This window comes from Talpa occidentalis, unplaced genomic scaffold (assembly GCF_014898055.3).
Source record: "Talpa occidentalis isolate TD23 unplaced genomic scaffold, MPIMG_talOcc4v2.1 talOcc4.4, whole genome shotgun sequence".
In the NCBI taxonomy this organism is placed as follows: Eukaryota; Metazoa; Chordata; class Mammalia; order Eulipotyphla; family Talpidae; genus Talpa; species Talpa occidentalis.
Window position 1 is genome coordinate 8,187,605 of NW_023604295.1, and position 1,153,433 is coordinate 9,341,037.

Here is a 1,153,433-nt window from a genome sequence, read left to right on the forward strand (position 1 = left end):
GAGGATGGGCGGTGTCTAGGACTTTGTAGCTAGCCTCTAGGGGTGCGTCGAGCCACTCCATCCTGCCCTGAAGCACGACAGCACCAAACAACCCATCCCAACTTCATGTATGAAACCAGCGTTTGGCCAACAGTCACAGGTTTGCCCACCTCTGGGTTAGAGGGAGCGCTGCTTCACCCCTATTCCGCTCCCCAGAGAGAGGCGGTGGGGGCTGGAAGCCAGAGACACAGTCTCCTTGACATTCCCCTCTATGTGATCTGCCTGCCTTTATCACGTCAAAGTGGGGAAGGGAGTTAAGGAAGGGGAAACACTTTCTCGGGCAGTTCCTTTCAAAATCTTCATACATGGATTTGCTTTGCCATTATTTTGTGACATAAAAATCACCACCTTAATTCAAAATGAAGCAAGAAGAGCTGCAAATGTGATGAGCTTGAGGGGAGGTGTGGGCTCCAGCTAGGGCGTGCAAGGCAGCGCTGAAGCTGTGCCTTGAAAGTCACAAGGATGAACTGGACATGGTTCCTTTCTCAAAAAAGGCCCAACCATGATCCTCTATCCTATCATTTGCTGCCCTGATTAGGTCTTAAGTAAAGAATGTGGTTCACACCTTTCAATCTCCTTGTTAACTGGGGTTGTCATGACAGCAGCCTTGTGGTAACTTGCTGTAAAATGAAGGCCACCGGTGGTTATGGAAACTTAAAGCTCATGTCCTTTAAACTGAGTGGCCCTGACAACTTTGCCTTTGTGAGTTCTTGGGTCTACAGATTTCCCTGTGTCTTCCCTCACTGTCAGCCTATCAGTTGCTGTCAGTTTGCCCATCTCCTGCAGTCCTTCCATATAATGTGCTTGCACTTAAAAGTCAAAAGTTCAAGGTGCTAGACTTGTTAGATGATTACACTGGGAGTGAGTGGCAGGTATGATCTTAATATGCGGACAATAGACGACTATCTTTGTTTTGTTTTTTTTTCCACATAGAAGGACTAGGGCATAGGCCAGAGATGTATGGGGATGAGAGGACTCATCAGAGACAGAGTGGGGAGCAGAACAGGTGTATTCCTGAAATACACTGCTAAGGGGAGTAGTGGGTGTGACAGGAGAGGTTTGCTGTGCCATATGTGGATTAACTCCCTAGTCGGGGATTGAACTCAGGCTGTAGTGGTGATAGTGCTGAGACTTAACCCCAGGGCCCCTAGGGAGGATCTGAAACAACTACTTTAACTACTTATAGGCTTGCTTTATGATCTATTTAAATGTATACATGTGATCTGTGTATTTTGGAACACTTTATTTTTTTTTTCATTTTTGCTTGCCTCCCCTCCTGCCTTCATCGACAGCAGGGGCCCTTTCCCCACTGTGTATGACATGTGCAAATACTGATTATATACCCTCCCACATTTTCTGCATGTTTATACAATGCTACAACATATACTCACATATGGTTGCCTTGGTACTCACTCAATCTTGGTTGCTCACTCAACAGCCATCCTCCAGCCCCTTCCTCCTCCTTCTCCCTAACAGAATTTATTGGTTCAAATTATAGGCAAAGAGTACTTGGTGTGAAAGAAAGTCACCCAAGTTCTAGCCAATGAATCCTATTTGTTTTTTTTTTCCCCAGTGTAATTATTCTGTTTTATTATTGTTAATCCTTTTTATTTATTTTTATTTTTTAATTATTATTTTTTAATTTTTAAAAATTTATTCATGTATGCATACAAGAGCTGGGGTACAGGTCAGAGATGCAGGGGGTGTGAGGCTCCACCAGAGATAGAGTGGGGAACAGAACAGGCAGACTGACTAAAATACACCACTGAGGGGAGCATCTGGAGAGACAGGAGAGGTCTGCCTCACCATGTGGGTTTCTCCCTGGCCAGCCAGGGATCCAATTCATGCTGCAGAAGCTGTGGATTGCTTTATAGTGTGGTGCTTAACCCCTTGTGCCACCAGGGAGGCCAATTATTATTTTGTTAATTTTATATATTTTTACCTCATTTTTCATTTTTGCACAATGTATGCATTTTCATCTTAGTTATAGCCCCAATACAATTCCCACCCCAGGAAATTCCATCCTTCTGTGCAAAAAACAATCACATGGCTTAGTGGTGGCCAAGAAAAGGTAAAGAAAATTGTGTGAAGTTTCTGGAATAGCTTCCTTTGTTACATAAGGAAAGTAGCGTAACTGTTAGATTTTGCCATAGGCCCAACTGAGATTCAGGGTCATGAATATTAGAATCACTTCTATTAGAACTTAGAATATTAGAACTTAGAATCACATCTCTCAACCAAAATACCAATAGAATTTGTTTTATTCTCCAAAACTGACAAGCTTAAGCTAAATATGGAAGAAAAAAGGAACTAGAATAGTCAATTAAGATAATTTTGAGGAATCACAAAGTTGGAGGATGTCCACTTACTGATTTAAAAAATTTTTAAAGTTCTAGCAGTCAAGGCAGTTCGGTATTGTTAGTGATCAAAGGGACAGAAGGTTAAATTCAGAAACACACACTATTTGCTAGTGATTAAAATTTTGACAATGCAATCCAATGAGGAAAAAAAGTTTTTCAATTAATGAGGATAGATGTTTTAAGAAGTGAAACTTGAGGGCCTCCGCTGGTGGCACAATGGTTGAGCGCTGGGCTGCGAAGCTGCCGGCAGCCTCTGTAGCGCCGGTTTGATCCCCGACCTCCAGAGAGGGTCCCACATGGCGCGCAGACCTCTCCTGTCTCTCCCACTGCACCCCTCAGTAGTGTACTTCGTCAGTCTGCCTGTTCTGCTCCCCGCTCTGGCTCTGGTGAATTCTCTCACCCTCCCGCGCTTCTGACTGTACCCAGTGCTTGTATAAATCAATCAATCAAAAAAAAAAAAAATGAAACTTGAACCCTATCACTCACATACACACAAAAATAATCTGAGATGTAATAAAGACCTATTATGAGCAACAAGACTATAAATCTTTCAGAAGAAAACATGGAGTATATCTTCATTAACTCAGTTGGGCAAATCATTCTTTAACAGAATGTTAAACTATAAAAGAAAAATCTTTTACTCCATAATAATTGGAAACTTCTGCTTCCATAAGTTGTGATGAGGTTATAACATGGTCCAGAGTCACCCTTTCATCATTAAAACAACAACAAACTAGGAAACTGAAAAAAATATATGAAGCAATTTTCAGATGTTGAAGAAATAGCTAATTAATAGTAGAGCAAATGAAAAATTAAGAATAATCGAAGACTTCTCATGACAAATTATGCCAGGTAGGAAATAATGGAACAATTTAAATAATTATTTTATTTAAATAAATATTTAAAGTGATGGGGGGCAGTGGACTTTAAATGTAGCATTCTACACCCATTATATATTTCAAAAATACATGTGACGGGACCTCCCTGGTGACACAAGGGGTTAAGCACCGCACTATGAAGTTATCCGGTAAGCCTCTGCAGCACAAGTTCGATCCCCAGCCGGCCAGGGAGCCACCCACCTGGGGCAGCAGACCTTGCCTGCTGCTCCCCTCAGCTGTGTATTTTAGTCAGTCTGCCTGTTCTGTTTCCCACTCTGTCTCAGGTGAATCCTTTCACTTTCCTGCACCTCTGGCCTGTACCCCAGTTCTTGTATACATAAATAAATGAAAATAAATAAATCAACAAATCTTTAAAATTAAGTGTGTGTGTGTGTGTGTGTGTGTGTATGTGTGAAATAAAGACTTTGTTGGGGAGACAAAAGCAGAGATCTCACCGACAACAGATATGCACTAAAGGAAATACTAAAGGAACTTCAGGCAGAGGGAAATTAACACCAGCAACTTAGAACTTTACAAAGGAATGAAGAACACTGGAAATGTTAAATATGTGGAAATTATAAAAAGCATTATCTTGTTTCTTAAAGGCTTTTAAAAGAAGAATGATTGTCAAAAGCAAAAACAATACTAATGTATTGGGGATTTATAAAACATATGTAGAAGTAAAATGTATGATGAGAATGAACACAAAGATTGGAGAGGACACTGATAGGTTAAATGTAAAAGGATGGAAAAATATACTATGAAAATACTAAACTATATTAAAAAAAAGAAAACTGAACTGGCTATATCAATATCAGACAAAATAGATTTCAGGACAGCGTATTATCAGAGGTAAAGAGAAAAGTTTCCTACTGATAATGGAGTCAACCCATCGAGGAGAAATAATAATCCTAAAATTTTATACACGTAACAACAAAGAATCAAAATACATGAAGCAGCCATTGACAGGATTGGAAAGCAAAATAAACAATTCCACAATCATAGCAAAAGATGTCAGGTCTCCTTAGTAACTGACAGAATAAGTAGACAGAGAATGAGTAGAAAGATAAGACCTTAAACAATGCTATCAACCAACCTGACTTAATTGACATTAATAGAACATTCCACCTGACAGCAGTAGAATACACATCATTTTCAAGTGCACACAGAACAATCATCCAGTCCATAAGCTAAGCCATAAATAAAAGGCTCAGTAAATTTGCAAGGACTGAAAATCATACAAAGCATGATCTCTGACCATAATAAAATTAAATTACAAACCAATAAAAATATCTGAGAAATTCTCAGATATTTGGGACTTAAACAATACATCTCTAAGCAATGGATAAAAGAAGAAATCACACAGGTAATCACACGCATTTTGAAGTAAATGAAAATAAAACAAGACGCAAAATTTTAGAGGGAAATTTAAAGTTTTAGATGCTTATATTACAAAAGAGAAAATGTCTAAAATCAATGATCCAAGCTTCCACTTCCATTCCACTTTGAAACTAAAAAAGGAAGACCAAATTAAATGCAAGCAGAAGGAAATATGAAGAGTGAAAATCAATGCACCAGAAAGTACACAAACAACAGACTAAACAACTGAAATAAATAGCTGTTTCTTTGAAAAATCAATAAAATAGCTGTCACCAAACAAGAAAATTTTACAAAGGACTTACAAATGACCAACATCAGGAATGAAAGAGGAGATATCCTCACAGATATTAAAATGATAATAAGATTATTGAAAACTCTATGCCAATAAATTGAAAACTTTTAGACAAATTTCTCAAATAATACAAATGATCAAAACTGACTCGAGAAACAGAACAACTGAAGAGCTCCATATCAACTTTAAAATGAAATTAATATAAACCTCCCCATTAAGAAAACATTAGGCCCAGATGGGTTAGCTGGTAGGTTCTAACAAAATTTTAACAAAGAAGTAACAATTCTATACAAAATTTTCTGGAAAATAAAGGAGGAAGGAAACATCTTTCAACTTATTTGATAAGGATCTGCTCAGGCATCAAAACCTTTACAAGAAAAGGAAAGCATGTACTAATATTACTCATAAACACAAAAAGAATATTGTTACGTACATAACTAAAGGGAAAAGCAGGTTATAAAAAACCTCATTTTATGAAATATGTGTAAATACACTAAAAATACATATACTATACATGGGTGTATGTGTATACTTATGCTCCATCTATCCATCCGTCAGGTGAAATATTGGAAGAATACACACCGCAATGTTGATTGCAATTATTGCTATGTAAATTTTGGAGTGACTTGACTTCTTTCTTTTTCTCGTGAAAGTATATGAACTTCTGGGCCTCCCTGGTGGTGCAAGGGGTTAAGCACCACACTATGAAGCAATCTGCAGCCTCTGCAGCACGAGTTCCATCCCTGGCCGGCCAGAGAGCAACCTACATAGTGAAGCAGACCTCTCCTGTCTCAGCTGCTGCTCCCCTCAGCAGTGTATCTCAGTCTGCCTGTTCTGTTCCCCATTCTGTCTCTGGTGAATCCTCTCACCCCCCACATCTCTGGCCTGTACCCCAGCTCTTGTATGCATAAATAAATAAATCTTTAAAAAAAAAAAAGTATATGAACTTCTGTGTGTGTGTGTGCACGCGCGCACTCATTTGTGCGTTCAAGCGAGCAAGAGAGAGAACACTTGACAAAATCTTTGCAGACTGAAGTTAGCAATATATAATTAACCCATGACCACTAGCATTTTTCTGGGTATTTCAGACTGCTTTAACATTCAAAAACCAATGAGTGTATTTCATCATATTAACAGAGTAAAATATGAAAACCCTACCAGTCACTCCATAGACACAGAAACAACATCTGACAAAATTCAACCTCATCCATAATTGAAAGGAATAAAAAAATGTTAAGTAACTAATGGAAGGAGACTTCCACCTTTCATAGGGCATCCATAAAAAACTACAACTAGCAATATAAGTAGTGGTGAGAGAACGTTTGCCCCTGAGATCAGACATAGGGTGTCCACTCTCACCATTTTTATTCATAATTGAACTGGAGGACTAGTCAGTGCAGACAAGGGAAATAAGACATGCATGCTGGCTAGAAAAAATTAAAATGACTTTATTCTCATTATACATGATGCAGTACAAGTCGTGAATATGCGTATGAAAAAATGTTGAATATTAGGCCGAGGAGTTGGTTTCTGGAGGAGTAGCATGATGATGAAGGAATGTCCCTGTTTTGCTTACCATGGTATCTTAAACATCTAGCATTGTGTCTGCTCATGGTAGACATCCATATTTATTTTGTGAGTGAGTGAATGAATAAAAGGGTTACTGTTAGCTTGGGGTAGTTGAGTCCCGGAAGGTGACATTTCACTTTAGCAGAGATTCAATTTCAATGTTTGAATTGTGGAAATGGCCAGGAGAAACTGTCTTCCTTTTTTAATTTCTTGACATGGTGAATTTTCTGTGTCTACCTGACACAGAAATTATTTCTGGGTGTAGCTGTGAGGCTGCTGTGCATGAGGGCAACATATGAATCAATGGATTTAGTAAAGTCAGTTGCTCTCCCGATTGTGGGTGGACACCATCCCATCTCCTTAGGGCCTGACTAGAACAAATGGTGGAAAAAAAGGAGAAATTAGTTCCTTTCTCTTTGCTGGCACAGCTCACCACCAACTTCGCTAATTCTCCAGCTTTCCAGCTTGTCTTTTTTTTTTTTTTGTGGGGCCCTCGCCAGCGGCTGGGGAACGAACCGGCGCTGCAGAGGCTGCAGGCAGCCTCGCAGCTCAGCACTCAACCGCTGCGCCACCAGAAGAGGCCCAGCAGCTTGTCTTATTTTATGTGTGTATGTGTGTATGTGTATATATGTGCTATATATATTGGCTTTATTTTTCTGGAAAACCCAACTCAAAGATTATTCATATGCTCACAGGCTAACTATCATAGCTATGATTATTCACCCAAAGGATTTTAGGTTTGCTTCACACTTATCCGTGTAACTTCCTTTTATAAGGAGCTCCCTTTCTAAGTACAAAAGAAATACATGCCTTTTTAGAGTTTAGAAAATGCTGAAAAATAAAAAATTCCCTAAAAACCCATTGTCCCGCTGTCATTGAGCGCTTCCTTCTTCCACTTCCTGCTTTCTACTACTTTGGCACCAATAGCATAAAGCTATTGAAGCTAGAGGTTGACAGGAAAAGGAATCAGGTGAGTTCTTTAGAGACAGAGGGGAACATCAACGCGGGCAGGTGGAAATGCACTGGTAAATCAGGAGATTTCACATTCCTAAGTAGGTAGGGAGAGGCAGCACTGAGGAGTCCATTGAAATCCCAAGGAGGGGAGGAGACTGGCCAGAGATAAGCAGAAGGAGGAGTCTTGAGCCATTGAATTAGACTTTTTTTTTATGTGATCCAGAAAGAATGGGATAAAGCACTAAAAAGAACCGATTTTCTCTTGAATTCTTATCTACGGTGGTGTTTTGGGGCTCTTCAGGGGTGACAGGCTTTCTCTCTACAACCTATACTCTTTTCAAGAGGATGAGCTGACTTACAAAGGACACAGATTTAACCATATTACCTCCTCAATACCACCTTTGCCTTGCCCTGAAAATTGATTTCACCTATTCCTTTCAAAAACATGAGTTTGTCTAGAATGGCTTTTCAGACCTGTCTATTTTCACATGCACATTATGAATCTGTTTACATTTATGTTCTCTGTTGAACAGTAAGTCTGCAAGTGGACAGAATGTATTGCTGATATTTATCAGACACATGGTATTTACAGTCCTCTGGCCATCTTTTTCAAAGACTCTGCTCACAAACCACAGCCCTAAGAGTTTCTGTCACTTGCCCAAAATTTCTTCTTCCAAGATTTGACTTGTCTGTCTGGAGAGATAAAGATGGAAGTCTAGCAGTAACTGTGCAATTGGCTGCCCCACACCTCAGAACAGATAGAGAAAACAGAAAGACTGGAGAAAATGCCAGCAAAACACTAAAAGTCTGGCTGGTAACACATACTCACCTAAACAACTTGTTTAAAAGATCTCCCAAACACTATGAACTTAAAGACCAAACAGCCTAAAGAAAGGTCTCTCTTGGGCCTCCCTGGTGGCTCAAGGGATTAAGCACCGCACTATGAAGCAATCCGCAGCCTCTGCAGCACAAATTCCATGCCGGGCCAGCCAGGGAGAAACCCACATGGCACAGCAGACCTCTCCTGCCTCACCCACTTCTCCTCTCAGCAGTATACTTAGGTCAGTCTGCCTGTTCTGTTCCCCACTCTGTCTCTGGTGAATCCTCTTACCCCCCGCATCTCTGGCCTGTACCCCAGCTCTTGTATACATAAATAAATAAATCTTAAAAAAAAAAAAAAAAAGAAGGGCCTCCCCTGTGGCGCAGCGGTTAAGCACTGGGTTGTGAAGCTGCCCGCAGCCTCTGCAGCGCCGGTTCCATCCCCGGACTGGGTGAGAGTCCCACATGGCGCGCAGACCTCTCCTGCCGCCCGCTGCTCCCCTCAGCAGTGTACTTCGTCAGTCTGCCTGTTCTGTTCCCGGCTCTAGCTCTGGTGAATTCTCTCACCCTCCTGCGCTTCTGACTGTACCCCAGTGCTTGTATAAATAAAATAAATAAATCTTTAAAAAAAAAAAAAGGAAAGAAAGGTCTCTCTTACCCTAAGTAATCTATCCCAAACACAAGAGTCTTAGAAGTCAGATCTTGTTCTTTGTGCATTCAAATCTCAACAGGATGGTACACAGAAAATGTCCTCCTTTGGACCCTCAGTTCAACAGCCATTAAAGGTTCCCATAGCTGTGAGGCACTGAATTCCAAACGCAACATGTCCCAAGTGTTGCTAAACTCACCCGCATCCCCTGCCTCCCTTTCCCAGCCCAGCCAGAGACTTCAGCCTTTCTTAGTCAAGTCCATTTCCCTAACTCACAGAAGGAAGGTTGTTGGGTATGAAGTGGTCAGGGGGTGGGTGTTAGGGAAGTATCTATCTGGCTTTGTGGGCCCATTTCAAAGTTTGGCCACTGTTTACAGAAAGCAGTAGAGGTAGGGCAGGCACAGCAAACCCCTTCTACCTTACCCATATCTGCAACACAAGTTAAGAAGTGCTCTCTGGTGGCACAAGGGGTTAAGCATCAGCGCTATGAAGCAATCCACAGCTACTGCAGCAAGAGTTTGAAACCCCAGGCTAGGGAGGTGACCCACATGGCGCAGCAGACCTCTCCTGTCTATCTGCCGCTTTCCTCAGCAGTGTATTTCAGTCAATCTGCCTGTTCTGCTCCCCACTCTGTCTCTGGTGAATCCCCTCACACACCGTCCCTCCCCCTGCACTTCTGGCCTACACCCCAGCTCTTGTATGCATAAATAAATACATCTTAAAAAAAAAAAAGAAGTGCTCTATCACGGGGGACTGAGGTGATGGTGCACGGGTGCACTGGTGAAGGAAACTCTATGGGGACTCCACCTGAGGGGGTGAGGGGAAACAAATATTGTTTAAAAATGAACAATGATGTAAAAAAATTAAAAAATTAATATTAAAAAAATAAATAATATCAATTAATTTTTTAAAAAGTGCTCTGGGCAGGGCCAGGGAGGCTTGTCTGCAACGAGGGGGCCCGGGGGAGCGTTTCAGCACAGGGACCAGCACAAAGCAGGAAATTGACAGGTGAGATAGGTGATATACCGATGAAAGGAAGAGATGTCTGAACATCAACTAGATGCTAAATGGGCCTGTTAACCTGGAGGGATTTTACATGAGAGCAAGGGCCAAGCTATGTCAATCCCTGGGTGTGTTCAGCTTAGGACAAAACTTGGGGTGTGCCCTAGTAGGGGGTTGGAAACACGGGTGTGGGGTCTTGGACAGTATTTGGAAATCCAGAAAAGCCAAGGGATAGATTGGTCTACTAAGAAATGCATTTTCTAATGCTGTGTTGATGGTCCTCTGCATGATGACACTGAAGCAAAATGGGTTTAAGGCATCTAATGGTAGTTCAGTTGACAGGTAAGAAGAAACACATGATGGGTGGACCTGAAAAGAGTATTTGGAAACTGTATTGTTTGTTTCTTCAACAATTAAGAGGACATTTTTATCATCTTAAAGAAACAAGCACGCTCTCGATCCACTCTGTAGATTATTTCTGGTAGCCTTCACAGCCAAGTTTCTCAAAAACATCTGCCACCTTTTCTCTTTTGAGTACACATCAGTTAGTTTTTGCCCTCATCACTCCCGCCAACGTTCCTGGTGAGGTCCAGATGCTCTGACACACATCGTGCTGACCTCTACCACCTTCAGCACTGGACAGGCCCAAATGCTTCCTGGAGTTTTGTCTGCCTCTTCTTACTCCTACTTCTAGGTACTCACACAGGCTGTTCCCAGTCTCATTTCCTATCCCTTTCAGCTCCTCCCACCACTAGCTGTACACTAATCACCTCCTCTCCTCAGCCAGCTCTCCAGATCCGCAAGTGTTTGCTCAACAGCCTCCTAGACATCTTCATTTATTTGCCCTAGGGGCACTCACTGCACAGGTCCCAGAAGGAAATCACCTGGCCTTGGGCACACCAGTTAACTGAATTAAGCCTCACGTCAACTATAAAACTACTAATAGGCACCTCACACAGACGCTTGTCATGGAGATTAAATGAAGTAACACAGAAGCAAGTCGGTTAGCTTCTGACATGTTGCAAAGGACCTGCAAGTGTTAACCATCATTTTGCCTTCATCCAAATCCATTCCTCCCTCCCCATATATTCCTGAAATGCACATATAACCCACCACCCATGCCAGAACCTTGGGTACCCTTGACACCTTGCTCTTCCTTATGCTCACACTAGCCCCTCCATCCCACCTCCTAAATATCTGATGACCTCTCTCCTCTTCACCATCACCTTTAGTCCTCAGCCTCCTCTGGAATTCTGACCATTGTTTTTGTGGCCAGGCCACGTTCTAGCCACTCTACACCTATCTTTCTCGGAAGAAAGCACTGCATGACAACACCCTCTTCTTATCTTTCAATGGCTCCCTACTGCCTTGGAGAAAACATCCAAACTCCAGAGAAGGACGTGGGCTCAGGACCTAGTCTCAGTCAATTCCTCTCAGTCACCTCCCTTCCTAAGGGCCAGCTGGTCCTCCTTCAGGGAGGTGATGCCACAGTACTCATCAGTCCCAGGCAGGCAATGCAACCGCTGCTGCTGCTTCCAGATGTAGTTCGGTGCCACTTCCTCTGAGAAGCCTTCCTGGACTTCTGGTCGGATGAGCATTTCTTCTTTGTTCCCCAGGGTCTCTGCCCTAAGACTTAATTCTGCTTTAGTTGTCTTCTCCTCTGCCTGTTCTTCCCACTGCACTGACTTGTCTGTGGGCAGAGAAATTCCCTATTATTTCCACATCCTCAGAACTCAGTACAGTAGCCGGCAGACGGCAGGCACCCCAGGGGAACAATCAGGGCAAAGCGTTTACACCAAAAAAGCAGCAGCGTGCTCTGGGACTCGACGTCCGAGTCTGGCAAGGGGCTCCTCCAGGCCGGCGCGGCGAGGCAGCGCCCGCACGTCCTTCCCGGCCCCTCAGGCAGCGCACGGTGAACCGGCGCGATTAGAAGTTGCACCGGCGGAGGCTGCACCGGCGGCGGCTGCGGCGGCCCCTGCAAAAGCGCGGCCGGCGGGCTGAGGTCAACCCCGCGCCCTTTGTTCCCGGCGGCGGCCGGCGAGCAGGGCCTGCTGGGGCAGAGAAGGGAGCCCAGGGCGCCCCGCCGGCGCCGCGTCCGGAGGAGGCGCGCGCGGGCGCGGGCCCGCTCGGGGCCAACCTCCGCCGCCTGGGCCCCGCGCTCTCCGGCGCCCCCGGCCGGGCCCAGCCGCCGAGCCAGGCCGCGTCCCGGGCCGGCGGCCGCCGCGGGCGGGAAAGCTGCGGCGTCACCACCAGTCGCCGGGCGCGCGGCGCGCGGGGCGCGGGGCGGCGCGGGGGCGGGGCCGGCGCGGGGGGCGGGGCCAGCGCGGGCTGGGCGGGCGCCGGGCACAGGAAGCGCTGGGAGGCCCGAGCCGTCCCAGGGTGCCCCGCGCGGCGTGGACTGGGGCCGCTGCCGCCATCCCGCTGGCGAGAGGGAGCGAGAGGCCCGCCCGCTCGCCGGCCGGGCCAGTGTGGGCCGGAGCGTGAGGCGCGGGGCCGTGCCAGCGAGACGCAGAGCGCAGCCGCCGCCGCGAACGGACATGTTGGAGCCCAGCGCCGGCGCCGCCGCCTCTCTTTCCTCACCCTCCGCGCGGGACTGAGCGGGGCCCGCCGCCCGCCGCCGCCGCCCGCCGCCCGCCTCGGCCGCCGCCGCTTCCTGCCCGGCCCGCCGCCCGCCCGCCGCCCCCGCCCTCCAGGCCGCGGCTCCCGGCCCGCCCGCCGCGGCGCGAGTCTATGCCCGGCGGGCCCGCCGCCGCCGCCGCCGCGCGAACATGGACGCCGTCAACGCCTTCAACCAGGAGGTGAGGGCTGCGCGGGGCCGCGTCTCCCGCCGCTGTGGAGCCCGCGCCGGGGGGACGCTTCCTGCCGGCTCCGGCGCGGGGCCTGCGCGGCGCGGCCTGTGGCCCCCGAGGTCGCGGCGGCCCCCCGGGCGGCGACCCGGGGCGCCCCCGCCCCCCGCCGGCCTCCCCCGCCCGCCGCGCGCCGCCAACTTCGCCCGGTTCCAGGGCCCGGCGCTCGCGCCCGCCGCGCCGGCCCCGTTATTGGCTTCGCGGGGCTGGGAAAGGGGCGCGGGGGGCGGCGCGCGGGGGGCGGCGGGGCGTCTGCGGGGCGCGGGGCCGCGCGGCTCTCCTGTTGCTCGGGCCGCCGCGCCGGGACCCCGCGCCGGGTCGGCCGGAGTCGGGGAGGGCGCCCCGGAGACGGGGCGGCTCCTTATCTCGAGCCGTGAACTTAACCCGCTTTGGGGGTCGGCGGCCCCAACGTGACACCCAAAATGTTGAACGGGCGAGAACTCGGCCCCGCCCGAGCCCGCTGGAAAGCGGCTTCGGCCGCCAGCCCCCCAGCCCGCACCCCGCCCGCCCGCCCGCCCGCCGCGGCCCCGGCTCCCTTCGACGGGGATATTTACATGTGAAAACCTCCCAAAACTGGGAACAAAGCTGCCTGCCGCCCTCGAGCGCTCTGGTTTCCTCGCAGGTCTTCCCGGGAGCGTTTAGGGAGAGCCCCGTCCGCACCGATTACCAAAATAGATTGGAGGGGGCTTGACCACTGGTGGCTTGAAGGCAGCGACAGGACGGGGACTCGTGTCCTGTCGGCTCGAATGACCTTTTTCAAATGCTGAAGATCAGCTCAACCCTTAAAAAGCCATGTGGTACCTCAGAGTATCTTGATACTGTGGTCCAAAACTTGATGCATCTCACCCTGAGAGTTTGTAGTTTGCTTGGAACAGGCGCTGTAAATTTCCACTTGCAGAGTCGTAATGTGGGACCCTCCAGGAACTGCAGTGAGGACCGTGTATTGACAAATTACCCTAGAAATGGTTTGTCCTCAACTGGGGGGCACGTTAAGTGTCTTGACTATAGCAGTTACAGCTGATGTTGCAAAGTGGCACCTGAAGTTCTGTAGTGATTTTTTACAAATCATGAAATATTTCCTGATTTTTGATGCTAGAGAGTATGTGATAATGTGCCACAGGTTTCGGGATTGGGACTTGACTTTGCTTCCTAAAGTCAGAATTAACTGGAATGTTGACTCCACGAAGGAAGGGAATTTCTGTTCTTTCCTCCTTCCCCTTCCATATCAGGTGCTTGGCACATACTTGCTGAGTGATTGAGAATTTATACAAATGGTACAGCCATTTTTTTAAAAAATTTAAGCTTTTTTCTCTCCCAGATTTAAAAAAAAAACTTCATCTGATATTTTTAATGGCATTTTTTAGTGAATGAAGAGAATTTGTGGCATATTCTTAAGATCAGGATTATTTAATCCTGACATAGGCATTGTGGAAGTTGATACTCAACACTTAGTTTCTTAATTCTGGAAAATGTGATCAGTAGTTTCTACTTTGAAAAGCCAAAAGTAGGAATGATAATTAACTCTTAGAAAAGAAGGAAATGGAATTAAGGAGGTACTTTAACCTCAAATGTATAAAATGAGAATTTTCTTACTATTGCTCATTTTTCTCCTTTAAATTATTTTTATTTCTAGTCCCGGTCTTATGAATTACAAATCACATTATAATAGGTGTACATTGCCATTTCCAACTTTCTTCTGCAAAAGCAGCCAGGCCTTTAAAGTCTGACTTTGAAATTTATTTTCTTGTGCCTGCTAGGTTTATAGTGATTTTCTCATTTATTTCTCCCCATTCATGAAGTAATATTGGTCAGTTCCCTGTAACCTTGACTATCCCAAATCTTACCCTCTTTTTACAAACTGAGTTCTACAGAACTGTGTCCTGAATGCTGTGGGACTGCTGAGGACCTCTGATCCCTAAGAGCCTAGTCTAATAGAGCACACAATACTTAGGCAAATAATTTGTGACAAAACAGCTTGCTTGGGGGCCCTGATAGAGTAAGGTGGGATGGTCATGGGGGATCAGTGCAGACTTAGAAAGGGAAGAAGATACCAGTTTGAGGATGTCAGAAGGCGTAGGAAAGAGCGATTAAAGGGCAGCAGTACTGACAAGTAAATGAGCTCTGCAGGGAACTGGAAAACACTGATGGATAAGTTAGGGTCTGACAAGTTCCTTTGTCTAGTGTTTGACTTCCATTTTTAGGGTGTTGACAAACAGGAGGTTTTGAATAGTGTGCTGAAATCATTGTTTGACCTGTATGTATTGTAGGAGACAGGAATTTGGGGAAGATGGGCAGGCGGGCAGGGAACTGAGATGGAAAAAACATCGTCTGAACGCGGTGGGCACGAGGAGAAGGGGAAGAATGTGGGCGCGTTGGTCCATGAACATAGACATCTGATGGGGTTCTGAGCACTTTCTGTCCTCACATTCTATGTGCGGGGTGGGGCGGGGGGATTGCAATGCCGTTAACACGAGTCAAGCAGTCATCAAAGGCATAGAAGAAAATATGACTGGTTTTTGAACAGGCTGAATTTGAGTTTTGAACAGGTTGACTTTGTCTTGGAAGTTTTGCGCAAGCAGTTAGGGATGCAGGACGTTCAAACTTGGAGGCAACCAACCGGAGAGAGGAGGCACTACCTGGAAGTCACCCTCAGAAATATCCTGGAGAACATTGGGGAAAAAATTAATATTTAATCAGCACCTTTGGCATGTCAGGCACTTCATATATATCTAAGTTAATATTCCTACAACCTTGCATAGACATCCATTTATAGGTGAAGAAGCTGGTATTTTCAAAGAAGTTGAATAATTACTCACCTTAGGACATACTGCTAGCTGATGGCAGAACTGAAATACTAATGCAGCTCTCCCCATCTTAATTACTGTCTAAAGATGTGTTTGTATTACAGCAAGGGAGTAGTCCCAGATTAGGAATTAAGGGTGAAAGTCACTAAAACTTTGATGTAATGGAATGTGAAGTTTAGAGTTGGACGGTAATGATGGGGGACATAAGGAAGTAAGGTAGCAAATGTCAAGTCTTTTTTAGAGGTTTGGTTATGAGGGGATCAAGGGAAAAGTTGCTTCAAGAATGAAGGGAAGAAAGCAGTTTAGGGACTGGTGCTAGATTTTTCCTGTGCTGACAGTGTGTATCCAAGGTTTTGGCCCTAGTAAGTGGTGTTCCAGCCCTACTGGCTGTTGGATGGGACTAGAAGCTTGAGCATATTGGGAAAGAGGAAGTAGAGAAAAGCATAGTTTAAAGAAACAAGGTAGGTGGGTTAATGTAGAGCAAAATTGTGGACAAGAGGAAGGAACAAATAAGCCTCGGTAAAAGAGGTCAGTTTAAGATAAGAAAATTAACCAGAGTACTTCTGTGGCAAGACAATGTGTTCAGTGTTGTGAAAGATGAAAGATAAGTAAAAAATAATCAATTATCAAGGACAGCCAACTCTTAATTGTGACCTGCTATGTTTATACGCGCCTTAAGGTGAAGAGGTTGGTAAGTGTTGAATGAATAGTTTATATAGATTGGATTTTTTTTTTGTTCCACTGACTGGATTTTTAGCCTTTAATCAGTTTTCTCTAACTCTTACAGCATCTGTGATTTTATTTTAGGACATTTAATTAAAGTACCAAAAAAAGTGCAGAGAAAATATAACAAGAATTGACAGTTGATAATATTTTAACGGTTTTAATGAAAGTATTACAAAGTTCTTACTGCCATCTCCTGTCCCGTCATCTCCCTCCCCCATTAGTCAGGATCAAATAACGAATTTAATATCAATCACTGTGGCCCATAAACAATATATAATCTGTATTTTGATGGACCTGAGGGGCAAATAGTATATACTCTGCAATGTCAAACATTAATACTATATATTTTTTTTTCCTAACTGCTGTGTAGTGTGCCATCATTTGATTAAACCATATTTATCTGAATTCCTAGTTGATAAAACATTTACGTTGTTTCTCAATTTTTGCTGTTAAAAGCTGCAGTGAACTTTCATCAACCATGTGTCTGTATGTCTAAGAGTATATGTGGGACAGCTGTTACCAGACTTTTCAGATTTTTGACTCCTTTAAATTCTTAAAAGTTAATGACCACAGAAAGCTTTTCTATGTGTGGGCTATGTTTATTGACATTCACCATATTAGAAATTTAAAATGAGGAATGCATTTATTAGAAATAACAGTAAACCTGTTGCATGTTAACATAGATAACATTTTAATGAAGAATTATTGACCAAAAAAATTAGTGAGAAGAGTGACATTATTTTCCATTTTTTGCAAATCTTGTTAAAATTTGATTTTATAAAACCTGGATTCTCAAATTGGCTTCATTCAGTCTCAAAATTACACACATCGGGTAGCCTCTGGAAGACTCTACTGTACACTTGTTAGATACACACACATCCTCCCACCCCGCCCCCCCCACCCCGGGATCCTGCTATTACTTTCTGGGAACCACAGCGCTGAGGTAGTATGCATGTAATGCTACTTTGAAATGCAAAAAGAAAATGATTACTTTTATATTCATTTTATCTTAAAATCAGACAGAAATTAAGCTTTATGACTACTTAGTATTGGAATTGACATTGGCAACTTACCCAGTTGGGCTGTCAGTCTTACCCTGAAGGAAGAGTTGAGTTCCCTATCTTAGCTGGGGGGCTTGCTCTCTAGCTCTTCCCACTGGAAATTGTTTTTTGTTTTGTTTTGTTTTTTCCCAAAGATTTATTTATTTTTTATTTATTTATACATGCACTGGGTACAGTCAGAAGCGTGGGAGGGCGAGAGAATTCACCAGAGCCAGAGCGGGGAGCAGAGCAGGCAGAAGGACCGAGGTACACTGCTGAGGGGAGCAGTGGGCGGCAGGAGAGGTCTGCCGCCATGTGGGACCCTCCTCCGGTGGCCGGGGAGCAGCCGGGGATCGAACCGGTGGCGCAGAGGCTGCGGGCAGCTTCGCAACCCAGCGCTCAACTGCTGCGCCACGGGGAAGGCCCCCCACTGGAAATTGTTATGGCTGTGATATATTTTTTTCCTTTTGATAACAGTGTTAATCTTTTGTTTTTGATCTTTTATTTGCAAAATCTATTTAGAAAAGTAGAGAAAGTTGAAATAGTTGACAGAGTTGAAAGATGTACAGAGACCAGTGGTTGAAGTAAAATTGGATGTTTCTCTTGTCTCATTTGACCATGTTATGCTTTTATCACAGGAGTTTTGGATATTAAAAGTCATAGTATACTCCTTTGCTCTCTCTTGATTCTCAGAGAATCGCTTGTCTCCAACAATAAGGTCTGACTTTATGTTGATTGGAATAAAGCTGGCTCTTTAGAAGTTTGTCTGGCAACATTTGCCACTGATGTTCTTGTTGAACAAATCCCCCTCCCTAGCTTATCATTTTGTATTTTGTTTCAGAAAAAATTACTTGGACACATGATAAGGACATGATATGGAGGAAAATTGGCTTATAAATCTCGTGAAACAATGCAGGAGATAGAACTACCTAATAGAAAGTTGACAAAGTGGTAGTTAGTGTGTGTGTTTTGGGGGATGAGGGGGTGGTTTGTTTTTACAAATACAAATTTTGCGTATACAAATTGTATGTGGTTCTCTTATGCCGTGGATCAATGGATCACAAGTGAAATTAAGCATTCCAGGTAACTTTTCTGTAGATTTCTGTGCAGATTCAGAGCTCACTTTAAATATGCCTTGAGGGCCTCCCCGGTGGCACCGCTGGTTGAGCACAGCGCTGTGAAGCTGTCTGCAGCCACTGCAGTGCCGGTTTGATTCCTGGCCGCCCAGGCAGTTACCCACATGGCGGGGCAGACCTCTCCTGTCTCACCCACTGCTCCCCTCAGCAGTGTATTTCATCAGTCTGTCTGTTTCGTTCCCTGCTCTGGCTCTGGTGAATCCTCTCACTCTCCTGCATATCTGGCCTGTACCCCAGTTCTTGTATAAATAAATAAATCTTTTTTAAAACAAACAAATAAATATACCTTGATAATATGGTAGGAAAAAAGTTGTTACATAAGTGATGTATCCTTTAGTGTGATTCATAACATTTATTGAGGTAATGTGCGGAATTTTTTTTTTTTAACTATAGAGCACTAGCGTAAAACTTAAATGATCTAAAAACAATGTTTTATCAGGTTTATAGAATAAGCAGTTTACCTTTTTATTAACAGTTCAAATTTTGGTTAATATTGATTGTTTCATTTGGACCATAGAAAAGGTAGAGTTGGAAATAAATTCGCATTAGGAATTAGACTGTACCCAAATCTTTTGAGAACTTAGGCTAGGGGACATGTCTATAATCAACGCTAGTAAATGGAATTAATCGTGTCCTGGCATGATTTTTTTTTCTTTGAGAAAAAGATTTTACAACTAATATAACTTATTGGTCACCTTCATCCTATTCAATATCTGCGTGAATTATTGATTACATTTTACGGCTTTTTATAGTTAGAGCTCTTTGCTGGTGTTTGTGAAGATAAATACATGGAAACCTTGATATTTCTTTGAAATACTACATATGAGTAGTGAATTCAGCAAGAAATCCTATGTAACTGTAGTGGAGTTAAAAATCAAAAGCCAGCATTTTGACAGAGAAAAATAAAGGGATAGCAAGAGCTCAGTGAAAAGTAGAGGGCCATCTCATGTTAAAATTTGTGTTTGGATAACTGGTGACTTTTTGGTATAAATCCATGTGGGTGAGTAATCCCAGTAGAAAGAGACCATGGAGCAATGGCGTACCTGACATATTTGACATCTAGGACAGGCATACCCCTCTTGTACAAAAAAAAAAAAAAAAAAAAATATTTTCGGAAATAATCATGAAATCAAGAGAGAAACTCAAACTTCATGCAAGTTACAAATATTACAATGAAAAAAGATAGTTAACTAATATTTTTAAATTGCTTTAGTACCTTTTATTTACCCCCCCCCCCCGAAAAAGAAAAGCTAATGTATGTGTTGATCTGTCGTAATAAACTCCAGTTTCTAGTTAAGACTTTTGCCTATTTGTTAATGCTTACTAAAGTTGATCTTCACGTTTTGTGTTCAGTGAACACTTACAGCCACATTTACCAAATTTATCTGCATGGCTATTTCATTAAAGAACATTTTTTCCACTTTATTTTAAATTACAAAAGGCGATACGCTAAATAGCAGATACACTAATAAGAAGTCATAAACATTAAGATTACTTCTTTTTTAGGAAAAGTCCGCTTCTAGTAATCCCCATACTATCAAAATTGATTCTAATTTAGATATCTCCTCAGTCATAATTTTTTACTGAAATGTTATCACCAAAAAATTTATTAACGGTTTCTGTTATGTTTGGTAAGCATTTTTTCAGTTACGTGTAAATATAAACTGCCTTACCTTTTATTTTGTAGTAATGACATCCTGCATTGTTTTTCGTGAATCCCCAGTTTTTATGTTCACTGTGTCTTTATTTTGGCTGATTCGGGCTGTTTGCGAATAGCTACAGTGCAGGAGGGGAACATCAGGAAAGAAGAATTGTACACAGTTCTCATATTTTGAAAGAACTGTTTGAACACAGGAATTGATCTTGTCACCATGGTATTGGGGAGAAGAACCTGAGGAGGGTGTAGCCTTTCCTGGACATCTGTAGAGAAACGCTCCTACAGTTGTGTCGAATCAGCAGGTTTTGGGCACAGACCACACAACTGGAGAGTTTCCTAATGTACTTCCATTTAGAATGGTGACCTTGTTAGAGGATGCTTATAAACAATGTACAGATTTGATTCTTGTATATTGTTAAAACACAACAGTAAGTAGCCACAACAATGAAAACTTGAGTCTCAGTCAACGAAATATTTTTTAAGGGAAAGAATATTTTATCCTTAGTATTTTTTAGACTTGCCAGTGCATGGTGATAACAGTTTTTAGTCAATTATGTTTTTGTATTCAGTCTTTAGAGAGAATTCAGTCACTGCCTGCTCCTGGGAAGCCTGGTTTCCCCGCTCTAGGTACGCCGTTACCAGAAAGGACAACAGCTGACCACCACTGCTGTCTGTACACCTGTCGCCGCGGTGTCCTGTGTTCCTTATGCACTTCACCATAAAGTATCCTGCTTTATGTCTTCATTTTAACTTTGTGGGACCTGCGTTTTAGCTGAAGTGAAATCAATACCATGCTGAAAGGAAACCTGTAATATGGAAATTTACTGTGGTGTGTATGTTAATCCTTTAGGAAACAGATAAAATGTTCTTTAAATTTTAATGGTCATATATCAGTTCACCTTAAGCCATGCTGAATGATGGATCGCTTTAGAAAGAACATTCAAGTTTGGAATTCAGGTGATACGTTCAAATCTTTATAAAGATCTTTCCCCACTGTTTAGTAAGTGTAAAAAACATGTTTTATACAGTTTGGTTTTTAAAATGTGTATATATATATATGCAATGTCCAAAATAGGCAAATCCGTCGAGACAGATTATTGGTTGTGGAGGGATGGGAATGACTACAAATGGGTATGGGATTTCTTTCCGGAGTGATGGAAGTACTCTAGAATTAAGCAGTGTTGATGGTTGCGCAATTTTGAACATAGTAAAACCCACAGAACTGTATACTTTAAAGGGGTAAATTTTATGGTATATGGTTTAAATTCTCTTTAAAGACAAGTACAAAACCATTAGGTTTTAGCATACCGGTTTCATTTTTTGTTGCTTGATCTAATTTTCTACCAAAATGACAAATTACCTAGTAGTTACTGGGTGGCTCTGTAAATTACTTTGTCAATCCTAGATTCATGTAAAAGCTATCTTTAGTTTTTATGTGTTATTTTAGGAAATAATCCTTTGAGGATAGTTCAGGAAAAGGACAGGAAAGGAATTCTGCATTTGCTCATTCAATACCAATCAACTGGGTTAGTTGTTTTGTATGTGTGTAGGCCAACTTGCCTGCCCGCCCGCCCGCCTGCCCGCCTGCCCGCCTTTGTGTTCTTTTCCATTTTAAAAGTGACTGGAGAGGCGATGTGACTTGTCTGAGGTCACACAGTAGAAATGACAGTCTGAGATTTTACTTAGTCCTGTAAGAGCCTGTCAGAGCCCCACTTGGCTGCTCTAAAGTTTTTTTTAGCCGCTACTCTTGTTTGTGAGGGAAAAGGACTCACTGAGCAACCTTTAACCGTTAGTAGTACGTGCACAGTCAAAATAGAATATGCTTTTGGAAGGGGTTTATGACATCCCAGTTTGTAAGTAATCCACAGTAATGCAGTAGATACAATTAATGTTTAAATTTTAAGATGCTTTTATGCATTATACTTTTTACTAAAATACCGTAATTGGGAATTTTATAAGTGCTCACATTTTTATTTTAATCCCATGCTTGTGCATAGGTCCAATAATCACAACCTTTGTGGAAATAATTGAGTATAAATAAAATGTATAAAGTACGGAATAATTTTATTTTCCTTCTAATCAAATGTTTTTATATCCTGGAACCGATTTTTATTTAGAATTATAGTGTAGTAGAGGAGATACTGAATTCACAAAAATGTTTTATAGCCAACTCCGCAGGGGACAGTTTGCTAGTGATGTACCTTAAAAATGATTTTGAGGTCTGGCATCTGTGCTAGTTAACTAGAGCAGTGGTGTGGATAAAACATTTGGATTTTCCGAAAATCACCTCTTGGCCTGTTTCCTGAGCAAGTGAAAAGGAGCAAATGGAAAATTGATAAACATTTGTGTTTCAAAGGATTTCACCCAGTGGAAAGTAAATGGAATTTACATGGAAATAAATTACAAAACAGTGATTTCCCAGCTTTGGATTTTATATCCATAGAACTTCAGTTATTACAAGGATTTAAAGGATTTAAATTTAAGGATTTAAAGAAACAATTTTTTACTAAAAATTTGTTTCAATAACTAGAAAGTTTTACTAAAGATTTATAAGCCAATGATTTAAACATAATTACTTCAAAGATAAGATTTACTCCATGGACACATTGTAGCTAATGACAATTCTATATATGTATGGCATTTGTAATCAAAAGTTGGAGAAATGCATTTTTTAGTCTCAAGTAGATATACTAAGGTTTTTAAGTTAAGAATTTAATTTTTTATTTTAAAATTCATGCAAGTTAGGAAAATTTAAATTAGAAAATAAGCACACTAAATACCATTAACATTTTTTAGGGTGTCTCAGTCTTCCCCCACCCCCATTATTTTAGGAAATTTTCATATAATCAATCTTTATAATTTTCTGATTTTAAAACATTAGTTATGGGAAAAATATTTTAAGATTTATTTATGCATACAAGAACTGGGGTACAGGCCAGAGGTGTGGGGGCTGAGAGGACTCACCAAAGACAGGGTAGGGAACAGAACAGGCAGAATGACTGAAATACACTGCTGAGGGGAGCAGAGGGCAAGTCAGGAGAGTTCTGCTGTGCCAGTGACACTGGATAGCTTCATAGGTTGTGTCTTAACCCCTTGCACCACTAGGGAAGCCCATTATGGAAAATTTGAGAGCAATTGATTATTGTCTTAGATAAACTTACATAAATGGAATTTGTTTAAAAGATTTGGACCTTTTTGGTTCTTGGATAGCTATAGTTTTATATTTTACCTCTGAAATTAAAAACTTACCCATCACATCTCATCAGGAGAGTGCCCTCTTTGCTTTATGCTTGTCTACACTCATGCCAATTATGTAAATGAATGATTGTTGTAATTTGTACTTTGAGTATTTGGTAAGGTTGAACATTTTTTCTCAGTTCATCAGTTGGCTATTAGGGTTTCTTTTGTTAATTGAGTTACTTTCCTCTGTACGTTTTTCAGTTTCACTGTGTCTAACTGTTTGTGTTGTATTAACCCATACATAGTGTTCTTGGAGGCAGAATGGCGTACTGATACTCGTTTAACTTGTGGCTAGCTTGTCCGCCCTCCCCCACTCCCCATTAGATTAAATTGTCCAAAATTAAGACTGTATTAACTCAGACAAAGCTTGGCTAAATTATGTTAAAGACATAAAATGAAATGCCAGTTAAGGAAACTGTAAACTATCCCTTACCTGTTTTATCAATAAGTATTTTATGGAGTTGTCTTTGGGCTGTAATTAGATGGACAAAGCATCTTTGTGGGAAAGATTATTTAAGAGTAATTTTTTCCTAATTATTTTTTGTTAAGAAATTTAACTTTACTTTTTTGTGCTAAGTGTTTAATGTTATTAATAAACATTGAAGTTATGTTGGATTTGATGCTTAATTCAGTTGAGGCCAATGTGTCTGTTATAATGAATCAAATGGGAGGCCTCCCTGCTGGCCTAGGGGTTAAGTCTCAGCAGTTACCACTGCCAAGGGCCTGAGTTCGATCCCTGGCAAGGGTGATCCCTGCACCATATGGTGCAGCAGACCTCGTTTTTTCACCTGCTGCTCTGTTTAGCAGTGAATTTCAATGGATCTGCCTGTTCTGCTCCCTACTCTGTCTTGGTGAATTCTCTCACCCCACCCCCAAACCTCCAGCCTGTACCCTAGTTTTTCTACACAAAAATAAAATCTTTTTTAAAAAATGGTCAAATGAATAGAGGAAGGAAGTCTACAGCATTAAAATTCTTTGTTAATCTGCTCTCAGGAGAAAGATTTGAGTAACAAACTGTCGCTGTGAATGTATGTACTACTTTTTGTAAATATTACATATTTTTTTCTTTAAACTTTTTAATAGATACTAAGAATAGGAGCTTATGGCACATTTTCTCATTCTGCAGGTCATAATAGCAAAGGAGGGGATATTGTATATAATCAGTATAATTCAATTATAAAACAAAGAAAACTAAAAATTCTAAAGTATAGGGAAGAAAGGTAGGGGTAAGTATCGCATTGAAAGATTGTGAAAGGAAATTTGTTTTAGAGATACAAAGATGAAAAATTCTTTAGGCTGATGTGTAACCCGATTCTTTTCATTATCTTGACAGCTCAATTTTAAGAAGTAGGAAAAGGCATATTCTAAAAATTGTAGCCTTAGTGGCAATAACTTTGCTCTCTGCCATATTGTTAAACGGTTTCATGAATCTGTAAAAATTTTTGCTCACTGGGAGCCAGAAGAGATCTGCTAGCATTTTATTACAGGCTAAAAATTAAACTTTGTAAAGTGTTTTGTCTGGTGAGGACTATATGTCAAGTGATTCAGAAGGATGTTTGACATGATTTCATCATGGGTAAATTAGAAAAATACAGGCAGGATGAGAGTATTCATTGAATTTTAGCTGACTGATGGTGTCCAAAGAGTATCAGATATTGTCATCCTACAAGTAGGACCTGTTCTTTTTAATTTTTTAAAAAACCATTAAGTTTGGAGGAAAGTTCATAAAATATACAAGCTAATTGGAATAATTGCTACATCAAATAGCAGAAAAATGATTTCCAGACTACCTAAGTACATTAAAATAACTGTCAGAAACCAACATGAAGTCAACATGAAGAATTCATTTCTATAGAAATTTCAATGAAAATACTTTGAGGGTTTCAGTTGATTGTGGATATGAGAACGAATTATGTATTTTAAAAAATAAGTAATGCTCCTTTCCTCCAAGAACTCCACATTTTTTAAAGATTTATTTATGCATAGAAAAACTGGGGTATAGGCCAGGGGTGCGGGGGGTGAGGGGACTCACCAGAGACAGAGTGGGGAGCAGAACAGGCGGATCTACTGAAATACACTGCTGAGGGGAGCAGCGGGTGAGACAGGAGAGGCCTGCTGGGCCATGTGGGTCCGCTCCCCAGCCGGGGATCAAACTCATGCTGCAGTGGCTGGTGATGGCCTGATAGCGCTGACTTTAACTTGTGCTGCCCAGGGAGGCCCAAGACCTCCACATTGTGAATCCAAGAACCTATGACTGGGCCTCCCTGGTGGCGCAGCGGTTGAACGCTGGGTTGCGAAGCTGCCCGCAGCCTCTGCAGCGCCAGTTCAATCCCCGGCTGCAGGGCGAGGGTCCCACATGGCGCACATACCTCTCCTGCCACCCGCTGCTCCCCTCAGCAGTGTATTTCGTCTGTCTGCCTGTTCTGCTCCTTGCTCTGGCTCTGGTGAATTCTCTTACGCTTCTGACTGTACCCAGTGCTTGTGTAAATAAATAAATAAATCTTTAAAAAAAAAAAAAGAACCTATGACTATTACCTTACGTGGCAAAGAGACTTAATGAAGTCATGCTAGTTGAGATTGGTTGACTACCCAGCATTATCCAGATGAGCCCCTTGGATACCGAAGAATCCTTATACAAATAGCAGCCAGAAAAAAAAATGATGTGACAGAGGTCACAGAGGAGAAAAGATACTACACTGCTAGCTTTGCAAGTGGAGAAAAAGACCAGGAGTCAAAGTGGGGGTGTAGGCACCCAGTAGAGGCTGGAAAAGGCTAGAGCATCCAGAAGTAATGTTCTGCCTACACCTTTTTTACTTTCGACTAGTGAGATTCTGACCTCAAAAACTATAATAAATTTATATTGTTCAAAGCTACTAATTTTATGGTAAGATGTTACTGCAGAAATAGGAAACTAAGACAAAAGACAGTTCATTGATAATACATCTGAACCCTGTCCATTTTGGGATATAATATTTAAAGAGAATTAACCAGGATAGTCAGATCTAGAAAACATTGCTTAGCTAATAGCTGAAGACTGAAAGGAGGAAACATGCTTAGTTAGCATTAAATATTTCATCATGTAAGAAAGATCAATATTGTTCTGTTCTCTAGAGGAAGAACTGAAAGAGGAGAGGAAGGTATCAGAAGAGGGTTGGGATCAGTACAAAGAAGACTGCTATAGCCATTGAAGCTGATTCATTATGAGTTATTAGGTCTTGTCACTAGAGGAAATCTGCCAGATACATTGTAAAAAGTGATTCTGAATTTGGTATGTATAAGTACTGGTTTAGGTACTAAGATGCTATCCAGCTTTTTAAAGTCTTTGGTACTATTGTATTTTCACTTCAGGAAAGATGTCTAATGCAGCATTTGAATAGTAGATGTAATACAAAAAAGGTATGGTGTCATAGTAAATTGTAACAAAAAATTAAAACTTGGTGCGTGTGTGTAAACTTTCTGTGGGCATTGTATAAGCTCAATTACTGAGTCAATTATATGTCAGTTACTGGGCTAAGACTTTTTTGTATGTTACCTCATTTAGTCCTAACAGTTTAATGAGGTGAAGTGAGGTGAGGTGAGGTGAGGGTTGTCAGTCCCTTTTTCAAATTAAAGTTAGACCTATCCAAGTTTAGACTGTTAGTAAATAACAGACTACATATTACTGTGACTATCAACCTCCCCACACACTGAAGTCTACAGATGACACAACCCCAGTGTTCTCACATTCCTTACCTGCTCTTGAAACTCTATCGGTAAGTGATCTTGATGAATGATTCTTCATAATTTATAGACCACTTTGTCTACATATGTGTGGGTGTATATCTCTCTCTCACAGCAGTACAGTGTTCATATTCAGGCTTTCTCATAGTCACTTGGCTAGTGACAGAGTAAAAAAGTCAAACTTCTGTTTGTTGCTGGCAAGTATGTTTTCCCTATTATACTTACTCTTCCTAAGGGCTCTTGTATGTTTTGGGACCTGCTGCTGCTGCTTTCTATATAAGAACATTTTATAGTTTTCAGTACCTTCTTTAGCAGTTTATGTTCATTATGACTGCAGGCTGTACTAGCAGGGAGAGTGCTGTGCCTGATGTTTGTTGAGGACTTGTCATGATGCAGGTGCTATACCAGTCACTCTACATACAAAAGCTAATTGAACTCTTCTTGATCCATATAAAGCCAATAACAATATATCTTATTTATGAGGAGGCTACATTTTTGAGAGGTTAAGTGATTTTCCCAGAATCGTGTACATGGATGGACCAAGATTTAAAGCCAGTTCTTTCTGAGTCTCTGAATTAGATAACAGTACCTCATTTATTTTTCACTAGTAGTTTGTTGACACTATATTAAATTTTATAGTATTCAGATTTCTATATAAAGGTAATAGGTTTTTCCCTTGAGATAGGTTGGCTGAGGTTGGATTTTGGTCAGAAATAACTAAAGCCCAAATGATTTTTACCCCCTTTTCTACTTTGCATCTACTACTATGTATATCCTAACTTGATTGAAAAAAATACGAAATTGTTTCCCAACTTTTTTGTCCCATGGTTTATCCATAAGAACTGTATCAGTGGCTTTGGAATCCAAGCTTTTATAATTAGTTTGGGCTTTATTTTCTTCACTCCTAAGAAAAAAAAAGGCAAAGGAAAAAAACATTTCAAATTTTTCTCTGAATCGTAGCTTTTTATGTTTTTTTGCCACCCCCCTCCACAACTGAGTTCACCACAGTATTTGTGCAATGCTGTTTTATTTTTTACTGTAGTCCACTAAAGTTCTGTCACACTCATTAAATTCTTAGTAGTAATCTAATGTATTTCAGTCCAGTTTGAAAAACACTGAATTATTACCAGAATTTTCTTTTGTCCACAAAATTATATGTAGTGGTAATAATAATATCTTTTGCGTATCTTGTACTGTGTGTTGCTTTAAGTACTTTCACATGTATTGTCTGTATTCTTCAATTTTCCCAAATAAGTAAGGGGCTATTATTACGATTTCACAAATGAAGAAACAGCTATAGCTCTCACAGAATTTCCCGGGCAGTTAATTGTCGAGCCCATGTTCTGTCATCATGTTGTCATGTTGGTGTTCATTTTGGCAACCCTCACATTGGAATTGTTAGTATACCCTTGCTAGGTGTGTGCTCTTGATTGCCTTCTTACTACAAGTTCTTTCTCTTTTTTATTCTGTAACTTTCAATTTCTAAACTGGACTGTCTCCTGTGTTCAAGATCCATATCCTGGTCTCTTCCTGAAGTCTCTGCCAGTGGGCATCCCAAATTAAGTATCTTTTGCCATTATTCGTGAATCATTATGATACATAGATACATGATCCAAGCACAGATGCCTGCTTGGTATTATTATCTGTACTGCCTTTCCGAATTAATGATCTCTCCATGTATTTCATCAGTAAGCAGCATTGTTTAAGGGTATGAGTATGCTAGTAGGACTTGGAACTTTAGGATCAACAAACTTTGGTGCAGATCCTTTCCCTGGCCATCATCCACAACAGATTTAACCCTTTTGAGTATCATCGCAAAACAGGTTTAACAGAATTTGTTAGTTAATGTATTTAAATAAAATAATGTGCCACCAAACTCAAGTTTTCCCTTGTACATCATGGACACTCAAATATAGATTCTCCTCTCTTTCCAAGTTGTCTTTTCATTATGAAATGTAATAATACCCTTCTACTAACTCTTACATGATAGCACTTGAAGATTCTCTTTCTGGTCTTTCACCTGAATGATGGTTACATTGCACTATGGAATAGGCTGTGTTTCAGTATCTTAAAATAAATTATAATTTAAATATAGACTATAAAGTGTCAAATCAAAAGGTACACTTGTCTAGTGTGCTCAGTTGTCTGTTGTTGCTTTACTGCTGAAATCATAAATGAACATTAGCTCTGGTTTAGGCTTCATTAAAACATGATTTCCCTGAGCTTTTAATGGTCAGAGAAGTAGTTCCCATCTGCTGATCTTTCTTCCATGTATAAACTTTGCATCCCCTTTCTCTGTTTTAAGGTTACAGAGAAGGAAATACAACAATAATAGTCAATACATTTTTTAACTTTAAAATGGTTAGAATAAGCCTTTGTAAAATGCGTACTATACATTTCATGCATTGTTGATATTTTCAGAATTTGTGTTTAAGTTGAAATATTTAAATGGTTTCTTAGTTTATCTTTGGTTTATATAATGTAAGAGATTACTACTTCCTTTCTAATTTTTTAATTAGTATTCTCAGAAAATTTTCATTATAAAGAACATGACTTTATACATTGTAAAGAACCATGACTTTACTTTTTAAAGAATCCCCTTTTTCCATGAATTCCTGTGTTAATAATTTGTATTTCTTCCATATTCTATATCTTAAATTATTTAGGGAACAGTTCTTCTTTTCTCTGCTTAAATAGTATCTGGTTCTTGTATTAATTTTCATATCTGGTGTTAATTTCCTTATCTGAAATTATTGTTATCTGTAGTTTGCTGGGGCGCTCCTGATTGTTGGAATTACTGTGATGATACTGTTGTGTCACTTTTATTCTTGACTAAATCAAATTGTAAATTTCAGTTTTACAATCACATTTAAAATTTTCGCCTGGTATAATGCATGTGTTTCTCCAAATAAGCCTTTGAACTATTTGAAACCCTCCAGAATCTGTGAGATTAAGATTGAGATTAGCAATAAGTAAGGCGTCATGCTATTGTCACTTTTAGTCCAGGAGCATGATGTGTTTGTTTCCATTCAAATCATCTTTGAGTTCTTCAGTGAAGTTTATTATAGGTTATAGGTATTATGTTTTTGTGTGTTTTTACCTTTTTTTTCTTTTGCTATTTTGAAGATGATCTTTTACCATTGTAGGTTTGTGGGAAGGCTCTTCATTTCTCTTTGCTAGCCAAATTGTTAAACTTAGTCCCAGGTGTTTGTTATTTAGGTACTAGATTGCAGATATCGCTGTAAAAATAGGTAATTGATCTCTAATTTTTACCTTCAATTAAAATGTTTGCCCTTTTGTTTTTTTAAGCTCTTTTCACTTATGGATATGAAACCTCCCATCTCTCGAGCCAAGATGATTCTTATCACGAAAGCTGCTATTAAAGCTATTAAGGTAAAAGCAAAATAAACACATTAAAGTTGAAAGATTTTGAAAATGTTATTGTTAAATTTATAATATTAGTTCAGGCCCAAATCGAAGAGCACTTTAGTTGCTGAAGATGTGTGATAATATATTTCACTTAAAATATCTTCAATAAATCAACTGAGTATTAATTTCAAGTTTATTTAAAGAAGAAAAAGTTACCTTCTGAAATGAATTGCTTACAAGATTACACCTAAATTAGTGACTCACTTTATAAACTAACTTGTTCTAGTTCCATTATTATCTCTGTCATACACTACTTTACAAAGGTTTATGGGTTAAAAAATCTAAGAAAAGCACATTGTGTTTGAGGGAATTTTTGTAGTTTTTAATTATAATTTTTGGATTTGTTAAGGTTTTTCAGTTGTGGACTGGTTATGTCTCATGTATCATTTATCTTGAAATTATTCAAATTGTGCAAATTTCAAGGTTACAAGTAATTTCTAATTACATTACAGAAAGTGTAAAAATATGTAAACTGGAGAGTAATTTTCTCTTAATTCTTTACAGCTTTATAAGCATGTAGTTCAGATAGTAGAAAAGTTCATCAAAAAGGTAATTATCCATTTCATTATTATCTCTTTTTGCTTGTGATCTGTGTTTGTGATTTGCTTTGTAAAAAAATAATTTGTGTGCTTCCTTCTGAAGCCATTCTGCAAAAAGTTGCCCCTAGAGGTTCTTTTTAATGGCTTTTTAATAGCAGTACTGTTGCTCGAGCACTTACTCGGAGATAGGCACTGAACAGGCGTTTCTTGTCTCCTGTTCAGGGCTCGTCCCTGAGCCTGATGTGCCTTCTCTGCTGTTTGCCCTGTCTACTCTGTTGACATTGAACTCGTCTTGAAGTATGCAAATAAAATCACTTTGTAAAAATTTTTCCAGCTTTTCTCTGCCCTTACCATAATTACACCATTTTGGGGTTCTACAAATGTACATTGTCTCTTGACTGTGATTAGCACAAATCTTAGTAGAGGTCTGAGAACTCAGACTCTTAGACATGTTTATCTTCATCTTCTCCCCCAACCTGGAGTTGTGCCATGTAGTACATACTAAAGTGTGTGGAAATGTTTCTGATCCATGGCCTTTGGATACTGGCTGAGAGAGAGGATTTCAAGCTCAAATCCTAAACACATAAAAGATGGTCACTAAAGATTTTCATGGAAATAAGTTACCTATATATATGCCATCCCAAATTAATGTAAATATTTACATTTGCATTTGCTCATTTTGTAAACACATGCATATTTATAAGAGAACAGAGAGATACTGATTAATGACCTCCTTTCCCCTCTAAATTTATCATAAAATCTGCAAAATACTCCATTGCATGATTTTCCCATGATTTACTGAGCCAGTTCCCTGTTGACGTTTGAGTATTTCTGATATTTTTTACTTTTTAGACAACATTTCACTGGCTAGCCTTGTAGAAAAAAATAAGAACCTTAAGTATTTTCCTTAGGGTAAATTTCTAGGTGTAGAATTGTTAGATCAAATAAAGTTTTGTTTTATTGCCAGATTAACTTCTGTAAGGTTGTACTACCAGAAATGTATGTAGATGTCTGTTTCTCTGTTCTTATTATCATGTCGATTTGCTACTTCAAAAACTATCTTTCCTTTGAATTTTTATTTCTCCGGTACTATAATTTAAGAGAATTAAAATTGATATGTTCTTAAAATTATCTTTTTTGATAATTTTAAAAGGTAAATTAATTTTGAGAAGGATGAGTTGACGTAGAGACTTTTATATGATGATTTGTATAGAAGTGGCTTAGGGATTGGTAAAGTAGTATTGATTCTGGGTAGTTATGTGTGGGGAGGAGCGGATCAGAGAAAAGTAAAATATTGGGGATCTGAAGTATCAAGAGAGTGCTAGTAATGTATAGATCTGTGTGAAATTTGACACGCTCGAAATAGAAACAACCTCTAGATAGAATTTCATAAGAGTGAGACCTAAGAGTATCAGATTATGATGTTGCATTTTTTATACTGATTTCACATCTTTATTTTTGTAGTGCAAGCCAGAATATAAGGTTCCAGGATTGTATGTAATCGACTCAATTGTACGACAGTCTCGTCATCAGTTTGGAACTGATAAAGATGTTTTTGGGCCAAGATTCTCTAAAAATATAACTGCCACATTCCAATATTTATATCTTTGTCCATCTGAAGATAAGGTATAATTATTTTTAAATTAAAACTTGTATTCTTTTGTTTTATCTTTATATTTAAATATATTCAAAATGTGTATTAGATATTTTAAGTCTACTGTTTTGGTCTGCTGTTTTACTACATAGAGTCAAGTAGTGGTCTTCTCATTTATTGGGAAGTTCTTCAGAATTGTACTGTTGAAATCTGAAAGGAGCACCATCTTACTTTAAAGAAGACATTCATTGTTGGAGTGATTGACTTGAGAAAAGAAATTCTGAAGTAGAGAAAGTCAGAAAGAGGAGACCAAAAATTGATGGCCTTTTTTTAGCATATAGAGCAAAAATGGTACTCATTAGCAGTCACATTATAATATTTAATTTCTTGTCTGTATAACTGATTTTACCATGTTCTATAAAGGAAAATATTATAAACATAATAATTGAGTTCTAAAAGGTGGGAGAAATATTTAATATACTGTTAAGCCTACTCTGAATAGTAAGCGATAAAGATGTTTACAATAAACAGCTTATAAATTTGAGTGTCTGTATTAGTACAGTATTCTTGGAGAATTGCTTTTGTGGGATAAATACAACAAAAGAAAATGAAAAGAAAATTATTTCTTCAGTAGGAGGTGAATTACACACAAAACAGTCCACAAAACAACTTACCAATTACAGGCCAGTTTCTTAAATATTTACTGTTAAAATAGCCTGAAAAAATGTTTCTTTGCATCATTTGTTTCTGTAAGATATTTGTGTTTTTTCCCCCAGTGATGGTGTTTCTTTGTAACCATAAATAGAATATAATGAAAATTTCAGATATTTTATTAATATAAGATTTATTTTGATACACTAGGTTATATGCCTTTTTTTCCTTTTTGAAGAAATAGTAGCTTAACAGGTTGTATTTCTGATGATAATTATTTTCTGTTTACAAAATGGACTTAGTAAGGATTTATTACCAGGGGCCTCCTTGGTGGCACAGAGGTTAAAGTCTCAGTGCTATCAAGCTATCATCAGCCACTGGGCCGTGAGTTCGATCCCTTGCCAGGGAGCTAACCTACATAGCATCTCAGACCTCTCCTGTCTCGCCCGCTGCTCCCTTCAGCAGTGTATTTCAGTCGATCTGCCTGTTCTTCTCCCCACTCTGTCTCTGGTGACTCCTCTCATCCCCTGTTAGACCCCTGTTCTTGTATGCATAAATAAATAAAAATATATATATATTTTTTTTTTTTTTTTGGTTAAAAAAAGGATATATTACCATAGGGTGGCTTATTTCTCTTTTGTAAGAGGCAGTAATAAATTTTTGGCATGTTTATTGTATATTCATGTTTTCTCACACATAACAGAGTAAAATTGTTCGTGTGCTGAACCTTTGGCAAAAAAATGGAGTATTCAAAATTGAAATTATTCAGCCTCTTTTGGACATGGCAGCAGGAACCAGTAACACTGCCCCAGTAGCAGAAAATGTTACTAATAATGAAGGTATGGTAAAATGTATCCGTTGACTTAGAAATGGCATAGTTTTTGTACATGAAAAGTTTGGAGTCTGTTCATATTGCTGGAATTTTTCTGTAAGAGGAAAACTTGAATTTACCTCTGGGAGGTAATGGTTTTCTTTCCATAATTCTTTTTTCTAACAAAGTTATGCTTTTCTAGTACTCCAGCACCACAGTCTGTATTTGTTAAAACTGACTGGAATGTTAATTTTAGTAAAGAATCTTAATGGAATTTGAAAAGGAAAATTAAAAGCTTACAATTTAAAAAGAAAAACCTTAATGATGCACAATTCTTTTTTAGGTTCACCTCCACCACCAGTTAAAGTTTCTTCTGAACCTCCCCAAGCCACTACAAACTCTGTACCAACTGTGCCACAGCTGCCCAGCTCTGATGCTTTTGCCGCCGTGGCCCAACTCTTCCAGACAACTCAAGGCCAACAGGTAAACAGCCTGTCGAAAGACTGGATTGTTTGCAATTGGATGCTATAGTCAGTTCCTACTTACAGCCCAAATCAGTACATTCAAGGGAGGAGATATTTCCACTTTGAACAGAAAAGCCTTCACTGGGAAGATAATAAATGGTATAAAGATAATAGGGAAAAGGTGAAAAGCAAGGTAAAAATATGCTGAGAAGTAGCAGTAACACTGTGAAGACAACTTCAGAACTGCTGATAATGTTCTCAATTCTAGCGTTTTCAGTGGAGTTTGACATTTTTTAGATTGGAGATAATTTTTTTGTATTTTTCTAGAAAATATTTACCTTGTTCACAATTCAGTGTGCTTTCTCTTCTTTTTGACCTACATTTTCTACTGTTGGAGTCATCAGCATACATTTCAGTCTTGAGTAACTCCCATTGTATCCCTAATAATATTTATTCACTACAAATTTAGTCATTACTAAAAGATAGATTCTTTATTTACTCTGTGCCTATGCTTTTTAAGTAACCTTAAGGTTTTTGCTTTTAGTAAATTAATTTTTGACACTATGATTATACTTAGTGGTTTATTTTTTCCATTATTTAAGCTTCAGCAGATCCTTCAGACTTTTCAACAGCCTCCAAAACCACAATCTCCTGCCATTGACAATGCTGTGATGGCTCAGGTTCAGGCTATCACAGCTCAGTTAAAGACAGCTCCTACACAACCACCTGAACAAAAAGCTGCTTTCCCCCCACCTGAACAAAAAACTGCATTTGATAAGGTAAGCTTCTCACATAACTCCCCACCCCGATAGTTTATATGACTCAGCATAGAAAGTAAAAGTTACTCCTCCTCTAGTTTCCCTGAATTGTTCATTTTGTTGTATTAGGGTTTGCGGGATTTCCCTCCTCATCATAACATTCATTAGCTTTCCTGGTTATAAATGTATTACATATACTAATTGCAAAAAAAAAAAAAAATTTTCCCATTTAAAAGGAAATATAAAGGAACATAAACAGAATGCTTATTAATCCCCATTCTTGGAGATAACTACCGTGCCATTTTGCTGTGTTTTTCCAGAATTTCCTTGCTTTCTGTTTTCCTTTATTTGGTCATACTTTATGCTATTTTTAATTCACTTGTTTTCATCTTAATCTTCTTGTCTCTGTTGATAAGTTTAATAGATTTAGATTACATTTTTTACTGAGTGCTTATCAAGTGTATTCTACTACATGGGTACATCACATTAAACCTAATTCTCTTACTGATAGACATTTAAACTGCTCTCTCCTTTTTGCCGTTAAACAACCTTACTATCTGTAATATGAGGATTTGGATTGGTTTGTTGTTTCCAGCTGTTTTCTTAGGCCTTTGGTATGGTTAAGGGGCTGCCAATAAGGACATAGATAATTCCGAATATCCGTACAACCCAGAGCTTCCTGTTGAAATATTAACCCAAACAACTCCTGTCTTGTCTATTATTGGCTTATATATCTTGTCTATTACTGATTTTGAATATATGAAATTTCATTTTGTTGTATAGGTTTTACTAGCAAAAAACCCTGAAGTTTGAAAACCCTAGAGCTAAATGATACCTTTCCAGTTTTAATCATCTCCAAAGTTTGTTTCTTTCCAGCATTTTACTTAGAAGACATAGTAACTTTGTTGCTGGTAGTTCAAAGGAGAATGTGTACATTAAATAGTCATATCATAGTAATTTATGAATACTGATTAAAAGAAGGTATATACCCCTATGGAAAGAAACATCATGCAGAGTTTTAAAGGGATTCCACTTTGCTTAGCGCAGATTCCTGTACTTTCTTTCCTATCTGTTGCCATGCACATATAAACATAAATTCTTAAGTATTGTGGCTTTATTAGTTTTCTCTTGTGATTAGGAAAGCCCTCCCCACCAGTATTTTTTTAATGTTATATTCTAGTAGTTTTTTATTTTTATTTATGTGTATCTCTTCAGTCCATCTAGAATCTTTTAAAATCTGGCTAAAATTAAATTTTTATGTTTTTGAAAATAGCTAGTTCTTGCTCAAGATTTTTATCATGCACTAAATTCCTGCTGTGGAATTTGGTGTCTCTGGGCACTACTCTGCCCCACTAATATATTTTTCATTTCTGCATCGTGGCAATTTAAATATTAAGTACCTTACATAACTGTTTCATTTTAAGTGTTGTTTTCCCCTCCCCCCCTTTTTTCTTTTTCAAATTTTCTTTGTCTACTTACGTGTGCACACACATGCTGAGGGAGTGGAGAGACTGACTGATTCTTCAGGAATTGCCTCCTGCAGTTGTGGAAGCTAGCAAATTGAAAATTTGTAGGGCAGATTGACAGATTCAAAATTCTGCTAAGAGTGTTAGAATTTTGAGTCTGAATTCTGCAAGATAATGTTTATTTGTTGTAGTCTTGAGAATTCTTCTTTAGGAATTTAACTCCTTGCTCTTAAGGCCTTCAATTGATTGGCTGAGGTTCATTCACATTATAGAGGGTATTTATTGAAAATCTTTAAGTGTTAGTTAGATTTTAAAAATACGTTCATCACAGTAAGTAGATTAATATTTGATCAAATGATTGGGCACCATAACCTAACTAAATTGACACAGTGACCCATCAAAGCATATTTTTCTGTATGAACTTTAGCATATATTTTAGAATTTATGTATTTATAGGTTAATTTAAGAAGTACTGATAAGTTTCTTTTATTGAATCTATTAAAATGTCGTTTTTCATAAGTCATGTACATTTCTCATTTATTCTTAAACATTTAGTCATTTTTCACGTTTAATGTTTTTTAAACATTATATTTTTTAAACATTATATTTATTATGTTTAATGTTTTTTAAACTTATCTGGTTTTTGATGCCATCATGAAAAACTTGATTTTTATTTTATCTTGTAAATGCTCACAGTATTAAACATTTGGTTTTCTAGTTGACGTGCCCAGATTTTCTAAGTGGCTGCGGATGTGCTGTTCCCTCTTCAACATCTTTGCCTGTTTCTTTTTATTATTGTGCTGGTGCCTGAGCTTCTAGGAAAATGTTAAAAAATAGTAATTCTGGTGGCGGCCTTATCTGATTATTAATTTGAATTGTGATTCCTCCCAACATTGGTGAACCAATTACATCCTTTAGAAAAAGGAATTCTTTGGTTCTCCACTAAAAAGGTCTCTTTTGGGCTAACCAGAAAGTTTGGTAACAGCTTGTTAATTACATTATTCAGTGTGTAGCACTGTAAAATAATGATTGTAGTAATTTATTGTTTCCATGGGAGTTAAATAAGCTAATGTATGAGTCAACAAGGTGCCTGGATTATAGTGGACTGGAACACTCAGTTATAATAAAAACTTTGAATCGTCTGGCCTAGAATTACAAAGAAAGAACCACATGTGTTATCCAAATAAGGGAATGTCACTTCTTAATTCAGAAACCTGCTGTTCAGTAAAGTAAAACCATAATTTTTGGACATAACTATCACAGAATAACAAAAATTGAGGAAGTTAAGGTTGGAAATGCATGAGTGGAATGGGCACGGCCATGAGTGCTTGTTAGTTGCAAGACTCTGAGGCCTTTGATGTCCAACAGACCAGCATCCACATCCTGACCCATTCCGTGACGGTGCAGTCTTGGTTATGAGTCTAATCAGCTGAGCGTTGTTTCCTTTCCGGTGAAGAGAAGAAACCATATCAACATTGCAGGCTTCTTATGTAGTCAACCAAAACGCAGCTACAGGTGTTTGATCTTTCTTTCTTTTTGAAAAAACGTAATCTTAGTTTTAAATGACCTTTCCATTAGACTTACACTCTTGAGATGTACCCTGGTTCATTTTTTTGGTCTGTAAGAAAGCAGCATAGGTAGTAAGATTTCTTTGCGGCCCTGTAAATGCCAATCTCTCTCTCTCTCTCTTTTTTTTTTTTTTTTTTTTTAAAGATTTATTTGTTTATGGGGGCCTCCCCGGTGGCAAAGCGGTTGAGCGCTAGGTTGCGAAGCTGCCCGCAGCCTCCGCAACGCCGGTTCGATCCCAGGCTGCTCTCCGGCCACCGGAGGAGGGCCCCACATGGCGCACAGACCTCTCCTGCCACGCCCGCTGCTCCCCTCAGCAGTGTACTTCGGTCCTTTTGCCTGTTCTGCTCCCCGCTCTGGCTCTGGTGGATTCTCTCACCCTCCTGCGCTTCTGACTGTACCCGGTGCTTGTATAAATAAAATAAATCTTTTAAAAAAAAAAAATCTAACCAATCATTTTAAAAAAAAAGATTTATTTATTTATGCATGCAAGAACTGGGGTACAGGGCTTCCCCGGTGGTGCAGCGGTTGAGCGCTGGGTTGCGAAGCTGCCCGCAGCCTCTGCGGCACCGGTTTGATCCCCGGCTGCTCCCCGGCCACCGGAGGAGGGTCCCACATGGTGCGCAGACCTCTCCTGCCGCCCGCTGCTCCCCTCAGCAGTGTACTTCGGTCCTTCTGCCTGCTCTGTTCCCCGCTCTGGCTCTGGTGAATTCTCTCACCCTCCCGCGCTTCTGACTGTACCCAGTGCTTGTATAAACAAACAAACAAACAAATAAATAAATAAAACATGCCTCTATTTAAAAAAAAAAAAAAAAAGAACTGGGGTACAGGCAAGAGGAGCGTGGTGTGAGAGGATTCACCAGAGACATTGGGGAACAGAACAGGAGGAATGACTGAAATACACTGCTGAGGGGAGCAGCGGGCGAGTCAGAAGAGATGTGCTGCTCCATGTGGGTAGCTCCCCGGCTGGGGATCAAACTCGTGCTGCAGTGGCTGTGGGTGGTATCATGGGTTGCATTTCAACCCCTTGCGCCACCAGGGAGGCCCTCTTTTCTTTTTAATATTGGTACATTCTTAAGCAAGTAGTACGTGAACGCTTACTATAGGTATTTATAGTAGTTTGATAAAACATAAAACTGAAAGTGGAAAATTGCTATTTTAGTAAAATATTTATATTGCCAAATAATAAAAGTTACACTTGGAGAAGAAGGGCAGAATAAAAAATTACTTATTTTCCAAATGGCATTTGTGTAAAAATTGTTTGTGAACCCAAGTCCTAACAAGCATGTGGGGAAAATGAGGTTATTCATGACAGCATGATATTCTTGTTTTTGTTCATTGGATCACAATCGAAATTTCAAAATATGTACCTATTCCAGAAGCTACTTGATAGATTTGATTATGATGATGAGCCAGAAGCTGTGGAAGAATCGAAGAAAGAAGATGCTGCTGCTGCCATGGCACCTTCCGCCACGGCGCCTCCAGCAACTGTTGTCACTGTGCCCACAGCCGCGGCAGCGCCTGCTGCTTCCCCTCCACAGGCACCCTTGTAAGTTTTTCTTCTACTTCCTCAGCAGATACGGAGATAGGTCACTTGTGATATTTAGTAACAAAATCATTTTTCATATAACATCATTTTTTTAATTGTGATGTTTGGATTTTCTCCCAAAAGTGGAGGGGATCCTATTGGATTAACAATCAAAAATGATTTTTGTGTTGGGAATAATGCTAAAATATAGACAAATAAGATATAGTAAAATGTTGACTACTAATAACTCCTGGGTAGTGTTCTTGTGTTTCTGTAGTATAAATGTGGCTGATAATGTTGGAAGTTTTGTGTTGGTAAAAATTTACTCACCTTTTTTTAGTGGATTTCCTGGAGATGGCATGCAGCAGCCAGCATATACACAGCAGCAAACAATGGATCAGTTTCAACCTCGAATGATGGCAATACAGCAGGATCCAGTGCACCATCAGGTACAGTCACTTCTGGAGCAGACTATAGTGACTGAAAGTATATTCATGCCAGCATGTATGGATTGCACTTCATGGACACCATTATTTAGCTGTGTGATTGGTTAAGTAGTACTCCAGCTCCAGTAAAAGCTGTTGAGCACTTGTTTTGAGTTGCTTTTTGCTCTTACTAAAACAAAAATGCTAAATATTGCATGCTTGTAATTTAATAGGTAATTTAGTGAAAATCATTTAGAGCCGATGGTTGCATTGCAGAGAACCGATCTGTCGAGTTATACAGCTCTTTCCCTTGGGGGGGGGGTGTGTAAATGTGATATGATTAAATGCATTACAGGTCTTCAGCTATCAATATTCAAGGATATAGGGCCTCCCTGGTGGCGCAGGTGGTTGAGCACCACACCGTGAGGCTGTCTGCAGCCTCTGCAGTGTGGGTTATATCCCAGCCAGCTGGCAAGAATCTCACACGGCGAAGCAGACCTCTGCTGTCTCTCTCGCTGCTCCCCTCAGCAGTGTATTTCTTTAGTCTGCCTGTTCTGTTCCCTGCTCTGTCTCTGGTGAGTCTTCTCACCCTCCCACACATCTGGACTGTACCCTGGTTCTTGTATAAAAATAAATAAATCTTAAAAAAAAAATATTCAGGGATAGTTTGAATTCTTCAAAAAAAAAAAAAGCATAACACCAGAGATTTGCAACAAGCTAGTAGAAACTTATTGGTTGCATTTATTTTAGTAAATGCCCTATAGACTGTAGTTTCCTAAACCTGACTACACATCTAATTATGGTGCCAGAGAGGGGTGTTTTTAAAAATACAAATCCTGGCCTTCCAGTGCTACAATCTAGAGGATCTGTTTTGTTTTTTTTCCAGTACCCCTGTTCCACAAGAACAGGGGTACAGGACAGATGCATGGGAGGGTGAGAGGATTCACCAGAGACAGAGTGGGGAACAGAATAGACAGACTGACGAAATACACTGCTGAGGGGAGCAGCGGGTACAACAGGAGAGGTCTGCTGCGCCATGTGGGAGGCCGACGGCCGGCATCGATCCGGCGCTGCAGAGGCTATGGACAGCTTCACAGCATGGTGCTCAACCGCCTGTGCCACCAAGGGAGGCCCTCCACTGTGTATTAATTCTGTTGTATAGCCATTCTTGGAAAGTACTTCATAGCATTAGTTTAGAAGTAATACTAAGAAGTCTCTTCAGTATGTATCCATTTTCTTAACTGTATTATTTGCTCAGTTCTTGTATACAAGTTTTCCCTGCAATTCAAAAGTGCCAATAGTTAAAATGGTATTAAGTGAAGAAACAATTACCATTAATTTTATGGTAATATAAATTGGTTGTGGTTTGCTCTCATTACGTCATTTGAAACTCTAAATGTGGGCATGTTAGTTGAAACTCTTCTTGGAGTAAATTTTTTAAAATAAACCTAGAAATCAATACTTCTAGCCACTTGTCTTCCCAAAAGTCTTAGTTACCTTTAAAGTGAGAGACAGTTCTTCTTTCAGTTCAGTTTGTCACATTGCTTCCTCATATAAATAAAGGTATGTCTTTAATTATATAAAGCCAAACCTGTATATTTTCCTGTATATTTATAGTTACTGGATTTTTTTTTACCTATGTACTTGGATATGTATGTTATTTGCAAAAGGTTGATACTTACAGAAATTGTTTAACTATATTTGCATATTATGGTAGTTTTTCCTTGACCAAAATTTATTGCAGATAGCTTAGTTTTATACAAAGTAGAGACTTTCTAATTATTTTTGGTAGCTGTTACTTAAAATTTACATATATACTTTCTTTAAAAATGAAAGGTTCCACTTCCTCCTAATGGACAGATGCCAGGATTTGGCCTTCTTCCTACACCTCCATTTCCTCCCATGGCTCAACCTGTGATTCCTCCAACCCCTGCCGTACAGCAGCCTTTCCCAGCTTCTTTTCAAGCACAAAATGAACCACTTACACAGAAGGCACATCAGGTATGAAAACTTCATTCTTAGATTTTTGATTATCTTTTTGGTTACATAGACATATATGCAGATTACTACCTGTTTGTTTACTATCTGCACTTTTCTTAAGAAATATTAACCCTCAGGCCTCCCCGGTGGCGCAGCGGTTGAGCGCTGGGTTGCGAAGCTGCCCGCGGCCTCTGCGGCGCTGGTTCGATCCCCGGCTGCTCCCCGGCCACCGGAGGAGGGTCCCACATGGCGTGCAGACCTCTCCTGCCGCCCGCTGCTCCCCTCAGCAGTGTCCTTCGGTCCTTCTGCCTGCTCTGCTCCCCGCTCTGGCTCTGGTGAATTCTCTCACCCTCCTGCGCTTCTGACTGTACCCAGTGCATGTATAAACAAAAAACAAACAAACAAATAAATAAATAAAAAAAAATGCCTCTAAAAAAAAAAAAGATATTAACCCTCTATACCCTGAGGTTTTCATTTGGAAGGTGGATGTAATTTTCACCAATTTCCATAGGGTTCTGTGAAGATTGAGATGGAGTACAGAATGCTTACCCTTTGTCTAGCTGACCAAATTAGATGATGGCTTATTAAAGCAGTATATCACATGAATTTTGAATTTCTAGAAGTAAGGAAGTTTTGCTTCTATTCTTGCAAAGCCATATGAACCATTTTTCTCCACTGATGGTCAGTTATTGTTTAGTAATTTGGCCTTAAGTAACCAAGAGAGAAGTGTTTCAGGGAATGCAATTTGTAGTTTATTGGTTCTTAGATTTTGTTCTCATGGGCTTTATAGTTTCCACTTTTCTCATTTAATGGGGGTTTGTTTGTTGTTGTTGTTTTTAAGGAAATGGAAGTAGAACAACCTTGTATTCAAGAGGTTAAACGGCATATGCCTGACAACAGAAAATCAAGATCCAGGTCAGCATCCAGGTAACTTAGAGAAAGTTTCTCCTGTCCTCCGTATTTTAGAAGATTTGGGGATTAAAATAACATGGCTTGTTTTTGTATACCCAGTGTTAAATAAAATAGCACTTGGTATCCATTTTTATGTGTGGAGTGGAGGCAGGAGAAGTGTTAAAAAAAATCTTAAGGTTAGTCATCTTACCCATGTTTTTCCCCTTTGAGTAGTGCACTTGCCTTGATACAGATAAATGTACATGGAATTAGAAGAATTATGTATTCAAAGCTCCTTTACAAGTTTATTGACCCACAGAAGTAAAAGAGAATAAGTATTACTATAATAGGATTGTACTTTTAATTGCTGCAGAACAGACTTTCCTGAGACGATAGATAGCAAGCAGTGTTATATCAGCGATAACAATTAACTCCTTAGACTGCAAGGATGTAATTTAGTATATAGTACCAGAGATAGTAAATATGAGACATAACTTTTATAAGATAGCAGCCATTTATCTCCCTTAAAATATACACATGCTTTCTAACTTACACTTTAAAAGTAAATAACTGCTTTTGAATTCATATGTATGCAAATTAATCCTTTCCATTTTTTCCTGTGTGATATACATTCTTCTTCCTGTGAAAATATTAGGTCACCCAAAAGGAGACGATCTCGATCTGGTTCCAGATCGCGAAGGTCACGTCATCGACGTTCTCGATCTCGGTCCAGAGACAGACGCCGGCATTCTCCTAGATCTCGATCCCAAGAAAGACGGGATCGAGAAAAAGAAAGAGAACGCCGTCAAAAAGGCCTTCCTCAAATCAAATCAGAAACTGCAAGTGGTAAATTAACCATCATATTCAAATTTTCTGCTTTAGTTATTTTCATGTAATGGGTCTAAGATGTTTTATAACTCTTAGCAAAATAACACTTTTGTCATGTCTTGTTTGTGCTTTGGTGTATATCTTTGGATTTACTTTTGTGGTTACACCAGCTATAAAATAGCAATAAGAAGTGAACCACACTAACAATGATGAGTAATAGCTTGTCATGGATCTCCTGTGAAATACAAAGTTGTGAACTAACGCTTATACTTAATAGAAAGGTTTTAATTTTTTCTAGAATAACTAATAGCCTCTTGCTCTTAAAAGATTTGCAATTTGTAGACTGTTAGCTTGCATTGTCTCCTGAATCTTATCATGTGTTTAGAGTATTTACATATTCTTGCTGTGTCAGTAGCTATTGAAATTTTCGTTTATAATATGAGTGCATATGTAACACTTCTGATTCCGTAAGATTTGTTACCTAGCACACAACGTAAGAGTTAGACCATACATACTTGACAGCTGAAGACGAGCCTCTTCACATAGTGAACTAAATCACTGGATCAGTTGATTTTCAAGAGCGTTAGAATCAAATCTTAGCTCTGCGATTCACTGCCAGTGTGACCTTGAGCAGGTTACTACCTCTTTGGTCCCAGTTTTCGTAGATGCAATCTTGGGATCCAGCCACAAAACGACCATTTTTTTCACCTTTTATGTATGTGTATCTTTCACTGGTTCCATTTCTGGAAGTGCTACCTCAGTTTTTAGAGTTTTTTATATGTACAGGGGATTTACTACTTAAGCTTGTGGGATTATAATGTAACTCAGGCATACTTGATTTTTATATGAGGTATGGTGTTTTATCGTCAAATGTGTATATTTTTATTACTATAATTTTAAGTTTGTAGTACTACACTCTGGGTGGGACAGCTGGACAAAAGGACTACTCAACAAGATGTTGCCAGTCTCTTAGAAGAGTTCGGTCCGATTGAATCAATTAATGTGAGTGTTTTTAAATTATTTAATGACAGTGGGTAGATGTGATTAATGCCATTTTTTGAGAATAAGGACTTGAGACTAAATTTTCCCACATTTGTAGATGTGGCTAGAGTTTTAAGTATTCTGAGTCCATATTTAGCTTTTTGCATTTAACCACATTTTTTTCTTGCCATCACTATGATTTGAACGTTTTCTAGAAAAGTCTTTATGTAACAACTGAGTAGGCTGTAGACTTACGAACAATTGTCAGTTAAGAACAAGCTTGAATTGCCAATTTATAAATTAATCTCAGATTATAGAACACTGACTTGGTGGGGTTGTTGGGATTGGTTACTTAGTCTTACATCTTTGTGTTTTGTTATTATATATTATAATATTAAATATGTTTTGGAACAGATGATTCCTCCCAGAGGTTGTGCCTATATTGTTATGGTTCATAGGCAAGATGCATATCGTGCCCTGCAGAAACTGAGCCGAGGAAACTACAAAGTGAACCAGAAATCCATAAAGGTACAGTTTTTATATCCTATAATTCACTTTTTTTAATTTAATAGATAATATAGCATGACTTTAAAAACTAATATGGGGCTTAGAAATGACACTTTTTAATAGAGGGCCTTCCTATACATGCTTTTTTAAAAGAAGTTATGTTCTAAAGGTTAACGAAAATTTGAAATGTTAGGAACATGGTAGAAATTTGTTTTAAATGTCAGTAGTTTAATCAAGATATTTCACTAATTGATCCTTTAAATATAATGACATTTAGTACATTGTTTTGTCATTTAAAATATTTTGGATTTTCCACATTTTAAAAGTTGACCATCTTGTCTTGGATTGGCTATGAAAAATATTCATCAAAACTAGATAAAAAGTTGGGTACGTGGATACTCTTCCTCTGCGGGACTGGAGTCGTGTTTTCTCAATGTCAGTACCCTGGTCTGCTCTTAGATTGCACCACAAAGGAATTCTGCTCATGTTGAATAATTATAGTGCCTAGAACTTTGGAGAGTGGCCCCGTAGTATATTGGGTTCTATAGGGAGTTTCAGCCTTCCCTTAATACTTTTTCCTTTAAGTTTTATGTTGGTTGGATTGAAGGAGGAGAGGTTAGCGAGTGGGTAAAATTTCCATCCTGTGATGGGATAAAAGGGTAACTGGTTTCCTGGTGCCAAATAAACCATTGAATGACCTGTGGATGGCCAGGCCATATTGCTCCCTTGCTACCTGAGTTTGAGTGATTAGAGTGGTAACAGCTAACTTTCAAAATGTATGATACTCTTCTCCCTTTCTTTTTTTTTTTGTATGTTTTAACTAATGGTGAAATAGATTGCCTGGGCCTTAAACAAGGGAATAAAAGCAGACTACAAGCAGTATTGGGATGTAGAACTTGGTGTTACTTATATTCCTTGGGACAAAGTGAAGCCTGAAGAACTAGAGAGCTTTTGTGAAGGGGGAATGTTAGATGGAGATACACTTAATCCAGGTAAAGAAACATTTAATTTCTCTTTAAATTCATCTGTTTTCTTGATAGTGCTTATAACAACTATTTTCTCCTTGCATTAAGAAATAACTGAGATTTTTTTCAAGTATCTACTACATGCCAATCTCTTCATTATAAACTGAGAATGTAATGGTAAATAGTATAAATGTGATCTTTGCCCTTACGCAACTTATATCTAGTGGGATAGATATAGAGAGGAGTGAAGCCATTTCTAATCATGAAGTTAATTATTAATTATAGTGTTGAGGAGATTGTAAGCAGGCTTTTCACTGTGAAAGCTTTGATCAAATGGGTCTTACAGTGTGTTTTATGGGTAATATGTTTTAATCCAGTGCTTCCTAATTTCTTTGGAAATGTTTAAATGTTCAGAGAAACAATCTAAAGTAATGTCTCAGGTGAGGTGCACTTACTAACATGTATACCAAAAATACCATATTTTTGACAGTGGGATGGCAGCGTGGAAAATGGCAGCTTGTGTGGGCATGACCTGGAGATTGATAAATCACAGGGGCACCTGTGAAAAAAGGGGCACCGGATGACATGGCAGAATAGAGTACATGTTTAAAGGAAGTGCTGAGTCAGAGTGATGGTTTAAGAACCAAGAAGAGATGAAACAATTCTGACTGTTCCCATACCCTCCTCGCACCTTCACCATATATGATTCCTTCACATAAGAATAGAGCAGGGTTTCTGTTTAGGTGTACAGGTATTGAGGGCCTTTTTTGTGTCAGGTATCCGGGATGCTGTGGTCCAAAGTGAAAAGAATTCTACTCTTCTTTCCTGCAGTACAGTGTTGTGGTTAAGAATACAGACTCTAGGGCCAGATGTGTCTGGGTCCAGTTCTGCCACTTGTTACTCCATGATCTTGGGCAAATTATTTTCTTCATTATTTCCGTATAAAATGGAAATGATTATAATAGCACCTACTGTGGATGGTTATGAAAATTAAATGTATTAATCTGTATAATGCTTAGAAATGTGCCTGGCACGTGGTAAGCATTCTCATTGTTCTTTGATTTTGTTGTTATTTTAAAAAAAAAAAAAAAAAGATTTTTATTTATGCATACAAGAACTGGGGTGTGTAGGCCAGAGGTGCAGGGGGTGAGAGGATTCACTAGAGACAGAGTGGGGAGCAGAACAGGTGGATCTGCTAAAATCCACTGCTGAGGTGAGCAGCGGGCAAGACAGGAGAGGTCTGCTGTGCCATGTGGGTTAGCTCCCTGGCTGGGGTTGAACTCATGCTGTGGGGGCTGGCGATAGCTTGATAGTGTCGAGACCCAACAACTTGTACAACCAGGGACCCCTATATTTTATAATATTAAAAAGGTTTTGGAGGGGCCTCCCTGGTGACGTAGGGGTTAAGTCTCAGCACTATGACCTCTGCTGCCTGACTTCAATCCCTGGCCAAATGGTGCAGCAGACCTCTCCTGTCTCACCCGCTCCTCCCCTCAGGAGTGTATTTCAGTAGATCTGCCTGTTCTGCTCCCCTGTTCTGTCTCTGGTGAATCTTCTTAACAATCTCCCCCCCCCCCCCGCCCTGCCCCGCAGCTCCTCTGGCCTACACCCCAGTTCTTCTATGCATAAATAAATAAACAAAAATCTTTATTTTAAAAAAAAAAAAGTTTTGGAGCACATGATTCCTCCCAAAGATTGTGCCTGTATTGATTCATAGGCACATTACTTAGTACCCTTAAGTAATTAAACTTAACAGGAGTATCATTTCCAAAATTTAAATTGTAAACTAAACACGGTAAATTTTTTTTGTTTAAATTTCTTTACTTCTCATAGATTGGAAAGGAATTCCGAAGAAACCTGAAAATGAAATTGCTCAAAATGGAGGCGCTGAAACCTCACACACAGAACCAGTATCACCCATCCCTAAACCTTTACCTGTGCCTGTCCCTCCCATTCCTGTTCCTGCACCTATAACAGTACCTCCTCCACAGGTAATTTTTTGGAGCATTATTTAAACTTTAAAGTGTTTGAAAGTGAAAGATATTTCCTTCTAATTCTTCTGGTAGATGTATGTGTCTAGATTTATAAATTCATAGTTCTTTATACATAAACTTCCTAAATTATTCATTGTCTTACCTTATAATGAACGTTTCAGACATGAGATGCAAAAGTATAATGAGTTTCTTGTATTTTGCTTACTGTTACCTTTTTTTTAATTGTATCTTTTTTCAGGGATTTTATGTTCTGAAGGAACACGAATTTATACCCATCAAGCAGCTGATTTGAGGGAAAGGGTTTCTTAATCTTCAGTTTGGGAGGTGTGATAAATGAGAGCTATTTACTAAGTTGAGTGCTGGTTAGTGTGAAGGTATATTCTCATAGAGAGTATTTGCTGGTTTGGTCAGTCTTTGTGTTCAGAAGAAGCTGGATTCTGGCAGAACAAGATTTTTATTCCAACTCTACTGTTAACGCTCAGTAGTGTGACTGGGAAAGTCACCTGACCTTATTTTTGTTGTACTATTAGAATGTGCAAATTTCCTTTCCTTACTTTGGCTGTAGTGTTCGTCCTACATCAGAGTTGTTTTGAGGACTAAATGAGATAATGTGTATTGACATGTTTCCTGATATAAGAACAAAATGATGCATTTACAAATTCTTATTCAATGGTAAAAATTATAAATACTTGACTCATAGTTTTAATGTGATCTACTAGAATTTTCTTTCAATACCTCCCGTAGTTTCTCACATAAAAAAACAATCTCAGATAAATCTAAGCTATCACAAAAGAGTGTATTCTAGCCTCTGGTTTTCTCAAAGTAAGGAGAAAATTATGTTCGTACATAATTCTGTTTTTACAAATGGATTTTCTAGTTGGCAAGCTCTTGACCTTTGGGATATTCCTTCTAGAGCAGGTTCTGAGTAAGATTTACTGTATGTCAGTACTCATTTAAAGAAACCTGACTTACTTAAATTAATCATACTTTCTTTTTTAAACAATAATATGAATTGGGTATTTATTTAAAATGCCAGGCACCAGCACTTAACATGTATAAAACTCTTCAGTTCCTATGATCCTATGATTATGTAAGGTTGGCACTTTTCCATTTTACAGATGAGTAGTAAACCGAGGTCTACGGGGTCTAAGTTCCTTGTCACACAGCTAGTTGAAGGGATGGCTGAGCAGTTTGACCCTAGAACTTGTAATTTTAATCCGTGTGTAGATTGCCAGGTATAGAGTAGTATTTCCCAAACTTACTGACCTGAATGAGAACATTTTATTAACATAGTGTACTCTATCAGAATACTAGTGGATGGTGGTAAAATGCGGCGTGAATTTGTTAGGAAAAAAAATTGATTTATTTGGAGTAGGTACAGATTACCACCTGCTATCTAATAAATTTATGCATCTAAGCACATACTTAGAAGTATCTCTTTTCAACAGGTACTTTCTTCATCTATATGGGTGGGAGGGTAGCAAGATACGTGGCTTCATTTTTCTGTTTTCTTTATAGGTCCCACCTCATCAGCCAGGTCCTCCTGTAGTTGGTGCTCTCCAGCCACCCACGTTCACACCCCCTTTGGGAATCCCCCCTCCTGGCTTTGGTCCTGGTGTTCCTCCTCCTCCTCCTCCTCCACCATTTTTGCGCCCAGGATTCAACCCAATGCATTTACCACCAGGTACCTATGTTGTTTGAGGTGGTTTTTTGCAGTCTGATATGAAGTGATAACAGCATAAGTTAACATTCTTTTTCTTATTCTAGGTTTTCTTCCTCCTGGACCCCCACCTCCTATAACTCCACCAGTATCCATTCCTCCTCCTCACACTCCACCAATAAGCATCCCAAACTGTAAGCATGTTTTTCCTTTGTGTTCACTTGCCCTCTTGGAGTTGGGAGCAGGAGGGAGAATGGACAGTAGTAGGGTCTAAAGTATGGCAAAAAGTGTTGACCGGGGAGATAATTATTCAGCTTCACATGTTGATGTAATTATATTCCTTAGCTACTATCGCTGGTATAAATGAAGACACTACAAAAGACTTATCTATTGGAAATCCCATTCCAACAGTGGTATCTGGGGCTAGAGGAAACGCCGAGTCTGGTGACAGTGTGAAAATGTACGGCTCTGCTGTGCCACCTGCTGCGCCCACGAATCTGCCCGCCCCTCCTGTAACCCAGCCTGTTTCGCTTCTTGGTAAGTTAATTTTTTTATCATTAGTTTTCTTTGCTCACACTGCCCCCACCCCATCCCCACCCCCATCCTCACCCCAACCCAGCTTAAGTTTTGTTAAAAACAATGATAGTTTTGGTGAAATGTTCTCTATGGCTTGTATTTTTCTTCGAGGAAGATCTTCCTCTTAAATAATGTGTATTTCCATCTTTACCAAGAGTAGCCCATGAGAAAACCTCAAGGATAAAGTCATGTTTGTTTTGAATAAAAGTTTGGATTCACACGTCTTAGTTGGTATAGGAAAAGGATTGAATTAATCTCTATGAAAAGGAATGGGTACAAAACTCATGACTGACCTACCTCCAGAGCTTTATAAGAGAGCGTTTCTTTGACAACATAGGTTTATTCCTGTCTGGGCCGATTTTTATGTATCTAAATTCCCTGCACTTTAGTAGTGACTGTGGGCTAGCAAAGAAATGGTCTTTGCTACATTGCAATAAAATGGCTTTGTTATCTGAAGGATACTTGCACAGCCTAAGGCAGTGCTTTCCCACTGGCCTCTTAGTTCTTTCCTGCTGCAGTTTTTCTGTTCTACTCTTTACCCACAACTTTACTACTCATAAGGGAAGTGTGGTTGAGATTGTTTATAACTTGAAGACAATTATAAATGACCCTTTCTTGAATTATAAATGAATATATCATTTACTTATAGTGACTAGCTTTTAATAAATTGTTATATTTGAAATGGTATTGCCGAGTATAATTACACTTCAGTCTCCTTATGGGCAGTTAATTCGTCTTTAGTGTTACCTGTCCAGGCCCGTGAGCCCATTGTATTTTTCAGAGGTATGTCTGTGTGCACAGGTGTGCTTTCATAATCTTAGATTTTTTAGACCAGAGCATAATTAGTTCCCTTTGAGATGTAGGATGGACATTGGGTGTGATGCAGGACTTTTACTTTTCATCTATACCTTTAAGTACTGTTAGAAATTTTACTTTGTGCATGTACTTCATTTATAATAAAAATCAATTTGCTTTTAAATGGCATACTGTGTTCTGCCCTCTCCAAGACTGAGCTTAGGCTGATAATAAACTTGATTTTTACTTCTTTTAGTACACAGACTGGGTAATGGTAAAAGAGGATTTGAATTTAAAAATTGTCAAAAGTAAGGTAGCAATAGTCATCATGATGATGGAAAATGTTTAATAAGGAAGTTGCTTAAGAGGTCTACAACCTAAAGGGGATCACATAATAGAGGGAACGTTGCAGTAGGAATCAGGAAACCTTAACATCTTTGGATCTCAGTTTTGTTGTGCATGTTTGTCATAGCACAGAATTTGAGTGAGATAGAATTTTCTGATCAAACACCTTTCCTCCACCCCACATCCACACCCCCATTGTGAATCTCTTTGAAATGAGCTTTCGTAATCTAGCATTCATGGATGTTTGGCCACCTGCGACTGTTTTAAAAATTGTGTGCATTTTTTTTTTTTTTTTTTCCTGAGCTTAGTAAATTTCTTGAATGAGTGAGAAGATGTCATCATTTCCAGAGTTTAATAACCATACACTTTGAAAAACAAGTAACCTGCCTTTGATTTAACATTAGGTCTGCCCTTTATTTCTTAGCACTACTGAAATAGATAAGCTCTTCATCCAATATGTAGAACAAAACAGATATTTGTTGGTGAGTTGAAAATTAAGCTAAACACTGCTAGGAAAAATAGTAAATTCTTAACGTTTATCATTACCTGACATACCTGTTCGACGTCCATCTCCTCTACACATTCTGTGCTAGAATGAAGGGTCCATTGGAAAGGGTCATTCGTTACATGAGTAAATGGGTAGGTGGGCAGTTTTCAGTGCAGGGTTGTTTATACTTCACTTTGATGATTTTTCTTAAAAATATTGAAATACGGAAATTGAAGACTTCAAAATATAAAAGTTAGAATTTGACATAACTTAAACACATGTTGGGTTGAAATAAGCACTGTTAACTAACATGCAGTACTTAATTCAATCATGATAACCCCGTCTATGTTCCTTCAATTAGCAATCTTGGGAAGAATCTGTCATGAATTTGACCCTTTAGAAAAATGACACTTTTTAATGTGTGTGCAAATAAATGAGGGCGTATACAAAAGACTAGTCTCTGTTCCATATTTGATAACGGAATGTAATAAACACATGCTATTTTACAGCTCTAAGGGATCAGTATTTAGTTTGGGATATTTTTGATGTTGGCCAAATGATGGAATAATAAAATTAAGATGTTTTCACATATCCCATAGGTGCTCTAATTCTTTTTGTTATGATGTAATAAAAAGAAATGTTTCAACGTACCAGAAAATTAAGCTTAGAAGGTGATAAACACTGAATTTCACTTCAGTTTCTTTATCTGTAAAAAAGGGGAATGAAAATGACACAGCCAGGTACTGGGCTGATTCCATGGGCTAATAGCATGTATGAAACAACCGACCCAGGGCTTGCCACTGAATAAGCACTCAGTGCTGGCGGGTTATTATTACAGGTAAGGAATGTCACAGATGATACTTAGAATGCCTAGAGAAGAGTATTTAAACTTTGCAGTCTTATAGTACTACTTTTTAGCTATGGTTCATTTAAAACTGTTCTACCTAAATCTCCTGCAGACTGAGGAAGCAGAATTTTTAGGAAACAAATGTATCTTGACATAATTGCCTCAGATATTTTCATGGTAGATTAGACCAGATCATAAGTTCACATGTATTAAAGTCCCATAAGTCAACTTACTAACAAAAAATGTGTGTTAGTCATAGTGAGATTTCATTTAAAAATAGCACAGCATGGTGACTCTATCCTTTCCAGTAGTGATACTCAGTGTGTCTTGAGACTTAACTAAGTTCTTGGATCTTAATTTCTGAAACGTGGCAGCAACATTTTTGGAGTAGCAGGGGCCAAGCAAATATTCAACAGATCTCACGAAATTTTATGATGAGGCCTGAATACACTAGGAAGAGGCAGTGGGTTGCTTTAAATAATTTTTAAATAATTTTCTGAATGGTCAGACTTAAGGCTTTTTGTTAGTTTGGGAGGAGATAGCTACCTATTTCTGGAATTGGGCTGAAGGTAGCCCCCACTGCCACATTTACAGAGAACTAAACTTCCATCTTTGAGCTTCTGATTATTTCAGAAACTGATAATCTGAAAATATAAAATTATTTGACATGCAGTAAAAATTCATTATCACTTGATTTTAAAGAAATCCATTCTTAGTACATCACATTCTAGAGTAACTAGTAGAACAACGGTGATTTTATAAGAGCCACAGGTAATAGTCTACAAGTTGTTAATCACCTAGGAGAGAAAGAATATTAAGCACATTCTCTTGATTGTATAAGTGTTTGTTTTAAAAGACTTTTGTATTATATGTACATAATACAATGTAAAGCATATTTTTATTAAAAAGTTCATTGTGTGATATTTGGGTTACTTTGGTTTTCCAAACAATAAAAAAAATACACCAAAAAAAGTTTGTTTGTGTTAAATATCTCTGTTGTGTTACAATATATGCAAAATACCTTTTGAAGGAAAAATTAGCTAGGTTGGACTCCGCTTTTGGAGAAAATTAAAGCCTCTTCCCTTGCCAAATACATATCTTCATTATTGATATGCAGAGATTCTCCCCAGTTTGGTTCACACTCCTGTAGGTGATGGTGACATTTATAAATATTGGGTGTTTATAAGATTGCTTTCTACTTTCTGATCGTTTTTGTTACCAAAGACTTAAAGCAGAATTCACACCTTCGTGGCCTGCAGGCTGGATTGCTGGAAAGCGGTGTGATGTACGTCAGGCTTTACTTCCACACATTGCCTGCATGGCCTTGATCGCCATGAGTTAATGTTCCCAAATGTGGACTCCGGGGCATTATGTGGACATAATTTGCTTGTGAGTTATATTTAAACAGGTATTTTTGCTTTTTATGCAGTAGTCATGATCCTTATAACTGCTCAGAAGATGAATAATTTTACCATTAAGTTCAGTAATTGCTTTTAAATTGGTGTTTGATTTTTGTGGTGATTTTACTTCACCTGGGATTTCTAGTCCCAGCATTATAATTTTTATAGCAATTTTTAATAGCATTTGAAATAGAACATTAGCCCACCAATCTACTAGTGTAAACAGCATTTAGCGGAAACTTAAAGAAAATTCTACAAGGTTGGGTTTTTTTCAGGATAATGTCTACATTCCTCATAATAATTTTTGTATTTTAATATTTTTTTCTTTGTGAAATTTGCTCTAACATTTGGTTATATTAAATTACAAGCTAGAGGGACCTACCAGGTGTTTGATTTGGTACCTAAAATGTCTGTTGGTTTTATTTATACTCTAAAAGTCTTCTTTGAAAGTTTTAAAATCTTTGGTTTTCTAAATATTGCATTACATTATCCCATTAGTGTTACATGGAACAAAAAGTTTCCAAATATTCATCCGTGTCCTCGACTTAGTGTCTAGCGTTGTTCAGTGGATAATTAATAGTGATCAATCCACCACAAGTACTTGCCTTGGGTATGAATTCTCGGAAGGTGAAGCTCTTCAAACAAAACACCAGGAATGTCTTGGCACAGAATTGCGAAAGCTGATAATCACAATTGTGTCCGTTTCCCCCTCGCACCTCTTAGACTACAGAACTCCAACCTTAATTAAGGCTCTCTAAATGGAAGTCTCTGACAGACATCTTGGGCTTGAGGTGGGAGGGACAGAAATGCTGGGCTCTCAATTAATTTTGCTAGACAAAGATTATGCTGTGAAGAATTTCAGGTAAGATTTTTTTTTTTTTTTTCCTAGCTAATACTGCAATTCCCTGCAGTAATGATAGATTAACTGTATATTCTTCACTTCTTGACTCTGATAATGCAACTTCTAACTCTGAGTCATACCTGTTATACTTTGCCAGAGTAAAGTAGCCAGCATTTCATCTACAAAAGAAAAAATCTGAAATGCATTTAAAAAGAACTAGAGGGAAATTGGCCATTCCCTGTTGTACATTGTTTTACAAAAATATAACAAATTGTTGTAAAGAAAGAATTTTCTAATTTCTTTTTCACTTGGAATTCTGGTTTTCATGTTTATATGCATATCTCACCTGCATTGTATTATATATTATTGAAAACTCCTACTATTTTCTCCTAAAGTTCTCACTGACATGCTACCACTGATATTTTGCATGATCTTAATGTATAATGCAATCTAAAAGTACTTACTTTCTTTGAAAACCAGCTCCTTATTCTTCCATTCGCCCCAGTTTCAAAACTACCTACTGTAAGAATATCTCTTAGTATCTGTCAGGATAATTGTGCCCTCCCTAAATCTTGCCAGTTGATAAATATAAGCAGAGGAAATGTATGGGGTTGCACTGTTATTTCAATTTTCTGAAAGTCTGGAATTGTGGAAAAACTTGATTTATATGTGTGTGTAGAGAGCACAATTGCTGGGGAACTGATCTCAGGGCATCGAGAAAACTTAAGAATGCTTACTGTATCTTTTTCCCTTGTGTGGGAAAATTCTATTTTAGGCTTATACAAAATGCCACAGTGACATTAATTCTGTTGGGATCAGATAAAAGTGGAACTGCAACTAGGAACAGGAAAAAGTGGTAAAAGACAATTGCAGCCTTTCTCAAAGAAAATTTCAGGTCTTCATAGGTTTACAATGGAAGAAACTCACCGGCCTTGTGGAGAGACCTGGACCATGTAACTTCTGTTCTTGCCTCCTAGAGGTGTCTTCTTGTGAGTTTGGTCATGACCTCAGCCTCTACCATCAGACATTCAGCGTGTATTTAACCAATCACTACCTTCTGTGTGCTGTGCACCTACCAGTTCCTAAAGATATCTGAATGAACAAGTCCTGTCCTCCTGGAGCTTATATTGTAGTGGGGCTTAGTTAATAAGTGAACTAAGAGTTTCATGTGAAGATAATCGAAGAATAAAATGGAACAGCTAGGGAATTGGTGGAATATCACATGGGGTGTGCTATTTTAAGGAGGACAGCCAGGTAGGGCATGTAATGTGGTCATAGGAGATGAAATACATAGGAAAGAGCCACATCATAGGAGTACAGACATTTCAGGTAGAGGGAAGTACTAAAGGGGCTGCAGTGGGCTAGTAAGACTGGAGCAAAGGGGAGAAAAGTGTCAGGCGGTGAGTTTAAAGAAAGTTGTAAAAGGGGCAGGTTATGAATGCAGTAGGAGTTTTGAGGAGAGTGTTAACTGATAGACATCTTTAAAGGATGAATGTAGTCACATAGAAATCAGACTAGAATTAAGAGTGGAAAGAGGAGGCTAGTTTGGATGCTGCTACAGTAGATGAGATATAACAACTTGTATTTGAGGTGGTGCGATGGAAGTGATAATGGATTCTGGCTTGATTTTGAAGACAGCTTACAGAATTGCCTTGTTACTTAAATACGGGATGTAAGAGAAAGGAGACAATCACTGTTTTTGAGCTGAACAGTTGGTAGAATGTAACTGCCATTCCTGCGGATCTCAAGGAAGAATGCGTTTGATAAGAGGATAGCAAGTTAAAATGCCGGGTATTTAACCTTAGTATTCAGGTGTGGATATCGTGTAAACAGCTGGTAACTAAAGTGTAAGATGTAAATCCTGGTGTCATTAGCAAGGACTAGGTATTTAGTTAATATTTAGATAACATGTAAAAAAATATTTAGATGACATGTAAAGCCGCTGGAGTCTGTTAGACTGCCTAAGGATGGAATGTGAATAGAGGAGGAAAAGGATGAGCCTAGGAATATTTCAGCATTTAGCCGTTGAGAGTATGACATATACACAATGCCATATGCCAGGAAAGAAGTCTTCTGAAGAATTTAACTCAGTCACTTAAGCCTCATGGACCTATAAGGTATTTTATAGTTGGGGTAACTAAAGCATGAAGAGATGAAGTTACCCGCCCAAGGTCACAGCTACAATTGGAGTTAGAATTCAAGGTGTGCTTTTAACCACTGTTCTACACTGTTGTGTCCAGCAAAGGATACTGAGCATTGAGCAGGTTCAGACAGTGGGCTTAGAGGCAAAAAGAGGAAGCCAAGTAAAGAGAGTTCCTAGCGATCAATTAGGAGATGCCGTCGATGGGTCAAGGAAGAGCATCGGGATTTGCCAGCTGGATTCAGTAAAATGAAGGTATTTCCTATGTGACCTTGAGAAAAAAGTGGTTTCATTGGGATAATGGGTCCAAAAGCCCAATTACGTAGGGTCAGGAGTGAACAAAAGATGAACAAATCATACAATGATTTGAACATGGCTTTGAGGAGATTTTGCTATATAGGGTAACGGTAAAATGAGGTGATGAAAGGTGAGGGCATTTATTCTTATTTCTAAAAAGATGGATGAAACTACAGCATCATCTTGGAAGAGCCAGTAGAGGAAAAAATGGATGGAAAAATTTTTCTGAAAGTCTTCTTTAATATACCAACTAACTGGATAAAACATGGTATATCCATATAATGGAATATTACTCGGTAATAAAACGAAATGCACTGACACAAACCACAACATGAACGAACCTTAAGAAGACAAGCGAACTAAAAGAAGCTGGTCTTGAAGGGTCACGTATGTAATTCCAGAGAGAACGTACAATATGTGAGAGAGTTGGGGGGAAATGAGGAATGATGATTAATGGATACAGGGTTCCTTTTTTAAGATGGAAATGTTCTGAAGTTAACTGTAATGGCTGCCCAGCTCAGCATACAAAAGTCCGTTGAGTTACATACTTTACATGCCCAAGTTGTAAGCTGCATGAATTTATCTCACTGAAGTTAGAAAACAAACCAGCTACGCACAGAATAGAGAAGATGTGAAGGAAAAGCGTGAACATTTTTAGAATGGACATCTGGGGACATGAGGATGTGAATTGACTAGGAAAATTAGAGCTGCTGGCCAGAAGTAAAACGAGACTAGTCAATGCTTTCGGGGTGCAGTGAGCCCAGGCCCTGTTCAGGTGTCAGCTGGATGAAAGACTTGGATTTAAAACCAGGGTTGAGATATTTCCAGGTAACTGAGGGAGCACGTGGACCCTGAGGCAGGTAAGGAAGAACATAAGGACACATGAAGGGCACTGGGGCATGACCCCAGTGGGGTTGAAGAGTGGGATGAGGGGTCAGAGGGCGGGACACTTGAAAATGAAATCAAGGATGGTAGTTACTTGTAATGAAAGGCCCAGGGCTTTGAGAGGCCCTGGCTGTGGTAGAAGGGAAGACAAGATCGTTGGCGGAGAAGAGGTGGAAGAACTGCCCTGCCTTTTCTACTCACCTGCCTTTTCCCGTGTTCCCTTGCCCTCCTCTCCTCCCCCTCTCCCCGCCACCCCCTTCACGTAGTAAATGCTTTGCTCTCTGCAAAGATCCTGTTTAAATTTATCACTTCTAAGTGTACAACTAAATTCAATTGGTCACTCCCGCAATGTTGAGTTCAGACCTTCAGTGACGCTGTCTGCCTCCCTGACCTCACACGGCCTCCAGTGCTTGGTAGAAAGCTGCGTTTTGTGTCCCTCCTCCCTGTTCTCTTGAGATTCCAAGGTCTCTGCTGGACTCCAGCCAGGACAGCAACCTTCCTCCCGTACCCCGCCTTTAACCCTTAAGAGACCCGCAGTTTGTTTTACGGGGTCTAAACATCACTATAGCAGTGGCATCCCCTTTAATCTTTTACTTTTTAATTGTGATGCAACTTTTCACGTCGTAGGAAATACCCAGTTAAGTCTTGGTCATTTTCATTTAAACTCCTAGTTTTTTATAGTGCTTGAATTACGATACAGACATTCAGGGCTGTTGCTTTTCCTTCTGCTTTAGGATTTTAGAATTTTTGGAGTCTTACCTAAAGGGATGGTTTCCCCTGGACTGAACTCTTCATGTTTTGTTTCTCCTGGTTCTGGTTAGCACCACTCTCCCCTAGCCTCGGTGTATGTAGAGTCGCAGCACATTCCATCAGGGGTAACCAGGCCCCTCCAAGCTCAGATTGCTGTGGGAAATCTGTCTCCACAAATTACTGCTCTTTCCTAAATTTTTGCATTGCGTTGATGCCTCCATTCACTGTCATTCAAAACAGGAAACTCTTCCTCCACCTCTTAAAGCCTGTCAGTCCTGCCCACTAAATGTCTGAAATCTCATTTCTAGCACCTTACTCAGTTCAGTCTGATCTCTGACCCCTGGGTTCTTAGAATAAGAGTCCACCTATGGTCCAGCATCTTTCTTACGCCTTGTTCTCCTGCAAACTATTTGCTAGAAGGACCTTTCAAAAATGGAAATAGCAGCATTCCTGGTTTAAAAAAAAAAATTTTAAGTCAAATTCCAAGTTCCTTCTCATATATAAGACCTCTGAATTGACAACCCCCCCCCCCAGTTTGGCCTCAGAAAACCCTGTTGGGTGGGGTTTTTTGTTTGCTTTTAGCAGGTGGTAATTTGTATTCAAATAAATTCTCTATTGCTGATTCAGTAATAAACTTCTATAGTTTCTCCTCTCAGTTTTCTTCAAAAGACATTTTTTACAGTTCTCAGAACAACACTCGTTGCTGCTTCACCTTGTTCTCTCTCCCCTCTTCAAAAGCCCCTGCTGTCTTGACCAGCTCATATCAGCCTATGTCCTTACCTTCCTTTGAGACCCACATCAGACGTACCCTGGGACACCCCCTCCAGTTTCCGTGCATCAGCTTGATCTGCTCACCTTGGTCACCACCCCAGCTGTGCACAACTCTGCAGCTTTTGTTTCTACTAGACTATGTCCTGTTGGATGTAAAGGGTTTTTTTTTGGTTTATTTTTATACTCCCAGCACATAAGAGTTAATGTAAAGCTCAAATGTGTGAATGGATTTTATTTTTGTAATCAGGAATCCTGTTCCGTGGTCTTGCACATCATATGCAGATAAATTAATAACCACTTTGAATGCGCTTTGGGCCGGGGTAACTTGCTGTATGTATTCCATTGGTGTATATGCATAATGTCAGCTTTCTTACTAAAAAAAATTCAGCTGGCATGCCTACCAGGGACTTAGGCCACCTGATACGTTTTTTAGTATCACTTACTATAAAAGCAGTACATGTTCACTGAATGTATGTATTAAAAACAACTGCAAATAAGCAAAAACAATCCATAATTGCACCACCACCTCTATGGTCTGAAGACCAATGTTTGGGATTATTGGACTAATTCGTCAGGGGAATCCAGGAAGTGTTGGTTCATACAGGGTTAAAAGGAAACTAACAAACAAGGGACCGGGATTTGAGTGTATAGTTTTGTTTTTTTTAAGATGTATTTATGCATGCAAGAACTGGGGTGTAGGCCACAGGTTGGGGCGGGGGCGTGGGTAAGAGTATTCACCAAAGACAGTAGGGAGCAGAACAGGCAGATCTACTGAAGTACACTGCTGAGGGGAGCAGCGGAGGAGACAGGAGAGGTCTGCTGTGCCATATGTGGGTCAGCTCCCTGGCCAGGATCAAACTCATGCAGCACTGACAGGCGATAGCTTGATAGCACTGAGACTTTAACCCCTGCGCCACCAGGGAGGCCCATTTGTATAGTTTTAAAGCAAATCCCAAATACAAACATCTACATGAATGGAACAGGTGAATTAGGCAGTATCTTTATTAAAAATATGGAGGTTTAAATGCTATGATTGTGAGTGCTAACTGAAGTCCGGCGCCCTCAAATGCATGTGTGGTAGGGGCTTTAGAATCACTGCCCATCTACTTCTGTGCATGACGAGTTGACTGTCCTCTGACCTCTTGTCAGGTTAATGGTTGAGGATACCAGTCATGGAGGACAAGTCATGAGTAGGACTTTACTGTCCTGCAGAGTCACTGGTTCATCTTAGAAACTCATGTGAATTTAATTCTCCTGTTACAATAAGGCACTTTGAGCCCCTTCTTCATTTTTCTAGTAGTTAAATTTTCCACTGGCCTCGTAAGCCTATAAATAGGTACTTAATTAAGCACCACAGTGACCCCCATAACAGAATCAAAACTGGTCCTTTTAGTCTTTGAATAAAAGCTGATGGGAAAGTAAGGTTGGATTTGTTGAAGTGCTTCTGTATATGATACCTCTGTTAAAAGGGACAGTACCTGGGTACATTTTATGTGGCTCAATTGGAGTTCAAGTCCACGCACTTGGGGACGACACAGTTAAAGTGAAAGCAAGGACATCTTAGGTGCTTTTGTTGTCCTGATATTTGGTATATACTCAATGAATATCATGGAGAAGAATGTTTGACACTGATTTTCAGTCCAAGATAAGGTATTTCCGTAAACGTCTATTGGGATTTTCCTAGTAAGTCAAGATTCTGTAAAGGACCAGGGTCTTTGCTTCATTGATCCATTCCATAATTTCTAGCTTTTTGTTGTGAACTAGTGTTCCTCAACTTTAGATCTGACATAGGAAGGTTAGTGTATTCAGATTTTTCCCCGCTAGCAGAATGCCTGACTTCATACTGGTTATTGGGGAGCCAAAAGGGCTCAATATGACATTAACAATCAGAAATGGAAAGTTTTGCAAAGCTGACCATTCAGTTTGGGTATTTATTATCTGTCACAATAAATGAATAATTTCGGCAATTAACTCAAACTGAATTGATGCATATTTTACCCTATTTAATCTCATCAGGACACATTTAGTATCCCCATTTCTGAGGCACATGTCCAAGGTGATTGCATGTTAAAATTATATTTCACCAAGCAAAAGTGTTTAAAAGAAGATGTTTTTGTTTAAGTAAATATCAAAGCTGTGGGTATGATACACTAGTTATGAACTGATATATATGTACATTTGGGGGGTCTATACTATTTAGTATTTTAAATCTGACAATAGTATTGGACCACATATTATGAGGAGCAAAAGTTGAGGTAAACACCTTGGAAGGTTGTCTGTTATTAGAGTAACTCCTATTGATCACGTTTGCCTTATGATGTTTATAAGGAAACAAATGGAGATGTGACACGGCCTTTCTGTTAAGTGGTGAAACACAGAAATTTCTCTTTTACCATACAGTTCTAAGTGACAGGTTGGTAAGTATGTGATGACTCTGACACCAGAACACGAACCAACCTGCCTGTAAATGGGGAGTAAGATCAGAAGGTCTGTCACTTCCAACAGCACCAACTTTGACAGGCTTGCTGCTGTTGGAAGAGTGGCTAGAAGGTCCTTGGGGCTTGTGCCATGCTTTGAAACGGGACCTGTGAAAATGGACCCTGCCTCCGTGTTCCAGTGATGCTCACCACATAACACCCACACTAGGCATTTTAATGACACAAACGCAGGCCTTCCTCTACTGGATGGTTTGGGTCACTGACCCCAATTTTTTTAGTATGAAGTTGAGTTAAAACTTAAAGAGCGGGGCCTCCCTGGTGGCGCAGCAGTTGAGCACTGGGTTGTGAAGCAGCCTGCAGCCTCTGCCAGCGCCAGTTCGATCCCCGGCTGCCAGGAGAGGGTCCCACATGGCTCAGGAGACCTCTCCCGCTGTGCCCGCGGCTCCCCTCAGCAGTGTACTTCTTCGTCAGTCTGTCTGTTCTGTTCTCCGCTCTAGCTCTGGTGAATTCTCTCACCCTCCCGTGCTTCTGACTGTACCCAGTGCTTGTATGAATAAATAAATCTTAAAAAAAAAAAAAAAAACTTAAAGAGCGTAGGGACTCCCTGGTGGTGCAAGGGGATAAGCCTCAGCACTATGCTATTGGCAGCCACTGTAGCGCAAGTTCGATCCCAGCCAGGGAGCTACCCACATAGTGCAGCAGACCTCTCCTGTCTCGCCCGCTGCTCGCTCAGCAGTGTGTTTCAGTAGATCTGCCTGTTCTGTTCCCCACTCTGTCTCTGGTGAATCCTCTCACCCCTCACACCTCTGGCCTACACCCCAGCTCTTGTATGCATAAATAAATAAATAAATCCTTTTAAAAGCTTAAAAGAGTGTAAACTTCTCTAAAAGTACACCTGAAGTAACCTTCAGTCCTTTATGTCATTAGGACTTAGCACATTGTTTCTCAACTGTCTTAAGTATCTTGAGTGGTAAAGCTGCTACTACTAAAGGCAACTGGAAATTTTGACATAGGCTTTCCAGAAGTTGGTAAATTATGGTTTTCTTTTTCAGCTTACTTTGACCTCTACCTCCATATTAATATACACCCGAATAATATCCATAGTACATAATGTCCTTTAAGAATTTGCCACAGGTTGTTACTGGGCCCTCATGTTGATTTTTCTCCCATATACACTGGCAAATGATAAGAATGAGTATTCTAGAAGGAATGTCATTTCGCCGCAAGCTCAGGAAACAGTTGAAAATAGGATGCATTCTTTCATCTTATTTTACTTATTTTTTATTGCCTTTTAGGTACTCAAGGAGTTGCACCTGGTCCTGTAATTGGGCTCCAAGCACCGTCCACTGGTCTTCTCGGTGCCCGCCCTGGCCTGATCCCACTCCAGCGCCCTCCAGGCATGCCTCCACCTCATTTACAGCGATTTCCTCTGATGCCACCTCGTCCCATGCCACCACATATGATGCATAGAGGGCCACCACCAGGACCGGGGGGCTTTGGGATGCCTCCACCTCATGGAATGAAAGGTCCCTTTCCACCACACGGCCCCTTTGTTAGGCCCGGTGGAATGCCAGGGCTGGGGGGCCCAGGGCCAGGCCCAGGAGGTCCGGAAGACAGAGACGGAAGGCAGCAGCAGCCCCAGCAGCAGCAGCAGCCGCCGCCACCACAGCCACAATCACAGCAGCCGCCGCCAACTCAGCAGCCGCCACCAACTCAGCAGCCACCACAGCCGTTTAGAAATGATAACAGGCAGCAGTTCAATTCAGGTAGAGACCAAGAAAGGTTTGGAAGAAGATCCTTCGGAAATAGGGTGGAAAATGACCGGGAGCGGTATGGGAACCGTAACGATGACAGAGATACTAGTACCCGTGAAAGGCGAGAGTGGGGAAGGAGGAGCCCTGACCGGGACAGGCACAGAGACTTGGAAGAGAGAAACAGACGCTCTAGTGGGCATCGAGACAGAGAGAGAGATTCTAGAGATAGAGAGTCTCGTAGAGAGAAGGAAGAAAACCGAGGGAAGGAAAAGCCCGAGGTGACAGACAGGGCAGGTGGTAACAAAACCATTGAACCTCCCATTAGCCAAGCGGGAACCGTAGACGCTGTTTCAGAACTTGAGAAGGGGGAGTCTGAGCCTGCAGTGGTGAAACCTCCCGAAGAGTCACCTGCTGAGGCTACCTCATCCGTTGAACCCGAGAAGGATTCTGGCTCAGCAGCAGAGGCTCCTCGTTAGAGACTGGATTTGTCCACACGTGACGTGACACTTCCTGGCGTGTAGAGCGTGAGGTGTACAGATGCTGTATTATATCTGCTCCTGCTATATCACAGCCCCCCGGTAGTTGGTGGGGCATTGTAAGCAATTTGATTGCTTCCCTTCTATTTAAAAATAGCCACAAAATAACAAAAAATACCGAAATATGAATAAATATTACCCTTTTTGCTGTAACTTTTTAAAAGTTTTGACTTTAAAAAGTTTACAAATCGTAATTAGAAGTGCTCTCTATTTTTTTTTTTTTTTAATTTAAGACAAGGTAACGGTGAAAGCTCCTCAAAACAATAGGGATGTTTTTAATAAACTCTATTTTCGTAACAAACTTTAATGTGTGCTATTCTTCCTACACTGCATTAAGGTGGAAAAGGATTGGTCACCATCAAAGTTTGAACTGTTAATACTAGAGTCTAAATTAGACTTGTTTATTTGATGGAAAGAGACATCTTTATGTAGTTGTTCTCGAACACTTTTATTTGTAATACTTTGCTCTTTAGCATTTCAATCATAAGGTAAAGGTTAGTTGTTTTAATATAATTGAAAAACTTGTTCTGCGTTGAATCAAGGTTTTTTCCCTGCCTTTGGCTTTGTGGTAAATGTACCTGAATTAAGTGTGTAAAGAGGAACTTTGCTGGGGCAGTGGGGCCTCCCCTTCCCCGCTGTGCTATAAGCTGACTGCCTGGGTATTTAGAAGATGGGGTGTTTTCACTGTCGCATTAAATTTTTTGAAAGGGTTAAAGAAACTGAGTAACATTTGCAGCCTGGAAAGCTTTTTTGTCTTGTATGTTTAAGGGCTTAAATGCAACCTGTTGCTTCCTGTCAGCCTTGCCTGTTGCCCATCTTGACGGTTTCCAAGCTCCCCTGCTTGGCAAAGGTATACTTAACTTTTGGCCACGTATAAAGTACCTCATCTTTTGCTGAAAACTGTTGGAGTAATTAGGAAAAATAGTTGCTGATGACCTGGAGACATCCAAAGCCAAACCTGTATCTAAAAATAGGAAAGCAGCTACATGAAGCTGCGTGCCCGGTGCCAAGAGAACCGCCATTACTTATCCCGACCATTCATGCCCTTCTGGAACTTTTTTTCTTCTTACTTTTTTTAACTGTCCTAGTTTCAGCGTGCTGAGTACTTAGCCTTTTCCTTGCCCTCATCCCCAGGTGAAGCTGCTTTATTGCTTCGGTTTTGAAACAGTACGCTGCAGCAAGGTCTTTGACGGGGAGAGTCTTGAAGGGAATGGTGTTCCTGCCTTTAGGAGATAAAATCCTGATTCATGTCTGCAGACGTGAATGATAAACCTTAGCCTTAATTTTATGTTGGCCCATAAAACCCCAAATAGAAGCTGCTTCTGTTAAGAAATAATACATTGATTTAATGTTCAGATTTCAAAGACCTGCAGCCCCTATTTCTAGTCGAAAGTATTTAGACCACGCTATTTTGTGTAACGCGAAACCCCCAAAGTACTAAGGGACAGTAATGACACTTGCAGCTTTTCAGGTCACGAGGAGTTCCTGTGAGAGTCACTCGCATATGTAACCAACTGTACATCAGTGGAATCTGTTAAATACTGTTTGTTTTTAGATTCTCCACCTAACAGGGGTTTTAGCCACTTGTGAGCATACTGTTCTTTATCACCGATTTAGAAAAACACTGCAAATTGTCTTTCCAAATTAACTTTTCCTAAGTAATCTTCTATATAAAAGTAAAGCATATATTTATATGATCAGAATTGTCATCTATTTCAGGTTTCTAGCAGAAATGACATTCTACCATTTTCAATAAACTGTAATCCACACAGCCAACCCTGAGTTAGCTTACTATGTCATGTGAAAGCATTCTGTTACCTACGTACATATTTGCATTAAGGAAACTAGGACTGAATTCACTGATTGGGGGCATAAATTCTTACAAACAACCCACAAGCATTTCCTCAGTTCCATGTCACAATACTGTATTTTTTTTAATGAGCCAATCTCAAAGATTGTGCCAGCCTCTACTCAGATTACAAACTGAAGGTTCACAGGTCCACCAAAGTGGAGTAGGTGCCATTTTCAAAGATAGGTGTATTCATCATTCTTAGCTCATTTGCCATTCACAATTTAAAAGTTAACCAGTGGGCTCTCAAACGAGGACATCTACTTAAGTAAGCAAGCAGGCAACCACATTAATTTCCCTAAAGGAGACCCTATTTTTTACCTTAGCTGTTAAAAATTTAAACAAATTTTGATTACCTTATTTAAAGCTTTCAAATGAGAGCTCTTTGATAGCTAACACCTATCAACGTAACTGCATCTGTTCCATTCAAGCTCTGCGAGTATCTGCTCATCTATCATTTCACTAGGTTCACGCTACAGTCCTATATAGGGACATGTTTATTGTAGACCTGAATGAGAACTGAAGCAATTCAGACAGAAGAGCAATATGGGTAGTATGTGATTAAGTCTGGCAAAGTACAGAGATCACTGAAACACACTTTGAATGAGTTTTATAAGACTATACAGATCTTCCAAGAGATTAAATCAGTTCTCATTACAAGTACTTAGAGCAATTAAAAGTCACACAAATCACATGTTTGAGATTACAGTGTTTAATGTTCAAGTTAAATTTCTACAACTACCAAGATAACATGAGTTACTAGGACACAAACCACATCCCAGGGAATGTTTATTGGGTGATGCCAATGACACCGCAAGCCAAACGACTTCCAGCATTTCCTGTCTTTGTACTTTCTTCGTTGCCACCTTTGCCCAAGTCATCTTGTTTTTCATGGACCTTTAAAAAATGGTAAGAACATACAACTTAGGGCCATCAGCTAGTGACCCCCTCTTCCCAACAATACCCAAATGACTTACTAACCATTTAAAATGACATGTGAGACTAAGCCCACAGGGAAATAGACTAGTATTCAGTAGTGAAAACCAGAAACTACTACTTAGAGGTTTTCCTCGATGTAAAACCACAAATCGCTTTTTAATGCCAGGTAAGCGTTGGCCCCTCTCAACGCACTATCTGGTCTTCATCTGTGAGAATGTCAGTACCCCCTACCCCCTGTTATAATAGTCATTCTTGGACAGTTAAGTTGCATTGGGGAAGTGATAAAGCTACAGATAAGAGGCAATCTAAAAATACCTAAATTCTTTAAACAACATTTTCAATTTTGTTCTACAAACACTGATAAATGATTTTTCTGCTCTACACCTATGGCTGAAGAAAAGTAAGACTAAGGGTCAGCTCCAAGTGACTGCCGAATATGAACTGTCCTCTGAGGTAGGCGAGAGCCCACGTTACTGGCATTCTGCACGGATCAGATACAGCTCCAAGCTGAGGCCACAGCTCCCCACGTGGGAAAGGATACTACCCTGCAGACGTGAACGAATGTTAATAATGAGGTCCGTGCCAGATTTCAGACTTCAAAATACTGTTTAATGACATGGGGGACACCTGTTCTAAAACTAGATAAAGATTACACATTATTTCTATCATGCAGGTCTAAAATGATCAGATATTAGCTGCTTTATTACGGCATCTGAGAACAGTGTTCTTAAGTGACCCACATAATTCACTCATCTTCACTGTAATCATCTAATAAAATAACAGCTTCTCCTAAGCAGAAGTGAAAAGTGCAACATATGTGGATCCTAAGAAACCAGGATAAACAATCATGAAATCATGAAGTGACAACATGACTGAGACAGAAGAAATTTACGCAAGTTCTTCCAGAAAAACTTACCACCATCGTGCGGCCAATGATGGAATGCTCTCCTGAGAGAGAGATCATAGAATCCTGGATAAACACCGTGGCCTTGCCGTCTTTGCCAGCAGTCACATTGCCCAGGTCTCCAACATGCCTTACACGAAAAAAGCATCAGAGGAATTAGGACTGAGCTCTGTCTCACTTAACATCAAGAGACTTCAGGAGCTAAATGACAAACTGAGTCAGACAAACAGGGCGGCTTAATAAGAGACTGATAGAGCATTTATCCATGGGACCCACTCTGCCAGGTGGACAACGTTTTGGAAACAAGAATTAGACATTCTAGACACAACTCTTCACCGGCTTCCAGTCAACAGCAGTGTGCTGGGGAGTTGTGGCAGGGGGCACACCGCCACTTCGAGGGGTGAACAGTACCAACTGGTCAAAGGCTAGTGACTGGGTTATCCTGTTCATTTTGGGCCTGGCTAAGAAAGCTATGCCTTAGGCCTCTGTTACAATAAATGAATCCTTGTCCTTAAAATTAGTATTTTCCTGAAAGACTCAAGAGAACACAAATGGAGTCTCACGGAATTTTCACTATCAAATGATCTACAAAGCCTCCTGTGTTTCCCAATGGTTTATTCTGCAAGCACTGTTACTCCTGACATGTACCGTGTGAGTTCCCTTTGGCACTTGTATTAGTTCTTTACTCAATAAAGGCTACAAAAGCAAACTGCGTATTCAGTGTCCCCATGTGTCAATTCCTTAGCCCATGAGTCAGCACCTGGGGGCAGGGTTTCTGCTGGAGGGGAGGAGGGCGGGGTAGAGGTGGGGCAGATCACCCAATTATCCCATGTGCAATGTACAGGCAGCGCAGTGAACAGTGACCCCCAGAAGACACTGCCATCACTTCAGTGGGAGCTGAGCAGGCTGTCACTCACCTCTCTGAATCCTTTGGCCCACCGTGCTTTTTGGAATGAGGATTAAAGTGAGGACCTGCACTGGTACAGCCTATTAATCAAAAAGAAGTAGCTAAATTATGAATCAAAATTCCAAATTAAATTCTAAAAGGAAACTGGTCATGGGAGAAGCTGCCGATCTCCACCATGCTGCCCAGGCTCATCCAAAGCAAGCAAGTGGGCAGCACCTAGGTACAAACGAAATGGGCAAGGAACAGAGACAAGTTCTAATTACTGCCTGATGCTGGTAAACTCAACACTCCTCTCTGGGCTTAGGTTTCTTCAAGTGCCCCGTTAAGATCAAAGGGCTGAGGCTGGCCCCGCCATGTGTTCTCTGCTAATTAACGTCCTGTGACGACGATTCCAGTTCACAGGAAGCGCTGCAGAGAACACCTCGCCAGCCACACACTAGCAAACAACCCTCCTGTCTGTGGCCTTTGCTGGGTACATATAGGATACAAAGCAGCGCCCTATGTCCTAGCCCTGGACACTGCAGCCTCAGCTGGGAGGTCAGCACCCCCGTGCTCCAGGGAGCACCCCTCCCACAGGACACGGCCGCAACAAAGGCGGTTCTTTCAGAGCCAGTTTTTTCGTTGAGCCACTAATGGAAAGTTTCCACTGTTTACAGCTGCTACCCAGCCACACACCTGCCCTTGCCAGGGAGAAGACAGGAAGCAGCCCAGTAAGTCAAAGCCACGGGGCAATTGTCCTCCCAAGCAGAGGAAGCAACCCCAAGGCAACCTGAGGAATTTTAGCAATTACTGAAATAGCTCAATCTGCTCATCCGTATTTATAACAGGAACTCAATTATGTAACACTGAAAATAAGTCCCAGCAAAACAGTCAAATTATCATGAAAAGCCTAAACACTGTGTCAGATCACTCAAACCCGGCCACAGATCACCCCCTGCAACTTAACCCCCATTCTTCAACTTGCTCCCAGACCCACAAAGTGACAATGCAGCGCGACCAAAGCATGGAGCTTAAACCTCCCTCAGTCTGTCTTCTGTCCCACAAAGGACCCTGAGCTGGAGGTGTGCGGCTGTTCCTTCAGGTGATGCAAATAAATGCAGCCCGTGTGGAAGCTCGCACCCCAGCTCACGAACCCCTGCGACCACTGCAGAGGGGAAGAAAGCAGCTCAATTCTTTGCTTCTTATGGTTTTCTTGAAGAAGCACCTGAGACCATGTGATCACGCCCTCGCTCATGGGAAACAGCAACTCCTTTCCCTTCCTTTCTACTCTGCAGTGAAAAACCAGGTTTGTGGTTCTCAGCAGTCACATTAACTTGACTTTTTGCTTAATGTTGTGGGCAACTGTCCTCAGGCCTCTTCACCTTACTGGGTTCTCAGACAGGGGTCACTCGTAGCATGACACCCACCTTGCGTGTTATCTCCAAACTGATGGACGTGGAATCCGTGCTCGCCCTCGGTCAGTCCTGTAATGGATCCCGACACCTCCACCATGTTCGCCTTTATTCAAAGAAAAGTGTGAGAAGTTTGAGCACGCAAGAGCTTCTGAATAAAGCAAAGAGTAGGATTATCTTTACCCTTCTCCAGCAAGTGGAAGAACATGGACTTGGTAGTCAGAATGTCTGTGTCCAAATCCCAGGTGGGCCACTTCGGGCGAGCGAACCTCCAGCAGGCGGCCTGCGCCCCAAGGGACAGGGCGATTTGATCCACACGCAAGCCCGGGAGCCCTGCACCCTGGCCCCAGTGAGACAGAACCGCACAGAGACAGAACGGCGCAGGCGGGTGTGCGCCTTCCCAGGGACTGACTCCCTCGCAATGAGTGTGCAACGGCAGCTTTTTAACTAGACGCTAGCACAAAACACTTCTCAGCACCTCGTTTTCTTCCTGCAAACACTCTTCCACATAGCAAACATACAGAAAGAATGCAAAGAAAAACGCACCCTAATTCCCAACTCTCCAGTAGGAGGGTGTTCTATCAGTTTCCAGGACAGATATTTTTGATGCATAGTCAGAAAATATCCTATTCCACGGTCCTGGGGGCTGAGTCTAGCCTAACCAGAAGCACTATTTCTGGAGTCTTTTTAAGTAATCTAGTAAGGATGATAAAAATCTTAAAGCAGGTGAAATAAATCACAGACGTTCTAGCAACGGTGAGGGGTAATGGTACTGCATGGCTCCCTGCGGAAGCCATCGCTGCTACAAGGAGATTTCAGGAGCTAAAATAAAACAGACGCGCCCACACCACATTGTGATGCAGAGACCGTGCCTCTGATTTTATCAATAGCTTGTTTTTAAGTGCAAACAGTTACATGAGGTGTTAGCCAGGAAGATAAGACTTTCCCTTGGACAGATAATTATCACAGTTCCATTGTTGCCCTTTATTTTGTTTGAGAAATATATATCATGATTCTTCCAAATATAACCTTTAATTTTGGAAAAGCTCAAACATAACATTATCCCCCAAACACACAGTGTTGTCAAGAGCAAAGAAAAAAGGCAGATTCTTCCTGGCCTCCACCTAAAGGGTAATGCACAGAGCAGACAAGCAATCCAACAGCGGCTGCCGGGCCACCCCACCAGGCAGGCTGTCACCTCACAGGCTTGGGACAGGCATGGTCCAGTACTGCGCTGTCTGGGGGCTGATTGAGGCTCACTATGGTCATATTTCCAAATATTGTAAGAGAAGCTAGGAGTTTGGAGAAATGGCCCACTTTTAAAAGTTGGAAACTAGGGCCTCCCCCGGTGGCGCAGCGGTTGAGCACTGGGTTGCGAAGCTGCCCGCGGCCTCTGCGGCGCCGGTTCAATCCCCGGCTGCTCCCCAGCCACAGGAAGAGGGTCCCACATGGCGCGCAGACCTCTCCTGCCGCCCGCTGCTCCCCTCAGCAGTGTACTTCGGTCCTTCTGCCTGCTCTGCTCCCCGCTCTGGCGAATTCTCTCACCCTCCCGCACGTCTGACTATGTCCAGTGCTTGTATAAATAAATAAATAAATAAAAATCTTTTAAAAATAAATAAATAAATAAGGCTCTATCCTTAAAAAAAAAAAAAAGTTGGAAACTAACCCGAAATTTTAAATGCTCAATAGGCCCAATACAGTTTATTGCCAACTTAATGTCTGATCCCTGAAGAGCTGTAAAGCTGCGCTTCCAAAAGGTCTTCATCGGGTCCAAAGAGCACCAACAAAATGAAGCTTGGCACTAAGAGGGCATTCAGGGCAGTCTGGTTCAGAGCCTGGTCTCTGGAAGCCAGCGTGCTTCTCCAGCCAGAGGAAAGGGCTCCCTGAAGCACACCATCAACAGCCACCAGTTGGCCACCTCACAAAGACTTGAGGACAGTTTTATTACAAACACCTTCCTTGCAAAACATACGTTCTGCAGCATTAACGACGAGTATTTCTGCATATATTTTTACAAGGTATGTCTTTGACCATCTCACTAACAAGGCCTATTGGAGGAGCGAGTCTAAGCCACTTTATGGAGAATTCCTGTACAGGAATGCGCTAAGAAGAGAGTTAAATGACCACTTTACGCAAAGGAAACACTGGGGGTCTCCTAACTTCCAAATAGCAAACTCCAACCTGCTACCCTCCACATGCTGTCGTCAGCTCTCGGGGCGCTGTAGGAACACTGCAGACACCCGAACACGGGCTCGCTCAGGATGCACCCTGATAGGACTGGTCTGGAGCTAGAGATCTGTATTTATTTTTAAAGCTCCCAAAGAATCTTCGAGCGCGCAGCACAGTGTGGCCATGGCTAATGAAGACTCAGGAGGAGCAGCTCTGCGAACAGTCCGGGGAGCCAGGAACCTGGACGTAGGGATGAAAATTTCTGACTTTCAGAAACTGGAAACGAGTGCAAAATTTAAAAAACCGCTGCTTTGCACACCCTCCTAACAAGAGGTCGGTTAGCTCTGGCTTTCGGAGCTTTGTGTGCCCAAGGCCATCACCTCTTGCAACCTGACCGTGGCCCCGAGCCAGGGGCGGCGAACGCTCCTGCAAAGGGCCACGGGCGGTCTGCGATCCTTTACCCAGAAACATGGACAAACGGAAGGTGGAGCGGCAGCCGGACGCGGAGCCCGGGTGCCTGAGGGCTGCGGGCCCCGCTCGCACAGCCCAGCGCTGCAGGACGCGACGGCGCCGGCGGCCCCGCCACCCGGGTCGCCCCGCGGGCTGCGCCACTCGGGCCGGCCGGGGCTCCCGCCAGCCCCGCGCAGGGGCGCCGGCCACCTCCGAGGCGCCGAGCCCGCGCCGAGGCCCCAGGGCGGCCGCCGGCCTCTCGCGCCCGGGCCCAGCCCGCCCCGGGCGCCCGGCCCTGCCCGCCCGGCCGCCCCGCGGGGCCCGCCCGGTGACTCAGCGCTTCGCGGCCGCGCGCGTGCGGGGGGCGGGGGGCGGGGGGAGGGGGGAGGGGGGGCGGGCCGGCCCCGGGCTGAACTCCGGGCTGAGCGGCGGGGGCGTGCCGGGGGCGGCCCGAGGCCCGAGGCGCAGGCCCGGCCGCCGCGGGCGGGCGCGCGCCGCCGTCCCGCCCCAGCCCTTGCCTTCTGCTCGAAGTGGATGGTGCCCTTGACCGGGCCGTCGCCCTTCAACACGCACACGGCCTTGGTCGCCATGACTCGCGGGGGCGCGCGCCGCTCCGGCCGGGGACGACGGACTCGGTGGCAGGAAACGCCGACGCAAGCCTCGGCGACCCCGCTACGGGCCTTTTATAGCCCGAAGTCTCGCCCCGCCCATACTGGGCTCGGCCAATCACCGCCCGCGCGCTCCGCGGCGGTGGGGTCCGCACCGGGCCTCGGGCGCCGGGGGAGGGCGGGGCCGGGGGCGGGGCTCGGGCGGGGGCGGGGCTCAGGGGCCGCGTGGGGACCCTTGAGCTGCGCGTCGCCGGCGCCCGGCGCATCGCGCGGATAAAGCGCGCCGCGAGGTGGGAGGCGGAAGAGAGGCCGGGCCCGGCCGAAGGGTGTGACCCGCGGGTGGCGGCGCGCGAAATTAGGAAAATGAGGTAGACGTGGCGTACCTGGCTGGATTTGTCTTGAGATATAACTGACTCTTCTTGTAACTGTCTCCTTGGTGGGTCAGCAGCGGGCCGGGGCCTTGGTGGCTTTCATCTTGCGCTGCTGTTTTTTGGGTTTCCAAGGCTGTGGGAAGACGGTCCGTCTTAGTCCCCACCTTCACTTTTTCCTCCCTGCGACTTTTTTTTTTTTTTTTTTTTTTTTTGGTTCTTTGTACATAGAGTCACCTGTGTGGTTAGCAGAATTCTGTGTTCTTTTCAAATAGTCCCTGGTCGGCAATTCCACTATCCAAAAAAACACCAGGACCTCGGCTGATTGAATTGCAGCAATTGGCAAATAGTCCTGTCTTGAGTAATTCTGATGCCCCAACACTCCAGGAGAAGGAGAGCGTGGGGACGTGCTTTGTGATAACCCTATACCCTCCTAGGAAAGTAGCTCAAGAACATTTAATGAAATGAACAGCAGTAGAATCTACATTGTAGTTTTTTTTTAAATATAAACATATCTTTATTTGCGTGCTCAAATTGTCTAAAAAGATGTACAGGGGACTATTAGGACATGTTCTCTTAGAATTGTTTTTCCTAGTGAACATGTATTTATCTGCCACAATCAATATGGCTTAGAATGAGAATCCTACACACACACACTTTTGTTGGAGAAATATTCGATAGTTTAATAGACATTGAGGGACAGCAGGGGGAGGGTGTAGGGGCACAGAAGGGAAAAGAGTATTTTTTCACACACACACACACACACACACACGCACACACCCCACAACTGAGTAACAGCTGAAGTGGTGGAACTGTCTTAGGAGGAAGAGGTGAGGTTAACTTAAACTGGAAGTGTGCATTAAGCTTGCCAGCGGGCATTTAAAAACAGGGATGGCTGTATTTCTGACTCAGTGGGTCTACTGGAGGAGGGGGGGCAGAATTTGCATTTCTAAATTGTTCCCAAGTGGCAATGATGCTGGTCTGGCAGCCCCTTGAGAAACCTCTGACTTGTGGGAGATTTTCCTGTTCTGTGAATGAAGTATGTGTGTTGGGGGCAAAAGCTGGAGCTATTAGACTCAAAAGCAGAGGTGAAGAATGTGTGCTGACTTGAAGACCGGGAGACTGGAAGAGGCCAAGAAGGGACAGACCTAAAGGGGAGGTGACCTCCCCCTGCTCTGATTCATTCACATTGTGGGGTTTAAAGCTCCTTCTCCCCAAGACCTCTTTCAACTTCCCTCCACTGCTCAGTAGAGAGGATTGAGTGTGAGGCCTGCAAAATAGTGAGGCCTGATCCAAGGCTGATGTGAAACAAGAATGGAGGCTGCTCAGGCCACATGGGGCTACGATTTACTTCATTGATTTAGACCCTGGGACTCTAGTGTCTCTCTGTCAGAGAGACATTTTCTGTCACCCTCTAGAAAATTTACATATTTGAAATTTTGCTCATTGCAGTTATTGCCATGCTAGGCAGTTGCATAAATGTGCAAGAAGCAGCCAAAGGACCTTTGCCCAAGGCCAGAGTTTCTCTGGGTTCCAGGAAGTGAGGGTTAAATTTCGGTTCACCGTGAGAACTTGCAGACCAAGCCGCCCAGAGATCCAAAGAGCCGCCCCGGGACAGGGAGTTGGTCACTTGAGATATTCAGACAAACGGCTTCTTGTTTGGGAGGAGGAAAGGCTTAATACCCTGCAGGATTAAAGACCCCTGAGGTTCATTCTTAAACCATCCTCACACCTGGCCAGCCGGTTTCTGGCCTTGGGTCCCACATTTTTGTTGGCATGCACTCTGCCCTTTATGGAGCTCTGCTTTTTGGATCTGCCTGTCCATCTCTACACAAGAGGGAAAGACACCCATAAAAATCCAAAATAAAATTCTAAGACACCCATTTCACTGGTCAGTGCAAGTATGGCCGTGAAGCCCACTGGCTGTCCTGCTGCTGACCAGCCTGCAAGCAGCCATACACTGGGAGGAAGGCGAGGGCTGACTCTTCTCCTGGGGTCTCTAAGAGACAGTGGGGTTCTTGACTCTGGGGCTCTCAGAGCTCATCAGCAGGGAGATGATGGGGTCTGTAGTCTGTACCCCAGAGAATGGGTGTCCTCCCCTGCAATTCTCTCCCTCCCTCTCTCCTCCTCTCCCACACCCCCTGCATCCACCCATTTGTGTGCACCAGGGACTTCCCCAACCTTGACAGACCTGAAGGGGTCCTGGAAAGAATCCTGGCTGCTGGCAGGCTCCTGTGGGGCACTGTCACCCAGGAACTGAACAGGCCCAGCAGGCCCTGGGTTCCACGTGAAGCCTGGCTGGCAGGTGGTCTGCAGGTTGTCCTGGTTGAGTCCAGCAGCTTCCAAGTGCACAAGGAGCTGGGTCTCCAGCTCATCCAGGAAGGCTGTGTGTAGGCACTTCTTGGGGCCTCGGAGGGTGGGGGAAGGCCACCCTCACTTTAGAGGGCCCCGAGCTGTCCCTGCTGGAGCCACATGTCACATGGAGGCAACAGTCTGTGGAACCGAGAAGGAGCTGCCATCCTGAACCTTACCCCTCCTCCTTCTGGAACAGGGTTAAAGAATTTAAATAGGAGACCCCAACAGTGTGTGTCCACCTAAGGCTGGATGACTCTACCTCATACTACTGACATTGGGGGCTGGCTAATTCTTGGTTTGGGGGGCTGTGCATTGTAGGGAGTTTGGTAGCATCCCCAGCTCCTATCCCCTAACCTTCATCCCCCCAAGCCAAGACAGCCAAAATGTCTACAGATACTACCAAGTGTTCCCTGGGGGCTAAAACTGCCCTCCATTGAGACTCCCTTCTCTGGAACACGCCTGAGTACCCAGGATCCAATAGCCCTGAAGCCAATGTCCAGGGCCTGGATGGGTTAACAGAGGGCTGTGCCAGCCTGGAGACACACCTGCCCACAGCCCTGCTCCACTCTGCATGGAGCCAAGGGTGGGGGAAGGAGGAAAGACCAGGGACGGGCACTGGATCTCATTCGACTGCCTTTTTACTACCCACCCAGCTCAAGGAAGTCCAAAAAGTCCAACTGTGAATCTGCCTTCCAGGTCTTGTGCAGACATAGTTGTTAATCCAGCGGGATAAGATATATTTGCTCTCACCGGCTTATCTTCATATATATAGCAGTTAATTATTTGTCCTGTGGTGTGAGGGGCCTCCATTTGTGTTCCTGCTACCCACCCCACAAGGTGGGGGAGTAAATAGGGAAGGCCTGTTCACTTCGACCTTCAGCGTCTGTGATCTTGGGGTACTCCTGCCCCATAATCTAGTCACAGTTTCAACTCTAATCTAGGCATGTGTTGCAAACTTCAGGAGAATGGAAGATGTGGGTATGTCATTTTGAAAACTTCACTGTCTTACTAAGCTGATCCCTTTGAGAGTCATTATCTCCAAGAAGTCAGGAGAAACCTAAAGTAGCTTGCATTGTCTTGAGCCCCAAAATGGATGGAATCTGACATGGAATGCATCTGATTTTATAGAGAATGGGGGACAGGTGGGGTAAGAGTCTCCAGGTCAGATTGGGCTCTGTACCCAGGTCTACGCTGCTTGCAGTTGTCACTGAGGTTCCAGAGAATGAAAATCAGTGTTTGGGGGCCTCTTAGTTAAGGGCGAGCTAGGAGATTCAGGCTTGCATCTCTGTTCTTGTCCTCTTTCTCAGGACTCATTTTAAAATCACATTTTGTGTGAATTGTAGAAAATACCCGAATCCGGGGAAATCGAAGCAAAGTACAAAGAAAGTCTTTTTTTAAAAGCTAAGAAACAAATACAGTAATGACTTGGAAGCAACTTAGACAGGTTAACAGTGGTATTAGCGTGTCCTACCTGCAGGTATTTCGGGTTGGTGAATCACAAGAACCGGAAGCTCTTGTCGGCAGGCACCATAAGAAGATTTATTAGAACTTAGAAACATAATGTATCTGAGTCATCATTGAAAGTTGGAAAAGTGTAAAAATTAGATTGTGAGGAAGCGGGAATGAACGACCTGGGATGAGAGACGTACACACTGTAGCGGAGGGTTAGGCCAGTGCTTAATCTGGCAATCGTCTGTGTCCTAAACTGTCAGCAGGGCCTGCCCGGGCGCTGGCTCCCTGGCCCACTGTACTCTCTGGCAATTCTCTCTGGACTCAGCTCTCATCAAAGGCACCAGTGGCTATTGGCATGGTTATCAACGCAGGCTGGATGTTAGAACTAGTTGGGGAATTCTTTTTAATCTCCAAATGTATATGTTTAAACTAGAAATGCACTTTATATTGCTGTAAGGGAGACAAGAAACTAACAATGGTTTCCTCTGGGTTTGGGCTGCTTTCCTGAGTACTTTGATCATGTGAAACACATAGTCTTTATTTGGCTAGACAAGTACCAACCAGGTTTCTGTTCCGTGTGGTCAAAAGCAGTGTCTCCAATAGAGATGAGAAGTGCCAGGAGAGTTGCAGAGGGAGTGGCAGCAAGATGTTCAGGTGGCAGAATAGCCCAGCACGTGGGGTGGTCTTGGGCTGAGAGCCAAGGCAGAGAGACTGCCGGGAGATGTGATAGGAGCTGGCCTAAGGCTGCGACTGGAACAGGGAGAGATGGTGGAAATGAAACCCCCAAGACTAGGCACTAGGCACTAACTAGACACGTGGGGTGAGAGAGGACAGCAGAGGTAGCTCCCAGGTTTCGGGCTTGGGGGACTGGGTGCATGGTGGTGCCATTTATCATGGGAAGCAAGTGGAGGGATAAAGGGTGCAGCTCCAGACAGGGTGTATCTGGGATGCTGGGGAACCTTCGAGGAGCCAAGCTGGATATGTCCAGTGAATGTCAAGGTCACTTTGAAGTGTGGGTTCCTAGTGTCAAACTTAACATACATGCCATTGAGATTTGTAAAGAAGAGATAGCGCTGTATCTCCTTTAGGGGATAGCACCATTTTCTGATCTAGTTGATACTAATGTTTGCCGAGGTCTGTGAGTCAGCTGCTCTAAATGTAACTCAGATGAACTTTAGATAGCATCACCTAGGCCTGTCAAAACACCAGCTGCCAGTCCAACGCCCAGAGTTTGTTTCTGTTTTTCAGAACCCCCTCTACGCGCATGGAGTGTAAGTATTATAAAATTCACCCGTTGTGATTGTACATGTTGGAGTTTTTTTTAATCTACATACCTGGCATCCATTCCCCAAATGCAATTTTAGAACATTTCCCCCTGCCTAACAGATTTCCTCAGGCTGGTTTTTGCTTAATCCCTTTTCCCGTCCCAAACCCTCAGCAGCCATAGACCTGCTTCTTTGTCCACGAATGTGCTTCTTCAGCATCTTCTCACTGATGGAAGCTCTAGTTGGTTTGGGCTGCTTACCTGAGTACTTGTCCTACCTGCAGGTCTCTGACATCTAGATTCTCTCACTCAGCAGACATTTTTGAGCTGAATCCTCGTGTGGCGTGTCTCGCTCAGTTCCTTCTGCTGCCTAACTAATCATTTGCTGCATGGATAGACCACAAATTGTTTTTCCACTCACAGGTTCATGGACATTTGAATCCGCTATGGCTTGAAGAGTGTTCCATCTACAATGCATATGTTCAAGTCCGAAACCCCAGTTCCTGGGAATGCGACCTGGTTGGAAGTGAGGTTTTACAACCGTAATTCGTTAAGCTGAGGTCATCCTGGATTAGGCTGGGCCCCTCAACCACTATGGCTCCTGTCCTTACCCAAAGAGGAAACCTGGACACACACGCACAGGATAAGGCCAGGTGAAGGTGAAGGCAGAGAGCAGCGTGATGGGTCTCCAAGGACCATCAACGACAGCTGTCACATCCGAGAGGCTAAGGGTGGGGCTGGAACAAGGTGTCCCCTGCCACTCTCAGGAGGAACCAACCCTGCCAGCACCTTGTTCTCTCAGACTTCCAGCCTCCAGGCAACAAACATCTGTCATGAGAGCCACTCTGTGTGTGTGTGTGTGTGTGTGTGTGTGTGTGTGTGGTGGGGTGGGGTGGGGTGGGGTGGCGTGGGGGCCCTGATTTCCGGTTCTGAATGAGCAATACTGCTAAGAACATGGGCTCCATGTCTCGCTGGTGCACAGTTCCACTTCTACCCCACTGAGATGAGCTCGTGGTTCTTGTCCTTTGTTCTATCGCTGTAGCCTAGCACACTGCATTGTGATGTTTATAAGCCTTGCGTTCCTGTCATAAATCCCGCCTGGATGTAGTATATGTTCTTTTGTAGGATGTTAAACCTGGCTTCTTAAGATTTGGTTAGAGGATATTGTTCTATAATTTTATTTTCTTGAGATGTTTTCATTTGATGGAAGGTGAATACTGGTCTCATTGAATAAATTGGGAAGCATTTCCTCTACTTTCTGAAAGAGTTTGTGAAGGATAAACATTATTCCTCTTTAAAGGTTCAATAGAGCTCACCAGTGAAACCATCTAGCCTAGAATTTTCTTTGTGCGAAGATTGCTCATTACTAATTCAATTTATTATCACTAATCTATTCAGATTTTCTATTTTTTCTTGAATCAGTTTTGGTAATTGATGTCTCTCATAGAATTTATATCTTTATTTTAATTTTTTATTTAATTTATATCTTTCATGGAATTGATCCATTTGAACTAAATTGTCTAATATGTTGGGATTGGTTGTCCATAGTGTTTCCTGATAAAGCTTTTAATTCCTGTAGGATTGGTAGTAGTGTTGCCTCTTTCATCCCTAAATTTGGTCATTTGTGTGTTGCTCTTATTTTCTTGATGAATTTAGCTTTGTAGTTGCTAAAATTTTGGTCACCTTTTCCAAAGAATTAACTTTCAGTCTCACTGATTTTCCTATTGTTTTTGTATTTTATAGTTCTTCCATTCCTAATCTAATCTTCATCACATTTTTCCTTCTGCTCACTTTTCATTTATTGTGCTTTTCTTAATTTCTTGGAAGTGGATGCTTTGTTTATTGATCTGAGACCTTTCTCTTTTTCTTTTTCTTTTTTTCAAGATCTATTTATTTATGCACACAAGAGCTGGGGTACAGGCCAGAGGTGTGGGGGATGAGAGGATTCACCAGAGACAGAGTGGGGAACAGAACAGGCAGACTGACTGAAACACACTGCTGAGGGGAGCAGCAGGCAAGACAGGAGAGGTCCGCTGCGCCATGTGGGTAGCTCTCTGGCCAGCCAGGGATCGAACTCGTGCTGTAGAAGCTGCGGATTAATTCATAGTGTGGTGCTTAACCCCTTGCGCCACCAGGGAGCCCCCTTTCTCCTTTTCTGGTGCACATGAATAATTACATTTCCTTCCAAACCCTTCATAAGCTGCATCCATAACATGATATGCTGCATTTTCATTTTAATTTCATTCAAAATATCCTTTAATTTCTCCCATGATCTCCTTTTTGACCTAATGGCTATAGTAAGTGTAATGCTTAACCTTAAAATATTTGGGGAGGGGCCTCCATGGTGGTGCAAAGGATTAAGTGTCAGCACTGTGAGACAATCTGCAGCTACTGCAACACGAGTTCCATCCCCGGCCAGGTAACTGCCCACATGGCACGGCAGACCTCTCCTGTCTCCCCCACTGCTCCCCTCAGCAGTGTATTTCGGTCAGTCTGCCTGTTCTGTCCCCCCCGCTCTGTTTCTGGTGAATCCTCTCACTCCCCCGCACCTCTGACTTGCATCCCAGTTCTTGTATGCATAAATAAATAAATCTTAAAAAATAAAATATTTGGGGATTTCCCAAATTTCTTTCTGTTTTTGATTTCTAACTTAATTCTGTGGTGAATTCAATAAAGATGATTGTATGATTTCATTCTTTTTAATTGTATTGAGACTTATTTTTTGATATAGCATCTGATCTAATCTAGAGAATATTCCACATTCACTTCACATGAATGTGAAGTCTGCAGTTGTTGGTGAAACTTTGCATGCCTGTAAAAAATCCCTCCTGAATGTAGAATATATCACTAACTCATTCTATGAGTTAGGTTGCATAAATTGATGTGTCTTTGTTTTTTTTCTCTCACCTCCAACCCCTACACCCCTTTGATCCTTTCACCCTCGTCTGCCCTCTTAGCCTCAGAAAATCACTCCCTTTATGATGGCCCACGTTTTTATAAGTGTTTCACTTTATTGAATTATCTGCTGTATAAATATCCAATATTTGTCTTTGTCATTCTGACTTGCCTCATTACACACAGTTCTCTCTACTGCTCCATTTTGCTGTAAATGGCAACATTTCATTTTTCCTTAGGGCTGAATAGTATCCGTAGTGTGGATATACATCTTCTTGATCCAACTAATAGTGTTTGTTTTAAGTCCTTTTTATCTTCGCTGCTTTTCTATCTAATTTTCCATCAGTTATTGAGAGTGGGGTGTTGAAATCCCCGACTCTTGAACTCCAACCACGCCAACTGTCCCTTAATTCTGTCAGTCCCTCAGGTTTATTTTATACTGTTGAGGCTCCATTATCAGATGTATGTATATTTATAATTGTTGTGCATTCCTGATGTATATCATTGTATTGTCATTATGAAACACTGTCTTTGGCTGTAGTAAAATCTCTTAAAGGCTATTTTAGCTGCCATGCTTATAGCCAGTCCAACTCTCTTTTGGATACTTTTTGTGTAGTATGTCTTTTTCCATCTATTCACTTTCAGTCTATTTGTGTATCTGAATATGAGTGTGTCTCTTTGGATTTTGCTGTTTTCATCCAATCATAATATCTCTACTCTTTAATTGGGATATTTAGACTTTTCACATTCAACATCATGTTTAGATTTACATTTGTCATTTGCTGTTTACTTCCTATCTGTCTTCCATCTGCCTTATTTCTCTATTTCTCTTTGACTGTTTTCTTCCGTGTTACATAAATATTTTTAAAATATCTTTTCAATTCCTGTTAATTTTTTTTTTACTGTTTTTACATGTGTTTTATTAGTGGTTGCTATATAGATGATAACACCTTTTCAAAATTAGTTGAGATTAATACTAATTTAATTCTGGTAAATTACAGAGACTTTGCTTCAATATAGTTCAAATTTCTCCCATCTCCTATGTGTTTTTATTATCATATGTGTTAACATTTATATATGGTATAAACTCTACAGTGCGGGCTTATAATTTTTGCTTTACATAATCTTTTGTCTTTTCAAGAGAAGTTAAGGAAAGAAAGGAGGGAAATGTATTTGTAGAGTAATTTATGTTAACCCACATATTATATTAACATATATTAATATATAATAAGATGCAAGTATATTTTATTATATAAACCCATTTCCAGTGCTTTTTGCTTTGTCCTTTGAATTCAAGTTGCCATCTGATGTTGCTTCCTTTCAGTCTGAAGAACTTCTTGTAGTATCTTTTGAAAGGCAAGACTACCATCACCTCCACTGACAATGCCACTGGGCATTGCTGTCACCACTGTGAATTCCCTTCACCAGGAAGATATCTTCGGGCCCCGCCCTGGCAGAGCCTCCACACCCACTGGGCAGGAGGGCAGGGAGGAGTCCTCCACAAAGATGTCTCCCTCTTCTCACCCAAAACTCGGCAGTTTTCAAGCACAAGCACTTCTCACAATTTCACATGGTTTGGTTGATTTCCAGAGCACAGAAATGGTTGTTCTGGTAAATCTCGCCCAGTTCAGGGTGCTTTCTAGGGAGAGAATGTGCTGACTTTCTGCTTGGCTGAGCCAGAACACCCTTGTCCACTCCCCTACCCCTCACATTTGTGATCCTTTAGACCTGGATCGCAGCTGCAGAACTGACATTTAATGAGCCCTCATGAGTGCAACCGCTCTGCAGACCCCTGCTTCGGGGCACTCCAGCTCCCGTAGATGAGAGACACCTCCTCAGATAGGAATTCAGGGTGAGCACACCTAACATTTCGTTTCAGACTTGCTCCCAGGAAGATGGCACCTACTCAAGCCAGTGAGAAATGTTTTTGTGGTAGAAACTTTTGCTAGAAGTAAAGGTGACTTGATAGTTTTGTTAACACAGGGTTCAAGAGAAACCAGTCATGTAAAAGTATCTGTTCTGACCCCATCTCATTCCCCATCAGCATCAAAAAGACAGGGCAGGTCTGGGGATGCTTCAGCACATCAGTCTGTGAGAAACCCCACCATCATTTTATCAGAAATGCCAGACCCTTCCAGACCAGGATGTTCATTCTCCCAGAGACCCTTCCTCAGACTGTGGACAACTTTCTGTCTCCTGCACAAATGCTGCCTTACCTGCTCTCCCACTTGGAGACGGACCCCCTGCATCTGGAGGACAGAGGTCAGGTGTCCATGGAGAGGGCACTTCCTTTCCAGGTGGTGTCCTTGGGGCCCTGGTTGGCTTCTGCTGTAGAGCAGGTGGCCCAGTTAATTCTATTTTTGGTGGGGTTTTTTTTTTTTTTGGCCCAGTTAGTTCTGGACCTGTGACAGCTATAGTGTGACTAGTCCCACCACTGTCATCTCTCTCTCATCACCAAATCCCACCTCTTTGCATTGGCCCCAGTTTCTAGCTGATCCACCAGTCAACTCGACTCTCACATCCCAACAAATGGGCCCACAGTGACCTGGAGGTGCCTTTGTGCTAGACACATGCTACATGATGCTCTTCACGCTGCCTTCCCCTGGTACCTCTGCCACACCCTACTGCCCTGTTGCCCCCTCCCCTGTTGAAGTGTCTTCAGAGGGTGCCTCTCAGAGTCTGGCCCATCCCTCCACCTCCTATTGAACACATGTCTCTGGATCCTCAAGTTCACAAGTTCTTCCATCGCTGTCTAGAAGTTTCTACCTCAACTCTCAAAGCTCACAGAGGGTAAGTGAGGACCCCCAGGCTCACCCCACTCACTTCCTCTAAACCTCTCTCCTTTTCCTGCTCTTGCCACATTATTTAGGAAAAGGCATTTCACTTTCTCCACCTTGGAGAGTTAAAACTTCAGCAGTGTCTGAACCCACTGGAGGCTTGTTAGAGCACAGATGACTCAGCACCATCCCCAGGGTGACCCCAACAAGGCTGGAACCTGAGGATTGTGCATTCTAGCAAGTTCCCAGGAGAAGCTGGTCCACTAACCACATTTGAAGAACCGCAGATCTGCCTACTGCCCTGATCTCTTGCTACCCCTGATTTATAATAAAATTTTATAATCTTGTAACAAGGATTCACTGTCACCTTCTCTCTCCTCCCCACTCTCCACCTCTGAATTGTGTTTATTGAGGTAACTTGATTTACAACACTATTTCCGGTGCACAGGGTCCCAGCTCTCCCAGCGAATGTTGTCACACAGCGCCCGCCAGCGAAGTCCCGTCCATCCTGCACCACAGTCCACCGGGCCCTCCCCCCTCTGCTCCATTCTCCCCACCCTTCCCTCCTCTCCTCTGGGAGCCTCATTGCTGCATTCAGATTTCACGGGTTAAATGGTTTTTTTTTTTCCTGTTCCTTTGCTTTCTTTTTCATATTCCACGCAAGTCAAATCATCTGAAAAATTGTCCAAAATCGCCTTTCTCCTTCTGACTTATTTCTGCTTATCATACTTACTCAGACCCCATCTAAGTTGTTTTGGAAGACTCTCCCCTTCATCCTCTTTTTAAAATAGCCGAGCAGTATTCCATCGTGTGTGTATACACGATGCTCTTCACGCTGTACATGTAGACACACACACACCACATCTTCCTAATCCACTCATCTGTCTTTGGGTGCTTGGGTTGTTTCCATAACTTGACTGTTGCAATAGTGCTGTGGTGCACATAGGAGTGCATTTGTCCCTTTGAATTAATGCTTTTGTGTTCTTTGGGTAGATATCTAGAAGTGGAATTGCTGGATCATTGTTAGGGGGAAATGATGTCCTGAGCTAATCCCACACAGGCTTTGTGGACCCCACCCCCACTCCAGACTAAAGCCATCAAGACATTGGGAAAGACAAATTCCATCACCACCAAAGGGAAGGTGGCTGGGACCTGAGGGTGGAGTTAAGCAGCCAGGTTGGGTATAAAAACCAAACACGTGGGCCTTGGGCTGGCTCACTGTCGCTCGCCTCCTGGCTTCACGGCTCCTGGCTGGCAGCCAGCTCTGAGTGCTATTTGGGATTCCTGCTCGGTGGATCGGGTAGGACTCATTTAAAACTTTGTCTCCCACTTTTCTCCCTGAGCTGTACATTTCCTCATTTCCCCTTCCCTTGTCAATAAACCTTTTATGAACCTTTCGCGTGTGCCTGCAATAGAACATTGGATTGATAAGTCCTTTTTAAGCGCGCAGGTGAGGACACACAGTCAGGCAACCCATTTTGTATCGGGGCTGCTCTATAACAATATGGAAGATCTATTTTTAATATTTTGAGAAATCTCCATAGTGTTTTTCCACTGACCGGTCTACCGTCCCCTAACAGTGCTTGCTGTTTCTGTCACCAGCGCTTGTTGTTTGTGGTCTTTTTGATATGAACCGTCTCACAAGTGTGAGGTGGTGTCTCATTGTGGCTTTAATTTGCATTTCTCTGATAAGTGATGATGAATATTTTTTCTCGTGCCCATTGGTCACCTGAATGTCTTTTTTGGACAAGTGTCTGTCTAGTTCATCTGCCCATTTTTTTATTGGATTCTTTGTTTTCTTTCTGTTGGATTCTTTGTAGAATTTGGATATTCAAATTCTTGTCAGATGGATAATGTGCAAAAATTTTCTTGCATTCAGTAGGTCGTCCTTTTGTTTTAATGGTGACTTCTTTTGCTGTGCAGAAGCCTTTTGATTTGATATATGTGTTTATTTTTGCTTTTGTTTCCCTTGCCATCAAAGTCAGTCACCAGAGACATTCCTAAAGGCAGCATTACGGACTGTTTTTCCTTTGTTGTCTTCTATGCATTTTATGGTGTCTAGCCTTATATCCAAATCTTTGATCTATTTTTTAAATAATTTACGTATATGGTGTGAGATAGTGGTTATTTATTCTCTTAGATGTGGTTTCAACCTATTATCTTCTAAGGTGGGGTGATGCTATTTATTGTACAAACTAGATCACCTTTGATGAAAAATGGATTGATATTAATAATAGTCCCAAGGCCACAAGTGTAGGTGGGACTGCCCTAAGCAAACTAAGATATCTGGTCATCCCCTGCTATGTCCTCAGGATAATTATCTTTGGAACTCACAGCAATTACTTACTTGTTGTAAGGGTGAACAGACTCTCCTTTTCCTGGGACAAAAAAGGCCCTGGCTCAACCTTGCAGGGAATGTGATTTAAGCAGGAAACAAAAATACAGTTGTTTAATATTGTCCAAACAGTATCCACATCATATGTATTTGAAGTTATCCACTATAGCCCCCAAGAGCCTGACCAGCCTGTAGCCATAAAATCAAGGACGTTTGCATGTTCCTTTAAACACAAGACTCCACCAGCTGGATTGGAAATTAGCCCTCCCCCGAGTCCTTAGCTGTTTCTGGGCATACCCAAAGTAACAGCCACATGTGCCCACAAACCAGAATGTCAGCTGCCGCCTCATGTGGCGTGCTTCTTCCTCTTCTGCCCCGGCTTCTTACTCTCACCCAAAGAAGTTTCACCTCTGCCACTGCCCATTGTGAGGACACCTGGTTCCATGCCCAGTGTGCTGCTCCAAAGCCCCCTGCCTTCTGCTGCTGGAGCATGGTTGGGTTTTAGGTACAATCTCCCCCAAATCCCTGCTACGCTTTGCTTCCTGGGCCCCAAGTTGGGTATGTTTTGAAGGCAACATCAGTAGCATTTGCTGACAGTGAGGATGTTGTGTACAAGATTTGAGGGATCCAGGATGATTCTGGGGTTTTGTTCCAATGCATGAGGTTATTAACTATGATGGTCAGGGTGACAGTGGACAGAGCACCTTTGACGGAAAAGGTCAGTGGTCTCGTTGTAGGCACAGTTAAGTTGTGATTTTTCAGATATCTACGATAAGAAAAGTAATAAACGCTGCCAGTTGTGACAACAAGAATGAACCTAGAAGGAATTAAGTGCTTAGTGAAATAAGAGAAAGTCAAGCAATACATGATTTCTCTCATGTGGTATGTAGAGAAAACAAACAGATAGGCTAAATAAAACAAAAATAAATTTTTGGTCTGTAGACCAGTGCGTGGTTACCAGAAGGAAAGAGGAGAAGAGTGGGTGAGTCGGGACAAAGTGAACAAGGGTGTGATTTGGACTCTTAGTGGTGAACTTTTAATAAAGTCACATGTTGATTCTCAGTGATGAACACCTGAAACTTACGATGTTCTAATGCAATGTTACGTCAATAAAAATTTAATTTTAAAAAGAAAGGTAATAATGGATAGTAGTGTTTCTTTTTTTTTTTTTTTTTTTTGCATAGAAGAACTGGGGTGTAGGTCAGAGGTGCAGGGGTGAGTGGATTCACCAGAGACTGAGTGAGGAGGAGAACAGGTAGATACATCGAAATGCACTGCTAAGCGGAGCAGTGGGTGAGACAGGAGAGGTCTGCTGTGCCAAGTGGGTCAGCTCCCTGGCCGGGCATCGAACTCACACTGTAGTGGTGATAGTGCTGAGACTTAACTCCTAGGCTGCCAGGAAGGCCCAGTAACAGTCCTTAAGGCAACAGTTGTCATCAGAGAACTGAATTTAAATGTTAGATTATTTTCAATTCCAGCTGTATTGATCGCCCGACCAACAACCCCCTTCCTCTCCTGCCAAACTCGTGGGACTCAGCTTTTGTCCCCCTGGGATTGACTGGAGGAACTCCTGATTGTCCAGACTGACTAGGGGGACAGTGTCCTGCTCACCAGAGAGGAGTTTAGAGGTGAACCTGAGACCCAGCCAGCTCTGATGAGCAAGACACGAAGGGGAAATCATTTGGAGACTTCTGAAAAATGTTCCTTTTCTTTTAAAAAGATTTTCAGGGAGAAGTACTGGCGTGGCTTCCTCTCCTGGATATCCAAGGGCAAACGTCTTGCAAATATCATGGCCAAGCTGGAAGACATCAGTTTCCAGCACATTGCACTGGCACATCCTTCTGCATCTCTTCTGAGAGATCATGATCCCTTCGTTGGTTAAGCCACTGCGAGGTAGGTTTCACCACTCACGGGCCACGGCATCCTCCTATACACAAAGGAAGGGGCAGGGAGGTCCTCCCAAAGAGGAAAGCTCAGGCATGTTCAAGGCAGTAGATTAAGAGGAAAGTTCATGGTCATAGATTAAGAGCCCCAATTTATCACTGGCAAAGCAGGCCAGTGCCCGTTTTAGGATGATTTCTGGTACAAAGCACTGACATGGTTATGAACATGAACAAGAAACCACTTGCTCTGTCCTAGAACTGTACTTTTCCGTTGCCAGAGAGGAGAGGAGCTTCATGCTATGAGGGCATCATATCGTGCCTACTCCTAGCTGCTTTTCCGTGGCGCCGAGAGTCGAGTCTCTGAATTGCTGTCACACCCCTTACTTTCACTCTGTACTCACAAGCACCTACTAGGAGGCCAGGCAGATATCGTGATCCTCACTTTACAAATGAGGAATTAAGATTCAGAGAGGTAATCACAGCCCAGAAATCCCAACACCCAGATTGGAATCCAGTTTTTTAAATCCAGGCCAACATGCTTTCAATCCACCCCACCATGGAATTTGTTTTAAAGACTGAAATGATATCATTGTTCTTGCTTCGTTGTTCTGCTTTTTCATATTAAGTAAAGAAAATAAATATCATCAAATTCCCATGTGTCATGATTCAGACAAAACATTAAGTCCCCAGGCCTTTGGGGTATGTTTGATTTTCTATTACTAAAAATAACAGTAACTTCCCTTCACATGGCATTTGATCTGGGTCTCATTCCTCCTTACAGCTTCTGACTGCATGTGTTTTGAGTTAACCTTTTAGTACCTTATAGAACAGGGTTCAGAATCACATTAATTATAGAAGTGATCTTTTTATTACTTTTGACAGTGAACCGGTATTTAAATTTATAACTGCTGTGTTACATCTGCGCTCATTGTACTGGGAATGCCACGAAATGTTTTTCTTCTCGTGAAACTCTTCAATTGCATGGGAATAAAAACTCTGAATTGGCTTCAAGTGAGAAATCGGGTCCAGTTTTACCAAGACAGGTCAAACCAGTTCAGCTGGGTGAAAAAGTGGTTCTTAGCAAGTTTGTTTGAGAATGAGTGTGGAATGTCACTGTTGGTTTTTGTCTTTAAGATGAGACAAGTTCCAGAAATGTGACTAAGCTGAATTTTTAAAATAAAATTTTTACTGGCTTACGATATTGTATGTATTTCAGAGGTATAGCTCCACACCTCATTGTGTCTAAGCCTCACCACACTGACCCCCAAAGTCCTGGTGCCCTTCCCACCCCAAATTGACCCCCTCTTCTCTTCCTTCCATTCCTGTCCTCTTTCCCTTTAGTCAACACCATATTTCCCCCAGCAGTCTGAGTTATTTGTGCTAGTTCTTCTCTGTGTTTATTTATATTTCACATCTGAAACCACACTGTGTTTGTTTTTTTCCTTCTGAAATATTTCAGTTAGCATAACCACCTCGAGTTCCATCTGTATTGTCTTGAAAGGTAAGAGTTCACTTTTTTTTCGTAGCTGAGTCATCTCTTATTGAGGGTCTAAACCACATCTTTCTAATCCACTCATGTGTCATTGGACATTTATGTTGTTTCCATAGCAACAACTCGGGCTGTTGGAAATAGTATGCAATGAACATAGGGGTGTATATGTCCTCTTTGAATTCGTGTTTTTGCATTATTTGGATAGATACCTAGGAGTGGAATTGCTGGATCGTATGGAAGATCTATTTTTAATAGTTTGAGAAATCTCCATGCTGCTTTCCATAGGGGCCGGAATACTCTACATTCCCACCAACAGTGTATGAGGGTTACTTCTGCTCCACACCCTTGCTAGCAATTGTTGTTGGTCTTTGTGACAAGGGCCATTCTTGCAGATGTGAAGTGGTATTTCATTGTGGTTTTGAGTTGTGCTTCCCTAATAATAAATGAGGTTGGGCCTTTTTTCATGTGCCTTTTGACCATCTGGATGTCTACTTTGGAGAAGTGTCTGTTCAGATCTTCTGCCTATTTTTTAATTGGGTTGCTTGTTTTTTTGTTGTTGAACTGTATGAGTTCTTCATATAGTTTGGGTATTAGCCCCTTGTTGGATATATGATATGCAAATATTTCCACCCAGTCAGTTTGTTGCCTTTCTGTTTTTCTGGTGTTTTCTTTCAGTGTACAAAAGCTTTTGAGATTAATGTTCCCATTTGTTTATTTTTGCTTTTGTTTTCCTTGCTGATGGTCGATGTCCAAGAATGTATCACCTATGTTTTCAACAAGCTTAGTTTTTCAAAGAGCAAATCATATTTTAAATGTCCCAAGGAGTTTAGATTATGACAATGTGTTTGAGGTGAAAGTATTCCTGCCCCCTAATTATTTTAATAGTGTACACTTTTTTTTAAAGATTTATTTATGCATACAAGAGCTTGGGTATAGGCCAGAGGTGTAGGGGGTGAGAGGATTCACCAGAGACAGAGTGGGGAACAGAACAGGCAGACTGACTGAAATACACTGCTGAGAGGAGCAGCAGGGGCAAGACAGGAGAGGTCTGCCTCGCCATGTGGGTTGCTCCCTGGCCGACCGGGGATTGAACTTGTGCTGCAGAGGCTGCAGATTGCTTTATGGTGCAGTGCTTAACTCCTTGTGCCACCAGGGAGGCCCTCGTGTATACTTTTTATAGTGCAAAGAAAACACTGTCATGAACCAAGAGACTAGATCCGGGGTCAGTGTTGATTCTTTTCTCAGGTATTCTTGGCTCTTGGTATCTTCCTCTGCAAAATAAGGTACTGACAAGATGAATGAGTTTCCTCCTGCTGCTGTAACAATTTACCATATACTTACCATATACAATTTACTATATATATGGCTGAAAACAATACAAATTTCTTCCCTTACATTTCTAGAGGTCAGAAGTCTGATAGAGTTTACACTGAGCAAAAATCAAGGTATTGGCAGATCCATACTCTTTTGGGGGGGTCGTTTGGAGTGCGTCTGTTGCCTGGCCTCATCCTGTATCTGGAGGCAGCCTGCATTTCTTGCCTTATAGCCACCTTCTCTATCTTCAAAGCAAAGTCAGACATGACCTATTGAGTCTTTCCCACATCACATTATTCTGAAAATGACTATTCTGCTACCCTTTCTCACTTTGAATGATTTTTGTGTACTTTGATCAGTCCAATCCAGGATCATCTCTTTATTTTAAGGTCAACCGATTAACAAACTAAATTCCATCTAGTACCCTTATTCCCCTTTGCCAGGTAACCTAACATATTCACAGATTCTGGGGGTTGGGATATAGACATCTTTGAAAGCCATTATTCTATCTACTATACTCGGCGATTTCTTGGATCTTTCCAATTCAAAATTTTGTGAAAAATAATTAATATAGTCATCCTCTATTCTTTTTCCTTTAGGGTGCAATATATAAAACACAGTCAACTAGGTTATAAGGTGAGAAATAGAATGATATTTTATTGTTTGTTTAAATGTTACTCTTTTTTAAGATTTATTTATTTATTATGCAAGCACTGGGTACAGTAGAAGCACGGGAGGGTGAGAGAATTCACCAGAGCCAGAGCAGGGAGCAGAACAGGCAGACCGATGAAGTACACTACTGAGGGGAGCAGCGGGCGGCAGGAGAGGTATGCCACACCATATGGGACCCTCACTGGTGGCCCGGGATCGAACCGGCACTGCAGAGGCTGCGGGCAGCTTCGCAGCCCAGGGCTCAACCTCTGTGCCACCTGGAAGGCCCTAAATGTTTCATTATTTTTATAAAATGAATTCTAATCACATAGTTCAAAAACCAAAACACAATAAGGAATAGATTGAGAGACTGTACACCCACCCCCAGTCATCTGTATGTATCACTATTTATTGATCCAATCCCTATTAATTTCCTGGGGTTTCCATAACAAATTATGACAAACTGAGTAGGTTAAAACAACAGAAAGTCATTCTCTTATAGTCCTGGATGACAGATGTCCAAAATCAATGTCAACAGAGTTGTGATCCCAGAAAAGTCTCTAGAGAGGAATCCTTTCCTACCTCCTCCAGCTTCTGGTGACTCCAAGCATTCCTTGGCTTGTAGCTACATCACTCCAATCTCTGCCTTCTAGTCACATGACATCTTCCCTGAGTGTGAGTCTTTCTTCCCCTCTTCTAATAAGGACACCAGTCATAGGATTTAGGGTCCACCCTAATCCAGTATGACCTCATCTTATCTAATTATATCTGCAAAGACCCTAATTGCAAATACGGGCCCATTCACAGGTCCTAAAGTTTAGGATCTGAACTTATGTTTTGGGAGGAAATCATTTAACACCTATGGGTGAACCTGTGGATGTTTTCAACAATTTTCTATTAGAACAAATGCTGCATATTTTCTTATAGAGTTGGATGTATATTCTTATGGACTTCAGAAGAACAAATCCCTGAAAAGTACACATGCAGAGTAATAATTTTTTGCCTAATTGTGCTTCAAAAAATGTTACATAGGGCCTCCCTGGTGGTGCAAGGGGTTAAGTCTCTGCACTATGAAGCTATCACCAGCCACTGCCTCCTGAGTTTGATCCCCAGCCAGGGAGCTGACCCATAAGACACAGCAGACCTCTCCTGTCTCACCTGCTGCTGCCCTCTTCTCCCCTCAGCAGTGTGTTTCAGTAGATCTGTCTGTTCTGCTCCCCACTTTGTCTCTGGTGAATCCTCTTACCCCCTGCTCCTCTGGCCTACTCCCCAGTTCTTATATGCATAAATAATAATAATAAATCTTTGAAAAAAAAGTTACATATATTTCCATCCCCACCATCACCAAACTCTCATAACAAGTCCCTTTATCTACCACTTTGAGAAATAAAAAATCTCATTCTTAATTACTGTTTCTTGGATTATTCATGCAAATGAGCATAGTTTTGTGTTTATTGACTCTGTGTAAGTCTGTAAATTGCTTGTTCTTTCTTTTTTTTAACAGGTAGTCTACTTCTTAGTTTATCCACTTTAGACACTTGAAGTGCTTTTTTTAGGACACCGTCTTTTTTTCTTGTCTGTCACTTGAATAGAACTTGCTATTTTATATAAATCTAAGGCAAATGATTGTATGAAAGTATATATCTACAGTGAAGGGGTATTAACTTGTCAGTGTTGCAATTCGATGATGCAGCTGTGATGTGAGTATGGAAAATACCTAATAATATTATGATAAACGTGCTGGGTCCATTTCCTGGATACACACACACACACACACACACACACAGAAAATATGTCAGATTGGGAGTTTATATGTATCTGGGAGAAGGTAAAAATCCCTTCTCTTTTTAAATGATAAGACTTCAAAGGGAGTTGGGTTATCAAACTAGTGGTAAACATCCAACAGGCAGTCTGTTCATCCTGACTTCCTCTTCTTCACATAGAGTCATTTAGTTTATAATCTAGAAATGTGGAGCAACTCCACTGCTGACTGTGTTCCCCAAAGGACTGAGGGCAGGACATGAACAGATTTGCACACTCAGGTATATGGCGGCTTATTCACATAAGCCAAAAAGTGGAAGTAATCACACCTCCATGGACAGATGAATGGATAAGAAAAGTGGTATGTTCACACCATGAATGGTATTCAGCCTTAAAAAGAAGGAAATTCTGATCCATTCTGTAACATGTGAACCTTGACACAAAAGGACAAATCCTGTGTGATGCACTTCTCTGAGGGACCTGGAGTGTTCAGATCCATGGAGATGGAAAGTGGCATGGTGGTGGCCAGCGTGAGACTCTTCAAGCAAAACCTCAGACCCAAACCAGAGACACTTGTGCTAAGACCCCTCCACCAAAGTGAGACTGAGTTACAGTTTTGCCCCTCTGCTGGGAACCTTATATCAGTCAGCCATCACCTTATCAGTGCTAGTTAGATAATAATCTGCCTGACAACCCCCTGCCATCCCCAAAGGGAACAAAATTTGCAATAAGGAACCTTCTTTCTGGGTCAATATAACTTCCTTGTTCCCACTCTCTTCTGCCTATAAAATTCTGACTTTGCCCAGCTCCTAGACACTCTCTTTCATCTGCCTAATTGGACAAAGACTGATTAAAACTGATATTGACTCAGTCACTAACATTTTTTCATATGCCTGTTTCTCTTTTAATAAGGTGAGGGTTTTCAGTTCTCAGACTTTTTCCCTCCAGAATTACAAAGAACCGAAAGCCCTCTCAGACACGGCTTTCTCCCGCTTTGGCTTTTCTATGTTGGTCATCGCCGAGCCTCCAGTGCCAGAACAGCCAAGATGCCCAGACACTAAAAACTGCAGAAAGATGGAAAGACACTGGAAGCCTCCCATTAGAGCAGCTAGAATGGTCCATGTTTCCATTATGTTACATTTACACTAATGAGAGAAAGAGCTGATGTTGAAGTGATTGCTGGGATCCATCAGACCTTGGGGTCAGTCCCTAGACCTCCATTTGAAAGACTGGCACAGATACCTGTCTGGAAATGTCAGCTAAAGCCCCAAACCAAGAATGTCAGTGACATGTGACAAATCACTGACATTCCAAAGACAGGAGTAAAACTTGCAACTTGCTGAGAGGCAACTGAACTGGTTCTTTGACCTATGTGAATGGAAAAAGGGAGGCATTCAGCAGCCCAATCAGGGTTAAGTGTTAGTTGGTTTTGGCAGAAGGAGTGATTTTCCCACTCCCAACCCCCACCCACCACCACCCACTCAAGGCAAGTAACAGGTCTTCCAGAGAAGCCTGCAATGGAGTGTGGGGCTTGCCGGCCCAACAGGGAGCAAGACAGACCAGGATGAGCTCGAGGACACTCGGGGTGTGGATAATGGAGAGCAGGGCAGGAGTTGTGGGGTATTGTGGGATGAAGAGGAGTCGTGGTTTAGGAGAGAACTTTGCCTTTCATTATGTTATCATTCTCTGGTCTCCATAATTTCTTTAATGATCTGTATTACTTTTTTAAAAAATTAAAGCTAGTTATATTTATGTTCAATTTGTTTAAAAGTTACTTTGCCCCCCCCCCCACCTTTTAGGAGAACAAGGCTGACTGTTAAAAATCAATGCTCAAACCTTAATGTACATAAAATCACCTGGAGAACTGGCTCATAATGTAGGCTCGGATCCAGCAGATCTGAATTTCCAACCAGCACCCTGCTGGCCCACAGATCTCACTTGGAGTCCCAAGAGTTAAGTGGCTTGGCCCAGAGTGCCCCAGCCAGCACTAGAATTCCAATCTCCTGCCTCCCCAAACTAGGTGGGCTCTCTCTTGCCTCTCTACTTCCAATTGACCGCCAGTGAGTCAGAGCCTCCTCCCAGATGGTGGCATGCCCCCAGCTTCGCTTGGTATAGTGGGTGTCTCCCTGTTGGTGTGGGGAAATAGTTGATTTTAAAACAAGGACCGCTGATTCAGTTCAATCTCCGCCTTCTATAGAGTCCTGTTTCCCTTAGTGGTTATGTAACCAGTTAGGTAACAGCAGCGTGAGCTAATGCTGTTTGTCCTTCGCAAGAAGGAGTTGGCTGGAAAAGGGCCTTCCAGATAGCGAGAACATTCCTCTGGGACGTGGGGCCACGCAGGGGAGCCTGCTTGTCACACTGAGCAATCTTTCTAGGCTCTCCTGAACACGCTTGACATGTGGCTCAGCACCACCCAGTGTGTCCTTGCTGCTGAGCCCTCTCCTCTAGCCTTCCTGACCCCCCCCAGTGGGAAGGTTCATGAGAACAAGAAATCACCTTAGGTGACATGCCTAGCATTTAGTGCTATGCCTCTGATGCCACTAAAACACCATAACCCAGTGAAAATGGTGCTGGTGCCCATCGGGGCCAGGATGAGAATCAAGGCTTTCTTAATTTCCCCCTCACCATCACATACCCATTTCACAGGTGTGCAAACCACCTCTCAGCTGGGTCACTTCACTGAGTTGATTCCACATTTTCTGGGGCAAGCCAGGTCTTTTTCTCTTTTCTCTCCCCCATAAGCTCTTCACATGTCAGGCTCCTCTTGCCTTTCAGGTCTATATTTCCATGTCACCTTCTCAAACAGACCATTCCAGACCAAACTCCATCCACCCATCCATCCGTTCTCTGTGTGGTGCTAGCAAGCACGGGGCAGGTGCACTGTGGATTCAGGCAGATGGATAAAGGAGAGTCCCGGAAACTTCAGTGGATATTTCAGGCTTTAATGCTCTCTCAGTAACCACGTACACAGGCGTGCCAGGCAGGGAGGCTGGCATGTGAGCAGGCAGGCACGAGCCAGGCAGGCAACCTAGCCTCCCAACTCCCCACACATCTTCACACTCTTTCTCTGGGCTCTCTGGTCTCGTGGTCTCGCCTCTTCTGTAGTCATGTTGCTCCGTCCTCTCTCTGCTGCCACTTCTACAGCTTTTATCCCAGCCTCTCTGCTCAGGTATGCACGCTGGCACATGCATGCACACCCACACTCCAGGTGCCCACAATCAGGCACGTGTGCCCCGCACCCACACCCCCAAGCTCCTTCTGCATTAGCCCAATCAAGGCCACAGGTGACAGCCACAGAGACTAGTGGTATACAAAAGACTGATTAATTCATTTACCCTACACTGTGTCAAGCACAATTTTACTCCTCTAATAGTGCTTGCTGACTGATATTTTCTTGTTTGTTTGATTTTATTGTCTCTGTCTCCCCAACATCCCTCACACCGATGCTTGGCATTAATAAGTTCTTGATAAATGTGTGCTACTGTTAGGGGATTAGGGCTGGGTTCTGCTGCCTGCCTCTACTGAAAGCTGATGAGTAGAGGCAGAAATTGAATCTATAAGTGCTTTTATTTTTCAGATCGCTGGCCATGGATCTGAGAACGATGGGCGTAGTGCCCTGAGGAGACCCTCTGCCCTCTCCTCTCTCAAGCTGGCCTTTTCATATTGAGTTAAACAAGGACACTTAGTCATAAGCAAACAGCCCATCAGAATAGCTGATGTTGCCGGCATTCGTCACAGTCAGCCCCCAGAACCTGTTATCAGCCTCCCCGTTATCTTGACCCTGGTACAGCTGATGACGTCAGTGCCCGACACTCAGGCATCGCTGGGGCAGGAATCTCAGTTTAAAGCAAGAACTTTATTTTAAAGAAAAGAAATTATTAGTCATATAGTGTGTGTGTGCCTGTGCTGGAAATCTAGGGTAAAGGAAGATGCTCAGGCTTTTTGGCCTCTGTGGCTCTCACCTGCAGCCTTGAGTGCAGGAGGCGCTTGGGAGCATGGGCTCAGGGTACGCGTGCCTGATGGCAGACATCTGTGTGGTGTGGACATATCTGAGCCTGGAGGCTGAGGCTATAAGGGCAGCGTCACAGAGGACGGTGAGCAGCAGAGTGCAGTGGAGAGCAGAGGAGAACGCCAGAGAGCCCCTCAATACAGATGGTGTGGAAAGATCACTAAAAACCTTGAAAAGCCACGGAGGGTCCAGGACTCTCTGCCCTCATAGATGCCTGCACTGCAGAGTGTGTAGATTTCTATAGTTAGCGCGGGACAGTCCCTTCTTCCCCAGCCCCCGTCACTACTGAATTATTTAAGTATTCCAGGGAGGAACCTGCAGGCTCCTGTTGTGAGAACGCCACTGGGGAGAGGGAAGTGGAGGGAGGGATACAATCACCAGTGATCTTACTTCACTCTTGTGTCCAAACTATACCCCACCAAGTCTTTGGGGGTTTGGGCATATTTTTTTTAAACTTTTGTCCATGTCATGAAGCCATGGCTTCCTATCTGAGAGAGAGGGGGGAAGCATGGGATCCTGAAAAATACCCCTGGGTGGGCTCTAGAGAGCAGAGACCTCTCCTTCAAGACACCCAGCATGGTGAGGGGGGCAGGGAAACCAGGTTTCCCTCCCTACCCCCAAATGCTAGGGCTTGAACCATCCCTAGTGAACTCTGTCCTATTTGGGGGTAGAGAATTTTTCCAATTTTCAACAACGGTCCCACGGCTAAGAAAGCAAAGTGAATTAAGAGGTGAACTTACACCTGCACAAATTGAAAACCCGTTTTTATTGTAACACTACCTCACCAGGAAATGTAACTTGATAGAAGAGCTTTGTTAATCTTTCAGATTCTTTTTTTTAAATATAGATGTAATTTGCTGCCCAAACTGAGAAATGGCGCCACCTAGGGCCCTGCATGCAAAACAACCAGAGCCAGAAACTGAGGCCCACTGCCCCCTCTCTAGACCAGTGGCTCAAACTAGCATATTTCTGCCATATTTGAAGAACAGAGAAAAAAATCGGATGACCATTCTCAGTCACCAGAATCTGTGGCACTTTTTTTTTTTAAGGTTTTGTGTGTATGTGTATGTAGAAGAACTGGGTTGCAGGCCAGAGGTGCAGGGGGTAAGAGGATTCACCAGAGACAGAGTGGGGAGCATAACAGGTGGATCTACTGAAATACACTGCTGAGGGGAGCAGCAGACGTCTGCTGCACCATGTGTGATTTATCTCCCTGGCCGGGGATCGAACTCTGGCTGTTTTGGTGGAAATTTGCAGTGGTAGTGCTGAGAAATAAACCCTAGGCCACCAGGGAGTCCATGAGGCACTTTGTTTTTTGTAGAATGGCTATCCCTGACTTCTACCCCCCTCACCCCCTGTCACTCTTCTTTCTAGAATTCTCCTTTTCCATATCCCAGTCCCATTGTTTTGCCAGGTGAGATAATTCTCCATTACAGTTATGTGAGTGCTGCACCTGTGACTGCGAGCAGGTCCCCCCCAACTTGTATTATATTACAATGAGAAGAATTGTGTAATAAAGATGCTAGCCTCAACCAAAGAAAGCTCTGGCCTTGCATCTTCAGCTCCCTGGAGGTGAGTGGTAAACCGGCCTAATAAGAGTGTTTTGGGTCATGTCAGTTGGCCCAAGAATGTGGCCTATGGTGAGGGCTTTGGTTAAACAGTATCAGCTCAAGCAGTAGAGGCCCTGGAGACTGAGGTCAGCCACTTAGGCAGCCAGCCATGTCTGCAAGACCTGCTGGCCCCAATAAAAACACTACACCAAGGCTTGAGTGAGCTTCCCTAATTGGCAACACTCCAAGCTAGAGTCACATTTCCAGAGGGGACTGACATGGTCATGACTTCACTGGGGAGAGACAACTGGAAGCGCCTCATAGACTCCACCCTGTGTCTCTTCCCTTGGCTGATTTAATCTGTATCCGTTCACTGTAATAAACACAGTTGTGATATAATAACTTTGCTGTAAAAGCCAACAAGATCTCCATGACCTGATACACAGTGATATCTAGAACATATTGCTAAATGAAAACAAAATTAATCAAGATGACTACAGATGTAATGACACTGCGTTAAAAAGAATGAGTTAAAATAACACCCAGGAGCAAACAGGAAGAGTAAAGAAAGCTCTTCTTTCATCATCAGGGAAAATAAAATGCCAACTAATAAATGTGGTGGGGGCCTCCCTGGTGGCATAAGGGGTTAAGCACAGCACAGTGAAGCTACCCGTAGCCTCTGCTGTAAGAGTTCAATCCCCAGCTGGCCAGGGAGCTATCCACATGGCACAGCAGATCTCTCCTGTCTCAACTGCTGCTCCCCTCAGCAGTGTATTTCAGTCAATCTGCTTGTTCTGTTCCCCCCCTCTGTATCTGGTGAATCCCTTTAGCACCCCGCACCTCTGGCCTGTGCCCCAGTTCTTATATGCATGAATAAATAAATATGTTAAAAAAAATGTGGTAGGACTAATACAGATAGAAAATCAAATAACCATTTTACAGCCATTGTAGTAATCACCCATTCTGGCTAGATTTATTATATTGAAAGCTAAAACAAGTGAGTTACATGTGTTGGTAAAAAGGATATTTATGATATGGACACAATCTTACAGCAGATTACTTATCATTTACAATTTAGCAGTTACAAGAGGAAACCATCTTAACCAAGACATTAAAATGAATAACTCCAATAGGAAAAATTGATGTCATGTCTCCTGAGGATGCACCCAAAAGATCACAACATCTCAGATTTAGTGTTCCTGCCAAAGGGGCACAAGCAGAACTAAATCATGAGGAAACAGTTAAATAAACAGTGGAATATCCTATAAAGTAATCATCTGTATTTCCGCAAAATGTCAATGTCAAAAAGTCAGACAGGTCAAGAAACTATTTCAGATTTTAAAAGACTGAAGGTTATATCAAATTACAAAACTTGTATGCACCAAAAAACACTATCAACAGAGTAAAAAGGATCTAATGGTTAGAAGAAAACACTGACTTCTTTTATATATTATAAGGGGTTGATCTCCAGACTGTGTAAGAAATCCTACAATTCAACAACATTGAAAACACTATTTAAAAAACACTATTTGGGTCTCCTGTGGTGGCACAGGCGGTTGAGCTCCTCGCTTTGAAGCTGTCCACAGCCTCTGCAGCGCTGGTTCAATCCCGGCCGGCCGGTGAGGGTCCCACATGGCCGTGGCAGACATCTCCTGTTGCACCCGCTGCTCTCCTCAGCAGTGTATGTCATCAGTCTACCTGTTTTGATCCCTGCTCTGCCTATGGTGAATCCTCTCACCCTCCCGTGCCTCTGGCCTGTGACCTGGTTCTTGTATAACATAAATAAATAAATCTTTAAAAAAAAAAACACTGTTAAAAGATGAACTAAGCTTGAAAGGACATTTATCTAAAGATACAGAATGACCAATAAGCACATGAAAATATACTCAACATTGCTAATCATTAGGAAAATGCAAATCAAAACTACAATGAGATCCCACTTCATGCTCATTGGAATAGCTAGTATAAAACAAACCAAAAAAGAAAATAACAAGTTGGCAAGGGTTATTGCTAACAATAACCCTCATTGGCAAGGATGGGAGACATTGGAACTCTCATGCACTGTTGGTGGGAGAGTAAAATGGTGCCACTGCTGTGGAAAGTTATCTGGTGGTTCCTCAAAAACTTAATAGGATTACTAAATGCTTCAGCAATTCCAGTTCTTGCTTTAGATCCAAAAGAGTTAGAAGCAGGAATTCAAACAGATATTTTTACACTCAGGTTCATAGCAATATTATTCACAATAACCAAAATTTGGAAGTAGACCAAGTGTCCATTAACAAATGAATGATGAACCAAATATATACATACAGTGGAATATTATGCAGCCCGAAAAAGGAAAGGCATTCAGATACATACCACAGATGGATGAACCTTGAAGACTTTATTTTAAGTGAGATAAACTAGTCACCTAAGAACAAATACTGTATGATTCCCCTGATGTGAGGTATCTGGAATAGTCAAACTCACAGAAACAAAATAGAATGGTGGTTACTAACACCTGGGGGAAGGGAGAATGTTTAATGGATGTGGAGTTTCACTTTGGCAAGATGAAGAAATTCTGGATATTTGTTGCACAGTATGAATGTCCTTCATGGCACAGACTATACACTTAAAAATGATTAAGATGGTAATTGTATGTCCTGTGTGTCCACAATTTTTAAAAAAGTTTGGACTGGAGTCAGACCTTCTAAGATTGCATCTCACACATGCCATCAACTAACTGTGTGGTCCTGGCAAGAGGCTTTACCTCTTTTTGCTTTAGTTTTCTCATCCACTAAATGGAGTGGTCATCATATTTATATCATTGGATGATTTTGATTCTTTGCTAAGACACTGTGTCCACAAGGCCTGGTACCAGAATTTGGCAATTTTTACCTCTGACCGTGTGCTCTTCAATCCCCAAGGGTTCGTGGACTTGGGCACCAGGTACCCAACCTCCCCCACATCTAAAGAGATGAGGTTAGTCAGACTGTAGGAATAAGATCCTTGCGGTCCTTGTCATCGCCATCACTGCCAACAAGTATAGAGGCGAGAGGGCCTCCATGCTCCACATGTGTGCCAGCCTCTGCCACTTGCGTGTTGCTGGGCAGCTCGCATTTCTCTCCACCCATGGCGACTCCTCCGCAGGATGCACAGCTGCCACCACCAGCACTGAGGGACAAGGTGCCCAGGAGGGGGTTGCGCTGTGGTTTTCCTGGCGTCCCTTCTCAGACCTTTGCAGGTGCTGTTTCTCCCTCATCCTCTGTCTGCAGAGTCCCTCTGGGGAGGCACGTGGACGTGCAGGGGAAGTTTGACCATTGTTCTGATATACTTTGTGGAAACATTTTTCATTGGATTTGGAATCTGCTTAACCACAGGAGATTTCATCATTATATGTAAGAAGGAGAAAAGAGAACAGTAGCCTCTTTAAATATAATCTCGGTGAAACTTTATTTTTTAAGATTTTTTAAAAAATATTTTCTTTTTTTTATTTACGCATACAAGAACTGGCGTGTAGGTCAGAGCTGTGGGAGCGGTATGGGGAGCGCTGAGAGGATTCACCAGAGACAGAGTGGGGACAGAGAGGCAGACTGACTGAAATACACCGCTGAGGGGAGCAGCGGGCGAGCCAGGAGAGGTCTGCTGTGCATATGGGTCAGCTCCCTGACTGGAATCAAACTCAGGCCATAACAGCACTGAGATTTAACCCCTAGGCCACCAGGGAGGCCCCATCAGTGAAACTTCATTCAAAATAGTTGAAAACTGGATTGGAGGGCCATCTGCTGGCCACACGTGTCACCCACTGATGGCCAGGGTGACTGGGCTGACCTGGCTGGCTGCACAGGCCCCTCACCGCTCCCTATGCGTCCCTCCTGGAGCTGTGGGCTCCATTGGAGAGGGCGACCTTCCCCAAATAGAAAGGACATTCCTTGGTCAAGCCTGCACATGAGCAGCTATGCTCCCTTACTGGCACCTCCCCACTAGCTCTGCAGGCCTGTTTGTGGGAGATCGCAGGGTTGTCAGGCTTCAGGAGCCCACTCTCACCCAAGTGGGGAGCTGCCAGGGGCAATCTGCTTGTCTTTAGGAAAAAAAGAGAAAAACAACATATTCAAAAACTGGAAACGCTGTAACATCACAACTAGGTATATCATGGTATATCACTCGATGGAATTCTACTCAGCAGTAAAAAGGAACAAAGCACTTGACAAGCAACAGGGTCATCTCAAAAACATTGAGTAGGGTATGAATCCCACACAAAAGGCTGCTCCTGGGGGCCTCCCTGGTGGCACAAGGGTTAGGATGCAACCTATGAAGCTAGCCGCAGCCACTGTAGCACAAGTTCGATTCCTGGCTAGCCAGGGAGAAACCCACATGGCGCAGCAGACCTCTCCTGACTTGCCCGCTGCTCCCCTCAGCAGTGTACTTTGGTCAATCTGCCTGTTCTGTTCCCCACTCTGTCTCTGGTGAATCCTCTCACCCCCCAGGCCTCTGGCCTGTACCCCAGCTCTTCTATGCATAAATAAATAAATCTTAAAAAAAAAAAGACTGCTCCTGAATAATTCTATCCAGAGGGAATTCTAGAAAATTCTAGACAGGGATAGGAAGCAGATCATTGACACTCTGTGGGCGGGATGGGTGGATGGAAGAGTTCTAAAACCAGTAGCGTGTGAAGCCTCCACTAGAAATGGGTGGATTTTATAAGATGAAGTAAACCTCAGTAAAGCTATGAAATAATTATACCAAGGGGGCAGAAGAGGAGGAGGAGGACGAGGAGGAGGCGTCTTCCAAGCCTTCCACACCTCCTCCTGGGCAAGCGGGCTTGGAAACCCGTAAGTGCCTTGCAGTCCTGCTATTTGACCTCTTGGCCTCCAAAGAGTCTCCTGTAAAAGGCTGACTGAGCACAGATGCAGCCATCACAATCCTGCCGTCAGGACTGGGGTTCAGACACATTGGTCTCTGGGTGAAGTTGGTTTTGGAGAGGTTGGGTTGGGAGAGCAGAGTCCTTGGGTTCGCTCTGGGAAAAGCTCCCCCAGAGCTCCCCTTTCAGCTGCACTGGCACGTTTCCCAGGCGAGTTTCTCCACGAGGCAGAGGCGTTAGTTATATCCGAAAGGGCAGGTTGATTATAAAAGGGAGGAAAGGGTAAAGAATGCTTGCACAGACACAAGCCGGCAGGAAGAGCTGCCCGGGAGAGGGACAGGTTTACTAAACGAGAGGCCTGCATAGTGCCAGGTGGGCGGCGTCGGGAGAGCTGCCTCTGCCGCTCTGCAAAGGGAGGAGGTCGGTAGGGAGAACACCGGCTTGGTCACAGGTCGTAGGCGGGCAGGAGGGCTGCTGCCCTGCAAAGGGCGAAGGTTGATGATGGGGAGCACCTGCGCAGGCACAGGCGGGCAGGAGAGGTGCCCCTTGCCAGGGCACAGATTGCACTGATAAGGTCTTCTCTTGGGGAGGGCTCACTCCTTTGTGGAACTGTTAGTGTTTGGTAACCTAATTCCAAACGTGAGGGTGTGGCTAGGTTGTTTTGTAAGGACAGTGATTCTCCATGTCCCACCTCTGGCTGTGCCTCCTGCTACTCTGCAGTGGTCTGACACTTGCTATAGGTTGGCGCCTCAGGATTTTTTATTTCTGTAGCTGGTTTAACAACTCTCTTGATCACTTCTATCTCCTCCTCCAGCTCCAGCACTGTGTGAGCCAGGTTTCTGGTTTTGTGGTGCCTCCTTTCCAACTTTTCTACTCTCACCCTCCATCACAGGGAACACGAATCTACACTTGCCCTGAATTCTGGCGCCGAGGTGCCTCAGGCCTTGGGACGGGCTGAATTTTTGCACCCAATTCGTGCTTGGAGGGGCCCATACCAGAGCCCTGGCTGATCCCACATCTGAGCACCACTGATGTCTAACACATATTGGCTCATTAACAAAGCCTCTGGTGTGGATCCCAGATAAAAAGAGCTGAAGCATTTATAATAGCTGACTCTGGAGGGTGGGCTTTTTAATGTTTTTTAACCGTATATTCTAAAAAATAGACAAGTCTTCAAAAACATTGTGCAATAGGATAATGAACTTTAGACCTTTAGTACAGATTCATCTAGATGCTCCAGTTGTTAACATTTTAATATATATTCATCTATATGTATCTAATATATAGAGACCTATTTTTTTTATATTCAAAAGGACAGTTTTATCATGAAAAGGGAAGGGAAGTCAATGACGCTTGCACAGACACAAATGAGCAGATGACCTGCCCCTGAAAGGGACAGGTCTGTTAAGAGAGGCCTGCCTGGTCACAGGCAGGCAGCCTCGGGAGAACTACCTCTGATGCTTTGCAAAGGGAGGAGGATGGTGAAGAGAAACACCTTCATAGTCACGGGGCAGGAGATTGCTGCCAGAGACCTATTTTTACTGACTCATCAAAGCTAATATTATTCTAAATAATATCACACCTAAATAATCCAGAGTATATCTCCTAAAAATGAAGATATTGTCTTACATAATCTCAGGAATGTCAACAAATTCAGTAAATTAATATCAGTACAATATTGTTGTTGAATATATTGTCCGATTCATGTTGTGTCTCTTGTCCCAACAATATCCTTTATAAAGCTCCCTTCAAGCTTGACTCCACTCCCAGCATAAGCAACACATTTGATTGTCAAATCTTTCTAATCCCCTATCATCTGGTGCATTTCCTCAGCCTTTCTTTGTCACAGCAAGAACACATTTGAAGAGGACATTGCTTTGTGGAAGACCCTTCAATTTGGCTTATCTGATTGTTTCCTTGAGATTATTCTGGTTACACATTTGGGGCCAAACAAACACAACAGGGATAGATGATTTCCCCTTGGGGCTTCCCATTCAAGTGATGCCTTTCCTCCTGTTATCAGCGTTGAGAACTTTGCATACTTGCCGTGGTCTTTAACATTGTGATGTCTAGAACAGTCTCCCCCAGCAAAGGTACTTTTCCTCCTATATAATTAATAATGCACCTGTAGGGAGATACTGGGGGCCCCAGAATTCCTTCCCCAGATATCCTGCTCCCAGACTAACTCCCCCAAAAGAATCAACGAATGGGGACAAACCCAGCTGCACAGGCACCTGGTTCATCTACACAATCCCAAGAAACCCTAAAAGCAACCCTATAAGCAGCTCTTTTAAACAGATTTGATGTTTTAAGAACCAAAAATATAGGGGAGAATTTATGATCTATTTGTAAATGATTAACCACAGCTCAGCAGAATGCAGAGCACGGTGGGCAAACCTCATCTGTTTATTCAATATATTAATGAGTATTATAAATATATGTATTCAATTTATTTGATTTGCTGAGCTCACCGTGGAATCAGCCCAGCCAGACTTTCTAGGTCACAAGTTTCCACAATGGCAGCCTCAAACCAGGAACTCTCACCAACAAATAACAGGGTGATTCCAACTTTTGCCCCATGACTGGAATTTATCTCAGGTGAATGTATTTCTCCTTTAAGACTGATGCCAAGAAGATGGAGAATGGATGCAAGGAATCAGAATGGAGCCCCCCTCTTTGCCCTGCCCCCCCACCGTCCCCAAGCCAGGGACCCTCTTAAATCCACAGGGTTCCATTTTCTCTCCTGGGTCTTATTGACATCAACAACATTACACAGATGAGTGGCTCATGAAAGGAGAGAAATCACACCACAATCCCGTGACCCTTTCCTGCCCTGGCCCGCAGGCAGCCCTTTCTCACAGGCTCTAATTCTGTACGTCAGTACAGTCAGAGTCCCCGCAGGAACCCAGTCGCAAATGGAATCCTGGAAAGAATTTGACAAAGTCTCTGTTTACAGAGTTGTCTGCACGGTTCGTGGACACAGGAGGGAGGGTGAAGCCCCCAGAGGTGGTAACAATAGCCCAGGCAAGGGCGAGATGAGGAGGGCGGGAAGAAGTGGTTTTTCTGAATTTGGTGCCAACTGGAGCCAGAGAGGAGAGCTGAGGCCGCTGCCCCAGCGGGGAGATGTGGGGCCTGGCCTCTCTCTTCTCTGCTCGCTGCTTTCTCTTTGCTCTCTCCTGATCTCTTCTCATTGGCCAAACCCTTAGGAAGCTGTATGGTAAGTGAATATGTAGTGAAGCTGTATGGTAAGTGCAGGATGATCACCTGCACTCGGGGACCTGCAAATGACGGTACTGAGGTGTTAGTTTCCCAATGCTTTTCACACCACTAGCTTCTGTGCTTGTCACCTGTAGCCTTGATCATGTTAATGCAGAAGGTGTGTGCAAGCATGGGCGCCAGACACATGTGTCTGATTGTGGACACCTGAGTATGGGTGCGCACGCATGCGTTGGTGTGCACACCTGAGCCTAGAGGCCAGGGCTGGCAGGGTGGCATCACTCTCAGACAGGAGCACGGCTATGAGAGGACAAGTGACTACAGAAGAAGTAAGACCACAAGAGAGCCCAGAGAAAAAGTAAAGATTCCTGAGGGGTTGCCTGCCTGCCTCCTAGCACCCCTCCTAGCCTGGCCCATGCCTGCCTCCCTGCATGCCAGCCTCCCTGCCTGGTGTGCCTGTGTACCTGGTTCCCTGAGAACATTAAAGCCTGAAAACCTGAGGTCTCCAGGACTCTCTGTTATCTGTCTGCCTGAATCAATAGAGAACCTACCCTGTTCTTGCTGGCACTAGAGAACCCAAAGGGGAAGGGACCCAGAAAATGCATCTGCAGACGTCAGCCCCTATGGCACAGAGCAGGGCTGAGAAGAGCAGAAGAGGGGGTGAAGGAGAGTAACTGGAGGGTGGTGACGCCTTTCCTGTGTTTCACAGACATGCAAAGTGGACTGGGGAGCAGCATACGCCATCAACTGGAACAACTTGGGAGCCAACAGGTTCTGCTGAGCGAGGATGATCACCTGCACTCGGGGACCTGCAAATGACGGTACTGAGGTGTTAGTTTCCCAGTGGCGGTGTCAGAGGGATAGGCTGTGAGGGCAGTGTTATGTCTTGGGGACCCAGTGTCACTAAGAAGAATTATAGTGGTGCTCTTATTTTGGGGGGCCTTTTTTTCAATTTTTAAAAATTAAACTTGACAACTATTTACATGTCTCCACACGCATTACTCAGCCTTTCCTGCCAATGTTCTTCTCCCCAGCCCCTCACCCCTTGCCCCTGTTCCCTCTGATAACCAGTAATTTCTTCACTAAGTCTAAGATTTGTTTTTGCTGAATTTTGCTACTATGCTTTTTCCGTTATTTCTATTTCACAGATAAGTGAAATCATCCGATATCTGTCTTTCACTTTCTGACTTACTTCCCTAGCATCATCACCTCTCTCAAAACCCCACACTGTGCATGATATTCTCAGCCTGCTGTTACAGCGGTGACTGAAACCACGAAAGCAAAGCTGGGAATAATGGGGATTACCGTATTTTACCGCAATTTAAAAAAAAATCAAGCAAGGGCCACCCGTGGTGGCGCAGGCGGTTGAGCACAGCACTGTGAAGCTGTCAGCAGCCTCCGCAGTGTGGGTTCGATCCCAGCCCGCTGTGGAGATCCCCACATGGTGCGGCAGACCTCTCCTGACTCGCCCGCTGCTCCCCTCAGCAGTGTATTTTAGTCAGTCTGCCTGTTCTGCTCCCTGCTCTGTCTCTGGTGAATCCTCTCACCCTTCCGTGCATCTGGTCTATACCCCGGTTCTTTTATGCATGAATAAAATAAATCTTTAAAAAAAAAATCAAGCAAAACGAAACCTCCCCAGCTGCTTCCAAAGCAAATGGACAGCCAGCCATGTCCTGATTTGGGGGCAGGAGCTGCCCACAAGGGGCCCATCTTGCTCCAGTGCCCCCCTCCCATGTGAGGCCTCTACCTGGGGACCTCTGGGCCTAACCATTGAACTGGGCTTCCTCTCCTGGCTCCCAGCAATGTCGGGCCCAGAAGCCCTCTGCTCTCTAGCCTTTCTACCTTTTCTTCCTCCCAAGCTCTCCCCTCCTGGCTTTCCTCCAGTCAGGTCCTCATCCCACCAACCCAGTTGTCCAGTTCAGCTTTCCCCCTCTCAAGCTGGAGTAGGGTGCAAAGGCTTAGCTGCTAGATGAGTCACCCCACCCAGGTTGGGGTGATGACAAATCAGGGTTTGCTCACCCAGATCAGCTCCCTCCCAGCTTACCTTGATATTCTCTGCCGAAAGCTCAGCGGCCACCAAGCCTGAGCCCCACTGCCTTCAGTGCTCTGCCATCACCAAGCTGGTGCGGGCCAACATGGATGCTCAGAGAGCAACTCTGGAGCCAGAGGCCTGGGCCCCACCCTGCTCCACTACATCTCAGCTGTGCAGCTTCAGCGCTCGGTTAACCTCTCTGTGCCTCCCCTACAGTTTTCTGTCACTTAATGACATTCTGGTCCAAGGCAGACCAGGCAGGACAGGGGTCCCAATGGGCTACACCACCCGGCCTCAGTGTGCAGTAGCTGTGCCATCGAGGTCTGTGTAATTACATTCTTTGACTTTCACACAACACGAAGTCACCACCCCACCTGACTATTCTCACGTGTGACACAGTGATGACAGATGGGCGGCTCAGAGGATCACTGTCAGGAAGTGGCGGTGACTGTGCCACACAGACCTTTCTGCCTGTCTGGAGATGCTCTGCCGTCTCTCCACACACACAGGTCTGCATCCCATCCCCCAGTTGTCCCCAGTCAAGGATGAGCTGCTGGAAGCACCACTCCCTTCTCGTTCTCCCTCCCCAGTCACCCAGAGCTTCCCAGCCCTTAGCGTGCCAACTCCAGTTCCATTTTTTCCAGAACTTCCTCCACATCTTTGCCTGGATGGTCAGGAGCACTCCCCATGCCTTTCATCTTGCCCAGGTGAAAATCAGCTTCCAAGATGGAGTACAGGCGCTCTTCCTTATTTACCTTTGTTCTGTGTCCTCCTAAAAATACCAACAAGTGCTGTGGCTGCTGCTGTAGATGCCCTGCCTGGCTTCTCCTGAGAGGTGGGCTGTGCACGAGGGTTGGCCACAGCTCACAGCCGCCCCTTATCCAGAGAAGCACCCTCCAGGCACAGCAGCACAGGGCCCACCCAGGTGGGCACCCCTGCTGCCATGGCGGATGACAGCCAGGCAGACCAAAGGCTGGTCCCTCTGCCCTGAACAGAGCCAGCTCTGCCTGCAGCCCAGCCTGAAGTCTGTCCATCTCCAGTTAGAACCCAACCTGTGCTTAGTTAACCCCCTCTCCCTGCCTTTGCCCTGAGGATCACCTCTCACCACATCCCCCTCAGGCCCTACTTCTAGGGAGCCTGACCTAATACACCAGCTCACGCCCCCCGCCGCAGGCCACCATTGTAAGCACTTCATCTCTGTTAACTCATCCACAAAACAGGCATGAATCGTGAACAACATTTCCGCCTTAGGTAGCTTTCTAACCCCTAATGGCAATGAATTCTTCCTGACTGAGCTGTAGAAGCCCTCACCACTCAGGCTCACAGCTTAGCCACACTCTCTCCTGGTGGAATTCTGGGCTCCCTCTGCTCCCCCACTCTCAGGTCAAGTGGTTTGAGTCCTCAGGTTCTAGGGCAGGCACCTGCCTCAGACCTAGCCAGTCAGAGCATTCGGTGCTTACGGCCACAGTCGACCAGTCAACAGTTCTTCCTAATTCTTCTGAGCCTGTGGGGCAGGGAGCCCTGTCCAGTGCAGAGCTGCCTCACTGGGGAGACGGGGGTCCAGCGCTGGCGCAGCCATCTTGCCCACGGAAGGGAGAGGCTGTCCAAAGTGAAACCATCAGAGAGGAAAGTGGAGCCAGAGCAGCTGGAGAGATGGGTTCCCACAGTTCCCCACTGAGCATGTGATCCCGTCAGCCCGGCCTAAAAAGCCTTCGTTTTTTGGCCAATACAGTTCTCCTTTTGCTTCATCCAGTATGAGTCAGATTTTGGGTTCTCACCGTGAAATTATCCTGACTAATACAGATTGATTTCTTAACAGGATGCTGCAAATGTTTATGGGAACACTATTATGTAACAGGCCCACCCGACTTGGGTTACACTCATTACTTCATACATTTTCAAAACCACTTTGCCAAAACCTCTGGCGGATGGTGGTGACTGGATGTTGTTCACGTAAGTTCTAGAAGAATTTGAAAAAAATGTGTCCACCCATATGTTTTTAGAAGTTTAACGTTTTAAAAGCCAATTTTCCGGCTCTGCTTAAGTGGTTGCAAAGGATGTAATTTCTCCATTTGTACATGTTGACATTTTCAAATCAAACTCTTACATCACTTTTTGAGGGATGAAGTTCCTTTTATGGAAAATGATGAAGTACATCCGTCCCCTTCCCTCGCAGCTAATCACTCATACTGTCCTGTATTTGCACCTCCACATTTGTTAGGAGGGTTCATCTCATGTTAGGTGTTAAGTGTTTTTACCAGGAAAAAGAATAGACAGCCTCTCAGCTCGCTTTAAATGAGCCTGATGGAAACTAGCCCAGTGATTCAATCCCTGTCATCACCGGTGTGCAACGCGGTGGGCAAGCTCTTTAATAGTCAGAATTTTGGCACCATGCCTCCACTCCTTCATCTTCTATTCCTATTCCACATCCCCCTAGCAAATTCTATCCTAATGTGTTATGCTTGAAGATCTTTTGTATATCACCCATCATTTCTCTCCAGTAAAATTATGTAGTTTAACTATGTTCAACTTTTGATGATCATCAGCTTATAAGATTCATATTTTCTTCAATTTGGATTAATTTATAATGAAGACAAGCAAGAGCATACATTTGCTTAAAACAACAAAAATAAATTACACGTTTTGACAATTATTAAACATAAAAAATCATTTAGAAGCACCTTAATGAAGCAGATAATTTTTTATGATAATGTTTATTTTATTACAGTGTTGTAATAAAAATTTTAGCCAAACGAATCGGGTTTTTATATCAATTTTATCCCCGCTTTTCGCATTGAAAGATGTATACCTATGGAGAAATATTCAGCAATTATAAAAAAACGATTCCGCAGCAATTCAGATGGATCTCAAGGGTGTTATGATGACTTTAAAAAAGCCAATTCAATTAGGTCCTCCTCTAATTTTGTTTAAAACAATGTATGGAGGAGCCTCCCTGGTAGCGCAAGGGGTTAAGTGTGAACACTGTCACGCTTTCTCCAGCCACTGCAGCTTGAGTTCAATCCCCGGCCAGGGAGCTGACCCACATGGCACAGCAGACCTCTCCTGTCTCCCTGCTGCTCCCCTCAGCAGTGTATTTCGGTCAGTCTGACTTTTCTGCCCCCCACTCTGTCTGGTGAAACCTCAGGCGCCCACACACACACCTCTGGCCCACCCCAGTCCTTGTATAAATAAACCTTTAAAAAAAAAAAAAAAACAATGCATGGCAAATGACCTGCTTTATCAGGACGTATTATCCTGTTATTAGTTACATTTTCATGACAGGCACAGCTATTTCCATTTGTCCCTTTGTCTGGGTCCCTAGGGAGCCCCCCTAGCTGGGGGACAGGGCACTGAAGTGACACTGAGGGTAGGTGGCCTGGAAGCCTCTTTCTGTAAAGTGAGGAAAGATGGATTAGGAAGCTGACAGATTGAAAACCAGCTCCACGCTTCAGCCACACCCGTTCAGACCAGCTCCGGAGAGAGGGCACAAGTTAGAGAGGGTCTGAAACCATCTCTCGTTGCAATGTTTTCACGACAGTCTCCATCACCCCAGGCACATGTAACCAGAGCCTGTGCAAAGACCCTGTAATTAGTTCTGGTTTTACAGCAGAGGAAAAGAAGCCGAGAGCAGTCAAGTAACTCACCCCAGACCACCCAGAAGGCCTGAGCTGGGAAGGAGACTCAGGGGACTCATTCCCAAGTCCACCTTCCTCCAGCCACGCTGTCCTGTGAGAACAAGTTCCTCCCTTTCCCTTTGTCGTCTCATGAATAGGAAATGACAGTTTGGGGCGTAGACATTGCCTCGTGTGTTACAGCCACGAGCCATGTTAATGCTGCCCGCTGAGCACACAGAACTGGAAAAGATTGGAGTGTGAGGATCCGATATGAGTGGTCCATTTTCTCCTCATCACCAAGAAATCCCGCTTCGGTTGTCAGAGACTGATTGCCTGGGACCAGCAGGTGGCACCACCCGCTCATAGTTGCCTGGAGGACCGAGGCGATCCCTGCTTGATTGATTTGGGGGAAATTTCCTTTCAGTAGTCAGCCATAGTAGATGAAAATGAAAAGGAAGCAAAGTTTGGAGTCCTTTCCTTCTCGCCTACTTCTTTCCTTCTCTCTCCTAAAATAAACGTAACCTCAATCCCTAGCTCTAAATTGATTTTATTTTAAATTATTTTTTAAAGATTTATTTATTTATGCATACAAGATCTGGGGTACAGGTGGGGGATGAGGTGGGGGGATGAAAGGATTCACCAGAGACAGAGTGGGGAGCAGAACAGGCAGACTGACCGAAGTACACTGCTGAGGGGAGCTGCGGGCGAGGCAGGTGAGGTCTGCCGCGCTGTGTGGGTTGCCTCTGGCGGGCCAGGAATAGAACCCGTGCTGCATTGGCTGGGGACTGCCTTATAGGTTGCATCTCAACCCTTGAGCCCAGGGAGGCTTGATTTTATTTCCTTGTATTTCAATTCTCTGGTGATAGAGGTTTGTCCACGAGCAGGTAACCAGATATTCTACTTAGGAACTCACTGACCTGGTACAAGGCGTCTGTAATTCAGGCACACCCACTGCAGGCCTCCAAGATATGAGAGGGGCAAATCAAAACCCTGGACACACTTCTTGTCTGGGGTGGAACCACGAGAGATAAGACCGCAGGACGAGCTGATGTGACGACCTCTCACATAAACTCCATCTACAATATCCCCAGGGACTGGGGAGCCAAACCTGTTGCTCCAGAGATTCGTGCCACATGAGTGAGGCTTCCTCCTTTTCCATCTGGAGGAGGCAAACATCAGAGACGTGACCGGGGACCCAGGACAGGACTGGAAGCCACAAAAGGACACGAGAGGAGCTGGAGGCCACTTGCTGGAGTCTGTCCCCACCAGGGAACTTCTCCACTGACAGTGACGGGGAGTCAGCTTCCTGACGCCAGAGTTGTCAGACTCAGAAGCAGCATCATGTGACAGACATCGGAATGGATGGGACAATCAGTGTGAATGAGGGAGGCACAGAACCCGCACTGGTCTGGAGAAAATGGAATAGTCTCCTGTATCACAGGAAGCTCCAAAATCAAGGGGTCCGGAGAACCACTCCACACACCTGCCAGACAAGAGTTTCCTGAATGCTCTGCCCTGCTACCTGCCTCCCAGTTGCTCCTGGATGTCTGAGCAGCCTGGCCTGCTGTGGTCCAGGAGTGCAGGTCCTCACCCAGGAAAAGGAGAAGGTTCTAGAAATAGGACAAAGCCCACCCACACCCAACACTGAGGCACCCATAGTCCACCATGGTCCTTTGGGCCCCCTCCCCTTCTCTCCCCCTTGGTTGCCTCATTTCTGCAGTCAGATGCCTAGGGTTTGTTTCGGTTTAGATTTGTTTTGATTCTTTTTATTCCAAATGTGAGTGAAATCATCCAGTTCTGTCTTTCTCCTTCGGACTTATTTCACTGAGCAGAAGCAATTATGTGTCTCTCCAATTGTCTTTCCAATTACGTGTCTTTCCCCTCTGGGGAAAAGGAGATTCCACTGACTTTAGTAGAATTCATACCACTGGTTTTCTTTCCAGTTCCAGCATTTTCTGTGCATCCTAAGTCACCCTGTGGAATGACTGAGCGTTCTCTGAGTGGGTCCAGGCTGTGTGTGTCCTTGGGACACGCGTTGCCCAATTCCGACCTTTTGGTGCCTTTTCCTTTCTCCACAGTTCCTCAAATATTAACGAGCCCGACTTCACAAGCATAGTTGGAAAACCTTTCGGCCAATCTTAGGTCAGAACCTCCTAAATCTTTGATGTGCTGCCACAAGAATCCATCAGAATCATCCAAAGGCAAACTTCTCAGGGAATAGGAGGTTGAAGATTTTAATATGGTGTTTGCTGAGTTGGATCTAGAATTTCATAAGCATTTATCAAATCTACTTTGAAAAAAGAAAAAGTAGAAGCTATAAATAATGTAATATGTAGAAAACATGAAAACCCTGTGTAAAATAGTGTACCTAGCCACAGATATTATTCAAAATCATTCATATTTGCATTCTAGTCCATATTTAGACCCCCGCCCAGTTCCCACTCTGTGTTTTATGTGCTTTTTTTTTTTAAAGATTTATTTATTTATACAAGCACTGGGCACAGTCAGAAGCGCGGGAGGGTGAGAGATTTCACCAGAGCCAGAGCAGGTTGCAGAACAGGCAGAAGGACCGAAGTACACTGCTGAGGGGAGCAGCGGGCGGCAGGAGAGGTCTGCGCGCCATGTGGGACCCTCCTCTGGTGGCCGGGGAGCAGCCGGGGATTGAACTGGCGCTGCAGAGGCAGCGGGCAGCTTCGCAACCCAGCGCTCAACCACTGCGCCACTGGGGAGGCCCTGTGTTTTATGTGCTTTTTGGTGGGCAAGTCTTGACAAGACAGTCTCCTTGGCCAAACTTTGGTGAGATTTCTCAGAGCACTTTTCTCAATCAGGCAACCATCTTGGGTTTCCCAACCTCCACGTTAGCAGTAACCTACTAAGTCACTTTAAAGAGAACGCTCCGCTCTTCGTATCTGTCCACTCGCAATATTCGCTTAAACTCCCCTTCCTCCATCTTTGGTGTCCAGGCCTTTGGCCTGCCTTCTGCAAGATCCTGTTAGGCCAGTTTAGCAAGACTCACCCTGCCCTGGGGTCTCCTCTTATGAATTCTTCATCCACTGGCCCCTCACCCTGCTTGTGGGCTGAGTCCCCACTGGCCCTCGCTGTATTCGGAGTCAAGTCTGATTTCTCTCCCCTATTGCCCTAGTCTTCACACCTTTGCTGATTGTCTTCAATAGTCTTCCTCGCCATCTTAACAAGAATCAGAGTAGTGGGCTTCCCCCGGTGGCGCAGCGGTTGAGCACTGGGTTTCTAAGCTGCCCGCAGACTCTGCGCCACCGGTTCGATTCCTGGCTGCTCCCCGGCCACCAGAGGAAGGTCCCACATGGCGCGCAGACCTCTCCTGCCGCCCGCTGCTCCCCTCAACAGTGTCCTTCGGTCCTTCTGCCTGCTCTGCTCCCCGCTCTGGCTCTGGTGAATTCTCTCACCCTCCTGCGCTTCTGACTGTACCCAGAGCTTGTATAAATAAATAAATAAATAAATAAATAAATAAATAAATAAATAAATAAATAAATAAATAAATAAAAAGAATCAGAGTAGTAAGGCTTCTTTAACAGCTTCTTAACTTCAATGATCAGATCTGGTATTTATGGATCTTGGGTCTCTTGTCAAACTGTCTAGCACTGACATCCCAGTTTTTCTTGTCCAGGTGCCTTGTTTAAATGGAGTGTTTTAAAAAAATTATTTTTATTTTTAAGATTTATTTATTTATGCATACAAGAGCTGGGGTACAGGCCAGAGGTGCAGGGGGTGAGAGGATCCACTAGAGACAGAGTTGGGGGGGGGAGCAGAACGGGCAGATCTGCTGAAATACACTGCTGAGGGGAGCAGCAGGCAAGACAGGAGAGGTCTGCTGCGCCATGTGGGTAGGTCCCTAACTGGGGATCGAACTCATGCTGCAGTGGCTGTGGACAGCTTCATAGTGCTGTGACTTAACCCCTTGTACCACCAGGGAGGCCCCTTTAAAATTTTTAAACCTAATGTTTCTCAGCCTATTTTAGCCAGACTCATACCTGGAAACCTGCAAGGGCCCAGAAGGAAGTGGGAGAGAAATCACCCTCCCACCCTGGGCCAGCCATGTGTCCGCCCACGGCCCTGCTTGCAGCCTCATTAGACACGCCTGGGTGCGCACATGCACATACATACATTCACATACACTCACCTGCAAGTGCACCCACACCCATCATCCATTCTGTACATGTGCTGCAAAGGGTCCTGAGGAATCTACCAGCACTCTCAGCATTCCACACAGAGGGCGCCTTCATTTCATCACCAAGAAATCGGAGAATCTGCAAGACCATCTGCATTTACCAAGTCCCCCAAGACACACTCATTGCCTTTTCACTCTGTGAATTGCCACAGACCTCAGTGAGGCCCTGTCCTGATGAGGTGCTCTGTGCGGGCGGCAGGGACAGCCAATAAGGACGACGACACAAGAGGATGACATCACAGGGTAAAAGAAGGAACAGCGAACCGCCTTCCCTTCAAAGCAACCTGCATGAACTCTTTGAAACAGAATAAGCAGTTCATAATCTAGCGGGAGTGGGGGAGTCTTCGGCCCTCAAATACAAGTCCCGGGAGACTGAGGTCCCTAAGAGAGGTGCAGGGTGTATTGGGGTTATGAGGGGGACCTGCTGAGTGGGAAGGGGGTGAGCAGTCAGTGTGAATGAACAGCCTGAATCCCCATGGGAGTGACATCATCTGCTTTCTGTCTGTTGCTTCTTTCTTTACTGCTTGATGAGTTGTCTTCTCTGTCTTAGTCATTTTTTATCTTTTCAGCACCTGACACAGTGCATGGTATGGAAGAGGGCCTCAGTAAAACGCTGTGGAGCTTAGTGGGTTTATTTTCTGTGTAGCCCCACTGGCAGGGCCAGGGGCTGGCATTTATCATAGACGTGGTGCAGGCTGTGGCTGAATTCAACTCTTCCAGCTTTGTCTGACTTTGGCCCAGTATGAATCTTCTCCATCTCTGTTTGCTCATCTGTAGAATGGGATCGAAAGAGAACCTAGCCCCTGTGATTGGAACGAGGCTAAAAGGATTCACTGCAGCATAGGGCCTGACACTGCATGTGTTTGGTAAGTGCTAACGGCTGCCAGGCACACACAGTGTAACGACCTGAACTGTGGAACAATGCAATGTCCCCTCCAAGAACATATTGACTTCTGAGCATTTCAGGGTGGAGCATAGAACTTGGGGTGGCGCCTGGCTTTCCCCTTGCTGAGTCCAGCCTTTTCCTTGCCTAACCGGAACACTCAGCAGGTAACAGAAGAGGCTCCTGGACTACCCAATGCAGTGATCAGCCAAAGGCAGTAGTTCATTTCCATGGTTACAAAATTTGCTTTGGTTTGTTTGACCTTGGACTCTAGGGCCTTCGTTACTCGATTTGTTTCACAACTCAGTACGGACAGAAAAAAAACCCCAGAGGGAAGGAGAGCTGCTTAGCAGAAGACACACCTTGTTCTAAACACACAGTAGTTTGTCTGCCGGAGAGCTTGAAAGGGGGTGGAGAACATTCGATCCCCGCTGCCTTGGCATGTCAGGACACTGAGCCATGACCTGGTTCTGCCCAAGATTCCACTGGCCAGAACAGACAGGGGAAGGGAAGTTTACACATTCCCAATAGAGGCTGTGCTAGTGCCTCGTTTGCCTCTCCCACTTTATGGGACCCTCATGGGTCTGGGTTGACAGAGAGCCTGTAGGATAACTTGAGGGTCCGCCACAGATCAACGTGTGTCTTGGCTTCCAAATGGCAAGAGAATAAAGATAGGTGGGCAAAGGGCTTGACTTAGCATAGAGGTAGTTTTGGATTCTGTGCTAAAGAGACCCTCATCACCTCCAGGTAGAAGAAAGCAGTTAGGGTTTGTGGAGGACAGTCTTTGCTACAAATACAAAGGGTTTATATTTTCTGGAAGGGGGAGGTGGGAGCAGTGGAGAGTAGGTAAAGAAGATTGATGGAGTGAGATAAATAGCTAGTGGGCTACGAGTCTCTCATTTCTAAACAAATATCATTAGAGTGATTGTTTCTGAAATACACTGTATGTCAGAGACCGAATTAGGTGATTTCCTCTGGTCCTTACAATCTTGGGGTGGACCATGTGGGTCTGTTTATCTGTGACTATGGGCTGAACCCACCCACAGTAAGTGCATCAGACCCATCATCACTTTGTTATGCCCACAGGTTGTCTGGGTCAGCAGGGACAGCTTGCCTCTCTGCTCCTTGGTGTCTGGGGTCTTAGCCGGGGGTTGGGGGGCGGTTTCCAACAATTTTCTGACACCAACGGGCGTGCTGCAGTAAAATATAATTCTGATTTGTGCCGCCTAGAGTTAACACAGACCTCATAAAAGAGTAAAGTCCTTTGCTAGACTGCCCCACCCCTATCCTTCAGACACCAACCACGTGTTTCAGGTATGGCTACCGGATCCATCTGCACTTCTGTTCTGCCAGCTATAAATCTGGGGCTCCCCACAACTCTCTCAAGTTCAGTAACTCAGGAAAGTGCTATATTTGTGATTCGATTTTATTAGAATGGGTGAAAATGACCAGCCAGGTATAGATGTCTGTAGGGCGAGGTTTGGGAGGGTCCTGAGCGAGAAAGCTTCACCCTTATGGAGTGAGGGTACACCACCCTCCCAGTGAACAGAAATACCCCCAAGCCTTGACATTCAAAGTTTCTACCTGGTTTTGTCACGTAGGCGTGATTGATGAAGTCACCGGGTCTGTGAAGTGCTCTCCAGCTGCTGTTCTCTGTCTCTGGAGAATGGGCAGCCTAGAGTTCCAGCCCTCTAATCGTGTGATTGGATTTTCTGGTGACCAGCTGGCACATAGAAGCTGCCAGGGGCCCATCATAAAGTCACCTCATTAGTGGAATAAAGACACTGTGGTCCCTCAGGAAGCCTCAAGGCTTTGAAGCTCTTTGCTAGGAATGGGGACAATGATCTTACATGTTATTTATCATTGTGGATCCCAAACAAAAGCAGTCGGTTATTCCAGCAAAAAAATGGGTTTATTCAGAAATAAACAAAAGAAAGAGGGCGGATGGGAGCATGTGGGCATGTTGAGGTTTACATGCATTTCTCCGAATCCAAGGCTCAGTTCTGGAGGACTCTCCCAGCCCCTCTCAGTCCCACCAGAAGGGGAAACGTGTCGTATGTCATGAAGATGTTGAGGCATGTTGGTTCCCATACTTGGCTGATTTACACGTGCCTGGGCACACTCTTTCCAGCCTCCGGACCTCTCCACATACTAATGCTCACATTACTGGACCACAGCTGGGAAGACTCAGTCCTAGGAAGACTCAATGGCAGGAGTCAGAACCATCCAAAGACTCATCCTGCCCTTGCCTGGCAGCTGATGCTGGTTGCGGGGGGTGTCAGTGGGATATCTCGGTGAGGTCTCTTCATGGGATCTGGGCTTTCTCACAGCATGGCAAGGCCCAAGGGTAAATGTCTGAGGAGAGGGAGCCAGGTGGAAACCATATTGCCATTTTTAGACTTGGACTCACATTATGTCTCCGCAATTCTCAGTGAGATTCAAGTTCCTCTGTTGATGAGAAATAGTTAAAGTCTCATTTAAGAAGAGCACATGGAATGGGAGATACTGCTGAGGTCATCTTTGGAAAATCCCTTAGTCATAATAATTTTACAAATAGAAGGTAACTCAAACTCAAAGAGGTCCAATGACTCTGTGGTGAAATGAGAATAGACTTGGTCGTTATTGGGATAACATTGCAAACCACCTTAAAATATATAAAAAATGAATAATATGCCATATTGGGCACTTAGATATTTTTTCTAGTAATCAACAAGCAGCCAGCTTTGCCACTGGTAGAGGTACCGTGGTCTGATTCCACAGTTTAACACATTTGGAAGTGTCACCATGTCCACAAGCAAATTTTTATTTTCTAGTTATCCCGATATTTGTTGTTTTTTGGATCACATGGTAATCTATGACAATGTGCTCTCAGACCATTAGAATACACAACAGCCAGGGCCTCCCCTGTGGCGCAGCGGGTTGAGCTGTGAAGCTGTCCACAGTCCCTGCAGCCGCGGGCTCGATTCCCAGCCGGCCAGTGAGAAACCCGCATGGTGCAGCAGACCTCTCCTGCCGCCCGCTGCTCCCCTCAGCAGTGTACTTCGGTCCGTCTGCCTGTTCTGTTCCCCGCTCTGTCTCTGGTGAATTCTCTCACCCTCCCGCTCCTGTGACTGTACCTCAGATCTTGTATAAATAAATATTTAAAAAATACACAATAGTCATTGTAATTCAACTTAAATCTAACTTCCCTTTCAAGACTTGTCGTCCACAATGAAACTAAATACACTCAAAAGAACAAATAAATGACCCCCCAGCAAGTCATTTCTAGCCCTTCCTTCTACCCCATGAAACTAATCTTCAATCTCACATTAGAGAGACAGATTTGGACCTTGCTTCCTGTCTTCTTGCCAACTGACCTAGCAACAAAATTCTTTCTTTTCTCACAAGCTGGTATGCCATGGTGTTGGCATCTATGACGTCAGGCCTTACACATTTTCCTCCTTGAAACCTGGGATCCTTTTTTTCCATATACAATGTGCCTCTGACCTCCTACTCACCAGTTATCAGCCCACCATTCTTGTCCCCTCTCAACTGGATTACTTCTTTGTCCTCTGTCCCTTGAAATCTGTTTATATTCCTACTTTGCTTCTTCCCTGCTGGTTCACATCTCCCAAGGTTAGAAGCTTCTTCAATAGGCTTCTAATGTGTAAGAAGTTCTCAGAGATACACTGTTTCAACTGCTGTTACCAAATCAGGACTCCAGCATCTTAGTTTGCTTAACAAAATATCATGGTTGGGGTGGGATAAACAGAAGTGTTTTTCCTCTCAATTCTGAGGCGTGGTGTGTGTTTGGGTTCTCCATGAGGGTCCCTTTCTTGACTCACAGTTCTCTTCTTGCTGTCTTCTCATATGGCAGTGGGGGTGGGGAAGGGTGCAAGCTTGCTCTCTAATGTTTCTTCTTATAAGGACATAAATCCCATCATGGGGGTCCTACCTTTGTGAACTCATCTCAATGTTATCACCTCCCAAAGATCCTGTGCCCAGATACCATCACATTCGCATTTAAGGCTTTAACATATAAACTTGGGTTGGACATAACCACTCCAGAGCACTGATGGCCACATTTTAGGAGTCTGTTGCTAACTTCTAAGCTTCAACAGCATCTCCCCACTAACAGTGTGAATGGGGAAAATACAATCAATTGTCCCAAAGAGATTTCTATTAAGGTTTCCTAATTTCCCCAATTTTCTTATGCAAGGTACAGCAGAAGGACTTAGGAGACTTGTACTTTTCAGTCCTAGTTTCTCTACTTACTAGTTGTGTGACCTTGGACAGGTAGCTTAGCCTCTCCGTACCTATCATGATACCTACCGTTAGGATAGTTAGAAGGATTATATGATGTAAGGAGGAAAAGAACTTGACACTTAGCGAGGCTTTACAAAAATTGTTCACTATCATTCGCCCCATCTATTGGAGAACATGAGCTCATTTTAGGAGGGCAACTGAGTGGGGTAAAAGAAGGATTAGAAGTCTCTGCAAGGATGTACCCACTGCTCTCTATCAGTATTTTTCAACAGAAATAAAAGATAACCAACAAATGTGAGTCATGAATGCTAGCAACATAGATAATCTTAATTTTTCTAGTAACCACATAAAAAAGTAAAGGAAACTATAAAATTAATTTTTATAATATTTTAAAATGTAATCCAGTATATAATGATATATATTTTATAGGACTCAATATTTGACCCATTATATTGACTACTACATGAACTCAATCTAAGACATTAGTGTATTTTACATTCTTTTTCATATTAAGTCTTGGAAATCCAGTGTGCATTTTATGCTTACAATACATTTTTTCATGGTTGTACTATAGTTTATTTGCATATTTTAAGCTGCTTCAGTTATTTTACCATTATGAGTAGTGAACATATGGCCATCCTTCCACATAAATCGGTCTGCTAATTTCTTTAGAATTGGAATTTCTAGGTTGGAGAGTGGAACATTTTTAGACTGTTGATGTATTTTGCAAGTTGCTTTCCAGAAAGTTTCTCCCCTATGTATGTTCCCATCAGCTATGTATGACTTCCATTAAAAAGCAAAACTTTGTGGACTTGAATTGCAATGAACAGCTTTAAAAATTTGCCTCAATTTAATTTTTTTTTTAACTTTCACAGCAGTTTTAATTTGCTTCCCTTTGATTACTAGCAAGAGTGAACACTTTCATGATTATTAGCCAATTGTTTGTCTTCTTGGAATTGTTCATCGTATTATTGGGATGTTAAAGTATTATCAATTTTTTGTGGGCTTTAAGTGTAATCTTTATGGGAGATAATTGCCCATTTTTATGTGGTTTTAAATTTTATTTGTATCTATAATCTCATAAAAGCTCAAGAATTTTTTCTTACAAACTTATAGCTAAATAAACAAATCCTGGTGATCTAATCACAGCATAGTGATTACAGACAATGATTCTGTACTTTTAAACTTCGCAGTTGCTAAGAGACTAGAGTGTCATTGTCCCACCACAAAAGGAAATAAGAATTACATGAGGTTCTGGAGGTGTTAGGTAACTGCTGCAATCATATGACAATACATAAATGTATCAAATCAACACATTGTGCACCTTAAAGTTATACAATAGTAAATGTCAATTTTTCTCAATAAAAATAAGTTTTAAAAAAGAACATTTGTAAACCAATGTTCTTTCTTTTTTTAAACATCTATTTTATTTATTTATGCATAGAAGAACTGGGGTGTAGGCCAGAGGTACAGGGGTTGAGAGGATTCACCAGAGACAGAGTGGGGAGCAGAACAGGTGGATCGACTGAAATACACTGTTGAGGGGAGCAGCAGGGGAGACAGGAGAGGTCTGCTGTGCCAGGTGAGTTGCTCCCTGGCCAGGGATCAAACTTGTGCTGCAGTGGCTGCAGATAGCTTCATATGTTGCATCTTAACCCCTTGCACCACCAGGGAGGCCCATACCAATGTTATTTCAATAGGAAATGCATTAAAGACTGTCCATTTGTTTTATTGTTTCCTGGTAATTATTTGAAAATTTGCATTTTTATACTAGATGTTTCTTGAATTTTTGAATAAATGATGATGCACAGGATTCATAATTTCAAACTGTGATATTCTGGAATTATAGGAAATTTACTTATTTATTTGATGCTGTTTTTCCTTCCCTCTCCTACCTCTATTCAATGAAAGTGTTTGAAAGAGAGAGAATGTTTGCAAAATTACCTAGCTGATATCTTGCACAAGGATAATTTCTTTCTCTTTTTAAAATTAATATTTGGGCTTCCCTGGTGGCACAGGGGTTAAAGTCTGAGCCTAGCAAGATATCTCCAGCCACTGTGGCCTGAGTTGATTCCTGCCCAGGGAGCTGACCCACATGGCACAGCAGACCTCTCCTGTCTCCCCGCTGCTCCCCTCAGCAGTGTATTTCAGTAGATCCTCCCCTCCTGCTCCCCACTCTGTCTCTGGTGAATCCTCTCACCACTGTCCCCCTAACCCCCACCTCCAGCCTACACCCCAGTTCTTATATGCATAAAATAAATAAAATAAATCTTTAGGGGCCTCCCTGGTGGCACAAGGGGTTAAGCACCGCACTATGAAGCAATCCACAGCCTCTGCAGCATGAGTTCAATCCCCGGCCAGCCAGAGAGCAACCCACATGGCGAGGCAGACCTCTCTTGTCTTGCCCGCTGCTCCCCTGAGCAGTGTATTTCAGTCAGTCTGCCTGTTCTGTTCCCCACTCTGTCTCTGGTGAATCCTTTCACACACACTCTCCCCGCTTCTCTGGCCTTTACCCCAGCTCTTGTATGCATAAATAAATAAATCTTTAAAAAAAATCTTTTAAAAAATTATTTGTCCACATGAAACTTTTCATTTTTCTTGCAGGGTCCAGGCAGCAACCACCCTGCCCTGTCACGATGCCACCTGATTTCTTTTAAGGTGCTGTTACACTTTTATTAGCTTCGCACTTGAGGGCTGAACCTGTTTTGGTTCATCCTTTGTTTTTTTTTTTTTAATATTTTCTTTTTTTTTTTTTTTGAAGATTTATTTTTATTTATTTATACAAGCACTGGGCACAGTCAGAAGCGCGGGAGGGTGAGAGAATTCACCAGAGCCAGAGCGGGGAGCAGAGCAGGCAGAAGGACCGAAGTACACCGCTGAGGGGAGCAGCGGGCGGCAGGAGAGGTCTGCGCGCCATGTGGGACCCTCCTCTGGTGGCTGGGGAGCAGCCGGGGATCGAACCGGCGCTGCAGAGGCTGCAGGCAGCTTCGCAGCCCAGCGCTCAACCGCTGCGCCATGGGAGAGGCCCCATCCTTTGTTTTTGAGGGCATGTAACCCATGGCAACAGTGAGGCCTCAGAAGCTGACTGCTGTGTTCAGTTCCTCCAAAGCCAACTTGAGAATTGGGGAAAAAGCAGTTGCCTGCAGCATGAAAAATGGCGGCAGGAACCACTAGGGGACTTTGCTTTGGCAAATGGGAGGGCCTTGCTGGTCACAGCCCTCTCAGAGCAATGACTCCTCCTCGTGATGGCAGGAAGGGCTTCCATAGAGTTCATCTGGCCAGGACCTTGGGGTTGCTCCATGTGCTCACTTGGCTGCATCGAGACAGCGTCTTTCCTGTCCAGCCTATGCCACCCACCCCGGCCAGTCTCTTACAAACGCCTCTTGCAGTTCTGCCTGAGAGGGCTTGAATAATACCTTTGGCACAGGCCACTGCACCACTCCAGTGGGCTCCATTCAAGGTATTTCATAGAGATGGGTGACCCCCAGATTATGTGTCCTGGTGGAACACAGTGAGAGGTGCCTCCGCCCCCAGCTGTAGTCATGCCATGCCTACTTAGGGAGGCAATTTGGAAAAGGAATCCAGAGACCTGGTTCTGATCCCAGCTCCGCTAGTTTAGTGACTTCTCTCTGAGGCCATTTCATCATCATGGCCAGTGAGTTGGAGCAGAGACGGGTTCTTCGAGCTCTCACACTCTCCAGTTGTGTGCACGTGTTTTTGAGAGTAAACGAGCACCCACGGGAAAGCAACTGACAAGAACATGGATTGGTGAATCCATCATCTTTAGGAACCTCTCTGCACACGCCAACCTCAGTGCCTGCAGGATTAAACTCAAGTAGGGTAGAGATTCCTCTGAGACCCACTCCATCTCCAAATTCATACCCTACTTCTCTATCCCCTTATCATAATATGCTATAATTGTAACATCTTAAGGTTTCTATGCATTGCGGTCTTTCCTCCAGCTCCTTCCTCTCTGTGGCATGCCCTCGCTTTCCTTTCTCATGTAGAAATCCATCAACGGCTCCAACTCTGATGCTGCCTCCTCCAGGAAGTCCTCTCTGACTCACTCTGGCTGAATCAGAGGCGCCCTAGTAGTGCATTTTAATGACCATTTGAAAGGGACCCATGTGTAAGTTTTTATCAGTTCCATTTGAGCAAATTCAATTACCTTAAACAACCAGACATGCTTATGAATTTAGTGTTAAGCAATTTTAAGTGAATTTACAAAGTTACTGGAGTTGATTTTCTGAACTAAGAAGCAAAGCTTTTCCAGGAATGCTCCAAAATCTAGTTAGTACAGATTCTAATGGTGCAAGTTTCTGTGTATGTTACAGTTCAATATATAGTGTTGGTTTTTGTTCCAACTTAGGCTGAAGGAAATAGCTTTGCCCTCCCAACAAAACTGGGCTGGTTACCTGCTGGTAATGATCTTGTGTGGAGACAGATAATGCCAAGACAGGAATCTGGGTTGCATGTATTCTAGGCAAATGCTTGAACTTCCAGAGAATTTACAGTACCCTTTTAGTTGTCATCTGTAGTGGCAGGAATGGACACAGTGCAGGTTCTCTGATCCCATGCAGACTGGGTAAAGGAGGAGTCAGAGTCCTAGGTGGTTTTTTTGCAGGTCTTTTATTGGGGTTCACCAAGCATATGGCAAGGCAGGGGTGCTGGCTGGGGGCTGGCAGGCTGGCAGGCCTCCCAGCCCCCAGCAAGTCTTCACTCTATCTGGGCTCTCTGGCGTTTGTTCTGCTGCTTCTCGGCTTCTCTTTCGGCTTCTGCTTCGGCTTCTTGGCTTCTGGCGTCCCTGTGACACCGCCCTTAAAAGTACAGTCTTAGTGCAGGTATACCCACTTCAGGTGCCCGCCATCAGGCATGCATTCAGGATCACAGGGTTCCCTCATCTATCCTGATGGCGGGAGGGCAGAAAAGCCTGATACCTTTTACCTTACCCTACATCATCCTAACAGCGGCCCCAAGCCCGTGCCTTGGGATGTAACAATTATGCCCCTGTCTCCTGGGTCTTACTCACCCGAGTTCACCCCACTCCCAGCCCCACTTGATTCACAACTCCGCTCACGTGGTGCACGTCCCCCTTGTTTGCTTGATTGCGCTCCTTTTAGCTCAAGATCTCTTAATGTCTTGCCATCTGGCGTTTTCATTCCATCAACTCTTCCATGTTCTTATGTGATTCTTTCTTAACTTCTTTATTTTACCACCTGATCTGGATGGGTGGGATTCTGCATCACAGTCACTCCATCATGGTCACACTCACTTTGCATGTCCAGGCTAAGTTCTTTGCAAGGTCTTCCTGCCCTGCAGCCTGACTACACTCTGCCTTTCTCTCCTGGCCAGCCTGCCTCTTTCCTATCTGTAGGGAAAATGGAGTTGACTCGGGGTTTTTCTGCTTTCTCATCCACAGTCTCTACGGCTGTCACTTGGAGCCTTGCTTTCCTCCCAGGTTTCATTGCCCACACGTGACATCGCGTTGGTGCAAGAGGTACGTGGGAGCATGAACATGGAGCTCAGGGACACTTCCTGTGTGAGCATGGGGTCCGCATGCCTCTCATTGCGGACACCTGCCCTGAGAGGCTGGGCACACAGGGAGTGCATACCTGTAAGTGTGGACACCAGGGAGAGGTCTTGCAGGGCGAGGGGAGAGGGAGACAGAGAGAGAATGCCAGAGAGAAGAGAGCGAATGTGGAGATCTTGGGGACTGAGAGGCTTGGTTATTGCCTCCCAAGTGTCCAGTACCCCCTCCCTGCCTTTCCTGCCAGCCCACTGGTCTGCATGTTGTGCCTGGTTCCCTGCTTCAGCATTAAAAGGCCCGTCAAATCCATTGAGGAGGCCAAGTGTGCCGGAATGGACAGTGAACCTGCTGGGTCGGGGACAGTGCACAACACTGTCACTTGAGTCACGCTCACCACACAGGTATGGCCGGAGCCCGGGAAAGTGCAGGGCTTTCTTCTCTTGCTTTGACCACTTTATCCTGCAAGGCCTCCGTGGCGCTGGCCTTGCGTGGGGGTGGGGGAGCCAATGCATCAGCTGAATCCGTTGGCCCAGATGGGGATTGCAGTAAGCCAAACGTCCAAGGCCTTTTCGTGTGATCAGCTATTTTGGTGCGCTTGGTATTCCGAACTGCGGGCCAGACTTTACATTTATCCTGATTAAATTTCAAATGTTCGATTTCATCCATTATTCCAAACTGTCAAGATAATTTCCAATCTTAATTTAATCGTGCAGGATCATGTTGATCCCTGCGGGCGGCTGCTAAGCCTCCATCTCAGCATTCAGCAATGACAATGCCCTAGAGAAAGGGACAAGGTGGTGGATGGCACTGGGCACGGCCACCACCGCTCTGTTCAGACAAAGAAAGGACAGACGGTGGAAGGAGGCCTCGTCAAGGATTGGGTATTTGAAAGATAAACTCTGGGATCCTTTTTTTGTTACTAGACTGGCTTCCTATTCAAGGATGTGTTTCCTGGGCCAGTTCCCATGTCTGTGGAAGAGAGCAGAGAAGAACATTCTAAGGAAGTTTGCCAGTGCAGAGCTATTGCACACAGAGGAGGCGGCTTCCTGGTCACGTTTTGGGGAACCCCTTTTTCTACTCTTAGAGTTCACAGTGGAGGTGACCAGGATGCTGCTGGAGAGACTGTGCAGAAACCAGCAACTTAACTGCCTAGGAGGGGAGTCCCAGGGGTAGATTGGAGTTTAGTCCTGGCCTGGTCCACTCTTATAGAGGGTGTGTGTGTGTGTGTGTGTTGGGGGGGTTACACAGTATCATTTCCCTGCTGCTGTATTATTACTATTACTAATTATTTTTTTGTAGACTATGACCACTGCACAGAACATAAAAGAAGATGCTTTCTCCCAGACAAGTCTCTGGAAGGTTACCAGTATGCCCCCAAGTTCTCTCCAAAGCATACAAGTCCTTGCATGTCAGTATTGCAAAGACATAGGTCAGTCTTTGCAAAATTCCAAAGAAGCAGAAATGGTTGCGTCTCATTTCCAGTGGCTATGGACTGACTTCGTTATCTGTAATTGGCGGTGAGTAACTCTGCGGATGGCATCCTTTTGTAGGCACGGATTTCTAGCTGAAGAGCATCTCTCAGCTCTGAGCATTGTTCACTGAATGTTGCTATGAGACGGCTGCTATTTATTCCTCCACAATGTTTTCCTAAAGAACCGTGAAGGAGCTCTGGTGACAGAGCATATTTTTCAAAGCTTCACATCTTTCTTCTTTTCTCTTGTTTAAAAAAAAAGAAAAAAAGCCACCACCACCCCACCACCCCGCCATTTGCATAACATCTCTCATGAATAGTTAGAAGGTTAGAGAAGGGAGGGAGGTGGTCACCAGACAGAGGGCCCTTCCTGCTTTCAATTTCTGTTTTAATCTGATGATGGGTAGAAAGATCTGCCTCGAAGAACCAAAGATCTTCAAGATTATTCCTACAATAATATGCATTAATGGTTAAAAATGGATAGATACTTATTGGAGTAATAGGTACTTGGGTTCTAGATAGATATGATATCAATATCGTCATCAATCAACACCTTGGTGCATGTCGATTTCACAGTAGTGCAGAGAGCTAAGTGGAGAACATGGTGGGGTTTACCTGTCTATTATCCATACCTGCTTTTTCAACTAAAACACCTCAGTTTTCTTTTGGGGACCTACACCTCTCCAAGGATGATAGTCAAAATACATTAACAACTGGAATGACATGGATTAACTGGACCAATCAGAGTGGAAGCTGATGTAATAGCTGCTGAATCCAGCCTTCCTCATCAGTTACACTTTTCCCGGGTCTTAAATCAAGAAGTTCTGTCCTTCCTTCTCCCAGGGCCAGGCATGAATCAAAATAGACCAAGCAGACTCTGATGGGAGATTTTTGTTTATTGACCAGTGACACAAGCTGTGCTCAAAGCAATTGACACGGGTCTGTCCCAAACACCATCTTCCTGGTGTGCACCTATTTCCTCTTTCTAAGGCTTCTGATTCTATCAGTGCCACCATATCCATGCAATATGTTTCATTCACTCACTCACTCTCTCATTCACTCCTTCATTAATTTTCTTACATTTGCCAGAATCCCTTTCTATTCCCTGCAACCAAGTTACTCTTAGATAGTAATTCACAATATAAGGCTTTAAAACAAATGTTTTTTTAAAGGGAAATCCTGTCTTCTTGGATTATTTCATTATGAAATTGTACAAATAATCCCTTAAGGAAAAATCCCTTTCACGGGATAAGGGGGAAACTGAAGAAAAACAATTAAGAAAAGCAGAGTTAGTGGGGTTAGGGGAGGGGACACAGCTTACTCATTGTTGTGGCAATGGGCTTGAACCACATCGCAGGAGTGATACGCTTTCTGTGAGTTATTATACCTACTTTTAAAAAAGTCTTTAAGTAGCTTCCTACTTTTAGGTTTCCCCTTGTCACTAGATTAAATCTTCCAGAACCTAACTCCAATGCACACTAAAAATTGCCTGGATGGTATTATTAAAATGCAGTCTGAAAGTGCTGCTGGCCAGAGAACCACGCTTTGAACAGTGAGGATTCGGGTCAGATGATATTTCTCCTGTCCAGTTTTCCCAGGTTCCCCATTCAGGGGTTCCAGACCCCCCACCCTTTGGCTGTGTGGAGCACACATGTCATACCACCCCTAGCCAGAAGGGGTCACCAGCACATTCTGAGTTGAGAATCAGTTACTTTATCAAAAGAATTGATGTGGAAGAAACTTTAAGAGTAAGCATATTCCATTGTGTTTAGTTAGTTTGAAGCCCCAAGTAAAAGGTCCAGGAGGGGGAATTCTCAGTAAGTGTTTTCATAATCATTTTTTTTTCCCTCCAGATTTAAGAATCACCTGATCATTCTTTACTGTGGAATGTGTCTCTTTAGGCACTTTAGCAATGTTTGCTAGTTGGATTTTGAGGACTTTCTCATGCATTATCTTAATGCCAGAAAAATCTTTACTACTACGATTAGCCCCATTTTGTAGATGAGAAAACCAAGTCACCAAAGAAGAGAATCGAGTGACTTGTGATGTGTAACCAAGATAGGGAGGAACAGAAAGGCGCACCCACCTTGAACTTCTACCCCAAATCCCTCACTCTTTACCTGCTGTGCTTGGAGAAGCAAGAAGACTATAGTTCTCTTTTGCATTAAACTTTGTTTTCAACAAGATTGAAAGTTAGTCTTTATCAGAGATAATGGAAATATAAGAAATCTCTGGGTTCCAATCATAGGTGCTGCAATATTGAGAACTCTTGGGCATAAATTCTCCCTAAATGCGTTACATTGGGATACAATTATCTGAGAGGGTAAGGTTTCTACAAACATTGTATTTCTTGGCCATCACCAAGGAGTCCCTGTCCTATATGTGGTATCAGAGCCCCCTCTGAGAAATTTCTGGGGAGGTTAGGCATTCCTGAGGAGGAAACATTTGGACTATGGTTAGATTAAAGCAAAGTTTTTTGTGTTCTTGAGCACTGGGGAGATTAGGGGAGTCGAGTCTCATCTCTGCCATCCCCTTACAGGTTTCACAGTCATCTCCAGGGCCCTCACCCTTCTGCTCCTCCCTCCCCCATTTAATCTGGCATAGAGAAGTTGCTGTCCCCAGCCTGGCCAAGTAGAGCAGATCCTGTTTTCCTGTTGTAATTGCGGTATAATTGATACGTAACAAGATAGTGGTTTCAGGTGTAGGACATAATGATTCAATCCTTGTCTACACTGAGAAATGATCTCAAGTCTAGGGAGGAACCACAAAACCACCTACTCCCAGCACTTTGCATCACAGCTCCTGTGGGCTGTTAATATGTGGAATCAGGGGGAAAATGTTTCCGTGGTGAAATGAATTTGAGAAATGCTGTTTTCCACAGAGCTAGTCTCATAGTGGATTGACACATGCGTTGTGACTATCTCAGAAAAGAAGGGGTCTGGCGGCCTGCCTCCCATTTATGAGATGGAGGAATTTTTTGTTCTGGGAACATCTGAGGCTTCGAGAACAGCCCTTGGAAATCCTAGCGCATCTTCTCCTGCACCCAGGGCTGCTCCCTGGCTTGCCATCTACACAATGGCACGGAGCCCAACGAAGGCTTTATGCGCTGCTGGTGCCCTCCTGGAATTCTTAATGAGCTGAGCAGCACACTGAGTCCCACAAATGATGTCTCCTGGGGAAACAGAGACCCAGAGGGGGCGTGGCCTTGGTCTAAAATTTCCCTACATGTCCCTCCTTTTTCTCTTGCCTTCCACCTCTGCTGCTTCTCTTCTCCCTTATCTCTCACCACTTCTCTGCATCTTCCCTCTTCCTCCTCCCTTTCATTTTCTCTTTTCTCCTCTACCCATGGATTTATGACCTTCCTCCAGCCCAGTTTTACAAATCACAGGACTCATGTTCTCTCCATGTCCTTAGTTCCTTCTGTGCTTTTAATTTTGGCAAGTGCTTCTACACTTTAGCAAATGTTCACGGTTTGGACAATGGTCAGCTATAAATTGTGCTTTCGCAATGATGCCGGCTGCTGTAGGTCTGCTCTGGGCATCCCTGCGCTGTCCCGTTGGTATCTGGGTGTTCAGGGGAGGGGGCAGAGAACACAGCAGAAAGCAGCAAGGGCACACGTTGCCAGTGATAATCAAAGCATCACTTTCTAAAACTAATTGCTGCTTTTGTCTAAAAGTATTCTACTAATGGCTCCTGGCCTCTTCTTACAGTTACAAGAAAGGGCATCAGGGGAAGAACTGGGACTGAGGACAGATACAGCGCTTCTCACCAACTTCCAGAAAGGACTCACCTGTCAAAAGAAGGCAGACTCTCCCGCCTGGCTTCTGGGGTCCAGCAGACACTCATCCTGTCCAACCCTACGCCCACCTTTCTTCTCTACCTTTGTCAAGATTTCTTTGGATACAAGTAAGACACACTCAATTCAAACCACTGCAAGGAAAATGGGAGACGTATCAGTGCCTTATAGCTGAGAATGGAAGCCCAGGGGGGCGCTGCTGCAGGTAGAGCTGGATTCAGGCATCCCCCCAGCATGGAGACTCCTTTCCCAGCCCCTCCTTTGTGATTCCTGCTTTCCTTTAGGCCTTTTCTCTGTCCAGACCTCCCAACATGGAGGTGACAATCGTCCCTGACAGGTTTGGCGTACACTGTCTTCATGACTTGTGACCTAGAGAAAATGTCGTTCTTCCAGGGTGCCCGGCAAAACCAGAGCAGGAGGTGAGGGCTGCTCCACCCCTCAGCCATTCACCATGGCCTGGACAGTGGCGTGAACACTGATTGCCTGGGGTGGGTCAAGTGGCCACCCACGTGGTGGTGTGGGTGGAAGGACCTCTGGTTAAATGCGGGGGATGAGGGATCAAGCTCAGTGAAATAAGCCAGAGGGAAAAAGACAACTATAGAATCGTTTCACTTATAGGAGGAATGTAGGGGAACCAAAGAAGGGATCAGGAATGAAAAATAGCCATAATAATAATCATAATAAAGAAACAAAACTAGCGGGAAACCATAAGTAAGAGACATTCTGCAAGGGACAGGGAGGGATCAGACTGGGAGAGAAGATCACCAGGGACTGTGGTGACGGCTCAGAGTGAACCGGTGGTGGGACTTTTATGGGGAATATACAGTGACGTAAAAGATATAAATTAAAAAAAGAAAATAATAGGTGTTTTATAATGAAAAAATAAATAAATGCCGGGGATGGATTCTCAGAGAGGGACCCCCGAGGTGAAGGAGGAGGGGCTGTGCGTGGAGCAGACAGACAGACATGGCAACACTAGGCGACTGCGCAACCTTTTCTTGACTTCCCTTCCATGCTTCGCTCGTGTCAGCCTCAGGGCTTCATCTCGCTCTAACCATCTCCCTCCATCCCTCGCTTTTCCACACCCAAGCAGCTGCCCAGGCTGAGCCCACCTGCACACTCGTGTATTCTACAGATGCCCCGGGGGCGGTGGAAGTGATTTGGGTCGACTCCCTTCTAGCTGCCCACCAGGCTCCATCTCTCTGTGTGAGCCTGGGCTGGTCCAGGCCTTTTAGCTGAAAGGATCAGACAGCTGATGAGTGAGTACATGTGAAAGGAGATAAGTTTAAGGAGTCAAAGACATTTTTTTGAAACTTAGGGGAAGCCAGGCAGAGACTCCGTGTCTGGTGGCTGGGGAGAGGCATGGTTCCAGCCTTGTGTCTGTGTCTCAGCGGCTCCCAGCCCAGCTTCCCTCCACAGACTGCTCTCCTGTGATGGCTCTTCATGTGCTCTGTGGGACATAGGACTGCCCCAGCCTGGCATGAGTGCTGTGTAGAGCCGGCACCTACCATAAGGTGACATTTTCTATGTCTGATTGCCTGGTTGTTTTTTCTCCAGAAAGAGCATGCACGTGACCTCTGAGTGACCAATGTAATGCTTCATCCCCCATTAATCCAGTAACCTGTCCACTAGCACATGCAGTGCATGCATGGGTGGCCAGGCCATGGGTGGGAGCAGGTCTCAGAGTGTGGGGTGCTGTGTAGTAGCACCCAAAATATTCCCCTTATAGAAAGTTTAAGGCAGCTGTTTCACAGATAAATCTATTAAAGTTCAGATAAGGGCCTCCCTGGTGGCTCAGGGGTTAAAGTCTCAGTGCTAGCAAGCTATCTATCGCCAGCCACTGTGACATGAGTTTGATTCCCAGCCAGGGAGCTGACCTACATGGTGCATCAGACCTCTCATGTCTTGCCTGCTACTCCCCTCAGCAGTATATTTTAGTAGATCCACCTGTTCTGCTCCTGACTCTATCTCTGGTGAATCCTCTCACCTCCTGCACCTCTGACCTACACTCCAGTTCTTGTATGCATAAATAAATAAAAATAAAAAATCTTTAAAGCTCAGCTAAATTGAATGACTCATGGAAAGCCTGTCTCTTTTTATCTGGAAACAAGTTGTCTTTTTCAGAAGCACCTCAGCAGTTTTCCTAAAGTATCAGTAAAGAGACTAACACTCTTGGCCAATGTAGCTGCAAGGGAAGCTGGGAATGTAAATAGCCACCAAAATGGGAAGTGATGCATGACAGGATCTCCAGGGTTGGATCAGTTCCACCTGAACAAAATCCTTGCTCCATTATCAAGGAAGAAAGAGTGAGGACTACTGAGCGCACCCCCACAATACTCACTTCTTCTGGGGAGCCAGTTTAATGGTTAAACTTCCTCACTGTGTATAGAAAGCTGTTGGCTTTGCACCAACGGTGGCTCATGAGTTTGAATCAAATTGACTCTAATATTCAGAATAAGTCACATTTCAATACAAATCTCCAGGACATGCATCAAAACTCCTACTTGCCACCTAATTTGCATAACTTGGGTTTGTGCTCTCTAGCAAAAGAGTAATTATTTTTAAATGGCATTCCTTGCAGTTGGTTCCCATTAAGGACTTCAATCCATAACTGACTCGCTATTACCCTGTAACATGTCACAAATGTCACCGACATCAATTTCTTCAGGAATGAAAGTGTTACTCACATCCACCAACACCAATTACTCGGTGATTGTCCCGGGTGGGATGTGTTGCTTTGGATTTGATTTTTTTCCCTTTTCATTTTCAAATTCATATTCACTGCATAGCAAAGTATGTGTAATGGAGAGATTCATTTATTTGGGGTTTAATAAAAGGTTATCTGATTTGTTAACATTGAGAACAAAAGAGAACTTAGAAGCTGTGTTCAAATAGCTGAGTATTATTCAAAATCTAGCAGTTTCCCAAACAGGGGCTTGGGAGGCTGGAGGCCTATTGGGCTCTTTGCACCTGAGTGGTCTTGAAGGGATTCAGGCTCAGTGTAACTAGATCTGCTTTCTTTTTTTTGCAAGAAAAAAATCCAGAAACCTGAGATTTGGGGCAAGTCTCCCAATTTTTGGAACACTGGCAACAAATTCTCAAAACACTGAGGGCAGAACCATACAAGATTGGTGGACCTGATGCAGCGAGACTGCCTCCTTTGAGAGAGAAGATTGGAGAAGGACCAGGAAGGTAGTAGATCCAGGAGAGAGGTCACTTCCCAGGGGTCCCTCCAGGCTGGGCAGGCACCCCCCTTCACTGAGAAATGGCTTGCTCATGCAAGCAGAAGCTCATGTAGGCCCTGACTTTCCCCTCAGGATGGGAGAACACTCCTTTTTCCCCCAGTAGCTGGAAGGTTGTTCACAGCTCCCAGCTTCTTTGGTAAACAGTTCTACTCAAAAGAGTTGTTTGGCCTCCAAACTCACACTTTCTCATGGCATCTGGCATCCCCTGAAGTCCCCTCATCCTGAAGGACCAGCATTGTCCCCATGATAGTCTGAGGTCTCCACTGAAGCCCACTTCTCCCTTCCCCAGCACCCTTGAACGCAAGGGAGCTCCCTTCAAGCAAATCTCCCACCTCTGCTTCCTGCCCTGGACACCATCTGTGATGCTTGGCTCCTCTGCCTCCCTTCTGAGTCCCAATAAGTGTATTTTAACGAGCAAGGCCAACCTCTGATAGTAGCCATCTGTGGTGGGGACATTTTCCTCTTCAGATGGTGGATTTTCTTTAAAAGATATAACTGGGAAAAGCCCCCCTAGTAAAAGCACCCAACTTGGGCCTCCCTGGTGGTGCAAGGGGTTAAGTATCAGCACTGTGAAGCTATCAGCAGCCACTGCAGCACAAGTTTGATCCTTGGCCAGGGAGCTGACCCACATGGCACAGCAGACCTCTCCTGTCTTTCCAGCTGCTCCCCTCAGCAGCATATTTCAGTAGATCTGCCTGTTCTGCTCCCCACTCTGTCTCTGGTGAATCCTTTCACCACCACCCCCCACACCTCTGGCCTGCACTCCAGATCTTGTATGCATAAATAAATAAAATAAATCTTTAAAATAAATAAATATATAAGCACACAGCCTACCAAAGCAGGCAGGGAAGGACTGTAGAGGAAGCTTCTGTAATGCTTGTTTAACAAACGAAGTGCCTCTTGCTTCAAGCAACAGGGCTGAGCACGTTTGCTGTCCTGGTCACTACAACTGGTAGGACAATATTCCACCATCCCAGAGTAAGACTGGAGACCTAGACCTGGGCCAGGTTGTCTCACCTGTGTGAGGTGTCTGGGTTCCCGACAGTACCCCGTCCTTTGAAGCAACTTGAGCGTTGATAGACATGATCTAAACAAAAAGATCCAGGGAGGAAGGGCGGTGCTTGGAGGCTCTGGCCGTGCTGCCTGTTCAAACGGCTGTGTGAATCCGAGCTGCTTAGCTGAGCCTGCCTTTATCTAAATCTGAACAACCTCACTTTGATGGGTTCATTTTACTGCACATCTCAGGGCTATTCATTTTATGAATTGTGATAATAAAAGTGGGGTGGCCATAATAGGAGAGAGGGCCTGGGCAGATAAGAATGAAAACGATGCTCTCCCTCTGCTACTTTTGTGGATCTAAGGTGGGGAGAGAAATGTTCACTGACATCAAAATGACAGATGCCACATCTCTTCCCAGTGCTGTTTCCTCTTCACCTCTGCTCACTACCATTTCTTGTTAGTGTCTCTGGCATCTGTGAGCCCCAACGTAGGGAAAGAAAGGAGAGTCACTGAAATTCTGTATGTACTTGAAACAGTATTGGCAGATATTCTCATTCCAGAGCTAGAATTTTCTGGTCTTGGCCTATAAACGTTTTCATGATCAGGACAAAGAGAAGGAGCATTTGTCATTTTCCACCCAAGGACTTTAACAGTGGACATCTACCCTGGTCAGACTCTCCAACTGCGGAACAGACAGCTCTCCTCCCCCTCCCTCCCTCCTCTCCAGCTGAAATGGAAACTGTATGGGGTTTTATTTATTTTTATTTTTTAAAACTTTCCTTTTTATTTTTTTTAAGATTTATTTATTTATTTATACAAGCACTGGGTACAGTCAGAAGCGCGGGAGGGTGAGAGAATTCACCAGAGCCAGAGCAGGGAGCAGAGCAGGCAGAAGGACCGAAGTACACTGCTGAGGGGAGCAGCGGGCGGCAGGAGAGGTCTGCGTGCCATGTGGGACCCTCCTCCGGTGGCCGGGGAGCAGCCAGGGATCGAACCGGCGCCGCAGAGGCTGCGGGCAGCTTCGCAACCCAGCGCTCAACCACTGCGCCACCGGGGAGGCCCTGTAAGGGGTTTTAATGATGAGTTTGACGGATACAAGTAGGAAGTATTGATGAACGCAAAGCTAAATCAGGTGTAGAGTAAAATAGGTTCATTTGGCCATGACTGAGAACACTCCCCTCCAAATATTTATGAAATTGTTTCTTGAAAAATGAAACCCTTCATACAACTGGTAGACAGGCTTCTTGGAAAGGATGATACTTAAACATCTCTTAGCAATTAACACCCTTTGGGGAAAGAGGGATGTGTATTTATCAGGGGAAGGGAAAAAATGGTACCTGTATTTTGATTATGATAACCTGTGTCTGGACGGTTTTGAGTCTAGTCACAGTCTAAGAGGGTATGATTCTGTAAGTGGTTGGGAAGGTCATCCAAAGCCATGGTATTTGATCAGTTCTGTCTCTTTTCAGAAAGGGATAGAGCCTGGGAGAGTGTCATTGCAGGGCCTCTCTGGTCGCCTCAGATCTATGTCTCAGCACTATCACCCCTATGGCCTGAGTTCGATCCCTGGCCAGGGAGCTGACCCACATGGCACAGCAGACCTCTCCTGTCTCGCCCGCTGCTCCCCTCAGCAGTGTATTTCAGTAGATCTGCCTGTTCTGCTCCCCACTCTCTCTCTGGGGAATCCTCTTACACTCCATACCTCTGGCCTACACACCATTTCTTCTACACACACACACACACACACACACACACACCCTCTAAAAAAAAAATAACAAAGCAGTGTCATTGTAGAAGTGAAACTAAGTTTTAAGACTCATGGGGAAAAATAAAATCTAATGATTCTGAAAGGATAATCAATAAAAGAAAAATAAAGCCATCACTCACCTTATTTTCACTAATTGCCACAAAGCAGGTGTGGTGGGAAGAATAATAGCCCCCAAAGATGTCCATGTTCCAATCCCTAGAATTTCTGGATATGTTGGGGCCCATGTCAAGGAGTAATGGAGACTGCCTATGGATTTAAGTCAGCTAATCAATTGACTGAAATGGGCAGCTTACCCTGGATGACCCAGGCGGGCACAAGGCAGTCACAGGGGTCTCTCACAGTGGACGACGAGGACAGGGTCCCATGCCAGAGCGACACGGCAAGCCAGTGCCGGCTTGAAGACAAGGGATCTGGGAGTCTCGGAATGCAGGCCACCCCCGGAAGCTAGGGAAGGGAAGAAAACAGATTCTCCTTGGAAAGCAGCACAGCAGACACCCCGATTTTAACCCATGAGGCCCATTTCAGATTTCTGAGCTCCAGAATTCTAAGATGACCAGTTTGGGTTGTTTCTCTAAGTTTGTGATAATTGATGGCTGCAGCAATAGGAAACGAATGTGGCAGGCAGGTCAAGTAGAAGCAAAATTCACTTAAGAAACTATCATCTTATTTTAAAAATATTTATCAGATGGTCACGGTAGCATCTTGTCCTGTGCTCGAGTATTTTGTTCCAAGTGGCCCATGTCGGCCAAGCACCTGTCTTTCCTACTTTGTACACATGCTCTCTTTAGGATCAAGCCAGTGTTTATGACACGAAACACAATTTTTTTTTTTTAAGCAGGAGGGATTATTTTGTGTTTTGTTAGCTGGTTACTAGACATGAATGACCATAACGTCCAAACTCTTTATTTCCAGCCAGGAAGCCTCTTGGAAGGGCAAATGTGGGAAAATAATTGCTAACCTTTGATGGTTCCATCAGCTGGCTGAGGAAATAATCTATGTGATAAGCAACCACAAGATGGAAAATGTCTGGGTAGTCGCAGGCAGAATATTTTTCAGTTACCAATTATGTGTTTGAAAATTGAGGCTTGGGCCTCCCCTGGTGGCGCAGCGGTTGAGCGCTGGGCTGCGAAGCTGCCCGCAGCCTCTGCAGCGCCGGTTCGATTCCCGGCCTCCAGGCGAGGGTCCCACATGGCGCACAGACCCCTCCTGCCGCCCGCTGCTCCCCTCAGCAGTGTATTTCATCAGTCTGCCTGTTCTGTTCCCCGCTCTGGCTCTGGTGAATTCTCTCACCCTCCTGCGCTTCTGACTGTACCCAGTGCTTGTATAAATCAATCAATCAATCTTTAAAAAAAAAGGAAGAAAGAAAATTGAGGCTTAACTGATCATTTTTGAAAATCACTTGCAAAAAAAAAAAAAAAGGAAGAAAGGAAAATAATTTCCAGTAAACAGGGTCTCTAAGAGCCTGGAATGTTGCTTCTAAAGTATCACACGTGTTTTGTTTTGTTTTTTTTAAGGATTTATTTATTTATGCACACAAGAGCTGGGGTACAGGCCAGAGATGTGGGGGGTGGAAGGATTCACCAAAAACAGAGTGGGGAACAGAACAGGCAGACTGACTGAAATATACTGCTGAGGGGAGCAGCAGGGAGACAGTAGAGGTCTGCTGCGCCATGTGGGTTGCTCCCTGGCTGGCGGGGGATCGAACTTGTGCTGCAGAGGCTGAGGATTGCTTCATAATCAGTGCAGTGCTTAAGCCCTTGTGCCACCAGGGAGACCCTGTTTTTGTTTATTAATATTAGAACATAGAAACAACACTTGGGTCAGAAGGAAAATGCAAAAGAACAAAATCAACTTAAATACTTAGGGCTGTGAGTTACGCAGTCCTGAGCACCACTCCTGCCCACGGGGCTGTCACAGGCTGGACTCACGCAGAAGACATGGGGTGCCCTGAGAAAGGGCTCCTTTCCAAGCCGAGGACAGGCAGCCTCCCGGGGCACCCCAGCACCTTTCTTTTTCCTATCGAAGCTCCATCAGCATTATTCTCCTTTACATTCAGGCTTTGCAGAGAAATGCTTAGAAATCTCAACAATGCATTTCCCCCACTTCTTTCCAAAAGGAAGAGAAGAAATATTTCTGAGGAGAGAGGACACTTTGCCAGTGACCCTCCGCTAACCAACCAGAGAATTCAGCCCAGCAGGTAATCAGCTAAGACCAGCCATCTGAAGGGGTTGGGAATGGGTGGCTATGTTGGTCCAGATACTCAGCTGCTATGAATTTATTCTTTACGGTATGGAAAGCAAGGTGGGGTGGTGGTGTTATGAGCTGAATTGTGCTCCCCTGCCCTCCAAAATTCTGTTGAAGTCCTAAGCACAAGCACTTCTGAAAGTGACTGGAGAGAGGATCTTTAAAGAGGTGGTTACATTGAAATGGGTGGTTACATTGAAATGGTTACATTGAAATCCAATATGATAGGTGTCCTTATAGGAAGAGGAGATTAGGACAGAGAGGGTGCACAGGCTGAGGGAAGCTCACGTGGCAGCCAGGGAGAACATGCCATCTGCCAGCCAAGGACAGAGGCCTCTGGAAAAACCAAACCTGCTGACACCTTGACCTTGGCCTTCCAGCCTCCAGAAAATGTGAGACAGTAAATTTCCATCGTTTCAGCCACCCAGTCTGTGGCACTTTATTATGGAGACCCTAGCCAACAAATACGGACGCTGCCGCTGCGATTTTTTTAATTGTTTTACTTTTTTATTGACACAGTGTTGCTTGACAACACTGTATATGAGTTGGGGTACAGGTTCACACCTTTACAAGTGTATGTCAGGACCACCAAATCCCCAATAATCCTCCACCAGAGTCCATTGGGTCCCCTGCACCTTCTGCTTTTGGGCTCCTCACCCCCAAAGCCCCCAACCACTATGTTGTGATTTAGCAGCAGCTTCAACAGAGCCCCTTGGGTTCCAGTGTGGACACTGGACTAGTGCTCTCACTTCCCCCTCTGCTTACCATGCACCCTGGGAGGCTGGAGCAGCCAGGGCTCCGCTGTCCATGCCTGTCTCTCCTTCCTCCATCCCCTGCACCACAGGGGTTTCCATGCTTGTTAAAGCAAGGCATGTACCTAATCATCGTACATTCTTTACGTTCCAGGAAAGAGTGGTAAAGACCACCGTTCTGGACACGCTGAACATGCCAGCCCTGCGGAGGTAGGACGATGGGCTCAGGATAAGAAATGAAGCATTCCGGTGAAATTCCTGCAGCGCTATCCCTCCCCTGCATGGGCCCTGGGAAGCTGAAGATGGAGAGCTATCTGAGGGACAGTCAGCGCCCCAGTTCCCGCTAATGCAATGTGACCAGTGTCAGGCATGGGCATGTGGGTGCCAGCTCTGAAAATGGAGGGGTAGATTCTGTTTGGGAGGCTGGGAGGCCAAGATGAGGAAATTAACAAACTCTTCTGGAAGAATGACTCATTCTCTCTGTGACCTTGGGCCAATTACTCCATGCCCTTATCTTTTAAATGGAGATTAGAGAACATCCTTTGGAAAGCTGATGTGCATATTAAATGAAAAGTTGAATTAGGAACTGTGTAATGGAATGGTTCACGCGTAGGGGATCAGGAACCACGAGGAAGAAGAGGGCCCCCCAAAGGAGGTGACTGTCATGCCTGACCTTAAATGGTGAAATGGTGAGCAGGTCACAGTGCACAGAGAGCTTGGCCAGGAAGAGGACTTCCCGGCGGAGGGTCCAGCAGAGATCCTTGTGTTTGGGGAGCTGTCTTGGTCATTCTGTGTGGATGCGGAGGGGGATGAGTTTGGGGATGCTGGGGGAAGCAGAAAAGCCGGTGGGTCCTCGGTGCTGGGAGAAATAAATGGCCTTTGCTCTATGCTTAGGGGCAAGACCAGAAAGTGACCTTGGAAACAAGAGAAGGGATTTGCTTGTTGTTGTTTGGGGAAGATGGTGGAGTAGATAGGATGAGATTAGGGGCTTGCAAAGGCTCACAACTTTCAGGTATCTGGGGAGAGGTGCCTCGTGGGCTTTTCAAAAACAAGTCTCGCTTTGGGATGAGCCAGGGAGCCGCACCTCTGATGTGAGCCAAGTACTATTCTTAGTTCTATCAAGTCATTCAATGCGCATAACAGCCCCGAGTGATGGATGCTGATGAACCTTGTTTTACGGAGAGGAATGCTATGATAGATAGAACAGCACCCCCCAAAATCTGTATGTTGAAGCCCTGACCCCAGTGTGACTAATTAGAGATGGGCTTTTGAGGAGGTAGTTAAGGTGAAATCCTAAGGGTGGGACTTAACCCAATAGGACTGGCTTCCTTATAAGAAGAGGAAGAAACCCCAGAGCTCTCCCTCTCCCTGTGGGCCCCCGTGGGAACACAGCCAGGAGGCAGCTGTCTGCAAGCCAGAAGCACAGGTCTCCCCCAAGGCCAACCTCAGAGATACCTGAATCTTCAATCTGTGGTCTCCAGAGCTGCAAGAAAATTAATTTCTTTATTTTAAGTTAAAACAAATATTTAAGCCTCGTAGTCTGTAGTATTCTGTTTCAACAGCCTGAGATGGCTCCAGGGCGGTTAAGCACAGAGAGGTTAAATACTTTGCCCAAAGTCACACAGCTGGTAAGGAACAGAGGCAGGACTTGACTCAGGGCAAAGCCTTTGCTTTTAAGGATTGGCCTCTGTGCCTATAACTACTGTGGGGTGTGTGTGTGTGTGTGTGTGCAAGTCTCCAGATGCACAGAGAGCACAAGGGGGTGTCAGCTTTTTCTAAGAGAGGTTGGTTTCTGTGGCTCCAAGTCCCTAGCGTGCTTCCCAGAAGAACAACTTCTTTATGCCTAGTGATCCTGTTGCTGAGCCACAATGGCCACCTTCCAGTCTTTTCCATACCTTCGGTTCTGCTGGGGAGAGAACACGTGTAGAGTAGAAAATAAACGTGTGTTAGGAGGCAGCTGGAGCTGCAAGCACCTGCTTGGCACCTTCCTTCGGTCACACCTTGCCCAGGTGCTGGAGGGCTGGGAAGGGAGGGGCCGGCGGGAGCTGTCAACGCCAACATCGTGTGTGCTGAAGGGGCTGCGATCTGGTTGTCATCTGGAGACCACGACTGCGTGGGAGTTGCGGTTCATTTCAAAGGGATCGTGTGTTCATTCCCATAGAGTCGAATTAATGATCAGGCTGGGACAGCAAGAGCAGGAAGGACGGGGGAGACCCGTGATGCGGGCTGGCTGTTGCTCTTTGTCTCTTTCTCCAAAAGTACATTTTGCGAGGGTTTTATTTTTATGTTGGTTGTTTGTTTGTCCCCTTGCCTTGAGTTTCTGAAATATTCCACAGTGCTGTCCCTGCCAACTCCGCAGAAGTGTTGCTGCGGCTCGGAGCCCATTCGCAGCCAAGTGGGAGAGTTTCTCCACAAACTGCCATTTCAGTGAAAACACAGGAAATAAAACGCGACTGAGCACACAGCAAGGAGGGGGACGTGTTAGGTTCCTCGGGGAAGCAGCCAGTTTGTGGGCTCCCCCCTCTGACCTTGAGCTTCTGTGGACCAGAGGGGCATGTTCGTCTGGGTCTGGAGGCTCCCTTGTTTTTTGTTCCACAGTCGAAGGTTTATGTGAAAATGCCCTGACTTCTTGAATTCCCTTGGACCCTCTTCCATCCCCCCTTCCAACATCTGTCCTCCTGTAACACAGTGCTGGTTAGATTTCTGTTACTGAGCAGTTGCGTTGCACATTGTCCTTGCTCCCAGGTGGCTTTGCATATTCAGAGAGGATTTTTTTTAATGATTTATTTATTTATGCATACAAGAGCTGGGGTACAGGCCAGAGATGGGGGGGTGAGAGGATTCACCAGAGACAGAGTGGGGAACAGAACAGGCAGATGGACTGAAACACACTGCTGAGGGGAGCAGCGGGGGAGACAGGAGAGGTCTGCCACGCCATGTGGGTAGCTCCCTGGCCAGCCAGGGATCGAACTTGTGCTGCAGAGGCTGCGGATTGCTTCATAGTGCGATGCTTAACCCCTTGTGCCACCAGGGAGGCCCTAGAGAGGATTTTATGAAGATGTAGATTAAGGTTCAGTCTGTCTGTTGTGAGGCCTGAGACTGCCCTTGCGGCACTCGGTGGTGATGTTGCCACAGAACCGTGGACCCCTGCTGAGTGGCCAGGCTGTAGAGGGACGCAGAGTGGGGAACAGTATTGGAATGTGAGCTAGCCAGGGATGCCCAAAGAGACAAACCAGTACAAGATATGGCTACACCGATACCAGTCTCTAATAGGACACATGGGTTGATGATGAGTTAGGCTTTTGTGTTGCAAATAGCAACCACTCAAGACAGCAGAGGTCTCAGTCTGAGTCCAAGGGCAGGAAAAGACCAATGTTCCAGTGCAAGGGGTCAGACAGGAGGCCTTCCCTGTTACTTACAGGAAGCTCAGCCTTTTGGTTCTATTCAGGTCTTCAACTGATTGAACAAGGCCCACCACATGGGGGAGGGGAATCCGCTTTACTCTGGCACTGTCATCTGAAACGCCCTCATAGTCACACCAGGATAATGACCGGTGGCCTGGAGACCCCATGGCTCAGTCACATTGAGGCCTACAATGAACCATCACAGGATGAGGGTGAGTCCACTGGGATGAACCAGGCGTCCGTTGAGTGTTCTTTGCGGCACCGGCCCCGTCTACCTAACACTGAATCCCTTCTTCTTTTTGTTAATTTGATTAAGGAGGCCCAAGGATGAGACTCACCTCGAGTGGAAAGGGTGTGGGAAGGACAGTCTCTGTAATTTGTGGGGCCTAGAGAACATTAAAATGGGGGCTTCTCATTGAAAAATGAGGATTTTCAAGGCAGCAATAGCAGAGCATGAAACCCAGTGTGGAGCCCTGAGCTCAGGCCCCTGTGGGACCGCGCGGGTCCTCAGTCCCCGACACTGGCCCCGGCTGTGGGGAGGGTGGGCAGCGAGCAGGACTGGAAACAAGATGGCGCAGCAGATGAGGGGGGCAGGTGAAGGTCCCCGTGGGAATGCGGGTGGGGTGGGAGACGCTGAACTGTGTCTCCGCATTTTCCTCCTTCCTGTTTCTTCCACGCCGCTCCCCTTCTCTTTCCCTCGTCCCTCCTCGCCCCTCCTGTCTCTCCTTCCCTTCCCCCCTCCCTTCTTCTGCTTCCTCTTTCCTTTCTTCCTCTTTTTCTGCCCTCCACTCCCTCCCTTTCTCTGCATTTCTCTATTATCCTATAAGGTACTTTAAAAACCAAACCACTTTCAATGAAATAATGTCCCTCACATTAAACCAGAGCTCGTCACCTTTAGGTCCCTTTCCAGTCCAGCGGCTGGAGGTAGTGTGCCCGCGGGCCTGTGCATGGGGGTGGGGCTGAAGGCTCAGGGTGGGGCGGGGCGGGACAGGACAGGCTCTTGGAAACGTCCTGCCCAGGTTAGGGGTCTCCCCGTGGTTCCTCAGCATGCACAGCAGAGGTGTGCCTCCCTGAAGAGAATCATCCGGGACTGCTCACCCCAAAGGCCAGGTGAACCCACTTTCCCTAGGCTGATGGTGAGGAACCTGGTATTGAGCAGTGACTTAGAGGGTAGTTAGTGAAAAGCTAGGAGAAAGGGTAAAAGATAGGTCCCTGCCATTGAGAAGTGACTAACTATTACTTTCTCATTCTAGATTTTAGCCCAGACTGTCAATCATGGGGGCTTAACAGTGTTGAGGGGTCTCAGCAGGAGAGTGAGGATCATTCCGAGCACACTCATCAGCAGGTGCTTTGGAAAAAGTGCCCTCCTCTCTCTCCAGAAAGTTTCCTCAGCCAATGATCACTCCGCCGGGAAGTGCTGCTGCAGCAGGTATTTACTGGACACATGCAGTGTAAGCTCCGGAGGGCCATGACCTCAGCACTCATCACTGGAGATAAAGCTCCAGTGCTGTGCCCTCTGCCCGTCCTTTCTTAAAAGAGGGCATCCAGAAATAGGTGACAGAAGAGAGGTGCCTTATGGAGGGGAAGAGGCTAAATGCAGTCATTTCGTCAATGTGCATTGAGCATTTACTATGTACCAGGCATGAGGGTCCCAGCGGTGGAGCACACCTGCCCTCAGCGAGCGTCTGTTCTAATGGAAGACCAGACCTGGCCAGGAGCAGAGGCGAGGGAATTGGGGAGGGGCTGCAGGCTGATCCCTAAGTGCAGGCTTGTGGGGGAGGGCTGCTGGCGCTGACTTAGTGAAGACTGGATTCAGGAGACTTTCAGTGAGTAGTGGGGAAGAAAGCATTGATTTGTAATTGAACTTGAGGTCATGTACTAGAAATGTAATTTCTGGGCCTCCCTGGTGGTGCAGCGGTTGAGCGCTGGGTTGCGAGGCTGCCTGCAGCCTCTGCAACGCCGGTTCAATCCCCGGCCGCGGGGCGAAGGTCCCACGTGGTGCCCAGACCTCCCCTGCCGCCCGCTGCTCCCCTCAGCAGCGTACTTCGTCAGTCAGCCTGCCTGCTCAGCTCCCCGCTCTGGCTCTGGTGAGTTCTGTCACCCTCCCGCGCTTCTGACTGTACCCAGTGATTGTATGAATAAATAAATAAATCTTTAAAAAAAAAAAAAAGAAATGTAATTTCTGCTCTTCTATCTGAAATACTGAATTCTGCCTCTGATCACCCCAGTTCTTTTTTCAACACCAGGGCTGTGTTCTCTGCAGATGTCAGCAGTGCCCCAAGGATATGGGACACCAGTGCCCGGCCAGATGGCATTTGTCTGTGTTGTAATCAAACGCCTGTTCTCTTGACCCAGGAGTGAAGACCAGGGACAGCAGACCAGAGCCTGCAGTAGCTGCTCAGGCTTCCCAGGTCAAGACATGTACCCCAAGGCTGGGTCAGCTGAAGTATTCTTGAGTGCTCCAAATTGCCAAGTACTGTGCTGGGCACTGGGATAAAGCAAAGATAAAGATTTTGGATGAGTGGAGCTTGTGTCTTTGGAGAAGGGCACAGATGCCAGTCCTGGGTGATGGGAGAGGGGCAGTGGGTGCACGGGGGGGGGGGGGGGGGGTGGCACGGGGTCTTAACCTTGGATAGTGACAGCAGGTTTCCAAAGTCTGCACTGCCTGCTGCACAGTTGGACTTCAGCAAAGTCCATCAAGGCATGGTCGGGAAGCCCCTATGGACAATGGGTAGGAACTGTCCAGGGGAAGGGAAAATGTGGGGGTCGGGGTGTTCCAGGCAAAGGGAAGGAGACCAGAAGTGAGGGAGCAGGGGGAGCGTCTTCTGTTGAGAAGGATGTTTCTGCAAAGTGGAAACTATTTCAGGAGGCAAGGTCGGGGGTAGAGAGAGGCTGGGAGGCTCTGATGTGGTCTGCTGAGCCAGGATCAGAAGGGCATGGATTGGGAGGTGGGTAATAATAGAGGCGAGCAGAGGCGGGAGAGGTCAAGGAGGACTTTCAGTTTTCCATTTCACCCTCCAAGACCCAAGCAGTCCCTTTTACTTCCCACCCTGTCACCCCGGGAACGCAGGCCTTCCTAATCCCTCGGGGTGCCCGTGTCCAGCAAATGGGCGAGTGATGATTATTCACCCCGGCTTTGGCTCTTCACGGTGAAGTCCAGGCTCTTCAGGAGGACGCACGGGTCGGGCGCAGGGAAGCGCCTTCCTGGTTGCCGCGTCCCGGCCACTTCTCCAAAGGCGCCCGGCAGTCAGCGCCCCTGGGCGCCAGGTCGGGCGGGCTGCGCGCCCGCGCCCGAGTCACGCCCTCCGCCCGGCCGCCGAGCGCGAGGCGCGGGCCCACGCCGAGGCCTCGGGTGCTCCCGCCGGGCAAGGTGCGGCCCCGGCCCTACCTGGCGCCGGTGCGCTCCGGCCGCCCCGGCCTCCGCGCGCGCGGCCGCGCTGGGGTTTTGTTCCCCGGCAAAGTTCCGGCCCCCGCGGGCCGGGCGCGTGCTCCGGCCGGACCACGTGTCGCAGGTACCGGGGTTTTTTCCTTTTTTTTTTTTTTTTTTTTTTGGCGCTTCCCCTCCCCCGTCCCGGATCCCGCTCCCCTCCGCCCCGGGTGGCAGGAAAACCCTTCGCCCCCGACCAATCCCACCCGCGCCGCGCGCGCGCCCCCCGCGCTCCCTCCCGCTCATTGGCCGCCTGCGCGCCGCGGGTGACGGGCAGCGCCGCGGCCCTATGGCGCGAGGGGGCGGGGGCGCCCGGGCCTCGGGGGCCGCTTTGTTCGGGGCTCCGCGCCGGCCCCGGGCCCGCGCCCGCGCCCTCCCCTCGCGCCCGGGCCGCGCCGCCGGGGCCGGTGGGCGGGCGGCCCCGCCCCGCGCGCCCCGCGCCCCGGCGCCCCGGCGCGAGCCCCGGCGGCGCCCGCTGTCACCCGCTCCAACTCCGAACGCCCCGCGCCCGTGCCCGCGGCGCGCGGTTGGCCGGCCGGAGGCGGAGCGACCGCCGGGCGGCCCAATCGGGGCGCGGGTTCCCACGGGCGCCCGGGGCCCCGCCCCCGCGGCCGCCGGCCGAGCGCCCCGGCGGCTCCCATTGGCGCGCGCGGGCCGGGCTGCCGGGCGGAGCAGCGCCGCCGCCGTCGGGCGCGCAGCTCTGCAGCGCGCGAGCTCCGGCGCCTGCTCCTCGGAGCCCCGGCCCGCATTGTGCCCGGCGCGCGGCGGGAGCCGGGACGCGCGTCGCGGGTGAGTGCCGCGGGCCGGGAGGGCGGGGCCGCGGGCCGGGGCGCCCCGGGGGACGGCGGCGGGGGGCCCGGGGCCGCGCCGCCCGCGACGGGCACCCCTGCCCCGCGCCCCCCGCGTAGGGCGCTCCGGCGGGTCCTAGTTCCCCCCGATGCGCTCGGCCCGTATTGTCTTCCCGTGCGCACCCTCGGGAGCGGGAGCCGGCGGGGGCCCGCGGAGACGCGCCTCGCGCGGAGGGGCGGCGGGAGGGGCCCGGGGCGCGCCCAGGTGCGCGGCGCCGAGCGGGGTGACAGCGGCCGGGCGCGGGCGCTCGGGCTTCCCGGCCGCGGCTGGACCGCGGGGACCCGCGGCGGCGCCGGCACTTGGTATCTGTCGGCTGATTCTGATCAACTTCTGGGGGGGCGTGCGCGCGAGTGCGTGTCTGTCCCCGCGTGCGTGCGCGCCTGTGCGTTTCCGTCCCCGACTTGGGCATCTCCAGGCCTGGGTCCGGCGCGAGGCTGGCTGGGCGCTCACCTGGGCGATCGTGCCGAGCTCGGGGCCGGGCGCGCGGGGCAGAGAGCCGGGGGGTCGGCACCCCGGGCGGGAGAGCCGCGGCTGGCCCGGGAGCGGGGCGCGGAGCTGCGTTTTGCAGGCGCGCAGACAATGACTGTTCCGTGGGGTCCCGGGGGCCGCCCGGGGGCTCCGCTCCGGGTGCCGACCCCTCCGCGCTCTCTCGCGCGCTCAGCTGCTCCGGTGCTGCTCCTTGGCGCAGCTCTCCGCCCGCAGGGGACCCGCGCGGGGCCCGCTTTTGTTTACGCACCTCACGGGCGGGCTGGCGCTGCGCGCTGTGCTCCCCGGCCGCGGCCGCTGCTGCGCGCCCCCTCCGCGCGGGGAGAAGTTGGGGCGCGCTGTCAGGTGACGCCCCCTCCTCCGGCCTCCTGGCGGGAGGCAGCAGGGAAAAGACGCCCAGACGGCTCCTTCGCGCCCGGTGCCCACGGCGCACGGCGCCCCCAGGCCCCTGGCACCCGGAGGCGCCCTCTGGGTTGGTGGACGTCGGGGGCGCAGATCTCACCTCCTTTCAGTCGCTTTCTCTGGCCTCGCCCCGGGTCAACTCGGGCCTCTCTCTGACTGCTGGCAAGTTCTTGAAGGACACGCGTGAGCCTTGGGGACGCTGCCCACATCGTGCCGCCTTAGGTGGTGCCCACGCGGGCTCGCGCAGCACCTGTCCGCCATCCTTGAGCCAGGGCGGCGGGGATCCGGGTGCCCACGCGTGCTGACTTGGTGCACATTTTATTTGAACTGGAGCAGAGATTGAGAACCTGGGTGCTGAGGTCAGACCAAACCGAGTTCCAGAATGTGGTGTCACTCGCGAGCCGGGTGAGCCAGGCCAAGCTGCTTTAATCCCCGCTTCTCAGCTTCCACATCTGTCCAGTGGGGCTGAGGAACCCCATTTGTGGGGGGGTCTGTATGACGGCCTAACCTGCTCGGCGCTGTGACTGCCACCTAAGGAACACGCCTTTCGTCTCCCTATTAGAATCAATTACAGAGGTGGCTTCTGGTCTCTTCTTTCTTCCCTCTCCTAGGTTCCCTTTTTATTTTAAAAAGGTCTGAGGGCCTCCCTGGTGGTGCAAGGGGTTAAACACCGCACTATGAAGCAATTTGCAGCCTTTGCAGCCAGGGAGCAACCCACATGGTGCGGCAGACCTCTCCTGACTCTCCCGCTGCTCCCCTCAGCAGTGTGTTTCTGTTGAGCTGCCTGTTCTGCTCCCCACTCTGTCTCTGGTGAGTCCTCTCACCCCCCCCCCCCCATCTCTGGCCTTGTGGCATAAATAAATAAATCTTAAAAAAAAAAAAAGGTCTAAGGACTGCTGTTTTCAGCTTCAGACAGGGCTTGCTTTTCTTAGTTTCAGGGGCTTGCTTTTCTTAGTTTCAGGTTTAACTCTACTTATCTAATCGCTCTCTGCTCCTTTTTGTGTTTGAATTTCCATTAGATTTGAGTTGCTTCTTCTTCCTTCTTCCTCCATGCTATGCTGAGGCCCAGGCCCAGGGGTCCCAGGGCTTGGAGGCTGCAGCCAGTAGCTGCTGAGAACCAGTGGCTGCTGAGCAGAGTGATTAAGGTCTGCATGGAGGGAGGTTTGAACAAAGAGATACCTGGCGCTAGGGAGGAACACTTCCTGGTAGAGGTGAAATTTGAACTGTGTGTCTTGTAAAGCAGAAGTTTGGTAAATCACCAGCTTCTAGAATTTGCTCATTGGTACCCCATGGTAAAATACACAGCAGTTACCAAGTCATCATCTTTGAATGGGGGAGAAATAAACCCAAGGAGGAGGCTGTTGGCTGAGCAGGGTGGTGGAAGAGGACAGTTGATGTCACTGAATATCTTCAGATGTTGTCAGTGTGTTTGACGTGCTTTTCTTCTGCCCCACTAGCTCTGTGTGGCTGTTTTTCTGTAGGCAAAGAGAGAAGCCAGTTTCATACAGGAAAAAACAAAACAAAAAACAAGCAAGAAAAAGCTCCTCCACAGCCTAGAATCAGATAAATAATTAAGAAAAGACCATCTCAGGCTTGGCTATGGAAAAAAATGCTTTCAACACCCTTTTGCCTGTTGGGGCAAATGACTGAACTGGGTCATTGGACCCCAGGGGCACAGCCTTTGAATGTGGACCCCAGGGGCCTTTAATGGCCCAAACCAACAAGCAAACAAACAGAAACTAGGAAAGGATTTTCAATTTGTCCACCAGGCACCAAAGCCCACAGGGAATGCTCCCTAAGCGCCTCTGCGCCCCTGATTCTGCCTCAGTTTCCCCAAGTGGAGGTTGACTCCTGCCAGCTCTGGGGTCAGGAGCATTATTGCTAGCTGTGAGTCAATAAAGGTGAAAACCTGTTTAAAGGTCCACTCCCTGCAACCATTCCTATCTTCCCACACTGCTTCTGGGAATTCTTTGGCCCATCAGGGCTGAAGGCAGCTTTGTCCCTTGCTGTCATCTGGGGAGCAAATCAGTTGGGGGCCCAGACTTAAAAGAACCACGTGGTTAGGAAATCTCATTAGCAGACAATTTAACTCCACTCTAATGCTCATCCAAAGCACTAGGACAAAGACTTCCTCTCCTCTTCCTCCGAAGCTGTCTCTCCCTGCTCCCCACTTCCCTCCCCCACCATGAGAAAGGAGAGGCAGCTCTGGATCTGCCTCCTCCACTCCCTCTCGCCCCCCACCCCCCTATTCCTGTAGTTCTAGTGAGCTGAGCAAACCCCAGGCCTTGGGGACGTTCTCTGGGAGAGCTGAGTTGAGAGCCTACTAGGTGAGCAAGTGAACACTTTGTTATAACTTGACACCCCTCTTTCCCCGAAAGCAGGAGTCTGTCTGAAGAAGCATTTTTTGTGGGGCAGCATGACAGTGTGACGTTCAAGCCTGAGCTTCTCCAATGTGGAAAGCAGGTGAGAGCAGAGAATCCTGGGGTGCCTCCACTAGAAGTCTAGGATGGCGGCGGTGGGGACAGGATGACTGCCTGGGTGTGAGACATGCCCTGTCTGAAGCGGAAAACAGCAGGCCTTCGACCTTTTTAAAAAAGATTTATTTATTTATGCCACACGAGCTGGGGTACAGGCCAGAGATGGGGAGGGTGAGAGGACTCACCAGAGACAGAATGAGAAATTGGGGCCTGTGGGCAGTGTACATAATCCAATGGAATTCCTGAACCCCACAACTTCAGGTGTTTGGACCCCGTGTCTAAAACACTTTCCCTGGGTGTACACACACACACACACACAATTTTTCATTTCTCAGTGAAGCACATGGTAGCGTGTATGTTTCTGAGTGTGTGTCTGTTTTTTCGTTTTTCTCATTATAGGACAAAAACAAACGAATCAGATTTTCAAGGCCCCCAACCAAAATTTCCTGTTTTCCTGCAAACTTCAAACTCTGAATATTTCATCTCTGAATATTGTTTTCTATAAGTCATAATGCTTATATTTAAAAAAATCCACTTCCCTTGCAGGCTAAATCACTTATTTCCAAAGTTTTCCTTTTTTTTTTTTTTTTTATTATATAAAGGAGGCACTCAAAAATAAATCAGTACTCAGCAAGGAACAGAGTGTTTTGAAAATACAACAATGCTCCAGTGTGAAAGGGTACAAGATATTAATAGTTAGGTGGGGGTTTCCCCTTCCACCCGCTCCCACCCTCCACACCTTCCTCCACCCCCTCCAGCATAAGACCAGCACTGTTCCTGGCGGCTCCGGGGACCTCATTAGGAAATTCATAAAGTCCTAGACTGGCTTTGGGGAACTCTGCCTGCTCTGGTGTGAGATGCTTCTAGAAGTCCTTGGAGCTCTTTTGCTAGCTGAAGCTCAGCTGGGAGACTGGCGTGCTGCAGCAAGGGTGTTTGGGTTCCTGGCAGCTGAAGTGGGGGGGCAGCGTGCTGGCCTGATAGAATCTCCCAGACCGGAGGGAGGATGCAACAAGTGATGACTCAGTCAGTGCCTGCTCTGGGGCAGAGGACGTTCCTCCCAGCCCAGTGACTCCTGGGTTTCAGAAAGGGGCCAAGGCCTTTGAGTCTTGGTGCTGTGGCAAAGTTTCTTTCCATGAAGGGAGACATGGTGGTGGGGTGAGACATCCGGGGAGAGGGGTTGGCGTGTTGGGCCCCAGCGAGCCTGAAGGGCCTGGAATTTTCTGGCCGGGGCCAGGCTGAAGTCAGGAAGGAGGAGAAGTAGAAGGAAGGGGAAGGGTCGTGGAGTAAAGGCACAGCCACCTGAATTATTTAACTCCAGTTTCTGCCTCCATCTGGCGTGATTTTATTAAAGGCCGAAAGACTCATTCACGGGTGTGAGAGGAATAGAGGGCTGGGGACGGGGAATCGGGTGAATGGCTGGGAGATTAGCTTATGGGGAGTCGGTGGCTTTTCCTTAAATACCTCAGGCACAGTTCTCCAGAGAGGATCCGGGATAACCCCAGAAAGAACCGGCCTTGCGGATGCCTGCCCGCCCCATGCCCTCCTCCTGGGCCAGGAGCGAGAGCTGCTAGCCTTGTAAACATGGACCCATTGTAGTTCCTGTTCCCGCTTCCTCTGCCCTGGGCTGAGGTGCTAATGAGCCCCAGGAAGCCACCAGCTCAGCCCCCAGAGGGGAGGTCAGGGTGAGTCAGGGACTGGGAATCCTTGTGGGGTTGTCAGGACCGAGGCATGGGTGCGATTTTCCCAGCAGGTCCTCTCAGGGGAGAGGATGGTGGTGGGCCTGGCGTCTGCAGGTCAAGTCTAGGGCCCGCGAGGAGGGGGTCTGCTTTGCTTCCTCTTTCTCCCAGCCTTGTTGCAGGCCTCCAGGATCTTTCGGGAAGAGATTCCAGCCCAAAGCCTATTCATTCTAGAGCTGCTTCAGTCCTGGGGCTTCAGTCCTGGGGACAAGCGCCCCTGTGACCCAGCGGCCGCCCTGGGAGAGGTGGGGAGCGCTTGGCTGCCTTCTAGACAAGTGAAGATCCCCAGCAGCAAAGTTAAGGAGCTCCAGGAACTCCTTAGCTCGTTCCCACTGACTTTTTGGGGGCAATATCTTCAGAGGCTCAGAACTGTGGGTTTCTCCTCATGACCTTCTGGTGTAGGGTTGGTTTTGTTTGGGACTTAATGGGAACCTGCCCCAATGTGCTGAAGTAATGTGCTCCTTTTTGTCTTTTCTTGCAAAATGCCTGTCTCCATTTCCTCTGGGACATAAGGCTTTTCTTAGAAGGTGAGAACTGGAGGGTGAATTCTTCAGTAGGCTGCCAGCCCTTTGGGCTTTAGTAAGCATGGAACCCCTTTCGAGCCCTTGGGCTCCCTGGCCTACCCTAGCACACTCCTGGGCATGCCTGTTACTGGTGCAGTTAATTAATAATTCTCCCATCTGACATTCTCAACAGTGTCCCAGAATCCTGAGTCCCAAGTGTCAGAATCAGAACCCTGCTTATGTCTTAAATAACTGTGCAGAACTTTCCTGATTGCAAATTCAACTGTGTTCTGGTGAGCAGCCTCTGCCTTCACCTTCTGTTTTTTTTTTTTTTAAAGATTTATTTATGCATACAAGAATGGGGTTACAGGCCAGAGGTATGTGGGGGTATGTGTGTGAGAGGATTCACCAGAGACGGAGTGGGGAGCAGAGCAGGCAGATTGATTGAAATACGCTGCTGAAGGGAGCAGCGGGCGAGTCAGGAGAGGTCTGCTGCGCCATGTGGATAGCTTCGGGGATCGAACTTGTGCTGTGGTGGCTGCAGTTAGCTTCATAGGTTGTGTCTTAACCCCTTGTACCACCAGGGAGGCTCCACCTTCTGGTTTTTAAAGTGTGTTCAAGCCAGGGTCTACTGTGCAGGGAGTGTACCCCATGCACTTTCTTCATCTAAGGTGTCCTTTGGATCGAAAAGTTAACAGACTCTCGAACGGTCTTGCTGTGGCAACAGCTTTGCCTTACATAGAGCCTGGACTTTGTACATATTTCTTGTCCTCTTAAGTGCATATTCTTGTACATCGTCAAGCTGACTTGACAGGGATACCTATGTCTTTGGTTATCAAGCTTTAGTCAAATTGGCTCTTGTATCCTGAAATCCCACTTTTACTCAGGGATGATGATTCAGTTTAATATTTTTCTTGACAAAATATATTACTATTTTATGCAGATTCGTCAACTGAATTGATGCCAAGTATGATTAAATTCTAAAAACAATGTGCAAAGTAATAACTGCACGTAATATTAGCAAACTCCTACAACAGCCGAGCCTATCATGAACAGCAACAATCTTCTGTTCCCATCGTGTTTTATTCCACCCACTCCTGTACTCTGCAGAAACAATCACTTTTGCTCATTTTTGTGTTTAGTTTTTCTTGTGCTTGTCCTTATATCTCTAAGTCATGTTCATATATCATTTTATTTACTGACTTCCCGCTAGATAAACGGTAATGGAGCTCACTTCTCGTGTCTCATCTCCTTCCTTCATTCTCCAGATGATTGAGGGTTACATTCATAGGTTTGTATTGATTATTCTTCAGTCTTTGACTCACGTGGATCTCTGAGTTAAGTTCCATCAACTGACTTCAGTGACTTTTAAGCTTGACCCCCCCCCACCATTGTAAATTGAGACTATTGTCCCGATGCATTTTTCCTTCTCATTATGCCCCCAGCTTTTACTAGCAGTCACCTTGTCCTGTAATTGTAATTAAGTCTCCTGTGCTTTGTTCATGTGTTGTTTTGTTTTCATAACAGCTTTATTAAAATAGAATGTACAGACCTTGCAGTTCAGTTCCTTAAAGTCTTAGTCTATGGTTTTTGGTATCTTTCTGTTGTGTAAGCTTCATTATACTGACCTGTCTTTTTGTCTCTGCAGATTTGGCTATTATGGACATCATGTCAGTGGAATCTCATAGTACATGGTTTTTTTTTGTGATTGTCTTTCACTGAGCAGCATGTCCTCAAGGGCTATCCATGTTGTAGCATTTGTCAGTACTTAATTCCTTTTTATTGCCAAGTAATATTCCACTGTATGGATATACCATATTGTATTTATTCGTTAATCACATGAATGACATTTTGATTGTTTCCATCTTTTGGCTGTTGCTCCATTGCTGTTTGGCTGCTATGAATATTTGCATGAATGCTTGTTTTAAGTTTTTTTTTTTTGGTGCATACCTAGGAGTAGAATTCCTAGGCCATATGGTACTTCTTTGTGTTACCTTCTGAGGGATTGTGTGATGGTTTTCCAAACTGGCTGCACCATTTTACCTTCCCAACTGCAGCATCTTGCAGATTCCAGTTTTTCCACATCCTTGCCACATTTGTTATTATCCATCTTTTTGATGATAACCACTCTGGGTAAAGGGTGGTATCTCCTTGTGGTTTTGCCTTATAGTTCCCTGATAAATAATGATGTTGAGTGTCTTTTCATGTACTTGTTGGCTAAATGAATATTTTCTTTGGAGCAATGTGCATTCAGAGCCTTTGCCTATTTTAAATTGCTTTTGTGTTTGGTCTCTATTAAATTGCAATAGTTCTTTATCTATTCTAGATATAAGTTCCTTATCAGATACATGATTGGCAAACATCTCCATTCTGTGGGTTGTCACTTCACTTTCCTGATGTTATCCTTTGCATATTGTTTGCTTTTTTTAAAAACTGAAAGTCTTGAAGTCATGAAAGAATGTTTGCTTAGTTATGACTGCCAATACTTTTCATTCCATAGTTTGGTGATATACTACTTGTATATTTTCTTTTCCATCATTCTACCTGCATGACCTAATTAAGTTACAGATTGGGAAAAGAAGCCTTGGACACATTTTATTTTAAGCCTCTGATTTCACATTAAAAAAAAAAAAACACCCAATACTAAATGGACTTACAAAACTACGTGAATGACTCAGTTACTTTATTTGTTTATCAAAGCTGTATGAAGGCAGAATTTGCAAGGTAATTGAAAGTGAGCTATTTTTAGGTTAAATTTCTGCTGGGTAAGTATTTTTTTGTTTCAGGACAAGGTTCTTCACTGGGGGTAGTGTTGCTCACCAGGGAACATTTGACATTGGAGATATTTTTGGTTGTCAACATGGGTAGAGATACTGGCATCTGGGTGATAGACAGCAGGGAAGCCCTCACAGCCTACCTTGCAAAGGACAAACTGCCAGAGCAAAGATCAGTCTGATCCATAGGAAGGAGAGGCTGAGAAACTGCTTTCAAAAGTACCAAGTACTTTTAGAGATGACATATTGACATTTCTTTACTTTTAGCAAAGGGGTTTATGTTTTGCCGCTGTTTGGAAGTGAGCTACCTTGAGGGATCATATTATTTTGGATATTTAGAATATTATGGCTATTATTTTAACCAGGGTTAAATTAATAAAGCAGCTTTCTTTTTAAGATAGAAAGCAAAAAACTTGGATAATAATTTCAGTCATTTTAGGATTCTTGAGCAAGTTCTTTGGGTTAATGACTGCAGGAGATTGCTGTAATGGTGTCGTGAAAGGCACATCTGCAGTTCTCAAATCTGCTGTGGTTAAAATTATCGGAGAAAAAATATTTGCAGGATGATCATTATAATGTCACTCCTCTTAAGCAATTTATTGAGTACTGAAAACATTTTTACAAAAAATATTCCAAGTGCAGTGTAAGATCTGTGACATTTGAGAAAGTTTTATGAATGTTAGAATAATTATCTCATCTTGAAATCTCTGTGATTAGAAATTACCATTTCAATTCTACAATTATATCGATTGAACTTTAACATCTCATTGTAATTAAAGAAATGAAAACCTCATTTACTTGGTCTTCGCTTAAGTAAACAGTATAACAACCTAATTATTTTAAAATAGATTAAAAAAAATTTCATCCTATGATCCCCCTCACCCATCTCTGTTAATTGCTTTAATTTGGGGATTGAATCTGCTCCAACTTTGGTCCCAGGACCCTCACTCCTTCTATCAAGCCCCTCACATTACATTAAAAAAAAGTGTGTGGGAGTCCTTTGCATGATTTCAGCTCACTTCAACTAGAACTCCCAAATGACCTTCACTTTTCTTGTGGAGATGGAGTGAAGATCAGGTGGACTTTTTTTTTTTTAGAAGTTGCCCATTAGAATTAGGAGGTTGGAGCCTTCTTGCTGGAGATTTCAAAGATCCAAGTTCACGACTGGTTCTTCAAACCTGGACTAGTTCAGGCAGCATGTTAACATGAGAATGGCTGACATTTTTCCTGATGGGCAGCCTCTGAACTCGAATGGCAGTAATTTATGTCTTCTCAGCCTGTGATGCATCAACCCTGAACCCCTTCCAAGTCAAGAAAATTTGGGGACCTCCTAGTGACTAGCAACCAGCAATCCTGAGTAGCCAGACTTTATCACAAACAGGCAACCTGCTCCTCTGACATTCTGGGGTCCAGCCTATTCCCTGACTACTGAGAGCTTCTGGGGTTGGCTCCAAGGCACAGTGTTGGTGGCTGTGTTATGCTTGCTAGAAAACCTGAATTTACAGTAAAAAATGGGAGTCTCTCAAGGAAATATCAAGGTATCATTTTTCTGGCTTGGAAGAAGTATTTTGTGCAGTTTTGAAATGGAGAACTTAATTAGAACATGAGTCAAGTTAATTGTTTAATATCCCGTGAATTGCACATGATGTTATAAGATTCATGTCTTTGAATTTTCTCCTTTGATTTGCATAAAACCTCTGATGTCTAAAAGTGTTTACATGGTTCATGGTCTTTGATTACCTGGATTCACCTGTCTGCATTTTTCTCAGGCTTTCTGTGGGTTTTTTCCCCTCCATTTTTTGGTCTGTTCGGGTGAGTCTTCCCAGATATCTCACCTTCTGTCTTTTTTCTCTCTATCATTAGTAAACACGGCCAAAATACCAACAATATTTGTCTTTCAGTGTTGAGATTAAGGTGATTTTTACTTTCTTCTGTATAAGTTTCTATAACTGTGAAGGGTTTTACAATGAGAAGGGATTACTTTATAATGAAAAAAAAAATAGCCTAATTACTATGCATGTTTGGATAAGTGGTGACTAATGAAAACTTAAGTCTCCCAAGTCCTATCTTTTTTGTTTTGTTTTGTAATCCACTCACCGAAGGGGTAGGATTAATAGCAAAATGCTTTTCTCAACTCTTAAGGGCGATGGGAAGACCAAAGAAAATGTGGATTCTGGCAGGAATGAACAAAGATGACAGAGCCCATGGGCAGCTGAGAAGCCCAGTGATTAAAGATCAATGGAGAGATTAGCCCTATTGTTGGTGGAGCCTTTCAGGCGAGGATTGAGGATTGAACCTAGACCCTCAGTCACAAGAAACTGTTGACCTTGCAGGGTTCACGGTGACCCTCTCTTTATACTCCTCCCTCCTTGGACAGTGGTCTTGGATCTTCTGTTCTAATCATGCCTTGACCTCAGTTTTTCTCTAGCATCACCTCCTAGCTCACAAACTACCCATCCTCTCTGAGACCCTAGAGCATTAATGGTTTTCATGCCATGCTCAACTCATGGTGGTGTTTCAGTTTCCTAGGGTTGCTGTAAAAGGTGCCTCCGTCTGCATGGCCTGAGACGATAGAAGTGTGTTCTCTCATATTCTGGAAGCTGCAAGTCCACAGCCGAGGTGTTGGCAGAGCCAGGCTCGCTGCAAGCTCTAGGAAAGAATCTTTTTTCGCCTCTTACAACTTCTGCTGACCTTAGGAGTTCCCGGGCCGCCTCCTGCACCTTGCTGTCTTCTCTTTTTTTCTCTGTATGTCTGTTTGTAAATGTCCTCCTTGCTCTTGTGAAGACACCAGCTGCTGCCTGTAGGGCCCCCTCATCCCGTAAGGCTTCTTGTTAACTTGATTATATCTGCCAAGACCCAATTTACAAGGAAGGCCATGGTCATCGGTAGCAGAGGTTAGAACTTAAACATATCCTTTTGGGGGGACACAGTTCAGCCACAAGAGTGTGCAGGCACTCCTCTAGCCTTCCTGTTCAGACCTGGTGTAGGGGCAGGAAGGGGCACAGTGCAGGTTTTCTAGGGTCCAGCAGACCGGATAAAGGAGGAATCAGAGTCCTCAGTGGCTTTTTGCAGGTCTTTTATTGGGATTTACCCGGTACACAGCAGGCAGGGGTGCTGGGGGGCCGGGAGGCTGGCAGGCCTCCCAACCCCCAGCAAGTCTTCACTCTATCTGGGCTCTCTGGCCTTCTCTCTGCTTCTCTGCTCTTCCGTTCGTTCTGCTGCTTCTCGGCTTCTGCTGGTGTCCCCGTGACGCCGCCCTTAAAAGCCCAGTCTCAGCCCAGGTGCATCCCATCTACCTAGGCCCACACCCTACTCCAGGTGCCCACCATCAGGCCTGCATTCAGGACCGCCAGGATCCATCATCTATCCTGATGGCAGGAGGGCAGAAAAACCTGACATTTTTCCTTGCCCTACACCAGGCAAGGCCGAGCTGTGTGGCTCTGAGACTTGACTTTCCCAATGCCCAGCTCTGATGTTTGGCTTCTGCTCCTGGCGCCTTAGCCTGGGGTCCCAGCTCCGTGTTTCCGCTGCATCCTCCAGGACTCCTTCCTCGGTACTTCAAGCGAGTGAGGCAGGGAGCCCCCTTGGCTCTGGGGTAGGCCTTGTTCTCTTATTTATTTAGGTCACCCTGTCTGTAGATCTGGAATATTCCTATTTTTGCTTGTCAAAATCTCCCTTTCCTCCCAGGTTCGTAACCACGTGCATGCAGTTCCCTGGACGTCCTAAGGCCCCAGAGCTGCTCCAGCTGCACGGCAGGTGTCTGCCTCCTGTCAGGAGCTCTTCCCTGGGCCGCACACCCCCGAGGGCAGGGTCTCAGCGCAGGGTAACTTGGAGCTGCCCGCGGCTCCGCTGCGGAAGGGCTCGATCTCTGGGTGAACTTTCCTCCAGTGTGCACCCTCGGTCATCTGCAAGACGGTGGGCGCTGGAGGGCGGCGGCGAAGAGGTTAGACAACTGAGGAGCGAAGGGCCGCACGGGGGAGGTGGCAGACTGCCCCGGACCCCCTGGGAGGAGGTGCGTCTTGGGCTGGGGGCAAATCGGATGCTGCAGCCGGAGCTGTCACAGGCAGCTCGCGCTCTGATGGGGAGTGTGTGTGTGAGGTGGGCCGATTCAGGCTGCTGTAGAGAAGCAGTGTCAGCTGGCGGCCGTAACAGTGATTTTCTTCTCAGGGTTCTGGAGGCTGGAGGCCCAAGACCAGGAAGCCTGCTTGGTGAGCTCTCTTCCTGGTTATGACCTCCTATGGCCTTTCCTTGCTGTGTGTGAGCACATGCACACACACACACACGCATGCGCGCACGCATGCATGCACACACACACACACCATCACACTGGGGATTAGGGCTTCAATATATGCATTTACGGGGCAGGGGGAGGGCACAGTCCTTGCAGTGAGAAAGCAGTTATGTTTGAAACCAGCAGATAAACCAAAAACAGAAAACAGCAAACATTCTAGAGCTTTGCCTCATTGGGCCCTGGATTCCAGGTGAGCTGTCCCAGACCTGGCATTGCTCAGGGTCCTGGGCTTGGGCTGAGCAGCCCAGGACCGAGCCTGCAGAAGACTGTGCAAGAATTAGTTCTGAATACTGAAGGTCTGTGGGTAGAAAATAACGGAAGATCCTGAAGGTGGTCCTGAGGGATGGGGGCAGGTAGAAACCCAGAGGTGCTGTTTCGTGGTCTCAGGAGACACCCGTTCCCCCTTCCTCCCTGTTGGCTGGGAGGTACAAGCAGGGATGAGGCAGAGTGGTGAGGGGGCTTCCTGGAGGCGGGGGCCTTGGAGGATGATGTAAGGAGTTGGTACCAGACCGAGGGCATGGCCTTCACGCATGTGACTGTGGAGGGTGGGATGGAGGTGACTGGGTCTAGGGAAGTGACCGAGTTGTTGCTTGAGATACGACGAGGCTCCAGACCTTGGCTTTGGCAGCCCCATACTATTTTTCCGGGCAGGGGTGGCAGAGAGAGCTGGGCAAACATGTGACTCCCAAGGGGACTTTACTGCAAATGGACCAGCTACCTCTTTAAAATGTATTTTTACTTTCTGCAGGATTATTGAGAGAACAATCAAGTCCATTTGAAAAGGGACATTCTGCATTCCTATTTCAGGAACACATTGGTTGTTTTTAGTTTTTATCTGTATTTTTTCATGCCCCTTTTACATATTTGTAACTATTGCATAGATACAACTTTGGATTTTGTTTCTTTTTCATGCAACATGTATCATCCACATGCATCAAGTGCTGTGTCCTTCCCTCACTGGTGGTTTATGACGCTGGCGCATCACTGCTCTCCTGTCATTGCTTATTTACATTGGGTACTTTGTTTTTAATCATTTATTTTAAGGTTCTTTTGAAGCTCTTGTTGTACAATGGCTTTGATGAAAACTGTATTCAGATGGCTTTTATTTTATTTCGCCCCTTCCTGTGTTAATAACTGAGATATGAGTCACATATTCCAAAACAAGGTTGCTCATCATTACCATAACCTAATTTCAGAGCATTTTCATCACCTCGAGAAACTACCAACATGATCATGTACATCGTGCTGTTCCATGTAGTGGATTAATTGGTGAAGCGCTCTGGCTTCGGTGGAAGGTTTCAAAATTTCAGTTTAGTTTCTTTATTTGCAAGAGATCTAGACATAGGTTCTATTTCTTTATGTACTTCTTGCTTTTGTTTTCCCTTTTCTAAACTTTTTCTCAGATAAATTCCCAGGATGGGGTATCTGTATTAAATAAGACACCTAAAAAATGGTTGTTGATTTGAGTTGCCAAACTGTCTTCCAGATGTCTTGGTCAGTCCACCTCTGTGAGTCTATCTGGAATCACCAGACCTTAAGTAACACTGGGTCTTAACCAATTTCATTTTGTTATTTTTACTCGAATTTTCTTCTGTTTGCTTTTCAGGTAGACCGAACTTTTGGTGTCATTACTGTAAGCAGTGTCTCAAACTTTTAGAAAATGCTGTCTTTGGCGTATCTCTTAAATCCTTAACATGTTTTGGTACAATGAAATAAAACCAGAAACAATTTCTTTGGATTCTTCAGTCGAGGTGGAGCCTATTGTTTCCAAGGGTCCTTTGTCTTTGATTTAATGAACCTACGGTTGAAAAGGGCAGGGGATATAACATTAAGAGTTCTGGTACACAGGTTGGTGAGATGATTGTCGGTGGCCCATTGTCACTGTTTGTGTGTGTGTGTGTGTCTTTGCTGTTGGTAGACTTCATTTTTAGAGCACTTCCAGGTGCACAGCCACCCTGAGTGTCAGGTGCATAGATTCCCCATAAACCTCCCTGTTTGCACATCTGTGCCACCTTCCCCTCTATAAACAGCCTGCACCAGAGAGTGGAACGTTTGTTAGTCCTGACACGTCATTATCACAGAGTCGTAGTTTGCACCAGGGTCACTCTTGCTGTTGCACAGTCTGTGGGTTTAGACAAAGGTGTAATGATGTATGTTGCCCGTGATGATATCATATATTAGGATGTATCACTGCCCTAAGAGTCTGCTCTGCCAGATCCTCCTGTTCGCCCCTGTGCCTCTGGCAACATTTTAACCCTTTCCATAGTTTGCCTCTTCCAGAATGTCATGTAGCTGGACCTGAGGCTGGATCTGAAAACCCTTGAGAACATTTCTCTGGAGTCTTGCCCCACCCTGCCCTGCCCCTTCTGCTGCGATTGGTCTAGATGGGGATTTTAGGGTGGGTGGGATGCTCCTCTTCCAGGAATCTTCTCAGATGAATGTCACCTGAGATGGTGGCACTGAGGGAGGTGTGGAGTCAGGTCAGCCAAGGCACTGTCCTGTCTGAGGCGGGTTTTTCTCCCTGACCCCTCGTGGGATGGCCTTGTGCACTTCAGTTTGCAGGGTGACATGGATGCTTGTGAGTTCACACCAGAAAGAGGGATGAAGTTGGTCTGAAGAGACTGAGTGAGCAAGTGACTTGTTAGAAAGTTGTTCCCTGTGGGGATGGAAGCCCCCTCCCTGAAACAGCCTCTTTCTGGTGCCCCTCACCCCATTACCCTTTGTGGTTGGCTGGCATGCCTCCCTCCTGCCATTCCAGCAACTCAAGCAAAACACCTCACCCCCTCTGTCCTTCATGTTCCGTGAGTGCCTGCGCTCTGTGAACCCTAATCCAGCACAAACTGTGGGCTGACGTGTGTCTACTTCCCAGTTACATATTGTGGCTTTAATCCCCAGCCCCTCAAAATGTGGCTGTCTTTGGAGACAGGCCTTCAAAGAGGTGAGTATGTTAAAGTGGGGTCAGTGTGGGGGTGCTCATCTGACATGACCAGTCTCCTCATAAGATGAGGGCATCAGGGATGTGCTCACCCAGAGACACCAGGCGGGCACAGGTGAGAACCACATGCCAGCCAGGGAGCGAGGCTCAGGAGCCCCCAACCTGCTGGCACCTTGGTCTTGGACTTCAGCCTCCAGACCATGAGGAATCCATCACTGTGTCAGCCGCCCTGTCTGAGATGCCTTGTTACGGCGGCCCTAGAACTGCTGCAGGAAGGTAATTCTACGCGACCCCCATCTTCCCGCCTTTTCCTTTAATTTTCAGTGTTCTTGTGGCCTCTTCTGCACTGTTCTTGTTGAACAATTTTGGGGAATTAGAAAGACTTTCAAAGATTGTCCTTTATTTTACATTTTCTCTGGCAAAAGAGGAGGAATCATTCTTCTACAAATGAACAGTGAATGGCTGCAGCCGTGGTGCTTCTGCCTTGCCGGTTACCTGGCTCCTTTGTCCATCCTTCCCTTCGTGCTGGGCATTTACCCTGCTTTCATGCTATCACTGACACAGATGCGGCCAGGGTGGGCATTGCCAGCTCTTTTCAGAGAAGGTTGGGAAGACAGTGTAGATGATGTGAGTCAGGCCCCCAAGTCCACGCCCATGAGCTGATCGTAGCACCCAGTGCTATCCAGTAAGCTACCCAGCAGCACCTCCTGCTCCCCAGTATTCTGCATCAGTCAAGGCCACTCCCTCCCTAATACCTAGTTTGTGTCTCTGTGCTGGGCCGTGTCCCACAGAACCCTGGCCTGATGGGTAGGCTGTTCATGGTAGAATAACCGACCCAGGGCTTCCCCGGTGGCACAGCAGTTGAGTGCTGGGCTGTGAAGCTTCCCGCAGCTTCTGTAGCACCGGTTCGATCCCCGGCTGCTGGCGAGGGTCCCACATGGTGCGACAGACCTCTCCTGCCGCACCCGCTGCTCCCCTCAGCAGTGTATTCCGTCAGTCTGCCTGTTCTGCTCCCCGCTCTGGCTCTGGTGAATTCTCTCACCCTCCCGCGCTTCTGACTGTACCCAGTGCTTGTCTAAGTAAATAAATAAATCTTTTAAAAAAAAAAGAATAACCAGCCTGTTCTCTCTTCTCCTCCACGTCACTCAACCCAATAGTTCACAGCCCTCGGTGGAAGGCCTTTGAGTTAGGCGAGACCATTTAAGAATGGAAGAAATTTCCTGTTGAGACATTTTATATATGTGGTGTGTGCGCTCACAGAGGCCGGTGAAGGTTTAAGTGTGTGTGAGGTGAAGCAGTGCAGACTCCGGAAGTCTGGGGACCACTTAGCCCGTAACCCCGACTCCCACACCAGCTGTCCAGCTCCGAGAGGCCGCTGCCGGGGCCTCGGCCTGTCTGACACCTGTTTCAATCTGGTGTTTCTGTGACGGGAGGCGAGGTAGGTGGCTGGGGCCGTGACCTGAGGGCTGCCCCTCCTCCCGCCACCTCCTGTGGAAAATCCATTTTTGGTGTTTGGTTTCAGTGTGAAAAAGCATAAAAATATTTTCAGGGTTTGCCCCTCCTCCCTTGCTCGCAGCTAGAGTTTCAGCCCCTGTCAGGGGGGCCAGGTTGCTTTTGAACAAAGGCAGCGCTCACAGAACATCGCTGCGTGCATATTTCTTTCGGGAAATAAAGAGGCGATCTTTGTAGACGTGTTGTGTGGACTTTGCTCCCGGCCCTCAACTTGGCCGGTGACGGCATCCCGGGTCACCCTCATCTCCCCTGGAACTGTAGATGCTCCCAGGCAGGACTGTGCTGTAAACGGGCGACCTCATCTCCACTTTTGCAGATTGGAAGCTGTTGACCAACATTTGGGTCTATATCTGCTTATTTAACAAAAACATCTATTTTTTAAACAACAAATGGCGTTGAAATACAATGTGCATCAGGAATATGTGCAAGACCCTGAGCTGGTGCACAGCTGGATGAATTCTCCCCAACACACCCCAGAACATGCTGACACCCCCCAAACCTTCCAGTATCCCCCGCCCATCAGCAACCCCTCAGTGCCCCCCCAGTGCTGCTTTCTAACACTCTAGATTGACTTTTGTGCTTGATAATAATGGATTTTTTTTTTGATGGATTCCTTTCCAAAACCTTAGAGACATTTGTCCCCTAAGAAAAGTAATTAATTTGCAGATTTGATGCCTCATTCTAGATAGTTTTTTCCCCCACTTATAAGGGTATGGTTTTCCGGACTAATAGTTGGCATAATATTAAAGATGATAATTTAATTATTACTGGACATGTCTGGAGATTTTTTTCATTTTCTTTCTTTTCTCTTCTCCCCAACATCTCTGTCCCCCTGTCCCTGACCCTCCCCCACCCTCTTACCTCAGAACCCTCAGGATGTTGGTTACTGTCCAGTTGTCTTAGAAAGTGTTTTATGTTGTTGAATTGTGTGTTTTATAAATGTGATGGAATCATTTTTTCTCATTTTCCCTCCACAAGTTGACCTTTACATGATGTCAAGACAAGAATTCTGTAGTAATGTCTGTGTGCAGTCCTCTGTGTCCCTGCCTTCACCCCTCTCTTACTAAGTTTTCAGGTCACTGCTCCCTTGCTTTCTTGTAAGTCTTGATGTGCAGTGTTGAGGTACAGACACACAGGTGTGCGTTCTAAGTCTGGCACTTTTCTTTCTCAAAAGATAGCTCCCCTGGGCCTCCCTGGTGGTGCAAAGGGTTAAGTCTCAGTACTATGCAGCTCTCCACAGCCACTGCAGCATGAGTTCGAATCCCTGGCCAGGGAGCTACCCACATGGCACAGCAGACCTCTCCTGCTTCGCCTGCTACTCCTCTCAGCAGTGTATTTCGGTGGATCTGCCTGTTCTGCTCTCCACTGTGTCTCTGGTGAATCCTCTTAACTGCTGCACCTCTGGCCTACACCCCAGTTCTTGTAGGTATAAATAAATCTTAAAAAAAGCACCCCTCTTCCCTTGGTGTCCCCACATCAGCCCTGCTTTCCCTGCTCAGGTCCTATGCAGTGGGGTGGGTTGTGTCCTCCCCCAAACTCATATCCATGGGGACCTCAGAATGTGACCTTTTGGGAACAACCAGGGTCTTTGCAGATGTAATTTGTTGAGGAGTTCCCAGCGGAGTAGGTAGCCTCAATCCATGATTCAGATTGGGGGGCACAGACTCAGTGGCAGAGGCTGGATGATGGAGGCTGAAATTGACTGGGGATTTTGGATGCCTCTGAAGCTGGAATTGACAAGGTACATCTTCCCTAGTGTCTGTGGAAGTACCACCCTCTGGAACGTCTCACCTCCAGAAACAAGACAATAAATCCCATTGTTTAAGCCACCCAGCTTGTGCTTTATTATGGCCGCCCTGGGAAACGAACCTGCTCTCTTGCACGTGCTCCTGAGCCTACATCACCTCCTTCTCTCCCCACTGAAGTTTTAACCCCCACTGACCCTCCCCTGGGGAGCTCAGCCGTCCCTCTACTCTAAACTGTGTCTGGTCTTTTCACTCCTGGCTTAGGAGCCCCTGGAGTGTCCCTTCTGCTTCTTGGCTGAAGTCTAATCTTCTTGGTCTGGTTAAATCTTTGCCTGCCCCTCCCGTCTCACCCCAGCCCTGCCTACTCAACCCCCAAGTCGAGACAACAGGCTGGCTGTGCGTGGATGGATGAGAATGCCTGACTTGGAGATGTGTCAAGGCACTTGTGTCCACCGAGGCCTCTCCACTCCCTTCATTCAAAGGTTCTCGCATTTAAATCACGTCCTTGGTCTCCAAGCTGGTCCAGGTGGCAAATGTTGCTCACAAACTCACAATTACAACCTATGCCCAATTGTGTGGGCACAGGGGTGAAGTGGGTGAGGGTAGTTACCCCGAGGTGAACTGCCTGGTTCTCCTGACGGCTCTGCCACTTACTAGCAGAATGACCTGGAAGAACGTGTTCTTTCCTTGCTCTTTGCCTCAGTTTTCTGATCTGTCAGATGGGGTAATGATCCTACCCACCTGGTGGGGCAGTGTGGGAAGTAAAAGGAGTTAATTCCTGCTTCCCACGGGCCAGGCACCTGCTGAGAACCCAGGAAGCATGGCCCGGGCCCTCAGCCTCTGCCCAGCTGTTTTTCCTTGGAGTTTGGTCTTACTTTTTCTTTTTTTCCTAAAGATTTATTTATGCATACAAGAGCTGGGGTGTAGACCAGAGGTGCAAGGGGTGAGAAGATTCCCCAGAGACAGAGTGGGGCACAGAACAGGCGGATCTACTGAAATACACTGCTGAGGGAGGCAGTGGGCGAGACAGGAGAGGTCTGCTGTGCCATGTGGGTCCCTGGCCGGGGATGGAACTTGTGCTGCAGTGGCTGCAGATAGCTTCACAGTGCTGAGACTTAACCCTTTGCCCCACCAGGGAGGCCCCGGTCTTGCTTACTTTTTAAGGCTCAATCTAAAAGGTCCCTCCACCTCTAGAAAGCCTTCTGGGACCATCTCTGCTAACACCATCACCACTGTCTTGTGTTAATCCATTTGTGGTGTCTTTGTCTATTGAAACCATGAATTTCTGGAGCCAGGTCTCGACCACCTCTCCTGGCATGGGAGCTGGCACCCAGGAGGCGCTGGCAGTTTGATGTTGGCTGGGGAAGAAGGAGCCACAGACTGAGAGAGGCTTCCAAGGCAGGGCTTGACCACAAACTCTCATGACAGCTGAAAACACTTGTGGGACACACCCAAGGGAGCTGTAGGGGGAATGGGGCAGTGGTGAGGAGAAGGACCAATTTGGGGAGCCAGCCTCTGGGGACCTCACAGCTCAAGGGATGTATTGGTATTGCCAAACACCCATAGGACTGACGGGCCTGTGTCTTTAGGTGGGGAGGCCAAGGTCATTGCCTGCTCCTCAGAGCCTCCAGTAGAGTCATCTTCCCACGAGCCTCCAAAAGCTTGGCGTGCAGACCTTTCTTGAACGTTCGTCAGAGCTAACTTAAGCAGGCTTTCCTTGTAAGGTGGGGTGAGGAGAAACTGGGTTGACAACGAGGAAACTGGGCAATGAGGACCTTCAGAAAAAGCCCAGAAAATACGCTCACGGGCATTGCTCCTGGAAGGCTCACGGTTGGGCAGGCAGCTGTTACAATTCTTAAGAGCAGATTCTGGGTTCTTTGGTTTGCCCTGGAACTTAGAGCAGGGCAGGCTGTGAACTCAGGGGCTGTTCGCTGCAGTTTCAGACTCCCGCCACCTCATGCGGCCAGTGAGACTTCATGACTTTTCCCTAAGGCCTGGACAGTCGCAAAAGAAAGTCCCCCGGCCAGCCGGCTGGGGTAGATGCTGATCGTGAGCCTGGACATGGGTTTCAGCGCTGGCGTGGCTTCTCGCAGGTTCTCAGGAAATACTTTTGTGTTTTCCATCATCGTGAGTGTGTTGGGATTTGGGATCTGAAACTCAGGACCCTGGAGAGGTTCTCCTGATTCCAGGCAGCTGTTTTCCACCGGCCAAAGGGCATGTCTGTCCCTTGGAGGATCTGCTGAAAGGCAAGCTCAGCACATCCTGTCATTGAGTATTTACGGGGCCAGGAAATTCTTTGTCTCGTTTCTTTTCCTCCTGGCCACCCATTATACGTTGACCATCTATGGCTGTCCACTGCGGTGGCCACTCGCCCCCCGAGGCTGCTGAGCCCTTGCGCTGACTCGTCTGAATTAGCCCGGGCCAGTGCAAATTACATCCAGATTCCAAAGACTTAATAAGAGCTCTCAGGACAGTTTCTTATATTGCTTATATCTTGAAATATTTGTGAAATACCGGCTTGAGTGAAATAGGTTTTGAATTTAATTTAAGCTCTGTCTTTTTTTTTTTTAAACATAGCTGCTAGAACATTAAAATTATGCCTTTTTTTTTTTTAAAGATTTATTTATTTACATAAGCACTGGGTACAGTCAGAAGCGCGGGAGGGTGAGAGAATTCACCAGAGCCAGAGCGGGGAGCAGAGCAGGCAGAAGGACCGAAGTACACTGCTGAGGGGAGCAGCGGGCGGCAGGAGAGGTCTGCGCGCCATGTGGGACCCTCCTCCGGTGGTCGGGAATCGAACTGGTGCTGCAGAGGCTGCGGGCAGCTTTGCAACCCAGAGCTCAACCGCTGCGCCACCGGGGAGGCCCTAAAATTATGCCTTTTGTTGGCTAGCCCTGGCCTAGAGAATGTCTGCCCTCTTGTCTTCCTGGGGTAACGTGTTCAAGTGGATGAATTATCTCTTATTTTAGGAATCTCCTATTTCTGATGTCCCCCTTCGCTCCCCTCCCCCCAATTAAAAAAAAAAGCCTGTTTGAAGCCAGGGTGTGCAGAGAACAACCGGAAAGGCAAATAGCTTCCCCAAAATGCCTCTTCATTACTAGTTTGCTGGAAAGACAGAGCAATTTTCTCTTCAGAAAAATTAATTTACGCAAATGTAGATGATTAGGTAGACACAAAATCAGCACCGATTATGAATAATAATAGCACTGCATATTTAATTGCTGACACCCCTCTAAGAGATTTAGAATAAAGAAGCAAGGGTAGTCATAAAACCCTTTAAATAGTTTTGGAAAAAATTAACCCAGAGTGTAAAAGCAGTGGCATAGCAGAGGAGGGAGGCGGGTCCTGTCAAGGTGAAGTTCCGTGTGTGTGTGTGTGTGTGTGTGTGTGTGTGTGTGTGTGTGAGATTTCTGTAACGGGGCTGCTTGGGGTGGGCATCTATGCCTGCCCCAGAGCCAACTGTGCCTGGCTTTGTTGGTCCAGGGGTAGATTTCTGTGTCGTCTCCCCTCCTGCTCTGTAACTGGAATGATTCCTCAGTCCGTGCATCATGAAGTGGCTCTGCAGAAGAATGAACTGTGTGGCTGTTTGCATTACTTCCTGTTGGCTTCTAATTTATTTCCCCCCATGGACACCAACATCTTTGCAAAGAGAGATCTGGTTTTGTTTTTTTTTTAAAACTCTTATGTCATCGATCCTGAAATGGGTGTTCTGTTTGTGTTCGTTAATTGATAGAGTTATTGGCTGATTTAAAAGAAGAGGCTTCTCTCCTGCCCCCTGCTCCCCTTTCTTGTCCCCCCTTTTCTGTTTCTTTTATGGTCCCCCTTCTTTTCATCCTCTTTTTCCCTTCAAAAGTAGGGTCCCCATATTCACCTAATTTTTTAAAATGCAGATCATATTAATTAAGAGCTTTTACATTCTTCTCTAATCTATTATTTCTGTTTTAAAAAAACAAAAAAACCAGAAGTAGGGTCACTTGCAGAAGTTCTAAAAAATGTTCCGCTTCCCTCTCTGTATCCTTTTTTCCCCAATAAAGCCTCGTCTTCCTGGAATGTTGCTTTATTTTTTGGGCTACCTCTGTCTTTCCTTCACATCTCCTCTTATGAAGCAGCACCACGTGGTGCCCAGGAGCTGGCTCCCAGCTCAGACTTGCCTTGGACCAGGGCCAGACCCAGGGTCAGAGCTGGGCAGACGTGATTCCACCGGGGAGCTGATTGGACAGAGATCGGGGTAGTACCCCGTGGGCTCCATGGAGGCCTGGTTTTACTTAAGATATTCCAGACACTGAAGGGGGAGTAAATAGCCTGCTAATTAAATCTGTAGGTGGCAGTCAATTTGGAGGTGTTGCAAAGCCCTCTGCGTGTAGAGAGGACATTGGGAAAACACTAAGAGCTGTAGAAAGGTGAGGCCAGGCTTGGGGAGATGAGCTGCTGCCTGGAAAAGTACCAGTCGCCATCTGGAGAGAAATTAACCACGGGAGCATGCTCTGCGGGGCGTAAGTCAGTGGCTCTGGGATTGACTTGGAGCCAGAACTGTTCAGTCCTGTTTCTTGTTCTTGATAGTTAGTAAGAATCATTTATTTGCTTAACCTCTAAGTTTATTACTCAGGAAGAAAGCCAGTTCTCCTGCACCGTGTTTATAAGGCTTGGCCTTAGAGGTGGACAGATAAGAAAGAAGTGCGTTCCTTCCAAATCGTTTGTCCATCTGCTTACATGTCCTTTGGCTGTGGACCTAGGGAGCCCAGGGGGCCAGGATCACCTGGAAGTGTGACTGACCAGCTGGTGGGGCAGCTGTCTCCTCTGTGGGTGGAAAGGTGCCCTGCTTCCTGGTGTGTGTCCACCAGGAGGGCACAGACAGTCGATCCTGGGGCCACCCCATAGTTTATAGATGCATAATCTCTATCTGCCTCCATGGCCCTGCCTCTTCCTAGAAGCTTCGTAATTACAGGTTTTTTGGAGTTAGATCTTGTTCCAGTCTCTGGGTCATCTTGGGCAATCTGGGCAAGTAGCTTAATTTCTCTGCCTCCATTTGCTTATCAGGAAAATAGTGACAGTCGGGCCAGAGATGTTGTAGATAGAGAGCTTCGCTTGGACTTGAACTTCAGCTGGATAAACATGACCTCTCCTTGAAATAAGTCAGATTCAAAACGTTTTCATCTTTGAAACAGGTTCAGAGGAGGCACTGCCACACGAGGTTGCCCTGGGAGATGGCATTGACTGGAACTGGGAGAAGAATGGTGACATCAGGCCCTCCAGGAGCTAAGAAAGGAGATAAACACACATTTGAGTTTCCTGGTGTGGTGGTTTGAATGCCAAGTTATCTTGTTGCCTTAACTATGTAGAGTAACCGGACATTTCCAGGGGGCTTGCAAAAGCAGTCATTGGCCTTTGCTTAAGTAAAGATGGCAGCCAACAGATGGGGCAGTGTCTAAGATATTTCTCTGGAGGTAATTGAATCAGGCAGGGGGTCCAGAGAGGGGCCATACTTTTTCTTCAGAGAATGTCCTACATGGTTTCTTGTGGGCATTCTCCTGACAAGGTAGGGGCTGGAGAGAGACTTTCCCTGGAGTTATAGGAGGAGAGATGGCGTTTAGAGGCTATGTAGTTTGAATTTATAAGCTCACCTCTACAGAGCTGCTTTGCCTGGCCTGTCCCTCTGCATTTGAGGAGGAATTATTTTGGGGAGAAGACCTTTGTTGGATGGATGACCTAATTTGTTTCCTTTGTTTCTTTCTGGCCTGCACTGGGCAGGTAGCCCGGCCCCACAAGATCTTAAACTCTCTGAAAGGAAATCCATTTGCTGATAGAGAAGATATCTTTAGAGATAAAGAAGAGACTGTTTTGTTTACAGCTTCCTTCTCTACCTGACTCTGGATTTAGTTAAAGTATTACAGAGCTGTTGACTGGACCACACTCCTCTTTCTGAAATCTTATCCTTGGAACTCAAACCAGATGTAATTGTTTTCTAATTGTTTTATCTGTGTTCCTGTCCCCTCCCTGTCCAAGGGAGTAAGTATCCTCTGTGGACAGGCTTCATTCATGCCATAAATGCCTGCCTAATGGAATAAAGAGGGATTTAATTTCCATAATCTCATGCCTCCCTGGTGGCTCAAGGGGTTAAGTCTTGGCACTATGAAGCTATTCTCGGCCACCCGCGCAAGTTCGATCCTGGCCAGGGAGCCACCCACATGGTGCAGCAGACCTCTCCTGTCTCGCCCGCTGCTCCCCTCCACAGTGTATTTTAGTCAGTCTGCCTGTTCTGTTCCCCACTCTGTCTCTGGTGGGTCCTCTCACCCCCTGCACCTCTGGCCTGTTCCCCAGTTCTTGTATGCATAAATAAATAAATCTTTAAAAAATAATTTCCATAATCTCTAGTCTTCCTATTTCTGAAAAGGACATGATGAAGAACTAGATTTTTTTCCTGAGCCATCCGGCTTGTGGGGCCGGATCTTGAGATGAAGGTCATACCCTGCACGAGACATCTTTATTGGTTGGTGAGTCTCTCCTCTCCCTTCCAGTCCCTGCTCTGTCTAGTGGTCTCTTCCTCTGTGTGACTGCATGGTGGCTGGTGTGAAGATGGGAGGGCGCTGAGAATCACCACGGTTTGGGGGTTCCCATCTCAGAACCAGTAACACTGTGGTGTGTGTTTCCATGACAACCTACCACACTGTTGGCATGAGACATGGACCTCACACTCCAGTTCTGTTGGTGTAAGACATTTCTTTCTTCTTCCTTTTTTTTTTTTTAAGATTTATGTATTTATGCATACAAGAACTAGGGTACAGGCCAGAGGTGTGTGTATGGGGGATGTGGGGGTGAGAGGATTCACCAGAGACAGAGTGGGGAACAGAACAGACAGACTGACTGTTGAGGGGGGCAGCGGGTGAGACAGGAGAGGTCTGCCATGCCATGTGGGTAGCTCTCTGGCTGGGATCGAACTTGTGCTGCAGTGGCTGCAGCTAGCTTCATAGTGCTGCAACTTAACCCCTTGCGCCACCAGAAGGCCCAACATTTCCTTCTGGAGAATTTATTTCAGGGATGATGATGGGCTTGGTCAGGGACTTGACTACTGGGGTACTGTTGACCACAGGGGTTGGACAGTGGCCAGGAGATGCCAGGATGGGCTTGGACCTGCTGACCTCTGAGATCCTCTCTTTAGCCTAAGGTTCTGTGATGCGTGGCAGGGAGCAGAGTGGTGGGTGATTCTGCCCTCCTGCTTCTCCTCTCTGCCAGCATCTCAGCGCCTGGCGGGGAGGAAGTCTTGCAAGGTGGGAGAGTCATTCTGAATTTAGGGCAAAGAGGGAACTGGCAAAAATGTCTGCCTTTTGCCCACTAGAGCTGCACTTTCTTTGAATGTCCCATTCATCTTAGTCTTGCTCTTAGTAGATACTCAATAAGTTTGTGTTCTTTAAATAATAAATTGTGTGAATAGAATATTACTCAGCAATCAAAAAAGATAAACTCCTGCAATTTGCAGCAACGTGGATGGAGCTGGAAGGGATCATGCTCAGCGAAATAAGCCAGATAGAAAAAGAAAAATATCAGATGCTCTCACTCATAGCAGGAGTTTAGAAAACCTAAGACTAATTATAATAAAGAAAAAGTCAAAATCAACAAGTAACTATAAACCAGAGACACACAACGGCGGGGAGGGGAGGAGAGGAGAGAAGGGACTAGGGCCAAAATAAGGGGGCTGGGAATTATATGGGGACTATAACCAAAATGAGAATGCGCACATTGTGCAAAAGTGAAAAATGATGTAAGAATTATATAAAATAAAAAAATAATAACTTGTATGTAGCTTAAATTGCTTTTCCCTGGGGTCTGTAAAACCTTGATTTTTAGAACTTTCCCCCAGGCATTCTACATATGGCACAGGCTCCCTGCAAAGTTGAAGGGAAATGTCTTTTGGTGTTGAACCTTCCCAAAGGATGGGTTTTGCCCACCCTCCCTGAACAAAACTTGCTTTCTAGAAAATGCCTATGTATTCACATGAATACCGTTCAGTGGGTGTGTTGAGGCGTTTTAGTTTAAGGCTAGGTAAAGAAGTTCAGCTGCTGGGTTAACAGGCTGGAGGTATGAGGCATTGTCGGGGTGCTGTATTGGTGTGTGGAATTCCTAGGCTCCAGCTGTTGTCTGGAGCCAGGGGTATGTTAAGTAGATTCTCTGCCAGAGCTAGCTTCTCAGGTTCTAGTCCTGAGTGGGTGGGTGGCCTGGATGTTTTTGGAAGTTTGAAGGAAGATAAGAAACATGAGGTGCCCAACATAAAGTAAAGGTCACTGGATCCCAAGGTCATTGGACCCCAAGGTCACTGGAAGGATTCCCTTTTCCAGACATCAGAGCTTGGTGTGAGGGTTGGAAGACAAAGGAGAGCTGTGAGACCCTCCCTGTGTTGCTTCCTCTCTAAGCAATCTCAGGTTACCCAAGTCAGTCAGGGCAGGGCAGAAATTTAGGTCACTCATTTGCCAAAGGAACGTCCACTCACAGAATCCCTGACCACAGTCAAAATCGGTACAGGTAAGCTGGATCAGAAGTTTCCACTATGTATTAGTCATAGATCTGAGTCAGTAGGAACAAGGGACCTCGTTGGTTGTGCTGCCCGCTCTCCTCTGTCTTCCAGCCACTCATCCGCTCCTCCTCAGTCAGCTGAGAGAACCCGATCTGGTCCTGTTTGTTCCTTATCTTCCCAGGGTACTGGTGCTGTGTGGGCAGCATCTCTGCCAGCCAGGCCTGAAAGCACAGGGTGGTAGGCACTCAGGTGAGGTGGGTAGGCAGACTAGGTTCCAAGTTACCAGGTAATGAGGCCAGGCAGACCCAGTTAAGAGTTGCCAGGTGACGAGACCAGGTAAACCAGGTCAGAGTTGCCAGGTGATGAGACTTGACAGATCCCACTCAAAATTACCAGGTGATGAGCCCAGGTAGACCAGGTCAAGGTTACTAAGTCATGAGACCAGGTAGACCGGATCAAAGTGACGAGACCAGGTAGACCAGTTTCAAAGTTAGCAGGTGATGAGCCCAGGTAGGCCAAGTCAGGGTTACCAGGTGATGAGAGCAGAGAGACCAAGTTCCTAGCAAGTTGTGTTCACTCGTGTGAGGTAGGTAACATCTCGCCCCCTCGGTTTCTTCCTCTGGAAGATGGGGGATCACAGGAGCCCCTGGTGCGGGGGTTTTCAGCATGGACTCTGGCACCAGCCTGCCTGGGTTTGACTCTGGGTACTACTGTGTGACCTTGGGGCTGTCCTGGGACGTGGCCACAGCATCCTCTTCTGCATTGGAGTATATAAATAGTACCTTGTTCTCCAGAGTGTTGGGGGGAGTAAATGACTCCCATGTGGTGAGAGCGAGATGGACACCAGTGCTGTGTGAGCTTTTGTTCTAAAGAACTAGCCAACAGGGAGGCCTCCTTGCTGTGCAGGGGGTTAAGTCACAGCACTATGAAGCAATCCGCAGCCTCTGCAGCAGCATGAGTTCAATCCCCTAGCCAGGGAGGGAGCTGACCCACACGGTATAGCAGACCTCTCCTGTCTCGCCCGCTGCTCCCCTCAGCAGTGTATTTCAGTCCATCTGCCTGTTCTGTTCCCCACTCTGTCTCTGGTGAATCCTCTTAGCCCCTGCACTGCTGCCCTGTACCCCAGCTCTTGCATGCATAAATAAATCTTAAAAAAAAACAAAACAGAACAAAACTAGCTAACGGAGCATTGCATGACGAATGCTGAACACTTGGGTGTAATGGAGTTCAACACCCTTTCACTCTTTTGCTTATTTACTTTGGCAGAGAGTAGATGCTGATCATCTGCCCCGACTTCCCTTTAGAGCATCCTTTTTCCTGTGACAGAGTTCTCAGGACCAAAACCATCACCAGCAGATGAAGGGAAATCTTGGTTGCCCATTGTTTAGCAAAGGAAGAATGTTGGGTTTTGGGATGAGACAAAATTGGCTTTCGGTGCTGGTGCTGACATTCACTAGCTGTGGAATTTGATCCTGAGTCTTAGCTTTTCATCATCTGTGCAATGGGCGTTTTGCCTGGAGGGTTAAGTGAATATGTGGCGTTATCTTCTTTATTGATGGGCAAACAGGTTCTGACATTTGCACCTGGTCTCTCAATAGTAGGGTTAGCAGGTAGAATGAGGGTCACCCCAATGCCCCCAAACTTGCATGCATAAAGACAAAGCGTACTCCAGTGTCTAAACCCTCAGTAGATAAGAACTTTAATGGAATTAGTGGGCATAGCGAGAAGAGAGAAAGGATAATGGTTTCCAAATGACACACCCAAAGTTACCCATCCCCTTGCGGGTAAGTGCCCAGCCAAACAGGGTTGGCCCAAAGCAGACCCAGTGAGGCCCAAAGGCTCCCCACAAGTCTAAACTACCTTCTAGTGATATCCACAGTAAAGGGGCAGAAGGGGCCAGGCAAGTTGGGGGTGAAAGGAGCAAAATCAAAGTACAAGTCAAGATAAAGGCAGCCTCCCCAAGGGCTCTTGTCCATGTCTCTTCCAAGTGTCTCCTTCCATGTCCCCCAAGTCCCTGGTGCAAGTCCCAGGCTGAGAAGGAAGAGCAGCTTCTTCACCTGCCTCTCTGCTCCGTGTGCTTCCTCCAGTTCTTTCCGAGTCTTCTCTCCAAGTCCTCTTTGGCTTCCCCTTGCAGCTTAGTGCCACCCTTCCTGAGGTGGGGCAGGAACATGAGACCTCCTTGAACCTCCCCTTTTAATTAATTAATTTAAAGATTTATTTATGCATGCAAGAGCTGGGGTACAGGCCAGAGATGCGGGGGAAGAGAAGATTCACCAGAGACAGAGTGGGGAACAGAACAGGCAGACTGATGAAATACACTGCTGAGGGGAGCAGCGGGCGAGACAGGAGAGGTCTGCTGCACCATGTGGATAGCTCCCTGGCCGGCCGGGGATCAAACTTGCGCTGCAGAGGCTGAGGATTGCTTCATAGGTTGCATCTCAACCCCTTGCGCCACCAGGGAGGTCCGAACCTCCCCTTTTTAGATGGCAGTTATAAAATAAAGCCCTCCCCCCTTCAAAGTCCAGACAATGTCCTTATAACTTGAGACCAGATGAGCAGTTTACGGTGGGCTTAGCGGAGAAGATTCTGTGGCGTATCTAACTGCATCAGGCTCTTTTCGAGCTCCCTTAATTGTGCTATTTGGGACTTTTCCTGCAAAAGCATTTAACTAACTATTCAGCTCATTAAGCTATATATAGTGAAACTTACACGAATCAAATTTCAGGGTGCTCTTGCTATGTGTTGGTGGTGTTGCTCTGGACTTGGATAATGTTGGTAAAGAGAAAATAAAACACAACTTGGCTTTTTTTGGGTCTTTTTGGGTTACTTCTCTTTGCAGGCACCTTGGTAGGGTGCGGGAAGTTAAAAAGAGAAATCTTATTTTGCAGAGGAGTTACTGCTGCTCAAAAACACGACGCTGGCTGCCGTGGCAGAGCTGTTTCAAGCCTTGACTGATGATGGTCCATTGAGGATGATTGAAAATGTGCTGAAATTCACTTTACAGATGGATGGTGAATTAGAGCAATTGCTCCTAAATTTAAATCGAGTTTTTGTGGTTGTAGCTGGAAAACTTGTCATATTGAGAGCCCATGGAGTAGTACTTACTAGAATGGAGGAGCGAAATTTTAATTTGTTATTTAAATTGACTGAATCCAAAGAAACTTCCTAGTCAGCAATACGATCAACTCCTGATCTGTTACTGCCAATGATCCCATTTGGGTAAAACTGTGTGCCAAGGATAGCTTCAGAGGAAAAAATGGGCTGTCAAATGTGGCTTTCTGGGGACTGGGGCTCAGCTTCATTGCTACTGATGGGGAGACCCTGCAGCGAGAAACAAGGGTGCCCCCAAAACATAAACAAGTAGGTTTAATCATTTCACGGCAGGGATGGGATTAATACTTTCTTAATGAGGATCCTTGCTCTCCATTAATTGTTATTATTATTATTTTTTAAAAGATTTATTTATTTATTTATACAAGCGCTGGGTACAGTCAGAAGCACAGGAGCGTGAGAGAATTCACCAGAGCCAGAGCGGGGAGCAGAGCAGGCAGAAGGACTGAAGTACACTGCTGAGGGGAGCAGCGGGTGGCAGGAGAGGTCTGCGCGCCATGGGGGACCCTCCTCCGGTGGCCGGGGAGCAGCCGGGGATCGAACCGGCGCTGTAGAGGCTGACGGGCAGCTTCGCAACCCAGCGCTCAACCGCTGCGCCACCGGGGAGGTCCTCTCCATTAATTATTACAGAGGCTCAGCTGCCTCTGTGTGCTTCCCATCATTTGTGAGGGGAACACCAAGACCCAGAGAGGTTAAGTAATTTGCCCAAGGTCACACAGGTAGCGAGTGCGGGAGCCTCATGTTTTCTGGAATTCCAGACCATAATTCTTCTTTTTTCAGACCACGATCTTTAAGGAAAACCCTAGAAACAATTTTCTAATTTAAATGCAAACCTCCAGCTTGATGTTTTGCCAACTCTGTCATTTCCACTTACCCGCTTGTGAAATAGAGAGCCAGCTTCATCAAGAATTTTAGGATGAGGACGTCTGTTTAGAGACGATGACAGAGTTGAGATAATTAGGACTCAATCTAGAACTCTCTCTCCCTTCCTAAGAAAAGGTTCAGGGAAAAGCACAAAGCCTCTTGCTGGGTGAGCCCAGGTACTGACGGGTGCAGGGAGGAGGCACCGATGGTTTATGAAGCACCTGTCAGCGGCAGCCTGTGTTCCTCGCTCACGCTGGGTTTGTGAGGCCTGAGTCTTTTTCAGGATTTATTGCCACCTTATGACGTAGGTGCTCTTCACCCGGGGAAAAGGTGGCGGAACCCTGGGGTGGGATTCATTGGTGGGGTGGGATTCATTGGTCAGTGTGGGGAATTAGGCAATGAAGTAAGTCTTGACTGAGGTTCTGATTCCCAGGCCAGGCTCCTTCCTCCTGCCCCACCTCTTACGTTACATCACGCTTCCTTATGTTTATATGCAACATAAATCTCCCAGCTGGGAAGTGCTTTTGGCGGGCTTTGTTGCTTCAGCTGTCTGCAAGGAATAGCTTTCATAAACAGGGAGAGGGAATTGGATTTCCAGTTGGTGATAATTCATATTACAGAAGTGGGAATGGTCATTACTATGGGAGTCCCGCAAATCCCCGAAGCTGGAGGTCCTCAAGGGGTTGGCGTACCCGGGGACAGCCCCATGTTGCCCCTTTTGGTATTTAATGCCAGATACACCTGTTTGAAAAAAGGGGAGTTACAGGAATGAAAAATTAGAACTCAAAGGGAAAAAGAGAAAACCTCACCCATAAACTCATCATTCTTAAGTAGCCGTTGTTGGTGTTTGTTTCATCACTGTGATGATGATGTATTACATGTACATGTATATAATCTAGAGCGTAAGACTGACCGTTTTTAGGGTAAAGGTCCGTGGCCTTCCATATAGTCACATGGCGGCGCAGCCATCACCACCACCCACCTCCATCTTTTCACACGGAAACTCCACCTACTGGACACAACTCCTTTTCTTGCCCTCGCTCAGCCCCTGGCAGCCTCCATTCTGCTTTCTGTTTCTGCGAGTTTGACTGCTCGCCACACTTCATGTGAGTGGAATCGTGGAGTGTTTGTGGTTGGATTATTTAATTTGGCATAAATGTCCTTCCTCAAGGTTCGTGCATGTATGTCAGAATCTCCTGCCTTGTTGAGGCTGATTTTTTTTTTTAAATATTTTTTTCAAAGATTTATTTATTTATACATACATACATACATACATACATACAAGCACTGGGTATAGTCAGAAGCGCGGGAGGGTGAGAGAATTCACCAGAGCCAGAGCGGGGAGCAGAGCAGGCAGAAGGACCGAAGGACACTGCTGAGGGGAGCAGCGGGCGGCAGGAGAGGTCTGCGCGCCATGTGGGACCCTCCTCCGGTGGCCGGGGAGCAGCCGGGGATCGAACCGGCACCGCGGAGGCTGCGGGCAGCTTCGCAACCCAGCGCTCAACCACTGCGCCACCGGGGAGGCCCTGTTGAGGCTGATTAATCGTCCATTGTACAGACATTGTGCCCCGTTTGTTCACTCATCCGATGACAGACTCAGGTTGTCTTCATATATTGGCTATTGTGAACGATGCTGCAATAAACGTGGTGCGCAAATTCCAGCTCGAGGTCCTGCTTTCAGTTCTTTGGAGTATATGCCCCGAAGTTGAATTGCTGGGTCATGTGACAGTTCTTTAATTTTTTGAGGAGCTGCCCCAGCATTTGTCATCACGGCTGCATCGATTTACCTTCCGGTCAGCAATGTGCAAAGCATCCAATTTCTCTACATCCTTGTCATGACTTGTTATTTTCTGTGTTTTGATAATGGCCATCCTAATGAGTGTGAAGTGAAGTCTCATTGGGGTATTGATTTGCATCTCCCTGATGATTACTGATATCAAGCATCTTTTCATGTGCTTAATGTTCCTATTTCACGGATTGGTCTATCCTTCCAGGGTTTGCCTTGGGATCGCTTCCCCTTCCTCTTCCTCCCACCCCTCAGGAATTTAATCATGGCCTCCACAAAACTGTGTTCAGTATTCAAGTTCACCCTTGAACAACATGGTGTGAACTGCACAGGTCCACTTATGTGTATTTTCTTGTAAATGAATTATTTAAACCAAGGTATTAATTAACATAGTACATACTGTAAATGTATTTTCTTTTTTTTTTTTAAATAATTATTCTTAGCACTGTGTGTGGGGTGTGATTTTTTTTTTTAAGATTTATCCATTTATGCATACAATAGCTGGGGTACAGGCCAGAGGTGCGGGGGGTGAGAGGATTCACCAAAGACAGACTGGGGAACAGAACAGGCAGATCTACCGAAATACACTGCTGAGGGGAGCAGCGGGCAAGACAGGAGAGGTCTGCTGCACCATGTGGGTTTCTCCCTGGCCGGCAGGGGATCGAACTTTTGAGGCGGAGGCTGCAGATTGCTTCAGTGGAGGCTGCAGATTGCTTCATAGTGCTGTGCTTAACCCCTTGCGCCACCAGGGAGGCCCTGTAAATGTATCTTCTTCCATGATCTCCTTAATGACATTTTTTTCTTGTACGAATACAGCACATAATACATATAGCACACAAAATTCGTGTTCATCAGCTCTTAACAAAGGCTGTGCGAAGTTAAGTTCTTCGGGAGTCAAAAGTTATGCATAGATTTTCACTGGTTCCCCTACCTCCTGCATTGTTCAAGCCTCAACTGTCTTCTGTATTTTCCATCAGCTATCGTCATCAGCAGGTGTAGTGTTACAGCAAAGTGTCAAGATGTGTCTCGCACTTACCAGATTGGTCAGTACTTAGTGATAATTTCCACCACCCAAAATTGTTCTCCTTAGGAAACCCCAGAGCTTGGGATTTTAGCAGCCATCTGTTGGTAATGCCACAGGACCACACACATCCTGAATAACCATCTTATTTTAAGTAGAAGGGCCCTGTTGTTTATTACAAGGTGGAGGGAGAATTACTTAACCCCTTAGGACCAGTTACAGCTTTGCTTTAGCTGCTGATTGATAGAGGGTAGGGACAGACTGTCCATGATATGTTTGACCTGTAACTTGGGCCCATCAATGAACAGGTCAGTTGAATTGCTTTGATTTCTAATGGGAAAATTGGTGTTTGTGGCATTTATTTCCTTCTCCCCATGATGGTGTGACTGTTTCCAAGATTTCTCCTAAAGGCCAGGGAATTACAGGTTGATTCACTGGAGCCAAAAGACCAGCTAGGAAGATGATACTGTCTCTGTGACTGTGAGCATGCTGCCTCACCCCACCGAGCCCCGATTTCCTCATCCATGCCATGGGGTTACCCACCAGCACATATTAAGAAAAATCAATGGTCAGTGTGTATATTAGTTTCCTAATGTGCTTGGTGACTTAAAATAGCTCTAATTTAGCCACTCCCAGTTCTGGAGGCCAGAAGTCCAAAGTCAGTATCACATACTCAACATCAAGATTATTGGCAGACTCACTCTCTGAGCCTCCAGGGGAGAAGTCTGTACCCCTTTTCCTGCCTTGGGCGAGTTCTGGGCTCCCTTGGCTTGTGGCTGCATCCCACCCATTCCTGCTTTTCTTTTTTTTTCTTTTTTTTTAAAAAATATTTATTTATTTATTTATACAAGCACTGGGCACAGTCAGAAGCGTGGGAGGGTGAGAGAATTCACCAGAGCCAGAGTGGGGAACAGAACAAGCAGACGGACGAAATACACTGCAGAGGGGAGCAGCGGGCGGCGGGAAAGGTCTGCGTGCCATATGGGACCCTAGCCAGCGGCTGGGGATCAAACCGATGCTGCAGAGGCTGCAGTGCTCAACTGCTGCGCCACCAGGGGAGGCCCCATTCCTGCTTTTCTTATTGTGTTTTCTCTCTTATAGCTGTGAAATCTTCCTCTGCTTCCATTTTATTAGGATATATATGATTGCTTTTGGTTAAGATTCTTCACTTTGCCGTATCTTTTACCACATAAGGTACTATTCACAGGTTAGGGATTGGGCCTGGGGTTATCTTTGGGGGCCAATTTTTAGACTTTTGCTCTGGCAGTAATAGTAACAGCATTCTCCACCAGTGTTTCTTTGTCTTAAAGTTCTCTGCACGGATCACCTGCTATCACGGGGCAGGCAGGGAACAGTTGTGGCTGTAAGCCTCACTGCCTGGCACTGGACTGAAGCTTAGCACTCCTCATTTATTTAGTTTCCAACAGTGTTCTATGACTCCACCCTGGCTCATTTGTTTTCATTCTAATTTGCTTTATCCATTGCTGCTAATTTGCTTTATCCATTGCTGCTAATTTGCTTTATCCATTGCTGCTACTACCTCCTCCTCCCGTTCATCGTCTCCCCCATCATCCACCTCTTACTCCTACCCTCCTCCTGCATGTTGAGCTTTTGCAGGGTTTGGATTTGGGATCATTGGCTCTGATGAGGCGAGAGGAGGTCATGCCAGATGCTGCAGGTTAATCATACTTGGGCATTTCTCTTGATTAGGAAGCCCTGGGGATGGTTCAGCTCTGCTGTCCCCGTGGAGTAAGCAAAGACCCCTCATGAGACACAGAAATGCTACCGTTCCCAACCTTTCCTGAGTGTTTCTACCTGGCCAAGGAATTGGAACCTGACAGTGGCTACAAGAGTGAGCCTTGCTTGTATTTTCCTAAGTTAGTGACTCCATGGAAATTCTGACCGACTAGAGTTTCATCGGAGGATTCCTGGGTGTTGCTGCCTCTGCGTGTCTGCACACGTGGTGGAGTTTGGGAGCCCATAATGCTGCTGACTCCACACTGCCCGTACTGGTTCCGGAGAGGTTTCCTGGGTTCATCCAACAAGCATGTGTTTACTGGGTGCCTAGCTTGTGCCAGGTTCTGAGGGGCTTACAGCGATGGAATGACGGAGCTAAGCCGAGGCAGAATGAAATAGTGATATGGCTGTCCCGGAGGCGGCAAGCCGGAGCGAGCATCAGAATCTGCTTTAACTCCAACTTGTTGAGGCACAAATTACTGACATCAAGTTTCAGATTTAGCAGGTCTGGGTGGATGCAAGAACTAAGATGTTCTTGCTGGTCCAGATGAGAACCTCTGTGCCAGATGGGGTCCTGGAGGACAGAGTAACCCAACTAGAAGTCAAATACTTACACAGAGGTGGAGGTATTCCAGTTGGCCTTGAAGGATGGGTTGTATTTTCCTAGATGGACAAAAGGAAGGGCATGTTTCAGGCAATGGGGCATATATGGTGGGGGGTGGGGGTAGGATCCTGGAGTGGTAGCCTGTGGCTAGATAGCTAAGAGATGGGGAAAGGCAGAGAACAAAGTCTAGAGGCTTTTTTGGTGCAGAATCTTGGGTTCTTGTAAAAGTGTCGTCCATTTGTGGAACACCTAAGAATGTCCTTTGGCCACCTGGAAGCTGCATGCTCCTGTGTAGATGAAATAATGAGAATTGGAAACAAGAAATAACAGTTTTACCTTGATTTCCATCTCTCCCAGCTCCTCACACAGGTCCCTTCCAGCTGCAGCTCCAGCACCAGCGGTGGCCACACCCAGACCTACTGGCGGTGGTTCTGTGGCTCAGAGTCCCGGAGGGTTTGAGGAAGGTGGTTGTATCAACATGGAAATCAAAACGTGTTCTTACTTTCTACCTAGTAGCTCACCTTTTCAGCAACTGCATTCCTGCTCTGGGCAGTTGATGTTTCACCTTTCAAACCCCAGAAGCAAGAGTCTAGATTTTGCAAATTCTCTTGTTCAACCAGTTTGGTCACATAATTGCCTTTTCAGCTGAAAAGTTTTGACTGTAGTCCTGGGTGCCTGTTATGGTTTTTGGGGGCAAGCATCTGCTTCTACAGTTGGTGAGTCTGTATTTACTTTCAGCTCTTAGGTCATGGGGTGGAAGGAATTGGGGTTGGGGTGGGAGGAAGATGAGATCAGAGTGGCTTTTGAGATATAGAGGGCTCTCCCCCACCATGACCTTCTGTTGCAGTCCTTTGGGGGAATGTGCTGGAATCGAGTTCTTGTAAGCAGGTCTGGTTTGATGCAAAGAAAACTACCATCAGGCATGACTCCTCTGCTGGAGACTCCTTTAAAATACACTCAGAATTTTGCTCTGCCTGTAAAAGTGGTGTGTTCTGGTTCTGAAGGAGCTTATATGGACAATCTGGTTCTATTGCCTGAGATCATGGAGGAAGGACGTGGAGGGTGAGAACCTGGGGGCGGCCCTCCTGGTGTCTGTGCCAGAGTAATTTAGAGTTTGCACTGTGCTGATGAACGTTGACTGCCCATTGGTGAGGAGATGGATTTATAAGCACACATAGTTGTGACATCACGATGCTGTTTACTGGAGACCAAGGTAATTTATATGCCAATTACATCTCCATTTAGAAAATTAATTTCAAAGCTTTGCATTTTGCAAGATGATCAAGTGTGAACACAAAGAGACATTTCCTTGATAATGAACATGGGAATCTGAGATTGTGTGAAAATGGACTAAGAGATCAATTAAAGCAGCACAGCCTATGGGTAAACGCATGGACAGTTTCCTGGGCTGGAATCCCAAGCTCTTAATTTCAGGGAAGTGGCTTCTCAGGACTGCACTTCCTCATCTATAAAATGGGCGTGAGAGCCCCCCCCACCCCGTCTCACTGGGTTGTTGTAAAGAGTCCATGAGTTCATATTAGACTTTGGGAAAAAAAGAAGAAAGGGGCTAACTTCAAAATTAGTCCCTGAGGTAAATATACATTTATTTTTAAAGATTTATTTTTATTTATTTATGCATACAAGAGCTGGGGTATAGGCCAGAAGTGTGGGGGTGGTGGTAAGAGGATTCTCCAGAGACAGAGTGGGGAGCACAACAGGCAGGTCCACTGAAATACACTGCTGAGGGGAGCAGGGGAGGTCTGCTGCGCCGTGTGGGTCAGCTCCCTGGCCAGGGAGCCATCGAACTCATGCTGAATACATCTGCGACTGGTGATTCCTTGATAGCACTGATGCTTTAACTGCTGCACCATGAAGAAGGCCCAAAGTTAACTATTTTGGGAGAAAAAGAGCAGGAAGAGTTTTTACAGAGGGTCGCCTCCATGGCCTTTAAGCTGTGGGTGGTCAGGCATTTGTTGACTTCTATAGGTCTGGTGTGATGATATTAAAAAAATTGCCGGAGGATAAAACTTTTCTGTTTATTCCACATAATAAAGGCAAAACATTGCACACGTGAGAGTGTGTGTGTTTGTGTGTGAGACGTGCCTGTAGTCTGAGCAGATTGATGTGACCTGTCACTGTGTTGGGTTTAGTATTTGACCCCCCACCCGCCGCCGCCTACTTTGCTGGCATAGTGTCTCTTGTCTGCTTTTGCCAGTTCGGTTCCAACTACTTGAGAGTTTCACATTAGATTTTCTCAAAGGTATTTTCCCCTTGGGCTGCAGTCAGGTGCAAGCTTGGGGTGCTAATAACTCTGGAACATTTCCATGTTATTAAATCTCTCCCTTCTGGTCTCCTGTTCCTGGGCTGTTGGTGAAGTTGGGGGTTGCATGTGATCAGTTGGGGCTCATGGAGGCCTGAGCCAGGATATTTGGGAACATGCCTTGGCCATGAACCTTGTTGGTAGGGTTGATTGAACCCTTTTATTGCTTGGACTCTGTGCCAGGTGTGCAGTGTGCTTTGTAAATATGACCTCATTTGATTTCACAGTGGTGTGAACCAGACAGTACTGTCATCATCTCCTTTTTACAGATGAGGAAAACTGAGGCCCTGAGGTCATGACCAGGCCAGAGTGGGGTGGCTGCCCCGTGACCTAGCTGGGGTGGAGCTGGTGTCTGCTGTAGACAGTGCACATAATCACTCTGTTAGGCTTGTGACGGTATTAAGAGGTAACCGTCCTGATCGAGTCTTTCTCTCTAATGCTAACTCACTTAAGGGTCCAAACCTCCCAACTGCTCAGCCAGGCTCCTAGGCTTCAGCCTCCTGGGGTTGCCCAGTGAAGTAGCACAAATTGGGTGACTTAACACAGACTTTGTCTCTCGGTTCTGGAGACCACAAATCCAGGGTCAAGGCACTGGCAGGGCCGTGCTCCCTCTGAGGTCTCGGGTTAGTTCCATGTCGCTCTCCTAGGTTCAGGGCTGCCCAGTCCTTGGGTGTCCTTGGCTTGTGGATGCATCACTTAACCTCTGCCCTTCTCCCTTGTGCCTGTGTTTTCTTATAAGGACACAAGTCTTATGGGATTAGTGACCCGCTCTGCTCCAGTAGATCCTCATCTTAGTTAATTACATCTGCCATGACCCAACTGTAAATGATTTCCAAATAACTTTATTGGTATGGGGCTAAATGTGCCCCTAGCCCCTAGCCCCCTTGAAGCCTCAACCCTCAGTGCTCCAGAATGTGACAGCACCTTTAATGGATCAATTACGGTAAATGAGGACAGGCACTGCTAACAGGACTGCTTGATGTAGTTGAAAGTTGCTGAGTAGATTCTCAAAGTTCCCCAGAACAAGAACCAAACCCCACCCCCCAGGTATCCATTCAAACTTTTGTTTTTTTAAAAAGATTTATTTATTTATTTATACAAGCACTGGGTACAGTCAGAAGCGCGGGAGGGTGAGAGAATACACCAGAGCCAGAGCGGGGAGCAGAGCAGGCAGAAGGACCGAAGTACACTGCTGAGGGGAGCAGCGGGCGGTCTGGGCGCCACGTGGGACCCTCGCCCCGCGGCCGGGGATCGAACCGGCGCTGCAGAGGCTGTGGGCAGCTTCGAAACCCAGCACTCAACAGCTGCGCCACCAGGGAGACCCCTCCATTCAGACTTCATTGTTAAACACAGGATAATCTTTCACAGCCTGTTTTTTTCTCTTAAGTATATTGTAATATTTTTATTTAAAAATAAAAGATCTATTTTATCATTTTAAAAATACAGGGTACTACTCAATTCCATGAATAGTTGAATCATTTTTCTATTGCTGGATATTTTCATAAGTGGCACATGACCGTGAAAACACATGAAGTAATATAAAATTATAAGCATCAAATTTTCTTTCAAGATTATAGCCAAAGGGTTGTTTGTGAAATTTAAATGGATCAAGAGAACAAGGAATGAATGAGTAGATTCTAACTGTAACAAATTTAGGGGCATCCTTGGTGGCTCAACGGGTTAAGTCTCAGCACCTTGAAGCTGTCTGCAGCCACTGCAGCACGAGTTTGATCCCCAGCCCAGGGAGCTACCCACATGGCACAGCAGACCTCTCCTGCCTTGCCCGCTGCTCCCCTCAGCAGTGTATTTTGTCAGTCTGCCTGTTCTGCTCCCCGCTCTGTCTCTGGTGAATCTTCTCACCCCCTGCACCTCTGGCCTGTACCCCAGTTCTTCTGTGCAAAAATAAGTAAATAAATACATAGAATTAAAAAAATAAAACTGAAAGAGTTTGTAAAGTGAGGTCCTTAGGGTGGGTCCTGTTCCTATAAGAAGAGGACATTTGAACACACAGAAACGTCCCAGGACAGATGTGATGGTGAGAAGGTCTCTCCTTCATCCTCAAGGAGAACTTCTAGCCTCCAGAACTACTGAAATAAATGTCTCGTTGAGACCACCTGGTCTGTAGGGCCTTGTGCAGGTGGCCTGGCTGATGAATCCACGAAGCAGGGTTAGGACTTCAGCATATTTTAGGGGGGACACAGTCGAACCCGCAGCTCTAGGGTTGGGGTGCAGATTGGAAGAGCCTCTGATGCCTGGCGGCTGCCAGGTCTGGGGTTACACGCGAGAGTCCTTTCCCCTCTTTCCTGCCTGGGCACTGAGCACCTGCTTGCAGTGAACACACACACAGTCCTGTGGGCTGGGCGGGGCCGGGAGGTGGGGAGCAGCAGGACTCAATGCTGACTCACCCCCAGTTTGTGGGTGCTAAGAGCTGTGGCTTCCAGCGGTGGGGCACCTAGGGGGGAGGGACAGTGGTGCCAGCCTCCCTGCCCGGGAAGATCCTCTGACTCTGTCCCGTTTGAGGATGATCTTCCTCTGACAGTGCAGAGGAAGCGCGGGTGGGGCTCACTCTTTACCCCCCTCCCCTCCCCTCCCCTCCCCTCCCCTCCCCTCCCCTCCCCTCCCCTCCCCTCCCCTCCCCTCCCCTCCCCATTCGCTCAGATGCTCCTTCCTCCAGGGCACTGGGAGAGGAGAGCTGGCCTGGGCAAGGGGATGAGGCATCTCTTATTTTTGCTTCCCGGCTGGGTGTGGGTGTTTGTGTTGACAGCAGCTGGAGGCGCCCTGGCAGGTGCTGGAGCCCTTGGTGCCAGTGCAGCGGTGGGAGGCAGTGTGTGCCAGGCAGGTGACTGGAGCTCACATGCCTTCCAGGGACTGTGGGGCTCTGGGAGAACTGGGTTCGCGCCTCTGTGTGTCAGGCAGGGGGCGCTGTCTGACGCCACCCCCAGGGCACCCACCAGGCACAGAGGGCTGGCTGCTTCCTCGGTGGATGGTTCTGCTTGGGGTGACCCTGTCTTGGCAGGGGTGCTCCAGGGGCAGCCTGAGGAATCACTGTGTTCGCTCTACGCTGCACCCCCATTATCTCCTCACATGTACTCCTAGTGTTTTCCAACATAAATCTGGAGAAAATCAGCATAATGCTCAGACACCCTTGGGGTGGGGGTGCCCCACTCTGTGTGCTCCACTAGGACAGTGTGCGGTTGTTGCTTTGTGGGGGCAGGGCGAGTTATACCGTGTAGCTCCGTTTGCTAAATGCCCTGTGGTTTGTCAACCCAAGTGCCACTAATGTTGCCCTCGTGTAGGGACGGCCTGGACCTGCCCCCGCTGGCTGCATGGACGGGCCCCTCCCTGGAGATACTGAGACTTGGTGCCGGTGCCGTAACTTTAGGATCCCCGATGTTGGCGGAGGCATCTGCTGGCCCACGGACGCGAAACTGAGATTCAGGCCAACAGGTGTGGATCCTGCGTGTTATTTGATTAGAAGTTCCAGGGTGAAATTCAAGTTCTCCATCTTTCTGTCTCTTCCCTCCACACGCCAACAACAGATGCACCAGGATGTGCGTGTCTTGGGCTTTTCCCACACAACCTGTGTTCATTTCCTGGGGCTGCCTTGACAGGGCACCAGAAACCACCCAGATTCATTCTCCCAGCCTCCAGAGGCTCAGAAACCAAGGGGTCGGCAGGGCCGTGCCCCGCTTCTTGGTGTCTGTGCTCCCAGCAATCCTTAGTCTTCTGCTTGTAGCTACACCGCCCCAGTCACTGTACCCACTGACACACCCTCCTCGAGCCTCTGTCTCCCAGTGTTCCCCAGAGACACCGGCCCTGGGCACCGGCTTGCGCAGCCTAGCCCGAGTCATCTTACCTTGACGGCATCTGTAAAGACCCATTATTCAAATAAGCCCCCTACACAGGCACAAGGGTTAGGGCCTCAACACTTCTGGGGGGACACGATGACCCAGTTTCCTCCCTGTCGTCCTGCCCCGCGTTGCCCCTGGGAAGGGCCTTCCTGTGAGATGAGCCATGTGTCAGGCACGGCTGCTTTCGTTTTATCCCTGTCTCTCTTGTTCTCTCCCTGTCCACTGGAGCCCAGAGTCATTTTTTTTAGGTGGCCCCCCACTTTCCCTGCTCAATGCTTTGAGTCATTATTCCCTGCTCTGTCAGGCCCCCGATGACCACAGACTTCCACCTGGACGTCCCTGATTTAGGCCTTTGCTCTCCGAGGGGCCTGCGGGTGCTCACCGGGCACACGGAGCAGCTCCCGCCTGCGCGGACTCCTGTCTGTGCCACTGCACTGTTACCCCACCGAGACGGGGGCTGTGATTTCAGCTCGTGACTGGTCAGATCACTGGTTCCTAACGAAGATGAACAGGAAGGAAAACTTGCTTTTCTTTTGGTTGCAGTTTAGGGACTAGTGTGCTAGAATTTAAAAACATACAAAAACAATGCCTCCAAAAACAATGGAATGACCACGGGACGCAGCCATTCCACCTCTGCTCGTACATCTGAAAGAGCAGAAAGCAAGGCCTGCAAGAGGCCTTTGTGTCCCCCTAAGTGGCTGCTGTCCCCAGAGTCAAGGGGTGGAAGCAACTCAAGTGCACTTGGGCGGATGGACAGACAGATGTGGGAGTCACCTGGGCACCGCTGCTGTGGTCATGATGACTGGGCCAGTGATGCCCCTCGTAGGGGACCATGGCCCCTGTGTGTCCAGGTGCGTAGTAAGTCCTGCCAGCGAGGCGTGCGCGAGAAACGCTATGATGTCTGCAGTGATGAAATGGCCTAATGACCCACTTCTCAGAGGGGATCCCTGTCATTGAACCCCGCACGCCCTGAAATATTATCCCACTTATAGAGGAAGGAAATTCTGACATGGGGAAAACCTGAGGGCACTATGCCAGGTGAACTAAGCCAGAGCCCCCAACGAGGAAAGTATTGACCCCCTCCCAAGGTTCCTGGAACATGCACAGAGACAGAGAGTAGAAGGCTGGGTGGCCAGGGCTGGGGTGGGGGGAGTGGGGAGTCATGGGTTCATGGGTGCAGTTTCAGTGTTGCAAGATGAAGACCTCTGGAGCTGCACGGCGGTGGTGGATGCACAGAGGATGACACTGTCGAAGCTTCTTGAACTGCACGCTTGAACATGGTCAGGGGCAGAAATACACTGTTCTGCATATTTTGCCACAGTTTAAAAAATATGGAAGGGAGCCTCCCTCGTGGTCTAGGGATTAAGTCTCAGCGCTGTCACCACAAAGGCCTGAGTTTGATCCCTGGCCAGGGAGCTTAACCACATGGCACAGCAGCCCTCTCCTGTCTCTCCCGCTGCTCCCCTCAGCAGTGGATTTCAGTGGATCCACCTGTTCTGCTCCCCTCTGTCTGGTGAATCCTCTCAGCCCCTGTATCTCTGTCCTACACCCCAGTTCTTCTACACAATATAAATAAATAAAATCTTTAAAAAAATGGAAGAATACTTCTCCCCACTGCCCCCCAAAATTTTGTGTGTGTGTGTGTGTGCTTGCACGCCCTTGTGAACTTCGAGTGCTGTAGACAAAGCAGGGGAGAGATGTATTGGGAGGCTGTGGAAAGGCTGGGAATGCACATCAGGGAGAGCCTTAGACTGGGCTGTGAAGCGTTGGGGAGTTATTAGTGCTGGGCTTGAGACCAGAACTCTCTCTAGCTGGCTGTGCGATCTCTCACAATCAATCCTTTCCTATTGTGGACGTCAGCTTTTAAAACAGGAGCTGAGTAGTAAGCTCTGAGGGTCTTTCCTGCTCAAAAAACTTCAGAGGTTTTTAATTTTTTAATGTTTAATTTTTTTTTTTTAAGCTTCAGAGGTTTTGGCCTCTAACACGGTAATGCAGATTCACCGATGCTCCTCCCCACCCCCCAACAATGCTGCTGAGTGGGGCCTCTCGTTCTTCCAGGCTCCAGGGTGTACCTGTAGTGAGCAGCAGTTGTCTTTTGGTAAGAGTTGCCCAAATTTGTAGTGACACCAATGACATACACTTAATATTGTCTTGATGTCTCTCTGCTGCCATCCAGTTGCCGGTCTTTTGTTTGATCTTTCCGGTAACATTTCCACTATTAGTTGACCTTGCTTTCTAATGATGCAGGTGGCGATAGTATCTCCTGTAGGTGGCCCTGCTTTTTGCATGAATTATATCACTGAATCCTTATGTCACCACTGTGGGTTCGCCATCTCTATTTTATAGACAAGGAAGCCAGCAGTGAAGTAGCTTGCTTACGTAGCCTTGAGGTCACCTGGACTAGCCCGTGGTTGAGTTGTGATCGGACCTGGTTTGTTCTTCGCTACCCACTTGAGATACTCCCTGGACACAGAGCTTGTTCCTTCTGCATCCTGGGTGCTTTTAGACCAGAAAATTTACCTTTTTAGTTTTACTTCTCCTTGGTCCCCAGTGCAAGTCTCAGAGAAGAATACATTTTTTTAAAGCTAATTGCTAATTTAATTTTTTTTAAAAAAGATTTATTTATTTATGCATACAAGAACTGGGGTGTAGGCCAGAGGTGCAGGGGGTGAGAGGATTCACCAGAGACAGAGTGGGGAACAGAACAGGCAGACTGACTGATGCTGAGGGGAGCAGCTGGCACGACAGGAGAGGTCTGCTGCACCATGTGGGTTGCTCCCTGGCAGGCAGGGGGATCAAACTCATGCTGTAGTGGCTGGCAATAGCTTGATAGCACTGTCTTTAACCCCTGCGCCACCAGGGAGGTCCCTAATTGCTAATTTCTTGAAGAAGAGTCACTCCTGGCTTACAGAGCTGGGGGAGGCATATCTTATGCAGACCACAGCAGTCAAATTCGTAGCTTCTGGGGTGAAGAGTCAGCTCCTCCAGAAAGTGTCCTTTCTAACTGAAGTCACTGGCAGGCACAGGACCTGTGGCACCTGCAGGCCAGAGAGTTCTGTTCTGACATGGGACGGGAGGACAACTTGGGACCTGAACACAGACAAGTCAGACGGGGCCCCCATATTTCCCTCCATGGCAGGACTCAGTGCCTTTGCCCCAGACACACTCATGTGGACATCTGGCCTTAGGTCCACGGCTTTGAGCTAACAAGAAAGTAGGGGTTCCTGACTTTGGAGGTCTTCTCCAAACCCTAGATGCTGGTACCTGCATTGCTTTCATTCCTTAAACTGGCATTTCTGAACCTGGGGAAGAGCCCTCTGCTCTCAGGGTGGCCTCTGACATCAGGGCACCCATCAGTGTCATTTCCTTTTTGGCCAGAGTGGCAACTCACCCTTGAAAGCTCCAAGAAGACGTGGTGGCCGGTCATGTGCTGTTCCTGTCCTTGCGATGTTTGGTCAGTGGGGGCTGCCTGCCGGCCCTGGTCCCGCGCAGGGCCCGCGGTGATCTCATCGAGGTGGTGAGTAAACTGTGACGCTGGCACGATAACAAGATCATCTAATGCACCTGTCTCGGAACTTCTTTTTGTCATTAAATGAATGCCTCGTGCAGTGGAATATTACCCAGCGCTGAAAAGGAAGGACGTGCTGACATGGGGACAAACTGGAGGACATTATGCTAAGTGCACTAAGTCACCTCCCCAGAGAGAAAAGTACTGTCTGATTCCACTTGGGTGAGGAACCTCGAATGGTCACATGCAGAGAGACAAGAGAAGAAGCATGGGTGGCCAGGGCCGGGGGAGGGGAACGTGGGGACTCATGGTTTAATGGGTGCAGTTTCAGTTTTGCAAGAGACCAAGAGTTCTGGAGCCCAATGGTGGTGGCCGCTCAGCCGTGGGAATATACTGAAGGCCCCTGAACTGAAGCAGCACCGTCCCCAAGGACTGGATTCTTTGCTCCTCAGCTGACACCCCCACTCTTCTGGACACCCCTAGCAGCCCTGGAAAACCAGGCCTCTCTTTCGCCTGCAAATGCAGCTAATCTCAGACATCAGGACTGTCGTGACTGTAGCTCCTGTTGCCCCGTTCTGCATCTGAGGGCAGGCAGCAACCTGTAACTCCCCCAGCAAGTCCGAACAGGGCCGACCAACCACGCTGGCTCTTGCCTAACTTGGAAAGAGGCCCTGCGGGCTTTGGAGGCTCCTGTTCATCCTGTTCACTGTCAGGCTGGGCGAGACTAGAGGAGAGGCAGTGAATCATTTTTGCATTTGCATGTGATACCTGATAAGCTTTAGCGATCTGCTCTGGGAAACCAGATGGACCCATCCCTGCGCCATGGGGTTATTGGAGTACTTGGATATTGCTTCACCCTTAGGTTCTCGGAGTTGGAGTTGGAAGGGGCCGTTGTTCGGCCTTCACGTTTGGTACCAGTAAACCTCAGCTGTCTCTCCCCGTTCTCCCACGGAGTGGGTTGGAGCAGCCTCTTCTTGTGTGCCACCCCGGAGCGCCTCTGGGCGAGCTCCACTCCGTCCTGCACAGGCAGCGTCCCCGGCTGTGGAGATGGGAGGCAGCCCTCGCGACATTTGGAGTAGGGAACGGGGAAGAGGCCTGTTACAAGATTGAAACAAGACCTGAAGAACTCAGCTAGACATCTGCATACACAGGGGCCCTGGGCTTCCAGGGGACCCCTGGACCCACCTGCATGTGGCTTCATGCTCAGCAACTCTTGGTTTCTTTAGCGCGGTTGTGATGCTGCACATCCGGAGAGTGTGTTCACTCTGATCATACTCACTCAGCAAGACAGACTTGGGCTGAGGGCAGGCCCTCCGCTGTGTGTCTGTCTGTGGGGAAGGTGGGAACGGGGTATGTCCCGTCTCAAAGGCAAGTGTTATGCTTTTCAGTGAACCAACTCGGGGGCTCTCCTCCCTGAATGCCTGCCTGCCTCTCCACGCCCATTTTGTCTTTCACACTCTCCTGGCGTGGGACTGGTGCTGGCGTCCTGCCCGCCCCGTGGGTCCCTCATGGACGTGGATGTGTAAGGACCATCCTGCTGGTCAGTCTATTAGTCAGAACGATTTTTGTGATTGTGGCTGAGCTTTCATGTGTTTGAAAGAGAGGAGAACCAGATGGTCCCTGCCATGAAATGCGCAGATTCTAAGCTTCCTGTGCCCTCTGCTTTGAGAACTTTTTCTTATGGTTTCCTCCTGTCCTATTTTTGAGTCATCTTAACTCCATCAGGAGGTTGGAAGGGGAGGGCTCCTAGCTGGAAGCATGGCTCCCTAGGACAGTTGGGCAGACGGGATGGGACGGGCCTTAGGTTATTTGTCATTGATGCCTGTCTTCCTCCGTTAGACTAGCATCTCCTTCATCCATTATCTTAGAGTTCTAGGGTGAAGGAGCCCCTGTTACTCAACCCATGTCCTGCTTTCTTATCTCCCCTCACCCCTGTTCAGATACCATCATCACTTGTAGTTGAGGCTGTTGCAGGCACAGCCCACACAGACCTGCCCTCCAAACACTCCCCCTAAGCCCCGGAGGCTGAGGAATGGAGCAGAGATCTGGTTCCAAGAACAGCCAGAGTCTTCCTGGAGGGAGGAAGAGGGCCCGTGGGATCCCCTTGCTAGGTGTTCTGATACACGGAAAGCCAGGTGGGCTGCCCCCCGCCTTCCGGCTGGCTCCCCCTGAGCAGAGGGTGGTGTCTTCTCAGCTCTCCCTGCTGTCTGAGAGTTTGCTCAGTGCCTGTCAAGTTTAAGGGGAGGATGAGTCTAGACTGGTAGGAAGCTCCGTTTCTCCATTCTGAATTGGCAGACACTGAAGTCATGCACAGTCGTCTTGGAACTCTTGAAAATACGGCGGAGCTCCAAGAGCGTCTTGCCTTCGGGGACTCAGCTCGCTGGCCATCACCCCCAAGGTGGCCGCGAGCAGGCGGCGGGGTGCCGTGTATGTGCGGTGTGCCCTGCTGAGGAAAGGGGCTGCGCCAGTTCCCAGAGCTGCTCCTCGGCGTGTCTCAGGTGTGGCTGCGGCTGCAGCTGCGGGACACACCTGGCCTGTGTCAGGTGCCTAGATCTCAGTGTCGGCTTGGAGAGCAGGGCTGTGGGGGACGGCTGGTTGTGAGTAAATGGCATTGTTTATTTCAGAGGGAATTTCGAGCCAACGGAGCCCAAAACCGGAGAGCACGTGCTCTCCCAAGTCCCTCAGCCCTGGTGTCGGGAATGAGTCCCTGTAGCCCGTGGGGTCACGCCTGGCCAGCACCTGCCAGGTGCCTTTAATTCTGTGCTCGCTGTGCTTCTGTCTGACTTCAGCCACAGCCGTATGCTCGCGCTGTTCCTCAAGGTCATTTTATTTATTGATTTTAATGTATTGGAATAGGTAATGGAATCACATGATTCAAAACTCAAAATATCAAGAAGTGCTCACAATGCAAAGTTTCCCTTCCACCTCAGTCCCCCAGCCACGCCACTCTTCTCTGCAGACGAGAACGTTCAATAGATAGTGGACGTCTGTGCATAGTGAGTGTCAGGATTTTTTTTTTAAGATTTATTTTTATTTATGCATGAAAGAACTGGGGTGTAGGCCAGAGATGAAGGGGGGGGGGCGGCTTGTGTGTGTGTGAGAGGATTCACCAGAGACAGAGTGGGGAACAGAACAGGCAGACTGACTGGAATACACTGCTGAGGGGAGCAGCAGGCGAGCCAGGAGAGGTCTGCTGCGCCATGTGGGTAGCTCCCTGGCTGTGGATTGAACTCGTGCTGCAGTGGCTGGTGATAGCTCGATAGTGCTGAGGCTTTAACCCCTGAAGCCCCAGAGTGTAGGTTTTTATGGTGGAGAGTGACTTTATCTTTTTAATTTTTTTTTATATTTTTCTAACTATATTTATTACCTTTTTCATTTTTGGACAGTCTTTGATTTCTCCCCTCAGGTGTGGCCCCTAAAGTTCTCTCACCACCACAGCCCTGTGACCCATCACCACAGTCCCTTGTGTTCTTGCTCCCCTGTTTTGACCCCCTTCCTCCTCTTGCCCTGCTGTGTGCCTCAGATCTATGATCAGCTTGCAAGTTTTTTGTCTTTTTCCTGATCCTTTGTTCAGTTTCCCTGTATTGCACATATAAGTGAAGCCGTCTGATATTTATCTTTTTCCTTCTGACTTATTTTGCTGAGCATGATTCCTTCCAGCTCCATCCATGTTGCTGCAAATGGTGTGAGTTTGTCTTTTTTGATCGCTGAGTAGTATTCCATGGTGTATATGGATCACATCTTCTTGATACATTCATCTGTTTGGGGGCATCTAGGTTGTTTCCTCATCTTAGCTGTTGTAACCAGCACTGCAGTAAACATAGGAGAGCAGGTTTCCTTTTGAATTAGTGTTTTTGTTTTCTTTGGGTAGATTTCTAGGAGTGGAATCACTGGATCATATGGTAGATCCATTTTTAGTGTTTTGAGGAGCCTCCATACAGCTAGTAGAAAGTGACTTTAAAATAATGTGAATACAAATTTAAAAAAGAGGAGAAAATAGGAAAGGCAAGCTTTTCAGCTCTGGATACAGAAAAAAAATCTCTTTTTTTCCACTGCTGCTGGTTGATGAAACTGTTGGAAGGAGATTTTAACAACCTGGACACCTTATTTCTCTGTTCTTACGGGGCATTTCGAGCATGGGAACAGTCGGGTCTGGCAGGGGGCTTTGACCTTGGCCTCCCTGGCTTTCCCTGGCGGGAACTTTCTGCTGGGAGACGGATGAGAAGCTGACAACCTGTCTCAGACTCAGGAGCGGGCCCCTCCAGGTGTGCTGTGCGCAGGGCCCCGGGGATGGCTCCGCGGTGCCAGCTGTCACCCAGGCTGCCCTGGGCCCCAGTGACCTAGGATGTCCCCTCCCGTCTGCGGGGGAGGCGCGGCCTGCTCCTTTCCTCAGCTCAGCCCTAATGGCCTCATTACCTTAGCGTTGCCTGGTGCCCGTGACACTCTTGAAATGTGTGCTTGGCAGGTTTTCTAGTTCAGCTCATTATTTCTCTTCTGCCCGCAGCAGGCCTTTTCTTGGGAGCGAGAATGTAGAAATCCAGAAAGGTGCAGAGGAGAAAACGGAGGTTGCCCCCAGCCCCTCCGCCTGTCAACAGCAGCTGCCGACGTCGCCGTCTGTCCCGGGGCAGCTCTTCCCGCGTCTGTCCGTGTCCCCTCGTGCTTCCTCCCTTTCTGGCCTTTCATTCTTTGGCGGCGGGTGAGGGGGGCAGCACAGCTGGTGTCATTCCACTTCCAACCCCTCTGCGATCCTGAGGTGCCCCGGTCCCCCCAGCTGCGGGCGGGGTTCCGGCGGCGTGAGGACTGTAGTGCTCAGACCGGGGCCCGGGCTGACGGCTCTGGGTGATGCCACCCTGTGTCTCGGTGCCTGAACTCCAGAGTGTCTCCCTCTTCCCCCTCCGCCACCAAGTCAGGCGAAACCCATCTCCTCGGGGCAGCGCAGACCAGGGCCCCGCAGCCTGGCGCCGCCGACCTGCTCGAAGCCAAGCTTCATGGCACGAGACCCCTGGGCAGGTGGGGCTCTGCCCCTCCCTCGTCCAGTCACGGTCGGGTCACCCTCCGCGGAGAGACCTGGGTTGACGACTCAGGATGTGTCACCTGGTCTGCCCGTGGCCACCCCAGATAAGCCCGACAGGCAGCCGGGGACGGACCCCCATGAAGGTCAGACTTGGCCTCGACGCCCCTTCCCAGGGGCTGGGTGTCTGTGCTGGGTTTGGTTTGAAGGGGTGGAGGCTGCAGAATCCCACTGCCCTGGAATGTGAGGAAAGCCCTGCCCGTGGTGGCGTCTCTGCTGCACAGCCCTCCCTCCCTCCCTCCCTCCCTCTGCAGAATGTTTTTATTTTATTAACACAACGCAACATGCAGATACGCTAACTGTCCATTTTCCTCGCTGGTCAGCCTGTCTCTGGGGTGGGGGACCCCGAGGCCCAGCCTCACTGCCTTGCCCATGATGGCGATGCAGCTCTGGCTCCGGAGGAGACAGGACAAGCAAGAAGCAAGGTCGGCCTCAGTCAGACATGCACACAGCATGAGAGCTCCTAGAAGCCTGGGCTTTCTTGTCGCTCCTGCACCCAGGCGGGGCGTCCAGGCGGGGCCTGTGTGCGCCTGTGGGCAGTGCTGCTGGGCCTCCTCCGGTCAGGCTTCACTGTGACCCATCGCTCTGACCAGTGATCAGCTCCTGGTTCTGTTTTTGAGCACTTTGGGCCTCGTGAGGGGGCTGGGGGCAGCCACCTCCCCAGGCAGCTCCAGAGTCCAGAGACAGCTGGACTCGTGTGGCCCTTGGGCTCCTCGTGAGGAAGGGCGCCCCGCCCATGCCCTTCTAGGCCGACAGCGTGGTGGCAGCAGCAGCCCCGCCTGGCAGACAGCTCAGCTCAGTGACCAGGAGCAGGGGAGCAGGGGGGGTAACTGGACGCTCCCACACACAGCGGAGCCAGGGCAGCGCCTGAGGATGCAGAATATTGGTCAAATGTAGGCAGAGGCTTAACAAATATCCCTCTGGCTGCCTGAGCTGCTGACCCGTGGCCCTCTGGTGCTGACCGTGCAGGCGCCTGGCTCAGCAGGACCAGCATTTCTGTTCCTGTTCTCCTTGGGCCTGGTGACCTGATGGTGGTGGCACAGCTGGCCTCCAGGGGGCGGCGGTGAGGTGCCCAAGGCTGCTGACCTGCTCTCGGAGGGTGTGGGTTTCCCCTGCTTTCTAGAATGATCCAGAGTAAAATACTATGTTCCACCCTGGAATATCTGGGAATAGAGTCTCCCAGTCCTGTTGGGGAACATGGGTCCACATGGCACCTCTCACATCTCAGGCTTTATGACGGTGAGAATCGGGTTTGTATCCTGACCCCTCAAGTGGTGGAGGGAGGGGCGCTGAGGACTTCCTAACTGCCTTGGACCAGATGATGTTGCTGAACACGTTCCTGGGAATCAGCATGAGTGCCTCCAACCTGTGCAGGCAGCGGGCAGCGAAGAGTTAATAGGACAGGCTTGGGTTGGGCTGCGACTGGTACTCCCAGGCAAGTGGCCTGATGTGGGGAAGGGACTTGTGTGTCCTCAGTTTCTTCATCTGCAAAACGGGGATGATAGTGGTACCTAGCTCTCAGGTGCGCTGTGAGCATGAATGGGCTTAGGTCAGTGTCTGGCCCATGGGTGGCCCCCAGAAGCGGCCTTCGGGGTTAGTGGCTCTATGCTCTGTCCCCAGGACGCTTGCCATGTCTCTTCGGCTGTAGCTTGTTGGATGTTTGGTATTGAGCTTCCTGGTGCAATGGTGGTGACTGGAGTCCCTAAGAGGGAAAATATGGTGAGTAGAAACTTGAGGTTCCAGATCTCAGGTTTGACTGCTAATTCCAGAGTCAGCCTCAGAACTTCTCTGCCTCCCATCTCTACGCTCTTGGGCAACAGTGCTGTTCAGTGTCTCCACGGCCTTGCCTTGTGCTCATGACCTGGCTTGGACAGGCTCCTTGAAAAAGCTGCAGGGTGTTGGGGAATGCCCAGGCAGCCTCTGACTCACTGCGGGTCTCTGTTGTGGAGATTAGAGGGCGAGGAGGTCAGTCTGAGAAACACCAGGGGCTGCCTCCTGGGGCCTGGCTGGAATGCCCGAGACTCTGGAGTGAGGAGTGGGGAGGCGACCCGACCCTCAGACTTGCTCTTGACTCTCTTCCTCTGTGGATTTATCATGTCACAGTTGGCTTTCCCCAAGGGCAGCCTTGGCACGTACAAGCCGCCTCACCACTGTGGTCCTGTCCCTGTCCTGTGGCAGAGCTCGTCTCTGTCCTGCAGGCTGTGTTCCTGGCCATGAGTGGCAGAAGGATGGGCTGTGTTTCCCAGCTCACGACCCCACCACCATTACCCCATGGAGGCCTTGGCATGTGGCGATGACGTGGCCAGGGTCAGGCGCCTCGACGGCCTGTCTGGTCCCTTCCTGGGCATCTGAACATGCGCTGCTGTGTATTTTGGGGACTGATTTGATAGTCCTGTGGACGAAGGATTTGAAACCCACAGCTTTCTGCTCCTTCAGATGTCCTTAAATCCTTTCCTTCTGTTCCTCTCCTTAGTTTTCACACCGGCTAAGAGGAGGCATATATGCAAGAGCGCCCTGGCCCACCAGGCAGCTGGTGGCCACCCTGAGGGCCAGCTCGTGGGGCTTAGTCTGCAAGCATGTCTTGGAGTGTTGAGCTCAGCCCTGTCCGGTCGATGCCCTCAGATGAAGCAGGGATCAAAGCAGACACAGTCCGCACTGCAGCCTCCTGGTGAAGTGTGGTTGGGGACGTGCAGAGTGACAGGTCAGGGGGGTACAAGCATGTGTAGTGGGGTCTGTGACTCCTTTCCCAGAAGGGATCAGGGTTTGTGGCACCCGGGGCAGCCTGGGGGTGCAGGTGCTGGCCGTACTCTGCTTTATCTTCTCTGGGGACAAGTGGCACCGTCCCTGGTCCTCTGCCCCCCGGCCCCCCACCCTGCCCCGGATTAGCTGCATTTGCCAGTCATCTCCACTGGTTCTTGGTTTTGCCAATCTCTCAGCTGTCGGCAGTTTCTGCCCTGCTGCTGCCCTGGGTACCGCAGTGCCTCTTTGCCCCTGGGGGACTCTCTGTTGTCCGAGGATGAACGGAAGAGGCTGTCATGGAGCAGCTGCTTCTGCTCTTCAACATCCACAAAGCAAGAAGTGAGTCGCACCATGTTGAAACATTGACATGTGTTTGAAAATAAAGTTTTAATTAGAGGGAGCATTTCTCAGCCTCAACCTGGTGCTAGCTGTGCTAACACTGAGATGAAAATAAACCGGCTCCAGCTTCTTGGCACCGACCCATCCTGCCATTTATACACTGACTCTTTTGGGTTGAAGGGAGTGGTGTAGTGAGGCTGGTGCCTTTTCCAGACCCCAGGCTTCAGAAAGCAAAGCAGAAGGATGGGGCTTGGCCCCCAGGGCTGTGGGAGAGGTGGGGTCTGCAGGACCATTTGCTTTGGGACTTGTTGGTTTTGGCCTCTTTTTTTGTTCAATTATGTTTATAAATATATGGAAGGGCCATGGGAGGCAGCATCGCATGCCTTGGTGTGAGGTCAGGAGTGTGGCTTTTGGAGCCAGATACACCAGGGTTCACGTCCATCTTCATTAACCAATTGGGTGGACTTGGATAGTCATATAGTCTCTGAACCTCCCTACCCTCATTGTAAACCCCTGACGCCTTTTTACCAGCCTGACAACCATGATTATAGTCTGTGTGCACAGTGCCTGGCACAACAGCGGCATAATAAATGGTCTCCATTACTATCATAATGTCTTTTCCATACTCCGGGTCATGGCCAAGGTCTCCCGCGATGTTTTCAGCATTAGGGTGGCCTTGACTGGGGCTGCTTCTGGTTTCGTTAAGGACTGGCAAGCCTAAAATTAACTTTGCCAGATGCACCAGGCCTGGCAGGTGGGTGCGTCCCCGAATGTCAGCTTGCGTATTGCATCACGCTCTGTTGTGCTGTGCACTTGCCTCCCCCCTGTGCTCTTTCTTCCCACCTCCTGTCACCATGCAGAAACAAAACAAACTGGCACTGCCTGGGACCAAAAACTGAGCTCGCTCTTGATTTTCTCATGCCAGGCACAGCCCAAGGGACTAAAAGGCCAGATCATTAGGCTTGTGTGTGAGGCAGATTTCTAGTCCAGATGTGGGGGGTTGACAATAAGTCCCCCGCCAGGGACCTAAGTGCCCTGATCTGTGTGACCAGGGGTCTGGGGGGGAGTTCACTGTCCAGCTGTGAAGGACATTGATGAACATCCAGACTACACTCGCTTTCTTCTTAATGCTGGAACCATTTGGCAACAGCCCTGATCTACAGGCCTTTAGAGATACCTCCCCACCCTGGAGCAGAATTTGGGAGGCATCGAAGTTTCACTTACATTGTGCTGAAATCCCTCTTCCTGTGACTTCACCTGTTGGCCCAAGAGCCCTCAAATCTCTGAAGGTCATTGCTGTACCTTCCCTGGATCTGCTTTCAGGCTGAACCTTCCCACATCCTCTGAGCCTCAATCCTTGGGTTGCAAGGCCCTGGCAAGACCTGGCTGCTTTCTTCTCTGGGTTGTTGTCCAAGTTGTCAAAGATCCCCTTGAGATGGGGTTCGTTTCCAGCAGCCGACCCCATTCTTCATTGCAGATGTGCCTTGACCACTGGCCTCCCTCTTTTTAGATGCTTCTTAGCTTTTATTGCATGCAAATTTTTATTTTGTTGTCATGTGACACAATTGTGGCAGTTTTCTAGCCACTAGATAGTGTAGAATCACATTTGTACCCATCTTCCCAGCCTGTTCGTGTTTGGTTGATTATATTTAAATATGTGTATAGAAGCTTGTATGGGGGTAGAGGGTTACGCTTTCAGTGTATCAGCAGCTTTCCATTCCCTCCATCTGGTAAGTCAGTAACTGCGATTCAGCAGTGTCCTCTCCCACAGCTTGGACATAAGACCATTTCTTAAGAAGCCCCTCATTTCAAAGTATTAGTGTCTCCTTAGCCCTGAAGGGCGGTGATACTGATGGGTACCAGCAAGTGTAGACTGTTGTCAGAAAAGAAGGGAGGAGATGCACTGCTGGTGGGAGTGCAAACTGGTCCAACCACTATGGAGAGCTGTGTGGAGATTTCTGGACCTACTAAACATAGAGCTTCCATAGGATCCAGCAATGCCACTCCTAGGTATTTACCCAAAGGACACAGAAACATCAATTCCAAAGAGCACCTGCACCCCTATGTTTATAGCAGCACTGTTTACAATAGCTAAGCTTTGGAAACAGCCCAAATGCCCAAAAATAGATGACTGGATCAAGAAGATGTGGTACATATATACCATGGAATATTACTCAGCAATCAAAAAAGATAAACACATGCAATTTGCAGCAACATGGATGGCGCTGGAAGGGATCATGCTCAGCGAAATAAGCCAGAAAGAAAGAGAAAAATACCGGATGGTCTCACTCATAGCAGGAATCTAGAAAACTTAAATAAGGGACCAGGAAAATGAATAACTATAAGAAAGTGAAAATCAAAATCAACAAACAACTATGAACCAGAGACACTCTATGGGGGTTGGGGGGTGGGGAGGGGAGGGATTGGGGTCAAAATAAGGGGATTGCAATTGTATGGGGAATATAAAAATAAAAAAAAATTATAAAATTAAAAATAAATAAATAAATCTTAAAAAAAAAAAAAAAGAAAAGAAGGGAAGAGAGAGAAAAAGTGGATCCTTACTGGGAAGTGGTGAGCTCCCACATTTAAAAAAAAAATAGCACAAGTCATTGGAGCCTGCAGATCCACAGATATTGTCTGTGTTTTCGTGGTTCAGGCTTAGTCCTTAGATGACGACTTAACCATTCTTACTAATAAGCCTATGGTCGTCAGCCCGGAGCAGCTGTTCTTGACTAGTTTGATAAATGACTTTGACTTGAAGAGCCCAGGCCTCATCACTATTATTAGCTTTCATTGATAGTTATTTGGCTTTCTTCTTCCACCCCACTTAAGGTCTTACCAGAGTTTTATCTGTATTTGTATCTATACCATATATCTATATCTTACATCTATATCTTATGTATCTATGTTTATACCCATATACCTATATCTGCATCATCTAACAGTCCCCCCCCCCCCTTCTTGTGAATATTTGACCTGCTGCAAGTCAGAGCAGTGATTTTTATTGAAAAACTGTAGGATTTGCTGTTGGGAACATGGATTGGGCTCCTGGCTCCACTACCTGGGGCCTTGGGTCTGTGACCACGAGACGAATCCTCTTGTACCTCGGCTGCTTCCTTTATGTGTGGAGAGCAGTGGTGGTGTTGGGAGGATGCCTGGAACTGTGTGCGGTTTGAAGGGTCGTAAGTGATCATTCACTTTTCTTCTCCAAGTTCAGAAAGTTTAGATGAATATAAAAGAATTCAGACAGACGGGAGGCCACAATATTAGTGCAGGGTTGCAGGTGAGGGCCAAATGGGTTGCTCATTGCACCGCTCCTCTTGCAGGACCGGCTAACCCTGGGAATAGGGCAGCAAAAGGCAAGATGAGGCCTGATGTGGTCAGCTCAGAAGATGCTAGGCATTGCACATGCGTATCTTTTCCCAGTCCAGAAAAGTCCCTTTCTTCCCTTGGAAGAATGAGTTAGGGGACCTTGAGAGAGAGGTGATGTGAGTTTCCTAGGGCTGCCATAACCAAGTACCACATGCTGGGTGGCTTAACCAATGGAGATTTATTGTCTCACAATGTGGAGGCTGCAAGTCCAAGGTCAAGGTGGTGGAAGGGTTGGTTCATGTGAGGGAGAATCTATTTCATCTCTTCTAGCCCGGGGGAAGAGGGTGTGGCTGCTGGCCATCTTTGGTGTTCCTTGGTTGAGATGTCATCATGATGTCCGCCTTCATATTCACAGGGTGTGTTCTCTCTTGTGTGAGAATTTACTCATTTTTGTAGGAAGAGCAGCCATAATGGGTTAGGATCCCCCTACTTCTGCAGAACCTCATCTTAACTGTATTATCTGCATTGACCCTATTTCAAAATAAGATCACATTCTGAGGTATTGGGGGTTAGGACTTCAATATATGAGTTTTGGACGGGATGCAGTTCATCCCTGACCTGAGGTCTAGTTTTTCTCCTTCCCAGGAGTAGGGAGACATTGTTTCTGTTGTGAGGAATGATTACCCTGTAGGTCCTTGGAACTTTGCATCTATGTTAATGCCCCAATTCCCTATAGTGAGAGACAGGACCTTTAAGGAGATAAATAAGGCTAAATGAGGGTAGGAGCTTACTCCCCAATAGGGATGGTGTGCTTCTAAGAAGAGAAAGAGGTGCCAGATTTTCTTTTGTTGTGTGTAGGAGGAAAGGCCACTTGAGGGCAAGGAAGGAAAGTCTCCCCTGGAACCATCCTTGCTGACACCTTGACGTTGGACTTCTAACCTCCAGACCCATGTGACAATAAATTTCTGTTGGTTAAACCACCTCACCTCGGGTATTTTGGGGGGCTCCCCAAGTAGATTAAGACACCCTTCTTTCTTCCAAGGTACCAGCCTGTGTGGCTTCACGTGCAGGACATGGGCCATGGCTGCGGTCTGGACTGGAGGCTGCCCTTACTCAGACACAGCGCGGAGCCAGCTTAAAATGTGGTCCCCAGGCCTCTGTTTTCATTGACTGCATCTGGTAGCTGAAGATGAGAAAGCTTAAGCTGTTTGCTCAAAACCACATTAGATCAGGTGGCAAGACCTGAGGGCGAGTCCCAGTGCTTTGCTTGGATAAATCCAGGACAAATATCCTTAATTCTTTTTTTAAAATACAATTCCTAGTGACTTGCTGATGCCATTGAGGAGCAAAGAAAGCAAAGTAGGACAGTGACACACTGACTGTCTTGTAAAAAAGGTAGGTGAACTGATTTAATGGAAAACTACAACCTAAGGGAAAGTGGATGTAAAACACTTAAGCCCTTAAAAAAATCTCTAATGACCCAATTATGACTAGGATAGAGTTAATGCAGTAACTTTTTGAGGCCAAACCTTTGATCAGCTAACACTTTTGTTTTGCCTTGCAATTAAAACCACTGCTTAATTTAAAACACTTAATGGATGGTGACAGTGTGCCTGGCTTTGTGCTGGGAGTGATGTGCCAAGAACTGAAATGCATAGTTGCTGTCCTGCATTTAGCTGCCAGTGTGTTGGGACTGGCTAAATGGACAGTGACCATACCGTGTCGTGTAAAGGGCAGAGGGAGGTAGCTGCAGCATACCTTGGGGAGGCGTGGAGGAAGTAGGGGTAGTTCATCACCTCCGAGGGCAGATATCAGGCTGGCTTTCCTATAAGAGGTGATGCTGGAACTAATTTTGGACAAGAAGGACAGGTTATTCAGGCAAAGATGAGGACTGGTATTTCAGGCAGAGAAAATTGTGTATCAGCATGGAGATATGGGGGAGATAACACACCTGGAGAGCACAGACATGGCCCTTTTTCTTTTCTTCCTTCTTCCCGCCTTCTCGTCCATCAATGGTGTATTAGTAACTTGGCTCCTTGGGGTGGATGAAAAGGCCTTATTTGTAGTGCTTGCCAGTTTCCATGTTGTGACTCTTCCCATCATGGTTAATTTGAAGCCACCAACATGATGTTGCTGGATCATAAAATTCCTACAACTATAATGATCGGTTATGAGCCATGCAATTCCACTCCAGTGGACACTGCATTCCCACGGATCCATTCACCCACCCAACCGCCTATCTCTATCCATCTATTCAGCATTCATCCATGCATCCATCCAACCGTTCATCTCTCCATCCATCCACCCATGCATCCATCCAACATTCATCTCTCAATCCATCCATCCATCCATCCATCCATCCATCCATCCATTCATCTCTCAATCCATCCATCCGTCCATCCAGCCACCCACCCATCTTCCCACCCACAAACATAGTTTTAACAAAATAGAATCATGGGGATAACTCATGTTACATATTTTAGAGTTCCTTTAGTCATGTCCTCATGTTCTAGACAAGAAAATGGATATCTAGAGAGAGAGAGGAAATGACTTTTAAAAAGGCTATTTGTAGACCTGAGATTAGAACTATGGTCTTCCAAATTGAAGCCTGCAGCTGCCTCCCTTAAATAAAGCGAGCTCACCCTCAGATCTGTGACTTGGTAATTCCCGAGTTGAAGCAACATGGGATCCAAGTTGCACACATCGCGCTGTTGGTCGCTGCTTTTTTGTGACAGCCCTAAAACTCACGCAAGTTTTTTTGTTGTTGTTCCTTGTCTCAGTAGTTCCTAGAAGAGTCACAATTTCCTTCACAGGTGGTTCAAAATATCCCTGTAGAAATAATAGTCTTCTTCCAGTGTATTGCTGTGTGCTTCAGGATGGCATGTAGCAGTTGGCTCTTGGTTTTTATTTGGTCTTTTACGTTTATAGATTTCAGTTGTGTGTGTGCGTGTGCATGCATGTGTGTGCGTGTGTGTGTGTGTGTGTGTGTGTGTGTGTGTGAGAGAGAGAGAGAGAGAGAGAGAGAGAGAGAGAGAGAGAGAGAGAGAGATTGATCGAGAGAGAGAGATCCCTTTGGGACTCCCAACTCAAGCCACCCACTTGTGGTCCATCTGTCAATACTTCTTGGGACCTCCCTTTGTATTGGGCTAAATTTCCTTCTCATACCTTTGAAATGAAAAGTTTCTTTCCTCTTTCTTGGCCTGTGTGCCTTTGGAAGATGAATCATTAATTGATCTTGCTTTTAATGGTCTTTAAATTAAAAGGCCATTTTTTAATTGTCAGCTGAGAGAGAAAGGGTGGCTTACTATCTGAGAAGCTTTAATCTGGAAACTGGATAAATTGGCTGGCAAATTGATTCAGAGGACTCCATTTAAAACTAGCTTCTGGGCTCCCTGGTGGCTCAGCGGGTTGAGCGCTGCACTGTGAAGCTGTCCACAGCCTCTGTGGCACTGGTTCGATTCCTGGCCGGCCAGGGAAAATCCCACATGGTGAGGCAGACCTCTCCTGTTTCGCCCGCTGCTCCCCTCAGTAGTGCTTTCGGTCTGACTGCCTGTTCGGCTCCCAGCTCTGTCTCTGGTGAATCCTCTTGCCTTCCCGCAACTCTGGACTGTACCCTGGCTCTTGTATAAATAAAAAAAAAATTAAAAGTATATTAAAAGTAGCTCCTATGCTGTAATAGGAGTGGCATATGCAGTAAGATGCCATATTTGTAAAAAGTAAGCCAACAAATCGAAGCTTACCTCTGGGGAAAGAAAGTGACAATAGTAATGAGTTGAAGAGAAAAGTTTCACCTTTTAACCTTTTATGTTTTTGCATTGTATATTTTCTCCTTTCTAATTACAAGCATGTAATAAAGCAACTTCAGCTTACACAGAGAGCCTGGTTATATTTTAATAGGTCACTCTTCTGGGCATGGACAATAAACTTTCTATTGTCTGTTGAAGACAGTTTGCCATTTGCCCAATGCTAAGTTTATAAATGGTTACTTAGTAATTCCTCGATACGATTAATTTCTGTTGCTAGAAAATTATAATTGCATAGGTATTCAAACCTGCTCAATAAAGCCAGAAGTATCAGCTTAAACTTCAATTTTCCCTTTACCTAATCATTTTTACCAATTCTTTCTTAATGAGGTTAATTATCTACTCATAGGGACTGCCTAAGCTGGTTATTATCCGGGGCTTCCAACAGAGATTCTGAAACCCTCCTGGAGATGGTTCTGTGAGCTGCACAGGGTCACTGTTTCCCTGGAGCTTCACTGCGGTGCCCTGCTGTGCCTTGGGCATGGAGGGCATTAGGTGTCAGTTGCTTCCTGGGAATAGCACCAGGTTCCAGTCCGCCAGCAGTCCTGCCTTGCGTCCTTTTTCTCCTCAAATGAACTTCCTTCATGTGCTTGGCAGTTCTGTCTGTATCTTCAGGACCTCCTCCGGTGTTCCTGATGTCAGATTAGGAAAAATAAGTTGTGTCCCATTCCCCGTGGCTCTGAGCGTTTGAAAAGGCCAAGATATGAAGATGTTGTACAAGAAACAGTCCAATTGGTTTATAAAATAAGTGGGACTTCTTACTCAGATATTTGCAAAACGATGCAACTTGTCTCTCCCAACTGTCTTTTATAAAAAGAACTTCAGGAAACATGTGGACTAGGCAGGTGATAGGCTATTGACCTGCAGTGAAGTTGGGATTACACCAGTGAGGAAAACAGTGCCTGCTTCACAGTCTGTAAGTTATTAGATTGAACCGTATGAATTGCCAACTAGAGCTACCAAAAGAGCAGTTTCACCGAGTCCTCCCTGCGGTAGCTTATTTGCCAAGTGGTAAGACATGGGGACTAGGGGTCTTCAGCAGGAAAGGACAGTTGATGGACTCCATTGGAGGAGACCCAGCATTCTCTTTGGACTTGAACTTGTCTCTCCTGCTTACCATTCACTTAGTTGACACTTGGGGGTGGCCTCACTAGCTCCCAGAAAGTATCTAGAGCAAAATTGGTTGCTTAGCAACATATGCCAGGCCAGGAGGGTTGGAGAATGGGTCAGTGATTAGCAATGATGTATAATCATGTTTAAAAATGCATAGCAGCCTGCAACATTCGTTCTGTGGCCACCAGGACACATTGGCATTCTTCTGGCCTGGACTTATGGCTCCTGTATGTGACTTGATTGCAATTGTGAACTGGACTTGGTGGTTGCAATGAAGGGAAAACTTTGTTCTGGTCCAGAATCAGCTCCTGGTGCCCCTCTGTACATGGATTCCATTTTGCACAAGCATCTGACACATCTCCTTTGGTTGGCTGCCTGTCTGGACACTCATCCCCTTGGAAAGTGAAAAGAGAAAATGAAGACTTTGGATATTTATGATTGTTGTCATCTCAACAAATTGGCCCCCATTAGTGAATCTGTAATTTGCCAAAGAACAAGAACGCACAAAATGAGTGACAACAGCTCTGTTGCTCAACCCTGATCATTCTTTTCCAAATTACGAATGCTGCGCAGACACTCATGCAATGGCCTGGACCCTTAATTGCTTCTCTTCCTTCCGCTCCAGCAAAAGAGAAGACACATTTTTGCACAATGCAGCCCTTGCTTAATCTCTGTCAGCACAATATCAGGGGTATAAATCCTGAAAAGGACAGTAAAGCTCAGAGGCATTTTATAACTCTGGCCAGGCTCATAATGCACATTTCATTGTCGAGAATCATTGAGTTTAATTGGCTAATCAATTTTTAGGCCCTTTCCATTTGTATTTTGTTTAATCAACAAAAATAAATCGCCCTGCCAACCTTGAAAGCCCCAGTTGAAGAACAGCAGCAAGTATTTCGTCTGTCCTGCCAAAAGAGCTTCCACCAGAAACGTCTTAATTGAAGATGATTTATATTCAGAAGCGCGGATGTTTTATTATTTGTCTGAAGAAGGAAAAGGCTGTGTAAGCAGGCAGCAGGCAGCCGTTCTAGCCATTGTTTTTGACAGTGATCTACACTTTTTCTCCCTCAGACGTTTGTATAGAAACAGCTCCCCCCCAACCCCCCACCAGCCCCTCTTGTTCATGATGCAGGCTCATAAGGTAGCTGTCAAATTGTCTTTGTGATCTTTGTTGAGAGGCTGTTTTGCTGGAGAGGGGTTCCAAAACCTGGCCTTTCCCCCTTTTCTGCTGGGGTTCCTGCAGCTGACCCCGGCTATCTGGGAAATGGCTGTCACAGGCCCCTGAACATGTGGGAAGAGGCCTGCTCTCCGGGCCCGGCGCCTCTAGGGCCTCCACCACTGTGGCGCTGATCCGGGTGGGTGATGGATTTCTCTGGGCCTTGCAAGAATCCAGTTTTTGCTTTTGCTGTTTTCTTTACACTCTGGGGAAGAAGGAGAGATGACAAGAAGTAACATTTATTTAATGCCTACATGATTCTTATTTCTTTTTTTTTTTTTTTTATTTGTTTGTTTGTTTTTTGTTTATACAAGCACTGGGTACAGTCAGAAGCGCGGGAGGGTGAGAGAATTCACCAGAGCCAGTGCGGGGAGCAGAGCAGGCAGAAGGACCGAAGCACACTGCTGAGGGGAGCAGTGGGCAGCAGGAGAGGTCTGCGCGTCATGTGGGACCCTCCTCCGGTGGCCAGGGAGCAGCCGGGGATGGAACCGGTGCCGCAGAGGCTGCGGGCAGCTTCGCAACCCAGCGCTCAACCGCTGCGCCACCGGGGAGGCCCCATGATTCTTATTTCTCACACCAACCCTGTGAGGTAGTGAAGCCCCATTTGTCTGATGAGAAGACAAGGTTGGGAGCTCTTTAGTGAAATCTTGTAGGTGGAGGGAGGGAGCCCTGATCCATTCGTCTCCGGCTGTCTTTATTGTCTTCCCATTTCATTGGCTGCTGGAAGCTGAAACACCCTCTCTACCCTCCCGCCCACCCCTGGCTTTTCCTTGCAGGGCTCCTGGGTGCAGGTGATGGGGACAGACAGTTCTGTGTTTATTGTAAACCTGGCACTTTCCCAGGAACTGTGTATTTATTTATTTAATCCCCACTCACTTTAGCAACTTGACTTCTTGTACATGAGGAAACTGAGTCACAGAGTGGCTGGGCACTGGTTCGAGGTCCCATGGCTAAGAGTGGGGGAAAGCGGGATTTGACTCCTGATCTTCTGGGGCTCCTAAGAGCCCCAGCCCCCCAGCTCTTAGGAAGGTACACTTGTTTTTTCAGCATTTCCTGTGCCCCAGTATACCGCAAAGCAGCTAGGATGAAAGAGCAAAAGAAAATACTATAGTTTATGGAACTTGTTGGGACTCTGGTAGGACCTAGAAGACCTTTGACTGACTGCTTCAATTCTGAGCTCATTTGCTGATCTTCGGCTGCATGGGGTGTCCATCCTGCCACTTCCTTCCACTTCTGGTTGGCTTCTCCTGGGCATCTTCGTGCTTCTGCTTAAAGTTCATCTTTCATGAGGCCCTTCCAGACTGGGGGGAGACTGGCTTTTCCCTCGGGGTCACCCAGAAACCCACACTGTCACCTGCAAATTACCCCATGGGCTAAAAAATTAATTAATCCAGGAAACAATACGGTGCAACTCAACATTACTAACCATGCTCTGTGGGTAACTAGTTCCAGCGAGTTAACGGAACGGCGGGCACACAGCACCTCCCCAGGCTTTGCAGCTGACTGATGTCTCCTAGAGCCTTGGCTGTTCACCAGGGGCCTTAAGCCACAGCATCTAGGGCACCAAAGATCCTGCTCTGATCCAGTGAAGAACGAGGGAGCAACTTTACATTTGATTGCAGCGAGGAGCCTGCAGCAGGCAGGGTCAGTGAATGTAATGGTGTTGATGAAGATATGCACAGAGACCTCATTCTGATGCCAACCCGTTAGAAGCATTTTGCATATATTATGCATTAATCACCCGCCAATCCCTTTGTACTCTTGGTTATTATTGCATTTTACAAGTGCGCAAATCTGTGTGAAGTGTGCAGGTATATTGTAATGTTAGGACACTAACATCCACATTGGCATCCAGGACGTGTGGTACTCAGCTTGTGGGCTGGTGGTGCAGCTCAGATGCCTCTGTTAGGCAGACTTTGGACACTGGCTGGCATGCCAGCATTTATTGAGTTATTACTGTATACTAGGCATGATTCAGAGCACTTGCATGAATTATGTTACTGTTAATTATTTTAGTCCTCACTAAAAGAGAGCTGCTATGATATGATTATACGTGACTTAAAGATGAGGAAGCTAAGGGCCTCCTCTGGTGGTGCAGTGGTTGAGCGCTGGGCTGTGAAGCTGCCCGCAGCCTCTGCAGTGCTGGTTCGATCCCCGGCCCCTGGCGAGGGTCCCATGTGGCGCGCAGACCTCTCCTGCCGCCCGCTGCTCCCCTCAGCAGTGTACTTCGGTCCTTCTGCCTGCTCTGCTCCCCGCTCTGGCTGTGGTGAATTCTCTCACCCTCCTGCACTTCTGATTGTACCCAGTGCTTGTATAAATGAATAAATAAATAAATAAAAGTCTTTTTTAAAAAAAAAAAGATGAGGAAGCTAAGTCAGAGGGGCACTATAGTTTGCCCAGTCAGTGCCTGGCAAGGCCGAGGTCAGCGAGACCATCGGGCACTTGTCCACTGGCCTCTACCTGAGTCCTCCACCCCACCTGGGGAGGGACTGTGGCCAGGGTGGGAGGGACACGGCCCCAGGCTCCATGTGGGTTAGAGCCTCTGGTCCCTGTCCGTACTCTTGTCCATGCCACTTGCTTTGGCTTCCACTTGGGATGGCGTCAAAGGTTGATGTTGTCTGTGTCCTGTTGGCTTCTGTTCTGACCTGAGACTGCCCCAGTAGGGACAGAAATGGAGGTGCGCCTGTGAGGCCCATTCCTCACGGATCCCCAGCGACCTTGCAAGGGTCATACTGAGTGAACATCTCCATGTCGTAAAGAGCAATCCGTGGCCCAGTGAGGGTGAGCCGCTGGGTCACACAGCGGGCGAGGGGCAGAGCCTGGTCCAGGCCGTGTCTGTAGGACTTACTCCATGGTGGAGACTCACCCCTGCCCCGGGACAGGGCTGCCGGTCGCTGCCAGCGCCAGGTGTTTCCCGCGGTGGGGGGGCTCCTTGTCTGCTGTCTCTGGGCCTCTCCCGGCCCCCTGCTCCGTGACCTCCTCTCTCCCCCCGCCTTAGCCTGGAGCTTTTCAGAGCAACCGTGAGATTTTCCTTAGTCCGGAACTGTTTCTGCTGTTGCTTGTGCATCTGAGCACCTGCTGAGCTGATGAGCTTTTGAAATGTCACTTGAGTATGGGGAGGGAGCTGTGGGTGATTCACAGGAACACACAATCCCAGCTGCCTCCTCGGGGTGGGCGGTGGGCGGAGGGGGGCGGCTGAGCCTCCTCCAGCCCGTCTCCCAGGGTGAGGCGAGAGGCTGTTTTTCTTGCTCTTGCCGTCAGCACAGGTACCCATTAGCCTGGCCGCTGTCGTCAGCGGGCGGACGGTGGCTGTGCTCTCTCTAATAGCATTGGTTCCGTATTTTTTATATCAGCTTTAGAGAATACCATTAAAATTGCATCCTGTTTCCTTCTGGATTTCTCTTTCCAGAAGAATGCCCATGTGCCCGAAATTCTGTGTCTAAAGTCGGGATTTTCATTCCATCTTTACATGCAGAGCCTCCTTGGTCACCCTGTGCCCCCCAAACATGCATCATGCAATCTAACTTAAAAATGGGATTCTCTCATTTTCCCCTCTCAATTGAGAGCGGGTATGGAAATGAAGTTTTTGGTTCTTTGTCCCTCTTTTGTATGGTTGTCACTCAGAGGCTTGGCAGAAAAGTATCTGGTACATCAAAGAGTTGACAGAAAAGGTTGACTGAAGGTGTGTCATGGGATTGAGGAGCAGACACAGGAATGAGGGTCTCTGGAGCATGAGGACAAGCCCTTTGCCTTCATTCAGATTCTAGAACAAGACCACAGGCCAGTGACCTGGGAACAACAGAAATGTATTTCCCACAGTTCTGGGGGCTAGAATGTCCAAGATCAGGTGCAGGGCAAATGAGGTGTCGGGTTCATAGAGAGATATCTTCTTGTTGTGTCCTCATATGGGGTGAGGTCAAGGGAGCTCTGTGGGGTCTTTTATGAGGGCACTAATCTCCATCGTGAGGGTCCCACCCTCGTAACTTGCCTCCTCCCAAAGGCCCCTCTCCAAATACATCACATGGGGGTTCAGTTTCACCACGTGAATTGAGGGGGGACAGTCAGTTGATGGCACACACCCACCCTAGAAATAAGGGCAGGAGGAGAAGCTGGCTTGAGCTATGCTGTGGTAGACAGAGCCCCAGTTGACCCCGCAGGGAGGAAGCAGGGCAGGGACAAGGGCGAGGGATTTAGCCATGGAGGTCAGCCTCCAAGGGCACAGATCACAGTGGCAAAGGATGGGACTTTCACAAGGGGCAGCCAGAGAATAGTCAGAGCCATGCCCTTCAGATGCTTGAGTAACTTTACCCAGTAGGTGGTGCTTCTGAGACAGCCTGGGAGCAGCTTTGTCATCCTTAAGTGCTCTCCCAAGGGGTTATACGTCTTGGGAAACTGGGAAATTGCTTAGCTTATGCCTTGGAGGTTTTGTAATCCTCCAAGTGACTGGAAGGGTCCTGGGTTTTTCAGATGCTTTTAAATCCCAGTCTTTTAGTTTTAATCTGTTTTACTTGCATGCCTGTGTCTCCAAGGCCATTTGAAAGGGTTCATTATGCCTCATGATGATCAACTAATTTGCCTTAGTATCATAGGGGATTGTATATAAATTACTCGCGTGGCATTACATCCAAAGGTACTTTTATCATATGATAACTTGATGTCTAGAAATGTCTAGAAGTTTCTAGATTTTGCAAAGCAGAGAAATTATGTGGGGAAGCAGTTGAGGACTGAAAAAATGTTAGTGGAGTAAGGTGTTAGTGAGGAGGCTGACACCATGCAGCTTGCATCTGGAGGCTTGGATTCTGCTGCTGGCTCCTGCTTGCACTTGTCTGTGGCCTTACGACCATCTCTAGGTACTAGAGAAGGAGAGGCAAAGATGACTTCCATAGGCAAACTTCAATGGGCTCCTCTGAGCCCTCCTCTAGGCTAGATCAGACTGTCTTTGGCCTGTCCAACCCATTTTGACCAAGAATCCTGCTAAGTCAGTTTGGAGAGAACCCCCACCATTGATGGGGTGCAGTCAGCAAGAACCCTGTCTGCTTAACAAGTATCCCCACTGCCCCTTGCTATCTCCTCTTGGTAATTCACACACACACATCCCCACCTGCATTCTGCTTATCCCCAATAAATCCCCACTTATCTTAGGGTTTTTGGAGGGGAGCCCGGCCTCTCTCCTCTCTTGCTTGGCTCCAGATTTTCTCCAGTTGCAGTAATCACAGATAAAATCTTCCCAACTTTTCTCCAGTTGCAGTAATCACAGATAAAATCTTCCCAACTCTTTAAACAAGTGTCAGAATTATTTTTTCTTTAGCACCACTCATCATAAAACCTGGGAATTATTGTGAATCCTCATGGACCCCCCCCAGTCCAACCTCACCAATGTCGAAAGCCCTGTGGATACCACCCAGAGGTCCCCAGTCACCCCCCTGGTGCGCTGATTCTCATTGTTAAGAAGCCCTGCCTCTACCTCAAGCTCAAAATCCACCTTCCCTTTTACTTATTGATCTCCACTTTGCCTTTTCTCAAAATTTGTTCCTCTTCCTCTTTGAACAAATACATTAACTTTTAAAATTTTAAACATCTTCATGAAAATCATCCCAGGCTGCATCCACCTTGCTTGCTTTCTGTCCAGGTCGAACCTGGGTGAACCTGTGTTGCCAACTTGGGGATACCGTTGGCACATGCAGGCCGCGTGAGGGGGAGGTTCCAGGGGTTGATTCTGTGCACCCTGCCTTGTTCTGTAAACTCCTGGCTCACTTGCCTCCCAATTCTGAGTCCTTTGTTTCTTTCCTCTGCTGTTCGTTCTGATGCCTCATTTGATAGAGTTTTGCATATGTTGCCCTTCTTTTTCTTCCATGGAATAGAATGCATGGACTTTGGGAAAGCTGGTTGTCACTCAGAAATCTTTTTTCTTTTTAAATTTTCAGGTTGATGGCTGTGTTCCAGTTGGCCACACGATCAGAAGCCTGACCTCCGCATGGTGAGCAGTTTACATTCTTATATGTCCTGTGTGGGCTGGGAGGGACTTTGTAGGTGACCACAGCCCTCACCCCTAATCAAGAGCTACCTCCAGCTATGAAAGAACCAGGCAATATGGGGCACTCACTACAGAACCTCTGATGGACACTCGATTCAGAAAACAAACCCCATGATAGGGAAGGAGCTGTTTTGGTGAAAGAGAAACACCTGTCTCTTGAGAATGAAGGTTGTTGAGAAATGGTTCATGTCCTGTGTCCCTAGACTTGGTCTTGGAAGAATATTCCTGGAGTTGGTGGGCTATGCTCAGTGTCTTAGGAATTTCAGATCACCTGGATCTCTTTGCTATATCCTGCTGTTTTCTTACAAGAGTATCCTAAGTATGCTCTGCTTCACCCCTTTCCTGGCACTCTAACAAATAGGACTGAGGTTGGCAAATTACAGCTTTGGGCCAATTAAAAAAATTAATTATTTTTATTGAGCTCACATTAATTTATAACACTATAGGTTCTAGGAGTATTATTTTCGCAGCTTGACAATTGGGTATATCTTACCATGCCCACCACCAATGTCTAGTCATCTTCCACCAACAGTCATTCCTTCTACCTACTCTGTAGCTCCTTCTTCCACTCTGGTAACTGCTATTCTGTTGTAAGAACTTAAGATTTTTTTGTTTGTTTGCTTGCTTTTGATTTCTTTGTAGTCCACAGATGAGTGAAATCATAGACTTTGTATTTCTCCTTTTGACTTATTTGACTTAGCACAATCCTGTTGTCCTTAATTGTTGTCCTTAGCACAATCCTTGTTGTCCTGTTGTCCTTAGCACAATCCTTAATTGGTGGATGAATTAAGTCCACCCCTGTTGTCATAATTGGTAACAGTTTATCTTTTTTATGACTGTGTAGTGTTCCATCGAGTATATATACCACATCTTCTTCATCCGTTCATTCATTTGGAATCCGATACGTGGGTTGTTTCCATGTCTTGGCTATTATAAATAGTACTGCAGTGAACATAGGAGTGCCTATATATATTTGAGTTACTACTTCTATATTCTTTTGATAAATATCTAGAAGTGGAATTATTGGATCACCTGGTAAATCTATTTTTAATTTTGGAGGCATCTCCCTGTTGTTTTCTGTAGTGCCTACACCAGTTTATAACCCACTAACAGTACATGAGGGTCCCTTTTTCTGCACATTCTTGCCAATACTTCTTATTTCTTGACTTTCTGATAATAACCATTCTAACCAGCATGAGGTGAAATCTCCCTGTGGCTTTGATTTTATTTCTCTAATGATAAGTGATGATGAGCATTTTTCACATGTCTGCTGGCCATCTGCAAGTCTTTCTTTAGTGAAATGTCTGTTTACATCCTCTGATGTGCCTGTTTTTTAGATCTATTTATTTTGGAATGCAGCCACACCTGTGTTTTTTGTTTACAGATTATGGCTGCTTTTGGGCCACAGTGGCAGGGTAGAGTGATTGCCACAGAGAATATATATTCCCCCCAGGGCAGATATTTACTATTTGGCCCTTTATTAAACTGCTGAACCCGTGGGCTCAGGGCAAGCAGAGGATGAATAAGGCCAGCATGTGGGTTACAAAGAAATTTTCTTCCTCACGAATTTGAACTTCCATGACATACAAATGATGACTTCAAGTTATGAAAATAATTTTATTTTTCTTTGTTCCATTTTCTCCATGTTAGATGACAACCATCCTTATACTTCCAAGGAAACACATTTCAGCAGGGCTAGATCCTGTTACATAATGTCATTTTATTGACTAGACAGTTAAATTTTAGTAACCCTCAAGCTCAGCATTTTGAGACCTGATTTGATGGCCCCTCTCCTTCAGTAAGGAGGAAGCATCTCTTCCATCTGATTGTCCTGGTATGTGGTTTATTTTACCTTTGTGCAGGCAAGAATTCTCCATCCTTTTCATGAATGTTTCCTGCTAAGAATTTTCAAAATAAGTAGACTAGCTTATTTCTCCCGAAGTAGAACTCAGCTATTTTTATCTAAACAGGTTCCTTTTGTCTTTTGGCTTTATTGTGCGCTACATTATTATGGGTGAATTTGGAACACTTCATGTAAAAAAATTGAAACAGATTTACAATATAAAGGATTTTGCTTTCTTAATTGTGACTTAATGTTGCAGTATGTAATAAAAATCGGAGTGTAATTATTAAAAATGATAGAAGCAAAGAATGAAAACAATAAATAGTCTAGCAAAGATCCTGTTTCATAATGCATTTGGGTATAATTGGTGTAATAATGTGTAATTAACAATTTTCCCCTGCAGTGTGCCCTTAAGTTTGGGAGAGCAGGAGACCTCTTAGAACCAGGCGTGATGTCTCAATCACTTCCTACATTAGCACTTTGAATCTCTACACAGATCGTAGCAGCTCCCTACCTGCCTAGTTAGGTTTTTATTTTATTTTATTTTTGTATGGTAGAGAGATAGTAAGAGGGCTAGGATAGAGTGTCCCCTAATTCTTGACCAGCCACTCACTATTGTACTGGGATAGTCAAGGAAGAAAGGAGTGGAGAAATCCTTAATGGTCTTGTGACTTTAGCTCAGACTATGGGATCATTTCCTGGGGAGGTGGAGTAGACCATGTGGAGGACCTTTTTTCCCATGTGTCAGGTTGGCCTACACACAGGTTGAGAAACCTTGTCTTTACACAGGTTGAGAAACCATGTCTCATTTTCTAGAGGCTTCTCCAAACCTGGTTCCTGGATTTTATTGCTGAAATGGCCAGAAAAAACACAGCCAAGAAAGAGGGTGGAAGGAACTAGATTCCCAGAGGGAACCTGAGCCTTGGTGTCCCTTGGCCCTTCTACTAGACTCCTTAAGGATCAGGAGACCAGAACAGACAGGAATGCAAAGAGAAATGTTGGCAGAGAACATTCCAGGCAGGTCTAAGCTTTTATTTGCAACATGTTTGGTTCGAGAGTTCTTAATCCAAAATCACCACATCAAGGCTTCTTCTTGGAGCGATGGAGGTGGTAATGGTGGAGGGTTGGGGTGGTGGTGTTGATGGATGGGGTGGGGGTGAGGAGCTCTTTGTTACCCCCTTGTGACTGAGTCTCTTGGGGGACGTTTGCTCAGTGTGACTCTGTAGAGACTGATGTCAAAACACCAGTGCTGATCTTCTGAATGAGTTCTGGGACTGGGAAGAGGATGCAGCACTGAAGGAGACTACTGCTACTCAAAATTTGGGGCCTCTTCTTTGGCAGTCACTCTGGGTGCATTCTTTGGAATTTCTTCATCATCGGCTAGCCTTCTTCTTGGGTGGCTTTGCTTTTCAGTAAAATTCTTAATACATTTGCTTCTCAATTGGTTTCCATTCTGTTCACATAATATCCTTTCTCTACCAAGCAGTGAGAGGCATCTAAATAGTGATCAGATGTCATAACTTCTCTTTTTGCAACTTCCAATGGCTTCTTAGGACCATGTCCCTGGTGGTGGTGGTGGGGGGGGCATAAGATCACCCCAGTGGAAAAGAACCCCTGTCCTACACCCACACACTCAAGATTCTTCCATTAACCTTTTCTACCATCCTTTAACACTAGTCTATTAATGTGGTTCAAATTTGCTGAAGTGTAAGAAAGCGCTTTGAAACAGTGTTACTGGAATGTGGATTTTGGAATTTGAAGTTTTGTTTTTCAATCAACACCTGTGAACTCAGTTTCCTTGTTATCATTTTCCCTTTGTCAGTTATAAAATCTTCCTCCCTAACCAAGGAGTTTCTCACACTGCAGTGTGAGATTTCGATACTTAAAATCACAGACTTGACTCAAAGGAATCTTCATGGATCTGTGGGCAGTAAATGTCCCATTAATGTCAACACCCTCATCACCATCTTGTTCATCCCCATTTTTCTAAAGATGAGTCAAGTAAGGCCCAGTGAGGGACAGTAATTCACCCAAGTCATGGTATGTCAGAGCAGTGACCCAATGGGTATTTCTGGGCAATTTCCTTGCACTTTTGTTTTCTGCACAGGTTGATGCTGTGATTAGCAGAACTCTGGGGGCTCTTACCTCCCTCAGGAGGTCCCTGCTGCAGCTTGAACATAAAGTGCCCCTGTCATGGGTGCATCAAGGACGTGGGTATGATCAGGGAGTAGATGAGGGGAGTTAGAAAGAAGGAGTGGCAGAGAAAAGTACCTTAAATGGCAGAGATATTTTAACTGAAAAAGGGGGAACTGTATGTGAAAAACAATGCAAAAGAAATCAGAGAAGGAACAACCTTAATGAACAAACCAAAGAATCCAATCAACCAAATGCAATGTGTGGATCTTGTTTACAGCTTGATTTGAGTAGATCTAACCTGTGTGTGTGTGTGTGTGTGTGTGTGTGTGTGTGTGTGTGTGTGTGTGTGAGAGAGAGAGAGAGAGAGAGAGAGAGAGAGAGAGAGAGAATTAGAGACATTCAAATGCTGAAAGGATAATTGATAGCACAGTTGACTCTTAAGCAATATGGGGGAAGGGGATATTAGTCTAAAATCAAAGTATAACTTCTGACCTTCCAAAAATTTAACTATGAGCAGTTTGCTGTTATAAGAAGCCTTACCCATGACATAAACTGCATGTTTACACATATTTTGCATGTTATATGCAGTATGTGTTGTATGACAGAAAGTTAGTGAAAAGAAAATCTTACTGAGAACATCATGAGGAAAATAAACTTACAGTACCAGATTGTTTATATTGAAAAAAATTGCACATAAGTGGATCCATGAGATTCAAACCATTCTTCAACGATCATCTTTATGAAATTTTGGGGAGGGAGTTATAAAAATAGCATTGTGATTATATTTTAGAAGATTATATTTTTGGTTTCAGAAATACATATTAAAGCATTTATGTGGTGCAAAATATGGTTGTTGAGGTTTTCTTCAAAATATATAACCCTGTGTGGGAGGAGTTTGTTGAAGGAGGATTGAAGAGTTAAAGTTGGATTATGGATATGTGGGAATTATATACTCATAGTAAAAATTTCCACAGTGAAAAAAGTTGCAAAAAATGGGAAGCTGATCAGCTTCAGTAAGTTGCAAATTGCAAACATCTTTTCAGTTTAAGAAAATTTACAAATAAACAGTGTGAAACATTTGTCAGTTTTTATATTTATATTAAAGACAATCTTCCAAGCCCAACAGACGGTTCCCTGGTTTTCTGGCAAAGTCCCTTTGCCCCAACTGGTGGAATGGGAACAGGAGCCTGGAGGAGTCTTGTCCTCTCCAGATCTAAGGGGAGGCTGCCCCCTCATACACTTGACCATTGGTTTCCACCAGATCTCCCCTTCCCTGAGCCAGCAGAGAGCCTGCTATGTCCTGGGGGAATTTTGGTGGTTGCAAGTGTTGTCCAAAAGAACATTCTCTCTCCCATCCAGGCCCCTCCCATTCCTGGATCCACTTGACACTGATACTGGAAATTTTAGTGCATCCCACCACCAGGACATGCTGCTGCTTAGTGATCCTCTAGTCACCTCCATCTGGAGATTGTTCCCTCCAAATCCTCACACCCCAGCCAGATGTCACCCATAGTTCCCACAATATCCTTTCTAAGCAAAGGGATCTAGTTCTGAATTGGATGTTGCATATACAGTCATGTCTCTGAACACCTGCTATGAGCTATGCCTTGGAATGTATCAGCAAAATTCTCAACTAAAACCCGCATTTCTGAAGCTTGCATTCTATATAGTAGGAAAGACAGAAATACAATACATATAACAAATACCAAATATTATAGAATGGTAGGAGGGGATAAATGCCATAGATGAAAGCCTACCAAGGCACAAGGTGATGGGAGTGCAATTATACGTATGTTGGTCAGGATGAGCTGGTGAAAAGCGACTTAGGGACAAACAATGGAACAAGTGTTGCTATTATACAAGACTGTTCTGGGAAAAGCTCCTAAAAGTCAGTGTTTAGGCTCTGAAGAGGGAGCACCCAGCTTGTTTGATCCAGAAGCCCAGGGTGAGGAAATGTAGGGTAGGTCATTCAGTCTTTGTAGACCATGTAATTGAACACCCTTTTTCTCCCTTCTGGGCCATGGAAATGTCTTCATTCTACCATCTGTCACTCCAGCTTTTGAAGGAAATATAACAAATAACCACACGCTTAGGCTCTCAAATAACATGCACTTAGGACCTCACAGTGTCAGGAATCAAGTGTCTGGGTGCAGGTTGGTGGGTCTTATTAGGCTGCCATCAAGGTGCTGGCCAGACAGTGTTCTCATCTGGAAGCTGATCCTGGGAAGAAACTGCTTCCAAACAGTTTCCGTTGTTGACAGAATTAATTTTCTTGCTGTTGTAGGACCCTGGATTCTTCCTGGCTGTTACTTGAGGGCCACTTGTGGGTAGGGTACTACCCACAGTTCCTACCACCTGGCCTCTCTATGGGCAGCTTACAGCCTTTTGGATTAGTCTACTTATCTAGCCTTTTCCCTATGAGCCAATTGCTCCCCCCCTCAAGCACCCCCACCAGCATTTCTGATCTGTCCTGTCGGTTTGGACCTTGTTCCTCCACAAAGTCCCCTGTACCTCAGCTCTGCTGTTCCCCAGAGGCTTCCTGTCATCTCTCCTAGGCCTCTTGGATGGCTCCTTCTCTGATTTATACTCACACCTGGTGCTTGCACCCTGGCTTTGTGTTGAAATCATCAAGGTCACTTAAACTGGGTCACTCAACTGTGTATAGACTCGGTGAACTTCCCTATACATAGGATTTTTAAATTTTTATTAAAATAATGTTGATTGAATTATTGGAATTAAAAAATTCATGAGGAAACTGTGACATACTAAACCAAGCATGCTTTGGGCAGTCAGGTTGTCCAGTACCGTTGCCCCTTGGCCTGCTCTGCCTGTGGTCAGGCACCCAGATATCAGCACTGTGCTCCATGGCCAGCACCAGCCACATGTCGCCCAGATGATTGGCTGCATCTGCTGCCTGGGGCCTGATTTATGCTCACCTCGGGGTTCCACATCACTCCCTGGTTCCATAAGACCCTTAGGATGTGGAACCTTAGCCCTGCCATTCTCTGTGAACTTTTTTCTCCTAAATTCTGAGTTTGGCTTCTGTGCTGAATTGACCTGTGGATAGATTGCGTGCTATTCGATGCTCTCTGGAGCTCACAGCAACTTTTAGATGGACTGTCAAAGAGGGAGAGGCCACCTTCTCCTCCTGGGCCTCTGTGGGCCAATACCACTTTTTGGATGCCCACTATGAAAGCCTGTTTCGAAAGCAAACTGCAGCCGGAATGCACTGGATCCACCTTGAAGGAGTTTAGATGTGGGAGGAAAGCAGGGCAGCTATGAGAAAGCAAGACTACCTAACAGCAGAGCTAGAGGGAGAGCTATGCTGGCCTCCTAGGGCCTGCTTCCTGCAGGGAGTCAAGGAAACACAGCGCCATCTTGAACTGGCTTCTGTGGAACAGGAGCAAGGCCCCCTTGTTGATGATAGAGAAGTTGGGAGGGACCCTTTAAAGGAGATGATTAGGAGGACTCTGGTTCTTTCGGTAGGATATGGAAATGTGTCTTCTGTGGAGGAGGCAAGTGGGAGCCGCCTCTGTGTATTAATGGCCAGTGGGGAAAGGGCAGCAGTGTTCCCCAAGGGCCAGGGAATCCTGTCTTCGGCAGCTCTGGTCCTCATAAGCAGTTTCTCCTGTCTTTCCTTGATTCTTCAGCAAGGGAAGAGGCAAGACCCATTACGTGGCTGCTGCCTGAGGCTGAAATGGTTGCCAAAGTTGTTACCTAAGCCCCTCATGTTTTCCTTGTTTTTTGAAGCCTGCCAGACCTTTGCTTTTCTGCCTTATCCACCTCTGTCTAGGCATGCTTGTTTTTTGTTTAGTCCTGGGCAGTTTGCAGGAAGGACTCCTGGTACTTTATATAGTATGTGCTGACTCCAGACTCTATCCCACCCAAGACAGAAAAGGAAGTTGTGACAGTTGCCAGGAAGAGCTGGTATTTTTCTAAGTGGAAACTCTGTGGAGGGACTATTGGCTAATGAAAATCAAAACAAAACAGCAACTGGGTTTTTTGGGCACCTACTATTATATGTTGGGTTTTGGGCAAAGTCCATCAGATCCGTTGCTTCATTTATTCCCAAGAATAATCAGGTAGGTGGTTGTTGCTAGCACATTGTTGTCAGTGCAAACGGGGAAACAGAGGTTGAGAGAGGTCACAGAGATCTTCAGAAGTTAGAGACCAAGGGATTCAAACTGGGTAGAGGGAGACATTCTGATCCAACAAATTCATGCCCAGCATATGGGGATTTTCCAGCCTATCTTGTAGAGGTTGTCCATGCTTCTGAGACCTGCTGTGGTTCTGAACATGGAGTCCTTAGTGATAAGGAAGTTGCAGCCCCAGGTTGAAGGGGAACTTGAGAATGAATATTTGCAAAATACCTCCATGGTCTGGCCACGTCTATGGGCTTCTGCAGGTTGCACTTCTTACATAGATTTTGTTCTCTATTGTCGGACAGTACAGATGTCTTAGGAGTGACCATGTTGGGGCCTGAGTGTTGTGATGATTAGTTGTATGTGTCAAATTGATTGGGTTCTGTGGTGCCCACATGGTTAGTCCAAATATTTTTCTGTGTGTTTCCTTAAGGTGTTTTTGGATGTGTTCAACATCTAAATTTCAAGACAAAATAATGCAGACTGATCTCCTTAATATAGGTGGGTCTGGTCCAATCTGTTGAAGGCCCTAATAGCTCAAAGGCTGACCTTTCTCCAAATAAGGGGGAATTTCTGTGTCCCAGGATATCAGTCAGTTTCCTGTGTTTGGCCTTGGACTTGGGCATATACCATCAGCTGTCTTGTGTCTTGAAGTTGCTAATTTAGATCTCACATTTATCAGCCTTCATAGTCCTGTGAACAAATTCCTTATAACAAAATCATCATCCTATTTGTTGCTGGAGAACCCTGAATGACACAAGTACTCATTCCGGGTCACTGCCCTTTTCCTGATTTTTCAAGTCAGCTGTCATCTGACTGATCTTCCTGCGGATGCTCCAAGGAAACAGTGGAGCCATAGTTTCTTCACTTATAAACTTACATTTGCTTTCCTTTCTTATTGCTAAACTCACAACACAGTTTTGAATACAGACAGCTCATTTTCACGTCCATCCCCCTTTTCTCATTGTTTTTGAATGTCCTCAGGAAAATTTCTTCCCTATCTTTCTATTCTCTTCACCTTCTTTGCTTTTCCCCAATCATTTGCTTTTCCTTTGCCCCCTCCCCATTGCTGTTCTTTCTTATTACACTATTCAGGATCCAGAGTAGTCCTGTAGTTCACACAGTTCAGAATAGTATTACAATGAGATAACATCTCACACCTGTGAGAATAGCCTCTGTCCAAAAGATCAGACACAACAAGTGTTGGTGAAGATGTGGAGAAAGTGGGCCCCTATACACTGTTGGTGGGAATGCAGACTGGTCCAGCCCCTATGGAAAGCAGTATGGAGGTTCCTCAAAATATTAAAAACAGATAATCCAGCAATTTGATTTCTAGGACTCTACCCCAAAAATGCAAAAACACTTATTAGAAGGGATATATGCACCCTGCGTTCATTGCAGCACTATGTTCAATAGCCAAGTTAAGGCTACAACTCCAGAGCCCAAGGACAGATGAGTGGATTAGGGAGATGTGGTATCCATAAACAATGGAATACTATGCAGCTATGAAAAAGATGAAACCTCCCCTTTCAAGGCAATTTAGATGGAATTCGAGGTGATTATGCTAAGAAGAAATAAGTCAGAAGTAGGAGAAGGATACTTGATAATTTCCTCATATCTGGAATATAAAAACAAGGCAAAAGAACAGATAAAGTCAAACCAAACTACAGGATTGAAGCCATGGAGGGGGGGCGGGTAGGGTTGGCATGGGGGAGAAGAGGGGAGGGGAAGGCCCAGTGGACTGTGCTGGAGGACTGTGGGTGCCTTGGTGGTGGGTGTGGTGTAGTAACATATATCTGAAAAGTGTGATCCTACACCTCTGAATCATTATAGTATTTTAAGCCAATGCTGCCCAAATTAAAGAAATACAAAAATTCATGGTAGTACTGGTTTTTACATACAAGATCACCAGCCTCTTAAACCCATCCTAGGATTTCCAGGAATGTCTCTAGTCACCTAATATGAAATCTGATTTTCTTGAAGCACCAGCTTTTAAGATGAATAAAGTATTTCCTTTTGAACCTAACTGTTTTGCTGTAACTATCGTTGCAAATTTAGTTACCTCATTTGCAACTTCTCTGTTTTTGGCATTTATTTTCCTTGAAGGTGTGGAGACATCTACCACATTTTGTGTAGAAGAGGCTTTGTAGGCTGGGCCAGCTGCTGCTGCGGGGACCGCTGATGTGCCAGGCTACCCTAGTTCCACTTCCCTGTTGTTGGGGGGCGGGGGAACATCTCTCCACTGGGATGTTGGGGATACTCCCTGTTTCTTTTCTGTTTCCTTTGCTGCCTCTGCATTTTACTCATTCATACGCCATCATCCCCTGGCCCTCACTGCATAATAAGCTTTGTGATATACTAGCCTTCTGTGAAAGCCGGGGCGTAGACGTCTAAGGAGGCCCAGTGATGCGTGTGAAGGTGGGTGCCTGTGAATCTCAGCCCTGCACAGATGGACTGGCATGTGCCATCTGCCCCTGGAATGGGGGTCTGGGTTGTGAGGCCTGGCTTGGCCTGTGCATACATACAGCTTTCAGCAGATCAGCAGCAAGATACTGTGTATGTTTTTGAGCAACAGAAATTTCAGCTAAAGATAAGAGTTAGTTTAAAGTGCCAATGGACAGATGAGTGGGTAAAAAATATACACTCTCTATAGCCAATGGGGCACTCCTCAGCTATAAAAGAAAGATGAATGTCTGCCATTTGCAATAACTTGGATGGAACGAGAAGGACTTATGCTACGTGAAATAAGTCAGATGGAGAAAGACAAACACTTGGAGATTTCACTCATATGTGGAAGATAAAGAATCAAAACAAACACATGAACTAAATAAGGCAAAAATAAACTTTCCGGCTATGAAACACAACAAAAACAGCAAAACTCCCAAAACTAACCTCCTGAAAGCTCAGACCAAGATAGACTCCATAAAACCCAATCTCCGCTTTATTTCCCTTCTCCACTGACTGCATTCATTATGCAGGGTCAGGGCAGAATAACTGTTACATTCAGTGGATATATTCCAGCTCAGGAAGTAACGGGTGGTAGTCTTAAATTAACTCTTGGATTTTTACAAGGATTTGGGACAGCCTGTGTGTGCTAGGAAGAGAACAGGCCTTTGGGGGTTGCCAGGAGTTTGAGTGTCTGCGTTCCGTGCAGTGTGTGTGACAAGTCAGAATTCTGTGTAGCTGCTGCAGTGTGCATCTCTTGTAACTGGAACTGTAGACACCATCCAGAACAGCAAGGGGCACCTTGACATCTCCTTGGTGCCAGATTTGCCACCAAATTTGCAGTTTAACACAAAAGAGTCTTTTGGAGCAAACATTGCCCCTTCCTTAGCAAAACCAAAATGAAATACAAAAGAACTGCAGTGAAAGAACATTCTAGAAGATGTGCTAACCTGGATAAGACTTGTCGTGGCATCACAGAATGTTGCAGCCAGCAGGAGCAGTGCAATAAAATGAATTCAAATCCTTCATTTACAGATAACCTGAGATCCTGGAACTTTAGTGTTTTGCTGCAGATCAAGATTCGCTGTCCCCATAGACTTTCTCACGTCAGCCTGTGACATGTCACATCGCATCCCACTGCTAGGTGACGTTTCCCAGGAACCACGACCTGCTTGGTGCTGATCATAAGCTTGGCCATAACAAAAGCAGCCTTTGTATTTGTGTTCTCTTAGAGTTGCTGATCTCTCTGTGAGATGTTTTTGCTTCTTTATCTTCCACATGTGAGTGGAATCATATGGTGTTTGTCTTTCTCTATCTGATTTATTTCACTGAGCATAATACCCTCTAGGTCCATCCCTGTTGCTACAATTGCAGGATTTCAGCTTTTTTTAAAAAAATGGCTGAATTAGTATTGCCTTGTGTCTGTGAACACATCTTTATCCACTCATCTGCCGTGGAGCATTGAAGTTCTTCTCACTTTTTTTTTTTTTTTAATTTTACACTAACTCAATACTCAATATACTTTATATTTACAGGTAGTGAAATATTTAACAACAGACCCCAGGTCATTATTTATCTGCGGTCCTCATAGTCCAGTCTCATTTTCCTCGAGCTGACAAATTTCACTTTAGTCTTTGTGGGGAATGTAAGTATGAAATTAATATTGTAGCCATTAGTCACGTATTCCGAATTTTTTCCTTGTAAATTCCCAGAGCAGAAGCATGAAATTCATCAGTCCACATCCTTGATGCTTTAAAACCATGGTGGCATTGTGGATATTTTACTGCTCCATTGAAATCTAATGCTGTAAGGGGTGTAGGAAGAAGTTGCCTTTACTGCTTCATGCTTTTAAAATCAGGAAGCTGTTTTTCTGGACTGGTGCAGGCTGACTGAGTGCCGTGCTTTGTGATGATGGGACGGCCTGTACAAATTCTGGGTTTTCGGGCCTTTCCTGGAAAGCGTGTGTTCAAGTTGCCTAGTAACTGCTGTTGTAATGCTCACGGGTCAGCTTATCATCAGTGCTGTCCAGAGAAACAGGTCCCGCTGCAGGAAGCTAAAGTGCTTAGCATTGATTTTCATGACATTTTTCTCTTAATGAAATCTCATCAATTTCCATCCTTCTGGCTATTTTGAGACCAAAGAGTGCCCTAGGAGGAGCAGCTTACAGATTGGGCTGCGCTTTGCCTGTTGAGAGGCCGCCTTCCATGAGGTCCGGCGTTCATGAAATATGTTCTCAAGGCCTTTCCATGAAGGCCAGCTCTGTCTGATGTTTCACATTATAGTACCAGTCAGATTTATGTTGCCGGCCATGAATTCCAAACCCCAGTTTCCAGGGATTTGCAAGAGAGAGAGGGATACAGTTAGCTTATTGAGAATGAAAACTTGGGAAAGCCATAGTAATTCAGGGCTCATTGTAGAAACTGAGAAACCGTGGCTATAAAATGATTCTCTTTTGTCTCAAATAAGCATGTCAGAATTTTACTTTGAAAGCTGAAAGACCACAGGAGCCTGCAATTTAGGGGTTTTATTCCAACAGTGGTGGAGATGGTCAGGTGAGATTTCTTACACCCTGGAGGGCACTGAACCTATTCAGGCCCCTTTAGAAATTGATTCAAGCTCTGGGACCTCTCCCCAGAAAAATGCATGCTCTTGTATATGGTTTTAGGGTTCAGGAATTCCTTGGAGTTTGAGAATTTCTTTGACCTGCGTACTTCAGTTGTTTGATTTTGTTTTCATTCGGGAATCATGGTGCTTAGTGCTGTGCAAAGCTGTCATCCTCCTGAAATTTGGGATCTTTTCTTGATTGTGTTTGCCAGTTCAGTATTGGTGAGCTGCCTGCTGATGCAGCATTAAGAAGTGACTCTTATAAATTAGAAACATTGAAATAAACTGCCTGGGTGTACTTTCATTAAAAATAAACAACCCACCCAAACCAAAACAAAAACCTGGCAGATTTCCAAGGCAAGGGAAGAGTAACTAGGGGAAAGGAAGGGAGAGGCCCAGGGAAAGTAATATTAACACCTAATTTTGTGTGACTGCATTTTAAAAACCATTTAAAAAAAAAAATCAGATCCTTTCCCCAAGGGCAAAGAATTAACTCAGTGAGGATAGATAGCAGAATGGTCTATAATTCTGAACTCAATTCTAGAAGTGTTTGGGCTATGAGGGCATCCCTGGCTCTCTGTGGAAACTGCCTTGTGGGAAAAGATTGCCTCCTCCCATTCCCCATTATTTTGCAGTGTCTGGGGAGTTGGCCCCGAAATGACTGTTCATTATTTCTTGTCCATTACTAGAGCATTTAATTATTCCCAAAGACTGGGAGCCCGTGGGGAAGCAGACAGGCCTGGCCACGTCCTGCACGGGGCTCTTCCTATAGCCCATTCCTTCTTCTTCTTTCCTTTGTTTTTCAAAGATAAAGCTGTGAAATAAAGTGGGGAGTTCGAACTTTCTACCTTTCAGGCAGGGAGAGAGGCCTCTGTTGAAATGACTCCCAGCTAGTTAAGTGTCTGTCCCTCCAGGATAATGAGTGTCTGTAGAGCTACATTTGAACTTGGTGTTTAATATAATTACTTCATCCAGAGTGGGTTGAACCTGGTCCATTCCCAAGACCTGTCCTCGTCCTACCTTTATACTTCCTCTCTGACCTGGGTTAGGGTTCTTTTCCTAACCCAGATAGATGCTGGGAGTAAATTATTATTTAGAAGATGTACTAAGCTAGCAACAATGAGGAAAAACAGTGTTTCCCAGCTTAGACATTTTGACCTCTCCCCACCTATTTCTCTTTTCCCCCCAATTTTCTCTTGCAACCTGTTGTGAAAAATTTTCCTTCCTAAATTTTTTTAAAGATTTATTTATTTATGCATACAAGAACTGGGGTACAGGCCAGAGGGGTGTGTGTGGGGGGGGGGTGAGAGGATTCACCAGAAACAGAGCAGCGAACAGAACAGGTGGATCTACTGAAATACACTGCTGAGGGGAGCAGCGGGCAAATCAGGAGAGGTCTGCTGTGCCATGTGGGCATCTCCACGGCCAGCGGGAATCGAACCCGTGCTGCAGAGGCTGCGGACAGCTTCACAGCGCTGTGCTCAGCCGCCTGCACCACCAGGGAGCCCCTTCCTAAATTTTTTAACTTTATCATTTTATTTAGAATGTTTCCTTCCTAAATTTTTTTTTTTTTTTATAGAGGCATGTTTTATTTATTTATTTGTTTGTTTGTTCGTTTGTTTTGTTTATACATGCACTGGGGACAGTCAGAAGCGCGGGAGGGCGAGAGAATTCACCAGAGCCAGAGCGGGGAGCAGAGCAGGCAGAAGGACCGAAGTACACTGCTGAGGGGAGCAGCGGGCGGCAGGAGAGGTCTGCGCACCATGTGGGACCCTCCTGCACCATGTGGGACCCTCCTCCACCATGTGGGACCCTCCTCCGGTGGCCGGGGAGCAGCCGGGAATCGAACCGGCGCTGCAGAGGCTGCGGGCAGCTTCGCAACCCAGCGCTCAACCGCTGCGCCACCGGGGAGGCCCTCCTTCCTAAATTTTTTAACTTTATCATTTTATTTAAAATGAGTCTACTTGGTCAGAAGCATTCCTATAAAATTATTTGAATATATCAAGTCAGAACTGAAATAAAGTAACACACAATAATAAATAAACTGCACAGTAATAAAACAGCACTGTTCATCAATAAACAGTGGTTAGGACCACTAAATTTAATGGTGCTCTTTACTTATGTAAAGAGCTTTCTTCTAAGAAAGCAAGCCCACAATTGCGTTTTGACTTCTTAAGATAATTTCACGTAGTATGATGCTGCATAGAACTCACTTACAGGGGACCGTTGCCAGCCACTGTGACTGCATTTTATTTGTCTTATTGTCCCTTCGTGTCTAAATGGGGAGGACGGTGAATATTTTTTTTATTTTTTAATTTTTTTGTGGGACCCTCGCCAGCGGCCGGGGAATGAACCGGCGCTGCAGAGGCTGCGGGCAGCCTTGCAGCACAGCGCACACCTGCTGCGCCACCAGGGGAGGCCCAGGAAGGTGAATTTTTGTACCATTTTTTTGAGGCAAGTTTCTTTTGACTTCATCCCCCTGCCCTGACCCAGCTGCCTGCTGTGAGTAGGAGGACTTAATGAAGAGACCTGGATGCACTAATTTTTCACATCAGGTTGCAAGAGAAAATAGGAGAAAAAAGAGAAATAGGGAGGGAGAGGTCAAAGTGTCTGAGCTGGGAAACATTTTTTTCCCTCATTATTGCTAGCTCAGTACATCTTCTAAATAGTAATTTACTGCCCGCATCTATCTGGCGCTCATTGGCAGTTAGTGAGCAGCGTGTGTGCATCTGCGATGCCCACGTAGTCTCTCCTGAATCCGAAAGAGGTGGTGCAAGTGCAGGATTCCAGGGTCCTGCTTTGACAGTCTTTCTTTTTGGCCAAACTTGAGTCAGTTCCTAGAAGACCTCTTTTTTTTTTTTTTTTAAAGTTTTGTTTTCTCTCATGCCAGAGGCATCTTCCTTTTTTTTTTTTTTTTCAAAGATTTATTTATTTATGCATATAAGAACTGGAGTACAGGCCAGAGGTGCAGGGAGAGCGGGATGAGAGGATTCACCAGAGACAGAGTGGGCAACAGAACAGGCAGACTGGCTGAAGTATTTCAGCGGGCAAGACAGGAGAGATCTGCTGCGCCATGTGGATCCAGCTCCCTGGCCAGGGATCGAACTCATGCTGCAGTGGCTGCAGGTAGCTGTCTTAACCCTTTGTGACACCTGGGAGGCCTTAGGAAACCTCTTTTTTTTTTTTTTTTTTAAAGATTTATTTTATTTATAGAAGAGCTGGGGTACAGGCCAGAGGCGCGGGAGGGTGAAAGACTTCACCAGAGATAGAGCGGGAAACAGAACAGGCAGACTGACGAAATACACTGCGGAGGGGAGCAGTGGGCGAGACAGGAGAGGTCTGCTCCCCATGTGGGTAGCTCCGAGGCTGGTGGGATCGAACTGGTACTGCAGAGGCTTGCAGACAGCTTCACAGCCTGCGCTCAACCGCCTGCACCACCAGGGAGGCCCAGGAGACCTCTTTTTAACCCTTGACTTTCTTTCTTTCTTTTTTTTTTTTTAAAGATTTATTTATTTATTTTATTTTATACGAGCACTGGGTACAGTCAGAAGCGCGGGAAGGTGAGAGAATTCACCAGAGCCAGAGCAGGGAGCAGAGCAGGCAGAAGGACCGAAGGACACTGCTGAGGGGAGCAGTGGGCGGCAGGAGAGGTCTGCGCGCCATGTGGGACCCTCCTCCGGTGGCCGGGGAGCAGCCGGGGATCGAACCGGCGCTGCAGAGGCTGTGGGTAGCTTCGCAACCCAGCGCTCAACCACCGCGCCACTGGGGAGGCCCTTAACCCTTGACTTTCAACCCTGATTCTCTGTGGTCTGCCCAGCCCAGCACTGGCAAAGAATCCTGGTGTCACCCCCCATGCTTGATGCTTGACCACCCTTGACACCCGATCAGGTAACTTACCTGCACTTTTGATGTTTAAGTCCTGGGTGTGTTTTTTTAGCCGGAATCCTGTCAGGCCAGCTCAGCAGGAATCCCCCACCCTCACCCTTGGTGTCTCCTATTAGTAATTTTCCAGTGTGACCCCCTCCCTGTGCTCCTTGGCTGCAAATCCCCACTTGTCCTTATTATTTTCAAAGTTGAGCTTGATCCCTCTTCTCTATCTCAGTAATGTCGAATCATCCGTCCTTGCCTCTTTAATAGGAGTCAGGATAATATTTTTCTTTAACAACCTCTAGATTCTTTCTTAGTTGATATGTTCATATGGGGGCTTCTGCATTAGCTCTGGAAGGGTGACTCCTGGAAGGAGATCCCAGACTGCAGGGACTCTCCCAAATGGTGACCCGAGACCTGGACCCTCTGGATTGTGGCCTGGCCATTTCCAGCTTGTGTCTCTGGGGTCACCATGTTCCTGACAGTCAAGTCATGGAAGGGGGAAGAGATGAAGCCTTGTATGTGGAGGACACATCTCTTCCCCTCCTATTCCTTGGTCTGAGTCAATCACACAGTCCCCTGTCTCTTCAAGGGAGGCTGGGAAATGTAGAGCAGAGGAAGAGAGACTCTGCAATTTATTTATTTATTTGTTTGTTTGTTTGTTTGTTTATTTATTTATTTAAAGATTTATTTATTTATGCATACAAAAACTGGGGCATGGGCTAGAGGTGTGGGGGTGAGAGGATTCACCAGAAACAGAGTGGGGAACAGAACAGGCGGAATGACTGAAATACACTGCTGAGGGGAGCAGCGGGCGAGATAGGAGAGGTCTGTGGCACCATGTGGGCCAGCTTGCTGGTCGGGGATCGAACTCGTGCTGCAGTGGCCGCCGATAGCTTCATATGTTGTGCCCCAACCCCTTGCGCCACCAGGGAGGCCCGAGACTCTGCAATTTAAACCAGTTCACATGTCATTTGGATGTTGGAGGGAATCTTGGGCCACACATGGAGAAATGCTGTGCATGATGATTGCAAAGTGTCGTCCTGTCCTGATAATCTATGACTGGACTGGATAATCCATGCTGGACAAAAGCAATAAACAAAAAAATCCTAATCTTTTTTTTACCCATGTTCTGAAGCATGGTTGACTTGTTCAGACTAGTTAATTGTCTCTTCTCCACAGTGGCTTTACAACCACCTTGTTCTGTCTTTTCAGCTTCAGAAACATACCAGGATATTGCCTTATGGTGCCTCAGTCCATGATGGGGTGCTGGGGACCAGAATGGGGGCCACACACAAGAAATGTGCTTGCTTCCCTTGGCAACTTATCTGTTGTCATGGTTTGCTATTTCATTTGTCCCTTTAAAGCCACCTCTTCTTAGAGTCAGTGATCTGGGACCATGAAAACGCATGCCTGCTGTTGACTTGGTCATTTGTGTTGTGATTTTTTAAAAGGCCAAGTGCTTGGGTTATTTTATTAGGCTAAAAAACAGATGTGGGAGTGGGGAGGATGGAGTGTGATGATCTATTTCCTTTACTGTCCCCAAGGAAAGTAGTGGGGTCAGAAGAAATATTTGCATCTGCTTGAGATCTGGTTTGAGCAAATGGCAATGGTGAGGGAAAAGTAGACTGTGCATACAGGGACTTTGAATGATTTTTTTGGTTCCTAATTTCTCCACATCATCGGTTGCTAAGCTACTAGCATTTATGATACAGGCTAGCAGGTGCTTTCTAGATGGAACATAATACTGACATCAAACAATATTAACTAACATTTGTAGACTACTTACTGCATATGGCCTTTGTTATCCTACTTCCTCATCACTATGACACTAGGGGGTATTAGTACCATTTTTATCCGTTTTACCAGTTGAGGGAAACTGAGGCGGCGTCACAGGTGGTTAAGTAACTGCAAAATGACATTGTTGGCCATGCAGACTCTGTCGATAGAAGAGCAAGTAATCCATGGCTTCGTCCCTTCTCAATGTGATTGTTCCCCATTAGTCATTACACTCTTAGACCATGCATGGTTTTTCTTTCAAACCCCTCCCCTTGGTTTTTACATGTAAATGACATGGTGTGGAAGAAAGTGGTTCCATGTCCTTTTGTTGCAGGGCAGGGAGAGGGGCAGCCCAAACCCGGCAAACCTGCCTATTCTAAATGGGTTCTGCCATCTGCCGCATCAACACAAAACATATGAGACTTAAATGAGAAGGAACTTTAATACAATTAGGAAACAATACAGGAAAGGCAAAGAATCTAATTTCTAAATCAAGCACCCAAAGTTACCCGTCCCCTCATGGGTAAAAGTCCACCCAAGTGGGACTGGCCCAAAACAAGGCCCCAAAGCCTGCCCCAAGTCTAAAGCATTGTCCAGTGGGGACCCACAGAAAAGGGTCAGAAACAACCAGACAAGCCTGGAAGGAAAAGAGCAAAATCAAAATCAAGATAAAAGCTGCCATTGTCACCTCCCCACGGGTCTCACCCACATCTGTGTCACCCTGTCCACGACCAAAAGGCAAGCGCAGTTCCTTCACGTGTCTCTAGGCTCCATGCACCTCCTCCAGGTCTCCTTCTGGCTCCATCCTGCTTCCTTCCTTCCTCAGTCTCCTCTGCAGCTTCTTCTCTTCCTGCTCAGCTCCACCCTCCCTTGGGTGGGGCAGGGAACCTGGAACCTCCCCCTTTCCTGGGGACCTCCCTGTTACACTTTCACCACAGTTACGGTTTCTGCATTGGCATCTAATGCTGCCAACTTTTTGAGTCAGAGAGTAAAGCCAGCCATATTTCCTATCAGGCTCAGATAGTATAGGAAGCTTAGAAATATTAATAATGGGTCAGTTATCATTTCTTTTAGCCATCATTTCATAGGGCATTTCCATTCAGATGCATTTTAAAGTACAGAATGCTTTGAAAATTTACTTGTCTCATGGGGTCAAGGGAAGGTGGTATTATTTCTGTTTGCAGGCAGATTTTAAACATTGTGCCAACACTCCCTTCCTGTCCAGCTGCTTCTGGTGAATTAATGGTAATGGCCAACCCCCTTGGCAGATGTCCTCAGCCTAAGAGTACCCCTGGACTGACAGCAGGTGAAAATGACCAGTTGATCACAGAATATGGTTGACCTTACCCCCACCTTTATTATTATCAAGTAACTAAATGATTCATTGAGATCAGTGCTTCTCAGCTGGGGATGAAATTGCCCTCCAAGAGACACTGGCAATGCCTGGGGCTATTTTTGGTTGTTAGCTGGTGGGTGGGAGGAGCTCTATGCTGCTGGCATCCAGTGGGTAGAGGCCAGGGAGGCTTCTACACATCTTACAATGTGCTGAGCCCCTCTACTCCCTTAGGACAAAGAATTACCCAGCTGAAAATGCCAATATTGCTCAAAATGCCAATAATGCGAAGATTGTGAAACACTGAATTGATCTTTGGAGGATTGTAGGGTAAGTAAAGTATCAGGCTTTTCTGTCCTCTCGCCATTAGGATTGATGATGGATCTGCCGTCCTGAATGCATGCCTGATGGCGGGCACCTGGAGTAGGGTGTGGGCATGCTTAGGTGGGTACACCTGGGCTGAGAGACTAGGCTTATTAGGTCAGCGTCATGGGGATGCCAGTGGAACAAAGGAACAGGAGAGCAAGAGAGGAGAGCGGAGCAGAAGAGGAGAACAAGAGAGAGAAGCAGGGGCCACGAGAGAATGCTGGAGAGCCCAGAAAGAGTGAAGACTTGCTGGGGGCTAGGAGGCCTGCCAGCCTGCCAGCCTCCTGGCCCTCTCCCCCCACACCCCTGCCTGCCGTGTACCTGGTAAATACCAATAAAGCCTGCAAAAAGCCGCTGAGGGCTCCAGCTCTCCTCCTTACCTGGTCTGCTCGAATCTTAGAGACCCTGCACTGGCCCATCCTGCTGCTACATTTGGCGTAGTCAGCAGGATGATGGATGCAGATGAGTGTGGAGACCACAATGCTGGAGTCGTCATGGCAGCACAGGTGGTGGGCAAGGTCTGGGAGCTGTGGGATGAGACCTTGCTTGGAGGAGGAGATGGCCCAAGAGGACCAACCAATGAACCCAATGAGGCAGCAGAATCATCGAGAAAGAAAGGACCACAATTTGGAGCTCGCCAGTGCTGACAGAGGGAAAAGCCCATGGACTTGGACAAATGGACTTGAACTGACAATCCCGCCAGAAGGTGGAGGACCTTGGCAGGTTGCTGTGTTTTGGGCACCCTGGGGTTGGATGGTATAGTTTGTAAACCCCAGGAGATAAAAATCAAGGCATGGCCGGTGAGCCTTGGTAGAAAAGCCCATGACTGGCTGAGGCAGGAAGCCCTCGCCAAGTTTTCTGCAGCCAGGCAGAGAAAAGCCAACTTAGGCCAAAGCTGGTGCTGAGATTGGGAAGCCCTAAGCGGCTGTTAAGCAGCCTAAGTATGTTCAAGAAGGCCAGTGAGTCTCTTCAAATCACCTGTGGGTGATGCCCTGCTCATTGTTGAGTGAGGGTGAGGAGCTGAGGAACCCGTCCTTGGGGGATGGGTAGGGAATGTGGCTTGTGGTGGAGCCCACAGCCGAAGAGGGGACCCAAGAGAGGCCGCATGTGGAGCTTGTATCCATGGATCCCGACCCATGTGCTCGTGCACTGGGTTGGCCTGAGTGCAGTCGTCTGCGTGTCGCATTGGTGGCTATGAAAGCCGAGTGTTGGAGCGACCACAGACAGAAACCCTGAGGGTTGGCGATTACCTGCAAAGAATACAGAATCGCCAATCCAGGAGTGAGTGCATCCTGGGGGTGGACGCGGTGTGTGGCTTGTGACTGAGACCACAGCCGGAGAAGGCCAGGGAGCCTGATGGCTGCTGGTGTGTGACGGCAGATTCTGTGAGTGGTTCCCCTCACTTCGCATGAGCAGTGCCTTCGGCAGCAGAAATGGTGGATCATCTGCTGGTGCCAATAATCTTGTCTTTTGCCACTAGGTTGGTGCCCTGCCTGGACTTATTTGTGTTCTGCTGTATTTTGTTATATTGTTATATTGTGGTGTATAATGTTTACTTTTGTGGGTTGTAGGGTAAGTAAAGCATCAGGCTTTTCTGCCCTCCCACCATTAGGATTGATGATGGATCCCTGCGGTCCTGCATGCATGCCTGATGGCGGGCACCTGGAGTGGGGTGTGGGCATGCTTAGCGGGGTACACCTGGGCTGAGAAACTGGGCTTATAAGGTTGGCATCATGGGGACGCCAGGAGAGCGAAGGAACAGGAGAGCGAAAGAGAGGAGAGAGAAGCAGAGGCCACGAGAGAACGCCGGAGAGCCCAGAAAAAGTGAAGACTTGCTGGGGGCTAGGAGGCCTGCCAGCCTCCTGGCCCCCCGGGCCCCTTGCCTGCCATGTACCTGGTAAATACCAATAAAAGCCTGCAAAAAGCTGCAGGGGGCTGCATCACTTCTTCTTACCTGGTCTGCTGGAATCGTGGAGACCCTGCACTGGCCCATCCTGCCACTACAAGGATTTTTTTTAACATTTAGGGGAGAGTAAGAAGTCGGATGCCAAAGAGTACTCGTTGAGATCTCTGAAGGCAAAGGAGAGAAAGTGGCTACAGCTTAACACTTGAGCTTAAGGTAAGCCAGTGTGCAGTTCCAGCTGTTCCTCCAGTGCCTGGTTTGAGAAACAGCAGAGTGTCAGCTCAGGGATAGGGTCACAAGTGCATATTTGTGGCTTAGTAATATGGGGGCTTCTTGGTCCCTTTTCTTGTTTTGTGTTTAAAGGAGTTTTTAAAATTATTTTAAAAGATTTTATTTATTTTTGCATAGAAGAACTGGGGTGTAGGTCAGAGGTGTGGGGGTGTGAGAGGACTTACCAGAGACAGAGTGGGGAGCAGAGAAGGTGCATTGACTGAAATACACTGCTGAGGGGAGCAGCAGGTGACACAGGAGAGGTCTGCCCCATATGTGGATCAGCTCCCTGGCCAGGGATCAAACTCAGGCTACAGTGGTGATAGCACTGAGGCTTAACCCCTAGGCCACCTGGGAAATCCTTGTTTAAGGGAGTTTAAAGAGTAGCTGATGAGCTGGTGCTGCATTGATAAGCTCCTGTGTCTTCACTTCAAAAAGATTGATCTTAATAAAGTAATCTTAAGTTTGGACAAAGATGTGTCTACCTCATACCTATTCCAAAACATTGGAAGCTATGCAATGATTGGAAAACAGGTAAGTGGTTAAATAACTTATGGAATATCTGTATGACAATTTATTTTTAATGACATGGGAACATATTTCGGCTATATTACATAAAATAAATTAAAGAAATACTCATATCTAATATGGTCTTAATTTGGCAATAGTTATTCTAAAAATAGACTGGGAAGGCTTGCAATTTTGACCATGAGGGGCTGTTTTCACTACACTTGGATAGATTTTCCAAATGAGGATAGGTTACAGTTTTTAAATTGAAGTAATACTGCATTATTACATTACATACATTTCAGGTGTCCATCGTTAAAAATCAGTATGTGTGTATGCTACCTAATTTCATCACTCAAAGTTCAGTTTTGTCTTTGCTTCTGGCAATCACTGATTGATCTGATAGTCCCAACGTTCATTTTTGTTGTATTTAACTTATGTTTGTTTGTTCTTGTTATACACCACATATGAGTGGAATAACACAAGGTCTCTTTCTCCATCTGGTTCATTTCACTAAGCATAGTAACTTCTAGGTCCATTCACATTGTTGTCGCTTTTTTATAGCTGAGTAATATTCCATTGTATATACAGACCACATCTTCTTTATCTAGTTATCTCTTGATGGGCACTTAGGTTGTTTCCACCTCTTGGCTGTTGTCAATCATATGGGGGGAAACACGGGGGTGTTTATATCTCTCAAATCTGTGATTTGTAGATAATCCCACCACAGGGAGTAAGTTGGTAGAAGTGGGGGAGATACAATTTTATGGGACAGCAGAGGGCAGAATAGCCAAGTCACTTTGCTGATATGAAGGAAAGCTTCACTGAGGAGGTGGCATGTGAGAAGGGACTTAATGGCAGAGTAGGAGTTTATTAAGAGCTGAGAAACTCCTGTTCCTGAGCTGTGAATGGGAGCTGCCCACTGAGTTCTGTAAATTGCTAGGTGAGTGAAAGTTATTCTTGTTAATGCTTCATGTAGCAGCAGTGCATGAGCAACCCAGGGCTTATTTCCCCTCCGGGCCTTCTTTATGACAACTAGATCGATCATTTCCTCTGAATTAATTACATGTTTGTTTGCCTCCAGTGACAAGGCATTTTGTGACCTTCCAGGCACCTCTGTTTTAAGTACCTTTAATGTTCTTGTGTCCCTTTTTACTTTGTTGTGTTCTCTGCTTGCTTTAAATTAAATTTAGGACTCAAACTTTCAAAGCCTTGCTTGAGTGAAGTTGAAGGTTGGTTTCAAAGGCGTCAGGGCAGTGTCGAGTCTGACTTTGCCCCCGCGGCAGGCGGACTTCATTGCTGCTCTACAAACAGCTTGAATATAGGCAGAAGGGGTGGTGTGGCCAGCTGCCCCCAGCTTCTAGGTTTGAACCTTGGGGAACTTTCTTAGTGAGAAAGCTAAGAATCTGCTCATCAGGCCTGCCTTTGAAAGGAAGCTCCCAGCTGTGGTCTTCACAGTGCCGGTGCCTAAGATAGTGATGTTGCCCACTTGTGATTACGTGGCACATGATTCTGTGTTCAGCAAACTCTTTGTCATGCTCGCTTTCGACACCAAGGCCACGTGCAGCCTCAGCCTCATCTGCTCAAGACCTCAGGCTCCTCTTGGGATCCCATCCTGTATAATCAGAGGACTCACCTCCTTTTCTGGACGTCTGTGAGTCTGTCTGTGTTGCTGTTGTCCAGTGTCTGAACCATTGTTTCAAATATTTTGTCTGTTTTTCGGATTATTTCAGGGTGGTGTATACATCGGTCCTTGTGATTTTCCTTTTCAAAATAGGTTTTACGAGGGCCTCCCCTGGTGGTGCAGCGGTTGAGCACTGGGCTGCGAAGCTGCCTGCAGCCTCTGCAGCGCTGCTTCGATCCCCGGCTGCTCTCCGGCCACCGGAGGAGGGTCCCACATGGCACAGCAGACCTCTCCTGCCGTCCGCTGCTCCCCTCAGCAGTGTATTTCGGTCCATCTGCCTGTTCTGTTCCCCGCTCTGGTGAATTCTCTCACCCTCCCATGCTTCTGACGTACTCAGTGCTTGTATAAATAAATAAATAAATCTTAAAAAAATAAAAAAAAATTGGTTTATGAAATTGAAGTGTTTGTACATTTAGAAATATTGAACTTCAGTCATGGTAAATTTGTTGGAATAGTGCATTCCTGGACAATCTTTCATAAGTAAGTTGTTTCTCTGTGGGAGCCCAGAGTTAAGATGTATCGGACTAGAAGTCAGTTATCACCTTCATTTTAAAGCATTATGAAAACTGCTCTTTTTAGCCATCAGGGGGATCATTTCCTTTTTTTAATGTGCTGCCTCTTCTGCATATGTTTTGAGTTGTTGTTATGAAATACATGCTTCCCAAGTGTGGTAGGTGTTGCCCTCACTTTCGACTAAAAGTGTGGACTCTAAAATAGTTGCAGTTGAATTATAAATCAAAGGCTTGATCTTTTCTCAGAGTTCATAGTCACAAATGGCACACCTGAGGTACTGCTTTCGCTCTCTTTAAGCCTTGTTTGCGCAATCTAATCACCTGAATGAAGTTAATTTAGGATTAAGGCACATTTCGGATGAATTTGGCTTTTAAAGAGCAAGGTAGTAGCTTTTTTACAAAGTCCCTACTGAATCCAATATCTATAAATGTTAATTTCATATTCCTCTTGGTCTGTCTTATCTTTAAAAGGCCAGACTCACACCCAGGAAGACCTGTTCTGGAGCTGGCTTTACTGCTTCAATTGACTTATTTACTGGTGTTTAGGTGAGATAGAATGAAATGAGAAAATAAAAGGCCTTAACTTCAGTGGCCTGATGTTGGATAAAGCCAGGCCTATGTGCATTTCACGTTTGCTTTCGGCCTCAGTTGGCATTTCTTGGATGATCTATAAAGCAGATTCCCCTCCAAGGTGTTTTTATCATTCATTCAGCTGCTTTTCCAACATGGGTTTCTGATCTGTGCCTCTCCCCTTTGACTGGGGCTACTGCCTACAGATACAGTCCCGGCTACCTGACATGGTCTTAAATACCTTCATGGCCTGATCCCCAGTTCTTTCCCAGTCCTGTCTCCACCCCACATGGCATTTCAGCTCTAGGGCAGATGTGTTGTGAGATTGCTGGACAGATTGTATATATTTTCTTCGTGTCATTTTGAATTTATTATTTATTTATTTTTTTTACATCATTGTTCATTTTTGGACAGTCTTTGATTTCTCCCCTCAGGTGTGGTGGCTGTAGTTCTCCCATCACCACAGCACCCATGACCCATCACCACAGTCCCTTTTGCTCTTCCCTCCCCTGTTTTGACTCCTGTTAATCCTCCTCCCTTGCCGTATGCCTTAATCTAAGGCCTGCTTGCAAGTTTTGTCTTTTTTTTTTTTTTTTAAAGATTTATTTATTCAGGCGTACAAGAACCAGAGTACAGGCCAGATGTGTGGGAGGGTGAGAGGATTCACTAGAGACAGAGCTGGGAACAGAACAGGTGGATTGACTGAAATACACTGCTGAGGGGAGCAGCGGGCTAGACAGGAGAGGTCTGCCGCGCCATGTGGGTATCTCCATGGCTGGCCAGGATTGAACCTGCGCTGCAGAGGCTGCAGACAGCTTCACAGCACTGTGCTCAACCACCTGCACCACTAGGGGAGGCCCCCAGTTTTGTCTTTTTTTGACCTCTTGTTCTTCTAGTCCTACATATAAGTGAAACCATCTGATATTTAGCTTTTTCCTTCTGCCTTATTTCACTTAGCATAATCCTTTCCAGCTCCTCCATGTTGCTGCAGATGACATGAGTTTATCTTTTTTTGATGGCTGAGTAGTATTCCATCAAATACTATATATACACCACATCTTCTTGATTCAGTGATCTGGGGCATTTAGGTTGTTTCCATGTCTTGGCTATTGTAAATAGTAACTGCAGTAAGCACAGGAGTGCAGATTTCCTTTTGAATTAGAGTTTTTGTGTGCTTTGGGTAGATTCCTAGGTATGGAATCTCTGGATCATATGGTAGGTCCACTTTTAGTGTTTTGAGCAACCTCCACATGGTTTTCCATATGGTGAGGCCAGTTTGCACTCCTACCAGCTGTGTAAGAGGGCTACTTTTTCTCCATATCCTTGCCAGCATTCATTGTTTTTGATTTTTTAATATGGGCCATTCTCACTGGTGTGAGGTGGTATTTCATTGTAATTCTGATTTGCATTTCCCTGATAATTAGTGATGTTGAATATTTTTTCATAGGCCTGTTGGCCATTTGCTGTTCTTCTTTGGAGAACAGTCTTTTTAGCTCTGCTGGACTGGCTGTATATTTTAATACCTCTCTGTATTTGCTTCCCCTGTTTCCCTGGAAATCTTTCTCCCTGTTGCCTTCCCTCCCACACATTGCATTTTGGGACATATCAGCGTTTACATGGGGAATTGCTTCTTGTCTGCATTCCTGTAATTCTCACAAACTGGCTAGAGGGTGTGTCTGGAAGGTGGTGGTTTCTGTTACTAGGAAGGACATTCATTCATTTATTTTTGATTTAAGGATCTATGTTTTACTCTATTATATTTTGTACAAAGGGATTAAAAATTTTTTTTTCACTGAAGTAGCATTGGTTAATAACATTAGAGTTCAGACATATCATTATAAATCAGCATCCCTGTACACCATTCTGTGTTCTCTACTAAACTCTGTCTTTTGAGCAAGGGCATTTGTAAGTCTGAAGGGCAGAGCCGCCAGGTGTGGTCCTGAGTTAGCACTGCCAGGTGCCGCGTAGTTGAGGTTGAAGATGCCCGACGTGTTAAGAAGGGCTGGGGAAGAGGGCCTGAGCTCTCACACGGAGCGTTGGAAGCAGAACAGTGGGTCTTCTCTGTTCATTTCCTGTTGTGGACTCTCTTCCCCTAGGTGTCGGGCAGCAGAGGAAGGGCGGGTTATGGAACTGTGGAGAGCGTTTCACAAAGTAGCAAAAAGGAACCGTGGATTTTGGGCATTACACCTGTATTCATTAACATCTCCAGATTTTGCAAAGGCAGGTACAAGAAAATAGTCCTGACACTCCTGGTCACTGCGCACAGCATGTTGCATTGCACAGCTGCAAGCCCTCTGTGTGGGAGAGGATTCTATTTATTTAAAAACATAAAGTAAATAAAATTTTCTCAAAGCCATCCCCAGCACTTGCCAAGTTCTGGGCATGGGTCTTAGGCTTTGGGGTGCAACAATGAATAAGGCATAGCTCCAACCTTCAGGGATCTCACAGTGTGGCTCAGCCATGTCAGTGGGGACCCCAGACCAGCAGCCTTAGTGCATTCTTAGCACCCCCAGACCTTCTAAATGAGGCACTCTGGAGGCGGGACCAGCAGTGTGAATTTCCATGTCTACTTACTGCATTATGTTGAACTCAGTCCAAATCTTCCCCTTGGGGTACCCCTCCTCCTATCCTCTCCCTCCTGGTGATCACTAGTTGATCGTATAGTCCCAGAGTTTGTTTTTGTTTTATTTTGTTCATCTGTTTTCTCTCCATACCACATGCGAGTGAAATCATGCAGTGTTAGTCTTTCTCCATTGACTTATTTCACTCAATGTCATTTCCTCGATCCACCCATGTTTCCATGTAATTGCAAATGGCAGGGATTCATCTATTTTTTTTTTTAATAACTGAATAGTATTCTATTGTGTATAGATAACACTTCTTTATCTTGGGTGCATTTACATGGAGGAGTAATTGGGATTGGGCGTTGATGCCAGTGGAGAGTTAGGTAGATCTGCAGATGAATGAAATTTAACTCTTAATGGGTGAGTGGTTGATCTTCAGAAGAATAAGGGTGAGAGGAACATTTTCAGGCTGCAAGAACCTTATTTGAAAGCACAGAGCAAGTAAAGAGGACTGAGTGACTCCTGTGGGCACATTACTATTATTGTCATATCATTATGATGACTATTATTTTTATGCGAGGGTCATCAGATGAACTAAACTGGCAAGATCAGTGGCCAGATCATGCTGAGAAGCTTGGCTTTCCCTTTGGAAAAGAACTGAATGTTTTTTAGCAGTGCAGTGAAATAATATCAGATTTGCAATTCTGTTACCAAAAACTGATGTCCCTTTTAAATTAGAAAAATGTTAGTATGGTATATTCAAAACCTAAACTGAGAGTGAAGGAGGAATACACCAAGAATTTAGAGTTTAATTCTTACTATTTATGATTCTTAAAGAATTAAAAAAATAATAGACTTTTTTTTTACAGCAGTAATTTATAGCATATATATACCCCCCACCCCACATGCATAGCCTCCCCATTCATCAATATTTCCAATATTTCTAGAGTGGGTCATTTTTACCATTGATTGTCCCACATGGACGCATCATTATCATCTAAATTGCAGAGTCCATATTGGGATTCACTCTATGTTGTACATTCTGGGTATTTGGATGTATTTACAATGTTGTGTGCCCACCTTTATAATTGTCACACAGAATAGTTTCACTGCCTAAAAATCCTGCAATCCACCTATTCATTCTTGCCTCCTGCACCCATGCTCCTGGCAGCCTCTGACCCTTTTACTATCTCTGTAGTTTTACCTTTTCCAACTTGTCTTACAGTTGGAATCATACAGTATGTAGCTTTTTTAGATTGGCTTCTTTCACTTAGTAATATGCAATTGTGGTTTCTCCATGTTGTCTCGTGGCTTGATTGTCCACTATTTTTCAGTGCTGAGTAATACTCCATTTTCTGGATGGACACAAGTAATTTCTCTCCTCACTGAAGGACAGTTTGGTTGTTTCCAAGTTTTGGCAATTATGCATAGAAGCTGCTATTTACATTTGTGTGCAGGTTTTTGTGTGGATATATAATTTCAACTTCTTTGGGTCAATACCAAGAATTGCTGTTCCTGCATTGTATGGTAAGCATATGTTCAATTTTATAAGAAATTGCCAAGCTGTCTTTCTAAGTGACTATGTCTATTTGCATCTGCTGGCAATGAATGAGGGTTCCTTACATCCTTGCCAGCATTTGTTGTTGTTGGTATTCATTTTGGTTATTTTAATAGATGTGTAGTGGTCTGTCACTGTTTTAATTTGCATTTCTTTGGTGTCATGCAACTTGGAGCATCCCTTTATTCCCATTAGTATAACCTCTTTGGTGTGGTGTCATTTAAAAAAAAATCGGGTTATTTGTTTTCTTAATGAGTTTTAAGATTCATTGGGTAACAGTCTTTGATGACAAAAGATTTTGCAAGTGTTTTCTCTTAGTCTGTAGCTTATCTTCTCATTTTCTTGAGATCATCTTTTGATTTTAAGGACGTTCAACTTATCAATTATTTCTACCATGGATCTTGCTTCTGGTGTTCTATCAAAAAAGTCATTGCCATACCCAAGGTCATCTAGGTTTTCTCATATGTTTTTCCTTTATAGTTTTGCATTTTATATTTAGGTTTGTGAACCATTATGAGCTAATTTTTGTGAAGGATGTAAGGGATAGGCCTACATTCTTTTTTTTAATGTATTTCTAATTGCTCCAACTCCATTTGATGAAAGGGTTATATTTTCTCCATTGTATTGCCTTTGCTCCTTTGTCAAATATGTCGTTATATTTATGTGGATCTGTTTCTGGACTCTATCCTGTTTCATTGATCTATTTGTCTATTCTTTTGCCAATACCACACTCTGGATTATTGTAAATTTATAGAAAGCCTTGAAGGCACTGGGTGGTGTTATTCATCCAACTTTGTTCTTCTCCTTCAATGTTCTTTGGCTATTTTGGGTCTCTTGCATCTTGATAGAATCTTAACGAATTTTGATTCATAAAAAGTACATGTTGACAATGTATAGAAAATTTTGAAATTAGAAAATACTAGAAGAAACAAAAGCTAATTCCTAATTCAACCTGGATTGAGCTCTTTGCACTTTGATGTGGTCTTTTTCCCTTTGTGTCTGGTTTTTATTCATTCTGTAGAGTGTGTTTAGTGAGTATATTTCAATTCTAGCTGGATATTTTCCCCCATTTAGTGGGAAAAATGCTTGTGTTCAAACGTCCTTAAATGCTTTGTAAATGTCCATTTTAACAAGTGTTTAGTATTCCATGGAGTGATGTAGTGTGACTTACTTGGCTCTTATTTATATTCATGCGTATGTGAATTAGGGTTTGGTGAGTGTATCAGGTAGGGTTCTTCCGAGAAACAGAACCAGCAGGTGTGTGTGTGTGTTTGTGTGAATTGGCTCACACAAATTATGGAGACTGAGAAGTTCTGTTATCTGCCTGCCATCTGCAAACTAGGGAACCAGCAAAGCTAATGGTGTAATTAAATCTGAGTCCAAAGGCCTGAGAACCAGGGGAGCTGATGATATAAAATCTGCTCCCAGTCTGGAGTCCCAAGAGCCGGGAGTGCTGATGTCCAAATGCTAGAGAAGGATGTCTGAGCCCAAACTGAGAGAATTAGGCCTGCCTCTTCCTTTATGTTCTGTTTCAGCCCCTATTGGATGGGGCGGTGCTATCACATTGGTGAGGATGATTTTTTTTTTTTTACTCAGTCTATTGGTTCAATCGCCATCTCTGCCAGAAATGCCTTCAAAGAGGCACCCAGATATATCTTTCCTCCCCCGAGGGCCATGGTGTTGACACATAAGTTAACCATCTTGGTGTAGGGCATAGAAAGGGGATTTGTCATGGAATTTGGTGCTTGCACACTTGGGAGCTGGGAGAAGTCTGTGGAGGCTGTTGAACCTCTGGCTGGGGTCATAGTCAAGAAGCAAAGCCACAGGTGGACCTGAGTGAGCAGACCCACTGGAGCCTAAGTCCGCCTGCTCCCTCTCCCACCTCCGTGACCTGGAGTCACTTTGCTGGAGCAGGACGGCAGTGTTCTCACTGCAGCCCCGTGTGGAGATGACCAACTGACCTCTCCCCTCTCTCCACTTGTGCTTCCAAATCCTGGGCAAAGTCCCCTATGCTCTACCCTAACCCAGAACCCTCCAGGAGAGGGAATTCTGGGAACTGTAGTTCTCACTTGGATGCAAAGGTGTACAACCCCTCAGTGCTCACCTCCAATTCTTATTCCATGGTCAGATGGCGCTTTCCTCTGCTATTTGGGTCTTTTCCTCAGGCTAGCTCCCGGAGGAGGAATTACTGGGTCCAAGTGTCTAAGCATGTGTAGGGCTCTTTACGTGTTGCCAGTTGGCTTGACACTAAAACGGGTGAATCAGTGAGTCGCCAGAGCACTGATTGCTGATGGGGATGAGAAGCCTCCTCTGGCCACATCTCAGCTGGTACTGAGCCCAGATTCTCTCTCCTTTAACATCGTGCGGTTTCCATGGGAAGTGTTTATTCCCTTCCTTTAAAGTGAAGGTATTTTTAGAAATTAATTTGACTTTGCAACAAGTAAAGACTGGCTGAAGGTGTGTGCTTTGAACCCTGAGAGAATCACTTAGTACATGTTGTAATAGGTAAACCACCCTCTCCTATTTGGGGGAATTGCAATGAAATGAGAGGGCTAATTTGGAAACACAGATGGGGGATTGGGTCTTAGCAACGGCAGTGGAAGTCAGAGGTTCAGCTGGAACGAGGTTGCAGTTCTGTGCAGCCACTCTCAGTTTCTATAGGGTGTTTTGGGATAAATATTGATTGCAATGAGTTCAATTATTTGTTTTCTCTTTTCAAAAAATGCTCTTCCCTCCCCCAAGCATACTTTTAACTTTTTCTGGTGACCTCCAGCCCTAATGCATGGTCTGTCCTTGAATGTCTCTCTCTCTTTGTCCTTATCCCTGTGACATCTGTCCTCTTGTTGACAGGCTCCTGCCCCTACAGCCACCTTCAGACTTTCCCGCGATGACTTTTTCTTCCTAGCTCATTTTCACTAGGAACTGGCACGAAAATCCAAACTTCCCGAAAACCAAGATTAAAAAATCATGCTGGCTGACTCTGGAAGCAGAAGGCCGGCTCTGTCTGTGTTGTCACCAGGATGCCTTACTCACCAGGGGCCTGGACTGAGATTTTAGAACAGATTCCCCTGACTTCTGAGTTTTAAGCCAAATGTGATATTCCCTTTAAAAAACAGACCACAGCTGCTTCCCCTCCCCCATGCATGTCAACCCATGGATTCAGTCTAAGCATTAATCAAGCTTACATATTCATAAGCCACAACATTCGAATCTGTGCATTGTCTACTCATGCTAACGTGAGCTGAGATTTATCACCTGTGCTGGTGTGCTTAGTTATGCTGAAAATAGAGTGGTTCCTTGGAGCCCCAAGGCTAGGGAGGTTGTCATTTTGGGGAGAGGAAGGAGGCATGCAGTCCCACCTTCACCCTGATTATTCAGCATGTCAGGGAATGGTCTACGGGGCCATTCCCTTCCTGGGGAGACTCAGAAATGCAGAATCTCAGGCCTGGCCCGGGTGAACCAGAATCTGCATTTTTGCACCAGGTCTGGTCGAGTTTTCTGTGAAGGCTGAGTTGCTGGTGCTGGAGAGCGCTCGTAGGCCCATCCCCAGCAGTCAGCTGCAGGTGCCCACTCTCCTTCTGGCAGGGCTTTGTTCTGGGCAGATTCAGACCTGTGGAGTGGCCCCCATTGTATTGATTGGTGGGCTGATGGTGTCCCGCCAAGATTTGTTAAAATTCTTGAAATTCCTTGGAAGCAGTGACTTTAGTCCCTCCGGCTCTCCATTAGTGAAGTCTGACCGAGCCAAGACTGCTTGTCCTTTTGATCTGGGCATCCCTCTGTGTCAGGGGGGCCAGCTGGAGAGTGGGAGGGTGACTGGGATAGGAATAGGAGACTTAGTTTGGATTTTTTTTTATTGTGGTAAAATACATGTAACCCGGAATTCACCATCTGAACCATTTCTGAGTGTACAGCTTAGCAGTGTGAGTATATTCACAGTCACCCACCTGCAGAGCTCTTTATGCTTTATTTTGGAACAGTGTGGGTTGAACTACACCTGAAACCAGCCTCCCATGAATATCAAGGGATGATAGTTCTGGGGAAACCAAAACTTAGGTATGAGTTTCTACTGTGTGTGGGGTCAGTGACTCTAGCCCCCCACTACTGCACCCCTGTATTGGTCAAAGTCGGTGGGATATATCTTATAAAACAAAAACTCCATGCCCATTAAACAATGATTTCCTTTTCCTCTCTTCCCCAGCCCTGGAAGCCACCATTGTACTTCCTGTCTCTATGGCTTTGTCTGTCTTCCTTGTATAAATGAGTTCATACAGTATTTATCTTTTTTGTAACTGACTTATTTCATAGCATAACGTCCTCAGGCTTCATCCATGTCAAAGCATGTGACAGGTAGTTTTCCTTTTTAAGGCTGAGTAATATTCCACTGCATGTATATCCTGCCTTCTGCTAGTCCAGTCATCTTGTTATAGGACGGGGATTTCCCCATGGGGCTGACTAACCATGGATGGCTCTGTCCTAAATCTTCGTGGTCGCCAAATCTGTTATAGGACGGGGAGAGGGTCAGCCCAAACCCTGCAAACCTGCCTATTCTACATGGGTTCTGTCATCCGCCGCATCAACACAAAACATAGGAGACTTTAATGGGAAGAAACTTTAATTAAACTAGGAAACAATACAGGTAAGGCAAAGAGTCTAGTTTCTAAATGAAGCACCCAAAGTTACCCATCCCCTCGTGGGTAAAAGTCCATCCATATGGGATCGGCCCAGAACAAGGCCCCAAAGTCTACCACAAGTCTAAAACATCTTCCAGTGGGGACCCACAGAAAAGGGTCACAAACAACTGGACAAGCCCGGAAGGAAAAGAGCAAAATCAACATCAAGATAAAAGCTGCCATTGTCACCTCCCCACAGGTCTCACCCACATCTGTGTCACCCAGTCCACGACCAAAAGACAAGCGCAGTTTCTTTACGTGTTTCTAGGCTCCATGCGTCTCCTCCAGGTCTCCTGGCTCCATCCTGCTTCCTTCCTCAGTCTCTTCTTCTGCTTCTCCTCTTCCTGCTCAGCTCCACCCTCCCTTGGGTGGGGCAGGGAACCTCCCCCTTTCCTGGGGACCACCCTGTTGCAATCTGTCCATGGACACACTGGCTACTGTGGATGCTCCTGCTGTGATTGAGTCGGGATTTCAAGCTGCCACAAACTGTGTGGTCCTAGATGAATCAGTGAACTTCCATGCCCAGTTTCTAGTACTTCAAAAATCAGAATCTCATTTTCATGCCCTCAAGCAGCCTTTTAAACACTAGGTCTAGGTTATTGCATCAAACCTGCAGCTACTAAGAAAAAGAAAATGTTATTTTAAAGAGACTTCCTTTTACAAGATTTCCTAACAATACCATTTATCTTTCTTAAACAGACTTAATTTTCAGATATAACAGCACAACTTCCACAGTTTTGAAAAACAAAGACGTTATTGAGATATAATTTCTAGACGAAGTTATGCAACACTTCAAGTGTACACTCAGACTCATGATTTCAAGGTTCATGTTTAACTTTGTAGTTGTCTTGTCTACTGCTCTCACAGGTGGAAGGTTCACTGATCACCATCTTGGGTCCAGAACACTGAACCAGATGTACGGCTGGGGGCCCAGAAGCAGCAGTAAAAACTAGGCACATCCCTGATTGCAAAGCTCTCTGTCTTGTGGGGAGGATGGGTATTCAGCGAACTATTACAGTAAGTCCTCAGTTAATGTTGTCAATAGGTTCTTGGAAACCTTCAGCAGGAAGATGTATAATGGGGCCAGTTTTACCAGAGAATTGAGATAAACAAGAGTTAAGTTCCTATGGCATATTTCTGCTTACAAAAACATCACCAAACCTCTAAATGATGGCCCCAAATACTTCAATATCCAATAATCGTTTGTCTTCATTCGTTCATTCATTGTCCATCCAACTTACTCCAGTTCAGTGCCAAGGGTCAGCTCATGGCTCATGGCTCACGGTGGGCCTCACCTAGAAAGTTGTCCTACCATGGGGCACACCGACTAGGACCCCTGAACCACCCCACCCCCTACCATGAATCTGACCTGCAATTCTTGGGGAAGTGGGGGAAAACTGGAGTCCCATGAAGACCTGGGGAAATGTGTGAACTGCATATGGACATTCTATTTTCTTCCCATCAACCTCATAATGAAACCATCTTGAACAAAATGACATTACTCAAGACCTGCTGTAAACAGAAGTTAATCCCAGTGTGATAATGTCTGTCATGGAGGGGCTCGGATGCTCTGGAAGTATGTGATGGGGGTAGAGGGATGCTGCTCGCATGTAAGGTTTCCATCTTCAAGACGGTGTTGTCTGAACATCTCACGTCTGGAAACCTCTCATCAGTGTTTGTTAAGTGACTTGGTTAGGCGGTGACGACGTGGTAAAGAGTGAAGCCCTTGTCTTTGAGGAGCTCATCCTGTTTTGGGGCAGAGAGAAGGGGGAGCCAGGTGCTTCCCTGAAGCACTCAAGGGCATCCTGGCAGAGTGACAAGGATGTTGACTGGGGTTTTGAAAGATGAGTATAATTTCTCTAGGAAGCCCGTATGTGCACAGGAAGGAATTTCTGAGTAGAAGTTGCAAGCAAAGTGTGTTGGTGGTGGGTGAGCACCCAGGAGCCTCTTGTCACCATAAACTAGGAAACAGCTTCTGGAAGGACTGGAAGGGCAGGTTGCTTCCAGTATGTGAAATAGCTTAAAACAAAGGTCAGAGGTATCCTATCCTATCGGGTATACCTCAGATTTTCAGCCTATAGCTCTGACTAAACACACCTGCATTGAGGCCATTCATACATTCCGTTCCCAGCTGTGACTCACCTTGAGTGGGAATAGAGGTGTTATAGCCCCTTACAGGTCCTTCTAGAAGACACCAGAGACTTCTGGAGGGGGTTGTCTCTTTTGGAGTGTCCATGCTGAAGACATCAGAGCTTTGCAGTGTTTCTATCCTGTAGTCATCATGTCATTGGCTGGATATCTAAGTTAATTGTCTAAGGATGTATAATGACTTCATCTTTTGCCTCATAGATAGAGAATCTTAACTCCCAACAGGAGGGTGAAATTGAGTATGGGGAGCATATTCTAGGATGAGGAATTCAGTTAATCTTGTCATTTTATTATGTATTAAATGGCAGCTATAATGTAGTGAACAAGTCATCACAAATAGACATTTGTGTCTATATCATTAACTCTCTATATAATATTTTTTCACTAATTGGACAGTCACTCAGACCTATAGTGACAGCCATGAATTATCAAGTTTTTTCTATATTTCAGGCACTGTGCTAAGCATTTTTCCCATGTTGTCTCTTAACATTGTCTTCATAACCATTGTTTGAGATGTATCATTCCCACCTGAGAGAAAAGTAAATCGACATGGTTATATTTGCATACAAGCTGTGAAAATAGGAAGCAGACCTGACATGTGAACACAGATCTAATAAACTAGGAAGAACCTGTGTTCATTAATGTAAATTGCGTATGCCGGAAGCAATATTTAGCTCACACAGACAAAAGAAAATGGTACATTTGACAAAGATGATTATTTTGAATAGAGAGACTAATAACTGTATAACATTGATAAGAATGAAGAACTCATTTCTAGTATTTCATTTTTAGAGCCAGCTGCACTTGTCCATGGCTGTATTAGAACTTTGAAAGGAGTAAATGATTGGCTGTTCTTTTAGATTCACTAAGATGTAGAAACATAAGTTGGGAGACGGACAGAGAGGAGCTGAATAGCTCCAGGGTGGAAAGTTATTCTGGGCCCACAATTAATGGGCAGAGACGGGCACTGGGACCCACCTGTCTATGTATCAGGAGGCGTTGTCTTCGATTTCTGGAGGCCAGATGTCCAAAATCAGCTTCCAGAAAGCCCCAACCTTGCTTAGCTTGTAGCTGCCACATGGGGAGGGCCTGTTCTTGACCTCTGCCTCTGTCCCCACATGACCTCTCATGCATCCTCTTCTCTTATTGCCGTGCCTATAGCTATTGGATTTAGGGCTCCTCACTAATCCAAGGTGACCTCATGCTAACTTGATGACCTCTGCAAAGACCCTGTTTCCAGCGGTCACATTCTGAAGTTGCCTGAACAAAAGCGGTTGGGCATGAAATTGGTGGGTGGGGAGGCCACTATTGAACCCATTGCCTAGGAGTTTGAGTTCTGAAGTCCATTCTACCCTGTTGCACAAAGATTTGATATGGGGACACTTGACCCAAAGCATCTTCACCAATAACAATGACAAAACAGCAAGTCGGGTGTCTTTTCAAGTCTGATTTTCAGTTCTAAGTTGGTGCCCCATTGTGGACACTCAGGCATGCTTTACTGAGAACTAAATTGAATTCCTTTAGTCTTTAGGATAACTTGTTGACTTACTTATGGATGCTGAAAAACTCTCACAAATATCCCTTAAGTGTCCTTGAAATAGCCAGCTGCTTCTTCATGCTCAGTGCTTGGGGATTTTTTTTTTTCTGGAGCTGGGGCTCACCAGCATCTACAGGGAGTATCTGGAAAGAGGGGAGCTCTGACCCATGGGTGCTGTTCTTGAGCTCAGCAACACATGTGGCCGTCCTGGGCCCGGGATGTTGGCCTGAAGGCATTACTTGCTGTCAGAGCCTGTTTCCTGGACCATGACATATGCTGTGTGACAGTCAGAACTTCTAATCCAGTCCTAAGCCAGTTACCAGGCCCTCAGAAGATCAGCTCCTCCCGACAGACTGTTTACTAAAGTCACTCTTTAAAAAAAATGCATAGTATTTTTTTATAAGGATTTAACATATGCTTATTTAACTTTTTTTCTGGCTCTACATTTAGATTTTGTAGGTTTTTAGATTTTCAGGTTTTGTTTTTCTAACAGTTGAGGCCTTTGTACTTCCTTACATAAAGATCTTTGCTTCTCTTAGTGTATTTTTAGATTAAGAGTTTTAGATACAGATTTACTAGGTGTGAGGGTGTGGGCTTGTCAGTGCTTCAGATGTATTTTTTTGCTGAATAGCAAGCAGAAAGAGTGTTTTAAGTGCTGCACTGTCTGTCTGAATGCACCATTTTAAGTTCTCTTGCAGGAAATGTTGAGGGTTATCTGTTCACGGAGGCTAAGATCTTGGGAAGGGGAACCTCTACCTCTTTGGATGCCTGTTCACTATGGTACATCCAGATACGCAATATTTTGCTCCCCTGTTTTTATTTACTGTTTAATTCTGATGCAACTTAACTTATTGGGACCAATGAAAATTTCCACTATTTCACATTCCTTTATTTATTTTTTCTTTTTTAAAGATTTATTTATTTTATTTATACAAGCACTGGGTACAGTCAGAATCGTGGGAGGGTGAGAGAACTCACCAGAGCGAGGAACAGAACAGACAGACTGACAAAATACACTGCTGAGGGGAGCAGCGGGCAGCAGGAGAGGTCTGTCGCGCCATGTGGGACCCTTGCCAGCGGCCGGAGATAGAACCAACACTGCAGAGGCTGCGGGTAGCTTCGCAACCCAGGGCTCAACCGCTGCGCCACCCGGGAGGCCCTCATGTTTCTTTAAATAAATGCATTTCTTGTGCGTTCATGCCCGGGTTAATTTCATGAACAGTAGTGGTCCCAGGAATGGTGCTCCAGTATCCCTTGTGGAGCGCCAGCCTGAGCTGGTTCCCATAATGGTGGCCTCCTTAACCCCCAGTTTCCAGCATACATTTACTCATCCAGGTGTCGGATGTGGTCAGAACTGAGCTGGCTCCAGGGTAGAAGCCCCTGGATGTCGTGGGACACGGACCCCTGTGTCCTGCCAGATAGGAGAGCACAGTGGAGCCCCTCAGGCTGTGGCTACCAGGCTAGACCACTCAGCGGGTGCTGGGGGGCACGGGACACAGCTGGCTTTAAAGGCACCTGAGTGGAGAACCTCACCCCTTTTTCTTTCCTTCCGCTGCAGTAAAGAGGGGACAGTTTTCAAAGGCCTCACCGCCCACTGGCTCAGGGCAGCCGAGCAGTGGGCAGGATCTTGGGGAGAGAGCTGAGGAACCCCTGGGAGTGGGGAAGACATGCAGGCCTGGGTTGGCAGCATGAGGGAGATGGGGCGTGGGCAGTGGAAGTGCAGGGCTCCACAGAAGAGGAGGGCTTGTCCCAGGGGGTGGTGTATAGGGCTCATGAAGGATTGTGTACGTGGAACCAAGCTTAGCCGAGGTTTCGCCATTTTGTATATCCTCCACCTTGATGTTAGTCCTTGTCCAGCCGCATTCCGGAGATAGTTTCAGCAGTCACAACCCTCACTCCACTTGGTGACGAAAAAGCAGACCACCCCAGCAGCCAATGAGGACAGTCCTGTCCATAAATGGGACAGCATCACTAACCGTCCAATCAGTTTGAAACTATAACCGTGCGCGCCAAAATGCCTTTGTAGTAGCCAATGAGTAATTGCCAGCTTCTTTCAAAATTCGCGCCGCTCGTGACCCTATAATAGACCCCTGCTTCCTCTGTTCGGGGCTCTCGACCTCTGCTGTTGCATCGGTGCGTGTCTTGAGCCCGGACTCGAGCCCATAACAAACTTCTTTATGTTCTTGCATCGGCTGTCTGTGTCCTTGGGGGGTGCACTGGTCGACGTTGGGCACAACAGTGTATGGGGGGGATGGGCAAGTTCTGCTGGGGTCATGTTATGACCTCTTAGAGGAAGCATTAAAGAGCCTGGTTTTCACCAGCCGCAAGTGGAGGATGGCTGGAGGTCCTGCGGAAGGGGTGGAGCTCATCCACGCTTTGTCTTTTGGAGGAACCCCTTGGGCACATTGGGAAGGCCAGGTGGTTGGAGGGGGCCTGTTAGGACCTGTGACCTTAAACCAGGTTAGAGGCAACCTTGATGTGTGCCATGCCTAAGAGGCAGACTCAGAAGACAAGGGTGGAAGTGAGAAGAAACAAGCTTCTCCTGGCTCACGGCCAACACACGAGAGAAGCCAATCTCTCATTCCACCCAAGAGTTCAGAGCCCACATTCCCTTTCCAGGCTGCAAAATGGAGTCACAGGGTCCTTGAAAGGAGGGCCACGTGAAGACAGGGAGTAGAAGCTGAGAAAGTTAAAACCGGGCAAGACCAGAGCGCTCTCGCCTGATGGCAGAAGAGGAAAGGACACGAGAGGAGTCTTGGTGACTGAGCAGAGCCACCTGGGAGAGGCCAACACATCTGTGCTCTCCTCTCCTTGGCACACGGGTGGACAGAGAGGAAGTCCATCATCCGTGCCCCTGATTTCTGGATTAGAAACGGGAGAGGCAGTGGGCCTCCCTGATGGCGCAAGGGGTTAAGCACCACACTATGAAGCAATCTGCAACCTCTGCAGCACAAGTTCGATCCCCGGCCAAGTAGCTACCCACATAGCGTAGCAGACCTCTCCTGTCTCACCTGCTGCTCCCCTCAGCCGTGTACTTCGGTCAATCTGCCTGTTCTGCTCCACCTCTGTCTCTGGTGAGTCCTCTCACCCCCCGCATCTCTGGCCTGTCCCCAGCTCTTCTATGCATAAATAAATCTTTAAAAAAAAAAAGAAAGAAAGAAACGGGAGAGGCAGAAAAGCTACACACTTCAAGTTTTCACACATGGGTGTACTGGACTTTGAGAGCCTTCTGAATAGCCATGATTTCTAGAAGGTAAGGCGAGAGCTAACTCAGTGGGTTTACCGAGCCGGCGACCTAGTTTTCCTCTTGGGTAGGAACACGTGCTTCAGCGCCAGCCGGCAATATTATTACTCATGTCGTTTGTCAATCAATGTTGCCATTATACATTCTAGCTAACTTGACTGAAAATTCCCAGCCTTGCGCCGAGCACTTGGAAAGGTGTCTTCCATGGAATGAATCGGATTCTCTCTTTGGAGCCGGCAGGGTGAAGGAGACACCCTTTGTTGGAGGAGTCCTGGGGAACATTCCACCTCAGGGAAAACATTCTCCAGTGGCTTCCTGCCCTCGTGGACCCGGCTGACCACCTGACCACGGCGGCCATTCGCAGGAGGGTGCCTTGATACGAACCCCCGGTTGCTTTCCTGAGGGTGGGGAGTCTCTCTCCCCTTCCAACCCCCGCCCCCACACGACTTCTGGGACTCTCCTCGCCTGGTTGATAGATTTGTTTGGACGTGACCTTTCCCAGTTCCTCCTCCCTGGGTTTTTGCCTGCTGAGGAAATGATCCTCAGATCCCATCCATCTGCACTGGTGGCAACAGAAGAGAGCATTTCTCTCTTCTGTGGTCCAGGTCCAGCCGCGCAGACACCTGTCCTTCAGGGGCTCATGTTGTTCTGGTTGGTATCACTTCCTGAGGCCTTTTTTAGAGCCTAGTTCTGGAAGTCATCAAGTTGGCCGGGAGACAGGCAGGAGGCCGCCGAGGGTCCCGCGCTGGCCTGAGCCCCCACGGCCGGTGCCCCGCACACAGGCGGCGGCCTCCACCTCGGTCCGCAGCGAGCCCTGTTAACAGACGCTTCCGTTTGTGGTTGATTCCTTCTGAGAGCTTTTCACGTCCTGTGGGATTCTTCACTGTTAGATTTAAGAAGAGAAAGGACAGCTTCTCTTTCAAGTCTGATGGAAACCAGCTGAGCCAGGAGTACGTACATATGCCGGAGATTGATGCCTTTCTCATGGACACGCCGCCTCCCCCCTGGCTGCCGAGGGGATCCACATGAGAAGGAACCTTTACATCGGGATCTTTGGATCGTGGCACCTCGTGTTACAAAGAAAATGCGTTCTGACCCTTTTGAGGCTTGCCAAGTTTCTCTGCAACCCTGGGATTTCCCTTCTTGTCCTTTCTGGGTGACCAAATCCGCGGGCTCCTGGGCAGCTCTGCTCTGGAGAGGCCCGCTGACGTAGGGAGGACATGCAGCCAAATCACAACTTTTCTTTTAGGCCTTTGCCATCTGCCAGTGTCGTGTTTGCAGACCCTGTGAACTTGGGGGAAGGCTCCCCTGGGCTCACTCTCCTCTGTGTTTCCAGATGTGGGGCAGGTGATGTCACCCCAGCTGGTGTTGCCGGGGGGGCTGAGTCACACAACCTTGGGGCTGAACCTCCCTTGGAGCCCAGTGGGGGACATGAGCCTGGTTTGTGTGTGAGCATGTCCTTTGCCTGGACCCCTCCGAACCTCCCCAAACTGAGATCCGAGCCTGGCATCAGGTATACGTACACAGGTAACGAGGGGACCGGCCACTTTTTCATCTGCTTGTTGTTGAAGAAGCAGGATAATCCATTTTCTAACATTCCTTCCTCATTGTCGCCAAGTCCAGAGTGAGAACTGCGTCGTCTACAGTGAGGTGTACGGGGAAGGCACCCGGTATCGTGTGCAGGAGACTGTCCCATTTAGGAAATATCTGAGAGAGAAATGTTATTAAATCCGTTAGCAGCTTAATGGAAAGAGCAGATGAAACCCCATTCAGTGCTGCCTGACCCTGCACTGCACACTCGTGTAGACTTGATCCCAGGGTGGTCCCACCTGGGCCTGCAGGCCAGGTGATCTGTCACCTGCTTTTGTAAGTTACGTTTATTGGGACATGGCCACGCCCCTTCCTTCATTTCATTGGCTGCTTTCCAGCTTCAGAGGGCAGAGCTGTTGGGATGCTTGAAATATTTCCTGTCTACTTTCCTACAGAAAGTTTGTCCCCCTCTGCTCTTTGTTCTTCCTTATCCAGATGGTGACATCCAGAGCGTCCCTTTTATTTAAAATCTCTGGGGGTTGATATTTTCTGCTTAGTGAATTCAAGACACAGCTGCTCCTTGTTACTCTCCTCTTGGCTCTTGGATTATTTCAGGAGTTTCCTTTTTCAGGGGTGCTGTTTCTGAAGGACATTGGAAATTTTGGGGAGGGGGCTGGGAGACCCAGGATGGCCCTACCCTAAATGTCAGCAGCTCACTCACTTTTCTGCTTCACCTGGTTTTTGGTTTTGTCTATAATTAAAAGTTCTTCTGGGGATCTTTGTTTGTTTTTAAAATTAACTTATGTTTATTGAGGTTACCTTGGTTTATAACACTGTGTCATTTAGGAGGACAGATTCACACCCTCAGTGCACCATGTTACCACAGCACACCCGCCTCCAAGGCATCCTCAGTCCCGCAACATAGTCCATTGGGCCCCACTTTGCTCCCCCTGCCCTGTAATCTCAAATCTGCAGTCCTATTTTATGGGTTTGTTTTGGGTTAGTTTTGGCTGTTCCTTTGTTTACTTTCCCTGTATTCCACTGTGAGTGAAATCACCCGCTACTTGTGTCTTTCTCCTGACTGATTTCACTTAGCACCCTCCCCTCCAGTTCCATTCAAGTTACTGCAAATAGCAAGAGTTCACCTTTTTTATGGCTGTCTAGTATTCCATTGTGTGTCTATACCACATCTTCTTTATTCACTCATCTGTCACTGGCACTTGACTTGTTTCCATACTTTGACTATTGTAAATAGCGCTGCAGTGAGCCTCAGAGTGCGTATATGCTCAGCAGCTCTTTGTAGCTTCTGGTGATAAAGTGGCCTTGGATGCTTTGTACTCCAGCTGCTTCCATGCTTTTGTGTATTTTATTTTTAGTTCATATAGCAATTAGGAAACCATCATGTAACAACTGCCTGCCAGTGACGAGAACTCACTTTTTCATGTTCTCTGTCTCTTGCGCGCACACACACACACTCTCTGTCTGTCTGTCTGTCTGTCTGACTGTCTGCCTGTCTGTCTGTCTGTCTGTCTGTCTCTCTCTCTCTCACTCACTCTCTCATTCTCTCACTCCTGTGCCCTCAGTGCTGCCTTCTATCGACTCTGCTTTAGTCAATCCAGAACAGGATGTTCCTTTCATTTCTGTCTCCTGAAGTGCTGGGGAAACTTGGATCTGCTTTTCCCTCTCATAGGAGTCATCAGCCGTTGTAAAAGGCTGCTTAAAAAAAAAAAAAGAAATCAACATCTCCTTAATGCTTCGCCCCCTCACCTGGCCTTCTTTGCTTCTGGGACCAGGCTTAGCCAAAGAAAGCCAGCTGGGTTCCCCCGCCAAACCAGAAGGCACAGCGTTGGGGAAGATGGAAGTGCTCCCCAGTCCCAGAGGCTGTGTGGTGGCCGGGGGTGAGCTAAGAGGGGAGCACAGTGTTCTGGGCACCTAGTAGCATCAAGTCCATGCATAGCACAGTGGACCTGCGATCTGCATAATCCTGGGGAGATGTGGGCGCAGGCGTGGGAGCAGAGGGGGGGCAGCTCTTGAGAGACAACTGGATTTGAGACTTCCAGGGAGACCCAAGAAGAACTTTCAGAAGTGACTTCTGTGCTCACAGGAGGCTGGTCAGCCGTTGAGTCCTTAAAGGGGGAGCCATTTGGGATTGGCATTGACACACTGATGGTGAGAAGCCGCTGGATGTCCGTGCGACTGACCACCTTGGTGAAGCCTTGGGGACAGTGGGTGACACAGACGATGGGATTCCAGGGCCTTACGCTTCCGCCTGCATCACACTGACCCCGGAGGCCTGTTCAACAGCAGTAGCCTGGTTCTGACTCAGTGGATTTGTGAGTGAGGCTAGAGAATTTTCTCCAAGAGATAAGATTGATGTCCTCTGAATGAGACATAGAAAGGCAGGAGAGAGACAAGTGGCAGGCAAAAATAAATTAGCTTTGAGGTGTATGTGCAAGAGACCTAGAAGAATTGAATCTAAATTAATAAGCAGTGAATCAGCAAATATTTTAATACAAATGGAAAATACGCTTCAATGACCTTAGGCAAGTTGCTTAAAATTTTTATTTATTGATGCAACATTGGTGTGCGTCACAGTGTGTGGTTTAGAGGTTTAGGATCACACCCTGCAGGTGGCTGTCACCCACTGCCAAGGCATCCAGGGTTCCCTCCTCAGTTTGTGCTTCAACCTTTCCCTTCCTCTCTGGTAACTTCAGTCCTACAGTCAGATTTCTAGGGTTTGTTACTGGCTTGGTTTTATCTGACCCTTTTTTTTCTTTCCCTCTAGAGAATTTTCATTTTGAATAACATCCTTGGTGATGCTGATGGTGCAGTTCTAGGGGCCACTGGTGGAGAGAATCCATCTTAAAGGGAAGCCCAAGTGTCCACACAGTGGGGCAAAGGAAAGATGAGGTTATGTGATTGTGTGTTAAGGGCAGAAGTGGGGTTTCTGCATCATGGTTTCTGAATTCTAGGAAGAGTTAAGCTAGTTTCGCCAAAATGCTATTGAGCAACTGATCGGAGAGACTTTCATTAAAACCTAATTCCTCTGCATTTGGGGAATTTATTCACTATAAACAGGAAGAGTCTTTCAGAACGGCGATTTGGCTCTTTGTAATTTTGAATCCTTTTAGCTGACTCAGTAAACTCCCTCATCTGAACTGTTATTTATAAAGGATGATAACTTGAGGGTCTGAGCAGCGTCCTGCTTTACCCCCTGTGTGTGATTGTCCTCCCGTTCTAGGGGATGCCTCAATTTTCAGTTAACAGATTTTCATTTCTTCTTTTTTTTATTTTAAAAACATTTATTTGTGTATACAAGAACTGGGGTACAAGCCAGAGGTGTGGGGGGGGGTGAGAGGATTCACTAGAGACAGAGTGGGGAGCAGAACAGGCAGACTGACTGAAATACACTGCTGAGAGGAGCAGCGGGTGAGTCAGGAGAGATCTGCGCCATGTGGGTATCTCCCTGGCCGGGGATCAAACTTGTGCTGCAGTGACTGTGGATGGCTTCATAGGTTGTGTCTTCACCCCTTGTGCCACCAGGGAGGCCCTCATTTCTTCTCTTTTAATGATTGCAGGAGACACTTGATATAAGACTTTGCCCCAAATGTCAGAATAACTAAAATATAAAGAAAAGACTGCTGGGCAGCCAGGCACATAAACTGGGACTATCTGCTCCAAGGATACCCAGAGCAATTTGGAAATAAAATCCAGGCTCAACTGCTGTCTGAGCCCGAAGTTAGGACTTACTTTCTGTAAAGGGCAGAACTGCCAGGAGCCTTTAAAAATGCAAATGTGCACAGTCCACAAGTGCTCTTCATTATGCTGGGTTTACTTTAGGCAGGCAGTCTTGCCTTGAGTCCTTAAAAATCTTTATAAGGATTGATTTGAGTGCAAGTGACTTATTTGTAAAGGAGAATACTGTAAACCTTGACCTAAGAGTTGGAGTCTGCTCCCAGTGGTGGCCCCAGCCACGGACTCTTATTTTTTTGAATTGAGGTGACATTGCTTTACAGCATTGGATGTGATCCACAGGCATAGAATCCCACCTCCACACCACTGAGGCAGCATAGTCCTCCACCACAGTCCATTGTACTCCCTCCCTGCTGTGCTCCCCCACCCCCTTCCTGTCTTGTAGACTCAGTTTAATTTCTAGGATTGGTTCCTGGTTTGGTTTTGTCTGATCTTTTTTGTTCCTCTACGTGCTACATATAAGTGAAGCCATCCTGTATTTGTCTTTCACCTTCTGACTTATTTTGTTTAGCATTATCCCCTCCCCACCCAGTTCATCTATGTTGTTGCAAATGGCAAGAGTTCATCTTTTTTATAGCTGAGTAATATTCCACGGTGCATACGTACCATATTTTTCTAATCCATTCATTTGTCCTTGGCACTTAAGTTGTCTCCATAACTTGGCTACTACAAACAGTGCTGTAACGAACATAGGAGTGCACCTCTTCCTTTTAAAGGGTGGTTTTGCATTCTTCGGGTCGACACTAGGAGTGGAGCTCCAGCCGCTGACTTTCTCTGGGTTTTCCACAGGGGATCCTTTTGGTCCTGCCTCAGCACCCGTGGTAGCAACAAGGCTTGGGCCTGAATAACTTCTGTCTTTAGGGCTCCATTTATGAGCAAGTTGTTGGGATTTTGGCCAAAACTCTCAGATTTCTCTGTGTTTGGGTCTTATCATCTGAGAATCCGCTTGATGGTGTGCAAATGAATAAAGTGCTCTGTGAGCCCAGAAGCAGAGCCTTTTGGGGGTGCCAAGAGGAATCATTATAAATAATACTAAACAGCTCCAGGGATTTTTACCAATATTTGTAATTTAGACTTACACGCTAAGGAATTGTTTTAATAAAGCCCGTTTGAAAATCATGCATTAGGTTTCGTTTGTGTGATTTCAGCATTTCAGAACACTGGGGTCCTTTGCTGCTCAGAGTTGTTCTGGGCTCACCCCTCTGTACAGGTCAGAACTCTCGTCTCCCTCTCAAGACCGGGCCTTTATTGGGGACCCTTTCATCCCAATCATGTGGGTGGTAGAGAACCTTGAACATGTCCTCTGTGGAGAGGGAACAAGTAGTGAAAAGACTGGCGTGGCCAGAAGTTTCGGTGTTACTGGGTGGCTGGTCTTTTAATAGAATGGGCTGCAGAACTTGAAAAACTCGTCTGACGGCACTGGCTGGGTGAGAGACTGTACCTTTGGGGGGGATTTGTTGATTTTTAAGGTGAAAGGTGAGTGAGGGAGGAATAGGGTATCTTTCACAGTCTGTCCTATGGGGGTTTTGTCCAGACCTTTATATTTCTCAGTCATAGGGCTTCACCACTTGTGACTCACAGGTTCTACATATACCCTTTGGACTCAAAGCTGAAAAAATGTTTCTTTGGGTCTGGAACAATTGTACCTTCTCTGTCCTCGTGTTGGGTAACATAGATTCTTCCAGAATAATAGCTGCACCTTCTTTTATCTTGGATTCCTCAAGTTTGGGACCTAGCTGCTCAATAAAATTTTAGCATTAAATAATTTTAATAAAATTTTAGCATTAAATAATGACGATAGCTAGTAGTTGCATTAATATTCATTGCATTAATATAATAAAAGGCAACAGATTTATTGCATTAATGATAATAACAGACAACCTCAAAGGGTACTGACATGGCCAGTATTGGTTTGAATCTTGGCATGTATTAAGTTATTAAATCCTCATTAGCACTTGTGTGGCTGGATCTTAAGTGCTTTCCATTTTACCAATGGAAATTGTGTCGCTGAAAAGTTAAGTGACTTGCCCAAAGCTTTCAGGTGGTAAATGGTGGGGCGTGCAGGGGGATTTCACACCTCCAGTATGGCCTCATTCTTAGTCATTGCTCTAGAGACCCAGCACTGCTGTGCTCACAGGCGTGATAGGGCACAGAGATGCCCAATATTAGGGACCATAACTTTTTCCTTAAAGATTGGAATTTGAAGGCATGGAACTCACTTTGTGTACCTGGCTCCTTGAGGTGGGAGCGGTAGACAGTGGGGAATGAGCTATGTAACTAACAACCCAGGTGCTGCTCCCCCAGGGTGCCTCCATGTTTGTGGGTCTTCCAGAGGAGGTTAGGGTGACAGTCTATTTGCGCTCTTCATGTGCTTTTGAATTCCACAGGAACCCAGTTCCTTAGACTTTTTTTTAGGGAGTTTTGTGGGTGAGCTTCTGCTGGTTTTGGCTTTTCATTTTTTCCCTTTTCTATTTACTACAAATAGATTTTATTTCTGTGTAGGTTTCAGGTGTACAGTTTCTTTTTTTTTTAAGATTCATTTTATTTATGCAGATAAGAACTAGGGTACAGGCCAGAGGTATAGGGGGTGTGAGGATTCACCAGAGACAGGGTGGGGAGCAGAACAGGCAGACTTAGTGAAATGCACTGCTGAGGAGAGCAGTGAGCGAGACAGGAGAGGTCCGCTGCGCCATGTGGGTTGCTCCCTGGCTGGCCGGGGATCGAACTCGTGCTGCAGTGGCTGCCAATAGCTTGATAGCACTGTCTTTAACCCCTGTGCCACAGGGAGGCCCCCTCAGGTATACAGTTTCTCATGTCAGCAACTGTGTATTTCACATCATACTCACCCCCAGATGTCCAGTCACCATCCACTACCAAGCTGTTCCCCACCCCCACTCCACACCTTCTCAGGTAACCACCATTTTGTCATCAGAGTCTAAGGGTTTCTGTTTATGTTGTGTTCATTCAGGTGCCTTTGCTTCTCTTTATAGTCTACAAATGCATGAAATCATATGTATTGTCTTTCTCTTTGTCACTTATTTCCTTTGGCATAATTCCTTGAAGGTCCACCCATGTTTTCAAAATGGCAAGTTTCACCTCTTCCTTCCTTTTTTATGGCCGAGTAGTATTCCACTGTTTATATATGCCACTTGTTCTTAATCTGTTCATTCTACATGGGACACTTCGATTATTTCCATGTCTTGGCTATTGTAAAGAGTGCTGCACTAAACATGGGTGTGTTTTCATATTCTTTGGGTAGATACCCAGAAGTGGGATTACCAATCATATATTCATTATATTTTTATTTTTTGATTTATCGCCATACTGTTTTCCATAGTGGCTAAACTAGTTTCATTCCTACCCATAGTGCACGAGGGCTTCTTGGTTTTTACTGTTCTTAATGTCACCTTTAAATGACTCACATTGTGTCTTGCATGTTAGGGGTCATGGGCTCGGGAGGGGCCCTCAGAGGCCTAGCTAAATAAAGAGCTCGCTAAGGAACTGGTCCCTGGTGGATTAGTGGAAACTCACTTAAAGGGAGTGTGAGCTCTGGTGGAAAAGCTCCCACTGTCCCCGTCTCACCCACGACTGAGATGATATGTTTACGGAGTTGTTTCTGCAAGTTTTGAGACGCAAGGTCAATGTATTAGAATCTAGGAGGAAAGGGAACTGCTGGATGTGGGCAAAGCCCTGCAGAGCTGGCTCTCCCGGCAGAAGGAGCTATTCCTTTTAATTATAGACTCACAAGAAGTTGCAAACATACAGACAGATTCCAGGTACCCATCGCCTTGTGGTGACATCTTGTGACACCAAGGTGCATTTTTAAAACTAGCAAGTTGATCATGCCCAGTGCAGTTAACAAAAGCGTAGACCATACTGGGATGTCACCTGTGCATTTTGCATGTACTTTCTTTTTTTTCTTTTTTAATAGGGCTCAGTGTGTATGGTTTTACCAGTGTTTCTTGATGGGCAGGAGAACTTCTGACTAATAAATATTTTACTGACACATGATTTTTTTTTTTTTTTTGACACTGTTTGCCTAAGTGTCTGGGACACAGTGAAGAGTTGAGTGGAATGTGAAATCCAGCAGCTGAGTTGCAGCATAGAAACCAAACCATTTGGTTATTTTTACTTATGGTCTTGAACTCTTTGGGGATATTATCTTCATTTTCTGTTGCCTTTTCAGAGGAAGGCTATTTTCTAGAGATAAAGGGTAATTCAAGGTCATTGTGTCAGAGTCAGAGCTCTTGGAGCCAATGATAAACAGATGCTGTTATCCCAGGAAAAGGGAGGAATTTTGATTAATCAGATAAAAGGTATGGGCTGATGGGACTCAGAGATCATGGATGCAATTTCATGATAACTGTGAGAGTGGATTTATACTTTTAAAATGACAGCCCTGTACGAGTCGGGCTAAATGTCGACTCCCCGACTCACTGTGATTAATTGCTCCTGCCTCTTCAATCCCATCACGCTTTGCTGAGACTTCCAATTAGCCTCTGTCACTGCCTGCCCTGGCTCCGAGCTATTTGGGGGGGTGCCTGTCTTCTCAGCCAGACCAGGAATTCTTTGAGGGCAGGGATTGCCTAATTCTATTTCTGACCGTTCCTCACTTTCCCCCACTTTCATATGAGGCGCCCGTAGCAGAAGGACTCTCTATCCCTCTACGTCCAGCAAGTTCCAGACTATTTCTTATTCTGGCCTCTCTTCTTCATGCACTGAACCGGGTACCTATTTTTATCTTATGTGCATTCACAGCCGTTAGGGCTTAATGCTGATAGATTGCTGTGTAGTTTGGGTCCGTCAAGAGTCAGGCTGGTCTTGTTCACGAGTCAGACCAGCATTATCACAGCCTCAGATGGTAGATTTTCTTATGAAAGGCAAGCGCTAAGTTTCTTATTTGTTGGTATGTTCCTTTAGTGTAGGATTATATTTAACTGTTAATGCCCAGCATATTTATGTCACATTCTTCTGACTCCTGACTGCCTTTTGTGGTTAAGCTTTTAAGGATGTTGGTGGTGGCTTATGATGTGACCTCTCCAAGTTGTGGTTCCTGTCTTCATGAGACCTGTAGGAAGAGACATTTTCAGTTAGTGACCTTTTCTAAGAAGGCAGTGACCAGGAGGGGAAATACTGTATCTTTGGAATCATTTCATCATTATAGTGAAAGTTATACCAAAATGGCCTGGTCACCAAGGGCTCAGGCCCCATGAAGATGGGAGCAGGAAGAGATACCCGTCTCCCAATTTTCAGAAGCCCACGTCATCTGTGACTTCTGCTTTTCCGTAGGAGGCCCTGCCAGCGTCTTGCCTCTACCTGCAGATTGGCTTTCTTGCTTTACCTTTTACTTCTCAGATTCACCATTTGCCAAATGGTTTTGACTTGGTAGAACTATGACACAGTCTTTCCCTTGGATAGCTGTCTGGTCTCCCAGTGTCTTCAGTCCAAAATTTTAAGTGAGAGACTATTTGGCCCACATGGAGTTGCACTCCACTTCTGGTCTCTCCAGCTGTGGCTGGGATGCAGGGGTCATCTGTAAGTTGGGTGGTCCCAGACTTGTCTCAGCAGGCTTTCAAGAAGGCGGAGTTGGTGGGAGGCAAAGATTGGCTGCCATACCCCAGTAAAGGAACAATTTGCCATTGTTTATATTTGGCACTAGTTGGCATTAGAAAGGAAGGCTCCTTCCTTTTTGGCCTTGTCTTAGCCTCCAGCTTTTCCCAGTTGGCATTTCAGGTCTAGGTGGTAGAATAGGGAAGAGAGGCTGGCGTGCTAGAGTCTATTTGTAGGAAGTGAGGAGTTGGTTACCGATATTCATTAAAAATGGGGGACAGTCAAGATGTCACTATAGAAGCACTTTCATCCATGGCTTTGAGTTAAAGCATAGAAATTCTTTTTCCATATGCACTTATTTCCTTTTCGAGTTCTTAACTTTGAAAAGAAAACACACATTGTTTGGAGATTCCAGTTGCACAGACAACCACTTCTGTCATGCCTGGGGTGGGGCACACTGACAGCAGGGCAAGGAGAGTGTGGAGGGCTGAAGACTCCATTTCCTCAGTAACTAGTTGGGCCATCTGGTCATTTGTCAATTGAGGCCCAGTTTCCTTATCTGTAAAATGCAGAAAGAAAATTATTTACCTTATAATGTTGTTGAGAAGATCCGACAAAATAATACAGGCCAGGACCTTCCTCGGCATTCGGGGTACGTAAGTAAACAAGACACACACATATTTTGCCCTCTGGAGCTTCTGTGTCAGTATGTGCTGCTGCCCCTCGAATTTATAAATCTAAAATAATTCTTATATTTCCACAATTATATTAAAAACTAGGGTTTTTTTTTTTTTTTTTTGTTGATAGGACCATGTAATAGATATGTCTTGTGAAAATTAGGGTGTGTGAATACATGAGTGTGCCAGCGCCATTCCTAATCAATTAAGATGTCCACATTCTTTGAAAAGGTCTGTTTTTCAAGGCAAAAGTTAAGTTAGCTTTATTTGGGTTAAGGGAATAAATAAAACTTGTGGGAGACATTTACGAGCTGATATCTTGGCTTTGATGACCCAGGGGGAGAGATTTCTCTCTGTGCAGGGGTTTCCTCACTTTGCTTTCATGAAATCCAAGTTAAAAATCTTAATGGGTTTTAATAACCCTAAATGTCAGATTGAATCTAAGTTTGGACAATTTCAGATAACACCCCTTTGTAATGGCTATGGTTTATTCATCTCTGGGGCTCTAATATATAGCAAGACATAAAATCTTCCTTTTTTAAAGCTTTCACATTTTGTAACATTTGCTATGAGAAACAGAAACTTTCAGGGGCTGCCTGTTTTTGATGGAAAGAAATATTTGTTTCTCCCAGCGGTGCCAACTAAGTCATCCGACCAGATAAAGGAAGGAGGTTTCTCTCTCTGTCTTGAGATTTGATAAAATACTGTATGCAATAATGTAGTTGCGCTAAGCTTTAATTTATTGATTGGTTAGCATTTATGGATTGTTCTATATCCTAAATCCAAATCATCACAGCTTGTGATGCTACAAAGAATTTAAGGATATGCTGACTGAAATTTTAGAGAGAGAACATATTTAGGCCAACATACAAAAAAAATTCATACGTGATAGTCGAGTAGCACAGGAACTTCGGTGGTGGGTGCGTGAAATATGTGCACCTGTCAAGGCATGGAGCAGATCTCCTGAAATACATCATTTTGTAAATGAATGGCACACCAGTGACTTGATTAAAAAAAATAAGCAGGATCTCATTTGATTTTTGTTCCTACCGTGTCACTATCTACACACATCAAAGTTAATCACACTCCTAATCCTACGGTAGATCATCTGTACATGGAATCGTGCATAGGTGTGCTTTGGTGTCTGGCTGCGTCATTCATTATTAACTTTATAAGATTTGCATGATGGGCATCAAGTTTTTTTCCCAATTTGCAGTCATGGTGAAGGGAACTGCTGTGAACGCTCTTGCTTATGTCTTTTATACACAGATGTAGGCATATATATATTTTTTTTTGGGAGAATGGATAGGTCATAAGTGTGCATGTTATCACCTTTTATACCTGCAGCCAAATAGTTTTCCCAAGTTTTTGTACTATTTAGTACATCTTCCTCCAAATTTAATGTTGTCATCTTTACGAATTTTAGCCATTCTGGTATATGTGGGCAATGGTAGCTCCTTGTGATTTTAATTTGCATTTCCTTAAGAAGTGAGATTGATAAGAAATAATCCTTGCTTTCTAGACAGATTGTTTATCTGGCTGTTGCGGGTGTCATCGTCTAAAATATCCAAGTGTCTGTCCTTCCTCTTACATAGTATTAGTAAGGAAAGCAACCAATTGCAATTGGTTCCAATTCCAATGAATTAATTATGGAATTCGTTCATTTGGGTTTGCTCTTTGTAAGTTTCTGGCCAAAAGGGTCTTTGTTTGAGAAGAGACAGCTTATGACAGGAGATGCTGATGTTGCCATTTCTGTTTCGTCATCAGTGACACAAGAGAAATGTCCTGTGTCCTTGTTTTCATGTCACACTAAATCGATCCTCCAGACCTATAGGTCATACGTTTTCCCCTTCACTAAGGGAACGCCAAGTCATCTTTGGGTCTGGGGGTGATGAACTTTGCTGTGAGAGTGGTAAGACTCTGCCGTCACCAAGAATTTAGCGCTGGCAGCCTGGCCACCATTATCCACATGCCCCCACCAGGTGCTCTGGTGTTTGAATCCGAGTGAGAATAGAATAGATGTGGGCCGCTTCCCATGGTTTTATTAGTTTTCAGTTTTAGTGGATTACAATTATGTGGTGGTTTATTTTTAAAAATCTGCACATTTCCATCTGTCCCATCAGCCATTACCCTGGTGTGGAAAACTGGGCAGGTCGCCTGCAGGCTCATCTCATCTACAGTTTTTCATTCAGAAGAAGGGCATGAAAAAGTAGGATTGTTTAACAATTTTCCACGCCATTCTGAGAACAGGTGTTTCCTTTGTGAGCTCAAGTGAGTGAATTTTTGTGGTCCTTTGGACCCGATTGAAACTGTAGTTCTAAAGAACAAAGGCATTTTCTTTGCCCTGGAGATTGACATTTGCTTGCAGTGATTAGGCACTTCCTGTGACCTGGGGTCTCTGCTCCCCGTCTGAAAAAAGGGAGGCAGCATCTTGGTGCTTGTTCTTCAGTGCTGGGGGTCGGAGAGACATAGGAGTCTGCAGATCAACACAGAGGCAGACTGCAGCTCACTTAGATGCTTATCAGGTACTTTATGGTGCATCCATGGAAAAGTCTATCTGTCTTCCCTTTGCTCCCCGTCAGTGGTCAGTGTGAAACCCGTTGCCACTGCCCCTTCTCATCTGCCTCTTCCATCCTTTTTCTTCTGCCCTTTCACTTCCCCTGCCAGAAAGCAGCCTCAGCATCTTCACATTCTGACTTCTGGATGGAAATGAAAGAGTTTCTTTTTGTATAGAGAGGTTTGTTTTACACAGAGCTGCCTTTGACGGCTAAGAACGTCCTCCCCAACAGGCTTAGAACGTGAAGGGTTGGCACCAGGCCAGAGGGGAGAGCCATAAATTGTAATTTGAACAAGGTTTCATCAAGTCTTTGTCTTGTCATCTCATTTCTGGCAATGTTGGCCATTCTGTTAAACCAAGAGTTGCTTTGATTAGTGTGATTGTAATTCTTTAAATTAGATCCACCCCACGGAGACCCACAGGATGAAGTTAAGGTATTCAGCCAGATAACAAAATGTTCTAAAGAGTAGGAATAATGATTCCAGATTGATGCAAAGGAATGCTTTTAATTTATACGTGACTGTAGTTATGCAAGTGGTAAGGTGTCTTGCCAACCATTTTCAGAGCATGAATAGGTGGGATGATTTCTGGTTCACTTTATTGAGGTTAAGTTTTCTTGGCAACTTTGAAAGTTTCTGGTTGAAAAAAAGGTGATCTGAAGCAAATATAGTCTATAAGATCTAATTTAATCTAATATGTTCATCTTAGGTGGCAGGTACAAGGAAGTTTGTGTATTGATCTATACTGCTCTGATTTTTTTTTTCCAGTAGGAACGTAAAAGTGTAAGGAAAAGTGAGAAGAGAAAGGAAAGTAAGCCAGCCAATTGAAGATGACCCTTTAAGAGTTTTGGGAGGCTGGAAGTCCTGTGTAGGGATTTGGTTCTGCACGTAGAGCTTGGCTAAGCCAACTTCTCTGCCTTGGTTTTGGTCATTTGTAAAATAGTATTTACAAATGGGCATAAAAATCTTTTATTAAGAGATAATATCTCTTTAAGAGCCAAAAAGAGTGCCTCACACATGAAAGAACCTCAACCATGTTGGTTCCCTCCCATTACCTACTTGATGTGGCATCACACGTCTTTGGCTGACTGAATGTGGACCCTCCTGGCGCTGGTCTTCACCTTGATCTTGCTAAAATGGTGCTCACTTACAGGCAGTGATAGCACAATGATGGGAGCTCGCTTTGCTTTTGCTTCTTTCTACCATACCAAGGGGGTAGGGTGGAAAAGTTTACTCTCCTGCTCCTTCCCCCTCCTGCATTCCAGTTGACCCTATTTACTGGGGACCAACTCAGAATCACACAGTGTTCTGGGAACTGGAAATCACAGTGGGAATGAGATGGTGCCCTGTGGAGTTGACATTGCTGGGGCACAGGTGGGGTGAACCGGGCACCAGGTGGAAGTGGGTAGGAGGAGCGGTGGAGGGTTGCAGGGTGGTGGTGTGTCTGCCTTACGTAGGCTGCCTGGGGGTACGTTGTTTCCGGGAAGACATGATCTTGACATCTGCTGATGGTGAGAAGAAGCAAGCCTTGTGGGAATCTGGAGAAAGAACATTCCAGGTAGAGGGAACTATGAATGAGAATGTGTTGAAGAGCTTCTAGAAGAGAAACGTGGTGGAAGAACAGGAAAGGGCAGGGAATGGGGCCACAGGCTGATCACCTGCTATTTGATTTCATTTACCTGGGGCAGGAAGTGACGTAAGTTGAACCCCTAAATCGGCCATGCTGCTATTCTTCTGAGACGTTGCTGCATGTTTTACAGAGAAGATGGAAAATCATAGTGTTTCTGTTACCTTGATTACATTTCCCATCAGATGGTAATTAACTGCTAGCGGTAATTACAGGACTTCCTCTAATTTAGCGCAGCACTCTTGGGCCTCTCTTAGCCTCTCTCCCAATCAGTTCCACAGTCCTGAAGAGGGAGAATGCCATATTCCTGCTGAACTTTAAATCTGGCGGGAGAAAGAACCACCTTTGCGAGACTGCCATCTTTTCTTTGGGTTCATCGGGTGCTGTATGTGGTGGTGCAACTCTCTCTGACTCAGGCCCAAAGCGTGTTGTCTTGCTGATGAGGATCTACTTTCCCAGATAGCTGTTTTTGATTTCCATGCCTTTTAGCGACCTCTCAAATCCCCATCACAAACACATTTTTAGCTGACGGTGTGGGGAACTCGTGCCCCCTCCTCAAGATGGATGTTTCTGTAAATATTTATTCTCAAGTCATCGGCCACCTTTCTCTCCCTCCTGCCTCCCTGCCACCACCCCCTGTGTCCTTGGTGTGAAGTCCACTTATGTAGAGAAATGTCATCACAGCTGTTTTCTCAGTTGCGTGACACAGTAAGTCCCTCTGCCATAGAAATACAGGGTGGCCCTCCTTTGCCTCTCTGGAATATCGGGTGATTTGTTATGTTTAGATGCCCCCTAGGCCCCCGAATTCCTCTCATCCCATTTCTCTGCTGCTGTGGTGGCCAAAGCAAGCCTGATCGTCACATCCCTGCAGGGACATTCCTGTCCCCAGGGACGGATTCGCTCTGTAGACAGGGTGATTTCTGTGTCAGGGCATCGGTTGCTTCCCAGAGGCAACCCTTCGAGAAGCAGGCCGTCTCCAGACAGCCTGGTGTTGCACGTTTTGAAATAATGTCTCCAGCCTTAGGACTGAAGCCATCCCATAGAAGCCAGCCTTGAAGGCCGGGACTTGGGGAATGGCTGCCCAGTGCTGGCCATTGGTCTTCCATATGAGCTGTGCACCTAAATGTGTGTATGTAAAGAAACAGACTTTATTATCACTTTTTCAATCTCTTCTTCCCCCACCACCGTCCTTGTGTTCCTTTCCGTCCAACTTCCCTCTTCACCCCAGTGCCCTCAGAACGTTGGTTGATGCACAGTAGCTTATGAAATTGTTTTATGTTGTTGTCGCCGAGAGGAAATAGACTTTATTTTTTCATGTAGTTTTAGGTTCACAGCAAAACTAAGCAGAAAGCACAGTTCCCCCCCCGACCCCCAATCCCTTGCTCTCCCTATTCCCCAGCTTCCCTCATTATCAACACCCCACCAGAGTGGAGCTTTTGTGAGAATCTATGAGTCTCGAGCCCACACTTTACAACCAGGACTGACTGACTACATTGCTCATGGCGTGACTTGACAAAGGTTTAATGACATGTGTCCACCAGTACAGTATCACTCCCTAAAAATCAGAGGAGCTTCACATGCCTAAAGCTCCTCTTGGCTCTCCTACTTATCCTTCCTTCCCTTTCCCTGAACCCCTGGCAACCACTGATGTTTTTGCTGTCCCTGGAGTTTGGCTGTTTCCAGAATATACTTGGACTCAGATAGTATGCAGCCCATTCAGATTTTTTCCCCCACACAGTAACATGCATTTAAGCTTCTTCCATGTCTTCCATGGTGTGATAGTTCATTTACTTTTAGCTCTGGGAAGTATTCCATTGTGTGTGATGTGCTAGCTTATTTATTTATTTGTTCACCTCCTGAAGGATACCTTAACTCCCTCCAACTATGAATAAAACGGCCATAGACTTTCATGCAGATTCCTGTGTGGATATAATACATATATACAGCTATCTATTATATATATATATATATACATATATATATATATATATGAAGTTTTTTGTCTGATTTGGCAAAACATGTGCTCAATTATCTAGCATTTGGAAAATATAGAAAAAGAAGAAACATTTAAAAATTTAGTACAAGCCTATTTATTAGTTTAATGTAATAAAATACATGAAATTGGAGCTGTCCCAGAAAATGCAGGACATATGGTTATTATATATTACAACAGTTAGTGGTAAAGACAGGAAAGATTTAGGACATTCCAAATGCTGGTTCTGTTTCCATTAAATGGGCCTCTTAAGTGATGTTTTATGATAATCAGCATTCAAACGAACGCTGTCAGCTTTACAAAATAGCAAACTTAGAAAACTCTTGAACAATTGACCTCTAAGGAGGTATTGAAATTCTTTCCTTAAAAAGCCAACTATGCATTAACAACAGCCCGCATGCTGTGGAGGCAAAGTCTGCCATTCATGTGGAGCCCAGTGGTTCAGATACACATGGTTTATAATTTGTGCTCTGACTTCTTTGGGGTGTAGGAGCACTCATCTCTCTGGCAGAGGTGCAGAGGTGGGTCCCATGCTGAGAAAGGAGGGGTTCACGGAGAAGCAGTGGCCAAAAGCAGCCCCAGAAGTGGACACATGTTGGCCCAGGCATCCTGTTGCTTTTCATTGTTTACTCTTAACAAGGCAGCAAGACCTAATTTAATTAATTTAATAATATCTTTTCATGGGTTCTGTGAATGGGAGCATATGTTTAGCAACGTAAAAAAAATATTCACTGTTTCTTTTTGTTGGAAAAAAACATATCTGGAGCAAGAATATAAGTGAAAGCATACATAAAGGATGTCTATATAAAAAGTTATAAATCAAGCTACAAAATTATGGAATTCCCCCACCTTGATAAATGTATTTCATGACTGGAAAACTGGATTGAATTTTGCACTGGTTAGATTTCCTGAAATATATGACAGAGTCATAGAGGTAAAGGTACCAATCCCCAGCCCATGGGTGACCCTTCACTTCCTATCCTGGCAACCTCTTGGATCCCTCAAAGTCTTATGGATACCACGAGCAAACTCCCATCTACAAACCCCACAATGCTGCCCTGGGCATAATAGTTCTCATGACTTCCCTGCCCTTGGTGGGGGGCAACTGAGAAAAGATTCAAGGATTAGGGATGATTCTAGAAAAAGAAGATCCAGGGTCCTTTGCTGCTAGAAATCTTTGCACTATGACATGGTTTTGATCTTAGCTATTACTTTTTAACACAGTGAGAAGCATCTGCTTATAAATGCATTTGGAATTCAGCAACTTGCAGTTCAAAAGTTGTTTTTAATGTGTAAGTATCAGTGTATCCCAGAAAGAAAACTTTAGGCTGGTTCAAATCATAAAACAGACAATACACTTCCCACAGATTGTTTGTCTTGGTCTTTTCCCTTTTTAAGAATCATCATGAAGTTTTGCCTAAAAACTGACTCTTGGTCTATGATCCCAGGGGTCACAGTTTCCATATGAGTCAATGTAATGATTCACTGCCTGGAACCTTCCCTGATGGCATCCTTAGTACTCAAAACATCTGTGAGTGTAGACGTTCCTGTGTTCTTGATGCGTGCTTTGAAGGGGATTCTCATGAGAGGATCTGATTTCAGTACATAGGAAAATCAAGGCCAAGATCAAGTATCAATTAGAAGGTGTGTTCTTAAAGGGTAGGATGGTAAATTCTCAAAGATCCTGATGAGCCACTTGTCAGTTTTGGTAGCAATAATACAAAGGTTGTACACCTTTGTTTATTAGTGGGGTCTCAAAGTGCTTCAAGGGAGCTGTGACATGAACCAAGCTGGAGTCCTTGGGATCTGTTCTCCTGCTGACTTGAGAGCAGAGGGGACATTTTGGTGGTGGGGAAACTGTGGTGACCACACCTGAGGGGAGAAATCCTGTATTATGAAAAATAAACAGGAATGTTTAAAAATAAATAATGTCTAGTTTTTACATCAATAATTATTGAATCAAGACTAAAAACATGGGCTTCCCTGGTGGCGCAAGGGGTGAAGACGCAACCTATGAAGCAGTCCGCAGCCACTGCAGCACGAGTTCAGTCCCCAGCCAGGGAGCTACCCACATGGCACAGCAGACCTCTCCTGTCTCCCCCGCTGCTCCCCTCAGCAGCATGTTTCAGTAGCTCAGCCTGTTCTGTTCCCCGCTCTGTCTCTGGTGAATCCTTTCATCCCCCGCTCCTCTGGCCTATACCCTGGTTTTTATTATGTATAAATAAATAAATCTTCAAAAAAAAAAAAAAAGACTAAAGACATGTTCAAAATACTACATCCAGAGAGGATTTGCTGTGGGTGAGCGAGTGTGATGTCCTTTGACTCCTCAGTGCTCACTCATCCGGTCCTGCTTCCACCTCCAGAGTCTTACTCTCTTGGACCCTTTTTTCTGAAAAGATTTTTAAAAATTTGTTTAAGAGGAGGAAGCTTGTACAGGAAAGTTATTCAGTTCCAGGGCTTTCCCCACTGTTGGGAATATTTCCGATTACTGAATGTAATGAGAAAAATTTGTGGATGGTCGTAAGGCACAGAGTGCAGAATGAAGAGCTGGCATGCCGAGAGCAGGCCTGACATTTATAGTTACAAATATGTGCTTTAGGACGTGACTGACCAAGAAGAAAGCCTGTGCAAAAGAAGATAAACGGAGGCTTGTTCTCACTAAGTAGGTTACACAGTTCATGAACTGTTGGTTAAAATCTTTCTTGCTGAAGATTGAGAAAAAGAATAAATGGCAGTGTCCAGGGCAGAGACCTTGATAGTCCTGCTGACCAGTCAGTTCAGATGAATTTTATTAGGTGCAGTTGGGCAGTGCCCGGGGCCTCAGCATCCCACAGCCCAGCGTTCATCTGGTCTACCGCCTCTTTTGTTTGTACCTTAAGCTAAGGGTGGGTTGAAATAAAATCGTAGAAGAATCATACTTCAGCATATGAGAAAACTACATGAAATTCAGCTTTCAGTGACTAAAGTTTTATTGGCACGAAGCCATGCCCATTCATTCCTGCATTGCCTCTGCCCTTACTTCACCCACAGGGGCAGAGTGGAGGAGGTGTGACAGAAGCTATAGACCCAGGAAAACCTAAAATACTGTTTGTCCCTTTGCAAAAAACTGAACCTTTTGCAGGTTTGCTGAACCTGACTTAGTGGAACCAGAAGCCTGTGCTCCTCTCTTTCCCTTATTTTCCTGTAGGTTGTTTCATTGCAACGAGAGGCTGTATTATATAGTGCTTACTATGCTCTCATTTTTTTTTAATTTATTTTATTTACTTAAGCATGTAAGAACTGGGGTACAGGTCAGAGGTGTGGAGTGTAAGCGGATTCACCAGAGACAGAGTGGGGAGCAGAACAGGCGGATCTACTGGAATACACTGCTAAGGGGAGCAGCAGGTAAGACAGGAGAGGTCTGCTGTGCCATGTGGGTAGCTCCCTGGCTGGGGATCAAACTCGTGCTGCAGTGCTGGCGATAGCTTGATAGTTCTGAGACTTTAATTCCTGCGCCACAAGGGAGGCCCTGTTCTGATTTTTCAACTGATTTAATCCATAACAATTCTATGATGCAGATACGATTATTACCCCCATTTTACAGATAAAGGAACTGAGGCACAGGGAACACAAAAGCCAGCAGTTGACATGGGGATTGACCTCTGTGTGCTGTCCTTGACCTCTCCATCCCCGGCCTCAGAAGGCCATCCTCAGTCACCTCGTCATTGGATCCCCCATGTTCACACAACAGATGTCATGTGGGTTCATGTGAAGTTGGTCTTGAAATTACAGGCTTGACATGTTGATACATTTTTCTGAGGTCAGTGAAAAGCCAGTTATAATTGTCATGATCTCACCTGGTTGCCCATGAACCTTTGAAACGGTACCTTCCCCATCTTGGTCCATTTCTCTACTCACAGCTTTCAAGCGACCTTTTCTTTGGTTCACTCTGATTTTTTAGATCTGAAGTCAACCCTGATGATGCTGTTCCTGAAATACAAAATAAAATACAGAATAAATCAAAGACATTGGAAGATGTTTTAAAAGCTATTAGGTGCCTTTCCCTTTTGACCTTTGTTGTCTCTATCATTTGACGTGTTTGCTTGATGGCTTGTAGCTCCCAAGCCCCTTCCAATGTTATATGTTTTCTTGAGGATCTTCATTGTTGGAGTCATCAGTTCAGTTCACACTGATGCTGTGCCCAGTGCTGTACCTGGGGCGCATCTGTGTGCCCGGCGGGACACCTGGCCCAGAGCAAGTTACAAGCACGTGGTCATCTGCCAGCAAATGTTTTCACATGCTCTAGTTAGATTTTAGCAATTTGTATTGCTCCTTAGGTGTTTAGCTGCATCTGATAATTTTGAAACAGCAGGTCTCGGTAGATAGAGGAGCAGCTGTCAGGTCAGGAAACCTGTCCATTGGCCCAGATTGCACTGATGATGCATAACCTTGGTATCTTCGTTTCGTTTCTCATTCCAGAATGTCATGCTGGAAAGTGGTAAATGCCAGCAAGTTAGGCTGTTCTTAACGATATCAAATGCCCCCAAATAATGTAATGAGCTCTGCTTTTCTATTTCCCATACCTTTTTTGTTAACACAGACACAACTTGTTGATGTGTATCTTTATGATGTTTGTACATTTTATGTAGCTACATACAAAATGCATGTCAGCTGATGTAGACACAAGAACTGTTGTTCCCTTAGGAGTACCTGGAACTACCAGCAGAAAGAACAATCCCAACTAGGTAAGGGTTGTTCTAGGCATGGCACTACCTATTTATTTTTATGGACATATATCTATCAGGTCCTTAGCCCATTTTGAAATTGGGCTAGCTGTTTTTTTTTTTTTTTTTTTTAAGAGAAGATTATTTGAGTTCCTTGTTTATTTTGGATATTAACTGCTTATCAGATGTATGGTTTGCAAAAATTCTTTCCTACTCTAAAGATTTTCTTTCTACTATATTGATTGTTTGCTTTGCATATAGAAGTTTTTTAGTTTGATGCAATCCCATTTTATATTTTTCTCTCCTTTCTTGTGCTTTGGTGTTAGTAACAAAAAATCATCACCCAGGCAAGTATCAAGAAACACCTTGCCTATTTTTTTTTTTTAAATTTAGTCTTATAGTTTAAGGTTTTATATTTAAGTCTTTAAACTATTTTGAATTTATATCTATATCTATAGAATGAGATACTGGTCCAGTTTAATTCTTCTGTATATAGATAACCACTTTTCCTGAAATTACTTACTGATGAAGCTTTTCTTTCCCCATTTTATGCACTTGACTTCTTTGCTGTAAATTAATTTACCAAATGATATGAGTTTATTTTTGGAGTCTGTTCTGCCTCATTTATCTTTGTGTGCATTTTTATGTGCATACCATAATGCTTTGATTACTGTAGCTTTGTGATATATTTTGACACCAGGGAATGCCTCCATTTTTTTTTTAAAGATTTATTTATTTATGCATACAAGAGCTGGGGCACAGGCCAGAGATGATGGGGTTGAGAGAATGTACCAGAGACAGAGTGGGGAACAGAACAGGCAGACTGACTGAAATATACCATTGAGCGGAGCAGTGGGCGTGACAGGAGAGGTCTGCTGTGCCAAGTGGGTTGCTCCCTGGCCAGCCAGGGATTGAACTCGTGCTGCAGAGGCTGCGGACTGCTTAATAGTGCGGTGCTTAACCCCTTGCACCACCAGGGAGGCCCGGAATGCCACCATTTTTATTCTTCTTGCTCAAGAGTACTTTGACCAGGTGGGGTCCTTTCTGGTTCTACATGAATTATTAGAATTGGTTCTTTTATTTCTGTGAAAAATGTCTTTGGAATTATGAAAGGAATTGTGTTGCATCTTTAAATCACTTTGGGTAGTATGGCCATTTTAACAATATTAAGTCTAGCAATCCATGAACATGAGATATTTTTTCATTTTTTGGTGTTTTCCATTTGTAGTTTTCAGTGTATAGCTCTTTAACTTCTTTTTTTAAAATTTATTGGTAAGTACTTTATTCTTTTTGAAACATGGGATTATTTTCTTAATTTCATTTTCAGGTGGTTTATTGTTGGCTTGTAGAAATGCGACTGATTTTCGTATGTTGATTTTGTATTCTGCAACTTGACTGAATTCATTTTTTTAGTTCAAACAATATTTTTTAAGTGGAGGTTTTAGAGTTTTCTGTATGCACAAGATCATGTCATCAGCAACAGTGTCAATTTAACTTCATCATTTAAGATTTGAATGCCTTTAATTTCTTTTTCTTGCCTAATGGCTCTGGCTAGGATTTATAGTACTATGTTGAATAGAAGTAGTGAGATTGGGCATCCTTGCCTCTTCTTCTGTAGAGGGAAAACGTTCAGCTTTTCACCATTGAATATCATGTTAGACTGAGGCTTGGGGTATATTCCTTTCATTTGTAAATTTCTGGGAGGTTTTTTTATGAAAGAATATAAGATTATGATAAATTTATTTTTGTGCATCTATTGAGATGATCATGATCCTCTTCTCCCATAATTCTGTTAATCTGATATATCATGTTTATTGATTTGTGTGTCTTGAATCACCTCTACTTCCCAAGGATAAATCCTACTTGATTATTTTGTACAATCTTTTTAATGTACTACTGAATTTGGTTTTCTAATATTTTGTTGGAGATTTTTACATCTGTGTCCATCAGGGATATAGGGGTATAATTTTCTTTTCTTTTTTTTTTTTTTTTTTTTTTTTTTTATAGAGGCATGTTTTATTTATTTATTTTATTTGTTTGTTTGTTTTTTGTTTATACATGCACTGGGTACAGTCAGAAGCGCGGGAGGGTGAGAGAATCCACCAGAGCCAGAGCGGGGAGCAGAGCAGGCAGAAGGACCGAAGTACACTGCTGAGGGGAGCAGCGGGCGGCAGGAGAGGTCTGCGCGCCATGTGGGACCCTCCTCCCGTGGGCCGGGGAGCAGCCGGGGGATCGAACCGGCGCCGCAGATGCCGCGGGCAGCTTCGCAACCCAGCGCTCAACCGCTGCGCCACCGGGGAGGCCCTAATTTTCTTTTCTTGCAGTGTCCTTGCCTGACTTTGGTATCAGAATTATCCTGGCCTTGTGAAATGAGTTTGGAAGTGTTCCCTCTGCAATCTTTTGGAAGAGTTAGAGATGAATTGGCATTAATTCTTTAAATATCTGGTTGAATTCACCAGTGATGTCATCTGGAAAGACCTTCATTTTCATGATCTCATTTTCAATATCACCAAGTGACTGACAGTGTGTGAAATTCTTAAAAATGAAACATAAAAAGAAAAAGCATAATTACCCCAGCGCTTTCTCCTTCTGCATGCTCCTTCCTCTTATTGATGACCTTTTTCAGAGAATAGTGTCATTGGAGGTATTTCATCTTTGGGAGAAACAGATCTAATTGTTGTCAGGCTCTGCAATAACTTATTCTTTCATTTCTTTCATGAAATATAGAGGGTTCTGTGGTCAGAGATGTTGAGATGGAAGATTTCATGTATTTGTTTGCTTTGTCATTTTGTCAAAATACACAATTAATCTCCCTGTTGTTCATATCTTCCTGCCCTTGCTTTGGTACTAACAGGGTGTGAGCCTCCATAGCCATGGTTCTGTCACCTGTAGTGGGCAGAACCTCTCCTGCTTTCTTGGGGTTCATCATGCAGATACACAATAAACAGATCACTGCCAAGGCTTCCAGCCTCATGGATCCCTGGTGCTTGTGTAAGAAACACTAGAAGCATTGCACGTGATACGTGCTTACCGTTATAGTCCTTCCCCCTTTCAACTCTAATTTAAGAATTTCCACTGGAGCCAGTTTAAATGTCACTCTGAACAACTTTTAAGATGTTTTATTGGGCTCCTTGGTATCATAATTGAAGAAGGGGGTGACTATCTGTGCTCTCTCAAAAGACTTGGCACATTGCACATAAGCACTTGTTGACCTTGTTTTATGTGTATGCTTGTGATGGATGTGTGCACACGTGTGGGCACATGATGCATGCACACCATCTATTCATGTTGTGTGTGTGTATGTATAAAGTGACTGTTGGCACACTGTTCTGTTGCAGGCACTTGCTTTGCAGTTTTTATTTTTCACAGCAACCCATAGGTGAGGCACTATTATTTCCCCCATTTTGCATTTGCTTTGGAGGCTTGGAGAAGTTAAGGGGCACATCCAAGGTCACTCATCTTGTGAGTTGTGTGTTGGGGATTCAATCCTAATCCTGACTGCAGAGTGCCTGTTCCTAATCACCTAGGTATAAGGCAAGTTGCAGTAAATTAAATGTATAGATCACTTTATGAATGTTGGATATATGCTAAATTTAGGATTTTGACCCAGATTTTCATGAGCTCGAAGTACTAGGGTACCAAGAACATTCCTTTTCTTTATAACATGAGTGGTCATGGGATTGATTATCTCCTAATGGACTTTTTCTTTCGAATGGCTTTATTGAACTATAATTCAGATATTATACAATTCTTCCACTTAAAACGTACACTTACGTAGTGTCTCATATATATAATTTTACATTTGTCCCCACAATCATTTTAAGCACAAAATAGTCTCTATACCTATTATGAAATTACTCTTCAACACCCCCCCCCACCCCTAATGCTCCCCTCCCCAGGCAATCATTAACCTGATTTGTCTCTTCTAGACATTTCATATAAAAGAAATCATACAATATATGGCCTTTTGTGACTGGCGTTAACTTTCCTTTTTCTTTTGCTTATTGTAATGTTTTCAAGTTTTATCCATGTGGGGGCATTATCAGCACTTCCTTTCTTTTTATTGCTAGCTAATGTTACATTGTGTAGATATATTGCATTTTATTTATCCATTCATCAGTTGATGGACATTTGGGTTATTTCCTCTCTTAGGTTGTTACAAATAATGTTGTTAAGGAACATTCATGTACAAGCTTTTATGTGAACATATGTTTTCATTTTTCTTGAGCATACACCTAGAAATGAAATTGCTGGGTCTTATGGTAACCATAGATTGTTTTGAGGAACTGCCAGATTGTTTGCTAAAATGCAACTGCTCTAGTTTATGTTGGCACCATCACAGAGGAAGGTTTGATTTCTTTACATCCTTGCTATCACTCGTTATTATCTCTCCTTCTGATTACAGCTATTTAGTGGATGTGAAGTGGTAACTTACTGTAGTTTTGAGTTTTTGTTTCCCTAATGGCTAATACTGTTGTGTATGTATCTTTCTTGCATAACTGACTTTTTGCATAACTGATTTTTGTCTCTCTACATCTTCTGGAGGAAGGCCACACTTACATTGGTGTTGACATTTTCTCACCTCTTACTACTATCAGTGCATTGTCAATTCTAGTTTCATATAGCTTCCCTGAGTTCCAGTCCTGGGTGATTCTTTGACTAAGGACACAGCATGGTGTTTTAGAAGCTGAAGTTATTCATCACTTCATTGATATCAGTGTAGTGGCCAAATTGTATGGCTGAAAACCTGTGTGGGACAAGGATGGGTTTTAGGAATGGGGTAAGGGTGACTGCAGATGAAAGTAAAACTGTTAAAATTGTCTTGAGAGATAAAAAGTTATAATACCTCGGGTAGTGCATGAGATACACATGGGCTGCATTGGAAGCTGGTTGGAATGTACTGGAAGAATGAATCAGCACCAAACTGAACTGATGGTACATCACATATTGCTCAATATCTTAAGAATACAGTAGTCTGCCCTTTTCCACGACTTCACTTTCATTGGTTCAGTTACCTGTGGCTACTTGACGTCAGAAAATATTATATACAATCAAAGATATATAGACATAGATAGATAACATTCACCTAACTTTAATTCAGCAAAATAGAATCATCCTATTTTGTCATTAGTTATTGTTCATCTCTTACTATGCCTAATTTATAAATTAAACTTAGGTATGTTGGTACATAGGTATGTTGGTACAAGGAAAACCCTGTCATATATGAGATTCAGTACTAGTTTCAGGCATGCTCTGGGGTCTCAGAATGTGTCCCCTGTAGATAAGCGGTGGACCACTATAACTGGTGGTGACCCCTTTTTATACATGGGCCACACTTTTTATACAAGAATATAATTCCTGTCATCTAGGATTACATTTGTTTATAAGTAATAAAACAACTCAAGATCACCTGAGTTTTTTTTTAGAGTGTAAAACCAGTTCATGGTTGCCAGAAGGTAGTAGGTAAATTGGGTGAAAAGGGTCAACTGTATGATGAAGAATAGAATTGGACTGCTCCTGATGAACTTATTGTGGTGCATACACATGCCAGTTTTTTAGGATCCTTATATAATTTTATAATGTAGTGTCAATTCAATTAAAAAAAGTCACATGAATTTTTGTGTGTTTGTTTTGTAAGGAGGTTGGTGCTAATTATTTTTGGAGCTCCAGAATGCCTCTTGGACATCATGGGTATTTTTGTATTTATGCCAGTTAGGATGGCCTTCAGGATTCTGGACTCCCTGGCTGGCTTGGTTCCGCTTGTCTTTGCTAACATATGTCATTCTTCTCCTCCTGCAGCCTTTAATTATTATTTCTTTGTTTCTGAATTGATACAGCCAAAAATGTGGCTGCCTAGAATTTCTGAACGTGGCTAGCACATCTCGATGGGAGAGGTGCAATGTTTGCAGCGCACACTACTGCAGCGGCTCGGGACGTGGCAGAAACCCGTATTCAACATGTGAAAGGCAGAATGTCTTATGCGAAGTTTGGGGGGAAAATGAGAAAACGCAGAGACTGAGGTAGCTCTGACTGTTGTGACATGCAGGACCAGGGCAGCATGCCTCGCAGCTGGTGTGTCCGAGAGCATGAGGTGGCTCAGGCCAGCGTCCTATCCTGGCCCCTCTGGTCATCCCTCAGGTCCCCCTGGGATTGGAGGACCGTCTCTTGAGAAAGTGGAGTAGTCAGAGGAGCAGAGCCATGGTGGAGGCAGGTGCTACCAAGGCACCAAGGAAGACGAGACCCCTCCCTCCGCTGTCTGCAGGGTGGTGCACCGACAATGCACAGGTGTGGGTGTCTCGGGATTAGATCCCTCGGGGAGGTAGCTCAGAGAGGCAGCTCTTAAGGAGCTGTAAGAAACCATGTAAGAAAACATTTTCTAACTTTTAGAAATTGCCTAAATGTTATGCTTCCAGATTAAAGCTCTGCCATTTACCATTCATCTGGGCTATTCTAGAAGATGTTCTGATTTTCCCTGTACTTTTAGTATCCGTGGATCACTCATTAGTCAGCACTTAAGTGTTATTGCTGGGACACTTCTGTGTCCTGGGTACATGGTGAATGATGTGAGTGGTGTGTGAGGGTGAGCAGCATGAGGTGTGAGCGGTGTGTCAGGGTGTGAGCAGTGAGGTGTGAGGCTGTGTGTGGGTGTGAGCAGTGTATGTGGGTGTGAGGGTGTGGCATATGTGGGGGGTGTGAGTGGTGTGAAGTGTGAGTGGCGTGAGGGTGTGAGCGTTGTGAGTGGTGTGTGAGGGTGTAAACTTTGTGAATGAGATGCGGGCACGCCTTTGAACATGTACAATTTTTTTTTTTTTTACATGAGATCCATCTCAGCCTTGCCGATATGGAAAATGTTCTTTCTATGTAATTCCAGGCCTGTTTTCCACGGCAGCCGCCTCCCCATCGCCCAGCAGTCTTCCCGATTTCCATCTCCCCCCTGGACTGGTGTGTGTTTGGGGGAACACTAATTTTGATGGTAGCCTCAGCGAAATGCAATTAGGGAATCTTGTGCCAAACACGCATCTGCTCCAGTGTTTGCCTTCATTAGCGTGCATAATCAGGAGTTTGCTTTAAACACTGTATGGCCTTGTCTGAAAAATGAAATTAGAGAGGGTGCCACCGGGGCCTTGGTGGCGCTGCGCAGGCGGACCAAAAGGAGCGTGAGGCGTGTGGGGAGAGTCTGGGCCATCGTGCTGGGTCACAGGCCGGGAAGAGCGTATGCAGAAGGCGTGCGAGCTCGGTGTCTGCAGGCATGCATGGGAAAGTGTGTCTGTCCTTGCACACTGCGTGTGTCAGAGCGACGGGGAGGTGGGATTAAGGAAGCAGAGGACAGGCAAGCTAAGGAGTAAAGGGGAGGATGTGGCATTGACGAGGCAGCTGGTTAAAGCTGACATTCAATTAGAAAACTGAAAAGCCCTTGAAGGATATAGATAGCAATATTGATACAAAAAGGCTTTCCTTTCTTTTTTACTCTTAGTAAACAAAGTTAATTTAGAAAGGAAGCTGACTATTTTCTTTTTTTACTGTATGGATTATTTTGGTGCCAGAGGGTGTATGTAACTTGAGCTGTCTGGTATTGGGCTTTTTGATAGGAGATAAATGTAGGTTGTAAAGACATAAATCTTCATCTGTATGATCAAGCGTAGTTATTTATTTGCCTTTTTATATGTATGCGTCATCATGGTGGAAAGTTAGGAAGAAAACCAGAAAAATATGGAGGGAAATAATTGCCTAATTATGGACCAATATGAGTCATGATTGTGTTGTGGTATCTTCCCCGTTTTTTATTTTTGATTGTTTGAACAGATAAGTGTATAATATATGGAGATATGTACAAATGCATACACAAATGTACATACACTTGTGCACGGATAATTCAATTACTGGATGTAGATGATGCTGTTAGTCTGTTGATGGTAATGTGAAGTCACTCTTTCCTATGACACATTGATTTTCTAATGTTATATTTATCTGAAATGTTGGTAAATTCAGCTCTCACTGGGTGCTTTGTCGAACATTATTTAGCAGTACAGAATATATAGAATAACGAGTCCAAAGTAAGGAGTTAAAAAATGGGCACATAAAACCGAATTCTGGCTCAAGGTAAAAGAAGTAAAGTCTCATCACACTGCTTATAAACTGCCGTGTCGTTTTTCTAAAGCACGATAATTTGGTCCTTTCTCTGCATTTATTCCCATATTTCTCTCTGATCCCCCTGGCCACATAAATCTAGACTGGAGTTCATTTTTAGTGGTTGAAAATGAGAGTTGTAACCCCCTTTTTTCAGAGGAGAACATAAACCTATTTAAAATAATGGAATGATCAGATGAATGATGAATTATCTGGTTTTCTTTCGTAAATATATATTCCTTTTGTAAATATATATATATGTTGTTTCATAAGTATATATATTTCTTTCGTAAATATATATATCTGTTGACAAGTTGTAGCTTTGGTCCTAGAACTTGAATAAATAAATTCAGATCTTGTCCCGTGTTGCTTGAGGGGGGAGAATGTCTTCCTGCCGAGACCTTGTTGTTTTCCTTCTGCTCTTGGACAGGGTGGGTCTCCTAAGAGGCAGTGATGGGGTGAACATGGAAAACCTGTGTCTGCATGGCTGGGGAGTCTCACGTTACACCACCCTTCTGTTCTCCTCAGTCTCTTCCTAACACCTGGAGATTCACCTTGGGGTGAATATCAGGCTCCATAGTTCTGAGGGGTGGAGGGCGTATTTGCAAAGTCACAAAAGTTCTCCAGGCATCCATGCTGTGACACGAGAGCGCTCCAGTGCATGTGGATGTGTCTGGATACCTGCGTGTGCAGGAAAGGGAGCTGAGGGAAGGTTGAGAAGACATCGTCTCAGCTATAGGAGAGAAACGTAGACCCAGGAGTGGATGTTGCTTGATCGTCTATTCAACATTTATTTCCCATCTTCTTACCTGCACCTGGGGTCTGATTGGGGAGCCCATCGCTCACATTACTTGCCAATGGGAGGAACTGATTCTACTTTGAGTATTGACCTTCTTCAAGTGCTAAGCCCTGATCAAACTGGGCTGGAAGCTCACAAAGAATTTTCTGTAACTGGTACAGAATTCAGATGAAAGAAGGGTGTGGCTGTTGGTTTTAGTAGCTTACAGATATTAAGGACGGTGAGGACCATTCAGAGTGTGTGTGTGTGTGTGTGTGTGTGTGCGTGCACGTGCGTTGTGGTCAGCTTGGTAACCTTGGCTGGATTAAACGTGAGTGAGAAGAGAAGCTTCCAGAGCTCGCTTCGATGACTGTGACTTTCAGGGGGTGAGGAGTGAGTGGGTTGGCAATGACTCGATGGGGTTGTAGCCACCAAGGATGGATTTTTATTTGAAAAGATGGTAGAGAAGTGACTGTGTTTATGTAGATGAATGCCTACATCTGGCCATTTTCTTGAATTATCCCAAGTTCCTTTTGCCCATTAATTAGATTTCACCTCAGACTTACCATCTGTCCTACCAGCTTCCTACTCTCATCTTGACTTCTCCCTTAGAAAATGAAATCCGGATGCCCTCTGCTTCTCTTTCTGTGTTTCCTTATTTGATTCTGCTCCCTCTTGTAGCCTCCATGTTTTGCACAGTACCTGTCATGTGGTAGGCACTCAAGAAATGTATTATTTTTCTTTTTTAAGAAATATTTTTATATAAATATAATACAGGTTAATAAGGGCTGGCTGGTATTCTCATGCCATCTTGCTTCGTGGCCCCTCAAGCATCCATCCTAGTTTCTCAAAAGCCCTGTTTGTCCCCTCCCCATCACTCTCTTCTGTCTCTTCTCCTTTCTTCTCCCTTCATCCCTGTTTGCTCCGGTGATTACTTTCTCAGTTTAGAATTCTGTCCTGTCTCACCAGGCCGTTCTCCCAGTGCGCAGTGATCCTCAAGCTCGAGTGGAGCAGGGGTTGACCATAGATGTTATTTATCTTAAGTTCCGCGAAGCCTCCATGGTTCATGGAGGGTGGTTCATCCTGGGGTGCACACAGTTTAATCCTTTTCTGTGTCCAGCAGCGATGAACAAAGGGTGAGCCATAACTCGTGCATTCACCCTAATAATGAACTCTAGCCACTGACGACTGTCCTAAAGGATTCCTTTGGGTCCAGATGCCAGGCGATGACTGTGGCGCCTGTAGCCCTTGGATGGCAAATTCAGATGATGTTTTCCCGCATTTTTAATGGGAGAACAGAGTTGCTGACTTCAGGCACACTGGCCATTAGGAGGGGGTGAACAAGGTGGCCCAGCATCAGGGGTGTCTGGCAGAGAACGAGTGTCCCCGCTGGAGAAGTGGGAGCATCACTTGCATTCTGCTGGCCTAGCTCCCCTGTTGCCTTACGTTGTTTTACTTTTTCTTCTTCTGACCTGCCTGCAGTTAAATTCATTCAATTTCTTGTTGATTTTGTTTTTTACTTTATTATAATTAGTCGTTTTCCTGGTCCCTTATTTAGGTTTTCTAGATTCCTGCTATGAGTGAGACCATCCGGTATTTTTCTTTTTCTTTCTGGCTTATTTCGCTGAGCATGATCCCTTCCAGCGCCATCCATGTTGCTGCAAATTGCATGAGTTTATCTTTTTTGAATGCTGAGTAATATTCCATGGTGTATATGTACCACATCTTCTTGATCCAGTCATCTATTTTTGGGCATTTGGGTTGTTTCCAAAGCTTAGCTATTGTCAACAGTGCTGCTATAAACATAGGGGTGCAGGTGCTCTTTGGAATTGATGTTTCTGTGTCCTTTGGGTAAATACCTAGGAGTGGAATTGCTGGATCCTATGGAAGCTCTATGTTTAGTAGGTCCAGAAATCTCCACACAGCTCTCCACAGTGGTTGGACCAGTTTGCACTCCCACCAACAGTGCAGAAGAGTTCCTTTTTCTCCATACCCTCGCCAACTTTTGTTGTTGCTAGTTTTTTTAATATGTGCCATTCTCTCTGGTGTGAGATGGTATCTCATGGTAGTTTTGATTTGCATTTCCCTGATTACAAGTGATGCTGAACATTTTTTCATATGCCTGTTACCATAAACCAAAGACACACTATGGGGGCGGGGGTGCGGGGAAGGAAGAAGGGAGTAGGATCAAAACAAGGGGGGTGGAAATTTTATGGGGACTGTAACCAAGACGAAAATGCATACATTGTGCAAAAATGAAAAGTGATATAACTATATATAAAATAAATAAAAAGATATTCTCTTCTCATAAAAAAAAATCATTCAATTTCAAGAATAGTCTAATTTTTAACTGATTAAGCTCACTTTGGGGAGAATCCAGCTCACAGAGGGCCGGACCTGAGAATCCGGGGGTCATGGAGACTCCCAGAAGTTGGTTGATTCAAATGGATGAGGCAGGGTTGGAGTAGTGAAAGGACCTGGACACTGTTGGGGAGACCAAGGCCTGAATGATCAGAGAACTCGAGGAACTTGCAGGAACGACCTGGCCCACCCTTATTTGCTTGCTGCCCGCTGAGAAGGCAACTCAGCTCACAGGTGAGGAGGGCAGGTCTGTTGCTAGGATGTAACCATCTTCCCACTTGGAGCGTCCCTTCAGCAGGATGCCAGAGCCCAAATGCTTTGCTTCTATCCGAGGTGCGAAGTCTTTTTCTAGAGAAGCCTTTTATTTGTTCCCATTATCATGCCAGAAAAATGTTTTGAGGGACCTAAAAATAAGCGGGAACAAATTGTCGTCCAGTCCCTCGGAAGTGTGTGTAGGGCCGTTGGATCTCCAGCTGATATTCCTTCTTCCTGCCCAGCCCTGCCTCCCATCACCCCTCAGAGAACAGTGGGGTGAGCGACTCCACCTCTTTGGGCCTGACACTTGGGGTGGGGGCCACACCAAACGGTGGGATTGGGGTGGGGGTACCCGCCACCCAAAGGCCGTCTTCCTGCCCTGCGAGCTGGCGTCTGCGGAGCAAGGAGCCAGCCCCCGCCTGAGTGATAAGCCCCGGGGCCCTGAGCCAAATCAACTCCAGGAACTCCAGGGTTTTCTTCTGCAGCGTCTCGACTTCCCATCTGTTTTCAATCACCGCTTTGTGTAATATAAACTCCAAAGGCTCTGAGAGATTGTATCGAAGTTGTTGTGAGGAACTTTTGGTTACTGGTCAGAAAACAAAGCTCTGGTGGTTTGGGCAGTTAGAGGACTGAGCTAATTCTGGAGCCGCTGGCATGGGTGTTGGCACCGCGGTGCCCCTTGGAAGAGCCCTGGATGCCGGGGAACCCCTCAGACCCTCACAGAGGGGAGGCTGCGTGGGGGGGCATGGGGAGATGCAGGGGGAAGGGTAGGGCAGGCCAGACTCTAGGGGCTCGTTGCTGTGGCCCAGTGTTGCCAGATCTTTCTATTTTTCAAGAGAAGTTAGAAATCCTGGTATTTTTGAGAAGTCTTATTTTTAAATGTTGGATCAAAAAGGGAAAAAACATTTTAAAAAATCAGTCCTTCCATCCAAACAAAATATGTCTGCAGGCCACACACACCCTCAGGCCACCCAGAGGAATTTTCTGGGCACACACAGGACAGCATTTTTGTTGTGTACTGTTTTTTAGGGATCTTTTTATTATGGATAGTTCTGAACATTGACAAATGTGGAGAACAGTATGATGAACCCCCATTCAAAGGGGTACCCAGCCTCATGGTTTATCACAGTCAAGGCTGAGGATTTCATCTGCAGTCACTCGCTGCTCCCAGCAAACAACCACCCTGGGTGGTTTTGATGCAAATACCAAGCATTGTAACATCTGGTCTGTCATTGTACCTGTACCTGTTGCTGAAAGATCAGACCATAAAAAGCCATATTAGCTATAAATCCTTAATATTACCAAATACCCAGTCAGGTTTCAGATTAACTTTCTGGTCTCATCTGTTTTTTTAACAGCTTACCCTTTTGGGTTATGATTCAACTACAACCCATCCCTTGTAGCCCATAGCTACCTTTCTTAAGTCTCTTAGAATCAACAAGTGCTCTGTCAGCCTCTTCTTTGCTTCTTTTCCCTTTATTCATTGTAGAGACTTAAGTCTTGGACTTGTCAAGTTCAATTTCTGGATTTTGCTGATTCAATCTCTATGGCTTTGTCCAACATTGACATGCTAATCTCACATTTTATAATATAGAAGAATCTAGATAGTTTTAATTTTTTTTAACAGTTTTGCCTTATTTTCCTCTTGCTACTGCATAGTCTACAAGTCAGTCAGTCTACAGGGTAAGTTATATGATCCATTAAATGTGCACCTCGTGTCCCTTTTGCCTTTGCAAATCAAAGTATATTGGGATGAGCTGACCGAAGATCTTGGTGACCTGTAACTGGCTTTTAGAATCTGTTCATGGATGGATTTGAAGCCAATTTGCTTTCCTGAAATGCTCTGTGCTGCCTCATGATGTGAAAACTTGGTTGCTATTTTTAGCTTCTTAAACTCCTGGCAGCAAATAGGAAGCCTAGAGAATAATTTTGGATGGGAATACTTTAGATTTGCAATCAAGGCACACCGTGGCACTCTAATTAAAAAATGTGATGTGTGCGACTCAGTTCAAATGAATAATTTGTTGAGCTACAAACAGTACCAAATCGCAGAAATGATTCACCTGGATTTTTAGGAAAGGCTATTTGGAAGCTATTTGGAAGACTTAATGTCAATTAGTTACAAATGCTAAAGGTCTTTTAAGAATGGACCCGGGAAGCAAAGTAGGGAGGTATTTGTATCTGTCTTAAATTAAATGTTTTCCCTTAAAATCTTTCATGGAATTAAAATAATTGGTGAATTTCTTCAGTCAGCTTACTAGCAGCTTCTACCAACTTAAAGTTGAAATCTCTTTAAGTTTGAATTCAGAGAAAGTGTTTCAAATGAATTATTTTAATATGAATCTTTGCACGAAGTATCTCATTATATGGAGATGAGTCTCCTGTGGATATTTACAGGTGGGCTATTAGGGGTTTTCAACCCATTGATTCATTGGAGCTTAGCATCTGGTCTTGACCTTTAGGCCTTCATCTGTGGCTCATGAAGTGGCTCATGACAACTGACCAATAATGTCAGATTGAACATATAATTCCAAGGCAGACGTCACTGGAAATGAAATATAATGTGGTGGCCCACACAGAGGTTAAAGATGCCAACACACAAGGACAAACGTGGGAAGAATGTGAACAACAAGCTGGTCGATGGTTGCCATGTGATGAGTGATGGAGTTCCAGACCGTGAAGAAGTCGGATGCTGGGGTTGCTTTGCCGAGCAGCAAGTAGGTTGTCTAGTCCCTCTCCCAGGCTGAATGCACCAGAGCCATCTGATCTTCTGTGCTCTGCCTTTAGTAAGAAGACGCCATTCTTGCCAAATCATGAGGCAGCCAAGCTTGGGATGAATAACGCAGCGTTCAGGTTTAGTTGCTATGGAGATTTCTTCACCAGGAGAAAGAATACAAATGCCATTGAAAATGGAGCGCTAGTGAATTTCAAATGTATCATGTTATTTTGATCTGTCTGCCCGGTCCTACCAGTTCCATTCTGTTGACTGGAAAGCTAAGTCTTTGTGCAACCTGATGTCAGCATGGTGCAGCAGAACCACACCCTCGCTCTCTGAGCTCTGTGCCCTGGTTGTGGTTCAGAGCACTTGTAACCGGAAATTCTGTCAAGCCCCTTTGTAATGGCCACAGTGAGGGAGGAGGGAGCAAATTAGACCTGAGTTACCCTGTTGGAGTCATCTCCCTCTCCTCTCTCCTCTGCTCCTTCTGCGTCCTCCGTCCCTTCTTACCTTCTTGGCTTGCTTACCTGCTTACCTGCCTGCCTACCTGCCTGGATTATAATCGTGTCTTAAGATCTATCCACAGGGGACTCGTCATCAGTCATTTCTGTGCACATTCTCCCATGCTCCATTCTCTTTGATCTGTGTACAGATGATCGCTGGAACGTTTTCTTCTGTTTAGCTATTATGAATGCATTTTGTTAGAAAGAATTTTCCCTCCACCATCCTTTATCTCCCCTTATCCTATTTCTCTTCTCTCTCCCTCAGCCTCACAGCCCTCAGGGTGTTTATTAATGTCCACTAGTTTTGTATTTACTTTATCATATAGTCAGCTATATAAATATCCAGTATTTACTTTTGCCATTCTGACCTCCTTTACCACCCATCATTCTGTCAAATTCCCTCCATTTTGCTGAAAAGGGCTGCTTTCCTCTTCCCCTGTGGCTGAATAGTATTCCATAGTGTGGAAAACCCACATCTTCTTGATTTACTTCTCTGTTGATGGACATTTAAATGACTTTCATGTCCTAGCTATTGTACGTAATGCTGCAAGTAAACATTGTAGAGCATACAGTTTTTTGCATTGAAGGTTTCATATTTTTGGATAGATGCCCAAGAGTGGGCTTGCTGGGTTATTTGGTATTTTTATTTTTAGTTTTTTAAGGTAAATCCAGATCACTTTCTATAATGGCTGTTCTAGTTTCCATTTCTACCAATGGTGTCATCGGGTTCCTCTTCCTCTAACATTTGTTGTCGGGGGGTCTCTTTTTAATGTTGCATTCTCATAGGTGTGAGATGCTACCTCACTGTGATTTTACCCTGCACCTTTCTTATTGCCAACAAAGATGAACATTTTTTCATACATCTACTGGCTTTCTGGATGTTTTCTTTGGTGAATTATTTGTTCATATCTGCTGCCCATTTATTAATTTGATGGTTTCTTTCGTTGTTGAATTGTGTAATTTTTTTTAAGAGATTTATTTATGCATACAAGAGCTGGGGTACAGGCCAGAGATGTGGAGGGGTGAGAGGATTCACCAGAGCCAGAGTGGGGAACAGAACAGGCAGTCCGACCGACGCACACTGCTGAGGAGAGCAGTGGGCAAGTCAGGAGAGGTCTGCTGCACCATGTGGGCAGCTCCCTGGCCGGCCGGGGATCGAACTCATGCTGCAGAGGCTGTGGATTGCTTCATAGTGCAGTGCTTAACCCCTTGTGCCACAAGGGAGGCCCTGAAATGTGTAAAAATTTAAAAATATCTTGACTATTAGTCCCTTACCAGTTCAATATTGTGGGAAAGTTTTCTCCCATTCAGTAGGTTATCATTTTCATCTTTTTTTTTTTTTTTTTTTTTGCTGGGTATCCTGGCTCATGTCTATGTCAGATTTCTAAGGGAGTATTTAAAATAACCTTCTTTTTATTAGCCTTTGTCTTCCCAGGAAACATACAGGTAACGTAGAGGAGACCATATGGAGAGTCTAGTTCCGGAAGGCTCATCATGAAGGTGCCGTTGAGCTCATTCTTGATCAATGGCCTGGGTGGATGGATGAGGGTCGGAGGAAGGTGCTATAATGTGTTTATTCACATCGATCCCAAACTCAGGAGTCAAGCCTACTTGTTGATTGTCCTCTGCTAGTGGAGGGCTGTGTTTTCTTTCATTTGGGACTTGCTTGAGCCAAGCAACATCTCAGACCTTGGCAAGAACAAGATGGCTAGCTCTCTGCCTTTTTTTAGTGTGATACAGTGTTGTTTTTGACAAAGGGCAAAAATCAGCTTTAGGGTAAGTGTGCAGTTTATTTTCTATGACCTTTGTCAGGAATCCCAAGGAGATAATAGTCATGGCTGCGACATCAGGCAATTGGGGGGAGGCCTGGAAGCTGGGGTGGCTATTTCTGGATTGGGTGGGGAGACACACTACACAGAGCATGGTGTGATAAAGGGGAAGTTACACAGAGCGCAGAGCAGAGGAATCTGCTGGAGAGTCTTTCTCTTCCGGTCACTGTCCAGAATGTTGGAGACTTAAATCTGAGAACCTCAAACTCTGTTCTGAGGGCCAAATTCTGCTCACTTCCTGTTTTTGTAAGTCCCCTCTATTTGACTTTTTTAAATGGTTGGTAGCATGTGAAAATGGCATGAAGTTCAAGTTTTAGTGTTCTGGAATCAAGCTTTAATGGAACAAAGCCACATTGTTTCTGTACGCCCTTTGGCTGATTCTACATTATAATGGCTCAGTTGGGGACAGAGACTGTGTTAGTTTGCTTGGCCATCACAACAGAGTCCCACTGACTGGCAGATATACAGTGTACATTTATTTTCTCAAAGTTCTGGGGGGTAGAAGTCTGAGATCAAGATGTCCCCAGGTTTGTTTTCTTCTGTAGCCTCTTTCCTTGATAGGTAGTTGGTGTCTCCTTGTGTCCCCACATGGCCTCTTGAACTGGAGTCCACCCCTTTGCCCTCACTTTAATTCAGCTACATTTTTAAAGATCCTGTCTCCAGATACTGTCACACTTAGAACTTCAACACAGGAATTTTTGAGAATGCAATTCAACCCATAATACCTGCAAAGCCTAAAATGTGTACTTTCTGATATTTCACAGAAAACATTTACCCACTTGGGTGTATGTCGTTACTCAACAACTATGGTGTAGACGACCTGTCCTCTTCCTTCTGTCTTCTCTCTATCAGCACAAACCCACTTAGCTGTCACTGTTGTCATCAGCTTCTCAGACCTACCCATGCACCTACCCATCTACCCCCCTTCCCCCACCTTCTCCCCTACCCATCTGCCCACCCACCCAGCCATCAAACTATAGTTTTTGGCCATTTGGAATTAGCTGTTCCAGGAATTGTTTATTGAGAATACAGTTCTTTTAGGTTGAAACTGCAATTTACTCTCTATCCATGGCTGATGTTCCAGTGTTTTCTCAGTTCTACTAGCCCACTCTCAAACATAGCTCCTTCTGTTCCCCAGTACTCACCCCCTTTGCTGGCTGCAAGGCCCCCAGGGGATCATTCACAGGCCCCACAGGCAGAGGTTGATGGCAGGAGTGGCCGTAGTCACCACCGGGGTTCTCAATGGGCTTTTCATTTGACCACATTTAGATTGCGAAACTGGAGCCCTATCCCTTAAGCAGTAAGAGAGAACTCTGCAAGCGATTTTACTTTAAAATGGCTGTTTAGTGAATTTACTCCACCTGGAATACTTTTAATTTTCTTTGGTCTATAGAAATATAAACAATGCAGTTCAGGGCCTCTAATCAGTATCTAGGGGACTGGCGGATGCGGTGAGGCTCACCATGGAATTACTTTACGTTATTGACTGGTTCATGGAGAATGTGTTTTTACCTCCCTGTGAGATGCTGAAACGATATATGTATTTATCCAGATAATGGAGAGATGTCTGAGATCCATGCAAATGACCCCTGTGACCTTGACTGTTAGGCTAGGTTGTCATGGCGCTGTTTTGTGCTGTTTTACTCCCCAGGTTTCATCTTGCTGTTTCTTCCTTGACATTGAGAGCCGCTGATCTCTCAGCAAAATGCTTCAGAAAATACACAGGAAGAAGCCTTTCCCCCTGTGGTTCTCTTGCATGTTGTGTGGTTACAGAGACACTTCCTTTGGTTGCCCCCAGTGGAGTTTCCTCCAAACCAGAGCTTTCTGTAGGAAGAGCTGCAAGATCAGAATCTCAAGGCTGCAGAAGTATTTCCAGCCACCAGTGTTCCATTTTTCAGTTCTTCGTTTGAGAATGCTCTGTATTGTCACAGAGGAGAGAAAAATCTGTAACATTCACCATGTGCTCATACGGCATTTGGGAAAGAAAAAAACAGGATTAAATTAAAAAGAAACAGAGAATTAGTCAAGGAGAAGGTGCATGAGGTTTAAGTTTAGAAAAATACTAAAGAGAAGGCCTAGGGACTCACATAGTGCTTAGCATCAAGGCGTGGCAGGGAGGTGTGATGTGGGTCACGTCTTACCCCAGTAAAACAGCAACGTCCACAATTAAACAATGAGAAAATCCAGAAAGAGAAACCCCCAACAGTATTAGAACTTTGGTTTGCAGAGTTAGACACCCGAGATGACTTAAGGCTCATTGGCGAGGTGCTGAGTCCCATAAGGGGCAGGATGAGGGCGCTGGATTCAGGGACTCCCGCACCCAGGGAAGTGAGCACACCGGCCTTTTTTGTCCTTCCTCCCTGTTTACTCCTGCATCAGATTCCATTTTTCTACATTTTTAAAAAAAGGTTTATTTATTTATGCATAAGAACTGGAGAGTACAGGTCAGAGGTGTGGAGCTTGAGAGACAGTGGGGAGCAGAACAGGCGGATTGACTGAAATACACTGCTGAGGGGAGCAGCGGGTGAGTCAGGAGAGGTCTGCTTCCCCATGTGGGTCAGCTCCCTGGGTAGCAATGGAACTCATATGGCTGCCAATAGCTACATAGTGCTGCATCTTAACCCCTTGCGCCACCAGAGAGGCCCTCCCTTTCTCTGCTTTGACTAGCAGAGACATGGCTGCCAGCAACGGTAACCTGACATCCTCATTTAAAAAAAATATTCCCAAGAAAGTTCTGATTGGCTAAGACAGATAGTTACCCCACCTCTGGACCAATCACTATGTCTAGAACTTGAGGTTCAAGGACTATCTCAGCCTGGATCTTTATGGCTGGGCTGGTAGAAGAAAGTGTGGAGGTTCTGTGCAGAGAAAAAGAGTAGCAAAGAGAGGAGGAGAGTGTGGGCCCTCCTACCAATCCTAGGCAAAACTCAAACAAGCCAGCAAAAGCCCTCAGAGAACTTGAAGTTCCTGTTCTATAGGCTGGATGCTAATCATCAAACAAAGCCATGCTACACCCCACAGTTCAGATACCAGTGTTCAACGCCCAAGGAGGTGTCAGGTATTTCAGTCAGTCTGCCTGTTCTGTTCCCCACTCTGTCTTTGGTGAATCCTCTCACCAACACTGCCCCACCCCGCAACTCTGGCCTGCACCCCGGCTCTTGTATACATAAATAAATAAAATCTTAAAAGAAAAGATAGAAATATAGCATATTGCTGGGTAACGCATCCATGGTTCATTGTGAGGAGATGGGGGATGACTTGCATCTTTGGGCTCATCATGAGGGCTGGGGTTATAAATATCAGGTTCACAGCTCATTCAGTCAGTGACACTCTTAAATACTTCTTTCATTTTTATTTATTTATTTTGCATTTTTTAAATTTATTTTTGTTTAGGGGTGTAGACCCAGAGGTGTGGGGGCTGAGAGCATTTACCAGAGACAGAGTGGGGAGCAGAACAGGTGGATCGACTGAAATACACTGCTGAGGGGAGCAGCAGGGGAGACAGGAGAGGTCTGCTGTGCCAGGTGGGTCAGCTCCCTGGCCGGGGATCTAACTCAGGTCATAGTGGTGATGGCACTGAGACTTACCTAGGCCACCAGGGAGATCCACTTCTTTAATTTTTAAATAAAGTCACAACAAGGGGTTTATTCTTATGCTGGCCATATACTTATACATATAAATGTAGGTATATACATACTCCATCCCTCCATCCATCCATCCATCCGTCTATCCACCCACCCACCCACCTACCCACCTACCCACCTACCCACCATCTGTTTGTATCATCAGTCTACTGAGTCATCTATCTGACAATATTACTTAAAGAAGAGTGACCTAAATCTATGACTATGACGTGCTATTAATTTCACGGATGGAGGAGAATATCTTCTTTAGAATAAATATCTGTCATTAACTTTCCTCGCTGAACTTTTCAGAGATTTAATGATGTGGTGCTATTTAGACAGTATCTTACCCCTGTCACCTAAAAGTAGGATGCTAACTTATTTGGGGAGGGGGTTAATAATGGTGGAAAATCTCTTCTCCAAGATAGTTTTCTTGTGGGTTGTAGTAAACTTCCTTAAAATTTAAATCTGCCACACATCTAGAATAGTACATAAAACTTGAATGGGTAATATAATAAATAGTGTGGGGATCGCCAGCTCAAGAAATGGAGCCTTGCTATCTCCCCAAAAGGTCTCCCCTTCCATCCTCAATCACATTCTCCTCCCCACCTCCTAAGGCTGACTACTGGCCTGGGCTTTTGTTGAATAACATTTTTGCATTTATTTATAGATTTGTTACTTCAGTGTGAACCTTTAAATGCTGGGGTTTAGTTTTGCTTGTTTTTGAAACTTTCATTCATTGACCACTCTCTAGGTCTGCTTTTTTTTTTTTTTTTTTTTTAAAGATTTATTTATTTATGCACTCAAGACTGGGGTATAGGCCCGATGTGTTGGGGGTGGGTGAGAGGATTCTCCAGAGACAGAGTGGGGAGCAGAACAGGCGGATCTACTGAAATACACTGCTGAGGGGAGCAGCGGGTGAGGCAGGAGAGGTCTGCTGCACCACGTGGGTCACCTCCCTGGCTGGGGATTGAACTCATGGCTGCAGCAGCTGCAGATTGCTTCATAGTGCTGTGTCTGTATCCCTTGCACCACCAGGGAAGCTCCTCTCGGTCTGCTTTTATGTTCTCAACTTTTTTTTCTTTAATGAGATTTACTTCTGTTTGTGGTTCTATAGTCAAGTTTTCATGGTTACAAATTTTTTTCTGGATGAATAAATGGTAACTGATGTGGCAGTCCTGCTGATGAGCATCTAAGTGAGTTCTGGTATTTGGCTACTGGGAACAATGTTGCAAAGAGCTTTTGGGGACACTTCCTCCAGTGCACATATGCATGTCTATCTGGGGTAGATCTCTAGGAGTGGAATTGCTGATTCTTCACCTTCAGTGAATAAATTAGTTGACCCAATTAAACTCTCCCTGGGAGTAGAAGGGAGTTTGTTTCATTTCATGTCCTCAGGGAAACCTAGGTATTATTAGGCATTTTAATTCTAGATATTCAAGTAATTAGTTGATTTCCTGGTTTTGATTTCCGTTTCTTGAGAGTCAATAAGGTTAAGCTCCCAATCATAAGTTTATTGGGCATTTGAAATATATTCTTTTTACTCTCCACATTGCTTGTTATTTTTCTATATAGTAGTTGGTCTTTTTATTATGTCTGTCAGTGTGTGTGTATTAAAAATATGAATTCTGTGTATGTCCCTTCGTTGGTTGTATGAGCTGCAAATACTATCTTCCAGTGTTTATCTTTCATCCTCTTATTTATTTTTTAAATAAAGAAATAAGCCTTTAGACTGAGTATAATCAGAAATTTTAGTTATTTACCTTTTACATTGGACCCATTTACATAAAATCTCTTTTTGATCAAGCATTACTTATCTTTACCCTAGATTATAATTATAAATTAATACTTTTATCCATGTCCAGATAAAAAAGGGTCACTAGAATATTTTAATATCTGTTATTCCCTATTGGTTTATATGATATTATCATATCATTTTTCTTTTATATTAGATCATTTCTGCCTCAAATTGTCTTTATTTCTACTGGATATAGAATTCTAGGTTGGTCGTTTTTCTCTGAACATTTGGAAGGTATCATCTCATCATCCTCTGGCTTCTGTTGTTTCGGTTGAGAAGGCAGCTGTTAGCCTTCTGGATGCTTCTTTAGAGGTTATCTTTTGTCTTGTTGCTTTTATGATTTTTTTCTGTTTTTGACTTTGCCATTTCTACTAGGGAATGTCTAGATATAACTATATATATTTTGTGCTTCTGTTTATAGTTTGTGGGACTTCTTGAATCTCTGGATTGGGGAATGCAGCCTGTATTTCTTCTACTCAGTTCTCTACCTGTCCTCCCTCTTCTGCATTAGACATTTTCGCTCTTTTCTCTATGTCTTTTTCTATCTCTTTCTCTACTTTTCAGACTTTTGTTCCTCCATGCTTCATTTTGCTAAGCTAGTGTTGTGGAAATGATCTATTATCTATTCATTTTACAAGTGGTCTTTTAGGTCCTATTGTGTGCTAAGCACTGTCCTAAGTACTTGGGATACTTCAGTCAACAAGAGACAAAGATTTTTGTCTTTGTGAATTACCATTAAATAGCAAACAAGTGTCTATTAATTATTTGTTAATTGTAATTAGTCATTATTTCTTCATTTTTAATTAAGCATATTAACTTAATAATATATGTAAGAAAGTATAAGTGCTGTTCCAAAAAAAAGAATAAAGTAGCTTTGGGAGATGGGCATTTTTGGGGGGGAGGAATGGAGCAAATTAAGGCAAATGTGTGTCATTTTAATGAAAAGGTGTCATTTAAATCAAAACAAAGAACATATAGTAATGAGTTGGTTGCATATCTATAATGTTTCAGAAAGAGGAAATTTGTCTAGAAAGTTCAGCAAACATCGAAGATGTAGCTTTAGTGGCTTGATCTAGGGGAGAAGAAGCAGGAGATGAGTACAGAGAGGTAATGAGGTAATGAGGCCCCACGAGGAGATGATAGACTTTGTAGGCCCTACAGGGGTTTGGCTTTTAGCCCTGGACTGAGCAGAGGAGTGATGTGATCTGATTAACACATTATTATTAACACATTATTATCATTCATTATTATTATGGTTGTAACACTGTGTGTTTTAGGAGTACAGGTTCTCATCTCTATACATGTATGTTAGCACAGGTATGTTAGCACTGCAACAAAGTTCTAATGATCCTTCACCAGTCCCTTGGACCCCATGCCCCCCGATTGACACATTAAAAGGATCCTTCTGTTTTGGGGATGAGAACGGAATGTGGAGGAGCCAGTGTAGAAACAGACTTGGTAGGAGGTTTTGCTCTAGACCAGTAAACAGAGGGTGGTGGCTGAAGCGAGGTTCTAAGAAGAGCTTTATTGGTAGATTTCAATTTACAGGAAGAAAACAACAGCATATTTTCATCCTTATGGATGATCCACGAGAGCGAGAAATAGCTAGAATGGTGTCCTGAGCTGGGTGGGGGGAGACAGAGGGGTTGGGTTTAGGTAGAGTAAGGACAGTCATGGGCATGAAGGTAGAGTATGTGGGTACAGGTAAATTATGTGGGCGCATAATATAAGGTGCTTGTTGGCAACCATTTGGAAAGTAGATGTAACAGAATTGCTTGGCTCATTTGATGTGGGGTTTGAAAGAAGGGACCAAGCTCAGCTCCATATATTTGACCAGAATAATTGGGAGGGTTGAGTTGTCTTCATCTGAGATAAGAAAGGTGCTTACAAAATATCTACATGGAAGTGGTAGTCCCCAGCTGGCTGTTTGAGTGTGGAGTCTGGGAGAAGAGCACATACATTGAGAGTATGTTGTAAGTATGTGTGGTATATGGAATCATAAGACTAGATGGGATCTCCAGGGTTTGTAGGTGGATTTCTCCTGATGCAGACAGGTGACCTCATTTAAGTGGAAGATATTTATCAGGGGTTATTACCTGTGAAGGTAATGGGGTGAGAAGTAGCCCTGGACTGAGAAGTCAAGCAATGATGTAGAGCAGCCAGTGGGCAGCCTGGAGTGGACACAGCCCTTCGTAGTTGCCCTGCAGAGACTGGAATGACCTGCCCTCTGTCACTGACTTGCTCAGTCCCCAGATCTGGGCCACCCAGCAATGTCAGCAGGAACTGACAGCTGGAGTCTGCCTGCTGATCGCAGCCCCCACAGCCAGACTGCATGTCTTCCTTTGGAATAAGATCTGGTCAACAAGTTCTTCCTTGGAATAGGACGTGGACAGCGCATCTATGTGTCTCCCTTACTGAGGAACTGGGTGTAGGTAGGAAAGAGAAGAGCAAGGAACAAGTCTGGGGCCCTCCCACATGAAGAGGTCAGGGCATAGCAAGAGGAGGAAGTAGCGAAAGGAGCCAGCAAGGCTGCAGGTAAGTCTGAAATCCCAGCGTTTTAGAAGCCAAGTGAAGACGGTTTACCAAGGCTGAGTGAGTCATCGATAGTCTCGAATGCTGCCGCTGTGACAGGTCAAGTATGATGAAGAGTGAGACAGAAGCATGAGCTTTACAAGTTGGGAAGTTGTCAGTGCCCTGGGAGGAGCATGTGACTAGATAGAAGTCACGTGGGAGTGAATATAAGAGAAAGGGAGAGGGAGAATGGGCTGCAGTGAGTAGAGATGCCTCTTGAGTTGTTTTGCAAAGGAGAGGAATAAAATCACGGCATATTTTCATATATATGGGAATGAGCCAGGAAAGCAAGGTAAAGGATAGAGAGGGAAATTGCTAGAGCATTGTTCTTGAGTAGCGTTGGAAGAGGGATGCTTATGGTCTAGTCACATATGAAGGGGGTGTTTTTAGTCAGGATGTTGTGGAGAGTTACCTGTCGTCATGGTCAGAGAGGTTGGGTGTCTGGATGCAGACAGATGCTTGTTGGTGAATGTATACTGTCGTGCTAGTCCTGTCTGATGCCTTTGGTCTTCTCAGAGAAGTAGGACGATCTTCAGTTGGCTTAGAGAAAAGATGGGGAGAAATCACTGGGGATTTGGGTAAAGAAGAGAAGATGTGATGTTCATGAGTAGGTCAATGAATGAATGGACTGGGTCTGTTGGTGTGAGATCACCGATTTTGTCTGAGAATGCACTTTTCATATCAGTGGTCAGAGTTTTAAGAATGGCCAGTGGTTTCTTTACCCCACTAGCACTGCCAGCTCTTTGGATGTAGTTATGAATGAGGCACTAAGTTAGACTTAACAAATCGGTAAAATTGGTATTTTTTTTTAAAGATTTATTTATTTATGCATACAAGAGCTGGGGCACAGGCCAGAGGTGTGGGGGTGGTGGTGAGAGAATTCACCAGAGACAGAGTGGGGAGCTAGACAGGTAGATCTACTGAAATACACTGCTGAGGGGAACAGTGGGTGAGTCAGGAGAGGTCTGCTGCACCATGTGAGTTGCTCCCTGGCTGGGGGATCGAACTCGTGCTGCAGAGGCTGCAGACAGCTTCATAGGTTGCGTCTTAACCCCTTGCACCACCAGGGAGGCCCCCCAGATTGGTATTTTTGCCAAATAGATGTAGTCAAGTAATAGAACAGCAAGGGAGACGAGGGAGGGAATTTGATGATAGACCAAGGAGAAGCTTGAGGTAACAGGGATCTGAGACTGGAAAAAGGTGGATGGATTGTTGGGTGTTAAGAGGGAATGTTCTGGAAAGATGGGAGGTGGTGAGTTGAGAGGGATGCATGATGTTGACTATATGGAGTGGTAATTGGTATCTTTCCCTTTTTGGGTGAACAACCCTAAGAGATTTAGTTTGTGGTGTCTTGAAAATTCCTAGTGAGTGTTGTGGTATAAGCTGAAAAACCAAGTATCCGTGTTATCACTGCAATGAATATATCAATATTTCCCCCACCCCCTCTTCCTTAGTCCTTGTTACTTGGGGTTTAAAATGAGTAGTGGAGGATTTTGCTTCTCTGGCCTGGATGGCTTTGATTATGCTTCCAGTCTCGGTTGCCTCTGTGAGGGTATATTCAATTTAAGACAACAAATGTTTGTGGAGGGTCTGCTATGATTTGGGGTCTTCTGTAACACTTTCCTAGGCTCTTGAGATAGAGTTGGGAGCAAAATGAATAAAATCCTTGCCCTTGTGGAGCTTATATTCTAGTGGGGGAGAGAAACATTAAACCAGACAGCTACTCAAAGAAGGAAATATTTGGTGTGTGTCTATAGGAGGAAAAAATAAAGCAGGGAAATGAAAGGAAATGTGCCAGGGGGGAGAAGCATGGGGGAAGTAACTGGAAACCCCTCTGGGAAGGTGGTGTTGAACAGAGACCTCAAGTCCCAGGTCACATGTATATACAGAACAAAGACAAGCCCCCTGGGAGCTGATGGCTTGAGGAGGCACCTTGTCCTAAAGAAAACAAACGCCAGGCTAATGCCACAGCCAAGAATGTTATTTTGGTGATTCAGATGGAATGATTCAGTGAGGTTTGTGTAGCTGCCTGTGTGTGTCTGCAGGTCTGTGGAGGTGGGCTGCCCATTAACACTGGGATTTTTGAGAGGGGTGTCCCTGGAGGAGGCTGCTGGCCTCACACCCTGCTGACCTGACTCATTTTTGCCAGTGTTCAGCTGTGCACGTCGGGTGGTGGCTATCCTTTCATGGGCTGAGGTCATCTGTGGCCAGAAGAAAGAACAAAGGCTCTCAGGGTCCCAGGCTTCGGGAGGAGTCAAGAGTCTGAGTCAGAAGCTGAGCCTGAGCAAGGTGTGTGACTTCGCAGAAGCAGAGAGAGCCCAGGTCGGAGATGGCAGCTCTGCTCTGGAAGGCCCGCAGCCGGGGCACTCAGCGTGGCTGGTGGGCAGCTCTGACCTAATGCTGAGAAATCCCTTCTCTCAGAAACCAGACGGCTGGGAGTGGACGACTGAGCTGGGTGTTCAGGTGATCTAGGGAACTGTTTGTCAACCTGCTTACGTGAGCCGACCCCACACCATCCGGGCGGGCATGTGTCACCCTTGGTACCTGTGCCAGGTACCTGTGTCATCCTGTGAGTCACCCACCTGCTGTGCTGGAGAAGTCTGGAACAGCCTGAGCTGGGTGAACTCGAGCTAGAATCTGTTCATTATGTGATTCTTTTGATTGTGAAACCAACATTGTCAATAAGTGCATGCCAGACATCCAGCCGATGGTTAATTATCTCAGGCCTTAAACTTGCCCTTGCAGGAAGGAGACCTTGGTGGTGCCCAAGGGACCAGTGTACAGGCACGGATTTCTGCATCTTCCCTGTCTGTTCCCCAATATGGCTGGCTCATGGGAGTTTACTTTGTTCAGTCATCTTTCTGGGAGGGAATAATGATTACCTTTTAGGAGGTTCATGGCAAACCCTAAAATAGGCTGCTGATCTGTGACATTTGGCTGGGAGAGGGGAATGGGCCTTCTGTGATCAAGTGGAGGGTTTGGAAATCAGGCACAGCGCTCTGAGTTGCTGAGCCCAGAACTGGAGACCACACGGGGGACCAAGAGAGAAACAAATACAACGATGTGAGGATGGCAGGTCACTGGGGAGGACAAAGTCCATGGCTGAGCACAGTGGGAGAGCGGAGGATCCAGGCGTGGTAAGACCAGCTCGGTTAAGTCTGCCTCCCCTGACTTAACCTCTTTCTGTGCCTCAGTTTCTCTATCTGTACAATAGATCTGGTAAAAGTAGCTCAGTGATTTATGTACCTGGTCCTCAGGTACATAAGTGATTTTTGTACCTCAGTGATTTTTGTACCTGGTCCTCAGATTTATGAGGACCAGGTACAAAAATAGAAGAACAACCCCCAGCTCTGTGGTTTTCATAGAGTGAGAACTCAGGGAGTGTCAGGGACCCATCCCCACCCAGCTTCATGAAAAGCAATTCTGTCCCCATTGTGCCGGTGAGGGACTAAGGCTTCACAAAGGTTAGGGGACAGACGTATGGCGAAAAACACAATTCTTGGCCCATCCAGGTCTGTTACATGTATGTGCACTGCGCTCTGTTCAAGTAGGGACCATTTAATATTTCCAGTTGGTAATTTGTGTTTATTTACCCCTTTCTTAAGGTCTTGGACTCTGATGTCATCTTTCTTAGTTTCTTGATCTGCTTTGAAATTTGGGATGGGAACTGATGGGCGGGAGCTGGCAGGGATGACATCTGGCATAGGTGTAAGCTCCTGCTGCAAGAGGTGTGCCTTGCTTTATCTTCATCATTGCGGAAGATTGAATTTGATAGCACAGACAATCCCATTTTATCTCTTACGAGCAGAGAATGGTTCTTCCAGGTGTGATAAAGATCATGCTGACGTGATGGGGAATAGGCAGAATTTAAAACTTGATTTATGGGCCTAAAGTTTTGATTACTTTTGTTTTTCAGCTGTAATATTTTGAAAAGATATAGGTACCCAGGACCCTAGATTGAAAATGCTGTTTTTTAATCTTTCAAAAAAATTGTGGTAAAATGTATGTAATACAATACTTCCCATTTTAGCCACGTTTCAGTGACATTAATGATATTCTCAAGGTTGTATGAAGTTACCACCAATATGTCCAAAACTTCTTTCCATCCCAGAAAGAAACACTATAACGATTACATAATAACTCCCTATTGCCTCCTTATCCCACTCAGCTTCTGGCAACCTCTAATCTCCTTTCTGTCTATTTATCTGCCTATTCTAAATATTTCAGATAAGTGGAATCATACAAAAGCTCTCCTTTGGTGTCTGCCTTCATCACTTAATATAAACATTTCCAAGATTCACCCACATGGCAGCATGTGTCAGAATGCCATTCCTTTGACTGACCGAGTAATTCCACCGTGTGGATGTACCACAATTATTTATCCATTCATCTGTTGATGGTCACCTGGGTTGTGTTCATCTTTTGCCTGTTGTGAGTAATGCTGCAGCGAGCATTCATGCATGAATGAAAGTGATGGTATTTTGCAGCATCTATAGAGAACTTAAATTTCTTAAAGCCTTGGGAGTAGTTCTTTCCTCGTTTAGGGAGCCCTTGTCTATGGCTAGGGTGCCCACACGATCCCTTGGGCATGTATGAATTTGTCCTGCCTCTCCCAGGCTCCCCCCAGCCTGGCCAAGCCTGCCACTGTAATTTGTTAGGGAGGATGCTGGCTGTTGGCCTTGCGCCATCCCGGCTTCACTGCGTCCTTACATTCCAGATCTTAGTGCTTCTTATTTACTGGTCTGAGGCTGAGCCAAGAAGCTTCTCATGCACCCAGTTATTATGGTTTGCTTATTAGTTTTAGATGGGCGCAATTTATATAATTTTGTATTTATGTGCCTTTTGTACTGTGTTGGGGCCCAAAATTATATGTGCGTATATTGCATTTAATGTTTATTTTATGGATTTTTTTTCTAAGGAGATAATAATTGAGTGGGTAGAACCTAGGACAGATTGACTTCAGTAGATCTGGGTTCCAGGCTGAATCTTCAGAATCTCCATTATTTCTTACGTGAACCTGGACAGGTCACTTACCTCAAGTGAAAGTGATTGATAGACCCCCCCCCCCCCCCCCCCAATCCCCCGCTCTCACTTAAATGGATCCAGCTTCTTCCTGTATCTGTTGCCTGATCTCAGGGCCTCTGACATTTCGAGGAGTGTGATCTTTCCTATGTGAGAATCATCTTTGTGTGTTGGGTTCTTATTTGCATTAGGGACAATGCCAAGGGCTCCGAGCCACACAACCTACATCTGTGTTCTCGGAAGGGAGACAAGATGACTGGATTCTTAGTAGCACATTGCCCCTGACATTAGAAGTATAATTGGAAGTCACCTAATTTTAATTCATCACCTGTGTGTTATCAGCAGAGACGCGGGTGCTAGGCTCACATCTGTGGGTGCGTTTCCCTTTGACTGCACCCTTATACCAAGAGCTAGGCCCTCCTCTGTCAGCTTCCCCTTCACTCCCCCTCTCGTCCATTTAGGTCCAGAAAATGTGAAGTGACAATTACTGACATATTTCGTTATAAACTAAAAACCGAAGGTGGCCCACCCATGAATCAGAAACATGTATTGATCATCCATCCTTGGTGAGTGCCAAGGACCCGGGGGTCACAGTGGTGACTCCAGGATGGGTTCTGCTGTGCTCCATACAGGGACTAGGGACTTCCCAGGTGGGGTTAGGGTTTGAGGGGTCTCTGTGGCCCTTAGGGCATTAGAAAGGCCCCTCCTGTACTCCTGCCCACAACTAGTGTCCACACTGCGCATTATCTGTAACCAAGACAGCAGCATCAACAGGAACACATCAGAAACCTCCTAAACATGAATAAGGGCTGACACGCTGGCCCGGCTATTTCCTGATTGAAAGTGGTCTCTGCATGTTCAGTGCCCTTTGCCATCTGGGGAGCATATCGGGCCTATGCCCAGCACAAAGCCCCATAAGCCACATACCCCACTGTTGACAGGCATCTCTTTTGCTGTCCGGTTTTACTGAAGGGGAAAGGAAGTGACTTACACCAGGTCCTTCTCTTGGTGGCTGTGGAGCCTGGCCTTGCGTGCTTATTTCATGTCCTTGCTTCTCCCATGACCGATCAAGGCCTCCCAAAGGGACCTTCCCTGACTGGCCCGGCTGGCTGTCCTGGGCATCACAAGGCCGTGCGGCTATGCAGCCACAGGGAGGAGGCAGGGCTGAGATGAGAACTTGGCTTCTCATCTCACGTTAGTTCTTCGGCATCACTGTACTTTTGGTGCCAGTGATAATCAGGATTGTTTACTGCTGCCGAGCAGAGGGGTGTCTGGAAGATCCCCCACAGGGAAAGCCCAGCTGCTCTCACCCCCACAGCCACATGCCCCTCTTGTGCCTGGCGGTTGGGCTGTGGATCCCACAGCCTGATGGGTGTGGGCGGTGGCATCTGGCCCCACGGGGTGGATCGCCTGGCGCTCAGGGCACAGGGCCTTCTCTCTGCTTCCTTTGTTTCTGTTCCCGCCACTTGTACTTCTTTCCTGTCCTCTTTCCCCTTCCAGGTACAAATCTGGCTTCCGTTCGCGGTATGGGGGTCACCAGTGAGTGCTGAAACTCTGGGCTTCGGCCTGTCACCTAAACTTCCTGCTGTAAATAAATATCACTGTGGCAAGAAAGCAAAATTCCGGACATGCGAAGTCAGTGCTCACTAAACGTTCATGGAAACTGCACTTTAAAAAAAAAAAAAAAAAGATTTATTTATTTATGCATACAAAAGCTGGGGTACAGGTCAGAGGTGTGAGGAGTGAGAGGATTCACCAGAGACAGAGTGGGGAACAGAACAGGCAGACTGACCAAAGTACACTGCTGAGGGGAGCAGCGGGTGAGTCAGGAGAGGTCTGCCGCGCCATGTGATCTGCTCCCTGGCCGGCTGGGAATTGAACTTGTGCTGCGGTGGCTGCGGATAGCTTCAGAGGTTGCGTCTTAACCCATGCGCCACCAGGGAGGCCCCCGAAACTGCACCTTTGAGCAAAATGATGTATAAGGAGACCAGGCCCAGGTCCTGGAATAATGTTATTCCCGCTCAATGTAGGCCTGGATTTTTCAAATTTTCTTTTCAGCAGTAATTATAACAGACGTTGAGGGTAGAGGACCTGCTGCTGTGGGCATCAGCTTGGGAGGCAGGGAAATGAACTTGAGGGTCATCGTTTAGTAGCTGAAGGAACCGGAACCTTTGGAGTTTCAGGAACTTGCCGTGCACTTCAGGTCATTTAAAGGGGATGAGATTTCTCCTCGTCTCTTTCTGACAGATCTTGTACTTCTCAGGACCATCTCAGCTTATTTGCTAGGCATTTGGCTAGATTACTACATCTCTAAGTTTGGTTGGTGCAGGACTGAATCTTGTCATAGAATGATCTCCTCTCAAATCACGTTGACCAGAGCCTGCAGGTGAAGACATGGGCCAGGAGATGAGCCTGGGTCTCTCTCAGAGTGAAGGGAGGTCTCATCCAGGGCTGTCAAACAGGTCCTGTTCCCCAGCCACCCCCTCAGCACGGGCATGTGGGGTACTCCCATATTTAATCTTTTCATCAGTTTCAAATACAAAAAATTGATTTTGGCCATAGGTCATATAGCCAAGTGAAAAATATATTTTGAAAGAGCTTCTGAATTTCCCTTCCTGCACCATGGGTTTAATGGAGTCTGTATTTGGAATTACAGTTATGCTGGGGAATCATCTCTTTATTTAGATTCAGATAGTTTGTGTTAATTGTCACCCGTGTTGGGCTTCATGGAGGAGCAGGCTGCTCTGTCGCCTCAGCCCTGCTGCCAGGTGACACTGGTTGGTGTGATGTGTCTGATGGTGGATTGGTGTGAACCCTTGTCCTGGGAACCCCACTGAACTCCCCAGGCAGGCTGGACAAGGTGGAAGCAAGCGCCATTGCAGGCTCTGGTATCAAATGCATGGACCATGTCACCTCAGCTTGATTGCAGTGTTTTGGCCTTACGCTCCTTTGATTTCTGATCAAGTTGGTTCTGAAACCCCCTTCAGCAGAAATCCCAAAGTTTCCTGCTGAAGGAAGGCATTTGTGTCGTGAGCACACAATCTAAAAGGAATTTTAAAAGTCAGCTAATGTAGATTGCGTAGATGAGGCAGGAAGATAAAACATTTGAGTTAAAATCTCTGGGGAAAATAAGCTTAAATAAACTCTCCATCTGTAGTTTTTTGTTTCTGAAGTGTAAATTTAACTGACAAAGGGAAAAAGAGAAGTTTAACCCTTTGTGACTTTTTTCCAAGTACCAAATGTTTTCAATGTGCAAGTATTTGCCACATCGTCCTCTATGTCTGCTTAGCTAGCTCTTGTGTAACTGTTCACAGTACAGATTCCTTCTGAGGGTGTCATGGTTTATGGTTTCTCAAAATATTTTTACATCGTTCTTTTCATTTGGGGTCACATGTGCTTAATTTTGTCACCCATATCCTTTAACAGGGGCTCCAGGTTTATCCAGATCTTGGGAAATTGTTCAAAACAAAAGTCCATAGTGCGCCCTCTACTGGTTGCATTTCTTTGGACCATAAATACCCTACACTCCGGCCAGGTGTGTGGCTTCCAGTGGGCTTAGCTCGTACGATTAGGTGAAACTCATGTGACTTTTCAAAGAGAAACCAGTCCTATTCAAAACCACCCGTTCAGAAGCTGGTAGGTTAATGAGAACTAGGGCCACTTCCATATCATCCATTCCTCTGGTGGTGTGTCCAGGGGACCTACTGCTGCATGTTCTTCCTTTGGCCCTAGGAGTAAGCGCCTTGGTGAGGAGAGACAATCCCTGCAGGCTGGTGCCTGCTTCCCAGGGGCCTTCTGGGGCCTGGAGCTGGCAAACTTTGTTCTACATCACACCAGCCCTTTCTACCTGGGTCTGACAGCTGCTGAGCGAAACCAGAACATTTTATATGGTCACTGGTGATTCAGACTTTTGAACACAGGACACCCTGCGGATTCTTCCAGAAGCAATTAGAAGGGTCCTCTTTATTTTCAAGCCTGAGAGATGGACAATGAGGTGCACCCAGCATGCACTGACCGAACACCTACCTACCCAGCACAAGTCAGGCTTCCAGGGGGTTCAGGATGAGCAAAGCCACTGCCCTCTGCTCCCCTTTTGAGAAACACCAATCAGCCCACAGCAGCAGGGATAGCAAGACTCTATTATTTAATTTCCAAGCAGAAATTAAATAATAGAAAGAAGGAAGAAAAGCATATCTGGTATCCCAGAGTTAAAAGAGGACCTTAACCCCTCATCACTCAGGAAAAAAACATCTTCCCGTGGTTAGCCCTATACCCTGACTGGTAGACTTCCTGGGGTTTACATTCTTTTTCCTGTAAGTGATTTGTAACTTTCTTTTTGATAAAACGTCTTTCCTGTGAGCTCTGGAGTGTCTCCACTGAATGGCTGTCAATGGAGAAATGAATGCTGTGGCCATGATAAAACTGCCTTCGTCTGTGTATCTTTCACATCTGTTTCACTCGCACACCATATCTCCTTCCTGAGCGGTGCGATCTGTGATCCTGTAGCTGATATCCCAAGTGACATTCTCTTCCTCCCACCCTTGACTTGATTATTTTCATTCGAATTCAGCAAAAGTCCTTAGCTTAGGGAGTGCGTGGACCTGCCCACTGAGTGCTTCACTGCTTCTGACCTCCGTGCCCGCTGTCTGCTGAACCCACACAGATTGTCCCAACTGTCAAATGTAGCTCAGTGGAAAAGAAGGAGAAAAATGTTCTTCCACATTTCTCTAAGGCCCTGGAGAGTCTCCACATAATGTGGACAATCATGTGTGGAATCAATTAACAGTGAAGCTCTGGCTCAGGGTTTCTCACTAGCATCCCAGTTGGTAATTCTTTGTGGTGGTGGTGGGGGGATTTCCTGTGCCTTTGGGATGTTTGGGGGCTTTCCTGTGCCTTTGCGATGTTTTATAGCATCTCTGACTTCTGCAGACTAAGTGTGACAACTGAAAGTGCCTTCAGATGTACCAGATGTTCTCTACGGGGCAAAGTCGCTCCCTTTTAAGGACCACTGCTTTATCGAACTGCTCCCTTCTCTCTTCATCCTGCTCCTGCAGAGTCTTCAGGGGTATTGCTTTGTCTCCGTGTATCATTTATCAACTGGTAAAAAATTTCTTCCCTGCCAGCTTCTATGTGAGGTACTTGGACTATAAAGATGGACTTGAATTCCACTTCGTGTGTGTGTGTGTATGTGTGTGTGTGATTGAGACGATTTTGAAAGTACAGTTTCCACCATTTCTTTTCTTTTTTAAAGATTTATTTATTTATTTATTTATTTATTTATTTATTTATTTATTTATTTATACAAGCACTGGGTACAGTCAGAAGCACCGGAGGGTGAGAGAAATCACCAGAGCCAGAGCGGTGAGCAGAACAGGCAGACTGACGAAATACACTGGTGAGGGGAGCAGTGGGCGCGACAGGAGAGGTCTGCGTGCCATGTGGTATCCTCGCTGGTGGCCGGGGATCGAACTGGCATTGCAGAGGCTGCGGGCACCTTCGCAGCCCAGCGTTCAACCGCTGCGCCGCCAGGGGAGGCCCTGGTTTCCACCATTTCAATTTTCATTATTGTTATCATCACAGTTCCCTTTTCTGGGTGTCTCTTGCAGCCTGTAACGTCTAGCTGGTATTTGAGTCATTAGGGTTTCTTTAATGAATGTTGTGTTTCTATTTCTGTAGCCTGTGTCTTCCAGGAAATCCTGGCCCTGTGAGTGTGGGTCAGTGTCCTTGGCTTTGTCCACAGCTGTGAACTTGATAAAGTGATCCTGCTCTTCTCGGCTATCAATTTCATCCATGAGTGCTTCAGCTCGCTCAGATAGGGCTTCCTCTTGTCACTCCAGATCTCTGATTTTCGTGTATTGTGATTTCTTTCATTCTCTTTAACCAGCCATCTGAGACTTCATTTAATATGTGGCCATTGAAAGTTTTATCTGCTGACACCTGTTTGGGGACCAAGGTCACACCCAGCAGAAGGAGGCTCATTGGATTGTTTTCTGGCAAACTTTAAGTTAGCACATATCCTTAGAAACTGTGATATAAAACTGACTCATGAGAGATCAAGCTTGTCACTGTCATTTTTCTAGGGAGAGGGAGGAGGGAGATGTGTCTAGGCAAAGTATACAGATGGCTTCCTTTTGGTTGATCATTTAAATTTTTTTATCTTGTACCAAGAACTGGGGCTTCATTATGCTATTTCAAGTATATTTTTGTATATCTGAAATATTTTGTAACATGTCTTTAAGAAAAGACAACTTGTTGAAAGTTTGTTTTTCTCTCCTGCTCTCTTTTTAAAATAGACATTCAGGGTTAGGTCTCCACCTGCTCACCTACCCCTATTTGTCCCTAGCAGGATTTCTAGCCTTTTAAATCCACTCAGAGGCACTGACTTCTGGCCATGTGCCCTGGGAAAAAAAATGGACAGAAACGGATGGTTTCTGTGCAGCAAACTGTAAACCTGTAGGCCCTGTAGGATCCTCCAAGGTGGTTAAATGTGAGGCATCAATTTTCCCCTAAGGAAGGCAGGAGCAGAGCGCTCTGGGACGCCGCATGAGCTGAGTGACAGCCGGTCTGAGTTCTTGGCGTTGCAAAGCCAAAGGGGAGAATTCAATTGGAGAAGGAGGCGGAGAGGAGGGTGGTGTGTGGGGAGGAGCAGCAAACCCTCTCCAGCACACCCAGATGACCAGATTCATCAGAGCACGAAACTCACAAGTTACGCCCACTCCCGCCCGCTGCCCGCAGCCAGGGACGGCTGCTGCTTCCTCATTTCTGGGACTGGAAGTTTGAGACATGTGAAGCCTGTCGGGGAAGCGTGCGCGCCTGGCTGAGCCGTGGTGAGCCTTAATTTTAAAAGCCATTCTCTCCGCCGCGAGTTTCTTTGTGTTGGGTGGTGAGGGAGAGCCGGGAGTGTGGCTCAGGACCCTGTGGCTCTGGGGCTGCTGATTCCTCGCTGCTCCTGGGTTCTCCCCCCAAAGTGGGTTCTGGCTGTGGGGTAAAAAGGGCTTGGTCTTTGGAAGCCAGTCACCTTTCCCATCTTGCCTTCTCTCACCCATGATCTGGGTGGGGAGGGGGCTTCGGATTATGTCACCCCCTCAAGATGGGTCCCATCCCCAGCGTCCTGTGTGTTTTGTCAGTGCAGGTCAGTGTTGTTGAAAATGAAGCCCAGGAAAGTTTTGGGATTCCAGGGAGAATAAGATCCAAGGAATATTCTGAAGCTTTGGCGCCCGGCAGGCTTCTGGATGGGAGCTCTGGAATGAAGCTTCGGAAGTCTTGGGTTTCTCATTAATTTTATGTCTAATTGAATTAGGTCGGCTCAAGGCTTCCTGCCTCTTGAGGTGTTATTTGTTGATCTGGGACTTTTGGGGAGAATGTGAGTCTTTCTCTGGTGGCTGGATTATCTTCACAAGGATTGCCTAAGCCACTGTAGCGTGGGGCCGGAGTGGAAGTTTGGTGGAAGGTGGCACTGAAATTGGGATCCTTGCAAACCTCACTGACATGTCCCAGCAGACGACAAACTTGGCCACAGTAAAGTGTCTCGTAAACATTTGTTAGGGTTTATTTTGCCAAGTTTTCATTTGACGTGTGTGGTAGTCACTGCTTGGGGGTCAGGTGAGACTCAGTGGGTTAACTATTACCTGTTTTACCTATTTCACACCTGATCAACAGGTCAATATGGAACAATGGGAACTGGGTTTTGTAAACTAATACTTCATAAGAATTTTTAAGGAATTATCTTTGAAGGCAAGAATTATTTTCCTGCTACCAGAATGAAACAGTCTGGCTTTCTCTGAGCCACATCCTCTTAGATATTAAGGGTCAGGGGACAGGTTGCTATGGCCAGTTTTACATCCCCCATTCCCTGAAATTAACCATACAGAATAAAATGTAATGACTTTTAAACCAAATCAAACACGACCCAGGCAGCAAGGTGCAGGCTGTCAAAATTGGGAGAGCCCCAAGGTTATCTTAGACTCAGGAAAGACCTGGCGGGAAAATGTGAATTTGAATCTGACCTGAGGCATGTGTTCTTCCACGCCTGCCCACCCCCCAATCTTCAGCATCTCACACAACAGGAAAGACAACTCAACCAAATTGCATCTCGTGACAGTGCTGGTGCAACTGACTAATAGATCTTTGTTCATAGAGTTTTGTGGAACAATAATCCCCAGCTAGAGAAAGGGGAATATATTATTCACCAAGGGCTTTAGACATTATGGCATGGAAGGGTTAGAGAACAGCACCATTCAGGTGTTTGAAATTGACGAGCTCTGCTCTGACTTTGCAGCAGGTCCAGAGAAAGTTGTAATTTCTATGTCATTTTTTTTCCCCCTGTGGTCCCCATACCTCTCTTATAAGTAACCTGCTTTGGCTCAGACTTTTTTTTAATCGCAGATTTGATTTGTTTAATAGAAATCAGATTATGATAGTGCTTATTTAGTAACTAGTTTGTTTGTAGGAATGTTCCTGTTTCTTGTAAGTTTTTTACATCTATTGTTATAAAGTTGCATGTAAGATTCTCTATGTTGCTTTGAAGGACTCTTGCACCTGTAGATAGGTCTCGTTTTTCATTTCCCCTGTTGGTTATTTGTCCCTTTTTTCTTTTTGATCGGTACTAATACATTATCAGTTTTAGTGGTCTTTTGGAAGAACCACCTTTGGCTTTTGTTTGTATTTTAAGTGGGACATAGACAAACACTACCCCCTTTTTGAAGCGTAGGTGCGTTTAAAAAATTTTGCCCTGTAGAAGTCTGTCAAAGATTTTAAGAGTCTTTAAAACTCAGTGAGTCTCCTAACTGTCAGGAGGAAAATATTATGTATTTATCTTTATGTGCCTTTGATATAATGTTTTCCAGTTTTACTAAAAGATACCTTGTGTTCTTCAGTAGCAGACATATTGGATCAAATTGTTCTAAGGTGGGTTTTTTATATTCATCCAGGGTGCACCCTATGAAATTGTTTTGGAAACATCTGACTAGAATTTACATAATTCTTACTGATAATTCAATGTGAATCGTAGGCGTTTTCAACCCACTTGACAATACAGATTTACTGTGTACTAGGGCAGAACAAATTTGCAGTAATGGTGGAGGAAGAATGGTTCATTTTGGTTCATATTTAATGCATGAGTCTTAGCATTTTAAAGTTTTCTCAGATAATCTTGCAGAGTACCAAGTAGTAGAGCAACAACTCTGGGGTCTTAAACTGGGTTTCAACTCCTGCTCTGCCACTTTTAGCTGTGTGGCCTTGGGGAAATTGCCTCACCTCTCTGAATTTATTACATTTTCTTTGTTGTGAGATGTTAATAATGAAACTGCTTGGGTGGGGTGCTGTTTTGAGATTTCTATATGAGTGTTCATGCATGGTGCCTGTTTGTGATTTGGCACATAATAGGCACTCAGTAAGTTGTAATCCGTTGAGTCTTTACCCTTTCTCCCCTTTCCAATCACACTTCCAGCCTCACAGCTTCTATCAGCACCTTCCTTCCAGAGATGTGACAGATTATCCAAAAGAATCAAACAAAACCACGTGTCCCATTTGTTCTGTCTTAGTACAGTCAGATGGGGTTACAGGGTCACATCCTATATATATATATATATATATATATATATATATATATATATATATAGGATACAAGCACTGTATCCTATATGTGTGTGTGTGTATGTATATATATATATATATATATATATATATATATATTTTAGATTTATTTATTTATTTATACAAGCACTGGATACAGTCAGAAGTGCGGGAGGGTGAGAGGATTCACCAGAGCCAGAGCGGGGAACAGAACAGGCAGACTGACTGAAATACACTGCTGAGGGGAGCAGCGGGCCCGGCAGGAGAGGTCTGTGCGCCATGTGGGACCACAGGGGATCGAACCGGCGCTGCAGAGGCCGCGGGCAGCTTCGCAACCCAGTGCTCAACCGCTGCACCACCGGGGAGGCCCCACATCCTATATTTTTAATTTTTTCATTTTACTATTAGTTGATAGGTGGTAAGCCAGTTATCTGTTTTTTCTCTTTAATTTTTCATCTTGCCTTCCTGGCATTATTTATTCGCATTTTCCTCTAGTTCCTTTTACTTCCTTGGCCTCCATCTCTCTCTCTCCATGTCTCTCTTCTTCTCTCCTTCCCTCCCTCCTTCCCAGCTTCCTCTTGTGCTGCCTTTAGGATAGAAATGAACTGGGTATAAAGCCCAGAACTGGGCAGAGAGTGGGATGTAAGTTGGTGGGCTTGCATCTGTGAAGGTCAAGATTGTGAAGTGAAGTTACTCCAGAATGTAACAGAGATTGACGGTGTTACTGCTGATTACTAAGTCCATTTTGCAACACCAATTGTATTGCATTGTTGGAGAATGTTGTTCCAGAACTTGCAGTTCCTCCATCCTATGGGGAAAGTGGACTGTTTATTGCTGTGCCTGACCTCATAACCAAGAAGAGAAATGAAAAGCCTGGGCGGTGGAGGCTGGCCACTTACTGTCCCTCTGTGGAGACATATCGCATTATTGTGTCACCCGGCCTTAAGGCATTTGCTCGCCCTGGGGTTTGCTAATTGAAACCTCCCAGGGAATACCTGGCATAATTAGTTAATATGTATTTAGGCATCTAATGTGGTAAGGGACTAAATTGGGGGTAGGGAGGGATTGTGAGCAGGGAAACACTGAACCTGACTGAACATCCTTTGCAACTCTGCCGAAGAGTGAGTCCTGGTTTCTATTTCGTCTGGCAAATTGGCCTGAGCTGTGGAGTTATTTTTGAAGATGACAGCTTGCCTAGCTGTCCTTGGTCCGGCCTGTCCGCGGTGACACGGGGTGCTGAGGAACAGCGCCTCTGCTGAGCTTTGTTCTAGAGCCTGTTTTTCTGAGAATGGAGAACAGGGAGGCGTAGGCTTCATCAAGTGTTTTGCAACCCCACGTCTCCAGTTTATTTTGATGCCGCTGCTTGAAAACAAGCCTTAGATGGCATTCCTTGGTAAGGCTTTCCGGGGAGAAACTGGCACTTTTGGAAAGTTGTATCTGTTTCCCTATTGGGGTATGGGCTTGTGAGATCTCTTTCTGAACCCAGAGTGTGTTGGAATCAGATACGCCACTGCTTGAGAGTCTGGACTTCTGGAGACTGTGAGAGTTAGCTGGACAAAGATAACCATGGCCCAAGTGTTTCTGACAAGGTTATATTTGAATAAGGGCTTTTGATGATTAAAACATGAATTGCTTATTACAACACTCAATCTCAATACCGACTGAGTGTCTGCCACATAGGAGGAGCTTTTCCTGTGTTTTCACCTTCGTGTTTCAGAGGATGCGCACAGCTTCCAGAGGGATAGAGAAAATGAGCATAAAACTCACTGTCTCCCTACATCTGCCCTTATAGGTAGAGCTTACTGGGGACTGAGAACTCCTTTCTACACCTGTGAGCCCGGAGGACCAGGAGGGCTGGTACCATGAGGGGTGACACTCTGAACCCCAGTCTGCCACCTAGCATGTGAGCACCTGCGGAGGGCGCATTCGGAGACCCCGAGAAACCGCTTCAGTTTGGGATGGGGTAAGTGGGAAATGAAGATTCAAGCTGTAATGTCCTTACTTTCTGAACATCTTCTGTAGGTAGGAAGCTCATTATTCGAGACATTGTTCTGGTGAGCACAGGGCTTGCTGATTCTCTTCCCTCCCCGTCTGAGGCTGTGATGTCCATTTCCTGGGATCCTTCTAAAATTTGGGTCTGCAGACCCATGTTGGGTCTGCTCTGTGAGAATCACTACTGGTTTCCTGACTCTTCAGTCCTGCATTCAGAGATTAGATGGTTTTGGAGACTTCACAGGGTCCTCTTCCTCTCTGTCTTCCTGGCTTCTCTGGTTTACCCTCATAATATCTGGCATCAGTATGTGTTTGTGGGATCAGAATGATACCAGGGAAAGGGAAGAAGGAGTTGGTTGGGTTTGCAGCAGCAGAAACTTGGGATCATAATGGCTGTTTCTAGGACTGTTGGACATGAGATCACTTTACTTTTAACAAGAGAGAGTGACCCTTCATCTTAACTGTTCAGTGGGTTTGGTGAATGTGGACTATTTCACATGGGCCTTACTGCTGTGGTCAAGTGGGATTCTGTCAGCTCGCATGGACATCGGGGGGTAAACACGCCGCCCTCACAGGAGCTAGATGGAGAGAAATATGCTACAAAGATGCATCCCCCACCTCCTGTTGTGCCACCAGGCTTGTCTAGAAAAGCTGGCAAAAAAAGGCTTTGTATTCACCTCAACTTCCCTTTTGCAAGGGGGAACAGTGACATGTGGCCTCTGTAATACCCATTTGCTTCATAGGGGGAGAATGATGTAGACCAAGTGGGGCTTTATGATGATACAAAGTGGCTGTTGTTCTTTTCCAGTTGGCCTTTTTCCATGAATAAACCCACCCAAGCCTTACTGGTTATAACATCATGCAGCATTATTTAACATTTATCAGCTTTTGCTAATATGTTGGTTGGTCCAGAATTGGAACAAAATAAGAGACTTGACAGAGAGCCAGAATCACAGATGCTTCCTGAGGCGTGATCCCTGCAATTAAAGAAAATAAAAATTTATTCTAAGAACATTAACATGAGATCTACCCACTCGGCAGATTTTTATTTATTTACTTATTTTTAATAGATCTTATTGACTTTATCCAACACTTCATGAACTGGGCAGCATTTAATCTACCAGCTAGAAAGGAGGTCCCTTAGCAGATTTTTATACAGTGTTGTTAACGATGGGCACAGTATTGTACAGCCAGTCATTAGAACATATTCATCTGGCATAACTGGAATTTCATTCTTGTTGGTTAGCAGCTCCTCCTTATCCCGCCTTCTTCCCTGGCAACTGCCTTCCTCTTCTTTGCTTCCATGACTTTGACTATTGTAGATACCCCAGATCAATGGCATCAAGAGGTGTTTCCATGCTGGTATATTTCACTTAGCGTAATGTCCTTGCCATTTATCCATGTTGTTGCATAGGGTGAGCTCTCCTTCCTCTTCAGGGCAGAATAATATTCCATCAGCCTCATTCTCCCCGACCCCTCCTTCATCTGTGGATGGATGTTTGTTGGTTTCCCCATTTTGGCTAATGCCAGGAGAGCTGTAGTAAACATGGGGTGCTTTGATCTCTTTAAGATCCTGCTTTCATTTCTTTCAGATGAAAAATGCTTAAAAGTAGGATTGCTGACTTTGATGGTATTTCTATTTTTAATTTTTTGAGGCACCTCCTTGGGGCTCCGTAGCGGCTGCACAATTTTGCATTCTGATCCCTGCAATTTTTAGCTTCCCACCCAGCATTCAGGCCTGCTTTGTGGATCCTGCTGCGGCTTGTTCTTCCTGTCTTACCTGTTGCTCCTCCTGCCAAACCCAGGCCCACAGCCCTGGCCACTCCCTTCGCCTCTGCAGCCTTTGGTATTTATGTTACATTGCCATCATAGGGCTATTGGCTTTTTTTTCTTTTTGCAAAGGAATTAGCTTATATATTCCATTTGAAGTGCTACAAAAAATGTGTTTAGAGAATACATTTATTGTGAATCACAAAAGAACAGTTAAAACTTTCTTCTTAAGATGGGAAATGAGCTTTCCCCCTCCTATACCCATCAGTGGCAGCGCATGAAAGAGAATGTGGCAGACATTATAAAGTGTGGACTCCCTCCATGTCTGTTACTTGTATCTATCTTTCTAGTGAGCAAACCTCTCCCCCATTGCCACAGAAAATTAAAAGGAATGGACCCAATATATAGCATGGTCCTCATTTTCCTCTGATCTTCAGTTTCTGTGGGTAAGGATTAATGCTTGGGTAGACTTATTCCAGGTCAAGGAGCGCTCAACGATCTAGAGTCATAATCCCTAAATCCAGAAATAGTTTACAATCCATCTAGAAAATAGAATACTACACTGTATTGGCTTATTTTTAAGGTGTAAAATGGTATAAATGATACTGATACAGTAACGATTAAAAATAATGCCTGTCCCATCCTTTGGACCCACTGTAACTTTTGTGCATATTAGACCCCCCAGGTACCTAGTGACCCCTTTCCATTGTTGGAAGGCGTCCTCAGACAGTGACCCCACTTTGACCCAGGAATCCATGCACCTTCAGGGCAGTCCTTTGCCAGGGCAACCATTGGGCCTTGAAGGTTCTCCTGTTCTGTTTTGGAGCGCCCCTGGGGCTCCCTCTGCCACTTTCCAACTAGTGTTCTCTGGAAACATTCCTAATATATATTTCAAATACAAATTCTTATTTCTTGTTCGAGTAACTAATGAGCTTAGCTCATGCTAAGCTACCAGAGTTGTAAAGTGGAGAAACAGACTGAACCCCAGTTTCCTGGCTCAGTGGGGCCAGAGCAGCCTGGCTGACCTCATCACTGTCTCCCAGTTCAGCCAGACTGAGTCCTATTTCTGCCTGTTGATCCACTAGCTTTCCCCTGAGATGAATTCCCCTAGTTCCCTGAGAGTTCACTCAAGCTCACCCCTTCCTTGCTGTCTTTCTAACTGTCCTAGCCCACTGTTATATTCCTCACCCTGCTCAGATCCATTTACCCGATGTCACCTTTGCTATAAAGCTCTCCCCCAACCTGGATCTGGATTCGTGAGTGCTGTGCTTGTGCCCTGAACCCACACACTAAGTGATTGATGGTTCGATTCTTTGGGGGTCATTCAGAACCTGCTTGCGTGATGCAAGCAAATGCCAAGATTGTTTCTGGGTTCTATGAATGAAGGAGAATAAGGAGGTCAGAGAACACAGTTGGAAAAAAAGAAAGCGAGGGACAAGTCTAAAAATTGTTAGCCCACTTCTGCGTGAGCCTGGGTGTGCGTTTCGCACAGCAGCTGTTCATGTTGAATCATCGGGTGGATGGATCATCTCTTGGCTTCTAGCACAGTGGCTGGCCCTCTTCCCCCAGAGAATGCAGGCAGATTTGGGGGATGAATAATGTGGTTCTCCTCCAGTACCTGGACTGTGGTTGCCAGACTTCATGCAAATGGTAGCTGAAATGTGTGCAGCCTCTCTTGTCCTCACCCGCTGCCCCCATTTGAAAGATAAGAAGATCCTGAGCCAAGTTGGTGTGTCTTTAACTGATGACCAGCCAAATGGTCCTCAGTGACCTCTTTGCCTTGGCCAATGTGGACACACTTTGCCCCCTAGGCAACCCCCAGTGAGGTTGTGGAAAGAGAGTAAGGCTGGAAGTAAAGAGCAAAGATAAAGAAAGCAGTAAACATTGAGCACCTACTGTGTGCCTGGCCCTACTGTGTGCCTGGCCCTACTGTGTGCCCAGCACTCTGTTAAGTGCTGCCTAGCAGTCCATGACTCTGCGATTTTCCTACTCTTACCTCCAAATCCAGTTGATGAGCCCACATGACTTTACCATCTATTTCTTTTCTACCTGGTGGTATGAACCTGCATTTGAACTGCAGGACTTCTAAACCCAGGACCATTCTTATGCATCTTGACTTTGGTCTCTAGATATAAGCAGAGGTGTTTAGACAGTAGTAAATATCCTTGTCCTATTGCCTCTAGAATCCTGAGCCTACTGGGTTCATTTCTGAGCTGCCCTCTTCTACATTAGTCAGTTCTGCCTAGCACATCCCTGTTGATGAATTTGGTAAAAGTCCACACTGCCTGAAATACCATGCTTAGGTGGGGTATTTTAAGGGTGAGGGATGCAATATTTGAGATGCTGCCAAATTAGGGAACTGACTTTATTTTTAGATCCCCATCCCCGGGAAACACAGCAAACTCATTCTTTGCACACCCTCAGAAAGGTGAAGTTATTTTATCCTACCTTCTTGAAAGCTGGGACCCCTTCAGCCAGATTCAGGACTGTCTTGTCAATGTCTTGTTCTGTAACCACCACCCCAGCTAGGGGTGTTGTTGTCTTGGATCTGAGGCAGGGGATGCCCTGGAGCCTTTCGCCATCCTGCCCCTCTCCTGCCCACATTGCATAAACATCGGTGTGGCAGGGACAGATGGCCACTCCGGGGCTTCTTTGATGTCACATTTGGTTGCCTGAGTGGGGGGTAGGGATGCTTGCAGCCAGTCTCCATGGGAGGAGAGGCTGGCTGGGAAATACCCACTTGACAGTGGGTAAACAAAAGCTTAACTCCGGAAAAGCTGGGTGCCCTGGGACGCATGCAGGTCGGAGCAGTAATGGAGTCAGGTTTACATTAGCGTGTTTGGCTTGGAAGGAAGCCAGTCAACTCAAAGCACAGCCCTTTTTCTCTGTGCCTAATTGATGCGAGGCAGAGTTGGGTTTTATTATGGGAACGTGAATGGATGGAGGTGGGGGGAGCAAATGGATGGTGAGGAGGGGGGCGATGTGGGGAAAGAGGGATGGCATTGCAGATAATTACCTTCAGGACTAGCGAAGAAATCATAGCAGAGGTCTGGGTTATCTTGGCTGGAGGCTCAGCAGGAGGTACCTGAAATCCTGGGAGAATCAAGGTGGAGCAGTGGGACCCCCCCCTGTGCGAACAGCATCAGGCTGGTGGATGGGGACGGAAGGCTTTGCTGGACATAGGAAGCAGGTAATGAAGAATGGCAGCCAGACAAGGAGGGTGCCAGGCAGCAAAATCACTCCTGAAATATAATCAAGCGTGGAGATGTGACCCTCTCATGGCCATAGCCCTCCTGGAGGTAATTGCAGGTGCCAATATGAAAACCAAGCATGGGCTTCAATTGAAGTCAAAAAGCCAAGCGGGTTGATGGAAAGCTTTCCTTTTCTCGCCTCTGGGTGATCCACATGGTGATTTCTTTTGCTAATACATTTGCAGAAGTCTCAGCCAACCAAATTAAGGTGATGTATTCAAGCGAACAGAGTGACATCTAGTTACCAGACTTCATATTGATGGGGTTGGGATGTATTCAAGCGAACAGAGTGACATCTAGTTACCAGACTTCATATTGATGGGATTGGGGCGGTTAATTTGCCTCTTCAGTTTTTCAGTGAGTCACCCATCGGGTGCTGATGGGTCTTCTCCTTGGAAGTGTCCCATAGGATTCAGTGAGGGTGGTGTAATGTAAGCTCCAGGAGGGCAGGGAAGAAAAGATAATGTCATGGGACATCAGAGTCTCCCATGAGACGTGGCAGTGAGAAGTTTGGTACATTTAAATGGTCAGGACAGTCATCATTCAATGGTAGGATGATGGCAGCATTACCAACAATAATATTATTACTGATTTCTGCTGCTTATGAAGAGCTTGCTTTCTGGCCTTGCACAGTTCTCAATGCTTGGCATGTTTTAACACACTTAATCTTCCCGATAACACAATAAGCCATCAACATCCTGGTTTCACAGCTGAGAAAACGGAGAGAGGGAAGTAAAGGTAGAAACCTGGGCTGCTGACACCCCTATCTCTGTGGTTCTCCCCATTGCTGATTTTCCTATGTTGTTGGGTCAGTCCGTCCAACTACATTATTCTTTTTTTTTTTTTGAAAGATTTATTTATTTATTTATACAAGCACTGGGTACAGTCAGAAGCGCGGGAGGGTGAGAGAATTCACCAGAGCCAGAGCAGGGAGCAGAGCAGGCAGACGGAAGAAGTACACTGCTGAGGGGAGCAGCGGGCGGCAGGAGAGGTCTCCACGCTATATGGGACCCTCGCTGATGGCCGGGGATCAAACCGGCGCTGCAGAGGCTGCGGGCAGCTTCACGGCCCTGCGTTCAACAGCTGCGCCACCATGGGAGGCCCAGTTATTATTTTTTTTAAGATCGGGGCCAACAGCCAACGTGGGCATTTAGTATTTATGCTCTGCTCCTGGGATCCTAGCTTTCACCAGTGCCTGGAGGTGCCATTGGGGCATGAAGGGCTCTAACCCACTGACTCTTCTTCCTTACAGGTTCTCACAGGGTGGTTTTAATGATCTCATAAATTGCGGCACTAGGTGGATGGGAGTCTCAGCCTTCAATTCCTTGGTGCGGTGACTGGGAGGTTTTCTCTGGGTGGTTCTCGTCTCCCTGTTGAGGCTGCTAGAAATTCTCTCTTGCTGGGGTGAGGGGTACAGTGAGTTTTCTTTTTTGGTGAATGGCCTTTTTTTTTTTTTTTAATCAGATGAGGTTGAATGTTTACAGTCAGCTCAGTAGATTTAAACAAAGTGATTCTCACTATTTGCTGGTCAGTGTTTATTTGATAAAATCTGAAGAGGAGTAAAGCACCAGGCTGGATGCCCGAACACCCAGGCTCAGTTTTGCTCTTCCCAACCCTTTGGTCTCCGGGAGGCCAGTGGCTTGGGGCAGCACCTGGAGATATGCTAGAAGCCTCTCCATGAAAGACGATAGTCTCTGCTGTGTGACAAAGCGAACAGTTCTGTATTGCACATTTGAATGCTGTAAGAGTAAAGCTTAAAAGTTCTCAGCATAAGAACAAAAATTGTGACTGTGGGGTGAAGACAAGAGGTGTCGTGGGGACAGAGTCTGTAGGACTGTTGGGGAGAGAGGGGCTCTTGGAGGATTGTGGGTGGCATTCTTTGACCACAGTGTCGAGGATAAGCTGGGCAGCTTCCTCTTTCTGACCCTGTTCACATGGTCGCTGTCCTCATGATGCTTATCACGTTACAGTGTATGCAGAGTGAATCATTATGCTGTGCACCTGAAACAGATCTGTCATTTATTTCTCAGTAGAAAATCAAGAAATAAAGAAGCTTCTCTCTATATGGCAGAATCTGTTATGAGAGATTCTTGCATCAACACTCCATTTTGACTGTATTACTCATTAAAACGTGTTGTTTCAGACCCAGATGCTGGGGCTGGATTTTATATTTAAAATACTTTTATGTTTAACACATTGTGTGATTGTCTAGTTGTGTTTTCTTTCTTTCCTTTTTACTCCTGGAGTAGAGGTTTCCTGTAGGATGAAAATGGAAACTAAAGAAAAAAGACTGGATCTGGAAGTAATTTTCAGCAGTAGAGGAATTAAACAAAATGGGAAAACACACCATTTTGTTGCTGGTCGGATGAAGGGGGTATATAGACTCCTTGCATACTTGCTTTTTCTCAGTAATTGAATACTTTCTGCCCAGATTACTTTTTCACTGGGGATTTATGTTAAAAGAAAGCCCAAAGCAGATCTGAATTTTAAATATTTCCCTCTTCTCAAGAGTACACCCAACTGGCATTTAAACTCTGATTGCCTGCTTCTTATTTTTATAATTTGAAATTTGATTGATACCCTATGAGTGAGAGCCTTAGTTCTGACAGCCCCTGTGTGTGTGTCCCTGATCTGTCTGGTCCTGTCTGGACTGTATCCCCAGAGTGTTGTGGCTGGTGGTTCTTGGAGCAGTTGGGGTTGAGGGGTGAGCTCTGAGCTCTGTGTTTTGATCAGGTGACATTACCTTTGCTAAGAGTTGGATCTGTCTGAGTTGAGTTTCATGTTTCTCTGTTCTTCGTTGAATAATCAGTAGGTGCATTTCTATGGCGATTGATTAAATGGATGCTTATTTTTCTAATTTATTTCCATGCCTGTGTCCTGGGACTTTTTATGAATCTTTGCTTTAAAAATTTGACATCATCTTGGCTGAGTACTTGGCTGAGCATTTGAAATGTATTCATTTGTCAGCGATTGATTGATTGATTGATTGATTGTACCTGCTATATGCTGCATTCCATGAGAAGGTTATGGCTTCCAGGCATGATATAGCAGATAAGGTGAAACCCACAACAGAACTTATGGAGTGTGGTATCAGTTGGGAGGAAAGGATTCAGTATAATGGAATTGACAACAAATTCCCATAGACAGATTCTATTGATTGGGACAAAAGAAAATATTCAAAACATTTTATATTTCAGAGTTTATAAATCTGTTTGAAGTGCTTGAAAAAACCATAGTGGTAGAAATGGATTCATGTGCACATAAAACTAAAACCAGATTTTGGGGATAAATTTAATTTCTCAAAACTGTTCTTTGAGGGGTACTTTCCTTGAGTGTATGAAGCCTATTTTATCTTCAGCTCACTGAGATAGTGTTTCACATTTTGTTCTCTGTATCTTTTTATTTCCCTAGATACTATTAAAAACATCCACACATCTACACAAAAATCTGTGCATGGGTGTCTCTAACAGCTTTATTCAGAAAGCACACTCATGCACAAACTTGGAAGCAACCAAGATGTCCTTCAGTAGGTGAATGGATAATGAAACTGGTTTGCAGACAATGAAATAGTATTCAGCATTAAACAGAAACGAGCTCTCAAGTCATAGAGGTGCCTTAAACACATAGCACCAAGTGGAAGAAGCCAGTCTTTAAAAGCTACATATGGTTTGATTCCAACTCTGTGACTTGCTGGAAAAGGCAAAACTACTGAGGCTGAAGAGTGAGTGGTTTCAGGAGCTTGGAGGAAGGGGGCTGGGATAAATTGGATTTTTAGGGCAGTGAAACTATTCTGTATGATAATTATAATGGTAGGTAAATCTCATCATACAATTATGAATGCATGAGTGTGACCCCTAATATAAACTGTGGATCTTGGTGTGTAATGATGTGCCTGTGCAGGTGCATTGATTGTAATAAATGGACTACTCTATGGGGGATCTTGATCCTGGGGAGCTGTATGTGTGTGGGGGTAGAGGATCTACTCACTCAAGTTTGTACTTTGCTGTGAATCTTAAGCTGCTCTGTATAGTAATGTATCAACAGCAGCATATAAGCTGGAGGCAGACATGAATTCTTTTCATGGTATCCAATAAAGTGTCTCTTGACTTTTTTACCTCTCAAAGTCCTTTACAACCCCTCTGCTTGGCAGCGATTGGTACACAGCATGGGAGAATGAATCCCCAAGACTCGGCTCTTCAGAGAACTGGGATATGATAAAAACAGGGCTTTCCCCTGGTCCTTCATAGGTATGAAAACATCGATTTCAAGTTCCCAAGTCTTCCTTCTGATGGTGTATCAGGGCAATGTTGTTGGCATGAAGGGTGTGGGTTTTGGTGAACTGATTCCAATGATGGATTCCACGTTACTCAGATTTCTCTGTGCTGGACATGGCAAGGGTGAAGTTGGACTTTGATAATATTTGAAAGTGCTATGGTCTTGGGATTTGAATAATCAATTCCTGCCTTGATCTTCTTTTCTTTCGCATGAGGAGTTGCCAGGGGAGCTATGTGTACAGGCCACATTAACATGAACTAAGCAATTGCCAAGATGTCTCTGGAGTTTGTGGAGGAGTATTTTCTTCTACTTTTTCATAGTCATCCTTCATGTTGTCAGCAAATATTTATTGAGCACTTTGCTTTGTGACATTTCCAGGTGTGGAGTAATGAACAAGACCAGAAGAATCTCTGCATGCATGTAACTGACATCCTGGGGGTGGGAGATGGACAATGAGCAAGTAGTCAATGCATGGAGGATATTGACAGGAGACTATTGCTAAATAGGATTTGAAAGCGAGGGAGGGAGCCAGGAAGGCCTGGGCATTAGAACCTTTGAAGAGGTGGCTTAGGTAGGTCCTGGGACATGAGAGGCATTGGATCAAAGATGGAAAGGGGTTGAGGGAGTGAGCTTTTTTGTGATTGGACAGGGAGTGATCTAGGTAGAGAGCAGGTAGGTGGTCAGGCCTAGCCTGTTGGAGAAGTGGCATGGAGATCCCTGGAGCTTGGGTGTCAGTTCTAAGGAGAGCCAGGAGGTGAAGACAAGAGATGTGGCAGGGTCAGAGCCTGTAGGACTGTTGGTGACAGGGGGTCTCGGAGGATTGTGGGTGGGAGGCACCATCCACTTTAGGTTTTGACAGGCGGTGTTTGACCGCAGTGTTGAGGGTAGGCTGGGCAGCTTCCTGGTTCTGACCCTCGTGCTGTAAGTCCTTGTGTTTGACCAGCGAGTAGCTTTGGTCTGTTGCTCATATAGCTCCAGTCCCGCAGGTGCTATTGGGCCTTTATTGATAAGACTTTTTTCTTTCAACTTCTCTAGGCACAAAAATCTTTTTCTTCCTAGTTGGTGAAAAAGAGAACTTTCATCATGCCAGTGTAGTTAGCTGATGAGTTCTATAGTCAAAAATGCTTGGAGATAATTTGCAGTTCCCTGCAGCCCGATATCTCTTTATTTACCTTCAAATTAGAAAAATCCTCCACCCTACATTTAGCTCTGTTTTTCCCGAGAGCCCTTTCCTTGCCTGTCATCTGATTCCACTTTCCATTTCACATGTCCCTCTGCTTCACGGTACCCATCTAGAGTTTTAGTTCTCAAAACATTTGTGATGTGTGCAGCGAGCCACCCAAACCGTGGATCTCTGAGCCTTTTCAAAATCCAAACCTGAGTTCTTTGGTGTGTGACCTTGGCTGGTCCGTTTTCAGTGGCATGTGGATAAACTTGTCCACAGATGTCTGTTTGTCAGTGTCTTTTGAGCAGAATAATAATAACTCTCACATCTGGTCCCCTTTTCATCTAGGGATTTTAAAACCCCAAGTGCACATTAATTAAACCTCCCATCTCTGGAAGGTAGGGACGGAAAGTGATGGTTTTAATCACCACTGTAGAGAATGTAGAGGGACAGCCCCTGGGCCAAACATCATAACAGGCATTTTGCATTTCACCAGTGCCTTTCATCTAGCATCTTAAATACTTGGCAGTATTACCTGGTGGGTAACAAGAACATAAGAACATTGTCCTGCACATCTGCGGGAGTGGGGGGCATGTCCAGGACTCCAGGGACTCACCCTCACTTCTCAGCACTACCATTTCAGAGCTCTGCTCTCTTTGTAGTCCGTGGCCTTTTAATGGCTAATATGGATTATCTGGAGTCCCACAGTGTAGACGGGAGGATGGTAGAGTTGCCTGGCTAGGCTGTTTGGTTTTCTGTTCATCTTTTGGTTTGGTGTGCAGGTATGTCAATTTCAGCTGCCTTCACACTGGGGATGAATTCTCATCTCGGGGGCTGAGAACTCTGCTTCACCTTGACCCTCTCCTTCCAGGAAGGCTATCATTTGAGTTAGGACTACAGAAAGTCAAGAGAGCCATGTCTTTCCCCAGAAGAAAGCTGCTTCAGTGTATTCTTGGTAAATGAGGGCATTTGATTTAAAAAAAAATGAAACAGAACAAAGAACCAAATGAGAAAATGATAAGTCATGTCATCATCGGGGTAGAATCCCACTGCTAACCTGTGGGGAGGGGAGTTCAGGGTCTGGATCTCTCTGAGGCCAGAGTATTTATATGCACAGCCACTGTCTTTTTGGGGCAGCAGCTGCAGGATGAGTCCAGGACAGGTGTGCTTGTGGCCAGGTAGAAGAATGTTGCAGGGTACACAGTTGGTTTGCAAGGAGATGGGCCTCTTTGCTAAATAGAATATTTAGCTATATTTAAAGAAGAAACTCTCAAATGCCAGTGTAAAGCATGCTATTGATTTTATGAAGTACTATTGCTTTTAGTTAGAGTTGCATGTGGAAATAAACCATATCATGGCAAAGTCTTGGGAAGCGTGTGTTCTTGAATGACCCCTGCATGTGACACCCCCAACCCACAGCTTCCTGCTTTCTTTCCATCTTTATGACTTAAAAGGTAGAAAGACACCAAGTTTCTGAAGCTCATAGATAAACACTTGTATTCTATAAGATGCTGGTCCTTTGGAGTAAATTCTAAAAACCACACCATGTGAGAATGTATCCTTCTGGGATGCTAAATAAATAGTATTAAACTGAGGGAGTACAGGTTAACATATCTTAAAATATATGTTACTGCACCATACTCTCCACCAAAGTACCAGTAACCCTACACCACAGACCGCTGGGTGCCCTTCCATCTTTGCTCCCAACCACACCCCCCTCTGGTAGACAATGGCTGGTAGTCAGATTTCAAGGGTTTTTGGTTTTTTCTCTTCCCTTTCTTTGTTTCTTTACAGTCTACATACGAGAAAAATCACCCAGTATTTGTCTTTCTCCATCTAACCTATTGCACTTAGTATCATCCCTTCTAGTTCCATTCATGTTGTTGCAAATGGCAAGATTTCATCTTTTTCTGGCTGAGTAGTATTTCAACATATGTGTATGTATGTGTATTTTTTACATCTTTATATAATCATTTATCGATCGGCCCTTTGGTTGTTCTCACGGCTTGCTATTGTAAATAGTGCTGCAGTGAACATAGGGGTGCATAATCTCTTTGTATTAGAGTTTTCATGATTTTTACATAAACCCAGATGTGGAACAACTAGGTTTTATGGAATCTCTCTTCTTTATATATTGAGGAAGCATGGAGGCCATGCCAACAGATGTGAGGTGGTATCTGATCGTGGCTTTGGTTGGCATTGCCCTGATAAGTGATGATGAGCATTTTTCCATCTGACTGTTAGCCACTTGTACTTCTTTGGAAAAATGTCTGTTCTACTCCTTGTTTTGATTGGGTTATTTTTGTTGTTGAGTTACATGAGGTCTTTATAGATCTTGGATCTTAACTCCTTGTCTGATGTATGATAAAGCATACACAACTAAAAATTCATTGGTTTGGAACTTAACACTATAAACTAGAGAAACGAGTATGAAATGTTGATTCCAGGTGGAGATTCATAGGCTGTGGCTGCTGTCTCACAGTGTGGCCTAGGTGATAGGCAAGTCCATGCACAGTGACAGAAATAAGGTGATGACAACAATAGAAACGGTGAGGGCAATGTGTGATGGCTAACTAAGAGTGAGGGTTCTGGAGCCATCCTGCTTGGGGGTGCAGCCAGCTATGTCATGCATGACTAGGGTGCCTGTGGCAAATTACTGTTTTTCTTGAGACTATTCCTTTCCCAGTAAGATGGTGGATGATGGTAACCACTGAATGGAGCTACTGTGGCAGTAAGTGGATTAGCCTGTGGAAGGACTAATGGGGGCACCGAGCACCTCCAGTAAATGTGCTCTTGAATCACCCTCTATGCCAAGATGAGCTGTGTGAATATGTAGAGTGGGGATGATGGATTCTGTTGGGGGTGCAGGGGTTGGTGGAGAAGGCTCAAGGAAGACTTGGGGGCAGTTGAACTCCCAGGGAACCTTTTCTTTCTCGTTTCTATATATTTAAATGATCATGCAAACCAGTATAGAAAAATTGGAATTATATAGATAAGCAAAATGAGGACAGTCAAAAATCACCCATAGCTTGCTTCCAAAGGTACCACAGTTACCATTCAGCCTATTTCCTCTCAGTCTTCTTTTTTTCATCTGCTACTGAGTTGTGTTTTGAAGGGTGTCAGGGAGGGTTAATGCTTTCCACACTTAATTCCATCAATTTGGCTTCTAATGTACGGAACAATTTTTACTTGCTTTTAAATTTCTGTCAGGAAATATTTAAAATACTCCAAAGAGCATGAAGAATAAGACACTCTAGGAGGGCAGGGTCTCGTCTGAGCTCAAATCATGAGGCGGAGCCTGTAGTTTTGGAAGGGGTGCAGACCACTAACACTCACAGGGTGTTTCCTTCCACCTGTTCCTGGACTAAACATGTAGGTAACATCCCATATAGAAAATGACCCTTTAAGGTCATTTTCCACCCTTTTTGATCCTGTAACTATGGAGGTGCTGCCAATCCTGGCAACCTTTGCAGGTAGCTCAAGGTCAAGCTCAGATCATCTCATGAGCATGTGACCGTAATGCCTTTCCTGCTCACACCTGCTTCAGAGCCCCCTGACTCTGTCATCCTTATCCAAAACCACCATTTTTTGATAATCATGGCTATTTTCTTGACTACTTATATTTTGAATTACAAAGTGGGCTAAGCCAAGCTGCTTTATTTGTTGTGAAATATGCATAACATAAAATTTAACATTTGAAACATTCTTAAGAGAACATTTCAGCAGGGAGCAGTGCACTTGGGATGGCCTGCAACCATCACCATGGTTTATTCCCATAGATTTTTTTATCATTCTAAACAGAGACTCTGGCCCTTTTAAACCATAACATCCCTCATTCCTGTAACTTCCAGTCCATATTCTCTCTGAACTTGCCTGTTTCCTCTTAGAGGTGGAATCACGCAATGTTTGCTCTTTTGTAACTGACTTTCTCTGAGCAAGAGGGTTTCAAGGTTCATCCATGTGTTGCATCTATCACAAATTCATGCCTTTGTTTTGACTGAACAATATTTCACTCTAGATGCAGTCATGGCTCCTGAGGATGGAGATGCATTCTAGGAAATGTGACATTACGGGCTGTGTAGAGGGACTGCCATTGTATACGTGGTCCACCATGGGCTGAAACATCATCAAGCTGTGCAGTACAGTACACAGTATGCTTATCTGTCAGTGGACCTTTATGTTTCTATCTTTGGGCTATTGTGAATAGCCCGCATATTCCAAGAAATATTGGTTATTCAGCTCAACAACTCTGGAAAAATAATCCCAACTGAAACATTGGCAAACACATTTCTCTAAAGCCGATCTACAAATGACCATTGAGCACATGAAAAGATGCTCATCATCATCAGTGACTGGGGAAATGCAAATCAAAATCACGGTGACATACCTATTTCCGCCCACTAGATGAGCAATAATAATAATGGTAATAAGATTGATAATGGAAAAGAAGTGTTGATGTGGAGAAATTGGAGCCTTTGATGTTGCAATTCCATTTCTAGGTCTATGCCTCAACACATTGAAAACAAAACCCCAGATACTTGTACAGCAGTTGACCTCCTTTTGAACATGCATTGTTTCTTAATTCATCCTTCTCAATCATGATTTACTTATGCTGCTCTCCCAGCCTTGAGCATGCAGAACTGTGGAAATTAGAGTACCACCAAAAAGCCTCATCGATATTTATGCTAATCTAACAATGCAAAGCCACATGAACAGAAACTGAAATCCTCAGAGCCATGAAAAATTTTGTTCAAACCTCTGAGGTCATCTTGTAATGTCAAGGCAGAGAGGAAATGTTCTAAATGAACCAGATTAAATGAAAGCCTTTCTCTCTAGTTACATCGTCAAGATAATGACAAAATAATGCCAAAGAGATTTATATACACAACTCTTTTCTCCCAGTCTCAGAGCCCAAGAGATTTATTTCTCAAGTATTTAACTTTGCTACATGTACCGTGACAAAATAGGCAGGTTTTGCTCATCAGAATTGGGAATAGAAAGTTTAAGTAGCACCAAAACATTGACTTAGGGTTGTTGTATAGCTCTTCTACCTCTGCAGTGTAGAATCGCTTGACCGCCTGCTGGCCCATTGATAATACATACTGAACTGAACTTAAAGCCTTAGGCAGTGTAACAGAATAGTCACACTTGAATATATAACAGGAAATTTCACTTTTTACAAAAGAATGGGATGTTCTGTGAAGACTTAGATGCTGACATTGCTTAGGTTCCTGTCTAACTCCACCCTGCCACTGGCTGTTAGTTTTGGTGCTGGGAATTAATCTGAAGAAAAATACCTTCTGAAATCCTCCCTTGAGTTGGGTCAGTGGTGATGGGTTTGGGTTCTCGGAGTTTCTCTGATTGTTCTGGGCTGTGTAAGTATGTGAACAAGGTGGGGGGCGGGGAATGGTTTGATCCAGTAGGTACTTGTAATCGGTCTTGAACTTAGGAAGTAATAGCTGAGTTAAACACAGTATTTGAAGTGCTGTCAACCCGCTGGAAATTCAGGAGACAGAGGTGGTTGGGATTTGAGAAGCTCTTTTCCTGGCTCAAGTGCTGGACCAGTAGGAAAGAAAGAGGAGTCAGAAGATGGAGACCTCAAGGTTGGTTTTACTGTGAAAAGATGTTAGTTCGGAGGTTGTGGCTTAGAGGTGCAGTGAGAGTAAAAGTCCCACAGGTAGAGTTAGATGGACTTGTCCATCTATGCAGAGCTAGTATTGGGCACAGCAGACTAGCTTCCATGGGCCAGGCCCTCTGAGATTACCAGCTACAAGATCTAGGATAGGTCAGAGCTTGAATTTTCCATGACCCTAGAAGATTTCAAAGAGAAAGAAGAGAGAACTCGAATTCATCATGTGTGTGGGTTATTCCCTCAAACAAGGTGAGTGACTCGGTTGCTCCTAAGATGTCCCAGGTACTAGAGAGGCCAGGAAGTTTCCTATATGTTTGAAGAATTTCCCCCAGAAGGAAACCTGAGGCCCAGGGACTGAGCTCATGTGTGCCACCAAGTTCAATGGTGTCTTTGTTCCAAAACACAATTATTTCATTACCTTTGATCCAATAGAAAGTGAATCACTGCAAGTCTTGATTAGCTTCCAGTGAGAAGGCTAAATGTGCTCCAACTATAGAGTGAGGAGAATGCCACTTTGAAAAAATTTTTAACTTAGGGTGGTTCTATTTCACGATTGTTTTTATCAGTGTAAAAATTTTCTGGAAATGTTTGGTTTTTAATTAGGATAGACGATGAAATAATGAATTTTAAAGTCATTATCTTAAGCGCTCTATCCCTTCTTTGGAGGCGGGAAATATAGGCAGGTGACAATCTTTAGTTTTGCAGATTTCAGAGACTCAGTGTCGTAGCACTGGGCATGCAAAGGACACCAGGACCCTCTAGTTTAATCCCCTCTCCTCCCTGTTTAACACCCAGAATATTAACAGAGTTAATCAACTGTAGGCACTCAGCTGGTAGAATAAATGAGTGAATGTAGTATGTCTTCTGCCATTTAGCTTCTTTTTGGTGGCCATGTGGGTTGGAGCTGTCTCTTCTCATGGATTAGTCATTTCATTATGTGTAGAAGTTTTGTTGCCAGATTTGGTGACCCTCTTGTATATAGAATTTAGTGGTTTCCACTCACTTGAAAAGCTGGTAAAAGCCATGAGAATGCTCCTGTACAAGTATAGCTACTTGCACATCATTTTGGGTTCAATTCTAGAAGGTTCAAGGGTCTTCGAAAGTTCTCCAGGGATCCTCTGCTAAGAACCTTTGCTTCAGGCCAATTTTCAGGGCCTCTGTAAATTGCTGAAGTTTTAGCAAGTCTAGGTGACCTTTACCCTTTAGAAGCATAAACATTAAAAAGGAAGCATCTAAATAGCTCCATGTGGAAATTTGGCATTTCATTTCCACTGGGGAAGTGCTAAAACTGAGGATAGATATCCTTTGGGCTCTCTAAAATAATTTTAGTGGTTTGAGTCCAACATCACCAAAATGATACAGTGGAACAAATTACAATATAACAGGTATAATATGAATAGCATGATATGATATAACCGAGTATAACAGAGCACAACTCGAAACAATGGAACAGAAACCAGGCTGCTTGTCTTATGTCTACGTACTGAGATGAAAAATAGGGGTCCCAGCTTGAGAAAAATATGTTTTATTATATATTTTTTGTTTTATTATATATTCAGGCAGTGGAAGCCATTGCAAGAAATGCCTGCTTTCAACTGTTCTTGATCCTTAGTAGGAAGAGCCAAGTCTGGTGAGCCTATAAACATTTTTCTAGTCCATATGACTGTCAAACACCCACAGTTGTTCTCAGAACACCTCTCATGACAGTACCTTAAATTCTCTTGGGGATGACTCCTGTGGTCCTTCATATGTAAATTCCTTTTTCCTCTCCAGCTCAGGATTAGCATAATCCCCACCCTGCTACCACTTCACCACTTTAGATAGGAAACTTCCTGTTCCTTGGTCTTGGTTTCCTCATCTGTGAAATGGACCTGGGGGGGATTATCATCTTCTCCAAGGATTGTTGGGAGGGTTAGACTAGGTGAATTCATGTATGTAAAGAGCGTAGCGTAAACCCTCAATCAGCCTGCGTCATTATCTTAGTAGTAGTTGAGCTGTTGGCACACCACGCAGGAGTCACACTTCAGACTCCTTAGAACTGCTTGGAATCTGTTGAAGTCATCCATTCTGCTTGCATTAACTAAGCAGACGAGCCCTCTGAGCAGAGTCATGTCCTTCTTTTAAAAGCATCTGTTTAATCAGCTTTTTAAAAAATGTAATTTATTTAACTCCTGACTTTTTGGGTATAAATTATTTTGTCCCCACCCCCCCCCCCACTTCATAAAAGGCACTAAAAGACCAATCTGTTTCTCCTTTCTCTTTATTGTGAACCAACATTCTGTTCACTTACAAGTGTTGCAAATATCATTTTTTTGCAACCCAGATGGGAATCTTCCTGAGACTCAGAATACCATTAAAACTCAATGGCCAGGTTCTGTAATGAAGTGAATGCAGTAAAAAAAAAAAAATACACAGGGACAGCCAAGTCATTTTCTTGATGTTTTACCCTTTCTGAAGTACTTTTTGTAGGTATTGTGTTTATCTTCAAGGACAGACGTTTATTTCGTTTCCAGGATGATCAGAAATACTCAAAGACAATTCCTGCCCCGAACAAATGTATTCAAGTTCTTAGACCAGATAATTCATGCATGAAAACCTTGTATCTTCAGCACTCTTACAGTATGACAAGACTTAAGTTGCGCTTGCTCTTTCTGGGCATCAATGATCATATATACTTCTTTTTTGCTCCAAGCTCTGAGTAAGGGCACTCATTTGAGTGTTATGTATGATGTGACTTTAAGACAATTGCTGAGCTATCTCCCATTTTTCTTAAAATTGTGCCTCCTGCCATCTCTTTTCTGTGCCATGCCCTGTTTCATTCATCCCATTATATATTCACATTCTCTTTTCTTCCTTTATCCTCTCAGACTATAAAACCTTTCTTTTGGGAGGCAACGTTATTTCTCGAACCTATAGGGAATTCTGTAGGTTCTATAGAATTCTATAGGGAAGTGTATGTATCTATACACTTGGCCTTGTGTATGTATCTAAAGTCAAATGGACTTAAGTTGGCATTTCTACTCAGCTACTTCTAAGAACTTGGGGGGATTTCCCTTACCTCTCTGAAATTTGGATCCCTCATTTGGAAGATGGGTCTGTTACCACCCATGGATTCAATGAACACGCCATACTGATAAGGTTCAAGTTTACTTCTCTGAAGCATGTATGTTTCTTAAAAAGGTAATTTCTCAGTTTTCCTACTGTTGGCAACATCTCCTTTGCATCATTACATTACATCACCATTGCATGTTTTGCAATGCATTCTAATGCTAATCACTACTATTTATTAACCTTCTAAGTCCGAAGCCTGGTATTATGTGGTTTGTGTTCTGTCGCATTTCATCTTCATAGCTCATCTAGAAGTTGGGGTGGTGGTGGAAGAACCATTAGAGTTGATTTTTTTAGTGTTGAAGTTACATTGGTCAGTAATATTATTATTTAGGTTACAGGTGTACAATCTTTTAAATCAACATCTCTGTTTATACTACATTGTGTTCACTACCAGCTTTCTAGTTCCCATCCATCCCACACAGTTGACCCTTTTATTTAACTTACCAATACCGTCCCCCCCCCCTCCTTCTGGTAATGCTGTTTTGTTTTTATAGTCTAGAAGATTGTTTTGTTTAGTTTACATTTTGTTAATTTACCACATATGAGTGAGTGATATCATACAGTGTTTCTTTCTCCTTCTGACTTATTTTACTAAGCATAATATCCTCCAGTTCCATCCATGTTGTTGCAGATGCAAGAGTTCATCTTTTTTATAGCTGAGTAGTATTCCCTTGCACATACATAAATACATACATACATACATACATACACACACATAAAACACACACACATCTTTTAAATCCACGCCTCTGTTGATAAGCACTTACGTTGTTTCCAACTCTTGGCTATTGTGAATAATGCTGAGTGATGAGCATGAACACTTTGAATTAGTGTGTTCATATTCTTCAGGTAGATGCCCAGACATGGGACGACTAGATTGCATGTAATTTTTGTTCTTAGTATTTTGAAGAATCTCCATGCTATTTTCCATAATGGCCACCCCATTTACTTTCCCATCAACAGTGTATGAGCCTTCCTTTCTCGCCCATCCTCACCAACACTTGTCATTTCTTGTCTTTTTGATAACAGCCATTCTCACGGGTGTGAAGTGATAATCTAATTGTTGTTTTGATTTACAAGAAACTATTGGCTCATGAGAAACTAAAGTTCAGTGATATTAAGAAACTCATCCAATGGTCTTCCTGCCCCCAGGCCCTAACTCTCAACCACAACTCAAGCCCCCCATCTCTCTATGAAGAGGCAGACCCTGGAAATGAATGGATGGTGAGTCAACATCAGAGTCTCCCCTAACCCCCGTTCACAATTTGCTCTTCATGCCCTGATTTATTCCCATGTCGAGGAAGTGGAGCTGCTTTGTAAGTTTTGCTTAGACTTAGGTATGAAAAGATGAGACTTTCAAGCTGTGATTCACTAAGTTGGCTCAAAGGTCGTGGCAAACCACCTCCCATTGCTGTTAGGGCCAAAAAATATCCCCTCAATCTCTGGGAATCTTGGTGGGCCTTTTTGGAGTGACTTCACGCTTCAATGTTTAGAGCTTTCATCTTTCATTGGGTGGTGTCTTACGGAGAAGACAATTTCTTATAATGTGAACTATTCCTGAGACAGAGACCATTTCTTCTTATAGGAAGCTGGCAGCTACCTCAGGCTTCCTCTCTCACTTTGGAGGGCATCATTTTCCATGAGTTAGCAGTTTTTGATTGTATTCCCCTTCTTGCATTGACAAAATTTCAGAAAATATTTCCTGACAGTGAAGACATTGGGCCAGGGAATGAAGCTTTTCCTTCTTGGTCCTGAAGGAGTGTTCAGGCAGCTCATCATTTTCATATTGTCAGACGGTCCTTCCAAACCAGGGCTGGGGCTGCTGACTTGCTAAGGCAAGCTGAACCTCTTTTTCTCTTAGGAAAAGTTGGGATGAGGTCCTTTTAGTCACTGAGCTGAATGTAAATATGTAAAAATGCAAATTATACTTTGCTGTAGAAATAAACCATTTAATATACAGCTTTAAAAAGCTTTCCTCAGTGAGCACATCCAGCACTGGGAATGAGGACTCCTTTTCCACTTGCTTGCTTTGACATTTTTGGGGCCCTCAATTGGCAGAAGAGAACGAAGCAGCTGGGGTTTCCCATTTAGTAGTGGTTACCGTCTAATTCTGAAAGCAGCTAGTAAGTCTGGATTTTCAGGAGTCAGATGGGTCCATGACGGTGAATTGCTAAATCTTCTTTGGAGCCATAAGCTTTGCAACCACCCAGAAGGTTCTCACAAATTTTCATTACCTGAAGGCAATTTTTCATCTACATAGGCTGACTTTTTAAATACATGGCCCACGTTTCATGGTTTTCTTCTCAGAGGCTCCAAGTTGCTCTCATCACAGTCCCCTGCAGGAGGGGTGCAGGCATACCTGGTGGTTTCTCTCTCTGCCTTACTCTACAAGGTCATTCAGGAACCCAGGTCTGCTCTACCTGGTTGAAACTTTGCTCTTAGAATTTTCTTCTGGCTTCTCTGCGCTTGGTGTGCAGCGGGGAGAAAAGGGGGGTTACTCAAAAGTCTCTTGGAGGAGTCATAGACCTGTTTTGGGAGGGCCCACATTATTTGAGCCCATGTTTCATCAATCGTGGCTCAGGTACGTGGCCCCCCTCTCACTGGGCCTAGGCCGGAAACTACACTTCCTATTGTCCTGGTGAAAAGGAATTGGCTTAATGTCTCTGCCACGCTTGAGTATTTTAACTTAAGCCTTAAGGATTTCTGAAGGTGAAGTGTCTCTATTAGAAAGTCCTTGAGAGGGGAATTTACTTGACTGGGTAGCTCGGTATTTAATGTGAAGGCTGGATTCATTTTTACCGTAAGTGTCTGTGAGTTTCCCACAAAGAAGGGAGAAGGAAACTGGGGCTTTCTGATTTGTCAAGTGCTGCGAGGAGGCCTTTGGCTCTTGACCTGATGGTGGGGTCGTCATCTGCTCAAGGACCCAGGCTAAGTGTCTGGTCCTGTGTGTGGCCTTTTACTTAAAATCAAATTTGTTTTTTCAGATGACTCCTGGATTTGTGCTAACTTCAGAGATTTCCTAAAGCTCATCTTCGGGCCTCACTCTTCCCTGAGTCTTTGTCCCTTCCTGCTTTTCAAGGTGAGAAGAACTGGTCTTCGTATTTCTTCATGAAGAACAGCTTTTACCTTTTCAGAGGCACTGTGGCGGCCTCTGCGTCCAGGAGTGTGGATTTTCCTGAGAAAAGATCCTCTCTCCACTGCCCCCCGCCCCCCAATTTTGGAAGCATTTGCAGCTCATTCTATACCCCTTGTCCTGAGCACAGTGGTGTGAGCATAAGCCGAGTGTTAGTTGTGTTGTTTCTCTCTCAGAATCTATCACCATCTTGTGCTGGTTTGGGCTGAGTTTACTAAGGTTGGAAACACAGAGAAGGGAAGCTTTGGCTGTTGCTCTTGTACTTGCTTTCTTGTTCTTTCCCTGTTCCCTCCTGTCCCATCCACAACGGTACCTGTTCCTTCTGTCTCCCCTCTGGCTCCCTGCCTCTAGCTACCACCGGTGGACTGTCAAACCAGAGGACCAGGTCTGTGGACTTGAGAACAGTAGGCTCTGAATGGGAACTACAGCTGAGCGTCTCCCACATGGACAGTCTGGCTCACACTCCCCGCCCTGTATCCCTGCCTGCGGCAGCTACTGGTCAAGCTCTGGCTGGCTGCACCCCGACACATGCTGTACCCCATCCCGAGCCACACATTGCATCTCAACCATCAGAACCCATATACACTCACCATAAATAGCAGCACCTGCTTACCCAGTGCTTACTATGTGCCGGGGTCTCTTGTAGAAGATATTAAAGCACTTACCCCTCCCAGGGACTTAGGCACTTAGAATAAATTGAACGTAGACCAGCATGCCAGTATTTGAAATAATCAACAATTATGATAGGTTATGAATATAGATCACATGTAACTGTCATACTTCAGTCATTAAGTCCAGATTAAATACTTAATCTATAGGCAGATGAAATACACGAAGGCATCTAGCCCTCTCATTGGCTGGGTGATGTTATCATCTTCCCTTTAACAAATGAGAAAAGGAGGTACAAGGTCAAGGTCAGGGCTGAGCCTCATGGGGTGTGCTGACTGTTGGAAGGACCATGCTTCTATTCTGGTCAGTCCGCCCCATCCGTTTATTCTACTTGGGGGACCAGTCACCACCCCTGGACAGGAGGGACAGAGCCTGTGCTCACAAATGAGACAAGTATGCATTTCGTGCATCTTCACACCCTGCTTCCTCTGCTAGACTTGAGCTCTGTGAGTTCACCAGCAGGGCCGGGGGGCTTCATGAAATGCTGATGGACTCCATCAGCCTTAGAGGTCAGCCTGCCTAGCTCTGCCTTCCTGTGATGAGACCAGACATGGGGTGATTCCATCACACAGCTGCTGGGGGCACACCCAGGGCTTGAACCCCCTCCCCCGAGTCTGACTGTGGATTTGGAAAGTGTTGCACTCAGCTATTACTTGGGTTTGGCCCCCCAGTTCCTGGCAGTGATCTGGATGGCCCCCTGAGGCTCTTGGTGCTGGTTTCCGAGTATGCCGTGGACTCGTGGGCTTGCCGGGTCGCAGGGACTGCAGGAGCAGCCTGGCGTCAAAAAACACAAAGCCCGGCCCTGAATTTACATCATCCTGCTGGCTGACGGGTCAGATATTCTGGCGAGGCTAGAAAAGCACAGGAACACACGTGTGGCCTAAGGGCCCCACCACCCACAGGACACTGTCCCGCAAGTGTCACACATTCTTTCATTAATTCTCATATTTAATGCGGTAAGTTACTTGCTCAGCTACGTGTCATTGTTTTCATGGTGCACATAATCCATATCTCTTCTCTCTCTGTGTATGTCATTGAGAATTAATAGGGTCTGAGACATAAAATTGCTGTAGATCTCGAGAACAGCAGGCAAGATGGTACAAGGCATTTTTTCCCTCCTAAAAGGCATGAGTATAAATTGCTTTTGCCACAGGACACGAGTGTCTGTCTCCCCCTACCAACAAGGACACGCTTCTTACGACCAACGCAGGGCTCGAAGTCACCTCCTAGCCAGGCGCCTCTCCCAGCGACTCTCGCTCCCCAGTCAGGTTGTTCCTTTGCCACTTGGGTTCCATCAGGCGATGTCCTTCCAGAGCCTGTTCCTAACAGGCGTTTCCTTCAGAATGTGTCGTGCTCAGTCACGCGTCTGCAGGAGCAGCTCCTCAGTCTCCCTGGCCCCGCACCTCCCTGGAGCTCAGTCCAGTTATTTCGTTGAACTGCTCTGTTTGGCTGCATGTCTCCTGGATCCGAGCTCTGTGCTCTCTGTCGTGCAGATGTACCAGGGCGAGTGTGTCCCTGTGTCTGTCTTTCTAGAAACTGTTCTTCCTGATGCCCACCCGCCGGGGCTCCTGGTGAAGATGGTGCCGGCCAGCCTCCTTGGTGGGAGGTTACTCTTCCCTTGTGCCATTGCTATGTGCTTTGTAGAGAGACCCTTCAATGGTCCTGAGACCCCCTATTTCTCACCAAACCCCCAAGGTATTTACAACCACACGGACTCATGGTTTCCTGTTTTATTCAGAGGGTTCTTTTTTGACTCTGGATTTGGATACTTAATCCTCCCCTGAACCTGGCTCCTCTGTCCTGTTGTCTCCCCCATTCCTCACTCCATTGGGACCCCAGCCTCTCCCTGCTCTGGGTACCCCCACTTGCTTGGCTTGCACCCCCTGGCCACTCATTCCCATGGGTGGGCACCCTCCCCGTCTAGTCGCCAGGGTTTAAAAACTGGTATTTCTTGGTTATTTTGGGCTCATTGGCCCATAGTTATTTTTATGTAAGGGACCCTTAATTTTGTTCTGAAATTGAAAGAACACGGAAACCCATTTAGAAGTTAGAGCCTGGCTTGGAAGGTGGCTCCTGGGCCTCCAGGCACATTCTTACACAAATTATTAAAAGGCTTAGGAGAAGTTCCGGCATGTTCCATGCAAGTTCAAAAGCGTTGTCGTCACTTTTTCTCCCCACAAGTTGATAAGATTTCCAAGGAGATAGAAGGGCAGCTTCTCCAGGAGACTTGTGGGTGCGGAGTGGAGGGCGCACCCCTGCTCCCCTACCCCCACCCCCTCCTCCTCTTGCAGAACAGCCTGAGAAGATTATTTTTCAACTGTCAGCCCTGGTTCTGTAAGGAGGGGAAAAACAGAACCAGTTTCTCTTGATCATCTGTGCTCCTCACTCCTTCCTCCTTCCCTGCCCCTCCTCTGCTGGTCTGGACCTCTCAATCCTGAACCCCCCCCCGCTGCGGTCAGCTCTTTCCTGACGCTGCTTTTCCTACATGACCTTTTACAATTTACTGCACTAAAAATAATAGCATTCTTGGCTTCAGAGGCCATCAGGAACGGTTTATAGATAGATTTTTCAATTTGTTTTTTAAATTGATTTTGTCACTTATAGCAGGAATATAGGGGAACCACGTAAGACATCAGTGTAAAAAAATAATAACAGTACAAAACACAACAAAGCAAAACCAGACAATTATAAACCGGAGACATCCTGCAGGGGAGGAGGCGGGAGAGGGATCAGAGGGAGGGAGGGAGGAGCACAGGGGACTGAGGTGATGGTGCACGGGTGCCTTGGGGAAGGAAACTCTGGGGACTACACCTGAGGGGGTGGGGGGGAAGCAAATATTGTTTAAAAATGAACAATGATGTAAAAAAATTAAAAAAAGATTATCCAAAAAAATTGATTTTGGACCTCAAACACTGTAGCTTTAGTTTACAACTTGGTGTAGGGTCTAGGTGGACACCCTATCCCTCAGCCACTCTGTGTGTGTGTGTGTGTGTGTGTGTGTGTGTGTGTGTGTGTGTTTGGTTTATTGTAACTTGCTACACTGAAAATAACATATATATACACACACACACATATATGGTTTATTATAATGTGATACATTGAAAATAATAATATATCTACATATTTGGTTTATTATAACTTGCTTCACAAAATAATAAGATTCTTGACTTCAGATGGAATTAAAATTATTTATAGGTAGATTTTAAAAATTTTATTTAAACTTTTTAAAAAAAGATTTATTTATTTATATATTCAAGACTGGGGTACAGGCCAGATGTGCGATAGGGTGAGAGGATTCACCAGACAGAGTGGGGAACAGAACAGTCAGACTGACTGAAGTACACTGCTGAGGGGAGCAGCAGGCAAGGCAGGAGAGATCTGCCAAGCCATGTGGGTCTCTCCCTGGCTGGCCAGGATCGAACCTGCACTGCAGAGGCTGTGGACAGCTTCACAGCGCTGCGCTCAACTGCCTGCACCACAAGGGAGGCCCTATACTGTTTTTATTGCAGTAACATTCGTTTATAAAACTGTAGGCTCAAGGGGACAGTCCATCACCTCAGCAGCCAATTTACGTCACACCACGCCCACCAGCAAGTCAGAGAGATGTTTTTTAAAAAGCAATATTTTCGCGAAGCCATAATCAGTAAACACAGCCAGTTGCACATCCCCTGTTAAGCAAAATATTTAAAATTTATACCTTTTATTTAATCAATATAAGCCCTTCCTATCTGCCTATCTTTCTCTCTCACACACAGACCAGTGGGGTGAAGGTATTTATCTGAGACAGGAGTTGGGTAAATTTAGAAATTCAAACACGTCAATGATAGAATATTCCAGTCTGTTATCAGCATTCACCAGGATTAAAAAAGTCCTTTATGTCCTCTTAAATAGTAGGTAACTACAGTCACATTATAAAAATCGTCAGCCTGCTCTCGAGCTCACTGCTCTGCCCTTTGGTACATGCTGGCTGTTGGACCATCTTGAAGTGAGCTGGACCCCCGTTTTGAGGCTGGGTAGACTTAAAAACAGATCATCATGATGGCTTCCCAGAACCAGAACTTAAACTGGATACTTTAAAACTGGAATTTGATTCGCACATCCTAGCTCGTTTTGGATTCTGAATTTCCAAGGTTTTCTTTTTTTCTCTTTTCTTTTCTCCTCTGCTTTTCCTGCCCTCCAATTGCTTAATTCCCTGACTGCTACTTACTGTTTCTCCTATTTCTGGCACCACCTTGAATAGGAAACCTTCAGGAGGAAATTGAAAAAAGGGCTTTGCTTCAGGAGCAAATAGAGTATATGGACCAATCTGTAACTTCTACACAGACCGTGATTTCTCAGGAGCCCCACCAAGCAAATGCCTTACATTTCACTGTTCTTAACAAGCAGGATCTTGGCGTAGAATTTCATATGTTTTCACTATATCATTTGCTTTTGCCTTTGTCGCTGTCATTTTCCCCCAAAGAGTGTTTTTTTAAAGGTCTTTTTTGTTTCAACAATTATAAATCATTTTGATGGGAAGGATTGTGAAGGCAGCACCCCGTAATCAAGAAGATTTAAGTCCAGAAGTTATTTCAAGTTGACTGGATAGCCTTTCAGGGCAGCTTTGCAGAGCACTTGACAAGTCAATTATATGCTGAATAAGAATGTTTTTATTCTCTGAGCCTTATAGCCCGCCTGGATCCACAGAGCCTAATTCCTACCTGAACTCCCTTTTCAGGCTTTGCCCTCCCAATGGTGTCCTTATTTAAGCTTGCATCTGCCCCCCATAGTTATGGGTTGCATACTAAGAGTGTCTAGAGAAGAATAAGAAATTGGACCCAGGGTTTATTATTGTCAAGTTTTAAATTTCACAGTTTTAATCATGCGCTTATGAACCAGGCCCTGAGAAATAGCCGCCTGGTTTTCAGGTCTGGACTCATGGTCTGGATCCTTCGTGGTTAGCCTTTGAGGACAATCATACCTGTGTCATAGAGCTGATGGAGCACCCCACCCACTCCCTGGTCCTGAGCACGGACACAGATGTCTCATATATAAAAGCTGTTGTTTGTGCTTCTTAACAAAGAGGGATCACATCCTATATAATCTTACCCTCCAGATGAACTCTGGTGTGAATTCACAATTCAGGTCCATCCTTACTGTTGCTTCCTACTGGGGCTTACCTATGCTTCTGGCTTTTCGAGTCCACTTGGTAACAAATACGTTTTATTATTGGCACCTCCTTCCATGAGCTATCAGGAATTTGCTTTTTTCCCCCTCAAAACTGTGAGTCTTTAAATCTTGATAGTGTAGAATTAGTATTTCAATACCTCTGCACTTCCGTATATTTACATTCAGTTAACCTTTTGCTTTGTGCATTTCTGACAAGTTCAGAGAAATGCATTGCACTGGGCAATGTTCTAACACACCTAACTTTTTGGTTTCTAATTCTCTTCCATCAACAGTGACTACTTATATTTAGAAGACAAATTATCTGTGTCTTTAATTTTCAGTAGTAACAACCTTTTCAAAAAGCTTGCAGAGGTAAAAGAGCTGGAGAATCCGTGTATTTTTTGTGAGTTAATGATCACTTGAGTTGTTACTTCTCATTCTTATAACCTGTTGTGGAAGAGGGGCCTATGTTTTCATGACTGTTGCTGTATCGTGTCATCTTTTCTTTCTTGTCCAGATGTCACGTGTGTTCGTTGTAAACAGCGTGGAATGAAGTTTCATAAATTCAGGTATTAGCTTCACAGAGCATTTTTCATAATTGCTTTTTTTAAGCTTCTAATTATGGTTTGGAAATTATGATTACTAAGCAACATCTCTGCGTAATGGAAAAAATATGTGTTTCTTTTCTAGGTTCCTACATGTATTGATCATTTCTATGGCTCAGATAGTGACTGTGTGGGTTTCTCACAGATTGTCACATTTGCTCTTATTATTCCCGTTTTACCAATGAGAAAATTGTGTGAGGTGACATACCGTTCTGTAGTCATTTAGATATTAATCAGCACAAGCAAAATTCCCACCTGATGCTGTCTGCCTGTAAAATCCATTCTCGGAGCATCCATCTCTCAGTCCAGTCACTTAGTGGCTAATGAAATGCAGTTGAGTTGGAGACTGGGAACAGTCCTTAATTTGACTGATGTTGTTGGGTGTCTTTCACAATTGCTCAAGACCTCTTCATTATCTGTTTCAGATTTCATTTTGAGATTAGAAGTTAACCCTTAAGGGCTTTTCCCATTGTGTCAAGTTCAAACAAAAGAAGCTGACAAACTCCCATTATAAATTGAATATACGTAACAAACAAACAGCACAAGCCCCAACAAGAAATAACAGTCGACAGGTTTCATGTTTGCTTCACTGCAGCCTGGGCCAAAGTCAGCAGTTAATTGCATTTTCAGAAATGTCAGGGAAGCCGGGAGGGTGGGGGCAGGGAGACATGGCTAGTCTTGGTCCTTGAAAACCTGGCTGTGTTTCCTTCATCCTGAAAGGCATGGAGACATGTTATTTGCGATTGAATCCCAGAGGGAGATATTGAAGTCTGTTTGCAAATGAAATACATACATGACAAATGATGTATGAACAATTCGTTGCTCTGTCTTAAAGATTTGGGATGGGGCCGGCGGTTGAGCGCAGCGCTGTGAAGCTGTGCTGCAGCGCCGGTTCGATCCCTACCTGCCAGGGAGATTCCCACATGGCGAGCAGTTCTCTCCTGTCTCGCCCACTGCTCCCCTCAGCACTGTTTTCAGTCAATCTGCCTGTTCTGCTCCCAGCTCTGATGAATCCTCTTACCCTCCCGCACCTCTGGCCTGTACCCCAGTTCTTGTTTAAAGCAAAATAACAAACCCACAATTAGAAATTTTGGCTTTTCGATATTTTTGTTTTGCTTAGTGGGAAGGAACTGCTAAGGAGACCCATTAAACTCAAATCTAAGTATTTTTCCAGCGTTACATCACCCGTGAGACCTTTTCACCCCTACTTCCCTTCTCCAATATATTTATTTAACACAGAGGGTGCTATTTGATTATTTCTCTGACTCATTTATATAGAACTTATAAAATTTTTTTGGGGGGGGGCGCATATGTACCATTCCACTTTTACTTTTTAAAGCACTTATTCTAGTTATCACACATACACAGATGTGTGTGCCTATGGCCGCCCTTGTTCGTTTCACCCCCACATGTACAAGCACCCTCTGTTGGGTCTGATCTGGTCCATGACCAGTGAGCAAGAAGTCTGAAAGCCAAGGATGATTTCCTAAACGTTAGTCATTATTGTCTTCATGGTGTGCATCGTGCTTTTCTGGCTGATGGGAAGATTTGGACGCGGGAAGATGACCGGGCGAGGAGAACACTGGTGATGATATTGATTCTTGGAACTGCCAATTAAGTGAACGCCTTGATTACTTGGCTCTTCTGTCTGCAAGGAGATTGAATCTGTAATATAAATAAGTACATTTAGTTAGTATAATTTCTCACAGTAGTAATCACAAAATACTCACATTCCCTCAGATTGTTAACAGATAGTCTTCAACATGAGGTTTTATGGCTAAGAAAGTTTGGGAAATGCTGGGTTAAATAAATGGAAATGCACTTCTTCAGAGCAAGAGGGAGCATTCCCAGCTTTGACCATGGAATGTATGTGCCTTGAAATACCTATTACCATTCCCTTTATTTCTAGAGTGTGTCAGTGTGGTCCTGAGAAATGAGCCCAGGGTGTTCTGAAGGCTGTCCCCCATATCCCGTGGGGTCAGGCATCCCTTGACAATGAACACGCCAACTGCACAGGATCCAGAGTAGAGCGAGACACATGTTATGAGACGGCCCATGTAGAACCTGTTTTTTAAACTTTGAAGCACCCTGCAGATATTAGTTATCAATTGATCCTCTAATTTTTAATTGTGGCATAATACACATAAAATTTATCATTTTAACCATTTTTAGGTGTATAGTGCAGTGGCATTAGTTTCATTTACATTGTTGTGCAACCCTCACTACTGTCTACCTCTAGAATTTTCTCATCTTCCCAAACTGGAACCCTATACCCATTACACTCGAATTCCTCTTCCACCCCAGATCCAGGGGATTGCCAGCCTGTCTTCTGCCTCAGTGACTAGTCTGGGTACCTCCTAGGAGTGAGTGGAGTCCTATGAGCACAACTTTGGTGTTGTGCTTACTCCTTTGGTGCCTGGCTTACTCCACTTAGCATAATGTCTTTAAGTAGATGCGCTCATTTTTTTATGATGTGAACCTTTCACTTTGTTACTTCTTTTCTTAATCCTTCACTCCCTGGTGCCACCCATTCAAGGCATAGCACAGTGAAAGAAGAGCTCAGGTATGCCTGGAGTGTTCTAGAACTAGCAGTACCTGTGATTTGAGGAAGGGCTGTTAAGGATGTATCTTAAAAAGAGCTGATCCTGAATCTGGTCTCGGGACCTCAGGATCACCTTAGGACATTTTTATTTCTTCTAAGCCTTATAGATGACATGAAAGATTTTTTAATGCCTACATTTCATGAGCATGGCTTATGCATAGGTTGGATTTAAAAATTTTCACATTTCATCATTTTTACCTGTCTTAAAAAAAGTGACCCTTGAGGTCTTCTGGGGGAAATACTTTATAACTTTTAGGGTGAAAATCATTTCAGAATTCAACAGCTTAAAATTTGAAATGACCTGTTCTCATTTATTTAAATAAGTTTTTTTTGAATCTTTTTTGAATGTATATTCTCCTGCGACATAGGAATTATTTCCAAATGCCCATTATTAACTCTCACAGTTAGAAATGTTTGCTTTTCCAAGGATTCCAGCAGTCTTCTGGTATTAGATAAGATACCCAAGTGCTCTTTTCTTCCCTGATAGTCTACTTTAAAAAAGCACAATCAAATTAAATTGCCACCTTATCTTCTTGTGGATATTCTCAAAATCTGAATGTATTTTTTACCTTTGCCCTGTGAAGAGCACATTTCAGTGTAAAGAGTATTAGCAGCATCAGCGAGAAGAATTTCATTAACTCTAACTTCTTCTCAGCGCTCTGAGCTCCTCTGTGGGCACCTCGATCTTGGGTGTTCGGCTGTATTTCTTGGGGTCCTGTCTCCCGCCTCCCCTGCCCTGAGGAAAGATCCCTTATGATTCATAAAGGAGTCTTGAACCGAAGCACAGAGAAGTCAGGTGCGAAGCAGAGTTGGGTGAACTTGGATTGAAATGGAGGCCTGGAAGCAATAAGCAAAGGCGTTATTATTATTTTTTTTTAAGAAAAACGTCAGGATCTTATTTACCTTTATGGAAAACCCCGCCGAGCTGGGTGTACAGCACAGATGGCGCGTGTTCCTGTGAGTGTGGGGACGGAGTGAGGGAAGCAGAACGAAGCAGGTGGCTGTGGAGCTGGTGCCCCAGTGCCAGGACTGGCGCGGGCCTGCATGGTCCCCTTCCCCGCGCTCGTGCGAGGAGGCACCATGGAACCAGAAGGCTGGTGTTATTTTGATCATTGAGCTCTATTTAGTGAATACACTTGATTACTCCCCCCTCCTTTTCATGGATGCTATTTTGAATGGAAAATCACTACTGGAAACACAGATCTCTGCTTTGATGGATGCACAAAACCCCTTTCGTGCCTAACACTTTGCTCTTCCATGAGGTCCGCTTGGAAAGTTCCTTCTGAGCCACATCTGATCCAGGAAGAATCTGACATCGTAGAGAAATGAAGCGATTTACCCCTAGCTAGCAAATTCTCCTGGCTTCCAAATGAAACAGAAACCCCCATTCCCGACCCCGTGTGCCTTTACTTGGTTTGGGCCTTGAAAATTCAAGCTCCCTGCCCAATGGAGAAGCAGAAATAGGATTCCCAGGCCACATCTCTCACCTGGTTTTCTCTCAAGGTGGGTATTTTCTGAGGGGCCTATTTAGGGCTTGGGAGGGCGGAGGCTACTCCTCAGCTTTCTCAGGGTTGGCATGGTTTAAATGGGGACCTGTCAGTTCCGACTCTCTGGGAGGAATTGCTTTCCCAGCGTGATGCATTAGTCATGCGTAGGGTGTGGGAGGGTGTCAAACAATCATTCTGACCCTCCTCCCCATCGCCAGGGCTTTCAACTCCAAGCCCAGCTGCATCGGAATTGAGGACTTGCTGGGCACACTCCCCACCCCCATCCTGCTGTGTGCCTGAGGTTTTGGCTCAGAGGTGGGAGAGGGTGTTGATTTCAGATCCAAAGCTAGGGTAGCAGTGTCGCCACAGGGAAGCTTCTGTGCCCAGGCTCTCCATCGTTTGTGTCTGCGTGGGGGTGGGGTGGAGACATTAAAGGTGGGGGCTGGCTGTAGAAGCTGCAGCTAAACTACTACATGGGGGGTGTGAAAGATCTGCATGTGTGTTTTGATGCTGGTTTTTATGTTGAAGTGACAGAATCACCATGCTTGATGTCGTAGGCTACCAAGCACAACTATCCTTTGGTGCCTAGCTTATTCCACTTTGCGTAATGTCTTTAAGTAGATGTGCTCCATTTTTATGATGTGAACCTTCACTTTATGTTACTTCTTTTGTTACTTATGTTACTTCAGGTATGCCTGGAGTGTTCTTCTAGAACTAGCATTTGGAGAAATGTAATGGTCTAGAGAGCTGGGTAGAGATGGACCCGGGGCAGTAAGATCACTGTCTTTGGTGCCCCCTCTGCACCCTGGAGCACATGGCTACCAGAAGCTCCTCACATAGAGTTCAAACCAAGTGGGCTGTGGGTTGGTCAAGAGCTCCTGCTATTATGCTGCCATAAGCATTGTGCAGGGGAACAATTTTTATTCTTGTGTTCCTTTGGCTGATATTGATACCATTCCTAGATACTGGAAAGAAAGTCTGATATTGAATTTTATATATTAACTTGGTTAGCCTATGGTGTTGCAGTGAGGTGCTTTTGGATGTGATTAAGCATTGAAATCAGTAGTGACTGAGTAGAGAAGCTGACTCTTCATAATGGGATTGGGCCTTATCCAATCACTTGATGGCCTGAAGAGTAAAGACTGAGGTCCTCTAGAAGGGAGGAATTCTGCCTCCTTTGGAGTCAAGACAGCAATATCAGCTATTCCTGGGTCTCCAGCCTACTGGTCTGTCATGCAAGTTGGGGACTTGTCAGACTCTACAGTCACATCAGCCAATTACCTTCTCTATATGCAATCATCCATCCATCCATCCATCCATCCATCCATCCATCCATCCATCCTCCCATCCATCCACATCCTATGAGCTCCCCAGAGAACCCTGATTCATTAATTCAGGGCACATCTCCCCTGGAGTACTATCTCCAAAAGCTGTGGCCCCTTCTCGAAATTTGTGACTCAACCTTAGGATGTGGGTAAAGACAAGTATTCAGATAACTGATGACTATGGGAAATCAGAGGAGAAAAGTGATAAAGAAAATATAGAAAGACAAGATCTTTGCAATTTTTTCCCCAATAAAACACACCAATATAAAAAGACAACTAACTTCAAACTACCCCATGTGCTATTTTATTTTGGGAGAGGGAGTTTTTTTTTTTTAATATAGAAAATCATACACATTTGAAAATGTATTCACTTTTTAATCTGCCTCAACTCCCCTGCTCTCCCTGATCTCCTGAGTCAATCTTTGAGTAAAACTGACTCTTGAGAATGCTGCTCCCTTACTCCTGTGCCTCTTCTCTCTGCCGGCTCTGCAGGGTGTTTGCAGGTCACTTGGCAGAGCAGGGACTGAAGAGGTGGCATCTGTCAGGACCCCGAATGCATCTTGAAGCGTGCATGACTTTGGTTTTACAGTGATGAATGCATCGAGTGGTTTGGGTGGAAGAGAGGCATATTAGTGATGGGGTCCAAAGGCAGAGAGACTTGAATTAGACAGGATTAGAAGGCAAAGAGGAAAAGATGGGGCATGGGGGAATGAAAGAAAAGACAGAAAGCAATCAACATCCATGCAACACCAACTAAATACCAAGGAGGAGAGTGTTTCCACACATGTTGGATGTTAGGTGACTGGCTCAAGGTCACCAAGTCGTGTAAATCTCAGTTGAAAGGAGCTCCATCTGAACCCAAAGTCTGTGTTATGTAACATTTGCAAATCTGTATGTCTTTGGGGTAATCTTATTTATGACAGGGGTTGACCTAAATGGTGTGTCAGTGGGACATATCTGGGGAGCTATGCCCAGTCAGGCTGTAGGGTAGGAAGACCAAGATTTAGGAAAATGGGAGTGGACAGAAGGAAATCAGTTTAGGCAGAAGGTTCTGGCCAGAACCACAGTGGGGATGAGAGGAAGATCTGAGAAGCAGAAAGGCGTAGAATCCCAGGGGAGCAATCATTTTCTTATTTTGTTTTCGGAAGGTGGACAGATCACTGGGTCAGACACTGCCAGGAGGTCATGGTCATGCGAACTCAAGCGGGAACTCCTGTCAGCAGGGCTTCTGCATTCGAAGCTGGCCGAGAGACAACTGTCTTTCTTCTGGAAGTTGAAACCTTTCCTTCCCACCTAAGCCAGGCCAAGTGTGGTTCACAAATACCTTCTCAATGATGTGTGTGTTGTTGTTGTTTGCTCGCATTCTTCCAGAAGAGAGAGCTGTGATTTCTTGGCTCCTTCTGGCTGTGTCTGAGATAACCCAGACTGGAAATGCCGTCCTGGTTGGAGACAGACTTTTGCTTACTTGCCTGGTGGCCGATCGTTGCCCTGTCTTGTGTGGAATGAGAAGGTCGTAGAAATGAATCTTACCTTATATCATTTTCATGTCTGCATGTGATATTGTTGCATTAACTGCTAGGGAAGAAAAAATGATGACTATCTTGATTGCAGAAACCCAATTGAATGGCCCCCGGTGAGTCCTAGGCTCTCTCAGCAGTCTAGAATTATTAGCACATGTCTGCAGGCTTGTCTCCTAAGTGGCCATGTGTTGCCTTCTAGGAGATTCTGGGAGACTTTTGACACTGCTGTAGCATTGCTTTATAGGAAGACCGAGAGGTAGGCAGAAATGTAGACTCTGCAGATAGAGACCTGAGGAATTTATTGCTACATTGATTCAAAAACAAACATTAACAACAGATTTGGGGATTTTTTAAAAAAAAACATAGATCACCTTTTTTTTTTTTTTTTTTGGCTACTGAGAGCACTCTGTTGCAGCTGGCATTCCCTAGCTGCTGCCCCACCATGTCTCTGGAAGACAAGGTAAGGCTGTCTTAGGTGGGATGGGATGCAGCCATACAGATGGAAGGGGGAATGGAGAGGAATAGTCACTGTTAGTTGTTTTCTTCCTGCTGGGGCCAAGCAGCTGGGGAACTCTGAAGAATTTTCCACAGGCTGTGACTCTCCTTATTTTTTCTTCATTTTTCCACCAGCCCTCTATGTCCTGGAGTGCTGGCCTTCCAATGTCAAAAGGACATGCAAGATGAATTCAATAGGGTGTTGGAAGGAAATCCCAGAATTTGTAGATGTTCGTATTTTCTGTGTATATCTGTGTTAGGTTCAAATAATTCATGCATACGGTAAGCACAGAAATTTAAATGTGCATAATGTATTTGAACACTAGCTCATGGATCTAATTTATACATTAATTAACTAAGTGATGACACACATACTGTTTTGGGTGGGCATGCTCAGAAGGCTTTTATTGAGTGGGCATGCCCATAAAACCCTTTCCACACCGGTGCTTGGACAGGCGCATGCTCTGATTCTTAGAAGCAGACCCAGTGTCTGTTTCACTGGCTTTGTGTGTGGTCTCAGAGATATTACTTGGCAGTAAATGTCAAGCTTTTTCAGCTAGTTGCTGTCATACAAGAAACAGATTTGCCTTGTGATTTTATATATCGGGTTTTCTGCATGGGGGCTTTGATGTATCAGTGTTTGAGAAATGTTCCCATGACTTCCCAGGAACTGTCTTTATGGTGAAAGAAGCTGATTATCCTCTTATGACTTCAGGGAAAGGCGTATGTGCTTTGTTTGATTTTTTTTCTTCCTTCTACTTTCATAAAATCCAGTCTGCGCACTTTGTGTGCTTTTTATTTCTCTCCCAATTTGTAATTCAGCTAGGGCGAATGTTAGTCATTATTCAGCCAAAGAGGTTTTGTGCTAGTGTTTAAAGTATGAATTGGTCGTTCCCCAGCATTGCGTTGCTGGGGTCCAGCTCAGTTGCCTTAATTGAATCATGTGTTTGCAGAATAAAAAATGCTCAGAGGAGAGAAGCTCATGGTGATTTCCATTATGATACTCTTGGTTTTTGGAAGTATCAGAACCATAGAAACTTCCAGACCATCTTAATTTTAAACACAGTGGATAGTCACAAAGCTTGTGACTAGTGGATAGTCACAAAGCCTTCCCTGCCGAGGTCACTGACATAACCATAGCAGCGGTGGGTGGAGATCTGCTTGGTGCTGTTCACCTCCTGTCTTATCATTTCACTCAGTCATTTCACTTCACTCACCTGAAGTGATTGTCCTTCAACGCAACGTTTGCTTCAAGTGTGCTGTGCACACTTAGGATTTCCAGATGCGTTGGCTGTGATTTGGATAGCTTTGACATCAGCCTTGCTGAAGATGACCTTATTTAAATTTTTCACCCAAGTCCCCTGCAGTGAGTGAGGAATATAGTGGGTGTCCCTTGGGCCTGGAGAGGTTGGAGGCCAAACGCAAATCTGATTCTATCTTAATGTGAAGGCATCACACTTTTATATTTGTGTTGATTTGTCGATGCTATCTTACACAGTTATTACAGGGATTGGCTCAGTCAATAGAAGGTGTAATTGAGATAATGTCCTAAATTTGTGGCTTCTCATAGATCATCAGAGGTGTTGGTTGGTTGGTTGATTTATTGAGTTCCTTGCTGGAACTTTGATGGTACATTGGAATCTTTGGACAGTGGAATTGGCCAATATTTTCATCTTCATTTTAATTTCCTTCCTTTTCCTCCTGCCGCCCTCCATTCCTTTCTTTCATGGCTATGCTAGTCTGTTCCAATTCTTACTGCTTTTTGGTGAGACCTCATGTGGAATTGACACCAAATTTCCAGGCTCTTTGTGGATGAATTCCTCTCTCTCAAGGACAGAACTTTTGAACTGGGTGTCCCATTAGACCTCATGAAGGTATTATTGTTACACCACTTTTCTAGAGGTTCTCGATTAATGTTGGGTTTTTAAAAATTATCATTTTTTTAATTGAGGTGATGTTTACAACACCATATGATTTAGGGGTACAGGTTCATACCTCTTTCAGTGTGTGTTACCACCCTACACCCACCACCAAAGCACACATAAACCTCCACCACAGTTCATTGGCCCTACTCCCCTCTGCTCATCCCCCAACCCTCCCCTTCTTGTAGACTTAATACTGCAGTCAGTACTTGTTTCTTTGTAGTCCACGTATGAGTGAAATCACCTGGTATCTGTCTTTCTCCTTCTGATTTATTTCACTTAGTATCATCCCCTTAAGTTCTATCCATGTTGTTACATATTGCAAGAGCGCATCTTTTTTTACACTGTGTTTTTATTTTTTAAAAAAGATTTATTTTTTATTCATACAATAGCTGGGGTACAGGCTAGAGGCATAGGAGGTGAGAGGATTCACCAGAGACAAAGAGGGGAGCAGAACAGGCCGACAGACCGAAGACACTGCTGAGGGGAGCAGTGGGCGAGACAGGAGAGGTCTGCTGCGCCATGTGGTTTTTTCCCTGGCCGGCCGGGAATCGAACCCGTGCTGCAGAGGCTGCGGACCGCTTCACAGCACTGCGCTCAACCCACTGTGCTACCAGGGAGGCCCTCCATTGTGTTTTTAGACCACACCTTCCTAGCCGGTTCATCTGTTGTTGGGCATTTTGGTTGTTTCCATAACTTGGCTATTGTGAATTGTGCTGCAATGACCGTAGGAGTGCATACGTCCCTTGGAATTGGTGTTTGGTATTCTTTGGATAGATAGGAAGGAATGGTCTTCCTAGATCATATGGTAGACCTATTTTTAATATTTTGAGGAACGTGCACACTTTTCCATAGGGACTGGGCCTCTTTACATGCCCCCCTCCCTGCCACACTGTGTACCAGAGTTTCTTTACACTCTGCAAGGCTTGAAAAAAGTTATTTTGATACTTTGTTATAATGTTGCTGAGAATAACTGAAACTCAGCTTATGTTGAGTAAAATGAACTTTTCAAGGAACTGCTTTGTTATACCTCATCTTGCTCAGAGGTGCAGTTCCTAAGAACCTATGGATGATCCAGTCATCTATTTTGGGGCATTTGGGCTGTTTCCAAAGCTTAGCTATTGTAAACAGTGCTGCTATAAACATAGGGGTGCAGGTGTTCTTTGGAATGGATGTTTCTGTGTCCTTTGGGTAAATACCTAGGAGTGGAATTGCTGGATCCTATGGAAGCTCTATGTTTAGTAGGTCCAGAAATCTCCACACAGCTCTCCATAGTGGCTGGACCAGTTTGCACTCCCACCAAGCCTTTACCGCTAAGTCACGAGGCTCCACCAACCTTTCTTCTCAGTCCAAACTTAGACTTTCTTACCTCCTCCAGGCAGGCTGGGTTGGTTGCAACAAGCCACCCATGAAAGATGTCTGATCATGTAACTTCCCTAAAAAAATCCACCGCACACTTGGAGACACACATTCACATCCGATTCTTTTGTGCAGCCCGATAGCTCTAACCTGGCTTCATCTCCTCACCTCCGGCTCTCCCATGCACTTACCTCTGCAATGTTGGGCCAATGCTACTTACATTCTTCAGAGCTTTTGCCTTTTTCCTGGAATATTTATGTTTTCTGTAATATTTAGGCCTGGGCCTCTCCTGGTGGCGCAGCGGTTGAGCGCTGGGCTGTGAGGCTACCCGCAGCCTCTGCAGCTCTGGTTCGATCCCCAGCGCTGGCAAAGGTCCCACCAATAAATAAATAAATAAATAAATAAATAAATAAATAAAATTAGGCCGTCTCCTTTTTTTTTTTTTCCCCCAATCTCTTCTATCCCTCTTTCCTATTCCTCCATCCTCATAAACTAAAACTATGAACCCTGCAGGACCAGTTTCTATTGATAGCTTCTCCTGGCAGAATTGGTCCATTTTTTCCTCATCATTCACTGTGAATAATGCCAGATTAGCCCTTGTAACCCTGTCTCAGGTGGATAAGTGCCCACGGTCATCTCAGATTGTGGGCAGCGTGAGGAAAGTCTCTCTCCTCATCTCAGACACATTGTACTTTCTCAGTAAATGTTGGTTGCATTGAACTGAGTGGGTAGCACTCAGTAAGATTCTTATGGAGACTCTCTTACTCCAATGGTGAATCTCACTAGCAGCTTTTAGGTAGTCAGAAAGGTAGTTACTTAAAGATCTGTTTCTATACTCTGTTTTATAAGATGTTATCAGTTGTATGAATCACCACTAATTTATCTTACTGAGAAAGAAAATGGTGTTCATTAAGCCATGCTATCCCATCTCCTGTTATCCTAAGATATATTTAATTTCAGAGACAGTAACAGCGAAAAATGCGCTTTATAAAATCAGTGAAATGACCTGTTAGAGCTGGTAGTTGTAGTTTTGCGATTGCAAAACAATCTGAAATGATCTGCGAATAAAAAATTAAGACTGTTTTTAAAGATTTTTTTTTCCATTTTAAAGTGAGGACTTTGCCCAGGAGCATTTTGGGCCGAGTACCCTGGCCACGACTTTGTCCTCTAAACCTGTCAAACTCTCTTAGGAGTGAGCCCTAGTCTCTTTCAAAAGACGAGGACTTAGAAGTAAAAGATTTACCTTATTTTGAAAATCCTTAGGAGACATTTCCTGAAAATCTCAGAAACATACCTGTATTTGGCTTCCAAGTGGAAGATTCTTTGCATCACTGAAGTACTTTACTTAGTCTTTGAGGAAAGTCCTGTTACCACCTAAGCACAAATCAAGATGGGTGCTCGGGCCTCCCTCGTGGCCTAGGGGTTGAGTCTCAGCGCTGTCATCGCTGAGGCCTGAGTTCGATCCCCAGCCAAGGAGCTGACCCACATCGCCCAGCAGACCTCTCCTGTCTCACCCTCTGTTTCCCCTCAGCAGTGTATTTCAGTAGCTCCACCTGTTCTGCTCCCCACTCTGTCTCTGGTGAATCTTCTCACCCCCTGCACCTCTGGCCTGTACCCCATCTCTTCTTTGTGGAGGTGTGGGGGAAGATGGCCGCTCCTCTTGTGCCCTTAGCTCCACATCACCTGAGCGGGACCCCCGATGCTCCCCTTCTGAAATAAGGCAGCTTTGTTCTCCAACTATCTGCTCATTGACTTGGAGCTTCAGTGAGGCTGCTAATGAATATTCACAGACACGTACTTACTCAATATTTCTTCTGGCTTCTCATCCTCTGGGCACTCTCCTTGCTGTCCTTAGCATCTGGATTTCTGAAGTCACTCCTTAATCGTTTTCTCTTAGAGAACTTGGCCATCGGCACATGCTTCCTGCCAGCACGAAGTCCCTCAGCAGCAGGAACAGCCCCGAGGAGGGAAAACAGGTGCAGGGGGGTGGGGTGGTGGTTCCTTCTGAGGGGCCCTCTCTGATAGGCTCGGGCATGAGGGACCAGCCAAGCTGGTGTGCGCACCTCTGCCTGGGGAAGTTCCCAGCAGGGCCTGTGGGAAGTTCTCTGACTTCTCTGAGAGAGGCTACCCGAGCCTGGGTGCTCATGGGCACGGTTGCCACACCAGCCTCTTGGGCGTGTGGCCTTGGCCCGGACTCGTCCCTGATTCACCGTGGCCCTCCCACCTGTGTGGAAAGGCAGCTTGGGCCAGGGTGCTGTGGCTGGTCGGGGGTAAGGAGGAGGAACCCCCAGGATGACTTCCCGCTCTGCTCCTGATGGACAGGTGCTTCTGGGCACCCAGATTGTTTTTTGGGCCCAAAGACTTGCTGATTGGCCGCATGGTGAGAGAAGAGGTGAAGGGGGTGGTCAGGAGGTAGGGGCTGGAGACCCTTTGGGGTCTCCCTTTGGGGTCACTTGGATGGGCCTGGAGAAGGACTTGGAGGCAGGCATCTGCCGCCAGGCTTGACACTCCCTTTTATGGGGGGCTGGTGCTTTTTCTTGAGGGTTCACGCCAGCCTCTTCTCCTTAAGAAGGGAAACTGCCTGGTTGCCGTTCTCTCCAGGCTGGACCTCGGCTGCGAAAGCCAGAGGGTCTGAGAACCCAGATCCCTCCCTGGAGCTTCCGTCTTTGCCAAAAGTGTTGCTGGCAGCCCCGCTCTGCCTGGTGCTTCAGGAAATGGCTCCTTCCTGCGCCTGGGAGAGGCGGGGTGTCTACAGCTGATGTGGGGCTGGGAGGCAGGTGTGTCCCAGGGAGGAGACCAGGGTGACTGGATTCGGGGAAAGACATTGGGTCAAGTGCCTTTATTTTGAAATCTCGCCTGAACGAAGGCTTCTGTGTGTGTTCTGCGAAGGTGATTCTGGGTGCAGTTTTAGGATTAGAGCGTCAGTGATGTTCCCAGGCAGGGAGGGAGCACTTTCAACACCGGGCCGTTGTCTGAGCTCCCTGCTGACCCAGTTCTCTCCCAGGGAACACCCTCTTAAGCCACCATGTGGCGCAATCTAAAGGGACAGATATCAGCATCAGCAGTCACCGTCCAGCAGTCCTGCTCCCACTTTCCTTGGGCTCCCAAGTTCCCCCTCTCTTACAGTGACTGGGGTGCTGTTGGACAGGACTCTAACTGCAATTGAGGAGCTGGGGCATCCAGAGCTGAGCTCTCTCATAGCAGGGTGACTGCTCTTGGAATCTGGGTGGGATCCCCAAGTGTTCACAAGCTTCCTGACTTCGTCATAGGGATGATGTTATTACTTAGATTTTGAAAAAAGGACGTGATTCTCATAGTCTGTCCCGAGAAGGCTGTTAAGTCCACTTTAGTAACCTGTGGCCTCCTTTGAACCCTGGAGAGGGCCAGACTGTGGGGGTAGTTGGGAGATTTTGCAGCCAGCTGTGTAGCACAGCCCTTTGGGACTGGTGGTTTCCAAAGTCCTGTGCACGCAGCTGGGAGGGAGAGATGTCGTGAGTGAGGCAAGGCTGGGGCTGTGTGCACAGCAGTCACCACTGTCCAAGAGTAGTTGCAAGACTGTAAGTGCTAAGAACCTAGGGAAACCCTAGAAGAATATGTTGACCTGAAGCTATTAACCCAGTGCCCCTAGCAGCTTGTAAACATTCCCTAGATGGTTGATCTCCCTGAGTTGGGGTAGAACTTATATGACTGTACTTTGCAAAGCACTGACTGACTTGACTCCAAAGAAATAGGGTCATGTCTGTCCCAGCCCAACCGGCAGGTCAAGTATTGCCAAAGATGCACTGTTCTAAAACTAAAGTTGTCACTTCAGTAGAAAGTCCCTGACTTAGAGCTGGCTTAAAATATTGATTCCCTGAGCCTGTTTCCTCACTCCCAAGTATCCCTTGGGATACATCTGGGTATACTAACAGGTAGTATTGCTCAGTCTTTGGATACGGGCCTCAGAGGGATCTGGTTTGGCTGAGTGGTATGTCTGTTTTTACCTCCTGAAGAAGCATGGTTGACCTAAAACCATTTCATCCGTGCTTTGTAGAGTAGGGATTTGGAGCTGTTGTCTTAGCTATCACCTCTGGAAGGATCCGTTTTCCATGGAGAATCCTGGACCTGTCCCCAGCGCCCTCAGTGGTCATGTGGTTCCCCTAGCAGGGAAGGTGGGGCTCCTCTTGAGTATGCCCAAAGGAGTCCTTATGTCAATCGCAGCCCTCACACATGCCAGACAAGGTCACCCATGGAACTCTCTCCCTTTACAAGGGGTGTGGTCGTTTGCTAGCTGACCCAGCACACTTGGCCATGAGCCATGGAGTTTCATGTCAGGCCACGATCCAACATTCTATGGAGAGCAAACAGTGTTCAAGAAGAATTTCCTGGAAGGTGAGCAAGCTCTCTCCTCTGCCTTGGTAGCACACATTTCGGAATTTGTGTTGAAAAATTGTGATTTTTAAAAGTCAATGGTCAAGATAGAAATATTCTTGTGTAATTTGTCACTGAACCCATATAGTCCTGGACATTGTCACCACATCATGGTGGCACCAAGGACCACCAGCAGTCATTCCTGTCTGAGCTTAGTGGTGCTGAGAACATTTGTCCTTCTGAACAGTTGGTGACGGTGTTGTGAATTCCACCACCACTATGCTTTCCTATTTGAGTTGGCTGTTGCAAAGCTGACTGTTAAACTGAACCAGATGGGTAGCTCAGTATCGCGCACATTGTAGCCTTATTCTCCCCCACTTCACTTTGTCAAAACCATTGGGTTTCTTTTCATTTTCTGGTGGTAATTTCTTTTATTCTACTTTAGATTATGCATCGTTGGAAGTCATTCCTGAGTCCTTCCTTGAATAAAATAATGGTTAAAAAATAAGTAAAGAAAATGATTGATGTATTTTCTTTAAGCTTAATTTTTGAGCCATTAAAATTTTTCCAGTGCACCAGATCCATCCATCAATCCTTCTGTCCACCCACCCTTCCATCCATCCACCCATCCATCCATCCATCCATCCATCCATGTATCCATCTATTCATCTATTGAACTATCTATCCTTTCATCCACCTATTACTCATTTGTGGACTAAATATAAATTCTAAAGCCTAAAATCCTTTTGGTGCTTATTACATGTAAAATAAATGTTCAGGATTTTTAGTTTTTGGGCATTTTAATCTAAGACTTCCCTGTACTCCCAACTCCCTTTAGGATTCAGATTTATGGGGAACATCCTGATTTTCATTAATTCACTAATTATGGAACATTTTTGGGCACTGAATCATATGAACAGAATAGAGTTAACATATGTTTTATAGTTTATAGTGCTTCATGTTGATTCTCTAATTTCTGTTTTACAGCAACCTTTCAGGTAGGTGTTAATTAAGATAGATAGTATCACATCTTTATTTTTTCCTGTTGAGTTTTGAATGGATAATTTACTTACCCTAGCTCACGGAAGATAATATGTAATAGAGTGTGTGGTACACGAACTTGGTTATTTTGAGTGCAAGTGCGGCATCCTTTTCTCTACCTACTGTGATTCCTGGAACTTGCAAGGACTTAAAAATGACAATATACCCCTTATGAGGGGTTTTGTGAAGATGAGAAAGAAAATTCTGGTTGGTAGGCTTTGGGGGGGAGAGTCATCAATTGAATGTCATGGACTCATTTCTGACAACTGTCCCAGTTCCATCAGCATCATGCTATAGGACTGAAGTAATGACATTTTACAGCTGTATTTTTGCAGTTGTTTGAAAGCTGAGGTTAGTTTTGGTGATTCCTTCCCTGCCTCCCGCACACACACTTCCCGTTATTTGACACCTGACACAGAAATTGATTACGAGTTGAGGATGAATCAGAGTGATAATGAAAAACAGGGTACAGTGAACATTCCCTTCCCTTGGGGTCATCTTAATGGGATGTAGGCAGGTGACCAGTGCCGGCTGGTTTTGTCAGCATGGCTTCTGTGTAGGCGTGAGCTCTGGCAAATTGAGTAGATCATGTCTTCCAACTGGATTCATTAAACCCCTCTAAGGTCCCATAATAAATGGAAGGGGACTAGTTTCATCCAACCTGTAACACAGACTGGGGTTCAGTGAGTTAGATACCATGTTTTAAGGAAACCCTCATAATAATGCCCTTTCTGTAGTGTATGTGTTACAAATTTTAAATAATAATGGAAATAATAGCTAACAGTTACTTTTTAGACATTGTATCATTTTTTGATTGAGGTACCATGATTGTGCATGATTTAGGAGCATAGGCTTGCACCTCTTCTGATGTATTATGTGTTACTACACCGTACCTACCACCCAAGCCATAATCCTCCACCCTGGTCTGTTGGACCCCGCCCTCCTTGCTCCACACTTCCACCCTCCCCTTCTGCTAGCCTGAGTTCTGCAGCCAGATTTCTAGGGTTTGTTTTCATTAAGATTTGCCTGTTCTTTTCTTTTGTCTCTTTGTATTCCACCTCTGAGTGAAATCATCCAGTATTTGTATCGTTCTTTGACTTATTTAGGGAGCATCATCCCAATAGTTACTGAGGTAATCATACAACATAGATGATCTCATTTAATGCTTGTAGAAACCCCATGGCTCAGGAACTACTATTATCCCATTTGCAGAGGGGTAAACTACCATGTAGAGTTTGGCTCAGTCACTCCTGAGTGTCAGAACTGAGGTTGGACTTAGTGTGTACTGTAGGACCCCAAGGCTTTGTCTCCCTACATTGAGCTTGGGGCATAGCTGCCTCCCAGAGAAATCAAATTCATTGCAGCTCTTGAAGAAAACCCAGAGTCCCCATGGCACATAGTCACCCAGTGGGGTCAGCCCATGGCAGGCAAATGAGTACTGTTGGCCCCTGATAGCTGTAGCATTTCTGCCTATTGCAGGAGAACCAATGTGGGGTTCTTCCTTGGATCATTTCTAAAGATAAAAATGTTTTTCCCACCAAAGTCAGAAAAAAAGTATGCCAAATATGTATAGTTGTGTGTTGCTTAATGATGTGTTGGACAATGATGGACTGCATAGATGATGGTGGTCCATATAGATGACCACAGAGCCTAGGTGTGTAGTAGGTTGTGCCATTTAGGTTTGTGGAATTGCACCCTGTGATGTTTGAACAATGACAAAACTGTCTGACAACACATATTTCAGAATGTATCCCTGTCATTAATCAAGGTATGACTGTAGATAAAGTGAAATATTACTCAGCCATGAAAAGAATGAAATTGTGCCACCTGCAACAACAAGGATGGACCTGGAGGGCATTATGCTAAGTGAAATTAGCAGAGAAAGACCTATTGGATTCCACTTATAAGTGAAATCTAAATAAGTTAAGCCTGTTAAGAGAATAAAAAGGTGGTGACGGGGTGGGAAGTGGGGGGATAAGATTGATGGTGTTTTAGGGCACAAACTTGGAACAAGCAGTAAATAAGCTTTAGAGATCTAATGTACAGTATAATGAATATAGATAATAATATTACACTACAAATATGTAATGTGATACATAGGACTATAATGGCAAGATCATAGCTGAATATATAAGTGCATCAAAGTAACAAGCTGTACACCTTTTATTTATACAATGTTACATGTCAAATTAATCCAATAAAATGAGAAAATTAAAAAAAATGATACTGTGTAGACTCAGCTTTGTTTTCCCATATATTTTATAAATAATGCCCTCAAACTTTCACCTCCTTCCTCATACCATTTTTCTGCCTAGGTATTAGAGGAACATTGGTAAAGAAAATTTTCAGTTCTGGTAGAAGAATATGTACTTTTTTTTAAAGTGTAAAACTTGCATTGTCAGCCTCCAGGTGCAGGTGGAGGGACAGCCGCCTGCAGGCCCCATTTGCCAGCAAGAATCCAGCCTTGCAAATTATTGGCAGCTGGCAGCGTGATGAGTCCATTTCAATATAAATGGGCTGTTGGTATTAATTTCTGCCAGTTCCTAAGCAATTCAGGAACTGCTTTGAAAATTTGAAATTTTGCAGAAAGCCGCTTGAGAAGGATGCCTAGGAAGAGAGTAAACAGGATTGTAAAAGGGGAGTTAGGGGAAGGGTGCAGATGATGGGGGTGACAGTGGGGTCTTGCTGAGAACTGTGACTTCTCGATGACAGCACGTTTTCGTAGCTGGGGAAGGTCTGTAACTTGGCTCTTTGTTTTATTTGCTCTGGATGTATTTTTATATTCACTGCTACAAATGTATTTTATTCACCTTGCACAAAGTAGGTGATTTGCTACATGATTTTGCTGTCAGTGTTTGTCATGTCAGGTTCCTGCTGGTTGGAACCAGCAGCAGCAGGTGGCAGGAGCAGGCAGCCCTGGGAGGCAGGTCCAGAAGGACAGTTGGGGGGCAGCACCCCAGGGAACTTTAAGGCCTTTTGCCTTTTTTAGTATTTGCATCTCACTTTTAAAATACAGGCTTGCTTAAACAAACAAAAGACATCCTTAATAGGCTTGCTTGGGGAGTTCTAGAGCTTGGCCAATTTATTTTCTGTACTAAGTAACAGTTTGGATATTTTACCTTAATTGTTTCCTGTGCTCATTCTTCATCAGTTTCCTCTGAATTTGCCAATTGCCAGTGTAAGAAAACTTGGACAGGAGGGAAGGCCCCTGTGTTTAATTTGGTCCTTTGTCTTTGTTTTGTTTTGTTTTGTTTTTTTTTTTTTTTTTGGGTAGCACTCTCGCCAACTTCTCTTATACATAGAGAATAACCCAGACTTCCTTGCTCCCTTTCGTTCATCTCTGTTTGCCGAGATCGTGTAAAGGAGATGTAGACAGAACCACTGGAACGTCTTTACCAATCAATCTCTGCTATCGGATACCTCAGTCCTTAGAGATAGGTTAAAATGATAAATTTGTAAGAGCTATTTATTACCATATGTATGAATAAGTTGAGTTATTTATCTGATTAGGCATGCCACTTTATACCTGTAGCTTAATGTTGAATTGTTTGCTTTGGGGTGTGGTATTTTGTACAGAATTAATGTTTGACAATTGATGAAAATGGGTTTGGTAAAAAAATGCTTCTTTACTGGATTCTGGCTGATTGTTTTTTTTTCTTTTGTCTTTCTCTTTTTCTGTCCTCTGCAGGTTTGGGGCACATTCTCATATATGAGACCCTGATGGCCACCCCCAGGGGCAGGTGCTGATCTATTTCCAGCCCCAGTTCATCCTGCCACCATTTCCAAGCTCAATATCTAAATGCCACACTGCTCTTGGGGCAAATCGGGCTGGGAACCACTGTTGCCTTTTAAGGTAGGTTTGTGTGTGTCTGTTTGAGACCTATACCTTCCCAGATGAATTAAGTGGATAACTTCAAAGGTGGCAGGCAGAAACAATGTAGCATTATCAGAATTGCTATGTTCTGTGCATATGGTGGGAAAAAGTGTTTTGAATCACTTCCCTGGATTAGGGTCACACCCATCCAACAATTCAAAAGCATTAGCATGAAAACTTAAAAAAAAAAAAGAAAAAGGAAAAGCCTGTTACCTGTGAAATCTTTTCTCCCCCCCCTGTGAATTTCCCTCAGGGGCTTTTAAATTTATCCCTGAGCTTCACCATCTTTACATTGGATTATGTTTGAAAAAGACAAACCTAGCTTCAAGACCTTAACTTCAAAACAATGATATATTTTGTTTCTGGTTTGTATAATCTTTCAAATGCAAAATAAATACAGTCAAAATAATAATCTTTCTAAATCACAGATCATCTTTGATTTGTTGCAAAACTTTGCGGGTTGGTTTCTGGTGTTAGGGGTATTTGTGTGTGACTTGGCAGGTCACTTTTCAGTGGTTTATAAAGATTTAGCAAAAACTTTCAGAACTTTGTCTCGGTTTAATCTTAGCTCTTTTTCTCCCCCTGTCTTCAGGCTCAGCCTCCAGTAGGGAAAAATAGGCTTCAAACCAAGACCTCCCACTAGAATCTAATTTTAAATTTGCAATCTGTTGTCTTGTGATTTTCACTTCAAATTTAACTTTGAAATAAATCCATTTCATCCTTTTTCCTGCCATTTTGGAGGTTTGTTTTCAAGTCATGGGAGGGTAATCATTATGTTTATTTTAATAAGTTTTTCACTACCTAAGGGGAGTGAAAAATGTCTTAATAACTATAATTTATATACATCAATAAATGCCCCACAGTGAGTTTCCCAGTGCCCTCACCAGTGACAGAAAAGCTTGGCTTTAACCGTTAACTTTGGACATGAATAGGTGTTGAACTGGGTCATCCTGAGTCCCCTCATGGGCTCTAAAGTTTCCACATTTGATGTACCTTTGTTTAAAGCAAACTGAATGATGAGTGTTCCTGCCGGAAGAGCCACACCAAGCTTGTGTTGTGTCTCTTTGGGTGACCTGTAAAATGAGGAGTGAGATATGGTCCCAGCCTCGAGCAGATCATAATAAAATAGGCAGGGAGTGCATATGAAGCCAGACAATGTGTCAGTGTACGAGAACCCATGGCTCAGACACGGCATGAGTAGGGCATGCAAAGTGCCATCGGAATGGCGAAAATGAGCGATTCAATCCAAGCCACAGAGTATTTTCTTTATCTTCTGTAATTTCCCCAAACCATCTGTTTTGAGTTTGGGTTTGGTGTCATTTTGTTGTAGCTGTCAGCATAGTGCCCACATCCCTACTCTCTTCAATTATCCAAGAAACCCAGGGACATAAAACATGTTAGTATGGTTTTTTTTTTTCTTTCCTTAAAATGAATTATGGATTTAGTGTAGAAACTTTAAAACATCCAAAAAATATAATTTTGAAAATTAAAATTATTCTCAATTACTCTCTCCAGACTATTTGCCTTAAATTTTTTGTACCAGTCTAGTGTGTGAGTGTGTGTGTGTGAGTGTGTGTGAGTGTGTGTGTGAGAGAGAGAGAGAGATTATTAATATTCTTTAAGAAATTTTTTACCCACCCCAAACCAGTATCTGGCTTAGATGTGCATCTCAAATATAAGTTTTACTTCTATGAATAAGATTCTCTCTGCCCAGGTACTTTGACCAGGGGGTTTGTCAGTGGGATTGTTCCTCATGCAGTACTGAGAAAACGTCACATTGACGTGACTTAAAAATGCAGCATACATGTTATATTTTGGGTGACACAGGTTTTACTATTCTTTTTACGTTGTGTCCTAGTGTGTATAATAATTGATGTCCATAATGATCTTGCATAGCCATTGCAAGCAGTTAAGTTTTATTTATTTCAAGAGTGTTGACCTTTACTCAGGGAACACAGTTATAATAGCTGCTTTATACTTGCTGATAATTCTGGAAGTTATATCTGTCCTACCTTCAGATTGGCATCCATTGATTATCTTTTCCTTCGAGAACTGGCTGGATTTTCCTGGTTTTCTTTGGAATGCATCATAGATGTTTTAAGTATGATGGTGGGAGACTTTAGTCCTATTCAAAATCATCTGCAGAATGTTGAGTTTTCTTTTTGCTGTGTTAGCAAGCAATCAGCTGACCAGGTTCCATCAGAAAGTTCTGTCTCACCTGCTGTGAGTGATGTCTGTAACATCAACTCCATTCTCAGGCCTTTGCTCTGCTCTTTTGGGTTTGTCCCACACTTGTGCCACTTGGGAGTAGTCTCAGAGGTGGGCTGTGTGTAGCTCACAGCCTTGGCAGTTTTGCTGTGCCCAGTCTTAGGCATATGACTCTGCAGGATGAGCCTGGGACTTGTGTGATTCATACACCTCATTAGAGGGCTTGCTTTTCCAGCTCTCTTTTCTCTGAGTTCCTCTTTATTACTGGCTTACAGGATCCACTCTCCATGGTTTCTTTGGCCAGAACAACAGGATGTGTCTCATGAGTTTTTCTGCCTGGGCCACAGCCATTTGGGCACTCACCTTCTGTGTTCAACACAAATGATGACAATTAGAAGCAAAAATGGGAAAGTTAGGCTCTTAGGAGAGGCTTCTTCAGGGCTTGACTTGCTCTCCAAGTCTGCCTGCTTTTCTTACTTTTCATAATCCTCAGATAGCTGCTTTTTCATTTGGTTCTGAGTTTTTGGTTTTTATCAGTGGGGGAAAGGTTGGCCATGGTGCCTTACTCCATCTTGGCTGACACCACATATTAGCAGTTCAGCTTTATCTCTGCTCTGCTAGACAGAAGCTCTGTCTCTCATTAGTCAAGGCTCTCTCTCTACTTAAGCTCATTTTGGACCATTGGTCTCTGTTTGCTTTGTATTTCCTGATAATGTGCTACGTGATGCTGGGTAAGTGCTTATTTTTTTATTGCCTAATTCAATAAGATGATATCAGAAGGTTTGGTTGGTTTTCAGCTATAAAAAGGAATTTGAAAGTTTCCTTTTAAAGAATCCTCATAAAATTTTTTTTCATTAACTAGAATAGTCCAGTTAGTGAAAACTTTCTTTAATCTCTATTCTGAAATAATTGTAGATTATTCGCTGGAAATTGGCAGTGCAGTGGAATTACCCTTCACCAAGTTTCCCCTAATGACTGCATCTTCCACAGTTATAGTAAACTACCAAAGCCAGGAATTTGACATTTTTGCAGTGGGTGCGTCATTTTCTCACATAGGAGTGGCAGATTAATAAATCTGTGAAAGATCATTTGCCTTGGGAAGTGACCACCTACCTCATGCGTGTCTGAACCAACCACCCTAGCCAGCAACTGTTTGAGCTTTATGATAAGGTTCTGTGAGATACCTTTTTAAAAAAAAAACAACAAAAAAACCCTCTGTGTATTTAGTTTAATGGTATCTAAAAGGAAGTTACTATGATTACTCATTGAAATGTTTAAGTCACCACTTAAAAGAAAGATCCAGGTGTTGAGAGGATTGGAAAGGCCACATTCCCTCTCGGTCTGTATGCCCCTCTGGGTTCTGGTCCACTTTCCAGTAACCCCCGGCCCACACATGCCACTCTGTCATGCATCATTTTGATTAATTCTTACAATTTCAGAAGTCCATGCTATCATTATACTCATTTTGTAGATGAGGAGAAAAATCCAAGTTTCAGTTGGTTTCTCAGACCACACATTAGGGAGTGATGGAGGAAGATTTAAGCTCCAGCAGTATGATATCAGAGTTCACATTTTTGTGGCTTGTTTGCTTCTTATATTTTTTAAAATTTGATACTATATTCAAAATGATTCAAAATTCAAAAGACCTAAAAACATATACAACGCAAGGTCTCTTTCGGTATCTGTTACCAGGTAAGCTCATCCTGACTAGTTCTGTATTTTTCACTCTGTCTGTGGGCTGCGGATCCCTTTCCGCTCTGAGCCCCTTTCTTAAACCTCTGCAGAGGCAGCTCCAGTAAAGAGGAGGAAAATAGGAAACAAGGATAAGGGTTAATTGGAACGAGACAGGAATAAGTCCTCAATGCTTAGGGAAGTGGAACAGAGCAAGCTGCACCTCCTTAACTCAGTTCCTGGGTCAGGTAACCCCCAACCCGGTGGTTTGGAATGAGGGACCTGTCTCAGATGTGGTCACAGGGGGACAGGATCCCGAGAGCAGCAGGCAAGTTGGAAGCCAGGGTGTCCTTGAGGTGCTGAAAGCAGAGGCTCGAGTATTTACACTGTGGTCATGTCCCCATCTATACATGCTGTGTAGTCCGTCCTAGAATGCATTTCGATGAGAAAAAAATAATCCCGACTTGTGCTGAACAAAAAATAGTTTGAGAACCTGCCTTCCTTACACCTTGTTTTGCTTAACATCCAATATCCAAGAAGTTTCGATGTTGTTAAGTGAAGATTTAGTTGTAAGAGGTTTTCAAGTTTATTTTGTCTTTCATTCCTTCATTCCTTCATTCCTTCATTCATTATTCTTCTATTGAGCACCTTTCAGGTAGTGTTCTAGGCATGAGGACACAGCAGTAAACAAGACATACAAAACTTTCCATCCCCCTGAAGCTTAGGTTATAATGGGGAAAGAAAAAAAAATACATAAGTAAATGAAATACATTGTTTGTTACAATGATGATAAATGCTAAGGAAGTACGGAGAGTTGGGGTCAGAAATGTTGAGTTCTGTGAGAGGGGTTATCCTTTTGGACAGAGTTAGGGAATGCCTCCCTGAGAAGGTGATGCTTGAGTCAAGATCTCAACAAGCTAGAGAAAGTGAGCCAGGCAGTTGTCTGAAAGAAGGAGGGTTGCCCTCTGAGGAAGAGCTATGCAAAGGCCCTGGGGCAGGTTGGGAAGCCAGCATGTCCACCACTGAAAGAAAGTCTGAGAAGCCAGATTGGAGGTTCAAAGACTGAGTGTTATTCATATGCTAAAGTCTTGTCTCACTGCTTGCTAAATTCCCCTTCCCCCAGCTGTGCCTGAAAGTGCAAGCTCTCTGGAACTAACATTCTGTGGGAGTAAGGCAGAGCCTGCATTTGAGAGTTTAGTAGTTTTAAGATGGGTAATGTGTTGAGACTGAGTGTCCTTAATTCTGACTCTCTTCTGTCCAATTTCTATCCCAGTTTTTGCATTTTAACTGGTTCTTCTCGGCCTTCATTTTCCCCCTCTTACCTAGGCACTGTGTGACCATTAACACTCACCTTTTGCTTTTGTTACTAAAATGCGCGAACATAGATTGTCTCTTTAGCCTGGAGAGAACACAGCTAGTCTTTCTAGAGTCTACAAAAAAGTGCTGTCCTGAAATTGTGTTGAGGTTCATAGGAACAAACAAGACCTGTACAAATGTAAGACAAACATAAAGGGTTTTTTTGTTTTTTCTATTAGTGGCAGAGAACAGGGAGAACTGAAATGATGGCAGTAGCTGGCATTTGACATTTGTCCATGAAAAAGGTTTAGAACTTTCCATCTAGCAATGTTCCAGAGGTTATCCCCTGAGAGGGGAGATTGTGTCTGTTATAGAGATTCAGCAATTTTAATTTTTCATGCTTTTGTTATTTCAGAGCCCCCCCATGGAACCCACATGGGCCTTCATGGTTCTCACCGACCTTTCAGGAAAAGCTTGCAAATTAAGGGGTGTTTCAGCAGTCCCTCGAACTTATTTTTCTTAACTTTAGTTGTTTCGAATTTCCTGCTGACTCTGCTTAGATCACCCCCTGAGAATTACCCTCTGTAGGATGTTGGAGATTTTAACATTCATCTATAAATTCTAGTTCTGAAGATAAGATTGCTTCTTTCCTACCTTGGCTGGCTGAAGAGAATCTTGCTACTAAAAATGCTATTAATATAATAGGCCCGTCAGTGTGATGCGTGGAACACTGTCATTCTTGGAGGTTGGGGCCATTTCCTTTTGAAAACCTCTTTGGAGGCTTTTAACTTGATTAGTTTTCTGTTGGCAGAAATGAGCCTAACTAGAAATTTATCATTGAGAGTATGCCTGTCAGTTTATATTTGCAAACTTTTGATATCTATGGCAGAGGAGGGGGTATTCTGATGTATTGGAGGTGGCAGTTTTGCCTTTTCTTCTACTCAGCTTCTATTGCCATCTCCCCACCCCACCTTAAATTTAAATCTATATGATTCTTAAAATGGGTCCATGGCTAACACTTGTTCTAAACTTTTTATTATCTATTGGTCAAACACCTAGCTACTTAGGCAGACCCGAGGGATCTCAGTGTGTGCATAAAAGAAACTGAGGACTCTAAGAAATTGCCCATGGCCTTCAATGTTATTTATTTATCTATTTTACTTTTGAAAATATAGCACATGAGATTCTTAGAAATGTAGGTAACAGAAGTGGCCATGCATGGGGATTTCATCTTTTCCTTTTCTGTGTACTGAGTAGAGTGACTATCTTTTTTTCTGGCCTCATAAAGATACCAGCTAGAGGCATGGCCTTATTGCTTTGAACTATACTTGCAGCTATTAGAAAGGAGACTCTCTTTCTTGGAAGTTCCCTCTGAGGATCTCATGCTTTAGCTTAACATCTGGTATCTGTATGTGTTACTACTGGACTTACCGGGACATTTAGTGGAGCTTCCCCAATTCCTGTTGCCACAAATTTCAATTCAGTTAAGATGGGTTTGTGGACGTTTAAGTAGTAGTATAGGCTGGGTGGTGGAATTCCAGTGTGATTCCCAGATGATGTGCAGGCGTGTTATATTCCTGGGTCTTTCTTTCTTTTTTAATAATTGATTAATTTATTTTCATTAATTAATTAATTTATTAATTTATTGACCTCTCTCTCTCTCTCTCCCCCCCTCCCCTGCTGGATGCCTCAGAACTATGGTTAGCTTGCAAGTTCTATCTTTTTTTCCCTGACCTTTTGTTCAGTTTCTCTGTATTCCACATATAAGTGACATCATCTGATACTTATCTTTTTCCTTCTGACTTATTTTGCTTAGTATAATCCCTTCCAGCTCCATCCATGTTGGTGCAAATGGCATGAGTTTATCTTTTTGATGGCTGAGTAGTATTCCATTGTGTGTATGTACCGCATCTTCTTAATTCACTCATGTGTTTTGACTCCTGGGTGTTTCAGTCTCTTCTTTATGGTCACAGTCACTTTGCTTCTGATTGCCTTCTGTGTCTGCCACGTTTTGTTTATCGTGTGCCTTCTTCAGCCAGAGTATCACTTTCATGAGAGCAAGGGATGCATCTCTTTTGTTCACTGCCTCTGTCTCTGACTTCTAGAGCATAGTAGGGGCTCAGCCTATATTTTTCTAAATGAAAGATTATGTAGATGCTTAAAAGAATCTCAGGGATATAGCCAGCTACTCTATTTTTCTTCTTTCTGGTCAATTTCATGTGAGTGTCTTAAGTGATACCACTTGAATGGATACAACCTGGCAGAGCAAGGAGATAGGCTAAGTAGAGTCACCAATGGTGAGCTTTGAAGATTTTCCTATTTTCCACTGTGGAGAACAGTCATCAGGTCAGTGAGAGAAGCAGGAAAAATATTAAGGAGGGACTTGAATTAACTTGGGTAGCCCCAAAAGGCTGAATCACATTTAGCGGTTTCAGAATGTGAATTTCTGTTTTCAGGGCACTCTGTACCAGATTAATGTTCTCAGGTTGGATATGCTCCCAGAAATAAACCCATTAGTCTGCTATTAGGCAGAGAATGGGGTTTCTATTTTGTTTTGCCCATCTCCCTTCCACCCCCTTCCTTTTCACACTCCCTCCCAAAACCCCACAAACACTAGATGTTTAGGATGCCGTGCAGCTGAAGGTAAAGTAATTTTTCTTTTCAACTTTAATATATTAGCAAAGCATTGATCAGACTTAGGTCTTGCGCTTTTCCATTTTTGATTGATTTTGACAGAGCTGGAGTTGGGCTGAAGCCAAACCAGCCTGGGGAGGAAGGGAAGAAATTATCAAAGGCTCTTGCGAATTTTGTTTCATTTTTTGAAAGATGTCATTTCAAAAGGAAAGTCACTTACTTAGCAGACGTGTTGGTCCAACTTTAAATACCTAAGTGTGGGGTTCAGGAGGAAAGACAAGGGTTGCCAGCCCTGGAGGTGGGGTGTGCTCCCTGGGCACATGTGTATTTCTCTTAGCGGTCTCTGGGGAGCCATCTCAGCGGCTGATGTCAGTTCTCACCTGCTGCAGAGTAGGAGTCCACGCACCTGCCAGGTGTGTATAGGAGGGTGTTACCTGCGGAACTGGTAACCCACCCTTCCTGCTGAGGTCTATTTAGTTACCTGTACCCACTGGTGACTCAGTGATCGCCTCCTTTTCCCCCCTCCCTTTCTACAGACCATAAAACCATGGGAAACGCAGAAAGTCAAAATGTAGAGCATGAGTTTTATGGAGAAAAGCACCCCATCCTGGGGCGCAAGCACACGTCGCGCTCGCTGCGCCTGTCACACAAGCCTCGGAGGACCAGGCACTCGTCCTCGGGCAAGGTGATCCACCGCAACTCCGAAGTGAGCGCCCGCTCCAGCAGCACCCCCAGCATCCCCCAGTCCCTGGCCGAAAATGGTCTGGAGCCTTTTCCGCAGGAAGGCACCCTAGAGGACTTCGGGAGCCCCATCTGGGTGGACCGAGTGGACATGGGCTTGAGACCGGTGTCTTTCACGGATTCCTCCGTCACCCCCAGCGTGGACAGCAACATCGTGCTCACAGCCACCTCTGTGCAGAGCGTGCCAGACTCGGAGCAGAGCCGGCTCTACGGGGATGACGCTACATGCTTGGCAGAGGCAGGCAGGAGGCAGCGCCCCTATACCTCCAACGGGCCCGCATTCATGGAGACGGCAAGCTTTAAGAAGAAACGCTCCAAATCAGCAGACATCTGGCGGGAGGACAGCCTGGAATTCTCACTCTCTGATCTGAGCCAAGAACATTTAACAAGCAACGAAGAAATCTTGGGTTCCGCGGAAGAGAAGGAGAGCGGGGAGACTCGGGGGATGGAAACCCGCGCGAGTCCCCGGCAGCTCAGCGGCTGTCAGCGTGCCAATTCCCTGGGCGACTTGTATGCCCAGAAAAACTCTGGGGTGACAGCGAACGGGGGGCCGAGGAGCAAATTTCCAGGCTATTGTCGGAATTTGGTGTCTGATATTCCCGATCTTGCAAACCATAAGATGCCACCAGCTGCTGCTGAAGAGGCTCTTCCGTACAGTAATTACAACACACTTCCCTGTAGGAAATCTCACTGTCTTTCTGAAGGTGCCACCAACCCGCCAATGAGCCACAGCAGCAGCATGCAAGGCAGAAGAGCCAAAACAACTCAGGTAAAGTGATTGAAATCTGCTTCACTATTTTGGAAATGGTGCATGACTCTGAAAGTGCATGATTTTCTTTCCACGGTTCCCCACCTCTCGGCGGGCTTTACCCTGCGTGTGCCTGCTGCCTGCTGCCTCTGGCGCCGCGTCTCTGAACACTCCGCTCTCTCCTGCTTGGCCCCTCTTACTTACAGTTCTGCGGAGAAGGGGTGGGGATTCAGGAAGGAGTGTGTGTTGTGGGGGATGTGATAGGAGTGGGAATAAAGCTGATAAGTTCATCCTGGGAAACTGCCTCTCCAACTCGGATCTGCAACCGCGGGCTGCTTATTCCGAGCTTCCTTTCTACGGGCGGTCCTTTCTGGGCACAGATGGGCGCGCTGGGCTGTGGACTCCGGGAGCTTGCGTCCTCAGCGCCGCAGGTGGGAAGAGGTTAGTTGGAAGTCCGTTGGAGGAGGCGCTTTTGGTCATTTGTCAGCTCTCTTGGAGGTTGGCAGGCTGGCTGTCTTACCAGGAGCCACTTCAATTTCCTGTTCCTTGCGCTGCTGGCCGGCCCTGTCACTGGGGGGAGGGGTACCAGAAGGCATGACATGGGTGACTTCCAGTTCCTGCTGGGTAGCTAACTAGTTGTTTGACCCTGTACAAATTCTGATGTCTAGTTCCTCCTCTGAAAAGTGGGGCTAAAGTGCTCCACTTGCCTGCTTTTTGGTCTAATGCACAAGAGCGTGGGTGTGAAAACACTTTGCAGCGATGCAATGACAGGAGGACCTGTTACCTTCCCTGGTAGTGGTAATGAACTTGAGGATAACACATCCTTCCTGCCTGTCTTGGTCCTTTCCTGGTTCTGCTGTTCCCTGCAGTGGACTTTGTGTTGAGGATGGAGAGCTGGTTTGCAGATGGTGCTGCAGGTCAAAATCCGCAATGAGTTCATTTGCCTTGATGGGTGTGTCACCCACCAGTGTCACCAGTGGCCACTGCTGTATTCAGTGGGAAAGCAACAGGTGCCTCTGAACTGGCCAGTAGGAGATGGTGCTGCACCCCACTGCTGAGGTCAGATGGGCATTTGAAGGTTAAATTCTCTCAGAAAGGGGTCTAAGCATAATGGGCAGATGGTGGGGAACCTGAAGTGGACCCCTGGAAGACAGGCATTAGGCTAAATTAGTTCTCACTGAAGAGCAGATTAACAGTTACTTTTTTCAAGATCTCAGGTTTCTAATTTTACTTTAGAATTTTAAATTTTCATATGCAAAGTCATCCAGGGATACAGATTTTTGTTAAGCTACTCTAGATTTCTGCATTAGAATTATAAAAAAAATGGCTGTATAGCCTTCCAGATTTATTAGAGGAGTGTGTTTAACCTTTGCCTTCTCTTTTTAAAACTTTTTTTTTTAAATGATGGTCAGTGCACATAACTGTGACCATCTTAAAAACCATTTTCAAGTGTGTAGTTCAGTGAAACTGAGGTCACTTATATTGTACCCCCATTTCTACCATACCGTTGCCAGATGGAAGTGCTGTCCGTGACCATTAAATACCAGCTTCCTGTATTCTCCCTTTCCCTGCCCCTGGCAACCACTGCTCTACTTTCTGTCCTTATGAATTTGATAGGCTCCTTGAGGTTCCTCATAGAAGCAAAGTCATAATATTTGTCTTTTTGTGACTGGCTTATTTCACTTAGGATCATGTCTTCCAGGTGTATCATGCCGTAGCCTGTGTCAGAATTTCCTTCCTTTTCAGGGCTGACTAATGTTCCACCACTGTGTATGCAGACCGTGGATGGTGGTGTTTTTAATCCATTCATCCATGGGAGAGCAGGTTTTATTGATGTCCAGTCAGGTTTTATTGAACCAGCACCCTGGTTCTACCTCTTCTTAGGGGACTTTCAGCAAAAATTTTAAGTCTCCTGATATCTTAATTTATTCATCTGTCATTTGGGGGGGTTAATAATAAGGCTTTTTGAGAAAATGAATGAGATGGTGCCTGCAGCACAGTACCTGGTAGGGTCTGAGCAGCCAAGGAGGGAGAACCTTTCTGTTGTGGTTTTTATTTTATTTTATTAGTGGTGTCCTGTGAGGTGAGGACTGGGGGTAGTTTGGAGTTTATTTCAAAATCTTGAGTCCTAGAAACAACTTGGTTAAGGAGTTGACTCCATGGTCTGAGTAGGTGAGTGTGCAGCTTACATCTGGATGCACTGCCTGCATTTTTGCTCATCTCTTTGCTAAAGGGAGACCGTGATGGTGGATATGATGGCCGATCCCTGTGCTCCCTGGCATACTCCTGCATGGTCAGTTGGTCAGGTGAGGCACAGGTGAGATAGGTGCCCTATTCAAGGATCACCTCAAATGCACTGAAGGCTCTGTCCCGGACAATCTCAGATTGCTATTGGGGGGCTGATTCAGAGCAATGGTCTGTGGTATTTGGAATTTTAGCAAGGGGTATGTTACCAGCTACAAACTGTTGAAAAAGCAGCATCACCTGCAAGTGTTACTTTCATCTGGAACAATGTTATGTTAGCTCCTACTCCATGTGTGATTTGAGAGGGGTACTCTATCCTGGCTCCTTATCTCCATTGCTGGGACAGCTGGGCCTGTGCTTTACCCCAACCCCTTGCTAATGAGCATGAGCTTTGGGTTACCACTGCTGCCAGAAGAACCTAGAGCGTTGTCTCCTTCAGAGCCAACCCCCCTGAAAACTCTCACGTGTAACTGTTATGTGAAATCTCCATTCTCTGACTGGTTGCCTTCCAACATTGTTAATATATGGAAGTGAGATCATCGAAATGTGGTGTCTCAGAAAGTCACCGCTCAGGCGGCTTAATGTAATGCACAGTGCAGCGGCCTGGGAATCTTAAGTGCATTGGCTTCTTGGCTTGATGCCAACGGGCTGGTGACCTTGGGCGAGTCACTCTAGCTTGGGGTTCCGCTGGCTGCCCCTCGGGCGGGTGAGGGCACCAGCCTCCGACAGGACCGGCAGGTGAACCCAGTGGGTCATGGGGCCTGGAAGCCTCTTGCAGAGTCTATAAGGTGAGCGGGTGTATTATTTTCGTATTGACTTTCTGTGTGGAGGGAGGCTTCTTAATGACTTGCAACAAACCCTGGGATTCTGCATAACACCGTCCACTCACCCACGCCTTCCACTCTTAAGATTGGTGTGTTCATCCAACGCAATTTCTTTTGAGAACCCACTACGTTCCAAACTGTGTATTTTAAGAGGCAGTGGGTGTGTGGAAGCTTCCTTGAAAAGAATTCCTATTTTGTTGGTGGTGGTAAAGTCTCTGACCGAGGGGGCCCAGCAAGAGAGCTTGGATGTGAAATAATTCCACCCCTGTGTCCTGGTGATGAAATCCAGCCTGTCACCACTGTCCCGTCAGCAGTTCTGCCCCCCCAGGAAGAGGTTCCTGGCGGAATGTGTGCCCAGAGAATAGCGCCTAAGACTGCGAGGAGGTGTATTTGATCTGAAATAATGCAAACAGCTTTATTTGATTTGAGAGTGATCAAGAAGGAGGTTTTGACCCTGTGTGTTTGCTCAGTCATTGGATGTACTACAGGGCCAGGGAGAACTGGAGCTCACATTCAGGGTCTGAGCTGTGACGTCTCATGAGTGCTGCCTCTCAGGAATGCTGAGGGAGTGTTTGTTAGGTGCATTTGAGCACATGTGTCTGTGTTCCAGCCAGTCCTGCAGTGCGTCCAGCTTTGCCCAGGTGCCTTCAAGCACGGTTTCCTGGTGCTGATCTCCATGGACCAGAGAGGACAGGGTTCGTCCCTTGGGTTGATTTGCTCTTCCACTGGCCTTGTGACCTGTCCTGAGCAGAATTCCTTTCATGGTGGTGTCTTCCCAACTGTCAATCCATCTGCTGCTTAGCAAACTAATGAACAAATGGATGGTGAGCTTGACAGGCATAATCCAGCCCCTGATCATCAGAGTGAGGAGGGAGCCCCCGCAGCCACACCCCCAGCCGGCCACCCAGGATCGGCCTTGATGTATTCTATGTAGTTGGTCGTTAAGGAGCCAAACAGCAAGCAGCCAAGGTCCAGGCAGGGCACTGTCCGCTCTCACCTCTTCTGTTCGGGAGGGTGCAGGTGGGCAGCTGTGCTCCCGGTAGAGGAGCAAGGTGCTTTCAGTGCTGCTGCGATTGAGTGGCCGATCTCAGCCAGCAGATGCGTGCTGGGTTGCCTCTGTGGTCTGCTGGCGTCCAGCTGCCGTTTTCATATTTCCTTTTAGAGTCTCTGTGCCCAGGACTAGTGTGTCTGGTTGCTCAGAGAAAGTTCTGGAAAGCTCTCACCACTGCTTCCATAAGTCCTTTGGGGTTTTGTTTTTATTTACCTCCCCCGAGTGTGTTTGTGCTTTGACATGAGTGTCTCCATTTTGTATTGGACATAAGCGACTTCATTTGAAATAGTCCACTACTTATCAAATGCTATGAATAATTCCATAAATATCTGAACAATAAAATGCTGTCACCACAGCCTGGACTTCCCTCCCGAGGTGTCCACATGGTTAGCGGCCCGGTGACAGGCCGGATGTTGTAAGGTCCAGCCTGTGGGCTCTGTGCCTGAGATGGGTCGTGGCCTCCTTCACGAATCTACTGTCAGATTCCACTGGGGAGTGAATGTGAGGCTCCAGGCACATCGCAGAAGCCAGGAAACAATGGTGACTTGTGATGGTGAGTCGGGTTAATCTTGAGTTCAGCTCTCCTGCGTCTTTGAGTCTTTCAGAGGCGAGTGGAGGCAGAAAGTGCCCTCTGTGGAGTGTCTGGTCCCCAGGTTCTGTGTTTCAAAGGGAAGCCTTGGCTCGGAGCCCGCGAGCTGACTTGTGAGGAGAGCTTCATTCATCCATGGGGAGATGAAAGAGTGGGATGGAGGTGCTGAGAAGGTCTCTGGGCCTGTGGCCTTGGTGAGCAGCAGGGGGGCTTCTTAGATTCCCCCAACCCCCAGGAGACATGTCCCACTTCTGACACTACCATGTTCCCAGCAATTCTTCATGCCCTACCTGGTATGGAGGTGAGGCAGAGAGAGCTCCTGATGGCTGTGGGCTGCTGGCAGGGTTCATTTCAGCCCGACTCCGAGTGCCTGCTGGCTGCCATCTCTCTCCCGCCCCGTCGCTTGTCAGGGGAGGAAGTGGGTTGACAGAGACTAGATGATGTGACGAGGACTCACAGCTGGATTAAAATCCAGATCCTCCTAATCACAGACCTGGATCCCCTCTTCTGAAGCACCCCTGGCTCCTGCACACCACAGCCTCCCTGTGCTTGAATGGATTTCACTTCAGCTGTTTTAATTCCAGATTTTAGGATTAGAACCTTCTGGTGTAGAAGCTGAAAGGGGTTGTTGGCTGACAAGAGCATAGTATTCCCCACTCCTGGAGCAGGAGACAGTGGTTTCTGAGAGCCGTGGAGTCAGCTGTAGGAGCCCTGTGCTGCCCTCTGGCCTGAACCAGCAAGAGTCTTGGGCCTCCCTGGTGGCGCAAGGGGTTAAGCACCACACTATGAAGCAATCCGCAGCTTCTGCAGCACAAGTTCGATCCCCAGCAGGCCAGGGAGCTACCCACATGGCACAGCAGACCTCAGACCTCTCCTGTCTCTCCCGCTGCTCCCCTCAGCAGTGTATTTCATTCAGTCTGCCTGTTCTGTTCCCCGCTCTGTCTCTGGTGAATCCTCTCACCCACCTCTCCCACATCTCTGGCCTGAAACCCAGCTCTGTATGCATAAATAAATAAATCTTTAAAAAAAAGAGTCTGGAGATTCCAGCGAGATAAAGCTGTAGTGTTATCAGGAGAAAATCTTGACTTCCTAGAAAAATTGTGTTGATTTTACTTTTTTGTTTAGTTTATGCTTAAAGGACTTGGGAGTCAAGTGTTCCTCCTCCCCCTGTCCCCAGAGCTATAATTGACACCCAATCCAAGAACTTTTCAACCTTTGGCCCCAGACTCCTTTGAGAATTGCATGAAACATTTGGTTGTTTTTCTTAGATAAATATGGGGACCACCCTTCTGTATATAATCTCAGGACATCCCCGGGTCCTCCAAAGTTCATCTAGAACCTCTGGTTAATTTTTCATGAAACAAACATTTTCAGATCAAATCCATTTTTTTTTTTAAAAACTCTTCCTTCTCTGTCTCCTGTTTGATGCTCCTGTATTGTTGTGTTTCTTTCTTTTTTCTTTTCTTTCCTTTTGATCATTCCTTTTTGGCATGTGAGTTAAGCAGTGAAATGTTTATGTTGGAAACGAGCCCATCTATTTTCCACAAGAACATCCATCTCCTTTGCCCAGATCTTTTGGGGAGTGCGTGATGGAGCAGCACTGTGTCAGCAGTCCTCTCAATTCTGGTAAAAAGCGCCCCAGATTCCAGAGGGCTTCTGTTCATGCAGGGTTATATCTCGACACACTTGTCCCGTTAGAAAGTGAAAAGGAAATGAAAAAATATGTGTTAAATCATTTCAGAAAGGCAGCAATAAATCTGTGACATGCTCACATAACATTTTATTTATTTATTTTTTCAATAAAGCAAATGAGGGAGATGAATAGTGCTGTTTGGCACTTTCGCAGCTCTCGGCAATGCCTGCCTTAGCAGAAGACACCAGCGTCACGTCTGCTTCTGCATTCGCTCTCCTGCATGCACTGCATTGGTTGGACTGCGCGAGGAACCTCTGGCCTTGCTCGGGTAGTTGGAGAAGGGAGAGTCATAGGGACCCACCAGAAGGATTGCGGACCCCAGCTCCCCGTTTGGAGAGCTGCTCACTTATCCTAATGTTGGTTGGGGAAGTTCAGGTCTTTGAAAGTCACAGTCTCAGGTTGGCCCGCGAGGAAAGTCTATACTCTGGATGTGCTCTTAGTGCAGTGAGGGGTTGTGATTGGTGTTCTAGTCAGAATCGGGGGCAGAAAGCTTCCCTGCCAGGCATCTCCTTGGGGGCCCACGGTAGAGCTGAGGAAACCCCCCAGGCTCAGCACCGCCCTGGGCCTGATGGCTCTGGACCTCCTGTTGATAGATTGTCTACTGTGGAGCAATCACCAATCCAGTCTCCCTTTCTGACTTTCTCTGCTTTTACAAAAATAAGAGAAATAATGTCAATGGCTCTTGAAGAGACGTGGTCAGCCTGGATGGCTTGTTGCCTGCCCGAGGTAAGCTTTGCAGTGACGGCCAACGTGTCACCTCACCTTCAGGGACGGGTGAGCTGAATCTCAAACCAACTCAACCTTTAAATAAAACTAAAATGTATTCCACGAGGAACAGCTTTCCCTGTTTTGAGATTATGGTGGAAAATGAACAGCCGTTGTTTCATTCAACAGTGTTGTTTTTTTTGAAGCACCTACCCCACGCCTGGCCTATTCTTGGCACTGGGGAGGCATCGACAAGAAAAGCTCCCTGGGCTCACGGAGCTGGTGGGGGTGAAGTTTGCAAAACAACGAGCATAATAAGTAAATGACATGTTACAGCAGAAAGACCAGAGAACGGGGGATGTGGTGACGCCTTCTCGGGCAGCCCCGGAGAGGGCAGCCTTGGGCAGGGACTTGAAGGAGAGGTGGGGGGGTCAGTGGCCATGATTTGCAAGGTGAGGGGTGCCCTGAGTGTTTAAGGGAGAACAGCGAGGTCAGCAGAGCTGGAACAGAATGGGATTGGGCAAAGGAGATGCTGTAGAGACATTGGCATGGCCATGGGGGGTCAGAGAAGGCTTCCCGCTGGGGAAGGAGCAGCTTGAGCTAAAACTTCTGGAAGTCTGAAGGCTTGGAGTGACCCTGGAATGAGCTATTTGTGTCATTGGTTGGCAGGTGCATTTGGACATTGGTGTGAACAACCTTGAGTGAGAGCGTGGCAGCCTCCACATTGCTCCTGGGAGGTCTGTGCAGCAAGGGGGTGCGGATAGGGTGATGGAGGGAAGCTAGAGATGAAGGCCTGCAGCCGAGCCACGCATGTGGTGCTCGGGAAGGAGCAAAGGGGTGGGTGGTGATGCCGAACCAGGTAGCGAGGAAGAGGATGGCGATGGTGAGGTTTGACACTTGGGCATAGCAAGACAGATGAAAACAGAAGATGAGCCATGAACTTGGAGGCACGCTCCTACCTGGCGCTACCTGAAGCAGCATTTCAGGCATTTGACAACTTACCTTTCAGTCCTTTCTTAGCAACAATAAGGACTTCGCTTGCAGTGGCTATGATCAAGAGAAATTTGTAGTCACTCTGTTGGAAATCATTAGGGAAGATAGCAATGGTGTGGGAAATGTGAGAGGCATGGAGACTTTTCCTGGGAGCTAGGACAGGTGCCAGGTGTTAGTAGTGGGACAGACAAAGGCACGGGGCATTTGGGGGAGGGTGGAGGGAAGAGAGAAAGAGACAGAGAGAGGGAGGGAGAGAGGGAGAGAGAGAACAAGAACCTCAGGACAGTGGAGAGCTGGTACTGTAGTATCTCCAGCAAATAAGGACTGGAGATTATTAGTAACAGCACCCAGCGCTCATTTACAGTGTAGAAAAAGTCACCGTTTTCTTACTTTATTGTGTTGTTTGGTAAATGTGAAAATAATGAAAAAGGGACTTGATAAGCTCACACCAGCCTTGGGCTGCCTCTTTGTTTTTCCCTCAAGACCCTGCTTTCCTCAAATTCTGTATCATGAGCTTTTCTTCCATTTTAGTTGGTGCAGGAAGCTAATAACAGAAGTAGGCAGTGTCTTTTCTTCTCAGATGGAGAAATAAGTAAGGCTGAAGATGGAAATGACAGTATTTATAGTTGACAGTCTTGAGCAGTTACCACGTGCTTTTAGAAAGTTCTAGAAACTTTTCTTGGGTTGACCCACTCAATCTCACAGCATTTACAAAGGTGTTAATGTTGCTGTTCCCATTATGAGGAAACTGAGGCACAGCTGCTTCAGGGTTACTTGCCTAAAATGTCTGTTGCCTGTACTGAGGTTCCAGAGAGAGAGTATCCTAGGAGCATCCTTAAAATACCAACAAGGGAACGCTGGTAACCAAAGACAGTACTCGTGGTGTGTGCCTTTGTGTGGGAGGTGGGATCTTATATTTTAGAGATACAAAGAAGATGATAAATGGAAAAGAATGTTTTAGACTTGAACAAGGTAGAAAATGTTCTAAATCAGGGCTTCTGCAGGCCAAAATTTCTTCACGAGAATTAAGTGAAGGCTCTAAGACCATATTTAGCTACTCTGCACAGGTTTATTAAAGCTCAGCTGGCCTCATCAGAAACATTAAACAAAGCCACCCACAAAAGAGTTTTTAATTGTGTTGTACTGACAACTTCAAGTATTCAGTTGATCATTGAATTGTCTCAGAGCCCTTGAACTTGGGGGCTAACTACCTTTTCAAAATTATGTTTACATATCTTCAACACAGAAATCCTGTCCCTCTGGGAGCCTTGGTGCTATGTGGCAGTAGTCCACATTCAGGCTCTGTGAACTTCTTATTCAAGGCCGTGGGGAGCAGGGTATGAGTTTGCTTCTTGTCTCCATTTTATATCTGAGCCCATCTAAGCATTTGTTGTTCAGCTGAAATAATGAAGAAAGCCCTAGCCCAGCAGCTTGTGAAGGTCTGGGGCCACAGCTGGCCACTCATGCATCCAGTAGGGAGGTGCCTGTGTTCATTTTGGGAAATTGGCAATGGAGTGGAAGCTGTGAGTGCTCTGAAAATCTGGCTCACGAGGACTTGTCCAGAGCATGCAGGATGTAAGACTGTCTATTCCCGGAATGATGTTCTCCAAAGAAGTGTTTCTAACAGGGGAAGTTAATTTTGAGCTGTTTTCAGATCATGCTGATGTTGGGATTTGTTTCCTCTGTCTAGTTAGGGTCTTACTGTTATCTGTTGCTCTCCCTTGAGTGATGGGTGAAAATTCAATACTTGGTTAAATATTCTAGGGCCCATCAGATGCTCACATGATGAGTTACGAAGGAGCAAACCTTGCCTTTGCCACCAAAATGGTTGAGCTTCCTTTGGGACTCTTCCCTGAGAATGTCCTTCAGTGTCCCTTGCTGCTGGGAAGGCTGAAGAAGGTCTCAGGGGCTTTGGAGCATGGGGCGAATGAGCTTTGGAGTGATGTATCCTGGAGATGGAGATGGATGGGTGGGAGGAGCCCTTCCAGATAGATGACCGCCATCTTGTGAGATGCGGCCTGCCTTCTGAGCCATGGGAACCCACATCTGAGCAAATGCATTCTGGTCTCTGGGTGTGACGGGCGTTTGGGATGCAGCTTCCGAGGGATCATTGGCTCTTTCAAAATGGGAACCCACAGCCTCTACATCACAAACTTTGGCTTGTGCTGGAGATTCTAAAACCTAGAAATGTGTGTTCCTTGCATGGCCCTTAGACTTCTGGTTGGTGCAGCCCTCTGCTCGATCACTCTTTCCCCAATACAGTTGGAGGTGGCTGGTCTGTAGGGGACAGTCAGGTGTCTAGTAGTGCCTCTGCTGGGTAGTCATCTTTCCCATGATGCCGGATCATGGGCATCTGGGTATTCTGGGCATCCCAGGCATCATGAGCCAATGGGCTGGGTCCTGGCAGCCTCTGCTTCCCAACAGGCTGGGTCACATATCAGTGGGGGCATATTGCCCCAGAGCTTGCTTAACCACTTGTGGAGACTAGATCTAGAGCATTCCCAAGCGGTTACACTAGGGTTGTGTTCCTCAAAGTATGCAAGCTCAGCTGGGGCCCACAGACCTCTCACCTGGAGCTCTTTGCTCACTTCAGTGGTGACCCCAGAGTTGAACACACACAGCCTGGGCCCTTGCAAGGTGACAGTGCTGGTTGGCATGTGCAGATGTTCAGGCCTGACAGAGAGGTGAGTGTCTATAGAGGTCTTAATTCTGTCTTAGTGGAGGAGAGGTTAGGACATTCTCTCAAGGGATGGGTGAGGAATTGGTGGGAACGTCATGCTGTTAGGGGGGCGCCTGTCCCGTCTCTGCCTCAGTGATCCTCATCCTCTTTCAGGTTTGAACTCTGCAGGGTAAGTCAAGGGAAATCAATGAAACGTCATTGGGAAAATCTAGAAGGGGCACTGTTGACCAACGAAGGGAAGACATGGAGGTGACTCTTGGGATGTGCTTCCTACAGTTGTAGATGCTTCCTACAGCTGAACAATGGGGTGGCCATGTAAAAGTGGGAGATTTGTTTGGAAGCAAAGTTTGTGACCTCTGAGCCCCAGCATCCTCATCTGTTACTATTAACCTACTCAAAGGCGACAGCTTGCTTACTTCCTCCTGTTCTAGAGCTGCGGGAAGTACAAGACTCCTGGGACTGATGTGCTCCTCCCTCGTTCCAAGGTCTTTCTGTTATGGCCCCGGGCAGACTACCTGTGTAGCTTGTCCTTCCTTGTCTCATCTCGAAGCCTCTCCCCTCCTGCCTATGAGAGGAGAGTTCACAGCTGAGTCCTTCCCTTTTTTTTTTTTTTTTAAAGATTTATTTATTTATTTATACAAGCACTGGGTACAGTCAGAAGCGCGAGAGGGTAAGAGAATTCACCAGAACCAGAGCGGGGAACAGAACAGGCAGATGGACAAAGTACACTGCTGAGGGGAGCAGCGGGCATGGCAGGAGAGGTCTGCGCGCCATGTGGGACCCTCGCCGGTGGCCGGGGATCGAACCCGCGTTGCAGAGGCTGCGGGCAGCTTCGCAGGCCAGCGCTCAACCGCTCCGCCACCAGGGGAGGCCCTGAGTCCTTCCCTTCTTACAGAAAAGAACTGAAGCAAATTGACAAACTGCTCATCTCCCACGACTCATGATGGTTTTCAAGAATCCGTGATGGTTGTATTGACTTACTGTCTTGCAGACAAGGAGGCAAGTGCTAAATGTCCCCGCCAGGGGACATTTGTGTGGCTCTATGGCAGTGTGCAGCGGGTTTTTGCCTTCTGGATCCGGGCCCTTCATGACCATCTATAGCAACTAATGGGCAGGACAGGGCAGAGCTGGGTGCTGGGACTAGTACCCCTGGCGGGTCTGCATCTAAGCTGCATCCATGGCAACTTTGTCCCCTTAAAACCCCCTGGCCCCCAAGGTAGTCAAGCTTTCTTGACTCCCTCCTGTGACTTTCCCCTTTAACTCCCCCTCATTTCTTTTTTCTTTTTAAACTACTTTTCATTTGAGAACAGCTTTAGAATTATAGAAAAGTTGCAAAGACAATAGGGAGGTTTCCGTACACCCCACACCCCATGAGCCTGGAGCCCCTGCCTGTGCTGGCCTTCGCTGGGCTTCTCCAGTAAAAGGATCTAGTCCCCTCCCCCCTTCATTTTGCACGCTTTGTTTTTCTATGATAAAGGGCCTCGGCGTGATGATTTAATATATGTGTACATTGTGAAATGATTGCCACACTCAACTTAATTAACACCTCCACCACCTCATGTAATTACCCTTTTTTTGTGGTGAGAACCCTTAAAACCTACTTTCTTAGCAAATTTCAAGCGTACAACGCAGTGTTATCACCAATAGTCACCATGCTGGCCAGCCCCCCAGAACTTTTCCTCTTAGGACTGGAAGTCTGGACCTTTCATCAGCATCTCCCCATTTCTCACCATCCTGCTCCCCCCAGCTCTCGCAGCTACCAATCTACAGGTTCAACTTTTTTTTTAAAGATTTATTTATTTATGCATATAAGAACCGGGGTACAGGCCAGAGGTGCAGGGGTGAGAGGATTCACTGCAGACAGAGTGGGGAGTAGAAAGGCAGACTGAATGAAATATACTGTGAGGGGAGCAGCAGGTGATGCAAGAGAGGTCTGCTGCGCCATGTGTGTTGCTCCCTGGCTGGAGATCAAACTCGCGCTGCAATGGCTGTGGAAAGCTTTCTAGCTTGCGTGTGAACCCCTTGCGCCACCAGGGAATGCCAGGTTCAACTTTTTTTTTATAAGTAGTGCAGATTTTTTTTTTTAAAAAAGATTGATTGATTGATTGATTCATTCATTCATTTATTTATACAAGCACTGGGTACAGTCAGAAGCCGGGAGGGTGAGAGAATTCACCAGAGCCAGAGCGGGGAGCAGAGCAGGCAGAAGGACCGAAGTACACTGCTGAGGGGAGCAGCGGGCGGCAGGAGAGGTCTGCGCGCCATGCGGGACCCTCCTCCGGTGGCCGGGGAGCAGCCGGAGATCGAACTGGCGCTGCAGAGGCTGCGGGCAGCTTTGTAACCCAGCGCTCAACCACTGTGCCACCGGGGAGGCCCTCAGATATTCCACTAAGAAGTGAAAGGGTGCAGTGGGTGTGGACATACAGGCACCATCTGTGTGGTTACGTCTATCCCGCATTGCCTCTCAGCAAAGAGTGGCCCCCAAAGCATGCATTTTCCTGGCAATCCAGAATACTCTGTTTTTTAAATCTCTTTGAACCAGCAGTAGCTATTTATGAGACGAAAGGCCCAAAGGAGTGAAACCGCCAGACCACATAACGCTTTGCTCCTGTGTCAGGCTGGTACTCATTCCCATGCTCTTCCTTGGAGAAAAACCAGTCTGATTTCTTCTCCATAACACCGTCGGGCTGCGCTGTCCAGTATCACTGTTATTACCCTCCTGTGATGCCTGCCATCATTTAATTATTGTTTGTGGACCGGCTGGTAGCACTTGAGAGTAATTAAGATTCTGATTTAAGAACAGACCTGTCGGTGTCCTGGAAATGTTCATCTTCAGAGCTGGGGCTCTCACGAATGGGCCTGTTCTGAATGGCTTTATTTTTTAATTTAATTTAATTTTTTAAGGTTTATTTATTTATTTTTGTGTAGAAGAACTGGGGTGTAGGACAGAGGTGCAGGGGTTGAGAGGATTCACCAGAAAGAGTGGGGAGCAGAACAGGCGGATCTACTGAAATACACTGCTGAGAGGAGCAGAGGGCGAGACAGGAGAGGTCCGCTGCACCATGTGGGTAGCTCCCTGGCTGCGGGGATCGAACTCAGGCCACAGTGGTGATAACTCTGAGACTTAACCCCTAGGCCACCAGGGAGGGCTTTAAACTGAGAATCCATACCCGTCAGCCTCCTGGCAGCTGCCCCAAGCTGTCGGCTGGCCCAAGGGCAGTGAGTTGGTGTCCTAGCATCCTGCCTTTGAAAGGGCAAGGTAATTGGAGCTCTGGTGTTGGAGCTGTGGGCCCCACGGGCTTGCTGAGCACAATGTGGAGAGAGAGGCTGCTTGTTCTCCAGGAGGGAGGCTGGGCACAGTGTGGGGACTGTTCTGCTCCAGGGAGAGGGGCCTTGCTCAGTGAGCTGGCAAGGCTGCACTCTCCTGTCCTTCTGGCCCCCACATTACAGACCAATTTTTATTTTAAAGAAATGTATCAGCTGTGAAGACCTTGTCACCCGCTGTAACCCCCTGGAACAGCTGACTAGTCATCCTGCAGAGCTTTCCAGAGCCCCAGGCTGGCAGCTGAGGGTGAGGGTGCTGAGCTCTCCCAGCACATGAGTAGGGGGTCTGGGGGAGGAGGAAGCCTCAGTAGCTAATCTGCCAATTACTTAATTAGCTAATAATTAGCTAAGTCGTATCAATGGTAAGTTCTCTGAACTTGTTCTTGCTTCTTTTATTTCTTGAACTTTCTGGATTGTTGGCATTCTCCCTGGGGCAGCTTGAGGTTTCCTGAGCTACTCTGTAGGCCAGCTGGGTTTTTGCGGGCTCCAGGGGCGTTGAGCAGTTATGGTTCCAGGAGAGGCTGGGAGCAGCAATGCCCTGTGGGTCTCCTGCAGCTTCACTGCCCCTGGCTGAAACCCCCCTGCCAGCCTGCTTACTTCTCTACCTGATACCTCCCTCCTCTCCCCCTCTCCAGGATGTTAACACAGGGGAGGGCAGTGAGTTTGCAGACAGTGGGATCGAAGGAGCCACCACCGACACAGACCTCCTGTCCAGGCGATCCAATGCCACCAACTCCAGCTACTCGCCCCCCTCCGGCCGTGCCTTTGTGGGCAGCGACAGCGGCAGTAGCTCCACCGGGGATGCGGCCCGCCAGGGGGTGTATGAGAATTTCAGGCGGGAGCTGGAGATGAGCACCACCAACAGCGAGAGCCTGGAGGAGGCTGGCTCCGCGCACAGCGACGAGCAGAGCAGCGGCACCCTGAGCTCGCCTGGCCAGTCGGACATCCTGCTCACTGCCGCACAGGGCACAGTGCGCAAGGCGGGGGCCCTGGCGGTCAAGAACTTCCTGGTGCACAAGAAGAATAAGAAGGTGGAGTCGGCCACCCGCAGGAAGTGGAAACACTACTGGGTGTCCTTGAAAGGTGAGCTGGCGAGCGCGCTCTGGCGCCACGTACACCTGTGCTGCAGGGCGCATCTGAACCAAGGATTGTGGTTTCAAATTCTACAGAAAATTTATGTTGATTCAAAAAAGATCGAGGCTGCCCAGAGGGGAAGAGTGGAGGCTGGGGGGCAAAGGTGGAGGGCGCCCATGGATTAGGTAGAGGATTATGGGTGCTCTACCTATACGTGGCTCGATGGGTGTGGCTCGATGGGCGTGGCACGGGTAACCTGCCCCTGAAGAGTCGTGAACCTGTAGCCATAAATCATCCACATGGGGTAAATCAGTATCACCGCAATAAAATCATAGTTAAAAGCAATGAACAAGAAAATTACTATATTAGTGTAGAAAAATTAACAAATTTTGAAGTGTACCTTCCATTGCTGCTGACTTAGGCACTCTGTGTACAGTATACCTCTAGCACTTAATCATCTTATTTAACTAAAACTTTCTGTCTCTTTATCAGTAAATAACTCCCCCCTTCCCCTGCACCCCTTTCCACCCCATTATTTTATTTTCTTTACTTTTTTCACAATCATGATCGAGGTCTGGTTTTCTCCTAGATACAACCAGTTTTGATGACAGTTCTAAAGGACAATTTACAAAATGCTTTTTGGGAATCATGCCTGTTAGTCAAATCCCTCCCACAATTACGTTTGGGAGGGAAGATCCTTCATTTGAATCCCAGTTTCCTGGAAACTGCCATTTTCAGGTTAAAAAAGATAAAAAGCACAAATTCCACAAGGTTCAACCTAATGCTTTGTGGAATGTCTAAGCCATCATTTATTTGTGAAGCAGTCACTTTCAGAATCACACTTCATATGTGGGAACATGCATATAGATGTATAATGCATGTGTAGATTGGTGTTATCATGAATAAGCATAATACTTCGAGTCTGTCCATTGTCATTTGCATACCTTGTTGAGTCACGTACGCACTCCACATGTCTGCCTCTGCCCTGTCATATAGAAGTTATAACTCATCTGTGAATACTGTGTCTTAAAAAGAAAACCACTTCAAGTCCATGTAGGCTTCCTATCACAGCTGGATTTGAAGCAAAATTTGGGTATATCAGGATAGGTGAGCAAGGGGAACAGGTGTGAGGGACACCCCCAGAAGGAAGAGGCAGGGCTGATTGGTGGCTGCACACACTGGCCCTTCCATGTTGGATTTCACCAGGTGTGGCTGGTGTGGAGTATCCAATCCCAGCAGCATAGAACACCCTAGAGCTCTGAAGGGGTGCACAGGCCAACCCCCAGGGACAAGCAGGATTTGGGTGGTCTCCAGTACTAGTGGTGCCACCTCTTGCTTCAATGCCTGGTGGAACAGAAAGGGAGTATGTTAATTTGAATCTGTATTTGGCCACATGTGTCAGAAGCCCCCAGTGACAGTGTCCTAAGCAAGATAGAATTTTATTCCCTTCCCACCTGCCCATGTGGATCATCTAAGGTTGGTATGGTGACTCTTTTTTCTGTGAAATCATCAAGGGAACTAGGCTTCTTTTACTTTGTTGCCTAACTATTTCTAGAGCATTCTCTTAGTCTCATTGGTTAAGGTAGCCACCACCAGGGCCATGTAGGTAAATGGGGCCATGTAGGTAAATGGGGCCATGCAGATAAATGGGGAATTGGAGGGGTTTTTCCTCTGTCCTGAGGGAACATCTGGAAGTTGCTGAATCACTATGCTTCCATCCCATTGGCTAGAGGTGGGTTACATGTAGCTGCAAGGGAGGCAGGCAGGGCTGCCTTTCTCTTGGGTGGCCTTGGCCTAGCGAACATGGCTGGTCTATGACTGCAGAAAAGGGATGCTTATTGGGAAGACACCAATGGCCTCAGATGACTGTATTCTGTTGTCAAGGGGCTCAGGCAGTTGCCCCTACTGCTACACACCCAATGAAGCTGCCTTTGGGAGGTGGGGTTACCATCTTTTCTCTTCATTTCCAGACATGCTAGATTATTACATCTCCTTGATCCACTTCCAAGAATGTCTTAGGAACTAGAGTCTGGTTCTTTTTCACATCCTTTTCTCATTCTGAAGGTCAGCCTTAGGGATTTTGAAGTTTGAACAAGAAGTAGAATTCTGGCCTTTGTTATGTTTTCTGTGGAAAACCACATGACATATTGATAGTAAATGCCAAGTTTTGTTTTCTATGCCAAATTAAATACCGCATTATAATACTTAAGAAGTGTATACTAAAATTTTAACTCATATGAAGTAGGAGTGTGAAATTTGATAAAAGTCCTGTCAGTTTGCACACATGCACCTTGTTGTACTGGGGGGGGGTCATCCTGCTCAAGAAGCACAGATGTTCATCTGTGGAGCCCAGTAGAGCTGCTGCTCTTCTCTTTCAAGTGTGACTTGCTGTGGCTGAATATGAGGTGCTGCAGAGTCATCATGTCTGAGAGGGTCTGAATTCTGCCTCCTGCTGTGCTGTGGGGGACAGAATGACAGGATAAAGGGGGGCCTTCTCCCACCTCCTGCTCCTCCCCAAGATGTGCTCACCACAAGTACCACAACCTCTGTGCCCTCTAGCAGCCTCTCTGGTCTCTCACTTTAATTAGAGCCAGATTTTAGCATGAATGGTCAGGAGACCACCCACATCTCAGAATTCTGGGGTACTTTCTGGGTTGCACCAACTCCAAAGTTTGGAGGTGGGACCTAGGCCTTGTCTTATCTGTACCATCAAATGGGTGGCTTCAGCAAAAGAAATTCATTTCCTCACATTCCTGGATCCTTGAAGTCCAAGGTCAAGGTATGAGGTCTTTCTCTTGGACCTAAAACATGACTTTTTTTCTTCTAGGATCTTCATATGGTTCTCTCTCTGTGTCTGGGTCTGTCTCTGTCCAAAGTCCCCCTTCTTTATAAGGACTCCAGTCCGATTGGCTAGGGCTTGCCCATAGGATCTCGTTTTACTTTAATTAGCTGTTTGAATACTTTATCTCCAAATACAACCACATTCTGGGTTAGTACTTAAGCCTAGAAATTGGGGGGGGGGCATAATTTAATCCACAGCAGGCCCAGAGTTTGTAATTTGAACAGGCTTCCCAGGTGATGCTTACACTAGATTTGAGAATAGTAGCCTAGAATAAAAATAATTAGGTGATTTTTGACTTGGGGCATGGAGATGGGGGCTGTTTTGTTTCTGCTATTCTCTTAGAGAATAAACAGTACAGGAAGTAAGGGTGGGGGGCTCAGAAGCACAGCTCATGAGCCTGTCAATGGCAGCTCCTTCACTTCCTTGGTGCCCCAGATCTGGGTGACACAACCTGTGTTGGATCCAGGCCTAGAACATGGAGCCACTGAGTCCTGTGCCTCCTAATCCTGATGGTCCCCCTTACATATTGATGGACTCAGGCCTGTCCTTGACAGTCAAAAGCAGGATTTGCTGCTGACTTCGTAGCAATCCTTGGATCCTGAGGAGCAAAAAGCAGAGCACCTGGTGGGATAGACATTTCTCCAAAGATTTTTTCTTTTTACTTTAGATAGGATAATTAATTAAAAAAAAAAGATTTCATTTGAATTAGTCTCTGGAGTCTGTCCATGGACAGCTGAAGGGCATAGCAATAATGCTCAGTGAATTTGCAGTTTCTGGGTTTGCTGCTTCACGTTTATCTTCCTATTGGAACAAGCAGATGGCTAGAGGGAGACATGGGTGATGGTAAACCAAGGTTTGAAAAGTCATAAAAAGAGCAATTAGGGGTGACCTTAAAATGCTCAGCGTGTGCACACCTCGGATTTGTGGGTGTCCCCAAGTCAGGATCCTAAGCTTTATTCTGTTCTCATCCTGTGGTTATTGAGCAATTTTGAGTTACCCCTTTTTTGTTAAGAATCTACAAATCATTAATCATAAAGTTTATTTAGGCGGGTTTTGTAATCACAATCGGGTACTGTTGACATTTTCCAGATAACTCCAGGTAGTTGGGGGGCTCTCCTGCCTGGGCAGTGTGGCTGGTTTAGCAGCATCCATATCCTCTGACCAGTTGCCAGTTGGACCTGATCCCCCTTGTACTCCCCCTACCCCCAACACACACACAAGGGTGACAACCAAAAAGGTCTTTAGACATCACCACACATTCCCTGGGACAAAATTGCCATCCCCCCTACAGAACCTCTGATTTGGGGAAAATAACACCCCCTTTTGTATTTTAAAATCTATTTATCTCCAAATCTATGCTAGGTCGAGACCGAGAACTCGGAGGTACAGATGAGATCTCAATGTGATGTGTGTTTTCTTGCAACAACCCAAGATCTTCAAAATAACAGGGATTGTGAGAAAAATAGGGTTGGGGTAGAGTGGATCTTTAATTAAATTATAGGTTGGCCACTTTTGAACTCAGAAGTAAAAAAACAAAACAAAAAAAATACTGTAATACTTAGTTACCATCTTAGTCTCCGAACCAGAGAACATCACAGAAAACATAAACAGTGACCATCGCAGAAAACGTAAGGCATCAACTTTAAGACAAAAGTGAATATAACTTGATTGGACAGCAGGAAGAATGGAGAGTCTTGAATTATGTGGACAAGGCAGCAATTACAGCATCAGGCAGCACCGGACACCCTGCGGTGGGGAGTTTAATCAAGGCTGAGGTTGCTGCACCAGGGCAGAGCCTCGTGGAGCCTGAGCTTTGTGCGCTGTGCACTGCAGCTAGCCCAGGACAGGACGCTGCCTGCACCAGCTCTGTAAAGCTGAGGTGAAATGTTAAGGATTGGGGAACTTGCCTTTGAAGGAAGGTGATTCTTCCACGGAGTCACATCTTTCTCCTTTACTAAGCACAGCCTTGCTCTATGGAGGTCCCATGGTCGCTGACTGGGGCTTGGGAATTGAGTCTGTGGCCCTTGTGTCATGTGGTGAGGAAGACGTGGACAGAGTCGCTTTAGGTTGGAGTTGAGAGTCAAAAAGTCATACCTGGACGTGCCTGGCAGTGGGTCTCAGTTAATGGGGAGGAAGAGCTCAACTAGTAATGGCTGTTAGGCTGAGTCTCACATTTAGGCCAATGGAGGGTATTTATGAAGCCACTTGGTAGCAAATCTGTCCAAGACTTCTTACTGCCACTGCGTTATTGTCACATTTGTCAAGTGTGGACCAGGCCCCAGTTTCCTGCAGGCCTTCCCATGTGAGCCTTGCATCTTCTCTTCCAGTAGGGACAAGGATATGCTTTATTGCTAGAAAAACATTTTTTTTTAATTTTATTTTTGTGTAGAAGAACTGGGGTATAAGCCAGAGGTGACAGGGGTAGCAGGATTTCCCAGAGACAGAGTGGGGAGCAGAACAGGCAGATCTGCTGAAACACACTGCTGAGGGGAGCAGCGGACGAGATGAGAGGTCTGCTGTGCCATGTGGGTCAGCTCCCTGGCTGGGGATCGCACTCAGGCTGTAGTGCTGAGACTTGACCCCTACCCACCCGGGAGGCCCTAGAGAGACATTTTATAGGAACAATCTGAGACTAAAAATCTATCATGTCTTACCTTGCCCCTAACATACCTAATGCCAATATTATATGTTGTTTTCCCCCCAGGGCATAGTCCAGAAACGCAGTAAACTGCATTTCTCATGCATGTCTCGTGAGGTGTGGTGGGAGGGGGCTCCAGAGCAGCAGTGCTGCCACCTGTCCCTACACAGCACCACAGAACTTACCTATGAAACTGACTGCCTGTGGGGCCCTAAGACGCCCCTGGGCCCATGAAGAGAAAACTCTAAATAAAACAGAAAGTCAAGCTCTTGAAGAACATGAGGACATGCACGAAGGAGCCCCTTGAGTGCTGAGAGGCTAGGATTTCAGAATCTTTAGCTTTTTTTCTAAGCCTGTCCAAAACTTGAGGACAGGTGTGACCCCATGCTGTCTCCTTCCTGTGATTTCACGCTTTAATCTCCAGCTCTTCTCTGTGATGAGGGACAAGCCAGTTCCCACTGCAGACTTTCTGCTGTTTAAGCGCCACATTCTCATGCACACCCCTGTTTTGTCTGCTCAGGGTGCACACTCTTCTTCTACGAGAATGATGGCCGGTCCGGAATCGACCACAACAGCATCCCCAAGCACGCTGTATGGGTGGAGAACAGCATCGTACAGGCAGTGCCCGAGCACCCCAAGAAGGACTTCGTCTTCTGCCTCAGCAACTCTCTGGGCGACGCCTTCCTTTTTCAGGTTTGTTGGCCACGTTGCAGGGCATTTCCAGTCTCTTACCAGATACTGTCCTCTCCTGCTTATATTCCTCACCCTCTTCTGTTAGTGGTGGGATTTATCCTTTACTCAATAGATAAACAGAAATGATGCATGACAAAGTTAACAGCTATCCTGAATTCCAGGAATGATTGAATTCACCCAGAGCCGTGTGTGTGTGTGTGTGTGTGTGTGTGTGTGTGTGTGTGTGTGTGTGTGTGTGTGTGTAGAACTGGGTTGTAGGCCAGAGGGGTGGGGGGTGGGGGTGAGAGGACTCACCAGAGACAGAGTGGGGAGCAGAAAAGGTGGATTGACTGAAATACATGGCCAAGGGGAGCAGTGTGCCACGTGTGGGTTAACTCCCTGGCCAGGGATCAAGCTCAGGCTGCAGTGGTGATAGTGCTGAGATTCAACCCCTAGGTCTCCAGGGAGGCCCCCACCCAGAGCATTTCTACAGGAACCTGAGGCCAGGCGGGGGTGTACTGAGTTTGAGAAGCTTTGTTGTGCTTCCTATGGGTTGAAGGATTTTTCAGTGTAATCTTTATACCTTTTGTGTAGCCCTTTAGAAAAGCGATCATGAACTCCTTAATATAGACTTGATTTGAGCTGTCAAATTTTTTATCATAATATGTTCTTTTCCGATATTACTCATAAGGTAAAATAATGACATTCCAGAAATAACCAGATATACCCAAATGGTTTCTCTTCCTCATCTTAAAAAAACTCTACCCAATGTTCTTGACATTTGACTGTTAAATGTATTTAAAAAATGCTAATCCAAGCGAACAGGAAAATGAATAACTATAAGAGAGTGAAAATCAAAATCAACAAAAAACTATGAACCAGAGACACTTTTTGGGGGGTGGGGGGCGGGAGGGGAGGGATTGGGGTCAAAATGGGAATGGGGGGGTTGCAATTGTATGGGGAATACAAAAATAAAATTTATTATTTAAAAAAAAAGATTTACTTGCAGAAATCTTAAAAAAAAAATGCTAATCACTTGAAGGTTAACTGTTGCCTTTATAGGGAATCCTTTGAGTTTGGTCAGTTGTGATCCACTTTTCCAGATACCCGTGCTATTAATTAGAAAGGTTTCATTTATTCTATTCTATTTTTCATTTATTCTATTCTATTTTTTAAAAAAGATTTATTTATTTATTTTCACACAAAAGAACTGGGGTGTAGGCCAGAGGTGCAGGAGATGAAAGGATTCACCAGAGATAGAGTGGGGAGCAGAACAGGCAGATTTAGTAAACTACACTGCTCAGTGGAGAAGCGGGTGAGACACTGCTGCACCCTAAGTGGGTTAGCTCCATGGACAAGAATTGAATTCAGGCCATCCCAGTGACAGTGCTGAGATTTAACCCCTAAGCCACCAGGGAGGCCCAACTTCATTTATTCTAGCAAAGCATGAACTCGCAAACTTTTATTCCATTTTTCCTATGTGCTATGCACTAATTCTTCAGAATAACAAGATTTTGACACACTTCCTATCTTTGAATGTATTCATATGTAATACAAGAGACAGATCTTTGTTTCTGTGCCTGGAAGTGAATTTTAAAAGAAGAGTAGGGATGAATTGTGTGAAGTGGACAGTAAGACTGTTACATGCAGAAGAGAGAGTTGGAACAAAGGTGTGGAAGAGGGTAATAGTTTAACTCACCACATTTCTGCATTTGATTGGTCCCTGAAGTTAGAGTAAGAAAAATAAAATGGTAATTTTGTTAGCTGACAAAACCCATCTGTTTTTCATTTTTAAAACTTGTGATGTAAAACACATAAAGAAGAGAGCACTAAACATAAACATATTGTTCGATGAAGTAATACAATGCCAGTCTAACCACCACCCAGAATAAGGAATAGATGGCTTTAGCACCCTCCAGGCCACCCTCTCCCCCACATACACATGTGCAGCCTACTAGTTAAATAATGTGAACATGTGTTATCTTCCAAGCCAGGACCATTTTTTATCTAGGAATGTCCATATTTCTTCTTCATTTTTGAAAGGGTAGTTTTGCTAGATATAAAATTCTTGATTTACACTCTTATTTGAAAATATCTGTAGCTCCTGATGAGAAATCTCCTCTTAATCTGGAAGATTCCTTGTATTGATGAGCTGCCTTTTGCTACTTTAGGGTTTTTAAAACAGTTTGTTTTTAAACAGTTTGGTTGTATGTCTAGGTATTGATTTCTTTCATTTTATTCTACCTATACTTAATTGAACTCTTGGATGTGTAGGTATGTGAGTATACATCATACTTGGAAGCTTTTAGCTATTATTTCTTCAAATGGTTTCCTGACCATTTCTCTCTCTTGTTTCCTGGTCTCCCATTGTGTTTGTGTTAATGTCCTTATTGGTGTCCCACACATCTCTCAGACTGTGAATGAACTCAACAAAACACTCTAGAAGCTAGACAATTTTGAGAGTTACAGAGGCATTATTAATAATTATGCCGTGTAATAGGGATAAGTTGCAACAACTTTAGGATGTCCACGACCTATAGCAGCCCCTCTACAAGTACATTCGGGTTGATCCCAGTTTGGGGGGATTATGAGCAATGTTATTATGAGAACTTCGTATACCTGTGTTCAGGATGATTTGTCCACATCTCTGTTGGTATATACCTAAAAGTGGCATTGCTGTGTCATGTTATATTTAGATTTATTAGAAACTGCTGGTTTCCAAATGATTGGAATAATTTGTTTTCACAAACAACCTAGGAAAATTCTAGTTGTTCTTCATCATTGTTCTTCATCATTGTTCTTCATACTTGGACAATTCTCAGAAAATTTTTCCCCTTTATGTTACTAATATGAAGTTGAGCTTATTTCCATGGCTTGTGACCATTTCAGTATCATCTTTTGTGAAGTACTTATTTCAGTTTCCTCTCTGTTTTTCTCTGTTGTAATCATCATGGTAGTTCTTTACATATATTGTTTATCTTCTCTTTTGTTGAGTCTGAATTGCAAATATCTTTACCCACTCTGGGGCTTGCTTTTTCTCTCTTAAAGGTATCCTTTGTTATATTGAAACTTAAATTTTAATGTGGTATCATTTTTCAAGTCTTCTTTAATAGGTATAGCTTTGTGTCTCCTATTTGAAAAATCTATATGAACTGAGTCATGAAAACCATTGTTTTTCTACATCTGGCATAACTTTGTATTAATTAATTGGAAATGTGGGCCTCCCGTGGTGGTGCAGGCGGTTGAGTGCAGCGCTGTGAAGCTGTCCGCAGCCTCTGCAGTGCCGGTTCAATCCTGGCCAGCCAACGAGGGTCCCACATGGTGCTACAGACCTCTCCTGTTGTGCCCGCTGCTCTCCTCAGCAATGTATTTCCATCAGTCTGCCTGTTCTGTTCCCCACTCTGTCTCTGGTGAATCATCTCATCCTCCCGCGCATCTGGCCTGTACCCCTGTTCTTGTAAAAATAAATAAATAAATCTTTAAAAAAATTAATTGGAAATCTTGCAAGTGAGGAGATGTCTAATTAGTCTAACAATAATATCTCTGTGACATCAGTGCCTGTCTTTTATGAGCTCATGATTGTATGCCACCCTCTTGAAAGTGTTTGGCAATGTTAGTCACATTTAATTTTTACTGCAGGTAAATCTGGGTACCCAGATTTTAACCTATTGATCTAGATTGGTTACTCCACTTGTAAAACTGAGATTTACCAAGGCTAATAATTGGTAGCATAGCTATTGATAATTAGGGCTGGGTAAATCAAATCCCTCTTTCTACAAAGCCTCTTATTGTCTAAGTGTAGTTTCTATCTCATTATTATCACAGTGTACCCTAAGAAGAATATAGGCAAGAATTGGTGACCAAACTTTTTTGCATCCTTAGAATTAAAGCACTCCTAGGAAATATTTCTAAATCATAACTTAATTTTGGCTGTTCTGGACTTACTACACAGTTTGGATGACAATTTTATCTATTTCAGGAAACTCTTCTTTTTACATACTTACTTTAATATGAATTCCATTTGAAAAGACCTTCTTGGCCTAAACATTGCTACTAGAATCAAAATAATCAGGAGTTCACATTGAATAAAATGATTTTCTGGCAACATAGGACCTTATTCATGAAAACCTCTGTGTCCTCTTGTTATGGTGAAAATTTTTATGCTTCTTACGTGGGATAGAGCACAAAATGAACCTTTTCAGAGGAAATTACTGCTGTTGGAGATCCATGAGGGCATTTTCTACCTTCTACTTATTGTAATCCACATAGTTCTAGAGGGGCTGTATTTGAAAGGAACCTATGTGTGTAGGGGGTGAGGTTAAAGCAAGGGAGATCAACCATGATTATGGAAATAATTTGTAGGTTATTCTAGCCCCAGGGCTCAATTCATTGCACATAGTTTCCAGTGCCTGAATGCTGCTGATTCGACGCTGTTATTCAGTCGTCCACGAAAGGAGATTCATGTCACCAACGAAAGTAGAAAAGGGGTTTTGTGTGCAGGATGGGGGTGGGCATGAACATGAATGCTAAGACTGCTTATATAGAAGTGTGATTCTCTCTGCAACGTGAGCTTGTAGTGCCTGCATTTAAACTATTTAAATTAGAATTCTTTGCTCCCACTGGAAGTCAAAAATTGTTTATGCTACCTACAAAGTGCAATTTCTTCTTGGTCCTTCATTTGTCCATCACTGGAGGATGTCACATGTCATTCCAGAAAGCTCAGTGACTTTGATGCTAACCTATCCTAATATTAATGTTTAAATCCTATATTAAATGCCTTGAGAACTTAGTCACCAGACAGGTTAAGAACGATGCTGGATTGGGAGGGGAATCAAATGCTATTATATAAGCAATGAAGCGTGGACATGTTGTCTGAAGGGTTCATGCCTTTTCATAGCATATTTTCTTATTTAGTAGGTCACTTGTATAAGGGCATGCTTGCATATTTAAAAGAGCCTAGTTTAATAAAAAGTACTAGTATTCTCACCATAATGCTTCATTGGGGTTAAATGTGATAATAAGTATTACTCAATTATGATTTTAATTAAAGAGAAGGAGGCTAGTTCTCTGTGCTTCTTGTAAGTATCCTTACTGAAGCCCAGTGTGGTTTCCCTGTGGAAAGTCTAAGGGTTTGAGCTGTATTGGGCTCTGGAGAACTATCCTGAAGTGTCACATGTGTGTGGCACATATATGTCAGACTTGACAAAGGCCATTGGAACATGCTCTGGACTAGTGCATCAGGTTAGGGAAAATTCTAGAAATCATCTTTCACAAAGAGGCCTCCAGCCAGCTAAGTATAAAAGACTAGGGGATTCAGAGTAGATTAAAGTGCAGCCTGCACCAATACCATCTTTCCCAGATACCCCACATTGGGTCTCTCCACCCACTGATGGACCACTTGTACCTCTGGGAAGTTCCCAGTTCTTCAGCCTAGTTATCTGCATGTTCTAGAAAGTTCTTCATTATGTTGAAGTCATATTCTTTGTGGAGACTTTTACCATTTCCCTTTGTTTTCACAGTCTCTCCAGAGTCTAAAGTGAATCTTTTGCTTCATTCTGTCTCATAACCTTATAAATACTTGCCAACACTTCTCTTTTGCCGCCTTCTATGTCTCCTGTTTGGACTTCCCTGATTTAGGCTTCTGAACTATTCTCCCTGGGATCCAGTTCCTCTTCTTGATGCTCTTCCTTGTAATAGGAAGGGGCACACACCCTGTGCCCCTCAGGGTCCACCCTGCCCCGCCCACAGCTCAGTTCCTGCTGCTTTTATTTCCTCCACAAGGCGGGTGTCAATTCCTCAATTTATGAGAAACCACAACATGCAGTTGACTCATCTAAGCTTGTGGTATATCAAACCCTCACCACCAACTCTTACCTAACAAGGTCCTCTCCATCTTGTTTTCATAGAGTTTTCAAAAACCCAAATGCAGAACTTGAAGTTGCCTCTTTGAAATTTCATCTTTGTGGTTTTTGTTCTTTCTAAGGAGCTTGCGTAAATGATCTTGGATCCTAATTTCATCTTCCCTGGTGTTTATATGCCTCTTCACTTCATCTGCAGATATGAGAAAGGGTTTGTTTGCTCTTTGTTCTCTTGGTTGACTGATGTGTTGGCTTTGTCTATAGCTAAGTCCTGTTTTCCCTTCACTATGGATCGTAGCCCTACCCCTGGCCGGCCACTTTTGAAATAGTTGCCTTTGGTTTTGGTGTGTCTCAGTTGTGGAGAAGGGTCAACTCTAGGATGTGTGGAGCTCCAGGGAGACTTTTTTTTTTAAATCTATATGAAGACTTTGATTTATGGGCCTCCCCTGGTGGCACAGGCGGTTGAGCGCAGCGCTGTGAAGCTGTCCGCAGCCTCTGCAGTGCTGGTTCGATCCCAGCTGGCCGGTGAGGGTCCCACATGGATGAGCAGACCTCTCCTGTTGTGCCTGCTGCTCCCCTCAACACCGTATTTCGTCAGTCTGCCTGTTCTGTTCCCCGCTCTATCTCTGGTGAATCCTCTCACCCTCCCATGCATCTGGCCTGTACCCCAGTTCTTGTATAAATAAATAAATAAATAAATAAATAAATAAATAAAATCTTAAAAAAAAGAAAAAGACTTTGATTCATCCCAGATCAGCTTGTCAGCACCATTCTGGTGGTTCAGTACCATGCAATTGAGTGAAAGAAATACCATATAGTCTCACAGGAGTGACCCACTAGCTATTGACTCAAGTCTAAGGGCATCTTATTAACATCACATTTAAAATATGGGAGAGTTAGAGAGCTCCCTGAAGGGCAGAAAGTGTGAAAGGACTATTCCTTGCCAGGGACCAGAGGGCCCTTTTCATATATGGGGCTCCTGAGGCAGAGACCCAGCAGGGGTCCTATTTGCCTAGCTCTTAGGAGAGCACTGAGGGGAGAGAGTGAATATTGAAGTGCCATACGTGCACAGGGATGGTAATTATTTCTAGCACATGCTGACTATTGGTGTATTGCATAGTTACTCCTATGTTAAAAGTACAGTGCAGCCATGTAATTGTGGCTGAGCTAGATTTTAGTGTATCATTTGTATACTATTATGTATCATTCAAATAGTATATTACTAACTGTATTCATCTTCCTTTCTACATTATTTTAAATTGGTCGGTATAAGCACATAGTTTCAACATATTCAACATATTCTTAACGTTAAAAGCTTTAAAATGAAATTCTCAATCCATCCTTCCTTACCTCTTCTCCCAGCCTTACTCTCTCAAAGCAATTGTGCTGGACTATTTAAACAGTGTTTTTGTTTTATCTTGCATGTATACTAATTTCCCATTAATCTGCTTATATTATTTCTTAACTTTATACATTAAATACTGACTTTTTGTTACAATAGATAAATAGTTACAATAGATAAATATCAGTTGTATGATGAACAGGTTCTCCTTTCCTCATCTTTCCACAGAGTTATATGAAAATTTAGGATTAAATCAGTAGTTCTTGTGAAGTTGTTAAGTTACTGTGTTGTTATGACATAGGAATAGTATTAACTGCTGAACCTAGTGTTAGAATATCATCTCATTTCCTTTCATGAAAGGCTTTTTATTTTTTTTTCAGGAGTTAATGATTGCCTCTTATTTTCCTGATCAATTTGTTTATTTTATTGGTCATTAGGCAATATTTTCTGAATCTCCAGTGCATTAGGGAGTCATTCAGTATTGTTTGTGTCCCTGGAACCTGTCTCCCCTGGCCCTTTCTACTCCCTGCTCTGATCTGGTGGCTCTCTAGACTGTGAACCCTCAACTGGGATTTCCCTTCACCACCCTGGTCCCATTCCTGAATTACATATCTTCCATTTTTCTTAATAAACTGTCATTTTCATAATAAAACTCTGAAAAAAATCTGCATTGAACCTTTCACTCAAATAATATTTGAATAATTTAGAATATGGTTTTGAAATAATTTCCCCCTTTTTTATGTATTTTCTAATATCTTTCTCATTTCTGATTATCTTTTGTGTTCTCTCTCTCTCTTTTTTAAAGATTTTATTTATTTATTTATACAAGCACTGGGTACAGTCAGAAGCGCAGGAGGGTGAGAGGATTCACCAGAGCCAGAGTGGGGAGCAGAGCAGGCAGAAGGACCGAAATACACTGCTGAGGGGAGCAGCGGGCGGCAGGAGAGGTCTGCGCGTCATGTGGGACCCTCACCCAGTGGCTGGGGATCGAACCGGCGCTGCAGAGGCTGAGAGCAGTTTCACTGCCCAGCGCTCAACCACTGCACCACCGGGGAGGCCCTGTGTTCTGTCTCTTTTGAAGCTTTCGAATCATTTCTTCATAACTAGTATTTTGACTTTTCATAATGACTTGTATTCTATTGAAAGTTTCATTTTGGTTCCTCTTCTCCTCTCCCACCCCCTTCCCTCCTTTTCCCCCATCCTGCCTCCCTCTCCCTTTTTCCCTTCTCATTGTTACGGTCCTTTGTAATAACCTGTATGTGCTTGTTTGAGATTCTCTTGTGTCTCTGAGGATAGTATAGATTTTCAGGAAGTTTTTTCTTGGAGCGTTATTTCTCTTTTCTCCTGATGCTTTTCCTTCCTGTGCTTTGGTGTCTGCCTTTAATGCTAGAAGCTTTCTTCAAATATCTTTCAGTCCTGGCTGATCATCTTTAACTTTGAGATACCAGAAATGTGCTTGGATAATATCTGTGTACATTGCCATCTACCAGGGGCTTTTATAGTGTGGACAGATGGGAAGGCCTTTTTGTTGATAGAGTTGACAATACTTTTTTTTTCCCTGTGGTTTTAGTTTTTTCCTCTCAGCTTTGCCAGAAGTGAATCCTATTATAGTCATTCACTGGGCAGCCTTCCATTTATTCCTCTGTCTGTAGCAAACAGTTTCTTCTATTTTGTGCCTGGCTTCCTGGAGTTTGCAGCCTCTTCTCCAAAGACTTTCCTTTTGTTGGGTGAGGTGGCTGGTGAGGTGAGGGCCAGAGGGGCATCCAGTTCTGTGACATTCTCTAGTGGAGGAGGGGAACCCCAACTCACAGATACGGGGTAATAGCTGTAATTCCCCTTATAGACATTGAAAATGATGTTAAAAGATGTATAAAAATAAATGACTTAGTAATTAAGTCTTGATTTAGAAACTAAAACTCCAAAATATGTCAAACGTAGAACCAATGAGGAAAAAGAATTTCGGGCATTTCATTCCCAACTAGCCTCCTGAAAACACATACCTTTCTTTTCCTTTCTGTTTTTTATAAATGGAAAACAAAATGAAGTTTAACCAACTTTACAATTATTCTAGTGCTTCTATAAACTCAAATTATCAAAATTTCGGTTTCCTAGATCTGGCATATATGCACTAGCATTTCTTTTGTTTAAAATGAATTTTCCTTTTCCTGCTACTCACATAAACCATTGATTATCTGAAATCACCAAGTATCCTCCATTCAGTTGGATAATTGAAGCTCGATCTATTTAAATACATAATGAAGCCCTGAGTTTCATCTTAACTCTGCACTTAAAAAGGCTCTTATGCAAAATGCATTTTTTGTTGATTATATTCCTGCATTGGTAAGAGCTTTGCTTATTCCCCTCGCTGAACTTAATACAGCATTGATAACCTCCCCAGAAGCAAAGGAAGAGTCATAGAATTCACATCTCTACCTGTCTGCTGCTGTTTGTTCAGTGGCGTGCTGACAAGCTGGGGGTACCACTGGTACACTGTTTCTGAGGAAGGGCCTTCTGGTCGACCTGATGTCTCTGATTAAACTTGCCTGGTTCAAGAAGGCAAGGCTAGGTGGGCACCTTGGTAAAGCCTTTCTAGCATGTCAGAAGGGAGCAAGGAGCAGAGGGTCAATGGAGGGTTGGTGGAAGACTGTGGGTGCTTTGGCTGGGGGACGTGGGGATGCGGTGTGGTGCATACACCTGTAGTGGTGTGAGCCTATGCCTTCAAATCATGTACAGTGCCGTAAACCAACTTTGCCTAAATAAAATTCTAAAGGAAAGAATTTAAATGCTAAAGAGCCGGTGTGGGCGAATACTGTATGGTGTTAGTGGTCTGGGCCATCAGCTCTGTGTTAAGTATGTAAATACCTGAACTGTTACAAGAGTTTTGCTATTTGACACGCTGTTGACAGCACTCAGCCTGACTCTGCCCACCCTTTCGTGGAACCCTTCCTGTAAGCCCCTGAAAAAGGACAAACTCTGATGAAAAGCTCATTTAATGAATTGTGCTTCTTAGAAATTGATTTGGCTTAATGCTAGAGAATGGCAGAGACTGCTGTTTTATTTAGACAGGACAGCAGGAGCCAAAATTCTCTCCCATGGCACTACCTTCAGCCATTGACAGGTTTTAAAGGCATTTAGAAGCTGGAAGGTACACTTCATTTTTCAATGAACTGCTTGATAAATTTTTCATAAAGCTGTGATCCTGCTTTTCTGCCTGTGTTTCTTTAGGTTATGGGACTTGGTGGAGTTTTTCCTTCCTTTTTACTTTATTTAAAAAATTAATTGTAGTGAATTTGACATAACATGTCCTCTTAACTATCTTTAAGAGGCACTAAGTCCATTCTCATTGTTGTGCACCATCACCAACATCTGTCTGCAGACCTCAAACTCTGCCCCGTCTACACAAATTCCCCATTCCTCACTTCCCCAGCCCCAGGTAGCTACCATCTTGTCGCTTTTGAATAAATTTCACAGTGGCTGCTTTGACAACATTAAACATACACCTTTTGAAGGATGTTCACTACCATTGACTGGTAGAGCTTCCTTCATTTCTGTGTCTTACCTGGGAGGCAGACATAACCTCCCCAGAATGAGAATAGAGCGTGGCTGAGATCCTCACAGATGGAGAGAAGAGAGAAAAGGTTGCTGTTGTACAGAAACTCTCAGATTGTGGCTCTTCTTGGAGGCTTAAAATGTATCATATAGATTATTTTCTTTTAAAAGCCTTGGATGTTTTACAATGGAATTTTTACTTCACTAGCAGATCAGTCAGGGTGTGTGAAATTACGCTGCAATAAGGAGTAGCTCCTAAACCTTTATGCTTACCATACTTTTTAATTGCTCCATGGTGTCTGCTGGACATTGATAATGGACCTGTAGTTGTCCTGGAGTCTCATGGACTTGGGTGACAGATACTCTGTCTTGTTTACACACATCCATCACCATGAGCAAAGGGACAGAGTAGGGTGAATCAGGCGTTTGATAAGTGACATGGCCATGCCCAACTTCAGAGGAAGCAGGAAAGTTCCATCCACCTACATTCTTAGGGAGAGCTCAGATTAATGGGTGACCACACTAGAGGCTTCTAGAGCAGTGGACACCCAGTGGAGGGATAGGGTGTCATGTAACAGAATAAATAAACATTACAGTGTATAACAATGGAACAGATTGGAGTTTATAATGAGTGGCTGTGAGTGTCATTCCCAGTGTTTCCCAGCTTTATTTTCTCTTTCTATAAAACAGTTACTTGAGGACTTTTAAAATGAAATTATTTTGTTGTTTTACATGATAAGTTTGTAACTTGGCTTTAGCAGAGTTTGAAAGATTTTAACCTTTTCATACAATTTGTTCCTGAGATAGTATATCAGTATTTCCTTCCCTTGCTCCATGAGTTGTGGGGTAGGTGAGAGAGGAGGGCTCTGGCAGACGGGGGATGAGTGAGGGGTGTCCCAGGGCAATGGATGTGCCAGGTGGTTTAGCCTTTCTGCTTTGAGGCACATGTGTCTGTTGCCTGCATTGAGTCTGACATACCACACAGTATCCTTTCAAAATAGGTGAAAGCATCCTCTCCCCTTAAGTCCTATTTACACCGAGCTGTACATCCAGCCTCATTTTGGCAGAGGCAGCCAGCTGTTTATCAGATGCCCAGGCACTTAGGAGGACAGAAGTGAGATGCTGAAGGGGCATGTACTTGGGACTTCTTATAGGGCCAATTCGTAATGAAAACTAGAATCTGAAATGCAATATTTTTAGAGAAGTCACAGAAAAATTAAATTGTGCAGTAATATATCATGAACTATTTAAAAACTTTCTATAAAAGTAAAACATAGACACAGAAAAGTATATATTTTGATGATGCTTCACCAGCTGGGCACCCCCGTGTCATACATTCACGTAACTAGCACGTGGAATGTGGCCAGCATCCCAGAACACCCCCACCCCATGTTTCCTTCCAGTTGCTACCACTCTCCCCATTTATATCAAAGTCCGTCTGATTCCTAACAGTATATATTAGTTTATATCAATGGAATCTTATGGTCCATACGTGTGTTTGTGTGGCATCTTTCCTCAATGCCATGTGTGAGATTTATTCCTAATGCAGTGTGTAGTGATTGGCCTTTTATTCTCATTGCTGTGTAGTATTTCATTATGTGATTATATCATACATCCATTCTGTTGACAAATGTTTGGATTGTTTCCAGTTTTACCCATTACAAATTATGTTGCTGTGAACATTTTGGGTATCCACATTCTGGTTAACATACAAATGCATTTCTGGTAGGTATATACTCAGTAGTGCATTTGGCGGGAGGGTGGTTTACAAGACTTACATAGTCATTTTTAGTGGGTGGTGCCAAACAGCTTTCCAAAGCAGTTCTGCCAGCTTACTCACTCTCCAGCGAGCAGCTGGCACCATGTAAGAATTCTGGTTGTTCCATATCTTTGTCAACACTTGGTATTTTCTTCTTGGATACTAGCCAGACGTTCTTTGAGAACCGATCCTTACTGGATTGTTCTTCCATCTGAGCTGATTGCTTTTCTAATAAATAACCAAAGCAGAAAAATAACCCCACATAGCAAAATACCCACTAATGTTGAGATATCAAGAGACTGCAAGGTCAGACACTGTATGTTGTTCTAGGCAGATAGTTCTGGTATTTGGGAGGATTATCAGCTCTGCTTTTCTTGAGTCACATTAAAGTGATACCTAAAGATAAAAGGTCAAATAATGACTTTCCAAGGGAAGAAAAATATTAAAAATTTGAAACAAAGTTGAGTCAAGGATGCATCTCATGCAGTCATGGACACGCCCCTCTGAGTATCCCCAAGTGTTCATTTACCTGTCTGACTTCTAGTGTTGTTGTCTCTTTTTCTCCTTCCTGTCTTCCATTTGCTTTCTCAGGTGGACTTCTGCTGTTTCTTTGTACGGATGTCTAGCCATCCATATCTTCTGTAGACACTAGCAAATACTATATTATAAATAAAAATACTGCCGGATTGGTTGGGAGTCCCAGTGTGCGGTGGCACTGTTGGCAGACACCATTTATCATATTTGGTGCTGTTTCTTTTGTGGGATACACCCCTGGTGAGATTCAGAAATACTAAAGACACCTGCCATGAGGATCTGACTTAAATTTTACTTGCCAGCGTAGTGTGTGGGTGGGGGGCCCATTAATAGAACTATGTTTGCAAACCATCACTCCAATGAGTTAGAAAACCAAGAAGATCCATCAGAGAAAAACAAATCAGTGTTCTGTGCTTGAAAAAAAAGATGTTGGCAGCTCCTTTAGGATTTCCATGACTGAATAGACCCTTTCTTCAGATAGATGAAGTTCTGAGCATCTGTTCAACTTCTCTGAACTGAAGGGAATATCTGGAAGTCTAGTACTGCCTCACTTAATGGACTGAGTTCCTACAGAATTAGCAATAGCACATTGTGACACATGACCTGTCCTTCCCAGACTGGTCTCTGACTTTGGCCTTTGGAGCACCCCGAGTCACAGCAAACCCACGGAGAATATCCGCCCAGTGGCAAATGTCCTCCAATGTCGTCCTTAAGTCTCCCATCCAGGGCCAGGGAGCTGCTATTGCTAGTAACTTCCTTGTGTTTCCCCTTAAGACAATACTACTTCTGGCTGCCCAGAGCTATGTCCCCAAGCTTGTGTGGTCGCTGCCTAACTTGGGTGTTGACCTTGAATTTGGATCACAGGTGTTCACTAAGGACTGATGTGTTGTGTCTTCTTGACTCACCATCTCCCTCAGGCTCACCCTTACTTCGGGACTGACCATCCTCTCTGGACATCGGCCTTTGCTCCTAAGCAACCCTCTTAAACTTAACTAGATTCCAAGCTGTCAGTGTAGGAATATGGCATACACTGATGTCTTAATTCGTGCTGCTATCACAAACTGCCATAGACAGAGTAGCTTAGGGATGACAGACATTTCTCACATTCTTCCAAGATCAGGAAGGTGCCAGCCGGGTCGGGTTCTGTTGTGGCATACCTCCTGATGCCCTGTGGGGCCTCATTTATATTAGGGCACTAATCCCCTTCATGTGGTGCCCACCCTCATGACCTCATCACCTCCCAGAGGTCCCCCCTCCTGATACCATCACTCCCATGGTTAGGGTTGCAATATTTGAATTTTGAAGGGACACATTCAGTCCATTGTAACGAGTGAGTTCAATAAAAACGGAGAGAACACAGATAGGGGGCCCCCTTTCAGACAGCCCTTGGGACTGTGGGGGTGGTGGTGTGGTGGTGGTGTCTATCCTAAGGCTATTATGGGGGTGGGTGTCTGCCCCAAGGCTAGCTCATTTCATTGATTGTCCAAAGTTGGTCAGGAAGGGCAGCCCTCCCTAGTGCACCTGCAAATGCTTTCTTGACTGTCTCTTGACTGTGGGCAGGTATCTCTGGCTGATGACCTAAGGGCTGTCTCTTTCTTCTTGGCCTCTACCTTCCCCCTTACAGACCACCAGCCAGACGGAGCTTGAAAACTGGATCACCGCCATTCATTCTGCCTGTGCAGCGGCTGTCGCCAGACACCACCACAAAGAAGACACACTCCGGCTCCTCAAGTCAGAAATCAAAAAGCTGGAACAGAAGATTGACATGGACGAGAAGATGAAGAAGATGGGAGAAATGCAGCTGTCTTCAGTCACCGACTCAAAGAAGAAGAAAACGATACTAGATCAGGTGAACGGTCTGCCGGGTTCAGGTGGGGCTGGAATCGTGATGTCTTTACACTGTTCTTGCCTGAGAATCCAGAACAGCATCGCTTTGCTCCTTGTCAGCTTGTCATCCAGGCTGCTAAATTCTTTATCGTGACTGTCAGTTTTCTCACCCATTGTTCACTATTGATTGTTATGAGCGGAAGGAACAACATTGCATGAACAGGAGGCTGACATTGGTGGAGGGGCCTGCCGGCTCCCCCGATGGTGTCTGTAACAGCATGGGCTGCACTTAGTCTCCACTTTTTAGATGACTTGGAGCTCCATGGAGCTGGGGATGCATAACTGACCCCTCCAGACATTTAGAATTCTAAATTGAGACAAGGGAGTATTTGGAAAAGGGTCCCTGTCACTGCTGTGTGTGTGTGGCGTAAGCATCTTCCACGCTATCACGGGAAGCTGTCGTGAGCTCGCAACACTTGGTTGATATAAAGCCGGAGATACTCATCTAAGAAAGCCTTGAAACTTTGTCCTGATGTCTAGAACATAATCATGTGAACAAAATACCAATAAGAAGCATTACCGCGATTAAAAAAAACCCAGCAAATATATCCTTACATAAAATATCTACTTATAGAAAAATAAAATATAGAAAACAGAAACAGAAAATATAGAAAAATGAAATATAGAAAATATATAGGTATAGAAAATATATACTTGTATAAAAAAGAAAATATATACTTACAAAAAAATTCAACTTCCACTGATACAGAGTTCAGCCATTACACTGCTGGATAGATTCCAAGGAGAAATACAGATGCACAAGTGCACACACACACACACACACACACACATACAAATAATGTAAACAAATGCTATTTAAGTGATTGAACTGTGGATGACCTGGTCAGCACAGGATATTTCCTATTTCTCTCCTATTCTTCTCCTCTGTCATTTGACACTATTTTATTTTCAATTGCAGCAACATTCACATAACCTAAAATTAAACATGTTGACGTGTGCAATTCATTGGCATTTAGTACATGCACAACTGCAACCAGCACCTCTAGCTGCTTCCCAAACATTGTCCTCCACCCCAGAAGGAAGCACCCCAGGGCCCCGGCATGCTCATCCTTAGATTTGCCTGTGTTGGATATTTCATCCACGTGGAATTGCACACTGTGTGACCTTTGGTGACTGACCTTTGCTTTGGAGACTGAGCCCCCTGTAGCACCTGCCAGTGGTTCATTCCTTTTTGTGGCCAAATATGACCTCACTGTGTGTGTGAACACACCATGTTTCTCTGTTCATCAGTTGATGGACATTTGGGCTGTTTCCATTTCTGGTTGTTGTAAGAGGAGTCCGAGCTCACATGCACACTCACACTCTATTTTAAGTTGAAGTCAAAGGACTCAACCATTAATCACTGTGTCACCCCTGGCGTACCCGAGCCGTCGTTATCTGTCAGTCCCTGAACCAAATCGTTTTCTTGTGCTACCTTATGTGAACCTCACACCAACCTTAGGAGGCGGGTGCTATTTTGCCTCTTTGAAAAATGAAGCAGTATCATGGATCTGCCTATGTCCCGGTGTCTGGGTCTCCAACATCCAGTGCAGCCCCCTCTCCCTCTCCCTCCGCTCCCATAAGCTCTTGGTCTGTCTACCTCTGAGCTGTAATTCACCTCACTTTTCTGCTCTGTCTTCCCATGAAAAGCACCTCGTCGTACATCATACAGCTGGGAACCCCCTGTTTTACTTTTTCTGCATGGGTTTGTGACCCAGAACTCGGAGCTCTGGACAGTCATGGCCACTAACATGGTATCTGGGGCGAGGGGCACACAGAGCAATGAATGTACTTTCTCTTCATCATGTGGAATTTATGGCCATTGGTCTTTGCAGAAGAATGGAGAAACTATGAAACCAATAGCATCTGCTATTACTGAGGAAACTTAGGGTTCCTGAAGCTCATCCCTTAGGATTAGAATGAATAACTTCACAATGTACAGATTTATAATATTTGTGTAGTAGGATAAATTTGCTAGTATTGGTTTTCTCTTGTTCTCACTTTTTTTTCTTTCTTTGTTTTCACCACTGTAGATCTTTGTTTGGGAGCAAAACCTGGAACAGTTCCAAATGGACCTATTTCGTTACCGCTGTTATTTAGCTAGTCTCCAAGGTGGGGAGCTGCCGAATCCCAAAAGGCTGCTCGCTTTTGCAAGCCGACCGACGAAAGTGGCAATGGGCCGCCTTGGAATCTTCTCTGTGTCGTCTTTTCATGCCCTGGTGAGTAGAAGCTGATGTAGTTTTGAGAAATATCCACTTTGGCAGGACTTGACTGAGTCAAGTCCTGAGCAGGACTTGACAAGAGTCAAGCAGTGTTTTCCTAGTGGATTGCTGTGGGTGAGTCTGACAGTGTCTGCCCTCAGCAGTGGATGCAAATTTTTCATTTGAATCTTTTTGGAAATGTATCACTTCAGCCTGTCTTGCTGGGGCCGAGATGATCATGCAAAGAAAACGTGAAAGGTAGACTCTTAAGAGATGCTGGCATGCAGTGTTTGTGACAGGGCATGTCATCTTTAGTTCTGTAACAGGGTGGTCCCCAGGGAAAGAGGAGGGTCTAGATTCCCTGCACCACCCAAGGAAGGGTGGAGGTGAGCAGGGAGCACAAGACTGGAGAAGGAAGGAGGAAAGATGGAGAGCCAGAAGTAGGCCTGGAGGAGGCACATGGAGCAGAGACACGTGAAGAAGCTGCACCTGCTTCTTGGCCTTGGACTGATTGAAACAAACGTGGGTGAGAGACCGTGGGGAGGTCAACAATGGCAGCTTTTATCTTGATTTTTTTTTCCCTCCTCTGTCCCAGATGTGCCGGGCCCCTTCTGCCTCTTTCCTCTGGGCCCCCCCCAGGAGGTGCCACAGACTTGTGGCAGGCTTTTGGGCCTCAGTGGCCTACTTTGGGCCAGCCCTGTTTGGCTGGGCAGTTACCCACGAGGGGATGGGTAACTTTGGGCGCTTGATTTGGAAACTATTTCATCTATTCTTCCCCTTCTTTTTATAGCACACTAATTGTATTAAAGTTTCTTTCCATTAAAGGGCTTACGCACTAGAGTATGTTTTATCTTGATGCAGCGGATGGCAGAACCTATTTAGCGCAGGCGGGTTTGGGAGTCTTGGGGTGCCCCTCATCCTGCCCTGTAACAGTTCATGACCTGTCTTTAATCCAAATACATGTTTTTTTTTCTATTAATGAAAGTGGTCAGTGGGGGCCTCTCTCATGCATAAATGCATGCTCTCTGTCTCTGTCACGAAACAGGCACACACCTCTCTTTGGAGATCTCCCTTTTCACTTCATTTTAAATGTTCCAATTCCATCAGCTCTTTAGGCCCAGAAACACCTGATGCCTTGGAGGAAGGCAGAGAGCTTTCCTGATTTACTAGCTCAACGTACGGATTTGCTTGGGGAGGAGAATTTCCAAATGACCTCCAAGGTGGCAGGTTATATACTTGTGTTCTGTGTTTGCAATCTGTCATTTCATGTACTCACTAAATTGCAAACAGCTTTATGTACTTTTGGCTCCTTTCTTCTCAAAAATTGTTGGGCGAGTAACATGAGTTTAGACTAACCAAGCCAGTCCCCTCTTGAAATGTATCGCACCTTCGCACATTTGCTGTGGAATTAAATGTTTAGTCTCGGGTTCCAGAAACTGCTTTGGAAAACCTTCCCTGTGCTGCTCTTGTCTTGCCATGTCAGCTGTACCCTTGCATTGAATTCAGAGCTGTAATTCAGTCAGAGGCGTTTGTATTCTTTATAAATAGATTAGCGTCATCATTCAGATAATTAGGGGTAGATTTACATTTTTAAAGAAGTCTTAAACCAATTTCTGGAGTTATTAAAACTGGCATTCTTATTTGTTCTGCTAATTATAGTCCCGCTCTTGGTCTCCCTGGCTGCCGCCTCTCCTTACAGCTATTAAGTCCTTTTTTTTTTAGGCAGTGCTGGGTCAGGGTGCCTTGTTGAATACATCTTGCAAACTGTTTTCACTTGTGTCTCTGACTGTTTCTCTGAGACCTGGAACCCAATTTGTCACTTAGCTAAATCTCAATTTGCTATTCTGCAAAAAATAAAATTGGGGTTAAAAATTCTTGTTTTTTTTTTTTTTTTCTTCCCCTAAGCAAGAATGTCATAAATTAAAGGAGCCTTTTAATGAAGGGCTCTCTTGATGTGTGGCATTAATATGAATACTAAAGCCTGGGTATCCAAATGACTCTTTTCTTTTCCCGTGCTGGATCAAATTTGGAGAAAATGATTTTGCTTTCTACCTAAAACTTCCATGCTTTAATTATTTTCTTCAAAGCCATCGGAGCTAACCTCTCTGGGAAGGGGAAGTAAAAGCCACCATATTACCCTTGTTTTATTTTATACCCGTAATTTCTCTCCAGACCTTCTAATTTCCTCTGCCTCAATATCTGTGATGTGTGTGGACTTCGCTTTTGATGGGCAGCTATTAAAATCAGTCCAGCTGAAGGCAGGGGTGGGAGGGTTGGTTGACTCTTAGGTTTTTTTGGTCAGTAATTTTAAGGAAGGGAATTTAATTCCATATGTGCAACTCACTGTTTCTTTGTTCTTTTTTGGCGGGTGCAGCGGCCATGCAAATCTGGGCATCTGGAAAGGAGCGAGGGCTTCTTTCCACTAGAGCTTTGATTTCAGACAGAACAAGTTAGGCAAGCCCATTGGGTGTCCATGTGCTCCCGCTTCTCTGGAAGATCCAAGCAGGCAATGTTAGCCTGATTTATTGGATACTTATTTTTTCCCTCCTCTCCTTGTCATTTGACCCCAGAGAATTTTTTCCCCCTTGGGGTGAGGGATTCTTCAATTTAGCCTTTGTGCAGACCTTTTTTTCTCCTTTTAAGTCGGAGGGGGCGCATGGGAGGAGGAGGTGGGAGGGTTAACAGGGCTAGGGGAGGAGAGTGGAGCTACAATTTAAGTACCATTCACCAGGAGGGCTTCCCATAAAGCTCAGTGATTTGCAGTAATTAACTGAAGGGTCCCCAATGCACTCTTTGAAAGAAGGTTATCATTGTTCTTGTTTGCACAGATGAGCAGAATGATAGAGTCATCAGGTTTCAGCCACAAAGGGAGCCATTGTCTGGGCAGAGACCATTGAGAAACTCTTGAGATTTTGTCCCATCGAGCTTTGGCTAGCTTTTCCTATTTTTCTAAACCCCTATGCTCATTTGAAGTCATGATTGTCCTTGGGTGCGTAGCAGTTACTTTTGCAGTTTACACGGCCCATGACAGTTTCAAATAATTACTCTAAGAATCATAAATCAAGTGCCTGTTTGTTAAACAGATTAGGCTAACTGGTCAGCTGATAACTGAGAGTCTATTCCACTCAGTTTCAGCACAATTTCTGTCCTGAAATTGTGTACTAAACAGCGACTTTCTTTGTGGTCACTAGGTGAGGGAGCGTCTCTGCTTTTGCTTTTGGATGTTTGTCTGTTTGTTTATTCAGTCAGATCAACAAATACATGTGAGTTCCTGGCTGTGTCCCCCTAAGTAGGACTATTGCAGTGAGCACCCCAGGTTCCTGTCCTATTGGAGCTTATAATCTTCTAGGAGAGATAGATAATACATAAGTTAGCAGTTAAATAAGCACAGTAAGTGCAGCCACTGATGGTTGCTATCAAGAGAGTAAACATGGTAATCACTTTCACATATTTAAGCAAATCATGCCATTTATCTGGCTGCCTACATGTGTCTCTGTATTGATGGAGAGATTTCCCTATTTATATAAGTAGACATATACATGTATGACCCAGTGGATATTATTTTTCTCTAGGATTCTTAACTTGAACACCACTTACTCCGTGGTGGCTAGCCTCCTTTTTTGATGATGGTTTAAGTGATCCTGACCCAGCCACACGAGCTTATGTGGATGTGAGTGCAGGACAGTTCATGCCTTTTCCCACCTTTCTTTACCTTTAACTTAGAAAGGGATGACAATAGAGAAAATGTTTGCATGTTGAATGTAAACAGGCGCCTTTTGTTGTCCAACTCTGTTCCCTGCCACACCTCGAGTCTGATCTTAGATTAATTAAAGCTCTTCCTCCCCAGCGTGGCTGCTGTTGTCCCGGGTGCCCCCTCTGGCTTTTCTCCTGTGCAAAAACTGAGAAAGCATCAGACCTCTCAGCTCCCTCCTCTTCCTATTTTCATTTGGAATCCAAATCTCCTCCCTACCCCTCCTGCAGAGATGCTGTTTTGGTTCCTGTCTTTAGTGAACCCTGGGGGTCTGGGCCTGTGCACTCCAGGGGTGTCTGTGGTGTTTTGCCTTGTCATTACCAAAAACCACTGCCGACTCAAGTAGGTCCCTCGGAGTAGGTCCCTCGTGTTCCCCAGTATTTTGGGCCCTTAGACGGCTGCCACTTGGCAGCTGGCATCTTGGGAGTGGCCTGTGTGGGAATCTGTGCCCAGCAGACCTTCTCCCACAGTGCAGAGCAGGTGGGGAGCTTCCACTTCAGGTCTAACTCTCTGTCCCTCGGGCACTCCCTTTTTTGAAGGTGAGCCTGTGGGTGGCCTGTGGAGACTTTGCTAGAGGGTGCCTCTAGTTCTGCAACTTGGCTCACAGCTGGAGGATGAGGCTCAGGCCTGAGTATTCTTGAGACGTGCTCTGTGGATGCCCATAGGGACTCAGCTGCCCCCCCGGACAGATTGTCCTGGGGTCTTCCTTCTGAAATATGTCAGCATTGGTGGCACCTTGAAAATATCTCAACAGAGATTAGCTTCTTTTTTAAAAGAGAAAAAACCAAAATATAACTTTCATTCCATTTTTACCTCAACACAGGACATATAAGTCTCATAAGGGGGTGTCTCTGTTTTCCTCGACTCAGGCCCCTCCCCCTTGCTTTGCCTTGGAAGGGCTTCCGTCCCACTGTCCTAGGCTAGCTGACCTGTACGCTTGCCTCCGTCAGGAAAGAGGAAAGTGAAGGGTAATGGGAAACCCCTCTTCTGGGGACAATTCCCAGAAATGGCAGGCACCCCTTCTGCGTACTTCCTGGCCACCTCCTGACACCAGTGAAAGGACCCGCCTTGGTGGCCAGATGTGCTCAGTTGCATCAGCGGTTCTTTGAATTTCTAGGAGAACAGATAATACTGGGCAGTAGTCGCCACTTGCCTGATAACAAAAGTGATTGGGGGGGGGCGTTATTAAAGAAATTAATAGAAGATGTTGGTAAATTCAGATTCACACAGAATCATAGGAAGCAAAATGTGCCATTTTCACTGCTTGGGTGTCACTCGAGCTCCATTTTTCTTTGATTACTGCAACTTGATGCAAGAGTTTAATCCTGTGACCAGTAGGGCACCTGATTCTTGGGAACAAACTGTTGCCATCCTGTGACTCTGTTATGTATTTGAGCTGGTGATTTCAGACCCTGATGGAGTTTGCCGACCATCCCACCTTCCCATAGCTGAATCCACCAAGGACTTCAAAGTCCCAATTTGTTTGAGTGGTGGGTTAGTTGCCGGGGTGGTAGTGTCAGCATGGACTGGCCGGATGGATAGTGGGGGAGGGGTTTTGAAGACTTGAGTGGGGACCTTGTGGGACAGGCGGGTGGTCCCCAGACTCATCTCATTGACACTGCTCCTTGCTGTCCTCAGGTGGCAGCGCGCACTGGTGAAACTGGAGTGAGAAGGCGTACTCAGGCTATGTCCAGATCTGCAAGCAAACGAAGAAGCAGGTTTTCTTCTCTTTGGGGTCTGGACACTACCTCCAAAAAGAAGCAGGGACGCCCAAGCATCAATCAGGTCGGTTCTAGAGGGGATGACAAGGCACGTGCTGATTGCTTCCCGGCCACCTCACAATGGTGTGCGTGGTCGTGTGCACCTTCCTTTACTGATGTGTTTGATTTAAGATCAAATCATTGACACGAAGAAGTGAGTGGCGTTAGATGCTTTTAATAGGCAATGTGCTTCCCTAACATTGAACTCTGCTGTTAGTCTATCACCAAGCTCCAGTCTCTACCTGCAACCCTTCCAAACCTTGGTTAATTCAGACTTCCTGAAAGTGCACAGTTCATCCCAGAGTCTTCAGAAAAAAGCAGAACTTGATGGTGAAGCCAAGTGAGCACCTAAACACAGAGTCTTTTAAGCTGCCTCTGGCGCTGGATCAAAGGCAGCCTCCAGAGAAATCTGGTTGTTTCTTTGCCCTTGATTCTTTGGGGGTTGGCATTAAAAGGACAGCTCCTCTTCTACCGGATTCTGAGAGTGCTCACTCATTCATGGCTCCCTTCTCCCCAGCTAGTAGGGCTTGAAGGGACCTCAGGACATGAATGGCACCCCTAAGTGTGCCGTGTCAGGTCCCTGCTAACTGCTGTGACCTTGTTGATTTTACTCCTTTATTTGTGGGGCTACTTCTGGGGAAATCTTTGCTGTCACTGCCATCATTTTTATTTGACTTTGATAAATGCATGGCTCTAGGGCTGCTGGTATCTCTCTGTTTTGGGAACTGAAGGAACACAAGTGTTGGTCTCTCAGGAGAACGGGAGTTCTAATCCAGGGGCTACCTGGCTGGAAAGTGAGCATTTTGGAGGTCATGCCTAAGATGCCCATTTGACCTCTGCTTTCTGTATCTTGCTGCAAAGTGAGAAGTCAATTGCTGACTTGATAGGTCCCTCATTATTTGTTCTGACAGCTCCAGCCCCCAGTGCTTAAGAACTGAAATTTAAAAGGGAAATGAATCCTGAAAGCTGATGTGCTGAGTCCTCACCTGACCAGCATGCTCGCCGTTTAAACCTGGACTTGCAGGGGAGCAGATGAGCAGATGAAAAGACAACCTGCAACTTAGCTACCTGCAGTTTGTTCTTAGTCTTAGGGGAGAGCAGAACATCCATGTGCGGCTGTGGCTTTGCTTCTGTGTAAATCTGAAGCAGAAACCATTTGGAGGAAAATTAGTGTCTCATCAGAAAAAAATCTCACAAGAGACTTGATGCTCTGGATTAAACCTGTGAAAGGAGGTTTAACCCAGCTTCTCTCCCCTCTTTCTGGGAGGTGGGGTGTTCTTTTGTACATATCCTCTGCCTTGGCAGATGACTCAGACCATGCTATAAATATGTGTCAGGACTTTGCAGTTGGCAACTTGGTTTAAACTTCTTTTCTATCAGAAAGCTTAGTTCATGTGGGTCTATTTTATTGGCCCAGGTTATGTGACAGCTCATTGTGGCTAAAATAGATGACTGAGTTTAAATGAATCCAAAAGAAAATATTTTATTTTTTTCAATCAGAGGACATTGTCATGTCTTATAAGCAGTAGTGGCCATTCCCTCTTAAAGTAAGAATTTAATACACCTTAAACTCTGATACAGAATGCTGGTTACTAGGGACGGGAGGCAAGGCATGAAGGGAGCCAACTGGTTAGTGGTGGATGGTTCTGGACATGTGGCAGTAGGCGTGGTGTGAACTATATAGTTACTGAGGTGAGAAACTGTGTATCTGAAACCTATATAGTGTTGTAAACTAATGTACCCCAATTAAAAATAGTTTAAAGTAAATCTTGCTTAGCCATATGTAGACCAATAGAAATTTACTAGTTGATTCAGGGCTTTGAAATGGACAAAAAACTGAATGTTTCTGTATTTTTCATTTGTGCTGGGAGTAAGGCTTTTTCTAAATTGGGAATATTATCCTGTACATGCTGTGTGTAGGGCAATATATACACTTTCCCATGTCTGCATGTTTAGGTTTTGACTACCTGCTGACATCAGTACCCAATTACAATTCTAGTCATATCTATACTTTGGCAGGATTTATTAAATATTAAGGATTTGACAAATTTCTATTTTTAAATAGAAAGCTTTTCTGTAGTAAGAGCTGATACTTGTATTTTCTCAAGTCATTCTCCACAGATTATAAAATCAAAACTAGTTATTGGTAAATGTATGATTAGGTAAATGAGTCTATATAGCAGAAATTCTTCACTGAAAATAAATCTAGTTCATTGCTTTTATAAGGTTATTTTCTTTAAATTTAGATGAATGATGCAGATCCAAAACCCACCGTTTTTTAATTGTTAAAGAAATGAGATGTGATCTAGGTGGAGGGGCCTGTTTCTAATGATCTGCCACCATAGATTCTTTTAACTGCTTTGGGATTGGGTGTGGGAGTATCTGAGTCCTATTTTGTAACAGCCATGTCCATTTTGCCTTCTTCTTCTCATGCTTCATTTGCTCTTTTGCCCAGATTCCTTTTTAAGATGATACTTTTGTGTGTGCAGGTGTTCGGTGAGGGAACTGATGCTGTAAAGAAATCTTTAGAGGGAATATTTGATGACACTGTTCCAGATGGCAAGGTAAAAATAAGCACATGTTCTCTTTCTAAATGCATCAACATTACACAATGCAATGGTTTCTTGAGCTCCTAAAATTAAGTAGACTCAGTATTAGAAACTGAAACGATCAGCTTGTTAAAGTTATGTAACAGGTCAGGAAGAGATGGAAAAGCATTTTATGTTCAAAACTTGCTAACAAGAAGAACCTTCTCCTGCTGACATAATATTTTCAATACTGTCACTGAGGTATAAGTTTCCATCTAGAATTTAAGAGGAAACTTGGATTCTAAGTAGCTGAATATTTTATGCCATTGCTAGTTCTTTTTATGTACAGCTTCTATCCCCAAGAGGCAAATTCTTAACTGCCCTACCTCTTGGCCCCTGGTACTGTTTTGCTTCCATTCATTTCAAAGAACTCTTCTCAAAGTATGTTCTTAAAAAAAAAATACTTCACATCTAAAACAAGCATTCAATTAAAGATTCACAGTCTTGGTACAACCTTGCACTTGGATTTAAGAGGGTCTTTCAAACTGTTCTGATTGAGAGCCCATAAAGAATATTGATTTTTCTAGGGCACTTTTTTCAGTCTCTAAATAAATGGATATCTCTAGTTTTAAAGACCCTAATAGTGATCCCAGCAGCCTCTTTGTTCAGGGAGTTCTGGATGTTGATAACATGACCTTGATATGAGTTTGGCTCTGGGACTCAGAATCAATATGACAGAGCTCCTGTCTGGTTGCTGTGGCGCCCAGCATTGTGGCCAGCTCGTCCCAGCCCCACGTTCCTGGTGGAGCTGAGCCTCTGAAGCCATGGGACAGTGGGGCGAGGAGGCTGGCCTTTCTCATTTTTGTACCCAAACTGCTCCTTGGATCATACAATCATGGATGGGAAGGCAGCTGTCCCTGGTGTCCCCCCAAATGGAGCTTCCAGGTCAGGCTCTGATGAAGTTGGGACCTTACCTTGCTGTTCTAAGGTGCAATCCAAACATAGTTTTTGATGTTAGTGCACCTTTCCCGAAGTAGGCCAATTCCTCTCGAAACCATTACATTGCCCTTGTAACTTGGGATGTCTTATCCGAACACACAGATCCTGGAAACTGCAAATGCTTTCCCGTTGCAACTGTGTCACTTTTTTTCTTTTTTTTCCATTTTTTGTAACTTCCTCTTTATCCCAGATCTTGGCTAGAGTGCCATGTTCTCAAAGAGCAGTTTATATGTAAAACTTGGGTTGATCCAGTGCTAAGGGGCACTTATTTAACATTGCACATGGGGGCAGAGTGGGAAGGTTCCAATTATCGTTAATGGGATTTAAGCAAGTTGATTGCTTTGTGGCAATTCCTTCCCTGGGGCTCAATTTATCTGCAAAATCAACAGCATTGGAAGGCAGAACTGAAATTGTTTTCCTCAATTGAACTTAGTTTAAGGCCTTTACAAAAATATTGTCCCTGCTCTGGGATCCATTGTTTCTGTGTGCAAGTTGTTATATTGTCATCTCTTAGCCTTAGTTTGGAAACTGTTTCTTCTTGTTATTTCCTGATACCAGCTTTGTCCATGGTAATATACAGATATACATAGTTACCAATCCACTGCCTGGTTATAACCAATAATCTAGGCTTATTAGCACTTATAGAGCATCAATATTATTTTGACAGTCTCAGATTCTTGCATAATTCTTTCTTGGCTTATTTTAGAGGAACGGAGTCCCTATTATTTTCAGGAATCTATCAAGTGTTTTCTGCAGTAGCTATTTAATTGTTCAGATATAACCCAGATGCCAGAAGCCAACATTCTAAAGGTCTTCTGCCAACCTTTCACACTTGGTACCCATCCCTGACCTCAGGCAGACTGACATGGCAAATGGCATGGTGCCAACACAGAGGCTGGTTTTTGCCATGTTGGTGATAAAATTCATCCTTGACTTTTTCCTGAGACTCATCTGGAAAATGGAGGTGTTTCTGTCTTCACATCTTTTTCAGATGAGGCTCAAATATCAAATCTGAGCACAAAAATGATGGCCTTTGTAAACAAGCATTGCTAGGGCAGCATCATCTCTTGGCAAATTTCTTCGGGGCCACATTATTACCTTTGAAATGGCAGGTTTTCTTGCCACAGGAATTTGTGACTCTAAATTTGAAGTGGATCTGCAGAAGAAATTATAGTGGCAAGGCTGAGCTGATTAGCTGTCCCATTTCTCTCTCTTTCTTCCAAGTTTTCCTACCCATTCATTTGTGCCATGCCCGTGCCATGTGGGGTCTGGCTGGTATCTGAGGTTAGAAATCTCCCCCAGCCTGGTCCTCAGTGAACCTTCCCCTGACTCAGGGCTTCCTTCTGCCCTCCACCACTGCTCCTATTCTCCCCAAGATCCTTTACACGGGGCCACTTAACCCCAGTGTGCAGGGTCGGGCTCTGGCATTGTTTTGACACCAGCGGTAGCTGCTCTGCTCACTTGATTTCCTGTTACAGAGGGAAAAAGAAATGGTCTTACCAAGCGTCCACCAGCACAATCCCGACTGTGACATTTGGGTCCATGAGTATTTCACTCCATCCTGGTTCTGTCTGCCAAATAATCAGCCAGCCCTGACGGTCGTCCGGCCAGGAGACACTGCTCGGGACACTCTGGAGCTCATCTGCAAGGTAGGAGGCTCTCGGGGTGGTTCCTGGAGAAGAGCAGAAGGGGTGATGGAGGAGGGGACCGGGCACACATGGACACTTAGGCGAGCAGGTGGGGTGAAGCGGGCACTGCTGAGCCCTGCTGTTCACCTCGGAGCCCTTGGGGCTCCTGCGTGATGGTGAGTACAGCAAGTGTACGTGAATTCATCACCTTTGGGAGGCAAGGGATTCTTCTAAGTAGCATCTTTCTGTTGGAGTGTTTGACAGATTTGTAATAAGCATATTTCATGCACATTGCAAAATGCTTCAAAAGTTTAGGTCAAGAATAAAGCAAGAAATTGAGGCCACCTGCTCATAACCCAGAAATCACCCTGTAAACATTTTGGGTGTTCTCACATCTGTTGTACACACACATTTAGTGATGGCACATTATGCTGTTTGTTACCTGCTGTTTGGCAGCGGCTGATACACCATGGGCATCCTTAGGGTGGAGAAGAACTGACATAGATACACTTGACCTCCACGACAGTATGTTTCTTTACCTTCGAACCCATCATTAGACCTTATTTATCTACTTATTTTGGTGACAGATGATTATGCTCCCTTCCCCTGCTTTTCCAGCCTAAGCTGCAGAAACATCTTGACTTTTTTTCAAGGTGAACCTGGTTTCATTTTTTTCCCACTGTGAAAAAGAGCTAGATGCATGCCTGACCTTGAATGCAGAAGCCAGGAACTTCTTTTTCATACCAGCTTTTACTTTTACCTGAGTACACACTTCAGGAGTTGTATTGAGTGGTCACGCCAAAGCTGAGGGGCACAGATACTCCTGTTGTACAGATGGGCCAGCGAGGCTGGGGGAGGCTTAGTTCCTTCCCCCAACCCCCACCCCAGAGTGGAACCTGGTCATAGAACAGCCAGAACCTGAACCAGTATTCTCAAAGGACAATCTGAAAGGTTTAAAAGAATCCAGAATATTTTCTTAGGATAATGAAATGGGCTTTCCTCGGGCTGCTAAAGTGGAGAACTTCTACCGTCATATCACTCTAGAAGAAGCTGGAGGGATACGTTGTGGTTTTGAAGACCTTTTCAGTTGACACAATGGTTTATGAATCCCAGATCACTTTCACTACCTCAGCAAATACCGCCCTTCTGTCATTCTACAATCAGCAATTTTTGGAATTTTTCTTACCCTCCCCCAAAATCACGAGGGCCTCTATAAAGGAAAAATATGACCCTGTGAGTGGGGGGCATGGAATAATCTGGCCCAAATGAGCTTTTTCAGATAGTCTTATGTGGAGAGAAAGGAGAAAGGGCATTTGTTTCAGGTCAAAGATAAAAATCAGCCCCCACGAAATTGTTAAAAATAAATGATGCACTATTACATGCTCTTACTCCTTCATGGATGTGACTTCTAGCTTTTTGAAGATAATGGTATTTCTGTTCACATTTTTCATTTTAATTACTTCACAAAATTGGTCTATTGAGGATTTCTGCATTCTTTTATTTATAGATCAGCATGATTCTTTAGAGACCCATTAATATTCCATAGAACTGTGGGAGTTATTCTCAGAACTGCAGCTGAAGGTGTCAGAAGTAGGACTCTGGCCTCTTTTATATAAACCAAACTCTGGCGGGTGCTTCCAGGGATTAGCATTGGAGCCTGCTGTATACATAGGCCCCAGATGCAATCAGGAAAGGGAGGGTGGGCTGGCATTTTCCAATAGCCATTGATGGTTGGAAAATTGAACAGTGAGTGGGGACACCAGTGATCGGCCCCACTTTAGGTACTGTTGAAGCTTTCATTCTGATTGGCACTAAGGGGTTGGGGATTAATACTGTGCCTGTATCTTACAGAACCTTTTCGATCATGAGCTGGTCCTATTTTCCTACAAAGTGTTTATTTCTGTCGCTTGAAAGATTTTTGAGGGCATCATCTGGGCACACCCTTTCCTTTTGCAAAGGTCATCCCACCCAATTTTTCCTGGATCCTTAGCTCTTTCTCCAAAAATATAGAATAAAGACAAGAACAATATGGTGTGATACAAGCCCACATCTCGTGAATTTAAAAATGGAAAAGTTCTGGGTGCACTTTAAGAAATTGATGGTCTCTGGAAAAGCATCCGTGTAGGATAAATTACATAGTGTGCTCAGAGCCAGGTGTCTTCTAAAGCGTGCTGCTTCTTTGGAAAACACTTTATTGTAATTAGTGGAGCCAGTTTTATTCTTAAGAGGGAAAGAGATAATGGGGAACTCAGTGCCACATGTTACTAATGATCTAATTAATGGTGAGTGATTTTTTTTTTCTCTCTTTTGGGGGCGGGGCTGGAAAACAAAGGTGATTGTCAGAATGTCTGTCTTTTATTCCTTTATTGTCATTCTCGACGTTGGTGATGGATGTTTTCCCTAATATTTAATAATCAATCTCTTTCTTCTGTCTCTTGCATTCAGCTCATTCTCTTTCCTATTCTATCTGATCCACATCATTTCACATCAGTTTGCCATCTGCCATCCGAGCATCATTCAAGTCCTGGTATAGTAAATGTTTCGAGATCTACATTTCATGTACAATTCATGTTGTGGGTGTTACAAGAATGACTTGCTAATTACAGCGGGTAACCATGTTGGTTGGTTTGTGCTGTTTTCTCATCATTGCATTTACTTAAAATAATTGTGGAAAAAAATCCTTTCATTCAGACTCACTGATATTATTCACATTGGCTGTGGCTCAGTTTTGTTCCCTGTGTTCACTATGTGGGCTTTAGGCTTTAGGCAGTCTAATAACAACCATTGTCATTTGAAACAATGAGAGGTCACCTTGAAGGGGAGGATGAGCATCTTTGGAAATTCCTCAGCATCACTCTGTGCGTGTGCATGGACTTGTGTAAGTGATAACTGCATGCTCTGCTGTGTCCCTGAGAAGTCTGAGTGAAATGGAAAAATGTGACAGGAAGATAAAGAGCAAAATGCAGTCACTTGGCAGACTATTATGACCTATTTTTAATGGGCTCAAATGATTTAGTGAAAATATCTACATCGTATTTTGCTATTCCACCCTTTGAAGTGGTCACAGGAAGATGAGAATTAAAAAAAAAGTCTATGCTGACTAAACTGAAACTCGCGCTACAGTAATATTTATCTTACGTACAATTTGCAGCTGCATTGTCTCAAAATGAATCACATGTTCTCTAAGTAACCAGTAAATTTTGGGTGGCAAACACATTTGTACCCTTTACGTTCTTTCCCGAGTTTCCCTGGAGTTAGGAAATTTTCTCTCGAATGTCTCACATGTTATAAAGCAGGCCAAGTGTTTAAAACTACTACTGAGAAGTCATTGCATGAATTCTTAGGATTCTCTCTCTTTGGTGAGACCAGCCCTGATGACCAAGGGCTCATAATTAAGAAACATTTCCCCAAATGAAGAGATACTCTGTGTCTTGATCCCACGTCCCGTCTTTAGGGTGACTATTTACTGGCCAAGCTAAGGGCTCCTGGGTTACAAGTTTTTTTTTTTTTTTAAATAGAGGCATGTTTTATTTATTTATTTGTTTGTTTGTTTATTTTGTTTATACATGCACTGGGTACAGTCAGAAGCGTGGGAGGGTGAGAGAATTCACCAGAGCCAGAGCGGGGAGCAGAGCAGGCAGAAGGACCGAAGTACACTGCTGAGGGGAGCAGCGGGCGGCAGGAGAGGTCTGCGGGCCATGTGGGACCCTCCTCTGGTGGCCAGGGAGCAGCTGGGGATCAAACCGGCACCGCAGAGGCGGCGGGCAGCTTCGCAACCCAGCGCTCAACCGCTGCGCCACCGGGGAGGCCCTCCTGGGTTACAAGTTTTAATGTTTGTTGCATGTGCTTACTTGTACATTACAAAGTTCTCAGGAACGTAAAGAAATTCAAAAAGTGGGGGGGTGGTTGTGGGGGGTGGCAAGCCCCTTTATGTTGCCATGGCTACAGAGTCGCTCTTCCCCTCTCTGGTGTGTTAAACAGTTCACGTGGGGAACCTCACTGACAGGCCGCTGTCTGTCCTCAGTTCGTGCATGGGAATGTTCTTGGCACTGTGGCCTGTGAGGGGTGAGACGTCTGTCTCCATGTGCCCGTCAGGGCTGCCTTAAATACTTTGTTGCCTCACTAGAAACCTTCTCTCTGACACATGCTGAGGTATCAGGAACCAGAAGCCTCTAGCTGAGGCTGCTCTGGGGGTCTGCTTTCCAGAAGCCCGTTTCTGTGGCAGCCTCTCTGGGAATGTCCGTGGAGTGTTTATTGATGACAACGCTGAGGTTTCCAAGTGGATTTGTTCCTGTGAACCCAGCCCCCGCGAAGCCTCATTTCTTTCTCTCCCTCCTCAGCCAGAAACAGATGGTGAACCAAAAGTCTTTGCTTCTAATTAAAGATCTCAGGGAGGACGGGGGTAGGTGGGAAGCATGTGCAGCCTCTCTCTGTGAGGGAAACTTTTCTTGTTTACCATTTCATCCTAAATATTATGTTGTTTGTTTGTCTCAGCGGCTTTCCCACAGCCAGTGGGTAGCACACTTGAAAGACTCCCTGTCGGCTCCCCCCCTGGCTTCACCCCTTCACCTTTTTATCATCAACAGTCTGGGTCTGTCACACTGGGCTTTTGGTCTCCAATAGAGGCAGGGTGGGTGGGGGAATGTTGGAGCTGCAGACACCCTGGAGATGGAGAGGCCTGGGGGCTCCCAAGAATCACTGTTAGAAAATGTCTAACAGTGTTTTGGAATAATGCAGGAGGCCTCTCTCGCATGTCTATGTATTTAAAAAGCGAAACCACCACTGCCCCACCTTCCACTTGCTGCCCCCACTCCCCACAGTCACACTTCCGAAGATGGCACCTAGGTTTTATGAATTTCCAGACTCACAGTGCCTCACACAGGCCCTGGCACGCTCAGGAGTTTCTGAGATGTTATCAGAATAATTATTGGAATATTCTGAGTTTGACCTTAAAATGTATTTTTATAAGGCAAGGTAGATAGAAAGAATATTAAAACAGTGAAAAGTTAATTTCATTTATTTTGAAATAATTTTCATCAGTAGGTATATTAGTATGAAGGGATTTTATATTAAGTTTCTGAGAAATGTCAAACATAAAAGAGTAGAGAATAATGGAATAATGTCCTGCATATACATCATTAAGATTGTATAATTAGGGGCCAAGTGTTAGCACTGTGAAGCTATCCGCAGCCTCTGCAGCACGAGTTCGATCCCCAGCCAGGGAGCAACCCACATGGTGCAGCAGACCTCTCCTGTCTTGCCCCTGCTCCCCTCAGCAGTGTGTTTCAGTCAGTCTGCCTGTTCTGTTCCCCACTCTGTGTCTGGTAAATCCTCTCACCCCCCACACCTCTGACCTACAGCCCAGCTCTTGTCTGCATAAATGAATAAGTAAATCTTTTTTAAGAAAGATTCTATAATTATCAAACTATGTTTTGGCTATTCACTCACTTATCCTCATCTCCTCCCCCCCCCCCCCATTTTGGATTATTCTGGAGCAAATTCCAGATATCATTTCTTTATCTGTTAATACTTTTGGGTGAATCTCTGAAAGAGAAGGATGCCTTTTATTTTTTTTATTTTTTTTTTTTAAATATTAAATTTTATTTTTATATTCCCCCATACAATTGCAAACGCCCCATTCTGACCCCAATCCTTCCCTCCCGCCCCCCACCCCCAAAAAGTGTCTCTGGTTCATAGTTTTTTGTTGATTTTGATTTTCACTTTCTTATATTCATTTTCCTGGTCCCTTATTTAAGTTTTCTAGATTCCTGCTATGAGTGAGACCATCCGGTATTTTTCTTTTTCTTTTTGGCTTATTTCGCTGAGCATGATCCCTTCCAGTGCCATCCATGTTGCTGCAAGTTGCATGTGTTTATCTTTTTTGAATGCTGAGTAATATTCCATGGTATATATGTACCACATCGAGAAGGATGCCTTTTAAAAGTGACTTGATTTAAACTTTTTCTCTCTACCAAGACATTTTCTGGGTTGCCAGGTAACTTTTGAGAAGCATTTTCTTACTCTTTTCTTTGAATCTTCTTGAATGTCATTATTTATAAAACTGTATTGCCCCAGTTGCTTTTTCTGTGAGGTTAATTTGCAGATGAAAAATTTAATTGACTCACCCTGGGCCAAGGGAGGACTGGAAATTTGAATCTATAACTATTTTAGAGTTGTTTTCTTTGGGGAAGTCATTCAGTGCGTTTCCCAACTTGGATCCATGCCTGTCTACACTGCCTCCGGAGGGAGTCTTGCTTGGGTGTATGTAAATAAGACTGACATCCAAATGCTTAGTTTTCACACCGACTCACTTGCAAATGAGCTGTTAACAACTGTCCCAGGGTCCCTGTTTGGGTATAAAAGCAACTGGGCCTGGACACAGCTTTTTTCTATCACTTTAAATACTATCTTGTCTTGCTGATCCTTTTCCTTTAATCACCTATGTATGTTTGGGCCTCTTTGATGTGATGTGATGGGTGTTGTTGCAAAGTCCTTGTGAAAGAGAATAAGGAGTCAGATGAGCAGCAGTGAAGAAGTGACTTAGTTGTTGGCATTAAATCATAAGATACAGATACCCATGGGGCAAATATTAGCAGAATGTTCAGTGAAAATCATTTTCAAGTTTGAGTTTGGGGTATAAATCTTTTAAGAAGTATAGAAGCCTCACACCCTCACCAGTATTCAGTGGAGCCCATGACAATGCAGTGAGCTCAAGAATGACCTGTTGGCTGCTGCTTCCTATTTGCTAATGAACAGAAATGTCCTTTCTTTTCTTGTCCCAGACACACCAGCTGGATCCTTCTACTCATTACCTGCGCCTGAAGTTCCTAATAGAAAACAAAATGCAAGACTACATTCCCAAGCCCGAGGAGGACATTTATGAGCTGGTAATGTTTATGACTATTGTCCAAGATCATTCTGGGGGAGATTATTTATAAATTATATGTGTGCTCGTGCTAATGGTGGCTGGTGAAGTGGAGTGAATTCGGAAATGAATGGGCCTCATTTGGCGAGGTCCTGTCTTCTCCGGTGGAGAGGGCCTTGCTGATTGGAGCATTTCCTCAGGGTAGAATCGCTGGTTTTGCTGATGCAAGGAGCCATGCTGTACTGGCCAGAAAATCTGAAACCCAGAGCAGACTCTCAAAATACTAGTTATTATTTCTTCACTGTTTTTGGTTTTTGATTTCCAGCACAAAGGTCAGCTCGCTGGTCCTTTTTTTTTTTTTTTCATTATTTTTAAATTTATGCATACAAGAACTGGGGTACAGGCCAGAGATGCAGGAGGTGAGAGGAGGATTCACCAGAGACAGAGTGGGGAGCAGAACAGGCGGATCCACTGAAATACACTGCTGAGGGGAGCAGCAGGTGAGACGGGAGATGTCTGTGGTAGCTTCCTGGGCAGAGATTGAACTCGTGCTACAGTGGCTGCGGATAGCTTCGCAGTACTGAGACTTACCCCTTTGTACCACCAGGGAGGCCTTGCTGGTTCTTATCAGGGAAAAAGCACTAACTATGATTTGATGTGGCTTTACCTGCATAGGCAAAGCCAAGGGCTGCGTCCTGATGGGTGGGAGAGCTGGCATCTGATTCTGTGCCCCAAGCGATTGTAGGTGTTATGTTGGGGCCATGGGTGTATGTTTGCGTCCCTTGTGGGACTCACTCATGGTAGTAGAGATGAGGGAGTGCTTATTAGTGATGTGGGATAGCCAAAAAACAAAGCGGGTGATGATACTTCATTTCTAGGGTTTTGCCAAGATTTGAACAGTGTACAAAGTAGATGCTCAATAAATGGTGGTGATGGGAATAAAACAGTGCCAGGTTCCTTCTGCATTGGTGTACTGGTGCAGTTCTGGGTTCCAGGAAAGAAATGCTGGGGGCAAGGAGCCTCTCTTGGAGTTTGTTCTCTCTCTCTTGGCTCCAGTCATTCCTCTGGGGGCCTCAGAGCCTGTTGCCATGGAGATGTGAAGGATAGCAGTATGACGTCAGACCCAGCTTTACTGCAGAAAGCAGAACTGAAACTTGAAATGTGAATATTCTCTTTTTGAAAAACGGAAACGTGATTTCAAATGCAGTAGGGAATTTTGTTTTTAATCAATGTTTTTGAGATTTACTTGTGGCCAAGTAAAACTCACCAATTTTAATTACATAGTTTGATGAATTCTGACAAATGTTCACAGTTGTATTTCCAGCACTATAGTAATAATTTAGAACATTCTGTCATCCTCAGTGACATCCTTGTGGATCTTCAAGTGTTTTTATGAAAGAGAAGAGGCACTTTTTGTCCCACTTTTGTCCCATCAGGCCATAGAAGGTCAAAATGACAAGACTTTGTTCCATGATCATTTAAACCAGTAAGTGTTGTCAGAGGAGGGTGCTTTCACCAGAGAGTGGTGATTTAATTTCTCTCTGACATGGCCATGAGCTGTGACTTCCTGCCCCATGTACTGGGGGAAAGAAAATGCTTTATTCCTACGAAAGGAATATTCCTGGCTGATCAACTGGTTATCGGTTCATTGTCCCCTAAGGGCCGGTCACCAACCCATCCATCCGTGGTTAGTGGGTGGAATGGTGACCGCCATTTTATTTGGGATGGACAAGGAGACTTCATGTCTTCACACCAGACAACATCATAGTTGGCTGCCCCTAAATATTTTGTTCTCTGCCATTATTTATCAAATATTCTCTTTTTTAAAGATTTATTTATTTATTTATGCATATAAGAGCTGTGGTACAGGACAGAGATGTGGGGGGTGAGAGGATCCACCAGAGACAGAGTGGGGAACAGAACAGGCAGATTGACCGAAGTACACTGCGGAGGGGAGCAGCAGGTGAGTCAGGAGAGGTCTGCTGCGCCATGTGGGTAGCTCCCTGGCCAGCCGGGGATCGAACTCATGCTGCAGAGGCTGTGGATTGCTTCATAGTGCGGTGCTTAACCCCGTGCGCCACCAGGGAAGCCCTCAAATATTCTTTAGTAGCAAGGTCAACAGTTGTTAGCAAAAATGATACTGGGTTTTTAAGGTTTTTTTGTGGGGAGGGGGTCCAGTATGTTTATTTGGTAGGGCAGAAGATTCTCTTACTAGGGATGACCAATCTACGTGGCTGCTTTGTTGGTTATGTTTTAATAGAAGTAATACCTGTTTGTTACTTTTTCATCATTAGTTGGTGGTTGGGTCCAGTCCATGGCAGGATAATGAATATGGAGACCTGGCTTTTCAAAAATTCACATTAATTGTGACTTTCTTAAAGTGACAGGACTCATTTGCAGAAACACAATCATATTTATTTAGCTTTTTTTGGTGTTCCTGGTACCATTCTAGCTGGTCTTGGCCCTTGAATGCACACAAAAATCATTGCTCTTTGTAGAAGTGACATTCAAATTTACAGAGACAAATCCACACATATAAAAATGTTTTAAAAATATTTTTGAAGAACATGTAAATGTGTGATAAATCAGAAAGAGTCAGGGCAGAGAGAATCCGGAAGTCGGTGCTGCTCTTTTACACATGTGATTCATAGAGGTAGGAGGAGGTCTTGTCAGGCCCTGGCAGGAGGAGCGACAGTGGAGGTAGCTCAATCTCGTGTCTGTGTGTGTGTGTGTTGCATATGTGTGTCTGTGCTGGTGTGTCTGGTTGGTGTGAGTGTGGTGCATGTCTTTGTGTGGTGAACTGGGTGTCTCTGGGGTGTGTGTGTAGGGCTGTGGGCAGGGTAAGTGGTCGGGGGTTTAGGCAACAAGGGCAGGCAGGACAGGTTTTGGGAGAAGAGAAATCCCAGGAGAGGGAGGACATTGTTGGCTGTGTGTTTCCATAGTCTCTTGGTGCTGATGTGGGCCTGAGGGGTTAGAGAGGAGCCAGGACCCAGGCAGAAGCTAGTGTGGGCTGTTATTCAGGCAGTGGGCCTTGATGGTGGTGGGAGCCGGGTCCGAAAGGAGACATGGTAAGAAATGATTGCAGTTTCATGATAACTCAAGGACTTGGGTAATCAAACTGTTTCCTAAAGTTTGATGATTTTTTCATCTGTGTTTTGAAATGAGGGAAAACATGCATCATCACTGACTTAATAAAATAAACGGAATGTGTGAGACATTTTGTTAAAAATGCTTTCGTATAAAACTACTACATTTCAAAATTTCTGGTTTTGGATATAGTGGTTGCAGTGGAAATACATTTTAAAGCACAGACCCCTCTTGAAATTTTCTATTTTTTATTAGTGCTTTTTTGCTAACCTCAGTTTTAGTCTTACCAGCTGAAGAAAGGACCGTGGCCCAGTGGCATATATATATTATACTGATACTGTAAAAAAAAAAATGAAGACTTTCACACCAATTACAAGGAAAAATAAGAGGTAGTCTTGAATAGGAAAGATTCTTCACAAGATTCTATCTCCATGGGAACTTGGAGTTTCCAGAGATGATGAAAGCAGTGATACACTGCCACCCAGAGGAGCAGTGTGGTTTGCAAAGAAATTTAAAAAATAAAACTAAGGCCCAAACAAGGCTGAGCGAGCATAGGGCGGTGTGACAAGATACATCATAGGCCTCCCCTGGTGGCGCAGCGGTTGAGCGCTGTGCTGCGGGGCTGCCTGCAGCCTCTGCAGCGCCGGTTCGATCCCCGCCCCCGGAGAGGGTCCCACATGGTGTGACAGACCTCTCCTGCCGCGCCCGCTGCTCCCCTCAGCAGTGTGTTTCGTCAGTCTGCCTGTTCTGTTCCCCGCTTTGGCTCTGGTGAATTCTCTCACCCTCCTGCGCTTCTGACTGTACCCAGTGCTTGTATAAGTAAATGAAGAAAAAAAAAAAAAAAAGATACATCATAAACCTCATTCTATTTGGCATTTATAATTTGGGTGGCTTTTTTGAATTGGAGATCAGTGTTATAATTGACTTCTTCGAAATTCAGAATTTGTATGAAAACTTTTCAGAAGTATGAAAAAAAAATCACTTTAAATTATGTCCTTACCATATTATTGTACATTTGGCAGAAATTTCATTTAATTAGGGCATTCTAGGGGTCCAGCTTCCTACCCCTGTCCAGCAGTCTGTTTTCTTGGCTCCGGAATCGTGAGTGAGATGCTCGCCCACCCCATCTGTCTGCTGCCCTAAGCGAGAGACGAGAAAGACGAGGCGTTCTTTTCCACCCGCCCCCAGACACTGCCTCTGGATGAATGGCTCTGTGGTCAGGGATGGGGGTGAGCTGAGATTATCACTAAAAAAACAGCTTTCCATTTTTGCCCTTGGCTCAAAGTAGATTTTCATTTGAAATTCAATGATGTTTTTGAATTCCATATGAGCTTCGGACACATTTATTTGTTTTGGCAATTTTGTCATATATTTTGGAAGGGGCTTTTTGCTTACTCACCTAAGATGTTGTTTTCCTTTACTTTGTGCCTGTTCCACCAGGAGGCAGCTTGGGGGTGCTTTATGTGGTGGCGAGAACTTCAGCTCTGGAGCCAGAGAGTCCTGGGTTCATATCCCAGCGCTGCCCATACTGGCTTTATGGTCCTAGGGAAGTGCTTCTCTCTGACCTTGTAAAATGGGGATCACAGTTGTCTTTTATTTATTTTTTTATTTTTAAAGATTTATTTATGCATACAAGAACTGGGGTGTAGGCCAGAGGTGCAGGGATGAGAGGATTTACCAGAGACAGAGTGGGGAGCAGAACAGGCACATCTACTGAAATACACTGCTGAGGGGAGCAGTGGGGAGACAGGACAGGTCTGCTGCGCCTTGTGGGTAGCTCCCAAGCCAGGGGTTGAACTTGTGTTGCAGAGGCTGTGGATAGCTTCATCGTGCTATGCTTAACCCCTTGCACCACCAGGGAGGCCCCACAGTTATCTTTTAATAGCATGAGTGTGAAGGGCAAAAGATATAGTAAAACCTCCATACATTATTGCCTGTGAGGTCGACAATTCCAGATATGAAGAAGAAATAGCAACTAAATTACATTAATGAAATAAAATTCCTGATAGCTGAACTACATGTTTCTCTGGTCTCTTTCCCCAGGCTTTCTTGGCTTTCTGGAGAGTTGATTCATTTATGCCCTTGAACTTTTCTAGTTAATTTTGGTATAATTCAGTTGCTAATGGAGAATATTCTCCACTGATGTAATTTGTTACGTTTTCAGTGTTACCCTTTGTCTCTTGCTACTTGTACAGTGGTGGACTTTGGGGGCTGAAATGGTGTGTGAACAGCAGAGAAGGGAAGCAGAGATTCGTCCTCTTTCCATGAATCCCCCCCAATATTCTTATAACCTTCTTGATTTTAATATTTTATTTTCCCCCCAGTACTGAAGACTTTTGATTATTTTTTAAGCATGACCTCCAGGTCTGTGCGTGACCCAGGGCAGAAAAGGACATACCAAGTGATGCTGAGATATAATTGAGCCCCTAGAACTCCTCAAGCTAAGTTCAAGAAAACAATTTCTCAGTTTCCACTTTGACTCTTTATGGATTCAGTTCAATGAAAAGACTGGGATGTGGGGCCTCCCTGGTGGCAAAAGGGGCTAAAATGCAACCTATGAAGCTGACCGCAGCCTCTGCAGCACGGGTTCTAGCCCCAGCCAGGGAGCTACCCGCATGGCACAGCAGACCTCTCCTAACTCGCCCACTGCTCCCTTCAGCAGTGTATTTTGGTCAATCCACCTGTTCTGCTCCCCACTCTGTCTCTGGTGAATCCTCTCATCACCCCTACCTCTGGTCTGTACCCCAGTTCTTGCATGCCTAAGTAAATAAATTTTTTTTTTTTTTTAAAAAGCCTGGGATATCATGAGAATGTGTGTTTCAGAATCAATTGCGAAAAAATAGATTTGCAAAATGATGACTATTCCTAATAACTTGTTTATAATGAAATCCTAATTAGACTCCTCTTTGTAATTTCCAGCTGTACAAAGAAATTGAAATTTGTCCAAAAGTCACTCAGAGCATCCAGATTGAGAAGTCAGACACAGCTGGTGATAATTATGGTACGTTGATTTTTCTTTGATCTTTGGTGTTTTCCAAGTCAAAGCAATTCCTGTGTAAACATGTACTTATTTACCATTCCATAAACTCTTCTGGTGCCTATTTAAAACAGGTAACACATCTGGCTTCTGTGCTGTGCTTAGCAACCGAAATAGGAAAGAAAGACACTTTGTGTGGATACAGTGGCAGCTTCGACTTTTAAATTTCCCAGCTTTAATCACTGGGGTTCCACTATCCTAAAGGGTGATGAATGTATTGGGAATATAATATTTTATAATACCATGTCTCTGGTAATGAAAACATTAGCCTTTCACTGCCCTGGCCTCAAAAATATGCACCATTCTACCTTCCCCCACAAAAATGTTATACAGCTTTATGTCACTGTTGCGTTGGGGGGTATGCAAGGTCACCCCTGGGTTTGCTGACTCATTGAGGGGACACAGGACTCAGCATGCAGTGTGATTTATGGCAGCGACTGTGATTTATTACATATTTAGGACTGTGATTTATTACAGCAAAATGACACAAACAGCATCAGTTGGGGAAAGTAAGTGCAGTGAGACAGGAGCATGCTTCTAAGAGTCATGTCGTCCCCACTGGTTGTGCGTCACAAACTTAATTCCCACAGCAACAAGCTGTGATGATGTCTATCTCTGAAATACTGCCCAGTAAGGAAGTTTGGTGAGATCCAGTGCCTGGGAGTTTTGGGGGGAGTCTGGCCAGGCAGGCACCTCTGTGTCACATGTACCAAAGTTCCAGGCTTCCAGGAGGCAGGCAGGTGCTCAGCCGCACCACATTGTTTGCACCCACAGTTTAGCCTGTAATGAACACGTTAGGGTGCTGGGTACCTTCCCCAAATCCAAGTTCCCAGATGCCAGCCAGGGGCCAAACTTGAATGCAGGTGTCTCAAAGAAGAACAGTGTTCTGCTGGACTGTTCTGTTTGTGCTTCTGGCACAGGGCCCGCGCAGTTCCTGGGGGCTGCACACCAAGCCCTAGCAGTTGGTGGTGGTGGTGGGGGGTGTTATCAAGGCAGTGTTAGCTACCCAAGCTCGGTGGCTAGAAGCAGGAGACGTGTCTCTCCCACCCAGAACGCACCCTCTGTGAGTTGGTGGCACCAGAGAGCTCTCACTCCAGGACCAGCCTGGCAGTACTGCCACCTTGGACACTGTCTCTGGCAGAGGGAAGAAGAGGAGGGGGGTGCAGTGGCTCGGGGGCTCTTTCCCAACTCATTGTCCAAAGCAGCTCCCAGGAACACCCCTGCCCAAAGGACCAGAGAGGTAAATACTACCTGGCCTGGAAAATCTTCAAACCCCTTAGTGAGCCATGGGCTTGTCTTTAGATCCCCCCCCCAAGGCAGCTCGTCTTCATCTCAGAAAGCTCATGAGACCATTTTGGCCAAAGCGAGAGACCCTGATTTTGAACTCCTGGCCACTTGCATTACATCTTCCTGCTCTTCACTTTTGACCTTAAAACTGAAGACATCACAAAGCCAGAGGGTGTTTTTGCTGGCAGAGGGTAGATGTTTCTGAAAGGCTTGTTATGTGACTTAGTAATTAACTGAGTAATTAACTGCAGTCCTGCGAGCAGCGCTAGGAACCAGTGTCTGGTTCTCCAGAGTCACATGCTCCCCGACGAGGATTCTCTTCTCTTTAATTGACTTACTTTCTGTTGGGCAAGACTAGACTGTAGCGAGGAGCAAGGGAGGTGGCATTTCAAAGCTCATGGGATCCAGTTCTAAGATTGGCTGGTTTGGGACTCAGAAATAGAAACCGGGCATAACACTGCTCTACTTTTCCTATATGATGGTAGGATTCATAGAAGCTGCTTCTGTTTCCACGCTGAACGTCTTGTGGAGCAGCAGGTATCCGCTTGGGAAGTCTCAGAAATTCTCAAACTCTATCGCTACTCGGCCTTTTGGCTAAGATCAAGTGCAGAAGTCCTCAAACTCTGACAACAAGGAGCTGGGGTTTGGGTTGGGATTCAGCTTCCAATCTGGAAATCTGGACCACTGCTGTTTTTGGAATCAAAAAATACAAACTTCCAGTTATAAATAATTAGCCCTGGACATGTAATATGCAGTGTGCTGATGTAGTTAATAATGCTATAATGCGTATTTGAAAATTGCAGAAGAGTAGATATTGAAAGAAAATAACAAGGCAAGATCAAGAAAGGAAGGAATGGACTTATGGTTACTTCAGCTGTCTCGTTTTTGGCTCAAGATGATTTGCAATAGGCTCAGCACATGATCTCCCCCAACACCTCCATTTAGGCACACTGGCCGTCTGGCTCCCCACCAGTACTCATTTCTTTCTTTTTTTTTTTTTTAAAGATTTATTTATTTATGCATACAATAGCTGGGTGTAGGGCAGAGGTGCAGGGAGTGAGAGGATTCACCAGAGACAGAGTGGGGAGCAGAACAGGTGGATCTACTGAAATAAACTGCTGAGGGGAGCAGCAGGCAAATCAGGAGAGGTCTGCTGTGCCATGTGGGTTGCTCCCTGGTGGGGGATTGAACTTATGCTGTAGTGGCTGTGAATTGCTTCATAATGCTGAGACTTAACCCCTTGTGCCACCAGAGAGGCCCTGCTCATTTTATTTTGAATAGAAAAAAAAAAAATTGGTTTCAGAACTTTCTAGAAGGTTTGTATCTTAGAAAGAAATACTGTTTTTTAATGAATTATGTCTTTTCTTATTCTTGACAGACATCACCTTGATTCTATAATTGTTCTCTCTGATAAAAACAACCAAATTCTCTTCTGAAAGGGAGACAAACACACCTATATGAAGGCTGATGTCGCTTAGAGTATAAGTTTATTTTGGAGCAAAGCCTCTTGAAATGTCATTTGAAAGTTAAAAGTTCCTAATAAGAATGAAATTCAAAACAAGAGAATAAAGACTTTGGAAAGTCCTCCGAGGGTGGCCCTGTATCATTCCCTCCCTATCTGAGGGCGTTGCGGTGCCACAGCGGGCGATGGCCATTGGTTGTTCTGCCTACGTGTGGGTATCTATTTCCTGATCTGTGAGCTAAACAAAAATCACGTGTTCATTATGACACAGCCTGAAAATCCTCTAGCCCCCTAGGCCACCGTCCTGTAGTTAATTACCCTGTGGTGGTGTTATTTGCTTGTGTTTTTAAACCACAGTTTTTCCCTGTAGACAGGAATCTACATTATGGGGTTATTTTTCTCCCTGAGTTGAAATGATGTCAGATCTTTACAATTGCACTTGTTTCCATCATCCTTTGAGGAGTAACTGCCAAAGCAATTTATCCTGAGGGGAAGTAAGTCCTGGTGGTGGACATTCCATGCACTCAACAGCAGAAGAGTTTCTTTCCTAGAAGCAGAGGGGACCAGGGTTTGTAGCCTTGGGATTGGGAGCGCCCAAGACCCACAAACCACTTAGTGACTTGGGGCCTCATTTTGCCTTTTCTTCTGAAGAATGTAGCAAAGTCCAAGATTAACAAGCTCATGGGCTTTGAGCTCTGGAAGCCCAAACAAGTAAGATGATCTTAGGATCAGACACCAGTAGAATGTGAAATCAATCAGAATGAATTGGGATTTGTAAAGTGAACTGCTGCCTAGCCCTGTTGGCAGAATTTTTCAAAAACTCAAAGCGGTTTCAATGTAGCCGTGCAAATGATGAAGCACACACCCTATCATCATTCAGTTGTAACCCACCAGGCGAGTTGAGATGAGCTACGGGTCCACAGGTCATATGAAGGCAGGTGTACTTAGAAATATAATTTTTGTGAGTCGTGACTTCTTTTGGAGTAATCTGATCTAAACATACATTTAACACAGTTTATGAACAAGATGAACAAGGAACAATGGTAAAGCAATGGTTATTGCTCCAAACTCTAAACCCCCTGCCATCCTGTGATCACAGCAGGTTTTCCCTGTTGTTTGCTAAACACTCAGCAAACGCGAGCTCTACATTCTCTCTCTGTGCCCCCAGGCTTCTCGCTTTCTTCTGTGGAAGAGGATGGTGTTCGAAGGCTGTATGTGAACAGTGTAAAGGAAACGGGTTTAGCCTCCAAGAAAGGTAAGTAAGTCACCGAGTGACTTGTCTGTGTGTCTGTCTGTCTTCATGCCCTTTTGGGTTTCTCTAGTTGAGGGATGAGAAAGATGCCCCAGCTATGCATCTCTACAGAGCAGTTGAACTTTGTCCTGTTGAAAACCCTTCCAGTGACTAAAGATATGCGTCCATAACCCAGGGGTGCAAGAGATGGCAGGGTATGGGGTCTTTAATATAATTCTGAGCCCCCAGGGCAGGAGGGACATCTCATCCTGATGGTGGTTCTTTCCCGCCATCTACAATAGTTTTGGAGGCCTGGGGGGGGGGTTTTCTGAGCAGGGCTTTTGGGAAGACCCCTCGGTGCTTTGGTCTCAACTGGCCAGAGCTGACATTGGCCATCGCCTGAGCCTGCTGAGCTTCTTGAAAGCATTTATTCTGTGGACCCCTTGCAGAAGATGAGATTCTAAAGCTTCAGCATCCAGCCACCTTGTCCCCCTTGTTAAACCTGTCTCTGGGTCTCCCTGGTGGCACAAAGGGTTAAGCACAGCACTATGAAGCAATCTGCAGCCTCTGCAGCACAAGTTCAATACCCGGCCAGCCAGGGAAGTACCCACATGGCACAGTAGACCTCTCCTGACTCGCCCGCTGCTCCCCTCAGCAGTGTACTTCAGTCAATCTGCCTGTTCTGTTCCCTGCTCAGTCTCTGGTGAATCCTCCCACCACCCACCCCCACACCTCTGACCTGTACCCCAGTTCTTGTATGCATAAATAAATCTTTAAAAAAAAACAAATAAGGCCTGTCTCTGCTGCACCCTGCCAGGGCCCTACCCCCTGCCCGTAGCCTAAGCTGCTGTGGATGCCCAGCACCCCACTTTTTTCTTCTTAGAGAATCTTCAACCTAGATTCACCCTAAATATTTTACTTCCTATATTGGTTTCTTAGAGCTATAATAACAAATGCTCATAAACTGGGTGCTGAAAAGCAACAGAAATTTATTCTCCCGCGGTACAGCGAGCCAGAGGTTGGCAATCAAGGTCTTGCCAGGGTTGTTGCCTTCCTGAACCTCTGAGGGAAGCATCTGTTCCCTGGCTCTTCCCAACATCTGGTGGCTGCTGGCCATCATGGTGTGTCCCTTGGCATGAAGCCTCGTCTCTCCAGTTTCTGCCCCTGCCTCTGCAGCCATCTTTCCTGTGCGTGCCTGTGTCTTTACGTGCCTTCTTATAAGAACACCAGTGAGGGGCTTCGGACCCAGCCTGAGTCAATATGACATGACCTTCACCCATCAAGATCCTAATTCCCAAGGTCATGTTATTCTGATGTTCTGGATGGACATGGATTTTGGAGTGAGGGACACTATTTAACCTGTCAAAGTCCCCATAAACAAACTTAGGTGCATAGGTAGGGCTTAAAACCGCTTTCATTTCATTCTTCTTGCTGTGGACTCTTGGTTTTATTCAGGCAGTGGCCAACTAATGCCCACTGAGTGAAAAAGGGCCTCTGGGTAGAGTGTTTAGACTCCTGTCTGTTCATTAGGGGCCGGCTGAACATCCTGGGGAAGGATGACCCATGGCCCGTTCTACCTCCTTCCATGCTCAGAGCATCTGAGCTGTGGGTGCACGTGGCTTGCAAGCTACCTCTGCAGGTTTCTTTGCCCGGTGCTGATGGTGCTGCAGCAGGGCAGCCCGCAGACCTGGCTGTGCAGGTGTGACCCAGCGTGGGAAGTCAAATCAAATCCATTCATCCCTCGCTCCTGTGGAGTATTGTCCTTCCATGTCCTTCCATGCATTCAAGGCCAAAGCCAGCCCTGAGGCAAGAGTGGGACTAGCTCAAGCTATGATTCAGCTAAGAGCAGAGGTAACAGGGTTAATTCCCCTGCAAACCCAAAGCCTGATTTTATCTCTTTCACAACAGCAAGTGTGCCGCTTGGGAGGTACGGGGGTGGGGAAGCGTACTGGCTGGTTTCAGTCACATCCTGTTTTAGTTCTCTGAATCCAAGAACCTGGTATTAAGTAAAAACAAGTGGTTGTTTGTTTCTCCCCCGACCCCCTCGAGCTCTGTTCTCTACAGGTGTATGGCCCTTGACCCCCGGGCCCCACATACATCCCAACACCCGACCTGTAGAGGACTGTGCCCAGGATGGCATTTGGGGTACTTCGTGAAGCCCTCCTGTCGTGGAGAGATGGCCCAGGCTGTGTGGGGCCATCTGTGATTCGAAAATTTCCATTCTCTGTTCTGTCCCTCCTTCTTTCTGACCAACCTGTCATATCCATCCGGCTATAACTACTAAGTCTTGTCTTTTATACCTTCACCACATCCAGTGCTTCAGCCATTCATGAGTGTGCAGAACAGAGCTGTGGCCGCTGCCCGCTGGACACCAACCAAGGGCCAGTGTGCCTCTGAAAATGACCAGAATATGGGGCAATCCGGGGAGGTCAGTAGGAATGCAGCCTAGCTGGATGAGAATCCTATGCCCACTATCAGCCTGCCCTTGGTTTTTATTGATTTTTGTTCGCCATCTTGGATTTTTTGGCGTATTATGAGTGAGAGTTAATCCCATAGTCCTGCCCTAGCCCTTGGCTCTCGGTTGGTTTGAATGATGGTTCCACTTGCAGAGTTGACTCTTAGAAAGCAGAGTCACTTTTCTCTCACCTCTGCTCCACTTGGGCATGCTTGTCTCAAGTCCTTCCTCTACTCTGGGAGATTAAAATGGGGCATCTTCTTTGCTGCCATTGGATTGTTTTCCCTATGGTTCACAGCCCAGAGCCCATTTGGTCAAGCCGTGTGCCATACTATGCAGCCAGCTTAGAAACTTCCCAGTTCTTTCCCTGGCCAACTGGGGATTATTTGTGAGCAGGCTGCAGTTTTCATTTAGAAAGAAAAGTTTTCCTCTTTCTTCTAGTAACTTAATGAGAGCTACTGTGTGTTGAATGGTTTCAACCTACCAAGTGCTTTGCTGAGACTTATATGGAGACTTTCATCTCATTACACTTAACCCACTACCCTTCTCACATGTGTGGATCCTGGGATTGGGAAGATTCAGTAACAGTCCCATGGCCATGGACTTGTTAGTTGGTACTGTTGTGAAAGCAGGACCCCGCTGAGGCTCTCCATTGGTCACCGGTGCTGAGTTGCCTCTTCTTACTTATTAATACCACTCATGTGGTAGTTACCTTGATTAGTCTGCTAGGGTTGCCATAACAAACCACCGCCAACTGGGGAGTTAAAACCACAAAAATTCGTTTTCTCACTGTCCTGGATGCCAGAGGCAAAATCAGGGTATTAGCAGACCTGCATTTCCTTCAGGAGCAACCCTTCCTCTCTTCTTCCAGCCTCTGGTGGCCCCAGGTGTTCTTGGCTTGTGGCCGCACACCTCCAACCTCCATGTCTGTCTTCACATCTCCTCTTTTCTCCTCTGTGTCTCTCCTCTGTATGTCTCATACAAGGACTTTGTCAATGGGTTTAGGATCCTTCAGATAATCCAACACTATGACCTTAGGGTCCTTAATTTAATGGCAACTCCAAAGTTTCTGTTTCTAAACAAGATCACATTCACAGGTTTTGGGACATAGACATGTCTTTCTGGGGTCCACTGTTAAACTCCCCACACCCTCCTGCTTTGCCCACCATAATCAGCCTTGGAATTACTTTAGAAATAAAAACTCATTGATGATTTCAGTCATTACATTTTTTCTTCTGTTTCTCCTTATGTTACCTTCTCTAGTAGTTAGCCAAGAGTTGTCTTCAAGAGAAGACTTAAATGAACTATTTTTTCACATGTAGAATTTTATATTCCATTCAAATGCTGTGTCGCCAAAATCTAAAAATGAAAGAATTCTCAGAATTCCATCTCTGATAGGGAGAAACACATCCTCATTTCTCTTCCATTCCCTTCCCACCCATAATGTTTCTTGGAGTATTTTATGATAGAAAATGAATTGCAAGTACTTTGGAAACCCAAGTAAAGAAGGCCAAGGGGTGTGACTCAGTGCAGTTGGGAAGTGAGAAGTCCCTGGAGAATCATTTTTCTGCAGAATCAGAGGTGGGATCTGTGGAAGCCTGAGGGATGGGGCGGCTTCGGCTTCTGCAATTCCTCATTTGTCATTGTTCTTTGTTCACTTCCTTTTTTCAAGTTTGTTTTTCCACACTAGTCTACAAAATAAGAATTGAACTTTTCCCTTCTCAGCAGAAAGGATTCTTTATTTCCATTCAAATTCTCCCCTAATTTCTCCCTTTCTCAAACTTCTGGAACATTCTTTTCATGCTGGGTTAAGCTCTCCTGGGGTCATTTCTTACTTTCTGGTCCTCTAGGTTGAGCTCGTTCAGGATGGCTCTTTTGGATTCCAAATTTCAGCAAACCACCCCTTGCCCCCTTTTGCTCGCTTTGCAAAAGTAGCGGAACCTTTGGGGACCCTCTAAAAGATATTTAGCCTAATAGATTAACTGATGTAGTCAAAAAAGAAGAAAAGGACAAAAATGATTGCATTTGGTTCTGTCAACTCTTGTCTGTACATGTGGAATAGGTGAGTGTCCATAGTGGTCGCCAGAGGAAGCACAGTGCATTTTGGTTCCATAGAAATGATTGATAGCCATTAACTGGCTGGGACTCATGTGTGCCCTGCAGCGTATGTGTGTTAGTCATACCATGGTCATCAGTGGACACTCCTTCCTCTTAATACTGCAGGGAGTAGCTACAGTAGGCATTTGCAAGGAGAAATTGGCAGATACCTTGAAGACATAGATTCAAGAAGGGATAAATTTATTTGGTCAGTGTATGTGCAGGACAGACATGCTGTAAGCTCCAAGTCTAGAACTTTCGAAACTGAGGCCCATGTGCCCAACTGGTGATTACTTCTGGCCTGTATGTGGCAGCTGGGGAGGAGGGTGGGGCAGAGCCGGAAAGCTCAGCGCACTCTCTGCAGCTGAGCTCCGAGGTGCTGTGATTTGATTTGCTGCTGCTGCTGCTGTTGCTTTTGTGTGTGTGTGTGTGTGTGAAATGAGTCATTTTCATCTTGCATTGGCAGGTTTGAAAGCGGGAGATGAGATTCTCGAGATCAATAATTGTGCTGCTGATACTCTGAACTCATCTATGCTCAAAGATTTCCTCACACAGCCCTCCCTGGACCTCCTGGTGAGGACCTACCCTGAGTTGGAGGGAGGAGCAGAGCTTCTGGAGAGCCCGCCCCACCGAGTGGACGGCTCCGTGGACCTCAGCGAGAGCCCCCTGGCCTTCCTCACCAGCAACCCAGGTAGGGCTGCGCCTCACCCTGGACCCTGGGCTGCGCTGGTCCAGCCAGCGTCTGGGCAACTGATCATGCAACCCATGCACTTCAGGGTCTCCCTGGGTCTGGGAATGTAAGATGTGTGTGTGACATGAACTGTGGGGAGTGTGGGTGTCGTGTCCATTTCAAAGGGGCCGTGGACTTTGTTCTTGTGGAATAGCTTCTCTTCTGTGTCCCTTACCCCTGTGGACACCTCTCCATTTTACTGCTGTTGGTCAGTTTGGAGAGAGACCCATGGGTGGAGGCCCTGTGCCTTGGTGATGGATGGGGATGTGTAGATGCAGAAGGCTCAGGAGTCACAGGAAGTTCTGGGGTTCTCTGTCCAACCCCTGCCTTACATATCCCCACCCTCCAAGCCCTCTAGTCCTACTTTGTCTGCTGTGTGAGAGAGACATGAGTGGAGATGCCCCCCAGTGGCTGATGTCTAGAGAAATCGTCCACTTTTCTCTTGGACTCTGACCTAGAGTCTGAATGTTTCTTCATGGAGGGGAAGGAATCTTCTCCATCCGCTGCTCTTCTTGTTTCCACTGTTTTCTTCACCCTCCTGGAACCTTGTGCTCTTTCTAAAAGAACTAGGTTGCAGCCTCCCTGCACCACCCGTGGCCATTCTGGGATCCCACAGAGCTAGTGTCCTCTGCTGGGGCCCCAGTACTCTGCAGCGGTATCTTCCCACGGATCCTGGTCTGTTTCCTGGGACAGGGCTTACATCATTATCTACACTTGGCTCCTAGGTCCCCCATTCTTGATCAGTGAGTGAGTCTGTGAATGAGCCAACAGTGAACAGCTTGTGCCCTTGTTTGTTTCTCTTTGAACCTGGACCTTGATTTGGGGTTGATTTTGTAAGTTGGGGTTTGTTTTTTCTTTAAAAAAAAGTTGGGTTAGGGGCCTCCCTGCTGGTGCAAGGGTTAAGCACTGCACTATGAAACAGTCTGCAGCCTCTGCAGCATGAGTTCGACCCCCAGCTGGCCAGGGAGCAACCCACATGGGGAGCAGACCTCTCCTGCCTTGCCCGCTGCTCCCCTCAGCAGTGTATTTCAGTCAGTCTGCCTGTTCTGCTCCCCACTCTGTCTCTGGTGAATCCTCTCACACCCCCCCCACCCTCTCTGGCCTATACCCCAGCTCTTGTATTCATAAATAAATAAACCTTTGAAAAAAAATGTTGGGCTAGAAAAAAGGCTTCAGTTTCAGAACCCCAGTGTGTTTTTGCCTCACCACTGTTTTTCAAATTCCCTCTGAGGCTTGGCTTGGTAAGCAAGCAAATACCATGCGGTTGCTCAGTTTTTGCCTTTGCTGGCTCCCTGGAAGAACTGGACAAGTTGAGGCTTCAGAGAATCGAGCAGACTGAGTTACTCTCATTTCTCTGGTTCATTACACCATTGTGATACCCACACCCCTATCACATTTTTTTTGTTTTGTTTTGTTTTTGTTTTTTAAAGATTTATTCATTCATTCATTCATTCATTCATTCATTCATTCATTCATTCATTCATTCATACAAGCACTGGGCACAGTCAGAAGTGCGGGAGGGGAGCAGGGCAAGCAGAAGCACCGAAGTACACTGCTGAGGGGAGCAGCGGGCGGCAGGAGAGGTCTGCGCGCCATGTGGGACCCTCCTCCGGTGGCCGGGGAGCAGCCGGGGATCAAACCGGCACTGCAGAGGCTGCGGGCAGCTTCGCAACCCAGCGCTCAACCCGGGAGCTCAAATGAGCCCTTTACCCTAGCAAGGAAGGTGGGGACCACAAGGGCTGTTGTTCTCCTCTGTCACCACCAGATGGCAGGCTCGCTCCCATAAAGCAAAGTTCACACTTGTTTCTGTACCTAGACTTTGAATGAGGTAATATATTGGGTTAGATTTGGTTATTGAAGGGATTTTATAAGGTCTCATGCACATACTCCAGACAACAATGTACACTCAACTTTATCTGAGTTTTGTTTTTTCTCTGAGCCTTTTGTTTGAGTTATAAAGCTGGGTGGGGCTGGCATACTAGGACCCACTGGCTAAATCAGCTCCTGGCTTGTTTTTGTAAATGAAGTTTTTTATTGGCGCAGGGTCCTGCCTGTGCACTTGCCTCTTGTCTGTGGCTGTGTTCCCATTGTGACAGCAGAGCCAGGTAGTTGTGATGGAGACTTACGCTGAAAAGCAAAAATATTGACTGTCAGGGCTTGTACAGATAAAGTTTGCTGTCACTTAATATTTTGGTGTATTTATTTCTTATTTTTAAAAACATTTTGCGTGTACATGTACATCTTGCAAACTAGAGAAACATTTTATTAAAATTAGTTAAAAAATAGAATTGCATATAGCTATCTGCTTTAGAAAAAAATCAGTTTATTCTGTATATGCAGTTGCTGCTTCCTTTGATAGGGTGGAGTTCTAAACTTAATAACTGACCTTTGCCTCCGCCCCAGTGTTCCCTCCTTTAGCCCAGACACCTTTGAAGGCCATGCGTGTACTAAATCTGCCCTGACTACTGTTGCTCTAAACACATTAAACCTCCACTTTGGAATCCTCCTTAAAAGATTTATTCATCCCTTTGCCCTTTTTTCCCCCCTCAAAGAAATGATCATCACTTGGAACTGACACTTGTTAAGTGTTTCCTGGGTGCCAATCTTTGAGCTAGATAAGCTGAGCTTTCTGATGATAAGTGGGACTTGATGTGTTCCTCAAACTTACATTTTGGTTAGTTCTTTTAAGTTGTTTTATCTTTAAATATTTTGCAATGATCAAAACCCTTTCAGAACAAAGTCTCCTCAGACAAATTTGATGATCCAACCGATTCAAAAAGAAAGCATGAAGGGAAAATTGTGGTGTGGGGTGTCCTGGAAGGGTTCTAAATTGGCTTCCATGTGACTAAGTCCCAGTGGAACCCCCAGCATGCAGGGCGGGGCAGGGCAGGCCGGATTGACTGGAGGGAAGCAGACTGCCCGCCCTTTGCCTGGGGCTCAGCCTGTCTGCCTTCTGGTTGCTACCACTTCCCGGTCCCCATTTAACAGTGAAAGATAAAAGGGGAAGCAAGTAAACAGGATAAAATAACCTGAAAGCTTGTTCCATAGAGAAACTGAGATAAAGCAGTATCCACAGACAGCTGCAGATAAAATAGAAAAGTAAACAGTTGAGAAAATTTGTACAATGGGCAGGCTGGACCACAGCCTTCATCTAAATTTAGTAGTAACTAAAAATAAGAAACCTCCTGAGGGGCAGGTTGGAGGGTGGATGCTGGACCATCTGAAGGTGGCCCTCCTGGATGTTTGGCAAACTCGACAGAGGGTCTCACCATGGCCCTGGGGTCTGAGTGAGCCCTGGCTGGTGCCCATCAGTGGGATGCTGGCTCTCCCGCTCACCCCCGTCCACCATCCACAGTGTGCAAGCTTGGCCCGATCCAGCCCTGACAATGCTAATTGAAGTATGTGAGTAGCTTTCAGACTTGGCTGATTTCTGAGCTGCATTCACCTGTCAAGGAGTGTTTCCTCCATGAGAAGCCTAGTAGTTATGATAGGTTCTGGAACCAGGTTTCTTGGACTGAGTCCTGTGTCTGTTCACTGGGTTCATGACTTTGACTAGGTCATGCTTATGTGCCCGAAGGTCCTCAGGCATAAAATGAGGGTAATCCCACATTCCTGTCCTACCAGGTTAATTGAGTCGTAAGTGTAAGTTTAGAATAGGCCTACAAGTGCTCAATAAATCTCAAGGTAGTGGAACAGTCTCTTGTGGGGACATAAAGGGCCCCTAGCTTCTAACCAGAGGCTGCTCTGATTGGATCTCCTCAATCCACAACAGGTGACTTGCCTGATAGCAAAGTTTACAAATTGCACCTCACTTAGAGTCGTTCCTTTTCCCAGTTGCAAAGAAATGGATTCTGTAGTTTCAAATGCTGAGGTCCCATGAGCCCTTTTTAGAGGTCATATTCACTTGGTCAAGGCTGGAATTTGGGGGTACACTTGTGTGGTTCCTTAAAACTCCTGGGGTGGTGGCCCATATGCAGCTAGGATGGGGGGTACTGATGCCGGGGCTCCCCAACGCTTCATTTTGACCTTGTCTTGGTGTAATAGTAAGATGATTGGAATCTTCTGGCCACATGCAAACCATCCACAGTGGTATTTGTCAATAACATTTTGTCGTCTGCTCTGTTGAGACTGTTGCGAGGAGATTCTGTTTTGGTGTCCCCCAGCTTCCTGTTCCTCAATATAAGAAGGAAGCATGGGCAGCGGGTTGGCTTACAAAGCTGAGGCCTGGGTCACAGTGACCATACTCAGACCCTCTCCAAGACTCACTTTCACATTTCCACTCATTTATCATCGTTGGGTCCTTGTTGAAATATTCCTGGAGCTACCTTCACCTTTCCTTCCCCTTCCGACATTTGTTTAGGTCCATGCCGGTAAGAAAACGGGGGAAGGCTGTCCAGACCAGAAAGCCAGGGGTTCCTGAAGGAACCAGGGGTTCCTTCAGTGGCTGTTTTTATAGAAAGGACCCTGGACTGAAGGGGAAGTGGGATTAGGAAGCCGCAAAGCAGTGTTTGTGTGAGGTCCCCAAAAAGCCTCTCATGTTCCTGTATGAGTTATTTTGAAGCCTGACTGCATCTGACACTTAGACCAGATAACATTTGGGACTGGATGATTCTTGGTTGTGGGGGGCTGCCCAGTACTCCCTCAGTCAGCAGTATCCCTACAAACCAACCTGAGCCAGTAGTCACCTCCTCCTCCAAGTTAGGATGATCAGAAACACCTGCAGACCTTGCTGGGGGTCCCCCGGATGGCCTTCATCTTCCTCGGGATCCCTGGCCTGGTTTATTAGAAGGTGCCCCCACACCCCTGCTTAGTTAGGGACATGCTGCCGGGAACCCCGAGAGAGAAGAACAAATCCCAATTGGAAAAAAATGATTGAATGAGTTTTACAAGACAGAATTCCAACACAAACAGCCTTTTCTGGCATCTTTTCCCCTCCTTTTTGAGACAAGGGAAGGAAAAAGAACAGTGGAATGCTTATTCTGAATGTTCTTGAGTAAAAGTGTTCCGCTAAGGCCTTCCACACTAAAATTCACCCTTGAAACAAAGACTCTGTGCAAATATATTTCAATCAAATTGTGCAGAAGCCCAGATTCCACAATGATGAGGGTCACAGTTTCATAGCACCAGTGTGCCCCTCCAAGGCCTCAGGTCCTTCTTGTCAAACACACCAAAACAGCCCTGAAATCTGACTGTAGAACTGAAGCTGGGGCGGGGTGGGGGGGGTAAGGATGGGTTGCCGCTGGGCCTTGGTGGAGGACTCCTGGGGCTTTGGTGGTGGATGCGGTGGTGACCTACATTTGAAAAGGTGTCTGCCTGTGCCCCTCTACATATGCAGCGTGATTAACCAGCGTTACCTCCATAAGCATAACCCAGAACAAAACACAACCAAACCTGTTTTCTGTCTCATTTGAAGGTCTATCTTCCAGGCTTCCGTTCCTGGGGATGTGGTCCTGCATGATTATGGGCTGAGGCTTGAGCAGTTGTGGGGAGCTGTGCCCTCTCTCAACTTACTGACGCTCTTGCCCTGTTAATATATATTGTCAGGGCTGAGCCAGCTGAATTTGCTTCTTACTGGCAAGTCACTGCTCCAGGAGTGGAGCTGGGGAGAGCTGGGAGGCTGACCCCTTGGCCACCAGTGGTCAAGACAAGGAAGGCCTGCGCTGTGTGGGGGAGTCTGCCCCCCAATCTCCTTTGTGCCTGATGCTAAGTGCAACATGAGAGTCTGCTGTGAGCACAAATCTCCTGCCTGCAGGAAGCAGATGAGGCCGCCTCTGTTGTAACAGGAAGGGCCCGTCACAGGCGCGCCTTGTCCCTGGCCAGGGTATGGCGACTGCTGGTTGTGAGGGCCCGGCTGCTCCCTCCGGTGCCCGGGAAATCTAGGGCCTGTTTCAGGCCTCCCGCCCCTGCACGTTGCTGGATTCTGAAAACAAGACAACCAGGCAGCAAAGAGGAAGTGCACAGATTGATCCCCCCACAAACAAAGGTCATCCGTTCTGCGGCCTCTGAAGTCCCACGTAACCCAGCGTGTGGGCTTCTATTTGTTGATAACATTCGGAGCCCGTGTGTGTGAGTGACGCAGGCCTGCTGCCCGGGCCCTGCCGGCAACCCTTGCCTTGGTTTCCAGTGGATTTGATGACTGACAGCTGTCAGCGCCTGTGTGTGGAGAAAAATGTCCTTTCAGAGACGTTTTAGTATATTATGTCCTATATTTTTAAAGAACATATATATAATGTCTTCTATTTTTGAAGCTATCCACGCTGGCTGTCAGGGCCAGTCAGAGCTATAACTACATAGTTTATGGATTTTAAATTTTTTCCCTTAGAGATTTTGTGAAATTTGGCTGGAAAAAGTATTTGTCTACCAAGTTAAAGTTCCTTTAATTTTTCCTCCGTAGTGTGCTTAGCTCTTGAGACCTTTCTTTATTTTTTCCTAGAGTTTTTGTTTTTATAGGTCTCTCGGTGGAGGTGGGTATGTATGCAGATTTTATATATTATGAATGTTTCTTTAAAGCCCTTCTGTTCAGCTGACAGTAACGTGACTGAAAAACAAAAGGAATTCATCTCCTGATACTTAAATTCCAGCAAAAATTCTTTACTGGCAGTTTGTAACCTTTTCTTGCCTCTGGTGTTTGCTCGCAGAGATCTGAACGCTAGTGTTAACAGGGGTCTTAAAAATATCAGTGTTATCATTGGTTCTTCTTTGGGCCTGTTTGGAGAATCTGCTCATTTAATATCACTGTGACTGTGCCGCCTATGCCACGTGGTGTTGGGTGTTTTTTTTTCCTTTCTTCTTTGAATTTAAGTCCCATGTGTACTTGAGCAGAGCCAGTGTGCAGGTACCTAACCCCAAACAAATCAAAGATAAATCCAGATGTGAGTTGACACTCGTGGGTGGGCGTTACTCCTAATCTCATCATTGTCTCTCCTTCTACAGTGATGTGAAAATCACTTTAAAAATAAAAGAATGATCACATTGGTTCTCAACATCAGTGTGAGTTTTTCAGAGGCTGTTGAGAGCCTGCCTGTGGGTTCTGTCCTTCCGGGGCCTCAGCCCTACTCCAGGCTGCCCCCTCATCCTCTGTCTCCATAGATTGGGCCTTGCTTCCTCCCTGGGATGGTACCTTTCTCTGCCACGTGGTGTGCCGAGTGCTGGAGATGCAGTGGAGGGGAGCCGGCCACTTCCATTGCTCTACTCCTCTACTCGCCTCTCAGCCCTGTCATCAGTGCACTCCAGCCCTCTGTTGGGCTGTGTACTAGTAAGAAAATGGAGCAGCCCCCTCTGGGAAAGAAGGGAGCTCCTTCAGTGTCTGTTGTTAGAGGTAAGTCTCTGCAGTGATGGGGAAGCTGAAACAGAAAGTTGCAAACTCTTTCCAAGGAATTGCCAACCCCCCCTGAAAATGCTGTGTCAGCCTGGCAAGCTGGGGGTGTGCAGGGAAGCCTTGAATTACAGGCTCCCTGCCGCTGGTATTCTGGTGTCTGTCTTCAGCTTTCTTGGGGCTCACTACCTTCAACTCCTGCCTCTCTAACTTTCTTAGATAATAACAGTTCCCTATCCACAGCTTCACATGCTGTGGTTTCAGTTCCTCAAGGCCAATTGTGGTCTGAAAATACTTTGCCCAATAATAATTTTCACATATATTGTTATGGAGATTCCATTTTCTTATCGATTATTGTTTATCTCTTCCTGTGCCTAATTTATAAATTAAACTTTATTATTGGTGTACACACACAGGGAAAATCATAGTTTATATAGGGTTTGGGAGTACCTAATGTTTCAACTGTCCTCTTGGGGTCTTGGAATGTGCCTCCCCTCAGATAAGAGGAACTGCTGCACTAAATTCCCCATCACATTTATTGTTATTTGTTGTTGCTAACAAAACGCCCTCAAACAGTCATTTCACTGATTGGCTATTCCGTGCTCAGCAGTTGGTCTGGGCTCAGCTGGGTGGTTGTTCTGCTGCCCTTCCTCTGAGGCCATGTCAGCTGGTGGCTGGACTGAGGCTGGTTTACAGTGGCCTCGTGCGCATGTTTGGTCATTGGTTGTTGGACCCTCTCACCCTGATGGCTTTCATTCTTAAGAGGTCAACTTGTATATGGACTCAAGGTTCTCAAGGATAAGACACAAATTGCAAGGGCACTTAAGACCTTGGCTTGGAATTCACATATCACCAAGTCAAGTCACAAAACCATCCTGAAGGCCTCCCTGGTGGAACAAGGGGTTAAGATATAACCTATGAAGCTGTCTGCAGCCACTGCAGCACAAGTTCAATCCCCGGCCAGGGAGCTACCCACATGGCACAACAGACCTCCTGTCTCACCCACTGCTCCCCTCAGCAGTGTATTTCAGTCAGTCTGCCTGTTCTGCTCCCCACTCTGTCTCTGGTGAATCCTTTCACCCCCCCCCCACACCTCTGGCCTGTACCTCAGTTGTTTTATGCATAAATAAATAAATCTTAAAAAAAACAGCTTGCATTCATGGGGTAGGAATATAGACACAAAGATCTCTGAGTAAGGGATTGGGAGGACCCATCCCCATCATCTTTACTAACTGTCTACCGGGCTACATTGCCCTTTTACTTCTAGCTAATTAGTATTTGTCTTCACCTAAGGGCAGGAGCATGGCCTAATGGGGTGAAGATGAATATGCTTTGGAATCAGATATATCTAGAGTTAACCATTTGCAGGAATTCTTTTAAATTGTCCATATGAGTATTTTGCCAGTTGTGTGTAGAAGCTAACTTTTCTGAAGTTATAACATGTCTTATTGCAGGTCTAGTGCTTTTGGAACATTTTTAATTTTGGTAAAATCTGATTTTGTATCTTCCATGGTTTGTACTTTTTATATCTTGGAATAAGATATAAAAAGAACCCTTTGCCCTTAGGTAGCAACAGTATCTTCTCTGTTTTCCTCTAGCAGAGTTATGGAATGGGCTGTTTATCTTCTGGTTTATACCTCCCTCTCATTGAATTTTGTGAAGGGTATGAGTTAGGGTCCAACTTCGTATTTTTCCAGGAGGGTAATCTACTAGTCTTTGTACCTTTATCAAATATTCCATTCCTTTTCCTGGACCCACAGTGGCACATCTGCTGTGTATCACGCTTCTATATACGGAAGGAGCTGTTTCTGGACTCTGTTCTGTTAGCCTGTCCCTTTGCTAACTTTGCCCTGCTTTATATTACTGCAACTTTACAATACATTTTGATAACCAGTGGGGAAAGTCCCTCTAACTTGTTTTTCTTATCTGAAACTCTCTTTTCTGTCACTGGTCTTTTGCTCTTTCATAACACATTTAGTCCCCAACCCCCGCACCCAAAATGCGGCCGGTATGAACTGTACGAATACAGATTGTCTGGTATTTGTTGAGACTTATTTTGTAGCCCAATATGTGACCTATTTGCATAAATTGCTAATCCTAGAGAAAAACACACATTCAAACGGAGTTTGAAATACATCTATGGATCAAGATTAATGACTCGTGATGTTCACATCTTCTACATCCCGACTAAATCTATTTTGTCTGATATTTGTAGAGCTTTCTTTATGTTTGCCTGATGTATTTTTCCAGCTCTTCCCTTTTAATCTTCTGTGTCTTTATGTTTAGGTGTGTTGCTTGCATAGAGCACAGAGTGGGTGGAGGTTTTCTTACATGTTTTGGTTTTTGTCTAAACATAAAGCTAAGTTTAGTCTACGTTACATTTATTTAAGTGATCTGTGTATTTTGACTTGTTTCTGTCAACTTCTTTTGCTGTCTTGGGTTGCTTGCTTTCCCTCTTTTTTCCTGCCCTCTCTTGGATTGAATTCCAGATTTCATTCTCTCCACTTACATCATCGAGTAGGGCAATTCTATTCTATTAGGGTTGTCCTTAAAATTTTAACATGATCACAAACACACCAGACACCAAAGTTAGTCCTTTTACTTCCCTTTTGAGGCATAGATCATTCATGAAATGCTTTAAGTAATCCTCTTCATTGGGTGAGGACTGTTGCATTCTACACTATACTAGATTGTGTGTGTGCATTTGTGTGTATGCACGTGTCTGTGTGTGTGCGTGTGTGTGTGTGCATACATATGAACCCACCTGAAATACAACCTTTACAGAAATTTTTCTGGTGAGGTCCTATTTGTAAAAAACTTTCTTACACTTCATTTCTCATTTTTTAAATTTTCTTCTTCTTCTTGAATGGTATTTTGGTTGGAAATACAATTCTGAGTGGGTAGTTGCAGCTTTTGAAGATTTCTGTGTTAGAGTGAGTTAATGTCTGTGGATATAGGCCTGGTCTTTCCTTATAAGCACTGAAGGGATTTAGTGCCCAGGAGCCACAGAGGCTCAGGGGACCTTCCTGGTGAACAGTTTCCTCCTAAAGAATCTTCCTCATGCCCACACCATTAGTCTCTCCCCTGGAAATGTGCTCTAGGTTGGGGGCCTCATGGATTTTCCAGGCACCGCCTTGGCCTTGGGAGTAGCCCCCACTCTCCCATCCTAAATCTTCTGTTTTGGGCTTGGGCATTTCTGGGAGCTTAGCTTTGCATTTAAAAGCGATTTTGCTTTATTTTATTTGGGATTTCTAAGGTTATGTGGATGTAGTTTTGCTGTGTCTGGCTACCCAGCCTGCAATCTGGCTAACAGCGAGAGTCCTTTCTTGCGTTCTCCTGCCATGTCAGGGCATCAGCTCTGCCCCGGGCCTCAGGCTCCACAGTGGGGATGTGCAGGCACAGAATTTGCTGTACAGCCTGGGGGTCCCATCTGCAGACTGCGGGGTGTACGCTGCCTTGTGAGTCGTGAAGCCCGAGCTTGGTGCTGAGCCAGCCGTGGCTCCTGTAGCCAGAGAGCTTAGCGCTGGCAGGCCATGTGCTCCGCTCAGCCTCTCCAGGTCGGGGCCATGCTTGCCCGTTCTGGCCCAGCATGTAGGCTGCTGCCTCCATGCAAAGGACCAGTGGTGTTTTATTCTTACACCAGGGACCATATGACATAGTTGATTGCCACCAGGTGAACCAAGCCACTTCTTTGATCACTACAGTCGTAACACGAGTAGTTATGAGAAGTAATGTGAGTAGACCAAGAGCCAGACCAAGAGGGGGTGAATGGCGGGTCCCCCACCCTCCAAACTATACAAGGTGCATTCACTTCTTGGTGGAGAGGCCAGCGCAGGGCACAGCCCCAGAGCTTGGCTGGCTCAGAGGATGGCTGCCTCCCTTTGCTTCCCACCAACTTAGTGTTTGAGTGGGGGGTGGGGGGGTAGGGGACGGGGGAAGCAAGCAGTTTAGGACCATGTTGCCATGTTGGACTCAGGCAGCCTTTTTGCAGACTGAGACTGTCACCCGCAGTCCGCAGGCTGCGCTTCCCAGTCCGTTCTCCTGTCCGTCTTCTGGCTGGAGTGAGGCGCTGCCTATGATCTGGGGTCCAGGGCCAGACGGGCTTGGTCACCGCGATGTCATCCGGTTAGTGGGGGGTTTCCCTGCCCGCAAGTCTTACTGTCCGCCTGAGCTGCCCAGACTGCAGTGTTGCTTGATGGTGTCTTGTCTCTTGTAGGAAATGGAAAGTTTTCAGCTCCAAGTCTCCGCAATCTGGGTCTATGTGATCTGGATCCTGCAGTTTCAGATGCTCTGGAAATCTGAGCAGCCTTAATGTCTTTTCCTTCACTTTTGCCTAGGATGTGGTGGGAATTAGTGAATGTGATGTTTTAAGAGGCTTATGGTTTGTCAGAATTGTCAACAACAGCCATCTTACGCGGTCAGGGCTGAGTGTTTGTGTCCCGGGGTGTCCCTGCAGACATCCTCATGTCGGGGAGCTAGGGCTTCGTAGACAAATTGGAGTGGGATACACCATAACAATTATTATATATTAGAAATAATAAAACTATACTACAATATAAAATAATAATAGCAGTGGTAACAATAAGAATAAAAACAAGCCAGGTGCACGGAGCCCCTCCTTGGAGGGCTAGCATTCTGCGTGCATGTCATGAACTGGACCCCACGCCCAGGCATGGCTTGTGGCCACACTTCCACCTGCTGACGCATGTGCTCCTCTGGCTTGTCTTGCAGGGCACAGCCTCTGCAGTGAGCAGAGCAGCAGCGCCGAGACGGCCCCGGAGGAGAGCGAAGGACCAGGCGTGGAATCCTCAGATGACACCGACCACAGCAGCAAGGTGAGAGATTTTCATTTTCACATCTCATGGCTGGAGCCACCGAAGAATGCAGCCGACAAGTCACCTTTGCAGCTGTGCATGGTTAGAAACCTCTCCCTGGACCAGGTGTTTTTACTTCTGAGATGGTGCCAAACAAGATAACTTGATCACAAACCCACATGTGAGAATATAGAGTGGAAATACCCCTTGATGACCCGACGTCTGGTTTCATCCCTTTCCCTTCTCATGTCCCCATCAGCGCTGGCTGGACCGGCATCCCGGACGCGTGTGATTGTTACTCTTTCTCACGATCGATGGTCTCTGTAATGAACTCCGTCTGCATGATCTGTGGTCATATATTGTTAAAGGTCAGCCTCCTTTATGCTCCAGGGAAAGGAACAATCTTTTTATTAATCCAAATCGAAGCTTCCTCGGTCAGCTGAGCACTGTGAGCAAGTTCTTATTCCAACTCTTTGGTGCAAGGCTGGGAATTTGTTTTCCATAATTCATCCTGCTTTTATCCCACTCCACAGAGTTCCATGGGGCCAGAGCCTCTTCTCCAACAGCCATTTAAAAACCCCTGTGTTCTGAAGCACAGCCATTTAAAAACCCCTGTGTTCCCCCTCGTACCCCCACCCTCTTCCCCTGCAAGAGCGGTTGCGTGTGGTTCCATATTTATTCATCTTTTAAAAATAACGCTGTTTGATGTATTTATGCTGAGCCTTCCAATGACTTCTCATTTGCTTGTCTGATACTTGCCAGTCACTTAGCCTGGGCAAATCCTGTAACTTCAAAAGATATCTTTGTTTTCTCATCTGCCATAGTACCAGGGTGATCCCTGCCTTTGGCCAGTGATTGGATGATTTAGGCGGGTCACATGCTATAATGCACACATCAATGGTGGAAATATCCTCTCCCAATATGAACCATGATTTCGAAACCCATGTTGGACACGCGGCCTTTTTCGTGTCTCTGTATTTATGCTTCTCTGTAGGACTTTCTTGGGTGTGTGTGTTTGACTTCCATTAGCATTTCTTTTACACATATCATATGTGCCTCTCACCTGTGAGGATCCTCGTTCTCAGTGCTTTTTAATATTTATTTATGCATACAAGAACTGGGGTAAGGTCAGAGGTGTGGGGGGTGAGAGGATTCACCAGAGACAGAGTGGGGAGCAGAACAGGCAGATCTATTGAAATACACTGCTGAGGGGGGCAGCATGGAGGTGGGAGAGGTCTGCTGTGCCATGTGGGTAGCTTCCTGGGTGGGGATTGAATTTGTGCTGCAGTGGCTGTGGATAGCTTCATAAGTTGTGTCTTAACCCCCTTTGCCACCAGGGAGGCCCCCTCAGTGCTTTTTATGTTGAGCACAGTATAAAATGAAATATTTGAAACTTATTTTAATATTGGTAAATTTAGTATTAATCGATGGAAAGTCTTTATGTTGTTAGTTAAAAAGCAGATGAATAGAAATACACATGTCTCCCTTAAAGTTAACATGGAAAGCCAAGCAAACATTTGATTAAAGTTACTTTTTATTTTTGTGATTCTTACTTTTACCTACTTTTGGGGGGAATGGGGTAGCACAAAGGAATGGTTAGTGCTTACAAGACAAACAGATATTTCCTGAGTGAGGTAAGATATCTGGAAGGGTATTGATTAAGTTATCCTATCACTGAAACTTAAAATGTTAATTCTCCATTTCTAATTTGGGAAAATAGCTATTTTTCCTGTACCTAAGACATTTATTTCTGAATACTTTTGAATTTGGATCATTTTTTACCTCACTGTAATAACAGTGTTCTCATCACTTGTGGGTTTGGAGGGATTGTTTCTGCTTTCAAGTCTGTGAGTCATGAAGTTCTCAACAGAGTCCTCGATAATGTTTGGTTCTAGTGGTGGACCCGGAGAGGAAGGAAGAGGCCCCAGGTTTTTGTTTGACCCCAGATGCCCCCCTTTCTTCAGTGTTCCATCTCCAGAGAACAAAGTCCTAAACTCGTCTGGCACAGACAGGGTCAAATATAGGAGCAGATGTTTCTGTTTCTGAATTTCTGTAGAAATGCATGATGGGCTCTCATAATAGAGAATTTCCTTCAAAATGATTGACACATTTGGGTGGTTTGAGTATTTTTAAAGCTGGTTCAGAAGACTACATTGAAACCATTGGTCATCTACTCCTTTTCACTAGATTGGATGTAGGGGATACGGGGTGATTCTGTACCCCCAAAATACTTTCTGGTTTTGGTCTGATTCAGATTTTATCTTCTTTATTTGAGCTATTTAGTCATGCTACTCAACTAAAAAAGCCTTTAATGAATTAGATTTCTCACTTAGGATATTTGAAATGCAAAACCTTGAGCAATGGTTTTTAGAGGCTGCATCCTACTGTGTTTTATTAATAATTGATGAAAGCTAATACTTATCTAGTGCCTTGTATATAATGGGCCTTGTTCTGTATTAACTCATCTCATCTTCACTATACCCTCGAGAGAGATACTATTATCCCTCTATTTATAAATGATAGCTATTTTATAGGTATTGGAACAGAGAGGTTCAGCAACTCCCTGAAGGTCACACAGCTCTGTGATGGCAAATCCAGGTCTTAGTTAATTGCTATGTGAAAATTGCCTTTGGCCAGATTGTTATGCTGTTTAATACCAGGCTTCATAAAAGGAAGGAATGAATTAGTGCTGGTATAAGTCAGTTAGCTATATACTCAGAAGCCCTTTAAATGTTTTCCTAATGCTTTACCTTTCTGGGTATCTTTTTATGGTTTAAAGTAAGAACAGACATATCAAGTCTCTTGATGAAGTTTATTTTTTGCTATATCTCCTATATCCAAGTGTAATTTTTCTGGAGAATAAAGTGAACTTTAATTGTTAAGTTGTAAGCTGCCTAAACCTGCAAGAGTATTTTAGTCCTAATTTGAATGCAGGAGGAAAGGTAGAAACAGATACGTTACTGAATGCACTGTAATGAAATGTACTCACTAGTCATTTTTTTATCCTGGCTGATTGTATTTGTTTATTTACTTCTTCCTAAATCAATTATTCTGTGAAATACTGGGCAGGATAAAGCGAGCCCTTGATGAAGTGTGTGTGGTTTTGGACTTTTTTTTTTTAAATAACAGTTTTTGCTACACCAGGCCTTGCCGGATGAGTGAGCGGATACTTGGGAGCTTGTGGTTGGGGTGGGGGGTGGCCCTGGAATGTCACATCCACAGTGGGGGAGGGACCTGCCCACCGCAGGGGCGTCCAGCCGCCTCCTTCCTCTGGTGTCTGTGGTGATAGCCTCAAAGGGCCTTCCTCACGACTCTCACTTCCCCACTTTTCATAGCTCTTGTCCCTGGAAATGCTAATCAACTCCGGACACTCAGTGTCCTGCATTCCAGCCCCTGGCGGCTGGGAATTTGTTTCCAGTTAGCCACAGGAGCAGAAGAATTTTCAGAACATTTCCACGTTCAAAGTTGCCTTTTTCTTTTTGAATCTAAAATGTTGTCTCAGCACCTCCTGCTCTTGCTACAAAGCATTAGCTGGGAAATGTGAATACAGCGAACTGTTAAGGAAGCAGTTTGCTCTCTCCTGCCTGCTCCCTACTCAGCGAGGGGGGTCTTCAAAGTTGCTGGCGCTGGTGCTGCATGCTCATTCGGGGCCAGTGTAGGACGCCGGCCAATCAGCTGGTCCTGGTCTGCAGCGTGGAGAACTCCCATCCGTGGAGGCGTTTTTCTGCTTTTGTTTCTTGCCTGCCCTCGCTCTCCCGTTCTGGAACTTTTGTTGTGTAGCCAGGTGAAATCAAAGCACCGACTCTCCTCCAGGGCTAAACCTTTGACGCCCCCCCCCCCCCCCCCCCCCCCCCCGGTGGGCACTGAGGGGAGGTGGTGCCGCTCTGGAGGTTGCACTGGAAGGAGGTGCTGCTCTCGGGGTTGCATGGTTGCTGTCCTTCCTGTGCAGAGATGCAGCCGTGGGTTTTCGTGTAGAGCCACAGGGGCGCTCTGTCTGCGAGGATGCTCTCTTTGGACCCAGAAGGCGTGGAGTGTTCCTGGAATAGGTCAAGAAACTTCTGTCTCTGTGTCGAGCACGTCAGGTGGTAGAATTACCATGAGAATCTATTCCTGATGATGTCTGCCTTGTGGAAAATAAAGCGCAAGCCCAGGATGGAAAACAATGCCAAGCCCGGTGATTCTGTCTGCCGGACACTCCATGGGGTGAGCCCTTTGCCTGTGCCTGTGCCCTGTCATCTACCCCCAGACCCCCCCACCCCCCGGCCGCTCTGTGTCCCGGAGAGTAAAGGTGCTGATGCTCATCCCCTGGCACCCTTCACCCCAGGGCCCCTCATCTCGTTCCCACACCCGGAGAGGGAGGGCGTCTGTAGTTGCTGGGAAGTTGGATTTGCCTAGTCTCTTCCTAGTGACTGGTTTGTCATGTTTCCATGGCAGAAAGACGGCTTTTGTATTTCTTTTCACTGAGTGTCATTTGACCTGTTCCCTCTTTCCTCTGATGTCGAGAGTCCGGCAAGCCCCCCTGACGGGTCAGGCTGGGTGGTTGGGGTGTTCCCCACTGTTGCTGGGGGAGCGGCCATTCAGCCTGGCTCCTCGAGTTTTCAGTGCTTTTCACTTCACTGCTGCCTTCTTGGGCGGGAGACTAGGGCAAGTGTTGGCTTGGGGATGTGTTGACAGTTTGGTGGCCGCTGACCTACCTTGTGCAGGTCAGTTCTGTAGTAAATGTTACCCCCTCGTATGCAAACTTGGCAGTGAGTGGTGAGGTTTAAATCAATAAAATCAAATTAAATCTGTGATCGAGTAATGCTAGTAGCAGAATAGGTCAGCTCTCAGATTTGGGGTCATTTAAGGAAACTTGAGCTTTGGCATTTGGTGCACCTGATTTACCTCAGTAAACTTTGTCCTTTTTGGGTGTTTCTGCAAAGGTTGTTCGGAAATGACTGGAAAGGTGGTAGAGAACTCTGGGGCTCGCACTGTGTGTCTGATCTCTGCAGCGATGGAGTGTATTGCATGGCTGTTTTTCTCCCCAAAGCTTGAATAAAGCCCATCAAATTTTAGGTCACTTTAGCCCCTTTTAAGTCTGTAGGAGGTGCTACCTTGGTCCGTTTTAGAACTGAACTCTTCTCGAGACAGAAATTGCCTTTGGTGGTTGCATAACAGGAAGAGCTTCGACAGCCAGGTTGCCTGAGTGGGGAATGGGTGCTTCAAAGTCTGCCCCCCCACCCCCTTTGTACTTTCTTTTCAACTTCCACAGGAAGAGAGTGACATTATAAACGGGGAGCTCCGTGCCAGCCACAGTGAAGTGCCATGTCCTCTTCTTCCTCTGGGTTGGTTGGATAGTTCTTAGACCTGACAGGGAGACAGCTCTCCCCCTTAAAGCTGTTTTAAACCTGCAGCTCTGAAATGCTCCAAGTGCGGCTCTGTTTCCACGGTGATTGTCGTCCTCAAGTGGGGAGAGTTTCTTCTCCTGTTGGAGAGCCTGGGCTGGCTTCTCAGCAAGTCTGAGCTCCTTGTGCCAGAAACTTGGCTTTCAGGAGTGTGTTGAGATTCCTCCTGACAGCGGGGTCTGGTGTGTGAACGATCAGGTGATATGACTCTGTCATCATCGGTGGAGGAACGGGGTGGGCATAGCACCCACTCCTGTGTCCCACATCCAGACTTAAGCCTTGTCTATGAGGTGCTGGTGGATTAGGTGTGTAAGAATTAGTGGTTGGGCCTCCCTGGTGGCACAAGGGTTAAGATGCAACCTATGAAGCTATCCGCAACTACTGCAGCACGAGTTCGATCCCCGGCCAGATGTGACCCACATGGTGCAGCAGACCTCTCCTTTCTCGCCCTCTGCTCCCCTCAGCAGTGGATTTCAGTCAGTCTGCCTGTTCTGTTTCCCACTCTGTCTCAGGTGAATCCTCTCACCGCCCCCCCCAAAACCTCTGGCCTGTGCCCCAGTTTCTGTATGCATAAATAAATAAATCTTAAAAAAAAAAAGAATTAGTGCTTACCGAAGGGAAGAGGGAGTAAGGCAGGAAACAAGGGACATGGGGACAATCACCTTTAAAGGTGAGCTTGGTATGTACACATGTGTGATTTTCAATGAAGAACATCTGAGATTACGTGTTATAATGAGGTGTTATTTCCCTTAACAAAAATTAAAAAGGGAAATAAGCATATGTTTCTTTAAAAATTTTTTGGTCACAGTCGGGGATCAGGGGGACTATGAAACTGGGCCACAATATGTAAGATTTCTAAATTAGAGATATTCTAAAGAAGACTTGCACACCCTATTACCTTCTAAGGATATTTTTGGGTCATATTTGAGGAGAAAAATATCCTGAAACTTGATGACATCCTTTTAGTTGTTTCCCAAAAATCTGTGAAGCACCTTCTCTGTAACACCCCTTGACAGTTACATATCAGAATCTGTGTTTTTTTTTTTTTTAAACTTAAATAGCACATAATTGACAGTAAAAATATTATTGCCATTTCGATCCAGTTCCTTCTGATAATCCTGAGACTTTGTAATTGGAATCAGAGTGGCAGGCTTGGCAGTGGAGACTGCTTTGCCCCTCTTGAACTTCAAGGTTGTCCACTAGATCTAGCCTAAGCTGAGCAGTGTCTCTATAAGGAAGAAATGCCTGAGGCTCTGAATTCTCAGGAGACTCAAGGGAATGTTTAGGTTCCACCGGGATTCTGAAGACATTTCCTAGTATTTCAGGACTTGGCTCAGGGGGGACATCAGTGAGTAGCCTGGTTGTTTAGGGAGGAAGTTGCATAGGAGAGGGCTACATTTAGAACAATAAAGCTCTAACCTACCCCCACATCCCTCGAACTGAACTTTCCCCTGAGACCTGTGAAACAAAAAGGACCTTAGAGGTGGTGAACTTGACACAGGCAAAGACAGGAACCCTCCTCACACTTTGAAAAATGGAAACCTCAAAGTATCTGTGAAGAAAAGAAGGGAATGAAAACCCAGAAATTCCATCCATGGCCCTTATTATTATGCGCAGACATAGCTGAAAATGGCAACAGGATAGTATAGTGTGTGTTGGGAGCACAAACAGAAGTGTCTTTTGGAATTTTCAGCCTTTGGTATGTGTCCTTTTCAAATTTTTGCCTTTGTTTTTTAAAGGCTGGGTGGAAATTAGGATATATTTCACATGGCAACATGTCTGAATGATAAAACTGAAAAAAGTGCCTGAATTCTCTGATGGGAATGCAGAGGTGGGTATATTTACCATGCGTAGAAGCTTTGATATTAATTTGCAGTGTATGTCAGGCAGCTGGAGTTACTGTTGGCACATTTAGAAAAACATCATGTAAGCGATGGTGCCATTTATACATTTGTTGGGTTCCTTTGCCAAGTGCCAAGTTAAAGCAAAGAGGAGAGTTTGGGATAAGTTGGAGGGCAGGGCAGTTAATTGTCAGCCATTCTTTGTTATCACTGGATAATTAGAAAGATGTGTAAACTGTTCCTGTTAAATTTGTTCCTTTTTAACTTAAAGCCATGTTTAACTGAATATTTAAGGTGACTTTAGTTAGTAAAATCTTACATAACTAAATAAAACTGTTGCACTTATCTCTGTGAAATAAACTTTGACTAAAAACAAGTAGCCTTTCTTTTTTCATAGCCATACTGAGATATGATTCACATGTCACACAGTTCAGACCATTTTGGTGAATTTTTCATTAGTCACAGGAGGGAAAATTCTTCCCAAGGACAGTCAGTGTCTGAAACACAATTCCACAGCAAACGTGGGACAGTGCCACTGACAGGCATCCAACCCTTTCTGGTGTGGAAAGCCACGGTTAGTGCAGCAACAAATCAGCTATGGTAATTGGAAGAGAATTGGAATAATAATTAAGTGGGTTTGCATCTGCCTCTACTCTTTTCAGTCATAGCTTTTCTGCTGATGCATCCTTGTTCCATCCTGATTTCCCATATCCTTGAAATGTCTTTATTGCCAGCTCCCTTCCCTTTGGGATATACTAATGAGGGGAAAAGGGAGTTAATGTTTGCTTCCTTCTTCAGTATTTAGAAATTATCCCCATGGGAGATGATTGGATGCAGGTCCTCTGCCCTTGACACCAATGCCAGCCTTGACTTTCTGCTCTCTGTGCTAGCTGTTCTTCTCACATTCCTCCTGGGGAGGTGGGTGATAGAAGACTCATTCCTTATACATGTAGGTCTTTATTGGAAATACTTTGTACCTAGGCATGAATTAGACAGTAGACACAGGGATGAGAAGTATGGACAGATGGTTACCACCTTCAAGGAGCTCTCCATCAAACATTTGTACAAACATTAATAAACTAGATTTTGTGCTATAGAATAGCCTGGAGTGATTCCCCAGAGACATTTAAATCATGCTACTTGCTTAGCTCATCCTAGAGATTCTGACTGAATGAATCTGGAGGGTGCACTGGGCATTGGGAGGTTGGCAGACCTCACTCTAGGTGATCCCATGTGCTGCCATTGTGGAGAAAGCTATAGCCCATGCTTTAGGGTGCTGTTGAGAATAACTAGAGAAGTTAGAAATTTAGAATCCTAGAATCTGACACACCTGCCTGAATCATCCTGGACAGAGATTAGGTGGTGGTTGGGCTCTCACTGAGGCTTTGTTCAGAGTTCAGTGCACTTTAGTCTTAGCGGGAAGGGGTATCTTTTAGCCTTTGGAGAAAATGGAGAGATAAGAGACCTAAAAAAAATCAAGTGTAGGGGTAAGCAGGCACAGGGTGGTCAGGTCCATGGTTGATTTAGGCAAACAGATAAAGGACTCTTGGAGTTCTAGGTCGATTTAACAGGCCTTTAATGCTGCAGCAGGGACCCGGCTCCACAAGCAGACCAGTGGGAAGGGATACAGGGAGGCTGGGAGGCAGGCAGCAACAAGCCTCCTTGTCCCTACAATCTCTGCACACTCTCTCTGACTTCTCTTCTTTCTCTCAATCTCTCCTAAAATCTCTCCCAGGCTTCCATTCCTATAGGTATGCGTGCCCTGTGCTCACACTCCTCCACCCGGGTATCCGTAATTATAGGGGCACATGCCTTGTGCTCACATTCCCATGCACCAACATGATATCATGTGCAGATAATGATACCTGGGTGGAGACAAGGCCACAGGAGGTAGCTGTAGGGGCTAGTGGTGGAAAGGCAAAAAAGAGCCCAATTTACTCCAGTTTCCCGGCAATGAGTATTTGGCCTTTTCTAGAGCTTCTTTGGCGTCCTTTTTTAACAGAGCCAGGAAGAATCCAAGCTTGTAGAATTATCTTCCAACATTGCAAAGTGATTCTGACAGTGCACTGAACTAGGAGTCTGATCATCACTAGCCTTGTATTTTGGGTGAAACATACTTCTCTGTATCTCCATCTGCTCGTTGGCAGTCTCCTTGCAGAGAGGTTAAGGACACAGGTCTTGAGCCACGCTGCCAGGTTCAAATCCCAGCTCTGCCAAGTTTGAACGGTGTGATCTTAGATGAGTTACTTAACGTCTCTGAGCCTTTGTCATCTTCACTGTTACGAGGGAGTGATACTGGGCCCTCCTTACCAGCTGGCAGGACTGAACGCTTCCGATCAGCCGCCGGCTGGTCTGCAGTGGGCCCTCGGTGTGCGAGCACCCTCACATATGTGGAGAATTGGGGAATTGGGAATCCATGTGTGACTGCTCTGCAATGAGGACGGACAGGCATCAGGTGAGTCTGTCTAATGAGTGGTAACCTCATCTGTCTCGCCTTTCCCTCGGTGCTCCCAAGAGCACGGAACAGGTGGCCGCGTTTTGCCGGAGTCTGCATGAGCTGAACCCCTCGGACCCCAGCCCGTCTCCTCAGGACCCCACAGCGCCGCAGCTGGCCACCATGAGACAGCTGACAGATGCCGACAAGCTGCGCAAGGTCATCTGTGAGCTGCTGGAGACCGAGCGCACCTACGTGAAGGTGCGTGTTCATCTCCCCTGGCTTTCCTCAAAGGCGCCGGAGCAGTGGTGGAGTCTGCGTTGACACTGCTTTAGACTAACAGCAAAGCCAAGTCACGGATGCGAAGAGCATCTTGGTCTCTGCTGTGGAATTTGGCCTTTATTCTGAATGTTAAGATCTCCTTCTTGTTTGCAGGAGGCACGTCTGTTCTTACAGCAATTCACTGATACAACTCATTGATTGAGAAAGAAATAATAGTGAATATCCTTATAGCAATTCATTGATAGATATTTATTATATAATAATGTATTATAAATATATATATAATTGATCTATTGACTGAGCCAGGAGACGATTGTGAATATTAAGTAATTCTGACCTTTCTAAATATGTGTTGGGCTGATTCTTAAAACTGAATTCATTTTTGAAAAATTTAAGGGCACTCCTTCACAGCTGAGTCTAGGAGCTCAGCTGTTCTGACATTTAGTTATATTCCTGTAGCTATTTGATCCAACATATAATTTACCATATATTCCTTTCACTACAATAGTAGCATCATTATGTATTCCTTCACTGAATGGTTTAGTTATATTAATATTTTGTTATAAACAATGTGATCTGCTTTTAATGACTTATTTCAGCATGTAAAGCAGGGGTTAGTATATTGTGGCCCTTGGACCAAATTCTGCCCATGGGCTATTTTTGCAAATAAAGTTTTATTAGAACACATTTGTGTGTTGTCTATGCCCTCTTCCCTGCTGCAGCAGCTAAGTTGTGACAGACACCATATGGTCTGCAAAACTTGAAATATTTACAGAAAAGGCTGACTTACTTCTGCTTCAGTGGACCTTGATGACTTAGAGACTATAATGTTAGCATTTAGAACATACTTTGGTTTTTTTCTCCTTTTAGATTCTTTATAAAGACTGTTAGACTTTGGATATGCTAATGAGATATCCTTTTAACCTTTCAGGACCTAAACTGTCTCATGGAGAGATACCTAAAACCTCTTCAGAAAGAGACTTTTCTCACTCAAGATGAGGTATGGTAGAAATTGTTTTAACTTTGGGAGGGTCACACTGAGTTTGGCTTGGGGAAGAGGAAGGGCTGGAGTGTGCACGTAACATAGAAAGCATTTGGGGTTCATTTAATTGTCATAAATAGGTTAAATATTACCTGTTAAGCCCTTGGCTTGCACCCAAGGGTGCAAGGAGGAGCTGCCCCAGCCTCTGCTGGTGCGGTCATTCTTCTCTTAATTAGCTAGTTCTGATGGAAAAACTTTGAAATCAGAAGCAAATAAAGTTTCAGAACACTAATGAAATATGGAGTGAATTAAATTCTTTTTTTATCTTCCAGCTTGATGTGCTCTTTGGAAATTTAACTGAAATGGTAGAGTTTCAGGTAGAATTCCTTAAAACCCTAGAGGATGGTGTGAGACTGGTCCCTGATTTGGAAAAGCTTGAGAAAGTGGATCAATTTAAGGTAAGTCTCATCATGGGTGGATTTACCCTGGAGGTAAAGTTGAATCTCCCGCTAACATATCAAGAGGCTTCATGTGTGTGGTACTGAATCTTCCTGGTGCTGCCAGAGGGGGTCATCTTCTAAAGGAAGCCTGAGAGGGGAACTGGCTGTCTTCTTACTTGTCTGGCTAAGGTCAAACAATACATGGACTTGCACTTAAACTGGTGCATCTTTTAGGTTCTACTTTGGAAGATATACCAACCTTGACCTTTTGTCCTGTTTATGTGGGACCTTTAATACTTGCTGATGAACAAATTAGACAAGCACCCTTGGTTACTCAGTAAACACATTAATTGATGCTGTTCTGGGAAACTGCTAAATGGAAATGCTCATTGTTATCCAGGAGAAGACAACCTCCCCTCGCACAGTGTCCCTGCAGTCTTAACGAGGATTTATGACTAGCACTTCCATGAGGATGCTTACAGCTTATGTGCTCCCCTTTGCTTGGCTTTCCTTTACTGCAGAGATTTCCTGGGCTGTGCTTCCAACAGAAAGCATATGAATTCACACCCAAGGCGTTGACTTAACTCTCACCCCCGTAGACTTCTACAAAACAGCTTTGTTGAAGTATAATTGACATAAAATACACTGCATGTATTTAAGTGTAAAATCTGATGAGTTTTGACACAAGTGTACACTTGTGAAAACTTGAAGACAGGCAGGATAATGAACATGATCATCACCCCCAAACATTGTCTCCCACTCTTTGATGATTCATCTCTCCTGCGTCTTGCTGCCTCTCAGCCATGGGTAACCATGCCCTGCTTCCTGTTCCCATAGATGCCTTTGCATTCTGGTATTTTATATGAATGGAATCATGCAGCAGGTACTCTGTGTGCACCTTTAACTCAGCACAATCTTTCCATGGTCCATCCGTGTCGCTGCGTAGTAGTCAGTGGTGTGGATGCGTTACTCTTAGTTCTTCTTTCACCCCTCCTTAGGCACTTGAGCTGTTTCCAGCTGATTTTGGCAAAGCAAATACAACCGCTGGGAACACGTGTGCATCTGTTTTCATTTCTCTTGGGTAAATACCTAGGGTGTAGGGTAAATGAAATTTGTCAGGCTTTTATGCCATTGGCCTCTGTGGCTATCACCTGCGGCCTTGATCTTGTTAACATAGAGGGCGTGTGGGTTGGGGCACACGTGCCTGACTATGGACACCTGGGCATGGGTGTGTGCGCATGCGCAAGTGTGCACACCTGAGCCCAGAGGTCAGGCCTATAGGGGCAGCATTACTCGGATGAGGATGAATGACAGCTACAAGAGGAAGAGACCATGAGAGAACTCAGAGAAAGCCCAGGGAAAAGAGTGTATAGAGATTCGAGGAGGGCTCAGTTGCTGGCTCCCTGCTGGCTTGTTTCCCCTGCTTACCATTAAAACCTGTGAAAATGATGCCAAGGCTCCAGAATTCTCCTTTACATCTCTGAAACCAACAGTGAACCAACCCGGCCTGGGATGGTTGGGAACCAGACAGAGGATTGGTTCATGTGGCAAGTGTCTGGGCAGCTGTCAGGAAACTCCCAAGCTGTCTTGCAGAGCGGCTGTGCTGGGGCCTGTCCCTTCTCTCCCTCCCCACTCAGAGGTTATATTTCTGCAGCGCCCACTCTGTTTAATTCCGGCCAGTCTGGCGGGTATGTGGCATCTTGCATAGTTTAATTTTCATTTCTCTAGTGACTTCTGACACAAAATATCTTTGCTTATTTGACTCCAGTCTGTCCTCTTTGGTGAAGTGTCTGTTCAAATCCTTTGCCCATTATTTTATTGTTTTCTCATTATGAAAGTTCTCATTTGAAAGTTCTTTGGATATTTTGAATGTAAGTCCTTTATCAGATTATAATTTGCAAATATTTCCTCCTTGTCTTCTCGGACAGTGGCTCTCAAAGAGCAGAAGTTTGAAATTTGGATGGTCTTAATTTTCAGATTTTTTCTTTTTTGGGATCTTTTGGTGTTGTAGCTATGAAATCTTTGTTTTACTAGGGTTATAAAGATTTCGTAGAAGTTCTGTAGTTTGGGTATTTATATTTAGGTCTCTGATCTTTTTGGAATTATATTTATCATAGTGTGAAGAATGAGTAAAAGTCTGTATATGAACATCTAATTTTTCTGGCATAGTTTTTTTGAACTGCCTGTCCTGTTTCATGAATGATTTTGTGCTGGCGTTGAAGGCAATTCAGATGTCCCTGTGTGGACCACGCACATTGCAGAAACCTGGCTGTAATGTCAGCACAGCCTCTGTTGCTGCAGATTGCAGCAGCCCCAGATGGGAACCCAAGTGAGGGGACAGGGTTGCGGTGGCTGCTTCTGCACCCAACATGTGCCATTTCCATTGTCCTATAAACAATGCAGTATAATCACTGTTCACACAGCCCTCACATCGTACTAGGTATAATAAGTGATCTAAAGATGATTTACAGGGCACTGGAGGACACATGTAGGGTCTATGCAATTACTATGTCTCCTATACAAGGAACACGAGCTTCTGAGGATTTTGGTCTGCAGGGTCCTGCAGCCAGCCCTGGCAGCTACTGAAGGGCGGCTGTCTACAAGTTTAGAAGCCGAGGTGAAAGCTGCCCCGTCAGTGTGTTTTTTTGTGTGCCATCTCTTTCTACTGCCTCCTTAACAGGAGCTATTTAGAAAACCCAGAGCATTCATGCATCTAAGAATAGGAACATATATTTATATATACTCTCTAAATCCAAATAAAAATAATTTCAGACACAGAAAAGTTGCAAGAAGAGTGCAAAAAATACTTGGATACCCTTCACCCAGAATCCCAAATCTCTACATTTGCCCATATCTTTTCTTCTTTCTTTCCTGTCTCCTGTATGTATGTATATGTGTGTCTGTGTATTTGCTGTATATTGAGTATGATTTTTTTCCTGAACTATAAAGAGTGAGCTGCAGGCCCAAGGCCGCTTTAGCCCTAAGGATTGCCTGTAGTTCATTTGGGGTGTATTTCAAATGCATGGGTGGATTAACTTTCTCCTTTCTTTGGGATGGTTATGTCTCCATCTGGAATAACAGTTTGGTTCATCAGTTTCTGTTGATGATGACAAATCATTTCTCAATTAGTTAATTCACTGGAGAATGGGAGTATTCACTTACCCCTTCTTTTGCTATGGGGCCAGTTCTTGGAGGTTAATTCCAATGAGTTAATTGCCAAAGGAGAGTATGGTGAATAGAAATGTTCATAGAACAAATCTGAGTTTGGTGAACACAAGTGTGTTAGGAGAAGTTATTCCAGGGAGCGGCTGGCAGTTGATTTTTTTCCGCCAGCGAGTCTATTCTAAGCCGTCACTGTTGTAAATTCCATTTAGGTGGGCTTTTCTCCCTGAACTTCACTTTCCAGGTTTGCTGCATAAACTGACAGCCTCCACCCCCTCTGTAGGCCCGACACCTGGTGCACAGTGCATATCGTGCCCGAGGGCCTGTCGCAGCTTCGGAGATGGTTTCTGGGTTGTCAGTGTTCACCCCCAAACCTGCTGTCAGTTTCTGCAACTGCTGCTCTGTTTAAATTCTGACTGTGTATGGGGCCTAAAATATAAAAATGTTAAAATATTCAGACCATGTTGCATAGAGCACTGGTCTAAGGCAGTATTAGAAAAAAAAGGGTCTGCTGAATAAAGTCTATACAAATGTTGATTTATGACAACACGCACCTGAAATTTGTATGTTTCATGCAGTGCTACTTACCTAAAACATGAAATTAGTTCTTAAGCTAAATAAGTCAAATTTTGATAAAAGTGGAGGTCACATTTTGATAGTTTCCGCTTAGTGATTTGCAATGTCCATCAGCCTATGTGGAGTTTTGTGAAGTCCAGCAGAAGAGATACTCAGGGGAATTCCAATCGCTGTGTACAAACCCCTTTTCTTGGGGTCTTTTGTGCCCTGAGATCCTATTTTAAGGTCAGAGGAATAAATGAATACCTCCTGGTTCATCCCTGCTTGCTCCAGCATTTGTGCTTAGAAATATATTAGGGCAAAAAATGAGTGACTTGATGTGGGGGGTTACACTTGCAGCTTTTTCTTCCACAACTTTTCTGATTTTAATTATTGGGTGCCTCAAAGGTTCACTACCCCTGCAGAGTTCTTGGTCAAGGGTAAAGTTGGGATTGTAGGGGTTCTTGAGATGTAAAGGGAGAAAGTAGATCCTGTAGGAAAAGAATTTAGGTTTTTAATTGCCAACATCGTGTGGCAACTCTTTTGTTGCTGTAAGTAGTCTATCAGAATCTTCTGCATTATTTATTAGCAAAATTGCATTTCTGTGAACTAAAATTATCACTCAAATCTAAAACCTGATTTTTTTTTGTCTGCCTAGAACCTTTTATTCTATTTATTTTTTATTTTAGAGGAAAAACCCAAAACTGAAAACACTCACCACCATCCATTATAGCCCCTGGAACCTAACTTTTAATTGTAAGCCTGAGCATCTCGCTCTCTGAATCAGTAAAAGATGTTCTGGGTGCTGTGCTCAATAGCGAGCACTTAGCATCCTCCATAGATTCTGGGCCACTGCGGCTTTAAGTGAAACGACGCATAATGAAACTAGGTCCTTGATAATGTTGTTGGCTGGTATTCCTTTGTTCTCAGTGTTATAATAAAACAACATTGAATTAAGTGGTGTTATTTGAGGACCTGCAGTACGTTTATATAAAATGTGTTGGATAAGAAGTAACCCAAATCAGGCCATCTTTCCTCCCTGATGGTGACAGCCTCCCCCAGTGCTGCCCTCTTGGTGCAGAGACTCTGGGCTGGAGAGACGATGGCTCATTCCCATAGCCAAGCAGTGTCTTTGATCTAACTGAGCGTGTTTCTGATGCTCGGCTCCTGCTAGAGGAGAAAATGGTGATGGGGAGGGGGTGTAGTTAGCAATCGGGTGATGTGTTTTCTATTTTTGGCATCTCTTGACCTTTATTTGGTTTGCCACTTCTACCTCCTGATGGGAGCTAAGGAGAAATTTCAGATTTCTGTCTCTCCTGAAATGCCATGTATATTTTTCTCATTAATGTCCACGCTTCCCAGCCAGGCTCTGTAAAGGCAGAAGCCTAGAGAACCGGTGACATCTTCACTGTAATTGGCGAGAAGGCCAAATCCAGCATGGACTGCACGCATTTGTGAGCCCGCGTGCTCTATGATGGGCAGTTTCAGGTCACGGCTGAGCGAGGGCGCTGGGCCAGGTGGGGAGGATTAGTGTTCGTGGAGGGGGTAAGGCAGATGTGGCTTCCTGCGACATCCTGCGGCTATTTCCAGGGGAGACGGAAAATGAACTAACCGCGCTTTGTCTCATTAAATCCAGAAAGTGCTGTTCTCTCTGGGGGGATCCTTTCTGTATTATGCTGACCGCTTCAAGCTCTACAGTGCCTTCTGCGCCAGCCACACGAAGGTCCCCAAGGTCCTGGTGAAAGGTGAGGCTGTAAGACTGTGTGTGTGTGTGTCCTACTGTAGTTGGGGACTTTTGGACAGAAATCTAAGTCCAAATAAGACATTCCAACAAATAAGGACACTGAGAAATGAAATGCATGAATATCAATGATCAGTTTTGTCAGTTTCCTTATAATGAAAGTTTGATTCAGCTCTTTGGGGACAAATATTGATGGGTCACCCAAATATTGATGGGTTTTGCAATTATGCAAAAACATAGGGGGTTAGAAATTCCCTGATTTAGCCCTTGCCTTCATTAATTCATAATGATCAACTACATTTCATGTACCTCTTATGGAGTCTCACCTGCCCCTCTTTAAGTTCATAGGTGTGCACTAGCAGCCACCACCATTCACTCAGGAAAACCCCTCAAGTGGCAGTTGTTTCGCACAGAGCAATTTTTATATCAGCGAGCTCCTTTTCCTCTGTGTCGGAAAGATGATAGAACATTTTAGTAGCCTCCAAAATGTCGTTTTGCTTCCAGAGGTCAGCCTGGGATAGTTGGTGAGAGCTCAGAGGATCAGATAAACAGTTCCTTGGGAAACATTGTAGAGCTGATAGTGTGATTTCCTAGAAATCTCTGGAAATCAGCCTCTTTGTTCACACTGTAGGCAACTGCTAATCAAGTCCCTGAATATGCAAATCATTTACGTAGATTCCGTTTATGTTGCTGCCAAAGAGAACTAGCTGGAGTTAATTCAACACCTGTTAAAGGAAATTCTGGTGCAGGCCTGGGGTCTGGTAACAACAGACGGCCCCTCCCTAAGCAATGGCATCCTCAGTGATGGTGATTTCCGGTATAGCAGGGTCAGTTAAAGGGAAGCCAGAGTTTTCCTGGCCTGCCCTCCCACCTCCTCTAGAGCTTCGCTTGTGCCATTGGCCACATAGTTAGTTCTGTGTTTCCTTTTGGACTTTAACTGAATGTTCGTTGTTAGGAGATTGTTTGCATAACTGTTTTCGGGCATTTTGTTCTCTGGTGAATTATAGGCTCAGTATTGTCCTTAGGGCACTTAGTGTCACTTGTCACCTCTCATTTAAATTCTGCCCCTATGGATTTTTCTTAATTCGATGGCATCTCTTGCCCTTGAAAGATATTAGTGTCTTTCAAAACTGTCCTTTAAAATGTTTGATAGCACCCATGTTTTTTCTAATGGTCAAGTGTGCCCCGAGGATGAAGAGAACTCTTGGAGAGAACCCCTGGAGTCTGATTCCTCTTTATGGGGTTTAAAATGGATGAAAAGGTTGAGACCTTTATGAGCTCTTGCCTCTATGATTGCTGTTTGCCTTAGTTGAATAAAAACATCAAAAAGGATCATTTTACAATTTCACAAGACTCTCTTATAGTGTCTTGTGGCCTTAGCTCACACCTAGTCAGTAGACATGGAAACATATTTTTTATCACACTTAATATGTAGCCCCACTGTTAAGTCTCTTTGCTAAATGATCCCTCCTCCCTCCCATGTTGGCCCACACTGTAGGGCCCCTCACCATTTCTTTGTACCTGGAAGGCATTAGCCTTGTCACCCTAATTATCCTCTGCAGGTGCCCCTCGGTGTTCTGGGGACCCACAGCTCCCTCAGCAGCTTCTCAGACCAGCTGGGGCACAGGCAAAATCTGGGCTGGAAAGTGAGGCCTGTGTGAACAGAGGTAGCTGTGGGCTTCCCCACTGAGATGACTCCCAGTCCTGAGCAGCAAGGCCTCTCCGCAGATGCTAATTGCGGGTGGCACTGAATTAACATGGACCAGATATTAAAATGAACTCACTGTGGAAGACCCAGGCCTGCTCCACTTTCCCAGCTGCCAGGTGTGGCTGCTTCCATTTTTTCCTGCTGTTTCTTAAAAGAGCTTCTGCCAGTGATGAAATGCTTGAAAGATTGGGAACACCAGAGCCGGGAGTGTTCCAGAATGTAGGCTTTCTTTGTACTCACAGCAGGAGAGGGGAGCAGATCAGGAGACAGTTGCCCTGGGGCGGGGGGCAAGATGTGCAGGGCCACAGGGGAAGCCCTAGGGCGGGTTAAGAGGCCAGGAATTGAGGGGGAAACGTGGCTAGAGCTGTTGTCTTGGTTTCCTTGGGAAGGAACAAGGTTAGCAAGCCTGTGGATGGTTGGCTTGAATAATTTCAGCAGTTCTTGGGTGTGGGGGCTTCCCAAGGGGTATGGTACCAGAGCAGAGAGCAATGGCCCAGAGTGTAAGAGGCTAAGAGTCTGAGAGAAGAAGGGGTGTGTACATATGTGGGGGGCTCTGGATTGGTTAGACATGAACAAATATAATGAATATTCCATCTCTAGGACTTGCCAGCCCTGGGAGAGGCAGTTTCCCCAGGGTCTGTAAGGCCCCCATGTCAAAATATCAGAATAAAAAGACAATTCTAATATATGGAGGAGAAACAGCAGTCCCTGAAAGTCCATGTGTGTAGGATGTACAAACCGATTACCCCGTAATTCATTGGACACCCCCCCCATCAGCTGACACATACACGTGTCACCAGGCCTTCCACTGTCTGACCCCACACGCCCGCCTCAGACCAGTCCTGTAAAAAGGCCTCTTGGAATAAATGAGTGGAGCCCTGGGCAGAAAATCCCCTGGGCCTTCCTCCCCAGCCCTGTGCTTAAACTCTTCCAGCCAAGACCGACACAGCGTTCAAGGCCTTCTTGGACGCCCAGAACCCGAGGCAGCAGCACTCGTCCACGCTGGAGTCTTACCTCATCAAGCCCATCCAGAGGATCCTCAAGTACCCGCTGCTGCTGAAGGAACTCTTTGCGCTGACGGACGCGGAGAGCGAGGAACACTACCACCTGGACGGTAGGCCTGGGCCCCTCGGCATGATCCCCACAGGCCTGGGCCTGATCCCCCTGGCCTGATCCCCCTTCCCAGACCTAGGCACCCCCCCTTCCCCCCACTTGGCAGCTCCTCACCACCTGGCCTCTTGCAGTGGCCATCAAGACGATGAACAAGGTTGCCAGCCACATCAATGAAATGCAGAAGATCCACGAGGAGTTTGGGGCCGTGTTTGACCAGCTGATTGCTGAGCAGACTGGCGAGAAAAAAGAGGTACGGACCCCTTCTTGGGCCATCTCTCTGGAAAACTGGGTCCATTGGAGGATTCTTTTTAAAGGTGTTATTTTGAGGAAAATAGTTACGCACATACTGTTTTTATTGGTGGAACTTTTACTCTTAACCGAGGCCATGAAGGTGGGTTTTCTTCCTCAGCTGAATTCCACCTTCATAGAGCGAATGTGCTCTGAGTCTCACCCAGTCTCACCCCATCACCCTCGGGACCTCAGGGTTTGCTCTGTGTTAAAAGTGAGCAAATGTTCTCTGCCATCACCTGGCCTGCTTCTGTAAGCACTGCTCAAGGCCAACGCTATGACCCCAGGCCTAGAGTAACAGCCGGCGGGTAGTTTGTGGTCAATAAATAATTGTTGGGTGAAAAGTTTTATATATTTTGGGATCAATTTTTTTTTTAAGTTACCCAACCTATAAAACCCACTTAGAAGAAACAGTGACAGGAGCAGATGCACCTGAGGACAACTCAGGGAGACCTGTGAGAAGCACCCCCCTCCCAGACAAGAGCTCATGAGAATAAACGCTGAGGATCTGGCAGGGGTGAGAGGGGTGTGTGAGGTAATAGTCGTCATCCATGCTTTGTCCATCCTGATTCATCTAGAATGGATCTCACCTCAAGGAAAAGATGGAGAAATCCTGTAGGGCACCTGCTGTGGTTGGTAGGAGGGTGGAGGGAAGCCGGGTGGGTAGCTTGAGTGTAGACAAGAGCAAACAGCCTCATCTTCAGAAATGCTGGGGGGTTATTGTACAGGTTCTTTTTTTATTATTATTTATTTTCTTAGATTCCATAGTTCTCCTACCACCACAGCACCCTAGTCCCTTATGCTCTTCCCTCCCCTGTTTTGATCCTTCTCCATCCCCCCTCCACCACCGTGTGCCTCAATCTGTGGTCAGTTTGCAAGTTTGGTCTTTTTCCTGACCCTTCATTTAGTTTCTCGTTATTCTGCATTTAAGTGAATAAGTCAGAAGGAAAAAGATAAATATCAGTACTTTTTTTATGTTCTCAGGGAAACAAAAGTTTTCAGACTGTTCAGATAGTTTTCAGAGGTAAAATCAGCTCCTCTACATGTGACATGAACACACAGTAAGGAGTTCACGAATAAAGGAAACCAAGTAGGTATTGTCTTCCCTCACTGGGCAATGAAATGTGACATATTGAGATGCTGTGTCCCTGGAGACAAGCTGGTTTTCCCATAGCAGGTGGAAGTCAATTAGGTTGATTCCAGACTAGACAGAGTGTATAGGTTACCTGTGACCTGTACCTTCTGAAGGACCCCTAGGTGCCCCGAGACAGCGCCCTGGGTTGGAATCTGCAGTCTGGTGAACCAGGACGGTGTGCAGGAGAGGATGCAGAGTTTTCCATGGAAATGCAATTTGTTTTTTCTGCATGATAATTATAAGGAACAGATGTCCTTAGTCAGCTTGGCAGAGAATTTAAGCAGAGTATAGAAGAAATGGACATAGATATTCTGAATTTAATTCTAATTTTATTGTAGAACATGTCTCAGAAGAAAAATAGATTGTGCTCATTAAAGAAAAAGGCAAAATACAAAAAAGACAAGGGAAAAAACTATTTACAACCTCAATATACAGAACTCCACCACTTTTAATGTTTGGGTGTTTCTTGTGATTTTATATATAAATATAGATGTGTGTGCTTGAATAATTATAATTTATAGTAATTTTGTACCTTCATTTTTTATGTTGACTAATGAATGTCCATGTATGTTAAATTTATTCAAAGGACTCATTTAAATTTTTGGACAGTACTTCATTGTACTAGTGAACAGTGATTTCCTTAATTCCCATTGTTTGAACAGTCCCCTTGGCATCGTTTTGGACTGCTATGAAAAATATTGCAATTTTTTTTTAATTGTAAGACTATCCCTACCCATATTTCAGTTTATTTTATTTTGACAGAAGTGAATTTTTGAGGTCATGAAAATGAACATTTTCATTACATTTTTTATTATGTGCAGAATTAATTTCTGGATTTTAATCATCTTGGGAGCAAAGGATCTTTTCAAGATTAGCAGGTGATATGATGGTAAAGTGCAAGGAGTTTAGAAAAAAAGATGAATGTGATTCAAAAGTCAGAGACTATAAAAGGGGACTATGGCTTTGGTGAAATTGCTCATCCTCTTAAATGAAATTCTGACAATCAAGTAAGAAATCTCCCCAGTGAGGAACAAAGAGATACAGTGCTGTACAAAGTAGGCTCTTGTGAGCTGAGATTTTGTGAAAAGAAATGTACCAAAGATGCCGGGAGCGACATTTGAGTGAGTGCCCGAGCCAAAAAGGAGTGCTATCCTGGGCCAGTATCAGGTGGCCAAAACCCAGAAAAATGAAGCTTAGGAAAAGTTGTCAAAGAGCAGCAAAGGATTGTTTTAGCATCACAAAAGCAGTAAGAAGGAAATGGACAATATTTGCTTCCTCCCACCCCCTCAGATTGAGTCCCCATAGAATCCTTCCCGAAGGCACCCATGCACCATCACCACAGTCCCCTGTGCTCCTCCCTCTCTCCCTCCCTCTGCTACCCATCCTACCTCCTCCCCGGCAGGATGTCTCTGGTTTATAATTGTCTGTTTTTGCTTTGTTGTGTTTTGTACTGTTATTATTTTTTTACACTGATGTCTTATTTGGTTCCCCTATATTCCTGCTATAAGTGAAACCATCCGATATTTTTCTTTTTCCTTCTGGCTTATTTCACTGAGCATAATTCCTTCTAGTTCCATCCATGTTGCTGCGAATGGCATGAGTTTATCTTTTTTGATTGCTGAGTAATATTCCATTGTGTATATATGCCACATCTTCTTAAAAAATTTAAAAAATGATAAATGTTAAAGTAAAAAAATTAAAATAAATAAAAATAAATATGGGCCCCCCATAGGGGGCCACGGGTATAATAATAGCCAAAGACAATCGTGCCTCAAGGAAAGTGACCCCAGTCCATTTGCTCTTTCTGTGCTCCGCTGAGGAACATGGCCTTTACCCTGGACAGGGAGGAAGGGTCTGGGGGAACTGGTGGGTCCTTGGGTCTGTGCTCAGGTCACTACAGCACTACCTATGGGGTGCACTGGACACTCCAGAAACGTGGGGATGCAGGGACTGGAGATGGGCACGTTGTGGGCAGGTTTTCACAAAGCTGATTCCTGACTGTGGCTGTTCCCCTCCAAGGAGACCCATTTGGCACCCACATGGCTTCTTGAACACTCCGCAGGGGGTCAGGAGCTGCTGGGGATAGTAGGTTTATACCGAAATGGTTGCAGTCCCAGGACCACCAGGCACCGAATCCTGCCTTAGGCCTGCTCCCCTCAGGAGACAAGCTGGCAAAGGCACATTTTATGATGCGAATGTGCCTTTCGCTTCCTGTTTCCCTGGGTGCTGGCCTACAGAGAGCATCCCCTTTGCTTAGGTTGGAGGAAATAAAGGCCAAAGGGTGTGTTTCTCCTCAGAAAAACGTCCACAAAACCTCACTCAGCAGGTATTCTGGTCCTTGTTGGGGTAGAGACCTCTCAGCAGAACTCATGAGGTCTTGGGACTTGGGTAGAAGATTCAGAAAGGGACCAAGAAAAGACCAAGGGAGAGAGACCTTCAGCCAGAGGGAGCAGCCCTGCCCCTTATACCTTCTGCCATATGGAAGCATGTCAAAAGAGAGGAACCATGTGTGCCTGTCCTGTATCAGTTCCTTTCAACTGTATAACAAACAACACAGAATCTATTAGCTACAGATACCTATTTCACAGCTGGCTATGTAAGTCAGCTGAAGGTCAGGGACTTTTGGCAAACTCCAGACCTTGTGGCTCAGGCAGACACCACTTCTCTTACTCTGTGGATCAAGACTGAAGCAGTCTTAGCTATCTAGACTAAAGCTTGGCATGTCCTTGCCAAGGCTGGAAGGTCAAAGCTCAGGAGGGTTGGTAGATCTTGTTGTGCCAAGTCCACAGTTTGGGCTTTGCCTCATCTAGTGTGGCAGGTGCTGCAAAGCATGTGCTGCAAGGGCAGGTGTAAAATTCTGTACCAGGGAGGAAGTAGAGTTTGGATATTGATATACCACAGTGACCTTAAATCATTTTTAAAGACATGAAGCTATGGCCCAGAATGTTTCCTGGGAATGTGACTTGTTATATAACCAGTTCTCTTCTGTGTGGGTCTTAGGGTGCTAGGTAGCAGAGGCTGTGGGGTTTCCTTTCTTGAGTCTGTCCTAGAAGTTTGGTTAACTAGTTATCTAATATATACAAAATAATACAGTTGCCTGATGGCCCTGGCAGAGTGGGAACTGGTCTGTCTGAGCTGGTTTAACATTTGACGTTCAGGGACCTGTGATTTCTGAGGATCCCAGACCTCACACCACACATGCTTAATGGACACAAACGTTTCAGTTGGATTCTCTTTTCTCATGTGAAATAAAATCTTTAAAATGAGGTGGAAGGAAAAAAAAAATTGATTTCACTGCTTCCCCACAGACTCTGCCCCCAAAGGGATTGAACTAGTGGAAACCTTTGTAGTTTTTTGAGGTCGAGCTGCAGCATTGATGCTGGTTGGTCTCACTGGGAAACACTCTATCTGAACATAGAACATCACCAGTTTTGACAGATTGAAACACTATTTTCATGAAGTAGAATAGATGTCAACCTGCTAACTATTTTATTTTTTTTTGATTATGTTTCTTGAGGTAATGTTGGTTTACAACTGTTTACCTTAGGGGTACAGGTTCACACCTCCTCAAATGTGTGTTATATCACTCCCACCACCAAAGCCCCCCCTAATTCACCACAGTTCATTGGGCTTTCTCCCTACCCTCACTCCCACCTCCACCTTCCCATTTTAGTAACCTCAACTCCACAGTCATGTTAGGGTATGTTTTTGTCTCTTTGCTTTATTTCTTGATGTGCTGTGTGTGAGTGAAAACATTTGGTATTTGTCTTTCTCCTCCTGAATTATTTCACTGAAGACTGCTGAATTTAAAATATCATGAAACCCCAAACAGTGCCTAACTCCTCCCAGTAAGCCTTGCTTGTCCCTGGTGGTTTCAGGTTGCAGATCTGAGCATGGGGGACCTGCTTCTGCACACCACAGTGATATGGCCCAACCCACCCGCCTCGTTGGGAAAGTGGAAGAAGGAGCCAGAATTGGCAGCCTTTGGTATGTACTGGGGAAAAAGAGGCTGGCTTATTTTCAAAATAAGAACATTTCTTTTATCAGACAGAATTGATTATAATCAAGTTGGTGACATGTGTCTGCACTGGTCCTCCTGCTGTGGCCACCATCATGACAGATACAAATGGAACCTTCCGGTTAAGTACACCTGGCTTCGTGGGGACAGGCCTGCCCTAGGTATAAACACATAGCAGGGATAGATTTTCTTTTTGTTGCTGCTGCTGCTCTGAATAACTTTCCAAAATAATGAGTTTTGGAAGAAAAACTAAAGTGAAAAATCAAGGCCAAACTGTGTCTGCTTCTGAGACACCCTCCCCAGTTGTAATTAATTCTCACCCTGACTCTGTGTGGCTGGAATTCAGGACACCAGTTCTCAGTGGGCCTGTTGTGGCACCTCGGGATGTCTTGGTCACTGGCAAGGTGCTTCTCCAACACAGTGTGACTAATACCACCCAAAGTAGGGGTGTCTATGAATGATTTATGGCTTAATAAACTAGTTCAGGTGGAGGCAGTTGCTGCAATTAACAAAGCTCTCATGGTTAGATTGTTAGGCTTTTTGAGAGAAAGCGAGGATGGGCTGGCACCCTGGGAATTGTGGATGATGAAGGAAACATGGCCGCTGTGAAAATGCTTGCGTGGCAGGTGGTAGGCTCCTAGCAGGACACCATCGACAGTTTGTGCTTTGCTCTGTTACTTTCCCTGCCTCCTCTGAGAAGATTCATGGGTAAAATTGTGCTAGAAAGGGAGTCTAGTATTTCTAGCCTCTCACCTTATTTTTGGAGGGGAGGAAAGGGCTATATTATTGCTTACTGCTTCTTTGACTGAATTCTTTTTTTCCTCAATGTGAGTAGTCTTCCCAATGGATCATCCCAGTGATAATAAAATCAGAATGTTTAATACAAAGATTTATTGAGCTTCCTGCTTAGATCTCTCGGCTTTCCCTGAGCAAGACAGTGATGTTCCTAAAATTTTCAAACTAACTGTTGATGCCATATCATGAAAAATAACAAAGGAATATAGACGTGTGCAGGAAGAGGTGATTAAATATCATGTACAGAGGGTAATGAGCTTTTAAAAAATCAGCAGTGTTGGGTGGGGCTGGAGGCTTGGCCAGGGGGCATGGATGGTATTTATGTTCTTGTCACTATTGTCTTTTCTGCTTTCTATCTTGCATTTTCTACTTGGAAAGATCTGTGAGCTCTCTCGTGGTTCTTGGTAGGTCACTTATAGGACGTAGGATTCTGAAGTCAGTGACCCAGACTGCCTACCATGTGATACTGGCTGACAGACCATTTCACAGTCAGCACTGGGATTTTTCACAACTATCTACTAAATTACACAGGTTTTCTGGAGTTAGAAATAAGCAAATTGAGAACAAAAAGAACAGTGAGAAAGTAGGGATCGGCAAACTTTCTATGAGTCACACAGTATATATTTTGGCTGTACAGGCCAGGAGGCCACCAGTAGCCGAAGTCCCGTGGGTGATATGTGGATGGGTGTGCGAGGTTGTATCAGCGGCTGCTGTAAACGGGCAGCCGCTCTGGTTGGCCAACTCGTGATATGAAGGTTAAGGAGATGCCAATTTTGAGGTTTGTTGCCACTTGCTGCACAAATGCAAAAGGGGGAATGTGTGTAATGTGTGTGTGGGGGGGCTGGCATGGTATGGTGTGGTTGGTGTGTGTGTGGTTTGTGTGAGCAGTGTGATCTGTGTGTATGTGTGTGGTTGGTATGTGTGATGTGATCTCTGTGGCGGGTGTAGCTGTGATTGGTGTGTATACAGTTAGTGTGTGTGGTATGACCTGTCTATGGTTGTGTATACAGTGTGGTGTGATCTGTGTATGTGGTTGGTATGTGGTGTGATTTGTGTGTGTGGTGTGACCTGTGTGTGATTAGTGTGTGTATAGTATATGCGGTGTGGTTTGTGTGTGTGTATGGCATTTGTGTATGGTGTGATTGGTGTGTGTTGGTGTGATCTGTGTGTGTGGTTGGTATGGTGTGGTTGGTGTGTGTGGTGTGATCTCTGTGTGTGTGTAGTTCCCTCTTGCCCACCTGGCCCCTGTGTCGTGGCTTGTTTACAAGGGGGAGGTGTGGAGTAGGTATGTCCTGGCTGTGAAGGGACAGAGCCCCCCAGTCCAGTGGTCACTCTGCTGCCAAACTCTGGGGCAGGGACACAGCAGCAAGCTGAAGACTGCTCAGGGCTCTGTGGCCAGAGGCCAGCTTATTATCCAGCACCCTCTGCAAAGTGATAGTTTGAGAGCAGGGGTGAGTGAAGGCAGATTGTCTGCATCATGATCAGCTGATTTATGATTCCCAGTCCTTCAAGCAGACACGTTTCCAGTTTTGGGGTGATTTCAAATAGTAAGGCAGAACTCACTGCACTGGAATTGCTGTGCCCTTGGGATCAGCGTGTGGAGGAAGATGGAGTCCCCAATACAGAGATCTTGATGGGCTGGAACCACCCATATTTTTCCCTCTAGGGGGAGGCAGACTCATTGAGTGTTCAATATGTTTGCCTTTTTGTAAGGGATTCTATAGAAATGAGCATTGTTAAGCAATTCAGCGGAAGATTAGCCATCATTGTGTCTCCTCAAAGAATAGAATAATGGTACATACTTCTTACTGTAAAGAGTTTACTGTGACTCAACCTGTTTGGAAGAAGCAGAACTACATCCTACTTCATAAACTAATTTTCATTTCTTCAGGTCAAAAAGATGAGTTACCCTTCCTGAACTGTGAACCTTGTGTATGTGTAATATTAGCTTACTTTGCATTAATATAAATCACCTTAAGCAATTACAACATTATAGCCACCATTCAGGATGTTTGCATTATGCCTCCAGCAGCTGAACTTGGGTATTTTTGTTTACATATGTACTAGCTAAAGTTTGTTCCTTTTTTTTTTTTTAATATTTATTTACTTATTTATACAAGCACTGGGTTCAGTCAGAAGCGCGGGAGGGTGAGAGGATTCCCAGAGCCAGCGCTGGGAGCAGAACAGGCAGACTGACGAAATACACTGCACTAGCTAAAGTTTTAAATTTGAAATGATGCCATCATGAAAAATACTACTTTTACCCAAAAGTTTCCTGGGGGTGTGGATGAGGGATTTCTGTTTTTCTAGGCTTTTTGTGTTTATGTTCAACCTGGAAAATCTAGTCTCGGTAGGCCTTTGAGTTCTACAGATGTGAGGAATGAGTGGGACTTGGAGTAGGGGATCTGCTTACCAGGATCTCGCTGTCCTCATATAACTGTGCTGTTTGTGACCTCAAGTTATGAAAGGTAAGAGACAAAGAGCCTTGTGTGTTGTGTGCCATCACCCCTTTGTTTCTCTTTTCAGTCTTCAAAACAGCTGTGGTTCTGGTGTATAAAGATGGCTCCAAACAGAAGAAGAAACTCGTAAGACTTCTTATTTCACACCCTAGTTTGAAACTGTCTTCCTCTCTAGCTGTTTCTCTGTTACAGTCCACCCCTCTGTCAGGCAGGCACCTGCTGTGACTGGGTCACTGAGGATTCAGGGTGTTGCTCATCCTGTCATCTTCTGTTTAGGGTCACATTTAGAGCAGGGTGGTCAATGGCTGTTGGGCTTTCTGTATATTCTTTTTCTTTCCCTCTTCTTCCTGTCCTTCTAGTTCTTGTACTGGGGTCCTTTTTCTCCTCCTTCCTGTATCTCTCTTTGGGTGCTAACTTTAGTCAGTGGATCAGTTTTGCACACTGATCACATGTGCATCCCTTGGCCTCTCACTTTCTGCTGCATGAACTTCACAGGGGTAAAGCTGGATAAGCTTTGGGGTTCCAGCATCACTGATTTTGAAAATGTAGGGGTCTGAGGACTGATCCAGGATAAAGCAGATTGTTCTCATGCACCTGGTTCCCTCTCTTCCTGCAGGTAGGATCTCACAGGCTTTCAATTTATGAGGACTGGGACCCTTTCCGGTTTCGGCACATGATCCCCACCGAAGCTCTGCAGGTTCGAGCTTTGGCAAGTGCAGGTGAGCTGTGCAGCGTGCAGGTGCATATTCCAGAGGTGTCTGTGCAGCGTTTATCTGAATTCATGCTCTTCATCTGACCGCCTACCCTTTTGTTCTCCTATGCTGAGCTCTCTCTTCCGTCAGTCCCTCCTTTGCCTCTTATTTGCTTAGCCATTTATTAAATATAGTCAACCTCTTAACAACACAGGAGGTTAGGGGTGCCCCTAATCAAAATCCCAGGATGCTCAGGTCCTGTATAGTTGCCTTCAAACTGTGTTGTTCCAACACCAACTGTAATAGAAGGCAGGGAGGGAAGGTGGAAGGCAAATGACTGGGATGGAGGATGGACTCAGTGAACGTCTGTAATGCCTTTAATATTGTTTGAAAGAATTCTAATCATCGTGTATATATGTGAATAATGTTATAGTGACTAGCATCTGTGTGGCAATGAATCTTACTTCTGGAAAGAATTCTTGAGACCATGATCAGACAAAGGCCATGTAAATAACTCACTTGCCTTTTCACTGGGAGACCCCAAAAGACCACCCAGAGCACAAGAAAGTCATTGAATATGTACATTCACATGTATTTTTTTCCCCAGAAGCATTACAGATTTTTATCTTTGCTATTTTTGTGATCCAAGTAGTAATGAACCGAGTTATAGGGTAGCAGAGGGTGTCTTTAATAAGATTTCATGCTGCTTCAGGCATGTCGGGGGAGAATGTCAGCGGGGTGCTGTCTGAAAGCAATATTCCTGTGACTTGGGGGCCCTGACCAGGGCTTTATTGGGGGCTGCTCAAGGGCATATTCATTGCAATTGCTCTTCTGGGTGTACCCTAGGAGGGAATCAGGTGGTAACTCTCTGAACACACCACTCCCCACTTGACAGGGCTGGCAGGTGCAGCTTTCCAGGAGTAAAGATTGGCCATGGAGGTGCATCCTTGCAGAGGCACTTGCACTCCTGTTGCCCCCTGCTCACATCTAGTAAAAAAGGCACATTAAGTTCTGGTGTCCGAGAGGTGTGGCCTCATCCGCTCCCCATTTCCACTGTTTCTACTTCTGTGAGCACACACAGTGGCTCTGACCCTCATGAAACTAGCCCCCCATAGTCCAACATTCTGAGGGGAAAAGCTCCTGCAATATTTGTTAAGCAATCAGTTCTCACACAGGTGAACCTGGGTGTCTCTGCCCCCATAGTTACACCCGTGATAGGAAAACTTAAGGGCAAAAACCATGTATTTGGAATGATCATTTGCCTGCAAAGGGTTTCTCTCACTTTCCAGCACTGAGATTTACCCTCATACCTTTTTACTTATGATTTGATCGCAAAACTAATTAGCCCATGACTTATCAGTAACCTGTAAGCTGTAGGGAGGAAGAAGAGAGTTGTGGGTCTGTGAACAGCTATAGTAGCATTTTGAGATGTGAGCACTTAAAGATGAATGTCCTCTTACTTTGCAATCTTAAATTGCGAATTATCTAGTTGAAATGGTTCCTTGTGTCTGGTTTGTGAGTGGGAGAGCTTGAAAGGCTTCTGAACAGGAACTTTGCCTTCTCTGGCAACTAAACACATAAAGACTTTAAAACCTGAAAACAAAGGCATCGTTATGATGTGGTCTTCCATGCTCTCCCCTTGCTTTTCACTCAAGTTTAAAACCATCAAGATTAAGCCTTATTTCATGGAGTCATAAAGATCAACCAGCATTTCCCCATGGTGAGGCAATACTGCAGCGGATTTGATCCAGGCAGAATCAGGACATGGAATTTCTAGATTTTATCTAAGTTGGAGAAAGCCTATGAAACTTATTGCAGATGACCATGGCTGAATCATGTGGGTACAATGGGGGTTTGTGTCCAGGGTTCTGAGCTGCTGGACAAGAATGAGACCTCGGAATTGCTACGTCTGTGTGTTTGCAGAGAACAGTGGCTTGGCCAAGCTCTGTTCATGACTTAAAGTTATATGGTGTTGCGAGGCTTATAACAATTAAAATCATACAGTGTTGCAAACCAGGTATTCAGACTTAAAATCACCCTAAAATAGAACTGTTCCTTGCTTTCTCTATATGCTATTTTTACTTCTCTTAGAGTGGGTTCCATTGGGAGACTGAGAAAAAGGAGCTCTGTTTGTTTCCAGGATCTCTTTGTCCAGGGCACTAAACCTGGTCATTCAGGGCAAAAGCTCTGCCCATGGACAGATGTAAGGGACCTGGTGAAATCTGCGTGGGAATCTTGTCCTCTGTCTAGTCCAACTGTTGACAGAACAACTAATCACTTAATTAAAATAGTTTAGCCCAACAGACTGTGCAGCCCAAAGGGTCAGTTCTTCAATCAGTGATTGACTGATTGTCCTTTTAGATCGTCTGGAAGGAGATTTTAGCACTGGGATGTCTCCCAAGCATTCTTTTTCTTAGCATCCATTAAGCTTTCAAACACTTTGTCTCTCTAGATCATAGATCTTAGTGATCTTCTTGTGGTCTAACGCTGCTCTGCACCCGTTAATCTTACACCACAGTGTGGTAAGTGCTTTGTCAAAATGTAAATCAATCCATTTGGAACATACCCTCATACATGCCTGTAATTTATCCAGATGCAGAAGCAAATGCCGTGTGTGAAATTGTCCATGTGAAGTCGGAGTCAGAAGGGAGGCCGGAGAGGGTCTTCCACCTGTGCTGCAGGTAAGCGTGGAGCGTGAGTGCACCCTGTGCAGCCCAGAGCCAGGCACACGGCTGCGTTCCATTGTGTAGATGCGCCACATCTTCCTCGTCCACTCATCTGTCATCAGGCCCTTGGGCTGTCCACAGCTTGGCTATTGTGAACTGTGCTGCAGTGACCATGGGGGTGCAGCTATCTTTTCGAATTGGTGTTCTCCTATCTTACAGAAGAGAGATTACTGAATCATATGGCAGATCTATTTTTAATTTTTTGAGGGGCCTCCACTGTTTTCCATAGTGGCTGCACCAGCCTCCATTCCCACCCACAGTGCCTGAGGGACCTCAGTATTTGGGTGCTCTGTTGAGCCTCAAGAATCTTGTGGTTTGTGCGTCCAAATAAACATTTCAGAATGAAAGGCTTAAGTACTAAGAGCAGAATTTGGCAACTTCTTGATGCGAAATCCATCTGTCCATCAATCCATTCATCAGTGGGCTGGGCTGCCCCAGATTGACTGCAGATGATCTGCAGAGCATTAAAAGGAAAGAAATAAGTGTTCTTTCCCCCAGTGATGATGACACAGCTTGGCATAAAAATTGGAGTCATGGCTCCATCTTTAACCTCTGGCCCTTGGTTATTCATGTGGTTACACCTGATGATACTAGAAAAGCCCCGTGTGTTAAGTACTGTTTCCCTAACACGTGTAAATCTTCTCTCCATAGCTCCCCAGAGAGCCGAAAGGATTTCCTGAAGGCGGTGCATTCGATCCTGCGTGATAAGCACAGAAGACAGCTCCTCAAAACCGAAAGCCTTCCCTCGTCCCAGCAATATGTCCCTTTTGGAGGAAAGAGATTATGTGCGCTGAAAGGGGCCAGGCCAGCCATGAGCAGGGCAGGTACTGTGGGGATTCAGACGTTTAAGATCCCCGTCACCCCCACTCCACTGTAGAACTCAAATGAGCTTGACCTCATTGACCAAGAACTAGATGTGGCCTTGTGGGGCTAACATTGGGGGTATGGTTCTCCCCCCACGTGAGGTTCCTTGCCTGCACCTCCTTCCCAGGGAGCACTGGGGACCTCTTCTTTGTCTCTTCCTCTTGCCCTCCCTCACGCTCTCCCTTTGCTGCACTTCTCCCTTGGCTGGGGAGCTCCCCTCTCATTTGCCAGGCGTGGAGTGAGCGCATTCCCTTTCTGCGGGGGTTGTCATAGCCTGCTTCTGGAATGAGAGTTGCTGCTTTGCATGATAGCCAGCTTTGTCTAGCAAAAAGCCACGTGTCACATCTCAGCAAGGTCATGGCCTGCCATCTTGAGAACACGGTGGCTTTGTAGTCCAGAAACACAGTGATGCCTGTTCTCAGTTAGGATTCCAGGTTTGGTCTACCAGATGACATGTTCGATTTTTACCCTTGCCTTGTGCCTGCAACTTTATTTTTAGCTTCAGTGTTATTTTGGAGAAGCCTTGAGCTGCTGTTGGAAAAGAAGATTCTAGAGTTTAAATGGTCCTAGAGTAAATATTCTTTTAGAACTTATTCCATCACCCTGGAACAGTGAGGAAGGAAGATCGATACTCTCACTTGTAAATAGCAGTAAAATATCTCTTGGAAGAAAGATTTTTTTCATAGCACATAGGTATTCATGACATCAAGATATTTATAAATCCTTTCTTACAAGGCAGCCTAGGATTTGCAGGGAAGATTCCAACACAAGAGGTTTCCTTCGCATTTGCCAAAAGGTTTCTAACCTTTGTCCCAGTTCCCTTTTACCTCTTCTCAATGGTATTGAAGAGGCATGGAGCGAGAGTGAATAGTTGGAGGTTTTAACAGACAACTTCCATAGCTTGACATGGGATATTACATTCTTCAAGAATCTTCAGTATAATTTAAGGGGGTAGCTGTCATAAAACTGTCCTCCAAATAGTTCATAAATGTTTTATTAAAAACCCAGTGCAATATACATCCAATGCAGACTAGATTCTCTGAGATATACCCAGGCTTAGGTCTCCATGTCCAATTCCTCATGGGGTCCTCATGTGAGAAGACTTTGATGGACCCTTTACAGCTCACAGTAGAAAATTTCACCTTGTGCTTGTCTATTTACTAGGCAGGGAAAGTTTAACGAGTACTGGGAATGTATCTACCAACGACAGGAAACTCCAGCCATCATTGGCCAATTTCAGTTGCTCATCAGTGACTCTAAATTGAGAGCTGCATTCCCTTTGAAACTATGCATTTTTAGTCCACTGGACACTCAGAAGCTTTCCTGCTGAGATCCCTGTAGAAAGAAAGCAAAACCACCCTACAACCTACCCCATCCTCATGAAACCAGGAGAAGACCTTGATGTCACGGTCTGTGGGCTTTGGCTGATGGGTAGACTTTCTGCATTTTTGGCTGAGAAAAATTGTGCTGGAGTGGGTCAGCTCAGTACTAGCTGCTCGGCCTTATCAACCGGCCCTGGGAATCCTCCATCACAGATTGTCTCCTGCACCCAGTGAGGCTGACTGCGCTATTCAGCATCCTCGTCATAAAGGGCGGACAGTCATGCTTCACTTTGCACTGTCACAAACACCCAGATTATCTCTTCTTCCTTTGTTCAATTTGAATAGCCCAGGAAAATCAATATCCTGACTCCCTACTTAGTCTGTACATGTGCCAATAACGCCGCTACAATTTTTTTTGTGTTCCAACATTTTCTTATGAAAATTTCCAGACATATAGAGCAGCTGAAAGAAATGTACATATTCACCCCTACCATCTCTATTCTATATTTAATCATTTCTCTGTTTCCATTATCACATATCTATCCATCAACTCATCTTATTTTTGACGTTTCAAAAATGCAGACATTAGTACCTCTAAATATTTCAGCATACAAATTATCAGCAGGTATTTCCAATAGTCCTATTTGGAACAGAGGCGGTTCCAATCTAGGATTGGAGTGAGCCAGACTCCACCACGGTGGTGTTGAGATAAAACTGAACAAGGATTTTTGCGTCTTCCCAATGGAATAGTACTCATTTATTTTTTCCTTCTTTCTCCCCTTATTTCCTGGACATGGTTTTCATTCCTCTCCTTTGTTATGTGTTTGAAGATGGTGGAACACTCTGGAATGATGATGAGAGCTGGTGAGAGTGCATGGGTGAAGGCAGAGGCAATTTAGGCCACAGCCCAGCTACTGACCTTTTCCCTGCTGGATTAGGAATCAAGGCTACATTTAGCTATAATCAAGAATAGTCACCTTCCTTCCAGCAGCAATTTTAATGGTTTTTAGGGCATAGGTATCAGGACGGCAGCTCTGAGTTGGTGTTCTGGATCCCCCCTCTGTTGGAAAGCCCCCGTGGCCTCTCACCTTCTTGTCTCTAGCGCAGAAGCCCTTCACTTCTGCGTGGGAAGGGGGACGGGCAGCACCTCCTGGTGGACCTCCTTGGGGGTTGTGTGTGTGTGTGTGTGTGGTGTGAGATTGATGGATTGCGTGGTGTCTTTCGTTGGTTGGTTTTTAAAAATTCCGGCTTCCTAGAGGGCAGTAGGTCAAAGAATGAACTCACAGATGATTTTTCTGGACAGTTTGTCACTTTCCATAGCACTTTGCTGACCAGCAGCTGGCGTGTTATACATTATTTCTCATTCCACGCAGGTCCCCATATTTTCATTGATTTGTGGAAGAGAAGTGGTGATATGTGAAACGTAGGCAGGCGGGCCAAGACTCCAGTTTGCCAGCCTCACGGCTCATGTGGCACCGTCTCAGACAGAGGAGGACACAGCTGGGGGGCTGGCACTGGAGAGCCGCTCTGGCAGGGGTCTCGCTGCCTGAGAGGGACGCCACACCTTAATCTCTGCAGGTGCACATTCCCTTTCCGGGGAGACAGTGTAACCCGCACTGTGCTTTGGCGTCCTCTTTTACAAAAGGCTATTCCAGCGAAATGACCCTAGGCCAGGCCCCTGGGCCCTCAGAGCAGGGTCATGGTCAGGGATGAGGGCAGGAGCCCGCCCCACAGGGGAAACCCGCCTTACCCATTCCCAGGAGCACAGGGTAGAGAAGGAGCTGAGCACCTCTTCCCCATCACCCTGGAGACCCGGGCAGTCCTCTCGGCGCCCGTGGCCAGTCCTCCAGTCCAGACATCTGGGGCCCAGCCTGAGAGTGCCTGGGCCTCAGCCTGGCCTGACACGCCCTTGAGCCTCCCTTCCTGCCCTTGAACTTGCTTTCTGGACTCGCCTCTCAGGTAAAGCATGGGGGGTTTGATCTTGTGTCTTTGTGTGTGTGCGCAGTGTCCGCCCCCAGCAAGTCCCTTGGGAGAAGGCGGCGGCGACTGGCCCGCAACAGGTTTACCATTGATTCCGACGCCATCTCGGCGGGCAGCCCGGAGAAGGAGGCCCAGCAGCCGCCCGCGGGCGGGGACACGGACCGCTGGGTGGAGGAACAGTTTGACCTTGCTCAGTACGAGGAGCAGGAGGACATCAAGGAGACGGACATCCTGAGCGACGAGGACGACTTCTGCGAGGCGGTGAAGGGCGCGGCGGTGGACAGGGACCTGCGGGAGCGGCTGCAGGCCGCGTCCATCGGCCCGCGCGGCCGCCGCGCCCTGGAGAGCCACGCGTCGCGCATGGCGCAGCTCAGGAAGCAGGCCGCGCTGTCGGGCATCAACGGGGGCCTGGACAGCGGCAGCGAGGAGGTCATCTGGGTCCGGCGGGAGGACTTCGCCTCCTCTCGGAAGCTCAACACCGAGATCTGAGGCTGCCCCAGCCCCGGCGCGTGTAGATACCCCCGAGCCCCGCCCGTCCTCGCGCTGCGCTGCGCTGCCCGCCGTGCGCCCCTGCAGGAGGCCGCTCCCCAGGGCGCTCCGGGGCGCGCGGCCCTGGCAGCTGACTCTGTGCCCAACTCCCGTCGCTCCCCGACTCGCTCCTGTGCAACAGCCGCCCAAGGGACCCATCGGCAGCCGGAGTCAGCTGCGGCCTGGCCTCCGTGCGCCCCCGAGGGCTGGGATTTATTCGCAGTGGAGCAGGACCTGAAGAAGGGAAACAATCCATCTCCAGCCCTGGAAAGCAAGTGATCCCAGGAGGGCCAGTGTGGACCGCACGTTAGTTAGCTGAGGGATAGCACAAGAAAAGAGAGAGTGATGCTGGCAAAGACCGCTCCACCTGAGTCCATGCGTCTCCCCGCCGGGAAAACCACCTTCCACACAGAAGGAAGCAGAGCGACTGCACAGCCTGCGGGGTTTCCTCTCCCTCTTCTATGTCTGAGCATATCTGTGTACTTCAAGAATGTGTGAGCAGAGAGGGTGGCGCTTTGTGTTTTCATTGAGCCTTTTTTTTTTCCTCTTCTGTTTAGGTCTGTGGCTGGTCTTTACTCTGTCCGTGTTCGGAAGTTCTAGTTTTGCAGAGAATTCTAAAAGATGCCAAACTCCTCGAACAGAGATCCAAATTTATCACTTGAAAAATAAAACACTATTTTTTGTATTTTACCTGAGATGCAGGGGCACAAACAGATGAGAATTTTACAGTGTTAGTGTAACTCTGAGTCTAAAAGAAAACGAGGCTTTTACCTTTTGCAGAGAGTGAGGCATGGTGATTTTATATTTATATATGAAAAGTCAGCAAGATGCTCGTGCTTAGGAAGGCCTTTTTTTTTCCCGAGAAGCAGATTTTTTTTTTTTTTTTTATGTTCAGATCTCTATTTGAGACGGGTGCTTGGTTGGATTAAACAGGACGCCCGCCTGGGCAGTGTGTGTGTCTGTTGCACATGGTGGGGGAAGGGAGGCGGCTTCTCTGGGGTTGCCATGGTGATGATTGGTTTCCCATCAAAGTTGCATCTTCATCCATCGGTTCCCTCCCTCTTCCCTGACAGTCCGTAACCAAACCTCTTCACCAAACCACCTCTTCCAAAACATCTCTCTAACACTATCTTCATACCGATAAAACAGGGTAAACCTGCTGAAACTCTAACCTTTCAAACAGATTTCCAAATAGGGAGAACAAAAACAAATGAAAGCACTTTCCATTTTGTTTTGTAAGAAAATAAAAAGGTTTATAGCTTTTTTTTTTCCCATTTCACAATGTCCACTTCCTAAGAAGGGTTTTAAATAATATGAAAACTTTCTTTTTGGGGAAACTATCTATTTGGTGTTTGACACATCAGTAGGTACTTTAAAGACCTGAATTTTATAGTAGCTTTAGGAATTATATTTTATAAAAATCAGTTATGACTTTATATTTCCAAATAATAGAGAGTCCAGAATGTCACGCTCTTGTGCCCTGCTTGCTTTCCTGCTTTCCAGTCCTCTGCCCCTTCCCTTTTGGGTTTCCAGGGCTTTGAGCTTGATCTCTTGAAAGTTTTATTCTATTAAATTTTTGCTAAATCTTCTGATTTTCTTAAAAAGCTTTAGAATGGTTTCTATACCCTTTATATCGCTGCATTGTCCCGTGTCACCTCCAGTGCAATCGTGTCCAGACGGAACACGGAAGCAGAGGCTCCTAACGGTCTCACGTACTAGCCCCAGTGCAACGGGTCTGTCGAAAATGCTGGAAAGTCTGGTGCTTGGAGAGGGTGCCATTGTCTCTTGTACATAAGGTCATGACGTGTCTATGTCCAAAGTTCTTATATATTTCTTTTATAAGCTGAAAGAAGGTCTATTTTTATGTTTTTAGGTCTATGAATGGAACGTTGTAAATGCCTGTCAAACAATAAAAATATTGAAAAGTGGATGGTTCACTGCTTTTTTTCGAGAGAGGAATGAATATGAACTGTTGGTGGGAAAAAATACCTGGGGGATTCCTGCAACTGCCTGTTTTCTAAATAATGAAGGCAAAACTGACTTGTTGGAGCTCGAAGGATTTTTTTGTAGCTGTGCCTCTGTAAAAGAAGACCAGTCGCACTACACTCTGCTTGGGTAGCAGCGGCAGCTTTCCCGGTCTGCAGTCACTGGACAAGATGGTAGAAACGTCCAGCCTACTCTAAAAATAGGGACTAGGGGCCGGTAAACAAGACCCCAGAAAGCAGCAAAGTTCTGTTACTGTTGTGGTAACTGGCATTCTCCTTTTTTCTGTAGCTTCTCGGGCACCAACTGGAAAGAACATTCTAGAATAACATCGTTAAAAACAGGTAGCTTTAAAAAGTTGTAACGAATAGCAAAGTCATGACGGTTGTTGAAATCTCAGTTTACTGATTCAGAGAAGTGGAAGCAGCACCAATATGGATTGTTCCCACCCCACAGTTTCTTTTCTAGTCTCCTGTCCCTGCTTGGGGGAGTAGGCTGAGGGGAAGTATTAGGGTGAAGTGTGGGAACTTATGGACCTAGGCGGGTACACTCTTGAGACCACCTCCCCATTTTGTCACCAGCTGGCTTGATGCCTCGTATTCTGTGGAATCATAAAAAAGGTAAAACGTGCTCTTCAGCTACCTTCCTGCTGTCTCATCATCCCCATCTTACCTCAGTCCCTTGCAAACCTCACATGGTAAGAGCTTTCTCGCCCACACCTGCCTGCCCCCCCCCCCAGCTGGACAGGTTTCCTCCCTCCTGCCTTCCTGGCACTAGCGCTGCTCTGTGAGCTCTGCTGTCTGGCGCCTTCCTTTTTCGTGAGGTTCCTGGAGCATCGGCATCCTGGATCTTAGACTTGTACAAACAAGCACCCACCGGGACCGCTGGATGAGAACCTGCATTCCAGCGAGAGGCCGGGTGTCCCCTGTGCAGGCTCAAGTCGGAGAAGTGATGTTTTGGTGGTCTGCAGATGTTTTGTGGTTTACCATATTTCCGAGAACATACATTTTTGAGCCTGTTTAGGTTCTGCTAGAGCAAGTGCATATTTAAAGATACAGACAGATTTCTTTCTGTAGCCACTGGGTCCCTCTTGGGGCATGCCAATTTGATGAAATGAGTCCAGCGTCTTGCACATGGTGTAAGTAGCTGAGGCTGCTTTCCCCCCCCATGTCCAAGTCTGCAAGATAGAGGCATCCGGTTACTCAAAGTCAGCCCTAACAACCCCCACCCCCAAACTTAATTTCTTTTTCACGCTCGTGTTCCACCAGCTGGCAGAAAACACCTTCGGTGGTTCATTCCTCTGCATGGTTGTCAGGATTTGGAGTAGGGTCCTGCCTCTGTTCTTGAAGGTCATTCATCCACCGAGATCCCTGTACTCATGAGACTTGACCTCACTATGTGTCCTTCCAAGTTGGGTGGTGGGGTCCCTACTGTTTCCTTTTGCTCAGACTCTGAGGTTTTCTCACCAAGGGTATCTCGCCAGCCCTGTCCCTCCCTCGGCCAAGGTCTTAGACCTTCACCCCTCCACCTCTCTGCCGCCTGCATCCCCGGCCTGTGAACCTGCCTCTTGGTGTGGGAGGGGGCACGGATGCGGTGGGGGGAGCAGTACAGACAAGCCCTTTTTTCCAAACTTGGAAAACTTGAATTTCCCTATGCCACCAGCCTACCCTGGGATGGGGGAGGGGGTTCCCCGTGACTGTCCCCTCTTAGAAAAGAGTTATTGAGCAAACAAGAAAGAAGGAGAAATGAAAATAGAGAAAATCACATCAACTACTGAACATATTCAGGCACACATAGAGAGTGTGGGAGACTGAACATCACACTCCCCATAGGGTTCTCTAAAAGGAGTCAGCAAGGAATAGGAAATACTCAAACACATCACGAGCATGTGGGTTCGGTCAACTCTGGATGCTGTGGACTAGACACTGTCTTGGCTGATGGGAGCTGATAGGAACCTCCCAAATCATGTCTCTGGGGTCACTTTGTTTCCACCATCTGGGTCAATATCCTGACCCCAACCCCGATGGAGGGTGCTGTATCCTAAATCCTGTTTCATTTACAATAGCTATTTCTGGTCTGTTCCATCCTTTCTATGGACCTTAAGGCATCTAATTTTTATTATTTGTGCCTGGGAATGGTTGATTTCTTAGGGTACAGTCATGCAAGTAGTTTGGGAAGCATTTACATGCATTTCAATGATTCTGCTGTAGGTTTCTAAATTGTGGGATGGGGTAAACCTGTGTGGCTTCTTGTGGGTGATCAGGATCCTACTCCTGTGTCTTTACTTTGCCAATAAGTGCCTGTCATCTTGCCAGTGGGGAGCTGGTGGCCTCACCTGAGCTTATATTTGGATTCTTTGGACCTGATGCTCTTGGTGAGCTGAACTTTCTCCCCTATCCTTCTCCTTCCACACTCAGCTTTACCGGAATATTTGACCGCTAGATTCTGGGGTTTGGGGTACTTGCAGTAACAAGAGTTGAACATCAATGTGCTTTCTCTTTAAAACTCCAGGGGTTTTAATTATTCCTCCTCCTGTACATGCTGCTGCATATTTTGCTTACAGATTTAAATGCAGTCAAGCTTTTATGTTAATGATAAATTAATTCCTCATCTAAATGCTTAGGCCATCCATTCCTCCTCCCAACATCCCATCTACCTAACGAAGAAATTGGCTTTTGGGGGAAAAAATAGGGCTTAGAGGCCTTTTAAAAAGGGTTTCAATAAAGCTCAATAGTGGAGCCAGAGAGGCCAGAAGGCCACATTCTTGGCTCAAGTTGCCATAATCTAGTGACCCTCTAAGTGGCCATGGGGCCAAGAATAGGATTATTTCATTTGGGGATGGATAGAAGTCAAGGTAGGGATGTGTGGTTGGGAGGAAGTTTCTGTTCACTTGAGACAAATTTGACGTCTTTTATTAAAAGCCACTATGCAAAAAACTTTTTGTAGAAGAAAAGGAAAGGGACCGTGACTTGGATTTCAATCAACCTTTCAGATCTCAGGAAGTTTCTTGCCACTTGCGAGAGAAAGATGAAGTGGACTTCATCAGAGCGATTAGGGTCCTTGAGCCAAAATGTGACTTTTCAGGGGGCTCAGGGGGTTCAAGTAGTTTCAGGAAATATCCATGTCCAGGTTCTCAGTGTCCCAAGTTCTTTCCTAAAATTCATCTCTGTGCGCGAATGTGCTTGTGATGGAGGTGTAAGCTCCTCCCCTCCTCACGCACAGGCCAACTTACCCCACTTTATGAGACTGTTCACATCTCCAGGTAACTCTCAGAGGGAAGAACTTTCAGAACATCAATGGACACAAACATAGTGTGGTGAGGAAATGCCTCTCCTGGCCAGGAAGTTAATGCTTTTGCAAGTTAGTTGGTTTCAAATGTGCTTTCAATCAATTAAAGGAGGATTTAGTCAACTTGTCCCATGCTCATCATTAAAAATAATTATCAAGATAGCTCTGATAAGAGATCCAGATAGAGTGGCACTGTCCCAATAAAACTCCTTTTACCCTCTTATAGTTGTGAATAAAGTTTCTATATGTTTGCCTTTAGAAATACAAAAAGTAGAGACAGAATTGATACTGAACTCTTTGAATTTTATATCACTCATACACACACACACACAATTGAATATGTACAAAAAAGCCTGGAACCCACTAAGTTCTTCTTTCCTCTTACTAAATCCAGAGCATGGGGACTATGAAGCTATCAGCAGCCACTGCAGCAGGAGTTTCATCCCCGGCCAGGGAGCTGACCCACATGGCACAGCAGACCTCTCCTGTCTCAGCTGGTGCTCCCCTCAGCAGTGTATCAATAGATCCACCTGTTCTGCTCCCCACTCTGTCTCTGGTGAATCCTCTCCCTCCCCCACCCCCCGCACACCTCTGGCCTCACCCCAGTTCTTGTATGCATAAATAAATAAAAACATAAATCTAGAGCTCCACAATTAAAATTGCACTTATGACTCAATTTATGTAGAGAAAACAGCTGAGAATTCTACCATAGTTTTTTTTTTTTTTTTGTATTTCCCTTTTGCATTTTTTTTGGTCAAAAATTTCATGGTTTTTGAAAAATTGTGATGTTTGGATTTTAAAAATTGCAACTGACTTATTTTCTTCTACTCATTTTTTATTTAACAACTTAGAAAAGTTGGTGTGAATTTTTATATGTGAAGTGCTATCTTGAGAAGACAGCCAGTCCAAGAGAATTTTTCGTATTTCAGGCGCACAGGTTCCAGTGACGTCATCAGTCTTGGGAGTCAGTACCTGCTGCCACTCCGTGTAGAGAGACCTGGGGTGGGGGATCCCCCACTCCCCTGGTTCTTGTTTCCATAGGTGAATCAATGGTAATGGTTACACAAGACCATTGTACTATTACACCGTGGTGGACAATATATAAAAGAAATTTTGACATTATGAAAATAAGACCCTCTTGGGCAGGTAGGGGGAAAGCTGGCATGTCACACCGGAAAAGGTCGAGCCTTTTGCTAGTTTCCAGAATGACAAACCATTCTGCTTTTTTAATTAACTGAAAATTAGAGGAGAGACAAGGAATTAGAAGGAGTTTCAAAGAGAGGAAGAGGGACCCTTTTAAAATTGATTTTGCAAAACATTCCGTGACATTGACTTCAGCGATATCTTTAGGGACTTCAGTGTTAAGGAAACAAATGCAAAAATAAACAAACTGCTTCAACCTAAAGAGCTTTTGCACAGCAAAAGGAACTATAATTAAAACAAAAGACACCCTACTCCGTGGGGAAAAGTATTTGGACGTCATATATCCAACAGGGGTCTAATGTCTGAGATCTACAAGGAGCTCACACAACTCAACAAAAAGAAAACAGCCCACTCAATTCATGTCCAGAAGAGTTAAACAGACACTTCCCCGGAGAAGTCACACAGGCGGCCAACAGGCACGTGACAGGGCACTCACTGTCGCCGCCAGGGAAATGCAAGTCCACACCACAGTGAGATACCACCTCACACCCGTGAGAGTGGTCCCCTCAGAGCGGCCAGAAACAGCAAGGACAGGAGAGACGGTGGAGAAAAAGGAACTCTCTGGCAGTGTTGGTGGGAATGTAGACTAGTTCTCCATGGAAAATAGTTTGGAGGTTCCTCAAAATTTTAAAAATACATCTATCCTATGTTCCAGCAATTCCACTCCAAGGTACCTGCCTGAAGCATGCAGAAGCACTCCCTGGAAGGGACACGTGCACTCATGTGCTCCCTGCAGCACCACATCATAGCCAAGTTTTGGAAGCAACCTAAGTCCCCAGACACAGATGTAAGGTCAAGAGAGGTCAACCTGAACCACGTAGGGAGCAAATTCCGAAGAGCCTTCTTCACCACGCTTTCGTAGACGCGGACTGAAAATCCAGAACTTGGGTCCAAAGGAAATTGGAGTTTTTGTCAGTCCTGGCAGCTCAACAGTGTGCAGGACTTGGGTAAGGTCAGCTCTCGGGGCAAGAACTGAGAGAATTTTCCAAGATTGTTTCAGATGGAGTCACAAATGGGCTCGAGAAAGATCTAAATTCTTTTCTCTGAAAATATCAGCATAGCACATAAGAAAGAGCTTGGAATTGAGGTTTTGAAATGAATCTAGAAAACTGACTGTCGAACTAAGGCTACAGGAAGGGGAAGGTGCAGTGGAGAGCTAAGTGGGGAGGGGAGGGGTCCAGGGGACTGTGGGCATCCTGGTGGTGGTGTGTTGAGGTAACAGACATCTGGAGAGATGTAAAACTGTACCCCTAAATCATCTAGTGTTGTAGACCAATAAAAAAAACTGATCCAGTTAGAAAAATATTTTAGCCATAACAAAAATAGTAAATTCATGTTTTTTATTTCCTGTATTTGTTAGGTTTAGTTTCTGTTTCTTCAAAGAATTTTTAACCCAAACAAAAAAAAAATGTGCTTTTGGGTTTGTTTTATGGGACCACGATAAAGTGAGGGGCAACAGCCTAGACAGTCACTCAGCATCCCACTGCCACTGCCTGATGGCTGCGCTCGGGATGTGGTGGCTTTGCCGCGGCGTCAGGAGGGAAACATGTCTGGGTCTTTGGGAAAAAGGAACTGGCAGTGTTGCACAGGCAGGGAAGGGGCGCAGCAGGTGGGTGGCCCCACCATGCTCTGTAGGGCTCCCTGCAGTTCTGGAAGAGGCCAGCCCCATCCCCCATGGGAGCACCCGACGGTCAAGGTGCACGCGGACATCTGCTGGCAATAAGATACGCAGTGGGATGCAGCCCTGAGTGGCTTTGAAAATACCCTTATTCCAGGACTCAGACCAGGGGAATCAAACTCTCCGGGCTGGGACTGAAGCATCAGTGGATTGAAAGGCGATCCTGTGATTCAATGGACCAGTGGAGCCACCGATGTCAGGGCCTGTCAGCCACAGGCGAGAAACTTAATCCTTTTCTTGATCTCTGTCTGTAAGTGGACTGGAAGGTATTCGATCTAATTGACCCTGGAGATTCGAAAATCCATCCCTCTAACAGCTATTGAGCACCTATGCTGGTAAGAGATTAGGGACATAATACGATGTGATAAGCTTAATTCCTGCCTCAACAAGCCCAGTGTGGGTGGGACACCCCTGCGGGATGCGGGTCACGGAGCAGGCCTGTTAGCTCTGCTCCCCTCGAGCTTCCCAGGGAGGCGAGGACTCAAGAAAGGAATGGGGAAGCGACTTGCTTCCCCTTGACAACTGGGCGAGGTTGAAAATTCCTTGTGTCTATTGAAGTATATTTCCTTGAATTTTTTTGTGTTTATTTTTAAAGTACTGAATTAAAAGTAATGTATACAATTTATATCAATGCAAGTGAATAATAAATAAAGACAGGGAAACCCACAGACCGTCACTTCTGCCTTGTCCTCGTTCCTCTGGTTGAAAAGTGACACCAGGTGGCAGCCACGTGCAATGATCCAGTTGGACCGACAGAACCATAGCTTCTATTTTGGGCATTCTCTTCGCTTTCCTTCTATTTCTATCTGTACATGCCTGTCTAGCTGGTACACAGATCTGTGCATGTTTAAATGAAGTCACTTTTACCTGATTCTACTGCAGTTTGCATTATTTAATTTATCACACATCATAGTTCTATTATTAAACATCTGTAGGGTAAATGGTTTTCAGACTTTTCTGCCCTCGTGCCATTAGGATTGCCCTGCCTGACGGGGCACCTGCATTTGTCACGTTGTTGTAAGTTGTGTTCTTTACTTCTATGGGCCATGGCGGCAGTGTTGAGATACTCGCCATGAGAAGCAGAAGCAGGAGAGAGAAGAGGAGAGAGAAGGGGAGAAAGACCGCCAGAGAAGCCCAGAGTGAAGAGTTGCTGGGGGATTGGAGGCCTGCCTGCCTCCTGGCCCCCCCGCACCCCTGCCAGCCGTGTACCTATTGCTGCACTACATGTAAAAGCTCAATAAAAGCCTGAGAACGCCATTGAGGGCTCCAGGACTCTCCTTAACTTGGTCTGCTCGGATTATAGAAAACCTGCTCTGTGGCCTTCCTGCCCTTACAACATCCTTCCAATATGTTTTTTTTTAGTTTTTTTTAAAGATTTATTTATTCATGCATACAAGAACTGGGGTGCAGGCCAGAGGTGAGTGTGTGTGTGAGTGTTCACCAGAGACAGAGTGGGGAGCAGAACAGGCTGATCTACTGAAACACACTGCTGAGGGGAGCAGTAGGTGAGACAGGAGAGGTCTGCTGTGCCATGTGGGTAGCCGCCCTGGCTGCGGCTTGAATTTGTGCTGCAGCAGCTGTAGATAGCTTCGTAGTGCTCACGCTTAACCCCTTGCACCACCAGGGAGGCCCCCTCCCAATATGCTTTTTAAGGGATACATAAATACAACTGACAAAGCACAGTAAAAAAAATACTTATTTTCTATGACAAAATATACCTGGAAAAATATTCTCTGATTACCACAGGGAATCTGGGCCAGGAAGGAGGCGGGGAAGGAAGAGAATGAGGTGTTGACACTGGAGCTTTGCTGGAGGTGAGTGAAGCACAAGCATATGTGGGGGGTTGTGCTCCTCAAATTATTTAGTCAGATAAATGACAAATTAATAAAATGAGCTAAAGCTAAAAAGAAGGTTGCAAAGATATCTTTTGGGTGGACACAGGATAGACCCTCCCTCAAATACTTGCTGAAAAAATGAGGGTCTATAATTCGATGATTTTTGGTTTTTGGATCATTTTTGCTTTTTTTTTTTTGACTAATTGTAAATAAGACACTATTCAATCACCTTCCTAACATCGTTTCACCTGGCATTGGCGTTTTTTTTTTTAAATATTTATTTATTTATGCATACAAGAACTGGGGTGCAGGTCAGAGCTGCATGGGGTGAGAGGATTCACCAGAGACAGAGTGGGGAGCAGAGCAGGTGGATCTGCTGGAGTACACTGCTGAGGGGAGCAGCGGGTGAGACAGGAGATGTCTGCTGTGCCATGTGGGTCAGCCTCCTGGCCGGCCGGGGATTGATCTCGTGCTGCAGAGGCTGCAGACAGCTTTATAGTGCTGTGCTTAGCTCCTTGTACCACCAGGGAGGTCCATGTTGTACATTTTAAAGCTCTAGTTTGTTTGGTTTAATCTCACAAAATCCTATGGGATGGACTGGCCTAATATCCTTATCTCTACAATATATTAGAGGCGAGAAAAGTCGCAGAGAAATTGTGACTCCACCAGCCAGCTTCTCTTTGTGCTAATGAGCAGGATTAGAGCCCCCAGCCAGGGTTGGACTGGTAGCTTCCAGCCAGAAATTCACTGATTGGCCATCATAACCGAATGCCGGAATGACAAACACCAAGACACTGCTTTTGGGGGGAAAAAGAACAGCGATGGGCTGTTCAAGCCTCTGGTCTCCACTGGTATTTCCTTAATGGGTTTATCCTGTTAATAAGGATGCTAGCAGAACAGGCTTATGACGCCAAAAGCTTTTTGCCAAAGCAGCTTACAAGACACCACGTGTCCCCTACCACCTCCTGCTGGACACCTGTTAGGTGGGCTCAAGGTTTCTTTCACAGGTTGACAGAGGAGGCCTTGGATTTGACTGAGCATCTAGGCTGTGAGTTTGCTGGATTAAGGTAGGGGGAGGGGAGGTGGCATCCATCCCAAGTTGGTTTTTTACCTGAAAGGATTGCTCTGGGCTGAATCAGTACGTTTTAAAGCCTCCATGTAATTATAATGAGCCAGTAGAACCACAGGTCTGTATCAATCACAGGCAAGAAACTTAATCCTTTTCTCCTTATCTGTCTTTATAATTGGACTGAAAATTACTGCATATAATTTACTTTGAAAATGCATACATCAAACTGACTCGCACTCTGGCAGTGAAAGCCAGGACAGTGCTTTTTACCTTAATAAAATGATAGAGCGTGTAAAGATAATTGAAAGCTGGCTGCTGGTGCTGCTGTGGCACCATTTATCCAGCTCCATGGATTTGTCTGTAATTTGCCTGGCCCAGGGCACAGTCATTGCCACCCCCGGTCAGAACGTCCCTCTGGTGCTCCCTCGTGTTTGAATTGACAAAATGCTGCATCCCATTTAGAGTGAAAGCACCGAGACATGGAAGGACCCTTGAAAGTCATCTTTTTTTTTTAAATATTTTATTTTATATAATTCTTACATCTTTTTTCATCTTTGCATAATGAATGCATTTTCATTTTTGTTATATTCCCCTTACAATTGCACCCTCCTTTATTTTGACTCTAGTCCTTCCTTTCCCTGCCCTTCCCTCCCACCCCTCTACCCCCTGTAGTGTGTAGGGCACCTGCACCCCTATGTTTATAGCAGCACTGTTTACAATAGCTAAGCTACGGAAACAACCCAAATGCCCAAAAATAGATGCCTGGATCAAGAAGATGTGGTACATATACACCATGGAATATTACTCAGCATTCAAAAAAGACAAACTCATGCAGTTTGCAGCAACATGGATGGCGCTGGAAGGGATCATGCTCAGCGAAATAAGCCAGAAAGAAAAAGAAAATACCGGATGGTCTCACTCATAGCAGGAATCTAGAAAACCTAAATAAGAGACCAGGAAAAAGACTAATCAATACAAAGTAAAAATCAAAATCAACAAGCAACTATAAACCTGAAAGTCATCTTTTTGAACCCTCTCGTTTTACAGACGAGGAACCGAGATCCTGAGTCATGAAGTGCATTTCCCAGTGACATGTGGTAACTGGGTTAAGTGGGATTGGTGGGAGACAGTGTTCAGGGACAGGAGGGTAACTCACGTACTCAGAAGGCGACCTGAGTTCGGGATTGAGATGAGAATCATCTGGGGCTGGGAAGCATTATGACATGTCTGGGTGCCACGTTCAAAGCCATCAGGTGATTGTTGGTGCCACTGAGTCTGAGAATCTGGAAACATCTTTGAATTATAGACTGACAAACCTTTCCAGCTCACTATTTCTGAACCTGAACTGATTGATCATTTCCACCCTCATTTCCTTCCTCCATCGTGTTACATCCCAGTATATAGCACCACCTTCTATTGGGGTGAGCACATCAGGCAACTAGTCATCTCCTGTCATCTCCATTCAAACGGACTGAGTCCTGCGTCACTTCCTCTTGCCTTGGCACTGTCAAACCCCCGGTGGTGACATCTTGCAGTCTGTTGCCCGCCATCTTGTGAACACCCCCCTTGCGTTTGGGCAGCATCTCAGCTTCGCAGTCCTGTCCTGCCTTCTCAAGACACGCTTCCTTCTCCAGACTCTCCCTCTTCCCTTGTGATGGGAATGTGGACGTGTGCCCCGGGATTCACCAGTTAGGTGCAAGAAGGAGCAGTGTGACGGAGGCTGAGGCTAGAGTCCCTGTTATTCAGGGTTTGAGCACCCTGGAGGGCATATTGGGTTGCTGTGGAAGGAAGAGGAGACAGGACCACAAAGAAGAAGGAACACAGGAAAAGAAGTGAAGCCACATGGCTGTGGGGCCATGACCCATGGTGACCCAGATGTGACACATGTGTGACATGCCTTAGGTTGTCAATACGCTGATTTACAAAACCTTTTTGTAGAACAAGACTCCAAATAGAAAAGAGCTGATGAGTCTGGCTTAGGATTTGGGGAGCGGGGCACCCAGGGCCTGAGCAAGGTCACGTGGAAGACAGCTAAGTGGGAACCGGGAAGATGACATGGTTATTTTTTCAAACTCCCAAACAAGGTGTGACAAATTGAAACTAGAATATGAAAACATGTGTGTGTGTGCATGTGCGTGTGTGTGCGCACATGTGTGAAACCTGTTCTGAGAAAAGCTGCAAGATTTTTGAGTAAAATTGTCTTTAGAATTATAGTTCCCTCCCCATGGGAACACTTTGAAGGTCAACACCTATTTGTTTGTGTCCCTTTGGTGACATCTTTGCCTCCGTGGGCATTGCTTTTAGCAAAAACACATTCTGCAGATTAAGGGTGGAACTCTGCTTTGAGGCTCTGGGGGCTTATCAGAATTAGGACAGATGATTGATTGAATATGTAAATGTGGACACGTTTCCAGTTTCCAGAGTAGAGCTAATGCCATCACTAAGACATTCTGTCTTGGACGGTATCTTTTCTTTGATTAATTTGAATATTGAGACAAGCTGCCTGAGCTGCAATATAGGGTCAGTAGGTTTTCCAGAACACTCGTGTATCTGAAAAATGCTACAGTGGCTTCTTTTATGACTTTGTGGTTTAGTTGTTGAGAACTGGTGAGCTTCTCCAATAGCCTTGCTTTGCAAAAATGTAGAAGCCAATCCTTGAATTTTTATAGAATTGCAAAGAACCCAGAATAGCCCAATATTGCAAAAGAAAAATGAGTTTGAAGACTCCTTGATTTTAAAAATTTACTACAAATCTACAGTAATCAAAATATTGTGAAATTGGCCTAAAGATGGACACACAGACTGATGGAATAGAATTCAGCGTCCAGAAGGAATGGATATATCTAAGTCCAATTGATCATATCTTGCTGTCTTTAGTAATTTGGACAATGGACAAATAATTTCTTCTCACAAGGAGAGTAGAAAGTTACATTCAAAATTAGCTGGCTGAATTCAAAAAAGATAAACACATGCCATTTGCAGCAACATGGATGGCGCTGGAAGGGATCATGCTCAGCGAAATAAGCCAAAAAGAAAAAGAAAAATACCGGATGGTCTCACTCATAGCAGGAATCTAGAAAACTTAAATAAGGGACCAGGAAAATGAATAACTATAAGAAAGTGAAAATCAAAATCAACAAAAAACTATGAACCAGAGACACTTTTTGGGGCGTGGGGGGTGGGAGGGGAGGGATTGGGGTCAGAATGGGGGGTTGCAAATGTATGGGGAATATAAAAATAAAATTTATTATTTAAAAAAAAATAAAAGGGACCCCCCCAAAAAAAATTAGCTGGCTGAATTCCCCTTCTTTATCTCTTGTCTGAGGATGAAACTTGATTTTCATCAACTGAGAGCTTCAGCACCAGAGATGATCTCAATCAACTCTTTTGTGATGACAGCTTGGCGGGTATGATTGAAAGTCAAAGTCAATTTGTCAGTCATCTCAGATGCCCTCCTGCTAGTGTGATCCACTTCACTCACTTGTGGTGGATTCCTTCAGAGAATAGTAGGTGATGGTGGCGATACTATATCCTTGGTAATTCTGCAGCACGTCAGCCTCACTGTCGTCTTAGATAACCATGCTCTCAGCCCCTGCAGGGGTATCAAGAGAAAACATGAGTTTTCTCCTGTTTCATAGGAGATGATAAACCTGGATAGATTAAAAATGATAAACCCTTCATCAAGATCATATCCAGAATTGAATAATTCAAGGCAACAACTGACATATCTCCAAAAGCCTTAGGTTGTCAGAAGAATCCTGAGAGCAGGCTTCATGTGCCCACTTAACAGTTGGAAAAACAGACGATAGAGCCCTGGTCCGCTATCACTCATTTACATAAAGTCTGCTTTCAAATCTACGCCTGGCTACCGCCTTTTCCTTTAACACTGAGTGTGGCCTTTGCTCCTGTATTGTGTTTCAGAGCAGTTGCTTCACCCTCACTGGGTAAATCAGCTGGGTTTGGTTAATTTAACTGGGGAAGAAGATTGGGGTGAAGGAGGGAGATTGTGAGCAAGATCATATCCAACTCTAATTTCTCATGAGATTTGAGGTACTCATCACCCTGGATGTTGAGTTTCTTTGTTGATGGGGCTCATTTTAGTGCAGAGTGAAAAGTTTGTTCAACTTCAGTTGATTCATGTTTTGAATTTGTTACTTCGGTGAGAAAGAGAAGTTCTTGCATTTCCTCCTTATGACCAGAAGAGGTCGCTCTTTCACCGCAAATATTCTAGGGGCCCCTCACACTCAAGCATTTTGCTCTGACCCAAAATGATTGATTGTACCCTCATCCACCTTCTCCCTGTGTCTCTGCTTTCCTCCTTCCTTGGTTCCCTTTATTTTAAAATTGCTTTCCCCCATTATTTCAGTCAGTCAACATCAGATGTGAAAACAGGAGAGATGTTTGTGTTTACCACATTCTCTGAGCCTGTGGGAGCAGCCCGTCACCCCTTGCCTGCTGAATACAATTCCCCTTCATATGACAAACTCCCTGAGGAAATGAACCCAATGGCAAAGGGATTTAACCTTCTCCTTTACTAGCTTTTAAGTCTGGATATGGATGTTCATTTTTATATGTAGATAAACAGCTGCAGTCACTGATTCGGGGTCCGCATTTTCAGAGTTTAACCTTTCCTTGCCCCAGAGATGGCACAGTGGGAGGTAGGGGGAAAAAAAACCCATTGTCACATGTGAGAAGCATTAAGATGTTGACATTTGATAGTTAAAACTCCTTTTGTGCATGGAGACAGCAGCTTTCCACGAGTTCTTTTGTTGCGCCAATGACAAAAATTTAGATTTTTGTTAGCTTTTTAAACTGATCACTCATAACCCATTTTGAAAAAGTATTTCTTTTTAGTGCTTTTACCCAGGTGTCTGTCTTCTGCTCTCCTCCATAACTCCACCTCTGTTATCTTGGGAGCAGTCTCCACCTGAGAATTTTAAGTGAGAGTTAACAACCAAAATCAAATTTTTATCAATTAGAAAAATATGATCAAATTTGTTTTCCAAAGAACTTTGTAGCCAGAGACAAGGGAAGCAGGTGTGTGTGTGTGTGTAGGGTTGTGTGAAAGGTGTGTTACAAATAGAGAGGTCTTCTTTATTTCAAATTACCTAAATCACCTTGGAGTGGATGGAATTCATTACTTCAAGCGTGAGGTTATTTAGAGCCCCAGAATAAAACGTCTGCGTGCAGCTGTGCCTCATCCACAACCCGCTTGTGAGGCCTTCCGTGGACGAGATATTTGTCTCTTGGACATCACAGCTTTTAGGGACCTGAAATGACCTGGGGAGACTAGGAGGGGTGACAACTCCCCTGTTTAATTGATGTCATCTCTGCTTTTTCTTCTGAGGCAAGCTACTCACCACCGCGCGAGGAAGGCCATCTCTCACCAGAATGGTCTCCGCGACATTTTCTGTTTGTGTGACCTGTGCTGGTGTCTGTCCAGTTTTCCGCTGTCCCCCTCACAGGAGACGTGGAATCAGGTTATCTGCTCCGTCTTTCAAATGTCACGTTACAGTGTTTCCTGCTTTTGCATTTCAAGGCACCAGGCCCAATTCGGAGGCACTATTCCAGCTGCATTAGCCAGGGCTCTCCAGAGCAACTGAACTCACAGGGGAGCTCTGTCAGCTGCCACACTGTATAAAGGGAGGGAGAGAGTCACCACAAGGAGGAGGCTCAAGTATTGTGGAGACTAAGAAGTGCACAATCTCCTGCGGGCCCCAGAAGTCGGTAGTGTAATTCAGAGTTCAGAGAATGAGGGGCGCCCCTGTCAGAGGACAGAGGGCCCTTGTCCCGACCCCACAGAGAGAGGAGTCACCCTTTTCTCTTTTCATGTCTTCAGACCCAGCCCACCCACCTGGGGAGCCAGCTGCTTCACTCAGTCCACGCTTCCAAGTGCTCCTGCCCCCAGAAACACCCTCAAGGACCCAGCCAGGAGGAGTGTTTCCCTGCATCTGCCTCCCCCGGGGAAGCTGAGTTGACACAAGGACGGAACCATCCCGCGAGGACCTATCTGATGCTTGGGTCAGGGGAGGGAGAACAAATCTGCGTTTGCTTGTGTTTTTCTTTAGGTTCTGGAAAACCTCCTGTCACCATGGTTAGCCTGTGCTTGGGGGGGGGGGAAGGGGAGAAAAGAGCGAGTCAATGGTGTGGGCGAAGCAGCAGGCAGGGTTGGAGGCACCTGCCCCGGCTGCTGCCGCTCTGCGGGATGCTGTGAAATGATTTTCGCTGCCATTTTCTCATCTCCAAAGTATAAAATAGCACCTGCCTCAGGGGTTGTTGAGAAGAGTAAATTATTCATAAGTTTGGTAAGTTTGTTTAATAAATGGCAGCTGTGGCCATAATGATTTTTATTCCTGACAGCTTGTAACTGTGCTTTTTAGGAAATCAGCTTCCCTTTCTTAGGGGCATTGAGCTTTTGTGGAAAACACTATCTGGCCCGGCTCTGGCCCTTTGAATATTTACTACCAGTTAATGGTAAGACACTATGAGTACATCTCAGTGAGTATCAAAGAGGAGGCTGCAGGAGGAAGGTGGCTCAGAGGTCAGAGGTCACTCTGGGGGGGGTCCCCTTGGTGCCTGATACTTCCCCTTGAAGGCAAGATCAGCCATGGCTGTGTGATCAGAGCTGGGACAAATGAATACCCTGGTATTATAGGCTGAAAACCACAAAAAAAATGTGGGGGGAGGTAATTATAATATACCTATATTTATATTACATGATGTATAATTATAGTCTCTCCCATTGCGTAGATCTGATCAAGGATTAGTATCTGATTTATAAGTAACTGCAAATCAATGAGAGAATAACTCAAAAGTGGGCAAAATTTAAAATAGTTAATTCACAAAAGATGAAAGTTAAAAGTCTAGTAATTATGAAAGGCTGTTCAAACTCCCTAGGACTTAATGACACATAAATTCATACCATAGAGATAATATTTTATACCATGAGTTGGGTAAAAAATAAAGACTGATAATACCAAGTGTTGACAAGGGCTGGGGAATTGAGAGTTGCCACTCATGATCTGGTAGGATTGTCTCAAAATAGTCACTTGAGAGAGAAATGTGTCACTATTTAGTGAGGTTGAAGATTCTTGTACTCTTGAGCTCAGGAGTTCCACTTGTAGATGGGGATGACATTGGATATTTAATACCCTACAGGGCCATCCACCCCTTCTCCTACCAGACTGGAGGCTTCCCATAAGCAAGTGGATCTGGGTTGCCAAAAGAAAGAGGTGTCACAGCCCGGCTTCTAGAATGATTCCCTAGACACGTCATACCTTGGATGTGCAGGGGGAAAAGTGTATATATTTAGTAATTCAGTGGTGGTAAGAAAATATAATAATTTAAAGAAGTTTAACTGTCCAGGGCCTCCCCTGGTGGCGCAGGTGGTTGAGCGCAGCGCTGTGGGGTTGTCCGCAGTCTCTGCAGTGCTTGTTCGATCCCTGCCGGCCGGCGAGGGTCCCACATGGAGCGGCAGACCTCTCCTGTCTCGACCACCGCTCCCCTCAGCTGTGTATTTCATCAGTCTGCCTGTTCTGTTCCCTGCTCTGTCTCTGGTGAATCCTCTCACCCTCCCACACATCTGCCTGTACCCCGGTTCTTGTATAAATAAATAAATCTTGAAAAAAAAAAAAGAAATTTAACTGTCCAGAAACAAGAGAATGGATAAATACATTTTGGCCTATTATTTAATAGAATAATATACAGCAGTGAAAAGGGATGAACCAAAACAACATGTATCAAGTGAAAAAATCTCAGAAACCTAAGGTTTGGGGCAAGAGCAAAGGCAGAGGAAATGGACTATAAGATACTCAAATCAAGTTTGAAAACAGAACATTACATGGTTATATATAATAATTGTGGGAGCCTGCATGGATTGTGCATCAGTATTCAGAATGTTGGTTGTTTCTGGGGAAGCAGTGAAGGGAGGAGGGGAGTAGAGAGGCTTCAACCTGATTACTTTTTCTTAAAAACGATGGGAGGTCAGCAAGGAAGACTATTAGGATTTGATCGACTTAGTGATGAGCCCTGGATGTTCAGTCCATCCTGCTTTCTCTTTCTGAATGATGGGAATATTTATAACGCTAATTAAAAATCAACCTAAAAAGAGTTGCACAGGGTCAGTCTCTGATGTGAGGGCAGGTAGCTGCTGCCACGCTGCATTTGTTCTTGCTGGAATCCCTTTCCCAGGGCCCATCAAGAAAGAGTCTCCTCCTCTTCTCACTCTCACTGCACCTGCCCCCCATCAGGTCAGACTGCAGTCCCTTTGCTGGATGCGGTGGGAGGATGAGCTGGAAAGCCAGTTCTTGGTCCTTCACCAGCAAGTATGCCTCTGCCTCTCCTGTTCCATTCAGAAATACCCCGTGCTTGACCTTGGGGCAACTTTACCACTATTGTGGCTATCACAATAGTCTTCATTAATCTGAAGTGCCAACCTCTCCAGCCAGTCTGCAAATCTGCCTGAAAAGCAAATGGTCCCTCTCTTTGTCACCTGTGATGCCCCAGGGCTGACCTCCCTCTGATGGACACTACCCAGGTGAGATTAACGCCTCTACTGGAAAGCCTGAGGCTTTGGGGGCAGGAATTGAACACGGGAACTTGGGCTAAATAGGCAATTACATCCGACAAGGCACATTCAACAGCTCCAACAATGCTGCGTAAACACACCAATTTCTTCCAGAGCTCACCCTTTTCACCCTGCTTTCTAGTGCACCATTTAATCTCTTCTGTCCTTTCCTGTGAAATGGATTAGACTTTACTTAGTGCTTCCAGCCAAACAGAAAAGACCAACTGCAGTTCTTGAACTATGCTCTTTTAAGGATTCGGGACTTACGGGCCTTTGGAAAAGGTTGCAAATCACCTGCTTCGGTGTTCTGCCTGGAGGCCGATCTGAAGAAGTGACATTTCCTTTTGGAAGCTCTCGGGACTGTGTGCAGTGGGGGTGGGGTGGGGTGGGGTCTTCAAGTAGTGATGGGCACCTCTGCCCAATGGCCTAGCAGATCAAACTTGGGCTCTGCAGAAGGTCAGACCTGCTGCTGAGTCTGGTTGTGTGACCCTGGGTGAATTTATTCCCTGAGCCTATGTTTCCTGAATTACAGAGGGAGGGAAGAGGTGGCCACCAGCAAGGAGCTGGGTCAGCCTGGAGTAAGAGAAGCTGGCTGGCGAGCGAGGGCCTCCTGGCTCCCCTCCTTCCCCACCCTCTCTCCCCCACGTAGAGACTCCTCATGCCCTGCAGCTTGTATTCCTTTCCTCACTCACATCCTGGCCTGCTCTTAGCAAGGCTTCTTGGGGAAGTGGCGTGAGGAGGGAGGCTGCTGGGGCCCTGTGGAGGGTCGGAGGCAGAGGTGCTGAATCACTACTTGAAGGCAACTTCCCAGGTTTTTTAAATTGCTCTCCAATGCTGACCGAGAAGGCTGTCTTCCTCCAGTTTCGGGAATGGTGGGACTTGGGGGTGGAAGACTCTTCCTGCTCTGGAATCACACGACAGGCTTGTTTCTCTGCCTATCTCCACCCGCAGCTAACCGCCTTCCAGAAGAAGATGAATCCCACCCAGCTTTTGCTGAGTGACTTGGGAGCTGGCTGAGCAGATGCAAAGTGCATTGTCCTTTTGAGGCCAAGGAAGCGATTCTCAGATTCACTGTGCTCCATACAGGGGATTACAGGGAAGCTGGTAGCTGCCTGGCCTGGGACAAGTCTCTGGGTTTTCCCAAGCAGTTTCCTCATCTGTACCAGGCAAAGTATTCCCCTGAGCTGGCCTACCACTGTGAGGGTGTTCAATAAGAAAAACAGGTGGAAACTACTTCTCACGTTCAAACCTCGGACATCTCTGATACCGTTTCCGCACTCACGGCCTGGACAGACTCTGCCCCCAGGTAAGAGGCGCGACCCAACCGAGTCCTGGCTTAGAACGTCATATTCTGAAAATTCGGGCCTTTTTCCTGTCTACAAAGCTTTTATTTCGTACTGAATTTCTTTGAGAGAAATGATTTAAAGATGGCATAGGAAGCCCGATTTGATCACTGACTTGAAACTGAAAAGGGGGGGACTCAGTGCCTTTGTGGTCAGAAGGGGGTGAAGTTGTAGGAAACTGTACCTCGAGGTCAGAGGAATGCTTCCTCTTGTTCTCACTTTTTCACCTAATTTCAAAACCACAAAATGATAGGGATAATTATTCAGTGGATATTAGCTTTCAGGCTGTTCTCCCGGAAAACCTCCATTTTCATTTATGTTCTTGGCGTCCATGGCGTTTTGAGTCTAGAATTTGTTGTAAGTAAAAGAAAGTTAATCAACTCAAATTAATTAAAAGGGGATGTCTGCCTCACTTAACTGAGCAGCTCAAGGGGAGATAAGTTAGCTGCAGGGCTCCAGGGATGTCCCAGGACCTGGCTGGTCCGCTCCCCCCTCAGCTCTGCTATTTCCTGGGCTGAATCTCCACAGTCCCAGGCGCCCCATGCCACAAGACAGCTCCCAGCAGCCCTGTCTGTCACTGCATGGTCTGGTGCCAGCAGGCACAGGGCAGGTTCATGATCCATTTGGGCAGATGGATAAAGAGAGTCCTGGAGCCCACAGTGGATTTTTCAGGCATTAATGCACTCAGGGAACCAGGCGCACAGGCCCGCCAGACAGGGAGGCTGTCTTGCAAGGAGGCAGCACAGGCCGGACAAGGGAGGCTGGAGCACAGGCAGGCAACAGCTTCTAGTCCATCACAGATCGTTATGCTCTTTCTCTGGCCTCTGGTGTCCTCTCATGGTCTGGCCTCTTCTGTAGTCACGCCCCTCATTCTCACCGCTGCCTCTACTTGTATCCCAGCCTCTGGGCTCAGTTGTGCACACTAACACATGCGTGCACACCCACACTCCAGGTGTCCACAACCAGTCTCCCAAGCGCCGTTTGCATCAACATGATCGAGGCTGCAGTTGACAGCCACGAAGCTAGTGGTGTAAAAAGCGCAGTTAATTCGTTTACCTTACATGTGGAAAGACAGACAGCCACTTTAGACCACTCCTTACAGGCTCTGACAATAAGAAACCACATACCATAGCCTCTTTGGGGCCTCTGGGGAAACTGAGTCCCTGTAGGCAGCTCAGCAACTACCTTTCCTGTGCGCATTTGCATGTGGGGGCACCTGTATGGTTTCTAGTAAGTCTCATGTTCTTGCATCCGTGGCTGGTCACGATCTCCAGAGGAGCGCTGGTCTCAGGGATGAAAGGTCACTCAGAAGCTCCGATGTGATGTTGGTGCTGGGGGAGGGCAAAGCACTTGGCTGAGTGGAAGGTCACCTGCATATTCATTACTGAGCCCTCAGAGCTGCCCAATCGCCTTGACGGGGTGCTTCTCCCTGCGCGGGCGGGGGTGAGCCATTTGGCAACAGCACCTGGAAAGCTCTAGCAAATCCTGGAAAACTGAAGTGCCAGGTGCTATTACTCTGTGACTACATCGGAGAGGCAGAAAATTAAGCTGAGCTGATCCTGGGCCCTCGGGCACTGCTTCCATCTCAAAGTGAGTGTTTCCCACTTGTCTGAAGCACTTGGACGAGGGACTTCCATGGCGAGGGTCCTGCCTGGTGACGCCTGTGCGTGTCACTCAGAAAGGTGACTCAGGAAGCAGAGGCCCCTCAGGTGCACTGGCTCATGTGGGATGTGAGCCTATAGGGCAAAGTCATAGCGGCTGTCCACAATGTCCACCTTCTTGTCCATTTTTAATTTCACCGGGGCTGCTGTTTCTTTCACGTGCACTGCAGAATGTGATGATCTCTCTCCAGTGGTCTCTGCCTCCCTTCTTCACACTACGGATAGGAGTGTTTTCCCAAAGCGTGTTCCCATGTTATTACTCCAGATGACTTTCCCTGCCCCCCCTCGGCCACTGAAATCTACAGCCTGGCTGTGAAGACCCTCCCAGGTCTGGGAATCAAAAACATCCATTTTCAGTAGATCTACCATAGGATCCGCCAATCCCACTCCTAGGCCCCTAACACCTTGCCAGGCACAAGAGAGAGGAGCCTTGGGCTCCCCCTCGAGGTCAGAGTGTGTACAGCCTGCTATGCTGAGTGCCTGGAGAGCTTCCAGGCATTTCCAGGGCTGGATGGATCCCAGGGATGGGTTGCACCAGGAGCTTGGTGAGTCACAGGATCTTTCATGGAGGAAGAGTAGGATCTGTACCTCCGTGGACATGAGCGGAGAGGAGAGAGTGTTCTCCAAGTAGGAGCCTGGAGTGAAGAAGGCAGAGAAGGGGGGCTGCAGCGGGTAGGGTCCAGACCCCAAATCACTTTGACCTGAATTTGCAAATGCAATTCTACTTGTTTGATTTGCATTTTTCTCAAAATATGATGTGTATTTATAGGACAGTGCTGCAGCTGAAGATTTTAGATGGAGGAAAAGTTATGCTGAGGCCGAGAAATCAGGGAAGCTCAGGACATGGGTATGCTCTTAATCCTTTTTAATTGGAAGCCCCCGAGGAAACACAGCTGTCTCCAGCCCTTTATTCACCTGCAGATTAAATGAGACAGATATTAATCGACAATTTCTCTTGTCCTTGGTTAAAAAGCCTGTTTCAGAGTGGAGCATAATGAAATGTCTATGAGATGGTGGTAGTTTACTGTGATTGCACTATTAGTGTGCAAAGACAGAACCAGCAGCCTTGGATAATGTAGATCGGTGCCAGTCCCAGGATTTACTACCTGAGTAGTCGGCAGTAAAACATGCTTTTGTAGTGAACGATATATTTTTAAAAATTTAATTTAATTTTCTTTTTACAATTTGAATTACATCCCAATAGATCTCAGTGTGGATGGAACTGAACATAGATTCATGGTATTTTGGACAATATTAAATAATTGCTTAAGACGCTACAGAGACATTTCTTAAGTGTGAGGTACCATAAATTAAGGAGATATTTTGGAACAGAGAGCCCTGGGTGACTCTGTTTAGGTTGCAGAACAGAAATTATTATAGGTAGTTAAAGAACAATCTACTGTAGATATTTCACTCAGCAGATATGTGATCCCATCATTAGACTCACACTTTCCTTTGTAATATTTTCTAATTTTCCTGGGTTTCCACTGAAATGAAAACCTTTCATTAGATGATACAATTTTAGCTCTTAGCAATTATCATTTCAGATGGGATTAGCTGAGAATGGCTAATAAACAACAGAAGAGCAATCCTGGAGACATAGGCGAGAGGAGTCATAGGCACCCAGGGGAGAAGACGCCCCGGAAGCCAGTCACAGTGTTGCCAAGGGCAGCGACATGTTCAACATCATCTCTCCAGGCTTAGATGCTCTATGACTTCAGATACTTCCATTGCAAGCAACAGAAACAGATTGCTGTGTGAAAGGGGGAAGAAATAAAGAAATATGTTGGAGCATATGGGAGAGCTCATGGGAACTGAAGAAAAAGACAAATAAATCAGTCATAAGCAGGACAAGAACCTGGGCAGAGCTTGAGAAATATTGGGTAGTGACTGTGGGGCATCTTGGGGATGAACATTTTCTGATTCTTTTCTCTCCTTGAGCCTCTCTGCAGAGACACTGAATCTCTGTGAGGAGGGAGGAGTCTGCCCTTGGTGTACCTGCCCTGGGCCAGGGGAGGGGAGAGCGTCATGCAGGACAGACAGCCAGCAACAAGACATACAGGGGTTGGTCCCAAACCAAAGAGAGGAATTTTGGGGTGTCTATAATAACACATGCCATCTCTAGACAGCCTTCTTAAATTTTTTCACAATGGGGGGGATGTTTTTTCTCTATTCACTTTTCAAATTTGCTTCTGAACAAATTTGCCAAGACTCAAATATAAAGGTGCTAGTAACTGAGTAAGAAAGACTGCGTCTGAGGGCCATCGCTGGAACTTCAAGGACTCCGAAGTCTCCCTGTTGAGATTCATGACTTCATGAAATATAAAATAAAAATAAAAAGGGAAATAATATCTTATACAACCAGGTCAGCATTTCTCAGAGAAATGTATGCCATACTGTAGACAGGGACAGTGTCAGAGACTGGGAAAAGCCTGCACTTTTGCATTGGAGGGGTTTATAAACGAGATTTTTTGGTGAGTAACTCTTTCTAATATGGAAATGACAATATTTAGCTCACAGGGCTGTGGGAAGGTATATGATTTACTTATTTTTAAAAGATTTATTTATGCATACAAGAGTTGGGGTGTAGGCCAGAGGTACAGGGGGTGAGAGGATTCACCAGAGACAGTGGGGAACAGAACAGGCTGAGGGGAGCAGCTTGTTGAAATACACTGCTGAGGGGAGCAGGGGGTGAGACAGGAGAGGCCTGCTGTGCCATGTGGGCAGCTCCCTGGCTGGGGATCGAACTCATGCTGCAATGCCTAGTGATAGCTTGATAGTGCTGATAGTTTAATCTCTATGCCACCAGGGAGGCCCAGTATGTGATTTACTTCAGGGAACAGTTCAGATGCTTATGGATGCTGGGAAGTCGTAAATCTGCGTGTTCGCCAGCAGGCTCAGGACCCAGGAGAGCAGTGGAACGGGTCCAATCCTGAGCCGCCTGCTGGAGAACTTCCTCTTGTTCGGGGGCCAGTCTTTTTGTTTTAGTCATATCTTCAACTGATTGGACGAGGTCCACCCACATTACGGAGGGCCATCTGCTTTACCCTGGGTTCACCGATTCAGATGTTAATACATCCAGAAAATATATCCTCCAGGTGGACATGTAAAATTCACGACCACTGTCAGCAAGGCTGGCCGTCAAGAAGTGTTGGATGCAGAGGAGGAAAGAACAAGGAGAGTGGCTGGAATCTGCCAGCACTTTTGCCTCTACCTCTATTGCATCCAACGATGGTGCTTTCCAAAGACTTATGGCTACAGTTCTCTTCTGCCTTCCAAATATTACTCCTGGAAGGGGATTCTGGGACTTGTAGGTTGACATGCAGAAAAATCAGCACAGTGCACTAATTGCCAGTTCCGCATCCATATACACCTTCCTGACCCATATTTAACTTTCTTTTTCTTTCTTTCTTTCTTTTTTTTTTTTTTGGTGGACCCTTGCCGGCAGCTGGGGAACGAACCGGTGCTGCAGAGGCTGCAGGCAGCCTCGCAGCCCAGTGCTCAACCTCTGCGCCACCAGGGGAGGCCCCCATATTTAACTTTCTAACACGATGCAGCTATTGCTGAAACACCCTAAAGCATGCCAGCTCTCGGCCCCAAAAGGACACAAAGTCTCACTTGTCACTTAATCCAGATCAGGGTGACATTATTCCTCTTCAAGTTGTGTCTTGTAACTTAAAAGCTGAGCTATAAAGGCCAATCAACTATGAAAGCATGTGATGATAGAGTAGGGTAGTGGAGGGTAGAGCAAAGAAAAAAATGGTTAATGTATACACTCATGTTCATATTAAACTCCTATTCACTTGAAGAAAACATATGCTCAAGATGACTACAGTCCTTGCCTCTGTGGCTGGCCAGTGGGCTCAACCTGTACTTATGGCTTCCTCCTTCCTCTGCCTGTTCTAAATACTCATGGTTCTTGTCTTGGAGGGTGACAGAAACTTTTGTTTCTTGCTGTAGTTAGTTAACAATTACATCACCAGTTGTAACTTCACCCAACTAGGTTTTGTACCCCAGCTGGTGCCACCACTGAGTTGTCAGAGGGCCACTCAGTGGCTGCCAGGCAAGGGCTGATCAGGGGCAAGGCCGGCCAGTTGCATTCCATAGGCAGGAGCCTGTGCCTTACTTTGTTGTAATCTGATCTCCCAAGTTGGAAGCGAGACTGTGGGATACTATGATAACAGTCTAGTGAGGCATCAATGAGTCTACAAATATTGATTTTGGCAGAAGCACTGGGGTCAGAGAAGGCAAATACATCGGCAGAGTATCTTTTCCAGTGACAGCAAAGCATGGTCTCTTCCATAATGCCTCCAGATAAATGGGTATTTCGTCTAAGAAATCATACTAGATTAGAGACTCAGGATTGGGCTGTGCTGCTCACAGATCGACAGATTGAACCCTCAGCAGTGGCTGCCTCTGATCCGTTTTAGTGAGTCCATGTTTAATCTTCATCCCTGCCATTATGGCCAGTTGATTAATGAGGTTATTTGGGCAAAGACTTGGTGGTCTGAAAGAGGCAAATGGGTATTCCAAGAAAGGTCATCTTGTATACCTGCTTACGTCCCTCGCTTCAATGAACATTCACATGGGTCCAAACGTCCTCACACTGTGCCGTTCAGAGACTGTAGGGCTCTTCTCAAGACCTATTTGTTACCACATTTTTCTAATCATGCTCCCTCTCATTCTCTGTCCTGCTAGCCATAAGCTCGCTGTCCATAAATCAGCGTAGATCTCTATCTATGGCCCTCTGTCCTTGCTTGGCACTCTGCCCACCGGCAGGATTTCACATCACCATCATCCTTAAGGGCCAGTCCTAAATGGAGCTGTGGTGCTATTTTTGGGTGGTGCAAGCACATTATGCTGAAGAATCTATAAATCAGGCCTAAAACATTTCTTCCTCCATGAAACCGATGATGACAAACTCCCTCTGAGACAACAGCTATTGCTACATAACAAACCACCCCCTAAGCTTGGTGGCATCAAATAACAACAGTTTTATTTGCTTGTTATTCTGCAGGTCTGGAATTTAGGAAGGACACATTGGGGTGATGGCTGCAGGGCTGGAACATTCCAGGTGGCTTCTTCACTCACCGTCTGGTGACTCAGTGAGGATGGCTTGACTCTGTTTCCATGTGGGCTCTCAGTTCTCACTGTCAGGTGGATTCCTTGGGCCTCTCTCATGGCCTCATTCTTGCTTTCTATTATCTCTGCATCCTCTCTCCAGCAGGATGGTTGTGCATCACCCATGGCTGCTCTGGGATCCCAAGAGCAAAAAAAGCAGAGCTAGTTGGCCCCCTTAAATCTTATAGCCAGAACAGCATGGTGTGACCACCACTGTACCCGAGTGCTTATCGCCAGTTGGAGGAACTCAGATGGAATGAGCAAGGGTAAATAGTGGGGTGACTAGTGGGAGACTTAATTCCTTAGGAACTTTTGTATCTAACTATATACTTACAAATGTTTAAAAAGGAAGTTTTATAGTTCATAAGAAACTCCTGGCCCCTCAGCTCTGTAACTTACAATTTACAAACAGAGGTATATCATATATAGCAAACTTCAGGGCTTTCCCCTACATCAGGCTTATGCTAGCACAGATGAAATGAATTCACTCTCGTGTTTCTCTGTTGGGGTACCACTGCAGTGGTAAAAGATATGTCCCCAACTACACTCCAGTAGTTTTTCCTATGCTGGCCATTGGCTGTTATCAAACCAATTGAATAAATGTTTGGCAAGTTTATTGGGAATTATTGGATCATCCAAAATTACTGGATCGTATATGAAAATAGGATCCCATGTGGTTTTCCTTCTCTTCACTCCTTTTTGCCACGGAAGCTCTTTTATTCTTTAAACCAATCTGCAACTTTCAGGCTATCAGCAAAAGGAAGACCCAAAGGAGCACAGAGTGAACAGAGTCAACCTCTGAGCATTAGTCCCAAAACTGGTTATTGAAATGAGTGGAGCCCACAGTCTGAAATACACAACATTTTTATATGTGTAAAATCCAGACTTTTTAAATAGAGAAACATATGCTTAAGTCCTCCATTACCTGAGGACACAGAAGGTTAGATCAGAATCAATGGAGTGTGAGACAATCATCATCATCATCATCATCATCATCATCATTATCATTGTCATCATCATCATTGTCATCATCATCATCATCATCATCAGATTCTTGGAAAAATGCTTGGCATTTTATTTTTTTTCCATTTTTTTGAGATGTAATTGATAGATAACATATGTAAGCATAAGATTTACAGAGCAATGACTTGATATATGTCTAGCAAATTGATTACAATTAGTTTGGTTAACATTTATTACCTCACATAGTTACAAGTACTTATTTTGTGGTGAGAACTTTTAAAAATCTTTCTTTACAGCTTTCAAACATGAACCACTTGTGTTTACTGTGGTCATCATGCTGTACAGAATTTAATCATCTTCTATAAGTCTGTACTCTTTACCACCACCTCCCATTCACCTACCCCTAGTAGCTACCAGTCTGTTCTGTTTCTGAGTTTATTGTTTTTGGATTCTCTATATAAGTGAGATCATGTGGTATTTGTCTGACATTTCCTTTGCAACAGTGTCCTCAGGGTTTATCCATGTTGTTGTAAGTGCTAAGATTTCCTTCTTTTCAAGGGCTGAGTAATATTCCATTATATGTATATACACATTTTCTTTATCGATTTATCTGTCAGTGGACATTTAGGTTCTCCCATTGGCTATTGTAAACAATGCTGCAATAAACACTAGGGTGCAGATATATCATTGGGATTGTGAGTTCATTTTTTTTAGACATACACAGAAGTGGAATTGCTAGATCATGTGGCAGAACTACTTTTAATATTTTGAGGAGCTCACAGACTGTTTTTCATAGTGGCTGCACCAATTTATATCCCCACCAGCAGTGCATAAGAGGTCCTTTTCCTCCACATCATCCTCTATATTTGTAATCTGTTATCTTTTTGATAGTAGCCATACTAACAGGTATGAGGTGTATTGCATTGAAGTTTTGATCTGTATCTCCCTAGTGATTATGGATCCTGAACACCTTATCATGAGTCTGTTGGCCATTTATATGTCTTCTGTGAACAAAATGGATTTTTAAGATTGAATGATTATGACTTTTATGCTATTGAGTTGTATTTTCTTAAAAAGATTTTTTACTTATTTATACAAGAGCTGGAGTATAGACCAGAGGTGTGGGAGCTGGAGGATAGGCCACGGAGTGGGGATCAGAACAGGCAGATGGACCGAAAGCACTGCTGAGGGGAGCAGCGGGCAAGACAGGAGAGGTCTGCTGTGCTATGTGGGTATCTCCCTAGCTGATGGGGAATGGAACTCGTGCTGCAGAGGCTGCAGACAGCTTCACAGTACTATGCTCAACTCGCTCTACACCACTTGGGAGGACCCCGAGTTGTATGTTTCTTATATACGTTGAGTATTAATTTATTAGCTATATTGTTTGCAAATATTTTCTCCCATTTTGTTGGTTGCCTGTCCATTTTGTTGATTTTTTTTTGGGGGGCTGAGAAGGAGCTAATTAGTTTGATGTTATCACAACTTGTTTATTTTTGCTTTTGTTGCCTGTGTTTTGGGTGTTACATCCATAACACCATTGCCAAGATCAATGTCACAGAGCTTTTCTGCTATGTTTTCTTCTAGAAGTTTTACGGTTTCAGGTCTTATATTTAAATTTCTAATCAATTTCAAGTGTATTTTTAGTCCATTTTTTGGTTCATCTGCCAGTTTATAATAAAGTAAAACATGACTGATCCAGCAATTTTACACATAGGTATACATGCAAGAGAAATGAAGATATGTGTAAAAAATTTTGTATGTTAAGATTTATAGCAACTTTGTTCATTTTAGTAAAAAATAAGAACTAAAAATAACCTAAATGTCCATTAGGTGACTGGATAGATAAGTAGTGTTGTATTCATACAAGACAATAAAATGGAGCAAATTACTGATAAATACAACATGACTGATTCTTTAAAACATGATGCTGAGTGAATTAGGTCCAAAGAGCTGCATGATTTCATCCAACATGCTGCATGATTTCATCCATATGAAATTCTAGAACTCATGAAACTAATCTTTGACGATAGAAATCAGAGCATGTTTGCTGGGGGGTAGGGACTAACTGATAAGGAGCATATGAAAAATTTATCGGTTGATAGAATGTTCTATATCTTGCTGTGAGTACAGTTAAAGCAGATGTATACATGTTAGTTAAAACGAATTGAAATAAGCACTAGGGAGATATACTCTGTACACTGTGCTATATGTAAATTATATCTCAATAAAAGAATAAGTAGATAAAATCGACCCAGCTGGCAGGAGGAGAGAGAGGAAGTGTATATGGTGTGGAGACTGGTTGTTGTAGGAGACCTGCCCAGACTTTCTGGATTTTGTTCCTCTGATCTCAAAGTTCAGCCTGTCATCTATGGAGCAATGATGTTTGGGTGACGAGCTGGGAGAGCCCCAGAGCTTGAAGCACCTCCTGTGTGATGTGGAGCAGGGAAAAAGCCACTGTGGGTTGCTGTAAGGGCAGGACAGGACACAGTGCAGGTTTTCTGATCCCATGCAGACCGGGTAAAGGAGGAGTCAGAGTCCTCAGTAGTTTTGCAGGTTTTTTATTTGGGGTTCACCAGGCATATGGCAGGCAGGGGTGCTGGCTGGGGGGCTGGGAGGCTGGCAGGCCTCCCAGCCCCCAGCAAGTCCTCACTCTATCTGGGCTCTCTAGCGTTCGTTCTGCTGCTTCTCGGCTTCGGCTTCGGCTGCGGCGGCTGCTGCTGCTGGTGCTGGTGCTGCTGCTGGTGCTGCTGGCGTCCCCCCGTGACGCCGCCCTTAAAAGCACAGTCTTAACTCAGCTGAATCCCATCTACCTATGCCCACACCCTATTCCAGGTGCCCGCCATCAGGCATGCATTCAGGACAAGGATCCATCATCTATCCTGATGGCGGAAGGGCAGAAAAGCCTGATATTTTCTTTACCCTACAGTCCACCCCCTCAGGGTTTTCTGCCATACAGTCTATACATACATATACAATTTTCTAAGCAAACAAACAATGCAGCCATGGCCCACAAAAGCAAATACATCAAATATAACAAAATACAATATAACAAAATACAACAGAACACAAATAAGTCCAGGCAGGGCACCAACCAAGTGCAAAAGACAATTATTGGTACCAGCAGATGAGCCACCAAATCTGCTGCCGAAGGCACTGCTCATACGAGGGAGGGGAATCACTCACGGCATCTACTATAACATACCAGGAGCCGTCAGGCTTCCTGGCCTTCTCTGGCTGTAGTCTCGGCTACAAGGCGCACACAGCATCCACCCCCAGGATGCACTAGCTCTGGGATTGGCAATTTTATTCTGTTGGGGGTAATCGCCAACCCTCAGGGTTTCTGTCTGCAGTCGCTCCAACACTCGGCCTTCATGGCCACCCATGCGACTCACAGACCCCTGCACTCAAGCCAACCCACTGCACAAGCACATGGGTTGGGGATCCAAACTTTGCATTTGGCTTGGGCTCCACCCCAAGCCACATTCCCCACCCGTCCCCCAAGGACGGGCTCCTCAGCTCCTCACCCTCACTCAAGAATGAGCAGGGCATCACCCATAGGTGATTTTACGAGACTCACAGGGCTTCAGCATACCCAGGCTGCTTAACAGCCGCTTTAGGGCTTCTCAACTTAGCATCAGTACCAGCTTTTGCCACCTTAGTTGGCTTTTCTCCTCCACCTGGCCACTGGGCATACACAGGCTGCTTTTGGCCATCTAGGCCCACTGGCCACCCCCAGATTCTCAAAAAATAAACATAACCTGCTAAGGTCCTCCGCCTTCTGGCGGGATTGTCAGTCCAAAATCATCAGTTCATCAGTCTATCAGTCCATTGGCCTCTCCCTGCTTCAGCAATGGCCTGCTGCCTCAGGGGTCATTGGCTGGTCCTTTCCGGTGTCGTTGGCTGGTCCTATCCGGTGTCGTTGGCTGGTCCTTTCCGGTGTCGTTGGCTGGTCCTTTCGGGCGTCTCCTTCACGCCAGGTCTCATCCTATAGCTCGTGGACGTATCCATCTTCTATACTGCCATGGTGCCTCCAGCGTCGTCACAGGCAAAGTCTGTTCTCCTTAGTCCCTCCAGGTCTTCGGAGGGCTCCAATACCCGTCTGCATGGATCTTGCCGACATACGCCAATTGTAAGGGCAGGACAGGACACAGTGCAGGTTTTCTGATCCCATGCAGACCGGGTAAAGGAGGAGTCAGAGTCCTCAGTAGTTTTGCAGGTTTTTTATTTGGGGTTCACCAGGCATATGGCAGGCAGGGGTGCTGGCTGGGGGGCTGGGAGGCTGGCAGGCCTCCCAGCCCCCAGCAAGTCCTCACTCTATCTGGGCTCTCTGGCGTTCGTTCTGCTGCTTCTCGGCTTCGGCTTCGGCTGCGGCGGCTGCTGCTGCTGGTGCTGGTGCTGCTGCTGGTGCTGCTGGCGTCCCCCCGTGACGCCGCCCTTAAAAGCACAGTCTTAACTCAGCTGAATCCCATCTACCTATGCCCACACCCTATTCCAGGTGCCCACCATCAGGCATGCATTCAGGACAAGGATCCATCATCTATCCTGATGGCGGAAGGGCAGAAAAGCCTGATATTTTCTTTACCCTACAGTTGCCTACATCTTTGTCTTCTCCAGCTGCTGTCCACGGTGGGCTGGAGCTGAGCTAGTGAAAGTGAAATTGGGTGTAGAGCTATGGATGCCACCTGGAATTCCCCCTTCCTCCTGATGCCAGGCCAGTGCAACCCCATTCACCATCACAAGTCTCTCCCAGGGAGAGAGAGGCCAGGGAACCGAGATTTGAAAGGAACTGTTTGAATATTGAACTGTCCCATGGCAGTTAAGGTGGCAGCGATTTGGTCAGTAATTAAAGATGAATTTTTCCTTTCATCCTCATTAAAATTGGACTTTTTAAGGCTGTGTTGCAATTTTATCCTGAAAAATAAAATGTAAAGGTTTACATTTACATTTACAACAAAAAATAAAATAAAATGGCAGTGATGACCTATACTTTGAGTGCTAGATCAGGTGTTTCAAATATCAGAGAGAATCGGGCTCTCAGGATCCAGGTCAATTTCATTTAAAGACAATTGAGTAAAATTTTATTTCTACCCACTGGAGAGGTTTATACATTACACTTGGGTAAAGACTGATCCCACCTGATCTGCAGTAGATGTTCAAGGTCATTTAATGTCTTTCTTTCTGTCTTCCACATAAACTTTAATAAATTAAGGCAATCAGTGTAAAGTGGACCCTAGATCATCTGCCAGTGATCATGTGGGCTCAACTGAGGTGGCAAGGAAAACACCAGATATTGAATCGATAGGGTTACAAAAATAAAAATGCAGTAACATTTAGAAATATGAAATCACCCATAGTAAGTCATTCCTGCAATTGTAGACTACAAGGTGATTTTTTTCCTAGATTCATTTCGGGATGAATGACATCTGTAAAACAACACTGACAATTTAAAAATTAAAAGTTACTTTATTAGCAAGATTTTATATGTTTAAAAATCTGGGCTTGAACTTATTTTATGTGATCCTCTGATAACTTCAGTTATTTGCTTCAGTGGACAATTTCATTAGGTTATTTTTAATGAATTTTCAACCAGCAAAGCCTTCAGTTACTTGTAGAAAATAACCTCTTCATGTAGGGCATCAAGAACCCAGCTTGAGGACGTACAGTTAACAATTAAAATTATTCATGGTCTGTCTGTTAATAACATGAAAGTCGAGAATCTTATTGACAGCGTTGGTTGCTTAGGGTCTTCTGTTTTGGTTGTGTGTGTGTTTAGCTGCATTCATTTCCTCTGAGTTTCTCTTACTAAATCTCTTACCATTTTTCTAAACAGAACTAGCTTGTCGTCTTCTGAAAATTCCTTATGAACATTTGAATCACCTTTCAGGCAAAAGGCAGCAAATCTTGGCATGATAAGCCCTGGAAGGACATGAATTTTCTAGAAACAGGACAAGCTGCATTGTTGAGCAACCCCCACCCCATCCCCAGGCACTGACTGTGCTCTCACCCTGGAGAATGGAGTTCCACTAGTGTTGAGTTGGGTTGAAGAACCAGGAGATCTTGATCAGATTTTGTCAACTGGAGGCACTCAGATATTTGAATATTTTAGTGCTGTGGACTGGTGAGATGAGTCCAGCGTGCAAAGGGCAGTGGCCTGCAGTTCCCTTTTACCTCCACCCCTCCGTGGCCCCACTGAGTCTTGCTCACGGATCATTCACTTGACCAGCATCTGACTTTAGCTCCCTGCAGCAACTGAGACAGTGGTGAGCGCACCCCATCAGATTCTGACTTTCTCTGCTGAACATTCCTGCCTCCACGGGTCACCGGGGACAGACCTAGAGCCTTGCTCGGAGTGTGGAGCTGCTATTACAGTGCGAAAGCCATCAGAACAGATGCAGGCTGAGAACAGCAGCTTCTGCCCAGGGAACAGCCTCACCTGTCTCCTTCATTAAGAACCTTCCTCAGGCATTCTCTTACACATACATGCACACACATGCAGGCCACCCTGTATCACGCTCAGTCATTTTTACTGGTGTGTGTCATGTTTTACAATGATCTTGAACAGAAGCCTTATTTCAACAGTGCAGCTGAGTCAGACAGGAAGAGGAGAGGAGGGAATTAACCTCTGTGGGGCTGCTGCCATCTTCAAGATCTGTGGCAAGTACTTTAAGGAACCTGGCCATTGTGTGTCATTTTGTGGGAGAGGATGTGGAGGTGCAGGGAGGGCAGGCAGATGTCCTAAGGGACAGGTTCTTTCCACCCACCCCAGAGACTGTGTTTGATGTCAGGGGTTGACTCTGGCTCCTTCAGGTGGTAGTGTTGAGATAAGTGCTGCACAGTGAGAAGGAAAGTCCTCCTGAAAAGTTGGTGGAAGGGGTTTCCAGACAGAGCAGCATGTGCAGAGTCTTACAGCAAGGAAGGAAAGTTCTAGAGCTGACAAGAGGCCAGGGTGCTAGAGCAGAGTGAAGTTGACGAGAAAAGCAGGGGTGCACAGAGGCTGTTGATTGTGGCCAGAAGACCCTAAATTGGGGACTGTGATACTTTTTTAATCCGCTTCAAGAGAAGGACAGACAGAACTAATTATTGCAAAGGCAGATTAGAACTTGATTGTGTAAAAAGACTTGAAGGAAGTAAAGAGGAATGTCCTCGCCCAGAAAATTGAGCTCTCACAACCCTAGTGTCCTTTGTGCTGCTACTCTATTACTGAGGAATCCTTTATCTTTCAAGAACCTTAGCTGCATCTGGCAAGAGGCTCCTGTGTCAGTACAAATAATCCTGCCAGCATATCTATCCCCTTACACCTCTCAGCAGTTAACACCAGAGCATGAAGCAGTTTATCCCATACCTATCAGCAGTTAACACTATAGTATGAATTAGTTTATCTGATCGGTCCACCTTGACAGTTAGAGTGGAGCAGCGTGTTGGAGAATGAGTTATGCTCTGGTTCTGTCCATATATTTGCAACTGAAAGTTGTCTCTTTACTGGTCTCCTCTTCTTTTTCTTGAGTATTTCTGATATTCTGATATTCTTCCTGGTTTTTCCACTCGAGCCAGTATCTTTTCATCAGGCTGTGGATTCTTACCCAATGTCAGAATCTGTCCCCACTCTCTTCTGGCATTTTATGACTCGACACAGCCAGCATTCCATTATGCCTTCATTTTTTTTGTTTTCTGCTCCTCTCTACCTTTTTCCTTCCTTCTTTCTTTTTAGTATCTAGAATATGTATTTTACTTCACATTTTAAGGTAAAATTTTATTGGTTTACAAAACTCTCAATTTTGGGGTGTCCTTCACATCCATGTTTGTCTAAGCCTGACATCTTATACCACCAAGTTCTCATGCCCTAGTTCAGGGGGATGTGTCTCCCCTACCTCTTCCTTCTCCTTTTCCTCTGGTCACCACCACATTTCTCCTCGAGTCTAAGAGTTCTTTTTGACATGATTTGTAAATTCATTTGCTCTGGTTATTTGTGATATATATGTTTAGAAAACCCCCAAAACTTAACATTAAAGAAACAAATAATCAACTAGAAAATGGGCAAAACACATACACAGATAGTGCCCTGAGGAGGATATACAGATGTCCAGCCAGCTCATGAGCAGATGTTCAACATCAGCACCAGCACTGGAGAGATGAGAATCAAACCAAAGTGAAGCACACCACATGCCCATCAGAATGCAAAAGTGAAAAATAGTGATAACACCAAATGCTGGAGAAGAAGCAGAGACATTTGATCACACACATTGCTGGTGGGATGTAAAATGGTACAGCCACTCTGAAAAATAGCTAGGTCCTTTTCAAACTAAAGAGTACTCACCAACACCCTACAACTGCGTTCTGTAACTGAGGGCTTATGGTCATGCAGAAACTAGCACACTGCTGTGCATAACAGTTTAAAAATTATTGTCATTTTTAAAAAGATTTATGCACAGAAGAACCGGGGTGTCGGCTAGAGGTGTGGGGGTGAGAGGATTCACCAGAGGCAGAGTGGGGAGCAGAACAGGTGGCTCTACTGAAATACACTGCTTAGGGGAGCATCGGGCGAGACAGGAGAGGTCTCCTGCACCATGTATGTATCTCCCTGGTCGGGGATCGAACTCAGGTCATCAGAGTGTTAGAGCTGAGACTTAACCCCTGCGCCACCAGGGAGGCTCCCTAAAAATTATTATTTTGGTGAGAGCACTTCATAAGAGAGCTACCTCTCTACACCTTTTTTGGTTTCCTTTTATTTTACTTGTTGCAGTATCATCGCACTATAGCTCAGGTGAGTTTCTGGTGTGCATCGCTGAGCACCCGCAGGTGGGCATCTGCTTTCAGATGGTGCTGCTCCACGCTGACATCTGCGGGCGCAGTGTAGAAGGCAGACGATGTGCATAACTGAAAACTGGAAGGGATTATAAGTCTTACCCAGCTGCGGCCCTCCAGGGTGGATTTCTAGCTCACAAATCCTGCCACAGCCTCATAAATTCAAACAGCACCGATAAATCTGCCTCTCTTTTTCATCCAAGGCCAAAGTTCATGTTGGATTTACTCAGGACTGAAGTGGGAGTAGGAATCAGTAAGCTGTATGATGAGGGTGTGACAACTAATAAATAGATTTCGGTCCCACGCCACTGTCTGGAGCGGAGAAGCAGCGGCGGAGCCGGGACAGCCGTCAACAAAGGGAAAGTAATGACTGGCACCCACTAGAAAATGATCCTGTGTGATCAGGTTGCTCATGATCCAAAGGCTGGAGACATTCATTTAAAGGGCATTTCTACATTTCTTTTGAGTTGGTGTCAAAGATAAACTACAATTAACTCATAGCAGGAATCTAGAAAACTTAAATAAGGGACCAGGAAAATGAATAACTATAAGAAAGTGAAAATCAAAATCAACAAAAATCTATGAACCAGAGACACTTTTGGGAGGGTGGGTGGAGGGAGGGGAGGGATTGGGGTCAAAATGGGGGGGTTGAAATTGTATGGGGAATATAAAAATAAAATTTATTATAAAAAAAAAATGTAGGAAGTTTCTTTTGACAGCTCCAGGGTCAACACTAAGTTGCTCTCTCTAATGCCAGGAAAGAGGAGACTGAGGAAAGGACTTGTATTTAGCAGCTGTTCAGTACCTGCGTCCCTGGGTAACCCGTAGGCAACAGTGTGGGTCTCACAGTCTGAAAGTAGAATGTTCTTATCTGGTATAATTTGGTAGGTGATTTGTGGAGTCTGGGAATGCTATTATCATTAAATTATGAAAGTAATTTTGAGCATTGTCAGAGCCTCAGAGCGGCCTACCCATCCATCCCAAATAAGGGTCTTCAGCTTCCAGATGGGGATGGAGAAGGCTGGTGAATAAGGAGGCTGTAGGATAAAGAAAATACCAGGCTTTTCTGCCCTCCCGCCATCAGGATAGATGATGGATCCTTGTCCTGAATGCATGCCTGATGGCGGGCACCTGGAATAGGGTGTGGGCAGAGGTAGATGGGATTCACCTGGGCTAAGACTGCTTTTTTAAGGGCGGCGTCACAGGGACGCCAGTAGAAGCCACGAAGCCGAGAAAGAAGTAGCAGAAGCCGAGAGAGAAGCAGAGAACACCAGAGAGCCCAGATAGAGTGAAGACTTGCTGGGGGCTGGGAGGCCTGCCAGTCTCCCGGCCCCCCAGCACCCTTGCCTGCCATATGCCTGGTGAAACCCAATAAAAAACCTGCGAAACTACTAAGGACTCTGACTCCTCCTTTACCCAGTCTGCATGGGATCAGAGAACCTGCACTGTGTCCATTCCTGCCCTTACAGAGGCCAAAGACCAAATCCCATCAAGGAAGCGAGCGGATGGCCTTGGTCTTGGCTTGTGTAGTCAGAAGATGTTCGAAAATGGAAAACAGGAAGAAGCTGTGGAGGGCGGGAGGAAATTGGTGAGAAGTTCTGAATCAGGTTTCTGACTAGAGGGTGGTCTTTTTTCTCAAGCTAGAGAAGACTCAAATCCCTCTCACAGAAAACATTTAAAGAAAGACACCTCCAAGTCGTTTTAAAACCGAAGTCTATACACAGAATAATCTCTTGCTTGCCTGTCTTCAGGCTCTCACTTAAACACTGACTGTTGCTAGGGGCATTGGGGCAGTTTCCTGGGCAATTTCCCCGTCAGGCCATACACAGCCTCCAGAAACATCTGTTTCTTGTGTATCTTCTCCGGCACCGACCGTAGTCCTGAGAATTGTGTCCCACTCAACAGGTGCTCACCGATTTTATAACAAGTCAGAAGAGTCATTTCTCTGATCAAAATCCTCTCAAGGCTTTTCATGTCCCTCACAGTAAAAAACAAAGGCCTACAACAGTTGACAAGGAGCAGTTGACAAGCCTGGCTCCTCTGATTTGTCTCCTGTAATTTCCCCCCTTGTTCACCAGAGCATCATGGAGGAAACGTGTAAATACCAGACCCTCTGCCCCGCCAGGGACACCCCTCAGGGGCAAACACAAGTAAAACTAACACACTTGATTCCCTCGTTGAAAATAAGGGAAGAGAACTCCTTTTTTTCCCCTTATATTTTTTTACTGAGGTCTGTAAATTTCAGACGTGCATCATTATAAATCAGCCTCTGTAAACACTCCATCATGTCGGCCACTATGAGTTCAGTGCTTTCCTTTACTATGCAATTAACCTCTTCCCTCTTTCCTTCTGATAACATCTAATTTGGTCTTATAGTCTAGAAGTCTATTTTTGTTTTGTTTAGTTCATCCCATTGTTAGGTTTCTTTAAATACCACATGAACCTGAGGGGAGAAATCCTACACTGTGCGAAAGTAAACAAGGAGGGCCGCCCACCTTGGAGGTGTGAGCAGCACAGGTAGGCACTGTAGCACCTACAACAACTGCACTAATGGTGGAGGCCCAGCAGCAGTGGCCCCAGGCCCCCTACAGAGCGGGGCTAGAACCCTGCATCTGGGGGTATGGCACACACCCCTTCAGCTGTCATCACCTTCCAGGACTGATTGCTTGGTGGAGTCACACCCAAGGCCATGTTCACTTTCAATGACTGATCAACCTGGACTATGAAGACCAGGCATCTCGGCCCTTCTGGGCACAGCGCCAAAGGGCTACTGTTGCTGCAGAGCACCCATGGGTGATCTAAGGTTGCTTTGAGAGGGCATCTGGCTCTGCTTCCTGTGCCAGATGTGCCTCTGCTCCCTCCCTCAAGTTGAGCCCAGGGGCTCTCAATAAACATCCTGAGCTGAAACTCCTTTGGTGAGGAGTTTACCTGCTTTCAAGTGGAAGAAGCTATTCGGGACAAGAAAGCACAGAGGCTCAGTATCCTGAGATTATTGTCCTTGCCAAGCAACTATATAAGGATCTATGAATCCCAGAGTTTCCCGACTAAACCAAACAGTGGTGGATCTTCTTAAGGGCAATAAGCAATTTTTTAAATTGAAGTAATCTTGCATTATAACATATAGGTGTTCATCCTTGAGAATCAGATATGTACACTACGTTAAGTTCATGCTGCAAGTTCAGAGCTACCCTTCACCATCCCATTGTTCCCTTCCCCCTCCATTTACCCACCTCCTTGTGTTGGCCACTCATTGGTCTTAGAGTACAAATATTCATCTTTATTTTATTTAGTCCAGCGGTTTATTTTCTCTCTACCACACATGAACAAACTCACATGGGGTTTGTGTTTCTCTGTCTGGCTTATTTCACTAAGTGTAATTCCTTGTAGCCATCCTGCAACCATCATTTTTAATAAAACGATTATCTCTGTTTTTCTCAGAGAAAATTCTCCTCAGTTTGGCTATCTTCTTTGCTTCCCACATGCTTCCTTTAGTGGGGTCTCTTTTCCTTCATTTAGTGATCTCATTTCACTGCCTTTAAAGGCAGTTCTCCTCAACTACTTAATCTTCATCAACTGCTTTCTTAGGAATTATTTTTTTCTCTGCACTATTTGGCTCCTTGGGAAACACTGGCCTGGGACACAGTCTGGGTCTCCCCAGCCTGAGTGCTGGGAATCTGTGCTCACCAGCTGCTTCTGCTTTTCCTTGCTACCTGGGGAGCTCTGTTTGCTGTGGCAATAGGAGGGATGTTTGAATTCCCTTCAGTGGGAAGAAACGCTTCCTCCATGGTGTCCGGGTTGAAGACACACTCTCCACTGTAAAACATCACGACGTGTTCTGTGTGTCCCATGAGTCAACCATCTGGCTGCAGCAGCTCAGAAATCACATAATATCCTAAAACTTAGTGTGACCATAAATACAGAGAGAACAAAATGGGTATCAGAGTTTTTATAGAAACACAAAATTGCTGCATGTATGTATTTAAAATAGCCTCCTTTCATAGCGGAATATATATATATATAAGCTGTGTGTGAATATATATATATATATTTAGTGTGAGGGAATGATTTTTCTATAAATACTGGACCAGTAATTTCTCTGGTGAATTTACATAGATTATTGAAATATGTTAGTGATGTTAAATAGGTTTTAGAATTTATATAGTTCAGCACTCATTCATGAAAGAAACTCTCAACAAAGTGGGTACAGACGGAAAATAACTCAACATGACAAAGGCCATGTATAACAAGCCTCATACTAGCATCACACCGAATAGTGAAAACCAGAAAGCCTTGGCCCTAAGATCAGGAATAAGACAAAGATACCCACTGTTGTCTCTTTTAGTCAACAAAGTATTGAAAATCCTAATCCAAATTAGTATAGAAAAAGAAATAAAAGACATATAAATTGGAAAGGAGGAAATTAGAAAATCCTAAAGAGTCCACTCAAAACTGTTTGAACAATTTCGCTGTTGAATTCAGCAGAGTTGCAGCATGCAGAGTTAGTATGCAAATATCAGTTGCATTTCTATACAATAACAAGCTGCCAGAAAGAGAAGTTAAAAAAAAAAAAAACCCAAAAAAATAGTCCCACTAACAATTGCATTAAAAAGTATAAAATGCCTAGGGATAAATTTAACCAAGGAGGTGAAAGACCCGCATACTGAGAACTATAAAACATAGATGAAAGAAACTGAAGACACAAATAAATGGAAAACTATCCCATGTTCATAGGTTGGAGGAAATAATATTGTTAAAATATCCATACTACTTAAAGTGATCTATACATTTAATATAATTTCTATCAATTTTGATGATATTCTTCACAGAAACAGGCAGAAAAAATCATAAACTTTGTTTGGAACTGCAAAAGATCTGAACAAAGAAATCTTGAGAAAGAACAAAACTGGAGGCATCATACTTCCTGCTTGTTTTCAAACTACATTACAAACCTATAGTAATCAAAACAATATGGTATTGGCATTAAAAAAAGAGAATAGAAAGTCCAGAAATAAACCCATGCACTTATGGTCATTTAATTTTGACTTGGGATTTAAGAATATGTAATAGGAAAAACCAGCCTCTTTAATAGAAGATGTTGGGAAAACTGGACTAACACATATAAAAAATTAATAATTGGACTACTTACCCCCCCTACAAAAGTAAAGTATAAAGGGTAAAGACTTGGACATAAGATCTGAAATCATAAAAGTCCTAAAAGAAAACAGGTGGTATACTCACTGACATTGGTCTTGGTGATGATTTTTTTATTTGATAACAAACCAGACTAAAATTCTGCACAGCAAAGGAAAATAACCATAAAGTGAAAATCAGCCTATGGAATGGGATTGAAAATTATATATATGATAAAAGGTTTGTTTCTAAAATGTGTAAAGAACTCACACAACTCAACAGGAAAAAATCTCAAACACTCCAATTAAAAAATGGGCAGAAAACCTGAATAGACATTTTTATAAAAAAAGACATACAGATGGTAACAGGATAGGAAAAAGTGCTTAACATCACTAATCACCAGCAAAACAAAAATCTATGCTCTGAGATATTACCTCACATTTATTAGAATGCCTATTATTAAGAATACAAGAACTAAATGTTGTGAGAATATGGAGAAAAGGAAACCCTTGTACACTACTGGTAGGATTATAAATTGCTATAGCCACTATGGAAAGCAGAATGAAATTTCTTCAAAAAATTAAAAATAGAACTATGTGACCCAGTAATTTTATTTCTGGATATTTATCCAAAGGGAATGAAAACATTAACTTGAAAAGATATTTCTTAAGTCATTTTTTATAATAGCTGAGATGTAGGAGTGACCTAAGTGAGTCCTGAGGGTAGGGGGTTGGGTAGCAAGTGCTCATGCCCCCCCTTACAACTGCTTTTTCATTTACTATAGTCCTGTGGAGCTTATGAACACAGGGCCTTTTAGGACTAGGTGTTTTGGGGACCCATACCTGGGGTGGGAGCTAAATGGATGGCTGGATGGGTATTCCAAACTCTTCACCGCTCAGGGAGAAGTATGTTTCAGTGTTTCCCATCCATTTTGATGGATTTTCTCATTTCCTGGATGTGTAGGAATCACCCTGCTGGTTTCTGGATTTCCTTGGAGGGAATGCATTCATGGAGGGGGACGAAAATTCAGGAACTTCCTTGGTCGCCATCTTGGTCTGGGTCTCAATTTTTGGCTCTAATATTTTTTTTTTTTTTTTTGATTTATCTTACTATTTAATTTCATTTTTTTTTTTTTTTTAAAATATTAAATTTTATTTTTATATTCCCCCATACAATTGCAAACGCCCCATTCTGACCCCAGTCCTTCCCCTCCCGCCCCCCCCCCCCCAAAAGTGTCTCTGGTTCATAGTTTTTTTGTTGATTTTGATTTTCACTTTCTTATATTCATGTTCCTGGTCCCTTATTTAAGTTTTCTAGATTCCTGCTATGAGTGAGACCATCCGGTATTTTTCTTTTTCTTTTTGGCTTATTTCGCTGAGCATGATCCCTTCCAGTGCCATCCATGTTGCTGCAAATTGCATGTGTTTATCTTTTTTGAATGCTGAGTAATATTCCATGGTATATATGTACCACATCTTCTTGATCCAGTCATCTATTTTTGGGCATTTGGGTTGTTTCCAAAGCTTAGCTATTGTAAACAGTGCTGCTATAAACATAGGAGTGCAGGTGCTCTTTGGAATTGATGTTTCTGTGTCCTTTGGGTAAATACCTAGGAGTGGAATTGCTGGATCATATGGAAGCTCTATGTTTAGTAGGTCCAGAAATCTCCACACAGCTCTCCATAGTGGTTGGACCAGTTTGCACTCCCACCAACAGTGCACAAGAGTTCCTTTTTCTCCACATCCTCGCCAACATTTGTTGTTGCTAGTTTTTTTAATATGTGCCATTCTCACTGGTGTGAGATGGTATCTCATGGTAGTTTTGATTTGCATTTCCCTGATTACAAGTGATGTTGAACATTTTTTCATATGTCTGTTGGCCATTTGCATTTCCTCTTCAGAGAAGTTTCTTTTTAGCTCTTCTGCCCATTTTTTGACTGGATTATTTTCTTTGTTGTTGCTGAGTCTCATCAGCTCTTTGCAGATTTTTGTGATCAGTCCTTTATCATTAGTGTTGGGTGCAAAAATGTTCTCCCAGTTGGTGGGGTTTCTCTTTGTTTTTGTTATTGTCTCTTTTGCTGTGCAGAAGCTCTTTAATTTGATGTAGTCCCAGCTGTTTATCTTTCTCTTCACTATCACTGCTTTGGGTGATGTGTCTGTAAAGATGTCTTTGATGTGCAAATCACGTAGTGTTTCGCCTATATTTCCTTCTATGTATTTTATGGTTTCAGGTCTTATGTCTAGTTCTTTAATCCATTTTGAGTTGATTTTTGTGTATGGTGTGAGGTAGTGGTCAAGCTTCATTCTTTTGCATGTAGCGACCCAGTTTTCCCAGCACCATTTATTGAACAAACTTTCTTTGCTCCAATGCATAGTCTTTGCTCCTTTGTCAAAGATTAGTTGACCATAAATCTGTGGGTTTATTTCTGGATTTTCTATTCGATTCCATTGGTCTGTATGTCTGTTCTTGTTCCAATACCATGCAGTTTTGATGATTATGGCTTTGTAGTATAGTTTGAAGTCTGGGAGTGTGATGCCTCCATTTCCTTCTTTTTTTTCAGTAGAGCTTTGGCTATTCGGGGTTTTTGGTGATTCCATATGAATTTCATCAATAATTGTTCTATTTCTTTGAAGAATGCCATTGAGATTTTGATTGGAATAGCATTGAATCTGTATATTGCTTTTGGTAGGATGGCCATTTTAATTATGTTTATTCTTCCAATCCATGAGCAGGGATGTCTTTCCATTTCTTTGTGTCTTCTTCTATTTCTTTAACAGTGTTTTATAGTTTTCTTTGTATAGGTCCTTTACCTCTTTTGTTAGATTTATTCCCAAATATTTGATTTTTTTTGTTTCGATAATAAAAGGGGTGGTTTTTTGATTTCTTCTTCTTCAGATTTATTGTTTGTGTATAGGAAGGCCACTGACTTTTGCGTGTTGATTTTGTATCCTGCCACTTTACTGAATTGATTGATGAGTTGAATTAGTTTTTCTGTGGAGATTTTGGGGTTCTCTATGTATATTATCATATCATCTGCAAATAGTGATAGTTTGACTTCTTCTTTTCCTATTTGGATTCCTTGGATGTCTTTCTCTTGTCTTATTGCTCTGGCTAGGACTTCCAGTATTATATTGAAAAGCAGTGGTGAGAGTGGACATCCTTGTCTTGTTCCAGATCTTAATGGAATTGCTTTCAGCTTTTCACCATTGAGAATGATACTGGCTGTTGGCTTGTCATAGATGGCCTTTATGATGTTGAGGTATGTGCCTTGTATCCCAAGAATTTCAAGGGCTTTTATCATGAATGGGTGTTGCACTTTGTCGAAAGCTTTCTCAGCATCTATTGATATTATCATATGGTTTTTATATTTCTTTTTGTTGATGTGTTGGATAACGTTGATTGATTTTCGGATGTTAAACCATCCTTGTGCCCCTGGAATGAATCCAACTTGGTCGTGGTGAATTATCTTATGGATACATTGTTGGATTCTGATAGCTAAAATTTTATTGAGGATTTTTGCATCAGTGTTCATTAGGGAGATTGGCCTATAGTTTTCCTTTTTTGTGTTGTCCTTATTCGGTTTTGGTATTAGTGTAATATTGGCTTCATAGAACGTGTTTGGTATTGTCCCTTCCTTCTCAATTTTTTGGAAGAGTTTGTGAAGGACAGGCACTAATTCGTCTCTGAATGTTTGGTAGAATTCATTTGTAAATCCATCAGGTCCTGGGCTTTTGTTTTTGGGGAGGTTTTTAATTACCATTTCAATTTCGCTGCTTGTAATTGGTCTGTTTAGGTGTTCTATTTCTTCTTTATCTAGCTTTGGGTGATTGTAGAGTTGTAGGAATTTGTCCATCTCCTCTAGATTGTTGAACTTGTTTCCATATAACTGTTCATAGTAGTTACTGATTATTCTTTTGATTTCTGCTGTGTCCGTTGTGATTTCTCCTCTTTCATTTATGATTCTGTGTATTTGTGCTTTCTCCCTTTTTCCTTTGTGAGCCTGGCTAGGGGTTTGTCTATTTTATTTATTTTTTCAAAGAACCAGCTCTTGGTTTCATTGATCTTTTGGATTGTTTTTTAGTTTCAATTTCATTTATTTCTGCTTTGGTTTTATTATTTCTTTTCTTCTACTGGTTCTGGGGTTTTTTGTTGTTCTTTTTCTAGATCTTTGAGCTTCGAGATTAGGTTGTTTCTTTGAGTTCTTTCTTGTTTTTTGATGTGAGCTTCTATTGCTATATATTTTCCTCTTATTACTGCTTTTGCTGCATCCCATACATTTAGGATATTGGTGTCCTCCTTGTCATTCAATTCAAAGAATTTTTTAATTTCTTCTTTGATCTCCTCGTTAGTCCAGTGGTCTTCCAGTAGTGTGGCTTTTAATCTCCATGAGGTAGGATAGTTCCTTGCCTTCTTTTTATGATTTATTTCTAGTTTGATGCCTTCGTGGTCAGAAAAGATGGTTGGTATGATTTCAATCTTGGTGTATCTGTTGATGTTTGTCTTGTGCCCCAGTATGTGATCGATCCTGGAGAATGATCTGTGTGCGCTTGAGAAAAATGTGTACTCCGTTTTTTTTGGGTTTAGTGTTCTATAGATGTCTGTTAAGCCCAAATGCTCTAGGTCCTTATTTAGAGCTTTAGTTTCTTTACTTATTTTTTGTCTTGTTGATCTATCCATTGTTGATAGTGGTGTGTTGAAGTCTCCCACTACATATGTGTTTTCTCTGATGTCTGTTTTCAGAGAGGACAACAGTTGTCTTATATATTTTGGTGCTCTTTCGTTTGGTGAGTATATGTTAATGAGTGTTATTTCTTCTTGAAGTATTGTCCCCTTAATCATAATGTAGTGACCATTGGGTCTCTTTTATTTTTTGAGTTTGAAGTCTGTTTTATCTGATATAAGTATAGCTGTTCCTGCTTTCTTTTTGGCCATTTGCTTGTAGGATTGTTTTCCATCCTTTGACTTTGAGCCTATTTTTATCTTTTGTAGCTAAATGTGTTTCCTGGAGACAGCAAAAGGTTGGGTTTTGTTTCTTAATCCAGGCTGCAACTCTGTGTCTTTTTATTGAAGAGTTTAGTCCATTTACATTTAGAGTTAATATTGATATGTTAGCATCTGTATTTGCCATTATGTTTGTCTTTCCTTTGATTTTATTTATTTATTCTTTTAATTTTTTTTTTTTTTTTTTGGTCTTCTTTCGTTGTTATTCGTCCCTCTGAGGTTCTGGCTTTAGGATTCCTTGTAGTATTTTTTGGAGTGGGGTTTAGTCGCAATGAAATTCCGGAGTTTCTCTTTGTCTGGGAAGGTCCATATTCTTTCTTCATGGAGGAAAGAGAGCTTTGCGGGATAGAGTATTCTTGGTTGGCATCTGTTTTCTTGGAGTCTGTTGACTATGTCCCTCCACTCTCTCCTTGCCCGTAGTGTTTCTTCGGAGAAGTCTGATGTCAGCCTGATTGGTTTTCCTTTGAATGTTATCTGTTTCTTCCCTCTTGTCAGCTTCATTATTTTTCCTTGTCCTGGATTCTTGGGAGCTTTACTATTATGTGTCTTGCTGTGTTTTTCCTTTCGTCGTGGAAGTTTGGTGTTCTTCTTGCTTCTTGTATATCAATTTTCAGCTCCTTCTTCTCATTTGGGAAGTTCTCTTCAATTATATCCATGAATATTTTCTCTGTTCCTACATCTCTCTCCTCTCCTTCTGGAATTCCTATAACTCTTATATTTCCTTTCCTCATGGAGTCAGATAGTTCCCGAAGTCTTTCTTCATTCTTTTTCCTTCGTACTTCTCTTTCCTTTTCTGTTTTGGTTCTTTTTATTTCTGTGTCTTCAAGATTACTTATTCGTTCTTCCATTTCATCTATTCTGCTTTCATTGCTTTTCCCAGAGTTCTTTAGTTCCTCCATTAATTCTTTGATCTCCTGCATTTCTCTTACTTCCCTCTTTAGGGACTCAATTTCCTTCTTCTGATCTATCACTTTTTTAATCATGGCAATTTTAAATTCTCTTTCTGGAAGGCTCAGAAGTTCTTCCAAGTTGCTGTCGTTGCAATCTGGGGAGTGGTTTTCTTTTTGTGGTGTGCTTCTTTCCTGAGGAGTTTTTAGGTTGCGTGTGGTTCTTCTACTCCCTACTGTCTGTTTTCTAATTTGTCGTATGCGTTGGGACACTGTGTTGCTCGGACTGACTGACATCTTGGGTGAACTTCTCCGCTCCCCTCTGGCTCTTCCAGGAGCCATCTCTGTCTTCTGGGGGAGCTTTCTGCTGGTTTTAGGCAGTTTTTACTGAAGAAATGTCCCTGTTCTCAAATGGCGAAGCGGGATGCAGTCCCTGCGCCTCCGGTTTCAGGCACACTCTTCTGCGCACCCGGTCTGCCCCGGACGTGGGTGCCTGCTCCCTCTGTGGGCTCAGACTGCTGGTCGGAAGGGGCCTGGCGTGGAATAACTTCCCGGCTGGCCACTGGGTCCTCCAGAAACCTTCTGCCCTTTTCAAGCAGTCTTAAGAAATGTCCTGTTTTATAGGGTGTTAGTGACTTTTTTTTTCCTGGTCGCTAGGTGGCGCCAGAGATCTCTCCTATTGTCCTTGGGGGGCTGTTTTTCGCCTCCCCCCACCCCGTGGGACAGAGAACAGAGCGGGAATGGTAGGGTACACCTCAACAGCTTTGGGGTGCTGTGTCTGCCTTGTGCCCCACCGTCGTGGAGAAACCATGCCCCGAATTTTTGTGCCCCGGGTCTCAGTTCAAAGCCCTCAGTTCCAGGACGCGGGCTGTAGCCCAGTTCAGTGGCGCGGGAATGGCGCCTTTTGCACCGCTCCCGTGCCTGGGTGCCTGGATCCTGCTCACTCAGGGAGGGACCTTCACCTCAGTGAGGACCTCCGCGCGTCTCCCCGCAAGCCTAGGTCGTCTCCCCGCAAGCCTAGGTCGCAGGCGCGGGGACCTGGGCAGCCGCGATCCAGGTCTGCACTTGCTTTTCAAGCGCGCCGAGCACTCCGCATTTCCGCGCCAGCTTACCGGCAGCCCGGGCTGTGTGCGCGTCTCCCGGGGTCTTTGTTCTTCTCTAATGGCGCCCGGAGCCGTTCGCTCACCGCAGCGGCGGATCCTGCAGGGTTCGCCTCAGCTCCCGTTCACGGGGTGTGGTGGCTGCAATAGTTCCTTTCCGCTCACAGTCCTGCTTGCTGCCTCGTTTGTTCTTGTGGGCCGTTTTGGTTTGTTGTTTCCTCCTCTCTGCCGGTCGGAGAGTGCCCGGCTCTAATATTTTGAGTTATTTTTGCTCTTCTCTCTCATTCTTATGTCTCTTGAACAATCGGTGCACAAACATCTGGAGTGTAATCTCATTGAGAATAGGTGGGGGTGGCTTCTAGTTTTCACGAGATAATTTTAGTCCTTTGGATTCCAGCCAAGAGGGAAGGAAATACCAATCAGCATATAGATCAGCAGTTGGAATTAGGAAGCTCCCAACAGAAAAACCAAGGAGGGTTGTGTTCTTTCACTGTGATAATGCAATGTCTCTTATATAACATTTAAAAATGTCATGAAGAGATGGGGCTGAGTGACTTAGGTTCTGGTCTATTCTAGTCCAGACTTAAGTTTTGCCACTCACTGGGTTGACCTGGTGCAATTGTCACTCAATCTCAATTTCATCATCTGTTAAATGAGAATGTTAAGCCACTTCTAATATTGTAAGATGCTCTCTGAGGTCATTATTAATATTATATAAGTTATTTCTGCTGCTTGTGTTTCGAAATTGGTTTTGTGATAAATGCTAAGTCTGGATGATTCCAGCCCCTTATCATAAACACTTTAATGGACTTCATTTTTAAAAAAGAAAATATCACATAATTATTTTCTATTTTACAACTTCAGTTTTCTATAAATAATATATAGCTTAATTAAGGTCTCCTTAGAGATTAAAAGAAATGATGAATCCAGAATTTGGAAAGCAACTTAAAAAATGTCTCGCTGGCTCTGCTAGGAATTCAGCAGGCAGAGAGGGCTGCAAGCTTTTACATATAGTTGTGAAGTCAGGTGGGTGGAGCCAAACCTGAAAGTTAATCTCTTTAAAAGAGCCTTTCACAAAAAAGAAGAGAAAGATCATGCTTGTGAAGAATATGATATTATTTTGCAAAAATGACTCACAAAAACCAACTTCTCATTGGTCCCCAGTAATCCTAATTTTCTATATAAAATTTGTTATTAAAAAATGAACAATGATGTAAAATATATACAAATAAATAAATTATGGAAAATTTTTTTTTAAAAAAAATTCATAATGGAAAAATTCTTGCAATAAGAGCTAAGAACTATCAAAAATTTAATAAAAAGATAAGAACAAATGATAGTAAGTGTCATATAAGGAAGCAAACCGATTTTATTTGGTTTTCTTTCTCTCACTTAAAAAAATAAATTTGAAACTCATAGTGCTGTCAACTATGTCTTAATGGATTTATATAGCAAGTGTTAGCTCTTCTATTACTTAGAGAAACAAAAATGAAGGGAATAAACTCGTGGAATTGGGAAGGGAAGCTCTAATTTGCTGTCTTATCTTTAGCTCCAAGCATCGTACCTGAGAGATGCTAGGTGGGTATTAAATATTTGTGAAATGAATAAATTGTTAAGATTCAGAGATGCTGGGAAGGGGCTTTAAAAGAATAATTCCAGGTGATGAAACTGGAGGTGGTTGATGCTGTGAGGTCTGATTATAGAGCTTTAAATATGAGAGCAAGCAAGAGGGCTTTGAAGATAGCATTATCATCCTGTGGAATCCAATGAAATCACAGAAATCAAATGAAAACACCTTTAATTAGTGTCAGAATTGTCCTAAAGTTTTGCATGATGAAGGGGGAGAGATTATTTTCATGCAATTTAATCTATGCAAATAAGAATTGAGCAAGTCTGTGTGGCGTGCCTCACCCATCACTGAGGATATATAAAGACTCAGGGACGTTAGTGATCATCACACTTGGGAAACTTGCTCTTGACATCCAAACAAATCTGCACCTCCTGACACCATGAACCTCTACAACACCTACTATGGCGGCGTGGGCTACGGCTATGAAGGCTGTGATGGCGTGGGCTGTGTCTCTGGATGTGCCTTCCTCCCCAGACCGGGCTATAGTTGTGGCTTTGGAGGCTACGGCTATCGCTCTGGCTTTGGTGGCTATGGATTGGGATTAGGTTGCGGTTATGGAGGCTTCAGATATGGCTGGCGCCCACTGTACTATGGAGGATATAGATTCTCTAACTTCTACTGAAGAGTCACTCGCTCCGTGAACTACTGGCATCCTCGTAACATCCTGATTTAGTTCTGCTTTTAGGTCCTCTTCTTCTCCTATGTCAATTTTGTAGCGGCTCTCTTGATAAACCATATGAAACTGTAGAGATTGACATCCATGTGAACTCTTCAAAATCAAGACTTCCTTTCGGTAGCAAATTCCAGCTGGATGGACTCGGCAAGGGAAACTCTTCCTGGGAATGACCTGGACTCTCATTCTTCAAGCTGTTCTTGCATCTTTTCCCCTTTAATATATCAAAAATGTCACTAACTTTCTTGTTTCAATAAATTAAGTCTATAGCAGCACAAACTTAGTTTCATTTCTACTGATTTATTTCACAGAACTAGACCCAAACTCGCTGGGGGCAGGGGTCACACTTGCTGGTTCACATCATTGTTTGCTCTGTGTCTGTACAAGATGGAACACTCAAGGCAGCCAGAGAATGTGGATTAAGAACCTTTCTCTTGGTGTTTGTAATATAGGGCACTTTTTAACTTCTCCAGAAATTGTCTGAACCTCATCCTAATTTTGGAATCATGGTTTTTTTCCACTCACCACATTTCCCTTGTGGGTGTGCGTGAAGACAAACACACACACATGCACACTGTTTGAGTGTTCTCCCCTACCCTGTGCAATTTTTGTTCCAGGAGCTGGAAAATACCTCAACAGTCCCATAGTGGTATAGCATTTTACAATCACCTATTGCTAAGGATGGGGATGCATTACAAGTAGTGCATTGTTCGATGACTTTGTCATTGTACAAATGTCAGCGTGTACTTAAACAAACCTAGGTGGTATAGCCTGCTGTCTATAGGGATCACTGTCGTCTATGCAGTCTGTTGTTGACTGAAACTTTTTATGCTCTGCATGACTGCACATGTACTCCCATAGAGTCAGGCAGGATACCTGCAATTTGTCAAGAAATAAGTCGAAAGCTGTTTGTTGTCAAGTCAAGCCACTGGGTAGGGAAAGATTTTTGCAACAGTTGTAGTTGGCCAGTGTTATATGCATTGCCAGAAACAACCCAAATGTCTATCAACAATAGAATGGGAAGATAAATTGTAGTAGATCATTAGAATAGAACAGTACACAGCAGCAGGAGCTTCATGAGACACCTGGATAAGCCTCATATCTTCATGTTGGTGTCAGAACCCAAGCATCATAGAATCCAGTATGAACCTATTAAGTTTTCCAAGCTGGGAAACACTAGATTACAGGATGAGAAGTCTGGAGTGTGGTTACCTTTGGAGAGAGGTAGTATTTGGGAGAGGTCCTGGGTGGGGGAGGCTCATGAGATGCTGCATTTTTGCATGTTTTGACCTGGTTGTGGTCAAATGCTCTCAGTGTGATAAATCACTGATCTGTTAACATAGTTTTTTGCATGTATTTTTCTGCATGCTTGTTATCTTCTAATTGAAAACAGTTAAAAATTGATAACAATTCATGATTTAAAGAGTCAACTAAGAACAGATAATTCAAATTATTTACCAGACTTTTTTTTTGAGTACCTAATATGTATTCCTTACAGGACAGGGCATATGGGGGTTTTAAATGAGTGAGCACATTGCTGTTAGTATTAAGAAAAAAACTACCTCTCAATCACATACATTGCTGTAAAATAATATTACCTCAATAAGAGAAATTGGAAATACAAATCATTATCCAGTGAAAAGTTGTGCATATGGTTGCAGGTCAAAAAATAGTACATAAAATAAGTGTTAGGTTGGGAGCATGGGTATTTATTCATATTTCAATTTTTCCTTAGATGTCCCTCTGTCCTCATGTAATAAATGGCTATTTTAAAATATTTTATTACAGAAACTTTTAAACAAAAATAGTATAATGAATTTCTGTGTGCCACCACCCAGTGTCAAAATTGTCAACATGTGACCAATAATATATATATTTAATGTGGTATTTCAAAGCGTTTAAGACATTGCTTTCTGATAACATCCGAAAAGTAAAGAACTCAAAGTCTAGCATGGGGAGGAATGCATGAAAAAGGGGTGAGGATTTTGTGTTTCAAACTCTAGGAGAGAAAGAGGGAAGATTTTCCTAAGGAGTCCACTCTCCAATGTTATTTCTTGTTAAACCATTTAAACCAATGGAGACAGCCATGTGACTTTTTCCATATCTAGACTCCATCCTGACAGCAAATACTAGTGTTATATCCAAGGGAAACGCTTCACATTGGTCACAGGACTAATCAAACCTAAGAGAATAAGATAAAATGTGAAACTATAACAACAAAGAAAATCAAGTGAAGTACCTGAATTAAGAAACTTGCTTACCTATTGGTTTCTCATTTTAGCTCAAATAGCAAGCACACCCTGTTCAATGAATACTGAATGCATTTGCGATTTAAAGCCTTGCATCAGTGTACTGCTGGTGATCATAAGTAGGGGATGGGTGTTATTAGCCAAGAAAAAATTATAGCTCGACATTAATAGAATTTCAATAGGACTGTTTATACCTCTAAGTTGTTCTATAATGATTTTTGAAAACTACAGAGAAGGCTAAATTATTCTTTGGGCTATTAATCAAGAAAAATCTTAGACTGATATCAGAGATACACATCTATTAAAGAAACAGATGTTTGCTGTTCCTTGAATTAATTGATTTACTCTATTAAAGAGTCTTGGAAAACTACAGATATAAAGTTAATATCCTTTGTGTCTCTAAAAGATACTTTAGTTAATTAAGAGTATTAATGATCGACCAAGCCCCCAATATTTCCATAGTGTGCCTGATGGGTCTGGGAAAGCTAATCAGAGATGTAGCAAAATTGATGTGGCTGTCAACATTCCGTATGCTCTTGAATATCTCTGAAAAATATATATGGGAAACCGATGACATGGTACCAGGAACTAGTTGTGAGGGCCGCTGAACATGGAGAGAGGTATAAACCTTGGCCAGGCTTTCTTTATTATTCACTGCTGACTCGTATCTTCTACTTGACAGAAATAACAATCCACACATGAGCCTCTCACTAAATTCAACATTCCCTGAATGTTTGCTGAGATTTATCTCACGTAAGATGGATTAAACTTTGAAAGCTTGGAAAAAACTGTGTGCTCAATTACAACTCACCAACTCAATGCAGTATGCCAAGCTCATGTTATTCCTGAACAAAAAGCTTCCAGAATTGTTCTGATCTAGGTAGGGATTGCACTCCATGCCACCACCCAAGGTGCTAAGACCGAGGCTTTAAAAAACACCTGTTCATGCTAAAACCCAAATTAGCATTAATCAGGTGGACTATAAAAAGTTTTGGACCACCTGTTAGGCATAATTTTTTAGGACTGCTAGAGAGGGAGATTTTTTTCATTAAGTTTTAGGTAACTGCTACTGGAAAGTGCTTACGAATGATTCAAAACAAGAAAAAAAATCCATGAATTTTGTAAATATTCCTGCTTTCTTGGTTATTTTCTTATCTATGATAATTGGACTGTAAATGATAAATATAAATAAAAAGCAAACTTTTGCTAGGTCCTCTATAATGTCTAATTTGTGATAAAACAAACCCAGTTGTCTTTAGATCAAAAAAATCTTTGCGTTTATGACTTGTAATAGTGTTTCTGTATTAGTCAGGTTAGTTAGACTATGGTGTGGTAACCAACACACCCTTAAATCTTTCCCAATCCTGTGAGGTCTCTTTGTGATGGTATCACAGTCACAGGCCAGGCATTACCTTGGGGAGAGCTGTGGCTCAGGGAGCTCAGCTGTTTCCATCTTAAGCTCCTCTACATCATGGCTTCAGTCTGTGGGATGGAGAGGAGAGAACACGGACAGGTGACACCAGCTCCTGGCTGGGGGTGGACATAGCATGTCAGCTCACTTCCTGCCCCTTGGTGAGCACTCAGGAATCTATCCTGGTCTCTATCCTGGCAACTATCTTCAACCAAAAGTGATTTTGCACATCTCAGCACCCTTGGCTCCGTTTATTTTCATTTTTTAAAAAGATTTATTTATTTATACAAGAGCTGGGGTACAGGTCAGAAGCATGGGAGAGTGAGAGGATTCACCAGAGACACAGCAGGGAGCAGAACAGGCAGACTGAAGAAATACACTGCTGAGGGGAGCAGTGGGCGAGACAGAAGAAGTCTGCTGCTCCATGTGGGTCTCTCTCTGGCCGGCTGGGAATTGAACCTGCACTGTAGAGGCTGAGACAGCTTCACAGCACTGCGCTCAACCCGCTGTGCCACCAGGGAGGCCCGGCGCCATTTATTTTCCAATTTTTTATTTTGTTGTAGTGGAATGTAATAGTGGAAAAATGGAAATATCAGGGGTGAACTTTTTTCATTTGACCTAAGACATTTTTTTCTAGGCTGACATACTTGCTTGTCATTTAAAAATGATACAAGTTGTCTTCTTGGCATTCTAAGACATAGATCAATACATAAATTCACTGATCTCTGTACAGATACATGAAATTTGCAAGATATTTTAATTTTACCGATCTTATGGACATAAAAAAAAGACATATTTCTAAAATCTTTTAAGAGTTTAGATAGCATCCAATTTAGAGAGCATCCAAATTCTCATTAAATGGCTGAATTTCTCCAGCAATAACTTTGCCAAGTGTTTTAGAGATGAAGGGTAGGAACTAGAGCTTATCTAATAATTAATTTTTTAATTCAATTTGTGCCTCTGATGTCTTAGCAATTTTGATAAAAACGTCACTGGTCTTATAATAGCTCAAGGTCTCCTTCCCCGTTACTCCCATCTCTTTCCGTGCAATTCTGTCTGTATAATCAAGTTCTGAACTTTTATCCCCTGCAGAATTCTACCATGACCTCCATAAAAATGTCCTTCCCTGATTCGTGGAAGCTGGGGAGATGATGAAATATTGCTTCTGTGATTGTGTTATGTTACGGGGTCCAGTTGGATTTATGGTTATTCAGGTGGGTTCCACTTTCACATGACTCCTTAAAAGCAGAGAACTTTCTCTACTGCTAGCAGAAGAGAAAGTCTGAAATTCAAAGCATGAGGCGGATATAATACACGGATGTTGGCTTTTTAAGATCGATTAGCCACTGGTGAAGGAATGTGGATATACTGTAGGAGCAGAGAGCGGTCCTAGTAAACATCCAGCAAGGAAACAGTCACTTTGGACCTCCAGCTACAACCTAAATGAGTCTGGGATTAGATTCCTCTCTAGAGCCTCTGGATAATAGCCCCATTTGACTTTGGTCCAAGCCCATTGGATTTCTGATCTATGGAATTATGAGAGAATAAAATGTGTTGTTTAAGCTGCTGAAATTTGGGATAATTTGCTAACCAACAAAAGAAAACGAATACATCCTTTCAGATTAAAAAAACAAGTTGATTGCTGTACTTTCTTTAGGTAATTTGATTACTCAGTTGTGACTCAAAACAGATTCCTATCTGCTGCCAGCATGTCTCCATGTTTTCCTAAAGTTATCACAAGAAAATTCCATGACACCTACACTTCAGATATATACTTTGTCTGGCTTCTTATATTTGGTGAGATGCTTTTATACGTATTTGGGGAACCTGGAATGACAGGTGTGTCTGAGTCCATCTGCCTAGGTTTCAAACAGGATCTCAGCAGTCAGGAGACTGTGTAATGTCACATAGACAGTTAGTGGTGGATCCGGGCTGTTTAAATATGCTTTTATTTATTTTAAAATATCCTTCCTTTAGGAAACAAGATTCCTAAATCTTACTTTTTAGGGCAAAATTACCTCGAAAGGTAATTTAATGTCTGGCGCAGCTGTGACATTTACATAAGGAAATATTTTATCGTTTGTTTTTCTACTCTTATTTTCAGATCGACTTCATTATCATACCTCTTGGGTTTTGCCAGCAAAGTGTTTTTTTTTTTAGTGACCTCAATTATATGCTTTTGATTTGTTTAAACCATATTTCTATTTCTGTAGAGATCCAACTGGTAAGTACTGGATAGAACCTCATATCCACTGCTATCTGGATAGACACTGAAAATCATTTCGATGCAGAAAGGAAATGCAACTAAGCTTAGGTTGTTAAAGGCAACTCAGAATCCACTCTTTGACCTTGAGCCCCAAAGAGCAGAGTGTCAACGCTCTGCAAGTTATTTTTGTCTTCTGCTTTATAGATGAGTTCTTTTCTTCTTCTGTTGTCTACTGTCAGGCACAGCTAGGGTTTTCAGAATATAAAAAAGATGGAGACCATGAAAACAGGAAATAAAACCTTGCCTGAAACACCTTGGCATGTGAACCATACCTTGTCCTCCCATAGCCTGTGTGTGGCTGCTGCGTCATTTATGAACAAAGGAGCACAGGTTAGCGATGGCCTCAGCAAAGGAAGTTGCAGCCGATGGATTCTATTTATGATGCCACAGTGATGATAAAACAGCTTCAGAGAAGTCACTTGAAGTGCTTTTAATGTCTCTACCTGTGAAGTGAGAGAAAACCCCTCTTTTTCTTGAGAGAGATCTAAAGAAGTGCTTAGCTTCCCAACTTTGCTCCTTCTTACAACTGGAGTCTCTTCAGCATCTCCTGACATCCAACCCTACACAGCAACTCGATGCTCTTCCATGGTAGGAGAGCACTCAGGACAGGAAATCAAATGACTCAGTCTTGATGTTGGTTCACTTGTTAAAAAAAAACAAAAACAAAAACAAAACCTCCAACTATCTCCTTTCTTTTAAGGAAGACATTGTAAATCAATTCCATTACTCATTTTTAATAAGTCTTGTTTTATTCTTCTGAACATAGTGATACTAATTTTCATTAGTAAATGGCAGAAAACACATGCGGTATTTGGCCTCGGTGTTGGGAGGCAAATGTTATGGGAAGTGAGTGGGATTAAAATCCAAAGCACAACAGAAATGGAATAACCAAGACCTAGAGAATGGTTAGAATTGGAAAGGTAGAAGGGAGGGTATTATGGCTAGATACCTTCTTTTGAGAAGATTAGATCAGGTCTTTTTTTTCCAGATTCTTTTCTATTTTTCATTGACTAGTCTTTCACTTTTCTTATTATTTGATGGACAGTTGTGGATGTAGGTTTCATCAATTACATATATTGTAAATATCTTTCCCTTGGTGACTTGACATTTTGCTCTTCATTTCTGGATGAACCAATACTTTTGATAGACATAAGTTTTCACACTGCTATTCATAAGCAAGACTGACCTGAAATTTTCCGTTCTAATCTTGACTTTAACAATTGATTTTTCGGACAGTTTTTGATAGAAGTTATGCTAACTTTGTAATGTTACTTGGGAAATGTCTCTTCTTTTTTTCAATTTCTTGAAATATTAGCAAGCATATTCATTGTATTTTACTCCTCTAGGCAATTTTGTAAATTATATTTTTCAAGGATCTGTCTATGTCATCAGTTTCCACATTTATTGGCATAAAGTTGTTATTATCTTTTAAATATTTGTAGCGTCTGTAATTTGTTCCAATATTATTTCTTCCATCTTTTTTTTCCTGAGAAGACTTCACATAGATTTGAATTTTATTATTCTTTCAAGTAACCTATTTTCATTACCATTTCCCTCTCGTGTGCTTTCTTTCTATTCTTTTATATTCACATCTTTTTTTAATCCTTTCATGTTCTTTGGATAAATTTTCAGGCTTTTTAATTCTCTATTATATTACATTACACTATAAATTTCACTATAAGCCCTACTTTCCTTTTTTTTTTTAAATTTATGGGTAGCCATGTACTGCTCTTCAAATTAGAGCTGTTGCTCTAATTCTAAATATAATTTCTCTTGAGATTTTTTCTTTGATCTATGATGTTCATTTTGCACTTGTATATTTTCAAACATATGGGGTTTTTACCTTTGTTTTTGCTACAAGTAATAATTACACAATTGATTTGTATTGAAAAAGTAACTTGATACTAATTCCTTGACTTTTTTGACACTTATTTTAACTTTCAAGTGGTCTTTTTTTCTAAATATTTTTCACAGAGTTGAAAGCAATGTGTATTCAGAGAACCCAGTGTTTAGTGTGTGTGCACTAGGTAATATTTTGTGTATTAAAACTATGCCCTTATCAATTTAAGTTAAAATATTGCATTATAATGGTGGAAGTGCCTTTTTCTCCTGCGCTTCTCTTCCTTTTTTTGCTTTAATTATTTTGAAGCTACTTTACGTCTGTCTTGTTGCATCCTACCACTTTCTTTTGACATTGATACCTAGGAGAGTGGAGCTAACACACTTGGCTTAGGGTTCATTTTCAAAGACTACTCCTCTGTTCTGACATAGATCTCTCCATTATGTAGGGATTTATATCAATATGAATTTTAAGAGTATTAATATAACAAAGCATTAAATAAATAGAATGTGTAAATGACACCAACAAGATTTGTACAAGTTATTAGTTTGTCTTTTTAGTGGTGGTGGGAAGTTGAGTGTGTGTGCCTCCTCTTGGTTTCGTTAAGTAGGTTGACTGTCACTTCTTTTCATACGTGATATGTTAACTTTTGTCTCTCGAGAGGGAAAACATGATGTTGGGGGCCAGGAGACATGATGGAAGATGCAAGAGGGAGGAGCCACAGAAAAGGGCAAAATCATTTAGCGTCTTCTCATTCCAGAGGGTCTTTTCAGCATTTTTTCTCTTTGGTAGCTTCTCGGCTCCTTAAGGAGACAGGAAGAAGGCAATTTAGAAAGTTTTGCTTTATTTTATTTTTTAAAATATTTTATTTTATTTTATTTTTTATTTAATATATTTTATTTTATATAATTCCTACATCATTTTTCATTTTTGAATAATGTGTGCATTTTCATTTTGGTTATAGTCCCCATACAAATTCCAGCCCCCTTATTTTAACCCTAATCCCTCCTCTCCTCTCCCCCCACCACCCTGTGTGTCTCTGGTTTATAGTTGCTTGTTGATTTTGATTTTTTCTTTATTATAATTAGTCTTTTTTCCTGATCCCTTATTAGGTTTTCTAGATTCCTGCTATGAGTGAGACCATCCTGTATTTTCTTTTTTCTTTCTGGCTTTTTTTGCTGAGCATGATCCCTTCCAGCTCCATCCATGTTGCTGCAAATTGTGTGAATTTATCTTTTTGGATTGCTGAGTAATATTCCATTGTGTGTATATACCACATCTTCTTGATCTATTTTGGGGCATTTGGGGGTGTTTCCATAGCTTGCCTATTATAAATATTAAAGAGCTTCTGCATAGCAAAAGAGACAATAACCAAAACAAAGAAAAACCCCACTGACCGGGAGAAAATTTTTGCACACAACACTTTGTAGATCACAAAAATCTACAAAGAGCTGATGAGACTCAACAGAAACAAAGAAAATAATCCAGTCAAAAAATGGGCAGAAGAGCTAAAAAGAAACTTCTCCAAAGAGGAAAGTTTCACTTTACAGGGAAAACTGCTTCCCCCGGTTTCACTGGCCACATAAGAAATCATTAAATAACACTCTGCAGTGTGTCGATGTGAATAATATTGAACCAGCAGTTTGGAAATCTTAGCTTCATGATACAATTTTATAAGTCCCAGTTTACCTTTAATCCTAAACATATTCAGAGTAGGAGAGCAATTAACCATAATTTTTGGAGATATGCAAGAACAATACATTTTTGGATTGACAGAGCATAGTTTCTTTTTGAAGTGCTTTATCAGGAATGAAATGATGAAGTGTGCTGAGAATATGCAAATACATTCAAGTGCACACAATTAAAGCCCTGAAATGTATTTGATGATAAATCACTTCACTCTGGTTGCAAGTATTCTCAATAGGAATTCAAATTGATAATTATGATTATATGATTCTTAGAATAGCTAATATTTTCCATTTTCATCTGCTCTTCAAAATGAAATGAGGAATATAATACCTTAAAACCAATCTATAGCAGACAGATTGCATTTCAAATATATAAGATCCTTTTGTCTTCTCAGGCAGTTTTGTGTAGGAGTATCTTGAGTAAGTCACAAGTAGAGGGAAAAAAAGTTGGTCCTATTCCCTGTCTCCTACTCCCAATCTCAGAATAAACCTCGAAAGGTTGTTCCAGTTTCAGAATTATCTCTGACAATTCTTTTATCTGATCATTCTTTTAAGGAAGACATTATAAATCAATTCCATTACTATTTTTAATAAGTCTTGTTTTATTCTTGGACATAGTGATTATATCTAATTTTCATTAGTATGTGGCAGAAAACACATATGCAGTATCTGGTCTTGGTGCAAGGGTTGTGTCTGAGGGCAAATAGGATGGTGAAGTGAGTAGGATTAAAACCCAAAAGATGCTCTTTATCTCTGATAAAGAGTGAAGGTGTCTATGCACCCATTACAATGCAAATGTTTCATTTTTTAAAAAAATTATTTTCTTACAGCGTTGTTCATTTTTGTACAATATTTGATTTCTCCCCTCAGGTGTGGTCTCCCTAGTCTTCCCACGACCACTGCACCCATGAACCATCACCACAGTTCCTTGTGCTCTTCCCTTCCCTGTTTTCACCCCTCTCCCTACCCTGCCGTGTGCCTCAGACCTATGGCCAGCTTGCAAGTTTTGTCTTTTTCCTGACAAAAATATGGTTTCCCTGTATTCCGCCTATGTATGGAATATAATAAGTGAAACCATCTGATATTTCTCCTTTTCCTTCTGACATTTCTTTTAGCAGCATCCATCCATGTTGTTGCACATGCCATGAGTTTATCTTTTTTGATCTCAATGCAAATGTCTTATACTTGAACTCAAGCCACCTCCCGACTACCCCTTTCCTGAGCAAGCCCTGAGCAGATGGATTTGACTTATGACGATCTGGGATGAGCTAAGGGAGGACGATTGTGGTTTCTTGATTAGACTTTCATCATCAGCTGGGCCATTTCTTCTTGCTCTCCGTTGATTTATTTCCGCTTGGAGGGATGAGTCAAGCAGAGCTAACCGTCTTCCAATCCAGAAATCAGGTTGATTGGGAATGTGATGACTTTGCGGAGGTACAGGAGGGTTGGTTCCCACTTCAGGATCACTGGGAACTTGCTGGAATGCTGGCTTGGTGAAGGGAGATCTGTCCATCTCCACAGACACAGGATTAGAGAGAATGTTCTGCTCCTCTCGCCCTTATTTTCCATCAGCACGGCCCCATTTATTTTAAGTTAAAAATGTCAATGAATTTAATGATTTAATTTACTACTATTTTTCTTATTAGATGATTATCTCTTGTTATGTTATAATTACATTATAACATAAGCTTCAGGTGTGCATCCTTGAGAATGAACGTGTGGATGTGCTCCATTAAATTCACCACTAAAAGTCCAATTCTACCATCCCAACTGTGCCTATTGTAAAATATGGGTTTTTATTATGATGCTGTTGTTATGCACATAGAGGTTAACAAAGCCAGAGACAATTGCCACTGAAAGGATAATGATTCACAGTACCCTAGAGGATGGGCTGTGCCAGGGCAGGGGGCAGGGTAGCACTTGGGGGGCACCAGGAGGCAGAGGGCGCCAGGAGAAAACACCAGCAAGAGCCTTTGTTGTGGGTGCCTCAGGAAGGAAGGGGAGGCAGAGTAAGCAGGGTCAGGACTGGCTAGTGTGAGTAACATCAGCTGGCTCTGGGCAGGAGGGCGGTCCTGTGTGGGCATCCCTTGGCTCAGGAGTCATGGGGCCGGATGGCAGCCCCAGATGGGATAAAGGAGGTGTGGGGGTGGGCTCTGCAGTGCTTGGTCACCTGCGAGGGCCATGCAAGGAGCTGAGTCCTTCAGTGTCTCTACGAATTGGCCAGTCCTGGGAACTGAGTCCCTTTGGGTCACAGGCCCCCAGGCATCAACACCTCCAAGTCACATAGTTAATCTTGTGCTCTCAGAAGCAAGGCCCCCCGGGCCTGGGAAGCACCCCTGGCTCACACATTCATCTCAGGGACTGAAGTCCCAAGGAAGTTGTGGACAGACAGAGCAAGGTGTCAGAGGCCAGGGCTCACCTTCCTTCCTCCCACACCTGCCCTGAGGGTGGATCCTGCTTAAGACTGTACCTCTTAAGCAAAATCAACAAGCAACTATAAGCCGGAGACACACTGGGGGAAGGGGTTGTAGGAGGGAATACGGTCAAAATAAGGGGGGTGGGAATTGTATGGGGACTATAACCAAGATGAAAAAGCATACATTATACAAAAATGAAAAATGATGTAAAAAATATATAAAATAAAAAAAAATATATATAAAAGACTTCACCTCTCTAAACTGTGGATTAGAGGCCTCTTATCTATTGGGCATGAATCAGAAAAGAGATGAAAAAGCATTTCAGACACCACACACTCTACTGTACCAGGATGATTCATGATTGCTAAGTTGGGAAAAGGAAGCAGTTATCTCAGAAGAAGCATAAAGGAAAATGGAAACAACATACTAACCCACAATACAATAAAATCAGTCTTTTTTTTAGCTTGATTTAAAACTTACATCGCCAGTGTCTGCTCCATTTGCCGTTCCCAAACTAAGAGCTCCGGCTGTAAGTCACATTGATGGAGGGGTCTTGGCCATGCGGTAGCTCACCGTGGAGAGGCTGGATGTCTGTTGGTATTCTTAATCCAGCCATCACAGTGCAGTATCTGTGCGTTCTTGTCTGTTTCTTCTGAAGATTTGGGAAATTTCCTTTTATGTCCTTAAGCGTTTCAGGTTTCCTGAAGACAGTTTGCACAAAAGTGGTGTCCTTTATGTCTGGGGATAGTCCGGAGACACCACAATTATACTGTTTGTTGATCCAGTTAAAAAAGTTGCTTTCTTTGAATGGGCTGGGGATCCTACCTGTAAGTTCTGTTTATTTCATTACCTGCTGGTGCATGGCTAGTTAGTAATCCGGTGTCTGCGATTTTAAAATAGAAGGTGACAAGTCTAACTCTAAGATTACTGTTGTCTCAAGAAGCAAATATAAACAAGGTATAGTAAAGATGATTATATTGCTGTTTTCAAGGACTGAAGCAAGGTGACCCAATAAAAAAACATGATCCATAGGGAGGAAAAGAGATGTGTGGATTGCAAAGCAGGATTACAAACCCCAGTACCTGACTAAAGGACAGGACCACCTCTTGTGGTCAAATGCCAGCCATATTGTAGCTATTCATTGTAGAAAAAGTAGAACTAGCCATCTCATAGACTAGAAGGCCACAAGTACCGGCCTGCTGATGAGAACAAAGCCATTAGATGCTTCAAATGTTTCTGGAAACAAAATAATGATCTTTAAGAAAGATGGTAAAATAATGATGATTGCCAAGTTGCAAGCTTTAAAAAATACATGATGGGACCTCCCCGGTGGTGCAGTAGGTTGAGCACAGCGCTGTGAAGCTGTTCTCAGCCTCCGTGGTGCCAGTTCGATTCCTGCCCAGCCTGGGGAGATTCCCACATGGTGCTGCAGACCTCTCCTGTCTGACGCCCTGCTCCCAGCAGCAGTGTATTTCGGTCCTTCTGCCTGTTCTGCTCCCTGCTCTGTCTCTGGTGGATTCTCTCATCCTCCCACACCTCTGGGTCTGTACCCCAGTGCTTGTATAAATAAATAAATATTTTAAAAAAATACATAATGAACTTCAATCTCTGGAACAATGTCTCTCAGTGGAAGGTATTATTCTTGGTAAATAGGAAGATTTAAACACATAAACGCCAATGATGAGATTTATCTTACCTAAAGAGGGGAAAAATCATTTGCAAAATGAAGGTGAAGAATCTTACGCTCTCTTTCTGGAATTAATCATCAGTCCCCAAGTGGTAGATCTTAGTCTCTGTGGTGTTCTTTATCAGACAGATCTTTTACTTATTTTTAAATTGTATTGTTATCATTTTGTTGTTGTTGTTGAGGTAATGTTGGTTTCCAACACAGCATAAGATTTTTACAGGTAAAGGTTCACACCTCTTCAGGTACATCTCATTACACCACGCCCACCACCAAGACTCATAGCCCTCCACCATGTTTTCCCCACTCTGCTCCTCACCTTCGCCCTGACCCCTCTGGGAGCCTCAGTTCTGCAGTCAAATTTCAAGGATTTCTTTGGCTTAGCTTTCTCTCTTCCCTTATATTCCATCCTTTATGTCAATGAAATCATCTGAGCTTTCTCCTTCTGACTTACTTCACTTAGCATAATCTCCAACAACTGTTTTACATTGCTAATATCCCAGAGTTTGCCTTAACTGTCTGTGAATGTTTTCAGTCCTGGTTTTTTTTTTAGGACTTTGAAAACCCTGAATTAAACAACTATTTGATGGGGGCAGTTTCAGGCGCCTTGAGAAATTCTGGGCCTGACATTTCTTGGGAGCCCAGACAGCGGGATGTGTGTTGCCATGGAGTTGGGAATCTCTGGTTTAATATCAGATCTGGCTTTAGTAGACACCAGCACAGGGCCCTCAAGTGGCATTCCAGATCATGTCCTACAGCTTAGTCAGACCTGAAATTCTGGATTTTTCCTTCCACACTCAGTCTCGCCTTCCTGATGGACTGGCTCCTCCTATTCATTGGAATGTCTGTCCCCACAGTTCCTCACTATTTTCACCCCATTCTGTCTCCTTAGCCTCTCTCTCCAGCCTGACCCTGTGGTGGCCCAATTCGCATAAGTTCTTCATCAGCACCTTGGTCTCTCCCATCTTCATTTTCCATATCCATGTGTCCATAGCAAGACCACCTCATGCCATTTCATTCCCTTTTCATGCCAAAAACTGACAGAGGGAATTGAGAAACTGTGCTGAAGGGTTGCAGATAACTTCAACTTATCTGAATCTCCAACTGCTTTTGGGGCTCAGTAACCCAGTTGTTAATCCTTAGTTGTCCTCTTCCCCTAGAAAACTCTCCACTCTTATTTTGCTCTGATGATAATGTCTACCCTACGGGAACCCCCAGTTTCCCTGATTTCATATTGAAAGTTCTCTGAGGGTTGGGATATTTTGGAAATATTAATTGATGTCAACTTTTTTTTGGTCCAGCATTTCTTGGTTTTTCTTCCCATGCATAGAAGCGGTGATTGGTTCCATGTTTGTGGTCTCTGCTGAAGGACGGTTAAGGGTAGATCTCACTGGCTTTGGTTTCAAAGAATCTGAGCTCTTAGGAAAGAAGAAGAATTGCGAATTGGCACAATATTTGAACTAACACAAAAAGATGAGGATTTCATCACTACCCCACCCCTTCCCAAACTTGGAGAAGATTCCTTTGGGATGGTGATGGGGACAGAGTCTGTGAGTCCTAGATGGAGAGAGAAAACCTTATTGCCTTATTGCCCAGCATGATTGCAGAGAGAGCATAAAGTCATGGTTTAGCAGATGGATCTTCAGTGTTGCAGAGATTATTATACCCTTGGCAGGGCACAAAGGGAGTAGTAGTGACCTCTGCCACTGACGTGATGTAAGTCATCAGATTCGAAGATTCCACGTAGACAGGCCTGTATAGAGGAAATCTTCATGGACCCAAGTCCAGATGAGCTTCTCCTAGCCCCAACTATATTTCAGTCTCTGTACTTCCCCAGAACCTTGATGGAATCCTGGGAAAATGAGGAGAGGGAACAGAATCAACCGGGTTAAAACGTGTACAAACTCAGTGGAATGAGGGCTTAGGATACAAACCAGGTTGAGTTACAGGAAAAGACAATTTACATTTATTGCACACTCAAGTTAAAGACTGAGATATAAACCCACCTTATTTATGTCTTCACCTATCTCTTCCACATTAATCAGAAGTGTTCTATTGCCTTCTATTCCATTTTAATTGCAAGAATACCTCACCAATACCCTCAACCATTATTTTAATGTTTTCCAAAGCAAACCTTTCCTACAGCATATAACCTTTCTTGAGTTTAATAAGATTCAAGGGACATCTGTCTAACAGAGTGTTTAAATCAACACTCTGACTTATGGAATCCAAGGAAATGTTGGATGGGAAACCACTGGAAAGGCAGTTGTGTAACTGAGCCACAGAAATCACTGGAACTAGGGTCTAATTGCCCTTAGGATTTTTGTCTCTCCATTTCTTATATCTACTTCCCTCTAAAAACCATCATCATTATCTCTCTTTGCAGACTGACTGGATTATTCCAGCAGGGGGGAAATATGATGGCTGGCAGAGACAAAGATTTTCATATTAAAATTTTGCCTATAGGGAGAACAGTGACTCATGACTTCTCTCTGGTGCCACACTTAAAAATCCACAGAATACATAGAAACAAAACACAGGGTCAAATAAGACAAACCAATAACACAAACCTAAACATCTGGCTGTAGAACTGAGACTAGGAGGGGGCAGTGGGAGGGAGCACAATGGATTATGTTGGAGGGTTGTGGATGTTCTGGTGGTGGGTGTGGTGTGGTAACAATAGATGAAGGGAAAGGTCTGATACCTCTAACCACCACCAACATTGTAAACCAGTGTTACTACACAAGCAACAACCGAAAAATACACACATTCCTCATTCCTCAGTTCTAAAGTTTGAGGGGGATTAGAAATAATTGGGTGGAAGTGACAAGACAATAATGTCTGTGACCCATCTGTAAGAGAATGAGCTGTTAGAGTAGTTATTCGTTGTCTTTTAAGTGGTGTATTAGCACGTATGTTCAACCACATAAAGTTAATCCTCACAAAGGACTAGGAGTATGTTCTCTCATTGTTCCCACCTCCTGCACATTTACTCCCTTCAGTTTCTTGCAGCTGGCTCCTGCTTGGATCACCCTAAAGAAATTCCTTAAAAGTTATTATGAATGACCTTGTAATTCTCTCCTTCCTTCCTTCCTTTGGCAACCACCCTCCTTTTCCTTTCTAGAGTAGACTCTGCCAATGACCTGGTTTTTTCTTAGCTCCAGTTCTCATGCTTGTTCACTCGGTGTCCTTCCAACCTCTTACATAGCGTTCCATGTTGATTTTCCTTTCTCCTTTTTGCACCATAATTATAGGCAACCATCATGTTTCTGATCTCAATCTGTTTTTCTCTACTCTCTCCTAAGGTAGTCTGAAGCCTTCCTTTGCTCTTTATTTTCCACAACATAAAACCAAAGGCACTAAAAGCCTCAAAGAGCTAATGCAAAGGTAACAATCCGTAATAATAATAGATGAATGATAATGATGACAGCAAGAGTTGACAGTTTTTGAACACTGACCATGCTTTAAGTACTCGACTTGAATTCAGTCATTCCATCTTCATTCTATGAGATGGATACTTTTGCTAGTATTCTATTTTCAACAGATAAGGAAAAAGGAGTATTCAGGAGCTAAATACTAGTTCAATGTCAAACAATGAGAAAGGCAATGTTCAAATTTGGACAGTATCCTAAACATACCTAAAGTGTCCGTGCATTCTTCCTTCGTTCCTGGTGATTGGCCCTGTCCCATATCCACCATTTGAAATTCTGCCCCTCCAAGAAAGGAATTCCTGGATTACCCCTTCCCAGTACCTTGTTAAATGAATTATTTCCATTTATAATAGAAAGTTTATAAATTCTACATATAAACATATGTGTAGGTATCTAAATGTGTGATTTATAGAGAGATGATTCTATTTCCCAGTTGTTTTAAAATGTGTCATTGTATTTAATGGACTGTGAGCATTTGTAGATTTGTGTGTTCCCATTAGAGTGTATCTCAGGGCACTGAGATCCATCATGGATGTTCAATTAATGTTTTAAAATGAATAGATGAGCCATTTGTCAAGCAGTAAATATTTGTTGAGAATCTTTTTGTAAGTGCTACTTAAAGTATGACCTGCAGGCTGTTACTCTTCCAGGGGCCATTTATATAGTGAGATAAGAGCTCGTATCAGAGTGTAAATCAACAGTTTCCTTCATTAAGATAGTCTACTAAGAAAAAATGTCATCTGAACTAAATAGTGTGCTTATTCATGTAGTTGATTTACCATAAAGTCAGATATCTTGAGATTTTCCTTAGCCTCAGAGTGCCAACAAGTTGAACTCAATGGGAAAATTCCTTACAGAATAATTTCAAGCCACAAGGAGGGAAGCCACAAGGAAACTCTATGTAACAGAGGTTGGCTTTGGCCACACATATCCAAAACAACCCAAATAATAGCAATCATGTAGGATATATTATTTTTTATTTTATTATTATTATTACTTAAATATTTGTTTATTTATGCATAAAAGAGCTGGGGGTGTAGGCCAGAGGTGCAGGTGGTGAAAGGATTCATCAGAGACAGAGTGGGGAGCAGAACAGGTGGATTGACTGATATACACTGCTGAGGGGAGCAGCAGGTGAGAGAGGAGAGGTCTGCTGCGCCATGTGGGTCAGTTCCCTGACCAGCAGAGGTTCGAACTTGTGCCAGTGGCTGTGGACAGCTTCACAGTCCTGCAACTTAACCCCTTGCGCCACCAGGAAGGCCCTATTATTATTTTTGAATAATAAAGAAGTCTCAGTAAGTAGCCCATGGTTGAGGAAATAGCTCAAGAATATCAAGATCAGTTGCTGTAATTCTTTGTATTTTCACTCATTATCAGTTGTAATGGGAATATTTGAGCACTAGCTGTTATAGCTTCTTTTCAGGCAGGAAGAAATCACTCATTACCAGTTGGAAAGAGGAAATCTCAAGGGACAAACATGTTGTATTGCCAACTGATTCTATCCCCACTTTAAGGTAATTATGGGAAGCCCGGGTATGGACTTCTCCCTGTATTTGATGAGAACAGTGTCAGATGACTATTTCTATCTACAATAGATGCTGGGAAGTGAGGGATTTTTTTTTTTTTATTGCTTTTAGCTCGGTTCATTTGGTCCATTTGTAAGTAAGAGGAGACTAACAATTAAGAAAGCAAGGCAGTCAGGACGCTCCACCACTGGTTATTGTGCGTAATTTAAGAATGCATCTTTCACTTCAAGAAGTGAGCAGCTTGACTGAGTTGCTAGAAAGAGTTTCTCACCTGGCCACCTTACTTAGGGTGATTTTGACAGAGAGAGGAGGTCAGTACAAATCTCTTCATAGAAGTCAGCCTGCAGCAGGAAAAGTGTTCTGCAGTGGGAGTGTAAGAGATTTAAAAAAAATTCCTTATCTCTAATTTTTCAGTAGGTTTTGACATAACATACCTTGGTATAGTTTTACTTGTGTTTGTTTTGCAAATAAACATACTCTGTACACTCGTTAGTGTTTAGGGTTTCTTGAGTCTATGACTTTGGTGTCTTATCATCAGTGCTAGAAAATTCTAATTCATAATCTTCCAGATATTTCTGCTGTTCATTCTTTCTTCCCTTTCCTTGTGTGACAGCACTTAAATATATTGTAGGTCTTTTTACCTTGATACACAGAGCTGCTCCACTCAAATATTTTCCATTTTGTTCCCTTCAAGCTTCAGAATGGCTATCTTCTACTGAACACTACCTGTCAATTTATTAATTCTTCTATTAATCTAATCTGATGTCAATGCTTTTTCTTTAGCTATTGATTTCAGTTAGTAATTTTTATTTCTAGAATTTGTTTTTTTCTTAATAAATTTCAATTCGTTCATGAAATTCTGTATCCATCTATGTTCTTGAACATATCAATCACATCAGTTTTCAAGACATAATGATCTGTGGGTAGGTTTCTATTGTCCATTTTCTCACCACCCCCCTGCCCCATCTTTTTGTCTCAATCACTTGGTTATATTTCTTGGCATGCCTGGAATTTTTGATTGTCATGTACTACAGGCACAAAAGTATACATGCTTCGGATGATGTTAACTTTCCCCAGAGAGGATATTACCTTCTTGCAGAGTGTAGGTTACAACACAGACAGTCGTGATCCATTAGTCTTCGGGACCTGGTTCCCATTATTCCAGGGTATAGGCTTTTAGGGTCTTGCAGCCTTGACTTCATGTTTTGTTTTTCTAGCACTTCAGACTCTTAGCTTCCAATTTGCAGTTGTCTCTTTGGCCTCTTTTTTTCATGCAACTGCAAAACCAGCTAACACCCAGAGGAGAGATGGGCAGAGAACGTCATCATCAGTGCATTTCCTTTCTCTGTAGACCTTGACCCTTCAAATCTTGGCTGGCTTGCTTGATCTCTTGCAGTTTCAAATGGCAACTTTCAACAAAAATTCAGCTTTTGTAGTTTATCCAAGGGGAATTTGGTTTGATATAAACTATGCCCTCATAGCTAGAAGTTGAGGTTTTAGTTTTATTTAGCTTTATCTGCGGTGAGTAGGCACCTATCCTTGGAATCACTCAACTGCAGGCAACACATTTCAGTGCACCCATGGGTGCACTGAAGCCTCCCCTTACCAGGCTGGGAGCAGAGAAAGTAGCACCCCATCAGCTTTCCCCTTGGAAAAGGAAGCACTTGACTAAAGCATGCCAGCAGTTTGTTGTCAAAGAAATCTTCCTTCTGAATTCCCATTCTATTTAGCCTTTCCAATTCTTAAAATTGGCGAAAGGATTCTAGAGCCTTGGGCCAGGTCTTCAGTGTTCATTTTGAAATTCCTTTGTGGAAGTTTGAGCCTCACAATCTCATAGTGTAATTCAATGGTGCCCTATTCAATGCCAAGGCAGGAAAACTCCGTTTTAACACCCTGCCTCACTTACTACAGTAACATTCTCTTCTGCCTGGCACTAAAAAATAAGGTCTAAAATTTAAAAAAAAATTCTCATTTGAAGTATACTACACCTCGTTCCCAGAACTTTAATCTCAGGCTGCTCCTTTGAGTAAGGTAGTTTAGTGACATTAGTGCCTCAATAGGCTTTTTGCTTGGACCTGCCTAGCATTCTAACTTTCATACATAGTATCTTACTGTGGAAAAGTGCTTCATAATACAGCCTGCTTATAAATAATCTTCAGAACGTAGTCCATGTACAAGGTAGCTTTGTTAAACCTATTCAGAAAAGTTAAAGATTTGGACCTCTTTGGAGAAAATTGTGCATTTCTGAAGTCATTTTTCTTATAACCACTGATAGGGCATTTAAGAACATTGTGCCTGCCTTTTACTACAACTACATAAGTGGACAGAAAAAGAAAAAGTACATTAAAAAAAACTGGTCCATAGAACTTTTGAGGCCTACACAAAGAAGCAGAAACTATATTCTGGCAGCGTGAGGTTAATCCTTTTGCATCAACTTGCCTGGCCACCAGGTGTCCAGATTAAACATAATTTCTGGGTGTGTTTGTTGAGAGTGTTGCTGCTGAGATTAGCATTTGAATTGGTGGAATTAGTAAAACAAACAGCCCTCCCCCAAGTGATGGCCACCATCCCTTTCAGTTCTTTGAGGGTCTGAACAGAAGAAAAGGTGGAGAAAGGAATAATTTATCTTTTTTTCCCTGTCTCACTGGTTCAGCTGGGACGTTTTGCCTCATTTTCTCCATTTCTCAGGCTGGGATTTATATGATAGGTTATAGAGTCTTCAGATTTGGACTAAATAATACCACAGGCCACCTGTTTCCATCATGCATATGGCAGGTTATGGGACGTCTTCACCTCCATAATTGCAAAACCAATTCCAGGTAATAAATCTCCACCACACACACAACTCTCTCTCTCTCTCTCTCTCTCTCTCTCTCTCTCTCTCTCTCTCTCTCTCTTTCTCTCTCTCTCTCTCCTTTACATACAAAGTTCTGTCTATACAAAAGATATGTGTTTTAAATTAGCTCTGTCTTTCTGGAGAATCTTGACTAATACAGGTCAAAATATAAGTAAATGGGTTTAAAAAAAGGAAAATGAGTTTTAGAGCTGTGAGGGTCAATGGTTTTAATCTTAACTACATAAGGAATCTTGACTGAAATCTGGAAGTCTCCTGGGAGTTATACGTGTTCCTAGGGCTTCGGGGTTCTGATGTGACTTCCTGGGTAGATGAGTCTTGGAACTGCACTCACCTTTCCCGCCCCCCCCCCCCCAGGGGCTGTCATTCAGCCATATGGCCTTTATTTATTTTTTATTTAAATTTTATTTTTATATTCCCCATACAATTGCAACCCCCTTATTTTGACCCCAAGCCCTCCTTTCCCCGCCCCCCACCCCCCATAGAGTGTCTCTGGTTCATAGTTGTTTGTTGATTTTGATTTTTTCTTTCTTATAGTTATTCTTTTTCCTGGTCCCTTATTTAGGTTTTCTAGATTCCTGCTATGAGTGAGACCATCCGGTATTTTTCTTTTTCTTTCTGGTTTATTTCGCTGAGCATGATCCCTTCCAGCGCCATCCATGTTGCTGCAAATGGCATGTGTTTATCTTTTTTGAATGCTGAGTAATATTCCATGGTGTATATGTACCACATCTTCTTGATCCAGTCATCTATTTTTGGGCATTTGGTTGTTTCCAAAGCTTAGCTATTGTAAATGGTGCTGCTATAAACATAGGGGTGCGGGTGCTCTTTGGAACTGATGTTTCTGTGTCCTTTGGGTAAATACCTAAGAGTGGAATTGCTGTATCCTATGGAAGCTCTATGTTTAGTAGGTCCAGAAATCTCCACACAGCTCTCCATAGTGGTTGGACCAGTTTGCACTCCCACCAACAGTGCAGAAGAGTTCCTTTTTCTCCACACCCTCGCCAACATTTGTTGTTGCTAGTTTTTTTAATATGTGCCATTCTCACTGGTGTAAGATGGTATCTCATGGTAGTTTTGATTTGCATTTCCCTGATGACAAGTGATGCTGAACATTTTTTCATATGCCTGTTGGCCATTTGCATTTCCTCTTCAGAGAAGTTTCTTTTTAGCTCTTCTGCCCATTTTTTGACTGGATTATTTTCTTTGTTTTTGTTGAGTCTCATCAGCTCTTTGTAGATTTTTGTGATCAGTCCTTTATCATTAGTGTTGTGGGAACTGCACTCACTTTCTAAAGGTAATTTGTGCTAATGCCTTTGGTCGTGGCAGATATTATTGTAACTGTTTGTGGAGGATATTATTGTAACTGTGTCAGTCTGATGGAAGAACATTTTGCCACATATCCTGACTATGATGGCAGGAAAGAGAAACATTAGAATGGAGGAACATGCAGTCTTCTTTAGTGAATTTGCTAGAACTACTGTAACAATGAACCACAGGAATGTATTGTCTCACAGTTCTGGCAGCTGGAAGTCCAAGATCTAGGTGTTGGCAGGGTTGATTCATTTAGAAGACCTAAGGGAGAATTTGAGCCTTGCTTCTCTTCCAGTTTCTGGTGGTTTCCTGGCAATATTTGCCATTCTTTGGCTTGTGGATGTGTAATTTCATCTTTCTGTGGTCCAACTCTTCCCTTTTATACAGATACCAGCCTTAATAGATTAGGGAACACTCAATTCCGGTAAGGCCTCATCTTAACCAATTATATCTGCAATGACCATATTCCCAAATCAGGTCACATTGTGGGAGTAAGGAGCAAACTCTGAGCCCATGAATGAACTCCCCCCACCCCTAGTGTTTTTACTGACTAGACCCCCATCTCCATGCTGAAGAGATATCAGGTGCCAAGGAGTACATTTCCAGTATGCTATGAATCTGACTTTCTGAATGGGAAATTTGCTGGGAAATAGCTAGGGGTAGGGTTAAGCAGCCACATTGGCTTATAACTGCACATCCATGGCCTCAGGTCTCTTGCTTCTCTAGTTTTGACTTGCACCCCGGGACTTGTAGAAGAGACATGGAAGGGGACATGTGAAGAAGAAGAATATTTGGGAGATTTATTAGAAATATCCTTTCTAGGGCCTCCCTGGTGGCGCAGGTGGTTGAGTGCAGTGCTGTGAAGATGTCCACAGCCTCTGCAATGCCGTTCGATCCCCATCAGCCTCAGAGCAACCCACAGGGCGAGCAGACCTCTCCTGTCTTTTCTGCTGCTCCCCTCAGCAGTGTATTTTGTCAGTCTGCCTGTTCTGTTCCCTGCTCTGTCTCTGGTGAATCCCCTCACCTTCCTGTGCATCTGGTCTGTACCCCAGTTCTTGTATAAATAGTAAATCTTTTAAAAAAAGAGAAATATCCTTTCTGGGCCTCCCTGGTGGCACAAGGGTTTAAGCACAGCACTGTGAAGCTGTCCGCAGCCTCTGCAGCATGAATTTGATCCCTGGCTGGCTAGGGAGCTACCCACATGTCGCAGCAGACCTCTCCTGTCTCGCCTGCTGCTCCCCTCAGCAGTGTATTTCAGTAGATCTGCCTGTTATGCTCCCCATTCTGTCTCCAGTGAATCTCCTCACCTTGCACCTCTGGCCTGTACCCCAGTTCTTACATGCATAAATAAATAAATCTTAAAAAAAAAGAAGTATCCTGTCTTTTGTTCTCTTCCTATGCACTCTGATTACATCCAAAAACATGTCACAGTGAGAGTAAACTTCCTTAGCTTTAGGGCACATGGATTGCCAAATTTCTTTCAGTTTGTACCCCTTAGCATCTTGGGGCCCCTGGTTGTCCATTTGTTGTACACTAACAACATTTTGAGATTCAAGAGGCTAAGACTTCAATTTATTTTATTTTATTATTATTTTTTAAAGATTTGCTTATTTATACATACAAGAGGCACAGGCCAGAGGTGTGGAGGGTGAGAAGACTCACCAGAAACAGAGTGGGGAGCAGAAGAGGTGGATCTACTGAAATACACTGCTGAGGGGAGCAGCAGATAAGACAGGAGAGGTCTGCTGTGCCATGTGAGTAGCTCCCTGGCCGGCCAGGGGTTTGAACTCGTGCTGCAGATGCTGCAGACAGCTTTCATAGGCTGCATCTTAACCCTTGTACCACCAGGGAGGCCCTAAGACTTCAATTTATGAATATGGGGGGGTGGAAGGCACATAGTTTGACCTATGTCACTTCTGTTAACTTCAGATTCCCAGACACTCTGCCTACCCTCTAGGCACCTCATCAATGAGAGTGAAGAACCTGTGATGTTGCACTTCACTTTGTTAGGTAACAGGATTCACTCAGGAAGCGAGAAGCTCGCAGGCTTCTCTGGTAATAGGAGGGTTAATGTATTTAGCAGTGAAACTGTCTTGAAGGCCACAGTTTCCTGGAATGAGGAACCTGCCCCTGGAACCTTTATCAGGTGTGCACAATTGTGTTGATTGATTCCTGTTTTTAGAAACTAGCATTTTACAACCGTTCATTTTCAATCTGGTAATCAGGCTGATTAAATTTTGACAAGTGTAAAGATGAAAAAAGGAAATAATAACTTCTGCTAAATTTTAACTGGAAAAGGAAGCTGACAACCCTAGGAGGGAGAAATGATGGGTATTTCAATAATAAAAATGAAGAAAAAAACAATGGGCATTTGGAGGGTACTTGTTGAAACACTTGATAAAATAATTAGTGATAAAGCTTTGAATCTCAAATTATCTCCAAAAAATTCTTTTCAGCTTGATTAACTTGAGTAAAGTACCTAAAAGTGATAAATGAGCTACTGGGTTTTTTGTTGTTGTTGTTGTTATTTATTTATTTATTTTTTTTACCCCAATCCCTCCCCTCCCGCCCCCCACCCCCCATAAAGTGTCTGTGGTTCATAGTTTTTTGTTGATTTTGATTTTCACTTTCTTATAGTTATTCATTTTCCTGGTCCCTTATTTAAGTTTTCTAGATTCCTGCTATGAGTGAGACCATCCGGTATTTTTCTTTTTCTTTCTGGCTCATTTCGCTGAGCATGATCCCTTCCAGCGCCATCCATGTTGCTGCAAATGGCATGTGTTTATCTTTTTGATTGCTGAGTAATATTCCATGGTGTATATGTACCACATCTTCTTGATCCAGTCATCTATTTTTGGGCATTTGGGTTGTTTCCAAAGCTTAGCTATTGTAAACAGTGCTGCTATAAACATAGGGGTGCAGGTGCTCTTTGGAATTGATGTTTCTGTGTCCTTTGGGTAAATACCTAGGAGTGGAATTGCTGGATCCTATGGAAGCTCTATGTTTAGTAGGTCCAGAAATCTCCACACTTCATTCTTCTCCAGTGCTGCTCAACTGGGGTAACTTTGCCTTTTTGTGTCCTCCCCACCCCCACTGGGGGATATTTGACAATATTTGGAAAGAGTTTGTCAGAATTTATGTGGAGATTAGTACTCTGTCCAGTGATGGAGGCAAGGGAAGCTGCTTAATCTCCTACAGTGAACAAGACAGCTGCCCCACCCCCCAATGAGGAATTTACTCAACTCAAAATATCAATAATGCTGAATCTGGAAAACCATTACTTTTTCCCACATGGCTCTGGATTGGGTGCCATTTCTGCTATATAACTGTCCTGAATGTCACCCAGATGTCTCCCAACACTCACCCTGTGGTTGGAAAGTTTGGTGACATTATATCGGGGTCAAGTCAGTTATTCTAAGGGAGGCCCATGGTGTCTCCAAGACTAGGAGACATCTGGGAGTTCATGCTTGGCCTGCGGTTCCTGGTAAACCAACAGATTTGAATCTCATCTCCACCTACTGCTTTTCTCTCTCTGCACACCTCCAAACTAGCTGTGGAATTTGACTCTCTGCCTTCTGATGTTGGAGTGGCCTGATGCAGCTGACGGGCAAGCTCAGCAGTCTGACATCTGGACCCCACCCGAGCCAGACAGGATAATGCCTTTGCAGTGCCGTGGTTTGGATTCCACCCTGTCATCCTGAGTGAGGGGGCTGCTGCACTGAGGTGGAGCTGAGTGGCCATTTTGCGGAGCCTTTAATAGGGAGATGCCCATGGACTTGCTCTCTTTGTCCTCAGAGCTACTCTGGACAGCAGTGGTCCTGCTAGCTGGGTGGGCGGTAGCTGGGTGGGCAGTAGACCTTCTACTGCCCTGGGGGTTGACCTGAGCAGCAGCAGGCCTCTGCCATACCCTCCTGCCCTGGTCGTGGTAGGATTTGGTAAGATTTTGCTCTGGGGTGCTGCAGCCCCAGCTCCAGAGGCAGTGGGGCTTTGCCATACCCTTCCAGCTCTGGTAATAGCAGCTCCACATGCACCCTTGTGATACCTGGCCCTTCTGGCTCTCTTTTCCCTACTAGTTCTCCCTCTCCTGTTGGTTAGAATAAATTGCCTTTTTTTTTTTTTCTGCACAAAAGACCCTTTTGTTTATATTTGTGGCAGCAGGTGGACAGACCCAGAATTGGAAATAGAGGTTCTGAGAGGATGATAGTTTTGAGGCCCCTCTTCCTGTAACACTTATATTCACAAGCACCTCAAATAAGCCTAACAGACTTTGCTGAAGTTTTCCATTTGGGCACTGGAAAGATATTTATTTTTCATAGTCAGAAAAGAGCAGAGGACAGGCTATTAAAATTTCCTTAGTCATCACTACATACTGCATGCCCATCTTTCTTGCTGACTCTTTTTTGTAGTTTTACAGGCCCTCAACCCTCAGGCTCCCCAGTGCAAGCCAACTCCTCCGTGTTTGCATGTGCAAGGTTACTTAATATTCCAGGTCTGTTTGGCTGCAACTCCCCTTTGCATAATTTGTGATGTCATGGACCATCCCTCTAGGTCCTGCTTGAACTGATTTAATGGAGCAAAAGTCTGTTACCCCAAAATATGTCTTTGGCAAAAGGTTGATTTGATGGGAGGGGCTGGGTAGAGGTTGCTTTTCTTTCTTTCTTTTTTTTTTTTTTTAAAGGTTTTTTATTTATTTATACAAGAGCTGGGGTACAGGCCAGAGGCATGGGAGGGTGAGAGAATTCACCAGAGACGGAGCGGGGAGCAGAACAGGCAGATCTACTGAAATACACTGCTGTGGGGAGCAGTGGGCGAGACAGGAGAGGTCTGCCGTGCCATGAAGGTATCTCCCTGGCCAGCAGGGAATCGAACCCATGCTGCAGAGGCTGCAGACAGCTTCACAGCACAGCACTCAACCCGCTGCGCCACCAGGGAGGCCCTAGAGGTTGCTTTTCAAAAAGTTTTTACACATAAATTTTCTCTGTAAGAGCATCTCCTTCACTGTGTCGTGAGATGATCTTTTTCAATGGAGAAGGCAGAACTTACATGCATATGTATATCTGCAATGTTCCTTGGCAAATTCCCTAACTCACCTTCTCCTTTCTCTTTTTATTTTTTAAAGATTTTATTTATTTATTTTTGAGTAGAAGAACTGGGGTGTAGGCCAGGGGTGCAGGGGTGAGAGGATTCACCAGACACAGAGTGGGGAGTAGAACAGGCGGATCTACTGAAATCCCCTGCTGAGGGGAGCAGCGGGCGAGTCAGGAGAGGGCTGCTGCGCCATGTGGGTAGCTCCCTGGCTGGGCATTGAACTCAGGCTGTTGTGATGGGTCATCTTCCTGGGTCTTAACCCCTAGGCCACCAGGGAGGCTCCACCTTCCCCTTTCTTCTTCCCCATCTTAAGCTCTCTGAGGCAGCATCTAAAACCAGGTATGCAAATTACTCAGTTCTGCTGTGTCTCTCCATGTATTCGAGAGGTATTCATGTTCCTTCGCATGTTTCCTTTCATCAGTCTGTCTGATGCTTGTTTGATTCCCAGCCTACAAGGACCCAGAGGTGTAGGGAATAGTTTCCTTTGTGTCCTGACACTCACTGAAAGGTCAGATGAAGATTTTGATATTCTTCCTTTCTTGCTCTCAGACTAGTCCCTAGAGGAGACAGAGTGTGGAAAATTATATTCTTACTCAAGTGATCATGTATTATGTAGCACAACTTCTCCAGACTCCTTAAGAACTTAGACTTGATTTTCTTCCCCTCCTTTCCCCCAACCCCTCCATTGTTTATAAAACTATTTGACTCTGGGCTAGTCACTCAGTTTAGAATCACAGAAAGTGTGACCTAAAGAAACCCTAGTGGGCCTCCCTGGTGGCGCAAGGGGTTAAGCCTCAGCACTATGAAGCTATTGCCAACCATTGCAGCACTAGCTCGATCCCCGGCTAGGGAGCTACCCACATGGCACAGCAGACCTCTCCTGTCTTGCCCGCTGCTCCCCTCAGCAGTGTATTTCATCAGTCTGCCTGTTCTGTTCCCTGCTCTGTCTCTGGTGAATCCTCTCACCCCCTGCACCTCTGGCCTACACCCCAGTTCTTGTATGCATAAATAAATAAAATAAATCTTAAAAAAACCCAAAAAATCCTGGAACACACCTAGGTTAAACCTCTCATTTTAGAAATGAAGAATTTCTTAGGATTAACCCAAGGTTAATGAATGGTATTTGGTCCCTGAGTTCAGGAGCCTCAGGTATGCGCATCACAGTGACTGCAAAGAAGAAACTCAAATTTTATTTCTCAAGGAAATCATTTTACTGAACCTCATTGTCCTTGTTGAAAAATAAGATGGGATTAAATTAGATGGTCTCTAAGTTTCTTTTCAACATAAGCAATCAAATAATTGTCAAATGTTGCTTAGGGATATTTTAGATAAGTCCCCCACCCTGCAAATTAGCAAAACAAATAAAAATATTTTTCTCATCATATTGAAACGTTTAATGCTTTTACCCATATGACATTTTAAAAGAGATATAACAGTATGATGGTGAGAACACAGATATTAAACCTAGAAGATTTTGGTGGGAGTCCAGGCAGAGCTTACTATAAGCTGGGTGATCTTGGGCAAATCGCTTAACCTCTCTGTGCCCTGGTTTCATCATCTTTAAACGAGTAACTATAATCATAATGCCTATTCTAAGATAGTTTTGGGGATTAAGTGAGCTCACAAAAGCACTTAAAATGGTAGCTGGCAAATTTAAATGCCAGCTCTTTTCATTTCTGATACTTTCAATTAGTAGGCTACAGATCATGAAATAAAATAATTAGGTTAGAAATAGAAAGATTACAGGGATACACTCTTCACTTTACATAAGCCTCTTGGCTTGCATTTTAAGAACCAAAGAGCAACTGAGTCAATTTATGTGGCTCTCACAGTATTATTTTTAGAGAAACTTTTAATCACACTCACACTTGAGATGATAAATTATTCATGTCATGCGATTGTATCAGTTTTTGAGGGTAAGCTGAGAACACTAAGATTGTGCTGCATAAGCACTTTGGCTTGTGCGGTCGGGCAAGGCTCTGCAATGTGTTACAAACAATTTATATTTCCTACAAAAAAAAAAAAACCACACAAACAAAACTAAACAGGAAAGCCAAATGCTTACACACACTGGGGCTTGATGTATTGGTTTTTTAAATGCATTTTTTCTAAAGCTTGCAGTGAGAGATGTTTTGCCCTGGGAATCCCACCTGTATTTAAGTTAAATTATTTTTAATTAGTCTCAAATTATTTTCCTGGAAGGTCTTAGTCTTGAAAATTCCTCTCTCTCTCTCTCTCTCTCTCAATTATCTCACTCAGGAGCTTCCAGTCAGAGTTCCTGACCCAACCTTGGGTGAGAGTTTATCCCAAAGTCATTTGGTCTTGGAACATTTGCCAAATGAGATGCACAGGTGATAACAGCTTGGGGATGGTTCTGGAACAGAAGTCACCCAGCGAGGGCCCTGCCTGATCCAACACCTGGTGACTGCTTCGCCAGATGAGATGGTGGAGATGCCCGTGTCTTCTCTTCTCCCTCTGCAGCTTGGAGCTGGGGTCTGAGCAGTGCCGCGGCGGGGAGGTGAGCTCTCCCCCTCAGCAGTGTAGCCCCTGCCAGCAAGTCAAGGGTGAGCGAGCAGGCACTGTGACTCACAGGTGCAGACACCAGGCAGGCAGGAAAGAAATGTCTCAGGTCTTACTCGGGGCTCCTGTTGACAAGGAAGGACAGCCAAGTCACAAGGTGTCGCCTGTTATATTGAGACAATTCCTACATCAATCAGGCTCCGATAGGGGTGACTCTCAGATGGAATATGTGCCAGTCACCGAGTCTGCGCATTGCTGTGCCAAGTGGGAATCTGTGGTTTGAAAAGAAAAATCAGAGCAGGGAGACAAATGTCAGAGCTAGAGTAAGGTGAGCCAGAGGGAGGTCAGGTCTCCCTAAATCTTTGGAGAACTCTTCCAAATGTTTTTGATGTGTTAACTTTTGGAGTTCTTGTCCTTCCCAAGGCCAGTGACTTCATTTTTTTTTTTTTTTTTTTGTCTTTGCAGATGTTTGTTCTCTTCTATCGAGGTGCAAACGAAATCATCCTGTATCCCTGTGGGTTCTTCTAGGGTGGTAAATAATTTAACAAGCATCAGACAGACTGATAAAAGAAAAAGCCATGCAGAAGTTTAATATTAACTTGTCTGCCTTCTCTATACAAGGGGGAGACCCTGGAAGATAGAGTGACTTGTCCACCTGGTTTTTGAGACCATCTTAAAATAGCTTAGCTAAGGGAGGTCATGGAAGAGAGGGGAAATTCAGTCTGGATTTTTTTTTGGAAAATAAAGGAATGGAATGCAGATTTAAGTTTCCTTTCTCTGGAAAAAAGATAAGGAGACAAAGTCATCCTGAGGCAGGCCCTCTGGAGAGTTTACAGATAATTATCAAAAGCAGCCCAGCCTTCAGAGTCCCTCTCATGAAATCAACTTTTTGCCAAAATTTTGGGGTGGCAGAATTTTGTTCCCCGAAACTTCCATGGTGGTTAGTGGGCTTCACATCCCAGCCCTCTCTCCTCTCATTGCCTACATTTTTTCTACACTGGACCCCAAATTTGAACCTAGACCTTCCTTTTCAATGGCTGAGGGGATCATGGTGGCACTATAGAAATGTCATCGGGTCCCAAAAGGTGGTCACTGGCCTAGAGGGACCATCCTAGCACCTTTCCACAAAAAAACCTGCTTTTCTAAACATTAGATCCCATAGATGTTACCAAAGCTTTTCTGGGGGAAGGTGGTATTAGGAAGAGGCAGCAGGAGTCAGCTGTCAGGGTAAAGAAAAACCATGGAACCCAATGAAAATCATCGGGGCTGCTGGAAATAGGACCTGAGGCAGCAGAAAAGAAAGTCAATCTGGACAGGAAGTTGGTTGGAAAACTTGCAGGAGGCCCCTAGGGAGCAAACCTATGGGAAGCCAGGGATTTCTGGGCCTTTTTTTTTTTTTTTTTACACTTTATTTTTTATATTTTATTTCATATAATTCTTACATCATTTTTAATTTTTGCACAATGTCTGCATTTTCATATTGGTGATAGACCCCATACAGTTCCCCGCCCTCCCCCCCTTATTTTGACCCTAATCCCTCCTCTCCTCCCCAAAGATTAATTATAATAAAGAAAAAATCAAAATCAACAAGCAACTATAAACCAGGGATTTCTGGGCCTTTTTATTCACTTGCAGAGAGGCTGCATAAATACTCCCTGGGTTCTTTGGGGCTCAGTTTGTTCCAGGGCAACCTCAGGGGGAGACAGGGTGATTCAAGTCGTGAGTCCTCACCCAGGCCCTTGAGAAGATCCAAAAGCAGACATATAGAGAGAAGTCAAAAAGAAGGTTTATTTGCAAAGGCGGGGTGGGGTGGGGAGAGAGAGAGAGAAATAGTAATTGGCCAACACTTTTTTTTTAAAGATTATTTATGCATACAAGAACTGGGGTACAGGCCAGAGATGCAAGAGGTGAGAAGATTCACCAGAGACAGAGTGGGGAACAGAACAGGCAGACTGACTGAAATACACTGCTGAGGAGAGCCGCGGGCGAGTCAGGAGAGGTCTGCTGCACCCTGTGGGTAGCTCCCTGGCTGACCAGGAATCAAACTCGTGCTGCAGAGGCTGCAGATAGCTTCATAGTGCGGTGCTTAACTCCTTGTGCCACCAGGGATGGCCAACACTTTTTATCGGTGAGGCCATCTGCGTTGAGACCCTGGTTCCCAGGACCCCTCACCCCCACCCTGTCCAGGAAGGCGGGTTCATGGCATGCTGGGGGTTGTCATACTGGGTGCCTGAGATCTCACTGGCATGAAGACAGGGGGCTGGAGTCTGTGCAGAACATCATTCGCTTGCTCTGAGTTTGCTCCTCACTGTTTTTTGGACAGGCTGATGGGATGATGAGAGTATAGTCTTTCCCCTCTGAAAAATATGGCAGCCGGCTCTCACTGACTCCACCCTGCCTCACCAACAACTCTAGCTCAGTCTCCATCTGAACACACCTCCCTCAACACTCCCCTCCCTGCTCCGAGGGCGCCACCATTCTCAGTGGCCTCTTGCCTTTTGTACGTGCCTTAGGAGAGTCACTGCGTGTGACACAGCTCTGCTCTGGCCCTCTGTGTGATGCTAGAACAGTGCTATGGACATTCATTCTCACACCCTCTGTGGTATCTGGCGTAAAATAGGCTCTGTGTTAAATAAAAACAAGGTTCTTCCTCATTCCCACGAATGTTGAGCTCTAAGCCATCTTAATCAAGAACAAGGCAATTCCCTTTAAAAATAACATTTACTTTGAAACTCTGTAATTTGTTTTTTAAGGGGCAGGAGGATAGAATAAATTAAAAATCTACCACATGCCCTACATTGTGTAAAAATCTTTATGCACATTGGGCCTCCCCGGTGGCGCAGCGGTTGAGCGCTGGGTTGCGAAGTTGCCCACAGCCTCCGCGGCGCCGGTTCAATCCCCGGCGCCGGTTCAATCCCCGGCGCCGGTTCAATCCCCGGCGCCGGTTCAATCCCCGGCTGCTCCCCGGCCACAGGAGGAGGGTCCCACATGGTGCGCAGACCCCCCCTGCCACGCCCACTGCTCCCCTCAGCAGTGTCCTTCGGTCCTTCTGCCTGCTCTGCTCCCCGCTCTGGCTCTGGTGAATTCTCTCACCCTCCGGGTTTCTGACTGTGCCCAGTGCTTGCATAAATAAACAAACAAACAAACAAATAAATAAATCTTAAAAAAAAAAAGCTTTATGCACATTATCTCATTTAATCTTGAATTTTGTATTTGGGAATTATTTGCACCATTTTATAATTGGAGAAACAGAAACTCAGGAGTAGAAGTGGCATACCCGAATGAGTTACGGAGTTCAAGTACCAGTGTAGTTTTTGCTGACTCCAAAGACTGAGCTCCCCCATTCCCTCACACTATCTCAAACAAGGAAGAATTTGCAGTGTGATTTATGCAATCCCAAATCAGACTTTTCTCTGTAATTGGGCAGGCCCAAATTCTTAATTCTTTTAAGAATAAGACTTAGTATGTGTGCACAATATATTTAAACAGATAAACATGTCTACTGAAATTCTTGCTTAAAATGCAGTTGGGGTCTCTTATATGAAATTCTTTTTTCCCTTCTTTTTTTAAAAAATATCCTCTAAACCAAGTTAAAAACAGTAAAAGGGAAGATCTTTGTCGTAGACCATTCCACTGAGAAAAGTGATTTGTCTTCATTAGTAGTTCATTTTTAGTATGCAAATTGTATGCATATTTTTTCCTTTTATTTTCACCAGTGACAAATTATAATTCACTCCCACTGAGGGAATGCCATTGAAAATGAAAAGAACCCAATTTTTAGAATTTAGCCCAGGTTTTCTATGATTTGGGTGGGAGTATAGGGGCTTGCATGAGTCTGAGGGATTAACTGAAGGAATTTTCAAGGTTATTGTCTAGTCTAGGAGTCATTAATTATTCTGTTTTCATGATTTGTTACCCCCCTTTCACATGTTAATATTTCTAGAATTAGGATGCACCTTCTTCATACTGACATTTACAGTTTTGTTACTTATGTTCTTCCTATTGTTTTTGTCATTTCTCGTAATCGATGGTAGCTTAGAATTGAGTAAATCTAGGAATCACTGTTGGGAAGATGAGCTGCTGCTCTGGTTCCCTTCAATCCTGTCCCCAGGGAATGGGGGTGGCTAGAGTGGGGGTGCTGTGGTAATGTTTCCTTCCAAGTTTTCTCCTGTTTGGGTAATGTCATACTCCATCTGTTCCTTCTTTGTCTATTAAATAATATATTGTGACAACCTTCTGTGCTTTGTGTTTTGGGATGCTCTTCTCTCATTAATATGTAGGATCGATATCATTTGGAATATTTTCTCATCTCTTGATGTTGGACACAAAAGGTCCATATGCAGAACCCTGGAGCTCTTGGAGAAGACAGGACATCCTGGGCATAGTTGTCTCCAAATTGGTGCCAGCCTTGCTTTGCCTGTGTCCTGGTGAGGGAGAGGACTAAATCAGGTGTTCTGGAATGCTATGATAGCATAAGAGTCTCCTTTCTCCCCTTTCTGATGGACACCTGCTCAGGTTGTCACCCTAGAGCTATGCCAAGTTCAGTCATGTCCCAGCTCCCACGGAGGGGCTTTGTGAGGTCTGCAGCCTCTCCCCATTTCTGTAGGCAGGATTGATCATCTCTTTTTTATGTGCCTGCCCGCCTCCAGAGGGCCATGGGGGCCAAGAGATGCCTTGTTGCTTGCCTGCAATAGACTTATTTCTTCTGTGTGTTCTTCTGGCCAGCCCTGGTCTGTTTTCCCAGCATGCATTTGTTTTGAGTTTTCTTGCACAGCACCTGACTGACCCAGCAGCTCTGCATGCAAAATGGTCTACCTCTAGCCATATCTGGTGAGATACACTCTCTACTTGGTCAGCCTCGCCACTGCCAAGATTTTAAGTGATACCAATTGTGGAGTGGTTATGCACAGATTTACAGGATGTTGACAGGGATGTTTCTTAGGGTGAGGGCTCACAGCTGAAAGGTTGCTAACCCCCTTCTAGAAGAATTTTACTAAAAGAGAACCGATTGTTCTGTTATCCCCACACTCAATCTAAAGAGAAGACTAGAAGTTTCACAGAGTTCATTGATGGGAAGAGTGACAGCAGGGAGTTTCATAGGCGTGGAATATTGGTCTGGTAGACAGTCTCAGGGAAGGAGACCATGCTTAGGAAAGGAGACAATGCTCTTGTTTGCCAACTGGGGAGTCGGCCTCCAGCATAATCTTTCAGAGCCTTAGTGTGTCCGCCAGAGGAGAGGCTGCAATACTGGCTAGAGGCTCGCTTAGCTGAGGAAGCCCTGAGGCCCATCCTAGCTAAGCGAATGGCGAGAGTCTTCTTGGGAGAAGCTAGCAGTGTTCCTGGATGTTGTGCATATATGTGTAGGTACTGGCTGGTACCTCCGGCCTTTGGAACTCTGCCAGGAGAAGGCTGATATCATCAGACTCTGATGTCTGGAAGACTAGAGAAGCCACTGGAAGGCTTTCGTATGGTACACATGTTAGCATTCCTATGGACCAAATGAAATCATGGGTGGTGCCTGGCAAAAAAAAAAGTCACAGAAATGCAATATCCAAGAGGGTGGTTTGTGGTGGTCAGGGATGCCTGCAGTAAGAATTGTGTGGATGTGCCGCTTGAGCAGGATTGGGGAGTCTAGGTAGAGTAGATCACCCCTAGTGCAGAATTCCCCATGGGCTTTTGGAAACCTGTCTGTGCACCCCAAGCAGGAGCCACCATGTGAGCCTCTGCCCAATGGGAAAGGCACTCATCCTGCTTAAGAAACTTGCATCTCTGTCACTGATACTGATCCTGCCTGCCTGACCTCAGAGGAGCAGACAACAGGATGAGGTGGGGGAGAAGGTCATGAACACTGCACTGTCCCATTCCTGGACCAAGGCAGCCCTGTGAAACAGACCGGAGATTGAAGCTCACATGAGTGAGTCAGGTCTCTGCTGGACTCATTTTGAAAGAAGGCTCTTCTTCCTACTGAAATTGACCAAAAGCTCCCTTATCAACCTGAGATGCCATCAAAAACAGGGAACGGACAAGGCATGTTGGAAATAAGTGACCGGAGGGAAAGAAATCCTGCTCCTGATTGAATCTCATCAAAGTGAGCTGTTCAGTAAGCTGGTTACTCAGCTGAGGTCACAGATGAAAACCTTTGGGACAGGCCATCCACACGCTTGGCTTTGCTTTGCTGAACTGCAGCATTGTGAAGGCTTGAGGTGCTGGGTTTTCATTTAAGGGCACCTCACGTTGGTAGAACATCATCTTTCTTAGAATGAGGAATAGACTTATAAGCATAAGAAATTACAAAGAGTAAAGTAAATGTTATAATAAGTTATGATATTATAATAAGTTAGGCAATATCAGGAAACATTTGTTTATTCATAAAGGGGTGCAGGGGCATTGTGTTCTACTGGCATTTAGTGGGTAGAGGGCAGTGGTGCTGTTCAACAGCCTGTGAGACCCAGGACTGGACAACAAAATGTCATTTGTGCTGAGAAACCCTGGATTAGACGTTCCTCCCTTTACCATAGGAATGTGTATATGCACACACACAAACACACACAATTTTATTTTAATTAAAAGATTTCACTCAGCTTAATTGAGGTATAATTGGCAAATAAAAATTGTGTGTTTTAAGATATACAATGTGATGTTTTCATGTGAGTCTGCCTTGTGAAATGATTACCACAATCAAGTTAATGAACAGTCATTATCTCACGTAACCACTTTTTATCTTTTTGTGGTGAAGATACAAAAAGATTTCTTAGCCAATTTCAAGGGTACAATACAGTACCATTAACTATAATCATCATGTCACCGAGCTGGTAACCATGTTTCTTGTCCTCGTTCTATTTGTCCTTGTCAGTTCCAGTTTATCCTTCTTGCATACAAAACCAGAAAAACAGCAAAGTGGCTGAAACTAAGATGGCAGCAGAAGACAAGGGTGAAGCCACAACCTTGGTATGCTGTGAGCAGCACTCCCCTCAGCGCCATGACTCATGCAGTCAAGACCACACTTGGAAGGAAGAGGCGTGTGAATGTAGATCCTAGAAAGCCCTGTCCATACCCCCGAAATCCTGCAGATGCAGAGCCGTGAGCCCCTCTTTTTCCTCAGAACTCCATCACATAGATCCCAGTTTCTCCCCAGATTGGAGAGATGACCTTTGACACGGGAGTCCGCCATTTCCTCGGGTTGCTGGCTCCTGTTAAACTTGGTTTCCATCCACCAACTCTTCTCTAGAGTCTGGTGCAGGAGTGGCGAATAGCCAGACCCAAACTCCTACATAGTTGTGCTGTAGATTAGGTCTCCAGAACTTCCTCATCCTACAGCTCTGACAGTTTGTATGCTTTGGACAGCACCTCCTATTCCTTCTATTGCCCTACCCTGGGCAAGAGAACCACCCCCCTTGCTTCTTTAGTGAAAATTGTTTTTCAAAAGACCCTTTCTTTAAAGAAAAAAATCTATTTTTGCTATAACCTCATTAGAGAAAATTCAGGAAAAAAGCAAAGTAAAAAATATAGGTGAGCAAAAATCATTTCCACCATTGTATAATAATAACTATTATTATATTTCAGTGTGTGCCATCTTTTTGTCATTTAAGGAAAGGTGGTATGAAAGGAAGACAATCCCTCTATACTCTTTATACTTGTGTATCTTTTTCATTATTATTAATTAGTATACATTGCTTTTGTAACTTTTTCAAAAAGAATTTAAAATGAGATATCAACCACAGGTATTGAACTCCTCAAAGCTATTACCACCTTAGTGTAGGGACTACAGTGGTAGAATTTCAGGCATTGGGGGAGTCAAGGGCAAGGGACCGAGGGGTTCTCTCAAATGGCACTTCCAGAATTGGCCATCAACTCATGGGACCCATTCTCCTGATAGGGAGGGTATGAGGCAGGTAGACATGGGACTTTTTCTATTCATCCTCATGTGTGGTATCATGAGAAAAACATGGGTTTGGAGTCAAAGAAATCTGGGTTTTGAGTCAACTCCTCCACTCACTAGCAGTGTGACATTGGGCAACTTAATGAAATCTTTCATGCTTAGAATAGTCTTAGATGAATAGAAAAGTTGCAAGTACTGTGGGCTTCCTGTATGTAATCCAATGTTTTGTTATTTTTAAATGTGGATTTATACTTAAATAATCAGCACTGCATTATTTACTCTGTTGCTTCGATGGTTCCAGGTTTGGCACTGGGGGCTCTTGCAGTGGACAGCGGTGTAGCCCAGGCCTCCTGCCTCCCCCTGGGGTGTGTGACTGGCCCTGAGAAGCCAGGCCCAGGGCCTGACCTGGTGGGCAGAGCTTTCTAGTCACTTCTGTCTGGACCCAGGGCATCTCAAAATACTAGACCAGAAAGTGAGCTTTATGCCTTATTATTCTCGCATCAGCCTGTTTCCCACCAGCACACCCACTGTTTCCAGAAGACATGCAAGTGGAGGAAAGAATTAAGCAATTTTGCTGGCCTGGTGCAGGTTTTTCTAGGTCCTGACATATTTTATTTTATTTTTTTTCATCTACATGTCTTAGCAATATACTCACATAGCACTAAGGAGAGGAAGCAGAAGCAAAAATATGCTTGCACCCGGCAGCAAATTTGCTTATATGAGAAGGCAAGTTGATGAGTTTTCCACAGGCAAATTCAGAATTTCAGATTCTTTATTTTATGACATAATTTCAGGCCGGGTGTATGTGCACATTAGCCAGGGTGTCTACAGTTAATCTAAAGGGAAGCTAGCATCCTACTTTCCCAGAGGAATTTCTCTGAAGATTTTGAGAATTATGGTTGAAGTTGCACCCCACATGCAATATGGAGAAACCAAGCCTTTTCTGTGGTTTTAGATTTTTTCTCATTAGAAACTGGAGGAAATTTGATGTCCAGTTGCCTTTTATCTTGCAGAATTATTATCTCTATCCCCTTCATAGCAGATGAATTTGGTCTGATATCTGAGAGTGATTAAAAAAAAAGTGGAGCTGCTTGAGGGTTAATGAGGAGGTTCAATTTCTGTTCCCCAAAAACCTGCACCCTTTTTGGAATTTCCCATGTTCACAGATGTTCCTGGTTTATTAGCCTGGAAACTGTGTGTCCCCTGTGGTCCCTTTCTGTTTCTTCATCTCCCTCTCTTCTTCCTGCTCCCTCTGCCCCCTTCAAATGGTAAGTACAGGCCATCTTTGCAGCCTAATTCCAGAGCTTTAGTGCTTTGTTTCTGTAACATTGCCAGACTTTTAATTTAATTACCCACCTTGAGACCCTCCCCGGTGTTCCCCTATGTACACTGATGCTTGATCACGTTTCCTGAATACAAACTTGTGTCTTGTCATGCCTCAGCTCGTTATCCTTCAGTCCCCCTCAATGCCTGAACAAGAAGGTCCACATCTACTGTTACCTTTAAATTCTTCCAGATCCCAAGTGTAACAAAAACTCCTGTCCAACCGGAGCCCTGTAACTCTGCAGTGGCATGAAACATTTGTGTCCACTAAACTGATAACTGACTCTGGACAGATGTCTGCCCTGCCCATTATAATTTTCTCATGTGCTTTCTTCTGTCTGGAATATCATTCCTCCTTCTTTTCACTAAGACACCCCTAAATTAAAGGTCTGTCCCTTAACTCTTAAGGTTGTATGTGTGAGATCAGCTTCAAGTGACCCTTCCATTCTTTAAATTCTGTGATCTCCAGAAACATCAATTCCAAAGAGCACCTGCACCCCTATGTTTATAGCAGCACTGTTTACAATAGCTAAGCTTTGGAAACAGCCCAAATGCCCAAAAATAGATGACTGGATCAAGAAGATGTGGTACATATACACCATGGAATATTACTCAGCATTCAAAAAAGATAAACACATGCAATTTGCAGCAACATGGATGGCGCTGGAAGGGATCATGGTCAGCGAAATAAGCCAGAAAGAAAAAGAAAAATACCGGATGGTCTCACTCATAGCAGGAATCTAGAAAACTTAAATAAGGGACCAGGAAAATGAATAACTATAAGAAAGTGAAAATCAAAATCAACAAAAAACTATGAACCAGAGACACTCTATGGGGGGGTAGGGGGCGGGAGGGGAGGGATTGGGGTCAAAATAAGGGGGTTGCAATTGTATGGGGGAATATAAAAATAAAATTTATTATAAAAAAATAAATAAATAAATTCTGTGATCTCACTGATCATTCCAGGAGGTTCCATGCTGAGATCTGTACAAGCACATGATGGCAGTGTTCCCTGAACCTTGGCCCGAATCCCATCCCATCACCTGGATGGATTGTCAAGTAGTGACTGCTGAGGTCAGGTGGGGCAGGAAATACGTCTCTCCACTAAGACCAAGATGCTTTGGGTGCTGCTAGTCTGGGACTAGACTTAGAAAACTGCTGTCCTATGAAATATGGATATATGTTATGTCCATCAGAATCCACATCCTACCGGTACTAGTAAAAAAGGATAGATTCCAGGGCACCCACATTTGTGGTCAGAGGAGGTAGGTCTGGGGTAGATAAGATCTTATTTTTTATTTCTCCAAATTATGGGTTTTTTGGGTGCTAAAGCAGTTTTCGTCTTTGTATCTGCTCCAAGGTTTATAGGTTCAAACCACTATACCTTGTGCCCACCAAGAGGGCCCCCATAACCCTCCATCATCATTTCCCTCCCTCACTCTCACCACATCACCACCCCCCTCTGGTTTCCTCAGTTTTATAGTCAGATGTTAAGGGTTTATTGTTGACTTGGCCCTAAAAGACCCTGTTATGTTTCTCTGTATTCCACATAGAAGTGAGATCATCCAGTATTTGTCTTTCTTCTTTTGACTTTTTTTCACTTAGTGTTATCCTCTCCAGTTCCATCTATCTTGTCATAAATGGCAGGCACTCACCTTTTTTATTGCTGAGTATTATTCCACTGTATACATAAAAGGAAGTGCAGCACGATTCTGACTCACATGGTTCTCCTGTCTTCCCAAGAATTCTTGTTCTGGAAAATGTAGGACTTCCCATGGCTCAGAATCATGGCCATCCCCTTGACTATCTTACCACTTAGCTAGCATCCTGTGGATTTTTTCCTTGAGTTCTATACCTATTGTTCTGAGGAGCCCTTATCTCTTACAAAATTTATTTTTATTCTCAGGCTCTAGTAAAAAAATTCCCATGGGATAGGCAAGATGAATTCTGGATTTCACCCTGTTAGAAACAGTAATTCCTGTGCATTATTAATCCTTTTGGTTGCAGTGGGAAATAGGTGGGAATAGGTGGGAGGTCTTCGCCTGAGCTTTGTGAGAAGGACACAAGACATTTTGAATTTCCTGGGTCTGCCTCCACTTGCTCCCCATGTGGCCTCTTAATGGCAGACTCTCATTTTCTTCTATTGCTTGAGGAGAGTTGAATAGCCAATGCAGGGGTTTAGGACACATTCTGAGTTTGAAGTTAAATTAAGTCACTTTTCCCTGGACTTTCAGGTAGTTTCTCATGAACTTTAAAAAGTGAATCCAAATGGCACTTTCTGTTTATCTTCAAGAATAAAAAAAAAATTGAGGGCACAGGACGAGTGCGGAAGATGACTGTTTCCCTCTGTCATAACTATTGCTTCATGCTCCAGCAAGGAACAATGCATGGGACCCAGGGTCGCAGAGAGGTGGGCGGGCTGCTGGACGTGCTGGCAAGTCTGCCAGCAATGCCTCATGCTGGGCGGAAGGGGCTTGTGTGTGAGGGGCCTTCTTCACTGTTCTAGGCAGACTGTGGAGGTGTCTCCATCCTTTGCAGGAGAAACTAGGGGAAGAGATTATAAGGGATCACTTTCACAAGAACTCCCAAGCCCTTATTTTAAATGTATTACAGAAGTGTGAACATTGCCTGCTACAAAGGATAATTCTAGAACACTCTGATGCTCCTCAGGAATATTGCAATGTTTTAACATTCACAGTCTAATTAGTTTTAAGAAATAGGATTAAATAAATTCTTATTAATTTGACCTAGAAAATAGTTTTAAAAAGTATTACATTTTATTTTAGGTGTAATCCAAATTTTAGACTGGGTGAATAATTTCATGTGTAACTAGGTCAAGACAGGTCAAGTAAGCTGAAGTGCAGGTCAAGTAAGTTGAAGTGCAAAGACAGGTCAAGTAAGTTGAAGTGCAAACTACTTGACTATTCAACAACAGGAAAAAATGGGTGAAAAAATGATAGCACAGTTACACCAGAGAATGTAGCACAAGTATTAAAAAGGGGACTAATTGATAGGGTGACCCCGGGGAGTGTCTCTTTTGCACTGCTAAGCAAAGAAGAAACAAGTTAGTAATATGCATAGCATAACCTCATTTTTGCACCAAAAACCCCCAAAAAACAAAGAAAAAATAAACTGTAAATATGCATGTTTTGATATGTTTAAGCATCAAAACATTCATGAAGGAATACTTAACTCTGTTATTCTGGCTGTGGGGTGGGGGTAGGATTTCTCTGGTGTTCCCTTTAATGTCTGTATGGTGTTTGCTTGGGGGCACTGGTTGCATATTGGTTTTGTAGATAAATGGAAAATTCAATGTGATATTTCTTTTAGATTACACTCAAAAGAGGGAGACTTCAAAGTGTTCTGAAATTTTTTTTTAGAAAAACCAAGACTCTTTTTTCCTCTCTTTTAAGTCAGTGGTGTTGAGCCTATAACTATAAGCCAAGAAAGAACATAGGAAATTCTCAGGCACACTTGCCTTGAGCTCAAGCACTGGATGTTCTCCAAGATGTTATTGAAAATATTAGCCTGTATTATGAAGTTAGGGCTTCCAAACATACATGGACTTCACTTACTGCTTTCTAAGTTATATCTAAAAAAGTTACTCTGAATATTGAGATCAGAAATTTCAATGAGAAGATTGCTTCTAGACAATTCTATCATGTAATGAATCTACATTGTCTAGTGAGTCTGAGCGGCAACTCCATAGAGTGTCCTGAGACATTGTCCTTGGTCACTAGGGGTTAATCTTAGAGATGGAGAAACAAAAAATAATCCGTGCAATGCCTTCTTCCAGTACTGTGGACACTCAAAAAAATGGAGAAATGCATGAAGGCTATTGTATTTATATTTGTGTGACAACAGAAATTTTTGTATAAATACAAATAGCTAAAATACAAGAGAAATAAAAATCTAAGCCGCTTGCAAAATGCCACCATGACTTCAAGGAATATAAATTATTTAAAAAAAACAAAACAGAAAGGAATCCTTTAGAATGTGTGCTGATTGACATCTGCCATTTGACCTTGTCCTTGAAGTCTTCATCACGCTGTGATCTTGAAGGTGGCTGGCAAAGGTGGCTGAGCTTCTGGTTTCATTTGGATATTTTCTCAGCTGCTTCTTCTAGGGGCTCTGAATGGGGCTACTTTTGTAAATCTACAAATGAGACTGCTGTTGCAGAAATTCGTTAAGGAAATGGAGTGATTTTTCCTGCCAATGTTTGCTTCTCAGTGACACTCTCAGAAATCAGCTCAAGAGCTGCAGGTTTGCCATCTTTTCTGGGCAGCCTTCCAGCGAGGGCAGGAATGTGATCCATTCATGCTTAGCCCTTTGGACATTCATGGTTTCCCTGCCCAGGCTGCTTGTGTATAAATTGCTTCCAGAGTGTTGGGATTACCTAGAGCACTATTATTACTAACCAGAGGTAGTCATATTGTTCTCTCCATTTGCAAAGTGGTTTATGACAGTATTCACTTATTATTTATTAGATGTTAATGTCTAATGACAGGACGCCTTTGCCAAGCCTTAGCAGGCTGTCTGGATATGCTTGGCTTCTGGGATGGGGTGCCCAGCCCCTATTCCCCTGCTGGGATGGATGAAAGTGGTTTCATCTGGTGTCAGTTCCTCAGTATACCTCCATCCCTTACTGTATCATCTATGTCCTGATGACAGGAGACTGGGGGCCAAAGCAGGTAAATCTGAACCTGACCCCGCATGAGATTCAGTCCTTTGGTACCAGGCTACCAAGTTCTGCTCTGAAGTTGGGTACGTATTGTTTTACATCAGCAAGGACCACCTCCTTCTGTGGAGGTAATGCATGCTTATGGCTGCAAGCACTAGGAAGTAGTTATCTGATCAAAGGCATATGAATGGTTCAGAGTATTCTTTCATAATTTAGTTCAGATATTTAACATACTACATTGTACTTTGTATTGATAAATCTATGTCTTTTCTAAAGCAGGGCCATTTTATTTTTAACACAAACAAAACCCATTCCTCCTGTCTTGTTATCTGTCTGCATTCATAATCAGGACTTCATAACCCAGCTGAGCAAATGAGCCAAAAAAAAAAAAAAAATTCCTCGTCCAATGAATATCAGAAATGCAGTCAGAGTTTCTCATCAATTATGAAAGAGAAGCAATCAAAAACTGATGACTTTTGATTGACAAGCCCAGGGACTGGAGGCTCCTTCAAGTGCTTGGGCTAGGAGGCGTCTGGGGTTTTGTAGCCCAGGACAAAAGTTCTGTGTTGACTTTAGGTAGTGACATTGTTGATTAACCTTGAACACTTATGGACATTTTTAACCATCTCACTGTTGGTTAGGGTGATCCAGTTTTGGGTTTCTTCCCTGCTACTGTGGACTCCCCTCTCCATGCATTCATTGTTGGGGTGAACAGAAACATGCAGGCCTTTCCTCCTTTCACTGGGACCTCACCCTCTTGTTGCCTTCCATTGTCTTCCAGAACTGCCCAAAATCTCAGTGACACTGCACCAACATCAGAGTGCTGTGGATGGGTAAGGAGTGATGCTGATCTCAGTTTCTCCTCCTTGATTTCAGTTCTGGAAGGACTGGACAAGCATGCACAAGTGTTACTTCTCTTTAAGATGGGATTGATCATGGAGCAGTCATGGCATATATTTTCTAGAATGATGTTTCATGTATTATAATGTATTTCCTTTCTTGTATAAAACTGATAGGTGTTTATTTTGCAGTCCCTTGCAAAAGGGGAGGTACATCCAGTTAGGACATTAGTCTAGCATCTGAAAGCCATCTCTATTTTGGGGAAAGCCTACAATCAGTGGAAGCAGGACCTTAATTCCCATTAAGGAAGTTTGTTTCCAGATAGTCTTCCATTCTCTTGCAACTAGAGAACAAGAATTTGACCAAAGCTATGTCTGCTGTATTCCTACCTTGAACTTTGACTCTGGGGCAGTGGTACCAAGAAACAGCTTGTCTAAGAGGGTAGCAGTGTCTTCCACTGCCTAGTGGTGCTTACATATAAGTGATGCTGATGGCCGCGTCCCCTGTCCACTACCAGCAAGGGTGCTGGTATAATGAAGCCTCAAGTGGGTCCTACATGAGTTTTCCTTTGTCAAGATCGTGGTGGTAGGTATGGCCTCCCTTGACTTGGCACTTTCAGTGCTTGGCTTTCAAGTCTTTGCTTGACTCCTGTCATCTACTCTATATCCTTTGGACAAATTGCCAATTTTCTATAAGTAATCAGTTTGTTTCCATTGTGGACCAAGAACCCTGAAGAGTGTTTATGTTCTGGGGCCAGGCCATTGACTACAAAGCTTAGTGGAATCTACTTGGCCCAGTACTTCTTTTTAGCAATTAAAGAAAGTTTTCTTTGAACTTGGGAGTCAGGCTTTGTGTCAGCTAACTTATGCATTCCAAGTTAAACCTTTGAAGTACAGAGACCTTCAGACACTATGTTTCTATTATTCTAAGACTCTATGGTTGGTGGTTAATTGGACTTTCCATACAAATACTGGTGGTAGAAACGTCCTCTAAATTCTTATTGTGATAAGGTAACCCCTTTGCAATTGCCTGTGAATGCATGCTGTGATGAGAAAAATACTATAAATATTCTTGGCTTTAGGAGGGGAAATAATAGCTTCTAGTGAAAGGTTATGCAAAGAATATATTCACCATTCCTTAGGAGATGAATGTTTTGGTTTCTCTTATTCCCAAAGGTTCACCCAGATACCACAGTTAAAAACTTGTCTGTGTTGCTTTCCTAGGAATTTGCTTGCTTCATGCATATTCACAAATGTATTCTGTTTACTTGTTATTTTTGGGGGCTCTTTTCACAGTGCTCACTTCATAAGACAGATTCTCACTTAGTGAATGGATATTATTTTGGTGCATATAACACAAATTTCTAGATTGGTCTTTAGGGGCAGATAGGGTGTTCATTGTATTTCTTTGTGTAAGTAGAATTCTTTGTGCATTGCTTAGTGAAATGAACCTGCAAATGCTTATTGATAATATTACTTTACTAGAATGTATAAATGTATCCAGAATTGTATGATGACCTAACACACAATTGCAATATAAAATGGAAAAATAAATGCTCTGGATAAATAAAATATTTATTCAACCATCATTTATGATGGCATCTGAGGAACTAGGCTCTTTGAGAAGAGCAGAGCTGGTATGCACTCTGCCCTTGGGGTATTAATTGAGGGAATTTATGGTTTCATTGGAAAGCATATACTCTAATGGTAATTAAGGTTGTTAGTCAACCAACAAGTATGAGCTCCTTGTTAGCATACTTGTTCCCAACAAATCTTTGGAAATAGGCATTTGGAAGTGGAGTAGTAACATCCTTTCAAAAGTTCCTAGTCTCTAAAACAGTTTCTGGTCCTCAATATGTCTAAACTGATATACTAAGGCTGACTTCTAATCAGTTTCCTCAGGGTCCCTAAATCAGATAACAATACGATTTTGAAACTCTGAGTGAAAATAAAAATAGGGGATCAGCAGTTTAGACCTGGAATGAATCACTTATCTGGGTCAACCCCTTTGGTATACCAGAAGTCCAAAGAGGTTCAACTTTTATTTTCTTTTATTCTTATGAAAAATATTTATTTGAAGCTTTATAGGACATTCTATTTTTCTGTTTACCCCTTTCCTGAGTATAGTCCTCTTTTTCTCCTCATCTGCCAAGGCCAGGACAAGCAAACAATAAATCTTTGAAATCTTGAAAGTTCTTAGCTCTAGTTAAAGTGACCCAGAAAATACAAAGAGCTGGCAGGGCGGAGGAAAGGATGGAACTGCCACAGAGGTGTTATCATGATGTGCTTTAAAAAGTGTCCTGATGGTACAGTTCACCTTGGACACACACCAGGAATGTCAAGCCCCACCGCCAGTCTAATGCAGGGCAAGAGCTCAACTTTTAGAGCAGTTGTATATGACAAATGACTAAAGCATCACTGTATATTTTTCTTTCCATTTCCTCTCCCCACCCCATTTATTTTCCTGGATTACACTCAGGGACTCCTGAGGGTATTTTCATTTTGAGTAGAAGGTGAGACATGCTAATTTGGTGAGACACGCCATGGTTTTGGGGATTATACTGAGCATTAACCACTTCTTCCTCCCTATAAAACCTCCTTGCCTAGGGTCTTCTCAATAATGGTGGAGCAGTGATGACAAAATTTTTCTGTAAAAGGCAAGAATGCATATCCTAAGCTTCATGCGACATTTGAGCTCGGTAGCTGTAGCGTGAGAATAGCCATGGACAATATAAATGAATATTAAGGTACATTTAGGGAAATTGAAACCTTTGTTTCGCATAATTTTCACCTACAAAACACTTTTTCTTTTGATTTTTTTTAATTGTTTAAAAGCAAAATCATTCTTAGTTCACATTCTATACAAGCAGTGGTTGGATCTGGCAGGTGACCTGTTATTTGCCTCGCCCTATTGTAGGGAATGATTATAGAATGTTCCTTATATGGATCCTGAAGAATCTGGTTAGAATTCGTGTTCAAAGAAAATCAACATAAAGAGGATATCATCACCTTAACATGAATCAGAACCCCAGAATTTTTACGAATAGATTTCTTTGCATCCCTTCATTTAGAAACGATCAAGGAATGGTCCAGAGAGATGAAATAACTGCCCGGAGGGACTTTCTCATGTCCCTTGTCAAGGTTTCTTTTCTAGGCTCGTTCTGGGTACTACTCAATTGTGTTCCAGGTTATTTTTTTTAAATATTTCGTTTCTCCTACTATTTGGGATTCTCCTTGGGTAAAATCTGCCAGCATCTGTGGCAGACAGATGCCTGTTTGTCTAGTGATCCCTCAGTGATCAAGGAGTAGGGTTTTGGATGAAGCCCCATATAAAGAGGTGAGGTAGTTGTTGGGAGGGCTTCAAACTGCTGAGTCACTGCTGAGTCATAATTTACAGGATGCCGTCTCTATTACAAGGCAAACATGAGGGTGTGTGAATCTATGTACAATTTATAACATCAAAATCGGGGATACATTTGCCAATAGCTTTATGCAGGGTGGATCAAAGTAAGGGACAAAAGCCTGGAGACTGAAAAGAAAACTGAGATTTAGATTTCATCATGACCTAAGATTTTAGCAACACATCAAAGGTGTTTATTCTCTGGCTTGTTTTAAGAGCATGCTTAAATGGGTTATTACATAATTCATTTCACAGAGTGAGGATTTTAAATGCTGATAAACCAGAGGCATGATGAGAAAACGAAAAACCCATCTTTTTTTTTTTTTTTTTGGTATTCATCTGGAGATAAAAAATTCAAAGCTATATTTAAATGCTTGAGATGAATAGTTTCTCTCTTACTAGGTTTCTTTCCTTTCTCATTTTTGGTTGAGAATCTTAGGTAATAAGTCTCAGCTACTCCCATGTTCTAAAGTGAGAAACTGGGCCTCCTGATCCGGGTTTACAGAGAGATAGCATGATCCCTTTTGGTGAGTGCTGGCCACCCACCCCAGGCTATAAAAGAGGTTGTATGGTCTGAGAGAAGAACCAGGAATCTGGAGAGAGTGTTTATTGGGGAAAAGTTGGGCTGTCACCCAAGTGTCACACCCCTCCTGCTGGCTCTCTACCCTCCAACAGTACAGAGATTTTTCTTTCTCAAGGCCAAAGAGAGGGAGCTTTTCTTTGAGCTGTGAGGCCTGTTGCTTCTAACGAATGCCTCCAAAAGTCTCCATGGTGGAGAAGCTGTGGAGGCTAGCCTGTGGTGGCGGAGCACAAGGCTGTGTCTGGAAGGTGTTACTGTCTCTCTGGTGATGGGGGGTCAGACATGCTTGTCCCAATGGTCCCATTAGCTTGAAGGAATTTTGGATCCTTCCCAGAAGGCTTCTGGTAGAAGCAAGAAAACATCCACAGGAAGGGAGGTACACCAGATGCCCGGACTTGAGGAGGAAGCCTAGGCTATCAGTAGGAAGATGTGTTTACCATCTGGAGGTGAGGGTTCTCCAGCTTGGAGATGTTGTCTGAGGAACCCACAAAGCATCTCACAACAGAATCAGCTTTAAACACCAGCTAGACGCAAAGCAAGACTTCAGGGCTGCCAGTTATGGGGTTTCTTTCTTGTCTCCTTACTCTTCTTCCCTTTTTGGTCCAATCCTGGAAGGGGTTGAAGCCACAGCTGAGAGACTCTTTCTCTTTTTATCTTTATTGTTATTTGTGTTATATTATTATTTTTAATTAAAGAAACATTGCATTATAACATGATGTTTCAGGTGTGCATCATTGACAATCAACATGTGTAAACATTAAGTTTACTCTAAAGTCCAATTCTAACCTTTCCCATTGTCCGCTTTTTCCTGAGCTACCGCCCCATTTCCTCTTTCCTTCTGGTAACCACGAATTGGTCTTAGAGTCCAAAAGTTTATTTTTATTTATTGATTTTTTTGTAAAGTCATCAGTTTATTTGTTTACTCTCTACACCACATGTGAGTGAAATCATATGGTGTTTGTCCTTGTCTGGCTTGTTTCACTAAATCAGAACTCCATTAAAATAGTGAAAAAAAAGCACTCAGAACAAATGCTTATAGGAACAGAAATTTCAATTTTTGTTCTCCTATTTTGCCTCACCAAAGTGTAAGAAAAGATTCTTGGGTGGAGAGAAAGTTGAAGTCGTCATAATGGGAAAATTCTAAATATGAATATTTTAGTAATAAAGTGAAAAAATAGCAGAAGGCAAAGAAGGAAACTATGGTTATTAAGAAAAGAAAGAACAAATTCCTGCCAAGGGAGGGAGATGAACCCCAGAGATTCTGCTACCAAGGAGGAGGGGAAGAGTGGGGAATGGGAGCAGTGAACTGGTGGAGGATTATGGTGCTTTGTTTGTAGGTGAGCCATTTGAAAAGCTGTGAATCTATTCTCCTAAATTATATAGTGTGGTCAATCAATGGCACCTCCATAAAAAAGTAAATAAGTGAAAAAACCACAGGAAGATAAGTCATTAATGAGTGTTGAATAATTAGTAAGTTATACAGCAGATGGAAAGTTATGATAGGTCATGATTTAAATTTAACTTGAAGAATTACTGATTTTTGGAGCAGTATCATTGAGATCGTCCTGTGTACTATTTGTAATTATTAATAAAGGCATATGTATACAATCTAAAGTCAAAAAGCTTAGCCTATTGTTTTAATGGCCTTTCTTTGAACTTCTCAGAAGGAATAGTATTAAGCAGTTAAATTATATTTTATAGTTTTTCTAAATACAAATTGTGTCTTTTGGGATCTGTTCGCATCTCTCTCAGTTCACTGGATTTTACTGGGTAAGTGTAGAGATCACCTGTTGGCCAACTTTTTCTGGAAGGACCAGATAGTAAAAGCTTTAATCTTTCTCAGCCATGAGGTCTCTTTTGTGATTACTCCAGTCAACCTTGTGTTACTAAAAGCGGCCTCAAACCCTGTGGAAAAGAATGACCATGGCTGGGTGCCAGTTATATTTTATTTATGGACACTAAAACTTACCTTTCATGTAATGTTTCATGTGTATGAAATAGTGTTCTTCTTTTGATTTTTTTCTTTCAGTTGTTTAAAAATGTAGAAGCTCTTCTTACTTGGCTTGTTGGCTTCAGAAACACAGGTAGGGTCTGGATCTGTAGTTTGCTGAGCTCTGACTTGAAAACAAGAAAGGAGAAAAAGAAAAAGAGTTTTTTTTATCAGGAGACTGCTTTAACAATTATTTTCTTGTCTTTGAAGTATCAAGAGAGAGAATTTTTTTACAGTGCATGATAGAATCATAGCGGTTAATGCGTGTATGGCACTTTCTTTAAAGTAATTTTTCTTTACTTCATTTTCACATTCAATGAGATATGTACCTACCATGCCCATTAAACAGACAGGGAAACTGGGGCTCAGAAAGTTTCAGTAACTTGTCCCAATTCTCATTGTCAATGAAGAGAGTAGGCCCAACACACAGACTCAGCATCCTCTGCAGTGTGGGTGCCCTTACTAGAGTGTCAGTTTTTCCCTGGAGCCTGCCACATGTTTGTCTGCTTGAGTGTTCTCTGCGAGGTCTAGATAATTGAGTAGGATATTTTGATTTAGATTTGGAGGTAGTCTCTGAAGTCAGATGAATGGGAAAATGCTAAGCACTCTTTTATTTCAAGTCAATACATATTAAAAAAAACTCTTGACGGTGATTGGATAAAGAAGACGTGGTACATAAATACAATGGAATATAACTCAGTTATTAAAAAAAAGATGAAATCCTGCCATTTGCAGCAATGTAGATGAATCTAGAGGGTATTATGCTTGGTGACATAAATCAGGCAGCAAAAGACAGTGATTTCACTCCTGGGTGATATACAGAGAAAAAAATGGATGAAATAAATAAAACAAAAATGAACTTTGAAACCATCAGACCAGTTAATAGTTACCAAAATGGAAGGGGGTGGTAATTGGGTAAAGGTTTAATTGTGTGGTAAAAGATAGAACTGGATGTTTAGTGGTGAACTTAATGAGGTATAGCAGAGGTTGATTTATAATGATGTACACCTGAGCTGTATAATGGTATCACGCTGTATAATGGTATCATACACTGTAAATTGAAGTGTTACTTCAATTTATTAACAGGAAAATGAATAATCAAAGGAAGGCTTCCAAAAATTTTCAAAAATGGAAATGAAGACAGAAAATACTTTTTTTATTGATTGATTGACAATGAAGATAGGCAGGCTTTGAAGTTTTATGTGTGTGTTATTTGGATAACAATTAAAACTACTGCTGAAGTTGGATACACTTGGGGAAGGGGGGAGGGCTTGGATATGGTTGGCCTTTGAGGTACCAGCAGGCCCCCCCACAGGAGGAGTGTTTAATTCCCCATTTAACTTGAAAATCACTAGGTAACCCAACAAGGACTATAGGCCAGAAAGGAAATTGACCACCCCCAAGTCAGTGAAAATTCTCTTAAGTATATGACCAATTGTAATCAGTCTCTGCAGTAAGTTATCTCTTCTGTATATGTTTGGGTTGTTGTAGAAGTAGGGAAGCTCTTCATTTATGTGGGGCATCAAGATGAACCCTATCAAAGTTTGTTAGTTCTGCCCAATTCTATCTTTACCACTTTTGAGCTGATTATCATTTGCAAAATTCCTTTCCTTCTCTAGTATCCAATAATTTACTGAAAAAACTGGGATAAAAATATAATGAAACCATTGGCTTGTTGGAAAAATTAAAGAAGACAATCTATGTGCTTTGTAAATGATGGAAGATTAACACACATCAATCTCCTTTAATAAAATTAGTTGGAAAAAGGCAACTTAGTCTGTAGCTCTTTGTTTACATGTAAAGGCATATTACTACATCAGCAAATTCAGATAAGACATTTGCTACTTATTCCTTTTTTTCAACAAGAACTGGAACACAACTAATAATATAACTACTCTCACAGATGGTTTTGAAGATCTGTGAAAACACAGAGTCAGCATCACCTCAGAAATGTCTTAGGGGATAGACTTTGTTAAAATATTTGTTTTACCTTCCTTTTAATGAGAAGCATTTTTCCAGTTTTGATCTAAACTTTTTATTTGTTGAAAAAAACTCAACTACACAAATTAAAAATGTGTGTGGTAGTCTCTAGGGGAAGAGGCATGCTATTTCATAAAAATCGTAACCCCATTGGTAGTTTTAATGAGGGTTGACATTCAAGAATGAGTCAAAATATTTTCCTTCCCTTTTGTGTCCTTTAAAACTATGAATATTATTCTTTCCAAGAATAACTTTTGTTTTTTATCAGCTGGCTTTACCACCATCTAAAACTATATTATTGTCTTTCTTAAAATTATCTTCTTTTTAATTGGATGAAATTTGCCTCCTTTGTGGTTTCAAGCTGAATAGGATTTACATGAGACTTGAGTTGTGTTTTAATTGGAAGTGTAGTTCTTTCCGGGGTAGAGATCATGCTGGGAATTTCTATTATATGTAAATACACCCAGAGAAGAGTTACACCCCTGTATGTCTTAGCACAGGCTTCCAGAACAAAATGCCATAGACTGGATGGTTTAAACATCAGGCATTTATTTCTCACAGTTCTGGAGGCTGCAAGTACAAGATCAAGGTCAAGGTGTCAGGCAATTTCATTCCTAGTTAGGGCTCTCTTGTCATGACTTGTAGACCAACTCTGTCACTTGAGGGGGATGCATGGAGGGAGAGAGGAGGAGAGAGAGCGAGAGCAAGAAAACACACATGCTGTGCTCTTAGAAGGACATTAATTCCATCATGAAGCCCCTCTCCAAATACCATTGCCCTTCTGTATCTGCAGGGACTGTGTTTCCCCACCCCCAGGGGATACTTGAAACCATGGCTAGTTCTGAACCCTGTATAAAGTATGATTTTTCCTACACACACACACACACACACACACATACACACACACACCTATGATAAAATTTAATTTATAAATTAGGCACAGGAAGAGATGAACAATAATACCTAATAAGAAAATAGAGTAACTAGAACAATATACTATACCAAAAGCTATGTGAATATAGTCCGGCTCTCATCACATCTTATTGTACATCACATTTGTGGACCACATTTGACCCCAGAAAGCAAAGCTATGGGGTGAAGGGGCACAGCTGTACCATCCAGTGGGGATTGGGGCTTTAGCATATGGATTTTAGGGCACACAATTTGGCCCATGATGCTCTAGAGGCAGCTGCTGTGCAGCGGATCCTCAAAGGGGGTTGTTCCTGCTCATTTTGAAACAAAACATGAAAATTCCAAAGATAGTCAGTCAGTCACTATAAATTGGATTGATTGGAGAATGCAAATAGAATTTCATTCACGACTTTGTGAGGACAAGCTGAGTGGTCTTGCCTGGCAAGGGATGATGTGGGTAAGAAGCAACTTGTGAATACCAGTGAAATCTTATTCTAATGAATCTGAGGGAGATAGAAGTAGCTTTGTTACATTCCAATTATACTTTAATTGAACCTATTAAAGAGAGCACAGAGATAGTGTTATTTACTTGAGTTTAAATAAAACAGGCATTTTGTTTCTGTGTCCTGGTTCTACTATTTCACCCTTCTTTTTAAATACAATTTCTTTTGTACCATCTTGAGGCACCTGCCTTGGAGAGACTCTAGCCCTGACCCCTAGTTCTGGCAATTTCCTTACTCTCATTCTTTTCCAACCTTCTTTACTCCTCTGAGACCCTAATTTAACAATGCTGTGACAGTAGAAAGAACTAATTCTGAACCAAGGCGGTGTTTTTATTAAGCAGATCAACTGCTATGTGGACAGGGACTTGTGAACACATCTGTTCTACAGGATTTTTCATTTAATATGATTTTCTAAAGCCACATTGGCAAAGTCCTATTAGGATAAGCCATCCCCAAAGACGTGGAAATAGTTTTGCAAAACTGAACTCTAAATTCAAATGCAATACGATGGTGGGATTCCACTTGTATTTGCTTACTACCTTCATATGTGAAGGTAAGTGCTGAGCAAGTGTCATTTCAATGTGAGTTTTGTGACTTGTTCTCATCCAGTCATGGGCTGGGACTGTGGAATTGCTTGCTTTCTCTTGTTGGGTCCTTCTGAATCCTTGGAACACAATGTAAGGCTTTTGACCTTGGTTAGGGTGAAAACTTACGGAAGAACAAGTTTATGCCAAATTCATTATTAACTGAATCTACAGCAAATGTACTCATTTTAACCCCATTTAACCAAGTTATGTTTGAATTTATAAGAGGCAAGAACATCAATAATATGACTCCATGATTGGCTTTGTCATTGTTGGGCTATATTGGAGGGGTTAACATTATTCCCTGAATAATATCCCTTCTATTTTTTCCAAAGTCTTGTAAAGACCATGTTAATCTGAAAATACTAAGGTCTCTCTGATCCTGAATTTCAGGTGAGTGTCACCCCAAGGGGTTGTAGTATTGTGTGTCTACCCTATACCTAGCTTCAGGAAAGTTTCCCAGGAGAAACATGGTTCAAGATGGTGGCACTGAAGCCTTGGGGATGGGTTTTAACCCTGTCAGTTTAGATGGAGAGTTATTTTTTATTTATTTATGTTTTTAAAGATTTATTTATTTATACATACAAGAACTGGGGTACAGGCCAGAAGTATTGGGGCGGGGGAGAGGATTCACCAGAGACAGAGTGGGGGACAGAACAGGGAGACTGACTGAAATACACTGCTGAGGGGAGCAGTAGGCGAGTCAGGAGAGGTCTGCTGGGCCATGTGGGTAGCTCCCTGGCGGGGGATCAAACTCATGCTGCAGAGGCTACGAACAGCTTTATAGGTTGTGTCTTAACCCCTTGCACCACCAGGGAGGCCCGAGAGGATTTTTTTTTTAAGTAATATTTAAAATTTATTTTCCACAAAGTATACATTTGGAGAAATAGACATACAGCTTTAACTTTCTTCTTATTGTTGTAACACTGGTTTACATCATTGTTTACATTTTGGAAGTATGGGATCATCCCCTTTTGGTGATGTTACCGTAGTGCTCCCACCACCAGAACACCCAGGTCCTCTATCATAGTCTGCTGTGCTCCCTAAGTCCACACTTTGTGTTCTCCCTTCCCCTTTCTCATCCCGCAGTGAATGCCTCTGTTCTATAGTCGGCTTTCAAGGGTGAATTTTGAGTTTGACTTTATTTGGTCCTTTGTCTTCTTTCTGTATATTCCACATATAAGTGACTGGTATTTGCCTTTCTCCTGACTTATTTTGCTTAACATAATCTCTTTTAACTCCATCCATGTTGCCACAGATGGCATGAGTTTATCCTTTTTGATTGCTGAGTAGTATTCCATTGTGTATATACACCTCATCTTGATCCATCCATCTGTTTGGGGGCACTTAGGTTGTTTCCATAGTCTGGTTATTGTAAATAGTGCTGCATGGAATGTGGAATGAAGTTAAAAATTATTTTTAATCCTGTCTTATAAATGAGGACATTGGATGGAAAAGTGAGATGAAATTGCTAAAATCACACAGATGGTAAGGCCTCCAGAGGTCACGTCTCTCAGCACTTCATCCATATGCATGAAAACACTTCTACATTACTGAAGATTTTATAAAAAGCATTAGTCTTTTCTCTTCCTCTCTCTAATGAGGGGAATCCACTCCCCAGAGAAAAGTACTTTTAATCATTTTTGTTTGAGTCCTGCTTCTTAACTCCACAACTCAATAATTACTTGATTAACAAAAATGAGGTGTGATTTCTTGATTTGTTTATTCTAATGATAAAGGTCTAGCTCACTCATGCCAGCTCTCCCTTCCCCTCCTCTTGTTTTTGTATTATTATTCTACTTCTATTGGTCATCTTTACTACTTTAATAGTATAGCACACACTTAATTTTTTTACTCCAAAAATTCTTATCACATCTTCCCCCCTCTGTACAGGATGTCTGTGTACTGTGCAGCAACTTAGCCTTTGTCATTATTTCCTTTTGATAACTCAGCAAATTGAGGCTCAGAAAGTTTAGAGGTTAAGCAATATCTGCAGGGGCTCGGAGTAAGCAGGTTGTAGAGCTGGGAACAGACCTGAGATCCTCTGGCACCAGATTCTCCTTCTCTCCCTTTCAGAGGCCCTGGGTTTTCTCATCAGTAGGGAAGCTAGCCCAGCCACCCTCAAATATCTGATCAATCATAAGGAAGTGGACAAGGACTCAGCAGAAAATGTCTTGCATGGAAAGATTGTCATTCAGATCGTCTCCCGAATGATGGCTCTCAATTCTTGTCAAGTAATTTATCCTAATTATAACCTTCCTGGCATAATCTTTCCAGATTACATACAGAGGTCAGTAACTACCAAGGACTCTGACTTTAGACAATTCTGTTGTCTTCACTTCTCACAGTTCTGGAGGTGAGATGCTAAGATCAAGGTGAGAACTGCTGATAGCTATTTACCTGCCTTGCTGATGTCTGCCCTCTCTGTGTGTGCCCACAAGGCTTTCCTCAGTGCACCCTCGTGAATAGAGAGCCATATCTGTATCTTCATCAGTTGTAAGGGCACTAATCACTTTATAAAGGCCCCACCCTTATTGCCTCATCTAAATCCAGTTATTTCCCCATCTAAATCCAGTTATCTCCCAAAGAACTCATCTCCAAATACCATCACATTGGGGGTAGAGCTAAAACATGAATTTGGAGACTGAACATAAACATTCAACCCATAATATTAATTCACAAAAAATTTACTTTTCTAAATCCAAAATTTTCATATCTATCATGTTTCCTTTCATTTATGAAGTGCTGTCTCCCAGCCAGAAGTTTTGCTTAAGCATTTCATGTTCACAGCTTTCTTACTCTCCAGGACACTGCTATGAAGTAGTTATCATTAACATCCCCATTTTATGGAGGAGGACATTGAGAACACAGATATTGTGATGGGCACAAAGTCATAAACTAGTAAGGGGTTGAACCAGACTTGGTTCCTAGGCAGCTGCTCTGGAGTCTGCTCTTAACCTCTACTTGATGATCAGATGATCTTTCCTTTACATCTGTTTGCTAACTTGCTTTTCAACAAAGCCACATGTCTTTCACACTCCATTTTGTGTGACCTGATGTTCTTCCCAACACCCAGTACCCACTATGTTCTGTATCCATCAGTAGTTGCTAAACAAATAGTTGTACTCAATTAGATTTTATATAATATTCTTCAATTATTTTGCTACTGACCAAAGCTAATTTTGCTGAATTGCTCTCCATTCTATTGCTGAATCTAGACATTGGGAACTCAGATTTTAAGACTAGACAGATTCTAGACACCCCCTGACTAGCTGGGTTCTTGTTTACCTATTGCTAGTAGGGAGCACTTTATTTGGAAAGTAGAAGAGGAGAAGCTTTTGTTTCTCCAGCTGTGGAAGGCCCGCTGCTATAGTATTTGTCCCCCTAAAATTTACACTTTGAAACCATAATCTCCAATATTGAGAGTAAAAGCCCTTGGGAGGTGATGAGTTCACAATGAGATTAGTACCTTTGTAAGACGAGACAGCAGAGAGCTAACCTCCTTTCTGTGTGACTGAACCTAGGAAAGGCATGTGAAGACATAGCCAGAAAGAGACAATGCATCCATCAGTTATTGCTGTGTAGCAGACAACCCCCAGGTCCTGTAACAATGAGCAAGTATTGTCTACTCATATATCTCTGAGGCTGACTGGCATACCCTGATGACCCCCAATGTGAGGAGCGGACTTGGCTTCAGGTTATGGGTTTAGTTTATTTTGAGTTCATGTGTATCATCCTGTTGGGGGCAGCAGGTTCTCCAGGTCTTGTTCTCTTTAAGGCAGTGACAGACTTGCAAGGAAAGTGCGTGGAAACATCTGATGTCTCTTAAGGTCCAGGCTCTGTACTGGCACACTTTTTCTTCTGTCCAGGTTCCACTGGCCAAGGTAAGTCACCGGCCAAGCCCAACATTCATGGGCTCTGCAGTCTAGTAGTCCTTTGAAGCTCCATTCCTTGGCCTTGCCTCTCCCTGGGAGCATGCTGAGCAGATGATAACTGAGTGTTACTTTCTACTCTCTCATCCTGCAGTGTCCTGCAGACATTTTTAAAAATTGAAGTACCACAAGTTACATCCTTGTTAGTGTTTTCAGAGTATCGGATTTCCCCCTCAGTTGTAGCCACCAGAGTGCATCCAGCACTGAAGCAGCCACAATCTTCTACCATAGGGTCCACGCTGCTGTCCCCACCCTATTCTTACCCGTCTGCCCGCCTCATGCCTTAGTTTTTGGCTCAGGTTTCAAGGGTTGGTTTTAAAGTTTGTCACGAGACTCCAGAAAGGTAATTACTGCTTCCTCCAACTAGTAAAACTTGTTTTTAAATACAATCTCCCAAATCCCCATCATTATACAGATGTGTATTCATCCTCATATAATCATAATTAAAAAAAAATATATGCACTATGGTATGTGCAAAGCCCTTTTGGATCCTGAAGCAAAAGGAAAAACAATAACATTAATCTTGTTTTTTAATTAAATTTAGGATGTTTTGTTTATTATGAAATTTTTAAATCAATTTTTATTTTTTAAAGTATTGCATTACAATGTTACTTATTTTGACACCTGTGTTTTGGGCTCCCTCTTGGCTGGAGCACTGCTCTTCATAAATATGTATCTGGGTGGATTGTGACCTCCAGGGATCTGGCCTTGTTCTCTTCTCCAGATGATGCTGCTGGGTGCCCCCAAGAGCTTTCTTCCTATCCCTGATCTTTCCATAAACCATTTTTCTAGAACAAATTCTGAGAGCTTTTCATCTGCCAAATGAAGATGCCCATGGGATACGGCCTCCAGGTCTTTGTTGTTGAGATCAGACAGGACATCTTTCCCCATTCAATGCAGGGCCGACCTCCTGAAGTTTTGGTGTGAGCTCGCCCTGTCTCCCAGCAGCTCTGAGCTCAGGGATCTGGGGAACTCAGCAGTGAACGGAAAGTCTTCTCCATGAACCCCTCTGCAGGGTGCCAGAGCATATGGTAGGTAAAATTAAGCACAGTTGAAACCTGGATATCTAATTATTTCCTGAGGCTATGAAATAAATGGAGAATGCAGATAACTCTGGGTTATAGATCCTTTATTAATTTATAATAGATGTATGGCTTATACATATACTTACACGTACTCATACACATATACATTGAGGATCAATCTGGTGTTAGATGCGCGACTGAAAAAATTTCTTAACCTCTCGCTTTAGTAAGGATAATTGTCTTTCTGAGGTAGGGGAATGTGTATACAGTCATGGCAGGCAACAGAGCTGGAGAAATCATCATTATGGTGCACCTGAGTTTATGACCTAGTAGAGATGTTGTTGATATAAGTATCAGGATTTTTTTACAAAGTGCGACCTTTTAGAAGTCCTTAAAATTGGTTGCACCTTCACTTTCCTCCTTAGCTAGTCTAGGGAGAGTCTGCTGAATCCAGCTCCATGCCAGAGGCTGTTAATGGCCACAGCTGCTCCTGGGTGCTGATGAAAGGCAGAAATGCCCCAGCACCTACTGATTCACTGAGGCCGCTTTGTCCTTCTTGTGTCCCTGGCGCTGACTGTGCTATTCTGCTTTTTTCCCCTGCTTTCTGGCCTTCTCCCACACTGTCACATGTTTGCTGCCACTTGTCCTGGCTACCCAGTTTGCCTCTTTGCACATGCGAGTCCTGACCTGCAGCCAGTTCATAAACCAGTAGGCTCAGTTAATAAAGTTATGCACATAAAAAGCATTACTAAGCTGTGAGTGAGGACCAAGGGGATTCCTGACAGGGATGCATGCATTTCATGGCTTCTATTTTACAGTGAGCTTGCTACGTGGTGAAGTTCTCCATAGATCAAGTTGATAGGATATTGGAGGGTGAGGTGGAATGATAACACCTCCTATTGCTGAGTGTGGGTGGAAGGTCTTTACTATTTGCTCAGTGAGGAGTGAGTCCTGGCTTTATGAGAGCCAGGACTCCGTTTTGTGTGACCTGATATTCTTCCGAACACACAATATGTTCTGTATCCATCAGTAGTTGCTAAACAAATAGCTGTACTCAATTAGATTTTATGTAATATTCTTGTCTAGAAAAAGATAAGTGCCCCCCAGTCATATTAAAAGAAGTTTAAAAAAGTCAATATTTGAAGGGGAGTTGCTTCCCTTTTTGAAAAATAAAAAAAAATGGTTTAAGAGCGTGAGGTGGTGTTTAAAGTTGGAGACATGTCACCTCCGAGCCACAGTGCTCACAGGGACTCTTAAGTGAGAGCAAATTGTAGGTCAGATTTCCTGGTCTTCAATTATTTCCTATCTGTAAGGTAAGGGTGGGTAAAAGTGAAGTTAGCTGTTGAACTGGCATGGAGTTCAGGTGACTTTCTATGACTAAAAACATCTAGAGAAACTCTGAATCCTAGAAAAGGCATGTGTCTTGTGAGTGCCCCAAAGGGTGGCTACTTAAATATTTATTGCTGGTTGAAGGGACACAGATAGATCTGGGAATGTTCACGCAGTGGGATGTGATGAACTTATGAATGCTACCTGCAGCATGGTTGACTTTCAAAATACAATATTGAAAAGTCACGGTGGAGTAATTCACATGCTTCCTTGAACATAAAGATAACAGAAAGACAAAGTGAACTCTGGAAATACGGGTTGTCTGTGTTTTGCCATCACCAACAACCCCCAAACTTCAGTGGCTTGAAATAACAAAGTTTTATTTCTCTGCTCTCACATGATTGTTGTCTTTATTATAGGAAACAGGTAGATGGAGCAGCTGCCGTCAAGAGCGTTGCCAGAGGCAGATGGATTAAGAGCAGGGAGGAAGCACATGCTGACTCTAAGAGCTTCCAGTCTGTCATTTCTGATCACATTTCATTTGCCAAAAAAGTGACCAGGCCAGACCAGACTTCAAATGTGTGGTCGCATGCAGATCTGCCCAGTGGCATGACCTTGGTTGTGTTGACTTGCAGGCAAAATATTTCTAGTGGAATTAAACTATAAATAAGAAAATTCTGACCCATTACTTGAAGGACAGGAATATGGAAAATATTGATATTTGAACTTGATGGATTCTTAACACAAGTGGAGGTGGAAGATTGTATTTTAGAAGGTAGATTCCAAAGCAGTGTTTCCTAAAATTTAATATGTGTTGGAATCACCTGCAGATTGTGTTAAAGTACAAATCTGAGGAATTCTGGCCTGGGATTCCAAATTTTGCTTTTCTTGTAAGGCCCCAAGAGATACTCTGCTCCTCCACCAGCTGCAATTTCAGGGATTGGGGGCTACAGAGTAACACATCTGGACAAACCTCCAGGTGGCTTTTGGCCCAAACTTTGGGTCAGTCATTGTTCTGGAAAAAAAAAAAATCACCCTTTTGTAGGAAGTTTGAGATTGAATTCTCTAAGGTAAAATTCTGTGGATGTTATTTGACTCGTGGAATGAAAATCTGAAAAGTCTCATTTTGGTTTCACACCATCTTACCTCTGTGACAGAGATAAACCTCTCACCTCCAGAAAGGAGAAAGCTTTTTAAAAAGTGACATTCTTTTCCTTCTGAGCCACAGCATGTGATAGGAATGGGTGAGCACACACCAGCAATTGAGTGTAAATGTTTGGACAGCCATAGCAAACCTAGGATAATGGATGTTTCCACTCCGAGAAAATACATTGTCATTTATGCTCAGAGATGATGGCACTGTCATTCCTTAGGGGCCTTTTTGGAGCATTGGAGAAGGAAGGACACAGAGTCATTTCATATGAATTCTGACTTGCCTCATAAAAGCTATGAGGGCATCAGACTGGTCAAGGGAGAAGATGGTGCAGTTAAGGAAAATAAAACGTATTGCTTGATATAAATATTGAGATTGTGTTTTGAGTCTTAGGACCAATATGATTCAACTGAAATATCCCCCTTTACTTATTCATTCACTGAACAAACACTGAACACCTACTACGTGTCAGGTCACATTGTGCTAGGCAGGAGAGAATTAGAAGATGGTAAGGCCTGTGAACTTGAGTAAGTTAAATACAAACATGAGGCAAGGCTGACGTGGAGGCATGTGCATTGTGTGGGGGAGCACTGAAGCCTGTGGGGCAGCAGGAAGCAACATTTGAGCTGTGACTTGAAAATGACTAGAACATGGTGGAGGCCAGGGTGGGAACAGGAGTGGAGGAAGTCACTGTAGGAAGTGAACACGATCTATGGACATGTAGGCATGTAAGCAGCCGGGTACAGGCACAGGAAGGCAAGCCTGGGGGAGGGGGACTTAATGTGAAATTCATTACAAATATGTAGTTTTATTGTTTCTATAATTTGATATCTAGAGAAAAAAAGTTTAGTGACATGAAGACTTAAAACTGCACTCAAAAATAGCGGATTGGCCCATGGGATGGTCCTTAAAAATATTACATGGGGCCTCCACGGTGGTGCAGCGGTTGAGCGCTGGGCTGAGAAGCTGCCCGCAGCCTCTGCAGCGCCGGTTCAATCCCTGGCCTCTGGCAAGGGTCCCACATGGCGCACAGACCTCTCCTGCCGCCCGCTGCTCCCCTCAGCAGTGTCCTCTGTCTGTCTGCCTGTTCTGCTCCCCGCTCTGGCTCTGGTGAATTCTCTCACCCTCCTGCGCTACTGACTGTACCCAGCGCTTGTATAAATAAATAAATAAATAAATCTTTAAAAAAATATTACATGAATTATATTGTAGATAGAAGCTGGAAACTTTGCGGTAGGTGCCTCCAAATTGGAAGGCAATTTGGAGAGGGAGAACCTGGTGCATTCTAAGGAGTACCTACCTCCTCTAAGGGCCATAATGGAAGTGAAAATTAAACATTTTATCTCTATTCCTTGCCTTGCAATATACCTGCAGTGGGATTTGACTCATTGTCTGCTCATGTTTTGGTTCATCTCTTGACTTAATAATGGTTTAAGGAAGAAAAATCTGATGAATCCTATTGACTTGTAAACTTTTTGAGGTTAGGTGTGGCAAGGGTTTTCAATTAGAACCAGAAGGCCTATTTTGGACTCTGAGTAAGTAAGATGAATGACAGAAAATCTTAAAATTACATTGAAATCAGTAGATGAGCACCTGGTATCATGGCTGTGGCTTCCTCAAAATTTAAGCTAACATGATTACTCTCAGCTTGCTTTGAAATAAATTTAATAAGCAGACTCTCACAGCTAGAGTCACTTGCTAAAGTCACAAATTGCTGTTGTCTGTTTCACCATTTCTCCAGGTGATCAGCTAGATTTCATAGATTATATGGCTGTTCCCCTGAAGCTAGTGATGGAGAAGGGACTCAAGTGAAAAGGGATGTAAGAGATCTGAACTCTTCAGTGCACCTGAGCCATGTCAGGAGATGCTAAGTGTTCACAAGGAACACCTACAAGTGGAGCTCCCAGGTCAACAGTCTTTGCATTAAGGGAAACAGACAGTGTTAGCCAGTTACACTGATCCCAACTACCCTGCTCCACGTGGTGCCTTTGGTGATGTGACATTAGGGACATGGATCTGGAAGAAATCATGAAATATAGTAGAAAAAATGTTTCTTTTCTCATAAACTTTATTGGAAGTATACAGTCATATGAGTTTCTGTGACATTGTAGGCACAGGGTTATAATTTTCTAGTAGGAATTCTCTATCCAAACCATTGTGGTTGCTAAAGTTACCCCAGAAACTCACAAGGCCATGAGCCAAAAAATGATGATGGTTTAAAAATACTGCTGTAGAGTAGGGCACAAGATTTAGCGAATAAAACTATCGGACACCCGGTGAAATCTGAATTTCAGATACAGGGTAAACACATTCTTAGAACATGTAGATTCTATGTATTGTATAAAACCCATTAGATACTGGATCTTTGATTCCCCCCAATATTCTTGTATCCCACAGAGTCCTACATGAGAGAAGGAAATCTGATATTTTAACCAGAAAGCCATTTGTCCTGTTTGGAAGTTGATTTTTGCTTTATAGAAAACTAGCTGTCAAGAGGTTTCTAGAGTTGTAATTATTCATTGAAAACCAAAGGACCTTCCATGTTCAGGTCTATGGTGTAAACCTTCTATGCTATCGAAGGGTTGTTATGGAGGAAAGTGTTCAGTTAACTTGTAGAAAATGGAAGAGTCAGTAATCCAGAAAGTTTCATGATCTCCTTTTGGAAAGAAAAGCAGTTGACAACCTGACTTCTGAACCCATTGAAAAAAGCTACCAGAAGCCTCTGGATTCAGTTTACTTGCATGTTGATGTGGATTTTGCATCTCTATTCAACAGAGAAATGGCCTATAGTTATTTTTGCAATTCCTTTGTTTAGTTTTGCTATTGGGCTATTATTGGCTGTACAAAACGAGGTGGGAAGTGTTCCCTCCTCTTCTATAGATTTTAAGAATTTTTGAAAAACTAGTGTTTATTCTTAAACATTTGGCAATATTCACTAATGGGGGTCATCTGGGTCTGGCCTTTTCTCTGTGGGGTTTTTGTCTTTGCTTCCTATGTTTATTCAGATTTTTTGCTTCTTTTTGAATTTTTCCCCATAGTTCTTGTCTCTTTAGTAACTTGTCATTTCATCTTTGCCATCTAAGTAGCTGGCATATAGTTGTGACTAATACGCTAGTGACACAAACGGTTGTAAAGGATTGCTTAAGGTGCAGTAATAAAACATGAGAAGATAATAAAAGAAATAATTTGCCCAAAAGAGGAGAAAATTAAAACTGTGATACTTCAGAGCTCACACAGCTGGCCTCCACTGGTACACAGGTCAGGCCTTCACCATCTGTATCTCCTGCAATTGAGTTCACATCTATTTTGATTCGTTGGTACCCAGGCTGTACCAATTTTAAATATTTTGACTACAACTCCTAGGTAAGTTGTAGAAGTAAATGTAGGATAATAAGAGTAGACAATTCCTATTTATAAACTTTGATATGAGGTATTAGACATTATGAATTCCTTACTGGACAAAATGAGAAAATAAACAATATTTTGATGACTGATAAATATAAGTATTGATGAGAATAGTTAGAAACTGGGGCAATACGAATAAAATATATAGCCTAGGAAAGAAAAATACAAGCCATAAGGAGAAAGTTGAATCTTCTGGAACTCCAAAAAAAAAAAATACATGCAAGATGGGAAATTAGTGCAGAGCAGATGTAGTAGAGGTAGCAGTTCATTCAGTTTTATATGCTGATGAGTGTCCTGAGGTAGTGCTGCCCTGTGTAGGAACTTAGAACCACAGTGGAAGCAGTGCCTTCCTCCAGCTAGCCCCCCATCACAGGTGAACAATACTGTTTGTGACTATAAATGCCAGCTCCTGCCTTCCATTCTTTTCTGTATTGTGTGAAGTGACATCTGATTCTTACCTGTGGTACAAGGATATATTAGCCTTTTGCCATATTTTCAGCATTTCCTAAGCCTTTTCCAGGGAAAAGCCATCTTTGCTGTGATTGCTCTATCTCAGAATTATATTTAGGATTAAGATATTGATTATTTTATTAGGATGAATTTAAGAAAACAAAGAAAATGATCGTAAAGCACTTAGTGATTTCCATTTCTTGGGATTTAGTTATCTTGCATCTTGAAAATTTGAACTACTACAGGTTATTAAATTTCCTCAGAAATCAAAAGTTATATTTTTAGGTGTTGCACCTTTTAATTTTAAACATCTTGAACAGTATCTTTCTGAAGTCAATTATACTTCTCAGTCTTGTTGAACAGAATACATAGGACTTGGATTTACCCTTTTCTAGAATATTTTTATCATTATTGCTTTGAAATCTTCTTGTTCATACCACATGAGATTTTAGAATATTTAGTTGCATAGAAAATTATAATTTGCGTAGTTGTTTCTCCATTGTTGGACAGAAAATTTTAACTTAACAGTAGTGTCCTCACTGTTGGATGGTAGGCTATTTCAACCTTTTTCTTCTTTTTATGAATGCTGTGGTGATGAGCACCTTTATACAGGTCATTATTAAGCACATAAATTATTTGGTGTTATATAATAAAGTCTGGTGCCTTCAGGGCCACTGAAGAATATTGGGTTACTTGGCATTACACTAAAAGGCGCAGTGAGTTATGCTTTTTATTCTCAGCTCTTATTTTAACTTTTGCTCTTCTTCCTTGATGTCAGATTGGTCATTACTCCAGTTTGCTTGCTTCATTCAACTTTCACCCCCTGGCCCATCATGCTTCTAATCAGTTGTAAAATGGAAATTCCAGGAATTGAGTATGATATACCTGCAGACCAAAAAGAGTAGGTACAAAGTAAGGAAATTATAGAAGAAAATCTCCAGGTTTTATTAAATGAAATTATTCACCCACATTAGATGATTTTTTTTCAAACGAAAAGGTTTCTTGGGTGAAGTGCCTGTTACTCTACTAAATTAAAAAATAAATCTAAAAATAATGCACAGGGTTTCAGTTGAGCCATGTCCCCAGGCCACAGAAGAGACCGCTGAGGGTTCTGAGTGAGGGGAAGTATCTGATTTTCATTACTGGGTAAGGTGGTGAGAGTTTAGGGGAGTTTAGGAAGAAGGGAAGCATTGGGAGCAAATGGACTGTTCTGCCAGCTTGCACACCGGAGCATATTACTCCCTGGACAGATGAACTGCCACCTAATTTAACAAGCAGCTGAAGAGCCATTCATCTAGGGCCACATGACATTTGTCTCACGACCTGTCAGCCTCTACCAGATCTTTTTATAACATATCATCAGCTGTGGCTGCTAATGCTAAATGCTGAATATCAAAGCAGAGTTCACTTCCCCTTCCTAAGTGATCATCCAGCACTTCACAACGGAAAGTACAAATGCACAAATCATGATATATGACTTTGAACTTGCTGGCAGAACCGAAGGTGGTATATTTGAAGTGGCTTTGGCTGAACACTGGGCACAGAATTGCCAGATGTAAATTTGAAGATAAGATGCCATGGGCTTCTCAAATGGCTAATGGCTCACAGAAAACTTTTGCATGGAAATTAGGACTCATATTTTAGCAGAGCAGTGGAGGGCAGGCTGGAGTTCAGATAGAGGCTGTTTCTTGTCGTCAATGAGCTCTGCATTCACAAACCACTGTTTTTAATCAGAAGATCCCCCAAGTTCATCAAGGTGGGAATATGAATTTATCATTAAATGGGTATCATTGAGAGGGAATGATATGAGAAAATGTTATTCAGTGTGAGAAGATGAATTTGGGAATATTTTATTGCACGTCAAACACACACAAATGTTTGAGCTTTAGTCTTGGCTCTATTAATCATTAGTTCTTTGATATTAATTCATTTGACTTTTCTGTGTCTCATCTATAACTTAAATCAGAATGGAAAAATCTCTAACAGTTTAGTCCATAAGAGATTAGAAGCTATGTATTGACTAGCTGACTAGCTGTAGGTACAGTTGTTACAACAAGGGGTGTTATTTGATCATTATGCAAAAGCTTTGATATCTCCAGACTGTTATTTGACAAAATTTCATAGTGAATACTAGGTTAAGAGATTACAGGCTCAACTAAACCCAGTAATCAGATGTTCATTATTGATGTTATCGTCAGTATTTTCTTTTTTGTTTGTGAATAATCATATTCACAGATTCACTTATCTTAGTACACACAAGTTCATAATCTATATTGATATTGTTAAAAAACAGAAACAAAACAAACCCTATATGGAGTCCTTTATGCTAAGCCCCCTTCAAGACTTCATATCAAACCTAACTAGTTTCAATATCTCCCCAAAGTGGAAATTTAAACTAATCAATCAATCTGGAGTTTCCTGATCAGCACTAGTGAGGAAATCTACATGAGATTTTCTCTTCTGCCCTCCCCTAAGAGGTGTCTTTACTTGAAATAACTTTATTATTTTTATTATTTGCTAATAACATTCTCATACCCTCTTTATGATCATCAAGACCTTTCCTTCTGTACAACTGCTTGAACTACCTTTCTGCTTGCTAGGTGGGGTGTGCCGGATTCATGAATCATTTAATAAAGCCAGTTAGATCTTTAAAATGAATTCAGTTGATAATATTAAAGTTCTGTTCATCATTTATGTCGACATTATTTGGAGTTCTACCATTCACATTACTCATAAAACATCTATACTAGCTCCTTTGAGTCAACGGTTCCTGTTCATTAACTGTGGGGAAAATGCAAACTCTTGGTAACAAAAAACATGAGTATGTCCTCAAAAGTAAAACACAGGGATAGGATTCCCAAGGCTGACATAAACTGTATCCTGTTAATGAAATCTAATGTGAGGAGGCATGGCCAACCTAGTCCTTGCAATGTTGACACAACCTTTGAGAAATTAAGGAATTTGGGAAATTAATGGGAAGTCTGTGGAGCTTATAATTGAAGTTACACTTTAAATTTGCAGAACATATCTGAGAAAAATTGTTGCATTGCCTTTTCCTTCTGATCCTTCCTCCTCCACCCCAGGCTGCTAAATAGATAACAGGGTTCATGATAGCTTGAGACTAATAGGGACGTGTACTGAAGGAGTTGCTGAAGGTCATATGGTCAAGCCCCTGCTACGCAAATCAGAGGTTCCCAAACCTGGGTGCATAGTGGAAATCTAGGCGGGGATTTTTCAAAAACAGAGCTTTTTTTTTTTAAAAAAAAGAAGAGCTTTTGAAAATATGGATTCCTGGATCTTACCCCTGTCCACTGAGTTTGAATCTTGGGTTGCTGGATTGAGAAATCTGTATCTTTTAGAAGCTGGAGAGCTAGCTTAGTCCCTGTCTGCATGTCTTCTTCCAGGAACTACCAGCCTAGAACTTTCTGGGGATGGATATACACATTATTTTGAAAAGATTTGTAGGAAGTAGTGTAATAGATTCCTCATAGACCTTTGGAGGCATGATTCAACTCAACAATTCTGACAGTTTGTGAATTTTCAAATATAACCCAAGTCCTTGTTTGGATGAAATCTGTTACTAAGCAACGAAAATGCCCCACGTGCATAAACCAGTTACGACACAGGTTTTGAGAAAAGAAAGGAGTGTTTTGGAAGTCAACAAACAAGAAGGCAAAGAGGAAAAAAAAAATCTAATGTGCTCTCTCCTTTTAGGTAGGGGTAGGTTTTGAGGAATGGAGTTGAGAACAGAGGCGTTGAGTTATAGTGGCTACGAAGTGGGTTGGGGCAAAGAAATGTGGACTTGGTTGAAGCTCATTTTCTAGTTATAGAGGAGTTTATATAAGGGTAGTATGAAAAGACTTTTTTCAGAGAGCTGGAGTTAATTTTTTTTTTTTTTTGGTGGGCTCCTTGCCACTGGGTAATGCCTCTACCCTGCACCAGGCATCTTGGGGCACAGCTCAAGGTTAGTTACATCTGCGCATGCTCAGGCTGTGTCATTTGCTGATAAGTTTCCAGGCTGCCTGTGAAAGCAAGTCTCAAAGAAGTTTAGATAATTTTTTTTCCTTTCTGTGCTCTAGGGTTTGACAGCAATTTATTCTTTTAACCTCAGCTTCAAATACATTTTGTTTCAGGGACTGAACAACAACTATGATATCCAGGAAACATTTGCATAGTAGAGCCTGAATATCATTATTTCTTGTGACTAGATAACTAGTTTTATTTCCTTTACTATACTTGTTGCCTACCCTCCATATTGCCTAAATTTTAAGTGCTTTAATTCTTTTACATGTCTTCTTATTCTTCTTCAGCCAGAGAGAAATAAGAAATAAGAGAAAGCAAGAGAAAAGGAGTAAAAAATTTGTCATGTGTGCATTACTAGCTGCCTGATCTTATTCATGTCATTCATTCATTCATTCATTCATCATTTGTTCTTCTGCTATACGTGTGTGTGTGTGTATGTACATGCTAATTACTACTGTATATAAATAAGCAACTCTCAGTGGTAGACAAAAAGCACTTGTTTGGCTTCCATATCTATGATGACAGATTGAAACTGGCTTGACTGGGAGGCTCTGTTGTCTCTGCTGGGTTTGCTCCTGTGGCTGGCAGTTGCCTCAGGGTTAGCCGTGCATGCTGAGTCCAGCTGGGGTGGATCTGTGATAGGCATCCTTATTGATTTCCTCCTGTCAAACCCAGTGGGTTGACTTGAACAGGCTCGTCTCATGGGGATGACAGGACAGGAGAGCACGTGGAAATAGACACTGTCTTTTAATACTAACACTAGCCAAGCATCACTTCTGTTTTGAACAAAATAAGTCACAGGTCATGGGTCTAAGAAATAAAGAGGAATGGTGCAGGGGGTAAATATTTCTGAAAATTACCTAATTTACCATAAACATCTACTATCTTCTAGGCTCATCCTTTGATCTTTTTGAGCCCTTGTTTCCTCTTTTGTAAAATTGAGATAATATTTGCTTTGGAAACTTTACAATGGTGCTGTAAGACTTGTGGCTCCTAGTGTGGAATCTTTGGGCTTTCCAGGCTGCTTTCCAGTGGAGACTACTGAGGTGAGTGGAAAGAGGCTGGGGGTCAGCTCAGGGCATGTCCCCTGTCCTACAAAGAGGTAACAGGAAGGAAAAGGACATTAAGATCAGAATTTTCACTCACATAGAAAAGTGAAGACACTTTAATCCACATTTTTCCATCTTCTTTCTACAGAACGAGAACTTAAGCAATGGACCTGTCTGTGTTAACTGTACCCCTACTAGGTGTGAGGCTGTGAAGTAGTCATCTTTCAAGGAAATTGCTAACCTTTTTGAGGACAGGAGGTTGTGTAAGGTCAGGCTATAGATGGATTGGGATTTAAATAGAGCCTGAAAAGTTGGGCATGATTCTGACAGGTGGTCGAAGAAAGGGGAAGGCACAACTGCTAACACAATGTGAGTGAAAGTCCAGAAAAAGTAATGATCTTCAAAGCAGTCAAGGAGGCAGATTTTGCTGAAACTGGAGATTCATTCATTCATTCATTCATTCCACAATGATATTTTGCTTATCTACTAAGTGTCACACCCACTGCTAGATGTTTAGTTGATAACGGTAGAGATAGGGCATTGGGATAGGGACTGCACTGAACTTACAGATACACGTGAGTCAGTCATTAATGAAACACACACACACAATTTCAAGCATGTTATGGGAGCGTTTGACCTAGTTAGGGAGAGGCACATAGGTGTTCTCTAGGAAATTGCTGGTGGAGCTTTGGACTTAGAGTTATACAAACATGACCAAATCAAAAAGTTTGACTGGATGAGCTGGGGTGAGTCATTCTGTCAAAGGTGGTGTGGAGGAGGACCCTAGAAGTGTGGCTCAGAGAGGTTTCAAAGCCCAAGGCTGGGTAGGTGAGCAGGGGAGACTGCACAGCAGACATGGCCAAGGTGAAGCCTGTGGTGCGAATTCTTCTAGACTGAGTTTTCCCAGCTTTGTTCTGGGGATGGTGATGAATCACATGGGTGTCACTAGATGTTTTAAATTATCGAGGGAAACAGCAACATCTGTTGGACACCACGAGAACTACTACTTTGAAGTTATCTGCACCTAATTACCTAACAATTGGAATAAGTAGGGTTTTTTTTTTTTTTGACCTAAAGGTGTCTAGAAGAAATGACTTACATGCAAAGTCACCCTGAGCAGAGAAATTTGGAACCTCTGTTCTCAGGGTGATATAATGTCAAGATCTGCCCTAAAGAGGGTGCATTTGGAGAAAATTTGCAAGAAGACCCCAGCCACGAGGTGGGGGAGGAGAGGAGGAAACACAGGAGACAAGACAGGAGGGCAGAAGGGACTAGCAGGGCAGGACCCGAAGACCAGGCACGGGGCAACTGCTGCTCCTCCTCTTATGACCCAACCCCAGCAACACCCGCTCCCCAGCCCCGGCGAGTGCACCAGCTTGCAGTGTGCTCAGTGAAATTAGCCTGATGCCTTCTTTTCTTTTAAATGGAAAACTTTATCATAGACCCTTCCCCGCCCACTTCTCGCCTCCCCCCAGATATCACTGGTTAGCTCTAATTTGCCTGAAATATGCTTGCAGGCAGGGCTGAGGGAGCTGGGGCAAGTTTCTAGACTTTATGCAGTTCTTTTATCCACAGGAAGGAATAGGTCATGAGGAGTCCCGAGCCATGTCATTTGAATTGAAATCCCAGCTCTGGCCTTAAAAATGCTGTCTCCCTGGGACTGTGGCCACCCCCTCCCAGTCTTGATTTGCTCATGATGCTCTCACAGGGTGGTGGGCAAAGATAAAATTGCAGACACATGCTAGATCGAGGGGCAGAGTCTAGCACAGGGTCACATCCATTAGCTATCATCCTTGTTCTGATCATGCTGACCGGCCTCCCTGCTTGTCTCATAAAAATGCCTGAAGCTTATGCTTCCACACACGACCTCATTCACACATGAGATGTCAGAATCAGGATGTAACAAGGCAGGGGTTGATGCCAGTGGTCTTTGATGCCCTCCCTCTGGGCCCACATGGGGCAGACGTGGTTGGAGATACCAGCTGGGCATTTTCACTGGGGTAGTCCTCTGCTTAGCTCTGTAAGCATGATTCCATGAAAAGTCAAGTCTGCTGTTGGTTTGTTGAGATAGGCATAGTTTTGCTTGGCTTTTGATCTGGGAGACTATAAATGATGCTATAATTTGTTCTTGTGGTTAAATTAAATAATTAGAACAGATGGAAAAAACAGACCCCACAATTTCTCTAGGAATATGAGTAGGGATTAGTTGGCATCATTTTACCAGAACATTTTTGACTTCCTCCATCCTTCATCCCTTGGCAAGTCAAATTCAAATAAAGGGAAAAGAAAATATAGTTCCTGATGGAAAAGGATAGTAAATAAACTTTATTTATAAATACTTATAAACTGTTCTAAATATTTAGATATGTGCGAGATGTGAGGTATAGTCCAGTCCCAACTGGTGAGCTGAAGGCTTGCTTTTCCTTGTTTGTTCTTTGTCCACGGCTTTGAGACCAAATTAAATGGATTTAGCATCAGCAAATGGCAAGGGTGATGTTCTGGAAGACTGGCCAGCCCAGGCAGCGCTGAGCACCAGTGCTGCTCGCTCTTAGCAGCTGCGTGGCTGCTGCATGTTGTTCTTGTGAAAAACCAAGTGAACAAGCCTGATCATAGAATGACCCATAAGAATATGCAGTGACTGACATCTCCGTGTTAAAGAGAACCCATTTGACAAATTCCCCAAGGAACAAATGGGCTTGGGCATAGAAAATTGTGTTTTAACTTTAATGGCTCTTAACCCTGGCTCCTTCTTAGGAGCTTTTCCAGAATGCCAGTGCTGGGGGCCGATATCAGTGCAATGAAGTTAGATTCTCTAGGGTCGGGGCCAGAGGGACGGGGGAGCTGCATGTCAGCGTTTTTGTTACAAGCTCCCTGGGTCCTTCTGCTGTAACCAGCTTGAGGACCCCCACCCCTCATGCAGGAAGCTTATGGAAGCAGTGATGACCTGGTAACAGTGCTGAGAATCCTGAAGTTCCCTAAAATAGAGGAGGAGGAGGAGCATTAAGCATCCCAGAGTCTCAATTCGTATTCCGCTAATTATTAGCTGAGTTACTTTGTAACTCCAACATCTGTTGGCCTCAGTTGTCCAACATCTGTTGGCCTCAGTTGTCCAACATCTGTTGGGCTCAGTTTCCTCATCCATAAAATGAGAATCATTGGCATAATAATCCCTACCCCAACAGGTGTTTGGAGATTTCATGAGATGTGGTCGGGGAAATCTCTGTTCTCACGCTCATTCTTATCACAAAGGAGGACTGTCATTTTTAGGCCCAGTTGCAAACTTATGTGAAAATCTAAAGCCACACACTGTCATCTAGGAGGGAAGGTTTGGCTGACAATGCCATTGGTGTTAAGAAGACATGCTTCATTGCACCCCAACAGCGAAACTTAACATGGACTCCCATCTGACCTCCCTGCCTGCCTCCATCTCGACACCTTGAGCATCCCTTGTCGGGAGATTCCAGTCCTTTCCACAGACTCCCCCCACCCCCCACCCCAGACCTGGATCTCTGCTACCTGCTCCCTTTTCCATGACCCAGATGCATCTTTGATGGTTTGCTGGTGTGGAACAGAACGTGATGTGAGTACACCCTGAGAAAGAGAAACGCCTGGGGGTTTTCTCCCTCTACTGAGGAATTGGAGAAAAAGAGAGGCATGGAGAACACCTTTTTCCCAAGAACACTGGTTCTCAACCCTGCCTCTGCTCCCTTGTTAGACGGATGTGCTTTTGTGAGCACTGTCTGCTGTGTTGAGCGTGGTGCAACAAACTACTACAAACTTAGTGGATTACAAGCCACCCGCATTCATTTTCTGTCAGTTTCCATGGCGCTGCCTGCTAGCTGGGCTCTCTACTCTGGGGCTCACATGCTGAAATCAGGGTGTTGCTGGGGATAGTTCTCATCTCACCCTCAGAGGCCTCTTCCTTCTGGTTATATGATGGAGGCTTCGATTTTCATGTAGGCTGTTGTGTGGGGGTTACTCTCAGCTCCCAGAGGCTCCCGGTGGCCCCCCACATGGCCTCCTCCACAGACTGATCTCAACAGAGCTTTGGCTTCCTCAAGGCCAGTAGGGGCAGGCATGTCTGGCTGCTGGTCTCTTTTAGGGCCTGCCTGATAGGCAAGGCCCACACAAGGTGGTCTCCTTTTTGCTTAATTCAGACACCCCATTAGGGATCTTCCTTTGTCATATAAAGTCATAAGAGTGAGAGCAAGACTACCCTGTCATATCTGCAGGTCCTCTCCTTACTCAAGAGCAGGGCTGACAGGAGCCTTGGGTGCTGCCTACAACAGTATTATGGGGTGTTTACCAGCACCTAGCTTCTACCCCCTGGATGTCAGCAGCAACCCTTGCCTCTCCCCAAGTTGTAGCAACCAAAACTATTTACAGACATGGCCAAAGGTCTCCTGGGATACAAAATCTCTCAGGCTGGGAAGTGCTAGTGTAGGGTCTTTGGTTTGCTGTATGAGTGAAAGGCTCTAAATAGGCTAAAGCAAGGTGGTCACAGTGTGTCCTCTTCATTAACCCGAGGACGGTCTAGCAAAGTGGACCCCACAGCTCAGACCAAGATGCACAAAGCATTTCATCTTTACTGAAACATCCAGGGCATGTGTCAGCCTCAGAATCTCCATATGTCCCTGTAGGGTGGGGCCAGACACGATGTGGAGGGCATTGCAGAGACTCCAGAATCTTGGGGAGTTTCAGAGTATCTTAAGGCTGTGACCAAAGCAAGAAGAGCAAGGCCTTGGGTCACATCAGTGCTGAATCCAGCCACAAATGGCCACAGTGGGAGTGCAGCCAAGTAGTCAAGGAACATGGAACAGACTTCTTTTCCCCTTGCCTTGGAGAGAGCTAAAGAAGCCAAAAAATGCAAAAGATGCTCTTTCAACCGCTTTAATAGGGATTTGACCTTGAAAAGACAAAACTGAGAAGAGACTGTTTCAATCAGAAAAGACCTAAATGCTGATTAGCTCGTCTGACTTGTGCCCATGTGCATGTAATCCCCCCAACCCATTTAGCAGAGTGGGTGCTGCTAAGGAATATCGAACATTTACTAAAGAAATGAAACCTCAGGCATTTTCTCAGAAATTCTAGGTGGAATGTGTATCAGTTGTGACCTTCTAACAGTGTGATGAGTATTGTTAAAGGGAAATTCTGTGTAATAGATGATAGAAGCAACGCTTCTTATTGAGATTGGACCAACTGCTTGTATTAATCAGGGAGGCCTTCAGGTGAAAATAGCAGCAAACACAACCAACAATGGCTTACGCAGGGGTGCCAGGCTTGCAGAAATCACTGGGGACTTGTCAGAGCACCTACGGCTTTCAGGGGGCCCTGGCCTCCAGCCCCTCAGTCAATAGGTCTGCAGGGGTTTGCCTTTCTCACAAGTTCTCAGGGGAAGCTGGGCTGGTTCAGGTGCTTGGCTTTCAGAGCCTCTGCCTGAAATCACAAGCCCTCCCTTGTCCAATTGACAGGAAGTCTGGAGACAAATGGCTCTCAGTGTAAGAGCATCAGGGCCTCCCTGGTGGTGCAGGGTTGAAGACAGTGCTATCAAGCTATCACCAGCCATTGCAGCATGAGTTTGATCCCCGGTTGGCCAGGGAGAAACCCACATGGCACCGCAGACCTCTCCTGTCTTGCCCGCTGCTCCCCTCAGCAGTGTATTTCCATTGATCTGCCTGTTCTGCTCCCCACTCTCTCTGGTGAATCCTCTCATCCCCCACACCTCTACCTTATACCCCAGTTCTTGTATGCATAAATAAATAAATCTTAAAAAAAGAAGAAAAAACAAAGAGGTGGAGCATCAGCTCAGTGCTACCCTGGAGACCTCTCTTCCTTTCATCCTCCGAGTCCACTGCGCTTCATGTGGTAAATTTTCGTTTCAAGCTTCTCTTCTGATGGTTACAACATAGCTACTGCTTCCCCGTCTTCAAAGGTAGGAAGGGGGTCAGGGAATGAAGAAAAGCCCATAAATGTTGTTTCAGATGAGCTCCCTGGACACGCGTGCAGTTGGAGATGGCTGATGGGACATTCTGAAACTGGCAAGTTATCTCATGTTGGACACGATTTTCCTCAGACATGGGTTAGTAGTTGATCTAGGGTTACATGGCTACTGCTGATGCCATGCTTAGGTGTCCTGCTATTATCTGGGATTTATAAACTCCTGATATCCTTGAAGGAAATATCCCATGGAGTTGATTCCATCAATGGCTTCCTTCCCATAAGTTGGAGTCTTTGAATCTTTTTAGTGTTGTCTTTAGAACCTCCTTGAAATACTGTTTCTGTCCTTATCTTGAACAGACCTTGATTGAATTGGGAAAATAAAATCCTCTGAGAAAACTTCTTGATACATATAATAAAATTTATCCTATGCTACATCTTAATATCTCCTGTTTTTTAATCAGAAATAGTTTTAGCTTTGTTTTTTGGTTTTGCTTCTGATTTTCCTTATCAAAACACTGTAAATATTCTTCTTTTAATCTTGATCAAAACCGGCTAAGTCTGAATCCACAGATGATTGCTTTCACATATTTTTGGATTTCATATATAATGTTTTCATTTGAGTTAACTGTGTTGTAGGCAGAATGTGATGGGCTGAGGAGATAAGTCTGACTGAGAGGGAAGGATGTAGAAGGTCTGTAGACTCTTTTTGTTAAAAGACAAGTGGAGGGCCTCCCTGATGGCGCAAAGGGTTAGGTACCACACTATGAAGCAGTCTGCTAACTCTGCAGCACAAGTTCAATCCCCCACTGGCCAGGGAGCAACCCACATGGCACAGCAGATCTTCCCTGTCTCACCCGCTGCTCCCCTCAGCAGTGTATTCCAGTCAGTCTGCCTGTCCTGCTCCCCACTCTGTCTCTGGTGAATCCTCTCACCCCCTGCATCTCTGGCCTGTACCCCAGCTCTTGTATGCATAAATAAATCTTTAAAAAATAAATGAAAGACAAATGGAATTGCACCTTTAAGATTCTGATTCATTCTGATTAATTCATAGACTTCAGTTCAAAAATTTCAAGGGGGAATATGACTTTTGTTTGCGTGTTTTGCTTCTTAGCTTGGGTTACTGCCAGGTGGGAAAAAACGCTGCCCCAGCACGTTGAAGACGAACTGGAAGCCCAGGATCCGTAAGTCCTGGGAAGGTGTTCTCTTGAAATTCCCAGTCGTCAGTGTGCATTGAAGCTGACAACAGGACAGCCACCTCTGGCTGGAACTGACCTGTGTTATATTGGTTGGTGGTACCCGATCAGCCTGGAGCCAAGTATTATGGATCACATGAGACCTTGATGAATTGACATTGGCGTTGCCTGGGGACCTCTAAGGTGGGGTTTATGCTAATCCCATGGAGATGTCTGTTCTTGCTGAAGCCTTGCTGGCAACTTTCCATTAAAGGACCCAGAGCACCTCCTGGATTGGGAGAGGGGAGGTAGGAGCTGAACAGTGGGAACCTGGCTTTCAATATTTATTATTTTATTTATTTATTTTTTTAAAGATTCATCTATTTATGCATACAAGAACTGGGGTACAGGCCAGAGGTCGGAGGTGGGTAAGAGGACTCACCAGAGACAGAGTGGGGAACAGAACAGGCAGACTGACTGAAATACACTGCTGAGGGGAGCAGCGGGCTAGTCAGGAGAGGTCTGCTGCACCATGTGGGTAGCTCCCTGGCCAGGGATCATACTCGTGCTGCAGTGGCTGCGGTTAGCTTCACAGATTCTGTCTTAACCCTTTGCACCACCAGGGAGGTCCCTATTATTTTATTTTTTATCGAGGTAATATTGGTTACCAGTACTGTCTATGATTTAGGGGAATAGTTTGCACCTCTTCAGAGGTATGCTACCACACCACACCTACTACCAATGGACAGTATATAACTTCTACTCTCAGGTATGGCCGCTATAGTTCTCTCATCACCAGAGCACCCCTGGTCCATCACCATATTCCCTGATGCTCCTCCCCTCATTTTGTCACCATCTTCAAATGGAAGGAAATATTTGCCCATCATATACATGACAGCTAGCTAGTTTCCAAGATCTAGAAAGAATTCATACAACTCAATAAGAAGAAAACAAAGAAGCAGATCAAAAAACAGGCAGAAGAATGAAATAAGCACTACTCCAAGGCATACAGACAGCCAACAGCTTATGAAAAAAATACTTATCAACACTTATCTACAGGGAAATGCAAATCGAAACCATCCTTACTACTTTGAGAATGGCATATATCCAAAAAACCCAGAAACAACAAATATTGGAGAAAGTATAGAGAAAAAACAACCCTCCTACACTGTTGGTGGAAATGGAGACTTGTCAGTCCCCATGGAAAAACAACATGGAGGGTGCTCAAAATAGTAAATATATGGTCCATATTTAAAAACCAAGAAACAACAAATGCTGGTGAGGATGTGGTGAAAAAGGAACCCTCTTCCACCAGGTGGGACTGTAAATGTAAATAGTTTCCAATAACTATGGAAAGCTGTGTAGAGGTTCTTCAAAACACTAGAAATAGATCTGCCATACCACCCAGAGATGTCACTCACTCCTAGGAATCTGCCCAAAGGACTCAAAAACACTACATGGGAAGGAAACCTGCACTCCTGTGTCTATAGCATATTGCTATTTACAATAGGCAAGATATGAAAATACCCCCAAGATATGAAAAACAAACTAAATGCCCCCAAACAGATGAATGGATCAAGAAGCGGTATTACACACAGTGGAATACTACTCAGCGATCAAAAAAGATAAACTCATGCCATTTGTGGCAACATGGATGGAGCTGGAAGGGACTACACTAAATGAAATAAGTCAGAAGGAGAAAGATAAATAATGGATGGTTTCATTTGTATGTGGATATAGAGAAACCAAGGGTCAGGAAAAAGACACAACTTGCAGGCAAACCATAGATCTGAGGCACACAGTAGGGCAGGGGGAGGGAGAGGGGATCACAACAGTGTAAGGATGAGGCCGGGGCAGAGATGGGGTAGAGGGGGGGACCTTGAAACTGCTGCCACCTGCAAACTGGGAGCCAGCTCTGCCCGCTTTGCACGGGCCCTGATAAGCAGTGTTGAAAGAACAACCAGTTCTGAGAGAAAAAACTTCTTTGAAAAGCAACTTCAACTCCGCATTCTCCACCTCCAAGGCCAGACCCCTCTCTATAAAGGCTTGTCCTTCTGCCCCAACGGGTGCAACTTCTCCGACCCCCACAGGGGTCGGCGAACCTCCAACTGGGCACAATAAATTTCCTGCCTGTGAAGAACTTAGCCTGGCTTTCCTCTTCTTTACTGCGCCAATCCTTTCTTTCTTTTTTTTTTTTTAATTTTATTTTTATATTCCCCATACAACGTTGCAACTCCCTTATTTTGACCTCAATCCCTCCTCCCCACCCCCCATAGAGTGTCTCTGGTTCATAGTTCATAGTTGTTTGTTGATTTTGATTTTTTCTTTCTTATAGTTATTGTTTTTCCTGGTCCATATTTAGGTTTTCTAGATTCCTGCTATGAGTGAGACCATCCGGTATTTTTCTTTTTCTTTCTGGCTTATTTCGCTGAGCATGATCCCTTCCAGCGCCATCCATGTTGCTGAAAATGGCATGAGTTTATCTTTTTTGATTGCTGAGTAATATTCCATGGTGTAGATGTACCACATCTTCTCGATCCAGTCATCTATTTTTGGGGCAAATAGGGGAGAAAAAAAAGCAGAAGGGGCTATGGTGATGGATCACGGGTGCTAGGGTGGTGACCACACCTGAGGGAAGAAATCAAATACTGTCCAAAAATTAATAATGATGTAAGAAAATAGGGCCTCCCGGTGGCGCAGCGGTTGAGCGCTGGGTTGTGAAGCTGCCCGCAGCCTCTGCAGCGCTGGTTCGATCCCCAGCTGCTCCCCGGCCACCAGAGGAGGGTCCCACAGGGCGCGCAGACCCCTCCTGCCGCCCGCTGCTCCCCTCAGCAGTGTACTTCGGTCCTTCTGCCTGCTCTGCTCCCCGCTCTGGCTCTGGTGAATTCTCTCACCCTCCCGCGCTTCTGACTGTACCCAGTGCTTGTATAAATAAATAAATAAATAAACAAACAAATAAATAAATGAATGAATAAAAGTTAAAAAAAAAAGAAAATAAATAAATTTAATAAAACTTATAAATAAGGTGAAATTGTGCCATTTGGAACTGAAGGGGATAATGCTATGTGAATTAAGTCAGAAGGAGAAAGACAAGCACGAGATGACCTCACTTGTGGAATATAACAAAGCCAAACAAGATAAAACAAAGGAATAGACCCTAGAGTTGAGGCTTCGAGAGGGGGAGGGTAAGAGTCATGAAACAAAACAGGGGAGGGACCCCAGGGGACTGTGGTGGAGCACTGCTTGTCCTCGGCTGTGGTGTGGTAACACATGTTGTAGAGGTGTGACCTTAACCCCTAAACCAAGTACAATGTTGTAAACCAACTTCACCTCAATAAAAAATAAAGCAGTGGCGTCCCTGGTTGGCCTGGGGGTTGAGTCTCAAGAGCTATCAACGCTGCGGCCTGAATTCCATCCTCTGCCAGGGAGCTACCCACATGGTGCAGCAGACCTCTCCTGTCTCGCCCGCTGCTCCCCTCAGCAGGGTATTTCAGTCAACCCACCTGCTCTGCTCCCTGCTTTGTCTCTGGCGAATCCTCTCTGGTGACTCTGGCCTACCCCCCAGTTCTTCTATGGGAAAAACTAAAACTAAATAAATAAATAAAGCAATTAAAAATATTCTTGTTCTGAGTAGCAAAGAGATTTAGAGACGAGACCTCTTGCATTAAGGAAATGCTTTCGGCTGGCACATTTGAGTGCATGTTACTAAGATTGCTGAAGCGCTATTTCTGGCGTCATTGTCTTTGGGACAATTCATCTTCCCTCTGCTTTGCCTCTTTATCCTCTGTAGAAGATCTCCCTTCCCCTTCCTTCCTCCCGCCTTCCAATCACCAACTGGGGATGCAGTTAATTAAATCTGCCCTTTGGAAAATTTCAGAGGTCAGAAGTTTTAACCTGCTCTTTCCCTGCTTTGTTCAGGTAGTGGCCCACGCTGCCAGGTTCTAGAATGCTGGAGCATTTCAAGCCAGACCAGCTGATCCTTAAATGTCAAGACCAGCAGCAGTGTTTACAATTCTATACACCCAATATTCTCTAGCAACCCCGAAAGCAAATTTCAGGGTGTTATGTATCCACTTCCAGGTGAGAAGGTTAAAAGACTAAGAACCAGGCCAGCAAATATTTGGCTTTCTATGTACAAATAACTCATGATCCTCTTTTCTTCACACTGGCGTTTTTTAAACTAAATTGCTTTATGAATGCCAAACAGATGAAATGATGTATTTCTTGGGTGTTTAATTTCAGGGCATATAAAATGAACCTGGTTTTCTGTATTTTTGTTTTTACATAATAGTCTTGTTACTTTTTCCCAGGTGCTGTAGGCCTGGGGAGAGTCAAGAAGTCTCTGAAGGGTGAAGAAATGCGTGCCTTTTGCATTGCTGCCTCAGTGTGTCATGTGTAACTGAGATTGTATGATGAATTCATGTGAATGCTGTTTTGTGCATCATTATTTGACCTGACAGAAAGAGGCAGATTTTATACAGTGATGTTGTACATCGTATGTTTTGTCAAGAGGGAGACTATCTGGGGGCAAAAAGGGGACGTATGACCTGCCTGTCATCCTTTGCATGGAAACTTTATATTTTTTCATTCGGGAGGAAATTTCTGTTTTCAAGGGTGTATTCCTTGGGGACATGTGACTGGGGGGTAGGCGTCTAGTAAAAATCTTTTCCAAGAGCTCTCATGTGGCCCTTGATGTGGGGGTGTGATCCTTTACGTACAAATCACATACAGTGTTGTCAACCAATGTCACCTCAAAGAAAAAAAAATAGGTATTTACTCTAATGCCCAAAGGGGAAAGGGAACGTCAAATGATGATAAAAATATGGGTGGAAGGAAGTTGGAAATAGTCTCCATTTTCCTGCGAAGAGCCACCTGCATGGCTGCAACTGGTGAGAAGGAAAATGTCTCCCAAGAAAACACATTAGCTTCAGCCATGCAGGTGATGTCAGCCCTTCAGGAGAACCAGGATGTAGCTGCTGGTCACAGGAACAGGGCAGGATTATTAAAGGAAATAGTCCCTGGTTCTCCCCAAACACAGTGATGAGTAACATTTCAAATCTAGCTGACTTAGGCCAGAAGCTAAGACCTGTCCCAGAGGAAGCTGCCCAACACCTGGGGTGACTGCAGCCGTTTTAGCACCAAGAGTCATGCAGCCTGGACACCCCTCAGTCGTGTGCTGCCAACCCATCAGGGATGCCGTCCAACCCATTCACATTTTGTAGAAGTGATTGGGGAGAAGTTGCTTTTATAGTGATCCTTCTATGGAATTCTCTTGGGTTTTCTATTCTGTTTGGTAATATTAATGTTTCATATATGTGTGTATCTGTATATATGTTTATATATGCACACATGTATATATACACACAATACATATACAATGTGATATATGTATATGTACACATAGGTGCATTTAAATATATATACATGCATATATATATATATATATTTACAAAATGTGTCTCAAAATCTGCTTGTATTATACAGACTATAATGAATTATACCCCACACCTATTGTTTGTTTGAGAGCTGGGACTGTGTCTTTATAATTTTCATACCTGTCATTTTACTTGGTGTTCCATTGTGCCCACAATGCTTTTTACCTGAATGCCTGAGCATTTGGTTAAAAATTGCCAATATCAGAGTGCTTGGCAGAAGCAGGGATGCTGGCAACTATCAAGTAGGAAACATTCCAGAAAATCTGACTTGCATGGGTTTAAACAAGGAGGCAGATAAGCTGGTTGGGGGTGCCCGGGCAGGGCGGATCTTAGCTTGGATGACCCGTGTTCAACTCTATCACTGAATATGAGCTTTTCTTGATCTGCCCTCACTCCCATTTGAAGAACTGGCATCCTTGTCAGCTTTATTCTATCGTTTGCTGAGGCAGTTTCTGCTCAATGCTAGTTTGTTCTTTTTTTTTTTTTTCCAGGGCATATACCAAGAGAAATGTTTCCTTTAGTTGGGTGAGGTCAGTTCAGACCAGCAAGCTACTCATGACCCAGAAACTTTTGCTTGGAGAATACCATATGCTGGTTTGGGCTATTTTAGAGTGTAAAGGGATTGGCTGCCAGTGTGCATCTCCAGCATTCCTGGAGAAAGCACCAGAATTACCTGCAGGGCTTCTTGAAGAAGCAGTAGACTGCGCCCCACTCCTAGAGTCTCTGATTCATCATTAGGCTGGGGCCAGGTAATAACTGCATTTCTAACCAGTTTAGGGCAATACTCATACTACTGGTCTCAGTCCATATTGGCAGAACAACTGGTTTAAAATACATAGGTGCCACCCCTTAAAGCTGGTTCCAATTCCCCAACAACTTTATTGCTACAAAACAGCCATGCCTGGGATGGAATTTTATCAGTCATAGTTCTCCTTTGCTATATTTTGGGGTATTTTTCTTCTGCCATCTCTGCTTCCTAGCAACCTTTCTACTGAAATCCTGAACTCTGGATCCACAGAGACTTCCTGTTGATTATCTCTCATTGGAATGCCACCTTCTTGCCACTTGTCCTCCAATCAGATGAGTTGTCTCTGAAGGTATTCTAGGCCCCCAAATGGTGTTCTTTTTATTCCTGCCTGCCTCTATGAAACATGAAACTTGAATCCTTCCTTTGCAGATCAGAGTTTTTCGATTGTTATGCCACTGAAACCACTGTCCCTCCCAAGATACAGTTGCATTTATAAGACTGTTAGAGTCTCTTGTTATTGACATGTACAAGGGAGATATTCTGAGTAGCCTTTCCAAATGTCCTTGGTCTTTTCTGGACACTGTTTACTCCAGTCTGAATGAGCAGAGTGATGGCACCCCAAATCTTGAAGGTGAAAGAATCCAATTTTTAAAAATCTATTGTTAAGAATCTATAAACAGGGGGACTCCCTGGTGACACAAGGGTTAAAGTCTCAGTGCTATCAAGCCATCCCCAGCCACTGTGGCATGAGTTTGATCCCCACCAGGGAGCTGACCCACATGGCATAGCAGACCTCTCCTGCCTCACCCGCTGCTCCCTTCAGCAGTGGATTTCAGTCAATCCACCTGTTCTGCTCCCCACTCTGTCTCTGGTGAACGCTCTCACCTCCCGCACCTCTGGCCTAGACCGCAATTCTTGTATGCACAAATAAATAAAAGTACTTCTTAAAAAAAATCTATAAACAGAATACAAGATGTAACCACCCAGTTTCTTGTCTTCCGGATTGGGAGACTGAAAACTCTCAGAGGGCAAAGAAGGGAGTTAAGGCTTCTGAGTTAGACTGCTAAATTGTGATCTAGTAGTTGACTTACTTTAGACTTTTTTTCCTCAGAAAGAAGTCCATTTTGAGTGTAAAGGATGTGCTGTACTTTGTGATATTCTAAATCTTACTGCTCCTGAACTTAAATCAAATAATTTAAGAGATGTTGAGTTTAGAAACCCACATGCACACAAGACCTTCAAAATAAGCATTTACCATAGAATATGGATAACAAACTATATGCATCTCATGCTTTCTGATGTACAACTAGATGCTTTGCTATGCTAGTTTGAAATAAAACAATGTTGAGAACAGATGGCAGAATGAAAATTTTGACTTATCACCTAATTTTTCATAAATAGAAATCTCACAAGTGAATTTCCTTGTCTTCTAGGAACAAACAATGCATATGATGAAGCAATCAATATTATATTTGCAGAATATTTAACATGTAGATCTCACACTGTGTTAGGTGCAATAGGGGAAATGAAATAGGGCAAACTCTGTACCTACACTCAATTATTCCAAACTGGAATGTAAACTTACTTTTTCCTTATTAAATATCTACTTTCTAGCTTTTATGGGGATGACATGTAGCCCCAAAGTATAGTTCTATTTTCACTCAGTCATTCAGTAATCACTTATTAAGAGGCTTCATTGCCAGAAACAACCAGATGAATGTTGTTTTATACCTGAAGTGAAATTAGTATCCTTTTTCATAAACATTTCAATTTTGAACCATCTGGATTGATTTAGATATTAAGAAAATTGGAGATAAGAAAACAACCTTCTTATTCCAAATTATTTGTCATTTAAACCAGCACTATTTTTTTTTTTTGAGTTAGATGAACTGCCTGTTTAATTATTTTTTAAAATTATTATATATCCTGACATCTCTTACTGGAACCTATTATGTCATATATTTTTTAGCTTTATATGTTTGCTATGATGTTTTTGTTTCTTTTTTTGTTTTAAGTCAAAACTTGGTTAGGGTTGCATTACATTTACAACTCAATTGCGAGAAGATGAACATCCTTATCGCCCTTTGGTGCTGTGCCCTGGTGTAAGGTGAGTGGCTGAAGGCAAAGCTTTATAAGTCCCACCGCCCCCTACATTCCACATTAAATATGTGACTCTGCTTTTAATGGGTGCTTTCTACTTGCTTATTTTTGGTTTATGAGAAAACACTCGATGTTTGTATTTATATATCTATACACCACATTTTTTCTTTTCTTTTTTTAAAAAAAGATTTATTTATTTATGCATACAAGAACTGGGGTATAGGCCAGAGGTAAGGGGGCAATGAGAGGATTCACCAGAGACAGAGTGGGAAGCAGAACAGGTGGATCTACTGAAATACACTGCTGAGGGGAGCAGCGGGAGAGACAGGAGAGGTCTGCTGTGCCATGTGGGTCAGCTCTCTGGCAGGAGGAGATTGAACTCGTGCTGCAGTGGTTGCCAATGGCTTCAGCGCTGAGATTTAACCCCTACACCACCAGGGAGGTGCCACCCTATTTTTCTGATCCACTCCTCTGATCTTGGGCATTTAGACTGTTTCCATAACGTAGATGGGCAAACTGATTCCAAGTAGAGGATCTGCCTTCTGTTTCATTTTCCACTTTCACCATCAGATGTAGCTCTTTCAATAAAGCATGGTTTCTGGCTCTGCTCCAGATTGAGGCTCTGTGTATGTGTGTGTGTGTGTGTGTGTGTGTGTGTGTGTGTGTGTACTTACAGCCTATGTCCAGGGACCATCCGGGCCTCATGATCACTGGGTGTGTCTAGTAAATGGTGAGGGTCCAATACTGACCACGAGCTTGGTTTGAATGAGTTGCCCTGGAGACTGCCTCAAGGACCTGCCTGGTGTTAGGGGCAAGCCTGGTGCCTCGGGTCATGGGAGTCAACTTGTGAACCAAGGTCTTAGGGGCCAGCCTGGAAGTTGTGGCCACAGGGATGTCTGGCCTGGTACTGGGTCTGGCCAGGAGCCTGGGTGTACACCTGGAGTCTGTGTTCACAGGGGCTTATTGTGAATTTGGTGCCGTGGGAATTGCCTGGAACAGAGGGAGCCTGCAGGCTCAGGGGTTTGGGGAATACCGAGTTTACAGGAGCCTGAAAGAGCACCTAGGGCTCTGGGCGCAGGCCCAGTGCTGGGGTGGGCAGGCTCTGCAGTCTGGGGTGAGGTCTGTGAGTTTTAATGCTTTACTTTCTATCTTCCAGGAGGAGGGTGTTTCTCTCTGTGCTGAGCTTCCTGGGCTTGGGGGTGGGGTGTGTGTGATATTAATAGTGGGTTTCTGTCTCTCGTAGCCACCTCAATGAGTCATTTCTTATTTCTTTGTTTTACCCAGAAGCTTGGATGTCTCACCTGGAATCCTTGTTCTTGTGAAGTATTTCTGTACATACATAATAATTTACATTGGCATTTGGAGGGGGAAAGGATGAGTGCTAGAAATTCCTATGCTACCATTTTGCTGATGTCACTCTCCAGCAATAGGTTTTTGAGAAAATGTTGGAAGCTATTTGAGCTGATGTAGTCATGGAGGGCTTCAGGGAAAAGGTGGGACTTGAACTGAAACTTGAAGAATAACTAAGACTAATTAGAGTATTGAGGAAGCGAGTGAACCCCTCAGGCTTAAGATATGTAGAACAGTAGGGTAAAATGGTGCTGTATTGAAAAAAATTTTTGAGTAGAGCAGGCATTGCATCATGGGTAGTCATGGTTGGGGAGAAAGATAAGAGAATTATAAAGAGCCTTGGACATGGGGCCGAATCGTTTGGAGCTGGTACTGAAGATAGCAGGTGACACGCTGGAATCTTAATATTTGGAGTGATGTGAGAAGTCTGTGTTTTAGGAAGAATAATATAAAATCATTGGTTAGAATATCTTTCTAATGGTGGTGATGGTAAGGGTCTGAGTGGGGGTACACAGCTAACAGGAAGATAAGTAGGGCATCTATTCCCAAAAGGAGATTTCTTCCAGTCAACTCACAGCTATCAAATGGAGATGCTTTTACATCTTCTCAGTAAGAAAACTTGGAATCACTGTGACTTCCATTATATTTATTTTCTTAATCTGTGAGGTCACCAGGAGAATAAGGTGGTTCTTTGGGCACATACATCTCTTCTGTTCTGTATTTCCCGTCCTCGTTTGGTTGGGATGGGAAGCTTGTTGGAGGGAGCTCTCTCACAGGCTGAGCACAGCTGATCCCTGGTGTCTAACTAGAGGTGGCTTCTAGGTGGTTAAAAGTATGGATGTCATCATAGATGTTATGTCAAGACTGGAGACAGAGAAGTGGAGATTACCTGTGTAGCTGCCACTGTAAAGGCAGGTACATTTATGGAAGAGGTATGTATGAAGGGGTATTTGTCTGAGAGTAATATAAGAGAATGTGTATGAGAGAAAACAAAATCCTGAAAGTTAAGTGAGGAAGGAATATAGAATATGCATGGGAATCAAAGGATTTCATAGAACAACAAGAAAGAGAAAACTAAATTCAAAATGCAGTTTGAGAAAAGTGAAAGGAAAATCTCAAGTAAAAAATTCAACAATAGAGTTGAATGCTTCAGAGAATTAGAGAGCGACAAATTAGAAAAGAATACTGGATTAAAAAAATAAGTTATTATCTCTCAGCAAGGTAGTTTGGGTCAAACCATGCACTATGAAAATCTGCACAAAATATTTAAGAAATGATTTTATTTGTTTAAAATTATGAGAGCAACTACTGGGTTGACTCATTCAGTAATGAGTCTGATGTTTAAAGTTGTGTTTTACTTAGAGGCATCTGCTGTCAGAATGTTGTAAAGATAACTGAGAAACTGAGGTACAGAGCAAAAATTTTAAGATTTAGTTGGGACTAAACTTGTGACTAGGGACAAGAAAATTAATCCAAGATTCTCTGGTGGGAGGTGGTAAAATCCCTCACTTGAGGTTGGTAGTTGGGGTAAATTGGAAGTTGTCCAGCCCTTGAGAAGACTGACGTCATTTTGAATTATCTCAATTCCTGGACTTGAATTAAAGGCAATTCATATAGAAATGAACCCGATGGGAAATCTTCATTTGCAAAATATAAAGTGAAGTATGGAGAGCTAAAATTAGGAAACAGTTGAGCGTGTGAACAGCGCTGTGAAAAGAATGAGTTGGAGCCTCTAGAGCATAGAAGACAGATAATGGGCCAGACGCAATATGTGATAAGATGGAATCTGAGAATTTTCTAAAGTTAGCAAAAAAACACTGTCACATATTCAATCATTTTTATAGACCCCAAGTAGAACAGCAAACAAACAAATAAACTCAGGCTTGCTGTAATATGACATCTGAAAACCAAAAACAAAGGGAAAATAATAAAAGTCTACCAAAGAGAAAAGACCAAATTACTTTCAAGGGAACAATGCAAGAATGACGAGCTGACTTCAGAATAGAAGCAATGGAAGTTAGTAGAGAATGAAATGTTCTCTTCAAAGTGCTCGTAGTAACTGCTGCAGAGAAGCCCACTCCCATGAAAATACCTTCCTCCAACAGATAAACAGCATTTTCAGATAAGTAAGAAGTAGGAGAATTTATCACCTGTAGTTTACACTAGATAGAAGGGATAATATTCAGGCTCAAAATTTAAGATACAAGAAGGAATAAAATACAATGAAACCAGATAGGGATCATCAGATTTACATGAAAAATGACTATTAAACAGTAGAGCCTAGTGAGAAAATGTGAAAATATATAAATGAAAGAGGAATGAATGAAATTAAAAGCTTCCAAGTTCATTGACTTGGTCTAGAAGAGAGAAAAATTATACCAAGTAACATCAGACTTTGATAACTCTAGGAGGAATATTGTCCTCTTTTGGGAAACCACCAAAAGAATTGTTAGGGTAGATATACTGCTAAGGTAGCAGTGAGACAAGAAATGGAGTAATAAAAAAATATTTTATCCAAAAGGAGAAGGGAGAAGAAAATAATAAAGAATAGGTAAGATAAATAGAAGCTAGTGAGTGTCACAGTAGATATAAATTCAAATATATCATTACCCACATATAAACCAGTTCTCCAGTTAAAAGTTTGTCAAATGTGATAAGGAGTTAACTACATACATCTTATGAGATGCATCAGATATACTAACAGTCAAAAAAAAAAAAAAACCCAGAGGAGATACATCATGTAACTAACCAAAAAAAAGCTTGTGTTATCTGTTTATATACCAGGCAACATTTAGTTTAGGGAAAAACATTGTCTAGGGTAGTTACCACACCTCATTGTGTGATCTGCTTCCATATTTAAGTCTCAAAAAAATAAAAGGTGGGCCTCCCTGGTGGCACAAGGGGTTAAGACACAACCTATGAGGATATCCATAGCCACTGCAACCTGAGTTTGATCTCTGGCCAGGGAGCTACCCACATGGCACAGCAGACCTCTCCTGACTCACCCGCTGCTCCCCTCAGCAGTGTATTTAAGTCGATGTGCCTGTTCTGCTCCCCACTCTGTCTCTGGTGAATCCTCTCACCCCCTCACACCTCAGCTGGCCTGTACCTCAGCTTTTGTATGCATAAGTCAATAAATCTTTTTTTAAAAAAAGGTAAAATGAGAATTAAAATTAGTAAAGCAGCAGTTTCTTAGAGAAAGGGTTCTATCCTGGCTCAGAAATAAAAACAAAATGTATCAAGAAGAGAAGAGAGACTTCATGGATAACCAGCCAGAAAAGAATTGGGCCAGGGTGTCATTCTGCTGCTTTGATTAAAAAAATTGTTTCTTTCAAAGTCCTTTTGGCTGAAAGTAATGATCCTTACTGTGACTTTACTACTTGGATCATTGAGTCAGGACAGATGATAAGACAAGCAAAATCCAATCACTCTTCATGTGACTATCATGAGGAGCTGTGGCTCTACCAACCACAAATTCACCCCACCAAACATCCAACACAGATTATAAACACATTAATATAGAGAATGAATTTATTCTATTATTTTTTACCAAGGAAACACCATTTCAAGCAATTTGGGGTGCGTATTTTAGCAGATGAAAATAGGAGACGCACTCAGAATTATAGCTCACAATTCATGAAGTCCAACATAGTTGAGTGATATTCAACTTATCAGAGAAAAAATGTGATTTCCAACCAGGCAACAATTTAGCACCTATAGCTAAGCATTCTTCTTCAAACACCCAGTGTTGGAAGATAAAGTTGGAATTTGCTTCAAATCTGCACAGAACAAATCTAACCCTGAGAATCCTTGTTTGCATATTTTAAATGATGGATGACACATTTCTAATGATGATTTTATGGAAATATGTCTGATTTTAAATTCATTTTTGCACATCACTAGTTAGACTACTGATGACTTTTTTGCTGTACTTTCTGAAATTTGATTTCATCTTTCCATATTAAGGAACCTTATTTTGTTCCTTACACCTAACTTGTATATGTCTGCCTTACGGTACAATAGTAATTTTACTCCAACCCTTCTTTAGGACTGGCTGTTTTGTTGGAGATAATCTAACATTAGGTCAGATTAGAACAAGGATGGGTTAACATAGTCTCATGAATTACTGGGACAGAAACTAATTTTGTTTACCTGTTAGCAATAGAAAATTTCATCTATTTATAATCATAATTATTCACTTTCAACTTTTTGGGGTTAGTTGACTTGATGCTAGATACTGGATATTTTTGTTTGAGTGTGTTTCTATTTTTTTAATTATTTATTTATTTATGCATACAAGAGCTGGGGTACAGGCCACAGATGTGGGGGGGTGAGAGGATTCACCAGAGACAGAGTGGGGAACAGAACAGGCAGACTGACTGACATGCGCTGCTGAGGGGAGCAGCTGGCGAGACAGGAGAGGTCTGCTTCACCATGTGGGTAGCTCCCTGGCCAGCTGGCAATCGAACTCGTGCTGCAGAGGCTGTGGATTGCCTCACAGTGCGGCACTTAACCCCTTGCGCCACCAGGGAGGCCCATGTGTTTCTATTTTTTGACTCTATATCAGGAGCTAGAAATGATATAGAGTAACCAGCCTACTCAAGGTCACCTTGACTCAGACAAATTGGCACTGGAGACAGTGGGAAGATTGATTACATCACAGCCTCATTTCTACATCCTTCCTTGTGTCACTCCCTTTGCCTAGGAACCGTGCAGAACCCTCTGGATTGGGGTTTTCTTCCACCTCTTGACTCTGGGCACACCTGACTTTCCTTGGACAATGCCATGTGACTGTGACACTCCCAGCCCCCAAGCAGGGGTCTGAACAGTCCTTGCTTAATTTTGCTCACTCTCTAACTCCTCTGAGATTGCCTGGAGAAGATGCCTGGCTGGCCAGCTGTAAGGAGAGACACAGAGTTGTGTTCAAGATGCTCCAGCCATCCCAGCAGAGGCCAGGCTAGGTCAGCCCATCCCCAGCTACTCCCAGACAGGGAATGAGCCCAGTGGAGGCAAGGAGACTTGCCCCGGTGAACCCCAACTCATCAACAATGCACAGATGTCTAAACAGAATAAATGCTTATTATTTTAAGCCACTGGATTGGGGATGACTTATATATCATTGTTTTAGATAACTGATAGAAGGTGGCATTGTCAACACCGAGGTTTTGGTTACATTGGTGAGGTAGCATTTCTCAAACTCATTCATTTTGTCTTTTAATGGTCAGAGCAGGCCAGTGGGGACCTTCAAAAATTTGAAGTTTAGTGACTTAGAAGCCCAGGAGAGAAGGCAGAGGAGTCTGTGTTGTCCCTTCTCTCCTGCAGCTGAGTTCAGGATGTGGGGGACAGTGGGTGTGGAGTCAGGTGAGTGAGGGTCCTCACCGGTGACAGCAGTTCCTCTCTTCTCCTTAGACTCATCTTCAGCCCAGGGCACCTGGAGTTTGAAAGTGGTTGTTTTTCTTTGTGTCCCACACGCTGTGGTTGTCATTGATGGGCAGATGACTTACCACTTATGGGAAGAGAAAGCTACCAGGAAATCTCTCTTCCCACCTCCCCCCCAGGAAGTATTTAAAATGTATAGATCATGCTTTGCTAGTTGCTAAATAACTAATGCAACTTGTTCAGTGGATTACAAGGAACTTCAGATCACATTTGTTTTAGGATTTCTGACTTTGAGAAAAATGTTGAGTTTTGTTTTGGTATTTTTGTAGTCAAATATGGAACTCAGTACAAATGTATATCTAGAAGGGGTTCTCATTTAATAATGATAATAAGGCTTATGTCTGTCTTATTTTTTTTTTAATAAACCCTGTTGAGCTCCATGTACTCATTAGATTAGAGTTATTGGGGAGAAAAGGAATGCAAAAGCTTAAAATAACCCTGAGAAATATTGTTTGGGTGATTCTGCTCACAAATCATCTTGTTTCACAAGATTCTGGAAAGCACCATTGCTTCCCACTGCAATTGGCACATTTTGTTGCTTGAATTTTCCAGGTGACTCACCTGAAAGTTGAGCTAAAAGCAGACTGACCAAGAGGGTTTCCCAAAATGACAGAAGCGATACTTGAGACTTGTCAAGTGGGAACGCCTCCAGTGTCCTCTCTGTCTCTCTCACTGCTTTTATCTCTGCAGGGCTGACCCACTTGGAAGATTTGGGAATTGTTAGCTCATTAGTTGCCTTAAAGATATTTATATGATAACCTTTGGTAATAATGACTGTGATAATGTGCACAGGGCACCCCTTCTATCTTTAATTTCCTTAAAAGTAAATGGAGAATTACAAAAACATCAGGAAGCAGGCATCACTACTGGGAGTTCTAGAAAGGTGCTCTTAAAAGGCTAGGAGTATTGTAATTCAGGTTTTTTCAAAATGAAGCAAAGCAGAGAGGGCACAGCATTGACTAACAATGTTAGAAATGTCCCAGTGGGGAGTCATCAGGACAGTGAGTCCTACAGGCCATGGTGGGGCTTAAATAAATGCCACTGTGTCCACTTGGTGCCTTGATCATGGATGTGAACTGATAGCTGAAGAAAGTGTTGTCTTTAGAGTTCATGCAAGATTCACATCAAGCAGTGACGGAGGTGAGATTTCTATCTGATATTGTAAACAGCAGTCCGGAAAAGCAGATTGGACAAGATTTTCCACGAACTGCATATTATGTCTCAATGAAAGAGAAGAAAAGATTAAAGACTGGGCCTTAGAGAGTGAAGTGGAACTCCTGAAAGAGTTTCATCTTTTCCATTTCCTCAGCCTTTGAAACAGCTACCCACACATGTAATTTGTAGAAACTTACCTTGCTGCTTAAGGTCTGCAAAGGAAATTTTAAGAAAAAGATAGACGTCCACGAATGATTCCAAAGAGCATAAGCCATCCTCATTAAATATAGATGTAGCGCAACATCTGAACTCAATGTTCTACCAAAGAAAATTTCCGGAGGTCTGGAAGGAGGATGTGCAGAAGCTTTTATTTCTGCAAGAAATAATTTCTGTAGGAAAGGACAAATTACAAAAAGCTCTCAGGGCTTTCAATAAAATGCTGAAAATATGGAACAGAAGCATGAGCTGGTAACACAAAACACTGCAGGTAAAAAAGGGAGCAGGTAGAATGTAGAAATGTGGTTGAATTGAATGTGAGTGGAATAAGGTAGTCTAAAAAAGGGGACCAAAATATAACAGCCATGCGTGAGAGGGACTATAATTTGCATTAGGAAGATTAAAATGGAAAAGATTTTTCCATAATGCAAGGAACATGATGTGATGGCAAGTCGGGAAGCTCTTGGCGAATTTAGATGATGGGCTTAAAGGGATGAAATAGATGGGAAGGTCCAGGCAGATGTCAGGGGAGGACCGTGGGGGATTAAATGACCTCAGACTTAGTCTTCCTCTGAACGGTGAGTGCAAAAAGAGATGGATCCAGGCTTTCAGAATAGTAAAGAAAAATTTTTTATGTCTAATTTTTTGACTTTTCATTCACATGAGAATTCAATTGAAGTACATTTTCATATATTAATTGGCTAAAAGTAAGCCACTAAAGATGTGCTCATCTTAAGCCATCAGAAATAAAAAGATAGAAAGGGAAAGGAAAATTCAAATTTAACATGGACTGCATTAGAGGACCATTTGGCATAGAATGGAGTCTGAATGATGATTGTGGTAATAGTTGTAAAATGAATCAATTAGGTCTTCAATAGCTATAGGAACTGATAAAAATAAAAGGAAAATGAAGCAAGTTATATTAACAGAGATGAAGTAGGAGGTGAGCGTGAGGTATATGTAAAGCTATAAATGTTTTCAAGTCGCGATACGTAGAAGAAATATACATATTTCTGATCTAAACACTATAGTTACTTGTGAGATTTTTTTTCACCTGAGTTATAATATAACATGCTGTGCAGAATTGTGCACACCATGAAGTGTAAGGTGTGGCATGTAATTATCAGGAGAACACCAGTGTAAGCACCACCCAAGTGAAGAAAGACCTTCAATGTCTGGAAATCTGCTTTGCTCTCCTCCAGTGGTGATTCCACACCTTCCTCCAATTTCCCCTCATCTGATCTTCCCTTGCTTTCAGATAACATGGTGTGGTTGCCTAAATAATATGCTCTGCTTTTGCCGACTTTTGAAATTTATATAAATAGAATAAATGCATTATTGATACTTTGTAGGTTTTTTTTTTATTTTTGCAATTTGTCACCCTAAGCTACAGCTTAGTTTGTTTGCTTGGATGACTCTGTAGGATTTCGTTGTTTAGTCAAACAATGCATCTTTCTACTCTTGATGAACTTACAAGTTACTTGCAATTCTTGGCTTCAAGTATTTTGAAAGGTGCTGACATATTAAGTTGGAAAAAAAAGTATGGTTGAAAAAATAAGTCAAAACATAGTTTATCAAGTGAATGGTAAACAGAATACAGCAGGGAAATTTAAAATAAGAACTGTAAAATGAGATAACAAAAGAAAATCCAAATACATAATAACAAAGGTATTACCTATTTAAAAATTTCATAAATGCATATCAACTATTTTTTCAAATATTTATTTATTTATTTATACAAGAACTGGGTACAGTCAGAAGCATGGGAGGGTGAGAGAATTCACCAGAGCCAGAGTGGGGAACAGAACAGGGGAGCAACCGGCGTGGCAGGAGAGGTCTGCGCACCATGAATGTATATCAACTATACAATGACCCAGGCAAAGAGGAAAAGTACCTTGCAAAGCTATGTCAAAGAGCTCGTAGTCTTAATATGCAAAGAGCTATTACAAAAAAATAAGAGAAACAAATGCTTTAATAGAAAAGTTGGGCATAGATGCAAGGTGACAAATTCACCAAAAAAAAAAAGAAAAAAAAATTTCAGTGAAATTGCCAGCAACCAACCAACCAACCAGCTCAGTTTCCCTAGTGATTGTAGATTAGAAATTAAAATAGCTGTTTGGTCTTAAGCTATGATCAATATATGTTGACCCCATGGAATTCCAAAGTTATTTAGACCCTTGTGTATTCCTAGGGCATATATTCTTATGTCATCCCAAAACTCTAAATACCTATTTATAGGAACTGTCTTGGGAATCTATGTGCTATAGTTCATTTTTATACACACACACTCATTAGTATGAGGCGTTCATATATATCAAGGGGGAGAAGGAAACAAGTAGATAATTTTATGGAACAATTTGGACAATTTCAAGTGGAAAAATAGATAGTTCTTGAAATTTCTGTGGCATATCACCTTCCGAGAAGTTTTTGTGACCTTTTGTGGTGAGATGTCTGCATCTTACGATGTTGTATTATCTGGTTTGTTTCTCCCCACTTGCACTCTGTGGCTTGCCTCTCCCTGTCATCCACAGCTCCCTCCACCCTCCCCAGAAATGTCTCCTGTGCTGGTGATACAGCGGGTTCCCAGTTACCTTGGCTTCTGCTGACAACCTGTTCCCAGTCTCCTCATGTACCCCATGAGCTCATTAGAGCTTTTCCTAAACAAGACTGCTCTTTAAAAAGAATTGACTGCTGGATGCTATCAATAGAATAATAATGGTCCTGACACTATATTAAGACAAAACATGGGTCTTCCAAAAAGATGGCATGGACTGTGGGCTGCTTTAGAGCATCTCCTGCTGGTCTGTTGTATCTTTCCTTCTAGGGGATATTCATTGGTTCTCCACTCTCAGCTGAAAAACTCTGGACAAGCTTGAAAATCCTTGAACCAAGTATTACCCACACTGTAGGTACCCTCTTTCAGAACTGTAGTTTCTAAAATTTAGGAGGCTACTCTTCACCCCTGATGCTGTGGTGACTAGTAACCATCTTGTTCTTGGCCACAGTCATAAAGGTTGTTAAAAAATCGAATGTGCTTTAATCATAACTTATATGGAATTCAAGGATTTGGAATACTGAGCCCTCTTCCTGATCTAAAAATATGAAACAGTTAAGTATTCCAAGTCATCAGGGCTCCATATTTCATTAATTCCAAGATTTACTCACATAGCTATGTGCATATAAATATAGGATTAAATAAGATACAGATTTCAGAGTCTACTACAATTTAAAAAAAATTGAAAATTTTATATGGGAAAAATCAGATTTCCTTCAAATCCTTGACTTCAAATAAAAGAGGGAAAGGGGATTGGAGAATAATTATTTAGTGACTAGCTAATGCCCTAGGTGTTACCTTATTGAATCCTCATACAAATTCTAAAAGGCAGGTCCTATTATTATTTCCACTTCCAAATAAGGAGAGAGGTTTAGGGCAGTTAATGCTTGTCCAGGTCTCAAAACTAGCTGTCACAGAATCTGCTTTGTAGGTAACTTTCACCAGAAAGGATGACAGCATGTTGACAATGTTTTTACTTGTTTCATCTAAATTACACAAATTACCAGGATAATTGGATTTTCTGTAGTGAAAATCTGACTAAGCTGGTGAAACTTGAAAGTTTTAGCATTTCTTGGGATGTTCCTTGGTTATCATAAGTCTGTTGGCTGCCCTTGCTTTAAACTACTATTTTTTAACCATTGTAGTGGTTGCTTTAAAATTTTTTTCTTTATTTGTTACTAATTTCTACTACCACTGTTTCTATTACCTCCAAGATACTGACATTCACCACTGGATCACTGCAGTTAAGGCACTCTCTTAATTGGAAGAGGGTGAATGTTAATCATTTTCATTATTATTATGATATTTTCAATGCCAAGAGTGCCCAGGAGGCTTTTTAATATGGAAATCCACCAAATTATAATAGGAACAACTTTACTCCTTCCCTGTGTGGTTGTAATTTAAAGGTAAAAATAGGTGCAATACGGCTAAATGGAATGATTAGTAGGTTTCAAACATTGTGACTTTACAAGCCATGAATACTGACTTTTCCCTGTGGCCTCCTTCTGAGATGTCTGCAGGAAATTCAAAGCCTGGCACAACCATCTCACCATCACTTTGTAGAACACACAACTTAGTTTTTAAAGTGTTAATGTCCTTCAGTATAAGAACAAACCTAATAGGGCTCACTGTTGATTTGCTTACCCCTAAGACAAGAAAACCAGTTCTTGACCTTTGGGAACTATAAGGTGAGCATCAGGTTTGGAAAGGTGGCTAAAAACTAAGGAGATTTTTCATCCATGGTTCTCTTGAGCTCGAGTCAAAAAGGTAATTTGAAAGTGGCTAACTTTGGCTGTTAGATCCCAGAACCAAGAGTTTATGTCTCCCTCAGTTTTGCTTCTGCCTTTTTGTACATTTCTCCTAGTTTCACTGACTTTCCAATCATTGACACAATTATGCAATTTTGAAAGCACAACTTTATACCTCCCTAGGTGTGTCTGCTTCACTCACCTTCCATCAAAGTTCTAGTACCTATATCCTCCCAGCTTCCTGCCCCATCCCTCTGGTTATCACTGTATTTTGCACAGTGTCTAAGAATTATTTTGGTTGTGTTTTTCCAGTTCAGTTTCTATATTTCACAAATGAGTGAAACCATCTGGTAACAGATTTTCACTTTCTGGCTTATTTCACTTAGCATCATCCCCAAGATCCACCCAATTTTGCTCCCAAAATGCACTATTTCATCTTTTTAAATAGCTGAGTGGAACTGTATTGAGGACACATCCTGCAGTTTCTTCCCCTGGTCACCTGTCAGGGGCATTTAGCTTGGTTCCTCACCTTGGCTACCGCGAGTGGCGCTGCTGTGAACAAAGGTGTCCCTGCACTTATTTGTGAAGGACATTTCCAATTCCGAGGGGGAAAAAAAAATCCTTGAAATCAGCAATTGCCCTTCTGAGTTTTCAAAATTCTCTAGAACATCATGCTACTTTAATATCTTTTGGAAGTTGAGAATATTCAGGTCTCCTTCCTTTCAAATAATTGGCATGAAAATTGTCTGCAGTGCTCGATGACGCATTGCTTTCTTGTAATGCCTTTTATGTATGAGTCACAAAGCATTTTGTAAACCATAACTCAGTTCTTGCAGCTCCCCGCAGAGGCAGGTCCCGTGAACACTGTTTTACAGATGACCATGAAACAGGTCTGAGGAGTTTCAACGAGCAGCCTAAGGTCAGGCTGAGTCAGTGGGAAATTCAGTCGGGGAAGACTGTGGAACTTTTGATCGGCTTCTTGAGTCCGATGCGTTAGGAAGAGCGAGGAATTTAAAAACGAGCGAGATAAATGGAGATCCATTTGAGGAACTGCTCTGCAATGAACAGTAATTGTTCTGATGAATTATTTAAAGTGTGTCTGAACTTACATGAATCTGAAATTGCAAGTATATTATTTCCTGGAAGCTCACCATGGCTTACAATTTTTTTCCTTCATAAATTGACCTTTGAACATAGCATTTATGTCTATACAATTGGGAAGTTGCAGCACTAACTCCTAGGGTAATTTTTGGTGGCTCCTGGTATGTGATATAGATCACTACAGAGGGAGATATCTCAAAGGCACAATAGTAGAAAATGCCATGATCAAGGTAAAGATAATTTGTATTGATGCAGTGTAATCTCTACATAGGTAATAATGAACAATTAAAAAACTGGAAGTCAGTTTGCATATCATGTAGTCAGTCCAATTTCTTGCAACCCTTAGGTCACTTCCCTTAGAGAGAATTCTATTTACTAAAAGTATTTGGAGGACTTCATTAGAGAATATTAGAAAATAGTGTGTGAGTGCCTGTGCCTCTATTAAGTCGAGATGATTTAATCACTGAGAGCTGGGTCATCTCTCCAGATTGGACCGGGTGTCTGCACTTTGGTAAGAGACACCAGATGATCAGGGTCTGCTCCTAAGCTTTCCCTGCTGAGACTTTTGGTTTTGATAGTTTGCCCAGGATTAGCAGGCACTGGGGACTGAGTCAAGTGAGCCAAACTTTAAAGAGACTGTTATAAAACCGAAGTGGAAATCAGATTAGCTTATTTGGGTGGATATTTAGTGCATTTTATTTCTAGTAGGCTAGGCCAATTGGAAAACTAAATTGATACTCGAAATCTACTTGAGAGTCTTGTTTAAGAGTTGGATGATCCGAATGATATGCTCATTATGTCTGGAAAGATTGTGTTTGCCTAGTGGACAATGAGAACATTAGCTTGGCCATCAGATGCCCTGCAGGTCTCTCCTCTTTGGCAATGATTACCTTACCCTTGACACATTTCTACTACTTGGATGCCATTTCTCTAATGATAATTATGATTTTGCCTGAATATTGGATGTGGAGACAATTTAGTCTGAAAAAAAAAAAAAACTCATCTAGAAACTATCTTCTCAAATCCTGATTATTTCTGAAGATGTTCCATATGTTTCATCCATTCTATCTATTTCATTTTAGATGGACTCTTATTAATTTCTAATACCAGACTCATTTTTCTAAATTATAGCTCCAGATTTGGAACAGCGGTAAACTTGGCACCATTTTTTCCAAATAATGCACAATTTAATAGTTTATGTTGGAAATAATGATTCCTTTTAGTTTTACCTAGCTATTTTTTTTTAGTAATTTTTCTCTTGTGCCCAATTTTTTTCAACATGTTACCTTTTTTTAAACCTCTCTTAGAATAATATCTAAATCTGAAAGCTTCAGAATCAAAAGTCATTTTTGTTGTTTGCTCACAGTGGGTTCCTGGGCAAAGAGAGAGGAATTGGTGACTGTGCTGACATAAATAGAGGAAAAATACTGAAGTTAAGGGATGAAGTATCATGTCCAGATGATTCCTTTCCTGAAGGGTCATTTTATCAACTTTAGTTCTTTTGTTATTTAGCAAAAGCAATTGCTGGCTTTAGGTTCACTTCACAGTTCAGTATCAAAGAAAACCATGGCCATAAAAGCAAGGACTGAGCAAAGTTCTATGATTAGTATAAGAAGACTGACCCTTTATCTTGAGCTGTGATCTTGACCCATGACTAAGTTGCATGCAGGGAAAGATACGTTTTCTTAAAACATAAAATATATTTGTGTTCAGTTTTGCCCTTGGCCTAAATAATGGAATTCAGCAATACTAAGAGACATTCAAGGAAGCCAACTCTTAAAATAAAAATTTGATGTTGAAAATGGCAGACTGTCTTGCAGTTGGGAATATTTGCTCTTCTCACTTTAATACTGGTATCAGATATTCTTTCAATATTAATGCCAGCTCTGTAGTTTTCAATTCACAACAAATTGTGAAACAATTCCATCTAACATACAAGGTCACATCGTCTTCAGAGGCCTGTCACTTTCTGGACTGGTAGAGTCCCCAGAGTTTCCAGTAACGCTTGGAGCTATCATCTCCCTCATTACATTGGTTGTAGAAGACCCTCAATGCACACTGTATCCATCCACAGATCATGGAGTTTCATAGTGTTTAATGGCAAATAAACCAAAAGAAAAGATTACTATTGAGTGGTTGAAGTTACTTGAAAGTGCTGAGAACTGTCTTTAGGCAGATCCATTGTGTTTGGGGCCTGCAGGTAAATCACTGGCATCCCAAGGCAAAGACTTCACATTGGAGAGTTTGAGGGAGTTGTTGAACATCCATTGGTACTAATTCTTGTACGAATCCCATTCAGAGGGAGATTCAGAGATGTCCCTCTGTTCTGAACATTTTGAATATTATGCAATAGGAAATTCAGATTTTCTAAGATTGTACTAAAACCATCTCAGGGATTTCCAGTTCCTGACTCCTGGTAACTTTGGGCATACAGTCATCTTAATTTCATGGCCTAAGTAAGATATCTGGTCATGTATGCTCATCCATAATCTTGTGACTCCCCTCCAAGAAGTGGGGTCGGCATCACCTTTCCTCTATCATGGACCTTTGTGAGGCACTGATACATAGAGGGTGAGGAAGGTGATGTTGTGTGACTGCTGAGCTGAGGCGAGAAAAACTTCTCACCTCAGTCTGTAATAGGCAGACTGAATGAAACACACTGCTGAGGGGAGCAGCAGGCCAGACAGGAGAGGTCTGCTGCACCATGTGGGTAGCTCCCTGGTCGGGGATCGAACTCGTGCTACAGTGGCTGCGGACAGCTGCATAGGTTGCGTCTAAACCTGTTGTGCCACCAGGGAGGCCTGGGATTTTCACTCTTGGAACCAGATTGTGTCCCTGTCATATGAAGAGTCACACATGCATATCCCAGTGGGCAGCAAGAATCAGTTGCCAAACACATGAGTGGATGAGCCATAAACAGTCCCCAGCTTCCCTTTGCTGCCTTGCAACTTACAGCAGAGACAAACCAGCCTTGCTGTGCTTTGTCCACATTCCAGAGCCAAAGAATACATGAGAATAATAGATGGTTGTTTTCATTTCTAAGTTTTAGGGTAACTTATTATAAAGTAATTGGCAGGTAACAGAAGGAGCAGGGCTCTCTCTGGTAGTATATACACGTATGTGTGAGGGGTGTGAAGTGATCACATTCTCTGAATGAACATGATTTGAATTAGACAAATATCTCTTAAACTGTCTTATGAAATCATCACACCATTTAATCACTGACGTGCCTTTATTATCATAACATTTTGCCACCTTTCATGTGAATAGCTCAGTATTGAACAAATCATTTTATTTATATCAATTCACTGTTTAAATAAGAAAACTTGTTTAAACCTCATCCTATGTAATGATAACTATGAAATTATGCTTGGATAACCTGCCATATTTTATTGATACATTAAAAAATGAATACATGAAGATTAAAGCTGAAAAGTATTTGTCCATCTGCTGCCTAAAATAATCTTGCATTCCATGGTTAATGCACATCTCATTTTGGAAAAAAGTGTCCAATTTGAAAAAACAACTCTGATGTCGAACTGACAATGATGAGGTCTTCCAACCCTTTGGTGTTTGGGGTGTCAATTCTTAGGGATTGTCCTGTTAAGGAAACAACAGATGATCAGTGTTACCTGGAAGAAACTTAAAAATATGCCTGCCATATAGCTATGTTTCAAGACTTCCTCATATTCTTATTTGGTCATTTCAGAAATGGCTCAAAAAATCTAAATCTTACTTGTTTGGGGCTCAGTTTGTGTATAAGATTTTCCCTAGGATTGTATGCACAGAGATATGTATGACTCTTTAGGTGTTCTGCACTGGGGATTTAAAGGACCCCCTGTTTTTCTTAACTCAAATAGAAAGCGTTCGGAGTCTCGTGTCTTGAAATCAATTTTCTACAAGCAGAGCTGGAGGAAGTTCAAGAATTTTATTTCCAGGATAGTGAAACAGGAGCTGGGAAGCCTGAACAAGAAAGTGTCATCAAATCTACCACCATTGCACGCAACCCAGGTGCGATTCGACGGAACTTTCTGAAATAGCTTCAGAACTGTGCCAGGAAGACTAAAGGCAGGAGTTCTTGCCCCTTGGTTGGCTTTCCCTGTTGCTCACACATGATCTCACTTCTAGGCAGTATCTACACGAGTTTGGAGTACATTAGCATGGACTTCCCTTGCCATGACATCAGCAGAGACCTCAGACAGGAAGCAAGAAGTAGGAGGAGCCCAAAGTGAAGGGAGTAGTGTCTGCATGTAACGCCTCTGAGATGACTCTTGTGCAAAGAGGATGCTACGAGAAACTTTGAACTAGTGTCCAAGAATGTCTGGTACGCTTGGCAAAGCTGTCCCCTGTCTGGGACTTATTTTCTTATTAGTCAGGTGGAGAAATGGACTCAATTCTGTTGTGATAGTCTGAGATGGTGCTGACCTAATGTTACAATCCTAATCCCCTGGATGGACACAGCAGGTCAAAGAGGGTGGTGTTGAAGGGGCAGAAACACAGGTGAACTCTGTGATGCTAAGACAAGAACTACCTTTTACTTCTCCTGTCTCCTACTTGGCTCCTAGCATCCTTTTTGTGCTGGGTATCAGTAGGTCCTGAACAATTCTGGATCGGGGGAGGTAACACATCCAAGTGACTTGGGGTATTCTCGCTTAGGCTCGATACTTACACCTCCCTCATCTCTGGTCATGCATGGGGCCACCTCTTATTACTTGAAAGAAAGGGACTGGAGTTCATTTCCCACAGGCTTTCCCAGGCAACAACTGGATTGTGGCCAAACATCTTAGCATTTTATTTACCTTTGTTGACAGCATTGTGATCTTGATCCTCAGTGAAGGGACACATGAAAAATTACATGAATTTGAAATTAGGCATCAAGAGAATGAGAATGGTGGTTCAATTTAGGATTTCTCAACCTTGACACTATTCTCTGAGGGTTTATTTTTATACAAGTCATGTAGCTGGTGATTGCTATTTTCAAATTCTAAAAGTAGCAACTTGCTTCTTTCACCTCTACTTTCTGTCCTACCATTCCCTCCAGCCCCAAAGATTCAAACCTTCTGATGATTGATGCTTTTTAAAAAGAGTTTGGAAAATGAATTGCAGTTCTGTTTTGTGGTGCAAATCACTCAGCCTTTGGGGGTTTATAATGTCTTGGTTAATAAGGATTCTGGAGATTTAACCCAGAGGTCTGTATGAAGTTCAGAAATAAAAAAGCAGAACAACTCAGCCAAGATGTATTTAACTTTTAAAACAACCATTAGGTTATGCACTTAAACTTTTAAATTCCCTTTTTATATTTCTTAAGAAGTAATGAATAGCTTCATTTTGAGAGTAGAGCATCCTGAAAATGTGCAGAGTGACAAAATTTCATTTTGTATCTATTAATTTTTCAGCAAGTTCATGATTCCTCCTGTTGATGAGGCTAAATGGTTTTTTCGAGCTGGTATTGGTCAACATTATTACTAACTTTGTGATGAAAAAGATCCTTCCTGCCTATCAAACCTTCAGCCTCCCACACCTGCTGAATTCATTTTACCCTCCATTGCTCGGTCTTGTAAGTGATCTCTGTGATTCAGCTTTGAGTGAAAGAATTGCTCATTTTCAGTCTGTGATAATTATTGTGTAAGGTTTAGATTGTTCTGTACAAACGAGAGCAAATTACCCATCAGAAATGAGGATAATGGGTAGCAGCTCCTTACGCGCCTCTCAGCGGCTCTCATCAGCCCTCCCCTTACTTCACGCTCTGTAGACGGAGAACAATCTTCCTAAGACTTTTTGCTGAGTCGAGGTTTCACGTTGCATATATCTATGCAGTGGGAGCTTACGAGTGGCATGATTTCTTCTTATATTACAATGAAAGGATGATTTATTGATTTTCTTTCACAACATTGTAGAATTAGAATTGTGTAGTTTCTTCCAGCTCCACTGGTTGACAGTGCATGCTTCTTTCCATTTGCAACTTACAGTGAATCCAAATGAAGTGCCTAAATGCTTGCATCTGAAAACAGAATGTGTGACCATCATAATAGCTTTCTAAACTTTACATCGGATAGTGTAAGATACCAGCCTTATTCACCTTCTAGAGAACCTGCCATTTTTGCAGTTGTTAATAGAAAGCAATTTTGCAGGTGTTAATAGAAAGTTAAGAGGATCCCTTAGACTTAATTACTAAAATAAATGACTGGTTTGGTTTAATTTGTGACCAGAAGAGAGCTATTTATGAAATACCCTCTTTATTGGTTATTTATGCTTTAACAAAGTACCATTATTTTGAATTCTTGCTAATATGCTGACATGTGGGATTTCTCCCCTCATGAGTGGTCACCATAGCTCTCCCACCACCAAAGCACCCAGAATCTTCTACCAACTCCTCCCCTCCCCAACCCCTTCCCTCTCTGGATTCCTCAGATCCATGGTCAGCTTTCAAGCATAGGTTTTAAGGTTTGGCTTTGCTACTTTGTGTGGCTTCTCTCTATTCTACATGTAAGTGACACCATCCAGTTGAAAATTTTTTAAAGATGTATTTTTATTTATTTATGCATACAAGAACTAGGATTTAGGTCAGAGGTGCAGGGGAGCAGTGAAAGGATTCACCAGAGACAGAGTGGGGAGCAGAACAGGCAGACTGACTGAAGTACACTGCTGAGGGTAGCAGCGGGCAAGCAGGAGAGGTCTGCTAATATGGCTGAGCCATGTGGGTCAGCTCCCTGGCTGGGCATTGAGCTCATGCTGCAGTGGCTGCAGATAGCTTCATAGTGCTGAGACTTTAACCCCTGCACCACTTTAACCCCTTAAAGGGATTTCAGAATTTGTAAATTCCATTTTGTTGTCCCTCCCCCGCCAGAAAGGTCGTGCCACCTAAAGCTGAAAAGTCATTTCACTTCTCTGTCATTCTCTAACAATTAGCTGTGTGCATTGCTACTACACATAATTACAATCTCTAACTGTAGCTTCAAGCTACAGTACCCTCTCTCTTTCTGCTCTGCTTGCATTTCATAGTGATCTTGCATTTCATTCTAATAATGTAAACATTATCCAAAACATGTAGAATGGAAGAACATATGAAATATCAGGACAGAAGTGCTTATAACTTACTTTTTAAAAATTTATTTTTGTTGTTAATCAACTGATGAAACTGGAAGAAATTTGAAGACTGCCTCCTTTGTAGTGTCAGCAGTGGAACACCAATTGATGGATTCTTTTTTATAATTTTTTGGTTGAACTTTCATGAAGGCACCTCATTATGTTTCAACATCCCCAACACAGGTTGACAGCTCATAGTGTTGTTTTATTGGAATCTCAGTCAAATATAAACTGTATCACCTTGGTCAGCTGTTCAGCCTCCCTGAACTTCAGCTTCTTCATGAGATGTGGTTCCTACTCCCTAGGGTCATTGGAGGCACCCAAGGCAGTGATGGAGGTGAACCCTCCAGTTCAATGCCTGGAAGAGAGTCATATGCTCAAAAATTTTCATTTCTTTTCTTCCTGAAGCTGCTGGAAGATATTTTTTTTTTTATAGATTTATTTATTTATTTATGCACAGAAGAACTGGAGTACAGGCCAGAGGTGCGGGGTGGGGTGGTGGGGTGAGAGGATTCACCAGAGACAGAGTAGGGAATAGAACAGGCAGACTGACTGAAATACACTGCTGAGGGGAGCAGCAGGCGAGGCAGGAGAGGTCTGCTGTGCCATGTGGGTTGCTCCCTGGCCTGCCGGGGATCGAACTAATGCTGCAGTGGCTGCAGATAGCTTCATAGGTTGTGTCTTAACCCCTTGCGCCACCAGGGGTTGATATCCTGGAAGATATCTTTTTTTAAGGATTCTTTTATTTGCAACCTCTAACTTTCAGGGAAAAAAAGGACTCAAGACAGGGTCATGACCTGTAAATGTCTCTGTCATTCCAGTAATAGGGCAGTGGGTACTGGAAACCTGGGTAACTTTACTACTGATTTTACTTATATATTTCAGTCACTTGATTATAATTTACATGATTTGGTGCTTTTCCACAGCAACCTATGAATCCATGGCTGGTAGAAGCCTGTAAACGACTCATCCATTTGTAAAACAAGCAACCAGCCCTAGTGCCCAGGGACTCAGACCTTCAAACACAAACTGGGACATTCTCAGGGTAGCAAGAGCATAGTCAAACATTGCGGAAAGTAGTCATCTCGTTAATTTCTCCCTGTACGTGCAACACGCGGCGAGTCACTGAGGGAGAGACAGCCTGATGCCTGGGAATTATAATACAGCCCATAGCACAGCATCACATTCTTTGGGTGTGTTATTAACCTCTTACTAGAGACGTGGTGAGCTCCCCGTGTGGCTTCAGTGGAATGGAGATGAATGAAGCATTTTGCAAAGGGACCTCTGATGAGTTCTAAGATAAAGCTACTTGCTTTGTGAATGTTTGAAATGCAGTTTACCTGGAGCCTCAAGTATGGATATATCCATTATTATTCTCTCTCCTGCTTCATGGAGCCAGGTTACAAAATGAGTCAGATCCTATAGTTGTTTTGATGTAGAAATAGCACTGACCACTTAAGCTACGTTAAAGTGATGCATTTTGCCAGAGTTGAAACGGTTGACTTGACTGTGTACAAGGAGAACAATAGAATCAGTCATTTTGGTGTTTAGAATTGACTATTTTGTAGTGGGATGGAATAAATGAGAAGCTGTTCTTACAAGGTTTCTCCAACAATAAAAAGCGTAATTAAATATTATTGCACACTGTTCACACTCCATTCATTGCCAAATATTGATTATGGCTTGCTTCCTCCTTTGTTTTCTTTCCTTTTTATCTGATGGGAGCCATGACTTTGAAGAACCTTTAGTTTGTCCATAAGAAAAACGCATCCTACCTAAAAGTATTTGTGTGAAAATAAATATATTTTGACTATATAGGGCATCTTGGGAGAAAGATGAACACTATGATAATTTAAAAAATTAACTAAATCCTGTTCCACTGGCATATATAAAACTTCTGAGTTATTCTTATCCCTTGTTAATAGATGAACCATTTTAGGGATAAGGGTCACCCAATTATTAGGAGGGGACTTGGCTACACATGCGGCCCTACTGCATTTTTTTTCTAATCTGTTTGTGGTTTGAACATAAAATGGGGAGTCCCACCACCTTCGAACCTTCCTCTGGTCACTTGCTTAATTTTTGAGCCAGTTCATACTCAGAATAGACATCCTGTGTCCTTTTCCCTGAGAGGTTTTGTCATCATCATCTTGAAGCATATTCAGGGAGGTTCCCCGGCCATGAGAAACTCCGTTATGTATGAAGAGTGGCTGATTAAGTTATGTTTAAAGCATATTAAGTGCCAACAACAAACCAACTAGAGTTTGTTGGGTTTGTCATTAGTCCTGGTCAGAGGGGAGAGAGTATGTGACGGCAGAAGGTTAGCACGGCTGGTATCACTCATGGTGTCAAGCAAGATGAATGAGGTACGTCCTGTGGGCTGGGATGATGGGATGACCAATAGCTTTGAAGCTGTCCATCAACCTTCTTAATTCTGGGACTAACTACAGGACAGAAGCCTTGTGATTTACTGACCAAACTACTAAACTTTCTTTATGAGGGCGAAGGCTTCTCAAGATACAATTAACCTGTAGATTCACAAGATGTTCAAGGGCAAGCTGATCTGAGGCAAAGAAGCCAGGAAGACCAGGGCGAGCTCCCCACCCACCAGCAAGGATATATATAAAAGCTCAGGAGCCAGAAGTGACATTCACATCCAGGAGCCAACTTCAGCCAGCCACCCTCTGCTCTGTCTACACCATGTCCTACAACTGCTCCACAAGGAACTACTCTTCCAGGTCAGGAGGACGCTGCACTGTCCCAGTGACCACCGTGGCCACCACGTCTACTCAGGATGCCGAGGGCCTGAGTGGCATCTATCTGCCCAGTTCCTTCCAGACGGGCTCCTGGCTCCTGGAACACTGTGAGGAGACCAGCTGTGAGCCCAGCGCTTGCCAGCCAACGTGTTACTCGCCAACTGCTTGCGCCCCCAGCCCTGGCCAGGTGACCTACACTAGACAAACCACCTGTGTCTCCAATCCTTGCTCAACTTCCTACAGCCGGCCAATCACCTTCGTCTCTAGTGGTTGTCAGTCCCCGGGTGGCATCTCTAATCAGTGCCAACCAATGGGAGGCATCTCTACTGTCTGCCGGCCAGTGGGGGGAGTCTCCTCTGGCTGTCAATCACTGGGAGGAGTCTCCTCTGGCTGTCAGTCAATGGGCGGAGTGTCCTCTGTGTGCCGACCTGTGATCTCCTCTGGCTGTCAACCAACCTGCGGGGTCTCCAGGATGTACCAGCGATCCAGCATGTCGAGCTGCCGAAGAACTTGCTGAGTGTGTGGGAGCCAGTGAGGGAATCAAGACTCCATGACCTGCCAGCTGTATTTCCAGGATCTTCCAGCAAGTTGCCTGCCCCCCAAAAAGCTCTTCATCGCTGACCGCTGTTCAACTGCCTGATGGCTGGCTGCTAGCCCTGCACAGGCTGCCTCGGGCCATCTTTAAGATGCTTCTGGCCGGCACCAAGCTGATTTTAAGGACTGACCACTGGTGGCGCACACGCCTCTGTATGTTTCCAGTCAATTTACCGCCTGTGCCCCAGTTTCTAATGGCTTTGGCGTGTTTTGATCTTGCTGTTTTATCTCCTGGCTTCTGCTTCGGTGCCTCTGAAAATGGGAGCTTGTCTTGCTCTGTATTTCTCAATAAACTTGCATTCCTTGGCATTGCAAATATGTGTCTTGATAGAGTAATTTATTTTTTGCTGTCTGGGAATCACCCTTTGCTGACCAGGGTCTGATTTTTCTTCTCGAAGCATTGAGTAGGTGGTCTGGTGAGGCTGCTTGACAGGCAAAGGGAGAGTTTCTGTTTTATTTGGTCAAAGAGTCTTTGGCCATGCAGTGAAGTAGAGAGACTTGGTCTCTGTAGTCCCTCCACTTTTTATGGGCCCACCGAATACTTCCCATTTAGGAAAAAAGAGAACTTAGCTGGGAAAACAGGTTGCTGGGAGAATTACAGAGAACAGGGGCAAAGGAGTCAGTTAGGGCCTGAGTTTTACTTAGAAGATCACAGCGGAAAACGCTGCAACAGGTGCCTCCAAGATCAGACAGGATGGAGGGGGCATGGGGAAGGTTGGGAAGTGAGTTTCCTGGTCCTGAGATCCGTGGTTGCAGAACCCCAGCTCTGAGTAGATGGAATCTCTGTGTCTTAGTAAATCAGGGAGGAGAGACTTAAAAACAAGCTTCAAAGACATGTTGCTTATGTTAATATGAAGCCTCATTTTGTGCTTGCTCCCATTGGAGCCCACTATGGCTGAAACAACCTCCTGACCGGGTGGTCGATGTGCTAACTCCTTTAGCCATTTTTCAAATTTTTTTTTAGAGAGTGAGAGCTGGCCACTGGTTGGCTTGGTTTTACCTTTATCTTCTGTTATGTCCAGAAAAGCATCTCCATATTTCCTTTACAGTGCGGGCTCAAGGAGAAACAGAAGAGATTTTAGGGAGAGTGGAGACATATGAGCAGCGGGTACCTTAGGCCGCAGTAAGAGCGCAGAGCCTGGTGGGAAGTCAGACCTTTGATTTTCGTTGTCAGTGCAAAATGGGTTTCTTATTTCACTTGTGTTTTATTCAGAGAGGCAACAAATAGAGATGATTTCAAGATGGATGGGATATTTTCAATGTTTCCTAATGTCAACTCTATTCTTAGAATTAAAGAGCCCTCTAATCAAAGACATGTTGGCATCTATGACTCAGAGTAAAATCTTATTAGAGCAAGACATGATTTCTATTTTACATGAGCTCCCTGCCTCGCTTTCTGAAAAGTGTTACTTTGGTTTTCAGAAATGCTCTGGTTTATTCTAAAACACAATTCATCAAGGGAACCCTCAGAGCTATTGCTCATTTTGGTCAATGCATGGATGATATGGAAAATTCATTTTTTTAGGGTTTTAAAATTATGTTTTTATTTTGTTTGTTTCGACTCAGCTTCCTACATGTCAGTATAAAATTATAAAGACAGACATGCCTCCTTTTTCTTTAGAGGGTTAATCACCTCTAACACATAAGAATTATGTATTAGTCATGTATAATAACATTAGTCATGTAAAATAACATAAATTTTTGCCAGGGCTACTGAACTTGGTGGTGTGAACATTTAAGGAACTTGCAGCTATCCTGCTGGTCTATTTCCCTGGCTTTATTTCTGTTTGGGGAATCATCTATTTTGCTATTAGAGCTATTTTATTTGCTCTTGAACTTAGGAAGTTTTGGTGCTTCTTTGCCTGATTTCATAGCACATGGTAACGTTTCCAAGTGTGTCCTTTTATAAGACAGGGCAGTTATTATTTCTCTCTCCTTGTCCTGGAACCTCAAAATGCTTGCGGTTACAATATCCTCCACCTGTGAGGAGGCAGCTTAGGGGTCTTTGGTTCAAATCCTGGTTCTGCCACCTGGCTGCAGCTTTGTTAGGCTCCCTAAACTTTAGCTCATTTGTCAACTGCAGGTAGTGATAGAATCTTATGCCCCTGTATTCAGAAATAAACTGAGATAGTATGTACCTTGAGCTGAGACCCTCTATCATCTGACACCAAAGTGACCTGGTATTTTTCATCTTTCTCTCTTTGGTTGCCCTGGCTGCTCATAGTAACTCCCGAGATTCTGAGAGTTTGGGGGAAGGTGACTTACTGTTTTCTTTCCTCTTCTCTGCACTTATGCTTTAGAAGAATTAGTTCATTTTATGGCTCTTCTTCCTATTCTATAGTCTGGTTCTTTTCCAATGAAAGGATTCAGGCATCTTAGCATCACTTTTTTCTCTGACTGCCACAAAAGTCCACTCACACAAGGCGTTTGTGTGTCTGACAGATTTCACTTTAAGTTCATGATGGTAGGGAACATTTGTATTCTAGTGAGGAAGATAACTTAAAATAGAATTTTAGACATCGAGAAGTTTCTTGGCTATTATCTCTTGGATATTATCCTATTCAGATCAAACCCAAGCCTTGCCCTCCCTCTCTCTCTTCAGCAAACAAACATTAGAGAAGTTCGAATGTTGCAGTTTCGATCCTACCTGCTGGTTCTATGGTGAAAATACAAGGCTGCTGAGACTCCTACCCTCTCAAGCTCATAGTTTATGAGATGCAGTAACTTATGTAGATGTCATACAGGGCAGTTCTCTAGACCTTTGATATTTTTCCCTTAGGTTGTCTCAGTGCTTTGCTTTTCCCTGAAAAACACTTTTAAGTACTTACTATGGTGCTATATCACATAAATTCTCTGAAAAGGATAAATTTTTCTACCCTTTTTTTTCTTTCTGGTGCTTATTTATAATACAACCATGATGAAAGCTGAATAGATAACCTGCCTCCAGGATACTTGATTGGAAATCTGGGAGGCACAAAGCTCGCGAGGCTCAGGGTATGCATTGATTGTTTGGGTGGTAAGAAAGACAGGCTGACGTGTTGAGATGCTGTTCCTGACAACCCTGCAGCACTGCCCTCTGCCTCCAGAGAAGGTCAAATGGTCTGATTTCTGATCTTAGCCTTGTGAAGGCTTTCCTATATTTTAACTGCCTGATAGACATCTCCAGAAAGATGTCTTATAATAAAAGTCAAAGAAATTTTCAAAACTCAAATTGGTTGTCATGTAGTTGTTAATTTGGGATGGGATGATAATATATAAGAATTGTACTAATGACAGTACTAAAACCTGTAAGAAGGACAGATGCTTACTCTTGAGCAAGAATTGGGTGTGTGAAGGGTGGAAGATGTGTAGGTTTCATTGCCATATTTTTACTGCCATAAAATAGTCTACTGTTGAAATTCCTTCATAAAAAGTGCCTTTTTCATTTTAGCTCTGAAATCTAGCCCCTAAATCATCTTTTCCCTCCATTAAACACAAATGCAGGTTATTTTAGAAACAGATCCACTGCAAAATGGTAGCAAAGACTGTTTAACTATACTGAAATATTCTTTTGACCATAGGCATTTATTGCTTCATACAACAGCATTGTAAATATCTCCTAAGTGAACTTATTGTTCCTATGTTCTCTCTGGATGGGACTAGCATATTCATCTTTCTTATTCTTCTAGAGTTAGAAGAGAGAGAGAGAGAGAGGGAGAGGGAGAGAGAGAGAGAGAGAGAGAGAGAGACAGACAGACAGACACTGAGGAAATGCTGATGCTGTAGTTCAAGTCTGAAAGCTGTCTACTGGTAGAATTCCCTTTTGTATATAGGAAATCAGTCTTTGTTCTATTTATGTCTTCAACTGATTGGGTAGTGCCCACCCACAGTAGGGAGGGCAATCTGTTTTGTTCAAAGTTCACTGATTTAAATGTTAATTTCATCCAAAACACCCTCATGGAAACATCCAGAATAATGGTTGACCACACAGGCACCATGGCCCAGCCAAGCTGGCACATCAAATTCACCATCACATTTATCTTAAAATCTATTGAAAGCAATAGATGCGAGATAAATCCTAATGAACACTTTTTCAAATATCAGGCAAAATCACAGCAGACAATTCAGCAACTAACGTTTTTGGAAACTAGTGGACATCAATAAAGATCCTGAGGGTGCTGAGACTAAGAGGGAGGGGAGAGGGACAGGCACAAGGGGTCACAAGGTATGTATTTTCCCAGAATTCCTCTGCTGCGCTGGCAGACTTTGTGAGCTCAGGTGTGATCTATGTTCCTATATCTTTTTACTGTGACATTCATGCAACTAGACATGCTGAGAGACTAGAAATCCTATGAAAAAGTAATGCATTCGGTAATCTGTGCATCTTTTTTGCCCATGGTAAATGATGAAATATGGAAATAAAACTAACTAGAAAATGAACTGATCTTACCTTAAAACTTACTCCTTGGACAAGAGTCCCAGCTATAAATCTTGGGATTAAGGTTTGCATTCATTTTCAAATCGATTTGATTAAAATGAAGGAAGAACTTAATCTCTGTGGTTGCTCTTGCCAAGATACTAATTCATGGGCTCTTCTCTTATCTCTGCATATAATTCTGGAAAAAGTTTGGAACATATTTCTTTTGAAAAGATTGAGAACCTGCAAATGGCCTGAAGGTATATATAAAGCTCTTCTAAAATCAGAAAGGTTGGGAGAGAGCAACCTTGCTTTTGGCAAGTTCTGGGGATGTGGAATTAGTTTGGGTGTTGGATTCAGTTCTACCACTTTAACAGGAAGTTGCATTGTTTGATCTTTCGAAGTCTCTCTATTCCTTCACGTGTAAGATGCAACTTCAAGATTGACTAAGGTCATGTTCATCACTGTAAAAGACAAAGGGCATCATCTCATCCCCTCACCACCACAGGACCTCAGATCCAGTCTTGAAAGGGCGTCCTGAGTTGTGGGTAGCTCTTCTCTCAGCAATGATTTAGAGACAAAAATACTTTCTAACTTTGTCCCCCTTCTAGTTTCAACAAGTGGCTTCCAATGTGACCACAGAGGATAATGATATGGGATTACATGTGTGGGGTTTTGAGTCAGCACTCGTCACTTCTCACATTCCACTAGCAAGTTTCCAGGCATGTGGCCATATTCAAGTGCAAGGGATTGGGTCCTATGTTCTAGATGCCCATGAAGGAGGAAAAGAAAATAGGCTTGGTGAGCAGGAGCCTGTGTCTGTGACACCTCATAATGTGGTTGAAAGAATGAAAGAGCGTCATGTAGAAGTCTGACTCTAAGTGGGCACCCTGCAAGGGGCGCTGAACCTGAATCCCTTCCACCTGTTCATCACAGGGGTTCCGCTTTAGGTAATAGGGCATGTGGGGAGGGATCCATTTGGGCACTAATCTAATACATTCAGGGATTACTTATAGCATTTAAGGATTGATTCTTAGGCAGCATTATTTAATTAATTAAAAAAATAATTTTTTAAAAATTGAGGTAGCACTTGTGCATACACTGTGTATGGCTGAGAAATAGAGGCTCCCACCTCTTCAGGTGTATGTCACAACACCGCACCCTCCACCAAAGCACCCACAGTCCTCAACCGCAGTCCATTGCGTTTCTACCTCCCTTTCCTCTAAACCCTCCTGCTCTGGTAGCCTCAGTTACAGCCGGATTTCTAGGATTTGTTGTGGTTTGGTGTTGTCTGACTCTATTTTGTTTCCCTTTCTTCCACCTGTGAGTGGAAAATACCTAGAGACACCCGGTGTTTGTCTTTCTTCTTCTGACTTGATCCATTTAACATAATCCCCTCCTGTTCCATGCACATTGTTGCAATAACCCCAAGGAATAGCCTTCTATACAAAAATCGACATGTAAATCATCAGTAATTACCTCAGAGGAGGTCATTTTGGTAATGATTATAAGGCTCAGGAATAATTTAGGAATTTCTTGAAATCAAATCAAATCAAATCTTGAAATAAAATGAGAATTCATCAGTCAACAGATTTATAAATGAAATACATTTGCCTCTAGTAAGAAGCATAAGCCACACAATGTCATCCTAAATTATCTACTTTTCTACTCTGGCCCCTATTTCCATGGTGTAACAGCGCCTTTTGTAGGATGTTAGTGCTGAACAAGACAGAGTGACTAATTTATACCACTCCCTCATTTAATGAATGAAGAAAGAGAAAGAGAGTGAGTCCCTTATCCAGTAAACATAGTCAGTGTGGGACCCACTAAATGGCTTCCAATTGAGAGGGTTTTTTTACATAAATATGCAGGGAACACTCTAGATTTTGTGGTTCTTTATTCACTCTCATTTGAGTTAAGCTGCAAGCAGAAGAGTTTCTTCACAATGTTGCAACTGTTAGATTCTATAATCTTCAACAAGGGCATCCTACTATTTTCCATTCAGCAATAATCTACAATGGATTGTAGATTATCCAAAATTCAATGTAAATGGGAGTCACATATACATGTGTGTATATATACATGTAGACTTATATATACTTTAATAATTTTGTTTTTGTTAAATCTGGCAACCGTATGCAGGATGCACTGGAACACTGTTCTTCACTCTTAAGACTTTAGCTGGCCATCTAACCAAAGGCCCGACCAATTCCTCCTGGAGTCTGTCCTGCCCCGTTTGACAGGACTCCAGCAGCACTCAGGGCATAGGATGGTGCAGTGAGGCTAAACTGGCATACAACTTAGCCTCTGCCAACTGGTGGGCTGTTCCAGGGGAAGATTCTACTGCCTCCTACCTGCTACTTTTGTTTATACTTTTATCATCTCAGGACACAATCACTGCCATTCTCCATCCTCAGCTGTGTCCAACTCTCACTACTGCTAGTCTTGGGCTTCTTATAAAATTTTTTTCAGTATGCGTATGTCCCACTTGAGCAAGGTTTTGGGACACGATTATACTACAAATCTGTTATTTACCTGAAATTCAAATGAAACTGAATCCTGTATTTAATCTGTAAAATTCTGCAGTCATCTTTGTTGGATGTTGTATTAATTTCAAAATGGAAAGAAGGGTTCTGTAAGACAAATGTTTGAGAAGTTCAGATGCAATTAATTTAGCATGATTTGTTTATTTAGTCCTCATATTTTTAACACTGCTACTACATATGTAAATCTCTGCTAGAGAGACCATTCCCATCTCTCTCTCTCTCTCTCTCTCTCTCTCTCTCTCCCTTTCTCTCTCTCTCACACACACACACACACACACCATGAAACCCTTTTATCTCAGAGCTGCTAGTGGGATGATTATTTTATGAAATGAATGTTGGAAAACGCTGATGAAGAGCAGCGTTGGATGACTCAGAGAAACCAGTTCACAGATGGATTCACACTTTCTCTATTGGAAGACAAGGGGAAGACAACCAAGACATTTATGTGAATCTTAAGTAGAAAAATAGAAACATCCACATGTCTTGCACAGGAGTCAGTACAGCAAAATTTTGATGGAACATTACATTTTTTTTCATCTTCTACGTTTTGTAATATGAAGGGTCAGGCAGGCTGGCTGATCAAATTCTTCTTTGATTCATAGTTAAGGCTGCCAACCTCCATCCTTCCATATGTGCTGCTAAATTAACATGTCTAGGCCATGTTTTATTTGAGTGACTCTCCATGAAATTCTTGGAGGCTGCCCATATCTCTGGTGCCGTGTAATTGAAAAGGCAAACTACATTTATGAGTGCATGGTGCTTACTGAGCTGTGTAATATCTTGATGGGTAGTTTGGGCCTTTCAAAGTGAGATGTGACATTCGAATACCAAATAAATGCCATTGCAAAACAACCAAAAACCTTTGGCATTTCAGAACAGTTTTCTGACTCTTTTTTCCCCCTAAAGAACTTATTTCTGTGTGGAACTTATCAAGTGAGTGATTTTTCAAAGCTGCTGACTGTTTTCTTCAAGGTCATGAGAGGGAAATTGATGGTTTAGAATTATGATTAGATTCTCCTCCTACTCCTTTCCTTTCTTTATTTCTTATTTGATGGCTTTATTTTCTCATTTTATCCTCTAACTTTGCATATCACTATGGGAAGAAATGCATAAGAGGGCCTCAAGAGACACTGAAAAGGAGGCTGTCAGGTACTCTGGGGTGTCATCTATGCATTTAAAATTAGGGGACACTGGACTGTCTTTGAGTTTAAACCATTTGTTCAGTTACTCGCTCATTTATGTGACTGATATTTATTGAGCCTCTGCTAGTAATTGGACAGTCTCTCTTACAAAGATTCTAATGCAGTGGGAAGCAGATAAACAAATCGCCAGTTAGCACAAAGTAAGAGCCATAATGGGGAAGCCTGTATGAAGGGCTGTGGATTTACAGAATTAGTAGGATCAATTTTGCTGTGGGGTGGAGACCCATGGGAGGGTTTTCAGATGAAAATAAATTGAACTGGGTTTTAAAGAGTAGATGAGTCCAGTTAAGAGAGAAGGTCCAGTTTGCAAGGTCCAGTTAAGAGAGAAGTAGCTGGTTGGGTGAGACGCAGCGTCTTCCATTCTCATTACTGTTGGGATTCTCTTCCCAACACTTTGATTTTGTGTGTGGTAGCTTGATTTCTGGGGTTTATGGTTTTGGATTTACAAATTATGGTCAGAGCCCAAGGCCGGTAGTTGCATCGACTGGCTGTGAAACTTGCTACTAAAATTAATTGAAGAGTTTGCTACTGAAGAGCTGGCAAGTGGACCTTGATTTTCATCATCTTCTTGTTTTATATTTTGAAATCTAGATTTCTACAATATTGTTTCTTCTAATTTTTTGTGTTTCAGTGCCAGGAATCCAGTTGATATTCATTCCAAACATCATTTTCATAATTGTGAAATATGAAACTATTTTCTTGAATATTTCTTAAAATATCGGTATTTTCCCTTTTCATTTTTTAGCTTCCTTAGTTACTGTGCATATTTTTATACTGTTTTTGAGAAAAGTGATGACTCCAGTTCAGTTGATATGATAACACTCTTGCTATTTATTTCAATTGTTTCATATAAAGCACCTGCCGTTTGCTTAAAGGAAAACTTTTCCTTTTTAATGCTCAAAATAGCTATCCCACAGAAGGCATGTTGACTCGGCATGTTTAGACAATATTCCAAGGAGCTCTAGTGCTGTGAATTAATAAAAAGAGATGATTCCTGTTTCTTTTCTCCCTTCAAAAAAATTCCAGGTGAAATAAATTTAAAAGCCATTTTGTGAATGAAAGTTTGTAGATTTTACTGTAGATTTTATCTGAGCTTTTATATGATAACAGACATTGTGGCTTTCTAGTGGAATAACTCAGGAAGTCTCCCAGCCTTTGTTTTACCTCCTAGAATACCTTGAAGGACACTCTGTAAAGATTTGCTTTAGGGTATGTACGCCCAATTTGACATGGAGAATTCTTAAAATGTGGCTTTCTCTATTAGCTATTTTGTTGTGGTAAGTGTATTCAGTCTTAATATTTGAAAGAATTATTGTATAAGACAAGAATGTAGGTTTTTCAGATTTCAGGGTTCAGTCTTATTCTAACATCTCCTGCCTTCTCCCTCCAATGACAGTTTCTTATAGTGTCTTTCAGTGTATATATTTTATCTGTGCTCATGTAAGTATAATATATTGAGGTGATTGACCAATTTAATTCTATAACCTTTTAAAAAATTTTATTTATTTTTATTTTATTTATTTATTTTTTTAAGATTTATTTATACAAGAACTGGGGTACAGGCCAGATTCACAGGAGGGTGAGAGGATTCATCAGAGACAGAGTGGGGAACAGAACAGGCAGACTGACAAAATACACTGCTGAGGGGAGCAGAGGGCAAGACAAGAGAGGTCTGCCGCGCCATATGGGTCCCTTGCCGGCAGGCCAGGATCGAACCAGCGCTGCAGAAGCTGCAGACAGCTTCCCCGGGCGGCGCTCAACTACCTGCGCCACCAGGAGACGCCCTTATTTTTATTTTTGTGTAGGAGAACCGGGGTATAGTTAAGAGGTGGGGGGTAAGAGGATTCACCAGAGACAGAGTGGGGAGCAGAATAGGGGATCCACTGAGATACACTGCTGAGGGGGGCATCAGGTGAGACAGGAGAGGTCTGCTGCGCCACTTGTGGGTCAGCTCCCTGGCTGGGGATGAACTCAGGCCATGGAGGTGATAACACTGAGACTTAACCCCTAGGCCACCAGGGAGGCCCAAATTCTAGAATCTTTCTGTTAGATTTCATATAGGCTAAATCCTACCTGATGCAAATATGATACTAGGTGTTGTTAATCTTTTTGCCTAGAATTTTATGTTAAATGTATAAGTAGGGAAAAGCATAGTATACTTTAGTGGGCATGAATGCAATTAATATTTATATAAAATCCCAGATGGGAAAAAATTTAAGAAAATATGACAAGATGTGGGTGGCCATGGTACATTTTCTTTAAAGTGTGTAGGCACCTTTGTGTACCTGCACTGACAACACCTTGATCTTGACTCCTGTTATCTCATCCATAACTGTTTTTTTTTTCATCCATAACTGTTAAAGTGTTAAAGTAGCTGATTAACAGGTTTCCCTAATTATAATCTCTCTTTATAATTATTAGTTGATATTCATACTGCATCATTGTGACCTCATCATCAAATTGTATTAGTTACTAGTTATTTATTAAATTCATCAAGCTGTTGAAACACAAGTAAGAAAGGTAACGTTATACCTAAGGAAACTAAAAAAGAAGAAAAAAAAATCACTATGAGTCAGAAGAAAGAAGGAAATAATAGAAATTAGAGCAGAAATCAATGAAACAGAGATCAAAAAGATAATACAAAAGGTCAATAAAACCAAGAGCTGGTGATTTGAAAAGACAAATAAAATCGAAAAACCTTTAGCCAAACAAAGTAAAAAATGAAAATACAACCAGATAAAATCAGAAATGAAGGTTATGTTTTCATGAAGCCTCCTGTATTAGTTTTCTAAGGCAGTTATAACTATACAATACCTGAAGAGCTTAAAATAACAGAAATATATTCCTTCACAACTGTCGGGGCCAGAAGTCTGAGATCAAAGTGTCAGCCCAGCGATATTCACTTGAAAGAATCTTCCTGCCTCTTCCAGCTCCTCGAGGCTCCTGTTTTCCCTTAGCTTGTGGAAGCATCGCTTCGATCTCTGTCTCCAGCTTCCTATTTCTTTGTGTCTCTGTGTCTTTTCCTTTTCTGTCTCTTATGAGAATATCTGATTTAGGGTCCACTCCAATTCCAGGATTATCTGTCTCAAGATCCTTAATTATGTCTGCAAAGACTTTATTTTCAAATAATGTCACAGTTATGAGTACTTAGGTTTAGATCTTGAACATATGTTTTTGAGGCCACCATTTAACCTTTTACATTTCCTTGCCACTCCTATCTGATTTTGGGGGGCTAGATTACATCTAAACAATGTGTGTAATTGCATTGTGTGCAAAATGCAATAGCTGAGAAGATAACATTGAGAATGAGCCAATTAAATAAGCAAATTGCAACTACTTCCCTTAAAGTGTTTTACATTTAGCCCCTACAATTTAGTTGTTTTTCAACCATAGCTACGTCCCACATAAAGAATTAGCATTGCTTGACTTTCTGTCCAAAAATTGAATTAATTACCTTTTACAACTCAGAAACAGAAAAGGAATTTTCTCATTTTTAACACATATTTGGCAAAATGGAACTACATTTAATTTTATAATGAAAACCATTTTAAGAGCATGATGGCTTAGAAACTTAATTATTAGAAAAAGTACCACTTTTATATTCAAAAAATGATCTTTTATCTGGATACAGATGAAAAGCCAAACCTTGACTTTGAACTTCCATTGGGATAACATCAAGCTACATTAGGTCAGTGGGCTCAACCTCACAGACACTCATGAGAGCTCACACCCTGCAGCGGAGGCTACAGCCTCTCCTTCCTATCCATGCCCCACCTCGCTTGTGGTTTTTTTTCCCTTTGGTAGCATTAAATGCTATGGAGTACAATTATAGCAACAAACCACCAAATTATTCACAATATTGTCCTATTTACAAAGCTCTTCTGGGTTTTTCCAGACAGAGGTGATGATGTATGATTATTTTGCTTATTTACGCGGAGTACCTCCAAATTCTAGGACCTGCGTATGCAGTGCCATACTTTTTATTTGCAATCCAGATTTGATCTCATCCTTTGCTGTTTCAGAAACTTGTCCCCAACTGTGTTTTTCTGTCAGTTTCCCAAGGTAGAGCTAATTTGGCAATAGGACTCGAGAGAACCTTGTGGCTTTCCTTAACATACAATGTTACATTTACTGAGCTTCATCAAACTTAACATTTTCTTCCATAAAAGAGTGAAAATATACAACAGCTTATTCATCTTGTGTCTTTCCCGAGGTCTTTGGAGTGGAGGATCTAGATGCTACCATTTTGTTCTTTACCCTTGTAAAGTCAGGAATGGCCACAGCGCAGGTTTTCTGATCCCATGCAGACCGGGTAAAGGAGGAGTCAGAGTCCTCAGTAGTTTTGCAGGTTTTTTATTTGGGGTTCACCAGGCATATGGCAGGCAGGGGTGCTGGCTGGGGTGCTGGGAGGCTGGCAGACCTCCCAGCCCCCAGCAAGTCTTCACTCTATCTGGGCTCTCTGGCGTTCTCTGCTTCTGCTTTGGCTTCTCCTTCAGGTGCTGCTGCTGCTGCTGCTGCTGCTGCTGCTGCTGCTGCTGCTGCTGCTGCTGCTGCTGCTGCTGCTGCTGGCGTCCCCGTGACGCCGCCCTTAAAAGCACAGTCTTAGCTCAGCTGAATCCCATCTACCTATGCCCACACCCTATTCCAGGTGCCCGCCATCAGGCATGCATTCAGAACAAGGATCCATCATCTATCCTGATGGCGGAAGGGCAGAAAAGCCTGATACTTTCTTTACCCTACAGTCCACCCCCTCAGGGTTTTCTGCCATACAGTCTATACATATATATACAATTTTCTAAGCAAACAAACAATGCAGCCATGGCCCACAAAAGCAAATGCATCAAATATAACAAAATACAATATAACAAAATACAACAGAACACAAATAAGTCCAGGCAGGGCACCAACCAAGTGCAAAAGACAATTATTGGTACCAGCAGATGAGCCACCAAATCTGCTGCCGAAGGCACTGCTCATACGAGGGAGGGGAATCACTCACGGCATCTGCTATGACACACCAGGAGCCGTCAGGCTTCCTGGCCTTCTCTGGCTGTAGTCTCGGCTACAAGGCACACACAGCATCCACCCCCAGGATGCACTAGCTCTGGGATTGGCAATTTTATTCTGTTGGGGGTAATCGCCAACCCTCAGGGTTTCTGTCTGCAGTCGCTCCAACACTCGGCCTTCATAGCCACCCATGCGACTCACAGACCCCTGCACTCAAGCCAACCCACTGCACAAGCACATGGGTCAGGGATCCAAACTCTGCATTCGGCTTGGGCTCCACCCCAAGCCACGTTCCCCACCCGTCCCCCAAGGACAGGTTCCTCAGCTCCTCACCCTCACTCAAGAATGAGCAGGGCATCACCCACAGGTGATTTTACGAGACTCACAGTTCTTCAGCATACCCAGGCTGCTTAACAGCCGCTCAGGTCTTCTCAACTTAGCATCAGCACCAGCTTTTGCCTTCTTAGTTGGCTTTTCTCCTCCACCTGGCTGCTGGGCATGCACAGGCTGCTTTTGGCCATCAAGGCCCACTGGCCACCCCCAGATTCTCAAAAAAAAAAAAAACATAACCTGCCAAGGTCCTCTGCCTTCTGGCGGGATTGTCAGTCCAAGATCATCAGTTCATCAGTCTATCAGTCCATTGGCCTCTCCCTGCTTCAGCAACGGCCTGCTGCCTCAGGGGTCATTGGCTGGTCCTTTCCGGTGTCGTTGGCTGGTCCTCTCGGGCGTCTCCTCCATGCGAGGTCTCGTCCCACAGCTCCGGACCGTATCCAACTTCTGTGCCGCCATGGCGCCTCCAGCGTCATCACAGGCAAACAGTCTGTTCTCCTTAGTCCCTCCAGGTCTTCGGAGGGCTCCAATACCCGTCTACATGGATCCTGCCGACTTACGCCCATTGTAAGGGCAGGACTTGGACACGGTGCAGGTTTTCTGATCCCATGCAGACCGGGTAAAGGAGGAGTCAGAGTCCTCAGTAGTTTTGCAGGTTTTTTATTTGGGTTCACCAGGCATATGGCAGGCAGGGGTGCTGGCTGGGGGGCTGGGAGGCTGGCAGACCTCCCAGCCCCCAGCAAGTCTTCACTCTGTCTGGGCTCTCTGGCGTTCTCTGCTTCTGCTTCGGCTTCTCCTTCAGGTTCTGCTGCTGCTGCTGCTGCTGCTGCTACTGCTGCTGCTGCTGGCGTCCCCATGACGCTGCCCTTAAAAAAAAAAAATCTAGAATACTTAAATAAGGGGCCAGGAAAATGAATAACTATAAGAAAGTGAAAATCAAAATCAACAAAAACTATGAACCAGAGACACTTTTTGGGGGGTGGGGGGCGGGAGGGAGGGATTGGGGTCAGAATTGGGGGATTGCAATTGTATGGGGAATATAAAAATAAAATTTATTAATTAAAAAAATATATATATACATACATATATATATATTCAATTAAAAAAAAAAAGCACAGTCTTAGCTCAGCTGAATCCCATCTACCTATGCCCACACCCTATTCCAGGTGCCCGCCATCAGGCATGCATTCAGGACAAGGATCCATCACCTATCCTGATGGGGGAAGGGCAGAAAAGCCTGATATTTTCTTTACCCTACAACCCTCTAGCTATTTACATTTAAATTAAATAATTGCTAAATACTTGAAAGTAATAAAGTAATAGGGTTACCTAAAGTAATAGTGCTAGACCCCCAAACCTTGCATACTCTAAATAGGTTGTGCCATCTACCCCTTATGACAGATCCTCAATAGAAAAGAACTTTAATAGAATTAGTTGTACAATGGAAAGAAGAAAAGAGAAAGAATATAGTTAAAATAGTTTCCCAAATCAAGTGCCCAGAATTACTCATCCCCTTGTGGGTAAATGCCCAGCCAAACAGGGGTGGCCCAAAACATGGCCACTGAGGCCCGAAAGCCTGCCCCAAGTCTAAGGCACCTTCTGGTGGGGACCCATAGGGAAGGGGCAGAAGGGGCCAGGCAAGTCTGGAAGGAAAGAAGCAAAACCAAATTATAAGTCAACATAAGGGCTGCCACTGCCAGCCCCTCTGTGAGCCTCTCACCAGCGTCTCTTGCTTGTGTCTCCTTCCATAGCTCCCTAATCCCTGGTGCAAGCCCAAAGCCCAAGAAGCAAGCACAGCATCTTCATATATGTTTCATGTGCCTCCTCCAGGATTCCTCCCAAGTCCTCCTGTTGTCCTTTTCAGCTTCCCCTCCAACCTCAGCAACACTTTTCATTGGGTGGGGCGGGGAACATGGGGAATCCCTTTCTTAAATTACACTGTTAGCAGTAGTATGTCTTTTTTTTTTTTTTTTTTTAAGATTTATTTATTTATTTATACAAGCACTGGGTACAGTCAGAAGCGCGGGAGGGTGAGAGAATTCACCAGAGCCAGAGCGGGGAGCAGAGCAGGCAGAAGGACCGAAGTGCACTGCTGAGGGGAGCAGCGGGCGGCAGGAGAGGTCTGCGCACCATGTGGGACCCTCCTCCGGTGGCCGGGGAGCAGCCGGGGATCGAACCGGCGCTGCAGAGGCTGCGGGCAGCTTCGCAACCCAGCGCTCAACCGCTGCACCACCAGGGAGGCCCAATAGTATGTCTTTTTGCTGCACAAACAAAATATTCACCAAGAGATACAGTTTTCAATGCCAGACCTGTTGTAATCTCCTTAAATAGTTAATCCTCACCTTTCCTGGAATGTTCCTTGTAGAGCTGAGGGTCTGAAGAGCTACCCATACAGTGATAAGACTCATGTTTTCATTTCCCACGAATCATTTCCTGCCATGGTTCCCTACTGGGATATTTGATTTTATCCACTTTGGATAGTTAAGAACTTTTACAAATATATCACATGTTAAACCACGCTGCAAATATTTCTCCAACTTTGTGTTTTGCCTTTTTAAATAAAATGATTTCTTTGATGCATAGAAGTTAAAAATCTTGAGTAGTTAAAGCTAATGTTAAGATTTTTCAATTTATTTTATGCATAAAAATGTTTTAAGTTGTTATTTTTTTCTATTTTTTTGATAGTTTGACTTATTAAAAATTTTTAGGGGTATTTATTTATTCTGTGGAGCTTTATAGAGACATCTCAGATATCGTTGAAATATTCAAGAAATGCTGTGCAAGATGATAGCTTGAATTTATTTTATCTAACTTCAAATTGATCTATAATAGGGTTTATTCTCTTCAAATGTTAACCAGTTACCTCAGTCCCAGTTAATTGAATAATACCATCCTTTTCTGACTGATTTATGATTCCACATTTGTAACAAATTTAATTCTTAAAGTTATGGATATTTATTTGTGTGTTTGGAGACTCTTAATCTTCAATAATATAACAAATCAGTCTTTTCTATATTTCTTCCTGATATTTAACTAACATTAATATATGATAATGAGCATTTAAAAAATCATTAAAATTTTTAGTCTAATTAAAACATGCAAATTAAACAATTAAATAGGACAGGGTGACTTTTGATATAAAGCAAAATTTATATTTCTTTGGTTACTTTTCTTCAGTATTGTTCCCCAGACATGGCCACCTTACATTGTTTTAGATTGTTTCTTTAGTAATTATTGCCTTATCCTTAATTAATAATATAGCAGGCTGTTATGTGATGGATGAATATTTAACTTCCTTACATAGCCCACTCCCCAATAACTCCCCAGAAAATTGTTCTTCCTATTTTGCTATCTAACTATTATTTGACTAATCAATAGCCATTTTTACTTTATTAAGACTATATAGTTATTTTGTTGAGACAAGTTAGCACACTGTGATTCTATCTTTTTTTTTTTTTTAATAATAGAAGCAATTCTCTCACAGTTTTGCAGGCTTGAGGTCAGCATGGTTAGGCTCCTTGAAGATGTTTTTCCTGGCTGGAAGATTTGCAGGTGGCAAGTTCTTGCTATCTGTTCACGTGGTGGAGAGGGGGAAGAGCAAGAGACAGAGAGAACAGGGTGGTGCTGAGATGGTAGAGGGTGGGGGTTAGGGAGAGAGAGACAGAGAGAGAATATCTTTCTCTTTTTGTGAGACCTATAAGGAAATAACTATTTGGATTAAGTCCTCACCTTTATGATCTCACTTAACCTTAATTCCATTCTAAAATCTCTCTCTAAACGTAGATGTGTTGAGTCTTCGGGGCTTCCCTGGATGGGATGTGAGGGTGGCAGTGTTGTAGAAGTAAATTCTAGCCTTTTCCCCAGGCAGAGGAAGAACAAGTGGTACTTCAGGAATGGTGAGGTCAGGAGAAGCTTTATTACTCATGCATGAGGTCCCAGACCTGGGGAGCTCCATAAGGTCTGAGCACCAGTTTAAAGACCAAGGGTTCCTTTAATACACAACTGCCTCCGTATCTGTTACACTGATAGCATAGTTTTTCAGCAGGCACAACCATTTGTGGCAAAGTCCCCAGACAAGGGGAATAAATTAAGGGGAGAAAGATGCAGCCATTAGGGAATGGCCTTGGAGAGAGAGACCAGCTGGTTGGCTGCCTGACCTTGTAGATAAGAGTGCTGAGGCCCTGGCTATGAATCTTGAAAGGGAAGGAGCTGTAAGTAAGCAAACTTGTTAATTATGCCTGCATTGGAGTGTTCATTGCACCTGGGCTGGAAGTTCTGCTGGAATCTTTATTATATTCATTTGTTCAATAATATATTTTCTCATCAGCAGTAGCTGTGCCCTTCAGAGCACTGTCGGAACAGCTCCATTTTACTGAGCTTGACCCTCCTGTGGGTGAAAGTTATTATCTCATTGTGGCTTTGATTTGCATTTCCTCCTTCAAATTTTACCAACTTTTGTTAAACATTTGCATAGCTTCTTTGGAGTGAAATCTACTTTAGTCTTTTGTCAATGTTTTAATGTGTGCCCAACACAGTGATGGGGAAGGCAGTCAAGAGAACATGATGGCCTACTTGACCTCAAGCTGAACTTGGGCAGAGATTTCTCACCCCCTCCAGGGGATGGGCCTTCCTGGAAGCTGTGCAAGGATGCCCCCTTAGAGGTTGTGTTATGAGCATCTTGTTGTAGGCTATCTGGACTGCATACATGATTGGACACACTTAAAGCCCCCATGAAACTATGAGATTTGGTGAGCAGCAGTGACATCCTGAACCCACCCTAGACAAAGCCTCTTAAATATTCCTGTTCATTAAAACTACTACCTCCCACCTGGAGTGACTTGTCTCTTCCTTTGGTCTCTCCTTACCCTGGGGGTGGGGTGGCAATTTCAGTGACACTAGAATGCACCTGGTTTGTCTCCAACACAAAAGCAATCTGGCCCCAGAAACCAAACACTCAACCCTGTATATACAGTATTTATTTTTGTAGAATGCTTTGTGATATCTGGTCTTTGTAGATTTTAGAAATATGTGTAACCTGGAGTCATGTTACCACATGTTGTAGTAATTTGTTAATTTGACATTCTTAGTGATAAGGGAAGACTTAAATGAAGGAAATAAATACGTGCTCATAGAAATTGATGAATAAGAATATATTTGATCCACCAAAATTACTCTAGTGAACAGTGATTTACAATTTATTTCTGTCCATTTGATTTTTTTTTTAAATGTCAGTTCTAATAGTTCCCATGGCCATTTGCTCAGGCTCTGTGACATTTCAGGATTTTAGAGAACATGTGGTTCTGGGGCTTTCTCTGTCCTGATTGGGCATGGGCTGGATTTGCAGAAGATGGGTCCTGTCCCAGACTATCATGGCAAGGAATAGAGACAGCTGTAGATTGTGTAGGAGGCTCAGGAGATCAAAAGGAGCCGTGACATATCTTTCCTTATGGGTCAGATTTATTTGTCAGACCTAAGTTTTTGTATCAGAATGCTAAGGCTGACATTTCCCAAAAATGCACCTAAAATAAATGTTTTTTTCCTTCCAGTTAACAATTTGGTTGACTACAAAGCAGAATTACTGGTGATTTTGCTTTAGAGAGTTTCTATTCTTCTCTTTCTGCCAACTCTTCACTGCAAATTTTATGGTCAGTGGGTTTGACAGCATGAGGTCAGAGAACCACGTTTTCTCTTGGGTCTGCAGATCCTTAGCCCCTTCAACAGTCTCTGGACAAAGGGAACTTCAAGGTCATTCACTTTAAATAGAGCTTGTTTTGTATCTGGGGTTTATCACTTAGTTAATTCATTTTTCTTTTGTGTCAATAGGTGTCACTTGATTGGAGGCACTCATTTGTTTAGAGTCAAACTTTCTCTGGATTCTTTCCATAGTCTTACTTTTGGACAAACCTCAATTGAGAGATCATAAGGAGCTTTCTGAGTGGATTCCACACATCTTTTTAGACTTTGTCTCTATGTTTTCAAACCTAAAGTCCAGTTAAAGTCAGCTTGCCTGATGCTCAGTTCTGTGCTCAAGTGGGACCATTTAATCGGGTTTCTAGTTGCTGCCTCATCCCTCTGCATCAGTCTTGTTTTCAAATTGTGTTTTAGAAGTCTAATATATGTACATTTTTGAATTGATATATTCACGTCCTTTTAGAATCAGGTATTGTTTTATATGAATATGTGCATATCAATCTGTCTATCATCTATCTGTCTATCATCTATCTATTGAGAGTGGCTGTATGTGTATTAACTATACTATATAGGTCTATACATATGGTACTATGGTTGGATTTGTGTATCTGGATATTCCTATACAGTGTATGTATATACATAGCTATATGTATACATAGCTATATAGATACATACATATATGACCATACTATCATTATATAAAAATTATATAATGAGATATAATTTTATCTCTTATTTTAAATTCCTCTATCTTATCCCCATATATGTTTACATATATTTGTTGTGTCCTTTCTATTACCTATCTTCTATCTATCTATCTATCTATCTATCTATCTATCTATCTATCTATCTATCTATCTATCTATCTAGGTAGCTAGTTAGCTAGCTATCATCTCTGTCTCTCTCTGATCTGTATGAGAGATAAAGGGATTTAAAATAAGAGAAACTAAATTTTTGACCTGGGTTAAGAACTGGTAGACAGTAGGCCCAGTATGGCTAATATGCCGACTTAAAATTTGTTTTAAATTTTAACTTTGAAAGAATTTAGGTAAAGCATGTGTTCTGCTGTTTTCCACAATTTTCCAAGCTTTGTTTTTCATTTACCATGATTCAGATTTTATATAACTTTCATAGGCATTTGCTTTTACCATCACTACATTAGACTTTTTAATACAAATGCAAACATTTCTAGTTCAAAAAATATTGAAGGTAAAACAAACATCAAAGACAGCATTTCAGAATTCAGTTTATTTAATTTCATTTCTCCTCTTGTGTTCTGTTCATTTCCAGGCAGAAACGGAGACTGACTATTGTCACTATTTTCATTTTCTTTTAAGACTTCCCAAGTTTATCCTTCAGTACACAAGACCCAACTTTTCATTGCTGATAATTCTGCTGTTTATGCATAGTGATAAAATATAAATTCTACTATCCCATTTTTTTAATAGTTATAATATTTTGGGGAACTTTTCAGCTTGGCTTGTGTCTTAAAAACCTCCTACACATCTCATTTTGTATTTTCATGTTGTTTTCATATTTTATATCCTATTTTATTTTTATTGAATTTTATTGAGGCCACAGCATTTAAAATTTTCTTTTCCTCAATGGAATACACTGGTGAATACACTGGTGATGGTAGAACCTTGGGGTCCACACCTGAGGGGAGAAATCCTATACTATCAAAAATTAACAAAGATTAAAACAATGGTAAATAATTTAAAAAAATAAAAAGAAAGTATTTTTTTTCTTTTTACAATAAATTTTTTGAAAAATGCTTTGTTTTCTCTTCTAGAGTACAATATTGTCTTCCCATTTTTTTTAAAGATTTATTTATTTATTTATACAAGCACTGGGTACAGTTAGAAGCATGGGAGGGGGAGAGAATTCACCAGAATCAGAGCGGGGAGCAGAGCAGGCAGACTGTCGAAGTACACTGCTGAGGGGAGCAGCGGGCGGAAGGAGAGGTCTGGCCAGCAGGAGAGGTCTGCACGCCATGTGGGACCCTCGCCCGGTGATCGAACCATGCTGCAGAGGCTGCAGGCAGCTTCGCAACCCAGTGCTCAACCGCTGTGCCACCAGGGAGGCCCTGTCTTCCCATTTTTTGCAGGCTCCTTTCATATGCAGTTAAATAACTGTTTTGTGGTAAGATTTCAACAAGCCTTCTAAGACCAGCTATAGTTCACCCATCCATTTATAGTGAATTTCCAATAAGCTTCCCTCCCTAGGTTTAGGCAACTACTGCCATATGTAACTTTTCATAATCCAGATTTTCATAATCCAGTTCTATAAAGAAGAAAATTCACTGTATGTCAAATTAGGATTTGGTTTCAATTTTTAAATTGAGTTTGTGTCTATTTCCTCTTTCCCAGTTTGAGTTTCATAAATGTTTCTGCTTCCCAAAGAAGCAGTTCACTCCAAAATGGTGCCCTCGTTTGCATATGCCATGATGTACTCCTATCATTTGGGCAAAACTTGTGTAGGTTTTGGAAGCAAATGATTAATCAAATCTTTTTCTTTTACCACATTATTTAGAGGAATTTTTGAAAATAATCATAGTTTGTGGACAGATGGTGATTCAAACCAAAATATCATTCATACTTGTTATTTATAAATCAAATGAGAAAATGTACTAGACACATCTGGACTCAATGGTTCTCTCTACCCACCTCCAAACAACACTTCTGGCATGGTCACAACTAAGGGCCAGGCAGCTACCAGACCTCACATGGAGGCAGGTGGAAGACCACATGGAAAAGAAGCATGTCTGTATTTTCTAAGACAGAACTTAGAAGGAATTGATTTGCCCCGGTCTTGGTATTTGTGCCAATCTCAACAAGATATGCAAAGTGAATGAATGGAACTGGAAGTTTTATTCCTTTGTCCCTCCCAAGAAACGGAAGGTTTGGTGTTTTGAAGGAAGCAGGAAGATTAGGGGATCATTGCATTTCATCATAGCTCAAGGGGACATTTTACTTTTTTAAAAAATGAAAATTTAAAAATCTGTATTACTTTTAATGAGGTCACACTGCTTTACAACACTGAATATGTTTTAGGAGCACGGGTCCACACTTCTTCAGAGGTAGGTGGACACACCACTCCCACCACCAGATCCTCCACTACAGACCACTGGACCCTCTGCCCCCATATCTTTCCCACCTCCCATACTCCCACTCTGAGAGCCTCAATTATACAGTCGGATGTCTCAAGATTTTTTGGTTTAGTTTTGTCTGTTTCTCTATATTGCATATGTAAGGGGCACCAGTCAGTATTTGTCTTTCTTCTGACTTATTTTGATTAGTATAATCCCCTAATCCAGTTTCTTCCATGTTGTTGCAAATGGCAAAATTTCATCTTTTTCATTTTTTATGCTCAGTATATTCCTTCGTGTATAGTTAGCACATTTTCTTTATCCACTCATATGCCTTTGAGCACTTAGGTTGTTTCTATATCTTGGATCATTTACTTTTAATTAGTAAGGGGTATGAGTGACCATCCATATGTGGGAAACTCTACAAAGGATTCTCTGCATGTATCTCATGAAAGGACATTCAACAGTTTGTGTGTGTGTATGTGGGTGGGTGAACTTTACGATCTTTTTCAAAAACGATAATATTTTCTGACTCCATTTTTATTTTTATTTAAAAGAATTTTTTTTTGCTTGGCATATTTTATTTTATTATTATTTAAATTTTTTGACAATATTTGCTTCCCCCACCCCCTCAGATTGTGACTTCATTTTTAAAAGGCTGACTCTGAAGTATAATTTCTTCTTTAAGAGCTACATCAGTAAAAAATGCAAACAAGGACCATGTAAAATTGCTGCCATATTTCAGCTGACTATATTGCATGTGTTTTACACTGAGCTTTAGGGGATATTAAAGTTATAGAATCATAATCTGAATTGTGAGGGACCTTGTATATGATGTAGTATAACATTTTTCTTTCCATTCCATTTTTTTTTTTTTTAAGATTTACTTATTTTATTTATGCATACAAGAGCTGGGGTGTAGGCCAAAGGTGTGGGGGGTAAGAGGATCCCCAGAGACAGAGTGGGGAGCAGAACAGGAGGATCTACTGAAATACACTGCTGAGGGGAGCAGCGGGCGAGACAGGAGAGGTCTGCTGCGCCATGTGGGTCAGCTCCCTGGCTGGGGATCGAACTCATGCTGCAGTGGCTGCTGATAGCTTGATAGTTTGATAGTACTGAGACTTAACCCCTTGTGCCACCAGGGAGGCTCCTCTTTCCATTCTATTTAGTATTTAAATCCCTTAACAACATTCAAGCGTTGTCCATCCTCTTCAGTAGCATTCACCAGTCTCAGGAATCAGGTAAGATTTATTTGCTTGTAGCTGCCTGCAATTATTTCTAATTTTATTGTCTGAGAGCAATTATAATGGCTATTCAAATATTTGGAGGTAACATTTCTTCCTTGTTTTTAAAATCTTAACACAACAGTCTAAGTCGCTTGAGTCTTTCTGCATATAATGTACTTTCAAACACTGTCCTCTGTACTACATTAATGTTTATTAATTTTCCTAATAAAATGTAATTTCAAGAACACACCATAGTGCTAGAGCTATTATCTGAAAGAGCATAGTAAAATTTTGTACATTGTTATTCTGCTAATAAATTCTAAGAGAGAGAAATAACAAAACCTTTAAAGATCATTACATTTTTACTCTTTATATTATGAAATCTGTTATTAAAGCCTACCTAAATAAAAATTTTATTTACTTCTTTTTTACCATTTGCATTATAAATATTATGAAAATTTTATCCATTGATCAAACTTAATACATTTTATGATTTTAAATATTTAGATTTCTTATTTTGGATTACTTATAGCTAATTAAGTGTGAAAAAATGATCAGAAAGTGACTTTTTAGGTTATGCCAATCTCATTTGCTATTTGAAGACTCATTTTTTCAAGTCCTTGGAGTTTAAATATATAATGCAAATGGAATCTTATTCACCAGATTACAGAACTCACTCTTAGTTGTAGGGATATTCACATCAATTATGAGTAGTTGACAACAGCAAATTATATTCCTTTTGGAAATATATTTCATTTCTATCATGTAATTTAATCATTAGTATTTTCCCATGATAGATGAGCAAACAGTGCCTAGAAGTGTGAGTTAGAAAGACTTTGATTTATGCTCATCCAATCCAGAGTCTGTGCTTTTCCTTCTGTTCCTCTTGGGACCCAGGTTGAATCATGAGCCCACTGGTAATGTCTGAGGGGGGTGCCTTAGTGTAGAGGTGGGAATGGGCACAGTGCAGGTTCTCTATGATCCGAGCAGACAGTTAAAGAAGGAGAGCCCTGGAGCCCTGGGTGACTTTTGCAGGCTTTTATTGGGATTTACCAGGTACACAGCAGGCAGGGGTGCTGGGGGTGCTGGGAGGCCTGCCAGCAAGTCTTCACTCTATCTGGGCTCTCCGGTGTTTTCTCATGGCCTCTGCTGCTCTCATGCTTCTGCTTTTGCTTCTCTGCTTCTTCTGGCGTCTCTGTGATGCCGGTGAATAAGCTCAGCCTTAGCCCAGGTGAATCCCATCTCCATATGCCCACCCCCTATTCCAGGTGCCCGCCATCAGGGCTGCATTTGGGTCCACAGGTTTCTGTCATCTATCCTAATGGCGGGAGGGCAGAAAAGCCTGATATCATTTACTTACCCTACACTTAGTTTTTACTGCCAGTTCTAGGGCCCTTGCTGGGTACAGTGGGTTCTGATGACTTTGAGACCCTGATCAAGGATACAACCACCTACTTCCTTGATTCACTTTGCTTCTTGCTTAGTCTGAGTGTTCTCTACAACAGCATTTTCCAAACTGGCTGTTTCCTAGTTCTCTGTTTAGTGAATGGTGGCCTTCGAGTATTAGCGGTGAAGGAGGAAGCAAGCTGGGAAGGTCGGCAGTTAGGCCCCAGGGCCCTTGCCCTGCAAAACAGGAAATTCCTCAGGTTGCCTGCCAAGGAGCTCACCTGTGCGGACCAAGATTAGCACTGTTTGCCTTCCCCAAACCAGGTATCACCCGGTCAAGGAGACCCCAGAGCCAACTGATGGCAAAGAGCCAAAACCATCCACAGAGGGATCTGCCTGGAGCTCTGCCCACCAAAAACCACACACAGTCACCACCCCATTTTTGAATAAAGCTTTTAAACCCCTGCTTCCTGCCTCTCAGCGGCTACCAGGTCTGGACCCCTCTCTGTCTAGAGAGATTTCCTGTCAATGAGTCTCTTTCTTTTCTGCCTAACTCTGGTCTCCACATTGAATTCTTTCCTCCCTGCAACAAGGACAGAGCTTTTGGAGTCTGACTCCCAGTCCCAGGCCCCATTCATCTGCACACATACTTTTTTTTTTAAAGATTTATTTATTCATGCATACAAGAACCGGGGTACAGGCCAGATGTGCGGGAGGGTGAGAGGATTCACCAGAGACAGAGCAGGGAACAGAACACGCAGATCTACTGAAATACACTGCTGAGGGGAGCAGAGGGCCAGACAGGAGAGGTCTGCCGCGCCATGTGGGTTTCTCCCTGGCCGGGAATTGAACCCGCTCTGCAGAGGCTGCGTACAGCTTCACAGCGCTGCACTCAACTGCCTGTGCCACCAGGGGAGGCCCCCATACATACTTCTTAAAGTGTCCAGCTTATCTTTATCCAGAAATTCTCTTTTTTAATATCAAGTGACCAAGGATAAGCTTGTCTGAAATTATCAGAGGTGTCTGTTTTCTCTCTTGAAAGGAAGTAAAGAATTTCTGTGTTTTCTGCTAGGAGCCTCTGCTCAGGGACCAGCACTGGGGGAGAAGGACCTAAGAGTGGAGACCCCCAGGAGCAGCCCTGTTGGGGAGCAGCTTGAGTTGCTGACTGTGCTCCTGTCACTGTGGCCTGTTCCATCTTCCCTTCTCTGGCTCCCTGGCCAGTTATTCAAGCTCTGGAGGCGGTTGAGGGCTCCTTCAGGTGGGAGGCACAGGACAGATGTACAGGGAACAGACCTCCTTTGGCTCGCGGACCCTCTGCTGCAACATTCCTAAGTCTTTGTTTTGGGCCTGACTTGGTGGAGGCCACAGACAACACAGACGACTCAGACACGGGTCCTGGGGGTCTTCAGTTCTGAGTCTCCGTCAGACCCTGCAGTTACTCTCTCTATCCTTCAGGAGGCAGAGGGGCCAGTCGCCTGTGCCCCAGTCCAGACCAGAGGTGGCATGACTGTGTTCCCAGGCCCAGAGGCTAGGTCTGCCCACAGGGGATGCTCTTACAGCCCAGCACAGGCCTTCCTTGCCTACTTGTCCAGCAAGGCTGGGCAGAGGCAGTTCAGGCAGAAAGAGGCTGGCCTCTCACCCTCCATCCAGTGAGCCTTCACAAAGGCCTGTCCAATCCCTGGAGTCCCAAGGGTCAAAGGTCGTTTTCCCACCCCCAACCCAGCATCAAACAGGTAAAGATGGGTCCAGGCCTGACCCATCTTCCTGGTCCCTGACCTAAGGCAGCTGGCTCTCTGGGGCTCAGTTTCTTCATATATAAAATAGGTTTATCTTCCAAATATTTGATTAATCAACAATGCACCGAAGGACAGTGCTGGCTTATATAAGTAAATCCTCCCTCCTGGAGATCCCAGGCCATTGTCAAGTTTATGACGCCCTCTCTGCCAGGTGTTAGTGCAAGTTTTATTTGGCTGTTCATACAATTTATTAAATTTTTCACAATATCTAAAACTATTTTAAAACAAACCTTAGTGATATTTTATTTAAATAGCAGATGTCCCCCCTGTATCCCTCACCCCCCAGCAGCTTGCCAGCCAGTAATGTCTGTACCTGGGTGCCTGGGTGCCTTCCCTTGGAAGGAGGGGTGTTAGGGAGCTGGTGTACCAGGCTCTGGAGGCATCAAGGAAGGAAAATGGCGGGTGTGGTCCATCAACAGTGATAGGTGGAAGCCGGAGTGTAACAATCTCAGCTTCCTCCGCTCTCTGAGAGCACAGATTGGGGTTTGTGTTCTGCATTGTTCCCCAGGTGGCTTAATAGTGTTCTATTACTGAGCCTTTCCTTGCATTCCTACCAATTATCTGCATTTACCAAATGAATGACTTGCACTTTATCGCATTTCATGCTTCTTAAGTAACACTCACTGAGGCATTTGGGACAGGACAGGCTGAGGAAGCAGAGTCCTGACTCTGCCCACTAGCCGGTCAGAGGCCATTGCTGACCGCGAGTTGTGGTGGCAATGCACGGACTGCAGATGTGCCTCCTGTGTTCCTGTGTATTCTGTCTTCACTCTGGGTTGCTGGTTAGATCTAAAGTGGGGGCTCTGATGGGATGACGTTGCCCCTGTGGGCAATTAGGCAATGTCTAGAGACAGTTTTATAGGGTGTGTGACCAGCATCTTGTAGGTATGTTAGGGGGAAAAGATATCCTGAGCGAATTCCATACAAGCTTTGTGGATGCCACCCCTGCTCCATCAAGACACTGGGAACTACAAATCCCATGATTTGTAGTTGTGAGGACCTAAGGGTGGAGTTAAGCAGCCATTTTCTCTGTTTGTAAATAAAACCAGCCATCTTAGGAGGGTTGGGGCTTCTCTTGGTTCATGCTCTTGGCCAGGCAGGTTTGGTTTCGGTGGGTCACTTGGGATTCCAGGTTGGCGGAACTTAAGAATTTATCTCCCTCTTTTCTCCCTGAGTTGTACATTTTCTCATTCCCCTTCCCTTGTAAATAAACTTTTGTTAACTTTTAGTGTGTGCCTGCAGTGTAAGTCCTTTTTAAGAATGTGGGACAGGACACATAGTCAGGGAACCCGTTTTAGAGCAGGTTGCCCTGTAACAGCTAGAGGCTGGGATGCAGCTCTAGGAACACCCTACAGGGCCCAGGCCAGCCTGCACAGCAAGGCTGACCAGCCCCAGGGCTAATGGTGCTAAGGAGGAGATGCCCCTATTTAGAGGTTGGTTAGACTGGATTGAGGATGCTTCTTTCTTTAATTTTTCTTTCTTTTCTCCCCTACTTCCCTCCCCTACCCTCCTGCAGCCCCCCTCCTCTTATCTCTCATTTCTTCCAGCCCCCTCCTATTGTTAGGGGGAAAAGGCAGTCCCAAAGCTAATTCCATACAGGCTTTGTGGACTCCACCCCCACCCCAGTGTTAGGGGGAAAAGGCTGCCCCAAAGCAAATTCCATACAGGCTTTGTGGACTCCACCCCCACCCCAGGTCAAAGCCAAAGACACTGGGAACTCCAAATCCCATCACCACCAAAGGGAAGGTGGCTGGGACCTGAGGGTGGGGTTAAGCAGCCAGGTGGATACAAAAGGCAGACACGTGGGCTTTGGGGGCTCTCTCCATTTTGGGGCCCTCGGCCAGCTCGCGGCGTCCGTCTAGCTCTGAGAGTGACTTTGGGGTTTCCAGGTCGTCGGATCGGGTAGGACGCATTAAAGACTTTATTTCCCTATTTTCTCCCTGAGTTGTACATTTTCCTTATTTCTTTTTCTCTTGTAAATAAACCTTTTATTAACCCTTTTGCGTGTGTCTGTAGTAGAGTATTCATAAGTCCCTTTAAAGCGCGCGGGTGAGGACCCACAGCCAGGAACCCGTTTAATATCGGGGTTGCTCTATAACACTATCTCTTCCCCTCCTTTGCTCCTCCCTTTCCCCCCTCTTTCCCCTCTCCACTGGCTCATTTTCTACATTTCTGGCTCCAGACCTGGAATCTGCCATTTCCCTAAAAAGCTCCTTCTGTTTGATACAAAATAGTGCTATGAACACACAATGTGGACACTAGGGGGCCTCGTTGTTAACAAGTTGTCTATAGATATTCAGTAGACTGAGCCAGGAGATCTGTAATTTTTTAAAGAGAACAATGATGACGTTTTTCTTGATATTTCCAATTTAAATTTAAGAACTTACACTTCTTTGATAATAAGTCTTGTTATTAGGGCTAATTATAATGTCACAATATCTAATCTAACAGTCCTTCTTAGGTCAATGGGACTCTACTGATGCTTCCAACACAAAGGAAGTATTTGTGTCCTGAGGAAAAGTTTAATTTTCACATGTTCCAAAATCCAGGCCTTCATCTTGACTTCTGAAGACAATTTGAGCTTTCTTTTTTTGACGTTTTTCTTCCTAGCCAATAAAATAGGAGCTTCCACTTCCTGACTTAAGGGAGTAATCTGTATTTTAGATACTCTTTGAAAAGTTTTAAAAGATTAATCCAATGCTCAGACTCTGTGCACAGGGAGAGTTCTAGTTCTTGCTGTGCCATAAGAGAGTGTTCAGAAAAGATGAAAATAACTTATGTCTAAAAAACAGTGTGGCGAATTGCCTGGGACTAGTAAAAATAAATATGGTTTTATTGGTGAGGAGAATTCTCTGTTAGACCTCAGAAGGCAACTTGGTTCTCTGAGCTTGATGGTAATACTTTTTCCTCAGTGGGTTCACGAATTCAACTATTACTGTTATTTCAAACAAAAAGCGTTTTTAGTGCTCATATCCAGACTCACTGTTTGTGTTTCTTCTCCGCCTTATAGAAGTCATATTTTAATGTTTATTGTGGTTATTATCATGACAGCCATTACCACAGCTTCTCCAAACTAGGTTTGTAAATCTTCATTCTCCAATCTGACTCCCACTGACTCCACTCTCTTCCCAAACCAATGAGTTTACTTTCTTTTGTCCAAAGTGATCATTGCTCATTTATTTGACATTTTATTTGATTAATTTTTTGTAACTTTTTTCCGAGTTAGCATTGGTTTACAATACTGTACATGGTTTAGGGGAATCGGGTCACACCTCTTCAGATGTATGTTATTGTTACAGGGCAGGGAGAGGGGCACCTGGAATCCCCCAAACCTGCCCATTCTAAATAAGTTCTACCATCCGCCACATCAAGACAAAACTAGTGTATAAGACCTTTAATGGAAAGGTCTTTTTTAAAAGATTTATTTCTTGGGCCTCCCCGGGTGGCACAGGTGGTTGAGCTATATGCTGTGAAGCTGTCCGCAGCCTCTGTAGCGTGGGTTCAATCCCGGCAGGCCGGCCAGTGAGGGTCCCACATGGCACGGCAGACCTCTCCTGTCTCGCCCACTGCTCCCCTCAGCAGTGTATTTCAGTCAGTCTGCCTGTTCTGTTCCCCACTCTGTCTCTAGTGAATCCTCTCACCCTCCTGTGCATCTGGCCTGTACCCCAGTTCTTGTATAAAATAAATAAATAAATAATTAAAAAAATTATTTATGCATACAAAAGTTGGGGTGTAGGCCAGAGGATTCACCAGAGAGAGAGAGTGGGGAGCAGAACAGATGGATCTATTTAAATACACTGCTGAGGGGAGCAGCGGGGAGACAGGAGAGGTCTGCTGCACCATGTGGGTCACCTCCTGGGCGGGGGATCGAACTCAGGCTGCAGTGGCTGGTGGTAGCTTGATAGTGCTGTCTTTGACCCCTGAGCCCCCAGGGAGGCCCCTAATGGAAAGGCCTTTAATACAATTAGTATGAGATAAAGAGAAGAGAAGGAATAGATGAAATAGACCCCAAATCAAGTACCCAGAGTTACCCATCCCCTTGTGGGTAAATGTCCAGACAAACAGGGTTGGTCCAAAGCAGGGCCACTGAGGCCCCAAAACCTGCCACAGGCACCTCCGGGCAGGGACCCAGAGGAAAGGGACAGAAGAGGCCCAGCACGTCTGGGACAGAAGGAGCAAAGTCAAAATCAAGATAAAAGCTGCCATTGTTAACCTCCCCAGGGACTCTCACCCACATCTGTGTCAACCAGGCCAGGACCAAGAAGCAAGCGCAGCTTCTTCACATGTCTCTCTGCTCCATGTGCCTCCTCCAGGTCTCCTTGCTCTCCATCCTTCTACCTTCCTTCCCCAGTCGCCTCTCCAACCTCTCCTCCCCCCTGCTCATCTCCACCCCTCTCTGGTTGGGGCTGAAAAATATTTTAGTGATCCTTTAGAGTACATCTTTACTTGTTCACTGCTGGTTTTGAAGTTATCTCCAAATTTTTCTGACTCTAAATTCAGTTTTCCTATAGAGAGGATCAAGCCTGGTGCAGGAAAACTTCTGTTTAGATATAGCTGTTGTTCACTGCAGGTGTCCCATTCATTTGCATATAAAAGAACACATAGAAACACAAGCCCATTCACTGCAAGGGAACCCTGGGACCCAATGGTTTATGACATTTAGTAGCCCTGATAGCTGGTTTCTTTTAAAAGTCAGTATGTTTCTTTGGGAAACTGGGAGAACAGATATTCTTGGACTAACTTGAGTCAACAAGCATGTCTCATTTTCCACCTAAGGCCCAAACCTGTTCCTTGCTGATAAAATGAAAGAATGGAGAAAAACAGGAAGAAGGCAGAGCCAGAGGCTACATCAGGATAATAGTTCCAGGAAAGGAGCAATACCAGGGAGAAGCAATAGCTAAGGGCAACAATCAGGATAATTGTTCCAGCGCAATTATGCTTTGACAGGTGGAACAGAGTCTCAGAACCGTAGCTGAGTCAAATTAAGGGTATTTAATGAGGATTATGGATTGTTGTTTTGGAGCTACATTTCCTGGTAGCATTCCAATGGCCCTTGTCTACATTAGCCAGGGCAGAGTGGGGTGGTCCAGCCAGATGACTCACGGATGGACACACCCACAGGACTGTTCCGGACGCCTGCTTCTCTGAGCCTGACTGTGATACTGTCTGTCTGCAGAGGGCAGCAGACTTCAGGACAAGGCTGCTAAGAAGGTCCCGAATTTGGCATTGCATGTTTGGCGACTATAAAAATGCTGCATTATCGCTTTATGTAGACCCATTTTTCGAGTGTATTAATTAGTTAATTAGCACTAGTTTATCAGTGAATTAAAATGCTTATTTTGAATACATCAATGTGCATATTAATGGTCTTCTGTATGGGAGAGCATGGCTCAAATCTTAAAACCTGAAGAGATTTACTCATCTCCACTTCCTCCCTTGCTTCCCTTGGCTCCTTTCTGTTCCTTTTTAACAATTAATTCATTTGGGCCTCCCTGGTGGTGCAGGTGTTAAAGTCTCAGCACTATCAAGCTATCCCCAGCCACTGTGGCATGAGTTCGATCCCCAGCCAGGGAGCTACCCACATGGTGCAGCAGACCTCTCCTGTCTCGCCCGCTGCTCCCCTCTGCAGTGTATTTCAGTAGATCTGCCTGTTCTGCTCCCCGCTCTGTCTCTGGTGAATCCTCCCCCGACCCCCGCACCTCTGGCCTGCACCCCAGCTCTTCTTATGCAAAATAAATAAATCCTAAAAAAAGAAAATCAACTCATTTGTGTCCTCCTCCAGGAAGCCCACCAGGCTCTCTTTCATTCTCTCTACTTTTTTGTCTCTCTCAGTCTTTGAGGGTTCCCAAAAGTCGGTTCTCAGGCCCATTTTCTATTTTCTTGTGGGTATAGCTAATTATTAGTATGACTTACAATTTTGCCTCAAGGAGTCCAAAGACTCAATATGTGGTTTTTATACTGTCTTAATACTTATTATAGTGTGAGCATTTGGCAATGCCATTAAAAATTCCCCATAAATATAATTTGCAGTGGCTGCATAGTACTTACAAGAAACATTATAAAAAGTTCCTGCCAGGATATAGTTCCAGGAAAAAAATGTCTATAAATGGATTTTTGGGGAGATAGCACAATATAGTGAAAATTGTTCTAGAAAAGGTATTGTATCAAATGACAACCTAAACACTGGCACCTACCTCCTATTCTTCCTCCAGCTCCTGGAAATGATGGAAAAGATAGTTTCTTTTTTAAGAAGAACACATTATAACAAACCTGAGTAATAAAAAGATCATAGTCAGAGAAGAGAAGAAACATGGAATTCTTAAAGCCAGAAAGCAGAAAGGATTCAGGGCAGGTGAAACCACGGTGCAGCTATGATAGATAGTCTGGTGCAGTGTGAGGAGGACAGTTAAAAAGGAGCAAGTGGGTTAGCAGCTCTGAACCCCTTCTTCCTGTTGCTGCAGATAACAGTTTGTAACAGGGTGGTCCCCAGGAAAGGGGGAGGTTCCCTGCCCCACCCAAGGGAGGGTGGAGCTGAGCAGGAAGAGAAGAAGCTGCAAGAAGAGACTGAGGAAGGAAGGAAGCAGGATGGAGCCAGGAGACCTGGAAGAGGCGCATGGAGCCTAGAGACACGTGAAGAAACTGTGCTTGTCTTTTGGTCGTGGACTAGGTGACACAAATGTGGGTGAGACCTGTGGGGAGGTGACCATGGCAGCTTTTATCTTGATGTTGATTTTGCTCTTTTCCTTACGGGCTGGTCCGGTTGTTTGTGACCCTTTTTTGTGGGTCCCCACTGGAAGATGCTTTAGACTTGTGGCAGGCTTTGGGGCCTTGCTCTGCGCCATTCCCATATGGATGGACTTTTACCCACGAGGGGACGGATAACTTTGGGTGCTTCATTTAGAAACTAGACTCTTTGCCTTACCTGTATTGTTTTCTAGTTTTATTAAAGTTCCTTCCCATTAAAGTCTCCTATGTTTTGTGTTGATGCGGCGGATGGCAGAACCCATTTAGAATAGGCAGGTTTGCGGGGTTTGGGCTTCCCCTCTCCCTGTCCTATAACAAGTTCACCCCGTGTCTGAGGCCATGGCAGAGAGCTAAGAGACGATGTCAGCTGGTGACAGTGGAGATGGAGCAATGTGAAGAGATTTGTGATAAATGTTGGAGACTATCATTGGATCTGTGACGGATTGGATCTGTGTGTGTGTGTGTGTGTGTGTGTGTGTATTGTATTAGTTTTCTTTCGCTGTGTAGCAACATCACTACAAACTTAGTGAACTGAAACAGCAGTCAGCTGTTACCTGGCTGCTGTAGGGCAGGATTCTGGGTACAGCTTTGCTGTGTTTTTTTGTTTCAGGGTCTTTCACATGAAAGCAGAAATGAGGGTGTCAGCTGGGGTGCAGTCTTATCCCAAGGCTCAGCTGGGGAAGGACTCAATTCTAAGTTGACATAGGTGTTGGTGGATCTGACTCCTTGTAGCCTATTGGGCTAAGGGCTCCAGATTCTTTTGTGTGTTCCTGGCTGGATGTGACTGTTTCCTGCCAGTGGTCTCCGCAAGGTGGAACTTGATTTAGCAGACCCAGCATGGCCAGTGTCCTGAGTAAGACAGATGCTGCAGGCTTTGGAGTAGAGCCACAGAAGTGACATCCTGTCACTGCCACCAGAGTCTAGTCATGACGAGCAAGTCACACTCAGGAGAAGGAGCTCTCAAGGGTGTGATAACAAGAGGCAGGGGCAGTGGTTTGCCTGGGGTCTGTCCACCACAGAAATTGAAGTGCAGAAAAGGAGTCATTTTTTTTTCCTGAGCAATTAGTTACATTCAAGTCTATAATGAACCCAGGGCTCAAAGCTGCTTAATTTTAGGCTTGAGTCAACATTGGTAATATGAGATGGGCTAGTTCACTTCGTTACTGACGTCTCACTCATGAATAAAATGAAGAGAGAGTTGGATTAGTGTTTCCTCCGGCTCTACTATGCAGGATTGCTTAATGTGTGTGTACATCTATAATTAATATATACACGTATATGATATATATATGATGTAAGCAGGGAGAGGGAGAAAATTGTGAGGAAAGATAGCTCAAAGGCAGAAGGATCAAACAGTAGTTCCTGATCTGTGTCTCTATCCACTGTCGAGGTAGATCGAGGTGTAGATATAGTTAAAAATAGAGATCAGAAATATAGTTGGATAATTATCTGTAGAAGACTGTTATTTTTAGTTATTTTTAAAGATCAGTTTTGCAACTGTTAATCACTTACAGCATAGATTTTCCCCTTCCTTATACCGAGTTCTCCCCCTCAGACTCATCATTGTTTGCCAGATTCAGGGAGGCGTCTCGATCCTCATTTTTCTGGACTCTCTCACGACATCAAGTTCTGCTGGTGCTTCTGCTCTGGAACATGTCCACCTGCGTGATGACTGTTAATTTCACTGAACTCACTGCCTGCCACCCTCTGACCCGTGTTGAGTGCCAACGCTGACTTCTCTTGTTCTTCATTCTCCTTAAAGTGCGTGGACCCAACGTTCTGTTGTTAGTCTTTTATCTGGCGAATCTTATCCACCAACATTGTTTGATGTATTTATCTTAAGGCAAATGAAGCCCCAATTATTTACCTTTTCAAGTCAAAGCTGTTCTTTTTTATTTCCAAATGTTTACTTATAATCTCCTTGACAAAATTGACTTCTCAAATTAAAAATCCCTCTCCGGGTGTCCCTTTGTCTGTAAACAGAAGCACCTTTTCCCAGGGGTAAGTCCTTGGATTCCTTTTCTTTCCTCAATGACTGATGACTTCATGCATTGCTAAGTCCCGGTCATTTTCCCTCCATGATGTCACTCAAATATGTCGTTTTTTCCCCTATTTTTATTGCCACCAGCTTACCTCAGGTTCTTCTTTATTTTTTGAATTCACAATTCTAGTAGAATACTAATAGAGCCCCCTCCCTCCATACATCTCCCTTACAATCCATCATTCACAGTAAGTCCATTCTAGTCACATCATTTCCTTAATTAAATCCCTTCATAACTGCTCTTTATCTCTACGCTGCATGGAAAGCCATCCTTTCTGGAACTACAACATTCACTTACCAGGAAGTTCCCCTTTACTTCCCCACATATGGGCTGGGCCCAAATGGATCAGCTCACCAGTTCCCAGACACAGGTCTGCTACGTTTGCCCATGAATGTCCTTCTTCCTAATTACCTTTGCCTTTCTCTACCTGTTGAAATCATTGTCATCTTTGATGGTGCACCCCGACAATCATTCATTCGTTCATTCATTCACTGAAGAGATTGAGAAATATTTACTGAGTTCCCACTATGTAATAGTCAGGAACAAACAAGACGGATCAGGTGCCTATGCTGAGGGCATCTGATGAGGGAGACAGATATGGAAGAAGGAGACCACAGTGTCTGGATCAGAGGAGACGCTGAGCAGCATGAAGTGAGGAAGGGTACTTAGACAGGAACCAGACTATGTGAGGAATCTCAGGTATTTTTCCTAAACACTTAGCAATGAGAGAGAAACAGCTGAAGGCCATTTCATACAGCGAAGCAAAGACCAGTTCCTTGAAATCGTATGAAAGACTGGCCCGGAATTTATCTGGATGATGTAGTCATGAAAATTATCTGAGATACTCATTAAAAATAGGTTTCCAGAATTGCATGGCAGTAGTGAGAGAGTCGATTCCCGGAAATCTGAATTTCAAACACGTTTTTCAGTGGATTCTTCTGCCTGCTTACATAAGAGAACGGTCGGGCCACAATACCACTGCCACCCGGTGGCACTAAATTCAAATTGCAGGCTTGAAGGTCTACACAATCAGTAGCTAAATTTTTCACTTTATTCTTAGTCACCTTTGCCCTCTCTTAATCACATATTTTTGAATCTTCTGGATTCATTAACATGGATTTTATATAATTTGCACCCCTGAGGACACACCCACCTCATTTTAGTTCATTCCTTTTGTTACAAACATTCCTTTTGTTAAAATTGAATTTGGGGCTCTCTCTTTTGATTCTTTTCAACTATAAACTCTCACAAAATGTAATCAGTTTATTGAATCAGGGAAGCTTTATCCATTTATGTAGAATAATCTGTAGGAAGCTCTTCTGTCAGAGAGCCCGAGAGAGACAGAATCTTAATACAGAGATATCTAACTGGAATAATTAGTTCTGCCTGTTGGGCTCCATGATTGCTGATTAAGAGGAAAGAAAACATACAAAAGTGCTGGTATCAATGTCTTCTTTTTTTGCTTTCAGAGAATTCAGATTTTTTTAATTCACATCTAAAACAGATTATTTCCTAAACATTTGAATTGAAATAGACTGAGCTTGGCTGAGCTCAAATTCCTCTGGTTTACTCTCACAATAAAAAACAGCCCACAGGCACCAGCGGGAGCAGAAGTGAGGGCTATCCCCTTAAATGTAACCGGTGTTTCGTAATAGGTCGCAGCACCTGGGCTTGTTTTACTAGGAGTCAATAAGAACCAAGCATGGCAGAACATGACTTTGAAACCAGGCTTCATTCCACCTAGCTTCAGTATGGCAACTCCACAACAAGGTAACTTGGCAGTGTTCAAGATGGAAAAATAAGAATGGATTAACAAGGCAGATGCTCGTAAATGAAATACATGAGAATTATTACTGGGTTATCCACAGCCATCCTATTATTTGGTGTCCCTGCAGCCTTTGTAAAAAGACGTGTTTAGATGGATTTGTACAACAATGTTTTAAAAATTAAAGATAACATCTCCTTGAGGTGGAAATGCATATCCTAAAATGAACCTTTCGAAAGCAAACAATTTAGTGGTGGTTAATTCAGTCACAATGTTTTGCAGCCACCACCCTCAGTTCCAAATCATTCCTTTCATCCCAAGAGAAACCCTGTAGCCATTAAACAGTTGATAAACCAATGTTTTTGAAAGATGGATGGAATTTCAAGAAATTATAGGAGTGTTTACGTTGTTGCCAAAGCTTTTTAAGTGTGGCAAGGTCATTTAGGGCGAATTTATAATCAGAGGATTTAGAGACTCACATGATGCAATTAGAACAGAAGGTAAATGCTGGGACACTGTTGAAAAGGATTCAAATATGTGTCAAGGATGGGCAGGAGCTTTGAAGGCACTGAACATTCCTATGCAAACAGAAAGCCAACAAAAAACATGGGCAATGAGTCTGTGGGTTCCTTTGTGTACATTTTATTAGCTACTGATAGAATTATTTATGCAAATTATTGTGAGAATGTCTAGATCAGGGTGTCATGCCCACCTGCTGGAGGTATAAAAAGCCCTAGGCAGACAGAGACCTTCATTCACACTTGGGTACCTTGCTCTTCACCCTCTATCCACATCTTTCTCCACTCCTGCCACAATGACTCGCTTCTTTTGCTGTGGAAACTACTTCCCAGGCTATCCTTGCTATGGAACCAACTTCCATAGGACCTTCAGAGCCACCCCCCTGAACTGCGTGGTGCCCCTGGGCTCTCCCCTGAACTATGGCTGCGGCTGCAATGGCTACAACTCCCTGGGATACAGCTTTGGGGGCAGCAACTTCGGCAACCTGGGCTGTGGCTACGGCGGCAGCTTTTACAGGCCATGGGGCTCCGGCTCTGGCTTTGGCTACAGCACCTACTAATGGACCCCAAGCCCCAGGTTACTCCAGAACGCTCCCTCACTTCTCTGTGCGCAGAACAGCCTGAAGAGCATAGACTGTCTTTCTACTTCCAGATGTGCCCGGGAGATTCATCTTCCCTCTCTTGCTGACTGCCGGCTGAGAGCCTGGTCTGCACTGAACAATCACCCAGGCATCGAATGCTGAACTGAGACTCAGCCGCAGCCCGAGGCAGCAAGGTGGATTTCTCCAATGAACAATTGGAGCAGGGAGGCAAATATGCTTCCCTATAGTTGTTCTGCTCTTGTGGCGTGAAATTCTCCACCAACATCCACCTGTTCCAAGTTGGGTTGGGTAGTGAGAGGTTTCCCTGTCTCTTAATAAATCTGTTTCCTTCTGCACATTTTTTTGTTCTGATTCTTTATTTTACTGGGTTTTTCTGCTTTTGAACCCATCCGCCGGTTTCAACCTACAATGCCTGACTTCAGCCATGTTTCAGTCTGACTTGAGACTTTACACTAGGAGGGGAAGATGCCTCACCATTTTGTCCCTTTATGTCGAGATTTCAGTATTTATAAATTTCTGGAAAATGACCAAAATTCAATGCATGTATACCATAAACATGAGTGTTTCTCTATGCTAATTATAAACAGGAACACTTCTCAGCTGTTGCATGCTAAACATTTATTTCCTCCTTTCATTTGTGACATACTTCCATTTTGATTCATTTCCTTTTCCTCCTGAACTCAGCTCTAGAGATATTTGAACCTTACAGGCTGTTGGAAGAATTTCAACTAAAAGGACTTAGTTATGAACCTCTATATTTAGGAATTCCTAAGGTTTGTGTACATTAAGGCAAACTGACAGCTAAAATTAAGTAGTAGGGCCTCCCTGGTGGCGCAGGGGTTAAGACGCAACCTATGAAGAAATCCGCAGCCACTGCAGCACAAATTCGATTCCCGGCCGGCCAGGGAGAAACCCACATGGTGGGACAGATCTCTCCTGTCTCGCCCGCTGCTCCCCTCAGCAGTGTACTTCGGTCCGTCTGCCTGTTCTATTCCCCACTCTGTCTCTGGTGAATCCTCTCACCTCCCCCGTGCATCTCTGTCCTGTACCCCAATTCTTGTATAAAAATAAATAAATCTTTAAAAAAAATAAAATTAAATAGTATTTTCCCCCTTTTGGTAGATGGTTTTATTTTTCCTACCTTTTTGACCTCTGATTGTACATGTAACTATTAAAAATAAAACATTCCTGGAATGATGCTTGACATAAAAAATGATAAGTGGGCTGCACTTATAAAATGCTTCTTGTCTTGCTTACTGAGAAATGTTTGATCAAAGCAAAAATACTCTGTTTGAATTAAGGCTCTTTCGTTCACACATCAGTTATTTATTGCACCCCTGCCCATCTCTGAGAAGATGTCCAATAATTGTTCATTGACTTGACATGTCAAACCTCTGCTTTATGTGAAATGTGAGCAAAGCATTGTATAATCCAACGTAAAGTCCACTCCTGTAGGCATGAAGCATTGCTGGGCTCTGCTTACTGTGTCAAGGATTTGGGGGGAAATAAAGGCACCCAAGACTCTCAGGATTCTCGAGGATTTCAAGAAACAAGATTCTCACCTGAGAATCTGTTTTCAAGAGATATTTAACACTCACTAAATAGCTACAGCACCAAGCATTGTCCAAGGATTTGGGGACAGAGAGAAATAAAACACAATCCTTGCCCAGAAGAGTCAAACCTTCCATTTTATGCCAATTAGTGTGCCATAAATCATTATCTGAAGATAGATATTCTTTACTCGATTTCTTCCAAGGACTCAAAATAGCACACACACACACACACACATACACACACACATGTATCTGTCTACCCCCCCATCATTTACCTAAGAACAGAACAATGTAATTATTAAAATTAAGAAGTTAGACCTGCAGCAAGTGTGACTATCCTGCCAAGCAGAAGAGAAAGTTTAAATGGAGTGCCAAGGCTAAAAGACAAAATACCGCCAGGACTGGTCGAATGAGGCACCTAAAAATTGTATAACACAGATTCAGGCATGGATTCCGTGAAGGAACAACACCTAAACCCAAGAGGGCCGCTGTTGCAGCATCCGGTTCATCTTAAGGATTTCAGCAGTCATGCAGTAAATTTCTGTTTTTTTTTAAATAAGAAGTTAGACACTGATACAATACTATTATCTACAGTGCATCCTCAGGTTTTGTCAATTGTCCTAATAACATCACTTGTGGCTATTTCTTCCCCTTGTCCATATGTACATAGTATAAACAGTGTTGTAGATTTCATAGGGGGAAGCTGGGTACCTGCATAAGCATGTCTGTGAAAAGGGAATGCACTGCACAGCTCCAGCGCAAGGCCGACTGGCCTGTTTAAAGGGCGTTGCCAGGGCATCAGGCACAGAAGGGGTGATTTTGGATCTCTAACAGCTGTGAGAATCTAGATTCTGTTATCAGGGCTCACAGGTACTTTCTGTTCTAAAGCTATTTTTGATTTTTTTAAAAGATTTTATTTATTTATGCATACAAGAGCTGGGTTACAGGCCAGAGGTATTGGGGGGTGGGAGGATTCACCAGAGTCAGAGTGGGGAACAGAACAGGCAGATGGACTGAAATACACTGCTGAGGGGAGCAACGGGTGAGACAGGAGATGTCTGCCCCATGTGGGTATCTCCCTGGCTGGGTATCGAACTCGTGCTGCAGAGGCTGCGGATTGCGTCATACGTAGCATCTTAACCCCTTGCGCCACCAGGGAGGCCAACCTATTTTTGATTTTAACTAATTTTTAAATTTTGGCATAATTTCAAATTTATAGAAAAGTTTCCATAACAGTGCAAAGAAGTCTGGCATAACCAGATGAATGTTTACATTTTGTCTTATCTACTTTATCATTACATATAATATATATGTCTTACTATGTATGTGTATATAAATAAATAACACATAGTTTCAAATTCAATTCAGGATCAATTGCAGGTGTCATACCCACTTGTCCTAAGAGCAAGGAGGGTATAATTATGAAAATTAGGGAACTTAACACCAATCGGAAACTAGTATCTAATCTACACTGCATGCTCTCAATTATTCAATTTTTCTGATAATGTCCCTTGGAGTTGCTTTTCCCCCTGGCCATCACCCCAACCATTATCATGTGTATATCTTGTCTCCTTTAATCTGGACTAGCTCCTTAGCCTTTCTTTGTCTTTATTGACTATTTCCAATAAAGTCAATTTGAAGGATTTGGTCAATTATTTTGACCAAATTTGAAGGATGCAGGTCAATTATTTTAGAGACTGCTTTATGATTTGGGTTTTTCTGACTTTCTGTGTGATTTGCCTCCTAGCATGCATCTTGGGTTCAAAAGGCACGGAAGCAATGCTATGTTCTTCTCTGTGAATTTTATCTAGGGGCACATTCCGTTGACTTACGCATTTTGGTTGGTGTACACTTTACCATTTGATGAAAGTAGTGTCCTTTGAGTTTCTTCCCTGCAAAGTTGCTATTTTCCCTTTTGTAATTAACAACTAATTTCTGTGTTAATACTTTGACAGTGTAGACAAACTCTTCCTTACCACACTTTCACACACTCATTTTAGGATCTGTTCACGATTTTCTGACTTCAGAAATCCTTCTACATACATGACTTGGCAGTGGACTATAAAAAATAACCTTCCATTTACTTTTTGTTTGCTTATATATTTGTAATAATATTTATATCCACATGGGCTCATGGACTCTTTTTTTTTTCATTCAATATGTTGTAATCCTTTTATGTTATTATTCATTTTGCTGCTCATGTCCCAGTTAGCACATAGGCTCACTGTCTTGCTGGCTCTGATGTCCTTTAGAAATGGCCCCATTGTTAGTTGATCATTTCCTTACTTTTTGGCTCAACAAGGTATTTCAGGCTCATCTTGTCCTTTTCTACTCTTATCATGGGGTCAGCGACTTCTCCCGGGAACCCTAGATCCCTTATGGGAAGACTGGTATTTTGAAACTAAAGGATGGCTGAGCAGTGTGCTCACTGCTGGGCAACCATTGCTCTCTGTGTTCATGTCTATTCTATCATCTGCTGTCATGACCGTTGTTATGATTCAGATTTGATCTACTGAGAAGCTGTGCAGGGGCTCTGTTATGGGACTGGCTGAACACAGGCATAGTGTGTGTATCCTTTCAGATTAGTGTTTTGATATTCTTGGGCTAAATATCCTCAAGTGGGATTACTAGGTCATATGTTGTTCTATTAGATTTTTGAGTTATCTTCAGACTGTTTTCCATATAGTTCCAAAACTGTACCAGTTTACATTCCCACCCAAAGTGCATGAGGTTGGCATACACTCACACACCTCTACATCCTCACCAATACTTGTAGTTTCTTAGCCTGTAAATAATCACTATTCTAACTGGTCTGAGGTCCTCTGTTGATTTAATTTTCTTTTTCAATCAGGGTAGTGTTGATTTATAATTTTGATTATGTATTAGAGGCATCAGATCTCCCCCTTTAGGTTTTGTTACCATACTACACCCATCACCCAAATCCTCCACCCATGGTCCTCAACCATAGCCCACTGGACCCCCCTGGCCACTTTGTTCTTCCCTCTCCCTCTTTCCCTTCCCTTCCCTAGTAGCTTCAATTCTATAGTCAGATTTTTAGGGATTGTTATTGGTTTGATTTTAACTGGTCCTTGTTTTGTTTCTCTATGTTCCACATATAAGTGACACTATCTGATATTTGTCCTTATCCTTCTGACTTATTTCCCTTAGCATCACCCCTTCCAGTTCTATCCATGTTATCTCAAGTGGCAAGAGTTTGTCTTTTTAACAGTTGAGTAGTATTCCACTTTGAGCATATATACTACATGTTCCTGACCCAGATTTTAAAGTGTTGATGAAATAGTACTAACATTTTCAGCAAAAAGAAGGTTTTTTTAACTTTCTTTTCTAAAAGAAAGTTTTTTTAACTTTCTTTTTTTAAAAAAAAATAATTTTCTTAGAATTTTATTTATTTTTACTATTTATAGAAAAACGACTTTAGGTTTTTCCTAAGCTATTTCAGGAAAAAAACAAACATTGTAGCAGGAGAATTTTCTAACAGATGGAGCAAATTATTTCTTGTTTCTAATGCTTGTCAAGCAGAGACCCTTAGACTTTTCTATTAAACTTCTGAGTGTGTGTGTCCAGTATATCTCTAAAAATACCCCGTTACTTCTCAGTCACCAATTCTTCCCCAGTGACTTGCCTCTCAGGCTCCTGATGTTCTCTTTGACAATAATGTTTGCACTACATTGCTCTGTAGTTCTGCACTTTTTTCTTCCCTTCCTAATCATCCTCCCTGCTGCTTTGCAAGTGCAAATCATTTTCTCCAATTTGCAGCTTCTCTATCCAATGCACTTAGTTGCAACTTGGGAATTTTCAACTTTCCTGATGAACAAATGTAAATTTTCAGATAAAGAAAGCTTTGGATTTCAGGTCCTAATTTTTAAAATGAAATAGATTTATTTATGTATTTCCATCCCCCCCACTCCAGCAGACTTTAAAGAATGATGATGTATGAGATGATGATCTTGCTTTCCATCATTTGTTGTTGGGCAACAACAGGAAACATTATTTTCAAGGTCACTAGAAGGGAGGCCATGACCTTGGGGCTTCCAAAAGTCAACCAGTCAGTAATTAAGTTCAAGTGTCAGGTTTCTAGCCAGAGTCTGTCTTAGCAATGAGGTAGCACAAGAGACCTTCTTGTCCTTTTGACTAACTCAGTTTGGAGGTTAGTGCTGTGCTAAAAGTTTATAATTATTTCCAATTTCAGCTTCGATCACCCCATTTGTGTGACCAGAGAGGACCTCAGCTGTTTCATTTCGCATCACCTACAATGGAGGGTGGACACTAACCATGACCTTCACATACCACCAGTGAGAAAGCTTTGGGCAAAAATCATCCCTTCGTTGGAATTACATTTTTCAGCTGGTTGTGAAACACTTGAGGCTTTCCGGGCCATGGCCTGTGAGCCTGTTATGCATCCAGCCGGTACTGCGGCGTCATGTTGTTTCTTAAGAAACCACACGGGTTCTTCTTCAGAGAGCTGGTTGCGTTAATGAGGTGTTTGCGCTGTACTGATAATTAGCCGCATAGCCTCACAATGTGGTTTAGCCTCCAAAGTGCTGAGATAGCAAGACACTGAAATGGTGTCTCAAGTTAGGGACTTGGTCAGCCAGCCCAGGCGCTGTCAAGTGACCTTCCTGGGTAAGTTGCCCGCTCATCATACTTGATGGCACCTGACCTTCACTCTGAGCAGCTTGTTGACTTTGGCCCTATGGACATGTGGGGATGCCTAGTTCTTTGTTGTGGGGGGCTTTCCTGTGCATCGCACTATGTCAGGCAGCAGCCCTGGTCTCCACCCATTAGATGCCAAGCAGTAACTCCTTCCAACCAGGACAGACAAAATAATCTCCAGGCATCAAGAAACGTCCTTTGGGGAGCAAAGTTGCAAGAATAAGTCACATCAACTCCAGTTATGAAGTCTGTTAAGAAGGTGTCTTTTTCTTCTTCATTTTCCACGCATCCCATGTCAAGTTGGGTGTTTTGTGAAGGAGGACCACATTTTCCATAGCTTTTCTCAAGTGGTGGCCAAACCACCTGGGTTACTTTTTAAAAATGCAGGTTCCTTGACCCCCAGCCACACCCAATGAATCAGAATCTATAGGATTCTTTGGACCTTGGAAATATACATTTTTATACAAATATTGTAGGGTAAATGGAGTAATTAGACTTGTGCCACTAACCTCTGTGGCTATCACCTGTGGCTATCACCTTGATTGTGCTACTGCAGGAGGTGTGTGGGAGTGAGGATGTGGGGTGCACATGCCTGATTGTGGACACCTGGAGTATAGGTGCGGGCATGCGTAAGTGTACACACCTGAGCCTAGAGGCTGGGGCTATAAGGGTGGCATCACTCAGAGAAAAATTGGTTGGGGGACTGGGAGGCATGGTTACCTGCTTGCCTCCCTGCCTCCCATCATCCACCTACCCCCTGCAACCTCCGCCTGTCCTGTGCCTGCCTCCTTGCAAGCCAGCCTCCCTGCCTGGTGTGCCTGTGTGTCTGGCTCCTTGAGAGCATTAAAACTTGAAATATTCACTGAGGGCTCCAGGACTCACCTTCCTATATGCCTAAATGGAAGTGAACATGCCCAGTGCTTGTTGCTGCAACAAATATTCTGGATGATTCTTGCACAGATAAAACTTTTGAAATAACTGCAGGCAAATGTCTTGTAGAGGTATTGACATATTCTTCAATCACAGCACTGTTATTGGAAGGAGGGAGTTTGTCTTAGCAGGGTTAGGTAAAGCAGCAAGCAAAGGCACTCTCTCTACTTATACCTTCTTTGACCAAATTCCAACAAGACAGTCATACAACAGTTAATATGGTGTTTTAGGAAGTCTATTCACCTCATATTACAGTGGAATGATTTGGGGGTCCAGAAAAGTTATTTGCTTAAATTCTCATAGCATGTGAGTAGCAAAGTTAGAATATTTAGAATATTCTTATATTGGAATTGTAAATAATATTTTTAGATTAGGTTTAAAACATTCATTGAACTGATATTTATAAAACCTATAATAATATGTCCAATAGTGAGACATCCAGGAATCAAAGCCAATTAAATCACCATGTTAGTGAGGCACTGTTAAGATCAATCAATGTTGAAAGTCAACTCTGAAAAGTATTACAGATGTGAGGGAGGTGGAGTCCTGCTTTGATACTATGGGTGCACCTTGGCTTAGTTGGAGAAGGGTTAATGATGGAAAGGAACTAATAGAGCTAGACTCTGAAGCTTGGTGGCAACTGATGAGGAGAGACGAGGCAAGAGAATTCCATGCACAACAGGTAGTACCAAAGCTTGAGAGTGAGAACGGGCATGATATGTTTGAAAACAAAAAGACAAATCAGTGAATCTTAAGCAGACTGAGTTGGAATTATTTTTTTTTAGGCCAGTTTAAAGATTAAAAAAAAATCCTAAAATCAGTGAGAAACTATTGCAATATTGTGTGTGTATATCTGTCATTACCAGATCTACATTTTGTAAGCACTTTGGTTTGAGGAAGCAGAAGGGGAGAAATGATACTTGCTTTCAAGGTTACTGTAGTTTATGTAGTTACATAAACCAGTAGCTTGAATTAGATAGTGTGGCGGTCTGAATAATGGGCCCCCAAAGTTGTCCCCTCTTGAATCCCTGCAAGCTGTGTGAATGTATTACCTGACATGGTAAAAAGGATCTAGCAAGCGGATTAGGGTTCTTGACCAGAGAGCACCCCAGCTTAACCAGGGGACTCAATCCAATCACGGGGTCATTACAAAAGGAAGGCTGGAGGCTCAAAGTCAGTACAGAGTGATGTGGGGACAGGAGGAAGAGAATGACAAAAGAATATTGGCACAGGTTAAAGAAAGCAGGCTACCTCTGGGTTGAAAGAGGCCTGAGAGTGGATTTGCCCCTCAGATCCAGTGGGTGTGACAAGCCAGGACACCTTGATTTGGGGCTTCTGGTCACCAGAATGGTAAGTTAATAATTTTGCATTGTTCTCAGTCACCAGGTTGATGGTAATTTGTACTGTTAGGAAACAGTTACAAACAGAGGTAGCGAAGTGGAGATTAACAGAAATTAATGAAATCAAGAGACTTTGGGAAGGTAAAATTGACAATATTTTGTGACAGATTGGATTTGCAAATGTAGGGGTGAGTGGATTGCCAAGGGACTCCTGAGCATCAGTCCTTGGTATTCAGATGGTATCATCTTATGGTGTTGGTATAAATCTTAATTTCATCAAAAAGCAGATGCAATTTCTGAATAGGAGTCCCTAAGCAACAATAATTAAATTTTGCATTGACATTAGTAAATTAATGGAAGAGAAGTCATATTTTGAAGTCACAGTTTCTGACTATGAGTCAGTAATAGCTGAAAGATGATAATTTAGAGGACTTTAAATCAAGGAGCTAAACAAGCATCTTCCATAGATAACTTCACATTTGGAAAACACGGAGATTTTCTTTATATGCTTCCTGTAGCAGTGATTAGATGTTGTCTCTGCCTGATAATTGTCCCAAGTATCTGGCAGAACTTCCCCATCGGGGACCTCAACACTGACTCACAGTGTTGTGGCTGAGAGTCACCAGTTGATTGGCACAGATTCTGGGGTGCCTGAGCTCCCGGGATGGCTGTCTCCTCTAAGAGGGTCTTCTTAGATTATGTCACTTGTCATAAAGATGTGTAATGTACTTTGTGTGATCCAATGGGGAAAAGATCGGGAAGCACTGACCTTTGACATTCCTGCCCACAATGTCTTCCATGGCTATCTTGGAGCAGAATTCCCTGTGGGGATATTGGTGATGTTTCCCATAGACAATGTTAACCCACACTTGTAAGTTGACCTCCCTACAAATTCTTAGATTTGCCCTTTTGTTAATACTGCCAACTTAGTTACCCCCGTGGCTTTCCCATGCCGCTATTGGTGATCAGTGCAATGGCTATCCATTTCCCCCTCTTTTTTGCCTGAGTTTGCTTCCCATGACACAGGTAGAAAATGCCAGATGTTTCCATAGCTTACTTATTGTAAATAGCGCTGCAATAAATATAGGGGTGCAAGTGCTTTTTGGAATTAATGTTTCTGTGTCCTTTGGGTAGATACCTAGGAGTGGAATTGCTGGATCATATGAAAGCTCCATTTTTAGCAGATTGAGGAACCTCCACACAGCTTTCCATAGAGGATCCAAATAAGGGGTCAGGAAAAAAAAGTAACTATAATAAAGTAAAAATCAAAATCAATAGGCCACTATAAACCAGAGACATTCTGTGGGGGGGGGGAGGGAGGGAGTAGGATCAAAAAAACAAAAAAACAAAAAACAGAGGTAAGAAGAGGACAAAGGACCATGGTGATAGCTCACGTGTAATTGGGTGGTGGGAATTTCGTGGGGACTATAACCATGATGAAAAGCATCCATTGTACAAAAATGAGAAATGATGTAAAATATATAAAATAAAATAATTTTTTTTAAAAAGAGAAAATGCCAGATGGACACTTTCCCAGGTTTCCTTGTAGCCCAACTGTGGGATGTGATTCAGTTCACTGAAGGAAAGTAGTTGGGAGGCAAAAGTGAAATGATTTTTCTAGATGGACAAGGAAAGGGTGTGATATGAGGTGAAGCCCTCTTGGCTCTTCCTGTTTCTGAGGTGTTGATGTGTAAGACTGTGAGCCCTTACTTACTGCGGCCTTCAGGAGAAGACGGCCATTCACAGTTGAGTCAGCTCTGAACATTAATATTATCCAGCCCTGAACTAACTCTGGAATTGGCTGAGGAAGATTCTCATTTCCCATTATTTATGGAAGAGAAATTCCTTTTGTTTAAACAACTTGTGTCTGGGGATATTGTTTCTTGCAGCCAAAGCATTCTTAATGGATATGATTTTAAACTTGGTTTTCAGACTTCCAGGACTTCCCAATTCTAATTCATCTTATCCACCGCCAGAGGAATGATCTTTAACAAACACAGTCAACCACGCTTCCCCAGCTTAAGGTATGCGTGGCCCCTTTGTGCTCAGATGAGATTATGGTCAGTCACATATGCCCAGACTAACTCTCCATGTCTGTCTTGCATTTATTCTTCTGTTCCATATGACGCAGTGGCCACAGCAAGTTATCTGGGATTACTAGATGGTACGTTACTGTTTACCACTTGCGAGGTTTGAAACTTTGTTGGCCGCCTCCTCTTTCTGGAATATTCCCCAAATCCAGTATGTCAATGCATATCAGTGAAATAGTCTTGCTCAAGTACTTGCTTATCTCTTTCATAAGTTTTTTTATGACATTTCTCTACTTACACAGATTTGTTCACATTCTTTATCACCCCTAAGATCTCCCGAGGGTATATGGAATTGTAGCATAGATTTTATAACAGTGTATTTTCACTATTTATCATTTTCCATTTAATTATCATCTCATTCATCTTTTGAATCTTAGCAGCTAATAAAATGCCCAGAAGATCATAGCGGTACAAGAATATTGATGAGAATAAATTTTGGAAAAGAATAATGAAAATAATTTTTGCATCATAGAGAAAACATTGATATATGTGGAAAACATTATGGAGACTTGTCAAAATATTAAAAATGGATCTACCATGTGAGTCCACATTTCCATTCCTAGGTATCTTGCTGAATAATACAAAAACATTAATTTGAAGGAGTGTGTGCACTCCTGTTTTCATTGTAGCCTTATTTACAATATTAAAGTTATAGCAACAACCTCAGTGCCCAATGACAGAGGAATGAATTAAGAAAATATCATCTCTATCTGTCTATCTACACACACACACACACACACACAACACACACACAAGCTGGAATATTACTCAACAACCAAAAAAGATGAACTCTTGCCATTTGCCTGAGAACATGGATGAAAATGGAAGACTGGAGAGGATTATGTTAAGGAAACAAGTCAGGAGAACTTGGATAATTTTTACTTATAGGTGTAATATGAAAAACAAAGCAAAGGAACAGACAAAAACTAACAAAACAAAACCAACAAATGTGACTGCATAATTGAGGCTACCAGAGAGGGGATGGGAGTTGAGGAACAAGTCCATTGGTCCGAATGGACTAGGGTGGAGAACTCTGGGTGCCTTTGTGGGGGTGTAGGGTGGTAACATAATCTGATGAGGTGTAAACCTGTACCCGTAAATCATATCCAGTGTTATACACTGATAAACACAATATCAATAAAAAAATGATAAAAACAAAGCATTACTGTGTAATTTCTCTTTCATTTCTAATGAATTGCAATATTTTGAAGCTGGAAACTTTGTATTTGAAGCTTGTAAGACAAGGACAGTTTTATTGTACATTCTAGAATTGACTCCATATCTAAAATCTGAACACAATAAATTTCTTGTTCTTCTGTCGAAAGTCAGAAGCAAGACTTTCCTTTGTTCTCATTCATGTCAGACCTTATTTGAAATCAAGAAATATGAAAGGAGAAATAAAATTATTTATGAAATGAAATCCTAGGATTGTTATTAAAAGAGAAAAGGGTCATGAACTTTAACCAAACCAATAAATATCTGGCAATGATTAGTCCAATACTACGTCATTTCATATGTGAAAATACATTATTTTTTCTTTATTAATCCTCCATGTCACATGAACTTAATTTTTTGGAGAAACTTGAACAAGTAAGACATTTGATCTGCAGTTGGTTGTACCTGCTGCCCTTTTCCCTGCAAGTTGGGGGGCCAGGGAAATGCCAGAGGCATTTTTGGGCTAGGCTAAGGAGAAGTTGAGTTGGAGGTCTCTTTCAGTTGGATGGTGGAGGTGGGGGGTGTGGACTTTCTGTGGACTTAGCCACCCTCAATTCACCCAGAATTTGTGACATGAAGCTGCAGGACCACCTGGCATGTCTCCAGTACAGATTTGCCCCCTAGCCTGGACAGGATGAGCCTTAGAGAAGAAAACAGTTTGAAATGTTGTAGCCAGAAGCTAGTTAGCAGTAAAAATATTTTATTCAGAATTTTGCAGTATTGGTGATTTTGATTAATCCTTAATTTTTGTGTATTTCTTCTTTGGTATTTTTGGTGATTTCTTTTCACATTTTATTGATTGATTACTTTTCTACTTAATTTTATATTCTTATGTTATATTCTTTTTTGTGAAGAGGGTTCTTAACATTGTATACACTCTGGGCTCTATAAACCCAGATCTTTGATAAACCTTTCTTAGAATAAAGCTTTCATAAGCCCAGTAGAAGATTAAGCTGCCTATTAAGTTTGTTTTTAAATGCCTGGTTGATAACTAATATGTTTCCTTACAATTTTCTCACATTAGGATTTTTCTGTAGAATGCTGAAAAAATTCAGAATGTTCCCTATAGTTGCTATATTTTAACTTTTATCCAGCGTTGCTACTCAGAGAACTGAGTGTTTTGCTGGAGGGCAAAGTCATATCAGATGTGGCCAAGTGGGAGGGGAACTCCCTTAAACAGAGCCTCATGATTAAATTTTGGCATTAATTCAGATCTTTTTTTTTTTTCCTTTCCTTTCCAGTAGCAAAAGTACAATACTACTTCTGCTTCAATTTTCCTTTATTCCAAACATTACCCCTTTTTATCTGGAAGGAGCAGAATGATATGATGACAATAGAAATATAATGTAAATCATGTTACGATTTTTAGGGAGTTAACTATCTTTATATTTTGGGAATGATGCTAATTTTAATTCCCTAGCCTTCTTTGCCTATAAATCACATGAAGTGTTTGCATTTTAAATGCTGAATCACCCTCAGCGGTCAGGAGTTGTGTTCATAAAGAAGGATGGTGGGACAACACTTAACTTTTCAAAAATACCTCTGCTACCATTAACCAATTAGTGGTCAGAATGCTGGCAAGGTTTGTGTGTTTCTCCATGTCTGACCTTGTCTTTGGCTTCAGTCTGTGACTTCTATGTACAGTCAGAAATTTAGATTCTAGCTGCTGGGGAAAGGAAGGAAGGCTACCTCGGGGATCTAAAATATTTGGGGGGCTATTAAGTAACATCTATTTATTTTATAGCTTAGAATGACCCTGCTAGCTCTGTGCCTTTCTATTTCTGGGCCCACATGTCTTCTTATACTATGTTTTCTGTATGTTTTCTACTGAATGCCATTCTGGGTAGTTTCAGTGCACATATGTGGGAATAATTAATTAGGTCTTGCATAATCTAAGATAATTTTGATCATTCTCATCCCTCCTTTCATAGATGTTTGAGAACTAAATTTCTGCTTTGAGAGGAATAATGATTTTCTTTTCTTATCCTGGGATGCATGATCATTTGTTGTGAAATCATGTTGATTTAATATTGTTACCTGACCCTTCACAAGAACATCACATTTGTCAGATAATCCGTTTTTTTTAAAGATTCATTTATTTATGCATACAAGAACTGGGGTGTAAGCCAGGGGTGTGGGGGGTAAAAGGACCCACCAGAGAGAGTGGGGAGCAGAATAGGCAGAGCTAATGAAATACACTGCTGAGGGGAGAAGCAGGGGAAACAGGAGGGATCTGCTGCGCAGTGTGGGTTGCTCCCTGGCAGGCTGGGGATTGAACTCGTGTTTCAATGGCTGGTGATAGCTTGATAGCACTGTCTTTTACCCCTGCACCACCAGGGAGGCCCTAAATAATCTGGTTCTATTAGATCTAATGATGTACATATTTGCATAAAATTTCCCAATCATTTTTGTTTTTACCTTATTATTTTCAATATTTACTTTAAAAAAGTATGTCAGGCAACAAATCATATTTGTTTGTCAATTCATTTCTGGGACTGAGCAACAAACACCTTTTTATTTATTTTTCTCAATTACAAGATTATTCATTTAGGGCCTCCCTGATGGCCCAGGGGGTTAAGCACAGCACTATGGAGCTATCCACAGCCTCTGCAGCACCAGTTAGATCCTGCAGCCAGCCAGGGAGATAACCCACATGGCGTGCAGACCTCTCCTGTCTCGCCTGCTCAGCAGTGTATTTCAGTAGATCCACCTGTTCTGCTCCCCACTCTGTCCCTGGTGAATCCTCTCACCCCCACACTTCTGGCTTGTACCCCAGTTCTTGTATGCATAAATAAATAAATCATAAAAAAAGATTATTCATTCAGGCTGTGGTTTAGAAACAGCCAGGGAACTATGATTAAGATAAAAATTTTAAAGCAGTTTTCTAAACAGGGCAGGCTTAGGTAGAGAGAAAGAAAAGTGTCTTCCTACGTGTCCTATCACATTTGGCTTGCAGATTAGAAAAACCAGCTGTGCTTTTATATCTCTGAATCATGTACAGTATTGTAAACAAATGTCACCTAGAAGGGGGAGAAGAAAGAAAATGAAAAAAAAAAAAAAGAGAGAGAGAGAGAATTATTTCATCAACTGAATACTAAAAAGTACCTCCATTTTGACACAGGCAGTCACTATGCTTTTGTTATTTCATTTATTAATTTATTCAATACATATTTATTGAATTCCTGCTGTGTGTTGGGGAAATTCAAAGAGCAAGAGGACTCTAACAGTTAACAATCTCGAACTACTTGGTAGTCTACAGGAAGAACTGTATGCTGCTGAGGGAGAATTGTATCTGGGACACTTGGGACCGCGTACTTTGAAGTCACTGCAATACTTTTTTTAGTGAAGGGACATCATCTGTTTGAAGGCATCTCATCTCTGCGGTCTCTCACAGGAGTGCTTTCTTATGCAACTCTAAAGCCATCTTAAGCAACTCTAAAGACATATTAAGCAACTGTAAAGACATCTTAAGAAAAACAATTTAATGGGCACTTTGTGATGCAAATTAGTGTGAAGAATGAAAATGAGGCCCTTGTTTTTTTTTTTTTAAAACCACACCTCTGGGTGAGGGTATATAAAGAAGGTTCGGAGACTTGGAAACCATCACACTGAGGAAACCATCCCCTGCACCCTCACCTTCCACTCCTGACACCATGTACTACAACTTCTCCGGGGCTGTCTTCCCAGGATGCTACTGGGGCAGCTATGGCTACCCCCTGGGGTACAGTGTGGGCTGTGGTTATGGCAGCACCTACACCCCAGTGGGTTATGGCTTTGGCTATGGCTACAATGGCTGCGGGTCTTTCGGCTACAGGAGATACTGGCCCTATGCTCTCTACTGATGTGCAGAAGTTCCCGAGGCGTGGAACCTTCTTTCCCAGGGCTTGGAGCCTCCTTGCCAGCCCCTTCCTTGGTGACTCCTTTTGTCTTCGTTTCTTCACCCACCTCCTAGACGCTGCTTTTCAAATCTAGTACCAGGATCCCGAGGGATGAAAATGAATGAGCAGAAGACATCTCCAGTCACTGTCCCTGGAGGATGTTTGTTGCGACATTTTCAGAAACTTGGCTTCCAAACCTATTGCCTCTCTTGAAATGTTCACCATGCTCTTGACGCTTGTAGTGGAGAAGATGTAGCAGTGTCTTCTGAATACTCAATAAACTTGCCTTAGCTAACCCACTGTTTTCATCCGAGTGCCTTTTTCTTTCCTGGATGGGTTGAGTGCATATTTTATTGCATTGAGTGGGGAGGGAAGTGCATTTATTTTTTTAATGTGAGTGTTGGAAGCAGCGAGAAAGCAATAATCCCTGATCTTGTGTGGTAAACCATTAAGGGAGGGGCTGGTGGTGATGAAGAAAAGTGTCTACCACAAACTTCCCTGAGCTGGCATCCATATTCCAGCCCTCCAGCCAAAGCGCCGTTCATTGTTCCCTGTCTCTCCTGACCTGACTATTTTGGTCTCTCCTCTAGAAAATCTAATATCTAGGAATCTTTTCAGTTATATCCATATCAGGCAAATGAAACCCACTGGGGTCCCTATCCCAAGGCCCAATAATTGATTAATTGTAGAACAAAATGCCAGGATTCTGGAACACCAAGTGATAGAAGAGGTAGAGACACATTTTAGGAGCTGAGCATTTTTTAGAGAAGGTACAAATATCCCATATGAAATCACCAAGTTAACACTCATGGAAAGCTTCTTACATCTTTGTAGAATCAATTCCCAGTAGTTAGTTTCACTCTTAAAAGACATGAGTACGTTTCTACATACCTGTAAAATCAAAGGTAACGATAAGGAAGATGTTTTTCTGAAGATATATCAGCCTTTCTCTGTACGCCTTTAGAGAAGAGAATGATACTCCTTTACTAGCTGAGTCAAAAATGTCTCAATCCTGTTGAAAACATTTTATGTAGAATAGAAATATCCTTGGTGTCAGCAGGATTTGGCTTAACCCTGCTCTTTTTTGGAATATTTGCAAGTGGTTATATTGCACATGATTCATTGCGTAGCTAAAAATGTAAAGGCTATCAGAGAGATCATTCCAGAAGAAAGTATTTTCTCCACCATATTTCATTCAAAAGATATCTTTTTAAAAAATTCAGAAGATATCTTTTTAAAGGATCTAACGTAGATTCTTCTCCAGCCAACTATTGTTATAGCTAATAAAATCTCCAGCTTGTAACTTTCTAGTAGTCACCTGTTAACTCATGTTGAGAACTGTAATTTATCAAACATGCAGGATAGAACAGGAAAACGAAAGAGAGATTTTTCAGGGATTAGAGGGTCAGATTCAAATTATCTATTTGATTATTCTAGTATGGTGACTGAGTCATACAAAATGTATATTTGCAGAGACCTCAGAGAGCATCTGATTCATTGTTCCTGGAATTGGGCAGAACAGGACAATCACCTGGGTAGCTGGTTAAAAAAGATAATTCTTGGACCATATCCCCAAAAATGCTAACTTGGTATATCTGGTGAGGTTCAGGGGTCTGAATGTTGTCTTTAGCTTAATTGGAGTATAATTGACAAATAAAAATTATATGTATTTGAGATGTATGAGAAGATTTTTCAGAAGTATCATTGTATCATAACTTTGCATAAGTTTGTGGTATGTGGTATTAAAAATCAACATGTTTATTTACTGTATTAAGTTTACAACTAAAAGTCTAATTCTATCCATCACCATTCAAATCCTCCCTATTGCCTGCTTTACTCACTTTGCTCCATCTTCCCTTCTGGCTATTATTAATTGTTCTCATAGTCTACAAGTTTATTTTTGTTTTATTTAGTTCATCCATCTGTTTTTTCTACATACTGCATATGAGTGAAGTCAGGTTGTTTGTTTTCCTTCATTGAACATATCACTGAGCATAATACTCTCTAGGTCCACCTATGTTTTTGCAAACTTCAGTATCCCATCTTCATTTTTTATAGCTGACTATATTACATTGTGTGTCTCAAATACATGTAATTTTTATTTGTGTCAAGGGGTACTAAAACAACAAAGCTTTTCCCCAGAACTTTGCTATTGTAAATAATGCTGCATAAACACGGGGGTTCATATAGTTCATTGAATTAGTGGTATTGTAATTTTTGCATAAATACCCCAAACAAGACAACTAGATCATATGGAATTTCTATTTTTAATTTTTTGAAGACTCTCCATACTACTTTCCATAATGGTTGCACCAATTTACTATCTCACCAATAGTGAATAAAAGTTCCCTTCTCTCCACATCATCTCCAACACTTGTATCCTGTCTTTACAAAAGGATGCTTTGATATGTGTGTACACTGTGCAATGAATGTGACTAATTGACAGATCCATCATGTCACATGATGACCTTTCTTTCAACTATATGACGTGCAGCTCAACATCACTAATCATCAAAAAATGCAAATCAAAATCATGATGAATTATTACCTCACATCATTAAATTGGCTATCATATATCTACATACATATGTATACACACATATAGTTATATATAACAAGAAATAACAAGGGTTGGTGAGGCAGTAGAGAAAAGGGAAACTTGTGCACTGCTAGTAGAATGTAAATTGGCTAGCCATTATGAAAAACATAAGAAGTTTCTTCAATAAATTAAAAATTCTTCAAAAAAAGACTAGAAATACCACACAATTCAGCAAACCCTCTTCTGGGTATATAGTCAAAGAAAGTGAAATCAGTATTTTGAACAGATGTTTGCACTCCCATGAAATCCAATATCCATTTGTTAACATTTTATATTGTTATTAAAAACATTTGTGGACTGGGCACCTGCTTTCTGTGCATTCTATGATGTGGATTTACCTCAGAACAACACACATGAAGAAAGGTATTGTTTTTCTTATTAATTTTTTATTTCAATTAATTACCTAAAAAAAATAGACTGTGTATTAAGACTTCCCTGCTGAATTGCTCTTGTGGAGCTTAGAAAGGTGGTTTGAATATTAAGGGCATCTTATTTGCAAAAGAAGCTTCCAGAGGAAGCACAAGAAAGAGCTGCAAGGGAGGGAGAAGATGAGAAGGGAAGAGGTGGGAAGAGAAAAGGGTGGGAGAGAGAAAGGGAGGGAGGGAGGAACACGTCATGGAGGGGAGAGATTTTTTCCTATATTGAAGGATGTTTTGGAGTAATTCTTCCTGAGGAAAGACAAGACTATATAACGTTCTGAAGGATTTCTTGAATTATGAGTCTGTGACTAAGTGTTGCACTCACAGAACCACATTGTGTAACCGTCACTTGACTCCAGAGTGAAGTGTTATTTCCAGTTTTAATGACTTGTGATTTGTTTCCATAACCAACTTATCTCCATAAAGAAGGAATTTTGAATGCTGCAAATTTCTTTTAAAATGTATTTTTAACATTTGCACATGGTTTGTATCAAAAATGTCCTCTCGTGTGTTTCACTAATGTCTAGCACCTGGTTTCAGATTTTCTGTCCACCTCACAAGCCTCTAAATCATGAGGCATCTCAAATCCTCGATGATTCAGAAGCAATCATTCATCATCAGCCTTAGATGAACATGTGAATGCTGATTGATATTTACACACTTGGCTCACAGGAGAGGTTTAAAGTGCCAAGAAACTTGTCAAGACTAACTCTGACAGAAATCTCTTATGTGATATCCTGCTAAGTATTTCCCAGATATTCTCTAAAGGTTATTTAGACATGATCGAAAATCTTGCCTCTCTCATAAGGTTGGCTGAAAGATATTCTCAAATGTTATTTCTTATGTGACCAGAGAGTTTGATCACCCTGTGCAACACAGATGTTGGCCATGAAATGATGACATTCCAGAATGTGAAAATGACAGAACCATATAGCGAGTCCATTACATGTAGGAGAATGCTACACCATATTCACATCATTCTTGGGCATAGGAACATTTCTCCCTCCCATTCCCCCTTTGTATTTTCATCTCTTTTGCTTCTCAAGTTTCTTACTTCTTCAAGGATCACAGGATAGTCTTCTATCCATGGATCTTGCTAAGGGTGGGTCAACTCACAGGTAGATTTGTGAGTAGTTTCTAAGCAAGAAGAGAGACCAGGGGAAGCACCTTCTCAGCACAGAGAATCTCACAACCACAATGAGCTATCTTTTCAAAAACTCCCAGTGGCCTTGCCTTCAAGACCTGAAAAGAAAGCCTTCAGCCATATGAATGCTTTGGGAAAATTTTCAAGTACCTTATCTTCACTTTCTAAACATACTAGATTAACCTAAGCATAAAACAATGAAGAGTCAATGGATTATGCTGGAATCTGATACATTTTTCCTAAGTGAAACTTTTTTCTTAGTTAAAAAAAGATTTGCTTGCTCTTTACTAATAAAGCATAAGAAGCAAAACAGGACCTGGAAATGCTTCATCCTATGTGGGTGTGATTTTTGACTTTCCACAATTCTCTTTCAGCCCAAGGGTAGTCTTTCTCAGAGCCATTCAAAATGTGATAGTTGCTGCCCTGTGGACATGTTCAATTCAAGGCTTTCTAATGACAAATGTGCAAGTGAGTCATACTTAAAATCAGCCAACCAACCAACCAACCAACTAACCAACCACACAAACCAGCCAACCACACCAGCCAACCAACCACACCAACCAACCAACCACACCAACCAACCACACCAACCAACCAGCCAACCAATCTACCACACCAACCAACCAACCACACCAACCATACCAACCAACAACCAACAAACCAGCCTGTGTACATCTCCAGAATAGAATTACTTTTGATCTAGATGTTTGGTAAATGTATGTTTTTATCCCATTGATCACATGTGATACTGAAAATCATCTGACAGACCTTTATTTAAGATTTTATATGAGACCATCATTTTGAGCTTATTTTAGTGTGATTTTTCAGGCATTTCAATCATAAAAATAGTCAAAAATAAATTATATTTACTGTGTTTCTGGGCTTGCAGTAGATCTTTATTTCTCTTCACACCACATAAAGTTGGTTTTATTCCAAGTTCTATTACCTTTATTGTACACAGTAGGAAATCAGAATTTAGAAATTTCTAATGGCATGACCATGATCACAGATGGAGAAGGCAGAGAAGAGTCACTGGGTGTGTTTGGTGCTTAAACTGTGCTGCCTGCCTCCTACTCACTCACCAGGGTCAATTCCATTTATACCTCACATAACTGAAACTGTGTGCTCCAGGAAGGGAACTGAACTGGCTTATTCACTGCTGTGTCCCAAAAATTAAGCACAGCTTTGGGTTCATCTTGAAATCCAATGACTATATCATGAATGAAAAGACAGGATGTTAACTGTTTTTTTTTTTTTTAAATTAAAATAAAGGATCCCTAATCATGACAATGAGATTCTTTGAAAGTCACGTAATCAAACCTGAAAATGACATTTTTTTTTTGGTGACACCCAAAAGAGATTTGATGAATTTGTGGGTTCTGAGTCCAGAAACATCATCCTGAGGTGGGGTTGTAGACTGTGGAAACTCTGGTCAGCAGTTGCTGAGGGGATGAAGGAGTAACATCACAAAGGCATTTCACTTCTTCCAAATCTCTCAGTGACATCCATTCAACTCCGTCAGAGTTTTAGAGTACAGCTCTTCATAAATGTCAGAAGTGATCTGATGTTCTGCCTTAGAGTGATGTGAGATATGTGAGCCAAACAAAGTTGCACAGTCTGAAGATAGGCCAGTGAGGAAGGAAGTAAAGGGAAGGGAAAGAGACTTATCATAAGGGTTCACGTGACAAAGATTTTTCCACTGATTAAACTCTACTTCTGGCTCGCTGACACCCCTGGTCAATGAGACTCACTCTGACTTTGGATTTTCTGTGTTTGTCTCTGCACTGAGCAATTGTGGCAAGCAACCTGCTAACTCAGTTAAATCAGAACCTCCTGCTCTGTGTATCTGCCTGGGCTCCTCAGCCTCTGCTGTCTTCTAGGTGATGTCTGGTCACTCCCAACTTCCTTCACGAAGAATCCTGTTAGATTGGTTTACCCTGAAACCACCCCGCCCCCTGGCATAGTCTTAGTAATTTTCTACCAGTGACTCCCACCCTGCTTCTGGGCTATAAATTCCTCCTTTTCCTTCCACTGGAGTTGAGCCCAACCTCTCTCTACTGTTACAAAATATGTGGTAACTCCCCTCAAGTAAATTCTGCCTTGCAGTCTTTAATGTGTCATTAATAATTTTAAATAAAACTCTCAGTGTCTCCTTGTCTCCTTTCAAACTTTGTTTTTGTAATTCTTAATATGAAGAGAAGCTTTCTTTTTCACCTGAGTGCTCCCCCTGGTGCCACCATCAAACCTTAGATTTAATTCACTGGTGCTATTTTGTATATATACAAATTCCCATTGTAATTCCTGCTCCACTGCATCCATGCAGCATTTTATAATTATGGCATTTAGTTGCACATGTTGTCTTGACTGTCAGTTTTCTTGTTCCCTTTGCTTATAGTGTGAAGGAATTTTTTAGATGCACAGCTCTTTAAAATCTATACCACAAATCTTGGGCTAGAGCTTTAAAAAGCATGAAGACATTCAGTAAATTCCTGTGGACTAAAAACATGGTTAGGTGTTGCAACCAGCATGATTTCTGTTGTTGAGAAGTCTCATAATTGGAGCATTAAATTTAGAGTCTGGTTTAACCCAAGACTTTGAAGACATGGCAGTAACTTTTCATTAGAGGGACAAAACCCATAAAGAAGAATCCTTCTATGATGTTGGCAGTTAATCAAGCTCAACCCTCTTTCAAGAATAATAAGGATCTATTATTTTTTCAATGAGGTCTAGGAGATCAATGAGAATATTACTTCTCTTGACTTAAACAATGAAGGTGGTAGATACATATTTTTTTTATCAGAGTCCACTGAGGTTATTGAAGAGTGACATGGGATGAAGGATGCCATTTATATACTGCTTGATCAAATCCTTATCTCTGGGCATTGCATTATGACATCTTCTCTGACAACTTAGATCCAAATGGCTACTGGGGACGTTTTAGTTATTCCCTGGGCTATAGTACTTACCGAACATATGACAACATCCTCTTACTTACAAGCTGGCCATAGACCTTTCCGACCACTTGGCTCTAAAATATACTGGAGTCCACTGATACAGCTGCATGTCTGAGATCTTGGCACTTCTGGGAAAGTTTATTATTTTGTTTCCAGTCTGATTCTACCTTTTTTTTTTTTTAATATTTATTTATTTATGCATGTAAGAGCTGGGATGTAGGACACAGGTATGTGTGTCTGGTGGGGAGGATTTGCTAGAGACAGAGTGGAGAGTAGAACAGATTGACTGAAATACACTGCTGAGAGGAGCAGCGGGGAGACAGGAGAGGTCTGCTGCGCCCTGTGGGTAGCTCCCTGGCCGGGATCAAACTCAGGCTGCAGTGGCTGGCTGCAGTGGCTGGCAATAGCTTCAAAGTGCTGAGACTTAACCCTTTGTGCCACCAGGGAGGCCCCTGATTCAACCCTTCTTTTTGTCCCAGAGTGCTGTGTGATCATATATGGTTTCTGTATAACCTGGATAAGATTCACTTCAAGGTGTACTACCGTTAGCCTGTAAGGCTTTGAAATTTTCCAGAGGTTCATTACTTAGGCTTGTGATTCTTCTTTGAAAGATGTTATGCTCTAATAAGTTTGTCAGTGGCTTTTTTATCTTGAAGACACTCTGTTTTATGCCCGAAACTTACCTGAATTGACATAGGAAATGTGGCATGTGGCTTGAATAGCTGTCTTTTGGTTTAAAAATGTTTATGGTGCTCATATTTTCAGTTACATTGTGCAATAAAAACAAATACTTGCAATCTTGTACAGGGAACGCTTGGTTTTTGCCCATTCCCAAAAGATGTTAAGGTTAAAATCTTGACTAACTGTAATGGGGATTTGGTGATGTACAAGTTAATTTGATTTACATATAAATATCCAAAGCCTAATTAAAAAAATCAAGCTAATTTACTTTGGAATCCAAATAATACAGAATGACTGTCTATATTTAAGTATAATTCATAGACTAGCTCAATTTGAAATTCAATTGAAAATTAATTGAATATATTAATGTGTGGCTAAAAACTGATATTTCTCTATCCTACAATTCTTTTTAATTTGATCTCATCTCTAGAGCTATGTTTCTTAATGTCACTGGGCCAGCAACGTCAGGATCAACTCAGAATTTGTTAAAGGGCAATTCTCAAGTCAACCCCTCCTCCTTCCCCCAAACCTATAGTCAGGGCATACTTCATCTGTGAAATACTGATCTAGAACATGTTATGAATTGACTCATCAGATTAATATGAATAGCTTTAGTTAACAACATTTAAGAGTTAAATTTGTAATGAACAAAAGGAAGCAATGATTTTAATATATAATCAAGGTATTTTGTACCTTATGATTTTACTATATGTTCATCCACATTATTATTGCAGCTTCACAAAGTCTCATAAATTAGACAAAGTAGTTACCTCTTCTCTACAATTTTGCAGTTGAAAACCAGTAGATGGTGGTACTGTCAAAAGTCAAATAAACAACACATAGATTTCACCAACCCTCTCCTAATGTTACTTACGGACCAAATTATTCTATAATAAGTCATAACAGCAGAAATATAAGCAAGTTCATGCAAGGTTTAGATACATTTTGGACATTTTATATACAATGCTGAAGGAAGTAAAGAAATACATGCATGCCCTCTTAATTTTTAAAGTCACTTTGTTCTTCCACCTAATATTAGATACAGCATCAGCAAAATTATGTGACTTAAATCTCTATACAATGGTAGATTTAAACATGATCAGTACAGGGTTAAATAAAATTCAAATACATTTTTTCATTATCCTTTCCAAAATAAATACCAAGCTCTGTGCCATGTTCTCTTATATTTTTCTGAACAATGGGGTATTTTAAGGAATTAAGTAAAAAATAGAATGATTGCTTTTGCAATCATTAAAGTGATCATTAAATAAAAATTTCAATTAAATTGTGAGCTATATATTTTTTAAAGATTGATTTATTTATACAAGAACTGGGGTACAGGTCAGAGGCGTGGGAGGGTGAGATAATTCACCAGAGACAGAGTGGGGAGCAGAACAGGCAGATGGACCAAAGACACTACTGAGGGGAGCAGCGGGTAAGACAGGAGAGGTCTGTGATGCCATGTGGGTTGCTCCCTGGCTGGCTGGGAATTGAACCCGTGCTGCAAAACCTGTGGACAGCTTCACAGTGTGGTGCTCAACCCACTGCACCACCGGGGAGGCCCTGTGAGCTATATTCTTAATGAAAAATAAATATTTCTGGGTCTCATAGACTACGATACGCAAATATGCATTTGTTTTGAGAACATCTGTGCTCGGGTCTATCATCGATCAAAAAATTTCTTGAGCAAAGTCTCTTTGGGTGCATTTAACCTCGTGATTTAGATACTATTAACAATCCCTTTTGTATGTCCAGGAGATATCTATAATCTCTCAAGCAATTTTTGATGATACAGTAAGTTTCTGGTTGCTTGGAAGCCCAAATTTAATGATTAAATTGGGAATCTGCTTTTACCAAAGACTTTGATGTCTCTTCACTAGCTTCTCTTTATAGAGACTAAACTCATTAAAGGGACACCAGGCAGTCAGTCAACCGCAAACCATTTTAAGAGCAATGAAGACGCCAAGGAACAAGGGGTCTGTTTGTTGCCACACCCTCTGGTGGTGGTATATAAAAGACTGGACAGATGGAGCAAGTCATTCTCAAGAAACGTGATCTTTGCTACTAAACACTCAATTTCTAACAAAATGTTCTTGGTTCCCTCAATAAGGGCATCTACCCAGGAATCTACTGGTGTGGCTGCAGCTATCCTTTGGGGTACAGTGTTGGCTGTGGCTATGGCAGCACCATCTCCCCAGTGAACTTTGGCTTTAGATATGAGCATCTTGACTTCTGACCACTTGAGTTTAGAAGACAGTGGACATCAGAGCTTTATTAATCAACCCTTGGCCATGTGAACTGTACTAGATCTATGTTCTCATGAACCAAATCTGAAGCTGTGTTTTATTGATATCTATCCAGGAGATAAAATGTTAACTTCAGATTCTTGACATATTGAACTGTGAAAAGTTGAGTGATCATGAATTTTATGAAGTCTTGATTTATCTTGATAGAAGATTGACTTATTTAAAATTTCCCCAGTGTGTTTGATTCTCATGTTTCTCCCTAAATTCTAGTCCAGTTTATTTTCAGGGACTCCTATTATATGCTTAATTTAGCCGATAAATATGATTTCCATTTTTATTCTTTATTCTTGATTCATTCTTTGTGGATATCTTTTCCTATTACCTTTTGTACTTTGACAGCACTTTGATATTTTAAGTATTCTATTTATTAAAATAATTCATATTATAGTCTTAAATAAGGAGTTAGGAGTTTAAAATTAGCCTTCACCTCTCTAATCTCTCATGTGTGATGTGACTCAATGAAGGATTTTTACTTATTATTATTTTTGTGTGCTATGAATCCATCTTTTCAAAAAGTTATATATTATTTTATTGAGATAACATTGATTTACAACACTGACTATAATTTAGGTGTACAGATTCACAACTTTTCAGATGTATATTACCACACAACATCTACCATTTTGTACCCATAATCCTGCACCATGGTCTAAAGTGCCCCCTCTTCCCTTTGCTCCCTCCCCTCCCCTTCAGTTAGGCTTAATTATGCAGTTCTATTCATGTGGTTGAAAATAGCAAGACTTCATCTTTTTTACAGAGGTATAATATTCCATTGTAGATATTCTTTCCAGTTCTGGCTCAATATTAACAATACCGGGGCCTCTCTGGTGGCACAAGAGGATAAAGGCTCAGTGCTATTTAGCTAACACAAGTCATTGCAACATGAGTTCCATCCTGGGCCAGGGAGATAATCCACATGGTGCAGCAGATCTCTCCTGTCTTGCCTGCTGCTCCCCTTAGCAGTATATTTCAGTAGATCCACTTGTTCTGCTCCCCATTCTGTCTCTGGTGAATCCTCTCACCTCCTGTACCTCTGGCCTATACCCCAGTTCTTGTATGCATAAATAAATAAAACTAAATCTTTTAAAAAATCAACAATGCCAACTAGAGGAACTAGCACACAGAAGCCATTTTAAAATTTACATCCCTTCTACGTGCATCATATTTTGTTTACAATATGCTTTTTGTTTATATGATTAATTTCTTGAATCTTATTAACAACAGGACAAAATTATGAATTAAAATTAATCTCACTGGTATTAGGATGGTATTTAGTTCACATAGCAGGTTAAGAAAAGGCTATTCTCTCGAGTGTTTCTTATTGACTACATGAAGGAAGATGAGAACGACATTTTAAACTTCTTCAGATATAAAAGCTCAAGAAAGGTGAATTTTGTTAGTGAGTCATATTTCACACTCTGGTTTATTCTCGAGTCACCAAATGACATTTCAAAAATGGACATGAAAGACAAATGGTAGAAGAATTCCCTTATTAAGAAGTCAAACCTGATAAAAAACTGCAATTCCTGGATTAATACTCCATCTTTCCAATTCTCTAACTCTGTGCACTTATGGTCCTGCAAAGAATTAACTCGATGCTAAATAACATTTTTAAAATAAAAAATAACCATTACTAATATTAAATACCCTTTTAAGAACATTACAATGAATTTTTGCTGCCTCTTTTTTATTCACCTTCAATGTAAGCTTATATGGCAACCTCCAAGCATAATTTAATGTAAGGAATTTATATAGGTACAGAAAAATATAATATAGATCTAAAACTGTCTGAAAAACTTTATCCAAGGATAAAATCTGGGCCATCTAAAAGAATGGAAGATTTCCCTAAGAAATTCTCTATTAAACCAGATTTTAAGGTTTTTTTTTTTTTAAATCAACATATAGTAAAATTGTATAGCACTACATGTTTAAAAATGCATAGATGTGTGTGTTTGTAATTATCAGAAGAATAAGAATAATTATCCCTAAATACTCTTACATTTTTTAATTTCAGTCATACCCTCTGTCATTATTTTTCTTAATTTTTTTTTCTCTCTTAATGTGACAACCATTGGTCTTCTCCACCCCTAAGTGTTTTCTTTCTTCTTTTTGGTAATTTCATACATGGAACTATAGTATGTGTGTGTGTTTGTGTGTGCATTTCAAAAGGTTATACACACACATACAGAACTTTTGAAACAGACTTTTAAAAATATGACCTATATGGAGTCTGCTTCTTAAATCTGTCACTTGGTTATGAGTAGGCTAAGACTGGGTTAAAAAAAATTCCTTCCAGAACTTGCGGTAGGCGTGAACTTCCAGGCTCATCCTTCTAACCATTGAAAGAGCAGACATGTGGGGAAAGAGAAGCTAGCCACTTCTGAAAGTGTCTATCAACCTTAACGGACACATGGCATATGTGAAATTTGTTTTACACCGAGACTTTCCATGGCTTTTGAATCTGTGCGTGCCCAGACATCCTAGCAATATTGTTAAAGAATGTATATTTCAGGCATCTGCTCCCATAAAATCTGATTCAGTACTCTGGGCACACAGCCTATACATCTACTTTTGAATGAGCACAAAATGATTATGAAGCAGTGATGTTAGAACTGCTTTTTAAGAAACACTGATTTAGGTAAAGAAGTGGATACATGCACCACATTTTTTTCCGTTACTAAATTGAATGATATTCTCAAAACTTGAAGTTAGGAATTGATTTTAAAGGTGACCTACTAACTAAATGAAGTGAACAGTACAAGTGAAAGTTGGCACAGGTGGGACAGGTGAAAGGCAGTGTTGGTGAAAGGGTGGAGAAATACCTGTTTGTGAAAACAGCTCAGAAACCAAACAAGCAAGACACTAAGAATGACTCAGCAGTGTGATGTGTAATTAAAAAACCTGATACAAATGTGGGTTAATAAAAATATGACACGAGTGTTGTGAATTACTCCTTCCGCTATATGACGCTGCCTAAACTATAATTAGAATATTGATTTTAGTTTATCATCTGAATTTTATTAAGGATGTAGGAAACCTAGGCACAGATTTGTGAAAGTATTAGAAAGTATAAAGTGAAAGAAATTGAACTCTATAGGAAAATTTTGAATATTGCTTTAGATTTACTTTGGTAGAAAATTTTAAAAATTCTGCTTTTTTTCTCTGAATGTTTATTGTAAAATAAAGTAAGACCATAAGTATTGTTCGTTCATCAGTAGTAACTAATATTATCTCCATAGTGACTGAAAGTAAAATAGTATTTTATACTCTTTGTAGTGTGATTATTTTGAACCCTCTCCTATGTAATTAAGCATTTCTGAAAATATAAATGACTGCATCATATTTCCCTACATAAATATAGCATATTTAATTTCAGTTTTATGTATTTAGGGTGTTTTCAAACACTCTCCACTTGAAATAGTACTTTAGTGAATATCACAAATCAGTTACCATCTTTAATAACTTGTTAATAGACTTCAATTAGAGCCAAGCTACTAAATCAAAGGTCAGAAATATTTCCAAGGTTCAGATTATATGTTATTCTCCAATGCCAGACCTCTGCAATGACAATAAATTCTCTATTACTTAACATGTCCCAGAGGATTTTAGAGTCCCTTATTCGATGACTGTTTATAGAATTTATTGCCATGTAAAATTATTGTCTGTAATTATTAAACTATAGAAATGATCAAAGTATTAAGTAGATGTTTGAAACTTGTAGACAGCAACAGATAACAAAATATACAGCTTCCTGACATTCCTACCCTTCCAGTTTTTCTACCCAGTGAGTACTTTTGAGTTAATTTTTGTGTGTGGTGTGAGATAGTGCTTTAGTTTCATTGTTTTGATTGTTCAGTTTTCTCAACACAATTTACTGAAAAGACTTTCTTTACCCCTTTTCTTATACCCTTGGCCCCGTTGTATAGATTAACTGTCCATATAAGCGTAGGTTATTTCTGGCCTCTTAAGTCTATTCAAATTGTCTGGTTTTGTTCCAGTAACATACTAATTTGGTTATTAAAGTTTGGCAGTATAGTTTAAAGCCTGGGCATGTGATAATACTGTTCTTCCTCTTTCTTGTCATGATGCTCTGTATTTTCAGGACCTTTTGTAGTTTCCTGTGAATTACCCTAATGTTTATTCTCTTTCTTTCAATAATGCATTTGAAACTTGAGTAGGAATTTCATTGAATATGTATATTGTTTTGGATAAGATGACCTTTTTAGCAATGTTAATACTTCCAATCCATGAGCAGAAAATATATTTCTATTTATTTGTGCCTTTTATTTTTTTTCACAATGACTAATCATTTGCATTGTACATGTCTTTACTTCTTTAGTTTACTCCTAGGTAAACTAAAGAAATACAAGTTTAGAAAGTGACTAGTAATGACTCTACATAGATAAACAAATTTAATAAACAGGCAAATCATATAACTTTCACAGAAAAATTAGTGCCACCTTCACAAATTCATTAACAAAAATCATATAATGATAGACACCCAGGCACATCCTCTTTTTAATACAATTTTAAACAGGGATTGTTTTCTAAATTTTTTTCTCTTCCAGCATATTTTTTTTTTGGAAATATAGGAACATAATTGATTTTGTAAATGGATTTTGTAACCTGTCACTATGTTATACTGATTTATTGTTTCAATTAGTTTTTTATTGGAGTCTTTAGGGCTTCTATATATATTATCATGTCATCTGCAAATAATGATAGCTTTACTTCTAAGATAAATTTTACTACCAGGTAGATCATGAAGGATAAATTCCTATGACTCTTTTTCTTCAAGAACATCGCAGTTAGGAATGTATTTGTATCCTCTTTTTACAGTACATTTTGCTACTTAATCTATTTTTCTTATAAATGTTTCATTAAAAGGATTCTTCCTACTACTTATGATCCACATCACATCTCAATTAATGGGGAAAAATAAAAACAGTACAATTATCAGCAAGGTCATAAAATGGTAACAATCTTTCCTGCAAATTGACTTGTTGGTTAAGATAAACATCATTTTGTCAGTCAATAAAATGGTGAGGCCAACATTCAGGGCATGATCCATAGGTTAAACACTGCTCCATGAGAAATAAACATCAATAAATAGTTTTCACTGACTGTGGGCAGGAGGTAAGATTGGGCAAGAGAGTAAAGAAGTGTTAGTGATTGTGGTGAGGAAAATCACATTCAGTACATGTGAAATATGTTTCTTGTATACTACAAATCCTGTTTTTAAGCTCACCTAGTCCTAGCAATTGTTTATGTAGTTCTCACTGCCCCTTGGATAACAATTACATAGATGCGCCTGGGTGTCTATCATTATATGATTATTGTTAATGAATTTGTGAAGATGGCACTAATTTTTCTGTGAAAGTTATATGATTTGCCTGTTTATTAAATTTATTTATCTATGTAGAGTCATTACTGTTCACTTTCTAAACTTGTATTTCTGAAAACACAGGTTTGCTTTATGTTTTCACTGCGATTCAGACTATTTCATTGACTGTGCTAGCTCTTGGATAATTCTCAAGGAATTTATCAGGGCTAGTCATTCTTAACGTAATATTAAAACAAATGTAAAATTAAAACTCAATCATGGTGGCATTTCTGTAGGTATCACAGTCCATACTAGAACATGGACTTGAATAGACCCGAATGTTTATGTACTTTACTATTATGGTGGCCCATCATATTGTAAGATAGATTTCATTTTCAAATGTTCTTCTTAAATATTTATTTATGCATACAAGAACTGGGATATAGGCCAGAGGTACAGGGGTGAGAGAATTCACCAGAGACAGAGTGGGGAGCAGGACATGTGGATCTCCTGAAATACACTGCTGAGGGGAGCAGCAGGCAAGACAGGAGAGGTCTGTTGTACCATATGTGGGGTAGCTCCCTGGCCGGGGATTGAACTCAGGCAGCAGTGATGATAGCACTGAGACTTGACCCCCAGGCTTAGTAAACACCTAATAGTAGTTCTTCTTGTGCAAAACTTTGGCATCTTTACTTGTTTTCCTTCAAATAACAGACCAATGTCTATGAAGTTTATTGAACACAGATATAATTAAATCATTTGCATAATCTGAAAGTAAGTGAAATCATTACCTGTATATATTTTAAGCAGAATGGCATGTCATGATTTCAGATTCACAGTGTTACTCAGTGTAGGTGGTTACATTTACTGGGGTCTGTCAATATCTATGAATAATATTGGTGGGCAATTGCTATAGTTAGGCATTTCCAGGGGATTATATCACTTCCTGGTGGGGGTGCAGGTGTTTGTCAGCATCCACAGTTCTGTGCTGGGAAAGGTAACATCTTAAACAATAGTTTATTTCATCCTAAACAACAGAAGCTTGCCCAGAGACCCCCATTTTTGGGGAAATGTTTTGAGGAGGTATGTGATCTTACTGGAAGGCAAAGATATTTCAGTATATTTCAGCAAATTAGAACACCACTTAGTTTCAGATCTTTAGGATCAAAAAATTAAAAACTTTTCCTTCTTTAATAGAGATAAAAAATTGAGATGGGTTCAGGGAAAGTAATAACTTCAAAAGGCTTTAACATGTCTTGTTTGTGTGATGGATCCCAGAATAATTTATCCACGTCTTCAGATGTGTGTCACCACAACCTACCAACCACCACAGTACTCATAGCCCAACACCATAGACCACTGGGCACTCTACCCCCATTTTGTTCTCACACTTTCCTATTCTGGTAGCCTTAATTCTAAAGATAAATTAATGCTTGCAATTTGTGACAGAATGGATGAAATAGGAGGCGAAAATGCTAAAAGAAATAAGTCAAAAGGAGAAAGACAAACACAGGGTGGTTTCACTTAAATGTGGAATATAGAGGCGCTAAAAAAAGGGTCAGACAAAACCAAACCAAAAATAAACATTATTTTAAACTCTATGGCCCTAAAAATGACTGGTGCCCTGAAATAATATAACACTCCTTTGGACCCAGAACGTAAATGTTATCAAAGAGATTCTCAGCAGACTGAGCATATTTGCTGTTTATACTAAATATCCCAAATATCCAATTACTGTCCATAGTAAACTGTAACAGGGGCTGAAGCCAAAGACTATTCCAGGTGGAGCCCCCCCATGGGGTTGCTGGTGAGGATGATAGCCCCAGGTGAAATGAATGAGCAATGAGTGCTAAGAAAATCTCTGGGGGTGGAGACACTGATAAGAATCCTCGGGCACTGCAGCAGCGGCCTCCCGGGAGGGAGTCAGCCTTTGGGATTTCAGCACTTTAGGATCTTTAGTGATCCCAGGGTGAACCATTTCTGCGCCCACCAAAAACTCCTCCAGAAGGCTGGTGAGTCCCCTGAAGGCTGTGGAGAGGCTTCCAGCAGCCAAACTGCGGAAGAAAAGTTCGGAGGCTGTAGGTAGGGTAAAGGAAGATTGCTCAGGCTTTTGCGCTGCTGACCTCAGCGGCTCTGGCCTGCGGCCTTGAGCCAGGAGGCCCTTGGGAGCATGGGCTCGGGCGCGCATGCCTGATGGCGGACACCTGGGTGTGGGGTGGGCGAGCGGGAGTGGGCGCACCTGAGCCTGGAAGGCCTGATGTAAGGTGCTTCAGAGGCCTGTGGGGCAGAGAGCGGCAGAACAGCTACAACAGGAAGAAACCAGGCGACGATTCCAGAGAGGCCAGGGTGTAAAGATTCACGGGGGACAGGAGGCCTGCCAGCCTCTGGCCCCCCGATCCCCAGACCCTCTGCCTGCCCTGTACCTGGTTGCCTCACTATAAATGGAGTAGGAAGGTCATTAAAAGCCTGAAAAAGCCACGGAGGGCTCCAGGGCTCTCTTTTACCCGTCTGCAGGGATCCATAGAGAACCTTCCACGTGCTCTACAGGCCTGATGCTATGGAGGCTTTGCAGACAGCTGAATGACAGGAACTTGCCAGCTTTGTGGCTGTAACAGCTTGGAGAGGAAGGACCGGGAGCCGGGCGCCTCGCCGAGCTGCGTGAGTGTGGCCCTGTATCCGGTCATTGGGCTAAAGTAGCTGCTGCGTCCAGCATCGATTGTCTGGTGCTGCGCTGGGGCATCCTGGCAGCTCCCATGAGCATCTCTTGCTGTGTCTTCTGCTGTCTTCATGAGTTGGAGCCTGGCCTATTATCTGGCTGCCACGTGGGCCAAGCCCTCAGTGGGGGAGGACACTATCTTGGGAGCCTTCTGTCAGGGAGAGGAGTATAACGCACTGGACACCATGGTTAAGGTAAGTGGCCATTTGTGGCCTCAGTGACTCTTAGTTTTTCCTTGTTATATAAATCCCATTACTGCCCTCTGAACCTGAGCGATCTTGCAGTGGTGCATGTGGGTGAAGAATTCAGACAGTGACTGGTGAACTAGTTGGACCCTGTCCAGTTCTCGTGCCCCTTACTGCCTTGTGCCAAAAAGATTGAAGTTCTTCAATATTAACCTTTCTGGTTTTTATTTTAAACTGGTTTTAAGGGTTGAGGTCCTCAAAGAATGACTGAATTACATATGCTTAATGTAGCATCCTAAAATGTAGCATCAAGTGGGCTATGAATATGGCCAGATGATTGATAATTTCAGAGTATATTTGCCAAAGTAACAGAAAGAGTAAGAAAATGTATTGAATATACAGAATTAGCTTAACAGTTGCCATGGCTTCAGCTTTTGGGACTCTGAATGGTTAATGGCCATTCCAGTCTGATTTTTGGGCTCTTTGAACTTTTTGTGATTCCAACCCTGCATAGTTGCAGAAGCATGACAGTATCAGTTGTCCAAACAAGGCATGCCATTGAGAATTGTTGTTGTTGTCTGAATATTCACTTTCAGAGAGAGGCAAGTGGTCCAGAGGTAAATTGAACTGCTCATGTTTTTTTATTTTGAAATGTTTGCTAATTGAGATGCTTATAATCATAAGAGAGATATACTGCGTAATTAGTGGTGATTGCCAAAGGTGTTGATTTTTGCATCAAAATGATGAATTGATAAGCATTTAAATTAGAGAAATGAGTTGATAGCCAATCCAAATATTATGAGAACATATGCTATTGAAATCAGTGTTTATCACACTTTAATGTGTACCCAAATCACATGAGGTGTCGGTAAAATCAGATTCCAATTCATAGGTTCTGGATTGGGTCTGTTTATTTATCTTTCTAGTAACCCCTCAGAGGATGCTGGTGCTGGTCTGAGCACCACACTTGCCAAGAATCAAATACAATGTGCATGTCTAGCCAGCAGATATTTAAAACATGAAATTTATATAAGGCAGGGAAGCAGGTTTGATTTATGCCTTAATTCTAATCTTTGTAGAATTGTTTCTGCTTTAATCTGTATAATATCTATTATCTTATAATTTAAATTGTAAATTATAATTAGATACAAATATTTCAGGAAATATTGTATTTGGGATTTCTGTACATATTTTGAGAGTGAAATGAAAACAAAATGTTAAAATATTTATTAAAATTCAGTACCAGCAGAATGATTTAGAGAACAAGAAGGCCCCCAAAGGGCATTTGGTTTTTACTATAAAATGTTCAAAATAATAGATTTTAGAAAAATGCTTAAGAAATACACTGCTTTATAATTTTGAGGCAAATGAGAGATGTCTATTGAAATTACTGTTACAGCCTCTCAAATTAAAGAGTTTTTTTGTGTAAAAATCTGAGGTCCTGATTTTCTTCTAGAAAATATTTAAGTCAATTTTAATTTTCCTTAAAATTTTGTCCCTAAATTATGTACATCTGTTTCCCTAAGAATTGATATAGTTAAATAGGCTATTTCTGTATCTTGTATATTAGGCATCTGGGCATCATATGTAGGGCTGATAATGTCACATTTATGATGAAATCCACCATGAGCCTGCTTTACTCTTTTGTTGTGAGATCTCTGGATCTTACAGGGAACACTATTTTGAATTTGGTGGAGAAATGTTTTTGTAGAAAGGAAAATCAGCAACAAAACATCATTAAATTGCCAGTGATGGGAAAAACACAATGTCGGTTATGAGTGACTTAGTAATAGGTACATTATGGTTTTTGTTCTTACCCTTCAGTTTTATGTTCAGGGTATAATTACCGCACATAGTAGAGAAATAGAATCATTGGTCTATAATCAGTGAGATGGTGAGCTAATTAAATTATGATTCTTTAGCCAAGGACAAACTACATGACATAAAGAGAATTTTGGAACCTCTTTGTCATGTGCTTATGCAAGAAGTTCCAAACAATATGGAATAGCATTTATCATGTTAAATGCTGCTTAAAAAGGCATGAATATTGCACTTGACAGATAATACCAATATAGTACGACATATGATTGCTTGCAGATAATTAATCCACTGACTAGAATTTGCTGCCAAAGTAACCAAACTCATGCATCTATTTTTTCTGTCGTGTCTCCTTCCTGTCTTTCTGTGCTGGGGTAGATGCTGAATAATAGCCTGTGCGTGAAATGAAACCTGAGTTACAGGTAGCTCATAAATAGTACATCTTGAAAGTCAATTAAGTGTTCCATTTCCATTCAATGTTTAAGGACAAACTTTTCTCACATGGTTAAATGAAACAACAGGTATTTGCAGTGTAGTAACCATGCCTCTTGTGCTCTTGTGCTCTTTACTCTCACGCTTCATTGCTGGGGTATGGCTGACCCCAGAAGGACAGTCTCTGGCAGGGTTATCCAATTCCTTGGGATGGCAAAAATTTCACAAGGAGTATTCCTGTCAAATCAGACCAACCAGTACAGAGCCCACACCTCCAACTACCTCCATTATCTGCCCTCACCTGCCTTACCTTCTGAGCCACTCTCTGCTCTCTGTGATCACCAGGATCAGCTGGATACAGTGCTGATGCTCCAGAGGCTGTTGAAAGTAATCATATTAATCAAACCTAAACCTGCTTCCCCTGGTCTCCTGTTCTTCCCAAGTGGAAACCACATTGGGGGCTCTGGCTGACAGTCCTTCCTTCCCTGTGCCTCCTGGGAGACCCTGATGCTTCCCCAGGGCCTGACCCTCCTCTGATACCTATGAATATAACAAACTGTTTTCTCTCCTTTAAAAGAAAAAAATTGTATCATACTTTAAGTTGAGATCATATTGGTTGACACCACTGTAAATGATGTAGTACAGATTTACATCCACTCAGATGAAGATTGTTGTCACCCCACCCCCACCCCAATGTACACATAGTTCTCCCCCACGGTCTACTAGGCCCCTCCCCCATCACCACCTTCCCCTTTTGGGAGCCTCGATTCGATTCTGCTATCAGATTTCAGGGGTTTAAATTTGTTTAGTTTTTTTGCCCGTTCCTTTTGTTTTTGTTTCTTTATATTCCACACATGAGTGAAATCATGTGTGATTTATTTTGACTTATTTCTTCTGACTTCTTTTGCTTAGAATCATCCCTTCAGCTTGCATCCATGTTGTTACCAGTGGCAACATTTCATTTTTATAAACAGCTGAATAGTGTTCCATTGCGAGTGTTGCCCCATCTCAATCTATCACTGTCACTGGGCACTGAGGCTGTTTCCATCACTTGGCTGTTGTGAACACGGCCGTGGTGGACACAGGTGTGCACGTGTCCCTTCAAAATCATGTCTTTTCAGCCTTCTGATATGTTGGTTTCATCCTCTCTACCTAATCATACAACTTATATTTTAAAGCAGCGGATGTATTAGCTTAAGTTTAGTTTGTGAAATCACTTCAGTGAAAAAGCATCAATGCCAACAACCACATCTTTAGGTCCAGAATTGAAGAGGAAGTGCTTTGTCCTTAGGGTCTATTGGAAAGAAATAGAAGCCAAAATGCTCAGTGAAAGGCATGGCTTCAGCACCCCAACCTTGGCAGAGTTGACAACAACACGGTGTTTCCCACTACATGGGTGGGCGGTGAGCACTTACTGGCTTGCAGATTTTCATGTTAGCAAACCCATAGCTATCAGGCCGGTGGAGCTGCTGAGAATGATGCATCTGAACAAAATTATCATACATCAAACATTTGTCCTCATCATTTTCAATAATAACAGTGTTAAAAATTAGATTAATTCCTCTATCTCACAATTTTATTCTGACAGTGATATTTCATTTAGGCCTTGGCTTCTGTTGAATCTTGATTATCATCATGGGCCTTTTGAATTTGGTTAAATGTCTCTTCAGTGGATTTCAAATACAGAACTTACAATGCAAGTCCATATTAATGATCGCTGTTAAGTACTATTATTTTTTACAGTAGGGTATATACTATATACCCACTAGGATAACTTAAATCTATATAAACATATTAAGGATGAATGATTGAGCCAAAAGGGATAAATGAGTGTTATCAAGTAGAAGATTTGTGCTCAAATAAAAATGATTTGCCGTCTCCGATATTCTTTTGTAAAAGTTATCAAAAATACTTCCTGTATGAGTCTGTGTGAATGTTCAAGAAAATGCATAGCACTTTTCAAATATGATCTTTTTTACATGAAGATATTTTGGTGACTTATTGCTAATCAATATGTAAGTTTCCACCTTGTCATTGATATCATTTAAACTTTGCAATAAGATGTTAACCAAATTTTTTTTTAGCTCCCAGATGTGCACTCCCAAATCCTAAATCTTTATCTTCTGACCTCAAATATCTTTGCTGCCTAGATCACTTTGCCTGCTTATTTGCTGAACAATCTTCTACACGGACACAGATAAACCTCAAAGTTATGTCACTGGAGTTTAATGCTTTTCCTTTCCATCTTGCTCTGCTTGTTATGTAAACTACTTTAGTGAACAGCTTCCAGATCTGCAGCTTTCCCCACTCTGAACACCACTCACCTGGCCTTAATCTGTTACCTCCTTCATGCAGCACATCCCCAGGTCCTGCTGCTCGTTCTTCCATCTCTTTCAAAATGTCTACATCATCATAATTGCTTAATAGTGTAGAAGATCTCCAATTTGAAAGGTTTCTGTGGTTTCACATCTGTTTTCCAAATATCTAGCCCCCCACTAATTTTTATCCATTTTGTTGATATCAGAATTTCTTTTATAAGACACATGCCTGCTCTGCCACTCACCTGTTTTAAATCCCATGATAGCTTCCAACTGTCTATGAGAATTAACCCCCACGAATCTCCTAACAGTCCACATAAATAGGGTAATATATAATGTATCATCTAAATTGTAACATTGTGGAGATTTTAAGGGAGCCTGCTCTGAATTTAAGCTTTGTGTTCCTCCCCCACCCAAAATCATATGCCATAATCCTAATGCCAGGGTGATGGTATTAAAAAGTGGGCCTCTGGGAAGGAATGAACGAAGGGGGTGGAACCCTCATGGATGGCATTACTGCCCTTGTAAAAGTGACCTGAGATCCCAAACTCCTTCACCATGTGAAGAAACAAAGAGACAACTTAACTGACCAGGTTCCTACACTGATCTCAGACAGTCTAGTTGCCAGAACTTCGAGAAATACATTTCTGTTGCCTATAAGCCACCCTGTCTGTGGTATTTTTGATCTGGCAGCCCTCATAGGCTAAGAAAGAACCCTGTGAGTAATTATACAAGGACCACAGGGACTATCTCAGACAAGCTAGGACATATGGTCACACTATATGGTGTTATAATCATTTTGTAAATGTGGTTTTAATGTTCACCTTCAGCTCTCATAAAACTTTTCCATACATCTTGTTCGTTCACTGACCATTCATTCATTGCTTGTTCTCTGCTGATTACTATGCTAGACAAAATCACTGGACTCAAGGAGCTTACATTTAAGCTTTGGGGGACATATAATAAATAAGTAAAATATGGCATGTCAGGGGATAAAAAGGACTTTAGAAAAAAATAAGGTCACCTGATGAGATAGAGCATCAGGGAAGGGAGCCAAAATTTTAAATAAGACAGTTATTAAAGATTTCCCTGAGAAGGTGGAATCCAGGAAAATCTCAAAGGAGGGCAAAGTATGACTCATGTGTCTATGTGAGAGAACATTTAAGGCAGAGTGAATGGCGTGTGAAAGGCTAAACTCTGCTTAGTGTGAAGAAGAAAGCTGGGCAGTGGCTGGGGCAAGGTGGGTGGGTGGGTTGTAGGAATTGAGAGAACTTGACAGTATGGTTTTGGCTTTTATTCTAAGGTCAGAGTCCACTACAAAGCTTGGAACAGAGGAGCAAAACAACCTAATTGATATATTTTTTAAGATTTATTTTTTATTTATACAAGTGCTGGTGTACAGGCCAGATGCACGGGAGGGTGAGAGAATTCACCAGAGACAGAGCGGGGAACAGAACAGGCAGACTGATGAAATACACTGCTGAGGGGAGCAGCGGGAGAGACAGGAGAGGTCCACCACGCCATGTGGGACCCTCACTGGCTGGCTGGGATCGAACCGGCACTGCAGAGGCTGCAGACAGCTTCACAGCGCTGCGCTCACCGGCCTGCACCACCAGGGAGGCCCCCTAATTGATATTTTAACCGGCTCCACTGGCTACTGTGTTGATGCTATCCTGCAAAGGAGCAGGGATGAATGGAAGCAGAAAGACCAGGGAGAATACTCTTGGCCACTGCAATTAGCTAATAGTGATAGCAATGGAAAAGATGACATTTCAAAGGCAGAACTTACCAGATTTGCTCAGTGATTGCATGTGAGCTGTACATGTTAAGGATGATTGAAAGTCTAGGCTGAGTGAGGAATAATCCACCTGTCCCCTGTGTCTCTTCTCTCCCATCCTCAGGGCTTTTGCTCAGAACTCCTGTCTGATTCTTTCTCCCCATCCACCAACTCCTGGAGTTCTACTCCTTTCTGCTCCATGAATGCATGGATCTCTCCTCTGTCCTGTGGTTATGGGAAGAGAAACCTTGTTTATCTAGAGTTGATGTACTAATTATAGACTTACACGGAGGGAAAGAGGTTGTCTCATGCCTTCATTATGCTGACAATGAATCCCCAAAGATATCTTCAAGGCTGTGTAAAAGAAAATACCACCTACGTTTCTGTATGTCTTTTAATGGTTTCAAGCCCTACATTCAAGCTTTTAATCCATTTTGAATTTTTGTAATGCTGTGTAGGGACAGGAATGGCCACTGAGCAGGTTTTCTAGGATCCAGCAGACCGGGTAAAGGAGGAGTCAGAGTCCTCAGTGGGTTTTGCAGGCTTTTATTGGGATTTACCCGGTACACAGCAGGCAGGGGTGCTGGGGGGCCAGGAGGCTGGCAGGCCTCCCAGCCCCCAGCAAATCCTCACTCTATCTGGGTTCTCTGGCCTTCTCTGCTTCTCTTTCGGCTTCTGCTGGTGTCCCCGTGACGCCGCCCTTAGAGGCACAGTCTTAGCCCAGGTGAATCCCATCTACCTAGGCCCACACCCTATTCCAGGTGCCCGCCATCAGGCATGCATTCAGGACCACAGGGTTCCATCATCTATCCTGATGGCGGGAGGGCAGAAAAGCCTGACATTTTTTCTTACCCTACATGCTGTTAGGTAGTTGTCTGGTTTCATTCTTTTGTATGTCACCATCCAGTTTTCCCAGCACTGTTTATTGTAGAGACTTTCCTTCCTTCATTATATGTTCTTGGCTCATTTATCTTAAATTACTTTTCCAATACGTGTGAATTTATTTCTGTGTTCTCAAGTGTTCCATTGTTCACTGTGTCTGTTTTTATGGAATTCATAATTTTAAGTTTCCATACTAAATTATATACTTGAAAACACTTTTTAAATTGTAAAACACCATCCAACGTAAGATGCTGTTATTTGTCTGTCTGGAGAGACATGTATTATGAACCTGTCTTTGCCCAAGGTGTTAAGTAGTAAGATATGGTGTGTTTAAGACCAGCCCAATGTGTTCCGACACGCCACTTATAGCTGAGGCGGCACATGGAAATTGAGTTTCTATGATGGCAAATCCCCTTTCATTTCAGGAACTGTAATGCTCCACCTGACTGCTATTACATTTTATATGTTGTCAGTTACAGCTGCCAGAGCAAACTATCACAGTGATGTCAGATGCAGATTAAAAGAAGGTAGTGCTGGCTTTGAATGGAGATTGTGATGTTCAGGAGTTGGATGCTTGAGGTGGAGCATGCCTTGTGGTACACATTCTGAAGTGTTCACCGAAGTTTAGGCTTCTGTCTCGTATTGGAAAGCAGAACCTGTACTGCTCCATGGAGTGTGTGGTGGGGTTGCGGGGAGAGGGAATCAGGAGCTGGCTTTTTTCATATTTGGAATATATAAAGATTATCTTTAATTCTCTCTTTCTGGCTGCCTGCCCCCTGAGCAGGCACCTGCCTTCAGGAATGAAATTTCCCACGGCTTTTTGCTCTTCTATGATTCTCATTTCTCTCTTGAATTCAGTAAGTCTCATCGCACCTGCTACCCTTTGTTAGCCTTGTGGAAAAGTATGATTTTTTAAATTTTTTTGTTCAAACTTTTCTGGTTGGTATGGGAAGGAAGGTCTTTCTTAATCTTCTGTATTCAAACTGGAAGTAAAGTCTTTTTCTATAATTAATTATTCATACTCTACCTGCCAGTCAACTTGGGAATTTTCTGACCTTTCCAATTTAGGGATTGTGACTCTTGACTTTGCTCTATTCCCTGCTTCAAATAGGTTCTGTGCTGGGGAAGACTCAACTGGGGCGCAATAATGGGTGTAAGAGAAAATCTGGTGCAATTAGTACTTCTTGTCTCTGGCTCTCTCCAGATGGAGCTCAAGGGCATGATTCTTCTTTGGGGAAGTTGAGTGTATCATACTCCATGATCATGGGTGGCTGCCAGTTCAAATTAATCACCTTTTGTCTGCATATTGCCATTTCTAAAGGAAAAAAATATGGTTTCATCATCTCAAATTGATTGTTGATTTTAGAAATAGTCACTCAAGTGATATGTTCTATTGATGGTTTATTTCTTTTATACTTGTAAAAAAGAAAAACTATGAAAATGATAATATAATTAGATAAAGTTGTTTAAAACATGCTTTGTGCCTTTCTAAAAAATGGTTTTAATTCCCAGCATTCTAGAAACATTAGTAGGTTGCATATTAAGCCATTCTGTAAGTGAAAAACTCTGGAAAATTTAGAAATGAGTTCATTTTCTTACTTTCTATAATGTTTTCATAATCCAGGGGAAAAGTATTTTTATTCTACTTTTATCTTTCAAAAACAAATATATAAAACATGTAATTAAAAATAGCCTTATTCATATTAACAGTAACTTATTTAAATCTGTTTCATCCCCGGAATTTTCTAAATGCACTCTGTTTGTATTCTGTAATTGTTAAGCTAAAGCTAATATTCAAATCTAATTGTTAATATTTTTATGGAATATTAGCATATATTTTGCCTCAGGTAAAATGTGGCAAAGCTAATAACCAAGCTAATAACTATTTCCTTCTAAAAGTTTCATATTCCCAAGGTCCCTATTAACATTTTCTCTTCTTAATGCTATGTATGATCACATAATGCTATTTTAGTTGGGTTTTTATCTCACATTAGTTTTACTTCTGAAGTGCCATGGGTCATAAGGCCATGTTACTCTTCTTTCTCTCTCTCTGAATGCTTAATTGGTGCTAATACATGCAATAATAACCATAGATAACACTAGTGCTGTTATTAATAATTACCATATCCACCATATTTTGCAATGCTTTACATATACTAACTCATTTAATCTTTTACACTTACTATTATTATCCTCAATAATAGATGAAGCAATTGAGGCACAGTGAGGTCAAAGTTGTCCAAGTTTAACACAAATGGTAAATGTATAAGCTTGGATTTGAGCCTAGGCCAGCCAGCCCTCATGTTGGTGATGATAGGAGACTGATATAATTTATTTTATAAACTGGAATTCCCTTGTGAGTAAAGGTGGCGATTTTCATAATTACACTAACTAATCATGTACAGTCCTTTGGTTTTATCTGTGACTGCTTGTGATTACACCTCTCTCATTAAAAGATCACATTTAAATTGCATCATATTTATGAGCTAGATATTTCTTCATTTGGATATGGCTGTATTTGGTCAATTGCCAAATAATGAATGATATTTAGTTATGGAAAAAGAAAACAGAATGAAAGGAATTTAGATAATATGTTGAAAAATGTAAAATATATTTTAATGATTTATCAGCAGAAAGGATTTTGAATAATAGAAACACATAAAACATGTGAAGGATGGATAATATATCAAAATATTCCTCCAACTGACAAGTTAGGTAAATGAGGTATTAGAAAGAGAGAAAGTAAATTACTTTTAGTGCATAATTTTTAATACATGTGTCAACTTTCCTCATTAATTAGTTCTATAGATCTGATGGCACATATGACTTAATCACCATTGTATGTTGTTTTGAATGTACATAGACACACAGACCTAATTCTGCCTCTGTGACTTTATGCATTAATGTGAATATAACTTCCTGGATAATTTGATGAGTTAAATTGCAATGAGGAAGAAGTTGTGTTTATGGTTTTAGGTAAAATATCAGGGTGATGAAAGAGACGAAAAATTTTGCTGTAACTCTCATGTGTACATAGTTCCCATTACCAGTAGGTGTCACCCAGCTAGTTGTGTATGATAAAATCTGAGAAGTAAGCTTCATAAAAATATAACTTCTTATTTGAGACTGAAGGTTTATTTGGGGGAAACCTAAGTTAGCAGGAGGTGACCTGAAAATTTCCTTAACTTCTGTGACAAAACTTTTTTTAAGAGGACAGCACAAAATAATGAGGAGTTGCTACACAGACTTCAGAAAGGGGCGAGGACACAATCTGGAGTGAAGCTCCATCTGGTCCTGGCAGTTGATGTCTAGGTCTTGGAGCTCTGAATGGCATCAGCCTTCCATCCACCAACTCAAACCTCATCTCCTGATGCCAGGAATTCCAGTTATGACAGGAAATCTTGCGGGCGGGGCAGGGGAGGGTGGTGTCTACAGATGCGGACTTGGCTATTGCTATGATTTGGATGCAGGGACTACTCAGGACCAGGCTGTAGATAGGGCTCTGAATATGGTAGTGACCATGGCGAAAGCTATGATCAGGGAGAAAGCTCTGGCTAGGATGATTCCCTTTGTTGGCCATCCTGTTTCTTAAGATCTTGGCCATCTTGCTGCTCATTTTCAATTTCTAGAATTTTAAAGCCTCTCTATCCCTTAATAAACATCATGATGATTATGCTGATTTTCCTTATGTATAATGTCATCTCTTGTGGACTCTGGGCATCAATGTTACATTGCAGTTTACTCTTTAGTCTTTGGGGAAGAGTTTCCAACACTTGGATGCAATTGGCACTTTAGCATATAGTCTTAGCCTGCGAAACTATGTCAGTCCAGTCTCTCTCTTTAACTTATATGTTATAGGACAGTTTATCAATAAATGCACTTGAACTCACCTCACCTCCCTATTTCTATTTGTTAAAGACTTTATGATTCTTTTCACCATTCGTAAAGCCGGCCATGTTTCAGAGTTGCAATGATCTGCAAGGGTCAGTCTACTTAGAGGGCTGGGCGAGGAGCAAACAGGAATAAGACTACTGAAAGAGGTAGTGTTTTTGATCATTAATTTCAATTTTTTATGTCCTTTAGGCCCATTTCCCATGTTTCAAGTGCTGCAGAACAGTATTATTTGAGAAATAGCCTTCTTAGTTTTGGTTTGTTGTAATTTATTGTGATCACATTTCTGCCTACAGCGGTGTTTATAAAAACACATAGGCTTTTTAATTCCCAGAATACATGAAACTGTTGCTATATTTATCAATTACCATCCTCTGTCACTGTTTACTAACCAATCTGAGAAGCAGGTGTGTTTTTTCGTGAAACATTATAAATAAGCCATAGAGGCCTTCCTTATAATTTAGAAAGTCTGTTTTTGCCTCTTTTGTGGCTCATTGACAATGTCTGTGTTTAAAATGAAGCTTATATCTCAATAAGTCTACATAGAAAACTCATTGGACAAATAAGCCCAAATATTGGAAAAAATAAAATGGGGATTCTGCATATGAAAGAAGAAAATTGGTATATTAAAAGTAAAATGTCACAGAGTTTTCTTAAGTCTTATAAATATATCCTGGCCCAATGAAGAGCAAATTTTACAGCAAAATCTAGTTAGTAACCACCACTTTGTCAGTATGTTGCCAAGCACCGGGGCTGTTTTTTTCTTTCTCTTTTTTCGATTTGTTCACTGACTTATTAGATATTTAGAGTAACTATTACATATGTAAATTTGCAAAACAAAAGGATGCAAGGTCTACATTTACAGTTAGCAAGACCTGAAAGGCCTACTTTGAACTGTACACTGTAAGGTGAGAGAGATTGTTTCATATATTGTCTTGTCTCCCCCTCCTCAGGCCAGTGTCCAGCATGTAGGACCATAATACGTGTTTGTGAAATAAGCTCATGCATAATTTTTTATGAAAATAGTAGTATCTTCAGTTTTGCAAAAAAAAATTATTCTATCTGCAACAATCTAATGTGAATAATAGTGACCTTAATGTCTCATTTTATAAATGAAGATACTATGTATTATTGAGTCTAATGTCTTATTTCATATCATATAAAGATAACTAGACCTTCATGATCTCCAAACTCATGCTTGTTTTGCAATATGATTAATTACTATGGAATTGAAGGATATTGTTTTAATTAACCCAAGATAGGCAAGAATTTCAATCTCTTTCAACCTTCTTTCTCCCATTTGGCATCCCTTGATCTATTTATTTATTTACTTATTTTAATTTCCTCTCTACAGCTATTCTTGGTGAGTAGATATTTACTCAGTAGTAATGTGGAAAGCACATCTTGCAAATCAATTTATGGAATGGGAGAAGATATTTGTATATCACACACCCGACAAAAGGCTAATTTCCAGAATATACTAAGTACTTGTATAATCCAAAACAAAACAAAACACATAAAAAACAGGAAACCCAATAAAAAATGGACAAAAAATATAAACAGACATTTTCTAAAGAAGACATTCAGATGGCCTATTGACACAGGAAAAAATTGTTCAGCACTACTTATTGAAAGGGAAATTAAAATCCAAACCAGGAAGGGATATCACTTTACTCCCATGAGCATGGTCCACATCAAGAGAATGGAAATGACAAATGCTGGTGAGGATGTGGAAAAATAACCTCCCATCTGGTGTTGGTGGGGATGCAAGTTGGTACAGTCTCTCTGGAAAATAGTATGGAGATTTCTTAAGAAAATAAAAATGGAAATCACATGTGATCCAGCACTATCTTTGCTATGCATTTACCCCAATACGTGGAAACTCTAATGTGTAAAGATTTACCTACTCCTATGTTCATAGCAGCACTGTCCAAGTCACAGAACCAATCTAAGTGCCTATCAACAAACAATTGAATATATACTCAATGGAAAACTACTCAGCTATTTAAAAAGATGAAATTCTGCCTTTTGGGACAAAAATTGAATAGCCCTCAAGGTGATCACACTAAGTGAAATAAGTCAGAAAGTGAAATATAAGCTGTAGCATGCTTCCACTTATGTGTGCAATATAAATAAATATATACTGGCAAAATACAGCAAAAAACAAATCTTAGACTTAGTGAAAAATTTACTGGTTTCTGTAGGGAACAGGGGGAGTGGGAGGAGCTGGGGAGGAGTGTAGACAGGACATTGGCAGGAGGGCTGGTGGAGGGTGAGTGGATCATGCACTCATGTGGAGGAGCAAAAATGTGACCCCAAAATTATAATAAAAATGCAACCACTATAATACATCCTGGTAATAAAATAATACATCCTGGTAGTAACATGTGGTTTGTCATTCAGTCCTTATTTTGGAGAGTTGGTGGTTGTAAACCAGCCCTGGTACTTGTGAAAGAGGCATGGCTGGGAACATCCATGTCAACACCACACAGGCCCAGCGCAGGCTTCCCCTCCAGGGCTTCTGCTTTGCAGTCTCAGAGCACAGCCCAAACTGGCTTCCCTGGGACACTCCTGCAGTTTAAAAAGAAGTAATGACGAGTTAACACTGAAACTTACATTCTCCCAGACACTTAGCCAATTAGTTTGTTAGTGATCCAGAATTTCCGAGAAAGAAGTTGTTGTGTGACATAAAACCAGCAGGGCCATTGTCATTAGGGTCACTTAGGCAGATCCCCATTTACTCTGTCATGATGGCCCCACTTGCTGTTATACTAGTATGACAAAATAAATGACGTACAACTACCAACTGGGTGATAATTAGGGGTTGTGGTTACAACAGTAGCCAAAGGTATAAAGTGAACAACCAGATCATTCTTTTTATGAGCATCTCCTGGGTGTGGAGTACCCAGCGGAGATGGATATCACAGCTTTCATTACTCGATTTAATCACTGTTATTGCCAAGTCATGCAAACTGGTCATTTTCCCACCAAACTTTGTGGGAATCTTTCCCTGATCCCAAGAGCTGATCCGTAGAGAGTAGAAGCAATCTTTAAAGCAAAGTAAAATAATCAATATTAAAATGAAGTCATTGCCAAATTACAAAGGTCTGAAAATTTAATATCATTGTCCATTTCTCCTTTGCCTTCTAGAGTCAACTTCTAGTCAATTCTGTTTGTGTATCTTACAACTCCCTCTTCTTTAAAGTGCCATTTCAACTGCCTTAGGTCAGAAATTCTTTGCTTTTTATCTAGAACAATAACCTCACAAGGCAGCTATAGTTTTTCCTTTGTTTAATCCATCCTAATCATTAGCATAAGAATTATCTTTCTGCATTCTAACCAATTCCATTCCCAGTAGTGAGTAATTAGTGATAGGCAATGAGAGAATATAAAAGAAGCAAGAAAAATAATCACTATACCCAGGGAATCATAAAAATTATAAGAAACAAACAAAACCCTCCCCAGCAATATCAAAATTACAACAGTTAATGCCCATGATGCAATGTAGTTGTTTTTAATAAAACTTGTATTATACTGATAGAAAATAATAATCATAACACTCACCATAATTAAACAAGGCAGAGGAAGGTTTTAATAAACAGCATATCTAATATGAAGGCTGTGAATTGGACACATTATTGCATAAAACCCAAAATGAAAACTGCTCAAAAAAAGGAATTGTTCATTCTTGCTAACTCTTTGTGTTACATGAATCCTTGTCATGAAAACACTGGGGCCCTCCCTCTAATACTAGAGAACAGCACAGTGTAACCATGAGAACATCACTCCTTGAGTTTACAGAGAGTTGGCAGCAAATGTAAGAGCTAATGAAGGTAGTGTACACAGAAGCCTTCATGGTTCATTTACAATGGTGTAGATCCAAATAAAGAAATATGGAATACAAGAGCAAAGAGTTACTTAGAAGATGAAGTGAAAATAAGCTGTATAAAAAACCGTCAGTAACAAATTATTTTATGTATCTTTTTTTTTTTTCTGGCATGAGAGAAAAAGAACAGACTTCAAATTATTGACTATCAGATCAAAGGACCTGATAAGTTCTGATTTTGAAGAGCTGAGTGGTTTTAACAATAACTTAATCTCTACACTCATTTTATAAGATGAGAACAAATTATAGAGGGCTCTTTTGAGACTAACATGGACTAATGTGTTACAATGAATTATAAATTTATCAGGAAAAATAAAACAACCCAGAAAGACCTAGTCCTGGATACTTCACCAAAGGAGGGAAGATATTCAAATACCCAACAAACATTTAAGAAGTTACTTTTTATTGTGATAATATTGGTTTAATTACATGATCTGTTTCAGGGGTATCACATTATAATTACAGCATATTTGCCACCTAAAATCTATTTTCAAGCTATCAGAGTAAAATTGACCCAGTCTATCTCTTTCCTCTGCCCACTTAGTTGGCTTCCCCTCAGGAAAGCATATCATGTTTGTCTTTCTCTGATATATTTCACTTGGCATGTTACTCTCATAGTCCAATCGTGTTGTAGGAAATGACACAATTTCATCTTTTTTTTTATGGCCAAAAGTAGCATTCCATTCATTTATTGATACACTGAGGTTATATATATATATATATCTTGGTTATTATAAGTAAAGCTGCAATGAACATAGAGGTGCAAACAACCAACAATTTTAAGGGGCCTTTATCTTCTCTAGTCACTTGTCATGACTGGTTAAATTGAAGCTAGAATGTGATGTTATTACATAGCCACCAAATCACAAAACTGTAAAAGACAATATTCAAGGTTATTAAAGATATGGATCCCTGGCACTTCTGCTCACGACAGAGACACAACCATCCAGGAAAATTGCTTGGCAGTATCTTTTTTTTTTTTTTTAATTAAATTTTTTTTAATAAATCTTTTTCTTTTTTTTAATATTTACTTATTTATACAAGCACTGGGTACAGTCAGAAGTGTGGGAGGGTGAGAGAATTCACCAGAGCCAGAGCAGGGAGCAGAACGGGCAGAAGGACCGAAGGACACTGCTGAGGGGAGCAGCGGGCGGCAGGAGAGGTCTGCTGCGCCATGTGGGTCCCATGTGAGACCCTCACCTGGCGGTCGGGATCGAACTGGCACTGCAGAGGCTGTGGGCAGCTTCGCAGCCCAGCGCTCAACTGCTGTGCTACCAGGGAAGGCCCTTGGTGGTATCTTTTAAAATGAGCCTATGCACCCCCATAACCAATGAATTCTATCCTTAAGACTTCCCCCAACAGAAATGCAAACATGTTTACTAACAGACATATACAAGACTATTCCTGGGGGTAGTATTTTTAATAACCAAAACCTAAATCCACTAAATGCTCATCAACAGAAAAATATATGAATGAAAAGTGGTATTTTCATTAAGTTATATACTATGAAGTGAAAAAGAACACACTACTTCAATATAGGCAAATGGGAAAGAACTGAACAAATGATGAACAAAAGAAGTCAGACAATCATGAATGGGCATGATTCAACATGTAAATTTTATTAAAAATTATTGAAGTAACACTGGTGCATAGTATGTGATTAAGCGGATTATGATGGCACAGCTACAGATATGTCACCACACCTCACCCCCATCCAGGTTGTCCATGGGACCCTCCGTATTTTGCTCTCCAAGCCACACCCCTAACCCAACCTCAGGTCTCCAGAAAGATTTCTAGAGTTTGATTCCAAATGTAAAATTAAAGAACGGAGCAATCTAATTTGTGATATTAAAACTGCACTTTGGGTCCACTTGGGAAGGAGAATTGGGTCAGTCACAAGGACAAAATGAGGGGGCTTCAGAGAAAGGGATTGATTAGTCTCTGTATCTGGGTGATGGTTGTCCAGTTGTGCATACTCTGTGAAAACTGAGCTTCAAACATGTGCTTTTCCGTGTGGAAGTTACACTAGAGCTAAAGGCACATAAGTACTTGCCTTTCGTCTCACAGGTGTTGCTCTGGCCATCAAACCTCATGAGCTACCATTCACTATCTCATTTCCACCCTCTATTTCCACCCTCTATTTCCCTCTATTTCCTCTAAATTCTCTCTCTCTCTCTCTTTTTTTTTTTAAAGATTTATTTATTTATTTATTTATACAAGCACTGGGTACAGTCAGAAGCGCGGGAGGGTGAGAGAATTCACCAGAGTCAGAGCGGGGAGCCGAGCAGGCAGAAGGACCGAAGTACACTGCTGAGGGGAGCAGCGGGTGGCAGGAGAGGTCTGCGTGCCATGCGGGACCCTCGTTGGTGGCCTGGGAGCAGCCAGGGATCGAACCGGTGCTGCAGAGGCTGCGGGCAGCTTCGCAACCCAGCGCTCAACCGCTGCACCACCGGGGAGGCCCCCAAATTCTCTCTTTCTTTAAAAATATTTTATATTTTTTGCATTATTTTTCATTTTTGCACAATGTATGCATTTTCATCTTGGTTATATCCTCCCATACAATTCTCACTGCCCCCCATTTTGACTCTAATCCCTCCTCCCTCCCACCACCCGCCCCAGTGTGTCTCTGGCTTATAGTTGCTTGTTGGTTTTGATTTTTACTTTATTATAATTAGTCTTTTTCCTGGTCCCTTATTTAGGTTTTCTAAATTCCTGCTATTAGCAGGACCTCATGGTGCAACGGTAGCACATCTGACCCCAAATTCTCTCTTTTAAAAAGCAGTGGCATTTAGTTCTCTTTGTAGCAATCTTCCAGGTTCTGCTTCTAGGACCTTACTTTCCTTTAATAAAAATGAAAAAAAAAAAAACATTTGCAAAGTTGCATTCCTAAATTAAAGAATCATTTATTTTCCTGGAGATAAATTTTCTCCACTTCCTCCCCTAGAGGCCTGGAAATAATTACACCACATTTTAAATTGTCGTTACTCTGTGAGAAGTGGCCTTCAGGAAGAGTTTAGGGAAGATTTTCATTCTTTCTTGATAAGATTCTTGATCAAGTTATTTAAATTAAATAGATTTCCATGATTAAAAAGATTCTTTGGAGCAATGGGGAGAGTATAAAGAATAATGATATATTTATAACGATGTGGTATTTCTGGTAGTCTAATTTATGGGGACCTCTGTATTCTAGATGAATATTAAAGCAAAAGTTGAATACCATTAAAATCTGTTACAAGAAAGAACAATTTCAATTCATTAAAATTAGACATTTATAAACCTAAACTTATTTGACACACGATGATTAAATTTCCAGGATTTAGCATGAAAATTCCTGATTTTGAATTTCTAATCTCCTGTCATTTACTTGGTATGTGATCTTGAGAAATTGACTTTCTTCTCAAAACTGTATTTAAATTATAGGAAATAATAATGCCTGTCTCCAAAAATGTTGTGAGGAATGTTGCATCCTTTAAAATAGGCTTAGGAGCCTCCCTGGTGGTGCAAGGGGTTGAGCATCAGCATTGTGAAGCTATCAGCAGCCTCTGCTGCACAAGTTCAATCTGGTCAAGGAGGTGACCCACATGGAGCAGCAGACCTCTCCTGTCTCACCCTCTGATGCTCTCAGCAGTGTATTTCAGTCAGTCTCCTGTCCCTCACTCTGTCTCGGGTGGATTCTCTCACCCTCTGTACCTCTGGCCTGCACCCCAGCTCTTGTATGCATGAATAAATAAATGTTTTTTTAAAAAAGAAATAAAATAGGGCTTAATCGATTCTCAGTTAATCATTCAAATGACATCAAAACCATATAAAGGGAGAGAGAGAAAGAAACAGAGAGAAACTTTGTCTATGGTGTTATATATTTGAATGGTATCAAATAACTATTAATGTTTTATTTGCTCAACTCAAGATCTTATGTCCACAATGAATAAATATAAGATTAGACTTCTAGACATAAGCAATTCCTCTAAAATGTAGTTCGGTTTGGAAGATGACTGGCCACAGGCTGGGCTGTCCTGTCTCTGAAGGTGTCTAAGCGCTCTGTGTCACTAATTTGTGAGTTTACTGAGGATGGAATTTAGCATCCAGTAGAGAGGCAGAGCTAAATATCCTCTTAAGCTTAAACTTATTCTAATGGTCTGAGTTTTCACAAGTAAAGAGTAGCAGTGAATTGTAAAGGTATGAGCATGAAGTTGCTGGATGCAGAACTAGAAAAAAAAAACAAACATGATATTACCTAGGTTTCTGAAATGGAAGAAGGGAGCAAATAGTATTCATTTTAGAAACCTCATTGCATTATGGAGATGTCTTCTAGCACTGAATAAATTTGAGAACCAAAGTTGAGGGCAGATAAATGTGTGTGTGTGTGTATTGATGCTTTGAGGAAAGACAAACATTCCTTTCTATGGGCCATTTTCTATTATAGATTTTGAATTATAAATAGTCACTCATCAAACGTTTATGAAATATGTGTTGGACTTTATTAGGGGCTGTGGGTTTAATGATATTAAAGTTCTATGGGCCTCCCCGGTGGCGCAGCAGTTGAGCGCTGGGTTGCGAAGCTGCATGCGGCCTCTGTGGTGCCGGTTCGATCCCTGGCTGCTCCCCGGCCACCGGAGGAGGGTCCCACATGGCACGCAGACCTCTCCTGCTGCCCGCTGCTCCCCTCAGCAGTGCACTTCGGTCCTTCTGCCTGCTCTGCTCCCTGCTCTGGCTCTGGTGAATTCTCTCACCCTCCCGTGCTTCTGACTGTACCCAGTGCATGTATAAACAAAACAAACAAACAAATAAATAAAAACATGCCTCTATTAAAAAAAAAAAAAAGCTTTAGAAAATAAAGTTCTAGATGCCAAGGGCATGACAGAGATAACAAGAGCGCATGCTCCATTTTGTATCAAAGATAAAACCTTTTAAATAGCCTTTAGTGTAGGCCAAGTGCTATTCGAGGTGATTTACAGATATTAACTCATTTTCTAACAACTTCAAGTAGATGCTAACATGATATGCATTTTGGAAAATGAGGTGCAGAAAAGTGAGTGATTTGCACAAGACTCTAGAGCTAGCAAGTGCAGTTTAAATTTGCAACAAGAGTATATACTGTTAAATGCCATACCAAAAGTCCTCTCTTACAGAGGCAGTGAGCTACAGCCAGCCTGTGCCAGCTTGTGAGGGCTAACTGGGTGCATGTCTTCCCAACTCCAAGTAAGGACATGTCAGTAGCCTGAAATTAGCCAAGATAGAAATATTTATTTTATTTTGAGGGAACTTCAGTCTTCTCTTGTATGTATTCCCAGATTCAGTGTCTCTGGGAAGCCCTGCTTAGAAGGTGCCATCTCAGCTCACCTGCAGCAGGCAGGGGCCCCATGTCAGCCAGGAAGTAGGAACAGAGAAAGATCACATAAGGCAAGGTTTATTAAAGCAACTCTAGGAGGATGGATCATTTTGTAGACAATATTTCCACCTGGCACCCTGAGTACTTTGGGGGACTATTTGTTGTTGAGTGCTGGGAGATTCTTGGGCAACTGCATGGATTTTCTTGGGAACTAGTTATCTCTTTGTATGACAAGTCTTTACTAAGAGACTTAGAAATCACCATGTTTGAAAGGGATTTGGAGAATGAGCTCTGGATCTGACAGTTGCCATTCCATTTTATTCAGTCTCACTTTTAATTTTTTAAAATTGTACTTTTTTCATTAAGGTAATGGTGGTTTGCAACACTGTTACCACACCACACCCGCCACACAGCTATCATGAATCCATTGGGCACTTATATGTGAAATACATAGAAATGAAGCAAAGGAACAGATGAATCTTGTTTTAATTTCCTCTGTCAAATTGGTGTTAAAATAAGTGTGCTGCCATTCTCATAACAGTTTTACTGGGATCAAATAATTTTTATTATTTTTTTAACCTTTTTTTAAAATTTATACAAGAACTGGGGTACAGGCCAGATGTGCGGGAGGGTGAGAGGATTCACCAGAGACAGAGTGGGGAGCGGAACAGGCAGACGGACGAAATATACTGCTGAGGGGAGCAGCGGGCGAGACAGGAGAGGTCTGTGCGCCATGTGGGTTGCTCCGAGACTGGCGGGGATCGAACCGGCACTGCAGAGGCTGCGGACAGCTTCACAGCACTGCTCTCAAGCGCCTGCGCCACCAGGGAGGCCCTGATTTTTATTTTTAAAGACTTAAATTTATTAAGCATACACACAACTACTATTGGAAGATATTTTTCTTTATGTGAATGACTTGGTAGTTTTTTGACAGCGTTGATGGCATTTGGCTAGTTGTCATCATAAAAGGAAGTACTAAATTCTTAATTCATACTAATTGTGAATTTAGTACTTCCTGAAGTACTAAATTCATAATTCATACTAATTATGACTTTAGTACTTGCTGGCATGTATACAATACATTACAATGTTCCTAGCTCAGAAGTATTTAGCAGGCGACACCTATTTGTACCAAGGTTAATGAATTCCACACTATGTCATGATGCCTAGCCTAGTAACATACTGCTTAGCATTTATTTTAGGCAATAAATTATTGTGCAAAATGCTGAAGGCAATATGTTGTAAAACTTTTAGAGCTAGCCATTATCTGAGCGTTTGCTCATGTTTCATTCTTTAACAAACGATTCACTAAGACCTTTTTTTTTTGTAATAGAATAACTAGACTTTAACTTAGTTCAATTTAAGGATCTATTTAAGATATATTGTGGCAAAATCAGTAAGGTTGGTATTAGCAAATATAGATATTTGATCAGTTGTATTGTTTGGGAGTGATGAATTTTGAGGGTAAAATTGTCAAACAAGGAATTTTTGAAAATGTAATAAGATGAAGGTTTATGGTTTAAATGCTCAGAGGGTAAATGATAAAGCATGTTCAGCTACTGGACAGGGAGGCCATCCTTAGTGACCAACTGAGAGTACCTTCCAGGGTTGATGGTGATGGAACACAAGTTGCAATGGATTGAGAATTTAATGCAATAAGTTTGCTGTGAAGGGAAGCAATGAGGTAGAATGAGTACTGGACTGGGATGCAGGGTCAAGGATTCATTCTCCATGATCTTCCTACTTATACCCTTCTAATCCTTGGCATATGTCCAGTGTTGATTGAAGGGATACTTGGAACTCACAGACACATAGTTAAAATGATCAACCTGTTTTTGGTTTTGTAAAAATTCATGAAGGTCAAATGAAATGTAAGAGATGATCTGTTAATATACAAAAAGCAAGTCATGGAGACTGACAATTTATAAAATGCGAATAGGTGCATTTTCATGTTTTTAACATGAATTTGTTTATTGGGTTCTGCCTTTTTTCTAAGGTCAAACATAGAATATGGAGCTAGGAGGGAAAAGGCTAATTTCTATTGTTACCATTATGGAACTGTGGGGTTTTGGTTAAATCACTTATTTTTATCTTAGTCCCATTGTACTGTTTTCTGTAAAATGAGAATTATTGATAATACTGGTCTTGCCTAAGAAGTATAGGCACACATGCACACACTCACACACACATACTTAACATACATACACATATACACACATGCCCACACAATCTCAAAGTCACTGAATTTCATTAGTGGACAAAACACACATCCTGACTTATATAAGTTCATGGAGCAAATGAGAGATGTTTTTAGAGAGAGATCTTTTCAGTAGGAGCCAGATGATGAAAAAGAAGTCAGCTTTATGCCAGATTCATAAACTAGTGATAAAACCTGGGTGACAGCAAATTAAAGAGACGTCCTAACAAAACCATAGTGCTAGTAAAATGAGCTCATTTGAAGCAAATTGTTATGTGATTGAGTAGGCTGACAGTGTTTTCACCCATCCTGACTGTACATAAACAATTGCGATGGGGAACTTTCAGACTGTAGTTCCCCCACCCCCACCCCCCACAGGCACCTAACAGCTTCCTGGTGCTTTCACCCCCCATACCATGAGTTGCCACTGCTCTGGTGATGTCTTTGGATGTCTCTCAGGAACTGGGGTGTGGCTATGGATTTGTGTTTGGTTGTGGCCATGGGAGTCTGTTCCATCCAAGGTTGTCATGGTTACCATTCATTCATTTTGCTGTAGGGAGTCTTATTTCTCTTGCTGTTAGAAAATGAGTACCAGGGCCTCCCTGGTGGTGCAAGGGGTTTAAGCACTGCACTATGAAGCAATCCACAGCCTCTGCAGCATGAGTTCAATCCCCAGCTGGCCAGGGAAAAACCCACATGGTACAGCAGACCTCTCCTGTCTCACCCGCTGCTCCCTTCAACATGTATTTTGTCAGTCTGCCTGTTCTGTTCCCCACTCTGTCTCTGGTGAGTCCTCTCAACCTCTGCATCTCTGGCCTGTACCCCAGCTCTTGTATGCATAAATAAATCTTTAAATGAATTCTTTGCTGCCACAGTGACAGGAGGAAAACTGTCCAAGGAATAGTTATTGACTACTTATATTCTCATGTTCTCTTTTAACTTTTTTTTTTTGCCATAGATTGGCTTTAATATCAATGGAAGGAAGAATATAAAATGCCAATCATTTTTGAAATTTAAACCTTTGCCTCTGTGCTGTACTGTAACCTTGCCCACATGCACTCATACTCCACAGTGGGCAAATCAGCTTCCCAGGGAAATGCTTCTTTGGCTCTATCAAGCCAGTGTCATCAATCTGACATTAAATTATCAGTGACTATAGGTTTTGTCACTTGTCCTTTGGTTTGTCAAAGAACAAACCAAAGGAAAAGAAAAAAAATAGGAGTATACTTTTTATTTATTGTTAGGAAAGAAACTGGAGAATGAGCAGATTAGACCAATGACCAGTGTCAGAAGAAAATAGGAAGATTTCTCAAGCAAAGAAAAAAAATGTCTGGTAATAAAAGTTCTCAGAAAATGGAATGTGAAGCTCTGTGACAATCCCTACTGAAGGCATTCAATAAAGTACTGAATCACCATTCATTCCTTTGTTGTCAAAATTTGAGTATCCAGGAAAAAATGACTTCCTGGGGTATATACTTCCTTCCTGCTTAGATTTCATGGTTGCTACAATAAAAAAAAAAATCATTTCAAAGTTTAGAGTTTGCCTAATTTTAAAATGGTGATTTAAATAAAATTTGGGGAAGTGAGATAAGCAAAACATTTCCCCTACACAAAAAGAAAAAACATTTTTTGAACTATATTTTTGGTGATAAAATGGTTGGATGTCTGGTGTAGAGACGAAAGGATATATTTGGATTTAGAGATCTATATTCAGATAATCTTATTCATAGATCCATAACAATAAACCAGAGTTTCTAGATCTCAGTATTGTTGACATTTTGAACCAGATATTTTCTTGTTGTTGAGGGTGATTCTGTGCTCTGTAGAATTATCAGCATCCTTGGGTTCTACTGCTAGATTCCAGAAGCTTCCCCCATGCCTGAGACTTGACTATCAAACATGTCTCCAGACACTGTCAACTGCCTACAAGTGTACAAGAGGAAAAAAAGCACTCTTGGCTGACAACTACTGAAAGATGTCAATAGTTTCAGTGTTTCTATTTTTCTTGTGGTGTGGAAGGAAGAGGGACCCTAAAATAGAAGCCATTAAAGGTATGGTCCCAAGAAAAAAAAAAGTCTCCTTCTGTGTGTGTGTGGAGGTGCTTTATGTATCAAGATACTTGATTCTGAGACAAAAAAATGTGTGTTCTGTGTATAAACATTCAGTTCCAGGACAGCACCTTGCCTATGATATGCTTTTTATTAGTGTCTATGGAATTCACCTGAGTTGCTCAATGAATGTCTCACAAACAAAACAACCAACATGGAAATGTGCAAAACCCAATGAGAAAGATTATGGATTCTGAGCAGACTGAGTAAAAATTGAATATATTTCTCTCAGAAGAGGGGATACAAGAATATGGTACTGTGTTTTTGTGCTTTGGATTAAATTTGATTATTATTTGGATTAAATTATTATTATTTGGATTAAATTTGGTATTAGAACTCCTGCAGTATTTTTGGAGGGGGTGGGGGTACTGGTGTTCTAGAACATTGGAGAGCAGACCAGGACACTGGGGGCCCTGGAATTGCTTTTATACCCCTCCACATCCCACAGGAAATACACACTCTTCCTTTCTAAGGTTCTTCAAGAACAAGTTGTCTTTAGAGTTTATACCTATTCTCTTAAATGGAGATTCATTGAGTGAAAATGTAAGTTTTTCTAGGATGGTGATGCAAATGCCAAGTACAGAGGAAATCAACTGAGCGAAAATATTCCCACTTACTTGCCTCCAATAAGCCCTTAATGCACAAAGAATGTTCTTGGCACTGATGTCCCTCTTGGGGGAATCTAGGTGAGAGGGAAAAGTCAGGGCATGATGGTTGCTCCATTCTGCAGTATACCTCCCTTCTACTAAGTTTCCTAGCTTTTCTATGTTATCAAGAACTTGAAAGTGTCTTTACTATCATTTCCTACTAATCTAAACTACCTGGGTCACTGCAAGGAAAACCAGTTGTGATGAAAGTCTGAGGAATTCTTTTTTTCCCACTTGTATTTTTTTAATTGAGGTAATATTCAATAGAACTAATATTCAGTGTGACATCAAAATCACCTTATAGAGTGTCTCCCAGGTGTGGCTTGAATTTGAGTCTTTAAGTCCCAATAATCCTTAATTTTCTCAGATATGAAAATGGTAAGAATAGACCAAACACCACCTTTGCCAGGAAGTTCTAATTTAGTTTATACAATATCTGCTAAAGAATCTGTTTTCATTTGTGAGCAAGGCAAAATTTCAACAAACTTGGACAAGTGCTATGTTGTATTTCTGCATGTAGAGGCAGAGGGAAGGGTCAGTCAATCAAATGACAGCAGTGAGAGAAAGTGTCCTGCAGAAAGCAATTGCAGAGCTGAATTTTGATATACAGGAAGGAGTTTTTTAGTTGAGAATGAAGGGGGACAAGAAATTTATTAATAGCCAAAGAAATGATACTTATTTTTCTCTTTTATATATTGTAAATGTAACTGATAAAGAAGATTATCTGGAAAAAAGAGGACACATTGTATTTGAAAATCACAATGAACATTTCATAAAAGATTGAGAATTTCTGATGGATAATTTTGAGAACTCGAATGGGTAGAGTAAAATGTCCATATCAATAGAGAACAAAAATGATTTTTTTTGTGCTATTTTATGTCATGAAAATGTTAGGAGTTGAGGGTGGGCTTTTGCTGTCAGAATCCTAAGGTCACTCACTCTTTTTTTTTTTTTTTTAACTTTTAGAACTTATGAACAAGGAATAGTAGTGATAGGAGAAGGAAGTGATGATTTGTTAAATAAATCCTAGGAGTGCACCTTTATCTCATAATGCAAAACTCTGGGAAAATGTTTTGAGGAAAAAAAAAAAAGCTTAGTTTCTAGTCACAAAGGTGCTTTGCTCCCCCTGCACAATGAATTTGGATGGGCTTTCAAGGGCTTCTCAGTGGCAGCACTTACTGAGAAAAATGGGAGAGCAATATACACTGAAAGGGGTGATCTTACACCTCTAACTCCTACACAGTGTGGTCAGCCAGTGTATCTGCAATTAAAACAAAGAAAGAAGGGAGAGCAAAGTAGATCTGTCTTGCCTCCAACAAGATCTGTTTTGCCTTTTATCTCCAACAAGATCTGTTTTGCCTTTTATAAGGAAGGAGAAATTCAGAAGCAGCACTCAGCATGCAGACTCCACACCATAAGTCGTCAGTGTCCCTGTGGCTCTCCTTGACTTTAAATGATCAGATTATTGATTTGTTTCTTTGAATTTGAGGGGAGCTGGTCCAGTGGGAAGGAAGGAAGTGCAGGGTAAGTGGGAACAGTGTGCACCACTGCAAACTCAGAAAAGAAATGGGATTATTTTTATCCTAGTGGGCTGAGGGACAGAAAAGAGAAACAATTTTCCTACATCCCCATTTCCAAACCTTGTTCTCTAAGGTATGCATTGAATAATAGGAGGTTTTGAAAATGGGTATGGTTTTCTTTCAGGCACAATGATTCTATGGAGACAATTTTCTTTTGGCAGAGAAAATTAAAAAGAGGCTCTTTAAATGAAAATAGTTTCCAAAATAATGAACTCATTTTAAGTAATCCAAGTTGGTTGTCAGTAGTGACTGACCCAGAGAGCTGTTGGAATACTTGCTCCCTAAGTCAGGGGATGAACGCTGCTCCCTGCCAATTACTGATTGCATAGAAAGGTCCAGGGGAAGGAGAAGACATGCACACTTCAGAATCTCCTTCTTGCGAGACACCCGAATTTTCTCTTCACAACATGTGTAGCAACTACTACAGCAGTTCCTGTGGCTCTGGCTCCCGTTTTGGATGTGGCTATGGCTCGGGTTATGGCTGTGGCTACGGCACCTGTTATGGCTGTAACTATGGCTCAGGATATGGCTGTGGCTCCGGATATGGTGTGGCTATGGCTCGGGTTATGGCTGTGACTACAGATCCCATTATGGCTGTGGTTCTGGTTCTGGCTACTGGGGTTACAGACCATTTTGCAATAGGAGATGTTATTCTTGCTGCTAGAGCATCACTATTTGAGCCTCCCTTCCTTCTTACACAACATGTCTAAAGACAATGCTGATTTAAGACTCAGTACCCAAGATTTCTATGTCTACAAAATGACTTGCTTCACAGAGGCTTTGCCCTCCAAAGACCCATTTCTTAGAATGGCATCTTTATGACCCAAGGTTCCATGGAATCATCTATTTCCCAAATGTTATCATTTACTCCTTGATCTCTGATTCTCTGTTGTAACTGTGTTGATGATCTTAACGTCTTACCATTGGAGAATTCCTGTATTTGCAATAAAAATGGTTCTTTGTTTCTAACAAATCTCTGTGTATTTGCTTGTGAATTAGGTTTTTTTTTTTTGCAGTGTTATGGCCTCTCTTGAAAACTCAGTTAACAATATATTTTCTGAACCTTGGTTCTTCCTTGAAGTAATACAAACATCTTCTTATACCTGCATCATAAATACATCTTCCCTACCTATTTCTCTCATCTCACAGGCTCAGACACTCATAAATCCAAGCACAATCATATATTATTTAATAACTGTGCATTGGAAATCTCACTGTGTCCAGGATGGAACTAGAGGTGAAAAAAGGGGAAGGATGATACCTATTAAGAGGTTATGACAAAAGTCCCAGAAGGAGATTTGGCTTCAGTGCTTAAAGGACTAGTAAAATGGAAGAGTGTGTCCAGAGTTACTGAGAAATTAGAGGCAGGCTCAGTAATCGATTGAGGAATAAAAAACCAAGAGAAGTGTAATTTAGGAGAAAAACACTTGATCATACCATTGCATTTGATGGAAATGCAAATATATTAGTTTACCTATATTGAGGTTCAGGATGTTGAATTTAGTAGATGACTTGACAAATATTTTTGAAAGGGAACCATCCTGGATGGTTCCCAGAAAAATTACATGTTTTCTGTTTTCAGAGTGTTTACATTCTAGTAGATAAAGATTAAAATAAAAATTAATTAAAATAAATTCAGACAAATTACTATAGAGGAGGAACTAAGACAGTTTAAAAGGAAGTAGTAGGGGTTGACATATTAGGTAATTCAGGAAATTATTTTGAAACTCTGGCATTCAAGCTAATGACAAAAAGATATCAGTTGCAAAGAAAGATCAGAATGGACAACAAGTATAAAGGGTGAAGAGAATTTCATTATGTTTAGGTGTGATCAGTGGTGCCACATTTTTCTAGTGGGAAAAGAGAAAATTCAAGTCCTTAAATGTGGCAGATGGAAGAATAGGATTAAAAGAACTGCTCCCTTTCTGAACTAGCGTGCACACTAAATTGTGGAGCTCTGAATTTAGTGTCTTTTCTTCATCTAACTTTCCAGAGTGCTAATACTTAGATGCTACAACAGAACAAAAACCTTTCAGACTCGACTTCAAACAGCAGCTGTCTCATCTCCGTGATGAGTCACCGCACAAAGTCTGAGTTTGAGATCCCTGGAGCTGGAGACCCCACAAAATGGCCAAATCCAAGGAAGAAGACACTAGCATCTATCCAAGTCAGCTCTGGAGTGAGCAATGCCCAGTATATATATATTTTTTTCAATACCTTACACCATAGCAAAAGAAATTCTATGTGATTAAGGTCCTAAACATGAAAGTTAATTTTTTAAAGTACCAGAAGATGATGCTGACTTTCAGGAATTTTACAAGCTAGTGAGTCACTTGAAACTAGTAAGGTTAGAATTATTTACTTAGTGGAAATTAACAATCAGACCCACCTCCCAACACCCAGAAGAGCTCATAAAACAATTAGCAGAAAACCATTGCTCATATCTACCTTCTTTTTGAGAAGAAATTTCTTTCTTTGAAAGTTGTGCAATAGGTATAAGCCTGAAAAAGAAAGAAAAGCAAGAAATCCACTGAAATCAATGTAGAGAGGCTATAATATCAGTTTGTCTTGAAATTTTGTTCAACAGCATAAGTTCCATCTTGTGTTTTAATAAAGGATCCAACTTGTGCTATAGTATAGGCTCCATCTTACACTCTATGATAGCCTCCATCTTGTGTGGTATTATAGGATCCATCTTGCAATCTACAATAGGCTTCATTGTGTGCTGTAGTATAGACTCCATATTGTGTAGTACGGTAGGCTTCATCTTGTTCTAGGGTACAGGTTAAGTATGTCCTCCATCTTGTGCTGTAGGTCTGGCTCCATATTAGGCTGTACTATGGGCTCCATATTATGTAGTAGTACTGACTTCACATTGTACTGTATAGGATCTATCTAGTGTTTCAGTATAGCCTCCATTTTGTGATCTAGGATATGTATCATATTATGCTGTAGTCTATCTAGGCTGCATTGTGTGCTTTAGGATAGTTTCCATCTCTTGCTGCAGTAATGGCTACATCTTGTGCTTAATATAGGTTCTGTCTTGTGGCATATGCTTCATCTTGTGCTCTAGGATAGGCCGCACCTCATGCTATAGTGCAGGATTCATCTTGTGCTGTTGTATGTGTTGCTTTTTGTGCAGTATCAAAGATACCATATTGTGTTCTAGAATAGGCTCCACCTTCTACTCTAGGATGTGCTTCATCTTGTGTTGTAGTGTAGACTCCATTTTTCCTCTAGGATAGGCTCTATCTCATGCTGTAATACTGGCTCCATCTTGTTCTATATTATAAATTCCATCTTGTGCTCCAGAATAGGCTCCATCTGATGTCTTTTTATAGACTCCATTTTGCGTTCTAGAACAGGCTCCATCTTTTGTTGTAATTCAGGCTCCATCTCGTTTACAGTATAAGCTCCATTTTGTGCTGTAGTATAATCTCCATCTCATGCTATAGTACTGGCTCCAATATTTTCTTTAGTGTAGACTCTATCTTGTCTCTAGGATTGTCAACTTTTAACTCTGTAGACATGGGCACATTATTTAACTCCTTGAATCCTCAGTCTATGCAAATTTAACATGATAAAATAGTTCTAGATTATAATTATTGAGAGTATCAAATTACATAAAAAATGCAAAGCTATAGCACTCAGGGATTTGGATTTTGATATATTGAATTTCTTTATATGTATTGCTGATATTGAATGATGTTTAACATATAAAAATGACAATTGTCAAAAAATTGTCATTTTTATATGTCTTAAATATATAATTTTTATCAATATTGACAATACTTTGACTATTACATATCTTTTGTGAAATATGTTTATTTCATGAAACACTCAAAGTTTAGGAGAGTAAGAAATCATTTTAATCAAAGAGTTATACAATTGGTTCTCACAGGTATTCCTAGTACTGCAATTAGAAAATACCCTAACACTGTAAATAGCTCTTTTCCTAAATAACATAAGATCCCCTTTCTCATCAAACCACTAATGTGGAAAGAAGCCTGTTCTGACATCAGAAGCTATCACAGTAGCCCTTTCAAGTCTTTCATGAAATTTTAGCTAATAATCTCAATGTTTTCATTTAAAATATATAGGCACACTCCCAAGTGAGATGTTTTGTACATCTACCATATACGTATTCAATGGTTATGAACTCTAATATGTACTGTGACACCAAGTAAATTGATATAACATTTATCATTGTATTTTCATTAACAGATTAGTGGTTTTAGCAGTTTACCTTCTGATGATCTAATTTTTATTTTATTACCAAATTGTATTGAGAAGTTTCCATTGATTTGGCAAAAGGTCTGTGATACTTAACAAAAAGAGTTTGAGGGGGGATGTGTTAAGAGTAGACAATGGTTGGGCCTCCCCTGGTGGCACAGTGGTTGAGCGCTGGGCTGCAAAGCTGCCCACAACCTGTGCAGCGCCGGTTCGATCCCCGGCCACCTGCAAGGGTCCCACATGGTGCACAGACCTCTCCTGCAGCCTGCTGCTCCCCTCAGCAGTGTATTTTGTCAGTCTGCCTGTTCTTTTCCCCGCTCTGGCTCTGGTGAATTCTCTCACCCTCCCGCACTTCATACTGTGCCCAGTGCTTGAATAAATAAATAAATAAATCTTTTTAAAAAAAGTAGCTATTGGTTGTTAGCAATTAAGAGCAAATGGGTGAGGAAATGGAAAGATTGGAAATACTCTAATTTTTCATGTAGCATGTGGTGAAAGGGGAGAGACTGTCTAATGGAAATATTGATTCATTCTCCCTAGAGAGTATTCTAAAACGTATATCTCATCCTGGAACTCTAGATACATATTTTCATTCCTAGAAAATTGAGTAGTATTTGAATTATATCAGTCATCAAAATTTTTTATAAAATCGTATTATGCCATTTTGCCAGCATCTAGATGAGCAATGGAATGATGCAAGGGAATATGGCCATGTGAAGTTGTTTTGGAGAGAAAACAAAGGACATTTGTAGAATAGTTAAGGATCATGGAATTTTCAGGAATGGAGAAAATGTTGAATATATTTTATATATAGAATTGTAAAAGTGGGACAATTAAAATTAAAAGGCAAACCTAGAATTGGAAGTTTTTATTTTGACATGCAAGTTGCTGATCTGAGGTGTTTTTATAGCAACTAAAATTTGAAATGTCTAGGAGAGTTATCACTTCTACTCAAATGTTATAGTTCCTAAAATTACCTTGCAGTGTTGAAAGATTACAGTCTCAATAGAAGAGGTAGAGAATGCAGATGTATGCTATCCTGCTGTCCCATAGTGCTTTAGAAGGGTGATGGAGCAGATTTGAAAGAGGGTTGACTTGTCTGCTTGAAGTTTATCCTATGCTTTGGCTAGGATTGTGAAAATCACAAATCCTGATGATAAGTGTTAAGACAAAAGTTAGCAAGTTTTAATAATTTTTCTCACATGAAGTAAATATTTCGCATTAAAAAATTGAAGGAAAAAAATTCACATGGAGCTTGCCCTGGTTTTATTAGTTATAATATGAGTTCATCCCATTCAGCCCCTCTACTAAACAGCTAATTGACCACTAAGCAGTAGTAGCAGGTGACCTAACTCCTTTGGACTCTGCTTTCTCATCTGTATCTGTGCATAAAAATGAATGCCACAATTTCCTATTGTGCGTTGTTTTTGTAAAAGTCAAATGAGTTATACATTTGCATGTACCTCAAAAGCTAAGAAGAGAAATGTAAATATTATTAATTAATATAACTATTTTATTGTATGATATCCCATAAATTAAAATAATTAAAATAATTTTTATAGGTAGAAGACATTTGATAGGTTCCTGTTTAACAGTTAGTGCTTAGTTCTTTATATTCACAGAAAGAAGGTCATATTTACCATAAATACCTCACAACTGACTGACTGAAGAATCAGGAAATTAGAGCATTTTAATACAATATACTCAGTATCACAATAGAGATAGAAATAGGGAGTTGTGGAAAAACAGGAATTATGTATGTTGAGAATGTCCAGGGAAACTTCTAATATGAGGTATAGCATAAGCTGTGCTATGAAGAATCAGTAGAATTTGAGTAAGTAAATTTTGGTGATGTTAGTGGGGAAGACGTTTTAAAGAAACACCCAGAAATGCTGCAAGAGCTATTAAGTAGAGCAAATACGTTGCATGGGACAAAGTCATGGTAGCTTTTATTTTGGTACATTGCATCAGATCTCTGTTCTCTACCAATTTAGATCTTTTTCACCTTACTAGTCCGTTGGTCGGAAACCAGGGAAGTGACTATTCTACCTGGTCTCTGTTTACATTCTTATCGGTATAACCTGAGAATGCCTCACCTTATGACCCTGCTGTTACCCTCTGGTGCTTTCCTGTCAATGCTAACATCTGTGATGTTGGAACATCTACCAGGACCAACATTTGTGTACCTAAAACTGCAGGAGAGAGAATGTCTTCTGGAGAAAACTCTAAATTAGGTTTGATTACAGTCCGTACACGATACTTATTCTAAGCGTAGCTTAATATAATTTCTTAAACTCTCATCATTAGCTGGGGAAAAATTGCTGGACATACCTACCTGACAAAATTGCTGTCCTCAGAATGATGAGGTCTTTACAAAGGAAAATTACTGTGGTAATGAGGTCACAGTCAGCATTGTGTGCTCCACCCATTTCTAGAGTATATAAAAGGTGTCAGAGCAGAGATGGCATACAGACTTCAGAAACCATCACCTGCTCCACTACTGAACTACTTGAAACTCCAACTTTAGACATCATGTATACCAAATGCTGCAGAAGCTCATGTGGTAGCTATGGCTATGGTTCCAGATATGGCTGTGGTTATGGTTCTGGATATGGCTGTGGCTACAGTTCCAGATATGGCTGTGGCTATGGTTCGGCTATGGCTGTGGCTATGGTTCTGGATATGGCTGTGGGTATGGCATCCGTTATGGCTGTGGCTATGGTTCCGGCTATGGCTGTGGCTACGGTTCCAGATATGGCTGTGGCTATCGTTCCGGATATGGCTCTTCCTTCTGTGGTTACAGGCCAGTCGTCTACAGAAGATGCTATTCTTCTTGCTGCTAGAACATCACTGTAGTATAGATTTTCTTCTAAAATGATCACTCCAAGCCATTCCTTCTTCGCTGTCTCATGATCACAACTGAAACCACTGGAGAGAAAATATGCAGAATTTGCAGAAAATTCGTTGTCATCTTGGAAGTTCACCTTGTTGCTGAAGGAAGCTGAGTTATACCATGACACTTCTGGAAAACAGGAGACATCTTTTAATTCAGACCAAGTGCAAACCCTCTAACTCCTTGTTGCATATTCCTATATTGTGATCATTGACAAATAAACATGATTCTTTGCTCCTAACAAGTTTGTGTATCTGTTGTGTCTTGTATGCTGGTGACTTAGACTTTTGTCATTGATGTCTGTGACCTTCTCAGAGCCTGGCAGAGCTAATCTCAGCTGATCTTCCAACTTTTTTTTTTTTAAAGATTTATTTATTTATTTATTTATGCAAGCACTGGGTACAGTCAGAAGTGGGGGAGGGTGAGAGAATTCACCAGAGCCACAGCAGGGAGCAGAGCAGGCAGAAGGACCGAAGTACACTGCTGAGGGGAGCAGCGGGCGGCAGGAGAGGTCTGCGTGCCATGTGGGACCCTCCTCCGGTGGCCGGGGAGCAGCCAGGGATTGAACCAGCGCTGCAGAGGCTGCGGGCAGCTTCGCAACCCAGCGCTCAACCGCTGCACCACCGGGGAGGCCCTGATCTTCCAACTTTTCTGGTCTCCACTCTCATTGCTCAGCATCCAAGTCTTAAACATACCTTGATTATCATCCCTAAGAAAAATGGTATTTGCTGGTTGAGTCTTATGGTCTTAATTTGTTTTACTGAAGCATTTATTCTTAAGCTTTTGTGTTTCAGGATTCTGGGTCTACTTATTTATCTCTATGCAAACACTCATCAATACATGAATACACACATATACACACAAACAAGCTTCTCAGGGCAATCTGGCTTGGGAGATTCTAATGTTGAAAAAACTGGTAAAGTCAGTCCAAAAGTTGCAGAAGAATGAATAGGGAAGGACAAATACACTTTTATGCTCATTGCAACACAAGTTAAATCAGCCAAGTTTGGGAAACAACCTCAGTGCCCAACAACAGATGAGTGGATTAAGAAGATGTGGAATATATGCACAATGGAGTACTAGTCAGTGATAAAAATATGAAATTTCGCCCATTGCAATAGTATGGATGGAACTGGAAGAGATTACACTGAGTGAAATAAGTAAGAAAGGGGAAGACAAATACTGATTGGTTTTACTCATGTGTGGAGTATAGAGAAACAAAACAAAGGAACAGACAGAATAACATCTGAACACATCTGAAAAGGAATGATTCCTCATTGGGTGCTTTACCACCAGATGTGTCTATACCCAGTCATAGACTACAAGGGTTGTTTTAAAGGAAAATTATAAACTCATGGAGAGAGGTACAATAATCTGTTTATATATATGAATACCTTTCTGTTCTCATCCTATTCTGGAAAATTACTGGTTAGGAACAAATATGACCTCTGAAGCCTGATGTGAAAATGGTGATATTGTTGCCATGATAATACATAACTGGAAAGTTTTTGTTTCCACATCTGGAAGGAGTGGTAAGTGATAACATATTTAAGGTTTGGCAAGGTGGAAAAATTTAAATTTTACTGAAAAAATTAACTTTTTAGCTTAACTATGTTCAGGGGTCATACTTGCTAAATCAGGCTACTCTAGTTGAGTTATAGGGCAAAGAGATTTTACAGATTTTTCTGGATGAATCCTTGATTGCAATATTGTGAGTAAAATCCTGCACAGATCCTGGTTAGGTTGTGTTTAGACTCTTGATCCACTAGGACTGTGAAATAATAAATGAGTGGTATTCTGAGATGATACTTTATTTTGGCATTTTATAACAGCTTCTTCTACTGTCCTATAAGTTGTTGTACATGGACTTAGATGGCATGGAGAGCTTAAAAACTGAGGTAAGAGGACCATTCATTCCAATCAGAATCAAGGACCAATCACTCTGGAGTAAAAGTGGAAGGGTGAGAGGCGCTATCAGCTATACTTGATAGGTATGGCTTGTGAATAAAATCGTGAGAAAAATTTTCCTAGAACCCCCAGCGATATGGGCTATAATGAGACTCAGAAACATGTGGGTCTTTTATGACAGAGTGATTTCACAATGAGATAGACTCCCAGAGGAAATAATCAACCCCCTTGTTATAGCAAGTACAAGCATCCAGTGGTTAGAAAGGGTGACATTATGTAGCATAACAAAAAGAAAAAAACACTGGACTTTATTAGTGCATCAGATCTGTAAATTTCAGTAAGATTTCCAACCTGTTTGTACTTCGTTATTACACTAAAGCTAGTTACATCTTTCACAATTTCATGCAACCAAACTGATTGTAAAACCTGAAGGATATATGTGATTTGGAAAAAAACATCAAAATTGTCATTGTAAAATACATTTCTTTTGTGCTGTGCTTGTTTGAATATATGACCACTTACAACTGAAAAATTATTGAGGAATAGTTCTTGGGGTAAAAATGTTATAAGAAAGAATGCAAATTGGTACAGCAATATATGGAAGAGAGTATGGAGTTTCCACAAAAAGTTAACAATAGAACTACATGTGATACAGCATTTTTTCTTCTGGTTATTTATCTGAAGAAAGAAAAATTTCAAGAATATATATATATATATATATATATATATATATATATATATACACCCCCCTATGTTAATTGCATTATTATTCATAATAGATAAGATATGGTAACAACCTCATTGCCAATTGCCACATGAATGGCTACAGATTTTACACACACACACACGCACACACACACACACACACATACAATGGACTACTCAAAGGTGAAATCCTGACAGTCATTTACTATAATTAGGATAGATCTTGATGGGGTATGTTATGTCAAATATGAAGGAGAAAGAAAATGTGTATGGTTTCACTCACTTTTGAAAGTTTAAGAAACAAAACAAAAACTTAACAAAACAAGGGTAAAAGTAAACCTTAGATTCTGTCTACAGAATGGTGGTTACCAGAGGAGAAGGGTGATGGGACTGGGTGGAATAGGTAAGGGGTTTGGTTGGATAGTGGTGCGTGGTAACCAATCCTTTAGTGATAGATGTGGTGTGGCGCACATAGTTGTTGTGGTATGCATCTGTATACCTGAACCTTATACAGTGTTGAAAATCAGTGTTTTCTCAATGGAGAAAAAATATTATATTCATGGTTATTTGGATTCCTAAAAACTGTATAACAAAGTATGTGGATTATATACACAATGGAATATGATTCAACAATCAAAAAAAACAAAAAACAAAAACAAAAACAAAAAACTCATGCCATTTACAGTACCATGGACAGAGCTTGAGGAGATTCTTTATAAGGCAGCATTGAGTTGCAATGAACTCAATGTAATTTACTCCTAAAAAGTAATTAGTAATTGGCAGATTAGTCAAAATTATTAGTCAAGCTGATGTTAATAGTTGGTATATTCCCAAACTTAAACTACACTACCCTCTTTCACAGAGCCTTAAAGAATGCCTTCCTCTCCTGATCCATCCAGGTGCTGCATGTGGCAAGATTTCACCATCCTTTATAGCTGAGAAGTAGCCATTGTGGAGATCTACCACACCTTTATCCACACAACTCTACTTAGGTTGTTGGGTCCTTTCCATAGCGTGTCTATTGTAAATAGTGCTGCAGTGAACATAGGAGTGAACATGCCCTTCAAATTATTGTCATTGTACTCTTCAGGTAGTCACCTAGAAGTGGAATTGCTGGATCATATGGCAAATCTATTGTTCACACTTTGAAGCTCACCTGCCTACTTATAACATGATTTCATCCATTACCATAGTTTCCATAATGAGCAAGCTTCTCATCTGTGATGCCTTTTACACTGACAAATTTTTCTTTGATTTTCTGTGAATTTTCATCTTCTTGTGATTGTTTTATCCTCCATCTTTTCACTTCACGTCTAGTCCATCTTACCTGTTAGCATTGATTCAATTACCACATATACCGAAATGACTCCTAAAACTAAAGCTTTGTGTGTCAGTCTGGGTCCAGGAGTAGATAGAAAACTCACAGTAGGTTAAACAGACAATGATTAACATTAAAATTAATTTTTAAACTATAATAAAGGGGTAATTATAGGATGAGAAAATTCTATATGGTTCTCTAGGGATGTGGCAAGAAGTTAAAACTTGGGTGGGGGAGGAGACAGTTCAGCACCCTGGATAGCTGAAAAATTCAGTCCTTTGGCCAGGCCAGAGCTGTCACTAATTGGTAGACCAGCAGGAAACACCCTCTGGAGTGCAGATGGTAATCAAGAATTAGGCAAGTAATAGAAGGTCTGGGAAGCTCAGGGGCACTGGCAGCTTTGTGGGGGAGGATAGCTAGAGAGGGAATCTGTGAGTTTTGTGGGCTTTGTGGCCACAGACAATCATGGATGAGAAATCTTCAAGGTGTTAGTTTCATCAGAGGGGGCCAAATAAATGAAAACATCCTGAGACTCCAACATCACTGATGACACCCCACTGAATAGAGTTTTACTCTCATCTGCACTGCTATCCCCTACCTCCTCTCAGATTGCAAGCAAATAATATAAAACTGGTTTCTCCTAAAATTTCTCCCCTGTAATACTGTCTATTGAGAAAGGTTAATGCCATGCCCAGATTTAAGGGGACATTCATGAAGGAGTCCATCACTCATCACAGAGAAGACATTGAAAATATTGCAAAGATGAGAGGCAACAAATTCAGAATGGTTTTCTCTTTTCCATATTTAGAGGGTCTTCAGTCAAAACAGCTTTCCTTGGCAAAGTTTGTGAGAACCATTTACAATTATTTGACTATGCACAATATTCTCAAATTTTTGAATTTCTGTTTCAACAACTGCTAAATAAACATCAATTAATACGTGCATTAAAATGTGTTGAACTCGATAGGAAATATGTTGAAATTACAAAGAGTGAAGTACAAATCCTGCTATATTGGAAGACACTACCTTCTTTTACTTTTCCCCATTCTCAGATCCAAACAAAAGCATTCTCAAGTAATAACAGTTTCAAATATCTATATTTACTTGGACTGATACATTTCTCTTATTAAAATGTTAAGACTCACTTTAAAGTAAGCAAAATAAGTCAGAAAGAAAAAGAAAAATTCAGGATGTTTCTCTTATGTGGAATACAAAAAACACAGTAGAGGAAAAGGAACAAACAAAACAAACAATAGAAATAAGACTGTAGAACTGGGAGGGAAGAGAGCCAATGATGTATAGTGGAGAATTACTGGAGTTTGGGGGGTGATTGTGATAGGGTGATGTAGACTTGTAGAGGTGTGACTCATTCCTAAATCATAGACACTGCTGTAAAGCAGTGCATGTCAATAAAAATAATTTTTAAAAATTACAAAATAAATATAGGGATAACTAACAAATACCATGGAAGAGTAAACTGTTAATGTCACACTGACAAAGTATCTAGCAAGAGCAGTATGGGTAAATATCATTTTCAAATATTGTTTGCTACAGGAGATAGGTGACAATAAAATCAGTAAAATATTGTAGACTGTGCAAGTACTAATTATGGATTGATCACATGTTGGGGGAGAGTATGACTACATAAAACATATATGAGAAACCTTATAATGGGACTTGCATTGAAAACTTGGACTTGAACAAATATATTCCTGTACCAAGGCATTTTTCTCACTCAAAGTTGAAATGCTCAGAAAAATTCATCATTTTTGATTAAATTATTAAGAGTATGCCATTGATTACTTATCCAGTGTCCACTAAAAAATTTTGCCCTATAGAAAGAACAGAGTGTCATTTTGGAAACAACCCAAATGTCCAAAAATAGATGACTGGATCAAGAAGATGTGGTACATATATACCATGGAATATTACTCAGCATTCAAAAAAGATAAACACATGCAATTTGCAGCAACATGGATGGCGCTGGAAGGGATCATGCTCAGCAAAATAAGCCAGAAAGAAAAAAAAAAATACCGGATGGTCTCACTCATAGCAGGAATCTAGAAAACTTAAATAAGGGACCAGGAAAAAGAATAACTATAAGAAAGAAAATATCAAAATCAACAAACAACTATGAACCAGAGACACTCTATGGGTGGTGGTGGTGGGGGCGGGGAGGGGAGGGATTGGGGCCAAAATAAGGGGATTGCAATTGTATGGGGAATATAAAAATAAAATTTATTAAAAAAATAAAATTGCAATATAAGTTAAAGCAATTTATACAAAATGTAAAATCCATACTATATCTCTGTTTAGGTATACAGTATATATATAAAATTCATATGTATATTTAAAAAAAAAGAAAGAATAGAGTGTCATACTGATGGAACAGAATGAGATACACAAGCTTACCTTTGGAGAGAAGGAGCTTATTTTGGGAGTAACTGTAGCATATGAAATACTAAATTCCTTGTCCAAATGCAACAAAATTTCTTTAGAAGATTTACCTCAGGAATGGAAAAATGAAACCAACATGATATAATAATGATGATGATGATTGGATTATGAGGAGGAGAAGGGTATAATAACAATGAGTATAATTTTGTGTTTCATAGTTACTTTCTCAGGCATTGAAAGAGCAAAATAGTACATACACACATATATAGGCCAAATATATTTTGTTGATTGTTATGTCATAGCCATGAAATACAATTATGGAAGTAAAATTATACGATATAAGCTTGGGTATTTAGCAAAACATCTTTATGTTTAAAATAATCATTAGAAAATTCCTAGGATGGCAGTAGGTAACATGACATCTTGGGCAAGATGGCAGTACACAGAGTGAGCTCACTTTAGCAAATAGTTATAAAATGAGAATAGAACCCATGTGAGGTAGGACACACCCATTCCTGGAGTATTTAAGTGCCCTGCAGAGAGTAGCTGATACTCAGACTTCAGAAATATCCTCCTACAAGTCAACTAAAACTTCACCTCCTAATACCATGTATTGCAACTACTTTGGAAACTCCTGTGGGAGCTACGGCTGTGGCCTGGGCTATGGCTATGGCTCCCTCTATGGCTGTGGCTACTATGGTTCTGGATATGGCTGTGGCTATGGTTCCAGATATGGCTGTGGCTATGGTTCCGGATATGGCTGTGGATATGGTCCCAGATATGGCTGTGGCTATGGCTCCGGATATGGCTGTGGCTATGGTTCCGGATACGGCTGTGGATATGGTCCCAGATATGGCTGTGGCTATGGATCTTCTTTCTGTGGTTACCGTCCTATTGTCTACAGGAGATGCTATTCTTCTTGCTGCTGAAACATCACCATAGTCTGTATTTCTTCTAAAATGATCACTCCAAGCCATTCCTTCTTCACTGCCTAATGATCACAACAGAATTTGCTGAAGATAGTGTTCAGAAACAGCAGAAAACTCATCTTCTTGGAAGTCCTGCTTGTTGCTGAGGAAACCTGAATTACACCATGATGCTTCGGAAACACTTTAAGTTCATAGACAAAGTGCAAACCCTCTAACTCCATATTACAAATTTCTGTATTGTGATCATTTACAAATAAACACGATTCTTTGCTCCTAACAAGTTTGTGTATTTTTTGTGTCAAATGTGACCATTGCCATACTCTTTTGTCCTCTGTGTCTGTGCCCTCAGAGCCTGGCACAGCTAATTTCAGCAGATCATTCTAACTGTGTGTCTGGTCTCCATGCTCATTTCTCAGCACCCATGACTTACTGAAGAATATGTGCCTGGAATATCATAGCTAAAATAAATGGGTCTTTGTTGGTTGAGTCCTGTGGTCTTAATTTATTTTACTGAAGCATTTGTTCCTAAGCTTTTGTGTTTTAGGATTCTGGGTTTACCCAGACCTGTTTCTTTCTCTCTATATGAACACTCATCAACACATGCATACACACACATACACACAGATGAGCTCCTTAGGGCAATCTGGCTTGGGAAATTCTAATGTTGAAAAAAAATTGGTTTGAAGGAGTCATCCAGAAATTGCAGAAAAATGAATAGGGAAGGACAAATACTCTTTTATGTTCATTGCAGCACCAGTTAAATCAGCCACATTTGGTGTTGGCGAGGGTGTGGAGAAAAAGGAACTCTTCTGCACTGTTGGTGGGAGTGCAAACTGGTCCAACCACTATGGAGAGCTGTGTGGAGATTTCTGGGTCTACTAAACATAGAGCTTCCATAGGATCCAGCAATTCCACTCCTAGGTATTTACCCAAAGGACACAGAAACATCAATTCCAAAGAGCACCTGCACCCCTATGTTTATAGCAGCACTATTTACAATAGCTAACCTTTGGAAGCAACCCAAATGCCCAAAAATAGATGAGTAGATCAAGAAGATGTGGTACATATACACCATGGAATATTACTCAGCATTAAAAAAGGATAAACACATGCTATTTGCAGCAACATGGATGGCGCTGGAAGGGATCATGCTCAGCGAAATAAGCCAGAAAGAAAAAGAAAAATACTGGATGGTCTCACTCATAGCAGGAATTTAGAAAACTTAAATAAGGGACCAGGAAAATGAATAACTATAAGAAAGTGAAAATCAAAATCAACAAACAACTATGAACCAGAGACACTCTATGGGTGGTGGGGGGCGGGGAGGGGACGAATTGGGGTCAAAATAAGGGGATTGCAATTGTATGGGATATATAAAAATGAAATTTATTAAAAAAATAAAATTGCAATATAAGTTAAAGCTATTTATACAAAATGTAAAATCCATACTATATCTCTGTTTAGGTATACAGTATATATATATAATTAATATGTATATTTTAAAAAAAAGACAGAATAGAGTGTCATACTGATGGAACAGAATGAGATACACAAGCTTACCTTTGGAGAAAAGGAGCTTATTTTGGGAGTAACTGTAGCGTATGAAATACTAAATACCTTGTCCAAATCCAACAAAATTCCTTTAGAAGATTTACCTCAGGAATGGAAAAATGAAACCAACATGATATAATGATGATGATGATGATGATTGGATTATGAGGAGGAAGAGGGTATAATAACAATGAGTATAATTTTGTGTTTCATAGTTACTTTCTCAGACATTGAAAGAGCAAAATAGTACATACACACATATATAGGCCAAATATATTTTGTTGATATGTCATAGCCATGAAATACAATTATGGAAGTAAAATTGTACTATATAAGCTTGGGTATTTAGCAAAACATCTTTATGTTTAAAATAATAATTAGAAAATTCCTAGGATGGCAGTAAGTAACATGACATCTTGGGCAAGATGGCGGTACACAGAGTGAGCTCACTTTAGCAAATAGTTATAAAATGAGACTAGAACCCATGTGAGGTAGGACACACCCATTCCTGGAGTATTTAAGTGCCCTGCAAGAGTAGCTGATACTCAGACTTCAGAAATATCCTCCTACAAGTCAACTAAAACTTCACCCCCTAATACCATGTATTGCAACTACTTTGGAAACTCATGTAGGAGCTACGGCTGTGGCCTGGGCTATGGCTGTGGGTATGGCTCCCTCTATGGCTGTGGCTACTATGGTTCTGGATATGGCTGTGGCTATGGTTCCAGATATGGCTGTGGCTATGGTTCCGGATATGGCTGTGGATATGGTCCCAGATATGGCTGTGGATATGGTTCCGGATACGGCTGTGGCTATGGTTCCGGATATGGCTGTGGTTATGGTCCCAGATATGGCTGTGGCTATGGCTCCAGATATGGCTGTGGCTTTGGATCTTCTTTCTGTGGTTACCATCCTATTGTCTACAGGAGATGCTATTCTTCTTGCTGCTAAAACATCACCGTAGTCCATATTTCTTCTAAAATGATCACTCCAAGCCATTCCTTCTTCACTGCCTAATGATCACAACAGAATTCGCTGAAGATAGTGTTCAGAAAAGCAGAAATCTCGTCTTCTTGGAAGTCCTGCTTGTTGCTGAGGAAACCTGAATTACACCATGATGCTCAGAAAAACTTTAAATTCATAGACAAAGTGTAAACCCTCTAACTCCATATTACGAATTTCTATATTGTGATCATTTACAAATAAACATGATTCTTTGCTCCTAACAAGTTTGTGTATCTTTTGTGTCAAACGTGACCATTGCCATACTCTTTTGTCCTCTGTGTCTGTGCCCTCAGAGCCTGGCACAGCTAATTTCAGCAGATCATTCTAACTGTGTGTCTGGTCTCCATGCTCATTTCTCAGCACCCATGACTTACTGAAGAATATGTGCCTTGAAAATCATAGCTAAAATAAATGGGTCTTTGTTGGTTGAGACCTGTGGTCTTAATTTATTTTACTGAATCATTTGTTCCTAAGCTTTTGTGTTTTAGGATTCTGGGTTTACCCAGACCTGTTTCTTTCTCTCTATATGAACATTCATCAATGCATGCATACACACACATACACACAGATGAGCTCCTTAGGGCAATCTGGCTTGGGAAATTCTAATGTTGAAAAAAATTGGTTTGAAGGAGTCATCCAGAAATTGCAGAAAAATGAATAGGGAAGGACAAATACTCTTTTATGTTCATTGCAGCACCAGTTAAATCAGCCACATTTGGTGTTGGCGTGGGTGTGGAGAAAAAGGAACTCTTCTGCACTGTTGGTGGGAGTGCAGACTGGTCCAACCACTATGGAGAGCTGTGTGGAGATTTCTGGACCTACCACACATAGAACTTCCATATGGTCCAGCAATTCCACTCCTAGGTATTTACCCAAAAGACACAGAAACATCAATTCCAAAGAGCACCTGCACCCCTATGTTTATAGCAGCACTGTTTACAATAGCTAAGCTTTGGAAGCAACCCAAATGCCCAAAAATAGATGACTGGATCAAGAGGATGTGGTACATATACACCGTGGAATACTACTCAGCCTTCAAAAAAGATATAAACATGCCATTTGCAGCAACATGGATGGCGCTGGAAGGGATCATGTTCAGCGAAATAAGCCAGAAAAGAAAAACACTGGATATTCTCATCCAGCAGGAATCTAGAAAACTTAAATAAGGGACCAAGAAAATGAATAACTATAAGAAAGTAAAAATCAAAATCAACAAACAACTATGAACCAGAAACACTCTATGGGTGGTGGGGGGCGGGGAGGGGAGGGATTGGGGTCAAAATAAGGCGGATTGCAATTGTATGGGGAATATAAAAATAAAATTTATTAAAAAAATAAAATTGCAATATAAGTTAAAGCAATTTATACAAAATGTAAAATCCATACTATATCTCTGTTTAGGTATACAGTATATATATATAAAATTCATATGTATATTTAAAAAAAAGAAAGAATAGAGTATCATACTGATGGAAAAGAATGAGATACACAAGCTTACCTTTGGAGAGAAGGAGCTTATTTTGGGAGTAACTGTAGCATATGAAATACTAAATTCCTTGTCCAAATCCAACAAAAATTTCTTTAGAAGATTTACCTCAGGAATGGAAAATTGAAACCAACATGATATAATAATGATGATGATGATGATGATTGGATTATGAGGAGGAGGAGGGTATCATAACAATGACTATAATTTTGTGTTTCATAGTTACTTTCTCAGGCATTGAAAGAGCAAAACAGTACATACACACATATATAGGCCAAACATATTTTGTTGATTGTTATGTCATAGCCATGAAATACAATTATGGAAGTAAAATTATATAAGCTTGGGTATTTAGCAAAACATCTTTATGTTTAAAATAATCATTAGAAAATTCCTAGGATGGCAGTAAGTAACATGACATCTTGGCAAGATGGCGGTACACAGAATGAGCTCACTTTAGCAAATAGTTATAAAATGAGACTAGAACCCATGTGAGGTAGGACACACCCATTCCTGGAGTATATAAGTGCCCTGCAAGAGTAGCTGATACTCAGACTTCAGAAATATCCTCCTCCAAGTCAACTACAACTTCATTTCCTAATACCATGTATTGCAACTACTTTGGAAACTCCTGTGGGAGTTATGGCTGTGGCCTGGGCTATGGCTGTGGGTATGGCTCCCTCTATGGCTGTGGCTACTATGGTTCTGGATATGGCTGTGGCTATGGTTCCAGATATGGCTGTGGCTATGGCTCTGGATATGGCTGTGGATATGGTTCCGGATATGGCTGTGGTTATGGTCCCAGATATGGCTGTGGCTATGGCTCCAGATATGGCTGTGGCTATGGATCTTCTTTCTGTGGTTACCGTCCTGTTGTCTACAGGAGATGCTATTCTTCTTGCTGCTAAAACATCACCGTAGTCCATATTTCTTCTAAAATGATCACTCCAAGCCATTCCTTCTTCACTGCCTAATGATCACAACAGAATTCACTGAAGATAGTGTTCAGAAATAGCAGAAAACTCATCTTCTTGGAAGTCCTGCTTGTTGCTGAGAAATCTGAATTACACCATGATGCTTCGGAAACACTTTAAATTCATAGACAAAGTGCAAACCCTCTAACTCCATATTACAAATTTCTATATTGTGATCATTTACAAATAAACACGATTCTTTGCTCCTAACAAGTTTGTGTATCTTTTGTGTCAAACGTGACCATTGACTTACACTTTCGTCCTCTGTGTCTGTGCCCTCAGAGCCTGGCACAGCTAATTTCAGCAGATCATTCTAACTGTGTGTCTGGTCTCCATGCTCATTTCTCAGCACCCATGACTTACTGAAGAATATGTGCCTGGAATATCATAGCTAAAATAAATGGGTCTTTGTTGGTTGAGTCCTGTGGTCTTAATTTATTTTACTGAAGCATTTGTTCCTAAGCTTTTGTGTTTTGGGATTCTGGGTTTACCCAGACCTGTTTCTTTCTCTCTATATGAACTCTCATCAACACATGCATACACACACATACACACAGACGAGCTTCTTAGGGCAATCTAGCTTGGGAAATTCTAATGTTGAAAAAAATTGGTTTGAAGGAGTCATCCAGAAATTGCAGAAAAATGAATAGGGAAGGACAAATACTCTTTTATGTTCATTGCAGCACCAGTTAAATCAGCCACATTTGGTGTTGGTGAGGGTGTGGAGAAAAAGGAACTCTTCTGCACTGTTGGTGGGAGTGCAAACTGGTCCAACCACTATGGAGAGCTGTGTGGAGATTTCTGGACCTACTAAACATAGAGCTTCCATATGATCCAGCAATTCCACTCCTAGGTATTTACCCAAAAGACACAGAAACATCAATTCCAAAGAGCACCTGCACCCCTATGTTTATAGCAGCTCTATTTACAATAGCTAAGCTTTGGAAACAACCCAAATGTCCAAAAATAGATGACTGGATCAAGAAGATGTGGTGCATATACACCATGGAATATTACTCAGCATTCAAAAAAGATAAACACATGCCATTTGCAGCAACATGGATGGCGCTGGAAGGGATCATGCTCAGCAAAATAAGCCCGAAAAGAAAAATACTGGATGGTCTCACTCATAGCAGGAATCTAGAAAACTTAAATAAGGAACCAGGAAAAGGAATAACTATAAGAAAGTGAAAATCAAAATCAACAAACAACTATGAACCAGAGACACTCTATTGGTGGTGGGGGTGGGGAGGGGAGGGATTGGGGTCAAAATAAGGGGATTGCAATTGTATGGGGAATATAAAAATAAAATTTATTACAAAAATAAAATTGCAATATAAGTTAAAGCAATTTATACAAAATGTAAAATCCATACTATATCTCTGTTTAGGTATACAGTATATATATATAAAATTCATATGTATATTAAAAAAAAAGACAGAATAGAGTGTCATACTGATGGAAAAGAATGAGATACACAAGCCTACCTTTGGAGAGAAGGAGCTTATTTTGGAGTAACTGTAGCATATGAAATACTAAATTCCTTGTCCAAATCCAACAAAATTTCTTTAGAAGATTTACCTCAGGAATGGAAAAATGAAACCAAAATGATATAATAATGATGATGATGATGATGATGATGATGATTGGATTATGAGGAGGAGGAGGGTATTAATAACAATGACTATAATTTTGTGTTTCATAGTTACTTTCTCAGGCATTGAAAGAGCAAAACAGTACATACACACATATATAGGCCAAAATGTCATAGCCATGAAATACAATTATGGAAGTAAAATTATACTATATAAGCTTGGGTATTTAGCAAAACATCTTTACGTTTAAAATAACCATTAGAAAATTCCTAGGATGGCAGTAAGTAATATGACATCTTGGCAAGATGGCGGTACACAGAATGAGCTCACTTTAGCAAATAGTTATAAAATGAGACTAGAACCCATGTGAGGTAGGACACACCCATTCCTGGAGTATATAAGTGCCCTGCAAGAGTAGCTGATACTCAGACTTCAGAAATATCCTCCTACAAGTCAACTAAAACTTCACCTCCTAATACCATGTATTGCAACTACTTTGGAAACTCCTGTGGGAGCTATGGCTGTGGCCTGGGCTATGGCTATGGGTATGGCTCCCTCTACGGCTGTGGCTACTATGGTTCTGGATATGGCTGTGGCTATGGTTCCAGATATGGCTGTGGCTATGGTTCCGGATATGGCTGTGGATATGGTCCCAGATATGGCTGTGGCTATGGCTCTGGATATGGCTGTGGATATGGTTCCGGATATGGCTGTGGATATGGTCCCAGATATGGCTGTGGCTTTGGCTCCAGATATGGCTGTGGCTATGGATCTTCTTTCTGTGGTTACCGTCCTGTTGTCTACAGGAGATGCTATTCTTCTTGCTGCTAAAACATCACCGTAGTCCATATTTCTTCTAAAATGATCACTCCAAGCCATTCCTTCTTCACTGCCTAATGATCACAACAGAATTCACTGAAGATAGTGTTCAGAAATAGCAGAAAACTCATCTTCTTGGAAGTCCTGCTTGTTGCTGAGGAAACCTGAATTACACCATGATGCTTCGGAAACACTTTAAATTCATAGACAAAGTGCAAACCCTCTAACTCCATATTACAAATTTCTATATTGTGATCATTTACAAATAAACACAATTCTTTGCTCCTAACAAGTTTGTGTATCTTTTGTGTCAAACGTGACCATTGACTTACTCTTTCGTCCTCTGTGTCTGTGCCCTCAGAGCCTGGCACAGCTAATTTCAGCAGATCATTCTAACTGTGTGTCTGGTCTCCATGCTCATTTCTCAGCACCCATGACTTACTGAAGAATATGTGCCTTGAATATCATAGCTAAAATAAATGGGTCTTTGTTGGTTGAGTCCTGTGGTCTTAATTTATTTTACTGAAGCATTTGTTCCTAAGCTTTTGTGTTTTAGGATTCTGGGTTTACCCAGACCTGTTTCTTTCTCTCTATATGAACATTCATCAATGCATGCATACACACACATACACACAGATGAGCTTCTTAGGGCAATCTGGCTTGGGAAATTCTAATGTTGAAAAAAATTGGTTTGAAGGAGTCATCCAGAAATTGCAGAAAAGTGAATAGGGAAGGACAAATACTCTTTTATGTTCATTGCAGCACCAGTTAAATCAGCCACATTTGGGAAACCTCGGTGCCCAACAGCAGATTAGTGGGTTAAAAAGACATGGCATATGTATACACACAATGGAGTACTAGTCAGTGATAAAAACATGAAATTTCGACCCTTGCAACAGCATGAATGGAACCAGAAGAGATTATACTGAGTGAAATAAGTAAGAAAGTGGAAGACAAATACTGAGTGATTCTACTCATATGTGGAATATAGAGAAACAAATTAAAGAGAAACAAATATAGAGAAACAAATTACATCTGAACACATCTGAAAAAGGAATGACTTCCTCATTGGGTAATCTACCACCAGATGTGTCTGTACCCAGTCATGGTCACCCTATTCTAGGTTTATCTTAGAGTAAAATTGTAAACTGTTGGAGAGAGGTACAAGGAATCCATTTATAAATACCTCTTTATTCTCACCCTATTCTAGAAATTTATTGGTTAGAAACAAATAAGTCCTCTGAAGCCTGATGTGAAAATGGTATTGCTGATGACATGAAAATACGTAACTGAAATTTAATTTTTTCTGCATCAGCAAAGGGTGGCCAGTATTTGTTTAATGTTCGGCAGACAAACAAGTAGGAAAAATTTAAATTTCACTTAAAAATTACCTTTCTAGCTTAAGGATTTTCATGTAATATTTGGGTCATACTTGCTAAATCAGGCTACTCTAAGTTATATGGCAAAGAGATCTTGCAGGACTCAGGATCCTAGGTGAAAATTTGTAACAATGGGAATAAGATCCTGACTAGAGATCCCAGCTGGATGTTTTTATATCCACTAAGATTGTGAGAAGTTAATGAATTAATTTCTGAGCTGCTGTTTTCTTTAATTTTGTTTAAACAGACTTCTGTTCACCAGTTATATAGTAAGAGTTGTGGTTACTTAGATGACTTGGAGATCATATTTGCATATCAGATGAGGTAAGGAGTCATTGATGCCAAAAAGTATCAGGAATAGATCAATCTGGAGTAAAAGTGGGATGGTGAGAGGCACTATCAAACAAACTTGATTAAATCACCTTATACAGTGTTGAAAATTAATATTCCCTCAATGGAAAAAAATTATATTCAATGTTATTTTGATTCATAAGATATATAACATAGAGCAGTAAGGAGTTTTTAGGCAGCATTGGGTTATAATGAGATTTCCTACAAAGTAACTAGTAATTGGCAAGTTAGTCAATGTTATTAGTCAAGCTTATTTTAATAGTTGTAATCCCAAAATTACACTACCATGCCCTCCTCTGAAGAGACTTATGGAGTAATATCCCCCCAGTTTCATCCATAGTTTTGCACTTGAAAAGATTTCATCATCAGTTATAGATGAGTACTAGCCTTTGTGTTGATATACCACACATTTATCTACTCCTTTGTACTTGGGCACTTGAGTCCTTTCTATTACGTGACCATTGTAAATTGTGCTGCAGTGAACATAGTAGTGCACATGCCCCTTCAAATTAGTGTCTTTCTACTCTTCAGGTACTTAAGAGTGGAATTGCTGGATCCTATGACAAATCTATTGTTAATGTTTTGAGACTCACCCTCCTAATTTTAATTGAAGTCATCTATTCCCATAGATTCCATGATGATAAGACTCTGATCCATAATGTCTTTTACATTGACAAATCATTCTTTGCTTTTCTCTAAGTTTCAGTCCTGTGATTGCTTTATCCTCCATCTTTGTTTTTAGTTTACGTGCTCGTACATCTTATCTGTTGGCACTGATTCAACTAGTACATATGTACACATGACTTCTAAAACTAAAGGTATTTGCATCAGTCTGTGTGCAGTCAGTAGATAGAAATCTCACGTTAGGTTAAACAGAGATTGCTTACTATTAAAATTAATTTTTAAACTATAATTAAAGAGTGATTTTAGAATGAGAAATTTCTATATGATTTTCTTGGGATGTGAAAGAATACTCCAGAAAGACAACATGGAACTGACAGTTCAGCACCCTGGATAGCAAAAAAAAATTTACTCTTTGGCCAGCTAGAGCTGCTCTCTATTCAATGGACCAGCAAAAGACACCTCCTCTAGTACAGATGGTGATCAAGCATTTAGCAAGTGGTAGAAGTTCTGGGAAGCTCAGTGGTACAAGCACTTTAATGGGGGAGGATAGCTAGTAAGAGTATCTAAATTTCCTGTGAATTTGAGGGCCACAGACACTTATGGGTGAGAAATCATCAAGGTGCTAATTTCAGTAGACTCCAACACCACTGAAAAGAATCTCACCAAATGTCCTCACCTATCATCCCATAGGGGAGGAAACAAATAATGCAGAACTGCTTTCTCCTGTGATTTCTCCCCTGCAACACTGTCTACTGAGGAAGCTTAAGGCTATGCCCAGATTTAAGGGCAAACTCATAAAGGGGCCCATGACTCATCATAGGGCATACACTGAAAGTATTGGGAAGGTGAGAGGCAGTAGGCTCAGAACATTCCTCTCCCAGTTTCAGTGGCTCTGTAGGAGAAACAGCTTTTCATGACAAGTTTGTCAGATCCATTTACTAATAATTTGACTATGGGAAATGTACTTAAATTCATAAACTTTAGATTCTGCAACTGCTAAATAAGAATAAGTGCATTAAAAATGTGTTGGGGTCTGTAGGAAATATATACTAACTACAAAGAGTGAAGCGCAGATCCTGCTCTATCAGGAGTCACTACCCTGCTTTTACTTTTTCCCTTTCTTGTATACAAACTTAAGCATTCCCACATAGCAACAGTTTTCAAATATCGGTATTAACTTAGTCTGATGCATTTATTCATTTAAAATGATAATATTGGACCTCCCTGGTAGCACAGGGGTTAAAGTCTCCACTCTATCAAGCTATCACCAGCCACTGCAGCTTGAGTTCGTTCCCCAGCTAGGGAGCTTAATCACATGGTGCAGCAGAACTGTGCCTGTCTCACCTGCTGCTCCCCTCGGCAGTGTTTTCAGTGGATCTGCCTGTTCTGCTCCCTACTCTCTGTCTTGTGAATCCATTCACCCCTTGCATCTCTGGTCTACACCCCAGTTCTTGTATGCAAAAATTAAAATAAATCTTTTTAAAAATGTTAAAATTTCTTTAATGAAAAGTAAGCAAAATAAGTCAAATAATAAGGCAAATAGAGGATACTTCTCTCATATGTGGAATATAAATAACAAAGCAGAGGAACAGGAAAAAATAAACCAAACCCTAGATATCTGACTGTAGAATTAGGAGGTAGGAGATCCAATGCTGTATATAGAAGAAGTAAGAAAACATTAGTGGTAGCATAATGGAACTTATGGAAACATAAGTTTGTAGAGGTATATACCTGAATCTTAAATCATATACAATACTGTAGCAATGTGCGTCAATAAAAATAGTTCCTAAATATTGCAAAATATAGGGACAAATAATAAATTCCATGAACAGTAAACTATAATGGCATAATTTTGAAGTATCCATCAAAAGTGGTATGGGTAAGTATCATTATTCCAATATATATTTGCTTGAGAACCAGTGAGAACAAAATATTGTAAGTCTGCAAGTACTAATTTTTGATTGATCAAATATTAGTGGACATCATGACTATGTAATACATATATGAGAAACCTTCTAAGGAGATGCATTGAATACTTGCACTTGAATATAGACGTTCTTAAACCAAGGCATTTTCCTCAATCAGTGTTGAAACTCTTAGAAAAGTTTTTAATTTTTTGGTTAAATTAGTTATAGTATGCCATAGATTACTTACTATCCAGTGTTAACTGAAAAATTTTGCCCTAAAGAAAAAATAGAACATCATGAACTGATGGAAAATGATTAGACAAACTTACCTTCAGAGAGGAGATTATTTCAGGGACTAAATGTAGTGTGGTGACATACTCAATTCCTTGTCCAAAATCCATGAAAAGTGGGCCTCCCCGGTGGTGCAGCAGTTGAGCGCTGGGTTGCGAAGCTGCCTGCAGCGCCGGTTCAATCCCTGGCCACTGGGCGAGAGTCCCACATGGCGCACAGACCTCTCCTGCCGCCCGCAGTTCCCCTCAGCAGTGTACTTCGGTCCTTCTGCCTGCTCTGCTCTCCTCTCTGGCTCTGGTGAATTCTCTCACCCACCCACACTTCTGACTGTACCCAGTGCTTGTATAAATAAATAAATCTTTAAAAAAAAAGTTACTCTTCAAAATCCATGAAAAGTACTTCACGGTATTTACCTTATTAATGGAAAAAGGAAAACAATATGATATGAGGTGATACTGATGATGCAGAAGTGGAGTATGTTATTGACAATCAGTAGAACTTTGTGTTCAATATTGATAGTTGCTCCTAAGACAATGAAAGAGCAAAATAGTAAACACACACACACACACACACACACAGGCCAAACATATTTGTTGAATGTGTTATGTCATAGCCATGAAAGACAATTATGGTTATGGAAGTCAAATTAGGGTTATATAAGCTTGGGTGTTTAGCACATATATCTTTAAGTTTAAAATAGCCATTAGAAAATTCCTAGGATGGCAGTAAGTAATGTGACATCCTGACAAGATTGTTGTACACAGAATGAGCTCACTTTTGAAAATAGTTGTAAAATGTGAACTTAGCCCATATGAGGTTGACCCGCCCATTCCTGGGAGTATATAAGTGCCCTGCAAGAGTAGCTGATACTCGACTTCAGAATATCCTCCTACAGGACAACTGAAACTTCACCTCCTAACACCATGTACTGCAACTACTTTGGAAACTCCTGTGGGAGCTACGGCTGTGGCCTGGGCTATGGCTATGGCTGTGGCTATGGCTCCCGCTATGGCTGTGGTTATGGTTCCGGATATGGCTGTGGCTATGGTTCCAGATATGGCTGTGGCCTTGGCTATGGCTATGGCTGTGGCTATGGCTCCCGCTATGGCTGTGGCTATGGTTCCGGATATGGCTGTGGCTATGGTTCCAGATATGGCTGTGGCCTTGGCTATGGCTATGGCTGTGGCTATGGCTCCCGCTATGGCTGCGGCTATGGTTCTGGATATGGCTCTTCCTGCTATAGCTACCGCCCAGTTGTTTACAGGAGATGCTATTCTTCCTGCTGCTAAAACATCACTGGGATGCAGAAAATCTTCTAAACTGATCAATCCAAGGAATTTCTTCTTCACTGACATGATCACAACTGAATCAACTGAAGAGAGAGGATTTAGCCTGAAGAAGAATCATTGTCCTCTTGGCATTCCAGCTTGTTAGTGAGTTACTTCATGATCTTCTTGGAAAGCAGAAGACATGGTTTAACTCACAGAGCGAGTTAAAACCCTCTACATCTTGTGCCTATTACCTGTATTGTGATCATTTCCAAATAAACATGATTCTTTGCTCCTAACAAGTCTGTGTCTCTATTGTGTCAGACATGCCATTGACTTACACTTTATCTTACCTGTCTGTGATCTTGGTATCTGGTAGAGCTAATCTCAGTGGTCATTCCAAAAGTGTCTTGTCTCCACTCTCATTGCTCAGCACACACGACTACTGAAGTATTTTTGCCAATACATCATACTGGAAAAAACTGGGTTCATTGGTTAAGGAATGAATTTGCAAGGGAGAATTTATTCCCAAGCTTTGTGTTTCATGATTCTGGGTCTATTTTTTTCTGTATGTACACTCATTAATAAATGCATACACCTATAAACAGACCAATATCTCAGGGTAATCTGGTATGGGAAATTCTAATGGTGAAAAAATTGGTTAAGAGAGCCAGTGTAAAAATTGAGGAAAGACAAATATGGAAGGTTCAACGCACTCCTGTGTTCTTTGCAGTACTATATAAATCAGCCAGTGTGGAAAACAACCTATGTGTCCAATAACACGTAAGTGTGTTATGAAGATGTAACACATATGTACATATTTGAATGCTAGCTAGAGATTATACAATTTTTCACTTGCACAACATGAATGGCACTAGTGGTTTTTGTGTTCAGTGAAATAAGTTAGAAAGGGAAAGAACAATACTGAATGATCTCACTCGTATGTGTAATGTAATAAAATAAAACAAAAGAACAGACACTGAAATCTGAACACATCTGAAATGGACTGGCTTCCTCATTGGATGCTCTACCACCAGATGCGCCTATACCCAGCCATGATCACCCTGTGCTAGGGTTACTTTATAGGAAAATTATAAACTCATGGGGAGAGGTACAATGAATTCATTTATAAATGCATCTCTATTCTCACCCTATTAAAATTATTAGTTAGGAACAAATATAACCTCTGTTGCCTGATGTGAAAATGATGATACTGATCCCATGAAAATACGTAACTGGAACTTGTTTTGCTTCTGTATCTGGAAGCAGTGGCCAGTGATAACATGTTTAAGGCTTGTAGGGTTAAATAAGATGGAAGAATGTAAATTTTACTAAAAATTTAACTTTTTACCTTAATTTTGTCATCCAATTTTTGGGTCATACTAGCTAAATCAGGCTACTCTAGTTAAATTATATGGCAAACATATTTTGCTGATGTCATGGGGGAAGATGTAATTGCAATGCTAGGAGTGAGATCTTGACTTGAGATTCCAGTCAAATGGACTTACATCCCCCAAGATCAATAATTCATAATAAATGATTTAATTCCTGAGCTGCTATACTCTTTAATTTGGTAATTTTAACAGGCTCTTTCTACTGTTATTTAGTTATATAGTAAGACATGTGATTAACTAGGATGACTTGGAGATCATATTTTCATGTCAGCTGAGGTGAAGAGACATTGACACCAGAACATTCAGAGAAAAAGTTGGAGGGTGACAGGCACTATCAACCTGATAAACTTGATAAACCTTTATCAACTTGATAAACCTTATTCAGTGTTGAAATTAAGGTTCCCTCAATGGATAAAAAATACTATTTTCAGGTTTATTTGGATTCATAAGATGTGTAACAGAGCAGTGGGGAGTTTCTATATAAGGCAACATTGATTTATTATGCCATCTCCTACGAAGTCATTAGTAATTGACAAGTTAGGCAAAGTTAATAGTCAAGCTTATTTTAATAGTTGTATTCCCAAATTTAAACTAACAACACTCCTCCAAAGAGTATTATGTAGTATCATCCAGCCAGTTTCACCTAACCAGTTCCATCCATGTTGCTGTGTATGGATAGATTTTCTCTTAATAGCTGAGTAGTAGCCATTGTGGAGATATACCACACCTTTCTCCATGCATCTGTACTTGGGCACTTGGGTCCTTTCCATAAAGTGACTAATGTAAATAGTGCTGCAGTCAACATAGGACTGCACATGCCCTTCAAATTAGTGTCTTTGTACTCTTCAGGTAGTTACCTAGGCGTGGAATTGCTGGAACCTATGGCAAATCTATTATTAATGTTTAGAGACTAACGCACCTCCTTTTAGCTTGTGGTCATCTATTCTAGTAGTTTCCAGATGAACAGACTCTGATATATGATGTCTGTTTCATTAAGAAATATTTCTTTGCCTTTCTCTAAGTTTTAGTCCTCTTGTGATTGCATTATCTTCCAATTTTTTCTTTTCATTTCACATAGGGGTAAATATTATCTGCTTTCATTGATACAACAAAAACATACACACTATGGCTAACAAAACAAAAGCTCTCTGCCTCTGTCTGTGTCCAGTCAGTAGATAGGAACCTCACATTAGGTTAAATATGGAATGTGCTATTAAAATTAAATTTTGATCTATAATTAAAAGTTGTTTATAGGGCATGAAATTTCTGTAGGTTGTCTAGGGTGTGGAACTGTAATACTCAAGAATGGCAAAACAAGGAAGGGGCAGTTCTACATTCTTGATAGCAAAAAAATTCACTCCTTTGTGCAGGCTAGAATTGTTTGGTACTCAGTGGACCCACAGGAGACACCCTCTGTAGTGCAGATGATAATCAAGCATTTAGCAAGTGGTCGAAGTTCTGGGTGTTCAGGGGCTCTGGCAGCTCTCTGGGGGAGGAAAGCTAGTAAGGGAATCTGAGTGTCTGGGCAGGTTTGTGGCTACAGAGACTCATGGATGAGAAATCTTCAAGGTGCTAGTTTCAACAGTGGGGGACACATAAACAAAAACATGATCTTGAGACTCCAACATCACTAATGACCCACCACTTAAGAGTCTCGAAATGTCCTCATATACTGTTCCCCCTGGAGAGCAAACAAAAATGCACAACTGCTTTCTCTTGCCGCTTCTCCTCTGCTACACTCCATGCAAAGAAAGCTTAATGCCATGCTCAGATTAAAGTGTCAATCATGAAGGAGCCCATCACTTGTCACAGAGCATATTTTGAACATATTAGGAGATGAGAGGCAGTAAATTCTGGACATTCACCTCCCAGTTTTAGGACTCTGTAGGAAAAACAGCTTTGCATGGCCAAGTTTGTCAGACATTTACTAATTGTTTGACTATGGGATGTGTTCTCAAATTTATAAACTTTAGATTCTGCAATGCCAAATAAGAATAAGTGCATTAAAAAATAATGGAGTTTATAGTAAATATATCGTCTCTCAAAGATTGAACAGCAAATCTTGCTATATGGGGAATCACTACCTTCTTTTACTTTTCCCCTTTTCTTATATCCAAACATAAGCATTCCCAAATAATAACAGTTTTCAAATATCTGTATTAACTGAGATTGATGCTTTTTTTGTATTAAAATGTTAAGACTTACTTTATTTTTTTATTTAAATTTTATTTTTATATTCCCCATACAATTACAACCCCCTTATTTTGACCCCAATCCTTCCTTTCCCCGCGCCCCTCCCATAGAGTGTCTCTGGTTCATAGTTGTTTGTTGATTTTGATATTTTCTTTCTTATAGTTATTCATTTTCCTGGTCCCTTATTTAAGTTTTCTAGATTCCTGCTATCTGTGAGACCATCCGGTATTTTTCTTTTTCTTTCTGGCTTATTTTGCTGAGCATGATCCCTTCCAGCTCCATCCATGCTGCTGCAAATTGCATGAGTTTATCTTTTTTGATGGCTGAGTAATATTCCATGTTGTATATGTACCCATCTTCTTGATCCAGTCATCTATTTTTGGGTATTTGGGTTGTTTCCAAAGCTTAGCTATTGTAAACAGTGCTGCTATAAACATAGGGGTGCAGGTGCTCTTTGGAATTGATGTTTCTGTGTCCTTTGGTAAATACCTAGGAGTGGAATTGCTGGATCCTATGGGAGCTCTATGTTTAGTAGGTCCAGAAATCTCCACACAGCTCTCCATAGTGTAAAATTAGCAAAATAAGTCAGAAACAGAAAGGCAAATAAAGGATACTTCTATGTGGAAAATAAAAAGCAAAGCAAAGGAAGAGGAAAAAAAGAAGCAAACAAAACAAACCCTAGAAATCTGACTGTAGAACTGGAGATGGAAGAGTCAAAGCTGTATACTGAAAATTACTGGGACTTTGGTGTTGGGTGTGCTATGGTAACATATTTGTAGATGCTTATACCCTATCCTAAATGAATTACAGTGCTCTAAATCAATGCACATAAATAAAAACAGTTTTTAAAAATGGTAAGATAAATGTGGGGAAAAAGAAATACCATGGAAGAGTACATTATATTTAATGTCATAATTGTAAAGTATCCAGCAAAAGTAGTATGGGTAAATATCATTATTCAAATATCATTTGTTTGAGGACAAGTAAGAATTAAATATTTAGTCTGTGAGCACTAATTTTGGATTGAACACATGTTAGTGGAGATCATGACTATATCATGAGAAACCTTATAAAGAGACTTGCATTGAAAATTTGGACTTGAACACAGACATTCTTTAACCAAAGCATTTTCCTCACTCAAGGTGAAATCTTAAAAATTTTTCACTTATTGTTATTTGTAGTATGTCAATGATTAGTTTCTTATCCAGTGTTCACTAAAAAAATTTGAACTAAAGATATAGAATATTATAAACTGACGAAAAGGATGAGATAGACAACTTTTCTTCACAGACAAGATTATTTCAGGGACAAAAATGTAGCATGTTGAAATACTCAACTCCTTGTCCAAACCATGGCAACTACTTTACAGTATTTACCTTATTAATGGAAAAAGGAAAACAATGTGATATGATAATGAAGGTGATTTTGATAACGTGGAGGGGAAGATTTTAATAGCAATCAGTAGAAGCTTGAGCTCAATATTGATAGCTGCTTTCTAAGACAATGAAAGAGCAAAAGAGATGTGGTACATATGTAAACACATATACAGGCCAAACATATAACTCTAATTTTACTTCCACATTTCTTTCATGGCTGTGAAATAACACATCAACAAATATAAGCTTGGGGGTTTAGCACATATATCTTTAGGTTTAAAATAGCCAGTAGAAAATTCCCAGGATGGCAGTAACAATGTGGTATCCTGACACGATTGCTGTACACAGAATGAGCTCACTTTTGAAAATAGTTGTATAATGAGAACTTAGCCCATGTGAGGTTGCCCCACCCACTGCTGGGAGTATATAAGTGTCCTGCAACAGTAGCTGATACTCAACTTCAGAATATCCTCCTACAGGACAATTGAAACTTCACCTCCAAACACCATGTATTGCAACTACTTTGGAAACTCCTATGGGAGCTACGGCTGTGGCCTTGGCTATGGCTGTGGCTATGGTTCTAGATATGGCTGTGGCTACGGATCTGGATATGGCTGTGGCCTTGGCTATGGCTATGGCTGTGGCTATGGCTCCCGCTATGGCTGTGGCTATGGTTCCGGATATGGCTGCGGCTATGGTTCTGGATATGGCTGTGGCTACGGTTCCAGATATGGCTGTGGCTATGGTTCCGGATATGGCTGTGGCTATGGTTCTGGATATGGCTCTTCCTGCTACAGCTACCAGCCATTTGTCTACAGAAGATGCTATTCATCTTGCTGCTAAAACATACCTGAATGCGCAAAATCTTCTAAACTGATGGCTCTAAGGAATTTCTTCCTCACTACTCATGATCACAGCTGAATCCACTGAAGAGAGAATATTCAGAACCTGAAAAACAGTCATTGTCCTCTTGGAGTCCATCTTGTTACTGAGGGAAACTAAGTCACTTCATGATCTTTTTGGAAAGCCGAAGACATGGTTTAACTCATAGAGAAATCGAATCCCTCTAACTTCTTGTGTCTATTTCTATATTGTGATCATTTCCAAATAAACATGATTATTTGCTCCTAACAATTTTGTGTATCTATTGTGTCAGACATGGCCATTGACTTACACTTTGTCTTAGGTGTCTTTGGCCTTCTTGGAGCCTGGCAGAACTAATCTCAGTGGTCATTCCAACTGTGTGTCTGGTCTCCAGTCATTGTTCAGCACTGAGACTTACTGAAGGATATTTGCCATGATATCATTTTGAAAAAATGGGTCTCTATTGGTTAAGTCTAGTGTTCTTTATTCATTGTGGGAAGTATTATTAATTCCTAAGCCTTTTTTGTTTCATGATTCTGGGTCTATTTCTTTCTATGTGTACACTCATCAACAGATGCATACACATATGAACACAGACAATGTCTCAGGGTAATCTGGTATGGGAAATTCTCATCGTGGAAATATTGATTGAATAGAGTCAGTGTAAAAGTTGAGGAAAAAGAAATAGGAAGGATCCAGTGTACTCTTATATTTAATAGCAGCACTGTTTAAATAGCCATTGTGGAAAACAATCAACGTGCCTAACAACAGATGAGTGTGTTTAAAAGATGTAACACACACACACACACACACACACACACATATATATATATATATATATATAGAGAGAGAGAGAGAGAGAATTGAATGCTAGCTAGTATTTATAAACATTAATTTTTCTACTTACAATAACATGAATGGAACTGGCAGAGATTGTGTTCATTGAAGTAAGTCAGAAAGGGAAAGAACAATAATGAGTGATCACTGTCGTATGTGTAGTATAATAAAACAAAACAATGGAACAGACTTCTGAATATATCTGAAAAGGACTGCCTTCCTCATTGGGTGCTCTACCATAAGATGCATCCATACCCCGTCATGATTACCCTATACTAGGGTTATTTTACAGGAAAATTATGAACTCATGGGGAGAGGTACAATGAATCCATTTGTAAATACTTTTCATTCTCACTCTATGCTGAAATTATTGGTTAGTTGAGCTTAATTGTTGTAATTTTAATAGTTATATTCCTAAATATGCTCCCCCAAAGATCATTTTGTATTATCACCCACTCAGTTCCATCCATGATGCTGTGCAAGGATAGATTTTCTCATCTCATAGCTGAGTGGTAGTTATTGTGGAGATAACACCACGTCTGTATCCATGCATCTGTATTTGGGCTGTTGGGTCCTTTCCATAAACTGACTAATGTAAATAGTGTTGCCGTGAACATAGGAGTGCACATGGCCTGTCAAATTAGTGTCTTTGTACTCTTCAGGTAGTCACGTAGGAGTGGAATTGCTGGATCATATGATAAATCTATTGTTAATATTTTGAGAGTGACCCACCTCCTTATAAATTGTTGTCAACTGTTACCATATTCCCAAGATGAACAAACTCTGATCCATGGATTTCATAGACAAATCCTTCTTTGCTTTTCTCTAAGTTTTCTTAGAGAAAAAGTTTTCTTAGAGAGTTTGCTTTTCTCTCAGTTTTAGTCCTCTTATGATTATATTATCTTCCATTTATTCTTTCCATTTCACATAGTAGTAATTTTATCTCCTTTATGATTCAACTACCACGTAGACACAAATGACTCAAAAATAAATCTCTCTGCCCCAATCTGTGTCTAGTCAGTAGATAGGAACCACATTAGTTAAACAGGGACTGCGCTATTTGAATTAATTTTTAAACCAGAATGAAAGTTAATTATAGGTTGTGAAAATTCTGTGTGGTTTTCTAGGATGTGGAATAATACTCAACAAAGGCAAAACATGGAGGGAGCTGTTCGACATCCTGGGTAGCCAAAATATTTCACTTCTTTGGCCAGGCTAGATTGTTCTCTAGTCAGTGGACCAGCAGGAGACACTCTCTGTGGTGCAGATGGTAATCAAGTATTTAGCAAGTTTAGAAGTTCTAGGAAGCTCAGGGACTCTAAGCTCTCTGGGGGAGGAAAGCTAGTAAGGGAATCAGAGTGTCTGGGCGGATTTGGGGCTGTAGACATTCATGGATGAGAAATCTTCAAGGTGCTAGTTTCAACAGAGGGTGACAAAATAAACATGATCTTGAGACACCAACATCACTGATGACTCACCACTTAAAATACTCAAAATGTCCTCAAGTACCGTCCCCCTGGAGAGAAAACAAAAAATTCAGAACTGTCTTCTCTTGCAGTTTCTCACCTGCAACACTCTATACCAAGAAAGCTTAATGCCATGCTCAGATTAGAATGCAAAATCCTGCAGGAGCCCATTACTTGTCATAGAACATACATTGAAAATATTAGGAGATGAGACATAGTAAGTTTAGAACTGTCCTCCCTGAGTTTCAGTGGCTCTGTAAGAGAAAAAGATTTTCATAGCCAAGTTTGTCAGAACTATTTACTAATTATTTGACTATGGTAAATGTTCTCAATTTTATAAACTCTAGATTCTGCAACAGCTAAATAAGAATAAGTGCATTAAAAAAGTGATGGAGTTAATAGGAAATATATAGGAACCGAAAGATTGAAGCACACCTAGGCTATAGGGGGAGTCACTACCTTTTACTTTTCCTCCTTTCATATATCCAAACATCTGCATTCCCAAATAATAACATTTTTCAAATATTTATATTAATTCAGACTGATGCTTTTTTGTATTAAAATGGTAAGACCTACTTTAATGTAAAATAAGCAAAATAGGGCCTCCCCAGTGGTGCAGTGGTTGAGCGCTGGGTTGTGAAGCTGCCCGCAGCCTCTGCAGCGCCAGTTCGATCCCCGGCTGCTCTCTGGCCACCGGAGGAGGGTCCCACATGGCACGCAGACCTCTCCTGCCGCCCGCTGCTCCCCTCAGCAGTGTACTTGGGTCCTTCTGCCTGCTCTGCTCCCCGCTCTGGCTCTGGTGAATTCTCTCACCCTCCCGCGCTTCTGACTGTACCCACTGCTGAAACAAACAAACGAACAAACAAACAGCAAAATAAGTCAGAAAGAGAAAGGCAAATACGGGACATTCCTCTCCTATATGGAAAATAAAAAAAACAAAGCAGAGGAACAGGAAAAGAAGAAGCAAATTAAACAAATCCTAGAAATCTGACTGTCGAACTGGAAATAGGAGAGTCCAAACTGTATACTGAAAATGATTGGGACTTTGGTGGTAGGTGTGATAGGGTAATATGTTTTTTAGTGGTGTACACCTATCCTAAATCAATCACATTGCTGTAAAGCAATCACATAAATAAAAATAGTTTTGCAAAATTGCAAAATAAATGTAGAATGTAGGGACAAAAATAAAGACCATGGAAGAGTAAACTATAATGTCATAATTGTAAAGTATCCAGCAAATATGGGTAAATATCATTTTTGAATATTATTTGTTTGAGAACCAGCGAGAATAGTATATTTCAAGTCTGTGAGTATTAACTTTTGATTGAACACATGTTAATGGAGACCGTGACTACATAACAAAAAACCTTATAAGGAGACTTGCATTGAAAATTTGGACTTGAACACAGACATTCTTAAACCAAAGCATTTTTCTCACTCAAAGTTGAAATCTAGAAAAGTGTTTCATTTATTGTTATTTATAGTATGTCATGGATTAGTTTCTTATGCAGAGGCTAACTAAAAAATTTTTGAACTAAAGATATTATAGAATATTATAAACTGATGAAAAGGATGAGATAGACAAAATTTATTCAGACAAGGAGATTATTTCAGTGACTAAATGTATGTAGCCTGTTGAAATAGTCAATTCCTTGTCCAAACCATGGCAACTACTTTACAGTGTTTACCTTATTAATGAAAAAAGGAAAACAATATATGATAATGAGGAGATATTGATGCTCTAGAAGGGGAGGATATTAATACCAATCAGTAGAACCTGGGGGTCAGTAGGGATAGCTGCTATCTAAGACAATAAAAGAGCGAAATAGTAAACACATATACAGGCCAAATGTATTTGTTGATGCATTATTTCATAGCCATGAAAGAATTGTGGAAGTAAAATTAGGGTTTTATAAGGATGGGTGTTTAGCACATTGATCTTTATGTTTAAAATAGCCAGTAGAAAATTCCTAGGATGGCAATAAGTAATGTGACATCTTGACAAGATCGGTGTACACAGAATAAGCTCAATTAGAAAATAGTTGTATAATGAGAACAGAGCCCATGTGAGGTTGACCCGCCCATTGCTGGAGTATATAAGTCTCCTGCAAGAGTAGCTGATACTCGACTTCAGAATATCCTTCTACAGGTCAACCAAAACTTCACCTCCTAACACCATGTGTTGCAACTACTTTGGAAACTCCTATGGGAGCTATGGCTGTGGCCTGGGCTATGGCTATGGCTGTGGCTATGGCTCCCGCTATGGCTGTGGCTATGGTTCCGGATATGGCTGTGGCTATGGCTCTGGATATGGCTGTGGCTATGGCTCTGGATATGGCTGTGGCTATGGTTCCAGATATGGCTGTGGTTACGGTTCCGGATATGGCTGTGGCTTTGGTTCCAGATATGGCTGTGGCTATGGTTCTGGATATGGCTGTGGTTACGGTTCCGGATATGGCTCTTCCTGCTATAGCTACCGCCCAATTGTTTACAGGAGTTGCTATTCTTCCTGCTGCTAAAACATCACTGGAATGCAGAAAATCTTCTAAACTGATCAATCCAAGAATTTCTTTTTCACTGACTCATGATCACAACTTAAATCAAATGAAGAGTGAGGATTCAGCCTGAAGAAGAGTCATCATTCTCTTGGCATTCCAGCTTGTTAGTTAGTTACTTCATGATCTTCTTGGAAAGCAGAAGACATGGTTTAACTCACAGAGCAAGTTGAAGCCCTCTACTTCTTCTGCCTATTACCTGTATTGTGATCATTTCCAAATAAACATGATTCTTTGCTCCTAACAAGTTTGTGTCTCTGTTGTGACAGACGTGGCCATTGACTTACAATTTATCTTACCTGTCTATGATCTTAGAATCTGGCAGAGCTAATCTCAGTGGTCATTTCAAATGTGTCTGGTCTCCACTCTCATTGCTCAGCACACACAACTTACTGAAGTATATTTGCCAATATATCATTCACAAAAATAAGGGTCTTTATTGGTTGAGTATAGTGTTCTTAATATTGTAAGGAAGTAATGATTCCTAAGCTTTTTTGTTTCATGATTCTGGGTCTATTTCTTTCTCCATGTACACTCATCAAAGATGCATACACATGTAAACACAGACTAATATCTCAGGGTAATCTGGTATGGAAAATTCTAATGGTAAAAATATTGATTGGATAGAGTGAGTATAAAATTAGAGGAAAAACTAATAGGAAGGGTTCAATGCATTCTTATATTCATTGCAGCACTATTTAAATCAGCCAGAGTGGAAAACAGTCTACATGTCCAGCAACACATGAGTGTTTTAACAAGATGTAACACATACATACACAATTGAATGCTAGCTAGTGATTATAAACGTGAGGTTTTTCTACTTACGACAAAATGAATGGAACTGGCAGAGATTGTGTTCAGTGAAATAAGTCAGAAATGGAAAGAACAATACCGAATGATCTCATGCGTATGTATGATATAGTTAAACAAAGCAAAGGAACAGTCACTGACATCTGAACACATCTGAAATGGACTGACTTCCTCATTAGGTGCTCTACTACCTGATGTGCCTACACCTAGTCATGATTACTCTCTACTAGCGTTGTTTATAGGAAAATTATAAATTCATGAGGACAGGTATAAGGAGTCCATTTATAAATACCTTTGTAATCACACCCTATTCTGCAATTATTGGTTAGGAACAAACGTGACCTCTGAAGCCTTATGTGAAAATGGTGATACTGGTACATTAAAATACATACGTGGAATATTTTTTGTGTCTGCATCTGGAAGCATTGGCCAGTGATAAAATGCTTAAGGTTTGGCAAGTTAAGTAGATGGAAAAATGTGAATTTTCCTAGAAATTTAACTTTAGTTTAATTGTGTTCATGCAATATTGGGGTAATACTTGCTAATTCAGGCTACTCTAGTTATATATATGCAGTATTTTGCTAATGTTGAGGGTGAAGTCTTAATTGAAATATTGTGAGTGGGATCCTGACTTGAGATCCCATTTGGATACTTACATCCCCCAAGACTTTGAGATTTCAAAGGCAAAATCTTAGAAAAGTTTTTCATTTATTCTTAGTTATTTATAGTACATCATTGATTAGTTTATTATGTTCACTAAACATAAGAATGTTCACTAAATATATTGAACTAAAGATATTACACAATATTATGAACTGATGAAAAGAATGAGGTAGACAAACTTTCTTCAGAGACAAGGAAATTATTTCAGGGACTAAATGTAGCATGTTGAAAAACTCAATTACTTGTCAAACCATGGCTAGTACTTCACAGTGTTTACCTTATTAATGGAAAAAAGGAAAACAATATGATATGATAATGAAGGTGATATTGATGATGTGGAGGGGGAGATATTAATAGCAATCAGTAGAACCTTGAGCTCAATATTGATAGTTGCTATTTAAGAAAATCAAAGTGCAAAACAATAAACACATTTACAGGCCAAACATATTTGTTGATGTGTTATGTCATAGCCATGAAAACAATTATGGAAGTAAAATTAAGGTTATATAAGGTAGGGTGTTTAGCACATATATCTTTATTCGTGAAATACCCATTACAAAATTCCTGGGATGGCAGTAAGTAATATGACATCCTGACAAGATTGGTGTACACAGACTGAGCGCGTTTAAGAAAATAGTTGTAAAATGAGAACAGAGCCCATGTGAGGTTGACCCGCCCATTGCTGGAGTATATAAGTGTCCTGCAAGAGTGGCTGATATTCGACTTCAGAAAGATCTTCCTACAGGTCAACCGAACCTCACCTCCTAACACCATGTGTTGCAACTACCTTGGAAACTACTATGGTAGCTATGGCTGTGGCCTTGGCTATGGCTGTGGCCTTGGCTATGGCTCCCGCTATGGCTGTGGCTACGGTTCCGGATATGGCTGTGGCTATGGCTCCCGCTATGGCTGTGGATACGGTTCTGGATATGGCTCCCTCTATGGCTGTGGCTACGGTTCCGGATATGGCTGTGGCTATGGCTCTGGATATGGCTGTGGCTATGGTTCCAGATATGGCTGTGGCTATGGTTCTGGATATGGCTGCGGCTATGGTTCCGGATGTGGGGCTTCCTGGTGTAGCTACCGACCAATTGTTTACAGGAGTTGCTATTCTTCCTGTTGCTAAAAGATCGCTGGAATGCAGGAAATCTTCGAAACTGATCAATCCATGGAATTTCTTCTTCACTGACTCATGATGACTACTGAATCAACTGAAGAGAGAGGATTCAGCCTGAAGAATTGTCATTCTCTTCTTGGCATTCCTTTTACTGAGTTTTTCATGATCTTCTTGGAAAGCAGAAGACATAGGTTAACTCACAGAGCAAGTTGAAACCCTCTACTTCTTGTGCCTATTACTTGTATTGTGATCATTTCCAAATAAACATGATTCTTTGCTGCTAACAAGTTTGTGTATCTATTGTGACAGACGTGGCCATTGGCTTACACTTTGTCTTACCTGTATGTGATCTTTTTGAAGCCTGGCAGAGGTAATCTCTTTGGGCACTCCAACTGTGTGTCTTGTCTCCACTCCCATTGAGCAGCACCCAGAACTTACTGATGGGTATTTGCCATGATGTCATTCTGAAAAAAATGGGTCTTTATTGGTTGAGTGTTGTATTCTTAATTCATTGCAAGGAAGTAGTTATTCCTAAGCTTTTTTTGTTTCATGAACCTGGGTTTGTCTATTTCTTTCTAAATATACACTCATGAACAGATACATAAACATAAAAACAGACAAATGTCTCAGGGTAATGTGGTATGGGAAACTCAAATGGTGAAAATATTGGTTGGATAGAGTCAGTGTAAAAGTTGAGGAAAAACAAATAGGGAGGGTCCAATGCACTCTTATGTTCATTGCAGCACTATTTAAATCATCCAGTGTGGAAAACAACCTACGTGCACAGCAACATATGAGTGTGTTAAGAGATGTAACACATATATACATATTTGAATGCTAGTTAGTGATTATAAACATGAAGTTTTTCGACTTACAATAGCATGGATGGAACTGGTTGAGATTGTGTTCAGTGAAATTAGTCAGAAAAGGAAAGAACAATACTGAATCATCTCACGCATATGTATGATATAGTTAAACAAAACGAAGGAACAGACATTGACATTTGATAACATCTGAAAAGGACTGGCTTCCTCATTGGGTGCTCAATCACCAGATGTGCCTATCCCCAGTCATGATCACCCTCTACTAGATTTGTTCATTTGTTTTATAGGAAAATTATAAACTCATGGGGAGAGGTACAAAGAATCCATTTATAAATACCTTTGTAATCTCACTGTATTCTGCAATTACTGGTTAGGAACAAAGCGGATCTCTGAAGCCTTATGTGAAAATGGTGATACTATTACATTGTTATATGTAACTGGACATTTTTGTTTCTGCATCAGGAAGCAGTGGCCAGTGATAACATGTTTATGGTTTGGCATGTTAAGTAAGATGAAAAAGGTAAATTTCACTAAAAATTTAACTTTTTAGCTTAAATGTGTTCATGCAATATTTGGGTCATACTTGATATATCAGGCTACTTTAGTTAAATTATATGGCAAAGGCACTTTGCTGATGTTGAGGGTGAAGACTTGATTGAAATATTGGGAGTGGGATCCTGACTTGATCACAGTTGAATGGCCTTACATCCCCCAAGACTGTGAAGTAGTAAATGAATTATTTTCTCAACTGCTATTTTTTTAATTTGATAGATTATATTAAAAGGCTTCTTCTACTGTTCTTCAGTTATGTAGTAAGACATGTGGTTGACTAGGATGACTTGGAGATCATATTCCTATATCAGCTGAGGTGAGGCAACATTGACACCAAAGAGTATCAAGAACAGAACATTTTGGAGTAAAAATGTAAGGCTGAGAGGCACTATCAACCATATTTGATTAACATTATACAGTGTTGAAATTAAGATTCCCTCAATGCATAAAAAATATTATTTTCTGGTTTAATTTGGATTCATAAGATGTATAACAGAGCGGTGAGGAGTTTCATTATCAGACAGCATTGACTAATAATGAGATCTCTATGTGAAGCAATTAGCAGTGGGTAAGTTAGTCAAAGTTATTAGTCAAGCTTATTTTAATAGTTGTATTCCCAAAATTAAACTGATGTACGCTCCTCCAAAGAGCATTATGTATAGTCACCCAATCATTTCCACCATGTAGCTAGGCATGGATAGATTTCATCATCTTTTATAGCTGAGCAATAGCCATTGTGGAGATATACCACACCTTTATCCATGCATAATGTGACTAATGTAAATAGTGCTGCAGTGAACTTAGGAGTCCACATGGCCCTTCAAATTAATGTCTTTGTACTCTTTAGGTAGTTCCCTAGAAGTGGAATTGCTGGATCATATGACAAATATATTGTAAATATTTGAGATTGATCCACCTTCTCTCAGCTGTTGTCAACTACTGCCGTAATTCCAAGATGAACAGACACTGATCCGTGGTGTCTTTTTCATCAACACATTGTTCTTTGCTGTTCTCTAAGTTTTAGTCCTCTTGTGATTCCATTGTCTTCCATTTTCTCTTTTCATTTCACATAGTAGTAATCTTATCTGCTGTATTGATTCAACTACCATGTATACACAAATGCCTCATCAAAATAAAGCTGTGTGCCTCAGTCTGTGTCCCTGTGTCCAGTCAGTAGATAGAAACCTGATTTTAGTCTAAACAGGGACTGTGCTATGAAAATTAATTTTTAAACTATAAGAAAAGTTGATAACAGGCTGTGAAAATTCTGTATGGTTGTCTTGGGTGTGGAACAATACTCAAGAGGGGCAAAATATGGAAGGGGTAGTTCAGTGTGGAGGACAGACAAAATATTTTGCTCCTTTTACCAGGTTAGAGTTGTTCTGTCTTCAATGGACCCGCAGGGGACACCCTGTGTAGCTAGATGGTAATCAAGCATTTAGCAAGTGGTAGAAGTCCTGGGAAGGTCAGGGGCACAGACAGCTCTCTGGGGTAGAAAGCTAGTAAGGGAATCTGAGTGTCTGGGCATGTTTGTGGCTATAGATACTCATGGATGAGAAATCTTCAAAGTGCTAGTTTCAACAGAGGGGACAGATAAACAAAACATGATCTTGATTCTCCAGTATCACTGATGACCCACCGTTTAAAAGTCTCAAAATGTCCTCACCTATCACCCCCCAGGTGAGCCAACAAAAAATACAGAATGGCTTACTCCTGCAGTCTCTCCCCTGAAACATGCCATACCAAGAAATTTTAATGCCATGCTCAGATTAAAGTCCAAATTCTTGAAGGAGCCCCTCACTTGTCTTAGGACATACATCGAAAAACATACATTGAGGTGAAATACAGTAAGTTCAGAACATTCCTCTCCCACTTTCAATGGCTCTGCAGGAGAAATAGCTTTTCATGGCCCAGTTTGTCAGAACCATTAACTATTTATTTGACTATGGAAAATGTTCTCAAATTCATAAACTGTAGATTCTGCAACTGTCAGTAAGAATAAGTGCATTAAAATAGTGATGGAGTTTATAGAAAATATCTAGGAAATAAGAGTGAAGCACAGGTCTGTATATATGGGAGTCATTACCTCTTTTCCCTGTCCCCATTTCTTATATCCAAACATAAGCATTCCCTAATAATAATAGTTTTCATATGTCCATATTAACCTAGAACTGTTACAGTGTACCATGGAACAGTATACCTTAATTAATCTCAGAATTGTTAAGTGTCCGCCAAAATTAGTATGGGTAAACATTATTATATGAAAATTATTTGAGAACCAGAGAGAATAAAATATTTCATGTCTTCGGTACTAATTTTTGATTGAACACATGTTAGTGGAGACCATGACTACAAAATGAGAGCCTGATAAGGAGACTTGCCTTGCAAGGTACCCATTTATAAATACCTTTCTACGCTCACCCTATTCTTAATTATTGTTTAGAAAGTAGTCAGACCTGTTTACTAAAAATATATTACTAAAGATACTATGGAATATTGTAAACTGATGAAAAGGATGAGCTAGAAAAATTTTCTTTAGACAAGGAGATTATTTCAGGGAATAAATGTAGCGTGTTGAAGTACTCCATTCCTTGTCCAAACCATGGCAAATATTTTAGAGTATAAACTTATTAATGGAAAAAAGGAAACACTGTGATATGATAATGAAGGTGATATTGATGATGTGGAGGTGGTGCTATTCCTAGCAATTAGAACCTTGATCTTAGTATTGATAGCTGCTTCCTAAGACAGTGAAAGAGCAAAATAATGAACACTTGTACAGACCAAATGTATTTGTCGATGTGTTATTTCATAGCCATGAAAACAATTGTGGAAATAAAATTAGAGTTATATAAGGTTGGGTGTTTAGCACATTGATCTTTATATTTGAAATACCCGTTAAAAATTCCTGGGATGGCAGTAAGTAATATGACATCCTGACAAGATTGGTGTACACAGACTGAGCGCGTTTAAGAAAATAGTTGTAAAATGAGAACAGAGCCCATGTGAGGTTGACCCGCCCATTGCTGGAGTATATAAGTGTCCTGCAAGAGTGGCTGATATTCGACTTCAGAAAGATCTTCCTACAGGTCAACCGAACCTCACCTCCTAACACCATGTGTTGCAACTACCTTGGAAACTACTATGGCAGCTATGGCTGTGGCCTTGGCTATGGCTGTGGCCTTGGCTATGGCTCCCGCTATGGCTGTGGCTACGGTTCCGGATATGGCTGTGGCTATGGCTCCCGCTATGGCTGTGGCTATGGTTCTGGATATAGTTGTGGCTATGGTTCCGGATATGGCTGTGGCTACGGTTCTAGATATGGCTGTGGCTATGGTTCCAGATATGGCTGTGGCTATGGTTCCGGATGTGGGGCTTCCTGGTGTAGCTACCGACCAATTGTTTATAGGAGTTGCTATTCTTCCTGTTGCTAAAACATCGCTGGAATGCAGAAAATCTTTGAAACTGATGAATCCAGGGAATTTCTTCTTCATGTCTCATGATGACAACTGAATCAACTGAAGAGAGAGGATTCAGCCTGAAGAATTGTCATTCTCTTCTTGGCATTCCTTTTACTGAGTTTTTCATGATCTTCTTGGAAAGCAGAAGACATAGGTTAACTCACAGAGCAAGTTGAAACCCTCTACTTCTTGTGCCTATTACCTGTATTGTGATCATTTCCCAATAAATATGATTCTTTGCTCCTAACAAGTTTGTTTATCTATTGTGACAGACGTGGCCATTGGCTTACACTTTGTCTTACCTGTATGTGATCTTTTTGAAGCCTGGCAGAGGTAAGCTCTTTGAGCACTCCTACTGTGTGTCTTGTCTCCACGCCCATTGAGCAGCACCCAGAACTTACTGATGGGTATTTGCCATGATGTCATTCCAAAAATAATGGATCTTTATTGGTTGAGTGTTGTATTCTTAATTCATTGTAAGGAAGTAGTTATTCCTAAGCTTTTTTTGTTTCATGAACCTGGGTTTGTCTATTTCTTTCTAAATATACACTCATGAACAGATACATAAACATAAAAACAGACAAATGTCTCAGGGTAATGTGGTATGGGAAACTCAAATGGTGAAAATATTGGTTGGATAGAGTCAGTGTAGAAGTTGAGGAAAAACAAATAGGGAGGATCCAATGCACTCTTATGTTCATTGCAGCACTATTTAAATCATCCAGTGTGGAAAACAACCTACGTGCACAGCAACATATGAGTGTGTTAAGAGATGTAACACATATATACATATTTGAATGCTAGCTAGTGATTATAAACATGAAGTTTTTCGACTTACAATAGCATGGATGGAACTGGTTGAGATTGTGTTCAGTGAAATTAGTCAGAAAAGGAAAGAACAATACTGAATCATCTCACGCATATGTATGATATAGTTAAACAAAGTGATGGAACAGACATTGACATTTGATAACATCTGAAAAGGACTGGCTTCCTCATTGGGTGCTCAATCACCAGATGTGCCTATCCCCAGTCATGATCACCCTCTACTAGATTTGTTCATTTGTTTTATAGGAAAATTATAAACTCATGGGGAGAGGTACAAAGAATCCATTTATAAATTCCTTTGTAATTTCACTGTATTCTGCAATTACTGGTTAGGAACAAAGCAGATCTCTGAAACTTGATGTGAAAATGGTGATACTATTACATTGTTATACGTAACTGGACATTTTTGTTTTTGCATTAGGAAGCAGTGGCCAGTGATAACATGTTTACGGTTTGGCATGTTAAGTAAGATGGAAAATGTAAATTTCACTAAAAATTTAACTTTTTAGCTTAAATGTGTTCATGCAATATTTGGGTCATACTTGATATATCAGGCTACTTTAGTTAAATTATATGGCAAAGGTACTTTGCTGATGTTGAGGGTGAAGACTTGATTGAAATATTGGGAGTGGGATCCTGACTTGATCACAGTTGAATGGCCTTACATCCCCCAAGACTGTGAAGTAGTAAATGAATTATTTTCTCAACTGCTATTTTTTTAATTTGATAGATTATATTAAAAGGCTTCTTCTACTGTTCTTCAGTTATGTAGTAAGACATGTGGTTGACTAGGATGACTTGGAGATCATATTCCTATATCAGCTGAGGTGAGGCAACATTGACACCAAAGAGTATCAAGAACAGAACATTTTGGAGTAAAAATGTAAGGCTGAGAGGCACTATCAACCATATTTGATTAACATTATACAGTGTTGAAATTAAGATTCCCTCAATGCATAAAAAATAATATTTTCTGGTTTATTTGGATTCATAAGATATATAACAGAGCAGTGAAGAGTTTCATTATCAGACAGCATTGACTAATAATGAGATCTCTATGTGAAGCAATTAGCAGTGGGTAAGTTAGTCAAAGTTATTAGTCAAGCTTATTTTAATAGTTGTATTCCCAAAATTAAACTGATGTACGCTCCTCCAAAGAGCATTAAGTATAGTTACCCAACCATTTCCACCATGTTGCTTGGCATGGATAGATTTCATCATCTTTTATAGCTGAGCAGTAGCCATTGTGGAGATACACCATACCTTTATCCATGCATAATGTGACTAATGTAAATAGTGCTGCAGTGAACTTAGGAGTCCACATGGCCCTTCAAATTAGTATCTTTGTGCTCTTTAGGTAGTTCCCCAGAAGTGGAATTGCTGGATCATATGACAAATCTATTGTAAACATTTGAGATTGACCCACCTTCTCTCAGCTGTTGAAACTACTGCCCTATTTCCAAGATGACAGACTCTGATCTGTGGTGTCTTTTTCATCAACACATTGTTCTTTGCTGTTCTCTAAGTTTTAGTCCTCTTGTGATTCCATTGTCTTCCATTTTCTCTTTTCATTTCACATAGTAGTAATCTTATCTGCTATTATTGATTCAACCACCATGTATACACAAATGCCTCATCAAATAAAGCTTTGTGCCTCAGTCTGTGTCCCTGTGTCCAGTCAGTAGATAGGATCCTTATGTTAGTCTAAACAGGGACTGTACTATTAAAATTAATTTTTAGACTATGAGAAAAGTTGATAACAGGCTGTGAAAATTCTGTATGGTTGTCTTGGGTGTGGAACAATACTCAAGAGGGGCAAAATATGGAAGGTGTAGTTCAGTGTGGAGGACAGACAAAATATTTTGCTCCTTTTACCAGGTTAGAGTTGTTCTGTCTTCAGTGGACCCACAGGGGACACCCTGTAGTGCAGATGGTAATCAAGCATTTAGCAAGTGGTAGAAGTCTGGGAAAGTCAGGGGCACAGACAGCTCTCTGGGGTAGAAAGCTAGTAAGGGAATCTCAGTATCTGGGCAGATTTGTGGCAACAGACATTCATGGATGAGAAATCTTCAAAGTGCTAGTTTCAACAGAGGGGACAAATAAACAAAAACATGATCTTGATTATTCAGTATCACTGATGACCCACCATTTAAAAGTCTCAAAATGTCCTCACCTATCACCCCCCAGGTGAGCCAACAAAAAAAGCAGAATGGCTTACTCCTGTGGTATCTCCCCTGAAACATGCCATACCAAGAAATTTTAATGCTATGCTCAAATTAAAGTCCAAATTCTTGAAGGAGCCCCTCACTCGTCTTAGGACATACATTGAAAAACATACATTGAGGTGAGACACAGTAAGTTCAGAACATTCCTCTCCCACTTTCAATGGCTCTGCAGGAGAAATAGCTTTTCATGCCCCAGTTTGTCAGAACCATTAACTATTTATTTGACTTTGGAAAATGTTCTCAAATTAATAAACTCTAGATTCTGCAACTGTCAAATAAGAAAAAGTGCATTAAAATAGTGATGGAGTTTATAGAAAATATCTAGGAACTAAGAGTGAAGCACAGGTCTGTCTATATGGGAGTCACTACCTCTTTTACTTTTCCCTGTCCCCATTTCTTGTATCCAAACATAAGCATTCCCTAATAATAATAGTTTTCATATGTCCATATTAACCTAGAACTGTTACAGTGTACCATGGAACAGTACACCTTAATCTCAGAATTGTTAAGTGTCCGCCAAAATTAGTATGGGTAAACATTATTATATGAAAATTATTTGAGAACCAGAGAGAATAAAATATTTCATGTCTTTGGTACTAATTTTTGATTGAACACATGTTAGTGGAGACCATGACTACAAAATGAGAGCCTGATAAGGAGACTTGCCTTGCAAGGTACCCATTTATAAATACCTTTCTACTCTCACCCTATTCTTAATTATTGTTTAGAGTGTAGTCAGACCTGTTTACTAAAAATATATTACTAAAGATACTACAGAATATTATAAACCGATGAAAAGGATGAGCTAGAAAAATTTTCTTTAGACAAGGAGATTATTTCAGGGAATAAATGTAGTATGTTGAAGTACTCCATTTCTTGTCCAAACCATGGCAAATATTTTAGAGTATAAATTTTATTAATGGAAAAAAGGAAATACTGTGATATGATAATGAAGGTGATATTGATGATGTGGAGGTGGTGCTATTCCTAGCAATTAGAACCTTGATCTTAGTATTGATAGCTGCTTCCTAAAACAGTGAAAGAGCAAAATAGTGAACACTTGTACAGACCAAATGTATTTGTCGATGTGTTATTTCATAGCCATGAAAACAATTGTGGAAATAAAATTAGAGTTATATAAGGTTGGGTGTTTAGCACATTGATTTTTATATTTGAAATACCTATTAAAAATTCCTGGGATGGCAGTAAGTAATATGACATCCTGACAAGATTGGTGTACACAGACTGAGTGCATTTAAGAAAATAGTTGTAAAATGAGAACAGAGCCCATGTGAGGTTGACCTGCCCATTGCTGGAGTATATAAGTGCCCTGCAAGAGTGGCTGATATTCAACTTCTGAAAGATCTTCCTACAGGTCAACTGAAACCTCACCTCCTAACACCATGTGTTGCAACTACCTTGGAAACTACTATGGCAGCTATGGCTGTGGCCTTGGCTATGGCTGTGGCCTTGGCTATGGCTCCCGCTATGGCTGTGGCTATGGTTCCGGATATGGCTGTGGCTATGGTTCTGGATATGGCTGTGGTTACGGGTCCAGATATGGTTGTGGTTATGGTTCCGGATATGGCTGTGGCTATGGTTCCAGATATGGCTGTGGCTATGGTTCTGGATATGGTTGTGGCTATGGTTCCGGATATGGCTGTGGCTACGGTTCTGGATGTGGGGCTTCCTGGTGTAGCTACCAACCAGTTGTTTACAGGAGTTGCTATTCTTCCTGTTGCTAAAACATCACTGGAATGCAGAAAATCTTCTAAACTGATCAATCCAAGGAATTTCTTCTTCACTGACTCATGATGACAACTGAATCAACTGAAGAGAGAGGATTCAGCCTGAAGAATTGTCATTCTCCTCTTGGCATTCCAGCTTGTAACTGAGTTTTTCGTGATCATCTTGGAAAGCAGAAGACGTGGTTTAACTCAAAGAGCAAGTTGAAACCCTCTACTTCTAGTGATTACCTGTATTGCGATCATTTCCAAATAAACATGATTCTTTGCTCCTAACAATTTTGTGTCTCTATGTGTCGGACATGGCCATTGACTTACACTTTTTCTTACCTGTCCATGATCTTCTTTAAGCCTGGCAGAGGTAATCTCTGTGGGCATTCCAACTGTGAATCTTGTCTCCACTCATTGATAGCACCCACGACTTTGAAGGATGTTTGTCATGATATCATTCTGAAAAAAAATGGGTCTTTATTGGTTGAGTCTAGTATTCTTAATTCATTGTAGGAAGTAATTATTCCTAAGCTTTTTTGCTTCATGCTCCTGTGACTCTCTGTTTCTTTCAATATGTACACTCATCAACAGATGCATACACATAAAAACACCGACAGTGTCTCAGGGTAATGTGGTATGGGAAATTCTCATGGTGAAAACATTGATTGGATAGAGTCAGTGTAATAGTTGAGGGGAAAGAATATGGAGTGTCCAATGCACTCTTATGTTAATTATAGCACTATTTAAATCAGCCAGAGTGGAAAACACCCTATGCACTCAGCAATACCTGAGTATGTTATGAAAATTTAACACATGTATATAGAATTGAATGCTAGCTCGTGATTATAAACGTGAAATTTTTCCAGTTATAACAGCATGAATGGAACTGGCAGATATTGTATTCAGTGAAATAAGTCAGAAAGAGGGAGAACAATACTGAAAGGTCTCACATGTATATATGATATAGTTAAACAAAGCAGAGGAACAGACACTGACATCTGCACACATCTGAAATGGACTGGTTTCCTCACTGGGTTCTCTGCCAGCAGATGTGCCTATCCTCAGTCATGATCACCATCTACTAGGTTTGTTTTATAGGAAAATTATAAACTCATGGGGAGAGGTGCAATGTACCCATTTATAAATACCTTTCTACTCTCACCCTGTTCTCAATTATTGGTTAGGAAATAATCAGACCTCTGAAACCTTATGTGAAAATGTTGATGCTCTCACATTAATATACATAACTGGAATATTTTTTGTTTCTGCATCTGGAAGCAGTGGCCAGTGATAACATGTTTAAGGTTTGCCATGTTAAGTAAGATGGAAAAATGTGAATTTTACTAAAAATTTAACTTTTTAACTTAATTGTGTTCATGCAATATTCGGGTCATACTTGCTAAATGGGCTACTCTAATTAAATATATGGCAAAGATATTTTGCCTAAGTTGAGGGTGAAGACTGATTGCAATATTGGGAGTGGGATCCTGCTTGTGATCCCACTTGAATGGACTTACATCCCTCAAGAATGTGATGTAGTAAATGAGTTCATTTCTGAGCTGTTATATTTTTTATTTTGAAAAGAATTTAAAGGGGTTCTTCTATTTTTCTTTAGTTATGTAGTAAGACATGTGGTTGACTAGGATGACATGGATATTATGTTCCTATATCAGTTGCGGTGAGTTGACATTGACACCAAAGAGTATCAAGAACAGAACATTTGGGAGGCTGAGGCACTATCAACCATAGTTGACTAACATTATACAGTGTTGAAATTAAGTTTCCCTCAATGGATAAAAAATATTATTTTCCGGTTTATTTGGATTCATCAAATATATAACATAGAGCGGTGAAGAGTTTCATTATCAGACAGCATTGAGTTATAATGAGATCTCATGGGAAGTAATAATAATTGCAAGTTTGTCAAAGTTATTAGTTAAGCTTATTTTAATAGTCACATTCCTCAATTTAAACAAACATACACTTCTCCAAAGAACATTATTAGTGTCACCCACTCTAGTTACGTCCTTGTTGCTGTGTATGGATAGATTTCATCATCTTTTATAACTGAGTAGTAGCCATTGTGGAGATACACCACACCTTTATCCACGCAACTCTCCTTAGGCACTTGGGTCCTTTCCATAATGTGACTAATGTAAATAGTGCTGCAGTGAACTTAGGAGTCCACATGGCCCTTCAAATTAGTATCTTTGTACTCTTTAGGTAGTTCCCTAGCAGTGGAATTGCTGGATCATATGACAAATCTATTGTAAATATTTTGAGATTGACCCACCTTCTCTCAGCTGCTGTCAACTACTGCCCTATTTCCAAGATGAACAGACTGATCCATGGTGTCTTTTTCATCAACACATTGTTCTTTGCTGTTCTCTAAGTTTTAGTCCTCTCGTGATTGCATTATCTTCCATTTTCTCTTTTCATTTCACATAGTAGTAATCTTATCTGCTACATTGATTCAACCACTGTGTATACACAAATGCCTCATCAAAATAAAGCTGTGTGCCTCCGTCTGTGTCCCTGTGTCCAGTCAGTAGTTAGGATCCTCATGCTAGTCTCAACAGGGACTGTGCTATTAAAATTAATTTTTAAACTATAAGAAAAGTTGAGTACAGGCTGTGAAAATTCTGTATGGTTGTCTTGGGTGTGGAACAATACCCAAGGATGCAAAACATGGAAGGGGTAGTTCAGCGCTGTGCAGAGACAAAATATTTCGCTCCATTGGCCAGGTTAGAGTTGTTCTGTATTTGTGGACCTGCAGGGGACACCCTGTGTAGCTAGATGGTAATCAAGCATTTAGCAAGTGGTAGAAGTCCTGGGAAGGTCAGGGGCACAGACAGCTCTCTGGGGTGGAAAGCTAGTAAGGGTATCTGAGTGTCTGGGGATGTTTGTGGCTACAGACACTCATGGATGGGAAGTCTTCAAGGTGATGGGCCTCCCTGGTGGCGCAGCAGTTGAGTGCTGGGCTGTGAAGCTGCCCGCAGCCTCTGGAGCACCGGTTTGATCCCCGGCTGCTGGGCGAGAGTCCCACATGGCAAGCAGACCACCCCTGCCGCCCACTGCTCCCCTCAGCAGTGTTCTTTGTCACTCTGCCTGTTCTGCTCCCTGCTCTGGCTCTGGTGAATTCTCTCACCCTATCGTGCTTTTGACTATACCCAGTCCTTGTATAAATAAATAAATAAATAAATCTTAAAGAAAAAAAAAAAAGAAAGAAATCTTCAAGGTGTTAGTTTCAACAGAGGGGACAAATGAACAAAAATATGATCTTGATTCTCTAGTATCACTTATGACTCACCATTTGAAAGAGTCTCAAAAAGTCCTCACCTACCACCCCTGAGGTCAGCAAACAAAAAATGCAGAACTGATTTCTCTGCAGTTTCTCCCCTGCAACACTCCATACCAAGAAATTTTAATGCATGCTCAGAATTCCTGAAGGAGTCCCTCACTCATCCGAATTCCTGAGGGAGTCCCTCACTTGTCTTAGGATATGCCGAAAAACATACATTGAAGTGAGACGCAGTAAGTTCAGAACATTCCTCTCCCACTTTCAATGGCTCTGTAGGAGAAATAGTTTTTCATGGCCCAGTTTGTCAGAACCATTTACTAATTATTTGACTATGGAAAGTGTTCTGAAATTCATAAACTTTAGATTCTGCAACTGTCAAATAAGAAGTGCATTAAAATAGGGATGGAGTTTATAGGAAATATCAAGGAACTCAAAGAGTGAAGCACAGGTCTGGCTATATGTGTATTCACTACCTCTTTTACTTTTCCCCATTACTTGTATCCAAACATAAGCACAAATAATAATAATCCAAACATTCACAAATAATTGTTTGCATAAATCTATATTCAACCAGGACAGTTATAGTATACCATGGAACAGTATACCTTAACTAATCTCAAAATTGTTAAGTATCCAGCAAAAGTAGTATGGGTAAACATTACTATATGAAAATAATTTGTTTGAGAACCAGTGAGAATAAAATATTTCATGTCTCTGAGTATTGTTTTTTGATTGAACACATGTTAATGGAGACCATGACTACAAAATGAGAACTTTATAAAGAGACATGCATTGAAAATTTGGACTTGAGTACAGACATTAATAAACCAAAAAGTATTTTCTTCCCTCAAAGTTGAAATCATAGAAAAGTGTTTCATGTATTGTTAAATTATTTATAGTTTGTCAAAGATTAGTTTCTTATCCAGGGTTTACTAAAAAATAATTACTAAAGATACTATAGAATATTATAAACTGATGAAAAAGATGAGATAGACAAATTTCTTTACAGAAGGAGATTATTTGAGGGAATAAATGTAGCGTGTTGAAGTACTCCATTCCTTGTCCAAACCATGGCAAATATTTTACAGTATATATTTTATTAATGGAAAAAAGGAAGCACTGTGACATGATAATGAAGGTGATATTGATGATGTGGAGGTGGTGATATTCCTAGCAATTAGTAGAACCTTGATCTCAGTACTGATAGCTGCTTTCTAAGACAGTGAAAGAGCAAAATAGTAAACACTTGTACAGACCAAATATATTTATCGATGTGTTATTTCAGAGCCATGAAAACAATTGTGGAAGTAAAATTAGGGTTATATAAGTTTGGGTGTTTAGCACATTGATCTTTATATTTGAAATACCCATTACAAAATTCCTGGGATGGCAGTTAGCAATATGACATCCTGACATGTTGGTGTACACAGACTGAGTGCATTTAAGAAAATAGTTGTAAAATGAGAACAGAGCCCATGTGAGGTTGACCCGCCCGTTGCTGGCAGTATATAAGTGTCCTGCAAGAGTAGCTGATATTCGACTTCAGAAAGATCTTCCTACAGGACAACTGAAACCTCACCCCCTAACAACATGTGTTGCAACTACCTTGGAAATTACTATGGTAGCTATGGCTGTGGCCTTGGCTATGGCTGTGGCTATGGTTCCGGGTATGGCTGTGGCTACGGTTCTGGATATGGCTGTGGCTACGGTTCCAGATATGGCTGTGGCTATGGTTCTGGATATGGCTGTGGCTATGGTTCCAGATATGGCTGTGGCTATGGTTCCGGATATGGCTGTGGTTACGGGTCCAGATATGGTTGTGGTTATGGTTCCGGATATGGCTGTGGCTATGGTTCTGGATATGGCTGTGGCTATGGTTCCAGATATGGCTGTGGCTATGGTTCTGGATATGGCTGTGGCTATGGTTCCGGATATGGCTGTGGCTACGGTTCTGGATGTGGGGCTTCCTGGTGTAGCTACCGACCAGTTGTTTACAGGAGTTGCTATTCTTCCTGTTGCTAAAACATCACTGGAATGCAAAAAATCTTCTAAACTGATCAATCCAAGGAATTTCTTCTTCACTGACTCATGATGACAACTGAATCAACTGAAGAGAGAGGATTCAGCCTGAAGAATTGTCATTCTCCTCTTGGCATTCCAGCTTGTAACTGAGATTTTCATGATCATCTTGGAAAGCAGAAGACATGGTTTAACTCAAAGAGCAAGTTGAAACCCTTTACTTCTAGTGATTACCTGTATTGTGATCATTTCCAAATAAACATGATTCTTTGCTCCTAACAATTTTGTGTCTCTATGTGTCGGACATAGCCATTGACTTACACTTTTTCTTACCTGTCCATGATCTTCTTGAAACCTGGCAGAGGTAATCTCTGTGGGCATTCCAACTGTGTGTCTTGTCTCCACTCATTGATAGCACCCACAACTTACTGAAGGATGTTTGTCATGATATCATTCTGAAAAAAAATGGGTCTTTATTGGTTGAGTCTAGTGTTCTTAATTCATTGTAGGAAGTAATTATTCCTAAGCTTTTTTGCTTCATGCTCCTGTGACTCTCTGTTTCTTTCAATATGTACACTCATCAACAGATGCATACACATAAAAACACCGACAGTGTCTCAGGGTAATGTGGTATGGGAAATTCTCATGGTGAAAACATTGATTGGATAGAGTCAGTGTAATAGTTGAGGGGAAAGAATATGGAGTGTCCAATGCACTCTTATGTTAATTATAGCACTATTTAAATCAGCCAGAGTGGAAAACACCCTATGCACTCAGCAATACCTGAGTATGTTATGAAAATTTAACACATGTATATAGAATTGAATGCTAGCTCGTGATTATAAACGTGAAATTTTTCCAGTTATAACAGCATGAATGGAACTGGCAGATATTGTATTCAGTGAAATAAGTCAGAAAGAGGGAGAACAATACTGAAAGATCTCACATGTATATATGATATAGTTAAAGCAGAGGAACAGACACTGACATCTGCACACATCTGAAATGGACTGGTTTCCTCACTGGGTTCTCTGCCAGCAGATGTGCCTATCCTCAGTCATGATCACCATCTACTAGGTTTGTTTTATAGGAAAATTATGAACTCATGGGGAGAGGTGCAATGTACCCATTTATAAATACCTTTCTACTCTCACCCTGTTCTCAATTATTGGTTAAGAAATAATCAGACCTTTGAAACCTTATGTGAAAATGGTGATGCTATTACATTAATATACAAAACTGGAATTTTTTTTCTGCATCTGGAAGCAGTGGCTAGTGATAACATGTTTAAAGTTTGATGTGTTAAGTAAGATGGAAAATGCAAATTTTACTTAAAAATTAACTATTTGGTTTAATTGTGTTCAGGCAATATTCAGGTCATACTTGCTAAACTGGGCTACTCTAGTTAAATTATATGGCAAAGATATTTTGCCTATGTTGAGGGTGAAGACTGATTGCAGTATTGGGAGTGGGAATCTGCTTATGATCCCAGTTGAATGGACTTACATCCCCCAAGACTGTGATGTATAAATGAGTTAATTTCTGAGTTGTTTTATTTTAATTTGATAAAATAATTTAAAGGGCTTCTTCTACTGTTCTTTAGTTATAAGTAGGACGTGTCATTGACTAGGATGACTTAGTCATTATATTCCTATATCAGTTGAGTGATGAGATGTTGACACCAAAGAGAATCAAGAACAGAACATTTTGGGGTAAAAATGAGACACTGAGAGGCACTATCAACCATACTTGATTAACATTATACAGTGTTGAAATTAAGGTTCCCTCAATGGATAAAAAGTATTTACCAGTTTATTTGGATTCATAAGCTGTATAGCATAGAGCGGTGAGGAATTTCATTATCAGACAGCATTGAGTTATAATGAGATCTCATTGGAAGTAATAATAATTGCAAGTTTGTCAAAGTTATTATTTAAGCTTATTTTAATAGTCATATTCCTAAATTTAAACAAACATACACTTCTCCAAAGAACATTATTAGTATCACCCACTCTAGTTCCATTCTTGTTGCTGTGTATGGATAGATTTCATCATCTTTTATAGCTGAGTAGTAGCCATTATGGAGATATACCACACCTTTATCCACGCAACTCTCCTTAGGCACTTGGGTCCTTTCCATAATGTGACTAATGTAAATAGTGTTGCAGTGAACTTAGGAGTCCACATGGCCCTTCAAATTAATGTCTTTGTGCTCTTTAGGTAGTTCCCTAGCAGTGGAATTGCTGGATCATATGACAAATCTATTGCTAATATTTTGAGATTGACCCACCTTCTCTCAGCTGCTGTCAACTACTGCCATATTTCCAAGATGAACAGACACTGATCTGTGGTGTCTTTTTCATCAACACATTGTTCTTTGCTGTTCTTTAAGTTTTAGTCCCCTCATGATTGCATTATCTTCCATTTTCTCTTTTCATTCACATAGTAGTAATCTTATCTGCTATTATTGATTCAACTACCATGTATACACAAATGCCTCATCAAAATAAAGCTGTGTGCCTCCATCTGTGTCCCTGTGTCCAGTCAGTAGTTAGGATCCTCATGCTAGTCTCAACAGGGACTGTGCTATTAAAATTAATTTTTAGACTATGAGAAAAGTTGATAACAGGCTGTGAAAATCTGTATGGTTTTCTTGTGTGTGGAACAATACTCAAGCGAGGCAAAACATGGAGTGGTAGTTCAGCGCCATGCAGAGACAAAATATTTCGCTCCTTTGGCCAGGTTAGTGTGGTTCTATATTCTGTGGACCCGCAGAGGTGATCCTGTTAGTGTATATGGTAATCAAGCATTTAGCAAGTGGTAGAAGTCCTGGGAAAGTCAGGGGCACAGACAGCTCTCTGGGTGAGGAAAGCTAGTAAGGGAATCTGAATATCTGGGTAGGTTTGTGGCTACAGACACTCATGGATGAGAAATATTCAAGGTGTTAGTATCAACAGAGGGGACAAATAAACAAAAACATGATCTTGATTCTCCAGTGTCACTGATGACCCACCATTTAAAAGAGTCTCAAAAACTCCACACCTACCACCCCCCAGGTGAGCAAAGAAAAAATGCAGAACTGCTTACTCCTGCAGTATCTCCCCTGCAATACTCTATACCAAGAAATTTAAATGCCATGCTCAGATTAAAGTCTGAATTTCTGTAGGAGCCCTTCTCTCATTCTAGGACATATACTGAAAAACATACATTGAGATGAGATGCAGTAAGTTCAGAACATTCCTCTCCCACTTTCAATGGCTCTGTAGGAGAAATAACTTCAAGGCCCAGTTTGTCCTCTCCCACTTTCAATGGCTCTGTAGGAAAAATAACTTCAAGGCCCAGTTTGTCAGAACCATTAACTAATTATTTGACTATGGAAAATGTTCTGAAATTCATACACTTTAGATTCTGCAACTGTCAAATAAGAATAAGTGCATTAAAATAGTGATGAAGTTTATAGGAAATATCAAGGAACTCAAAGAGTGAAGCACAGGTCTGGCTATATGGGGAGTCACTACCTCTTTTACTTTTCCCTGTCCCCATTTCTTGTATCCAAACATAAGCATTCCCTAATAATAATAGTTTTCATATGTCCATATTAACCTAGAACTGTTACAGTGTACTATGGAACAGTACACCTTAATTAATCTCAGAATTGTTAAGGGTCCACCAAAATTAGTATGGGTAAACATTATTATATGAAAATTATTTGAGAGCCAGAGAGAATAAAATATTTCATGTCTTTGATACTAATTTTTGATTGAACACATGTTAATGGAGACCATGACTACAAAATGAGAGCCTGATAAGGAGGTTTGCCTTGCAAGGTACCCATTTATAAATACATTTCAACTCTCAGCCTATTCTCAATTATGGGTTAGAACGTAGTCAGACCTGTTTACTAAAAAAAAAATATTACTAAAGGTACTATAAAATATTATAAACTGATGAAAAGGATGAGATAGATTATCTTTAGACGAAGAGATTATTACAGGGAATAAATGTAGCATGTTGAAGTACTCCATTCCTTGTCTAAACTACGGCAAGTATTTTAAAGTATGTACCTTATTAATGGAAAAAAGGAAACACTGTGATATGATAATGAAGGTGATATTGATGATGTGGAGGTGGTGATATTCCTAGCAATTAGTAGAACCTTGATCTCAGTATTGATAGCTGCTTTCTAACACAGTGAAAGAGCACAATAGTGAACACTTGTATACAGACCAAATATATTTATCGATGTGTTATTTCAGAGCCATGAAAAAAATTGTGGAAGTAAAATTAGGGTTATATAAGATTGGGTGTTTAGCACATTGATCTTTATATTTGAAATACCCATTAAAAATTCCTGGGATGGCAGTTAGTAATATGACATCCTGACTAGATTGGTGTACACAGACTAAGTGCATTTAAGAAAATAGTTGTAAAATGAGAACAGAGCCCATGTGAGGTTGACCCACCCATTGCTGGAGTATATAAGTACCCTGCAAGAGTAGCTGGTACTCAACTTCAGAAATATCCTCCTACAGGTCAACTGAAACTTCACCTCCTAACACCATGTGTTGCAACTACTTTGGAAACTCCTGTGGGAGCTACGGCTGTGGCCTTGGCTATGGCTATGGCTGTGGCTATGGCTCCCGTTATGGCTGTGGCTATGGTTCCAGATATGGCTGTGGCTACGGTTCTGGATATGGCTGTGGCTACGGTTCCGGATATGGCTGTGGCTATGGTTCCGGATATGGCTGTGGCTATGGTTCTGGATATGGCTGTGGCTACGGTTCCGGATATGGCTGTGGCTATGGTTCCGGATATGGCTGTGGTTATGGTTCTGGATATGGCTGTGGCTATGGTTCCGGATATGGCTGTGGTTACGGTTCTGGATATGGCTGTGGCTACGGTTCCGGATGTGGGGCTTCCTGGTGTAGCTACAGACCAATTGTTTACAGGAGTTGCTATTCTTCCTGTTGCTAAAACATCACTGGAATGCAGAAAATCTTTTAAACTGATCAATCCAAAAATTTCTTCTTCACTGACTCATGATGACAACTGAATCAACTGAAGAGAGAGGATTCAGCCTGAAGAATAGTCATTCCCCTCTTGGCATTCCAGCTTGTAATGATTTTTTCATGATCTTCTTGGAAAGCAGAAGACATGTTTTAATTCACAGAGCAAGTTGAAACCATCTACTTCTAGTGCTTACCTGTATTGTGATCATTTCCAAATAAACGTAATTCTTTGCTCCTAACAAGTTTGTGTCTTTATGTGTCAGACATGGCCTTTGACTTATACTTTGTGTTACCTTCTGTGATTTTCTTTAAGCCTGTCAGAGGTAATCTCTGTGGGCATTCCAACTGTGTGTCTTATCTTCACTCATTGATCAGCATGATATCATTCTGAAAAAAAAAATGGGTCTTTATTGGTTGAGTCTAGTGTTCTTAATTCATTGTAGGAAGTAATTATTCCTAAGCTTTTTTGCTTCATGCTCTTATGTCTCTCTATTTCTTTCTTTCTATTTCTTTCTCTATTTCTTTCAACACTCATCAACAGATGCATACATATAAAAACAGACAAATATCTCTGGGTAATGTGGTATGGGAAATTCTCATGGTGAAAACTTTGATGGATAGAGTCAGTGTAATAGTTGAGGGAAAAGAATATGGAGTGTCCAATGCACTCTTATGTTAATTATAGCACTATTTATATCAGCTAGAGTGGAAAACAATCTGCGTGCTCAACAACACATGAGTGTGTTAAGAAGATGTAACACACATATATAGAATTGAATGCTAGCTTGTGATTATAATTGTGAAAATTTTCCACTTGCAACAGCATGAATGGAACTGGCAGAGATTGTGTTCAGTGAAATAAGTCAGAAAGAGGGAGAACAATACTGAATGACCTCACATGTATGTATGATATAGTTAAACAAAGCAGAGGAACAGACACTGACATCTGCACACATCTGAAATGGACTGGCTTCCTCACTGGGTGCTCTACCAGCAGATATGCCTACACTCAGTCATGATCACCATCTCCTAGGTTTTTTTATAGGAACATTGTAAACTCATTGGGAGAGGTACAAGGTACCCATTTATAAGTACCTTTCTGCTCTCACCCTATTCTCAATTATTGGTTAGGAAGTAACCAGACCTCTGAAACCTTATGCGAAAATGGTGATGCTATTACATTAATATACATAACTGGAACATTTTTTGTTTCTGCATCTGTAAATTGTGGCCAGTGATAATATGTTTAAGTTTGGCATGTTAAGTAAGATGGAAAATGTAAATTTTACTAAAAATTTAACATTTTAGCTTAATTGTGTTCATGCAATATTTGGGTCATACTTGCTAAATTGGACAACTCTAGTGAAATTATATGGCAAAGATTTTTGCCTATGTTGAGGGTGAAGACTGATGCAATATTAGGAGTGGGATCCTGCTTGTGATCCCAATTGAATGGACTTACATCTCTCAAGATTGTGATGTAGTAAATGAGTTAATTTTGGAGCTGTTGTTGTTTTTTTTTTTTAATTTGCTTAAATAATTTAAAGGACTTCTTCTACTGTTCTTTAGTTATGTAGTAAGACATGTGCTTGACTAGCATGACTTGGACATTATATTCCTATATCAGTTGAGGTGACAAGACATTGACACCAAAGAGAATCAAGAACAGAACATTTTTGAATAAAAATGGAAGGCTGAGAGGCACTATCAACCATACTTGATTAACATTATACAGTGTTGAAGTTAAGGTTTCCTCAAAGGACAAAAAGTATTATTTTTCCAGTTCATTTGGATACATCAGATGTTTAACAGAGAAGGGTGAAGAGTTTCATTTTCAGATAGCATTGAGTTATAATGAGATCTCATGAGAAGTAATAATAATTGCAAGTTTGTCAAAGTTATTAGTTAAACTTAATAGCCGTATTCCTCAATTGAAACATACACTTCTCCAAAGAACATTATTAGTATCACCCACTCTAGTTCCATCCATGTTGCTGTGCATGGATAGATTTCATCATATTTTATAGCTGAGCAGTAGCCATTGTGGAGATACACCACACCTTTATCCACGCAACTCTCCTTAGGCACTTGGGTCCTTTCCATAATGTGACTAATCTAAATAGTGCTGCAGTGAACTTAGGAGTCCACATGGCCCTTCAAATTAGTGTCTTTGTGCTCTTCGGGTAGTTCCCTAGCAGTGGAATTGCTGGATCATATGACAAATCCATTGTTAATATTTTGAGATTGACCCACCTTCTCTCAGCTGCTGTCAACTACTGCCCTATTTCCAAGATGAACAGACACTGATCTGTGGTGTCTTTTTCATCAACACATTGTTCTTTGCTGTTCTCTAAGTTTTAGTCCTCTTGTGATTGCATTATCTTCCATTTTCTCTTTTCATTTCACATAGTAGTAATCTTATCTGCTGTATTGATTCAACCACCATGTATACACAAATGCCTCATCAAAATAAAGCTCTGTGCCTCAGTCTGGGTCCCTGTGTCCAGTCCATAGATAGAACCTTGTTAGTCTAAACAGGGACTGTACTATTAAAATTAATTTTTAGACTATGAGAAAAGTTGATAACAGGCTGTGAAAATTCTGTATGGTGGTCTTGGGTGTGGAACAGTACTCAAGGATGCAAAACATGGAAGGGGTAGTTCAGTGCTCTGGATAGATGAAATATTTCATAATTTTGGCCAGATTAGAGTTGTTCTTAATTCAGTGGACCTGCAGGGGACACCTTATGCAGTGCAGATGGTAATCACACATTTAGCAAGTGGTAGAAGTCCTGGGAAGATCAGGGGCACAGACTGCTCTCTGGGGTGGAAAGCTAGCAAGTGAATCTGAGTGTCTGGGCAGGTTTGTGGCTACAGATACTCATGGATGAGAAATCTTCAAGGTGCTAGTTTCAACAGAGGGGACAAATAAACAAAAACATGATCTTGATTCTCCAATATCACCGATGACCCACCATTTAAAAGAATCTCAAAAAGTCCTCACCTACCACCCACCACGTGTGCAAACATAAAATGCAGAACTGCTTTCTCCTGCAGTATCGCCTCTGCAGCACTCTATGCCAAGAAAGCTTAATGCCTTGCTCAAATTATGTGCAAAATCATGAAGGAGCCATCACTCGTCATCGAACATACACTGAAAATATTAGGGGGCCTCCCTGGTGGCACAAGGGGTAAAGCACTGCACTATGAAGCAATCTGCAGCATCTGCAGCATGAGTTCAAACCCTGGTGGCCAGGGAGCAACCCAAATGGCACAGCATACATATCCTCAGTCGCCCACAGCTCCCCTCAGCAGTTTATTTCAGTCTGTCTGCCTGTTCTGTTCCCCACTCTGTCTCTGGTGAATCCTCTCACCTCCCACCATCTCTGCCCTGTGCCCCAGCTCTTGTATGCATAAATAAATAAATCTTTAAAAAAAAGAAAATATTAGGAGAGGAGACACAGTTAGTTTTGAACATTCCTCTTCCAGTTACAGTAGCTCTGTAGGAGAAATAGCTTTTCATGGCCCTATTTGTCAGAACCAGTTACTATTAATTTGATTATTGTAAATGTTCTCAAATTTATAAACTTTAGATTCTGCAACTGAAAATAAGAATAAGTGCATTAAAATAGTGATGGAGTTTATAGGAAATATTAGGAACTCATAGAGTGAGGCACAGATCTTGCTATATGGGGAGTCACTACCTTCTTTTACTTTTCCCTCTGTCTTGTATCCAAACATAAGCATTCCCAAAGAATAACAGTTGTCAAATATCTATATTAACCTTGAACAGTTATAGTGTACCATGGAACAGTACACCATAAAATCCAAAATTGGTAAGCATCCAGCAAATACAGTATGGGTAACTATTATTATTCAAAAATTATTTGTTTGAGGGCCTCCCTGGTGGTGCAGTCGGTTGAGCACAGCCCTGTGAAACTGTTGGCAGCCTCTGCAGTGCCGATTTGATCCTCGCTGGCCTTGGAGCAACCCACATGGCAAGCAGACCTCTCCTGTCTTGCCTGCTGCTCACCCTCAGCAGTGTATTTCGTCAGTCTGCCTGTTCTGTTCCCCGCTCTGTCTCTGGTGAATCCTCTCACCCTCCCGTGCATCTGACCTGTACCTTTGTTCTTGTATAAATAAAATAAATCTTTAAAAAATATTTGAGAACCAGTGGGAATAGAATATTTCATGTCTGCGAGTTCAATTTTGTTTGAACTAATGTTAGTGGAGATCATGACTACAAAATGAGAACCTTATAAGGAGACTTGCACTGAAAATTTGGACTTGAACTCAGACATGCTTAAACCAAAGCATTTTCTTTACTGAAAGTTGAAATCTTAAAAAAGTGTTTCATTATTAAGTGTTTGTATTTTGTCAATGATTAGTTTCTATTCTGGTGTTTCCTAAACAATTTGTACTAAAGATACTATAGAATATTATAAACTGATGGAAAGGATGAATAGACAAATTTTCTTCAGACAAGGAGATTATTTCAGGGAATAAATATAGCATATTGCAATACCTAATTCCTTATCCAAACCATGGCAAGTATTTTACAGTATAAAGCTTATTATTGGAAAAAAGGAAACACTGTGATATGATAATGAAGGTGATATTGATGATGTGGAGGGGAGATATTAATAGCAATCAGTAGAACCTTGAGCTCAATATTGATAGCTGCTTTCTAAGACAATGAAAGAGCAAAATAGTGAACACATATACAGGCCAAGTATTTGTTGATGTGTTATGTTATGACCATGAAAATAATTATGGAGGTAAAATTAGTGTTATAAATGTTTGGTTGTTTAGCGCATGTATCTTCGTGTTTAAATAGCCATTAGAAAATTCCCAGGATGGCAGTATATAATGTGACATCCTGACAAGATTGTTGTACACAGAATGAGCTCACTTTTGAAAATAGTTATATAATGAGAACAGAGCCCATGTGAGGTTGACCCACCCATTGCTGGAGTATATAAGTCTCCTGCAAGAGTAGCTGATACTCAACTTCAGTAAGATCTTCCTACAGGTCAACCGACACTTCACCTCCTGACACCATGTGTTGCAACTACTTTGGAAACTCCTATGGGAGCTACGGCTGTGGCCTTGGCTATGGCTGTGGGTATGGCTCCCGCTATGGCTGTGGCTACTATGGTTCTGGCTATGGCTGTGGCTATGGTTCCAGATATGGCTGTGGCCTTGGCTATGGCTATGGCTGTGGCTATGGCTCCCGCTATGGCTGTGGCTATGGTTCTGGATATGGCTGTGGCTACGGTTCTGGATATGGCTGTGGTTATGGTTCCAGATATGGCTGTGGCTACGGTTCTGGATATGGCTGTGGCTATGGTTCCAGATATGGCTGTGGCTATGGTTCTGGATATGGAGCTTCCTGCTGTGGCTACCGACCAATTGTTTACAGGAGCTGCTATTCTTCCTGCTGCTAAAACATCACTGGAATGCAGAAAATCTTCTAAACTGATCAATCCAAGGAATTTCTTCTTCACTGACTCATGGTCACAACTTAAATCAACTGATGAGAGAGGATTCAGCCTGAAGAGTAGTCATTCTCCTCTTGGCATTCCACCTGTTATTGAGTTTTTATGATCTTCTTGCAAAGCAGATGACATGGTTTAAGTCATCGAGCAAATTGAATCCCTACAACTTCTTGAGCATATTTCTATATTGTGATCATTTCCAAATAAACATGATTCTTTGCTCCTAACAAGTTTGTGAATCTATTGTGTCAGATGTGGCCATTGACTTGCACTTGGTCTTATCAGTCTGTGACCTTCTTGGATTTTGATAGTACTAATATCAGTGGTCATTCTGCTGTGACTGGCCTCCAGGCATTGTTCAGAACCCACAACTTACTGAAGTATATTTGCCATGATGTCATTCTGAAAAAAATGGGTCTTTATTGGTTGAGTCTAGTGTTCTTAATTCATTGTAAGGAAGTATTGATTCCTAAGCTTTTTTGTTTCATGATTCTGGGTCTGTATATTTCTTTCTATATGTACACTTGCAGCACTATTTAAATCAGCTATTGTGGAAAACAACCTCCCTGTCCTACATCATATGAGTGTGTTAAGAAGATGTAACACATATATACACAATTGAATGCTAGCTAGTGATTATAAATGTGAAATTTTTCCACTTATGACAGCATGAATGGAACTGACAGAGATTGTGTTCAGTGAAATAAGTTAGAAAAGGAAAGAAGAATACTAAATGATCTCCCACATATGTATGATATAGTTAAAGCAAAGGAACAGTCACTGACATCTGAACAAATCTGAAATGGACTGACTTCCTCATTGGGTGCTCTACCACCTGATATGCCTACACCCAGTCATAATCACCCTCTACTAGGGTAATTTTATAGGAAAATTATAAACTCATGGGGAGAGGTACAATGAATCCATTTATAAATACCTCTCTAATCTCACCCTAGTCTACAAAATTATTGGTAGAATAATGATATATGTTTAAGGTTTGGCATATTAAGTAAGATAGAAAAATGCAAATTTTACTAAAAATTTAACTTTATGGCTTAATTGGGTTCACTCAAAATTTGTTAAGATTTATTTTCATTTATGCATATAAGAACTGGGGTATAGGGCAGAGGTGAGGGGTGAGAGGATTCACCAGAAATAGTGGGGAGCAGAACAGGTGGATCTACTGAAATACACTCTGAGGGGAGCAGTGAGTGAGACAGGAGAGGTCTGTTAGGTCATGTGGGTCAGCGCCCTGGCTAGGGATTGAACTCAGGCCCCAGTTGCTGGTTATAGCTTGTAAGCACTGACACTCAACCCCTGCGCCATCAGGGAGGTCCAATATTTGGGTCATTCTTGCTAAATAAGACTACTCTAGCTAAATTATATGGCAAAGGTATTTTGCTGATGTCTTTGATGAAGACTTGATTGCAATATTGGGAGTGGGATCCTGACTTGAGATTCCAGTTGGATACTTGCATCCCCAAAGACTCTGAAATAATAATTGAATTAACTTTTGAGCTGCTATTTTCTTTAAATTTGGTAATCTTTAACAGGCTGCTTCCTCTTTTCTTTAGTTATGTAGTAAGATACGTGATTGACTAGGATGACTTGGAGATCATATTCGCACGTCCACTGAGGTGAGGAGATATTGACACTAAAGAGTATCAAAAACAGAACATTCTGCCATAAAAGTGGGAAGGTGAGAGACACTATCAAGCATAATTGATTAACTTTATACGGTGTTGAAAATTAAGGTGCCTCAATGGATAAAAAATATTTTTTCAAGTTTATTTGGATTCATAAGATATAACATAAAGTGGTTAGGAGTTTCTATATAAGACAGCATTGACTTATTATGACATCTCCTATGAAATAATTAGTAATTGGCCAGTTAGTAAAAGTTATTAGTCAAGCTTATTTTAATAGTTATACCTAGGAGTGGAATTGCTGGATCATATGACAAATCTATTATTAATATTTTGTGATTGACTCAGCTCCTTTTAGATTGTTGTCAACTGTTCCCATATTTCTAAGATGAACAGACTCTAATACATGATGTCTTTTTCATCGACACATTGTTCTTTGCTTTTCTGTAAGTTTTAGTTCTCTTGTGATTGCATTATCTTCCATTTTCTCTTTTCATTTCACATAGACTAGTAATCTTATCTGCTGTCATTGATTCAAATACCACATATGAACAAATGTCTCATAAAACTAAAGCTCTCTGCCTTAGCTTATGTGCAGTCAGTAGATAGGAATCTCACATTAAGTTAAACAGGGACTGTGCTATTAAAATTAATTTTTAAACTATAATAAAAGTTGATTATAGGGTGTGAAAATTCTATATGGTTGTCTAGGATGTGGAACAATACTCAAGAAAGAAAACATGGAAGGGGATTTAAAATTCTGGATAGCCAAAAAATTTCACTCTTTTGGCCAAGCTACAGCTATTCTCTATTCAGTGGACCCAATAATCAAACGTTCAGCAAGTGGTAGAATTACTGGGAAGCTCAGGGGTACAATCTGCTCTCTTTGGGAGGAAAACTAGTAAGGGAATCTGAGTGTCTGGGGAGTTTGTGGCTATAGACACTCATGGATGAGAAATCTTCAAGGTGCTAATTTCAGCAAGTGGGGGAAAAATATACAAACATGATCTTGAGACTCTAACATTACTGATGACCCACCACTTAAAAGAATCTCAAAGTGTCCTAACCTACTGTTCCCCTCGAGAGCAAACACAAATGAAGAACTGCTTTGTCCTATAGTTTCTCCTTTGTAGCACTCTATGACAAGAAAGCTTAATGTCATGCTTAGATCAAAGTGACAATCAGGAAGGAGCCCATCACTCATCACAGAGCATAGTGTGAAAATATTAGGATATGAGTTAAGTAAGTTCAAAGCACTCCTCTCCCAGTTTCAATGGCTCTGTAGGAGAAACAGCTTTTCATGGCCAAGTTTGTAAGAACCAGTTAGTAATTATTTGACTATGGGAAATGTTCTCAAAATGATAAACTTTAGTTTCTGCAATTGCTAAATAAGAGTAAGTGCATTAAATTGTGGAGTCAGTAGGATGTATTGTCTTTCTTGAGTATTGTTCCACATCCTAGGCAACCATACAGAATTTTCACACCCTATAATCAACTTTTATTATAGTTTAAAATTTAATTTTAATAGCACAGTCCCTGTTTAACCTAATGTGAGATTCCTATTGTGGAGTCCTTTGTATACATACATACAAAGTGTGATGCACAGGTCCTGCTATATCAGGAGTCCCTGTGTTCTTTTACTTCCCCCCCCCTTTCTTGTGTGCAAACATAAGCATTCCCAAATAATAACAGTTTTCAAATATCTTTATTAACTTAGACTGATGTTTTTATTGTATTACTATGTTAATAGTAACTTTAATAATGTAAGTAAAGTAAATCAGAAAAAAAAGCAAGTATAGGACATTTCTTTCATATGTGAAATATAAATAACAAAGCAGAGGAACAGGAAAAAAAGGAAACATAAACATGGCATATGTTCCCTAAAAAATTTTGCATAAATATGGCATAGAATATCATAAACTGATTGCTGAAAAGGATGCTATAGATAAACTTCAGAGAGGAGATTAAATGTAGCATGTTGAAATACTCAATTCCCTGTCCAAACTAAGGAAAGCATTTTACAGTATTTACCTTATTAATGGAAAAAGGAAAACATACTATGAAAATGAAGGTGATATTGAGGATGTGGAGGGGAGATATTAATAGCAATCAGTAGAACATTGTGCTCAATATTGATAGTTTCTTTCTAAGATAATGAAAGAGCAAAATAGAAAACTTACAAATTTACAGATCAAACCTCTTCATTGCTGTGATATATCATAGCCATGAAACAATTTGGAAGTAAAATTAGGGTTATGTAAGGTTGGGTGTTTAGCACATTGATCTTTATGTTTGAAATAATCATTGGAAAATTCCTAGGTTGGCAGTAAGTAATGTAAAATCCTGACAAGTTGCTGTACACAGAATAAGCTCACTTTAGAAAATAGTTGTAAAATGAGAACAGAGCCTATGTGAGTTTGACTCACCCATTTCTGGAGTATATAAGCACCCTGCAAGAGTAGCTGGTACTCAACTTCAGAAATATCCTCCTACAGGTCAACTGAAACTTCGCCTCCTAACACCATGTGTTGCAACTACTTTGGAAACTCCTGTGGGAGCTACGGCTGTGGCCTTGGCTATGGCTATGGCTGTGGCTATGGCTCCCGTTATGGCTGTGGCTACGGTTCCGGATATGGCTGTGGCTATGGTTCCGGATATGGCTGTGGCTATGGTTCTGGATATGGCTGTGGCTATGGCTCTCGTTATGGCTGTGGTTACGGTTCCGGATATGGCTGTGGCTATGGCTCCCGATATGGCTGTGGCTATGGTTCCGGATATGGCTGTGGCTATGGTTCTGGATATGGTTCTTCCTGTTGGAGCTACCGGCCATTTGCCTACAGAAGGTGCTATTCTTCTTGCTGCTAAAACATCACCACAATGCAGAGTTTCTTCTACCATGATCACTCCAAGGCATTTCTTCTTCACTGACTCATGATCACCACTGAATCCACTGATGAGAGTATTCAGAACCTGAAGAATATTCATTGTCCTCTTAGCAGTCCAGCTTGTTGCTGAGGGAAATTGAGTTACTCCATGATCCCTTGGAACACAGAAGTCATGGTTTAAATCATAGAGCAAGTTGAAACTCTCTCACTTCTGGTTGCATAATTATATATTGTGATCATTTTCAAATAAACATTATTTTCTTCTAACAATTTTGTGTGTCTTTTGTGTCAGATGTGGACATTGACTTACACTTTGTCTTCTATGTATGTTACCTTCTCGGATCCTGGCAGAGCTCATCTCAGTGGTCATTCCAACTGTATGTTTTGTCTCCAGTCTCACTGCTCAGCACCCACAACTCACTGCAGGATATTTGCTATGAATATTATCTTGAAAAAAATGATTCTTCATTGGTTGAGTCTAGTGTTCTTTTTTTTTTTTCTTTAAAAGATTTATTTATCTATACAAGAACCAGGATACAGGCCAAATGCACAGGAGGGTGAGAGGATTCACCAGATACAGAGTGGGGAACAGAACAGTTAGACTGACAAAATACACTGCTGAGGGGAGCAGTGGGCGAGACAGGAGAGGTCTGCTTCGCCATGTGGGATTTTCTCCTGCTGGCCGGGATCAAACCCACACGACAGAGGCTGCGGATAGCTTCACAGTGCGGAGCTCAACCACCTGTGCCACCAGGGAGGCCCCCAGTCTAGTGTTCTTAATTTATTGTAAGAAAGTATTCATAAACCTTTGTGTTTCATGATTCTGTGTCTATTTCTTTCTATATGTACACTCATCAACACATGCATACACATATAAACACAGGCAAATATCTCAGGGTGATCTGGCTTGGGAAATAAATTCTAATGGTTAAAAATTGTTTAGAAAGTGTCAGTGTAAAAGTTGAGGAAAAACAAATAGGGAGGGTCCAATGCACTCTTGTGTTCATTGCAGCACTATTTAAATCAGCCAAGTGTGGAAAACAACCTACACGCCCAAAAACACACGAGTGTGTTAAGAAGGTGTAACACATATATACACAATTGAATGATTGTGATTACAATCATTGTAATTAGTGATTACAATGATTACAAACATGAAATTTTTCCACTTGCAACAGTATGAATGGCACTGGTGGTTTTTTTGGTCAGTGATATAAGTCAGAAAGGGAAAGAATAATACTCAGTGATTTCACTTGTAATATAATTAAGCAAAACAAAGGAACAGACACTGACAACTTTCTGATAAGGACTGACTCCTCATTGGGTGCTCTACTACCAGATGTGCCTATATACAGTCATGATCACCATGTACTAGGGTTGTTTTTAGGAAAATTGTAAACTTATGGAGAGAGGTACAATGAATTGATAAATACCTCTCTATTCTCACCCTATTCTACAAAATTATTGCTTAGGAACAATTGTGACCTCTGAAGCCTTATGTGAAAATTGTGATACTGATGCCATGAAAATGTGTAAGAGGAATCATTTTGTTCGGCATCTGGAAGCAGTGGCTGGTGATAAATGTTTAAGATTTGGCACATTAAATACAAGATGGAGAAATATAGATTTTCATGAAAATTTTAACTTTAGCTTAATCGTGTTCATGCAATATTTTGATCATACTTACTAAATCAGGCTACTCTTGTTAAATTATATGGCAAAAATATTTTGCTGGTATCATGGATGCAGACTTGATTGCAGCATTGGGAGTGAGATCCTGACTTGAGATCCCAGCAGGATGGACTTACATCCTCCAAGACTGTGAGATAATAAATGAATTAATTTCTGTGTAGCTATTTTCTTTAATTTGGTAATTTTTAACAGGCTGCTTCTACTATTCTTTAGTTATATAGTAAGACATGTGGTTGACTTATATGACTTGGAGATAATATTCACATGTCAGCTGAGGTGAGGAGACAGTGACACCAAGCAGTATCAAGAACAGATCAATCTGGAGTAAAAGTGGGAGGCTGAGAGACACTGTCAACCATGCTTGATTAACCTTATACAGTGTTGAAAATTATGGTTCCCTCTATGAGTGAAAAATATTATTTTCAAGTTTATTTGGATTCATAAGATGTATAACAGAATTGTGAGGAGTTTCTATATAAGGCAGCATTGAGTTATAATGAGATTGCCTATGATGTAATTAGTAATTGGCAAGTTAGTCAAAGGTATGTTTAAAAATTTAAAAACACGAATTTAAAATTTAAAATTTAAAATGCTCCTCCAGAGAGCATTATGTAGTATCCCCTACTCCAGTTCCATCCATGTTGCTGTGCATGTATAGATTTTATCATCTTTTATAGCTGAGTAGTAGCCATTGTGGAGATATACCACACCTTTCTCCATGCATCTGTACTTGGGCACTTGGGTCCTTTCCATAAAGTGACTAATGTAAATAGTGCTGCAGTGAACATAGGAGTGCACATGCCCTTCAAATTAGTGTCTTTGTACTCTTCAGGTATTTATTTAGGAGTGGAATTGCTGGACACTATGGCAAATCTTGTTAATATTTTTAGACTGACCCACTTACTTTTAGCCTGTTTTCATCTATTCCCGTAGTTTCCAAGATGAACAAACTCTGATCCATGAAGCCTTTTTCATTGACAAATATTTCTTTTCTCTAAAGTTTGATCCTCTTGTAATTACATTATCTTCCACCTTTGCTTCTCATTTCACGTACTAGTACATGTTATCTACCATTGATTCAACTACACAAACACACAAGTGACTCATAAAACTTAAGTTCTCTGCATCAGTCTGTGTTCAGTCAGTAGATAGGAACCCCACTCTAGGTTAAACAGGGAATGCTTGCTAATAAAATGAATTTTAAAACTATAATTAAAGGGTGATTATAGGGTGAGAAAATTCTGTATGGGTGCTAGGATATGGAAGTATACTCTAAGGCAAAGCTTGGAAGGAGCAGTTCAGTCCTCTGGATAGCAAAAAAACAAAAACAAAAACAAAAACAAACAAAAAATTCACTCTTTGCCCAGGTCAGAGCATAGATGGTATTCAAGAATTTAGCTAGTGGTAGAAATTCTGGAAAGCACAGGGGCACATGCAGCTCAATGGGGGAGGATAATTAGAAAGGGAATATTTGTGTCTGTGTGGTTTTGAGGGCTGCAGACACATGGATGCGAAATCTTCAACTTTCAAAAGGTGCAAATTTCAAAAGAGGGGGACAATTAAACAAAAACATGATCTTGAGGCTCCAACATCACGAAGATCCACCACTGAATAAAGTTTCACAAAATGTCCTCTCACCCCCACTGCCATGATCTACCTCCCCCCAGGGCAACAAACAATTCATTTGGACTGCCTTTCCCTGCAATCTGTCCCCTGAAACACTCTGTTCTGAGAAAGGTTATCCATGCTCTCTTTAACCAAAAATTCATGAAGGAGCCCATCACTCATCACAGAGCTTACATTGAAAGTATTACAAAGATGAGAGGTGGTAATTTCAGAACAGGCCTCTCCCAGTACAAAGGCTCTTAGGAAAAACAGCTTTTCATGGTAAAATTTGTCAGATCCATTTACTAATTATTTGACTGTGGGAAATGTTCTTCAATTCATAAACTTTAGTTTCTGCAACTGCTAAATAAGAATCAATAAGTGCATTAAAATGTGTTGGGGTCTATAGGAAATATATAGGAACTACAAAGTGTTAAAGCCCATATACTGCTCTGCTGGTTTTCACTACCATCTTTTACTTTTCCCTCTTTCTTGTATCCAAACATAAGCATTTCCCAATAATAAGTTTTCAAATACATATATTTACTGGGACTGATGCATTTCTCATATTAAAATGTTAAGACTTACTTTAATGTAAAATAACACAACAATTCAGAAAGAGAAAGGCAAATACAGGACATTTCTCACATATGTGCAATATAAAAGACAAAACGAAGAACAGAAAGCAAAACAAAACAAAACAAATCCTAGAAATCTGACTGTAGAACAGGGACGTAGGAGATCCAGTGCTGTATATTGAAGAATTACTGAGGCTTTGGTGGTCAATGTGCTATGGTAACACATGTTTGTAGAGGTGTGCACCTTACTTCTAAATCACAAACAGTGCTATAGCCAATGCACCTGAATAAATATAACTTTAAATAATACAAAACTAAAGTTAGGAGCATATAGTAAAAACCATGGAGCAGTGAGCTATTATTAATGTCATGATTGGAAGATATTCAACAAAAGTGATAGGTCCTTGTAATTATTCAAATATTCCTTACTGAAAATACACAGGAGAATAAAATCAAAATGCTGCAGAGTCTGTAAGCACTACTTATTGACTGATCACATGTTAGTGGAGAACATGATTCCCTAGCCCATATGAGAAACCTTATACTGAGACCTGCCTTGAAAACTTAGACTTGAGCAAAGGAGTTCTTAAACCAATGCAATTTTCCTCACTTGAAGATCAAACTCTTAGAAAAGTTTATTTTTAGTTCAATAATTAATAGTATTACATAACTTATGAGGTGTTCACTAAAATATTTTTACCTAAAGAGAGAATAGAATGTCATAAACTGATGGGAAGGGATGAGATAGACAATTTACCTTTGGAGGGAAGGAGATCATTTCAGGGAGTATATGTAGCATTTTGGAATACTCAAGTCTTTGTTTAAAATCCAGGAAAAGTACTTTACAGTATTTATTAGTGGAAAAAAGGAAACCAATATGATATGGTGATGGTGATAATGATGATGAGGGGTGGGAGTATATTAATATCAGTGAGTATAACTTTGTTTTTGATAGTTGCTTTCTAAACATTGAAAGAGCAAAATAGTAAACACACATATACAGGCCAAACCTATTTGTTGATGTGTTATGTCATAGGCATGAAAGACAATTATGGAAGTAAAATTAGGGTTATACAAGCTTGGGTATTTAGCACATATATATTTTGTTTGAAATAACTATTAGAAAATTCCTAGCATGGCAGTAAGTAATGTAATATTCTGTACACAGAATGAGCTCATTTTAACAAATAGTTGTAAAGTGAGAACAGAGCCCATGTGAGGTTGACCTGCCCATTCCTGGAGTATAAAAGTGTCCTGCAAGAGTAGCTGATACTCAACTTCAGAAAGATCTTCCTACAGGTCAACTGAAACCTCACCTTCTAACACCATGTACTGCAACTACCTTGGAAACTACTATGGTAGCTACGGCTGTGGCCTTGGCTATGGCTGTGGCCTTGGCTATGGCTCCCGCTATGGCTGTGGCTATGGTTCCGGATATGGCTGTGGCTATGGCTCCCTCTATGGCTGTGGCTACGGTTCCGGATATGGCTGTGGTTATGGTTCTGGATATGGCTGTGGCTATGGTTCCAGATATGGCTGTGGTTATGGTTCCGGATATGGCTGTGGCTACGGTTCCAGATATGGCTGTGGCTATGGTTCCGGATATGGCTGTGGCTATGGTTCTGGATATGGATCTTCCTGCTATAGCTACCGACCAATTGTTTACAGGAGTTGCTATTCTTCTTGCTGCTAAAACATCACCTTGGTACAGATTTTCTTCTAAAATGATCACCCCAAGGCATTTCTCTTTACTGTTTCTTCATCATAACTGAACCTACTCAAGAAAGAGTATTCAGAGCCTGTAGAGTATCCATTGTCCTCTTGGCAGTCCAGCTTGATGCTGAGGGAAGCTGAGTTACTCCATGATGTGCCTGGAAAGCAGAAGGCATAATTTAAGTACCAACTCTCTGACTCCTTGTTGCATCTTTCTATATTGTGATCATTTCCAAATAAACATGATTCTTTGCTCCTAACAAGTTTGTGTGTGTTTTGTATCAGACGTGCCTATGACTTACCTCTTTGTCTTCTATGTCTGTGACCTCCTTAGAGCTTGGCAGAGCTTATCTCAGCTGGTCATTCCAACTGTGTGTCTGTTCTCTACTCTCATTGCTAAGCACCCATGATGTACTGAAGTATATTTGCCATCAATAGCATGCCTCAATAATGGTCCCCATTGGTGGAGTCCTGTGTTCTGAATTGATTTTAGTCTAGTGTTTGATTTTAGTCTAGTGTTTGACTCTGGGTCTATCTTTCTTTCTATATGAACACTCATCAACACACAATTATACATAGACATATGTCAGCAGAGGTGAGATCATTCACACCAATCCATATCAAGGACAGATCACTTTGGAGTAAATGTTCAAGGGTGAGAGACACTATGAGATCCCAACCATATATGGGACTGGCTTATGAAAAAGATCTTTTTTTTTTAATTTTAAAGATTTATTTATATAAGCACTGGGTTTAGTCAGAAGCACGGGAGGGTGAGAGAATTCACCAGAGCCAGAGCGGGGAACAGGCAGACCAACAAAATACACTGCTGAGGGGAATAGCGGGCACGGCAGGAGAGGTGTGGGGCACCATGTGGGACCCTCGCTGGTGGCCAGGGATTGAACTGGTGCTGCAGAGGCTGCGGGCAGCTTTGCAGCCCAGTGCTCAACTGCTGCGCCAATCATGAGAAAAAAATTCCTTGTACCCACAGTAACATTGGGAATAATGAGAGATTATGAGGCATGTTGGCCTTTATACAGCATAATTTCACAATGAATTGGGTTCCCAGAAGAAATATCAACTCCCTGTTATAACATGTATTCAAACACCCAATGATTATAAAAGGAGACTTTATGTAGCTTAACATAAAGAACAAACACTTGACTTTGTTAATACAGCAGATCTGTAATTTTAGTAAAATTCCTAATCTGTTTGTCCCTCAAACAGAAATTACTGCACTAAAGTTACATCTTTTGCAATTTTTTTGAGACCAAAGAGATTGTAAAATGTGAAAGAAACATGTGATTAAAAAAAATGACTAAGCAGTGTTATTCTGAAGGGTATTTGTGTGCTCTTCTCATTGAATAAATGACCACTTAGAACTGATAATAAATTATTGGGGAGTGGTACTTGTGGTAAATATACACTATCAGAAGGATTACTATTTGGTATGGCCACTATGGATGAATATGGATGTTCTTCAAAATTGAAAATAGGACTGCATATTATCCATCAATTTTACTTCTGGATATTTATCTGAATAATATAAAAATTCAAGAAGATGTATGCAACCCTGTGTTAATTTCACTATTATTCACAATAGCTAAGATAAGGAACAACTGCCCATTGACAGATGATTGGATACAGATACTATGATATGTATACACAGTGGAACAAGAATGAATCCTAGTGGATTATGGTATGTGAAATAACTCAGAAAAATGAATTGCTCTATGATTTCACTCAATTTTGGAAGTTAAATTAACAAAACAAAAATAATAAGAGTAAAACTTAAATTTTGTCAACAGAATGCTGGTTACCAGAGGAGAAGGGTAATATACCTGGTTTAACAAGTAAAGGAGTTTTATTGGATAGTGGTGGATGGTAGCCCAGTCTTTGGTGATAGGTGCGGTGTGGCATATGCTGTTGTTGAGGTGTGATTCTGTATGCCTAAACCTTATGCAGTGTTGAAAATCAATGTTACCTCAATAGAGGAAAAAATTAATTTATTTTCATGGCTACTTGGATTCATAAGAACTTCAAACAGTGTAGTGGAGTAGTGTGTGTGTGTATGTGTGTATATATATATATATATATATATATATTACTTCACAGAAGTTCTCATATATATATGGAAGCATTGAGTTACAATGAGAACTTCTGTGAAGTAATTTGCAGTGGGCAATTTAGTGGACGTTATTAGTTCAACTTATTTTAGTAGTCATATTAGCAAACTTAAAATTATAAACAGAGCCTTATAGAGTACCATCCTCTCAAGTTCATCCATGTGTTGCATATGGCAAGATTTCATCATCTTTTATAGCTAAGTAGTAAGCCATTGTGTAGATATACCACACCTTTAGCCACTCGAATAACTTGGGTCATTTCCATAGTGTCACTATTGTAAGTAGCGCTGCAACGAACATAGGAATGCATATGTCCCTTCTTATTAGTGTCTTTACCCTTCAGGTAGTTACCTGGGATTTGAATTGCTGGATCATATGGCAAATCTATTGTTAATGTTTTGAAACTGACTTGCCTATTTCTAGCTTGATGTCATCTATTCCCATAGTTTCCATGATGAAAAAACTTCTGGTACACCATATCTTTATCATTGAAAAATCTTTCTTTGCTTTCTCAGAGTTTTGGTCCTTGTAATTACTTTATCCTCCTTCTTTGCTTTACACTTTACATGCTAGTAAATCTTATCTTCTACCATTCATTCAACAACCATGTATACAAAAGTACTCTTAAAATGAAAGCTCCATGTGTCATTCTGGGTCCAGTCAGTAGACAGAAACCTCACAATACATTAAACAGGAAAGCTTAATAATAACATTAATTTTAAACTATAATTAAAGGGTGATTATAGGGTGAGAAAATTCTGTTTTCTCTTGGGATGTGGAAGAATACTCAAGAAAGGCAACTTGGAAGGCATAGTTCAGCACCCTGGATAGCAGAAAAAGTTCCTCATCAGGCCAGGCCAGAGGTGTTCTCTATTCAGTGGACCTGCAGGAGACACCCTCAGGAGTGCAGATATTAATAAAGCAGTTAGCAAGTGGTAGAAGGTCTGGGAAGCTCAGAGGCACACCCAACTCTGTGGGTAGGGTAGGCTAGAGAATGTGTGTGTGGGTTTGAATGCTACAGACACTCATGGATGAGAAATCTTCAATTGCTAGTTTCAGCATAGAAGGGGCCAAATAAGCAAAAACATGGTTCTGAGCCTCCAACAACACTGATGTCCACTACTAAATATAATCTCACTAAATATCCTTTCATTCTCACTGGTATCACATGCCTTATAAGAGGGCTCAAAACAAATAATGCAGAACTGTCTTCCTCTGCAATTTCTCCCCTGAGACACTCTCTACTGAGAGAGCTTAATGTCATGCTCACATTAAAGGGTCAGTTCATGAAGGAGCCTATCCCTCATTGCAGAACATACCCTGAAAGTATTGGAAAGATGAGGCAGAAATTTCACAACAGTCCGCTCTTCCATATTCAGAGGCTCTGTAGGGGAAATAGTGTTTCATGGCAAAGTTGTCAGAACCATTTACTACTTATTTGACCACAGGAAATGATCTCAAATTTATGAACTTCAGTTTCTGTGACTGCTTATGGCATCAAATAATATGTGAATTAAAAATTTGTTGGACTCTATAGGAAGTATGTAGGAACTACAAAGAGTGAAGCACAGGTTCTGCTGTATCAGGAGTCACTACCTTCTTTTCCTTTCTCCCCATTCTTGTATCCAAACATAAGCATTTTCACATAGTAACAGTTTCCAAATATCTATATTTACTTTTATTGATGCATTTCTTTTATTAAAACATTAATACTTTAATGTAAAATAAGCAAATTAAGTCAGAAGGAAAAGGACAAATTTTGATGTTTCACTTGGATGTGGAATATAAAAAACAAAGGAGAGGAACAGATGATAACAAAACAAAAGAAACACTAAATGTGAATGTAGAACTGAGTTGACCAGAGGACAAGGTGGGGAACCTGGTGCTAGGAGGGACGAGCTCCAATAGTGGATAGTGGACAATTATTGGGGTTATGGTGGTGGGCGGGGTATGGTAATAAATAAGTAGAGGTGTTCACGAGTATCCATAAATCATATATAGTTTTGTAAACCAATGCACTACCTCTAAAAAAAAAGTTTTTAGAAATTACAAAAATAAAAGTAGGGGAAAATAATATCTTGAAATAGTTCAATATTATTAACGTTATGATTGCAAAGTATCCAGCAAAGGTAGTATGGGTAAATAATATCCCATTATTTTTTGTGTGAGAAGACAGGTGAGAATAAAATCAATTAGATACTGTAGATTCTCCAAGTACTAATTATTGATTGATCACATATTAATGGAGGCCATGACTACATAGCACATAAAGGAGCAACCTTATAACTGAACTTGCATTGAAATCTTGATTTTGAACAAAGAAGTTCTTAAACCAAACAATTTTCCTCACTTGAAGTTCAAACTTAGAAAATTTTATCATTTTTTAAATTATTAAAAGTAAGTATTAGTAACTTACTTATCTGGTGTTCATTAAAAATATTTGTCCTAAAGAAAGAATAGAATTTATAAACTAATGGAGAGGGTGAGATAGAAAAGCTTTTCTTCAGAGAGAAGGCGAATATTCAGAGACTAATGTTGAAATGTACGATTCCCTGTCCAAAATCTGTGCTAAGTACTTGGGAGAATTTCCTTATTAATGGTAAAAAGTAGGCCAACATGATGTGATAATGATAGTGGTAATGATAAGAAGGAGGGGAGAAAATTAATAGCAATCATCAAACTTTATGTTAAATATTGATAGTTGCTTTCTAAGACAAAGCACAGAATAGTAAAAACATGCATACACAAGCCAAACATATTTTGTTTATGTGTTATATCATAGCCATGAAATACAATTATGGAAGTAAAATTAGGGTTATATAAGCTTGGGTGTTTGCAACATATCTCTTTATGTTTGAAATAACCATTAGAGAATTCCTAGGATGGCAGTAATATGACATCCTGACAAGATGCTGTACACAGAATGAACTCATTTTAGCAAATAGTTGTAAAATGAGAACAGAGACCATGTGAGGTTGACCCGCCCATTCCTGGAGTATAAAAGTGCCCTGCAAGAGTAGCTGATACTCGACTTCAGAAAGATCTTCCTACAGGTCAACTGAAACCTCACCTCCTAACACCATGTACTGCAACTACCTTGGAAACTACTATGGTAGCTACGGCTGTGGCCTTGGCTATGGCTGTGGCCTTGGCTATGGCTCCCGCTATGGCTGTGGCTATGGTTCCGGATATGGCTGTGGCTATGGCTCCCTCTATGGCTGTGGCTACGGTTCTGGATATGGCTGTGGCTACGGCTCCCGCTATGGCTGTGGATACGGTTCCGGATATGGCTGTGGCTATGGTTCCGGATATGGCTGTGGCTACGGCTCCAGATATGGCTGTGGCTATGGCTCTGGTTATGGCTGTGGCTATGGCTCTTCCTTCTGTGGTTACCGGCCTTTTGTCTACAGAAGTTGCTATTCTTCTTGCTGCTAAACCATAACCACAGTCCATATTTTCTTCCAAAGTGATCATTCCAAGGCATTTCTTCTCTGCGTTCTCATGATCACAACTGAATCCACTGAAGAAAGAGTAATCTGAACCTGCAGAAAATTCGTTGTTCTCCTGGAAGTCTACCTTGTTTTTGAGAAAACCTGAGTTACCCCATGATGTATCTGGAAAGCAGAAGGCATCATTTAAGTTATAGACCAAGTGCAAACCCTCTAAATTTTTTGTTGCATATTTTGACATTGTGATTATTTCCAAATAAACATGATTCTTTGCTTCTAAAATATTTGTGTATCTTTTGTGTCAGACATGGCCATTGACTTACAGTATTTTCTTCTATGTCTGTGACCTCCTCAGAGCCTGGCAGATTTAATCTCAGCTGGACATTCCTACCATGTTTCTGGCCTCCACTCTCATTGCTCAGTACTCATGACTTTCTGAAGTTTACATACTTTGAATTTTATGTCTGAGAAGACTGGGCCCCTACTGGAGTCCTGTATTCTGAATTTATTTCAGTGAAGCCTTCATTCCTACGCTTTCATGTTTCCTGATTCTGGATATGTTTCTTTCTTTCTATGTGAATACTCATCAACACATACGTACATATAAACACACAGAAATATGTCTCAGAGTAATCTGGTTTGGGAAATTTTGATGGTGAAACATTGGTTAGAAAGAGTAAGCCTAAAAGTTGCAGACAAATGAATAGGGAAGGACAAACACACTCTTAGGTTCACTGCAGCACTATTTAAATCAGCCAAGTTTAGGAAACAACCCAAGTGCCCAAAAATATATGACTGTGTTAAGAAGATGTGGTATATACACACACAATAGAATACTTGTACATGGTTAAAAATTGAAATTTTGCTATTTACGACAACATGAATGCACTGGAGGGATATGTTAAGTGAAATAAGTCAGAAAGGGAAAGACAATTACTTGATGATTTTACTCATATGTGAAATATAGAGAAACAAAACAAAGGGAATTAAAAAGGAATGACTTCCTTGGGCTCTCTACCACCACATGTGTTTATACCCAATAATGATCACCTATACTAGGGTTATTTTAGAGGAAAATTATAAAATTATGGAGAGGGGTACAATTAATCCACTTATATATACCTTTATGTTCTTTTCCTATTCTGGGAAATTATTGGCCAGGATTAAACGTGTCTTCTGAAGCCTGATGTGAAAATGATGATGCTCATGCCGTGAAATTCCATAGCTCAGTTTTGTTTCCACATATGGAAGGAGTGGCCAGAGATAACATGTTTAAGGTTTAGTAGGTAAAAGTCAAGATGGATAAATTTAATTTTACTTCAAATATTTAACTTTTTAGCTTAATTATGGTCAAGCAATATTTGGGTCATACTTGTTAAATCAAGCTGCTCTAAGTTACTTCACAAAGTTTTTTGCAGACATCCTAGATGAAGATATGATTGCAATATTGAGTGTGAATCCTGAGCAGAAATGCCAGTTAGGGTGTACTTCAATTTCTTATCCACCAAGACTGGGAGATAATAAATACATGGTTTTCAAATTGCTATTTTCTTTTATTTTGTTTATTTACAAAAGGTTACATCTACTATTCTTTAAGTTTTGTACTAAGAGATGTGGCTGACTTAAATGGCCTGGAGATAATGTGTCAAGTCAGCTGAGGTAAGGAGACCATTCATACCAATCATAATCAAGGACAGGTCACTCTGGAGTAAAAATGGAAGGGTGAGAGGCACTATCAGCTATACTTAATAGGACTGGCTTGTGAATAAAATCTGGAAACATCAAATGTTGAGGAATTTCTCCATAAGGCAGCAATGAGTAACAATGAGATCTCCAATGAAGTAATTAATAATTGGTAAGTTAGTCAAAGTTATCAGTCAAGCTTATTTTTTAAAAGATTTTATTTATTGATGCATACAAGAGTTGGGGTACAGGCCAGAGGTGTGAAGGGTGATAGGATTTGCCAGAGACAGAGTGGGGAGAAGAACAGGAAGACTACTGAAATACAGTGCTGAGGGGAGCAGTGGGCAAGTCAGGAGAGGTCTGCTGTGCCACGTGGGTCTCCTCCTTGGCTGGGGGATCAAACTCATGCTGCACTGGCTGTGGATAGCTTCATAGGTTGTGTCTTAACCCCTTGCACCACCAGGGAGGTCCCTGTAAAGCTTATTTTAATAGTCATATTCCCAAATTTAACCTATCCTACCCTCCTCCAAAGAACCTTCTAGAACATCTTCCTCTCCAGTTCCATCCATGGGTTCATGGGGTAAGATTTCATTATCTTTTATAGCTTAGTAGAAGCCATTGTGGAGCTACACCACACCTTTACCCACTCATGTGTTCCTGGGCACTTGGGTCCTTTCCATAATGTGACTAATGTAAATAGTGCTGCAGTGAACACAGGAGTCCGCTTGGCCCTTCAAATTAGTGTCTTTGTACTCTCCAGGTAGTTATCTTGGTGTGGAATTGCTGGATCACATGGCAAATCTATTGTGAATGCTTTGAAACTCACCTGCCTACTTTTAACTTGATGTCATCTTTTTCTCATAGTTTCCATAATGAGCAGACTTCTCATCCGTGATGTCTTAAACCTTGACAAATTTTTCTTTGCTTTTCTCTACGTTTTGGTCTTTGTTATTGCATTATCTTCCATTTTTCCTTTTCACTTAATGTACTACTTCATCTTATCTGTTAGCATTGAATCGACTACCACATATACAAAAATGACTTGTAAAACTAAAGCTCTGTGTGTCAGTCTGGGTCCAGTAGTAGATGGAAACCTCACATTAGGTTAAACAGGAAAGCTTAACATTAAAATCAATTTTAAAGCTATAATAAACGGGTGATTATAGGATGAGAAAATTCTATATGGTTCTCTAGGGATGTGGAAGTATACTCCAGAAGGTAAAACTTGGAACTGCAGTTCAGCACCCTGGATAGCAGGAAAAAAATAACTCCTTTGGCCAGGCTCTATAATCAGTGGACCAATAGGAGATGCCTTCTGGAGTGCAGATGGTAATCAAGCAATTAGCAAATGGTGAAGATCTGGAAAGCTGAGGGGCAGTGGCAACTCTGTGGGGCAGGATAGCTAGAGAGGGAATCTGTGTGTTGTGTGGGTTTGAAGTCAGCAGATACTCTTGGATGAGAAATCTTCAAAGGCTAGTTTCAACAGAGGGTTCCAAAACCAAAAACATGATCCTGAGACTCCAGCATCCACCAGTGAATAAAGCCTTAACAAATGTCCTCTCATCCTGTCACTGCCATCTCTTATCCACCCCCCAGCCCAGGGCTGCAAACAAATAATGCAAACTGCTTTCTCCTGCAGTTTCTCCCCTGCAACACTGTCTACCAAGAAAGCTTAATACCATGCTCAGATTAAAGGGCAAACTCATGAAGGAGCCCATCACTTGTCACAGAGCATACACTGAAAGTATTGGGAAGATGAGAGGCAGTAAGTTCAGAACGTTCCTCTCCCAGTTTCAGTGGCTCTGTAGGAGACAAGGCTTTTCATGGTAAATTTTGTCAGATCCATTTACTAATTACTTGACTATGGGAAGTGTTCTCAAATTTATAAACTTTAGTTCCTGCAACTACTAAGTAAGAATCAATAAAGATTAACAATGTAATAGAATCTATCGGAAATATATAGGAACTACAAAGAATGAAGCACAAATCCTTCTATATTGGCAGTCACTACCTTCTTTTACTCCCCCCCCTTCTTGTATCCAAACAGAAGCACTCCCAAATAATAACAGTTTTCAAGTATCTGCATTAACTTGGACTGATGTATTTCTTGTATTAAAATGTTAAAACTTACTTTAATGTAAAGTAAGCAAAATATGTCAGAAAGAAAAAGAAAAATACAGGATATTTCTCTCATATATGAATATAAAAAGCAAAACAGAGGAACAGAAAAATATGATGAAACAAACCCTAGAAATCTGACTGTAGAACTGAGAGGTAGGAGATCCAGTGGTGTAGAATGAGAAATAACTGGGGCTTTGGTAGTGGGTGTGATGTTGTAACATACATTTGTAAAGGTGTGCACCTTATTCCTAAATCATATACAATGCTCTAAAGCAATGCACCACAATAAAAATAATCTTTAAAAATGACAAAATCAAAGTAAGGACAAAATAAATACCATGGAAGTATAAACCATTATTAATGTCATAATTGTGAAGAATCCCGCAAAAGTGGTATAGGTAGTGTTATTTGAATATTGTTTGTAGGAGAAGACAGGTGGGAATAAAAGCAATAAAACATTGCAGATTCTGTAAGTACTAATTTTGATTGATCACATGTTAGTAGAGAGCGTGACTCCATAACACATATATGAGGAACATTATAACCGGACTTACATTGAAAACTTGAGCTTAAACAAAGAAGTTCTTGAACCAAAGCATTTTCCACACTCTAAGTTGAAAGTCAGAAAACTTCATAATTTTTGGTTAAATTAGTAATAGTAAGTTTTATATTACTTACTTATCTGGCCTTCCCTAAAAAAAATTGCCCTAAAGAAAGAATAGAATGTCATAAACTGATGGAAAATTTTCCTCCAGAGTGGAGATTATTTCAGGGAGTAAATGTAGCATGTTGAAATATTCAATTCCTTGTCCAAAACCCATGAAAAGTACTTTAGAGGATTTACATTATAAATGGAAAAAAAGGAAACCATTGTGATATGTGCTATGATAATGTCAATGAGAACAAGAGCAAAATAGTAAACACACATAGAAATAAGCCAAATCTATTTTGCTTATGTGTAATGTCATAACCATGAAATACTATTGTGAAAGTAAAATTAGGGTTATATAAGCTTGGGTGTTTACAACATATATCTTTATGTTTAAAACAACCATTAGAAAATTCCTAGGATGGCAGTAATATGACATCCTGACAAGATGCTGTACACAGAATGAACTCATTTTAGCAAATAGTTGTAAAATGAGAACAGAGCCCATGTGAGGTTGACCCGCCCATTGCTGGGAGTATATAAGTGCCCTGCAAGAGTAGCTGATACTCGACTTCAGAAAGATCTTCCTACAGGTCAACTGAAACCTCATCTCCTAACACCATGTATTGCAACTACCTTGGAAACTACTATGGTAGCTACGGCTGTGGCCTTGGCTATGGCTGTGGCCTTGGCTATGGCTCCCGCTATGGCTGTGGCTATGGCTCCCTCTATGGCTGTGGCTACGGTTCCGGATATGGCTGTGGCTATGGCTCCCGCTATGGCTGTGGCTACGGTTCTGGATATGGCTGTGGCTATGGCTCCCTCTATGGCTGTGGCTACGGTTCCGGATACGGCTGTGGCTATGGTTCTGGATATGGCTGTGGCTATGGTTCCAGATATGGCTGTGGCTATGGTTCCAGATATGGCTGTGGCTATGGCTCTGGATATGGCTGTGGCTACGGATCTGGATATGGCTCTTCTTGCTGTAGCTACCGGCCATTTGTCTACAGGAAATGCTATTCTTCTTGCTGCTAGAACATCACCACAGTCTCTGTTTTCTTCTAAAATGATCACTCCAAGGCATTTCTTCTTCACTGTATCATGATCACAACTGAATCCACTGAAGAGAGATGTTCAGAACCTGCAGAAAATTCCTTGTCTTCTTGAAGTCTAGCTTGTTGCTGAGGAAATCTGAGAAACTCCATGATGTTTCTGGAAAGCAGAGGCATCTTTGAATTCATAGGCCAAGTGTAACCCCCCACCCCCAACTCCTTGTTGCATATTTCTGTATTGTGATCATTTTCAAATAAACATGATTCTTTGCTCCTAACAATTTTGTCAGAGGTGTCATTGACTTACACTTTTTTCCTCTATGTCTGTGAATTCCTCAGAGCCTAGCAGAGCTAATATCAAATGGTCATTCCAATTGTGTGCCTTATCTCCACTCTCATTGCTCAGCCCTCATGACTTCCTGCAATTTTCATACCTTGAATAGCATCCCCTCCAAACACTTGGTCCTCTGGTTGAATCTCTCTTCTCTTACTTCTCCCCACTCTTTTTGTGTGATTTTTATCCTTATGCTGTCTCAGTCAAAGATGTATATAACCAATGTTCCAGGTAGAAAAGAGATGAAGGACAAGTGATGAATAGCATCAGATCCTCTAAAGAAATGCTCTCTCCTTTTTTGGGAAGGGAAACACTGTCCAGCAGACTTTGTCTACCTCTGTGCCTACACTGTTCAAGTGGCTTCTTAGCTGATGGTGGATAAAGAAGGGACCGGAGGCAAAAGTTGAGCTAGGAGAGTCAATAGCGTCTGCTCAACCCCCATAAGTCATAGATATCAGGGTAAATTTCAGTGGTGTGAAACTTAGCTAAATGGATATTTTTCAATGTATGACAGTCCAAACTTTGAATCTGGACAAGGGTGAAACTCTCATTTTCTCATGTAACTCTCATGTAAATTTTATCCTTTAGTGTAGAGGATTTAACCTATACTCTTCCTTAATACCATATTATTATCCACACAGAGCACTTTCCTTTTTCCTTAAATTTTTGTTTTACATATTTATTCTCTTTTATTTCCTATTTCTGTTTGCATGGAAATGGATGCATCATTTGCATCCATCTTGTAATTTTTTGATTTATATGTAACCAACCCATTTTATCCCACAAAAGTTCCAATACTTGGACATGCACAAGAGAGACAGTGCAGAAGTTGATTCTGAGAACTGGGGAAAGGTAGGGTTCAGATCCAGAAAAACCTCTGCAGGATAACTCATGGGTGCAGTCAGGGCCCCAGGTGAAGATGAAGAGCTTATTCCAATTTTTAAAAGAATGGTCGCACGTTTTCACTATGTATTGCTGTGAAATTATGAGATATGATGTGTGGTACTAGCTCAGTTGTCCTGAGAAATGGGCATCTCATTTTTTAAAATATTCAACATAGACAAGTTGATCATCTGCTAGGAATATCTACAGGGCATGGCATAATAACTTTGTCAGTTACTAGTTTTGTTACTTTGGTCTAATAATACAACTACTCCTAGAACACAGTTTCCTTACATGAAAATGTGGTTAAAATATCTTCTCAATATTGTGGAGTGGAAATTTAATTATGTTTTCAAAGTCAATTTGTACAATAGGAACCATTGTAAGAAACAGAATGAATTTCTCTACTCTGGGATTTTGCAAAAGGAAAGACATAATTAGAGCTTCAGGAGATTAATGAATATATTTATCACACAACTCTAAGACATTTTCACTATAATTAGTGATACATGTTTTATAATCAACATTTTATCCACTTAAATCTCCAGCTGCAAGATTTTTAAAAGATTTATTTATTTGTAATTTTTTAATATTTTATTTTATATAATTCTTACATCATTTTTCATTTTTGCACAATGTATGCATTTTCATTTTGTTTATATTCCCCATACAATTGCACCCCCCCTGATTTTGACCCTAATCCTTTCTCTCCCTGGACCCCCCCCCCCACATCGTAGTGTATCTCTAGTTTATACTTGCTTGTTGATTTTGATTTTTAGTTTGTATTAATTAGTCTTTTTCCTGGTCCCTTATTTAGATTTTCTAAATTCCTGCTATGAGTGAGACCATCTGGTATTTTTTTTTCCCTTTCTGACTTATTTCGCTGAGCATGATCCCTTCCAGCTCCATCCATGTTGCTGCAAACTGCATGTGTTTATCTTTTTTGATTGTTATGTAATATTCCTTTGTGTATATGTACCACATCTTCTTGATCCAGTCATCTATTTTTGGGCATTTGGGTTGTTTCTATAGCTTAGCTATTGCAAATAGTGCTGCTATAAACATAGGGGTGCAGGTGCTCTTTGGAATTGATGTTTCTGTGTCCTTTGGGTAAATACCTAGGAGTGGAATTGCAGGATCATATGGAAGCTCTATGTTTTAGTAGGTCAAGAAATCTCCACACAGCTCTCCATGGTGGTTGGACCAGTTTGCACTCCCACCAACAGTGCAGAAGAGTTCCTTTTTCTCCACAACCTCGCCAACATTTGTTGTTGCTAGTTTTTTTAATATGTGCTCTTCTCACTGGTGTAAGATGGTATCTCATGGTAGTTTTGATTTGCATTTCCCTGATTACAAGTGATTTTGAACATTTTTTTATATGCCTGTTAGCCATTTGCATTTCCTCTTTGGAGAAGTTTCTTTTTAGCTCTTCTGCCCATTTTTTGACTGGATTATTTTCTTTGTTTTTGTTGAGTCTCATCAGCTCTTTGTAGATTTTTGTGATCAGTCATTTATCATTAGTGTTGTGTGTAAAAATGTTCTCATTGTCATGTTCACATGACAATGTATTTTTTTTTCTACTTACTAAAAATAAATGAATAAAAACCTACTGAGTCTCTTGGCAGAAGATACTTGCACCTCATCCAGGGTCAGTGTCTCCTCACTACCTCATCCCCTTCCCCTCATCCCTTAAGTTTCAGCCCCTTACAGGTCGCCTAGGCTGTCTTATCCTTTCAGGAACCCCTGACATGACAATTTGCTGGAGGCTGGTCCCCGACATGTGATCAGTCATTTATCATTAGTGTTGTGTGTAAAAAATGTTCTCCCAGTTGGTGGGGTTTCTCTTTGTTTTGGTTATTGTCTCTTTTTCCAGCTGCAAGATTTTAACTGATGAATATGTTCAAAAATAGTCAGATGGGTCAGACATAACCTGTTTTCTCAGGATATTAACTAATTCTTTTGGTGATACCAAAATTTATAATAAGTCTCAATTGTTTTCCATGTAGAAGCCAGAGAATATTTTCAGGCCAATAGTTTATAGGTACAAGATGTATGCGTCCTGTAATTACTGAATTGAATACATGTTATGATGCCATGTCTAATAAATTGACATAGTATTCTCAGTAGCAATATGCTGCACAAAATGCTTCAATCACATTATAGTTTCATTAACATCAGAATACTAGGAAGTACATTTCCTAGTATTTGGTTGTATTTGCTTTCCTCATTAAAGGCCTATTAATAGTTTGAATAAATCCATGGAATACATATCATCGCATACATTTTAAGCTGCTGCTCCATTAGCTTAAGAACATTTCTTAAGATTTGTAAATGAATCTAGAGGAGATGGACAAATTCCAACAACTCTACAATCACCCAAAGCTAGATAAAGAAGAAATAGAACACCTAAACAGACCAATTACAAGCAGCGAAATTAAAATGGTAATCAAAAACATCCCCAAAAACAAAAGCCCAGGACCTGATGGATTTACAAATGAATTCTACCAAACATTCAGAGATGAATTAGTGCCTGTCCTTCACAAACTCTTCCAAAAATTTGAGAAGGAAGGGATAATACCAAACACGTTCTATGAAGCCAACATTACACTAATACCAAAACCAAACAAGGACAACACAAAAAAAGAAAACTACAGGCCAATCTCCCTAATGAACACTGATGCAAAAATCCTCAATAAAATTTTAGCTATCAGAATCCAACAATGTATCCATAAGGTAATTCACCACAACCAAGTAGGATTCATTCCAGGGACACAAGGATGATTCAACATCCGAAAATCAATCAACGTTATCCCACACATCAACAAAAAGAAATATAAAAACCATATGATAATATCAATAGATGCTGAGAAAGCTTTCGACAAAGTGCAACACTCATTCATGATAAAAGACCTTAAAATTCTTGGGATACAAGGAAAATGCCCCAACATCATAAAGACCATATATGACAAGCCAACAGCCAGTATCATTCTCAGTGGTGAAAAGCTGAAAGCATTTCCATTAATATCTGGAACAAGACAAGGATGTCCACTCTCACCACTGCTTTTCAATATAATACTGCAAGTCCTAGCCAGAGCAATAAGACAAGAGAAAGACATACAAGGGATCCAAATAGGAAAAGAAGAAGTCAAACTATCACTATTTGCAGATGATATGATAATATACATAGAGTACCCCAAAAACTCCACAGAAAAACTAATTCAACTCATCAATCAGTTCAGTAAAGTGGCAGGATACAAAATCAACACACAAAAGTCAGTAGCCTTCCTATATACAAACAATAAATCTGAAGAAGAAGAAATCAAAAAAACCATCCCTTTTATTATCGAAACAAAAAAAATCAAATACTTGGGAATAAATCTAACAAAATAGATAAAGGACCTATACAAAGAAAACTATAAAACACTGTTAAAAGAAATAGAAGAAGACACAAAGAAATGGAAAGACATCCCCTGCTCATAGATTGGAAGAATAAGCATTATTAAAATGGCCATCCTACCAAAAACAATATACAGATTCGATGCTATTCCAATAAAAATTTCAATGTCATTCTTCAAAGAAATAGAACAATTATTGATGAAATTCATATGGAATCACCAAAAACCCCGAATATCCAAAGCGCTCCTGAAAAAAAAAAAGAAGGGAATGGAGGCATCACATGCCCAGACTTCAAACTATACTACAAAGCCATAATCATCAAAACTGCATGGTATTGGAACAATAACAGACACACAGACCAATGGAATCGAATAGAAAATCCAGAAATAAACCCACAGATTTATGGTCAACTAATCTTTGACAAAGGAGCAAAGACTATGCACTGGAGCAAAGAGTTTGTTCAATAAATGGTGGTGGGAAAACTGGGTCGCTACATGCCAAAGAATGAAGCTTGACTACTACCTCACACCATGCACAAAAACCAACTCAAAATGGATTAAAGAACTAGACATAAGACCTGAAACCATAAAATGCATAGAAGGAAATATAGGCAAAACACTACATGATATGCACATCAAAGACATCTTTACAGACACATCACCCAAAGCAGTGATAGTTAAGGCAAAGATAAACAGCTGGGACTACATCAAATTAAAGAACTTCTGCACAGCAAAAGAGACAATAACAAAAACAAAGAGAAACACCACCAACTGGGAGAACATTTTTGCACACAACACTAATGATAAAGGACTGATCACAAAAATCTGCAAAGAGCTGATGAGACTCAACAACAACAAAGAAAATAATTCAGTCAAAAAATGGGCAGAAGAGCTAAAAAGAAATTTCTCTGAAGAGGAAATGCAAATGGCCAACAGGCATATGAAAAAATGTTCAACATCACTTGTAATCAGGTAAATGCAAATCAAAACTACTATGAGATAACATCTTACACCAGTGAGAATGTCACATATTAAAAAAACTAGCAACAACAAATGTTGGCGAGGTTGTGGAGAAAAAGGAACTCTCCTGCACTGCTGGTGGGAGTGCAAACTGGTCCAACCACTATGGAGTGCTGTGTGGAGATTTCTGGACCTACTAAACATAGAGCTTCCATATGATCCAGCAATTCCACTCCTAGGTATTTACCCAAAGGACACAGAAACATCAACTCCAAAGAGCACCTGCACCCCTATGTTTATAGCAGCACTGTTTACAATAGCTAAGCTTTGGGAACAACCCAAATGCCCCAAAACAGATGACTGGATCAAGAAGATGTGGTACATATACACCGTGGAATATTACTCAGCATTCAAAAAAGATAAACACATGCAATTTGCAGCAACATGGATGGCGCTGGAAGGGATCATGCTCAGCGAAATAAGCCAGAAAGAAAAAGAAAAACGCCGGATCGTCTCACTCATAGCAGGAATCTAGAAAACTTAAATATGGGACCAGGAAAAAGAATAACTATAAGAAAGAAATTATCAAAATCAACAAACAACTATGAACCAGAGACACTCTATGAGGGGTGGGGGGCGGGATTGGGGTCAAAATAAGGGGGTCGCAATTGTGTGGGGAATATAAAAATAAAAAAAATATATAAAAATAATAAAATAAATTGAGCAGCTTCTCAAAAAAAAAAAAATGATTTGTAAATGGTGGGGCTGGGGATTCTGACCAATGACTCTCTGACTTAAAAAGTTTCCATCTCTATAAATTTCTACTTGTATTAAATAACCCCTGTATTTATTTAATTTCAGTGTATTCTAGTCTTTCCCAGATTATTGTTCCCCAATCTTTAACACTGACCATCTACTGAAGAATTTAACCACCTAAAGTATGTCTATATTCTGAAGCATTAACAGAGCACTAAGGTACATCTTTAACATTTCAATTGCACCAGCTACAATCAGTAACACAGTTCATAAAAAAGGATTGTCTGTTATAAATATTTATGAATTAATATGGGAATGAGTGACGTTATCTAGCATTTTAAAGAAGCAAAGACTAGAGGTCATCAGAAATGTGATCACGGATTATCTGTAGAAAGTAGTATGGGAGCCATTATGAGAAGTTCGGATGACACTTTCATGGTTATATTTTTGAAGGGGGGAATATAAAAGAAGCTAGGAAAATTGTATATTAACAACAACAACAACAAAAAAAAAAAAAAACCCACCGTGAAACACTAATATATTTAGGTTTAATTTTGAACTTAAGTTTTCTAGGAAGACAAGTCCTGAAAATGTATAGCCAATTTACAAAAATCAATTTTTGCAATCTTGGAGGGGGCGAGGGTAAGTGAAATAATCATAACTAATGAGAAAAAAGAAACTTCCAAAATAGAAAAAAACATGTTCCTTCAATAGTGGCAATTTATGAATTATGGTAAAGGCTGACAAGATGAAGTGAAATATTGCTACTTGGGGTTTTTTGAATCAGCAGTAATAATCACAAGTTAAAATTATGAGACTCACAATGCAACATGAGTTTAAATCAAATGAGATATTAAAACACAACTGCTTATATTACAATGAGTATTTGTCATTGAGGATATATTTTGTGATGAGTGGATTTCTACAGTGGAAGTACAAAAATAATTTGGGAAAATATTAACAAGAAAGATGCAAGGACATATTTGAAGAACATCGTAATAGAAGAAAATCTTATTAAAGAAAAAATTCTGAGAAAATGGCAATGTGTATCTTGTCTTGAATGGGAAAACTGTCATAAATGTAAACCTCTTCAATTAATATGTAAATTAAGATGTCCACTAGATTCTTCATTGAATAACCTAATTCTACATGAATTTAAATATATTCTAAAGATACCAAGGAGATAATAAAGAATATATTTTTGTTTTAAGAAAAAATAAAAGAAAGCCATACATAGAATGAAGAATGTGGAAATACATCAAAGTTCATTTGAGAATATGTGACAGAGTTTATAGGATAATACAGTGAACAATTGGTTAGTAAATTGTACTGATACAACTGAGTGTCTAGAAAACAATAATGTAGAAATCCATTAACTGCTTAAAATCTATTTTTAGCAAGTTTCACGATTCACAAAAAAACTGATGAAACAAAGTAGAAGGCCAGAGATTTTCCATATATTCTCTGCCCCAGGCACGCAGTTAAAATTTTACTCCTATTGCTGGCTGGACTGTTAGGAAAAGAGTTACTTCTGCCTTGTTGGTGGAAGTGGTTTCTCTGACTCCAGTTAAGATGGTGGGGAAGAACCTGCACTTGCTGTGCCTCGTTACCATGGCTACAAACTCTTCAGAGACCAGAGGTCTCATGTGACCATAGCTGTGATATGACATCCACACTTCCATACCTTTTGGCATCATCCTCTAAGATATATTTTCCTTCCCGGACCTTATTTTCAAAGGCTTTTCCCCCTCAATGTAAGTTTACAAGTCACTTCTAAGTAGTTTCATGCTAAGTAATTACTAATTAATAAGAATATTTTAGGATCTCATATTTCATTTCTGCAGACATTATCAATATGCATTTGGAAAAAAGGCACTTTAGTTGCCACCTTGTCTGTGTTACTGTGACCATGAACTTGTAAGAAGAGAAGTTAGGATGAAGTTTCTGATAAATTTTCTTTGCAATAGGATGTCTATTTTTAAATAAGTATTAAAACATTTATTGACTCTATTCTTTGGGTATTTGTAAACCAAGTAACTGCAATAATATTTGGTTTTAGGTCAAATTAAAAGTTGGTTCTGGGCCTCCCCTGGTGGCGCAGTAGTTGAGTGCTGGGCTGCGAGGCTGCCCGCAGCCTCTGCAGTGCCGGTTCGATCCCTGGCCGAGGGTGAGTGTCCCACAAAAAAAAAAAAAAAAAAAAAAAAAAAAAGTTGGTTCTCAAACATTTCAAAACCAAGTTCTTGTTTGATCCTTGACTTTTAAAATGGGCATGCACACATCTGTATTTAGAGTACTTTGTGCAAAGGGAGAAAGAGTATATCTTTCCTTTTGTTGTGCTTTGATTTTTATGCTAGGGATTTGTGATGATATAATAGCTCATAGACACAGTTGGTATGGTAGTGGAGTGAGATTGAAGTAGCAAGATCATTATTTAAAAAAAATTCTCATATCTCCTTTTATATGCTATGCGGACCATGTATATATTCTATTGTACATCCTATAAATCTATCTCCTATTGTAACATAAATATATATTATCTATCTATTATCTACCTACCTACCTATCTATCATCTCTCATATTAGTTCTGTTTCTCTGGGTAGCACTGACTAATATACAATTCAATCAGGTAGAAATAAAGTTAACTTCTAAGTCTATGGGGTTCATGGCTTTCCTTTGGGCAATTTTGGTTCTTGAACAGATTACAGATCAACATTGAGTTTCCTAAATCACACTTAAAACCTTCTGAGCATGTAATGAACTCTCTGGGGTCCTCACCGTGAGTGTGAGCAGTCTTTGTTCTTGGTCTTGCCTCTATTTACAGCCTCTAAAATGAGGTTGTCCAAAGAGGGTGGTGAATGAGGAACTGAAATCTATTATTTGGATGCTAAAATCCTCCAAATATTCTGAAGTTTGTGGCAGCTAGCCTGAGCTTTCAATAATGACCTTTGTGCTTTAGATTCCAATTTCAGAACTCTACAGATAAGCCAGGTTTGGGGGAGAACAAGGCAAAAGTTAAAATAAACATGGACCAGTAACCTTCACTGCAAAACCTTTTTGATTTAGAAGAATGATTGCACAAATAGACTGTGTTTCCATTATTATCTAAGCTTTGTGAATCAGAGAAAGTACACTGTTAATCACTGTTTACCTTTTTTTTTCTTAAAGATTATTTATACATACAAGAGCTGGGGTACGGGCCAGAGGTGCGGGGAGGGGGGTGAGAGGATCTACCAGAGACAGAGTGGGGAACAGAACAGGCAGACTGACTGAAATACACTGCTGAGGGGAGGAGCAGGCGAGACAGGAGAGGTCTGCCTCACCATGTGTGTTGCTTCCTGGCCGACCGGGGATTGAACTTGTGCTGCAGAGGCTGAGGATTGCTTCGTAGTGCAGTGCATAACCCCTTGCGCCACCAGGGAGGCCCCACCATTTGCCTTGTTTAAACAAGTCAAAATGTTCTCAAAAATAAAAGTTTGGCAAATTAACCATTTGTGTGGCCCAATACTATTTTATCTAGAAATGTTGTCCAGGTGACTAGAGGATTAATCTACATCAGATGCTCTCGAGTGACAGTGTTTATCATAATTACTGAAATGGCTTGAAAAACAGATTTCCAGATCCATCCCTATCCCCTGTAGTTCTGGCTTAGGTCTGGGATAGTGTCTGAAAATTTTTATTTTAGTCAAGTTCTCAGGTGATGCTGATACTGATAGTCCCTAGACCACACTTTCAGGAATTTTGACTCTTAAAAATGCAATTAAATAAGTGAATTGATGGTAAATATTTCTTCCTCTTGGGTTTAGCACCTGATCAACAGAGACTCATTGATCCCTAAATATATGCTTGATAACTTCTGTGACAGGTGCTAAGCAGACAAAGAGAAGCGATAGTTGCTGCCATAAGAAACTGGCGTCTTCTTGGGGAAGCAAGACTAATTCCTCAAGAATAAAACCTGGGTATATAGCCCAAACAAGAAGGTTTCTAGGGACTCAGAGGAAAGGAAGGTGATGAGAAGAACTCTGGTAATCACAGAAATCTTCTACTGAAGGGGAAGGAAACTTGAGCTGCCTCTGGATGGTTATTTACAAACTTGTTTGGCTTAATAGCCCCTATTCCTTCGGTCTGTGTAGAAATGCCAATAGTTCTCTGTAGGATTTGAAAGCTTGGGTACCCATAAAATATCCATACTCTAACAAATACTCTATGATAACACCTTTCAAAATAACTTAAAAGATTATTTATTTCAATTTACAAGTAATTTTTATTGCAGTTATGTTTGTTGAACAATGTCAGACTGGTTCTTGTGATGGTCCTCCATTACATCCAATGGCTGATCCTGTTACAGTCCTTGGAATTTTGGATATGGAAACAAAGTAACTCCCCAAAATGAGGTGAATGGATTAAAATAGATAGATGTGTAGACTAATAGATACACGCACACAGACATACAATGGAATACTACTCAGCCATCAAAACTGATAAACTCCTACCATTTGTGGCAACATGGATGGAGTGGAAGAGGTGATACTAAGCAAAATCACCCAGAAGGAGAAAGATGAAGACTATATTGTATCACTTATATGTGGAGTACAGAAAAAAAAAAAAGAGTCAGATAAAACCAAGCAAAAAAACTAATCCTTAAAAGCTGACTGTGTAATGGGTGCAACCAGAGGGGGAGGAAAGGATCAGAGAGGGAAGATATCTAAGAGAGGAGGAAACATATTGGATTATGGTGGTTAACTATGGGTTCTTTGGGGCTGGGTACACTATAGCAACAACATCGGAAGTGGGGGATCCTACACTACTAAAGTAGAAACAATGATGAAAACATTAACTCAGTAAGATATTAAAAATAACTAAATAGAACTTATATTTATTGAGGTGTCATTGGTTTAAAATACTGTATATGGGGGCCTCCCTGGTGGCCCAGGGGGTTAAGAGGCAACCTATGAAGCTGTCCACAGCCTCTGCAGCATGAGTTTGATCCTCCCCACCCACAGGCCTGCCAGGGAGCTACCCACATGGTGCAGCAGACCTCTCCTGACTTGCCCGCTGCTCCCCTCAGCAGTGTACTTTGTTCGATCTGCCTATTCTGTTCCCCACTCTGTCTCTGGTGAATCCTCTCACCCCCCACACCTCCGGCCTATACCCCAGCTCTTGTATGCATAAATAAATCTTTTTTAAAAAAATAAAATACTGTATATGATTTAGGGAAATAGGTTCACACATATTCATATTTAAAAGAAAGCTAAAAAATAAATGCAAATTGTGAATATCCCAAAGGGATTTTATTTCCCAGTATGTGACAGTAGATATTTCATCTTAGAAACTCTGGTCCTTGGGACACCTTCTAGTAGTTCTCAGTATTCCTGAGAGTGCCACTCACATAAGCTGCCACAGGTACTCAAGGAAATGTTTTTGCTCATGGGTAATTTAACAAATGATGGTTTAAAAGAAATAAGGTATGACTAAATGAGTTGGATAAGGGGTGATGATTGTTGTGACTCAAGATAGACCTGATTATATCATCACCTTTAGCATGAATTCCACACTTTTACCTTGATATTCAAACATCTTTATTATGGGACACTAATCTATTGTTTCTTTTTCTATGTTTTGTTCTTCAGGTGGGGGAAAATATAATATACTTTTGTCCTCTCTTGGCCTATATTTTAGTGAGAACAGGCAACCAAGTGATTATGTGATGATAAATGCTATGAAGAAAAATTGAGTAGGGAGACAGATATGTGGGAAGGAAGCAATTATAAATGAGGTTGTTTGTGGAAGTCCTCTCCAAGATAGTGATATTAAACAAGACCTGAAGGTGGTGAGGGGGTGAGTGACATAGACACATGAAGTGGAATTTCAGGTAGAAACTCAGCAAGCATGAAGCCCTGAGCGGAGCCCTGACTGCAGTGTTTTGAAGCCCGTGTCCTGTCATCTCTCTTACCTTTTTCTATACTCCTTTGTCATTCTGTATCTCCATTGACCCCCTGAATTAACCTGAGATTTGGTTGTATATGCATATTTCTTCCTTACTAAGTTTGAAGTTCAGGCCTGTTATGGGTCTTATTCATCTTTCTATTTTCAGCCTTGCCTAGTGTCATGTTCTGTTTTTTTTTTTTTTTTTATGCATGCTTTCAATAAATGCTAACTGAATAGAAGGCAAGTTTCTCAATTTAGTTTTTCCATATGCAACCCCTTCTGAGTACAGTTGTTGATTTTATGATAGATTTGATGGTGTCTGACAAGGTAAGCATCCCTAAGGGCCTACCTTTCTTTAGGAGATGGGAATCGTAGAGGCTGAGATGCTCAGTGTAGAGGAATTACTCTCCTGGAACAAAGGGATCTTTCATGTTGGGTTGGAGATATGGGGATTTTACTCTTTAGAAGCCATGAAAATCATGAGATCAAGCACATGGTGGTTATAGTTATATAATACTCCTCCACTGGGGAATGAGCTTCGCAAACAATTGACTGAAGGCAGTGTCAACCTCAGCATCAAAGATGGGGTGCTCTTAACATCATAGGAAACAATCTGATCATTCAATAAAACCAGGATGATCTTCAAAGGACCTTTCAATGTTTGCTTCATCAACTTCTTGATGTCATCATAGTGGGTAGCACTAGTGGGTTGAATAGTGCCCTGCTAACATTCATGTCCACCCAGAACCTCTGAATGTGATCTTATTTGGAAATGATGTATTTGCAGATATAATCCAGTCAAGATATGGTGAAAATAGAATTGGTGGGTGGACTCTAATCCAATGACCAGCATTCTTATGCAGAAGAAGAGGAAGATATGGACAGAAAGATGCTAAGAGGACAAATGGGGAGAAAGTCATGTCAGACAGAGGTAGGGATTGAGATGTTGGGTCTACTGAAATGTATGGCCAAGAACCATCACAAACTACTGGCGACCTCCAGAAGCTGGTAGAGAGATGTGGAACAGACTCACCCCCTGAGTTTCCAAGAAGCAACTAATACTCATGGCATCTTGATTTTGGACTTTTGGCTCGAAGACTTTAAGAGAATAAATTTCCATTGTCTTCAGTCAGTCACTTTGTGGTAATTTGTTATGGCAACCCTAGGAAAAATAATATAATGCCTTTCTCTAGGAAGTAGGTCAAAGTCATTGTGGATAGGTTGGGTGTGGGTACATGGATCACTGTGCCAACCAGTTTCCTGGTCAGGTCTGGGGTGATTTTATTCACAACATGGGCTCTGCTAGATACAGGCAATGCCATGATAATAGCACCATCTTTGGTCTTCTGAGTAGAGCTGATGTCATGGATTGTGATCATTAGATCCTCACTAGTTCCTTCACAGTACCAAAATTATTAATGACTTTGGAGTAGTAGAAGGCTTTGGTGACAATCTTTAAGGAGTTGACTTAAACCCCAAAACACAGACATCAGCAGAAGGGGGAGAGAGAATGGCCTTTTGACTTGACTCTTTAAATGTGACCCAACATTTTCTAAGGCAGTTAAGAATGGATACTTTGAGAAGTGTTGGGTTTACCTTGATTGTGATTATAGTACCATGCGATACAGCAAATGTATCAAATTACATATATTAAATATGTATAGTTATTTGTGTATCAATTATATCCTAATAAAACTGTCAAAAATACATTGTACTCCACAGAATACTTACCTTGTTTGATGGTGATATCTTCCCTCTAGAAGACAGAAATGGGCTTTCCATTAACTCTAAGTTTTATGTTTTCAGCCTTGATAGTAGCATTGAATTTGCCACAGGTTAAATCATACCTGGGCCTCCCCTCATGGCGCAGCAGTTCAGCGCTGGGCTGCGAAGCTGCCCGCAGCCTCTGCAGCGCCGGTTCAATCCCCAGCCACCGGCGAGGGTCCCACATGGTGTGCCAACCTCTCCTGCCATGCCCGCTGCTCCCCTCAGAAGTTTATTTTGGTCCTTCTGTCTGTTCTGCTCCCCGCTCTGGCTCTGGTGAATTCTGTCAGCCTCCCGTGCTTCTGAGTGTACCTAGTGCTTGTATAAATAAATAAATAAATCTTAAAAAAAAATGTATGTATTAAAAAAATCATACCTGACTTGTATGGGGTCAATGAATGAGTTATTTAAGGGTCACACATTGCCAAAGTTAAAAAGAACTCTAGTCACAAGGTATCTGAAATGATCAAATCTGTTGACTCCAATCTTTACATCATGTCTCAAAGATGCATTTGGCTTCAGACAAAAAGGTGTGGCTTTCTTTTGAATGTGGAGGACTAGAGGCTCAGTTTAGCTTCATTGCTTTGTTTGTTCCCATGAGTTTTTACAAATGGAAAAGGTAAGAATTAAAAAATTTAAATATAAGAGGTTTGGAGAATGTTTGGAAGGAAATGTTTGGAGAAGACATCTCTATCTGCCTTTTCTCCCCCCTTTGCTTTCTCTCTCTCTTCTCTCTCCAGTCTCAGTAAAACAATCATTTTTTTTTTTTTTTTTTTTTGCCAGAATCAGTTGTGTTGGAAAAGTTCCATATTGCAAACTTGGCTTTTCCATCAGTATCCAAAACAGTCAAGAACAATGAGATGACTTTTATGCAATAGTCAAAATCTTCTGATAATTGATGCATATAAAATCTTAGTAATCAAATATTGAACTCTCCTGGAATGATCCTTGATTCAAACACGGGCATTTTAAATATCTCCTATTTCATAACGAATGTCTAATAAAGCCAACTGTATGACAACAATTCCCACTCATTCCCTATAAAACAGGCAAGAATGTGTTGAGTAACACATACGCTTTTTATAGGTGGTGAGCTAAATATTTTAATTAGATGCCAACTGAAGGGACATATGGGATGTGACCATTGCCCTAGTAAGCAATCATAGCAAAACTTGCTGTATACAAAGTGTAATGCATTTCCTAAATTTTCTTTCTTGGTTTCATAGTGTGTGAAATACTCATTCCATAGAAATAGCCACAGGTATTGTAACAAATGTAATTGTACTTGGTAGGTTTGAACAAGAAGTCTGATGACTAATACCAACTTGTGATGATAAGCTTTTGACAATATTGCCACTATGCTTATTTGAAAACATTTTTCTTTATAGAGCATGTCTTATTCTTCCCAGTTTTACAAATGAAAAAATGGAGGAAGTGTTAGTGATAGGAAGTAATTTGTCCTATACTAGACAATCAAATGGCAAAGCAATGATAATGAGGGTTCACAGGTGAACGGGTGGTGGGGATTTCATGGGGACTATAACCGAGATGAAAATGCATGAATTGTAAAAAAAATGAAAAATGATGTAATATATAAAATAAAATAATAATTAAAATATTTAAATTTAAATTTATATGATATTGCTACTACTGCATCTCTTCCTCAATACCCTTAGAAGTCTTTTTTTTAAAAACTAAAAATTTTAATGGACATTATGTTTAAATTCTATGAGACAAAAAACCAGCTTTTGACAGAGTTCAGTTGTATTGTCTGCAAATTTTACAAATTTATGTCAAAGTATTTTTGAGGAATGAAGCCATATTTTCTGCAAATAAGAAAGATCTCTCTCTCTTTTAATTTTTTTTCTCTTTTATATATTTATTTTCATTGATATAAACAAATACCTTATACAGCATGCCCTGTATTTATATTAAGGCCCTGATACTTCAGTTGAGATTTGAAGAAATTATCAAAATCTTCAGAAGAGTTGATATTAATCTTATGTACCATGATAAGGACAATGGCTGATCTGGTGATAGGGTGCTGTGGTGAATACACTGTGGGGGGAAATCCTATTCTATCAAAACACTAACTAATGGGATGTAAACCAATGGTACTGCAATAACAATTAGCAAGAAAAATTATCAGTCAATTTCCATGAGGTTATTTTGGATAAGCAGATAAACAATCATTCATATTCGCTGAAGTCACTTGACAGCAACTCAATTCTCTCAATAATCTCATAGCAATAACTTGACATGTATAATTTATATACCCACCTATGTAAGAGTGTTCCTTGTGCCATATGAGCCTGCTTATAAGTATTATACTATTGTTTGTGTGTGTATGTCTGTGCACACATATGTCAATGCAGATTAAATTTCTGCCTTTAGTTGCCTATGTTTGGATCTGGGTAAAAGGTCTTGTTTTTGAAGTCAGTCTGTTTACCCAAACCAATGAATGAAATTGACAGTCATTTTATGAGCTTTATGGGTCTCTGACTTCTGAACTTGAGCATCATAGGGACAGAAACTTTACAGCTTATTATATTTACTTGCTTCTTGAAACCACTTGCTTTAGCCTTCTACATTACTGTGGGAAAAAAAAAAAACTTTATTATTTTTATTTGAGCTGGTTTGCTGACAACACAACTTAATGATACGTCATTAAGTTTAACTGTAAAAGGGCACAGAGGAATGTGAATAAAATTATTATCTAGATAAAATATGTTTAATTTCAAGAAGGCACTTCATGGCTGATTTTTATTTAGTTTTATTTCCCATGGTGCAAAAGATGGAAGAAATATTAGCTCTTAAAACCTATTGGCAGCATTTTCTCTGAATTTTCTGGAAATAATCAGAGAGACATTTCAACTGAAATAGAAATGGCCTGGTACTCCAGGTAATGGCCCTTAATAGGTCCAAGCAGGTTACAGACTACATTGCCAAGGTCTGGGCAGACCACAATAAGATCAAACAGATATTAATAGCAATGAAAGACATTATGTCTGTGATCTAATTGTAATCAAGTGCTTGTTTTTCTGAAAATTTTATGCTTATTTCACTTTAATACACTTGCTATATTTATAATAATGGATGACAGTCAAGCTTAAATATTTTTACTACAATTCCCATTTTGGTGAAGTACATAATTCATCATGAATAGAAGCTTGCACCTATGCATATGGAAACATTTCAGAATTTAAAGTATAAGTAGTTTAATAATGAAATATTGTAACCTTTCAAGAGTGCTGGTAACTTCTAAAATATCTAGGTATTTAGCCAGTGAGAAGCTTTTACAAGGATTAAAAATGAACTGTTTTGCAAAGCAGCCCATATTATTGCAAATAATTTGAATTTTAAGAAAAATCTACTTGATGTTGGCATATTCATAGCTTCCATTTTGGTTTTTCCTATGAACTAATATAACACAAGTTATATTCACTTATTCAGGGTAGCTATAGCTGTTAAACCACCGAACTTAGCCTTTTTTTCAAACTAATCACCTAAACTTACCTCAATTATTTCTCTCTTTATATGGTTTCCAGAACCATATATGTTCCTGTATTTCTTCTCCTTTGCTCGCCTTATGGTTTGATAATGCTAGTTTTTTTGAAATTTATTTTTGGGTAGAAGAACTGGGGCGTAGGCCTGAGGTGTGGGGGTTGAGAGGATTCACCAGAGACAGAGTAAGGAGAAGAATAGAAGATGAGACAGGAGTGGTCTTCTGTGCCATGTGGATCAGCTTCCTGGCTGGGTATTGAACTCAGGCTGTAGAGTTGGCAGTGGTGAGACTTAACCCTTAGGCCACCAGGGAGGTACAGTAATGCTAGTTTTTAAAGTATAGTATATAACACTAAAAAGGATTAAAAGTAATATTCCTTGACATCTCTAGATCTCACTTGCGTGACACAGGTTGAAATTGTGTCTCCTTATCACAGGGCAGGCTCATTAGGCCAATGGTCAAACAGAACTTCAGTTCCTCCTTGGATATACTACTCTTAGTTCTGATCTTCACAATAAAACTCATTAGCATTTTCATAATTCCAGAATATATGAAAAAATTTAAATTGTTATGTAAGGCAGTCTATACTGTTTCAAAACTGCATGAGCTCTAACTGCTTCATTTGAGAATTCCATAACTATTTAAAAAATGATGGGGAAATGAGCAGCATATTGTTTTACATATTTCTTTAATTATAAGTTGTAATAAATGTTATGTCAAAAGTGCAGATGGGCCTTCCTGGAGGCCTAGGGGTTCTCAGCACTATCACCTCTATGGCCTGAGTTTGATCTCTGGCCAGGTAGCTGATCTTCATGGTGCAGCAGACCTCTCCTGTCTCCCTGCTGCTCCCCTCAGCAGTGTATTTCAGTCAATCTGCCTCTTTAGCTGCCCGCTCTCTCTGGTGAATGCTCTTACCCCCTGAACCCTAGTTCTTCTATGCAACAAAACAAAGCAGCAAATCACAGGCATTTGTGAAATACTGTTCCTGTGGTGTGTGTGTATTGTGGTTATTGGATATCTAAAAATAGGTTTGAAAAACAGACTAAACTTTATTACTTTAGTCATCACCCACGTGCTTCTGCAGCATGTATGCCTGTCCAGGTGCTGGCCTTCCAGTGAAATAAACTCACATGATATCTCATTGAAGAAAGTTTCATTAGATAATAGTGGCATCAGCTTGGTCAGTTTATCCAGGTGGATACATTTACCAGTGCTTCCTGTGTGATGTCAACACCCTTATGAATTTTGCGGTCTTATCAAGATCTTAGCAAAGGTTAAATATGCATAAAAGAAAGTCAAAGTCCATATAATTGAAATTGAAGGTTCATCAAGCCTGATTTTCATTATATAAAGGTTAGTGATTAATCTTCTTCATCTTTGAAGAGAATGTAATATTTGGGGTTGTAGGAAAATATAGCCATTGTGGTATATTGCCTGGAATTCACTTTCTAAAAGGCAGTCAGATGGGGTACCTCAAAAAGGGTAGCTGTCCACCCTTTCAGTGAAGCTGAAATAGAATAAAATCTGTATCTCAGGGAAGACCTGCTGTAGGTGTCAAGACAAAGTGGATATAGAATAAGAATAGCACCGATATGAGCATCAAATTGAAATTTTCTTCCTTGGAGTGAGTCTATAGGGTATCTTTTACTGAATGGAGCAGAATAAATTTATACATTTATGGACAATCTATATATTATTTTAAGCAACACTATAAAAGTCACATGACAAATAATGTGGATATGTTATAAAATACATGAAATGTTACAATTAATAAAAAAAAATCACAAGCAAATGTTGCATATAACATATATTATCTTGAATCTGTGACTTTGCAAAGGAAGAGAATGAGATTGATTTTAGTGCTAAGTGAGATAAGTCAGAAGGAGAAAAATAAATACCAGATGGTGTCTCTAACATGTAGAATATAAAGTAACTAAACTATGAGTCAGAAAAAGACAAGCTTAAAAACTAACCCTTGAAAGCAGGCTATAGAACTGAAGCATCAATAAGGGGAAGGGTTGTAGAAGGGGTAAGAACAAGAAGGGAAGGAAGCACAAAAGACTATTGTGGTGGACTATGGGTGAGTTGGTGTGTGCACTACAGTGGTAAAACCTGATGGGGGTGTCCAAATATTACCTTAATTAAAAATAAATGAATTTTAAAACAGATTTGATTCTACTTCACAAAGAATATGGGTTGTGTGATAGAAACAAGAATACTTCAGAGGTCATAAAAAGATAGTGCTTGGCCACTTTGAAGTAGAAATTGATATGGAGGAGGAATATGAAGAATTAGTCAAGATGTGTTTATTGGAAGAAAGGATAGAATTGGACAACTAAGCAGAGGAGGGCACTGACCTAGGAGGGTGATGCTAAACCAGTAGAGATATTGAAGAGTTCAGTGATATAAAATCATATGGACAGAGATTATTCTATGCATGTAATAAGGATGTACAAAAAATGGATGACTGTTGGCATGGTAAAACTACCATTAAACTTGGAATTAAATTATGTCTCTTTAGATTGGATTCAGAAAATATTTTGATGTCATAATATATGTTTAATGATCAGATTCACCCCCTCTATCCTTTCCTCACACCCTCTGGTAATCATGCTAATTTTTCACACAATCTATGATTTCTAAAAATAAAACTCAATTTAGAAGCTCACTAATCAGTATTTTCCAATCTGAAGATCCCAGATCTATGAGATTTTATTAAATTAGTCAGAGGCTCTATGAATTATTTTTAATATTTGTAAAGACCTTAAGGAAGTCATACATATTTCTGTGGGATTATGTTGAAAGGGCACTTAAAATGCTTCTTTGCATTTGAAGAGACATCAATCAATTTATTGCACTAATATCAATACTTTATCTTATGCTGATGCCAAATTCCAGTTGGGCCCAATATGTATACTATTAATTGCAAAATGACTGCTTTTCCAGTCATGAGAGATGATGCAAGGGTTATAGGTCCAGAGTGTGCTCCTGCAGGATGTCGGAGTTCTAACCCCTAGAATCTATGAATGTACTCTTATGGGGGCACAGGTCATTAGGGCAGGCCCTCATCCAGTACAACTGGCATCCAATGCCTCCTCATATTTTATCTCTGCTTCACATTTATAGACTAGAGAAAATGTGAGGAAATTGAAATAAATCTTAATTACACTAATGAAAGAAAATTACTACTGTAATTTTATTACTTTTGCTTCCAGTCTTTTAAAAACAGTGTGTGTTAGTACTTCTTTCTGATTTAATTTTTCTGAAATATAGTTCTTGTTAATTTCATTTTATTTTAAAATCGTAGGGTCATATGGAACCAGAATAGCTAATGTTAACCCCATGTGTATTTTTAAAAAATCTTTAAAAATTAATTCTTTTCTTTTTTTTCTTTTATTATTTTTTCCTTTAATTTTGGGATTAAAGTTTAGCTCTTCAATTGTGCATATGTTCAACTCACCCTCCACCAAACCATCTGTGCCAAATGCCCCCTCTGCCTCCCTCCACCATCCCATTGTTCTTACTCCTGTTCCCTCTAGTAACCATTAAATTATCTCACAGATAAAGTGGATATGTTACAAAATATACAAAATGTATTTTATAACAAAAGTTTATTCCTGTTGTATTTTGCCTCTATATGTTTTTCAGTTATTTATATTCCACAGGTAAGTGAAGCCATCCAATATCTACCTTACACTTTCTGACTAATTTCGCTTGCCATAATCACCTTGATTTCCATTATTTTGTGCAAAAACTACTATGTCACCTTTTTCACAGCTGTGTACTATTCCACTATGTAGTCCACAATTTTGGTACCCATTCATCTGTTGAAGGGCACTTAGCTTGGTTCCATGACTTGGCAATTGTAGACAGTGATACTATGTATATAGACATGCATAAATCTTTTTGGTTTGACTTTTAATGTTTTTAGGATAAATACGTAATAGTAGTATCACTGAATTTCCATTTTTATTTTCTTAAGAAATCTCCATACCACTTTCCAAAGTCTGCACAATGTGAAGTCCACCAACAGTGGGAGTGTTCCCTTTTCACAGCAATCTTGCCACCCAATATTTGTTGATTTCGTTATGTTTTGTATGAGCCATTCTCACAGCAGTGAGGTCATGCCTCAGTGAGGCTTTCATTTCTCTCATAACAAGTGATGTTGAACAGTTTTTCACATGTCTGTAGACCATTGGCATGTCTTCTTCAGAAAAGTGTCTACTTAGGTCTCTTGCCCATTTTTTGATTTCTTGCCCGTTCTCTTGTCGTTGGTTTATATAAGAACTTTGTATATTTTGGAGATTAACCTATGTCAGGTTGTGTGATGTGCGAATATTACTTCCCATTCTGTAGGTTGCCTTTTCTTTTTGTGATCATTTCTTTTGCAGTACAAACACTTTTTAGTTCTGTGTAGTCTCACTTGTTTATCCTTGCCCTTGGGGTTAAATGTTTTCTTAATATTGTTTTATAAAATGAGTTTGTTTGGTTTATAACAACATTTTGAAGCCTTTTAAATCAACATCGGTGTATACTATCTTATGTTCACCACCAAAGGTTTAGTTTTCATCCCTCATTAATATCTGACCCATTTTATTCAATATCCTCCATTCCCCTATCCTTTCTGGTAACCACCAATTTAGTCGTATAGTTTAGATGTTGAATTTTGTTTTATTTAGTTCATTCATTTGTTGTGATTCCTTATATAACACAGATGAGTGAAATCACAAATGACATTGCTTATCTTTGTCCATCTGACTTATTCCACTTAGTGTAATACTCTCTATTTCTACCCATGTAGTTGTAAATGGCAACTACATCATTTTTGTAGCCTAGTAATATTCCATTGCACATAGATACCACAGCTTTTTTTTATACGATTACCTGTTGTTGGGTGCCTAAGTTGTTTCCAACACTGTACTGTTGTGAACAATGCTGAGATGAACATGGGGATGCACATGTCTCTTCATACTAGTCATTTTGTATTCTTCAGGTAATTATCCAGAAGTGGCATAGTTGGATCATATGGCATTTCCATTATTTTCATGGAGTATCCAGTATCCATACTGTATTCCAAAATGTCTGCACCAGTTTATATTCCCATGAGTGTGAGGGTTCTCTCATTTGTATTTGACTGGATACATTTAGGCTGGTAAAAATCAATGACATCTTTTTAAGGCACATGAAATTTCTTCTTCATATTTGCCATTAGCTTAAGACAGATATTACTAGAAACCACCAGACACTGAGAACTTTCTTTGCATGAGGATCCAGAGCAGTGATCTCAGTACAGCCCTTGCTTACTAGCATGCTGCTTTGTAAAATGGCTTGTAAATGCTGTATGAATACTTCACAGCCTACAACTTCAGAACACAAACAAGTGTGAGCCTGTGGTTCCAGTCTAAAGATTGACCTGAGAGTGGATAGCCTTTTATGAAGGCCATGCTGAGGAGTCACTAATGAGATAAGTTCCTTCCAGGGTAATGAAAATTCTAAAGTACGCAGAAGCAGTCTTTATTGTTACTAGTAAACAATGATAACTAAAGGTTTTATTTTAATTACTTTTGAGCACATTGCTCTGACAATGTGACTTACATATCTGATAAATATGGCACTTTCTCTCCCTCTCTCTCTCCCTCCATACACACACACACACACACACACACACACCTACACAGTGATATCTCAAGTATTTATTTACTCATATATGGGGTTGCCAGATTTAGCAAACAGAAATACAGGACACCTAGTTACATTTCAATTTTAAGTAAATAGTGAATGGTATTTTAATATAATAAGAATGTACCAACTACTTTATGGGATAGAGTTGTACTAAAATAATTCATTTACTGCTATCTGAAATTGAAGTTGGGTGTTCCTGTATTTTATGTGGTGAGCCTTTATAATAAGGGGTCCTTCTGAAACACAAGCCCCTACTTATAGCCCATTCCAGATAAACTTTAAGAGATAATTTTCTCTGAGATAGCTATTTGTAGTAATCAAAGAGAAAATTTGTCTACTCCATAGTAATGGAGACAATTTAATAGAGAAAATTAAAAAAGGGAGAAATTTCCATTTTCATGCAAATTTTTTTTTCTGAGTATATTCACTTATTTCTGAAAGTTTCTGTCAATCCCATATTTAAATTGTTTATAAATGAATATTCCTTCAAAAGCAAAAATATATGATCTTTCTGTTGATTTTTTCTGACATCCATCTGAGTAGTTCAGAATGCTTGGGTTAACAGTGGAGAACATTCAAAAGAAATACAATGCAAATTGTACATTTTTAAGGGGGTTGATTGCCTCACATAAATCAAGTAGTTGAAACTATTCATGGAAATGGTGATTTCATAAACATATAAGAGGGAAAATGAGAGTATCAATTGGAAATAAAATTGTATTATTTTGTGGGAGGAAGCAGTGTAGGATTGGTGGATTCATATTGAGGTTAGGGTTTAAGGATTGTGTTTTGGTATGAGATAAATGGAAGATAAGAACAAAAGGGACAAATCTAAAGGATCACTTAGAGAAAATCTCCGTCTGGGGTTCTATGGAAAGAATATTAACTTATTTGGGAAGTAGGGGTTGGGTGGCTATGAGTTTAGATATTTGAGCATAGGGAGATGTCAGTGACAAGAATCATAGATATTGGAAATGTTGTAAAAGGCATTTTGAAATGTGGGGAGATAAACACAAAATAAAAGCCTGCTAAGAAATGGTAAATACTGACAATGTGCTGGAGCTCAGGAATGTTGATGTGAGAATTTATGAGTGTTTAAGGGCTCCATCTTGAACACTGAAGATCTGACCCTGATTATTCAAAAAATAAATTGGTTTCCAATCAGCTGGGAACACGAAGTGAATAATGAAAAGTTAAACACTCAACACTGGTTTATGAGATATACCAAGAAATTTAACATAGCTCAAGCTTTAGTACAAGATGTAATTATAGATTAGTGAAAAGAAAGGCAAGGTGTTTTCTGCATCTTGATGTTTGTGGGGTCGATATTTGATTGTCACTGGGAGCCTTTGCAGAGTACACCAGTTACTTCTGAAAGTTCATGATTGATTTGGGAAAACAGAACTAAGGTTCATAAAATGAGCAGGTTTCTTACGACATAAAATAAGGAAAACAACCAAATACATTTTTTAAATGTAAAGTTTTGTCAGAACCAGAAGACAAAGTATGATACGTACTCTGTAGACCTCTGATATATGGAACAATCCCACGTCCTGGTGCCATCCAGTTTAAATTCTACACAAACGTTTGTGGCAGATGTGGACATGGCTTCTGTCATGGTGTCAGTATGGCTGTGGATGGCTCCACTGGGGTGGTAATGGTTATGAGGACTAACAACTATTCCTTTAATGAAGATTCTATGATTTTTGCCTCTAGAGCATCACCATCAGAATTGCTTTGCCTCCTAATTCCTCCAAGGTCCATTTGTTTTATTCATTTTTTTAAAGATTTATTTATTTATGCAAGAGCTGGGGTATAGGTCAGAGGTGCAGGAGGGTGAGAGGATTCACCAGAGACAGAGCGGGGAAAAGAATAGGCAGACGGACCGAAAGCACTGCTGAGGGGAACAGTGGGTGGGATAGGAGAGGTCTGGGTGGGACAGGAGAGGTCTGCTGGGCAACGTGGGTATCTCCCTGGCCGACCGGGAATTGAACCCATGCTGCAGAGGCTGCGGACAGCTTCACAGCGCTGTGCTCAACCCGCAGCGCCACCAGGGAGGCTCAAAGTCCATTTGTTTTAAATTCACTTAATCTCAACCTTCCACTCAAGAACAATGACTCACTTTCTGCTGAAAACCTCATTCATTTTCCAAATTCCAGCTAGTCATGACCATGCTGTGGCTGTTTGTTAAGATTGAAAATATGACTGATTAATTTGAAACTTTCAGGTCTATTCTATCAGCTAGCCTCTTTGTACTCTTTCTTTCTCTCCTGTACTCTTTCTTCTTTCATCCTTTCCTCTCCTCCCTCCTTTTCTATTCCCAATCTTTTTCTCTTTTCCTCTTTCTCCTGAAGGGTCACATCTGTATCCCTTCCATGATTCATTACTCATGAGCCAGGATGAAAAACATAAAAATAAATAATGATATTTGTTAAATGGGTCACTGAGTGAGTGAGTGAATAAGTATATGGATTGGGCAAAATAAACAAGCTTTGTTGTACTGTTGAACATAATTGCCTTGGCTGAGCTAGTTACTAGAATTAAAATATTTAATCTGTTCTTTAATTCATTTTGAGTTGATTTTTGTGTATGGTGTGAGATAGTGGTCAAGCTTCATTCTTTTGCATGTAGCGACCCAGTTTTCCCAGCACCATTTATTGAACAAACTTTCTTTGCTCCAATGCATAGTCTTTGCTCCTTTGTCAAAGATTAGTTGACCATAAATCTGTGGGTTTATTTCTGGATTTTCTATTCGATTCCATTGGTCTGTATGTCTGTTCTTGTTCCAATACCATGCAGTTTTGATGATTATGGCTTTGTAGTATAGTTTGAAGTCTGGGAGTGTGATGCCTCCATTCCCTTCTTTTTTTTTGTGTGGAGATTTCTGGACCTACTAAACATAGAGCTTCCATATGATCCAGCAATTCCACTCCTAGGTATTTACCCAAAGGACACAGAAACATCAATTCCAAAGAACACCTGCACCCCTATGTTTATAGCAGCACTGTTTACAATAGCTAAGCTTTGGAAACAACCCAAATGCCCAAAAATAGATGACTGGATCAAGAAGATGTGGTACATATATACCATGGAATATTACTCAGCATTCAAAAAAGATAAACACATGCAATTTGCAGCAACATGGATGGCGCTGGAAGGGATCATGCTCAGCGAAATAAGCCAAAAAGAAAAAGAAAAATACCGGATGGTCTCACTCATAGCAGGAATCTAGAAAACTTAAATAAGGGACCAGGAAAATGAATAACTATAAGAAAGTGAAAATCAAAATCAACAAAAAACTATGAACCAGAGACACTTTTAGGGGGCGGGGGGTGGGAGGGGAGGGATTGGGGTCAGAATGGGGGGGGCTGCAATTGTATGGGGAATATAAAAATAAAATTTATTATTTAAAAAAAATAAAAAAAAATTAAAGCTAAAAAAAAAATAAAATCTTTAATCTGATAAAATGTGTGTTCAGTATAACAACACTGCTTATATATTTATCCAACTATTTAGCTCTTGTTTACTTAGCCCTAACCCATCAGGCAAAAGCATAACTAGACTGGTCTGTTAACCTTTCTCCTCACTTTTGTCATTAATTCCTTCAAATCAATAGGATCAATAGTTTCGATGTAGATAAAACTATATAAAACAAGTTATTTGGACAAAAGTATACAAAAGTACTTAGTGAAGAAGGAATGGAAGAATAAAGAGAGATTCTAATGAGTTTACATGGAAACGGTATTCATTAAAATTTGAGCAAGGTATAAACCAGTTTCAAAATATATATAAGAATGGCTTACATAAGGCAAAAGTATGAGCAATCATTTCAAAATTCATGAAAAATACATTGGTAAGTTTTAGAGCTGAATTTTTCCACTTTTCTTATGAAATCACCATACCATAATACCACTAACATTTTAAATAAAGGCCTAAAGATATGTAAAGTTTAGATAATTGGAAGGAGAATTTGGTTCACATGAAACATCCCTTGTAACTTCCATTTTTGCATTCTAAGTTGTAGTTGAGCTTTGCTTCAGAAAAACATAAAAATGATTATTTTTTATGATTAATTCCCTTCATTCTCAATTATGGAGATGGACTCACTAGTAGATGAAGGGAGGGTTACTGAGTGATTCATTATCATTATTTTCAAATAATATTAATTAAGTCATCTCCTGTGCTGAACGGTAGAACTTGGTGCGCCACAGTAGAAATGGAACAGATGTTGTCCTTGACCCTGTGAATCACAGGATCGAGACATATGGCATTGTTTAATACATATGCAGAATAAGAAGCAACTGAAAATGCAAGAAGAGACTTACAAATTTATAATTATTTACCAGAAAAATTTCTGTCCAGAACCAGCAATTTACTATTCAAACAATGCAATAACATATTTTTTGTGCATATTTTTGACAGATGTTTGTAGGGTAGAAGTTCCCAGCTTTCCCTACAAAACTTTTGCAGTATTGAAAATTCTAACTAGTGATATATGAAAACATTGATTCCTGGAAACTTTTTCAAGCACTGGTTATAACCAATTCATTTTAAGTTTTACCAATACAGGAGTGCTGGCCTTACAGCAACATTGAAGATAATGAGTTACAGCTCTTCATAGTTATCAGAATGTCTATGTCATGTAAAGCAAAAGCTTGTCAACTATCCTATGCTTTATCCTCTCAGGTATCATTCCTAAATAATAGTAAGTAGTGTTCTCTTAGAAGAGACTGTCCTAAAAAGTGTCCAATGGCCAACTACTGAATGTAGATTATATTCTTTATCTGGATGAGTTCTGACACAAAAACTGGCTTGATATGAATGACTAAGAAGACTCAATAATTTTAAAATGTCAACATCCCCAAATTAATCTGTATATTTAAGACTCTTCTCATCAAATATTCTTTTGAAAATGTTTATAGAGCTTAAGAAGCTGAGTTTTGTGAGTTACAACAAATAACATATTTGTTGCAAAAATATAATTATAGAAAAGATACACAAAATGAATAAGGTAAACCCCTTTGGCCTGCTATATTTGTAAAGCTGTATGTGCACACAAGTTTGGATTTGATGTTTTAGGATAAGAAATTACATACTTATTGGTACTACATCAAAATAAAAGAATTCTGCAGATAAAAAAAAGAAAACACTCTACTGACAGGTAAAAAAAAATCCTTGCATATCATTTATTTGATAAAGGAGTAATATCCAAGGTTTATGAAGAATTCATAGAACTCAACAAAAATAATAAAATTAGGAAAAAGGGCTAAATAGACACTTCTCCAAGGAAGGCATGTGGGCAACAGACACATGAAAACATGTGCCTCATCATGTATAGTCAGGGAATACAAATCAAAACCACCAAGAGATACACCTCACACCTGTGAAAAGGGCCCAAATTCAAAAGACCAGAAAAAGTGTTGATGAGGATGTGGGAGGAAAAGGAAACCTTTAGTGGGAATGTAGTCCAGCCTCATGGAAAACTGTATGGAGAAATCTCAAAATATTAAAAATAGATCTACTATGTGATCTAATAATTCTGCTCCTATGTATCTACCTGCAAAATGCAGAGTCTTTTGCAGGGATAGATGCCCTCCTAATTTAGAATAGCTATGTCATGAAAACAACCTTAATTCCCAAGGACAGATCAGTGAATTAAGAATATGTGGTATATATATCACAAAAAAAAAATGCCACTTGTCAAAACATGGATGGAACTGGTGTTATAAATAAACATTATCTCAATGGAAATGATACAATTGAAAAACATTTGCTCTTCCAGAAGGAAAAAGGGTGCCTATAAAGGGTTACCTATTTTCCCTTTGTCCCTGTTTCCATATATTTTGTGTACATCAGAAAGTAATTAGAGTAATGTTTTATGTTGGAGAATTATTCCAAAGTATCTTCATCAGACTCTGCCATAATTATGCCCTCGTTGTCCTATTCACCGTGGGTGGGTTTGCATGCCAGGGCAAGGAAATGCCACTTAGCAATGCCTCCGTGGGGCTGAATCTCTCATCAGTGCTAGAGTCATACAGCTGTGTTTGTAGGGAATCGCATCTACATCGCCTGATGATACTCATGCTGGTAGGGGAGAAGAAAATGAAACAGACATCTGGAAAATTATGAGTGCAACATGTGTCCTTTTAAGAAGAAAAGAACCACTTAGCTCTTTTATCCTAGAACTACCTAAAAGAGGCAAATTATAAACTCCATAGCAAATGAGTGTTATTTTCTGCTCAGACACCATTGTGGACTGGATTTGTGGAAGGAATGCTGATCTATGACTCAGAAGTGTCTTTTCAACTCCTTGCAGTTCACCTGCCAAAACCGCTTCTGTATAGTTGATCTAAACCCAAAGATTAGATCAATACCATCAATTTCTTAACCTATCACCAGAATTCACTGGTTTATTATTTCCTCCCCTTTGGACATCTTTTCCCCTTATTGTCTGTATTTTATTATCTTGTCTTCCTCCTACTTCCTTGGTCAATCTTTCTGTGTTCTTTCTCATACCTCTACTGTCCCCCTCCCAACATCTTACAATAGGGATGCCCTTGTCATCGTCCTTGGAAATGTCAGCTTCTCCATCTCTATTTGCTTTTCTATCATTAATTGGTAGAACTCATTGAATTTCATAACTTCAGTCCTATTTATCAAGTTTATGACTTACCAATTTATATTGATATTTCCAGTTTGTACTTTATTCCTGACTCAGGTAGCCAACTGCCTCCTGGAAACCTCCGTATTATCTCTATTCAGCCCTGCACATTCATCCTGTCTAATATTGAATTCCTAATCCCCTTATCCCCAAACCCATCTCATCTGATGTCACCTCCATTTCTGTGAATGGTCGCTCCATCCTTCCAGTTGTGATGGATCAAAACTTGTGAAGCATCACCTTTACCCTTCCTCTCTAGCTCATCAATAAATAGCCTTGTCTCTAACCTCAGAATATAGCCACCATTCCAGTCTTAGCATATCACTTGCACCTAGATTACTGGAAATGGCTTCAAAGAGGCTCCCTGTCTCTCCTCTAAATTTCTGCAGTCCATCTTTTGACAGACGGGCCAGAACTAACTTTTTTAATACACTGGCACATATTTCTGAACAAAGCTCTGAAGTCTCCCTCATTATGCTGTAAAAATGAAAGTCCTGTGACAGCTTGTAAGTCCCTTCCTATCTTGCTAGCTCTCACTGCTTTTCCCATGGTGTTCCCCTTCCAGCCCACCCTGGCTTTCTTGCTGTTTATCCCAAGATCACTATAGACAGTCTCCTACTTAAAGGTTCAGTGGCAGCTGCCTCCTCCTAAGATATCAGTGAGGTTTGCTCCCTTACCGCCTTGTCTTTGTTCAGTGAATCTACCCAAAGAGAATACTGCAAACAACAATTACTCCCTTTAGACACCAACTCCTATGGTATCATCTATTTATCACTTCATATATTGTCTGTCTCTATTCTGTGGAGGCTGCACAGTAGTAGGAGATCAGGTCCTAATGCCTGGAACGTGTACGTGTTACCATTTTTGCAGAAAGAGATTTTGTAGATGTGATTAAATTCAGGATTTTGAAAAGGTGGGATTATCCTGGATTATCTGCATGGGCTCTAGATGCAAACGTGTGTCCCAAGACAGAAGCAGGTGGAGGTTTGACAGACAGATGAGAAGATGAGGTGAAGTGGAAACAGAGATTGGAGTGTTATTTATGCCAGTCAAGAAGGAATGACTGTGGTCATCAGATTTTGGAAAATGTGAGGAATGATTCTCCCCTTGAACTTCTGGAGGTAATAAAGATTTATAGACACCCTGACTTCAGGCTAGTGATACTGATTTCAGACTTTTGGTCTTCAGAGTTGTGAGAAATAAATGTTCTTTTAAGACACCAGATTACTGGTAATATTTTAGAGCAGCCATTGGAGACTAACTTAACTGTTACAGTGTAAATTTCAAGGGGGCATCGCTCTTGGCAGGTTTGAGAGACTAACTTGTGTCAATTGCCTAGAATGGTGCTTGGAGCTTAGTAGGTATGCAGAAACCTTTTGTTGAATAAAGTAATAGTGTCCATTTACCCCTTTATATACAATACCAACCTCATCTGCTTTACAATTTTCAGGCTAAATCTGTGTTCTCTCTATCCATACTCCGACACTTCATTAAGCAGCAAATTTCAGCAAAAAATATTGCCTCTTCTGCTCAAGAATATCCTTGATAATTTTCAAGCTGGTGCTGCTTGTCTCTACTATGTATCTGGGCTGTGAGGTTAAAAATATATTATTTTGTCTTTTCAGAAACTAGAATACAGTAGTCATCAGAAGGATGGTATTTTCTTCTTTATGATCCCATGCTCTGAATGACTAGGAAATACAGGGGGAGATTTGTTAAAAAAAAAAAAAAAAAAAAAAAAATAGCTGGGCCTCCCCTGGTGGCACAGTGGTTGAGCGCTGGGCTGCAAGGCTGCCCGCAGCCTCTGCAGCGCCGGTTCATTCCCCGGCTGCCAGCGAGGGTCCCACATGGCGCGCAGGCCTCTCCTGCCACCTGCTGCTCCCCTCAGCAGTGTATTTCGTCAGTCTGCCTGTTCTGCTCCCCTCTCTAGCTCTGGTGAATTCTCTTACCTTCCCGTGCTTCTGACTGTACCCAGTGCTTATATAGATAAATAGATAAATCTTTAAAAAAAAATAGCTATTTTTTAAAAGATAACATTTAATTGTGAGCAAGAATTTTAAAAATTGACTATATAAAGTCAAAGATTTTTCCACCAAATTCTCAATCATTGTCAGTTTTTGCTTTGCACAGTGCTGTGTTCCTTTTGTCTAGACTTGAGGATACATTCCCCGGTGTCATAGCCAGCTTTTGTATGTAGCTTGGAGTTCTGCATGAGTTTGTGCCAAAGTCTACTCAGGAAGATACAATTGCCTTTTATCTCTTCTTTAGTAAGTAACTCCTGTCTACTCACTACAAAGAAACAATCCATTTTCCTACCAATTTTCTGCTTCTGCCTCTATTTCCTCTTGCATACTTTATTTCCAGTACCTAATCAGAAGTAAAAATGAAGTTTTTAACAATGCCGTTTGGAAAATCCCATGATTATCATTTTGTTAGCAATAGTTTCTCTGCTAGATTTAATACTTTCATATTTGAGCCTGCTCAAGTAATTCTTCCATCTGCACTGAACATACTTTCCTCCAGCAAATGTCTTACTCTGGGGATTGAGGAACTAAATTAATTGTGTTATAGATTGATTCAGATAGCTAGATTTTATTTTGAGGAGTTTGGTGTTACCAAGCTAAGCTATAAGCTTTATTATCTTTTAAGTACAGAAGGAAAAAATATGCTTTTAATAAAACAATCCAATACCCTTCCCCAGAGTATCACAGCCCTTTTAGTTTTTGTATGTTCTATCTTGGTAATTACATGGATAAATAAATTGTGGAGACAGAATTTATATAATTATAATATATCTGTATAATTTTAAAAAATGGATGGGCTCAAACACCCTTCATTCTATTCCCTTCTGAGCAGCCCTACTTGTGTTATTTAACTTTCATTACATTTCTCCTTAGTGAGGCCCTCAGGCTGTCCCCTCCCAACCACAGGTCATCTGCCTTCTCCCTGGCTCCTCTGTGTCCTCTATGTGATACCAGCAACTTCTTCCCAAAGCAGAACAAATCTATCTCTCCTCTGTTCGAGTTCTTCATAACTATTGAAATGTGTTCACATCTTTAACTTATTGCACGCAAAAAAGTCCCTTAATTACATGGGACTTGCTATCAGTCTTCCTCATAAGCCACCTGTCATTCCTAATTCTATACCTTCCACACCAGGCAGACACAAATACCTGTGAATTTTCTGGAATGCATCACAAAACTGAAGCCTCCAGGCATCTCTCAGGATTTTGCCTTTATGACTTGGAATGGACACCAACCTCATCCTCTTCCAGTTAACTCACCCTTAAAAATCTCATTTCAAGCCTCACCTCCTCTAGTGCCTCCAGTGTGTGAAGTTCTCTTAATGTCCAGAGCATGCTAAACACTCACAGCCAGCACAGCATCCAATCCGATGAACTTGTCTGACTTTCGTAGATGTGTGATTTATGTATTTATCCTTAACATACCTCCTTTTTGTGGGCATAGAACAATGTCTTGGTGTATTGCAGAGTATGTGCTTGAAATCTATTGGGAAATAGAGCCATGATTATGTCCAGAATGTGGATGCATAGTAAACACTTTTGTGCATTCCTTTTTTATATGAAATACAGAGATATACATAAATTCATAAATATATTATTACTTTCTTTCTCTCTCTCCACACACACACACACACACACACATTTTTGCTGAACAGCTGAAATTTAAAATCAGTATTAGTAAGAAAGATTTATTTGCCTTTATGCTACTCCAACATCAAGATTCTAAAAGCATTAACTTCTCTGTGAAAGTCTAAAAAGAACCAGCATGGATTCAGGAAGGATGGTCTGAGGCTTCCACCATCTGGGCCACTAGCATGATGGACTTGGGGCTCTGGGAAGGGAGCAGAGGAGAGGAGAAGGGGAGAGAGGAGGTGCCCTCAAAGTACTAATAAGCTGTTGATTTTCTAAGGGCTGTGAAACCAAGATGTGCTATGTGCCATTGTGTGGCATCCAAAACTATTCATATTCAGCTACTCCTAGACAGGCCTTGTTTCTGTAAGAGGAAGTGCCTTTGAGATAGGGTGACACAAGGCAGTGAAGTTATTATAGGTGGAACATCTGACATACAGCAGGTACACAATAAAGCTGCAGCAAAGTTTTTGAAAGTAATTCACGAAAATCTCAAGTATTTAAAAGAGAAATTCAGAACATAATTTAAAAATCATTATTATAATGTTCTTGTTTCATTGACATAACATTGGTTTACAACACTGTATGTTATTTGGAAGGATAGGATTGTGCCCTTCAGGTGTATGTTAACCTGCCACTAAGGCACTCAGAGTCCCCCACTTTGCTCTCATCTGGTCCCCTCCTACTCTGTAGTTTCAGTGCTACCATAGGAATTCTAGGGCTTGTTATTGGTTTTGTTTTATGTGACACTTTGCTTGGTGTCTCTGTATTCCACGTGTCAGTGAAACCGTCTGGTATTTGTCTTTCTCTCTGGCTTATTTCACTTAACACAATACTCTCCAGCTCCATCCATATGGTTACAAATGGCAAGAGTTACTTATTATTTATTTATTTATTCATTCATTCATTCATTCACTCATTCATGTATTTTACTGCTGAGTCATATTCCATTGTCTACAAATACCACGTCTTCCTAACCTACTCATCTGTGTTTGGGCACTTAGTTTGTTTCCATAAGTGCTATTGTAAGTAGTATTGTAAATAGTGCTGCAGTGAACAGAGGAGTGCATAGATCTCATAGAATTAATGTTTTTGCAGTTTTGGGCAGATTCCCAGGAGTTGGATTGCTGGATCCTATGGTAGATAGATTGGGGCTGCACCAATCTATGCAACCACCGACAGCAGAGGGGAGCTCTGTTTTCTCCACATTTTCACCAAGAGTTGTTATTTCTGTTCTTTTTGATATTGGGTATTTCCACAGGTGTGAGGTGGTATCTCACTGTCATTTTGATTTGAATTTCCCAATGATAGGTGATGATGAGCATTTTTTCATGTGCCTGTTGGCCATCTGTATGTCTCTTTGGAGAAGAGATCTTGTTTGTTCTTGCTTCTGTTTGCATCTTTTTTTTTTTTTTTTTAATCTCTGGGTTACTCATTGCTTTCTTTCCATGGATATTTGTACAATTTCTTATTAATCTAAATATCCATAGACACATTAGTAATAGAATGCTAGGATTTTAGAAAGATAGCTGAAATTTATTTTATTTATTTGTTTATTTTTAAAGATTTATTTTTTATTTATACAAGTGCTGGGGTACAGGCCAGATGTGTGGGAGGGTGAGAGGATTCATTAGAGACAGAGTGGGGAACAGAACAGGCAAACTGATGAAATACACTGCTGAGGGGAGCAGCGGGCGAGACAGGAGAGGTCTGCTTGCCATGTGGGATTCTCGCTGGCTGGCTGGGATGGAACCTGCACTGTAAAGGCTGCAGACAGCTTCACAGTGTGGTGCTCAACCGCCTGTGCCACCAGGGAGGCCCCTTTATTTTATTTTAGAGATTCCTTTTAGGCATCACATATAAAAGGCTATATTAACTCTGCTGTTTAAAAATTACTTATTCACGGGCATGCCTAGATTGCCTTTTACTAGACCCCTACTAGATAGCCTCTGGCAGGCAGGATCTGGATCATAGAATCACCCTTCTCCCTCAGAGAGGATGAAATACAAAAAGCATAAGCCAATTTTGCTTTCTTTTACATTTTTGAAATGTGATTTATCATTCTAGCTGGCAGTGATGTTCATAATACAAGTTTCAACAGCTTGAAAATCTTTTGAGGAGAGAGAACCACGTGGACATTTGGAGGTAACAGCCAGGTTTTGTGGGACTTGGCACTTCTACAATTTAGGGATCATCTAATTTAGGAAAAACCAGCTTCACTGAGCTTGGTGACTTAAACAACAATAATTATTATCATACACATTTTTTGTGTGTGTGTGGTCAGGCTTTTGGGTTTGTATTAGCTGAGGGGTCTGGGCACATAGGCCTGTGCGTAGGGTTGCCTGAGAATACATTACTGCTGGCTTCCTCTAGAAAATGCCATCCGTGGTAGAGCACAATGGCTTTTATGACCTAGCATCAGGGACCATTTTGGACATGTTAGCACATTAAACAATTAAAATACAACAAAGTTATGTGAACAAATAACTAAGAACACCTTTCTGGGTTTTGGGAAAAGTCCATTTAATTGAAGAGGCTTGGAGCTTACTTGTTATTTTTTTCATGGGAGATTTACATCTGTGAATAATGTGTCCCTGCCATAAGCTTTTTTGTTTTAAAGATTTATTTTATTTATACAAGAGTGGGGGAACAGGCCAGGGACATGGGAGGGTGAGAGGATTCACCGGAGGCAGAGCAGGGAGCAAAACAGGCAGACAGACTGAAAGCACTGCTGAGAGGAGCTGTGGGCAAGACAGAAGAGGTCTGCCGCGCCATGTGGGTAACTCCCTGGCCAGCTGGGAATTGAACCAGTGCTGCAGAGGTGGCAGACAGCAGCACAACACTGTGTTCAACCCTCTGCGTCACTGGGGAGGCCTAAGCTTTTTCACTTTTGATAAAAAAGACAACATGGAGATAACCTCACTAGTCTATGACCTTGTGACCAAAGTTTAGGATTCAGTGCACTGTACAGGAGTTCAGTAGCAATTGCGTCCATACATAGATACCAACTAGCTAGTGATGTGATATTCTCATATTTATATTTAAATTATTTGGGAAGAATTCCATGAGTTTATATAAATATAAATCTCATGTGTCTTAGATGTGAGGGCTGTCTGGTTATGGTCCCTTGTCCTCTTGCAAACCTGGAGCAGCATAGTCTAAGGAGCGTGCCTATTCTACAACAGTATGAGAACCACATGCAGAAGCAAGTTGTGACAGAAAACAACCAGCACCAACTTTGTGGTCATTTTTGTTCAATTAGTACTCCACCTGAAAACAGTTTCATCACTGAGCTCAGCAGAAAAATAACCCAGAGCCCAGGGAATCTTGAATGAATAAACCTTGGCTTTAAAACACTAAGCACATTTAAAGCTATAGAAAGATCCCTGAATAACCACTCCCCTTCTGTACCCAATATGATTTTGCTTTTCTCTTGTCTTCTCAGCACCAGCTACCTCTTGCTCTCACCTGCATCAAAAAGCACTAAAGCTTTCCCAATCCTCTCACCAAACCCTCCTCACCAGGTATATAGTAAAGGAGGGGAAATCTCTCTACCTTTGTGATTTAGGGTTGAGAATGTACAGTAAGTCAACAGAAACATCTGTGACAATTTTCTGTAAATATTCCCTTCACTTCTCAATGCATTTATGTTCTTGAAGGATGTGATGGAATCTGTAAATTCTGAACTTGGATTTTAGTTATAACCTTTGAAAAAACTAAAATTTTATAGCTTCTTAATGTCTTTTTGGTCTATTTCACTTTTTTTGATTTAGTGGAAAATTAAATTATTGCATCTTTTTATGGTACAAGTCCTCACTTAGACCCAGTCTGTTTTAAGGCAAGGTTGGTTGAAAATTAGCTCATCCTCTCTCTCTACTTCAAGTAGAGAGAAATTTGTGGTAAGGGATGGACTACTGTGGTTTACACCAACAGGAGTCTCCCAAGTGATCATGAAAATATATTTCAAGGAAGCAAGGCAGGAGAATCAGCAGCTGGTGGCTTATTGTGTTCTTCATCTTCACATTTTCTTATGCCTGTACATTCCTGGCACCAGGAAAATAATATAGCACTTAACTCCATGTATGAAACAGAGCTCAGGAAGGCTGTGAAGTCAGGAGAAAATGGAGCTCTTAAATCCTTCTGAATTCCTAAGAAATAAGATCTTACTTCTGGGATTAATAATATAATGATCTACCAAGCAAATGCTTTAAAATGATGAAAAGTGGGTAATCAAAGTGTTAACCTCGGTAAACAGAGACTATCAGGGAATCTCAAACTTTTTGATCTTACATGGTTTTGAGTACAGAGCCTTAGGCCTTTCAAATGAGAAACTTTGCATTGAAGACCAAAGAGGGAAGTGTCATACTGTATTTTTTAAAGTCCTTGTTACATCTTACTTAGAGAGGACAGCAGAACACTGGCCTCTGGGCAGTTTCTTTGCTTTTTAATTGGTTAGGCTGTCCGAAACCTCGCTTGGGGCTCTCATAGGCCAAAGGGGCCTGGAGCTGCTGAACCATTCTGCTGGGAATCTGTGTCCCTCCCATAAAGTGAGCTGTCGGCTCTGAATGCACACTTTGTAGTTGAAACCTTTCGTGTCATGTGGTTCTTAACAGCTATCCAAGGCTGGCAGAATGATGACTCCATTTCATGAGGGAAACTATAAATTGAGGTGGGAGAAAAGCTGCCCACCAGACAACTATCTTAGATTGTGCTTTCAAAAGAGGGAGGATGTGTTTACTCTGCATCATTGTATTTATTGTCAACTGATACTGATCTGCAACCCTGCTTTTCTCCTGCAGTTATCTTTGCTGTTACCAAAAAAAAAAAAAAAATCTATTTCACACCAGCCACATTTAGCCACTCTGTTTATTATACATGTTTTATATTCATTACCACATTTTTACATCCTTCCTCTTGAAGTCCCTCAAGGGAATATGGACATCTAAGATATAAGAGATCTTCTGAAACTTTCATAGGCGCAGAGTCTTAGGAAAATTATGGGTAAGAATGACACCTGAATTCAATATTCTGTTAGTTTTATCTCAACTACAGCAAGTATCTCCCAACTGATCTCATTTGGCTCAATCTTTTCTCTCTTTTATCTCTCCCATGAACATGTGTGAATGAACATTATTCGAAAAGTACAACGATCATTCTGATGCATCTACACTTTTTAGTAGTTCTCCTGGTGCCATTTTAACTTTTCATTCTGTTATCACACATCCTAATGCTTCTCCATTGCTGTGGCTCTAGTACAGTGGTCAAACTGATGTATTCACAGTCCTCTGCACATTGTTTTTCTTTATATCTTCCTATGTCCCTGCATTATCTTTCTTCTTTTGCAAACTAGAAGCTTATTTTAGACTTGACCTCCTTTGTGATGACTTTCCCCATCCCTTACATTTATTTCTATTGTTTATATTTATGTGTTACATTGTAATCTATTAAAATAAAACTAATAAAAGCCCCACAGCTTTGTGGGGCTGAAACTTTTCCACATGTGAGAAGCATGAATCCAGGCAGTCACTACTGCAGACACTAAAAGAGGACCCTCTAGCTGGTCACTCAATCATGGCATTTTCCTAACTATCAAATACAGATCATCTCAGATAAGTCCTCTCTGATCCAGCGAGAGAGGTTTATATTAAAAGAAAATGATCTGCATGTTTAATATAATATAAATAAGAATATATTTAAGAATATATATATATATTTATATTTATATATATTTAAGAATATAAATATTCTTAACTAGGCAGGTCTCATCCCAAAACTGCCCACCCAAGTCTATGCAGGCATCTCTTGTAACAAATCTGTCCCTTCCAAAGGAAGATTTTCCCGCCCACTTTTGTCTGTGCAATTGTCTTCCTCCGCCCTCCACTTTTTAAATAACAAACCTGTACTTTTGGGTATAAAATAAATAAATAATAAATAAATAGTCTCAACTAAGCAACAGTTGCAGTTGATCACAATTTGATCTAAGGCCTTTGATCTCTGTCCTGCACAGCCTGAGGTGTTGGCTCTCCCGACGGCATTGGTTAGCTATTACTCTCGGTCCCTGCTGATGTCTACAGTGTCTAGAAATATGATTTACTTCTGCCTTCACCACTTGGTATTCATTTATCATTTTGAATTTATACAGCACTGTCACTCCTAGTTTGATAGTGATTCTGTGTTATCTATTATATGTGCTTCTCAGATGATACGCCTTGGACAGATCAACCAAGGCAGCGGTGGCTGAAAGCAGGCAAATTTTAGGTCACACACTCAGAGGCAGGAGTATCTAGCTCTTTACAGCAACATCTGTAGAATGAGGACCTTAGAATAAGATATCTTTGAAGTTGCTTGTCTAGGTTGAGCATTCGGTAAACCATCACTTCCTTCTAATGATGGGAGATATGCCAGAAGGATATTCTGCTAAAGGAATATCAACTTTTCCACAATTATTATTGGTTTTAGGTCAGAGAGAGCCATACACAGGTGCAGGTGACAGCACTAGATGGGCTGGGGTAGCAAATGAAATAGTGCATACGGAGCATTGGGTCAAGTGTTTGAAAACTAATGTCATTATTATTTATCATTTAGATCAATGAGATTTTACAAAGCTCACTGAGATTGATTTTGTGTGCCTGTGTGTGTTTGGAGGGATAGAGGAAGAAAAGAGCTGCCTGAGAGGATATAATTTTTTACTCTACCTCTGAATTCAGTAATATATCATAATCCCTAGAATGAAAATCACTTCTGGAGAGAACGTTCTTCCTCCCCAATCTAAACCTGGCCCTCATCTTCCACTCTAATGAGTTGATACTTTAATGTACTCCCAAGAGTGCACTCATATCCCTGCAAAAATTTTTTAAGAAATTGTCTCTAATCCATTGTAAGAGCTGCAGGTTTGTAACCAACATCTGAACATGTATACATATGTTCATTTTATTGTTCTGATTTTTATATTATTTATCTCCTCCAGGAATTTTTTTAATATTGAAGTAACATTGCTTTTCAACACTATATATGATACACAGGTATAGCTTCACAACTATTCGGGTGTATGTCACCACATTACATCCACTACCAAGACACCCGTAGTCCTACATCATAGTCTTCTGGGCTCTCTCCAAACCCTGTTTTCCATCCTCACCCTCACACTCAATTCTACATTCAGACTTTTAGGGTTTGTTATTGCTTTGTTTTGTCTGACCCTTTGTTTTGTTTTGCTATATTTCATCTATTCCAATTTTTATTTTTTTATTTTTTTTTAAATAATAAATTTTATTTTTATATTCCCCATACAATTGCAGTCCCCCATTCTGACCCCAATCCCTCCCCTCCCACCCCCGCCCCCCTAAAAGTGTCTCTGGTTCATAGTTTTTTGTTGATTTTGATTTTCACTTTCTTATAGTTATTCATTTTCCTGGTCCCTTATTTAAGTTTTCTAGATTCCTGCTATGAGTGAGACCATCCCGTATTTTTCTTTTTCTTTTTGGCTTATTTCGCTGAGCATGATCCCTTCCAGCGCCATCCATGTTGCTGCAAATTGCATGTGTTTATCTTTTTTGAATGCTGAGTAATATTCCATGGTGTATATGTACCACATCTTCTTGATCCAGTCATCTATTTTTGGGCATTTGGGTTGTTTCCAAAGCTTAGCTATTGTAAACAGTGCTGCTATAAACATAGGGGTGCAGGTGCTCTTTGGAGTTGATGTTTCTGTGTCCTTTGGGTAAATACCTAGGAGTGGAATTGCTGGATCATATGGAAGCTCTATGTTTAGTAGGTCCAGAAATCTCCACACAGCTCTCCACAGTGGTTGGACCAGCTTGCATTCCCACCAACAGTGCAGAAGAGTTCCTTTTTCTCCACACCCTCGCCAACATTTGTTGTTGCTAGTTTTTTTAATATGTGCCATTCTCACTGGTGTAAGATGGTATCTCATGGTAGTTTTGATTTGCATTTCCCTGATGACAAGTGATGTTGAACATTTTTTCATATGCCTGTTGGCCATTTGCATTTCCTCTTCAGAGAAGTTTCTTTTTAGCTCTTCTGCCCATTTTTTGACTGTATTATTTTCTTTGTTGTTGTTGAGTCTCATCAGCTCTTTGCAGATTTTTGTGATCAGTCCTTTATCATTAGTGTTGGGTGCAAAAATGTTCTCCCAGTTGGTGGGGTTTCTCTTTGTTTTTGTTATTGTCTCTTTTGCTGTGCAGAAGCTCTTTAATTTGATGTAGTCCCAGCTGTTTATCTTTGCCTTCACTATCACTGCTTTGGATGATGTGTCTGTAAAGATGTCTTTGATGTGCAAATCACATAGTGTTTCGCCTATATTTCCTTCTATATATTTTATGGTTTCAGGTCTTATGTCTAGTTCTTTAATCCATTTTGAGTTGATTTTTGTGTATGGTGTGAGGTAGTGGTCAAGCTTCATTCTTTTGCATGTAGCGACCCAGTTTTCCCAGCACCATTTATTGAACAAACTTTCTTTGCTCCAATGCATAGTCTTTGCTCCTTTGTCAAAGATTAGTTGACCATAAATCTGTGGGTTTATTTCTGGATTTTCTATTCGATTCCATTGGTCTGTATGTCTGTTCTTGTTCCAATACCATGCAGAGAAAACTATAAAACACTGTTAAAAGAAATAGAAGAAGACACAAAGAAATGGAAAGACACCCCCTGCTCATGGATTGGAAGAATAAACATTATTAAAATGGCCATCCTTCCAAAAGCAATATACAGATTCAATGCTATTCCAATCAAAATTTCAATGTCATTCTTCAAAGAAATAGAACAATTATTGATGAAATTCATATGGAATCACAAAAAACCCCGAATAGCCAAAGCTCTCCTGAAAAAAAAAGAAGGGAATGGAGGCATCACACTCCCAGACTTCAAACTATACTACAAAGCCATATTCCAATTTTTAAATGGCACCATCCAGCATTTGTCTTCTCCTGGCTTATTTTGCATAGCAATGTCCCTTCCAGTTCCATCTGTGTTTTCACAAATGACAAGAATTTCTCTTTTTTCTAGCTGAGTAGTATTCCATTATGTATATATAATGTATCTTTTTAATCCACTCGTCTGTCCTTGGGTAATTGGGTTGTTTCTATGACTTGGCTCTTGCAAATAGGGCTGCAATGAACATAGATGTGCATGTGTCCCTTTGAATCAGTGTTTTGCATTCTTTGGGTAGAGGTGGAATTGCAGGATTATATGGGTAGATCTGTTTTGTTTTGTTTTTTAATATTTTGAGAAACCTCCATACTGTTTTCTATCCAACTGTGACAAGATCACTGGGTGACTTTGTTGCTGAACATTGTATCCCATTTCCTACACTGGGGAAATTCTCAGTAAATATTTGTCTTATGAATATTGAATGTATGATTGTCACAGAGAAACTCAGAAGCCAAGTGACTATTGAACAACCTGGTACCAGAGAACTGAAATTTTAGTCCTGATTTTAATACTAAGTATCTGTGTCACCTGAACTAAGCTCAGCCACTCTTAATATTTTAATGGGAGGGTTTGGGCTACCCCCTCTTTATAACCCCCTCATAGGGCTTTTTGAATGCACTTAATTTTGGGCTCCATCCCAGTTGAATTAGCACCCCTGTGAGCAAGGTCCTGGCACTGATGTGTGTATGTTAAACTTTCCAGGTGTTTCTAATGAACTTCCAGATTTGAAAATCACTATCAGATTAATGAAATTTTCTTCCATTTCCAAGTCTACATTATTTTGCTTATATATCTGAAGAGGAGGGCTGTTCTATTAAATCATTTGAGCATTTGGAATGATTCTTTACATATAACAGGACCTCAATAAATGTTTGTCGTTGCTGACCTAGCAGAGAGATTGCTAAATGGCATGAATACTAAATGCAGGAGATTAATCTGCTGCCTGGAATGACATGCTCTTCTCTCATTTTATAATAGGTTCAGGTAAAAAAACCTTTGCAAATTAGTTGAAAATAAATTGGAAAACTCTAGCAATGACAAGGAATTTGTGATGTCTATACTAAGCTAATGAGATATTTTTTTTTAAATAATAAATTTTATTTTTATATTCCCCCATACAATTGCAAACGCCCCATTCTGACCCCAGTCCCTCCCCTCCCGCCCCCCACCCCCAAAAAGTGTCTCTGGTTCATAGTTTTTTGTTGATTTTGATTTTCACTTTCTTATATTCATTTTCCTGGTCCCTTATTTAAGTTTACCAGATTCCTGCTATGAGTGAGACCATCCGGTATTTTTCTTTTTCTTTTTGGCTTATTTCGCTGAGCATGATCCCTTCCAGCGCCATCCATGTTGCTGCAAATTGCATGTGTTTATCTTTTTTGAATGCTGAGTAATATTCCATGGTGTATATGTACCACATCTTCTTGATCCAGTCATCTATTTTTGGGCATTTGGGCTGTTTCCAAAGCTAGCTAATGAGATATTTTAAAATAAAACTGGCAACTGCTTACTGACCTCTTCACATGTACAAGACAAAGCTTTAAGAATTTTTCATGTATGAAGCAAGTGAATCCTAAGAACACCTTACATAGATGAAAGGGGAAGCAAATGAGGAATGAAGAGTTTAAGAGTCTAGCAAGTGGTGTGTCTAGACTTGAACTCAGTTTTTCTCAACAAATGGAATATTCACCATTATGTAGGCTTTGCAATGTTACAAATTATTCCAACTTCTCCAGCACAAAATGACAGTTTGTGGATGAAAATCACTTTTGAAGATAAATATCTGATCCCTATAGAATATGGCATTTAAATTCAAATAACTATTCTCTGTGACCCATCTGAAAAGTTTACCCCTGCCATAATGGGTTATTAATTATCAATTGTTGTCTGACAAATTACCCCCAAGTGTAGCAACTTAACAACACAGAGATTTATTGTTGCTTTGCATCCCTGGGCCAGGCAGGTGGCCTGGATGAGTTGGGTCCTGTGCTCCAGAGTCTAATGAGGCTTTCTTTCAGTTGCTTAAGGCAACGGTCCCAAATGAAGAATCCTCTTCTACATTTACTCACAAGGCCGTGGGATGATTTCAGTTCCTAGAGACAGGTGGACTGCAGAGTCCAAGTTCCTAACTGATTTTTAACCACAGCTTTTCACATGTGCAACTCTCCATCAGGTCACTGGTGAAACGAACAAGCCAGCAAGATGAAAGTCACAGATTGTCTTAATTTAATCTTGGAAATGACATCCTATGACATTGCTGTATTCCATTCATTAGGAGCAAGTCACTTGGTCCAGCACACACAAAGGGAGGGTACTTCACAGATTTGTGAATATCAGGAGGTGGAGTTTCTTCAGAGCTATTTTAGAAAATTGCCTCACACCACATGAGGTGCCCCCAGGGCATGTGCATGTAGATCTGCTGTGACCCTGAAGATGGGGTTTCTCACCCCTGGGTGTTGCAAAGCCATGGAAACTCTGGTGGCCTGGTTGTAGTAAGGATATTAACTGTGACTATTGGTGTCCCCAAATTCCTTGACAAGGCAGACCACCATTTTCTGCCTATTTTAGTAGGTTCTTCTATATCCAGATGATGACATTCTTTGATGTAAAACTTCCACAATGTGGGACATGCTCCGGTATTTCTTATAAGCTTCTCCTCCCTTTAGCCTCAGTTTAGCAGCTCCTAAGAAGTCAAAATCAAAGTCATTATCTCTCACCCTGTCAAACTTTGAAATCACCCTGCCTGAAAGCTCTGTACTCATATGACACTGTTTTTATACCCCCCCATTTGTGTTAGTTATAGCATTTGTCTTCTGTTGCATCCTTGAGAAAGTGAAAATCAGTTTCCTGATAGACTAATCTAGCCAAGCAAGCCTGACATCTTTTTTCATTAACACACATCAAGGACTTTATAGTCTTTTATATTTTACTGGACCCGGGGGTTCCCACAGGGATCTGTTTTTGTGTGACATAAAGGAACTGCACTGGATGATGAAGTTTTATTGTTCCAAATCGCTTATACTTTATTTATATAAATGTGTATGTTCAGAATGTATTCTCAGAAAAGCTCTTAGTCAGATGTGTAATGGCATTTCAACCACAGCCCGCAACAGAATCAGTGTTGTCATCCAGGAGAATGTGTTGTGTGTTGTCTTTGGCTTCACGTGGGAAATGTCTTTATGTTTAAGCTCTGCCTCTGAAAGGGGTTATCTGGGGCATCCCAGTTGGATTGAACAGATGGACCCCTCTAGTCAGTCATGCAATATGGGCCACCTCTGTAAGGTATGACGTGAGACAAATCTGCTCTGCAGGTGAGGCATGTCTTGAAGGGAAGGAGTGCTGAAGATTGCCCCAGCAGCCAGGGCAATAGGTCTTTCCTTGAAGTGGAGTCTGGCTGGGGAGCCTCCATGTTGCAACAAGTTCTATATAACACTGTCCACAGACACACAAAGAGGTATGGCTGTGCTGAAGTTTGGAGCAGGCTGGGTGTCTCTGATCCAAAGAGCAGCTAGAAAATAAAATTCGTGCACAAACCACATACATGATGTAGTTCTTAGTTGTTTGACGACAAAAACAGATTTAGAAGAAAAACCTTCAGTTGTTGATCATAGGTTTTCTCCTAGTGGTTTTCTCCTATCAAAACTTTGAAAAACATAATCCTGAAGACATTTGGGTTGGTGACACTGAAATATTCCCTCATCTATGTTCAGTAGGAAATAGTCTGACTTTGGCTTGCATTACTGAAGTCATTTAAAATTCTCAGATTGAACTAGTAGGTCACTAGCAAAGGTTCAAGCAACTTGGTGGTGAGGACAAAGTGGCCCTGGACCTGAGGTCAGACAGACATGGATTGAAATCCTGTAATTTATATTCCTATTTCTCATTGATCATTTATGAACAACAGGGTTCTCTCTTTGTGTGGGTTTTTTGTGAAGTTTGTAAAAAACTTTTGCAAAGTACCTTGCACAGGGATAACACCTCGTGTTTGAATGGATCAGTCTCCTGAGACTGATTTTCACTTTCTCAAGGATGCAACAGAAGACAAATGCTGTAACTAACACAAATGGGGGTTATAGAAACAGTGTCACATGAGGAGAGAGGTTCTATCCCTCAAGAATTCCACACTCTTTCTTTTACCGTTTTCCATAGTAATTTTAACAGGTCCAGACTTTCTGACTTAAGAATGGTCCAGCTTCTTCTACATGTGTTATCTCTTCACATTTTTTTAAAAAATATTTATGTATGTATACAAGAGCTGGGGTACAGGCCAGAGGTGTGGGGGGTAAGAGGATTCACCAGAGACAGAGTGGGGAACAGAACAGGCAGATCAACCGAAGTACACTGCTGAGGTGAGCAGCAGGAGTGTCAGGAGATGTCTGCTGCACCGTGTGGGCTGCTCCTTGGCCTACTGGGGATTGACTTGTGCATTGACTCATGCTGCAGAAGCTGCAGATTGTTTCATAGGTTGCATCTTAACCCCTTGCACCACCAGGGAGGCCCCTCTTCATCTTTTTAATACCTTTCTTGAAAGAGTAGAAGAGACAACTTGGTTGCATTTACTTTCATCTCATTTGCTCTTCAACTCTCTTGTCTGCAGAAATAACTCACTCCAATGTGAAAATGATCTCTTTGTGGTAACATTTAATGAATGGTTCTAGATCTTATATTAGTTATTCCTTTGGCCACTGTGTGAATGTTATATATGGAAATTCTATCCTCCATTTCTTTTTCTGTGATAGGAGTTTTTGTGACTCTTCTTTTTTAATCTTTTCATTAAATATTGAGATTTCCCATTTTTCTATATTTAGTCTTCTCTTATGACCTTTATGACCTTATCTAGCTTTTTTTAATGATCATATATATATGAATTATCTTATATAGATATATAAATAATACCCATGTTAATGACACGCAAATCAATACCACTATCCCAAGGGCTTGCTCCTTCCTTCCTTCCTTCCTACCTTTTCTCTCTCTCTCTCTCTTTTTCTCTCTCTTCTCCATCTAGACAAACTCAAAATCAAAGTGCTTCAAATTTAACTAGTCTTCTACAAACTTGGCTTTGATTTTTTATTTCTCGTATCACTAAATTAATATTTTTCAGTTATATTCCTAATCCATAAACTTGGCAATAAATTCTTGCTTCTTGCCTCTGCGTAACTTCCTGCCAAGACCTATATACTTTGCTTTATTAATCTCTCTTAAACACATCGATTTTTCCATCTCTACTTCCACAATCTGAGTTCACATCCTAATTTGCTCTGGCATAGATTATTGCCATATCAACCTAAGTAGTTTTCCAGCTTCAGTTTCAGCCCCAATCTGCTATTCTCTACTCCGCATCCTGCATGCTCTCTCAAAGAGCCCTGGGCATAAAGTACAGTCTCCTCAGTATTGCAAAACCCATCCTGGACTCTCTTTTAATCCTCCAGTTTTACCTTTCATTTCTCCTTACTACTCTGGATTTTATGGCCTCTTGAATAGTTATAGTTTCCTGTAATGCCAGGAATTCCCTTACCTCAGGTCTTGTGTATCCAGCTGCTGCTTCTGCTGCTGTGCTTCCTTCCTTTCCATCCCCACCTGGCTAGCTCCTGATGACGCTGAAGAGTTAGCGCATTGCAATCTCACCTGGGAAAGCCCCTCAGACTCCCATGTCTGGGTAAGAGCCCCTCCTCTGCACTTGCAAGTGCTCAATGGTCTGCTGACATCAGTGTGGAAGGTGTGAAGGAGGGTGGAAAATCATTTACCAAGCTCTCCTTAGCATGCCAGAGGAGACTAAATGGCTCATGAACTTGGGTTAAGTCATGCATGTAGGTGCTGAATAGTGAGGCTCTGTCCCAGCAGATGGGGAATCTTATTTTTTTTTTTAAGATTTATTTTATTTACTTATGCACACAAGAGCTGTGGTATAGGCCAGAGGTGGGGATGGTGAAAGGATTCACGAGAGGCAGAGTGGGGAGCAGAACAGGCGGATCTACTGAAATACACTGCTGAGGGTAGCAGTGGGTTAGACAGGAGAGGTCTGCTGCACCATGTGGGTCAGATCCCTGGCCAGAGATTGAGCACCTGCTGCAGTGGCTGCTGACAGCTTGATAGTGCTGAGACTTAACCCCTTGAACCAGTGTACTTTGCCTGAGGTGATGCAGGTCAACTGTGCCACTCATACAGTGACATTTATTTGATTATGGGGAAATTTGTGACTTCATCATCTTCATTAACTTCAACTAGTAATTTTTTCTATTACCAATAGACATTTGACATTATTTTCAGTGATAAGGAGTAGCCTGTCATAAGATTTTATACTTCAATTAAGTTGACTGTGATCAGCTTTCCAGAATACTGAGGAAGGAAGTTGGTACTTTAACATGTACATGTGCAACCAGATGGAGCTGAAGATTGCAACATAAAATATACATGAAATATTGCAATTAGAAATATAGTTTTTCTTTGTGATCTTTGATGATAGGACAATAGACATCCACTTTGCTCATCTGTTACTCTGTAGGAATATAACTATAAATGATTTTCATGTGTCAGCTATTGTACTAAACACTTTACATGCATTAACCTACTTATTTCACTCAGAAAGTCCATGAGCTTACCATATTATCATTATCTTACCAATGCAGAAACAGAAATTAAAAAAAAAAAAACAACATACAAACAAACAACTAAGTACTTGTCCCAAATCATCAAAGGAACTGAACTGCAGAACTGACACTTCAGGTCAGGTCTGTGTGATCTCAAAGATCAAGCCCTGAACCAACTGGCTAAACCAACCCATGTCTCTCTCACAAGTTCATTATCATGCTGTTTACATATCCATCCACCTTGACATCCTAATGTCAGCTTCTAAACCTATGTAGTGTGTGCCTCTTTCTTGATCTCTAAAGGTTGGTATTTATTCTTGGCCCATACGACAAATGGTCTCTAAATTCCCACAGCAGCAGCTACAAGAGGGGAGGGATTGCCATATAGCCCATTTAGAGGTTGAATATTTGGATAAACTCTGAATTTAGGACTTGTTGTGAATGAAATTACCTCCTCCCAAAAGATGTGTTGGAGCTGTAGCCCCCGGTACCTAAGAATATGATCTGACTTGGAACTAGGCCTTTGGACATGCAATAAAATTAAGATGAAGCTCAAATAAGAGATCGGGAAAAAAAGAAGTGATTATAATAAAGTAAAAATCAAAATCAACTGGCAATTATAAACTAGAGACATTTTGTAGGGGGGGAGCAAGGGGTTTTATCAAAACAGGGGTGGGAAGAGCACAAGGGATTAGGGTGATGGTACACGGATGTATTGATGGTGGGAATTCCATGGGGACTATATCCAAGATGAGAAAGCATACACTGTATAAAAATGAAGAATGATGTAAAAATATATAAAAGAATAAAAAGATAAAATAATAAAAAAATTTTAAGAATTAACATGAAGCCATAATCACATGGAACAGACACTGCTCTGCCAGAAGTGTTGTCCTCAGATGAAGAGAAGAGACACAGGAGATGCATGAGATGTGGGGCAAGTCGGGGGTGGTCCCTCCAGGAACTAGGACAGAGCATGGGCTAGTTTCTCTTCCAGAGCCTTCAGAGAGAGAGCATGGCTGTGGGACACATTGATTTTGGACTTTTGACCTCCAGGACAGTGATGGAATAAATCTGTGTTGTTTAAATCTACCCAGATTGTGGTATCTTGTTTTGATAATCTTAGGGACCTGATATTGTTTTCCCTGATAGCTATTTCTGAATTTTAAGTCTGTGCATCTTGTATATTTAGTGTGTTTAGAAGTAATACTGGGAGAAAAGTACATTTCTGGATTTGAAAAGAGAAAGTAAACAGGTTTCATCCCTTCCTCTGCAGCAAGCTACAAGATGCTAAGTGACTCAATTTTGTCACACAGACTCAGCCATTCTTGGAGACATAAATCACTTGCAACTGTAGTGAAGAGAAATTTATGTTTGAATGCAAAATGACACACTGGAGCATATGAAACATACAGAACTGAACAAATACAAACAGCAAACAATGTTTTCTGGGGGAAAATAAAGCATTTTTATTGAAAAAATGAAAATGTAAGAATCCTAAGACATGGAATGCAGGAGAAAGAGTTGATAGTAGACTTAAAAAGAAATGTGATAGGAGGAGCTGCTGTTAGAATGTTGGTGTTAGCAATTCAACACGCACGTGTTTGAGATGCAGGGAATCTGGTTGGTGGCATGGGTGTGGGCTGACTCTGGTGTGTGGGGAAGCCAGCAGTGGGAGGTCCTTCATTGGAGCGGTGATCACCAATTACAAATTGAGTGAAAAGAAGGGGATTTGTTATCATTTGAAATTAGGCTGATGAATCTCTATGGAATTGTTTAAACTGTCATGGACTTACTTTCTCCCAGAAAAATGGACACCAGCAGGCCTATCAACAACCACCCTAACTATACTCATTGGTTTGTTCCACAGTGCTTAACCCCAAGGACAGCCACACCCTAAGCCTTCCTTGCCACAGTAGCCAACCTATATCAACCTATAGCCAACCATGGCCACCTATATCATTTCCACATAGCTGCTGCCTAGAGAATCAGGGCTGAGAGTGCGTCAGGAAGTAAACAGTGAGTTTCCAAAGCTTGAGTGTTACTATATGTAGCAACTTAATAGACTGCTGAAATTGGCTTTGGAAAATTCCAGGACTCCAATTCCCAATTCCATAAACAAATTAGTGTCAAAATCACAGCTATTTCTGGTACCCATGAATGAAAAATTTAAGGTGGTGTTGGAATTCTTGTGTCAAAATTACAATTTCATGACCAATGAGAAAAAAAAAGAAAATTGTACCCATATTTTCTATCCTAAAACTCAAATTGAAAATTCCATAACCTATATGTGGATACTTAGATTCCTGTGTAAACTGAATGTACTTATTTTCAGTTGGGATTTCAGCTAACCACAGAAATGTTCCAGCTATCTTCTTTATATTCAAAGTGGATATAACCTCTTTACATCAGTAAAAATATGAGCATTTAAAAAAAGATGAGCGGTTTCAAATACAGTTTTTCTCATACTACTTCTTTATAATGGCTATAATTTCTATGACATCACGTTGAGAGCAATCAACCGCAGATGTATTGTTATGTTCTCAGCTGAGCATGTTGATTTTATTTTTGTTGAGATATTGTCCCTAAAAGTGATTCTAGCCTCACACAATAGAATCCAACCATGTTATATTTTTAGAATGTGCAAAAAAATATGAAATGAATACAAAATCCAGCATTTCTTAGCCAAGATAATGGTTACAGGCTACATATTGTCTGTAAGAAGCTTAAAGCTAAAACTTAGAAACAAAGTGATTTAGCCTAAAACTCATCAGAAATACTCAGGACTGAGCGCATATAGAAGCTAGATACTTACACATTTTTTTTTGTATGTGATGTTCTAGGCATTCAAAATGCATAGTGACCACAAATCTTGGGCTGTGAAAAATGATAAGTGCCTATGATTCTAAAAGATGAGAGGGTATGTCACAGTGTATGTGAACTTTTCATCTTCAATTATATGGTTGATAGAAAAATGGATGAGAAATAATTCTCTGGGTGGAAAATATTCATTATGAACAAGAAGGTAGTCACAAGATTTTGTTGTTGCTGTTATAAGGAACTGAACAGAAAAACTGAGTGATAGTATTTTGACAATGAATTCTACATGGAAGTAGTCTCCTTCTTGGGGAAAACAATATTGTATTGCAATATTTGGAAAGTTTCCACGGGAATGATGGCTTCTTCCAGGTACCTCTCTGCACAGCTCTGCTGAGAGAGGAATCACCTTTATGTTCCAGAGTTGCTCAGCATCATATGGTCCAAGCTAATAGTCATGTGAATTTAAAGATCTATGGCGAACTTGTAAATAGATGTGCTCTAAAAACTGAGAGTGTTTGAGAGTGAGCATTTCTATCAGTGTGCCTGAAATTATATTTGACTTATTTAATGAAAATTTACATTAATGGATTTAAATTACAAAGCATGGCATTTTTAAAAAAATATTTATGCATACAAGAACTGAGGTGTAGGCCAGAGGTTCAAGGGAAGTGAGATGATTCACCAGAGACAGAGTGGGGAACGGAACAGGCAGATCTACTGAAATACTCTGCTGAGGGGAGCAGTGGATGAGAGAAGAGAGGTCTGCTGCACGATGTGGGTGCAGCTGGGGATCAAACTCATGCTGCAATGGCTGGTGATAGCTTGATAGTGCTGTCTTTAACCCCTGCGCCACCAGGGGTGGCATTTTGATGAGGCATGATGATTAGAAGCAAAGGAGCAATGAATCCAGAAAAAAGCTGTCCACTGATTATTTTAGTGAATTTAAGACACTGATGTGTACATACTATGAATTTCGTAGTCTTTCCTTGTTGGATGGGATTATAAACTATGCAAATTGAATGTAAAAGGTATAATAGATAGATGCTGTAGAACACAGTCACTATCTCACAAGAGAATGGATTCGAAAGCAGATGTTATTCAAGTGTCTCCTGCAACCATTGGTGTCAGCTTCAAATCCATACCTACTGGAGTCACATTTGTAGCCATAACCCAAGATTCTGAAGACACCATAGTCACAGGCACAACCATAACCATAGCAAATACCACAGCCCAACCCTCTAGCATGCTTCCCGTAGCAGCATATGGCATCAGGATTTAAATTTAAGCCTAGGAGAAAGAGTATGTTTTAGCAAGTAAGAACATTAAATACTAAGCATCGTTTATGCAGTTTCAGTGTAGGTGTGGCAAACCACAGGCACTCTTGACAGATAGACCAACTATATTTAAAAATCTCATTAATCATGTTTCTTTAAATAAAAGCGACTCCACACATTAAAGTTGAGATTGTTTTCTTGGTATGTAACCTACCTCTCAAATTGGTGATGTGCTGTCCACGAGAAAAAGAACGCTGAATGCAATGACTTTGTTCACACAGAAGCTGAATTTAACCTTTGCAACCATGCTGCATGACATCACATGCCTTCCTCCTCCAATGATTTTGCTAATAATACCCTTCATCTTATATGCTGATTTAATCAACACAGCTGTGATGTTATCTATATAAATCTTAGCAGCAAAGAGTATATTTTCTGTACAAATGACTACCTACTCCAACCACATTTCATTCTGTAGTTTTTGTATTGCTGTGTTCTCTCCAATGTAATGCTACTTTGTGGCTTATAGAGACCCCCGTACTCCCACACCTATTCCCTTAGGAAAGTTATGTAATTGGGTTTCATGTACCTGCACCACATGTCTTCACATACAGCAAAAACTTTGATAATCTTATTTGACTCCAAGATTTAGCATAGAGATTACCTTATAGTTCTCTAATGGGTGCAAGAAAATCTACTGATTATCAGTTTATTGAGCTTTTTCTTTTAAAGAAAGAAGTGATGTCATCTAAGCTCTTTATATCTTGGAGACAAATTGAAAGTTGCTTATTTACTTTACATGTACTAATATAAATAAAATTATCATTTCTTAAAGAGAGCTAACTCACCCAAAGAGTCATATATGATAAAGAAAACATGTTAAGTAATTCAATAGGATATTGGAAAGTTTTACTTATCCATAGAATTTAATAACAAAAAAACCCTATATTGGCAAAATACAGAAAATACAAATCTTGGACTTGATGAAAAAAATTACTGGTTGCTAGAAGGAATGGGGGGAAGGAGCAGAGAATGGGGAAGGAAAAAATATAAGGTATTGGCACAGGAGCTCAGGTGGAGGGTGAGTGAAACATGTGGAGGAGTATAAATGTAACCCCCAAATTATAATAAAAAATCAAAACTTACACTTTCCCACATGACAGCCATTAGGTTAAGATGTTAACAAAATGATAAAAATATTACCCACAGCATGTTTGACATGTGAGATTGTCCAGATGGCTTTGGTCAATTGAAACTGAGCCTTGCCATATCTAAACTTAGTTTTCCATGTGTTCTAGTGTGTGTACTTGTCACAGAGTCAGTGAATCAAAGAGAAGAATTCAGGTTGAGTTACACAGTTCCTCACTACAACCTACAGGACTAGTATCTGCTGCAGTAAGATGGTTGGCAGCCAGTGTGTCCATCTGCCTATCATAGTCTCTTTGGAGTTCTATAACTAAACACTACTGACTAGGGGGCTACACAACAGGAATTTATTTCTCACAGTCCTCAAGGCTGGGAAGTCCACTATTCAGGTGTTTGTAAGGACCTGCTTCTTGATGAATAGCTGGTTGTCTTCTCATTGTCTTCTCACTTGGAATAAAGGAGTGAGGAAGTTCTCTTAGGTCTCATTTATAAGGACACTAATACTGTTCACGAGGGCTCCAGCCTTGTGACCTAATCACTTCCCAAAGGCACAGCACCTAATGTTGAAGGTTAGGATTTCGACATATGAATAATGGGGCAGGAGAGGCACACATTTTCAGTCATTAGTACTGCTACCAGCAGAATAGTGACAGCCATAACCACAACCACATCTGTGGCCACAGTCCAAGCCACAGCTGTAGTAGCTGCCATAGTAAAGCATGGTACCCAGAGTGGAAGGTTCAGTGAGAAGCAAGGAATCAACCAATATTCTCAGTCTGAATGTCAGCATGTGGCCTTTTATACACACTCAGTGGTGGCTGGTAAAACCAAAAGCAGTATGTTTGCCTCATATTTCAAATTAGTTTTCTTTCGAAACTATTCTAGAAATTGTTTCTTAAGGCAAAAAGACTCTTATAGCAAAGATTGTTTTGTTATTACATAATGATTCACGCAATCAAATTATGTCTTGAATAAAAAATTCATATCCTATTTCCAAAAGCCATTCTCACTCTAAATTTAATTACTTTGAAGTATAGGACCAATTTCATATGATGACATGAATATAGTAACCTTTCTTCAGGAGCTTTGATTTTGCTAATAATCATTTCCACAATCAGATAGTTTGAGGAGAGAAGTAGTATGAGTGTGCAAGGAATGTAGTTGTTACCTGAAACCACAGATATGTCAATTCCCAGTTCTTTTTTCTTAGAAGAAAATAGTTTCTCCCCCTTACCACATTGTCATATCAACTGATGAACTTACGTTGGAACATCATTATCACCTAAAATCCGAAGCTTCCATTAGGTTTCAATATTGATATTAAATATTCTAGGGATTTTGACAAATGCATTATGACATGTATCCATGATTACACTGTAATACAGAGTAGTTTCTCAGCACCCAAAATCCTCCCAAAGCACCCACAATCCTCCATAGTCCATTGGTTTCCCTTCTCCCTTTGCACTCTGCCTCCTTAATTCCCTCTGGTATCTCAATTGTACAGGCAGATTTCTAGGATTTATTTTTGGTTGGGTTTTCTCTGACAATTTTTTTGTTTGTCACTCTACATTTCATATATCAATGAAGCCATCCAGTGTGTGTCTTTCTCCTTTTGGGTTCTGTTAGGCTAGCACCCTTTAGTTCCATCTGTGTTGTTGAAAATGACAAGGATTCATCTTTTCTGATAATTAAGTAGTATTCCACTGTGTAAATATACCATCTTCTAAATCCACTCATCTGTCTTTGGATTTTAGTTGGTTCTACAACTTGGCTAATGCAAATAATGCTGCAATAAACATAGGAATGCATTTTGTTACGTCAAGTGAGTGTTCTTGCATTCTTTGGGTAGATAACTAGGAGTAGACTTGCTGGATCATATGGTAGACCTGTTTTTAATATTGTGGGATGTTACCAAACAGCTCCTATAGGAGTTGCTGCCAAATTACATACCCACCAGTAATGTTTGTGAATTCCAGTTGCTACATATTCTCAAAATGACTCGGTATTTTTGTCTCTTTAATTTTACCCATTTTAATGAGTACACAGTGCCATTTCATTGTGGCTATGATTTACATTTTTTTGTTGTAATAAAGTCAGGTATCTTTTCTTATCATCTACTGAAAATACTTATTCAAATATTTGTTCATTTTTAATTATGTCTTTGTCTAATAATTTCTACTAATAATTTATAGTAGACCTGTTTTTAATATTGTAGGATGTTACCGAACAGTTCCTATAGGAGTTGCTGCCAAATTACATACCCGCCAGTAATGTTTGTGAATTCCAGTTGCTACATATTCTCAAAATTACTCCGTATTTTTGTCTCTTTAATTTTACTCATTTTAATGAGTACACAGTGCCATTTCATTGTGGCTATGATTTACATTTTTTGTTGCTGTAATAAAGTTAGGTATCTTTTGTTATCATCTATTGAAAATATTCAAATATGGGTTCATTTTTAATTATGTCTTTGTCTAATAATTTATAGGGGTTTAAACAAGCCTAAAATTTTGCAGATTTGGGGGCCTTCCCTGGTGGCGCAGGTGGTTGAGCGCAGTGCTGTGAAGCTGTCCGCAGCCTCTGCAGCGCAGGTTTAATTCCCGGCCGTCCAGGGAGAAACCCACAGGGCCTCTCCGGTCTCACCTGCTGCTCCCCTCAGTAGTGTATTTCAGTAGATCTGCCTGTCTGTTCCCCGCTCTGTCTCTAGTGAATCCTCTCATCCTCCTGTGCATCTGGCCTGTATCCTGGTTCTTGTATGCATGAATAAATAAATAAATAAATCTTTAAAAAAAAAAAAGGTAAATTGGAGGTTAATCTCCCATGTGAACAAATATATAAAAACAACCGTAAAATTAAAAAAAATGCAGTTTTGGAATACGGTTCTTGAGACCTAGTTTTGATTATATATTGTTTTGTATTATTATAGCTAAACCCACATGAAACAGTCTCTTTTTTTTGTGATGTTTTTAGCTTTTGATTTTGTTAGAGTACACTTTCCTTATTCTCTGGCACAGTATTGGTATAATTGGTATTTCAGTATTTTTCTTAAGTGATTTAAATAATTCACTGGTGAAGCCATCTGGACTTGGAGTTTTCTTGGCTGAACGTTTTAAAACACATGTTGATATTCTTGGATAGTTCTCACACTATTCAGATATCCTGTTTCTTTTTGTCTTTATAATGTGAGTGGAGTTTCCTTGGAGGAAATTCCATTTTCTCATGGGTTCTTGTGTGAGTGGGGAGTGAAGGAGCTTGGAGTCAGTGAAAACACATATTGTGCTTTGAAAGTAAAAATTGCAGCCATAAATCCAAGATCAGTGGTATGTGGAGGAAAAAGCCCTACTCTTGGCATGGAAACTGGATTTGCAAATATGGTGGAGGGCTCGTTCCTGGGGGATTTTATGCACTAGGGTGCATGGAAGATTTCTGCTCCTTTCCTTAACTAGAGAGCAACCAGGAAAGGTGATCTGGCATCAGGAAACTCCCATGCCAGCATCTGTGTGTGTGTGTGTGTGTGTGTATGCAGATATATGAGAATAGTGCCTTTTTATAGGCAATACACCAGTTAAAACTTGAGCATATGAAAATGAGAATTTAAGCAGTTCAAATGTAAATGGAGTGATTGAGAGTCAAACAAAAACATTGTAGATGAGCATTTAGACAGAATGGGTGACCAGATTCTTGTCATTTCTTTTAAAATGTTTGATATAATTTTTGTTGAGATATTCCAAACAGAGAAGACCTGTAGAAAGAATCTCTATGACCTCTTCATGCAGATTCTTCAATTATAAAGATGCCACTACATCTACCTTCCCCACCCCCCACCCCTGTCACCTGCTCCTCCATCAGAATTGTGTAAAATGTCAGTGTCCCAAATATGGGCACTGTAGAGGAACCTCTTTCACGTCTCACCTCTAGGGTGAGGTGCCTCCAAATGCAGCTCTGCCTCATTTTCTGGAGCCTCTCTTGCCTCATCATTGCATTTGTGGCTGATGTTGTCCAACAGCTTCAGAGGACACACATCTGGCATCCGGCTGCTTTTCATTTCCCTCACTTTTTAGTTGAGAACAGGGGTATTTGGTGCAAATGGAGAGACATTTTCACTCATGGGAAGTCTAAACTAGCAATTAGTCAAGATTCTGCTTAGAAACATTTTAAATGTTTTGAGTTGTGTAGCATTGAGTTAGGGGGAGGCAAGGAGTTGTGCTGGTGAGGAAAACGGAAGAAAACAACAGTTGGATGGACTGGATTCTAGCTCTAGAGGAATATGTACAATGTGTGCCTTGAGAAACCTGCTTTATGTATGATCACTGGTGAATTATTAATATTTTAGCAAGTAATAAAAAGTGAACATATTTATTACTCTATTTTTAACTTAAGAAGTTTTGTCAAATTGATTTATATGAAACACACACGGTTTCTCTTAAGTGAATGAGAGGGTGAGTGGGAGATATAGCAAGTCCTGCTCTTGCTCCTTATGCCGCTGCTGATCAGTTTTCCCTCTTATGTACTTTCACATCGAATTGTTATTTTACCATTCAGACTCCCTAGATGTATAGCTGTGTAGCTGTCAAGATTGTAGTTTTTCCTAAGTGCCCGTAAATGAAATATGCATGCCCCCCCCACACAAACACAAGGCAGAGATAACTAAATTTAAATGCAAAGTATTTTACCATAAAAGAGAAAGTTTATTGAAGCATAAATGTAAAAACTTTTTTCTCATCAAGTTTAGGTTAGAATGAAACAGAAGGAGTACAATATCAAGTAGAAACATTTGTATGAATCCTGAGGTATTACAGGTGATTTTGATCAATCAAGTTGTAGCAGGCTGAATTTGCAGAAAGCAATCTGAAGTTCAAGTCGTGTAAGAGAAAATTTTCACTGTAAAGGGAGTAAATTACTTAAGAAGAACCTGAGAAGGATAATTGGGAGGCACAGGAGAAGGAGTTCTACAGGCTGAGTGACTCCGGATGTTTCTCAGTAGAATCCAAAGGACCAAAATCTGCCACAATAAGATGGACGGTAGTAGCCATACCCCCCATAACCATAACCCGCATAGCCACAGCCACCGCCCAGGACACCGTAGCCACTGCTCAGACCACCGTAGTAGTTGCTGTAACAGCACATGGTGTCAGGAGGGGAAGGTTGAGCTGAGGAACAGGCTGTTGGTTTCCCTCGGTTAATGTGAACATCTGTCTGGAGCTCTTATATGCCCTCCTGGTTGGGTGGGACAAACCACACGCAGGAGTGAGTCTCATATTTTACATCATTTTGCATTTAAAACTTGCAGAATCTATAGTTTCTTAGGCAGAAAGAAGCGCTCGTAACTTGAAATCCTTTGCTATTAAGTCATGTTCCCACAATCAAAGTAGACACCTTCAACAGGCAAGCTTTGTTATATTTGGATGCCTTATTTACTGTTTTTGTGAGTTTAAGGTCTATGATAAGTTTGCAGGGGAAGCTCATTTTTCTCATTTCCTTAAAATTATTATTTTTGTAGTCAAACTTTTCACCTCACAATGGAACGTGTGGTTGGGATTTACGAAGGTCTCAATGTGGGTGCTGGGGTTCGTGCGTTGGAGACATTATGAAGTCCCAAAGCTGACAATTACCTGTTTATTGTTTTGAAGTATGTACCCCTGAGAATCACTGACCTGCCTCGTGACACTTTATTATAGAGCTCGTGTATTCTTTACCCATCAAAAGATAACTGTGAACTTGAGTGATTATTGATATCTTTTGTAACCTTTGCTTCTATGAACTGCTCCATGATTCTATATGTACTTATTCACGTGCATTAAATCCCTTTCTGCTTAAAAAACCCCAAGTCTTGTGAGATAACCTAATATTGCAACCAAGGAGGATAACAAAAAAATGCATGTGCAAGATGCAATGTTATTGTGTCAAAAAAATTTCTTGTTTTAAAAGATCGACCTTTATCATGAGAATCATGGTGAAAAAATCCTGCCAGCTTATAAATCTATATCCAGTGAAAGCATCCTTTGAAATTAAACAGAACAATTTCTTTCTAGAGAAATGTGGTCAGTAGACCTGCACTAAGAAGTACAGCAGAGCTTTCCTCCTGCTGAAGAATGATCCTAAATAGAAATATGAAACAGAAAGTTATAAAGATCAGAGAAAAGTGAAATATATAGATCAATATAAATGAATAGGGAAATGGCAGCATGAGGGAGGTGTTTACAAGTTTTTGTGGAGGTAACAGTGGGTGTGGAAGCCCAGCAAAGTAGAAGGTCTTCTCTGTGTGCAGGGATGACAGAAGAGAACCCAAGGGCAGCCCGGGGATGCTCATGGAGAAGGGCAGGGGTAGGGATGAGCCATTCGGAGTGGCGGCAGTTGAGCCCAGGAGAGGAGCGATGGAAGGGGTTGCTATCCAGGCAGGGCATTGGAATCCTAGTTGGGTTAGGAGGGGCCTTATGGTGGAGGCGAGCAGTGGGCAAGGCCTATTTTGGGTGCTGGGATGATTTGGGTGAGGAGGTGTTGCATCTAGTCCTGCACAGGTGTTAGAGACCGAGCATTGCCAGTAGGAGATCCACAGAGGTCAGAGAGGGTAGTCACTAGTATGGATAATTGGAGCACATATGGTGGGGGGTGACCACAGAGAAGTAGTGGTTGGGGTTGCATCAGTGATAGAAATTGGTTACATACTGGAATATATTAAGGGTAATCATAGCCACTGATAGTGGTTGCCATGAATAACCTCTGGTAGAAAATTGCAATGAAGGTTGTGATGTTTGATTGGAATCACTATCAATTATAGTCATAGATAGACATGAAATAACTACAGATGTGTACATTTATCTGTATATAGAAATGTAAATTTATTTATAGTCCTTATCTGGGGCTACTGAGAGGACCTGGGGATACCATTCCCCAATTACAATAAACACATCCATTGCCCGGATCATCATTTTTTTTTCCTAGTAAAAGGAACCAAAGTTCTTAAGAAAGCTGACTGATATTAGAATTGGGGCAGAAACATTAAAAGATGAGTGTGAACAAATTTTTGTGCCAAAGAAATTCTCAAAACCATATAGAATGTGTCAAAATGACACAGAAGCTAGCTTGAAGGGCTTCCTACTGGCCAAATCTGCCATAGCTGAGCAAAAATTGACTGATGAGAGTATTAAATTTAATTGTAAGAACTCAATGAATAAAATATAAATTGGTTTGTACTTATGGATATGCATGCAGAAATGTATAAATAAGCGGGAGAGGAATCAACTAGTCAAGAATAAGAAATAAAAGATAATCATTTATGCAAAGAATCAATTAGCATGATGTGAAGAACAGTAAGCTTCTAATAAGATATCAGATTTAATAAGTAGAGCCAACAAGGTTTCTATACACAAGATCAAAATACAAAAAGCAACTTTGTTTTTATAAACTGGAAACAATAAGTGAAATGATATTTAAACAATAAATCATTTAGAGTAGCATGAAATACATATTATATCTATGAATAAGTACAGTGGAATGTATTTAAGGCTGATAGTAAATCCCATAAGACATTCATGAGGGAGATTATAGAGGATTTATGCAATGGGAGATATATACCAAGATTAAGAACAGAAAACTCAAAATCTATGAAATCAGTTCTTTACAAACTGATTTATTATTTGGTAGAATGTCATTTAAAATACAAATGATTTTTTAGCTAACATTTTTAAATCTTCATTTTTCAGTTTAGTTACCATTTTTTTCATAAAAGTTGACCAAGTGACTCCACCAGGTTAATAGAAACATAAGAGATAAGAATAGCAAACAAGAAAATAAGAAGAGCAGGGCCTCCCTGGAGGCACAAGGGGTTAAGACACAACCTTTGAAACAATATGCAGTCTCTGCAGCATGAGTTGGATCCCGGGTAGGCCAGGGAGCAACCCACATTGTGCAGCAGATCTCTCCTGACTCATCCGCTGCTCCCCTCAGCAGTGTACTTCGGTCCATCTGCCTGTTCTGTTCCCCACTCTGTTTCTGGTGAATCCTCTCACCCCCTGCATCTCTGGCCTGTTCCCCAGCTCTTGTATGCATTAATAAATAAATCTTAAAAAAAAAAAAAGAAGAGCAAAGTTTGAAGACTTATACTACACAATGCCAAGGTTTGTTATTAAAATTCAGTAGTAAAGACTGCATACTATTGATACAAATGGAAAATAGATCAATGAAAAGAAATAAAAAATCCAGAAATATAACATTATGCAGTTAACTAATATATACTAAAGGTACACTTCAGTGCAGGGAAGGAAAAGATGATCTTTAAAAAAAATAGTGCCGAAAATATCATTTTAAATTATTGACAATACAATTTAATAATGCTTGTCTAGGTATCAGGACATGTGCAACAATCAATTTCAGAGTATATAGCTAAAGGTGAAATTTAAAAATTAAACCTTATGATCTTGAGTAACACAAAATTACTTAAATAAGTCAGAAAAAAAGTGCAGTCCATCAAATGAAAAGTGTCTCTTCAAGATCCAAGAAAGGCAAAGCACAGAGTTAGAGAAAATATTTGTGGCGTGTGTATAAAACAACCCAGAGGCCAATGGACAATGGACTGGGATTGGCACATCATATAGAGACTATATCTAATTGGCAACCAGGGAACACCCACTGGGATGCTTATAGTAAAATGCCTGCAAATATTTGGCTATAGCCCTGATGAGGAGGCATTAGAAACATCTTGAAGGAGGAATGTAAATTAGAACAATTTGAAAACTATTTGACTTCTTAGGAGGTAAACATGCACATAACTAACACCCAACAATTTATTTCTAAGTATATTCCCCACAGAAATGCACACATGCATTTCCCAGATGAAATGTAATCATTAAAAAAATCACACACACAGGCACACACACTTGCCAGCTATGGAATAAATTGTGTTCAAGTCATACACTGAAATATCTATAGAAATGAGAAGCAAAGCACTGTAGCTGTATTAATTTAAAAATAAATTTATAAAACAGGCAACACTAATGTATAAAGTTTGCAGAAAGATCATTGTTTACTTTGAATTGTGATGACTAGGACTCGGGAAAGGCTTCTGAGGTTCTGTTAATGCTTTGTTTTTTCACTTGGGTGTTGATTACATTTTGCAAAAATTCATCTAATTGTTTACTTGCAATTACATTCTAATTGTTTACATTTATTTCTGCATGGTTTTTGCACTTCAGAGGTTGATTTAAAATGACATAAAAAATAGCCCCTTTTTGACAAGGACTCACCATTCAGTGTGAGTGTCAATCAGATTTTGTGTCATTTTTCTCACAGGTTGGGCTGCAGAGGTGGTACAGGATAGTGAATATCACCATCGTGCTGACCCTCTGCAGAGAGCCCCACATTCCCACCAAGCAACCTTTACCTCAACACTTACATAAGGAGAAAAAGAATAATATTGGCACAAAAATTTAATTTTGAAATTCAGATAATGGAGATAGATAAATTTATATATTTGAGTAGTCTTAATTTGTTATGCTCTCCTTAATGACATAGCTTGGAAACATGATGCATTTTTCCCATCTCATTAATTCATTCATTTAATAAGTATTTATGAAACATCAAATGTATGCTGGGAAATTTTCTGAGTGCTGGATCATGTGACCTACTACTGGTACATGATACCCTCTGTCTCTGTGCTCATTGGATGAGGCCATTGTAATTTTTCAGGATTATAGCATAACATTAACCATCTCTGGAAGAAGGGAAGATGATACTTTTCATACAACGCTAAAACTATAATATATGTCTTGTCATAATTTTGAATAAGTAGCTATTTTCAATCTCTCTATCATAGCTATTTTCAAATGACACACTTCCATGTGTTCAATTGATTGTGTTGGCTGGAAAATATCTTGTGGAAATAAAGTCATTTGCCATCGTATAGCCATATAAGGTTATTTCTTATATTTAATTTTTTGAAAGGCAATTTTTAAAAAAGGTTTATTTATTTATACATACAAGAAATGGGGTACAGGCCAGAGGTATGGGGGGTGGTGAGAGGATTTACCAGAGACAGAGCGGGGAGCAGAACAGGCAGACTGACTGAAACACACTGCTGAGGGGAGCAGCTGGCGAGGCAGGAGAGGTCTGCTGTGCCATGTGAGTTGCTCGTTGGCCGCCTGGGGATGGAACTCAAGCTGCAGAGGCTTAGGCTAGCTTCACAGTGCTGTGCTTAACCCCTTGCACCACTAGAGAGGCCCAAAAGGCAAAAATTTTAAAGTTGTCTGCTTAGTAAACATCAGGATTGTTAAAGAAGGGAGAAAACAACATTATTAAATAATAACAGTGGAATAATCTATGCCTTTTTGATTATTTGGTGTTTTACAGAAATGCTAGGTACGATCCTGGGGCTTACCTGTGGATCTTGTGCTTTCTTGATTCATTGAAACACAGAAGTAAGTCTGGGCAGTAGGGGAGACCCACCTTCCTCTCTTCTTCCCTTCATCTTTCTTTCTTTTTGATGTGTTTATTGTTATCAAGGTTCCATTGTTCTACAGCCTTGCTCCAGTTGACAGTGTAGCAGTTCCCCACTTGGGTGTAGTCATGGTGGCATTCCCTCCACTGAAACACCCATAGCCCCCCACTAAAGGGAGACTTTTCTTGACCTTTATTTTCTTTAGAAATAAACCATTGGAGGGCCTCCCCGGTAGCGCAACAATTGAGTGCAGCGGTTGAGCGCTGGGTTGCAAAGTTGCCTGCAGCCTCTGCAGCACCTGTTTGATCCCTGGCCACGGGGTGAGGGTCCCACATGGCGCGCAGACCTCTCCTGCCGCCCGCTGCGCCCCTCAGCAGTGTATTTCATCAGTCTGCCTGTTCTGCTCCCTGCTCTGGCTCTGGTGAATTCTCTCACCCTCCCATGCTTCTGACTGTACCCAATGCTTGTGTAAATAAATAAATAAATCTTTAAAAAAAAAAAAAAAAGAAATAAACCATTGGAAAATGGTTGAGTAAGCTACTCTTTCTCTTAATTGAATATTTTCTTTCCTAAATACCCAGAAAGCTTCCTGTGTTCATTTCAAATCCAGCTTGATACAATTAGAATGTCCTGGTTTTCACACACAGTATTATTAACAAGATGTAATATGTAAAATCTGGTATAAATTAATGCTTACATTTTATTGTGCTATAAACAAAGCTTCTTTTATTTCTAAAAAGAAGTGTCTTATTTATAGTACTTAATAAACTAACTGCCAGTGAAAATATTTAGGAATTAGAAAAAAAAAATGATAGTATATTCAAATAAACAAACACTAAGGGGATTTGTCACCAGAGACTTACACTAAATATAAGCTAAAGGGAATTCTTTATGCAGAAAGAAAATTATTTCAGTTGGAAACACACACGTAGATGAAATAGTGAGGAACGAGTAATGAGTGAATATGGCATTAAAGATAAGTGAACATTAACAAATCATCATCATCGTCTTTCTACTTGAAAATAATGACCCTAATGGTGAGATATAGTAAAATTATAGTCAATGTGTTTTAAGGTTCAGCACTATGTAAAGAGTAAAAAACTAATTTACACAAAAGTGTAATGAGTAAAAATGCATGTTTTGTTCCTTGGTTTATCTCTATGAGAATAATAAAAGAATAATTGAGAAAAAAGAAGATAAATGGAATATAAAATATTTGATTAATTCAAAGAAGGCAAGAAAGCAAAAATCAAAATAGAGCATAAACCCAGTAGAACAAACAGAAAACAAATAGGATGGTAGATTAAACCCCACACACATATGGGCAATGTAAATAGACTAAATATTTCAATGAAAATACAGAGAAGATAAACCTGGAAAAAATATGGTACCTAAATTCGTGGTTCTTAAATTAGACACCTCTCTAATACTGAGTTACAGAATGTTTGAAAATCAAGGGGGAGGAAAAAAATTCATCCTGCAAACACTAGTCAAAGAAAAACTAATAAGATACAGTAAACTTCAAGAACTTTTTTATTTTTTTTTTTTATTTTTTTTTTTTATAGAGGCATGTTTTTTTTTTTCATTTATTTATTTGTTTGTTTGTTTTGTTTATACATGCACTGGGTACAGTCAGAAGCGCGGGAGGGTGAGAGAATTCACCAGAGCCAGAGCGGGAAGCAGAGCAGGCAGAAGGACCGAAGTACACTGCTGAGGGGAGCAGCGGGCGGCAGGAGAGGTCTGCGCGCCATGTGGGACCCTCGCTGGTGGCCGGGGAGCAGCCGGGGATCGAACCGGCGCCGCCGAGGCCGCGGGCAGCTTCGCAACCCAGCGCTCAACCGCTGCGCCACCGGGGAGGCCCTCAAGAACTTTTTTAAATTTAATTTTATTATTTCATTTTTATCGAAGTTGTTGATGTCTTGGAAGTATGGGACTCCCTCCCCTTCAGGTGTAGTAGCCATAGCATCGCTGCCACTAAAGGACCCAGAGTCTACCACCCCAGTCCATTGTGGCCATCCCCCACTTTGTTCTAGCTCCTCCCCTTTCCTCTCTGGATGCCTCTGTTCTGTAGTCAGCTTTCAAAGGTTAGTATTTAAGTTTATATTTATCTGACTCTTTTTAATTTTCTACATTCTGCATTGTAAGTGGTGCCACTCCATATCTACCTTTCTTCTATTTCATTCACCATAATCCCTTCCATCCATGTTGCTGCACATGGCACGTGTTTATCATTTTTGATTGCTGAGTAATATTCCACTGTGTATGTTGTACCACATCTTCTTGATTCACTCATCATTTTAAGGCAATGACAATTTCTAGGAAAGGAGACTGAAATTTCATAACCACAAAGGCATCGATCCACCAGGAAACACTGACAACATGGATTCAATATGATCTAAATAAAAATTCAATATTAAGTGATAGCATCTTCCCCAATTGTTAAGATAAAATAAAATGTGTTTTAATAGCTAAGAGAATGGGCAACTGAAAAATGAAGACCTAAGCAATACAGTTAGTTGGCTACTAGACAAAAATAAAAGGCCAAACCCAACATCAGAAAACAATTCTTAAGCGCAAAGGAAGCATTTATAAAACTGATGTCATGAAGAGGAATAAGCAAGCCTCAGAACATTTCAAAGGATTTAAATAATTTATGTTTTCTAATTATATGAAATTAATTCTGGAAACCAATATCAAAAACAGAACATGAAAAGCCCCAATTATTTCACAGTTAAGTGCCACACCTAGCCTTTGGAGACAGAATTCCAACAAAAATTAGAAAATATTTGGAACTAAATGGTCCTGTCGATATACTGCAGTAAAATTTGTAGAATGGAGAGAAAGCAACATTGAGAGAGAAGCATAAAACCTAATTGTATATATTAGGAAAGCATAAAGGTGACACTGTAGTACTGTGATGAAAGAATTGTCTTTTCAGTAAGTGGTGCTGAGTTGATTAGCCATTCACATGGATAAAATAAATTTAACCTTCTATGTTAAGCCACATAAAATAATTTCAAAATGGCTTGTACATATAATTATAAAGGATAAACTAATAGAGTTTCTAGAAGATGACAGTGGGTCATGTATGTGATCATTTTATTAAATAGAACATGAAAAACACTGATAATCAAGAGAAAAATGCTAGGCTGATTATATTAAATTAGCATGTCAAGAAAATATCATGAGAGAATAACTATAATACACAGAGGTGATAATTCCAGAGTGAAGAATTCTATTTAAGATCAAATAAGAGAAAGTGACATCCAATTAAAACTCAGCAAAAGACATGAACAGACATTTCATAGGTGGGAATGTCCAGTGGGCAATTGGTGTGGAATGGGGTCAGTCCTCATTATTTGTCACAGAAATGCAAAACAAACATACAATGAGACAACTAAGCCCAACCGGAATAATGTAAATGAAAAATTTTAACTATAAAGTGTTACCTAGTCTGTAGTATGTGGAAGAATATAAACTTCCATATACTATTGGTGACAATGTGGAAAAACATTCATTTTACACCTGCACTTTTAAGTACATACAGAGCAATAGGTGAACAAAAATGTATGTCAAAAGTATGGACAAGAATATTTATGGCAAGCTTATTCATGATAACCAAAGAGTAGAAGGCTCCAATGTCCAATAATTAAACAAATAAATCATTGTATATTCACACAGTGGAATAATCTATAGCCATTTACTACATAGGATTATATTTAATTTTTTACATTTATTTTTACTTTATTTTTTATATTAATATTTTTTTTATTTTTTTACATCATTGTTCATTTTTAAACAACATTTGCTTCCCCCCCACCTCAGGTGTAGTCCACATAGAGTTTCCTTCACCAATGCACCCGTGTACCGTGACCATAGCCAACTGTGCTCCTCCCTCCCTCCCTCTGATCCCTCTCCCTCCTCCTTCCCTGCAGGGTGTCTCTGATTCATAATTGTCCATTTTTTCTTTGTTGTGTTTTGTACCGTTATTATTTTTTTTACACTGATGTCTTATTTGGTTCCCCTATATTCCCGCTATAAGTGAAACCATCCGATATTTTTCTTTTTCCTTCTGGCTATTTCACAGAGCATAATTCCTTCTAGTTCCATCCACATTGCTGTGAATGGCATGAGCTTATCTTTTTTGATCGCTGAGCAATATTCCATTGTTAAACATACCACATATTCTTGATCCAGTCAAAAAACCATGAATAGCCAAAGCCCTACTGATGAAAACAAAGGAGAAAGGAGGTATCACACGTCCAAACTTCAAGCTATACTACAAAGTCATAATAATTAAAACAGGTTGGTACTGGAACAAAAACAGACAGACAGACCCAAATAGAAAACCCCAAAATAAAGCCACACTTCTATGGACAACTGATCTTTGACGAAAGAGCAAAGAATATGCAGTGGAACACGGACAGTTTGTTCAATAAATGGTGCTGGGAAAACTGGACCACCACATGCAAAAAAATGAAACTAGACCACCACCACATGCATAAAAATCAACTCAAAGTGGACAAAAGAACTGGACATAAGACATGAAATCATAAAATATATAGAAGAAAATATATTTAGTTTTTTGATTGATGTTTGCATAGTATATTATCCTCCATTACTTTTACTTTCAACTACCTATCCCTTTAGAAATAAAATTTGTGTAGATAGTATATTGTTGGATAATGTGTTTTTCCATTTTATTTATTTTTTAATAAAAGATTTATTTATTTATGCATACAAGAGCTGGGGTGCAGGCCAGAGATGCTGCTGGGGCAGTGGGAGGATTCACCAGAGACAGAATGGGGAGCAGAACAGGCAGATAGACTGAAATACACTGCTGAGGGGAGCAGTGGGCAAGACAGGAGAGATCTGCTGTGCCATGTGGGTTGCTCCCTGGATGGCCAGGAATCAAACTCATACTGCAGTGGCTGGAGATAGCTTGATAGCACTGTCTTTAATCCCTGCGCCACCAGGGATTCCCTTTTATTTATCTTTTTTATGGCATATTTGAGCCATTTATATTTAAAGTGTGACATTGTATTAAAATGTCTAACATTTTATTACTTGTTTTTTGTTCATTGTTCCCTTCTTTCTCTCTTGTTATGTTCTTATAGGTTGCTTGAAATTTTTCTTAATTCCAATTTGATTTATCTGCACCATTTTTTGATTTATCTATTTTTATAATTTTCTTAGTTGTTGCTCCAGGTAGTAAAATATAGTTACATAACTTATCGCAGACTACTGACATCAAGATTTTAAAATTTCCAGTAATGATTTTAACACACACACACACACATACATTGAACAGCACGTCAGAAGGTATTAGAAATTGTGCTTCTACTGTCAGATATGCCTTAGGAATAGTGACTTCCCCAAATTTGTACCCAGTCTAGTGATTTTCCTTCCTTTCTGACTTTCTAAAATTTTGACTCTTATCACATCTGTTCCGAGAAGATTCTTTAGCCGTTCTCTGTAGTCAAGTCTGCCAGCAGCCAAATCTGTCTTCAGTGAATGCCAGAAAGTTTTTGAAAACTGACAACATTTTGACAATTGATTATTTTATTTTAGTAATTGAAAAATATTGTGTCATTTCTGTCTAGGCTCCATGGTTTCACATAAGATAAACAAATTTGGAAATTTCAAAGCATTATTTTTAATTCCTTTTCATTCTAATTCTCACTCAGCTCCTTGAGACTGATGAAAACAGTATTAGACTTATCACTATTGTCTCACAAGCTCACAAGATTGTTTGGTCTATTTTCTCCTTGTCTGTCCAGATGTCACTGATTCTGTCACCTGTCATTTCTACTCTACTATGAGACTCAGTGAGTTTTTATTTTTATTAGAGTTATTGTATTTTTAGCCCATGTTTTCCCTTTGATTCTTCTTGTAAGGCCTCTTTGCTGAGATTTTCTGCTTCTTCGGTTGTTACAGGGTAATTTGTAATTGCTTCTGAAAATAACTTTATGCTTGCATTAAAATCATTGTCAAATAAAAATATAAAAAAGATTTCCAGTTTCTGATTGACCTCGGTGTTTGCATCTGTTGTCTTTTCTCATTTAACCCGACTTTCCTGGTTCTTACTATAATGAGCGATTTTTACTGTGTTTTGAAAATTTTAGATATTTTGATACTTCTTTCTTTTCATCTTCCTCTCCCTCTCCCCCCCAGTCCTCTTTCTCCCTCTTTCTTTGCCTTGTTCTCTCTCTCTCTCTCTCTCTCTCTCTCTCATTCTCTCTCTCTCCTTTCTTCCCCCTCTCATTAAGCAAACAGTCCTCTTTGGAGATATGTATCTGGGTTCTTGTTAGTCCGCTGGGGAAAAAAAAAAACTATCAAAAATGAAATAATCCTCATTACTTCCTTATTGCAGATGGATAAAGAAAAGTTTAATGCCCATCTCTGCTCTGTTGACACCTTTTAATGAAAATGGGCTGCCCAATTATACAGCCTCATCACCTCCATGGGGAATATAAGCCCAGTTTCTAACTGGGTTTTGCTGATACTGTTAGGGGGAAAAGGATGTCCTAAAGCTAATTCCATACAGGCTTTGTGGACTCCACCCCCACCCCAGGCCAAAGCCAAAGACACTGGGAACTCCAAATCCCATCACCACCCAAGGGAAGGTGGCTGGGGCCTGAGGGTGGGGTTCAGCAGCCAGGTGGATATAAAGCCAGACACGTGGGCTTTGGAGGGGTCCCCCATTTTGGCTCCCCGCCAGCTCGCAGCGTCCGGCCAGCTCTGAGAGTGCCTTTGGGTTTCCAGGTCGGCGGATCGGGTAGGACGCATTAAAGACTTTATTTCCCTATTTTCTCCCTGAGTTGTACATTTTCCTTATTTCCTTTTCCCTTGTAAATAAACCTTTTATTAACCTTTTGTGTGTGCCTGTAGTGAAGTATTAATAAATCCTTTTTAAGCGCGCGGGTGAGGACCCACAGCCAGGAACCCGTTCAATATTGGGGCTGCTCTATAATAATACCACATCAATGTGAGTAATCTGCTTTTTGCTTATTTTTTCGTGCACATGACTCTCTAGCCAGAATGCCATAGAGTTGAAATCAGATAGTACATAGCGTTTTCAATTCATCTTCCTTCACTTTGGAATGTGTTGAGGTTTCCTATATATCTTCTTGTGACTTGATAACTTATTTCATTTTATTGTTGAATAATCTTGCAATGTTGGATATACCACAGTTTGCTTATCATTGTACCTATTGAAGGATATCTTGGTTGCCTACCTGTTCTGGCAACTTTTAACAAAGCCACTATTACATGTCTAAGCACAGGTTTTTGTGTGAACATATATTTTTAATTCATTTGGACTTAGATCAAGAAGTATGATTGCTGTAGTGTGATATATTTAGTTTTGTATGAAACTGCCAAAGTGTTTTCCAAAGTGGCTGGGTAATTTTGCATTCCACCAGTCGGGGAAGGAGAGCCAGCATCACCCAAATTCTCATCAACATTTGGTGTTGTCAGTGTTTTGGATTTTACCCATTATAATCAGTGTGCAGTATTTTCGTTGTTTTAATTTGAAATTCCCTATTGACATATATTGAGCATCTTTTCGTATCTTTACACTCAAAAAGAAGAGAATTTTTATGATTAAACAGTGAGAATAAAATAAGTGTTGTTTTTATAGAAAAATAGAATAAACCTGAAGATAGTCTAATCTAAATAATTCTTAGGAAACTTGATTTCAGAGATGTAAAGAATTTCCCTGGATGAAAACAGAAAGCTGAAATTTCACTGACTGAATTGTAAATTCTATGCCCCTTGTAGTCACAGGTGTGTGCAACTAATCCTTAGATCGTGAAGCAGGTTAAGTTTTGCCCTGTGGTCATTGATATAGCTTTTATGCCAGATTTCCTGGGGGTATTTTTGATCTCACAGTTGTCCTGCTGACTTGAGCTGCATATATCAATTCAACGTTTTTAATGAATCATGGAGACAAGTGTGATGCATGGATTCATTTTGATCTTCCTCAACTGTTACCTGTGAAGACTCTTGCTTTTTTGAGGGCAGAATTTCACTTAGATGCGACTCAACAAGCTCCAGGTTTCACCTTAAGATGAATATTTAAACGTAGGATGTGAGATACTCCTTTCTGATCCTTTGTGAATATAGCTGGCAGAGCCAAGACTTTGTGGAACAAAAAGCACAACAAAGCATCAAGCTGAGATCCAGCTGCAGATGGAGAGTTGCAGAATATCAGGAAGTGCCAGATGTAACCTTCAATGGAGGTAGTTGATGTATTAAAATGCTAATCCATTCCATTTTATTTCAAGTTTATAAAGATAGTTTATGTCTGTCGCATAACTGTCCTATGTCTGATTCACTCATCTTAGAGATTAACATACCTCTCAGCATGATTAAATATAATCATTCCACAAATATTTATTGCCCAGTACAAACTATTAATATTGGAAGGGGGTGGATTATAGTCTTCTGTTATGCAAAATGTGATGATGAAAAACAAGGAAGTGAGCCCCAGGGCAAGTTAGGGTTAATAAGGTTTTAGAGACAGTGCAGGCAGGGACTTCAGGAAAGTTAAAGAGATAAGGATGGTAAATTCTAAGAGGTGCTAACCAAAACATGCTCCAGAGATGGGACAGAAACCCAGGAGGGTTAATGGGGGCAGTAAATTTTAGGGTTAAAATTTAAGGCTAATGGGGGCAGTGAATTTTAAGAGACCTTGGACAGGGGAGGTGAACTCTAAGATAAGAGCTGGGAAAATGGGCACATCTGCTTGGAGTAGAATGGCTACTAGAGAAAAGAGCCAATCACAAAATAGGATGATGGGATTTTAGAATAGAGAAAAAAGGGTTTAAATATCCCCTAGTCATGGGCCCATAAGGTTGTCTTTTGCCCCTCCTTGGCATTGCTGCCTTGAAGTCCTTGCTTTTGTTCTTTGCCTCTAAATATACTTTCTTGAACAAAGTTTGCTTCTCTCTGCTTACTTACCTAAAAAGTCTGTAAATTCCTTTTTACGGCTTTGTGGAACAAGAACTCATGGTAGTTCAAGGGCTAAATTAACAGCACACACAGGTTTCAGAAGAAGGATTTTTTTGTTTTAACAAGTACTTCTAAAAAAACTTCAGGAAAAAATAGAATGGAAATATTTTAATGTATACCAAGTTATAATTTATCATAATTTGGGAGAAATTATACATATAGTTTTACAGAGTGCTCTGCATATCGTAGGCATCCAAAAATACATTTAGAATATTGCTTTCAGCTTAGCCACATATGTTGGTCTTTTGTCCTGCCTTTGATAATGCTGTCATTTCAAATATGAATAGGCATATACTTAGCTTTTGTTCAAAGTATTACAATTTCTTACAGATAAAAATGAAATGACAACTCCCATTCAAAGTGAGATATTACCAGATGAATATCTCATCAAAGGAAATTCTATTTTGCATTGTTTATTTTTGGGTAAAGGAACTGGCAGAAACTTAAAAAGTGAGTTGGGAATGAAAATTTTATCTTCAAAGGTAAGCATGAAATTAAGAACTAGGAATCAAATAATACAGAAAAATCATAAAATATAAATGTGTCACTCTATAAACACATGAAAATTGATTCTATAAGTCAACAAATCCAAGTGTATAATGATTGTAATATAGAAATGCAAATATATGCTAAATAAATATTGTAAAATAGAAAGTGATTCCCTATGTTTAAATTTTTGTGTTGAGGTTATAATCAGTGAAACTGTTTTGGGAGGATGACCTGTAACAGAATATCAGCAGACACACTATTTAAGCACTTAAATGTACAGAGCTAGCACTGTAAGCAGTTGGCCAGAGGCAGCAGTAACCAAAGAATAACAAGGAAGCAAAGGTTTTACGTGAACAGATGAACAGATGCCATGCTCTTATCTTTCTGGCATCATTGTCCCCTTAGAAAGACAGGAGAGGTCTGCTGCGCCATGTGGGTTGCTCCCTGGCTGGCGGGGGAGCGAACTTGTGCTGCCGAGGCCCGGATTGCTTCATAATGTGGTGCTTAACCCCTTGTGCCACCAGTTATGCTTTGTAATCTAGGCGTCCCTGCCTGAGGATACTAGACTGCACCTGAGGATACTAGTTTCTGTAACTGTGTCCTCTGAGCCTAAGGATTGTAGTTTCCATAACTGTAAGGATCTTGGTTTCCATAGCTGTGTCAATGGCTATGTTAATCTCTTCTACCCCCACCTCCTTGTGTGAGCCAGGTGTCTGGTCTTGTGGCCCACCTCCTTTTCAGTTTTATTTTTTCTACGCTTGTCCTCCATCCGTGTGTAATTCAGACCTAGTCTGAAGGTCTGAGTACAAGGAGTACTGATGTCAAAGGGCAGAAGAAGATGGATGTCCTAGCTCAAAAAGAGAGCAAAATCACCTTTCCTGTATATTTTTTTCTATTCAGGTTCTCAACAGATTGCAAGGGGGCAACTGCATTGCTGAGGGCAAACTTCTACTAATTCAAATGCAAATATCTTCAGGAAAACCCTCACAGCACAGGAAAACCCAGAAGTAACCTTTTACCTGCTGTCTGGGTATCTGTAGTCCAGTCAGATTGACATATAATCAAGCATCCCACCTTCCTTTTGTACACACACACACACAGAAGAAAAATCACTATTTTGAATGAGATACATTTTTATGATATATTTAACTATTCTCACATAAAAGTTGCTGACCAAAAATTTTAAAGGCAATATGGTATTGCCTTTTTTTGTGAAAATTGTAAGGCTTTTTGTACAATTGTAAAACCCCTCTGATCATATTAGTGACTTTGTATGGGGCTTGCAGGCAACTATTTTTTAAAGCTACTTTAGTATAATGTTGACATTTCAGAATAGAAAAGGAATTATTCATGTGAGGAATAATGGAGGCAGACTTCGAAAGCATTTCCTCCAGAAGTTTCTCAGTGGAACCCATATGACTAGTATCTTCTGCAGCAAGATGGAATTGAGACTATAAGACAAAAAGGGGAGAGGGAAAAACAGAGTGTGGAACACAATGGACTGTGGTGGGGGACAGTGGGCATCTTGGTGGTGGTTCTGCACCTGAGGAAAAGTAATCCTATATTTTTGAATAGCATTCAGTGTTTTAAACCTATGCTATATTAATAAAAACATATGAATAAAGTGATACAAAATACAAAACATGGTTTTATAAAAATATCTAAATGCACATAAAGCATTAGCACTCTCTGAGGTGCTTGAACCATGTGAATTCTGCTAATGTTTTCTACTAATGTTTCATTTTTGTGAAAATGAGGAGAATTCTAAAAGGCAAAAATGGGTTTGGAGCAATAGAGAAGAGGTGGGAATGTTCAAGGTTAAGGTAGTTCTCATGATCTGTGAAATGTCAGCAAAAATGGGTTTGGAGCAATAAAGAAGAGGTGGGAATGTTCAAGGTTAAGGTAGTTCTCATGATCTGTGAAATGTCAGCCAAAAGAAGGTAAATTTATGGGTTGTCTGCAGCAAGTCAGAGTGTCTGCCAACAGTGTTCTTCCTTGCCATAAGGACTGGTTACTAGTAATTAAAAGATCTTGTATGAGCAGAGTTTCGAAGACAAGAAAATTGATTATTACTCATGACTCACAAATTATTCAGATGTAATTAATAGCAAATGTCCTCAATTCCCCCAGGCCATGTTTTAAAAACATGGATCCACACATCACTCAGATTGGAACTGCAAATTAGTCAATGACATGATACGTGGCTGTTACTGTGCACTCTGAAGTCACCTACCCTCTCTCTCCACCCAAGGAGAACCTCAACCACCAACACCATGTGTGGCACCTACTATGGAAACTACTATGGAGGTCTGGGCTGTGGCTATGGTTCCTTCTTTGGCCGTGGCTTCCACAGACTGATTGCACTATTAATTTCAGGAATGTGCTTGGGCATAAATTACTCCAGAGTCCAATTCAATTATATATGGTTCCTTAGCAGGAGTAATTTGGAAGTCCTGTCTTTGAGATTTTTCTGCACCTAGGAGGGTTCTTCTCAGCTGTCTTTTCTAATTTTCTTTGGTAAACTAGCTGGGTTTTGGTTTAGCTGATTGCTTTCACAAATCAATCTGCTTCTTTTTAGTTGCTAAGCACTAATATCTGTTGTTTTCTATGTACCTTAAATCTTGGATTTCTTATACTTTTAAATAAACTAGCTCATTTGAAGAGATATTTGGTGCTCCTCCTTATGGCCTGCCTATTGCCTTATTCAAAATATAGGAGAAACTTTTAGAACTGGGGCAGGGACAGTTATCTTCTTGTTCTCGTGTACAGACACAACTGTATTACTAATAGTCACTGGTCTGACTAGTAGCCTGTGAGTTTCTTGGGCTTTCTAGATCCCTCATAAAACCTCCTTCCAATGGATGATCTTAGATGGGAAGAAAGGGTGTTAGGACCTCAGGTTACTGGCTCTCTGTGCCATGGATACAAGTGTGCACTCTCTGCTTAGATACAAGTAGTATCTGGGCATATGAAAGGGGCCACCCATTTCTTGGCAGTGTTAACTTGAAATTTAGCCACTGCATCCAGGAACAAAGGGCATGAAATATGCTGATGACTTGCTAGATGAGAGAGATGATCTAGGCTTTGACAAAGAGAGGGAGGATTTTCTTCCTGAGCCCCCTGCTCAGGCATGAGCTTCTATCGTGTTTAGTAGGAGGAGGAATGACAGGAGGACAGGTTGTGGCTCAAAGAGATCAAGACTCACTAATCCTAGATTAAGTAGATTTTCTTGAATAAATGTTTCTTCATTTGCTCTCTGTACTCAGGACAATTTCAAAAGGCTATTTTATATTAAAAAATCTAATGTATCTCTTGAGGGCTTCGTAGCTCATGGCCACTATTCTGAGTATGGAGGTTTACTCAGTGAAAAGTTATAACCTCTACATGGCTTCCACTCTGACCTATTAGACCTTGCAAGGATAGGTCCCTCTGGTGACCTGCCTTTCAAGACTCCTGTCCGCTGCTGTGCCAAGTTTACTGGAAATGGCATTTACTGGGACGTGTCTTCTGGCTATGTTGGCGTTCAGTATTTGTAGAAGTCGTGTGGCACAGGTGTGTGTGTGTGTGTGTTGTCTGTCTTTAATTGATGGAGGATCAACAGAGCAGTCTGCATTATTCTTTAGAAAATATGTATTTTGTAGGCTTAAGGGTTGAGCCAGCAACATACTGTAATCACATTCGCAAAGTAATTTTATATAGTTCCTCCATCAATTATCAAATCCTTAACATTTAGTCACTAAAAGATTAGAGGATATTGTCGCTTTATATTTTATCATTTTTAATGTTATTAACAATAGTAATAAATAGAATGAATAAAGATAAGTGATCATGAGCATCTTTTCTGAACATGACCTAGATTAGAAGGATCACAGCTACACTTTAGTCTACACTTTGGGTCAGATTGTGCCTTTGTGAACAAAGCCAGTGCTTTGTCCTGGATGATAAAGGTCTTTGGCCTGGAGTCAAGACTGACCTCTGTGAAGCAGACTTAAATTTGGTGGTCTCTTTGTGATGATACAGGATGGCAGACAAACACATATAGCCTATAACATATGCCTGTAGCCATGAGGCATGGAATGAGATCAGGAAAGAAGCTACACTAACATATAATCTAGGAGAAAGTGTCACAGGTGCCAGAGTCATGAATTCAACTATCTAGTACCATGAAAGATGAAATACAGGTGAAATAGAATGAAGTGTTGTGCAAAGGGGTGCTATTTTATCAATGACTTTAGTTGAATATACTGAAAATGAGACGTTGATAAAATTGAGTTATAGCAGCTCTTGGATTGTTTCTGAAAATGCATTTTATGAAAGTACTGGTTGAATATAACTTTTGGTCAGGTCTGACATATCCACATCATTAGTATAGATTGTTAGAGGGTCAGCAATTTCCCTTATTCTCTCTCACTCTCACATACACACACAACCACACACATATAATCACAAACGAGCTCTCTCTACATGGACTGTTTGTATTTAATCATATGCTGATAACAGTATAAACACAAAAGGGGTTGTTTTTGGTAAGTTTATTGGAAATTCCAAATAATCAATAAAGCTCTGAACTGGCTTTATAAATAGAAGAAAACAGAAGAAATATATTTGGCTGTCATTGTTTGAACGGGTAACAGTATCAATATAAATAATATAACAGCTACACATAGTGCCTCACAGGAGAGTGTCTTAGAGATCAGCAATCTAGAATTTCTCAGAAGCCAGAAGAACAGTATCTTCCATAGCAGCATGGGTAGTAATAGACTTGTCCATAATCACTATAACCACGTCCATAGCCACAGCCCAGGCACCCACAGGGCTGCCTGTAGAAGCTCATGGTGTCAGGAAAGGAAGACTAAGTTAAACAACAGAGCTGCTTCTAGAATGCCAAGTTTATCATCTACACAAAGCCTTACATGCAAGCTGAGTAGTATGTGAGATGAAGTACAGGCACTGTTGGCATTCAAACAACCTCAAGAATTCCTCCTAACCAATATATCCAAGACAACTTTGCTGTGTGTCAGGGTGTTGGCAATAAAGTCATGTGCCCCTAATGAGAGAATTTTCTGTTCACTTTTTTGGTTTCTAAATCTAAACCATGTTATTTGCTGTCCTGACATGATATAGCCAATGAAGCTATATAGCTATATAGCCAATTTAAACCAGATTCTAAATTTAAACCATGTTATTTGCTGTCCTGACATGATATAGCCAATGAAGACTCTACCTATAGAAAATCCCAGTTTTATTTAATAATATCCTCCTTCTACCTGCATGAATTCAGGGAAGAAAATAGAAAGGTCTCTTAAAAAGTGTAGTGTTATCAGATGAAACCATAGATATAACCAAGGCTGTGACAGGCAAGACAGTGTTGGCTGTTTTCTAAACTGTGGCTTGTCAGATGTAGCAAATAAGAGTCCAGGACATCCAGAAAAACAAATTATTTTAGTGTAAGTATTCACCTTGCAATATTCGTGGTAGTCAATATTCTGAATATCAAATTTGAATTTCAATATTCTAAAATTAAAATTTAACTGCATGTCTGGTATTTACTATAGTGACATTAATGTGGGAAGGCTTCCTAGGGTTACGGTCAAGGTAGGTCATGATCTTGTGTGTCATGCACACTTTGAGATGTAGAAGAAAATAAAAAGACTAAATAGTTTAGAGAATCGGGTACTTAATTTTGCCTTGCTAAATTTCTAGTGGCTATTAACCAATGGAGATATCAAGTATGTACTTGGAGATCATACATATAAATATATGCATCTATAAAGATTAGAAGGAAATCTATAAAATATATGAAATATTATATACATGAAAGGTTCAAAATATAAATTGAGAAAAGAATGTATCCAAGTCCACCCATGTAAACAGAATTTAAGAGGTAGAGACTAGACTGAGACTTAGGAGGGCCAAACACTGATCATGCTGTTGATCATGTTGTTCTGAATATCCATCCATTTATTGCACACAAACTAAAGATCCTATGCATTAAATTTACAAGTCTGAGCTCTTACTTTGAAAGAATTAGTATTGTTAAATTGTAAGTACAATCTATTAAAGTACGTTCCAGAGAGGCATCCTCACTGAAGTTCAAATACAGATGAGTTTCTCAAAAAAGCAAATTCCATTTATAATGTTACAAAACAATGCTTCTTCAAAAAATTAAAATTATGGCCTCCCTGGTGGTGCAGGGGTTAAATCTCAGAGCTATCAAGCTATCATCAGCTACTGCAGCATGAGTTTGATACATGGCAAGGGAGTTAACCCACATTTGGCGGGTAGACCTCTCCTGTCTTGCCCGCTGTTCCCTTCAGCAGTGTGTTTCAGTACATCTACCTGTTCTCTTCTCCATTCTATCTCTGGGGAATCCTCTCACCCCCACACCTCTAGCCTATACCCCAGTTCTTGTATGCATAAATAAATAAATATTTGAAAAGGAAAAAAAACAACAAAAAACATAAAATTAAAAAGATATACCTACCAAGAAAAAATTATGAAAAGTATGGTTCAAAACACACAATGACAAAATAGATTAATGTGTTTCATACTAGTTTACATTAGTCTGTTCATATTGTTTACATTAGCATGAAAATATCTTTTAGCTTCATTATTTCTTTTGACTCATTTGAAATAGTTGTCATATTGGTGAGTGGTACTTTAAAAAATCTATGTCTTCATTCTGATATCTCCAGAGCTATTAAAATGCAGAATTTCTAATTTAATTTTTAATAAAATGTTATTGACTTACCATTGATTTACAATAGCATACAATTTTAATTTCTTGAGCCATCTTCACTGCAATGTCAACCAGACTGAAATTATACTTTCTAGAATCTGCCTAGACATTTTAGCTCACTGTCATTGAATATCAGAAATTTGGATGAACGTATGTATAACAATGCCTTTCCATGAACATTTTCTTAAAGACACAGAGGTACATTTTTGAAACTATGCTATAAACCAATCCCATTTTTATCACAATCCAATAGGATGGATAATCATACTGAAATTCAAGGGTTATACCTGAGGGCACAGCATTTCAGGTTGCAATGTATGCTGATTTTATGTTTTGAGAAAGGAACATCTTAGTCTAATTTATTGTTAACACAAATACATGATACTAACCCTATTGGATAGATGCTTGGAATATTAATTTCTGATGGTATATACAATTAGAAAAAATAAAAGAAATCTAACTATTGAATTTCAGAGAAAAATATGTTTTTTTTTTGTCTTTCAGTAGAAACTGAATATAAATGAGAATTACATTGGCATAAGTAGGAAAGAATGCATTTTGTTCAGACCTGGCTCTCTTGACATTTTAATGAGTTAAATTATTATTGATATTATGAGCATGAAAGATACATTATGGATTCACTATAGAAGAGAGTTTAAAGTCTGAAGAAAGTATTAATTTGAATCAGGAAAGTAGAAAGATTAAAGAATCAAAAGGAATGGTTTTTGGGAAAATGATAAAATAATATAATCATTTTGGGGGCTAAGAGCATAAAAATGTATTCTTTCTTGACATAAGGATAGACATAGGAATTAAAATAAAAGTTTAGGTTGGGGCAAGATTGTGTGTGTGTATGTGTGTGTCTCTTATTCTTCAAGCCCTCAACTGGAATAAGAGGAGCCAGAACTAGGCACCACACACAGCAAACTCTGAGTTTCTTTGACGCATTATGTTATGGTTGAGAAACAACAATCTAATTAGATTAGTCATGAAAGGAGACAATGGCATTGACCACACCCATTGGATGGGCAGTGGTCACACCCACTGAGAGGGTGTATAAAAAGCCCTCTTCAGAGGCACCATCCATACTGAAGTCACCTATTCTTCTTCTCTACCCAACGACAACCTCAACCACCAACACCATGTGTGGCAGCTACTACGGAAACTACTATGGAGGCCTGGGCTGTGGCTACAGAGGCCTGGGCTGTGGCTACGGAGGCCTGGGATATGGCTACGGTGGCCTGGGCTATGGCTATGGCAGCCTGGGCTATGGCTATGGTGGCCTGGGCTATGGCTATGGTGGCCTGGGCTGTGGCTATGGCTCCTGCTATGGCTGTGGCTTCCGCAGACTGGGTTGTGGCTATGGATATGGTTCTGGCTACGGTTGTGGCTCTGGCTATGGCTACTACTATTAAGGAGATGGTGGGAGAGTCTCTTATTCTCCACCTGGACATCAGGATTCACCCATTCCATATCCCACAATCTCTAAGTTCTATGGTTGGGTGATGATAATCTACTACTACAGTTTTCAGTCTTAATTTTTCTGAAGAATCATCTTCTAACATCATCAAAATTTGACCTACAGTCCTGTGTTCCTCGATGTAAATCATGAAATATGAAATTTGTTCCTCTGAACTCCATCATAATCTTTCATAGGAATGATGTCACAAATCCTGCCTTTTGATTTCTCTGTCTTTCAAATAAACTTATTCAATTTTATACAATTTGATTTTCTTTTCATTTGTTATCTAGTGTTTATCTTTTTTGCTTTTTTAGTTGCTTGTATTAAAGGCAACAATTGTCCTCTTTAGGAAATATATTTTTATATTTCTGATTCAGGGACAAAGTTCCTGATTTTTAACATTAAGAAACTAGCAATCTTTGTAGTTTATAGTTTTCTGTTCTGGTTATGTGGTACTGATGTGTTCTGCTGGGATAGTAAGATAAACAAGACAGCTTTTGTCATTTTAGTTAATCATTGTCTGGAAATGTTATATATTTCAAGGGCTTCTACAACAAAATTTTTATTTACAAGAAATTTCATAGAAGATATGAGTATTGACACATGATTCCTGCTTTTAATCTTTGATTTGGGCATGTGTAAGCAAGAAGTGTTTCTTATGTGTGTCCTGCATAAGACAGACAAATTCAAGCTTATTCTGACCTGGCCCACCCAGATTTTATAAACACTACCTTGATTTAAAAATATGTTTTAAAAAACAATGACAGATGAATGGGTTAAGCAAATGTGGTATATTTACACAATGGAATACTACTCAACAATGAAAAATGAACCCTATCCATTTGCAACAACATGAAGGGAACTTGAACCAGATAATGTTGAGTGAAAAGTCAGAAGGAGAAAGAAAACATCAGAGGATCTCAGTGATATGTGGAATATAGAGTAACAAAACAAAGGGTCAGTCAAAGCCAAACCAAAAATGACATCATTTCTAAAACCTGTTACATATTTATGTTCAGTCATTTCATGGGATTCTGAATATTTATTCTGAGTGATTTCTTTTCTGTAATTTGTGTGGTTTTACAGTTTAAACTGCAATAATTTGCTTTTCATTAATTTTCTGTGACTCATATTCATAAACTTATTAATTATATTTTATTGAAATGAAGTCTCTAGACCTTGGACATGTGTGAGTTTAGTGTGGTATTTAGTTTAAGGTCATAAATATGCTCCAATTTATGTTGAGATATTCACAGTTTGAAGATCTTGACCTCCCAAGAAAGAATTCAGATCCCTCAAAAGATCAAGCCCCAAAGGTGTCATTTTTTTTCCAAGTATGCCTATGTGAGGTTTTGTCTTACCTAACATAGGTAAGACAAAAAAAAACTCACTTTATTCTTGAAGCTTAGAATTTCACAAGTCAATACTGTTGTTGATTATGTTTTTCCAGATCTTCCTCCAAAAAGTATTTTAATGTCACTTAAAATAGATAATATTTTATTTTGCTTATTTAGAAATATGCATTATTCTCAAAGGAGATTTTGTAATGTGGACAATAGAGATAGTAATTTGCAACACCACAAAAGAAATTTTACTATCCATGTTCATTGTAGCTGCTCTGGTGTTATGTTAGTTTTATGTTAGCATGTTAATGATATTCTACTACAGATTCTCTTTATTTTCTCCCAGTCTGAGTTTTTCTTTCTTACACATGGAATCCTAAGATATTTATTTATATTATTTTTTAAAGCATACTTGTATGTTTTTTCATAATATAAAATTTCTCACCTTAGTTGTCGTCATCCTAGTTTTCTCACTTACTTCCTTGGTTGCAGACATTGCAGTCTGCAAATATGAGGTTTGGAAACAGCCATTATAAATTCTATTATTCCCCTCCTTAAATGTTATTTATTTGCCACTACTTTCAATATACGACGGTTCTAACCACCACCTACTTGTCCATAGTTCTTCTTTGAATTTGGACTCCATCAAGTTATCTATCTATCTGTCTACCTACCTACCTACCTACTTACCTATCATCAATCTATTTCTCTATTTGCATATCTCTTCCCAAGTGATATATATCCAATATCTTTCTAAAGTGACCTTGGGAATTTACCAGAGCCACTGCATACCAGAAAAGGAGAATATTCAATCTTTTAAAATGCTGAGCTCGTTTTATGTGGAAACCCTAAATAAAAGAATTATCTCTCATAGGTTGGAGGCACAGAGAGACCAGATGCTAACCCACTGGAATCATTGGCCTGAATATGTCTCACAGTGGGGATTAATGGTTCCACGAACCAATCTTGTAGTAATTACTGCAGTCCTGTGATCATAAATGGCATGCATATATATAGAAGCTATAAAAAATCCTTACATGGTTCCCTGACCAATAAATTATAGTGGGAATAGACCCTGAATATAGTTAGCAGCCAAGATAGTTTACCAGAATCAAGGTTACATACTACAATTTTATTAGTCAGGGTTCTGCATAGATAGGTAAAGAGACAGAGAGTGAGGAGATAGGAATTATCTCATATGACTATTGAGGCTCAGGATCCATAATCTGCTCTCTGCAAGTTGGAAAAATAGGCAAGTCAGTAGAGCAATCAAGTCTGAGTCCAAAGGTTTGAGATGCAGGAGATGCAGGGGATCAGGCAAGACCAATGTCTGAGGACAGAAGAAGATGAATGTCCTGGCTCAGCTAAGAGCAATTCTTCCTTTCTCTGCTCTTTGTTCGATTCAGACCCTCAATGGATTGGATGACGGCTGCTGACAACAGTGAAGGTGATTTTCTTACTTAGTGTATGGACTCAAATGTTAATTCCATGAGATCTGACTTCATCTGAGTAAAGCAGTGAACTCCAAGAGATAATTGTTGGTGTCTCGCTGGTCCACAGTCTGCCTTCATCCTATCAGTCATACTGATAGTTTCCCATTGCAGGTCATTGACATTCTCAGTACAAAGTCTGTCTCCCAGCAAGTGCCAAATGTTCCTGATGCAAGCCTCAAATATCCCTGATGCTGAGAGAAATGCAGTAACTATGCAGCTACAGTCACTCACTCATGCATGCAAGCGCACCTCTTCCCCCCACACAAACATACATGATCACACACTTGCACATATTTTTATACTCAGAAATTATAAGGGTAAATGAATATATGTAAAATGTATACTATACTTACAAATGAACTTATATTTGATGAAAAATAAAATTAGAATTTTCCCAAAGAAGTATTAAGATTGGATTTATACAAACATATGAAATAGAATTTTTCCCCACAAAATCATTAAATAATCCAGATGGTTAATGAATATTTGACTCTATTATCAAAGTAGCCTAGGATTTCAATGTTAGCATTATGATAGAAAAAAAAATAAGTATAGTAAGATTTTGGTAGAGAGAAGAGAGAATTAGCTTAGAGCTTTCTGCACTATGAGTTTGGTAATCACTGAAAAAATAAATCATTCCATCTATCTTATCTAAGCCTTATTAATGAAAATCCTTGACAAGAGTAGCAGTCATAGACCTCTCATCACATGGGGGGAGAGGCTTACATCAGCCCAACATACCAGGTCCCTGTTGAGACTGGAGGCAGCCTGCATACTATCTCAAAGACTTAATGATCTATGCAGCACAAAATACAAAGACCTAAAAGCACCATAAAATAATAAAATTCCCTTTATCTTTTACCAGACAAGAAGCAGATTTACAAAGTTCACAGATTTCTCTGAAGTCATAAATTTAGGAATTGGTACAGCAAAGATAAATAATGAGGAAAATTATTTCCCAAAGAAAAGTAACTGTATTCCCACAAACAACTAAAGATGTAAACTGCATAATAAATGAATAGAAATAAAAGCAATTTTCTCTCACAGATTTATTAAGACATACAATATTTATTAGGAAAACAAATTTAGGATAAAATCACAAGAGTTGGAGTTACAGCAACCTCATTTTGATACCAAGGGGAACATGAGTTCACAAGATGAATTTTATGTTCTTCCAGGTATTAGTGGCACCAGAACCAGGTATCTTGTTAGAAAATCATAACAGAAGTCTGTAGTAGAGTGTAGGATAACATTTGAGGAAAAAGCAGGGAACTGGTAGGGTTCAGAACTGGCTAATCATTAGAAGATTCCTCAGATGATGGGAGCTTGTCATGTTCTCAATAGTAGTAGCCAAAGCCAGAGCCACATCCATAGCCAGAACCATATCCACAGCCGTAGCCACAGCCCAGTCTGCGGTAGCCACAGCCATAGCAGGAGCCATAGCCACAGCCCAGGCCACCATAGCCATAGCCCAGGCCACCATAGCCATAGCCCAGGCCACCGTAGCCATAGCCCAGGCCTCTGTAGCCACAGCCCAGGCCTCTGTAGCCACAGCCCAGGCCTCCATAGTAGTTTCCGTAGTAGCTGCCACACATGGTGTTGGTGGTTGAGGTTGTCCTTGGGTGGAGAAGGAGTATAAAAGTGTTACTTCAGTGTGGACATTTCTCCCTCCACAAGGCCTTTTATAGGACCTCAGTATGGGTGGGACCCACCACATGAGCTCACCTCATTGGCTCATTTTTAGGAACAATCTAAGTAATTTGTTGACGCCTGGTTTTAGACATGGCTTCACAGACAATGAGGAAATCTGCTTTGTCTCACCACATCTGAACCAGTTGGTGCACCATTCATGAGAAACCATTTTCTCATCCTCAAAGCCTTACTCATGAGATTTAAAAATGACTGTTTTGTAACCAATCTTTATGGAAAGAAATAACATTTTTATTGACAATCTTTACCTGCTCCAGGCAGACAATTATTTTATCTTCTTTTTATTGACATTCAGCACATCATCATATTCTACTTTAACCTTGAACCTCTTCGTCTATTACCTCTTGCTTCATATCTATTATTTTCCTTTAGTGATTCTTCACATCTTTATGTGAGAAATGGTTTATAACTGAAAGCCCAAGAGTTATCATTTCGCTTCATGAGGTGTTTGACAAGAGGCAAATAGTTTGAAATTTTGGAACACCAGGCCTGAGGACACCAGGCTTTTCCTTCTCATTTATATTAATTTTTAAACTTTTAACACTCTATTTTGAAAGCATGAAGTGCTTTTTTTCATAGTCTTAAATAGAGATGTTAAATCCACGGTCAGGAGAAACAAAGAGAAAGATAAATTTTCATTTGATTTTTTGGAATCACATCTTCAAGAAATGATTTTATGGAAAATAAAATATTTGTGCTTTTAGTGATCCTATGGAAGGTGAGGCTCATATTTTACATCCAACGATAATATTAGGAGAGTTGTCTCTTCATGAAACCTACTAGGTTTTTCCTAACAAACAAGCTCTTGGTAAAATAACACAAACTGTGAGAAACATGGGGAACACTCATTACTATTTTTTATCATCATGTTATTATTATTACCACACTGAGCTCAGTGGAATTCAGTGACTAAGTCAAATAATACTCTGAACTTCTGTGTTCCTGAGAGTCAGTAGAGCCCAGTAGATAAGAATAAAATGTGCATTCTTCTGGCTCATACTTCTAATTTTTGTTTAGAGAAGTTTTGTAATTTAGCCTTTCATTTACATATGCTCTTTTGGAAGCATATTTTAAAAATGTACGTTCACTTATCTACACCATCTCCTGGTGAGGAGAATGGTGAGTTTGTGAGTTGTTTGTTTGTGTGTGCACGCACAAGTGCATTGGTCTTCTGTTGAGTGGGGTGATGCTGAGGGATCTCCTTGCAGTAGAAAACCCCGATTTTACTATCTCAAGGACTTGCAGTAGGAGGCCACTGGCATGACTGAAGTGATTAATGCAGAGAATTGACTAAGTCACCAACAAGTGTCTCACACAAGAATCTTGAGAGTGTTGCTTTTGTCCTATATACAAAAAGGCAGGATGAAAGAAAACTGCGATACTGAGGATTCTCTGCGTAAGAGAGGAAAATCTCACCTAGGGAGAGGATAAAGCTCTGAAGTAGAACTTCAATAAACATGTTCTAAAAATATTTTATTGGCTATTAGAAATGACAAGCTCTGCCAGCCATTCTATTAACTCCTCAAGAATAATGGATATTCTAACTTAAGCTAACTAAAATTAGAAAATCAAGATTTTTTTCCTTAAAGGTGTGTATAATACATTTACATATGAACACACAAATAAGTTCTGATATAATAAGTCTCTAGTCTTAGTACCGGGTATAAATAGAGCAGTCTTTTTAAGGACAGGTCTATATGAGTGTAACAGGCTTTTCAAAATCAGAAGAAGAATCTGAGACTCAGAATAAGCCCTGCTTTTGAAATAGTGCCTTTAAAAGAAAAGGGAAACCACTGTCACATATATTTTAAAGCTGGAATGATGTTAAAGAACCACCTAATCTATAAAAGCATAAAAGCCTACATTACTAATGGCAAAATCTGGAAAAAGAAAATATACATTGGTCATGAAAGAACTGATTTACAAGTATAAATACTCATTAAAGGCAGAGATGGGACAAATTCAGAACTTTCCTAGTAAAATTATCATAAGATTAAAATTACATAAAAAGTGAAGAATGTACAGAATAGATACCAGATAAGAAAGTGGAAATTTCACAAATGAAGTGGTGAGCAGAGAAAAGGAGCAAGGAAACGTTGATGAAAGACATATTTAAGGAGGGCAGATCTTAAAACTTAAATTTGATCTTCATTTATATTTAATGTCAGCTATTAATATTTCATCAATAATTGAGGGAGACTAGTGATTAAATTATCCTAAGCACTCCTTTGCCTTTTCTGAGAAAAAACATTTATCTAGGCAGGAAAAATGTATTTTACATTTATATGCAGGTACAAAACTTACATTGTTATGAGATTTGTCACATCAGTTCCTTCATATCCTTACATTTTTGCAGTTGCAAAAAGGAAACAGTTCTACTACATGTTAATTTGTTCTGAGAATTTTGTGTGATAAGACATCTAATATATTTTACACAGTAGCTTCTTTATGAGAAACAACTAACAAATGCTGTTTCTTATTTAAATAATAATTACAAATTGCTAAATTTTGATGTAAAATTTTATGAACAGCATCAGGAAAGATAAACAGACTATTTGATATAAAAAAGAAGCAGAAAATAATCAATGCACATGTCAGTAAATAATAACATTTAAATCATCTACTAAATTCCAGGCATGTTCTAAGAGCTTTACATATTTTAATGTATCTAATTATTTCTCATAAAAAACCCCAAGAATGTAGGTTGTAATCTTTATCTAAGAATGCCAAGGCCAACGGAGTTACATAATTTACCTGATGTCATAGGCTGCTGTGTGACAGAAGCTAAATCTCAAACATATACAATATATTTACATGTACTTTCTGGCTCATGGGTGAGCCTAGAAATTGTTACCTATATTATAATGATGATTATATAAGGATTATTTATAACACAAATACATGTGGAACAATCAAGTGGAAACAACCAAGGGGAAAGGGAAACTTCCTTGCAGTAGAATTACAGCTAATATATTTGAAAAAAATCAACAATTGCTATCCATCATCATAACAAACAACTCAGGCAAGAAAGAAAAATAAATGCTAAGACTGATGGTTAAGTGTGGGATAGGAATAGAATATTTACATAGTTTCCAAAATCTCTGCCCAAATACTTTTTGATTGCTAACAGAATAACAATCACCTTTGAGCAGAGAAGTCTGGTACTTACCCTATTGATCAAATGATCAAAGTTATTAACATCAGTGATGGAACAAATCTACTCCAAGTGCCTACCTAGAAGGAACAATAAAGCGAAGCCCTCATCACTTACATAAATAAGCATATAACCTTGTTCTCATCATAAGGGAAACAGACAAACCCAAACTGAGGATTTTCTGAAAGAAAATATCCTCCTGAACTCTATAAACTTCATGAAAAGGGCTAGACAATATGGCCCCAGTTTAGTATAGGTTTCTATTAGAGCTTTATTGGAGCGATTAATTCTTGGAACATATGTTGTAGGAAGAAAGAGAATGAACTCAAGTACAGGGAAAAGCTGAGTTGGTTACAGGCTCAATGGAGGCCCCAGGAAAGCATCTGCAGATTCTCAAGTTGGGATGTTCCCAAGGAGTTGCTGGAGTCAGGGCAACCTTTGGCTGCAGGGAGTGGGCATGTGCTGGCGATGGCCTCCTGGGAGATTGACCTCTTGTAGAAGGCTGAAGTAGAAGGGTCTCAAAGCTGCAATATCTCAGCAGCAAAAGAGTTATTTCCTCCTCGTAGGTGAAGGGGAAACTGGGTGGATCTCACACAATCATGAGCAGAGTGCTCAAAATCATCCAGAGATGGGTAGGAATGCAGAACATTTAAATGAACTTACATGTGTTAAGGGTGATTGAGTCATTCATATGTTAAAAAGTTATGAATGAATCCTTAACCGATGGCAGTATTCTCAAGGATACATTTTTATACTTTATGTTTAATATTGTTCCTAGAATTTATTGTAGAACATGCAGTTGTTTATCTTATATCCACTTAGTGTTGGCATTTTAATTCAAGTTAAACGGGTGAGTACAAAGTGTGGAGGAGCACCATGGACTGTGGATGTTTGGGCAATGGGAGCACTGTGGTAACATCAGTGGAAGTGGGGGTAACTGTATTACCAAAATACAAACAACATTGTAAATGACATCTCAATTTAAAAAATAGATAATAAAGAAATGTGCTAAAGCAGCTAAGAATGCCAAACAATGTTGCTTGCATTCGGACATGTATAAGGAGCAGAACTTGAGAAATTCCAATCAACAACTCTTGTCTTGTGTATCTATATTAAAGCTTTATTATATAATTTAGATCACTATTCTTGTTCACTACCTATGGCAAGAAAATTTAAAAATCTACAGCCTCTTGAGATGGGCAAAAATATATCATCCAAGTTTTGCATAATCTTAAGATAAAACTCTGAGCTTCAAAAATGTAGTCAATAGCAAAGACAAGTTCATAAAAGAATGGTTTTTTATAAAAGATTTATTTATTTATGCATGCAAGAGCTGGGGTACAGGCCAGAGATGCAGGGGGTGAGAGGAATCACCAGTGACAGAGTAGGAAACAGAACAGGCGGGTTGACTGAAATACACTGCTGAGGGGGGCAGTGGGCGAGACAGGAGAGGTCTGCTGCGCCATGTGGGTTGCTCCCTGGCCGGCCGGGGATTAAACTCATGCTGCAGAGGCTGCAGATTGCTTCATAGTGCAGTGCTTAACCCTTTGCGCCACCAGGGAGGCCCCATAAAAGAATGGTTTTAAGGAAAAGAAAGATCTCACTCTGGTAGTATGATCTTTCCATGGATCTTAATTATGGATCTTAATTTCTTCTTGTGGCTTCAACTTTTACTACGTTGCACTCGTCAAAATAGATTGGAACATATCCATTATCTTATCTGACACATGATTTAAACTTGTTCATGTCCAACCCAATAGTTAGAAATCCCACATGAAGAGAAGTTAATTAGTAAGTTTATATTAGCTATATTTGTCACGGAAAATTAATGGAAAAGCAAGAGATTATAGTTACAACTGAAATCATACAAATCAAGGGAAAGAAAAACTTCATGACAAATGGGATTATCAAATGCCATGAAATGGCTTTAAATTTAAATGTGTAATAAAAAAAAGTTGAAAAATATGTCACTTAAAAAATAAACTATAGTTCAAAGAATGTAAGATTAGGTGTAGACAGTATAGTTTTCAAGTTGTCTACCTCTTTGCTGGGCTCTAAATATGCCCCAAACAAAGATTCAGTTGGAGACTTATATGTCAACATCCATATCTTCTGAAGGATTTCGAACAGGTGGACATTGGGTATAAAAGCTTTTGAGCAATGAGTGTTTCCAGGTAACGCTTCACTAAATTGACAAACATTACTTTAATCCTAACAATAGAGCTACATAAAATATATCATCACTGTTTTACCTAGGTAGAAAATTGAAGGCTACAAGATTGCTACTTTCTTTATGTCAAAAATCAAGGAATTGTGTGAGCAAGTGAAAGTAGAAATATTAAGAGGAGATATTTCCCAAATAAGACAACTTCTTATTTCTTTTAATTCTACTGAGGGAGAGGGAAGGAAAAAAAATATGCATTTTTAATAAAGAGATAACCAGGTTTATTCCAGATTGAACAAGTTTATTAGGAAAATGGAGAAATGGCTTTTACAGAAAAAATGAAAGGCATGATCTGTGCTGGCATCATTCCAACGAGACACCACCCAGGAGTTCTTGGAATGATTTTCGCTCACTCGTGCATTTCATGAGTTAAATATCAGACAGGGGAATGTTGGCATACTAGATCCAGAGGGCACCAGAAGTCTTCAGCAAGACTCAGAACCTGTGGGGTTCAGAAGTGGAGAATCCCAATGTCCAGGTGTAGAGAGGGAGTCTCCCACAGTCTCCTCAATAGTAGTAGCCATAGCCACAGCCCAGTCTGCGGTAGCCACAGCCATAGCAGGAGCCATAGCCACAACCCAGGCCGCCATAGCCATAGCCCAGGCCGCCATAGCCATAGCCCAGGCCACCATAGCCACAGCCCAGGCCACCGAAGCCATAGCCCAGGCTGCCATAGCCACAGCCTAGGCCACCGTAGCCATAGCCCAGGCCTCTGTAGCCACAGCCCAGGCCTCTGTAGCCACAGCCCAGGCTGCCATAGTAGTTTCCGTAGTAGCTGCCACACATGGTGTTGGTGGTTGAGGTTGTTCTTGGGTGGAGAAGGAGAGTAGGTGACTTCAGTGCAGACAGCCCCTGCAGAGGGCTATTTATACGCCCTCAGCATTGGTGTGGTCCACTACGTGTCATGTCATTGGCTCATTTTATGACTAATATAATTAGTTTGTTGTGAAATTTAGGAGACTTGACCTCTGGTTTGGACTCCTCTTATCTAATTGAGGGTTTGAATGACAGGAGACGCCCAGACACTCACAACCACACAATCCTGTCCCAACCTGGACTTTTATTTTAACCTACTGTACCCATCCTTTATATCAAAAAAGAATACATTTGCTACGCTCAATCTTATTTGCTCTTGGGCCCAGTTAGTTCATTTATTTTTTGAGATTTCTTAAGTATATACTTCTTTTGACTGATGATTTTTTTCTTCTCTTCACCCAAATTACTATTTTTTTTTTTTCGTGGATTCAGTTCTCTTTATATACTGAAACTGTATCTTTCCTTCCCATGATGCTAATAATAAGTCAATTAAAATTTCTAAAAAAGCAGATCTGAGGGCCTCCCTTGGTGGCACAATGGTTGAGCGCTGGGCTGTGAAGCTGTCCCCAGCATCTGTAGCACCGGTTCAATCCCCGGTCACTGACGAGGGTCCTACTTGGTGCACAGACTTCTCCTGCCACCCGCTGCTCCCCTCAGCAGTGTGTTTCATCACTCTGCCTGTTCTGTTCCCCGCTCTGGCTCTGGTGAATCCTCTCACCCTCCTGTGCTTCTGACTGTACCCAGTGCTTATATAAATCAATCAATCTTTAAAAAAAAAAGCAGATCTGAGAAAAATGCATTGTATTCTTCTACTTACTCAAGGAGTCTACTTCTCATTTATGTTCAGTCTTCCTACCAAAAGACTGCAAAATTATTCCTTGAATTTCTATGATTTTTAAACAAATGGAGCATATTGTGATATAAATTTGTTAGCATTCTAATTAATATTAAAATAATTTTCTAAGTAACTACCCAGTAATCTCATCATCATACATCTAACTTTATCCATATGTTAAAGTTCTCCTTTATCAAGACTTTCAATCATTATTCTCTTTGTAAGTAGTCACAGCAAGTTCTCTGGCATAGCACCAGATAATCACTGTCTTTATTAAAAATAGATGTAAGAAAATAAAATTATATTAAAAAAGAAGATATAAACAATAAAACAAACAATTAGTGTGATAATCCATACCACCAGGCAGGCACCAGCAAAGTGAAATGGCTTCATATTACTGTCAGAACAGGTACTTTTGTGTCTTTAAGTGAATGGATGTGGGTAGGAGATATTAATCACATTTTCATGTGTAATCTATCAGAGTTCTGTGAATGTAATATTTCTGAGTCAAAATATTATCTTTATCTCCTTCCTCATAGCCTTTGGTCAGGACAGAGAGTATAAGATGTTTAATAACACTGTATTTTAGTGAACTTTCTTCTAGAGATCATAGGAATAAAGACCCAAGACTTCTAAATTTTTCTAACTCATCTGTTTTAATATATGTGTGTATGTAATAATAAAAAAATACATCTTAATAAAATAATGTTTTAATAGTAGGAACCATATAAAAGACATTCATTTACTCGTAGATATGTTGGTGTATTCTTTCCTATTTGCTGTCATAGGTTCATTTTTGTAAACAGACTTTTTTTGGAGCATTTTTATTTTATATATTTTTGCCATCATTTTTCATTTTTGCACAATGTATGCATTTTCATCTTGGTTATAGTCCCCATACAATTCCCACCCCCCTTGTTTTGGTCCTACTCCCTCTTCCCCCCTGTAGTGTGTCTCTGGTTTAAAGTTGCTTGTTGATTTTGATTTTTACTTTATTATCATTAGTCTTTTTCCTGGCCCCTTATTTAGGTTTTCTAAATTCCTGCTATGAGTAAGACCATCCGGTATTTTTCTTTTTCTTTCTGGCTTATTTGCTGAGCACGATCCCTTCCAGCTCCATCCATGTTACTGCAAATTGCATGAGTTTATCTTTTTTGATTGCTGAGTAATATTCCACTGTGTATATGTACCACATCTTCTTGATCCAGTCATCTAATTTTGGGCATTTGGGTTGTTTCCATAGCTTAGCTATTGTAAATAGATGTAAATTAATGTTTCTAAACAGACATTTTTGTTGAACTTTATTCACCTTTTGCTGGATTGTGATATTAGGATTATATCCTTCTTAACTTTGCCATCCAGAAAATAACAGTAGTCTCCACTGTCATAGTGCTGAGTCAATCCAGAAATAGCTAGAATAATTTTTCAGTAAAACGTAATTTAAATAACATGATGGCCAGACTGCCTCTAGGATAAGTTCTTAAAGCATCACCTGAAATTGGTATGACTAAATAGCATCAGTCAATTAAAAATGCTATCATTAACTTGGACTTTTTTGGTATTTGATTAAAGTAGCTATAAAGACATCATTATTTTGTGCAAAACAATGTCCTTAATAACATGTATTATTTCTCCATAGAATAGTTATTCCCCCTAGGTCTTATTTCCTGCAGTTTGTTTCCTCTGAAGACTTGAGTTCATCTTTTTATTCTATCATTGAAAACATTGAGCCCAATGAAATGTTTAATCCTTTTTTGGTGTGAATTTATAAACTGTATTCAGTTCTTAAGTACATTCCATAAAAAAAAAAAAGAAACAAAAACAAAAATTGGTTCCTCACTCCTCTCCGTCTAATATCTCATTTTCATTTATTTCATTGGAAAACATATATTTTCATTAACTTTCCAGTCTCTTTGGTCTTTGGTCCATGCTACTCCACTAAAATTCCATTCTTAACAAATCTGGACATTCCATCTTCACTGGACTAAGGCTCTGAGTAGCAGTGAAAATCATCAACTTTTCTTTTCACTCCTGAAAGACTCTCCAGCCCTTGCCTGCATCCTAACTCAAACATTGGCTTAATTCCAAAACCATCAGTTGCTCCTTTTATGTATTTCTGCTCTTTCCTCTCAATCTTGAATCTAAGAAACTTCCTAGTAGTAAAGATCTTGTCTATTTTGTTCATTGCTCCATCCAGAGCTCATAAGTGTCCTTCACACAGTTATTGAAAGTTTAATATGTGAAAATTCTATAAATGAAAACCAAACAATCAACTAACATTTTTAATTATTCTTCCCAACTTTATTTTGAAATAATTTGAATTGCCTAAAATTGTGAAATTATGTAAAATGTCACCATAATAATACATTTCATTCAGTATATGTCATAAACACACTTACGTCAATGTCTTTTATAAAAAAAAAAAAAACTGCAATGATCTAAACTAAGAAATCAACCTTATAAAATATTCTGAACTAATCTATAGGCATTATTTGGATGTCATCATTTTTCTACTTGTTTCCCTTTTTTCTTCTAGGAGCCAATCCAGGATTCCACATGGTATTTGGCTGCTTTATCTCATTAGTCCCCACCAGTTGGTGACAGCTTCTTAGTATTTCCTTAACTTTTATGACATTGATAATTTTAAAGAGCCAAGTGTAATATGTCCCTCAGTCTAAATGTGTCAAATTTTTCATAAGAAAATTAAAGCCATAAATTTTGGGAAAGAATGCTAGAAGAGACATGCATATTATGTTGTGTCTACATCGGGCAGGTTCATGATGTTAGTAAATCTTTATGAGTTTCTAAAATAGATAATAAGTTCAAGTTACTAATAGGATAAGTTCTAATAATTGCACATTACCATAGTCCATGGACTTGAATCTCCAGCAATCTACCATGGCTTTTCATCATATACAAGGTGATGATGCATAAATATATATATATATATATATGAAGAATAGGAGAAAATGAATAATATTGTCTCACAATAACACACATGAATTATTCATGCCATCATTTCTTCCCCTCTGCTCCCTTTCCAGCCTTCAGTGCTTCTTTGAATCTGCAATTCTGTTTGTAAGGCTACACATATGCGGATAGGAAGAAGGATATTATTGGAAAAAAATATTTTCAAGAAGTGAAACCTGTATGTACTCTCTAGTTTATGATAACTAGTAATATAGTTTAGATTTCACATCTGGAATAAACAAAGCCCCAAAATAAGGAAGGAATCTCTCAATAAAGGCACATGATTTCATTCCAGCCACCCTGATGCACAGAAAAGTTGTCTTGGGTATATTGGTTATGAAAAACTTTTAGGGTAGTTTTCATGCAATTTAGTTTAGAACATGAATCTCACAGGGTTTGTGATTTGTCCCACATGTCAGTCAGTTGCTAGATAAAGCCTGGTGTGGATTATAAACTAAAAATGCTAAAGTGACTCTTCTTCAACTGAGACTTCAAGTCTTAACACAATGAGCTTTTACAGCCTCTACCATGGTGGCCTGGACAATGGCTATGGCACCCTGGGATGTGGCTGTGATTATGGAGACTATAGATATGTTTGCTTCTGTCCATACTGCTATGAAAGATACTGGTCTTCTGGCTTCTGAGTGAATCATTATTGTTGATCTGTTCAGGACACTGTCTTATGAGAGAGTGTGTATACCTACTGCATTATTTGTAATAATCATATTATCATCTGTTCAAACATGGCAACCGATTCTTAGACTACCATGCAACAGCAGAACTTTCTAATTGAAAAGACCTGAGTTTCCAACAAATAAAAAAAAAACAAAACTGATCTTGCTTTAGTGTTCTATTTGAATACATTTGGAGAAATGTGTAAATTCATCTTAAAGATAATCTATTATATACACCTACAACATTTTTCATGTGTATTTATCCAGCTGCCTTCTGAATGGATTTTGTGTGTATGTACATGTGTGTATGATTGTTGACCATTAACTATCTGTAGTTGACAATTTAGATTTATGGTTGAAATGTTATTTCCAACTATTATTGGAAATGTCATTGGAAATGTTATTTTGCTATTATTGGAATGCTATTATTGGAAATGTTATTTCCAATATTTATTTGCACTAGCAGATTCAAGGGCTATGAATACCTACCTGGATATACTCAAAATTGTATATATTTTTTTGTTTAGGTATATCTAATATTTGACTATAGATATTTGCAAAGTGGTATCCCTCTTATTTAGTATTTCATTCATGATACTTGATATTTTGATATGCCTCTAGGCAAATGCAATTTGATATTTTTCATGAATTGACAATATATTCTTGACTCATCTTATGCATTGTAACTATGTAATGACTTTCTTGCCTGTCATTTTCACTTTGTCATAAGGATATATAGAATATGAGGTCTATTTCAGGGACTTTTAAAAATAAAAATGGAAAGTGGACACTGTACATGAATAATGTATAATTCCCAGTGAATAATACCTAAAATTAGTGCTTTGAATAAATTAATAATATTGATATAGCCTAACTGGGTTGACTGAGAATATAAAAGAAAGAATACAAATCACCAAAATGAAGAATGAAAGAATAAACATCGTTTAGATCCTACAGGCACCAGATATAAGTGGACAGTACAGAGAGAATGCTATGCCAATAAATTTCACAATATAGATTAAATGGATATTTTCCTTTATATACACAAATTAACAAACCAGAGAAACCAGTGTTGCTTTTTGGATTGAACAAGTTTATTAGATGAGCAAAGAAACAAGTTCCAGCACAAATGTCATCAAGGCAGTTTCTATGACACCCAAGTCCTTATGGAAGCAGAACTCTAATGTCATGGGTGAATTTCACCCACTCTCAATTTTGAGTCAAATACAGGAAAGGGAAAAGTTATTGTATCAGATGCAGAGGACACCAGGAGGCAAGTCTTCATCAAGGTTCACATATGTGGGATTTGAAATTGGGGACTTCTAATGTCCAGGTGTAGAATGTGAGAGTGTCCATGGAGTCCTCAATAGTAGTAGCCAGAGCCACAGCCATAGCCACAGCCCAGTCTGCGGAAGCCACAGCCATAGCTGGAGCCATAGCCACAGCCCAGGCCACCATAGCCATAGCCCAGACCACCATAGCCATAGCCCAGGCCACGATAGCCACAGCCCAGGATGCCATAGCCATAGCCCAGGCCACTGTAGCCATAGCCCAGGCCACTGTAGCCACAGCCCAGGCCTCTGTAGCCACAGCCCAGGCCTCCATAGTAGTTTCCGTAGTAGCTGCCACACATGGTGTTGGTGGTTGAGGTTGTTCTTGGGTGGAAAAGGAGGGTAGAAGTGTCACTTCAGTGTGGACATGTCTCTCTCCACAGCGCCTTTTATAGGACCTCAGTATGGGTGGAACCCACCACATGTGCTCACTTCATTGGCTCATTTTATGACTAATTTAATTGTGTGTTGTCTCAAGACAGTTTCACACTGCCCGCAGGCACTGAGGAGGCTGCTTAACCAATGGAGGCCCTTTAGCAAAATAGCACAGCCACACTTTCATAGTCCATTGTGCTCCCCTCCCCCACTGTGTGCTACCCCATCCGCTTCCCCCTCCAATTCTGAAAGTCTCAGTTCTACAGTCGGCTTTCAAGGGCTAATTTTGGAGTTTGTCTTTATCTGACCCTTATCCGGTTTCTCTATATTTTTAACTCCCATGTCTGCCCAATGTTAAATAGTGGCATTCAGTGGAGACTTATGTTACAGTGATGAGATTAAAGTATAGAAGGGAATTTGGGAGATCCTCTGTATTTTAATCTGCTTTCATAATTTCAACTACCTTGATAAGAATTAAGAAAACAAGGATTCATATAATCAAACTGATAGAGGAACCATCTTTTATTCACTAAAATGTTTCTTGGTTAGCATGTATCCTTGTAGGTTTATTTGTTATAAACAAAATATGCAAATACATTATTGTGATAATATTTTATTCAATGTCCTTCTTGATAGAACATTATTAGCAGCTAGATTTTTATCATATTACTGTAAAGATTTCCATAAAGAGAATGGAATTGGTGCTTTGGAAATGCTATGGAAATATTGTTATTGTCTGTTCAAATTAGACCTAATCTAATCTTTGATGACTCTGGGTTGTAATTGCATTGACTGATGGAATTTCTCATCAACTAAGGAAAAAATCCTTTGATATTTTGTTACTCTCATGTTTGTAGACATCTAAATTTAACAATTTTCATGAGGGAAAAATAGCTAATTTTGCTTTTCAATAAAGCTAATAACTTTCACAATATGTACTGCTCATCATCATATATCTTCATTTCATTCCATTATTTGCATCTTCTTTTGTGTGCCTATGAGAGCAAGAAAAAATAGAGACAAAGACAGAGACACTGAGAGACGTAGAAAGAAATGGTTACACTTGGGGCTGTTTTTGTGCTGATGTGGTAAAACACACACCGGGGCTAATGATTTTTCCTGTGAGTGACTGTGTTAAAGTCTCTTGTGTGCTGCTGCAGGAGCTGCTCTGCTCCCCATTGAATGCAAGTCTCATTTTAGGAAAATTCATAAATTGGAAAAAAAAAAAACAGTAGCACTGTTGTCCATCATATATTCTGTGTGCTTCGATTTTCTCTGCTCTGCATGTAAACACGTGCCTCTGGAAAGCTGTATTTGCACCTCTACATGATAGATTCTGTCTCCTTTTGGCTTTCAGATAAGAATCCTCCTTAGCAGCTTGTTGATATGCCCGATAACTCTAGATTTATTTCCACAGTAATATTACCTCATTCTGAGGCCTCTCTCAGTGACTCTTTAGAAAGTGCCTGACTTTGACCATCTTCCGCAGAATCCTATTATCATTTATGAAAGTGGTGATTTATGTAGAATAACAACTTGCAAAACATGTCTGACCCAAAGGAATGCTGAATCCTGGGGGCTTAGCTTTCAGTGGTCCTCCTGGTGGTGCTCACTTCCTTGGCTTTATTCTTGACATTCATTATTAGTTTAATTGACTAATAGTTAATAGTAATAACAAGGACAATAAAGCAGAAATAAACAATAGTTACTGTTCTTTCATCTACTATGTTTTACTATGGTGGTCTATCAATGATAGAAGATCTGCCGAAGATTGCCCTTGTAGATTAACAACTACAGGCTTTCTGTAAACAAACAGAGGCAAAAACTCTGTGGTTAGGGGGATGAAAACGAAATGGGGAGGGGGCATGAGGGTCAGTGGAGATGGACTGTGAGGTCTTTGGTGATGGGTATATTATGGCAAAGGTGCCAGAAGGGGAGATCCTACACTTCTACTATGGAACCAGCTATGCAAACCAATATTAACTCAATGAAATATTTATTAGAAAGGCAGATAATACATTTATTAAGTAAAAAAAAAAATACAACAACAACAAAAAAATATGTGTTGCATCCACTCCTTCCTATGTAAATGTGACTTTCTCAGTCAATGACTGGTAGAAAATGGAAATAATTCTCCTAGGGAAATATGTAGAGAATTGATCTCTCCTTAATGAAATATAAAATAGAAACTCTCTTTGATATTTCCAGAAATTTTCTTATTTAATGACTCAAAAACTCACAAGTTAAACATTCTAATTTCTATTTTACCTATGCCTAATAAACACATTTGAAGGTTTTTGGTAAAATTGTGCAGGATTGAACACAATTTGTATTTGCTCCTATACATATATCTGATTCGTGATACAAGTTGGTATTCTAGAACTGTGATGGAAACCATTTAGTTTTTGTACTTTTCTTCATGATTAAGTTATTGTGATACACTATGGAAAACTAACCAGCTCTCAAAAGCAATAAACTCTTGCCATTCATGGTAACCTGGATGGAACTGGAGTGGATTAGGCAATGTAAGTTTTTAGTTCCCTTTAATTACCAATTTAAACAATAATTTTTCTCTCTCTAGTGGCCTCAAAGCAGCATATTTTTTTTATTAACCTCATTCTTTGTTTTCTAGTTTATTGATTTCTGCTTTCATTCTTTCTAACTCCTTTCTACTTACTTTACAAAGTTTGCCTTTTTTTCTAGCATTTAAAGTGAAAGTTCATTGTTGATTTTAAAACTTACATCTTTTATAATGTATGTAGTTAAAACTATGAATTGCTCTGCTATTGTACTGACCCAATAATGTGAAATCTTGCAACTTTGTGTTTCCTTTCTTGTCTTGTTATATCATGAGAACTTCAAGTATGATCTTGAAAGAAGTGGTGACAGAGAATATTTTTGTCTTGTCTCTCATCTTAGTGGGAACAAATCTAGTTTCTCACTGTCAGCATGGTGTCACCACACGTTTATTATTTTTCTCTTGGTATAATATCTTTTATCAAGTTCAGTAAGTTCAACTCTATTTCTGGCTACTTAAAGTGGATGTTTATTTTCTCAAATGTTTTTTCTGCATCTACTGATAAGATTATGTGATTTTTTTTCTTCTTTAGATTACTGATATGATATATTACATTAATTGATTTTTGAGTGTTGAATTAGCATGTACAATTGGGAAAAACCTCACTTGGCTGCAGTGTATAATTCTTTTTATATGTTTGATACAATTTACTAATATTTGGTTGAGAACTTTTACAGACATGTTCATTTAGGATATTGGCTTATAGTTCACCTTTTTTTTAATCATTACTATGTGATTGGTGTTAGGATAATGTTGGCCACATAGAATAAGTTAGCAAGAATTCCCTCTTTTTCTATCTTCTGAAAGTGGTTGTAGATCATTTGTTTTACTCGCCTTAAATATTTTGTAAAATTTGCCAGTGAACCCATCTAGATCTGGTGCTTTGTGTTTTAGAAAACTATTAGTTATTGATTCAGTTTCTTTTATCTTCCATAAAATATTTTCTAGCAAGTCCCTGGTTTCTAATAATTATAAAATTGCTTGTAATTCTGCTTATTTACTAATCTTTAGTTTGTTACTGAAATATCTGTTGGTTTTTTAAATCCTTTTTCTTCACCACTAGACTATGCCCTCATAAGTAAAAAGTAATTAATCTTGTTCGATATTTCATAAGAAGTCGCCAAATAAATAAAAAAAAGACCTAACTTATTCAGTGGTATATCATGCTCATACATTGGAAAACTAAACACTGCTGAAATGTCCAGTTTTCCAAAATTGATCGAAAGATTTAACTGAATCCCAATTAAAATCTCAGCAGAATATATATTGACAAGCTGATTCTAACATTTAGATGGAAAGCAAAAAAAAAAAAAAGCCACAATAATTTCAAAGAAGAGCAAAATTAATGTTTCAAACTACCTTATATAAAGATTTTCTATAACCCTATAGTAAGTGAAAACTTGTAATGCTGGTGAAAGAAAGAGCACTAAATAAACAGTGGATGGGGAAATACATACTCTTTCTTTTTTTTAATTTAAATTTTATTTTTATATTCCCCATACAATTACAGCCCCCTTATTTTGACCCCAATCCCTCCTTTCCCTACCCCCCGCCCCCCATAGAGTGTCTCTGGTTCATAGTTGTTTGTTAATTTTGATATTTTCTTTCTTATAGTTAATCTTTTCCTGGTCCCTTATTTAGGTTTTCTAAATTCCTGCTATGAGTGAGACCATCCAGTATTTTTCTTTTTTCTTTCTGGCTTATTTCGCTGAGCATGATCCCTTCCAGCTCCATCCATGTTGCTGCAAATTGCATGTGGTTATCTTTTTTGAATGCTGAGTAATATTCCATTGTGTATATGTACTACATCTTCTTGATCCAGTCATCTATTTTTGGGCATTTGGGTTGGGGAAATACATATTCTTAAGGCTCAATGGTGATTATCCAATTTCCCAGGAAGGCTAGAAACATTATTGTTAGTTAGCTGACACAATTACTTGTAGGAACAAAGGAAATCTGTTTATTGACAAAGTATAATTTCTTCCAACTATGAAGTATTTTGTGCTCATAGTCCATATAAAACCATAAAATAGGAGAACCAAACATTTAATTTTGAATATAATTAGAATAAAATTTTCTGTCTTCAGGTAATGCAATGGATGCATTTATCATTCCTCAAAAAATAGATTTTTTGATATAAACACAAATGTTATCTAACTCTTATTTAAATATAGATATGATAAAATGGTGTATCCTTTGGGGGAAAAGTATCAAATTTGAAATATTATTTCAGAGGCATGGAATGTTCTAGGATGCTGTTCTAGCATCAAGATAAATAGCATCTTCTCTAACAAAATAGACACCAGCTACTTCAGCCATAGCCATAGCCAGACCCACAGCCACAGACATAATGAGGACCATTTCCATTTCCATTCCCAATCAAATCCCTGCAATAGTCATGACACATGATGTCGAGGGCAAGATGTCAAGGGCAAGGTGTCAGTTGAGGTTCAGGAAATTGCTTCTGAAGTTGGAATGTCACTTACTATCCTGGGACCTTTATGAACTGATAGGAAGTGTCAGGACATAACATCAATTTTGTGATTCATGTAACACATATTTATTTTAATATCTGGCGTGTACAAGTCACTTTTGTCAGCTCATAATGAGAAAACTTTGTCTTCTCATTGCCACAGCGTCTGCCTGAAGTGAACATGCTGTTATTGCACCAGATCTTTGTTGAGGAACCAAGTGGGTGGTTGGTCACCTAGACATTGTCTTGGACCAATTACAAATCTCTAAGGAAAGTTTTCATCAATTATCCAGTCATTTGAACACATGATTCCACAGATAATGTTTTATGGAACAGGTCCCCGTGGCGGGCAGGTTACTTCATTTTTGGAAATGCAACTATTAAAATGAGCTTGACTAATTACTTTGACTAGCTTACCAGCTACTCATTACTTTTAAGGAGACTTCAGTGGCATGCAATGTTGTCCTATACAGAAAATGCTTGATATGTTAAAGACTCCTATGAATCTAAATACCTGTAATATAATATCCTGATAATACATTTTTCCCCAGTTGAGTCATTCTTCAATACATTTTATCAACTCTAGGGAGTCATTTAGTTCAAACCAGGAAACCAACACAAAGTACTTTACATCAACAGTACTTAGCATTTTATAAATCACAAATTTCCTGATACATTTTAATCTATTTGATCCCAATAAAAGTGTGAGAGAAGTAATTTATAATATGGGGATTGAGATCTATGTTTAGGGATTGTACTGAAATTTGCACAGCTAATAGATAACCAAATCAGTCATTTCACATCACCAAGATAAAGTGTTTGTTCTTTTGGTTATGCTACATAAAGTGTCTCTTTGTAGTCACTGGATGCTTGAATACTTGTTTTAACAGGGAATTCATTATTTCCTATGGGTATTCATTTCTTTGTGAAATTACTTTGTTGTAAAAGATACACATGCTTCAGAGCCTCTTGTTATTCCCTAGACAAATTTATCTCAAGGTTTTATTCATAAGCCAGTCCCATCCAGTATGTCTGATAGTGCCTCTCAACCGTCCATTTTCACTGCCCAGGGATCTGGCCTTGACACCTATTGGTAGGAGGGTCTCCCAACCTTTGCCAATACGTAGATATAATCCCCAGGTCATCCAAGTCACCATATTTCTTACCAGATAGTTTACAAAATGGCAGAGGAAGCATGTTGAAAATTACCAAAGAGAAAAAACAAACACAAAAATAGCTGAGACTAATACTTGCTTCTTATCTCACAGTCTTCGTGGACCAGGAGTCTAAGCAAACAGTATCTGCTCAGGACTACACTCACAATAGTGCAATCAAGGTTTCATCCAGGACATCTTCAGAATCTCTTTGCCCTATAATTTGAGTTGCCAGACTTAGCAATGATATATCCAAGATTACACAAGACATATTTTTACCAAAAAAGCTATGTTTTTTATCTGAATTTCAGTTGTATCTATCTTGTCTTTTTATCTCATTTAAACCAAGACGATGAGAAGATAAGCTACTACTGGAAGAAAATATTGGCAAAAGACACATCTGATACATCAATTCAGGTGTGTTTGCTCACCTGTCCCTTGTTTAGCTACCATTACAGTGGCCATTCTATCTGGTTACATCCACTTTCTTACAGCTGTAACTTGAGAAGCCCTCAATTTATGGTCCTTCAGTGTGTCATCACCTCCAGGTAGGATGCATTTTGGTCGATACTGTGATCTGAGATACTGGAGCTTCTCCGTAGGTACCTGTCTGCATGCCTGATGATACACAGGAAACAATGCCCCCCAAAGGAAACATCTAAATAAGGTTTGATCAGATTCATCGGCCTCCCTGATGGCACAAGAGGTTAAGACGCAACCTACGAAGCAATCCGCAACCACTGCAGTACCAGTTCGATCCCCGGCCAGGGAGCAACCCACATGGTGCTGCAGACCTCTCCTGACTCGCCCAGTGCTCTGCTCAGCAGTGTATTTCAGTCAATCTTCCTGTTCTGTTCCCCACTCTGTCTCTGGTGGATCCTCCCACCCCTCATGCCTCTAACCTGTACCCCAGTTCTTGTATGCATAAATAAATAAATCTTAAAAAAAAGGTTTGATCAGATTTCTTGTTAATTAATGTTTGACTTACATTGTTTTCTTGCAATTCTCTTGACTGCTTAGGATCATATCCTGAACATGACCAACTTAAAAAAAATTTTGTTGCCCTTATAATGATGAGCTTTTTAAAAATGAAAATTGGTCTGTAATGAGGACATGGACTCTAGATTGTGGGCTCCACCCACTCCTGGAGTGTATAAAAAGGTGTCAGGGCAGGAGATGGCATTCACATTTCAGAAACCATCACTTGCTCCTCTACTGAACTACTGAAACCCCACCTGTAGACATCATGTGTGGCAACTACTACGGCTGTGGCTACGGTTCTGGATATGGCTGTGGCTATGGTTCCAGATATGGCTGTGGCTACGGTTCTGGCTATGGCTGTGGTTATGGTTCTGGATATGGCTGTGGCTACGGTTCTGGCTATGGCTGTGGTTATGGTTCTGGATATGGCTGTGGCTACGGTTCTGGATATGGCTGTGGCTATGGCTCCAGATATGGCTGTGGCTATGGTTCCGGATATGGCTGTGGCTATGGATCTGGATATGGCTGTGGCTATGGATCTGGATATGGCTGTGGCTACGGATCTGGATATGGCTGTGGCTACGGATCTGGATATGGCTCTTCCTGCTATAGCTACAGGCCATTTGTCTACAGGAGTTGCTATTCTTCTTGCTGCTAGAACATCACCGCAGTCCATGTTTACTTCTAAAATGATCACTCCAAGGCATTTCCTCTTCACTGTTTGATGACGGCAATGGAACCCAATGAGAGAGAGTATTCAGAACCTGCAGAAAACTTGCTGTCTTCTTAGAAATCCAGCTTGTTGTTGAGAAAGACTGAGTTACTCCATGATGTACCTAGAAAGCAGGAGGCATTGTTTAAGTCACAGACCAAGTGCAAACCTCTAACATCTTATTGCATATTTCTGTATTGTGATCATTTCCAAATAAATATGATTCTTTGCTCCTAACAAGTTTGTGTATCTTTTATTTCAGACGTGCCATTGATTTACACTTTTGTCTTCTAAGTCTGTTCCCTTCTCACAGCCTGGCAGAGCTAATCTCAGCTGGTCATTCCAACTGTGTGTCTGGGGTCCACTCTCATTGCTCAGTACCCATGACTTACTGAAGGTTACATATCTTGAATTTCATGCCCAAGAAGAAAGGGTCTCCACTGTGAAGTCCTCTGTTCTGGATTTATTTAACTGAAGCCTTTGTTCTTAAGCATTTGTGTTTTATGGTTCTGGATCAAGCCATGTATTTCCTTTCATGTTAGCTCTAATAAACTTATTGATATATGTATATACATGATATATGTATATACAGGCACATAGACAAATGCCTCAGAAAAAAAATCTACTTTGAGAAAATGATACTGGTGAAATAAATGGGTTAGAAAGAAACAGAGAACAGAGGGCTCAATAGTTATGTATATAAATGACTTGAAGATTGGTTAAATGGCTCTAGATTTGGGTAATATTATAAACAATTAAAGAGAACAAAGATGGGAAACTTTCACTTCTACCATGTCAGAGTCACTAGTCCAAGAAATGTCTTCTCATTAAATTGGAAAAATATATGTGAAATTATTCAGAAATTATACAACAGGTCACTCGGGGTGCCTTAACAAAGAGAAACAACCTGTTATTCCTACTCTCATTTTAAATTTCTGCATGTAATTTTCTTTTTTTAAGATTTGTTTATTTATGGGCCTCCCCTGTGGTGCAGCAGTTGAGCGCTGGGTTGTGAAGCTGCCTGCAGCCTCTGCAGCCAGTTAGATCCCCGGCCGCCGGGCGAGTGTCCCACATGGTGTACATACATCTCCTACCTCCCGCTGCTCCCCTCAGCAGTGTATTTCGTCAGTCTGCCTGTTCTGTTCCCCGCTCTGGCTCTGGTGAATTCTCTCACCCTCCTGCACTTCTGACTGTACCCAGTGCTTATATAAATAAATAAATAAATAAATAAATAAGATTCATTTATGCATACAAGAACTGGGGTGTAAGCCAGCGGTGTGGGGGAGGGGGTGGTGAGAGAATTCACCAGAGACAGAGGGGAAGCAGATGGGCAGATCTACTGATCTACAGGTAATTTCTACTGATCTGCCTGTAAGCTATGGTCAGCTTCTCAAGGAGAATCCAAAGGGCACATGTTGCTAATATCGTATTCAGTGATAAAGGATCAGACAGTGGTTTAACAATAATTTCAGAGTTAGAATAGAAAATAGATACGTTGAGAAAGAAGTGTAGATATTTGCACAGGGATTCCCCTATGCCTGCTCCTGCTTGAGCAAGGAAGCTCAAGTGCATAGCTAAATTCCCCCAAGAGGACCAAAGAACAATTGTCCATCCATTAGCTAAGTGATTCCCAGAAATCTCACTGGACTTAGGGACATTTGCATTCTGCCACTGAGAGTGAAATTGGACCCCCCCAAAGGAAACACTTTAGTAGTTGGGTAACCTGGTATTAAAGTTTATAATAGATCAACCAAGGTGTGATTAAAATCAAGGGCCATCCTTACTCAATTTCTTGCCCAAACCAACTTAAACACTTGCCGGAGTCCAGCTCTGACCGGGACATTAATTAAAGAAAGACAAGAACTTCATAGCAATAACTCTGAAAACTCAAGTAGAAGTTACCCTTTTGCATTTCTAAGAGAAATTTCCAATTGTCAGGGTGTTTCCCTCCCCATCCAGGGAGAACATGGACAGCCAAATCTCTAGAAATTTGCATCAGTGGAGAAGACTTAGAATTACATCTTCATAATTTACCCTTGTTTACTGTGCCTTTCTACCTCTGTACAATTCATTTGAGCAAACTGGATGTCACCTTTTACTCATTTATTTACTTTTTTGTGACTCACCATATTCCCTGGGATTTTAAGTTCAATTATATTTAAAGATACTAAAATACATAAGTGTTTCGTTTATTCTCTTTTCTCTCCTTGTTTCATAAGAAGTAATGATAGAGAAAATATTTTTATTTGATTGCATAAAAAGAAGTTATATAAAGTTTAAAAATAGTCTTAATTTATGATGCTTCTAGAACATCAGTTATAGTATATTTACTTCTGACCCATAAAAAAGAAGTCAGTTAATTTGAAAGACAAAAGCCACCATGGCATTCTGCCTCATGACCTCTTCATCTGAAGCCACAGTTTGTTCTCTGCTTCCGGGATGACTGCACATACTGATTTTACCAACTATTTTGTACTACATAACATGGGTCACCATTTTCCACACTCTACCAATACTTTTCCCTTGACCCACACCCCCAACCTAATCCAGTAACACATAGCTTCATTTTTTATAGCAACTTACTTATAACCATTTCTGGTTTGTCACCTTTGCAGAGGCAACACTAACAACACCACAGCAGATGGTGAAAACGAATCATTAGTTCTCACTCATCTAACATGTTGGAGTGCACCAGTGTGGGTCTGTCTTCATGTTTTCTCTTTCTGGGATCTATGCAAAAGGGAAGTGATTTTTAAGGACATTTACTGCAAAGAGAAAAAGCAGACTTACGAACAAAACGTGATAGCTCTGAAAGGATGCGATGGAAATCACCACTGTTCATAAGCCAAACACGTCACATGGCAAAGCCATCATTGCAGCTGGGAATTCTAATATCCTTACAGAGAAGAGAGAGATGTGCCACACCTCACGTCTGCATGCTGTGAGAGAGGCTCATCTGGTGAAAGTTTTGTCCAAACACACAAATACCTTGTGACATGGCATGTGATCTGTCCACACTGACTTTGGCTATTTTTTTTTTTTTTTTGTGGGACCCTCGCTGGTGGCCGGGGAACGAACCAGCGCTGCAGAGGCTGCGGGCAGCCTTGCAGCCCAGCGCTCAACTACTGTGCCACCAGGGGAGGCCCAACTTTGGCTATTTTTAACCAATCTAAACACAATTCCCCAGTCCAACCAATCCAACCAATCCAAACACAATTCATGTGTATTAATTGCACATGAAAAGTTTAGGTAGGTTATAGGGAGAAGAATTTAGACTCCACACTCAACTTCTATTAACACATGATGATGATGATGATCATGATGATGATGATGATCATGGGTGTGATAATGGCAAATGCCAGCACCTATCCAGTATTATACAAATGTCTTCTAAGTGCTTGACATCTATAAACTCACTTAACATATACAACCCTGGAAAGAAGATTCAAATGTCATTTACATTTTGCAGAGAAGAAAAATCAAAGCACATGTGTAAGAAACAGTATCTTAGTTGAAACAGGTGCAGCCTCCTGGAGTAAGGAAGGAAGATGGAACACCATTATTTTGTTCTCTACTTTCAAAGCTAACTTCATTAGAAAAGCAATAGTTGCTGATTTTACTTCAGTACTGAACCCAGTGTAAGGAAGAAGGAGAAATAAGGACATGGAAGAATCTTATTTGGCTGGTTGATTTGGAGTTCTCCGTTCCAGCTGATGGTTGACTAGGCATCTCTTCTTGGGTTTCCTGGCAGATAGTTAAGGTGGCTTTTTTTTCTTGGAGTACTATCAGACTGGCCTTCTAGATCCCTGATACTCACTTCTCTTGATCCAACATCTTGTTATACTTTCTGATATCTTTGTTTGAGAACTACGTAGTGTTGAACTTAAAAATTTTAAAGGCTAGGCATTAATCCTATACTTTGTACACTGATTTATCATGTGGATGACTAACTTAAACACTTTTGTCCCCCAAATTTCTTGATCCCCTCATCACCTATATTATCAGTATCAGGGGGTGTTCTTTTTCTAAAAATAAAAGCCAGCATCTCTAAATCGTTTGTTATTCCAGTTTTGTATACCTTTGTTTTAGCCATACTATTTCAATTACATAATCAAGATCAATTTTTCCTTACCATTGCTCCATTTTTTAATCTTTTATAACCTTCACTTAATTTCTTATGGTTTACATTTATTGCCCTGACATTATTATTAGTAGTGCTACCTTTAATGGTCATGCATACCAGTTTGGACAATACATTATATGAACTGTCCCAACTGTTTGCTTTTCATTAATCACACTTCTTTCTACATGCTTTCCCCATTTCTCTCTACTCTATCCACTCTCATCTGTCTATTAATTCAAGTCTTCAGTACTCCAAACTCAGTTTCCCTAATAGCTGTTGGAGAAAATCCAACTACCATGTGACCTGGTGCCACCACACATATGCAGCATTCTCCTGTTGGCTGAGTCCACAGTGCTACTTGATAATCCTTTTACTTGCTCTCAAGCCTCTCTCTTTCTCACTTTTACTGCAATTATTCTGCCCCTCCACCATTATCCCTAAAGCCTCTTATTCAATGCTTACTTACTTCTTCTGGCCTCCTCAGCAACACTTGCCTCTTATTTCATGGAAAAAAGAGAATCTATCAGGGGAAAACTCTATCAACTCCGTTCCTACACACTTATCTACATTTGCAGCTGTCTTTTAGCCTTTTATCTTCGTCTCTGCAGAAACCTTGTCCTCCCTCCTGTCCAAAAAAATCATTCTTCCACTTTGCTTTAAATGCCATCTCCCTCAGTGCCCTGCTTGATAAATTATCCTCTCTGTCTACTATATTTTCAGCTTCTATTTTTTTCTACAGACACTTTCCCTTTAGTCCTATAAACATGCTCAAGTCTTTTGATATTAAAAAGCTTGTATCAACACCAGATCACCCCGGTTAGCTTTTTCTCAACTTTTTCTCTTTTAACCTAACATTTTAAATATTTTCTCTGATGCCTCCCCTTCAATCATCAATCCTCTCTAACCTATATTCTACTCTCAAAACTTAAGGATTATTCTTACTAAGGTCACCAATGACCATTAGTTAACCAGTCTCCTTGGCACATTTCACATTTGGTCTTTGTTGTTTTGTGACATTTGTCACTGATGACTACTTCTTTTTCTTCCATTATATGCTTTTCTTTCTTTCTTTTTTTTAAGATTTATTTATTTATGCATGCAAGAACTGGGGTGCAGGCCAGAGTTGTGGGGGGTGACAGGATTCACCAGAGACAGGGTGGGGAACAAAACAGGCAGATTGACTGAAATACACTGCTGAGGGGAGCAGCAAGGGAGTCAGGAGAGGTCTACTGTGTCATACGGGTAGCTCCCTGGCTGGGGATCAAACTTGTGCTGCAGTGGCTGCAGCGAGCTTCATTGGTTGTGGTTTAACCCCTTCCACCATCAGGGAGGTATATGCTTTTCTTGATTGGATTCTCTTGCTTTTATTGCACTTCTTACTAGTCTTTTTGTGATGCTGTTCTTTCTTTGTTGACTGAAGATCTGCCCTAGGTCACTAGCTCCACTGTTAAATACACAGACTCAATCTCATACTTAGGGCATGAAATTCTTTCATGATGCAGCCCCTAGGTTAGTGTCTAGTGTCATTTCCAGCTACCCTCTCATATAAAAACAGCTGTTGTATCCTGTTTTTCCTACGTAGAATTTGCCGATCATATCACGCATTCTTAGCCCTTCCTGTCCATGGATAACTATGCCATCTGTGAAAATGTTTCTTCCATCTGTCTGCCAGCCTATATCTGAAAGCAACTGTTAAGTTTTAACTTGAGCATCACATCATCTGAGGAGAGTTTCCTTATCTGTCTCCCACACAACCTACTTAGTTGTGTCAGGCATACCTAGATGATCTCCTTACACATCCCCCACAGAATTTTACACTTACTTTATCGTGAGACTTAGTATTTGGTTTAAAACTTTATTTTTGGTCGATTCCAATGGGATTTACTATTTTAGTAATTCATGCATGTTGTGTAAATGAAACATAAGAAGATAAATAAGATGTAATCACTTCCCTGAAAAAGCTTAGATTCTAATCTAACAGACAGGTAAGTCTACACGTAGGAAGAGCTCTGAGAGAGGTGGGCACTGGTGTCAGGGAGCAAAAAAGACAGACATCAAACTGACGTAGGGCCTCCCCGGTGGCGCAGCGGTTGAGCGCTGGGTTGCGAAGCTGCCTGCAGCCTCTGCAGCACTGGTTCGATCCCTGGCTGCTCCCTGGCCACTGGAGCAGGGTCCCACATGGCGTGCAGACCTCTCCTGCCGCCCGCTGCCCCCCTCAGCAGTGTACTTTGGTCCTTCTGCCTGCTCTGCTCCCCGCTCTGGCTTTGGTGAATTCTCACCAAAGAATATATCTCACCCTCCCACGCTTCTGACTTTACCTAGTGTGCTTGTATAAATAAATAAATATTAAAAAAAATAATAATAAAAAATAAATCTTTGAAAAAAAAAAACAAAAAAAACTGACGTACCCTAGACAGTAAATCATCCAGGGTTAGGGACACAGAAACTAAGTTTTCTATGACAATAATGAAGTAACCAGATAAAATGAACATGAGAAGTCATTCTGGGTGGTGGGATGAAATAAGTATAGATACATAGAACAATATGGCTTTCAGGAAACAAACTATAATTGTGAATTCTTTAAGTATCTTTTCTTGCCTTGTTTATATTTGTATTCTTGACATTTAGCAGAGTTGCTATACAAGAGCTATCTGGTTTTAAAAATGAATGAATGAGTTAATAAATCAATGAAAAAATGTGTACATGCATCCCCAAACAATTCATGTTATTATTTTTTGTGCAGTTAAATATACCAATAGTTGTTTTCCACATTGTTAAGAGCCAGGTTCTGCATGATACTATAGTAATTGACATTAATTATCCCTAATCATGATAAACTTTCTAGCTAATGTACCCATAGCAGAACAAATGCCGTCATCCAAAGCAGTAGCTTCATTTTCACTCATCACCCTGACTCTTGGCCCTTACATCTTTTCTGTCTGACGACACTCTACCATATCATTTAATATTGAGCTTCTTCATGGTCATAATTAAAAAAAAAACTTTCTACTTCACATTCTTTTGGCTATTGCTGTTCATTAGCAGAAGATTTGCAAACTCATGCAGTGTATCTCATGGTTTCATAGCTGGTGTGCTTGCTTCTTTACTCTCCCCTACACTGATGCTCCCTTATTTGAAGAAAAGATTTAGTGTGTCTTTACAGTATGTCTTTGGAAATATCTTGCAGTTGCTTCAATTTCAATCTTAATCTCTTATAGTTGCTTCATTTTCAATCTTAATACTAAGTTTACAAACATGTTTTGATCCTATCCTGTCTAAAAAAGTGTGGTGGGGGATAAAAGAAGTCAAATATTTCAACTCAATTTTTCCAGGGGAGGAAATGATATCAATGGTTGTGGGAAATAATAATAATAATAATAATAATAATAATAATAATAATAATAATAATACAAAGCCAGCAGCATATAGCTGAGCAGATTTGAATTTCTCCCATCACTCTATCATTTGTGTGATTTTTGGTCAATTACTCAACCTTTTTGTGTCTCAATTGTTTGATTGTTAAATTGGGGATATGTCTGCCTCTTAGATTTTGTGACATTTTAATGAGATGGGATAATAGAACCCAACAAATGTTAGTTTCCCAAGAGTTCTGGGCATGATAAGGGTTTTTAATAAGTTCAAAAACCGGAGGAGTAGTGATATTCATTGTTTTTGACAAGCCAAGCTCTGCTGCCATCACTTCTGTGCCAACTGATAGATGAGTTCAGACTTGATACAGCCCCAGTAGAGGTGATAGAACTACAGTTTGTAGGATGCATCAAAATCGGAGCTACAGGTTTTATGTAACATTTGTAAACAACAGAGTGCACATATATGCTTGATGTCTCATATGTCTTATGTTCTTAAATCAAAGCATCAGTTTTCTTTTTACCAGAATGAGCTGCCTTGTCATTATGCTTGCTGTAGGCGATGGCAATTTCGAACAGCTCTATGAATAAATTCAAGAAAGACTTATAGTGTGGATGCCTCTGGATGGGGGAATTATTTACATGGGAAAAATATGCTTAGTCAAATTTGATGATGTAAATATGGTAACTAGGTTGAAATAGAATCTATGTTATGGGTGGGATGATAGAATCTAAAGGAATATTTCTTCAAAGAATTAATAGAAAATAGATTAGAATAATATTTTTCAACAAGTATTTAACAATAATTTAATTTATCTTGAACCTAGGTGTTTTCTTTTTATATCAATTATTAGTCACATTCCAGTACTGAAAACTATATTTTTATCTCTGAAGGAAATTATATTTTTTACATTTATTTTTATTTTTTAGTTTTTTTAATATTTTTATTTATTTTTATATTCCCCATACAATTGTGACCTCCTTATTTTGACCCCAATCCCTCCCCTCCCCGCCACCCCACCCCCTATAGAGTGTCTCTGGTTCATAGTTGTTTGTTGATTATAATTTTTACTTTCTTATAGTTATTCATTTTCATGGTCCCTTATTTAAGTTTTCTAGATTCCTGCTATGAGTGAGACCATCCGGTATGTTTCTTTTTCTTTCTGGCTTATTTCGCTGAGCATGATCCCTTCCAGCTCCATCCATGCTGCTGCAAGTTGCATGAGTTTATCTTTTTTGATGGCTGAGTAATATTCCATGGTGTATATGTACCACATCTTCTTGATCCAGTCATCTATTTTTGGGCATTTGGGCTGTTTCCAAAGCTTAGCTATTGTAAATAGTGTTGCTATAAACATAGGGGTGCAGGTGCTCTTTGGAATTGATGTTTCTGTGTCCTTTGGGTAAATACGTAGGAGTGGAATTGCTGGATCATATGGAAGCTCTATGTTTAGTAGGTCCAGAAATCTCCACACAGCTCTCCATAGTGGTTGGACCAGCTTGCACTCCCACCAACAGTGCAGGAGAGTTCCTTTTTCTCCACAACCTCGCCAACATTTGTTGTTGCTAGTTTTTTTTAATATGTGCCATTCTCACTGGTGTAAGATGGTATCTCATGGTAGTTTTGATTTGCAGGAAATTATCTTTTTTTTAGTAAAAACTTTTATATGTTTTTTTCTGATTATTTTCATCTATATATGCCTATAGCTTACTGTAGTATCTTAGGTGCTTAATCACAACAACATAAATATCCACCTCCTGCTTTCCTCTTGTTACTCAGATCCATGTACCTGAAGTAATGCTCTTATCTAAATCTACCATTATCCAATAAAAGATTTCCATTGTACACTCAGAATAGCAATAATGATGCATTTGAATAATGTAGTATTGTCACCATTACTAGGTTCACAGACGCAAATAATAAATAGTTCACTATCTCCTAAAGAATGTTGGCCTTCTATCTAGGTCTTGTTCTAGCTGGTTCTTTGAAAAAATAAATAAAATAGACAAACTCCTAGCCAGGCTCACAAAGGAAAATCAGGAGAAAACACAAATTATAGGATCACAAATGAAAGAGGATAAATCATAACAGACATAGCAGAAATAAAAGGAATAATCAGAAACTACTATGAACAGTTATATGCAAAAAAGTTCAACAATCTAGAAGAGACAGACAAATTTCTACAACTTTACAATCACCCAAAGCTAGATAAAGAAGAAGTAGAACAACTAAACAGCCCAATTGTATGCAGTGAAATTGAAATGGTAATCAAAACCCTCCCCAAATATAAAACCCAGGACCAGATGGATTTACAAGTGAATTCTACCAAACATTCAGCAACAAACTAGTACCTATCCTTCACAAACTCAAAAAATTAAGAAGGGGGGCGGAGCAACATGGCGGCGAGGAGACGCTGCGAGTAAGATCTCCCATTAAAAAAAGTGAATAGGGAGGAAAAGCGGCAGGTCCCAGTGAGAAGTGGGACACGGAAGATAAACGGGTGACTCCAGCAAACTACCCGAAGAAGAAAGTGGCCATAAAAGAGGACTAGAAGGGAGGGAAGCGCAGAACCCTGCTCCCCTCCCCCGCCCACAGAGGCGGCACTCTCTGACCGGCAGAGAGGAGGAAACAACAAACCAAAACAACCAACAAGAACAAACAACGCAGCAAGCGGGACCGTGAGTGGAAAGGAACTATTGCAGCCACCACACCCCGTGAACGGGAGCTGAGGCGAACCCTGCAGGATTCGCCGCAGCGAGCGAACGGGCGCCATTAGAGAAGAACAAAGACCCCGGGAGACGCGCACCCAGCCCGGGCTGCCGGTAAGCTGGCGCGGAAACGCGGCGCGCTCGGGGAGCTTGAAAAGCAAGTGCAGACCAGAATCGCGGCTGCCCAGGTACCCGCGCCTGCGACCTAGGCTTGCGGGGAGACAACCTAGGCTTGCGGGGAGACGCGCGGAGGTCCTCACTGAGGTGAAGGTCCCTCCCTGAGTGAGCAGGAACCAGGCGCCCAGGCACGGGAGCGGTGCAAAAGGCGCCCTTCCCGCGCCACTGAACTGGGCTACAGCCCGCGTCCTGGAACTGAGGGCTTTGAACTGAGACCCGGGGCACAAAAATTCAGGGCGTGGGTTCTCCACGACGGTGGGGCACAAGGCAGACACAGCACCCCAAAGCTGTTGAGGTGTACCCTACCATTCCCGCTCTGTTCTCTGTCCCACGGGGTGGGGGGAGGCGAAAAACAGCCCCCCAAGGACAATAGGAGAGATCTCTGGCGCCACCTAGCGACCAGGAAAAAAAAAGTCACTAACACCCTATAAAACAGGACATTTCTTAAGACTGCTTGAAAAGGCAGAAGGTTTCTGGAGGACCCAGTGGCCAGCCGGGAAGTTATTCCACGCCAGGCCCCTTCCGACCAGCAGTCTGAGCCCACAGAGGGAGCAGGCACCCACGTCCGGGGCAGACCGGGGCGCAGAAGAGTGTGCCTGAAACCGGAGGCGCAGGGACTGCATCCCGCTTCGCCATTTGAGAACAGGGACATTTCTTCAGTAAAAACTGCCTAAAACCAGCAGAAAGCTCCCCCAGAAGGCAGAGATGGCTCCTGGAAGAGCCAGAGGGGAGCGGAGAAGTTCACCCAAGATGCCAGTCAGTCCGAGCATCACAGTGTCCCAACGCATACGACAAATTAGAAAACAGACAGTAGGGAGTAGAAGAACCACACGCAACCTAACAACTCCTCAGGAAAGAAGCACACCACAAAAAGAAAACCACTCCCCAGATTGCAACGACAGCAACTTGGAAGAACTTCTGAGCCTTCCAGAAAGAGAATTTAAAATTGCCATGATTAAAAAAGTGATAGATCAGAAGAAGGAAATTGAGTCCCTAAAGAGGGAAAACAATGGTCAGAAGAATGAAATTGAGTCCCTAAAGAGGGAAGTAAAAGAAATGCAGGAGATCAAAGAATTAATGGAGGAACTAAAGAACTCCGGAAAAGCAAGGAAAGCAGAATAGATGAAATGGAAGAACGAATAAGTTCTCTTGAAGACACAGAAATAAAAAGAACCAAAACAGAAAAGAAAGAGAAGTACGAAGGAAAAAGATGAAGAAAGACTTCGAGAACTATCTGACTCCATGAGGAAAGGAAATATAAGAGTTTATAGGAATTCCAGAAGGAGAGGAGAGAGATGTAGGAACAGAGAAAATATTCCAGGAGATAATTGAAGAGAACTTCCCAAACGCGAAGAAGGAGCTGAAAATTGATATACAAGAAGCAAGAAGAACACCAAACTTCCACGACGAAAGGAAAAACACAGCAAGACACATAATAGTAAAGCTCCCAAGAATCCAGGACAAGGAAAAAATAATGAAGCTGACAAGAGGAAAGAAACAGATAACATTCAAAGGAAAACCAATCAGGCTGACATCAGACTTCTCTGAAGAAACACTACGGGCAAGGAGAGAGTGGAGGGACATAGTCAACAGACTCCAAGAAAACAGATGCCAAACAAGAATACTCTATCCCGCAAAGCTCTCTTTCCTCCATGAAGAAAGAATATGGACCTTCCCAGACAAAGAGAAACTCCGAATTTCATTACGAATAAACCCCACTCCAAAAAAATACTACAAGGAATCCTAAAGCCAGAACCTCAGAGGGACGAATAACAACGAAAGAAGACCAAAAAAAAAAAAAAAAAAGTTATTAAAAGAATAAATAAAATCAAAGAAAGACAAACATAATGGCAAATACAGATGCTAACATATCAATATTAACTCTAAATGTAAATGGACTAAACTCTTCAATAAAAAGACACAGAGTTGCAGCCTGGATTAAGAAACAAAACCCAACCTTTGCTGTCTCCAGGAAACACATTTAGCTACAAAGATAAAAATAGGCTCAAAGTCAAAGGATGGAAAACAATCCTACAAGCAAATGGGCCAAAAAAGAAAGCAGGAACAGCTATACTTATATCAGATAAAACAGACTTCAAACTCAAAAAAATAAAAAGAGACCCCAATGGTCACTACATTATGATTAAGGGACAATACTTCAAGAAGAAATAACACTCATTAACATATACTCACCAAACGAAAGAGCACCAAAATATATCAGACAACTGTTGTCCTCTCTGAAAACAGACATCAGAGAAAACACATACGTAGTGGGAGACTTCAACACACCACTATCAACAATGGATAGATCAACAAGACAAAAAATAAGTAAAGAAACTAAAGCTCTAAATAAGGACCTAGAGCATTTGGGCTTAACAGACATCTATAGAACGCTAAACCCAAAAAAAACGGAGTACACATTTTTCTCAAGCGCACACGGATCATTCTCCAGGATCGATCACATACTGGGGCACAAGACAAACATCAACAGATACACCAAGATTGAAATCATACCAACCATCTTTTCTGACCACGAAGGCATCAAACTAGAAATAAATCATAAAAAGAAGGCAAGGAACTATCCTACCTCATGGAGATTAAAAGCCACACTACTGGAAGACCACTGGACTAACGAGGAGATCAAAGAAGAAATTAAAAAATCTTTGAATTGAATGACAAGGAGGACACCAATATCCTAAATGTATGGGATGCAGCAAAAGCAGTAATAAGAGGAAAATATATAGCAATAGAAGCTCACATCAAAAAACAAGAAAGAACTCAAAGAAACAACCTAATCTCGAAGCTCAAAGATCTAGAAAAAGAACAACAAAAAAACCCAGAACCAGTAGAAGAAAAGAAATAATAAAAACCAAAGCAGAAATAAATGAAATTGAAACTAAAAAAACAATCCAAAAGATCAATGAAACCAAGAGCTGGTTCTTTGAAAAAATAAATAAAATAGACAAACCCCTAGCCAGGCTCACAAAGGAAAAAAGGGAGAAAGCACAAATACACAGGATCATAAATGAAAGAGGAGAATCACAACGGACACAGCAGAAATCAAAAGAATAATCAGTAACTACTATGAACAGTTATATGGAAACAAGTTCAACAATCTAGAGGAGATGGACAAATTCCTACAACTCTACAATCACCCAAAGCTAGATAAAGAAGAAATAGAACACCTAACAGACCAATTACAAGCAGCGAAATTGAAATGGTAATCAAAAACCTCCCCAAAAAAAAAGCCCAGGACCTGATGGATTTACAAATGAATTCTACCAAACATTCAGAGACGAATTAGTGCCTATCCTTCACAAACTCTTCCAAAAAATTGAGAAGGAAGGGACAATACCAAACACGTTCTATGAAGCCAATATTACACTAATACCAAAACCGAATAAGGACAACACAAAAAGGAAAACTATAGGCCAATCTCCCTAATGAACACTGATGCAAAAATCCTCAATAAAATTTTAGCTATCAGAATCCAACAATGTATCCATAAGATAATTCACCACGACCAAGTGGATTCATTCCAGGGGCACAAGGATGGTTTTAACATCCGAAAATCAATCAACGTTATCCAACACATCAACAAAAAGAAATATAAAAACCATATGATAATATCAATAGATGCTGAGAAAGCTTTCGACAAAGTGCAACACCCATTCATGATAAAAGCCCTTGAAATTCTTGGGATACAAGGAACATACCTCAACATCATAAAGGCCATCTATGACAAGCCAACAGCCAGTATCATTCTCAATGGTGAAAAGCTGAAAGCCAATTCCATTAAGATCTGGAACAAGACAAGGATGTCCACTCTCACCACTGCTTTTCAATATAATACTGGAAGTCCTAGCCAGAGCAATAAGAGAAGAGAAAGACATCCAAGGAATCCAAATAGGAAAAGAAGAAGTCAAACTATCACTATTTGCAGATGATATGATAATATACATAGAGAACCCCAAAATCTCCACAGAAAAACTAATTCAACTCATCAGTCAGTTCAGTAAAGTGGCAGGATACAAAATCAACACACAAAAGTCAGTAGCCTTCCTATACACAAACAATAAATCTGAAGAAGAAGAAATCAAAAAAAACCACCCCTTTTATTATTGAAACAAAAAAAATCAAATATTTGGGAATAAATCTAACAAAAGAGGTAAAAGGACCTATACAAAGAAAACTATAAAACACTGTTTAAAAGAAATAGAAGAAGACACAAAGAAATGGAAAGACATCCCCTGCTCATGGATTGGAAGAATAAACATTATTAAAATGGCCATCCTACCAAAAGCGATATACAGATTCAATGCTATTCCAATCAAAATCTCAATGCATTCTTCAAAGAAATAGAACAATTATTGATGAAATTCATATGGAATCACCAAAAACCCCGAATAGCCAAAGCTCTACTGAAAAAAAAAAGAAGGAAATGGAGGCATCAAACTCCCAGACTTCAAACTATACTACAAAGCCATAATCATCAAAACTGCATGGTATTGGAACAAGAACAGACATACAGACCAATGGAATCGAATAGAAAATCCAGAAATAAACCCACAGATTTATGGTCAACTAATCTTTGACAAAGGAGCAAAGACTATGCATTGGAGCAAAGAAAGTTTGTTCAATAAATGGTGCTGGGAAAACTGGGTCGCTACATGCAAAAGAATGAAGCTTGACCACTACCTCACACCTTACACAAAAATCAACTCAAAATGGATTAAAGAACTAGACATAAGACCTGAAACCATAAAATACATAGAAGGAAATATAGGCGAAACACTACGGGATTTGCACATCAAAGACATCTTTACAGACACATCACCCAAAGCAGTGATAGTGAAGACAAAGATAAACAGCTGGGAACTACATCAAATTAAAGAGCTTCTGCACAGCAAAAGAGACAATAACAAAAACAAAGAGAAACCCCACCAACTGGAGAACATTTTTGCACCCAACACTAATGATAAAGGACTGATCACAAAATCTGCAAAGAGCTGATGAGACTTAGCAACAACAAAGAAAATAATCCAGTCAAAAAATGGGCAGAAGAGCTAAAAAGAAACTTCTCTGAAGAGGAAATGCAAATGGCCAACAGACATATGAAAAAATGTTCAACATCACTTGCAATCAGGAAATGCAAATCAAAACTACCATGAGATACCATCTCACACCAGTGAGAATGGCACATATTAAAAAAACTAGCAACAACAAATGTTGGCGAGGATGTGGAGAAAAAGGAAATCTTCTGCACTGTTGGTGGGAGTGCAAACTGGTCCAACCACTATGGAGAGCTGTGTGGAGATTTCTGGACCTACTAAACATAGAGCTTCCATATGATCCAGCAATTCCACTCCTAGGTATTTACCCAAAGGACACAGAAACATCAATTCCAAAGAGCACCTGCACCCCTATGTTTATAGCAGCACTGTTTACAATAGCTAAGCTTTGGAAACAACCCAAATGCCCAAAAGTAGATGACTGGATCAAGAAGATGTGGTACATATATACCATGGAATATTACTCAGCATTCAAAAAGATAAACACATGCAATTTGCAGCAACATGGATGGCGCTGGAAGGGATCATGCTCAGCGAAATAAGCCAAAAAGAAAAAGAAACATACCGGATGGTCTCACTCATAGCAGGAATCTAGAAAACTTAAATAAGGGACCAGGAAAATGAATATAAGAAAGTGAAAATCAAAATCAACAAAAAACTATGAACCAGAGACACTTTTGGAGGTGGGGGGCGGGAGGGGAAGGATTGGGGTCAGAATGGGGCGTTTGCAATTGTATGGGGGAATATAAAATAAAATTTAAGATTTAAAAAAAAAATAAATAAATAAAAAAAATAAAATTATCACACATAGGAAAATAAAAAAAAAAAAATTAAGAAGGAAGGGATAATACCAAACACGTTCTATGAAGCCAACATTACACTAATACCAAAACCAAACAAGGACAACACAAAAAAGAAAACTACAGGCTGATATCTCTAATAAACACTGATGCAAAAATCCTCAATAAAATTTTAGCTAACAGAGTCCAACAATGTATCCATAAGATAATTCACCATGACCAAGTAGAGTTTATTCCAGGGAGACAAGGATGGTTCAGCATCCAAAAATCAATCAATGTAATCCAAAACATCAACTAAAAGGAATATAAAATCCATATGATAATATCAACGGATGCTGAGTAAGCCTTCAACAAAGTACAACATCTATTTTGATAAAGGCCCTTGAAACACTTGGGATACAGGGAACATACCTCAACATCATAAAGGCCATATATTGACAAGCCCATAGCCAATATCATTCTCAATGGTGAAAAGTTGAAAGCATTTCCATTAAGATCTGGAACAAGACAAGGATGTCCACTCTCACCACTGCTTTTCAACATAATACTGGAAGTCCTAGCCAGAGCAGTAAGACAAGAGAAAGACATACAAAGAATCCAAATAGGGAAGAAAGAAGTAAAACTATCACTATTCACAGATGATATGATAATATAAATAGAGAACCCCAAAAACTCTACAGAAAAACTAATCAAACTAATCAATTAGTTAGTAAAGTAACAGGATGCAAAATCAGCACTCAAAAATCAGTAGCCTTCCTATACAAAAACAAGAAATCTGAAGCAGAAATCAAGAAAACCATCCCTTTTGTTACTGAAACAAAAAAGAATCAAATACTAGGGAATAAACGTAACAAAAGAGGTAAAGGACCAGTACAAAGAAAACTGTAAAACACTGTTGAAAGAAATAGAAGATGACTCAAAAAAATGGAAAGACATCCCCTGCTCATGGATTGGAAGAATTAACATTATCAAAATGACCATCCTACCAAAAGAAATTTACAGATTCAATGCTATTCCAATAAAAATTTCAATGACATTCTTCAAAGAAATAGAACAAATATTGTTGAAATTCATATGGAGCCACCAAAAACCCTGAATAGCCAAAGCTCTCCTGAAAAAAAAAAAAAAAAAAAAAAAGGGAATATAGGTATCACACTCCCAGACTTCAAACTATACTTCAAAACCATAATAAAGAAAACTGCATGGCATTGGAAAAGAACAGACACACAGACAAATGGAACTCAATAGAAAATCTACAAATAAACCCACAAAATTAAGATCAACTAATCTTTGATAAAGGATCAAAGAATATGCAATAAAGCAAAGAAAGGTTGTTCAATAAATGGTGGTGGGAAAACTGGGTCGCTATATGCAAAAGAATGAAGCTTGACTACTACCTCACACCATGCACAAAACCAACTCAAAATGGATTCAAGAACTAGACATAAGACCTGAAACCATAAAATATACAGAAGGAAATAGAGGCAAAACACTACATGACATACACCTCAGTAACATCTTTAAAGACACATCACCCACTGCAATGATAGTGAAGGCAAAGATAAACAGCTGGGATTACATCAAATTAAAGAGCTTCTGCACAGCAAAAGAGACAGTAATCAAATCAAAGAGACACCCCATCCACTAGGAGAAAATTTTTGCATACAACACCAATGATAAAGGACTGATTGGGGCCTCCCTGGTGGCACAGGTGATTAAGTGCCACATTGTGAAGCGTCCACAGCCTCTGCAGTGCAGGTCTGATCCCAGCTGGCTGGCAAGAATCCCACATGGTGAAGCAGACCTCTCCTGTCTCTCCCGTTGCTCCCTTCAGCAGTGTATTTCTTCAGTCTGCCTGTTCTGTTCCCTGCTCTGTTTCCAGTGGATCCTCTCATCCTCCCATGCATCTGGCCTGTACCCTAGTTCTCATATAAAAATAAATAAATCTTAAAAAAAAGGACTGATCACAAAAATCTACAAAGAGCTGAAAAGACAACAAAAGCAAAGTAAACAATCCAGTCAAAAAATGGGCAGAAGAGCTAAAAAGAAACTTCTCTAAAGAGGAAATGCAAATGGCTGACAGGCATATGAAAAAATGTTCAACATCACTTGTAATCAGGGAAATGCAAATCAAAACTACAATGAGTTACCATCTTACACCAGTGAGAATGGCACATATTAAAAAAAACTAGCAACAACTAATGTTGGCAAAGCTGTGGAGAAAAAGTAACTCTCCTGCAGTGCTGGTGGGAATGCAAACTGGTCCAACCACTATGGAAAGCTGTGTGGAGATTTCTCAATCTACTAAAGATGGAGCTTCCATATGATCCAGCAATTCTACTCCTAGGTATTTACCCAGTGGACACAGAAACATTAATTCAAAAGGGCACCTGCACCCCTATGTTTATAGCAGCTCTATTTACAATAACTAAGCTATGGAAACAACTCAAATGCCCAAAAATAGATGACCGGATCCAGAAGATGTGGTAATATACACAATGGAATATTACTCAGCAATCAAAAAAGATAAACTCATGCAATTTGCAGCAATATGGATGGAGCTGGAAGGGATCATGCTCAGCAAATAAGCCAGAAAGAAAAAGAAAACTGCCAGATCAGATGGTCTCACTCATAACAGGAATTTAGAAAACCTAAATAAGGGACCAGGAAAAAGACTATTTATAATAAAGTAAATGTCAAAATCAACAAGCAACTATAAACCAAAGACATACTACGGAGGTGAGGGTTGGGGGGTGTAGGATCAAAACAAGGGGGGTGGGAATTGTATGGGGACTATAACCAAGATGAAAATGCATACATTGTGCAAAAATGAAAAATGATGTAAAAATATATAAAATAAAATAAAAATATTTAAAACAGTCTCTATCTAGAAACATTCTGAGGAATGAATGGTCTTCTTATGAAAATTCATTCCTTCCTTCATCTATTCATTCACTAACTCATTCCACAATTATGTAAGCACTTCCTATGCACAAGGTAAAGGTACTATGGAGTCTGTGCCCTGAAGTAGTTCATAGTTTATATGAGAAAATGATATAAATGAATAATCATAGTAGAGTATTGTCATATTAGGGAGTCAGAATGACACAATGAGGACATGCTGAGCCCTTTAGAGGAAGGAAACAAAAGAATTTAGAAATGACAGGATATTCAGGCTTTACCAGTAGGAGCCCAGGAGTGTCTGTGGTTTGCTGCAGCCTCTGCCTGTGGAAGAGCATTTATAGATGATGACATTCGCACTCAGACAACCTACTGGCCTTTGAGTTAACAGTGCCCTTCTGACGCCAGGTGCTATTACAGGAACGATCTGGATGGTCTGGATTATGGGTGTGGCTATGTCTGCCCTCCTGATGGTGGCTACAGCTACCATCTTTCTCCAGAAGGCAGGTGTCCCTGCTATGGATTCTACTGAGGAATCCCCAGAGACACTCATCTTATTGGTCTCCCATCCACTGCTAACACCTTTTCCAGAGTTCATCATCCCTGCAATGTCACCAAATGATAAATAACTAATCTAGGCTTCACTTGAACACAAATCTGCAGATCTGAATTGAACAAAAAGTATCACCAATTTTTTGCTTTTTCTAAAGTTACACTATTTTAATTAAATTGCTATTTTTAATTAAAAATTTTTAATTAAAATTTTTATCTGTGGTAAAATTCCTGTTGTCTTGCAAAGTTTTTTTCTTCATATTTGTTTATTGCAATAATTTTGCACCAGTGTCTTTATAGTATTTTTTTAATGACCAGTGATTCTAATGTGGCAGTCAGTTTGGGTTAAACACACAATTGTTGCTGGAATGCTTGCTTGTTATGTATGACTTATCATCCAGTTATCAGAGATACAGATATGTACAGCACGGATAGGGTCTCTCTTCTCTTGAATGCACAATCTAGTTGGAAAGATATGCTTAATTCATTAGATAATCATAATGCAATATATTTTTTTAATTCTTAGAATAATAGAAGATATCCTGAGATCATAAATTGTGAGGAGTTGACACCTTCTTGGAAGAAGAGACACCTGAAGGATAAACAGGTAATCAGAGAGTATTGAATGATAAAGTACTCTGTGTGTGTGCAAGCAAAGAGGGGAGAGTGTCAGGGATTCAGGATGAATAATAAGAGAGAAGAGAAAGCATCATGAGTTCAAATACCTGGTAGAAGAAATTCATTGTGAAGAAACAATGAAAAATTCAGAGAGAATGGGAAAAGGAGAATGGTTTGATATCAAAATTATCATATTTTTAATATCTGAATATTATACCTGATGTTCACTTTCAGCAATTTTTTTTTCCAAGAGTGTGAATGTGAACATCACTTTGTGATGCAAACAAGGGCTGTGTCTGTTAATTACAGCTGAATCATCAACTTCCCAGACTCACCTTGAGGTGGATGGGGTCGCTACTACTTTCTGAAGTTGTCACATGCGTCTGAATGGTAGTAGAATGAAGTTGATGTACAGAAGTTCACAAAACTAAAAATTGTGGAAGGACAATGAACATAGCTTCACAGAAAGCAGGTATGAAGTCTAAATCCTGAAGGTGATAAGACGGAATGGTGGTCATGGGAATCTGGAGCCAACTCTAACATCTACATGCTTGTGCAGTTTGGGGAAACTATTGAGCCATAGATTTTATCTTCCATAATATGGGGAAGATAAACACACACCCTATATCAATAATTCTTCTGAGAATTAAGTGCCAAATTAAATATATAGACATTTATTATTAATGCTTGCTTACTACTCCAAGTTGATGACCTCTCTATTGTTGCAAGATATTTGTTTTTTGCAAATTATAAATAGGGTGTTTTCCCTTGTAACATTTCTGTTTCATGAAAATCCTGACTCTTTAGAGTGTATGTAGAACATTTTTGCATTGTCCCTTTCTTCTTCATGTGACATGTGTCTGCGTGGTTAGATATATGAAACATAGCACATGATATGCTAGGTTCTTGGTACTCAGGTAAAGAATGCTGAAGTCATTTCAAGATTTCGGGATGCTGTACCATGTTATTAGATGGGTGTGTACAAGAAAGCATTATTGCTTATTTCCTTATGTTTCCAACATAAAGCATGTTAGTTGTCTTCTTCATTTGCTTATTTATTTGTATAACCTCAGTATCTGGATTCCAGGGGAAGCCTAGAAAAGGGGGCAGTTAGAGGCGATGTAAGAGACCATGGTGATGGTGAAATAAAGGTGTTTTTGCTGTTTTGGCTTCGTATTCTGGGCAGACGTGAAACATATTAACCCCATAAATATAACCAACTACTTCCTTGTTGTCAAAGCTTTAGCCAGAATTTGGTAGGTTTTTTTCAGGAAGTTGCTTACCTGAATGACAGGGATTTTAGCCTCTTTGAGAAAAACGAGATTATGTTTAGTGTTAATAATCTTTAAGTTTCATTATACGTAAACTCAAATAATAAATATCTATAGCTTAGACAAGCTCAATGGATAATTTCCATTTTCTTTAGGATTTAGATTTTTCTTTTGGTGTGGACTTCATATATTGAAATAATTTTAATTTAATAGCCAATTTCAGAAAATTTCAATCTTGTATTTCATTAAATGAAATCTGACTTTGACATCATAGCAAGTTTTTATTTTTATTTATTGTTCTCTGATATTTGTACCTGAGATTTTCTGATAGTTTGGGTGAAAGATTTCTCTTAGTAGTGGACTTTATATATAGATGATGAGGACAACTTAAACAAGCATTCTGTCAGTAACTTTTAAAATTTTTTTTCACATGGTACTTGGAGTTTAATTTAATTGCTGTTTATTGGAAACCTTGGGGTACACAATCACTTCCTCAGGATGCTGCCCATAGGGTTATATATTGATTGATCCATAGTTTCAAGGAAACTAACGTAGTAATTGCAAGTATGTAAGTAAGAAATGTGTTTCGAAAACAAAAATCAGAAATTTCTCTTTCTCTTTCTTCTTTGACCAAATACTGGGACCTAGAATTCTTATTTCTCTACTAAGTTGAAGGACCAGAATTGTAAAGACAAGACCTGCCACAACAAATCAGGCAGAAAGAAAGTGCCCCGAGTGCCTGAGAAAAGTTCCAAGAGGAAGCAGGGACTTGAGTTTTTAATTGCGATGAGCCAGTCAGAATAACTGTCCCTTAATCTTCCAAAGAAATCAGTTCCCTCCTTTGGGGGAATGTATTCATCCTGCTGGTGTGAAACACCATTCACATGCTGTTAAAAATTCAAAATCCACAAATGGTGAAATACAATTGGATTTATGAAATAATAGATGAATTGGGCAGCATCCCTTCTTGCAAGTAGAAAGGTGTCCCGAGGGTTTGCAGGAGTGAATGGTTTTATATTCAGAGAGTGGGGCAAGGTTATCAGCAAAAGTAAAGAAAGATCATTTCAGGCAAAGCCACCTTCCCTTGGGGAAGATTTTTTCATGCAGGTTAACTTACTTGTGCAGAACAAAAAACCCCAGGTTGATTGGCTTAAAGATTTTGGGAAGAGGTTAAAACTGCAATTGGGTTAAATATTAAGTTTGGGTGGAACCCAGCAGGAGCCAGTTCATTTCTAGCCTATTGTTTTTTCAATTTTTCGCAATGTCCTTGATTTCTTTTCCTTTCCGGCCCAAATGAAACCTGAAAACCAAATTCACCTTTCCAACTATCTCAATCTTAGTAATCTTAAACTAAGTACTTAAAATTAGTTGATCTTCCTCTTTTCCAAAGAAATATTGACCTACCCACACTATTGCCAATATTAATTTATGGCATCACCATATTTTTAGCCAAGAACTGAGTCCTATCTCTTCTCTTTCTTGTAAATCATATATCCCATTTATCAAAGGTTACAGTAAGTCTACTTTCAAAATAAATGAAAAATCCAATCATTTCTTGCTAATTCCACTACTATAAACTGAATGCTTGTCCAACCTACACATAGTAGGTGCTTTAATGTTGCACTCATATCTCCTTGGATCTCTTTGCCAGTTGTTTTGTAAGCACAATGTCTCCTTGATTGTTTTCACCGCCTAATTATTAGTCCTCATCTATGTGATGGAGGCTGTTGAAAACTACTACTGCCTACCTGCAGGGAGGGCTGGACCTGCCTGGGAGTTTATTGACCCCTACAGGCAGCCTGGATGAATGACAAATGGAGGCGGGCATATAGATGAGATCAAACCTTGTAAGACTTGTCTGTACTAAATAATCCAACTAGCTACTCAATCACAAGGGGAAAAGCCATATTCTTCCTGTTTGGGGGAACAGTGTATCCTGAATGAACTCCATCCACAAATGTATTTTTAGACTCCACTCCTACCTCCATGCTAAAGATATCCCAGGTACCAAGGACCTCAATTCCCATCATACTATTGGCTTTTTGAAAGGCAGATATTGCTCGGAACTAAGGATGAAGTTAAGTGGCCATGCTTGGTATAAAACCAAACACATGTGGACCTGGGGGATTTTGGGTTTTTGCTTGCCTTCAGAGTGCAGCCAGGGTCCCAGCTTAGCATTACCAGTAGGATGTATTGACTAATTAAGTGACATCCTTCATGCTGTCCAGCTGAAAGAATTATCCTGGAGAATATATTCACTCTGTAAATGTGATAGAAGCTGACAGTGGAAAATTAAGATGGAGGTGTCACAGACCAGGGACTGGAGGTGGGGACAGAAATGATGAACACAGTCGTTATACCAGCTGTAGAAATGAAAAATCCTGAGGCCCCAACCACTATAGAAAGTACTGAGCTGGTGCGCCTCCCTTGTGGCACAAGGGGTTAAGACACAACCTACGAAGCTATCCGCAGTCACTGCAGCACGAGTTCGATCCCTGGCCAGGGAGCTGCCCACATGGTGCAGCAGACCTCTCCTGTCTCACCTGCTGCTCCCCTCAGCAGTGTTTTTCAGTCAATCCTCCTCTTCTGCTCCCCACTCTGTCTCTGGTGAATCCTCTCATCCCCTGCACCTCCGGCCTGTGCTCCAGTTCTTGTATGCATAAATAAATATAAATATAAATAAATATATATATATATATTTTAAATAAGGTACCAGGCTGTTAAGGAAAGTACCTGGAGGTGCAGACCAGAGTCCCCAGTGGGTAGCCACTGAGGGGCAGGAAGCAGGAGCTTGTATGCTTTATTCAAAAATGAGTTGTTGAGTGGTGTGTCTTCTTGATGGGCAGGGCTCCATGGTGAATTCCTCTGTGGTTGGTTTTGGGTGTTCATCCTCAGTTGGGGCTGGGGTCTCCTTGGCTGCACGACATCTAGTTTTTGAAAACACAAGCAGTGGCCATCATTGATGTGTTTTGGGGGATGGGCCAACCTTTGGAATTTCCTGTTTTCCATGCCCTTATCACAAGGCTGAGGCCCTGGGGGGGGGGGGGTCCTGACTGCCTACATTCCCAACTTCTTCCTTCAGTAGATATTGCTTTTGAAATTTAGTTTTCCCTAAGAAAAAGTAAATCTGCTTCTCAGATGATATTATGTCTGGCCTGACAGCTGAGAAAAAGCACTTCCATCAGTGTGCATAACATACTGCATAATGTAGTAAACTATACATACATACATGCATACATACATACATACATACATACATACAGTAAAGGGAATGAAATGGGACCATGCAAGCTTCTTGAGTTAGGTTTTATTTTTATTGTAGTTATAAGAATAAACTTCAGAGACCTAATTCTTAGCAGAGTCCTCAATAATGGCAGATGGTGTGACTACAAAAAGCACATCAGTGAATGCAATCCTATTGTGGTTGAAGAAGAATATATAGTCTGGGTGTTTAATACTGTTTCTTTGAATTTATTACAAGGTATTGTTAGAGAACTCTACCTGATATTTAGGCTAAATTTCTGGAAGAGTACCAGGAATTCAGAAATTCCATGGCATGCATAAGTTGGATGCCATGTGCTTCAACAACTAGCTGTGTGAACAGTAGGGTTTTAGAAAGTTGCTGTGACTGTGATGATTTTGTTTTTAATAAAATGAGGATTGTATTTGTAAAACTACAACACTATGGTTTTGCATCAATCTGGTTTGTCCTTGGAGGAAAGAGCTAAAGAAACTCAAAACTAACAAGTGCTGATGTTTATCTTGTACATTTATGTGGCTGTTTTGGGGAACCTTCTCGGTATTTTTGAAAGAGACTGCCAGGATTCCAACAGAACAGCATAAAAGGCATCTGAGTAATACAGTATAAGGGAAAAATTCAGACATGTAAAATAAAAGGTGCAGTAGTTTTGTGGGTTACTTTATGGGGTTAAAAATGACAAGGAATGTGTTGGTAATAGCACATGATTGAGGAGTACCTAGGGACCCCATGCTCTTAAGGGCACATGCCTTAAAATGGATCTGCCATCTACTGCACGTCTAAGCAGCCGCTTAGTGTGATTGATCTTTAATAGAATTTGTGTCCATAGAGAGGGAGAAGAAATGATATTCTTAATAATAGATTTCTCGACAAAACCGTCAAAATTACCTATCCCTCATGGGCAAATGCCCAGCCAAATAGGGCAGCCCAAAGGAGGGCCACTGAGTCCTGAAAGTTTGCTACAGTCTAAGGCATCTTCTGGCAGGAAACAGCAAGAAAAGGATAGGGCAGCTCTGGGACAAAGGGTTGAAGTGAAAAGCAAATCAAGGTAAAGCTTGGCATTGTCAGCTTCCCCACGGGTCCGCTTCTAACTTCTCCCAGTTCCTTGATGCAAAGTCAGAGAAGCGAGGTTCCCCAAGTGAGGTCCTTTTCTTGTTGCAGGAAATAAATACTGTCCCTTGTGTGCCCAATCGCTACAGGGTCTTTTATTTGGTCCAGACACCCACCAGGAGAGCAGACCCATTGAGCTGGTTACAGAAGCGATATGTGGATTGTCATAAGACAGTTGTAAAGCAAGATATTTCACCTTGCTCAGGTAGTGGAGCGCACCTCCAAGGCCAGTGCACAGGGGTCATTGTGGTAGCTGATTACAGGTCTTCACACTCATTTGACTAGGGTAGCCCTGATTATTGCTCACCAACTGCATTAAATAAATGGTTGAGTAAACATTTTCTGGATTACAATGGGAAAAGGGGTTTACCCCAGGTAAAAGTCGACACAAGTAGTTTTATTGCATGATTAATTCTCTACAACTCATAGAGGACAGAAAGAAATATCCAGAATCTCCTGAGGAGAAAAGTCATATATCTAGAAGCCCCCAGGAATACATTAATTGCCCCGATAAATGCATCTGTATACAGATCCCAGCTCTTCAGCGTGTAGATCCAGTTAGATGGTATGGTTTAGTTACTACATTGAGAACAAATCTTTTCTCAGAGGCTGTTTAATATGAGCAAGTTCAAGTGGATCATCTATAAAACATAATACCAATTCATTAATATACAATAAGAAATAATTGTTGCTGGAACTGTCATATTTGGTTTGCTTGATTTGCAAATTCCCCCTACAGTTAGCTTATAAGGCAATCCAAATTATAATCATATAATTTTATTAATTTACAGAGATGAATTATTGTCATAGGGAAATAGAAATACCCAAATCCCATTGTAGCAGCACCTCATCTATTTTATATGGAGAATGAAATCACAATCAGAGACCAATTTATTAATTTATCCTGAGATGTCATCATCAAAACGACCAGAGGCCCTAAACCCAATATAAGCAGCTTATTCTTTTCCCGTAAGGATGGTGACACAGAATAATTTGGAAGTCGTGCTCTGGGTCAAGAATCAGAACATCGGGAGTTATAGAAACTGAACATCAAATGACATCAGACTAAGATACCTTTAAAAACTCATTACATAGTGTATTTGATCATTTTAATATGACAGGAGGTACTTGAAGTCTCATACTAAGATCACATTTGCTCTGAAGTGTACTTGGGTCCCTGTAATTCTAGCGTCCTGATAGCCCCTTGATCAATGAGCATTTCTAGACACATCTGCTAGATAAACTGTTCACACTGTCTGCCTAGGAAACTGATGGAGAATTTCTTAACTGAATTTTTACTATATTAAGACTCCATTAAGCTTGTCAAAAAATTAGACGAATTTCCCTTCTAATAATCATACTTTTGGGTTTCAAATGGTTGATCAATATACTCTTTCTGGAAATAATTACATAACTCAATGAATTGACTATTGTAACATGTAAGAGAATGACTCTTTGTGTAGGAAAAAAGAGAATTGGAAATAGTAAGATTAATATATTTTGCTATCTAATAAATACCTTCAATAGCTCAATACTTTAGTTTAAATTTGAGTATACCTCACTGGGTCCCAGCATGTGTGACCTATGGAATCATCTAATTTTACATGTGCCTTAAATCACCAGATGCTCATTTATCCCTTAGATTGTATTTGGATACTGTGTTCAAATACTTTCTTTGTAAGAATTATATTCACAATTTTCAGTGATTTATAGTTTCCGGAACTTAGTGGCACTGCCTAAGGTACAGTTACTTTATTGTTCCAAATATAAGGTTTATCTAATGAGTAATAAGTCTAGCAAATGAATCTACTTCATGTTACTGGAGCTTGCTCCACTAGATGTCAGTAGTAGTCATTTGCTTTAAACACTAACAGGGTTAATGTGTATCTTAAAAAAAAAAAAAAAAAAAAGGTAGCCAAAAATACAAAAGCAAAGCAGAATGAAACAAGTCCAGCAGTCCTATGAAATAAAGTATAAATGCAGTGTATTTAGTTCAAATAGTTCAAATCCCTGATAGTTCAAATCTCTGTTACAGTAATAGCTCAATAATTCACAAAAATAAAGACTAAATTATCTTTGTATTTTCCATCAATGAGGCTGGGAAGGTTTAGATTAGTTTAATAAAAATCTTACTTAAATGTATATTTTAATTAAGCAGTGAGTGGAAGTAAAAACATAAAGAATGAGACAGTTAAACATTTAGAAAATAAGAACACTGAATCTGAGATTGGTATCTCAACATAGAAGAGAAACAAATACAGAGCTTCAAATATGCTCATTATTTAACAGTTACAATGAAAGGAGTGGTGACTTATGTAATGTCATGTTACTTCAGTTAAAAAAAATCTAAAGGGAGTAAAATTAAGGAGACATGTAGTTCAAAAGGGGAGGCTAAGAAAGCAATTACGCTAAGTATAGAAAGAAGAAATAAAATTACAGCAAACACTAAAAAATTAGAAGGTAGAAATACAACTGATCTAATAAATAGATCAGTTGGTGTGAGAAATTTAGAAAATATGAAAAAAATCTTGTGATGTAAATCATGTCTGTGTGTAATGAATCTAAATATGACTAAGAAGATAAAACAGTATGAATAGAGGTCATGCTTTACTCCATAAATATTTCAAGAATGAATGAAAAATTTAATTAGAGCAGTAATTCATGATAGCAAATAAAGATATTTCTATTAGGTATTTTCAAATAATTTGTTCTGAGACTTTCAAAGATCAGATAGAACAATAAGAAAAAACCATTTTGTGATGTTCACATTATTCTTGTTACTTAAACTTGAAAATGCTATCAAAAAAGACAAGTAAAAATTGAATACACTCCTTTATATTTGTAACACTCCTAAATAAAACAGTGGTGATAAGCAAGCTTAATAATTAATTGGACTTTTGGATGTTTTCTCATGAACTGTTAATCCTGACAATATCATTCTGTTTCCCTTTATTTATTTTAATATTTACTGGTGAAATTCTAGTCTGAAAAACTGCCTTCTTTTTTTTGGAAAATATTAAGAAAATTTTGTAAAATTTCCAAAAATCACACTGTGATCTTGATTAAGATCCTATTATATTTTTGAATAAAAATGGAAGGGATGGTAATTTCTGTATCTCCTCATACAGTGAAATAAATGGCAAATTTCCTCATTCATTCAAATTTTCTATCTTCTGCCATGAGGCTTTTTTATCAGTTATGCACATTTCTTGTTAATTCCATGGCTCTTTTTTGACATTGTTATTGAAATTAGAGTAAGTTATTAGTCAAGTATACTTTCAAAAGCTGTTATTGGTAAATGTGAAAATCTATGATTTCGTAATATTTATTTTGTAGCCATCTTATTGCGTTCTTGGGTTATTCTCATTGGCCGTTTGATTTTCTTGCATTTTCCAAATTTGAGCATATCATCAGTTTTATATTGGCATTCCACCGTATCATCTTTCTATTTTCTTTTCATCCTCTACAGAGAGATGATCAATACCAGTGACAAGTGTGGAAAATCTTGCCCTATGTCATTGTTATTTTGCAGAGTAGATGCATGACTTTTACATTGATGATAATGACACAAAGAATATAAAATTTAACAGTATACTTAAATTGAAACAATCATCTTGGAAAGTAGGGAAATAAAGGTTAGCTTTCCCATAGCAAAATGTTCAGTTATTTAATAATAGAAGTTTTATCTTTATCTCTTTCAATTATTATCAGCGTGGAATTGTCAAGAAAATAATTTAGAGAATTAATAACGGATATTTCTGAAAAATCTCCATCAATAGAAAATTAATATTTTGCCTCTAATAATGCCATTTCATAAAGACTGAACATTTCCTGAGTAAATAGAACTTTACTGGCACATCTCTTCACATTTCAATAACGAGATAGAGATGAAAATATTTTATTAACAAAAATAGCATTACAATTGGATGTTGCATATGGCAATGAAAAAAAGAAAAGATGAAGCTTTACAAAGCACTTATTAAATTGTTTTTTTCAGGCGGGATTCTGTGTGAATGGAACATTGCTTATTATGTTTACACATTTACAACCTCTATATCTTATATATGATGAACTCTTCTCATTGTCTTGATGTCATAGTGATTTTCTTTTTTGTATTCAATAACATTTCTTGACAGCCCCCTCCCCTAACCAAGAGTATTACCAGGAAATCAGGAACTATTAGAAATCATTAATTAGCAATTTTATTTAATTCAGTTTTTTAAATGAAGTTATTCTTTTTTTTTTTAAAGATTTATTTATTTATTTATACAAGCACTGGGTACAGTCAGAAGCGCGGGAGGGTGAGAGAATTCACCAGAGCCAGAGCGGGGAACAGAACAGGCAGACTGACGAAATACACACAGGGGAGCAGCAGGCGGCAGGAGAGGTCTGTGCACCATGTGGGACCCTCGCCCAGCGGCCGGGGATCAAACTGGTGCTACAGAAGCTGCGGGCAGCTTCGCAACCCAGCGCTCAACCGCTGCACCACTGGGGAGGCCCTAAATGAAGTTATTCTTAATGAAGCACCTTTTTCTTACATCCTTGTTAGTTTTTTGACAGACTAGGATTTCTCCTCTAGGGTGTGGTCTCTGTAGTTCCCCACCATCAAAGCAGCCCTAGTCCATCATGAGAGCCCCATTGTGCTGGCCCCCAACACACAGGTGAGATATTAGTGTACTTAATAGGTATCTCCATTGTATACATTTTAATCTACATATTTCCAGGACATTAAATGGATTAGAATACATTTGTTGCTGGGCCTTCCTGGTGGCACAAGGGGGTAAAGCGTCAGCACTATGAATCTATCCACAGCTACTGCAGGAGTTCAATTCCCAGCCAGGGAGGTGACCCACATGTGCAGCAGACCTCTCCTGTCTCACCTGCTGTTCCCCTCAGCAGTGTATTTCAGTCAATCCCCCTGCTTCCCACTCTGTCTCTGGAAAATGCACACACATACACACACACACACACTTCTGGCCTGAACCCCAATTCTTGTACGCATAAATAAATCTTTAAAAAAGGATATATTTGTTGTCATTCACAAATACAAATGATATACATCTTTTTCGTAGAAAACGTATTTTAGATATTTCATACTTAGGAGATGTTGATGTACATAAAACTATAAACACAAGAACCAATAAGAATAACAATACCACTAATTCACCTAAAAACATTGTATTCAAATACCAAATTATCCCCACCCCAAACTAAAACATTACAAAAAGGAATATTTATCTGGGCACTTGGATTCCTTGGCCAAAAAAAAAAAAAAATCAATAAAAATGTTGGTGATATCACGATGGGATGTTCCACCCTGCTTGTTGCACCCCAGCTGTTTGTGTACCCGAGCTTTCATTCTGCTTTTTGATATATGATGCTATTATTCTGAGGCAAGCTTAAACATATGTGTAGCTGTCAAATTATCTAAACTCAAGAAACTTAGTTACAGAGATGAAGCAGGTCAGTCATTTTTATTATTACTGGAGGTATTTGATATATACCTTCAAGAATTTAGAGGCATAAAAGGAATCCTGAGATGAAAGGAAGTGAGGGCTTCTCCTCTAAGTGAACCCAACCTGGTTAATGACTTGGGCTTTATACAAATTAATTGATAAAATGCAAGGCACGATCGCTTGTGGTTTGTCACACCCACGATGGAGGGTGTATAAAAGGCCCCGTGGAAGCAGAGAAGTTCATATTCTGCAAACACCTTGCTCTCGGCTCAACCCTCCACTGCTGACACCATGAGCTACTACGGCAACTACTACGGAGGCCTGGGTTACGGTGGCTACGGAGGCTTCAGTGGCTTTGGTGGCTTCGGTGGCTTCGGTGGCCTCGGTGGCCTGGGCTGCGGCTGCGGCTGCTTCCAAGGTCTGGGTGGTGGCTACGGTGCTGGCTACGGCTCTGGCTTCGGGGGCTATAGATACAGCTGCTACCGCCCGTGCTGCTATGGCAGATACTGGTCCTCTGGCTTCTACTGAGAAATCCTGTGCCCAACTGAGAACTTTCAGCGAAATTTCCTCTTGCTGATCCTACCTGCTGGGCACCATTCCATGAATGCCTCGCTCTGATTAAATAATGACAAGTCACCCCTGGGTGACTGTGCTAAGGCTTTCAGATTTCAGCACGCCAAGGCTCCCTTGATCAAAATCTTCTAAGCTACAATTTTAATCCTGTGGGGAGGGGATGATTTACAGTTTGGGTGATGGTTCTCCTTCTGGAGACGTATTTCGGCACAGTTCTCACCCAAAATTGTTCATGTGAGATGTGTGAAAACTCACTTTGCATTAAACTGACTTTGGCATTTTAAATGTGTCCTGGTTATCCTGTCTGTGGCTCATAAATAGCTTTCCAAATGCACAAGCGCTGCGTGAGTTTATGCGTGTCTCTGCCTGTATCTGTGTCTGTGATTGGTGAAAAGCTCCTGTCCACGGCTGGGATCTGGAGCCCACATAGCTGTGAAGGTAGAGTCTGCCCGACTGTTCTTCTCACACTCGGTGGAAACTATAGACACAGCGACAGCTGCTCTTAGCCTGTCTCCCATGTCCGCAGCAGGATCCTTAGGCACATGAGTCCTGTTTGCCATTGTTGTACACAAAGTCCTGCTGTTTTTTGCTGTTTACAAGTAGGACACAACTGTTAGGCTGTTGGGAGCTGTGTTCTTCATGGATTTCTTCTACTGTGGCTTCTTTTGAGGCCTCACTTAAACAGCAGTTGAAAGGGAACTTGATCAGCCCTCACATAACAATTGCTAGCTAATTCTGGAGTCCAGAATTCTGGAGTCCAGAGTTCAGAAGTCCAGAGTTCTGGAGTCCAGAACTCTCCATTATGTTTGAAAGATATATGGCTCAGAAGGTGCTTACATATTTGGGTAAGCAAATGAACGTTTATTACACTGCAGAGTTTACATCTCAAAAGGTCCTGAAAAGAATTTTTCCCACCTTCATTCATTTTTACCTCCTTGCTAAGCAGGTGGGGTATATCTAACCCTGTTTGGGGTCCTATTTAAGGGACCAGATGCCAAGCTCATGGCTTGTGGGTACTTGAACATTTCAGAAATGTGCACTTTGTTCTTGTGTTCTTGCTTGGTCTCTGTCATTGCTTGTACCTCGAGTTGATGTCTTTGCCTTTCATTTGACTTTATTTTTTTAAACAAGATTTGCTTCACTGATGATAAAACCCTGCAAAAATGGAGATTGTATGGGTTTCTTTTGTCTTCTCTGAGGAAGCTTCTTTCTTTTTTCCATATGTCAGGTAGAAAGATTTCTTAAGCTGCTCATAGAATGATGACAGCTTTTGAAAGGCAATTGAATTCAAGTTATAACCACAAAAATAGGTCAACATTTGACCTACTTATAAATTTATGACAGTGGCATTCTTAGTTTTGGATTCTATAAACCAAAATGATCAAAGAGAGAAGCACATTACGTATGGAGAAAAGACTGAAAGTTGCCACATTTAATTTTCTTCAGTAACATAGAATGATCATGGCAAATCAAGCAATATCTCCACTTGTATTCCTGAAAATATTGATGAATGTCTTTAGATGTTGACATAGATTAGAGTCAGACAGAGCAAGCAATGAATGGTAGGTATGAGGCACAGCATTTTTATGCTGTACAGGTTCTAGGGACTGATACTACAGTTTCTATGAGCCTTACAAAATAATTATATACTAGTCCACATCGCAGAAAATTATGTCCATATTATTAAATGAATGGAGCATTTAAGGAAAAATAGCATGCTAGTGTGATAACAAAAGCTTCTGCTGATTTACTTTTTCTGTTTGGTGATGCCACAGTGGCTGTGCTGCCATGGTAGATTCTATTGTGCATTTATCTGACCTTCTTCCAAGGGTAAGAAGATACATCATCCTATCCCCCCTAATCTGTATTAAGGGACAGTAAGAAGAAATTTCCTGGGATACTGATGAGATCATAGGTCAGATGGAAATTCAGATAGTAAATGTATGATCACAGTTGTGGGTGTTAATTTGTAAGAAAGTTTTACGCATTGGAAGCGATGAGACTTCGTATGAGGAGCAAGTAAGTAATCCAGCCTTTTGTGGTCAGTGATTGTTCCACCAAAAGATGTTTCCTGAGTTTAGTATTGAAGAAAAACTCAAGAAAGAGGGATAGAGAGTGTGTTGAGGAGCAGTGTTGTGTTGGTCTGAGTGCTCCAGGCAGCCCATTTCTCTGTAACAATAACTAGATGCAGGTTTCTCTAGCGGGCACGTCCTCATTCCACATTTTCAGTAGAGATTCATTTGAGAAGTAGAAATTGGAAGATAGCGTTAGATTACCTGCAAAGCTCTTCCAACTCATAGGTGATAGCCATCATCAAAAATAATGGTGGCAGTTATCTAAAAATTGCTGTGAGTGGGAATATGAAATGGAAGACAGATAACTTAGAAGAATCGTGCCCTGTTTTGTAACCATTATAAGTCTAAGGAAGGTTAATGCTTTAGAACCAGTTGTATCAGAAAGACAATATTTTAGCGGTCATAGGTTTTAATTAGAAATATACTGCTGACAGTTTTCATTGACTTCTACAGTAAAACTTTATGTAATGATATTTCTATTTAATGTTATTTTTTTCCATTTTCAAAACATTTCCTACAGATTTCCTTTAATTTTTTAATATCTTAAATTATATAGACCCACTTTTACCTAGTTTTCAAAATGATTTTCAGCTTAATGTCCAATATCATAGTAAATGGCCAGAACTAGGAGTTAAATTCTTTAATCGTAGTTTACTGATCTGTATAGAGAAAAAAACTTTCTTTGGATAAAAACCAACATAATCCTTTGAAGTTTGGCAGGTGGAAAGTGGCATTAAAGTACCACTGGTCTCCTATTCATGGGGAAAGAGTCAAAAAGCAGGTCCTAAAGGCTCAAACTCTAATATGCTTACTTTTGTGATATATACTAATATATATAATATTTCATATGTAGTATATATTCTCAATTTTCCTTCTGCTCCATTTGAATCATCATATGAGCCAAAATTGATGTGATAGCATTGAGGAATAATACTTATAATTAAAAAAAATAGTAATTTGAGTAATAAGAACATTCAGATTGGGCCTCCCCTGGTGGTGCAGTGGTTGAGTGCTGGGTTGCAAAGCTGCCCGCAGCCTCTGCAGCACTGGTTCAATCCCTGGCCACCGGCGAGGGTCCCACATGGCGTGCAGACCTCTCCTGCTGCCCGCTGCTCCCCTCAGCAGTGTATTTCGTCGATCTGCCTGTTCTGTTCCTGGCTCTGGCTCTTGTGTACTGTACCCAGTACACGCTTCTGACTGTACCCAGTGCTCCCGCACTTCTGACTGTACCCAGTGCTTGTATAAATAAATAAATCTTAAAAAAAATTCAGATTAAGAACCTATTAGTTTTCTGTTGCTGCTCCACGAATCATCACAAATTTATCAGCTTAAGGTAGTACCCTTTTTTAAGCTCCCACTTCTGTAGGACAGTCTGGCAAGATGTCATTGAGTTCTCTGTCTTCAGTCCTAAAACTAAATTCTAGGCATGTGTGTCTATCAGATCTCTAGAGTGTTATTGTCTATGAAGCAGGAAGGTCTCACTTAAGACTCAAGCCAAATGTACTTAAGGACAACATGTACTTATTGTGGGGAGTCCACATTTGGATGATATGAGTATATAATTAATTTGATAGCAAAGGGAGGAAGGTAACAACTTTTTGGCCAAGTTCAGGCACACAGAGTGAGTTGGACCAAGCACACCTGGTGAGTTGCTGGCTGCTGTCAAACCACAGGGAGGGCATTGCCACTTCTGAGGGTGAGAACCCCAGGGTTCTTGCCAAACCTTTGAGAAAGCTTCAGGATCTCGGTTACAGAGTTTATTACCTCTCAGTTTGCCTCCAGTTGGTATCCATATTTATGCTGCTTTTCAAGGGCATATTAACAGGACCACTTGATCATTTTGAGTTATGCAGTGCCTCTCTGCTTCATCAAATCTTTATTTACCCTTGCCTTACACATGACTGTTTATCATAAAGTGTCTTCATAAAGTCGTTGCTTTTTATGTCACTCTGTTAGGGGGAAAAGGATGTCCCAAAGCAAATTCCATATAGGCCTTGTGGACTCCACCCCCACCCCAGGTCAAAGCCAAAGACACTGGGAACTCCAAATCCCATCACCACAAAAGGGAAGGTGGCTGGGACCTGAGGGTGGGGTTAAGCAGCCAGGTGGATACAAAAGGCAGACACGTGGGCTTTGCCTTGTTTGTAGGGTTCCAGAGACCTCCAAAGAAGGTGAGGAAGCTTGCCTCCATTGGCAGGACTGGACAACCCGGCCAACGAAAATGCCCTGGTACCCTCGAGAAGAGGAAAGCCCAGGTGGAGTCTGATGAGACCAACCTTATACCTGAAGCATACATCGACTGGATGCCACCGGTTCGCTCTGATCCTGTATGGAATATTTCAACAAAGCCAGCTAAAAATTGCTGTTAGTTATTTCTGCCCTGTGATTTTATGCAAAAATAGGAAAAATGGTTTAAAAGTAGATTTAGTTTGCAAACTTTTTCTTTGCTGTTAAAAGTTTGGGATCAAGGTTGAGAAAATTTGTGTTTTTACATCAGTAGAACCATTTTAAGATTTTTTCTCCTATAATTTTTACATATCTGCTGTCTTGTTTTGGCTAATGCCTCCAGATTTTTTTTTTTTTTTTTTTTTTGCTTGAACTGATGAACTTTTTTCCTGGAGTAGAGAACTTTTGCTTTCCACAATGGACAAATACCTGGAGAGACTGGTTTTCTTTCACACTGGAACCTGAAAAAATGTTCATCTAAGACTGCATCCCAACCTCCATATATTCGATCTTCATCACCATGGAAATGGTGGCAAAAAGTGAAAGGGGGGAATTGTTAGGGGGAAAAGGATGTCCCAAAGCAAATTCCATATAGGCCTTGTGGACTCCACCCCCACCCCAGGTCAAAGCCAAAGACACTGGGAACTCCAAATCCCATCACCACCAAAGGGAAGGTGGCTGGGACCTGAGGGTGGGTTTAAGCAGCCAGGTGGATATAAAAGGCAGACACATGGGCTTTGGGGATCCCCCATTTTTGGCTCTCCGCCAGCTCGCAGCGTCCGGCCAGCTCTGAGAGTGACTTTGGGTTTCCAGGTCGTCGGATCGGGTAGGACGCATTAAAGACTTTATTTCCCTATTTTCTCCCTGAGTTGTACATTTTCCTTATTTCTTTTTCTCTTGTAAATAAACCTTTTATTAACCCTTTTGTGTGTGTCTGTAGTAGAGTATTCATAAGTCCCTTTAAAGCGCGCGGGTGAGGACCCACAGCCAGGAACCCGTTTAATATCGGGGTTGCTCTATAACAACTCTGTCTCAGCTGCCCCCACCCTTGCATCAGTCAGAATCATCACAATGTCAATGCATCTTGATCAGTCAGGATCATTACAATATTAATACATATGACAGTTGGGCTAGTGTCCATTATCATCCTGGCCAGGGAGGGGGATACTCTCAGCAATCAGAGTCTTCTTATATTCCTCAGCACATGGCCCCCTCCACTTGCAGCCAACAAATACTTGTCAAATCATCCTCATGGTCTGAGTCTGTAACTTCTTATTCTGCTACCAGCTAGGGAATAGTCTACTTTGCAGGGCTCATGTAATTAGTCCAGGTTCATATAGATGATGTTCCCTGTCTTTTTTTAAAGATTTATTTTTATTTATTTATTTATACAAGCACTGGGTACAGTCAGAAGCGCGGGAGGGTGAGAGAATTCACCAGAGCCAGAGTGGGGAGCAGAGCAGGCAGAAGGACCAAAGTACACTGCTGAGGGGAGCAGCGGGCGGCAGGAGAGGTCTGCGCGCCATGTGGGACCCTCGCCAGGCGGCCAGGGAGCAGCCGGGGATCGAACTGGCGCTGCGGAGGCTGCGGGCAGCTTCGCAACCCAGCGCTCAACCGCTGCGCCACCGGGGAGGCCCTGATGTTCCCTGTCTTAATATCTGTGCCATATGAAATATACTAATGATAAATATAATACCCAGCATATACATGATGCTGGAGTAATAGAAGGCATGTACACCAGAAGGGACTAGAGGGTTCCCTTCACATGTTATTTAACTAAGAGACCTATTCCCATCCTGTTTGAACAATCACTTCTTAGATTCTAAAAATATTAAAAAAAACAGGTTCAAGATGGAGTCCTTCAATTTGGGTCCCCACCCAGACATAACACCTATTGCAGTTTCAAAATTCCCTACAAGTGTACTTCTAAAACAGTCAATCTTGAGTTTCCCTATCAGCATAAATAATCTGCATGGTAAAACCCCTTGAATTCCCTGAAGGAAGGTGATTTGAACTGTAATATTATTTTCTTTTTGCTAATAATCTTGTCCCACCCTCTTTCTATCTATAAGCAACCACCATTTTGTGTAAATTGCTGCATTATCTACACAAGATGTTTTCTATTCATTAATCATTTAATAAAGGCAATGAGATCTGTAAGTTTGTGAGTTTTGTTTTTTAACACAACTGACTGCCCAACATGTGTCTCACCCCATTGTGTCTGCTCCAAGTTTCTCTTCTCTTCCTTTGTTCTACCTCCAATATATATATACACCTTTCTCCTAATCAGCAGTCCCCTTTGCAGGAAGTTTGGTTAATGGCCTGCTGGGAAATGTGTGTGAGAAGGGGCAGGGGAAATGATGGCCATTCATCTGCTGTGATGCTTCTCCCCTTTCATTGAGATGGTTCTACAACAATCATGTAAGTCTTTACCTACAAGTTGCTTACCTAGGAGGGGCCTTCCCTACCAATCTCTCTACAATCTCAATGCCCTCAACTGGTCATTTCATAGTTCCCACTTCTACTTTATATTTCCTCTTTGGCTGTCATCACTATATAGTGTTATCTTTTGTTTGATCAGTTGACTCCTCATTAGAGTATAACTTTCAGGAAGATAGGGCTTTTCATCTACTTTTTTTGCTACCTTGAAATATGATCCCCAGTGCCTAGAAAAATGTGGAGCATGGCATAGCCTAGCCGGTTAGTCAATATTTGTTGAGTGCATTAATTGTCTGTTATTTGTTTATGGTCTGTTTTATCCTTTAAAGTGTTGCCCTGTGGGGATGAAGGGTTTGTTTTTCTCTTTCTACTTTATCTCCCAGATCTTAGGCTCATGCTTTGCATTATTTGTTGAATAAATGATGAGGGTTCATTTGAATTTAGGGAAATTAAATAAAAGAAGTTTGACATGGATATGCATCTAGGTTCCTGGTTTGAAGAAATGGGTGATCTTTGAGGCTCTTTGCCAACACAGAAACTGTAAGGAAAGGTAAAACTTTGAGTGGGTGGTGGGTAAAAAGAAAGATTCACATTTTGAAAAACATTTTTAAAAAATTGAATTTAAGTTTCAAAGAAAGCGAGTGTGAACGAGAGAGTAAAGGTGGGGAGTTATTAAAATTGCTGAAAAAACAAAAATATAAATTGCAGAGAGTAGCTCTATAAATATTGTATACAGTTCTTTTCCAATCAAGCTGTTTTTCATATGATAATTTCCCCTGAGAACCATCCTAAAGTTTTTAACTTGCTAATGAAGATAATCTGAGCTAATTTTTAAATTTCTAGTAAGTTCTTGCACTCATTTTGCATTTATTGGCGGTATAAGAAGTGAAGACAACAAAGTTTACATTTCATTATCTTGTTGAATTGGTTGAAATCAAGAGTTTGTTTGGTTAAAAGACATTTTGGCGAATTGGAGTTCTCTCTTATCCTTTGCAGTTTCTGTTTTATTATTTGCTTTTTTTTTCTATAGTTGTTTCAAAAACCACACAATAGCGCTGACTTTTATGTGAATATGTTCTTAAAATATATGCTGATTAAAGAGAAAATAAAGAATTATTGTAAGAATAAAAGGAATCCTTAACACTGACATTTAGCTATATATAAAGGCATAAATGCAGATGTGAATGCAGCAATATCTGGGAAAGATAAAAGGCTGGGAAGAATGTTCTTTCTGCAGACACCAGAAAGTGTCCTGGCGGGGGTGGGGTCGGGGGTGCTGGGCAGAGTTTGGTCCTTCCTGGGCTGGGTAGGAAGCAGTGCTGCTTAGAATGAGAAGAGGAGGTTGATGACAAGGTGTTTCATCTGTTGGCAGACCTTAGAGCTTGAAGCTGACTTCTTTTTTAGGGGTAAAAGAAAGAAAAACATTTCTTTTATGAGATCCTCTATTAATTATGTCTTCTATCAGGCAAAAATATCTGCATTATTGGTTATGACAAGCACTAAATTAATTGTATTTTAAAATTTTACCTTAAATGTTATTTAATCTAAACTCTTCTAATTGAAACAGATTCAAATAAAGAAGTTCATTACCATTAACAATGCCCTTCAGTTATAGGTTGCAGAATCCTGTCTACAAGCATCTAATCATATCACTAAATAAACTGGTAAGGGAAGCAGGTGTAAAAAGTGTGAATGTAGTTCAGAAAATACTGATTTATACTCAACTATTTTCAACTTTTTTTTTAAAGCAGAGCTAACTGACTGTATGTGCTAGCTGGCTTCATATCACCTGTGTTACCTGCAATGATAGTAGAAATAAAAAAATGAGATAAACAACAATGTAAGGCAGCTGCCCACGATGGGAGAATAAACTCCCTAACTGCAATCATAGCCTCTATTTCAGATTTGTCTGCTGAAGGAAGGCTGAGTTGGAACAGTTAGGTTTTAGTCCTCACTTGTCATTAAAGGTAATTGTTTGTCTAAGATGTACCCTTCTCATCAGTTTTAAAAAAATGAAGTACACTGAAGTAAATGTTGCCTCAAGTCTCTTTGAGTTCTTAAATTTTATACTTTTATGATAAAATGGAATTTAGAATCTGAAATAAAAGTAGATTTGTAGAATGGGAGCTCTTTTTATTGATTAGCAGGAATTCTTTTTATGCAGTCTTCAGAAGTATCTACCAAGCAGGCTTTTTCTATAGGAGACAAGATGCTTGAGGAATTCCTTTGATTTCAGTTTGTAGCTCTTTTAAAAAATAAAATCATTGTTGCACCACCGGATGGGATTATCAGCTGACTTTGAAAGCACATTGTATTGAGACATACATCATACTTGATTGTCATGTTTTTATAAACTAGATTTCAGGGAACAATTATGATTCAGTTTATGTGAATTCTAGGGAGAAGAAAGATAATATCCTTGGCTTAGAAAACAGTCAACAACTGTGCAATGTCAAAGGAAAGAGTATACTTGAAGGGTAAATGCAGTCTCTCGTGATATAATTTGAAGGTGCCTGAAGCTATAGAGAATTGTTAATGGAATTTCAAATTCAGAAATGCAAACAATTATGGGGACGATAAATACAATGTCATCTTAATAATTAAATAATTTTCTAGGAATTTGACTGAAACAGAAAAGCAAATGTGTTGCATAATTTTTATGTAACTAGATACCTAAACAACTGGAAGTCATGGTTTGGTATTTGGAAATAAGATATTTGGCATAGTTGTCATGTAGTGCCTTATTGGCTGACATCAAGAGGCGTGCCTTTCCATACCCATCAGTGTATATAAATGTCCCTGCACAGTTATAGCCACAGAACTACCTACACCAAGTCAAACTCACACCCCCTGACACCATGAGCTACTACGGCAACTACTATGGAGGTCTGGGATATGGCTACGGAGGCTTCGGTGGCCTGGGCTGTGGCTGTGGCTGTGGCAGCTTCCGCAGATGGGGCTGTGGCTGTGGCTTTGGAGGTTACGGAGGCTATGGCTCTGGCTTTGGGGGTTATGGAGGCTATGGCTCTGGCTTTGGAGGTTATGGGGGCTATGGCTCTGTCTATGGGGGCTACAGGTGTGGCTGCTGTCGCCCGTCCTGCTGTGGAGGATATTGGTCTTCTGGCTTCTACTGAATAAATACTTGAAAATTTATTTATTCATTCATTCATTCATTCATTTATTTATTTTGTGGGACCCTAGCCGGCCGCCGGGGAACGAACTGGCACTGCAGAGGCTGCAGGCAGCCTCACAGCACAGTGCTCAACTGCTGCACCACCAGGAGAGGCCCAATACTTGAAAATTTATAATTCATGCACATAACCTTCTGTATGACTACTTCTTCTAGAAAATTTCTTTCCATCCTGTATACTTTGTTATCCTGTCTTGTAAGTTCAACTGCAGTTAGGACCACATGGATTCTGACAATGTGAAGAGGACTTGATGGACTGGATGATAGTGTTTGGTTAGTGGTGTTCTTTGGGGTCCCCTTCTAGATGGGGAAAGTCTTTATACTCCAAACAAAACTTTGCCTTTCAATATGTGATATCTAACAATAAACTTTTTCTGACATAGCAAATGTGTTTTGAATTTCATTCCTTTTATCACAACAAATTTGCTATAATGCATGAAGATAATCAACAACCATGGCGCTACTTTCTTCTTGGCTAAGAAATGTACCAATAGATTTTATTTCATGATTATGTCTTCCTTTCATGTTTCCATTACTCCTGTCTCTTCCCCCTTTTCCTTTTGTTCTCCTTCATCTTTCTCTCTCTCATAAATATTATCAAGATCTATATGTTTGTTTCCAACCAAATGTAGGGATTCTTTGTCTAAAAATTTAAGAGGCTCTGTGATATTAAACTTCAGCTTATTTTTCATTTTTTGATTCACTGGTTCTTGGAAATTATCATGATCATTTCAAAACAAAGTAAGGAAAAACTTCAGTTTGCATATAAATTAGTTTAGATCATTTGAGAAATGAAAGTGAATGTGTGATGTCAAAATATTAATAATTGTTAAATCTACAAAAATGGTCCTGTGCTTTCTTGTGTTTACTCTTCTCTTTTGTTTAAAATATTTTGTAAAATAAATGCATAAACCATTTATCCTGGCCTCAAATACATATTATCAATTGTACTAAATTAAATTTTATTCAGATGTGGAATATAGAAAAACAAAACAAAGGAACTAACAAAGCTGAGCTAAAACAAACCATAGGAAAATGACTGCAGACTTGGGGCTACTAGAGGGCCAAGGAGGTGTGGGAAAAAGGGGGAGGGAACCCAACAGTGTATGATCAAGGGATAAGGGTGCTTTGGTGGAGGTTATGGTGGTGAGATACATTTGAAGTCCTGTGAACCTATCTCCCTAAGTCATATCCCGTATTGTCAATAAATGTTACCTCAACAACCATGGGATAATGCTAAGTTAAGTAAGTCAGAAGGATGGTGTCACTAATATGGGGAATAGAGAATAAGTTAATAATTGGTTAAAGACAAACTTAAAAACTAGCCCTTGATAGCTGACTATAGAACTGAAGCACCAAGGAGGGAGGAGCTGGGGGTGGGGTAAAAACAAAATGGGAAGGAAGCACAATGGACTATGGTGGTGGGATGTCAGGAGTTGGTGGTGGGTGCACTATGGTATTGATACTTGATGACGTTGTCCAATATTACCACAATTAAAAACATTCTAATTCAAATTAAAAATAGGAAAACTAATGCAAAATGAAGTAAAAATACGAGTAGTTCTGAACTTCATGTAGACATTTAATCAATGATTAGAAATCTTGCCAAAAATACCAATTTCAGGTCAGATGGCTTTACAGATGAATATTAAACACGTTCTCTTTCAGAGAATAAGAGGGAACACATCTATACACTTGCAGCAAAATCTCAAAATTAAAATATAAGATTATTATCAGAAAAAGTCACACTCTGGTATTCCTATTAATTCAAATTTCTTAAAAACATAAAAGCAAATTTAATCTAGCAATATATGAAGTAAGCAATATATCACAATCAATTGAGATTTATTTGAAGAATGCAAGAAAAGCTTAACATTAGAACCACATATGCCCAAGTCAATATATTAGCCAAATAAATTGGGAAAAAACATAATATCTTATCCATAGTTTCTTTGAAATTCTTTGCCTATTAATTCCAGCATCACATCTGATTCTAATGATTGATTTTCTCTCTCAAGTGGGTTTTTTCCTTGCCTTTTTGGCATGCCTTGTATTTTTGTTGTTGAAAGTCAGATGTGTTTTACTTGGAACTTGGAGCTGAGACAGAGACCATTATTGTGAGAATTCCTGATGTGTGAGAGTTGGGTTGTGTTAAATGTGCTGTCCCCGTGGGAGCCAGAGGCTTATTTCCTTCTGACTAGAATTTACTAAGTGCTCTTCTTCAGAGAGAGTATGTAGCAGCTTTCTCTGCTGTGATCCATTATTCTACAGGAACCCCGTTGCTGTGATAAGGTTTAGGGGGAAGATCATTCTGCAATTTTACAACTAAATCTCGGTGTTTTAGTGGTCTTGCATCTCTGGGCTGGCTTTCACAGGTGCTCCTCAGTGACCTCGCTTACTGCCTTCCCTGGATGTCTGGTGTCCAATCTAACTCGAGTTCTGTTCCCTGTACACTCTTCTCCCTCTTAGGTGAGCCTGCAGGACTCAAAGAGGCTGGAGAAGAAGTAATTACCTTTCCCTAGGGTAAAGCTATGTCTAGGTCTTTTTCTTTGTTGAGTCGCCTTTTGTTATTGAGAAGACTCCAGAAGAGTTTCATAATGATTGCTTTTCCCTCCCTCTGCCAGAACCAGGAAGTTAATTTGACTTGAACTTGACCATTTTGAAAACCTGAAGAAATTATTGCAGGCAACCACTGGCCGGCCCTTAAAAACTTTGGACCCCGGGGTTTCTCATGGTAGTACCACTCAACCTCCACTAAGATGTCAAAATTGGGCCTCTCTCGTGGCACAAGGGGTTAAGTCTCAGCATTATTAAGCTATCGCCAGCCACTGCAGCACAAGTTCAATCCCAGGCCAGGGACCTCTCCTGTCTCACCTACTGCTCCCCTCAGCAGTGTATTTCAGTAGATCCTCCTGTTCTGCTCCCCGCCCTGTCTCTGATGAATCCTCTCATCTCTTCCCCTTCCTCCCGCCATACACACACATCTCTGGCCTACACCCAACTCTTGTATGCATAAATAGATAAAATAAATTTAAAAAATTATGTCAAAATGGCCATGTAAGCTGTTCGGGGCACCAGTGGCTTCTGTTCCAGGTAAGCAGAACTGGGTAGTGAGTATAAATGTACCCACTTTCTCCAGGCTTTTTTGCTCAGTTTGCTCCGAAATCAGTTACCTGGGAAGTCCAATAAAAATCAATAATTTTCGGGGTGCTTTTTCCCTGACCTTTTGCTTGTCACAAGAATGGAAGTGATGACTTGCAAGTGCTTTTTCATTAGAACAAGAAGTGAACCATAAAAAAGGACATCTAATAATAACAAACCTCTCCCCCTAAAACTAATGTGCTATTTGATGATAAAATAAATGTTTTTTTCTTGAGCTTATAAAGACATGGATTTCTTCTCTTATCAGTTCTATTTATCATTACCCTAACAATTTTTACTAGGCAAAAATAATAAAAGTAGTGTTATAATAATAATAATAACATAATAATCATATATTATAATCATATTATTCATATGCTAATATAGAAAACCATTTGACCATATCTAATTATTATTAATAAGTATAATAATTGGGAAATTATTATAATTTATAATAAATTTATCATTTAATTAGTATATACTTAGTTTACAAAATTGCATTGCTTTTGTACTTACATAGAAATAGAAAACCAAATTTAAAAATCCTTCAGGTTTATGAAAACAATGATAGCATCAAAATATTAAATACATGGTAACAGGGAAAAGATTAATGATAAACCTCTAACCTCTTCCCTCAGATGAGACAATTGTCAGATGAGACAATTTTGACCCTCAGTGATTAATGGAGTTTACTGGCTGAAAATGAAAATGAGTGAAAGAGAATTTGAATGGAATTTTCTGTTCACTGCTGATGTGCTATGAGTGCTTTTAGTGCTCTTTTAAACACTTTTAGTTTATTGTTAATAAACCTGAAACCTATGGACTATAGTTCTGTTGAAAATCAGAAGCTAATGAGCAGCCAGATGAAGCCTACACAAGGAGCAGAGTTCAGGTGCTGACTTCTAAATCTTGTCCAATCTGTGTCAGGAGAATCTTTATTTTTAATCTCATTATTAGATAAATGCAAATCAATATAACAGTGAGCTATCACCTCATACCTGTGAGCATGGCTATTATCCAAAAGATAAGAAATCAGTGTTGAAAAGAATGTCGACCAAATGGAAACCTTATACACTGTTGATGGAATATAAATTGGCACAGTCATTATGGAAGCAGTGAAGATGCTCAAAAAATTAAAAACAGAAATTTCATATGATCTTTTTGTTCTTTAAATTTTCACTCTCTTATTTGTCTCTTTCGAATGATAAACATTGATGATTAGTTCTTAATCAACTATCAATTACTTTCTTGTACTATGTTTACATATCCTCATATTTGGTTTTGTTTTAGATAAAAAATTAAATAGATTCAATTCTTGAACATAATCTTGGGCCAAACTTTTCCATATAATTTGGATCCTCCATTGGGTCCGGTAATCCCTAACATTTTGATTAGCTAAAAACTAATTTTTTTAATAGCTGGGATATTAGATGGACATAATGGTCAGATACAAAATGTTTGGCTCATATTTTCTTTCCTTGGAAAAAGTTGCAAAATTATTGCTTTGCTTTGTGTGCTGCCTCAGAGGGTATAATTCTTTGGTCTTTGTAAGTTATTTGATCTTTTTCTGGATGCGCTGAATATTTTTTTTGTTTTCTTCTTTCTTGTGTTAAAATACATATTAGAATTTACCATTTTCACTGCTTTTAATTGTTAGGTTAGAGACCAGAATAAAGACAAAATAGGTTTGGTGATGAAAAACAGGTGTTTTTTTGGTGAATTTAAGGAGTTTAATATTTTTCCCAATGACTAAAAGATACAGTGTCTTAAAAATGAAATGATCAGACTTGTTTTTTAGTATCTCAACTTGAACTCAGCATGGAGAACAAATGAGATGAGGGCCTTTTCTTTGGGGTATGAGGACCTTTAGGAAACCTCTTACATTAACGCAGGAGAAAGTGACAGAGGGTTAAATGAAGTGACAGCAATGAAAATTTTGAGTAGTATTTTTTTTTTAAGATTTTATTTATTTATACAAGCACTGGGTACAGTCAGAAGCACAGGAGGGTGAGAGAATTCATCAGAGCCAGAGCGGGGAACAGAACAGGCAGACCGACGAAGTACACTGCTGAGGGGAGCAGTGGGCGCGACAGGAGAGGTCTGCGCGCCATGTGGGAAACTCTCCGGCGGCTGGGGATTGAACCAATGCTGCAGAGGCTGTGGGCAGCTTCACAGCCCGGCACTCAACCACTGCACCACGGGAGAGGCCCCACAAATTTGAGTAGTAGTAATGAAATATTATTTAAGTGGTTCAGTGGGTGACCAAGTGGGTGCAAATTTCTGATGGTCAGTCTGGAGAAAAATATGAGTGAGAATTCAAAATCACAGTGTGGTACGTGGCTTGAGTGACTAATATACAGCAAAGAGACAGTTTTTGGGGAAGATATGTAATTTGAGTATAGTTCAAATGGCAGATCCTCACTCTTCAAATCAATGGAGTTGATGTTTAAAAACTCTTTTGAAAGTCATTAGTATATTCATTGTTATTAAAAATAACATTTAATGAACTTCCAAGGAGAAGTGCATTCTTTGAATACATAGGGAAAGGGACACTTTTAAAGGTAATGGAGGGATAAGGAATTGTGAAAAAGACTAATAAGGAATTAGAAGAGAAAGCTAATTGAAAGTTTGCCATAGAAAATGTGAGAAGGGAGCTTAGCACAATGGAGGATGGTGGTAGCGCAGCAATGCCAAATGTCAAGAAAAGTTTAACAAGCCAAAACAAACTGAACAAAAAAGCAAAAAGAAAAAAACAAGTTGAAAAATGAGGTTTGCTCTAAATTTGATATCTGGAAAGCACTAATGACTTTGTACCTTTGTCCTGAACACCATGGAGAAAAGACCTTGGGTTTTTAGAATGATAAGTAGCTAAGACAATGGAATGCAAATTAAAGAGAGAAGCAATCTGAGGTTATGTAATTACAAGGCTACTGGAAGCTATCAGCCAGATTAGACCATTTTAATTAGAACACCAGCATGGCCTTTGAAGAAGCTAATATCATCATTTTTCATCTTGGAAGCATTTTGTACTTAGGAATGCAAACTCGCTGAAAAATAATTATTATTACCAAAGGTCCTTTAATAAGAATCTAGAACTTTTGGTAAGTAAGAAAAAGAACTATTCAAAAAATGTGTGGACTTTAAATTATTCTGTTATATAGAAATGAGTTCACTTGGCAGTGATATTTACCACACCCACTTCTGAGGGTATAAACCCCCTCTGGGAAGCTAGAGACACTCAAACTGTGGGAAATCATCTACAGCCGCCAACCAAACTTACCTCCCCTGACACCATGAGCTACTCTGGCAGCTACTATGGAGGCCGGGGCTACGGCTACGGAGGCTTCGGTGGCCTGGGCTGTGGCTGTGGCTGTGGCAGCTTCCGCAGATGGGGCTGCGGCTGTGGCTGTGGCTATGGAGACTACAGAGGCTATGGGGGTTATGGAGGCTATGGGGGTTATGGAGGCTATGGGGGTTATGGAGGCTATGGAGGGTATGGAGGTTATGGAGGTTATGGGGGTTATGGAGGTTATGGGGGCTACAGGTGTGGCTGCTGCCGCCCATCCTGCTGTGGAGGATATGGCTTCTCCGGCTCCTACTAGAAGCCTGTAGATCCTCACACTCTCTCCCCATGCAGCTGGCCATATGCTTCACCCATGGCGGCACTTTTCTTGATGTAGAGAAAGTATCACTTATTGGCCTCACTGTGGCAGCAAGGAACTAGCCCTTTTCTCTCTGGAAGAATCTGGAACTTTTCCACTGATCAGGAAAAATTATACATTATTATTTGATCACTAAAATCTTTTGTGACTATGTATAACCTATATTTTAAAAGATTTTTGAATAAAGATATTTGACTGACATAGGAAATGTGGTTTAATTGGTTCATTTCGGTACATTTCTGATGGGTATGAAGGATTTAACTCAGGACACAGCTTTTCTTTCTTCTGAAGTGGTGTTTTGATTCATCAATGTTTTGTTTCATGAATGAATTTGATTCAACAAAGGTTCACTGTATGTGCAAGTCATTGCCCTAAGTCTTGAGGATCCGGGGTGATAAGTTGGATAGGACTCTGTATATCCACGCATCCTCACCTTCCTTTGCAATGGTTTGTGTGTGTGATTTTGATTTTATAAAATCATTTTGTGCATATTATTTTTATGACTTTAAAATGAATTGCAAACTTTATTCCAATCAGCATGGTGTGTATACTGAGGCTTATCTGAGACAGCAAATCTACAGTGGTGAAAATAAGATTTACATTAATATGTAAGATCAAAAATTACTATATAAATGCCCTTGTACCCAGTGATGCTGAATCTTCAAATTTCTAATGCCCCATATAGATGTGCATATTAAAGACTTTTTTCTATCTCAAATTAAAAATATATAAATGTAGATGTATAGGTAGGTAGTGAGAGAGAGAGAGAGGAATCTACTCTGCTTCCTTAAGAAGTTAATTTAATTGACTTCTGTTTTCTAGCCTGCAAAGTGAGTTTCTCGCTTCCAAAAGGTATTCTCTCTCAAAAGTAAAATTGAAGAGTGAATTTAAAACAAGAAGTGCGTTTACCAATTTATTTCCTGGAGTATACTTTTATTTATTTTATTTACATTTCTTTAGGTAACATTAATTTATATTGCATATGTTTTCAGGATATAGACACACACCTTTACAAATGTATCTTATTACACCACACCCACCACAAAAGCCTCAATAATCCTCCACCATCATCCACCGAACCCTTAGCCCTTTTAACTTGGGGTATACATTTAGATCATTTGTTTTTAACAGGTTTATTATGGGTTCCAGGCTTTCTAGTAATCTGAACTTCCTTGAAATATCACTATTTTGGATAGTACTCAAGGTCTCATCAGTTTCCTGCATTATAGAAATACTTGATATCACTTTCTGCCCTATTCCTCATGAGCTCTGTTTTTGTGGCCACTTTCAGTGTTTTGAACTCTCCAGAATATGTCATCTGAAATGTTAGTACAAGGACTTTGTACACTGGAATGGGATCTGGGGGAGATGGTGTGACAATTACATCAAAAGGTGAAAAATAAACTGACACTGCACCATGCTCCTCTAGATTGTGCCTGGTAGGCTTATTGCAATTCTTTTTTTTTTAAATATTTATTTATTTATACAAACAAGAACTGGGGTACAGGCCAGAGGTGCAGGGTGGGAGGATTCACCAGATATTGGGGAGCAGAACAGGCAGATTGACTGAAATATACTGCTGAGGGGAGCAGCGGGCGAGACAGGAGAGGTCTGCTGTGCCATGTGGGTAGCTCCCTGGCTGGCTGGGATAGAACTCGTGATGCAAAAGCTGCAGGGTGGGAGGATTCACCAGATATTGGGGAGCAGAACAGGCAGATTGACTGAAATATACTGCTGAGGGGAGCAGCGGGCGAGACAGGAGAGGTCTGCTGTGCCATGTGGGTAGCTCCCTGGCTGGCTGGGATAGAACTTGTGCTGCAAAAGCTGCAGATAACTTCATAGTGCTGTGCTTAACCCCTTGCACCACCAGGGAGGTCCAGCTTATTGCAATTCTTAATAATGATGAGGATGGAAAATGTTGAATTCACGTTACTATGGTTTATTTTGCTGTCTTTTCCTAAAGCATGGTCATTTGATGAACTTTGGAGGCATCTGCTCAATGCTTAATTTTAATATAACATCTTGCTGGGGAAGAACTGGGTTCCAGGGACATTTACATATCATTTAATCTTAAAACCTTTAAATACAATAAAATTGGAAATAGACCTGGCAAAAGATTTTTCTCATTCTTTAAGCAGGCTTTTAATGACTGCTGGCTATTTTCTTTCTAGTACGAAATAAGGAAATCATAAATACTTAGAGCAATGTAGTGGCATGGATGCTGCTTTTTTATTAATTAATGGTTTATTGTGTCAAATTGCTGTGAAATAAAATTGTTCACTTTTATTGAGAAATTAATTCAGATCTAAATGATTTGTTCCATATTTATTTGCTGGACTGTAGAACTAGGGGGCAGACTTGTGAATTACCATCACAGGTAATAACTGCGCTGATGATCTTGTCTCTATTATTGCACAAGCTTTGAGTTCAGGCTCTGTATCTGCCTCTTATATTAATAACCTACCTCACAGAGAAATGTGCTCAATGAAAGTCTGTTAAAGGAAAAAAAATCATTAATAGGATTTTGTGATCCAAAGAAGCTATGGATTAGGACTAATTGGAACTTTCAATGACAGAAGCAATGGGCAACATGAAAAATTGTAAACTATTAGCAATTCATTTCCCAGTCTTAATTAGAAACCAGATTGTATATTTAGCTGTTATATTTTGATTCTTAAACATTTTTGGAGGCATTTCCTTCACATAATTTGAATTAAGAATAAAGTGAGAAGAATTTCACTTAAGTCACATTTGTTTGATCACAGAATTTTAACAAAATCTCTCAGACTTTCAGAAATCATTACAAAATTGCATAATTCTACTTCCAAATGCAAAATACTTTTACAAAATGAAACATTTTTCGGCTATAAGTCACAGAGTTGTTGATAAGATCAAAGAAAGTTATGTATGTGAAATTGTTTTGAAATTACTAATTTCACTTTAAATAAATTACTTTGCAAAAACATTTTTTAAAGATTTATTTATGCATACAAGAAATGGGGTACAGGCCAGAGGTGTGGGGGCGGTGAGAGGATTCACCAGAGACAGAGTGGAGAACAGAACAGGCAGATTGACTGAAACACACTGCTGAGGGGAGCAGCGGGCGAGTTAGAAGAGGTCTGCTGTGTCAAGTGGGTAGCTCCCTGGTCAGAGATTGAACCTGTGCTGCAGTGGCTGAGGACAACTTCATAGGTTGTGTCTTAACCCCTTGCGCTACCAGGAAGGCATGCAAAAACATTTTTTGGCAGGTTTTTTTTCCCCCCAAAAAAAATCATAGTTGCTTCAAAAATAAATTTTTACTGAATATATTGTTCAAGGGAAATGTCATTACATTTTTTTTTTTTTTGGTTTTGGTTTTATTTTTTTTTATTTTTATTTTTATTTTTTTTAATAATAAATTTTATTTTTATATTCCCCATACAATTGCAGCCCCCCCATTCTGACCCAATCCCTCCCCTCCCGCCCCCGCCCCCTAAAAGTGTCTCTGGTTCATAGTTTTTTGTTGATTTTGATTTTCACTTTCTTATAGTTATTCATTTTCCTGGTCCCTTATTTAAGTTTTCTAGATTCCTGCTATGAGTGAGACCATCCGGTATTTTTCTTTTTCTTTTTGGCTTATTTCGCTGAGCATGATCCCTTCCAGCGCCATCCATGTTGCTGCAAATTGCATGTGTTTATCTTTTTTGAATGCTGAGTAATATTCCCTGGTGTATATGTACCACATCTTCTTGATCCAGTCATCTATTTTTGGGCATTTGGGTTGTTTCCAAAGCTTAGCTATTGTAAACAGTGCTGCTATAAACATAGGGGTGCAGGTGCTCTTTGGAATTGATGTTTCTGTGTCCTTTGGGTAAATACCTAGGTGTGGAATTGCTGGATCATATGGAAGCTCTATGTTTAGTAGGTCCAGAAATCTCCACACAGCTCTCCACAGTGGTTGGACCAGTTTGCACTCCCACCAACAGTGCAGAAGACTTCCTTTTTCTCCACACCCTCGCCAACATTTGTTGTTGTTAGTTTTTTTAATATGTGCCATTCTCACTGGTGTAAGATGGTATCTCATGGTAGTTTTGATTTGCATTTCCCTGATGACCTCACACCATACACAAAAATCAACTCAAAATGGATTAAAGAACTAGACATAAGACCTGAAACCATAAAATATATAGAAGGAAATATAGGCGAAACACTACGTGATTTGCACATCAAAGACATCTTTACAGACACATCACCCAAAGCAGTGATAGTGAAGGCAAAGATAAACAGCTGGGACTACATCAAATTAAAGAGCTTCTGCACAGCAAAAGAGACAATAACAAAAACAAAGAGAAAACCCACCAACTGGGAGAACATTTTTGCACCCAACACTAATGATAAAGGACTGATCACAAAAATCTGCAAAGAGCTGATGAGACTCAACAACAAAGAAAATAATCCTGTCAAAAAATGGGCAGAAGAGCTAAAAAGAAACTTGTCTGAAGAGGAAATGCAAATGGCCAACAGGCATATGAAAAAATGTTCAACATCACTTGTCATTACATTTAACAATGAAAATTCTCATCCCTGGATTTCCTAGTAGGTCAGAGATATGCTCTTGATCACACATATGTTTTACCTTGGGTTAATTCTGTGTCTGAGAGTTCCTTCAGGAAGTGATATAATTGCTGTCTTTTCAGGACATTTCACACTCAAGGCTCAAAAGGTCAGAGAGAGAGCCTTATGGAGAGCTTGCTTATGGAAATCTTAGCTAGATTAAGTTTTGTAATATTGACAGTTCTGCCACTTAGGGAACAATGAGCATTCATCGCTTTTGTGAGATAATGGATGTGTAATTTAAGTTAACATTTTGTGGTTTGAGTGCAAAAATGGTCCTGTTGCCAATCAACAATGAAACTATTGTTTTGTATTATCTTTCAGGTATATCATTGGTTTCCATTAGATCATTTAGATGCTTGTTATTGGTGATTTTATTATAAAAAATGAATCTATAGACAACTAGCAGACAAAATCAATGTATCTTTTACATTGGTTTCTCTTTGGCTCAAGAAAGAAAATCCAACAGGTTCAAGAGAGGAGAGAGAGAGGGATGAGAACAAAGTGGGGGGGCTCACAATGGACTATGGGTGCCTGGGTGGTGGGTGTACTATGATAGTAACACCTGAAGGGGAGGAATCCTGCACTTCAAACCTACAAGCAATGGTGTAAATTAGCATTACCTCCATTAAAAAATTAATAATATATTGTAAAAATATATAAGAATATGATGTTGAATTCTTTCATGACCTAGACCAGGCTGGTAAATTATATGGAAATTCAATATTAAATTCACTGCCAAATTCAGATCTTTGAGAAAAATATTATAAATTCAGTGTATTGTGAAAAAAAATCCCATAAGTTCTTTCTAAAAAGAGTATGAAATTGATGGTGGTCAACCTTATAAACAACTGAATTCAGTTAGAAACATTAAATTCTCAAAATTGTAATGGAGCAGAGTGAACTAGAAAAGTAGCATACTTTAGAATTTAAACAAGCATCACCAGCATTTTTTTTGCAGCCCTATTACCTAATCAGCATTGTACCCTAGGATATTGCCATCAATCAATAGAGTGAATTCATCATTCTGAATGACAATGAGGGGCTGTGATGCCTGACCAAAGGGTTTTATGGCAGTACTCACCTCACATGTGTCTTTGAAGGCACAATAATCATTGTCAACATGGACACAGAGTATTTCATTGGAATCTGTTCAAACAGTCCTAAATTGGAAGACAAAGAAATGAAAGAGAATGCCTTTCATGTCTTTGAGGCCATGGAATGAGGATTATACTGGTCTATATTTATCGCCACACCTCTTTCTGAGCTATATAAGAGTCCTTGGGCAGAAGGAGACATTTACACTTGAGAAACACTCCTTCCTTTCAACCCAAATCCACAATTCCTGACACCATGAGCTACTACGGCAGCTACTACGGAGGCCGGGGCTATGGCTACGGAGGCTTTGGTGGCCTGGGCTGTGGCTTTGGAGGCTATGGAGGATATGGCTCTGGATTTGGAAGCTATGGAAGATACGGCTCTGGATTTGGAGGTTATGGAGGCTATGGCTCTGGATTTGGAGGTTATGGAGGCTATGGCTCTGGATTTGGAGGTTATGGAGGCTATGGCTCTGGATTTGGAGGTTATGGAGGCTATGGCTCTGGATTTGGAGGTTATGGGGGATATGGCTCTGGATTTGGAGCCTATTGATATGGATTCTCCAGCTCCTACTGAAAAGAATAACACAACTGGTACTTTGGAACTTTAGACCTCAACCTACTGCAAGCTCTTCAACTCTTTCTATGCACTTCAAAATCCTGATGCCTCTATGACTGCCTGACCATCTGTACAATGAAAAGTGTCAGATCTCAGAGAGAAACCCTGATGAATAATAACAACAGAGCCTCATCCCAGAAGGTGACTGGGCACGTCACAGATGGGGTCACATGTGGCATCTCCTTGGTTATTTTTCAATAAAGCTGTTTCGTTGCATGAACACTGTATGTTTTTATTTATCTCATTGGTAATGTTTACTAATTTTAAAGTTATCACACTGATGATTCTGCTTTAGAAAGTATTTTGGGGATGGCCGTTGCAGAGGACTTCATGTTATTATTTTTTTTTTTTGAGATTGATTTACTTATGCCTACAAGAACTGGGATACAGACCAGAGGTGTGAGGGATGAGAGGATTCACCAGAGATAGAGTGGGGAAAAGAACAGGTGGACCAACTGAAATATACTGCTGAGGGGAGCAGCAGGCGAGACAGGGAGAAGTCTGATGTGGGCAGCCACCTGGCCGGCCGGGAATTGATCTTGTGTGGCAGAGGCTGTGGATAGCTTCATAGTGCTGTAATTAACAACTTGTGCCACCAAGAAGGCCCTCATATTATGTTTTTTTATTAAATGTTTGGTTTCTTCTTTTAGTATCTACCTTAAAATTAAGTCCTTTTATCGTTTCTTAAAAACCTGTTCAAGTGTTACAGCAAGAATCATGATATGGAAACATTTTTTTTCTTAGCGATGCTTGCAAGGCTGACATTTCTTAGAAGTGATGATTAGAAAGCTAATTACCAATTGGTGCAAGCGATGGCTTGGGGATTCAGAGTGCCTTCAAGTTTAGTAAGAGAGAGAAGAGTGACTTGAAAGATTGTGCCAGGCTCTTTGTAATAAAGACTGCTCTTTCTTTCTTATAAGTCCTAAGAGAAGAATAATGAGATTGTTGATTCTTATTTCCCTGAGATTTATTAATAGTTGGAGGGTAGTTGAATGACACAAAAATCAAAGATGAAAGAAGAGATTTTGAGGTTAAGCTGCTCTGAACCTGCAGTGGGCAGGCTTCTAGAACTGTGCTTAGCACAAAACATCAGTTCCATAATTATTTGTTAAATAAACAAAACAAATTAGTGAGAATGGGGGGAGTAATTGAAGTTATGGGTAAGATAATTTGCAAGCTTATATATATGTACATATATATATATACATATTTTATCATTAATTTTCTAAATAATCTGAAACATGAGAAATAAAGTATAAAGAAGCATTTAAGTTTCTGACCAATGCTATGTAGTAGTTAGAATAGTGGGGAAAATTGATTTTGGAGACAAGTAAACAGGGATTGAATACCCTCTTCACGACCCACTGACTAACTGTATAGGCAAATTTCTTAACTTCATTATACATCTTTTTTTATCAGTGAAATCTGATAATTTTTACTTTTGAGAACTGTTGTAAAATAAAGCTACTCCCACCATACATATATGCATCCAAGCACATATGCTTATATTGTGACGTATCAGACATACCTGGTGATTTCGTTCATTTCCTAGGACTTATCCCACCATCTGTCCTTGGGCACTTAGGTCGGTTCCATGATGTGACTATATTGTGAAAAATGCTGCTGGGAACACAGGGCATGCTCTTTTGTCCTTCTGTATTAGTCTTTCCATATTCTTTGGTAAATACATACCTGTGGTACTGATAGATCACAAAGAATATTACAAAGCCATTAAGAAAGATAAAGTAGGGGTCTCCCTGGTGGTATAAGGGGTTAAGTCTCACCACTATCAAACTATTAGGAGCCACTGCAGAACAAGTTTGATCCCTGGCCAGGGAGCTACCCACATGGCACAGCAGACCTCTTCTGTCCCACCCGCTGCTCCCCTCAGCAGTGTATTTCAGTAGATCTCCCTGTTCTGCTCCCCACTCAGACTCTGGTGAATCCTCTCACCCCCTGTACCTCTGGCCTGCACTCCAGCCGATGTATGCATAAATAAATAAAATATTTTAAAAAAAGAAAGATAAAATAGTGCCTTTTGGGGTAAAATGGATGGAATTTAAGGTGATTAGTTTCAGTGAAATAAGACAGAAAGTGAAGGACAGTTGCCAGGTAGTTTCACTCATTTGCAGAATAAGGTAGCTAAAGAAAACAAACTGGCAAGACACAATAAAAAATAATAACTGGACTGTGAAAAATGTATTGGTTACTCGAGGGGATCAAGGGGTAGAAAATGATCGTGGAGGGAAAGTGATTGGGTCTGGGCCTTGACGCTTTGGTGGAGGGTGATTAAAGCATATGCACATAGGCAGAGATGAAGTTATAATCCCAGAATTATATAGTTGTGTTAACAATTGGCAAGTTAACAAAATTAGAAAAATATAAAATATTACCTAGGGCTGCCTAGGTGTCATAGACTGGGTGGCTTAAAACAAGATAATTTTTTTGTCTCATTACCCTGAAAACTAGAAGTTCACATAAGGGGGTCAGCAAGGTTAGAGTTCCTCTAAAACTTGTTGGAGAAGCCCCCGAGGTAATCTGACATTCCTTACCTGGCAGATGCAGTGCTCCAATCTCCCTTTTTTGTTACCTGGTGTTCTTCCTGGGTATGTTTGTGTCCAAATTTCCTCCTCTGATATGGACGCAAGTTGAATTCAATAATCAGACTGAGTGAGGACTACCATAATGACCTCACTTTTATCTCATCTCAACTTGATGAAATCCACAAAGACCCTATTTCCAAATAAAATCACATCCACAAGTATGGGGGCACAGGTTAGAACTTAAATATATCTTTTTTGAGGGGGGCATAATCTAACCCCTATTGGTGATCAGTAATGTGTGCTTAATATAATTTTATTTAGATCATATAACTAATAGGTGATAGACTGGAAACATGATTCAACATGTTTTGATTTCAGTCTTCAAATTCTTTCCAAATTTCTGAACATCTCTTCCTATAACTGAGAAACATATGGGAAGGGAAAATGATGACTTTGTTTTAGAATGGACTGTGTTTAAACCTATAATTAGAGGTCATTTATAACTGCCTATTAGAGAGATTGTGGTTTTAATTTATATCTTCTCATAAATATGTACAGCTAAACAGCCTCATCAACAAAAGCAGAGACATTAGCCCAAGGCAGCTTATAATCAATTTTAGAGAACTGGCTTGTGATTTTTTACTATCTGTTCAAATTAATTATGCAAACCAAGCTTTTCTCCAAGTTTTCATTGTCAAGGATTTCAACTTCTCTTGATTATGTGTGCTTGTCTCCACTTCTTTCACCCCTTAAACAAACATGGTCACCCCAAAGACATATTCAGATTTTCTACATATATCAAAATATCTATTTAGAAAAATAACAAAATAGATATTTTCACCCATCAAAATGATGCTTTTCCCATTTCCAACAGCATTTATCAATTTTGTCTGACTTTTCAACAAAAAGCAAGAGGGAAAATTCATGTCTTGGGCCTTTGAGCAAGATAGTCACCTAACTCCACCATGAATGCCATGGACAAGATTTGTAAAAATGAAAACTTGGGATAATTACAAAAATTCTTTTTAGTTGCACTATTCTATGTTCCTCTAGAAGAATTCAGGCAACTACAAATAGAAGTTTGTCTTTTCAGGACTTGAAGTAGACAAGGGGGCGGGGGATGGTAAGCTTTTTAGCCTTGTGTCTGTATAGCTAAATAAGTTCATCATTTGAACCAAATATTGCTATGTAAATGCCCTATGGGGTGAAGAATTATTGTAGAACCCTCCTACCCTAATATTTGATTGCAACAAGTTCCTACTTGAACTTCCACATATGAGGTCATTGGTATTCCCTATTCTAAACTTCCAACAACATTGTCAATCATTGAACTACTCTCTTCATAGAGTTACTATTTTCTGTACTATGCCCTTGGATTTCTGTGCATGCACCAAGAACTTAAGAACTTTTGGAAAAAAAAGAAAAACATATCATTCTTTGATTTTTCACTTACGAAAGTTAGAGACCAAGGAACAAACAACGCTGTAAAAGACCCATAATTAAGGACGTTCGGCTTTGTCTGATAAGTGTTAGTGGTATTTATGGATCGTTCTTGAAGAACTATTTCTAAATAATGCAAATAGTATTATTTTATTCAAGACCTGTTTGATTGCATGATCTGTCATTTATTTATCTTTTACATTTAACAAAATTTAAGACAATACAAGAAGTTTGCTTTAGAAAGTTCTTACTGACCATGAATGAAATTTAGGAGATTGATACATTTTCACATCGTTTGTAAAAGGGATTATCGTTTTGCATTATTTTCCTGAAAAAAATATATTATTTAATAATAAAAGGGAAGTTGTTGGATCAGTGTACAAAATCAGTGACATTGTTACACATTATTAACACATAGAACTATATCTTCAAAGAAGATATCATTTCTAATACTAAAACATTATAAGGTGTTAAATATAAATAAATAAACTATGGAGAAAATTTTAAAACTTTAATCAAAGTCTTTAAAAAGGACCCTGATAAATGCAGACACCTGCCTGCTATGTCCATTAATAGGAAAACTGGATACACATTTTGAAACTGAGCTATAAATTCAATACAAAGTAATAAAAGGAAAATGATGCAGATAGCATGTGATATTTAGAAACACCTTAGTAAGTTAACATAATTAATGGGTGAACAGTATTAGGTCATTTTATAAGAGATCTATTTGATGTTATGAAACCTATTAAAATGCAAATGTAGGGCTTCCCAGGTGGTGCAGTGGTTGAGCGCTGGGTTGCGAAGCTGCCCGCAGCCTCTGCGGTGCCGGTTCGATCCCCGGCTGCTCCCCGGCCACCAGAGGAGGGTCCCACATGGTGCGCAGACCTCTCCTGCCGCCCGCTGCTCCCCTCAGCAGTGTACTTGGGTCCTTCTGCGTGCTCTGTTCCCCGCTCTGGCTCTGGTGAATTCTCTCACCCTCCCGCGCTTCTGACTGTACCCAGTGCTTGTATAAACAAACAAACAAACAAATAAATAAATAAATAAAACATGCCTCTATTAAAAAAAAATGCAAATGTAGAAGAAAATGTTTTGAAGATATAGCTGTCATTTCTTGTGATAGCCACATGCTGGTTTTGAAAGATGCATGCAAAACTGGAAGAACACTAACAGAATGAGATAGATTAGATAGACAGACAGACAGATAGATAGATAGATAGATAGAGATACAGATACATATTTAAAATTATAAAAAAATTTTGGGGGTGACATTGGTTTACAACACTGTAAAGGACTCAAAGGTATAGGGTCACACCTTTTAAGAAAGTAAGTTCACATCTTTCAAATGTGAGAGGAATGGTTCTATCAACTTGTTTGTGCAATTCTTATCTGCAAGGAGAATTTGATGCAACTTCCTGAATGTTTATTCCTACTTTCAAAGGGACTCAGGAATTACCATAACAGTAGTTAGCTACTGAAGTAAGTCCTTATTTCCTGGCATAATACAACACAATAGAAATTACTAAAGAAGCCTGGGCAACCAGCGTAGATATGGATGAGGAGATTGCATAGATGGGTCTTGGTTACCTGATAACTGGGTATTCCAAGTAGAGCTGAAAAGTAGATGTCAGCCTGTAAGGCCACCACTGGCCTATGATGTCTGCATAGTCAACACCTGCATATATAAGACAATTTATTTCAGAGTTGTACTTATATCATGTGTTCAGCTACGTGTAATTTATGCCTCAAAAAAAATAGTTGGCATTTAGCAAATTTTGGTGTCAAAGAGACTACAAGTTTGAGTTTTGGCTCCACTACTCACTAACCTTGAACAAGTCAATCTCCATACGCTTTTATTTCCCCTCTACAGAGATGTGTTCAGTGTCTGTCTGATAAGGTTTCAACAGTTAGGCAATGTTGGTTCCTAGTCATACAATTGTGATTTTAAATGAATACATACACACAAACATATATCTACATCTTATCAATGAATGATCATTTTGTTTCATTTCCTTGGTAAGACTTAATTAAAAAATAATGAAATCAATTATGGATTTCATTTCCAATCATTTATTTCAATAAATTATTTTGATTTTTTACTCCTGACACAATGAGCTACTAAAATCAGTTATTGTAGTCTGTGGCTATGGATATGGCAACCCAGGGACCTGGGTCTTTCCTTTGCTGGGAACAGATACAGTTCTCAGTGGTTATGGATATAACATCTGCTGCCAACCATATATGATAGAGGTTAGATTCAGATTTTACTAAAGAATTAACATATAACAAATGTGATATTTCCAGTGACTATCAGAAATTTCAAAGTCAATCTAGAAGAATTAGCTAAATAGCTCAATAAACCACAGATAAAAGCAGATGGTTTGAGAGCGTGGCTATGGGTTTTTCCTAGATTCTTTATTTTTTTGGCAAGTGGGAATGCCCATTCTAAAGAGACTATTCACTTTCCTTTACATGAATGATCAGGGCTCTAGTAAAACCACTCATGTGTATTATATCATTTTTCTTCAGTTATGTACACAATAGACTGGGATCTGGTTCCTTTCTCTGATATCTAAAGGATGAGAATTGTCTCACTGATACCCAATAATGGGATTAAGGTGGAGGAGCCTATTCTGGCATCAGGCAACAACTGGAATTTTTCAGAGCAAAGAATACATGTGCAATTTACAAAACTGAGCAAGAGCTCATTTATTGAACCAGCATGGATCCATTTTTGTTACAGCCAAAAGTGTAATACTTGGCAAATAAAATTAGATTCTAAAGTTATATGAATAGTGCCTTTAAAAAGATGCTGATTTATACACTTCTGAACAGGTTTTCCTTTTGGGGTACTACATAGATACATACTTAGTCATTTTGACTTTTTTCTATAATCATAATTTGGAATTACTTTTAGAGTTGATAATATTTTTCTCTATTGAGGATAAATTTGGTGTTTAAAATATATAAAATTAATTTAATACAACATTGCTCATATGTTTATAGCAGCATGGTTTATGGCAACTGTAAACTGGAACAACCTATACATCCTTCAAATGATGAAGAGATAAATTGTGCTACATATGTACAAAGCATTCTACTCAAATTAAAAGGAAAGAACTATAAATTGCATAAATATCAAAGACATAAATCTGAAAGGCACCAGCGACTCCACTTGTATGATATTTCCAAAAAGTCAAACTAGCAATAAACAGATTCACAGGTGACAGGATTGTGGGCAGGAATCAAATGCCACTGTTAAGTGGCAACACAAGATAGTTTTGGGGGTGGTGGAACTGTCCCATATCCTTATCATGGTGCTATTTTCACAAATCCAACCATGTATAAAATTCATATATTTAGAAGTCATAATAAAAGTTAATTTTAATGTTAATTTTTTTTCATGATAACAATGGAAGTTAATATAGTTCATACTTGAGACTTCAGATTTTAGTTCAGAGATGTAGAAAGTTATAAAGGTAAAAAAAATGGGGAAATCAGTGATTTTTCTTGATCTAGTGGAGACTAAAATTAGAGGTGAAATGATCATTCTGAAATTTGGAGATAGATACTGTGGAAATAGACTCCAAACATTTTCTTCCATGGGGAAGATGCCATTTAAATCACATATTTTGATGAAATGCTCAAAGCTTGATGTGGGTTAATATGATACAGTGATGCTGTTGGGACGACAATCATGGCAGGGAATCCCTACAATTTGTGCTCTGTATGTTATAATGGGGTTATAAAATTGGGTTCAAGGACTCATCCTTTTCTAATTGGCTAAACTATGATAGTAAAGGAGGAAACTCAAAGACAAGAGGGTGTAGTTACTTCACTTTGGACCATTTCCAGTGGTGAATTGAGCAATGGAGAAAAGCCTTGTACCAGCAAGTTACGGCACCAGCTAAAGTCCAAAAAGAGCAGGTTAGGTTTAAATGTTATAATAAGAATAGCCCCAGATTCCCAAGAACCCCAGAGACACACAGAGAAGTGCTTACAAAAGTTCCTGGCCCTCATGGAAAACAGACTAAAAATGAATGTAATTACAAGATCCTATAACCTGTGAGCTTCCATGTCTATTATTCTGGAGGCCTCAGCCACACTCTTTGTGGTTTTAGAAGCCTGTAATGTGGCTGTGACAATGGTTATGGCCACACTGGCTATGCAAGATTTGCTAGGAGGGCTACCATCTTTCTTTCTATACAAGATGTTGGTTCATTTGATTCCAACTAAAAGTCTGTCAGTCACTAAAATATTTGAACCTTTCTATCACTCCAACTGGTGAACTTATTATTTCTCTTCTTCCTGTCTTCAAAGTCAAACATATTGCTAACCTCATTAACTGCCAAGAATGCCAACGTCATAGACCATTAGAGAAGTCACTTTGAAGAAGACAGGGCTCATTCCACAGAATATCATCAAAGAAACTAGAGTTCTTTCAGAATGGCTGCATTTTGGAAGTGTTGCTAATTCATTAGTCCCCTTGTGAGAGTTAGTGCCTGTTCCCCCATAAAACTTCCTTATTGACATAAGAACAAATTTAGTTTCATTTTGTTTGTTTATGTAAGAGATTTCCATACACACCCAAGTATGATATTTTGCAAATCCTTAGTAATAATTTTCTGAAAATTAAGTATATTTATGCCAATATTTATAGGTGAATCGATATAATTATTTGATCAATATTTATTTTAAAATAGCTTATTGATATTTTGTTTCTTTATTTTAACCCAGGTATTTGCCTCTCATTACACTCTTCACAGGTTTTCAATATAATTTGGCCCCTGTGTTTTCCACCTTCAACTATTTCTGTGTCCAACTTTCCATTTTTAGGGTTTTTAAAATATTACCCTTTGGACATTATTTAAACTCAATAAGAATTTTTGACTATGTGATTAGCACTCCCCTCCATGAGAGAATATAAAAATCTTTGGGCAACTGTTGGCACTGTGAACGTACATCAGTCAGTCATGGTGGCCTGACTTCTATTCCTACTTCTAACTATAGATTGATGGATTGGCAGACATAACCGTGGCTTCCTCTTTTACTCTCTCATTGAAAGATATTTGTACTTTCTTTTCTACAGAAAATTTTGCTCTAAACTGAAGTTACCTTAGGGGACTGAGATGGGTGTTAGGAGCAAAGGATAGAAGGAGTCTAATAGATTGCGGTAGAAGGTCATTAGACTTTGGGCTTCAGTGTGGTGTGGTGTCATACTTTTGTAGAAGAGTGAAACTATATTTCTAGAATGTATAACAAAGTTATCTCAAAATATCTCAAAATAACTCAGTTATTTTTGGTAATGATGTTGGGCATATTTCAAAAAGAAACTTATTTTATTGCCATTGCAAATTTTGTTTTTTGTCCATATTTTAAGATGAGCATGTATTATGTAAGTTTTGCAGTCTGTAATTGATAAATCTACACACTGAAAATTGTTTTTCCTCTGGGATTATTTTTCTTAGGGAAAATTCTTTAGAAATTATTGTTCTAATAATGTAGCTAATACACTTTCTTAAAAGAAATTTTAGGACTATGCAATACTCCTCAAACTTTTGACAGGTTTTCTATTTCAGATTTGAGTCTTGGCTGTGTTAAAAGTTGAATTTAGTCAACTAACCCTGAATTGCATTCCTGTAGCATAGGTCTCCATAAGATCTACTTCCTCCACCAAAATTACACTGACCTGCAAATTGTGGCACCAGCTCTCAGAAAATGTTAGATAGTTTAAGTTGTTCCTTAAATAAGAAGTTTTCACTGACCTTATCCCCTTTTCAGGAGCCCTGCCCTCACTATCTCACTATATTTTTGGAATTCCATTGGGAATAATTGCTCACAATTTAGGATAAATTCTTGGTAAGTGTACACGACTGAAGAAAATTCCCTTATATGTTTTCTGTTTAGCTTCTAATTATAGGGAATCTGTTTTATTTCATGAAATTCTTAACAACTCAGTCTTTCAGAAAAACATAATCATAAAGAAAACAAAATAGATTAAATACTTTTTCAAGGTCAAATAGCAAGGGTGCCATAGAAATGATAGCATGAAAGAATCTAGTACTAAGTAGTATGAATTATGAAGTGTGTTAATGAAACAAACTGCAATTAAACCTACCTTGAAAACATCAAGCTGCTCATTATTTTTTTTTTTCATTTCTCTTAGGAAATTAATTTTAAAAACTTGCTTCTGCTAACTAGTCTTCTCAAGGATGAATTATAGTTATCATTTTGAGCCCTCTTGGGACTTGGAAGCACACTTTCCCCATTAAATCTGGGCTCTAGCTCCTGTGAGTTAACAAGGTCACTGACTGCCCTTGAGATGGCTGGTTTGGGTTGAAAATCAGGTGAACATCATGACTGAAACTTTGACTAAGGTCTGCTTTCTCTCTATGGAAGAAATTAGTTCTTTACATTCCATTCAATTCAATAAGTTGTTATAATCTTTGAACCTTCATTATTTAACTTTGTTCATCTTCTGTTCTCTTGATTTCATCAAGATTGATCTCAGTCTTGACCTCTTTATTAAAAGTACTCTCCTGTGAGCCTTGCTTGTACCTTCAACCAAACAACCATCCTGCAGATTGAGTACTCAGGATTAAGTTCAACTCACAGAATCTATTTCCCTGATAGAATTTCACTATACTAGTGGGAATTCATTTCATCATTTCCACATTATAAACATTGTGGTAACTAGAATCTGTGAATGTTTCCAATAAAATTACTTTATTGATGTAATAAATTTGATTCATATTTTATTTATTCACCAGAATGGACTGTTCCCCTTAGATTTAGCTAGTATTTTTGCAATCAGCAATATATTTCCTTTTGCATTATACTTCTTATTACTGATTGCCTATAAAAGACTAAACTAAAACTTCTGTAAAAGTTTTGTATCACTTCTTGCAGTGACTCAAAATTATTATAATTCAAATATTCCAGAATTAATGAAGTATAGATTCCCCCCCAATGATAAAGACATTGTTTATTCACTTAATGGATATGCATTTCACATATATTTTTTCTTGTTGTTTTAATTTGAATGTGGAAGGAATTGCCCATGGTCCTATGTTCATTTCTTCGGTATAATTACTTTTGTGAGCCAAGAGGAAAAAATAGCATACAGAGCTTTCTGCTCTGTGCAGAGGGAGCTTTGCTTAAGTGGCAAAAACATGGATGGAAATTATTCTCTTTGCACATATATGAAAATTGATAATTTAAGAGATTGAGGAACTTAAGTGACACAACATGGTGACTAGAACTAGGATTGGAGCTAACGGTATGTGTGGCTTTATTTAGAGGTTTTTCAAACTCCAAGAAGTGAATTGAAAAATGATTTTTGGCTTACAGGGAGTGTTCTGGCACTTTCTAAAGGAAGAGAATGAGAAAGCTCAAAATGAGAAAAATTAGATATGATGCAAGAAGAGGAATATTGCATCTAATAATCCAGTCCAGTGTGTTATGCAAAGAGTTGTAGGCTTTAAAGACTTGATAGTCATAACCTTTTATTGAAAGACTCTAATGGCAAGAAATGCAAATGAAGAAAATAAGTAAACAAAAATATGTCTCAGTAGCATTAACATTATAAAGTCACAAGACAAAGGAGTATTTGGAATGTTTCACACATTTGTGAAAATAAGTAAGAATGAGAGGCATCTCTAGAGGTCCACACCCACATTGAGGCAGTATATAAATCCAGGTGTGGCTGGTGATTCTCATTCTCAGGAAACTTACCTTCAGTATCAATCCAAATCCTCAACCCCTGCCACAATGAGCTATTATGGCAACTACTATGGTGGCCTTGGCTATGGCCTTGGTAGTTTTGGTGGCCTGGGTTATGGCCTTGGCTATGGCCTTGGTAGTTTTGGTGGCCTGGGTTATGGCTATGGTTCCAGCTATGGTCTTGATGGCTATGGTGGTTATGGCGATGGCTATGGCTACTACCGTCCCTCTTTCTATGGAAGATACTGGTCATCTGGATTTTTCTGAAAACAATCACTGCATCAAAACTCAGCTATTATTTCATCACGTGATTTGTTTGCATTCATCAAGATCATCAATGACATCTTCAAGAGATTGTCCTGGTCCATTGAAGAAGGAATCATAGTGTAACAGAGAATGCATCACAATCCTCTAAATCAGTGGAGATTTCCCCCCTGATCCAGAATCTTATCACCTGGGCTGGATAACCTCATTCTTGCTGTTATTGACATGCAGCTTCCTTCTTTATCTCTTGTGATATTGCTGGACATATTTCCTAATAAACTTTTGTAAAAGAAATCTAAAATCTTGTTTCTCTTTCCATAGGTGATACTGTCCTTGTAGGTCGCCTGTGAAGAATAATTAGCATTTCAGAATTCAGAATTTTACAGTCCTTTCTATGATTTTTTTTTTTTTTTTTATTTTCTGACATCATCAGTGACATGTCTGAGACCTTGTTTTGGCTTACTGAGGAAGTTATACACCATGCAAAAGGCACATTAGTTTCAGTGGGAACTTACCTTTTATACAAAAATTTCATCACTGGGCCTCCCCGGTGGCGCAGCGGTTGAGCGCTGGGTTGCGAAGCTGCCCGCAGCCTCTGCAGCGCCGGTTCGATCCCCGGCTGCTCCCTGGCCACCAGAGGAGGGTCCCACATGGCGCGCAGACCTCTCCTGCCGCCCGCTGCTCCCCTCAGCAGTGTACTTCGGTCCTTCTGCCTGCTCTGCTCCCCGCTCTGACTCTGGTGAATTCTCTCACCCTCCCGTGCTTCTGACTGTACCCAGTGCATGTATAAACAAAACAAACAAACAAACCAGCAAACAAATAAATAAAGCATGCCTCTATTAAAAAAAAAAAAAATTTCATCACTCATGCTGCATATTGTCCCTCCCACTGCACTAACTATATACCACTGCCTTACTTAACCCTTCTTGCGGCAATTCTGGAGATACATTTTATTACAATTTCTTCATGGACCTATAAAACTTTATTTCTTTTTATTCATTCCAATGCACTGCCATGGAATGGCTATGTCTCCCAAAATTTATATGTTAAACCTTAACCTCCAGTGTGATAGCATTTGGAGGGGAGGCCTTTGGGAATTGGCTAAGCCTTGGAGGAAGAAATCTCATAAAAGGGATTAGTGTCTTTATAAATGAGACCCAGGGGAGCTCCATCACTTTTGCTTTATGAAACACAGCAAGAAGACACCTCTCTGTAATGTAGGAAGGAGAATCTCACCAGGGACCAAATCTGCTGGTTCCTTGGTATTGGACATCTAGTTTTTAGAACTGTGAGAAATAAGTCTTTTTTTTTTAAATCAGTCTATTATAACAAAAAAAAAATAGACTAAAGCTGCATGTGAGTTTTCTATGTCTAAAAAAATGCATTTCAAGATATTTTCTCCATGTCTCTGAATTCATACTAACATTTCTTTAGCTATGAAGCCTATAGGAATCTTAAGAACACATTGTTTAGTTGCTATTTATTTATTTATTAAGATTTATTTGTTTATTTATACAAGCACTGGGTACAGTCAGAAGTGCAGGAGGGTGAGAGAATTCACCAGAGCCAGAGCGGGGAGAAGAACAGGCAGGACCGAAGTACACTGCTGAGGGGAGCAGTGGGCGGCAGGAGAGGTCTGCGCGCCATGTGGGACCCTCGCCCGGTGGCCAGGGATCAAACTGGTGCTGCAGAGGCTGCAGGCAGCTTCGCAGGCCAGCATTCAACCGCTACGCCACCAGGGAGGCCCAGTTGCTATTTATTTTCACTCAGATCAACCTTCTAGTCTTCTGTGATACTCAATGGAACTGATTAATTTAGTCATTTCTAACTGAACATGAATTTGACTTGCCCTTTAGTGTACATATTTTTGGTGTTGTGTTGAAACTGACATAGAATGACTCATAAGAGTCAATTTTGAGCATCTGTTTCTAACTCCATCTGTAGTGGTATCATATTCTTGGATTGAAAGAGGCCATGGTGAGATTATTTACATCACAGGAATGAGCAAAGGCTACAAATTAGGATTTCAACATAATCTAATAAAATTTAATCAATATAATATGCAGGGAGCTAGAATGTTCTTTCTTCTAAACAAATTCTGTTTCCTGCTTCAAAATTAAATAATTATACATAATAAGTTTCCCATTTGTATGCTAGCTTCTGGAATTTTTAAAAAAGAGAAAGCATATTTGGTGCAAATTATAATTCCTTTGTAGGCAAAGTGATGGGAACATCACCTGACAAATCTTAACTTCCTGGTAATTTGAGGAATGAGCTGCCCAAAGCAAGGGATTTGATGATTTCATTTTAAATGCAGCAATATGTGTAGACTCTAGCTTTGAAAATAAAATTAATGTTCTCATATATAGACTGATTTTATGACACAAGTTATATCAATTAAAAGGAAAAATTGGCTTTCTGCATGTTTGAAACTGTGTTTGAATAATAAAGTTAAGAACCGGTAGTGCTGTTTTTCATCAGAGATTTAGATTCAGAGAGCATGAAGCTCATCTGTTGTGGTTTGAACACTTTCACTGTGAATGTAAACATATACTGGTTTCTTGAAATCTTCAAGTTCAGGACGTATATTTCACTATTGAACCAAGTTTCCAGTTCCTGCATGAGTTACTATGGTAACCACAACAGCCCTAGGTTGAATCTTGGTTACCTGTGTTATATGATGACTCCAGTGGTGCTCTAGAGGCTGTGGTGGTTATGGCTATGGCTACTGTCATCCCCCAATGAATGGAAGGTTCTTCACTCTACTGATGGAAAACACCTGGGTTCTACTTTTTCAGTAGAACTAGGTGATCTCCTAGCATCTCAAATCTGTGCCCTACAATGGGCTAACTCCATCTGAATGTTCTTCTGCATCATATATCTTGTATTTTATTTATCTTCCTTGATTTTTAGCTAGTTATCTGGCTTCCAGTGTCAAAGAGAAACAGAAATGGCTACTGGTAAGATGGAAAGGGAGGTATTATGCAATATTACTGCAGTATGGAGAAGATAATTCACACAAATGACCTCAGTTCCAATGTACGCAGAGGTGAGCAGGTGTTTTAGAGAGAAAATGAGGTGAGAAGAAGATCCTTGAGCAGGACCAGGGTAGGGAACATTACATAAGGTGGGAAGGGATTGTGGCCATATCGAAAACCTTCTGGGTCATCTTATGTTCTTATCTGGAGAAGAAGCAAACATTTCACGTTTCAAGACAGGTGATAATTTTACAGATTGGAGGGTGACAGCCCATGAAGTTAAGCCCTCCCTCTCCCACAGATACTGGCACTCTTGCGAAGTCTTGGGAGTGCACCTTTAAAAAAGATGACACCCAATCTTTGACACAGATCTTTACCTTTGTGGGGGATACATCTCAATGGGATTGAAAAAGGAATTACAATTGCAATTTTTTTAAGTAAATACTTATAAGAAAAGGGAAATCAGGAACCTATAGTCAGGGTTTGGTTGGAATAAAAAATTCCATTGGTAGCATTTAAGAGGAGGATGAAACTTGCAGTTCTTATAGACAAGAGTTGAAACTTTTTTCAGAGAGAGCTCAGGGGAGCTTGAATAAAGTGGTTGAGGAGAGAATCTTGGCCACTAGCAAGTGTAATGATGAAGAGTGTGTGCTTGAGAATGAATACCAGCACCAGTGGTGTTGGCAGAATTTTATGTCTCAACATCCTCATGGATTCAATATCAGGAAAATGTTCTATTTATTAGCACCGTCACACTATTCCTAAATAAATGTGTTGCATGGGCCTCCCCTGGTGGCACAGCAGTTGAGCACTAGGCTGCGGAGCTGCCCGCAGCCTCTGCAGCGCCGGTTCGATCCCCGGCCACGGGCAAGGGTCCCACATAGCTCGCAGACCTCTCCTGCTGTGCCCACTGCTCCCCTCAGCAGTGTATTTCATCAGTCTGCCTGTTCTGTTCCCCGCTCTAGCTCTGGTGAATTCTCTCACCCTCCTGCGCTTCTGACTGTACCCAGTGCTTGTATAAATAAATAAATCTTTTTAAAAAATAAAAAAAAAATGTGTTGCATGCCAATTAATGAAGTCCTTAGCTCACATGGCAAATCATGTTTCATTTTTGTTAATCCTTTTGAGTTTCCTGCATATAATGAGTTTTGAATTAAAATATCATTTCAAAATTGTCGTGAAGTTTTTCCTATTTTATATCACATTTTATCATTGTTCTTTAGAACAACTATGTCCAAAGAATTAATACTAAAATTAATCAGGAAAATATCTTCACATATTTATTCCTTGAATGTCTCAGTTACTTTTTATTTTTTGATTACTCTTTCTTTTGAATGACTTTCCTTCTTAGAGTCTACTAATCTTTTTTAAAACATAGGTCAAATTCTACCTCCTCAGTAGAATCTTTTTTAATTGTGCATAACAATTTCCTCTACACTGGGTTGTATCTTTATTTTTACTTCAATATAAACTATAGATAGATAGATACATAGATACATAAAGTATCATACATACATACATAGCATAGACAGCATTAGAATGAGGTAAGAGTACATGCAGAAAGAACAGAATAAATGAGAAAAAAAGTAAGGCAGAAATGAAGGAACTAATCAACTGAACAAATCAACTATAAATAAAATAACATTTTTGCTTTAATAATAAAATATGAGATGAGAAACTTTCTTTGTTCCTGCAAATGCAAAGAATCATTTTGGTAGAAATGTTTTAATTATTTCTTATTACTTTTTGATATATTTCGATGAAGTAGAATTGACAGAAGAATATAAAAATATTTTCATTTTTCCTACTACCTTTGCTTATAAATATCCTGGTCTTGTTGATGTTCTACTGAAAAAGAAAATCAAAGGTTTCATACCTAAAATATTTTTATGTTACTAAAAGATTGAAACATGATTCAGGAAATAAATGCTAATATACAACATGAGATAGTTGAGAAAATTTGCATGACAATAATAAACACATATATTATTAGACCATTGTCTTCTTGTCATATTCAATTAATTACAGTTTCATATAAAATTATAACTTCAATAAACAATAGATCTAAAAGACATTTTGAATATTAAAGAGATAGAAATAATGTACATCACTTAATTTGATAACAGAACCCATGACCCAGAATTGGACTGAATTGGGAGACCCTCTCAGGTGATGTAGCTGGAGAGCTGCCTGATTCTTCAAAGCCTGACATTGAGTTGACTTGCGGATTAAGTCATGGTTGGCTTCTCCTGGTCCATCAACTCTCTCATTATGGGAACAATAGGTTTTGTGAAAAGCAAGCTCAGCAGGAATATCAAATTAAAATTTTAAACTTCCTTAATAGAGGCTCTTCTAATTAAGGAAAGAGTAGTTTAATTAGATTTCTATAGTAGAAAAGTCTTGATTTTGAATAAACTTGAAGTAAATCAGCATGGTTAGCCACACTATCACTGAGGGTTTATAAAAGACTCTGCAGGTGTAAGTTCACCCACAGGGGAACTTAGACAACCATCAACCACACCCACAAGTCTAGTTGTGACACTAGTTGCTATTATGAGCCCAGAATTTGATGACTGTGGCCTGCCCTCAGGTTCTGGGTCTGGTTGTGGAAGCCACTGTGTTCAGATCGTGGTTCTTCTGTCAGAAATGTGGTCTTTGACTCTGGTCTCAGAAGATGTGGATTTGATATCTTTTGAGAGACCTATTGATTTTTCTAAATCTTAGAAACAGGACATTCAATTTCTGGATCCTTTTCTCCAAAAGGTTTTTAATATGTTTTTCTTGAATTCCATAAAAAGCTTAAAAGTTTGGTGGGACATTTCACAAAAACTGGAAGTGACAACAGCTACAGTGGCAGCAGCATCAGTAACAAGACTGTGGATTCTTTGGTTGAAACCTAAGATTCCTCTCTGGAGAATTGAATTACTCACATGTGGTCATTGTTTCTAATGCTCTAATATATTTTCAATAAAGTTTTTTTCTTTGGACATTACAAATTCTCCTTTCCCCACTCCTCTCCTCTCCCAGTAACTGAAGAAAAATTAAGAACATATCCAATCAAGAAATTAAATTTCCTTTCTGGAGTAGGAGGTTTTTAGTGTGACTATTTCTTTGGCATAACTCTTTCAAATGACTGACACAAGATAGTTCAAGGAATTATTTGAATTTATTTGATGGTAATTATTTTTTAAGTGTTAAAAATAAATAGTGTTACATTTTTCATGATTCTGTAATATAAGTGATGCTATTGATCTCTCATGCACCTTAGGTTTCAGTTGATACTGTTGCTTTATTTTTCAGTTTGAAATAACAGTAAATGGTTAAATTGCAACACTAAAAGAATTTCATTTTAGTATAGTCTTAGCAACTTTATTACTTGTTTATAAGAGTGCATTATTCTTTTTTTAAAAGATTTATTTTATTTATGCATATAAGAACTGGCCAGCAGAGTGTGGGGGTGAGAGGATTCATCAGAGAGAGTGGGGAGCAGAACAGGCAGATGTACTGAAATACACTGCTGAGGGAAACAGGGGTGGGACAGGAGAGTCTGATTTGCCATGTGGGTTGCTCCCTGGGCGGCTGAGGACCAAACTCAGCACAGTGGCTCCCAGTAGCTTGATAGTGCTGTATTTAACCCTTGTGATACCAGGGAGACCTGTCTTAGCAACTTCAGCAAAACATTCTTTTACAATTTTTTCCTATTAAATTGAGTTTTAAAGAGCCAGAAAAAGGAGAGAAACTCTTGAGTTTGGATGGAGACCTACCACTCTTAGAAAACTTGGATATGAAGTTTATCTTTACAAAAGTGGAATTTATCAGGAAGATGTGGTATATATACATATATATATATATATATATATATATATACACACACACACACACACACACACAAAGGAATACTACTCAACTGTAAAAAAAAAGACAGACTCTTGTCACTTATGACAACATGATTGGAACTGGAGGTGAGTGTGTTAACCAAAGTAAATCAGGAGAAAGACAAATGCTGGAAGGTATCACTTATCTGTAGAATATAGGAAAACAAGATTCAGATAAAACCAAACCAGTAGCAAATCCTAGAGTTCTGACTATAGAAAGAAGGCCACCAAAGGAGTAAGGAAAGCAGAGAGAGCCAAGTGGAGAGGGAGCACAATGGACTAGAGTGGAGGGCTATCGTGTTTTGGTGGTGGGTGTGATGTGGTAAAAAACCTGAACAGGGAGGTACTATACTCTACATCATATATAAAATTGTAATCCAATATTATAGCAAATTAATAAATAAGTAAATAATTGTGAACACTTAAAAAAATGTGTCCTTAGTGAATTTATGGGTGAAAAGGAGAATCTCTTTGCCTATAAGAATGCCAAATGCACTGACTGCCAAGTTGGCAGAGATTTTGTGTGTAATTGATCAAAGGAAGGTACATTGATTCAATAAGAATTGTTGAACATAGATTTAATGTGCTATATATTTGATGGAGATAAAAACAAATCTTACATGGACTCTATCTAGAAGTATTAAAGTCTGACCTGTCACCAAGTATCTACAGCAAAACAAGATATAATCACTGGTGGAGAAAATCTAGAGATAGACTTTGAAATAGGTGTTTAAATGGAACTATATGTTTTTCTTTAAAAGAGAAATGATAAAATAATTCAGTGGTTTAGCACAAAATATCCCTGAAGCATGAACTCAGGATTACAGAGGGCTGGTATTCTTTCCACTTGCTTTTGAGACTTACTAAAGATGTCAAGAAAGAAATACAATATTATTTAAAAACATGATTGATATCATGTGGCCCTTGCAGACACAGTAAGTACGAAATCTATACTGAAGATGAATTTATGGTAGAACAGAATTAAAACTTAATACTACTAATTAGGAAATATTGATGGATCCACCAAAGCAAGCCTTGTTTTAATAGAATTGAGGCTCTCTTACATAAGGGAAAGCAAATTACTGAGGTTTTCCCATACATAATGAAATGTATTGTGTGTATTATTTGGTATAAATATTTTACATAGAGTACCTAAGGCTTGTCACACCACCGAAGATGCTTAAATATCTTTAATCATCAAACCTCAACAATTTATACAATAAGCCAGCTGAGAACTACCTAGAAGGCATGGACTCTGGATACAGTGGCCAGGGCTATTACTACACCTGTGGATGTGGGGACTTGTAAGAACAAAGTATGGATGTGACACTGGGTATGGGGCTTGTGGATATAAATCTGCCATCCAGTTGTTATGGACATTATTGGAACTCTGGTTTCTACTAAATTGTAGGACTTAAGACTCTTGGGAATTATCCCAACAACAAAATCCAACTTTTCAGATGTTTCCTCTGTTAAATCTATTTCCAGCTCATAACAAGCAAGGAAGATAAATTACAGATTTACAAGCTTGTTGGCATAAGATTTAAGAGCTGTCTGTAAATGTACAGCTGTTCAATAGCAATTTTGACTTATTCCATAAATATTGGATATTTTTCTACAACAGCTACTTCTTTCACTCTCCAGATACTAATTTGTCATCTGAAATTTCTTTAGTGTATTTTATATTGGCAGCAATATCTATAATCATTTTCCAATAAATGTGTCTAATATGGCATAACAATATGGTGTTAACTTTAGTCATTTATCTTAATAAGTTTCCTGTTTTCTGATATCTGAAATGAAGGGAAATATTTCCCTTCCTGAGGATACCATTTATTCCTATTATTAAATCAGTGAAAAACAAATATCTTAGATTTAGTTTGAGAAAGAGAGACTGTTGGTCTTGCCTAGTCTGCTCTTCTTCCCCATTTGGTATTTGTGAGTTAGACTTCCAGCCCCAAGCCTTATCACTCATCACTGAACGTACTTACTTGACAGTAAATATGGCTTAGATGGCTTTTTGAGTTCTTAATAAAAATTTATATTGATGGGAACTCTGATTTATGGCAATGATTTTGGGTGCTAAAATCCCTGGGCTGAGGTTATGGTTATAAATAGTCTGATTATAAATTTAATTTATTTGACCACTTAGCTGCTGTTTACATTCACAGTATTGTTATATCTGTAGTATTCTGAATCACATAAGGAAAATGGATATCACACATCTATGTGAGAGTTTCATATTGAACCAATGAACTGAAGAGTCTACCTGTTCTATCAGATAAACCCTGTTAAATATTTTTACTTGACTAGTTGTTCATAAGTTATTTGTATAGGGTGAGGAAAAAAATCATCTGCTTATTGTTCAGAACTTTGGGGGACTGATTTTCTGTCTCCAAAGCTTTGCTATTTCCATTTTTATTGCTTTAAGTTAAACATGTAACAAAATCTCTGTAAGTATGCCACTATGTACCAAAACCTTATACTTGTACTCTTAGAAATCTATAATAATGATATAATTGCAATTGAGACATTATATTGGACATTGAATTAAAAATCACACTAAACATTTTTAAGTTAACCTGATACTTAATTTTATGTAAATCTTAAGTAATCTAAATCGTGGTTGATTGCAGATAACTGAAATCCTAGAAAGAAAAACTTTCAATTAGTGAGGATATTATGTGTACATCTATACATACATATTATGTATATATAATATATATGTGATTGTTATATTATGCATATATTTTATATATTTTAATGTATGTGTGTACGTTTATCTGGATTTTTAGATTGAGTTTATTTTCTAAAAGAATCAGTGTAAAATTAGTCTTATTTCTTCCTTAAGTAATTGCTAAAATTAATCATTAAACTATTCAGACCTGGACTTGTCTTTGTTAGAACTCTGCTTTTTTAATACAAATTTAATTTCCTCATGAAAAGTAATCTTTTTATTTCTTCTTGTGTCAGTGTTACTGAAAGTTTTATTTTGAGGGATTTGTTAACTTTTTCCATGTATTGTATTTCAGTATGGAGATCAGCGCAGCACATTTGGTATTAACAGGGCATTTTGAAAATCAGGCAAATTTATTTCAACTGCATTAGTTCTGAATAGGGTGTAGCTAATACCAATGTTTTGATTGATTGATCAATATACATAATACTGAGATAGTTCAATAGTTCAGACTTGTGAATATAGAATGAAATAATGACCTATCTTGTGACTTTCTAAAATATAATAATAATCTTGAATCATGTGGTAATTAAGCCTTCCTCAAAAGAACTTCAAATATGTCTCTACTCATTAAGTAACAGGTTCCCAAAAATAAAATACTTGGCAGTGAAATATCAAACACCCCATTAATATTACAAACATTTTATATGCAAAGCCGTAACATTTTTATTTAACTTGCTCAACCTTTGGTGGTGATGGGTTTTAATAATGTCTAATTTTTTCAAATTTCACAATTTCAAACATATGTCTAGATTAACCTCAGAAAACTCACTGACTCCAGTTCTCTACATTTTTATTCATCTACCTAATCCTGTACAAGAACATCAATAGAGCTATTTCTATCTTTCCAGCATTATCATACTCATGGACCTCAGAAACCACTTCTAAATTATCAGACAGAATTCTTGAATTTTTTGAGGTCATGATCATTGTAAGGAATGCCATCATTTATTTTATTGGGGCATTATTGATTTTGAATAGGCTCAAATACAGGGAACATACAATATTTATTTGTTCTCCTAAAGTTTCAGTTATTATTTTTTTAAAGGAAATATCAAGATTTCAAGTATTATCTGTTAAAAATTTAAAAATAAATCTGAGCTAGAGGAAATATGAGAGACACTTAGCAAGATCACTACCACGTTGGCCTCGAGTACACAATAGTCAAGTAGAAGTTGTTTGTATCTCAAATTTTTTAGATATTTGATATCTCAAGTGAATATGGTTCAAATGAAGCATGGCTATAAGAGCAACATTAGTGCTCTGCATACCTCAAGTAATGGTAGGTAGTCATTATGGGAAACAGAGACAAAGCGTAAGTGGAGCAAAGGAATGTCATCAGATCTTGGGTGCCAGCACATGATTGTCTATTTCCATTCTGATGAGCCTAAAGGAGGTGGTGGTTATATGAATGCTGATGTCTGGTCTTTGAAGTTGCAAATAATATTTCTCATTATAGACATAATCAGAGAATTCTAATTGAGCTAAAATCAATTTAAAAGCTTTACTGAGATGAAGATTATTTCATGCATAGTAAACAAAGCAAAAGAACCAATACTATTTGTCTCAAGAAATTTTTCTGAGGAATGATAATGAGGGAGGTCTGGGTGGTTTACCACACCCATTATTTTGGGTATAAAAACCTCTGTACTTGAGCTGAGATTTATATTCAGGACACAAACCTTTGATTGCAAATCAAGTTTTCAATTCCTGACACCATGAGCTACTACGGCAACTACTATGGAGGCCGGGGCTACGGCTACGGAGGCTTCGGTGGCCTTGGCTGTGGCTGTGGCTGTGGCTGTGGCAGCTTCCGCAGATGGGGCTGTGGCTGTGGCTATGGAGGCTACGGAGGTTATGGCTCTGGCTTTGGGGGTTATGGAGGCTATGGCTCTGGCTTTGGGGGTTATGGAGGCTATGGCTCTGGCTTTGGGGGTTATGGAGGCTATGGCTCTGGTTTTGGGGGTTATGGAGGCTATGGCTCTGGCTATGGGGGCTACGGATATGGATTCTCCAGCTTCTACTAAACTACTGTACCAGGATCCCCACATCTGTGCCATTAATGAAATGACCAAAAACATTCTTCCACCAATGGACTGAGATTACTCTTGGTCCATTTAGCAAGACAGATCTAAGAATTTCAGAGACTACATATTTATCAGCTTGTATGCATTGCCTCCCCTCGTTTCTTGGGCACTAATAGATGATGTACTGCTGAATTTCCAATAAATGACATAATTTGAAATTGAAAATATGACTTTTTGTGGTTCATTTCACTCAGTTATGTATACATACTTATGCAAATTTTACTGTTTTTCAATTAGAAATACAATGCATACAATGATTTATGCATATGTGCATCTATATTAAAATATAGGGAAACAAATCTCATTTGAGAATGAGTAGTTCAGAACAATAGAATATATATTTTTTTCTATTTTACTTACATAAATCTCAGGTTGATTTTGACAGAAATCTGACTGTAAAACTGGGGCTAATGAAGAGGAAGAGGGAGGTCACAAAGGACTACCGTGGAACACTGTGGGTGCCTTGGTGTTGGGTGTAGTGTGGTGACATACACCTGAAATGTGTGACCCTATATTTCTGAATCATATGCCACTTTGGAAACCAACCACTTTAATAATGTGTGTGTGTGTGTGTGTGTGTGCTCATGCATGCATATACACACCCATATGAGTTTCGTAACTATCTGCAATTGTAACTCTTAAAAATGTCAGGTGATTTTAGGAGTTGGAATATGTTTTCTTTTTTTTAATGATTTATTTATTTATGCATACAAGAACTGGGGTACAGGCCAGAGGTGCGGGGTGAGAGGATTCACCAGAGATAGAGTGGGGAGCAGAACAAGCAGATTCACTGAAATACACTGCTGTGGGAAGCAGCGGGTGAGCCAGGAGAGGTCTGCTGTGCCATGTGGGTCACCCCCCTGGCTGGCTGAGGAATCAAACTTGTGCTGCAGTGGCTGGCAATAGCTTGAATAGCTCTGTCTTTAAACTCTGTGTCACCAGGGAGGCCCCATGGAATATGTTTTCAACAAGTAACAATATTATCAAAATCTTATAAAGATCTACTTCATTTCTTAATAAAGTCTAATTAAAAATAGTCTGAAATAAAAAAGGAGGGAGTAAGGTCAAAACAAGGCGGGTGGGAATTGTAGGGGGACTATAACCAAGAGGAAAATGCATACATTGTGCAAAAATGAAAATGATGTAAAATATATAAAATAAAATTTAAAAAAATAGTCTGAAATTAAAAAATGAGTAACATTTAGACAAAGAAAATGATATGGGCAACTGTGTTATTTTGACTGTGGAGATGCAGTTGGAAGGAATGCAGTACTATCTTGAATTTATGCTGCTTCAGACATTTATCTGGTTGCAGTGATGAATCATGGAGGAAGGACACTGGGTGATGTTTTAAGGGACACTTGAAAGAAGATGTACGATTTATGGATAGATGATAAAAGGTAGAGGAGGGGGAATAGAGTATGGAGGTGAGTATAAGTGCATTTGTAGTAGCTGTGAGATCCAGGATAAGAAAATGAACTGTGAGAAGTCTTCTCAGGAGTTCTGATCACTTTTAGTCTCTGATTCCAATTTTTCATTTATGAAAAATATGTGCTATATTTTCATTTGTTTTTCTGTATTGAGGTAATGTTGGCTTAGATTATTGTTTGTATTTTGGGAGTACAGGATCCCCCCATTCAGGTGTTATAAGCATAGTGCAACACCACCAAAGAACCCATAGTCCACCATCATCTTCCACTGTACTCCTCCCCACTAAGTCTTTTTTTTTTTAATAATCCTGGTAACATTCTTGTACTCTCTTTTATTTTATTTTTTTCACATTTTATTTAAATTTTATTTTTTATATTCCCCATACAATTACAACCCCCTTATTTTGACCCCAATCCCTCCTTTCCCCGCCCCCCCCCCCATAGAGTGTCTCTGGTTCATAGTTGTTTGTTGGTTTTGATATTTTCTTTCTTATAGTTATTCTTTTTCCTGGTCCCTTATTTAGGTTTTCTAGATTCCTGCTATGAGTGAGACCATCTGGTATTTTTCTTTTTCTGTCTGGCTTATTTCGCTGAGCATGATCCCTTCCAGCTCCATCCATGTTGCTGCAAACTGCATGTGTTTATCTTTTTTTGAGTAATATTCATGGCTGAGTAATATTCCATGGTGTATATTTACCACATCTTCTTGATCCAGTCATCTATTTTTGGGCATTTGGGCTGTTTCCAAAGCTTAGCTATTGTAAACAGTGCTGCTATAAACATAGGGGTACAGGTACTCTTTGGAATTGATGTTTCTGTGTCCTTTGGGTAAATACCTAGGAGTGGAATTACTGGATCATATGGAAGCTCTATGTTTAGTAGGTCCAGAAATCTCCACTCAGTCTTAATCCTTCCCTGCACCCTCCCCTGGATGTCTCAGTTCTGTAGTCTGCATTCAAGACCTAGATTTGAGGTTTGGCTTTATCTCAGCCCTTGTTGGGTTTCTCTATATTCTGTATATAAGGAATACCAACTTATCTTTCCCCTTCTAACTAATTTCACTTATTATAACCAAAACAAGAATGGTGGTATGCAAAGTCGAGGATCAGTCAATGAATTGTGCTCTCAAAACCAAGTAAGTTTTGTTTCTTCGGGTATGCACAGCAGGTGAACCAAGACTTCTCCACACAACTTGTTCTCACACAACTTTGTTCCTCATGTTTCTTTTTGAAGAAATTGATGTCTCAACTTTGTTCCTTGATATCTTGTAGAATCAATTGTGTGATGACTCCCCAAAATTCCTATGATAAGGTATTTCATCAGAAAACCAACAGTATTTATGCGACTGATGTTTACTGACTGGCAATGAAGAATTATATTGAGGGTTATTATGTCAATGCTTTGAAGAAACAATTTCTTCTCAGAAAATTTAAGCAACATACTCAGGAGCAACTTGACTAGGTAGCCAAGCAAGTTCCAACATTCTTTGTGAGGGTTGTCAGAGGACAACAGACTAATGAGTTGTTTCAAGGGAGGATAATTCCCTTGAAACGTGACACCCCAGGAGGACACGTGTGGTAGCATGTTCTCTGAGCCATGTATATAAACCTCCCTGTAGGAGTCGATAGTCACAGTCTGATTCTTGCCTTGAACAGCAAACAACTCCCCACTCCTGACACCATGAGCTACTACGGAAGCTACTATGGAGGCCGCGGCTACGGCTACGGAGGCTTTGGTGGCCTGGGCTGTGGCTGTGGCTGTGGCAGCTTCCGCAGATGGGGCTGTGGAGGCTATGGAGGCTTTGGGGGTTATGGAGGCTACAGAGGTTATGGTGGTTATGGAGGCTATGGCTCTGGCTTTGGGGGTTATGGATATGGCTCTGGCTATGGGGGCTACGGATATGGGTGCTGCCGCCCATGCTGCTGTGGAGGGTATGGATTCTCCGGCTCCTACTGAAAACTGCTGAAATTATAAGTGGAGGGGAAATCTCCAGCATGTTTGGTTCTATCTCGTGCTTTCACTCCTCAAACATCCATTTGATGTTCTCTAAAATAAATTGATAGCTATTTATCAATGCTAAACTGTGTCTATGAGTATTTGATTCCTTTTTACTTCACAACTTGCCATCTCAATACATATTCAATGTATATAACCATTCCAGTTGATTTTCTTATTTTTATTTATTTTCTTTTCACTATTTTACCATGATGTCATCTTTCTTTTTTTTTTAAATGATTTATTTATTTATGCATCCAAGAACTTATTTATTTATGCATATAGGCCAGAGGTGTGGTGGGTGACAGGATTCACCAGAGACAGAGTGGGGAGCAGAACAGGTGGATTGACTGAAATACACTGCTGAGGGGAGCAGCGGGTGAGACAGGAGAGGTCTGCTGTTCCATGTGGGTTGCTCCCTGGTGGGGGATGGAATTCGTGCTGCAGTGGCTGCAGTAAGCTTCATAGATTGCATCTAAACCTCTTGAGCCATCAGGGAAGCCCCATGATGTCATCTTTCTAGCAAAAGAAAATTTGTAGTTTGCTTTTGTCTAATAAATTGTTTGCTTAATATGGAAATATTTGGTTATTTTCAGTGTTTTTATTTTTACTCTATGGAAGATATGGCTTTGTAGCTTCTTTGAAATTCATGTCAGTGAATCCGATATCTGGTTCCATAAGTGTACCTGATAAATCTAACTTCAATCATTTGACCAATCAAGATTATTTTGTTTTTATACTCAATAATTAGCATCTAAAACTTCCAGTACATTTATAATTGCACACACTTTTCTACATCAGATCTCCTCAATTTCTTTAATAAAACCCCTTTAATTGATATATTAATTTTATTTTTTTGCATCATTGTTCATTTTTAAACAATATTTGCTCCCCCCGCCAGGTGTAGTCCCCACAGAATTTCCTTCACCAATGCACCTGTGCACCATCACCTCAGTCCCCTGTGCTCCTCCCTCCCTCCCTCTGATCCCTCTCCCTGCTCCTCCCCTGCAGGATGTCTCTGATTTATAATTGTCTGTAAAGCCCCTTTAATTGAAACAGCAAATATAGCTTCTGTTTCATTTACTTATTCTCAATCATATATAAATATATATAATACTCAGACTTCAATATAGAGATTAATATAAATTATTGCATATTAAATAGTTATTTAACAGATAGATAAATAAGACAGAGATAAGGAGAACAATAAATTGAAGTTGAAATGAAACAATAATTCCTCAAATATAACTTGACTTTTCAATGCCATCCAAATTTGATTGTCAATACAGTGGAAAATATATAAATAATTTGTTCTTTCAAAATTTGTCTTTAGGCAACCCTTTGTGGAGGGAAAAAAATAATAGTGGCAGACCAAAGTATTTCTCTAAGCTCCTAAGAAAGACAAATATTTTTTAAATGAATCTCTAGGTGTAATATGATTCATTCACTATTTCCTTTTATTTTACTTGGCATTTAGCTAACAATAATTATTTCACAAACTTACTAGAGGTATTTCAAGTTAACTAAAATATATGTAATATCAAAATATTAATGTGTTTCATTATCTGTTATGGCAGTGTTCCTCTATGTCATGTAATGATGCTCTTTTTAACCATCAACATGAGTATCATCCTCATGGTGATATTAAAGCCCTTTGCAACTGTGAATGAAAATAAATACATGGATACGTCAATTGAAAACATCCAAGAGTTATTATTTAAGGGTCATATCATTCAATAGCCACTCAGCAAAAGGCAAGCATCTTATTGTTGGGATTTCATAGAATAGACTACATGAGAGATGTAATAAAAGATTTATTGTCTTTTAAAATTTGAATGGCATTTTGTTGGAGATGGTGAAATCATAATACAAAGGCAACAGAAGTGAGAGCAGGACCTACCTGCTCCCCTGGGTACAGGTAGGGAAACTCCAAATAGCAAGTGATACCTAGAGTCCACTGAGTATCATATGTGTCAGACTAATATCAGAAAACAGTTTACCTGAATTCTTGTGCACTGCTCCAGAATCTGATTCTACTGTAGAATCGAAACTGATTCTCCTTCTTTGTTTATTCACAACGTGTTGATGACCTGGAAAGTTCTGGTCATATTTCTATAAGCAGTACAATTTTATAGCCGAGTTTATGGAGATTAATTCCCTCTTTAGATGAACAACCTCTTATTGTGTTTTATTTTATTTTTTATGGTTAATATTATTTTATTGTATATAATCTCCCACTTCTTAATTTCTAATTTACTTCTACTTCAAGGTAAATGAAGAGTGAATAATATTAAAACTCAGTTCTCAGCACCATGGCTTTTTATTAGATAGATTTGAATTTATATTACAGGAAGACAGAAAAAAAATAAATTCAGTCATTTTTTTTTCATCATTCCTCTCAGATGTTGTATTTCTCATGAACGTGTCATTGTAGATTAATTTTGTTAACTCCATTGAAGGGACCTTGACCCATATAACTGCATATAATTTGAACCTATTGCATGCTTATCCGAGGCAGTATCATCACAGAAGGAAGATATTGCATTATAAAAAATTATAATTCTGATTAGAATAAGAAAAAAAAAGTGTGAAACTTCTCCCACACTATACTATCATACATTTGTAAACTACATTTTCATTGTTTATTGAAGTTATCTGAGTTATAGGAAAATCTTTGGCATGAACAACAAATATTTCCTTTTTATGTATGTTAAAATTAGAAGTGATCCGAAGTTAAAACACATTTTATTCTTTCTTACCCATTATCTTAGGGCTACTTAATGTATATTTCAAAGGAATCTTTCTAAAAGAGTAAAGAAGGAAAATATTTAGAAAATCAATGTTTAATCTACTTTTGGCCTCACAACCAAGCATAAAACCAGTACATTTTCCAAATGGATACCTCCATTTTGATTTTTTTATATTTAGAGAACTCTAAAACAAAAGTATTTGTTCTATTTATTTTGTAATATTTTAGTGTTGATAACTACTAATGTTAGTATTGGTTTTATGTGACACTATTGAGTTTTATTCTTTGAAATGACTTTGATTCTTATTTGACTGTTGAGGTTTTCCATTACGTCTTATCTAGTCTTTTCTCTCAGGTGAACATATACTTTTCTATTTCAAACAACCCCAAATTAGTCATTAATCACTCTCACAGGATGCACCTGAGTTATATAGGACAAATGGGATCATTTTAATTCTGTCCAAGCTATTGGTGTTTCTTCAATAGAACTTACAACGGCAAACTCAACTTACTATCATTTTCTCATTCAGAATGGGAAACTATAAAGCAATATTTGGATGAAAGACATGACATGCTAAAAATCAATATATGTCTAATTTTAAATTTAAACTCTTTTCATATCTTTGGAATAGATGTGCTTTTTAAATTTTTTTTTCTTTTTTTTTAAAGTTTTATTTATTTATACATACAAGAGCTGGAAGCTAGGGCACAGGCCAGAGATGCGGGGGTGAGAGGATTCACCAGAGACGGAGTGGGGAACAGAACAGGCAGACTAACTGAAATACACTGCTGAGGGAAGCAGAGGGTGGGCGAGACAGGAGAGGTCTGCTTTGCCATGTGGGTTTCTCCCTGCCTGGCCGGGGATCGAACTCGTGCTGCAGAGGCTGCATATTGCTTCATAGTGCAGTGCTTAACCCCTTGCGCCACCAGGGAGGCCTGCTTTTTAAACTTTTAACCCTGACAAACAAGTTTGCTTTTGAACAACACAGATTTAGCACCTATAAGTTGAACAATTATCTGTGAATCTAGTTGGAGATAGAATTATCCTCTTGGCACAGGACAGAACAGAAGAAATGCTTAACTATAAAAGGATTGTCATAAAATATAAATGATGTAATGTACCCAGTAATAAGCAATTCCATGTAGGGCTTGAAATGTACAAATTTTGAAGAGTCAGCCATTTCCTCTCATAAAAACAAAGCAACAGACTCAAAGGTATCCTAATCAGGGAACCAAGTGAGCTGAAATATTTTAATGAGAATGAAGGTCTCTGTGTGTGTCAGAGACAGTAGATTAATGACATAACTTTAAAAGTAATAGACAGAATGACACAAGGGAAAATAAACATAATTTATCACAAGTTATGCTCAGGGTGTGCAAGCATTCTCCTGCAAGGGTTGGCGTTCACACTCAAGATCTTGCCTTGACCAGCAAACCAAATTCACCATCCAGAACACCATGAGCTACTATGGCAACTACTATGGTGGCCGGGGCTATGGCTGTGGCTTTGGAGACTGCAGAGGCTATGGCTCTGACTATGGGGATTGTAGGGACTACAGATATGGCTGCTGCCACCCATTCTGATGTGAAGAATCTGGCTTCTTTGACTTCTGCGGAAATCCTACTCTGGGTGCCCAGCATCAGAGGCCATGAGGTAAATGACCAAATGAACCAAAAATTTGAACTGAACGACATCACCTTGAACAAGACAAATTCTAAAATATTTAGGATTTTAGATTTTAGGAACTTCTACCATCTTTCATCTGCTTCTTGTCTCCTGGTATGCCCTGTTTAGATATTCATAGTTGTGGAATTTCACTGTTCTTTTGCAGTAAAGGATCCTAAATTAAAATAGCATGGATGGCTTTTATTTTCATTTTCTTATTTTACTCAAAAGAGAAAATTGCACCAAACCAACAATGAAGAAAATAACTTCACAAAAAGCTAAAGTAATTTGTGCATATATTATATATATATACACACACACACGTGTAAAAGGTATATACATACACACATCTGTATAACTAGATAGATACACAATATGTTAACCATAGCAGTCATTTGAAATGAAGCTTTTCCTTTTGTACATTATTAAGACCTTTTAGGTCAACAACATTGAGCATTGAAATATTAACTGTATATATTTTCATATATAAATTGAAGCCAACATGAATTGCAAGTGCTTTTCAGTTTTGTTCAAAGATTATGTAGTCATAGAATAAAATGTATGTTTAAATACACACTGAAAATGAATTTGCTTTTGTGAATTCAGATCATGTTTTCTTCCTGATCTGTCATCATGTGACATGACATTCTTCTTCAGTATTGTCAACTGATCGATATAATTTAAAATTTACCAGTGAAATTTAAACCTCCCTGTTATCACCAGTGAAGTAATCTGTGTTGAGGTCATGGCTGACCTGAAGCTTTATACATCTAGCAAGTGCCTGTAATGCTGACTTATTTAACCACCCTTCTACAAAAGGAGGACTTTTCTTGTTAGTATTTCAAGTAAGTACTTTTTTTTTTAAAGATTTATTTATACAAGAACTGGGTATAGGCCAGAGGTGTGGGAGGCTGAGAGAATTCACCAGAGACAGAGTGGGGAGCAGAACAGGCAGACTGACTGAAACACACTGCTGAGGGGAGCAACGGGCGAGACAGAAGTCTGCCGTGCCATGTGGGTATCTTCCTGGCCAGCCGGGAATCGAACCTGTGCTGTAGAGGCTGCGTACAGCTTCACAGCACCACACTCAACCTGCTGCGCCACCAGGGAAGCCAAATAAATACTTTCTTAAGAAACATATGCCACCATGCTTCAAAAATCATTCTATTTAGGAAATAAAACAAAAGTAAATATATTTTATTTGTGTTAAACGTGTTAAACAAATTAAATAAAACCTAGGTAATGATATAATGATAAGATGGACACCATTTTGGATGGGAAAGTCCTGCCAAGAAGTGAAATGAATTGTTATGGGCCAAAACTGGCAAGCTAGTAGGGTGTGACTTGCTGAACTTGGCCCAGCTTCACCGCACTCCAGACATTCTACTTTACCATCTGACTATCCTACTCATTTCATAGTTCCTTTCATGAGTAAGAGCAAATAAAGCATTTGGAAAATCCTGGTCATATGTCCTTGAAAAGGTCAACTATCATAGTGATAATTAAAAGTGATAGACTACCTCTATTTTGATTTTTAGATGTTATGATGTAGACTCTTGAAATTTCAATTTCTCATTTATCTATGTTTGAGTGAAAGTAACCAGTAATTATTACTGAATCCAATCTATTTTAAAAAATTGGGGTTCATTTGAAAATGTCAAACATGTTTACCTATAGTTTAGATAAATTTCAGGGTCACCACTGGAGGACTATACTCTTCTGTTTGCCTGATAAAACAGAATTTAACATGATATTATTAGCATAATCCTTCCAAGTCAATCCATGTTGATGGAAATGGATAGAGTTCATCTTTTTTTTCAGAGCTGTGTAATTACCATTGTGTATATATACCACATTTTGATGCACTCATATATCATTTGGCACTTAGGTTATTTCCATAACTTGGTTATTATAAATAATTAAAGCTACTTCTGAAATAAAATTTTGATGATTATGATTTTCCCTCAATTTCTGAACAATTGTATCCCATGCTTGTCAAAGTACATAGAACTGCACAATACAAAGAATTAGATAAGATGTGAATTTTAAATAATGATTATCAGTATTGGTTCATCAATTGTAACAGCAAAAATGCTTTTTCTTATTTTTCAAAGTAGTATGAAAAGTTAAAAGTATACCAGGTATGATGGTCAATATTCTAAAAAAAAAAAAAAAAAAAAAACTTCTTTCTTTTTCTTAGTGTTTCCAACAATTGGTATTTAAAACAATTGAGCTGATTCTTCCCGACTTTCAAACTTTCCTATTTCCCAAGCTCTGAAATAAATAGATAACTCTCTTTTTTAGACTGAAGTATAAAGTGCTTTAAAAATACATGATAGATTACAGAGCTTTAGATTCAACCCATTTATTTTATTTGTAAGTGAAGTATAACAATCAAAAGAAAACTAGAGGTGAAACAATATTTAATGGAAAAACACAGCACTATCAAATGTGATTTCTATGCCTGACTATGAAGAATTCTATTTAGGGTCTGGAAAGTCCACACTTTGAAGATACGCAATTTGTCTTTATAAAATGATGCAATAACTTTTCCCCCAGCTTTACCGAGGTATAATTGACAGATAAAATTGTATATATTTAAAGTATGCAACTTAATGATTTGATAAAGTGATGCAATGACTTTTAAAGGCCCCCTTAACTAGGCAACAAAGCTATCTCAAACACTTTAATGAGTGTGAAGGCTTCTGCCTGTGTCAGAGGACAATGAATGAATGCATTGTTTCTAGTAGGTGTAATAAAAATTACACAAGTGGGTTATATACGTGATTTATCACATTCTCTGAACAGGGTATATAAACATCCCTCTACATGTGCTGACATTCATATTCCAGATCCTGTCTTCAATAGCAAGCCAAACTTCACCCCTAACACCATGAGCTACTACGGCAGCTACTACGGAGGCCGGGGCTATGGCTATGGAGGCTTTGGTGGCCTGGGCTGTGGCTTTGCAGGTTATGGAGGATATGGCTCTGGATTTGGAGGTTATGGAGGATATGGTTCTGGATTTGGAGGTTATGGAGGATATGGTTCTGGCTATGGGGGATATGGATATGGCTCTGGCTATGGAGGTTATGGATATGGCTGCTGCCGCCCATCCTGCTGTAGGGGATACTGGTTTTCTGGCTTCTACTGAAATCCTTCTCTGGGTGCCCAGCATCAGAGACCATGAGATGGTTAACCAAATGAACCCAAGACTTGAACCAAGCCATCTTTGAAAATATTTAGCATCTTTGAGTTTAAGAATATCTATCATCTTACGTTTGTCTGTTTCATGTCTCCTGGTATGCCCTATTTGTATTTTCAATTTTCGTTTCTTTCTTTATTCTCTTTGCAATAAATTTTCCTAATTTGAAGTGGTGATATGGTTTCATTATTTATTTAATTAAGTTCTGATTCTCCCTTTCACAATACATTTCTTTTCTTGGACCTCTAGAAAAGCAATCCTGAATTTTGGTTATGTATCCCTTCAATATAATAACAATATAAATGCAAAGTTTGTAAGGATTGATGTGCTTTCCACATTAACCACCTTATTTTGTTAGTAGCGTTAGTTTTTATTTGGAATACTGAGCCTATTCTCTAGTTTAGCTGAATCTGTAAAAAGAAAAACACTAGTAAATAATTCTAAGGTAAAATGTTATTAAAATATCAAGATGCAAAGACTCCAGATGTATTTACTAAATGTAAGAATAGATTTGTTGAATAACTACTAAAGAAATCCTGAGAAAACACAGAAATGGAGAAATTATTTTTCTTGACTTTAAACTATATTACAAAGCAATAGTAATTAAAATGATATGCTATTGGGATTAAAAATAGACACATGGATCAATGGAATAGAAGTCAAAATTAAATCCACGTATATATTAATATTTAATGCTAAAGGAGTCACAATCATACAGTGTGGAAAGGAGAGTCTCTTTGACAAATATTGTGGGGAGAACTACAAAGTCACATGTAAAAGAAAGCATTTGGATCATCTTTTAACTTCAAACACAAAAATTGATTGAAGACATAGGTAGAAGACCAGAAACAACAAAACATAAAATAGAAAACACAGTAATATGTTTTCTGATGATACATTTCATGAAATTAATAATAAAGATGTTTTTGGAGACTTAGCCCTCAGAGCAAGGGAAATAAAGGAATAAATAAACAATTGTGTTGATCTCAAATTAAAATGCCTTTACATAGTAAAAGAAAACCTAAGTAGACTAAAAAGATGTCCTACTGAATGAGAGAAAATATTCACACATTTCATGACCAACAAAGAGTTAATAGCCAAGAAATACACATAAAAAAACATACAATTTAACAATGAAAAAGAAAACACCCCATTAATAAATAGTGAGCATATCTGAAAAAAACTATTTCCAAAGAGTGTTCAGAAAACCTAAGATACATGGGGGTATCATTCTACCTGCTAATAATATCACTGAAAAATAAAGAGTAAATTTGTTCAGCCAGCTAGTAAGACCTATGTGCTAGCCACTCTAGCCAGATAACATTAGCCCTTTGCACTCCGAACCATTTTACGATATTTTGATTTAATTTCTTGTGCCATTTCAAGATAAAACTTCAGGGAAACAGGCATGTCTCAAAAAGTTGCATTGAAATAACCTCAATTCCCCGAAATCACTAATAAATTGCAATGTCCCCTGAGAGGGGACATCCGAGTGATATGCTAGAATTCCGATGTCCCCTGAGAGGGGACAGCGGAGTGCAAAGGGTTAGCTTTATATTGACTGTACCGGAGAAGTGATGGTTCTGTCTCTTGGGGAGTTAATGCTTAGTTTGACAGAGTGCAGCAATAGCCACTCTCTTTCCTAGTGATTAATAGTATTTCTCCACATTTTGGGGAAAGACTTTCCGTAGCTATAAGGAAGACTAATAATCAGCATAACTTGTTGGAAAAGGTGTTTGACCAAGTGTAATGTGGTGTTTTCATATTACTAAGTCTTGAATATACTGATTTTCTAGATCTCTTCTGGACTTAAGGGAAATACTCCAGAATTTCTTTTTTAATTTTAATTTTTTTTTTTTTTGCTTTCTTTCTGTATTTCCCCTGCTGTTTCATGAGGACCTCTCTTTGCTTTTCCTGTCTAGTAGAAATGCCTCATCCCTCCCTCATCAGTGACCCCTTTTTCTCTACCCTGTGCATTGTTTTGCTTTTAGATGGTACCATTTATTTTCTTTTCCAGGGCAATAAATCTCAGACCTTGTTTTAATGGGGCATGAAACATTGTATAAGGAGAATTGAAATACAAAATATTTTATTCCCCAAATATAATCTAGGTTACAAGTTGGAGAAGTGTGGGTGTGTAAGCAGTGCCTCCAGGTAGTCTTTGAATCTATTGTTTGTAGAAGACTGCCATCTGTTCATAAGATGATGTGTTCTCAACACACCCTAAAATCATGAAATCATCCCACTTATTCACCTTCTCATTTACTTCCCAGGCAAACCCTTTCCTATTTTGAACTTAAGAGGTGTCATATGAGTACCAGAGACAAAATAAAAACTTGGGTTCTGAAATAAAATTTCTTATTATCTACTCTTATTGATTGAGGGAACTAAGACACATTATTTAATGTAATTCCAGCTTATCTCTATTTCCAGAGAAGAACTATTGTTTATCTTAGGGAGAACACAACACAACAGGTTTCTAACTCAAATGATGCATATCAGGCACAGTTATAAAGGCAGAATATGGTGCATTGAAAGCACTTGATTTTCTTGTGATTTCTTACTTCACTTTGATTTAATGTCTTAGGTATACCCAAAGTAAAGGAATGCCTAGGGCTATAAAACAAAAAGATCTCAATTATAAGGTACATAGGAGCTTTATTCATACTTACCAAGTATTCTTTTTTTTTTTCATACAAGAACTGGGGTGTAGGTCAGAGGTGAAGGGGATAAGAGGATTCACCAGAGACAGAGTCGGGAGCAGAACAGGCAGATCTACTGAAATACACTGCTGAGGGGAGCAGTAGGCGAGACAGCAGAGGTCTGCTGCACTGTGTGAGTTAGGTCCCTGACCAAGATGGAACACAGGCAGTAATGGTGATAGCACTGAGATTTAACCCCTACGTCAGGAGGGAGGCCCTAGCCAACTATTCTTTTATGAAGAAAAGATCAGAACAGTAACTATTCATACAATTAACAGTTCTTTTCATACAATGAACTACTTTGTAGCAATAAAAGCAGTAAGATTAATACTACATGCAACAACAAATAGGTATTTCACAGGCAGTGATGTATAGTATAATTTGGGGGAGTGACATAGTGCTAGTATGCTGCATGATTCCATTATGTGACATCAAGAACAGGTGAACTTCAAGGGAGTAATATTTGTTGGTGGCATCAAGGAACAAATTTGGGTAATTTGAAGTGTGTAATATAGATGGCCTATGAATGTATGCAAAATGTCACCAGTGTGTACCTTTAAGATTTGTGTATTTTGCAATCGACCTTAAACAGCAACAAAAGAACAAATGAAATGATGGGTTATATATTTCTTTAAAGCAAAAAATTGATTTTAACCAATTCCTCTTTTACGTCCTCAGGAGAATTCACAGAGCTACCCAGGTCTACAAAATAAAAGATCCTTGCCCCTGGGGACCTTAGAATGTTTTCATCCATTCAGCACTTATGCAACTGAGTTTCTACTGCATTGAACAGCAGGCAACATGTACAGTTGGGAAAATGCATAATTTTGTAATTTTTTGTAGACTCAACAATAATTGAACAGTATATTTGAGTTTATATAAAGTTAAGAATTCAGAAGCTTAGTCAAAGATAAGGGCATACATGGGTGGGGTTTAACAAGGAGTCAGGTCAGTTGTGGGTATCTGTGCTTAAATACTTACAAACTAAACTGAAGGTCAATTTGTTTTCAATTAGTTCTTTTTCCCCCCACTCTGTATTTTTACATCACACCTCCAATTTTGGGATACTGAGGACATTTCTAGCATTAATAGTTTGTTTGTTTGTTTTTTTGCTGAATTTCACAGGGTTTTGAAACATATATGTTTTCAATATCTAAGATCTTGATAAATATATTTAATATCTTAGTAGAAACTAGATAACTGATTCTTACAAAGGGAAAATACGGAATGTTACCATAAAAATATTATTGTAAAGATAATGGTTTACATGTAATACTATAAGCTATAATTGGATGAAAATTGAGTGGAATAAAAGATATATTTATATAGAGATAGAGAGATATAGATATTACCTTTTATCTACTGCCAAACCCTAAGAAGAAACTTAAGCAAAGTAATATTTTAAAATCAATAAAATAAAAAAGCAGATATATTGATTAGGAAAAGGGAGGAAATCAGAAATATAAAGGCACAGAAGAAGATCCAATCTGCAATTCTGGAAACATCTTGGATAGTGGATATATATGTCAGAAAGGGAGACAAGATGTAAAAAGGTGTTTTGAACAGGCTTTCTCTTCAAAAAAATATTTTTGATAGCTGCGCTTTACTTTTAATATTTGAACAATATTACACCATGTTAAAATGTATTTTTAACATTTTCAAAACTAATAGACAATAACAAAAAAAAGAAAATATTATTTACGGTGGTAAATGCTGTGAAATAATAGAAAAAAGATGGCTCTATTTCAACATTTATTCCTGAATTTCTGTACTGGTGCACAGCAGGTGAGCTGATGTTTCCTGGTTTTCAAATGTTTCTTTAGCTTGAAAAGGGACATTGCCATGAGGAACTGGATGTCTTTGAAAGGATAAGATAAATTGTAGCGTCTGGAACTTAACCAATTCCTTTCATGTAATCATAAGTAAAGAATAGCTATTCAAGGAAGCCAGAGATGAAGCAATACTAAATTTTAAACTACAATGCTATCAAATGTGTTCTGTAAGATACCTATTCTATTTAGGTTGGCATGCACAAACTCTGACAATACAGCAATTCCTTTTCATAAAAGGGATGCGATGTTTAAGGGACACCATGAGTAGGCAACAATGCAAGCTCAAACACGTTAATGAGTTTGAGGGCCTCTTCACATGCCAAGGTTGTGTTAAGTAGTAGCAACACAAAGAACGTCACAAAAATGTGACATGTGTGTTATCATGATCTCATCAAGGTATAAAAGGACACCTGTGCAGATGTCAACATTCACACTCTTGTCCTAAACAGCCAAGAAACTCCCCACTCCTGACACCATGAGCTACTATGGCAGCTACTATGGAGGCCGTGGCTACGGCTACGGAGGCTTTGGTGGCCTGGGCTGTGGCTGTGGCTGTGGCTGTGGCAGCTTCCGCAGATGGGGCTGTGGAGGCTATGGAGGCTTTGGGGGTTATGGAGGCTATGGAGGTTATGGTGGTTATGGTGGTTATGGAGGCTATGGCTCTGGCTTTGGGGGTTATGGATATGGCTCTGGCTATGGGGGCTACGGATATGGGTGCTGCCGCCCATGCTGCTGTGGAGGGTATGGATTCTCCGGCTCCTACTGAACTACTGTCCTGCAACCCAACATATGAAAGTGTAAAGAACTTCCCAAATTGGAGCTTAATAACTGGACAACCAAAATCATGCTGGAATTATTTGATGAAAGTATTTAATGTCTCAACATTTTAGATCATTTTCAATTTAAACCTGTATCTTCATAATAACCACAGAACACTCTGTTGTTGCTTTTATATGATTGGATTATATGTTCACTTCTAATAAAACATTAAATTTGGAAACAAAATATGTTTTTTGGTTTGTTTATGCAAATCAGTTATTTGGAGGTGATGAGGGTTATGTTCTATTCAATAGTCAATAAGGAAAACTGTCTCCTTGGCTTTAAATCTTTCTTTTATTTTAAAAACATATGAGTATGTTACAGATGAAAAAACTAAAAATTCTAGATGAAATGAAAAACTTTCCCAATGATTAGTTTGCTAATATTTTTCAATCACTTGCTTTATTTAAATAATATTCAGATTTGTCAAAACAGAAAGTAAGGTCAATTTAATATATCTCTATAATTACTTATTAAATATGTGTTTATTAAATTTAACACACATTTCTTAACTCAGTCAAAATTAATAATGAAACCATTAATTTAAAATGCAATTTTTATTGTAATCTTAAATGAATGGCCAGAGATCAAACCATACCACTAAGCTAATTACAAAAGTAAAGTACTTTGCATCAACTTTTGCATTTCATGTAATTGATATGTGTACCACACTCCTCTGCATGCTATTTTTGCATTTTCACCAAGTAACTGATCTGTAAGTCAGTAATGAACTGAATTATTTTTTCATTTTGATGTTGTTAACACCACACATTTTAGCTAAAATTTTTACTGGCTTTCCTATATTGTCCTGGCTCTTTATGGAGTGATTATTCTTCTTCACCATCATCATTAGTTTGAAATTTTTTTCAATCCATGGTTAACCCAAAGAGCTTTATTATAAAACTGATCAAAATGAACATGAAGAGGTGTTTTGTTAATGAAATGAGAAAAATATGCAAACAAATAATAGTGTTTTCTCCCAAATCAAGTGACATATCTAGTTCATAACAAAAAGTTAAGATATTTTGCTTAATTTGGTGAAAAATGTCTGATTTTTTTCCAATAGCACATCATACACTTGTGAAACTAGAGCATCCACTGGCAGTAGTGTCAGATGCCTCACATTACAGATTTAAAAAATGCTCAGAAAATGCGCCTTCCTGGAGGCGCAGGTGATTGAGCGCAGTGCTGAGAAGCTGTCCGCAGCCTCTGCAGTGCTGGTTTGATCCCAGCCGGCCCACAAGAGTCCCACATGGCAGAGCAGACCTCTCCTGTCTCACCCGCTGCTCCCCTCAGCAGTGTATTTCTTCAGTCTGCCTATTCTGCTCCCCGCTCTGTCTCTGGTGAATCCTCTCACCCTCCCGCACATGTGGCCTGAACCCTGGTTCTTGTATAAATAAAATAAATCTTTAAAAAAATGCTCAGAAAAGTGATTGGCTTCTACAGTATTTGATGAGTTCTAGTGACAATGAGAGGACCTACACCACCATCTTTGGAATCTGGGTCGCAGCCTCCTATCTCAGTGCATGTTCTCCCTTTGTGCAACCAAATAGAGCATCTTCAAAGTCTTGCTCAGTTCCCATGAACATAGCTGAATTTATGGGGATGTGGAGGATTCCTATTCTTTGAGACATTACCACTTTTGTGATGTTTTATTCCCTCGTACAGAGAATCAAAACTCTTAATTGCTACATTACCAATTACCAAGATTCTATCTATCTATCTATCTATCTATCTATCTATCTATCTATCTATCTATCTATCTATCTATCTATCTATCATCTAGTTAGCTAGCTAGCTATCATCTAGATAGCTAGCTATCACCTATCTACCTTGTACATTGGCTCATCCACCCACCCATCCATCCATCCATCCATCCATCCATGCATCCTAACATCCAGCCAGCCATCCACTCATACTAGATCGATCTATCTACCTATCTAAATCTCTTTATCTATGTCTATATCAAAAGATTAAAGTCTTCATTTGAAATACACATGTATTTAGTTCACATATAGGTAACTTTTCTCAGTTATCTGTTACCACTATCTTCTCAGTCAATCTGGCCTAGTGCTATAGAGTTTCAGTCAACAGAGAAGGCAAGGTAGAGGTGTGTGGCCCCATGATAATGAGGTAGTAATTCCATGGTCTATGGACATGCCATATGGGGCTAAAAATACAAAAAAAAAATCATCAATGTCATTAGATTGAGAAACATTTATGATATTCCTTGTAAAATACATTAGCATATTTTATTACATTTTTTAAATTGAGGTAACATTGGTTTACAATGTTGTTTGTGTTTTAGAGGAATAAGCATCCCCCTTCAGACATTGTTACTTGTGTCTGAGTATAGGATTATATTTGAATTTAAAGCAGCAGTGTCCTTAACTTCGAGATAAAAATTATTCTTTGACCAGTGGAAAAATATATTTTCATCATTTCACACACCACCAGATCTGTGCCTCAAAATCAATCCATTGTTTTCTTTGTGAAAGTGCCCCAAAGAGAATGACAGAGATAATTATGCAAGTCACTGAGTTTTTTGAATTAGGAGGAAAACAAAAAATTCTCAAAATACACAGTTCTCAGTTTCCAAAATTAGTGTCTGAAAGTAATTATCTTTGTTTATCTTCTCAACCCATAAAAAATATTTGATTCATATATTTCACAACTTTTTATTGTTAATCATATTATATCTATACATAGCAGATATGTGTTTATTTTGTAGGTATCAAAGTAATATGTATGTATATGTACATATGTTTATATCTGTTAACTCTTTTCTTCTTTGAAAATATATAAATCAACACATTTAATTGTTGAATTTTCTAAGTTTGTTAACTCTATGGGTTTTTATCTTACCTATGCATAGCTGCTTACATCAGTCACAACATAAATTAGCTCTTACCACAGTCAAACAATCCAGCAGATTTACCTAAGCATTCCTGAGATACTAAGCCTTGCTAGATTGGAGATGTTTCGCTTCAAAATGACTCATTAAAAATGAAAAAAACAAATATTGGATTATATATTCCTTTAAAAACTGAAAGTTATTTGAATAAATATTCTTTTTTAGGACTTACTGCAAATTATGGTAGGCCAAAATCATTCCTTCATTCAATAAGTATGTTATTTGGAAGAACACTGAACAAATTCAGTTGGGAAAATGTATTATCAATAGTATTACCTACATCTCAAAACACAACAAAAAGCAACAAAACCAAACCTTTAGTAACACATTTAATCTGGTATGACGTGAACATATTTCTAAGGAACTAAACCCAAGATATTGTCACATTCTAGTGGGATTTGAATTTTGGCAGTGCACTTAAACTTGGGTTTGGTTTACCATATTCAGAGTGAGTTGAGAAAAGTGTGAAGAAAGGCAACTGCTATCTTATCCTTGTTCCCTGCCTTAGTGATTTCACCACTGCATATTCATTTTTGGAGATTTTCAAGGCATCAGGATTTTAAGAGCCCTGGTTAACATGTATTTTTTTTTAATTGCTAGTTTTCATTTTTTTTAAAGATGTATTTACTTATGCATACAAGAACTGGGGTACAGGCCAGGAGGTGCTGGGGAGGGGGTGTGAAAAGATTTACCAGAGACGGAGTAGGGAACAGAACAGGAGGATTGATTGAAATAGACTGCTGAGGGGAGCAGCAGGCAGTCAGGAGACATCTGCAGCACCATGTGGGTCACCTCTCTGGCTGGGGATCAAACTAGTGCTGCAGTGGCTGCGGGTAGCTTCACAGTGCTGCGATTTAGCCCCTTGTACCAACAGGGAGGCCCCCATGCTAACATATTAATAGAAATTAATTAGTGGACCTCCCTAGTGGCCTAATATTTACATACGTATATGTAAAAGAGCAAAGGGGCTCAGAGTGTATCAGAGGAGGGTCCTATGGACTATGTGGAGGAGTGTTAGACTGGGTTGTGGGAGTGGTGTGATAATCCACATGCGTAGAAGTGTGAGCCTGTACTCTTAAAACATAATGTAAACCAATGTTAACTCAATGAGTATAATTAAATAATAACAAGCTTATTCTTGAGGATCATTTCTTTTTCTGAAGCAAGTTTTGCTCAGTTGATATACCAATTGGCTGTTTAACAATTTGAGAAATTAAATCAAAACAGTTTTCATGTGTGTGTGTGTGTAGGCAACTTGAGAAATAAACTTGACATGTGAAGAATTTGATAGATTTGCATTGAAAGCTTGATCAATGTCTTTGAATTTAGATGGAGGTAAAATATAATAATCCAAAGAATGGTGAGGAAGTGAAAAAAACACAATATTTAACGAGAAAGCACCATTCAATATGAATGACTCTATATGCTCAGTAATGAGGGATATTCTATTTAGGGAATTTTTATTTTGGGACTTTGAAGTCACATTTATTTTTGTTGTTGTTCTCATTAAAACACAAGAGAATGAATGAGTTCAAGGGCATTCTAGCTAGGCAGCTAAGCCAGCTCAAAACCTTAATGAATGTGCTCCTCTCCATGTGTCAGCAAATAGATTAATGAGTTGCCTGAAGTAATTTGGAATGGTACAAAACAATGGTCACATGATTTGTGATATCTTTCTGCTCAGAGTATATAAGCAAAGCTGTACGGCTGTCAGCATTCACACTGAAGATTTTGCCTTGAACAGCTAAACAAACTCTACCCCCAACACCATGAGCTACTACGGCAACTACTATGGTGGCCAAGGCTACGGCTATGGAGGCTTCGGTGGCCTGGGCTGTGGCTGTGGCTGTGGCAGCTTCCGCAGATGGGGCTGTGGCTGTGGCTGTGGAGGCTACGGAGGTTATGGGGGTTATGGAGGTTATGGAAGCTTTGGGGGTTATGGAGGCTATGGCTCTGGCTTTGGGGGTTATGGAGGCTATGGCTCTGGCTTTGGGGGTTATGGAGGCTATGGCTCTGGCTTTGGGGGTTATGGAGGCTATGGCTCTGGCTTTGGGGGCTACAGGTGTGGCTGCTGCCGCCCATCCTGCTGTGGAGGATATGGAGGATATGGCTTCTCCGGCTCCTACTGAACTACTGTCCCTGACCTACATCTGTTACTATGAATGATTTTGCCAGCACAGTCTCTGTCAATGGGCTAGAGATTACTCTAGACCCATTTAGCAAGTAAATCTAAGAATTTCAGAGAATTTGTAATGTATCAACTGATCTACATCATGAGTCCTGGCTTCCTGATTTGGGGCACTAACAGATGATGTAATGCAGAATTCCCAATAAATGACATAATTTGAAATTAAAAAAATGTTTTCTTTGTTCATTTAACACTATGATGTGTATGTACTTTATGCAAATCTTATTGCTTTTAAATTAGAAATGCAACACACAAGGATGTGTGCACGTGTGTGTATATATTAACATATAGAAAAGAAGTTTCATTTGAGCATTTGTAATTCAGAACATAGAATATTACTCTTTTTCTCTATTTTAGCTAGTAACCTTTAGAATTAAATGCAACAACAACATATCAGCTATGGAGTTCTAAATCTATATGCATTTTAATAGATGTGATTATTTTACATATTACATAGATCACCTATTTCTGTTTCTCAGTGGATATCAAAATTTGGAACTAATTCTCTGCCTCCTTCAAAAACTTTTGCTGTCTCTTTTTATATTTTATAACATTTAGTGATATTAGATATACCTATATATAGTTGTTAGTCATATCATTAAAACTGTAAAATAAATTATTTGAAAAATAAATGAAACTGCAATCAGAGAAAACGTCTTCCAACCCATATTTCTCAATTTTCAGAGAAAGTTATTTTTCCTGTGAATCTTTGAATTATATGTACTTTTCCTTTATACATAATCTTCTGTTTTCATTGAGTTTATTGTGTATATAAAATAAAACTGACCTAAAAGTCATTGTCAAACTATGTAATAAAATATGACCCTGGTCGTTCAATTCACTATCTTAGCTGCCTTCCTGTGGAAACACTGTTCTTCACTATCATCATCACCAAGAAGTTAAAGTGATATATTTGTAACCAGAAAGGATAATAAACGAACAAAAATATCATCAGGGGCAGGCATTGTGTGATTTCAAGACAAAAATTGCCATTCAAGAACTTATTCAGAACTTTAAAATTTGTAATGTTCAATTCATGTAAAACATCATCATTTCAAAAATTGCCATTTTATTGGTAGTGTTAGAATAAGGAATAAAATAGGTAAAATATCTGAAAAAATACTGGTTTTCTTTAATGGCATTTTCAAGTAGTGATATGAACTTGAACTTAGTGACATTTGGTATAAACTGGACAAATGTGGTAAATTAAGAACAAAAAATAAATTGTAGACTGCAAGAGCTGAATGAGACAATGAAACATGGTAATGCTGTTCAATAATCTTGTATGCAGGGAAACTTAGACTATGTGATTTTTCCTGGTAGCTATATTCATGTCAGGACCCTACTGTGCCAAGTCCTAGTATTCTACCAGATTATGCTGACTCTTTCAAAAAAATATTTATATAACATTGGTTTATAACTCTATATAGGTTTCAAGTGAACAGTGTTGTAGCTTATGATCAATACAAATTACATTATGCTGATGCTATTTTCTCCTTGAACATTGTCAAATAAACCATTTTGAAAGTTTGATCATGATCATAAAAGCTGATTATCACTGCTGATGTCATGGACATCAATTTCTTTACTTAGTTTAACACCTATGCTTCTTTAACATTGTGATTGTTGTGATTGACATAATGGTACCGATCAACTTCTAATTGATCTGCTTTTGAATGTAACTAAATAATAAGCAATGTTAAAACTCAACTCTAGATTAACACAATACATCTTAACTTCTTTCATTGAGCCAATACTTCTTTGGAGTTCCATGTAGCATCTCGGAGAGATGAGAAGGCAAAATAGACCCAAGTCACTCTTCTGTATCAGGCTATGTTGTTTGACTCAGTAGAATGGGACTCTTTTTTAAAAGATTTATTTGTTTATGCATACAAGAACTGGGGTACAGGCCAGAGGTGTGGGGGTGAAGGGATTCACCAGAGACAGAGTAGGGAACAGAACGGGCAGATCTACTGAAATACACTGCTGAGGGGAGCAGCAGGTGAGACAGGAGAGGTCTGCTGTGCCATGTGGGTCACCTCGCTGGCCAGGGATTGAACTTGTGCTGCAGTGACTGCAGATTGCCCCATAGTGCTGCGTCTTAACCTCTTGCGCCACCAGGGAGGCCCTAGAATAGGATTTTTGATCTTCCTTTCCTTTGGTTAATATCTCCAGTGATAGGTTTCATGGGGTTGATAAGAAGTAATCAATACAATTATTGCTATGCTTGACATTCTTAGCATAAACAATATTATCATAATTGTGTTCTGTTTAAAATTGTATTGATTTACCTCAGGTGAGAGAAAATGTCGTGAATTTATAATAAGTTTCTACTTCAAAGAAAATGTAAAAACATCCATCAGCATGAATAAAACTTTGATCATGAGTTAAAACTTCTTAAAAATGATAATGATCCAAACCTGTTTTTGATCCACTGAATGGACAGAAAAATGATAAGTCCCAAAGGAATTTCCAATTGAATTTTTTAGTTGTTTATTTTGGGAAAAGCAGATTTGTTTCATGTTTTTTCAATCTTAAATTCTGTGTCAAAGCCATGGTTATTTATGTTATGCATTCCAGAGTCATGTTTCTTCTTTGAAAATACATTTAGCATTTATTGTGTTACTGAAGTTTTTCATTTGACCCCATTCACTTTCATATATAAAGCAGAGATGGTCTTATGAATGAAAACCAAAAACAAATAGTCCTTAATCATGGTCACATGCTCTGACAATGCTACATACACAAGAAAGTGTGGAACCCTAAATGCTATGTAATTTAGCATTAAGCATTCATAATTCTAAATGATTCACTAAAAATAAAAACATGTTTTATCAATTGGCTGATTTTCTACAATGAGGATTAAAAATGGAATGAAGTTGGACTAGTGTAGGACGTAGTTTGAAGGTTAATGTTAAGTTAAATGACACTCTGAGACCATAGTGCCTTGGATTCTGGATTTCAATCCAGCCTTAAAAGGTTTCTAGAAGAGCCAGTAAGTCATTCAGATAATGATGTGCTTGGTCTTTGCTTTAATGTAAGTTAAAGTCTTTAATGTAAGTTAAAGTCATATAATTCATTCAAAATATATTGTTGAAAGCTAATTAAATGCTACATTGTGTTTAGACACTGGGTCAGGTTAGTGCACAAACTCATTGAAAAATATGCATTCAAATATTACTGGTAAATATAAGTTTATCAATATGGTTATAAAAATATAGAACAAAACTTTTAAGTACCAAGTTTTAAGACAGGTTGTCATTTTCAGGAATTAATCAGGCATGGAATCAGCTTTGGGTATCAGTAACTCACTCATTGGGAGGAACTCTGAAAGCGAGACCAATGTATTCAAAGTCTGTCTCTTTTTTCTCCGGTTTGTGTTTGTTTTTTTACTGTCATATCACATAGTTAAATGTTTCTTAACTTCTGCAGGTTTTGCAAGTCCTTTCAAAATTTAGATGATTTTAGGAGTTGGAATATGCTTTACACGGTAACACTATTCAAAATCTTTAAAAGGTCTACTTCATTTCTTAGGAAAGTCTGGTTAGAAATTGCCTAAAGAGAAAAAAATGGGGAGAAATAAGGTAAAGAGGAAACAAGGCCAAGAGTAATATTTTGATTATGGAGATGTAAATGGGAGGAAAGCAGTGCTGCCTTGAGCTTCTAGGTTGGAGGATAAACCTATTCACCTGCTTCACAGGTGCATCTGGCTGCAGTAATGAATTGTGGAGAGAGGATGTTGGGTGAATTTTTTTTCAATTTATTTATTTATGCATACAAGAACTGGGGTCCAGGCCAGAGTTGCTGGGGGTGAAAGGATGCATCAGAGACTGAATGGGGAGCAGAACAGGCGGATCTACTGAAATACACTGCTGAGAGGAGCAGCGGGTGAGACAGCAGAGGTCTGCTGCGCCATGGGGGTAGGTCCTTGGCCGGCCTGGGATCGAACAGTGCTGCAGAGGCTGTGGACAGCTTCATAGTACTATGCTTAACCCCTTGCGCCACCAGGGAGGCCCAGTTGGGTAAAATTTTAAAAAATGTAAGATACATGGATAGATGATAAAGTGCAGAAAGGGGGGTGAATGGGATGTGGAGGTGAGTATAATGTGCATTTGTAGTAGCAGTGAGATTAGGGGAAACGGTGCGGTATGAGAAAAAGATCCCTGGGAAGTCTTCTCATTAAACCAAAACAAGTGGAAAGCCAAGAATAAGTCAATGAATTGTGCATGGTTCTAAGGCACTAGAGTCAGGTAACTTTTGTTGTTTCTTCGGGCATGCACAGCAGGTGAACCAAGTCTTCTTGATATGGTGTGTTCTTTTACCTTCTGAAGAGATGCACCCTTTGTTCTCAGGCTACAACATGAGTTCTTTTTGAAGAAATTGATAAATATAAAAGCCTTGAGTTTTTCTTGATATTTTGCAGAATCAATTGTGTAACAACTCTTCAAAAGGGCTGTGAGGAACAGATATTTCATCAGCAATTCAACAATATTTAATGAGATTGAGGTCAAGTGATGTTAATTATATTGAGGGTTATTATGTCAATACTTTGAAGAAACAACTATTTCTTCTCAGAAAATTAAAGCAACATGCTCAGGAGAAGCCTAACCAGGTAGCCAAGCAAGTTCCAACATTCTTTGTGAGGGTTGTCAGAGGACAACAGACTCATGAGTTGTGTCAAGCGAGGATAATTCATGGCGTGACACCCTACAACACACGTGTTGTATCACATTCTCTGAACAGGGTATATAAGCCTCCCTGTAGGAGTCGACAGTCGCAGTCTGATTCTTGCCTTGAATAGCAAACAACTCTCCACTTCTGACACCATGAGCTACTATGGCAGCTACTATGGAGGCCGCGGCTATGGCTTCGGAGGCTTCGGAGGCTTCGGTGGCTTCGGTGGCTTTGGTGGCCAGGGCTGTGGAAGCTTCTGCAAATCCAGCTGTGGTGGTGGCTATGGAGGCTATGGATATGGCTCTGGCTTTGGAGGATATGGAGGATATGGCTCTGGCTTTGGAGGATACGGAGGATATGGCTCTGGCTTTGGAGGATTCGGAGGATATGGCTCTGGATATGGGGGCTACAAATATGGCTGCTGCCGCCCGTCCTGCTGTGGAGGATATGGATTCTCTGGTTCCTACTGAAAACTACTGAAATTATATGCAGGGGGCAAACCTTCCAATAGGTGCGGGTCTACCTTGTGCTTTCATTTCTAAAAACGTTATCAAGTTGTCTCCAAAATCAGTTGACAGCTATTCATGATTGCTTGAACTACTCCATGAATATTTGGTGCTTCCATCCCTGACCTCAGAATCCATCATCTAAGTGTAAATTCAGTATATATAACCATTCCTGCTTAACTTCCTCATTATGGTTTAATTTTTTGGCTACCATTAATATGATGTTATATTTGTAGCAAGAGCATATAGACAACTTGTATTTTGCTTTTGTCTAATAAATTATTTGGGTAAAATATAAATATTTTGGTTTCTTTTGATATCTTTGTTTTATTTCAACATCTTGTGTGAGTAACATAAACAAATTACTTAAGAAGCTCCAAGGTCTGTGTTTACCTGGTCTATGTGATACAAAGGTTTCTAGTTCACCATGTTACAGAAGTTTGAGAACATATTTAGACTAAACAAAACTAACAGACAAGATGCCTTATTGATGGAAATCTCCTCAGGTTGTTCTCCGTTACTCAGTTCCTTGGGCACCTGGCTCTTTCTTGCTTCAGGACTTTTTCTCTCCCCAGAAGTTTCTAGAGGTTTTCTTTTAGGCATATTCTATCAATGCATCGCTGGGGTCAGGCTTCTTTGAAGATCAACTGTGAACGGATTGAATCCTAAAGTTTCCTAGCCAATGTTTAAGGTGGCCAGAGAACCTGTTTCACTAGTTTGTCTGACATGACCAGACATGTCTGGATCCACTTAAATCAAACCTGGACCCCTACTATTTGCCTCTTGAGAAATTCTTTTTATCCTTCTGTAAAGGTTCAGGAGGAAGATTATTGTGTGAACAATTTCTCACAGAAAACTCTTCCCTTTTCACCTAGCTTGTAGTTTAGATTTCAAATCAGAGAATCAAACAAGGGAATCAAATGAACAATAAAATAAAGGAGAAGATTTCATAAAGTCACATAGAATGTGTCCTACCTATTGGCATAAAAACCAGTGTGAACACCTGAGCCAGTGCTGTTACCCTGGATGGCAAAGATTCAAAGAATTGCCAGCAGAAACCCTTGATGTGCCTTTAATCTTGGTAGTTAGGTTTTAAAATCTAAATCATAGGAGGTTCTAAATCCCTGGAATAAAGTAGAGGAGTTCTTCAGATAGTTATTTTATGCTTTAACCAAAATGTTCAGTGGGATGGTGTGTGTAGACTAATAATAACAACTCTCATTATTATTTTCCAATAGTGACATGTTCTTAAATTTTCATTTTCCAAAGTTTAGCAACATGTGAATGGGCATGCACATCACACACATGCTTGACGTATAAATACAACTTGCTCTGTTAAAACTGAAAATATAGTCAGCCTTTTAGAGAATCATTTATTGGAATACATGGCACATGACTGCACCATGTCATGTCCTGGAGACACTAGATCCTGCTAAATATCTCCTGAACACCATACATATTAAGTTTAAATGTTGTTTTATTTGGAGGACATTTTTATTTTTGTCCTGGAAGTATCCAGATACTATTAAATTTGATTTGTGCCAAACACAATGAGTGATTCCCCTGAATGTTATAGTTGTTAGAGGCACGTTGCAAAATCTGCTTATATTTATGGCTAGATTGTTAAAGAATTGACAGCCAGGAACATGAAACATTTTCCTAAATTGTATTCCCTAAATAGTTCTCTAGAAATAAAATTTGTTCCTGTTTATTATATAAATGAATTGTCAGAATATACGTTCTTCTAAATGCAAGTAGTGAGTAGGGAGGAAATCTCTTAAATAAAAAGACATGGGTCTTAATTCTGAAAAAGGTGTAATAATGTTAGGTGTATATAGAGATTGCATAATTTAGGATCCGGGATTAATGTTAAATGATAGAAGTGGAGGAGCAATAATTTCTTGAAATCTACATACCCAAAATAAAATCTCTCTCTAAAAAGAGCATCAGAGATGCAATAATCATTGTCACATTTCATCACTGAGCTCAAATTTGTCATGGCGATGCAATGATGGCAATCAATATTAAAAAATCTCTAATCAATGAAATGTGCTCTATTAACATAAAAGGACAGTCCAGAGAATAATTTATTATATATGCACACAGAATAGAATTTCAGAATATTTGATTAGTTTCCCAAGTCTGAATAAAAGGGTCATTTATTTATTTATTTTGTGTATAGAGATTCTTGAGATGTCTATTTTTTAGATATATTTATTGAGGTAATACTGATTTACATCACAGTATATGTCTTAGGGGTATAGGTTTATATTCTATAATCGCATATTATTTCACCACACCCCCCACTAGAGCTCCAGCCATCCTCCACTGGAACCCCCTCCCCTAAAACCTGTTTTTAAATATAGTCAACAAATATAATTTTTCATCTTAATAACTTGGAGGATTAGAGTGAAACCATGGATCTATCTGTGGCTTTAGAGTGAAAGTGGAGATTCTGAGGCGCAATGTAGTTATATACTAACTTACGTTTCTTCCTACTTACACACCTTGCTATGGACTAGAGATCTATGGGTTCTTTTGTCCATTTGATTGAAAATGGCATCATGATCCATTTAACCACTAAAGTCAGAATCTGTAGAAGCTTTCCATGTCTCCTCTCTCATCTCCGTTTCCACTAATACATATAAAGAAGTAAATCTTTTGTGCTACCTCCTTAATATATATTTACATATATAACATGTAATATATAATAATACACATGCTAATACAAAACATCCATTTTCTAATGCATACAGTAATCATTTGTCACCTGGAATAGGACTACACCTTCTTTATTCTTCTGTGGTTTCCAGGATTCAAAACCTACTCTTACCCTTTAGTCTTTTTGTTAAAATTCCTTTGTTTAAAATGGTTTCTTTTTTTTTGAAGTTGTATCCAGAATCAGAACTGTTTCTATAAAAAATATAATATTACAATGATAAGCTTGATAATCTGTTTAGTAATAATAATTGATGTATACCTTACAGTAGTTTCTTCATATATTTTTGTAATACATAGTTTTTTGAGTTTTTATGAATTATTTTATTTTATGTAATTCTTACATCATTCTTCATTTTTGTATAATGTTGCATTTTCATTTTGGTTATATTCCCCATATAATTCCCACCCCCTTTTTCCGACCTTAATCCCTCTTCTTCCCCCTCCCCTCACTGTAGCGTGTTTCTGGTCTATAGTTGCTTGTTGATTTTGATTTTTACTTTATTGAAATTAGTCTTTTCCCTGGTCCCTTATTTAGATTTTCTAAATTCCTGCTATGAGTGAGACCATCTGGTATTTTTCTTTTTCTTTCTGGCTTATTTCGCTGAGCATGATCCCTTCCAGCTCCATCCATGTTGCTGCAAACTGCATGTGTTTATCTTTTTTGATTGCTGAGTAATATTCCATGGTGTATATGTACCACATCTTCTTGATCCAGTCACCTATTTTTGGGCATTTGGGTTGTTTCCATAGCTTAGCTATTGTAAATAGTGCTGCTATAAACATAGAGGTGCAGGTGCCCTTTTGAATTAATGTTTCTGTGTCCTTTGGGTAAATACCTAGGAGTGGAGTTGCTGGATCATATGGAAGCTCTATGTTTAGTAGGTCAAGAAATCTCCACACAGCTCTCCATTGGTGGTTGGACCTAAAATGGTTTCTTAAGTTTCTCATCTGGATGGCACCTAATGCTGTTACTATAAGGAAAATAATACAGCTCTCAGTGTGTTGCTATGGAAAGAAATCTAAGATATTTCAGTCAACAAATCAGCATGGAGAAGAGCATGGGCCATAGAGTGGACCCTGCATGTAGAAAGCTCAGTGGACACTGGATCCAGACGGGCTATCACCTGAACAATCTGTAACCTTTCTCACATATTTGTCCTTAGCTCTTCCTTGACCTCAGAGAGCAGGCTCTTCAGCTTTCAGAATAATCTTTATTTAACCTCAGAGATCAGCCTAAGCAAACTTGCTTTCAGTGGTCACCAGAGGGGGCTCTTGGAGTGTCCCTTTTCCTCCAACACTGACAGGGATATATAATCATGACCACGTAGGATCTCTGGTCACCTAGTTAGTGGTAAGTCCAAGTGATTCGAAGCCAGATCTAGTGTTTACAAGAAAAAAGCAGAAAGCTTGAGGCCAGTCACTTCACATTCATCTAGACATTATATTGCTTCTAAACTCTATTGTGCAGTTATAGTGGTTACCTTTGGTAACAAGAGAAATATCTCCATTAAAAATTCATAAATCTTTCTGTAGAAATTGTTGAAAGAGGCATTATTACATTTCCTCCTGGGATGCCTTCACTCTCCCACAAGGCTGCATGCACAAATTTGAGTTCCAGGGCTTCTACTGGCCTCTAGTCCTTGATGTATCTTATACCTCTCAGAGGTTATTATCAATTGGTGTGATATATTGGTTTCCTTAGGGAATTTAAGCTTCATATGGACATGTACTTAATTTGTTTACTTCCTATGGAGTCCTCAGGGCCTGGAGCAATGTTTGTGTTTTTATAAAATATACAGAAAAATATTCCATAAAATATGTACTGAATGAGCCTGTGATGGAGCCAGTCTATTATTCATTAATATGCCAGATTCTCCATTAAATTAAAAGTTTTATTTTCATATGATTTTTATTAATTAAAATTAAAAAATAAACATTCATAATTTTAAACATCTTACTTTATTAATCTTTTCCATAGATAGGTATAAACCATTTATAATATGTTAGCCACCCTGCTTGATATGAAGGCATAACATAAACTAACTTCAATATAACTAAAATAAAAACATATTCCATTCATACTTCCTTTGCCTGCCATACATTGTTCACACTTTAACTTCAGGATTTGAGATATTGGCATGGCTGTTCCAGTGTAACTGAATTTAAGAGACAGATATTGCTCTAGTCACTATCAGTAATCGTTGCTGAAACAAATGATAGTTTGAAAAGCTTAAATGACTTATTCCAAATCATAGAATAATGAGGTATGAGATAATAATAAGCAATGATAAATTGGAAATTGAAGGGTTTTCGCTCTCAGCACAAGTTCATGAACCTTAGCACATATGATAAAGATGATTATAAAAATGCTCTGTGCATGCAGCTGTGACATTTCTGTGGAGCAAACCACCATAAAATCTGTAATATACAGCAAGAATTTTAACGCTGATTCATCTGAGAGCTGGGGAAGTGAGATGGACTTGCTGGGTTGACTAATGTGACGGGGGCTGGCTGATGGTTGGCTTGGGTCAGTGGCTGACTTGGCTCTTTTCCACGTGTCATTCTCCCATAAGCTAGATCAGGTTGTCAGGGAGATCGCATTGGTATGACAGCACAATCTGCAAGAATATTGGCTAGCCATAACCAGAACTGACACACCTTTAGTTCTGCCTTATTTTATTGAGTAAGCATGGACTCTAGCTGAGCAAAGAGCGAGAGTGAGAGAACACTACAAAGTCATAAGGCAAAGGGAGTAGACGAGGGGGGTGAAACTTTGGTTCTATTCTAGACCCCAATAGTTAGTGTCTCAAATGTTCAACATCACTTGTAATCAGGGAAATACAAATCAAAACTACCATGAGATACCATCTCACACCAGTGAGAATGGCACATATTAAAAAAACTAGCAACAACAAATGTTGGCGAGGGTGTGGAGAAAAAGGAACTCTTCTGCACTGTTGGTGGGAGTGCAAACTGGTCCAACCACTGTGGAGAGCTGTGTGGAGATTTCTGGACCTACTAAACATAGAGCTTCCATATGATCCAGCAATTCCACTCCTAGGTATTTACCCAAAGGACACAGAAACATCCATTCCAAAGAACACCTGCACCCCTATGTTTATAGCAGCACTGTTTACAATAGCTAAGCTTTGGAAACAACCCAAATACCCAAAAATAGATGACTGGATCAAGAAGATGTGGTACATATATACCATGGAATATTACTCAGCATTCAAAAAAGATAAACACATGCAATTTGCAGCAACATGGATGGCGCTGGAAGGGATCATGCTCAGCGAAATAAGCCAGAAAGAAAAAGAAAAATACCGGATGGTCTCACTCATAGCAGGAATCTAGAAAACTTAAATAAGGGACCAGGAAAATGAATAACAATAAGAAAGTGAAAATCAAAATCAACAAAAATCTATGAACCAGAGACACTTTTTTGGGGGGTGGGTGGAGGGAGGGGAGGGATTGGGGTCAAAATGGGGGGGTTGAAATTGTATGGGGAATATAAAAATAAAATTTATTATATAAAAAAAAAGATTTATTTATATAAGAACCAGGGTACAGGACAGATTCATGGGAGGGTGAGAGGATTCACCAGAGACAGAGTGGGGAACAGAACAGGCAGACTGACAAAATACACTGCTGAGGGGAGCCGTAGGCGAGACAGGAGAGGTCTGCTCGCCATGTGGGTTGCTCCGAGGCCAGCGGGGATAGAACCGGCACTGCAGAGGCTCCAGACACCTTTACAACACAGCGTTCAACCGCCTGCACCACCAAGGAGGCCCAATGTCTCCTTTTAACAAATCTTTTTCTTTGGTAATGCCATCCTCTCAAAGCAATCCGTGTTCTCTTGTCTGCACACCAAAGACTCTCAAATCTCCAGTCTGTAGGGACGCCAGATAAACCTGTGCAATTTGAATTTCAGATCAACAAAATATGTTGTAAATTATCACAATGCAAATTATCACATGGAACATACCTAAAAATTAAAATCATGTACCTGAAATTCACATTTGACTGGCACATTGTATTTTTATTTGCGTAATGTGACATCTCTCCCCATCTAGCCTTTCTCTTGCTATTTTTCTGTTGGAAAAATGTTTTCAAAAATGTCAATACAGGCAACTGAATCTCAACATGTTCTGATAAATAGATTCTTCTTCTCATACATGAACTCTTTCTGACCCTCTGTTCTGACATTTCCACCCACTTTCCAAAATTAAAAAGTCAGTCATGAAAATAGCTCTCAATTTCTCTCCACCCCTTATTCATTGACTACTAATTCTCCCTATTTATATGCTTCATCACCAATTCTCCTTTCCTATTTCAAATATTTTATGTTTTCATGCTAATATTCTCCACTAAGTGTCCTGATAACTCATCTTTTACTCCATTTATGTCTCAAAGATACCATTCTCCCTCAAGTCCATTATTAATGGCCAGAAACCCAAAGTTTGAAGTTCTGCTGCTGACATCACAATAGCAACCTAACTGTTGTTTAAATCCATGATGTTGAGCAATTAATTTTATCACATTAAGCCTCATTTTTGCCATCTGATGTTGTCATTGAGGATAATTTCCTAGTTTTCCCTGTAATGTGGGGAAAAGTAAATGGGCTAATGTTTGCAACCACAAAAGAATGGCTGGACACACCTAGCAGACAATAACACTTCACTTTAATTATCATTATTATTACCTTCATACTTTTATGTTCTTATAATATATTTTTCACTATTTAATTCCAAAGAAACAATATCTTTTCATCCTGTAAGACCAAGTGATAAAAAGCACTCTTTTATCATGGTCCAAAAACTAACATTAAAAAAATTCTCAACTGATATACTTTTCTCAACTGATACACAATTTTTTCATGATAACCCTTATTATGTATGGTCACGTTTGATATTGATGTCTGATATTTTTTTTCCCCTGCTCAGTGTAACTCCTTCAGTGATATCCAAGTTTATTCAACTATAAATGCATGCACATTGGAATTCATTATACACTCATATAGTGAAATATCTCATTTTCTTTTTTAACTCATAGCGGTAATACTAGATGGTTATTAAACTTGATAGCTTCCTATTATGATTTGAATTTATTTTGTACTATAATTTTATGTTAAAATAACTGAAATAATATTCCAGATTTAAGATTTAAATAGCCTTCTTGAAACACCAAAATACAAGTATAATAAATGATTCGAACCCCATTACGAGTCATTTGTACTCAAATCAAGACTTTCTCCACTAGTTTACTCCAGGGCTCTGTTCAGAGATTTTAGGAAAGAACTCTTTAATAAAAAGGAAAAGAAGGTGTGGAGAAAAAGGAGCCCTCGTATACTGTAAGTGGGAAGGGAGATTGGTCCAGTTCAGATGGAAAACAGTACAGAGGTTTCTCAGTATATTAAAAAAAAAAATAGATCCACCATAGGACCCAGAAATTCCACTTGTGGACATCTACCCAGAGAGTGCAAAGACACTAATTTGAAGGAATATGTGAACAACCAAAGTGGCAATGACAGATGAGTGGATAAAGATGTGATATTTTTAGAACAACATACATGGAACTGGAGGGAATGGTTCTAAGCTACGAAAGTCAGAATTAAAGACAAATACAGGCTGATTTCACTCATATGTGGTTCACAGAGAAACAAAACAAAGGAGCTGACAAACCTAAGTCAAAGCAAACCACAGAGATCTGACTGTAGAACTGAGACTAACAGAAGGAGAGTAGTGGACGGGGTGCAATGGATTAGGGTGGAGGGTTGTGGGTGCTTTGGTGGTAGGTGTGGTAGCTTCTGAAGAACTATGAAACTACACCCCTAAATCATATACAGTGTGGTAAACCAATGTTAACTTAATAAAATGGAATATAATTTTAAAAAAAAAATGAGGTAGTTAAAGAGAAGATTATCAAACTATTGTCACTGTCTTTTAGCATACTTATCTTCCAGAAATAAAAAAAATACAAGGAGAAGTGTGAAATATCTAACATGTTCCTTAATTGAAAGAGGTAAAAATCACTTGAAAATTAAGAATCTCTTTGAGAATAAGGGTAACACAAAGACTGTATGGTTAAGTTGGGACATTAGACTGACAAACTCTGCTGGACACTGAGATGCAAGGATGGCTAGAATAGCAACCAAGCCAGGGCTGCAGTAGTCTTGTTATAAAATCGCTTTCCCATTAATGTTGTGGTGGCTTTTAGCCACTCTTGGAGTCAGTGATGGCTATTCCTGGACACTGCTGGCACCATCCTTTCTGCTGTGGATGCTATAATTCTGATGAATTCTGATTTATTCTGTCGTTGCATAATTTTATCAAAGCCCCAAGACCAGGTAGCATCTTAATTCCTATTTCATGTACCAGTATTAATGAAAGGAATGATCTAGTCCTCTTCAGGTTCTATATTGGATCAGGATACTTCTTCTGGAGTGAGGCTTGTCTACGAAGTAGTCCCTCCTCTATCCCCCTCATTCTGCCCAATAATTAATGATGTTAACGACCAAAAAAAGTAATTTAAAGTGAAACTACCTGTTTTCTTCCAAACCAGGTTAAGCCCAGAATAAAAATAAGGGGATGATCCTTGTAAGTAAGTGACATGATAAGTTATTTCAACCCTCAGTCAGTCCCCTGTGATGGTTTGTTTGCGTGTCAATTTGCCTGAGTTACAGAAGTCAGTGATTTAATCACACACAATCTCAGTGTTGCTGTGAGACTATTTTAGAGGTGTGATTAACATCTACAGTCAACTGACAATAAGTAAAGGAGGTGACCCTGCATAATATGTTTGGAATTGATCCGGTATGGAGCCGTTCCAAGCAAAAGCTGAGGTTTCCAAAAGAAGAGATTCTGCATGGAGACTGCAGTATAGAGTCCCGCCTGAGCTTCCAGCTTGCCAGCTTTCTCTTCCCCTTCTGGGTTTTCCTGACCCCAGAATTATATGAACCAGTCCCTAAAATAAGTCTCTCTCTGTTTATGTACAATTATATGTATACACACACATATATATGGACACACATACTCACAAATACATGTGCACACTCTATATACACTATGGAGAGAATAGTTTACTGTATGAATCTATAATCCTCACTTCACATTGTTGATAGGGTCTTAGATACTGATTTTAATCAAAATGATATTAAATGAAAACAGGTCTTCCCATAATGACTTTTTATTCAACATAGACCAGGATTGTTTCTTATCAACATTATAATGAAACAGTATTGAATATAGGCAGATAGATTGATGGGCAGATGACAGAGAGAGAGAGAGAGAGAGAGAGAGAATTAGTTTCTATAGGCCAAGAAAATTCCCCTAAATCACCACTTAAGTCAGGGTTTTGGCCTGCGATGATGGTTAGAATTTCAATTAATTTCCTAGGGATTGAGGACAGTCTCTGCATTACTCCAACCAACTCCCGGCACACTGGACACACAGATGTTGGGGAGAAAGGGATGATGACAGGGAAAATAATATAAGACCAATGAGGGTGGGGACATGCAGTGTGAAGAGTGTGGTGTAGTGGTATAGACTGAGGAGGTGTGCCTATTCCCCTAAATCATGTGTGGTGTTGAAAAACCAATGTTACACCAATGATGATGATGATGATGATGATAATGTAAAAAATGCATAAACATGTTGCCTACATTTACAAAAAAAAAGAGTTTGAGCTCATGTGTGAGTGAGCGAGAGCGCTGCTATCTACAGGGAGCAAGTAGACAGTGAACAAAGAAGAACAGATGTGACAGGGATGAGAGGAGACACCAAAGGGCATGGATGAAAAGTCAGCAAAGATCAAGACCTTCTACACAAGTCATGCCCTAAACTATTCCTTTATCTGAATGTGCTTGACATCACCATCAAGAAATTTCTATCAACTCCCCTTGGGCATGGCTCTCCACATCAGTGCAGGAAAGAGGGCAACACAGAAGCTCTGAATCTGCTTACCTAAGCTCAAATCTAACGTGCACTTAATAGCTGTGATGCCTTTGAGCCTGTTATTACTTAAGCTCACTAAGTCATCTGTGAAATGAGGGTAATGATGGTATCACCTAAAAAGCTGATTGTATTGGATGAATTAATGCATTTAAAGTTTCTGACCCACAGTCAGCAGGACTAAACCCTTCCTATTCTTGCCCTTCTTATTGCCTACTTGAGATGTGTCTAGCCCAGGGCTTGGTTGAAGTGGTTAACCCTTCAATAGAGTTTGGTTTTGAATAAGGGTGGACAGGTCACGTTTACATAAAGTAACTTCTTAGAATGTCAGAAGTGGGCATGTGTAATTAGTGAACCAGAATAATCTTTTGAAATGCAGTCGGGGTATTACCTCATGTCATGGAGGGATTTTATAGGATCTCAAGGAGGGTCAGATAAAAGCCAAGGCTTTGAGGATTGAAATAGTGCCTCTAATAGACACAAAGTTGATTAAAGGCACCCCATATTAAAACATGTTAATGTGCAGGAGGCCCTCCCTTGCTGGAATCAAGGGAACATTACAAGGTTTGGGGGCCCAGATGCCACTTGAGATGTAAAGGCTGTAGGCTTTACCTACTCCACTTCTGAGGATTTGTAAAATCATTGTGCAGAGAGCGACATTTAAGCTCAAATAACTCAGCTTTTACTATTCAACTGAATTCCATGGAGAGCAAATTGTGGTCATTGGCAACCTGGGCTTACACAGAAACTTTGCAAGGGATATTGCGACCTCAATTTCTCCGCATTCTCATTTTGGTTAAGGAAATGAGTTTGGAAGGTGGAGTGTAATTAACAGTCTGGCCTCTAGTCAGAGACTATGTATCTTCTTGTGCTCCAACACCCATTCACAACATGTGAAAATTCTGCTTCCCCTGAGTTATGGCATCTTTGTCCCATCACTGGGAACTGTCTTGATCATTTGTAGACCAAGACCTTTAAAGACTGACTCATTTTTCTTTCAAACAATTTCACCAAATGACTAGTTCTGTATCTAGTTGTTGAATAAATCTAAATATTGATACTTTACAAGTCACATCACAGTCTTCAGATTGTTTCATTTCTAGCTCAGATATATCCTATGGAAGGAAGTTTCTACGGGAAGAAAGTCACAAACTCCTGAGGTGCTCTCGTGACTGAAATGAAGTATGATAAGTTATTCAAAGAGCATATTTGCTGGTGGATTTTTTCATGTGAGAGTTATATCACAGATACGTTTTTCTGTTGGGGGCATTTAGTAGCTGTGGACAGTCTTTATATATATAAATTTTTATACAAATTTGTAACTATAGATATATATAGTAGTTTATATATATATGTATTTACATATTATTCTGAGTGTTAAGAAAAATAGAAACACCACACAAATGACAAAAGCAAATACCCCCGGTACTAGCACTCAGAAACAAGTCGGATGCTAGTGAAAAACTATAGGAATTAAAACAAGTCAGTCCAAGCTAATCAAGCAAATTAATTCTACAACATGTAGAGCAATGCTAGGTTATGTTTATGTTTTCTTTTTATCTCATACACAGTCTCTTGGGGTTGGGGGGGTGTAAAGGGCAGGACAGGACACAGTGCAGGTTCTCTGATCCCATGCAGGCCGGGTAAAGGAGGAGTCAGAGTCCTCAGTAGTTTTGCAGGTTTTTTATTGGGGTTCACCAGGCATATGGAAGGCAGGGGTGCTGGCTGGGGGGCTGGCAGGCCTCCCAGCCCCCAGCAAGTCTTCACTCAATCTGAGCTCTCTGGCGTTTGTTCTGCTGCTTCTCGGCTTCTCTTTCGGCTTCTGATTCGGCTTCTACTGCTGCTGCTGCTGCTGGCGTCCCCGTGATGCCGCCCTTAAAAGCACAGTCTCAGCTCAGCTGAATCCCATCTACCTATGCCCACACCCTATTCCAGGTGCCCGCCATCAGGCATGCATTCAGGACAAGGATCCATCATCTATCCTGATGGCGGAAGGGCAGAAAAGCCTGACATTTTCTTTACCTACAGGGGGAGATCCACATTTATGGTAAAACGTAAGAAGAAATGGCAATCTGATCTCAATGAGTATTCAGTATCTAATACAACCTATTTGACCTATTTGTACAAACTCTTCAATTTAGGAAGTCAGTTTTGCCACGACATTGTTGTTGTGTTTATGCAATAACTTTTTAACAATTGCTTGACTTTGGCCCAATGTTCAATTCATCTTTTATACAATAGCTATGTTAAATATTATTTTTCCCTTTGTATTTTTTAAAGATTTATCTATTTATGTATACAAGAACTAGGGTACAGGCTAGAGGTGTGGAGGGGTGAGAGGATTCACCAGAGACAGAGTGGGGAGCAGAACAGATGGATCTACTGAAATACACTATTGAGGGGAGCAGCAGGCAAGCCAGGAGAGGTCTGCTGCACCATGTGGGTTGCTCCCTGGCTGGCCGGGAATTGAACTCCGGCTGCAGTGGCTGTGGATTGCTTCATAGGGTGCATCTTAACCCCTTGAGCCACCAGGGAGGCCCTCCCTTTGTATTTTTATGTCAAATCCACTTACTATAGTGACAAACAGTGGTGATTTCTCAATCCACTTACTATAGTGACAAACAGTAGTTTTGTGTTGTTGACTGAACCTTCTAAACGATCAATAATTTCTTATTTTTAGCAATAATGCATGTTATTCCCACTGACACCTGATTGTAATGATGAGGTAGGTACAATTGTTTCTCAAAGCCAATTTAAATGATGCAGCTGATATAATGGTCTTTTAACTCTTAACAAAAATATATCTCTTCTTTCTATTTAGAAGCACATTTGTCCAACATGATAACAGTTGTGACTCTATCTGTGCAGTTAAGTTATCCAACTTTTTTCCCAAAGAGTGGCATCAAACATCATTCATGTTTCCTGCTCTAGTACAATCTACAGCTTCCACTGCAAATCCATCCTCACGCTGAGCTCTAAAAGCAGGTGTCCTATGATCTTATGACAAAGGTATTTTTACATTCTATGATCTTGTTTTTGCCATTATCATTAGAAGAGTTTCTTTTTCAGTATTTGAATTTTACTTAGAAAATGAAGCCAAACATCTTAAAAATTGCATATCCTTTTAAGACAAATGGCTAGGGATTCTAGTAACTACTATGAAATATATGCTTCTACACAATCAATGTGCTTTTTTTTTTAATTTGATATTAACAGAATTTCCTGACGTGTTTATCACCTGTCTCTGTTAATTGCCAGGTTAGCTAGTAAGTGGTTTACAAATGCTACCACTTTCAAGCCAAATATCTCTGGTTTTACCTGAAGCACAAAGTCATAAAAAATAACTGCCTTTCTGGTGTCCACTAGAATCTAGGGAATATTTAAATTCATGACTTGTGGTAACTTGGGCTAATTGACTTTGGTTTTCAAGACATCTTCTTTCTCTTCATGAATCAATGTTGTTGTTAAAGCAAACAAACAAAAAACTTGAATGCACTTTTTGACTAGTTTGTGTTATAGTGCTTGGCAATTAGTATGACTGGCTTCAAACTGAACCATCTGGGATCACTTAATTTGAATTTAATCCACCATTTAAAAAAAAAAAACACCACTTAAGGCTAAATAATTTGAAGCAATATGAATGAACTTGAGGGACATTATGCTAAGTGAAATAGGTCAGATACAAAAGACAAATAATGCATGATCTCACTTTTGTGTGCAATTTTAAAAAGTCAAATTTGAAATAATATAAAATTAACTGGTGGATACCAGGGACTGCGTGTCAGGCAGATGGGGTGATGATGACCAAAGGCAACAAAATTCCAGTTATAAGATGAATAAGTGCTGGAGACCGGAGGTATAGTGTCATCACTGTGGTTAATATTAATGGATTTTATTCTCAATATTTGTTAAGAGGGAAATCTCAAGTGTTCTCAGAACAAAAAGGGTAATAGATATGTTAGTTGGCTTGATTGTGTCTGTCACTTAACAATGTCTACATATATCATTGTTTATATATATATAGCTTTAGACATCACTAATTTTCTTTTATGTGTTCCATCTTTTTCTTCATTTATCTTATCCCCTTAATCTAAATTCCTCATTTGTTGTTCTAAATATTTCCTGTACTGAAACAGACCAAAAAAAATGTTCTTTCCAACATGTTTGCCTCTAAATTCTTTCTATAGTATATCTCTAAATTAAAGGGCTATGTTGTAAAAGTACACAGAATGAATTTAAATCTTCCTTGATGAACGAGAAACTTCAAGTATCAAAAACAACTGCATTTGGGTAAATGGCCAGATGTGCTTCTATTTGAACAATGTATTTGTGTATTTACATTTGATGTTGAGTTTTTATTTGTTAGGATCTTTCTGTGAAGATCGTTTAACTGGAATTTTTTTTTAGTAATCTTTATTAATGTTCAATTTTGACTGATTGAAAGAATTTTGAGAATTTTATCTAAAAACCAGGAAAGAAATAAAATAGAGAGTAGTTTTCATATTGAAGTTAATTGTTTCATCTCAGTGTTCATCTGCTAGAGTCACCAAAACAATGAGGATATAATTTGAAGTGCAGCACTGTGAGGATATAATTTGAAGTGCAGCCCTGTCTATATCGTTTCTTGAGCCTATGAAGGAAGAGTTGAGTCTTCCACAATAGAGAGGAAACTGAGGAAATGTTTTGCTGTATTACTTTTACTCTTGTCAAAGTTTGGGCAACAGTTTCATAAAAGGAATCTTCTTGTTTTTCACATATACCTCAGTTTCATAAAAGGAATCTTCTTGTTTTTCACATATACCTCATTGTTCAACAGGAAATAATGAAAACATTCATCTTTCATGTGGAGTTTAAAAACTTGCTCTGATAAGTTTAATAAACTCCTCTTTATATAAGCAATGTTCTTATGCAGCTGCAAAATACTATGGCTAGCACTTGAAAATTGTAATATTTTCTAGATCTAGGAAAATGTAATATCTTTTTATCAGTTCTTATTTGGTGGAATCTTCCCTGCTCTGCTATTCTTTTATTCATTCCAAAGCCCATTTACTGAGGTGTGAATTGACATACAAAAAGCCATACATACTTAAAATAAAATAAACAAATTGTTGAGACTTTAAATAAGTAAACGTCCATGAAATCATCACCTATCATGATCTATGTTACAAACATATTCATCATCTTTAAAATGTTCTCACCCCTTAGAAAATTTCTTTGTAGACAATACAATATTGCCAGCTGTACTCGGGATATTGTATGGTTGATCTCTAAGGCTTACTCTGCACAGCTGAAATTCTCTACTTTTTGAATAATAACTCTTCATGTCCTTTCTCCCCAACCTTGGCACCCACTGTCCTTTCCCTGCTTCCATGAGTTGGACTCTGCCAGATTCTCATATAGGTGCATCATGAAGCATCCATCCTTCTGTGTCTGACTTATTTAACTCAACATAATAGCTTCCAGGTTCATCCATGTCATCACAGAAGGCAGGGTTCCCTACTTGTTAAAGGCTGAATGCTATCCCACTGTGCATGCATATTGCGTTTTCTTGATCAATTTGTCTGCTGATAGATAAGCATTTAGGTTTCTTTCATGGCTTAGCTACCATGACTAATGTAGCTAAGCCTACACTATTGAAGTGCAGATTTTTCCTTTTCTATTTTGAGTAAATGATATTGAAAATTCCATGGGTAGCTTTCTAAAGTGTTAACCTTATAATGATTAAAATGGACAGAATTACAGTTGAAGAAGGTAAATGAAATTAGCTAGCATTAAAGATACTAAAAACCTTAGAAGAGGCAAATGAAATAATGGAAATATATCAAAATAGTGTAGCAGAACTAGCATGTATTACCTAATTTAAGCCAGATACCTTGGTATTGTTATATAAGTTCTGTAAACATTATTATACCCATTGTAAGAATGGGAGATTGAATCAAAGAGTCTAAGTGACCCACCCAAGACCAGACAGCTAGTAGGTTGTTAGAATTTGAATCTGGATTCAAAATCCAAGTTTCTTCTCCTGCCCCCTTCTCCCTCCTCTGCTAATGTTAGTAGGGATATTTGGTATAAACTGTGGACTATGAGAAATGAGAGATAGTTTTCAGTCTTCACCGGTTAATTTATTTTTATTTATTTATTTTTAAAATAATGCCTCCCTTCTGGTCTTTTTTTTTTAATTAATTAATTTATTTATACAAGCACTGGGTACAGTCAGAAGTGTGGGAGGGTGAGAGAATTCACCAGAGCCAGAGCAGGGAGCAGAACAGGCAGACTGACGAAGTACACTGCTGAGGGGAGCAGCGGGTGGCAGGAGAGGTCTGCTTGCCATGTGGGACCCTCGCCAGTGGCCGGGAAACGAACCAGCGCTGCAGAGGCTGTGGGCAGCTTCGCAACCCAGTGCTCAACCGCTGCGCCACCGGGGAGGCTCTTCAGTGGTTAATTTAGATTGAATATAGGTTGGTAAAATTCAATAGAATTTTAAGAAATCGAACAAAAGAGAGAAAATGCATCTTGCTTGAGAGCACCAGTTTTTGATTGAAGCAGACATGCGAAAAATCAAGGAGACTCTAGTATAAGCCAGTTGTGAATAGTTCTCTATAGTATTTTAGCATTTCCAGTTTTGGGTAAATTGCAATAGATATCAAAAATATGTTGTGCATGGCTAATGAACAGGAGCCATGACTTGAAGCAGAGAATGGACAGAATACTTCATTAAAAAGTAGCAAAGGCGGGCCTCCCCTTGTGGTGCAGGTGGCTGAGAACAGCACTGTGAAGCTGTCTGCAGCATCTGCAGTGCCGGTTCGATCCCCGCCGGCCTCAGAGCAATCCACATGGCACAGCAGACCTCTCCTGTCTCCCCCGCTGCTCCCCTCGGCAGTGTAGTTTGGTCCTTCTGCCTTTTCTGCTCCCTGCTCTGTCTCTGGTGAATTCTCTCACCCTTCCGCACCTCTGGCCTGTACTCCAGTGATTGTAAAAATGAATAAATATTAAAAAAAAGTAGCAAAGGCAAATTTTTTATGAAGGCAAATTTTGCCAAAATGCTTCCATATTTCACATAAAGGCAGTGTTTGGAATGAAAAAAAAAATTACAAGTATAATCCAGAAGGAGGGTGTACTCTGAAAAAAAGAAGAAACAAATCTCTTCATCACAAACTATTTTTTTTTTTAATTTGCTCTATTGCTTAATGCAGAGCATCTAACTTTTTATTGGTATATGTAGTTGGGCATTCCTTACTTCAGGGAGATGGTTTGAAGAGCAGAGGTAAGAAAGAAGATATTTATTAAATAAAAGAATGAATAAACCAATATTTTATTATGATTCTGGGAAGAATATATATGATTTTTTTCACTCAAAAATCTCTGAAATTACCTGATACATGTTTGTTGAGGCCCTTGTTATTGAATAAGGCAAAGTGAAGGGATCATGCTCAGAGAAATGAGCCAGAAAGAAAAAGAAAAATACCGGATGGTCTCACTCATAGCAGGGATCTAGAAAACTTAAATAAGGGACCAGGAAAATGAATAACTATAAGAAAGTGAAAATCAAAATCAACATAAAACTATGAACCAGAGACACTCTGTGGGGGGTGGGGGGCGGGGAGGGGAAGGATTGGGGTCAAAATAAGGGGATTGCAATTGTATGGGGAATATAAAAATAAATTTTATTTTAAAAAATAAAATAAAATGAATAAGGCAAAGTGACTGTAGTTCCATCTCTGTACACCAGGGGGCGTGTTACAATGCTTTCACTCTACAATTCGCTCTTCCACTCTACAATTTTAAAAATGATTTCCAACATTATTTCATTTGCTCCCTCTCTTCCTCATCATCTCCTTGGTCTTCTAGCTATTCTTCAAGAGTACTCCTGGTATCTTCTAGTATCCTGGAGTCCAAAGACCTGAAGTTGACAGGGAGTTTCTATTTAAGTAGCATGTATAAACCAGCTGAAAGCCAGTTTAAGATTGGAATAAAACTCTTCAAACTTTCCATTCTTTATTTCCAAGCTTTAATTCTTTATTCTATGAAGACTGACATTTCTGTTAGGCTAGAAATGCCTTCAAATTAGGTTGAGTATGACTTAGTTTCCCGTGAGTCACAGGCTTTGTGTGGTTGTGCTCTATGGCTAGTTTGCTGGGGATCTTGGACTTTGCTTAGAACAATTCCCCTCCAAATCAATGCCAGATCAGTAACATGTCAGGATGTGTAGAAAAGAATCAGTTTACTGCTCTGACAGAAAAAGTTTTCATTTGCAAAAGGCCTTTCTTTTGGGTTATCAAAGGGCATAGATTTTTGAAATTACTGTAACATAACCCCTGGTTATACTATTACTGAAATCTTTTTCCTTAGTCAACAAAACTGAAAAAATAAATGTAGCTTTATTACAATTCAGCACATATGGCAAATGTAAAATTGAATACAACAACTTATTCTTTGTTGAGGAAACCTATCAGAGATTTAGTGTGTGGTGCACCAAGGTTCTGGAGAAAGGGCTTTGTCAGCCTGTTGATTTTTAACATTTGTTTTTTTTTTTTTTTTTTTTTTTTTTTTTTAAGAATCTCTATTTATTTTTTATTTTTATTTTTTGTATATTTCTTACATTATTTTTCATTTTTGCACAATGTATACATTTTCATCTTGGTTATATTCCCCATACAATTGCACCTCCCTTATTTTGACCCCTATTTGAACCCAAGGAAACAGAGGTTTTTGTCTCAATAACAGAAAACACAATTTTCTTTGTGCCTTCCAGAGTAAAGCCTTCGTAGGGCAAGCGTTCCATACAGATCAGAGGTAGCCGATATAATGGAGAAAAACAACTGATGTACTTTTTGAGGCATATCATCAATCAGACTCCATTTGTTCTTGGAAATGTCTCTGCTGGCAATCACCTCTGTATCTGCGTGTCAAGTGGGACACTCCTCTGCTATTAAATTCAATGCAAAACACAAAGCAAAGCTTAGTGACTTGTCATTTATTTCTCAAGATACCCTGGTAATTGCAAATAAAAAAAAAAAAACCTAGACTGTTCTCATGGTAGAAAGCTTTGGAAAGAAATATACCCATGCACAACTGTTGCTTAGCAACATGGCATTTTACAAAGGAAAAAACCATATTTGTTGAACCTTTCAGAACGTCATCACTTTGCATCTTTGCATCTACCTTATGCCCATCCCTTTGAGTGAAAGGGTGAGAGAGTTGGAAAAAAGGTACAAACCTTATTTGACCTCACTGTTGGTGTTAATCTAGTAATGGTTATGTGTGGGTTCCACTATTTTCACATACAGTAATTCCCATTTTATGGAACAGGTGTTACAAGCTAAATTTGCATTATCAATGTGATGTGAGTCCCTTATTTCACCGGAACACTATTCACCATGTTTTTTATTGTTAGTTATATCCAAAAGGGCAGGTTGAATATTAACTAAAACCAAAATGGGACTCTTTAAAAATGAATAGCTTGAATCATGAAGATATTACTTCATTTTACAGGATTCCTTTACTCAGGACAAACTGTTATCTGAGTTAGTAGTACTAACTCAGCCAGCTTTGACTTGAATTATTTATTTGTTTATTTATTTTACATTTTAAAAGCGCAGGTTTATTAGGAAGAGAAAGAAAAAGAGAGGCACCTGCATAGTCACAGGTGGGCAGGAGCTCTGCCAACAGGAATGTCTTAGGTTTTTATTGATTTAGTTTCCAGACAGGGCAGCAGCCCTGGAGTGTAAGTTCTCTGAGGTCAGAAAGCTTCTCTGTCTTGTCAGCCTTCTACACTCATCTGGGGTCTTACACATTATGGGTCAAAGTACTTTGACTGATGATGACTGATGTAAACTTTCTACCTCATACTCTAGGGTTATATTAATAGATTGATTATTTCCTTAATTAATTCTAAATGTCTTTTTAAAAGATTTATTTATGCATACAGGAAGTGGGGTACAGGGCAGAAGTGTGTGTGGGGGTGAGAGGATTCACCACAGACAGAGTGGGGAGCAGAACAGGCAGATCGACTGAAATACACTGCTGATGGGAGCAGCAGGTGAGACAGGTCTGCTGCACCATGTGGGTAGCTCCCTGGCTGGCTGGGGATCCAACTTATGCTGCAGAGGCTGTGGATAGCTTCACAGTGGTGTGCATACACTCTTGCGCCATCAGGGAGGCCCCAAAATTCTAAGTATCTTAAGGGCATGAGTATTGTTTTTTAAATTCTTCTGGTTTCCCACATATATTCCCTTTGAATATGTGTAATATTTTTAAAAGGTGTCAAGAAAGGTGGGTGGCAATTATTTTAAATTATAGTTTTTCGTCTGAGTACTTTTCAACGCCTCCAGTTGTCTCTGCTTGCACTAAGTGCTCTATCCTGGTAAATATTCTAGCTCAATGTTTTGAGAATTCAGAATTAAAATTGTATTAAATAATTTATTTGAGGAGATAAGTGATTTCTAAAAATGAAGTATTTCCTAAGATTTATAACATATAAATGTGTCTTCTTCACCACCAACTCCCAAGAAATTTAACTCAGTTTTAATATATGTGACATATTCTTGCCAGCAATTTCATTAATGAGATAAATTAATTTGAATTATCATGTATAGATGTCACATCCATTAGTAAGGCATAAAAGGTTAGAATAATGGATGATACTATCTCAGACCAGTTCCTAAAAACAAATTAATCAGAATCATATCTTCTGTTTTTCTGGGATCTTAAATCCCAACCTAGAGGTTCTCTTACCCTCATCACCTCTCCCACAGACTTCCCATGCAAGAAACTTTATTCTTTTCCCGATACCTTTCAAGATCATTACAAATTCCACAATGACTGCCATGGTTCTTTCTGTAGTGTCATTTGTTCTATTCATATCTGAATCCCAGCCAAGAGAGTCTCCCTCTCCCATCATTGACAAAGAACTTATACCAGATTTAGGGAAATATAAGGAGCAGATTTCTGCTGTTGAAGCAGAGGATCTCCTGGGTTTCCATCTTTGAGTTATTATCATTTTTTTTAAGATTTATTTATTTATTTATTTATACAAGCACTGGACATAGTCAGAAGCACAGAAGGGTGAGAAAATTCACCAGAGCCAGAGCGGGGAACAGAACAGGCAGACTGACGAAATACACTGCTGAGGGGAGCAGTGGGCATGGCAGGAGAGGTCTGCGCGCCATGTGGGACTCTCACTGGCAGCCGGGGATCAAACTAGCACTGCTAGAGGCTGCGGGCAGCTTCGCAGCCCAACGCTCAACCGCTGTGCCACCCGGGGAGGCCCTGAGTTATTATCATTTTGTGACATTGCACCATGTGAAGAACCTGGCCACCCTGTGACTGATTATAAACATTAGAATCTACTGTTGAAATTGTGGGACTTCACAGCTAATGCCCTAGAGTCCTTTGGAAAGTTTTCTAGTGATGAATATTATTGTAGTAACCTGCAAATCTCTGTTACAAAGACATGATCATGCCTTTGTGAAAGTAGTAAATACATGTATCATACAATAGATGGTGTTCATAAGATAATGTATGTGTATTAAAGAAAATTGCAAGCTGTAAAACACTACATAAAGATGAAAATTGAGCTGTATTAAGAATATAAGTACATGTTTTTAACTATCCACCAAAGAAATCTCCATATTTTCAAATATGTAGATTAAAACTAGTAAAAATAATAGCAGGAATGACATGACATCATTTTCCCACTGCCTTCTATTAGATAACATGTGCTTTTTATGTAATGTCCCTTCTATTGGACTAATGATACCAAAGAGATTATTTTTCCACTGACAAACATGAAGAAATTGAAGCCAGGAGGTATAAGTCAGCAAAGTTACTTACCTTGGAAGCTACTATAAGAGAAAAAAAGTTACCCCTGATAACTAAATTTAAAAGGTAAATAAATATAGAGGTAGATTTCTCAAGAAGGATTCTTGGAAACTGAGAGATGGGCTCTTGCGTCCATCTCTCTGGACTGATGAGAGGGTGGCAGGAATGACTGGACTCCCAGTGGCAGATATTGTCTTCTTGGTGGGAAGCTGCACGTTTGAAACTTAGGCAGTATGAGCAACCACTGTCGTCTCAGAATTTTGTTTTTTTACATATTTTTTTAAACAAGGTTTAATTTATTTTTCATAGAAGAACTGGGGTGTAGGTCAGATGTGCAGGGGGTGAGAGGATTCACCAGAGACAGAGTGGGGAACAGAACAGGTGGATTGACTAAAAACACTGCCGAAGGGAGCAGTGGGTGAGACAGGAGAGGTCTGCTGCACCATATGTGAGTTAGCTTCCTGGCTGGGGGTGGAACTAAGGCATAGCAGTGATAGAGCTGAGACTTAACCCCTAAGTCATCAGGGAGGCCCCTGTTACCTCACAATTTTAAAACCGTGTTTCAATACCGTGAAGAAAAGTGTTTTAGAGAGCAGTAAGACTAAGTAAAGAACTGAAAAAAAGAACAAAAGGAAGAAAGAGAAAAACGCATTTCTTGAGAGTCTGGGATCCTGTACATCCCCCAGCAGCTGGATTATGGCAGAATAATTAGCATAATAAGCACAGTTCCCTCAAGGTCTTCTATGTTGTTGCAAATGGAAGATTTCATTTCCTTATATAGCTGAGTGGAATGCCATTGTGTGCTTATACCACATCTTCTTATTCTTATTCATTCACCCATTGATGAGCACTTAGGTTGATTTCCAACTCCTGCCCATTGTGAAAATGTTGCAATGAAAATAAGGAAGCATATATTTTCAAGTTATTTGGATAAATGCCCAGGAATGGAATTGCTGGATTATGACATTTCTATTTTTTTTTTTTGAGGAAATGCCATGTTATTTTCAAAAATGGCTGTACCAATTTCTATTTCCACCAGCACTGTGTAAGAGTTCCCTTTTATCTACATCCTGGCCAACATTTATTTTTTTCTTTTCTTTCTTTATTTTTTTGGTAATATTCATTGTGACTGGTGTGAGATGATATCCCAGCTGTGGCTTCGATTGCATTTACCTAGTGATAAGCAATGAAGAACACACCTTTTTGTGTGTTTGCTGGACATTGTATATATTTTGTGTGTGTGTGTGTGTGTGAAATGTCACTTAGATCTTATTATCACTGCAGGGTTTTTGTTTACAATCTTGAAGCAGAGTTTCTTCTCTGAGCTACCTCTCCTTTTTGCTCTTAAGTCCTTTCCTGACTGAAGGAAGACCACCTACATTTATTTTTTTAAGTCCATTTTTAGTTCTTTATTTTTTAATTTATTTACAACACTGTATATGATTTCAGGAATCAGTTCACATCTCTTCAGATGTAAATCACCACCCATCAAAGCAGCCATAAATCTCCACCATAGGGTATTGCTCTCCCTACCCCCATGCTTTTGCTTTATCCCATTAAAGCAAACTTTTTTACAGTCAACTGATTGTCAATGTTAATTACATCTACAAAATGCCTTCACAAAAGCAAGACTCGTATCTGACCAAAATACTGTACACCAGTTGACATTTTGAATGAGCAATCAAGGGCTCCGTTTTCTAGAAAATCTGGACCAGGAGCCTCAAATTTCTTAAAAACACAGTTTAAATGACTGCAATCCACTTGAATAAAGAAAAAAAAATGCTTTTAAATAATCTTCCTTGTAGTTTATAATGTTATTTTCAGAGTTAATTAAAAGCTTTTTTCTCAGATTCTTATGGTCAGTTTATAGTAGAGATTCCCAGCTCAAGAATACTTTCACTCACTGGAGTAATTAAACTTCTTAAAAAAGTGCCTATGCATATTCTTTTCTGCTAATAAGTCCTTCATAGCCTCCAGTGCAATTCTGATAACACAACACAGGTGTAAGAAAAATTTACTTCCAAAATCTTTTTTAAACTATTGGCCCATCTTGTTATTTCTGATCATGTCATAGTTCATGTGTTTAATCATGTGCTTTGTCAATTTGCTCTTTGTCCTTTTCTTTTTATACCCCCCCTGCTTTTTTTTTTTTTTTGTACTTTAACCAAGCACTCACTCTATTCATGATTTCCTCTATCCATGATTTCCATCCATCTTCACACTATTTTCATGTGGGTTGGAAACTTCTTTAGCATAGGACTGTCTTGTGCATTATAAGATATTTAGCATCATTCCTGGCTTTTCCCACCAAATGCAGGCAGCATCACCATCCCCCAGCCCAGGTGGCAACTTATCTCCAGATATTGCCAAATGTTGCCCTAAGCCAAAGTTATTCCCTGCTGAGAATCACTGATTTAGATATATATGCTGGGAATGAGTTGCTTGTGATAGTTCCTAATTGTGATCTTTGGTTTGTCCCCATTTGATTTGGGGGTAAAAAAGTAAAAAAAAAAAGTATAAATGAGATATTATTACTGATGATTTCCAAATAAATATATTTACAGTTCATAACTCTAAAACAAATTTGAACTACTACCTTGGCAAATATTATTCTATCATTGCATATGAACAGAGTATTTGTTATGTTTACAATTATAATCATCTGTTCAGCTACAATTAAAGTGAAAATGATTTTTAATTTTTTTGTGGTAAGCTTCTCAGTTCTAGAATGTCTAAGTTGTCTGTTGGAATCATATCATTCTTTGACCCTCTTAGACTGAGAAGCAATAGTAGTACTTGGGTTATCTTCTCACAATGGTTCAAATAATCAAGATCAATTGAGACCACTTGCTGGTCTCTGCTCTAATATTTCTGCTTTATATAGATCCTGCTTTAATATCTCTTGGGTATTTTGAGAGCTTTCTCCAATACATCTGATTTGTTCTCTGTATTCCACAGGACTTCAATTCTTTTAGTATCTATTGACAGTGACAATAGTGACAGTGCAGACCATATACTAAATATCTTCATTCTGAAGCTTCAGAACTGACAGCACAGCTTTTCCTCTCTAAGTATCTCAGAATCCCAATCTAATACACGATGTGAGTGCTTTTCTGACTGTGAACTTCTTCAGCTGTGTCTACCAACTATTTTGTGCTAACCAGCATCTACTCAGAGATTGTTTCAAAATGAAGAAAGGAACTCCCTGCAGACAAATATCCATTGTCTCTGCTGTTTACTTTGGTTTATAATAGTCCTGCAGGATGAAATATAAGGAAACATGCAATGGAATTCACACACAGCTATCAGCAATTTTGTAAACTAACTATAACTTTGACTAGACTGGTGGAATCTCACTAGAAAAAAAAGGACTATTGGAAGACATTTCCCAGAACAAGTGAAGCTTAAGTTAGGAGCTAGAAGATAATACAGTTGGACAGGCAGAGTGAGGTCACAGGGGAGAAAGAGGACAGGTGAAATTCTCAAAGCACAATGTTTGCTGAAGGCTAAGGATTCTCTATTTCTCTTTGCATGTGGAAAACTGGTAGAACTTGAACGAGTCAGGTTGTGTGGTCATGGATACCATGCTAACAAATTCAGATTTTGTTACATAATCCTAGGAATCAATAAAACTTTATGAGCATTAGTTTTAAAATTTTATCCTGTGGCCAAAACAATGTACATTTCTCAGGTAGATTAATTAATGAGCATATTTATTTGATTGCTTTAGTCATTATTTCATTTGAGATAATATTTGCAACTCAACTTTCATGTTTTATCATTTGGAATTCTCCTGATCACAAACATATTAGAACTGTATTGTACTTTGTGACCTGTATTATTTTTCCAACTCTTACCACCAACTGTAATTTTTACATGACTTATTACTCACAGAACTTCATTTAATAAAAGTTAAGTGATTTATTCAATCTTTTTTAAGTGAGCACAGCTCCTCATATATGCATTATTTTTAAATATAGCAAACTAACTCTGTATCTTCTATCCCTCAGAAATTGTCTGATGGCCAAAATGTCCATTATTATTTTAGTGTTTTTTATGTGTCTCTTGCTGTGTCACACATACAGTGTGAAGACTTAGAGTGTCAAGCTTCCTGATGCACCAAGGAAACCTTGCAGAGAAGAAGCAAACTGCCTGGAGGAGATGGATGTCCTGTCCTCGAAGCAGCAGCTATTTCTTAATAATGACCATTACAAGCAATTGTGTATAAAGGAGTAAAAGACATTTTGAAGAATGTAACACCATTAAAAACAAATTATATTGTTAGGCTTTTATGGCTGGCTGAAAACAAGATCATGGCATTTAAAAAAAAGTTTCATTGCAGACAACAATAAAAATTAGTTGTGAAAATTGGAATCCTTTATCTTTCACTTTCATGGTATTTTTAAAAGGAGTAATTCGAATTTGCAGATTTTTCAATTCTCACAACATGGATTAGCAACATACTCTTACAAACCATGAAATAATATGTCACAAAGAGTAGTTGTGTTGCTCATTCGTTCATGTTGTTTATTTATATATTACATATACATATACATGCATGTATATGTGTGTGTATATATTTATACATATTTATGTATATATTTATCTATGACAAATACATGTAAAACATCTGACATACAAAATAATTGATTTGTCCAAGATCACACAACTAATGAGTGGTGTATTGTAAACTCTGCTCTACATTTGAAACTATTTTTAACCATGTCACCCTATGCAAAGAGTAAAATGAATAAAGAAAATCACATTCTTCTGATGTTGGTGAATAGTCACAATCTTCTGGGTAATAAAACATTTTCTAAGCATTTGAAACCATGGGAAGATTGAACATTGTTTTCTTAAATATCCTGGATAATATAGCATTCTCTTAGGAATCTGTGCCATGAACAAATCACAAAGATGTAAATTTATTTTGTACAGACCGGTAGAATGCAGAATAATTGATGGAAAATATTGTAAATGGATGCAGCAGCAGACAGGATGAAGGACCCAAGGATATTTATTTGTGCAAGTGACTCACACATGGAAGCACAGTGGTGTGACATAGAGTGTGGTGAAATGGAATTGTGCATAGTGAAAGGAAGGTCCCACTTCCATTTTGACTTGTCTGCACACAGACAAGCGTGTGCACACAGGGAACTAAAGTATAGAGCAGGTTTCCTTGTGTAAGACATTATCTCCTCTCACAGAACCCATTTGACTACTACATTCTCATAAATGCTAGATTAGAAATTTCTAACTATTATGATATTGACTGAGGTAATTGGATTTTGCATAATTATAGAGAGAACACAAAAAGAACCAGCAAGAAAATTAAGACTATGGAATATTTTTTCTCTCTCATATGTCATGCTCAGAATGTTTTTGCTGCATATTGAAATGGAATAATGAGTCTGAAATGATAAATTCTAAATTGCTCAAGTTCAGATTACCACACTGCTGAGATGCTCCAGCCAAATGATAGCAAATTCACTCTGTTTCCTTAAAAAAGTATAAAATATACCAATTTTATGCAAATTCTATTAAGAAGAATTAGGGTTTATTTACTTTGTCCATTGCTTCTCTCAAACTTCAGAGATACTGAGGCATGCATTGCTGTTTGTTATTTATTTTATAGTTCTATTTAATAATGAATGTAACTTCTCATTATTAATTTACAATCACTCTGTTACACATGCAAAACTATATGATGAATATCACAAATATGAACTCTATTAATAATAACAATGCATTTCTTATATAGTTTTTGGTAATAACCATTCTGTGTGAGCTGATACCTCATTGTGATTTCAATTTGCATTCCCTTAGTAAGTGACAAAAGAGATCTGTTCATGTGTCTGTCGGCCATTTGGGTATCTTCTTTGGTGAAATATTAATTTAGAGCCTCTGACCATTTTTGGATCAGATAGTTTTGTTTCTGTTGTTGAATTGTATGAGTTGTTCATGTATTTGGATATCAGTGTCTCATTGGATATATGATTTACAAATATCTTTTCCCATTCAGTAGGTTGCCTTTTTATTTTGTTGATGGTTTCTTTTGTTGTGCAGATCCTTTTTAATTTGATGTAGCCTCATTTCATTATTTTTTTTTTTCTGTTGCCCTTGACATTGGAATAAAAGAGGACTCTAAGGTCAATGTCAAATGACTTGTTATCTTTGTGTTCTTCTATGTATTTTGTGGTTTCTTGTATTTTATTTAAGCCTTTAATTTGTTTTGATTTTGTTTTTGAATATGTTGTAAAATAAGTGTTCTAGTTTAGATGACTTATCAGAAGGACCAAAAATAATAAGCATTGGTGAAGATGTGGAGAAAAAGGGGGCTTCCCTGGTGGTGCAAGGGGTTAAGAAGCAGTCTACAAAGCTGTCCTCAGCCTCTGCAGAGCAAGTTCTATCCCTGGCCAGCCAGGGAGCAACACACATGGCACAGCAGACCTCTCCTGTCTCACCCGCTGCTCCCCTCAGCAGTGTGTTTCAGTCAATCTGCCTACTCTACTCCCCACCCTGTCTCTGGTGGATCCTTTCACCCCCATACCTCTGGCCTGTACCCCAGTTCTTGTATGCATAAATAAATAAATCTTTAAAAAAAAGATGTGGAGAAAAAGGAAATCTCAGTCTCTGCTGGTACAAATATAAATGGTGCAGCTCTTATAGCATGGAGTCTTCTCAACAAAAGAGAATTAAGAATAGAGTAGATTAAAAATAGAAATAGCATATGATTCAGCAATTATACATCTGGGTATTTAGCTGAAGAATATGAAAATATTAAGTGGAAAACATATGTGTACCCCTATGTTCATTACAGCATTATTTAAAATAGCCATGATATAAAACAATCTAAGTGACCCACAACAGATGAGTGGATAAACACATGTATTATACATACACAATAGGATAATATTCAGCTATTTAAAAAGTTGCCATTTGCAAAAACATGGAAAAATAAAAAATGTTAGTCTAATGATGACAGTCTTATGATGACAGTAAGGACTCATTCACTAAGTGTGCCATGTAAATAAAATATAGGAATATCTGTGGAATTTTATGCCTTAATGCAGCTATGGGGACAGGACCAATGATTATGAGAGTATTTCTGTATTTCTTGGAAATTGGGAGCTACTTAGATTAGTATTCTTTCTTTTTCTCTTAAAATATTAGAAAATGTAATCAGTATTAGCAGGATGAAAAGCCTGGTCTAGGACCAAACTGCTTCCCTGGATAGAGTAACAAATGTGTGTGTTTCCTCTAGGTCAAGAGACCAACTCAAGGGCAAATGGATCCAGAAGAAAAGCTGTGTGAGTTGTCACATTGGCAGTGGTCAGGAACTGAATGTGAGGTCTAAGAAAAAGTCCTGGAAGGTGTTGCATTAGCTTAAAGCAGAGTTTCAGGGAGTGGCCTTGGATGGCAAGGTGGTTTCTAGAAAGCAAACTGAAGTGTCCACTATAAAAAGCGCCAGTATTCAGACAGCTATAAGAACTGAGGATATTCAAAAACATAAAACCACAGCTAGTGCTAGTTAGATGGGAAAATCTATGTGTCCTTTTTGAATGCTTCAGAATATCATCAGACAATCTATTAATGTAGCAACATAAAGTGAATCCAAACATCCCACAGTTATGAATACCACGGTGTCAGAATTTTAGCAGTGTCTCTCAAGAATGGTGTTAAATGGGAGGCACTGGACTCAGATGGTTTCAAGGCAGAGAACTGATTGACACGGGGGTATAGATAATAGTTAGAATTGGGGGATATAACAAAGAGAGGGTACTGACTTTAGTTTCTTGATAAACGATCTGTTGCTTAATTAGGAAGCTGTTTAAGTCTATAGACTATTGTCTTCAGTCAATTAATAATCTATAGAAGTGTCCTGAAGTGTGATACAGCTACATGATTTGTTGTAATAAATATCATTTTTCCCAGGAAAAGTTTCCTGAAACAAACAACGAACACACATTCACAACGTGGCCTAGAGCTTCATATTGAGACAGATTTTCTCTGTTGTCAATTTTTTTCCTCCCATCCTTTCTCTCTAGCTCAGGCAGGAAAAGACAGAGGTAGCACACTGACAAAGGACAAAGTAGAGCAAGTTTAAATAAAATGATCATGTTCCTCCAAACAGCAGTCGCCTGTGGCATCATATGACAAGGCTAAAGTGAACGAAAGGGAGAAGTTTCGATGTGGCTGTGAGGCTGGCTTTCAATTTATGCTGGATTGAGCATAACAACTAATGTGAAATGAAAATATTCCCTAAGATCTAAATGTAATCATCAGTCTATTCAACCTATTGTTCAGGGATTCAAGGAAGTAGTGCCTGTAGGTCAAGTATGTAGTTTAATAGCAGAAGAAAGATAAGTGATTTCTTAATCATAGTCTACTGTGTTCCAGTTTGTTTAGCACATCAGCTAGGTTTACAATCAAAGATGACCTTCCAATAATTCTCAATTCTCTGTCATATTCAGTTGAAGGATTAAACTTTAATTCAAAAAAATATATAGAGTCTGATAACTATTTTTTAATCATATTAAGTAAAATCAAGCATAATTAGCTTAATCCATAGAAAATTATGTTTCCCTTTATCATTTCATCTGTTTATCACCATTTTGACTTATTTAAATCAGTAAATATTGCAAGCATGGAAACTAGGAAAGTGTAGCTCTCCTACCCCCAAATGCAGGGAGTGTCAGGGACTGACAGCTCCAGCCGCCAGCCTGTGATTCTCCCACTGCATTATGGCAAGGTCATTGGTGAGTGTCCTTGGTCAGTGACTGACCTTGCCAGCGGCCTTGCTCAGTACTGTTTTAATGGGTGATGTCCCGAAGAACATTTTTCTAACACAACTTTCTTCTCTTTTCTCTTCTTTCATTGAATTCAGAACTCTGCGATGTGATGGCTCCTCCAGAATTTTCCAGCTACTTCTTCATTTTCCCTGACAGGTATTTTCCCTCCCAAATCTCTTTTATGTCAAATCTTATGTTATGACTCTTTCTCAAAGGATTACAACTAATATATTAGGTCAGCAAGACTGATTTTTTTTATATGAAGACATAATTTTCGTTTTCTAGTTTCAACAACAACTTTGTGTCATATTTCATATTTCTCATATTTCTCTTGAAACCCCTGTTCACTCTGACCTCATTGAAGCTTAAGTTTTAGCCCTCATTATCACACCTGCTACCTGATGGTGAGTTAGAATTGTACATGTGTGAACTCTTTAAGAGCAAAGAATGTATGACTTTGTTCAGCATGTGCTGGCATATAATTAAAACTCAAAAACTAATTTTCAATGAATGCCTAAATAAAATCAAGGTATTCTGAAGCAGTGAGATGAACAAGTGCAGCTTTGTGGGGATGAATATAAATCTCTCAAGGCATGGCACATACTGTAATTCCAATTTTCTAAATGTCCTGTTTCCTATCTAGCGAATTATTAAATATATGAAATAAAAAAAAAAAAAAACAAAGAACATGTCTACTTATTGAAGACAGTTGAAGGTACTGGTGGTATTCATTAGATATACCATAAAAAATAAAGAAAATAGAATGCCAGAATTCTTGCTAGAGAAATAAGTTTATTTTAAATGCCATATCTATTTGAAATACATTAAAGTGAAAGGCTCCTAGGAGAACAATAAGTGAAGAATCTTAAGAAGCTATTAACAGAAGCAATCATGAGCATTGGCATAAGGATGAAATTCAAGTTGTATCTCACATGTCAGATGCAGAAAAGCTTGCAGGCCAAGAATGCTTTGTCGGCAGCGATTCATATACTCTCAAGAGGACTGTGATGTCTAGTCCCGGTCATGCTGGAAGCAGTAATCACAGAGAGCGACACACTGTGTGTTAAAGTTTCACAAAATGCAGATAAAGCCTTGAGATCATTGTAGCTCTTCAGTAAGTTGATCCATAAAAGCGAGAGCCAAACCCTGGTTGATAACAAGTTGACTGGCAGCTCCTGGAAGGAAGGTAATTTGGACGGCAGAGGCTGGCTCCACCGGCCTGAGCTTGGAAGCCGGCGCATCCATACCCAAAAGGCCCAAAGCCAGCATTTCCACACCCTTGAGATCCAGCGTGATTCATCTGGTTGTAGAAGATGTTATTCTTTGGGCGTAAGCAGGATGCTGGGAAGGATCTGGTCCCCGTGCAGGGAGTCTGGCAGCCGGCAGCTTCACAGAAGGTCTCCTGGCAGCCCCCATAGAATGGAGACCCCGGCTGGTAGTTGCTGGGAGAGTAGGCCATGTTGTTGGGGCAGAAAGACTCGTAGGTGGAACCTGGGTAGCCCAGGTAACCTCCAAAAGAGCGGGAGGAGAAGTTTCCAGAGCCGTAGTTATAAGACATGTTGCTGGGAGGTCTGATTTCAGCGGAGCTGCAGAGAGGTGTTTGTGAGCGTGGTCCACACCGGACCTTATATACCCTGACAATGGGTGTAGCGGCATGTGCTTATTTTAATAAGGGTGTTTCATTAGGCTCCAGTCCAAATGAAATGCATTAACCTTCAAAGGAATTTTTTATGCATACACACTTTTGAATTAAAGAATCTCATTAGTTTCTCAAAGCAATTGTTCATGAAGTAAAAACGTCATTTCTCATTCATCTAGCTTGGGTAGATGAATGCCATTACACCATAATTGTATCTATAATATTGGTGTTTTATTCATCCTATCCTTCAAGGCATAGTATTGAACTAGTAACAGAGAGGAATTTCTTTGTGGTTAGTGCCCCCCCCCCAAATATTTTGTATTGTGAAGGGACCTTTCTTTTGTTCTAATTTAATAAGACAATAGAGAACAGAAAATAAAATAAACCACAAAGCAATATCTGCATCATCTCCCCATTCCTGCAGAAATCATAGACAAAATAATCCAGAAACAATCCTTGACTGGTAGGAATGAATATCTAGCCCTTTTGGAGTTCATTTTTGTTAGCACACAAGTACTCAAACCATTCTTATATGCATGAAGTTTTGATTTAAGAATGAATGATAAAATATTTGTAAAAGTTCTTTGAAGACTGAATTAAAAAATTACTTAGGTAAAGGAATCCTTGCTCTGAAATCAACTTGCTTTCTGATAGAAGTTGTTAATAAATTTTATTATCAAAAACTCTTGATCTGAAAGGACTGATCACAAAAATCTGCAAAGAGCTGATGAGACTCAACAACAACAAAGAAAATAACCCAGTCAAAAAATGGGCAGAAGAGCTAAAAAGAAACTTCTCTGAAGAGGAAATGCAAATGGCCAACAGACATATGAAAAAATGTTCAACATCACTTGTAATCAGGGAAATGCAAATCAAAACTACCATGAGATACCATCTGACACCAGTGAGAATGGCACATATTAAAAAAACTAGCAACAACAAATGTTGGCGAGGTTGTGGAGAAAAAGGAACTCTCCTGCACTGTTGGTGGGAATGCAAACTGGTCCAACCACTATGGAGAGCTGTGTGGAGATTTCTGGACCTACTAAACATAGAGCTTCCATATGATCCAGCAATTCCACTCCTAGGTATTTACCCAAAGGACACAGAAACATCCATTCCAAAGAACACCTGCACCCCTATGTTTATAGCAGCACTATTTATAATAGCTAAGCTTTGGAAACAGCCCAAATGCCCAAAAATAGATGACTGGATCAAGAAGATGTGGTACATATACACCATGGAATATTACTCAGCATTCAAAAAAGATAAACACATGCAATTTGCAGCAACATGGATGGCGCTGGAAGGGATCATGCTCAGCGAAATAAGCCAAAAAGAAAAAGAAAAATACCGGATGGTCTCACTCATAACAGGAATCTAGAAAACTTAAATAAGGGATCAGGAAAATGAATAACTATAAGAAAGTGAAAATCAAAATCAACAAAAAACTATGAACCAGAGACACTTTATGGGGGGTGGGGGCCGGGAGGGGAGGGATTGGGGTCAGAATGGGGCATGTGCAGTTGTATGGGGGAATATAAAAATAAAATTTATTATTTAAAAAAAAAATAAAATAAACTGTCAGAACCAATGGTGAACCTACCCAGTCTGGGCTGGTAGCAAACAACAATGCTAATCAATAAAAATACACTGGAACCTTCAAAAAAAAAAAAAACCTCTTGATTTGCATAAAGTTTAAATAATTTTTTGTTATTATTACTATTACTGAAATTGCATTATTATATTATTGAGAGCAAAATGATAAGCTTTGTACATTAAAAAAACAGGTCTTTATTCATTTAGTTTCCTCTCATAAAGGTTTTTATAAAAGGTAAAGAAAATCAAGAAATTTGGAAAGCGTCTATCCCATGTAGATTTCACAGAAGAATCATCTATTTGAAGGATGCAGATTGTAAATGACCTTTGTGAATTGAAATATTGCAGAGAAGTTATCAAAATGATTGATAATGTGGATAGAGAATGAATGCCTCTGGATCTCTGAGGTGCTACATCTATCAAGAGACAGATATATTCTTCTTACAGGACAAGCATTGTAAGAATATTTCTGGACTCGTCCATAAAGTTCATCACGGCTAACTGTAAACAGGTAAGTGTATGAGTAGAGAAAATGGCTTAAAACCATGGGTATCATCAGTCCCTTAAGATAATCTTCTTCAAAATTATTATGCTACCCATGGAAATCAGTTTGGACTCATTGTGTGAAGAAATGAGATTATTAGATATTTCAAGAGAAGATTCATCTAAAGCTGTAAAAGGAAATAATTTTGTAAGTAATAAAATTTCCATTTGAGGCCGCTGGAAATACCTAATCGGGATGCTATAAATGGGATTCCAATCTGATCCAGGACAGATTGTTGCTACATTGCTTTCAACTTGTAGACTTTATGACTGAAATATTTTGAATAGACAAATTGGTCTTGGATCATGTTTCATTTATTAGGTAACACAGTTTGTCCTCTCTAAAATAAGCCATTCTTATTTCTTAGACTTCTTAATTATGAATAGCAAAAAACCATTCTAATAGATTATAAATGTTCCTGCTATATTTGTCAATAAAATATTGAACACCAAAACATCCACATAAATATTTAACTCACCTAAATTGAATTTGCCTGCGTTTTTGCTTCAGTGGCATTCACTCTTACATAAGCTACTTCAGTTGAAGAAAATTCTATGAGAGCAGATATTAACTAATTTCCAACATTCTTTTCTCAACACAATGGACTCATTATGCCCATCTACATTTGTTCAGAAGTGGAAGGGAAACACTTTTTATGAAACAAACAAATCAAACAGCACAGAAGTCACAGCAAGATAAAACTTCTCATCTCTCTGCCTCCTTAAGGTATCAATCTTTATTACCCTGCTACAGAGAGGTGGAATACCTCTCTTACAAGGAGAAAAAAATATGGCCATTATTTTAGGAATTTGGTAATACTTGTCAGAAACACCTGAAAACAATTTACGTCAAAGTGATGCATGATACTTTCTGAAGCAAAGGAAGAATCCTTAAGATAGCTCCTTTAGTCCAATACTTCTAGGTGATTGCCTTATAAACTTTCTTAAGAACAAGAATTTCCAGATTCTGAGGTATCCTTTTGGGGCTAAACTCTGCCTTTCACTGGAGAGAGCAACATATTGGACGTATTTGCCACACATTTAGTTCCTATTTTCAATGCTTTCTCAGTACGTCAGATGAATAACCTCTAACATTCCAACTATACATGAAGCAAATTTTAACTTGAACTCGGGGCATGTACACCCAAAAGAAGCAAAAGCTGAGGTCAACTCTAGCTTTTTGTTTGTTCTTTAAACAAGGGCATCTATCTCAAAGTGCTGCATCTTTCCTTATAAAGTATCGCTAAATAAAGTGTTTCTATATAAAAGTCTAAAGTCTGATGCAAAAGTTATATTTTAGCTAAGAAGTTTCTCTCATATCCTAATGCAATCTCTCACATCATTAAGATTGACTGTTAATAGTCTGATATAATTTTAAGCAGGGACATGGGAAATAAAGGGAGCTCTCCATTAATAAAACACAAAACATATTCAAGTTGCATTCTGAATTTTTAAAAAAATTCTAATACATCTGGCAGATTGTCATTGTTACTTTTTGGTGACATTATGGCATTATTTGTTAAGTGAACTTGCTACTTCCTGCAACAATCGATGCATTTTTGTTTAAAAGAAATGACTCTGAATAGATCAGTAGCAACTTTGCTTTCCAGATGGCAACTCTTTTGAGACAGATTGTGAAATGGGTATCAATTATTTTTAATTAAGCCAGCTTCCCTCAACCCAGACACTGTCTAACTCTAACGCAGTTCTCTGAGTAATCTTTGGGGTGACCTTTGGTTGAGGAAGATGACTAATAGCTTTGAAGATTCAACATTATTATCTGAATCCCGAAGCATAAATATGACCACATGGTGCAGTTGTAAAACTACAAAAACTACATATGTATAGCTACGGTGATCTTTTGGATTCAATTACAAGCAGAAGGCAACCTGTTTTATGTCCCATGTGGATGACGCACCCAAAGATAAGGGTATATAAATGCTCCAGTTCAAGAAGTGACAAACTCAGAATGCTGGCCTTATAAGTCACATCTCCTGTCAACGTGTCCTACAACTGATGCTCTGGAAATTTCTGCCACCCCCTTGGGTACTGCCTGACCACACAGCCTCCTCCAGTGGCTCCTTCTACCCCAACAAGCCAGTTTACAGTGCTAACCTGGCCTCTCCCAGCACCTCCATCTAGGGTCCTCTCCTCCAGTGGCTGCCAGGAGACCTACTGTGAGCCCTCCAGCTGCCAGACACCTTGTGTGGTGACCAGCCCCTGGCAGACATCCTGTTACCACCCCAGGTCCTCCTCACTTTGCAGCCCCTTCCAGACAACTTATCCAGTGTCTCTGGGCTGTGGCTCCGGTGGGTTTCGATCAGTGGGTTGTGGTCCCTATACTTTCTCCTGTCTAAGAAGTAGATCCAGCTTTTTCCAGCATGCTTGCGGATCTGAGTTTTACTAATCATCTGAGTTTTACTAATCATGGATCTGCCAGCATGCTTGTGGATCTGAGTTTTACTAATCATAGGTTTGAACAAAATTACCTACTGTATCTGAAAATGTAACACAATCCCTACTCTGTCAGCAGTGATACTGTCCATTGATCTCCTGTCCTATCGTTAGTTTTAAACCCAATTTCTGCTGCTACCTACTGTGGATTAAGAATAATTTAAACTCCAGTAACTGGAAAAGGTATTCATTGAAGAATGATTCCAACCCCGCTTCTTTGTATCTATACAGATATATAATATTGAAGCATATGTCTCAATAGATTTTCTAGTTATTTTCCCTAGTCATTTGTTTCCAAGAAAAAAGGTGGTAAGTTTAAATAAAAATATGTTATATGACATTCAAATATATGCTTTAGTATCATTTGTTTACTCTGTGTCTTCAAAATGAAGACTATCTGGCCAGATATTTCTGTATCTTGTACTTTAAAAAAGTAAAATTGTCCAAAGCCCTTTTAGTTTGGAGGAAAATATCTCCATCCATTAATATATCACTATGATAAAACCTAGAAACACATTTTCAAAATTACAAACCAATCACTATATATTTTTGTTCTGTAGAGAGTTAGAAACGTCACTATTTTTATATAAAATAATATAAATTGTAAGGATTAGCGAATTGAGTATATCAAGCAGTTTTGGAAGGAAGATTACTTGCAAAATATGTCTTAAAATTTTGAGAAATTGGAGCAAGCATATCTAGTGAGAAGTTAAATACATACAATTAAATTTAAAAAAAAAATATTTATTTATTTATTTATACAAGCACAGTCAGAAGCGCAGGAGGGTGAGAGAATTCACCAGAGCCAGAGCGGGGAACAGAGCAGGCAGAAGGACCGAAGTACACTGCTGAGGGGAGCAGTGGGCGGCAGGAGAGGTCTGCGCGCCATGTGGGACCCTCCTCCGGTGGCCGGGGAGCAGCCGCGGATCGAACCGGCGCTGCAGAGGCTGCGGGCAGCTTCGCAACCCAGCGCTCAACCGCTGCGCCACCGGGGAGGCCCTATACAATTAAATTTGACAAGGGCTCCAGATCCCCATTTTCACTGCCAGATTTAAAAAAATCAAGTTTTAAATGAAATATCTAACATATTTCAGCACTTATGAACAAGACAGTCAAATATTTTTCATATTTTCAATGCTATATGTGCAAACATGCTCCTGTTTTTACAGTTGTCTGGTTGATAGCACTTGTTTGAAAACAAACAAAAATCCCCAAATAAAACTCAAAACCACTGAAAATATTCTCTTGTTATGAGGTTCAGCTAAATAGCGAGGTAACGAACACTTGAACCAGCATTTATACCCCAAATGTTTTATCCACGAAGTCAAGGCTAACATTGCTATAGGCACCGATGACCTAGGTTTTTACCCACAAAACCACTTATTTCAGCATCTAGTAATTGTCTCAGATTTGTCACTTTTACTTATAACAGCAGTAATGGAATGAGGATGAGGATTTTGGGAGACCCCCATTTTGTTTTCGCCAAGGCTTCATCTGGTGGAATGGAGGATGCATATGCAGTGAAGCTTTTTTTAAGTGATGTTAAATCTGAAAGAAGACGATCATCTCCTCTCCTTCCTTTCCTCATCTGCTCTGAAACAAACACACGACAGAATGATCCCTTTTCTTTCGAAGAGACTATGTGGATGGGTTCCTGAAAAAGAAATTGTGCTCGGTTGCAAGTATTGGGCAGCTCATGCATTCTAACCTCCCTGGGGTGGGGACCACGTGTGCTCTAACCAGCCAGTACTGCATTGGCTCTTTCCAAAGCCTGCAAAATGCAGCAACATCCACCAACTACCAGCAGGTGGAAGTAATGGGAAGGGTGAGAAATACTGAGTGGTTAGGTGTGCCTGAAATACAAGCAGAAGATACAGACTACCACGACAGTATAGAAATAATAATCGTAATGTTCTTGCTACAGTAATTTGTCTAAATCTAAATGCTCTTGCTGACATGACTTGCTTAAATCTACATTTGTTTAGTTATTATCTGGAAATATCTTTAAGGTTTGTAAAAAAGATCTTTTTTTTAGGAATAATGAGATAAAAGTAGTTCATATTAATAAAAGAGTTTTTAGTTTCTATAACTAAAACCAGTTGATGCTGAATGTATAATTTTTTTGTGGTAACACTGTTTTACAAAATTATTTATGTTATAGAGGTACAGGAGCTCCCTCTTCAGGTGTTTCTTGACCTTTACCATCCACCATGGGGTAAATCATATCATTGACAAAGGAAAAGTAAAAACTGCAATTTTGCTAAAGAAGTATGAGTATCTACTTCAAAAGATAGAAGAAATGTTAAGAAGATTGCATCCACAAATGATTATATCATTAAGATTTGCAAAAGATGCAATACTAGGGAAAGACAAAACTTGCTGACATATCATAGATCTGAGGCATCCAGCAGGAGCAAGATAGGGAAAAAAGTCAAAACAGGGGAAGGAAAAACACAACAGACTATGGTGATGGTCATGGGTGCCTCGGTGGTGGGAGAATTAAAGGGGAAAACGCATGGGGAGAGAAATCAAATATTGTACAAAAGTGAACAATGATTTAAGAAATTTTTAAGAAAAATATATGACATCACTCAGATGCGTTCAGTTTCATTTAGATCAAACCATTCTAAACCAGTCTCACTGGTGTTAAATTCTAAGTTTTCTTGTGCACATAAAGAAATAAAGCAATAGCTAATACTATGCTCCTCCATTATCACAAGAAATACTCCTTAAGATTAGTGCAAAACAAGTTTATGCCAGTATTGTCAAATGTTTCAAAAGGAAATGAATAATGGTTTGATTTCTTCACCTAGTCAAAAGTAATCTAATCAATTTGATGATGCTAATTTAAATTCATTTAGAAAGTTGGACATGAACGCTAAATTATTGGTTGTCTCAGGAGAATAAAAACAAATTGGGGTAAAGGACATTACGGTAAAAGCAATAAAGTAAGATGCCCATGGAAAAGAAATATCATGGCAATTGTTTTGAATACACAGTAGCCCATGATTAAGTCCAAACAAGCTGCAATCTCAGGGGAAACTCTAGTTTAAAAAAGTTAAAAACATTTTTATAAATATTTATTTACACATACAAGAACTGGGGTTCAGGCCAGATGTGTTGGGCTGGGGGGTGGTGAGAGGATTCATCAAAGACAGAGTGGGGAGCAGAACAGGAAGATCTACTGAAATACACTGCTGAGGGAAGCAGTGGGTGAGACAGGAGAGGTCTGCTGCACCATGTGGGTAGCTCCCTGGCTAGGGATTGAACTTGTGCTGTGGTGGCTGCAGATAGGTTCATAATGCTGCATCTTAATGCCTTGTGACACCAGGGAGGCCCTAAAAAAGTTAAAAACATTTTTGCATCTACCTAGAGTAAGTTTTTGCAATCAGTGTTTGTATTACTGCACGGATAACTTCTTCCACCACTGTATATTGTATTATTATCATTGTGCCCATGTTTGATTTTTTTTTTAATTTTAATCAATCTTTTTTTAAGATTTTTTTTTAAGTTTTATTTATTTATTTATACAAGCACTGGGTACAGTCAGAAGCGTGGGAGGGTGAGAGAATTCACCAGAGCCAGAGCTGGGAATAGAACAGGCGGACTGATGAAATACACTGCTGAGAGGAGCAGCAGGCGCGGCAAGAGAGATCTGCGTGCCATGTGGGACCCTCACTGGTGGCCGTGGATCAAACTGGCACTGCAGAGGATGCAGGAAGCTTTGCAGCCCAGTGCTCAACTGTTGCACCACCAGGGGAGGCCCTGAGTTTTGATTTTTTACATTATTAGTATATTATTTTACCTACCAAAGCACATGGGAGGAATCTGGTTTTTTCTTGGACTGTATTTTCTCCCATGCTACATTCTCTATCTTTCCTCGATACCTTCTTTGACTTCTGCATCCTATACTAGTACATCACTCTATTCAAAAATTTCTTTATGACTTTATCCTGATTTTCTTTCTTTCCCTTAATCTGATTCACCAAAATGGGGATGCAGGTTGCATTATTAGTGAGGAGACACAAGAGTTGGATGATTTCAATATTATTTTACTTTTTATTTTAAGATTAAGCTTATAGGAGAGAGAATGTTTGTGTTGGTGAATGTGGAGGGAAGAACCAAAATCTGTCATAAGAATCATCTTTATTTCTTGTAATATGTTAGTTTTTAAATTTTAACAAGAAGTTCCGATCATCTTCAGTGTTTCTGTTGCTGGAGTTGAATTTGTGTATGTGTGAATGTGAGGGGTTATTTATTTTAACTACTCCGTTCATGAAGTTAGGTTTTAAAGAAGGGAGCATCATGATGTGACACTTAATAATGATAATTAAATTTAATAATAAAAGATATGTCGGAGAAAAAGGAGCTCTCCTGCACTGCTGGTGGAAGTGCAAACTGGTCCAACCACTATGGAGAGCTGTGTGGAGATTCCTCAACCTACTAAAGATAGAGCTTCCATAGGATCCAGCAATTCCACTCCTAGGTATTTACCCAAAGGACACAGAAACATCAATTCCAAAGAGCACCTGCACCCCTATGTTTATAGCAGCACTATTTACAATAGCTAAGCTTTGGAAACAACCCAAATGCCCAAAAATAGATGACTGGATCAAGAAGATGTGGTACATATACACCATGGAATATTACTCAGCATTCAAAAAAGATAAACACATGCCATTTGCAGCAACATGGATGGCGCTGGAAGGGATCATGCTCAGCGAAATAAGCCAGAAAGAAAAAGAAAAATACCGGATGGTCTCACTCATAGCAGGAATCTAGAAAACCTAAATAAGGGACTAGGAAAAAGTCTAACTATAAGAAAGAAAAAATCAAAATCAACAAACGACTATGAACCAGAAACACACTATGGGGGGGGGTGGGGAAAGGATGGAATGGGGTCAAAATAAGGAAGGTGCAATTGTATGGGGAATATAAAAATAAAAATAAATAAATAAATAAGATATGTCATAGGTCTCCGGATTCCTAACAACAGTTTCTTGAGAGTCAAATGTTTCTGTCTGTTTATTATTAGGTATTATATTTAACACAGTGTTCTTCTGCTTGTTTCTTTGTAATTTTTACTATTTATGAAGCCTGCTCATGAGACTAATGAAACTAGTTCCAATAGTAGCTGAAGCCTATTCAGGTGAAGCAATTTCTATGGAATCAAAAATATTCAGGGCTCTTTGCTTAACACACACACACACACACACACACACAATCAGGGAAGAACAAAAGATTGATTCAAAGGTTAAGATTTCACTAGATCTTTGTTCTCTAAACTTTGGCAAGCTTCTAATCCATTTGAGTTGGATTTAATGTGTGTCTTTCTCTCAGGGATGTTTGAACACTAAATGAAAGCTGGTGTCTCTCCTCTACCTTTATACTCTCACTTCTCATCACAGGCACAGCTAGGGTGCAGTTTCATGAAGTCTTCAACTCCCTTTGCACATACAGGATCTACCCTCAATCATATGCATTTATTTCATACACTACTTGGGTTTCTCCAAAGTCATAAGAAAGAAAACACAGGCACCCCCCCCCCCCAGTCAATCTTCCTGAGCAGTCGGGGGATTCCAGGAAGTAAACAACCAAACTTCAATCACAAGGAGACAGAAACCAATGGGTAAATGCCTTTTTTCCTGCTAATCAGAGCCTGCGGTGGACAATTCCAAGAGTCATCTTATTTATTCCCAAAAAGACCTGGAAAGATTCAGTCCCTACTTCCAACAATAAAATCAACTGAAAAATATGACCCTTTATGAGACTTTCTTTTAATTTTTTTCAGCTATCTCAATTGCCCTATCTGCTCCCTGGGGTCCACTCCTTGGATGAAGAACTGTCTTCCTTCAAGTTATTGACTTTAGCTCATGTTGGATAATAGATGGGATCAAAGTTAAGACTGATGAAATGAATGCTTGCTCAACACTGCCTATTGCTCTTAGCTTGATTCAGGTTGACACTTGGAGCAGAATCAAATGTTATCCCACAGTTCCTTAACCCAATCACTCTTGACCCACAATCATTGTGATTCTCTTTACACATGGTGAGATATAAGGCTCCCAAAAACCTCACCTATGGCAGGTAGGCCATGGCACAAATGCCAACCAACAGAGAGCAAAACATCTAAACTAGGAGCTCTTTAAGGTTAATTTTTTCTGTTAGTTGGAAATCCAAATTCAGATACTGCAGTTTTAGGTAAATTTTTGTCTATGTATGTATATATTTCACCTTATAAATTAGGATGTATTCTTGTCATTTGAATTTCTAGTTTATGTATCTATTTCTTTGATTGCCCTTGTCAGCAGAATTGCATGTCTCCAATTCTCAAGCAAGTCTTAGTGACACTGAATTATACTAAATATGAATCTCCAGTAAATGAGAGTTCCCAATACGAAACATATTCCATGTCAACAGACATGTGCTTGAATGCATCAAATTGTTTACTCCTAAACCTGGTTCCAGACACATATTGATCTGTTTTTAAATTTCCCAAACACTTGAATGCAAAATCTATAAGTTAAAAATAAAGAGGAAAAATAAAAAGATGAACAATATGTTTGAATGCCAGAAAAGATAAATTTATTAAGTTAAATTTTCATTTTCCAGTGATTATCAATGAAATTCCAATAGCATACAATGTATCAATTCTATAGTTCTTCAAACTTTGGGTTACACGTTCACTTCAGTGACTTCCAAAAGTTGGTGATCAAGAAATAGATGATTTAAGAATAAAGGCAGTGATTTCTGGGAATTTCAATGGTGGCTGTGCCAATAGGGACTGGACCATAACAGCCAAAGCAATCTGGAATCTTAGCAAGTTGACTGGTAGAAGCTGGATCCACAGGTGGGCTTGTACCATGATGACTGGCAGCTTCTGGAGGCAAAGTAGCTTGGATAGTAGAAGCTAGACCCATAGCTCAGGGAAGGAAAGCCACAATCCCCATAACCCAGGGATCTGAAGCCATAGGAGCCAAAGAATGGCGAGTAAAAACTTCTGGGTGCACAGCCCAGGGAGTAATAGCTTCTGGGTGCACAGCGCAGGGAGCAGCTGCTGTTGGACCTGCAGCCCAGAGACCTGGTGTAAGTGGTCTGGCAGGGACTGCAGGGCACGGAGATCCTGGGGCGGGAGCAGGACGTCACGCAGGGGCTGGACACCACGCAGGACGTCTGGCAGCTGGAGGGCTCACAGCAGGTCTCCTGGCAGCCAGTGGAGATCTGGTAGGTGCTGGGAGAGCAGAGGTCAGTGGTGTAGACCAGGTTGCTGGGGTAGGAAGAGCGACAGGAGGAGACTGGGTAGCTCACGTAGCCTCCGCAGGAGCGGGAGGAGAAGTTTCTAGAGCAGCAGTTGTAGGGCATGTTGACAGGAGATGTGAGTTCAGCTGAGTACAGAGAGAAGATTCTGAGTTTGAATGTCTGTCTTGCACTGTGGCTTATATATACTCCAAGCAGTGGGTGTGACACACTATGGAAACATGGTTCCCACCTTGGATTTCCTACCTTTTGCGTACGTGTAACTCAGTAATCTCTGTAATTGCAGTTGCATTCGAATAGTTTTGCACATATTGTGTTTATGGGTGCTATAATCTTGTTGTTACAGCCAAAGCCAATGAACTACACCTATGGCAGATATGCTATGACTGTTTTACATAAACTGCATCTCATCATGGTCAGGAAAGCAACACAGCCTGGAATGCTCTTCCTCTGGCTTATGCTTACCTGCGTTTGCTACCTGTGTGTCCACCTCTGGTTTTGCTGGTGGTTGTTTTTCTTCTAAGAGTTGGAAATGAGATAACATCAACTTTTTCCTGGTACAGTGAATTTCCACCTGGATGGGAGTCTTCCAGGGATAATGACGCCCCTCATCACTACTCATTGCTGTTCTCTAAAATCACTTTGTGGTGATTTATTAGAACAGCAATAGAAAACTCGTATCTCTCTTCATATCTATATTTATCAATGTCCAAAGATTCTGCCTCTTTAGTAGTCTGTAGTTTTTCAATGCTCAGATTTTGAATGACTGACATTTGGAAAACCAGGTACCACGCTGCATTCTCCCACCTAAACGTAAAACTTCTTTTCCAATTCTCTTTTCCTCTGTAGAGTGTATCGATTGCTCACTTTCTTTTTCTTTTTTCCACTTTCTCTGATAAATTGATAGATGTATCATATTCTTAGGGTATAACCAATTGAATTATAAGTTCATTCACAAAATATTTGTTGTTAAAATACAACCAATTCAACTCTTTTGCAGGTCCAAGCAAACACACTGTCATGGCTGGTGTCAACATTTTCCAGTTATATTTTCTAATAAAACTATAATGGAGATCTGCTGGAAGGAAGAGGGCTCTGGAAAGAATAAAATGGACCCAATTCAAGGAACTATTTTTTTTAAATATATTTTTAAAGATTTATTTATACAAGAACTGGGGTACAGTCAGAGGCACGGGAGGGTGAGAGAATTCACCAGAGTCAGAGCAGGGAGCAGAATAGGCAGGCAGACTGAAGACACTGCAGGCGAGACAGGAGAGGTCTGCTGCACCATTTGGGTTTCTCCCTGGCTGGCTGGGAATAGAACTGGCACTGCAGAGGCTGTGGAGAACTTCAGCACGGGGCTCAACCCGCAGCACCACCAGGGAGGCCCATAGTTCAAGAAACTATTAGTGAGTCATTTATTTGTTTTTGTTCTTTAAGGTCAGAATTAATGTCTCTTTGCATTGTACTTTACCAAGTGAGCAAAGTGAACACTATTACTTCTTTCCCACTATTTTGTTCTGTTGCCAAGCACAATTCTTTAAATTAATGTAGTGAAAGGGTTCAAGATTTCAATTATATAGGATAAATTAGTTCTGGAGACTTAGTGAACAGCAGGATACTTGAGGTCTGTATACTTGAAACTTGCTAAGAGAGGTTATTGTATTTAGTGGTTTTTCACACCAAAAGTTTAACCATTTGAAATGATAGATATGTAATCAGTTTGATTTTGATAATCATTTCCCAAGGTGTACCTGCATCCAAACCTTATGTTATACATTCTAAAATAAGCCACTATTTTGCTATCCAACCAATAACATTGCATAAAATAAAATAAAATAATTGAAGATAATAGTTATGAATTAAATAGGATACACAGATGTACAAATAAAATGTGAAATTTAATGAAATTTGTCAAGTTTTTCTAGAATCTGTTCAAGGATCATTCTCTGACAAATGGTAGTTTTCTCTTTGCCTCTTAAGTTAATATCAAGTTAATATTAATATTAATATTATTCTTAAGTTAATATCACTTAAGAATTTATTGACAGTTTTAAACTAAGTTAAGGTTAGAGGTTGATATTGCTTGTTCTACACAGCATGCAGTGGGAGTGAGGTGTGGAAAACAAAGGTGAAGGAGACCCAATGGCCTAGGGTGGAGGACCATGAGTGCTTGAGTGGTGAGTGAGATGAAGTGGTCTAAGCTGAAGAGGTCTAAGCCTGTACCCCTGAATCATATGCAATGTTATAAACCAATGTTACCTTAATAAAGTTATGGAAAAAAAAACAAAAATGGTCTAAAAAATATCAAGTACTTACCATGTCAATGAAAAAATAAAAATAAATAATAGTTATTTATCATTAATTAGAAATTGACAGACTCCTTTGCCCATAGTTGCCAGATGAGCCCCTGGCATCCCAGGAGCAAGCTTCTCCGATATCTCTGCTGTGCTCTGAGGCTCAGCAGCAGCCCATGGAAAGCCTTCCACTGCAGTGTTAGACTCTAGAACGACGCATGTAGAATCTCTGGTCAGTGAAGCCTCCTATAGTTGAAGATCTAAGAAACAAATTCTCAGAGTTGTCACATGATAGGAAAGAGAATCTATTGATATATAAGCCCCATTGCTTTGGTTCTAAATCCCAATTGCTTCCCCCACCCCCCTCATTTCAGTATTGGGCTTAGCTCTTGGATTCTCTTCAGAAGATCTCAAACTGGTATCCATTGGAACAGTGTTGTAAACCAAGGTTAACAGACTCTGCTCTTCTCTGTCATTGTCTCCAAATCATTGTTGGAGTTTCTCTCTGGTTCAAGCTATCAATGATATTCCATTTATCTTGGCTCATATTTTTTCCTCTCCATTGGATCTGAGACTTACTATGCAATAGAATGTAACAGATGGACAGTAATTTTGCAGAATGAGAAAAAATGGTGATGAGCCAGGTCAATCTTTAGTAGGCTCCTCACTAAGATCCAGTGACCAAGAAGGAATATAATTTCATCTCATTTTTCACATTTGAAAAAAGTATTAGCCCATCACGGCCAGAAGCAAGACCCATAAAGATTATGAAGGAGGAAAGAGAGAATTTCCTGGATGCAATGGGATAAGCAGTAGCATGAAATCATCATCGCATTTCTGATATAGGAGTAATTCCTTGGCTTCGTGCTGCTACACTAACATTATAGTGCCCTGTAAATATAATACATGCACAGCTATGCAACTGCAATTACAGAGACGATTACTGAGTTACACATATGTTAATGAGGAGGCAGAAATATGACAAAGGTGACCCTGTAGACAACCACACCTACTGCCAAGAGTATATATATGCAACTGTCCAGAAGGTGAACATAAAACTCAGAATCTTCTCTCTGTACTCAACTGAACTCACATCTCCTGTCAACATGCCCTACAACTGCTGCTCTAGAAACTTCTCCTCCCGCTCCTGCGGAGGCTACGTGAGCTACCCAGTCTCCTCCTGTCGCTCTTCCTACCCCAGCAACCTGGTCTACACCACTGACCTCTGCTCTCCCAGCACCTACCAGATCTCCACTGGCTGCCAGGAGACCTGCTGTGAGCCCTCCAGCTGCCAGACGTCCTGCGTGGTGTCCAGCCCCTGCGTGACGTCCTGCTCCCGCCCCAGGATCTCCGTGCCCTGCAGTCCCTGCCAGACCACTTACACCAGGTCTCTGGGCTGCAGGTCCAACAGCAGCTGCTCCCTGCGCTGTGCACCCAGAAGCTATTACTCCCTGGGCTGTGCACCCAGAAGCTATTATTCCCTGGGCTGTGGACCCAGAAGTTTTTACTCGCCATTCTTTGGCTCCTATGGCTTCAGATCCCTGGGTTATGGGGATTGTGGCTTTCCTTCCCTGAGCTATGGGTCTAGCTTCTACTATCCAAGCTACTTTGCCTCCAGAAGCTGCCAGTCATCGTGGTACAAGCCCACCTGTGGATCCAGCTTCTACCAGTCAACTTGCTAAGATTCCAGATTGCTTTGGCTGTTATGGTCCAGTCCCTATTGGCACAGCCACCATTGAAATTCCCAGAAATCACTGCCTTTATTCTTAATTGGAAGTCTCTGAAGTGAATGTGTAACCCAAGGTTTGAAGAACTATCGAATTGATATATTGTATGCTATTGGAATTTCATTGAAGATCACTGGAAAATGAAAAATTTAACTTAATAAATTTATCTTTTCTGGCATTCAAACATATTGTTCATCTTCTTATTTTGCTCTTTCTATGAAGCTAGAAGCTGCTACTTATGGGAGTGTGGATTCCATGGCTTCAGATCCTTGCATATGGAAACTGTGGTTTCCTTTCTCTGAGCTGTAGAAACAATTTCTACCACCCAACTCCTTTCCCTCCAGAGGTATCTGTTCATGTTGTTACCAGCCCAATATGTAATATGGGTACTACTGATTAATTTGTAGAAAGGCCAAATTCATTTGAGATATGCAGATTCTGTGTTTTTCAGTGTAGAAAAATAAGGTTATCTATTATCTTCATCCTTCATTGAAAACATCCTACTATTCCCTGATCACTGGCAACTCTTTACTTCCTCAGCCTTCAATCTCTGGCTGACAGATTATCTCTGTCAAGCTAAAAACTTAATGAGTAATTAAAATTTCATTATTGGTATAATTTATAGTGTTGCATTTCCCTCAAAAATAGATGGAAAGTCAAATCATTTAATTTTAATAAACTCCTCATTCTGCTACTCAAATATGCTGTTAATGTTATTTATAATATCTGTCACCTAGGATTGATGTCATTGTTTCTGTTAATGGGCTTGAAATGTGCAAATTTCAGGGGCTATACTCTAATTTTCACTGGATTTAGACATTTACTCCACCTTAAGCAGTGTTTCTGAGGTGCCCACAGATTCTAAGTGTAGTCTTTCTCTTACTGAAAATCCCAAGTGGTTTGAACATTCTGACTCTCACAATATGAAACTTCATCTCTAAAGGCTCTTTGTATCTGAGAAATTTGATGAATATAGAAATAAAATTTAGATTTGGATGATGAGACCTTTGCATAAAGGATATAAAATTGAAAAAAGTAGTGTGTGGGTGTGAATTTGTAGAAAAAGAGCACCTATGAGCTTTCGTTTAATCACAGTGCAGGAAATGTCTCATATTTTGTTTAATTGCCTAAATCCCTTAGGTCAATTACTATTTTCAATCTGTTCAAATGATCTCCATTTCTATAAGAAGACAGGCAACAATTTCAGATAAGGTGGGACTAGGCTCAGCAGTGAATTTTTACCTGGGTTCTTTGCCAACCTATAGAAAATGTTAGTATCACCAAAATGAATTTTTCAGTTGTCTTTTGAAATAAAATTGGATATTTATCTATAACACCTCTCTCTTGCACCCAAGTGTTACAAAATGGTAAGGTACTAACATAGATAGTGTGATAATAACTGGAGTCGTGACCACTATTTATAAGAAGCAGTGCTCAAATATTTTTCCACTTCTTTATAAGAGTCTTCAACGTCCCTAAAATTTAGAAATGGAATGCAGAGAATCAGAGACTTGGCAAAACACCCAGACTTATATCTCAGTCATCTCGTCATGCTCTCTTTATCTTTTTCTATAAAAGTCGTAAAATATAAAAGGAGTTGTAAAGTTCATCAGAGTCAACTTGATCGTTCTACAGAGGTAGAAATGGAAACATAGAAGAGAAGGCAATGGAATTTTACAAGATGGCACACATTACTGTAGAGCTACAGAGTAAGACTTCTTTATTTCATCCACCTGCACCATTCTCTCTTGTTGCCTCTCTTCCCTCATGTGTCCCCCTGTTACTCATCTCCCACCTTCTTCTCCTCCACCATGTTTACACAATAGTCATTGTGCTTATAAAGTTAGAAGGGGGAAAATGTTTAATTTTATAAAATTGGAAAAAAGTTAACCATTATAATAAGATGGTAAATAGTAAACTACTTTGTAAGCAGTCTGCTCATGAATTTTAATGATCCACATCGGTTTCATGCCCAAAATGTTCAACCAAGAGAAATTATCAAATTCCATCCTCCAAACATAAGCAAAGTTAGCACAGCGCTGGGAAACAGCTGTAGCTTTTTGGCCAAGCTGAAAACTCCTCTGTTAATGTTTCCAGGTTTTAGATGCAGAAGTGGTTTTCTGACTTCCAGAATCTACTAGTCTCTTAGTTTTCTGTTATTATCTATTATAACAAATTACATCTGAGTGATTGACTTAATGCGAATCTGTTCTCTCACAGTTCTTTGGGAAGTCAGATGATCTCACTTGGCTAAAAGCAAACTGCTGTCAGCGCTGCCTTCCTTTTTAGAGGCTGTACGTGTTTTCTTGCCTTGTCCCTCATGCCGAATTATGTTTATTGAGGTAAAGCTTACATCTTCGTGTATGCTCCAGGGTTTATAGGTTCAAACCTTTACGAATACATACTTTCACACCCTTCCCACCACCAAAGCCTCAACAATCATCCATCATGTTTCATTGGACCCCTTCCCTTCCCTAATCTCACCCCACCACCTTCCCATCTGGTTGCCTCAGTTAATCATTCAGATGTTAAGAATTTATTATTGTTTAGTTTTGATTGAGTGTTTGTTATGTTTGTCTTTGTTCCACATGTGAAACTACCTTTCTCTTTCTCATTTATTTTGCTTAGTATTTTCCTCTCCAGTTTCATCCATGTTGTAAATGGCAGGAATTTACCCTTTTTATCACTGAGTAGTATTCCATTATATATATACATGTGTTTGTGATACATCATATCATATATCTCTATATAACTACACATATCTATATATGTGTAGTTTTCTGATACACTCCTCTGTCCTTGGGCATTTAGGTTTTTTAGATTCTAGAAGTCACCTATGTTCCTCAGTTCATGCTCCACCCCAGTCGCCCCTCCTCAAGGACAGGTTTATGGGTTAAATAGTTCTGACACTGCATTTCTTTGATCTAGTCTACTGTCTCTCCTCTATGTTTAAAGATGCTTATGGCTATATTGGATCCATCTGGTGATTTCTTTATTAAGGTCAACTGATTAACTTCAATCCATCTGCTTCCTTAATTATCCTTTGCCACATAAGGTAACATATTCATAACTTTCATAGATTATAATATGGATAGCCTTGAGGAGCTATTATTTTGTCTAACCAAATGAATAAACAAGTAAATTTATAAAAAGCAACTCAAAGATTGATTTACTAAATAGATAGCAGTATGATGAAGTTCTCGTAAACAAATAGTAAAATTCAACAGTGGGAACAACAGACTTTAGTGCTACAATTATGCTTGGAATTATATTTAAAATTCAGGATGATAGATAAGAAAACTTTATTATTTTACAACAAGAAATTCTAACACTTGAGCTGATGTCTTACTGACACCACCCATGAAACTGCCACCCTCCTAATTTCCAAGTCTCTGGAACATTCTAAATTTCCAAGAACATATAATTTTTCTTTCTTTTGTTCAACAATTAAGTATATGTATTGAACTGTGGTCTTAAAATTACACCAAGATCACCCACTCTGCACAATTAGTGAGAGACCAGTGGGCACTAATGAGACTTACATCTAATTGCTTCTAGACTTAGTTTCCCCAGCTGCATACTTTGACAAGCACATAACACTGTGAATTTAAACCCAGGGGTTTAACTTCCAAGCACCTGCCACTCACACAAATAGAATTCCAGAAGCTGCTGATCATCTGTGTCCAAGTACGTTTCCAATTTTGATTTCCAGGAGAAAAATCTAACTTGTTTCATAGAAAATTCTCTCATGAGCCATTTCTAGGCACTTGACAACAACAATTTCTCTGTATTAATCATCTTGTTAGTGGTCAGAGAGCAGCTTTATCCTTCACAACTCCCTACCTCCATTTTTATTAGCCATGCTTCAGAATACATTGTCACACATTTTGTCAATACTATTATTTTACACAATATTTTCATTGAACTTTTATCACAAACCAGAACCTGTGCTATGAAAAATATCGTTGAATATATTTTTAAAAATAATAGTGTATTGAGAAGCCTCCATACTGTTTTCCATGGGGCCTAGACTAATCTCTATTCCCACCAACAGTGCACAAGGGGACTTTCTCACCACAGCTTCAACAATAACTGCTGCTTCTGATATTTTTGACATGAGCTATACTCACAGGTGAGAAGTGGTATCTCATTATGATTTTAAATTGCATTTCCCTGATGATAAGTGATGATGAGCATTTTTTTCACGTGTCTGTTGACCATCTATAGGTTTTCTCTAGGGAAGTGTCTATTTAGCTCTTATCCCAATCAATTTTTTTGACTGGCTTTTGATGTTGTTGTTGAGTTCTATGAGTTCTTCTAGATCTTTGGGATCAGACCCTGGTCAGATGCATGACATACAAATTTAGTGTCCCATGCAGTAGGGTGGATTTTTGTCTTAGTGATAACTTCATTCACTGTGCAGAAGAGTTTTAGTTTGATGTAGTTCCATTTATTTATGTCTGTTTTTCTTTTCCCTTATAAGTCAAGCGCTTAAACAACAAGTCTTTAAGTCAAAGATATCCCTGAAGCCAATGTTATTGAGTGTTTAGCCTTTGTTTCTTTTATGTATTTTATAGTTTTAGGTCTTACATCCAAATCTTTAATCATTTTGAGTTAATTTTTGTGTATGACATGAGTGGTCTAGTTTCATTCTTTTGTATGTGGCTGGCCAGTTTTCCCAACACTACTTTTTGAACAGACTTTCCATTCTCCAGTGGATACTTTTGGCTCCTTTGTCATTAGTTAACTGTCCACAGAAGTGTAGGTTTAAAATAGATGTATCATACAGTCCAGTAATTCCACTCCTAGCTATCTATCCACAGACTCCATAAACACTAATTTGAAGGGATATGTGCACTCTTATGTTGATTGCAGCACTATTCACAATAGCCAAGTTATGGAAACAACCTGATGCCCAATGTCAGATGAGGGGATTAAGAAGATATGGTACATATACACAATGGAATTCTACTCAGCTATATTAAAAAAGAAAAAAAAAAGATGATCTCTTGTCATTCAAGACAACATGGATGGAAATGGAACAAATTATGCAAAATGAAATAAGTGAGAAAGAGTAAGACAAATAATATATGTGTGGTATATGGACAAACAAACTCATGTGTGGTATATGGACGAACAAACAAGGGCCAGACGAAACCAAACACTAGAAATCTGATTTTAAAATTGAGAATATCAGACGAGTAGAGAGAAGGGGGAATGACCCAATGGACCCTGGTGGAGGAATATGGGTGCCTGGGTGGTAGGTGTGGTAACATGCATCTGAAGAGGTGTGATCCTATACCTCTGAATCATACAAGGTGTCTTAAACCAATAGTAGCTCAGAAAAAAAAAATTAAAAATAAGAGACACAGATACAATTGAGGTAGAAAATAAATAGTGGGAGAAACTGGGTGGCATTTGGGAGAGACAGCCTATCAAATCCAGACCAAATTTAGTTTTTGTTGCTGATTTGTTTGGAAGCTAAGAGAGTCTTAAATGTTATGAGGAGTGCCTCTCAGTAGAGAAACCAGAATTGTTGGGTGATTTAAGGAGATAATTGCAAAGGGATGCATCTAATTTATGGCCTATAAAATTCTTACATATTTTCTACATTCCATATACAACACTTTAAAAATTCCAAACTGCTTTCCTATGTGTCATAAACAGATGTGCTAGTACTGTTCCTTAGACAGATGAATAAAATGTTGATATTCAAGAACAGGAAAAAATAGTGTAGGGATTAGAATTGTATTCATAAGAATTATAAATTATCCTAAAGCTTTTATACATTGTAAAGTTAAAATATACTGTAAAGTTAAAAGTTTATACTGTAAAGTTAAAAATTAATTTTGACAAAAATATGTATTTATTTATATTACATAATAACAAATATATTAAGAAATTTTGTTGTCTATCTTCTAAGTGGCCTGAAAGTCTAAGAAAGGAAGCCAATGTTATGTAAGTGAGTATGTAAGTACAGTGATAATGAGCTATTGAATGAGTTCTTATGCTAAAATAACACACATCAAGGTGAGTTTTCCCAGAAGGATAGCAATTGAAATAGTATTAAGAAATAAATAGTGAATGGATAGTTGAAACTTTGAGGAAAAACTGTCTTTAGGACAAAAGTTTTGAGATGTGCATTATAAAACTGAAAGCTATTTTGGCTGAAAATTGAGGAAAAAGGAAAGAATGACTTGAAATTAGGACAGGATAATTTGAAGCCATTCTTTGCTGGTTCTTAGTGATCTAATTCAGAATTGCATTTTCTCTCAAAGACCATAAGAGGAATGGTTATAAGCTGAGGTATAAGATTGCCTGATTTGTTAGTATTTTAAATTATCTTTTTATTTGATTAACATTTACATACAGTGAAATGAACTGATTTTTTAACAGATTACATTTTGACAAATATATACCCCTCTGTTACAACTATCTAACTAAGATACAGAATATTTTGCAGCCCAGAAATTTCCTTCATGATCCCTTTTAATCAATCCCTGAAAGCCACTGTGATGATTTTATCACCACAATAATATTGTCTGTTGTAGAACTTCACAGAAATTAGGTCATCCAGTACATTCTCTTGTGTATTCAGTTTTTTTAAAAATCAACCTATAATATTTTTAAGATTCTCCATTTTTTTTAAAGATGTATTTATTTTTATGCAAGAGCTGGGGTACAGGCCAGAGGCATGGGAGGGTGAAAGGATTCACCAGAGACAGAGCGGGGAACAGAACAGGCAGATGTACCGGAAGACACTGCTGAGGGGAGCAGCGGGCAAGACAGGAGAGGTCTGCCATGCCATGTGGGTATCTCCCTGGCCTGCTGGGAATCGAACCTGCGCTGCAGAGGCTGCAGACAGCTTCACAGCACGCTCAACCTGCTGTGCCACCTGGGAGGCCTGATTCTCCATGTTGTTACTCAGGTTTTATTCATTTTATTTCTGTGTAGTGTTTCTTTTATGTGAATATATGACAAACAAAAGTGATAAAAGATATTTGTTCCTTCATTTTCTTTTATGGACAATGAATTATTTCAAGACTAAAATAAATATCTTTTTAAATTGTCATTTTCTATTGAGGTAACACTGTTTGCAACACTGCATATGATTTAGGGGTATAGCTTCACACCCCTTGCATGTCACCATACCATTTCCACCCCCCAAACACCTGTAATCCCCCACGTTAGCCCATTGGAATCCTTCTCCCTTCCTCTCTATTCCTTACCCTCATTCTCACATAGCTTTAATTCTGCAGTCATATTTTTAGGGTTTATTTTGGCTTAGTTTTGTCTACTCCTTTGTTTTGTTTTTTTATTTTCTTCTACTTTCTCCAGAAAGGGATTAGTTATTTATTGATATTTCATATGCCACCAACGTCCCCAGAGATTTTTGATGCAGTCCAATGTGATAGCATCTCGGTAACCCCTGCGTGCTCCAAAATTTAATTTCTTGGCAAAATAACAATGGCACACCAGTACAAAAATCTAACTTGAGTGCTTCTCAGTTTCAGTAAAAATATCTGTATTCACTTGTTCCAGCTTTCTTTTCCAGCATCCAGTCAGATTATCTTCATTTCAAGAAAGTATTCACTTCTGCGTCCTGTTCCAGGCTTGTGTTCATACGTGCTTGTCCTGGGCCTTGGATTCCCTCTTCATCCTTTTCTGCTCGCTCCCTCTTGCAGGATTCCAGGGTCATTTGGCTTCTGCCTGAATTCACCCCCATCTGTGTCACCCAGTCCACGGCCATAAGGCAAGCGCAGTTTCTTCATGTGTCTCTCAGCTCCATGTGCCTCCTCCAGGTCTCATGGCTCCATCCTGCTTCCTTCTTAGTCTCCTCTCTACTCCTTTGTTTTGTTTCTATATGGTGCCATATGAATACAAAAATTCTTTAAGCAATAAAGCCCCATTGAATTTTGATTGCTCCAGACAATTTGTGGACATATGGTTCTACCTTTTCTTGGGGAAAAACCTACAAATGAAATTTCTGAGCCATAATGTGAGCATATGCTTTCCTTTTATAGAAATTTCCAGTTTTCCAGAGCTACTTTTACTATTTTACTCTCCTACATCTTCCCCAACATTTGATATGGTCATCTTTCTTTAACCATTTAGTGGACAAAAGTGATGTTTCATTCTGGCTTTAAGTTACATTTCTTGGTGAATAAGAAATGTGCTTACTATTTCAAATTATTCATTTGTGCAATGCTTATCCATATTTTCCCATATTTTTTATTTTTTTAAAGATTTATTTATTTATGCACACAAGAGCTGGGGTACAGGCCAGAGGTGTGGGGGGAATGGTAAGAGGATTCACCAGAGACAGAGTGGGGAACAGAATAGGCAGAATGACAGAAGTACACTGCTGAGGGGAGCAGCAGGAGAGACAGGAGAGGTCTGCTGCGCCATGTGGGTAGCTCCCTGGCCGGCGGGGGCTATTGAACTCGTGCTGCAGTGACTGCGGACAGCTTCATAGGTTGCGTCTTAACCCCTTGCACCACCAGGGGGGCCCTATATTTTCCCATTTTTTTTAAATGCAGTTATATTTTTATTGATATATAGTACTTCTTTATATATACTATAGAGATAAATTCATAAGGTAGATTTATATACTGATAATGATTTTATATTGGTGACTTGCCTTCTCATCTTAATGGTGACTTTTGATAAGCAAACAATTTAGTTTTTATGAAATCAAATTTATTAACTATTTTTATTCATAGTGATTTTCGTGATAAGAAAAATTTTGCTTACTGTCAGATTGGAAAGAAATACTCTTCTTTTTTTAGATGATTTAACATTTCAACTATTTAAATATAGGTCTATGATCTGAATAGATTTCCATTTTTTTTTGTATGTGTTCTTTCAGTTCTTTACAAGTTTTCATTGATTCTTATATCATTTTTAAAAAGACATTTTCCTCATTTGAATTGATTTGACAGGTTCCTTTAAAAAATTGACAGCACACATGTTAGTCTATTCCAGAACTGCATTCAGTGCCAATGACTTGATTTTCTGTCCTTATTCCTCTACATTAATATTTTAATATACACTTATATTAAGTTCTGAAATCAGATAGTGAAAATCTACAAACATTATTTCTATTTTTCAATATTATTTTGCTTTCATTGCTTACTTGCATTATATAAATTTTAGAGTCAATTTTGAAAAATTTCTATAAAATACAGGTTGTCATTGACAACAATATGTGGTGAATATAAATTAGGGATAATGGACATGTTTTAGCCCATGATATGTTGTTTTATTTTGAATTTTTAAATAATTTTTAATTTTTATTTATTTGTGCATGCAAGAACTGGGGTGCAGACTAGAGATGCCAGGGTGGGTGGAAAGGATTCACCAGAGACAGAATGGGGAGCAGAACAGGCAGCTCTATTGAAATACACTGCTGAGGGGAGTGGTGGGCTAGATCTGAGAGATCTGCTGCACCATGTGGGTAGGCTCCCTGGCCTGGGATTAACCTCATGCTATGGTGTCTGACAATAGCTTGATAGTGCTGAGACTTTAACCCCTGTGCCACTAGGGAGGCCCTGTCTTTTTAATTTGATCTCATTTGAAGTGTTTCTATAATATCTTTAATATTATATTGAATGTGGGACTCTTGAATCTTCCTTAGATGTTTTGATAACATACTTTAGACTTAGTTTTTCATTTTTTTAAATTTTTATAAAGGAACTCTCCTGCACTGTTGGTGGGAGTGCAAACTGGTCCAACCACTATGGAGAGCTGTGTGGAGATTTCTTGACCTACTAAACATAGAGCTTCCATATGATCCAGCAATTCCACTCCTAGGTATTTACCCAAAGGACACAGAAACATCAATTCCAAAGAGCACCTGCACCCCTATGTTTATAGCAGCACTGTTTACAATAGCTAAGCTTTGGAAACAACCCAAATGCCCAAAAATAGATGACTGGATCAAGAAGATGTGGTACATATACACCATGGAATATTACTCAGCATTCAAAAAAGATAAACACATGCCATTTGCAGCAACATGGATGGAGCTGGAAGGGATCATGCTCAGCAAAATAAGCCAGAAAGAAAAAAAAAAAAAATACCGGATGGTCTCACTCATAGCAGGAATCTAGAAAACTTAAATAAGGGACCAGGAAAAAGAATAACTATAAGAAAGAAAAAATCAAAATCAACAAACAACTATGAACCAGAGACACTCTATGGGGTGTGGGGGGTGGGGAAAGGAGGTGTTGGGGTCAAAATAAGGGAGTTGCAATTGTATGGGGAAATTTAAAAATAAAATTTAAAAAAATAAAATTTTATATAGAAAATAATAGATTTTTCTATAGTAATTTTGTGTGTTCCTTAGGAATGTTTTATGTAAGTCCTCATTCCTCTTCTGAATAGTTGTCCTACTCCCTTGGCAATATGTGTATGACTTATATTGTGGTTATTTTTGCCTTATTTTTCTGGCTACAATATATAGTGAAGTGATGACTTAATGTTGCTGTGACTGTGTGTGTGAGACTGTAGTGTACAACCTCCTTTGCTCACAACAGTAAAACAGTATTTATTATTGGTTTTAGAGCTTGTTGTTCACATCGAATTATATCTGACCAGGAAGTTGGGTGCTCATTGTTTGATAATATTAACCTAGACGAGCTTGGAAGTCACTTGCAAAAACATCCCTGCTCTCCCATTCCCAGGGAGCCTGAGAACTCAGCATTTTAACTCAACCCAGCTCAGGAAATACTCTCTTTTTACATAGCAGTTTTCTCATTGAATTGCTTTTATTCAAGATTGTCTTACTTATGTTACCGTCCCATCTCCATTACTGCACCCTTTAAATTGCATCGCAATTCAGCTTTGCCTCAATCAGAAGACTGAAAGAAAACATTTCTTGGGTGATGGAAATTTTGTAAAAGAAATGGTATTTAAAAGTGAAACTATAACTAGGGACTAGCTTAAATATCACAAACACTGGAGCTATGAGAACAGATAAGGGGAAGTAGAAGCTGATGAAATGAAATGACAAAAGTAAACAGGGAAAATGCATACTTTGCCGTCCGGGAAGAACTGAAGGGCAGTTAGTTGACAGCAAAAGAAGGGTTTATAGAGAAATTGAGTTAGCAATGGAGACTATAGACGTGGATAGATTGACTATGGGTTCTTGTTAATCATAAGTTTTATTATTTTTACTCAAATTACTGCAGTTGTTTCCTAATTGGGTATCCTTACTCTAGTTCCTACCCCAATCAAGCTATTTTTCCTCATTCTCTAAGCTCAACTTGCAAAATACTTTCACTTGGAAATTTTGTGACTTCTCAAATCTGACATCTTCTTGATAAATGTACTTCTCTGTTGAGAAACTGTTCATTTACAGCTTTACTCACTGATGTAATTAAATAATTATTTACCTTGCTAGATTTAAGTTCAGAGAAACAAGAACCTTATTTTTAAAAATCATTTTTAAATTTCCTTATTATAGACTAGCATATGAATGATTGCATTCTCCTTGAAAATATATAATAGGACATTTGTTCATGATGAAACCTCTCAGAGCAAAGCTGAATGAACATTATTTGAGAACTGACTGATACCTAAAAGATGTTTGACAATCTATCAATAGTGCTGAGGTGAGACTAATAAAAAAATATGGGACTTAAGGTTGGGGAAGAACAAAGCTGTTATCTGTAATCACTAGTGTGACAAGAATAAATAAGTGGAAATTGGTGAAATCAATTGCATGGAAATGATTCATGATGAGTTTCCTGGGAAACTGAATATATTAATTCCTAGAAATCAGAACTGCATGCTAGCCTGTAAAAGGATGACCAGTAATCCTGTAAACAGAGTTGCTTGGGCAACAGGATCTTGGAGCCTGAACTCTTGGGTTCAAAATTTACATTCAGTGAGTGTCACAGAGGAACAAGTTGTAGAGGACTGGAGGAAGCTGGGAGTGTTGTAGGGCTGAGACTCAGGGAAGTTGTAATGAGAATCTGGTAGAGATAGGGGCTGCCTTTAAAGGGAACTGAATTCATAGAGTTGCTGGAGCCCCGAGTTATTGAGGGACCCTAGAGGTTCTTGACTTTTGCTCAGGAAAGAGATCTTGAGGTAGTAAGAGCCTGTGTGTTAGAAGTGAAGTTTCATTGCAGGTGAACATGGACACTCAACAGTTACTGCAGGCAAATTCAAGAGAGAGTTTTGCTTTGGGTTTTAAGGCTGTTGATGTAAATACTTGCATAATTTGTAGGGGAAGGCGTTCATTCACAAATGGGGTCCTGAAAAGTTTCTGACCAGATTTGTTTAACAACAGAGGACAGGGGTTTACAGATGGGGTCTTGGATGATTCTGACTAGGTTTGCTTAGTAAGATCATAGGGTAATAATATCCCTGTTAGTTAAGCAACATAGGAGAAGTTTTAAAATCAACTGTGCCCACTGGGTTAGTGAGATAAAGGGTCTAAACTAATAGAGTTTGCATCATATTGTTCTGGAATATGCACAGAAGTTTTTTTTCAGTTATGGGTCAGGGAGGGACTGCAGCCTCTCTGCTAAATTCCTGTTCTGCCTCAAAGTCACAGTTGTTACATTGCTGGAATATAGGGAGAGAATTGCCATAACAGTAGTAAATTCAGAATGTTGCAAGAGATTTGGGCGTAGGGACCCCCATTTGTAGAACAGTTTTTGTGTGGGATTGAGACAGCTTCTTGAGTTATAATGAAAAAATATGTATAGTTGATACTTAAAGCAATAGATGGTTATTTTCCAATGAGTTCCATGGTGATGATGATAGTGGTGATATTAGAGAGGAGGGAGGTTACATGAGATCCCAGGACACAATTGTACTGCATAAAAATGAATCTAAGGACCAGGGGTCCTGTCCTTAGTCTTAACGTTAACTTGCTGTACAACTTAGAAACTAACTCTTCTAGGTCTCAAGTTACACATCTGTACCTAAGGAAGTTCAACTTGGTGATCTACAGTCACTCATACTTGATGCATTTTGGAAGAGAATGGGACATTTTCATTTCTTTAAATGAATGGCACCTTTGGCAAATTGTGATTGCCTTCAAGTCCTATTTTCACATGTGCTAAAGGACTTCAACGTATAATGAGAAAATTGCTCACAGGATTGCCTGAGGACATAATGAACTAATGCACTGTGAATTTTTTGAATGATGACTTTGCTCTACACTAATATATCATTTTTTGTTTTTACATTTAACTCATTTATAATAACCCATGTTTTTAGCAACTTACTATTTCCTGAAATCCAATTTTTGAAGAGCTTAGAAAATAACAAAAAATCAGAGTATCCAATGGAAGATACAGGAACCCTCTAGGAGTCTATCTCCAGCTATATTGAGTTTGTGCCTTGGGGCAGCACCAAGATGGAAGCCGTGACTTCTAAACCTAGACCTTTATCACTTAGGTTCAGAGATAACCTCCTTACACACACTCAGAAAAATGAGTCAGACTGGAAACTGAGTACAAGAATGCAAAATTGAGACACTTTTGTCAACCAAAGTGGGGGGACTTCAACTATAGCTACTGAAAGTCAAAGGCATTCTTTCCTAAACTTTACACAAATGTGCTAGTTCTCTACGTACTTTTATGCTTTTCAGATGGCACAAATCAGATATACTAAATGAAATTGTGAACATGGATTTTCTGTGAAACTGGGATCCTTGGCCAGGTCTTAACTTGGAGTTGCCATTGTGGAATGTTTAAATGAAAGGTATGTAATGCCGCATGTAAAATATATCTTCCTTCAAATGCTTTTAAGATTCTAAAGAAATAATGACTTGAAAATCACTTTGAACATTCACTTAGCTCAACATAAAGATAATGCTATTTTCTTTGTCTCCCTAACCAAGTGGGTCTGACACAGCACTTAATTGTTTTCTGGCATATGTAGCCAATAAAAGATTAGCACATGTTTATAAAAAATAAAATAAAAATAACTCCTGTTGTGCTGACATAAACGCTTGTGTTTCTGCCATATAAAGTACAAACCATTGCAGAACATGGAGGTAGAAACCCACACATCCGTAACCAAGAATTACTATAATGAGAATAATTGACTTCCTCCTTACAAGCTGTAAGGAAATGAATTCCATGAGAAAGTACTCACTGGATTCAGGAATTTAGTCACTTTTAACCACCAACATCAGAAATTTAATGGAAGTTATTTGAGTCATGTTTTTAGTAATTTCTGGAAATATGTAGCAACGGTTAGATTGACATTTAATTTTACATGTAAATACAATAATTACATTTAATTATTTCATGTAGAAATCTAACAGTGTTCCTAAATACTATGTTTTCTTTGCCTTCCTTATATCGCCCAACATTTTTTGCTTTTCTTCTCTTTTAAAGAGAGATGAAAGAATGCACATGAATGAAAGATTTAAGTTTTCATAACTTTTTAGATTCAATTTATATCAAACTTATGTAAAAAGACAAAAACTAAAATCCAAACACCAACATTTTATTTCAGAACCTCCAACCACTAAGATTCCGAAGTTTGCTTTCTTAGCGAATTAATCATTCATATAGATGTTTATATATTATACATATTATGTACATACAAATACATACATATACATGCACACATTTCTAGACATAATGTTCCATTCTCTATGCATAGTAATACTTTACTCTTATGTACATATATGTATCCATCTTTACATGCACTTATCCTTACTTCTGTTTTGTCAAATATTTTTTCTGTTTTTCTTTTAAATCTTTAACTTTCTATTTTTTAATCTAATAGTAATGTTTTATGAATCATTTATAAAACTATTTAATTTTCAGGATTATAACTTCACACCTGAATATGTATATATATTTATACTTCACTTGTAGACCTCCAAAATCATGGTCTCTGTATATATGATTATTATATATCTCATTATATGATATATGAGTATATGATAGAGTATATATATGAGATTACATATATAAGTATATATGAGATGGTAAAAGAAATTTCTGATAAATAAACATAACAAATAATAGTAACAACATCACATGGATGTCAGATTAAATGTTTACTTCTTTAAGGTATCTCCTTACTTGTGAAGGATATCTAAAAAAATGAATGATTTCCATCACCAATGCAGCTATTTAATTTAAATATTAGGTTTGTTGCTTAGTTTTACATTCTACTAGAACTCAACTATAACTAAGCTGTGAAGTTAGGTTTACAGATTACTTAAACAATAGACACTGGAGAGCTTGGAGAGAGTTTTTGCTTGTGAAAATAAAACTGATGCCACTATAGAACAGTCTGAATACTCAACAAGTTAATCTGTTGAAGACAGATTCCCAGATATGTTGGTAGTCAGAGGTCTGGAGATTCTGAATACCAAAGCATTGGGCAACAAAATCTTGATCCATAGATCAGGGTAAGAGAGACATACAGCCCAAAAGTAAGGGATCTGAATACACGGGATCCAGAATCCAGTGAGGAGCAGCTTCAGGATCTGTAGCCAAGAGACCCATGTAAGTCATCTGGCACGGATTGTAGAGCACGGGGGGCTGGGGCAGGAAGAAAACATTTGGCAGGAGTTGGATACCACACAGGGCATCTGGCAGCTGGAGGGCTCACAGCAGGTTCCCTGGCAGCCACTGGAGAGAGAGGAGTCCAGCTGCCAGCTACTGAGAAAGGACAGGTCAGTGCTGGAGACCAGAATGCCGGGGTAGGAAGAGCCACAGAAGCAGACTAGGTAGCTCAGTCTTTGAGGGTCAGATTACATAAATTTATGTAATTAAAATTTTCATTTTCCAGTGATCTTAAGTGAAAATCCAATTGGCATATACTATATCAATACTATAGATATTGAAACGTAATGTTGGGTTACCCATTTAGAATCTTCCAAAAGTTGATAATCAAGATATATCTATGATTTAAGAATAAAAGAATGGGAGTAATTTGTGGGAATAACAATGGTGGCTGTGCCAATAGTGACTGTGGCCATAATAGACAAAGTGATGAAGAATCTTAGCAAGTAATTGATAGAAGCTGGACTATAGGCTGGCTTGTAACATGATGACTGGCAACTTCTGGAGGCAAGTTAGATTGAATAGGAGAATCTAGACCCATAGCTCAGGGAAGGAAAACCAAATCCCCATAACCCAGGACTCTGAAGTCATAGGATCTATAGTCGCATGAGTGGAAGCTTCTGGGTTCATAGAAAGAGCGAAAATAAGAAGATGAACACTGTATTTGAATGCCAGATTACATGAATTTATTAATTAAAATTTTCATTTTCCAGTGATCGTCAATGAAATTCCAATAGCATACACTATGTCAATACTACAGATATTGAAACTTAACTTTGGGTTACACATTTATTTCAGAGTCTTCTAAAAGTTGGTAATCAAGAAATAGATGATTTAAGAGTAAAGGCAGTAATTTGTGGGAATGACAAAGGTGGCTGTGCCAATAGAGACTGAACCATAACAGCCAAAGCAATCTGGAATCTTAGCAAGTTGACTGGTAGAAGCTGGATCCACAGGTGGGCTTGTACCACGATGACTGGCAGCTTCTGGAGGCAAAGTAGCTTGGATAGTAGAAGCTAGACCCATAGCTCAGGGAAGGAAAGCCACAATCCCCATAACCCAGGGATCTGAAGCCATAGGAGCCAAAGAATGGCGAGTAAAAACTTCTGGGTCCACAGCCCAGGGAATAATAGCTTCTGGGTGCACAGCCCAGGGAGTAATAGCTTCTGGGTGCACAGCGCAGGGAGCAGCTGCTGTTGGACCTGCAGCCCAGAGACCTGGTGTAAGTGGTCTGGCAGGGACTGCAGGGCACGGAGATCCTGGGGCGGGAGCAGGACGTCACGCAGGGGCTGGACACCACGCAGGACGTCTGGCAGCTGGAGGGCTCACAGCAGGTCTCCTGGCAGCCAGTGGAGATCTGGTAGGTGCTGGGAGAGCAGAGGTCAGTGGTGTAGACCAGGTTGCTGGGGTAGGAAGAGCGACAGGAGGAGACTGGGTAGCTCACGTAGCCTCCGCAGGAGCGGGAGGAGAAGTTTCCAGAGCAACAGTTGTAGGGCATGTTGACAGGAGATGTGAGTTCAGTTGAGTACAGAGAGAAGATTCTGAGTTTTATGTCAACCTCCTGGACTGTGGCACTTATATACTGCTAGAAACAGGTGTTGAAATCTACTAGAGCATCATTCCTTCATTTGGATTCATTCATTTGCATATTATTAGCTTAATTATCTTTTTTTAATTGCATAGTTTCCTACATATTGTATTTATGGGTGCTATATTTTTTGTTGTAACACAAAGCCAATGAAGTTCTCTTATGTCAGAATTGTTATGACAGCTTTGCATTAATGAATGTCCCATCATCCCCTGGAACGCCCTTATTTTTCTTCCTGGTATTCACTGCATGTATATATCTGATTCTGGCTTTTCAGAGGTATCACTTCCTTTTAAGGGTAGATACTGAAATAACATCACTTTTATTTTATTTAGTTAAAGGCATAGCTTTTGGTTTGCCAAAAAAAAAAAAAGCTTTTAAAATTTGAATCCAGTATGATCATTAACTATATATTCCAAAATTATTCTCCAAGTATTAAATTAAATCTTAATGAAAAAGAAAAAAAAAAAATTAGGACCAGAGAGAACCATGGACGGACATTTAGAAGCAAGATATGGAAGAGTAAATTCTGCCTATTTTTGATTGAGTAATTTGATTTCTTTTTCTTGCATTGTATGAATCCTTTATAGATATTGGCTGCCAAGCCCCTTGTTAGATGTATGATGGGCAAATATATTCTCCCATTCAGTAGGGTGACTTTTGGTTTTAGTGTGTTTCTTTCACTTCACAGAAGCATTTTAATTTTATGAAGTTCCATTTGTTTATATTCTCTTGTTTTCTTGCCATTGGTGACAAATAATCAAATATATCACTGAAGCCAACGTTGTAGAGTGTTTTGCATGTTTTCTTCTATGTATTTTATATTTTCAGGTGTTACAGCCAATTATTTTACTTAATTTTGATTCACTTTTTCCCCAGTGCATACTCTTTTTTTTTAAAGAATTGTTTATTTATTTATACAAGAACCGAAGTACAGGTCAGATGTGTGGGAGGGTGAGAGGATTCACCAGAGACAGAGTGGGGAACAGAACAGGCAGATTGACTGAAATACACTGCTGGGGGGAGCAGCGGGCGAGTCAGGAGAGATCTGCTGCGCCATGTGTGTAGTTCCCTGGCCAGGGATTGAACTCATGCTGCAGTGGGTGAGGATAGCTTCATAGGTTGTACCTTAACCGCTTGCACCACAAGGGAGGCCCAGAAGAGCTTTTTCATTCTATTTGAATATTGTGGTTCCACATGCATTTCAGTAGTGATTAATCTATTTATTGAAGAATGCCACTGGAACTTGTTTTAATTCATTTTCAGCAGAATCTTTAGGCCTTTCTATGTTTATTATCATGTCCTTTGCAAATTATGATAGTTTTATTTCTTCTTTCTCAATTTGGATTACTTTCATATCTTTCTCTTGCCTAAGTGTTTTACCTAGGCCTTCCAGTATTATGTTCAATAATAATGGTGAAAGTGGACATCCTTGTCTTATCCATGATCTTAGAGGAAAAGCTCTTCAATTTTTCACCATTGAGAATGATGTTAGCAATGATGTTAGTTATATATTGGATTTAGTATGTTAAGTTATTTATCCTCTATCCCTATTTTTAGGATATTTATCATTAATGTATGTTTAATCATGTCAAATGTTTTTTCTTCATCTATTAATACTGCCATATGATTTTTATACTCTCCTTTGTTGATGTGAATTACATTGATGCAAAAAATACAATTTTAATGAATCTTTACTATCTCTCAGACTATATACTAGATGCAACCACATATTATATTAAAACAGTGGACATCTATATTTTTTGGAAAGAATTATTTATCTATGTTGATTCTGAACTGAGAAAGAAATGGCTTGAAAATACGTATTTGTGGATGACCTGTGTTTTCTAAATTTTTCCAAATCTGTAGTGTGCAGAACAAACAGATATTCATTGCATATTTTAGAACCTACTTTTGCCACCAAACTAATTATCTTATGAAAGTTGCTGTTCAACTTGTTACTTACCAGGCACTGGATTCAACTTTGATTAATCATCTTAATGAGGAACCAGGCACTCAAAAGCTGTAACTTGGAATAGTAAGACTGATGCATCAGAAAATATCTTGTCTATTTGCTGTCTAGAAATATTTTTATTATAGTTTCCTAATATAGAATAAAACCTATTTGTATCCCCGAAATGGGAAATATGTCCATGGGGAATGGTTACTATGACCAAAAAAAAATGGTAGCATTCTTAAGAATGGAATAAAACCTATAGTGTCTTTTTTTTTTAATAGAGGCATGTTTTATTTATTTGTTTGTTTGTTTGTTTATACATGCACTGGGTACAGTCAGAAGCACGGGAGGGTGAGAGAATTCACCAGAGCCAGAGCGGGGAGCAGAGCAGGCAGAAGGACCGAAGTACAATGCTGAGGGGAGCAGCGGGCGGCAGGAGAGGTCTGCACGCCATGTGGGACCCTCCTCCGGTGGCCGGGGAGCAGCTGGGGATCGAACCGGCGTCACAGAGGCCGCGGGCAGCTTCGCAACCCAGTGCTCAACCGCTGCGCCACCGGGGAGGCCCAAAACCTTTAGTGTCTTAATGTCAAACATTTCCGATGGGCAGGTAAATATATTTTCCTTCTCACAAGCAGACAATTTTAGTATGTAATTTAGTGTCACACTAAATGAGAAATTCTCTTAATTTTTTTGTTATCTGAAATTTTCTTCAACTTTGAAGCACTTCACTTACATATTATTCTAGTATTCCATCTATTTTCTTTCAGAATTTTGCATATTTTATTCAATTGTGTTTGTAAGGAATTTAAATTTCAGTTCAATTATCACTTTTTTTAAAGATAACCATCTTCCTTTTTCAGCTTACTTAGAAATGTTCCACCTTTGCTAGACATCATTATATTATACAAGTATGATGAAATTATTTTATAGAATATATAAAATAATTATAGTAAGAGAATATCATCTGAGGTTGTCCAAGTTACAGATTATTCCAACTTTTCCAGTATTTTGAATGGGAGAAGATGGAATCAGGTTTATTTTAGTTTAAACACCAGTGACAAATGGTAGATGGGTGACTAGATCAATAACCATCACATTTGTAGCCACAATTCTCATTGCTACATCCCATAAATAAATCTATTTAATCATTCACTTATCATATATACGTGGACGTATATATCATACACACATACATATATAAATATATACATAATATTGATATTTTTCCCCTTCCTTTCTCTGTGGTCACAGCTTCATGCACAGCATGTCTGGCACAGGAGGGATCCTAGCAGATATTTTGACCATCACACTAGAGAGATGAGTTTAGTTGGCAAATGCTGTAGACCAGGTTGCTGGGGTGGGAGGAATCATAGGAGGAGTCTAGATATTCAGATTATTTACCTACTGAGTAGTAAAAGATTCCAGAGCAGCAGTTTTAGAACATGATGATAGGAAATGTGCATTCAGTTAAGTGACAAAGAGAAGATTCTGAAGTTTATGTTTATTTAATGGATGGGGTGATTTTCATCTATCAATGAGTATATGGCAGTACCAATTCATTCCTCTCACTTTTGCATATTCACTTCTACATATTGTGATTCACTAACCATCTCTTTAATTGCAGTTGACTAGTTTCCCACCTATTGTATTTATGGGTGCTATAATTTGTTGTTATAGCACAAAGCCAATGATTATTGCTAAATCAGAAATTCTAGGACAATTTGTCAGTGATACTCATCTATTAAGGCCAAGAAAGTCTTGTTTTTATCTTTGGCCATGACACTATGCAGATCTATTCCTGCTTTATACTGGAATTTGTTCTGTCACTTGTCTGTTGTGCCAAATGATCAGTGACATAGCATTAGTTTTTATAAGGATAAGTCTAATGATTGAGTCTACATGTCATCACTGGTTCACATTCTCCAAATTTATTTTCCATCTGTCACATATTATACTCCAGCACTGCTCACATGGAGAAAAAAAAAATGTCACATGATGAGACATGACTACAAACAAAGAAGAACCATGCAAATAGTTAAAGACCTAGCGACTTGAAAAGACTGAATTCAATCAGAATCAACAAGAGGTTGACTTGGGTCCATATGAAGAGGGATGGGAATAAAGGAGATAATGGAGACACATGGGAAAGGGAAAGTAGGGCAAAAATTTCAGTTATTTCTCCTTATCTTTAGCCTATTAGCCTTTTAATTAATCTAGATGTCATTAAAAACACACTGTCTGAAAGGGAATATAGTTTGTGTGTGTTCATATAATTTTATTTACATCATTCAAATCTTTAAAAAAAAAACAACAACAGGAAACAACCCAAATGCCCAAAAACAGATGACTGGATCAAGAAGATGTGGTACATATACACCATGGAATATTACTCAGCATTCAAAAAAGATAAACACATGCAATTTGCAGCAACATGGATGGCTGGAAGGGATCATGCTCAGCGAAATAAGCCAGAAAGAAAAAGAAAAATACCAGATGGTCTCACTCATAGCAGGAATCTAGAAAACCTAAATAAGGGACCAGGAAAAAGAATAACTACAAGAAAGAAAATATCAAAATCGACAAACGACTATGAACCAGAGACGCTCTATAGGGGGTGGGGAGGGGGAAAGAAGGGATTGGGGTCAAAATAAGGGGGGTTGTAATTGTATGGGGAATATAAAAAATAAAATTTAAATTAAAAAAAATAAAGTTCTCATGGTAAGGGAAAAAAATAAAATAAAATTCAAACATTCCACTAAGAAAAAACAAACAAACAAACAACAAACAAATCCTGGAGCCTGCTTTCTGGAACATCTCGGGCTTAACACTGCTAGTCTAAGTGTGAGTTTTGTGCATTTTCAAAGTCAAGTTCCTTCAAATATATAAAATACCTTTAACACCGTTTTTTATTTTGTTTTTCCTTTGAATGGTGTTAGAACTCAATCTTAATTTTCCAATGGGTTCATTATGTCAGAGAAACCTACCCTAAAATATGGACAGAAATTCCATAGGGGGAAGCAAGCATATTTTCAAGGACACATTGAACTTCAAAAAAGACTAGAGAGCATATTTGTTAGTTGACTTCTCTAGGAAACTGGCGAGAAGAAAGGAGACAAGCAGAGAAAAGTACAAATATGGTTAGAGAGCTGCATCTTTGAAAATAAAAAGGCATTATACCACCTTGGTCAGTCATTGATTGGGTAGGAGAAGGCTGCCATAAAGTAAAAAAAAAATCTTGACCTTGGCTTAAAAGCTGAGGCAAACCTCAATGAAGCCATCAAAGAAACCATCCAAGAAAGTCTGTCAGCTAATCTTAGCTGCCACAGCTGGGCATCTAGTCTTTTTTGAAGTGATGTGATACCAGTTGCAGCATCTATGTGTGGCTGTCACAGTTCAGTGCTTGCATCTTAAGGGTCAACTTGTTGGAGACAGGTTCTCCCTGTCTCTGGTAGATCTTTCATTCCTGAGGGGAAATATCAAGACTAAGGCCAGTGGGATGAAATATTGTCCGTGTCATTGTATTTGAACTTGGAGCTACAAACATTCCTCATCATCTCTTTCCTTCACTGTCTGTTATAAATTTGCCTTGCCTTAGCTACCACCTCAGCTAGTCTTGGGGGATTTCCTGATGGTGTTACCCAGGTCCTATTCCTGAGATGTGTCAGCCCTGATAACTATAGCTTTGTCTTGCTGGAGTCTCTACATTGATAAATCATGTCCAAAATCTGATAGGTGGCTCTGAGTCACCCTGATAAGATAAAATGAGCTCCCTCTCTCTCTCTCTCTCTCTCTCTCTATATATATATATATATATATATATATATGTGTGTGTGTGTGTGTGTATATATATAGATGTGCGTGTGTGTGTGTGTATATATATATATATATATATACACACACACATACATATATATATTTTTTTTTCCCTTCAACACTGATTGGGAAATCTTCTACTATTCAGAATAACCTATAAGTGGATTGATAGAAACCCTTGTTTTTTGCTGGCTGGTCTCTAAAAACAAGGGACCCAAAAATGTTCAGACAGGAATCAGTTTGTAGCTCCATGAGACCCTTGATATATTCCTTCAAAGTCTGCCTTTGCTAACTGTATTCGTTTCTGCAAATTCCAGTGGCAGAATTAGGAATCAGAAAATTCTTAAATGGATCTTTGAGAATCTTAGCAAGTGCAGTCCAATCTTTTAAGAGTATTGCCTCCATACTAACATATCAGCAGTCAATGCATGCACAGTGAAGCAGAGAGTTTCAGGGTGGTGTGACTTTTATAAAATCTGTGGATCCCATGGTGAGGAACCCACTCCACACTGTATATGCTGTGAAGTTGATTTCCTAGTTGTATGCTACATTGTGAAGATTTCCATGCTGGTGGGTCAAGCTTTCATCAGCTCCTGAATAGCAATGCTATTTAGGAAGCCATGGAGAGCAGAATCACACTCTGGATATATATCTGTTTGTGGAGGAAACGCTGATCCTTCCAGGGCAGTGAGGAATCGAAGGCCAACTTGAAACCAAGAGGCCAGTTAGTTTCCTTAAGGGATAGGGCCATCCTGGGAGTTTAGCATTAGCCTGTGTTGCAGAGAGAGGGAACATTCAGAGGAGGGAACAATTATATCAATTTTATAAAGGGAGCTCATGCTTCTAGGGATATTCCTAGCCTCTCTGGTCAATGTTTTACTTGCTCATTTTGCCAGCATTGTGGGAACTTCTGACAAAGGTGGGCTAACAACAAGTGGCACATCTGTCTTTTGTTTAGTTTCTCTCCTACGGTGTTTGATAACAACCATAATGAGATACCACTGCACTCCTGTGAAAATGGCCCAAATCAAAAAAACTAGAAACAACTGTTGGTGAGCGTGTGTCAGTAAACAAGACCTCACACTGTTGCTGGGAATGTAGACTGGTCCAGTCCCTATGGAAAACAGTATGGATGTTTCTCAAAATATGATAACTAGATCTACCGTATGATCCAGCAATTCCACTCCTGGGTATCTACCTAGGTAATGCAGAACACTAATTTGAAGTGATATGCCTTTGTTTAATGGAACACTACCATGTGCCTTTGTTCAATGGAATACTACCCAATTATAAAAAAAAATTATAAACTCTTGTCATTTGTGATAACATGGATAGAAGAAGTGGATGATGCTACATGATAAGGTAAAAGGAGAAAGACAAATACTGCATGGCTTCCCTTAAATGTGGAATATAGAGAAGCAAAACAAAGGGTCAGACTAAACCAATAACATACCTTAGAAATCTGACAATAGAATTGAGGCTACTGGGGTTGGGGGAGGTAGAAAGGGGAAGCATAAAGTATGGAGGGGCCCCATGGATTATGGTGAAGGACTGTGGGTAACTTGGTAGTGGGTGTGGTGTGATAACATACACTGGAAGGGTGTGATCCTATACCTCAAAATCATATAAAATGTTGTAATCCAATAAACCTGAATTTAAATAAAAGGACACAAAGTTCTTTGTTCTTTATACCTACTGACATATGTCTATCCGCATGGCCCTACAGATGATTTCTTATATTGACATTCTAATATTGTCTTTCCCACATCCTTAAATAGTTGGTCATGGCAATTTCCACTGTCCATGAAATAGAGGTATCAACAACTAGTGTCAACTAGTGTCAACTTTGTTTCTTATACAAAGTGGATAGCCACGCCAGAGAAGTATTTCTAGTGGGATTTGTTGGTTCCAGAACTTGAAAAGCCTAGTAGGTATTCTGTTTTCTTTTTTTGTAGTAGGGGTGCAAGAGATTTGTTTATCGTATTTTGTTTAATTTTATACTAACATGAATATATATTTATATAAATATATATAACAATACTATTTTATATAACATTTGACCAAAAGTTTATAAAGTTTTTAAGAATATTTAGACAGTTAAGAAAATGTGACCAATTGACCCAGCAGAACGCTGCTTGAATAGCATGAATTAGAGGAGATGAATTCCAAGATTAATGTGATCTAAAACTTAAGATATCAAAATACGAAGTAATAGACATTTTTTCCACATCTCTAGCCTGATATCCCATAGTTACGCCAAGCAATTGTAACTTGATTTTCAGTAATTGCCTGAACACAATTGTCTTTATATTGCTCTATTTTGTTCATGTTATTTGCTCTTCTCAAAATTCCCCTTATTCTCCCTCACATTGCTTGTGTCTTTACATCTTAGTTTCCATGTGTCATAAAATCTTGGATCTTGGTTTTCTTATAGGACTAGAGCCTGTACTGGACCTTTGCTCCACACTGAGTCTTCAAGCCCTTATGAGTAAAATAAAACAAGTGAAATGAAATTATATAGCTCACAAAATATGTGTCTCTTATGATTCTTATGGAAATATGAAAATGAATGGGAAGGAAACATTTTTAAAGTTTTCTTTGCCTTTTTACAAATATACTATCTTTTTAACCTCACAATTTAGTAATGTGCTACCTACCATAGCACTTTACTGTTCTTCCTGACACATATGTCTTGTGAAATAGAAGAAATGCAACACACAACATATCTTTAGAAGTATATAGATCTATGAATGAAACAATACCTTTTGAAAATATGAAAAATTCATTTTTACCAATCATGTTTAGTTTGAGTCTAGGAAAAGAAGGTCAGACTACATCTCAGGGACCTAATGGAGTCTCACTGAGGATAATCGACTACCACTTACACATGCAAATAAATAAATTACATAAAAAGTGAGGTAAAGGAATATGGCTCCTTTTGCCTCCCAACACTAAGTGAATCAAAGAAAGCTATTTTAACTAACATATAAAACTTTCTATATAACCAACATTTTTTCTTCTTCAATTATATCTTCCAAATTCCCTTTTCTTTAATTTTGTCAGCAAACACAACGCTATCACATTCTGTGAAAGAAATTTGCTTTGTACTCCTGAGATTATTATTTATGTAAACTCTGCCCAAGCAATGTAAGAATTCTGGAAAACAGAAATGCTGAAGAAATGAATGTTCAAACTCCCAAATAAATTAATTCATTGGACCAATCAATTAAATTTCCAAAATTTCCCTTTAGAATCTCAGTGACTTAAATTGATGTAACTCCCCCCCCACAAAAAAAGCATTAAAAAGTAAACATAACCAATTAAAACTAACAGTAAAATGAGCAAAATATTTGGAAACCAAAATGAATGCTTTCATCAGGTCATATTAATTTGGGTTTTTGTCCATTTTGTGAATAAAATGGATGAAAAAAAAATCTCATTAATCATAAACATCCTTTTATTGTTAATTAGCATGAATCCCATTAACCAATTTACTAATATATTTAATTAATATCACTAATTCCATTAATTCATCCAATAGAATTAATCATTAACTTCAATAAATGTTAAGGCAGTTTTTTGACAAGTATCTTGTGGCAGATGAAAGGTAAGGATCTGCTGAACAAATTTCCTCCAGACCATTCGTAAGATGACAGAATCTCTGTTTAGAACATATTTGGTCATATTGCTCAAAAGGTGTGAACCATCAACAAGTTGATTGATAGAAGCCAAATGCAAAAGTTGGTGGGTGACTGGCAGCTCCTACAGGCAAAATTGGTTGGAAGACAGAATCTGGATCCATAGCTCAGGGAAGAAAATCCAGTCTCCGAAACTCATGGATCTCACCAATGAATCTAGAGGGTAGAGTTTTCTGGATCAATAGCCCAGCATGCAGGTGCTACTGGACCCACAACCCAGAGAGTTTGCCCTGCAGGGACTGCGGGAGGCGAGAAGGTCAGAAACACTAACCACAAAAGCAATCACTGGGTTTGACCATCAATAAATTTATTAGATGAAAATGCCATAACTTTTCTCCATTTGGAAGACTCTGATTACAAGATTTCCACGCCCAAGAATTTTTTTTCACTTTGTTATAAGCTATTAAATTAATTATAGACTTTTTCCAGATCAAATCTGTCAACATGTATTTGGGGCTAGAGAAAAGGCAAGATTACCGTCCTCAGATTACAAAGAATAATAATTTCATAGATGATGAAGATAAAAAGCTTGTAAAGAAAGGCAATAAAGATAATGAATAAGTGTGGACATCTAATTAGATGATGATTAGAAGCCAGATCCACAGGATGCTTAACAAGATGAGTGGCAGGTGCCGGGAGTCAGGGAGATTGGGCGGCAGACGCCAGATCCAAGGCTGAGAGAAGGGAACCCATGGGCTCCGCATGCCAGGGGTCTGAAGCTCCTGGAACCACATCCCACTGAGTAGGAGCTTCCATACTAACAGCCTTGGGAGCAGCTGCTGCTGGACCTGTAGCTAGAGTAAGCCACCCGACAGGGGTTGGAGCGCCTTGGGCGGGAGCAGGGCACCGCGCAGGGGCTGCAGGCAGCAACAGGTCTGGGGCGATAGCAGGGTGCCCCGCAGGGGCTGCAGGCAGCAGCGGGTCTGGGGAGGTAGCAGGGGCTGGAGGGTCTAGGGCGGAAGCAGGACAGCCCACAGAAACTGAAAGGCCTGGGGCGGGAGCAGGACTGCAGGCATGGGCTGCAAAGAGCAGAAGACCTGGGGCGGCAGCAGGACGTTTGGCAGGGGCTGGGCACCACACGAGACACCCGGCAGCTGGAGGGCTCACAGCAGGTCTCCTGGCAGTCAATGGAGAGAGGGGTGCCCAGCTGGGAGGTTCTGGGAGAGGCCAGGTCAGTGTTGTAGACCACGACGTTGGGGAAGGAAGAGCCACAGGAGGAGACAGGAAAGTTTTGGGTGCCCCCAATGGAGGTAGAGTAGAAGTTTTCAGACCTGGAGAAGTTTCTAGAGCAGCAGCTGTTGGACATGTTGACAGGAGATCTTGGTTCAGCTGTGTGACAGTGAGAAAATTCTGAGGTTTAATGTCACCTCTTGGACTGAAGCGTTTATATACTCTCAGCAAGGGAGTGGCGTGCATTATAGTCCCTCTCCCTATGTGGACGCCCTCATTTCCATATGTGTAATTCGGTAATATTTTCTGTAATTGCAGGTGTATTCTTATGAGCATCTCATTTTCGTAGCTGAATTCATGGTGTTGCTATAGCACCAAGTCAATGGTCTCTCCCAGTGTCAGATGTTATGACTCATGCAATTAGTGACATGTAATCAGGACCGGGAAAACCCATACTATTCCCCTTGGCCAAGACTCCTTGCGTATTTGCAAGTATATTGGCTGGGGATGCTTAGCACTAAGGGAGGCGTGGAAATGAAGTCACTTATTTTTGTGCCAGAGGAATAGAGACACTTGTTTGTCCAAAGGGATGTTCTTTCTCAAATCATATTCAATTTCTTAAATAATTTTGCGCATCAAATACTGTATTTTATACTGATTCTCAAATACATTGGAAAGGAAAGCTAGATAAGAAAATGGAAGAGACACAAGGTGGATCACCGTGGTAAATCAGGACAAGTGTTTAGAGGTAAAATGATGAAAGAGGTTTAATTTCCAACAGAATTTCTGTGGATACTAACTGATGTGTTTGAAAAAGCTCAGAGTGAAATACAGACACCCACCCATCCATACCGTGAGTTCATTCAACCTCAGATAAAAACATATACTAAGTTTTGGGCCAGAAGAGTTGTATATGTACTGAGCATGTGCAGCTATTTTTTTCACCTTCCTTATTCCCTAAATAATGCAGTGAAATCGCTGTTCACATAATTTTACATTGTATTAACTATTACAAGTAATTTAGAGATAATTGAAAGCAGATGGGAGAAGTATGTGAGTTATACGCAAATACTGTGCCATTTTGTAAAATGGACTTGAATAGCGTTGGGTTTTGGTGATCATGGGGTCCGTGGAGACTCACATCCCTCAAGACAATGAGGGGAGCAATATTCCTGAGATCAGGGGAGATAACTAGTGATTCTATGTGTTTTCAATCATATAGAAAAACACAATTCTATGTGTTTTCTATGTGTTTTATTCAAATAAAAACTGGTTGAGTATCCGCATAGTCTCTGACCTCTGGTGCGTCCACTGTGCCTTTGTCATCTGCATTAACCGCTCATCCAGAGATGCACCACCACCAGAACAGCACCCGTCAGTCAGTGCCCCCAGAACTCATTTCCTGTCAGGTTCTTTCACCAATTTTTCCTTCAATTAAAACATATTTCCCCTTACTCTATTTAAGATTATTTTCTGTAATATATCCAATTATTCAAGATTATTTTCTGTAATAGATCCAATTATTTTCTTTTAAGGAAATGTCCATGTCAGGAAACCCAGAATGAAATGAAACTGAAGAAAATTATTCTGTAATTTTCTTCAACAGGAAATTTGTAATGGCAGGAATTAATAGAGGACTGCAATATAAATGAATTATATGTAAAAATCCATTATTAAAAATATTCTTGTTTCTGCCATTTAACATGTATGTAGAATTAAACAGTAATGTATTAAAACTATCATGAAAACCTATAGAAAATGCTAAAAATTTGAGTGTTTAGTAAATAATATTAATAAGTAAAATTATAGTATAAAACCCCTCCAAAAGCATTAAAGGAAATACAGGAGAAGAGAAAATAGGTCACATAACAACAAACCAGTACATGCAGAGGTAGAAGTTTGAATGTATTAATACCAATAATTAGATTAACTATACAATGACTCAAATAGCCTTATATAAAAATTAAAATAACAGACTGAGCTATATATCAAATCTATTTTTGACTTAAAAATATTTCTAAAATATAGTGAAATAAAAATTGCAAAATGAAAAGACGTATCAGGCAGGGCCTTCCTGGTGGTTCAAGGGGTTAAGCACAGCACTGTGAAGCTATCTGCAGCCTCTGCAGCACGAGTTTGATCCCCAGACAGCCACCAAGCTACCCACACAGTACAGCAGACCTCTCCTGTCTCGCCTGCTGCTCCCCTCAGCAGTGTATTTTCTGTCACTCTGCCTGTTCTGCTCCCCACTCTGTCTCTGGTGAATCCTCCCATTCCCCACACCTCTGCCTGTACCCCACTTCTTGTGTGCATAAATAAACAAATCTTTTAAAAAAGACATATCAGGCAAAGAAACAAAGAAAATCCAACCTGTACCTTACGAACTTCAAAGTTTGTTATTTCTTAATGTTTATTAGATGTCAAGCAAGATTTTTCGAATTGTCTTTCAGTTAGTGTTCTGGGATGATACACATTATTTTATGATTCATTTGAGGGTTCCCCTGTAGCTATAGCATCCCAAAGAGTCACCTCTAGTCATATACATAACTTTCAACTTGTAGTAATTTAAATGAATATAAATGCTCAGTTTCTCAGTCACAGTAGCTGCAACTCAAGTGGACAATGGGCACATGTGGATGATGGACATCACGTTCTGGAATGTCCAAACACATTTTCAGCATTAGAAAACATTCAATCAGACTGCACAGTCTTTGAGATCACAAAATGCATTCATGATTTGCTAATAAAATTAATATTTTTCCTATTTCCTATGCAATGCGGGAATGTGCAACCCACTCATACACATAAAATCTTGTTTGTACAGTCCAGTTGCATCTGTGTTCATAATTTCCATGTTCCCTGCATTCATAGCCTTTGAATTCCCAGTAAATATTTTTCTTTTTGTTTGAATATATTCCACTCAGCAATCATTAATTGTCTCTTCAACTGTGTCTAATTTATCTTTATTTTTATTTTTAATTAATTGAGGTAACACAAATAGAAGGCCATATGTCTACCCCATTCCATACATACCTGTTAAGATTCTATTATTTTAATCACATTCATTTTTTTGTTTATTGATGCATATCTGTACCCACTTTTTTGGTAGACAAATATTTCCTTAATTTACCCAATATACACATTTTAATTTTCTATTTAGTCTTCTCTTTTGTTTTTTGCTCTTTTCTGGAATCATGCTTTTGAATATCTATCTAGGTATATCCATCTATCTATCTTTTATTATATATCTCAGTGCTAAATGCTAGGGAGAAATTCTGAAAGATTTTCATTATCTGAAAATGTCTCTATTTACCCTTCAGTATATTTTAATTTTTAATCATGTACCATTCTTTTTTTTTCTACTTTAATTTTTTAATTTACATATGCAAAATGTTAAAACATTATATATATATATATATATATATATATATATATATATATACTTACATATGTAATTTTATCTTTTTTTGTTTTTACCAAAATTTTTACTGGTATTAGGAAGGGAATTTAATTATAATAAAGTAAAAATAAAAATCAACAGGTAACTATAAACCAGAGACACACTACAGGGGGGAAGAGGGAGTAGGATCAAAACAAGGGGGGTGGGAATTGTATGGGGACTATAACCAAGATGAAAATGCATACATTGTGCAAAAACGAAAAATGATGTAAAAAATATATAAAAATTAAAAAAGTAATAAAAATGATGCACCATTCTTTTGCATCATTTTTTTCTTATGTGTGTTTATAGGATTTCTCTACCTAGGCATGTTCTTTGTAGCTCTCCCACCACCAAAGAACCCACAGTCCTCCACAACAGTCCACTGTGTTCTTCCTCCCTTCCCTGTTCCCCTTCAGTTTCCAAACACAAACTCACCAGTTAAGTAATCAAATTTTAGCACTTTTTCTTCTCTGAAATTTGATGTTTTTAATTTTTCCTTCCTTCCTTTTTCTCTGTTTAAAATCCTGTCATCAATCTCATTATTGCTTCTTGTTTTCCTCTGCTTGTTTATCATTTTACTTCTTTGCTTTTGTATTGTTAAAGTGAAGTGCTCCCTGGCCAGGAGCGGATCTTTGTTTACATTTATAAACATGGAGATTTTAATAGTTCTAGAATTTGAAGGTAGATGATGTTTGTCTAATTGGAAATATATTCTTAATTTTTTTCTATACACATGATTTCTTTTCGATTTGTTAATATTTGACATTTCAGCAGCTGTTAATTTTTCATCGAATATGTATCCTCTACATACACACACATGCACATATATACTCATACACACACATGCACATATATACTCATACACACAGAATCTTCTTTTTACACTCCAGTGTAACTATGTTTGGCATTTCCATGTTCCCCGTGTTCTATAGATTCTGAGTCCCCATTAAACTTTTTCTCTTTATTTTCATTTTGAATATATTCCAGTAAATAATCAAATAGTCTCTTCTCTGTTTATATTAATTGAGAGAACATTGTTTTATTCCCTTGTATATGATTTAGAGGAATAGGTTCCCAGCTCCTGAGATGTAAATCACCACACCACACCCTCCACCAAATCACCATAGTCCATTACTCTAGACCAGTTAGCTTTCTCCAGACTGTTCCCTCCCCCTGTCTTACCCTCTCTTGCCAAGGTGCATATTAAATCATCATGATGATATTAAAACCTCGTTATATATTTTATTTGTGTGAGACATGATCAAAGACAAGATGAAATATAAACCTTATAATTTTAGAACCTTGATTCAAATTTTATGGGATTCATCATGGCAAATGTGATAATAAGATCAGGCTGACTACTCATCAGAGACTGTCAGGTACTTGATGACTTTTACCAACAGATACTGATGATTTCAAGCAAAGACACTTAAAATTATACACTATCACTTACATTTTCTACTTTGTTTTTTCTTTTAGGTCCAACCTGATCTCTGTTCATTTTTCCATCAGGCTTTACACTTACAGTGTATCTCTAAATATTGTTTTTGTTGTCTGAACCCCTGATAGAGCTATCAAAATTCTGCTACTCCATACACAGAAAAATATACAGGAAGACCCCACATCTGATAGAGACTCATCTAGCCCTTAATTCATATTTTAACTTATGAAATCTGTACATTTGTATAATTGTTTTACATTAGATTTTGAGTAATTAAACTATTGGAACTATCCAAATAATTCAAGTCACCAACCACATGGGTATTCAAAAAAAATTTTTGTGAACATATTGGTGATCACATATTTATTATTCCCTATTGCAACATACTGTCTAGTCAATAAAATAACACCAAAAAAACAATCAGCAAGATGTTACAATTGACACATTTATTACATTAAAATGACACAACTTTTCTCTGTTTTGGAAGAATCCAATCACAATTATTCCCTTATTCAAGACATATTTTGCCAGCAATTTGACCTTTTAAATTTACTATAGAATTTTTCAGGTAAAGCTTGTCAGCCTATATTTGGGGACAGAGACAACATGAAAATATGAAAATGAGATTTCAGAAGATAATGCTTTCTGCAGATGATTAAAATAGTAAGGTTATAAAGAAAGACAATAAAGATACTGAACAATAAGTTTAGACACTTTATTGGATGAACAGAAAAATCATCCACAGGTTGTTGTTTAACAAGATGACTGGCAGTTGCCAGGAGTCAGGGAGATTGGGCCGCAGACTCCAGATCCAAGGCTCAGAGATGGGAACTCACGGATTCCAAAAGCCAGGGGTCTGAGGCTAGCAGAACCTGATCCCACTGAGTAGGAGCTTCCAGATTGATAGACTTGGGAGCAGCTGCTGCTGGACCCGCAGCCCTGAGATCCAGAATAAGTCACCCCACAGGGGCTACAGACAGCAGCAGGTCTGGGGCGGGAGCAGGATGGCAGGCATGGGCTGCAGAGAGCAGAGGGCCTGGGGCGGAAGCAGGATGTCTGGCAGGGGCTGGACACCACACGAGACACCCGAGACACCTGGTAGATGGAAGGCTCACAGCAGGTCTCCTGGCAGCCAATGGAGAGAGGGGTGCCCAGCTGGGTGGTTCTGGGAGAGGTCAGGTCAGTGTTGTAGACCACGACGTTGGGGAAGGAAGAGCCACAGGAGGAGACGGGGAAGCTTTGGGTGCCCCCAGTGGAGGTAGAGTAGAAGCTTTCAGAGCTGGAGAAGTTTCTAGAGCAGCAGTTGTTGGACATGTTGACAGGAGATGTCGGTTCAGCTGTGTGACAGTGAGAAAATTCTGAGGCTTAATGTCACCTCTTGGACTGAAGCGTTTATATACTCTCAGCAAGGGAGTGGCCTGCATTATAGTCCCTCTCCCTATGTGGACACGGTCATTTCCATATGTGTAATTCGGTAATGTTTTCTGTAATTGCAGGTGTATCCTTATGAGCATCTCATTTTCATCAGTGAATTCGTCATGTTGTTTATAGCACTAAGTCAATGGTCTCTACCAGTGTCAGAAACACTGAGCCTACATTCCATTAACACCATCTAATCACAAGTAGGAAGGCTCCTCCTCATCTCATCTGCCAAGACCTTCCTTGCCTATTTGCTGACATATTGGCTGGTGTTGCTCAACACGAAGGCAGAGATGAAGATGGAGTCACGTATTTCTATGCCATCGGAAAAGACAGAGCTATTCTTCCACAGGTATGCTTATTCCATTCCTTAAATAATTTCAAAGTTTATTCCATTCCTTAAATAATTTCACATGTCGTTATACTTTATTATGCTTTCTAGTGCTTCTCAAACACATTGGAAAGGAAAGATAGAAAAAAATGGAAGAGAAATGAAATGGATCACAGTGGTAAATCAGGACAAGTGCTTAGAGGCAAAATGATGAAGAGGTGTAGTTTCCAACAGAATTTCTGTGGATACTAACTTATGTGTATGAAAAAGCTCAGCGTGAAAATCAGTCAGCCACCCGTCCATATTGTGACTTCAGTCAACCTCAGATAAAAACATGTACTAAGTTTTGGGCTAGAATAGTTGTATATGTACTGAGCATGTGCAGATATTTTTCACTTTCATTATTCCCTAAATAATACAGTGTAATGTGTGTTTACATAACTTTATATTGTAACACTATTGCAAGCAATTTAGAAATGATTGAAAGCAGATGGGAGAAGTATGTGAGTTATACGCAAATACTGTGCCATTTTGTAAAATGGACTTGAATAGCTTTGGGTTTTGGTGATCATGGGGTCCTTGGAGACTCACATCCCTCAAGACAATGAGGGGAGCAATATTCTTGAGATCAGGGGAGATAACTAGTGATTCTATGTGTTTTCAATCACTGTGTTATTCAAATAAAAACTGGTTGAGTATCTGCATAGTCTCTGACCTCTAGTGCGTCCACTGTGCCTTTGTCATCTGCATTAACCGCTCATCCAGAGATGCACCACCACCAGAACAGCACCCATCAGTCAGTGCCCCCGGAACTCATTTCCTTTCCCATGCTTTAATTCATTTTCTTCTTCATTTAAAAATTATTTCCCCCTTTTTCTCCTTACCCAATATTATTTTCACACTGTAACATATCCAAATGTTTTCTTTTAAAGAGCTTTCCATGTCAGGAAAAGTGAACTGAAACAAATACTTAAAGTTTGTCTCCAGGTTTAAAGCCAATAATCTCAGGAGGAAATTTGTAATGGCAGGAATTAATAGAGGACTGCAATATAAATGAATTACATGTGAATATCCATTAAATCGAAATACTGAATAGTTTGTGCTTCTTAACTTATATGTAGAAGTAAATAAACAGTTATAAACAAATTATGAAAACCTCCAGAATATGCTAAAGACTTAAAAGATTGGAAAATAATGATTAAAACTAACCTATACACCACTCCCTAAAGCATTAAAGGAAATAGAAGAGTAAAGAAAATATTTACCAAACAGTAAATATATAGATAGAAATCTGAATATATCAATAATTAAATTAACAAAAGAATGACTCAAATATCCTTACTTAAGATTAGAATATCAGACTGGGCTGTATGTCAAATCTATTTTCTACTTAAAATGGATTTTCTGCAATATAATGAAATATAAACTGGAAAATGAAAAGACATATCAGGAAAAGAAACAAAGAAAAATCCTACTTGTGCTTTAATAACTTCAAAGATTGCTATTTCAAAATGTATATGAGATGTCAAGCAAGATTTTTTGAATAGTCTTTCAATTAGTGTTCTGGGATGATGCACATTATTTTATGATTCATTTAAGAGTTCCCCTGTAGCCATAGTATTCAATAGAGTCACCAGTAGTTATATATATATAAATTTCAACTTAGAGTAATTTAATTTAAATACTCAATCCTCAGTCACAGTGGCTGCATTTCAAGTGGATTATGGGTACATGTTGCTAATGGACACCATGTATTGGAATGTAGAGACAAACATATTTTTAGCATCACAGAATATTTGATCAGAGTGCACAGCCTTCGAGGTCACAGAATTTGTTGCTGATTTGCTTATAAAATTTAATCATTTTACTATTTCTTGTACTATGCAGGAATGCAAGAAATCTTAAAGCCATTTTTGTTACCCAATTCCATACACTACTGTTAGGGTTTCAATTATTTAAATCTTGTTCATGTTTGTGTTTATTCGTATATATTTGTAGCCATTTTTTGATAGGCAATATTTTCTTAAATTTATTTTATATACACTTTAAATTTTCCCTTCATTCCTTCATCATTTTTTGCTGGTTTCTGGAATCATTTTGCTTTTCAATATGTGTATCTTTTCTTACATATTTTAGTACTATATGTTAGTGAGAAGTTCTCAAACTTTTTGATAAACTAAAAATGTCTATTTCTCTTTCAGTATTTTTTAATTTTTTTTAAATAATTATCATTGTTTTCCATCTTGTTCATTTTTCTGACAGTATAGGAGTTCTCTCCTTAGGTGGGCTTACGAGCTTTCCCACTGTCCAGGCACTCCTAGTACTCCACTATAGTCCATGGTGCTCTTCCAATCCCACCCCAACCCTCTTTAGTTTCAAAACAGAAATTCACTAGTTAAGTAAGAAGTTTTAACATTTTTTTTTTCCTTTGGAAACTTGACATTTAATTGCTTTCATTCTTTCCTTTTTCTCTGTTTAAAATTCAGTCATCATTTCTTTATTGCTTTTTGAAGATAAATTACATTTATTTTCCTTTGCTTGTTTTCCTTTATTTCCTATTTGCTTTTCTGTTCATCTGGTTAACTGGTATGTGCCCAGGTGTGATCCATGTTTATATTTTCATATTGAGCTTTTTACCAGTTCTAGAATTTGCCAGTAGAGGTTTGAAATACTCTCTCATGGTCTTTTTTCTATTACACATGATTTATCTTTGATTTGGCGACATCTTTTTAATTTTTTTGATTTGGTGATAACATGTCAGCAGTTGTTATTGTTCCATTAGATATATATCTATAATCATCTGTTATCATCTATCTATGTACACGGAGGTGCATACACACACACACACACACACACACACACACACAGAGTCTTGTTTTTCCACTCCAGTTGCAATTTTGTCGGATATTTTTGTGTTCTCCATGCTCCAAATTCTCTGTTATATATTTATGGATCCCCATGTATATATTTCTTTTTTCTTTATTTTTAGTTTGAGTATATACCACTCACAGTCACTAATTTTCTCTTTAACTGTGTCTAATTTACATTTAATTTTTTATTTGTTTTTGTTGGCATAGTATTGGTTTATAGTCCTAGATATGATTCAGCAAAATAGGTTCCCAGCTCCTCAGATATAAATCACACCCCTCCCGCTGCAACACACTGTGGTCCTTTACCATAGACCACTGTGCCCTCTTCCCACTCTGTTCTCTCCCCCCCTCATTATCACTTTTGCTGAGATGCACATTAAATCACCATTCTGGTGATATTTAAAGCTTTTTTATTCAGTTTTATTTTGTTTGATCCATGATTAAAACCAAGGTGAAATATAAACCTTACAATCTTAGAACTTGACTCAAATTTCATGGGATTACCATTGCACATGTGAAGATAGTTGTCACCTTGAATTCTCATCAGAGAAATTCAGGTTCTTGATGACTTTTTACCAACAAATACTGGAGATCTCAACAAAGTTGCCTAAAATCATAGATGATCACTTTCATTGTCTACCATCACTACTCTTCATTTTTCCTTCATGTAATATCCTAATGGTATATTTCAAAATATGATTTTTGCTCTCTGAATTCCTGATACAATTGTCAAAAGTCCACTACTTTATACCCAGAGGAGTACACATGAGGACCCATATGATAGGACTGTATCTATTTCTTAATTTAGATTTTAGCATATAAAATCTGTACATTCTAACAATTATATTACTTTAGACTTTGAGTATAAAACTATTTAAATTCTGCCCAAATTAGTTCAGCCACCAACTTCCTAGATGATCCAAATCTATTTCCATGTGCATATTGGTGATTTCATAATATTATTTTTCCTATCACAACCCAAACCCTAGTCAATAAGCAACTAACACCTACAAAATTCAGCTGGATATAACAATAGATAAATTTAATAGATTAAAGTGACATAACATTTCTCAATAGTAGAAGAAACCAAATATAAATATTACATTTTCAATACATAGGTTGTCTTCATTTTGAGCCATTAAATTAATGATAAAATTTTTCAGATGAAGTCTGTATGTCTGTACTTGTGTCCAAGTAAGAATATGATTATCAGATTTTAGAGGATAATTCTTTCTGTAGGTGATGAAAATAATAAGGTTATGAAGAGAGACAATAACAATATTGAATAAGTGTAGACACTTAATTAGATGATGATTGGAAGCCAGATCCACAGGATGCTTAACAAGATGAGTGGCAGGTGCCAGAAGTCAAAGAGATTGGGCGGCAGATGCCAGATCCAAGGCTGAGAGAAGGGAACCCACGGACTCCGCATGCCAGGGTTCTGAAGCTACTGGAACCACATCCCACTGA

General features: G+C 41.5%; 38 protein-coding genes, 1 long non-coding RNA gene and 1 pseudogene across 69 annotated transcripts; 31 read left to right on the forward strand and 9 right to left on the reverse strand.

Annotated features, from left to right (window-relative positions):
* Positions 1-12,477: 12,477 nt before the first annotated feature.
* SCAF4 (SR-related CTD associated factor 4) lies at positions 12,478-65,311 on the forward strand. 3 transcript variants are annotated; one of them, XM_037525036.1, is made up of 20 exons: positions 12,478-12,740; positions 30,421-30,504; positions 31,045-31,089; positions 32,544-32,705; positions 34,028-34,163; positions 34,479-34,618; positions 35,202-35,378; positions 39,769-39,938; positions 40,258-40,366; positions 42,179-42,343; positions 43,164-43,249; positions 43,869-44,059; positions 44,943-45,043; positions 45,437-45,550; positions 46,365-46,521; positions 48,328-48,485; positions 50,007-50,172; positions 50,256-50,342; positions 50,494-50,685; positions 64,016-65,311. In XM_037525036.1, the coding sequence occupies exons 1-20, from the start codon at positions 12,711-12,713 to the stop codon at positions 64,948-64,950; spliced, it is 3,405 nt and encodes a 1,134-aa protein (XP_037380933.1). In that variant the 5' UTR covers positions 12,478-12,710; the 3' UTR covers positions 64,951-65,311. The 3 variants fall into 3 exon arrangements, with proteins under 3 accessions (XP_037380933.1, XP_037380935.1, XP_037380934.1); XM_037525038.1 differs by having other exon boundaries at positions 50,560-50,685; XM_037525037.1 differs by having other exon boundaries at positions 43,164-43,237.
* A 2,211-nt stretch (positions 65,312-67,522) lies between these two features.
* On the reverse strand, positions 67,523-74,284 carry SOD1 (superoxide dismutase 1). Its single transcript, XM_037525039.2, has 5 exons — positions 74,138-74,284; positions 71,016-71,106; positions 69,620-69,689; positions 68,715-68,832; positions 67,523-67,756 (listed from the first exon to the last, which is right to left on the reverse strand). The coding sequence occupies exons 1-5, from the start codon at positions 74,207-74,209 to the stop codon at positions 67,649-67,651; spliced, it is 459 nt and encodes a 152-aa protein (XP_037380936.1). The 5' UTR covers positions 74,210-74,284; the 3' UTR covers positions 67,523-67,648.
* Positions 74,285-74,501: 217 nt separating this feature from the next.
* LOC119257244 (uncharacterized) lies at positions 74,502-143,761 on the forward strand. Its single transcript, XR_008553760.1, has 11 exons — positions 74,502-74,595; positions 80,090-80,319; positions 89,394-89,566; positions 109,099-109,210; positions 125,972-126,025; positions 128,787-128,864; positions 130,194-130,411; positions 134,076-134,271; positions 137,194-137,353; positions 142,290-142,370; positions 143,324-143,761. It is a non-coding gene; the product is annotated as an uncharacterized LOC119257244 (long non-coding RNA).
* Positions 143,762-150,735: 6,974 nt separating this feature from the next.
* Positions 150,736-505,802, forward strand: TIAM1 (TIAM Rac1 associated GEF 1). 15 transcript variants are annotated; one of them, XM_054700321.1, is made up of 31 exons: positions 150,736-150,789; positions 220,536-220,588; positions 241,029-241,124; positions 243,187-243,279; positions 325,665-325,835; positions 374,413-374,577; positions 382,944-383,917; positions 398,635-399,082; positions 405,074-405,246; positions 419,892-420,116; positions 422,188-422,373; positions 427,745-427,891; positions 430,356-430,430; positions 432,872-433,042; positions 439,804-439,908; positions 445,893-445,974; positions 449,928-450,014; positions 455,009-455,233; positions 467,319-467,422; positions 477,142-477,321; positions 478,274-478,342; positions 478,657-478,782; positions 484,118-484,226; positions 486,865-487,044; positions 487,175-487,293; positions 492,345-492,453; positions 495,806-495,864; positions 496,355-496,457; positions 499,024-499,111; positions 499,808-499,980; positions 503,348-505,799. In XM_054700321.1, exons 7-31 carry the CDS (start codon positions 382,955-382,957, stop codon positions 503,809-503,811), a joined length of 4,770 nt encoding a protein of 1,589 aa, XP_054556296.1. In that variant the 5' UTR covers positions 150,736-150,789; positions 220,536-220,588; positions 241,029-241,124; positions 243,187-243,279; positions 325,665-325,835; positions 374,413-374,577; positions 382,944-382,954; the 3' UTR covers positions 503,812-505,799. The 15 variants fall into 15 exon arrangements, with proteins under 15 accessions (XP_054556296.1, XP_054556289.1, XP_054556297.1 ...); XM_054700314.1 differs by lacking the exons at positions 241,029-241,124; positions 243,187-243,279 and adding exons at positions 348,053-348,147; positions 354,536-354,587; XM_054700322.1 differs by lacking the exon at positions 243,187-243,279.
* A 150,000-nt stretch (positions 505,803-655,802) lies between these two features.
* LOC119256736 (keratin-associated protein 11-1) lies at positions 655,803-701,630 on the forward strand. 6 transcript variants are annotated; one of them, XR_008553761.1, is made up of 4 exons: positions 655,803-656,032; positions 659,927-660,077; positions 660,195-660,390; positions 661,463-661,545. XR_008553761.1 is itself a non-coding variant. In XM_054700333.1 (4 exons), exons 1-4 carry the CDS (start codon positions 656,288-656,290, stop codon positions 665,717-665,719), a joined length of 276 nt encoding a protein of 91 aa, XP_054556308.1. In that variant the 5' UTR covers positions 656,267-656,287; the 3' UTR covers positions 665,720-665,841. The 6 variants fall into 6 exon arrangements, 4 of the variants coding, with proteins under 4 accessions (XP_054556308.1, XP_054556309.1, XP_037380397.1 ...); XR_008553762.1 differs by having other exon boundaries at positions 655,803-655,884; XM_054700333.1 differs by lacking the exons at positions 655,803-656,032; positions 660,195-660,390; positions 661,463-661,545 and adding exons at positions 656,267-656,296; positions 665,436-665,518; positions 665,687-665,841.
* LOC129146707 (uncharacterized) lies at positions 679,177-683,916 on the reverse strand. 4 transcript variants are annotated; one of them, XM_054700330.1, is made up of 3 exons: positions 683,466-683,543; positions 682,326-682,416; positions 679,177-680,849 (listed from the first exon to the last, which is right to left on the reverse strand). In XM_054700330.1, exons 2-3 carry the CDS (start codon positions 682,389-682,391, stop codon positions 680,310-680,312), a joined length of 606 nt encoding a protein of 201 aa, XP_054556305.1. In that variant the 5' UTR covers positions 682,392-682,416; positions 683,466-683,543; the 3' UTR covers positions 679,177-680,309. The 4 variants fall into 4 exon arrangements, with proteins under 4 accessions (XP_054556305.1, XP_054556304.1, XP_054556303.1 ...); XM_054700329.1 differs by having other exon boundaries at positions 682,326-682,429; XM_054700328.1 differs by having other exon boundaries at positions 682,326-682,432.
* A 2,905-nt stretch (positions 701,631-704,535) lies between the features above and the next one.
* Positions 704,536-704,799, forward strand: LOC119256839 (keratin-associated protein 7-1). Its single transcript, XM_037524597.1, has one exon. The coding sequence runs from the start codon at positions 704,536-704,538 to the stop codon at positions 704,797-704,799; it is 264 nt and encodes an 87-aa protein (XP_037380494.1).
* Positions 704,800-766,120: 61,321 nt separating this feature from the next.
* LOC119256737 (keratin-associated protein 6-2-like) lies at positions 766,121-766,377 on the forward strand (annotated as a pseudogene).
* Positions 766,378-772,373: 5,996 nt separating this feature from the next.
* LOC119257089 (keratin-associated protein 21-1-like) lies at positions 772,374-780,096 on the forward strand. Its single transcript, XM_037524788.2, has 3 exons — positions 772,374-772,596; positions 775,827-775,833; positions 779,811-780,096. Exons 1-3 carry the CDS (start codon positions 772,479-772,481, stop codon positions 780,094-780,096), a joined length of 411 nt encoding a protein of 136 aa, XP_037380685.2. The 5' UTR covers positions 772,374-772,478.
* Positions 780,097-782,247: 2,151 nt separating this feature from the next.
* LOC119257090 (keratin-associated protein 21-1-like) lies at positions 782,248-785,046 on the forward strand. The gene is made up of 2 exons (XM_054700673.1): positions 782,248-782,555; positions 784,788-785,046. The coding sequence occupies exons 1-2, from the start codon at positions 782,248-782,250 to the stop codon at positions 785,044-785,046; spliced, it is 567 nt and encodes a 188-aa protein (XP_054556648.1).
* Positions 785,047-787,187: 2,141 nt separating this feature from the next.
* On the forward strand, positions 787,188-787,538 carry LOC119257091 (keratin-associated protein 21-1-like). The gene has a single exon (XM_054700681.1). It carries the CDS (start codon positions 787,188-787,190, stop codon positions 787,536-787,538), a length of 351 nt encoding a protein of 116 aa, XP_054556656.1.
* Positions 787,539-793,001: 5,463 nt separating this feature from the next.
* LOC119257092 (keratin-associated protein 21-1-like) lies at positions 793,002-793,367 on the forward strand. The gene has a single exon (XM_037524791.1). It carries the CDS (start codon positions 793,002-793,004, stop codon positions 793,365-793,367), a length of 366 nt encoding a protein of 121 aa, XP_037380688.1.
* Positions 793,368-798,816: 5,449 nt separating this feature from the next.
* LOC119257093 (keratin-associated protein 6-2-like) lies at positions 798,817-799,152 on the forward strand. Its single transcript, XM_037524792.1, has one exon. It carries the CDS (start codon positions 798,817-798,819, stop codon positions 799,150-799,152), a length of 336 nt encoding a protein of 111 aa, XP_037380689.1.
* A 4,501-nt stretch (positions 799,153-803,653) lies between these two features.
* Positions 803,654-803,995, forward strand: LOC119257094 (keratin-associated protein 21-1-like). Its single transcript, XM_037524794.1, has one exon. The coding sequence runs from the start codon at positions 803,654-803,656 to the stop codon at positions 803,993-803,995; it is 342 nt and encodes a 113-aa protein (XP_037380691.1).
* A 2,281-nt stretch (positions 803,996-806,276) lies between these two features.
* LOC119257095 (keratin-associated protein 21-1-like) lies at positions 806,277-806,630 on the forward strand. Its single transcript, XM_037524795.1, has one exon. It carries the CDS (start codon positions 806,277-806,279, stop codon positions 806,628-806,630), a length of 354 nt encoding a protein of 117 aa, XP_037380692.1.
* A 9,284-nt stretch (positions 806,631-815,914) lies between these two features.
* LOC119257096 (keratin-associated protein 21-1-like) lies at positions 815,915-816,256 on the forward strand. The gene has a single exon (XM_037524796.1). The coding sequence runs from the start codon at positions 815,915-815,917 to the stop codon at positions 816,254-816,256; it is 342 nt and encodes a 113-aa protein (XP_037380693.1).
* Positions 816,257-821,138: 4,882 nt separating this feature from the next.
* Positions 821,139-821,570, forward strand: LOC119257097 (keratin-associated protein 21-1-like). Its single transcript, XM_054700685.1, has one exon. The coding sequence runs from the start codon at positions 821,139-821,141 to the stop codon at positions 821,568-821,570; it is 432 nt and encodes a 143-aa protein (XP_054556660.1).
* A 4,557-nt stretch (positions 821,571-826,127) lies between these two features.
* Positions 826,128-826,541, forward strand: LOC119257098 (keratin-associated protein 21-1). Its single transcript, XM_037524798.2, has one exon. It carries the CDS (start codon positions 826,128-826,130, stop codon positions 826,539-826,541), a length of 414 nt encoding a protein of 137 aa, XP_037380695.2.
* A 5,094-nt stretch (positions 826,542-831,635) lies between these two features.
* On the forward strand, positions 831,636-832,022 carry LOC119257099 (keratin-associated protein 6-2-like). The gene has a single exon (XM_037524799.1). It carries the CDS (start codon positions 831,636-831,638, stop codon positions 832,020-832,022), a length of 387 nt encoding a protein of 128 aa, XP_037380696.1.
* A 4,220-nt stretch (positions 832,023-836,242) lies between these two features.
* Positions 836,243-836,584, forward strand: LOC119257100 (keratin-associated protein 21-1-like). The gene has a single exon (XM_037524800.1). It carries the CDS (start codon positions 836,243-836,245, stop codon positions 836,582-836,584), a length of 342 nt encoding a protein of 113 aa, XP_037380697.1.
* A 5,222-nt stretch (positions 836,585-841,806) lies between these two features.
* Positions 841,807-842,172, forward strand: LOC119257102 (keratin-associated protein 21-1-like). The gene has a single exon (XM_037524801.1). It carries the CDS (start codon positions 841,807-841,809, stop codon positions 842,170-842,172), a length of 366 nt encoding a protein of 121 aa, XP_037380698.1.
* A 5,227-nt stretch (positions 842,173-847,399) lies between these two features.
* On the forward strand, positions 847,400-847,753 carry LOC119257103 (keratin-associated protein 21-1-like). The gene has a single exon (XM_037524802.1). It carries the CDS (start codon positions 847,400-847,402, stop codon positions 847,751-847,753), a length of 354 nt encoding a protein of 117 aa, XP_037380699.1.
* Positions 847,754-852,841: 5,088 nt separating this feature from the next.
* Positions 852,842-853,255, forward strand: LOC119257104 (keratin-associated protein 21-1-like). The gene has a single exon (XM_037524803.1). It carries the CDS (start codon positions 852,842-852,844, stop codon positions 853,253-853,255), a length of 414 nt encoding a protein of 137 aa, XP_037380700.1.
* An 81,989-nt stretch (positions 853,256-935,244) lies between these two features.
* Positions 935,245-935,658, forward strand: LOC119257105 (keratin-associated protein 6-3-like). Its single transcript, XM_037524805.1, has one exon. It carries the CDS (start codon positions 935,245-935,247, stop codon positions 935,656-935,658), a length of 414 nt encoding a protein of 137 aa, XP_037380702.1.
* A 4,220-nt stretch (positions 935,659-939,878) lies between these two features.
* On the reverse strand, positions 939,879-940,271 carry LOC119257106 (keratin-associated protein 6-3-like). The gene is made up of 2 exons (XM_037524806.1): positions 940,267-940,271; positions 939,879-940,158 (listed from the first exon to the last, which is right to left on the reverse strand). Exons 1-2 carry the CDS (start codon positions 940,269-940,271, stop codon positions 939,879-939,881), a joined length of 285 nt encoding a protein of 94 aa, XP_037380703.1.
* Positions 940,272-946,136: 5,865 nt separating this feature from the next.
* On the reverse strand, positions 946,137-950,903 carry LOC119257107 (keratin-associated protein 6-3-like). Its single transcript, XM_037524807.1, has 2 exons — positions 950,769-950,903; positions 946,137-946,481 (listed from the first exon to the last, which is right to left on the reverse strand). The coding sequence occupies exons 1-2, from the start codon at positions 950,901-950,903 to the stop codon at positions 946,137-946,139; spliced, it is 480 nt and encodes a 159-aa protein (XP_037380704.1).
* Positions 950,904-952,287: 1,384 nt separating this feature from the next.
* Positions 952,288-959,451, reverse strand: LOC119257108 (keratin-associated protein 6-3-like). The gene is made up of 2 exons (XM_037524808.1): positions 959,378-959,451; positions 952,288-952,579 (listed from the first exon to the last, which is right to left on the reverse strand). The coding sequence occupies exons 1-2, from the start codon at positions 959,449-959,451 to the stop codon at positions 952,288-952,290; spliced, it is 366 nt and encodes a 121-aa protein (XP_037380705.1).
* Positions 959,452-960,081: 630 nt separating this feature from the next.
* LOC119257109 (keratin-associated protein 6-2-like) lies at positions 960,082-960,474 on the forward strand. Its single transcript, XM_037524809.1, has one exon. The coding sequence runs from the start codon at positions 960,082-960,084 to the stop codon at positions 960,472-960,474; it is 393 nt and encodes a 130-aa protein (XP_037380706.1).
* A 41,641-nt stretch (positions 960,475-1,002,115) lies between these two features.
* On the forward strand, positions 1,002,116-1,009,190 carry LOC119256738 (keratin-associated protein 19-7-like). Of its 3 annotated transcripts, none has more exons than XM_037524503.1 (2): positions 1,002,116-1,002,227; positions 1,009,117-1,009,190. In XM_037524503.1, exons 1-2 carry the CDS (start codon positions 1,002,116-1,002,118, stop codon positions 1,009,188-1,009,190), a joined length of 186 nt encoding a protein of 61 aa, XP_037380400.1. The 3 variants fall into 3 exon arrangements, with proteins under 3 accessions (XP_037380400.1, XP_037380401.1, XP_037380399.1); XM_037524504.1 differs by having other exon boundaries at positions 1,002,116-1,002,206; positions 1,009,099-1,009,190; XM_037524502.1 differs by lacking the exon at positions 1,009,117-1,009,190 and adding an exon at positions 1,002,319-1,002,391 and having other exon boundaries at positions 1,002,116-1,002,228.
* A 6,006-nt stretch (positions 1,009,191-1,015,196) lies between these two features.
* On the forward strand, positions 1,015,197-1,015,493 carry LOC119257110 (keratin-associated protein 19-2-like). The gene has a single exon (XM_037524810.1). It carries the CDS (start codon positions 1,015,197-1,015,199, stop codon positions 1,015,491-1,015,493), a length of 297 nt encoding a protein of 98 aa, XP_037380707.1.
* A 23,343-nt stretch (positions 1,015,494-1,038,836) lies between these two features.
* On the forward strand, positions 1,038,837-1,039,145 carry LOC119257111 (keratin-associated protein 19-1-like). Its single transcript, XM_037524811.1, has one exon. It carries the CDS (start codon positions 1,038,837-1,038,839, stop codon positions 1,039,143-1,039,145), a length of 309 nt encoding a protein of 102 aa, XP_037380708.1.
* Positions 1,039,146-1,042,315: 3,170 nt separating this feature from the next.
* On the forward strand, positions 1,042,316-1,050,199 carry LOC119256739 (keratin-associated protein 19-6-like). 4 transcript variants are annotated; one of them, XM_037524506.1, is made up of 2 exons: positions 1,042,316-1,042,409; positions 1,050,108-1,050,199. In XM_037524506.1, exons 1-2 carry the CDS (start codon positions 1,042,316-1,042,318, stop codon positions 1,050,197-1,050,199), a joined length of 186 nt encoding a protein of 61 aa, XP_037380403.1. The 4 variants fall into 4 exon arrangements, with proteins under 4 accessions (XP_037380403.1, XP_037380402.1, XP_037380404.1 ...); XM_037524505.1 differs by lacking the exon at positions 1,050,108-1,050,199 and adding an exon at positions 1,042,479-1,042,591 and having other exon boundaries at positions 1,042,316-1,042,397; XM_037524507.1 differs by lacking the exon at positions 1,042,316-1,042,409 and adding an exon at positions 1,049,939-1,050,008 and having other exon boundaries at positions 1,050,087-1,050,199.
* A 5,060-nt stretch (positions 1,050,200-1,055,259) lies between these two features.
* Positions 1,055,260-1,055,562, forward strand: LOC119256740 (keratin-associated protein 19-8-like). Its single transcript, XM_037524509.1, has 2 exons — positions 1,055,260-1,055,361; positions 1,055,461-1,055,562. The coding sequence occupies exons 1-2, from the start codon at positions 1,055,260-1,055,262 to the stop codon at positions 1,055,548-1,055,550; spliced, it is 192 nt and encodes a 63-aa protein (XP_037380406.1). The 3' UTR covers positions 1,055,551-1,055,562.
* A 4,724-nt stretch (positions 1,055,563-1,060,286) lies between these two features.
* On the forward strand, positions 1,060,287-1,060,646 carry LOC119257112 (keratin-associated protein 19-2-like). Its single transcript, XM_037524813.1, has one exon. It carries the CDS (start codon positions 1,060,287-1,060,289, stop codon positions 1,060,644-1,060,646), a length of 360 nt encoding a protein of 119 aa, XP_037380710.1.
* Positions 1,060,647-1,065,531: 4,885 nt separating this feature from the next.
* LOC119256741 (keratin-associated protein 19-6-like) lies at positions 1,065,532-1,065,849 on the forward strand. Of its 2 annotated transcripts, none has more exons than XM_037524510.1 (2): positions 1,065,532-1,065,595; positions 1,065,725-1,065,849. In XM_037524510.1, the coding sequence occupies exons 1-2, from the start codon at positions 1,065,532-1,065,534 to the stop codon at positions 1,065,847-1,065,849; spliced, it is 189 nt and encodes a 62-aa protein (XP_037380407.1). The 2 variants fall into 2 exon arrangements, with proteins under 2 accessions (XP_037380407.1, XP_037380408.1); XM_037524511.1 differs by having other exon boundaries at positions 1,065,734-1,065,849.
* Positions 1,065,850-1,098,281: 32,432 nt separating this feature from the next.
* Positions 1,098,282-1,098,728, reverse strand: LOC119257113 (keratin-associated protein 15-1-like). Its single transcript, XM_037524814.1, has one exon. The coding sequence runs from the start codon at positions 1,098,726-1,098,728 to the stop codon at positions 1,098,282-1,098,284; it is 447 nt and encodes a 148-aa protein (XP_037380711.1).
* Positions 1,098,729-1,110,219: 11,491 nt separating this feature from the next.
* On the reverse strand, positions 1,110,220-1,110,782 carry LOC119256743 (keratin-associated protein 13-1-like). Its single transcript, XM_037524512.2, has one exon. It carries the CDS (start codon positions 1,110,765-1,110,767, stop codon positions 1,110,222-1,110,224), a length of 546 nt encoding a protein of 181 aa, XP_037380409.1. The 5' UTR covers positions 1,110,768-1,110,782; the 3' UTR covers positions 1,110,220-1,110,221.
* A 3,268-nt stretch (positions 1,110,783-1,114,050) lies between these two features.
* LOC119256744 (keratin-associated protein 13-1-like) lies at positions 1,114,051-1,114,643 on the forward strand. Its single transcript, XM_037524513.2, has one exon. It carries the CDS (start codon positions 1,114,066-1,114,068, stop codon positions 1,114,639-1,114,641), a length of 576 nt encoding a protein of 191 aa, XP_037380410.1. The 5' UTR covers positions 1,114,051-1,114,065; the 3' UTR covers positions 1,114,642-1,114,643.
* A 16,353-nt stretch (positions 1,114,644-1,130,996) lies between these two features.
* LOC119256745 (keratin-associated protein 13-1-like) lies at positions 1,130,997-1,131,747 on the reverse strand. Its single transcript, XM_037524515.2, has one exon. The coding sequence runs from the start codon at positions 1,131,730-1,131,732 to the stop codon at positions 1,131,157-1,131,159; it is 576 nt and encodes a 191-aa protein (XP_037380412.1). The 5' UTR covers positions 1,131,733-1,131,747; the 3' UTR covers positions 1,130,997-1,131,156.
* Positions 1,131,748-1,148,096: 16,349 nt separating this feature from the next.
* On the reverse strand, positions 1,148,097-1,148,657 carry LOC119257114 (keratin-associated protein 13-1-like). Its single transcript, XM_037524815.1, has one exon. It carries the CDS (start codon positions 1,148,655-1,148,657, stop codon positions 1,148,097-1,148,099), a length of 561 nt encoding a protein of 186 aa, XP_037380712.1.
* Between the last annotated feature and the right edge of the window lie 4,776 nt (positions 1,148,658-1,153,433).

What these genes read in the sequence shown, in the direction of transcription:
- LOC119257100 (XM_037524800.1), top strand. Translation starts at nt 836,243, where the DNA reads ATGTGTTGCAACTACTTTGGAAACTCCTGTGGGAGCTACGGCTGTGGC.
- LOC119257112 (XM_037524813.1), top strand. Translation starts at nt 1,060,287, where the DNA reads ATGAGCTACTACGGCAACTACTATGGTGGCCAAGGCTACGGCTATGGA.
- LOC119256736 (XM_037524500.2), top strand. Translation starts at nt 665,853, where the DNA reads ATGTCCTACAACTGCTCCACAAGGAACTACTCTTCCAGGTCAGGAGGA.
- LOC119257105 (XM_037524805.1), top strand. Translation starts at nt 935,245, where the DNA reads ATGGCATTGACCACACCCATTGGATGGGCAGTGGTCACACCCACTGAG.
- LOC119256739 (XM_037524505.1), top strand. Translation starts at nt 1,042,316, where the DNA reads ATGAGCTACTACGGAAGCTACTATGGAGGCCGCGGCTACGGCTACGGA. An exon ending in GGGCTGTGGCTGTGGCTGTG is followed by an intron (nt 1,042,398 to 1,042,478) that starts GCAGCTTCCGCA and finishes GTGGTTATGGAG; the next exon opens with GCTATGGCTCTGGCTTTGGG.
- LOC119257110 (XM_037524810.1), top strand. Translation starts at nt 1,015,197, where the DNA reads ATGAGCTACTACGGCAGCTACTACGGAGGCCGGGGCTATGGCTACGGA.
- LOC119257113 (XM_037524814.1), bottom strand. Translation starts at nt 1,098,728, where the DNA reads ATGTCTTATAACTACGGCTCTGGAAACTTCTCCTCCCGCTCTTTTGGA.
- LOC119257102 (XM_037524801.1), top strand. Translation starts at nt 841,807, where the DNA reads ATGTACTGCAACTACCTTGGAAACTACTATGGTAGCTACGGCTGTGGC.
- LOC119257096 (XM_037524796.1), top strand. Translation starts at nt 815,915, where the DNA reads ATGTGTTGCAACTACCTTGGAAACTACTATGGCAGCTATGGCTGTGGC.
- LOC119257111 (XM_037524811.1), top strand. Translation starts at nt 1,038,837, where the DNA reads ATGAGCTACTACGGCAACTACTATGGAGGCCGGGGCTACGGCTACGGA.
- LOC119257107 (XM_037524807.1), bottom strand. Translation starts at nt 950,903, where the DNA reads ATGATTCACTCAGAAGCCAGAAGACCAGTATCTTTCATAGCAGTATGG. An exon ending in AGGCCACCATGGTAGAGGCT is followed by an intron (nt 946,482 to 950,768) that starts GTAAAAGCTCAT and finishes AGCCCTCTGCAG; the next exon opens with GGGCTGTCTGCACTGAAGTC.
- LOC119257108 (XM_037524808.1), bottom strand. Translation starts at nt 959,451, where the DNA reads ATGCAGACAGGTACCTACGGAGAAGCTCCAGTATCTCAGATCACAGTA. An exon ending in AAAATGCATCCTACCTGGAG is followed by an intron (nt 952,580 to 959,377) that starts GTGATGACACAC and finishes TTTCCACCCAAG; the next exon opens with AACAACCTCAACCACCAACA.
- SOD1 (XM_037525039.2), bottom strand. Translation starts at nt 74,209, where the DNA reads ATGGCGACCAAGGCCGTGTGCGTGTTGAAGGGCGACGGCCCGGTCAAG. An exon ending in CCATCCACTTCGAGCAGAAG is followed by an intron (nt 71,107 to 74,137) that starts GCAAGGGCTGGG and finishes CTTTGAATAAAG; the next exon opens with GCGAACATGGTGGAGGTGTC. An exon ending in GGGCCAAAGGATTCAGAGAG is followed by an intron (nt 68,833 to 69,619) that starts GTGAGTGACAGC and finishes TTTTCGTGTAAG; the next exon opens with GCATGTTGGAGACCTGGGCA.
- LOC119256741 (XM_037524510.1), top strand. Translation starts at nt 1,065,532, where the DNA reads ATGAGCTACTATGGCAGCTACTATGGAGGCCGCGGCTATGGCTTCGGA. An exon ending in CGGAGGCTTCGGAGGCTTCG is followed by an intron (nt 1,065,596 to 1,065,724) that starts GTGGCTTCGGTG and finishes CTGGCTTTGGAG; the next exon opens with GATACGGAGGATATGGCTCT.
- LOC119257098 (XM_037524798.2), top strand. Translation starts at nt 826,128, where the DNA reads ATGTGTTGCAACTACTTTGGAAACTCCTGTGGGAGCTACGGCTGTGGC.
- LOC119257114 (XM_037524815.1), bottom strand. Translation starts at nt 1,148,657, where the DNA reads ATGTCCAACAACTGCTGCTCTAGAAACTTCTCCAGCTCTGAAAGCTTC.
- LOC119257089 (XM_037524788.2), top strand. Translation starts at nt 772,479, where the DNA reads ATGTATACCAAATGCTGCAGAAGCTCATGTGGTAGCTATGGCTATGGT.
- LOC119256743 (XM_037524512.2), bottom strand. Translation starts at nt 1,110,767, where the DNA reads ATGCCCTACAACTGCTGCTCTAGAAACTTCTCCTCCCGCTCCTGCGGA.
- LOC119256738 (XM_037524503.1), top strand. Translation starts at nt 1,002,116, where the DNA reads ATGAGCTACTACGGCAACTACTATGGAGGTCTGGGATATGGCTACGGA. An exon ending in CAGATGGGGCTGTGGCTGTG is followed by an intron (nt 1,002,228 to 1,009,116) that starts GCTTTGGAGGTT and finishes GGGGTTATGGAG; the next exon opens with GTTATGGGGGCTACAGGTGT.
- LOC119257091 (XM_054700681.1), top strand. Translation starts at nt 787,188, where the DNA reads ATGTATTGCAACTACTTTGGAAACTCCTGTGGGAGCTATGGCTGTGGC.
- LOC119257094 (XM_037524794.1), top strand. Translation starts at nt 803,654, where the DNA reads ATGTGTTGCAACTACTTTGGAAACTCCTATGGGAGCTATGGCTGTGGC.
- LOC119257103 (XM_037524802.1), top strand. Translation starts at nt 847,400, where the DNA reads ATGTACTGCAACTACCTTGGAAACTACTATGGTAGCTACGGCTGTGGC.
- LOC119256740 (XM_037524509.1), top strand. Translation starts at nt 1,055,260, where the DNA reads ATGAGCTACTATGGCAGCTACTATGGAGGCCGTGGCTACGGCTACGGA. An exon ending in GCTGTGGCAGCTTCCGCAGA is followed by an intron (nt 1,055,362 to 1,055,460) that starts TGGGGCTGTGGA and finishes GGCTTTGGGGGT; the next exon opens with TATGGATATGGCTCTGGCTA.
- LOC129146707 (XM_054700330.1), bottom strand. Translation starts at nt 682,391, where the DNA reads ATGAGTCTTATCACTGTATGGGTAGCTCTTCAGACCCTCAGCTCTACA. An exon ending in CAAGGAACATTCCAGGAAAG is followed by an intron (nt 680,850 to 682,325) that starts GTGAGGATTAAC and finishes TTTTTTTTTAAG; the next exon opens with GGCAGCGTCATGGGGACGCC.
- LOC119257092 (XM_037524791.1), top strand. Translation starts at nt 793,002, where the DNA reads ATGTACTGCAACTACTTTGGAAACTCCTGTGGGAGCTACGGCTGTGGC.
- LOC119257093 (XM_037524792.1), top strand. Translation starts at nt 798,817, where the DNA reads ATGTATTGCAACTACTTTGGAAACTCCTATGGGAGCTACGGCTGTGGC.
- LOC119257104 (XM_037524803.1), top strand. Translation starts at nt 852,842, where the DNA reads ATGTATTGCAACTACCTTGGAAACTACTATGGTAGCTACGGCTGTGGC.
- TIAM1 (XM_054700321.1), top strand. Translation starts at nt 382,955, where the DNA reads ATGGGAAACGCAGAAAGTCAAAATGTAGAGCATGAGTTTTATGGAGAA. An exon ending in AGACTGGCGAGAAAAAAGAG is followed by an intron (nt 487,294 to 492,344) that starts GTACGGACCCCT and finishes TGGTGGTTTCAG; the next exon opens with GTTGCAGATCTGAGCATGGG. An exon ending in GTCTTCCACCTGTGCTGCAG is followed by an intron (nt 499,112 to 499,807) that starts GTAAGCGTGGAG and finishes TTCTCTCCATAG; the next exon opens with CTCCCCAGAGAGCCGAAAGG.
- LOC119256745 (XM_037524515.2), bottom strand. Translation starts at nt 1,131,732, where the DNA reads ATGCCCTACAACTGTTGCTCTGGAAACTTCTCCTCCCGCTCCTGCGGA.
- LOC119256839 (XM_037524597.1), top strand. Translation starts at nt 704,536, where the DNA reads ATGACTCGCTTCTTTTGCTGTGGAAACTACTTCCCAGGCTATCCTTGC.
- LOC119257099 (XM_037524799.1), top strand. Translation starts at nt 831,636, where the DNA reads ATGTGTTGCAACTACTTTGGAAACTCCTATGGGAGCTACGGCTGTGGC.
- LOC119257090 (XM_054700673.1), top strand. Translation starts at nt 782,248, where the DNA reads ATGTATTGCAACTACTTTGGAAACTCATGTAGGAGCTACGGCTGTGGC. An exon ending in GGATCTTCTTTCTGTGGTTA is followed by an intron (nt 782,556 to 784,787) that starts CCATCCTATTGT and finishes GAGTTATGGCTG; the next exon opens with TGGCCTGGGCTATGGCTGTG.
- LOC119257109 (XM_037524809.1), top strand. Translation starts at nt 960,082, where the DNA reads ATGTGTGGCAACTACTACGGCTGTGGCTACGGTTCTGGATATGGCTGT.
- LOC119256744 (XM_037524513.2), top strand. Translation starts at nt 1,114,066, where the DNA reads ATGCCCTACAACTGCTGCTCTAGAAACTTCTCCTCCCGCTCCTGCGGA.
- LOC119257095 (XM_037524795.1), top strand. Translation starts at nt 806,277, where the DNA reads ATGTGTTGCAACTACCTTGGAAACTACTATGGTAGCTATGGCTGTGGC.
- SCAF4 (XM_037525036.1), top strand. Translation starts at nt 12,711, where the DNA reads ATGGACGCCGTCAACGCCTTCAACCAGGAG. An exon ending in TCCCCTCCACAGGCACCCTT is followed by an intron (nt 39,939 to 40,257) that starts GTAAGTTTTTCT and finishes ACCTTTTTTTAG; the next exon opens with TGGATTTCCTGGAGATGGCA. An exon ending in TAACAGTACCTCCTCCACAG is followed by an intron (nt 48,486 to 50,006) that starts GTAATTTTTTGG and finishes TTTTCTTTATAG; the next exon opens with GTCCCACCTCATCAGCCAGG.
- LOC119257097 (XM_054700685.1), top strand. Translation starts at nt 821,139, where the DNA reads ATGTGTTGCAACTACCTTGGAAATTACTATGGTAGCTATGGCTGTGGC.